Source organism: Canis lupus, chromosome 11 (genome assembly GCF_003254725.2).
Source record: "Canis lupus dingo isolate Sandy chromosome 11, ASM325472v2, whole genome shotgun sequence".
Lineage (NCBI taxonomy): Eukaryota > Metazoa > Chordata > Mammalia > Carnivora > Canidae > Canis > Canis lupus.
Window position 1 is genome coordinate 56,746,827 of NC_064253.1, and position 967,950 is coordinate 57,714,776.

Genomic DNA, 967,950 nt, shown 5'->3' on the forward strand with positions numbered 1-967,950 from the left:
AATGGTTATCAAAAATTAAAATAAAATAATATTTAATGCCTTAATGTTAAGTATTAGTTTTTTTATTTTAACATAATACATTTTCAAAACTGGGAAATTGAAGTTGTTACAATACTATTAACTCAGGTACAGATCACATCTGGATCTGATTGGTTTTTCTAATAAGCACTAATTTTTATGGCTTTATTAATATATAAATGATACACAAAAACCTGTGCATATTTAATGTATACAACGTGTTGAGTTTGGACATACATCTGCACCTATGATACCATCACCACAAATCAAGATAATAAACACATCCATCATCCCTGAAAGTTTCTCTGTGCCCCTTTGCTTTAAAAAGAAAAAAAATAAAATTTCTAGTACAGAACACTGAACACAAGATCTACCCTCTTGAGTTTTTAAGTGCACAAGACCATATTGCTAACTATACACGCTCTGTCCTATGGGAATTGTCTAGAACTAACAGATCTTGCATAAAGGTAACTTTATACCCATTGAACATCAACTTCCATCTCCCTGTCCCCTGGCAATCACCATTCTATTTTCTGCTTCTCTAAGTTGGACTATTTCAGATACCTCATTATTTGTCCAAGCTTTGATTTTTAAATGCATGCCTGACCATTTCCCAAAATTTGAGACATTAATAAACCCTATAATAACATACTAATAAGTTCCATTACAGGGATCCCTGGGTGGCGCAGCGGTTTAGCGCCTGCCTTTGGCCCAGGGCGCGATCCTGGAGACCCGGGATCGAATCCCACATCGGGCTCCCTGCATGGAGCCTGCTTCTCCCTCTGCCTATGTCTCTGACTCTCTCTCTCTCTGTGTGACTATCATAAATAAATAAAAATTAAAAAAAAAAGTTCCATTACAAAGTTCTGAAGAAGACTACTCTTAAGCAGTAAACGTCCCAATTTTGTTTCCTAAGAGGCTAAAACACAGACCACATATTTTAAGAAAGTACATCCTTTAAGAAATTGTTTTGTAAAAGTCACATGACCATTGCAGAGGTTAAATTACCACCTTGCAGATTCTACACGTATCCATAGTCACTACAAATATTTTCCCACATCAGGATATTACTTTGCTGCTCTCAGAAATCCTGCTAAACAGGAGAAGTTTGGCAATTTCCACAGCTAGAGATTGAAAAAAAGTGTTCTGTTTGGATCCAGATGAACATCCTTGAACCCACAATGGAAGTCAGAAGGTTGATATTCATATTCCCAATGATGATGCTCAGAGGTTTAACAACAGATACAGCTTTAATCTATTGAAATAGTCATCCCAGTACCTCCCAGTTGAATATCAACCCTGAAGAAACTAAGCCATAAGGACATACATATCTAGTAAAGCATAAAGTTAAGCTCTGAATCCACATCTCAAAACCCCTAAGTTTACAGGGAAAGAAATCAAACAATTTTCCTTATAGTAAATATAGTAAATAGTTAACGGAAACTTTAAAATTACAAGAAGGTAGTCACAGAGCCTGGGGCATTATTTCTAAGATACTATTCCTTAGAGCAGCATTTTGCAATTAGCGTATTATATTTATAGTCAGAAACTTACATTTAAAAAAAATTACTTCAAAATTTTTAGGATATTAAATAGCACACTTGCACACAAAGCTACTCTGTAGTTACCACTAATTCCTGAAAACAATAGATGGATAAACATGAGGCCCACCAAGTAGTTCAATAATTTTCCATGGTTCTGAAAGTTCAACAGATTAATTTTTAATTTTCTCGTATGTGAGCAATTACTTTTTCTTGTCTGCATTTTAGAAAATAACAAAACTTGAATTTTCTTATTGTATTTATAGTAGCTAGATTCCTAATTCACTTGTAATAATTTGCATTTAATATAAAATATGGAATACAAACATATTAAATATGTAAGAATGATAAATATATATAGAAAACAGGCATTCTTTTCAGTGGAGGGAATGAACTGCTACTTTTGAGGAAGACATTTTAGTGCGTAGGAAGAAGCTATAAAGCTTAGACTTCCACTGATTTATGTATAAGAGATGTATAAGAATGTTGATCCCATCAATGTTTATAGACTGAAAAATCAGAAAGTATAGATGTCCAGCAATCAGTGAATATATATATTTAAGTATGGCAAATCTTTAAGAAAGAATACACAAAGACTTTAAAAACAGGATTTTAAAAAGATTTATTTATTTATTTATTTAGAGGGTGGAAAGGTATGCAGTGGAGAGAGCCAGAGGGAAAGGGAGAGTCTCAAGTAGACTCCACACTGAGTACCAAGCCCAACACAGGGCTTAATCTCAGGGCCCTGAGATCACAACCAGAGCCAACACCAAGAGTCAGACATTTAACCAACTGTGCCACCCAATTACCCCTTAAAAAAGTGTTTTTAAAGACTAAGTATCAGGGAAATCTTCAGTGGAAAAAATCACTATTTTGCAAACCTTAATGAACAAATGGTTCTAATGGATCTAAGAAAGATCATCAATAGTTTATTAAATCATAGAGAGTGAAACAGACATTATGTACCTTCTTTTATTCTTACTAAGGCTTTATTTTCAAGGAATCTCTATACCCAGCATGGGGTTTGGACTCAGAACCTGAGATCAAGAGTCATATGCTCCACTGACTGAACCAGCCAGATGCCCCCAGCCATTATGTACCTTCTTTTTTTTTTTTTTTTTTTTTAGGATTTTATTTATTCATTCATGAGAAACACACAGAGAGAGGCAGTGACATAGGCAGAGGGAGAAGCAGGCTTCCTACAAGGAGCCCAATGTGGGATCTGATCCCAGGACCTCAAGATCACAACCTGAGCCAAAGGCAAACGCTCAACCACTGAGCCACCCAAGTGTTCCAACATTATGTACCTTCTTCTGAAAGTACACAATACTACCTTTTAAAAAGTCTTGCCGGATAATTTACAAGTGAATCTGATTAAGCCTAAATCTAACAATTTATGGAAACTAAAAGCAGAGAAGCATATTAACTACATTACAGCAATACAATCAGTACAATCTAGATGTGAAAAACTCAATGAGGCAAACAACCTGGTTTCTGTTAGCAAAGGTTGTTTTGAAAGGATAAAAGGAGACTGAATAGATGAAGAGAATTTTAAGTGCTATATCAACCAATTATAATGTATGGATTTTCCAAGGATACTGGATTCACATAAACAAACCATAAATTATGTATATGGCAATCAGGGAAATATGAACATTAGACATTTCATAATATTAAGAAATCTTGAATAATAAAGCAACTTTAATTATCTTGAGAAAGAGCTCTCTCTTAATAAATAGTGAAAGGGAATAAAGAGAAAATGAGTGGGAAATATCAGAGAGGGAGACAGAACATGAGAGACACCTAACTCTGGGAAATGAACAAGGGGTAGTGGAAGGGGAGGTGGGCAGGGGGATGGGGTGACTGGGTGATAGGCACTGAGCGGGGCACTTGATGGGATGAGCATTGGATGTTATGCTATATGTTGGCAAATTGAACTCCAATAAAAAAAATTTTTTTAAATGAAAATGAAAGCACAATGGTCCAAAATCTTTGGGACATAGAGAAAGCATTTTTTTTAAGATTTTATTTATTTATTCATGAGAGACACAGAGAGAGAGAGAGAGAGAGAGAGGCAGAGATATAGGCAGAGGCAGAAGCAGGCTCCATGCAGGGAGCCTGATGCAGGACTCAATCCAGGCATCCTGAGATCACACCCTGAACTGAGGCAGATGCTCAACCACTGAGCCACACAGGCACCCCAAGAAAGCAGTTCTAAGAGGAAAGTATATAGCAATACAAGCCTATCTCAAGAAATAAGAAAAAGCTCAAATAAACAATCTAAGCTTAGATCTAGAGGAACTAGAAAATAAAAACACAAAGCCCGAGTTGAGTAGAAGGAAGGAAATAATAAAAATCAGAGCAGAAATAGATGACACAGAGGCTAAAAAGATAATAGAAAAACGGAGGCACCTGGGTGGCTCAGGTGGCTGAGTATCTGAGTCTTGATTTCAGCTCAGATCATGATCTTGGGTTCATGGGATCATGGGATCAAGTGCCATGTGAGGCTCTGTAACTCAGCAGGAGGTCTGCTTGGGATTCTCTCTCTCCCTCTTCCTCTATCCCTCCCCCTGCTCACTTGAGCTTGTTCTCTGTCTCTCAAATAAATAATTACATCTTTTAAAAAAGAAAAATAGAAAAATTCAGTGAAACCAAGACCTGATTCTTTTAAAAGATAGACAAAATTGATAAACTATTAGCCAGATTCATTAAAAAAAAAAAGAAGAAGAAGAAGCTTCCAGATGAGGAGGGAGCCTGCTTCTCCCTCTACCTCTCCACCCTGCTCAAGAAAAAAAAAAAGAGGAAGAACCTGAATATAAATAAAATCAGAAATGAAAGAGAAGCAACAACTAATACCACAGAAATACAAAGGATTATAAGAGAATACTCTGAACTTTGAACAATTGTATGCAAACAAATTAGACAACATAGAAGTGAATAAATTCCTAGAAACATACAATCTCCCAAAACTGAATCAGGAAGAAATAGAAAATCTGAAGAGAACAATTATTAATAATGAAATTGAATTGGCAATAAAAAGGACAAAAAAAAAAAAAGAACAGATAATTTTTTTTAAAGAATTTATTTATTCATGAGAGACACAGAGAGAGAGAGGCAAAGACACAGGCAGAGGGAGAAGCAGGATCCATACAGGGAGCTTGACGTGGGACCCCATTCCAGGTCTCCAGGATCACACCCTGGGCCAAAGGCAGGACTTCACTGCTAAGCCACCCAGGCTGCCCCAAGAACAGATAAATTCACTGGTGAATGCTATCAAACATTTAAAGAAGATTTAATATCTATTCTCCTCAAACTATTTAAAAAAATAGAAGTGGAAGGAAAGCTTTCACATACTTTCTACAAGGCCAGCATTATCCTTATACCAAAGACAAAGACACCACAAAAAGAAAAAACTACAGGACAATATCTCTGATGAACATAGATGCAAAAATCCTCAACAAAATATTAGCAAATCACATTCAACAATATATTAAAAGGATCATTTGCCACAATTAAGTGGGATTTATTCCAAGAATGCAAGGATGGTTCAATATTCACAAATGAATGTGATACATCACATCAACAAAATGAAGGATAAAAATCACATGATCATCTCAATAGAAGCAGAAAAAGCACATGACAAAATTCAATATCATCATGATAAAAACTCTCAACAAGTAGGTTTAGTGAGAACACACCTCAACATAATAAAGCCCATATATGGGACACCTGATTGGCTCAGTAGTTGAGTGTCTGCCTTTGGCTCAGGGTGTGATCCTGGATTCCTGGGATTGAGTCCCATATCGGGCTCCTTGCATGGAGCCTGCTTCTCCCTCTCTCCCTTTGCCTATGTTTCTGCCTCTCTCTCTGTATCTCTCATGAATAAATAAAATCTTTTAAAATAAAAAATAAAAAATAAAGCCTATATATGAAAAACCCACAGCTAACATTATACTCAATGGTAAAAAACTGAGAGCTTTTCCTTAAGATCAGGAACAAGACAAGAATGTCTACTCTCACCACTTTTATTCACCATTTCCTGGAAGTCCTAGCCACAGCAATCAGAGAGAAAAAAAAAAGAGATATCAATGTTGGTAAAGAAGAAGTAAAACTCTCACTATTTGCAGATGACATGATACTATACATAGAAAACGCTAAAGACTCCACCAAAAAAAACCCTACTAGAAGCAATAAATGAATTTAGTAAAATTGTAGGATGCAAAATTAATACCTAGAAATTGATAGTGTTTCTGTGCATTAATAACAAAGTAGCAGAAAGAGAAACTAAGAAAATAATTCCACTTACAATTGCACCAAAAAAGGATAAAACACCTGGGAATAAATTTAACCAAGGAGATAAAAGACCTCTACTCTGAAAACTATAAAATAGTGATGAAAGAAATGGAAGATGACACCTAAAAATGGAAAGATATTCTATGCTTATTTATTGGAAGAATTAATATTGTTAAAATGTCCATATTACCCAAAGTAATCTACAGATTCAATGGAATCCCTATCAAAATACCAACAGCATTTTTCGGACCTAGATTGAAAAATATTAAAATTTGTATGGAACAACAAAAGATCTCAAATAGCCTGAGCCATTTTGGGAAAGAAAAACAAAGGTATCAAAATTCCAGATTTCAAAACATACTACAAAGCTGTAATAATCAAAACAGTATAGTACTGGCACAAAAAAAGGCAGGCATATCAATTGAAGAGAACAGACAGCCCAATAAACCCATGCTTACATAGTCAATTAATCTGTGACAAAGGAGGCAAGAATATACAATGGAGAAAAGATAATCTCTTCAATAAATGGTGCTGGGAAAACTGGCCAGCTGCATGCAAAAGAATGAAACTGGACAACTTTCTTATACCATACATAGGAATAAACTTAAAATGGATTAAAGACCTAAATGTGAGACTTGAAACCATAAAAGTTGTGACAGTAATTTGAAGAAGAGAACATGACAGTAATTTCTCTGGCATTGGCTATACATAGCAACATTTTCTAGTTACATCTCCTACGGCATGGAAAACAAAAGCAAAAATAAACTACAAGAGTATATCAAAATGAAAAGCTTTGGCACAATAAAGGAAACTGTCAACAAAACAAAAAGGTAACCAACTTAATGGGAGAAGATATTTTCAAATGATACATCTGGTAAGAGGTTAATATCCAAAATATATAAAGAACTTATACAACTCAACATTAAAAACCAAACAATCCAATTAAAAATGGGTAGAAAACCTGAATAGACATTTTTCCAAAGAAGATATCCAGATGGCCAATAGACACATGAAAAGATGCTCATTGTCACTAATCATCAGAGAAATGCAAATCAAAACCATAATGAGATATCATCTTGCACCTGTTAGAATGGCTAAAATTAAAAAAAAAAAAGTCAAGAAATAACAAATATTTGTGAGAATATGGAGAAAAAATAAAACTTGTGAGCTGTTTTTGGGGATGTAAATTGGCACAGCCACCATGGAAAACAGTACAGAGGTTTCTTAAAAAATTAAAAATAGAAATACCACATGATCCAATAATTCACTCTTGGGTATTTACCCAAAGAAACAAAAACACTAATTCAAAAAGATATACGTACCTGTATGTTTATTGCAATATTATTTGCAGTAGCCAAGGTATAAAAGCAACACAAGTGTCCATCGATAAATGAATGGATAAAGAAAATGTAGTATATATACAATGGAATATTGCACAGCCTTTAAACAGGACAAGACCTCGTCATTTCCAACAACATGGGTGGACCTAGAGGGTAAGATACTAAGATAAGTCAGACCAAGAAAGACAAATATCGTATGATTTTACTCACATGTGGAATCTAAAAAACAAATGAATAAACAAACAAAAAGCAGAATTAGGCTTTAAATGAAGCAACAAACTATTGGCTACCAGAGGAAAAAGGGGTGGAGGGATGGGCAAAAATTGGTGAAGAGGAGTGAGGTACAGGCTTCTAGTTAGAAATGAGTAAGTCATGGGACTAAAAAGTATAGTATAGGGATGCCTGGGTGGCTCAGTGGTTGAGAGTCTGCCTTGGGCTCAGGGTGTGATCCTGGAGTGCTGGGATCGGGTCCCACTCACTCCGGCTTCCTGCATGGAGTCTGCTTCTCCCTCTGCCTGTGTCTCTGCCTCTCTCTCTCTCTGTGTCTCTCATGAATAAATTAAATTAAGTCTTTTTTTTTTTTAAGGTATAGCATAGAAAATATAGTCAATAGTACTGTAATAGTGTTATACAGTGACAGATGGTAGCTACCCTTGTGGTGAGCAAATCATAATGTATAAAGAAGTTGAATCACTATGTTGTACACCTCAAACTAATGTAACATTGTCAACTATACTAAAAAAATTTTTTTTAAGAGTTCATATCTTTCAGGGATGCCTGGGTGGCTCAGTGGTTGAAGATCTGCCTTTGGATCAGATTGTGCTCAGGGTCCTGGCATCAAGTCCAACATCGGGCTCCCCACAGGGAGCCTGCTTCTCCCTCTACCCATGTCTCTGCCTCTCTGTCTCTCATGAGTAAATAAATAAAATCTTTTTTTTTTAAAGAGTTCGTATCTTTTAAAGAAACATACTGAAATATTTATGAATGAAATGATGATATATCCTTCCAGAAAGGAGAAATGAGTAGGGCAGAGATAAAGTAAGTTTATCCATAAGCTGACAAACTATTGAAGCTGGAGGATAGAAATGTGGGGATTCACTGCCTATTTTTCTATATGTAATTTTCTATAATATAACCCTTAAAAAGAAAAAAAAAAAAACTAGTACTGGGGTTCCTGAGTGGTATAATAGATTAAGCATCTGATTCTTGGTTTCAGCTCAGGTCATGATCTCAGAGTAGTGAGATCGAGCCCACATTGGGCTCTGTGCTTACCAGGGAGTCTGTTTGGGATTCTCTCTCCCTTTTCCTCTGCCCCTATCCCCCACACTATCTCTCAAATACATAAGTAAATCTTAAAAAAAAAAAAAAAAAAAAAAAAAGTCTAGTACTGTAGATTCATAGTAAAAAAAAAAAAAAAAAAGGCAAGTAGACTCACAAGGGAATAAGGAGCAAGTCCTGGACCAATTTTTTTTTATACCTTGTAATAAATAACCTATAAGTAGATACATATAATTCTTATGCTACTGTAAATTTTGATATAAACAAATTCACATACCAGGGTTAATTTATTTTTCAGGTTATACATCATGAATTGGATTTGAAAAATAAAGCAGTCATGTCCATGATCAAATGAAAAGAATAATCTGGGCCTACACTGCCATTTCCTGTGAAACTTTGCCTTTCTCAGGATATAAGACAAATCTTTCCCAAATCACTGACACTAACCCCAAAGGCTCCTAATTCAGAGCCTTAAACAAGGTCTTCCTCTAGAAATTAGGTATGATCCTCATTTAGTTCACTCCTCTAGAATCTTTTTCCCAAGTAACTGGAGTTCAAGAGGAGAAATGCAGATTTTCTGGATCTCAGTAGATAAAGTTGTTTATTCTTTGTAAGTGTGTAATACACATTTACAAAGCCCTATATTGTGACAGGCTTCTGTGATAGGTCTTGGGGACCCAGTCTCTGCTCTTATCTACTGGGGAAGACAAAAAAGTAAAGAGGCAAGTAGTAAATAATTTTTTAATCTAGATAAAGTCAATTTAATATGAAAGAGGAAAACTGGTTTGCAATATTCTTCTCTAGTCAATGCCAGATTATCTAATTGCTTTGAAACACAACTACTTCCTCCTCCTTAAGTGTTGGGCAAACAATAGGGAGCAGATTGGGGGTAGGGAGGGTATACATACACACCCAATTAGGGGAATGGTTATAAATTCCTGCTTTGGGAGTCACTACATTTCTTTCTTTTCAGTAGAAAAATCCCTAGAGTAAATGGAATAGAAGCTGGCAGTGAGGAGTGGTTAGACTGAAAATAGACATCAATTCTGGAATCACATAGGGTTGGAAGGAAGATTTTGAGGCGTAAAATCAACTCAAATAATGGAGAATTGATTTTTTTTTTCTTTTTAGTATTGGTGTGGATATCAATAGATTCAGGAAACACCTACGGATCAAAAGCACTAGGAGACTCTTTATGAGAATTTTATACCTTCCATAAGGAAGCTTAACCCTGGGATGCCTGAATGGTTCAGCAGTTGAGCATCTACCTTCTGCTCAGGGTGTGATCCCAGGGACCAGGATCCTGTCCCACATCGGGCTCCCTGCATGGAGCCAGCTTCTCCCTCTGCCTGTGCCTCTGCCTCTCTCTCTCTCTGTCTCTCCCATGAATGAATAAATAAATCTAAAAAAAAAAAAAAAGGAAGCTTAACCATTTGTTCTGGTGGCTGGGGGTAAAAGATAATGTTTTTCATTTTGCTTCTATCTGCGTAAAATATCTCTGGAGAGAAACACGTAAGACTAGAAACATTGTTTTAAGGGAAGGGTATTCGGAGGCTAGGAAATGGGTAAAAGGAGATTTCTTTTTCCCCTATGAATACTATATGCCTTTTAAATTTTGAACCATATGAATATATTACCTTGTATAATTCATTAATTTATTTATTTTTTTTTTAATTTTTTATTTATTTATGATAGCCACAGAGAGAGAGAGAGAGGCGCAGAGACACAGGCAGAGGGAGAAGCAGGCTCCATGCACCGGGAGCCCGACGTGGGATTCGATCCCAGGTCTCCAGGATCGCGCCCTGGGCCAAAGGCAGGCGCCAAACCGCTGCGCCACCCAGGGATCCCCATTAATTTATTTAAAATAAAGACTAAAATGGAAATCATAATGCCTAAAAGTGGGTGAGGAGATTAGCATCACAGGGCTGTTTTCCCCTAATACAAAATGAAAACTAAGGCACACTCTGCTAAGAAACTAAAGAGCCAAAAAATAAAAAAAAAAAAAAAAAGAAACTAAATAGCCATTATAACTGAATATAATACATAATCCCAGATTTTCTTTTCTTTTCTTTTCTTTTGTTAAGTAATCTCTACATACAAAGTGTGTCTTGAACTCATGACCCCAAGATCTAGAGTCACATGCTCTACTGACTGAGCCTTCCAGGCACCTCTCAGACTTTCTTTTGCTACAAAGGGCCTTATGGACAAAGTTAGTGAATCCTGACTAAGATCTATCAGTTGAATAATAGTATTGTATCACTGTTAATTTCCTGATTTTAATAACTGAACTGCAGTTATATATAAGAAAAGTCTGTTTTTATGAAACGCTAAAATATTTAGGGGTAAAGTGGTATCATGTCTGCAATTTAAGAATTCAGTTGGGGGTGGTAGTGAATAGAAAGAGACAGAGAAAGATACAATAATAAAGAAAGTATGATAAAGTGTTAACATTTGTGGTAAGGAGGAGGAATCTCTGAGACTGGTAAACATTAGTGTGTATAAAATGAGTAAAAAGGGATGCCTGGATGGCTCAGTGGTTGAGCATCTGCCTTTGGCTCAGGGCATGATCCCAGGTTCCAGGATCAAGTCCTGCATCAGGCTCCCTGCATGGAGCCTGCTTCTTCCTCTGACTGTGTCTCTGCCTCTCTCTGTCTCTCATGAATAAATAAACTAAATCTTTAAAAAATAATAAAATAAAGTGAGTAAAAAATGTCACTTTTTTTGAAAACAGGTAATTTTAAGGACTTAATTTTTAAGTAATCTCAACACCCAATGTGGGGATCAAGACCACAGCCCTGAGATCAAGAGTCGCGTGTTCTACTGAATGAGCCAGCCAGGCCCCCCAGTTTTTAAAATAACGTTAAATATAGGGCTCCTGGATGGCTCAGTTGGTTAAGTGTCTGCCTTTGACTGAGGTCATGATCCCTGGGTCCTGAGATTGAGATCCGTGCGAGGGGGGAAGTCTGCTTCTCCCTCTCCTTCTGCTGTTCCCCTCTGCTTGTGCTCACTGTCTCTCCCTCCGAAATAAACAACTTAAAAAAAAGATTTTATTTATTTATTCATGAGAGACACACAGAGAGAGGCAGAAACATAGGCAGAGGGAGTAGCAGGCTCCTTGTGGGGAGCCTGATGTGGGACTCAATCCCAGGACCCCAGGATCATGACCTGAGCCAAAGGTAGATGTTCAACCGCTGAGCCACCCAGATGCCCCTCCTCCCAATAAATAAATAAAATCTTTAAAAAATAAAAATTGAAAAAATAAATGTTAAATATATACTTATCATATGACCTAGCAATGACACAAAAGAAACGAAAGCACGTATATCCAAAAAGTTTTTACAAGAATGTTCATGTCCACAGTATTCCTAATAGCCCAAAGTGCAAACAATTCACATGTTCCCCAATAGGAGAGTAAATAAATAAATGTATTCATACAATAGATATTGGAAAAGGATTCTCCATGGGTCTCTTGTGTTTCTGCATGTCTTGTGAACAGAGGCACTAACAGCTTTGCTCCAATCTTCTCCAGAGTTCTTGTATAGCAGATACCTTGGAAGATATAGTTTCTCTATCTGGAGCAGAGGGCAAGTTTGTTTGCTGCCCAGTAAAATGAAGATAATGTCTCCCTCCTGGTCATAAGTTGGGCAAGGTTCCCTGCAGCCTCTATTAAAAGATCAGAGTTTCCTAAGTCTGGGGTTCACTATGACTCAAGATTACTGTGTGTGTAGTATCCACTGAGGCCCATCTGAATCACTTCCCTGGGACTTGGGATGGGGGGCACTTGGAAACTGGCACAAGCATGAAGTTAATGCTTCCTGCTGTGCCATGAGTAAAAAAGACCTTTATCTCTGACCCAGAAATCTTATATCTTCTACCATGACCCTGTGGCAGTCTTACTTGTTATCTTGCAAGTAGGGTAAAATCTCAGAATTTTCCGTTTTTGACAATGGAATGCTGCTCAGCAATGAAAAAGAATGAATCACTGATACATAAACCAACAAAATTAACCTTTGAAAACAATACTCTGGGTGAAAAGAAAAAGCCAAAAATGAATACAGTACTGTATGATTCTATTTCTATGAAGTTCTAGATTGGGTAAACCTAATCTATATTGATAGAATGCAGGTCACTACTTGCCTGAGACAAGGGATTTGAGGCATGTTGACCACAAAGGCAAAGGAGGAAACTACCCTGATTGATGGGGCTTTTCTTTTTTTTTTTTTTTTTTTGATGGGGCTTTTCATTATGCATCTTTGTTGTGGCAGTGGTTGCATGGGTATATACATTTTTCAGAGTGTAACAAGCTGTACACCTAAATAGGTGCAATTTTTTTAAGATTCTATTTTTAAGTAATCTCTACACCCAACATGGGACTCAAACCCACAACCCCAAGATCAAGAGTCACATGCTCTGCCGACTAAACCAGCCAGGAGCCCTGTATAATTTTCTTACATATAAATTATGCCTCAATAAATTTGTACCAGTAGAAACATCCCAAATTTCCATCAACATATGAATGGATAAATTAGATTTGGTACATACACACAATGAAATATTATTTGGCCTTAAAAGGGAATGAATTCTGTGGCACCTGGGTGGTTCAGTCGGTTAAGCATCTGCCTTAGGCTCAGATTATGATCTCGGGGTCCTGGGATCGAGCCCACATTGGGGCTCCTTGCTCAGCGAGGAGTCTGCTTCTCACTTTGCCTCTGCCTCTCCCCACCCCCTACTTGTGCGTTGTGTGCTCTCTCTCTCTCTCAAATAAGAGAATAAAATTTTAAAAGAAATGAGGGCACATGGGTGGCTCAGTGGTTGAGCGTCTGCCTTCGACTCAGGGCATGATCCTGGGGTCTGGGATTGAGTCCTGCATCGGCCTCCCTGCAGGGAGCCTGCCTCTCCCTCTGCCTATGTCTCTGCCTCTCTCTCTCTCTCTCTGTGTGTGTGTCTCTCATGAATAAATAAATAAAATCTAAAGGGGAAAAAAAAGGCTCTGGGAAATTTTAAATAAAGGAATATATTTTATTTTCATTCACCCTAGCATTTCTCAAACTTACTTGATTAAAAGTTTTGACATTCCATGGAATTAATATTTTGTGGGATACATATTTAGAAGAGAATTTCCCAGTGCTCTGGCAAAAATCTAGCTGTGAAGGGGAAAATAAGTACAGGTACGCAAAAGCTTTTGGGATTTCTAAAGTCAAACTTATCTAAAAAATATTTTTAAAATATTAAAGAATTGAACTGATTTACCAATAGTCATTAAGGATTGTCAGAGAGTATTCAAGATCCTTTTTTTTTTTTTTAAGATTTTATTTATCTCTTCATGAGAGACACACAGAGAGAGGGACAGAAATATAGGCAGAGAGAAGCAGGCTCCATGCAGAGAGCCTGATGTGGGACTCAATCCCGGAATTCTAGGATCACGCCCTGGGCCAAAGGCAGACACTTAACCTTAACCGCTGAGCCACCCAGGTGTCCTTAAATATTTTATTTATTTATTCACGAAAGACAGAGACATATGCAGAGGGAGGAGAAGCAGACTCCATGCAGAGAGCCCGATGCAGAGACTCCACTCCTGGATTCTGGGATCACGCCCTGAGCCAAAGGTAGGCGCTCAACCACTGAGCCACCCAGGTGTCCCAGTATTCAAGTTCCTAAAGACCACAGAACATGAAATTTTAGCTGTATTTAACAGTTCAGTCAACAATCCTTTACCTAGAATTCTAAGAAATTCTAGGTAAAGGATTGTTTTAGGGGTATTTAACAGCTCAGTCAACAATCCTTTACCTAGAATTTTCTTCTTCTTTTTTTTTTTTTTTAAAGGTTTTATTTATTTATTTGACAGAGAGAAAGAGAGAGAGAGCACTAGCAGGGGGAGTGGCAGGCAGAGGGAGAAGGTGAAGCAGACTCCCCGCTGAGCAAGGAGACCTTGGTGGGGCTGGATCCCAAGACCTGGAGATCACAACCCAGTCGCAAGCAGATGTTCAACCAACTGAGCCGCCCAGGTGCCCCTTGAATTTTCTTCTGTAACACTACTGAAACATAGGTTCGAATGACTACATTTTAATGTAAGTATCACTTGTTCTGGTACATACTGTAGTGATGGAGAGAGGAAGCTCTGGAGTTAAGCTGTCTGGGTGGGAATCCCTGCTCCACCTCCATTGGGTATTGCGACTCTGGGCAGTTTATGTAAACTCTCTAGGCCCTTAGTGTTTCATCTGTAAATAAGGACTGTTGGAAAGACCAAATTTCTGAGACACCAAGAAAGCATTAATTTTAAATATTAGTTAACACCATTACCTCTTTCATTTTACCTGAAATTAGCATTGCATTTCCAAATAATTTTAGCAAATTTACTTTTTCTCCAAAGAACAAAGCTAGTGTAGGTTCTCACACAGAATACCATTTATTATAGAAGACTTAGGTTTTTATATTAACTTTAGGCATATTTACAATAATTTAAAAAATTTTCTATATAGCAATTGCAAAAATAGTTTTATTTAGGTATTTCTCATCTCTTCATTTCAAAATACTTCAATGGTTTTCAAAAAATTACTTCCCAAATAACTGATATTTTGGTTTTTTTTTTTTTTTGATAACCCACAAAGAAATAAACTTAATTTAGGAGTTTGAATATTTCATCAGTTCTGTCTTCATCTAATTCTTAAAACTATTTTAGAGATAATGCTTTCCTTTTCATCATTAAAGATCATTCCATCTGCAAGATAGAAAGGTATTTTATTTTTATTTTTTAAGGTTTTATTTATTTATTAATAAGAGACACAGAGAGAGAGGCAGAGACACAGGCAGAGGGAGAAGCAGGCTCCATGCAGGGAGCCCAACGTGGGACTTGATCCCGGTCTCCAGGATCACACCCTGGGCTGAAGGCAGCGCTAAACCACTGAGCCACCAGGGCTGCCCTCAATTTACCTTCTGTCTTACAATCCAAGAAGTCTTTTTTTTTTTTTTAAGTGACATATCCCTCTTTGAAATCAGGATATATCATTTTTGTAATTTAACACCAAAAAAATGGAATTTTATTTCTTTTACTTATAATTTCTTTTTGGGCCTCCCCATCTCTACCACCTCCCACACACATATGCCTCTGTCTCTATAATGTGATCATCACCATTAATTATACAATTGTATAAAATCAAGATTGGGAATTTAAAAGCTTATCTTCAAATAATCAGGCAAAACAGATTGATTTTATTGTGAGATAAACATGATACTCTAAGAACTGTTGAGGACTAGTGAGAATATAATCTTTATCATTTATGAATCTTAATAGGTTTTTAAATTTTCTACCACTAAATCTAAATTCTAAAATTTGATTGTTTTCAGTGTGGACCTCAGATTATAGAAAACAGAAATGTTCTCATTTGTCGTCACAAAGTCAAGAAAGGACAAAGAGAATCTTTGAGTAAAATGTTTTGTTTTTGTTTTTGTAAATCTGTTTAAATAAATACACATATAGTCATACACTCAAATAAATGCACACTTATATTTGTATCAGTTGTATCCTAAAATTGGAAAAAATATTTCAAATTCATGTTTTTTCTTTTCTATGCCACTTCTTTTTTTTTTTTTTTAAGATTTTATTTATTTATTCATGAGATACACAGAGAGAGGGAGAGAGAGGCAGAGGGAGAAGCAGGCTCCTTCTGGGGAACCTGATGCAGGACTCTATCTCAGGATCCCAGAATCACTCCCTGAGCCAAAGGCAGATGCTCAACTACTGAGCCACCCAGGTGTCCCTAGACCGTTTATTCTTTTTGCATGAAATATGATTATAGGGACTAATAATTAAAAAATAAGAAAGCTAACTTGTTTAGCAAATGATTCACAGATGTTTCTTATTTATACAGCCGCTACTTTCTTTGTAAAGCAGTGATCAGATGTGATGTTATGCTGAGGGAAGACCTAAGAATATTGTCACCGAAGTGTACTGTCACCTAACCATATTGTCAACTACCACAACAGCTGTTCTTCAGTCCTGACTTTCTACTTTGGAATCATTTTCATGATCCAGAATGAAAACACACACCTTAGCATCCAAAGCTTTGAAAAATAACCAGGAAATTTAGGAAGAGCAGGGGGTATCAAGTGGCAAATTCATAGGATCATCTATTTAGGCCAACTCTTTCCATTTGTACATAAGAATGAAATATATACTATTATCATACATAAAATATGAGAGCATAGATACTATTCCTCTCTCTCGTTAAGCTGTATCTGGAGAGGCAGGATCTGAGTGAGAGCAGTCCTGGTGGCAAGCTACCATGTAAAATGTGCTGCACCACAATTTGAAAGTTATGTGATTTGGGGCAAGTTATTTCTTATTTTTATACTTTAATTTCCTCATCTTACATAATTTGGATGATATAGCCTATTTTATTGGGTCATTGTGAGGATGAAATGGGGAAAGAGAAAGAATTGGGCAGTTCCTCTTGTAATAGAGGCAAAACTTTAACTATTTTAGGTTTTTAGCTGGGACTGCAATAAAAAAATTAACAAGAGAAAGTTTATTAACAAGCATGGCACCTATCACACAGGAGGAACTTCAATGAAAAGTCACTAAAAATGGCAGTTTAGAATTCCAGATTAGGTTGCATTTTCAACAAAGAGCAATAAATGTATCCATTTATTTTGTATTTAATCACTTTGATCTTTTGGATAAACAACTGATTTTTTTTCATGTTTTTGCATGAATTCAGATTATAAGCCCCTTCTGAATAGACACTTCTATTTTCTTCTCTTTTCTATAAATAGTAAATGTTTAATTACATTTTAAATTAAGCAAATTTTGGAGACTCAAAGCTTTCATTGTGAACTACTAATAAAATGATTAAAAAGAAAAATTAATGAAAGTATCAACTGCAAGCTCTGGATTCTTACATTCTCTAGTCTACGGCATTCTTCTAAGGTCTGCTCAGTTGTTATTCAAGATCACAGTAAACACAAAAGATGTAATTCAAAAATAAAATTTTGTTACATTTTCTCTTCCTTTCTTACATAATCAACTAGTGTGAATAATAAAATTATATTAAACTGGAGCAGGGGGAAGGCTTTAGATCCCTTGACTTTTGCCAGAGATAAATTTGCTGGAGATGATTATCTGCACCTATTACTCAATAGTTTAGGTTCCTCTTTTCCTGGACATTAACTTGTGTTCCCTTCAGCCTGGGTCATCCAAGAGGGGTGGAAGACTGGCTGATAACCATAGATGTGCTCAATGATGGCTGAAGTTTTATTTCTTATCTAAAGATAAGCCAACATCATAGGATATTTAATAAGAAAAATTCAATATAAGAAAGAGGAAAGAAGACAAAAGGAAGGAAATTGACATTTCCAAGAGTGATGATTTGCCAAACCCGATGTGGGAGCCAACTTTAATATCAAGAGTTATTTGTTAAGTAACTCTTAGCCTTAAGATTATAATGCGTATTTCCTTGTTTGGTACAGGAATTTTTATCTGTTCCCTGTATGTGAATTAAGGGAAATTAAGCTTAAATTTACTCATTAATCTTGTAATGTTTGACTAGCTACTACAACTTTACAGATCTTGTTATAATCAACTCAATCAATAGAAAAGACTAGACTATCTTCAGTTAAGGAAAAAGGCATTTATATTCCTTTTTAAGTCAATTATGGTGTACATAAAAATAAATGGTACTTTATAGAACTAGACTTTTTTGTGACGGTTTCTTGAAATCACTACCCTCCCAGCACAATAAAATTATCTATTAACACTTATTTGAAATTTGTTTAATTATTTCATTGCAGAATGCTGTGGCAAATATGTTAATAAATTAAGAATATTGCCTTTCAATGAAATTTCTGTGCTAATTAAGTGTTGTCTGGGCTATGCTAATGCAAATGTAGCCCTTTCTTTGCAAGAGCGGAGGTACAATTAAAATATTCACCATAATGGAATTTAAATCATAGTTTGAAAAACAACCACTACTAAATGTAAACTATTCCTGCAATAATTTTCCAGTACTTCCCTCCTCCAACTAATATTAGGAACATTAGCACAAGTCTGAGACAGAAGCATCCCAGTTCTTCCTGGTTTCTCCTGGGAATTACAGTTTCATTTTTCACTTAACTCATTACAGTTAACTCAACTACATTACAGTGTTTTTACATTATCACTCTTATTTCCAGTTTTTTGCGTGTTGTACAAAAAACATTTTCATGCGATGGACAGAGTGTATCTATCTCAAATCATATGTTTTTGATCTTCACAAAACATTTACCAATACCTGATCTCAAGGCATTTCAGAAATATTTTCTGATGAATACATATTGTTCAAATGGCAGCCAAAAATAGTGAATTACATAAATCAACATTCTAAGTAACCTCCAAAGTGAAAAAGAAACTTGTTAAAAAGTTCCATTAATCAATATTTCTAAGAGCTTCCATTTTCAATTTTAGATCTTTCATTTTGACCTGCTCTTTCACTGCCTTCCCTTAAAGGGATTAATACTTTTACCTGGCAGAAGTAGTCACGTTCCCCAACCTTAACCTGACCAATCATAGATAATAAGGACAATCACCAGTTTTACTGAACAGTTTATTCCTTTAAAAGCTTAAGTAGTTGTATTCTATTGCCTAGAAATTATAATTCTAGTATACGAAATATTTTTAAAATTTTTTTAAAGATTTATTCATTTATTTTTAGAGAGGTAATACACGCACACAAGCCTCCATAGCAGGGGAAGGGGAGAGGGAGAGAGAAAATCCTTAAGCAGACTCCCCACTGAGCAGAGAGCCTCATGTGGGGTTTGATCCCAGGACACAGATCATGACCTAAGGTAAAATTAAGAGCCAACCCAGGTGCCCCTACATATATATTTTTTTAAGATTTATTTTATTTGGGGGACTGAGTCACCTGACTCAGTGGTTTAGTGCCTGCCTTTGGCCCAGGGTGTGATCCTGGAGTCCTAGGATGGAGTCCCACATCAGGCTCCCTGCATGGAGCCTGCTTCTCCCTCTGCCTCTCTCTCTTTCCCTGTGTTTCTCATGAATAAATAAATAAAATGTTAAAAATAAAGATTTTTTTTATTTGAGAAAGAGAGTGTGGGCAGGATGGCGGAAAGGGGGAGGGCAAGCAAGAGACAGTCCCAAGCAGACTCTGCACTAAGCACAGAGCTCTACGCAGGGCTCAATCTCACAACCCCAAGATCAGGACCTGAACCGAAACCAAGAGCTGGGCTCTCAACTGACTGTGGCACCCAGGTGCTTCTATATTTTTTTAAGATTTTATTTATTCATGAAAGACACAGAGAGAGAGGCACAGACATAAGCTGAAGGAGAATCAGGCTCCTTGCGGGAGTCTGATGCTGGACTCGATCCTGGCCCCCGGGATCATGCCCTGAGCTGAAGGCAAATGCTCAACCGCTGAGCCTCCCCAGGCATCCCTATAAAATATTTTTAAAATTATCATGAATAACCAGCTATGTGATTAACACACATATTTTAAGTAAAGAATAATCACTCATTGATGAAGCCTGCACTACTTTGAAATCATTAACTGAAAATAATAAAAGGTGGAAGGCACCTGGCTGGCTCAATCAGTAGGACATCTGACACTTGATCTCAGGGTCATGAGCTCAAGCCCCACTCTGAGTATAGAGATTGCTTTAAAAAAAAAGTAAAATAGTAGCTTACAGTTATTGATTACTTAATATGTACCTGCCACTGTTTTAGAGCTTTACATGAATCAACTTATTTAATTCTCATAAAAATTTTATGAGGAAGCTATTAGCATTGTAGTTTCACAGACTCAAACTGAGGTTAAGTAACTCGGTCAGTTCTGTGACTGGGACTCAGGGGTGCAGGAGTGCCTGGTTCTGGGGGTCCCAAACAGGCCAGGCTTGCAGCTGACAAAATCCTAAAGGCAGAGGGATGAGTGGTGGTAAAACAAAAATGATATTAATCTTCCTGAGGCCAACATTCGGAAGGCACTGGACTAACATCTCAAAGACTTGGGAAGTGTTGAAAATACTTCTAGGTTCACATAAGGAGAATGTGGGACAACAGTTGGTGGATACATGCAGGTGGGCAGGAAAGGTCAGGTGGATCAGTGTCTAGGGTCAGTCACATAGGGGCTTGCTGGCTCAAGGCAGTCCCCAGGGGGTAGTTGAGGGGTAGTTTTGGTTTCCATTCTAGGATCCTTTGCTGGAAGGGTCTTTTGCTTGAGTTAAGAGATAAGCTGAAAAGAGCTTAATCAGAAAGTACAGACCCACGAGAGAGCAAAAGGCAAGCTGAGCATAACACCCTTCTCCACTTAAGGTGGGACATGTACCAACCTCCTCAGACACTAGTGACTGCCTAAGAACAAAGGCAGGGGAAACACAAATGGGTCAACTGATAAAGATCACAGTCATGTAGGACATGAAACTCCATGATAGTTTTAACTGTCTTAATGATTTACAAGAAAAACACAATCTTAATAATAGACCTCCAGACTCAGTTTCCTGGAGCCCTAACATCACCTTAACCTTCACAGGATAGAAAACTCTGAATGAGTGTTGAGGGGGGCGGAGCAGGGCACATGGGTGGCTCAGTGGTTGAGCAGCTGCCTTTGGCTCAGGTTGTGATCCTGGGGTCCTGGGATCGAGCCTGCTTCTCCCTCTGCCTATGTCTCTGCCTCTCTCTGAGTCTCTCAGGAATAAATTAATAAAATCTTTTTTAAAAAATTAAAAGAAAACCTTAGGGGGTTCCTGGGTGGTTAAGTTGGTTAAAAGTCTGCCTTCAGCTCAGGTCATGATCCTCCATCAGGCGCCTGTTCAGTGGGGAGTTGGCTTCTCCCCCTGACCCTGCCCTCTCTGACCTTCCCCCTCTTGGACCCTTCCCTCTTGTACTCCCTCTCTTTCAAATAAAGAAATAAAATATTAAAAAAAAAAAAAAAAAAAAGATAGGCAGCCCTGGTGGCCCAGAGGTTTAGCGCTGCCTTCGGCCCCAAGGCGTGATCCTGGAGACCCAGGATCGAGTCCCGCGTCAGGCTCCCTGCATGGAGCCTGCTTCTCCCTCGGCCTGTGTCTCTGCCTTTCTCTCAATCAATCAATCTCTCTCTCTCTCTCTCTGTCATGAATAAATAAATAAAATCTTAAAAAAACCAAAAACATAGAAAACCCTGTATAATCAGTCACTCCTCACAATCACAATGCAGCTCTTTCTGCTCATGGGTCCTGCCACCCATGCTAAAATAAAAACATGTTTTGCACTGTAAAAAGTCTCAAGAATGTAAAACATCTCAAGAATTCTGTATTGACCATTGGGCTTCACGATCCCATGTCACAGATTGAGGTCAAAATAGAGGCAGGTAGTCAAAGGTCTCTTTTAGTTACATAGTTTCTAAGTAGGAGATTCAGAATTGCATCCCAGGCCATTTGCCTCTGGGCCTGTGTTCCTAATCAGTACAGTAACGTGCCCTTCAAATAGCACTCACATACTTGTTTTGAAACTGAATTACTGAGGAATTTACTACATTCAGTTTGACACCAAAAATAAGACTGAAACTGTAATCATGTTTAAAAAAGAGAAGGATTTGTTTTTATAGCAAAACTGCACCAAAATTATCCCTCAGCATCTCCTTTTGAACACCATTATCTCTTGCCTAAAGCAAAAATATCAATCAGCACTCTTTTACTAGTGCTGAGGCCCAGGTTAGGCCTCAGAATCCTTCTTAACACAACATACTTTTTTTTTTCTTTTTTTTATTTTCTTTTTTATTTTTTTTACTTTTTTTTTTTTTTTAACACAACATACTTGATAGGTGTTGCACAAGAAGAAACCTGTACACGGTGTCTAGCAGTACACTAAAACAAGCAGTTTCATACAACACAATTGTATGTTACATTCCAGTCTTTTTCCTTTTTTTCACAATGTATCTTAGAGAAAATTTACAAGTCCAAAGCCAGTTGAGAGATCAGTGCTTCTGTTACTGACCACCCCATTTAACTGTACAATTGACCGTTGAACAATGAGGGGATTGGAGGCACTGATACCCCCAGTCAGAAATCTGCATATAACTTTTGATTCTCAAAAAAAAAAAAAAAAAAAAAAAAAAATTTTGATTCTCAGAAACAGCCTACTGCAGACCAAAAGTCTTACTGATAACATAAACAACTAACACATATTTTGTGTGTTACATGTATTAAATACTGTATTCTCATAATAAAAGTAAGCTAGGGAAAAGAAAATGTTAAGAAGATTATAAAGAAGAGGGGCTCCTAGGTGGCTCAGTTGTTTAAGCATCCGACTCTTGATTTCAGCTCAGGTCGTGATCTCAGGGTCATGAGATCGAGACCCATATCCAGCTCTGCACTCAGGGTGGAGTCTGCTTGAGACTCTCCCTCTCCTTCTGCCCCTCCCACTTGTGCTCTTTCTCTCAAGTAAATAAACAAAAATTTTTAAAAAAGAAAAAATATAAGGAAGAGAAAATATGTTTACAATACTGTGCTGTACAAAAAAAAAATCTACATACAAGTAGACCTTACAGTTCAAACTTGTGTTGAACAAGGGTCAGTTGTATTACTCCTTGAGGTCAAATTCCCTGGAAGCAGACACGGACACAGGAAATAACATGCAGGCAGTTTATTGAATGCTTCCAGGAGAAAGGGAGTGAAGAAAGCAGGATAAAGCTGAAGAAGTAGCTAAGCAAGCATGTTTTCTCTACCTGTTCACACCGTGGAAGTAGGAGCACAAATTGCCACAAACTGTTGGTCCCACCTTGAGGCAAAGGAGCCAGCCTTTTGCACCCTGGCATAGGATCAATGGCATAGGATCAATGACTGGCTGTGGGTTGCACCTAGGGCTGGGAGGTGATCACCCCAGGGAAGCAGTTCCCATTTGGCCAAAAGCAATTCTCTGGAGAAGGTTGCAGCTGTGAGCTTTAGCAGCCAATATTGAGCAGCTGCGAATGGGTGTGCTGGCCGTGCAAAGAACCTGGGTGGGCACCAACATGTTGACTATGATGTCCTTTAATATTTAACATTTTGTCCATGTGCATTTTTAACCTATTCTAAACAGCAAATATTACATATACCAGCATCACACAACTGCAAAAGCTGTTTAAATATGGCATCTGAGCTCCTCTATATCAAGATGCTAGAAAGAGAGGTTATGGGGAATCACCTGTGGGACATTTTCATGGACCAAGCTCGGAGGAGATGCACATCACCTCCGCTCATGTAAAGGTCAATAGATTGAAAATAAAGTCTTAAAAAAATTAAAATTTTTCCTGGTGCCAAAAGGGAAAGAGAACTTTTCCCATCTCCCTTTTCTTAAGCATTTCCTCTAGAAAACTTGAAACTGTGAATGCTTTCCCTTCTCTTGGAGGGAGATATATATCTTTATTTTTAAAGCTAAGTGAGCCCCTTGTTAGTTTTGCATTTCAGGAACCACTTTCTTTTTGCCACTTTTCAATACAAACCTAAAGGAGCATGACATCTTGACTACCTGTTCTAGCCTAGATGCTTGGCTCCAATTAGTGACATCCAAGTTGTTGAAAAGATATGAGAAATTTCATTTTCCCTTTGGATAAGGACAATTAACATGCATACATATTTTTAGTATATGTGCTGCTGAAACGAACACAACTTGCATACATAAAAGGATGAGATTTCTTTTTGATTTTGCTCTCTTTTACCCTTACCTGTGATGTGTATCACACTATTGTTTAATACATATTCAATAATAAAACTTTTTTTTTCTTGTCTACCTTTATGGAGATGTTTTCTGGGTTGGCAAAAAATTAATTATTTTATTTTATTTTATTTAAGATTTTATTTATTCATGAGAGACACAGAGAGAGACAAAGACATAGGCAGAGACATCCCCACGGGGAGCCTGATGCAAACTTGATCCCAGGACCCCAGATCACAATCTGAGCCAAAGGCAGATACGCAAACCTGAGCCACCCAGGTGCCCCTATTTTTTTTTTAAGATTATTTATTTATTTGAGAGAGAGCAAGCATGAGTAGAAGGGGACAGAGGAGGAAGCAGACTCCCTGCTGAGCAGGGAGCCCAATGACCAGGGGCTAGATCCCAGGATCCCAAGATCATGAGCTGATGGCAGATGCTTAACTGACTGAGCCACCCAGGTGACCCAGGAAATTTATTTTTAAGTATTTTCTCAAAACCCATGTTCTATGGCTAGAACTCCATCACATGGCCACAGCTACAGGAGTAATATAGAAAATATAGTTCAGGGGATCCCTGGGTGGCGCAGCGGTCTGGCGCCTGCCTTTGGCCCAGGGCGCGATCCTGGAGACCCGGGATCGAATCCCACATCGGGCTCCCGGTGCATGGAGCCTGCTTCTCCCTCTGCCTGTGTCTCTGCCTCTCTCTCTCTCTCTGTGACTATCATAAAAAAAAAAAAAGAAAGAAAATATAGTTCATCGTGTCTAGATAAGTAAGGAATTGAGTTTTGTTGGGAGGAAATCCTCACTATCAATTTATGTCTGACCGGTCGATTGGCAGGGGCAGGGGTGCAAACCAACTAACAATAGAAAAACCAGAGAAAAGTTTATTGCTTACTTGCAGGAGTACTTAGTAGTGGGTAACTCCCTGAATAATCAAAGGTAAAGTTTTATATGCCAACTTAAAAAGGAGGGTAGAGGTGTCTGACTCAGTGGAGCTTGTGACTCTTGATCTAGAGGTTATGGGTTCTAGCACCACGTTGGGTGTAGAGATCTTAAAAAAAAAAAAAAGAGGAGGGTAATTTAGGGCTCTAATGAGGAAAGTATGGAAGATTCTATTGCTTTTTTTTTTTTTTTTTTAAATGCTTATAGACAGCTGAATTCACACTTCCTTGTGCTAAGCATCAGTCTTCTTCCAAGTGGGAAACTCTTCGAGGAGGGTCAATGGCAGCTGTATTTTGGGGAGGCCCTGCTTAAGTTTAGATGTTTCTTTCTGTGGCTGCTAATTGTTCAGATGTTTCTAGTTTATTTTTTTTTTCAGATGTTTCCAGTTTAAAGTAATTTTCATACTACATTGGTGTGCTGTTAATCCTTTCAGTTTGATAAACAACTAGCTAGCCTCAGCCTCTGCTAAATATCACGTTTCCTCAACAACACAGAACACACTCAACCCTTAACCAAAGAGGATATCCTAAAATTCTACCCAGTACTGCATTCAGAAACATAGCAATTTCGTCCACAGCCAGCCCTGTTGAAGATCTGGTCTACATTCAAATGGTCTATTTATATCCTTCTTCTACACGGGGGTCTTACAGAATCCTTGGATCTGCCCTGTGAGGGTGCGAGAGGAATGACTGACATTTAGGAGCCAGTCCCACTAATTCATTGTGGAAGGAAGTCATTCCTGGTGCAGATAGGGACCAGAAATTGGCAAAGAAAGACAGGTCATGGCATGGGGAAAATGGCTAAGATGAGAAACAGATTCCAGTTTTAGTTTCTATTCTAAAACAATCACATAATATGAGATTTTTTTATCACTCCTTTCAGTGTTCCTTTTGTCAAGTGAAGCAAGAATGGACTTACCCCAAATATGTAGTAAAACATGTTTTATATGAATCTTTGATTCCATGAGCTCTCTCTCCACAAGAGCTATGCATCAACACCCTTGCCTTTCTTGGGCTCTGAAATTGCTTAATTTAAGCACAGTCTTTCTTACCTCCAAGGTTTTCATAACCGCCAACACAAGGATTCTTCACCTATAAAAGCCATCTAGCAACACCTACATTAGCATCACCAATTGCTCAGTGCTGACTACTGCTATGACAACTGCCTGAACTCTGACCCCTCCAGCATCTGTGATTCCTTGAACCTCTTGCTCTTATATCTCGGGCCCAATCTCCAGTTTTGGAACATCTTTGCTGTTTCCTTTTCCAGTCCTTTTCCAAACCACAAAGTTTTAAAAGATGTTATTTTATTATTTTTTAAAGATTTTATTTATTTATTCATGAGAGACACAGAGAGCAGCAGAGACATAGGCAGAGGGAGAAACAGGCTCCCAGTAGGGAGCCCGATATGAGCCTCAAAAAATCCCAGGACCCTGGGATCATGACCTGAGCCACAGGCAGATGCTCAATCACTGAACCACCCAGGTGCCCCTTCAAATATTTTATTTTATTTTTTTATATTTTATTTATTTATTCATGAGAGACAGACAGACAGAGAGAGAGGCAGAGACACAGGCAGAGGGAGAAGCAGGCTCCATGCAAGGAGACCAAAGCAGGACTCGATCCCAGGACTCCAGGACCATGCCCTGAACTTAAGGCAGATGCTCAACCACTGAGCCACCCAGGTGTTCCTGAAGATTTTATTTTAAAGTAATTTCTACACCTAACATGGGGCTGGAACTCACAACTCTGAGATCAAGACTCATATGTTCTTCTGACTGAGCCAGCCAGGTGCCCCACCAAATGATTTTTTTAATATACTCCCAGTGATGGCTGTAGTGGTGCTCAAGGTAGTACAGTTCCATAAATTAGAAAGAAGTTTAGGAAAGGAACATCCCTGAAACTGAAGCCAGCACAAATTCACACACCAAAAAAGAGTTTAGTTATTCTGTAGTCAGAACCATGTAGCAGCCAAGGGAATTGAGTCTTAGAGTGTAAGGTGGGATTCAAACTCAGTGCTTCCAGCAAGTACGCTGTACACTAGACTCACAGGAATGAAAGTATTATCACTAAAAATAGTAAGACTCTAGCTGACATAGAAGAAATTTGAAACCAAATTATACATAAGAAAGTTCATCGAGTACAGATGAGAAAACATGACTTTAGGGATATTTGTATCAAATGTGGCTAAAATTTAATGAATTGTCTTTCTCTTTTTAAAAGATAACTTTCTTCTTCTTCTTCTTCTCTTCTTCTTCTTCTTCTTCTTCTTCTTCTTCTTCTTCTTCTCTCCTCCTCCTCCTCCTCCTCCTCCTCCTCCTCCTCCTTCTTCTCATCCTTCTCCTCCTCCTCCTCCTTCTTCCAGCTGTAGTGAGATGTAATTTACACACAATATAATCCACTCATTTAAAGTGTAAAAATCCAGTGGTTTTTAGAATGATCAGATAGTTTTACAATCATCACATAATCAACTTCAGACATTTCCATACCCCCAAGAGAAACCCTATATCCTTTATTTATGACCCTTAAATTTCCCATTCCCCCAGCCCTAGGCACCCACTAATCTACTTTCTGTCTCTATACAGTTGTCTATTCTGGACATTGCATGTAAATGGAATTGACATTTATATAATATATTATATAATTCCATTTATATAATATGTGGTCTTTTGTGACTGGCTTCTAGGTTCATCTGTGTTGTAGCATGTATCAGAACTTAATTCCTTTTTATGGCTGATAATATTCCATCATATAGATAATATCTACTTTGTTTATCCATTCATGAGTTGATGGATATAGATTTTTTACACTTTTGGTTAGTATGGAAATGCTGCTATGAGCATTTATGTACAAGTTTTTGTGTGGAAATAGGTTTTCATTTCTCTTGGGAACATACCTGTGAGTAGAATGCTAGATCAGATGGTAACTCTATGTTTAGCTTTTTGAGGCATTGCCAAACTATTTCCCAAAGACACTGAATAATTTTACATTCCCAGCAGGAGTGTTTGAAATTTCCAATTTTTCCACATCCTTAGTCACATTTGTTATCATCTGTCACCTTTATCATAGCTACCCTAGTGGGTACGAAGTGGTATCTCATTGCAGTTTTGATTTGCATTTCCCTGATCACTAATGATGTTAAGCATCTTTTTGAGTGCTTATTGGAAATTTGCATATCTTCTTTGAAAAAAAATCTCTCTTCAGATTTTGACTAATTTTGGATACATTTCTGGAAATAGAAATTAATGGGCCAAAGGATATGCATATTTCAAGATCTACCTGGTAATGTTGAATATATTTGCCCTTCTACCAGCAGGGCAAATTTCTGTGCCCTTGCCAACACTAGGTACAAACTTTTAAAAATCCTTTCCATGTACATTGAAAGATGAATGGATAAAAAAGCTGTGGTCTATGTATACAATGGAATATTACTCAGCCATTAGAAACGATGAATACCCACCATTTGCTTCAACGTGGATGGAACTGGAGGGGATTATGCTGAGTGAAGTCAACTGGAGGACAAACATGGTTTCATTCATTCTGGGAATATAAAAAATAGTGAAAGGGAATAAAGGGGAAAGGAGAGAAAATGAGTGGGAAATATCAGAGAGGATGACAGAACATGAGAGACTCCTAACTCTGGGAAACGAACAAGGGGTGGTGGAAGGGGAGGTGGGCAGGGGGATGGGGTGACTGGGTGATGGGCACTGAGAGCAGCACTTGACAGGATGAGCACTGGGTGTTACACTATACGTTAGCAAATTGAGCTCCAATAAAAAAATATACAAAAATAAAATAAAATAAATAAAAATCCTTTCTACATTAGTGAATAAAAAAATAATATTTCATTGTTGGTTTAATTTGAATTTATCAAAATTGTGCTTTTCTCCCCATATATTTGTTGGCTATTTCAGAGATAGCTAGTTGCCTACGCAGTATCCATCTATTCTCTTTTTCTTCCTCACTAACAAAAATCCCAATTTTACTAGATACAGTGATATGTCTAGCTAAAAAAGTACATTTCCCAGCCTTCTTGGCAGTAAGGGTGGTTGTATATCACAATTCTGGGCAGTAAGATCTAAATGTATGTCATTGAGTGGAGCTTCGAGAAAAGCATCTTTAAAGGCCTTCAGACTCAGCTGGTATGTCCCTTCCCCTCTTTTTTTGTCTAAAATATAGACATGATAGCTGGAGCTGCAGCAGCCATTTGCAACAAACCATGGGAATTCGACTGGGAACAAGCATAGTGTATTAGCTAGGGCTGCCACAACAAAAGACCATAGACTGCTTGGCCTAAACAACAGAATTTTATTTTCTCATGGTTCTAGAGGCTGGAGGTCCAAGATCAGTGTACCAACATGGTCGTTTTCTGGTGAGCATGCTCATCTCAAGTTGAAGATGTAGTTACTTTGTCACTGTGTCCTCACATAGCAAAGAGAAATAAAGATCTCTCCATCCTCTTATTTTTTTTTTAAAGATTTTATTTACTCATTCATGAGAGACAGAGAGAGAGGCAGAGACATAGGCAAAGGGAGAAGCAGGCTCTCTGCAGGGAAACCAGTTTGGGACTCCATCCCAGGACTCTGGGATCACCTCCTGAGCCAAAGGCAGATGCTTAACCACTGAGCCACCCAGGTGCCTCCCTCTTCTTTTTCTTATAAGGCCACAGTCCTATCAGGACCCACCCTAATGGCTTCATTGAATATTAATTATCTCTTAAACCTCCTATATCTGTAGTCAAATTGGGTGCTAGGTCTTTGCTGTATGACTTTGGAGAGGACATGTTACACTTCATAGCACATGGGAATGTTAACTAAGAGAACTAAAAGACCTAGGCCTTAAAATCTCTGAACTAGCTCATCTTCTAAACAATGTTATTTAAGCAACCATTACTTGTGTCTTCTGTTACATGGCAGAATAACACAAAATCCCACTCCTAATTGATAGTTTGGCCAATCACACTTCCTTAATGAATTGCTTATTCATTATTCAGGTCACGCTCTTCTCTCTGCCACCAATCTACAGTCTCTCTGGGTGAGAGACTTGAATTGCTAATTCAAGCAATATTGAATTAAGTTCATATTAAACACCACTTTGTAGAATCTAGTGTGTTCTAGTGTGTTTTTTTTTAAGATTTTTTATTTATTCATTTGAGAGAGAGAGAGAGAGAGAAAGAGCTCATGCACGTGCATGAGCAAGAGAGCAAGGTAGAGCATGAAAAGGAAAGTCAGAGGGAAAGGGAGAAACAGGCTCCCCACTGAGCAGGGAGCCCAAAATGGGACTCAATCCCAGGACCCTGGGATCATGACCCAAGCCAAAGGCAGACACTCAACCCATTGAGCCACCCAGGCACCCAAATCCAGTATTCTCTTTAAAAATTGTTTTAAAATATTTGTTTCCAGATGTCTACAAAATAATTTAGATTGGTTTCAATCCACCTATTCAACTAACTTATCTCTTACTAATTCTTTCTTTGGTGCCGTAATGTGATTTTCCACTTTGTTAACCCCTGTTCCCAGAATTTGTCTCATCTTCTATTCTACACTTAAGACTTATCCATCCTTCAAAATTGTGTTGAAACCATAATTCTTCAAGAAAACTTTCTTCAGCGACTTCAGCTTATAGGGTTCTCTTCCTCCTTTGACTTCTGTGCCATTGCTTTTTCTGTTCTTCTAATTTTCACTTCACATAATATTTACCTCTCAGTTTTCCTGTCATCCCCCCAAACATATGTAAATGTTCTGAAACTTGGTTCTGAATCTTATATACATAGCAAGACCTAATAAATGTTTGCTAGTGGTTATGATTGTGAACGCTTAATATTAATGTTTGACATGCACGCTGCTAGTGGAGGTGGAGTTCACTTAGTCTTTTCATAAGTTCACCATTGGCTAGGGAGTAAGATCCAACCTATAGAGCACAGTACTGATGTAGGAATGAGTTAGGAGAAGATGGGGCTAGGCAGGGAAAGATAAGGGAAAGGCCCAGAGTCAGGCTCCTATAAATCTGTGGGCTCCCATAAGTCTCAAGGACACCAAATGGTCCAGAGTCAGGCTCCTACCCATCCCAAGGAAACAGAGATAAGACAGTAAAAACAGAAAAATAAATAAATAAATAAATAAATAAATAAATAAATAAATAAATAACTACTAGCTAGCTAGCTCTAAAGTGTTAGGATCCTGTTTGATGGTTACCAGACAATCCCAGAAATTCACCAGACCCCAAAACAGCCATATGTCAATCACTTGTGACAGCACAAAGAAATCTCAAGGCCTTGGGCTCCCTGGTTAGGTTCCCATTAAAAGGCCAATCAAAAAGCCTTCTATGGCAACCCTGTCCGAGCCCCTCTCATTTCTAAGAGCTTTCTCTGTATCTTTGCTTAACAAACTTCTATTGCTGATTTTGTTTGTCTCTCTGACTATTGTGTTTGGGGGCTTGTATCCTTTGCCTTCAGCAAAATAAAAGGCCTTCAAACAACTGGAGCATTCTCCTTAGAAAGGTGCTGAAGGCCTTATCAAAGATACCATCTAAATATAGTGTTCTTCCTAAGGGGAGTTTGGATAAGTATAATTGTTTTTCCCTCAAAACTCTACAGAAAAATTTTTTAGCACACTTTATAGATTTCTATCTTAGGCAACTGTACCAGCTCTCCTCTTAATTTAGTTCTGGTTATCATATAATTCAAAAACCAGGTAAGATTTCCAGAGAAATTAAAACTATGTGTGGGGACACCTGGGTGGCTCAGTGGTTGATCACCTGCCTTTAGCTCAGGGTGTGATCCCAGGTCTGGAGATCGAGTCCCACATTGGGCTCCCTGTGAGGAGCCTGCTTCTCCCTCTGCCTATGTCTCTGCCTCTCTCTGTGTCTCTCATGAAAAAAATAAATAAATAAAATAAATAAATAAATAATCTTAAAAAAATGATGTTCATGTAAAAGCCTGTGTAAGTATGTTCATAGTAGCTTTATTTGTAATAGCCCCAAATTGGAAGCAACCCAAATGTACTTAAATGGGTGAATGGTTAAACAAACTGTCGTATATCCATACCATGGAATACTTCTCAACAACAGAAATAAGACCATTGATCCACACAAGAACTGAGATGGATCTTAAGGGAATTATGATGAGTAAGGAATAAAATCTCAGAAGGTTAAACAACATAGGATTCCATTCATATAATATTCTAAAACTGAAAAAAAAATTCTAGAGATGGACAAGAGATGAGTGTTTTTTGCAAGGAGGGAGATCAGAGGAAGGGAGCTGTGGCCATAGCAGATTAGCAGCAGGGATCCTTGTGATAATACTCTTTTGTCTCCTGACTGTTGCCTAGTCACACAAATGGATATATGTAGTAAAGTTACATAGAACTAAACACACATACATGACTGCACGTTAAATTGGTGAAATCTGAATGAGATGGGTGGATTATTACCCATGCCAATTTCCTGGTTGTGATGTTGTACTATGGTTATGGAGGATGATACCATTGTGGGACATTGAGTGAAGGATATATAGGATCTCTCTTCATTATTTCTTTTTCTTTTATTTATTTATTCATGAGAGACACAGAGATAGGCAGAGACGTAGGCAGAGGGAGGAACAGGCTCCATGCAGGAAGCCCGGTGTGGGACTTCCCAGGACCACGGGATCACACCCTGAACCTAAACGCTGAGCCACCCAAGTGTCCCGCTCTTCATTATTTCTTATGACTGCATGTGACTTAACAATGATAACCAAATAGAAAATTAAGCAAATGTACAAAAATATGAACAAACAAGTAAAAGATAGCTTCAGCCTAAAGGTGTGTTTAACTAGCTTTATTCTTGAATCTGAGAAATTCTTGTCTTTAAAGGACAATTATTATTTTGATATCTTTTAGAAAGCACCAGGCAGTTGAGAATAGAGTATTTGGGATCTTCATGTTTTTATATATCCTTTCATTCATTTATCCCCTTTCTTTAGGTATTGCAATAACATCATTCATCCTGTGACAACTACTTGCCAAGTATTTCCTGCGTGCCCGATCCACCTCAGGGGAAGTGCTGCATGTGGAGGATGGAGAAGGGGACCTTACACCCCAATGTAAACTTCTTATGCAGACAAGAGCCAATAAAACATATTGGGTGAGTGCCTCAACACCTGAGAAGCAAGGCCAAAATCAGACTCTGAAAACTTAGGAACTCACTCTGGCACAATTTCCAGGTCTTGAAAAGCAGAATTCTTAAGAGTTAGCAAGCTAGGTGACCAGGCCCGGTGACCCTCTTGCCAAATCCCCTACACTTCCCAATCCTAGCCTTTAGCCTTGTTTATACCAATCTCCAGACTAAGTTAGCTCCCTCAGCTGGGGAGCCAGAACACTGCAGGTCATTTAAGTAAAAGCACTTGGATGAGTCTATCCCTACATGGAACCTGGAGATATCTTCCTCTCTCCTGAGGTCTAGATAGACTGTGGATACAAGAGAAGTCACTTCTGCAGAGAGCCTGAATACTGAGGTATAGGATTTTACATTGCCAGAATTCAAAAGGAACTGAGAAATCTCCTGGTACACTACTATTATCCTGCAGATTGAGACTCAGAAAGAACACGAGTCATTCCCAGTCACGTGAGCTAGAACTAGGACTCCTAGCTTCCAATCAGCCTTCTGCTGTTCTTCATTCCCTCTTTAAAGACCTGAGGTAGCAATCTGCACTTTTATCATAACTGCTTTATCTCTCCAATCCATGTAGCTTTTGTATCTTCAACTAAAAAGCAGACAACTGCCAACAACACCCATTTGCTACTGCCTCTACCACCAACTTCAACAAAATGTCATAATCACACAATTGTGTGTGTCTCATTGCCGCTTTGTTCCTGCTGGTCCCAGTCTTTCTGAACTTTTAAAAATTTATCAAATGAAGCTCTCTTTCTCCCCCTGGTCTTCACACATGCTGTTCTATCTAGAATGGTATTAACCTAAGAAAACCAACTGAGAACCTATTAGAACTAATAAGGAAAATTAGGAAAAAGACCAGGTATAGGAGTTGCACATAAAAATCAAGAGTTTCCTGCAAATCAGCAAAAAATAATGAGCAAATGTTATATAAAAGGAAACTCCCATTTACAATATCAATAAAAACCAAACAAACAAAAAAAAACTCTTAGGAAAAAAATCAAAACAAAAATGCAAGATTTGTATTTATAAAAACTAATAAACTTGACCAAGGATGTAGAAGTTTGTCTAACTAACTAAATGTAAAGAAAGACATTCTATGTGGCCTGGTTGGGGAAACCCAAATAAAGTGATATTACTTGTGCCTAAATTAAATCTATACATTTCAATCCCAATGAGATTTAAAAAAAAATGAACTTGACAAGATGATTCTAAAGTTCTTTTGAGGGATCCCTGGGTGGCGCAGCGGTCTGGCGCCTGCCTTTGGCCCAGGGCGCGATCCTGGAGACCCGAGATCGAATCCCACGTCGGGCTCCCGGTGCATGGAGCCTGCTTCTCCCTCTGTCTGTGTCTCTGCCTCTCTCTCTCTCTCTCTCTCATGAATAAATAAATACAATCTTTAAAAAAATTAAAATAAAGTAAAATTCTCCAAGACCTATTGTTAAGTGAACAACAATCTTATGCTACAATAAGCGCCAAGAAGGAAAGGATGTGTATGTATTTTTATGTATATGGGTATATACATATACACACACACTAGTGTATACTTGGGATGCTTCTGGAATGATACAGAAGAATGTAGTAAAGGTGATTTTCTCTGAGAAGAGAACCTCTGGAACTGAGGGTCAGAGGTGGGAGAGAAACTTACTTTTCACATATCATTTTGTCATTCTGCACATACATTAATTAAAAGGAAAGGGATCCCTGGGTGGCGCAGCGGTTTAGCGCCTGCCTTTGGCCCAGGGCACGATCCTGGAGACCCGGGATCGAGTCCCACGTCGGGCTCCTGGTGCATGGAGCCTGCTTCTCCCTCTGCCTATGTCTCTGCCTCTCTCTCTCTCTCTCTCTCTCTCTCTGTGACTACCATAAATAAATAAAAAATATTAAAAAATAAATAAATAAAAGGAAAAAGACTTCATGAAACAAACTCAGATGGAAGTATATGTGCAAGAATATCCAAAAATATTCTGACAAAACAATGTAGGGGACTTAACTGAATTTCAAGATACACCAGAAATCTATAGTATTAAAATTCTGTAGTATCAGACCTAGAATAGATATAGATCAGTGGAACAAAAGAGACCCAAATACATTGTATTAATACAGATCCTCTGAGAATCAAAATGGGATGATATCTCTCACAACTCTGAGGGGAAATACCTGTGAGGAAAAATGGAGAGCAAGTGGAGGGGGCTGGGAATGCATAGACCACAGTACAGATGCTCCTGGGAGTGAGAGAAAGAAGGAAGGTCTTAGCCTCCATGCAGTTCTAAGGAAGTTTCAGAGAGTAGAACTACTAGAGTCGGGGGGTGGGGGAAATAGGGTACAAACTATGAGTTATGAGATAAAGTGGTATCTATAGTTGATAATACTATCTTATAGGAATTAAATTTGTTGAGAGTGGAAACTACATTCTTACACACACACAAAAGGTAAATATTTGAGGTGATGAATGTGTTAATTAAGGCAATGATGGAAATCTTTTCATAAAGTATACACGTATCAAATCATCACATTGTACACTCTAAGTATACTACAATTATATTTGTCAATTTTACGTCAATAAAGCTGAAAAAGGGAATCCGTGGGTGGCTCAGTGGTTTAGCGCCTGCCTATGGCCTGGGGCGTGATCCTGGAGTCCCGGGATCGAGTCCCACATCAGGCTCCCTGCATGGAGCCTGCTTCTCCCTCTGCCTGTGTCTCTGCCTCTCTCTCTCCTCTGTGTCTTTCATGGATAAATAAATAACATCTTTTTTTTAAAAAAGGCTGAAAAAAAGAGAAAGTTTCACCAAGGCCAACAGAAAGTCTTCCAGCCAAAATCACTTGTTGGAGAGAATCCTAGTGTCTCAGAAACAGACCAACCTTGGTCTCTTTGCTGTACTTAATTGCTAACTGGCCTTAGAGTAAAAATAATGATGGATTTCAGATGGTAAGAGTTGGAACCATTTGTTATTATTATCCTGGTGCTTGCTTCGGCAGCACATATACTAAAATTATTATCCTGTAGTAAGAGATCTGAGATCTCTACATATGCATACACATACACAAATACTCTGATATGCATGTGTACCAGAATTTATATATATATATGATATGATATATATATCATATATATGCAAGTAGTATATGTTGAACATGACATTTCAAGTCAATGAAGAAAAATATGATTTAATAAATGATGTTGGAATGATTGACTATGGATTTGAAAATCAAAGTTGTATTCATATCCCAACCTAACATCTAGATGTTAAAAAAAAAAAAAACTTAGAAAGAAAAAATAAATATTTTCGTGGGCATGCAGAGGCCTTTGCGGGAAAATCACTAAATCTGAAATCCATAAGGAAAAGATTGACCATTAGATTTTATTAAAATTTCAAGATTTGATATGGTAAAAAGATATGACAGATAAACGACAAGCACCAGATTATTTCAGCACACACACACACACACACACACACTCTCTCTCTCTCTCTAACCAAAAAATGGGCTTGAAAAAGAAATTCAAATGATCATTAAGCCTATGAAATGTTGCCTTTCTTACTAGAAATTAGAAAAATCTATATAAAATAATGAGTCACCATTTTTAGTTTCCATGCAGACTTTTTTTTTTTTAACTTGGTAACACTCAGTATTGACAAGAAGTGGACAAAAAAGCACTCAGATACTCTGATAATGGAAGTGTGGGGCACCTGGGTGGCTCAGTTGGTTGAATGTCCCACTCTTGATTTTGGCTCATATCATGATTTTCAGGGGTGTGGGATCAAGCCCCAAGTCAGCCCTGCCTCTGGCTCTGCACTAGGTGTGAAGCCTGCTTAAGATGATTCTCTGCCCCTCCCCACTCTCCCTCTGTAAAAAAAAAAAAAAAAAAAAAGAGGAAGAGGTGTAAACTGGTGGAGATTTTTGGAAGGGAAGGTAGATAGTAGTCTACAAAATTTAAGTGATTTAAGTGTCCATATGCCTTAAATCAGAATCCAAAATCTAGAAATCTATAAAACAATAATATTCATAAGGATATATGGAAAGGATGTTTTGTGTGTGCCACACTTGTAGAAGCAAAACATAGGGAAAAAAACTAAGTGATTGTCATTAAAGGAATATTAAAGTCATATTAGAGGATGTAAATGCTTGTACATTGATAAACCAACCTTGTTAATAGGGTGATTAGGGGCGCCTGCCTGGCTCAGTGGGTAGAGTATGTGATTCTTGATTTCAGGGTTATGAATTTGAGCCCCATGTTGGGTGTGGAGATTGCTTAAAAAAATAAATAAAAATTTAAAAAATAGGGATGATTTGTGGAGAGAGAAATGATACTACGGGGATAGGTGAAGGAGGACTTTATGTACACTTCATACTTCTGTTTTGTAGTTAAGTTTTTCTTATTCTTTACAGTTTTACAGATTCATTATTGTACCTAGGGCTTTCTCTCTGAGAACTTAAGAACTTTATTCAGTTCTAGAAAGTTATCAGCTCTCTTTTCGCCTCTCTTCCCACCATTCTCTCCTGGAACTCCAATGTATCTAAGATGTAGATAGATCTTAAAACAGCTTTATTGACACATAATTCCCACAATACACATAATCACTCATCCACTTTTAAATATTTTGTAATGTCTCAAATTATCCTCCATGTTTCTTAACTGCATTTTCTTGTTTTCAAAACAATCTTTTCATCTCTGTGGTGCTCCTGGATGAATTTGTCAGTGCTTTTCTCAAGTCTTTTTATTTTTTAAATAGTATTCATTCTAGGGGCACCTGAGTGGCTCAGTCAATTAAGTGTCAGACTCCTAATCTAGCTCAGGTCATGACCTTGGGGGCATGGGATGGAGCCCCATGTTGGGCTGGGAGCTCACTGGGGAATCTGCTTGGGATTCCTCTCTTTCTCTTTCTCCCTCTTCCTAAGCCCCTCTCCCCACTCACACACATTCTCTCTCTCTAAAATAAATAAATCAATCTTTAATAATAGATGGTATTCATTCTAAACTTTATCTAGTTTGCTGAGATTTTTATTCCACTATGGCTTTCCTTTCCAGTAGTAGTGTTTTATGATTTTGTTCTTTTTTTTTCTTTAAGATTTTATTTATTTATTCATGAGAGACACAGAGAGAGACAGACACAAAGAGAGAGAGAGAGAGAGAGGCAGATACACAGGCAAGGGAGAAGCAGGCTCCATGCAGGGAGCCTGACATGGGACTCGATCCTGGGTCTCCAGGATCAGGCCCTGGGCCAAAGGTGGCACTAAACCGCTGAGCCACCCGGGCTGCTTGATTCTGTTCTTTTCTATGGATGTTCCTTATTTGCTTCTTTGAGAATCATAACCTTTTTTCCCCCCTCTATAATCTGTTTCCTTAGGAGTGCCTCTTCCATTTATACATTGAACTTTAGCTTGTGAGTTCGTATTATGGGATGTTTCTTACTGTTCTTTTCCATTGTTTGGTTCCATTCCATGTCTGGTCATTTTGCAGTGTCCTCTCCACAGCTAACCAGGATATTCTGTCAACAAATAGCATCCAATTCCTGGTTTTTTGCACTTTTGATCCTGCCTCAGAAACACATCTGATCCAGAACTGGTCCCCGTTTCCCTGTGACGGTCCCTGGAGCTTTCACTGGAAAGTACAACCTTACAAAATGCTGCCTTCCTCCCTCTCATACAACAGCATTCTTGGTTCCTCTGGGGTATGGTATCCCTACTCCCCCACCCTCCCTGGCTGGGAAGATCAATAATCTGAATATCATCTTTAGTTAATTAGGTTTTAATAACATAGTACAGCCTTCTGTAGCACAAACTTGGTTGATTTTTTTAAAAAAAGATTTTATTTATTTATTCATGAGAGACACATACAGAGAGAGAGAGAGAGAGAGAGAGAGGCAGAGACATAGGCAGAGGGAGAAGCAGGCTCCCTGTGGGGAGCCCGATGCGGGACTCAATCCCAGGACTCTAGGATTATGACCTGAGCCAAGGGCAGATGGTCAACCACTGAGCCACCCAGGTGCCCTAGGTGATGACTTCTTGAGGCAGAGCCTCACAGAAGATTTCTGAATGACTACTAAACTTATGAAAAGGTGCTCAACAAATTAAAATCTCATAGTTCAATATACCCACATACTCACCAAAATGGCTACAATTTAAAAGAATGGTTAAAGTATGGGGACAGGTGTGGGGTAATGGGAGAAAATATAAAATACGATAACCACTTTAGAAAACTTTTTCTAAATAAATAAATAAATAAATAAATAAATAAATACTCTTTCATCATGTAAAGGTCAAAGATAGGTTCAGACAATAGCCAAATTGTGGAAGGAGCCTCGGTGTCCATCGTGGAAGGAGCCTCGGTGTCCATCGAAAGATGAATGGATAAAGAAGATGTGGTTTATGTATACAATGGAATATTCCTCAGCCATTAGAAACGACAAATACCCACCATTTGCTTCAACGTGGATGGAACTGGAGGGTATTATGCTGAGTGAAGTCAGTCAGTCGGAGAAGGACAAACATTGTATGTTCTCATTCATTTGGGGAATATAAATAATAGTGAAAGGGAATATAAGGGAAGGGAGAAGAAATGTGTGGGAAATATCAGAAAGGGAGACAGAACATAAAGACTCCTAACTCTGGGAAACGAACTAGGGGTGGTGGAAGGGGAGGAGGGTGGGGGGTGGGGGTGAATGCGTGACGGGCACTGAGGGGGGCACTTGACGGGATGAGCACTGGGTGTTATTCTGCATGTTGGTAAATTGAACACCAATAAAAAATACATTTATTATAAAAAAAATAACAAAGACAGGTTCAGGTTGCCTCAAAATGTACCACTTTGACATATTGATTATTTTAAATAAAAGTTACTTAAGAGACAGCTTGTGTGAAAACACTCAGACCCTGCTCTGTCTCCCTGAAAGCAAGAAATAAATCTCCCCTGTGAAAAATGACCCACACTGTACTAGGAGGTAAAGCCACACCCTTATTATCAGAGACGGGAAATTTAAAGCAGAGAAGGCTTTAAGCAATGCTTTTTACTTTTTAAGTAATTGTAGCTCCCAAAGCTAACTGAATTTTCTTTGTCCAGTCAATTCCCCATGATTTATTATTTCTTTGTCTAAAAAGTATAAAAACTGCCTGATGTGGTCATTTCTCTGGGTCTCAATTTCATTATTGGGTCTTTGTCCTCATCTAATAAAAATTTGGCTTTATTCCCTTGTTAATCTATCTCACATAAATTTAATTCTTAGTCTAGCTAGAAGACTAAGGGGTGGAGGAAGAAATTTTTCTTCCTTTCAGTAGTTTCTTATAAAGTAAAATGTCCCCCATGATAGAGCAATTTCCACCATAGAGGAGTTCCACTTCTAGGCACATACCCAGAAGACATGAGTGCACATGCCTCCAAAAACTTGTGCAGAAATATTCATAGCAGTTTTATTCATAGTAGTCTAAACTGGAAACAACTCAGCTGTTCATCAACAGAATAGATAAAGAATTTGTGGTGTACCAGTACAGGAGTGTACCACACAGTAGTATTAAAGAAATGAACAACTGATATATATATAGTACACACTGTATGATTCCATTTATAAAAAGTTCAAGAATAGACAAAACCAAGCAATGAAATCAGAATAGTGGTTGTATTGTGCCATGGGCAGAGGATGGAGGCTGCAGGGCATAGGATGAAAGGAAGGAGGCATGAAGGAATATTCTGAGGCAAAGGACATTTTTTAACAGACAATGGTTGTGTAAGTGTACATATTTGTCAAAATTCATTAAACTTTACACTAAACTTCTTCCTCTTTTATTTTTTTTAAAGATTTATTTATTTATTTATTTATTTGAGAGAGAGAGAAAGCACAAGAGGGAGGGGCCAAGGGAGAGGCACAGAGAATCTCAAGCTCTCCACATGGAGCACAGAGCCTTGTGTGGGGTCCCATGCAGGGCTTGATCTCATGACCCTGAGGTCACAACCTGAGCAGAAACCAAGAGTTGGCCGCTTAACCGAATGAGCCACCCAAGTGCCCCTAGACTTGTTCATCTTTGAATACGTAAGTTATACCTCACTAAAGTACTACTAGGATAAAGAGTTGGAGAAAGAACATTGTGTGTTTTCTGAAGAGGAATACATGACATGTTAAGGGGCTGTAAGAGTTGATAGTATTTATTCTTTATTTAATGTAACTCAGAAACTTTTTAATTTCTTTCACTGTATCTGCCCCTCACTAGTACTGATTTTACCTGGTTAGTTCCATTTCTAGAATTAAAATAGAACTGAGGCAAGGAGAGAGAAGAAAAAAATCGTATATAATGTACTATGATAAAGATAGAAATAGACTTAATTACTTAATGAAAAAGTCTATAATTGAATTAACTAAGTTGTAGGTAGTGACAAATACAGGAAAAGAAGTATTTCTCCAGAGAGAAGGAAGGATATCTTTGGAGAGAGTCTTTAGAGAGAAAAGGTGAGCCGAGAGCACTAATTAGCTGTATATGACCTCAGGGAAGTCACTTACTCTCTCTAGGGATAATTCCATTTTACAGATTTTCTTGTATGTTAAGTGATAGGATTCAACTGAGCTCAGAGCATCATGTTATTAAAGTATAATTATAATAATTAATATTCCTGAGTCATCCAGAAAAGGCTAATTTCTATTCTCTGTATTTTGTTTCTTTAGGTAAAGTATGTTTTGTAACATACTTTGATTTGTAACAAAAAATTATTATTGACATATTGAATGTCTACTTTGTGCCAAGTAATGTCCTAGGTCATATAAATTCACTGTCTTATTTAACTTATACTTTAGTTAGTAATTTTTATAATCTGTATAATATGATCAAGTAAAAATGTTTTAAAATAACATTTATATATATTTTTCATTGTAATAATAACATAGCATTATTGCCAAAAACAAGGAAAACATAGAAACATAGAATTTATAACAAAAAAATAATCCTGTCACTTTAAAATCAATTATCACCATTTTGGAGCATTACATGTTGAATCTTTTAATATACACATTTGTTTTTAATTTATTTTGTTTTATAAAATTGAGATCAAATTCAACATATATTTTATATTCTTTCTTTCTTCCTTCCCCTTTTTTTTTTTTTTTTTTTTTTTGAGAGCCAGAAGAGAGAGTGCACATGCCAGAAGAAGCAAAGGGAGAGAGAGAATCCCAACTAGGCTCTATGTCCAGCACCGAGCCCAATGCAGGGCTCAATCTCACAACCCTGATATCATGATCTGAGCTGAAATCAAGAGTCAGATGCTTAACTGACAGCCACCAGGAGCCCATTTCTAGTTTTTAAAAACATAATTTTTCAATAATCAAGCATCACTCAATTTTTATAACTATAAGTGATTAGAGAATCCATTGTCATAGGCTATAAGAAAAAGTCTTGACACCAGTGATGTAAATTTTAGTTACATGAAGAATTCCCTGGGGCACTGTCTCAATCAGGGTCCCTGAGGATAACAGATGGCACATTTCAAGAGAGTAATTTGAGGAGTCTTTAACACAAGATCTATTCAAAAAGGAGTAGGTAGGGATTAGGGAGATCCCAAGTAATAATGCAGTATGTGACACATTGGGCATGAGGAGGGAGGAGTGGGCAGTTACTGGAATCTATAAACAACGAAAGCTTGGTGGAGACCCCTGCCTGAGCTAAGCTGTAGTAGGCATAAGAAATATAGTAGGCATTTGGTTAAGGGAACAGACAGCCTGCAGCAATCCTGAAGGAAAGATCAGAGGGATAAATGGCAAGACATCCTACCTGGCTCTGAACTCCTACCTGTGCTCTCCAGTCAGATTGTTCTCCCCCATCAGAAGAGGGCCAGAGAGACTTTGGTGTGGTCCCTGCGGGGTGGACTCCTTGGGTACAAAGCATGGTTGAAAAAGTGGAAGATGCATCTGGAGGGGTAAATGGAAATATCTTTGTAATGGGATATTGGGAGTCTGGGAGACAGAGGTTAAGAAGTTATGTTGAATCTGAGAGCTAAAGGATGTGAAGGTGTCAAGAGTGTGATGAGTCCAATGAAGACATTGAAATGGCCAATAGGTATATGGAAAGGTGCTCAACATCACTAATCATCAGGGAAATGCAAATCAAAACCACAATGAGGATGCCTGGGTGGCTCAGTTGGTTAAGCTTCTGACTCTTGGTTTCAGCTCAGGTCATGATCTCAGGGACACAAGCTGAGCCCTCCTGATCTGCAGGCAAGTCTACTTGAAGATTCTCTCTCTCTGCCCCTCTCCCATCAAATAAATAAATAAATAAATAAATAAATAAATAAATAAATAAATAAATAAATAAATCTTTTGAAAAAAACACACAATGAGATGTCACCTCACAGCTGTTACGACGGCTGTTATTAAAAGACAAGTGAGGGCAGCCCTGGTGGCGCAGCGGTTTAGCCCTGCCTGCAGCCCGGGGTGTGATCCTGGAGACCCAGGATGGAGTCCCACATCAGGCTTCCTGCAGGGAGCGTGCTTCTCCCTCTGCCTGTGTCTCTGCCTCTCTCTTCGCTCTCTCTGAATGAATAAATAAAGAAATCTTAAAAAAAATAAAAAAAATAAAAGACAAGTGATAACAAATGTTGGCAAGGGGGTGGAGAAAAAGTAATTCTTTTTTTTTAAAGGTTTTATTTATTTATTCATGAGAGACACACAGAGAGAGGCAGAGACATAGGCAGAGGGAGAAGCAGGCTCCCTGTAGGGAGCCCAATGCAGGACTCAATCCTAGAACCTGGGATCATGCCCTGAGCCAAAGGCAGACACTCAACCGCTGAGCCACCCAGGCATCCCAAGAGAAAAAGAAATTCTTATACTCTGTTAATGGGAATGCAAATTGATATAGCCATCATGGAAAACAGTATGGAGACTCCTCAAAACAAATTTTCTTTTTGAGACTCCTCAAAATATTAACAATAAAACTACTATATGACCCAAACATGCCACTTCTGGATATATCCAAAGGAAATAAAATCAGTCCCTCAAAGGGGTATATGCATTCCCATGTTCAATTCAATATTATTCACTGTAGCCAAATATGGAAACAACCTTAATGTCTATTGATGGATGCAATGGAAAAGGAAATATATATCTATACAGATCTACATCCATTTATATCTCATATACAAGTAAATGAAATATGTGACAATATGTAGTAATAAGTGATATGTAATGAAAGATGTGTGAGAGCTATATGTAAATATATATGAAATATATAAAAATATGAGATATATCTATCTCTCATAATATACATATCAAGTGAAATACTTTTTAGCCATAAAAGAAGAAATTCTTTTCATGAGCAACAACATAGATGAACCTGAGGCATTATGCTAAGTAAAATAAACCAGGCAGAAAAAGACAAATAGGTATGGTGTCACTCATGTGTGGAATCTAGGGGAAAAATTCAGTTTCATAGAATCAGAGAGGAGAATGGTGGTTATGCCAGAGGCTGGGGAAGGGAGGGGGGAGGAGGAAATGGGGAAATATAGGTCAAAGGGTATAATTTTCAGTTAAAAGAAGACTAAGTTCTGAGGATCTAATGCAGCAAGCATGGTGACTGTAGCTAATAATATGGTATTGTATGCTTGAAAGTTGCCAGGAGTAGATCTTAAGCATTCTCACCACACACACAGAAATAGTGTGTACAAAAGAGTTAACTTTGTGAACTGATGGATTTTATCTTTATCTTGGTAATCATTCCACAATGTATATGTATATTAAATCATCATATTGTACACATTAAATATATATTTGTCAATTATTCCTCAAGCGAAGTTAGAAAATTAAAAGAAACTTTAAAAAAATGTAATGGGTAAGAAAAAAAACACACTCAACAGAGGGAATGGCTTGTATGAAGTCCTTGAAGTAGGAGAGCAGGTTTAAGGAATTGAAAAGACAGTAGATGAGAGGCATCTGGGTGGCTCAGTTGGTTGAGCAACTGACTCGATTTTGGTTTAGGACGTGGTCTCAGGATTGTGGGATTGAGCCCCGGAGTCGGGCTCTGTACTCAATGAGGAGTCACCGTGGGATTCTCTACCTTTGCCCCTTCCTCAACTCCTGCAGGCTCTCTGTCAAGTCAATAAACAATTTTTTTTTTTTTTTTTTTAAAGAAAGGACAGTGGATGAAACAGACGAAAGGGGAGAATGGAGTCAAAGACGATTTTGGAAGGACCACATTGTAGCTTCCATTAAGGATTCTGTTTTTTTTTTTTTTCCTTTTAAGGAAAAAAAAGTAAGCCATTGACAGGTTAATTAGCATTGAATGACAAATTAGATTTGTGTATTTAGAAAATCCCTCAGGAGATAATGGATTGGCTGGGAGGCAAAAATGAAATGGAGTCTCTGCCCCCCCCATGAATAAATAAATAAAATCTAAAAAAAAAAAAGAGGGGATCCCTGGGTGCCTCAGCAGTTTAGTGCCTGCCTTCGGCCCAGCGCGTAATCCTGGAGTCCCAGGATCGAATCCCACATCGGGCTCCCTGCATGGAGCCTGCTTCTCCCTCCTCCTGTGTCTCTGCCCCCCTCCCATCTCTCATGAATAAATAAATAAAATCTAAAAAAAAAAAAATGAAATGGAGGTGAGAATAGCCATAATCCAGGCAAGAGCTGGACTAAGGTGAGACAAAAAGTTTGAGAAATATGGGGGACGTAAACTGAGAAGACTCAGTATATATGGGATATGGTGGTGTGAAAGTGAGGACAGTGTCAAGGAAGTTTAGATTTCTTGATTGTAAGACTAAATGGATAGAACTGGGAAATGATAAAATAGTCACCAGGGACTCCTGGCTGGCTCAGTCAGTAGATTATGTGACTCTTGCTCTTGGGGTCATGAGTTTGAGCCCCACATTGAGGGTAGAGCTCACTAAAAAATAAAAAAGATAGTAATAAGCAAATAAAATAGTCAATAGAGTAAAAAAAAGATTTCGCTGTTTCTTTTCATGCGTTAAAGCCTATATATTCTGGAAATAAAGGAAAATGGTTTAGAAGGTGAACAATGGGAACAGAAAATATTTCTACAATTTAGTATTTGTTAATTATTAGTAGAAGGTGATGGGCATGGGAAGAACTGGGAGGGAGGGCAGAGGAGTGACACCAAGGAGACAATGAGGAAATAGGAACTTCTGCAAAAATGGCTTAGGTTGCTGCAGATTTGAGAAACTACACAACTTTGGAGGAAATAGAACTGCAATAAAAATAGCTTTTCGCAAAAATACAAATAAGCAGGCAAAACACAATTAATACTTTTCCTATTATTTAGCTTTCTCCTAGTTAACAGCACAGGCTACTGTTTCCATTCTTTTATTTTTTAGGATTGTGAGCTTCCTGAGGGAAGCCCCTCACTTCTCAGGGATTTTGAATACGTCATGCCTGTCACTACCTAGTTACTTTGAACTGCAGTGATAACGCTGGGGACCAGTATGAGGATTAATTATCTTCTACAAACCCTCCCCAGCTGTTTGCCCCTCTGCTGAGCGCAGCCTTTTCCTCTCTTATATTGAGGCGGAGTGTTCTAAGCCCACTACAGTGTAAGCTTCTGGAAAGCAAGACTGGTCGGTGTACATGGGATCAGTACAAGCGCTCTGGAGAATAGAAAAGGATGGAATGGCAAGTGTAGAGGCGACCTGGGTGCCACTCCCCTAGTAGATGTGGCCGGGAAGGGAACCCTGACTTAGGTCCCTATTTCCTCCTGCTGCATTAGGTATTCTCATGCACGAATGCTGGGGGGGGGGAGGAGGCTTCAAGGAACATGTCTCCTATCTGCTAGTCCGTCCCTCTCGCATGTTCCATCAGTCAGTACGGGAGCCCAGGGAGGGCAGTCGTCATGCTCGAGGGGTTCCTCCACACAGTAGTCACTAATACATATTTCTGGAATAAATGGATGGATGATAAAAACTCTCGTGCAGTGGAAACTTCTTGCGGTTCCTTCCCCGCTAGGACCCTACTCCCCGCCATTCATTCCGCGCCACCCGCAGGTACCCGGGCCGCCCACCCCCGGGCGCGGCCGCGCCCCGCGCGCTCCTCCGCACCTGTCCCGGGCGCTCGGGGATGCGCGGAGCCGCGGGCCGGGGCGGGCCACAGTGCGCTTGCGCAGGAGGCGCCACCGGCTGGAGGGGGCGGGGCTTGCAGGGCTTAGACTGCGGTGATACGGAAAATGCGGAGAGGAGCGGAAGGGAGTGGGCTCTGGCTCCCAGGGGTTGGGGAAGGTGGGGCCCTTTAGAGGGCGTTGGTGGGTACTCAAAGAGAGCCTCTTGGAGACCTGAATGGACAAGACGAGGCGTTTTACCGCTCACCGTTTTTGCCTTTTTTTTTTTTTTAAGATATTGTTTATTTATTCATGAGAGAGAGAGAGAGAGAGGCAGAGAGACAGGCAGAGGGAGAAGCAGGCTCCATGCAGGGAGCCCGACGTGGGACTCGATCCCGGGTCTCCAGGATCACACTCTGGGCTGAAGGCGGCACTAAACCGCTGAGCCACCCGGGATGCCCTGTTTTTGCCTTTTTTGCAATTAAATTTAGTGGTCAAGACCTGGTGCTTTGCAGGTTCCAATCCGTTGTGACTCGCTGTGACTCTGTGGCCTAAGGCAAGTTAGCTGCCTAAGCTTCAGTGTCTGCCTGTATAAAATGGAGCTGAAAATAGTCATGGACTGCACTGGGCTTTTATGAAGATTAAATGAGGCAGTGCCGAGTTGGCAAATCGAACTCCAATTAAAAAAATATACAAAATAAATAAGTAAATGAGACAGCGCTGAATAAGTGATAACGGCTGTTATTATCATTACCATGATTAATAGCATAATATTTGTCATACTGTGTTTTTTGTTTGTTTTTGTTTGTTTTGTTTTGTTTTTGTGCCAGGATCTTTTGTATGCAACCGTTATGCTGGTAATCCTTGAAAAATATCACAGTATGTAAAAAGTAACAAGAAATTCAAGACTGGAAAGTATACTGATTTTAAAAAGTAGAAAAGAGTCGATCTTGAAAAATGGGATCTAATAATCTTGAATTACTGAGCCCCAATACAAACCCAGGATGGGTCACATCACAGGTAATTTGTGAGCATTTAGAAAAAGAAATGGTGTCCATTAGGAAGCAGTCTGCAGTGAGAACAAATAAATCAACCCAGACTAACCATTTTGAATGGATAGTAGTAAACTGATACCTCGGTGGAAAAACTTTTGTCTTTCTGGACTTAAGTCTTTTGGAAAAATATCTTAGCCTGAGGTGCTGGCTCATTGTATCCTCCTTTCTTGTTAGCAAGTCTCTTTCCATTTGACATCAATCTGTTTGTTTGGTTGGTTTTGATTATTAAATTAAATTTAGTTTTTAAAAGTAAGCTCTACACCCAATGTGGTACATGAACTCACAACCCTGAGATTAAGAGTTGCATGCTCTATCACCTGAGCCAGCCAAGTGCCCTCCATTTGACATCAATCTTACAAAAAAAATATTTTTTTGGTTCCGTAGGTAATAATGCATTACCTATATGTTGTAAGAAATTCAGAAAGTAAAAATAAAGTTAAAGCCTCCTAATATCCCCTCCCAATTCTATTCCCATCTTATCAGTTTGGTGTACACTTTGTTCAGATATTTTAAAACTATCTTTACACATGTATGACTTGTAGTAGTTAGAACTTTATTCAGCCAACTGAATACCCAACAAAAGAAAGCAATTCATTAGTGTCATTCAGAAGGAAGCTCAGGGGCTGGCAGCGCAAAGCCAACAGTGCAGGGCAGCCTGTGATACCATCAGCCCAGGCTTGCTTTTTCATTTCCACCATCCACAAAAGCATTTCGTTTTTGTCCTCATGGTCACAAGGTGATTGCTGCTCCTTTAAGAATGTTTCCACACACTAGACAGGAGAGGACAAAAGTCATCTCCTTGTGAAGTCATCTTCTTGTGAAGCCCACAGAACATCTGCGTACAATTCATTGGCCAGAGATGTATCATATGACCCCTTTATCAACAACAGAGTCTAGAAAAGTAATTTACCTTTCAAGTATCTAAAGTGTAGACTGGCACAGTAAAAACAAGTTGTGAATGTCTTTTGGGCAACCAACTTTTCAGTGTCTGCTACAGGAATATAGAGGTTTCTTTCCCTTTTTCCATAAATGATGAGCACATGCTGTATGTATTTTTTGCAACTACCTATTTTTCCTTAGTAACACGAATTAGAACTTTGCATGTGGCATATATGACACTTCCTCGGCTCATTTAGCTACTGCCTGTTACCCTTGTTTCACTATTCTGAGGCACACTTTTTCATTCACATTTTATGATCTTAAACATTGGTATGCACCTTACAATCGCTGTCGGCGAGGCAGCATTAGTGATGTAGCTGTCATTGCCTGCTGGATATGCTTCAAAACTTGCAGAATGGAAGTTAGCAGCATGGAATATTGATGATTCTGAGTCTAAACATGATTCAGGAGGTTCAGACTCTGAGAAGATTTAGACATGCCTTAATTTATTTCATGAATACTTCCCTTTTAATGCATGTGCAAGGATGGTATGGAATAAAAAAAACCTCATGACTTAAGTCTCAGTTGGCTTTTTGAATAAGTATGAAATAAAAATTATAAGTGATAAGAAAGCTTTGTGTCATAGTTTAATTAGAAGCATTTTTCTAAAAAAAAAAAAAAGCATTTTTCTTAGTCATACATAAAATAATGATGCCTATAATTGATGACTTCCTGAAGTCATCATACCTAGAATTTTGGTATTCTAGGCTATGGCTATGGCTATTCCACAGTTTATTTAATCATTTCCCTATCAATAGATGCTTTAACTCTTCTTTCAAATAATGGTCCAGTAAACCCTTGTCCATGCCCTTTTTCCATATGTGCAAGTAGTATTTCTCTAGATACCTAGAATTTCATAATTAAAAATTCTAATAATTATTGCCCTACCCTGAATCAATAACCCCCATCTAATATTGAGAGAAACTGAAGGACATCCCATAAAATCCCTAATACTTCTAGAAACGTAAGGTCATTCTAAACTAAGATAGTACAGTGTTCACGTAACCCCACACCCAGTGTCTCCTACTATTAATCTCTCATATTAGCACTTTGTCACAGTGGATGAACCAGTATTCATACATCACCATCATCACTACCATCATCACCACCACCACCACCATCGTCATCATAATTTTTTTTTAGCCCAATCAGTTCTCTATCCTGAAGTCAACATTTCTTTCCCCTATGTCTAGTTTGGGGTGGAGAAGTGAAATATATGTTATTATTAACAAAAGCTCAGGAGCACCTGGGTGGACTCAGTGTTTGAGTGTCTGCCTCTTGCTCAGGTAGTGATCCCGGGGTCCTGGGATCGAGTCCTGCATTGGGCTCCCCACAGGGAGCCTGCTTCTCCCTCTGCCTATGTCTCTGCCTCTCTGTGTCTCTCAAGAATAAATAAATAAAATCTAAAAATCAACAACAAACAAAAGCTCATACTTTATTCAGATTTCCTTGTTTTTTTGCCTAATGTCTCATCCACATTAGGTTCCAGGGTCTCATCCACACAGCACATTATACTTAGTTGTCATGTCCCCTTATGCTCCTCTTGGCTGTGAAAATTTCTTATATATTCCTTGTTTTAATGACTCTGTCATCAAATTTTTTAACTTGTCCAATTTTTACATTTTTATCTTATTGAAATTATAATTAATAGAATAATTAAGATAATTCCTTTATGAAATTTTTCTTAAAAAAAAGACTTTATTTATTTATTTATTTATTTATTTATTTATTTATTTATTAGAGAGACAGATAGCAACTGAGAGCACGAGTAGGGAGGAGGGGGAGAAGTAGCTCCCACTAAGCAGGGAGCCTGATGTGAGGCTCCATTCCAGGACCCTGAGATCATGACCAGAGTCAAAGGTAGATGCTTAACTGACTGAGCCACTCAGGTACCCTGAAATTTTTCTATTTAATTGATTAGCTTTTCTGCCATTTTGAGTTCTAGTTTGTGATCAATATTTCTAAGTCCTGTTTTTCCAAGTCAATGTTAGCAGATCTGACATTTGCAATGTGTAATTTTAGCCACTGTCAATTTAATTTTGCATTATTTTCACCAGAAATATTTATTATGAATTGGATAAAATACTGATAGTTTATACTAATTATTAGGTAATTTCTGAGAATACTGTAAGCAATTCCTTTCGGATGGTCCAGAGGAGTAACATTTCCTTGTCATCTTCTATCAGTCTACTGCTTTTTAAGCTTTGCCTGTAGTACTAACTACTCATTTGCTGTAGAAGTAAGAACAAGCTAACTTTTAGTTGCATCAAAATGGATCAAAATGTCCTTAGATCACAATGCCCTGGGTGAGAATATGCCCAAGACTAAAATACTCACCAGTTTAAAATTGTGGAGTCAAAATAGCTAGGCAAAACCAAACAAAAGCAAAAATAACCAAACAAAACCCACATCAATAGAATGCTTTGTCAATCTTACCAAAAAAAAAAAAAAAAAGTCACTTGGGGACGCCTTGGTGGCTCAGCGGTTGAGCATCTACCTTCAGCTCAGGACATGAAACTGGAGTTCCGGGATTGAGTCCTCCATCGGGCTCCTAAAGGGAGCCTGCTTCTCCCTCTGCCTGTGTCTCTGTCTCTCTCTGTGTGTCTCTCATGAATAAATAAATAAAACTCTTAAAAAAAAAAAGGGAGAAGCAGGTTCCCCACTGGGAGCCTGTTGTGGGACTTGATCCCTGGACCTCAGGATCATGACCTGAGCCAAAGGCAGATCCTCAATCACTGAGCTACCCAGGTACCCCCAGAATCATAGTTTAATGGGGCACCTGGGTAGCTCAGTCGGTTAAGTGTCTGCCTTTGCCCCAGGTCATCATCTCAGAGTCCTGGAATGGAGCCCCACTTCGGGCTCCCTGCTCAGCTGGGAGTTTGCTTCTCCCTCTCCCTCTGCCTCCCCACCCCTGCTTGTGCTCTCTCTCTCTCTCTCTCAAATAAAGAAATAAAAATCTTTTTTTAAAAATCATAGTCTGCTGAAGAATTCCCCTTTTGATGGACTCTTAGGTTGTTTCCAAAATTTCCTTCTCCCTTTATTCTCTTCTTTCCTCCTCCTTCTCCTCCTCTCCTCCTCCTTGTTCTTCCTCTCTCTCTCTCTTTCTCTCTCTCTCTCTCTCTTTGCCTCCCTCCCTCCCTCCTGCCTTCCTTTATGTTCTATCACAAAAAATGCAATGAGTGTGCCTCTTTGTAACCATGGAGAATATTTTCTAGAACAGATACCTAGAACTGGAATTGTTGTGCTAAAAACTGGATAATGGGGCAGCCCAGGTGGCTCAACGGTTTAGTGCCGTTCTAAATCCTGGAGGCAGGATTTAGGAAATTTTTTAGGAGGGCAGGATCCTGGAGTCCTGGGATCGAGTCCCACGTTGGGCTTCCTGCATGGAGTCTGCTTCTCCCTCTGCCTGTGTCTCTGCCTGTGTGTGTGTGTGTGTGTGTGTGTGTGTGTGCCTCTCATGAATAAATAAATAAAATTTTAAAAAACCCTGGATAATGAAAGGAAGAGAGGAGTGGTAACCAACACTGTAAAGGCCATCAAGCCTTTACAAACCAAACCAAACTCTTCCTTCTGGGTGCCTGGGGGTGAGGTTGGTTTTGACTCAGATCCTGATCTTAGGGTCCTGGGATAGAGCCCCAGGTCAAGCCCTGAGTCAAGCTTTGTGCTCAGCACAGAGTCTGCTTGGGATTCTCTCTCTCCCTCTCCCTCTGCTCCTCCAGCTTGTGCGCATGAGTGGTTTCCCTCTCTCTCTCACATAAATAAATAATAAATAAATCAATCAATCTTAAAAAAAACACTTTATTTTTCAGGCACTAAACCTCTCTCTCAAGGTTTCACAGTCTATTGGTGGCTGAGCAGACCTAGAAATACACAGCAGTGTTGAGCAGTTTTATGAAAAGTAAAGCAGGCTTGCTTCAGTGTTTTAGACATTATCAAGGGGTTAGACTAGACCTGGTGCAATTGTGGCAGCTGGTGGAACAGTGTGAGCAGGCTGCTGTCGCCCGGAGTCTAGTGTTGAGCATGGACGTAGGTGAGATCAAGGACAAATGAGCACCTGTGAGGACAAATTTGGGTCTACAAAGAACACTGGAGCCTGCCTCTTGCCCAAGCTGACATTTTGACTGAAACCTTAGAAGAGACCCCAAGGCATAACTGTTTAGCTGAGCTACTTCATTGATCCAGAAAATCCGTGAGATAATAAATATTTGTTGGTTTAAGCCTCTAAATTTTGGAGTAATTTGTTATACAGCGATAACTAACTAATACACCTAAGTACCAGTAATATGTTCACCAAAATCACTTCAACGTCAACATCAAATTGCTGTGGCACCAGCAATTCCAGTGACCAGTAGCTTGCAAATCCAGCCATTTAAAAATAGACAAGGTGGGAGGCACCTGGTTGACCCAGTAAGTAAAGCATCCAACTCTTTTTCATTTTTTTAGATGTTTTATTTATTCATTTGAAGAGAGAGAGAGTGAGAGAGCACGAACGGGGGAGATTCACAGGGAGATGGAGAAGCAGCTCCCCACTGATCAGGCAGCCTGACTCGGGGCTCGATCCCAAGATTCCAGGATCATGACCTGAGCCGAAGGCAGATGCTTAACTGACTGAGACACCCAGGCACCCTAAGCATCCATCTCTTGATTTTGGCTCAGGTCATGAACTAAGAGTCACGGGCTCTGTGCTGAGCCTCAAGCCTGCATAAGATTCACTCTCTCCCTCCCCTCTGTGTTCTCTCTTTCTCTCTAAACAAACAAACAAATAAATAAAGATAGACAAGGTGGGTCTGAGGAAAATGTAGAATATTGGCATTTGAGTTCTATAAGTCCTGGAATTTTCAGGCAGTCTGGATTTCACTCTGGCCCGTCCCCCCCTCCCCCCTTCTGACCTGACACTCCTCTAGGTTGTTCCACCAACACTGGCTTTTGTTCTTAATATTTCTACCTGTAGTCTCTTGTTCAGTGCTCCACACTCCTTGCCCTCATTCCTTCCCTGGACAGCTGGATCCTACAGATGGAGGCATTTTAGTTTTTCTCAATGCCCATATCTTACGAGAGATATTTGAATATGCCTGGCCGTTGAAGAACTAGCTTACCTTTCTCCAACCCAGGGAAGGAGATGTTCAGATAGAAAATCAACTCAGTGGTAAGATCCTGGGAGAGATCCCTGAACTTCCTAAAAACTATCTTCCTGGTTCATCTGTGCTTGGTACTGTATTTAAAGAGAAATGTGCAAAGAGACGGATTGACTAGCAGTCAGACAGGGTAGTTGTACCTTAGTGGGGTCACCACAGATCAGTCTTTCTCTATGTGAGAACAACAGTTTGGATTACATGGGAACTACTAAAGTGAGTATATATATATACATAATATTTATATATATATATATAATTTACTCCTCTCAACAATTCTGTGGTATATGTATTCTGCTTTATAAAATCATTCACCAACTTACAGTGATGAAGATTTTCCAGAAAAGTCTCAATTTCAGAATCTTGGTCCATTTTTTTCATTAGCTATCAAAATGCTTCAGAAGTTTTGATAGTTCAGCATCTGAACTATATGACTCCCAGGCTACCTCTACCATCAGAAAGTGGACTACAAATACTTTTAATACAATTTATCCTGATATTTGGTTCAGAAAGTATGATTTCAGTGCATCTACCCATCCATTCTAGCTTCCCACAGATACTCTCACTCTCAGTTCCTGCCATGCTGGGTGATGATTTTTGTCCTGGATGATACCTCCCTTTGTATCCCATAACTGCTGATTGAGTCAGAAGTGGACTTCTAGTCCCAAAACAGTCAATTCATAAGCTACCAGCTTGTTTCCTTGTTTCCTGTTTCCTGCATGAAATGATGAGCATTGAGTGCTCATCAAAAAAATGTGATGGGCCAATCACATTTTTTTGCATGGGTAAATATGAGCCAAGAGACAAGGAGGAGGTTTCTACCATAGGCCTGGGTAGCCATGATCGTTAAGTGCAGGTGAGCAAGCAGAGAGAGCAGCCTGGGAGATATGGGAGAAGGAGCACAGGTACAGAGGGAGACAAGGGTGGAACAGGATAAAGAGAGGGCACTTAGAGGCAAGAGAAAGTCAGAGAGGCAGAGACACCGAAAGACACACCTCGACATGCCTGGGTGGCTCAGTGGTTGAGCATCTGCCTTTGGCTCAGGTCATGATCCCGGGGTGCTGGGATTGAGTCTCACATCGGGCTCCCCTCAGGGAGCCTGCTTCTCCCTCTGTCTACGTCTCTGACTCTCTCTCTGTGTCTCTCATGAATAAATAAATCATATCTTTAAAAAAAAATAAAGACACACCTCAAACAAGAGAAAAAAATGGGTTCTTATTGGCTTTTAAGTTCCTGTGAGGAACTTAACTCAACTTAACCTGCTCAACTCAGGTTCCTGTCTTCCAATTCACCTACAATTCAATGAACATCTTTTTCTTTAGCACACTTGAATGAATCTATTCCTTGCCACCCAAAAGCCAGATAAAAGTTGTCTCTATGTCTATACTTAATTAAATTTTAGGGAGACTGGATATGGCCGGTCAAAATCGTTAACAGTCACATGAATAAACCAAACACCAGAATATTAGTTTGCAAAGATAACTGTATTTTCTTAGGACGCTGGAGTGTTCAGGTTGGATGATCAGTCTATTTTTCCTCCCGTAAGAAAACTTTTGACAGAAACCAACTCCTGTGTCAAGACTGCTTGGTGAGACTGGATCTGAGCAAAAGGTAGATCATTTTCAGAGTTGTTCTCAACAAGCAATCAGAATGCAATGCATCGTGCATCTCCAACGCGGGGATGAATTGCCTGCGACAAGCATGGGGAAGGGATAAGTCACATGAATGTGTTTTCTCTATGGCTTCCTATTATTAAACTCTGTGTGGTCTCCACTCTCTTGTTCACATTTTTAAAGAAGATTTTATTTATTTATTTATTTATTTATTTATTTATTTATTTGAGAGAGAGAGAGAGAGAAAGATCACGAGCAGGAGGGAAGGGCAGAGGAAGAAGTACTCTTCTCTGAGCAGGGAGCCCAAAATGTTCCAGGACCCTGGGATCCCAGGACCCTGGGATCATGACCTGAGCCAAAGGTAGATGCTTAACTGACTGAGCCACCCAGGTGCCCCTGTAACATTTTCTACAGAGAAGTCAGAACAACTTTATTATTAATAACGAAATAATAGTTAACATTTTTGAGTATTTTTTAATGAAGCTTGCATTGTGCTAAGCTCTTTACAAATATAACATGTTACTGAATCATCAAACAACCCTATTAAATAGGTATTGCTACTCTACTTTCCAGAGAAGGTTCAGACCGGTTAAGAAGCTGGTTCAAGGGCAAGGAACATGGAGAGCTAAGTTAGGAACAAGGAGAGAGCTGAGGGGGTAGTGACCATGTTACAGGTCTGAGTAGATACCCCGGTCATGTTAGTTTTGGAGATTGTTTACTCTCTTGATTCAAGGAGGAGACTCGTGATTAAATATGGGTTTTCTGTGTTTCCTAAGCAGCATTTTGGTGTGTGTGGCACATGTCAATCATCATTATTTTAAATAAATAAAAATAACAATAATGATATTGATCATTTACTGAAGACTAGCCAGTTAATCTACCCTGCCAGGTAGGTACTATTATTCCTACCTTAGAATGTGAACACTGAGGTTCAAGGAATTTAATTCAGTTCACGAAGATATAGGCAGCAAAGTCAGGATTCAGACATCTGTTAAATCCACTGCTTTCCCCATACTGTCCCACCTATCGATCACATTTCTAATCTCAAGTGGCTTTCTATTTTCACACACCAATAGTTTCCCCTGGACAACAGCCTCATTTAAGAAGGAAATATGCATGAATGTCTTACATGGCACTAGGGTGCAAAACTATGGGTAGTGATGGCTTATTGCCTTGGGTTCCACTGAGGTGATTTTCACAGAGTTTGTCAATAGCAACTCCCTCAGGATGGTCTCAAGTCTCCAGGTTCTGTGGACCTGTTTATCTTTGTTAAGGTGATAAACAGTTAAAACTCTTAGTTACAGTAAGTGTCTTTATTTTTATTGGCGCTTCTGGTCCTGGGAAGCATTTGGGTATTTCTTTGTAGTCAAAGGGCCTGGCTCAGCCTCTGTTCTAGGGCTAGAGGTGATGGGAGCTGGGAGAACATCCATAGCCTCAAATCTGTAACAACAACAACAAAAAAACCCAAATAGTGCATGTTAGTGGTGGTGTGGAGAATATGGAATCCTCGTACCTTGCTGGTGGGACTGGAGAATCATTCAGCGACGAGGAAAAGCTTTTTGGCAGTTCCTTTTTGGCAGGTAAACACAGAACGACCACAGGATGCTCAGCCCTGGGTATATGTCTGGGAGAACTGAAAAGCGATACTCAGACAAATACATTCCCAGGCATGTTAAGGACAGCACTATTCACCAAGGTTGGAAATAACGCAAATATCCACCAAGGATGAAGGTATAAACAAACCTTGGTATACAGACAATGGAATATTACCCAGTGGTAAAAAGGAATGAAGTACTGATCGATACATGCTGCAAGAGGGGATGAACCTAAAAATATCAAGCTAAGTGAAAGAAGCCAGACATAGAAGGCCACATATTGTGATTCCATATATATATATATATATATATATAATTTTATATATATATATAAAATGTCCAGAATAGGTTATATATATACACACATATATATACATATATACACTATATATATATATACACTATATATATATATATATATATATATATATATATATATATATATATATAAAATGTCCAAAATAGGTAAATCCAAAGAGACAGAAAATAGATTGGTGGTTGATAGCGGTTGCGGGGGGGTGGGGGGAGGAGGGAATGGGGAGCCACTGCCTCATGCCACCAGTTTTCCTTTTGGGGAGATGAAAATGTCTCAGAACTAAAGATGCTGGTTGCTCAGCGTTGTAATAAATGCCACCGAATCATTCATTCTAAAGGGGTCAGTCTTATGCAATGTGAACTTCAGCTTAATCACAACACAAAGTCCAACCGGCCCTGCGGCCCTTGGGAGCTGGGAATCCCCGCAGCCACGGTCCCGGTGGGAGGCGCGGTAACGGGCGCACCGACCCCCGCAGGACGCTCCACGGAAGGCGGCACCGCGGGAGCTGGGCTCCGGGGGGCACAGCGCCTGCCCGCCTGCCCTCGGGGCGCGAGCCTAGGGCACACGCATCCCGTAAATGTAAAACCAAACAAAACAACCACAAACAAACAAACAAACAAGACAACTCCGTGGAGACGCCAGCACGCGAGCCGGCGCTTCCGAGCGGCAGGGAACCCCGAAAGCAGAGGGCGCCCCGTGCAGACGCGGCACCGGCCGGAGCCGACCCGCGCCCACCGCCGCCGACCCCCGGTGGCGAGGGCGTCCTTTGTCGTTCCCGCAGCCGAGGCGGCGAGCCGGGGCCTCGGGGAGCTCCGCGGCCGGGCGGGAAGGGGGGCGCCGCCGGCGCCGGGGGGCGGGGGCCGCGGGGCGGGGGGCCTCGGGGAGGGGGGCCGCGGGAGAGGGGGCCGCGGTGGGGGGCTGCGCGCCCGCCCTGCTCGGCGCCGCCGGACCCGCAGCCCGCGGGCGGCCCGCGAGGGGGCGGCGGCTCCCGGGCTTTGTGGCCGCGGCGCGCGCGTTGGGGCCTGAGCGGCCGGGGGCGCGCAGCCGCCGCCGCCGCCGCCGCCCGGCGCTGGGAGCCCGCGGCCCGCCCGGCCGCCCCGCCCGCGACAGGAGCCGAGGCCGCCCGCGCCCGCGCCCCGCCGGCCCCTCCCCCGTCGCCGCGGCCGCCGCGCCGCCGCTGCAGGTAGGAGGCTCCCCCGCCGCGGGGCCGGGGCCGGGGGCGCGGGGGGCGCGGGGCGCGCGGGGGGCGTGCGGGCCGAGCCGCCGCGACCCCTGCCCCGCAGGCCGGCCTGCGCCGTACAAAGCCCCGGGGCGCGGACCTCGGGCGAGTCGGCGGCGCACCCGGGGCGGGGGGCGGGGGCTCCGGGGCCCCGGGAGCCGCCGGGGAGGGGTCGGCGCCCCCGCGGCGCCCGGGTCCCCCCAGCCCGGGGGCCCCGCCGTGGCCGGGCGCTGTGCTGGGCGCTTCTGCTTACTTGTGCCTGAGACCCCGGGGCCCCGTGCGAGGCTGCGGTGCGAGGGCCGCCGGGTCGGAGGCCGCGCCGAGCATCACGCCGGCGCCCGCCTGACCTTGGGAGAGCTGCCTCACCCCGAGCTGGGCCCTCCGCGGCTGCCGGGGGCGGGGGCTGTGGCGGGGAAGTGCCCCGTGCAGCACCACCCCCTGGTACTATTGTGAGAGAAAATGCACATCGCTGATCCTAGAGCTGCATTCCGAGCACTTTCTGGGCACCAGGCCCCGGGCACTAGACAGTTGGCGTGAGTTCCCGAGATCATCACCCCGGCGCTCTCAGGTAGTAGCTACCGGGAATGGCCCGAATAATCTTTATTTAGGAGTAGGAAACAGGGAAGGATTTAGTTAGCCTCCCCCCTCTTCCGATCCAGGAGATAGGTCGGTTCTTAGATGTGGTAACATTTGACGTTACAAATGTTCCTGCGGTGCAGGAGAGGGGTTTCGGGGTGCAGGGATGTCTGTTTGTCACAGTTAAAAGGGGGGGGGGAGTAGGAAAATACCGGGGCCGGGACTGTGGATTTTAGCCTGTCGGATGGGAGGCTGTTGTGTTACCAAGGAAATTGTTGAATATGAAATTCAAAACCGTAGTTCCCCCGAGTTAAGATTGAGGGCTGTTGTGGGAGTTGGGGACCGTGGAGAGAAAGGAGGGGAGGACCTGGAGAGGGGGAGACAAGGAAGACTTCTGGAGCTCTGGAAGAAAATGTTGAGGGAAGGGATCAGGGTTCACCACCCCAGGAGTATTCTGGACCGGGATTCCATCCTGTCCTTAGAGACCAGGCACCCTGCCTGGGGGAGGGGAGAGGGATGCGGGGATGAGATCACAGGTTGTCTTTTCTTACTCCCAAGCCACCCCAAAAATATTTGTATGGGTTGAGAGTCAGAAGATTGGTCTCCCCAAAACGTTGTAGACCCTTCTTGTGATTCCTGAAATTCTTTTTTTTTTTTTAAGATTTTATTTATTTATTCATGAGAGAGAGTGAGAGAGAGAGAGAGAGAGAAGCAGGCTCCATGCAGGGAGCCCGATGTGGGACTCAATCCCGGGTCTCCAGGATCACACCCTGGGCCGAAGGCAGGTGCTAAACTGCTGAGCCACCCGGGAATCCCCTTGAAATTCTTTTCAGGTGTTAAGGAGATTGGGGTGCTCATGGACCCTAAAGGTTGGTAAGACTCTTAAGATACAAAGGTCTGACTGGTGCAGTGAAGGAGTGTGTTTTGAACACAGTTCACTTGTTTAGAGGAGCCATGGGCATGAGGAGATTATTTGGGGGTTTAGTTTGGAAGGCTTTCAACCCTGAAGAAGCCAGAGAAAGGCAGGAAGGGCCTAGGGACTGTACCCTGGGGAAAGGGACTGGAAAGGGGAGCTGAGGACCTCCCAACACCATCTGCAGAATATTATGCACCCTTTCCTCACCCAATTTGTGGCTATTCCTTACTTGAGTGTTTGTGGAAGGTCTGGGCTGGATTCAGGCTGACTTTTCTCCTGAGTAAGTAGGAAGGGCTTCTTGGAGAAGGGTTCTTTTAAAACCAGACCTTGCAGGAGGGGTCTTTGGGCACATACTGGTGGTGAGGGTAGAGAGCCTTGCGTGCATAGCAGAAAGAGCAGTTGCTTTGGAGAGATCGACAGTTTGGGGTTCCAGTCCTGGCTCTGCCATTTCTCAGCTGTGTAATGTTTCATGAATATAAAATAATGTTATTTCAGACGTCTGTTAAGGAGCTCAACCAACACTAGTACCTTCTTCCCTGTCCATGGTGACATTCATTCAACAAATGTCTGCTGAGCACCACTTGTCTGCTGAGTCATATGCTTCCTGCTGGGGATACAGAGATGAGTCAGAAATGATGTATTCCCTTATGAATTTCCCAGTCCAGTGAAGGAGACAGACACAAAGAACAAATTACAAAAAATATAGGAAGTACCATAGTATAGTTGTATACAACTGGCAGGGAGCTCACAGAGGAGTAACTAATTCATTCTGGATAGAAAATTCAAGGCCAAATTACCTCTAACAAGAAGAATCTGAGACATTATGATGGAGATTTTGAATGCTACACCACCTCATAGCTTCTTTTTTTATCCTTGCTTTACCTTTGCCCTGATATTCTCTCTCTTTAAAAAAAAAAAAAAGTCTAGTTAACAGTGTGTGCATGCTTTGTAAGCTACCTCAAACTCGTTTTAGAAGGAAGCTATTGTAAACAAACAGCTCAGGCATTAGTTGAGGAGTCATCATAAAAATGTCCTAAGAGTTGGATCTTGAGGTATGAAAATGAGCCCTTTGGGGAGGGGTGGCACATGTGACTCTTGACCTTGGGGTTGTGGGTTCGAGCCCCATGTTGGGTATAGAGATTACTTAAAAATAAAATCATTAAAGAAAAAAGAAAGAAAGTGAGCATTTGGCAGACCTTGGAGTTAAGGATTCCAGCCAGAGGAAGCCCTGTATACAGAGTCATCAGAGTCATGAGAACACAGCAGGTTCAAGGCCATGATGGTGAATTTGGTCTGCTGGGGTGAAAAATATATGGAAAGAGGAATTGGGATGGGGTGGAGGGGGCACCGATCTGGAAAGGCCTTGAATGCTATGGCAGAGTTTGAACTATATTATTGAGGATGAGGGAGACCTAAGAGGATTACACACAGAACAGGGACATGATCACTATGTTTTAGGAAGAACCCTCTGGTAGCTGTGTGAAAGAGAAGCTGGAAGTTGGGAGATCATTTTGGGATACCAGGGCCTGATATCAGAAATATAAGGCAATTAAGGATGAGAGAGGGAGTAATAAATACTGAAGTAAAAAGTAGGAGGTCTTAGTGATTGGTTACCAGTGATGGAAGTGCCTGCTGAGTTTTCTGCTTGTGAGGCCAATTAATTTCTGAGTTTTCAGAAATCATCAGAAATCAGGAGGTTTGGAAATAGGGGAATAATTTGTTTGCTTTTGGCTGTGAAGAGTTGGAGATTTTGGGGCACCTGGGTGGCTCAGTTGGTTAAGCAGCCAACTCTTGGTGGCTCAGGTCATGATCTCAGGGTTGTGGGACTGAGCCCTCCCCCTTGGGCTCTGCACTCAGCAGGAGTCTGAAATTCTCTCCCTCTGCCCCTCCCTCCCTACTCTCTCTCAAATGAATAAATAAATCTCAAAAAAAAAAAAACAAAAAAAAGAATTGGAGATCTCTGAGGTGCCCACTATGGGCAGTTGGACACGGTTGCTGGTGGACAAGTGGGGATGTGTGTGCTGCTGAGGAGAATGGGGCCGGGGAGAGAGGATCTCCCTGACACCCTTGCTATCTTTTGAACAAACACTGAAAATCTGCTGTGTGCTAAAAATACAAATAAAACGTAGTTCCCAGCCTCAGGAATTCACCCTCAGACAGTGGCAGCACTTGAGAATACAGATAGATTGAGGTTCAGAGTAATTCTGAGCACTGCAGAAGAGGTAAATACGTGGGACCCCTGGCCCAGAGATCGGAGGGAGCACCCCAGCTTGTTCTGCAGCAGTGGGAGGGGAGGAGGGCTCACAGGCAAGAAGTGGGCTGGAGAGGGAACTTTATTATGAAAGCACTTTCTATAGAGGATACTTTAATAAAAATGATACCAAGGGAATTTTCGGGGAGCTTGGGGTGGGGAGATGGTTTAGGATGGAGCCATGGGCGAAGGGAAGAAGCGGTGGGAACTTTTAAGAACCTTCATCTGGTCTATAGAGGAAAGCGTGAGGGTGGAAGGACAGGAGGTGGGAGCTCTTGCCTTAAACACAAGGCTGGTTCTGCTCACAGTCACACTCAGACACAGATGGTAAAAATAAACACTTCCAAGTTACAAGGCCGCCTGGGGTGGGTGGTGAAGGGAGAGAGGAGGGAGAGCATTGGAGGAAGCAAGTTCATCTCAAGGTTTAAGACTGCAAAGCCCTCTGAGGGAAGGAGAGATGATGGAGAGGGCACAGGTGAGTGGCCATCCTGGGTGGTCAGGTTTGAACTTGCGAGGGCAGGTATACAGTAAGGTGGGCACAGGCACAGTAATGTCTGATAACTCTTCCCTCTGGATAAAGTGAAATCATGAAGCCGTCATTGTCATAGTGTGGCTCTTAAAAATTTGGTATATGGGGGTGCCTGGGTGGCTTGTTGTTAAGCCTCTGACTCTTGGTTTTAGCTCAGGTCATGATCTTGAGGTTGTGGGATCGAGCCCAGAGTCGGGCTCTGTGCTCAGTGCAGTCTGCTCCAGAGTCTCTCTCTCTCTGTCTGTCTCTCTCTCTGTCCCCCTCCTGCTCACTCTCTCGCTCTATCCAATAAATAAATAAATAAAATCTTTTAAAAATTTTTGGCAAACAATTCAATAGCATTTACAAGAAGAAGCCAGGAAGCCATTTCTGTTATAAAATCTTTGTCAAAGGAGAAGTTTTAGATAGTAGAACAACTAGATATAATTAGTAAAAAATGCAAATGGAAAGCAGGTTAGTTTCAACATATGTTCCACAAATATTTATCAAGTGCCTTCTGTGTACCAGGTCCTCTTCAATTTGCTGGGGCTGCAGTAATGATGAGATGCGATCACCTGCTTTAGACATTTCACGGGGAACTACTTAACCTATAGGTTAAAGCTGTGTGTGGGCCTTACATGGTCTAAAGTGCTGAGATCCCTTTATTCTGTTGCAGCGTTCTCTTTCATTGGCCAGTAGGGCCACCAGCTTCATAAATTATCAGAAGATACCATCTCTGCGTATTTGGCAGAGATCTGTGGAAATTAGGTTGCAGAAAAACCATCACAGCCGCAGAGTTACTATGAATTCCCAGTGCTGGATGGGGCTTTAGAGAACACCCACTTTAGCTTTATAATTTAGAGATGAGAAATCGACAGTCACGGAGGGAAGGGGAACTTGCCTAATGTCAGAGATTTAACATCAGAGTTGAGAGCAGGGCCCTTGGGGTTCCCAGCCGGGATAGTGGAGAGGGCTTGAGGACACCTCGCAAGAGGGCATCTTGACTGTGAGAGGGTTCCAAAGGGGAGATGTTGAAAGCAAATGAGGAAGCTTTGCTTTTAGGTCCTCCTTTGTTGCTGGAATCCCAGGGAGCCCCTGATTTTGCTCTGAGCCCCAGTTTCCTCATCTGTGGGAGGATTGGACTTTCACCATGCTAGGATCAGCGTTGCCTTGAGAACAAGGTTGTTTTGGGGATGCTGAGTCAGGGAGAAGTCAACAGGCCAGGATAAGAAATAACCTTTCATCTCTTCAGAACAAATGATCACCCATAATGTGTTGCCAGGCCCGCCTTCGGGGAATGGGTGCCACGTTTCCTTGCGCTCACTCATACACCGCCGTGCATTCTTTCTTTCTTTCCCAAATCATGGTCTTCCTTTGCTGCCGTGCTAATTCTAATTCCAGTCTATTCTAATAGGAATTAAGGTTCTTAATCGAGATCCTCCCAATCCCGGAGTAGTATCCCTGAGCACATTTCTTTCACCGTGCTTGTCACTCTGCCTTGTCACCAGCCTGCCCTGCAATATGCTATACTGGGTTAGGTCTTCGTTGGATTGTGACCTCCTCGATCTTAAGGAATACCCCCTCTCTCTGTGCCTGCACAGAGTGGATGCTCCTGGATCCACTGCTTCCTCTTGATCCCCCCCAACCCTAGTGTAGAGACATGCACACAGATTTCTCGCTTTGAAGTCTCTGGTGCGCACCTTCTCCTTTCCATTAGCATCATCACCACCACTCAGAGTGTAGGGCCTTATTGATTATCTATTTGAATGGTCTCCTTCAACTCTCTGTGTTCATATCCTCTACATTCTTTTTTTTTATCCTCTACATTCTTAAAGATCTAGCTCAGATATCCTCTTGTTCATGAAGAATGCAAATGAACCTCTTCCCTCCTCTGACTGCCCAAGGGGCTTTGTCCTCTTTCGTAGTATCTGTTTCCATGTGCTTCTCTTTTTGTTATCAGTTTGTGCAGGCCAACTCGCTTTCTAGGCCAGAGGGTCTGGCTTGCTTTTGTGCCTCCCACATAGTTTAGGATACTACAGAGCCTTTGGCAGGTGTTCAGGACACATTTGTTGAATCCTATGTCTATGCGGTAAGAGAACCAGTAAGTATCTGAGTGTCTTGTATATAGCCCACTCTTCTATTTTTGGAAGCAGTTTAATATGGGCCAGGTGGGGGGGAGGGGAAAGAACCGAGATTTATTGAAGCTTTAGTCTGTGCTGCTTCATTATACTCGTTGCAGAGTGGTTGTGCAGATGGAATGAGGTAGAGTCGGGGGTTTTAGCCCTGTGTTACAGATGAAACGCTGGAGATGAACTGACTTGGTCGAAGTCACACAGCTCGGTGAGGGGTGAAGTCAGGATTCGAGGCCAGGTTTTATGCACTCAGTGTCTTGGTTCACTTCACTTCACGAGCAGTCATTCATTAAAGTTTAAAAGGTCCTGACACCTGTCCCAGATCTCAGCACTACCAATCTCCAGTCACGCTTCCTATTCTGAGTATTGACTTCAAAGAGCTCCCTTCCCTTTTCCATGAAAGGCAATAGAAGTAAAATCTGGCCAAGTTTCTCTAGTCTTTGCTCAAATTTTAGGGCTTAGATTGACTCTTGGGGGACTTGAAATGTCATTAGATGGTGTGTTAGCTTGGACTGTCATAATAAAATACGGCAGACTAGGTGGCCTGAACATCAGAAACGTATTCCTCACAGTTCCGGAGGCTGGGGAGTCCACGATCAAGGTGGTGCCAATGAGGTAAGTTTCCTTCCAAGTGAAGCTGCTTCTCTGGGCTTGTGGGCTGCTGGTGCCCAGTGTGCTCATGTGACCTCTTTGTGAGCCCTGGGGAAGATAGGAAGCCTGGGAGAGGGGAGGAAGGAGGGAGGGAAGGAGGGAAAGGGAATGTTGTCTCTGATGTCTCTTATAAGGACAGTAAATCCCCTTGAATCAGGGTCCCACCTTTATCATCTTCCTTAACCTTAATTACTTAGTCTCTAGGTACAGTCATCCTGGGGGCAGGACTTCCACCTAAGAGTTTTGGGAGTAGGGCAGCCCAGGTGGCTCAGCGGTTTAGAGCCGCCTTTAGTCCAGGGCCTGATCCTAGAGACCCAGGATTGAGTCCCACAATGGGCTCCCTGCATGGAGCCTGCTTCTCCCTCTGCCTGTGTCGTCTCTGCCTCTCTCTCTATCATGAATAAATAGAATCTAAAAAAAAAAAAAAAAAAAGAATTTTGGGGGTGTATAAGCATTCAGCCCATAACAGATGAGTCTTTGTTTTAAAGTCATATTAAATGTACTTATTACAATCTTCTGGTGCTTTAGTCAGTGTTCGTGTTTGGGGAATTGTGCCGTTTCCTCTGTTCTTGTTTGGTATTGGATTCATGCTCTTTTATTTAGTCCTGTCTGCAAGTCTTCGCCTGGCACAAGGGGAGTTTTTGTTTGCCATTTTTTGGACGATTTTTACTTTATTTTTTTAAATTTTAAAATTAAAAAAATTTATATTTTAAAAGATTTTTATTTATTTATTCATGAGAGACACAGAGAGAGGCAGAGACACAGGCAGAGGGAGAGAAGCTGGCTCGGGGACTGGACCTATGACCCTGGGTTCACGACCTGAGCCAAAGGCAGACACTCAACCACTGAGCCACCCAGGTGCCCTGACCATTTTTACTTTAATGCAGCTTTTGATGAACAGTTTCATGTGTGACACTCATTGTGTGCATGATAGGCAGTTTTATGCCTATATCAAAATGTATTCACTCATTAAATGTTTAATGAATGAGGGTCCCTTGGGCTGCCAGTTGAAGTACAACCATGCATAAGGACCAGGAGCTGTATCATCTTGCAGAATGGCAAAAAATGATCTGTATTGGGCATCTGAGTGGTTCAGTGGTTGAACGTCTGCCTTCGGCTCAGGTCATGATCCCCGGGTCCTGGCATCAAGTCCTACTTCAGGCTGCCTGCAAGGAGCCTGCTTCTTCCTCTGCTTATGTCTCTCCCTCTCTCTCTCTCTCTCTCTCTCTCTCTCGGTCTCTCATGAGTAAATAAATTTAAAAATCTTAAAAAAAAGAACACAAAACGATGATCTGTATTGAGCAGAGAGTTGAGGGATGGGGAAGGCCCGTCTTTTTGCTAATAAAAGCTGATGCAGCCGGAAAGGCTTGTTTTGTTGTCATCTGTAACCAGTTATGGACCTCGCTGAGTAGTTTTAAGCTAGAATATGCTTTCTGTCCTCGAAGTTTCTTTTAACAAGCTTTGCCTGGAGATATCTTACTTTGAGAAGTATTTGTTTTCTTAGGACTGTCAGGTGCTCAAGCAGAATGTCAGTGTTCCCCTGAGGCGTGGACCATTTTAAAGCTCCCTGTCTCTACGGATTCGTTCTCATCAGATCAACAGCAGAAATTATTTCAGAGTTCTGGTTAGAGTTCTGGTTCACCTTGGGGTGGGGTGGCTGTGGGCCTTAGCTTTGAGACATGAAGGCCCAGGTGATGGGGGGATGGGGGACGAAGAGCCACCAAAAGGAGATGGACAGAAGCATGAACAGCTCCTCCCGAGGAGTAGCTCTGCCCTGGGAACTTTCCCTGCTGACCGTTAGATTGCTCATTGACATGTAATTTGAGCGGGGACCCAAGCAGTCATCAGGTCTGAAAGATGGAGAACAGTGAGGGCATTGGATCTGGGTTTGAATCCTGGTTCTGCCACTTACTTTTTGTGTGGCCACAGGCAGGTGACTGAACCTCACTTTTCTGACCTGGGAAATGGAATTGGTTAGTGGGAATAAACAGCTTCCCTCATGAGGCTGATGGGAATCCATAGGGGACCTCTAGGGGTACATTGGCTCATACCAGAATTCCTTTACAGCCCTGCAGAATGCAACCACATGGCCCAGGGAGGCCTGCTGTTCTACAAAATTAAGCAAAGTAAATTGGTAACTCTGGATTTACTTAGCTAGTGATTAAATAACAGTTTAGTTAATAGGCTATTAATGGTCCCCAGGTGTTGGTAATTCTGAGTATTTGCTTTTGAGAGCAGTTGTATAATTTCTTCCGGTACTTTAATAAAGTTTTTTTTTTTTTTTAACAGAAAATACTGTGTCTAACAAATGGTGGTCTCAGGGGCTATTTTTGGGAGGATTAAGTGATATAGTGCATATTAAGCCTTTACTATAACGTCTAACCCACATTAAGTACTCAGTATAGGTTATCTGCTACTGAGACTCAATTGGTCACACAGGTCAATAGACTCCCCACGAACTCACCACCACCTAGTGGCAGCTAGTGGTTCTGCATACATTATGAGGTAGAGTCATTTAATTGCTTGAAATTAATTCCATGTAATTTGAGCTCCATCAAGTATCACAGAGACTTTTTTTCAGAGTGTGACTTATTTGCCTGAGAGCAGGAATTTATGTTTCATTAAACAGTGAACTGACATTTTTCAGCTCCATGGTTGGCATAGAGTAAAAAAAAGTGTTAAGGGCACCAGTAAATGAAGTGGGGAAGCAGAAGTGCTCATGTGTTATTAGTAGGAATGTGAATCGGTGTACCATTTCTGGAGGACAGATGGTGATGGAACAGAAGTCTTCAGTGTTTTCATCTTTTGTGGCGACTATTCCTCTTCTAGGAATCTATCTTGAAGAAGAAAAGTTAGAGGGGCACCGGGGTGCGGGGGGGTTGGTGCTCAGTCAGTTGAGTATCTGCCTTTGTCTCAGGTCATGATCTGGGGTCCTGGGATGGAGTCCCATGTCCGCTGTCTGCTCAGCGGGGGATCTGCTTCTCCCTCTGCCTGCTGCTCTGCCTACTTGTGCTGTCTCTCTCTGTCAAATAAATAAACAAAATCTTTAAAGTTAGAAAAAAATCTATGTAGAAAGAAAAAGTATATAAATAAGTACATATAAATAAGATAGCATTACCTATAATAGAAAAGTGTAGGGAACAATTCCTTTCATTTGTTAATCAGATTTCTCTCTCTCTTTTAGATTTCTCTATCTTTATAGCAATGATTCTTCAAAAGAGTGAGGGTGTAAGGGCAGGTAGGCATATTGACATCTGGTGCAGAAGAGCTGGGATGAGGGATCAAAATCTGCTCTGGGAGCTGTGTAGTTTAAGAACATGTAGTTGGGCATAGATATCTTGGCAGCTAGAGATAATACAGAAGAGCTGTATTGTAGTGGATATGTGCTAATAGATTTCTGTTTGGGGTATGTTGGTTAATAGGGAATAGGAATATTGATGAAGGCAAAAAATTTTGGACCTTTGAGGAGGAAGGGGCCTGGATTGGGTTATTGTAGGGACATTAGACCAACATGATTGAAATACAGGCCTGGGAATTAAGGGATACAGAGACACATTCCCAAAGGTAAATTTCTCCTTGTTTAGCTTTGTCCAAGACCTGAAGGTCAAATTGCCTTGACATGTATCTAAATCTCTTGATCTCTGATGCTGATATGCCCACAGTGAATATGGGGCAGGGTACCTCGTACGTGGAGGCACTAATCACACTAGTGATTAGTCTTTCTGACCTTAACTTTGGGGATGAGGTGGTACATCACGAGAGAACCTAATTGGGTTCTGTTGCCTTCATGTAAAGCTCTTTTTCCTTGGCCTCAATTGCAAGGCTCTCTGATATGGCCTGGTCCCTTCAGGTCTCACAGATTTTAGCTCTTCACAACTATAGTAACCCCTCTCCAAGCATAGTGTGTGAATAGCTGGCTTGTAATCATGTAATTTTAAATTAGTATACCATTTATTTAAAAGTCACAGCCTTTTTTCCAATAACTTCTTATTGCAGAACTTTTTCAAACATAAACATACACGGAGATGGAGAGAATAATTTAATGAATCTTTGTGTACCTGTCACCTTTGTTGATTTTCAGATGTTTCATTCCTTTCAAGTTGGTTCCTAATTCTTTTGATCAGTTTTAAATGGACTACATTATCATCTGATGACTGCATCATCAAGAATCTTGATGCTTGCCTGTTATTCCAAAAAATCAGAGGCTTGGAAAATATAAAGACTGAGGTGTGTTGGTCCTTCCCACAGAGGGAAACATACAACACTCAATTGCTGTATTCAGTGTTGCTTAGCGACATTCTTACTAGAAGATATTTGAGTGATTAATTGTGTAGGAAACTTCCTGTGATGAAGATATGTCACAAATGTGTGGGTTGACAAAACACACCTAGGTTCAGGGGAATAAGACATTTACTAAGCATCTTTTGCATGAACGAATGCTGGTTCGGTACTGGGGGGGATGATAAGATGACCTATGGGAGTCATGGCTACTTGTAGTTTGGAATCACCCAAGGTGAGAACCCAAGACATAGTTGTGAAATGATACTAAGAATACTAGACTGGGGCGCCTGGGTGGCTCAGTTGGTTAAGTATCTGCCTTTAGCTCGAGTCATGATCTCAGGGTCCTGAGATAGAGTCCCGTCTTGGCTCCCTGCTTAGCAGAGAGTCGGCTTCTCCCTCTGCCTCTCCCTTCCCATGAGTGCTCTCTCTCCTCTCTTTCTCTCTCAAATAAATAAATTCTTAAAAAAAAATACTAGACTATTTAACTCCTAGCAGTAGATTATAGAACACAAGTTACTGGGACTGAGGTTAGGGGTGGGGGAAATGAGAATCAACAAAAGGTACAAAGTTGCAGGTATGTGGGATGAACAAGTCTATGTAATACTGTATTAAATACTGGAGATATGCTGAGATAGTAGGTTCCAGGTGCTCTTAGGGCACACACAAAGATGGTAACTCTGTTGGGGCACCTGCTTGGCTTGTTGTCAGTAGAGCATGCGACTTTTGATCTTGGGGTTGTAAATTCAAGCCCCAGGTGGGGTATAGAGATTGCTTAAAAAAGAAAAAAGGTAACTATGTGAGGAGATGATATGTTAATTAGCTTGACTGTAGTAATCATTTCATTATGTATATAGCTATCAAATTAATATGTATTAAATATATAGTTTTCTTTTTTTAAGATTTATTTATTTATTTCAGAGAGGGGGTGGGCAGAGGGAAAGGGAGAGAGAATCCCAAGCACACTCCCCACTGAGCAGGAAACCCAACTTGGGGCCTGATCTCATGATGCTGAGATCACGACCTGAGTGGAAATCAAGTGTTGGATGCTCAATTGTGTGAGCCACCCAGGAGCCCTTAATATATATTTTTAAACTAAATGTATAAAAAGATATGTAACTTATTCTTAAAAGATAATAGAGATATAAAGTATTTCAAAAGTTATAAATAATATACAATTGATAACTGTTATTATAGTATCTGAACAAAGACTTTAAAGGAATATCCATAATAAAAATGAATATTTGGTGTGTTAAAAAAAAAAAAGAATGCCAGATTATTAGGACAATCCAGGTTCGTGATTTCCCAAGGCACCATCTTTGTGATTTTGAGCAATCTATTTGCTGGCCCTTGGTTCCCTCAATTGAAAAAAGAGCTGCTGGCCCTTTCACCTCTGAAATTATATGAATTATTTATATCGGACTGTATACTTAAAAGTGACCCTCAGACCTTAAGGGATCACAGACTCCAAGCCCTCATTTTAAAGATGAAGAAACTGCAGTTTCTTTAGGAGCATGCCCCTATCTAAGATCACAGACATAGTGATGGAAATGTCGAGTCTTTTGGGGTGATTTCCTGATGATTCCGAAATCTCAGTGTTTATGTTACCCATTCTATTTGGTTACACTGTGGCTTTTCTTGACTTCAGCTGTGACAAAACTTTGAGAAAGTTGTTTAGTTGAAAAGCTGCCTAACATTATGAAGGTGGGGGAATGATCAGTTCCCCCACACTGAGCAGAAATAAATGAACAAATTAAGAGTATCCCTAGATGTTCACTTTTCTTTTTTTGCTGTTACAGACAAGATATCACAGAATGGCCAAGACCCACAATTAAGGACCTACTTGAAAACCTTCTTTGAAGTAAAGCCCCACTCGTAGTGACCTTCTGAATGTTTTCCTGAGACTATCCTAATTCACTATTAATGGGAGAGAAAGTACTGTATCTCAGGCAACGGGATCAAGCCCGGGATTCAGCTTAAGTGGCTTGCAGACATTTTCATTGCTGGAGTTAGTAATTATTGTTTCAAACTTCCTTTTACAGGATAGCTAACAGCCAGGAAAAATATAGTGGAAAATGCAAAACAACGAAATTATAAAACCTGCCAAATACTTCTCGGAGTTGGAAAAGAGCATCCTGCTTGCTTTGGTAGAAAAGTACAAATATGTGCTGGAATGTAAGAAAAGTGATGCGCGAACTATTGCACTCAAGCAGCGTACCTGGCAGGCGCTTGCCCATGAATACAACTCTCAGCCAAGTGTGTCACTGCGGGATTTCAAACAGCTGAAGAAGTGCTGGGAGAACATCAAGGCTCGGACCAAAAAGATTATGGCCCATGAGAGGAGAGAGAAGGTGAAACGGAGCGTCAGCCCTCTCCTGAGCACGCACGTCCTGGGGAAGGAGAAGATCACCAGCATGCTGCCGGAGCAGCTCTACTTCCTGCAGAGCCCTCCAGAAGAGGAGCCCGAGTACCACCCGGACAACGCAGCCCAAGGTATGGCTTCCAGCAGGCGTGGTCTCTCTGGGTGCCTGCTTGACGTTTTAGTTTTAAGATCTTTAATTTCGAGGGAGTTTGTTAAAGAGAAACTTTTCATGTCAAACTTGATTTTTCCCAATTCAAAATCTCCAGATTGCATAGAACATAAAAACAAGAGGACCAGGATCCCTGGGGTGGCTCACCCTGCCTTTGGCACAGGGTGTGATCCTGGGGACCTGGGATGAAGTCCAGCTTTGGGCTCCCTGCATGGAGCCTGCTTCTCCCCCTGCTTGTGTCTCTGCCTCTCTCTCTCTGTGTGTGTGTGTCTCTCATGAATAAATAAATAAAATATTAACAAAACAAAACAAGAGGACCTGTTGATATCCTTGTTCTAGGGTCTCTCTCATCTTTATTATGAAGAATAAGGAAAAATAAAGGGCTCTATTAATACAGCTATTAATAAAGTACCTCAGTTGCTTATCTCAGCCTACGTCATCCATATTAAAGAAAATTTCTTTGAGAATTTATATTTATTCAATCTTATTTTTTTTAAAGATTTTATTTATTTATTTGACAGAGAGCACACACAAGCAGAGGGAGAGGGGAAGGAGACTCTGTGCTGAGCAGGCATCTCCTTCCCTAGGATCCCAGAACCCTGAGATTATGACCTGAGCCAAAATCAAGAGACGGAGTTTTATTAATTTATTTATTCTTAAAGATTTTATTTAAAGTTTGCAGAAGACACACTGTAAAGCAGAGAAATATTCCTAGGGAGGCCAGAGGGCTGCTCCCAGGACCTAGCAAGCACTGGCCTAGGAAAACTATGATCTTTGGCTTGCAGGATGAGAAATTCACTTATTAGCGTTCCCAGACTAGACTGAGTTCTGAGGGAGTGGTTAATTATAAGTCACAAGAAACTGTCTAAAACTAAGAATATTTTCCATGTGGAGTGAAAAAGATGGTAACCAAGTGAATTGAATACATGTTTTTAGTTAGCACATTTTTTCCCACTATAGGCAGATCATCCTGGGGATAATTAAAAATTTGTTTGCTGATCGTTTGACCAAGATTAAGTCCAGGGAGCCATTTGGACAGCCATAGTGTCATGAACATCACATATTGTTTTCCAGTGCAGAAACCCTGTGTGAGTTTTGATTCTTGAGTTCCCAAGCCAGGGTACCCCCCAGCAGATAGTGTTTGGGTGGACACTGCCAACTTTCTCTCTTACCTCTCCTTGTTAGCATTTATTGTGGATGGAATGCACTGCTAATTGACAGTGTCTGTCTCCTGGCCTCAGAGCCATTCACTCTCGGCAGGCAGTGAAGGGAGTGGTGCTGAGGGAGAGAGGCAGGTGAATCAGCCCGGCTGCTTTTCAAATTGTTTAGTTCCCTGAGAGATGTTGCTGAAGAAGATGCTGGTATAGACTGCTTTCACTTAATGTTGCAAATCTTTGATCTTAATTATTGTGTATTGACTTCATAGCGTTATTCTAAGGGGACAGTCGTATTTCCCCACTTTCAAATTCTAGAGTAGGATCTGGAAAGTTCATTCCAAAAACTTTTTTCTTTCTTTTCAGAGGAAATGATGTCATTCATTTACTCATAAACACAATTTATAAATTTCCAGTGAGAAGGGAACAAATATGAATTCTCAGTGTCCTTCTGTAGTGACATTTCTAGAGATTCACACTTGTAAAAAAGATTGTTTTTAAATTGAATGTTTGTACCTATATGACATGGGAGACTTCTCTTTTTGCTGGTGACGATCAAAGTACAGCCTATGCTGACTATTCCTGTTTCTAGGTCACATCTGGAGGTCAGTGGAGAACCGTGGTGCTTTGTCAGTTGGGAAGTGTGTCCAAAGTAATCTGTTAACACTAGTAGATAAGGTACTGGAATTCTCTTTATCCATTAAAACAGCCTTGAGGTTACCTCATTTTGTATTTCAACTTATTTTCAAGAAAGAAGAAGAAAGCTATAATTGTCATTTATCCCTTCTGGGGCTTGGTGGGGAAAAAGTTGAAAACTTGCATTAGGATATGGCTTTCATTTTGTGGTGTGTATTTTGACACATAGACTGTGTGTGTGTGTGTGTGTGTGTGTGTGTGTTTTACTGTAGTCTCTAACTCTGTGCTATCTAGTACAGTAGCCCCAAGAGGCTAGTAAACACTTGAAATGTGGGTGGGCTGAATTGAGATATGCTCTTGCATATATACACTGTATTATCAAGACTTAATACCAAGAACAGAAAGTAGAAAATCTTACTGATAATTTTTATTTTGATTACACGTTGAAATGATAATATTTTATATTGGATAAAAATATATTATTAAAATTAATTTCACCTCCTTTTACTTTTTTTAGGTGGCTATGAGAAAATTTTAAATTACACAAGCAGCTCGTATTATAGTTCTATTGGACAGTACTGTTCTCACACCTTACAGAGTAGTGCCTGTTACAGAATTAGATGATTAGAGATTTGTTGAAATTTGTTGAACAGGATGGAGCCTGGCAGTATTCCACTAGAGGCCTCTCTCCAACTGTTTCTGTGTGAGATGGTTTCGGCTGTGTCATCTTGATCACCATCCCCTGGATATTCTTAGCTTTGTCCATGACTTTCTTGAGATGTGCATCTGTATTTGAACATGGTAGTCTTAAATTTTAACTCTAAGGAATTATTCTAAGGAATAATTTAAGGTAGTCTTAAATTTTAACTCTAAGAATAACTCTAAGTCTTAAATTTTAACTCTAAGGAATAAAAAACCCCAGCATTTTTCCCCCTTAAATATATTGAAACAATTTGTACCCTATAGATTTATAATATGTGATCATTTGACTGTGATACATATCTCTTGTTATCGTGGGGGAACAGGTTTGCAGAACAAACTAAGGGAGCCAACAAAATGTGCTAGAGGTGGAAAGGAGAGTAGGATGACCAAATGTCAAATACATTTAAGAAAACTAAGCTTTCAAAAAAAAAAAAAACCTAAGCTTTCAAGTAGTACTCAACTATCTTAAGAAAACTGATATTTAGTTTCATATGCTGTTATATAATACTTATTATTCTTCTATTATAAAGCTATAAGTGAATAATGCAAACATAGGTACACAAGGCTATAATTAAATAATGCAAACATTTATTAGTAAATTCCATGATTAATCACTTTTTAATCTAATCCTCTTCTTTTGGGGATGGGAACTCCAGTACAGGGACTGAGTTGTAGTTCTAGTCATGGCACATTAACATCATTGGTCTGTGTAAAGCCCCCCTTTTTTGTGTTATTTATGCATTTATTCCCTTGTTATTATCACCATTAACCACGTTCATTCTTTTCTTCTGCCTCCTAATCATTCCAATGTGCTTGTGTATTCTCTCACATGTCCTTGACAGCAGGTATTTTGTATGCATGTATTTTAAATATGCAAAATCTGAACTAAAATCAAGAGTCAGATGCTTAACCTGACTCAGCCAGGTCTTCCTATCCATTTTGCACAAGATTAAGTTGTTTTCTACTTCGGGTGACTTTGTGTTACCTGGGAGAGAGATTGCATGGTTTGTGTTTGCAGCAGGTTGCCATTCCCAGGATAGCCTTTTTCCAATTAAGAGAAGATTCTCCCCATCTGAACACTAGCTTCCATTCATTGGAGCTAATATTTGTGTGAAAGTTAATTAACTACTCCATCAGGCTCTTCTAGTTTTAAGCTTCAGCTTCTGCCAGAGTTTTCTTAAGAGGCCTGAATTGTTTTTTCTTTAAAATTTATACATTAGCACACATTTAAACTAAAAAAGGACAGTTAAAAGTAGAGTCCTTTCTCTGCTCCCAGACATGACCATACTTGTCTTCGTGTTCACAGTTCTATAGAGACAAATTTGGAGATCAACATTTTAACTGTGTGCTCATATTCTTAATGATAGAGCATTTTGTAGTAGATACAACTTGGAGGTAGCATTTTTAAGATGCCTGAGTGATCAGCTGAGCAAGTGAGGCAGGAAGAAGCTGGGTGTTGTAGTAGTTGAGCTTGGATTTTGGAGTCACACAAACCTGGATTAGAGTCCTGGTTCTTTCAATTAGCCAAATGACTTTGGATATTGTGTTTGGTTTTCTTTTCTTTTTTTTTTTTTAAGATTTTATTTATATATTCATGAGAGACACACACACACACAGAGAGAGAGAGAGAGAGAGAGAGAGGCAGAGACACAGGCAGAGGGAGATGCAGGGAGCCTGATGTGGGACTTGATGCCGGGTCTCCAGGATCACACCCTGGGTTGATAGGCGGCACTAAACCGCCGAGCCACCTGGACTGCCCCGTGTTTGGTTTCCTGTAATACCTCTCTTGGAAGATTGTTGTAACAATTAAGTGAGGTGATGCTGCAAAGCACTAGCCTTGTGCCTGGTTAGCTACTCAGAAAATGGTAGCTGCCTTCATCATCATCATCATCATCATCATCATCATCAGGCCCCTAAAGCCTGGAATAGTTGAGATAAAAATTTAGAAATGGGGAGAGATGAGCAGCATCATGAGGGCATGAACGTTAAAGACTTAGAGGACTGTGCAGAACTACCCTCTGGAATGGAATCAAAGAAAAGAAGAGGCTAGAGGTCCCACAAAATGTCTATGTGTCCAGCCTTCAAAGAAGACACTTTCAGATCTCATAGTAGATGGGAAGCAGGTGAGGTAATCCTCTTTACAGTTGTTCACATCTGAGGGACCCTATTCTCGGGGCAAAGCCTTTCCCATTCCCTCGTCCTGTGCCTTGGCTCTCCATTCAGAACACGGTCCTGTATACCCTGTTGTGCTGAGTTGAGAGAGATGTGATCCCCTGCAACCAGTTCATTCCCATACCTTTTGGACATGGCCAGCAGTGTCCAGGCCATAGTGGGTTCTCCTCGAGGACGAACAATAGACAGTTTCTGTCTTCACAGTAGGCAGAGACCTGAGGGGGACATAGTTAAGCCACCAGTTTTAACAAGTGCCGTGCCAGAGGTAGGCTCAGGAGGCAGCAAGAATGTGAAGGCAGGACATCTAATTAAAGCCATAGCCCTCGGAGTTGGGAAAGATTCCTAGGGAGACATCTTCACTATCTCTGGATGACACAGAAGTACTTTTAACCTTCTCCTTCAGAAGCGAGACATCTACCTTTCCTTTCATCTTAATTAGGGACCAGTTATGGTAGTTGCGTAACCCCTTGGAGTAAAATAAACCAAACAGGAGCCATTTCCCTTTTATTAACAGAGTATTACGAGTTAGGTTTCCCCCAGCAGCCGTTAACATTCCCGGCATCCCATCTTCTGGAATAATGGAGTGGACTTATAACATAATCAACTCTGTTAATAAATTGATATTATTTTTCTCCAAGGAGACAATTCTCATTATTGGAAACATAAAGCATCCCAAGAAAGCCTTGGAGTCACAGCTGGAAGACTCCATAGGTTAGTGGAGTTAGTGTCTTCCTTATTGAAACTCCTTAATTGATAAAATGTCATTGCCCTATAAAAATACTAGTGCAAATGTGGCACCAGCTAAAATGGCAGCCTTTTGTATCCATAAGCTCTTCTCCCTTTGTGTTCAGAGCTTCAGCCAATAAATATTTACTAGGCATCCTCTGTGTACCAAGCAAAATAATTGGTACCCAAGGATAAAAGAAATGAATAAGCATGGTCCACAGTAATACTAGGATGTGGTAAGTGCCTTAACAGTAGAGTACTCATAGAGAAAGGAGAGATCTGGGGTTTCACAGATGCTGGACAAAGTAGGGGTTGGGGAGAGTTTAAAAAGGAGAGTCTGGAGTAAATGCAGGTTTAAAGGAGGCACAGGGCCCTGGGTTGGGGGAGAGAGGGGAGAGATGAATAATTAGCCCAGCTTCCAGCTGAAGGAACAGAGGCAGAATTGTGAAAAAGAGCTTGGCTTTTAAAGAATATGAAGCCTGTAGTAGGATTGCAGGGCGCCCAGGGTATTTTTGAATAAAGGAAGGTCAGAACAATGAAAACAGAGCCAAAGATGGGAACCCCAGGGGGATATTAAAGGTGAGGAGTGGATGCAGCAAGAGTCTTAGTCCTGGAAGGAGGCTTGAGAAGGAGCAATCAGAGAGGAAGTGTCGAAAACTGATCAGAGAGCCATGGTGCAGAAGCTAAGGAAGACATTTCAAGGATTGTTAAGTGCTAGGGAGAGGTTACGTAAGAGGGGCACTGAAAAGTTTCTTTGAGATCTGGATGTTGCCCCCCAGATGGCAGTGCTAGAGGTAACAGCCAAATGTTAGAGATTGCAGAGAAATGATGTGCTAGGAGGTTAGGCCGGGGAATGTAGACTCGCCTTTCAAGGAACATCCGTGAGGTGGCTCTCCAGGGGTAAGACCCGTGACCAGGAAAAGGAGCAGTGGCACCGTTGTGGAAATCGAATGTAATAAGTGTTCACGGTTGGATGAGAGCCCGAGATGGGGAGATCAGATGGAGGGAGAACTTAATCTGAAAACCCACTGCTGGCCTCGTGCCGTGGCCTTCTGCTCCCTCAGAGTTGTGCACATTCCCCTTTAGAACTTAGATCAACATAACAGGGTCTCCAGTTCTGGATCAGCATAGTCTTGAGCCACTGTTCCCATAGTTCACAGTTCTAGAAGTGACATGACAAAACTCTTTATCATTACTTCTGAAGGGAACACTGGTTTTGACTTGTGGGTTTTTCAAAAGTCAGGCATGGCAAGGGTACCCATAGACACGCAGGCTCATGCAGACGCTGTTTCCGCTACTTCCTGTGATGGGGGACCTGCCATTTGAAATAGGATCGATTTACTCTTTGCCTGTAAAATCTTTGAACGTATATGTTTTCTGCTACTGTTTTTCAGAATCATTTGCTGTTTCAAATAGAGAACTGTGCGATGATGAGAAAGAGTTCATACATTTTCCAGTGTGTGAAGGGACCTCTCAACCTGAACCCTCGTGTTCAGCTGTCAGAATCACAGCCAATAAACACTACAGGAGCAAAACCTCTCAGGAAGGTGCTTTAAAAAAGATGCATGAGGAAGAACACCATCAACAAATGTCCATCTTACAGCTGCAGCTGATACAAATGAACGAGGTGCATGTGGCCAAAATCCAGCAGATAGAGCGGGAGTGTGAGATGGCAGAGGAGGAGCACAGGATAAAAATGGAAGTTCTCAATAAAAAGAAGATGTATTGGGAAAGAAAGCTACAAACTTTCACCAAGGAGTGGCCTGTCTCCTCATTTAACCGGCCCTTTCCCAATTCACCCTAAGACTGCGGGGGTCGGCTCCCTTGTAACCAGCCCATGTGGGCAAAGAAAGCCTGGAACGTGAACTTGCGGTCAGGAACTTGTAACAGAGCTACAAGTAGGAAACTTAGAGCGGTAGTAGTCGCGTATTTAAGAATACATTCAGGTAAACAGCCAGCCGCACCCTGTGTACCCCTTCAGTGGCAAAGAAGCTGTTCCAGTCTCCTGAAAATGATCACTACGAGTGCTATAATTCTGAATGTAATGTCTCTTAATTAGAATTCATACAAGAACCATGTGCGAGTGTTGTTGTTGTATTTTTTTAAATCAGATTGCAAGTGTGACTATAAAGAAGTGTGGCTGATTTTTTTTTTTTTTTTAAATAGACAGCAGAACTTTTCTATCCAAATGAATGGGCTCCTATTGAAAGCAGCACAAAGACCCAGGAGGCCACACATTGTTTCTGCAGTGGTGGTGCTGTTGCTCAGAACTTGCGGGAAGTCCTTAGGGAACCTCCCTGAGAGCCGCACACAGCACCTCTCTCATTGTTTTTTGTTTTGTTTTGTTTTGTTTTTCTTATCAGTGTCGTTTTTTTGTTTTTTGAGTGGCTTTTCTGATTTTAAACAGTCCAGCATTTGGAAGGATATTTTCTAATGTGGCTCATAAACTGCCTTTTAAGGCCTTTCCCCCAAAGAGGAGTTCCAAATAGCAGCTCCAACCGTGATAGTTTGTTGGAACTAAGGATGTAACTGCTTTGAGGGAGAAACGTTCATTAGATTTCTATAATCTGTCATGTCTGTTTTATTAAAAGATAAGACTTGCAATTTTATAGTCACACTGTGTATGTTTTTTAAAGGTGCTGCCTCCCCCCACTGTGCTCATCTTTGATTTTCCTCTGTAGTGTCCTCCCAACTTTGTGCTACTGAGTTCATGGGCGCCCTGTTTTTAATCTCTAGCCACCTAGGGAAAGGCCCTTCGGTCACTGTGCTCATGGTGCTAGCTGATAGTAATGCTTTGTAGTTTGCATTGCATGGGTAGCATTGGGCTTTTTAAGAACCCATTACCAACATATTTGGAAATATGGATTGGCAAGTGGATATTTGGATTGGGTTGTGATATAACTTCTCCTGTAGCCTAGTGTTGAAAACATTTCTGGGATGTTGGACACAGCAGTAGCTGGAACAGTCAAAGTGACACTTACGTGCCAAGGCAGGTCAGCAATTTCTGAGTGTGAAATATCAAGGCCATGTGATGGGGAAAGAAAAGAATGTGTGGCAGAAGCTATGTAGGGAGTGTAAGGCTAGGAGTCAGGGCCTGAATTCTGATCCTGGCCCTGCCTCAAAGTACCATGTGACCTGGTGTAACTCCTTTTAATCCAGGCTCTGGTCTTTCCTGTTCATACAACAAGGAAGTTGGTCTAGCTAATGTTCAGAATCTGCTACAACTCCTCGACTATAATAGTCTGCAGGATGGGTACTGCCAACATCATGGTTGTCCAGAGGGCATGGGTCAACAGGCAGTAATTGACGACTTGCATTGGCTCAGCTTCCTGCCTTCATAATTTTGGGATTTGGGTCCTGGGAGCTATAAGTTCAATAAGATAAACAGACACTTGTTAGTGATGCACTGCATAAAACTTGAATGGATATCAGTTTATTCTCTACCCTGATCTCTTAATATAAGGAACTAGTTATTTGAAGGAAAGCTGTGAAGACTAGTCTTTGAAAGGAAGGATCCTTTTGTAAGGATTTGTGTCCTTCATTTCGTTTTTACCCAATGGACTCTTCAGATAAGACACATCTGGATAAAGTCCCAAGCTTAAATGATTTATGGGAGACAGGACTTGACTCTCCATGCCCTCTCACCCCTTCAGGATTAGGGCAGGGAACAGCAGGCCCTCAACATGGATGTCAACTGAGAGAAGTGTCGCTTTGCTTCACCTACTGATCCATCTGGAAATCTTGTTAATATGCAGCTTCTGGAGTGGGACCTGAGATTTTGCATTTCTTAAAAACTCCCAGGTTATGCCAGTTCTGCCTGTCTGATCATCACACTTCTGTGTAGTAAGGTTTCAGAGGACTCCAAGAAGATTTTACTTATTTCCCACCCCCTACCCAGATTGGGTTAGGTACACTTTGTGTGCAGCTTTGTGCTGGATATTATCCTCTCTCAGAATTTATCACTTAAGCACACAAACAACCATTGCAGAACACAACACAAACACAAAAAAAAATGCTCACACATAATGAAACTATAAAAACATGGAACTAATTCCTAACCAAACAAAGGATAATGAAACCAGCAGCCTAAAGCAACTTGCTCTACTGTTAATGATATTTATGAGTTTTTAACAGTTTTCCACTTGGGCTATGCATTAGAAATAGTATTTTATAAATAATTAGTCTCACCTGGTTCCATTCTCAAAAGATTCTTATTCAGTTGATCTGGGTTGGGGCCTGGTCCTCTACATTTTTTGAAAACTTTAATGGAGATTATAATACGTCATTGGGATTGAGAACCAATGGTGTAGAGCTCACAGATATGTCTCATTTGATCCTTAATCCTGTGAGGTCATGCAGAAGTAAGAAAATGATGCTCAGAGAAGAACCATCTGGTACCAGACCAGTAGCTAATAAATGGCAAAGCAGAAGCTCAGTTCCCAGACTCTTGATTAGAAAACAAACAGTCCCACCTGCCTGCCCCTGCCCCATCCCTCCAGGTTATATCAGAGATTTGTTTTATTCTGAAAGCCAGATCATGCCTATGGTGTACTTTGGTGTCTCCATTCATGGACAGGTATATGTTCATTTCACCGTTGAGTAGTTCCCTAACTGAGGTGGAAATGCAAAAGCATTTCTTGATAAATGTTGTAGGGAACAGACAAAATTTAAGACAGTTCACCATCCCCCCAGCCAGATCACAGACACAGCCCAGTAAGGGAGGGAAGACTTGTACACAGCTGTCACGTACTCCATTAGTGCATATCTTCAAGTGCATTTGTAGCTCAGAGCAAATAACCACCTCCTCCAGGAGGAAGGAAGCCTTCTGGAGGAGGTGGCATCTGAGCTAAGTCTTTAGAGTTGGCATTTGGACAGGTAGAGATTCAGAAAGAGGAGAACCTTTGCTGGATGCAAGGTCCTGTTGAAGATTCAAGAGGATGAGACACATGATTGGGAAGCAGTGAGAACATGGTGGATTTCCAAATTGGGCAGTAGCATGATCAAAACTGTGAGCCAGGAGGAAGAAGAGAAGGTGAAACTGAGTTTAGAGAAGATGAATCTGGGAGATGAGGTAGGAGGATCTGGCCCTGGTTAGGACGAGATGATAGAAGGATCTAGAGGAGGCTCTAGTCAGACTGGGGGAGACCAATGTCAAGAGCACTGCAGAGGGGGACGCAGTCAGGTTTGGCGGTGGATTGCTTTTGTTGGAGAGGAGGGGTGAGGTGTTAGAGCTAGATGCCTGAAAGAATAATCCTGCCAATTGAAATGAAAGCAGAAAGAATGCATTTCTGGCTCTGACTCAACGCAGGAGAGGTCGAGAGATGAACTAATGCTGTTGCCTGCCACTCAGCCTCAAACACGAGCACCTGCACCCATCTCTGCTTTGATTGTCCCATCTTCACTCTGGCTTTTGTCTCTTCTACTTGTCTGTCCGACACAGTAGCCCCTCTTTGGGTCTTTGTCAGCCCTCTTGTTTTGTGCTGCCTCTGCCCCCAGTACCTCCAGTGCAGCTAGCAGTGCATGTCACCATCTCTTATCATGGTTTTGTGCTAGAAAGTTCAGAAAAGATTCTTTAGCATGCCATGTTGTGTAAAGGGGCATTAGCGGAGGGGCTGGTAATCCCCATGTAGGCCTATCACAGCCCCTTTACAAAAGTCAAACATGGAAACCTGCCCTCTTAAGCATCAAAATTTTAGGGAATGTTTTATGAATTTCGCAAAGAATCTTAAAATGCATTGGCTTTTTTTTTTTTTTTTTTTTTAAAGAGGAAAGAATAAAGGAAGAGAGGTGGCATGGTGGCAGAGTGCGTTTGAGTTGTCAATAGCTTCTGCAGTGTCAGGTCAATTACATCAGCACTTGGTCTGGAGCAGGGGAAAGGAATGGCTCTGCCTTCTGGGAATGTCAGAAGGACCTGATAATTATATTTGGCAAAGCCACAAGGAGCGGTTCTGTAATGTCATTGCTAAGAATTACCCTTTTAATAGCATTTCTGGATGTCTGAGCTTTTCAAATGAAGTGACACTCTTTGCTGCCGTGGCTTTCCTCTTTCTTGGGCTGCTTCCAACTGGTCCTCCTGTTCCTCCTCGCCCTTGCTTTGATATGAGTTCATATTTTCTGTCTTCTGCCTTCCCAGCCCTGCTCCTCCAGCCCCTCCTTCTGCACCCACAATAGCTCCCACTCTCCCCTGTTTTAGAGGTGGAGTCAGGTGAGAGTGTGTGTGTGAGGGAAATACTTGCCAAAGGGTAGCACATTCAACAACATCTGGTATCGAGGTGAAGCGTAGCCTTAGACTAGCCAAACTGTGGACAACCTGCTTCCATGCTGCATCTGCTACCTTGGTGTTGGTGGGACTCAGAAGTCATGGGAAAGATCACCAGTGATCCGTGACAGCAACATATTCTTTTCCTAATCGTGCCATATATTATGCCCTTCAACACAATTTACTCATCTTTGCCTCCGTTTCTCCATCCGTGAAAGTGGTGTAATACTTATCTACCTCCCTTAAATGTTGTGAAGATTAGTCTATGTTAGTAAAGCACTTTTGAAATAAAGAGTGATGTAAGGCATTTTAACATTACTGTTGTCATTGTGATAAGGACGCCCTCCTGCAGAGAAGCTGCCTTATAGGGGAAGTACCGCAGGTACACTGTGGTTTAGGAACACCCAGTATAGAAAACTTCCATAACAGATACAAGAGTGGGATTATTTGCTTTGTCAAAAATTTCAACATGACATTTTCTTAAACAGCCTTTTGATGCATTTAGAATGAGATTCAATTTATAGGAGAGTGATGAAGGTTTTTTTTTTTTTAAGATTTTATTTATTCATTTGAGACAGAAAGGGGCAGAGAGAGAGCCTGAACAGGGGGAAGAAACAGAGGGAGAGGGAGAAGCAGACTCCCACTGAGCAGGGAGCCCGATGTGGGGCTTGATTCCAGGACCCTGAGATCATGACCTGAGCTACCCAGGTGCACTTGAAGTAAGGTTTTTATTTTATTTTATTTTATTTTTTATTTTTTTTTTTGAAGTAAGGTTTTTAAAGAGCATATCTATTGAATCTCCATACAACTGTTAACTGTTGGGTTTGCAAGCTGATTATTACCCTAACAGTGCAATTTATCATCACTAGGTGGAAAAAAGTCTAGTCCTACATTATCCAGATATCCAGATTATGCATGAAGGTTCTCTCACTGTTTTCACTCATTGGAATGAACAGAATGATGATCCTGCTACTTCTGAATGAGGATCAGAAGCTCTAGTTCTACTTGCAAAATGCCCTTACAGCACTGCCAGTGTGTGTGTGAGAGTGTGTGTGTGTGTTGTGTGCGTGTAAGATTAACCATGTACCTTCATTAAAGGGCTCAGAGTGGGGAGCACCTGGGAGCTCAATGGTTGAGCATCTGCCTCTGGCTCAGGGTGTGATCCTGGGGTCCTGGGATCGAGTCATGCATTGGGTTCCCTGCAAGGAGCCTGCTTCTCCCTTTGCCTAGGTCTCTGCCTCTCTGGCTCTCATGAATAAATAAATAAAATCTTTTAAAAAATCTTTAAAAAAAATAAGGGGCTCAGAGTAGGACGTTCTCTATCCATAAACATGGGCTCTCTTAACTCCTGATGACCGTCAAGAGATTTAATTGGGTTCTGGTTTGAGTCTTCTTTTTATGGGTTTGTTGGGGAAAAAAATTCCAAACCCTATTATTTAAGAAGTTGGGTTTTTTTGATAAAAAGAATATTTGTTACAGAGAAAATACTGTAAGTAGACATAGAAGTTAAGGTTTCAGTTTTTTGTCCCATCATCTGGTTCAGCTTCCGGAGTAATGAAGAAGGAAGCTCAGAGGTTGGTGCTCTGCTGGTGAGGTGCATATGGATCTAGATTATTATCCTTGAGTCTCAGAGAGTGTCTTTGGATGGGCTAGTATTAGATCTTCTGAAGGATGGGAGGGTGGTTACTCCAGCCACTCAACCACTGGGAAGTCTGGGGGGAGCTGGGCAGATGTACTCAAATTCTTGAGCCTGAGGCTAATGGACCAGGAACTATCATTCAGGTGAAGCTCTTCTCATTATGATAGCAGAAGTACAAGAGGACAACTCCAGCTTGTGTGTAGAAGCACATTTCAAATTTCAACATTAAATCTGCTAATATTTCGTTGGCCAAAACAAGTCACATGGTTGAGCCCAACATCAAGGGGAGGGAAGTAGAGTTCTCCTAAGAAGGTTTGGGGCTTGATCCTAGGACCCTGAGATCTTGACCTGAGCTGAAGGCAGACATTCAACAGACTGAGCCACTCAGGTGCCCCAAAACAAAAAAATCTTAAAAAAAATTATAACACACAGTTTTTCTATTCAGAGCCTGAGTTTAAAGCTTAGTTTTTAGGGAGACCTGGGTGTCTCAGTGGTTGAGCATCTGCCTTTGCCTCAGGACATGATCCTGGGGTACTGGGATCAAGTCCCACAACAGGCTTCCTGAAGGGAGCCTACTTGTCCCTCTGCCTGTGTCTCTGCCTCTCTCATGAATAAATAAATCAAATCTTAAAAAAAAAAACCCTTAGTTTTGCAAAGAATGTGACCTCCTGAATATTAGACTATCATCTGTATAATATCTACTTCCTAAGATTGCTATAGTGATTATATGAGAATACAAATATGGAAAAGCCGTATAAACTATAAAATTAAAAAAAAATTTTAAAGGAGTCCCTAAAACTCTTTTCTGATATTCTGTGTTACAAGAGAATCCCAGACTCTCTTCTGACATCACAGAACTTCATCTTAATCTCTTCTTCCGGCCTCCCCTTTCTGACATTCCCTGTTTCAGAGCCTGTCTCTGTACAATTACTTCCATTGATCCCTCTGGCTGGAGTGCTGTCGGCCTCTCCACAATCCCTTCCCATCACCTATGCTGCTGAAGTGTCACCCATTCTTCAAAGTCAAACGACACTAGAACACACTCCTGGAACCGGGGCTCTGTTCCCAGGTTTGCTGGTAACTCATGAGTAACTCGTCATGAGGACAAGTTACTAGGTCTTTCATGCTATTAATTTCCTTATTTGTAAAATAAGGAGGTTGGAGGAGAGGATCTCTAAATTCCTTTCCCCTGTTCTCATTAGTCTAATTCTCAAGTTAAAGTAATCGTTTCCATTTACTGCACATAACCCAAATTTTCAATTTAGCATTCTCTTTGACAGATAATGTGCACATAAATGGAATTCAAATACTGCATCCAAATGGATCACTCCCAAGGTTGAAAGCCCCATTTGTAGAAGCTAATGATATTGGATGATAATTGTACTTAAATTGTTTCTAAAACAATCTAAATACAGTCAAATAAGAATTTCTGTATAATGGGGGGATCCCTCAGTGGCTCAGCGGTTTGGCGCCTGCCTTCGGCCCAGGGCCTGATCCTGGAGTCATGGGATCCAGTCCCACGTCGCTCCCTGCATGAAGCCTGCTTCTCCCTCTGCCTGTATCTCTGCCTCTCTCTCTCTCTCCCTGTGTCTCTCATGAATAAATAAATACAATCTTAAAAAAAAAGATGATTAAAGAATTTCTGAATAATGAGCACAAAAGATTTGCTGCTTCCTAAAATATAATTTTCGCAACAAAATATAACTGAGTACTGTTTCCTTTAGCTGTTTCAAATTGTCCAATTCTATAGATTATAGGATACTTCTATTTTACAATTGCCCTGTTCTAAGACAATAGTGTGTAGATTTTTTGCATATGTTTTAAAAAATCTTAGCAGTTGATTTCAGTAGATGATATCTGTTATAAAACCAGGGGGGTCTGAAACCTAATTCAAGTGAAGGAAGAAGGAAGGGAGTTAGCATTTGTTGAACATCTTTTGTGGTCCTAGGCATGTTTGTATATATTATCTAATTTAATTCTTAAAATACTCTGTAGGAATAGGTAATATCATGTATATTTTATTTATTTTTTTAATTTTTATTTATTTTTTTGGAATATTTTATTTTTTTAAAGATTTATTTCTTTGGGATGCCTGGGTGGCTCAGTGGTTGAGTGTCTGCCTTTGGCTCAGGGTGTGATCCCAGGGTCCAGGATCGAGTCCCACATTGGGCTTCCTGCGAGGAGCCTGCTTCTTCCTCTGCCTATGTCTCTCTCTCTCTCTGTGTCTCTTGTGAATGAAGAAATCAAATCTTTAAAAAAATTAAGATTGATTTATTTGAGAGAGAGAGAGAGTGTGTGTGAGCGGGGTGGGGGCGGGAGAGGGAAAGGAAGAGAGAGACTCTCAAGCAGACCCTAATATATGTGGAGTCCAACGTGGGGCTTGATTTCAAGACCGTGACATCATGACCTGAGCTGAAACCAAGAGTCAGATGCTCAGCTGACTAAGCCACCCAGGTGCACCTTGTCTATATTTTAAAGATAGTGAAATGAAGACTTGAGAGGTTAAGTGACTTGTTCAAAATCATATACCTGAACTGTACACTTAAAAATGGTTAAAATGGGGGATGCCTAGGTGGCTCCGTCGGTTAAGCACCTGACTTTGGCTCAGGTCGTAATCTCAGGGTCCTGGGATTCCTCTCATAAAGCAAATTCTAGGACCAATTCAGACCTCCTGAATCAGAATCCCTGCAGGCTGGACTGGAAATTTATACTTTTAACAAGCTTCCCATTTGCTTGTTAGGTATCATAAAGTTCCAGAACCACTGCTACTAGGATGTCCCCATGGCATGATAACAAAAATCACTTCACTTGCATGCTCGTTTCCAGGTGATAAAGCTTTTTCACATCCTGTTTCTCCTGTACCTGTACAGCAGGATGACGAAGGCAGTACCATTAGCCCCACACTGCTGACATGGAATTTAATCTCCTGTGGTTAAGTGCTGGACCCAAAGGTCTTCTGACTCCTAGGAAAGTGTTCTTTTGTTATTTTGTGGCTCTCTCTCCCACTGTACTATTCTTCACTTATACTCCTACACAAATTAGAAGTTCTTTTATGTCTAAAAAGCTTTGCAGAACAATTTTCTTGCTATGATGCTTTTAAAGATTTCAATCTAATTTAATTTAGCACATTAAGAAGTACAGTTTATGCTTATAAGCATAAAGCTACCCAAGGTCATGGCAAAAAAAAAAAAAAGTAATGAAGAAATAGACTGTATTGAGTTTTTTAAAAAATCTTTTTTTACTCTCCACCTAGATTTACCAATTGTTAACAGCTTTTCTCTCTTTCAAGCGCTTTGAAAGCTGCAGATATTATGACACTTTGCCCCTAAACTATTCAGCATGCATGTGCTAAGAATAAGAACATGCTCCTCCATTACCACAATCCCATTATCACACCTAAGAAAACTGATAATAATTCAATAATATCATCTATGTGCAGTCTACATTCAAATTTCTCCAGTTGCTTTAAGAATGTTTTTTATTGCTGTTGATTTTCTCAGATTCAATCAAGGTTATTACATTTGGTTGTTTTCGTCTTTTTAGTCTAATTTAATCTAGAACAAACCTCTCCTTTTTTGTTTTTCATGACATTAAATTTCTTGTAAAGTCCAGGCTTTGTCAATGTGCCTCATACACTGGATTTATTTACTTCCTCATGATTAGATTCAGGTTAGCCCTCTTTGGCAAGACTATCATGTCAATAATGTCATGTACTTGTCATTACATAATTTTGGAAGTCACGTGGTCAAAAGCTGCCCCACCATTGGGGGAGCTAAATTTCATCACTTGGTGAAGGCAATATCTGCTAGATCTCTCCATTATAAAGTTACTTTTTGGGATGCCTGCGAGGCTTGGCAGTTGAGAGTCTGTCTGCCTTTGGCTCAGGGCATGATTCTGGAGTCCTGGGATCAAGTCCCACATTGGACTCCCTGCATGGAGTCTGCTTCTCCCTCTGCCTGTGTTTCTGTCTCTCATGAATAAATAAATAAAAAATCTAAAAAAAAAAAACACAAAAGATTTTATTTATTTATCACGAGAGACACAGAGAAAGAGAGGCAGAGACACAGGTGGAGGGAGAAGCAAGGAGCCTGACATGGGACCCGATCCGGGGACTCCAGGATCATGCCCTGGGCCGAAGGCAGACACTCAACCGCTGAGCCACCAGGGATTCCCCCATCCAATGGTTTTAGCATCCATTAATGATCATCACTCTGATTAGTTATTTCATAGGGATTGCAACATTATGATTAATCAGTCTTGATAATTTGCCAGCATTCATATGGAAAGAAAGTATGCCAGACCTGAGAAAAATCTTAATTTAGTTCACACTGATTACTCAGAAAGCAAAGGGTCCACTTTGTCCCAACCTTCTTAAGGAGCTACCTCTGCTGGAGGTATGTAGTAAGAGGGGTAGTTTCTCCCCCCACAACAATATTAATAAATGCCCACGTGAGAGAAAGGGCCCCTAAATTCCTTCTCTTAAGCACTCCTGCTTCAAATTGCTTCTCTGCTCTCTGCCTCTGGTGCTATGGATCGATCTCTCCTGAGCTCTGCTGGGAAAAACACATATTTTCTTTCCCTTTAACATCATTGACTACACTTCTCAAATCTGACCAAAATTTCTCTGTAGTAGGGACTTGGGCAGTAATCTGGCTAAGAGGGAGGGCCAGGGTATTGGCTATGGTGTCTATTACATATATTGCATATTTTATTTTATTTTATTTTTAATTATTGGCGTAAGTTTTTCTTTTTTTCTTTTTAGATTTTATTTATTTATTCATGAGACACACACACACACAGAGAGAGAGAGAGAGAGAGAGAGAGAGGCAGAGACACAGGCAGAGGGAGAAGCAGGCTCCACGCAGGGAGCCTGACATGGGACTCTATCCTGAGTCTCCAGGATCTCGCCCTGGGCTGAAGGTGGCGCTAAACCGCTGAGCCACCCGGGCTGCCCTATATTGCATATTTTAGATCACTTAAAAACAAAGTAATTTTGTATACAAGGTAGAATGCAACTGCCCACATCAATGATGGTGATGAAGATTGGGGTAGAAAGGCTAAGAGGGAGCTGATAGGGATCACAGTGGGGCCATAGCTACCTTAAGCTATCTTTTGACCTAGCCACTCCCCCCACCCACCATCCCCACACCACCCCATCTCTGTTTCTCTCTGGAAAATATCAAAGCCAAGATCCAGGAATTTCCTTGGTATCTCAATATCATATCTACAAACCCATTTGAGTCACCCTCCATCTCTCTACCTTCCCTCTAATTACAAAGAAAGTGTCTTCTCTCAAGGTAATCCTTCCATCTATGCTTTGAATTCCACCCTTTCCTGTCTTCTTAAGTTACTTGAAATTATCCTCATCCTACTACTGATTATCTTTTATCCTGTATTGTGTATTCAACTCCCCCCACCCCACTGGATCTTTATCATCATTAGTTTTTTTGTTGTTTTTTGAGGGGGGTGGGAGTATGACAGGACAGGGAGGGGCAGAGGGAGAGGGAGAGAGAATCTTAAACAGGCTCTGTGTGAGCCCAACCGTGACACAGGACTAGATTTCATGACCCCGAGATCATGACTTGAGCCGAAACCAAGAGTTGGACGCCTAACTGACTGAGCCACCCAGGTGCCCCATCATCATTGTTTAAATATTATACAGTCTCATCTTAAAAAGTCCCTCTTCCACCCATAGTTACTTCTAGCTTTGTTTCTCTTCTCTTTATAGCCAACCTGTCTAAATGATCAGTCTCCACTTCCTACTTATGTCTCAACATGCTCTAATCTGGATTCTACTCTTACCACTTTACCACTTAACAGGCTCTTGCTAGGATCGCTGATGACTTCAAGTGGATATATCCATTGGACACTGTGTAGTACTCATCTTGCTTGATCTTTTTCAGCAGCATTTGAGCAGTTGACGACATCTTGCTTCTTGAAACACTTTTTGGTCACAATGACATTGTTTTCTTCCCATTTTCCTCCTAATTTCTGGCAGTTCTTTCATAGTTCCCTCCATTGGAGTTCCTCAGGGCTTCAGCCTAGGCCCTCTTCTCATTGTTAGTCACTTTTAAGTCATCACACCCACTTCTGTGACTTCAATTAATTTATCCTTTGATGACACCCACACTTCTATGTCCGGTTTAAATCTCTCAAGAACACCAGACTTAAAAATCCAACTGGCTCAATACAGATGCCTCATTGGCCACTCAGACTCAGTGAGCCTACAACTGAGCTCATCATCCTTCCTCCAAACCTGCTTCTTCTCCAGAAATGGTTATTTTAGTAAATGCCACTAAACCAAGGGATAACCCTGGCTTGACAGTTTCTCCCCACATCTAGACAGTCACCAAATTCTGTTGATCACCGTCCCCCCCACCCCCGCAATCTAATTCATTTACTTGTTACCATCTTCCCTAGTCTAAGCCACCATCATCACTCATCTAGACCACTGCAATAGCTTTCCCATAGTTTCCTTGGGTGCATTGTACCTTTTCAATCTACTCTGTACATTGCAGCCCAAGTGATTTTTTTTTCCAATAGCATCACTGAGATATAATTAACATACCTTATGGTTCACTCCTTTAACTAAGTGATCTTTAAAAAAATTTTTTTTAAAGATTTTATTTATTTGAGAGAGAGAGTGTACCAGCAGGGTGAGCAACAGGCAGAGGGAGAGGGAGAAGCAGGCTCCTTGCTGAGCAGGGAGCCCGATGTGGGACCTGATCTCAGGATGCTGGGATCATGACCTGAGCCAAAGGCAGATGCTTAACTGACTGAGCCACCCAGGCACCCCTAACTAAGTGTTCTTTTAAAAATACAAATCTGAGCAGGCAATTTCCTGTTTATAATTTTAGGATGGAATCTGAATCCTTATTCTGGCTTGAGAGGCCCTATGTGATCTGGCCTGTGCTTCCTGAAGTCTCCAACCTCATTCTTTATGTCATTTACCTGCTCACTTTCCACAGCTTTAGGCATAGCTGGCTTCTCTGCTTCTAATCTTGCCATATTCTTTTATTTTTACATGTTGAACTTTCTTCATGGAATACTCTTCCCTTTCTCCTCCCTCCTAACTCTTCAATCTTCCAGCCTTAGCTTACATATGACTTCTTTGGAGAAGCTTTATTTGATACCCACTGCCCCTGGGATGTTAAGGATCCCTGTCTGATGCTTTCACACATGCTTTGCAAAAATCTTTTACAATTATCATTGTTTGTTTAAAGTCTGACTCCCTCTTGGACTATAGGACAGGGACTGTGCCTATCTTGTTCACTTGTGCATCCTCAGTGGCTAATGTGGTTGCCTGGCACATAACAGGCAATCTCTAAACACTTGTGGATGAATATGAGATGAATGGTGCTACTGTCACCACTCTCCATACCCTGCCCTGACCCTTGCTCCCACTCCCATCGAAACCACCATAGCTGTCCTAAGTCTTATCATGATTGTTCTGTGTTGAGAGAAACAGTTTAGAATGTGGTCTTTGTTTCAACTTTATAAATTCCTTAATTAGGAACCCAGACTAAGTGCCAAGTCTAACTGTATTGATCCTGATGCTGAGTCCATCAGACTGTAGGAAATAATTTTCAACTAACAGCCAAGGAAGGAGAATTAGAAAACGGTTGACTCAATTTAAGCTTACATGTACACATATAGATGAGTTGCTATATACAGTGCATGGATACATACATGTAAATCTGCATGTACAAACACAGAGCCCAGCTGTCACACTCAAATATGCATACATACACACTCTCAGAGAGGCAACCTGATATATACTCACTCATTCCCTACATATGTACACAGAGAGTAAAATGACATATGCTTGCCACTTTTGCATATGTACAGAGGCAAGCTGACACACTCATTACATATGTACACACACAGGCAAATGACATATGTTCTATACGTATGTATACATACAGAGGCAAGCTGACATACTTAAATATACAGTGGTAAAATATAATTATTTAACTCCATTGGGCTCACTCTTAATTCCTCTATGTAGTTAGCTTCTTGCTTTAGCTCTCTTTCATGATTCTTGGCTCAGTGGATGCCATTCTCAAGTTCCTAGACTCTTGGCTGTAAACTCGTGTCGTTCCCTTTGACCCACCTGGCTGTTTGTCACCACTTTTCCTGCCGCTCAGCAGGCTGCCCTCCTGCAGGTCTCTCTAGCAACCTGTCAGCTCACATGAACTGTTTTGACTGCTGACTTTAACTCTTTGAGTTTTGTCTTAGACCATAGGCTTTCGAGTCAGACAGACCTTGATTCAAGTACCAGTCCTGCTGCCTCCTCGCTGTGTAACCACAGGCAAATTATTTAAACTCTCCAAATCTCAGTTTTCTCAGCTACAGAATGAGGATAATGATAGCACCCTTCCCCATTAGATTTTTGGGAACATTACATTAGATAATACACGTGACGCTCTTAGCCTAGTATATAAATGCAGTTAATGGCTACTGCCACTAATAATAGTTAGCAGTTATTACGTGCTTACTTTGCCACTACTATTCCTAGCTAATTATTTATTGAGTACTTATAAACTAAGCATGACTCTAGGCATTTTACCCATCCAAACCCATTTTATCCTTACAATAACCCTTTGAAACAAATAGAAATTTTATCTTCATATTACAGATTATGAAACTGAGGCATCCAGAAGTAAATTGCCCAAGGTCATAGAGCTAGTGGGTGGCAGAGTTAAGATGCAAAACCAGATGGTTTGGTTCCAGAGCTTACACTCTTAATTACTATGCTATACCTCTTACTACCATTTATGTGTGATTGTCTTTGTCAGAGAAGCTGTTTCTTTGGTACAATCCTTTAGGAGTTAAACCCTTGGAGAAATTTTTGAATTGCAGCTGAAAATTTCTATTTGCTGAAAGATGGAGAAAAATCTTACTTCTGTATTCAGTGCAATACCGAACAATTGAAAGACAAGAAGACCTGCAGGGAGAACCCAGAGATGCCTCCTCAGTCTCCCTATCCAATCATGGGGACTGTTTGGGTGGGATGCTTTTCAAATTGACAGAATTACAGTGGTGAAGCCTGTTCTCTAGGCAGAGTGAGGCTACTTCTCTGGATCCCTATAGCACTTTTTGCTCAGATATCTGTAACCCTTGCCTCCTTGGCTTCTGCCCATCTACGTAATTGAGGACCATTAAGGGGATGTGGGTAACAATCATAGTGCTTTCAACCAGAGTTGTAATTACAAGCAATGTAATCACATTACTGTAATCCCTGCCTGATCACAAGAAGCCCCAACAAAAGTCTCCTGACATGCTGGCAGGGGGCTCAGGATTGTTTGTGCACACTTTGTGGTGGCTGCAGTCTTAGTGGTGCCAATCTTTGCTCCGTTTTGTATCAGACACTGCTGCTGCTCTGTCTACTGGCTCATGTGGTGGAGCTCTGGCGTCAGAGTCAGGTGATTCCAAATTTGTAGCTTTGGGGTTTGAGTTGTCATTTAACCTCATAAACCTCAGTTTCCTACTTATAAAGTGGAAATAATGCCTACCAACAGGGTGGGTGGGAAGATGAGTGACGTAAATACGAAGTGGCTGGCAATACGTGGCATGTAGTAGGTCTTCGGTGAATTGTAGTTGCTGTTGTTGTGGCCTGATCCAACAATCATTCTCCCCCACCAGGATTACTCTGATGGGGTCTCCTCACTAGACCCGAAGTTCCATGAAAAGCAGGGACTTTGTTTTGTTCACTGAGGTTTCTTTGCATCTACAACAGTGCCTACATCACAGTAGGTACTCAGTAAATATTTGTTGAGTCAATGAATGAAATTTAAAACAAGCTGACTTTGTCTTTACTACCCTGGCTGGCATTCAGACCCTTCTTACTCACAGGCATTTGCTCACGATGTTCCCTCTGCCTGGAATACTTTCTCTTCACTTGGCCAACTTCTACTTAGCCTTCTAATCTTAGCGCAAGCATCACTGTAACAGGTAAACCTCTGACCTTTCCCTTCATAGCATTTATCAACATTGTTGCAATTTCACTTTTATTTGTATACTTGTTTGATTAATCTTTGACTGTAAACTTCATTAGGACAGGGACTAGGTCTGTTGTGCTCACCATTGTGTTCAGCAAGGAGTAGGCCTTCAGTACAAACTTACTGAATGAATGACTGAAGAGTGAGTGACTTCACTCACTCTTTCCATTTTTTGAAAAGACTCTTTTCTCTAGGAAGGGGGGTCTAATTTCCCAAGATGGGCCAGAGGTCAATCCCAGGCTTGTGTCAGTGCTGCATCATAAATCATTCCAGTGTTTCTGGACTGAGCTCAAGTGCTGTGACTCTCTCCTACCAGGGCCAATTTGTCAGTCCCAAATTGTCTCATTACCATTTATTAGGGCTTCATTATGCAGCTAGACCCTGCAGCAGGAGGTCCAGAAAAGCCAGAATTTTGGCCAACCTGGGAGTGTGGAGTAGGATTTGCCATTTACTCCTACCCCTGCCCACATGCTCCATTTCTATTTAGTGTTTATCACACTGAGTTGTAATTGTTAATTTTCAGATGTCCTCCCACTTTCCCCCCAAGACAGCAAGGCAGAATGATCACGTGCCCCTCCAAGGCTACTGTGGTACCTAGTACACAGTGGGTGCTCATAAAGATTTCTTGAAGGACTGCAATGTTTTAAACATGAGAAAAGCCTTATTGAGGACAAAAACCAACTCATAAGAGAGGGCATTAGCTTTTGCTTTTTAAAAATTTAATTTTAAATCTGAGCCAATGAATCTCTTCTTCAGTTAATTTGGGTTGGTTTTCTGTTACTTGGATCTGAAAATATTCTTTTTTTTTTTTTTTTTTTTTTTTTAAGAGAGGGAAGGGTAGGGTAGGGGCAGAGGGAGCAGGATAGAGAGAATCTTAAGCTGGCTCCACACCCAGTGAGGAACCTGACCTCACAACTCTGAGATCCTGCCCTAAGCAGAAATCAAGCTTAGAATGTTTAACCAACTGAGCCACCCAGGCACCCTAGAACTGAAAACATTCTGACGGAGAATAGATCATGGCATTCAAGTATAGGATTTATGATAGTTCATTGTTCAAAAATACGCACCCTGTAGTCACTCCCTCTCTCAATCACCTCCAGAAGAATAGAGTTCCCTTCCCCCTTTCTTTGGGTTCAGCTATGAGACTTGATTTAGTCAGTGGGATGTTAGCAGACATGTACAAGCGGTATGAAAAATGCTTGCACAGTTGGGCATGCCCCCCTGCACCAGTATCAACTCCATAAGAGTTCCCCTTGGGTAGCTTGCTGCCCCTCCAGCTGGGGCCCCCAAAAGCATAATACTGGAGAAGATCAGAGCTCAACCTGCACACAGGAGTCAAGCCCAGCTGAACTTGCAGCTTGAAGCAGAGCCATTCAACACCCAAGTCTAGCCTAGATTAATCAACCCCCAGACCTATGAGAAATGAATGCTAATTGTGGCACACCGCTAAGGGTTTGTGGTTGTTTGTTACAGAGCAGTAACTGACTGATTGAGGTTAGGTCAGTGTTTTCCAAACTGGCAGTGCACTGAGTTACTAGAGAACTTTAATATAAATAAGGGATACTTGAGTACCCAGCCCTCAGCATGTCTGGTGTGGTGTTCAGCAATCTACATTCTTTTAAAACTCTGGGTGATTTTCATGTAGCAAGTCCCATACTCTCGCTACCTAACACTTTGGGGTCACCAATATTAAAGCATGTGATGGGGGTTGTAGTAGATGACCATTAAGACCTTTTTTCCTCTCTGAGATTGGATGATTGAAATCGGAGAAATCCTATTTCTGTAGTAGAGTCCCTTTTCAACTTGACAACTTTTGAGAAATCTATGCTGAATTTTTCCTACCTAATTTGGAGAAAGATGTAGATGCAAATTAATTTGTGATTTATGGGCACTGGGGTTTTGCGTTTTATTTAAGGGTTGTCTCCTCTAGTATTTCTGCCTAGGCTATGGTTAGCAGTCAAATGAAAATTAAATGCACAATACTGGGGGTGGGAGAGCCAAGACAAGAGGGCGGGAAAGAAGCACAAGAAGAGGTCCAGACTAGCAGAGAAGCTGTTGAAGGAATGCTCTGAGAAGGAGCCTTTAGCTGTGGCTTAGCAGTCAGAAACCTGGGATCACACTTGAAACAGAAGCCAGAAGCTGGATTTTCATTTTACCAATTGCCATGCTAGCAGTTTAAAGGTTTGAGGCAAATCTTAACAAAAAGTTAACATATGAATTTACATAAAAAGCCAGTTGAAAATATAATTGAGAAGAAAATAGTTTTAAATTACAAATATAAAAATTATCATTGAAAAACAATTCAGACAATACAGAAAAATATAAAGGACAAGTGCCAATTACTCATAAGCCCCCTTTCAGAGATAATCACAGTTAATATATAGCTGTATATTTTTCTTGACATCTTTCCTATGGATGTGTACACACACACGTATGTTTTAGAAATATGGGATTTTCTCAACTCATCAATATTTTTTCCATGTTATCATCATAAATAAAATTGCAAAATACTTCGCCATACAAAGAGGAACCATACTTTATTTCCCACAGATGGACATTTAGTTTATATTTACTACTATAAAAAAGTAATGAACATCCTTATATACATATTTGTGTGCTTGTACAATGATTTCTTTAGGATAAATTCCGATACCCGGAATTCCTAGATTTAAAGGATAAACAGGGAATCCCTGGGAGGCTCATTGGTTTAGCGCTTGCCTTCAGCCCAGGGTGGGATCCTGGGGTCCTGGGATCGAGTCCCACATCAGGCTCCCTGCATGGAGCCTGCTTCTCCCTCTGCCTGCGTTTCTGCCTCTCTCTCTCTGTGTCTCTCATGAATGAATAAATAAAATCTTAAAAAAAATACAGGGTAAACATATTTTAAAGGTTTTTGATATAAACTCGAATTGCCCTCCCAAGATGTATAAATTAATAGCGCTAGATTTTGTTAATTCTTTTAACTATTGTTAATTATGTTGAGGAAAAAAAAACCCTTGTGGTTTCAATCTGCCTTTTATTGCTAGTGGGTTTTTAAAAAAAATTTTTTTTTATTGGAGTTCAATTTGCCAACAAATATAGCATAACACCCAGTGCTCATCCCACCAAGTGCCCCCCTCAGCGCCTGTCACCCAGTCACCCCAACCCCCCCATCCACCTCCCCTTCCAGTACCCCTTGTTCATTTCCCAGAGTTAGGAGTCTCTCATGTTTTGTCACCCTCTCTGATATTTCCCACTCATTTTCTCTCCTTTCCCCTATAATCCCTTTCGCTAGTTTTTATATTGCCCGTAGAGTGAAACCATATAATGATTGTCCTTCTCTGATTGACTTCACTCAGCATAATACCCTCCAGGTCCGTCCACATCGAAGCAAATGGTGGGTATTTGTCATTTCTAATGGCTGAGTAACATTCCATTGTATACATAGAGCACAGCTTCTTTATCCATTCATCTTTCGATGGACACCGAGGCTCCTTCCACAGTTTGGCTTTGCTAGTGGGTTTAAATATGCCTTCATATATATTGTCATATTTTATGTTACTTATTTTTAAAAATATTTATTTATTCATGAGAGACACAGAGAGAGGCAGAGGGTGAAGCAGGCTCCCTACGGGATGCCCGATGCAGGACTTGATCCTGGGACCCCGGGATCACCACCACCGGAGCTGAGGGCAGAGTCTCAACCCCTGAGCCACCCAGGCATCCCTGTATCTTAAGTTAAAAAGACAAGTCAGCTTCTCATTTTTCTGTTATGTCAACGTTTTCCTCTTGATTTATATTCTTCATATTGAGTACATTATCTCCTATTCACATTGAAAATATTTTCTCTGATGTGGCTTTGCTTGTGGTGGCTTTTCGCACATTTAAAAATTTTGAGGCATATTTATCAATTTTTCAACGGGATTAAAAAAAAAACAAAAAACTCCAAGGCGAGAAGCCGCATAATCTACGGAAAAGGCAGAGGACCTTGGAACAATCCAGTCCATAATCTTACTACCCTAGGTCTCCTCTACCAAGATGTGACGGAGAGAGCACCGACGGGGAGGCCGACCACATGGCCTCTCTGGGGCCCAACTTCCTCATCTATGGGATGGGGATGAAAATGAAAACTCCCTTGCAGGGCTGCAAAAAAGAATTGGGGGGAACGCTCGTGACAAGCTTCGTCCAGGTCTTGCATGTGGCAAATTGGCAAATGCATATGCAATATGAGCTCTTACGGGGAGTGGGAGAGGGCACTATGGATGTTTAAAAGGGTCTTTTAAATTCAGTAGGTGTTTGTGGGGAAGGGGTGCGGGTGAGGAGCCTGGCCGCTCACCGCATCTCTAAGAACTGCACAGCGGGAGTTGGAACTTGGGTCCCAGTTCAGGGTGCTGTCCAATTCTTGGGGTGCGACCTTGGACCAGTCACCTTCGCCTCTCCGCGGCTCCATTTCTTTGCCTGGAGCAGAGATGGGTGATGGACCACCTGCCCTCCCTTCGCGGCCTCGCTGCTGGGCCGAGGCAATGCTTGAAAACCACTTGCAAAGGGCGGCAAAGGCGTGGGTCAGGGCAGCGCCCCCCGCCCCCCGCCCCGCAGCAGGAACAATAGCTCCCCCGGAGGCGGCGCCGGCCGCGGGCGGGGGCGGGGCTGCCGACGCGGGCGCCGGGGGTGTGCGCGGGGCGGGGTCGCAGCCTCCCCTCCCGCCCGCGGCTCTGTCACGCGCCCCTCGCCGGGCGGGCCGGGGTCTTTGTGACGCGGTGGCGCCGGCCGCGGACACAAAGGGAAGGCGAGCGGCGAGCGAGGGGCTGCGCCCGCCCGCGCCCCCGCCCGCGCCCCGCCCCGCCCGCGCCCGCGCCCCCCGCCCGCCGCGCGCGCGCCCTCCCGCCCGCCCGCGCCCCCCGCCTCGGGCTCCCCCACGCGGGCCCGCACCCCCGCGCGCACCCCCGCGCGCGCCCCGCGCCCCTCCGACTCCGTCCGGAGCGCGGCGGGCCGGGGCCTGGCGGGCGCGGCGGGCGGGCCCGGGATGCCGAGGGGCTGCTAGGAGGCGCCGAGGCGGCGGCGGGGCTCCCGGCGCGCGGCTGGATGCCCCGGGCCTGCGGCTCCCTGCGCTTCCCGCCGTCCAGGGGCGCCAGCCATGGGCACCGCGGCCGCTGAGGCGCCGCTCCGGCTGCCTGCCGCGCCCCCGCTCGCCTTCTGCGGCTACACGTCGGTGCTCCTGCTCTTCGCCTTCTCTCTGCCCGGGAGCCGCGCGTCCAACCAGCCCCCGGGCGGCGGCGGCGGCGGCGGCGGCGGCGGGGACTGTCCCGGCGGCAGAGGCAAGAGCATCAACTGCTCAGGTAGGAGCGGCCGGAGCCCGCCCTTGCGGCCCCCTCCCCCGTCCGGCGGCCGCGCGGGCAGGCCCGGGGCGCGGGGCGCGGGGCTCGGGGGCGGGGGGCGCGGGGCCGGGCGCCGCGTGCCTTGCGGGCTCGGGGCCCGGCGGGGTCCCGGGGAGTGGCCGCGCGTGCGGCCGTGTGTGTCGAGCGTCTGCGCGGGAGCGGCCCGGGGCGCCGTGGGCTGCGGGGACGGGACCCGGCGGGGGGGCGGGGGGCGGGGGGCGGCGGGGCCCTTGGTGTGACCGCGGGTGTGCACGCGGGAGCGCGTGTGTGTGTGTGTGTGTGTGGTGAGGGCTCCGGGGAGGCCGGGTGTGTGCGTGCGTGTGTGCGTGTGTGTGTGTGACGCCGAGGGGCTGCTGCGGGGGCGGGGGGCGAGCCTCAGGGCCCCGGAGCGACCCCGGGACCCTGGGGTCTCGGACTGTTCGTGCGGGTGAAGGGAACGGGCGGCCCAGAGGACGTGGATTGACGCTGTCCGACTGACTGCGCGCGCGTGTGTGTGTGTGTGTGTGTGTGTGTCCTTTGGGTTCAGAGTTGCCGTGGGGGGGCGGGTGGAGTGACCGCGAGGTCTGTGGACGTCTGCAAGGAAAAGTCCTGGGGCGCAGGAAATGACCCTGTGCCTTCGTGCGATCTGCGGGGGGCTCTGGGATATACCGTGGGGCATGCACGGAGGAGGAGGGATGGGTGTCCTGGAGTGAACCCCGTGGGTGTCCATTCAGAGGGAGGGAGCTCTAGGGAGTCATCCTGCGCAGGGTTTGGGTCAAGAAAGCTAATAATTGGATTTCAGGAAGTGCCTCTCTGTAGCTAGGTGTGACCCTGGGTGTTTAAGGTGGTGTGGGAAAAGAGGGAACCGGTTCAAAGAGCATGATCCCTGTGCGCGTGTTTGTGTGTTTTGCGGGAGGGCCTGGAGATTGGCAGCAATGGGAGCAAGGGAGTGACCTCTCCCCTTCTCCGAGGCCTTCCCCCTCCCCCCACCCCCCTTCCCCAGGTCTTGGAAACAAAGAGCTTGCTGGGGCTCTAATGGAAGAGACTGGAGATGAGGGTATCTGGGCTGTAAAGTTCCTTCTTCCTTTCAAAAGGGGTCCCAGAGGAGCCCTGGGGCAAGGAGAAGCTTCCAGGTCTGATTTAGGGTTGGGTGCATCCTCCTAGAGCTGGCCTAGCAGATGGTAGAGATCGTAAGCCACAGCCTTGCTAACTTACCTTTTATCAATTCTCAATTCTCCACTTGTCTTCTCTAAACCCAGAGGGCGGGAGAGGAGGCTTGGTGGGGGGTGGAGGGTGGGGGGAGGGAGGAGGAGGGGAAAGGGAAAGGAGGATGGACTTAAGGCCACCCGGGGATCCACTGGCCTGTCTGCCAGACAACATTTGTACCTTTGGGCTATTGAAGGGGCATTGTTTCTGGGGGAGTGAAGAGGGACCAAGGGGGTCTCAGCACAGATGCTACCCTCCGTGAAGAAAACCTTTGGCCTGCTGTTTAGATTTCAAGGTCTAAAATCCTTAGTAATTTTCATAATGGTATGTTTTATGATGGGGGAAGGATTTTGAGCACCGTAAACAATGGCATGTCCATTAAAAGCTTTTCCATCCATGTAATAACTTTCACTTTATTTTTTTAATGTTAAGTGGGATATGGGATAATGCTTTAATAAATAATCACACATTCATGGTTAAGAATAAAAACCATTTGTATATTGGAGTGCCTTTTTGTAGCAAATATTTGTTATTTTCAAACTTGTAAGTGATCACACCATGTCAAAATATTTTACTGGCTAATGTGCTGTGATTATTTGTTCTTGCTAAGCTAATTTGTCCTTAGCAAAATACAATGTGTGTTGATGGATGTTTCTGTGTATGTTTTCTAACTCTTCAGTGCAAAGTACAACTTTTAAGTAAGGACACGGGGCTGGAAACCCTCATGGTGTAGGAAAAGGGGACTGATTTGGAGATCCAGGCCCTTGCTAAGGAGCTGGGCTGTTTGGAGCAAGTTACTTAATCTTTCTTAATTTCCTCTTCTGTTAAAAGAGTGACTTGGATTTGATAATATCTAGCCATCTTTCAAGGATATATTGATATCCATGTAAATAAATAAGGCTTCTCAAATAAAATGTTTTCTAATACTAAGATCCATGTGAATAAAGCTATTCATGTGAATAAAGCTGGGTCTAAAGCTAGAGCTTTAACTAAATGATATTTGTAGATTCTTGTTATAACTTTCTAGAATGAAAATCTGAGAATGATTCATATGGAAAAAGGTAATTTTTTAAGAATTGTAGCAATCCGATCTGGGCATAGGCCATCTATTAATGCATCTTGAGATTTTACATAGATTTTTTTTTGTAGTCACTTTTATTACCCAGGCATTTCCCACAAAAACTGAAGATTATTCCTTCCTGTATTTTAGTTTCAAAATCTAAATGCTGGCCTTGACTTCCTGTTACTTTTCTTTTTAAAACTTTTTTAAAATTTAAATTCAATTTAATTAATATGTACTGTATTATTTGTTTCAGAGGTAGAGTTTAATGATTCATCAATTGCATATAACACCCAGTGCTCATTACTTGAAATGCTCTCATCCCCCACCCACCGCACCTCCAGCAACCCTCAGTTTGTTTCCTATAGTTAAATCCCTCTTAAGGGCAGCCAGGGTGGCTCAGCGGTTTAGCTCCCACTTCAGTCCAGGGTGTGATCCTGGAGATACCAGATCGAGTCCCGTGTCCGGTTCCCTGCATGGAGCCTGCTTCTCCCTCTGCCTGTGTCTCTGCCTCTCTCTCTCTCTCTGTGTCTCTCATGAATAAATAAATAAAATATTTAAAAAAATCCCTGTTAATTTTCACTTTTAATTTTGGATCATCATTTCAGCCAACTCTGACCGTTCTGGAATCTGATTCTATCAGGCTTTCTGTGTTTTGGTCACTCACAGTATTGTGGCCTTTGCAAATCTGAAGAGCAGGTCTGTGGCTTTATTAAGAATAAAAATCAGTTTTTATTAAGAATAAAAACCTTTTAACAGAGTTGTCTAGATCATGGAAAAGGATGCAGCTCTGTGATATTTTACTGGAGACTTCCTTCCAAATTGGTTGTTGTTGATACATTAATCAACCAGATGTTCAGCCAGCTATGCATCCTCCTTGTAGAGTTTAACAGATTTTTGAACTTCTGCTGTCCAACATTTTCCCATTTTGTTCACTAGCCTATTATTTAAAGATTCTGTCTGATTGTCTTGTTAGAATCAGTTATGTATATGTGTATATCATTCTCCCTTTTTCCGTTTTAATAATCCTATCCGATAGATAATGTTGTATAGCCTGCCTTAATTAAGATCCCAGCTGGCTTTTACATTTTATCATGTTCAGAAACATATTTACCCATTTCTAGACTTTTTCAGGGGATACGTGGCATGTTTACCCATAGATGTTTTTCTGGATTGGCATTTCTCCTTTTTTTGAAAGTTGAGCATACATTTCTGGTCTTCTGGCATTGTGTCAAGATAGCTTAGATAATCAGCAGTCAGATCTTAAAGTTTTTTCAGTATCACGGATTGTGATTTGTTTAGATCAGAATGCAGATTCTTTTGAACTAGCTGTGTATTGTTATTGTCCTTTCTTCATGCCACTTACCTCAGACGTTAGCTTCCTTTTATGAGAGTTCTTTTCTTCAAGATCAAGCTCCTTGATGTTTACCAAAGCAAAGAAGAAACTGAATGGGTCTGTATTTGTCCTTGTCATCTCTTGATATTACAACATCTTCCCAAAGCACTGGGTCCTTTGTTTATTTCTTCTTTTTCTAAACAAGCTTTTTTTAATTGTCTTCATGCCTCAGTTCTCCAGTCATTCTGGACTTTTATAATTACTGCTTTGGTGTTTTGTATCTTCTTATTTGTACTTATTTTTAAAAAATTAACTTACCAGAAAGTTCCCTGTCATCCAAAGAGAAAAAAACTTGGAATTACATGACTTCACATTACATGTGAAGAAAGGTGAACTTTGAACCTAAGGGACCAGGTGACCTTAGATGTGGCATTTTTTTCTCATTTGTAATATGAAGATAATGACGATGCTTCGTTTTGACTCTAGGTTGAGAAGAACAAATGAGGCTAACTATGTGAGTATTTCCATCTTAGGAATGTGGCTAAAGAAGTGGAAAAACATAGTGAGAGACCAATTAGTGGTATTTGGTGATAGATATAAAGGTGGAGAATTTGAAGTAGGTTTTAAAAGTCATGGAAATTAGAAGTGGGTCCTTTGGACTGTGACAGAGTGGTAAAGATGGTACAAATGGATATGTTATGAATTTCATATTAAGAGATGTGTCTTATTAGTGGCAATTCAGAATTTTGGGGACTAAAAAGTGAATTTTTAAACATCTGTGTGGAATCTTGATCAGGACTTCTAGATCCTTGGTATGTAATATGTGGGTCTTTATTAATTTATTTGTGAACCTTGATTGAGTACCTGCTTAGGGTACTCTAGTATGCTAGATGTTAAGGGAAATAAATGAGAGGCCATTGCTGCCTTCAAGGGCTTTATATTCTAACAGAAGTAGTTAGCCTTTTATAAATCTATATAAAGAAATTTCTGTTTAATACATCTGGGCTTTCTCTCAACATTCCCCCTATTAATAAGCATTTATTGAACACTGACAGCACTGGAGTTTTTAAAAAGTGTACAATTAAGTATATTCACAAAATTGTACAACCGTCATGACTATCTAATGACCGAACATTTTCATCACCCCAAAAAGAAACCCTATACTTATAAACAGTCACTTCATGTTCCTCTCTCCGCACAACCCCTGGCAACTGCTAATCTACTTTCAATGTCTGTGGATTTGTTTTTTTGGACATTGCATATAAATGGAATCCTGCAACATGTGGCCTTTTGTGATTGGCTTCTTTCAATTAGTGTAATGTTTTCAAGGTTCATCTGTCTTGTAGCATGTGTTAGAACTTAAGTACTTTTTATGGTTGCATAGTATTTCATTGTATGGACCACATTTTGTTTATCCATTCATCAGTTGGTGGACATTTGGGTTATTTCCACTTTTCATCTATTTTGAATATGCTGATATGAACATTGATGTAGACATTTTTGTGTGGACATATGTTTTCAGTTCTCTTGGGTGTATACCTAGGAATAGTTTCTGAGTCACATAGTAACTCTGTGTATAACATTTTGAGGAACTCCCAAACTGTTTTCTAAAGCAGCTGTACCATTTTACATTTTCACCAGCAATGTATGAGGGTTCCGATTTCCCCACATCCTGGCCAACGCTTGTTCTTGTCTTTTTGATTATAGTTATCCTAGTGGGTGTGAAGTTATGTATCAGTGTGGTTTTGATTTCCATTTAACTAATGACTAATGATGTTGAGCACATTTTTATGCATTTAGTGGCTCTTTACGTATCTTGTTTGGAAAAACGTCTATTAAGATCATTTGCTGGGTTTGATTTTAGCATTTTGGATTAGACATTCCCTTAGTAAACATACTAACCAATTCCCATAGCACCCAGATTGTGGTCAAGACAACTGAAACAGTTTGGGGGGAAACCTTACAAATCTCTGAAAGGATTCTGCTCTTAGAAAAATTTGCAAGTATTTTTAAGTATCTCTTTTAGTTATCTCTACACCCAATGTGGAGCTTGAGCTCAGGACCCTGAATACTCTCCTCACTGAGCCATCCAGGTGCCTACGTCTCTTAATTTAAAGGAAAGGAAAATGGACATTGTAGTTAATAAGTTGTAGGTGTAGCTTACCTAAGAAAGGAGGGCATTGCATTTGGTGCTATACAGGAAATGAATGTATGTTTGTTTAGATGTGTGAAGTTCAAAATGTGTATATTTTGTTTCTTTTTTTTTAATTTAAAAATTTTATTATTTGAGAGAGAGAGAGAGAGAGAGAGAGATCACAAGCAGGGGGGAGAGGGAGAAGCAGAAGCAGACACCCTGCTGAGCAGGGAGCCTGATGTGGGGTTCTATCCTAAGATCCCAGGATCATGACCTGAGCTGAAGGCAGACGCTTAACTGGCTGAGCTGCCCTGGTGCTCCTTATGTCTCATTTTAAAATTATTTCCTCCTTTACCTGACTCTTGATTAATTGCTCAATGGTCACTCATACATGTTTAAAAAGAAAGTTTTTACTGTAAGGTGCCCTAAGGAAGATATAAGTACGGTGTTGAGGGAATGAATAATTCTAATTTGTAGGAATCGAAAAATGGTGTCTCTGAGTAAGTGGCACTCAGTTGGGCCCAATAGACAGAGTAGAATGTCAACTTGAAACAAGAGGCACACTTTTGCCTGAGGGCTTTGCTTTGCCTGGAACCTTCTTTTTGCCTCGAACCTTCTTTTCCCAGTTATTTATCTCCTCAATGCCTTCAGGTCTTTAATGTCACTTTCAAAATAATGCCTTAAAATTGCAGCCTTTTCCAACTTCCATCCTCTCTGCCCCTCTCTCACCTTAATCTTTCTTAATGCTTTTTTTCCTGTTTCAAAGCAACTTTTCCTGTGTGACCTACTATACTTGTTATTATCTGTCTCCTCTATATACCTCCACGAGGGCAGGGATTTTTGTGTTTTATTCACTGCCCTATTGACTGTGCTTAGAATAGTGTCTGGCACAAAATTAGGTGCCTCTACATATTTATCTGTAGAATGAATAACTGAATGGACATAGAAACTGAGGAGAGCTGGGAAGTGTAGGTATTCTAGGCCGAGGGAATGGTGATGGAAAAGGCCCAGGGGTGCTTGGGTGGCTCAGTGGTTGAGCATCTACCTTTGGCTCAGGTTGTGATCCTGGGGTCCTGGGATCAAGTCTCCCTCTGCCTATGTCTCTGCCTCTCTCTGTGTGTCTCTCATGAATTAAAAAAGACAAATCTTAAAAAACAAAACAAAACAAAAAAAACAAAAAAAACCCAAAACAAAACAGGGAGGGAGACTCTTGGGATATTTGGGGTGTGGGGATAAAAGTAGCAAGTGAGTCACATTGCCACATTAGTGGAAGGCCTTGAAGGCTGAGGTTTGCTACTTGCTCTGAAGACAGAGGGAAACTTTAAGGATTTGAGCAACATCATGGTTTTAGAAAGCAAAGGCTGGAATTGGTGAAGGCGATCTGGAGAAAAGAGACTGGGAACACAGTGATAGAGGACAACTGTGGACATGGGGAGAACTAAGAGCATTTGTTTGGCCTGCACAGTTTTAAAAATTTGCATTGGGAGTGCCTAGGTGGCTCTGTCCGTTAAGTACCTGCCTTTGGTTCAGGTCATAATCCTGGAGTCCCAGGATGGAGCCCCGCATTGGGTTCCCCGCTGAGCTGGGAGTCTGCTTCTCTCTCTGACCAACCCCCCTCCGCCATGCTCTCTCTGTCTCACTCACCTTCTCTCTCAAATAAGTAAAATCTTTAAAAAAAAATTTGCATTGGTTACTAAGCATTAAAAATCTGGAGGTTTTCCTTAAAAATCTGGAGTTTGATCACTCTTTCTAAACTTGGGAGGCATTGGTAACATCGGGCTCTTGTTTCTAGATGGCAAAAGTCACCCAGAACTGTCCAGTGGGGCATGAGTACTTCTCTTTGCCAATCCTTGCCTAGCTAGGCTTTCATTGATCTTTTTCTCCCTTGGCTTCTGGATCTTATGCTGTAGGAGGCAGTGTGAAGTGTGTTGCTTTTAATTTGAGATGGAGAGCCTGTTTGGAAGAGAGTCAAATTGGTGTATATATTTCTTCCCTCATTCCTGTTATTCACAATGACCAAGTTAGATGCAAATCCTTATTTCTGCAGTGCTCAGCCCTTCCTGGCTGGAGACCTCTCCTGCCTATGCTCCTTGCACCTCCCACTGTACTCTATTCTTTTCCTTTTCAACCCTTTCCTTGAATCTACCTTCTACCTCTTCATATTTGAAGGCTACCCTGCTTCTGATTATACTGTTTTCCTTGAAAAGCTCTCTGATGATGTTTTTTTTATCATATCTAGTTTTCCTTTATTAATTTTATATCTTAGTATTACATCTTTTCCCCTTCAAGTTTCCCTTTTTTTCTCTTTCAAGTTCTTTAGGTGGAAACTGATCATTATATGTCTTTTTCCTTACCACAAGAGCATTTCAGATAAAATTCCTCTTGTCATTCTTATAAAACATGTAAGTGTAGGTATGTTACAGATATTTTGTTTTGTGGTTTTTGCATTATGGTTTAAGAATGTGTCGTAGAGGGTCACCTGAGTGGCTCAGTGGTTGAGTGCCTTCTGCTCAGGGCATGATCCCGGAGATCCGGGATCAAGTCCCACATCGGGCTCCCTGCATGGAGTTTGCTTCTCCCTCTGCCTGTGTCTCTGCCTTTCTCTCTCTGTGCCTCTCATGAATAAATAAAATAAAATCTTAAAAAAAAAATCTGTTGTAGAATTTGTAGCTTTTGGTAGGAAAACTAGGTGTCTGTCTGCATCCCAGCAGGAGAACAAATTTTGTGTAAGATCCCTGTAGTCCAAGAAAGAAAGTGTTATATCCTTGGCTTCTTGGTCCCCTATTATATAACTATTAATTTTACTTAACATTTTTTATTTTGAATTAATTTCAAACTTAGAGAAAAGTTCAATAATATACCCAGATTTCCCAGTTGTTAAGACTGTAGCATTTGCCTTATCATAGTCTCTTTCTATATCTGTCTGTATGTATCTGTCTGTCTAAATCTTTTTTCTTGCCAGATTGGGTCCTACCAAGGAGAATAGTTTATACTTTGTCAGTTCTGTGCTTTTTACTTCTTTGTTTTGTCATCTCCTGTTAATGAAATAGTGAAGCCTCCAATTACAATGATAATAGGTTTATTTTGGATGGTTTTTCAGTTTTTCTTATATTTTTGTTACTCTGGGATATATGCATTGAATTTTATTTATTTCATTTTTTTGTTGTATTTTTATTTTTGTAGAGTAGATTTAAAGTATCTCCAATAGGGGTGCCTTGGTGGCTCAGTTGGTTGTCTCTGACACTTGATTTCAGCTCAGACCATGATCTTGGGGTCATGGCGTCGAGTCCCTATCTCAGGCTCTGCACTGAGTGTGGAGCCTGCTTAGGATTTTACCTCCCTCCATCTTACCCCCCACTCACATATGTATGCATTTGCTCTTTCTCTCCCTCTCTCTCAAAAAAAACCCTCCACAAAAGTATCTCCTGAAGTCCTGATGATATCCATCCTTTCTGGATTTGTGTTTGTCTTTTAGTTTTTAAATGTTAGGATTTGTTTCCCAATATAGATGTAGACCATTCATTTTTTATAAGCATCCACCCACTTCTACTAAATGAAGTAATTATGTTTGTGCCACCCTCCATCATCATTTTTTAAAGTGTATAATCCAGTATTTTTAGTAGAATAGACACAAGATTGTACAACCATCACCACAATCAATTGTAGAACATTTTTGTCCTACTCCAAAGAAACTTTATAGTCTTCAGCATTTACTCCCCAAACCCCAGCCCCCCAGCTTGAGGCAGCCACTAATGTACCTTTTGCTGTATATTTGTCTATTTTGGACATTTCATATAAATGGAGTCCTATAGTACGTGGCCTTTTGTGATTGGCTTCTTTCATTTAGCATATTTTCAAGGTTCATCCATATTGTAGTGTGTGTCAGTGCTTCATACCCATTTTATGTTTCAGTAATATTAAAATACATGGATATATATATATATACCACATTTTGTTTATCCATTTCTCACTTGATAGACATTTGGGTTGTTTTCTTCTTTTTGGCTATTACGAATAACGCTTCTCTGAACATTCATGTACAGATTTATGTGTGGACATGTTTTCAGTTCCCTTGGGTTTATACTGGAGCAGAATTACTCGGTCATATGGTAAACCTTACATTTAACATTTTAAGAACCTGCCAAACTGTTATCCAAAGTGGTTGTGCCATTTTACATTTTCACCAGCAATGTTCTAATTCTCCACATCCTGGTCAACACTCATTACTGTCTTTTTTTTTTTTTTAATTATAACCAATTATTTCACTTTTTTTAATCCTTTATTTCCCTTGTATATGTAGTTTCTTTAATGGAATTTAAATTCTCAGTTTCTTTTAAGCTGGATTAGGAGATAATGTCAACCCATTTATCCCCTTCCTCTTTCTCCCCCCTTCCCCCTTTATTCATTGTTAGAAACATTGTTTTAACAGAACTATTTTCATTATTCTTAAAATTAGTTCCATTATTAGCTTCTCTCATGGGATAAATGAGCATTTAGGAGTTGGCATACATTCTCTTCTCATACACTTTGCAATTCTGTTTAAATCTTAAAATTCTCTCACTATTTGCTTTGAGTTTATTAGATGCTTTACTGTTATTCCTTTGTTACTATTTGAATAGATTTCTTTTTTACAGGTGTCATGTATTTTTCATGGCTCAGTTGTCTCATCATTTTTTGAAAAGTCATTTCAGGTTCTAAAGTTCTTAACACATTCTTCTGCCTTCAGAAACTTTGACAGGTATTATGTTTTCAGCCACAGCTCCATTTCTCTTATTTTTGTGCAGATATTCTGAGTTTTTCTCTTCCATGGTTAAAAAGAAAAACTCACACCTTTTTTTGTTGTTATAAAGGCAGTATTTGTTTGATGTCTCTCAAATATATAAAATCTTTTTTTTTTTTTTTTTTTAAAAGGTAGTTTTAGTTTGGGTTGTTTCGTCTAAAGAGGAAAAGTATCCTGTATAGTTAGTTTCCATTGCTCTTTTGTAAAGATCTCATTTACTCCTTGAAATTCTGTGAGAGATTTTTACTCCAGGGAACTGGAGAGAGATTTGGTGCTTGCCCAATATCATAGCGTTATCTAATCAAATAATTGGAACTACAAGTCTGGAACTCTTCCTAATGCAGCAGAGTTTTGTGAAATCCTTTTTAAATGTGCTTTTAAAATAATTTCATGTTTTCCTTTGCCAACTTGTAGCTTGTTTTGTAGATTTTTGTCTTTGTGGGTGACTTTCCTGGATTCTGGCTACCTCCTATTCTACTTAGTGTTGCAATTCTAAGGAATAGTGGCTAGAAATTGAACCAGAAGGTGATATTGTTGTGTTTAGATTTATTTATTGATATTTAAAATTTTTGATGGAGAAAATGTGTTAATTTTACTTGCAAAAATCCTAAAATATAGGACGCCTGGGTGGTTCAGCAGCTGAGCCTCTGCCTTTGGCTTGGGGCGTGATCCCGGAGTCCTAGGATCGAGCCCCACATTGGGCTCCCTGTGTGGAGCCCGCTTCTCTCTCTGCCTGTGTCTCTGCCTCTCATGAAAAAATAAATAAAATCTTAAAAAAAAATCCTAAAATATGTGTGTAAATATGTGTATGTTGTAAAATATAAATTGGATTATAGCCCTATATAGTTTTATAACCTGCTCTTCTTTACGTCACCGTGGATTTTGGTCTTTCCATATCAGTTTATGTGTTTCTACTATATACTTTAATGGCTACTAGTATTTCATCAATAATTTATTTAATTAATTCCCAACAGATGGATACTGAGGCCGTTTTCTACTTTGTTATAAAAAATGCTGTTAACAATCATGCATCCATACACATGTTTTTTCTTCTCTCCTTATCGTAATTTCCTAGAAATAGAATTATTGAGTTAAAGGATAAATATGAATAAAACTCATTATATACCAACACATTATTTTGTGAGAGGTTCTACTGATTTACACTTTGATGGTTGGTTTGAGTGCTCATTTCCCATAGCCTCTCCAGTGCTGGTGTAATAATAATAAGGAAAGCTAACAGTATAGCACTTATGATGTGTCATGCAGTGCTGAGTGCTTTCCTTATCTTTATTTAATTCTCTGCCAACATTATGAGATAGGTACTTTTATTATCCCCATTTTACAGGTGAGAGAATGGAGGTAGAGAGTGGTTAAATTACTGAGGCACAGAGCTGATCATTGCAGAGCCAGGGTACTGATCTAGGCAGTATTGTCTTAGGGCGGCCTGCCTCTTAGACATCAAATTATAATGCCTGTTCATTTTTCTTTGTTTCATTAAAAAAATTTTAATAGGATTGTTTTATCTGATTTTAAAAATTATGTTTTTTGAGATATAATTCATATAGTGTAAAGTTTACCATTTTAAAGTATGTAGTTCAGTGGTTTTTAATGTATTCAATATGTTGTGTAACCATCACTACTATCTACTATATAATTATAGAACATTTCCACCACCCCAAAAAGAATTTCCATATCTATTAATAGTCAACCCTAATACTAATCTGCTCCTATCTGCCAGAGGTGGCAGCCATATAGACTTTGTGTCTTTATGGATTTACTTATTTTGGACTTATTTTTGACATTTCATATAAATGGAATCATACAATATGTGGCCTTTTGTGCCTGGCTTCATTCACCTAACATAATTTTTTCAGGATTCTTACAAGCTGTAGCACATATTTATTTTATCTGATTTAAGAAGTAATACAAGTTCATTATAAAACTCAGGCAGTTCAGAGAAATATAGAATAAAGAAGAAAATTCAGATTCTACCAAGAGATAACTGTGCTTCATATTTTTATGTATATACCTTCCAGATTTTTGTATATAGACATTAAAAATAGTTTGTGTCATACATTTAAAAAAAACCTTTTTAAAAAAACTTAATGTGTTATATTAGGAAGTATGGAGATTCTTCATCATTCTTTTTAATAACTGAAATATAACAGTTTATGGATCTGCAAGAGGGAAAGCACACAGGCTTGCCAAGCTAGTCAGAAAAAGGAGGAGAGAGTTTTCCAGTTTGGAAACTATAATTAGGACTCTGGAAAGGCCCAGAGTACCTTTAATACCTGGCTCAGGATCTGGTTCTTTTCTTCTTTCTGATCCTGTAGTAGACTGTCCTCCCCATCACCTTGCCTGAAGCAGAGGCATTAAGAATTGAGGCAGCAGGGAATGATTGTAGGTGTTGGGTGGAGGATTGACACTTTCAAAATGGTACTTAACAAAGGGTGGTTTGGCAGTAGTATGTAGAATGGGATGAAAAATACCAGTCAGATAATTGTGTGGCATATGTGAAATTTCTTTTGTTAAATATAGCTTAGAGAGTTTTAGTCATCTCTATCATTGATACTTTTTAATATTAATGTAAACTGCTTTTGGTTTTGTATCATGAAATACTGAGTACAGTTTATTTTCCCTCTTATATTTTTATGGTAGAAGATAACTATCATAGTATGGTTAATAAACAAGTTGATGAGAATTTAATTTCTAATTTATCTCATTTGCTTGGTCTCAAGTCAACATTTACTAAATCTATTATTTGATTTTTACCTGGAAATGTATTTTCAGTGATTTGTGTCATTAGATTGGTCTGGAGAAAGGAAGAAAGAAAATTTTTATTGTATACCTACTTGTTTTAGGCACTGTTGCTTTTTAGTACGCATCTAACCATTACAATATCTAAGGAAGGGAAGATGTTATTATTTTAAAGGTGAAGAACTAGCATATGAACCTGGCCCTTCTCTACATTCAAACTAGTGCTTTGTCCATAATAGCAGACTCTATTCTGGGGTTGGGTTTGAAATCACATGGAGTTTTTTTCCCTGTTAAATATAACCAGTATAGAAACTTGAAAAGAAGAGAGTATCATCCATTGCTCAACTGGTATAAACACAGTCCCTTAACCATTTTTGTTTTTTTCTGGCTGGGTTTTCTTATATGTGTTTTTTATACATAATCATAGTGCATGTGTATAGTTTTGTCTTCTGCTTTTTCACTTGACATTTATGAACATATTTCCATATTACCACATAATATATACAGCTCTACAGTATTCCTTGGCTGTACCACACCGTTTTCTGGTGTGGGATATTTAAAATATTTAAATATTTCTACTGTTTACAGTGTAGAGATTGTGGTTTTTCTCGGAGAAATTTTCTCATAAACAGTTGGATACGGGGTCAGGAACATTCTTGCCTTGTTTTGAGAGTGAAACCATCCAGCTGGGGGATCCGGTCAGTTTGGATTGGTGTGTTTTTCCAAAAAAGGAAATACTGTTAACATCTAATGTGTATAAACCCATTGAAATGAGGTTATTCTTAAGAAATAAGAACAAGGTAAAGAGTTTGAACATGTCCTGTGGGGAGTCAATAAGGAATCAACTAGAGATGAACTAAAGGTGCCCACATGTTGATAAGTACTTCGCATTCATTATAGGACATCCCCCCCTGCGGTGCTCTGAGGACTGGAAATGGCAGATGAGATGGCTTTAATGCAGTTGGAGACTGAAGTAGTGCAAGTGGATGAGAATGCTGAGAGAGATGAAGCAAGATGAGAGGGTACAGTGGGATGACTGAGGGCAGAACATTTTTATACCTAGTAGGATCCGTCTTGTCTTGGTGCCTGAAGATTGTTGTAGTTAGTGGTTAATCAAGAAAGTTTTTAAAGTGGACAGTCACAAAAATGTTTTATAAATTCATGCAACATTTTATTTGAACTTAAAAATGTAATATAGATTTATTAAATATTATTTTGTTTTTGTTTTTTTATTTTTTTATTTTTATTTTTAGAGAGAGAACAGGGGGCAGGCGGAGGGAGAGGGAGAGAGAGAATCTTAAGCAGACTCCGCCCCCCCCCCCCCAGCATGGAGCCCAACCAGGATCTTGATCCCAAACCCTGAGATCAGAACCTGAGCCACAATCAAGAGTCAGATCCTCAACTGACTGAGCCACTGAGTTGCCCCTATTAAACACTATTTTGAAAGAGGGCCCAGGATTTATCTTTGAGAATAGTTGGGATTTTCCCTTTCTTGAATAAGTATACGTTGGTTATAAATTCTAGTTTTAATCCCTTTAGAAGAACTTAAATACTTGTGGATGCAGAATTCTAGATTTTTCTCTTGCCTATACATAATGCAATAGCATCTCTTTAAAAGCAACTCACCTTAAGTCTTTCTATAGCATTCAGTTTTGTTTTCCTAACAGTTTATTTTATTTATTTATTTTTTAAAAAAGATTTTATTTATTTATTTATTCATGAGAGACACGCAGAGAGAGAGGCAGAGACACAGGCAGAGGGAGAAGCAGGCTCCATTCCATGCAGGGAGCCCGATGTGGGACTCGATCCCAGGTCTCCAGGATTACACCCTGGGCTGACGGCAGGCCCTAAACCACTGAGCCACCCGGGGATCCTTTCCTAACAGTTTATTTTCATTCTTATGAAATGTTGAAACTGTGTAATTACAATAACAAATACATGGGCTGGATGAAGCACAAGACCAACTCTCCTGGTTGGAGCTAAAATACTTATGAGTCCTCCAGTGAACAAGATGGCCCCTTGCATCAAAGAATTATCTAACCCAAGATGTCAGTAGTGTTGAAGTTGAGAAGCCCTGAGTTCTATTGTAACATCTTACAAAGTTTTTTCAGTTTTGGCTCTTTACTGGTGTTAGCTCTCTCACAAGATTCCACAGACTGCCTTCTATTTAATGGAGGGGTGGTAGAAAGGTCGTACCATTCTGGAGGGCTAAAGGGTCTCATTTTGAACTATAGCCTGAACCTGGTTAGTGCTGCTGATAGTTGGGGGTTTTGGCAGCTCAGGTTCACAGTGAGTAGAGTTCCTTCCTCTTTTTTTTTTTTTTTTTTTTTAAGATTTTTATTTATTTATTCATGAGAAACACACAGAGAAAGAGAGAGAGAGACAGACAGACAGACAGACAGACATAGACAGAAGGAGAAGCAGGCTCCATGCAGGGAGCCTGATGTGGGACTCGATCCTGGTACTCGAGGATCACGCCCTGGGCCAAAGAAAGGCACTCAACCGCCGAGCCATCCCGGCCTCCCAGAGTTCCTTCCTCTTGTGTATATTGTTTCCTAGCTTTGAGATCTTAATGAAAATTGAGATGAATTTTACATTTAGAAAATCGTATGATGGGCACATTTGCAACCAGAACAAAATATTTTTGTTTTGAGCCACCGTTCGGAGTGTTTCTTTGTGTAAAATATTTCTATTTGAAGAATTGAAGTTTGAGGGCCTTTATAATGGCTCATCTGTTTTGCTGAATTTCCATTTTGGGTTCAGGAAGGCAGCTGTGTAATCATAATCATCACTGACAGGTAGTACAGTGCCCTCTTGATGCCTGGTACTATATTAAATACTTGAAAAGAAATAATATTCAGAAGATGATCCCAAAATAGAATTCCTTCTGTATTGAGTTTGAGCTAAGGCATTGGTTTTCAGTTTGTGAGAGAAGTAAGAATATCAGGAAGTCAGATGGTCTTGATAAATTTATCATGTGGGTGATATAGCACCAAATTATTTAAGACTTTTGCTTAGAAGTATTTATCTTAATTAAATTTGTGTGCAATCAATATGTCAGGTTTGTGTTTTATTACATGTATCAGTGATCTGACCAATAAGTGGCTTAAATGATAAGAGCTTTTTTAATTTAGGGATCCCTGGGTGGCGCAGCAGTTTGGCGCCTGCCTTTGGCCCAGGGCGAGATCCTCGAGACCCAGGATCAAATCCCACATCGGGCTCCCGGTGCATGGAGCCTGCTTCTCCCTCTGCCTGTGTCTCTGCTTCTCTCTCTCTCTCTGTATGACTATCATAAGTAAATAAAATAAAAAAAAACAAACAAACAAAACAAAAGAAGAGCTTTTTAAATTTATACGTTTGTTTATTTCTTATAACAGTAAGTCTGAATGGGTGAAATCCAGGATAGGTGTGATGATTCTATAATTATTCTCTCTTTCCATATTCTTGCTGTTGTCCTGGTCTACCATCTTTAGCTTGTAGCTTTCATCTTTGTACATGGAAGATGACTACAACCTTAGGCAACGCTTTTACTCTCCAGGCAGGACAGAATGGAAGAATGAAGGAGGAAGGGACGGTGCTTATGTATGAACTGTGATACATTGCAAGGGAGTCTGGGAAATACAGATTATTTAGCTTGCTTCCCTGAACAAAATTGAGGTAGTCTATGAAGTAAGAATAGATCCAGGGTAGGCAGTTAGCTGTGACTGCCACAGTACCAAAACAATTTAAAATGTATGTTTATGAGCTTGTGGGATTCGTGATCTTGTGTTCTCATGAAACACTTGGATTTTTTCTATTAATATTCTTTACTTATTTGTGGACCATTAGTTTTGTTGTTAACTAGCAAGGAAGTAATCTCAGATACTGAAGGTTTAAGAAATATGTGAAAGAAAACTCTTAAAATGAGAAAATTCTTTCCATTGGCTTTTTTTCCCTTGCAAATGAGAAAATGAAGTTCTTATTTGATTTTAATGAAGGTACACTCTAGGACACCAGTTTTCATAAGGGACATGATTAGGGAACCACTGATACTAATATTTACGTGTACTATTTATTTGTGTCTACTTTCACTTCTATTATTTTTCTAGATAAGAAAATTCTCTTTTAGTTTTATATGTTGTAGGCAATGAAAACATTCCTTTATTTTTATTTTACCTTTTTAAAGATTTTATTTAAGAGAGAGCAAGAGAGTGCATGTATGCCTGTGCATGAGTGGTGGGGGGGTGGGGGCAGAGGGAGAAGCAGACACCCTGGGAGAAGGGAGCCCCATGTGGGGTAGATCCCAGAACCTCAAGATCATGATCTGAGCTGATGGGAGATGCTAACTGACTGAGTCACCCAGGCGCCCCTAAAACATTCTTTACCTTTTAAATGTTGTTTCTAGGGCAGCCCCAGTGGCTCAGCGGTTTAGTGCCGCCTTCAGCCTAGGGCTTGATCCTGGAGTCCTGGGATCAAGTCCCACATCAGGCTCCCTGCATGGAGCCTGTTTCTCCCTCTGTCTGTGTCTCTGCCTCTCTTTCTCTCTCTGTGTCTCTCATGAGTAAATAAATAAAATCTTAAAAAGATAGTTTTTTTTAAATAAAAAAATTTAAAAAACTGTTTCTAAATTCTGTATAGTGATCCTGTATTAGTTTTTTAAAATCCTCTATCAGTTTTATAATCAGCCAAAAAGTTTTACTAATTTTTCAATGTCAGTGCAAGTCTTGCCATCTTTGACACTGTATATTCTGCTTCAAATCCATTTTTATCTCTATCTCCTACTTATTGAAATTCCTAGAGCAATCATAGCCTGTAGAACAGCATTTTCTCCTTTAGACTATTGAATTCATCACTAATTGTTCCATATGTTAGCAAGAATCGTAGACTCCATTTAATATTTTTCTGTGTCCCAATTTTTTTAGCATAGATATATAGTAGATAATTGTTTCCTGATCAACTAAATAATCACATTTAACACGTCATACACATGAAAATATGCATTTATTAACAGGATAGGCATAAAATAAAACATGACTAATAACCAGCGCAATCAGAATTTCATGACTTTTACCTTTACCTATTAATGTAGGATCTCTAGCTCCCCAAATTACTCCCCCCTAAGTTTATTCTTGGAGTCACCAAAGGGTGTTTGTTTCATGTGGGCTCACTAATGTATTCTGGCCACTACCACATAGCACATCTTTTTCTTCCTGCCATGTTTGCTGCCCCTAAATAGCAGAGGTGTATCTCTGTGCCTGATTATCTCCTTGGCCTTGTGCTGTCCTGCTACATATAATGCTGATGCTGGGGCTGGTGAAGTATCCCATCCTCTTTTCTCCCCTGCAATTATATCTTGTGTGGACGTCAAAGCAGAACTCTTCATATCTGCTGTTTCAAAGCTTTTAGTGAAAGCTGTTATTTAGTTTCTCATTATAGCTCTTCTGATGATGAACTCTTGGGGCTGGGCTAGGGGAGCAGTCCAAGTGATAGATACCAACCTGTGCATGGGACCACTCCTCCTATTCAAGCTTTGTTTATTGGGCCAAGCTTTTCTGCCTCTCTTTAGTAAGGATGATTATTGTCCCAGAATGTTTCTTAGTACCTCATGCAAACAGATGCTTTGAACAGACTCAGTCTTCAGAGATGTGTGAATCTTAGTGACAGGGATGATTTAGGTTTTAGACTGCAATCCCATCGTACTTTTAAAATACAATAGGTATAATACCTCAAAGAATCTCAAGCCCGAGTAGCAAGTCAGAGTAACTCAGAGCAACTCAGAGCATAATCTTGGCCGATAAACAGAATAAAAACTACTTATTCTTATTTTATATGTCTGATTGTATTGGAACCCAGTGTGAACTTTAAGGGTACAAAGAAAAGGAGGAGAAATATGCTAAATTTTATTTCTTGAGTTGTACAATTATTTTTATTTCTGTGGCCCCTAAAACTGGTTAAGCCTGTAGTTGAACAAAGATGTTATGCATTCTTATTCTTTTCCCCAGAGCAGTTCTTTATTAATATTTAGTTAATCTTCCTTAGGTTTCAAGATGTACATATATTAGATAGTAATTGGAACTGGACCTTGTGCAAGTTCCCAGTAGGAATGTAGGTAGATAGAAAAAAAAAAAAAGCAAATCCCACACCTAGGATTGAGCCTCAGGTGCTAATGCAAGTCATCAAGGGGAAGAAAGATAAGCAAAAATTGAGAGATATGGGAAACCAAGAGCATAGAGCCTCCATAACCAAATGGCCAAGATGAAAGAATAAAAGGATGATCATCTGTGCCTGAAATAGTTTGTGAAACAGTGAGAACAACAAAATAGCTCTAATAGTTTCCTGCTAAGTTTCAGCTCATGTCTTTTTTTTTTTTTCAAACACGTAAGTTTCATTTAAGGAAAAGAAAAAAATTTGTAACCTGTAGTTACATAGATGTATACTACACCTAGTTGCGGTATACTATTTGGTTGAGAGTGGTTTTTCCAATAGGTAATGTTGACTTAACTCCCTTGGGTATTTAGGTACTTGACTGCCAGTTCCTCTGAGGGTCAGCTAGGAGGAGTGGGAGACCCAAGACACTGTTGCAGAGTAGTGAGAACAAATGGGGCAAAGAGAGGCAATGAAATGTCACCAGGACAGATGTGACTAAATACAGAACCTTCTTTTTTTAAAAAAATTTTTTAAAAATTTATTCATGAGAGACGCACAGAGAGAGGCAGAGGCATAGGCAGAGGGAGAAGCAGGCTCCCTGCTGAGAGCTTGATGTGTGACCCTGCCCCAGGACCCAGGATCACAACCTCAGCCAAAGGCAGACACTCAACCGCTGAGCCATGCAGGTGTCCCTAGATACAGAACTTTCTTGACTCAGTCCACTGGGTCCTCCTTTGAAATCTAGAACTAGAAAATAACCAGGGATGGGGGACTGCTGGAGAAATGCTCTCTGAGATCTGTTTGCCAAGACCTACCTCATCATGAGCCACAGCTGCAGGAGACCTTGTGCTCTTCCTAGAGTCCCTCAGCTACTGGGTGACAGAGTCAGAAGCCAACTGAGGCCTTCCTGTCCCCAGTCTCATTTGTTTACCTCTGCAATGGGCTGAGTTTTTAAAATAATCTTTTGTTTTTTGTTTGCTATTGTTGCTATCATTTTATTGTTTATTGTTTGTTGTTGTATCTCTCATTCCCAATAGGGAGGATATAAAAATTGCTTTATGGTGTTTTCCACTCAATTCTGTGTGATTCTAGAAAGCTTAATTTGATAGATCCAGAGCAGGACCAATGGTCTTGGAGCAGGAATGAAATGACCACAGAATGCTAGTATTGTTGATTGGCTCTGCTTTCCCTGGTAGAGTATAATTAAATTAGTCATTTAAAAATTTTAAGAGTAAGATTTTTAATCTTTTAAATTCTGTGCACATAAATGTTCCATATGTATCTCTATTGTGTGAAATTCAAGTTTATTTTATAAATTCTTTTATAATTAGTTTGTCTAGAGTGAATTATGATCATCTGAAATTTATTTGGGTAGCAAAAGAATTAAAATTTCTTTTAGTTATCCTTATTTGTTCTCCTTAAAAGTAACTTAATCCTTAGAAAAGTAATCTAAGGGAGTGTCTGGCTGGCTCAGCCATAGAGCACACAGCTCTTGATCTGGGGGTCATGAGTTTCAGCCGCATGTTGGATATAGAGATTATTTTTTAAAAAATCTATTTATTTAGATATTTATTTAGAATAGATTTAAATAAATCTATTTATTATTTTTTAAATAATCTCTGGTATTAAGACAATAGTAAGAAGACTATCTTAAACTTTTGGCAGGCCAAGTAGAAAAATTCTGTAGATTTACCTTTGAGAATTCTGTGGAATCCTGAAAATTTGAGTTTTATTTTAGTTTGGGTTACTATTAGGCATACTATTCTGCAAGATTCTCCTTGGGGGAATTTTGAACATTTTGTGTCCTATGGGACTTGCTTTTTGTATGTTATGTCATATTATACTTGTGAGTGAGGTTATCAACACATTTTAAGTTTTTTTTTCCTTTTATATATGTACATATATGAAACATTTTTTTCCCTTCTTTTTCAGAATTAAATGTGAGGGAGTCTGATGTAAGAGTTTGTGATGAATCGTCATGTAAATATGGAGGAGTCTGTAAAGAAGATGGGGACGGTTTGAAATGTGCATGTCAGTTTCAGGTGAGGAAACTTACTGAAAAATTTTACATTTTAAATATTTTATTCTATATTCTTCAAATTAAAAAAGAACCCTGGAAAGAAGTTGGGTTCACAGTCTACTGAGTTTTTTTTTTGTGGCCAGATGAAGTACTATTATATTTGTACCTTCCATACTTCTTTCCTTGGGTTAAGAGGACAGACTGGCAATAAATAGGTGTGAAGATGCGGAAAAAAATTAAAGTTCTATTCAAATATAAGTTCTAATTTACACTGAAAGGAAATGAATTTCTTATTTAAAATGTTGACATTTTTGGGAGGACACCTAGGTGGCTCATTTGGTTTCAGTTCAGGTCATGGGATCAAGCCCCACATGGGATCCATGCATGCTCAGCAGGGAGTCTGATTGAAATTCTCTCTCTCCCTCTCCCTCTGCCTCCCCTCCCCAAAAAGTTTGTATTTTCCCTCCTTTCCTTCTCTTTGTAGTCTTTTTCCTGTTCATTAAATTTTTTTTTTTTTTTAAGTATAGTTGACCCACAATGTTACATTAGTTTCAAGTGTGTATGTAACAGAGGGATTCAAGTTCTTTGTGTGTTATGCTCTTCCCTTCCTTTTTTATTTGCTGCTGTCTCATCTTTTTAGGCCAAAGAATATGGCTGACTTGGTGCCTCAGGGTAGGTCAGGGTTAGAGATAAACTAGACAGGGGAACCTCAAACTAACATCTTTGCTTTTAAGATGCTCTTTTAAGTTGTGATCTGTCTCTTAAAAAAGCTAAAAAGAAAGGAAATGTGTTACATTCAATTCTTCCTTTTTACTGTAGTGATTAAATTATAATCTGGCTTCAGAATATTGCTCAGGAGAGATGGTCCCTGATTCAGGATTTGAGATGAAACAAAGAAGAAACTGGAATTTTTTCCACTCATGATCTTATTCTAATTGTATTCACCATTTTGGATTTTAAGGGAAGGAAAGGATACAGAGATTAGGGATAAAAGCATAAGACAGTATTTCTAGTAACCCTATCACCTCAGGAAGTTCCTTTATGATCCATTTGAAAAGAGAAGGCATGTTTTCTATCCTTTTCTATGATATTGTAATGAAAATCAAAATTAGAGAGCTTACATATGAAATCTCTTTGAAAACTATAAACTGTCAGAGGAAGAGTAGGGAGTTATACTATTGTCAGGATAGACAGGCTCTTCTTAGTCAAAAGGGACTTTGCAATCCACTATTTACTCACAATAGTCACCTTTGACATGGCTTTAGCCGACCTTGTGCCCATCCCTACATGGTTACTCATGCAATGAATGTTTTGGCTAGTGTGTTGTGTCTGTCTTCCCTCCCTGCACCCCAAATCCTCTTAAAAGGGATAGCAACTAAAGTGGGCTTCTTTCCTTAAAAGAAGGTATTGGTGTACATAGTGTGTATAAGCCCTTGTGGACTTTTACTTTTTTCTGTTCTTCACATTAGATAATTTCTTATGGTCTGTTTTCAGGTTCCCTGATCCTTTCTTCTGTCCTCTCCATTCAGTCCATCCAATGAGTTTTTATTTTCAGATTTTTTTTTTTTTTTTTGAGAGAAGGAGGGATTGGGAGGGGCTGAGGAAGAGGGAGAGAGAGAGAGAAAGAATCTTAAGCAGGCTCCATGCATGGTGTGGAGCCCAGTGTGTGGGGCTCGATCTCATGACCATAGGATTATAACCTAAGCTGAAACCAAGAGTCAGACACTCAACTGACTATACCACCCAGGCACCCGATAGTTTTGATTTCTTGAGATTTCCTATCTTTTCACTCATTACAGGAATATTTTCCTTGAGCATAGATGCTATTTCTGCTTTGAAATCTTTCTTAATTTGAGCATTTAGGACATCTGAGGGATCATCTCTGTTAATTTTCCACTTGAGAATGGATTATGATTTGCTTTTTCTTTGTATTAGAGTAATTTTGAATTTATCCTACACATTGTGAATGATATTTTAAGGTGTTTGAATTCTCTTAGGTTCCCCTGAAGAGTACTGTCACTTTTGAAACTGTTACGTTGGCTGAACTCAACTGTTGTGGGAAGCAACACAAATATTAGTTCATTACTTTTAGCCTTAGCTGGGCTACTTGGAGTCAGCCCCATGAGTGGTTTGGGAGTCAGCCAGAAATTTGATCTGAATTTATATACAGAATCTGGAGTCTCTTCAGACTCTCTCCTTTCTGAGTTTTTCTCTCTTTTTAGTGGCTCTGATTGCCCTGAACTCTATCTTTTGGTTTTTAATCCAGAAAGATTGTAGATTTTTAATCCAGAAAGATTTGTTTCTTTTTTTTTTAAGATTTTATTTATTTATTCATAGAGATGTTTGTTTTTTTTAAAGATTTTATTTATTCATGAAAGACACACAGAGAGAGGCAGAGACATAGCAGAGGGAGAAGCAGGCTCACTGCAGGGATCCCCATGTGGGACTTGATCCTAGGACCCCAGGATCACTACCTAAGCCGAAGGCAGACGCTCAACCACTGAGCCACCCAGGTGTCCCAGATTGTAGGTTTCTTATTGGTGTTTTAGTCACCCATGTATTGGGAAGACTGAAGCTGTTCCTTCTTCCAACTGTCTTAAATTTCTTTAGGTTAAATTCCTTGCTGTGCAATTGAGCCAATGGGATGCTCATGTGCAGATAACATTCTTAACCAATAGCAACATATCTGACTGCTTGTTTCCCCTTGGCCTCTTGGTAGTGGATTTTGTTAATCCTTTTAAGTTCTGTAAATCAGTAAAACAAAAAAAATAAAAAAAAATTTCATTTGATTATTAGAGAAACTGAAAAAGTGCTATATATTTATTGATCATTTATTTGATGAATCAGTATTTCATATTCTTTGCCCATTTTTTGGAGTATTTTCTTTTTCCCTTGTTTGATTTGTAAACATATGTACTTGAGTATATATGTGCATATACTATATACAGTACACTATTTGAGTACTTACATGTTGCTTATGAGGAGCATTATATCCATTAACAGTTCTAAATATATATGTACAGGGACGCCTGGATGGCTCAGCAGTTGGGCGTCTGCCTTCGGTTCAGGTTGTGATCCCAGGATCCAGGATCGAGTCCTGCATCAGGCTCCCTGTGAGGAGCTTGCTTCTCCCTCTGCCTGTGTCTGTGCCTCTCTCTCTCATGAATAAATAATCCTTAAAAAAATATATATGTATATGTGTATAAAAGTCTCTATAACTCATAAACTCTCATGAGAACCTATGATGTAGGTACTGTTTTTATGTTTTTCAAAGAGTAATAAATGTCCATATTAAACAACTTGAACATTATATAAGAAGATATATAATACAATGAAAAAATGTCTTCCTTTCACTCCAGACTACTGATTGCTCTTCTTGTAGGTGTTTTAATTTCTCAGTCAAGTACTAGATCACTCAATAGTATTTACCTTAGAGAGTGTTTTTTTTAAATAGATTTTATTTATTTATTCATGAGAGACACAGAGAGAGAGAGGGGCAGAGGCATAGGCAGAGGGAGAAGTAAGGCTCCATGCAGGGAGCCCGATGTGGGACTCGATTGTGGGACTCCAGGATCATGCCCTGGATCGAAGGCAGATGTTCAACTGCTGAGCCACCCAGGCTGTCGGGACCGACAGTGTTCCTTTTAGTTTATACAGATCATAAAAATGTTAAAAAGATTAGTGTCATTTTCATTTTGTTTATAATTTTTGATATAAAGAAGTTTAAAATTTTCATATCATATTTATTTTTGTCTTTATGGTTCTGCTTTTCGTTAATTGAAAATCTTTCCCTACAACTCTGAGATTATAAAGAAATAGCCTTTTTGACCTGTTTAATGTATTTGGACAGCTAGAAAATCCTCTCATGATCTGTCTGGATTCTTACATGGTGGCAAAGCCAGAAAGAGAAAGAAAAGTTAGGAGTTGAGATCACTAGACGTTTATCCAGTGCTTGCTTTGTGCTCAGTGCTAGATGCTGAGGATATAAAGATGTTTGAAGACAAGTTGCTTGCCCTGTCGGAGCAAACTGCCTAAGGGCTTACAGCATGATTTGATCCTGCTGCTGAACGAACCTTCCTTTGACTACTCTGCCTTCTTATAATTTATAAATCTATTCAAGTTAGACTTAGGTTATTGCCAGTTGAAGAAAAATCACCTCATATGTCCATTAAACACTTCTCTGCTGGGCGTTTTGGCAGTATCTTTCAATTCATTTAAAAAACTTGCTTATGATTCAGCATGCTTTTAGTGTTAACATGAGCTTTCTGGCATATAATTTAAACACATTTTAACATCACAGAATTTTAAATGAAGTCTAAAATTGTTTTTTTCAGTCTGCTAATAAGAGCTATTATATCTTACCACATTATATAAACAAAGCTACTTTTATTTTGTACCAATAAAAACGATCAAAATTGCATCTTTCCATTAAAACTTGGGTTATGGGGGTAGCGTAGTTGATTATGCATCCAACTCTTGGTTTCAGCCTTGGTCATGATCTCAGGGTTGTGAGCTTGAGCCCCTCGTTTTGTTCTGTGGTCAGCGTGGAGTCTGCTTAAGACTCTCCCTCTCCTTCTGCCCCTCCCACTTGTGCTCTCTGTCTCCAATAAATCTTTATTTTATTTTATTTTTTAAAAGATTTTATTTATTCATGAGAGACAGAGAGAGAGAGAGAGAGAGACAGAGGCAGAGACACAGGCAGAGGGAGAAGCAGGCTCCATGCAGGGAGCCCGATGTGGGACTCGATCCCCAGACCAGGACTACGCGCTGAGCCGAAGGCAGATGCTCAACCGCTGAGCTACCGAGGCGTCCCTCCAATAAATCTTTAAAAGAAAAACAAAAACAACAAAAATCTTGGGTTATGTACAATGAGGAGTTCTTACGACTTTTCTCCTATTTTCTTTCTTCCTCTTTGATTTTCTCTTAGAGTTCTCTGGACTATGTCTTTTTTCCTGAATTTATCAGTATCTGCTCTTGCTAGGTGTCATGCCCTCTTATAAGATCTTTGTATTAGGGTTCTCCAGAGAAATAGAACCAGTAGGAAATAAATAAATAAATACACACACACACACACACACACACACACCCAGGATGAGGGGTAAGTGGAGCGTGTTTATATTATAAGGGATTGGTTTGCTTGATTATGGAGGCTGAAAAATCTCATAATCTGCTGTCTGTTTGCTGGAGGTTGAGGAAAACTGGTAGTTTAGTTCCAGTCCAAGCCTGAAGGCCTCAGAACCAGGAGAATATGCATGTCCAAAATCAACAGGAAGGGAAACCCAATTCTCCTTTCCCCTGCTTTTTTGTTCTACTTAGGCTCTCAGGGATTGGATGATCCCATCAACATTGGAGAGAGAGCTTACTCAATCCATTGATTCAAATGAAAATTCATCCAGAAACACCCTCATAGAACATCCAGAAATAATGTTTAATCTGGGAACTGTGGGGCCTAGTCAGGTTGGCACATAAAATTGACCATCACAACCTTGTTATTATTTTCTTATTTATTGTATTCAGCACAGTTCTTGACTGTATTAAGAATTTACTGTGACCAGAAATAAATGCTAAAGATGGATTTCTCTTATTTAATTCTCACAACAACTTTAGTAGGTAGATGCTTATTATAATTACCATTTTACATGTGGGGAAAATGGTGATGATGCTAGTCCACAGTCATATGGATAGTGTGTGTTTTTTGTGTGTGTTTTCTATAGCGTTTACCTTGGGACTTTGCATTCTAGAGGTATTGAATAAATGAATTTTGCTAATAATAAAATGACATTATGGGGCACCTGGGTGTCTCAGTCGGTTAAGTATCTGCCTTCAGCTTAGGTCATGATCCCAGGGTCCTGGCATCTAGCCCCATATTGGGCTCTCTGCTCTGCTTCTTCCTCTCCTTCTGCCTGCTGTTCCCCCTGCTTTTGTGTGCTCTGTCTCTGTCAAATAAATAAATAAAATCTTAAAAAGAATAAAATGACATTATATAATTAGTGTGTCTTAGCTTATTGCAGACATTGCCAAGAATTTCCCTCTTACCTGTCTTGATTTTTATAGGAAGCAAATGAAGTAGATAACATGAGATTTTCATTCTCATTTTAATGGTTAGTTGATAGTTATTTTCATTATAAATGTGAAAAAAGATGTGATAAAGTGATACTTTAAAAAAAAAACAAATAAAAGAACAAATGATTCTGTAGAAGTATGTCATAATACTATGGTATTACATTCATGAATATGAAGTAAGCTATTAATATTCATGCCTAGTTTTGAGAATTTATTTTTGTTTCTTTTGCAGTGCCATACAAATTACATTCCTGTCTGTGGATCAAATGGGGACACTTATCAAAATGAATGCTTTCTCCGAAGGGCTGCTTGTAAGCACCAGAAAGAGATAACAGTAGTAGCAAGAGGACCATGCTACTCTGGTATGTGCGGTATTTTTCTGAATAAATGTTAGAAATGATTCCACCATGATTTCTAAAAGGAAATTTCCAGTCAGAGGTGTATTCTCAGAACTGCTGTGTGGATCAGATGTGTGGGGAGTGAAGGAGCTCTTTTTTGTTTGCATTTCATGTTGTTGCTTTTTAACCCCAGATGGTCTAATACTTTACTTCTCTTACATTGTTAATGTTTCCTGCCATTTTCGTGGGGACTTTGCTGCGTATCTTTTGCCTTATGGTTTGAATATTAGAACAGGATTTGGTGTGGGAAATGATACTGGGTTTGTTTTGTTGATTTTTATTTTCTTGGCATGGGAAAGGGTGGAGAATATCCGTAGAAAGCCATTAGTGGCATTTCAGGATGTGTCTCTTTCCAAGCTTGTCTCTTTTTATATCTTTTCTATTCTGCCTGCCAATCCTTGTCACCTATCTTCCTCCAGTTTTTTGCATTTCCTTCCTTCTCTTTTCCTTCCTGAATCTGTAGTAGTTAATTTTGGAAGGCACTGATGTAAGTTTCTTACTTGCATTTGTATTTGGGGACAGGGATATAGGTGAAGTATTATAATTAGAATTACTGGATGAAGGTTAGTAGTAAAGGTGTGGACACTTCTTATATACTGTATTTCTTTCCCTATATATTACAGTGCCCATGTTCAGAATTTTTACTGGGGCTCCATTACATAAGCATGAGGGATCTATTGTCCATGTGGTTGATCTCCAACTCCAGGTCTGCTAATACCATGTGAATGAGAGCTCCCCACTCTAAGGTTGGTCCTTGTGGTGTGCCCAGGCTTCACTCTAGGACTGTTGAGTGTGGCCAGCCTTCACCCTAAGATCTGATATGGTCAGCACCCTACTTAAACATGACATTTCCATTAGGTATGATATAGATTACCTTCCAGAAGCTAAGGGCAAAGACCAGACCTATCTTTGGACAAGGCTATATTCTTTTCCTTATACCAAATAATTAGGTGCTTGGTGAAATGATTGTGTTCTTAGGCCAATAGACTATCATTTGTTGTGATTCTTTTAATTTTTAATTTTTTTTTATTTATTTATGATAGTCATACAGAGAGAGAGAGAGAGAGAGAGAGAGGCAGAGACATAGGCAGAGGGAGAAGCAGGCTCCATGCACCGGGAGCCCGACGTGGGATTCGATCCCGGGTCTCCAGGATCGTGCCCTGGGCCAAAGGCAGGCGCTAAACCGCTGTGCCACCCAGGGTTCCCTTGTTGTGATTCTTATATATTTCTCTAAGTACCTTGTGTTTCACAGACTTGGTTTAGAAACTAAAAAAGAACATAGACCTCTTTATAATCCCAAGTTAATTATATATCCCTTATACCCTTATGAGGAGCATGTATTGAAGACACAAAGTATTTTGATAGGCAGTGAACATTAAACAATAGAAGAAGGTGGTAGATTGGAAAGAGCACTGCACTGGGGTTGAAAGACTTGATGTTAACTCCAGCTCTTGTTTACTATATGACCTTGGACAAGTCACTTAGCCCCTCTGAGCCCTAGTTACTTAAATTATTAAATTGGATATCATCTCTTGGGATTGTTAAATGAAGATTGAATGAGTTAAACTGTGAGGTGCTGTATTGATCTCATTAGTTGCTTGGTGGGCCAGTGTTGTTCCTCTCATTTGCTCTTTTTATTGGTCCTGGTCCCTGTGCTAGAAATAACATTCTCCTTTGTTTACTTGAAAACTCCTTTCTTTTGCCTTAAGATTGAGGTTTAGCCTTTTTTCCTCTGAAATTTTTTCTTCTGTGGTATCTCCTGGCAGAGTTTGTTTACACTTTGTGCATATCTCTCTGTATATATCATACTGTATCTCATTTATCTGACACGTGTGCCTCCTGCCGCCAGAGCAGTTGCTTCTCAACAGGAAGGCAATTTGCCTGCTGAGGGAGGTATATCATAGTCCCAGGGTTGGGGTGGAGTTGCATGGATGGGGGAAGACATGTGTGCAATGAAAATATAATCTACAAGAAGAACTCAATCTTATCAGAGTAGTCACTATTTATTTATTTATTTATTTATTTTTTAGAATTTTAAAGGACACTAAAGGAAGGTATGAGGTATTATATTTATTAAAATTGGGCATGGGTTGAAAACAGATTGTGAGTAACTCATGCACTGGGACTTTCTTACTTATCAATTTATTTGTGGGATTTATCATGTTGCCTAGCACATAATATGTACCCAGCCAATGTACATAGAATAGAAGGAAAAGTTTGGTCATAAAACAATTTTAAATTGAGTTCCTTTATTTCTTGTCTTTCTTTTTCTGCTCTTCCATTCTTTTCCTCCTTACTCAGATGTAATTATTTATGATTGATCAATCAAAACTGAGTGCAATTTAAGACTTTATAAAATCCTATGAAGATTTTATAGTGGATATTACAAAAAATATGTATTCTTCTAGTTCCTTCTGTTTCTACCATGTTTTGGGGATTTGATTATTGTCTGAAGTATGTTAAAGGGAAAGGAGTGATATTGTGAAGGGTGTTAAAGGGAAAGGAGTGATATTGTGAAGGGTGTTAAAGGGAAAGGAGTGATATTGTGAAGGGTGTTGTCTCTCACTCTGGGGAACCATTTGAAATATCGGAGTGAGTTCCTGAACCTGTGTCTCCCTCATCCCCTGAAAATGCTGGGTAAAGTGTGTCAGGTTCTTTACTTGCCATCTCTGCTTTTTTTTCTATACCATGCTGGTGATACTATAGCATTACTCCCTTTGTAACGTGCTCTGCACCATATGTTGGCCTTTTTAGGATTGATAGGGTAAATACTTGATATTAATTACATTTTAGGCTGACTTCTTGCTGATAATTTTGAGGCAGCCTCTTTAATTTTGTTAATAATGAGTGTCTCACCTACACTGGTCAGAGTCATTCTGGCTAGGTTTCCTAGAGAAAGCTAATTTTATCAGTAACATGAAAACCTCAATTCTGAAGTTCTTTCCTTTTAAGCCTTTAGGCTTTTTCTTACCTTTTGGCTTTTGGCATTTATCCACAGATTTCATTAAGATTTTTGGAGCAAGACCCAAAGCTCTTTTCCTCCCTTTCTAATAAAAGTAGCTTATTCATTATTCCTCTCAAGCTTTAACAAAATTAAATTTTTTTTACCTCTTAAGTGAGTTAATTAAAATTATTTTTATATAGCCATTTACTTTACAGTATTTATTGTCCTTTACTCTGTGCAAGGCACCTGCATGTTTCCTAAATGGGCTACAAAAGTTGTATGAGGTATAGATGAATTTATGTCCAAGAAATTTTTATTTGGAGAAAGACATGGAATAGGTAGATAAAAGTAATTTAGTTTAGTTCTAGATCAAAAAAATGAGAAAAACGCTACATGAGAATTGCTATCACAGTTTGATTTTTTTTTTTTTAAGATTTTATCTGTTTATTCATGAGAGACACAGAGAGAGGCAAAGACACAGGCAGAGGGAGAAGCAGGCTCCCCGCAAGGAGCCCGATGTGGGACTTGATCCTGGATCCCGGGATCATGCCTTGTCCCGATACAGTTTGATTTTTTAAAAAACACAAAGTATCTTTTTTTTTTTTTTTTAAAGATTTTATTTATTTATTCATGAGCGACAGAGAGAGAGAGAGACAGAGACACAGGCAGAGGGAGAAGCAGGCTCCCACAAGGAGCCCATGTGGGACCAGATCCTGGATCCTGGGATCATGCTCTGTCCTGATACAGTTTGATTTTTTTTTTAAAACAAAGTATCTTTTTTTAAAAAAGATTTTATTTATTTATTCATGAGTGACAGAGAGAGAGAGAGGGAGAGAGAGGAGAGAGAGGAGAGAGAGAGGCAGAGACACAGGCAGAGGGAGAAGCAGGCTCCATGCAGGGAACCTGACGTGGGACTCGATCTCGGGTCTCCAGGATCACACCCTGGGCTGCAGGCGGCGCTAAACCACTGCACCATTGGGGCTGCCCCTACAGTTTGATTTTTTAAAAAAGATTTATTTTTTTAAAAAAAGGTGAGCAGTGGGGATAGAGGTAGGGAGGTAGAAGGAGAGAGAGAGAATCTTGAGCAGACTCCCTAATGAGTGCGGTGCCCAATGCTGGGCTTGATCTCACAACCCTGAGGTCATGACCTGAGCCAAAACCAAGAATGAGATGCTCAACTGACTGGACCACCCAGGCACCTCATCACAGTTTGACTTTTGATAGGAAATTTTCCTGTTGGGTAAGATAAAATTTTTAATGAAAATGTTTTCCCCCAGTGAAAATATTTCTTTTTTTCTTTCTTTTTTTTTTTTTAGTGAAAATATTTCTATTCACTGTTTGTTTTTCTTCTCAGATAATGGCTCTGGATCTGGAGAAGGAGGTGAGTTTCAAGTATCCCTTTAAAGGACATTTGTATTCTGTCATTTTCTGTTTTTAGTAGCTTTATTGAGTAAAATTCACGTACCCTACAGTTCACTCATTTAAAATGTACAATTTAGTGGCTTTTAATATAGTCACAGAGTTATGCATTCACCACCACAGTCAACTTTAGAACATTTTTGTTATTCCAGAAAGAAACTCTTAGCCATCACTTCCAACACCTCTGTTCACTAACCCTAGGGCACTTTGTTTTATGCAGTTATTTTTCACTAAAATTTTGTTGACACACAAAGTGGAAATGTTGTACCTCCCATTAAACTGAGATTGCACAAAAGTGCCTTCTCCTTGGGGATCATCCCCACAAGTGATTTTGGATTGGACCGAAGTATTGGTAAATCTCTAACTCCTTGCTTACAGATTTTTGCTCATAAGGAATTTTCAAAAGGTGCAGGGTTATAAAACTCTGAAATGATTTGTACACGGCAAAGAGAAGGCTAGCAGAAAAACTAGTGGAATCTATGTAATTTTGTTTTACAAATATAATTAAAAAAAAACAAATATATAAATTACTTCTGTTTAAAAAAGTAATGACTGGTAATAGCATTTAACAAGAGTTTATTCTAAATGGTCAGAATTAAGAATGATGATTTCAAGTCTAATGAAGCTGTAATACTGTCAACTGTATGCAAAATAATGCTGGAATTACTGTGGGTATACACTCAAAGAAAACTTACTCTTGTTAAATTCACATTTAAACAAATGAAAATTTATAGTCACAATCCTTCCAATACTACCTGAAACCTTACTTCAGATTTCCACATTTCGTAGAATCCTAAAATGTCAGAGTTAGAAGACACTTCAAAGGTCACTTTAGAGAAATGGAAGAACCATCCTGAGAAGTTCAGTGATGACAGTTTCAGGGGAAAAAAAAAATTAAAGCTTTCCAACAATCAAATATGATTTAAATGGACATGTTCAAGCAGAAGCTTCAGGATCACATGTGAAGGATCAGACCATCAATTCTAGATCTTAGAGCTGGAAAAGATTTTAAGAGAGATCATGTAGGCTAGTCCCTGTGGTCAGCCACTCAGTAAGGAGATTGTCATTGTTTTTATACTAGGGAAGTGGAAGTTGACCTTAAGATTTGTTTATTTAGTGTAAATACTAGATGTCTTTCTCTGAGGATGTACATGGACAATTTTTTTTAGGGAGTATGAGTTTAGAAAGGCAAAGGGGTTTGTGCAGATAAGTACATAAACTTAAGTGAGCTTGTGGTGACTGTACAATTTCCTGATGTTTCTGAAGCCTCAGAAATACATAGGATTGTGATTCCTGGTATCTGGGAATGTTCATGAGAACTTGGGAACGATTTCTACCTAAAGTGTAGGCAGACACTAAAAATGGAAAGTTCGGAAATATTACCAAACAGGCATATTAGGTTTATGGAGTCTTCCTTTTAATATCTTCTTTACTGAGTGACACCCCCTGAATAATAAAAGGTATTCTTTTCCAAACCAGAATGAGAGATCCCTTGAGTAAGCTGAATCCCTAAATTGGCCTCAGAACACATCTCTCTGCCCAGTTTGAGAGTGTCAGGCTAGGATTCATTCTAGTTGAGCACCACAAATGTGTAAGCCCTTAAATGTCAGATATGAGTTGGGGACTTAGTGGTATGCAGTTTTGTTTTTGTTTTGTTTTGTTTTGTTTTTGTGCGGATGATAGGAGACCACACACTTCTGCATTCTTATTTCTGGCTGTGCTAAGTGACAAAGTAGAAAAAGAGGCAAGTCTTTTGTAGGGAGACCCCTTTCCTTTTACAGATTTGGAGATAATTTTTTTTTTTTAATTCTGGAATTTGTTATGTAGTAAGAAAGGCAGGTATAAAACTGATGTGTGAGGAAGAAGTGGTTATACTCTATTGCATTTAATCATTTATTTGCTGACCAGCATCACACAGGCAAATATTTCAATATGGTAATCACTGGACCAAATTTATTATCCATGTTTTATTTTCTCTCTTATTTAATGTTTATGTGGTAATTCTTACAAAGGCAATTAATTATCAAAACCTATATTGCACCTCTATACATAGGTTAAGGGATTATTTTGCTAGCACTAATACTTGTTTTCCTCATAGAATATGTTGTACTCTGTATTGCAACATTTTTGGGGCACAAGCATTGATAGATTTTGGAAGTGATTGTTTTCAAGAACTCAGGTACATTTTCCCTAGAAGTAAGATAATGGCTGCTGAAAACGTGAAGCTTATCTGGAAAGGAACCCAACTTTTGGTTGAAAATTTAATTTTTCTTTTTAAACAGAAGAGGAAGGGTCAGGGGCAGAAGTTCACAGAAAACACTCCAAGTGTGGACCTTGCAAATATAAAGCTGAGTGTGATGAAGATGCAGAAAATGTTGGGTGAGTTGATTGAGGGAAAGGGATGCACTTACTTGGAGGTTAATCATCAGCCCTATTATATTGTAGGACGTTATCTTTGAACCTGGTTGTATATATTTTGTGTGTGTCTTCTATATTTTTTTATTGTTGGTCTATTAATTTTTCTCTTATGTTGATATAATATTGCTATTTAAGTTAAAATGTTTGTGGTTTTAGAATGAGAATCCATGTTTTTTTTTTTTTTTTTAGGTTTACCTCTGCCTTTATTTTTATTGGCAGTTTTATATATTTTATACTAAGTGGTAATTTTATTTTTCAAAAATACTTTATTCTGAATTATCCTACCATTATACTTTCTACTAGTATCATTAAGTTTCTCTTTTCTTGCATTTTTATGCAGAAACTTTTCATATATTTCAGTGTATTAAGAAAAATCCAACACTACTTCAAAATTTAAGACACAATAATTATTATGTAAGAGTACAATATTTTTAGAAATCCCAGTTGCACACACATTATGTTTTATTTTCTCACTCATGTTCAGCCTTCAGTAAGGTGGGTTTTGTAGCTGACAGCATTGTCTGTTCAATTTTCAGATGGTATGTGGTGAAATAGCAGCAATATTGACATCATCAACACAGTCATGTTTGTTTCTTCCTTTCTTCCCCAGGTTCCTGTTTATTTATTCCCAGTCTTAACCTCTCATTTCTGTATGGTGGTTGCTTTTTGTACAGTTGATTCTAAAAGCTTTAATGCTGACTTCAGGACCTTATAGCACAAATGGATCTTCACTCCCCCAATTTCCCCTTAGTGTGTATTTTTAAAGCACTCATTTCATAGAGATTTGTACTTTCTTCCTTACTCATATTTTTACTGTGTGTTTTCTGGTTCCATGTTTTATTCAGCCCTTAAATACATAGGTCTTTCACTGAACAGTAGTAATATGGTTCAAATAGCTTAATGCCCAAAGTGAGTTTTTACAAATCAGGATCACACCATGTTCAGGATTATGGTTGAAAATCAGCTATTTGGATGGTACATGGTGAAATTAATGTCTGATAATTTACTTTGTATATATTTTAAAGTTGGTGAGAATTGGCACAAGATAAGTTTAGTAAAAAGTGAATTTAGCAAAACTTTAGTTTGTTCTGTGTCTACATTTTGGTCACTTGGATTGACATGTGTCCATCCATTTCAGTTAGAGTGATTTGATTTGAAAGTACATGTTTTCCAAAGTAGATATGGGTCTACAGAACAGGAAAGAAATGAGCTCTATGGACTGGCAGAGAGAACAGTTAATAGGTGTTATGTTCTCTTCTTGTTTTTGCTAGTCATATGGCATGATGAAATACTGGTGTGTGTGTGTGTGTGTGTGTGTGTGTGTGTGTGTGTGTGTATTTTTGTAGAGATTTAGTACTTTTTAGGGTTTTCCCTCAGGACTGTTCTATAAAGATGTTCAGAGTCAAAGTAGTTGTCAGTGATTGATTAACTTGATCTGTTGAACTGTTTTTATTCCTTTGATGGTATTTCTATCTAGTCCTGCTTTAGACATTTCTCTGCTCTCATTTTTCATCCCTTGATTGAAAGAGATAAAGATCTTTTACTTAGAAGAGCAGATTTAGGGGCAGCCCCACATATGATATCTGTATGGTAAAATATACATCTTTCTATGAACACCACCTCATGATGCAATATGTACTCTATGCCCAGTCACGGTAACTTCTTTGTTAGGTACTCAGTTCATCTTGTGTGTCTGTTTGAGAGCTTGCAACCATCATTTTTGCAGATACAGGCTTTAAGCATGAGGAAGTGGACACAGACCAGGGAAGAGCTTACCAGTAGAAAGGAGCAGGCAGGCTGAGGTGCCAGCCGGGGAGCATATAGACGGGACAAGCAGCCAAGTCCAGGCGAGGAAATTGGTGCAATGATGGGAAAACACTACGAAAGCAGTTAGTAACTAACTGAAAGTAAGTGATGAAGCTAAAATGGCTGATCCTACTATGAAAGGAGACAGAAGGGAATTTTAGGAATATTAATCTTTTATGTTTCTTTTTTTTTTAATTTTTTTTAAAAAAATTTATTTATGACAGTCACACACAGAGAGAGAGAGAGAGAGAGAGGCAGAGACACAGGCAGAGGGAGAAGCAGGCTCCATGCACCGGGAGCCCGACGTGGGATTCGATCCCGGGTCTCCAGATCACGCCCTGGGCCAAAGGCAGGCGCCAAACCGCTGCGCCACCCACGGATCCCAATATTAATCTTTTAGTGTATAAAACACTTATTACTCATCAGGCATCCCTGCAGGGAGCCTGCTTCTCCCTCTGCCTGTGTCTCTGCCTCTGTGTCTCTCATGAATGAATAAAACACTTATTACTGATGATAGTTGAGTTTAACAATTAGACATACCTCAGTGGTTACTGTAATTTTTAAAAAAACTTTTAAATGGGCCATGGTACCAAGGAAGCTATATGGATGCTATTTAACTCCTTCAGGTCTATGTGCTTTTCATAATTACTTCCAGGTGAATAGTGGCATGCTTGCTGATGGGTAATTGTGACCCAGCCAGCTAGACCTTTTCAGATGGAAAATTGAAAGATGCTCATATGGGCAATAGTTAATGATGCCTTGGTTTTTATATATAAAAATCTATCATTTATTAGGAAGATGTTATATATTTTTTAATTAAAAGATAAAACTATAGTTATTAAACACAGAAGGTTAACGAAACAAGTACTCATGTCAAGGCTTAATTATTATAAACTCTGCCAGAATCAGGGAATGTTAAGGTTGAGTAGGATCTTAAAATGTATCTTCTAGTCTAGTCCTCTCACTTTACAGATGAGAAAATTAAGGATTACAGTCAGAGGGTTTTTATGGGGCAGATTTTCCTAAATTCTAGTAGAGTTTTTTTTTTCCTATATTGGCCTTTTTTATTCCTAGAAAGAGGCTGTTATCCTTTTCCCGCTTGAAGGGCTGCGGCTTGATGACTTTTTTTTGTATATTTTTTATTGGAGTTTGATTTGCTAACATATAGTATAACGGCCAGTGCTCATCCCGTCAAGTGCCCCCCTCAGTGCCCATCACCCAGTCACCCCATCCTCCTGCCCACCTCCCCTTCCACTACTCCTTGTTCGTTTCCCAGAGTTAGGAGTCTCTCATGTTTTGTCACCCTCTCTGATATTTCCCACTCATTTTCTCTCCTTTCCCCTATAATCCCTTTCATGACTTTTTATATTCCCCAAATGAATGATGAATGCTTGATGACTTTTTAAAAAACACTGCCCTCTTCAGCCTGGTCCAGCTGAGATTTCTTTACTTTCCTTATTTTCTTCTGGTCACTCTGATTACTAGCTGCTTTTAAATTCCTTGTTTACACCTTAGCTGCCATCAAGAATGGCATATGCCTATCTGTTTCACAGCAGTGACTTTCAGACTTTTTTTAACTACAATACCATGTAAGAAATAAATTTACTGTGTGACCTACTTGTGAATGTACACATGTGATAATAATACATATTAAATAAAACAAAATTCTGTGATGTAATACTTACCTTTGCTAAATGCAAGACACTCTAATATTTTCTATCCTACTTCCTTAAAAATTGCTGGAGTTGACTTCTTTCTCCACTAGTGATTATGACCTACAGTTCGGAAAATATTCTTCTATAATGTAACAGTAATGAATATTGTATTTCATGTTATATTTTTAGGTATGGGTATTCATTAAAAAAATACTTTGCTTTTTCTCATTTTGAAATGTCTTTTCTGTTAGAAGAAATGCTTATAACCTATCTGGTTTCCAAAGGGCAGCTAAAATCTTTCTTTTGCTTTAAAGCTCTCTTTTCCTTGTTACTAGTTAAAAGAAAAACCCTGGCATTTTGCTGGGGGGGATCAGTGGTATCATGTAACTTGATTTTTTTGCTATTAAGAGAAGTGCTGTTTTTTTATTTAGCCCTTTAAATGGAAATGTATTTAAATGTATTGTCCTAGTGTTACATATGGTATACTGTGTTACGTTTTGCAGATATTGTTACATAAATTGTTTTTTCAGCTCTTTATGGCAGTTCTGTCTGGTGGCAAGATTATCTTGATTTTGCAGGTGAGGCTGAGCTCAGAAGAGACTGAATGGCTGGCAGTTACCCAGAACATGGGTCCAGTAACAAGGGATTTATTTATCCATTGCATTGTGCACACACATGTGTAAATACCCTAATGTTCTTCAGTGGTGGTGGTTTCGTTCCTAAGCTCAAGGTTCCATTCTGCGCTGTGTTTTGAGTTCTTTAAAAATAATTTTTCTTTTCCCATCTCAGGCTCTTAGCTGATGCTTCTGGGTGCTGTCAGCATGCCTTGATAATGAGCCTGAGTGTAGATGACCCCAGCTTTTAAATTTGCTTCTCTCCTTTCCCAGAATCTGAGATAATACACCTGTAGGAACTGTATCTAATGTAGGACTAAATTCTAAATGTAAAATCAGAGTAAATAGGTTCTTCTGAGTGAAGTATATGAACTTTATTTATTGCATGTATTATATTTCTTATCTGCTCAAGTGGCTGATTTGTTTTTAATTAATTAATTAATTTTTATTTTATTTTTATTTATTTATGATAGTCACACACACACACACAGAGAAAGAGAGGCAGAGACACAGGTGAGGGAGAAGCAGGCTCCATGCACCGGGAGCCCGATGTGGGATTCGATCCCGGGTCTCCAGGATCGCGCCCTGGGCCAAAGGCAGGCACTAAACCGCTGTGCCACCCAGGAATCCCCTGATTTATTTTTAATTTAAATCATTTTTAGCTTCTGGAAGGCTTTTCCCCCTTCCTTCTTTATATATATATTTTTTCTTATTGGAGTTCGATTTGCCAACATATAGTATAACACCCAGTGCTCATCCTGTCAGGTGCCCCTATCAGTGCCCATCCCCCATCCCCCCCACCCACCTCCCCTTCCACTACCCGTTGTTCGTTTCCCAGAGTTAGGAGTCTCTCATGTTTTGTCACCCTCTCTAATTTTTCCCACTCATTTTCTCTCCTTTCCCCTAATCCCTTTCACTATTTTTAATATTTCCCGTATGAGTAAAACATATAATGATTGTCCTTCTCCAATTGACTTACTTTGCTCAGTGTAATACCCTCCATTTCCAACCACGTGGAAGCCAATGGTGGGTATTTGTCGTTTCTAATGGCTGAGTAGTATTCCATTGTATACATAGAGCACAGCTTCTTTTTTTTTGTTTGTTTGTTTAAAGACTTTATTTATTCATAGAGACACACACAGAGAGAGAGAGAGGGAGGCAGAGACACAGGCAGAGGGAGAAACAGGCACCATGCAGAGAGCCTGACGTGGGACTTGATCCAGGTAGACCACAGCTTCTTTATCTGTTCCTCTTTCGATGGACACCAAGGCTGCTTCCACAGTTTGGCTATTATGGACATTGCTGCTAGAAACATTGGGGTCCAGGTGTCTCAGTTTTTCACTGCATCTGTAACTTTGGGATAAATTCCCAGCAGTGCAATTGCTGGGTCTTAGGGTAGCTCTATTTTTAACATTTTGAGGAACCTCCACACAGTTTTCTAGAGTGGCTGTACCAGTTCACCGTCCCACCAACAGTGCAAGAGGGTTCCCCTTTCTCCACATCTTCTCCAACATTTGTTATTTCCTGTCTTGTTAATTTTCACCGTTCTCACTTGTGTGAGGTGGTATCTCATTGTGGTTTTGATTTGTATTTCTCTGATGGCAAGTGATATGGAGCATTCTCTCATGTGCTTTTTCCCATGTGTATGTCTTCTTCGGTGAAATTTCTGTTCATGTCTTTTGCCCATTTCATGTTTGGATTGTTTGTTTCTTGGGTGTTGAGTTTAATAAGTTCTTTATAGATCTTGGATACTAGCCCTTTATCTGATACGTCATTTGTCTTTTACTTTTGTTGACTGTTTCTTTTGCATGCAGAAGCTTTTTATCTTAAATCCCAGTAGTTCATTTTTGCTTTTGTTTTCCTTGCCTTCATGGATGTATCTTGCAAGAAGTTGCTGTGGCCAAGTTCAAAAAGGGTGTTGTCTGTGTTCTGCTCTAGGATTTTGATGGATTTTTATCTCACATTTAGATCTTCCATCCATTTTGAGTTTATCTTTGTGTATGGTGTAAGAGAATGGTCTAGTTTCATTCTTCTGCACGTGGCTATCCAATTTTCCCAGCACTGTTTATTGAAGAGACTGTCCTTTTTCCAGTGGATATTGTTTCCTCCTTTGTAGAATATCAGTTGACCATAGAGTTGAGGGCCCATTTCTGGCTGGGTTCTCTATTCTGTTCCATTGATCTATGTGTCTGTTTTTGTGCCAGTACCACACTGGCTTGATGATCACAGCTTTGTAGTACAACTTGAAATCTGGCATTGTGATGCCCTCGGTTCTGGTTTTCATTTTTAATATTCCCTTGGCTATTCAGGGTCTTTTCTGATTCCACACAAATCTTAAGATTATTTGTTCAAAGTCTCTGAAGAAAGTCCCTGGTATTTTGATAGGCATTGCATTGAACGTGTAAATTGCCCTGGGTAGCATAGACATTTTCACAATATTAATTCTTCCAATCCATGAGGATGGAATATTTTTCCATCTCTTTGTGTCTTCCTCAATTTCTTTCAGAAGTGTTCTATAGTTTTTAGGGTATAGATCCTTTACCTCTTTGGTTAGGTTTATTCCTAGGTATCTTATGCTTTTGGGTGCAATTATAAATGGGATTGACTCCTTAATTTCTCTTTCTTCAGTCTCATTGTTAGTGTATAGAAATGCCACTGCTTTCTGGGCGTTGATTTCGTATCCTGCCACATTGCCGAATTGGTGTATGAGTTCTAGTAATCTTGTCCCCCTTTCCTTCGTGAAGCACATTGTGCTTCTCCAGTGACACTGGTGTTTGCATGGGTTTAGTGATGGCTGTCTTCATTGATGTTTACCTTTTGAATTTATACCTAGGGCTAGGTACTGAAGTTCCAAGAAATTTGACTCCCACCTGGGTGAGGTTTCAGTATTCCATTGTGAATTATAGTGGATAGACACTCTACTTAGTCTTTCTTTGGGGGGTTGGTTAACAGAAGTTTATTTCTCATTCCCATAAAGTCCATCACCATACTGTGGGACTCTGCAGAACAGCTGCTCTCCACGTGGGGGCTCAGCATTCCAAACTACTTTAAGTTTCTGGCCCCTGTTTCTGTATGGGTTTCGGTGACTGAGGAAGGAAGAGCACTAGCATCTTGCACCAACAAAAAGGCTTCAGCCCAGATCTATTCAGTCTTAAAACTTAGAAACAGCATCTGCTTTACAGCACGTTATATTTCTTAAACCATGTGTTTGCAGCAAATCTCTCTTTTTCTAAGCAGTATTTGTAATCTGACCACAGCTGAAGTTACTGCTGCAAGATGGCCATCAACTGTTTGCACAGTGGGGCCAAATAATCCTAGAACTCCTTCACATCAGTACCCTTTATATTCCTGACCTAAATCTCTGCCCACAAATGGTTTGAGGATTCAGTAGAATCATCATACACAATGTCAATGGAAATTTTGTTAGCAAAATCCTCGAATTATTTCTTTTGAACTTTGTGGGTGATGCTTTTTATGGAAAATAGCCCCTGCTCTTCTGCCTCTTTGATGTCAGTCTTTTGGAGATGCTGTTTCCTTGAGTGATAGGAGATTTCAGAATTTCTCAGAGAACCATTGTAGGTATGCAGTGTGACAGACAACATTGATAAACAGTTAATCTACCTGCTTGGACATCTTTGTCATTTGTGGGATCATTTTCTGTTTGACACAGATGGCTGGTCAGTGTCACAATCTGATGAGTCTGTCTCTTAGAATGAGCAGAGAGTAATGCTATACGTTGTGTGTTCTCCATTATGTTCTCCTTCCTGATGCCACATAGACTTTTTAAAAAAAGAACCAAAGGAAGTTCCTTTCCTGTTGTTATCTATTCTTTATTTCCTCCTAATCAGAGATGGGAATAAGTTTTGTCATTTAACATTGCCTTACTCTGGATATATAATACAGACTTTTGGGCAGCCCTGGTGGCTCAGTGGTTTAGTGCCGCCTTCAGCCCAAGGTGTGATCCTGGAGACCTGGGATCGAGTCCCACATGGGGCTCCCTGCATGGAGCCTGCTTCTTCCTCTGCCTGTGTCTCTGCCTCTCTCTCTCTCTGTATCTCTCATGAATAAATAAATAAATAAAATAAAAAAATACAGACTTTTAAAACTATTTAGATTTAATAAATTCCTGTAATGGCCCCTTAGATATAATGGAAAAATAATTGTATGTTGTTCTTTTTCTTCTGATCACAGGAAACAACACTATTAAACATTATTTTATACAAAGCATAAGCCGGAGTTAGCAATGACAGGCTCCTTTGTCCAGAAATATTTTCCTGTAGTGCTATATAGCTGCTAGTTAAAGGTTTCTTTTGAGAGGTCTGTTTTTAAAATGCATAACACCATATCCCCATAACCTTTTGCAGTTTTCTGAATGCTCTGCTACTCTTTGATAGTTTGCTTCTTATTCCTTCTGCCTGGAGTCCCATTCCTATTTATCTACTAGTTTAATTCTTACTCTTTCTTCTCGACCTGAATGAAGTATGACAAAAGTCCCAAGTCAGTGCCTCTTCCCTAAAGCCTCCCTTGCTCTCTTCCACAGTCCCTATGAGTTTGGTGACCCTATTCTGTGTTGCTTCTTGTTCTTGAGAAATACCTTCTGTGTTGCACTTATGCTATTGGGATCACTAGCAGATTGTTGGTCCCTAAGGTCAGGGACTTTGTCCCACTGATTTCTAGACTGGGTGAACTTGCCATAAGGTTAGGTTGTAGTATCCCTCTATAGGTCTTTGTTGAACTCATGGCTGTTCACAGTAGGGCTGTATTAATCAAGTAGAGCTGCACACAGGGTCATTGTATGGGTTTAATATACGTGAAAAAGACGGATATAATACTGAACTTGTTGCAGGCTGCGTAGGTGTTTTTTAATCTAAATAACGTCACATGAATTAGTTTAAACCAGTGTTTTCTTAACTGCTAAATAAATTTACCATATCAAGAAGGAATTACACTTTCTTTATGGAGTAAAGAGAAGGGAAGGGAAAGGATAGATTTTTTTTTCAATAATAATACTACTATCTTCAGATGTACATAGTATTTTATTTCAAAGGGCTTCCCTTTTTTTTTTTTTTTTTTTTACAAAAACTTATTTGGTTCTTCAACCAGTATTATGAGGTATTATCCTTATTTTAAAGACTCAGAGTTGTGATTTGCAAAAATCATAGAAGTCATTGAATTTATTTATGTATGTATGTTTGCATTCATGCCTTTGAAATTTGCAGTGTTAGAAACTCAAAAGCTTTAAAAGGTTCTACAGTAAAAAGTCTGTTTCCTAATTCTGTTCTCCAGCCATTCAGTTGTCTTTACTAGAGGCAGTCACTGTGATGTTTATTTAATCTCTCAGCAATTATTTTATGTATGTACAATCAAATGTGTACATACATTCTCTTTCTTTTTTAAAACTAATGGCAGGATACTATATTGTTTCACATTTTATTTTAGAACATGTATTGTAAAATGTATGTTTGCATTCATATGTATGTAATATAAAGAATACTACATCTGTGTATCTAACACCTAGGGTACAAAATAGAAAATTGCCCTATTACCAGAATGGAGCATTAGCTCAGCCACGGAAGGAAAGGGCAATAGTGCTGTGCTATGATTATATGAAGGCTTACAGAAGAAGATACATTGAATGTTTTTTTTTTAATTTTTATTTATTTATGATAGTCACACAGAGAGAGAGAGAGAGAGTCAGAGACATAGGCAGAGGGAGAAGCAGGCTCCATGCACCGGGAGCCCGACGTGGGATTCGATCCCGGGTCTCCAGGATCGCGCCCTGGGCCAAAGGCAGGCGCTAAACCGCTGCGCCACCCAGGGTTCCCTCACATTAAATGGTTTTTGAGTCAGAGTCCAGCTTTCAGGTTCCCAGAGAGTTTACAAGATTCCCTTCTGGGGACATCAGTGGACAAGAGCATGAGTGAGTCATGAGGAACCTAGAGCTCATCACAGTTGAGACATCTGCCAGGATTCTAGTGTTGCCAGGTATGGATGACTAGCAGGAAAGTGATCAGAGAAGGGCCTATTCTGTGTTTCTCCTTACCTCGCCATAGCTGACCTCTAGCTCTCAGGAGTCAATTAAATGAGTGTGCTAATTTGGGTCAGGCAGTAGGACATACAGGGGAGAGTGGGGGAACTTCCCCACTATACTAAGACAAGCCAAGTATCAAAATCTGGATCAGGCTTACCTGGGCATTCTGTCCCCTGGCTAAAAAGAGCATAGTGGCACTAGGCTTCTTAGTAATCAGTAATTACAGCCATCAACAGGACTGTCTACAGAGTGAAACTATTTCAGTGTGGACTGTTTGCAGTGTACATCTTGTATATAGCTGTCACCCTGAGATCTTTCTTTAGTGTTGTATCTTTTTCAACAACAACCAGTTCTCCAGTTCTCCTATACCAACCACTTCCACTCTGATACTGTCTACTTGGAGTTAGCACAGATGCCATAGAATGAAGGCACAGACCCACAAGACACTACTTGTAAGTGAGGCTCCCTGCATTTCCTCTCAGCACATTACTAATTTGGAGATTCCCACAACCTCGCCTCAGGTTTGATAATTTGCAAATAATGATCCACAGAATTTAGGAAACTGCTATGCTTACTCTTAATTATAAAGAATGCAAATGAAGAGGTGCAGAGGTGCAGGGTCTGGAGGGGTCTTGAGGAGTTTCTGTTCTGTCTCCATGGTGTCAGGTGTACCACCTTCCCAGCATTGGATATGTTCACCATACTGGAATGCTCCTGTTTGAAGTTTTTTTTATTGTAGTTTCATTTTTGGTTAAATTATTGGCCATTGGTGATTGAACGCCATCTCTAATCCCTTTTTCTCCCTTTCCCCAGAAGTCAGGTGGGTTGGTGGGGTGGGGAAGTAGATGTTCTGACTTTAACATGGTTGATTTTTCTGGTGTCAAACTTGTGCCTCCTTGCCTTCCCTCAATGAATCATTTCCTTAGCATACAAAATATTCTCCAGTCAGACAGTTTCAAGGGTTTTAGGTGCTCTGTGCCAGAACAGGGGACAAAGACCAAATGTATTTTTTGTTATAGCACAAACATCCTAGATACTCATTTACCTCTCTTCTATATAGGATAGTCTGTTTCTTGTATTTTTGCCTTTAATTTCTTGGTTTTATTCTCCCATTTTAGTCTATTTTTCAGTAGCTTCTTGAAAAAGAGTACAAGATGTTAAAAAAAGCCAAGAACTTTTGAGATGTAATGTTTGAAAGTGTTTTTGTTTTTTTAATATTTTATTTTTAAGTAATATCTACACCCAGCGTGGGGCTCAAGCTCACGACCCCGAGATCAAGAGTCACACACACTCCACTAGCTGAGCCAGCCAGGTGCCCTGAAAGTGGTTTTATCCTACACCTAATACTTGATTTATCACTTGTCAAGCACATGATTCTAAATGGGAAGTAATTTTCTCTCAGAATTGTGAAAGCATTTGCTCTCTTGTCTTCTAGCTTCCAGTATTGCTTGTAGAAGTCTGAAGCCATTCTGATTCCTCATCTTTTGTGTTATAGAATCTTTTGATCCCAGTAGTGGAATTTCACAATGTTACACCCTTTCTTAGAAAGTTACTTATTTCTGATTTGAGAAATTTTCTGCAATTATTTCTTTTTATAATTTTTTTAAAGATTTTATTTCTTTTTTTAATTTTTATTTATTTTTATTATTTTTATTTTTATTTATTTTTATTTTTATTTTTTTTACCCTGGGCCAAAGGCAGGCGCCAAACCGCTGTGCCACCCAGGGATTATTTTTTTAAAGATTTTATTTCTTTTAGTAATCTCTACAGCCAGTGTGGGGTTTAAACACACAACCCTGAGATCAATCATCACATGCCCTACTGACTGAGCCAGCCAGGTGCCCCTTCTTCAATTAGTTCTTTTTTTTTTTTTTTTTTCAATTAGTTCTTTAATGATGATGTCCTTTCCTGTCTTTTCTGTTGGTGTTTCTGTTATTTGGTTGTTGGACATCCTAGACTAGTCCTTTAATTTTCCTAGATTTTCTCTCATTTTCATTTTATATATATACATATATATATATATATTTTTTTTATTGAAGTTTGATTTGCCAACATATAGTATAACACCAGTGCTCATCCCGTCAAGTGCCCCCCTCAGTGCCTGTCACTCAGTCACCTCATACCCCCACTCACCTCCCCTTCTACTACCCCTTGTTCGTTTCCCAGAGTTAGGAGTCTCTCATGTTTTGTCACCCTCTCTAATCTTTGCCACTCATTTTCTCTCCTTTCCCCTATAATCCCTTTCACTATTTCTTATATTCCCTGTGTGAGTGAATCATTTTCATTTTTTAAACAATTTTGCTGTGCCTTCTGAGATTTCTTCAATTTTGTCTACCAGGCCTTTTTTGAGTGTTTTATTTCTGTTATAATTTTCTTTTTTTTAAAGATTTATGTATTTGAGAGAGAGAGAAAGAGAGCGGCCAAGTACCTTGGGAGGCAGAGGGAGAAGGAGAGAATCTCCAGCAGGCCCCCTGCTGAGTGAGGAGCCTGCTGCAGGGCTCAATCCCAGGACTCTGAGATCATGACCTGAGCTGAAATCAAGAGTTGGATGCTTAACTGACTGAGCGCCCCTGTAATTTTAATTTCTGAGAGCTCATCTTTGTTCTCACGGTGCTCCTTTTTTCAATCACATCCTATTGTTTTATGATTGTGATATCTATTGCCTGTGCAGTATTAGTGTTCTGCCATAACGATGAAATTTTCTTTTATTCATTTTTATTCAGTGAGTTATAACCTGTTACTTTGATGATTTTTTTTTTTTTTTTTAAGTTTATGTGGCCTTAGAAAGTGAGTTAAGGAGTGTTCCTTCTAGTCCCTGGATGACTTCGTGAAAGAATAGAATGACTTATTTATTGAATGATTGTAATGAGTGTGTTCATAAATTTTCTTTTTAAATAGCGCCTGGTTCTGAAGCTGTCTGAAGGACTGTTTTTGTTTTCAAACAGGTTAATTTCTTTAATGCTTAAAATACCATTCAGCTTCTATGTCTTTTTTGGTTAAATTTGATAGTTAATAGTTTTAAAAATTACTCATTTTACCTAAGTTTTCAAACTTGCTGTCTTAAAGTGGCTTATAATAACCCTTCATTATCTCTTAAACCAGAATTCCTGCCAAGTCTAGTCTTTTTCATTCCTGATATGTTTTTCTCTTTTTCTGGATTTATCCTCCTTTGTAGATTCAAAAGTCTTTTCTTTTTTTTTTTTTTTTTAAATTTTTTTTTAAATTTTTATTTATTTATGATAGTCACCAAGAGAGAGGGAGAGAGGCAGAGACACAGGCAGAGGGAGAAGCAGGCTCCATGCACCGGGAGCCCGACGTGGGATTCGATCCCGGGTCTCCAGGATCGCGCCCTGGGCCAAAGGCAGGCGCCAAACCGCTGCGCCACCCAGGGATCCCCTCAAAAGTCTTTTCAAAGGATCAGCTTTGGCTTTATTGATCTTTTATGTTGTAACTTTGTTTTCTGTTTCTGCTGAGATATATCTATATATCCATATCTATATCCCCATCTATCTGTATCCATTCCTTTGTTTATTCCCTTCTTTTTTGTTTTCATCAGATTTATTTCATTGTTCTTTTCTTAATTTCTTGAATGGATATTTAGTGCTTTATTTTTCAGCCATTTTTTTAAGACTTGACAAAAAACTTGAAGTGAGGGATCAAATGTGGTGGGTGTCTGAGGGAAGTGTTCCAGGGAAAGGGAAGGCCCTGAGGAGTGTCCATGGTGTGATTGAGAGAAAAGTGAGGCCCATGTTGTGAAAGGAGTACCTGGGTGTCAAATCAGTTAAACATCTGCCTTTGGCTTAGGTTGTGATCTCAGGGTCCTGTGATCAAGCTCCCTGTTGGGCTCCTCACTAAGCAGGGAGTCTGTTTCTCCTTATACCTCTGCCCCTTCCCACCATTTGGGCTATCTTAAAAAAAAATCTTAAATAAAATCTTATAAAAAAAAAGGAAAAGACTAGCCACATCAGGGGTACCTGGGTGGCTCAGTTGGTTAAACATCTGCCTTTGGCTCAGGTCATAATCTCAGGTTCTTGGGATTGAGCCCTGCATCAGGCTTCCTGCTCAGCAGGAAGTCTGTTTCTCCCTCCCCCTGCTCATACTCTCTCTCTAATAAATAAAATCTTTAAAAAATACTAAAAAAATTTTTAAAAATGTGGAAAATTCATGTCTCCTTTCATTTGTCACTTTCTGTGCAGAGTTCTATGTTTTACACAACAGCTATAATGAGTAGAGAGAACACCATCCCAGCCACGTTATGTTTTGTGATCTTGGGCTTTTTTTTTTTTTTTTCTTTTTTAAAGATTTTATTTGTTTATCCATGAGAGTCACAGAGAGAGGCAGAGACACAGGTAGAGGGAGAAGCCGGCTCCCTGTGGGGAGCCTGATGTGGGACTCGATCCCAGGACCCTGGAATCATGACCTGAGCCAAAGGCAGATGCTTAACCACTAAGCCACCCAGGTGCCCCCAAGCTCAAATTTAAATCACTCTATTTTTAAAAAATATTTTATTTATTTATTCATGAGAGATGCACACACACAGAGAGGCAGAGACACAGGCAGAAGGAGAAGCAGGCTCCATGCAGGGAAGCCCGATACAGGACTTGATCCCAAGACCCCGGGATCACGCCTTGAGCTGAAGGCGGATGCTCAACCACTGAGCCACTGAGCCTAGGTGCTCTGATCTTGGGCTTTTTAACTTTGTTCTTATTCATCTTCCCTTTTTATAATTATTTGTTGTCAGGATTAAATAAGGCAAATGTGAGCATTCTCACACAGTAGGTGCAGAGTAAATGGTCGTTAAATGTTTTGAATTTGGCATATTTACTGAAGTGATTTCTTTCCACCCCGGTTCACACTTCTATGCTTTGGGCATCCTGCCCTCTGCACCGTTGCCAGTGTGCCAACAGCTGTAAATGCTATAATCAGGAGTAGCAGCCTCTAGAGTCTAATATTTTCCTCCTCTGCTCATAGTTTCACTGAGCTGGACTTTCCTTGGCATGGTAATTTCATTTTCTCTCCTCATGTGCCATTGAGGACAGTAGCTGTGGTTTGTTCTCACCATTGTTAGTCTGACATGCAGTGGTACCATCACACTGAAGAATGCGGACTTTCTCCTACACTTGGTCACAGTTGTGCTCAGTGCCCACTGCCAAATCATTTCCTGGATTGCTGTGGTATCTTGCCTTTTTTGTTGGGCCTTTTCTTGTTCCTGAAATATTTCTATAATCTTCCCTTAGTCACGTTTTCTCATTTATTGTTATTCCAGTTTTGCTCACTTTATATCCTGTCAAGCTGGGGTCAGCAAGGATTTTCTTTCTTTTTTTTTTTTTTTGAAGAATTTTATTTATTTATTCATGAGAGATGCAGAGGGAGAGGCAGAGACATAGGCAGAGGGAGAAGCAGGCTCCCTGTGGGGAGCCCAGTGTGGGACTCGATCCTAGGACCCAGGATCACAACTGGACAGATGTGTAACCACTGAGCCACCCAGGCGTCTCTCAGCAAGGATTTTCTGTAAAAGTCCAGTTGATCGATATTTTACACTGCAGACCAAATGTGGTCTCTGTCACATTCTTGTTTTTTTTTTTTTTTTTTTTAAAGATTTTATTCATTTATTCATGAGAGACACAGAGAAGGGTAGAGACACAGGCAGAGGGACAAGCAGGCTCCCTGTGGGGAACCCGACGTGGGACTTGATCCCGGGACCCCAGGATCACGCCCTGAGCCGAAAGCAGACACTCAACCTCTGAGCCACCCAGGCGTCCCTCTGTCACATTCTTTTGCCCCTCCCCCAAAATGTAAAAGCCATTTCTGACTTTAATAAATATGAATTTTTAAAATTTTTTTCTTGCTTTTTCTTAAGTTTTAAATTGTGAAATGAGTATATATTTAATTCTGTCACTTCTGTCTTCATGTTTCTTAATCTTTCTTTCCTATGTTCCACCTCTTTGACTCTGCTATGGTCTGAGTGATTTCCTTTGACATATCTGCCAGTTCCCTAACTCACCTTTAGTTTCTCTAATCTGTTAAATCTGCCTATTGAATTTATTAATTTTTAATTTTTATTTATTTTTTTGAGAGAGAGTACACACACCATGGATAGGGGGAGGGGCAGAGGGAGAGGGAGAGAGACTCCCAAGCCGGCTTCCCACCCAGCACAGAGCCCAATACACGATTTGATCTCATGACCTGGAGATCATGACCTGAATGGAGGGCAGATGCTTAAAATGAACCCAGGTGCCCCAAGCTTTTTATTTCTAATAATACATTTTTTATCTATTAGAAGTTCTGTTTGGTTCATTTTTTCCCCTTCCTTCTTTTCGCTTTCTTTTCTTTCTTTCTTTTTTTTAACGTTAATTCTACCCCTGATGTGGGGCTCAGACTCATGACAGGGAGATTAAGATTGCATGCTCCACTGGCAGCTGAGCCAGCCAGGTGCCCTTGCTTGGTTCATTTTCAAATCAACTTGTTCGATTCATGGTATTTTTATTTCCTTATTTGTTGTAGATATGACTGAGTGAGTGTGTGATCTGCTTATTTTTCTCAGAAGTGTATCTTGGAAAATGTTTGAGGTCAAGGATAGCAAAGTTGGTTTCTCCAAAGGAGATTGCATTTGCTTCTGTCATTTGCCTAGGGCCCCTTCCAGTCCTTGGCTCTTAAAATAAATTCTGGGTTTGAGGTTTTTCAGAACACCCAAGTAGTATTTTAAGTTGTAATTACCCATGTGAGGGTTGGCTTGTGGTTTTTAATTCTCAGGGGAGATGTTTTTCTTCCCTCTCTCCAATGCCGTGGCTCAGGGCAGCACCCCCTTACCCCCTTTAAATAGTTCCTGTGGAATATAGAAGCTCATTTCTAGTTTATCTGCATGCTGAGAGTTGTAGCTTTTTGAGGTACCAGCTTTTCAAGGGTCTTCAAACTCCCCATCTTAGGTAGGTCAGTATTGTTTGTCTTCTATTCCCAGGGGCCTTCAAGGCTAAAAGAGTTGATAGTTGAATTTATCCAATTTGGTAAACACTTTCAAGGTGAAAATCAGCTTTAACCAATGCGATTGACCTTTCTCTGTTCCTGTCTTCATTTAACTTTTGTTTAACTTTTGTTCTGAATATTCCTTTATTTCTTGTCAACTTATGAATGCCTTTGAGAGAATATTTTAAAATGCTTTTCCTGTATTTTTTGTTGTATTCAATGGGAAATTTAGCTTCTGAGTCTGCAGTGTTGCTGGAAGCAAAAGAGTCTCTATTTTTTTTAAAATTTTTATATTCCCAATTAGATTTTATCGTTCTTGGTAGGAGTGACCATGCCTAGGACTTCCTTATGCAGTCTCAGTGTTCAGTGTAAACTCAACGATATAGGTAGATGTTCAGCTAAAAATGCTTTGGAAGGCCTTCATTTTACATGGCTTATATCAAATTATATTTTTTCATCTTCCCAGTTATTTGTGGGGGTCAGTATATTATTATAACCTCTATTTTACAGATAAGTTAACTAAGACTTAAGGGAAGAATCGGCACAAATCTAGTAATTATTTGGACTAGGATTTGGATTCATGACTTTTGACTCATAATTTTGTGTCCTTTCCACTACACCATGTTGCTTTTTAATTAACATTGTTGACATTTGACATCTCTTGATTATTGTATGTAGATGATAAAAATTCTTGGGAAACCACCTGGTTAATAATATCTGGATGAAATTACCTCTAAATTCTCACCTGAAAGAAATTGTTAGACGGGTGTTCGGGTGTTCGCTTTGCTTAATCTTTTATCATAGTGACTTAAAACGAGATATTGACTTCTGTTAACAGAAAGCAGAAAAGAAGAAAATGAAATACAGCATTGTGAAATACTTTTGTTGTAAAATATAGATAATTTTTGTCTTTTCCAACAGGTGTGTATGTAATATAGATTGCAGTGGCTACAGTTTTAATCCTGTGTGTGCTTCTGATGGGAGTTCCTACAACAATCCTTGTTTTGTTCGAGAAGCATCTTGTATAAAGCAAGAACAAATTGATATAAGGCATCTTGGTCATTGCACAGGTAAAACCCATTCTACTCATTGAGAGATCTGTCTTTAATATTCTATGTCTGAAATCTTATTTGTCATTTTGGTAGTGTTCCAAAATTTGTAAAATGAGAAGTCTTTGATGTTCTTTTTGTTTCTTTTCTTTATATTTTCGAATTTCTTTGGTTACTAATTTAGATTTTTTTCCATTTATTTTCATTTTCTCAATACTCGAACCATGCTTTTTTATTGATTATGTAGTTACTAAGTTCTTCCTAACATAGACTTGTAGATACATTTATAGTTCTTAAAGGTTGTCTCAAATTTAAAATGATTATAGTTGTTTAATAGTTAACTTATCTTAATTATAGTAAAACTACAAGCATTGCCATATATTCATCTTTTTTTAGAGCATAAAAGTTTACTTTATTTTCACATTCTCACTGTAGTTTTCGCCCCTACACATTGTGTACTGTTAGAGATTTTGGTGTGAGGTTATAGAATGTAAGGAAAAATTATTACCTTCAATTTAAAATTCTTTTTGCTTTTCTGCTTTTTTTTTGTCATAGTTTATTTATTTTTTATTTTTTAAAGATTTTATTTATTTATTCATGATAGACATAGAGAGAGAGAGAGAGAGAGAGAGAGGCAGAGAGAGAAGCAGGCTTCATGCCAGGAGCTTGATGTGGGACTTAATCCCGGGACTCCAGGACCACACCCTGGGCTGAAGGCAGGCGCCAAACCGCTGAGCCACCCAGGGATCCCCTTGTCATAGTTTAGAGCCATGATACCAAGTAAGAATTTGATCTTGTTTTCCATTTTGACTAGAAATATCCAGTCACTATAGGCAGAAATTCTCTATCTTCTTACCTTAGTAATATACATATGAGCTAGGATAATATATCATTTCCTAGTAATATACAGCGTAGAAGAGCCAACACATTTTCATGGACTTGTAGATCTTTCCTGCTTGGCAGGTCCATCCTTCCTACCTTTTTTGGACGTACTAAGAGATATATTTTTATTTAAGCTAAGAGAAAATGTTGTAAGCCAAAGTTTAGTACGTTATATTGTAATAAATTAATTGTGAAATACTGCACAAGGGATTCCAATACCCTGGTCTAACCAGAGGATACTCAAGAAGCTCATTAGAGGATTTCCAGGTGGAGGCTAGGAGAGCAAACCATTTGCTGATAGACCCTTTTAGGTAGATAGTTCACTTAGCCTTAATCTTAAAGAAATTTATAGTTTGTTTTTCTTTCATAGAGTGGCATTTAGAGCCTAAGTTGAAACAGTAGCTTAGAGAAATAATACTTTTTATGAAGAACTGGTTCATCATTGAATGGTACTATCTGGAATTTCAACTTCAAGTTGGTCAAGCTTGAGAATTTTGTTAAATTGAAATTTTATGTAGAATCCTTTGGAGTAGTTAGTCCTTAACTTTTATCTTGGTCCTCTTGATAATACTTCCATTCATACCTAACTATACCTTTGCTTTCCTCCCTCACTATGTAGTAGGAAGCTGAAGCTTGTGCTCCCAACAGGCATTTGTGGTTCATTTACAGTCTTCCCAGTCCAAATACAATTCACCAGTCTGGGGTCATTTCTGTCCTAAATTTTGTCTGATAACATAGCCGAGATTCTACCTTGATCTTAAACTGATAGGTTTCCAGGGAAACAGTGGTAGGAGAGGTAAATCCTGAGACCATTGTCTCTTGGAGAGAGGATTAATCCTTTCCCTTCGGGGTAGGTGTTATTTTAGTTTGCACAGGGAAGACTTTTTAAGGAGATGACATTTGAGCTGAACTCTAAATGAAATTAGATTGTTCATCTTGCAGAACATGTATATATTTGGGATGCCTTGAGGCCTAAGATAGAAATGGCACAATAAATCAAGAGAGTGGTGGGAAACGTGAGCAGGATAAGTGGGCAGAGTTGGGAAGGACCTGCAGCATTTGGAATATTTGCGAATTTCATGGTATGACTTAAACGTCCTATGTCTTAATTTGAAAACTTTTCTCTTATAGACACAGATGACACTAGTTTGTTGGGAAAAAAAGATGATGGACTACAGTATCGACCAGATGTGAAAGGTATTGAATCATGATTTTCCAAATTTTGGCCAACTATTGAAATATGGTCACTAGCTGTCCTTAGTAGTAGTGATCCTTCCAATTTTGCTCTCTATGAGAATTTATAGGGTATATTATTAGTAATACTATGAAATGAAATAGGTAAGGTGCTTATTCTCAGTTTATAGAATACTCTCATGTATGCTTTTTTTAAATTAAAACTTTTATTGAGATAATTGCAGATTCACATGCAGTTGCAAGAAATTATACAGAAAGATCCCTCATCTTTGCTATTTAAATCCTCCTTACTTCTTTAGAATCTGCTATTAATGCTTGCCCTCTTTGCACCAGTCTTTGATCCTTCTGCTTGGAATTTTTCCCTTAACTAGTATTCATCCTTAAAGCCTTAGCTTAGAAGTCATTTCCTCTTGGGCAGTATTCATTGATTCCTTAAGTTTAGATTAGGTGCCTCTCTATATACTCTCCTATCCAAACACTTAACCTATGTTAATTATAATTCTCTTTTTTAACTCATCTGTATCCCCCTCTAGGACCTGGGTTTTATGAGGACAGGAGACTGTATCTCTCTTGTTCACTTTTGTATTCCTAATTCTTGGCAGAATGTTTGGCACAGATGTAGGTGCTCCATACTTGTCAAAAGAATGGATACAGCTCAAAGAAACTGTAGGATTTATTTGTACAGAGTGTTACATGTAGTAAAGGTCAGAGTAGCAGGGATTGAATTCCTTGACCTGAAGTCCAATGCTCTTTGATTAATTTGATTCTTACAACTACGGTGAGGGCTAAGGATCAAGGGGAACATTGAGGCTCTGTGAGGTTCTATCTAGAGAACTGAAGCAGGTCTAGATCTTGAGACTCTTATTTTGAGACTTAAATATAATTGCTCTTGCACACATGCATCTTCTATCCATTTGTTGGGTTATAATAATGAAGAATTGTTTTTAGATGTGTAATCCACCTTTTCTGCCTAATTTCTTTCTTTTTTTTTTTTTAAGATTTTATATATTTATTTGATGGAGAGAACACACAAACAGGGAGAGTGGTAGGCAAATGGAGAGGGAGTAGCAGGCTTTACATTAAAAAATATGTAAGGGACGCCTGGGTGGCTCAGTGGTTGAGCGTCTGCCTTCGGCTCAGGACGTGATCCCAGAGTTCCGGAATTGAGTTCTGCATCGGGCTCCCTGTGATGAGCCTGCTGTTCCCTCTGCCTGTGTCTCTGCCTCTCTCTGTGTCGCTCATGAATAAATAAATAAAATCTTAAAATTTTTTAAATGTAAAATGAGAATAATAACAGTACCTATCTCATAATTTTATAAAAATGAAATAGTACAGGGGTGCCTGGCTGGCTCCTTTGGTAAAGTGTCCGACTCTTGGCTTAGACTCAGGTCATGATCTCATGGGTCATGAGATGGAGCCCTGTGTTGGGCTCCGTGCTTAGTTCGGAGTCTGCTTGAGGATTCTCTCTGCCATTCTCCCTCTGCCCCTTCCCCCACTTCACGCTTACACACTCTCTCTAAAATAAATAATTAATCCTAAAAAATTAAATAATACATGTCAAGTGCTTAGAACAGTTTCTGACATACTCATAAGTGCTTAATAAATGGTAGCTGTTATTATCATTGAATAATTTGTTATTTCCCTCACTAGAATCATGTCACACCTGAATCATTTATATCTCATGAGCTCCTGAAATATCAGTTTCCTATGTTGATACAAGTGCTGTATTTAAAATAGAAATCTTCTGTATTCCCGTAGGAGACATAATAGATCAGCCCCGGTTTTATTCTCTATACTGTTAGTACATGACCAGAATATGAAGGCTGTTTTTCAGTAAGTAGAAACTCATACTTAATATTTGGGGAATTGTGTATGCCCCAAATACTTATCTGCCTTTGATAAAATTACAGGGATAATTTAGTGGCTAGGCCACTTTTGAGATACTGATAATTCTTTACACATGAGAATTGATCCATAGGGGCACTTGAGTGGCTCAGTTAAGTGTTTGCCTTTGGCTCAGGTCATGAACCCAGGGTCCTGGGCTCACCCATGTTGGGCTCCCTGCTTAGCAGGGGCCTGCATCTCCCTCTCCTCTGTGATCATGCTATTTTTGTTGCTATGTCTGTCTCTCTTTCAAATAAATAAAATCTTTTTTTTAGAAGAATTGATCTATAACTCATAAAATTATCATCAATAGATATAATTTATTATGTGCCTATATTACACTGGTCATTTTATTAGACTGTTGATGGATAGAAAGATATCTAATACATGACATTCATCTTTAAAGAGCTTTTGATATCATAAGAAATGAATATAATGTAACAAAGTAGAAATTGGTTATTGTCATCAGTGTAGAGTGGTTAAAAGTGTAATAGGCATTCAGAAAAGAAGAGATTACTATTTGGTGGAAGATAGTGAGGATCTGAGAAACTTAATGGAAGAAGTAGATTTTGGACTGAACCTTGAAGGATCTTTGGATTTAACAGAGGTCAAAAGGATATTTAAGGAGAGTAGAAGAGTATGAGCGGAGGTGTGGATGTAAATGTTATGATAGAATGGTAAGGAGTCCTTTTTTGTCTGGAGAGTAGGAGGCTTAAGAGTAGAAGTAGAAGGCGAGAGTAGACTAGAAAGCTTGGGGCCAGATTGTGTAGTATCTTTTTTTTTTAGATTTCATTTATTTATTTAAAATTTTAAAATTTTATTTATTTATCTGAGAGAGAGAGAAAGCATGAGTAAGGGTGGGGGAAAGGGGCAGAGGGAGAGGAAGAGGCAGACTCCCCACTGAGCAGGGAGCCCAGTGTGGCTTGATCCTAGGCCCCAAAATCATGACCTGAGCTGAAGGCACCCAGGTGCCTCAGATTGAATAGTGTCTTTTTTTTTTTTTTTTTTTAAAGATTTTATTTCTTTATTCATGAGAAACACATACAGAGAGAGAGAGAGAGAGCCATAGAGACACAGGCATAGAGAGAAGCAGGCTCCATGCAGGCAGCCTGACGTGGGACTTGATCCTGGGTCTCCAGGATCAGGCCCTGGGCCGAAGGTGGCGCTAAACCGCCGAGCCACCCGGGCTGCCCAGTATAGTGTCTTAAATGTTATGTTGTCCTAGGAAATTTAAACTTTATTTGTAGGCAGTGGAGAATCTTAATATATTTGAAAAAGACAAGGCTGCAAAGTTAACTAGTTGAATGAATGATACCTGGCAGGAATGTTGCAACATTATTATATATACTGGACTGGAGGCAAGGAGATCAGTTACGTAGATTCAAAGGGAATAGACTTGGCTTAGATCAGAGGGATAGAGAGTTCAGATGACTTGGATGATAGATTCTATTTATAGAACTAAGGATGTTGGGAGGGGAAGGTGTTTGAAGTAAGGTAAAGGAGGAGTTGATGGTGGAGGTGATTAATTTTGGAGCTTGAATTTCTTGTGGAATTCTCCAGATGACTTTATTTAACATAAATTTACAAGTCAGTCCTTGGAAATAGAAGTGATAGGTAACTAAGTCTTGAGAATGAGTAAGAGATTATAGAGCAGATTGTTAGATTCTTGCACACCTGAGATAAGGCTAGCATGATCAAGAAACAAAACTTTTCATATCATTTCAATTCATTTATTTTTATTTTTTATTATTTATTTATTTTTTTAAAAAAGATTTTATTTATTTATTCATGAGCGACACAGAGAGAGAAGCAGAGACACAGGCAGAGGGAGAAGCAGGCTCCATGCAGGGAGCCTGACGCGGGGTCCTGGATCCCCAGGATCACGCCCCAGGCCGAAGGTGGCTCAGCTAAACTGCTGAGCTACTGGGGCTGCCCTCATTTCAATTAATTTAAATTTAAATAGCCACATGTGGACTGTGGCTACCATATTGGACAGGGGAGACAAAGAGCATAATGAGAGTTGCAGAAAGTTCTATTAGACAGCATATTACAAAGGAGAGGAGGCTTGATTTAGGATGAAGCAGAATCAGGATCCAGAGACAAACAAGATGACTAGGGTGGCACAGAAGCCAAAACGGAGAGGTCGCATAAAGATATCAGAGGACGAGCATTGACTCTAAAGAGAAGGGAATCATTGGTAATCTTGGACCAAGGAGTTTCTCTTGAGTTATAAATATGAAATCCAAATTGTGAAAGAGTTAAGACATATTCTAGTAGTGATTAGAGGTAAAATGTAGTTGTTTTGTATTTCCCCCCATTTGCTTCTATTTTTTTGTCCTCACAAGCATTTATAGGAGGCCTTTAATAAGTACTTGTGTCCCTGGTACACAAACAAGACTAGGTAGGTAGGGATCTAGGGATGGAGGTTACAAAGTGAAAAGCAGGAATACAACATCAGCAAGAAACTGGACACACATTGGAAGATTGTACTCAGTAGGGAAGAGTTTTTAAAGTCAATCTCTTGGAGAGTAGTGCTCATGAAATGGAACATTTGAATGTCCATGGTGGCTGAATTAGTGCTCTTCTTGAGCTGTTGGGAAACCTGTGGTAAATATTGAAATTATAGTGTTGGAAACTATTGTAGATATTGAAGCCATACAGAGTATGATTGTTGAGCATGAGGTATTTAGGAGATGGGTATGTGATATTTAAAAAACTTGACAATAGAAAATTGCAAACACCATATAAACAGAATAGTGTAATGAACCCTCATGTACCCAATATCCACTTTCAACAGTTTTAAGCATTCTGTCATTCTTATTTTCTCTGTATACCTCTACCCACTTATCATTATTCTTATTTTACAGGTGTTTTTTTGAGGTCTAACTTACATTCAGTGAGATATACGAATGTTAAGGTATCAGTTTTGAAAAATGAATACACTCCATGTATACTACATTTTATCATAGTCTCTAACATTCTCTCTACCCAGGAAGTTCCTCTGTGGGATGTGACATTTCAACGTGGCGGCCACTTTTATCCAAAGGATATTTTCATACAGCCTAAAATCTAACCGTAACAACCTTTTTTATTTCCAAGACATTCTTGCTTCATTCCTGAGCTTCACTTCACCCCCAACCCTCATCCCCTGTTTGGCCTCATCCTCTAAATAGCCTCTCTTCCTGCTGACCAGCGCTACCAGAAATACTGAAATACTGATATTATTTTACCCATTACTTGGTGACTCTCGTTTCTATGTTTTAATATTCTTTTTTTTTTTTTAAAGATTTATTTATTTTGAAAGAGAGTGTGTGCGAGCAGGGGGAGGGGCAGAGCGAGAGAGAATTCTCAAGCAGCCACCCCTCTGTGAATGTGGAGCCTGACATGGGGCTCGATTCCAGGACCCTGAGATCATGACCTGATCTAAATCAAGAATCAGATGCTTAAGCTTAACTGATTGTGCCACTGAGGTGCTCCTCATTTAAATATTTTAATACAGCTCTTTTGATAAGCTCTTTCTAAGGTGGTCTTGAGAAATTGCCCTCATTGAAAGGTAAGACTGAGCCAGTTGCTAGAATCTTGGAATTCTGAGAGTGTGTGTTATGGAGCAGGTAAAGCGTGGGATTGATGAGGATTGATGAGCATGCTGAGGATTTTTAGAAGGCCGTCTGGGTAGATGGCACAGATGCCTAAGAGATGAAGGTCATTGGGAGAGGAGAATGGAATACTGATCTGGAGGTGACAATGGGAAGCACAGCAGGGGAAAGTGGAAGGGAAGGGGATATAGGATGTAATGTGATCCTTGGTATGTCAGGGAAAAGAAAGGAGTACTTCCTAAGGGAAGAATGGCTGAGGAGGTGGATGAGTTTATTTATATCAGAAAATGTATTTCACTGGGCAGTGTGGAAAGGATAGGAAAGGAGGAATTAGGGTTTGTATGGAAAATAGAAGGATTTAGGAATGACAGTGGGAGGTGTTGGAGGGTAGGCAGGCTTTTATACTTACATAGGTAATTTAACCCCATAGGTGGATGGGGTCTTGGGAGACTGGGGTTAGGGAATGCTGTATGGAGGAATAGGTTAGTGACAGAGCTTGGGGTGCAGGGTAGTATAGGGAAAATAAGAGAGAATATACTGAATTACTTAACTGTAGGAATTTGTAGAAATGAGCCAGAGAGTTACTGATGTAGTGGTGATGTGGTTGTTGTGGCCTCAGCAAATGATCTACCAGGTGCATGTCTTGGTTGTTAATAGCAACTCCTTATGCTTTATTTAGGTTGTTCATTGATGCACCAGGACAGCCAGCCAGTGGAACATGCCTTTTGCAGATAGGCCATCTGGTGCTGGGTTTTCTTATAACATCATCGCTTAGAACCATACTCTCCTTTGTATTTGAAAACACTGCCGCTGGTGGTAGATTTGTTTCTGAATGCCTCTGTGGGTGGAAGGAGCCACTGGGTGACCAAGTATACTTTTTATATCTCACACACACAAACATTGTTCAGAGTCGAGCAATTGCAGCTATTGTTCACGGAGCCTGTCACCACTTGCCTAAGGGCATTGTTTGGAGAAGGCCATTCTGTGCCCAATTCTTGCTGTGCGAAGCTACATCTGTGCTGTGGTTTCTGAAACTGTGCTTTATTACATCTTTAAAGCCTTTTTACATTTCCTTTTTGAAGTTAATCTAATTTACTTGGTCCAGAGAGCAGGTGCTTGGACATTCTGCTTTTGTCCATTCCCTATGCATCTCCCAACGTAGTTTGGTGAAATAATAGTGTGATGGTTAAGAGCTTGCTCTGTGGAATCAGACTTGGTCTACACTTAAAGGCTGTGGCCTGGTTTCTCAGAACCTCAATGATCATGTCTATACAGTGGGGGGGACACTAATATCTACTGCCTAGGATTACTCTGATTTTTAAATGCTATATCTCTGAATTTTTGTCGATGTTATTATGATGATTGTCAGTATTTTTATTTTCTGTTTTCATTGTTGGTACCTGGCTGTGGTCAAAGGTCTCACTATTGGTGAGTCTCCCTGTAATCTACATCATGTTTAATGTGGCTAATAAGTGGTATCAATAGGGTATTCATCCATTCAATAGTTATTCCTCATGCGCCCTTTTTGTGTCAGGTGCTTTCACATATTTGTGTTATTATTTGATCCTTATCACAACCATGTTATTCTCATTTTGCAGATGAAGAAGCTGAAGCTGTGAGTTTGTGGCATGTAGAATGGCAGAGCAAGGACTAGAATTCAGGCTTTCTGACTCTAAGCCCTGCTGCTCTTTTTCTTATATCACAGCTATTCCAGAATACGCTTCTGCTCCTTTGCTTTCTTTACTTAATTTCCTTCGGAACTTTAATGTACTCTCAGCCATCACCTTGGTGAACATTTGTTCTCTAGCCTTGATTTAGAGCTTAATCTTAAGTGCTTGTTTCATATATTCATATGTAGTGCCTGGAATATAATAAGTGCTTAATAAATACTTTGGATGACTAGAGGTCTCAATTTGAACTCAGCTTACTACATTTGCTCTACTGAACCCTCCTGTCTTTAGACTCATATTTAGAGTCATTTTTTGCCAATTTTTAAAATTCTGGTAAAATCTATAAAACAGAATTTACCATTTTAACCATTTTTAAGTGCACAGCTCAGTACTATTAAATGCATTCATGATGTGCAACCACCACTACCATCCATTTCTAGAGCTCTTTCATCTGTGTTTTTTAAAGATTCATTTATTCACTTCAGAGAGAGTGCATGCACATGGGGGCAGTAGCAGAGGCAGGGAGAGAGAGAGAATCCTAAAGCAGACTCCCCACTAAGCATGGAGCCCCAGGTGGGACTTAATCTCATGACCTTGAGATCATGACCTGAGAAACCAAGTGTCAGATGCTAAGCATCTGAGGCCACCCAGAGGCCCTAGAGCCCTTTCATCTTGTAAAACAAGCTATACTCAATAAATAATAGCTTCCCACTTACTCTTCCTCTCAGCTCCAGCAGCTATCGTTCTTTTTGTTTCTATAATTTTGGCTACTCCAAGTACCTCATACAAGTTGAATCCTATAGTGTTTGTCTTTTTGTGACTGACTTATTTCAGTGAGCATAATGTCCTCAAGATTAATCTGTGTTATAGTATAAGTCAGAATTTCCTTTTTGAGGTTGAATAGTGTTCCATCAAATGTATGGACTGTGTTTTATTTATCATTCATTGATGGACATTTGTGTTGGTTTTCACATTTCAGCTATTATGAATATTGCTGTGAATATGGGTATATAGTTGCTCTTTGAACCCTGCAGTTCTTTTGCGTATATCCCCAGAAATGGAATTGCTGGGTCATATGGTAATTATATATTTAATTTTTTGAGGAACCACCATACTGTTTTCCACAGTGGCTATGTCATACATTCTCATCAGCAGTGCACAAAGGTTTTAATTTCTTCACATGATTGCCGACACTTAATTATTTTTATTTTTCGATAATAGTCATTCTAATGGGTGGGGGTGCTGTCTTGTAGTTTTGATTTGCATTTGTCTAATGATTAGTGATGTTGAGCATCTTTCATGTGTTTATTGACCTTATTTTCTTTGAATTCATGCATATTTTCTTTCCTTTTGCATAATTCTGTATTAAAAGCATCTTCAATGAAGTTAGTCCTGTTCTGCTAAATGCCTAAAGTACATTGAAGGAGTTAATGCTGGATACTACTTGTAAAGATGGTTGTTGCAAACTATCTAAAGAATGGTCTTGGGGATGTTTGACCTAAAGAAAAAAAAATTGTTGGATGGGGATGTTATGGGGTAAACAGATATGGGGAAATCAGTAGCTAAAGAAAGATTTCATTTAACATAAGGCACATTTGATAATATTGGAATTGTGTTGAGTTCTTTACCTCTGGAAAGTGGTAAAGTAGAAACAGGATCTCAGGGTTGTAACTAAAGGGATTCCTTTATCAGACCAGATGGCCCTCAAAGGCTCTTCCAGTTCTGAGTTGCTGAGGGCTCATTCCAGAGCACCTTCAAGCTGAATTTATTTTTTCTCTATCTCTAGTATTTATTCTTACTGCTAAGCTCTAGCTCAGCTTTTCATTGCCACAGGTTTGGATTATGTAGTAACTTCCTAATTGGTCACCTGGTCTTTCTAGTTACCCTGCCTCTTTATCTTGTATGCTTTTAGACAATTAAATTTCTGAACAGTTTTTTAATGTATAATTTTCATGCCACTAAGTTCACCTGTTTGAAGTGTGCAATTTAGTTTTTTTTTTTTTTTTTTTTTTTTACGACACAGAGAGAGGCAGAGATATATTTATTTATGAGAGACACAGAAAGAGAGGCTGAGGGAGAAGCAGGCTCCCCACAGGATCACACCCTGAGTCAAAGGCAAGTGCTCAACCACTGAGTCACCCAGGCATCCCTGAAATTCAGTTTTTTAAAATTAAAAAAAAAATTTTTAAAAAGTCTCTACACCTAACGTGGGCTGGAACTCAGCCCCCAACTCTACGGACCCGGCCAGCCAGGTGCCCTCAGTTTAATTTTTTTTTAAAAAGTATATTTAGAATTACATAAGCATCTCATCAGAATCAAATTTTAGGCCATTTTCATTATCCCCAAAAGAAACCTGACACCCATTAGCAGTCACTCCCCATTCCACCTAACCACCAGCCCTTGGCAACCACTCTCAAAAGATATAAAACGTGACTTTCATTGTGTTATTCTCCAGCTAGGCGGCCTTCAATGTCTTCCTTGTCCATATGACTGAGAACACATTTCTCGGGGTATCTGGGTGGCTCAGTTGGTTAAGTGTCTGACTCATGGTTTGGCTCAGGCCATGATCTCAGGGTTATGAGATCAAGCTCAATGTCCAGCTCTGCACTCAGCAGGGAGTCTGCTAAAGATTTTCTCCTTCTTCTCCCTTACCTCAAATAGATAAATCTTTAAAAAAAAAAAAAAAGAAAAGAAAACATTTATCACCTGGCATTCATAATTTTCCATAATCTGATTTTAGCTTATTTTTCCAACTTTGACTTACACCCTTCCCCAATTTGAATATACAGCTCTGGACTAAAGTTCATCTACTTCCTGTTTTTGTTGGGAATGCTGTGTGCATTTTACCTTCCTTTTGGTTTCCACTCTTCTATCTAAATAAGTCTGATTATATAAATTCCACTCTTCTACCTAAATAAATCTAAATATATGCTGAGACCTTACTTGAGTCCTGTCCTTTCTATGAATCCTTCCTTGAGTAATATCACCTACAGTAAGCTCTCTTTTAAACTTGAACCTCTTGTAGAACCTCTCGTACATAGAGCCTTGTATTGTAAAAAAAAAACCTTTTGTCATTTAATGTTAACTATCATATAGGAACTCTTACATTGTATTTTTCAGCTTTGTGTGTGTATATGTTGATTCCCTGAATTGATGATAAGCTTATTAAGGGCAGGGACCATGTATACTTTTTCTTTATATCTTCTGTAGCTTAGCTGAGCATATGGCTGTGCACAGAAATAGTATGTAAGAATAATGGAATGAATAAAGCCAGCATTGAGCGGAATGCTAAATTTGGACTCTGTGACAGCCACAGACTTCACATCCTTACTGGATATGTCTGTGTTTTTACCAGCTGAGCTATCCGAGCTCACCTATGTCCATGCTTTTACATGGCTTTGCTTTGTCTAGAGCCTGATGCCACGTTCCTTCTACTGGTGCTATACTTTGTTTACTAATTTCTCAAAATCCTGTTCTTGATTTAGTTAACTTTCTCTTATTCCTGTGATGTAGCTGGATTCTCTGATAGCTTTCAGTTCTGCATTCTTGAAATTTCCTGCTGTTTATAGGGCTTTCTTATGGTAGTTTAGTGCACTACCACAGCCTCTATAGACCTATAGAGTACCATTATTATATGCATTGTAAGATCTTATTATTATAGGTTGGTACATAACCTTAGTCTCTGTAGTCCTATTATTATGTACTTGGTGGTGTAACACACCATGAAAGTATCATGTTCTGAGAAGATGCAGGATGATGAGTGCTATGGGAGACAGTTGCATTCCTCAAGTCACTTATGGGTTGATTGCAAATGTAGAGCAGCACTTTTAATTTGAAACCATGGCAAGAAAAGTACTATGTTTTAAGTGTTAGGAGTTATACAGAAATGAATACTAGATTCTTAAGGCGCTCACAGTCTCATGGTGTAGAGACTAAGTTTAAAAACCCAAATGGCCCAAAACAAACAAACAAACAAACAAACAAACAAACAAACAAACCCAAATGGTTGTAAGACAATATTACGAGTATTGTAGTGGAGAAGTGGATGCCCAGGATTATAGCAGCCCCAAAGGATGGTTTGATTTCTTCCGCCATCACAGAATTATAGTTTGGGAGCGGGAGGAGACCTTATGAGCCCTTCAAGGGCAGGATATTTTTCTGTCCCCAGCACCTAGCGGAGTGCCTGGCATATGGAAGATAGTCAATAAAGGATAAATGAGTAGTCATCTGTACTGTTGCTGTCTTATATGGTGGCTACTAGCAGCATGTAGATATCGAGTACATGAAACATGGCCAGTTGAAATCGAGATGTGCTGGAGTGTTAAGTACTCATCGGATTTTAAAGATTTAAAGACAATGTAAAAAGAAATCACAATTTTTTATATTGATTATATGTTGAAATGATACTTATTTGATATATTAGATTAAATGTATGATTAAAATCAATTTACCTATTTTCTTTTTACTTTTAAAAAATATGTTTACTAGAAACATATTTTCATATCAGACAATGCTGATTTTAGCTGCCTTAGAGAAACGATGTGATTTGACCAAGGTTGCAAAATAGCAGAAATACCTTAAAGTTGAGAATTTGCATGTTGGATTTCTTGACTTCTGGTTCAGCTTTCTTCATAGCCATAAATTAGTACAATGTAAATATATAAATTTTGAGGTAAAATGGCATCAGTTTGGTTTTGTTAGAGATGACCCAATCTTTCTGCTTTAGTTGTCCTATCATTGAGCCTAATAATTGTTAGACTTTTTTTTTGTTTGTGTGTACATTTCAGTCTCCAGAAAACTTGCATTTTTCTGTTTTATTCACACTTGGTACCTCTATTCCCACTTCTCCCTTGTTCTTCCCCTTTTCTACACATATACATTCACACAGCCTCCTATTGTATTCCTTCTTAATTTGTTTCCATTAGTACTTTTCAAATTATATCAATACCTTTATTTATATTTGGGGAGATAACCTTTGCTGTTACAAGATGTGCTGTATAGACAGCTGATTCTTTTAGTGGTCTTGTACACGCATGAATTATCTCACATTATCCTCTCAACCCCGTAAAGTATAGGTCCTGTTATTATCCTGACTTTATAGTTATGGAATCTCAGTCTTAGAGTGGTACACTCAAGGTCACACAGCTAATAATGCACAGAATTTAAGCTAGAACTATTAGAAACTGACAGGAAACTGGGAATGTTTCCTACAGAAGGACAGACCTATCAACATGGGGGACTCTTGAGTCTGTAGAGCTGAGGATAAATGTATGTATGTATGTATGTATGTATGTATATACCAGAAAAAAAAGTTTAAAAATCCATTGCAGAATGTGTGAGTATATGAATGAGTGAGTAGTATGTGCGTATGCAAGTACAAGAGAGAGACAGAGACAGAGCGGGTGGGGAGAAAGGGATAGAGAGAATGAATGCATGAAGTTGATTTTGAGGACTAGGTCTTCATGCTTCCATCTTTCCTGCTCTTACTCTCCTGATTCTTAAAATTTCCTTTCCATCCCTTTTTCCTTCTTTCTTCTTTCCTCCTTCCCTCCCTTCTTCCCTTCCATCCTCCCTTCCTTTCTTTTCTCTCTCTCTCTCTTTTTTCTTTCTGTGAGAAAGACGAGATGGGGGAGGGACAGAGGTAGAGAGAGAATCCCAAGCAGGCACCACGCCTCAGCCTGGAGCCCCACTCGGGGCTCTCTCTCATGACCTTGAAATCATGACCTGAGCCAAAATAAAAAATCAGATGCTCAACCGACTGAGCCACCCAGGCACCCCTCTCTTCCCATTTCTGACTTGAAATTACTCACCATACTCCCATTTTCTTTATTCAGCTCAGCTCAGTTCAAATTGATATACCTAAGTCTGAACAGATGTTCATCCACCTGTTTACAATGGTTCTCTTTTGATAGAGGGGTTTCAGGTGATTTAAAGTTTTATTTATTTTCTATATTATTTGAATTTTTTATACAATAACATACTAAGAAAAACCAGATTAAAAAAACAGCAAAGCTATTTTTCATTTTGAAGAAAAAAATCAATACACTTGATAATTTTCATTCCAAACATAAACCTTACATCTTAAGATTCCCATAACCTACTCTCTGCCATTCCAGTCTTTTTGGCTTCTATTTCATAATCCTCAGGTAAATGATTAGAGTAAGTCTCCAAAGACCAATGCTGTAATATTCTTGGTCATAGAGATGAGCTTTCTTGTAGAGGTAGTATTTATTTCTTTAGCCAAGATATTTGTGTTTTCTGGGGACAGATTGTAAACAACAGTAGCTCATCCTGCAACTGTTTTTAAATGCTTTAAATCTAAATAGTGTATTTGCTGTGTTTATGTCATAATGAGACCTTGGCCCTATCTGATAATTTTCTTTTCCAAATTACCCTGCACATTTATTTGTTGTCAGAACTTCTGAGAAGTCCCTATTTTTCAGTTTGCTTTTCACTGTTTATTGACCCAGTTTATGTTCTTTTAAGATGCTAGTGATCAAAGAGAAGATGTTTATATTGGAAACCACATGCCTTGCCCTGAAAACCTCAATGGTTACTGCATCCATGGGAAATGTGAATTCGTCTATTCGACTCAGAAGGCTTCTTGTAGGTAGGTCAACACCTCAAGGTCAGAGGTGAGGAATTTTTCCCTTCAGTCACTGCCCTGTAGAAAACCATGAAATCTGGATTAAATATTACCAAAACATAATATTTATTTGCAATTGAGTCAAAAAATAAATTAGCATCATTTGGAAAAAGGTGGCAAGTATATGCAAAATCAAAACCAGATGTCATATTAGGGTTTTAAGATAATAGGCTTAACATTTTTAATACATTTTTCATATAAAAATAGGCCATATTCCAGCACTATTTTGGTTTTTAGGCAATCTGTCACAAGGTGATTTAGGGACTAAAGAATGTGTTCAGAATAGAGCACATGTAACTCAAATAAAACATATACGAAAATAGATTTCTAAAAATAAGGGGATGGGGATGTGGAACCAGGTGTGAGGAGAGAAGTGGAATTGGGAAGAGTATAAATCTTCTACTGTCTGATGCCAGAGAGGTTATGTGACTTGTTCAAGGTTAGCCCCAGCAAATCTAGATCTCATATTTCCTAACTCTCAGCCTAATGATCATAATGCTCTTTGCTGTTCGGTGTCTGTTGGCTGGTAGTACTTCTTGGCTGCTGTTGGGAGCTCATCCCCTACCAGGTTGGTCTCATTAGCCAGGTAATGTTTCCACAGACAAGGGGAGATTGTTGTTTTGCTCACTCCTGCCTCCTGCAGTTTGGCGAGAATCTGTTTTTTCCTTTTTTAGTCAAAACATCAGTGATGTTTATACTCAAAGTGTGGCCTACAAGCTGCCTAGTTAGCATTCTGCACTGCAGTCCATTCATTCTCCTTCTGTCCTAGATGCCAGCTTTTGACTGCCCCTCTTCTCTTTACATTGTCAGTACCCCCCCCATCTTATATCTGAGTTCACAGAGAACACTGAAGCAATATGAAGAAAACTCCCACAGACTTTTTACTCTCACCTACCAGAAATACTCCCCCCTTTTCTGTGTTTCATATATTCTTATATAAATACATACCTATATACATAATTTAAATATATTAATATTTTCATTTCTTCTATCTTGGAAAAAAAATCCCTCACTCTCCTATAAGCCACCATCCCATTTCTTTTCTTTGTAGAACTCAAAAGAGTTGTCTGTGCTCTGTTTCCAGCTCCTGACTTCCCATCTTTCTTGAATCCATCCGAATAAGCTTTTCAACAACCAGTAGCATTTGATAAGGTTGGTTGCTCTCTTGTGTGTTGTGATGTGCATTCTTCACTTGGCTCTAGGGATTGCAGTCTCTCTCCGTTTTCTGCTACCTCACTGGCCATTCCTTTGCATCTTCTTGGCTGCTTCCCCTTTGCTGCCTGACCTCAGAGTGTTGGAGTGCCCCAAGGTCTAGCCTTGGTCCTCTTCCTTAGTGATGCTATCCAAGCGTTGAGGCTTTCCATGACATATGCTGATGGTTCTACTTTGCATAAATCCCAGGCCTGTGTCCTCAACTTGAGACTCATAGATTCATAGAACTCTCCCTCCTTTTTGTTTTTGTGTGGATGTTTTGACTCAACTTCAATAGGACCTAAGCTGATCTCCTGCTCTGCCTTTTCTCCCCTAAATCTGTTTTATCTGCAACCTTCTTCATGTCACTTGATGCCAACTCCACTTTTTCCTTTGTTCAGATAAAGCGCTTTTTTTTTTTTTAAGATTTTATTTATTTATTCATGAGAGACACACAGATAGAAAGGCAGAGACCTGGGCAGAGGGAGAAGCAGGCTCCATACAGGCAACCCGACGTGGGGCTTGATCCCAGGTCACCAGGATCAGGCCCCGGGCTGAAGACAGTGCTAAGCTGCTGAGCCACCCAGGCTGCCCCAGATAAAGCACTTCTGATAGATCTTTGACTTTTCTCTCTCATACTCCATACCCAGTCAGTTGAGAAATCTTATTGTCTATATTTTCACAATATATCCAGAATTTGAGTTCTTCTTATGATAGCCCCTGCTATTCCTAGTCCAGGCCACCATTTTTTTCTCTCTGGCATTATTGCAACAGCCTCTCCAGTTGTATTCTACAGTTCATATTCAACACAGCAGCTGGATGGAGACTTTGCAAATGAAAGTCATTTTAGGTCATTTCTCTGCTAAACCTTCTCAGTGGCTCCTCTTATCTCACTGAGTGCAGAAGCCTTACACAATTTGGCTCCTTCACCTCTGTCTTGGTCCCCTGCTTCCCTTCCTCTAGCCCACTCCATGCCCACCACACTTTCTATTCTTGGACATGCCTGTGTTCATGCTTCCTCCTCAGGGTCTTTGCACTGACTCTTTTTTTATCTGATATGTTCTTCTTCCTGTTGTCGACATAGCAGATTCCCTCACCTCCTTCATATCTTCACTCACATGTCACCTTCATAAGGAAGAATATCCTGACCATTTGTTAAAATTGCATCCTTCCCTTCCTAGCCTGTAACTGGCACTCATAATTTCCTTAACTATCTCTCTTCTCTCTCTCTGTGTAGTACATATCAGCTTCTAAGATAACCATTACTTATCATGTTTATTGACCCTCCCTCCCCCAATTAGAGATTAACCAGATCAGGGTTTTTCATTTGTTTTGCTTACTAATGTATCCAGGTACCCACTACAGTACTTGGCACATGTCAGATGCTCAGTAAATGGATGGGTGGATGAATCAGCACGTAAGGCCGTAGTAGTGAATGAGATTATTATGGAGGACCTGTGGATGTAGAGGACCAAATGCCTGGATCTGCCTTTAATCAATAACAGAAGAAGTAGTAATAACCTAGAAGTTATTACTTCAGATATTTGGAGAGCATAATCCAAAAATCAGTTGCAGAAAATAATATCCAAAGAGGATTGCCTGAATGATATATGGCCTATGCATTCTTCTTGATATTCTGATTTTAATCTTTGGATTAAGCTAAACTGTCAGCTGCGTATCTAGGACAGTGTTATAGCTCCCTTTAGAACTGTTTTTATTTTATTGAGCTTTGGCTTTTCACCATTAGCCTACCACAAAAGACATTATTTTAAAAATCCTATAAGACTTTATTATATTGTTGAATTTATTATATTATTGAGGATGATGTTCTATGTATAAGAAAGTACTCTCTTTAAATCAGGACCAATGAGATAAAATCTCCTTTGAATCTAATAATAGTAGTCACTGTGATTTTTTGAACAACTGGTTTGATTTTATTTTGTGGGGATTGTATTTTATGTTAATAAGTTTACCACTTTTTTTCATTTGTTATTTATTTTTAGGATTTTATTTATTTATATGAAAGAGAGAACATTTGCATATGTCAGTGGAAGGGGGCAGAGAGGAAAAAACAGATTCCCCTTTGTGCAGGGAGCCCCACTTGGGGCTTGATCCTAGGACTTCAGGATCATGATGTGAGCTAAAGACAGTTAGATGCCTAACCCGACTGAGCCACCCAGGCGCCCCTCTTTTTTTTTTTTTTTTTTTTTTTAAACCAGTGGTTTTAGGCGCCTGGGTGGCTCAGTGGTTGAGTGTTTCCTTTGGCTCAGGTCATGATCCTGGGGTCCTGGGATCGAGTCCCATATCAGGTTCCCCATAGGGAGCCTTCTTCTTCCTCTGCTTATGTCTCTGCCTCTCTCTCTTATGAATAAATAAAATCTTAAAAAAAAAAAAACAGTGGTTTTTTAGTTTTTAGTATTTTTTTTCAGTTTTGCAGTCACCACAATCAATTTTAGAACATTTCATCACCCCCAGAAGAAACTCTGTGCCCTTTAGCTATTACTCCCAAATCTCCCTATCACCCTTCGTCTTAGACAATCACTAATCTATTTTGTCACTGTACATCTGCCTGTTCTGGACATTTCATTTAAGTGGACTTGTATAACATGGTCTTCTGTGTCTGGCTTTTTTCACATAATGTTTTCAAGGTTTATCCACATTGTAGCATGTGTCAGTATTTTGTTCCTTCTAATACCACATTTTGTAATCTGCTTACCAATTGATGAGTGTTTGGATTGTTTCCACTTTTTTGGCTATTAATGAGTGATAGCCCTGAATAATTGTTTGCAAGTTTTTCCATGGAATTGTGTTACTTTCAGCTGGGTAAGTGTCCAGGAATGGAATTGCTGGGCCAAATGGTAACTCTGTGTTTAACTCTTGAGGACTGCTAGACTGTTCTCCAAAGTGGCTTGGCCATTTTTCATTCCCTACAGTATCTTTGCCAACCGATATTATCTGACTTTTTGATTCTGGCCATTCTACTGGGTATGGAGTGGTATCTAATTGTGGTTTTGATATGCATTTCCACAATGAATAATGATATGTTGCTTTCTTTTCATGTGTTTATTTGCCATTTATAGATCTTGGTTGGAAAAATGTCTGTTCAGAATCTTTTGCCCATTTTGTAATTTTTTTCTTTTTGTTAATGAGTTTGCAATAGTTTTTAATTTTTTTAATTTTATTTTTTTTCTAAAGATTTTATTTATTTATTCATGAGAGAGACAGAGAGAAAGAAAGGCAGAGACATTGGCAGAGGGAGAAGCAGGCTCCATGCAGGAAGCCTGACGTGGGACTCGATCCCAGGTCCCTAGGATCAGGCCCTGGGCTGAACGCAGCGCCAAACCAGTGAGCCACTCGGGCTGCCCTGCAATAGTTTTTAAATATATTCTAGATACAAAGCTCTTATCAGATAAATAATTTGCAAGAATGTTCTGTTCTTTTGGTTATCTCTTCATTTTCTTGATAGTGTTCTTAAATATAAAAGATTTTAATTTTGATTTAATCCTGTTTAACTTTTTATTGTTTCTTGTGCTTTTGGTATCATATCTAAGAAACCATTGCCTACTCCAGATCATGAGGTTTTACTTCTTTTTTTTTCTCAGAGTTTTATAGTTTTAAAAAGCTCTTATATTTAGATCCGTGAGCCATTTTGAATTTTTTTGTGTATGTTGTGAGGAAGAGGTCCAACTTCATTCTTTTGCATGTGAATGTCCCGTTGTCCCAACAGCTTTTGTTGAAGAGATTATTTTTTTCATTGAGGGTCTTAGCACCTTATAAAAATCAGTTGACCATAGATGTATGGGTGTATTTCTGGGCTCTCAATTCCATTCTGTGATCTATAAATCAACCTTACTACTTTTTTTGTCCTTTTTTTTTTGGTCTACTAGTAAACTTAAAAGCCCAATGCGAAACTTTCTGGCAAATGTGTAGGAACCTCAGGGATGGGATTAGTGTACTCACGTCCCCCTTAGCTACCTAGTTCCCTACTCCTGGGTTTCTTTCTTTCTTTCTTTTTTTTTTTTTTTTATTCCTGGGTTTCTTTGCATGTGCTCTATTAAAAAATCTTTTTTTGAAATGAAGTGTGGGATGTTAATAACTATGCTATCCTTACACTTCAGGTTTTATTAATCAGTTCTAACTGAAGGGTGGCTAATTTATACATTACACTTTTGTCAGCTAAAACATGTGAAATTTCTGTTAAATATCTTAAATGTTTCCCCCTGTCAAATTATTATTATCAGCTGATGTTGTTGCCTTTTTATTTACTTGGAATTCAGATAATTTCTAAGATTAGCACCTATTTGGCTGCTTGGCTGTTTCTGTCATTAAAAACTTTATTTCCCCCCTGCATCTTAAATGATTATGATTATGTATACTAAAAGTGTGTTGAATATAATTTGGTGCTATGTTCAGAGAACTGTAAATGTTTATACCTATTTATTCAGTCATCCCATTTCCAAGTATCTAGCCTAAGGAATAACGCTAAATATAGAAATGTGCACACTTACCAAAAGTTTACCACACCTAATTCATAATTGTAAAAAATAGAAAATAATTGGCATGTCTTAGAGTGAGGAATAGATATTAGCTATATTATGGCCACTGAATGTACTATTCTGTACCTGTTTTTTAAATGAAGGTAATAATGATCATTTAGTGACTTTAAAATTAATGTCTTATAATGATAGGTAAAAGAAGCACTGTGTGAAACAGATGTACTAAATAGAGTTTAAGAAAATACACAAATGGCAATTGTATTTAAGTATAAATGTATCATTCTTTTGTATGTTTTTGGTTTTAAAACCTGGGATTATTGAAATTTCTAATTCTCATAGGAATCTTTCTCTCCCCCTCCCCCTTTCAGATGTGAATCTGGTTACACTGGACAGCACTGTGAAAAGACGGACTTTAGTATTCTCTATGTTGTGCCAAGTAGGCAAAAGCTCACTCATGTTCTTATTGCAGCAATTATTGGAGCTGTACAGATTGCCATTATAGTAGCGATTGTCATGTGCATAACAAGGTAAGTAATGACCTAAGAAATACCAACCTTCAGTTAGAGATGGGTAGCTATTAAATTAAAGAACCTTGAAGCACACTGAAAATGATAGATGCTTTAAGTCCTCCAGTCTATTAGGAAAAAAATCCTAAAATTAGTTCCCTAAGGTTTCTGTGTAGGTCTGGCCTCTCCTTATCTTGCTTCCTTAGAATATGGGCACAAACTCATTCTCAGGGTTACATGGATAGCTAGGCTGCAGGCAGAAGGAGCATGAGAATATTCAGTAGCATGCAGGAAATTAGGGATCTTAGAACTGCATTGAGGGATGATGATGGTAGTAGCAGAAGGACCATGCCCAAAATTTTTAAACCTCTGAAGAACTGGAAGGTGTTTATGCCCTAAGAATATACTTTATCCACAGTAAATATAATAAGAAAGGAAGAAATCAGAGATAAAAGAAAACTACTTTTCTTATTCTATCGTTGTCTTAACATTACTTCATTTTCTGGAATACAATCGTAAGGAACCTTTAAAATTTTCCGTCATAACTAAAACCATTGGTGTTTATTATAACTAAACTCCAAATTAAAAGACATACTTGGATTACAATGGGCGTAAAATGGGTATTTTCCAAACTGAGTGGAAACGTGTAAGTCAGAGATGAACAGGACCCAAGAAAAGTCAGACTAAATCCAATTCATATTGTTCTGCTTCCCAGTGTCATGTCTTTTCATCTTGCTTGGCTCTTCCTATCTCCTTTAAGATTTGGTTCAGAAGTTCCATAAACATCATCTCTGTACTTTTCTGCATTATTCTGGGCAGAGAATTGGAGCATATCAAACACAGATATTGGCAGGCCATCATGGATTTATGGCTCTTCTATCTAAGATCTGGATAGAAGCCAGACCTTCAATACTCTAAGCCATCTGGAGCTGAAATGATAAATCTAGAAATGATTAAAAAAACGTTCTCTGAGTAGCGGGTATTTTTCATAAAATTTAGGTGCTAAAGTCAGTGGCCTTTATTCCACAGAACAGATGATCTGCCCTTAGGCAAGACTACTGAGAATAAAATTGGGCAATAGATTAAAATAGGGATGATAGTGATGTGAAAAATAACAGTAGAAAGGGAAAATAGAAGCAACCCATGTAACAGCTGGGCTGCCTGTGGCCATTTAATATAGGCTTAGAGGTTAGGTAATTTGCCTGTGGTCATTACTGTGCCTAGTAAGTGGAAGTGCCTGGATTTGGATTAAGTGCTGCCTCATTTCCAAACCATTCCTCTTTCCACGGAACCATCAAGAGGATGGTCCATGTTGAGTCATATGAGGAAGTGTATTTGCCAAGTATGACCATTGCATGGGAGCAAGTTTCAAACTTGATTTTGTTAGTGACAGGGCTTTTGGATAGAGTTGAGGAGATAACTTGAAATGAATCCTTTTTTTTTCAGACCATTGATCTGAGTGTCATCTGCAAAATTTTACTGGAGAAGAGAAAACATGATGTCAGGGGAACCATATAGGATATTAATTATTCTAGTAAAGCAGGAGTTGAGTAATAAATTATATGGAGGGTGAGAGATAGAAATAAGGTAAAGATGAGGGAAGTTTTTGAGGCTCAGTGAAAGTGCCATCTTTAAGAAGATCAAAGGATGTTCGAATCAGCAGGAAGCAACTTTGAGTCAACCCCTTCCATTCTAGAGAAGTAAGGAAATTTGAAGGTCTGGATGGGGGAAGTACCTTACTCTAGATCATGGAGGTAGTTAAGCCGTTTTACAAATCCTAATCCAGCCTTTTATCCTGCTCTTTGCCTCTGTTCTCAGTGTGCTATAATTTTCTACATTCTAATTCTACTAAGTTAAAATTACTGACAGGTATTTTTTCAAGTTCATGCCTTCTAGCTGATATCCCAGATTCATTTACTGCCTTCACAGACACTTCCAACGTCAGAATGTTTTTGTAAACATGTTATATTGTCTTCACTGCCCACTGGCTCTGTGACTGAAGGGGGTCATCTCCTTGAATTTTATCATACATCTCTCCTTGAGGCCTGTCTTTTTATTGTGTTGTTTTTTCCCCTCAAATGTTTTGCTTCTTGACTTTAGAATATTATAATTATGTACTTGGACTTAGCTTCACTGAATTTTTAAGGAGTGTCTTTCCCACACAGTCCATTATGGGACAGCTGTTTTATCCCATAAACTGGCTGGTGGTTGTTACATGCGAGGAATCTCCCTTTCAAAGGATGTTCCCACTGACTCACTTATCAAGACTGCAAGAGTAAAACTTTGTTCTTTTATGCTTGGAATCTTCTTTCATATTTTTAGACACTTAGAATGACAGAAGAGCAGGGACCTCAAACATTATCCTAGTCAAACCCCTTTATTTCATAGATGACAAAACCATGGCCCCAGGAAGTTAGAACTTTTCCAATGTCATGGTGAATTGGTGACAGTTAAAGAGGTTTGCTTGGCCTCTCAACTGTGAAATGGAGATGATTTCATCATTGTCTACCTCAAAGTGTTTTTAGGAGGATTAGTGAGATAAAATTTATGAAATACAGTATGTGAAATGAAAGTGTTACCGTCAAGGCTTTCAGGTCAAGGCAAAGCAGTGCTCTTTGAAACTGAATTAAAAACATGGAACTTAGGAGTACTCCATGCCACAAGACTTTCTTTAGATTAAATTATAAATTCCTCGCTGGCAGAGATTTTAGAGGTTGGTCCAACTTTTAATATTTCGCATACAGGAAATGGATGTTGCACAGCTAGTTTTTAGCAGAGCTTAAGCTCAAAATGACCAGAATTCATCTCAGTGCCTTTGCACCACATTACATACCTCAGCCCTTGGTGCATAATAAGATCTCATAAGTTTGGATTCTGATGGACAGGCATAAGAGCAGTTACAGCAAGTGAGATTTATACTACCATGGAGAACAAGTACAGTAGAACCAAGGACTGTCCCTTACCCCCAGCATGACAGTTCTTTATTGGGTTCTGTGGTCAAGCAGGATGACTTCTTTTGAGTCAGTGTCTAAAATCACTAAGCATTTCTTGTGTGTTTGTTCCTGTGCATGCACACCTGTTCCTAATTACTCCTTCATCCAAGCTGTTCTTGTCACTTTGCGGGTGTCATCATGCTCAGGAGACATATATAGGCCAGAATCCTTTCAACTGTCCAAGGTTTATGTGTTATTAGTCACTGTGGCTAGGGAGCTGCCAGGCCAGAGGAAGGACAAGGATTCCTCTCAGGGAGGCATAGGCAGCAATAGAGACCCGGTAGTGAACTTTGCTTTTGCTCACACCTGCTGTACCTAGCCCTCTCACCTCCCAGCTCTGTAGGGAAGAGAGCAGTCTGACATGTTGGTCCTCAGCTTGTCTTGCATCAAACAGCATCCTGTTTCCCAATATGGCTTTGTGTGTGAAATCTGTATGACTTTGGAAACGTTTGAAATATCTTAAACAAAACGACGTTTTTCTTTTTTTTTTTTCTTTTATTTTCAACAGAAAATGCCCTAAAAACAACAGAGGACGGCGACAGAAGCAAAACCTAGGTCATTTTACTTCAGATACGTCATCCAGAATGGTTTAACTGATGACTTTTATATGTACACTAACCATGTGATGTACATTTATTATGTCTTTTTTTAAAGAATGGAAATATTTATTTCAGAGGCCTTATTTTTGGACATTTTTAGTGTAGTACTGTTGGCTCGTATTTAGAATATTCAGCTACAACAGTTTTGGACTGTTTAGTAGTCTTTGTTTTATGTTTTTAAATACAGAAATTGATTTCACAAATTTATACCACATGGTAATTCTAAGACTTGTTCTTTACCCATGGAATGTAATATTTTTGCAAAGAAGGACCACTTCACAAATGGTTATAAAGTCATACCCACTTCTTCCACAATGACCACAACAAATGACCAAGCATGAACTAAAGGTAAAGATGTTTACAGATTACTTTTCTTACAAAAAAAAGATAAAAAATCTAGAAGACACTGTGTTTAAATAGACATTTAAATGTTTTTGAGATTTAGTAACTGATTTTTTAGACACTGCCTATCGCATGACCTGTAAAGCTGTGTGTGTTAGATGTAAAATATTTATAAGCTGTATGGATTGGAATTTGATTATTCCTCTCTTTGAAAAAATAATTCTGATAATTTGGAAAAGTATCTGGTAGCAAAGTTGGAACAGATCATTGGAAAGTAGATTTAGATATTGTGAGAATTGTCTGTTTAACAAACAGATTGGAATAAAGCCTACTCGATCAGTTAAACTACTTTAATACACATTCATTTTTAAGAAATATTTGTTTTAACATAAACAAATTGTATCAGTGTTCGTGAATAAAATACAAAAATGATTGTTAATGATTGGTGCTCTTAAGGTGAGCTTAAAAATTATCTAAGACCTCTATCCAAATTTGTCCTGTAGTAATAGCTGTATTAATAGATTGTTGGTGTTTAAAGATCTGAAATGTGAGTAGAATGTATTCAGCTGTTTAACATGTAGTTTAGATATTTGGAAGTATGCATGTAGAATTTAAGAATATGTTCAAAAATAAATATTAATTTTAATATTTTGTTTGGAAAAGCATGTTATAATATAATGTTTTCACTATATGGCCTCTGTTTTGGTGTATTTATTTACCACATTCTTTGATATTGATGAATCAGTACATTTAATATGTGAAGTAGAGAAAGATTTCAGTTCAGAATTCCCCTTTGCTTTTACAAATACTGCTTGAAATTATCTAAAGGCAGAAGCTTCCCTCAACATTCAGCATTTGTTTTTTTGGTCATTTGGCTCCTTGGCTTATTATTAGTAACATGGTGGCTTTGGGGAACTTTTTTTTTTTTTTTTTTTTTTTTTTTAAGCTTTCCTCTTCTCTCCACACAGTCTTATTTGAGTCCATTAGTCAGTCACCAAGCATGTTTGGAACAGTACCCAGTGCTCTGCAAGGGTTCATATTGCAGAACAGTCATGTGTGGGTATTTGTAGTTATAAATACTTGACCAGTCTCCAGGGGTGGGGTTTCCAACCCTTTAAACAACCCTGTTGCCTGTTATCAAGCTAACTTTTTACTCTTAGTGCCAGAATTGATTGTGGTGGGACATCTTTCACTGAGAAATAACTAAAATGGAACATAATGAGTCTGCTTCCAATGCTGATAAAATCCACCAGAATCGCCTGTCAAGCATTACAGAAGACGAAGACCAAGACGCCGCTCTTACCATTGTGACGGTGCTGGACAAAGTAGCCACCATTGTGGACAGTGTGCAGGCAAGCCAGAAGAGACTAGAGGAAAGACATAGGGAAATGGAAAATGCCATAAAATCTGTCCAGATTGACCTGTTGAAGCTTTCCCAGTCACACAGCAATACAGGCTATGTCATTAACAAGTTGTTTGAGAAAACTCGAAAAGTCAGTGCTCACATTAAAGATGTGAAGGCCCGGGTGGAGAGGCAACAGGTTCATGTGAAAAATGTTGAATCCAAGCAAGAGGAAATAATGAAAAAAAACAAATTCCGTGTGGTGATCTTCCAGGTAAGCTTGCTACTTTTGCATTTGGCTTGATTCCTGTACAATCTTAATATCCTTGAATTGCCAACCATTTGTATCAGAAGTTTCTGGCATCACATCATAACTATTGTATATATTCATGGAGTAGAGTTCTGTATTAGCGAGAATCCCAGGATAAAGCCATTTCTATGTTCTCTCATGTACTATATCCTATCAGTATTTTGAGTTTCCCAACCATTTTGTGTAATATGAACTGTGGATCATAACTTAGGCTATTTCTTGACTTTGAAACTTAATATTGGTAAGGCTCTTCCAGCATATTAGCCATATTAGCATGATGCCCTTTCAAAGACTGAGAATGTTAGTTCCAGAAGATATATAAGAAGCTTCTAGTTTAAAACACCTCTTTGTTGTATAAAAAAAGAAACTGAGGACCAGGAGTCCCACAGTGTGGTTTTCCCCTTTATTATGGAGAGAGCCTGGAAATCCTTAAACAGTAAAATGTAAACTTTTCAGAATATTATTTGTTGGCATTTTTACATGTGATTTTATAGGTAAGTTACAGTCATAGTAAGAAAAACTATTTCTTAAATAATCAGGCAGTTTTTATAGTTGTTACAGTTTTACAGATGTTGGAGTCATATAAGTAATTGCTTATATTTGATTACAAAGTCTTTTGACTCAGCTTATTTAATATAGTAGTTTTAGTGTGACATTGCGTCTTGTGCTAAGTTCCTATGTTTCTCTGCATTTGGCATTCATATTTTTTTAAATAGGAACACATCCATGGCAAAATGCATAATATCTATATTTTAAAACTTACATATCAAAAGGAAAAAGTTGAACACTCTTCCTGTGGTAGAAAAATGGGAAAGTCGTTATCAGACCATTTACAAAAGACAAAATAAATGATCAGAATTCCACTTGTGCCCATTTGAGTATTTTCAATTATTAAAACATATACTCAGAGTTTAAGGGTAAAAAAAGCCAGGTACTTTCATATGCTGGTGGCAGTATTAACTGGTATAACATTTCTGGAGGGAAGTTTTGGTAGTATGTTATTAAGAACCTTTACAAACCTTCTGGCCCCAACATTTCATGTCAAAGGATTTTTCTAAGCATGAAATCAGGAATGTGTGCAGGGATATTCACTTTTGTACATACATATATATTCAGTGTTATCACAGTGTATTTTAAAAATGGATGGATACCCTGTGCATAGGGAAAAAACCTCGAAGAGTAAAAACAAAATGAAATAGGAATGCAGTTGGATTACGTAGGCAGATATTTGTAAGGCACTAGAGATATGGGCCACAGCTCCCCACAGCATTCTTCACACGTTAGACAGTTTTCCACAGTGGTCTGTTGACTGATGAAGTTACCCTGGGATGGCAGAGTAGTATTTTGGATCTGTTTTTAAGAACCTTGTTTTACTTAAGAAAAAGAGGCCAGTCCCAGTATTAGTGTATGTAATGGGGATCTAGATTTGGTATTAGAGAATGTAGGATCCATTCTTCAGTTCCCTTTCCAAGGGCATTAGCTGGAATGGGTTATGTCGTACCCTTCACTTGCACGGGGCATGCCAGGAAACATTCTTGGTATCCGACATTTCTCCTATGAACCAGTTACCAATCAAAATCTACAAAGGCTAGAAGAAAGAAGTTTCTGAAATGTTCTAATTGACTCTTGTCTATTGGCATAAATTTTTTTTTTTTACAGTTAAGATTATTTTCTATATTCACCTTTTTATTCCCTGAAGCTTGTTATTTTTTCTCTTTGATTTCCTATAGTTGAAAAAGTTGAAGATAGTGAAAAAGCTACTTAGAGGTGCTAATTTAAGTCAGATCTCATTCCTTGTAAGATACAATGCTGTGAAGTTTTATGAAATTAGGTTGTTCGGAGGAAGCAGTAGTTTGTCAGTAAGCAGCTGCTATTTTTTATAACGGTAGAGCTTGTAGAGAAAAGATGAAGGTAAAAACAATGGATTTGATGATTCATTAGCTGTTAGAACACTATACAGTATGTACATGGTTATACTTAGTTAAAATTAGTTCTTATACTTCATTCTCATAGTTAATGTATATAAGTGGTTATACTGAGATCACTTGTCCTACTGAAATTAACTGGAAGCTGGGATAATTCAGCTATAGTGTATTTTCATTTCCATTTGGGTTTTTTCTCAAAAAGTTTTCCCTGGCTACATCTTTATCTCCCATAGTTGTATATGGCTTAGCTTTCACCTAATCCTGGATATTGGCATTAAAAAAATTATCTGCTCTTTATTATACAATTGTGATTTCTCTTTGAACATACTTTTTCACCTCGATAACCTTCTCATTGCAAGCCAGCAGTCATACTGTCTCTTCTAACAATTTTGCTTACAAACCACATGCTTGTAGTTACCAAATGAGATATTTGGCCATTCCCTAATGATAAGTCCTGGACTTCTATATATTCAAAAGTCCCTTAGCTATGTCTCTTTAATACTCAATCAAAGCCACTCTGATTACTCTGACGATAGTACTTGTTTTGTTACAAAAATGATTTTACCTGGACTTTTACATAAAAAGATATATAACAATTATTTGGAAATCAACTATAACTCAATCCCATAATCTTCAGTGATCACTATTTATTTATTTATTTATTTATTTATTTATTTATTTATTTTTTAAAGATTTATTTATTCATGAGAGACACACAGAGAGAGGGGTAGAGACACAGGTAGAGGGAGAAGCAGGCTCCATGCAGAGAGCCCGACGTGGGACTTGATCCCTGGTCTCCAGGATCACGCCTTGGGCTGAAGGCAGCATTAAACCGTTGAGCTACCAGGCTGCCCTGATCATTATTTAAAAAAAAAATTTTTTTTTATTCATTTGATAGCACGAGCAGAGGGGAGAGGCAGAGGGAGAGGGAGAAGCAGACTCCCCACTCAACAGGGAGCTCGACTCAGGGCTTGATACCAGGACCCTGAGATCATGACCTGAGTTGAAGGCAGAGGCTTAACCACCCATGTGCCTCAATCTTCAATTATTATTATTATAGTATATTCATCATTAACTCATGGTATCTCTGACTTAATAGGAATTGCGACAAATATTTCCATGTAACAAGTACTTTCTCTGATTCTACCTGTGTTTTGTTTTTAAGCCTGATTTTGTTTAATTCATGCAATTGAAGAGAAGGGTATGTGATTTCTGAGTTAAGCTATATCTGATTTCTTCACACTAAGATTGTGAGGTTTTCCCCCCTACTAAGCAGTAATTATTCTTTGGCTCCTTCCTATTCTAATTATACCTTCTCAGGCCATACTAACTCACTTGGTGTTGCTGAGCTACTCCCTGCAGCAGGTGTCAGGAAAGGAGAGGAATAATTTTGCTGCTTCGCACTGATTCATCAGAGAGCTATGAGACGCCCACCTGCCTTTTCTTCCCCCCCTTTTTTTTTAACTGCTAGACTTTCCAATCCTGTAGCCAAAGAATTTGATTTTAAGCAAGTATCCAAAGAAATGAGGTTCTAAGGACCTTCTTGACTGTCAAGCTGATGGGTTTTAGAGTAAACCTATTTCTTACATACTTATTAATATTTTTGATTGAGCAAATTTAATCTGGATCTTAAGTAGGAGCATAGTTTCTTTTAGAAATTTTAGCTCATGGATTCCCTTAAAATCTCATGATCCTTAAATTTTGCCTGTTTAGTTTTGGAAATAATCCCTAAATAGTAAGATGGGTTTCTCTAGCAGCTGTGTTTCTGGGCTGGTTATCAGGGGTCCCCAGTGTCTGTCTAGATTGGTTCCCAAATCCAGTCCTCATCCTTATCCTTTTACACATCTGACATTGTTAGTCCCTCCTTCTCTTCTTAAAGCTTCTTTTCCCTTGGCTCCTGGAGGTGCTACTTTCTTGGATTTCCTCTTGCCTCACTGGCTGATAGTTCTCCTTTTTTGTTCTTTGACATCTTTTCCTTTTTATCTAGAGGTTCAAAAAGTGTTGTATGTAGAGGTGTGTACCTATCATTCTGGTGTAAATTGGAGAAAGAATTAGCTTCTTGGGGGGACGTTGGGGACATTTAAATTGATTCTCAAAGATTTTGTTGACAGAACTGAGAAGAAGTGAAAGGCATTAAAAGTAATGAAAGAAAAAGGTAGTAAAAAAAATATACAAAGGCATGAAGGATGAAAACATTGTGTTTGAGGAGCAGAGAGCGATTACACAATACATTGTACACAATACTCTGTGTACACAATACACAGTCTGTTGCTAGACTGGAAAGTAAGTTTAGCTCAAACTGAAGAGCCTTCTAATCTTACTATCTTTCTTGTGATGTTGATAAGTTCCCAAAAGTTTTACAGTAGAGAAAGGATGTGTTCAGAGCTATACTTTAGAAATATTTCCCAGGAAATATTTAGGTGATGCTTTGGAGGTAAATGTATTATTTCAAAAAGTTCAGGCTTGAGATGACAGGGACCTGAACTAAGACATTGGTAGAGGCAAGGAGGAAGGAGGAGGGGGCAGGAGTTATTTTTTTTTTAATTTTTATTTATTTATTTATGATAGTCACAGAGAGAGAGAGAGAGGCAGAGACACAGGCAGAAGGAGAAGCAGGCTCCAGGCACCGGGAGCCCGATGTGGGATTCGATCCCGGGTCTCCAGGATCGCACCCTGGGCCCAAGGCAGGCGCCAAACCGCTGCGCCACCCAGGGATCCCGGGCAGGAGTTATTAAGCAGGGTTATCACCAGTGCTTGGTGACCCATGGGATATGGGTTGAAAGGAGAGGAAATACTTGGGTTGAAAATTCTGAGATTTCTATTTGGGTGGCACCTGGAGGGGGTTTGGTGCTGAGAGGCCCAGGAAAAGGAGCAGCTGTGGAGAGGATAGAGACGATGCTGTGTGGACCTTAATTTTTAGACATGTTAAATTTTTAAAAAATGTATTTATTTAATCTAATCTAATTAATGAATTTATTTATTTTAAAGTAGGCTCCACATCCTGCATGGAGCCCAATGCAGGGCTTGAACTCACAACCCTGAGATCAAGACCTGTGCTGAGGGGCATCTAGGTGACTCAGTTGGTTAAGCATCTGGCTTTGACTCAGGTTATGATCGCAAGGTCCTGGGATCAATTCCAGTGTCAGTCTCCCTGCTCAGTGGGAACCTGCTTCTCCCTGTCCCTCTGTCCCTCCCCTTCCCCCCACTTGTGTTCTCTTGTTCTCTCTCTCAAATAAATAACATCTTTATTTAAAAAACAACAACAACAAGAGTTGGATGCTTAACGGACTGAGGCCCCCTGGTGACTCTGGACGTGTTAAGTTTGAGGTGTCCCTGTTACGTCCAGGTGAGGTCTGTCTGTCATATAGAATTGTGTCACCATCTTAGGAGAAGGGGAGAGGTGAAAATATTTGTGAGTTTGCTTACTATTGGATCTGAGGGGAGGAGTGGGTCAGGTTGCTCTGGTTGAGCTTGGGAGACGAAGCAACAAGAGATAAGGAGAGAGAAACCCTGAGAAAAACCAACAGTTGAGACACAGGCGGAGGCTGCATAGCCTGTGGAGGAGATGGAAAAGGTGTGGCCAGAAGGTAAAAGAACTGATAACCTAATGTGCTTTTTCTCTTTCTCTCCTTCAGGAGGAGATTCGGTGTCCAACATCCCTGTCTATTGTCAAGGACAGAAGCCTAACTGAGAATCAAGAGGTCGAGGACGATGTCTTTGACCCTCCAATAGATCTGTCTTCAGACGAAGAATATTATGTGGAAGAAAGCAAATCTGCCAGGCTTAGAAAGTCAGGCAAGGAGCGCATTGACAATATCAAAAAGGCATTTTCCAAAGAAAACATGCAGAAGACACGGCAAAATTTTGACAAGAAAGTGAACAGAATTAGAACTAGAATAGTGACCCCGGAGAGGAGAGAAAGGCTAAGGCAGTCAGGAGAGAGGTTAAGGCAGTCAGGAGAGAGGCTGAAACAGTCAGGTGAAAGGTTTAAGAAATCCATTTCTAATGCAGCTCCCTCAAGGGAAGCTTTTAAGATGCGTAGCCTTCGGAAAGCGAAGGACCAAACCGTGGCGGGCGACGTGGAGGAGGTCAGGGAGATGGGTGTGGACATCATTGCCAGGAGTGAGTCTCTGGGTCCCATCAGTGAGATCTACACTGATGAGCTCAGTGAAACAGACCATGAGGAGGCCAGGGCGGCGTATCCTCCCAGAGAAGGGGGAGAGATTTCAACCCCTGAGCCTTTAAAAGTTACTTTTAAACCCCAGGTGAAAGTGGAGGATGATGAGTCTCTTTTGCTAGATTTAAAGCAGTAATCATAAAGAGGAACTAAGCATATTATAAATATAAATCTCTTTAATCACAGGTTCTAGTTTAAATGATACAGTCATTTACATTGATAGCGTAGTATAGTCATTTACTTTATACAATAGTCATGTATATGTGTCTATAGGAAAACATGGATGACACGGCTGGTTTCATTTCTGATGTTTAAAATTTTAAAGGTAATACAAGTATTCTCTACATTTCCTTATAACTTCCTTTTTCTCCCCTGGGCTTGTATGATTCTATCAACTCTCTTTTATGTCATTCTTAATGGCAGCTGTGGATTTTTAAGTTCTTTTCTCTTACCCAGCAGGAAAGTAGTTTCCTAGTGAGGGCCAATTAGGTGTTTGGTGTCTAAAACATAGGAAGGGCAATTTGTAGCCATCATTTGCAAGTGAACTTTCAGTTTTGGTCTAGATGGATGTTGTGGCCAAGCTCAAAGGGGAATAACCCATGTGGATTATATCATCCATATGTTCAAATAGATTCATCAGTAAATTAGTAGTCACACTTCTTTTTGATGCTTTTGCTTAAAAAAAAAATGAAGTTCTGGACTTGAGCATTTGATCTGGCATTATAGCTCTGTTATACCAAGCCCCTCGGCAAGACACCTGCTAATACGCTCATCAGTAAAATGGAGAGTGTTAGTCTATCCCATCTCAGAAGACTGTTGTGAAGATCAAAGGAAATGTTATACATTCTGGGGGTACAGGGAGCAAGCACATTCAGAGAAAACAAACCCCACTGGTTCCTCAGGAACAGAATTGTAATAATTACACCTTCTAAAAAAGACTTGAGCACCAAGCATTGAGGACCTAGGTTGGACCAGAAGCTCAAGTTGGTCTTCAGAAGCCTTTTCATAGACTAAGGGATAAAAAATATTTGAGTAACATCTTTTTCTGTCAAAGACTAAAATCCAACCTTGGGTAGGGTCTTAAAATGCTTTCTGGAAACTCCTTTTCTAATTTTCTGTTGATTTAGATCTATGGTAGACTAGAGCAATCTTTGGGCAGCATGAAGTGTAAAACTATGACTGTGTGCTTTCAAGAGGATTTTCTAAAATCTTTCCTGATGCAATGGGTTTGGAAATGGCCTCATGTTTCTTTTTTCCAGAGTGAACCCCTCAGGGCCTGCCTGTCCAAAACAGTGATCATAGGAATTCATCATTGCTGGTTTGGGAGGAAGCCAGATTGCACTTAACCATTAGCTTTATATCTAGCCAATCTGGAAGTAGATATTATTGCTGACATGAAAAATTGTCATACTGGTTCTGCACTTCTGGTATGTTTAAATCTCCATTTTTTTGTAATGGGGAAGAAATGATGGAATTGTTGAGTTTGAAGAGTGTAGACAAGCAGCTGTCAGATCAATTTTGGGCGCTCATATCGTATTTAAAAATTGTAATCAACTTACACAGACAGATACAAATAAGCTATAGAGTATTTGACTTGGTTACCCAGATATTTGGGTTTGGGAGTTTGATTCAGTATCATTTCCTTCTTCACTCTACATGAATACATAAAATCATGAATTGTTCATCTCGATTATCTTTTTATATTGAAAACTAAAGTGTTTACAACATTGTTTGAAAAGAATAATTTAAAAAATGTTATAGTTTAGAAAGAGCTTGGATGCCTAGTCACGTATTCCCTTAAAGCCATTATAAATTTGAATTTTAAAAAGGTAAAGTTTGATGTTGGTATCCTATTTATAAATATTTTTACTAATAATGCAAATAACATGGCATGAATTTGATATAGTAACCCTTCTTGTTATAGATATGTTTTGAATTTAAGAAGAATATGAGAAGTTATAAGCTTTTTCTTTTTTCTAGCCCTACACAGAGTAAATATCATTGGGGCTAAAATATTTTTCTGCAGATATTACTACCAAGGAATTTTTGTAGTTTGTTTGCTTACTGACCTTATTATGTCACCAGGCTTAACATTATGGAATATATAGATACATTTGAGTTTTGATGTGGAAAACATTATAACCTGGTCAGCTCTTCATCGTGGTAAGACTTCGTACAACCCCAGAAACACAATTTTATGTAACTAGAGATTCATTGAAGCGTTATACTGCTTTCTTAGTTCCAGGATTTTCCCCTCCAAATCACTTTTGTGTCTTGACATTTTTCACCATATAGAGTATTTCTCAATTCCACATTCATAATTGTTTCTCTTTTCACCTTCTGTTTTCTTAATGTAAAGAATGTCTATTTATTATAGGCTATAAAATCATGCATTGCCATTTAATGCAAAGAATATTCTAGTCAATGTTCCTTATTTCAGAAGTTTCAGATGACACAAAATAGATATTTTGCTCATTTTACTCCTGTGTTTTTGAAATTATATGTTAGATTCTAAGCAATTTATTCAATAAAACCATGACCAGGATTTATCTTTTTTTTGCTTTTATGAGGCAAAATCGTGTAACACCATAGACACTGAGAGCGTGGAGTCTTGGTAGTGCGGCTCTGTTTTCTATGCATGTTGGATCCAGGGGCTTTTCCTCTGAGAGTTTATGGTGGCCTGGTTCTGGCTTGTTTGTTAAAAAACAGGCTAAGGCTAAATGTGAGATAGTGATAAGAGGAGCGTGAAAATCCAGCTTGCTGAGAGTGTATTGGTGTGTGTATGTGATCTCCCTTCAACAAGTTTTCATAAATTAAAAATACAAATATTTTCATTTTGACTTCATTCTTTGCCTTTTGTGCACTTTTAAGGGTTTGGTTTAGAACAAAGCCTGAAGTTCATTGTGACTCCATCAGCTAAAGAGCATGGGTTATGTTACATAAAATATTTCACAGAATCATTGTTAACTGTAAAATTCTATTACAGTTCCATTCCAGGTCCAAATTGCTGGGCCTTTTTTTCTTTTGAGACATGTTTTCTATAGCTTCTTTTATTGAACCCTACTAAAAACAATTGCAGTTTACATTCCCAAAATAAATTGCTCTGGCATATTTGAATCAAGACTTTGGGGAATGATGATTATGGTCTCCTCCTCAATTCTATTTGAATTTTGGGCATGCTAGTACCTGGTCTGTAGTGAATGAAAAATGAAGAAGCCTTAGTGCTGAATTCTGTGTATTATTCTTGTGACCAACTACCTCTGAGTTATGTGATGCGTGAGGATTTATAGCTGTCCTTACCCGGTCAGAATTCTTTAGTGTATTTCATAAGTAGATAGGGGACCTAGGGTAAGGTGAGTCTCTTAGAAAATCCAGGGATCCCTGAGAGGTTGGGGGTGGAATGATAGAATGTACTTAGGCTTTGAATTTACTTTGGGCGTCTTTCTAAAATCAGCTGTGCTTGTCCAGCCCCTCCCCTCCCCCAACTGCTCTGCCTCTTGATACCTTTGCTCATGCCACTTGTCTCCCTCTCATTCTGGGAGATGACTTTCAAGTTCAGTGATAATGTCAATTTCCTCATTTTAGCTTTCTTTGGTCACCTCCCACTCCCCAGGAAGGGTATGATTAATTACTTCACATACTCAATATATACAGCACCTTCATATGCCAGCTTCTATGTGAGGCACTGAGGATTCAAAGATGAATAGAACACAGTCTATGTCTCCTCCTCCCCTCCACTTTTCCAACCCTTATCTTGGGCTTGTCATGTTCTGGGAGATAGTCAAGCAAAAATTGAGCAATGTGACTAGTGCTGTGTATAAGATGTTAGAATTGTAGGAATGGAAGATGCTTTGTATAGAATTCAGATCACACATCTGTCATAGCACTTACATTGTATTCCAGTTTACTTAACTGCTTTCTAGACTAGACTATGTTTTTCAAGGGCAAGAACTGTATTTTATTCGTCTGGGTCACCAGCACTTGGAGAACCTCCCATGTGCTAGCAGTCATTAAATATCATGAAGGACATGGCCCTGCACTAAAGGAGTTTTTTCCCTGGAAAAACTTAGGGGAGGAGTTAGGTAACCCAGTATCGTTGTGATAGGAGCCTCAGATTTAACAATGGATGATGGGACCACAGATGAAGAGCATCTAACAAGTTGGCTAGGGGCTGCCAGGGAAATCTAGAGAATATTTCAGTTACCATTTGAAAACTAATGAGTCAGCTAAATAACAGAATTCAAGGCAAGGTTCAGCTATGGAGATTGTGTGAAGGTGTTTTGGGTTTTATGTCAAAGGCCACAGAGAGCCATTGATGGATTTAAAGCCATGGAATACCACGACTTATGTTTATGAAAGGATGCTCTTATTATCATACCAGAGGAGAGAGACCAGTTACTGGGGCCCTTGTATTTTCCTAGGTGAGAGAATAGCACCTGCCCTATAGCATGAACAGAACTATGAATGGGTTAAACTTGGCTGTGGGTTGTGATGGGGAGAAAATGATAACTGGAACTTGGGCAAGTAGCTATGCAATTCATTGAGATAGGAAATATATTCTGTCCAGGGATTTTAAGACCATATTCTCCTGATGGCTTTTTACTCTGCTCTGATGATAGCCTTGGTTCCTGGTCTCTTGGGATAGCCTGAATACCAAAGGGGAGCCATGCCTGTACTCCACATAAGTTCCCACACTACAGGTCTTCCTAATCTAGCCATTATGATTCTCACCGATGTTTGAAGAAAAGCCTGATTTGAAGTGGCTCTAGCACGTCTGTTGTCTATCCACTAGGACTCCAGAGTCCTTGAGAAGCAGCATTGTCTTTAGGTTTATGGCCACTGTGAGAGCTTCTCCCATCTATATCTTTGCTCAAGGCCAGATTTCTGCTTGCTCATTGTATAGTCCAAAGAAAAGCTACTTCTCATTCTTAGATGGATATTTTTTTGTTACTTTTTTCTCTAATATCAGTTGTTTGGCACCTAAAGATTCCAGTTAGAGCTGTGATTGACAGTACAGTGTCAAAGCAGCTGTCATTATTGTAAAAGCTGCTATAATCTGGTACACTGACCAAGGCCAGTTGCCCAGTTTTATGTAGCTACTCCTATCAGCTGCCACAGTTGTAGCAAGAGCCTCAATTTCATTGTGGGTACTGTGATTGCAAATCTAATTCCCTGGTGTCTCTTGTGTTAGATCTGACTCATGGCATTGCAAATGTATTAGGGGTTTAAAGATAGGGTCTGATGCAACCCATTTTATCTTCTCCAAGGTTCTTGCTGATAGAAGAGTTTGTATGAGGATTGCCAGCAAATGGGGACCAATGTATCATTATTACTGACTGAGCAAAGGTCCAGTAAATCTCCCAAATGTAGAACGTCTGGTAAATTGTCTTGGAAAATGTGGCTTAGAGCTAAGACAGGAGATTTCTGTCTGCCTGCCTGCTCTGGGGTGTCAGCAGGGAGAGCACAAGGTTTGTCGAGTGGAAACAGCTCATTTTATCAGCTAGTAGTGAAGACCACAGGCTTGCCTCACATGCTTATCCAGACGGAGCTGCAGGAATGGAAGACCTCCCCTCAGGTGAGCAGGTAGCAAGGATTGAAGAGGCAGAGAAACTGGGGCTCCTGGGCCAGAAAACCCACCACCCCAGTACATATGGTCCAATTGGAAGCCACAGCCTGCTTTGTGCTATTGAGGCCTCATGTGCAGTTAAACAACCCAGTGAAGGTGGCTGCTACTCCTTGTAGGCCTCATTTAGACACATTGAATTGAGGTGCTCATCTGCTTGATAGGACCAAGGAGGGTGGAGGGTCTCAGGCAAGTAGCATATTATACATCATAGCCCAGAGGGTAGGGCTGGAGAAACACGGTTGTTAGAGAAGTGAAATTCTGTGTTTTCATGAGAAAATTGGGGCAGTTGGACTTTGAAGAAGGAGTGGGTAAAGAAGTTGGCTCACTTCTAAATAAAGCTATTTTCTGAACAATTCTTGGGCTCTCATTTCAAGAACAATTTTCTCCTGACATTCTGTGATTACCATTACTTTTGTAAGAGCAGGAATTCTTTATCCTCAAACATTGTCTGGTTTCCAAACCTTCCTGGTATCATTCACTCAAAAATAAGAGAAACAATAAATACTGTTCTAGGCTTAAATTTAGACCCAGAATGAGAACTACGGTCTGGGGGGTTTGGTTCATGTTCTTGCTGTGAATCCATTAAGGTATTATTCCTGGCTGAAGTTTGCCTACAGCATAATGCTGTAAAGCAGCCAAGTTATCTTTAGAATCTTATGGGCTAATATTTGTAACTTACCAGGGCCTCATTAGGCCTTTTATCTAAAGCTTTAAATTCTCAACAAACTGGTTATTTAGATGTTGTTTTAAGGTAAAATGAAATCCATTGAAATGAGTTTGTTGTTTTAATTTTATTAGCACCTTTCAAGTGGCCACATTTATTCGGAATGTTTCCATAAGGAAAAGAAAGAAATTAACAGGATTATGCATGGGATGTGCTTGGCTGTAGTTCAAAGCAATGGAGATTTCAGAGGGGAACAATCACATGCTTGTCAACTGTAAAGAAACAGGACTAAATTTCCTTCAACAGGAGAGAAAATATCCAAATAGACCATAGGTTGTAGATCCATAGGAAAGTGCACCAAAATGTTCTCTACTTGAAACGCCTACATCTTTCTCCTATTAAACCATCTGTAGCATTACCAGCAAACCTGTATTGGAGAGTAAAATCACTTAAGATTTACTAGTTATTCTTCCATATTTAAAAGAAAATCATCTTCTGGTAATAATTTGCTTAAGCATCTCCTTCCTTTTTTTTCCCCCCTGCTCCAGAATGACTGCATCTGTGAAGGGAGAGAGGCTGAGAAGAGACTAAATTGGGTCCAGAGGAGTCTGAATTTACTCCTAATGGTTTGATGGAACCCAGATCATATGCATATGGTGGATTATTTTTCTTGACTTCCACGTTTTTCTTTTCCAAAAAGGACAATGATTATTTTTTTTCCCCCTGGGCATGAGGTGTAGGAATGACAGAATGGACATGGAAATCATGAAACTTAATTGAGTCTTCTGGGCAGAAATACAATCTAGCTTCAAATTAAAGATCAAAGCCAGGAACTCCTTTAAATAGTGCATATTGAATAACCTGGAGAAAGGTAACTGGGTAGTTTTTATTGTCATTAAGGACAAAGCAAAATAAATGGATTTCAAATGCAGGGGAAGGGAATTGGGTTACTCACAAAGAAATCCTACTATGCAGAAAACATCTCCCAGGGAGGGTTTAAGAATAGAACAGTCTATTTGGAGGCAAGGTAGTAAAGATGCCTAAAGATGAATGTAAGCATCATGTTTTTCTTCCATAGTTCCCCACAATTGGCACCCATGATTGTCATATTGTTTTTTTTTGTAAAACCTTTTAAATATTGTGTATGAATTTTCTGAAATGTTGTAAGAGCAAGAGACTGTGCTTTTCATCATTAAGAGGTTACTCATATTTCCCGTAATTCAATGCCTTCTTTATATTAGGTATTTAATAAGTATTTACGGAATGAAAACAAACGACTCTTTAAAATATGAGATCTTTTCTATCTTTGAATCAAGTAATTCATTTATATGGCATTTAACTGAGCACTTCCTATAAGCCTGGTACCATTCTAGGCTCTGGGAATAAAGCAGTGAATAAGACAAAAGTTCCTGCCTTCCGAGAGCTAACATTCCTGAGAGAGACTGACAGTTAGTAAATGTAATATTTTAGGTGATAAGTATTATGGAAAAAAAAAAAAAGTCAAAGTAGGGTGTAGGGCATTATGGGTGTTTGGTGCAGGCTGGGTGCCATTTTACAAAGGGTGTCTGGGAAGGCCTCTCTTGAGAAGGTAGCTACAGTGTCCTCATTAGGTGGGTTCAGGGAACAATGGCTGAACTGGGTGAGGACGGGAATGGAGGAGTGGGGTGTCAAAGGCTGCTGTGGTAAGGAGTTTTGTTTTTATTTTGAGTGAGAGGGGGACACATTGGAGCTTGTTGACCAGAGAAGTGACACGATCTGATGTATTGATCTAATTATACTTGTTGAAAAATCAAACTAGGGTGTTGGTAAACAAAGAGCTAACTACAATTACATTGCAAAAGAAATCACCTGAACTCCAAAAGTCTTCCACTCCCTGTTGCCTCCTTGTTTACTCCTTGGCCACGGCCCAGTAAACTCCATTGCAGCTCAAGGCTGACATCTGGTGGATACTTTCATAACTTTATAAACCTGCCATTTGGAATAGCTCTCAATTCGGAATAGAGGGTGAGGGTATCTGGGTGGCTCAGCTGGTTAAGCGTCTGAGTTCAGCTCAGGTCAGGATTCAGGTTCTGGAATCAAGCCCTGCATCAGGCTCCCTGCTCAGTGGGAACCTGTTTCCTCCTCTACCCTTCACTCTGCTCATGCTCTCTCAAATAAGTGAAATCTTAAAGAGAAAGGAATAGAGGGTTAGCTTTAACATAGAAAATAAAAAAACAGGATCATAAAATAGTTATTAGGACGAGACTACAGCATATTTGTGGTCTTGTTTTTCTTTGACTCATATTCAGGTAAGTTTGTATTTTTTTAGCAAATAGTTTTTAAAGCTCTCGGGTTTAGCTGCCAGAAGATTAGGGCGTCAAAATCATAGGCTGGTGAGGAGGGAATAAGGACCAGCGGGATCAACCAGGTGAAAGTGCTTTGGTTCTAGGGGTGGCCCTCAAAAGGTAGCCCGTGGTTGGTTGTATTAGGTTTGGTGGACATTGATTTACAAAATAGGTCTGATCTCATGACTTGGGCATGATGGGAGGAAGTTCAAGGCAGCGTGGAAATACTCAAGTGAGGTTGGGTGTTTACAAAGCTTAGGTAGGGTATTTCAGGGTATTAGTCAAAAGCTTTAGCTTTCTAATTAGACATCTGGCTTCATGTCGTAGTCTGCCATTTATCGACTATGAGAACTTACACAAATGACACTCTGTATCTCAATGTCTAAATAGTACCCACTTCATAAAGATGCTTTATTAAGTCATTTAATTTATGCAAAGCACTTAGCACACTGGCATTTAGCAAGCAATAACAGCTAGGTGTTACTGTTCAGAGGAAGCAAAGTAGTCCTGAGAGATAGGAAAGCAGACTATTGTAGTAGTAATACTGTCACTGAATATATATATATTCCCCAGCACTTAGCATTACAGAATTTAGCTTTTAACAATTTTGTGTATCTATATGATCCATTTTATCTACATTGATTGGAGTGGTTGAATATTTTGCGTAACTAGGTATATCATTTTTGTGACAGAGATTAAAGCTTTTTCATTGGCTTTCATAACTTTTAGGAAGAAAGACCCAATGTCTAGCTCCGGATGGCCTGGCTCCTGCCTGTCTCCTCATTTTCATCTCTTACTGCCCTTGCCTCTCAATTTTTGCATTGCAGATGTGCTGGCCTTTCCTCCAAATCCTCGTCCCATCTGTTACAAAACTTTGCAAAGGCGGTTTCCTTATCTTGTTCACACCTCTCCGCTCCCATTCCAGTCCAACAACCAAGCACACACCTAGTAAATCCCCACTCCTCTTTGACACTTCTTCAGGGAAACTTTTCCTGCCTCCACCCCAGTGCTCTGCTGGGCAAGCCTCCTTGTAAGATCTCACAGCATTCTGCGCTTTTATTTATTTTATAATGGTGATATTGCACAATTCTGGAATTCTGTACTTCTGATTTTTCTTCAGAATACTTATCATAGTTTTAAAGTATATATTTGAATGATTATTCACTTCCCAGCTAGATTGTAAATGTCTTGAAAGCTGAAACTATATCTGCTTCATCCATTACTTTGTTCCTGTCATGGTGCCTGGTGCATTTGGACTCTCATATATTTTTTGAAGAATGAAGAGAGTAGCCTAAAGAAGGAGGGATCTTCAAATTAAAATGTAGGAATAGGTAAAACGCTTGGTGACTGAGTATGGGGATGTAGTGGGTACTGTGGTGTGATGCCCAGTTTTCCTTTTTTTTTTTTTTGTTCCAGTTTTCCTTTTTAGACAAGCACTCATCCCTCCAGATGCTGTGAATTTTGTTGGCTGATGCCTCTCTCAGCCTAGACCCCCAGCACAGAGAGCCACCCCACCTAAGGCACACCCCTTCCTGAAAGCAGCTCACATCCAGTGACAGGTTTTACTTGGGGGGTATGTGCTCCATTCTTTCTCTCAGTGTGGAATAATTTTGAAAGGCCATTCCAGGTCGCCATAGGATTGGCTGAGGGCACTGTTTGAACTGCATCAATTGTTCAGGTCCCTCCACCTCATCCTCCCTCCCTCAGTCCTCACAGGTGCTATTCTTGAGAGCACTCCCCTTCCCCCAAACCACCTGCACTCAAGTCTCAAGAGTCTATTTCCTAGGGAACAGACCCACAACTGGGCATGAGGGAGAGGAAGGAGTCTAAGGTAACTGCTCCATTTCTGACTTGAGACAGCACATGATGCCATCCACTGAGATGAGGAGCACAGAAAACTGATAAAGGTAGGCTTTAGAGGTGTTGAGTCTGAGGTTCCAAGAATCTGAAGCTCAGAAGAAAAATCTAGGCTAGAGGTATGGATTTAGGGTCACTGACATTGCAAAATCATGACACGAAAGAGCTCACCTATGAAAGGAGAGTTTAAGAAACAGGACTAGTGTGACCTGGGAACCAGAACAGGGAAGCAGGACAAGGGGAAGGCAAATTTGTGGCTGATAAAGAGTGATCATCAGTAGGAATACGAGGAGTGTGAGCATTATGGATTGGATACCAATGGGAGTGCAGAGGGGGTTTACAGTGGCTACAGGCAGACGTGTCAGGTGTGGAGGGCGCAGCACACAGGTGTTTGTTCGTTGTATCTAATGGCACTTGCTGGGGACAGTGTTAGTGGAGTGGGCACAAGAAGCCAGATTCCAGTGAAGTAAATGGGGTAGGAGGGACAGAGAGATGGATATGGGTAACCTTTTACAGATCTCATGAGAGGTAGAGAGAGCCCTGAGGATCCAAGACAACGGGAGGGTATTTATATATAAATGATGTGGGACATGGGGCTGAAGGAGAATGTCCAGTTAGAAAAGTATAAAGTGGAGGCCACAGAAGTGACAACTAGTTAGTTCTTGAGAAAGAGGATTGAACATACAAAATAATCTTGGAGAAGTGGATCCAAACTACTACTAACACCGTTAGGAAAATGAGTAGACATGGAGGCAGGTAAATAGCTGCACGGTATTTATACTCTTTAAGCAGCAGGAACTTTGAGTACTTTAACCCTCACAACACATCAAGTGGAATAGAGCCCACCTGTCTGGAGCAGGTGGGGCGGAGGGGGCGGGGCCTCGGCCCTGATTGGCTCCCTGCCTCCCGGGAGCCCTGCCCGGCCCCAGGTGGGGGGTCGTGCTCTCTAGAACCGGGTTTGTTCCAGAAGCCCCCCTCCCCATCTTGCCGCAGGTTCCGCAAGGAAGCAGGAGGGGTGAAGACTGCATTTCCCGAAGGAGGCGACAGGAGGGGGGAAGGTGATGTGGGATACGGGGCTGGGTGACGCATGCGCGCTGCAGGCGCGAGGGAGCGGAGCCCGCCTCAGTGCGCAGGCGCGGGGTGCACCCTGGGGACTGTCTCCGGGCTTTAGGGTCCCGGCCCTGCGCCTGAGCGGAGCCCCACGTGATCCGGAAGATTGATTTGTAGGAATTGTATTAAAACAAGTGGGTCGCGATCTAACCGCCTTCCAAGAGGGAATTCGTTAATTGAAATAAATTATGTACATATGAAATATGAGGTGCCACCCATGCAACCCAGGAGTTTAGGGAGAGTGTGTGGGGGGGTCTGTTGACCATCTAAGTACCAATATTCTATTCTTGAGCTGTTCCTTACGGCTGGCAGCCACGCTGTTAATAAACATGAGCTTTGGGAGTGGGCAAGCGCTGTGCCCTTCCCGTAGGTGGCATTAGAGGGAACCAATGGCAGTGAGGAGGAGGAGGGCGATGATGAATGAGTCCTGTGTGCACCAGGTGGGTCTGCAGAAGGGAGCCGGCGTGGTGGTCACTCGGAGGACTCTCCTAAGGGGCCTTTCTCAGGGTGAGAGGACCTCAGCAGAGGGGGCAGGAGCTGTCCTGGGGGATGCAGAGGTTGAATCAGCCCTGAGGATTTGCCACACCTGCGAGGCGCCGTTGATTTCCATATTTCCCAGATGGGAGTCAAACAGCAATCCACTGCAACTCCTCGATGCAAACTCTGGGAGATCCTGAGGAGGTCCCCTCCGCTAAGCTTGAAGTTAGAGGCGAGCCGCTCATACCCACCACCCTTGGTTGGGAGATCAGCAGGGCTCCAAAGAAATCCTCCATCCAACACCTCTTCCAAACTGTACTCTTACCCTTTTATATCTTCTTTATGGGCAGGATGATGGATTTAAGGTTTTTAGCCAAGTCCTCTTTTCCAAACTCCCCACCAGGATGGTCTGTTTCACTACTGGCTCATGCCCCCCACATAGTTCGATAGATTGATTAATGCCACCAAAACAAGACTTTTGGTTTGATGCTACAGCATTATCAAAACCAATCTGCGGGGACCAAGGAAAACTTTCATGGAATGAAGGAACTTGGTCAACTCTATGTCAGAAACCAAGGCTACCCCTAGATTCAGACTTGTCCAAATCCCAGTTCCCCTGAACAAGCAGAGCTCAATTCTTTTTTTTCTCCCACATGTTTATTATTTTATTTTATTTTATTTTATTTTTGTTTTTAAAGATTTTCTTTATTCATGAGAGACACACACACACACAGAGGCAGAGACCAAGAAAGAAGGAGAAGCAGGCTCCATGCAGGAAGCCTGATGTGGGACTCGATCCTGAGTCCCCGGGATCACGCCCTGAGGCAAAGGCAGACGCCCAACCGCTAAGCCACCCAGGAGTCCCTCTCCCACATGTTTATTTAAATTTCAGTTAACATACCATATAATATTAGTTGTCAGCTTCAGGTGGAGAATTTAGTGATTCATCACTTACATGCAACACCCACTGCTCATCACAACAAGTGCCCTCCCTACTAGCAGAGCTCAATTCTAAGCTAGCTCTTTTTCAGCACACTTCCTGTGGGTGCCCTTACATTGAGAGAGCTGAGATCAAAGTGGCGGTGGCAGAGGGACACTGTGTTCTTTTCTCACAGACCATCTCAGGCATGTCTTAAAACTTCTTCAGCCACTCTCGGATAATAAAAAGTCCTTGAGTTGCTTTTAGACCCAACAGTAATCTTTGAGTAATGAAAGTTCCAGTCCAGTGTTATAAGGATATAATGACTTAACTCATCGGAAAGTTTCTCTCCACTTTTATTTGAGGGCTGATTTAAAAAATATCAAACTGCATAGAAGGGTTTATTTAAAAATTACTGGCCCACTCCTCTCCCTACCCTCAGTACACTATTCAGAAGGAGCCACTCTAATTCTTGTTTGTTTTTGTGCTTAGTAAATTTTAATTGTTGACAAAGTTACTTTAACCCAGCTTCTCAGCAGTATTCAAGTTCTGCCAGCTGGTGACACTAATGCTTCGGAGAAATGAGGGGTGACTTCTTACAGACAAGCTGGGGCACTTTACCCCCTTCAGCTGGTCCCTGACCCTCTGATGATCTTGAAACGTGGGTGAATTGAAAGCCTGTATGAAGCCCCAGAAGGCCAGGCTTGCTAGCAAAGTCCTGAACTCCGCAGTGGCTTACAAGTGAGGGTTTTTGAGGGCAAACTTTGAGGCAGGGGTCTCCAAAGGAGGTGACACTGTTGGCTGGAGGTCATATGGACCTCCAGTCATGTTAACAAATGTTCCTTAGTTACAACTGGTGCCTCTTCATCAGGCCTGTTCTATCTCAAGAGACTTGGAATCTGAAAAATATCTTTGCTTCTTATGGTAGAGGTTTTATGAGGTACATCTGGTGCGCATGTGTTCAGGACCGTGCCGATTAGCTGCCTGTACGTGCTCATAGTAACCACTCGTGTGTGTGTAAGCTAATGTGATTGCATTTCTTCACGTTCCTTTGGATGCTAGGCAAGCATTACTATCTCTGAGGCCTGGATCTGTATCCTTTCTGGCCACGCCTGGGGATGGTATAACCTCTAATGTTCTTTCATCCGAACTAACAAGATGGGTGCTGGCTTCAAATTGCCTGCTCTGCTGGGTCCATTAAATATTTTTCCTCTGCCAGCTGGCACGATGCTGAACTTTGTCAGTAGAGGGCACTGGAGAGACACTGGAGGAGGAAGGGCTTTTCTTTCCACGGTCGGTTGTCCCCCTCTGCTCAGGCTCCTGCATTGTGCACGGATTTTCCAGGGCCAGGTTCCTGAGCCCAGCTTTGGTGGTGCACTGCGGCCAGCAGTGCCCAGCACCTAGAAGCTTCTCATGGGTGCCCCCCTTAGGTGGTCTCATAGTGGAGTGCCTCCAGAGAGTTACCTCTCTTTGAAGGGTTTCCCCTGGTACCCAGAGGGGGCATTTGCTGCAAGTTGCAGCACTGTGACTTACTGCCATCCAGGGAGCCACAGAGGTTCTGGTTCTCCAACAAGGTCTGAGGCTCAGCTCTGGGAGTAGGGAGGCCCTTGCTTGGAAAGTAGCTGCTCCTTATGCTGCTGTGCTTATATATTTTAGAGTCTTGCTTATGTCTTACAGGCCAGTCCCTGATTACTTCAATCTCCTATTAAATATAGTTAGTAATTCTTGATTTAAAATTTCCCTGTTCAGGGACACCTGGGTGGCTCAGCAGTTGAGTGTCTGCCTTTGGCCCAGGGTGTGATCCTGGGGTCCCAGGATCGAGTCCCATGTCAGGCTCCCTGCATGGAGCCTGCTTCTCCCTCTGCCTGTGTCTCTGCCTCTCTCTCAGTGTCTCTCATGAATAAATAAATAAAAATCTTTAAAAAAAACTTTTTCCCCCTGTTTAAATTACTGTATAGTTTCTGGACCCTGACTGATACACAGTTCAATCTTTTTGAAATGTAAATCTGATTTTGTCACTCCTTGTTTAAGATGATGTTTTGGTTTCATTCTGCTTATAAGATAAAGAAAATCCCCTCATTTTCATGGTTTCTGAGGCTCTGCCCAAAATGTCCTCCTCTTTACCTCCCTAGCCCCCTCTCATCCTCCTTGCTTTCCTCCTGCAGCAGTTATTTTTTTTTTAAAGATTTTACTTATTTATTCATGAGAGACAAACAGAGGCAGAGACATAGGCAGAGAGAGAAGCAGGCTCCCCTGGGGGAGCCTGATGTGGGACTCGATCCTGGGACTCTGGGATCAGATGCTCAACCGCTGAGCCACCCAGCTTCCCCGTGGCAGTTTTTCTGGACACTGTTCCCTGTCTCTGAGATCTATCTTCCCTCACTTTCTCATCTGGGAAATCCCTGTTCATATTCAGGCCTCATTTCAATCACCTCATCTTCAGGGAAACTTTCTCCACCTTCCCTGTCTAGGTTGAGTTCCATTTATTCACTTTCAGGGCAGCATGTAAGGCTCCATCAGACCATTTTCCATGGTTGTAACTTTACATATGTTTGTGCAAAAAAAAAAATTTTTTTTTTTTTTTGAGAAATACCTCCAGTCCTACAAATTGTAAACTCTGTGAGGACAAGGGACTGTGGCTTTTTTGGCTCCCTGGATAGCCCTTGCATCTAGCACATGTTACCGAGTGCCTGTTTTACAAAGCAGGCATTCCACCTGGTGTCGAGGTCTTGGTGCGACAATTTTCCTTTCCTTACCCTATCTGCCACAAGATGGCAGGCTAAGACACTATGGTACCTAATTTCCTTTTGAGATAAGTGGTACTTCAGGTTAAAATGACTTTCTGGCCAGAAGGGGATCCTTTTAAAGTGAGATTGAGTCACATCTTTCAGATTTCTCTGAAAATATCCTCTGCATCTTCCCTTCATCACTGAGTTTGAGGAACAATCTGGAATACTAATAAGCAAGACAAAGGAGAGATTCTTGTTCGCTTGCTTGAGGTGCTATTTTTCTAGAGAGCAGTTCCAGAATATGGGACCACTAAACTGATTCATGTGGGAAGATAGAGTGGGGGGTGTTTACTGTTCCTTGCCTCACACTTTGTTTCCCATTAGCTCTGACTTCTAAAGGAAGGGTCAGCAAACTATGGCCCTCGGGCCAAATCTGGCTCTCTGCCTGTTTTTGTAAATGAATTTAATTGGAACCTAGCCATATCCATTTGTTGACATACTGTCAGTCTTTAAATGACTATGAATAGTTGTGACAGAGAGCATATGGTTAGCCAAGCCAAAAATATTTACTATCTGGCCCTTTAAGACAAAATTGGGTAACATTTGGTCTAGAGGAATGTAAATATTTAGAAGCCTTAATATCTGGTTATCATTTAGCTGATTTTTCATAAAAAGTAGTGATTTGATCTTTTGGGGGAGATCTATCTTTTCTTTCCAAGAAGCCAACATTCTGGATGGGGATAATATGTATTCCTTGAAGTTTCTTAGAAGTTGTACTTCTAAGAAATGTACTGTAGAAGAATTACACATTTAAGTGTGCTATATCTTTTTTTTTTTTTTAAGTAGAAAATACGGGCATATATAAGGTGAATTCTTTGTAGTTTCTTAGCATGCTTTCCCATAGGAAGACTAATAAGTCATTGTTATACTAATTATTTCATTTGTCAAGAAACCAGTCAAAAGCCCTGTAGCTATTTACCTTTCATTCAATAAATATTCTTGTGATGGATGGTGTGGCTTAAATTGGGGAGGGAAAATTTTCTTTTACCCTTCAAGTTCTTTTAGCTGATGTAGGAATTAAATTGACATGAGATAGATTAATAGGAAAAATATTTAATTACATATATATGGTGAATCCACATAACAATGAGATTGCAAAGACAGTCAATAAAATGAGGTTTGTATGTCATTCAGCCTAAGGAGAAGGGAATAGGGGCCTGGGGTTTCTTAGGGAAGGAATGCAATTCACAAGAAGAGAAAGAATAAATATTTGGTAAACACATTTGTTGGGCCATACAGAAAAAAGTGGGACATAGAATGGATTCAGATCAAGTGGCCCTTGCTAGGTTCCTCTCTGTCTACCATATCTAGTTCATATTACACTATAAATGTCTATGGTGATGGCACCCTCTGAAGCAGTTACAAGGGAGGCAAAAAGGAAAAAAGAAAAAAAAAGAAAGAAAAATGTTTTGAGTCTTCTGTTTCTTAAAAATAACCTAAAATAATCCATAAGCCAAAGAGGCATGTGTTGGGATAGCAAATTTTGCCCCCTACACTTATGAGTTTGTAAGTGCTCAGACATTGCTGAGTCAGAAGCATGTAAATTCATTTTACAAGTTCTAAATAGTAAGATACATTTTTTCTACAGATCTTCTTTCTTACAAAACATTTTGGGTCAAGATAGCAGATAGTCCCTACAGTTTCTTAGTGTTCTTATACTTACAAAAACAGGCACATTAGAACCAAGGTAATTAGTTTTAAGCTTACACAGTTAAGAGATTAGCTGTCCCCTCTTAGATCTCTTTAGTGTAGGCAGATGATTGCGATGGCCTAGAGGGGAGGTCTCTTTTTGCCAAGGTCTGCAGAAAGGAACTGCCAGAAGGGAACATTCTCTGCTTATGAATATTATTGGAGAACAAGGCAGGTAAGCTGTCCACCCTCCTCAGCACTGTACCTTTTTTGCAGAAAGTTTTTCAGGCATGTATGGGAAACTCATCTTTATGGCAAGGTAATTATGGAATGGGATTTCCTCATCTACTTAAGAAGGGAATTGAGGGAGCTAGTGGTAGGCCTGGCTGGCTTAGTTGGTAGACCATGTGACTCTTGATCTTGGGGTTGTGGGTTCTAATGTAGTTTTTGAATGTAGGTGAGATCTGGAGCCGATGGCCAAGAAAGAATTCTTGAGATGTCTTTGATGCGATAAAAGGTGATTTTATTAAAGCATGGGGACAGGACCTGTGGGCAGAAAGAGCTGCTGCACTGGGGGCATGGGGAGTGGCCCATTATAGACTTTCAAGTCGGGAGGGGATTAGGGATAGTGTAAGCCTCTCAAGTATTTAGGAAACACTTCAGGGATCCTGAGGGGGCTAGTTATTGTTAGGAAAAGGCCATTTATTACTGTTTAGTAAAAACTCAGCCACGTATATGATCCACTAATATACTCAGCCACAATGTATATTAGTGGATCATAGACTTGGAGGATGATTGCCAACATGTATGGGGCGGGGGGTAGGTAGAGATAGAGGAAGTTTCTAAAGTATTTTTATATCTAAAATAGCCTGACAGGGTCCTGGGGGTTGTGCTAAGAGTGCCTTTTGCCCTTAGCAAAGTAAGCAAAGTATTAGTATCAAGATAGCTGAGTTCCTAGAGGAATGTCACTCTGCCTGTTTCAAGGACTTTGTCAATGGGCTATAGGTAGTAAGGAAATATAATAATTTTTCTTCTGCCTTTGTTTCCCACATCAGGTTCGAGACCCACATTGGATGTAGAGATTACTTTTAAAAAATGTTAGGGGCACCTGGGTGGCTCAGTGGTTGAGCATCTGCCTTTGGCTCAGGTTGTGATCCCAGAGTCCTGAGATCGAGTCCTGCATCAGGCTCCCCACATGGAGCCTGCTTCTAACCTCTGCCTATGTCTCTGCCTCTCTCTGTGTGTCTCTCATGAATGAATAAATAAAATCTTAAAAAAATGTTTTAAAAAAGAAGGAAATTGGGGGTAGGAGGTTGTCAGCGTCATGCATTGTATCACATTTCCTTAGAATCCTCCCTAGATTATTCTAGTTTATTTTTAAAATATTATGTTATTTTCAAAACATGTTATATGACTTATATTTAAGGAATTTCAGTGTTTCACTTCAGTTCTTGCTCTTCCAGATTTCTTAATGTTGATTTATGCTTCAGTATGCTGATTTCTTTAGGCACTTTTTATAATGAAGGTATATGTGTTCTATGTTTTATCAGTGTATTGGTGCTCTTGCATATGTGAGAATACCCTTATGTTGTTTTCCTGTATAAAAGAAAGTAGGCACAACATTTTTGACTCACAAAAGTTTCTTTTTCTTTTTTTTTTTAAACAACAACAACAGAACACTATAATTAGAGTGTTGAAGCTACTTTAAAAAAGTGGAGTTTTGGGCAGCCCAGGTGGGTCAGCGGTTTAGCGCTGCCTTCAGCCCAGGGTGTGATCCTGGAGACCTGGGATCGAGTCCCATGTCAGACTTCCTGCATGGAGCCTGCTCCTCCCTCTGCCTGTGTCTCTGCCTCTCTCTCTTTCTGTCTCTCATGAATAAATAAATAAATAAATTTTAAAAAGTGGAATTTTGAGTCATACAAGCATAAAATGAAGATACATGAAAGATTACATTTATTTATTTAACTAATTAATTAGTAAGAGAACCAGTAAGATGTATAGTTGGTTCAAACAAAAATTCAAAGAACAACCACACACTATCTAGGCAAATATGTAATGTTGGAATACTTTTACAAATAGATTCAAAATAGGTCTATTTATGTGGCAATAATCAATTATATTCCACTAGACACAATTAATTTTCATTTTTATGGACAAAGATAATTTACATTATTTCCCATATTCTAGAGTTGTGAAATAGCCCAGTGACAATGAAAGGTTGATATAACCTGAATGGTTGTGCTATGTGGGATTACACTCAGTAATCTCTTTGGTCCATTTCAATATCTTTCACAATTTTTCCCTGTGGTAATAACATTTGGTAGTGTTATTATGCCTGATATAGTTATAAATACATTACATACCTGACCTCAGTAAACTCTCACAAAATTAACTTTATTTTGGGGCACCTTGGCTGAGTGTCTGACTCTTGGTTTTGGTCGTGATCTCATGGGTCATGGGATCGAGTCCTGCATCAGGTTCCATGTTCAGTGGGGAATCTATGTGAGTTTCTCTCTCCCTCTGCTCCTATTCCCTGTGTGTTCTCTCTCTCTCTCTAAAATAAGTAAATCTTTAAAAAAATAAACTTCGGGGGCATCTAGGTGGCTCAGTTGATTAAGCAGCTGCCTTCAGCTCAGGTCATGATCCTGGGGTCCTGTACTCGAACCCTGCATTGGGCTTCCTACTCAGTGGGGGGTTTGCTTCTTCCTCTCCCTCTGCCCCTCCCTCCACTCATGTGCTCTTTTTCTCTATCTCTTTCAAATAAATTAAATCTTTAAAAAAAGTTAACTTTATTTTACAGATGAAAAAAACTGAGGCATGCAACTCTGGTCAGCTGGTAGGTCTCATTTACATTTTTGGTGGTTGGCAGGCTATAAGCCAGAGAACCATGATTTTCTCTGTCTGGCTTCTTATCTTCCAGTAGGTTAGCTTGGGTTCATTTACATGGTATCTCAAGCTTTTAAGATCAGCAAGAAGCAAGCCACAGGGAACAAATGTTTCTCAAGTCTCTGCTTATATTACATCTGCCAATGTCTCTTGGCTAGATTAAGGTCTGTGAGTAAGCCCAGATTCAAGGTGATGAAAAGTAGACTTCTTTTTCCCCCCACCATCATTATTGAGATATAGCTGATAAACAGCGTTTTGTAAGTTTACGGTGTTTGACAATGTGATGATTTGATATATGTGCATATTGAGGAATGATGACCACAATTAGGTTAGGTAGCATATTCATGATCTCATATATTTACCTTTCTACGTGTGTGTGTGTGTGTGTGTGATGAGAAGTTTTAAGATCCACTCTCTTAGCAACTTCCAAGTATGAAATATAGTGTTGTTAACTATAGTCACCATGCAGTGCATTAGATCTCCAGAATAGACCTCCTGTCTTGATGGGAAGAGCTGTAATGTCCCATTACAAAAGAGTGTGGATACTGGGTAGAAAAATTTGTGTCCAGTTTTGCAATTCACCACATTCTGTTCATCCCATCTTTCTCTACTGTAGTGTCAGAAGGTCTTTGACCTCATGGGAGGGTCTTCCTGATGTTTTTCCATGTTAACAATCACATTTTCTACCTTATAGTCCTTTTCTATTGTTGGGGAACACATCTACATGAGCATGAAACAAAAATGCTTCCAGAAGACACTTTTTCTTTCACTTAATCTGGGAAAAATCTTGTATTATTATTTTCAGGATTTTCTAAGAAGAAGGTCCTTATTTATTTAATTTCTAAAAAAATATTTTATTTATGCATTTGAGAGAGAGAGAGAGAGAGAGAACAGAAGGATGGCAAGCAGCAGGCAGAGGGAGAGGGAGACGCAGGCTCTCTGCTGAGGACCCTGGGATCATAACCTGAGCTGAAGGCAGTCACTTAACCAACTGAGCCACCCAGGCACCCTGGAAGGTCCATTTATTTATTTATTTATTTATTTATTTATTTATTCATTCATTCATTCATTCATTCATTCATTCATTTATTTATATTTTTAAAAGATTTTATTTATTCATGAGAGACAGAGAGAGAGAGAGAGAGAGAGAGGTAGAGACACAGGCAGAGGGAGAAGCAGGCTCCATGCAGGGAGCCCGACATGGGACTCAATCCCAGGTCTCCAGGATCACACCCTGGGCCAAAGGCAGGTACTAAGCCACTGAGCCACCCAGGGATCCCTGGAAGGTCCTTTTAAAAAATATATTTATAGACTTAAAAAATAATGATGGAAGTGATACATGTTTAACTTAAGAAACCCAGAAAATAAATTAAGGGCAAAGGAAAAAAATCTTCAACCAAAAACACACTAGTGAATGTCCATCTGGTTGTTTTCCCTTACAGAGAGAGAGAGAGAGAGAGAGAGAGAGAGGGAGAGGGAGAGAAGCAGCATTATAGAATAGACATTAAGGGCATGGATTCAGGAGTCACATTGCTTGGGTTAGAACTCCAGCTCTTCTGCTCCCTATCTGGATAGGACAAATTACAGAATCTTGTTGTCCTTCAGTTTCTGCATTTCTATATAATAACGTCCCTTCACAGTAGTTTAGAGGATGAAATGCACATATGTAAAGAGTGTAGAACAGGACACAGCTCAAGGAAGTGCTCTGCTAAGTGTTTGTGTGTGTGTGTATTCTATGTTCCTCAGTTGTCCAGCCTCAAGGCATGGCTTTTCCCTTTGAAGCCCAAATATTGAGTCTGTGCACTCATTCTGCTGAACGCTGCAACTGCAGTCATTTATGAGGTTCACCTCCCCAAGTCTTTTCTGGGGCTTTAAAGGAATCGTTACAAGCACCAAATCCATCTTGGATGTTACTTATCACCTTTATCTGCCCCTCCAGGGTTGCAGGGCTTCTGGCTGGGACCTGACGCTCCACCAGGGACTACTATGTTACTGGCCGCCCTCTGTGGTTCTTGGACCATGGTCTCCTAAGAAGGGAGGCTGCATAATATCCCTTCCCAACTACAAATACATTCACTCTCTTAATTTCTTGAATCCTAGTTAAATCAAAGCTTAATGTTTAATACAAATGTACTAAAGACTTTGAAACGGAGAAAACAAAGTATCCCCCTGTCACTCTTTGGCTCAGTGCAATTTGGCTTCTGTCTCCTTTCCCTCAGTTTTTAAGAATATACCAAAGTTAAAGAAAAGTGTAATGAATTGCTGTGTATCATCACCCAGGCTCAACAATTACTTATCTTTTGTCAATCACATTTCACTTATCTTGTTCCCTTTCTAGATCATTATAAAGCCAATCCTAGACTTCATGTCATTTTACCCATAAATGCTTTAGTATACATCTCTAATAAATAATGATATGTAAATATATTTTTATATTTAAAATGTAAAACATTATCACACCTATGAAAATGTTCCCATGTCATTTATTGCACAGTCCTTATTCAAATTTCCCCCTTGTCTTAAAAAGATCTGCTACAATCTTTGGTCAAATGAGGACCAGACAAGGTCACATGGGTAGAAAATAACATTTCTTTTTTTCTCTTCTCCTGTTTCAACTTCTCCTTTTTTCTCCCTCTCCTCCTTCACCTCCTCTTTTGATGCATATATATTTGAATGAGAATGCAAATGTACATTTTGAAAAATAAGAGAAGTCATAGTAAAGAAGATTAAGTATGCATCTGATAGGAACTTCAGATATATATTTGGAAAGAAAGGAAGTCACAATATTTCCATGATTTAGAACTTTAATTTTAGTTAATTAATTAATTTTGTAAAGATTTTATTTCCAAGTAATCCCTACACCCATCATGGGGCTCAAATCCATAACTCCTATATCACGAATACCATATTCCACCAACTGAGCCAGCCAGGCACCCCTATAACTTTTAGAATAAGAAATATAAAACTCTTTTGATTATGGCCATGCTTTTTCTCATTATTCTTCCCTCCACATAAGGTCCAATCTGCATACTTACAGCTATATATTTACTAGGCTATAATTATGATGTAAAAGACACTTGAGGGAGGTTATGATAATTTAACAGTTCTACACACATTGACTTTGACCACCCCTTCTCCTTTGGCTACACTGTACCCAGAGTAATCTTTTAGGGTAAATAATATAATCACCTTTCATACGTGGCTTCAAATTGCACTCAGAATAAAACCAACATACTTTAGCTGGGCTTACAAGGCCTTGGATGGTTCACCCCCCCACCTGTCTCTCCAGTTTTATTTTGGACCATTTTTATTTCTTTTGCTTTAGGCACAATGTCCTTCTTGTAGTTTCTACAGAATGTCATGCTCCCTCCTGCTACAAGCCTTTGCCCAGGCCATGTTTTCTGATTGGAATACTTTTCTCATCCCCTACCTTCCAGTTAAGTTGGGTGACTTCTTCGGCAGAGAACCGTATTCTTCTCTTACAGAGCCCTATCCAAGTCTGAGATGATTAATTCATTCATGTGATTATTTGGTTACATTTATATTCCCCAGTTAGGTTGTGCGTTACACAGTGTATAGGAGTGGTGGCCCTTTTCTGCTAGACCACAAACATTCAGAAAGTCAGGGCAATGTCCATATTTGTGCACAAGTTTTATACCCAGCACATAGAAGAACTCAATATATATTCATTAATTGAAAAAATGAATAGCTATCAGAGATAGACCTTATTCAAGCTCATTTCTCTAGCTGAAAAAAATTTAAGTTCTTTAAGTTTCTGTTCCTCATTTTTATATATAACATAGTTTATTATTTGCTGGTAGTTACATTCTATAAAGTTGTCTTGAACACTGAATTAGCCAGTACTGCAGCATCGCTCATAGGGCAAATGCAGAGTTAGGTTCCTGTGAACCTCTGTTCACATTTTTGTCAACCAATCAATATATAACCTTGTTTTATATGTGTTTCTATTTAAAGACACTATTTAATATCATTGTTGATTTAATATTGAACTCATAGCTAGCAGCACTATAACTCACGCCTGAATGAAGTTTGGCTAATACACGTGTTTTCTGCATCAGGCACATCACAGCCTTCTCGCACTTAGGAACACTAGACGGCACTTCAGCCCTATGTTTGGGTTCCATGTAAAATCACCAACAAAAAACACAAAAATGTGAAAAAGACGGCACTAAGTAAACCATAAGCAGGACCTTTATTTGTCATAGGAGAACTAAAACAAGAATGCAGAATGTCACCTGTTTAACCTCATCTAAGAACGTGAACGTTGGGCAACTCAAAATTTTCCCTGTTTTTTGAATGTAAGTGAATGACTCCAAGAGTTCCCTGAGTATTGATTTGGGGTTACAGATAATTTTGGCAAATAGACAAATGTGCAAATATGGAACCTAAGGATAATGAAGATCAATTGTGTATGTGTATATAAAAACAAAATATATACTATATAAATGTGTTTTACATATGTTTATATATATAAGTAAAGAAATAAATAATATATAAAAGTATATAAAATACCTAATAACACAATTGTTACTATCTTATACATAGTGTTGAACTACTTGTCAGTATACTGTATGCATGTTAACAAATATTCTTTTATAAAATACATTCTAAATGGTGTTTCCCAGACCAAAGCTAAATGTGCGTTGGGTTCTAAGGATTCTGTGGGAAATGCTGATGTCAAGAAATTCTCTGTCTGCGGTGTTTGAAAAAAGCCAGTGCCTCAGACTCTTATGATATGCTTTGATGGGAACAGGGTTATGGTGCCAAAATAGAGGCTAGAATCAGTCTCCCTTTTGCAGCTGTATATTTTGTCTATTGTTTGTTACTTTGCTTTTCCAAGCTCTCAGAGCTGGACTCTATAGTGGTCCCCCTTATCTGCGGTTTTGCTTTTGGAGGTTTTAGCTTCCTTTGGCAGTCCAACCTTGTCTGGAAGCGGATGCTCCTCCTTCTGATGTAGCATCACGTTAATTATGTCAAAACGCCAGCGTCACTCACTGCTCTTTATCTCATTACACGGCATTTTATCATCTCACGTCATTATAAGAAGGGTGAGTATAGTACAACAAGATGTTTTGAGAGAGAGAGACCATATTCATATAGCTTTTATTGTTATAAGTGTGTATTTTATTGTTATGTGTATAATGTAACAGGATATTGTTATGAGTGTTTTATTAGTTATTGTTGTTAATCTCTTACTGTGCCTAATTTGTAAATTTTACTGTATAGGTATGTATGTATAGGGAAAAGCACAATATATACAGGATTCAGTACTATCAGGGGTTTCAGGCACCCAGTGGGGTCTCAGAATGTATCCCTCATGGGTAAGGGGGACTATTGTACCTCATTGGTTGGGGCACAATTTGATCTTTTTTTTTTTTTTTTAAGATTTTATTTATTTATTTATTCATGAGAGACACACAGAGAGAGGCAGAGACATAGGCAGAGGGAGAAGCAGGCTCCATGCAGGGGGCCCGATGCGGGCCTCGATCCCAGGACCCGAACTGAAGGCAGAGGCTCAACTGCTGAGCCATCCAGGTTCCCCCAATTTAATATTTTTTTGATAATTAAACATTGCCAAATATGATTGAGCAAAATCAGGGTTGCCTGTTTTTCTCATATATTGCACATATTTTACATGCAGCTTTCACCTGAAAAGGTATAATGTAAAATTCAGTAAAAACCTTGGTTCAGTAAATGTCTGTGCATCAGTTCATCAAATTTTGCATCCCTATAGCTTGTTCTGGGATTCTTCATGGTCTGTGTCTTGTAATAGATGCTTTTTTTTTTTGTTTTGTTTTGTTTTGTTTTTTTTTTTTTTTTTTTGTAATAGGAGCTTAATTTGACAAGAAGCCATGGACTGTCCTCAATTCAAATAATTTCAAAATCTCTTATCAGATGACTCTTTTGGAAATGTCAATAATTTCTAAACTGTCAGTGCTATAGTATAAACAGTGCTACATACACTATTAATCATGAAGGTAATTTCTGGTTCTAGTCAAATAGACCTCAGGGAAGTTTGCTATGGTGACATGTTTTTCGCTTGACGGCGCTCCACTACAAGCCCATGCTGGCTGGTCTGCAGCCTGGCTTTGGTTGTTTTCATTTCCTGAGACCTATGTATTATGGATCACATCTGGTATGTTAAAGCATTATCTGATCATGAGTGCAATATTATTTTAATCTCATACAACTTCTGACAGTGACTATGTAAAAATTTTGCCTTTTAGAATTTGTATTCTCTCCCTGCTCCCATATTTTTTCTTTAACCTTTGAATTGGAAAAAAAACCCCAAACAAACCTCGATTACTTTACTTGAGCATATCCTCATGGTTATGGTCTTTATGTGCTTTGTTTAATATTCGATAACTATTCAAGAGTCAAAATCTAACAGGTAATGCGAGTTGGTCATTGTGCCGTCCTGATTTCGTTTTCTCTTCTATATTTATGTACTAAACCTAGGTGCAAAGAAAAATAAATCGCAGATGTAAAAATTGATTACAACAACAAAGAAACTCCCTGTAAGAACCCACAGGATATGACCAAAACTGCAGAGACAAATCTATGGCCTTAATACTTCCCTTATTAAATGAGAATGAAAGCAAATAAACCTAAACAGAATTAAAAGGTAAACAACAAACTCTAAAAGGCTCTTATAAATCAATATGAAAAAGTACAAATATCCCAGAAGAAAAGTGGATGAAAGAAGGGCTGTCAAGAAGGTGGCCTCTAGGCAAACAGTTTTTAGGTCCCTAGAAAGGAAAGACTATCTAAGACATTTCAGATGGTACTATTGGAGCAGGTCATGCGAGGACGTGACTGCTGGTTGATCCATGAGCTGGATGTGGCAATTAGAGGCTCCTCACCAACTCTCTTTCCCTTGGGTTGTAGGATCTGCCCATCATTCCCACAGTGGGGACCATTTCCAAGGCCGCAGCCTTGAGACAGTAAGGTGCTGTTGGGACTGTCTGATAGTATAAGGGAGCAGAACCCTGTTAAGGCCTCTGTATAAACAAGATTCTGGTGGGCTGGTGTTGAGATCTCTTTACCTTGTGGCTGCTAAGACAAGGTCCCTTGCTTTTTAAACGTGCCACCCTTCAATCTGGACTGGCCTGTTTCTTTCCTCTGTCTCTCCTCACCCTGTGTTTGAGAACCAACAGGTACTTACTTTGGAACGCCTTGACCACCAGGACTGTGTGATTTGTGCCAATTATCCTCCTTTTCTTCTGCTCTGCTAAAAGATGCCAAAAGACAATTTATGAAAAGACAATTACTGATGCCAATAGATCTAATAAATGTTCATACTTACTAAATCATAAATATAATGCAAAATAAATGGAATACTATCTTTGTCCTACCAAATTGGCAAAAATATAAAAGGATAATATCCAAGTGGCCAAGGGTGTAGGAAAATGAGCACTTTTATGTTGTCTGTGAGAGTGTTAGCTGATTCAGCTTTTCTGAAGGACACTTGGACCCTATGCATCATGAATCTCTTGATCCATTAATCTCACGTGCAGGATTTTGGCCTGAGGAAATTAGGGATGTGTGTAAAGGCAGATAAGGATTTCTTGCAGTATTTTTAAGAGGGGAACATAGACTACCATGCAGTTATTAAACATACTCATTGCTGTCATTCTCAAACATTTACTAGATCCAAGATATTGTGCTAGGTAAATTTAGTATCTCACCTATGAGGTCAGAATTTTTAAAATTGTGGTATAAAGAGGTTATATAATTTATCACAGGTCACATGGTTAAGAATTAGTAAAGTTTAAATGAAACTCCAATCTTTACTATAATGAATGTTCTCTGTCACTGAACAGGTATACTTAATGACATAAGGAAATTTATTTAATATATTGCTATATGAAAAAATACCAGGCTGTATTCAATTTCTCTAATAGATATGAGACTCTTCAGACTTTCTGATGCTTTTGCTAAGTTACGTTTTCCTAGGAATTAGTCTATTTATTATTTCAATTTTTTTGGCATTAATTTGTTAATATTTTATCCTTATGTTTTAACGTCTGTAAATACTGCAACTGACGTCCGTTTTTATTCCTGTTGTTTTGCCTTTTTTCTTGGTCTTGATGGGGGTTTGTTAACTTTCTTAGGGCTTTCAAGGAAGCAAACTTTTGCTTTTGCAATGTTCCTATATGACTGTTTTTATTTAATTGATTTCTGATCTTCATTTTTTCCTGTCTTCAGCTTTTTCGGGTTTAATTTTATATCCTTTCTCTTACTAACATCATAAGATGAGTGCTGAGAGCATTGATTTTTTAGCCTTTCTCAATTTTCTTAGGTGCACATTTAAGGCCATGAATGTCCTTCTAAGTGTGGTGTTAGTTCTTCGTCTGTAAAAAATGAATATGTGGCTTAAAAAAATATTGTCATTCATCTCAAATATTTCTCACTTTCATTATCTTCTTTAACTGAGCTATTTAGAAGGGCATTGGTTAATGTCCAAGTATAAGGAGATTTTTTAGTTATCTTTTTGATATTAATTATTAGTCTAATTCTACTGCAGTTAGTCAGGACATGACATGTATTACTTAAATCTTCTAAAGTTAAAACTTGATTTTTGCCTCAGATTGGAGACAATTTGGTAAATTTGAAAAGAATGTGTAGTTGACAGTAATTGAGGTGTTCTGTTCTTGATCTGTCCATTAAGTTATTTGTTAATCTTGTCCAAACCTGTATCCTTACTGATGTCATATTTGTTTTTTCTATGAGTTACTGAGAAGGATGTGTTAAAGTCTCTAACCATGATGTGGATTTTTCTATTCTTTTATTTCTGCCAGTTTCAGGCTTTATGTATTTTGAGGTAACGTGCTTAGATTCATAATACAAATTTAAGCATTGTATTTTCCCTTTAGATCTATGCTTTTATCATCATAAAAAACATCCTTCTTTCCATTTGAAGAGTAGTGCTTCTGTCTTGAAGTCTGGTTTATCTTATGGTAGTGAAGCTCTACCAGCCTTCTTTTATTTTATTTTTTTAATTTTATTTATTTATTCATGAGAGACACAGAGAGAGGCAGAGACACAGGCAGAGGGAGAAGCAGGCTCCATGCAGGGAGCCCGATGTGGGACTTGATCCTGGGTTTCCAGGATCACGCTCTGAGCTGAAGGCTGATGCTCAACAACTGAGCCACCCAGGCATCCCCTACCAGCCTTCTTTTAGTGAGTGTTTGCATGCTGTATATAATTTTCCACCTTTTTATTTCCAAACTCACATATTTATGATGTATCTTTTTAATGTAATTGAGTTGCTTAGTTTTTTTAAGGTTTTATTTATTATTTATATGAGAGAGAGCACAGCTGGGGTGGGGGGGAGGGGGGAGGTGGCACAGGAGGGGCAGAGGGAGAGAGACAAACAGGCTCCCTGAAGGCAGACGCTTAATAGTCTGAGCCACCCAGGTGCTCCAAGTTGCTTATTTTTAATGACAGCCTGACAACTTTTTCTAAATTTATGTATTTGATCTGTTCACCTTCAATGTATTATTGATATCTTGGGTATAAAGCTATCATCTTCATACTTATTTGTCCTATTAGTCTAAGTTCCTTTTTTTTTATTTGCTTTCTGTTAATCAAATACTTTTTTTTTTTTTTTTAAAGATTTTATTTTTTCATTCATGAGAGACAGAGAGAAAGAGAGGCAGAGACACAGGCAGAGGGAGAAGCAGGCTCCATGCCGGGAGCCTGACGTGGGATTTGATCCCGGGTCTCCAGGATCACACCTTGGGCCGAAGGCAGGCGCTAAACCGCTGAGCCACCAAGGGATCCCCTCAAATACTTATTAAAGTATTGTATGTATCACTACTTTTACCACTTCTGGATAATGCAAAGATGGTAGAGCAGCCCCCTGTTGCCTTCTGTGCTACTAATGTTAAGGTTATTAATGATATATTTTAAACTCCATACGATGTTATTCCTGTTATATCCTCATCAATGTTTACTTAAATATACTGACGTACTTTACCCTTTCAATTGCTTTGCATTCTATTCTGCATCTTGGCACTTCTTTCTGGGATGATTTTTCTTTCTCTCGAAGCACTCCCTTTTGTGTTTCCATGAGTACATTTGCGCTAATCACACATCCTCTCAGTTTTTTGTATTAAATGTATTTTGCTTAAAACTTTGAAGGATATTTTTGATGGATATAGAATTCTGTGATAGGAAGTGTTTTCTTTACTACATTAAGGTTATCATTCCATTGTCTTGCTTTTTTTTTCTTTCCTGTTGAGCAATCAGCTGATGGTTTTAGTGTTGTTCTTTTAAAGGTGATATATCTCTTTTCCTCTGGTTGACTTGAAGATTTTCTCTTTATCTTTGTTTTCCAGTTTGAGAATGCTGTGGTCACAGTTTGGTTTTCTTTGTATTTACCTTTCTTGGAATTTGTAGCACTTCTTGATGTGTTTGACATTTTTGGGGGAAGAGTTTTGCCATTATTTCTTCAAGTATCACTTCTACTTTTTCTTATTCTTGCATACTTTCATCATATCCCATGTGTCTTTTAGAATCATTTCTCTACTTTTTCATTTTGATTTTCCATACTTCATTGTATATATTCTTCTCTGATGTTCTCTTCATCAATTGTCTTTTCATTTGTATGTCATCTCCTATTGTCAATTTACCATGTTTTATTTTTCAATCCCAGACTTTTGGTTTGATTTATTTTCTGCTTTCCAGTTCTCTGAAATTCTCCATCTTCTCAGTCAGTTATTGACTGAACATAGTTTATCTGTCTTTGATACTTCAATATTTGTGTCACTTGTGAGTTTATGTCTATTGCTTTTCTTGATTTTCAGATAAAGCTTATTCTCTTATCTGTCTTATCTGCCTTTTTTTTTTTGAGGGGCAAGCATTGTTTATGAAAAATCTTATTGATCATTTGAAGGCCTGGGTGATGTGTTTTTTTGTCCTGGGAAGATTTCCTTAGGCTTTTATATACAGTTCATCTGGACAGAGTCAATGTCATCCCATCAGAATCTGAGACCAGATTCAAATTTGAGCTTCAGTTCTTATGAGGGCTAGTCTGTTCCTAATTTACTCTTATGCTCTTTCAGAATCTCAGAAAAAGTGCAGGGTGTTTCTGAGCCCCTCCTCTTTGGCATGCCTTGAACTCAAATTTTTATTCCTGTAGTCCTGTGAGAGTGAAGAAAATTGTGCTCACGTTCTCAGCCTCTCATTCGTTGTTTATTATTTTCAGAACTGGCAGTTTGCCCAGAGGGAAAAGCGCCCCGAGTTCTGGAATTACCTTTCTTTTTTTTTTATTTTTTTTATTTTATTTTTTATTTTATTTTATTTTATTATATTTTTTTTTGGGAATTACCTTTCTTGGTTTCCTTCTTCTCTTAAATCTTGGTCCTACAACTTCTCGCTGCCTTGGCAGTTCTTTGAGACCAATTTTTATTTCAAATATATATTTTAAAACACTGTGCCCATCTTTTTCTTTTTCTTAATAGGATAGGATGGCTATTCTGAAATTATCCTTGAAGTGGAAACTTTTTTTCCCCCTCTTTTTTTTTTTTAAGATTTATTTATTTATTCAGAGAGAGAGAGAGAGAGAGAGGCAGAGACACAGGCTGAGGAAGAAGCAGGCTCCATGCAGGAAGCCCCACGTGGGACTCGATCCCAGGTCTCCAGGATCACACCCCGGGCTTCAGGCGGGGCTAAACCCCTGCGCCACCAGGGCTGCCGACCCCTCTTTTCTTATAAATATGCACAGACAAAAGACTCAAAGAATCTGGAATTTTTGTAGGAATACAGATGCTTCTGTTTTCTTTTTCACTCTCATGTGATGTATGTTTCCTGAAAAGATCATGGATTGCTTAGATTTACTAAAAGTAACATATAAATAGGACATTAAAATTAGTATATAATAAGATACTAGTAGTAGCATTTATTTGTAACTGTTTAAAAATATTATTCTAAAGATAAAAGATACATAAACCAGGGGATCCCTGGGTGGCTCAGCGGTTTAGCGCCTGCCTTTGGCCCAGGGCGCGATCCTGGAGACCCGGGATCGAATCCCACGTCAGGCTCCCGGTGCATGGAGCCTGCTTCTCCCTCTGCCTGTGTCTCTGCCTCTCTCTCTCTCTCTGTCTGTCTATCATAAATAAATAAATCTTAAAAAAAAAAAACTTACAAAAAAAAAAGATACATAAACCAAATCACCCATAATCCCCCTGTCTAAACTTACCTTTTTTATTTCTAGTTTGTGCCTTTATTTCATATACAGATATAACAGTGCCCATGTTAAATGAATGTTTTATAGCACTGAATTTTAATAATGTACTTCGGGAAAAAATAGCCATCATATATTTTTTTCTAATACTGTATTTCTAATTCTGGCCCAACAGCTTATCATTCTTTGCCTAGAACTAAAAAGTTTGGCACATTTATAGATTTCTTGTTCTATTCAACATTTATATAGTTAAAATGTTGAATAAAATGGTTAAAAATATTAACATCACTATAAGATATAAATGGTATCTTTCTACATTTTTTTTTCAAAACAGAAGAGGCATAGGAAAATTTTGCTTTAGAATATTATATTTTACTTTGCCAGCCTTTAAAAGCTTTCTTTTAGCCTGGATAGATTATTTCTGCTCTTTATTTGAAATCCATTTATCAAACTCTAGATGTATTTCCCTTCCCAGAACAATGCCTTTGTCTCATTAATGGTGACAGTATCGATCTTTAATAATACTAGACTCTAATGATTTGAAATCTTTTGATGGTATCTCTATTATCACTTACAAATTTTGGGTAAGACAAATTATTAGTCAGATTCACATAATTATCATTATGTTTACAGGCATCTTAAATTCATGGCAATATAAAAGGAGCAATTTTAAATGAAAATTGCCATTAAAAATGGAAGAATTCCGACATTTTTGGTAGTTGGGTAATAAGGAGGTGAATATAGGAACTAAAAATGGATTTGTTCTCTGAAATAAAAAGTTTCAAACATTAGTGACCATTAGTGAACTGGGAGACAATTTTCTCCGAAAATGGTGCTAATAATTCTTGGTACATTAAAACATCAATCATATTATGAAAAAAAAAATAGGGTCAGATATCCACTCTTGACCAGATATCTTGGCCAGATATCTACTCTCTTGAAAATGCAGTGACTCTAAGTTATATAGTGAATCTTACTTTTCTGAATGGCTCCAGTAAGGAACTCATACTTGAATGCCAGCTCTGGAAACTTACTTAGAGATCATAGAACCTAGCCTTTCATTTTCTAGATGAGACTCAAAAGGTTTTTTTGGGGGGGGAGGGCATCTGATTGGTGGCCAATTTCCTGAAAACTCCTAGAATAGCAGTTAGCTTTGAGCAAATGTTTTATATATGTTCCTTTTTTCCTAGAACATGGAAACCCAGTCTCCCCATTCTTGGGATAAGCACATCATGACTAGTTTGTTGTATTAATCATCTAATCTGTGATAAAAAGCAACTCCTAAATCTCAGTGGCAAATAACAATGAATATTTATTCTTTGTCCCATTGCATGTCCTCTGTGGATGAAGCTTGCCCCTATTGCTGCCAGTTGCCTCTGGTTGCAGCTCTAGTCAGGGCTCTGTTCCATATGGTTCTTTTCTATGAATCTTCATTTTGGAATCCAGGCTAATGGAGCATCCCATCTAGGATATGCTATTCTTTAGGCAGAGATTAAAAAGCTAAAGCAGGCCTCTTAAATAAGCTCCTGCTTGGAGTAAGCACTCTGTCATTTCTGCTGACATTCATTGGCCTGTCAAGCCCATGGCTAAGTCTGACTCTGGGCAGTGAGATGTGCTCTGGCCTTGCAGGTATCACAGCAAACAATAAAGATGTGTAATTCTCTTGTGGGATAGGGACAAATAGTTGTCAGCAATAATATGAGCTATCCCACAATTGACAAATACTTTAATGTGGTACCTTTATTTGATCTGCTATTCTTTCTCAGTTCCAGCTCTGTAGAAATGCAAGCTACTGGCTCTTGCTACATTTTCTATGGCAGAACTGAGTTCTAATTTTTTCATATTAGATTAATCATTTTCGGTTACTTGGGAGGAATGTTTTCCAAAGCTGCAACAGAATTTGAGGGCCATCTGCAGCAATCAATTCTCCTTTGAATAAAATTGTTTTTACTAAACTTGAGGATGTTAATTTTCTTATAAAAAATGCTTGATGGAAGAGGGACATTATGTGCAAGAGACTGTTGTCTTTTATCTTTTAAAAGAAGACTTGCAAGCCTTCAACTTAATCCTCAGAGAAAGTTTAAACTTTAGGTGGTTAAGTATTACTGGTGGTTCTCATATGAAGATGAAAAGCCATGGGAACAAAAGGTATGTGTTCACACAGCCTTTAAAAAATGTTTCAAAAAATAAAAAAAAAATGTTTTAAGGGTCAATTTAACAATCAATAGGGTATTACATATCCTTCAAGAGCATTCTTCAAAATTTATTTTTAAGGAGAGGAAAGCTCTGTGTAAAGTGGGGGTAAGGTGGGATAAAGGAATGGAGAGGGAAAGGGGATTAGTTATTTAGGGCCTACTGTATTTCTCTTATAACTATCAAAAATGCATTTAAAAGTCAAAGCAAACCTTTAATAGATGGATGGGTAAAGACAGGAATTATAGTGAGAGAGAGGGAAAGGGTCATCTTTCTCATGCCTGAGAATTGGATGACTCTTCAGATTCTTCATGGTAAAAATCTATCATGTATCTATCTGTGTCTATTAAGTGATAAGTACATTCACGTTTTCCAAGGCTGAGAGAGGGAAGAATAGAACTTCAAAGGATATAAAGGGACTAAGGAAGGGGCTCATAGAGGTGGAAAGGGCCGAGGGTGGCAGAGGAATGATGAGACAGGCAGACAGGGCCAGAGATCTGTGTGGTTCCCTAGAACATTCACCCTCTCTTTCCTTATCCTTCACAAGAGCCATGTTGGTAGAGAATTTGCTGTCATTTTGAATGTAAATGGGAAATGTGCATCTGTTCGGTGTGCTATTAAAAGAAGAATCACATCAAATTACAGGGTATGAAGTGGTAAGTTATTTCAGTGAATTACCTATTAAATGTCAGCCATGACCTAATAATATGTTTTCCTTTATATGGAAAAGCAATGCCATTCCTCTGCCATCACTAGGACTATTTCTTTCTCTGTCTTGCTTTGTTCCCCCTGCCACCAGCTGAAGCAAAGGTTCAGGTGGCAGTCATGAAACACAATGACCCTGAATAGCCTTTGTAAGAACTAACCCTTAGCCGTGGCTTTATTTACACCTTGTCTGGTGTTCTGAGATCAATCAGCCTCAGGTAAGAATCTGATAGTTTAATAATTACATAATGCTTATTTTCATAATACTGAAGACCATGAGTTATTATTAAAGAATGTGTACAGTTTTTTTCTCTTAGTTTTTCTAGGTAGAAATTTTACAGATGGCAAATTGGTATAAACAATTAAAATGAGATTTTTCAAGGCTCTCTAACATTCTATTCAGATGTGAGAATTTTACTCTATCCCAGTTAGTCTGAGTTTTTGAAAATACCTTTTCTTTAGAAGAGGTTGCACCTGCTAGTAAGTGGGCACAAGCATCCTTGATGTTTGTTGGCACTGACCATTTATCTATTTACTTAAAATTACCATGCAGCAGCTCACTCAGTCTCTTTACCCTTAGCTTCTCATGCTTTCAACTTGACAAACCCTCTTCTGAACTTGTCTTTGTTTAAAATCCAGAAAATATAAATTTTACAGAGCTGTGTCCTCCAGACGCAGGCAATGGCATTTTCAAATACCATAGCACATTGTGAAAATCCTGATGTCTTCATCCTTATAAAAATGATGGGCTTTCTTCAGCACATAAGTGAACTTTGGCCTGACCATACTGGCTTCTGTGCTTTTATGCCTGCCCCTACCACAGAGTCTCCAACTTAATTTTCTCCCTCAACTGTCTACAACTGGATGTCTGAAAGCCCGGGATTGTTGCAGTGGGAACCGTTCCAGTGGGGATCAGGGGGTGCAGCAGACTCAGTCTCAGTATTCCATCTAAGTTGGAATTAAACTTTACTTCAGACCAAACCTTGGGTGTATCTTCCATGAGGCTGGTAGGTTATCTACCCTTTGCCCATATTCATGTCCACATGAATGAGAAACCCTTGGATCTCAGTGTAGTCCCTCTCCTGCTGGCCTTACGTTGTTACTTTTGCTTCATGCCTGAGCCAGAGTGCTTTGAAATTTATATGTGACCGTAATATACCTAGTGGTAAGAGTTGGGTTCTGGAATCAGGATGACATGATATTAAATTCTTGTTCTACCATTTACTATTGGAGTAACCATGGGGAAATTATCAGCCTCTCTATAAGCTTCAGCTTTTCTCATCTATAAAATGAGGATAATAATAGTACCTCCCTTAGAGGATTGTTAAAGGATTAAGTGAAGTAAAACATATCAGATACTTGGCATCCAATGGGTTGTTCATGAAGTGTTAGCTGTTATTATTATGACTAGGATGTTGACTATTTGACTCAACTTGTATAGGTAGCTGTTACTTTAAAGCTCCTTATGGGTAGAGACTGATAGGTCCACCTGGCATATTAATGTTTATTAATGAGTAAATTAGAGAGAGTGATAGCAAGAGAGAGCATTAGAGAGAGTGATAGCAAGAGAGCACAAGCAGCGGGGAGAGGAAGAAGCAGGCTCCCCACTAAGCAGGAAGCCCTACTCTGGGCTTGATCTTAGGGCAGATGCTTAACTGACTGAGCCACCCAGGTGCCCCTTTTTAGAAGTATTTTTTATTGCTTTCTGAATATAAGATCTTGTTAGTGATACAATAAGTTACAGTTCTTTCCCTCCAGGGAAGTCACATTCTTCTGTGTGACAGCATAGTGGTGAACAAAAGTAATACAGTGGAGGCAGAAGGAGAAAAGTAGATCTAGTAGGATTATGAGAGTCTAAACCATAAAGTGATTAAAGCGGAGTATGTTTTCCTAAAAATGGAAATAACATCATTATAATTTACTTGTCAAATTATTGAAGTAAATTCAGAAAACATGGAAAAGTGTAAAGGCTAAGATTAAATCAGATAATTACTACTTAACATATGGTCATCTAGAAACTTGCTATTCACTGTGTGGTTTGGCTTCACCTTGGAGCTTGTTAGAAAGGTCCACTCTTTTGTGCCATCCAAGACCTAGAATCAGAATGTGAATTTTATCAAGATCCTCAGCTGATTTTTATGTAAATAAAAATCTGAAAAGCATTGATCAGTAGATAGTATAATATATACCAAATTGAATTAATTCTCTACATACTGGACTTCTCTTTTGGCAATTTAGAGATTAGATAACCTGAAAACTTTACTGGTATAGAATGCCTGGGGAACTAGGTAAAATATAATAGATATCTATTTGAAGGATAACTGAATGCAAGAGAAAAAGAAATTGTTAGGACCAAAACAAAAATTAAAGACAGGAGTAGTAGATGCTGAATTATGAGTTGCCCTGAGGGAGGTGGCTGGTAGTCAAGGAGCTTATGTTCAAGTAGCTTTGGGGTTGGGGCAAGAGTTTGTGCTGAGGATATGGGCCCCATAGAATGGAAGAAACTCACCTCTGTGTTACTCCCTAGTTGCCCTGTCTTCCCTCTCTGCCTTTCAGAGTCTTTTGTTTGTTTCCTGTATAATGTCCAGGGTTTTTAGTTGTACTTAGTGGGAGAGACAGGGAAAAATAGGTCAGCTCCATCTTCCCAGAAGTAGAAGTTCAGATAACTGTTTTTAATCACCCGTTTTGCAAGTTCTCAGCAAAGCTTTGCACTTCAATGGGGGCATAGCTTTTGTATCTCTGCACTTTAGCCAAAATATCCTATTAGCATTTAGTTATATACATGTGAGGAAGAAAGGATTATAAATGCATTCTCAATAGCCATGATTGTGAAAAGTACCCGTGTTCTTACTGTTTTAGGAAGAACACATAAGCATGTACCTACAATTTTTTCCTTCTTTTTTTGGCTTTGGGGAGATTATTCTAGAAAGATAGGTCTTGGGAAAATGATTAAAGTGACCAAATTCCATTGTTGAAAAAAATGTTATTTTGCATCCTTTTCTACCTGTTATAACTTGAGGACTATTTATGACTTCTAGTAAGGTGGCAGCCAGCTTACTAGAGTATAGGTTAGATAGTGGTGGACTGGGGTCAGTTTGTACTGGCCTGTGAGAGGTGAATGTTCTTAGCAATTCTCCAAGGCAATAAACATAGCCATTGTTAAAAAATTATATAAACTTTCAATAAATTACATTAAAAACAAAGGTAACAGTCAAAATGTACTATTTCCTAGTTTAAAAAAAAAATGTGTTCTTGAGATTATGTCCAAATTATTATCTATGCTCTTGAGATTTCATACATCTGTTGTTTGTGGGGTGTAAACACTGTGTATTGGCATCTTCTGTGCCCCTCTTTCTACCTCTGTGTTCAATGAGGTCACCTCGATAGCCTGACATCAACCACAATGAGGGTATTTAACTACAGAAATCCCAAATGTTACAAATCAGGGCTTTCCTCCTAGATGGCCTGTTGTTAAACATTTTCCAGGACACCACTGAGTTTAGGTCATTTCCCCAGATTCTCTCTATTCCTGAAAATAATTTTTCTCATTCTCCAAAAACTTGCCCTATTTTAGGAGCTTTTGAGTTTCCAACTTAAATTACTTGCATTTTATGTAATGTAATAGCGAGATAAGAGCAAGTGTTTCTTCAGCCTTCACAATCCACAGTGGGAAACAGATATATGTTTCCTATTATTCTGCCTTTTGAAGGATCCTTGACGATGGAGCTGATGCTATGTTCAGATTAACTATGTGAGCAGAAGGGGTGGGGGAAGGGGAAGACAAATGACTTGTTTTTTCAATGCAGCTGCTCTGGCTATTGTCTTTAATTACACTCCTGCTGGACTGATAAGGAAACTGGCTTCTGACAGCTGTGAGGAGCTACTATGCCGCAAAGCCCTATCTCTTTTGGGGTATAAGCAATATCTCCTGCACTGAACAACATAGACATGATTATTTTTGGTAACTGTAATTGGCTATATTTCTATGTTTAGGGCCTTAATTTTCTTAAAGCGACATGACACCCGTTTGGAAGTTTACCTAATGCATGTAGTGAGGCAGGAGATATTAGTGGTTAAAATGTAGATACGTTTTTAAAGCTTTTCAACTTACTACTTACTCATATTATTTTGCATTTAAAAATATGCTGATACCTGCGTGAAGACATGACTGATAACTATATTGGTGCCTTTTCCTTTTCAGTTTGGCCAGAATTCTCCTAGTTTGGCTCTTCTGAATATTCCCATAATGTGAACGCAAAACAAAGACGCACGATATAGAGACCATGTGTCTTAATTTTTTGGTGGGAAAAGACACATTTCTGTCTTTTATCCCTGTCATCTTCACCTCCTTTGTTGTAAATAGACAAACACCAAAGCAAGAAAGCATTGTAGGAAGACAAATGTATTACTGTATCACTCAAGTGCCAAGGGAGTGTCGTTTGAGAAAAGGTACACCTGACTCTTGTGCACTGCAGGGTGGAAAGTACCTGTGACTTCATTTATTAATGTGGCTTCAATTTAGAATCTACAAAATGTGATTAAAAAGCCCTGCTCCCTATTAGAGTATTTTAGAATAACCTACATAAAATTGGGCGTGAAATAATTAAACATTTAATGTGGAGCTGTTAAATGTATTTCCTCCGGAATGTCATTCCCTCCAGGTTTCTGTCTGATGAAGGAGTCATTTTAACTTTCCACTTCAAGCAGATATATATTCTTTGTGTCAAAGAGACTTTGGGATATGTTAATCCCGCTGCCAGTGCTCAGCTACAGCACAGGGAACACTGGGGCCCAGAGAACCAGCTGTAGAGCACTCAGGTTGGAGAGCCAGGGAGCTCCAGCACCAAGCAGCCGTCACAGCATTACCCAGAGTCTGTGGGAGACAAGCAAAGCCAGATGTGTAGGGATTTAGGTTATGATGAAATCAGTCCTTTGAATTCATACTTAAGCAGAAACTCAGGTCTTTATATTAAGGGTCCTGAAATACACATAAGACTTCTAGACATCTCAGCAGAGGACTGGGTGGGAATGGGAGCCATATATGCTGAGCCATTCAGTCTGACTAGTCTCTGAGCCTGCTGGTTAATTCAGGCTAGTGCTGTGGTTAAGGGTATGGGCTCAGGAGTCAGGTCTCTGGGTTTGTAGCCTGAATCTGCCGTGCAATAACTGTGTGATCTTGTGTTCCTCAAATTTAGTCATGCTATCTCTAAAATAAGAGTAATGATAGCATACCTCAGCTCATGTAAAGCTCTTAGCAACGTTTCTGGGTCCTAGTAAATTCTCCATAAATGTTTGCTGTACAAATACAATGCAATCATATTATTATTAGTTCCATAGTGAAATGAGACACATCAGAATCCACTCGACATTTTTTATGGCTTTTTAGTGTATTAGTATACTCCATGAACTGTGTTTTGTTCTCATTACAAAATGAAGGTTTAGGAATCCCCCATCAATCTTTTTATATTCTTCATAATGTTCCTAAGCAGAGAATCTTTAGGGTATTATTCTACATTGAACTTAGTTCAGGGGGACCCCACCTGACTATTAGGCTGACCAGGGTGAACACTGGAGTCATATAAGCAGGACCCTCACAGAATGTACGCTTTCCTACGTTTAATTTTGTCTGAATTTTCTGTTAATTTAGTTTGTATCTTGAATGTGCCTCTTGTGTGTGGTGAGGCAACATCTGAGGATACAGTGAGGCTACTGTCCTCTTTTACTCATTGCCAGGTATGGGACAAGGTCTACAGTGAAGAAGCAGGAAGAAAGTCTCTGAAAGCCAGGGTGACATTTATTCTAAGAGCAACAAGATATCATTGATGTTTCTTGGGATGAGACAGGACACAGGGCTGCCGTAGAGTCATTCCAGAGCTCCTCTTCTCACTCAGGAATTCATTTCTCCTTCCTCTTGCCTCCACTTCACATTATTTTCTTTCCTTCCCATTTACAAATAAACCTGACCGGAGCCCCCAGGAATAAATGGTTTTCTCAGGCTTCCTCCTTGTACCTGTCTGGGCCCAGGCCTCTGGTTCTGACTCTCATTTGCAAGCCAAGAGGACCACAATGAAGAAGTTGTTATATTTGGATAATTATTAAAGCATTCCTTGTGCAAAGAAAAAAAAAAGCAGAGGAGTGATGTGGTCTAATTTACATTTAAAAATGTACTTCTGGCTGCTGTGTAGGGACTAGGTTGTTGGAGGTGGTTGTGGTATGCACATGAAGGACGGCAGTGGCTTGGATTGCAAGGGAAGCAGTAGAGAGGGAAGATGAGAATGCATTTGGGTGTGTTTTGAAGATGGAGTTGACAGGATTTTTGCTTATAGGCTGGATGCACGAAATGAGGGAAAAGGAATGGGTACAAGGTAAGCTCTTAGGTTTTTGACATGAGCAACAGGGTGGATGATGGTGAATTTTTTACTGAGATGAAGGAGCCTGGGAAAGGAGCAGAGTGTTTTTTGGTGCAGAAGGGGAGATGCTGTGGGATGAGCTGGGTAAGTCAGGGGTTCTTCAATGGCTGTGTGGAGTTTGGGATATCTATTAGATACACAAGAAAGAACATGCCTTATCCACTTGGGGGACTGACATGGCAACTGGCACATTCTAGGTTGGGTCATTAACCATATATGGATGAGGGAATGAGGGAATGAAGTAGATGGTGATCTACTCTGTCACTACATCTTCGCTATTTTCAGATGCTGCTCATCAACACCTGTGGGGCACAGAAAACTAGATTAATTCAACAAGTAACACATTCAGACAAAAATAGGCTCAGATAAGTCTGCATTTGTAAAGGGCTACTATTTTTGTTTTTTTGTGCTTTACATATTAATTTGCATATACAAATCTGGCATCCTGGAGTGAGGTGAGATTTTCTGAGAAAGATTTGGAAACTGTGGAATGTAGATAGTTTTTAAAGCCACAGGATGCCTTGAGGTTTCTTAGGAAGAACATATAGATAAAGAAATGAGACCTGTATTAGCATCCCATTGTGGCTGTAACAAATCACTTCAAAAGTAGTAGCTTAAAACAACACAAATTTATTATTTTATATTCTAAAAGTCAGAAGAGGTCTCACTGGGCTGAAATCAGGCATTGACAGGACTGAGTTCTCTCTGGAGACTCGAGGGCAGAATCTGCTTTCTCACCTTTTCAGCTTCTGGAGGCTACCTGCTTTCCTTGGCCTGTGGCCCCTCCTTCTGTGTTTATAGTGTGTCACTCAACCCATTTCCATCATCATAACTTTTTCTGACTGTCCTGCTTCCCTCTTTGCCTTATAAAGATCCTTGGGATTTCATTGGGCCCACCTGGATAATCCAGGATGATTCCTCATGTCAAGATCCTTAATCATAGCTGCAGAGTTCCTTTTGCCATATAAGATAGGATATTCGCATAATCTGAGGATTAGGATGTGAACAATTTTGGAGGCTATTATTTTGCCTGCCAAAGAGCCCAAGACTGATCTCTGGAGTGTTCTGTGGAGGCTGAGCAGAGAAGATCCAGCAAAGGAGAAAGAGAAGGAGGGGATAGTGAGAGAGGAGGAAAACCAGGAAAATGTGGTATCACAAGAGCAAAAGGTAGACAGTTTTAAGAAAGAGGGAATGCAATTGTATCAGTGAGTTTAACTAAAGAAGGGCTTTATTTCTGTCCTATAACAGTAAGTCTAGAAGAGTATCCTTGACTGGGGTACTAGTACAAGGTGCCTGTGTCTTCCTTCTCTGTTATGTTTAGTGTGCGACTTCCTTTTTTTTTTTTTTTTTTTTTAAGATTTTACTTATTTATTTGAGAGAGAGAGACAGAGACAGGGATAGTGACGGAGATAGCCAGAGAGATCAGGAGTGGGGAAGAGATGGAGAAGCAGTCTCTCTGCTGAGCAGGGAGCCCAATGTGGGCTCAATCCCAGGATCCTGAGATCATGACCTGAGCTGAAGACAGTTGACCCATTGCGCCACTCACGCACTGCTAGTGTGTGACTTCCAAGATGGTGGCTACATCTCCAGGGTTTGAATTTGCCTTTTGGTTGGAAGAGTTGGAAAGGGTAAAGAGCAAAGGGCAAAGGGTAAGAGGAGCATGACTGCTGAGTCTGGTTCCTTTTTGTAAAGCTTCCTCAGAAGCTCCTTTTCAGTCACTTTTTTAAAAAAAAATAAGCTCCACACTCAGCATGGGGCACAACATAGGGCTTGAACTCACAACCCCAAGATCAAGACCTGAGCTGAGATCAACAGTCATGCTTAACTGCCTGAGCCCCTCAGGTGCCCCTGCATACATTTCATTAGCCAGGTTATATGGCCATGTCAGGCAGCAGCAGAAGAGGAGTCTGTTGGTCAGGAAGAGGGAAGAATGGATATTGGGTAGGCAGTTAATGGTGTCTGCTGCTGTAATATTGGTTAATAATAGAATTTTTGTGAAGGATAAGGCATCAAGAGGTCTTTCATTCAGGATCACTTCTTCCAAGAGATTGGGCTTTAAAAACAGATTTATCTCCTTTTTAAAAGAATTTTGATGATTGGTGTTCTACAACCTTCATAGAAACCCTTGTAACATTTGATTTATACACTTAAGAAGCTTTTTCTTCCTGTCTCAGTATTTCCTCTCAGATGTGATTTAATCCCATTTCTTTTTGTTCAATCTTCTGGAGAGATCGAGTAATACCAGTCAGCATCAATCAATTATCTGGGCCCTTGCAATAGTTTGAACTAGCAATCCTCCAATGAATTAGTGGAAAATTCTCCACTAGAGAGAAAATATAGGTGTAATTCTGTTAGAACTTACTGAGAGAATTAGTGAAATACAAAGTGGGGAAAAGTGCACTCCATTTTTTATTGGAAACGAGCTGGTTGAATTAATTTTTCATACAAATTGAAGGAGGTATTATATATGGTTTTTATTGATGAGGAAGGAAATATGAACACTTACAAAAAAATGGAAATATAATAAATATTCCAAAAAACTACAGACAAATGACTGCAAGGAAAGAGAAGATGATTTGGCTGTGTTGAAGTGTCCCCCACAGGAGGAGAGACAGAAGAGAGCATGGCACTTCAGTGAAGGCATTTCTGTGCCTGAATTAAGTGAAGTTGCCATGTGCCCGTCTCTTCTGACAGCTGGTGTTTTTCTGGGTTGGTGGTTTTATTTCCTATTTGCGCTCATTGGCAGGGTGAAGGCTAGTTTGGGTAACCATTATAAAGAGAAACATTTTAAAATGTCATCTTTTGGTAAATTTCCCAACTATGGCTTAAAAGATGGAAACAAATGTCCTTTGAAGTTCTTTTTACCCCCCTTCACATGCTATCTCTTAGGCTAGAAAATTGCTGTTCTCTCCTATTCTCTCCACCAGTGATCCCCACTTACATTTTGTAACTCTTAAAAGTGATATAAAATGGCCCACAATCCCAGAAATTCCTTCTAGTCAACATGTGCTACCCTCTCTTATCCCCCAACATACACATGCACACATACTGCAGAGTGTTGGTTACATTAATCCTGAGTCTAAACCTTATGTAATTCTCTCTCTCTCTCACCTTCCTGTCAGGATGGAGTCAAGTGAAATTTGCCAGGTAAAATGGCTATCTCTCACTAATGAGACGTGATCATAGCAGATCCTAATTAGAAGGCCAATGAATATTAGATACTTTAATTTTTTTTATTGATTTGATAGCAGAAACCACACCTGGTTATTTGTAAATGTAAAAGGGCTTTAATCTTAGGCATTCTATAGTCTGTCATCACTGATCATATCTTCATAGCCAGAAAAGGGAGTATTTTGGTTGGTGTTGAAGGATTTTGACAAGAGGGAGGGAAAAGAACATTTCAAGCTAAGGGCACAGTGTTAGTATTGGTAGGAAGGCAAGACATGACAAATAGCAAATAATCTGGGAAGGCTAGTGCACAGGGTTTGGGAATGTTGTAATGGGATATGAAAGTAGAGATATACTTTGGAATTGAGTTTTGGAAAGCCTTGAATGCCAGACTAAGGAGTTGAATTTTATTCATTAGGCCAGAAGATTTTTTGATGAAGGAAATGATCTGACTCATACATTAGGAAGAGAATTTATAAAATAACAAAAGTAATTTTAGCATATAGAATTTTCATATGTATATAGAGTTCTTGAGTTTACAGAGTTTTCTCACCTATTTTAAAAACATTTGGTCTCGCAGAATGAAGTAGATAAAACTGTATGTAGGTTTGGGAATACATGTCATATAGAATTTGTTTGAAATTGCTGGAACTATTTGGAAGATTCTATATAGAAAGGGTATAGATCTGTTCTGCATTATCTCCATATGCAAGGCATAAATCTAAGATAAATTCAACTCCTCCAAAAAGTTTTTAAAAATTATAAGATGGAAGATATAATTAAGTAAAGAACAACATAGCACAAAAAGTTATCTCCCAAAGACAACCATTCTTAGAAAAATGGTATATTACATTCCATTCTTTTTGGCTCACATATTCATCTCTCCATCCATTCACTCACCCACTTATACAACAAATATTTACAGATATTATGGTAGGTTATATAGATACAAGATAAATAAGAAAAACATGGTTCCTTACAGGGCTTGTGGTTTACAAAGTTATAATCACATATTCACATCCTGCTTTTTCACATTAATGTTTTATTTTAGTTTTTATTTTTTTAAAGTATTTATTTATTTGAGAGAGAGAGAGAAAGAGAGAGAGAGAGAACATAAGTGAGAGAGTAAGAGCGCAAGAGCAGGGGGGAGGGAGGAACAGATTCCCTGCTGAGGAGGGAGCCCAACATGGGGCTTGATTCGAGGATGCTGGGATCATGACCTGAGCTGAAGGCAGATGCTTAACCCACTGAGCCACCCAGACACCCCTCACATTAACATTTAAAATTTTCATTACATCACATGCACTTGCCATGCCATTATAGATGCATCACTCGCAAATATTTTATCTTGTGGATACCCCATATTTCTTTTCTACTCTTAAAGATATAGGTGACTACCAGTGTTTTTGTTATTATAAACAAATTTAAATAAACACTTATTTTTTCCTACATTTTAGATAATTTTCATAGAAGAGATTTCTATAAGAATTATAGAGCCAAAGGGAGTAAACGTTGATGAGTCATTTGATAGTAGTTATTGCTTAGCAAGAAGTGCCTACATTTATTCTCTATGCAGCAGTGTAAGAATCAGTCTGTCTTATAGCAGCCTCACCAAATGGGTCATTACTATGAAAAAATTAATTTGGCGTGAAGAAAGGTAGCTAATATCTTTAATCTTCATTAGAAAGACTATTAGATGACTCACTCCAGCTGTCAGAAAATGCAAGGTGCTATCTTGTGCTGTGGTGGGTGTCTTGTGACTGGAGGTGTGCAATCCTTGACTACCCAGCCATGTGGTCATCAGTCTAGAATCACTCTACAGTCTCAATTATCCCCACTGCATTTTGATTCTCTTTTATGATGGTGGTCCAAAGTGGTCATGAATGAAAATAGGCTATTTTGTTGAAAATGGAGAGAATGTCATTGCATAGGGAAACATGGAGTATGTAGGGAAAAAAAAGAAACTTTAAATAATCCAAATAGGATATAATTAGAAACAGTCAAGAGGTTTGTAAGAATTAGTGAAAAAGAAGCACGACAAAGGGAAAGGGAAGCACCTACAGAGGCAGAAAGGAAGGAAACCGAATGCTTAGCAGTTCCAAGAGACAGAACAGGTCACCAGGGCTTCGATATGGATATGCCACAAGTATTAATTGCTTTGTTACAAGAGAAACGGCCTAAAAATATGTGAACAAGGCAGGGCCCTAGAGGTACTAATGGCAGTGGAAATGGTTGCCATGACAACGGCAAGGAAAAGTCAACCAAAGGAATTACTAATACATATGAGTGTAAATGTGTCTGACATTGAATAATGTGAGCTGATTCCTTGGCAGATTCCAACACTATTTTTGAGCCTGAAAAAAAAAATGTTTCAGCATTTTCATGTGCAGGTTTTATTTTATGGTTGTATGTATGGTAAGCAGTAACTAACTTTTTCTTAAGAGGTGGGCTTCAATTGTAAAATAACTTTTATTATTAGAATAGCATAGGAACATTAAAGGGTATTTTCTAAACAAAAGAAAAACAAATTGCTTATCATCCTTTATCAAAACAACAGCTTGTCTTCTTTCTTTACATTCAACTGCATTTTTACATATCGGTAAGCTTAGTACGCTGACGGTTTTGTATTCTGCTTTTATCATTAAATCCTATATGTAAAGCATTTTCCATATTTTAAAATCGCCTTCATAATTGACAATTAAATTTTTTGCACAGTTCATCAATTGCATTGTATCATTTACTCAGCCATTCACCTACCGGAAAGAATTATGTATTATTCACAAGTTGTGTTATAGGCAATGCAGAGGGAATAGGTAGGGTTCAGATTAATGTTACTGATATGCTGGCTGTTAGCATTACCTAGAGTTGAGCCATGGGCCATGGTGCATTATAATACACAAATATCAGCTAACTCAAGGGAGGGGTCAGTAATTCTTGATTAGCAGGTAGGGCCAACAATTAATAGGATAGGGAAGACTGCTTTTCTCATTATGCCTCATATTGCTTTATAATGCACATCTGCTCCTGGGCTCTGCTGCAATCCCCTCGTGTTTTCCTGAAAGACCATTTCTTACCCTAAATGAATCTGTCAATAATAATTCTTACGGTAAAGTAAAAAACCCAGCTAACAGGACTGATAAACATACCCTCCTAGTCTGCAGTGAAGAAAAGTAGGTGGATATCACAAGATGTCAATGGTCTCTTGGAGTCCTAGTAAATCAGGTGTCTTTTTCATCTGGTACTGGAAGGGAGTCTGCTTGGCCTCATGTACTATACTATTCATCTTGTTTCATATACATAATGGTACTACTGGCTCAGAATGACTGTCAGGGTTTCAGGTTGTTAATAGAGCTGTTTGCTTCCGTGAGGATGCTTTCTGAATATATGACTATTCTATCAGCCTGCATGATTAGCAAATCAAAGGGCAGCTCCATAAGTCACTTGTACAAGTTCTGTTTGAGCCTAGGAAATTCAGTGCAAGCTTATTGCCCCTGATGATGGATTGATGGCAGATTGAAAGTGGGAACTATTTTTACCAAAACTATGGTTTTGATGACCATTCAATTACTGAAGAGTTGTACTGATTTAAAGCAACTAAAAGATATTGGTTTTATGTAATTGTCATTAAAAATACTTAATGAAGAATTAAAATTAGCATTTTGCATTCCAGTAGGCTATTTGGCTAATAGGAAGAAGGGGATTCGAAGAGATAAATAAGCAAGAAGGGTTCAGGAGAATGGAATAAACACAGGAAAGCCAGAATGAAATAGGATAAGGTCATTGATCCCGGTTACCACACACACTTGGGAAATTTTTTGGATACTTAGAGTTATTAGTAAGCTACTTGGTCAGAAAACTGTTGGGCTTCTCTGTGTCGAGCTTCCATGTCCAGAGATGCCTGTGGAATAGCTTGGAGAATCAGACTAAGTATCTGCTGCTTAGCTGAAGACACTTTGAAGGGAAAAAGTTCTTGGTTTCTTTTTCCCAAATCAGAAAGGGCCAGTTAAGAAGAGTTTGTTTTCTTGTGGTGACTATATTCCTTATGTCTGTGTGGAAGCATAAATTCTAAGGAAAAGAAGATTCCACTTCTCATTGCAAGAGGGAAAAAAAAGAGGGTGTAAAGGAACCCCAGAGACCTCAGAGGAAAGGCTGGGAGCTGGAGGGATAGAACAATGGCCTTCAAACTTGGCCCCCAACTCACAGGAACAAACACATTTTATATGGTGACCCAGTAGGGTGTGCATAAGCACACAACATCAGATAAACATTTTTTGAAACATTGCTTATCCTTACTATGTAAGGCATCACCACCAGTCTGCTGACAAGACGACATACATGAATTCACAAAATTTATCTTCATAATAACCCTGAGCAGGTATTATGTTGCTGTTTTCTAAATGAGGAGATAGGACTCCAGGAAATGAAATCACATGTCCATGTTCACAAGGCAGTTAAGGGGAGGAGATGAGCTATGGGCCTGTAGTGGACTGACCAGGGCTGAGCCATTCTCCACTATGCTAAGTGGCCTTTCCCCAGGAAGTACTGAAAATTGATCCTGACTTTCTTATCAACCAAAGAAGGGAGAAAAAGATGATCAGTTAAAAGAACTGTAACATCCCAGGAATGGCTCAGAAACTTAGACTTTAAAAGTCAGTATGGCTGCAGCAGAGCCCTGTGATTCAGAGCATGGGCTCCATCAGTCAGATCGCCCAGTTTGACTGTTGCTGCCCTACACTGACCAGCTGTTGTATCTTGGGCAAGTTAAAACTCTCTAAATGCCATTTATTTCAAAGTACTAATGTTAGTAGTAGCCTTCATGTAGCTTTGCCATAAAGGTTAAAAGAGAAGATCCATGGAAGTATTTAATACGGTATTGAAAACAGATTTGGCATTTCATAAATGTTATTAGTTGTCACCCTGGACATAGGGAAGGTGTATGAGCATGTTAGCAACCTCTTCATTTAAGCCAGACCCCTTGAGCTATATAACTCAGTAACTTGTTTATGGCACTCCAAATCCTACTGAGAAGCCAAATGTATTATTTGAACCAATTAGGGCTAGATGGAATCTCATAATAAACATTTGCTAATCATGCAAAGACCCCCTAAGCAGTTACTGAAATCATGGGACCAAATTGCTTCTAAGTCATTACTTTCACTTTTTTAAAAGATTTTATTTATTTATTCATGGGAAACACACACAGAGGGAGGGAGAGAGAGAGAGAGAGGCATAGACAAAGGCAGAGAGAGAAGCAGGCTCTATGCTCTATGCATCAGGGAGCCTGATGTGGTACTAGATCCTGGGACTCTGGAATCACGCCCTGAGCCAAAGGCAGGCGCTCAACCGCTGAGCCACCCAGGCATCCCTAGGTTGTTACTTTCATTATTGCTCCTATAACTCTGACTAAACACAGTCAAGAGTTTTCTTGATGATAGCCTCATTTATCAGAATTAGTAGCTTCAGTTCAGTTTTCATTACCCAGGTCTCTCAATCACAAAATCGTATATACCAGAATTTGAAACTCACATTTTAAAATGAATGGAGTAAACTTAGGAAGCCTGGCAGAAACTTAGAATCCCTGCTCTGAGTATTTGCCACTAGGATCTATTCCTAAAATGTGCTGTTAAAATGATGTGGGTGGCATTCTTTGATTTTGATGATCACAAATACCTTATCAAACAAGGCACTTGGTGCTAAGCATTAGAAGTGAGGACAATATCTTTCTCTCTGGTTGAAACACCTTCAGTTTTGTAAGCTAGTGACAAGTCAGCCACAGGTATGGGAGTCATCATCAAAACCTGATGAATAATATTGTCCCTGGTCAAAAGGAGACCAAGCTATTCAGATAACTTTATACACGAGTTTGATTTTATGAGTTAGATCTTATCAGATAATATTCTCACCTCTGGGGATGTCTGGGTGGCTCAGTAGTTGAACATCTACCTTCAGCTCAGGGTGTGGCCCTGGGGTCCTGGGATTGAGTCCCGCATCAGGCTCCCTATGGGGAGCCTGCTTCTCCCTTGGCCTATGTCCCTGCCTCTCCCTCTGTGTCTCTCTGAATAAAACAAACTGGGTGGCTCAGTGGTGGAGCATCTGCCTCTGGCTCGGGGTGTGATCCCGCAGCCCCAGGATCAAGTCCCACATTGGGCTCTCTGCATGGAGCCTGCTTCTCCCTCTGCCTATGTCTCTGCCTGTCTCTCTCTGTGTCTCTCATGAATAAATAAAATCTTTAAAAAAATGAATAAAACAAACAAACAAACAAATTCCCACCTCTGTCTCCCTCTCCATAGCTGAGATACTTGGGTGAGTTGTGTAAAGCTTAGGGAAGTTTAGGCCATGATCCTCTCAAATTCTTGGAACACATTATCTGGAACTTGGGTAACTAACTTCACTGGTGAGGCAGTGGACATACTATCTAGAATGAATTGGAGGAGGACAAGTGAAAGACTTAATTGATATAAGCAGTTTGAATATTATTGCTGTCTTGATTTCCAGAATATGTTCTGTCCCATTTGGATGCTTTCTTTGCAAACACATACTGCGTGGCAATGACAGACTCTTAAATTATCAAGAATTGCAATATTGATGATAATAATGATTACACTTTTGAGTGCTTACTATGTGCCAAGCTATGCTAAGTATTCTAGATTAAAAATCTTAGTTCCTATTCTGTAAGGTAGGTACTATTACTACCTCCACTTTACAAATGTGAAAACTGAAGTACAGAAAGTTTACTCATTACTCAGGGTCATACAACCAGTACTATTTCATGCTGACAAGCTATTAATAGTGCTTTACTTCTGTTTTTTCCAGCCTTGATTCCCTTTAATAAATCTCCTGAAAAATAACCACACATTGTGGTGGTTCCTAGTCACCCAAGAAGTCTTCTAAAATATATTTTATCTTTGCTTTATTACTGGCACATGGGTATCACTAACAGGTGTGAATGAAAACCACAGCCTGAATGGAGCTTTTTTTTTTTTTTTAATTTTTTTTTTTACGTTTTTATTTATTTATGATAGTCACAGAGAGAGAGAGAGAGAGAGGCAGAGACACAGGCAGAGGGAGAAGCAGGCTCCATGCACCGGGAGCCTGACGTGGGATTCGATCCCGGATCTCCAGGATCGCGCCCTGGGCCAAAGGCAGGCGCCAAACCGCTGCGCCACCCAGGGATCCCCTGAATGGATCTATTGGTGCCAGGCCTCCTGTTCTATAAAGCATAGTATCTGGGGATGCCTGGGTGGCTCAGCGGTTGAGCATCTGCCTTTAGCTCAGGGTGTGATCCCACGGTCCTGGGATTGAGTCCCACATCAGGCTCCCTGGATGGAGCCTGCTTCTCCCTCTGCCTATGTCTCTGCCTCTCTCTCTGTGTCTCTCATGAATAAATAAATAAAATCTTAAGAAAAAAATGAAGTGTAGTATCTGTTGACATGAGCTCCTGCCCCTGGAAGAACATCTCCAATTCTAGAACCCAGAAGTCACCAGGTTCTTACAACAATAGATAGGCCTGTGTGCACAGTCATACCTCAATGGCCTCTGTACCCATCAGGACCATATCTGGAATGGCTTTCATCTCCTTTTTTTCTTTTAAAATATTTTGTGTATTTATTTGAGAGAGAGAGAGAGCACACACACACATGAGCAAGGTGGAGGGAGGGGCAGAGGGAGAAGGAGACTCCCCACTGAGCAGGGAGCTCAGTCTCAGGATCTCAGGATCATGATCTGAGCCGAAGGCAGACACTTAACTGACTGAGCCATCCAGGCACCCCTCACCTCCTTTGTTTTAAGACCCAGACAAGGAACGCTGCCTCTGTGAAACCTGCTCTGACCTCTTCATGTCTTCCCCAGGTGGGGTGCAGCATGCAGTTTGACAGGCACATTCAGAGTGGCTGTCTGGTATACCTGGACCAGAGGGTGCATGGGGAGGGGTACCAGCAGAAGGGGAGCAAACTTACAGATCAGAGAAGGCCTTGCATGCTCTTCTGGGGAGTTAGGATTTTATCTAGAGGGCAAGAGGGAACCACTGATGGCTTTTTAGCAGGGGAATTGATGTAAGTGTGACTAATTGTGGAGCCCAACATGGGGCTTGAACTCACAACCCTGAGATCAAGATCCAGGCACTTAACTGACTAAGCCACTCAGGTGCTCTGACATAAGCATATTTGTATTTAGAAAGGTCATTAACAGAAAAGGAGGCAAGACTGGGGCAGGAGATAAGTTAGGATGCTATTGCAATAAAGTAGTAGTAGTACTCAATGAGTGGGCATTGGAACCTGCCAGAGCGCTTAGTAAAACAAAGACTGCCTGGTAAGCCTCTGACTCTTGGTTTCTTTCCTTCTCCCTCTGTCCCTCTCCCAGCTTGCTGGCATACATTCTCTTTTTCTCTCTTCCTTTCTCTCTCTCTCTCTTAAATAAATAAGTAAATAAAATCTTAAAAAAAAAACCAATCAACCCACAGACTGCTGGAAGCCAACCCCAGAGTGTCAGATATAGTGGGTCTGGGGTAAGGCCTGAGAATTTGCATTTCTGAGAAGTTCTCAGTTGATGCTGGTGGTAGTGTTCTGGGAGCCCCACCTTGAGAACCACAAGGACAACTCTTGCAGAGAAACTGGTGATTTGAATCAAGGCTGTGGGGGGTGAGGTTAGGGATGAGAGGGCACATTTTAAGAACTATCTAAGACATAGAACTTGACTGTGCTGGTGATGAGTGGAGGGAAGTAAGGAAGCAAAAGGTTTTGAGCTGGGTAGCTGGGTGGGCAGAAGTGCCATCAGCGACCTGGAGAGTTAAGGAGAAACAGAATCTTCAAAAGTACAGTTGTCTTAGGGTTAATGCATTTTGCTTTACCTCACATGGCAAGTTTCCTTTTAAAGAAGACTCCATTTTTCCACTTCAGCGACTTCTACTTTATTGAATATTAAGGAAATATTTTATGAAGGCCTTTCAATAAATTAAGTGGCTTCTGTGGATGGTTTTATGTTACCAAGCAGGCATGTGTAAGGGAGAGGAATTCACGGGGAGATGAGTGAGGCTGCCAGAGGGTATGTGTTTGGGGCTACATCATATTCTTTTCTCTTTGCTTGTCCCCTGCAATGCTGTGGTTACAGCTGCAGAAGGAAACACCCACAAACAGATTCTCCTGGTTGGCAACAATTATGAGTATTATCACTCAGCAACCATGGAAGTTGTTCACCATTTTTAAAAAGGACTAACAATGTTTATTGTTCAAATATGGCACAACAGAAATAGTGCTTGAATGGGGAGTCCCAAGTGGGATAAGTCAGCAACAGTGGGATTTCCCTATGTTTGCAACCAAGCAGGAAGGAGAGAAGACCCTCGTTTGTCTTGGCTTTGAGAAAAGAACATAAATTTACTGCCTGGTAAACTCTCAGGCAAGGGGTTGGTCGGGAGATGCAGGAGCCACTGGTGTGTTCCGATACTGAGCTCTTTTCACCCAGGCAGCTCCACTGGAAGCTGTACCATGACCACAAATGAGAAAGGATGTGCTCGTGGAAAGATACTTGCTGGCCAAGCTGGTCATAATTCATGCTCCAGTGATGCCATGCTCGGGGGAGGGAGAATGAAACATTTATGAAAATGGCTCTGTCCCGGTTGCGTATTATGTTTGTCAAAGGGAAGAAGGCAAAGGAGCGGGAGTCATGTCCAAAGAGTGGCCATGCTTGTTTTGATTTTTGTTTGTTTGCATCTCTCGGGCTAGACTGTATATGTGAGATTTTGAATGTGAGCCCACTAGGTACTTCATATCCTCTACTCTGCTGTTTCACTGCGTTGCAAAACATCCTCCTGAAGTACCCATGAGGGTAGAAGAGAGTGGAATTGATCGCTAGAGGATGGAGGTATAGCCTGAAGCATCCGCCTAGGAGTGAGAAATTTCTTTGCAATGTCATTGTAACACTAAAAGATAAAATAAAATAAAAGCAAGAACGTTTTGCATTTAATTCCACGATATGCCCACATTTGTTGTAATAGTAACAGTTATCTGTACTCTCCCATTGGAAGCATAAAATTGAAAAAATTCTCCCTAGATGACACCAAGGCAATTTAACATCCTGTAATTCTTCCTGCCACTCATTAAGCGATTAGGGGCGTTTTCTCAAATTCATGGTGATTTTGTCCAAGGAGAAGGGCCCAGTAGTTCTCTGGAAGGAGTAGAATCCAGCTTTGGTGGGAATATAATGAGGTCTGTTTTGAATAAGAACAGAGGCTTAATCAGCATGGGCCCTGTGCTCATACAAGTTTTGCTGACATTTTTTTTCCCAAATAATTTTAACAACACTCAAGCTTTCTGGGTTTCTCTATTATCTGAGAATGTGTGGAAAGAGCACTGGGTTGGCAAATGAAACACTGTTATGATGAGCCTTGGTGCCCTCAGAGAGCCACTTCACCTTGGTTTCCTCACCCATAAAATGAGAAGCTTAAGCTCAGTCATCTCTAAAATCAATTCCAGCCAAATCCCTATTTTTAATGTAGGGAACAATATCAACTAGTCCCTACACCAAAGACTTGGTGAAAACAACTGGAGGGAAAAAAGTGGGCCCAAGAGTCTGAATTTGAGCTGTATTTTCTTCTCTCTTGAATGATGTGGTACAGATTTGGGGCTTGAATAATATTTATTCTCCAAACAAGTATTTTTAAACAAATGTTTATATTCTAAGTTCTTTACAAATACTACCTCATTCAATCCTCATGATTTTGCTGTCAGGTTGGTGCTATTATAATTTCCATTCTGCAGATGAGAAAACTGAAGCATGGAGAGGTTAATCAATGTGTACAAAGTTGTAACTGGCAAGGGCAGAGCCAGGTTTTGAACCCAGGCAGTCTGGCCCAGAGTCCTTGCTCCTCACTGCCATACTGTGCCATCTCACCATGGAACAGTAGAGACGCTGTATTTTTCCCCACCACCAGGTTATGCTACAAATGGTGCCATGGCATTTATGCTGTCAGTATGAAGATGAACATGATTGGCCCCTACCCTCTCGGAACCCACAATCCAAGGGGAGGAGAGAGATACAAAAACAGCCAACTACGGCAGGAGGCTAACTACAGCTTTCAGAGGCTAAGTGAAGGAGGTGGAGGCAGTAGTGATTCTGTCTGGGTAGGGGAAGGCGGGGGCAAAGCGAAGGCTACAATGAGAGCCTTGAAGGAAATTTGGACTAAGAATTTTAGGACGTTGGGCAGCCCAGGTGGCTCAGTGGTTTAGCATTGCCTTCAGCCCAGGGTCTGATCCTGGAGACCTGGGATCGAGTCCCACGGTGGGCTCCGTGCATGGACCCTGCTTCTCCCTCTGCCTATGTCTCTGCCTCTCTGTCTCTCTGTGTGTTTCTCATGAATAAATAAATAAAATGTTAAAAAAAAAGAATTTTAGGACGCTTATAAATTTATCAGAGAGAGAAAGGAAGTGTGGATGAGTCTGGGTGGGAATTCCAGCTGGAGGGAACAGAGGGTACAGAAGTGCAGTGAGACCTCCAGTGGGTCTAAAGCTTGGGGATTCCCACCTGAACTGGGCATTGCCATGAAGTAGGAGCAAACATTTCTGTATTATTTAAAAAATTTTTTTTTTAACACTGAACATGTATTTCTTTTACAAAACCAAAAATAAAGCTATTTTATTTTAAGGCACAATTGTTCGCCTTTAAAAACAACTTGTCTCTGTTCTTTTTGAGAAATCAAAGCAATATTATGTACTTGGCTTCCTTAAAATAATGAGGTTTGAAAACAAATCCAAGCCCTTACACTCATTGGCTGTATGTCCCTGCCTTTTCTGGGCTTCAGTTTACTTTTCTATAAATTGGAGATATTCATAACTACTCTGCTGGCTTGATGGAATAAATAAATGAGACAATGAATATCAAATATATAATAGCTACCAGAGCTTGGCACAGAGGAAATCAGTAAATATTATTTTGCATCTCCTCACCTTTGTAAAATAGTTTTCACACGTATAGGCTTAAATCTTAGGTAGTTAAGTGGTTGAAGAATGCTGAGAGAACAACATCATGGCCACAGATGAACTTGTCATTGTACGTGTTTGGTGCCTGTGGTTTCAGGATGGACGGTGAGCAGGTGCCTGAGATGAAAATATCTTATGTAGAGTCTAATTAGCCTTCTCAGCTTGGTATAGCTGTAGGAGAAATCTTGGCATACAGCCAGGAGCACTTCTCAACAACTTTTCTCAGTACATGGAGAACATTCCTGAACCCCATGCAAGGCAGTGACATATGACAAACATCAGGGCACAGATAGATAATGATCTTCCCTGCTCTATCAGAGGTGTATATACATCTCTCAGCTTTCTCACTCACAAGCAATCAAGGAATGCCCCAGGTTTCTGTGCTTGTTGACTCAACTTCTATTGTTTTTTCCCCACGGTTGTATTGCAAAAAGATGTTTTTGATTTACTATTTGTAATTATCCACTTTTTTTTTTTTTTTTTTTTACAGTCAGTTTTCAATATACTCTTAGGAAAGATCAGCATGGTCCAAGCCATCCTCACAGGCTTCCTTCTGTAATCCTCCTCTTCCCCTACAAGCTGTTCTCTACCCGACAGCCTGAGTGATTTTAAGAAAGCCCTACTCTGCTTAAAGCACTCCAGTGGCTTCCCATGCACTAGAAGAAAATTTGAACACTCTACTCTGCCTTACAGAGTTCTTACTGAGTTCTTATAGCATGATCATTTGAGAATTTGGAGCAGGACAGTGGTTGATTTTCTACCTTGTACAGTAACAAAATACAAAGGTTTATTTTTTTCCCAGAGTAGAGATTGTTTTATGAAGTGACACCTTTTGTCTTGAAGAATGTGTTGTTATATTGGACAAGCAGAAGGAAGCTCTAGACAAACGCACACACACACACACACACACATTTCTTTGACATAAAATTACTTGTGAGGTTCTGTTAGGATAGCCTTATAGAAGATGTGCAATTAGAATATATTACTGAAGTGTGGCTTGTGACTTAGTAGAATGTGTGTTTATGAAGTTCCAGATGTGAAGGCTGAGAATCAGAGGACTGTATAGATTAGCCAAAGAACTAACTGCTAAGAACAAAACTGCTTTGAACATAAGCAGACACATTGTGAAGTGTGATCTTTGAACACCAAATCATTCATTGGATTCTTACTATATGTGACTTAGGGAAATCAACATGGGGCAGTGGAAAGAATTTTATCCAAAAAGTGCATCATAAGTAGCTCAAGAACAACTTAAGGGGAGACTAGAGATGCCAGGGCAACTAGCACAGACCTAGTGTGTACGTGCTGAGTGGTGAGGATAATGGGGAGGGATGGTGGGTGCCTTATAAGAGGCATAGTTTGAGCTGGGACTCAGATTATTGTGAATAATAAGGAGGTCATCTGAGGAGGAAGTAATGGCTTGAACAAAAATAGAAGAATCCTAGGAAAATACATATAAAACAAAGGTCAGAAGGACAGAAGCTGAGGAACTATGTTGGCAAAGAAAGCTGTACTTTCGTAAACTACTGTCAATAAATATGAAAACAAATAGAAATGTGCAAGAAATATATGGTCATTTAAAATAAGCCAATTGCTTTGGGCTCTGAGTATTTTGGGATATAATTCCTGGGAAAGAGATTTTGAGTTGCTTTGCTGGAATATTCATTCCTTCAGCATCTGTTGGGTACTGTGTTCCAGGCATCAGGTTAGATGCTCCATCCTAAAATATAACATAAACACAAATCTTTTTTTGGAACAAGTAATGGTACAAAAGATAAATGAATACATACATACCCAGTTGTTGATAGTAAGGCGTTCATTCCCAGAATAATACGATGCCTGTGTGAAAAAGGAAGAAAGATATTTTTAGAGAGCTTCTCTCCCTATTTTGGAATATGAGGACAACACCTGCCAAATTTGGCACAAAATGATCATTGCTCCCAAGCAGAGATACACATGAACAACTGACTCAGCCATGATGGGTAGTTTCAAAACCAACAGCAGTTTCTGGGCATAGGATTTCAGCTCTCAGCGCCTGTTGTAACTCTGTGCTAATTCCTTCAATATTTTTAGTAACTTGTAGTTATAAGTACAAAATTGTTAATAGCAAGAGCATAAAGGACAGATTCATGACCCCTGGAAACTAAATAGTGTGCTTCACTTATTAAAGAATTGAATCAAAAATTTGTTAGAGAATGCTCTTTCTCAGGCTACACTTAATTAAGCTCTAATATTTCACCAAATGACCTGGAAGAAGTAAAATGCACTTTTTTGTTCATTGCATTTGGCTCATTAGTGAATGATCCTCATCGTTTAATAGTAAATGTTGTTAATTTATAACCCAGATCATATTCTGCTCTCTCAGCATTCTTTTTTATTTAATTAATCTTTTCTCTAGAAAAAATATTTAGGTAACATATTCACCTAGGAAAAGGAATGCTGAACATGGATATTAGTTATTCTATTTTTCTTCAAGTTCCCTTGATTCAAGTAGAGAATTATAAAAAGCTCATACAAAGATAATTACAATCAGCAACCAGAAAAGAACTGAGTGACACTAGGTCTTCTCTGTCACCTTGAATGACATGCTCTGAATAATCATTCCTTCAGGTTAGAAGAGGTGTTTGGCCTTATGACAAAACTCATATTCCTAATTAACCTCAAACTAATGCATGGGGTATTTTAAAAATTGTGGCTGAGTGCTTGTAGCCAATTTTCTCCACTTAACCTATGTGAGTTCCCAGGATCATGGTTGTATCACGCTGGAATGGGCTCATGTGTAGGAGAGGAGTGGGAAGGTCTGTGTGCACCATGTATTTCACTGGCTCACACAGACTCTCTAATTGGGCCTAATGATAGAAAATTGCAATGTTTAAAATAGTATGCGGTTAGCTGTCTCTGACATAATCTTTCCCAAATTTGCATGGAAATGTCTATGAGGTGCAAGGAAAATCCTGAAACCTAAGAAGATTTAATAAAGAAAAACTGATTGGCAGAGGGTGGATTAAGAAATACCTCCTCATCTTCCTTGTCTGGCACACCCATGCTTTACCTTATGGAACAGACCCATTTGAAAAAAAGTATATAGAAAAATACTGTGATTTCTTCTACTCATCATCTGTCCTGTCTTAGGGACCTAGCTCTGATCTTCTTTTTCTTAGAATCAATGATTTTTAAGATGACAAAAGGGCAAAATTCTACCTCCCTATCTTTTAATATTCATTAATACAAAATGTGGTTTCTAGAAAACACCAGAGTTGGAAGAAGGGGCACATGGCTTGGTATAGAACAACAAATGAACAGATGGATCAGGGCTAGAATCTTACTTCTTCCACTTAATAGCTGAGAGGCTTTTCCCAAATGTGACTTACTCTTCCTGAGCTTGTTTCCTCCTTTGCTCTTAATATGGAAGCAGTAATATTTATCTTGTAGAATTATTGTATATATTTGAGATATAAAGTGTCCTGATCAGTGTTGGCACATGGCAAGCATTCAAAACATGATAGCTGTTGTTGATGATGATGATGGTGACGATGATGATGTATAAATTCCAACTGGTAAAGCATTATGGTTAAAGGAGGAGACTGGAAGATAGATGGTTGTTTTAGTTCATGTTAGGGGAGGTGGTTTTTATTCATTGGATTGGTTCAGTATGTCAGAGATCCAGGTGTGGGGGCAAGGAGAACCCTTAATCTCAGAAATGCTGCCTGTTAGAAGCCAGGGCGGAGACAGTATAATCCATTGCTAACCTATAATCTAACCTACTCATTAGCTATAGATTTGAGTAAGAAAGATCCAGCACCCAATCAAAAAATGGGCAAGAGAAATTAATTTACCTGATTTTTGGTAAATACTTCATTTAAAAAAAAAATCTCACAATATCTAAAGATAAAAGTCCAAAACTCAACATGGGACATTTGGAAAAGGATTAAAAAACAGGGAAGAGTAAATATGATCCTGAAGACTCAGAAGAAGAGCACATTTCTGAAAATGAAATACTGTGGGATTAAGATTTCAGGTATTTATTATATATCCTTCATAGAATTTTTAAGAAGATTTTTGGATTGAGAAAAGAAATAATAATTAGAGAACAGATTGAGATGAAAGGATAGGGGGATAAAGTGAAGAGGAAAATAGATCTGATTAAAATATAATTGTAAAAAAAGGAAGTGCAATAGTAGAATTGATAATAGTAGTTTTTGAGTGTCAACTTTACATGTATTAACTCACTATATTCAACTCTATGAAACAGTACCTTTTATTTTCTCTATTATACAGATGAGAAAAACCAAAGTATGGAGAGGATTAGAAATGCAGCTAAGGTCACAGAGTTGGTTAAGAGAAAAACTCAGATTTCTAATCCAGGCAGAGGGAGTGCTCTATGCTAGTATGTCATACTTCCTTGGAGAGAGAGAGAGAGCAGAATTAGCACTACTAAAGACTGAAACAGGAGAGGACAAACCTAGGAACATTCATAAAATATACAGCAAAAGAACAGATGAAAGAAACAATAGAAAGGAAAGATGTAGAAAACAGAGATTGATGAGCAAACATAGGAATTATAGATATTCTTGAAGGGAAAAATAAACAAACAGAACAGAAACAATTATCAGAGTTATAATTGGTAAAAATGCTCCTGAATTGAAAAGGTATCTTTGTATGTAGACAAGATAGGGCTCTAGTACTCCAGACAAGATTGAAAAAGAAATCTACACTTAAATAGAGACGAACAAAGTTTTTGAATGAAAGGAAAATAAATTCTCTGGCAGCCCCTGGTGGCTCAGTGGTTTAGCGCCACCTGCAGCCCAGGGCATGATCCTGGAGACCCAGGATCAAGTCCCACGTCGGGCTCCCTGCATGGACCCTGCTTCTCCCTCTGCCTGTGTCTCTGCCTCTCTGCCTCTCTCTCTCTCTCTCTCTCTCTCTCTCTCTCTCTCTGTGTCTCTCATGAATACATAAATAAAATCTTAAAAAAAAAAGAAAGGAAAATAAATTCTCAAATATTCAAGGGGAAAAAAGAAAGAAGAAAAACCACTGGCTTCGGAGTTCCATTTTCTGTATCATTCATTAAATGTCAGAAGACAACAGAAGAACATTTACAGCATTTTGAGAGAAAGAGGTTGTGACCAGGAAATTTATAGCTAAATAAGCAATTTTCCAAGCAGTGGAGTCAACAGAAAAAAAACATAAGAGAACAAAACTCATGTATTAAAGGACTCAGAAAATATTTTACTTTTAAAATAATTTTTGAAGCCATATTCTAAATAACAAATACATGAAACAAAATAGTGACTTGCAGTGATAGATGAAACAGAAAACATAACTGGCTGGCAAAACAGACTATAAAACACCAAATGCAACACTGAACCCAAACTGTTCTCATACCAGTTCATTTAGACCCTCAGACAAACTGATAAGACCACAATTTGTTTTCACAGTAACTCCACACAAGTAGACTTGTGTTCTAAAGATAAGACCACTTATTATTTCAGCAACCGGCCCAGTTATAAATTCTGACCAACTCCTGCCTGGACCATACTTACTTACCTCCACTTGAGACTCTGTGACTAACACCAGCCTCTGAAACTTTGAAACCTTCCTCACTAAGTTCCTCTTCCCTTTAGGAGACCCCATCGAAACCTCCTTAAGAGGATGCTCTGTTCTGCCGAGCAAGTGTGATCAAACCCAGCTTTGTATGGTCAACAGTTTTCCCCAGTGCCTTTGGGAATATGGGAAGTCTGATAGTGAGGACTAGAACATATTAAACACAGCTAAGCAGATTATAAAGCTGAATGCAAATGTCAAAATAGTTTTCATGAAAACAAAATTAAGGTAAAAATAGTAACAGTAAAGAATGTTAGATCATTAGAAAAGTAGCAATATGTAAAATTATGCTAAAATTCTAATTAAAGGGACTCTAAATATAGTTTTTAATTTTAATATTTAAAATATTTTCAACACTTTTAACAGTTTTAATATTTTTAACAGTTTAAGGTATTTTTGAAAAGTTAAAGTAACTTAATAGAGCTATAATTAGATCAGTCCTTCCAGGATACCAGTGAAAATCTAGTCAAGCCACATGCCTTCACCTCCCCACCCAACTCCTCTCTGGTAACCATCAGTTTGTTCTCTATCGTTAAGAGTCGACTTCTAGGCTTAACTCTCTCTCCTTTTTCTTTGCTTATTCGTTTTGTTTCTTAAATTCCACATATGAGTGAGATCATACGGTATTTGTCCTTGACTGACTTACTTTGCTTAGTATTATACTCTAGCTCTCTCCATGTTATTGCAAATGGCAAGATTTCATTCATTTTTATGGCTGAATAATATTACATTGTATATATATGCACCACTTCTTCTTTATCCATTCATTTGTTGGTAGGTACTTGGGCTGCTCCCATAGTTTGGCTCTTGTAAATAATACTGCAGTTAACATAAGGGTGCATATATCCCTTTGAATTAGGGTTTTTGTGTTTTGGGGGTAAATGTTCAGAATTTGTGATTGACGGATCATAGGGTAGTTCTATTTTTAACTTTTTGAGGAAACTCCATACATTTTTCCGCAGTAGCTGTACCAATTTGCATTCCTGTCAACAGTACAAAAGGTTCCTTTTTCTCCTGTTGTTGATTTCAGCCATTCTGACAGGTATGAGGTGATATCTCATTGTAGTTTTGGTTTTTGCATTTCCCTGATGATGAGTGATGTTGAGCATCTTTTCATGTATCTGTTGGCATCTATATGTCTTCCTTGGAAAAATATCTGTTCATGTCTTCTGCCTATTTTTTAAATTGGATTATTTGTTTTTTTTGTTTTTTTTGAGTTGTATCAGTTCTTTATATATTTTGGATACTAACCCTTCAGTTGATATATCATTTGCAAAAATATTTTCCCATTTAGTAGGTTGGTTGCCTTTTAGTTTTGTTGATTGTTTCCTTTGCTGTGCAGAAGCTTTTTATCTTGATGAAATCCAAATAGTTTATTTTTACATTTATTTCCCTTGCCTCAGCAGACGTATCTAGAAAAATATTGCTACAGCCAATGTCAGAAAGATTACTGCCTGTACTCTCTTCAAGGATTTTTATGGTTTCAGGTCTCCCATTTAGATCTTTAATCCATTTTGAGTTTGTTTTTGTGAATAGTGTAAGAAAGTGGTCTAGTTTCATTCTTTGGCATGTTGCTGTCCAGTTTTTCCAACACCATTTGTTGAAAAGACGGTCTTTTTTTCCATTATATATTTATTCTTCCTTTGTTAAAGATTAATTGACCATATAATTGTGAGTTTATTTCTGGGTTTTCTGTTCAATTCCATTGATCTATGTGTCATTTTTTATGCCAGTACCATACTGTTTTAATTACTACTGCTTTGTAATGTAACTTGAAATCTGGGATTGCGATACCTCTAGTTTTGCTTTTTCTTTTTCAAGATTGCTTTGGTTATTTAAGGTCTTTAATGGTTCCACACAAATTTTAGGATTGTTTGGCCTAATTCTATGAAAATACTGTTGGCATTTTGATAGAGATTACATTATGTCTTTGCGTAGTATAGACATTTTAACAATATTTGTTTCCAACCCATGAGTATATCTTTCCATTCTTTTGTGTCATCTTGAATTTCTTTTATCAGTGTTTTATAGTTTTCAAAGTACAAGGCTTTCACTTCTTTGGTTAAGTTTATTTCTAGATATTTTATTGTTTTTGGTACACTTGTAAATGGGATTGTTTTCTTAATTTCAGTTTCTGCTGCTTTATTGTTAGTGTATAGGAACACAACAGATTTCTGTACATTGATTTTATATCTGGTGACTTTACTGAATTCATTTATAAGTTCTAGTACTTTTTTGGTGGAGTCTTTAGTTTTCTATGTATAGTATCATGTCATCTGTGAATAGTGAAAGTTTTACTTCTTTGCTGAATTGGATGCCTTTTGTTGTCTGCTTAGTCTAGGACTTTCAGTACTATATTAAATGACAGTGGTGAGAGTGGACATCTAACAATATATTTTAAAAATCATATACCACAATCAAATGCATCTTATTCCTTGGAAACAAAGATGGTTTAATATTGCAAAACAGTCAACATGATATGTAATATCAATAAAAGAAATGATAAAAACCATATGATCATTTCAATATAAGCAAAAAAAGCTTTTGACAAAGTATAACGTCCATTGATGAGAAAAAGCCTCTGCAAAGTAGGTCTAGCAGGAACATATCCAAACATAATAAAGGTCTTATATGAAAAACCCACAGTGAACATCTAACTCAATGGTGAAAAACTAAGAGCTTTTCCCCTAAGGTCAGGAATAAGACAAGGATGTCCACCTACGCCACTTTCATTCAATATAGTATATAATTTTTAACATAGTAAGAATGGCTTACTCTAATAATCCATAAAACACTATAAAATTATTTCCTTTAAATAAGCCCTTTCTGAAGGTCATTAAAGGGAGACTTGAAAACGTGTACAGACAACAAATTCTTGAATGAGAATTTCAATTGTTTTCCAAATATTGAGGGAAACTTGATAAAGCAATGATAATTTAGATGGGTGTTTCCTCAATAAAATATTAACATGTATTTAAAATTAGAACATGGCTTTGTATTTCCCTGATGATGAATGATGTTGAGCATCTTTTCATTTGTCTTTTAGCCATCTGTATGTCTTCTTTGAAAAAATGTCTATTCATGTCTTTTGCCCATTTCTTAACTGGATTTTTCTTTTAGTGGTTGAGTTGTTAAGTTCCTTATAGATTTTGGATACTAATCCTTTAGTAGATATCTCATTTGCAGATATCTTCTCCCATTCCATAGGTTTCAGTTTTTTTTTATTGTTTCCCTCACTGTGTAGAAGCTTTTTATCTTGATGAAGCCCTGTAATTCATTTTTGCTTTGTTTCCCTTGCCTCTGGAGATGTGTCTAGTAAGAATTTGCTACGGCTGATGTCAAAGAGGTTGCTACTTGTGTTCTCCTCTAGGATTTTGATGATTTCCTATTTATAGCAGTATTATCAACGATAGACAAATTATGGAAAGAACCCAAATGTCCATTGACTGATGAATGGATAAAGAAGATGTGGTATATACATACAATGGCATATTACTCAGGCATCAAAAAGATTGAAATCTTCCCATTTGCAATGATGTGGTTGGAGCTAGAGTGTATTATGCTAAATAAAGTAAGTTATTTGCAAGTGAAATAAGTCAGAGATAGACTAATACTATATGATGTCACTCATATGTGGAATTTAAGAAACAAAACAGATGAACATAGGGGAAAGGAAAAAAAAAGGGGGGGAGGCAAACCATGAGAGACGCTTAACTATAGAGAAAAAACAGGGTCCCTTAAGAGGAGGTGAGTGGGGGCAATGGGCTAAATGGGTCATGGGTATTAAGAAGGGCCTTGTGATGAGCACTGGGTAATATATGTAAGTGATAAATCATGAAATTCTACTCCTTAAACTAATATTAGACTCTAATGTTAATTAATAAAATTTGAATGAAAATGTGAAATATTAAAAGAAAAATTAGAATATGGAAAACAGGGGCAGCCCGGGTGGCTCAGTGGTTTAGTGCCACCTTCAGTCCAGGTTGTGATCCTGGAGACCCAGGATCCAGTCCCATGTCAGGCTCCCTGCATGGAGCCTGCTTCTCCCTCTGCCTGTGTCTCTGCCTGTCTCTCTCGTGCTCTGTGTCTCTCATGAATAAATAAATAAAAATCTTAAAAAGAATATGGAAAACAAAAGAGTCCTAATCCGAGACATATTGATGGAATAGGAGTAAGAGTCCTGAAACAGATTTGTGTGATAAAGGTTACATTTAAAATCAGCAGGAAAAGCTTGAATGTATCATAAATCAAGTAGACAGCAGAGTAAACAATTTTGAAAATGTTACTTCATACCACATCGGAATAAATTCCACTTGAATAGAGATATAAATGTTTTTTTTTTTTTTGAGATATAAATGTTTCAAAAGAACTGAAATAGTCTATAGGATAAGTAAATAAATGTAGAAGTACTGAAATAAATATAGTTGACTTTATTTACATATCATCTAGAGGTATGAAAATTAAGTTTGCCACTATAGGCAGAAATCATAAAATATACAATGGAAGATTTGGTACATAAAGAGTAAAATGTTTCCTTTGGTCAGAAACACTACAAATAAAAATGAAAGACAGATGATGAATGACGTATTTATTTTGTAATCTGTGCTAATTTTTCCACAATGAGAATGGTACTTGGTTATCTTTAAGAGGACCTGATGTACATACAGATAATGATGGTGAGGCAGAGAATGGGGGCGGGGGGGACTTTGGTGCCAGACGACATCCATTCTAATCCTAGAATATTTTTTTGTGACATGGATAATTTACCCTAACCTCTTTGTGCCTCAGTTCCCTGATCTTTGTAATGAAGATAGAACCTACTTTAGAGTGATTAAATGTGTTAATTTGTGTGCATGACTCTTAGAATAATGCCTATTGTATGGTGAGTACTCTGAGAGCTATATTCTCTAAGGCCTTTTGAGTTCCAACATGCTAGGATCCTATGCCAGTAGTCTTTGCCGGTAGGATTACTGACTTGGGAAGAGGGCAACAGATCCTAATGAATGTGTGCTTTTAGTTCAAGATTTAAGAGAAGCCTGTGGTTCTGGGTGCTGGTCAAAAAGGGACAGTTGATAGGGCTAAAATTACATTACTGACATAGAATAGGAAACAGAACAAGAAATAGTATGTCCCTTTTATTTTCTGCATAAGCAAAGCTAATGTACAAAATGATAGCACAAATTGTACTGTGGTGGGAAGGAGTAGATGAGCAAAGTTCTCGTTGTTTATTCTAAAACATGGACAGTAAATGCAATTCCAATTTTCCCCTAATTTTTCTCTCTACATGAAAGCTGAAATTCTGGATATACTGGCTATAAATGGTCCCTTTTCTCAACTTAGTTTTTTATTTCCTGTTGACTCTGGCAGTGTTGATTAGCTGCATCATTGTTTTTCCATGGCTGACCATGTGACACAAGCCTACTAGAGTCGTGATGAAAATAGTATGTCGAGCAGAGGACAAGTAATTGTAAATCCACCATGTGTCCACATGATATCTGCACCAGGGAAAAGGGAACAGAAGTAGCAGTTGATGAAATACAACTGTTTTGAAGCTGGTTGGGAAGAAACATATGACGAAAACACATATTGGGTTTGGAGGCTCACTCTTTTTACTTTTAAAATTATTTTTTTTCTTGGTACAAAAGCAACATATGCTAATTGTACTGAAAAAGGGAAACAGATAAGAAAAATAACATGATCTATAATCTCAACCCCGAATCTGGCAGAGGATTAAAGAATGAATGTGGACAAGGAGCAAACTACTCTTTTAAGAGTGGAACATTTTGGTATATATCTTCTGATCTTTTACTCTATCTTTGTGCAAAAATATTGTCAAATGATTTTTGGTGTTTTATACTTCTTTTTCACTTAATATATTACAAATATATAGCAATGGAGTTGTAAAACATTTATGAATCAAATTTTAATAGCCATATAAAATTCTATTATAAAATCTGTTATAAATGGCATAACTTATTTTACCTATCTCCTGATTTTGGACATTTTAGATTACCTCTATCCTGTGACCATTGTTGTACAGAAATATTTGGGCACAGGAATTATTTCCTTAGCATAAATTCTTAGAAATTATATTGCTAGTTCAAAGTTTATGTATGTTTTAAGGAACTTGATACTTTGCCAAATTGCTCTGACGGAAGGTACTACCGAAGTATGATTTACGTTTATACAGCAGTTGTATAAGAATGCCTCATTCTCCCTACTCCCTATTTTTGGAAATTTTAGGCATTGCAATTGTTGTTTATCTTCTCATTCTAATTGGACTAGTCTTGCCGTAACAAAGATTTCAGTCTAGTGGTGCTAGAACAGCTGATTAAACATATAGAAAAAAATAAACTTTAAGGCCTACTTCACACTATAAATAAACTTAGAAACTGGTGTCCTGGGATTAAGCCCGGCCTTGGGCTCCCTGCTTAGCAGTGAGCCTGCTTCTCACTTTTTCTCTGCCTCTTCCCCTACTTGTCTTCTTTTTCTCTCTCTCAAATAAATAAAATCTTAAAAAAAAAAAGAAAGAAAAGCACTAGCCATATTTGAAAAAAACCTGGTGAATAGACTTTATCAAAATTAAATATGCCTTCTCATTGAAAGACATTGTTAAGAGAATGAAAAGAAGGGCACCTGGGTATTTCAGTCTATTAAGCATCTGCCTTTGGCTCAGGTCATGAGCCCAGAGTCCTGGAGATGGAGCTGCATCTGGCTTCCTGCTCAGCAGAGGAGCCCGCTTCACCCTCTTCTCCTTCACCTCCCCACACCCTCCTCCCTCCTCTCTCCTCCCCACTCCTTCATCTTTCCTCCCCGCTCTCTTTCTATTCTCCCTCTCTCCCTCTTCTCCCTCTCTTCGCTGGTGCTCCTCCCCCCTGGTGCTCCCTGTTTCTCTCTCTCAAATAAATAAATAAAATCTTAAAGAAAGAGAGAATGAAAAGAAAAGCCACAGGTGTGAAAGACTATTCTCAATACATGTATCTGATGAAAAGATTGTATCTGTGCTTTTCTATGTGAATTTTACCTCAATAAAAATATACTTTTTTGATATATTAAAGATTTCAATGTAGAAATATAGAATAATGAAATTTAGGAGAAAATTTTCATAAGCTTGGGTGGGAAGAACTTCCTAAACAAGAAACCCAGTTGCAATAACAGACTAATCTATTAAATTTCAAAAAACATAAAAATATGTATATTTAAATATAAGGAAAGCAAAAGACAGAAGACAAAAGAGGAAAAATTACTTCAACATCTATGATGGACAAAATTTAACAAGCTTAATAAACAAAGACTTCCTATAAACGGGTAAGAATCAGGCAAATTACCTATTTTAAAAATGGGCAAAGTATATGCATGGATAATTCACAGAAAGAAAAGTGCAGATAGCCAGTAAAGTCATGAAAAGATGCTCTATTTCACCAGTACTCACCAGTACAATTTTATTTTAATTTTAAAATAAACATTAAACCATTAGCATGGTAAAAATGGGAAACTTTGGAAACACTAAATGTTGGTGAAAATATGAAATGGGTAGCTGTCCATTGCTGGTTGGAATTTGAATAACTAGAACTTTTGAGGAAAACATTCAGCAATATCTATAAAGGTTTAAAATACATATAATTTGATCTTGTAATTCCTTTGGGTAATTTACACTAAAGAGCAAAAGCATAAATGTCTAAGGATGTACGAATAAAGATATTTATTTAATGTTGTTTGCATGGGCAAAAAAACCAAGCTGGAAACAACCTGAATGAACATTAATAGCAGAATAGTTGGATAAACTATAATAATCTTTACCACAAACTCATAGCAAAATTAAAAAGAAGAAACCAGATTTACATTTAGTGAACTGCAAGGGTTCCAATGATATATTATTACATGAAAAAAAATTAAGTTGGAGATTAATGTATAATATATCCCATTTCAGATTAAAAAGAAAAATGCTAACAGAAATTTACCTTATTGGAGCATAAACATGTAATATTTCTGTTTCTTCAATAACTGTCACTTTCATATCTTTTTCACATTTCTTCCCTGCTGAGTAATAGGAATGCTTAGTGATATTCAGCAAGATCCATAACTTTTCCATTTTTAGAATCTCATGTTGGTTCTCAAGACTCAGCCAAAGTTCTGCATGAGCTGTGCATTTTATCCCAATTTCAATAATTAGGTAAATTGCTTCTCCTCTCTTCCAGAGGAGCAAGAGGGTGGAGTTGTTGATGGAAGTTCCTCAAGAAGGTGGACATGTTGGTGAAAGTTTCTATTTTATGAATCCAGACAGGACTTTATGGGAAGAAAGAGATTGGCTTACCCTATATTGATTCACATCCATTGTTGATAAAAGATGGAATTAATAGACTACTGTTAGCGATCATTTCACTTGTTTTCTCACTATATCCATTTAATTAATTCCTTGTTAAACTGAGATTATTTAGAGTAGTAAAAGTTAAATATCTAATGGAAAACTAGTTTCCAATGTGCATGATACAGAAAAGACAGTATTTTCTTACAGTAGAAAGAATGTCTAAGGGGCTAATATATTCAAATTCAAAAAAACATAAAAATATGTTTATACATATCTAGTGAAATAAGTTAAAATGCCTTCCTTAAAAGCCCACATAGAAATTATGACTCCTAATGTCCAAAGTCTGTCCAGTAATAGGAGTACCTTTGTTCACTGGTTTTCCCAAAGAATCAGAATTGATCTAATTATTGTATATTTATAGGTCTTTCTGAGGGCATTTGGACTATTTTCAAGTGAATTTGGAATTAAATATAGATGCAGGAAGTCATATATATGCCTACTACCTTTCCTTCGTTTTTCCTCTGGTTCACATGAATGTCCTTATTCCCTCTCCCACTGTTTGTACTGATTGTCATTTCCCACTTGACCTCTATTTGCATACCATTGTTTGAGATTTGATTCTCATACCATCATTCCCACTTGACCTCTATTCTCATACCATTGCTGAGCTATATCTCTGTTGACTTCTCTTGGGTCTGTTGTTTTTAACTTAGTCCAAGGATAAAATCTCTTCTATCCTAGGACTTTGTTTTTATTCTCTTTGTCCATGGTTATTCAATCTCCTCTCTTCCCCAATATCCCCATCCCCAATATTCAAAGGAGCTGAGAACTTGGCACAGTAGTTGAAATCTCCACCAGATACTGGCCCTGGCCATGACACTGATTTCTAAGAGTGGTCCATAAAGATGGCAAGTTATGTGGTGCTCGGATTTGCTTCTCTGTAAACAAAAATCACATACAGGGCATCTATATGTAAGTAGCTGCTTTCACTCTTGGCCTGATCCTTTTGACAAAATAGCCACTACTGTGCTGGAGAGAAAAATCTTGAAATGTTTATAGAAAGTCATGATTCATAACATGCAAATCATAAAGCAAAGACATGTAGAACTGGAAAGGACACAAGCCAAACCCTCTCATAGTCAAGAAAGCACAAGCTCAAGAGAATTATCTAAGGTCACACAGCTGGTTTTAATCTGCAAGCTCAGACCTGAGAGTCAGGTCTTGGTACTTGTGTTGTGTTGTTTATTTGTGAAATGGGAAACAAACAGGGTGGGAATGCAAATCCTGATAACCTATGTTTCTTCCTACTTACTTGAAAATTTCTCCCTGAACAACCCAAAGGCTTTAAATTGTGTGGTTAGTCACACTGTCTGTTTTACCAATTTGAGAATCTTAAGAAGGAATCCCCTTGTAAAATACTTGTCTTTTGTGTGTTAAGGTCCAGTAGGTTTTTCACAGATAATTGTAAATTAGTTCATTAACATTTCTGTCTTCCTAACACATTGCCATTGTCATTTAGGGAATAGAAGGTAATTTCATAATGTGCAGATACCTGGTTGCACATTAGAATTACCTGGGGAATATTTTTTTTTTTAACATTTATTTGTGAGAGAGTACATGCATACATGCAAGCGCGTGCGTGCCAGGGGAGGGGACAGAAAAGGAGACTAGCAGACAATCTGCTGAGTGGGGAGCTCAATGACAACGATGACAATGACAATGACATAGAACTCCTTCCCAGGACCCTGAGATCATGACCTGAGCCTAAACTAAGAATCACATGCTTTACTGGCTGAGCCACCCAGGCGTTTCTCTTCAAATCAAATAAATCTTTCACCTTTTACCTTGGAGCTTTTAAAAAAATACTAGTGCTGTCAGGCCCTACCTTTAGAGATTGTAATTTGTTTAGTCTGTAGTGAGACTCAGGATATTTTTAAAAAGACTCCTAAATAATTCTAACGTACAGCCAGAGTTGAAAACCATAACTCTAGAATAGTGATTCTTAAATTGTGATTTCTGGTCCAGCAGCTTTGGGCTCACCTGGAAACTTGCTTGAAATGCAAATTCCCAGACCCTTTCTTAAACCTAGAGTCAGAAACTCTGAGAGTGTGACCCAGCAAGCAAGCTTTAACAGGCTCCCCAAATGATGCTAATGAATCCTAACATTTGAGAAACCACTGGTCCAGCCAAGGATAGGCAAACTATATGGCCTGTTTTTGTAAGTCGTTTCAAGAGAACACACTGCACTCATTCATTTTTATATAACACAATGACAGACTTCAGTAGTTGTGACCAAGACTGGATGACCCACGAAGCCTGAAATATTTATGATCCAGCCTTATAAAGAAAATGTTGGACCTCTGAACTGTGCATTTCAAAGTGTTTTTCATGTAATGAGAATTTTTTGTAGTTGACACACAGTGTTACATTAGTTTCAGGTGTACAACATAGTGATTTGACAATTCTGTCTGTTATGCTGTGCTCACCACAAATGTAACTACCATCTGTCACCATTCAGCGCTATTATACTACCATTGACTTTAATCCTTATGCTGTACTCTTCATCCTTATGACTTTTTCATTCCATAACTGGAAGCCTGCACCTCCCACTCACCTTCACCCATTTTGCCAATACCCTATCCTCCTTTCCTCTGGCAATCACTAGTTCTCTGTATTTATGGGTCTGTTTCTGCTTTAATCATTTTGTTTTTTAGATTCCATATATAAGTGAAATCATATGGTATTTGTCAGACTTATTTCACTGAGCATAATATTATCTGGGTCCATCCATGTTGCTGCAAATGGCAAGATCTCATACACACACACAGACACAGTTTTCTTTATCCATTTATCTATTGATGGACACTTGGGTCGCTTCCATATCTTGGCTATCGTATATAATGCTGCGGTAAACATAGGGGTGCATGTGTCTTTTTGAATTAGTGTTTGTGTTTTCTTCGGGTAAATACCCAGTAGTGGAATTAGTATTATATGGTATTTCTGGATTATGTAGTATTTGTATTTTTCATCTTTTTTTTGAGGAACCTCTGTATTGTTTTCCACAGCGGCTGCACCAATTTACATTCCCACCAACAGTGCATGAGGGTTTCCTTTTCTCCACATCCTCACCATTTCTTTTTGATTCTAGCCATTCTGACAAGTATAAAATGATATCTCACTGTGGTTTTGATTTGCATTTTCCCGATGATTAGTGATGTTGAGCATCTTTCCAAGTGTCTGTTGGCCATCAGTGTGTCTTCTTTGGAAAAATGTCTATTCTGGTCTTCTGTGCTTTTCAAACTTCAAGGTAGAGATGAATCACCCAGCGATATTATTAAACTGCAGACTCTAATTCAGTGCACCTGTGATGGGGCCTGAGCTCCTAATTTCTAACAGCTTCCAGGTGACAGTCAAGTTGCTGGTCTGTGAAGAACACTTTTTTTTTTAAAGATTTTATTTATTTATTCATGAGAGAAAGAAAGAGAGAGAGAGAGAGAGAGAAGCAGGCTCCATGCAGGGATCGTGGGACTCCAGGATCATGACCTGGGGCCAAGGTGGCGCTAAACCACTGAGCCACCCGGGCTGCCCTGTGAGGAACACTTTGGATAGGAAGGGTCTAGAACAATCCTAATAGAAACATATGTGCTGAGACACCTTGATAAGGACTCTTCAATTGTTGGAGAGATTTTTGTAGAGAAGTTTCTAAAAGCCCTGAAATCTTTGATACGGGTGGTTAAAGTTGCATTAAATCTGGAAAGGACCTTATATAGGCTGACCACATAACGTACATTCCTAAACTAGGACACTTTCGAGAGTGAAAAGGGATGTTATTAATAGCCAGGAGAACAAGTGTAAATTGGGACCGTTCTGGACAAACTGGGTGCGTGGTCACTTTGCTTACAAAGAATCTAATCCAGTAGTTCTTGAGGGGAACAGACCTCACAGTATCCTGTGAGGAACTTTTTCCCAAATAAACATGCAGGTGGGGAGAGGAGGCGAGAGTGGTGGAGAGGGCAACTGTGTACCAGAATTCAGTGATAGGAAGGGCACGTAGTTTACAACAAATAGCTCTCCAGAGGACTGTCCTGACCCTGCTTCCGTATCCCCAAACCCACACTGATGGGCGCAGAGGTATTAGGGTCACGAGGCAGCTAGGTCAGGACTGGAAGCCAGAGCCTAGCACTGAGCCCGGTACAGAGAAAGTGTTGACTATGCACTTACCGACTGGCCGCCTCCCGCACGCACAGGCCTTGACCTCCAGTCACCGCTCTGGAGCAGCCTGAAGCTCGCGCATGCGCAGGTGCCTGTGCGCCTGCGCAGACCCCAGGGGACAAGGGGCGGGTGTGCCCTGCCTCGTGCGACCGTGTCACCTTGCCGCTCACCTGTGTAAGTTCCTGAGGGGAGGCCCACAACCCAAGGCCCCCAGGACCGGGGTGGGGGGCAGTGGATGGCATTTGCTAGAAATTGCTTTGCCCGCAGAGGCTGTGAGCACAAACCTAATCACCGGCTCGTATTGGTGGCCTTGCGGCTGAGGTGCTGGAGAGAAGGCCTGAGTGTGAGAAAGAGGGCGCTGCAAAGGGAGGTGGACTGGGTGACGGGCCCTGAGGGGGCACTTGACGGGATGAGCACTGGGTGTTATGCTATATGTTGGCAAATTGAACTCCAATAATAATAATAAAAAAAACCTAAATTAAATAAATAAGTAAATAAATTCCATTGGAGCGGAAAAAAAAAAAAAAAAAAAAAAAGGAGGGCGATGGAGGCAGAGGCCCGCGGAGCAGCGCTTCCGGCCGCCACCCGCGGCCCACGTGAGGAAGAGGCGCCATGTTTTCTGGGTCTAGTCTGTCAGTAAAGAACAGGGCGCAGATGTTGCTGAATATTTTATGGTAAACTTGCCCCAGGGGTCTCTAAATGTTTTATAATTTCTGGGGAAAGAAAGCCTCTAGGGCTGTGTATTCTTCGTAGCAAGTTAAGCATCATTCTAATGCCTCCTGCAGGCGTTCCTCCTCACCCTGTTGGCAGGTGGCAGTAGCCAGAGGTTAAAAGCTTCCGTTTAATGTGAACAGCGTGAACGCAGGGAAATAACAACTAATCGAAGGGGGTGGAGACTAATGTCAGGACCTTCGTGGTGATTCTGTGCCTTGAATTCGGGCAACGTCTCGAAAACTGGGATGGATGGCTTTTGCTCCTTTGAGTCGAAGCCTTCTTTTGGGGGAGCGTGTTGCCTTTATGAGCGGGAGATACAGTTGTTTTGTTAATAAGGGACAAATTCGTGAGGAGGCCCTCTGATTGCTCCCTGGCCTGGTCTTAACCCCACATCATTTTTTAAATTAATTTATTTATTGTAAATTTATTTTTTGTTGGTGTTCAATTTGCCAACATATAGAATAACACCCAGTGCTCATCCCGTCAAGTGCCCCCCCCAGTGCCCGTCACCCAGTCACCCCCACCCCCCCGCCCACCTCCCCTTCCACCACCCCTAGTTCGTTTCCCAGAGTTAGGAGTCTCTCATGTTCTGTCTCCCTTTCTGATATTTCCCACTCATTTTTCTCCTTTCCCCTTTATTCCCTTTCACTATTTTTTATATTCCCCAAATGAATGAGACCATATAATGTTTGTCCTTCTCAGATTGACTTCCTTCACTCAGCATAATACCCTCCAGTTCCATCCACGTTGAAGCAAATGGTGGGTATTTGTCATTTCTAATGGCTGAGGAATATTCCATTGTATACATAAACCACATCTTCTTTGTCCATTCATCTTTCGATGGACACCGAGGCTCCTTCCACAGTTTGGCTATTGTGGACATTGCTGCTATATACATCGGGGTGCAGGTGTCCCGGCGTTGCATTGCATCTGTATCTTTGGCCCCACATCATTAAACAACAGAGGGCGCCCTGCTCCAGCGATCTGAGCGATCGTCCCAGAGTGAGGCCCGGATGGCAGGCTCCCGCGTGTGTCTACTCCTACTGCACCTCTTCACATGCTTGGAGAGAACCCAGAGTGGAATCCTGCTCCTCACGTCATGGTAGAGGCTTCGAGGGTTTGGAGGGTTTGGGTGGGTGACAGGATGTGATTAGAGGGTAAGGAGAAATGGCCGTACCTTTTGGGGTGATGATGGGAGGACGACGGACTTGGATTCAAAGTCTAGCATTGCTTCTTACCAGCTCGGTGTCCTTGAGTGAATTATTTTTCCTCTTTGCAGTTTCCACATTAATGGTGATAAATACTTGTTTGTAAAGTCCTTGGCACAATGCCTGGCCCGTAGGAAGCACTCAATAAAATATTAGCCTTGGAAATAGGCAAGCAAGCAAACAGGCGACTGTCTTCAGGTTCAGGCTAGGGAAAGAGAGAGGCAGAGAGTGAGTAGGGAGATGCTTTCCTACCAGACTGGAATAACTTATTTTGGACACTATTACACAGACTAAGGTTTCATGTATATGCATAAAGCATTAAGTTGCTTAACGTATATGCTTCATTGGCTGATTGATGAAAAATAATCCTTTCTAAGATGTGAATAGATGTGCTATGATTTCATATTAGTTTTCCATTTGTTTAGGAGGTGCTGGTAAATTCTTTCACATCTAAATGATTCAGTAGTGTGAAATTCTAAAATAGAAGTTTAAAATCGTTCTCCGAGATAATCCTGTGTTTTTTCAGAGAAAAGCTTGATACGCCTGGGAGTAAAACCCAATTTAAAGAAGAAGAGTGATATAAACTGTTTGGAGGTGCTTTCCACATGTTGTTCCAGATTTGGGGTCTGAATATACAAAGGAAACCGCTTTTTACCACACTTCACTTTGGATGGTAGGAACCTTCTTTGACGTAGAACTTCAGAGTGAGAAGAGTTTCTGAGGTTTTTACACTTAAGAAAAAAATACCCGTTTCTTCCCCTTCAGTTAAATGAAATCTCTTAGCTTGAGGCTAGGTGAGTAGCACTTATACAAGTTTTTCAGGTGATTCTAATATGCAGCCAGCAGTGTGAACCCTCGTTCTACACCAACTTCTATTACTTATGGGGAAAGTACTTATCCATCTTCTGTGCAGCCTGCAGAGTAGAGAGACTGAAAATAGAAATCCGACAGGTTAAAAATCTTCAGTGACCCCTCTCCCCTCCCGCTACCATCTCTTTTCAGTTTTCAGGACAAAGTTCGGGATCTTCAGCTTCTCTCACAACTCCTTTCAGTATTTGTCTCTTGCCATTATGCCTCTCATCTCTACTTTTCTATTCCCTTTACTTCTCCCCCTACCTCCCTGTCTAGTCATGCCCAACTGCTTGAATCTCTGCAACTTGGCATGACACTTCTCAGTGTCATACTTTAACATACTTTTCCTTCCTCCTTCTGGACTGCCTTTATCTCTTTCTTCATTTTCATAATGCAGCTCAGGCTGAGATATTCAAATAGGGAGAGAACACAAGAATATGTAGTTATGGCTGCCTGGGTCAAAATCTGTAGGGTTTTTTTAAGATTGGGAAACTCTTTGAGAGTTTTAAATTTCTAGCATAAGTGCTTTAGGGCTAGGTTGTTATGATTTAAGTATCATAAATGTGTAAAGGAGGATCAGATATGAGATGAAAAAAAGTAATGGGCTCTGGTTGCCTAGACAGCATGTGCCTCATATAAAGATCATTAAATTAAACTTTTTGGAAAAACTCAGGACAGTCAGCCCAGGGGCTGCCAGTTCATAACTTTTGAATCATTTTATTTTGCAGATGAGGAAACTGAGAGTTAGAGATGGCGCTGGGAATGTAGTAGTATATGGCAGTGTGCTAGAGCCCAGGTCTTCTGAATATAGGTCCAGTCTTCATAGTACACCATACAACTTTGGCACATTTCCCTTTTAAGTTCTAGTCTATTTATTCCAGATGGTAATAATATTCATTAATATTTGGTCAGTGTTATACAATTAGAAAAAAGCACTAATTCTATTTTATAAACTGCAGCTCAGGAAGGTGCTTTAGAAATATGTGTCTTGCTTCCTGGGTTTAGATTTCCTGTGTTCTGAGGCAGAAATCTTCTCAGGTTGGCCTGGAGTGCCCTATACTATGGAATGCAGTCCAGCTCCCTGTGATATTCTAGTCTGAGACCATGTAGGGGGCAAGTGAATCCCTGCCATGCTTCTCTCCCAGCTCACACTTACTATAAAGTGAAATCTTAGCTCTGGTGTCTGATTGATTTCCCTCTCTGGGCTGCCTGGGTGGATTTTACCCCTTAAGGATTTCTGAAAATAAAAGCATTTCCCCCAGCATTCTTTTCTAGAATAGAGGAATTTATTCATCCAGACAAAAGCATACACTTGGCAAAGATTGAAGCTGGACATTTCCTTTGGTCCAGTGGACAGCTACTGTACTGGCTGGGTTCTGTAAAGCTTCCTTGCTAGGAGAAAGGTAACGCTTTGTTCTGACACAAAGAACCGCTTCAGGGGCTCTGGTACAACCCAGAGTATAGAGAGCACCTGGGTCTGCTTTGGCTTTTTTAAACAGAGCTCTCCTAACTCCCAGTTTCTATACATCTCAAGAGAACTAAAGAAATAGCAGTGTTTGCCTTTTTGCCAAGAGACTCACTATTGGGGATAGAAGAAAGTCTTACATACATGATACCATCAACAGGAATGGGAAAGAGCAGATATAATAAACTGTGAAGGGAGTAGAGTATAGGATAAAATCATGCCTCTCAATTGGTCGGGAGATGGCACAGGTTTAGAGAGGAGAGGATGGATATTTGGGACGTCCATTGGTTGTCAAGAGGACTCCCCTTGTCCCCTGGGAGGTTTCCTTCTTAGCGGCTGGACACTTGCCATTTCTCTGTCTTGTTCTTATGTTGTGGTGACTCATAATGGTTTATGAGATGCAGGCAACTTCCTGGCCCAGTGCTGCTGAATGGCCAAGTGTGTCTTCTATGCTGTGGTCACAGAAAGGGTAACTTTCCTTGCAAAGCAGGAAAGTTTAAGTCAGACTTTTCTCAGTTAATTCACTTTATTACCTTCAAAGTCTTGGTTGAATAAATGGAAATACAATAAAAGCAAAGTGTAAGTTAAAATAACAGAAACTCAAGAACATTAAAAAGGGAGGGGACAAATAGGTTTATTTTAAATAGCAAGATTGCAAGTAATTTAATAACCATTCCCTTTCTATACAACTTTAAAGAAACAAAATATTAATTCGTATTTTTCACTATTCATTTTATTATTTATTTTTATATTTTTTAAAGATTTTATTTATCTATTTATGAGACACACAGAGAGACAGGCAGAGACACAGGCAGAGGGAGAAGTGGGCTCCATGCAGGGAGCCCGATGTGGGATGTGATCCTGGAACTCCAGGATCACACCCTGGGCCAAAGGCAGGTGCCACACTGCTGAGCCACCCAGGGATCCCACTATTGTTTATTTTAAATGCACAACTCATTTTGGGATATATAGACATATATAAACATAAGCCTTTTTTTTTTTTACATAAACCGTTTTTAAAGATGAGGAAGTTCATATTTATGAAGGCCTTTCCATTCTGATTTCATTATTTTCATAATTATAACCTGAGATTTGTTATGTGTTATGGTTACAAGTTTTAGATTTGTATCCACAACTTGATAAATTTGTATGTAGACATTATAGTTATGTGTTAGAGTCCCCATGTTGCAGTGTCCTTATGTATCTGACATTATGACAGTGGCATTTTCTGGATTTACTGCTGGAGATACCTGTCCTCACAGTCTAGTTCTTAGAAAATTCTTCATATTGAAAAGGAGCTAGTGAGTGGGAGGCATCACATTTGTTCTTTAAAAGATTTTAAATAAGAAATGAATCCGTAAAACAATCTGTAAGAAAAGCCATCTCAGTGGTTTCCATATTCTTAAAATTCCCCAAATGTGCAGTTTTTCTTTGGTAATTTAATTTCTGCTGCAGATGTCCATCCAATTTACTTGTGATTTATCATAGATTTTAATTTATAGTGAAAGTGCTGGGCCATATTTGCAGGGAGATAATATAGTTTTTTTCTTACCTCATTCCTCATTCCAGTTTCAGTGAATAATTGGTTTTTCCCATTATTATGAATTTATCTTTGGATATTAATGCTCTAGTGACTAGTTTCACGAGGTTCTTTTCCAGCTGTCACAGTGCGAACCTGACACACCTGGAACCTTCTCATGCCAATGTTGCTCTAAATGTATCTTAATAAAAAATTATTTTAGTTTTAAGACTTTGAGGCCCTCTACATTAGAAATGAGGTTATAGAGTAAATGGTTTGGGAAAAAAACCTCAGAGCCACATAAAGCATGTAATTTATTTGATTCATAAGTGTCATCTGTGTTATACCTGGGAAATAATCATCTTACCTTGTTATGATCTTCAGAGACAAGGGACTTACTCCTGGACACCCCTGGTTACCATTTAGGCCTAATTTTCACAAGTACAACTTATGAGTACTTAAACAAGTTGGTTACCTTTATATGAATCAGATTATCCTCTGTATATAGTAAAAATGTAATACTTACCCTGCCTACTTCAGAAGAAGGCAATATAGCCTGATGGTTGAGAGAAATGAGCTCTGTGGTCAGATTGGCCAGTGTTTAAGTCGTAGCTATTTAGTTCAGTGTTTTTCTGGGATGATTCCTGAACCTTTCTGCATTGAGACAATGGGGAAAATAATACCAACCTGTGGGATTGTTATGAAGACAAAATTCAACAATTTTTTTATGTGCTTAGTTAAATGCTGGGCATATTGTGAGTTTCCTCAATTAATTATTTATTTTATTGTAAAAAATTGTAGCATATTTATGCATCTGTAGGTACATATTTGTGAAGATCAACTAAAATATACATGTGTAGAAGTGGTTTATAAGTGTTAAGGAGCTATTCAGATGTGTCAGCATCATTACTTGAGAATTCTGGTATATTTTTGAGACTGGGCTTTGAGTTACAAACCTCCTGAGAACCTGAATGAAGCAGCTGCTGAGCCATAGGAAGGCTAATCCTTGTCCACCTTCTGTCTCTGGCCTAAATGGGACCTACCATCTCTTGGGCAGCCATTATACTCCAGGTCCTGTTTTGCCTACTTTAATTATTAACCCTCACAACAGTTCTCCAGGGTAGGTATGATTCATATTCTACAGTTGAAGAAACCAAGCTCAGCAAATTTAAATAAATTTAATAACTTACTGAAAGTTTATCTTAAAACACTAAACAGCCCTTGAGTTGGGGAATTAAAAAAACCCTCAAGTTTCTCTGGTTTTAAAATATGGGTACTTTTCACTATACTACAATCTCCTGGTGGGAGTGTAACAACAGTTGTGAGTCAGACAGATTGCTACCTTGCCCTGGATCTGCTGCTCGCAAGTCCTTAGGTGCCCTTAGGTGGCTTGGCTTACTACTTGAACCTAGGTTTCTTCATCTGTAAAATGGCAGTAACAAGACCTACCCTACAGGAATGTTGTGAGTATTAAATTAGAAAGCACATTGTAAGTGATAGTAAATAATAGATGTTCATTACTTTATCTTGTCTCCGCTTGCTTTTCATCTCCCATGGGGGTGCTGGAGATCTGCTCCTCCCCCTGCAGCCCAGCAGGGGGCAGTAGAGACCATAAAGGATGCTACCAAACCAGGGCGATAGTCTCAAACATCCCCAGCTGGTGTCCACCTACCAGTCTAGGAATCTCTGAATCAGATCAGATCCTTAGTAGTCTTTGATTATGGCTCCTAGAAGAAAAAAGAAAAAAAAAGATGATGTTACATACATTAATAGATAAAACCAGCTACAACAGTAGTAATTCTGGTGTTTGGATAAGACTCAGAATGGATGGTTTTATATTATATATGAAGCCATTCACAGTTGGCTCATGTTAGCAGTTTCATTAACCTCACGAAGACATTAATATCGTTAGGAAAACAGAAGGAGAATACCTCCAACTCCTCCGTTAGACCCAATTAGCAGAGCGCTGCAGCACAAAGATCTGTGCCACGCCTGTCTGTGCTCAGGCTTGCAGCCACGGTGATCCCCATTAGACTGCTACTCGCCAGTCATTAAATCAGCCTCATTTGTGGTAGGGAGCCATCATTCCCAAAGTAGGTTGCTTTCAAGAAATGAATATTGGTAAGTGATAATGATGACAAATTAACACAAGATGATGAAATAAACAAGATGCAGATAGGACCCAGCATTGATAGATGGAGTGGGGGTAGTATATCCCAGTTGCTTTGAAATATTCTTTCTTCTTACAAAAAACACTATGAGATCCTTATTATGTTCATTTTTACTCTGGTTTCTCTGGCTTTTTCACACTTGCTGTCATGAGTCCCTGGGAAGTTCTCCTATGTTTTCCTGGTAGTTCTCAAAGATGGCAATGATGTGGGGTGTCTCATGTGTATTGAGAACAAATACAGTGGGCACATGCAGTTTTGTTCCTCCTGTTCTCATGTCCCCAAATGCTGAGGTCAGTTTCTTCTACTGGCCATGGTTTTCTCTACTATCTATTTAAGATTTTATTTATTCATGAGTGACACAGAGAGAGAGACAGGCAGAGAGAGAGGCAGGCTCTGTGCAAGAAGCCCGATGATGTTGGACTCGATCCCAGGACTCCAGGATCACACCCTGGGCCGAAGGCAGTTGCTAAACCGCTGAGCCATCCAGGGATCCCCTCCTCTGCTCGTTAATGTGGCAACTGTTTCTGCTGGTTATTACATCGGGATTGGTGTTCTCCAGCTCCAAAGGTGATAAACTTATGGTGTTTTATGTTCAACTGTGTATATGAAGGTTATACTTTTTTCCTCTTAAAAATAGTTGTATCTTGTTAGACACTCTTAACATAATATCTAGAGGCCCTTGGATTCTTTATGAAAATAGGCATTTTTGGGTCCATTCTGCCTATTTCTTATCTTTTAAGACTGAGCTTAGATATCCTGTTTTCCAAGAAGTCTTCCCCAAATCCTAGGCGCATATTCTCTGTGAGCATTCTCCACTGCTTTAATCCCAGAACACCCTGCTTGCTGTCTTGGCACACTACATCTGCAAAAGTCTAGTGAGGCAGATGACGAATAAATCCTCATTTGCTCTTGAATCCCCAGCACCTGAGGCAGTGCCTGGCCTATAGTGGGTACTAAAGCCATGTTCACAAAGTGAACCTAATTTCCTCTTTGATTTTGTGATTATTCCTGGTTCTGTTCCTTCTGCCCCTTTAACTTTCTCTGATTACTTCTATTTGGTGCCTGCCTTCTTTGACAGTATACTCTTGAGTGCCTTTTTAGCTAGGCCTCTGGATTAGAGGTTTGGTTTTGAATGGTCCAACCAGGTTTTAAATCAATACTTTCTTTTGATGACTGTATATTAGCTTCCCGGGGCTGCTGTAACAAAGTACAATAAACTCGATGGCTTAGACACCAGAAATTTATTTTCTCCGTTCTGGAGGCTAGAAGTTGGAAATCAAGGTGTCAATAGGGTTGATTGCTTCTAAGGGCTAGGAGGGAGACTCTGTTCCATGCATCCTTTCTTAGCTTTTGGTGGCGTTGGTGGTCTTTAGCTTGTTGATGGTGTTTCTCCCTGTGTCTTTGCATCGTCATCCCTCCTGTGTTTGTCTCTGTGTCAAATTCCCCCTTTTTATAAGGACACCAGTCATATTGGATTAAAGTCCCATCTTAATGACCTTGTCTTAACTTGATCATCTGCAAAGACCTATTTCCATATAAGGTCACATTCACAGGTATGGGAGGTTAATATTTCAATATCATTTCAGGAGACACAATTCAGCCCGTAACAGGTACATCATCTAGTAACACCTCAAGGATAGATGGTGCCACACAGCTGGCCTAGGTTTGGCCAAAGCTTCCTACAGTGGCTTTTCTTTTCTACGAGAATTATTGCTAGTTCACTTTCCTTTTCTACCTTCTCCAGGAGAGCACAGAGCTCAGACTAGGACCAGTTTCTTATGTTTCACACTTAAAGTAGACTGGGCTGCATATTTATTTTGGGAAATGAAAAAAAATTGCCCAGGCTAATCAGAATTGCCATTGGCACCCAGATGAAACCAAGTTTAGTAGTATTCTGGAGGATTAAGGGCTTCTGTCCCTACAGCCCTTTTTTGGGAAGGCAGTGTATCATTAACTGGAGTTATATAACAGCCTCCTGATAATATATTCCAGCATTTTTTTTTTTTTTTTGGTTTGCTACCTCTGAATGGATTAGGAATTCTCTGAATAATCTCACCGAGGCTGAGTAATCTTATAAAATGTCATAAAAACAGTGAATCAATCAGATTAAGCTTGTTTGGCACAATCTACAAGGATCACCCCTAAGAAGAAAAGAAGGTCAAGACAGCAGAAAGACATGGAAAGGCACATGGATAGTTCATACACTGAGCATCAAAATGATAAAGAAAGCAATGAAAGCACCTCCAGAAATACCACCTCAACCAAGATTAAGCCAGAGATTCAAATCTAAAATAGAAATTGGCTGATTCTTCAACTAGATTAATTTCTTCCACTCAGCTCTTTCTCCTTATCTGGAAAGCAGAAACAATTGTTCTCTTCCCTTCTACTATTATGAAGTGAATATGAATATTCTGAGCTTGCAGAAATTGTTTGGAACTCTTTTCCTCCATTCTCAACACATTCCCATTCCCTTTGTGAGCCTGGATTTTCCACCATAAGAACATAGGAACAGTTTATATATGCATATCTCCTTGATTGTTGTCAATCCAATTGAGACTAGATAAGTTAACAGAGAAGCCAGTTCATGTATCATTCAGAAATGTAAATATTGATGTGCACTGTATTGGTTCAAAGAGTACATACAGGATTTTAATGTGGAGAATATTTCATGAGGACTAATAAGATGATGCCTGTGACTGTACCAAGCACAGTGCTTGGCATTCAACAGGTGCTCAATGCATGTTTCTTCATTCGTTTATCAACTCCTGTACCAAGACTCTAATTGGGTGAAGGCTTCCGACACAATATGCTAAGATCCTTGAACATGTCTGTAAGGGAGAGTTATAGTTTGGGATGATGAAAAGGTTCTGGAGATGGATGGTGTGGTGGTGATTGTACAACATCGTGAAGGTACTCAATGCCACTGAACTGCATGCTTAAAAAGGGTTAAAACTGTGAATTTTACATATGTTTTACTACACTCTAAAAAAAAAAAAAAGACTACCTATTTCACTATACCCTATGGAACAGTAGTGGCTCTCCGAGGGGGAAGAAAAAGAAAAGCAGTATTTGTAGCATTTGCTGATTTCTGTGGTGTAAATGCTTCCCTCAAGGCCAATTTCAAGCTATTGACCTGATGACTTTGGACTTGGAGTTCAAAGAGAAAAGTAACATTGGCTCTTCTGAGCCCACTCCTGTGTTTGGGAAATGAGAAACTTACTATGCCTTTACTTCTTCCTTCCTCTCTCCACTTACCGCTGTTTATTGTAAATTGGTGTTTTAAATCCAAGTTATTAGACAATTATCACTTTTACATTGGGCAACATATAGCCTCTTATTGATAATTTGACATTCACATTAATTTTTAAATCCGTATGTTAACTAGACTATATTTCACTAACCACTTTCTTTTATAATATCAATTTTCCCTTTCTTGAATTTTTGGTTTATGTCATCTTTTGGTTATATATATATATATATATATATATATATACTCTAGATGTTTTTTTCATGAAGAGTACATGAATGTTTTAATTTCAGAAATTTTTTTTGTCTTTAAAGATAACTACTTGAGTAGATATATTATACTTTTTTGCCTCAAAATTCTGTTCATAAAGATTGAGACCAATCTAATATTTGCTCTCTTGCACACTACCTTTATTTCTGATTGTATTCTTGCATATTTTTTTCACTAATTCAAAATTTTATCTAGGTTACATCTAAATAATTTTGTCTGGTACTCTTTTAAGCTTTGGGATTTGCAAAATGAATTCTTCATCTTAAGACATTTGCTTCTAATTTTAAAAAGTTATTTCTTCTCTCTGTTTTTACATCTGACATTACTTCTATAGATAAAATCTTCATCTCTCCATATATCTTATCCTTTCTTTCATTAAATTAGCCTATTAATCAATTTCTTCTGTATTCTTGGGAGACTATTTTGAGCTTGACTTCTGTAATCCTGAATACAGTTTAGAGGGATCTCATCAGTTACTCATTATTATCCATTGTAGTATTTTCAGTACATGTTTTTTATTGCAGTGTGTTTGTTTGTTTTTGGATGTCAGGCTATTGTGACTTCGTAATGGTCTGTTGTGGTTTCAGTGTGAGCTTTTCTCTCCGCTCTTCTTTTGAGAACACATTGGGAAATGTCTAAAATTCTCTCCTGTTTTTGGTGGTGACATATGTGATCACGTATTATTCTGGTTCCTCAGATTGTTCCCCTTCTTTTGATTTACTTTATAGCTTTACATGTTCAGTTAATTCCCAACCGTCCCATTTGCTTTTCTTATAGAAGAATGCCAATACTTGGCCTCTACTGGTAGTTGAAGTGGGTCTAATGGAGGGAGTATGGATTCTTGTTAATATTTCAGACATAAATAAAAAAGAGAAAAGGAAAAGGTTAGGTTATCTGAAGCTTTGAGCTATCAATTATTTTAAAGATTTAGCATCCTAATAGAAAAAGAATAGCATTTAATTTCCATGTTTGTTGTGGCAATCGGACTGCAAGGGCAATTCCATATTTTCTGGTGTGGCAGGCTTGCTCTCCAAGTGAGCCAGCCATGGCAGTACCCCCGTACATGGACAAGCAGAGCAGTCTCCCCTAGATAGGAACTAGGAGGAGTAAGCCCCTCCTAGGGTCCTTGTTTGATGTGGTTTCCAGTACCCATGCTTTTTCCAGAGGCTCAGGGGGCGGCAGGGGGGTTTAAATGTGAAAAGACCACCTTGGCCTCCCTCAATTCCTTGTCCCCTTCAGTGGGTTCTTTTGAGCTCTCTTCCACTTTTTAAGTAAATTCATCCAACACGTTAGAGAGGTCATGGGAACGGTCAGCCCTAGCTCCCTTTGCGTACCTCAGTGTTTCTTGTGTGAAGATATTAGATACTTTTCATACTCTTATAATTTTTAAATAATTAAAGTTGGCACCAGGAATGGGATAGTTCCAGATTTCCACCTTATCTGGAAATCTAACAAATGAGACAATAAACTAAATGAATGGTTTTAGAAGGTGGCAGTTCTATGCTGCTGAGAGATTGATGCATGTTTGCTGCTGGCGCAGCTGCTTCTACAGGCCAGTGCTTGCTCCTTTTGCAAGTTGGGTTGTGTGGATCCTGCCTTTGCAGCAGTGTAAACAATGTAACTAACCTTATTAATGTAGGGTATAAATATGGTCATATCACCTTAACTTTGTCAAATTAATTATTTAAGACCTCAGGTATTCTCGTAGGAAGATACCTAGTGTTTTTCTAAGAACTCTAGAAACTTACTTTGTTGAAATTGAGGAAAGGGTTATTTCTTCTTTTGATGCCAGAATTAGAGGGAATTGAGAAACCTGGTATTTGCTTCATATTAACTTATGGCACTGTTGTTGAAGCTGGGTGCTGTAGTATCCCATGAATGTTGGCATTCCCCTTTGCAATATGGTAATAGTCCGGGTTCTTGTGCCAACCACTGTGGTACCTTACAATTGGGCTCCAAGATCATATTTAAGTCTGTAAATTCAAATGTTCTTTAGTATATAGTGTAATGTCCTTTACACATAACATTGTGCTTGGATGGCTGGGTCCCAAGAGACTTCAAGGTGTGCATTGTGTTATTTCTCTGTCCCCTGACTTCGGAATCTCAGGTCTTTTGAGCTCAGATTGCTAACCATTCCACAGGTAATTTTATTCTAGAGGGCTTCCTTTCTCTCCCATGGGCCTTATTCCAGACCATTCTGGTCTATTATTGATCTTCTCCTTCTGTCTTGGAATATGTAGTATTGGTTCAGCTTTTCACCTAGAAGCCAGCCTAGTTGCCAGTGGGTATTACGAGGGGTCTGACTTGGTAAGGCACAAATGTTCATATATTCTCCCAGAGCAAAGGTGCATGCTCATCCTTTATAAGAGAGACTACTCAAATGATTCTGAAGAACAGATGTCTACTAGTTCATAGTGCCACTCTGCCCCTGCCTATATTGAAAAGCAGTGACTTTCAGTGACAGTGCTTCAGTGGCAGGGACTGTTAGTACAAAAGCAAATGTAATCCCTGCCTTTCTTGCTGTTCTTTCATTGTTCTGTTTATTTTATAAGACAGCATGATTAATGGGGGTATATTGAGTCACAGTATTTGAAAAGGCAAACAGGTACTAAGTGTATCACTTGGAGCACAAACCCAGGCCTGGCTAGCTCCAGGGCTATAACCAGAGCTCTTACCACCATGCTCTATATTGCTGGAAGTTTGAGTTACTGACATACAGCACTATTAATTACAAGTGCATGAAAATAGACTGGGGGACATTAGGCAGGTGTGACCATAAAAACTGCTCTGTTTCGGTAGATTTAATTGTCTCCCACTATTGATTTGAATTGGTTGTGAGCACACTGATAGAAGGTAATCAAAGAGCTGAATGAACCTGGCAGTTGTAAACGGAAGCACAGGGTCCCCTTCAGTCCAGTACAGAAGTGAATGCGTTCATTGTTTTTAATAGGCCAAATATTTCTCGCTTGTTCCCTAGGAGGCAATTGGAAGAGACATGCTGATAGCTCCCCTTGGGGCATTAACTGGAATCAGATTAGTGAAGTGAAGCTTAAGTTGGTCATTTTATTCCCAGTGCACAAAAACAGGAAGTAAATGGTAGTGGGATCAAAGACACATTTTCTAGTTCATCAAAGATTACAAATCGTATTAGTGGAGTATTTTCATTGTAGTAGTTACTTCATGGACAGAGCAATGTAAAAGTAGCACTTCAGATAATTTCCTTTTTTTCTGCTATGGTTCTTCTATAAAGCAAGTCTTTTCTACTATAATGAATATCTTAATAACCAACATGGACATTAGTCTTTGCCTTGCATACTGATTCTTCAGTCAGTGATATAGTTCATGATCTATATTTAATTTGTGCCTTATAGGTGATAAACACAGCTGCCCTGTCTGCAGGACATGGATAGCCTCTATGAAAGCAAAGTATGTACACCTTCATGAACTTCTGGCCCCTGTGTGTGTGTGTGTGTGTGTGTGTGTAAATGTTTCAAGTTTTTTTTTATGTTTCTAGTTAGTTAATATGTAGTATAATATTAGTTTCAGGAGTAGAATTTAGTGATTCGTGACTTATATATAACACGCATTTCTCATCATAACAAGTGCTCTCATTAATACCCATCACCCATTTAACCTGTCCCCTCTGCCTGTCTCCCCTCAAGAGACCCTCAGTTTGTTCTCTGTAGTTAAGAGAGGGAGGCATGCGGGATCCCTGGGTGGCGCAGCGGTTTGGTGCCTGCCTTTGGCCCAGGGCGCGATCCTGGAGACCCGGGATCGAATCCCACATCGGGCTCCCGGTGCATGGAGCCTGCTTCTCCCTCTGCCTGTGTCTCTGCCCCTCTCTCTCTCTCTTTCTCTCTCTGTGACTACCATAAATAAATAAAAATTAAAAAAAAAAGTTTATAAATAAAAAAAAAAGAGAGGGAGGCATGGTTTGCCTCCCTCTCTCTCTCTCTCTCTTTTTTTTTTTTTTTGCCTTTCCCCTATGTTCATCTGTTTTGTTTTTTATTTTTATTCATGAGAGAGACAGAGAGAGAGGCAGAGACACAGGCAGAGGGAGAAGCAGGCTCCGTGGAGGGAGCCCGACATGGGACTTGATCCTGGGACTCCAGGATCATGCCCTGGGCCAAAGGCAGGCACTAAACCGCTGAGCCACCCAGGGATCCCCTGTTTTGTTTTTTAAATTCCACCTATGAGTGAAATCATATGGTATTTGTTTCTCTGACTTATTTCGCTTAACATAATACACTCTAGCTCATCCACATCATTGCAAATGGCAAGATTTCAATCTTTGTGATGGCTGAGTAATATTCTATTGTATACATCACATCTTCTTTATCCATTCATCAGTCAATGTACAGGTGGGCTCTTTCTATAATCTGACTATTGTTGATAATGCTGCTATAAACATTGGGGTGCATGTGCACCTTTGAGTCAGTATTTTTGTACCCTTTGTGGCCCATGTTTTGAATGCCTTATGACCATGACATAATTTTTAAGACATCATTTGAGGAGTCAAAGAAAAATATAAAAGGACTATCCCATGTACTCCATTAACATTTTCTCAAGATAGAAACAGAAAAATTGGAATGTGCTAAATCAGAAAAGAAATTCTTGGGCAATGGGAACCAGTATAGGGAGACTTTCATCCTGGGGGTTTAGAGATGTTTGATATGCCTGTTTCTTGGAGAATCAAGCTGCAACTGTAAGTAAACCTCTAAGGATCCGTGTAGACAGAAGCCTGAGAAAAGAACAAGGCAGGCTCTTAGTGCCTCAGTGCACTGTGCTTTTCTCCTCATCCACTAAATTATGAATGTAATGAAGTTACTCCAATTCCTGTGAAGTCAAATGAGAGTTCAGTGTATTTTCAATTGAATTGCCCAGCTTGACTATTGACATGTGCAATGTTTAATTTAATTTATTTCTGCTTATATAGTTATGGACACTCAGTATAAATGAAAACAATCTGGTTCATTTTTAAAGCAGTAGCCCCACCTGGGAATATGAGCAATAAATGGATGTGGCAGATTTCAAAAGAAAATAAACTTAAAAAGTGTATCCCTTTTCATATCATGACAATATCTAAATATGACTATTTAATTGAGCAACCATTCAGTTTTAGAGCTATTATCATGTTCCTGGCCTTATGTTAGAGTCTGAGGTTCCTGAAATGAGTGAAATAGTCTCTTGCTTTCAAAAAATAGCAGGTTAAATTATTTTTAGTAAGTTGAAATGTGTTTTAAACCTGTGAATGCAAACAATGAATTAAAGCCCTGTAAGGTAATGTATTTTGTAAATAGGGATTATTTTTGTACAAAGATAAGTTACTATAAATTGATCTTTTTATATCCTGTTTCTTAAAGTGGATGTCTGTCTCTAATGTGGCTTCCCCTTAGAATAGGCATTTAAAATAAAAAGATGGGGAACTTGAGGCTTGCTGAGCTTTTAGTATTCTGGTCCCTCACCTCCCACTTCTCCCCGTTTCAGCCCTCCACACCAGGGGCTGCTCCCCTTCCCTGTCCTCGCACAGCTGATTCTCACTTTCCTTGACAATTTGTTTAGTATGTTCCTTTCACCCAGAATTTCTTCTTTTCTCTGATAATACAAACCTTTCATTGATTTTAAGATTTGATTCAACTTTCTCTCCTTCCTTAAAGCTTTTCTTACCCCTATCCAGAACTCTTTTTATTCACTGAATTCTGTAAATAATGTGAGGCCAATTAGCACTTGATCAATTTCTGGTGTTGTCATAATGATAAAAACAAGAACAACTTTTACTAAGTGTTTACTGAGTGCCAGTGTTACCACCACCTAATACACACGTAGTAGTATTATCTTCATTTTATACATGAGAACATTAAAACCTAGAGAACTTTACTAACTTAATCAAGGTCACACAGCTGGAAACTGGTAAGATTTGGACTATTTGACTCCAGGGCCTGAGCTCTTACTCACTGGTGTTTTTCAACATGTGGTCTCCTGACCATGTAGATTTAGTTAGAATCTTATAAACTATATTTTGAAAACCACTGTACATACTTTGCTGACTTTTCAGTTTTATATTTATCTCTCTAATAAGACTTAACCTTATTTTTTGTTTAAAATTTTTAATTCTAGTATAGTTAACATACAGTGTTATATTAGTTTCAGGTGTACAGTAGAGTGATTCAATAATTCTATTATTACTCAGTGCTCATCATGAAAAGTGTACTCTTAATCCCATCACCTGTTTCACCCGTTCCCCCATCTTCCCTCTGATGACCATCAGTTTGTTCTCCATAGGTAAGACTAATTCTTGGTTTGTCTCTTTCTCTCTTTTTTCTTTGCTCATTTATTTTGTTTCTTAAATTCCACATATGAATGAAATCATATGGTATTTGTCTTTCTTTGAGTTATTTTACTTAGCAATATAGTCTCTAGCTCCCTCTGTGTTGGTGCAAATGGCAAGATATCATTCTTTTTTATGACTGAATATTTATATATATGTATATCTATATCTATATATATGTCACTTCTTTATCCATTCATTGATTGACGGACATCTGGGCTGCTTCCATAATTTGGCTATTGTATATAATGCCGCTATAAATATATGGGTGCATGTATCCCTTTGACTTAATTTTTTTTTTGGATTTTTTTGGTGAATATGCAGTATAGACTGTGAACTTTTTTTTTTAAAAGATTTTATTTATTTATTTGAGAGGGAGAGAGCACACAAGCATGGGGAGAAGTGGAGGGAGAGGGAGAAACAGACTCTTCACTGAGCAGGGAGCCAGACATGGGGTTCAATCCCAGGACCCCGGGATCATGACCCAAGCCAAAGGCAGCCGCTCAACCAACTGAGCCACTCAGGCACCCCAGACTGTGAACTTTTTGAGGTCAATGATTATTTTATCAACTAGCTTCTGAATCCCAAAGTTTTCAATAAACATTCAGATGTTTACTGCATGCTTACTCAATACCTGCATTTTTGATGTAGACGGCAAAATTAAATGTATTCATACGGCATTGGGAAAGATTCAAAATAATGGAACTTCCAGTTAAAGCAACTGGTGATAGTCAAAGGCTCTGCAGAGTTAGAACTCAGAGTTAGGGCCAATCTTATGAATACTTCTCTAGTTTCTGACACTGACTACATCCTCATTTCCTGTTTCAATTTGCCTGCCTTTAAATTTGAGGAGATTTTAATAATAAAAGAACAGAGATATTGGTGGGAGTTAATAATTGTAATTAGAATATTGAATTTTAAAGATTTTAAAAAATTAAGCTATTTATTTTAGAGAGAGAGAGGAAAGGGCACATGTGCATGGGGGGGTGGTTAGAGGGAGAAGGAGAGAGAGAAACCCAAGCAGATTCTGCACTGAACTCAGAGCTTGCTGGGGGCTCAGTCTCATGACCCTGACTGAGATCAGTCCTGAGCAGAAACCTAGAGTTGGTCCCTTAACTGACTGAGCCACCAAGCACCCCATAGAATATAGTATTTTAAAAGTGATTTTTTAATTTTAATTTTAATTTTTTTTTAAATTTATTTTTCTTGGTGTTCAATTTACCAACATACAGAATAACCCCCAGTGCTCATCCCCCATTCACTCCCATCCCCTGCCCTCCTCCCCTTCTACCACCCCTAGTTCGTTTCCCAGAATTAGGAGTCTTTATGTTCTGTCTCCCTTTCTGATATTTCCCACACATTTCTTCTCCCTTCCCTTATATTCCCTTTCACTATTATTTATATTCCCCAAATGAATGAGAACATATAATGTTTGTCCTTCTCCGATTGACTTACTTCACTCAGCATAATACCCTCCAGTTCCATCCACGTTGAAGCAAATGGTGGGTATTGGTCATTTCTAATGGCTGAGGAATATTCCATTGTATACATAAACCACATCTTCTTTATCCACTCATCTTTCGATGGACACCGAGGCTCCTTCCACAGTTTGGCTATTGTGGACATTGCTGCTATAAACATCGGGGTGCAGGTGTCCCGGCATTTCATTGCATCTGTATCTTTGGGGTAAATCCCCAACAGGGCAATTTCTGGGTCGTAGGGCAGGTCTATTTTTAACTCTTTGAGGAACCTCCACACAGTTTTCCAGAGTGGCTGCACTCTGCACTCAGTTCACATTCCCACCAACAGTGTAAGAGGGTTCCCTTTTCTCCGCATCCTCTCCAACATTTGTGGTTTCCTGACTTGTTAATGTTCCCCATTCTCACTGGTGTGAGGTGGGATCTCATTGTGGTTTTGATTTGTATTTCCCTAATGGCAAGTGACGCAGAGCATTTTCTCATGTGCTTGTTGGCCATGTCTATGTCTTCCTCTGTGAGATTTCTGTTCATGTCTTTTGCCCATTTCATGATTGGATTGTTTGTTTCTTTGCTGTTGAGTTTAATAAGTTCTTTATAGATCTTGGAAACTAGGCCTTTATCTGATACGTCATTTGCAAATATCTTCTCCCATTCTGTAGGTTGTCTTTGAGTTTTGTTGACTGTATCCTTTGCTGTGCAAAAGCTTCTTATCTTGATGAAGTCGCAATAGTTCATTTTTGCTTTTGTTTCTTTTAAGGCAAAAGAATCTTGCAATCATGGATGTATCTTGCAAGAAGTTACTGTGGCTCAGTTCAAAAAAGGTGTTGCCTGTGTTCTCCTCTAGGATTTTGATGGAATCTTGTCCCACATTTAGATCTTTCATCCATTTTGAGTTTATCTTTGTGTATGGTGAAAGAGAGTGGTCTAGTTTCATTCTTCTGCATGTGGATGTCCAATTTTCCCAGCACCATTTATTGAAGAGACTGTCTTTCTTCCAATGGATAGTCTTTCCTCCTTTATTGAATATTAGTTGACCATAAAGTTGAGGGTCCACTTCTGGGTTCTCTATTCTGTTCCATTGATCTATGTGTCTGTTTCTGTGCCAGTACCAAACTGTCTCGATGACCACAGCTTTGTAGTACAACCTGGCATTGTGATGCCCCCAGCTATGGTTTTCTTTTTTAAAATTCCCCTGGCTATTTGGGGTCTTTTCTGATTCCACACAAATCTTAAAATAATTTGTTCCAACTCTCTGAAGAAAGTCCATGGTATTTTGATAGGGATTGCATTAAACGTGTATATTGCCCTGGGTAACATTGACATTTTCACAATATTAATTCTGCCAATCCATGAGCATGGAATATTTTTCCATCTCTTTGTGTCTTCCTCAATTACTTTCAGAAGTGTTCTATAGTTTTTAGGGTATAGATCCTTTACCTCTTTGGTTAGGTTTATTCCTAGGTATCTTATGCTTTTGGGTGCAATTGTAAATGGGATTGACTCCTTAATTTCTCTTTCTTCAGTCTCAGTGTATAGAAATGCCACTGATTTCTGGGCATTGATTTTGTATCCTGCCATGCTACCAAATTGCTGTATGAGTTCTAGCAATCTTGGGGTGGAGGCTTTTGGGTTTTCTTTGTAGAGTATCATGTCATCGGTGAAGAGGGAGAGTTTGACTACTTCTTTGCCAATTTGAATGCCTTTAATGTCTTTTTGTTGTCTGATTGCTGAGGCTAGGACTTCCAGTACTATGTTGAATAGCAGTGGTGAGAGTGGACATCCCTGTCTTGTTCCTGATCTTAGGGGAAAGGCTCCCAGTGCTTCCCCATTAAGAATGATATTTGCTGTGGGCTTTTCGTAGATGGCTTTTAAGATGTTGAGGAATGTTCCCTCTATCCCTACAGTCTGAAGAGTTTTGGTCAGAAATGGATGCTGTATTTTGTCAAAAGCTTTCTCTGCATCTAATGAGAGGATCATATGGTTCTTGGTTTTTCTCTTGCTGATACGATGAATCACATTGATAGTTTTACGAGTGTTGAACCAGCCTTGTGTCCCGGGGATAAATCCTACTTGGTCATGGTGAATAATTTTCTTAATGTACTGTTGGATCCTATTGGCTAGTATCTTGTTGAGAATTTTTGCATCCATGTTAATCAGGGATATTGGTCTGTAATTCTCCTTTTTGGTGGGGTCTTTGTCTGGTTTTGGAATTAAGGTGATGCTGGCCTCATAGAATGAATTTGGAAGTACTCCATCTCTTTCTATCTTTCCAATCAGCTTTAGGAGAATAGGTATGGTTTCTTTTTTAAACGTTTGAATGAATTCCCCTGGGAAGCCATCTGGCCCTGGGCTTTTGTGTCTTGGGAGGTTTTTGATGACTGCTTCAATTTTCTCCCTGGTTATTGGCCTGTTCAGGTTTTCTGTTTCTTCCTGTTCCAGTTTTGGTAGTTTGTGGCTTTCCAGGAATGCGTCCATTTCTTCTAGATTGCCTAATTTATTGGCGTATAGCTGTTCATAATATGTTTTTAAAATCGTTTGTATTTCCTTGGTGTTGGTAGTGATCTCTCCTTTCTCATTCATGATTTTATTAATTTGAGTCTTCTCTCTCTTCTTTTTAATAAGGCTGGCTAATGGTTTATCTATCTTATTTATTCTTTCATAGAACCAACTCCTGGTTCTGTTAATCTGTTCCACAGTTCTTCTGGTCTCGATTTCAATGAGTTCTGCTCGAATCTTTATTAACTCTCTTCTTCTGCTGGGTGTAGGATCTATTTGCTTTTTTTTCTCTAGCTCCTTTATGTGTAAGGTTAGCTTTTGTATTTGAGTTCTCTCCAGTTTTTGAATGGATGCTTGTATTGCAATGTATTTCCCCCTTAGGACTGCTTTTGCTGCATCCCAAAGATTTTGAATGGTTGTATCTTCATTCTCATTAGTTTCCTTGAATCTTTTTAATTCTTCCTTAATTTCCTGGTTGACCCTTTCATCTTTTAGCAGGATGGTCCTTAACCTCCACGTGTTTGAGGTCCTTCCAAACTTCTTGTTGTGATTTAGTTCTAATTTCAAGGCATTATGGTCTGAGAATATGCAGGGGACGATCCCAATCTTTTGGTATCGGTTCAGACCCAATTTGTGACCCAGTATGTGGTCTATTCTGGAGAAAGTCCCATGTGCACTTGAGAAGAATGTGTATTCAGTTGAGTTTGGATGTAAAGTTCTGTAGATATCTGTGAAATCCATCTGGTCCAGTGTATCATTTAAAGCTCTCATTTCTTTGGAGATGCTGTGCTTAGAAGACCTATTGAGTATAGAAAGAGCTAGATTGAAGTCACCAAGTATAAGTGTATTATTATCTAAGTATTTCTTCACTTCGGTTATTAATTGATTGATATATTTGGCAGCTCCCACATTCGGAGCATATATTTTGAGGATTGTTAAGTCCTCTTTTTGGATAGATCCTTTAAGTATGATATAGTGTCCCTCTTCATCTCTCACTATAGTCTTCGGGGTAAATTTTAGTTTATCTGATATAAAGATGGCTTCCCCTGCTTTCTTTTGAGGACCATTTGAATGGTAAATGGTTTTCCAACCTTTTATTTTCAGGCTGTTGGTGTCCTTCTGTCTAAAATGAGTCTCTTGTAGACAGCAAATAGGTGGGTGTTGCTTTTTTATCCAGTCTGAAACCCTGCGCCTTTTGATGGGGTCATTAAGCCCGTTCACGTTCAGAGTTACTATTGAGAGATAGGAGTTTAGTGTCATTATGATATGTATTCAGTCCTTGTTTTTGTGGATTGTTCCACTGAACTTCTTCTTAAAGGGGAATTTTAAGGGTCCCCATTAAAATTTCTTGCAGAGCTGGTTTGGAGGTCACATATTCTTTCAGTTCCTGCCTGTCTTGGAAGCTCTTTTTCTCTCCTTCCATTTTGAATGAGAGCCTTGCCTGATAAAGTATTTTTGGTTGCATGTTCTTCTCATTTAGGATCCTGAATATATCCTGCCAGTCCTTTTTGGCCTGCCAGGTCTCTGTGGAGAGGTCTGCTGTTACCCTAATTCTCTTCCCCATAAAAGTCAGGGATTTCTTGTCTCTTGCTGCTTAAGGATCTTCTCTTTATCTTTGGAATTTGCAAGCTTCACTATTAAATGTCGAGGTGTTGAATGGTTTTTATTGATTTTAGAGGGGGAGCTCTCTATTTCCTGGACCTGAAGGCCTGTTTCCCTTCCCAGATTAGGAAAGTTTTCAGTTAGGATTTGTTAGGATTATGTTCAAATACATATTCTGGCCCTCTGTCCCTTCCGGCGCCCTCGGGAACCCCAATTAAATGTAGGTTTTTCTTCCTCGGGCTGTCGTTTATTTCCCTTAATCTATCTTCATAGTCTTTTAATTGTTTGTCTCTTTTTTCCTCAGTTTCCCTCTTTGCCATCAACTTGTCTTCTATGTCATTCACTCGTTCTTCCACCTCGTTAACCCTGGTCATTAGGACTTCTAGTTTGGATTGCATCTCATTCAATTGATTTTTAATTTCTGCCTGATTAGCTCTAAATTCTGCAGTCATGAAGTCTCTTGAGTCCTTTATACTTTTTTCTAGAGCCACCAGTAGCTGTATAATAGTGCTTCTGAATTGGCTTTCTGACATTCAATTGTAATCCAGATTTTGTAACTCTGTGGGAGAGAGGACTGTTTCTGATTCTTTCTTTTGAGGTGAGGTTTTCCTTCTAGTCATTTTGCTCAGTGCAGAGTGGCCAAAAGCAAGTTGTATTGGGAAAAGGAGAAAAAGAGAGGAGAGAAAGAAGGAAAGAAAAGAGAAAAAGAAAAAAGAAAAAAGGAAGAAAAAAAAAGAGAAGAAAAAGTGAAAGAAAAAGAAAGAAAGGAAAAAAAAAAGGTGGGGGAAGGAAACAAATCAAAAAGCAAAAAAACAAAACAAAACAAAAAACCCCAAAATAAAAACAACAACAACAACAACCACAACAACAACAAAAATAACCACAGGGCAGTATCTTCTGATTCTGTGTACTTTCAGTCCCTTGACTTCCCCTGGAACTTGTCGGTCTAGCTGGTCTTCTGGGGGAGGGGCCTGTTGTGCTGATTTTCAGGTGTGAGCACTTGGGGGAGCTGCTGTGCCCCTGCCTGGTGCAGGGCTCAGTGGGGGTTGTTTACCCCGTGAGGCCCCAGGAGGAACAGCCCCAGTGGCGGGGCCAGCTCTGGAGCCCTGGAGTCACCTCCTGCAGTAACTCCGGAGCTCTCGGTCTGCAGGGCCTGGAGGCTCTGGGGCGGGGCCGCTGATCTGCTCAGCTCGGGGCAGGAGCGTCCTTGCGGTCCTGGGCCCTCCCGGCCTCTGCCTGTCCCGGGGGAGGCCGGATCCTGGGCTGTGTCCCGGCGCCCTGTGTTCCGGAGCCTGTGCTGTTGGATTCGTGCTCCCGCCCCGCAGCCCCCTCCGCGGAGCCGCCCCCGGGTCCCGCCGCCCGCGCTGCAGCCCTTAGGGAGCTCGGCGCACTCTCCCGGGGCACAGGTGTCTGTTAGTGTCCCCGGGAGCCCGAGGGCATCCCCGCCGCCCTGAGGTCCTGCTCCAACTCCCTGGGAGGCCTTTCCCCCCGGGAAGGTTGGTGCAGCTCCTGCTTCTCCTGGACGGGGCTCTCCTGTCCTGGGGACACTCGCCCGGCCTTAGCCCCGCTCCTCTCGGGCCCCTCCCCCTTGGAGGCCTTTTGTTTCTTTCTTTTTCCCCGTCTTCCTACCTCGATAGAAGCGCGAACTCTTCTCACTGCAGCATTCCAGCTGGTCTCTCTTTAAATCTCAGGCCGAATTCATAGATTTTCAGGATAATTTGAAGGTTTTCTAGGTAATTTGGTGAAACAGGTGATTTGGAGACCCTACTCTTCCGCTATCTTGCCCCTCCTCCTAAAAGTGATTAGAGTAACATAAATTTAGAAGTCTAAGATTATAAATGAAGTTATCTTATGACTGGAATGATATCATATGGGGGCCCGAAAAGCCCACTTCTAATCCATTGTGACCAGTTTTCCACATCATTTAATAGGTAGATATTAAGGGGCTACACAGAGTTTTCCTATACCCTCTGACTAATCTTGACAATTGTTGGGCACGCCACTAGTGGCCTGTCACTATTGTGTGGTAATGCGGTGTTCTCCTTCCTCCACACCATTCAGTCCACTTCATTTTGTAGATGAGAACTTCATCCAATCCAGGGTCTTAGTGTAAAGACAAGCTATGTGATTTCCCAAGATCAAGCTAGAATTTTAACCCAGATCTTAATATTCCAAAGTCAGTGTTCTCCCACTACATCAAGCAGTCTCCTTTCTTTCTTTTTCTTTCTTCTTTCTTTCTTTCTTTCTTTCTTTCTTTCTTTCTTTCTTTCTTTCTTTCTTTCTTTCTTTTTCTTTCTTTCTCTTCTTTCTTTTCTTTTCTTTCTTTCTCTTTCTTTCTTTCTTTCTCTTTTTTTAAAGATTTTATTTATTCATGAAAGACAGAGAGATTCTTTCCTTTCTTTCTTTCTTTCTCTCTCTTTTTTTTAAAGATTTTATTTATTTATTCATGAAAGACAGACAGAGAGAGAGAGAGAGAGGCAGAGAGGCAGAGACATAGGCAGAGAGAGAAGCAGGCTCCATGCAGGGAGCCCGATGTGGGACTTGATCCAGAGACTCCAGGATCACACCCTGGGCCAAAGGCAGGCCCCAAGCAGTCTCCTTTTAATACGTTATTGAACGTGTTAGCCAAAGAGTAGCCTAGGTAATATGCAAATAAGACCAATAGCACAGAAAAGGGACTTGTTTTGTGAACCTATTCATTTTTGTTAACCAGTCTCTTACATGGCATCAGCTCATGAAGGACCATTGATAGTCTATTAATCACTTAAATCTTATCAATCGACACTCAAAATTATGACAGTCCAAAACCTACATACCTTTCTGTCTCCCTCCTCCCCTCTCTCCTTCCCTTTTTTCTTTTTTTAAAGATTTTATTTATTTATTTGACAGATAGACAGAGCCAGACAGCACAAGTGGGGGGAATGGCAGAAGGAGAGGAAGAAGCAGGTTTCCTGCTGAGCAGAGTCCAATCCAGGGCTCCATCCCGGGACCCCAGGATCATGACCTGAGCTGACGTCAGATGCTTGGTTGACTGATCCACCCAGGTGGCCCTTTCTTTCCTTTCCTTTTCTTTTCTTTTCTTTTCTTTTCTTTTCTTTTCTTTTCTTTTCTTTTCTTCTTTTCTTTTCTTTTCTTTTCTTTTCTTTCTCTTCTCTTCTTTTTTCTTTTTTCTTTCTTCCTATATATTTTTTCCAAACTTTTATTTTTAATCTGAATAACAATATATTATTAAACACTTGTTGCCATTAAACCCTAGCAGTTGGCTAATGTCCAGTTAGTAATTTAGACCTTCTAGGCTATTCTCCAGCCTAATTGTGTTGTTAATTCTTATCAAAATTTTGTTTAAGGAATAGCTTTGGAAACAACCAATGAAAATATGATCATCATGTGGCATACTCTATTGAGAATGGTAAACATTTAATATTTATTTAGAGATCCAATGGATTAGGGATAGACTGTCAACAGAGTCAGCACCTTTGTCTTTCTGGAAGTCATTTGTTTTGCCATCACAAGTCTGTCTATCACCTGCTTGTAGATATGTTTTTAGATTGTCCTGAAAGGAGTAGTTTAAACATCGTAGGAATATGAAATTAAATAATCTCTTAAGGAGATACTCCAAAAACCTTCTCTTTTCCTTAGTTGAGTTAAGCCAATATCCATGAATTGTTGAAGCCCATCCAAATGAAAGAAGAATTCATCAGCCTTCTTCCTTTAATGGCCTTCTGCCCAAAATAAAACTGGCCAGCAAGCAATATTTATCTTAGTGATGCTGCCATTTCATATCACAAAGTGACCGTGTAGTCTCATAAACATAGTCCAAAAGTGCTGACTTTTAAAGGCAGTTGATTTTTTTTACTTGCTACTGTTTTATAGCTTTGCATAAAATGCTAATGCCATGACATTTGTAGAACTATTAAATCATTTTAATGAAAGAGTAACAGTTACACAACTAATTCATTTGGGTGCATTTCCCTTGCAGAATGGTTGATTGTAATGGGAAGGAGTCTTTTTTTTTTTTTTTTTAAACTCCATAATTTTGTTCTCACATGGAACCAAATCCCATTATTTTGGTGTAGTTTGTAACCCAAGTCTAATGGAGCCAAATCCATTGACAGAATGTGTTGTCCCAAATCTGAGCTCATTTGCCTCATGGCCCCCACTTAATTTGATCTATAGTCCGGGCAAGCCAAGTCTGCTTCTCTTGAGAAATACAGCATTCTGTTTCCCTTTTAAGTGGTTAGGGGTAAATATATGATTATGTACTTTTAGCTACTGAAAAATGAGCTCAATTGCCTTAACACCAAATCAAGGAAATTATTTGGGCTTTAAAAATTATCTTGTGATCACATAAGATGACAGCTGGGATTGATTCTTATACTAAGCCCACATTTCTTTGTTAATGGCCATCCCATGCAGCATATGCTGTCATATTTGGGCCCCTGCAGAAGGAAATGGCTAGAGAATCCTAGAGACACTAAGCACTGAGAGCAGTAGAATTGGATTTGTACTCTCAAATAGATCTCCACAGTACCAAACTGCATCTTTCTTCTAGAGTAGAAATGATTCTTATCTCTGTGCCCTGTCTCTGTTTTCAAAGGTTCCATTTACAGATAATTCTTATTTGTTTTTTTAAAATTTTTATTTATTAATTTATGAGAGAGAGAGAGAGGGAGAGGGAGAGGGTGCGAGTGAGCAGGGGGAGGAGTAAAGGGGGAGGGAGAAAGAATCTCAGACTCTAAGCTAAGTATGCAGCCTGGTGCAGGGCTCAGTCTCATGACCGTGAGATCATGACTTAAGCTGAAACCAAGATTGGACACTTAATGGACTGAGCCACCCAGGTGCCCCATATAATTCTTATTTCTTGAACACACAATTTTCTTTTTTCTTTCTTTTCTTTTTTTAAAGATAGATTTATTTATTTATTTATTTATTTATTTATTTATTTATTTATTTATTTATTTATGATAGACACACAGAGAGAGAGAGGCAGAGACACAGGAGGAGGGAGAAGCAGGCTCCATGCCTGGAACCCAATGTGGGACTCGATCCCGGGATCCCAGGATCGTGCCCCGGGCCAAAGGCAGGCGCCAAACCACTGAGCCACCCAGGGAACCCCCTATTTTCCAAAAGAAAATTTCCTGATGTGCTCAATTGTTTGGGATAAGAGAATTAACTTTATTGTTAATACTTTTTTCCCTTACAAAATGTATATTCTTGTGAATTATGGGAGCCTGCATTTACTTTGCTTACTCCAACCGTACATTTTTCTTTACTTTCCATAGTTTTGATTTTCTTCTGAAACAGCTAATCTCATCATCATTCTACTTTGAGTTAAAGGGTTTTGCTGCTAAAATGTTCCACCATTTAGTCATATCTTTTCCTTCATTCCAGACTTTTCTTGAGCATAGATATAAAATATTGCAGGAATATGGGGAAATTAGAATGTATTCCCTCAGGATGAATGGATTAAGCCTAGTATTTGGAACAATAGTGCTTTTCTGTATTTTATCTAGTTTTGATTAATCATTTTGGAACAAAATTTCTGCTAAAATAGTGCCTGTACAATATCACTCCAAGACTATAACAGTGAAATTGATGTCTTTTTGATTAACTGATGTTCAGTAGTTTTACTGTCCATACAATATAATTGATTAGATAAAACATAACTATTTAGGCTCTTGTTGGCAGCCTAGTTTACTACCTTTTCTTATTCACAATGAAAGGGCAAGCGTTTCTTTTTGTTTCCCTTGCTGCTACTGCTATTGCCAAGAGATCAATGAGCTCCTGGACAGCTACCAGAAATATGTCTGTATGCACCATTGACTGCTGGAGTTCAGGAGGTGGGTGGGGAAAGGGAGGCTCCTCTGCTGGAGCTCCCACATCACAGGTGGAGAGTCCCTAGGAGGCTCCTGGCCTGTAGGGCACATCCAGCTCTTCCCTGCCCATCTCCACACTCACCTAGCTCTTTCCATTCATACCATACACACATTGCCTGTTCACATTCATTCTCCCCCTTTGCATTGTGATAGGCACACATTCACTGCTAGCCTCCACAGGCACACATTCTTTGTTCTGCCAACCACTCTCCATTGATAAGGAGAAATTAATTTATGAATTAGACACATTGCAAAATGCTACTGTGACTTCAGTCCACATCAGATGTGGGCTGATGAAGTGCTGTAAGCAGTGTGTCATTTGCTCTTTGGGCATTTCCAACTTCTCTCCCATCTTCATTTACTATGAGAAGACATTGTTCGGCTACTTTCCAGGGTTGTGACAGCTCCGTCCTCACTTAGGTGAGGAGCAGATCCTCTGGAGCCCTGTGAAGAACTTAAAAACAAAACCAGGTTTTACAGACTTCAATCTGTGCAAGAACTTGTGGCAGGAGTAGTGAATCCCACATGGGGCCTGGCTTTGTTTGCATTACTGTTTCTCAGGGATATGTTTGGAGGGCCAGAGTTTCTATTTGTGTTTACGTAGGTACTGAATTGAATGTGTACAATTTTATGATTATTTTTCAGCTAGATCATCAGAATACAAATTTTGTCCGTTAAAATATCATGTGTTTCTTTGGATTAATGTCTTTTTTTTAAAAGATTTTATTTATTTATTTATGACAGAGAGAGACACAGGCAGAGGAAGAAGCAGGCTCCATGCAGGGAGCTCGACGTGGGACTCGATCCCGGGTCTCCAGGATCACGTCCTGAGCCAAAGGCAGACACCCAACCGGTTAGCCACCCAGGCGTCCCTGGATTAATCATTCACTATTTTTATGAGCTGTAGTAAAAATGAAATGAAAATCACTTTGTCACTTAATCCTGTGTATCATTAACTGTGCATTTAAACTCCAGGATCTGATACTACTAATAACAAAAATTATATAGTAATTAAAAGTTTATAAAGTACTTCCACAAATGTTTGACCCTCACAACAACTCTGTAAGGTACATTTGTAATCCCAGCTTTATTGCTGAGAATACTGAGGTATCTAAGCATGTAATAAACTGGATGTTTTTTTTCTTTTCCAGGTTTTTTGGGTATAACTAACAAGATCTAACACACAGTGTACAATATGATGACTTGATATACATGTACTTTATGAAATGATTACCACAATCAGGTTAATTAACATGTATGTTTGTTGCTAAATCAGTGTAATAGAAGAGGCCATTTACTATATGTCATTGAATTACCTGAAAAATTATGTCTGAATTGTTAACAGGAAATAATGATGAATATAAAGACTTAATTTGTGTATAGTAATTTTGGCCACAGCAAGTTTCCAGAAAGTTGTCAACCAGGTCTGCTGCATAATTTCAATGATGGATTTCATTGCCATGAACTCAGATGCATTTTTAGATGACAGCTGTGCCATTGCCAGTCCAGCATCAGCCCATGAAAAAGCCTGGATTCTGTAAATAAGATATAGGTTAAGCAAGTACTTCTGAGAAGAGAGTATTATAGGACAATGAAGACTAGAAAGGACCCCACAGACCATTATTACCTTCTTGTTTTTCCAAGACTTAAGTAGGGAGAGTAGCTGGTTGTCAGTGTGACATATATGAGTACAGAAAAACTTTCCTCCTTTCAGTACTTCTCCATTTTTTAAAAAGATATTTATTTATTTGAGACAGAGAGATTGAGGGAGAGAATGGGATAGAGAAACAGGGAGGAGGGTCAGAAGGTAAGGGAGAATCAGAGCCCCTCCTGAGCAGGGAGCCTGAAGGCGCTCAATCCCAGGACCCTGGGATCATGACCTGAGCCAAAGGCAGATGCTTAACAGACTGAGCCACCCAGGTGCCACCAATTTCAAATATAAGAATTTCTCTGTTGGCTAATACCCATTTAGCTAAAATGTCTCTACAGTTACTTTTGTAGTCATGACACATCTTTTCATGTACAGACAAATTTAATCTTCTCTAGGTTCCCTTCTTTAAGACATTTTCCCTGGATGATTTTGTGTATTCCCAAGTATTCAAATATTACGAATATCCTGGGTTCTCAATCTTATAGCATAAGCTCACTCTTATGTTCCAGGCTGTTTTTTCTTTCTTTCTTTTTTTTTTTCAAATTTAAATCCAGTTTATAATCTTGTCCCCCAAATCTCATTTCTTTGTCTTCATTAATGGCACTTCCATCTCTTCCATCCTCTGATGCATAAGTTAGGAACCTCATTGTTTCTTTTCCCCTATGTAAAATACATAGGGGAAATACATTGGGTTGTGTTGATTCTAACTCTCAAAAACTTCTGAAGCTGCCTTTTCCTCTCTATCCCTGTGACCGCTGCTCTGCTTTAGCTCATCATCATCTCCTACATGGATTGTTGTGAGTGACCTTTGATGGGTCTGATGTCTGTGCTGTAGTTCTCTCCTTCCAATCTATCCTCTGCATCCTTATCACTGATTTTATAGAACTAATCTTCCCTCTCTGCTTGATTAAAATCTTGAATGTGGGGATCCCTGGGTGGTGCAGCGGTTTAGCGCCTGCCTTTGGCCCAGGGCGCGATCCTGGAGACCCGGGATCGAATCCCATGTCGGGCTTCCAGTGCATGGAGCCTGCTTCTCCCTCTGCCTGTGTCTCTGCCTCTCTCTCTCTCTCTGTGCGTGTGACTATCATAAATAAATAAAAATAAAAAAAAATTAAAAAAAAAAATCTTGAATGTGTTCCTTTAAGGACAGGTTCAATTCCCTAAGGGTTATAGTGAAAGACTTCACAATCTGATTGCAGTCTGACAACAACAATGTATACAAATATATATGCATATGAATATATGTATATACCGGCATATATATGTGTATACACACACACACACACACACACACACACACACATAGTTTAGCTTAATTTTTGCTGTTTCCTACTATGTTACCTATATGCTAATCACACTAGACAACCCAGAAGTCCTCAAGTACAATGTATATTTTCAAGCCTCCTTGCCTTTGCTCATGCTGTACCCCCTGTTTGGAATGTCTTTTACCTTATATGATAATATTCTATTTATGCTTTCTAATCAAGCTCAAATGTCATCTCCCTTGTGAAACCTCTCTTGATTGTTTCTTTTCTTTTTTTTTTTTTTTTTTTTTTTTTTGACTGTTTCTTTTCAATTCCCTATCCAATCCTTTTCTCTCAGGTGGAATGAATCTTTGTGAAGGTCTCCCTGCTCCCCTTCCCCCCCACTGTAGAATGGACTTGAGCATTGCATTTAGAATGGATTCAGTCATTGTAGTTCTCTCTCTACTGTAAATGTGTCCTCTCCTGAAAGAGGGGAATAATCAAGGTTTGTTCATGAGGCTTGGTCAATGGGCTGATTAATCTTACTCCTCAGATGCTGCCTGGTTTCTCCTTATCTGAATCTGTCACATCCCTTTCATTCTCAGACTCCTATAGTTAGCCACTAGAGCCTGGACAAAACTGGGGAGGGAAATGGCTCAGTAATATAGGCTTTTCAGGTAAAATTACTCAGTTTCTATGAATTCCTTATTTCTCAGACTTAATGTTACTGGTTTTCTGACCCTGTGCCTGACCTAACTTTAGATAGCTGCGCCTGTGCTGTTAGCCACCTGCCTAGTTATTTTCTCCTGTCAATTAGCTGCCATCTGAATCCCTGGGTACTGGACTGCTGCCATCTGTACCTGCCATGTCCTTTGGCCATCTGCCAAACTGTCCAACCTTCTGTGCTTTTGTGGTCATCTGAAATTCTTCACTTTAACTCTCCTTGTTCTGATCAAGGACCTTTAGCTTCCAATCTTGGGAGCCAAACTGATAATTTGTTATCTTTGAGGGGAGATATACTAAAGTACTTATAATTGGAATATATTGTGGATATGTTTGGTTGGAAATAGAGAATATGACTGAGAAAATAAGACCCTGGCCAGATAATTTTGATAGGTACAAAAATGGGAATGGGAAAGATCTAGAGTTGAGGGCATGTCTAGGTGACATATGACAGTAGTAGGATATCTAAGGAGAGGTACCACAGAAGGGGTGAAGAGTCATCAAAGAGACTTTAACTATTTCAGCATTTGACATGGGCCTGGATTGAGTTCCAGCAGTATATGTCTTCATTATGAAACATAAAATAGGGCTCTCCTATAATTGTAGGAGATACAAAATTGAACTTTTAGAGTTAGGACTAGGTCTAATAATTTAAATACACAATAAAAGCTCTGCATATCTCTTTGCACAAAGCATTATACCTTCCAGGATCTCACACTTAAAAACTATTCCTGAAAAAAAGAATTCATTGGAATATTCCATTTCATAGAAAATTTCAAATTTAATTGCATAAATTCATCATTACATAATTTATTATTGAAGTGTGGAACAATGCCTTCCTTTCACTGGTAGAATAATATTCGAAGACTTACAATGAAATAATGCAACTGAAGTAAGCATGGTTTTGGTACACTAGAAATATCCAGAAATATTGGGTTGTCAGGGAGGGAGTAAAATGTGTTCACTAGGGCACGGACTAGGGGCTGAAGAATGATAGAGGCCTGACCTGGAACAAACAAACCTGGGCTACTCAAATACAACACTCTCAAGTTTGTTTTGGGAGGAAAAAAGATGGAGATAGCTCCCTGTAATCCAACACCAATGAGAAGTGTCCACTGGCAAATGATCACTGTTTTGGGAAATACCCATACGGAGAAATTGGAGTTAAATTCAGACTCTAGGGGAAGAGGCTGTAAAGAATTAGAATCCAGAAGGCAGTAGGATGCAATGAAGGGAGTGCTGCCTCTTACCTGCAGTGTGAACATGAATAAGTTTCTTAAACTCCCTAAGCCTCAGTTTTCTTATGATGATGATGATGATGATGATGATGATGATACTAGCACCTTATTTAAGGAATAAATGAGATAACATTAAATATATGAAGAGCTTAGAATTGTGCCTTGCTAATAGTAGATTCTCAGTATATCCTTCACTATCCACACTATCCACTAGTCATCTTGAGGTCTTTTTATTAAGTCTGGAATTCAAAGTCACCTCATTTAATAGGACCCTAGCCAAAAATAATGGAAATGTGGGCAGAGCTCCAGTCCTAGAAAAGCGGCTGCAGCTACAGAAAGTAGAAAAAATCAGAACGAATGGGACAAAGGTGGCTGGGCTGCAGCAGCCTAAGGATTTCAGAGTATACTACTGGTTTCTGTTTCTGATTAGCAGAATGAAGGACTCAGAAAATAATCAATCATAAAAAGATAATTCATATGATTGTCCCAAATATGCATTTGCAATGATCTTTAAAAAATTTTTTTAAAGATTTTATTTCTATTTATTCATGAGAAACACACAGAGAGAGGAAAAGACATAGGCAGAGGGAGATGGAGGCTCCCCATGGGGAGCCTGATGCGGGACTCAATCCCAGGATCATGCCCTGAGCATGCTCAACCACTGAGCTGCCCAGTTGCTCCGCACAGGCAATGATCTTTATAAAAACAACAGTTGTCACAAATGGCCAAGTCATTCTTTGAAGTTATGTTTCTGAGCCCTAGAATGGCAAGAACTATCATTTTGTACCCTATAAATATTGTCTTGGTCTTTTTGCCAAGAATGATAAAGCATTTTCTTTTCTGTTTAATGCTATCATTATTTTTTTTAGCAACCTCATGTCCCAGTAACTTCTATATGAAAGAGGACTGACTAAAGTCTAGCGGCCAGGCTAAACTCAAGGACGGCAGTCAAAATCAGGCCAACCAGAGAATGCCTTCCTTTATTACTGTGGCAGAGTGCTTACATGACATGAGGAAAGAGCCATGATGAGATGATCTTTGGGGGAAGATATCAGGGATGAATACAGAAATGAATGGGGTACTCTCATGTGCTGTGGATGTAGCTTCCATGGGGATTATCAGTTGTCAGTGGACATGTGATTTCAGATCATAATGTATTTATGGTAATGCTGCCTATTGCTATGCAACAGGGCTGATTTCCCCCATATAAATGAAAGCAGGAATTAAGAAATCTAGAATCACTTATTTGTAAAGCAGTACACGTTGGAGTGTCTGTTGAACACTTCATTAGGAAAAAACTACACCTGAGACAGTGAGTTTTTGAAAGTTTCTATTTACTAATTCTTTGTTTGCTAATAAGCAGGTGACTGAAGCATTCAGGGCCAAAACAGCAGGTTTCATTTAGTAATGGCTTGTGGGTCAAATCTGGCTTGCTGCCTGTTTCTGTATTACCCAAGAACTGGGAATGGTTATTACATTGTTATATGGTTGAGAAAAATTGGAAAGAAGCATATTTCATGATGCCTGAAAATCTTATGGATTGCAATTTTCAGTGTCAGTAAATCAAGTTATATTGCAGCACAGTTACATTAATTCATGTTCATGTTTTCTATGGCTATTTTTGTGCTACATGACAGAAGTGAGTAGTTGCAACAGAGACCTTATGGTAAAGCCTAAATATTTACTGTAAAGCCTGAAGCCTAAAATATTTACTATCTGGCCCTTTACAGAGCAAGTGTGCTAATCCCTGATCTAGATTTCAGTATAGCTAAAATAACATAACTATATTGCTCCCAGGTATTTAAAAAAAATGTAGATCCTTAGAGTTTGAAGCACCTTGAATCAAAAGGAGTGATAAGTATCTGTGCTTACTAGTTGAGAAAACGTGAAATGACAATATCTGACACATAGTGGTCTTTGGCTTATGAATGAATGAAGTAACTGTGACTTTTGAGACAGATAACATGCTTACGCTAAATAACTGTGGTTTTTTTGTAATAGGAAAGAGGCTGTGGTCATGATAGAAACTGGATCATGTTATGTGTACAAGTAATATATATTCTTATGCTGTTTATCATAGATGATATTATGCTAATATTTCCTCTTTAAAATGTTGATAAAAACCAAGACTTTGTATAATAGCCCTTTTAATCATGGTGGTATTATTGGTATTAAGAAATAATAAAGGATCAATCTCACTTGTTTTGCAAATGATACATATATTCTCAAAGGCACTAATCCTTTTCCTCAAGCCTATTGTGTCAACAAGGAATGTATTCTGCAGCTAGTGGACAGCCTGGCAAACATAGGCTTAAGCAGAGAAGTGTTTTTCTTTTAAACTCAACTGTGTTCAGCCTCTTCTATCTTTTCCCTTTGCTGTCCTTGGCATGTTGCTTTGTAAGATCATATTGTACTATCGCTGCCACAGGTCCAGACATAACACCTGTGTTCAGGGAGGAAAGTGTCATGGGGGAATGTGTAAAACTCATCAGTTTAAGTAAAAGTTCCTAGAATCTGCTGTTTGACTTCTGTTTATGTCTCAATGGCAAAAATTGTGTCACTCCTAGCTTTAAGAATAAGCTGGGAATGAGGGTGCCTGGGTGGCTCAGATGGTTGGACATCTGATTTTTGATTTCAGCTCAAATCACGTTCTCAGAGTCTTGAGATTGAGCCTCATGTTGCATCAGGCTCCACATTCAGCAGGGAGTCTGCTTGGGATTCTCTCCCTTGTCCTCTTTCCCTCACCCCCATACTATGTGCACATGTGCTCTCTCTCTCAAGTAAATAAATCTTTTTTTTTTTTTTTTAAAGAATAGGTTGGAAATGTATTCAAACTTTAATGAGGGTAGACATGTGGAAGACGAATGGCAAGCAGCAGGAATGGCTGTTGGGGATATCCACTATACCCACAAATAAATGTAAACGATCAACTGCAGAAGCAGTTTTGACAACAGTCATTGCATCTTTTTTGTTTGTTTAAGTGCACTTTAAAAAGATACAGATAGGGCAGTCCCGGTGGCCCAGTGGTTTAGCGCCGCTTTCAGCCCGGGGTGTGATCCTGGAGACCTGGGATCGAGTCCCACATCAGTCTCCCTGCATGGAGCCTGCTTCTCCCTCTGCCTGTGTCTCTGCCTTTCTCTCTCTCTTTGTGTCTGTCATGAATAAATAAATAAAATCTTTAAAAAAAATAAAAAGATACCGATATTCTAAAGGGCCAAAACCAAAAGGGGAAATGATTCAGCAGGCGCCTTCTGACTTAACTATCAGTGGTATCAGTGATAGCTATTTCACTGAATATTGTCCATTCATTTCCAAATTATCCCAAAACATCATCTTTTCTATAATGCACAAGCATAACTAATAGTTATATACATTTGGAGAGGCATTGAATCATCTTTGTGACTTTTGCAAAGCAATTAAACATTTTGTGCAGAAACATTTCACATGAAACTGGGACTGGGTGTGAAAAACATTCATCTGTTTCCATTTTAATCCTCAATCTATAATAAAAATGCTAATCACAGAATGTTGGAGCAAGTAGGAGGGCCTTTGTAGACCCTTTGGTCTAAAACCCTCATTTGTGATTCAAAATGGGCCTCATTATGCCAGCCCTATGGGAAGATGTCTGTGTCTTCCTCAGGGTGACAGGACAGCGCTTCCTGCTTTATTATTGTTGCCTTAATGACTTCGCTGAGTTGATATCCAATATATAGGTCATTATTTTCCCTTTCCTGGGAACCCTGAAAAGTACAGCAGATGGAAACTTATGGAGTGCCAGATAGTCTTTCTGCTTTCATTGCTTCTCTATCCATTTGGATGGTGAGTGATTTAATTGTGTCTAGATTCAAGTTCTGTTGCTGCCCAGAGTAAGTTTTGAGGGGAGGAGTCTTCTGTGTTACCTCTAATTTGATTCATGACATAGAGTGTATCCAGTGTAACCTCCCCTTTTTTTGGGTGAAAAAGAATCCAGTTTGAGTAATGTGCTCAGGATTACACTGATACTTAGTGCCAATATAAAATGTTGGTTCGGATTTCTAACCCAGTGCTTTTTTCATTATATCATGCTACAGAAAAAGCTGTATTTTCTAGGAGGTACGTAAAAGCAAAGGCAAAACAAAACAGAATGAAGCGTCTTGAGATTTGAGACCAAGTTAAAGAGCTACATGCCCTTGTCTTTGACTTGCCCTTTTAAAAATAGCTTAATTGATCATCAGGGAAATGCAAATCAAAACCACAATGAGATATTACCTTATACCTGTTGGAATGGCTAAAATAAAAAGCACAAGAAACAAGTGCTGGTAAGGATGTGGAGAAAAAGGAACCCTTGTGCATCTTTGGTGGGAATGCAAATTGTGGAACAGTATGGAGGGTCCTCAAAAATTGAAAATAGAATTACCATATGATCAGTAATTCAGCTAATATCTTTCATATTTCAAAGAATATGAAAACACTAATTTGAGAAGATGTACTCTTATATTTATTGAAGTATTATTTATAATAGCCAAGATATAGAATTAGCTCAAATGTCCATTGATAGATGAATGGATAAAGATGTGGTATAGACTTACAATATAATATTATGCAGCCATAAGAAAGAATGAAATCTTGCCATTTGCACCAACATGGATAGAGCTAAAGAGTATAATGCTAAGTAAAATAAACTCTAAGAAAGACAAATACCATATAATTTCACTCATATGTAGAACTTTTTTTTTTAAAGATTTTATTTAATTTGAACTCCAATAAAAAAAAAAGACTTTATTCATGAGAGACAGAGAGAGAGAAAGAGAGAGAGAGAGAGAGTCAAAGACATAGGCAGAGGGAGAAGCAGGCTTCATACAGGGAGCCTGATGTGGGACTTGATACTGGGACTCTAGGATTGTGCCCTGGGCCCAAGGCAGGTGCTAAACTGCTGAGCCACCCAGAGATCCCCTCATGTGTAGAACTTAAGAAACAAATGAACAAAGAATAAAGGAGAGAAACCAAGAAACAGATTTTTAACTATAGAGAACAAAGATTGTTATCAGAGGAGGAGGTTGGTGGGGGGGATGGGTGAAATAGGTGAAGAGAATTCAGAGCATATTTATCAATCTGAGCACTGAATAATGTATAGAATTGTTAAATCATTGTATTGTACATCTGAGACTAAAATAAAACTGTATATTAACTATACTGGAATTGAAACAAAAAATGTAAAATCATAAATAAAATACTGATAAGGTTAAAAAAACTTAATCGAGGTATTATTGACATTCAGCAAACTCTACCTATTTCAAGTGTACAATTTGATAAGCTTTTTTAAAATTTTTTAAAAATTTTTATTTATTTATGATAGTCACAGAGAGAGAGAGAGAGAGAGAGAGATAGGCAGAGGGAGAAGCAGGCTCCATGCACCGGGAGCCCGACGTGGAATTCGATTCCGGGTCTCCAGGATCGCGCCCTGGGCCAAAGGCAGGTGCTAAACCACTGCGCCACCCAGGGATCCCCTTGATAAGCTTTGATGTACATACACCCGCACCTAGATATGCCTGTATATAAATACAACATGAGACAATAGCTAGAACCAAGATAATGAATATATTCTTTACCCTCAAGAGTTTCATAGAGCACCCTTGTAATCTCTTTCTTTCTAAAATATAACGTGCCTTTTTTTTTATTGGTTGCTCTTAAAATTTTGTTTTTAAATAAGATTCTTTACTGTTTTATGTTTTTTTTTTTAAAGATTTTATTATTCATGAGAGACAAAGAGGGGCAGAGATATAGGCACAGGGAGAAGCAGGCTCCATGTGTGGACCCCGATGTGAGACTGGATCCCAGGATCCTGGGATCACAACCTGAGCCAAAGGCAGATGCTCACCACCCAGGTGCACCACTGGCTACTCTTCAAATTTATGTTTTTCACTTTTTTCCCCCAATTTGATTATGATGTGACTTGGTGTAATTTTATTTTCTTTTATTTGGAGTTTATTGAGTTTCTTGGATCTGTGGGTTGATAGTTTTTTATTAAACTCGGAAAACTTTCAGCTACCATTTTTTTCTGATATTTTTTTGTCTTCTTTTTATTCCCTCTTTTTTTAGGGCCCTCTAAAACCCATGTATTAAGCCACTTGAGTTTGTCCCACAGCTCACTGATGCTATGTTAAAAAATTCTGTTTTCTCTTTGTTTTTCTTTTGGATATTACTGATATCTTCAAGTTCACTGATATTTTATTCTGCCATTTTTCTTCTTCCATTAATCCTATCATTTTTATGGGATTTAAATCCCATGTATTTTTGTTAAATTAAATCCCATTTAAATCCCATGTATTTTTATTTTACATATTAACAGTTATAATCTGTACAAAGTCAATTTGGATCTATTTAACTTTTTGAATTTATGGTTTGCAGTTACAACTTTTTTTTTTTTTTTTTAAAGATTTTACTTATCTATTTGAGAGAGTGCGTAAGAGTCTGTGTATGTGTGAGCAGGGGGAGGGGCAGAGCACAGAGCCTCATGGGAGACTTGATCTCAGGACCCTGAGATCATGACCTGAGCTGTAATCATGAGTTGGCCACTTAATCAGGTAAGCCACCTAGGCACTCTCAGTTATCTCTTTTAATGTTCTTATCTACTAATGGTAACATACTAATGCTAATGTATGTCAGTTCTGGTAGATTTTTCTCCTCACTTTTGTAGATTTGATCATCTTTGGATTCTAGACATTGTGAATTTTAGTTTGCAGGTTCTGGATATGCAGTGTGTAATTTGTAGAGGTATCTTGGCTAAAGAAGCAGTGAAACCATCAAAACCTAAATATCATTTACATGAAGAATTTAGAACATGTGCATTCATCAAGTATGTGTGTAATTTACACATGATGGTGATAGGAAGGGAGAATTAGCATATTTTTTCAGCTTAGTTGCCATCAAACATAATGAATTCTAAAATGTCTAAAACTATGGATAATCACATTGTCAAGAAAGTGGTTTAGAGTTGAAGATTTACATACGAATATCTTTTGATGGTGTAGCTATAATGACAAAAATATTTTGCAGTAGTTATTTAGATTATATGAATTTATAAGTTAATTTATTTTTAAAATAAACATGTTGAAATCACATTATACCTACAAATTTTTAGCCTGCTTTATTCACTACCAAGATAATAGTCATTTATCAATATTATATTGAAGTTTTTCTCTGTAATCACAATTTATTGTTGTGGGAGTTCATCAAGAGGACATGATGACCAGTTGACCCATGAACGAAATCTAGGCAATTGGAGGCTTCCCCCTCCTACCTCCCCCTGTCCTAGGAATGTGTATTCTACCCACCATTCCCACAGTGGGTGCTGTTTCAAGGAGGTAGCCTTGAGCGAGTAAGGTGCTGTTGTGACCATCTGGACTGAATACATGATTGAACCCAGTTAACCCCTGTATACAAACTTTTCAGATTCTTTTTTTTTTTTTTTTAATATTTTTTCTTTATTTATTTATGATAGTCATCACAGAGAGAGAGAGAGAGGCAGAGACACAGGCAGAGGGAGAGGCAGGCTCCATGCACCGGGAGCCTGACGTGGGATTCGATCCCGGGTCTCCAGGATCGCGCCCTGGGCCAAAGGCAGGCGCCAAACCACTGCGCCACCCAGGGATCCCAACTTTTCAGATTCTTATGGGCAGGTGTGGAGATCTACTTGTCTTGCAGCTACCCAAGACAAGGCTTGTAAGTTCTCTTAAAACTGCCATCTCCTTAAAAAACAAAAAACAAAAAACAACCCCAAAAAACCCTGTCACCTACTAATCTGGAGTGGTCTGCCTCTTTCTTTCTTCTCTCCTGGTCCTCTGTGTACAGGGCCAATTTATGAACCAACATTTATAGAGATAGTATAATATTTCACTGTAACTTCATCTTGTTTAACCAATCTTGTGCTCACAAATATCCCCATATTTATATCATTATATTCTTGTCCAATTTATTACTTAGCTCAATTTCCATAAGTTGGGGAATGAAGCCAAAGGATACAATGCATATTTCCAAATGTGTTTATGCATTCTCTTAGACAATGGGAATTGTTCATTTTGATATTAAATATGTCACAAGAATTGATAGTTCATAATGGTATATTTATAGCTTTCTTTTTTTTTTTTAAATATTTTTTTTCTTTATTTATTTATGATAGTCACACAGAGAGAGAGAGAGAGAGAGGCAGAGACACAGGCAGAGGGAGAAGCAGGCTCCATGCATCGGGAGCCCGACGTGGGATTCGATCCTGGGTCTCCAGGATCGCGCCCTGGGCCAAAGGCAGGCGCCAAACCGCTGCGCCACCCAGGGATCCCTATAGCTTTCATTAATAAGGAGGTTGCTTACTTTTCATGTTTATTAAACATTTGTTTTCACTTTTTAAACAATATTTTATTTATATGTTAGTGAGGAAGGGGGGAGAGAGAATGAGAAAGAAAGAGAGAGAGAGAGAGAGAGAGAGAGAAGGAGCAGGGGCAGAGGGAGAGGCAGAGGCAGACTCTTCCCTGAATAGAGAGCCCGACACTGGCTCAATCCCAGGACCTTGGGATCATGACCTGAGCCAAAGGCAGATGTTTAACTGACTGAGCCACCTAGGCACCCTCGATTTTACTTAAAAAAAAAAAAAAAGATTTTATTTATATATTTAGAGAAAGTGTGAACCTGGAAAGGGGCAGAGGGGAGAGGGAAAGAGAATCTCAGGCAGACTCCATGCTGAGCACAGAGCCCCATGTGAGGCTCAGTCTCATGACCTCAAGATCATGGCCTGAGCCAAAATCAAGAATCAGTCACTCAACCAACTGAGCCAGCCAGGTGCCTCTATACTTTTTATAAAATGTCTGGTCATATGCTTTGCTCATTTTTAAAATGGAGTCATTTTGCTTTTCATTTTGATTTGAATGAGTTTTTAAATTGTCTCTCTTTTTTTAAAGATTTATATGTTTTAAAGAGAGCTTGCATGCATGCAAATGGGCGGAGGGGCAGAGGGAGAGAATCTCAAGCAGACTCCCCACTGAGTGTGAAGCCCCTTGTGGGGCTCTATTTCATGATCCACGAGAACAGAGCCACTCAGGCATCCCTAAATTATTTCTTGATCATTTATGTTGCAAATATTTTCTAAGTGTTTTCATTTTTATGTTGCCTTTTTAATATTTTTGCCATTTTTAATTAGCATTAAATTAGTATTTTTCTTTGTATTTTCTGCCTTTGCTATTATGTTAGAAGTATCTTTGAGTTTTATCATTTTAGTTTTCTACTTAAGTTTTAATAAATCTGGAATTTTAAAAATATAAAATGAAAGATATGAATCCATTTATTTTTAATTAGTGTCTGGCCAGTTCTCCCAGTATCATTTATTGAATAATACATTATTTCTCCTTACTAATTTAAAGTTACATTTTGTCATTTAATATATTGTCAGTTAGGTTTTATATAGTAAATACTTGTTTGGTTGTAACCACATAGTTACCAATGTATTTTCTCACTTTTTTCTCAGACTTTTAAACTGAGATTTTCTTCCTTCTGGCTAAGTATATCTGTTAGAATTTTTTAAAAAATGGTTCATTCTTTGAAGGTAAACTACAGGTTTTATTGTAGGTAGAACTTCTTTGTTTTGAAAAACTAGTTTCACTCGTTTTCACAGTTATTTTCTCTTAGCACATTGTAATTATTTTCTGTTTCCCACTATTGTTATTGAAAAGTTAGTTGTCAGTCTAATCTCATTCCTTTGTTGGTGCTTTGTCCTTTTTTTCTGGCTATATTTAATTTGTTTTTCCCACTTCACATTCTTCTGTTTTACTGTGATGTGTCTGGGAGTGTATTATTTTGGAACAGTATGTGAAATGGAATACACTGGGGTTTTTGAATCTGAGAATTAGAATCTTTTATAAATTTTAGAAAATTATCAGTCATTGCCTATCTAGAATGGAGCTGCAGTTGGACCTGTATTAGACCCTCTCATTATATACTCCATCCTCTTAACCTTTTTTATTTTTATTTTTCTTGGGAATACTCCTTAATTATTTTTTCCCCAGCTTTATTGAGATATTATTGACATACAACACTGTACATTTAAGGTATACAATGTGATGATTTCATATATGTATATATTGCAAATGATTACCATAATAAAGTTAACACATTTATCACTTCATAGTTAACAGTTTATCTTTTTTTGTGGAGAGAACTTTTTTTTAAAAGTTTTTATTTTAATTCAGTTAACACAAAGTGTTATATTAATTTCAGGTATACAGTATAGTAATTCAACAGATCCATGTATCACTTGTGCTCATCAGAAGTGCACTCCTTAATTTCCATCACTTACTTAATCCATCCCCCTTTCCCCCTGTAATCATCAGATTGTTCTCTGTAGTTAAGAGGGTGTTTCTTGCTTTCACTCTCTTCCTCTCTTCCTCTTTCATTTCTTTCCCTTTGCTTGTTTTGTTTCTTATATTCCACAAATGAGTGAGATCATATGGTATTTGTCTTTCTGTGACTGATTTCACTGAGCCTTCTACCCTCCAGATCCATCCATGTTGTTGCAAATGGCAAGATGTTATTCTTCTTTATAGCTGAATAATATTTCATTGTGTATATATACCATATATTTTTTTTATCCATTCATCGATTAGTGGACACTTGGGATACTTCCATATCTTGGCTATTGTAAATAGTATTACTATAAATATGGGGTGCACGTGTCCCTTTGAGTTAGTGTTTTTGTGTTCTTGGGTAAATAAGTGGAGAGAACTTTTAAGATTTACTGTCTTAGTAACTTTCAAGTATACAAGACAGTGTACACTGTACATTAGATCCCTGGAACTTACTGATTTTATAACTGGAAGTTCATGCTCTCTGACCTCCTATTTCACCTACCTTTCTGTCTCTGGCAATTACCAATCCACTTTCTGTTCTTATGAATTCAGCTTTTCTGGATACTACATAAAGTAAAATCTACAGTATTTATTTCTTTGTATGACTTATTTCACCTAGAACAGTGCACTCAAGGTTCATCTATGTTGTTCCAAATGGCAGGATTTCCTTATTTTTTTGATAGCTGAATAATATTCCATTTTATGTGTATTCCACATTTTCTTAATTTATTCATTTGTTGACAAGACATTTAGGTTGTTTCCATGTTTTGGCTATTGTAAATAATGGTGTGATGAACATGGGAGTGCAGATAATCTCTTAGAGATAGTGCCTAAGAGTTCCCTTTTCTCCACATTCTTGCCAATACTTGTTATTTCTTGTTTTTCTGATATTAGCCATTGTAACATGTGAATTGATATCTCATTGTGGTTTTGACTTGGATTTCCTTAATGATTAGTAATGTTGGACACCTTTTCATGTACCTGTTGGTCATTTGTATATCTTCTTTGGAAAAATATCTACTCAGGTCCTTTGCCCATTTTAAATCAAATTATTAAAAAAATTTTTTTGCTATTGTATGAGTTTCATATATATTTTGGTTAATAACTCCTTACAGATATATGATTTTGCATATATTTTCTCCCATTCCATAGGTTGTCTATTCATTTTGTTTTAAGTGTCCTTTGCTGTGCAGAAGCCTTTTAGTTTGATGTAGTTCCACTTATTTACGTTTGCTTTTTTTCTTGTGCTTTTGAATATTGCCAAGACCAATGTCAAGGATTTTTTTCCCCTCTCTTTTCTTTATGAACTTTATGGTTTTAACTCTTACCTTTAAAACTTTAATCCATTTCCAGTAAAAATTTTTGAGTGGTGTAAGATAGAGGCCCAATTTCATTATTTTGCATGTGGCTATCCAGTTTCCCCAGCACCATTTATTGAAGATATTATCTTTTTCCTATTGAATATTCATAGCTGTCTTGTCAAATTTTAGTTGACTATATATGCATGAATATTTCTGGGCTCCCAATTCTCTTCCATTAGTCTGTATGTCTGTTTGTATTCCAGTACCATATTGGTTTGATTACTATAGCTTCGTAATATAGTTTGAAATCAGGTCACGTGAGGTCTCCAGATTTGTTTTTCTTTCTCAGGATTACTTTAGCTGTACAGGGTCTTTTGGGATTCATAAGAATTATAGGATTGTTTTTTCTATTTCTATGGAAAATGCTTTTGGAATTTTGATAGGGATTACATTGAATCTATAGATGGCTTTGGGTGGTATGGACATTTTAACAATATTCTTCCAGTCTGTGAGCATGGGATATCTTTCCATTTATTTGTGTCTTCCTCAATTTCTTTTATCTTTGTCTTCTAGTTTTTAGTGTAGAGATCTTTCACCTCCTTCATTAAATTTATTGCTAAGTATTTTATTGTTTTTGATGCTATTGTAAATGGGATTGTTTTATTTTTTTAAGATAATTTGTTGTTAGTGTAAGAAACAATTTCTATACACTGATTTTGTATCTTGCAAATTTACTGAATCTGTTTGTTTATCCTAACAGTTTTTTGGTTTAGTTTTTAGGGTTTTTATATATGTAAGATCCTATCATTTGCAAATGGAGACAATTTTACTTTTTCCTTTCTGATTTGGGTGTCTTTTATTTCTTTTTCCTGCCTGATTGCTCTGGCTAGGATTTCTAGTATTGTGTTGAACAGAAGTGGGAAGAGCAGGCATCCTTGTCTCCTTCCTGATCTTAGAGGAAAAGCTTTTAACCTTGAATGTGATGTTAGCTATGGCCTTGTTATCTATCACCTTTATTATGTTATGGTATATCCTTTCTATACTTAACTTTTTGGGAGTTTTTGCCATGAAAGGATGTTGAATTGTGTCAGATGTTTTTGCTGTATCTATTAAAATGATCATTTGATTTTTATCTTTCACTCTGTTAATGTAATGTAGCACATCTGTTGATTCATGTTGTTGAATCATCTTTGTGTCCTAGGGATAAGTCCCACCTGATCATATTGTATAATTTTTTTAATGTGCTATTGAATTCAGTTTCCTATTATTTTGCTGAGAATTTTTGCATTTGTATTCACCAGGGATATTGTTCTATAGTTTTTTTATTTTTCTTGGATTGTCTTTATCTGGCTTTGCTCTCAGAGCAATGTTGACTGTACAATGAATTTTGGGATTGTTCCCTCCTCTTCATATTTTTTGGAGGAGTTTGAGAAAGATGGACATTATTTCTTACTTAAATGTTTAGAATTCACCAATGAAATATTCTAGTCCTAGGCTTTTCTTTGTTGGGAGATTTTTGATTATTGGTTCAGCTCTTCATTAGTTATTGCTCTGTTCAGATTTTCTATTTCTTCATGATTCAGTCTTGGTAGGCTGTATGTTTCTAGGAATTTTCTCATTTCTTCTAGGTTGTCCAATTTGTAGGTCTGTAATTGTTCATAGTAGTATCTTATGATCTTTCATATTTCCGTAGTATCAGATCTAAGTGCTGATTGTTTTAAGTTCTGAACCTTTCTCCATCCCTATTTGATCTCCAGTGGTTTGGTCCAGTAGAATTCCCCCCAGTGATCCTCACGAGGTAAGAACTGAGTAGGCCTCTTAGAAAGCTAAAGAAGCTGAATGTGTACCTTGGGATCTCTTTTAACTACCAAAGAAACTAAGGAAGGCCTGGGGAGAGGGGCATCTCAGTGCCTGGGGGAGGGGCAATGCATTCAAAGTAAAACCTCTCTTCTTACCCTTCTAATGTGGTCCTCCTTTGTTCCTGTGGCTTAAGGGGTATTTCAACCTTACCTGAAGGGTTCTGGGATTTTTTCACAATGGTGCCTTTTCTATGGATAGTGTTTAACCAGTCTTGTGGTGGGGACTGAGGTCAGGGACAACATATGTTGTTGAATTGATGATGTCATTAACCTGTTTCTCATCATATTCATCTCTTTATCTGTGGATTTAATTTTGGGTAATTTTATTTTATTTTATTTTTTTTATTAAAGTTTTTTAAAAAAATTTATTTATGATAGTCACACAGAGAGAGAGAGGGAGGCAGAGACACAGGCAGAGGGAGAAGCAGGCTCCATGCAGCGGGAGCCTGACGTGGGATTCGATCGCGGGTCTCCAGGATCGCGCCCTGGGCCAAAGGCAGGCGCTAAACCGCTGTGCCACCCAGGGATCCCTAATTTTGCATAATTTTAAAATACTGATTTTGCAGCCCACTAATTCTATTTTTAGCTATGTCTTATTTGTTTTATCCCTCTATCAAGATTTTAATTTCATTATTTTAATATCTTTCTAGACCCAACTTAGTTCTAATTCCAAGTGCTTAATTATTCTTTGAGCTTTTGTTTCTTATATTTTCAAGCCTCTCTTTTATTTCTTTAAATCGTATTCAATATGGTTGTTTTATTTTTGGTGCCTGAGAATTCCATTTGCAGATCTTTTTTTGGGTCTGCTATATGTTTCTCAATCATATTGCCTTATTTTTTCTTGTGTTTAGTAACTTGTTTTTTTTTTTTTTTTTTTTTTTTTTGACTGTGGACTCTGTATTTTCTTTGGAGTTCTATCACTGGGAAATATTTGAGTTCTGGATTGAAGCTGAGTTTTTCTAGGCAGGATTAGCATTGGCTTCTGTCACTTGCTTTAGTAGAACTACCAAACTGGGATCATGTTAAATTCAATTCCCTGTTTGAGGACTTTTGTTCTCATAGGTGATGTGAATTTGGACTACAAAATTATGGGTAAACTAGTTTGTTATTAATTATCAGGGGATTTCCCCCAGCCTTCATTTAGTTGCCACAGTAAAAACAGGCAAGAGTTTGCCATCCTCCCTTTTTAAAAGTTTTTATTTAAATTCCAGTTAGGTAACATACATCGTAATATTAGTTTCAGGTATACAATATAGTGATTCAACACTTCAGACAACACCCATTGTTAATCACAAGTGTACTCCTTAATCCCCATCACCTATTTAACCCATCCTTCTTCCTATCTCCCTCTGATAACCATCAGTTTGTTCTCTGTAGTTGAGTCTGTCTGAGTCTGTCTCTTGCTTTGCTTCTGTCTTTTGTCCCCCTTGTTCATTTTTTTCTTGAATTCCACATATAAGTGAAATCATATGGTATTTGTCTTTCTCTAACTAACTTATTTTGCTTAGCATTATACTCTCTAGCTCCATCCATATCATTGCAAATGGCAAGATTTCATTCTTTTTTATTTGCCATCCCTTTTTGTGCAGTGGAGTTCATTTCGTATCTGAGAGTGAATTGCTCTAGCTTTTTGTGTAGTTTGTTAGTTTCCTCATTTAGAGCAGATCCAAGAATTCTTTCTATGTAGAGATCTATGCAGCCATCAAGGTAACTTAAGGTCCCCAGGGTTCAGCAGAAACTTTAGGCAAAAGCCAGCTTTGGTGCTTGCTTACATGGATGGGTGCTTGTTTTCACTGCTTTTTTTTTTTTTTTTTTTTTTGGCTCTGTGTGTATTTTGCTTTCTTTCCTGCTCAGTTTTGCACTGAACTGTGTTAAAAATTTTTGCCATTTTATCCAACATGTTATTGTTTCATCCTTGAGTGTTGTTCATCTACTCTTATCCACCATGTTGCCATAAATCCTTTTAATCTTCATTTCCTCTTTAATAATTTTTCCCTGTATTTTTGGCATTTACTTTGGTAATAAGAAATTTTAGTACAACTATTAAACGAGACTGTCTAGTGTTTAATATTAAATGGGAAAATTTGCATGTTATGGAAAAAAACTCATATATGAACTATGAACTTATTATAGATGAGGTGTTTAGCTTCCCTAGCACTTTGGTAAATTTGATACAATGTTGACTTCTAAATATTCATTTATTTCCATGTTAACATTCATTTCCTTCTTTTGTAATGTTAACAAATGATTTTTAATTAAAGATAGCTATCCATTCTCCACTAGCTGAATCCTTGATGAACTTTTGTTTTCTCTGCCACACAGTTGTACTTAAGGCTTTAATGCTAGTGATATTTATCATTTAGCCAGGAGCATTAAAATCACCAGTTCCCTTAGAAAGACCTCATTAAATCAACAGCATAATAATCTACTTAGTGCAATCACAGGCTAATTGAATAAAAAAAAAGGAAATCAGTACATTATGCCAGCAAAACTATTGGAACCTGTAAAGTTTTATAGGAAAACACAATTAAATTATAAAACCTTTGTTATATACTCCAGTTCTTTCTTCCTCTGTGGGAGAGAACCTGTATTATAACATTATCATTATTTTTTAAAAATTGGAATATATAGTTGACATGCAGTCTTAGTTTCAGGTGTACAATATATCGACAGTTTCATAAATTATACTGTGTTCACCACAAGTATAGCTACCATCTGTCATCATACATATTTTTCATTGGCTATATTCTATAGCATCATTATTATGTAAAATATTTGATTGTGCCTATAAGTGTGCAAAACTGGTTTTATATTATTTTTATTCCTGTCATACTCTGGTATAAAGAAGTAACTGTATTTGAAAGCATATTAAAGATAGTTTAGGATAGGAGATTAGAAGGCAAATAAGCTGATGAGATTCTTTTTCTCAAGAAATTTTTTTTCAGGTCACACTAGGAAAAGGAATATTTGTTTTTTCCCCCAAAATCACCAGGTTATTTTAAGCTTGGGTTAGCTAAATTTTCAGAGTACATCTTTCTTATGTGGTCAAAAGCATCATTGTATTACTAAGTACATTACCATAAAGTGAAGAGCATTTTAACGTTTGGATTTCTTACTGCTCTGATATATTGAGTTAGTTTAGCACAAACTTCCAGGTTAAGTATGAGTCTGGAGGAGGGTTTTCTCTACTTGCCTGTGGTTTTCACCCAAAGATTTTCAACATTTCAACATTGACATTGGCATTGCCTAAGAAGATATTTCAGCGGCACCTGGGTGGCTCAGTGGTTGATCCTTCGGCTCAGGTTGTGATCCTGAGGTTCTGGGATTGAGTTCTGCATCAGGCTCTCCACAGGGAGCCTGCTTCTCCCTCTGCCCATGTCTCTGCCTCTCTTTCTGTGTGTCTCATGAATAAATAAAATCTTTAAAAAAAAGATATTTCAAATGCCACCTTTGCTTTGGAGAGACAGCTGAAATATTTATTTGTAGAGTGGTCCTTTTGTTCCACATGTAATCTAGTCCAGATTGTAGTGCCCAGCTGGACTAAGTGATCCTTCTGTGTTCTCTTGCTTCCTGTAAGAAGCATAGGGCCACACAATCATGATTTTTATGTGTCTCTTCCACTGGACTACTAGGTCTTGTGCCCTACAAGGAGCCATGCACACCATAGATGTGCATAAGTGCCTATTAAATAAATAAGTATATGAATGTTTGAACTTTTTTGGAATGGGTTTCCTATAATTATCCCTTTGGCTCTCTATTACTCTTATTCTCAGAATGATCTCTAGAGAAAGCTAAATCTAGAGAAATCTTTCATCATTTTCATCATGGATTTGCTGGCCAAAAGGGAATTTTGGACTCAAATTAGTGGTTATTTCTTGGAAACTAACTTTTGACTTTATAATCACATTCATATTTAGCTTTTGTAACATGGAGAAGTAAAACCACATCCAATTATTCAATTATTTGGTGAAAAAGGAATTGGGCTGTCATGAAATAATTAAGGCCATTTTTTTACAGGTAGGTTTTAGAAGGTTTTTTTTTTAATGTAATGAATCTTGATTCTTGCTTTGAGTTTTTTTAACTGCCCCTTTGATTCTACACGTTTGTCATGCATGGGACACTGAATATTTTACTCTGAGACATAAAAAAGGTAAGAATTAGAGTATTTTTAGCATGTTTTAGAACTAATGGACAAAAAAATGGTTGAAGTTAAAGAGAGCCAATGTAGAGATGCTGTCAAGAAAAAGGAGCACATGTTTGCCATTAATCTGTTATAATTTTAGCACTCCCACTTTTTTCCCTCTCTTGGGAGGGCGAGGCCAGGAAATTCCTAGGTTTGTTGAGTTCATTTGTTCACCTATTCAACAAACAGGTATTGAGCATCTGCCATGTGTCCATAGGGCTTAGAATTGGTACATCTGCAGTTTTCTTAGTGCTTGGGATAGGCATACATGGTTAGAACAGTGTCCGGCATGTGGTAGATCTACTCCATAAATATTACTTGTGATTATTCTTATTAAAGTAGTCCCCTAGTATGGGGTTGCACAGACCAACAGTGTCAGTTACACTGTGATCATATCTCAGAGGATTGGACACAGGATAACAGGATTTCACAAAGAAAATGTAGGAACTACATTTTGTTTCTTTCAAATTATTGATTTCAAAGAAAACCCCTCCACCAGGAAAATTGACAACCCTCATTTGCTGAGTCAATGCAGCAACTTCCCGGGAATCCCAGTAAAATTGGAGGCTCCTTGGAGGCCTCAGTCCACAGCAGGAAGTAGTAAGGATGATGAACAGTATGAACAGTATCATCCAACCCTCCTCATCTCTGCTCAATTGTCCAGGACCCCTCATGCATTCATTGCAGTTGACACCAGTATGTGTCCTGGTTTTCTGACTGGTTCATGCTGCCTACCCTTTATAGTAGTCTATACTTCATCCAAGTAGTCTGGTATGCTTTAGTATAATTATAACGTTCTTACTAGTTTCTTTTTCAGAACATGCCCTTACTTTCTTTTGGGAAATCTTTTTTTTTTGTCTTTTATATCCTAACTGCAAATTGAAATTCCAAAACCTAATTCAGGTTGTGATACTGGTATTGCTACCTAGAGTCTTGTTTTATGATCCTCCCAATTCATTAGGGGTATTTTGGTTCAATTTGTGGAGCTTCCATTTTAATATGGATATTTATGGATATGCATATTTAGGTCTGAGGTTCTGCCTTGAAAATCATACCAGTATGCTATATATACTCTTTGTGATGTTTTCATCATGTTAAATTTTATTTATGTCACAGGAAAAGAATGAAGTGGATTGCTGTCTGTTTCTTCATGTCTAAAGTATCTCCTGTGTAGTGTTCCCTCAATATATGACTTCTTAAATTTTCATTGTGAACTTTCAGAATACTGTTACATTCTGTTTTTTATTCTATGTGAAATAAACAAGAAAACCAAGTAGGCAGCAGAGAAGAAACTATTAAATGACAACATATTTTCCTGAAGACTCAAATTAAGCAAAATTCTGTACATAAATACCGAGTATAGTGATGTTCTATCAGAAAAACAGAATAAACTTAAATTACGATCATATTTTTAGCACATTATCAGAGATGTCACCTGTAAGGATTCCCATGTTAGTGATGATATTGTCTAATAAAATGTCACTTTAATATATTTTTATATTATTTTAAGTAAAAACCTATTTAAAAGAATGTATGTAATGTCAGCATTTTCTTACGCACTTCCACATTATCAAATTTTCATGTCATTCCATCTGTCTTTATTTTCAATATTAAATGCCCTAGTTCAATTTAATTCAATCAAACATTGATTGCACATTTACTGTGTGTCAGTTGTATTTTTCTCCCTATTCTGAGCTCCTATATAACTTACTGTCTGAGCCGCTTATATGACACTGATTGACGTACTACAGTTTTCTTTTGTGTTTAAGTCTTGTCTACTTGACTATATTTCATGGTCTTGAAGTATAGGGAATTATAGTTCTCTGTTCCTTTTATAGTGTTTATTACCTAAGTGCATGGTAGGTAGTCAATAAATATTAGCTGATTGGGTTAAATGAGTTAATCTGTGTAATGGTACCTACTGAGACATGAAAATGAAATTATTAAATTAACAGAGCAAATAAAAAACAAATCCTAAGATTGATATATTTTAGGAAGTGTAGTTAGGGCCTAGCATAGTGCTGGCCATAAAGAAGGGGACAATAAATATTTGGTAAATGATTCAATTGATGATTTATATATATCTATATAGTAGTAATTTTGCTGAGGTGAGATCTGTTTGATGTCAAATAGATATGGCTACAGTCACTTAGTAGAAATATATGGGCTGAAGAAAAAGTATAGTGGGGTTTAATTAGAAGGTATTAGGATAAAGGATAATTTGTGCTTAGCTGAGCATGTGTTGGTAAGAGTGCAGGATGTTGAAATGAAGTAGGGGTAAAAAGTGGATTTTCCTCCGGTTAGAGTATGTGTGTGGGTGGATATAGAATCAAGTGGGAGGGAGTATAGTTCTATTTGCCAAGTTCAGTCTTAGATTCTGTCAAGTAAGTGACTCTCAACTAACATGATGGAGATGGGGTAAGGAATCTAATACACAGCACACTAAGGACCAAATGCCTGAGAAAGCCCCAAAATATAGTCTTAGTAGTAAGCCCCAAATATAGTCTTAAGAGCCAGACTTTGCTAGAGTCATTCAAGTTGGCATCTGCTGGGGAGATTGGTCACTTGTGCTGGCACCATCATTTATTTTTGAAGAGCTTAATTGTTACTCTCATAAGTTAATCCTAAATTAATATGTCTTGAAGCCTGAAGACACCAGCTGATGGAGACCATAATTCTCCAAACTGAATCAAACTATTGTATTCAGAGTCGTTGGTCATCAGCAAAACCAGAATCTGATATTAATTTTAGGGTCTAACAAAATCCTTTTCCATTTCCTTGATGTCAGATGTGGATATATTGAAGGCTGATGCGATTCTGTATCACTCACACGTACACGCAGACACTGACATACACATAGAAACATATCCAACAAGTTTAATTTTTTTGAGCATCTTTTCTTTTTTTTTTTTTTGGTCAGGTTCAGCTGTGGCATGTTTCTTTGTAATTGAATGCATTTCTCTTTTGCTTTGTTTTTTTTTTAATTTAAAATAAATTTTTCCTTTTGTAATTTTAGCCTGTTATATGTCTCATTAGTTTGGAAGAAGACATTTGCATTAGTATTATAAAGTTTTTATGCTTCCACTCTATTTTCCAGCCATAAGTATATTCTTTACCAGGTTCTTTGGAAATCTAGAAGTTTACCTGTACTAAAAAAGTTGGTCTTGGTGTCAAACCATCAAGTTTTGGAATTTTGATTTTTATGTTGCTCTGTGCATGAGCATTTGCAACTTTGCTGTAGGTCAATGTAAGGTTCCTGCTTGGCAATTTATTTTTTACTCCTGGGCATGAATACAGGCTTTAGTTTCCCAGAGTGTGTCCCATAAGATGGCAGACCATAACACTGGCCAAATTCTAATGAAGATTCAAGGACAGTGGGAGAGAAGTATACAACATAGATTGTAACCTGAAATCACTTATTAAGGGTGCCTGCCTGGCTCAATCCATAGAGCATGCAACTTTTGGTCTCAGTGTTGTGAGTTTAAGCCCACATTGAATGTGGAGATTACTTAAAAAAAGAAAATCTTGAAAAAAAAGAAATTATAAACAACAACAACATAAAACCACTCCTAGACGAAGCCTTCTTAGCTTCTAGAGGCTGGGATCCATGATGGTGGGTTCTGGATGGTGTCCTCAAGGCTGGTGACACTGGAGGCCAGCTTCAGTTTCCAGAGAGAAGTGAATGTATCTCTTCATTAGTCTGTGCCTCCCTTCTCAATCCTTATTTTCTGCCCCAAGATCTATTCTTTCTCAGAATATTTGGCAGAAAAATATTTACTCCTTTTAAAGAAATCCCATAGGCAAATGATCTTGACCAAAGTCTCCTACCTGGGCAATTATACTAAATTACAGTAGTCTAACGTTGCACATTTAAGAGTTTGCAGGTTTAAGTAACATGGCATATCAGAGGAAGATGGCAGTATTTCTGTCCAGATGGAGCTGTGCTGAGCCAGTTTAATTTGCTTTTACAGTAGTTGAAGATGTGTCTGCTTGTCTTCCTGCCATCTTGGGGTTCTCATATCCTTATGTACATAGGCAACTCTCAGTACACCTGCCATTTCCTACACCTGAACCCACCCATTTTAATGGGAAAAATGATGTTATTTAAATCCATGCATGGAAAGGAAATAATACTCTAAAGATAAATAATAAAACTTTAGAGACAATCCTGGTAAAGACATTTTTACAATAGTCTCTACCATCAGTAGAAATTGTATCTTTCCAACTCTAAATATCTCCATTTGTGTTATTTCACTATTTTCCAAGAATGATGAGTGAGAACATTTGATTGATAAAGGGCTCATCTGAGATTATTATTCTTTAAAAAAGGTAGAATCAATCATAAAGGTCAATTCAAGTCTTCTCCTTCAGTGGGACCAAAATGACTTGCAGTTACTTGACCAGCTATTGTATTTTCCTTCTTCCTTCTTTCTTCTTCCTCTGCTTTTTGTCTACATTCTCCTCTAAATTTTCTGTCTGTCCATGGACTATGTTAATGGAGACAAAGCTAAGGGGATAACCTGCTACAGCAATTCTCTTTCTCTTATCTCTTTATTATGGAATATTTCAGACATACGCAGTAATAGAATTGTAGAAAGTGCACCTTCATGTACCCATTAACTGCCTTTACCAGTTTTCAGAATTTGCCAGTCTTATTTAATCTATTCCTTCCCCACATCTTTGTTTTTTTTGGTGGCATATTTAAAGCCAATCCATGACATCATATTATTTAATCCATAAATATTTTCAGTATGCTTATAATAGATGAGGACTTAGAAATACCACTATACATTAACAAATATTCCATTATTATCTGATTAAATAATCTCTTTGAAAATTTCACATTTGTCCCCCAAATCCCTTTTTGTTTTGTTTGAATTATCTTCCAAATGAGGTCCACACATAGCATTTGTCTGCCATCTTTCTGAAGTTTTTATTTTTAATTTCAAACAGCTCTCCTACCCCACTTTTTCATGCTATTTATTTCTTAAAGAAACTGGGACAGTTTTTCTCATTTTGAAGTTGGCTGATAGCATCCTCATGGTGTCATTTAACATCATCCTCAATTTTATATGTTTCTTGTAGACTGGTAATTTGATCTAGAGGCTTGACTAGATTTAGATTCAATTATTTTGGCATGAATAATTCACAGGTGGTGAAGCACAGAATGACTGTTCCACTTTTCATACTATTTTAAGGTTGGTTAGTGGGTTTGGCTGGTGTAAGCCATATTGTGTGTTACAAAGTTCACCATCAACTTGTAACTTTATGGTTTTAGCTTCTATTGGTAATTGAGGTCCAGATCCTTTATTCATTAAGGTTTACATAAAGGGTGATTTTCCTAATTCTTTCATTTTACATCTTCTAATTCCATCATTAGAAGGAATTATTCTATGAAGAAGAAGTCTTGTTTATTACCTATTTGGCTTATAAAAACATTTAATAATCTAAGTAGAATATATTATACTTTTGTTCTTAGCGGGCTCTTTCCAGGATCAGCTCTGAAGGTCTTTCTAGTTCATGAGTCCATTGGAATGCACTAGTTGTCTTATCATATCTTGCCACTGATCATTGGCTTCCCTCCTACCTCCACGTTCTATTCTCTGTCAGTTTATTTTTATAACCAAATGGAAGCAGAGCCTTTTGACAAAAGAGGTTTTTTTCTTAGCCAAAACTAAGGGGGTAGGACTTACCAAAGTACTTTCATACCTGTGGAGATTGCCTAAATTCATTTGGTTGCCTCAAATTCTTGATGTTTGTGTTGTGATCCTCAGCATTTGGTATTTTGTGAATCTTCAGTATTTTGCTGGAGTAGACGAGTGTGATATGAACTATGCATCGTTGTTTAATGGTGTCTGGAAAGCTCCCTGCTCAGGAGCACTGAAATTGAACCTGTCAGCCTTCTGCTTTGTGATTTGTCTATGTGGGAGGATTCCTTTTGGTAGGCTTATAAAAATGCCTTAATCTGTAGTTGAAGAGAAAATTCATTGCTCTATTAATGAGTAAATGTGACTCATAAACTCATATTCTGTATTGGTACAAGTAAAGAAAGAGAACAAAGAATCTGTAGCTTCAAATTCAACTGCTAATTTTGTAAATTCCTTGGGAATAAAGGTTTTTTCCTCCAGAATGGAATAATTAATAAGGAGCTCTATCAAAAACTAGTTAAGCTCTTATCCAAATTCTTTCCCAGTTCACTGGAAAACTCCAACATATTTTATTACAATTCTAGATATTCAGACATTAAACTCTTTTCTTAGAATTTTCCTTTTAACTAGAGGTAAGTTGAAAGACTGATTGAAAGACCCATTCTACAGAGAGAAAATCCTTTCTCCTCCCACTGAATCAGTTTCATAGTTTGCTCTGTAGTCAAATTAAGATTCATCTCTGGCTTCTGTAGGGCAGCTTTTATTTTATTCTTTCTAAAACCCTTTTTGTAACAGCTTTATTGAGATGTAATTAATGTAACATTCAGTTTACCCATATAAGGTGTACAATTCACTGAAAAAAAATTTTTTTTTCACAGTTATGCAGCCATCACTACAATCCATTTTAGAACATTTCATCAACTCCCAAAGAAAGTCACCCCCACATTTTGGTCTTCACCTTCATCCTGAGGCAATCATTAATCTTTCTGTCTCTATAGATTTGGCTATTCCGGACATTTCACATAAATGAAGTTATATAATATATATAACTTCTTCTGTATCTGGCTTCATTCATGGAGCATACTGTTTTCAAGGTTCATCCAGGTTGTAGCATGTATCAGTATTTTATTCCTCTTTTTTTTAATTTATTTTTTATTGGTGTTCAATTTACTAACATACAGAATAACCCCCCGTGCCCGTCACCCATTCACTCCCACCCCCCGCCCTTCTCCCCTTCCACCACCCCTAGTTCGTTTCCCAGAGTTAGCAGTCTTTACGTTCTGTCTCCCTTTCTGATATTTCCCACACATTTTTTCTCCCTTCCCTTATATTCCCTTCCACTATTATTTATATTCCCCAAATGAATGAGAACATATAATGTTTGTCCTTCACTGACTGACTTACTTCACTCAGCATAATACCCTCCAGTTCCATCCACGTTGAAGCAAATGGTGGGTATTTGTCATTTCTAATAGCTGAGTAATATTCCATTGTATACATAAACCACATCTTCTTTATCCACTCATCTTTCGTTGGACACCGAGGCTCCTTCCACTGTTTTATTCCTCTTTATTGTTAGATAGTATACCACTGTGTGCATGCCATTTTTTTGCTTATCTGTTTATCAGTTAATTGACATTTGATTGTTTCTACTATTTGTCAGTTATGAATAATGCTGCTATGAATACTCATGTATAAATTTTTGTGTGGATATATACCTTTCTATTTCTTTTGTGTATATAACTAGGTGTAGAATTGCTGAATGTATTGTAACTCTGTGACCTTTTGAAAGCTACCAAACTGTTGTCCAAAGTGTCCATTCCATTTTACATTCCCACCATAAATGTATGAAGATTCCATTTTTTCCACGTTCTTAATTTAGGACAGCTTTTAAAATGGGAGTCCTGGGGCACCTGGGTTGCTCAGTGGTTGAGTGTCTGCCAACTTGTTGATTCAAGTCATGATCCTGGGGTCCTGGGATCAAGTCCCCCATCAGGCTCCCTGCAGGGAATTTGCTTCTTCCTCTTTCTCTGCCTCTCTCTGTGTGTCTCTCATGAATAAATAAATAAAATCTTTTTTTTTAAAGTGAGTCCTAAGGTTTTTTGTGCATTTATCCATTACTATATTTGATTAAATTGAAAAAAATCCAAGAATTTTTATTTCTATGTCTGTTTTTATATTTTTCTATGAATTTTATTGAGCTAACATTTAGTTTGGAATGGAGAAAAGTAGATGGCTCTATCATTGCGTGGCCAATAATTATATATATGTTGAAAGCCTTTGAGCAAGATCTCTCTCTTTTTTTTTTTTTTTTTAAGATAGATCTTTTTTCCAGTTGCTTTTTTCCCAGAGTCTCCTCATCTGAGACAGTAGAAGTCATGAAAAATGTATGTGACAGGGCTCCCTGACATGTCAATATGCTGGAACTGCTTGGGATTTAGTGAAGCAGAATCAGTAGCAAGAAGTGTCCAGTGTTGCCAACATATCCAGTGGGCAAAGGACCTATAAATCTACGAAATAAATAGTTGCCTGGTGGTATTTTTTTCACCTATCAATGAGCTGGTAGGTAAGTCACTTTGTTGCCATGGCAATATGAGAGGGAAAAAAGGAAATGGTAGGGAGTTACAAAGTATAAAACTTCTTTTACTCCTTCCTACATTTAAAAATGTTTTGTTTTGTGGGTTTGTGGCTCTACTGACATCAGCCTTTAAGAATTCTTGTTGTCATCTATGGCATCTGAGGAGCTCTGCAGAATGCCTCTATCTCTATCTCTAGTTCTTACCCTTAGAGGAGCTCACATTGAAAGCTGCTGAGACCTGACAACTTGCAAGACATAGGGACCTAGAAGGATTACTTAGGGATAAAAGTCATTTTCCTTTGAAAGTTGTCCTTTGATTAAGACAAGAGAAATGGATTTTCTGTAGCAGAGCCTTAATACTTAATTGGATTTCCTAAATACATTAGTATTAGGACTATAATATGTAATAAGAATGCTCATGTATCCTTTTCAAAGAACTTTCCTGTCCTCTTCCAAACTAAGCTTTCCTAATTCCACTATGATAAAGGTAAGCCTTATCTCTGCTTCCCAGACAGAAATGTTGAAGCAGTAAGTGTAGATGACTAGAGCAGATAAGGTGGAGTTAGAATCATGATTAGTGTTTTCTGTACCTTGAACTTGAGGCCATACTGTTAGGATTTTTCTTGTTCCCTTCTCCCCAACTAGGACTCATTGAGTATAAATATTCATTGCTTAGGCTGACTAATGTTGAATGGCTTACACAGAGTATAACTTTCAGTTATCTTTGAAGATCCGGACACACTCTAGTTTCAGTTCCCATGGAATCACGATAAAGATGGGATGCACCTGTAACCTCATAGCATTTTGTTTAGTTTAAACCAAGGTTCACTGACTCAAATCCTCACAGGGCTGAGGCTGTGTTATTGAATATAACGGATTGTATTTAGCACAATAGCGTGGTTGTGTGGCTGCTGGTTAATTGGAACATCCACTTAGAATTCAAATTAAAAGAAACATTTGGACCAGTGTTTAAATAAGACCTTTTTTGAGTTGAATTCAGCCAGAACTTTCAGACTGGAATCTCTAGAAATATTGGATCCTTGAAAAATTAATTTGACTAATAAAAAATATGTTTCATCTATTTATATTATTTTCCCAAACATTGAACATTATTTTGAATTCTTTGAAGTATATCATTTTCTTAAATGTTGAAAGAACACAGTTAATTATGCACTTTAAAAGTCACCCATTGAAGAGGGAAATCCATGGAATGCCCCAATATTACATATAATAAAGACAAACTATGCCTTGGCCTTTAAAATTATCATAAGAAAATTTGTTGAGAAAATGAAACTTACTATTAAATCTTGAATTCCCATAATTTTCCTGGTCTCTGTCCCTTTCTCCTTTCTTGGAGACTCTAGTAATCTTGCAGCAAGCTTAGGTACTGGACAAATATCACTGTGGGACATTTCTTTGTCATTCACATATTGGAGTCTCAATTTTCTGTATCCTGTGTCGTCTTAGTTTGGGGGCAACTTCCTTGTTTTCCTGGAATAATCTCTCTAGTAACCTCTTGAGAAAAATTGATTAGAAAACAACTTTAAATATGTTTTCACATATTTGAAAATGCTTATATCCTACCATCACACTTAAATGATAGTTTGGTTACATATAGAATTTTAATTTGGAAATAATTTTCCCTCAGAATTTGGAAGGCATTGCTTCATTAACACCTACCTGCCAGTATTGCTTTGGAGAATGCATGCTGATTTTTGAGGTTTTGCATGTGACCTGTTTTTTTCTCTATGCAACATTCTAAACTTTTGGAATGCTTTGGTTTGGATCTCTTTCTTACTGTGTTGAGAACTTGGGTGGGCTCATTCACTATTAGAAATTTTCTTGTATTATTTATTTGATAATTTCCTGTCCTTAACTTTTTTTTTTTTAAGATTTTGTTTATTTATTAGACAGAGAGAGAGAGAGAGATAGAGAGAGACAGGCAGAGGGAGAAGCAGGCTCCATGCAGGGAGCCCGACGTGGGACTCCATCCCCTGTCTCCAGGATCACGCCCTGGGCTGACGGCGGCGCTAAACCGTTGAGCCACTGGGGCTGCCCTCCTGTCCTTAACCTTCTATGCACCCCCACCCCAAAGTATAAAGTATAAAAGTATCAAAGGTTGTACTTCCTAGAAAAATCTTTTCCTTATTTTTTTCCCCTGATAACCCACTTTCTCCTCCCTCCACCCCCTACTTTCTGGGAGATCTTCTTGACTCCATCTTCCAAGTTTTCCATTGCATATTTCATTTCTGCTATCATATTTTCAAGTTCTTAAAGCTCTTTTTAGTTCTTTGCCTATTCCTTTTTTTGGTTCTATCATCCTATTTATTCATGGTTGTAATAATTTAGGCTCTCTAAAATAATTTCTCTAATATATTTTTATTAAAGGTTTTTCTGGCTCCTTAAATGTTTATGTTTCTTCTAGATTTTAAAATCTGTTTATGATCTTTTCTTTTGTGTGAGAACAACCTTTCTCAATCTCTTTTCTCTGATGGAACCCTTGAAATAATTTTCAGGTCTCAGGGAACTTATGCTTAAAATTAGTACATCTTCAGCTCAAGATACATGACCATTAAGCTTTAGATATAATAATTCGATAATAATTTCCAGTTGCTCTTTGGAGTAGAGAATCATAGTTTTCTGTAGGTCTGTTTATTTTGTCTGACACATTATCTTACTCTCTGTGGATAGTTTTTTCCAGATAGGACATCAACTCTAATATAAGTCAGTAATATAGTTTATGGTAATTTCACATCTTTTTTTTAAATTAATTAATTAATTAATTTATTTATGATAAGCACACAGTGAGAGAGAGAGAGGCAGAGACACAGGCAGAGGGAGAAGCAGGCTCCATGCACCGGGAGCCTGATGTGGGATTCGATCCGGGGTCTCCAGGATCGCGCCCTGGGCCAAAGGCAGGCGCCAAACCGCTGCGCCACCCGGGGATCCCTCACATCTTTTTCTTTTTTTTAACATTTCCTACTTGCTTTTTAGAACTTTGTCCAAGTAGCTTAAAGTTTTATTATAAATTTCTACCATATAAAATGCTAATGAATTGATATGTGACATAATATGTGTGCAAGATTAGTTCCCCCCTACTTTAAAAATGACAGTCCAGCCTTTCTTGAAATTGCCAGGTAGTTAAGCTGAATTTATTGGATTTTGTTGTTGTTGTTTTGAGAGAGAGAGAGAGAGAGAGAGAGAGAGAGAATGCATGTGTGCAAGCTGGGGGTGGGGCAGAGGGAGAGGGAGAGAGAATCTTAAGCAGGATCCAGCTGCAGCTTGGAGCCAACATGGGGTTCAAACTTATGACCCTAAGTTCATAACCTGAGCTGAAATCAAGAGTTGAATGCTTAAACAACTGAGCCACCCAGGTGCCCCTAATCTGAGCTTATATTTATTAAAATTAATCTCTTACTCTATATATTTTTTACAAACTTTAAAAACTCATGAAACAAACATAATAAAATAATTTCTAATGACTAGTTTAAGCCAATATGGGACTTGATTTTTCTAAATACTAGCTTGGTAGATTTAGAAGAGGTTATAAATAGATTTTAATTAATGTTGTTATTTTTTAATATTATTTTTATTTGAGAGAGCACAAGAGAGAGCAAGCACAAGTGAGAGGGGAGGGAAGGGCAGAGGGAGAGGGAGAAGCAGGCTCCCTGCTGAGCAGGAAGCCTGATGCAGCTTTATCCTGGGTTTCTGGGATCATGACCTGAGCCAAAGGCAGATGCTTAACTGACTGAACTACCCAGGAGCCCCTAATTAATGTTATTTCTAACCCGAAAATTTATTGACAATGTCGAATAGTAATGCTATTCCATAAGCACAAGCAATATGAATAAAATGGATTGTAAGATACAATTTTTATATAAGACTTTGAAGAAATATTTTCTTACTACATTCATGACCAGGATTAATTTTAACTTCAACAATTACAAAGTATTACAAATATGTGTTGGTTTCCCTCTTTTATAGGAGACTATGGGCATAAAGAATATTGTTTTTAAAACTAAAAGACATATATATCTCATTAATTTGAAACCTATGCTTCGTTTTTCCTGCACAGCTCTGCAAGTGTGAGTCAAATTTGAGATAAGCACACATGTATTTCATTTTCAATCAGGATGAGATGATTTCTCTTGATGATTGCTAAATAAGAAGAGTTTTCTTAGACATGTTGAAGGTTGAAAACTGTGGTAAAATATTCACAGGTCCTTATGGAAGAAAGTCCTCTGTTGCACAAGTACAGTGAATGACTCTTGAGGTTTTAATTCTTTATCCCTGACCTTATTGGAATTGTTCATTGACTTAGGTTTAGGACTTTCCTTTTTTTAACTCATGCCTTATCTTTAAAAATAGCCATTTTGGGCCATCAGACATGTTTGTAAAATATAATGCTAGTAATATATAAAACAGAAAGACCTAACATATAACTACATACAAAATATCCACAAAACTGAAAGCTTCATAATGCAATTTATTGCTAACTTCTACAGCTCACATTTGGAATGTTTAAAATAATATCAAGATGGCATGGAGGCAATTAAATCACAGCACATAAAAATTCATTCTTTGGAATGAAAATTTCTCTCCAGTTTTTAAAATACACCAGTGGAACTTATTTACTCCCTTAAGCAGCCCATAAATGGAGGTTGGATGAAGTAACTTGAGAGGGAGACTGATGTCATCACCCTCCATAGTCACTTCTGTGCAGTGCAGCAGTCATCAATTATCAACAATGTCCTCTAGTTCGTGTCAAAAGCTTAGAATGGTCCTAAGCAATAAACACTCTCCTATAGTGCACTGCCGAAAGGTCTCTTACTAAATTGTTAGTGGGCCTGTTGAGTCACTGTCCTTTTCAACACGGAGCATGTGAAGTTCACAACTGATGTTTATTATTTTTTGAGTCATGATCTTTCACAGAACCCCTACGGACACCTTGCAGAGCCCTAAGATTCCTTAAGAAGTACTATGTAGAGGTATTTATCTGCTCTCTAAGGTCAGTTCTACAGCAGGTTTCTGTGCAGCATTATTGGGTAGGGCCTTCCTTTGATGGGGATTCCCATATGTCAGTCTCTATGTTTTTACTTGGGACTGTTCAGGGCTCTACATATTTCTGCCTGGAGATTGGATATACTAGGCTTCCATTACTCTTGGATTTAAGCAATGCAGGAAGATTGGACAAGAACTTCACCTTGCAGAATGTAGACTTTTCACTTACTACCCGTATTTTTAGCCTGGCACCTCTTCTCCACTTTTCACTGTGTTTAGTGTCTTAGGGTTTGGAGAATCTCTGGTCTGATTTATTCACACATTTAATTCCTTGTTCTGACTGCTTCTATATGGACATTTAGCCAATGCTCGTATCTTCAGCCCCATACTTTACTTTATGTGGTGCCACCAGCTCCTAAAATTTATGGGGCTTATGGTATAAATTGGTTTACTTTTCTCCTCCTTATCACCCTCTATTATAGGTTTTTGGTGTTCAGCTTTCTCAGCTGTGAGAAATCCTCCAATCAGTTTCTATCTTCCAGAGGTTTGTTGGCACCTCTCATCTGTGTTGTCTCTGTTCCTCTTATCTGTATTGTTATCTGCACTGTTTTCTTAGTCCTTAAGGAATTCTAGTTCATTTCTTTATTCACATTTTTAGTGGAATTTCAGGAAATAACACTGATAAGCACATGCGTTCAGCATGCCACGATTAACCAGATGTCCTTTACTGAAACTCTTAATCCCTTTCTTGTTGTGGAAGAGTTTAACATGGTGAGGGATGCTTTTGAAGTGTTGGAACTCAAGTGAAAGATGTTCAGGCTTGGGCTCAGCCCAGAAGTAGAAAACTGGCAGCCTGCAGGGCCAGAAACAGTCTTCAGATATGTTTTATTTGCATAGTCAAAGTTTGTTCTTTAATTGGTGCTATTTAATTTTAATTTTTTTAGAGAGGGGGAAGGGCAGAGGGAGAGAGAAAGAGAGAATCCTAAGCAGGATTCTCAACACCCAGTGCAGAGCCTGAGGCGGGGCTTGATCCCACAACCTTGAGACTACGACCCCCGCTGAAATCAACGGTTGGGTGCCCAACTCACTGAGCCACACAGGCATCTCAAAATCATGCTGTTTTAAAAATAGGAGAGAGTTTGCATTATAATCAAGTAGTCAGACATCTTTACACAAAATCTTATCTAGTTGTGTATTCTTGCGTGGTAGCGATTGGCTAGAGATGGATGATTGGGTGTTTACTCACTAGTTTGCCACAGTTGTCTGCAGTTTGGCTCCATTCACAGCTATGATTTGATTTTGCACTGCCTCTACCTCAAAAGAGTGTTTCCTGGATTTAGGAAATTCATGACATGTTATACATTTGTGGTGTTATCTTCTGTCTGCTGAAAGTGTCATTACTAACTCTTTTTAGCAAAGTACATCATTTTTTACCTCATTTATCTTACACAGATGCATTCTTTTTTTATTTTATCTTTTCTTGAAGTAATTGACAGTTTTCTTGTAATAAGACAATGATAATACAAGACATTTACACGAGACAAAATATAGATAGTAAACAAATTCATGGAAAATGCTTAGCCATGTTAATGATGTATCATTTTGTGCCTTATTATTATTTTTAAAGATTTTATTTATTCATGAGAAACACACACACAGAGAGAGAGAGAGAGAGAGGCAAAGACACAGGCAGAGGGAGAAGCAGGCTCCACGCAGGGAGCCCGGCATGGGACTTGATCTCAGGTCTCCAGGATCATGCCCTGGGCTGAAGGCAGCACTAAACCGCTGAGCCACCTGGGCTGCCATTTTTGTGCCTTATTAAATTAGATACTTCCTCCTCCTAAAAAACAAAAGAATAATAAAACAAACAGTCCAATACTAATAAGCTTCTGGTAAAACCAACGTACTCATATATTGCTGAGGGAAATATAAAGGGATGCCTCCTTTTGAGAAAACATTTAGGTAACATATTTTGAGAACACATTATATGCATAAAATTAGTTTTGAAAGTTAACTATAACAGAAAGAGGGGGAAAAAAGAAGAGATGAAATTTAAACACCCAGTGGAAGAGAATGATTAGCTACATTGTGGTCCAGCAACACAATGGAAATACTGTGTGTTTGGTAAAAATATACAACCAAAAAGTCTGTTATATGTTAGATTATTATACAATGCTTAATGAAAATTCAGAGTATTCAATTATATTTTTATACTTTTATAAATTATCCAAAAATACAGACCAAAACCAGAAAGTTACTATTTTTCGGATTTTATTTTTTTTTAAAGATTTGTTTATTTATTTCAGAGAGGAAGCAAGAGAAAGAGAGTCCATGAGGAGAGGGACAGAGGGAGAGAATCTTCAAGCAGGCTCCCTGTTGATTGTGGAGCCTGATGTGGGGCTCTGTCCTATGACCCATGAGATTATGACCTGAGCTGAAAATGAGAGTTGGACACTCAACTGACTGAGCTATCCAGGTGCCCCTATTTTTCTGATTTTAAATGTAATATAAAAGTTACTATTTCTTCTAAGTGTAATACATGTATTTATAAAACTAGTAAAATAAAATGAAGTATATAGAATAAGATAAAAAATCAGTCTTGATTTACCGCCTCAAAATAATCACTGTCGACACTTGATACATGTGTATATTATATTCTTCTGTTACAGCTTTATTGAGATATAGTTAAATATACTGTATATAATTAAAGTGTGTACCATTTCATAAATTTTGAAATGTATCTCCACAAGTGATATATATATATCTTCAGAAAAATTTGTTCCATGGAGACCTTTGACAGTTGCCTTGCAGAGTCATTTGGATGAAAGGAGAAAGAATAGTCCATTACTTGTCCTTTCCTTTTTACTAACGATGTCGCCAAGATCATTTGAGTGTGTCCAAGAGAGCAGTTGTCTACTTGCCATAAATTCATCTCAGAGCATATAAATCTGTAACTTATAAACGTTCTCTCCTTTATTTTTATCATTCTGTTTCTTTCCAAGGCAAATAAAACTAATTGTATTTCTTAAAAAATTTATATTTATATATATATTATATATATGTAATCAATACAATCAAGATATTGAACATATCCATCACTCCCAAAACTGTCCTCTGTCCTATAATTTCTTTCTCTTATCTCTTAGAGGCAGCCATTGATTATTGGTACTATAGATTGGTTTGAATTTTCTAGAATTTTATATAGTTGAAATAATACATGATTCCTTTTTTTGGTCGGCTTATTTCAATCAATATAATTATTTGGGATTCATCCATGTTGTGTTCTGTATTAATAATTTGTTCCTTTTTATTGCCAAATAGTGTTCTGCTGTATAAATTTACCACAATTTGTTTATTCACTTATCTATTCATGGATATTTGGATTATTTACGGTCTGGGTATTACAAAAAATGTTGAAAGCTTGAATGATTGGGAGAAGCTGATAAATATCCAGGTATATAGCAACTTTCAGGAAGGCTTTAGAATCTATTCCAGGAACACTCTACTAGGAGTGTATCCTCCCCACCCTCCTATCACTGCTGAAGAGAGATCTGTGAATCTGGGTAATTGAGCAGCTCAAAGTTGCTATATACCTGGATATATATATATATATATATATATATATATATATATATATGATATGTCAGAAAAGTTATATTAGTCATGGTATAGTAGTTCCAAATTTCAAGAGGAATTCCATTTAAATTTTGAAATTTTAATATAAGAGGAAAGAAAGAAAGAGAAGAACTTAATTAGAAAAAAAGGTAGAGGGCAGCTTGGGTGGCTCAGTGATTTAGTGCCGCCTTCAGCCTGGGGCGTGATCCTGGAGACCCAGGATCGAGTCCCACATCAGGCTCCCTGCGTGGAGCCTGCTTCTCCCTCTGCCTGTGTCTATTTCTCTCTTTCTCTCTCTCTCTCTGTTTCTCATGAATAAATAAATAAAATCTAAAAAAAAAAAAAAAAAGGAAAAAAGGTAGAAAATAATTTCAAAGCTGAAGAAAAATGATTTTGCAGTTTTTAAGATGTACTTAGTATCAAGCAGAATGTATGCAATAATTTCACTGTATGGGTGAAAATTTAAAAACATTGAGGATAATGAGAAAATTCAAAGTTTTAAGAAAGAAAAATAGTATTTCTACAAAGAAATGAAAATCAAATTGACATCACATTTGTCATCAAAAACAATGCATTAGAAAAATATTGCAGCAAAATGTTTGCTATTCTGAAGGAAAATAACTTTGAACTTATAATTCCATACCAAGTAAAAGTGGCATTCAATTTGAAAGGCCTACTAAAGACATTTTAGAATTTAAAAGTGTCTCAAAAAATTTTTCAGCCCTATAGAATGGGAGAAGATATTTGCAAATGATATATCAGATAAAGGGATAGTATCCATGATCTGTAAAGAACTTATCAAATTCAACACCCAAAAAACAAATAACCCATGAACAAAAGACATGAACAGACATTTCTCCAAAGAAGGCATAGAAATGACCAAGAGACACATGAAAAAATGCTCCACATCTCTTGGCATCAGGGAAATACAAATCAAAACCACAATGAGATAGCATCTCACACCAGTCAGAATGGCTAAAATTAACAAGACAGGAAACAACAAATGTTGGTGAAGATGTAGAGAAAGGGGAACCCTTTTACGCTGTTGGGAATGCAAGTTGGTACAGCCATTTGGGAAAACAGTATGAAGGTTCCTCAAGAAGTTAAAAATAGAACTATCCCATGACCCAGCAATGACAATACTAGGCATTTACCCCAAAGATACAAATGTAGTGATCTGAAGGGGCACCTGCACCCCAATGTTCATAGCAGCCAACCTGTCAAAAGAGCCAAGATGTCTATCAGCAGATGAATGGATAAAGATGTGTTATATATATACAATGGAATATTACTCGGCTATCAGAAAGGATGACTACTTATCATTTACATTGATGTGGATGGAACTGGGGGGTATTATGCTGAGTGAAATGAGTCAATCAGAAAGACAGTTATCATATGATTTCACTTTTATGTGGAGTAAAACAGTGCAAAGGATCATAGAGAAAGGAAGGAAAGCTGAATGGGAAGTCATCAGAGGGGGAAAAATTATAGGAGACTCTTAGCTATAGGAAACAAACTAAGGGTTGCTGTAGGGAGGGTGGGTGAGGGAATAAGGTAATTGGGTGATAGCATTAAGGAGGACACATGATGTGATGAGCACTGGGCATTGTATGCAACTGATGAATTATTGAACACTACATCTGAAATTAATGATATACTATATGCTGGCTAATTGAGTTTAAAAAAATATACCACACCTAAGCTCTGAAAGAATTATTAGAAAAAGACCTCCCTAAATAAATATACATACATATGTACACATATAGCAACCCTATGAGATACAAAAAAGCAAACAGACAAGCAAAATTTTATTTTATTTTTTATTTTATTATTTTTAAATATTTTATTTATTTATTCATGAGAGACACAGAGAGAGAGAGAGAGAGGCAGAAACACAGGCAGAAGGAGGTATAGGAGATATATATCTCTCTCCATGCTGGGAGCCCAATGTGGGATTCGATCCCAGGACTCTAGGGTTACACTGTGGGCCGAAGGCAGGCGCCAAACCGCTGAGCACCCAGGGATTCCCCCAAGCAAAATTTTAATTCAAAGAAACACATAAAACATTAGTTAATTCTAAGTAATTATTTATGCAGAATCTAAAAAAAATAGCTATTTGGATTTTAAATCCCAGATGATCTCAACATGTAATGCATTTGAAGGACTAGAAGAATGTGGTAGAGACTAAGTTTCCAAGACGGTGGGGAAAAAGAGAAAACAATGGGTAATGTGAATGAAAAGATAAGACATATAAAGGACCTATTCTAGAGGCCCAACATGAAAATAACAGAAATCTAAGGAAAAAATTGTTAAAGAGCTAATAGAGGAGAATTTCCCAGTACTGAAGAGAGAAAAAGACTGATAGCTGTCCCAGAAATGTTCCATAAAAAAATTTACTCTCAGCTTTGTGTACAAGTCTTCGTGCGGACATATGCTTTCATTCTCTTGGACAATTATTTAGGAATGAAAGAGCTAGATCATAGAGTGGGTGCATGTTAAACTTTTTAAGAAATTGCCAGAATATTTTCCAAAGTGGTCATACTGTTTCACATACCCATTAGCAGGGTATCAGAGTTGTAATTCTTCTACATCTCTGCGAAAACTTCAAATGACCAGTCTTTTAAATTTTAGTCATTCTAATAGGCATGTAGTGCTTATCTCATTAAGAGGGTTTTTTTTAAACAATTTTTTTTTATTGAGGTATGATAGACATTGTGGTTTTAATTTGCATTTCCCAAGTGACTACTGACCTTGAAAATCTTTTCTTATGTTTATTTGCCATCTCTCTATCTCTTTAGAGGATGTTTCTTTCCAAGTATTTTACAGACATTTTTTCTTATTATTGAGTACTGAAAGTTCTTTATGTATTCTGGAAACAAGTCCTTTATTGGATATGTGACATGCAGATATTGTTCTTGTGGCTTATCTTTTCATTCTCTTCACACAGTCCTTTGAAGAGCCAAAGCCTTAACTTTGATGAAGTTGAATTTATCATTTTTTTTCTTGTATGGATCATGCTTTTGATTTTATTTTTATTTAATTCAGAGATTTTCCTGTATAAATTTTATAGTATTAAGTTTTATATTTAGGATTGTTTTGAGTTAATTTTTACATGTGGTGTGAGTTATGGATTGAGGACTTTTTTTTTCATTGTTCTAGTGCCATTATTAAGTCTATATGTTCTTTCTGGATTTCCTTTGCATCTTTGTCAAAAATCCGTCCACCACTTATGTGTATGTTTATTATTGGACTTTCTATTCTGTTTCACCTGCTTGTTTAATTTATGCCACTATCACACTGTCCTGATTACTATTGCTTTATAATAAGTCCTGAAGTCAGGTAGTATTAAGTCCTCTAACTTTGTTATTTTTAAAAACTTGTCTTGGCTATTCTCGGAAAATTAGCATTTCCACATGAATTATATAATTGGCTTGTCAAGTTTGACAAGCCTCCTGGAATTTTGATTTGGATTGTATTACATCTATAGATCATAGATCAATTTGAGGAGAATTAACATCTTAACAATATTGAGTCTTTTGATCTATGTCTATTATGTAGTTTTTAGTTTCTCTTAGTAGTGGGTTGTAGTTTCAAGTCTTATACATCTTTCATCAGTTATCCCTAAGTATTTTATATATATGTATCACATGCAGTTGGTTTTTATATATTAATCTTGATAAATTCACTCAGTAGTAGCTCTCAAGCTCTCATTTTCTTTCTTTCTTCATTTGTAGATGCATTAGGATTTCATACATAGGCTGTCATATGTCTTTGGATAAAGATACTTCTTTGCTTAGAACCTCTAGTACAGTGTTAATAGATGGGGTAAAAACAGACATCATTTAATTCCTGATTTTAGGAAGAAAGTAATTATGTTTTCTTTTTCATGAAATGTACAAAAATTGGTTATTCTCAGAGATCATCAATTACTAGGGGTCACATTTTAAGCAATAAATACATTTTGTTTAATAAAAAGTTAGTTGTCAAATCAATTTACTATAGTTTTTACGAGAATGTGTTTTACGAGTTTTCTTTCGGGATGAACAGAATACATGTAAATATTTTAAGATTAAGGAGTTTATAGTAATGACTTTCCAATAATAAACTATTTAAATGTAAACAATGTGTGAAGGGGCCAGTAGCAATATATTAATAAAGTGGTGTTTGTAGTAGCTGAGGAGCATCTAGAGTTGGACAGAAAGTACTGGGTTTTGGGAGATTAACAAAAATATTTGCTTTATAGCATTCTGATTCTCCTAAACAAAAGTTAGTAAGGTTTTCCAAATCTATAAAGCTGCATTTTTCTTGGCTACATACTTTAAATGCTGACCATGGTAGCAAACCCTGAATTGAGCCTTAAAGAACTTAGTCAGTCATGAGCCCTGATGGGAAAAGCCTACATCATAAAATTCATCTTTGTCCTTGGGGCTTTGCTGTCAGACCCAGCAGAGTTCAAACATTTACTGAAGACCTAAACAGTATTTTCTTCAATATGCCTTTCTCATCCTTGGTAACCATGTGGGTTGTCATCTAACAACTAGCCTTGCTCAAGCAGTCCTTGAAAGGGGTTTTAGCCCCAGAGGATAAAGAAGCTCTTAAAAATGCTCTGCTCAGAATTCATCGTATCCACTTGAAACTTCTGTTAGTTCCAAAAGGATTATTTAGAGTGCTGTCAGACATCACCAAGGAGCTATAAAACACGGCATATAACATGGTGTCTGTACCGGCTAAAACTGTTCCAACTCCTAGAAGCTCGCCTGCTAGGTCTGAGAATGTTAATTGAATGTATGGCTGTCTTTTATCCCAGAAATGAGTAAAATGAGACATGCTCTTTCCTTTCCCCACTCCCACCTTACACTTTGCCTTTCAACTCTTGTACTTTAGGGCATCTCCACAGTAGGGTTAGATGACCCTATTTTCTATTATATCAGCACCTTGTGTGGTCCCTAGCACACATTTACTGATAGTGATAGCCTCTCAATTTGTTTGAATCTCCCATAAAACTATAAACACTGTGAGGCCCTTACCTATCTAACTTACTCATGTTAAGCCATCAGCAACCAGTAACAGTACCCAGTCTATAGCAATAAACAGACATTTGTTAGATGAATATATGAATGAATAAATGCCCAGAGCAGATGTCAAGTGGTAGCAGTTTTAAATTCCAAGTTAAAAAAAAATTCCAAGTTAAAGTAATAAAGTTTTCCTTGTTCATGGATTGATGAGGGACAAGGGTTTGAAAAGTAAGTGAAGAAATAAATCCAGAGTTTTAGGGAGAGAGGAAGACAACCATTGCTATATAGGTAAGGGGAGTCTACTGGTATTGAGGTTACCTATTTGTGACTTGGGGTCTGGAACATGACTTAGGAGTGGCTTCCTCAAGTTCAAGTCTAGTTGTTCTCTTATCAGCAGGTTGGTGCATGGATGTGGGACACCTTGATAAAGACTCAATCAGTTAGACAAGAATATTTTGGCAAGAAAGGGGAAAGAATCCTGTTGGTTTCCACTTGTATGTAACTACTTGTATTGATTCTTCAAAGTTTTCTCACTTTTTCTCAATCATCTCATTGTAGTTCGGGAAGTTATAGAGAACTGGTGCTCTTTTTGTATTTTTACATTTCCTGAAATCTTCATGTACCTAGTTTTGTTTTACCTTTATTTTCTTTGGGTTTTCTCAACATGGGTGGGTTTTAGATGGGGAGAAAATGGATATAACTGGCATATACAAAATTTATTATTTTAAATACATATTTGTTTTTTACATAGCCATATTAATAAACTCTCATTTTAGTTTCAGTATTTATTTCAAAGATTATCTTGGATTTTTTCAGATATTTAATTATGCACAAGCAAAGATAAAATTTCCTCTCTATCCTAATATTTATACTTCTTTTTACTTCTGGTGATCTTATTTAATTGTCTAGAACTCCCAGAAGTATATTAAAATATTATTTGTGATAGTGGTCATTTTTGTCTCATTCCTTCTGTAATAAATATCCCCATAATGTTTTATATTCAAATATTATGTTGCCAATTGATTGTATCATAGGTATTCCATATCATCTTAATAAGTACTCTTCGATTTCTTCTATTTCTATTTGTAGGTCAAGGTTTAAAAATTTATCAATTGTTTTTTAAAAAACATCTATTGAGTCAGTCAGATAGCTTTTCTCCTAGTAGGTCCTTTGACCTACTAATATGATGAATTATAGATTTCCTAATATTGGCCCATAATTGCATTCATTCCTACTAATATGATGAATTATAGATTTCCTAATATTGGCCCATAATTGCATTCGTTCCTGGAATAAATCCTACTTTGTCATGATGTATTATTCTTTAAATATCCTGACAGACTTGATTTTTCTGATGTTTTATTAATGATATATGTATTTATAGTTATAATTGAGATTTCCTAGGAGACCGTGAATTTGTCTCACAGCTACTACTCTATAGCCAACTCTTGCTTCCAAACCCTGTAGCTCTGAGCTGGGGTAGGGAGGCTGTTTGTGACTTTTCTTGGGTTCTGGTCACTTTCTTCCCAGACAGATTGTGCTCTTGTTCTTTCTTTATTTTCTCTTCATTTATTGTTTATGTAGCAGAATTTTCTTGGATCTTCTTTCTTGATCTATCTTTTTTTAAATTTTTCTCTCTCCAAGCCTTTGTGTCCCTCTGTGACTTTGGGCAAATGCATCAGCTTCTCCCTCTGTAAAAGGAAATGATTGTGCTATGTCCTCCATTCCAGAGCTGTTGGGAAGACGAATGTGAATGTGACTTTAAAGAGTGAATGTGTCTTTTTTTAAGAGTGAGAGAGAGTGTGCATGCATGTATGAGTGGTGGAGTGGGGGTGGTGGGAGGGGCAGAGGGAGAGAGAGAGAGGGAGAAAATCTTAAGGATATTCCATGCCTAGTGTGGAGTTCAATGTGGGGCAGTATCTCAGGACCCTGATATCATGACCTGAGTAGAAATTGAGTCCAATGCTCAACTGACTGAGCTACTCAAGGCACCCCTTTTCCTGATTTCTCTTAATTCAGATTGCCCCCCCCTTTTCCTTTCTTTTCTATTTTCCTTTTTGTCGTTGTTGTTGTTTTTAAAGTAAGTTTTACACTCAACTTGGGGCCTAAACTCATGACCCTGAGATCAAGAGTTGCATGCTCTAATGACTAAGGCAGCCAGGTGCTCTTATTTCCCTTTGGTTTTTATTCATCAGAAATTGGGGATGGGTAGGATAGGCAAAACTTACTGTTTTAATCTAAAAGTTTCTGATCTTGTGCTTCCAATCTAGGACAATTAAGCAAAACAAAGTTACATAGTATTTTCATGGAATTCACATTTGAGACTATAGTGTTTAAATCATAGCATTAAATCATGTAGTATTAAAAACCAGGCATTAGCTCTTAAAATTTTCATAATGGTAAAGTCTCTACTTTAGGGAGAAGATCATCAAATTACTTCGCTAGGAGTGTGAACATCTCAGTGGGTGGCCCGAGACTGCAACTGAGGAAGCTGGCATTCCAAGTCTCAAGTGCTAAGCCTTGTGCCTTGAGAGTATCTTAAATTGTGAAGACTTTTATGTTGGTACCATAGAACCTTTTATTAACTCTGATAATTAGAATGACTCTTGCTCTGTTTAAGACCAATAATGTTCTATTTGTTTTTATGCTGTGAAGTATTGTGCTGTAGGAGACACATTCTGAATCTTGCATATGCTTATTAGTAAGCCTTGAAATATCTGGAAGAATGTACAAACACGATCCTTATAAAAACTACAGTCATACCAACAGCCAATTGCAAACACCAAGGTTGTGCAAAGCTTGTGCCAAGCAACACTTTACCTTTTGTACAGTTCACTTTGGGCTTGGCCATACAGTGGATGTTCCATTTGAGGGTCCTTTCTCTGCAGGGTCTCCCTCTTGTTTTTCCTTTTTGCCATCCCTTGGGTCCTCCTTTCTTCAGTTGACGTACCTTGTAGTTAAGGCCAGAAATTCGAATTCTGGGTTCCATTCTGGAAGAGGATTGTGGATCTTCCTGGCTCCAGAATTTGAGGGTCTTTGGGAGTAGACTATCATTTGACAAACTACTCCCTGGTCAAGACTGATTCTTTTTCAATAATGTACACATGCTATTTAACAAAATAAAGATCCACTCTCTGCTAGGAGTGAATATCTGGAAGCATGAAGGAAATAGAGGGCCTTCCTGTCACATGTTTCTGGTGGTATGGGACATTTTGGCAAGGATTTACAGAGCATAGCATGGCTGACTAAATGGATGTTTCACCTATGAGTCTCTGAACCCAGGGTGTTGAATTTGTGTGTACCCCTTAGCCAGTGGGTAAGCCATCTGGGTAAGAGTCCCAGAGCTGCTATCTCTCCAAGCCTTTGTGTCCCTCTGTGACCTTGGGCAAATGCATCAGCTTCTCCCTCTGTAAAAAGAATATGATTGTGCTGTGTCCTCCATTCCAGAGCTGTTGGGAAGATGAATGTGAATGTGTCTTTAAAGAGCTCTGAGTTTCCCTGAGGAGGGTGTTGTGTAATTACGAGGTGTTACTATCACCACTCCTGTTAGGAACACTGAGAATGTGATGGCTGGAACTAAATCAGCTGCACCTGCCTGTTTTTTATCTTCAGCTTTAATGCATCTTCTTTTCTCCCACACAGCCTATAAGCAAATAAATATTATTTTCCAAGTCAGGCTGCCTTCTAGTGAGTCAGGGCTGATTCTTGTCTTATGCCCCGAGCCTAGCCTGCTTGGTTGGGTGTGTGGTGAAATAATTCTTTTTTATGGCCAGATAGCCCCAGCCTCACTGCTGTCCAGCATGGTGACCTTGGACCTGTTACTTAACCTCTCTAAGGCCCTGTCTTCACCAGTGAAATTGGGTTTCTTATAAGTATTGTAGGTTTAAATGAGATTAACTTTCGAAATATTTGACAAACAGCAGGTATTCAGTAAATGTTAGTGTTTTGAAATTTTGTTTTCTTTTATTCTCTCACTTTTTTGGCCCTGGCATTAATGTGACATGTGCATTTCTATCTTAGCATCTTGTTTTGGGTAGCAATTGATATTTTGGGTGTCTTGCGATATGGCATCATTATTCTGGAAGATTTCATTTTGAACCATGTGTCTTCATTCTCAATGCCCTCAAAGCAATTTAAACAAACCAAAGTATAAAAGCATTTACTTTGTGACATTTATTTTCAATAGTCTGTGAGCCCTCACATGCTCTTAATAGAAAGAGAAAGCTACAAAAGCTGGCCCGGCTGTTAGGAGGTACTATTTAAAGCCTCAGTGGGCCCCAAATGACAATTTTGAAATTGACTGTGGAGTGTGACGATGCCAAGTACTAGCAGACGCCCAGGAAACCTGTCACATTTGCCATGTGTTACCAAAATCTCAGGAGTCTGCAGAGGTTTTTAGAAGAGTTTTTCTCTTAGGAAGCTTTTGCCATTTCTTATTCTCTAGATTTCCCCTTTGCTGTGGATGGAACATGCTACTGTGAAGGAACCTCAGACTGCACACTGAGCCTCTGTGCATAGGGAGGGTTTTCCCATGCAGAGATATTCGTAAGGCTTCCAGCTAAGATTAGCTACACGACAGTTTTATGCCTGGGAATCAGTGATTGTGTTGAAAAATGGCGATATCTCCTGTACATGGTTGTTTTGTAGTGGGTAAGAAGCCTGCTCTGCCTCTGACTAGCTAGATGACCTTGTTTTTTTTTTTTTTTTTTTTTTATGTTGCTTGGACTTTCTTTTACACACACACACACACACACACATATATTATATACACACACACACATTTATTTATCTATCTATCTATCTATTGGAGTTCGATTTGCCAACATATAACACCCCGTGCTCATCCTGTCAAGTGCCCTGCTCAGTGCCCGTCACCCAGTCACCCCATCCCCCCTTCCACTTCCCCTTCCACTCTCCCTTGTTCATTTCCCAGAGTTTGGAGTCTCTCATGTTTTGTCACCCTCTCTAATGACCTTGCAAGTTACTTAACCATTGAGTCTCCATTTCATTGTCTGTCAGATGGGGATAGTGATACCAACCTTGACACATTTTTATAAACATTTGTAATATATAAAGTTCTACACTGGATATTTAACATATAGAAGGTACATTGATACATTTAGGGTATTTTTTTAATAAACTCTTGAAAAATAATCATTGTGGTAGGCAGGATAATGATCTCCAAGGATGTTCACATCCTAATTCTTGGAACCTGGAAATATGTTAACCTTTCAGGGCAAAAAAGATTTTAGAAATATGATTAAGGATCTTGAGATGGGAAGATTTTCTGGATCATCTGGGTAGGTCTAATCTAATTATATGGGTCCTTCAAAGGACCCTTATCCTGCTGTGGTCAGAGAAAACTATAGGACAGCAGAAGCAGGGTCAGAGACCTGTTATATTGCTGGATTTGAAGATGAAGAGAAGAGCCACAAGCTAAGGAATGCAGGCAGCCTACAAAGGTGGAAAAGGCAAGGAAACAGATTCTCTCCTAGAGGCTTTAGAAGGAGTCAACCTTCTCAGCACCTTACTTTAGCTCAGTGGGATACATATCAGGCTTCTGAACTATAGAATTGTGAAACAATAAATTTGTATTGTTTTAAGCCACTAAGTTTGTGATAATTACTTATACAGTAACAATAGGAAACCAATACATGATTAAAGAGAATGTAAGGGTTTGTGCAATTATAGAAGAGTAAGGCCCAGGATGCTCTGTATGTGAATAAGCTACTAGGGTATGTGCCAGATTCTAGTCCCCTTGAGCTTGGTAAGAATTTCTGAAATCCTACCAAGTTCCCTTCTGGGCAGGAGTTGTACCTTGCTTCATAAGAATTGAATTGCTTTGTTTTGCTCTAAAAGATTTGAATCTAGTTTGAAAAAGTCACATTACTTATATTTGAAATTTTGGAATTCCCATAATTGCTCAAATCCCTGTTTCCTCTCTGAATAGAGAGCAACTGAACTTTGCTGTACCTTATTCTATGGATGAAAGAACTTAGAAATTAGGGTCAGAAGATGTGGGTCGGAGTCCTGCTGTCCTGGAAAAGTAAATCATGTAATCTTCAAAATGTATCTCTAGAATGGGGTGATACCACCTGGTTTATGTATCTGTTATGGTTTATGTATCTGTTGTGTAGATCAAGGAGATGATGTGAGTAAAGATGCATTGAGAACCGGCCCTCTACAAGTTTCAGGTGTAATTATTGTATTTGTTTTCTTGATTTTCGTGTTGTGATGGGACCATAGACTATTAGATCAAGAAAGGGCACTACGGATCATTTAGTCTATTAGCCTTAAACTCAGGCTAAGAGAGGTCCATTAACTTGAAAATGTTTTCCTGGCTCCCTTGTGTCCAGCTTCCAACATGGCCTGAGTAATCACTGGAAGATGGGCCAGGCAGGAACCTTAATCTCACTGGAAGGGCATAGGCCTAGGTGGGGGAGGAATACAGGAAATGTAAGAAATGAGAGACCCAGGGATTCAGTCATAAGAACTGATGATGAATTGGGAGGGATTGGGAGAGGGAGAAGTCATCCCTAGGAAATTTGGGGAACTAACAGGCAGAGTGGAAGGAAGTGATGAGCTGGAATATAATTTTGAGCTTCTGACTGAAGTCTTTTTTTTTTAATAATAAATTTATTTTTTATTGGTGTTCAATTTGCCAACATACAGAATAACACCCAGTGCTCATTCCATCAAGTGCCTACCTCAGTGCCCGCCACCCAGTCTTGTGTTCTTCCTACTACTTAATTGGTTTTTTGGTTTTGCAGCAGGAAGAGGGGAAACTGCCTTGTATATGGGTCATCTAGTAATTCTTCCCCTAAATTTTGGAAAGAATTCAAGATGACTTATTTTGAATTTCACTTAAAGATTAAGGTATTGCAGTCAGGTTCCAGTGAACCATCTCCTTCAGCATACAATAGGCTCACATCCCCGGAACCTAATCTTTGGTCTTGAAAGTTTCTTCTTTAATATGTAGACTCACCATGGATAGTCAGGCAAAGCAAAGCACAAGAAAATAAAGCAAATTCTTAATAAGGCAATAGCAATGCTAAATTCACCTCTGGCTCTGTAAGTGTCTTCAATGTACACTATACAAACACATGCCTCACATGCCATGCTATGCACATAGACATACACACACATAAACACACATACACACACACCCCCACATGAAAACACAATGTTAAAGAATACAGAGAATTATGGTACCATTTGTTTCATCACCTATTGTCTATTTTGTTTCAAAGTCATATACCGAATTTTATGAATTTTATCGCAACATGTGCTATATAGAAATGTGACCTATATACAATATATTTTCCCAGATTATATTAAGTGGCCATTTCCAAAAGGAGAATGGATTGGAAAATGGAAGAATGAAGTGACTACCTGTAGAGTCTAATCTAACAGTAGGAGTCCTTTGTAATTTTATAAGGATGTAGAATTCAGAGGGCTTCCATATTCAGCAGTGTATTGTACCCCCAAACAATCCTATGAAAGAGGCAGGGAGGTAGCTTTATTCCTATACCACAGCTGGCATTCCGAAAGGTGACAGGAATTGATCAAGGTCAGACTTGGGTATAAAGAAAGGGTAGCTGACTTCTTTTCTATAACCATGGGGCTATTTCTCTTATCTGATTGCTAAAGAACTAAAGCAATAAACACATTTTAAATGAAGTGTAAAATTGATGTTTAAATATAGATTATGTAAAAATTTTCACATTCTAAATGTTAAACATGTTTGCTATGTAAAATTTCAAAAACTTGGAAAAATAGGAGAAAATTACCCTTAGGGATGACTATTATTAACAGTTTTGTTGTATTTCTTTAAAATATTTTCTACACATTGGAGTTTCATTTTGTTTACTTAGGTTAATATTATAATTTTTGTTTCTATAGAAAGCATTTGCCATACATTTTCCTGTGTTTTATTATCATCAACATCATTTTTAATAGTTGCAAAGTACTCTAGAGACTGTGCCATAATCTTTTTAGTAGTTTCTGTTTTAGGATCTGGGTTGGTTCTAATTTTTGCATTTTCAAATTTTTTAAGTTTTTATTTAAATTCTAGTTAGTTAATATACAGTGTAATTCTAGTTTCAGGTGTACAATATAGTGATTCAAGACTTCCATACATCACCCTGTGCTCATTACAAGTGCCCTCCTTAAAATCCCCATCACATATTTACCCCATCTCCCCTCTGGTTACCATCAATCAGTTCTCTGTAGTTAAGAGCTTCTGTCCTGGTTTGCCTCTTTTTTCCCCCTTTGCTCATTTGTTTTGTTTCTTAAGATCCACATATGAGTGAGATCATATGGTATTTGCCTTTCTCTGACTTATTTCACTTAGCGTAATACTCTGTAGCTCTACCCATGTCATTAAAAATGGCAAGATTTCATTATTTTTTATGGCTGAATAATATTCCCATGTGTGAGTGTGTGTGTGTGTATCACTTCTTTATCCATTCAGCATTTTCACATTTTGATTTGATTTTTTAGAACAGATGTTAAGCATTGAGATTATCAGGCTAAAGCATATTGGATATATATTGCTAAATTGCTTTCTAAAAGTGTTCTACCTATCAATCTTTTGTATTGTAGAAATGAAATCAACTTAAAATGGAATCTTCTTCTTAATGGAACTTCAGGTGTAGGGACTTCTTAACTAGCCACCTTCCCCTAAGGACCAGGCACCTGACTGTGTTGTTTAGCAGCACCTTTCTCTAGTCCCATTTCTAGCTTTGTACTGCTTGCCCCACTGCAAAGTTCCATTAATTTCTGAGGCACAACAGTTTGACTTTGCACTCTGCTTATGCTATAACCCATCATCTTTCTTCACCCCACATGGCTTATCAGAGTATTTTTCTAAACAGCATCAATTTCCTTCCTAAGAAAAGCTCTGAAGCCAACAGGAAAGATAACATTTTCAATATTCCATAGGACTCACTGATGCTTGGAGAACATATGCTTATTCATATGTGTGTCTTATTTAGGCTGATGAATTTTAGGATTTTAATAAAGATGAACTTTCTAGTTATATTAATTGTCCTAAGGAGAGACTAGCAGTTCTCTGCTATTGAACATGTCCAAGCAGACATGGAAGAGTGTAAGGTCACTTTTCAGGACAACTGTAAATGGAATCCAAGCAAGAGCTGATTATTGAGCTAGAATAGATGACCTTGAAGATCTTGATAATTGTGAGAGTCTCAGAATCCATGGTTTCCACCTTCCCTATTACTTATTTATTGACAATTCATTTTTAAGTCCTCTTTCTTTTTTAAGATTTAATTTATTTATTCATGAGAGAAACAGAGAGAGAGAGAGAGAGAGAGAGAGGCAGAGACACAGGCAGAGGGGGAGAAGCAGGCTCCATGCAGGAAGCCCGACGTGGGACTTGATCCGGGGTCTCCAGGATCACGCCCTGGGCTGAAGGTGGCACTAAACCGCTGAGCCACCTGGGCTGCCCAAGTCCTCTTTTTTTTTAATAGCAGGCTGGCTTAAAGTGTTGGGCCACTGGATTGGACACCCATGTCGTGTTGCTTCCTCATCTATGATTCAATGTGATTAGCTCCCTCTGGCAATGTTCCTCATAATGAAATCTCTTTAAGTGATTTAATTTTTTTTTTTTTTTTTTTTTTTTGCCTCTGAGACATTCTAGCCCTTTCACTATTTTAGGAAGATACTTCTAAATTATACAAGGTTTTGTTGACACAAGGGCCATAACACCTTGCCAAGAGGAACTCTCCCAAGAATGGATTAAATTAAGAGGGAAAGCCTGTTTAAAAGGTGTGTCTATGCAGCTGCTCTGACTTCTCCAAACCCAACACAGTTTGAAGCTTAGAATTCCTGACACCCAGGGCTAGATGATGCTTTTGGTATCTTGAGTTAGTTACATTGGAAGAGTGCTGATAGCTCAAACAACCTGGCCTTGGAGATTTTAGTATGGTAGTCAGCACATGTCACCTTCATTGGACACTCAAATGACCACACCTTTCATTTCAACATTATGTTGCTGATCAGAGTGACTAAGGAGCACACTACCCTAACTTCATTATTCTTCTTTGCTCAGATACAACCTTCTAGGCCCCTTTCATAATAAGCCAAAGGTAAAATAATTGTAAGAAACTCTGGGTGATATAAATCCTAGGACCTAAAATGTCCCAAGGCTTAAAAGTGAATATACCTTTTATCCCAGCAACTTTGCTTCTACCTAAGGAAATCTTTAAAGAGATATGTAAGCATGCCCAGTTACAACACTTTCTAATAACCAAAATCTGGAATTCTCCTAAATGTCTTCAAATAGGAGACTATGTTAAATAAGGGACAGCCATACTATTAAGAATCGTATTATAAAAAAAGATTTAGATTTAGAGGTATGGAGATGTTTTGATACATTACTCAGCAAAAGAATCAGGCTACTATATTGTACACCTAAAACTAAAATAACACTATGTTAACCAACTAGAATTTAAAAATAGAGGGCAGCCCAGGTGGCTCAGCGGTTTAGCGCCACCTTCCTCCCAGAGCGTGATCCTGGAGATCCCGGATCGAGTCCCACATCGGGCTCCTTGCGTGGAGCCTGCTTCTCCCTCTGCCTGTGTCTCTGCCTCTCTCTCTCTCTCTCTGTCTCTCATAAATAAATAAAATCTTTAAAAAAATAGAAAACCACTTTGAAAAAATTGACTACTTAAAAAAAGAATATTTGATATAGATATAATAATAAGTTGATGTTTATTTGATACATACCATGTATGCATGTTGGGCACTGTCCAAATTGCTTTACATGTTTTTTTTTTAAGTTTTAATTTAAATTCCAGTTAGTTAACATACAGCATAATATTAGTTTCAGTTATACAATATAGTGATTCAACACTTCCATGCAATGTCCAATGCTCATCACAAGTGCCCTCCTTAAGCCCCATCACCTATTTCACTCATCCTCTCACCTGCCTCTCCTCTGGTAATCATCAGTTTATTCTCTACAGTTAAGAGTCTGTTTCTTGGCTTGCCTCTCTCTTTTGCCTCCTTGCTCAGGTTTATTTCTTTTGTTTGTTTGCTTTATTTCTTAAATTTCACATATGAATGAAATCATATGGTATTTGTCTTTCTCTGACTTACTTCATTTGGCATAGTACTCTAGCTCCATCCAGGTCATTGCAAATGGCAAGATTTCATTCTTTTTAATGGCTGAGTAATATTCTATTGTGTGTGTGTATGTGTTTGTGTACACCACATCTTCTTTATCCATTTATCAGTCAATAGGCATTTGGGCTATTTCCATAATTTGTCTATGGTAGATAATGCTGCTATAAACATCAGGGTGCATGTATACCTTTGAAATGTTTCTGTATTCTTTAGGTAAATACCTAATAGTGCAATTGCTGAATTATAGGGTACTTCTATTTTTAACTTTTTTGAGGAACCTCCATACTGTTTTCCAGAATGACTGCACCAGTTTGCATTACCACCAACAGTGCAAGATAGTTCCCCTTTCTCCACATCTTTGCCAACATCTTTCTTGTGTTGTTGATTTTAGCCATTCTGACAGGTCTCATTATAATTTTGATTTTCATTTCCCTGACGATGAAAGATATTGAGTATCTTTTCATGTGTCTGTTAGCCATCTGTATGTCTTCCTTGGAAAAATGTCTATTCATGTCTTCTGCCTATTTTTAATTGGATTATTTGGTTTTTTGAAGTACTTTATACTCTGGAGTTTTATAAATTCTTTACATATTTTGGATACTAACCCTTTATCAGGTATGTCATTTGCAAATACCTTCTCCCATTCTGCAGGTTGACTTTTAGTTTTGATTGTTTCATTAGCTGTGCGGAGCCTTTTATTTTGATGAGGTCCAAATAGTTTATTTATGCTTTTATTTCCCTGGCCTCAGGAGACATAAAGAAGTTGCTATGGCTGATGTCAAGGCTGATGTTACTGCTTTTGTTTTCCTCTAGGATTTTTATGGTTTCATGTTTCATATTTAGGTTTTTAATCCATTTTGAATTTATTTTTATGTGTGATATAAAAAAAGTGGCCCAGTTTCATTCTTTGGCATGTTGCTGTCCAGTTTTCCCAACACCATTTGTTGAAGAGACTGCCTTTTTCCCATTGGATAGTCTTTTCTGCCTTGCCAAATATTAACTGACCATATAGTTGTGGGTTCATTTCTGAGGCTTCTATTCTGTGGATCTATGTATCTATTTTTGTGTCAGCACCATACTGTTTTGATCACTACAACTTTGAATTATAACTTGAAGTCTGGAATTGTGATGCCTCCAGGTTTGCTTTTCTTTTTCAAGTTTGCTTTGGCTGTTTGGGGTCTTTTGCAATATTTGTAAATCAGTTAACATGATAAACCACATTAATAAAAGAAAGGGTAAGTATCATAAGATTATTTTATAGATGCAGAAAAATCATATGACAAAGTACAACATTCTTTCATGTTAAAAACCCTCCACTAAGTAGGGTTGGAGGGAACATACCTCATATAAAGTCCATATATGAAAAAGCTACAGCTAATATCATTGTCTATGGGGAAAAAAGGAAAGCCTTTCCTCCATGGTCAGGAACAAGGCAGGGATATCCACTCTCACCACTGCTATTTAACATAGTAGTGAAGTCCTAGCGACAACAATCAGACAAAAAAGAAATAAAATGCACTCAAATCAATAAGGAAGAAGTAAAACTTTCACTATTTGCAGGCGATAAATACTTTATATAGAAAATCTGAGGGACTCCACCAAAAAATTGCTAGGACTGCTACACGAATTCCGTAAAGTTACTGTATACAAAATCAAGGTAAGAAATCTGTTGCATTTCTATACACCAATAATGAACAGCAGAAAGAGAAATTAAAGAATCAATCCCATATACAATTTCACCAAAAACAATAAGAAACCTGGGAATAAACCCAACCAAAAAGGTAAAAGACTTTGTACTCTGAAAACTATAATCACTGATGAAAGAAATTGAAGATGACACAAAGAAATGGAAAGATATTCCATACTCATGGATTGAAAGAACAAACATTATTAAATGTCTATACCACCCAAAGCAATCTATATATTTAATGCAATCTCTATCAAAATACCAACAGCTTTTTCATAGCTAGAACAGACAATCCTAAAATTTGAATGTGTTACATGTATTAATTTATTTAATCCTTACAAAATTCTGTGAAGTACTATTATTGTTCCCATGCTACAGATGAGGAAATTGAGGTACATAAAGCATAGATAATTTGCTTAAGGGATTCAACTGGGGGAAAATCTTTGCTCCAAAGCTGAAGCTGTTAATCACAAGTAACATTGCTTCCAAAAGACTGAAAAGACAATCTTTGAAAGCTGAATGTGATTACAAATGGTTGTTAAGATTATGGTTGATATTTTCCTTTTGAGCATTTATTTTTATTTTTAATGTTTTTTAGAGAGAGGGAGGGAGAGAGCAAGCAGGGTGGAGCAGGAAGAGGGAGTGGGAGAGAGAGAAAATCTTAAGCAGGCTCCATGCATGGAGCCTGACATGGGGTTTGCTCTCTTGACCCAGAAACCATGACCTAAGCCAAAATCAAGAGTTGAACGCTTAACTGACTGAGCCACCCAGGTGCCCTTCTGCCCTTTTGAGCATTTATAAAGAGAATAATACTTGTAAAATAACACTATAAAAAATAAAGAATCTTGAACCATAAGTAGCAGCTCTCGAATTAATTTGTGTGCTCAAGCAACACTAATTTGGCTAGAAAAAGAAATAAAGCATAGTTTTACTCTGTGAATTGTCACCATTTGGGATTCAATATTTCGTTTGGGCTGATTGACTCACTGTCTCACACAGAGGGCAGGAGAGCAGAACCAAAGCTCATAATTTTCACTATAGGTTCATTTCTTAATTGGTCTCAGATTAATGTTGACCTTGGGTGTTTATGTTTAGCAATTGTATTCCTTTTTTGTGTTGAAGTTCTCAGAATTGCAGAATTTTGGCCCTAGAGCAGTGTTTCTCAGCTGGGGGTGATTCTGTTCCCTAGAGAACATTTGGCAATGTCTGGACACTTTTTTGATAGTGAAAACCAGGGTGAAGTTTCTGCTCCTAGCATCCACTGGGCAGTGGGAAGCCAAGGGTTATGACAAACATCCTGCAATGCACAGGAGAGCCCTTGTGTTCAAGAAATATTAACTATAGGGAGCCTGAGTGGTATGGTTAATTAAGTGTCTGACTCTTGGTTTCACGTCAGTTGTGATCTCAAGGTCATGAGATGAGCTCTGTGCCTGGCTCAGGGCACATTCTGCTTGAGATTCTTGCTTCCTCTCCCTCTGCCCCTCCCCCCTCGAATAAATAAATAAATCTTTAAAAATAGGAAATATTAACTATTATTATTAGTATTCTTGATAGCTGTGAAAGGGCTTTTTAAATTTTTATATTTTATTTTTTATTGATTATTTCTTAAATTAAGGTATAATTGACATAACATTGTATTAGTTTCAAGTGTACAACACAATGATTCAATATTTGTATATATTTTGAAATGATTACCCCAATAAGTCTCTTTAACAGCTGACACTATACATGGTTACAGAACTTTTTTTTTTCTTGTGAGAACTTTTAAGATTTACTCTCTTAGAAACTTTCAAATATACGATACCGTGTTATTAACAATAGTCACTATGTACATCACATGCCCAATACTTTATTTTACAACTGGAGGTTTATACCTTTTGATCCCCTCCACCCGTTTTGCCCACCCTCACCCCCACCTCTGGCAACATCAATCTGTTTCTGTATTGATGAACTTTATTTTAAAAAAATTCTACATATAAGTGAGATTGTATAGTATTTGTCTGTCTTATTTTACTTAGCATAGTGCTCTCAAAATCCATCAGTTACAAATGGCAAGATTTCATTCTTTTTTTATGGCTGGATAATATTATGTTATATATTTAAACCACATTTCCTTTACTTATTCATCTGTCTATGCACACTTAGGTTATTTCCATATCTTGGATGTTGTAAAGAATCCTGCAATGAGCTTGAGGATGCATATATCTCTTTGACTTAATGTTTTTTTAAAAGATTTATTTATTTATTAGAGAGAGTATGAGCACATGTGAGTGGGGGCAGAGGCAGAGGGAGACACTCTTCAGACTCCCTGGTGAGTGTGGAGCCAAACATAGGGTTTGCTGTCACCACCCACAATATCATGACCTTAGCTGAAACCAAGAGTCAAATGCTTAACCAACTGAGCCACCCAGGAGCCCCAGTTTTTGTTTTCTTTGGATATATATCCAGAAGTGGACTTGCTAGGTCATATGGTAGTTCTATTATTTATTTTATAAGGAGCCTCCATACTGTTTTTTGTAGTGGCTGCATCAATTTACATTTCAACCAGTAGTGCACAGGGTTCCTCTTTCTCCGTGTCCTCGCCAATACTCAGTATTTCTTGTCTTTTTGATAATTGCCGTGCTAACAAATGTGAGGTGATAGCTCATTGTGGTTTTGACTTGTATTTTATGATGATTAGTGATGTTGAGCATCTTTTTATGTACCCTTGACAATCTGTATGTCTTCTTTAGAAAAATGTCTATTTAGATCTTCTACTTTTTAATTAGATTTTTTTTTGCTTTGAGGTATGAATTCTTTCTGTATTTTGGATTTTAACCCCTTGTGAGATGTATGATTTACATACATTTTCCTCTATTCATTAGGTTGTCTTTTCATTTTTTTTTTTTTTTATTTATGACAGTCACAGAGAGAGAGAGAGAGAGGCAGAGACACAGGCAGAGGGAGAAGCAGGCTCCATGCACCGGGAGCCCGATGTGGGATTCGATCCCGGGCCTCCAGGATCGCGCCCTGGGCCAAAGGCAGGCGCCAAACCGCTGCGCCACCCAGGGATCCCAGGTTGTCTTTTCATTTTGTTGATGATATCCTTTGCTTGTGCAGAAGCTTTTTAGTTTGGTATAGTTCCACTTGCTTATTTGTGCTTATTTTGCTTATTTGTTGCCTTTGCTTTTGGTGTCAGCTTTAGAAAAATCATTGCCAAGACCAATGTCAAGGAGCTATGTATTCTTCTAAGAATTTTATGGCTTCAGGTCTTGCATTCTTTTTCATTTGGAATTAATTTTTGTGTAGAGTGTAAGATAGTAGTCTAATTTTATTCTTTTGCATGTGGCTGTCCAGTTTTCCCAGCACCAATTATTGAGGAGACTATCCTTTCTCCATTGTATATTCTTGACTCCTTTATCATAAATTAATTGACCATATATGCATACCTGAGGACCAGTTATTCACAATCATTGCTGTAATTGATGTAAGTAAGGCTAAAGGCCTAATCTGAGGTCACTGAAATATGGATGGAGAGGAAGGGGTAGAATTGAAAGAACTCTTAAGAAATAAAAGCAGTGGGCATTTGTTAATGATTGAATGGAGATAGTGGTGAAGGAATGATTTTTGATTTTGTGTCATTTATATAAAAAGATATCTGTATAAGTATAGTGTATTTAGTTCACATGGTTAAATATTCATTCATTCATTTAACAAGCATTTATTGAGTAGCTGCCTTTAAGAAAACCCAATGTTTTAAGCATGGTGAAACTATTTATATTATACATATACTATACATATATTTTGTCTCAACCCTTAAAAAACTTATAGTTTAGTAGAATTTATTTAAAGACCCTGGAAATATTGTTTTATTCTTAAGTCATGTGTCCAAGCTTGGACAGTTGGATGCCGTCTCCTGAGTTGAAGCTTGAATAAGTGGTACAGAACCAGCGGGTGGTCATCCCTTATTGTCTGTCCCCTAGAGTTTCTTCTCTCTACTGGTTGGCCAAAGTTTCTGCATCTTTACCATCTGGAGCTCCCTTGGTTCCTGTCTAACTTCAAACCTGTTTTTCCAGCGTTTTCTTGATTTTGTGACTCCTTAAAGAGCCTTCAGAGTCATTCCCTTTTTCTTATATTAGACTTGATTTCTTTGGCTTGCCTTTCCCATGTGCTCATATTTTCAGTTTTCATATCTTTGTTTTTTCTCCTTTCTATACTTATGCAACTTTTCAAGTTTGTCTTCTGTAGCATTGGTTCAGTTTTCCTGCTTTTAACTGTCTCCAAAATTGATTTTAATTCCTTGGCTGTTCTTTGCTTCTTTTATATTTTCTTCCATTGCAATCTCATTCCTATTGTTTTTAGTTTGAGACTGTGCTCTTCGTATGGATATCATTTCCTCCTTCACAGAGAATTTGTCTTCTATCATACAGTTGTCAAAACATTTATCAAAACCAATATTTTCTGACACAGAAATAATACCTTCTTTCTTTGAAACTTAAAAAAATTATTATTTAATTCCTTAAATGAATTGCATTATTAGAGAGAAAGCCCAGGGTCCAGAAAGGCTGCTGTGAAGAGTTTATTACCTTAAAACTCACATATTCCTTCCCACTTTCCCCATCAAAATGTCATGTCTTCAGATACAAAAATAAAGAAACACAAAGACACCACTCCATCTATGGCTGTCAGTTTGGGTATTTAATTTCCCCTCCCCCATTGTATATGGGGTCTACTTCCTTAGGATCCACAAAGCCCATTTCTTCAACAAGCAGGACTCATCACAACACATTTTTACCCCTGCCTGAGCATGTTGAGACCTCACATACATCATAGTGTTTTAATGGGATAGATAGACTTTTTAATTTGTTACGAGCTAAAACTCTTCTCCCTCCTGAATCATCAGTTTAGTAATGTGTTCAGGTTTTGTTTTGTTTTGTTTCTTGCCTTCCAGGTTGTACTTCCATTTACTGAAGATGTATAGCTCATACCCAATTCCCACTTTCCTTAGCATTTCTGTCATTTCCTACAGAATGGGAAAGGCTTTCCTTTGCTCTCTAAAGAATATCTTGCCCTATTTTTTTCTTGTCACTCTTCTGTCATTTCAGAGACTGAGAATAGGCTGACTGTAAGATATTATATAGACTTGCTCTTTTGCATCTGTTTGAAGGAAAGTGAGAAATGGAGGCAGACAAAGCTTGTTATGTAGTACTATTTTATTCCTCCTTATGTGCTTTGTACATCCAACTGCCTATGACATTTCTACTTGGATAGCTCACAGGATTTTCAGACTTTAGGTGTGCAAAGCTATGCTTGCCTCCCCAACCCTGAACCCAACCTGAAGTTTGCTCCCTTTTTGATGGTCCTGAATTGTTTACCACTGCTTATCACCCAGAAACCTAGCAGTCATCCTTGATACCTCTTTTCCTCTCAAACTTAGAAATTCTGTTGAGCATATCTCTCTTTTTTTTTGAAACTGCAAATAACTTTATTGTTTGTTTTAGAAATTTTCTGAAAGTGCACTAGACAGCTCAATGTAGGCTAATCAAATGGACAAGACTCAGTTTGAAAGCCTTGTGTTGGTAGACATACCAACCCCAGGTCATGAACTTGCCCAATCTTTTTTTTAATTTTTCTATTTAATTTTGTTTTATTTTATTTAAATTCAGTTTGCCAACATATAGTGTAACACCCAGTGCTGTTGAGTACATCTCTTGAATAAATCTCAAATTTGTCACATTTATCCATGTTTACTGCTACAGCCCTAGCCCATGCTAATGATATTTCTACCCTGGAGTGCAGCCTTCTAATAGGTATCTCCATAAGGGATTTTCTTGTTTTGGGGTACAGATAATAGAAAACAGCTTAAACAATCAAAGACTTTTATTGGCTAATTGGATTGAAAAGGTTGGAGTTAGGATCAGCTTCAGGCAAGACATGATTGAGAATGTCACCAATGTTACCAAAATTTTGGTTCCTTTCAATTTCTTCTCTTTACTTTCTGTGGTATTATCTTCCTGCTAAAACTAGATCATCCTGTCAAATAAGGGGGCTTCTAGGACGTTCTTGGTCCTCATGCTTCCTTGTTCATGATTTTTAGGAAGAAAAAACATTTCTCCCAGAAGCTTGTATAGAATAGTGACAAAGCTTCTTTCCCAGTAGTCCCCCCCCCTTTTTTTTTTCTCCATTTACTCAATTTGGGTCATGTGTCCTTCCCTAAAGAAGTCACTATAGTCAGAGGGATGGATTTTGCTGATTGGAGACTCACCTTAGAATCGAGGGCGGTTAGATCCCACTCATACTACATGGCTAAGAATGTCACAGGAGAAATAGCTTGACGGTATTTTGGGGACTTGTTAACTGAGAAGGAAAGTACAAGGCAGCACGCGTGACTTATCCACTACACCACATTCACTTTGCCTCCCTCCAGTTTTTTTTCCAGTGTGGGAAATGCGGTCTTTTAAGAAGAGAAATTGTATTGTGCCACTTCTTTATTTAAAATCACTCTTTGGCTTCACTTGGAACTTGGATAAAGATAAAAAATAATTCTTAACATTCCTTACAAGTTCTTTCTGGCCCTGCTTACCTTCCAGTCTCATCTGTTGCTACTGTCTGCTTTTGGTCCCTATCCACTCACCCTGGCTGGTTCCTGTTCATTCTCTTGGATTATCAAGGCTTTCTCTTGTCCCGGAGGCTTCAGATAGTTGTGCCATCTACCTGGAATAATCTTGGCTGCTTTCTTCACCTGGACAATTCTGATTCACCTGTGCTTCTCTGTTGTAGTCCTTTTAACTATTTAAAATAGGTTCTAATGAGATTGTTGACCTAACCCTTGTTTTTTCCAACTAGACTGTAAGCACCCTGAAGATCTACATAAGGCTTGTACTTTTTAAGAACCAGTGTGTCCTTGGTATCCAGCATAGTTCTTGGGCCTTGCTTAGTAAAGGTACTCACCACTTTCATTTTAACATCAAATAAAACCTATCATCTGGTGTTAGTAGCAGTTCCCCTACCTGCCTCTATTTGTTCATTTGTTAGATGGCACAACATTACCCATCTTATTCTTTCCTCTCTTTAAAGAGACCAATTGTCCTCATATCTATCCAGAGAAAAATATATTTATCTCTTAGAATGTTATGAAATTAAATTAGCTTGAGTATGTGTAAGTACCTAGAGAACTTGGTATACTTTGGCAAGTATTTGCTAACTTAAAATTGTAATCTATATTTGGAGAATTTTCCACTAGGTATCTGTCCTAGCATTAGCCATGTCAATAGCTGGATGACCCTTAAAAAGTTACTTTGCCATTTATTTTTATAAATATTTGTTGAACACTCAGGATGTGTGGCATTTTCCCAGGCTATTGAGGGACAAGTGAGAAAGGGAATCTAGAAGACAGAAGAGATAAGACTGCAGATCTGCTGGTCTTTTTTTGCACTTCATTGCAACTTGACATTAATTTATACATTTTACTTGAAATTGTTTTCTGTTATTAAAACCTGAATCTCATTATATACCAACGTACAAGGTCTTTGTGAAGGATTTTCAGCCTTTGCTCTTGTTTTCATTTTCCAGACTGTACTTATGCTTGGCTGGATTTATTCTTCAGATATGCTTTGTTAAAGGCTCTGTATCATAAGAAATAATCATTTTGACATGAATTATAATTTCAAGAATGCTTTCTTAGCACTCCTAAATATTCGTTAAGGTGAATCATAGGAAAGGAGCAACTAATATAGTTGGGCACTTTAGCATTTATTATGTCATTTCATCATTTTAAAACTTATCTTTTTATTATGAAAACAATGCCTGTTCACTATAGAAAATTTGGATAATAAGGATAAGGAAAAAACAAGCATTTATAATCTTATCACCTAAAGAGATAAGCACTGTTGACATTTTAATATTCTCATCCTTACACACATATCCACATGTGTGTGTGCACATCTGTGCACAGACATGCACATACACGTGCACATATGCATAGATGTTATTTCAAATAATTAAATGAAAGTCAAAATATTCATCCAGTTTTTAAAATGTGCTCCACTCAGCAATAAATTGTGATTTTTATTAATTCTTATCAGTTCCTATAGTTTTTACCATTAATTTTTTTGTTTGTAGACCTATTACATAAAGTATTTTGACCTCATTCTTGCAAATATTTATATTGCTGGTCTTGTTTTCCTGCTAAATTGCAATGACTTTCCAGAACAATGATAATTAATTGTGACAAAATATGCTTATCATGTTCTTGACTTTAATGAGATTGTATGTAACTATAAGTGTATATGTGCATTTATGTGTGGTGTATGTATAATGTGTGGTGTATGTGTATCAGCGTTGATGGTATTACATGAAAGGGGTCCTGGCAGTCTGTGATTAGTTGGTAGAATGGGATAAGTAACCATCAATAAAGATTAGGGGATTGAATAAATTCAGAACAAATTATTCCAGCTTTTGGGAGGTAATAAAGGATTAATGGTGAGGGAAAACTAAAGGCTGACTCACCAATACTTTTTTCTAAGACAGTAGCAGCAGGTAGAAATTCATTTATATGCCATTTGTTGGAGCGAAAGGGTGAGCCTGGATCTAGAAAGGGAACAAGCCATTTAGAATCCCTTTTGCTGTATTGGGGCAACAACATTTGAAAACAGCCCCAGGATCTGTGCAGTAGCTAAATCAAGCAAAGTGTGATAGCACAGGAGGGCTCTTGCACCCAGCAGAAAATCCAGGAGGGAGGCTTGTGAGGTCCAAACCATGTGACTGATGCAAAGGCCAGACTAAGCATAAAGCTCTCAAGAAGAGAAAGCTGGCCTCTATCACAGCTGTGTAACCAAACACAAGGAAGAAATGATGCATGAAGTTTCCTTGCTACACAAGGTGCCATTGGTTCACTGAACTGTGACGTAAAGCCATGTAAAGCAGTATTCATGCTTAAGATTGAAAAAATTCCAATAACAACCAGATGTGCAGTGAAGGAAAACCTTAGCCTTGGTAGACCTCTTATAATTCCAATGTGAGCAGATAAAGGAAAACCAATATGGGATTGTTCAAAAAATAGGATGCCAAAACAAAGATGTGAAAAATTGAGAAGTACTTTTAAAGATTTTCTTTAGGATAAGATTTGCTATAGGTTTATAGAATATTTTGATAGCATATGCTTATGGGATTAGCTAAATGTGTAGCATTTCATCAACTTTTTGTTGAAAGGTCAAAATACATAATGAGGGCAGCCCTGGTGGCCCAGCGGTTTAGCGCCGCCTTCAACCAGGGGTGTGATCCTGGAGACCCCGGATCGAGTCCCATGTCAGGCTCCCTGCATGGAGCCTGCTTCTCCTTCTGCCTGTGTCTCTGCCTCTCTCTCTCTCTGTGAGTCTGTCATGAATAAATAAATAAAATCTTTAAAAAAACAAACAAAAACAAAATGCATAATGGGAAATTAATTTGAGATGAAAAAAGACTTTTTGTTTTTTAAAAAAATTCTATTTATTTATTTATTTGAGAGAGAGAGCAGGGGGAGGGAAAGGGAGAGAGAGTCTCAAGTAGATTCTGTGATGAGTGCCAAGCCTGATGTGGGACTCAATTCTAGGACTCTGAGATCATGATCTGAGCTGAAACCAAGAGGGGGACACTTAACTGAGCCACCCAGGTGCCACAAAAGAGCTTTTAGAAAGTCATGCAGAAATAAACATGTGGATTAGAGTTTAATTCAAAACATAGCCTCAGATTTAAAATCAGAATTAGGAGTGCAGAAGGCAAAAGAGGTTTTAGGAAATTATATAAGATATACAGAACACAATTTTGAAGTGCCTTCCTGGAATATAGTATAAAAGGATATGAAAATGTAAAGATGATAGAAAAATGATGGGAATGTAAAAGAGAGAATACACTAACAATATGAATAAATGTCATTTAAAGAGATAGTAAAAGTGGAAAATTAGTTACTTAAAATTTTTTTTTACTCACTAGAAAAATACACCTGAATTTGCAGGTGAAAGGGACTCATGCACCTAAAGTGAAAATCCTAAGATGAATACATTTTATGGATAAAGGAAGAATCAATAGTGAGAGCCATGCCACTTAGAGCTTCTTTTTCTTGCTATAGATCAATAATATTTGGAAGTGGCTCTGATGGGACTCAAAGAGTAATATGGTTATACAAATAGGAAATCAGTAGGTATCAGGCTTTTGCTTGGCATGACTTCTCACTAATAAGATGGGGTCACCACCCAAATGATAGGTAGTAATGTCAGGAAGGGGTCCCTCAGTCATACTGAGTTCAAGGAGCAGAGAATCAAATACAGAAAAATGGCTATGGCTTCTCAGCAAAGAAGTGGTTATCAAAAGACAACTGCTGAGATTTCCCACAGTCCCAGATCCTTTCCTCATGTTGTTAGATTATGAAACTTTCCTTCATTTCATGATTTAAGAGGAATTTTGCATCACAAAGGACACTGTCAACAACACAAAGAGGCAACCTACTGAGTGGAAGAAGATATTTGTAAATGATATATCTGATAAGGGGTTAATATTCAAAATATATAAAGAACTCACATAACTCAACACCAAAAAACCCAAATAATGTGATTAAAAAATGGGCAGAGGACCTGAACAGAAATTTTTTAAAAGAAGACATAAAGATGGCCAATAGACACATTAAAAGATGTTTAACATTGCTAGTTATCAGAGAAATGGAAATCAAAACCACAATGAGACATCACCTTACACCTGTCAGAATGGCTAACGTCAAAAAAAAAAAAACAAAAACAAAAAAACAAGAAATAACAAGTGTTGTTGAGGACTTGGAGAAAAAAGGAACCCTCATGTACTGTTAATGGGAATGTGAATTGGTATAGCCATTGTGGAAAAAAAAATTTTTAAAAATTAAAAATAGAATTATAATATGATCCAATAATTCCACTACTGAGTATTTTCCCAAAGAAAAGGAAAACACTAATTCAAAAAGATATACCCATTCTTGTATTTATTGCAGCATTATTGACAATAGTCAAGATATGATAGCAGCCTCAGCGTCATTCAGTAGATGAATGGATGAAGAAAATGTGGTACCAGGCCCCACACATGCACATCGGAATACTATGCAGCCATAAGAGGATGAGACCTTACCATTTGCAGTGATGTGGATGGATGTAGAGGGTAATATGCTGAGTGAAATAAAACAGAGGAAGACAAATACCATATGATTTCACTTATATGTGTAATCTAAAAAACAGAACAGGAATAAACAAACAAAAAGCAGAATCAGAGAACCTATAAAATTAGAGAACTGATGGTTCTTAGAGGAGAGAGGAGTGGGGTAAGGGGAAAATGGGTGAAGGAGAGTAGGAGATACAGGCTGTGGAATTAATAAGTCACAGGAATGAAAGGTACAGCATAGGGAATATGGTCAATGGTATTATAATACTGTTGTGTGGTGGCAGCTGATAGCTCTACTTCTGAGGAGCATAATGTAACATATAGAGTTGTTGAATCACTATGTTGTGCATCTGGAACTAATATAACATTGTGTGTCAACTAAACCTAAATAAAAATTTTTTTTAAATAAATTTATTTTTTATTGGTGTTCAATTTACCAACATACAGAATAACACCCAGTGCTCATCCCGTCAAGTGCCCCGGCTCAGTGCCCGTCAAACATTCACCTCCACCCCTCGCCCTCCTCCCCTTCCATCACCCCTAGTTCATTTCTAAGAGTTAGGAGTCTTTATGTTCTGTCTCCCTTTCTGATATTTCCCACACATTTCTTCTCCCTTCCCTTATATTCCCTTTCACTATTATTTATATTCCCCAAATGAATGAGAACATATGTTTGTCCTTCTCCAATTGACTTATTTCACTCAGCATAATACCCTCCAGTTCCATCCACGTTGAAGCAAATGGTGGGTATTTGTCGTTTCTAATGGCTGAGAAATATTCCATTGTATACATAAACCACATCTTCCTTATCCATTCATCTTTCGATGGACACCGAGGCTCCTTCCACAGTTTGGCTATTGTGGCCATTGCTGCTATAAACATCGGGGTGCAGGTGTCCCGGCGTTTCATTGCATCTGTATCTTTGGGGTAAATCCCCAACAGTGCAATTGCTGGGTCGTAGGGCAGATCTATTTTTAACTCTTTGAGGAACCTCCACACAGTTTTCCAGAGTGGCTGCACCAGTTCACATTCCCACCAACAGTGTAAGAGGGTTCCCTTTTCTTCGCATCCTCTCCAACATTTGTGGCTTCCTGCCTTGTTAATTTTCTCCATTCTCACTGGTGTGAGGTGGGATCTCATTGTGGTTTTGATTTGTATTTCCCTGATGGCAAATGATGCAGAGCATTTTCTCATGTGCATGTTGGCCATGTCTATGTCTTCCTCTGTGAGATTTCTCTTAATGTCTTTTGCCCATTTCATGATTGGATTGTTTGTTTCTTTGCTGTTGAGTTTCATAAGTTCTTTATAGATCTTGGAAACTAGCCCTTTATCTGATACGTCATTTGCAAATATCTTCTCCCATTCTGTAGGTTGTCTTTGAGTTTTGTTGACTGTATCCTTTGCTGTGCAAAAGCTTCTTATCTTGATGAAGTCGCAATAGTTCATTTTTGCTTTTGTTTCTTTTGCCTTCGTGGATGCATCTTGCAAGAAGTTACTGTGGCTGAGTTCAAAAAGGGTGTTGCCTGTGTTCTCCTCCAGGACTTTGATGGAATCTTGTCTCACATTTAGATCTTTCATCCATTTTGAGTTTATCTTTGTGTATGGTGCAAGAGAGTGGTCTAGTTTCATTCTTCTGCATGTGGATGTCCAATTTTCCCAGCACCATTTATTGAAGAGACTGTCTTTCTTCCAATGGATAGTCTTTCCTCCTTTATTGAATATTAGTTGACCATAAAGTTCAGGGTCCACTTCTGGGTTCTCTATTCTGTTCCATTGATCTATGTGTCTGTTTCTGTGCCAGTACCAAACTGTCTCGATGACCACAGCTTTGTAGTACAACCTGAAATCTGGCATTGTGATGCCCCCAGCTATGGTTTTCTTTTAAAAATTCCCCTGGCTATTCGGGGTCTTTTCTGATTCCACACAAATCTTAAAATAATTTGTTCCAACTCTCTGAAGAAAGTCCATGGTATTTTGATAGGGATTGCATTAAACGTGTAAATTGCCCTGGGTAACATTGACATTTCCACAATATTAATTCTTCCAATCCATGAGCATGGAATATTTTTCCATCTCTTTGTGTCTTCCTCAATTTCTTTCAGAAGTGTTCTATAGTTTTTAGGGTATAGATCCTTTACCTCTGTGGTTAGGTCTATTCCTAGGTATCTTATGCTTTTGGGTGCAATGTAAATGGGATTGACTCCTTAATTTCTCTTTCTTCAGTCTCATTGTTCGTGTATAGAAATGCCACTGATTTCTGGGCATTGATTTTGTATCCTGCCACGCTACCAAATTGCTGTATGAGTTCTAGCAATCTTGGGGTGGAGGCTTTTGGGTTTTCTATGTAGAGCATCATGTCATCGGCGAAGAGGGAGAGTTTGACTTCCTCTTTGACAATTTGAATGCCTTTAATGTCTTTTTGTTGTCTGATTGCTGAGGCTAGGACTTCCAGTACTATGTTGAATAGCAGTGGTGAGAGTGGACATCCCTGTCTTGTTCCTGATCTTAGGGGAAAGGCTCCCAGTGCTTCCCCATTGAGAATGATATTTGCTGTGGGCTTTTCGTAGATGGCTTTTAAGATGTTGAGGAATGTTCCCTCTATCCCTACAGTCTGAAGAGTTTTGGTCAGAAATGGATGCTGTATTTTGTCAAATGCTTTCTTGCATCTAATGAGAGGATCATATGGTTCTTGGTTTTTCTCTTGCTGATATGATGAATCACAGTGATAGTTTTACGAGTGTTGAACCAGCCTTGTGTCCCGGGGATAAATCCTACTTGGTGATGGTGAATAATTTTCTTAATGTACTGTTGGATCCTATTGGCCAGTATCTTGTTGAGAATTTTTGCATCCATGTTCATCAGGGATATTGGTCTGTAATTCTCCTTTTTGGTGGGGTCTTTGTCTGGTTTTGGAATTAAGGTGATGCTGGCCTCATAGAACGAATTTGGAAGTACTCAATCTCTTTCTATCTTTCCAATCAGCTTTAGTAGAATAGGTATAGTTTCTTCTTTAAACATTTGATAGAATTCCCCTGGGAAGTCATCTGGCCCTGGGCTTTTGTGTCTCGGGAGGTTTTTGATGACTGCTTCAATTTCCTCCCTGGTTATTGGCCTGTTCAGGTTTTCTATTTCTTCCTGTTCCAGTTTTGGTAGTTTGTGGCTTTCCAGGAATGCGTCCATTTCTTCTAGATTGCCTAATTTATTGGCGTATAGCTGTTCATAGTATGTTTTTAAAATCGTTTGTATTTCCTTGATGTTGGTAGTGATCTTTCTCATTCATGATTTTATTAATTTGAGTCTTCTCTCTCTTCTTTTTAATAAGGCTGGCTAATGGTTTACCTATCTTATTAATTCTTTCAAAGAACCAACTCCTGGTTCTGTTAATCTGTTCCACAGTTCTTCTGGTCTCGATTTCATTGAGTTCTGCTCGAATCTTTATTAACTCTCTTCTTCTGCTGGGTGTAGGATCTATTTGCTGTTTTTTCTTTAGCTCCTTTATGTGTAAGGTTAGCTTTTGTATTTGAGTTCTTTCCAGTTTTTGAATGGATGCTTGTATTGCGATGTATTTCCTCCTTAGGACTGCTTTTGCTGCATCCCAAAGATTTTGAACGGTTGTATCTTCATTCTCATTAGTTTCCATGAATCTTTTAAATTCTTCCTTAATTTCCTGGTTGACCCTTTCATCTTTTAGCAGGATGGTCCTTAACCTCCACGTTTGAGGTCCTTCCAAACTTCTTGTTGTGATTTAGTTCTAATTTCAAGGCATTATGGTCTGAGATTATGCAGGGGACGATCCCAATCTTTTGGTATCGGTTCAGACCCGATTTGTGACCCAGTATGTGGTCTATTCTGGAGAAAGTCCCATGTGCACTTGAGAAGAATGTGTATTCAGTTGAGTTTGGATGTAAAGTTCTGTAGATATCTGTGAAATCCATCTGGTCCAGTGTATCATTTAAAGCTCTCGTTTCTTTGGAGATGCTGTGCTTAGAAGACCTATTGAGTATAGAAAGAGCTAGATTGAAGTCACCAAGTATAAGTGTATTATTATCTAAGTATTTCTTGACTTTGGTTATTAATTGATTGATATATTTGGCAGCTCCCACATTCGGAGCATATATATTGAGGATTGTTAAGTCCTCTTGTTGGATAGATCCTTTAAGTATGATATAGTGTCCCTCTTCATCTCTCACTTTGGGGTAAATTTTAGTTTATCTGATATAAGGATGGCTACCCCTGCTTTCTTTTGAGGACCATTTGAATGGTAAATGGTTCTCCAACCTTTTATTTTCAGGCGTAGGTGTCCTTCTGTCTAAAATGAGTCTCTTGTAGGCAGTAAATAGATGGGTCCTGCTTTTTTATCCAGTCTGAAACCCTGCGCCTTTTGATGGGGTCATTAAGCCCGTTCACGTTCAGAGTTACTATTGAGAGATATGAGTTTAGTGTCACCATGATATCTATTCAGTCCTTGTTTTTGTGGATTGTTCCACTGAACTTCTTCTTAAAGGGGAATTTTAAGAGTTCCCACTTAAAATTTCTTGCAGAGCTGGTTTGGAGGTCACATATTCTTTCAGTTCCTGCCTGTCTTGGAAGCTCTTTATCTCTCCTTCCATTTTGAATGAGAGCCTTGCTGGATAAAGTATTCTTGGTTGCATGTTCTTCTCATTTAGGACCCTGAATATATCCTGCCAGCCCTTTCTGGCCTGCCAGGTCTCTGTGGAGAGGTCTGCTGTTACCCTATTACTCCTCCCCATAAAAGTCAGGGATTTCTTGTCTATTGCTGCTTTAAGGATCTTCTCTTTATCTTTGGAATTTGCAAGCTTCACTATTAAATGTCGAGGTGTTGAATGGTTTTTATTGATTTTAGGGGGGGATCTCTCTATTTTCTGGATCTGAATGCCTGTTTCCCTTCCCAGATTAGGAAAGTTTTTTTCAAATACATATTCTGGCCCTCTGTCCCTCTCGGCGCCCTCAGGAACACCAGTTAAACGTAGGTTTTTCTTCCTCAGGCTGTCGTTTATTTCCCTTAATCTGTCTTCATGGTCTTTTAACTGTTTGTCTCCTTTTTCCTCAGTTTCCCTCTTTGCCATCAACTTGTCTTCTATGTCACTCAGTCGTTCTTCCACCTCGTTAATCCTCGTCGTTAGGACTTCTTGTTTGGATTGCATCATTCAATTGATTTTTAATTTCTGCCTGATTAGCTCTAAATTCTGCAGTCATGAAGTCTCTTGAGTCCTTTATGCTTTTTTCTAGAGCCCAGTAGCTGTATGATAGTGCTTCTGAATTGGCTTTCTGACATTGAATTGTAATCCAGATTTTGTAACTCTGTGGGAGAGAGGATTGTTTCTGATTCTTTCTTTTGAGGTGAGGTTTTCCTTCTAGTCATTTTGCTCAGTGCAGAGTGGCCAAAAGCTAGTTGTATTGGGAAAAGGAGAAAAAGAGAGGAGAGAAAGAAGAAAAGAAAAGAGAAAAAGAAAAAAGAAAAGAGGAAGAAAAACAAAGAAAAAAAAGAGAAGAAAAAGAGAAAGAAAAAGAAAGGAAAAAAAGGGTGGGGGAAGGAAACAAATCAAAATGCAAAAAAACAAAACAAAACAAAAAACCCCAAAATAAAAACAACAACAACAACAACAACAACAAAAAGAACAACCACAGGGCAGTATCTTCTGATTCTGTGTACTTTCAGTCCCTTGACTTCCCCTGGAACTTGTCGGTCTAGCTGGTCTTCTGGGGGAGGGGCCTGTTGTGCTGATTTTCAGGTGTGAGCACTTGGGGGAGCTGCTGTGCCCCTGCCTGGTGCAGGGCTCAGTGGGGGTTGTTTACCCCGTGAGGCCCCAGGAGGAACAGCCCCAGTGGTGGGGCCAACTCTGGAGCCCTGGAGTCAGCCCCCGCAGTAACTATGGAGCTCTCGGTCTGCAGGGCCTGGAGGCTCCGGGGCGGGGCCGCTGATCTGCTCAGCTCGGGGCAGGAGCATCCTTGTGGTCCTGGGCCCTCCCGGCCTCTGCCTGTCCCGGGGGAGGCCGGATCCTGGGCTGTGTCCCGGCGCCCTGTGCTCTGGGGCCTGCGCTGGTGGATTCGCGCTTCCGCCCTGCAGCCCCCTCTGCGGAGCCGCCCCCGAGCCCCCCCCGAGCTGCTCCGGGTCCCGCCGCCCGCGCTGCAGCCCTTAGGGAGCTCGGCGCACTCTCCCGGGGCACAGGTGTCTGTTAGTGTCCCCGGGAGCCCGAGGGCATCCCCGCCGCCCTGGGGTCCTGCTCCAACTCCCTGGGAGGCCTTTCCGCCCGGGAAGGTTGGTGCAGCTCCTGCTTCTCCGGGACGGGGCTCTCCTGTCCTGGGGACACTCGCCCGGCCTTAGCCCCGCTCCTCTCGGATGAGGATGGATGCCTTTTGTTTGGAGGCCTTTTGTTTCTTTCTTTTTCCCCGTCTTCCTAGCTCGATAGAAGCGCGAACTCTTCTCACTGCACTGCAGCATTCCAGCTGTTCTCTCTTTAAATCTCAGGCCGAATTCATAGATTTTCAGGATAATTTGAAGGTTATCTAGGTAATTTGGTGGGACAGGTGACTTGGGGACCCTACTCTTCCGCCATCTTGCCCCTCCTCCTAAATAAAAAAATTTAATTGAAAAGATAATTTAAAAAATCAGTGGATCTTGGGACACCTGGGTGGCTCAGTGGTTAAGCGTCTGCCTTTGGCTCAGGGAGTGATCCAGAGTCCCAGGATCAAGTCCCACATGGGCTCCCTGTGAGGAGCCTGCTTCTCCCTCTGCCTATGTCTCTGCCTCTCTGTGTCTCTCATGAGTAAATAAATAAAAATCTTTAATAAAAAAAATCAATGGATCTGAATTCAACTGATTTTTGCCTACATAATCTTATGGGAGGGGTGATTTCTTTGGATTATTTTGTTTTTATTCAAAATGAGAAAGCATAAACTAAGTAACCTTAGAATTGAGAAGTGAATTATTGATAGGTTTTTAGGTGACTGAATCATATAAAGAATGCAGTTACCTTGGGTTTAAACTTGGGTTTAAACTTCTAAGGGGAGTGTGAGGTCATGCTAACTGGCTTTAAAAATTTTTTTGTTTGTTTGTTTTTAGAGGGAGAGAGAGCACAGAGGGAGGAGCAGAGGGAGAGGGACAAGCAGATTCTGTGCTGAGAAGGGTCCATCCCAGGACCCTGAGATCATGACCGAAGCTGAAATCAAGTCAGCTGCTTCAATGAGCCAACCATGTGCCCTATACTAACTGGCTTTTTAAATTTTGTTGCTTATTAAATATTTAGTGAGACTCTGATGAGTGGGGCTATGGTATCATGTGAATGGCTTCCAGACTTTTCTCCAGAATGTTGAAGAATTCAGGGTGATCCTATGACAATGATCCCTTTACAATCTTAGAGTCAAGACTGTAAATGTATATAATAAAAAGGACTTGCTACTAAAGGGCCCTAGAAAGCATACAGGAAATGCATGGTATTGCCATAGTTTTGTATGTTACTAGTATCATTATTTACAGGTGATTTAGTTTTTAATTTCATTATAAAATCTCATTATTAAGTATCAGCAACTTCTAAAAGCTATTTAAGCTACTTATTCATTTGCTTAGTCTGTTTTTATACAGTATCTAATCTCTGACTTTTCTTAATGGCTGTTGACATTGCTGTAAACTGGATCACTTAATCAGTGGATAGTATAAAATGGAAAATCACTCTTCATGCTGCATTTTATTTTGCAATTATATAACTCTGCAGGCTCTTTTAGGGCAAATAAAAAGCCAAGGGGGGAGGATTATCAAGCATATGTTATGAATATGGAAGAAGTCCTTCAATTTTCTTCAATGTATAGTGTCCTTTGGATTACTCTGGATAAACTGAAGGAGCTTTCCGCTTATACCATCTCAGTAATGATATATTTTACTATATCGTCTTTGATTTTAGTGTGATTTTGAAGCCTCTTTTGTTGTAGAATAGTAATTATAGAATAGATTGTCATTATGAATTATGTAAATGATTTACTTATGCACCTACATAGGCATACATTTGTAGATATTGCCATTACTGCTTCATCTACCATATCAGTACATTTGACTCTTCTTATATTATAGCATCGAGGAAAAGTATGAAGTCAAAATAGCTATATTTTTATCCCAAATCTACCACTTGACAGCCAGCCATGACTGGGTACATCAAGATGCCCTTCATTTTAGGTCCTGAGAGGGGATTTGATCATCACACACGTGTATACTGAACAAAGTCAAAGAGATCCAAAAAAAAAAAAAAAAAAAAAAAAAGGCTCTCTGTTGACAAACATGTCTGATCAAACTGTTCCTCATTTGATGATGAAAACAACAGCAGCAACCACCTCAGCAACATCTGTCACACAACATGAAACAATGAAAAAGTTGTGGCAGAGCTAGGGAAAGGAAGAAAGGAAATAGCCTGGTTCAGAGAGTGAGGCTAAAAATTATGTGCCTATGTAAATTATGTGACTACAACTTATGTATATGATTATGTATATAATATATATAAGAAAACTGTTAATAAGAGTTATAGATCTTTTGAAAAAGAAAAGAATAGCATAAGGATAGAGAAATAGAATCAAGCAATAATAGAGTCATAATAGCATAAATGTTTCCTGAAGGGAATCTAGAAGAATGAAAAAAGAGGAAAAAAAATCACACAGATATTTACTGGCAGAATAGATGAAGAGAAAAATCCAATGTGTATAATATTTTCCTGCAAAGGAGTAACAATCTGGCTGGCTCAGAATTCTTAGGAATGATAAGTGCTGGAGAACAATAGGGCATTGATTTCAGATTTCTATGAGGTAACTTTTGAGACTTCACAAATTTAATACCTATTTAAGTTAGGTTTCCTATGTCAAAGCAAGAGGAACACATTCTCATTCATGCAAAGTATAGAGAAACACTTAAGACTGTTGGATGCTTTATTCCAGTGACCCAAGAATGAGAAAATCATAGTATAAAAGATAATTGAAACCAGTCAAACATAGGAAGAAGCCAAATATTTATAGTAAAATGAGTTTTTAAATTAAATACAAATTTCAAATTTTTTTCTTGAAAGAGAAAATGTGTGGTCTTACAATTTTATTAACAATACTTTGGACCAAAGATGTCACAAAAGTGGGAGTATATGTGATTATTAAAAGTGTCCCATAAGTTTTTACACACACACACACACACACTATATTCACACACACAAACACAACACTACTCTTATGTAGTCACTTGCTGAACGGATGGATAGTAGGTGGCCAGCATATGTGTTCCAGGTGCCTCATTCCTGTTGTACCATTTATTTATAGCTGGTATCTTTTCTTATTGGCCAAAGTGTACCTACATTCTGCTTGGTTGTGCTAAACCAGTTGTTAAATGTTTTGAATACCATCTAGGTTGAATGAATGAACAAATGAATTATTAGAGCTGATTTCTTACCTGTCCTCACCCCTATATTCTTTTGAGTGTTTCTATCCTTGCATTTCAGAATCTCCAAGCATGTGTATGTCTGATTACACTGGATGAAATTCTACCTCTCCGTCCCTCACATAAACCACGATTCTCTGTTTCTGCGCAGCTGCCTACCAAGTCTGAGGGAACTATAATGTTGCATTTGTCTTTTTTTGAAAGAATATAAAAATCTCCCTTTCCTCTACCCACACTCTACATGATAGTGTGTAATCATCTGAAACTATGACTATTATCTGTTTGTCTATTGTTAATATTGTCTTGTGGACAGGCACCTTGAGCATTATTGTAATTCATTCGATGTCATGCCTGCTAGATCTCCTTAGCGTGTGGATACATACGTCACTTTATAATTTTTCTCTCTCCTTTATAGATATGTTGAATTTTAAGATTAGAAGGCCTTGTGGGCATTGTGTTATCATTTAAAAAGTGACTTGGATGAAAGTAGTTCAGTGATTTGGCTTAATTATGCTTAATTGAGGCAAAGCTTCAGCCAGTGTCTAGATCTTCATTTTCAGGACCTTTTACTCGGATTAGTAGTTCATTTTTGTACAAACATATGCTTCCCTGTACCATTAACATGTGCTGCATTTCTAGCCCAAAGCATATCATTTTGGTGCTTTAGATTGCAGTCCAGAAATCTAAACTTCCGTCTTTGACACCATCTGCATAGCCAGCCTTTAACCTCACATAGCCTCCTTTCTCTTTGAGACTCCCAACTGTTCTTTGGAAGAAGCAATGACAACACCACCTGTGCCCTCTCTGTTTCCTAGTCCAGACTTTCCAGTCCTAAAAGATGTTTCCCGAAGAATACTTTTTTGTCTTACTAATTTATTAATATTAATTGAGCAATTATTGTGTGCCAGAAACTGCTCTACTTCGTTCCTTTCTAGTTGAATAGTAGCTGATAATGAACTTGAGGCATTTCTATGGCAGTATACAAACAAATAAGCCTTTCTCCCCACTAAGGGATTTCTCTCCTGGTTTTCACCTAAAATTCTAGAAATACACTTAAGATAACTTGGAATAAAATTTCCATTTCATTTTTTTAAAGCTTTTTTTTTTTCTTTTTTGGTAAGCCATGTGTTCATTCAGACACGTTAGAAAATTCAGGCAGGTAAGCGCAAAAGAGAAAAATGTTGTATATGTGCATGCATTAAAAAGATCTGGGAGAAAGTACTCTGAATGGGACCTTTCTGTGACATTGGATTTAAGGGGTAGGGGAGAGGAACCTGGAAAAGGTATTTGATTTGTTCACTTCTAAATGGTTTGGATTTTTATGATCATATATTGTTTTTATAATTAAAGAAAAGACCTAAACATGCAGTATGAAACAAAAAAAGATCAAGGTTATCTAGAGTTGGCTTTTTACTTGAGTGACATATGGGAAGAACACTTCAAGGACTAAGCTCTGCTTATGTTTAATTATTAGGATTTTATTAGGTTCAGAACGTGGCTTGTGATGTATTGATGATGTTTTGCCTTGAGGACACTAGCAAGAGACAGTTCTACAGGATGCTGGTACAGGTTGAATTGTGTCCCTATAAAGAGATATTTTAGAGTTCCAACTGCTAGTAACTCAGAACGTAACCATATTTGGAGATAGGGTCTTTGCAGAGGTGATCAAACTAAAATTAGAAAAAGTGGGCCCTAAAATTTGCTAATTAAATTAATATTAATATGACTGGTGTTCTTATAACAAGAGGAAATTTGGCCACAGAGACAGACCAGGAAAAGCACCAGGTGAAGATGAGGGTGGAGACTGGGTGACACTTCACAAGCCAAGTAACAACAAAGATTGCCAGCAAACCAGCAGAAGTTAGGAGAGAGACCAAGAGCTCTTTTCCCAGTGCCTTCACACTCCCATCAGAGGGAGCTTGGCCCTGTTAATATCTTGATCTCAGATTTCTGTAAGACGATAAATTTCTGTTGTTTATAAGTGACTCAGTTTGTGGTACTTTGTTTTGGCAACCCTAGGAAACTAACACAGATGCTAAATTGTAAGGCATATTTTGAATGTTCAGTAAATTGGCCTTTAGTAGTGATTTGACCTTTAAAGTTTAGCAGATTTAATTACCTGATCAGATGTTCAAAATATGTAATTCTCCAAAAGGCCATCTTAGTACTTGCACATGCATATTGATGAATAGAAGTTCCTACATATTGTCAAAATTTTATGGCTACAACATTAATGAAATGAAATATAACTTCTTATGTTGATGTTTGTTTTCTCTATGGTTCAAAGGATCTATTGTGCTCCCAATCAATTTACTTAAAGGTTAGGTTTTCTGGAGTTTCAGGTCTCCAGTTCAGGAATCTGGGGGTGTATCTTCTGTTTTTGAAGGCTATCAATCAAATTAATCATGATTTGAGGATTTAGAAAATAAGAAAGAGGCAAAAGGAGATGGAATAGAATGCTGTATTATTCAGGATTTAGTTTAGAAAACAGAAACCAGGGGGATCTCTGGGTGACTCAGCGGTTTAGCATCTGCCTTCGGCCTAGAGCGTGATCCTGGAGTCCCGGGATCAAGTCCCACATCAGGCTCCCTGCATGGAACCTGCTACTCCCTCTGCCTGTGTCTCTGCCCCCTCTTTCTGTGTCTCTCATGAATAGATAAATAAAATCCTTGAAAAAATGAATTAAAACAGAAACCACTCTAGGTATTTTGAGCAAGAGGGGGAATTTGATATAGGTAATTACATGCTTTACAACCATTAGAAGGACTGGGGGTGGAATCCCTGGGTGGCTCAGTGGTTTGGCACCTGCCTTCAGCCCAGGGTGTGGTCCTGGAGACGTGGGATCGAGTCCCACATCGGGCTCCCTGAATGGTGCCTGCTTCTCCCTCTGCCTGTGTCTGTCTCTCTCTCTCTTTCTCTCTCTGTTTCTCATGAATGAATAAATAAAATCTTAAAAAAAAAAAAAAAAAAGGACTGGGGGTATAGAAGGTCAAGGAAGGCCATTGCTAGATCTCAGGTTCACCACCACCAGCTTTCAGAGAATCAGCGAATTGCAGGAGCTTCACAAACCTGCAGGACCAAGTTAGGAAATGCATGAGGAAATGTATAGAGGTGCTTGCAAAATCCTGCATCTCCACGGGCCTGTGTTCACTGTAGCTAGGGAACAAATGAGTAGGCTTTCCTCTCTCCTACCTTCAATTCATGCACAATACCTCTTATTGGCAGTCTCTAACCCAGAACTCTATTGTTAGGATTTGGGGAAATCTAGTTCTCAGGCTATTATTCCCTGAGATGCAGATTGCAAATAGACAATCTGCACAGAAGCCTTAAGCAATATTAGATACAAAGACCTTTTTTCTGTCTTGGTTTCAACTCTGAGCTTTCCCAAAGTGCAGTTTCCATCATTATCCAAAGATATTATAATTTAATATTTTATTATAAATCCAAAATGTAAGATCTAAATTTGCCATTAAAGCAACAAGTTTTTCCAAATAAAAAAAAAGGCTTATTATTTTAAAATAAAAGCAAGGGCCTTGGTGCATTTATTAGTGTGATTAGGTATTCAAATATTCAAACATCAGTCAAGATGGTGGGCTTCTGTCAGATTCTGGGAAATAATTGAAACAACTTGCTCCATATATTAGAAGTGAGTGTTTACAACTCGCTTAGCATCCTGCTTATTGTCCTAGCAGCTCTCCCTAGGATTAAATCCTCAAGGCTAAATATATAGCTTCAGTTTTCTTTTAATATCTGCAAAGGTGTCATTGCTATAGCAGAACAGCCAGGAAAGCTAGGGGTCCCAGAGTAGAGAAGCAAAAGGAGAAAGACAAATAAGAAGAAGGCATACTATGAATTTTACCCATTTATTGCTTTTTTTTTTTCTCTCCATACATGTAAACCAAAGAGTATCAGAGGTATTTTGTTTGTCTACTTCTGTATTCTCAGGCTTAGAACAGACTTGTCTATATAAAAGTTACATAATGTTTGTTGAAGAAATGAGCACTGTAAGTTAGCATTTTATTTAATTTTTTAAAGTTTTAATTTAAATTCCAGTTAACATACAGTGTAATATTAGTTTCAGCTGTGCAATATAGTGATTCAATACTTCCATACATCAGCTCATAATAACAGATGTACTCCTTAATCCCCATTACCTGTTTCATCCATCTCCCACCCATTAGTGAGTTAGCATTTTAAAAACACTTAGATGATTGTGACTCAGGTGATCCTATGGATCCCAAATACTGGCTAAAATTATAGAACACTTTCAAAGAAATCATATTATATAATTTTCAAGGACAAATAATAGATCAAAGGAATGATTTCTTATCTCTTTTGCTTCAGAGTTGGGTATGATTTCTTAAAACATAAAAAGCATTACCATGAAAGAAAAGACCAGCAAATTTGAATACATTAAGAGGAAGAACTTTTCTTCAACAAAAAGTACCATAAAGAGGATGAAAAGGCAAGTCACAAAACAGGAGGTGTATTTTGCAACATACATAACTGACAAAGGACTCGTACCTGCAAATAAATATGATTTTATCTATCAATAAATAATACCTGTAAATCAGTAGGAAAAGGACAAGCTAATATAAAATGAATAAAAGGCTTGGATAGACATTTACAAAAGAAATCCAAATGGCCTGGAAACATATAATGTGCTCAATTTTATTGATGATCAAGGAAATACAAATTAAAACCACAAAGATATTACATATTCATTAAATTGGCAAAATTTAAAATATAGATTTGCCAGTATCAGCTGTTGGAGTGGATATGAATCAATGGAAAATTATACCTTGCTGAGGGAGGTATAAATTGGTACAGCTGTTTTCAGAATGATCTTTAGCATTATATTGTAAATTTGAATATACTCCAGCACTTTCCTAGGTATATTTTAGAGAAACTCATGCATATAGACAGCACACACATGCAAGGATGTTCATAGCAGTCTCTCTCAGCACTGTTATTTGTAGTAGAAAATTATTGGAGACAGCCAGATGTTCATCACCATGACAATAGATTAATAAATGGAATATTAAATGGTAGTGATGATGAACAAATCATAGCTACACACAGCTATAGCATGGATGAATCTTAAAAATATAATACTGAATGAAAGAGAGTAGATTGCAAAAGAGTCCATACAACTTAATACAACTTAATTTTTTGGTAGCTTTTTTCTTTTTTTTAATTTAGCTATAATTAATTAACATATAATGTATTATTAGTTTCAGAGGTAGAGGTCAGTGACTCATTAGTCTTATTACCCAGTGCTCATAACATCATGTGCCCTCCTTAATGCCCATCACCCAGTAACCCCATCCCCTTCCAGTAACCTTACTTAGTTTGTTACCTATGATTAAGAGTCTCTTATGGTTTGTCCTCTCTGATTTCCTCTCTGATTTTGTCTTGTTTTTTTTTTCCTTCTCTTCTCCTATGATCCTCTAATACAACTGAATTTTAAAAATGTTTATAAACTAGCAAAACTTAATTTAATGTTTAAGAATAAGTACATATGGAATAATATTGTAAGAAAAACAAAGGAATGATAAATACAAATTTCAGGATAGTGGTTAGTTCTGGTGGGATGTGGGAAGAGAGATAAAGGGATACAAATGTGCATTCAGGTTAATATAGGGATATCAGGAATGTTGTAGTTCTGAGGCTAAGTCATAAAGTCATAGGGTATTTACTGTTATGCTTCACAACTTATTGTATAGTGACTTTAGTACACACAAAAGTGTCCAGTATTAGATAATTAAAAAATACCACCATAAGAATGATTTCCAACTAGGGAAGTTTGTAGTTTGTAGTTACCAGATTGTAAATTCCTTGAGGGTAGATGTTTGGCACAAACAAAACAGCAATGATTTAATGAATGAAGATCTTTGAATATCTTCAAATATCTGTGTATACAGATTGTTTAGAACTCTTGAAAAAATGTAGTTAGAAGAGATTGAAGATTGATGTCATAAATGGCATGGTTCTTACTTTGTCTTCATTTGCTTAGGATAGTGATTTTTCACAGAATACAGCTAAACCTACTTCATGAGAAATACCAAATTAATGGGATCTGAATGAATATGATTTTACTGATATATATAAAGTTTATGACTATTTTGTGTAGAAATTCATCATTTGGTCTATGTATATGTAATTCATGCTGTAGAAAGGTCTGATGAAAGGAATCAGAAGATTTAATTTATGTGAAAATATTCTTTCTGAGGTCCACTTGCTTGTTCTAAATAGGAAGTCACAATTTTACCTGATCATACCATACATAGCAAATAGATACTGTGAAAGGGGCGGGGGAGGAGAAAGCTATAGAAAAAAGGATAGTTTTCTAGAGTTATTTCTCACTTTTTATCCCAAAGAGATTTTTTTTTGTATCCCAAACAATAGGACTGAGATGAATAGCATTTATCTGTGTGCTTAAGGACCGGAATACTGCCCAACAGACTTAGAAGATACTGATAGTGAGATGCATTCATATCATGCTATCTGTGATTGCGAGGTCAGAAATATTTAATGGCTTGTTGACACTACTGGTCCTGAGACTAGACTTATTGGTGGATTTGACAATGAAAAACTGGAGGGATCTAGGACCAGTCAAGTCTCAGGTTTTTGTGGCCAGTGGGCCAAGATGTCCAAGGTGTCCTCCCTTAGAGGACCTGGAGTGTGGTTAGTGAGGTCTTTTCCTGGGATGATTTTGCTAAAGGTGAGGACATGTAAAGTCTTAGAGAGTCATGAGGTCTTTTTGATGCTGCAGTTGAGGAGAAAGTAGGTAACAGATTGGAAAGAGGAGCCTTTTGGGGGGAGGTACAGAGAACACAGTGCCAAGAAATGGCACAAGAAGACTGAACTTAGGGTAGGATAGCAGCACATGCAAATGTGCAGAGGCCAGTAAAGCCCACAGTCAGGGATCAGGATAGCAAACTCGTAGGATACAAGATACCTTATAAAGTGTTAATGCTTATTTCAATCTTGGGGTGGAGTAAGGGGAGGGAGACATAAAGAGTTAAAAATGCTTAGTATTAGAATGAAAGTAAGAAGATAAAATTTTCTGCTCCTTAGCAAATGTATCCTTTTGTTTTTATGTTTGGGGTTTTTTCTTCACTAAGTAATAGAAAACAATTGATCTAATACAAAGAAAACCCTTCAGGTGGCTCTGTCTTAGGAGGGAATATGGTATTTAGAAAAGGATCCCTATTCGTGCTCTCTAGTTAATGCTGAGACTTGACACCTCCACCTTGGACAAGCTCCTGATATTGGGAACCTAATGGCAGTCAAGCTTGGTTTAGGAAGGGTCATCAACATTGGATGTACCACATCTACTCCATTCCAGGGGGGATGCTTGGACCTGTAGAGTGTACTACTGAGGGATAAGTGGTAAGGGGTCTTTGAAGGCATTATTACTTTTTTTTGACTAGTGTTCTCCAATGTAAGGCCTTTTCTTCAAGACCTTGGATGGTTTAGGTTTTCAGTTGGTTTATGTGTATCAATTTAAGAGGCTTGGTAGAAAATGCTACTATACCTTTTCTCTCTAGATACTCAGTAACTAGCATAACCAGTCACCAGGAGAGAATAGTTTCAAGGCATCTGCAGCAGTCACTGACATCCCCGAATTAGTCTGTTAGTAGAAGACAAAGATAAATAACTAGATCTATAAGAAAATTTAAGAGTCTAGTTATAAGGTATACATCTAATCTTATTTGAACTGTTTCTTAGAAAGGTAATGATTGAAGATTGATTCCAGATGCAGTATAAGGTTTATCTTAAATCTGAGATTTGGAATTGCTAGAATGTCAGTTGTCATATCAGGAAATTTCAATATTCCAGTCTTGGGGAAAATGATTGTCTTTCTTTGGGGTTAATCTTTTCTACTTGAAGACTGCAATTATGAGCACAATTCCCAATCCTTAGGATACAATGAGGTTTTATAATCTCATCCCACTTGGTCACAGAGCCTCTGAAGTAGACCCAACAAAGCACTGAATAGACTTAAAGTTCTGCTGACTGCACAGTAGAGAAATGATTAATAGCAAAACAGCCAGATCCGCCCGAAGTGATTGCACCATAGCTCATCTTCTCAGTTTCTCACATTTTTTATTAAAACGGTTGATTGATTTTTCTGCTTTCACAGCTTCTTCAGTGTAAGGTGATGCATTTCTTCTCTGGAATTATTAGTAGTTTGCAGTTGTAAAGTTGAGCTTCTGTTACTCGCTGTCTGCATGCACATGTGTATTTGTGTGTGTCTGCACGCTCATGCATGTGCTGTAGTACTTAAGTTCTGGACCTAGTGCTAGGAAATCTAGGCTATATTTTGCTTCCTGCACTCACAATCCAGACAATTTAGTGAAAATAACAGCATATTTGAACTTTTAAATTTTGCAGCAGCAGCGTTTTCTCTCTGTTCCTCACAAGTGTGTAAGAGTGTTTTGTCAGTATTGCTGAGTGAGCCTGTGAGGCACAATGGTATAATGGTGAGGATCCCTGGTGCTGAACCCAAATAGATCCTGCTTTGAATCCTGATCTTGCCATATACTTTCTGTATAACTGTTTAGAAATTACTTTGCTTTTCAGAGAGTGTTTCCTCATTTGCTTGAGTATGGCTGTTGTAAGCTTCAAATAAGAACATGTCTGTACCAGAAAACCAACATCTTCCAAAGCAATGACAACTTGTTTTCTAATAGTTCTAAATCTTGATGCTTTTTCAACACTGTTAACACATCTGACATGACTACCTTTCTGGTTCAAGAGAGTATGTAGAAGAAATCAGTTCAGCACCTTAAAGGTAGGATTTAAAGTCTTTGCATGTGGTTCTAGTCCCTTCTTTACACTTTTTCTGCCTTCTTCTCCCCAAAGTCTTGGGGTACAGTGTGGGCCTCAGTGGCTGACATTGGAGGCTTTCAGATAGACCCTATCTTTGTTGAGTAAAAAGATAAACTCATTACAATTGTCACCATATTATTAGTCAGCAGTAAAGCCTTAATGGTCCATCTCATCTCCCAGACATATTCTAAATATCCATTTATTCAGTCTTTGTTTCATACCAGCTGAAGAGATTTTTATTTAAAAATATTCTCTGCCATCATAACCAGTCTCTGTTTTATGGGACTGTCTCTTGAAAAAAGAAAAGCTTGCTTCGCTGCTTTGAGGAATTATTTATGTTCTCTCCAATTTGCCACAAAAATAAGAAAAATGCACATCATAGTAGTCAATTATTTTTTTTCTAAAATGTACCAGTTTTTTTTTCACTTTGGACAAAAAGGCATTGCTAAGCTTCTTTTTCCTTGTAATCATGGAAAGCAGTAAAAACATGACAGAGAGTAAGTGTGATTTGTTTTTTCAACAGTGGCTGTTACTCAGAGTTAAGGACATTTCATCTTCATCACTGCATTTGTAATATGCTGCTTGATGATTGGTGTTCAGTTAACCAAAGAAAATACTGGGTGTGAATAAAGTCAGTAAAAAGATGTTCACTATGAGGAAGCTAATTATTTAATAAAAATGTGTCTCAAGCCTAATAGGATTTCTCAGATGTCTCAGTGCAAGGACCATTTTGGAGTTTATGCCAGCAAAAGAGACCACATTATGAGAGACAAAATAAGCAAACACTTTATCTGGTCACACTTTGATGTTTAGGTTATTTATAATCTGTCAGATTCTTAAAGTGATTTCAGGTATCTTACAAAGATTCATATATGGTAGCAAGATAAAATAAATTGAAAATCAGAATGAAAAATGAAGCAAAGGAAAAATAAAGATGGGAAAGTACAGTGGGGCCTGGAATTAGTGCAGAAAGACAAGCTGTGAAATCCTATGCATTTGCCAGGGAAGAGCCAAAGTGGGCTCAAAGCTTCCTGTTGGCCAGTGTTAAAGGGAAATATGATCCACTGTGGAATTGAGAATATTAGTAATATAGTTAGACCTTTCTCCCATGGATTTTTATGGGGAGGGCATTTTGAAATCTGGTTTAGTTATCCTCAACAACAAAGCAAGCAAGCATAATTTAAAAATTGTTATAAAATATGCATAACATGAAATTTACCATTTTAACCATTTTGAAGTGTACAGTTCAGTGGCATTAAACGAATGCACACTGTTGTGCAACCACCATCACTTATCTAGTTCCAGAATGTTTCATAAAATGAAACCTCATATCCACTGAGTAGTCACTGCCTTGGCAACCACTAGTTTCCTTTCTGTCTTAATATTCTTAAAGTAAACGTGATAAATACTTTCATCACCCTATGTATTATAGTGCCATAGATGGAAGTAGGTGGCAGCAAATCATTTTCATATTTATGTTCAAGTCTTCTATAATTTTGACTGTCTAGAAAAATGGGCTGGCATAAGAGAGGATGGATGGCTTCCCTCATCTCTGAAATCATCAGAAAGAATAACTGGGAGAATTGTTCTAGCTAAGTGATTAGGTTGGAAGAATTTCTGCATAGAGACATTCACTAGAGCACTATGGAGGCTCCTTTGGAGAATAAGAAAGGCTTGGATCAAGTTTGTTGAAGAGTGATTGATAACCAAGAATTAACCTGTTAGCATTTGTTACAGCCCTAAAGTCAACTAAATTCCTTCTGTGGGTGAAGGTAATCCAGCATGAGGGAGAGAGGGAAGCCACGTTGGTTGGCCTGAAGGAAAAGGAAGCAGAAGTCAAGATTTGGAAAGCTGGACGTGAAACAAGTGTAATTCAGCCCATTGAGGGTGAATTCCAGATAAGCAAGGTTTTAGGATGGGGGTATGGGATAGATGGGCTCAATAACCTTCAAAATCAATGTGGGACTCAATTTGTACATTTGGCTCCTAAATTTTTGCTTTAATGTGCTACGAGAGAAGCTTGGTGGATTTTTCATTGCTCCAATATTTAATTTGAGTTTTGAACGAAAAGTAGGAGTGATTGTTTTACTGTGAAGAAGCAACATGAGTCAAGATAGGGAGGTATTATACTTTGAGTTACAGTCAGAATCATCTTTGATTCTCTCTCCTTGTTTTTCAGCCACCCATCTAGTTGTTTCTTTAAAGATTTTATTTACGAGAGAGAGAGAGAGAGAGAGAGAGAGAGAGAGAAAGAAAGTGATGTGGGGGAGGGGTAGAGGAAGAGGGAGAAACTGAATGCAGAGGCCGATGTGGGGCTTGATCCCAGGACCCTGAGAGCATAGCCTGAGCTGCTCAACAGGCTGAGGCATCCAGGCATCCCCGGTCCAGTCACTTTGATGAGTTTCGCTTGCTTGATATCTTCAGTGTTCTCCTTACCCATGACTTCTCTTCCATTCTTAATATCATGGCCCTAATTCAGACCTTTGGCATCTTGTGTCTGGATGATGACTGCAGCTTTCCAAGTGTTTTTCCACCTTTCAAGCTCTTGACCCTTTAATTTTTTCTTTAAACTGTTGCCAGAATAAATGTCCTAAAGGACCTTTTTAGTCACTCCACTCACATCACTCTTCTCTTGATTAGTCTTCAGTATAAGAAATATATGGTAATGGTGCTATCAAAATTGGCAGGAAAAAAGATTATTCAAAAAGTTGTACTCATGAGTGTATTTCCTTAGGGAAATGAGTGATTTCCTTAGGGGAAAACACCACTTAAATCTCCATCATATATCATAATAATATTAGTGAAACAATAGAAGTGCTTGAAGAAGATATAGGTAATTATCTTTCTAATTGAAGGTTAGATAAAGGACTTTCTAGTGGAAGAAACAACAAAGAAAAAATTGATGGATTTCACTGCTCAAAAATTTAAATTCTCTAGGTCAAAAATATTATGAGTAAAAGGGTATGCATGAAGCTGGTCAAAATGCTTGAGCCTGAGTGGTTCAGTCAGTTAAACATCTTGCCTTTGGTTCAGGTCACATGATCTCAGTGTCCTGGGATAAGCTCCATGTCAGGCTCTCTGTTCAGTGGGGAGTCTGCTTCTCTTCCTTCTGTGCTCTCTCTCATTCTGTCTGGTTTAAAGAAATAAAATCTTATAAAAATGCATAATGAGGGATCCCTGGGTGGTGTAGCGGTTTGGCACCTGCCTTTGGCCCAGGGCGCAATCCTGGAGACCCGGGATCGAATCCCACATCGAGCTCCCGGTGCATGGGGCCTGCTTCTCCCTCTGCCTGTGTCTCTGCCTCTTTCTCTCTCTCTCTCTGTGACTATCATAAATAAATAAAATTTTTTTTTAAAAAAGGAAATACAGGCAACTTAAGAGAAAAAATTTTTAAAAAATGCATGATGAATATGAGAGATACTTGTCTGTGTCTTTTTATTCTCTAGTCTTAGCTGCACTTACCTGTGGCAGTTAGTAGAAATAGTGAGATGCTTCCTTTGCATGTGCTATTCCCTCTGTGTCTGGAATGTCCTTCCTGCACACCCTCCCATGACTAGTATTTCCTAGTTCTTTAGGTCTCAGGTCAAATATTTTCTTCTTAGAAAGGTCTTCCCTGTTAACTTTCTCTAAAGTAGCCAGCCCTCACAGTCTTACCCTTTGTGACCTTTACTCTGTCACATTACTTATTTTGTGTTCTTCCTGGCTGTCATCACTAATGGAAATCATCTTACTTGCTAGCATTCTCATGTATTGCCTAGAATTTAAGCTGTGTGAATGTATGGAACTCATCTGTCTTGGTCAGCAGCATCTACATTATAAGTGTTCAAATAAGTGTTGAATGAATGAATGAATGGATAAATATGTATATGTGTAGATAAAAGCCTTAGAATAATACAAAACAAGCAATAATGGGGTGATTTCTAGTTGGAATTTTATATATGGTTAAAATTTTCTTTTTAAAAAAATCTTTTCCAAAGTTTCTAAAATGAGTATCCATTACTTTGATTGTCAGAATTGTAACTAAATAGTATTTAATGGAAGCCATGTTTTATTAAACAATAGCATCTATAATGTTGGATCATTAATCTCAATTAGCTTTGACAAAAGATGATAAACTATGCAGACTATAAAGAACAAATTTCCTAGAAACAAGAGTGTCAGCTTGCATTCTCTCAAAATATTCACACATTTTACACATCCAGTTAGCCTAACCGAATAATGAAGAAATCAGGCCAAAAAGAATCATCCAAATTGGATCTTCTTTTAAGATTCTAAAATAAAACTCTTCAGATAAGGAGAAAATTAATTAAAAAATCAAGTACCACTGCCTACTCTCAAGAAATGGTTGCCAGCAGTTTGGTTTCCCTGAATCCACCAGACATTAAAAAGGGCAGTTGAGGAAAAGGACTGGCTATAAAACAGTTTGAAAAATATCACAGAAAACTATCTGCATTGCCATCTGCAATAGAGACATTATGACTCTGGAAAGGTCTGTTATAGTCTGCCCATTCTGAGCCAGTCTCTGTCATATATTAGCCTTGTTTAAATTTATTAGTTCAACATGGGGAAAAAAAAGTGTTGGTTTTTTCTCCCCAAATACAGATTTGCTTTTGGCCATACTAAGATTTGGTCATGTCAAAGTGATGATACTTTAAGTGACCTCAGATGGTCAAGTTGTTAGGAGCAAAAGTGAAACAAGATGTATTAGCCCTGTGTTTCATTTATTTACTTTCTTGTGAAATCTTTATTCGGCACACCTAATATGAATCAAGCGCTGTTGGGTACTGGAGATGCAATGGTGAAAAAGACATGTGATACTTGTCCACAAGAGGCTCATTTTCTAGTGGAGGGACAGCAATAAACAAACAGAATAGGCACTGTGATAAGTGCTGGAGGAGAAATATTTTCATAAGTAATAAAAGGACAAGGAGCAATAGAATGATAAGGGAAAACTTCTTCAAAGACATGATAACTAAAAAAAAAAAAAAAAAAAAAAAAAAAAAAAAAAAAAAAAAAAAAAGACATGATACCTAGACTGAGACCTAAAAGAATGAGAAGAAGCAAGCTAAGAGAAGAGCCAGGATTAAAGGTGTCCATTTCCAGGTCAGAGATGTCTAGGAAATGTCAAATACTGTGTGATCAAGTAAAATGAGCAGTGGAAATGTGGGGTATAGTAGGAAGGATATGCAGAGACCAGATCACATTGTAGTATTTAATTTTAGATGGCACAGGAAGCATCTGAAATATTTTAATCAGAGGATGACAGGATTTATTTAAAATATCAAAGCCAATAAAGTACTTTTAATAGAGAAATAGCAGAATTGAATTTTAAGTGATCATTCTTACTATTTGAGATTGAATCTTAAGGGGAACCAAGGTAAAAGTAGGAATACTTGTTAGGAGGCACTTGTAGTCATTAAGATTAAAGATTAAGGTTGGATGATGTTAGCAGTAGAGTTGGAGAGAAGTGGATAGACCTGGGTTATATTTTGGAAGAATAGCCCATAAGGGATTGGATATAGGAATTAAGAAAAAAATTAAGTTGATTCCCAAGTGCTTGGCTTGGCCATCTGGGAACAAAGTATGGGATGGAGATTGGCGGAGGAACAGAGCTTTTTGTGAGTGTGGTGGGGAATTAAGTGTTCTAATTTTGGTACTTTAAAATTGAAATGGATTTAAAAATATTCAAGTAAAGATACCAATTAAGCAGTTGGATATATGAGGCTTAAGCTTGGAAGAGAATTCTGGGATGGAGAAGTAAAATGAGGAGACTGCAGTGTTAGGGTGTTTAAAGTAGTGGGAATAGATGAGATAAAGGAGGAGAATGTGGATGAGAGAAAGGTCTGGGGATTAGCTTTGATACTTAGATTGAGAAAGAAATAAGAGTAGCCCACAAAGGGGAGTGAGCAGGATAAACCTAAGAGACTGTGCTGTTAGCTGAGAGAGGAGAGTGCTGTGTTTCAGTAAGGAGAACTTGGCTAGGCCAAGAGTGAGAGTGAAATGAGGACAAAATATATTTGTTGGGCTTAGTAATAAGTGACATCATTGCTGGTCATCTGGTCATCGTTGTCGTCGTCGTCTTCTTCTTCTTCTTCTTCTTTTTCTTTTGAAGATTTATTTGTTTTAGAAAAGGGGTTGTGTGAGCAGGGGTAGGAGAAGAGGGAGAGGGAGAGATTCTCAAGCAGACTCCCCACTGAATGTAGAGCTTACACGGGCTGACCTTAAGACCCTGAGATCATGACCTGAGGCGAAATCAAGAGTCAGATGCTCAACTGACTGAGCCACCCAGGAGCCCCTCATTGCTGGTCTTTTTAAGATGGAGTTTTTTAGCCTGGTGGATATGAAACCCCATGGATCCATTTAAATCAATTCTTCATTCAATTGGTCAAACAAAAGTTTGAAATTTTCTATAATATTTTGTTATAGATACTATTGGCCTTCTGGCCAGGTTCTCTTGGATCCCTTACCTTTTTCAGGCACATTGGCTCCAGGTGTACTCTTATTCCCAACAGTCTCATTCTTATATGCCATATTTGTCTTCCTACCCATATCTGTGGGCTCCACCTCATTTTATTTTATTTTATTTATTTTAAAATTTTATTTATTCATTTTTTTAATTGGAGTTCAATTTGCCAACATTTAACATAACACCCAGTGTTCATCCTGCCAAGTGCCCCCCTCAGTGCCCATCACCCAGTCACCCCAGCCTCCCGCCCACCTCCCTTTCCACTACCCCTTGTTCATTTCCCAGAGTTAGGTGTCTCTCATGTTTTGTCACCCTCACTGATATTTTCACTCATTTTCTCTCCTCTCCCTTTATTCCCTTTCACTAATTTTTATATTCCTCAAATGAATGAGACCATATAATGTTTGTTCTTTTCTGATTGACTTATTTCACTCAGCATAATACTCTCCAGGTCCATCCATGTCAAAGCAAATGGTGGGTATTTGTCGTTTCTAATGGCTGAGTAGTATTCCATTGTATACTTAGACCACAGCTTCTTTATCCATTCATCCTTTGATGGACACCGAGGCTCCTTCCACAGTTTGGCTATTGTGGACATTGCTGCTATAAACATCGGGGTGCAGGGAAGCCTGGGTGGCTCAGCAGTTTAGCACTGCCTTGGCCCAGGATCGAGTCCCATGTCAGGCTCCGTGCATGGAGCCTGCTTCTCCCTCTGCCTGTGTCTCTGCTTCTCTCTCTTTCTCTGTGTCTCTCAAGAATAAATAAATAAAATCTTTAAAAAGAAAAGACACCTGTCATTTAAAAACAAACAAACAAACAAACAAACAAACATCAGAGTGCAAGTGTCCCGCCGTTGCACTGAATCTGTATCTTTGGGGTAAATCCCCAGCAGTGCAATGGATAGGTCTTAGGGCAGATCTATTTTTAACTCTTTGAGGAACCTCCACACAGTTTTCCAGAGTGGCTGCACCAGTTCACATTCCCACAAACAGTGCAGGAGGGTTCCCCTTTCTCCACATCCTCTCCAACATTTGTGGTTTCCGGTCTTGTTAATTTTCCCCATTCTCATTGGTGTGAGGTGGTATCTCATTGTGGTTTTGATTTGTATTTCCCTGATGGCAAGTGATGTGGAGCATCTTCTCATGTGTTTGTTGGCCATGTCTATGTCTTCCTCTGTGAGATTTCTGTTCATGTCTTTTGCCCATTTCACGATTGGATTGTTTGTTTCTTTGCTGTTGAGTTTCTTAAGTTCTTTATAGATCTTGGATACTAGCCCTTTATCTGATAGGTCATTTGCAAATATCTTCTCCCATTCTGTAGGTTGTCTTTTAGTTTTGTTGACTGTATCCTTTGCTATGCAAAAGCTTCTTATCTTGATGAAGTACCAATAATTCATTTTTGCTTTTGTTTCTCTTGCCTTCATATATGTGTCTTGCAAGAAGTTGCTGTGGCCAAGTTCAAAAAGGGTGTTGTTGCCTGTGTTCTCCTTTAGGATTTTGATGGATTCTTGTCTCACATTTAGATCTTTCATCCATTTTGAGTTTATCTTTGTGTATGGTGCAAGAGAATGGTCTAGTTTCATTCTTCTGCATGTGGATATCCAATTTTCCCAGCACCATTTATTGAAGAGACTGTCTTTTCTCCAGTGGATAGTCTTTCCTCCTTTGTAGAATATTAGTTGACCATAAAGTTGAGGGTCCACTTCTGGATTCTCTGTTCTGTTCCATTGATCTATGTGTCTGTTTTTGTGCCAGTACGACACGGTCTTGATGATCACAGCTTTGTAGTACAACCTGAAATCTGGCATTGTGATGCCCCCAGCTATGGGTTTCTTTTTTAAAATTCCCCTGGCTATTCGGGGTCTTTTCTGATTCCACACAAATCTTAAGCTGATTTGTTCCAACTCTCTGAAGAAAGTCCATGGTATTTGATAGGGATTGCATTGAATGTGTAAATTGCCCTGAGTAACATTGACATTTTCACAATATTAATTTTTCCAATCCATGAGCATGGAATATTTTTCCATCTCTTTGTGTCTTCCTCAATTTTTTTCAGAAGTGTTCTGTAGTCTTTAGGGCATAGATCCTTTACCTCTTTGGTTAGGTTTACTCCTGGATATCTTATGCTTTTGAGTGCAATTGTAAATGTCCACCCAATTTTAAACCCCCACTTTTTTTTTTAAGATTTCACCCATTATTCATGAGAGACACAAAGAGAGGCAGAAACACAGGCAGAGGGAAAAGCAGGCTCCTCACAGGGAGCCTGATGTGGGACTCGATCCCTGAACTGGGATCACACCCTGAGCCAAAGACAGATGCTCAACCACTGAGCCACCCAGGCATCCCTTAAACCCCCACTTCTTAACCAGATTTTAGTAGTAACCTTCTAACTGATTATCTTTCATTTAGTCATTCCACCTTCCAATCTCACCTATACCAGAGGTAGGAGGGAGCTGAATAATTCTTTCTGAAGCATAGCTCTGAGTACCTCACTCCCCAGGTCAAAGACCTTCCCAAACTCAACTCTAACAGCAGAGTGAAGGCACTTCCCATAGCAGTCTAAGTCCTGGTTCAGCTTATGTATTGGCTGACATGTTGGCCTAGATGCCCTTATGTTTCCTTCTATGTAGTTTCCATCCCTGCTGTAACAAATCACCATAATTATCATGACTTAAAACACAAATTTATTTTCTTACAATTCTGGAAATCAGAAGCTCAAAATGGGTCTTACTGGACTAAAATCAAGATGTGGGCAGGATTGTGTTCTTCTGGAGGCTCCAGAGGATAATTCATTATCTTGACTTTTCCAGCTTTTTAAAAAAAATTTGAGAGAGAAAGAGAGAGAGGGAGACAGGGAGAAAGAGGAGAGGCAGAGGCAGAGAATCCCAAGCAGACCCCCCACTTAGTGTGGAGCCCAGTGCAGGGCTCGATCTTATGACCCCAAGATCATGACCTAAGCCAAAATCAAGAGCCAGATGCTCAACCAACTGAGCCACCCAGGCACCCCAGCTTTTCCTACTTCTTAGAGACCACCTATAGTCCTTGGACAATGGCTCCCTTCCTTTATCTTCAAAGCCCAACATGTCAGACTGAGTCATCCTTCTGCTGCCATCTTTCTGGTTTTCTCTTTACTTCTTTCCCTATACTGACCCATATGACAACATCAGGTAATGTCCTTTGCTCTTTCTTCCTAGTTAGGTCAGTGGGAGGCATCAGCAGGAGATGGGAAGGCATCATGAACATGAGCTTTGGGTCTTTATTTTTCTGGCTTCCCTCCTAATGGTTGTCTGTTGGTTGGGTGTTGCTCCCCTTTTAAATACCACATCTCTTGTGGTCTCCAAACAGCTTTCCTCTCTCGGTTCTGGTAACCACTCCCTTCTCATGCTCTTTCAAGTACCCTAGGTTGGTAATGGTTCCTAGTTGTGACTGAGCATGAACAACTCCTCCTGGGTTTGTGTGGAACTTGTGGGTTTCAACACTGGAAATCCTGAATCTCAGGAAACCTGAAGTCCTGGCCAAACAGGGGCAGTTTGTCACTCTAGTTTTACTAGACTCTAAATTCTTCCCAATCCTTTGAAAATAATTTTTCTTCATTATATTCTCTATTTCCCAGTTTGAGTGAGTCATGAGTTTCCTACTGGGACTCCGACAAAGCCATATTTGTCATGTAAAGTATTTGAAGTTTATTCTTAGCATCTACATTTTAGAAAGACCTGGCTATAATATGGAGAACCAAGTGAACATGGAGAGACAGAAAGTTGTAGAGTAGTTAGTAAGCGGTGATTGTCCTTAAACTAAGCAATGGAAATGAAAATGAAGGGGGGAGAAGGGGGGAGAACTGAGAAATATAAGTAAGGCTGGTGTAGCAGGATATGGATATGAGTGAACAGAGATAGGGAAGGATGACATACAGGCAGTTGCTGGGGCACTTGGGTGGACTGCGGTGCCACTTACTAAGATAAGAAATTCTGGAGAGTTTTTATGATGAATGGATGTACTTTGTCAAATGCCGTTTCTGCATCTATTGAAATGATCATATGGTTTTTATCCTTTGTTGTTGTGATGTGTCATGTCGCTTGATTTGCAAATATCGAACCACTCTTGCATCCCAGGAACAAATCCTACTTGATCCTGGTGAATGACCTTTTTGATGTATTGTTGGATTTGGTTTGCTAATATTTCGTTGAGGATTTTTGCATCTATGTTCATCAGAGATACTGGCCTGTAGTTCTCTTTTTTGTAATGTCTTTTTCTGGTTTTGGTATTGAGGTAATACTGGCCTCATAGAATGATTTAGAAGCTTTCCATCCTTTTTTTTTTATTTTTTTGAGAAGAATGGGTATTAACTTCTTTAAATGTTTGGTAGAATTCACCTGTGAAGCCATCTGGTCCTGGATTTTTGTTTGTTGGGAAGTTTGTTTTTGTTTTTTGTTTTGTTTTTGTTTTTTTTTTTGATTACTGATTTAACTTCATTGCTGGTCTTTGGTCTGTTCAAATGTTCTATTTCTTCCTGATTCCATTTTGGGAAGTTACGTGTTTCTAGGAAGGATTTGGTTTAGCTGGGAAGATTGTGAGTGCAAAGAGTTTTCACCCTCAGCAGCTTTTATTTTCAAATTATTAAACAGGTCTCTGTATGGATTATGACCAATGAAAAGCTTCTGAGTTTGTTAATGTTCTTAATTTGTATGTGACAGAAAGTGACCACAGTTATCATTATTAATGCTATGAAGACCAGCAAAAACTTCTTTTGGGGGAAGCTTTCATCACCTTGTAAATTTCTGGAGGTCTGTATAGCAGGTTAGCATGTACTTTGTGAGGGTAAAAGTGAAAAAACCAAGGTTGGACTAGGCCCTCCCTTTGAGATCAAAAGGCCTTAGACAAAATCCTTGAGGAAGTAAGATTCCATGAGAGAATGAATCTGACTGCTCTGCTGAAATCTTCCCTACTGCACTCTGGCTAAGCAGGCAGTGAATAGAAACTTTTGAATTAGTGTGTGACCTATGAGCATGTGTAACAAATGACTTTGTATATCTTGGGAACATTTGCAATGCTTGAGTGTCTGCATGTGACATTTAAATGTGAGTAACACTTGAGTAAGTCCCAGAGTTGGCTCGAGTCAATAAATGTTTTAATCAATATACCATGGCATTTATAACTTGTATCACAGCTCCTCCTAAATCTCTAGATGATTATGACCTGCAACGGACCATTTCCATGCTTTTGTTCACATGATCTCAGCTGCTGCAAATCTCCTCATCTGGAAGCAATTTCCTTCTACTCTGCATTTTCATAGTATTCAACTTGTATATTCCTTATGGTATATACATGACGCCTTGCCTTTTCTGATGGTGGTGATTTGTATGCGCGTCATCTCCCCTAGAAGTTGTTACAACTGTCAGTTTCTGAGCCCACACCCAGACAGATCCCCGGGAACCTATCTCTGGGCAGCTCATAAATTCCCACTGGCTATTATTAAAGTCTTGTAGCTGCGGGTGTCTGATCTCCATTCCACCAACCTGGCAATCTTGATATCCTACTTGCTCTAATATTAACCTTGCCACTCTTAGTAATAAGCCTACTGATTCTGGGGGGGACCATTTGACTCAGCTTTTGATGGCCTTCTTTGGATATCTGGAATGAACATACAGCCTATTTCCATGAGGCAGCACTGAGAGGTATTCCATAGGCACCATATATCTTACATCTTGTAGTTCTCTCCAAGTGTAGTCTCCTGTGTCCCACAAATGACTTCCACATCCTTACATTCTTTTGTTTCTATTGTTTTATTGTGGTAAAATTGACCATTTTAACCATATTTGAACATATGGTTCAATGATATTAAATACATTCATATTGTTATGCAACCAGTACCACTCTCCACTTCCAGAATTCTTTTCATGTTGTAAAACTGAAACTCTCCATCACTTAAATAATAATTTCCTATTCCCCTGCCTTTTATCCTAACCCCTGGAAACCAAGATTCTACTTTCTGTCTATATATTTGGCTACTTTGAGTACCTCACATAAATGGAGTCATATACTATTTTTCTTATGACTGGCTTATTTCACTTAGCATAATATCCTCAAGGTTCATATATGTTGTAGCATATAATAAAATTTCCTTCCTTCTTAAAGCTGAGTAGTATTCCATTGTATGTATATACCATTCCATCATCCATTGATGAACAGTTGGCATTACTTCATGGTTCAGCTATTGTGAACAATGCTGCTATGAACATGGTGTATCCTTACATTCTCTTTTATTTTAGGTTGACTTCTTTTTTATCCATAGAAGTTCCTAAGAGACCGAATTTACCCTATTTTGATCTCTGTCAATAAGACTTAAAAAGGATTTGTGTGTAAGTGACTGAGGAAATGCTCCTAGGAGAAACTAGTAAGGCATGGGATGAGGAGGGAGGGGTACTGGGAATAAGACAAAACCATCCATGTGTTCAATTTTGAGCAGTCCCACAAAGGTATCTTCATCTTGTTACTGCAGGATAACTTTGAAATGTAGATTCTACTTCAGTGTTATCCTCTCCCCTAAGGAAGAGAGCTAAGTTTCACATATCTGGATTCTTCAGTCATTCCTTTTGGGAATGTAAACTCCCAGGCACTTCTGGTTTTCTGCATGCTTGGGTAAAATGGCTCCAACAGCCCCAGGGCTGAGTCCTCCAAATTAGCATTGCAGGAGTAGGCTGTTGGAGGCAAAAGCACCCAAGAACTGAGGAAGGGGCACATGGAAAGAGTAGAAGCGATCAAGGGGGTTCCGAGTTGCTCTACCAGCAATGTCCACTTCAGCTTCTCACTGAGAGTTTACATTCCAGTCTCCTGGGCACAAATCATTTAAATGCTCCTCCACTGCCTTTCCAGGAGACCAATTGAGAATTCATGAAACTATGACTCCTAATCACCTTCTCCAGTATGCTAGCATTTCTGAGAGGGATGCTTTGGTGAACCTTACTGCAAAAGCTGTCTGAGAATTGCAGCCATGTATTTTCAGTTCTGAGCCTCCAACCTCTGGTAGAAAGCTTTGTAAATGACAGTGCACCCTGAATTCAAGTAAGTTTTTGCTTTTCTGGACATAGGGTCAATTATTTTGAAGAGCACAAGAGGGAAGCCCCAAGCAAAAGCATAATCACCTATATGTGCTTACTGGACAACAGATTAATTTCATCAGTTGTGTTTCTTGCTTTGAAACCAGACATTAAAGGAGAAAGTTTTCTTGAGGGCTCTAGGCACATTCTGCTTCACCTGGGCAAAGTCTCCTTGAGCAGATGATCTGGTTGTACTTGAGACTTCTCTTGGTATTCAGAACTGCCTCACCTGGGCAAGGTGGCCTTGAGCAGATGATCTGGTTGAACTTGGGACTTCTCTTGATATTCAGAACTGCAAAACCTCAGACTTGATTTTTTAAAGCACTCCTTAGATGTCCATTATTATCTTTGCAAGCCTCCCTGCTCCCATTGAAATTAGTTTTGAAGGTGGTTCACAAAGTTATAAGAATGATTTTCCTCTCACCAACTGTGGAAGGAAAAGACTTTAGGGCAGTATGGTAGACAAGGGACATTATTAATATTATTTTATAAACTCATAAATATAACCTTGATTATATGAGTACACATTCATACCAGTGCTCAGGTCCTAGGGACTTTCTGTTGTTGGCAATGCTGCATGGAGGAGATGTTATTAAAATCCACAAATCCATCTCTCCCACTGTGAACATAACTTTTAATTTGATAATCGTAAAAGTCATCAACTATAACTATAACCACCATTTTAAAGACAGAGGAAGTGAAGCAGAGAAAGTTAATGGCATTTCACAGGAGTTTTACAGCAATAGATCCCACCATTAACTACAACTTGTTCATTTTCAGTCAAAAGTAAGTTTCTTTCATGGGAAATGATTACTATTGATTAGCAATATGGTTTAAATGTCTCCAAAAAACCTTTCTAGCTTCCATTCTTTTTGCCTTAAATTTTAGTTAATTTAATGAATTTTGAAACTGAATGTTACGATTGTGCTTTATGCTGTTGGAATTTAAGAATATTTGGCATTTGTAGTTCATGACATTGAGATACAACTGCAGTCAATCAAGTTCAGATCAGATTCAGAGTCAACCATTTGGTGACTTCTATGTACCTTAATCTTTCGGAAGTTCTTTCTCGAGTATTATTTAATTTAATCCACTCTCCTGAGAAAAGATTATTGGTCCAAATGTTACAATTGATCTTGGTGATAGATAGAGTATTTTATCATTTTTCACACCAACAACATTCTTCTAAGTCTTAAGATCATCTGGAACTTCTTAGGGGAGAATCATATAACTGGCCCTTACTGATACTTTGTCAAAATGAGTAAAAGAGATTAAGGAAACTGATTACTTGATAATAAAGTAGTCCTTAACTATTATGGCTATTACAAGCAGTATCTATAGGATTGGGGAATTCCCATACTTTGAAGAAAAAGGGCAGGTGGGAAGCAGAGATTATAGGAAAAGATATTAACTGTGTAGGGCATTCTAGTTAGCTGTTGCCATTTAGCTGAAATTATCAGTGGAATGTAAAAACAGTATAACCATGATACTGAGCAAGAACAATGTGTGGCATATAAAAATAAATCAATTTTACTCTAGAGTCTTAGAATATCTTTAAGTTTTAATAAATTAAGATAGTTTTTTCCCTCTCACAGGGGGAACACCATAGCAGGTGAACACCCTAGCAGGACCCATCACTTTTCTAGTTATTTTTCAGTAATAACCTAACCCTGAAGTCAGTTTAAGCCATAAAACACAGTTCAGTAATGAAAATGTCTAGTTTACTGTCATATCAAAACTTCAATCTTGAAATCAAGTTGTGACTTTTCTCCCTCCCCAACTGGGCCTATTTAGTACAGCAAAACTGTATTTGCAGAAAAGAGAAATATGCTGTTTCCCTCTTTCTCTACCTAGCACATCTACTCCTCTTTTATTTTGCTGACCTTAGTTTCAGAGCTGTGAAGATTAGATGATAAGCAGGGAAATGAGGTAAGGGGAGCAATGAAGTTTTGATTAACTGGCAGAGTTGTGATGATCTAGCATCAGAACTCTGTAGATATAGTAGGTATCAAAAGTTGCCTTTTATTCTCATGGGCACTTTCATGGGTTCTTTGATGACTCATCTTCCCCCTTTTCAAGGAATTTCTCCCCTGTGGTCCCCATGAGGAAAGCAGATGCATCCCTGGTATGGCTGATGGCTTATTTCTTTGGTATCTGGCCATATAGTGATACCTAGATCTTATATTTTGTCCAGGTTTTTTTTTTTAAGATTTATTTATTTATTCATGAGACAAAGACAGAGAGAGAGAGGCAGAGACATAGGCAGAGTGAGAAGCAGGCTTCTCACAGGGAACCCGATGTGGGACTCGATCCTGGATCCTGGGATCACAACATGAGCCGAAGACAGGTGCCCAACTGCTGAGGCACCAGGCGTCCCTTGTCCAGGTTTTGATAAAAGCAACCACATTAAGTATTTCGAACAGAAAGGGGTTTAATATAAGAAATTACTGCTTTTAAAAATTGTCGCAAGGACCAAGGGAGCAGGTTTCAGGCTGGACTTTCAGGAATGACTCAGAAAAACATAGAATTATAGAATTACCTATGATCCAGTAATTCCACTACTGAGTATTTACCCAAAGAATACAAACACACCAATTCAAAAAGATACTCGCACCTCTATGTTTATTGCAGCATTATTTTCAATCACCAAAATATGGAAGCAGCAGCCTAAGTGTCCATCAATAGATGAGTGGATAAAGAAAAATATATTTATGATGGAATATTACTCAGCCATGTAAAAGAATGAAATCTTGCTATTTGTAACAACATGGTTGGATCTAGAGGGCTTAATGCTAAGTGAAATAAGTCAGTCAGAGAAGGACAAATACCATATGATTTCACTTATATGGAATTTAAGAAACAAAACAAACAGAGGAAAAAAGAGGTAAACCAAAAAACAGACTCTTAACTATAGAGAACAAACTGGTAGTTATCAGAGGGGAGGTAGATGAAGGGATGGGTGAAAAATATGAAGGGGTTTGAGAGTACTCATATCATGATGAGTCCTGAGTGATTAATACAATTGTGAAATCACTATATTGTACACCTGAAACTTATATAACATTGTATGATAACTCTATTGGAATTAAAATAGAAAAGTTTTCACTGGGAGCCTTTCCCCTAAGATCAGGAACAAGACAGGGATGTCCACTCTCACCACTACTATTCAACATAGTACTAGAAGTCCCAGCCTCAGCAATAAGACAACAAAAAGACATTAAAGGCATTCAAATTGGCAAAGAAGAAGTCAAACTCTCCCTCTTCGCCGATGACATGATGCTCTACATAGAAAACCCAAAAGCCTCCACCCCAAGATTGCTAGAACTCATACAGCAATTTGGTAGCATGGCAGGATACAAAATCAATGCCCAGAAATCAGTGGCATTTCTATACATTAACAATGAGACTGAAGAAAGAGAAATTAAGGAGTCAATCCCATTTACAATTGCACCCAAAAGCATAAGATACCTGGGAATAAACCTAACCAAAGAGGTAAAGGATCTATACCCTAAAAACTATAGAACACTTCTGAAAGAAATTGAGGAAGACACAAAGAGATGGAAAAATATTCCATGCTCATGGATTGGAAGAATTAATATTGTGGAAATGTCAATGTTACCCAGGGCAATTTACACGTTTAATGCAATCCCTATCAAAATACCATGGACTTTCTTCAGAGAGTTGGAACAAATTATTTTAAGATTTGTGTGGAATCAGAAAAGACCCCGAATAGCCAGGGGAATTTTAAAAAAGAAACCCATAGCTGGGGGCATCACAATGCCAGATTTCAGGTTGTACTACAAAGCTGTGGTCATCAAGACAGTGTGGTACTGGCACAAAAACAGACACATAGATCAATGGAACAGAATAGAGAACCCAGGAGTGGACCCTGAACTTTATGGTCAACTAATATTCAATAAAGGAGGAAAGACTATCCATTGGAAGAAAGACAGTCTCTTCAATAAATGGTGCTGGGAAAATTGGACATCCACATGCAGAAGAATGAAACTAGACCACTCTCTTTCACCATACACAAAGATAAACTCAAAATGGATGAAAGATCTAAATGTGAGACAAGATTCCATCAAAGTCCTGGAGGAGAACACAGGCAACACCCTTTTTGAACTCAGCCACAGTAACTTCTTGCAAGATACATCCACGAAGGCAAAAGAAACAAAAGCAAAAATGAACTATTGCAACTTCATCAAGATAAGAAGCTTTTGCACAGCAAAGGATACAGTCAACAAAACTCAAAGACAACCTACAGAATGGGAGAAGATATTTGCAAATGACGTATCAGATAAAGGGCTAGTTTCCAAGATCTATAAAGAACTTATGAAACTCAACAGCAAAGAAACAAACAATCCAATCATGAAATGGGCAAAAGACATGAACAGAAATCTCACAGAGGAAGACATAGACATGGCACATGGCCAACAAGCACATGAGAAAATGCTCTGCATCATTTGCCATCAGGGAAATACAAATCAAAACCACAATGAGATACCACCTCACACCAGTGAGAATGGGGAAAATTAACAAGTCAGGAAACCACAAATGTTGGAGAGGATGTGGAGAAAGGGGAACCGTCTTGCTCTGTTGGTGGGAATGTGGACTGGTGCAGCTACTCTGGAACACTGTGTGGAACCTCAAAACTAGTTGAGGTTCCCAAAGAGTTAAAAATAGATCTGCCCTACGACCCAGCAATTGCACTGCTGGGGATTTACCTCAAAGATACAGATGCAATGAAACGCTGGGATACCTGCACCTGATGTTTATAGCAGCAATGTCCACAATAGCCAAACTGTGGAAGGAGCCTCGGTGTCCATCGAAAGATGAATGGATAAAGAAGATGTGGTCTATGTATACAATGGAATATTACTCAGCCATTAGAAATGACAAATACCCACCATTTGCTTCGATGTGGATGGAACTCGAGGGTATTATGCTGAGTGAAATAAGTCAATCGGAGAAGGACAAACATTATATGGTCTCATTCATTTGGGGAATATAAAAAATAGTGAAAGGGAATAAAGGGGAAAGGAGAAAAAATAAGGGGAAATATCAGAAAGGGAGACAGAACATGAAAGACTCCTAACTCTGGGAAACGAACTAGGGGTGGTGGATGGAAGGGGAGGTGGATGGGGGGTGGGGGTGACCGGGTGACGGGCACTGAGGTGGGCACTTGACAGGATGAGCACTGGGTGTTATTCTATATGTTGGCGAATTGAACACCAATAAACAATAAATTTATTAAAAACATAGAAAAATAAAATAGAAAAGTTTTTTTTTTTTAATGAGAAAAATATAGAACTGACCCACCAGGAGGACTACTTCCTCTGAGATCCACTACTGGAGCTATGGCAGAAGTAAGAAACTCCTGCTACCACTGATTACTGCAACTGTCTTTGGAAGCATGGTGAGCTAGAACATGGACATCATAGCTTTGATACATTGATTAGCAAACCAAAACATAACGTCAGTGCTACCCCTGGAGAATGGACAGTGCTGCAGAGAAAATTCATATGGCCATGATTGTGCTTGACAGCTGAATCAGCCAAATAGATTCCGCTTCATGCCTGCCTTCCAAACCTCAAACAGGTGTTTCTAGTTGTCAGAACCAAATTTATATATGGAAATGTAGCTGTAAGAGAGTCTGGGAGGTGATTTTTTAGCTTCTTAATTTCTCTAACCTAAGTAGGGAAATACACAAAAACAAGCTCACTGGTAGCCTAATCATGATCACAAGGGAGGATCAATCTTAGGTAAAGATGACATTGGAGAAAACACATTGGAATGAGGAAAGGTATTTGAGTTTTTGAGAACATCATTGAGCTAATGATTAAAACTTGTCCTGTTTCTGAACCTGAAGTTCTATAAAATAGTGACTACCTCATTGTTTAAACATATTACTTGAAATTCTGTTATATCATTTGAAATTGTTTATTTTTTATTCCCCCTAACTGCCCCTTCCCCCACCTCAGCTACCATTTAAGTTCCAGAACAGCAGAGATTTTCCCAGTCATATTCACTAGTCCTTTCTTGTTACCTGGACCAATGCCTAGAATAGAAAAAATCTCAAAAATATTTGCTGAAATATTGAAGTGATAAAAATAGGGAATAAAACATGATAATTGTGGCTTAAAGGGAGTAGTAATAACCACATGATACTTATACCAGAAATGCAATATTGCTTTAACATTCAGAATCAATGCAATATACCATATCAACAGATTAAAAAAAGAAAAATTATTTAATCATCATAATAGATGCAGAAAAATTATTTGACAAAATTTAACATCCATTCTTGATAAAAAATCTTACCAAACTGGAACTAGAAGGGAAATTCCTCCTCCTGATAAAGGACATCAGTGGAAGATCTACAGGAAACATACCGTTGTATAAGTTCTTTATATATTTTAGATATTCTTTATTGGATATGTCATTTGCAAATATTTTCTCCCATTCAGTAGGTTGTCTTTTAGTTTCCTTTGCTGTGCACAGCTTTTAATTTTGACTTAGTCCCAGTAGTTTATTTTTGCTTTTATTTCCCTTGCTTTGGGAGATATATCCAGAAAGATGTTATGGTTGATGTCAAAGAAATTTTTGCCTGTGCTCTCTTCTAGGACTTTTATGGTTTCAACTAGATGCTTAATCTATTTTGATTTTATTTTTGTGTATGATGTAAAAATGTGGTCCAGTTTCATTCTTTTGTACATAGCTGTCTAGTTTTCTCAGCATCATTTGTTGAAGAGACTGTCTTTCCCATCGCATTTTCTTGCCATCTTTGTTGAAGATTAATTGACCATCTAATTGTGGGCGTATTTCTGGACTTCCTGTTCTATTGATCTGTGTGTTTTTTGTGCCAATACCATACTGTTTTGATAACAACAGCTTTGTAATATAACTTGAAGTCTGGAATTGTGATTCCTCCAGTTTTGTTTTTCTTTTTCAATACTGCTTTGGCTATTTCAGGCCTTTTGTGATTCTATATACAAATTTTAGGATTGTTTGTTCTAGTTTTGTGAAGAATGCTGTTCATATTTTGATAGGGATTCCATTAAATGAGTAGATTGGTTTGGGTAGTATAGACATTTTAACAATATTTGTTCTTCCACCCCAATATTATTTGATAGTCTTTCCTAACAAGTGGTTTGAGATATTCTGAGAGCAAGAGAAAATTTCCCAAGGAATTTGTGGTATCAAAAGCAATAATAGTGCCTGTTTAAATTTATATTAAAGATCAAGAAATAGAACAATTGTTTATTTATTTATTTATTTATTTATAGAATTATTTTATATATGAGAGAGAGCACGAGCAGAGGGGAGAGGCAGGGGGAGAAGCAGACTCCCCATTGAGCAGGGAACCCAATATGGGGCTTGATTTTAGGACCCTGAGATCATGACTTGAGCTGAAGGCAGACACTTAACTGACTGAGCCAATCCAGGATAACCCTAAAGTAATTGTTTTAAAAAAAATCCCTTTAAAGGAGGCCATATAGTCCTTGAATATATAGTCAGTGCACATTGTGAAAATCAAAAGAATGTCTCATAATTCAGTCACTTAGATAGACACTGAACCGAGCATCAATCACCAGCCTTGATAGACTTGGATATCATACAACTGTAAATTATTTTTATCTGTAGAATAAGAATAAAATTATTCTTAGTGCTAGACAATTATATAAGGCCAGGACATAGGGAACACAGAAACTGATATATGCCAAGTTAATGAGGAGCATAAAATGTTAATAATTCTAAAATTTGCTTTGATATGAGCTTTACCAAATCTGTAAGCTGCATTCATTTGATCAAAATTCTCATGTCACACATCAGGAGATTTAAGAATTATTAAAAACCATTATTAAATGGAGAATGTCAGAATGATTTTCATATGTATGGCAATAAAGACTATTTTTAACCACATAGTTACTGTTAGAGTGTGCAGTAGCAGACAAATTAAGCAAAATATGAAAATACTGATTATAATTTTTGTCTATAAAATATAAGAATTCCAAACACCCATAATGGAATACTTTTTAATCTATTTAACACTATATTCATAGTTAAATTTAAATTTTATTATACTTTTGGCTCCCAAGTATCAGTATAGTATGCTTTTAAAATATGCTTTTTCTTGTGATTAATTTACATTAAATAGCATGTATCATTATTAACAGAAAAAGGTCTCAAAACTTGTTTTTGTATATAATAAGTATGTATTATATGTAAATATACAATGTATTAAAGATTGCATTTAAATGCAATTTGTAATTTAATAAATTTAATATAATATATTTTCAACAAAAAATCATATCATTATAACCCACAGTGCAAAAAAACTGACAAACCCATTAGCAAGTATCTTTGAAGACATTCTATTCTGTACTGTTCAATATAATAGCTACTAGCTACATGCAGCTGTTTAAATTTAAATTAATTAAAATGAAATAAAGTTAAAAATTTAGTTCTTCATTCACACTAGTTTCATCTTCTATGCTCAGTAGTTTGGACGTTGTGGACAGTATAGAGTAGAACATGTGCATCATTGATCACAGAAAATCCTATCAAGTAGCTGCAATCTATATTATTGTGAAAGGGATTTGTTCCTTAAAGTAGTAAGAAAGATAGTTTTATGTGGTAAAGTTATTCTTGTCGATGTCTTTTCTATGATTCTAAGCATTTAGAGGGTAGGATTTATGTCTGAGCAGGACTGGCACATGCTGGATACAAATGTACTTATTGGTCCTCCAATATGCTCAATGTACCCCAGTAATAGAGACAACAGCAGAATTAATAGCACTATGTAACTTGTTGTATTTTACATTGTGCAAAGTGGTTTTATGTAGCTGTCATTTGAGTTTAAAAACAGTTTCAGAAAATGGTAGGGATTATAACTCCCATTTTATAGTTGAGAAGTCTGAAGTTCAGGGAAATAAAAGGACTTTTCTGGATGATAACAGCAATAATATAAGTAATGTTTATTGGTTGTTAATTTTTAATGTTTATTAATAACTAATATCTGTCATTTAATATATTTAGCTATTAATGTTAATCCTAATGTTTATGGCACTTCAGTGAATTATAACTTAATTGTCACAAACCTTTGATTATACTACTTTTACATTTTTCCATTTTATAGATGAAGAAACTGAGATTTAGGGGAATAAGGCAACTTGCTCAAAAGACTGGAATTTGAACTCAGGGAGTTTATTAGGCTTGTATGTTGACTTAGATTCATACTGTGGCTTTTCCTCTGCTCCAGTTTTGGCCCTTGAAATCCCAAATTCATCATGGGCCCACTTGGTAACTTGGTGGTCCCAATTCAACAATCTTGTAAGGAAAGAAAATTTAGCAACTAGCATGCATGTCAAATAACCAAACAGTATACGTTATATATTGTTTGTGGCCAACCTTGAGTTGCTGTACACTGATGGCATCTTGATGGGACAGACCAAAGCTGTTGATCAAAGGAACAAAAGACACGTACCTCTATAGAGTCAGGCTTGCATTTGTTTGCAGCTGAAAACAATTATGAGTCGTGCAGACTGACAATATGCTGTCAGCCAGAGATTTAGAAATTGCACAATTAAGCTAGTCTCAGCTTGGCATTGATAAAGAATAAAGCTCCAGCCAAAACCAGATGCCTGTGTAGTCATGAATTAGGACCTTTAGGTGTCTACATCATTTTCAGCCCAACATTTTGGAGTCTGGGTAATTCATATGACTCCAACTCTGTGACAATTTTTTTTAGGTTGAACCATATGAAATTATTATTTTTGTAGGTCAAATGGTCAAACGTAAGCCATTTTATGTAGTTCAATCTTGTACCTCACAGAGCACCAGCTAACAAACTGTGAGTGCTTTGCTTTCCCCCAGAAACAATGTGTCCACGTCACCTCACTCCTTGAAAAACTTTCCACAGCTGCCCATTCCACATAAACCCCTTGGCCAGCATCACACGTCACTCTCATTCTCAGGCTTGCCACCCTCCAGATTCCCTTTTGTCCTCTTCCCTGAAGCCTTGGCTTCGTCCATGGCTTGTCTCCAGGCACCAACATGCCCACCTAGCATGCTCTCACCTCAGGGCCTTTGACCAAGATGTTCCATCCATGTGGAATGTCGTCCTCTCTGGCTCTGTAAGTTTTCTGAGTCTCAGAGCTGGGGCAGAAATGATGCTACACAGATGGAGGACTGGTGCACAATTTGAAGTATTGTCATGTTTATGTCAGTGGCTAAAAAAGTTTTTGCAAGTAGTCAGAACATATTTTTGTACATTAATCAAATAAAAATTTTCTGAGTTTCAGCAAAATTCTGCTGGCCATGAAGGTAAAAACCATTTTGTCAGAGACTGTTGTCATTATCCACAAGACAAATGCTAGGCTTCTGTAGCACTGCATGTGTGTGTGTACGTCTATGTGTGTATGATACATAATAGTATAAGAAAAAGAAATGTCACAAATAGAAGATAATAAGTCTCTGGGTATGTATGTATATTGGGTGTACTCTCTCAGTTGCAAAAGTCAGAAATTCAATTCAGGCCTAAAACACAAATTGGAATCAATTGACTGATGTAACAGATTTTTAAGGAATCAGGCTATCTGTAGGCATGGCTGGGTTGAAGATAGACTGATGTCATTTAAAAGCTTTCTTTTTCTCCATCTTCCAAGTCTACATTTCTCTTTTGGATTCGTTCTCAGGAAGGTTGTCTTCAGACATCCACGAGGCTGTCCTTAACCACATCCGCTTAAGTGGTTCTTAGCCTCTATAATCCTAGAAGAAGCACTCCTTTCCCAATGGTTCCAGAAGAAGTTCCATGGAGAGCTCCAATTAGTCTGACTTAGGCCATCTGATCATGTCTGAACCTGTTATTGTGACTGGAAGGATGGACACGGAGCTGACCAGACTCAGTCATGTGCTCACCTCTGGAAAGACAAGGTAGAGGCCACCTTACTCAAACCACATAGTCTGAGAGTAGGGGAGAGGTGCTTCTGAAATGAAAAATGGGTTTCTGATAACAGAATAATAAACCAATGTTCAGTATCTGTGTGTGTGTGTGCGCACACACACATGTGCACACTTTGGTAAAACCAAATAGTAGCTAAAGTTCATCGGTGACATCCTATTCAAAAACCATTTATAGCTTTCTTATAAATCTTTTATTTAGAAAGTTTTTGCTTAGTTACAACTTCTAATGCAAGAAATTAGTGGCTGATCTTGGTTGCTGTTGAGAAGTATGAATATGAAATTCAAATATTTTTATGAATTCACATATACTAACAAATACTAAAGTAAATCATCATTCACTTTTATATGTAAATTACTGAAAATATAAAGTTAACTTTGGTAATATTAGCTTAAGGCCTGGGTGTTCAGTAGATTTCAATAAACACTTGTTGACTTCTGGATGAATATATAAGTAAAATCCTAATTAGTTTTTCTGTTATCATTTCATGTTCAAGTAAATAATTTGATTTATTTTGGCAAAATATTCCAGGTATTTGTAAGCATGAAATAAAACTAGACCAATGATTACTAGCTAATAAATAAGACTTAGTTTGACTTCCGTGGTCTTTCAGTTATTGAGCTCATGAAAACAAAGTTAAATTATTTTTCAAAATAAGAAAGGAATTCTTGGTGGATATAATTAGGATTCATTTTAATAATAAAATATGGGCAAAGATAACTGATGGTAATCTAAATGTCTAATTTACTTTGAGTCTCTGTGAAATAGGAATTCTTTTGCAGAATAAAGAATTATTTTGCAGCATTCTTCAAGCTAAATTCATAAAATGTGCTAATTATGGTTGAAATGTAAATTTTGATATGATTGTGGGAGCCACTACAGCTTAATTCTGTATCATGCTTCTTTCAAATGGCAATCATAAAACCTTGAGAGATTTTCAATATAGGATCTTATTTCAGAAATCAACAGTATCTAGAACTAGGGCTCATTGGAAACGAAATTCATATCATCCTATGATTTAGTTTACGGAATTGGAAGGAAATAATGTTTGCTCCCCTAAAATACAAATTTATTATTAGACAAAATAGCTAGAGTTTCAGATGCATAGCCGTAGAATTCTTCTAAAATTTCTTTATAACTATCCCTCTTACAAGATCATACCACCATGACCTTCGGCATTTCTTTCTATTGCTTTTGAATGGTGCTCTCCCCAAATTATTCTAGATCTACAGTGAGATGAAGTTGCTAGAGTGTAAAATTTGGCATCCCAAATGATAAGTGGGTTGATAAAGCAAGACTGTCTTCCAGAGGATGGCATCAAATTTTTCGTCACGGAGCATTCCACAGGATCATCACATGACTATTTTATTAAGTACCTCCAAAGAGTGACAACAGCATTCTTTCCACTTTGACCCTAGGCTATCATCAAATATGTAAACTATTAAAACTATACAAAAACAAAACTATACAAAACAAAACTCTTCAGGGCCCTCCATTTCCTTACTTGAGGAATGAGTCTTTCGTTCCTACCTCTGCTCCTTTCCAGCTGCTCCGTTTATGAGCTAATCTAGCCACTAGCCTTTTGACCTGTTTTTCACTTTCAGCTCCATCATCAGGAGCTAGGTCTAATATAGCACAACTGCCTCTCTGGTTCCATTCCTTTCATTCTTTTCAATGCCTTGTGGCATGCCACTAGCACTCTTCTTCTTGGTAGACAGCAGCCTTTGAAATTTATTAACAACCTTAAGCTATTAGCTTTTTTTGTCTAAGAGCTATTCTAAGGCTAGTCAAGGGCAAACAGTTCAAGGGGAAAAATCTAGAGATACTAACCTCAAAGTTTAGAGAAGAGGCATCAGGAGCAGATAAGAAATGAACGGACAGCAAAGGGAAAGTTTGAATCACAAACCAAGTTTTACGATCAGAGAAGTATTAGTTCTATGGATACTCTGTTGGGGCACAGGCAAAATGTGAAAGAGCAGTTTAATTAAAAAGCTATATTGAAAGCCAGTGCCAGGGATTAGCAGAACAAATGTGATAGGGTCCCTATTGGAGAGGTGCTACAGGGCATCAGAGCAGAGACGGACTTGCCCAGAGAGCCATTCAGATGGTGTTGGAACTAGGACTTCATCTCAGCTGTTTTTAAAATCCATACTGCATCCACATGTGATACAGTCCTTTCTGCTCTCACTTTTCAAGAGGATTTGTAGGTGTTCTTTGACAGTGTGATAACTCAACTAGTGATGAATGCATCCAGTTTAGTTGGAAACCAACTAATATTTCTCTATCCTATTTTCAGGGATACTGTGAGAGGCTTTACCAAAAGTTCTGCCTATGTCCAGATAGACCATGCCTGACATTTTCCCAATCTACCCATTCTACTAACTGGTCAGGATGGCTTTTTTCCCCTAGTGAACTGGTGTTTGTTCCTAGTGATTCCAATGATTAGTTTTTATACGGTGGTGTTCTTAACTGAATACTGGGATTTTATCTGTTCCATCTCCTATGCCGTGGCCTCCTTTGCACTTCTGTGACTCATCAGAGATTACTGAAATTAGCTGATTATGCAATTCAATATGATTATTCAATTCAGTTATTCAATATCAATGTGAGTATAGTGTATCCAGGCTAAGATATGTAGAGTGATATAATAGAGTTAATGTATTCTTATGATTTATTCATTTATTTTGGTTTTCTTCATGTTCATTGAACTGAGAAGTTCAAATATTTTCATTTCAAAATGTCATTCAGCATCACTGTACCATTGACCACAAATAGTGAGGCTATTCTTTCTTGGTAATGAAGGGAAAAAAGGTGGAGGAGAGAACTCGACTTATTGTTGAACTTGTCTGCTTTTTAGGTGTCAGGTCATTGGTCTTCAGTGCTCTACGAACTAGTTTTATATATATCTGAGCTGTGGCCTTAAAGATGAGTACCACTGCAAGGAGTAACTGAAAGAATGAGAAATGCCCTACCATCAAAGATATTTTGCTGAACTATCACATATAAGTTTTATTTTTGGGAAGAAAAGGTGAAGTAATTTATAAATTCTAGTAAATTAAAAACATAAATGAGTTAACATATCATTAATTTTTTTTGCTATTGTAAATGATATGTATTCCCTAGCCTCATCTCTTTCCATTATAAGGTAACTGGAAAATCCTTGGCTATATCACCAGCTATATTATAATTTATTTTTTTGTGGAAGCACTGGGATCATGATTGAAACTTCAAATATATTATTAATGATTTTTCTTTCTTAACCACAAGTGATTACTCACCAAAAGTCAATCTAGAGTAATTTTGTGAGGAAACTTCAAATAAGTTGGACATCTGTGTCTATAGAATGTGTTTAAAAATATTTTGGGAAAACAGATAGTTTTATATACAGTAAATGAGTGGGGTGGAAGTGCTAAAAAGGGTAATCTGAAGCAATTCTATACCAATTTAAACAAATACTCAGCTGGTTTCAAAGTTCAGGGAGTCAGAACATTCTAGAAAATATGGTCAAAAGAAATTCATACTACTAGGGATATTAAAGCCTCTTCCTGTTTATAAGGTAAAATATTATATAGAGAATACAGTATTACATAGAAAGAAGTCCTATTTCCTGTTTGTGGAGTATCAACTGCCCAGGTCACCCAGAGCATGTTCTCCCAGCTACTGGGAATGTAGTGTGCTGATGGCTCACAGCTGTCCCTCTTCAGAAGCTGCTTTCATCAAAGGGAGGTCTTTCCTAAGGCTATATACCCTTACTGGGGCAGCCCGCATTTGATAAAGGATCAGTGTAGAGTTACAAAGCCTGTCCCTTCCCTCAATTTTAGACAATTCTGAAGGGCCACCCTTTGTCCAGAGTTTCCTGTGGGATTATGGGATTAGCGGGAGCTTCTGCTGCAGCTGCATTGTGCATCACAGTTCATCTTATCCCTCTGCCCAGTTGTCATAGGTGGCATTCATGGAATCCCTGTCTACTGAGTCTTCCACATGAAAATCTTCACTCCGGAGTGTGTCTGGGCAGCCAAAGCTGTGATGGTACAAAAAATGGTTTTAGGGAGGCCTACTCTATAATGTAATTTTGGAGCTGGATGACCTCATCACCTATAGTGGCTAGAATACTGACAGCCTTGGGCATACTAGAATTCTGTACTTATTAAAATTTTCACTAGTGATGCAGTGGAACAGGATAACATTGGAAGGGAATGTACAGTATAACAGGTACTTGAGAGCTATGAGAGAAGTAGGTGCTGTAAGAATTATGAAATCAAATGTCTGTTGTTGGGTAATATTGATGCATTGGAGAGGATAATGAAAGGCTGAAGGTTGATTAGGGCAAAATAAGAAAATCAGAAGGCCTTCTAAGTATATAAAGACACTCTTCTCTTGTAGCTGGAAGGGCAGGAAAATGTGAGAATCAGAGCTAAGATTTAATTATAAAAGTAGCAGAACTCCAGAGAAATTTGAATTGTCTGCTCCAATAAGTTGGCTGTGCCAAAGCCAGGGACCTGATGGGAAAGGTGTGGGACTCTGAGATTTGGAAGGAAGACATATGGATCACCTCACTCATAAATTTAAAAACTCAGATCCTGCTGCATCTTCTGGATCTGCATAAGCGACCTACTCCTTTCTGTAAATGCTAGTGATATTCTTCTTGCTTAAACACAGGTGGCTCTTCCTGGCAGGTCAGTATATGTCCCTACACAGACATACCACCCTCCACTCCTCTCCTGGTCACCACAGTCATAGTTAGGACCAGATCTCAGCACTCAATTGGGGAATGACTGAGCCTGCTAAAGGAGAAAAAGGACCATATGCTAAATGAAGGTGGTGCAGACTTCTCAAAATGTACCAGGGCATCTGTATAAATGTTACTAATGATAAAATTCAGCTCCTCTAAGTCTTTGCTCCCTTTTTTGTTTGCTTGGTCTGTAGAAATCCTTCACTAGTGTCTTTTTGTCTTTTTCTCAATACCTTTTTTTCTTTCTTTCTTTCTTTCTTTCTTTCTTTCTTTCTTCTTTTTTCTTTCTTTCTTCTTTCTTTCTTTTTCTTTTTCCTTCCTTCCTTCCTTCCTTCCTTCCTTCCTTCCTTCCTTCCTTCCTTCCTTCCAAGATAGATAGATAGATTTATTTATTTATTTATTTATTTATTTATTTATTTATTTATTTTTTATGAGAGACAGAGAGAGAGAGAGGCAGAGACAGAGGCAGAGGGAGAAGTAGGCTCCCCATAGGGAGCCTGTTGCGGAATTTGATCCCAGGACCCTGGCACAACCTGAGCCGAAGGCAGACGTTCAACCACTGAGCCACCCAGGTGTCCCTTCTCAGTACATTTCTAACAGAGTTTTCTTTAAAAAATATTTTGTGGCAGCACTATTTGGCACATACATATTTATTATGGATATATAGTTTTCTCCTTCTATTAGTAGCTTGAGGAGATTGTGCCTGACCAGCATAGGTCTTCCTATTTAGGTAAGCAATAAAATCAGCTTTGTGTTTTTTTGATTTCAGGTATTGAAATGTGATCTCACCCTTTAACAATACTTACTTCATTGAGTTGTTTTAAAGGCTAAAGTAAAAGCAATAAACAGTCAATAAATGTTTTTTCATGGTATTATTTTTTCCATGCTATGTTACTTAATGCATAAATGTTTAACGTAGCTTGAGCCTTTTTATCAACATAAAAAAGACATCATTTCCCCTTCAGGGCTTCAAATTTTATTTTTATCTTATGCTAGTATTACATTCCTTCTCTCCTTTCTGAAATTACCTGAAAGATGTCTTGAGCTTTGCCAATTTGCTTGTCTTTAATTCTTTGTTTTTGTTATTTTTGATTAGAAGAATCTTTAAGGCAGAGAGTCAATTTGATAATTAAGAATTTGTTCTAATTGGATATTTTTTTACTACTAGAAAGAGATACTGTGTTCATATCTAATTTCAGATACTTCTAGGGAATTAATTCAATTCACATCATTATTAAAAATCTAAATCTTGGGGGGCCTAGGTGGCTCAGCTGGTTAAGCATCTGACTCTTGATCTCAGCTCAGGTCTTGGTCACAGGGTTGTGAGTTCGGGCCCTGCATCAAGCCTACTTAAAAACAAACAAACAAACAAACAAACAAACAAAACCACCTAAATCTCCAAAGCCAGGACCTTTTAGTTTAGCTATTTAGGTATTTAAAATAGAAGACAGTAATGGTGAGGTGAGAAGTTGACAGGAACTGTAGTAGGAAGCAGGTGAGGGCTCATAGGCTCTGTAATTATGTGTCTGAACTATAATATTCTATAGATTTGTGACCTCACTGACCAGAGCTTTGTTTGGTTTAAGCTAAATGGGAGTACTTTTTACCTGAAAACCAAATACACTACTTATCCAATGGTTTTTGGTACTTAGTAAGTGGAGTATTTTTTTCCTTGAAAATAATCTACATATGAAATCAAACAAAGGTCTGAGAATTACTTGATAATTATATAGACTAAGAAATGGGTTGGATGTGCAGGTCAATGCCTATCTAAATCCATAATCATGGTCCAGTTGTATATGAACTTTTCATCTAAGCTGATATTGGCAATGTACCTTCCAAGATTCTATTCCTGTGTGAAGAAAATATTTAGCAGAGATAATAGTATTTGAAAATAATCTCTTTTTTTTTCTGAGTTATGTCAAATGACTTCCTAGTGCCTTATAAAAGGTCCTATTTTATGTCAGGCAGAGATAACACTCTTTATTTTATGATACATATTTCATAGCCCTTTTTATGAAAAAAGAAAGAATAGATCACGGCTTCTCACCTTGGCATTCTGGACCTCTTGGGCCAGATAAGTCTTTGTTGTTAGGGTTGTGCCTCTAACATCTTAATGGCGAATGCGATCTTTCCCTTTTCTAGCATCTCCTCCATTTTAGGAGAAAAGACAGGCATGTAGGAATTATAACTATGGAGTATTATCAGGTGGCAGGAGGTTTTGCAGTGGCTTGAGTCCTTAGGAAAAGTACAAGGGTCAAAGATACGGTTATCAGTCCTTGGTTTTAACTCCAATTTTGTCGTATGATCCTGGACAAGTGTTTAGGTTTTTGGTACTGTCATATAATTGATCTTTAAAGTCACCTCTAGCAATATGAATTATTCACTTTTATGTTCCCAGTACCTCCTATACTGTGTGTTGCATAGTAGGCACTTGCTAAATTTTGTTGAATGAATGAATATCCTGAATGTTTTGTGAGTCTAAAATCACATTTTTACTAGCATTCAAAATTATAATTTACACTTGTCTGATTTACCACTGCATTCCCAGAACCTACCATAATGAGAGGTACAGTGTAAGTGCTTAGTAAATAATTATTTGATAAAAGCATGAATACGTAGTATAGAATTCTTAGATTATACAATCATTGACAACAATATGAATCCCAAAGCCTTACCATATTACCATATTTTATTCAAAACCTATAAAGGACATTTATAAAAGACAAATGTGTATTTCCACCCATCCCTGTATTATTCTCACATAAGTCATGGTATTATAATACATATTTGTCCAAGAAGTGAGTTCTTGCATTGAATCAGAACTTGTTCAGGCAAACTCCATCCCTACAACAAGCTGTGGTTGTTCAAAGACCGTATCTTTGGTCTTGGAGAGAGCCTCTGTTAGAATCTAGTCAAATTTTGCTTCCTTTAAGTCAGGGACCACACAGAAAGATAGAAGCGGAAATCTCCATGCTTTGGCATTAGAAGGACTTACTTAGGTTTCAGGTCCAGTTCTGCCTCCTAGACATGTGTGGTTCAAAAGTTTTATCCAGTGTAAGCCTCAGGTTTTTCATCTGTTAACTAGAGCTAAATAATACTTGCCTCATTGACTTATTCAGGTAAATGAAAGGAAACACTTAATACCCATCAATATTCATTCCTTTTTAAAATAAGCCTACCATTTTACTTTGTGGTACATAATGGATATGTTCCAAAAATTTGCATGTGTGAACACAATCAATTTTCTGTGAATTGTATTTAACTTTTTATAAAACAGAAAAATTTTTCTTTCAGAAGAATTTTGCTTTAATTCTTTTTAGAATCAGAGTAGGGTGCCCTAGTATGTTTTGAGATTTCAGGTTTGGGTATAGATGGTTTTACAGCACAAATTCTTAGTTAATTTCCATTAGCAAATAATCATTTTAAATCTGTATTCACTTTAAATTGAAATAAATACAGATTCCTGGCCTCCCAGTGAGTTATAGTCTCCAGACCTTTATGTTGTACATATTAAAATAAGTGAGTGTATCACAGTAGGTAAGGTCACTGGAAGGGGACTGCCTGGACTCTTGGCCAGCTCTGGTCTTTACCAACTATATGGCATTGGGGAATCCAACCTTGTTGCACTTCAGTTTCCTAATGTGCAAAATAAAGATAAAAATAATCTCTACCTCCTATTGTTATTGTAGGACTTAGAATGTCTATAGATGTCTTGCATATGATAGGTGGTAAAAATAATTAATTAATTAATTAACTAATTAATGCATTTGTTTATTTCCAAAACGTTTCTTGAAACTTATGCTTGTAAATTGTAAAGGCAGAGCTAGCAGAGAGCATGCAAAAGCCTGGGTTTTGTTTTTCAATTTACTCAGAACACTGTTCACAAAGCAGTTGTTTAAAATGGGGCTCTCCATAGTGTTTTTGAGATTCTCTGGTGTATATTTAATTCTATTGCTCTTCCTAAGTGCTTCCAATACACTTAGATGGCTTCACAGTTGAATTTTTCTCTCATCTGTTGTGGAATTCACTAAAGATAGTATATAGCTATAAATAAGCCTATCCATGCAATTGTAACCATGGCAACCACCAGCCTTCAAATGGGGAGATGGGGCTCACATGGCTGGTCTCAACTTCAGCCCAACATGTCCCCTTTCAAATTAGACAGCTCAGAATTGTGCTTTGCACACAACACAGCTATTCATTGCTCTCCACAGAGTATCTATCATTTACCTCAATCTAATACAATTCATTTCTGACTTTAACACATTCTCTGAAAGAACTGTACTAAATTCTGTGAGGAATAAAAAATGTGACTTAAGCTAAGTCCTTCCACCAACATACAGTGGGTTCTTCCTAACATTTATGTTTCTCAGGTCACTCCCTCACTAAAAACTCCTGAGTGGCTCCCTGATAGATATGGAGTTTAGCTCTTGGTTACTTTTTAGCTGCATATTTTACTCTCCTTCCCATGGCACCTTAAATTCCAGGTTTTCAAAAGTCTGTGTTCTCCAATGCCGTTCTCTCTATCTTTGAAATTATCTCCCAACTCTCTCCGCTCAAGTGCTGCTGCTGCTTCTTCTTTCCTTTTTTTAAAGGTCTTATTTATTCATTCATGAGAGACACACAGAGAGGCAGAGATATAGGCAGAGGAAGAAGGAGGCTCTGTTTGGGGAGCCTGATGCAGAACTTGATCTCAGGACCCTGGGATCACGACCTGAGTCGAAGGCAGACACTCTCCATGCTTTGGCATTAGAAGGACTTAGGAAAAAAAAAAATAGAAGGACTTAGGTTTTAGGTCCAGTTCTGCCTCCTAGACATATGTGGTTCAGAAACCACTGAGCCACCCAGGTTCCCCAGCTCAAGTGCTTCATGTGTAATTTTCTCTTATTATATGGTTTTAAGGTTAATTTAATTTATGTAGACTCCAGTTAGTTCTTCCTTGTTCACGTGAGTGATTCAGTGGAATTAATCATTTATCTTACCAAGTACAGTCAATGAAAAACAAAAAACAATTAAAAAATTCAAAAGTTTATTTATCAAAAAGGACGGACATGGCAAATGTTATTTAGCCCTATATTTAGCATAGAAGACAGTCATGATTTGATTTTCTTTTCTGAATGGATATGGCTGGTAAGAGTTGTGAATATGGGTATATTTGGTGAAGGGTGTTAGGTGGGCCTTCATGTAATGACTCTCAAAAAATTTATAGAATTTTACTGACTATAAATGGTAGATAAAGAAAAGTGAGGTAACTGTAGTGTCCAGATGACCGTGTTAATGATGTTATCAATTGAGATAGGAGTTGGAGGAAGAATATATTTGGCGGTGGAGTTATGCTTGAGTTTTGACCCATTGCATTTGATGTATCATTAGAACATCCATGTCTAGTACAAGGTTGGAAATTTCTGCTCAGATGTCAGGAATGACTTAGAACTAGAAATATAGATTAGAAAATCATCAGAATGTATGTGGAAATTTAAGGCATTGACATAAATGAAACTGATCGAGGAGAGTGTAGATTGAGAGGAGATACCTGTTGAAGAAGGATACATCAGAGGAGATTCAGAGGAAGTCACTAAGAGAGGGACTAAGTGTTGAGTGCCCTGGCCAGGTGCAGAGACTGGCTTTGAGTAGCAGGAGGCATTCTCCCTTTGAGCTAAGTGGGAAGGAGTGGAATTGCATGTAAGTGAGTATAGACACTGTCCTCTCTCCTCTCTGAAAAAGTAGGAGTCAAGGCACATCTATGGAGAGTGTGTGAATTCTTGGAAGTTCTGCTGTGGAAAATATTTACGGAAGCAGAGGAATAACTAGGACAAGATTAAAGAAGCTGAAATTGGGAGATTTATCTCTAAGTGCAAGTCCAACACTTTATCTGATTTCTTTCATTGGGATTTAATCATCTGGAAGTAGAAATCAAAATGAATAAGAACGAAGAGATAACATTCTCTCCTACAACATCACTTCTTGCTCCATTCTAGCCATCTTGACTTCCTTCCTTCTCCTTGAACATATCTGGTATACCAGCTGTTCCCTCTGCAGGAATGTTCTCCATACCTCCAGCTCCAGGTAAGCTGGCCACATGGCTTCCTTCCTTCCTGTCTTTTCTTATATCTGACCTTCTTGAAAATGTTCATGCTGACCATATTATTTGATACAATAACTTCAACTCTCTACAATTTTGATCTCCTGCTCACTTACCCCTTTCTTTGGCTATAGTACTTACCTCCTAATATATTAAATAATTGAGTCATTTATCATGTTTACTCTTTATTGTCTGTTTCCTTTTACTGGTATTGAGCTCCATGAGAACATGGCTCTTTGTTCTGTTATGATGTATGCTAACATGACAGAACACGGTGTAGTACATAGTAGTAGCTCAACAAATATTTGTTGAGCGAAATTCAAGTGACTTAAGAAATGTGAATGTCAGTGAAGGCTTATATTGGTTATTAGTTTTGACCAGACCAGAAGCAAAAAACTGCACTTTTCAAGATTACTTTTGGATATAATTTGTAACAAATTTCTTAGGTTATAAAATTAAATCATCCTCCCTCCCTCTTCAGATACCCACTTCTCTGTCTTCCTCCATATATAGTTATATATATATATATTATACTCTGATAAATTGCTCACTCACATCTAGAATGAAATCCTCTTAATATAATTATATCTTACACAGGCATTTTGCATTCTAAATTTTTTTTTCATTTATTTGATTAAGAGAGCTGAGTTAGTTCCAGATGTCTAAAAGCCTTTTGAAAGCTGGCTTAGGCATTTCCTTGGTTTTGGTAGGTGGGGAAGGACCATAACTGTGGCATAATGAAGAGCTGCCTGTCCTACCTCTGGGTGAGATGGCCCTTGTTTTGATCACATTTCTCTGTTGATGCTTTCCCTAGAAAAACGATTCTCGGTTTTGCCCCAAGAATCTTAGATAAACAAGTAATTTGACTCAATTGTAAGAATCAATGAATTATTTTTATGTTTCATAGTTATCCCACACATGTGCCTACAAAGTAACCTTGAGACAATTAGATTCTATCATTTTTTGAGGATCTGGTGAAACTGGTAAAAAATTCAGATCAAGATAGGTTTCTTACAACTTAAAAAGAGCAGTGACCTTAGATCACATTGAAAGTTGGGGCCTCTGCTCAGAGTTGCACAGCAGCGCAGCTTCTTACCTTCTCCTAGTGCATATCTCTCCCTCATGTGGGATCTGGGTCCTGGAGTGAGGGAGGCTTGCTCTCATTCTTCTCTCGAGTCTTACACTTGGGAGGCCTTGTACATCTTTACCGAGGAAGTAATCTCTTTCAGCTCTGCTCTCTTGCTACTAATCTTTTTCATAAATATTCAGTGGATATCAGTGGAAAAGAGTTTGTGGGCAGGGAAAGACTTCTCCCGTGTCTGGGCTCCTATGTATTTTCCTCAGTTCAAACATGTCTCTTCACATTTCATGAAAATCTCAGATGTTTTTCTTCTTTGTCCGTTTCTGTGATGGCTAACTCTTATCTCTACTGCTCTGCCAAAGACAGAACAATCTTGGGATCTATTTTTCCTTGGGGTGGCACTGCCCTCTTTTTGGATTTTAGTTCAGTAGGTTACCTTGTGAACTCAGCTCTCTGAGGGGCTCATGCATTATGATTTTTAAAGGCTATCTGGGTTGTTCTCATTGTTAGGATAAGAACTGCTTTTTTTGCTTATTTTCTATATCCTAGGTGGAAGATATTTTTAGTATCTAGAAGGATTCTTTGGTTCTTTCCCCAGTCTCTGGCTATTTCTAAATCTTTTGCTTTCCTGCTCACATTTTAAAGTTGTTTTTTTTTTTTAAATCTTTTTCAATATGTCTGGCATAGTTTTTTTTTTAATATTCTGTGTCTAGTAATACCATTATCTGGAATATTTGCAGATTTGATCTACTGTCTGTTGCTTTTGAAAGTCTCTCAGTGATTCTTCTTTGTATCTTTGTATTCTTGTGTATTTTGGGATTTTTGACTATGAGCTCATGTTATTTGAACTTTGTCTGTGGGAATTCTTTGAATCTGGGATTGAAGTTGAATTCCTTTAGAGAGGATTTGTGTTTATTTCTATATGGAGCATGGCCAACCATTTTAAAGTATCTGCCTGAAGTTTTTTGGACCACACTGGTAGCATGAGTGGTCGTTTTAGTTATGAATTCTTAGGGTTTTTTATTTCTTTATGAAGCACCAGGGCCAAGATAGTTTGATTTCTGCATCTTGTCATTTGGGAAGGTAGATTTAGTTTTGTTCACTACTGCACTTATGTTATAGCTCTTAGAGATCCCAGCTGCCTCTCTTAGATAGACTTGTAAATTTTTCTTCCTTCTACAACAGTTGCCAGCTGAATATAATATGCAGTCTAGTGACCATTAAAAGATATTAACATATCCATAGAAACTTAAGAAAAATCCAGCTTTTTTTTTTTTTTTTTTTTTGAAAAATCCAGCTTTTGTGTTTGTTTTCTTCTTACTCCTAAATTCGATCTCTGTGGATTTCTTACTTTGTACCTGTTCTTTCAGATGCATTAATTAAAAAAAATACTGTGTTAGCATTTAATTATTAGGGTCATTTGGGGTATCTAGTGTGTCACACCCCATGAACAGAATTCCCCTTTTAAAATTTCTTCACTGCCATGTTAGTGAGGTCTTAGAAGAGAGAATTTGTACTTTCAAGTCATGTTGTTTAACTTCAGAAACTAAAGACTTCCTTTCAAAGAATACAATGTTATTCAAATGGCTACTTAAAAGTTTAGAACCAGTTAATGTTATTTAGACTGATTCACATATTTCCTATTTTTAGAACATCTTTCCCCATAGGCTGAAATCCTAAACCATTGACTAATCTTTATACTATCTGTTCCCCCAGAGAACCATTATTCTTTTTAAGAATATTTTTTAAAAAGATTTATTTATTTTAGAGAAGGAGAGAATGTGAGCTGAGGAGGGTAGAGGGAGAGAGTCCTCAAACAAACTCCTCACTGACCATGGAGCCCAATATGGCACTCAGTCTCATGACTCCGAGATCATGACCTGAGCCCAAAATTAGGATGCGGTGCTCAACTGACTATGCCACCCAGGTGCCCTTTATTCAAAAAGAGATCAGATTCTTTTCCACTCCTATATTTAAAGACAGTTAAAAGCTCCCTATTGCATAATGAACTTGTTAGGGAATTGAAGGCCCTTCAAATCCAGCTTTTGGTTTAGACACACTGCATACCCTTTGTATTAACATCCCATTTCTTTGCTCATGCTCCCCCTTCTGCCTGGAGTGCCTTTTTCTGCTTTCCCATGTGGCAAACTTTTCTTAATCTTCAACTGTCAACTCAACATTACCTTTACTCTTCTTCAAGAATTATCAAACTTGATTGTACATAGAATCACCTAGGTAACTTAAAAAAAAGAAAGAAAGAAGGAAAGAAAGAAAGAAAGAAAGAAAGAAAGAAAGAAAGAAAGAAAGACCAATTTCTGGGCTTCCTATCTAGAGATTCTGGTTTAGTTGGTTTGTAATGCAACCAACATCAATATTTTTTTTAAACTTGCCAGCTGAATATAATATATAGTCTAGTAGAACCCCCGCTAGTATGATTAAGAGCCTAGAGGCTGTATCAGACTGTATTAGACTTGAATCTTGTCTATACCACTGTGTTACTTCTTAGTTTTCTCATCTATAAAATTGAGAAAATAATCACATTTAATTCATAGGATTGCTGTGAACATAAGGTTAGATAATGCAGGTAAAGAACTTAGCTTAAAACTTGCCATAATAAGGGGGCACTTGGCTGGCTCAGTCAGTAATGCACGTGAATCTTGATCTTTGGATAGTGAGTTGGAACCCCACATTGGGTGTAGAAGCTACTTAAAAAGAGTAAATAAATGAATAAAAATGTTTTAAAAACCCTGCCATATTAAATATTAGCCACTATGAATGGGCGAACTAGTTGTTCCCTCTGGATATATCATTTATTATTATTTTTTTTAATTTATTTTTATTTTTTAAAAATATTTTATTTATTTTTTTGAAAGAGAGAGAGAGAACGTATGTGAGCACTGGGGGAGAAAGACAGAAGGAGAGGGAGAAGCAGACCCTCTACTGAGCAGGGAGCCTGACTTGGGGCTCCATCCTAGGACCCTGAGATCATGACCTGAGCAGAAGGCAGACGTTTAACCAACTGAGCCACCCAGGTGCCCCTGACATTTAATATTTTTTAAGTTAAAAATAACTCAGTTACAGTCTGTACTACAGTTCTGAAAGGTGTTTGGTTCTCCATTCATAGATTATATCCTTGGGAGCAGCCTGGTCCTAGCAGTCCTTGCCCCCAGCTTTCTGGTCTATCAAGTTATCTCCTCTTCACCTTATCTCTTAGACAAAATACAGTCGAAGACCTCATTCTCTCTTTGGAAGAAAATTGCAGAAACGTTGTTTGTTTGTTTTAATTTTTTACTTAAAAAAATTCAATTCAATTTAGTTAACATACACTGTATTATTAGTTTCAGGAGTAGAATTTATTGATTTCTCAGTTGCATACAACACTCAGTGGCTCCTTACATCAATTCAGCAACCCTTTTTAACTAACCTCCTTTCACTGAGGCAATTCCCTATCAACTGTCTGGAACAGTGGTTTTTCCCTTTTCCTCTTTTTCTCTGTGCTGCTTGGGACTTTGTAAAAACTGTTATGGAACTCCTAATTCTTTATTTACAAGCTCAACTCTTCTTTAGCCTATAAGCTTTTTTTTTTCCCTTAATTTTTTTTTAAAATTTATTTGACAGAGAGAGAGAGAGAGAGAGAGAGAGAGAGCGCATAAGCAGGGGGAGTGGCAGAGGGAGAAGGGAGAAGCAGACTCCCTACTGAGCAAGGAGCCTGATGTGGGACTCCATCTCAGGACCTTGGGATAATGACCTGAACAGAATGCAGATGCTTAGCTGACTGAGCCATCCAGGAGCCCCATATCTTTGAGGGCAAATTCCGTGTCTTTTTCATTTGTACAATGGTTTCTTGTAATGTCTGGGAACATAGTGGTGCTGTTTGTAGGAAGAAAAAAAAGGAGGAAATTTGGAGAGAAGTAAATAGTATTCCTAAGCATACTTTAAAAGTATAATTGAAGGCAGTCTTCAAAAATGTCTATGTTTCAAGAATATAGATAGAACAGAAAGCAGATGTTAATATTGAGAAAATATCAGACAACATAAATTCATGTCATGGTGTAGCTGTCATAGACTGAGCTGAAGGAATTTTTGAAGATTGAGTACTAATATATTACTTTCTTAAGCTCTTCAAAACAGTTTTCTAATTCTCTGCCCATTTCTTCTCCTTCCTCATTCTTTCCATGTTTGTTACTAACCTACTAACTATTATGTCATGTCTTAAGATTGGAACACCATAATTGGGTTAATTTCTTACACATAGGCTATTGGATCATGATGTTCTTTGGGAAAGAGAAAGTTGAGAAATTAAATAGAAATGTTAAATTCTCTTTGCCAGAATGCTGATGAAGAATGCTTCAGGGGATGTAATAATGCTCTAAAGAGATATGACTATATAAAGATGCTAAAAAGAAATCAGGATTTAATCTGTGTATTCTTTATGATTAAATGGAAAATTAAAATCAGCTTAATAGTCATGCTGTTCAACTGTTTTGTGGCATTTTAACAGCATATTTCAAATTTAGTACCAAACTCATTACACAATATTTCAAATATCTAAATTTTGCTATAACCACAAGATCATTAAAATGTACATTGTCCTTCCCCCATGGGAATTATATACCACTTCTTATTTATTTGCCTTCGGGTATGTTTCAAAGTACTTAGTATTGCTATTTTATGATTCACAGTAGACAAAATAAAAATGAACTACAATCTCCATTGAACTCCAGTGAACTACAATCTTGTAAAATTTAGACAGTGTTATATTTTGTATTTCTATTCTTTTGTTTTCTTTTAAAAGAAAGAGTATTTATCTTGTTTCTGTTTACAGAAGTGATGAAGACTAACATTTTGAAAGCAAATAAGAGCAAAACAACATAAATAAAAATCTCTTATATCATGACTCAACATTTTTTATATTTTATTTCAGCCTTTTTTTTCCTATGTGAAAGGACATTAATTTAAAGGCAATAACCTGGGATCCCTGGGTGGCGCAGCGGTTTGGCGCCTGCCTTTGGCTCAGGGCGCGATCCTGGAGACCCGGGATCGAATCCCACGTCGGGCTCCTGGTGCATGGAGCCTGCTTCTCTCTCTGCCTGTGTCTCTGCCTCTCTCTCTCTCTCTCTCTCTCTGAGTGTGACTATCGTAAATAAATAAAAAATAAATAAAGGCAATAACCTGCAATATTGTAATATACCTATAAGTCCAAATATTAAAAGTGTTTGTGCAGCTTAACTTTTATGTTAATTGGTTGTTTCAATGGATGTTGGTGAAAATGGATAAAACATGTATTATCCTAGCATCTTATCCAGAAACCTTCCACAACAGTTTTTGAACAAATGAATTGAGAATGAGAAGGAACTAGAATTCAGCTGCCACATGAAAGCTGGAAATACAGGTAGGGGGTCAGGTTGTCTAATGTGAGAAATAGCAGAATCAGAAGCAGAAAGAAGGGGAGACACAAAGGTGAGCCCCACAGGCTGGAACAGGAAAGGCCAGAGAATTAGATCCAGACAGATAAGGGACCCAAGGGATCTTACATCTTTTCGTTTATCCTATTTTATTTGATATTAACTGCAAAAGAGAGCATAAGAGACAAACTATCCCTCTCCTCTTTCACTGTACAGTTTAAAGTGCAAGTACTCTAAGCACTCACTCCTCATCTCTACAGTGTCTTTAGTTTTAAAGACAAAGTTTCATTATTCTAAATGGTCAAGAAAGGTCAAGTTTCAAGCCAGGATTAGCGGGAGGTGTGTGCCCCACTGGGATCATTGATACTCCATTCTCTAGCAACTCTCAGGCAAAACTGTTGCCTGTTTCTGTTTTTATATTAATATTTCTTTCTCTCTCTCTTTTTTTTTTAAGATTTTATTTTATTTACTCATGAGAGATGCAGAGCGAGAGAGAGAGAGAGAGAGAGAGAGGCAGAGACACAGGCAGAGGGAGAAGCAGGCTCCATGCAGGGAGCCCGATGTGGGACTTGATCCCAGGTCTCCAGGATCACGCTGTCGGCTGCAGGCGATGCTAAACCACTGCGCCACCAGGGCTGCCCTATATTAATATTTTATCTAATAAACTAGAAATCCCATGAGAGAGCTATTGTGAGCCCTGTTTTACATCCAACGAAAAGGAGATATGTCATTCGTTCAAGTCTACTCTCTTGAAGATCTAGGCTAAAACATATGATGAAGAGGCCCAGATTGAAATTCAGGTCTATTGACCATGATGGATAGTGTATGATTTTTTTAAATCTTTGAAATCATCAAGATGAACTCAGGAATATTAAATGGGAACTCTGTAGGTTTTAAGGTCGTGAACAAAATCCCCTAATGGGAAGAACAACTTCACATCATACATGTGGAACTCATGTCCTCAAGATTTGGAGTCATCTAAGAAGATAATTGTTCAAGAAAGGTTTTCAGAAATTTGCCATATGAAAATTATCGATGTTTGAATATTCATTTTTAACTTCTAAGTATTTTTATTCTTGGAAGAAAAAACTTTGTATTCTCATAAAGCAACTCTGTGAGGCAGTAAGGCAGACCAGAAAGTGTGGGCCTTGGGGACAAAGGGATTGAGGTCCAAATTTGAACAGCATCATTAATTATTTGTAGGGCACCTTGATGTTTCTGAGTGTTTGAATTTTGACATCTGTATAAATGGAAAATAATTCCTTTCTCATAAAGTTGCATTGCTAACTAAATGATATTATGGATTATGAAAAGCTGTCTAGAAATGTTGGCTGTTGTTAGACAACTACTACTATAGAGTGAAAAAATCATTCTTCCAAAAAATGCCAGATGTTATTCTTGGTTGCATTTCAAAGAACACTAAATGTGGTCACATCCTCAGGGTGATTGCTTTGTAAACCAGGTGTGAAAAGGAGGCATTTAACCAGAGAGTTTCAACAGTCATATCAGCCAGCTCACAAAATTCTAGACCAACTCAAGATACCAGGTGGACCTGGTATCCATCTGTTGTTTGGGTAAATCATAGTTTAATTCCTATTTGCAGTTAAATAGACAAAAGCATCTACTATTGCTTATTCATTGATGGTTTGTTTGATCTCTGTATAATTACAGCATCTCAGCTGGTTATCTGTACATCTTAGCTTGGAATATCCCAAAATGAATTTCTTTAACCTTGGCTAAATACTGAAAAAGTCAGTAGAAAAAGAAGATCTACTTTTTACCTTATATATTTCATTAACCTTGTAATATATCTGGTTGATTTTTGCCTTCCTAAAAAGTTCTTGAATAAAATCTGAGCTCCTTAAGGATCTCACAAATTAATCTTTGCAATTTCTGCCCCTATTTCCTACTCACCTCTCCATGCTTTCTAATTTCTAGTCACAGTGGCTTCTCAGAGTCCTTAACCTTTTCCTTCTTTCTTGGTTGTCACATCACTTGCATCAGGTCATCCTTTTGCTTTCAGTCTTGGATGAACATTCCATTCCAGTGTGGGATCTGGATTCTTGACTAGCTATCAAGGGCCCAGCTGGCCCACCATAGGGAGAACCTGGACTGATGGAAAAGGAGATGTATGTTTTTTTCCCCTTTCTCTCACTTGCTCTCCCGTATTGTTTTTCCAGAAAGGTACTGAGCAGACATGCTTGCTCAATGACTGCTCTGTGTCTTCACTTGAGAAGCTGTAGCTATTATAATGCATTGCATCACCTCAGATCACATTTTCCCTTGTCTCTTTTCTTTTTTGGTGCTTTTAAGGTCTTGATCTTGTACCTTCCAAATGAAGCATATAGCTTCTTAATTTTTCAGGAGAGGTTCTACTCTCTTGAAGATCTAGGCTAAAACGTTATCATTCCTCAATCCACCACACTCTTTCACACTTCCATGTTTTGTGCATATTCTGCTTGGAATGTTCATTCATTCTCTATAATTCTTAAAGATCCAGTTTAGTAGCCAACATCTCTGGCCCCTCAGGGCAACTAGCTCCTCCACTACTAGTAAAACAAGTCATGCTATTTTGTATACATGTAATGGTGGGCCAGTCTCTCTTAACACACTGTAATCTGCTTAAGGATGGGAAGGTTGTCTTATTTTTCTCTGTATTTCTGGCACTCAAATGGTGATTGTACGGTGTAATGGTGCTCCATAAAGTTGTTTAAGGAGCGATTTGGATCAATTCAGTTCTGTGCCTTTTAATAAAATTATTTATTTATTTATTTGTTTGTTTTTTTGTCTCTCTTGGTCTAATGATGGTCTAATGCTAAGGTATTTTAGAATTATTTATAACTGGAAATGTGTTATACTATTATCTTTATAACATAAAGAGACTACAAGCCTCTTTGACCTGGAACCAAGAGGAAAATGCAATCTAAATGATAACATGGTAACTTTCTGACAAAATCTCTTACTGATATCTGTGTGACACATGTTTCTACAACTCCTATTTTAATCTAGTTTCTTTTGGACAAATTGGTAAAAGTGATTGGTACATCTCTAGATGGTATTACACTAAAATCCTTTGTGTTGTGTGCAGTCTTCTGGAATGCCCGACTAATTAAGATTCCACTGCTGATCTAAGGACAAAACATGGCACTGTTAGAACAATGGCCAATTCAAATGGATTTGTATGATGAATCTGGAGGTTAGAAATTCAGGAAGACTTCAGTGGGGTTGTGGAAGTATTTTGTATTATCTAGATAAGTATCAGAGTCTCGCATTATTGAAGCCCTAGATTGGGCAAAGCCTACAATGTTGAATATCCTTATCTTGTATACAGTGTTTTGCAGTGATTCTTTCTACTTCTCCCCCTTTCCCTATGTTGATGTGTAGAATCTATGCAATCTGGATATTTTCCTGTTGGCCCAAAGATGTTGCACAAGAGGGACCCATAACCAACATACTCTAGTAAATCTCTTTATGAACAGATGCTAAAGACCATGAAATGTCAAGAAACAACAGAAAAATATGAACACAGACCTGCTGGCATTACCCCTTCATATGTAGTGTGGTGAGGGCTCTTCAGAAAGATAATAGTTTTGCACTTTTGATGATTTCTCACCTTTGCCTCCATCTGTTTCCACTTTTGTTGAAATACTCATTATATATTATACTCTTTCAGGCACAAGACCGTTTCCTGAAAAGGGAACCATTTCTCACAAAACTCCTCTGGGTGGCTAAGATAATGGAGATTTAACAGTGGTAGTTGAGATTGGCAATTCAACAGTTAATGCCTAATGGCATAAAGCATCCCATGGAGATGAACAACTGAGTGAGAATTTCAGCATATTGGACTTTGGCAGGCATAGAGTGCAGCAAATGAGCTTCCTGACATATGAAGGCATCCCATTTGATTTGACATCAGTTGAAAAGCCTAAAGAATGTTCTAAACCTTCCCAATCTCTTCTCCTGCAGAGATAATATCACATCATTTCTTAGGAGAGCAAAAAGTTTATTTTGTGCACTTTTCAAATAAAGAACTCAGACATAAGTTCTTATAATTTGAACAGTTCAACAGAGTGTTCATATAAAAGGTTGTGAAAGCTTTTTTCCCCCTGTTATCTCCTTTAGTTATTACTCTTGAGAAGCCACTTTAAGAGAAAGACCTTCCTTTTCTCAAAGACTCAAGCCCTAAGAATCTGCTAAAATAAATTATTTCACATAACAATTTATTCAGAAGAGAAGCACATGTGAAAATTTCTTAATCTTTCATATAGCTCTTCTATTCCCATATAAAAGGAAGAATTAAAGTGTAATAATAAGAGTTGTAGCCTAATGAATTGTGACTGTTGGGAGAAAAATATAAAAGCAGAGGTTTACTCTAGGTGGTTCCATTTCAGAGCTTCCTTTTTAACAGCAATGTTTTTCATGTCTATGCTCATGTATTCACCAGAAAGCTTTTCTCCTATCTTCTGTCTGGCCTCCATGTCTTGTTTCCTTTTTAAATTTTACATGACTGAAGAGGAATGCATCCACCTTCTCTGAACGCCTACTTTCACTCTTGGATCCCCACTTATTTTTAAAGGAATGGCATTATCCTCACCCACTGCCATTCAAGGAGCCATCCGCAGGTCCCATTCTCCATCAGATTGCCTCTCCAAATAGTTACCCTTCTCAATAGTCACCATTTTCACCTGTGGCCTTGCATTCTCATTCTCCAAGTTATCGTGTTCTTTCAGACCATTCTTGTTTCACACATAAATCACTGCTATTGTCTCTTAATTAATATCCCCTCATCTGTCCAACTTTTATTGCTTCTCATGGCTTTAGAGCAAGATACAAAACTCTAATTTTCATTAATCAACCCCACTGCTAATAGAAATTTATGATTCCTCATTTCTGGCTAGGCAGTTGTATTGATGGTTCTCCCAGTGGATGATGCTATTATAGGCACTATTTAAAGCATTTTTCACATACCTTTTAATTCAGTCCTCACAATGGTATAGTAAGAGTGCTGGCTGATTGCACTGGGTATTGAACTCGGACTAGTAATATAATCCATTGTGTGAATGTGGGCAGATAATGTAACTTCTCTATGTGTTTGTTTCCTCATCTGTAAAATGCAGATACTACTACTAGCATCTATCTCATTGAGTTATTGCACAGATTTAATGCAAGCATGTATTAACAGTACCTAACCCATAAGGCATGCTCAGTAGATGTTGGCTGTTAGTATCATATCATATCATACAGAAGTAGACACTGCGGCACAGACAGGCACAATCAAAGTGATTGTCAAATTGCTATAACCAGTTAGTGAAATTGGAGCTTGAACAAAATCTGACTTCAGAGTGCACCTATATGTTATGATATGCAGATTCTCTTTACACCATTTACATCTGCAGTCCCCCCTCAATCTTTTTGTTTATTTGTTTGTTTATTTGAGACAGAGAGAGAGCATAAGCAGAGGGGGAAGAGGGAGAATAAGAAGCAGACTCCCCATTGAACAGGGAGCCTCACACAGGGCTCGATCCAAGAACTCTGAGGTCATGACCTGAGCTGAGGACAGATGCTTAACTGACTGAGCCACCCATGTGCCCCTCTGCCCTCAATCTCTTTCCTTTAGACTGTCAGAGGATTATTAGTAGTTACCCTTCCTCTGCTCTGAGATGTCATGGAAAAGCCATGGAGAGGGATAAGCTGCCTCAGTTTGTGCCTCTAGTCACTTCTTCTTGACTCCTGGCCAGGAGTCTGTGATTGCCATTTGTTGACCCCTCCTGAATTCTAAACACTTTGGGTGAACATTCCTGGTTGGGCAGAGAGTATAAATCTCTTAGGAATAGGATGCCTGGACTAAGGCCCTCTTGAGGGAAGCAGAGAAGTGCATTTTTTTTTCATATCACCAAAAAGGTTTCCAAAGAGCCACAAAGCTGGCTGAGATCCCCAATGCCCACATAGGGGTTACTGTCTACTGAAAGGTGTCCATTTTCAATTCATGGGTCATATTTATGGTTTTAAGATCTCTATTTTATTCCTCACTAGTTGGTTCCCAAACAGGAAAAATACCTTGCAATTCATAATTATTTACACAGGACCAGGTAAAATGGCAGAGAAAGGTTCCCAGAATGTGGGAGGAAAGAAAAGGAGAATCTCCTCTGTGCCAGACACTATTCCACACACTGTCATGAATTAATTAATTGAGTCCATAAAAATTTGATGAGCATTTATTATGTGTCAGAAAGGCCTACAATAGGCCCTGGGGTGCTGGGATTCATCTGAAGACATTTTTCTTGTCCTCATGGAGTCTAGGATCTAGCAAAAGGAAAGATGTAGGGCAAACATTTTGTATATTCTTTTCCTCAATTCCTAAGAAGCAGGAATTCCTAAAAATTCCTCAGTTGAGGCCCAGAGAAGTGAGGTGTCTTGCTTTATAATGTAGGTCCATTAAGTTAAGAAGCAGAATTTCATACCCAGTTCTTTCTAGACATTAATTTTCATATCCTTCTATTTGTCATAGAATCTCTTCTGCCATTAACTTGATAGTTAGCTTTGTATCTAGCATTACTTAAACAATAAACTTCAGAGGCAAGCTTGTGAGATTTTGACTTATATTGTTCTTCAGGAAATCTTCCAAATCCTTTCATTCAGCCTACTAAAAATTCTAAACATGAGTTTTCAGTATTGACTCTCTTGCCTAAGCACCAGGCACATTAGGCACAATTATTTCTGAATAACTCAATAACAATTATGATTTTTTCTACCCAATCCCTTAAAATCAATACATTGATTTAAAATAAAATTGGGGGATCCCTGGGTGGCGCAGCGGTTTGGTGCCTGCCTTTGGCCCAGGGCCGGATCCGGGAGACCCTGGATCGATTCCCACGTCGGGCTCCCGGTGCATGGAGCCTGCTTCTCTCTGCCTGTGTCTCTGCCTCTCTTTCTCTCTCTGTGACTATCATAAATGAATAAAAATTTAAAAAAAAATTTAAAAAAAAATAATAAAATAAAATAAAATTGGTTCCAAGTTAAAAAGTAGCTCGAATGCTGGTATTTATCGCTTCTCCCATCAGCCCCAGAAAAGATTCCCAGTGAAATGCCCTAAAAGGTATAAAAGTGGATAAAACATTTTATATCTACCCTGGAAAATAGGATAGGATGTGTGTTAGAATAGGCGTGAGAAGGCTTCTCTTGAACTTGTTTGCATGTCTGTCACAACAAAGATTTATTCCTTACTCTTCTCTTTTTTCAAGTCTTTGCTGGAATATTACTTTCCCAGTAAGATCTTATATTCAGTATTTCCTAGCTCCTTTCCTGTGATGCTACATTTTTTTCTTCCCTGTTTTTCCTCTGTGGATTTAATTTTTAATTTTTAATGATTTATTTATTTATTTTAGAGAGTGGGGGAGGGGCAGAGGGAGAGAATTCCAAGCAAACTCCATGCTGAGGGCAGAGCCCAAAATGGGGCTACATCCCATGACCTGAGATCATGGCCTGAGCTGAAACCAAGAGTCAGATGCTCAACCAACTGAGCCACCCAGATGCCCCTTCTCTGTGGATTATTTAAAAATCATCTGCCATAGTATAAACTTAGGTTTATTATTTGTTTATTGTCTGCCTTCCTGTTTTGCACCTCTAGAATATAATCTCCATAAAGGAAGACTTTTTTTCTTTCATTTTCTATTGCTGTATCTCTATTGACTAAAATAGGTCCTGGCACTAAATAGGCACTCAGTAATAAATGAATGAATCCCTGTTCTACTGATGAGGAAAATGAAGTTATGAAGTATTATACTCTCATTCTGCTGATTTCATGTTCATCATTATGTTTCTGAGATCTCTGCCTTTGATATACACAGACCTAATGAATGCTGTTCCCAATACTAATATGACAGCTTGGCATTAGGTTTTCAGTTGGTCCAGAAATATGGAAAGCAGCCAAGACCTAAAGCTAAGGACAAAAGGAATTAGGCCCGCCACATTCTATGTGGACAGAACCATCAGCCACAGATGCCACCTGCCTCTCTGCAGGGCTTGGTTCTCCCAACTGGATATAAGAATAGGTGTTGGGGAGAGGAGGTGGCCTCTTGGGGAATACTGTGTTCACAAAGTGAAGCTCTCTTCTCACTCCTGTGTGTGTGTGTGTGTGTGTGTGTGTGTGTGTGTATGTTTTGTACAGTGGGAGTAGGTGTCCTTTTCTGAATCCAAGAGAAAGAGTCCATAAGGAAATTATTTACAAAATTCTGGGGTGCCCAAACTGCCCACCTTATACTACATTTTGAGCTCAAGAATATCTCTTATGAAACTTAATGATCCCCTGAGATATTGGAGAAAGGGACAGGATAGAGAACAGATTCAAGAGAAGGAGCATCAGGAAAATAACTGGAATCTCCTCTACTGACCATGGGGAAAACTTGTTTTTGTTTCTGTCTTTTAGATGAAGGAGACATTGCTCTGTCAGTCATTGAAAATTTTTGAAATTTGATTCATTCTGTGTTGGTCTTTCACCTTTCTTCATTGACTTGAAAGTTGTTTCTTTCTTCTTAGTTGAACCATATTCTCCTACTGTCCCGAAGTTTCAAACAAAAGGGCTGATGTCAACAATTTCATGTGTGGTGGAGGACACACTACCTTTAAAATATACAATGAGGAAAAGCATGTTGTATTCAGGAGCACCAGTGGGACAGAAATAATTTTGATCATTTATAACAAAATAGTCTTACTTGAGGGAGTTGAATAAATTAGAGTAGACATGGAAATTTTATTTATTTATTTATTTACTTACTTATTTATTTATTTATTGTAATTTTTAGAGCTATTAAGAATAGTTTCCAAGCTGCCTTTAAAATATTCTGAGTAGGGTTTATTTTTATAATTAATAACATCACACTTTAATGTACATTTGAAGTGATTAAAAGTGTAATACCAAGACGTCATTTATATATGATTTAATCAGGCACTTCCCATTAGACATTATTACTTACCTTCCAGACATTGATGGTGCCATTTCTGATTTGATCACATCTTCTACCCAGAGTTTCTCCATTATGTTTTTCTCTAGAGCTGAGATGTCAGTGTTTGTGAATGTTTTTAAAAGACTGATAGAGTTTTTATTAAAGCTGTATTGAACTGAAATCATTTAAAGGTTCTCTTTACCTTGTGATTTCTCCTCACTGTTTTCTAAATCTGCTTGTTGCATATTGTGTCTGAATTGGCTTTCATTGCCAAAGTTTTGATTAAGTAAATGCCATAGCTAGAAATTAAATTAGAAGCACTTATCAAATTGCAGCCAAGTGATATCGATCTTTAAATGCAACCTATATATTCAAGGCAGCATGCAGGGTGTGGGCTTGCTATCTATGAAATGAGCTTAGTAATAAATTGGGTATGCTACATTCCTCATCATGCTTTTATCATCCATTAACCAATTACTAAAAATGTGGGAGGGGGATGGGTGGAAAAGAGGATATGAATGCTGCAGAGTTTTGAATGTATGTTATTAGTGCAGAGGAGAGGGCATTGCCTTGGTCATTCTTTATAGTTACTCCTTAGGAATTCTTTCCTAAAGGCATTTCTCTGCTGCCCATTATCAGAGTGTAGGGTCTCTCTCACTTAACTGAATGCATGTCAGGTTGGTTCTTCTCTGGAGAAATGCTACTGCAGGCAGAATTTTCTTTACATGACCGCTCCTTGTGGATTTTTGTCCAATGACAAAGCTGAAGAATGAATTATAATAATTATATTAAAAATTATATATTATTATATATAATCTATTATTATTATATATTATTATAATTCATTGTTTGTCAATGAAGAGCTGCAGCCAATACTCCCCCACCAGCCCCTTGCCTATTGCCTTCAATTAGGAAGAACAGGTGTCCCACCAGACAGCTGTAAATGCTGAGGGGGCATCTGCAGCTGCCAGGTTAGCGCCAGGACTAGGCAAATGAATGGCCAGATTGCTGCCTGAGGGCACCAAGGTTTAGAATTTCCTGGACAGGGGCAATTATCTCCAACTCAGAAGGTGAAAAAGAACTTCTGTTGAGGCTTTCTCCCTTATGGGGAGGGACTGCCAAGCACACAGTGAAGCCCTGAATTAATTGGATGTCAGCCCTGACTTTGCTGTCAGAGAACTGTGATAACTGGGTCATTCTTATTTTAATCCTGGCTAAGGAAATTGAGGGATTAAAATAATTGCCTGGATATTTCTAGGGCAAGCAAGAGTAGCAACTGAGGTTCATGGATAAAGCTGATCTCTTAGCTAAATCTCATCTTATTCTCACTTCATTCTCTTTCTCCTCCTTCTTCCCCTGTGCTTCTCCTTCACTCACCTGAAATATTGGATGATAGTGAAAAGAGCTTTGGCTTTAGAAACATTTGGCTCATATTCTCATCTGCTTGTTAGCTGGTGTGACTTTGGGCAAATTGCTTTATTTTTTTGCTCCTCCATTTTCTCATCTACCAAATGGGTTATTGTGAGAATGAAATAATCAGTTAAATGATATAGTCTTGCACCTGGTATGTTGTTGGCACATCGTAAGGACTAATCCCTTTATCCTTCCTAATATGATTTCTCCATTTTATATACACTGGGACTTCTCAGCTGTAGTCTACAAAGCTTCAAAGCTTGTTTTGATGCTCTGAGAACACCCTGGGTTGTTAAAATAATCGACCACATCAAGCACTGTTCAACTCCAGTCCAAATTAACTCTATAGCTATTATGTCATTTATTGACTAATTGGTTGGTTCATTCATTGAAAAATTATCTCATAAGCAGCACTGGTCTGGATGCTGGCTGTATCAGGAGATGGGAAGAGGAAATCTCTTCAAGGAGATAAAGAGAGTTAAGTCTGGGAAGGTAGAAAATTTTCTTTAAAAAAAAATATGCTGGGGCACCTGGGTGGCTCATGAGCGTCTGCCTTTGGCTCAGGTCATGATCCTGCATCAGGCTTCCCATGGGGAGCCTGCTTCTCCCTCTGCTATGTCTCTGCCTATCTCTCTGTGTCTCTCAGAATAAATGAATTAAAAAAATAAAAATAAATGTGCTATACGTGTATGGAACTTTATATAAGTAAGACTAACTTTCTGTATAACAGCAATGATAAAATTCTACCCCAAGTGATTTGTTTGGTAGTTTTATATTTCTACCTCTGTCTTTCTCAAGGTGGGGTGTCTTCATGTTTTAGACAACAGGATATAGAAATTATGATTACAGACACATAGACTTTTGTATAGAACTGGATTTACTGGTTTTGTAATTCAGGCTTAGTTGCTTACTGGTTATATGACCATGAGCAAGTAAGTTAGCCTCTTTGTGCCTCAGTTTGGTCTGCAGTCTATAGCAGGTGATTACCTGATAGGGTTGTTATGAGGATTAAACGAGCTAATATATGTAAAGCATTCAGAATAGTGCTGGGTAGACAGCTTAAGGGTTAATAGTTACCCCTGGAGTATTAATAGCACTATAGAGCGGTGTCTTTAAAGATCACATAGCATCTTTTCTGTATTCTTACTGGTTCAGAAAATTTTGTCCAGATTTAGTTTCTTTAATTTGTATTATAAAACGAGAGTTTATGAAATACTCTTTTGAATTATATACCTGACCTCGAGATTGCTACATACCATCCCTAGCCTCCTCTCTAGCTCTCCTCTATTAAAAATTGCTGAAAAATAAGTGAGTAGAAAATAATGTTGGCTATTTGGTGGTCTGTGGAGGGTGGCTAGTGATATATCTAAAAGCTTGAAATGATGGAATGAAATTGGCTGGATTCATCCTGTAAGAACTTTACCAACACTAACAAAATGCAGTAGACCCATTTCCCTCTACAGAACACATCTGGTGCAATTTCCCCTTTGGACATAAATTTCTGCAGCCACAGACAGCTGAGCAAAAAATTATTTGTTTAATTTTTCATAATCCCCTGTTGGGAAGAGGGTTCCTTCGCATGATTATACTTGATGTGAAAAAAAGACAGTGTTCCTATTCAGTTTTAATCAGTTTGTTTCTCTCTGTGACATATATAATGCATATACTTAAACATAATGGGATAATTAAATAGAGTTTTAATGGTTTTAATTCTCCCTATCTTTATGAAATTGTTTCTCATAATTTTATTGAGTTTGTGAAAATGAAGGCATATATTTTATGCAGTTATGTAGCTATTTTTATGATTTGTAATTATGACATAGGTAGCTCTAACCTAGACTTACACATACTCACTAATCATGTTTTCAGGAGCAATATTGCTCAGGGTCAGGGGAAGGATTTAACTGCTCCATCTTAGGCTATCATGTGCTCTCCCTAGAAGATGGTCCATATTGGAGTGATGGAGTTAAGTGTTTTTCTCTCAGTGCTCTCTTCTTTTATGTGGAATTAAAACTCCCAATATAATTCTTTGTCAGCTTTATTTAGTTTTAATAATTTGAATCTACAGTGCCTTCATTTCTACAACTTCCAAGTTTCATTTAGAATCCCTTACAGTAAGCTGTATATAGTAGTGCACCAGTAAATGGATCTCTGGGGGGAAAATGCCCTACATTGTAGCATATGCCTTCAAGATTTAAATGCTCCCATCATGACTCATTTCAAGATACAAATGTAACATCACTGAATGTGAAGTTGAGAAGAGATGTGTACATTTGGTGCTCAAGAGCCAGTAAGGCAGTTCCAGTATACCATTGCTTCTATAATTAATGACATATTTTACCCAAAAAGATGAATCAATGTTCCAAAGTTATTCTACACTAGTTTAAAGATGTTCAGTGTGTTTGTGTGTATATAAATGTGTGTATATCTGGACATATGTGTGCACATATATATGTATTTACAGGATATATTTTATGTATATATCTCTATATCTGTATATCTGTATCTCCTTTCCTTTTGTAACCAGAATTTTAGGCATTTTTATTTCCTTGGCAACTGAATATCATGTGATTGCAAGTGAAATCCAGTATAACAGCTTTACTTCTTTGGATAAAAATCTAAATGAATAAAGAGATTAAGTATAAAAACTCTCCACAGTTGGAGAGATGCCTTCTTCTCAGGTTGCTTTTCTAAGCCAGGTGTTCTTAGATTAAAAAGAAGAAAACAGAGCATTGTTCCATTTACCCGGTTTTTAGTTTAACTGTATTTAAATGAATGAAAGGTCTAATCAGAGGCATCTCCCTTTACACTTCCTGAAAACAGACCCAGATTGCTGTAAATTGTGATTTTCTCTTCTTCTTTTTCTTCTTTTCCTTTTTCTTTTCTTCCTCCTTCTCCTCCTCCTTCCTCTTCCTTTTCCTCTTCTTCTTCTTCTCCTTGTCCTTTTCCTTCTTCTTCTTCTTCTCCTCCTTCTTCTTCTCCTCCTTCAAACACTTCTCTCTAGAGAACGTCTCTTAGGCTGACTGAGTTTAGGCTGGGCACAGCTTGGGAAGCTCTCAGTGTCTTGACAATTTTGACTATCTTTATTATACTAAATGAAAAAGAAGTTGTGCATGGCATTTAGTGGTATCCAGCTGGTTGAGTTTCTGTGTCCATAATCTCTCATGTAATGATGTCCTTGGACATCTCTGAAATTCAGTTTACTAGATATGCAGTCACTGGCATGATGGCAGGAGGAATGAACTGGTTTTGCTCCATTGAAAAACTGGAATTGATGGAACATCAAGGCTCACTTTTATTATCAAGAGGCATTATAATGTCAACAGGGCTGGTGACCTGATTTTAGGACCCAGTGCAAAATGAAAACGTGGGGCCCCTTGTTAAAAATTATTAATAATTTCAAGGTGGTGACAGCAGAGTATTAAACCATGTATGGGGCCTTTCCAAGTGCAGGGCTCTAAATGACGGCACAGGTTGTAAGCTCATGAAACCAGCACTGGAGGTCAGCACAGGTCCTCTGCATCTTCTCACAAGGCCACAGAGTCGCCATGAAGATGGGGCTGGGGAGCTTCAATAGGGACAAGATATACTTGGATCATGGGATGAATCTTTCAATATGGACAAAGTTTCCAGTCCTGAAATGAAAAATGAGAGTCAGTATTTCCCTCCAGAAGACACCCTAGACAGAGAGTTAAAATATACTCCAGTGGAATGATCAGTCAGAAGTATAGTAAAAAAGAAATTGGTACAGTACACAGTCCAGAGGGTCAAAGTTGGGGCTTCCTTGACCAAAAGGAGTCAGAAACCTTAAATCAAAAAGGTTCAATAAGAACAATCTATCTAGTCCACTCTGTAAACAATGAAGACTAAAGAAAAAAAAAAAAAAAACAGGCTTATTTTCTGCCAGGATTCCTACAAAGGCAGCACTAAAACAAAAGACTATAAAACCTGTGAAACTGGCTGCTGACTTGGTGGGAAATGCTTAATTAGCAACATCTAGAGGTTAAGATACAGTTTAGACTCTCTTTTAAAAAAATGTCAACGTCCTCTTACCACCAATGTATTACACAGATATACTGGAAATGATTATTCCTACTGTGAAAGGGTTCTCCAGAGCAGAATTGTGTCAAAAGGCCCACTGTCACTTAAAAAATGTAGTTGACAGTTCTTATTCTTCCACCTGGATATGAATGACATGAGGACAGTGCTAGAAAATGTAGAGATGGGAAGTGGTAGCTGTCTGAGAGTCTGGATATGAGGGAGGATTAAAGGGGTAGGGCTGTCATGTGGTTAAGCTTGCCTAGAGTTGAACAGGGTATTAAGAAATAATCAGAAAAAAAAAAAGAAAAAAAAAAGAAATAATCAGGTCCATTGCAGACCTTGATCCTTAGACTTGTTAAAAAATAAACCAAGGCATGTTAAAAATTTTAAGAGTTTATTTGAACAAAAATGGATTCAAATCTGACCAAATGGATTCAAATGTCAAACTGGAAGTGTTTAGGAGTACTCTATGGACAGGATGGTGTGGAGGGAAGATATGTAGAGAAAGTATGGAAGTGAAAAAAGGAAATTATTTGATTGGCGGTAGCTTAAAGCTTAGTTGTGATTGGTTGTCTTTAGCATTTAGATTTAATAACCTTGAGGCATTTATAGGCTTAAATTTTTGGTTTGCTTAGGTAGGCCACCAAGGTAGTAGAGCCATATTAGTTCAATGGCCTCCTTGTTTAATTTAACAGACTGTATTTCTCACACTACACACCACAGGTAATACAGTCTTCCATGGCTTCAGCAAGGTCTTTGAAGCTGAGGAGTTGCAAGCTGTGGCAATAGCACATAGCCAGACTTAGACCTCATCTCTCACCACACCCCCAATAACACTGAGCTATTTGTGGGATTTGAAATACCATGCCTTACCACTTGCTCTTCTCTCTGCCTAGAATTCCATCTTGGGCACTATCCACCAGCACCCCGATCTCAGTGCCTTTCTAATTTGCTGACTTCTTCAGATCCTTCTAGATTCAGTTCAGACATAGTTCTTCCTGGAAGCCTTCTTCACTTTTCTTTCTTATGCCCTTTCTCTAGCATCCCCTGCCACTTCCTTCTTTTCTACAGGATAAATTATTTAATTGATTGATTAATCTGTTTCCCTCCCAAAAACAAGACCTCCTGGGAGGGTTGGGACCAGTCAGGTTGTGTTCTTACTATATTTCTAATTCCTTAGCCCAGTGCCTGAAGCATAGTGTATGTTCAATAATTACATGTTGGATGAATGAATACATAAATAATTAAATGTACACTAAAAACTTCAGAGGGGTGAGTGGTTTCCCCTTAACAGCCCAGCACCAGGCTGTTACTCGAAGAAAAATTGGGAGTAGTTAGTGGAGAGTTAAGAAGTATAAGCACTATTTACATGTAGCTTAACTAGTTAGTTACTGTGGAGAACAGACTCAGCTGGGGTGACCCTGGAGCTCATTTCATCACAGTCTCTGCTAGGGGTGCTGGGAGACTTGTTTCATATTCTTATGCCAGTTTATATCAATAGAATATTTAATTATGACTCTGTTCTGGCTGAGAGTTCAGGGTATTCGTATCTGGAGCCTTCTCATTCATTCCCTCCCATGATCCTTCAACACTATTCACACCACTTTTGACTGCTTTCAGGAAATTGCTAGGATGGCTGCAATGGGAAGAGTCAGAAAGGGAGACAGAACATGAGAGACTCCTAACTCTGGGAAATGAACTAGGGGGGGAAGGAGAGGTGGACGGGGGGTGGGGGTGACTGGGTGATGGGCACTGAGGGGGGCACTTGATGGAATGAGCACTGGGTGTTATTCTATATGTTGGCAAATTGAACACCAATAAAAAATAAATTTACAAAAAAAAAAAAAAAAAGAAATGGGAAGAGTGGGTTCCTGCTGTGTGCTCTCACTGCCCCTAGGGCTGTGACTGGGGCTCTGAGAAGCAGTGTGGTTGGTGACTGGCTGGCTACTGCTAGTTCTCTTCTCTCCTTCTCTGCTTGACACTGACTTTGGGACAGTGATTTTCTGGGACAGCCAAGTCCTCGATTCTGGGTTTACTCCCTGCTAAAGTCAGCCCCAGAAAATGGAATCACCTGCCTCAACTGTGAGGCCTGCTCTGTAAGGCTAGACCAAGATGCCAAGTGGTAGGCAAATGAGAAAGTGATGAAGTGAGTTAATTAATTAATTATTATTTTTGAATTGAGTTAATTTAAATGACCCATGAGACTCAGTGGTATCAGGGTCACCTCCCGTGACACCTCCTGCTTCTTGATTTCAACACTAGCACAGGAATCTGGGCAGTGGACATGTGGGTGATTGGAGAGCCAAGCATTTCTAATTTTCTTGTGTTCTTTCTGCAATGTGTTAGAAAGAAGCATACTTAAAAGGAAATAAGATTTGTAAATCCCACAAGTTCTATAAGAGCCAGATTATGAAGGTCTTATATTGTAGACCTACTGATAGCACCAAGAGCTGTTAGCATGAGAAGGAAATTTGAAGAAAATCCAACCCCTTTATTTCTTACATAATCATAATAATTAACATTTCTCAAGAATTTACCATATACCAGCATAAGTGTCATCTTTCTATTATCTCATTTAATCCTCAAAATAACTCTGAGAGACAGGTCTTATAATTCTCATTTTAAAGATGAGCAAATTGATGTTCAGAGAAGTGAAATAAATCACTTGATATGATAGAACTAGTGGGTGGTGGAGCCAGAGTTAAGATGGATAGGATCTTTTAATTTTTACATCTATAATAATATTAGTTGCTATTTATTATGAGTGTACCAGACCCTGAGAGTCACCCTTTACATTCATGAAATCATTAAATCTTCATGACTGAGAGATAGATATTGTCATCTCTGCTAGACAGATTAGGAAACTGAGATTCAGAGATATTGGGGGTTTATTCAAGGTCAAACAGTAGAATTGGACTAGAAATCAGGCCTTCTTTTAGGCAAGTGTTCCTTTAATTCTTCCAGGTTATGTCACTGTCTTAGTCTTAGAAGGCATTTTTGGCAATATTATTTTCAGATCCTAGAAGGAAAGGTGGGAGAAAGGTAATGTGCCGGATTGCCTATTGATATTTTGTACTTTTCCTGCCCACTTATATTCTCTTCCAGGTATCTCAAGGGATGGGAGTCTGGAACTACATTTCCCAGAACCCTTTGCCAGCAAGATTCAACTTTAGATTCTACAGATAAAAGGAATTTGCAGGAAATTTGAAGGGGGAAGAAAAGCAGAAGTCACTATCCCCTTTCATACCTTTTCCTACTACTACCCCTAATTCACTCCACTCTAGCCCTCCTGACCTTTTTGCTGTTTCTCAAACACTCTAAAAACACCACACTGTTAGGGATTTTGCACTTGATTTTTCTCCTACCTAGATGGCTTTTTCCATCACCTGAATCTATCACCTCTTTCAGGTCTTGATTCAGATGTCTCCTGCTCACTGAACTCTGCTTTGAACTCCTTATTTAAATATGTAAAATTAATCCTGGTACATTCCTCCACATTCCTTGCTTCAGTTTTCTTCACAGCACTCCTTGCCATCTAATACATATTTTACTTTTTAATTTATATCAGACTACTTCCTCTAGAATATAATTGCCCAAAGGCAATTATTTCTGTCTTTTAATTACTGATGATTCCCTAGTCCTGAAGCCTATCTGGCACTCAATAAATATTTCTTGAATGGATGAGAATAAATAGTACCCTTGACATTATCTATAGTGTTGTGACCATGGGTGGTACTCTGTGCATGGGGCACCAATGTGCTCCTGAAAGTCAGTTATGAGAAATTCATTTGTTTGGATCCAGAGCCTGCCATTACTTGCCTTTGCTCCTGCTCTTTCTTACCACTCTATTCTGTGAGGGTATTTGTGTAGGGTAAGAGATCCAATTCTCCATAAAAATTGCAGATGGAAATATCAGGAAGGTTATGCACAGCAGGGAGTCTCACTCTGCCAAGCATTTGCATGATCTTTGTTGGGGCAGTCAACATGCCCCAAAGGGGAGGCAGTAGGGGCTGTCTACTGGATGGGGAGGGGTATTTAATCACCGACATTGTTTAGAATTGCCAGTGCATAGTTATAAGAGAAAGGAGACTGACTTTGAATTCTTTATATATATATATATTTTTTTTATTTTTTAATAAATTTATTTTTTATTGGTGTTCAATTTGCCAGCATACAGAATAACACCCAGTGCTCATCCTGTCAAGTGCCCCCCTCAGTGCCTGTCACCCAGTCACCCCCACCCCCCACCCTCCTCCCCTTCCACCACACCTAGTTTGTTTCCCAGAGTTAGGAGTCTTTATGTTCTGTCTCCCTTTCTGATATTTCCCACACATTTCTTCTCCCTTCCCTTATATTCCCTTTCACTATTATTTATATTCCCCAAATGAATGAGAACATATGTTTGTCCTTCTCCAATTGACTTACTTCACTCAGCATAATACCCTCCAGTTCCATCCACGTTGAAGCAAATGGTGGGTATTTGTCGTTTCTAATGGCTGAGGAATATTCCATTGTATACATAAACCACATCTTCTTTATCCACTCATCTTTCGATGGACACCGAGGCTCCTTCCACAGTTTGGCTGGTTGTGGCCATTGCTGCTATAAACATCGGGGTGCAGGTGTCCCGGCATTTCATTGCATCTGTATCTTTGGGGTAAATCCCCAACAGGGCAATTGCTGGGTCGTAGGGCAGGTCTATTTTTAACTCTTTGAGGAACCTCCACACAGTTTTCCAGAGTGGCTGCACCAGTTCACATTCCCACCAACAGTGTAAGAGGGTTCCCTTTTCTCTGCATCCTCTCCAACATTTGTGGTTTCCTGCCTTGTTAATGTTCCCCATTCCACTGGTGTGAGGTGGTATCTCATTGTGGTTTTGATTTGTATTTCCCTGATGGCAAGTGATGCAGAGCATTTTCTCATGTGCTTGTTGGCCATGTCTATGTCTTCCTCTGTGAGATTTCTGTTCATGTCTTTTGCCCATTTCATGATTGGATTGTTTGTTTCTTTGGTGTTGAGTTTCTTAAGTTCTTTATAGATCCTGGATACTAGCCCTTTATCTGATAGGTCATTTGCAAATATCTTCTCCCATTCTGTAGGTTGTCTTTGAGTTTTGTTGACTGTGTCCTTTGCTGTGCAAAAGCTTCTTATCTTGATGAAGTCGCAATAGTTCATTTTTGCTTTTGTTTCTTTTGCCTTCGTGGATGTATCTTGCAAGAAGTTACTGTGGCTGAGTTCAAAAAGGGTGTTGCCTGTGTTCTCCTCCAGGACTTTGATGGAATCTTGTCTCACATTTAGATCTTTTATCCATTTTGAGTTTATCTTTGTGTATGGTGAAAGAGAGTGGTCTAGTTTCATTCTTCTGCATGTGGATGTCCAATTTTCCCAGCACCATTTATTGAAGAGACTGTCTTTCTTCCAATGGATAGTCTTTCCTCCTTTATCGAATATTAGTTGACCATAAAGTTCAGGGTCCACTTCTGGGTTCTCTATTCTGTTCCATTGATCTATGTGTCTGTTTCTGTGCCAGTACCACACTGTCTTGATGACCACAGCTTTGTAGTACAACCTGAAATCTGGCATTGTGATGCCCCCAGCTATGGTTTTCTTTTTTAAAATTCCCCTGGCTATTCGGGGTCTTTTCTGATTCCACACAAATCTTAAAATAATTTGTTCCAACTCTCTGAAGAAAGTCCATGGTATTTTGATAGGGATTGCATTAAACGTGTAAATTGCTCTGGGTAACATTGACATTTTCACAATATTAATTCTGTCAATCCATGAGCATGGAATATTTTTCCATCTCTTTGTGTCTTCCTCAATTTCTTTCAGAAGTGTTCTGTAGTTTTTAGGGTATATATCCTTCACCTCTTTGGTTAGGTTTATTCCTAGGTATCTTATGCTTTTGGGTGCAATTGTAAATGGGATTGACTCCTTAATTTCTCTTTCTTCAGTTTCATTGTTCGTGTATAGAAATGCCACTGACTTCTGGGCATTGATTTTGTATCCTACCACGTTGCCAAATTGCTGTATGAGTTCTAGCAATCTTGGGGTGGAGTCTTTTGGGTTTTCTTTGTAGAGTATCATGTCATCAGCGAAGAGGGAGAGTTTGACTTCTTCTTTGCCAATTTGAATGCCATTTATTTATTTTTGTTGTCTGATTGCTGAGGCTAGGACTTCTAGTACTATGTTGAATTGCAGTGGTGAGAGTGGACATCCCTGTCTTGTTCCTGATCTTAGGGGGAAGGCTCCCAGTGCTTCCCCATTGAGAATGATATTTGCTGTGGGCTTTTCGTAGATGCTTTTTTTATTTTTTATTTATTTATGATAGTCACACAGAGAGAGAGAGAGGCAGAGACATAGGCAGAGGGAGAAGCAGGCTCCATGCTCCGGGAGCCCGATGTGGGATTTGATCCCGGGTCTCCAGGATCGCGCCCTGGGCGAAAGGCAGGCGCTAAAGCGCTGCGCCACCCAGGGATCCCCGTAGATGGCTTTTAAGATGTCGAGGAAAGTTCCCTCTATCCCTACACTCTGAAGAGTTTTGATCAGGAATGGATGCTGTATTTTGTCAAATGCTTTCTCTGCATCTAATGAGAGGATCATATGGTTCTTGGTTTTTGTCTTGCTGATATGATGAATCACATTGATAGTTTTACGAGTGTTGAACCAGCCTTGTGTCCCGGGGATAAATCCTACTTGGTCATGGTGAATAATTTTCTTAATGTGTTGTTGGATCCTATTGGCTAGTATCTTGTTGAGAATTTTTGCATCCATGTTCATCAGGGATATTGGTCTGTAATTCTCCTTTTTGGTGGGGTTTTTGTCTGGTTTTGGAATTAAGGTGATGCTGGCCTCATAGAACGAATTTGGAAGTACTCAATCTCTTTCTATCTTTCCAAACAGCTTTAGTAGAATAGGTATGGTTTCTTCTTTAAACGTTTGATGGAATACCCGTGGGAAGCCATCTGGCCTTGGACTCTTGTGTCTCGGGAGGTTTTTGATGACTGCTTCAATTTCCTCTCTTGTTATTGGCCTGTTCAGGTTTTCTATTTCTTCGTGTTCCAGTTTTGGTAGTTTGTGGCTTTGCAGGAATGCGTCCATTTCTTCTAGATTGCCTAATTTATTGGCGTATAGCTGTTCATAATATGTTTTTAAAATCGTTTGTATTTCCTTGGTGTTGGTAGTGATCTCTCCTTTCTCATTCATGATTTTATTAATTTGAGTCTTCTCTCTCTTCTTTTTAAAAAGGCTGGCTAATGGTTTATCTATCTTATTAATTCTTTCAAAGAACCAACTCCTGGTTCTGTTGATCTGTTCCGCAGTTCTTCTAGTCTCGATTTCGTTGAGTTCTGCTCGAATTTTAATTAACTCTCTTCTTCTGCTGGGTGTAGGATCTATCTGCTGTTTTTTCTCTAGCTCCTTTATGTGTAAGGTTAGCTTTTGTATTTGAGTTCTTTCCAGTTTTTGAATGGATGCTTGTATTGTGATCTATTTCCCTCTTAGGACTGCTTTTGCTGCATCCCCAAGATTTTGAATGGTTGTATCTTCATTCTCATTAGTTTCCATGAATCTTTTTAATTCTTCCTTAATTTCCTGGTTGACCCTTTCATCTTTTAGCAGGATGGTCCTTAACCTCCACGTGTTTGAGGTCCTTCCAAACTTCTTGTTGTGATTTAGTTCTAATTTCAAGGCATTATGGTCTGAGAATATGCAGGGGACGATCCCAATCTTTTGGTATTGGTTCAGACCCGATTTGTGACCCAGTATGTGGTCTATTCTGGAGGCAGTTCCATGTGCACTTGAGAAGAATGTGTATTCAGTTGAGTTTGGATGTAAAGTTCTGTAGATATCTGTGAAATCCATCTGGTCCAGTGTATCATTTAAAGCTCTCGTTTCTTTGGAAATGTTGTGCTTAGAAGACCTATCGAGTATAGAAAGAGCTATATTGAAGTCACCAAGTACAAGTGTATTATTATCTAAGTATTTCTTCACTTTGGTTATTAATTGGTTTAAATATTTGGCAGCTCCCACATTCGGGGCATATATATTAAGGATTGTTAAGTCCTCTTGTTGGATAGATCCTTTAAGTATGATATAGTATCCCTCTTCGTCTCTCACTTTGGGGTAAATTTTAGTTTATCTGATATAAGGATGGCTACCCCTGCTTTCTTTTGAGGACCAGTCGAATGGTAAATAGTTCTCCAACCTTTTATTTTCAGGTTGTAGGTGTCCTTCTGTCTAAAATGAGTCTCTTGTAGACAGCAAATAGGTGGGTGTTGCTTTTTTATCCAGTCTGAAACCCTGCGCCTTTTGATGGGGTCATTAAGCCCGTTCACGTTCAGAGTTACTATTGACAGATATGAGTTTAGGGTCACCATGATATCTATTCAGTCCTTGTTTTTGTGGATTGTTCCACTGAACTTCTTCTTAAAGGGGAATTTTAAGAGTCCCCCTTAAAATTTCTTGCAGAGCTGGTTTGGAGGTCACATATTCTTTCAGTTGCTGCCTGTCTTGGAAGCTCTTTATCTCTCCTTCCATTTTGAATGAGAGCCTTGCTGGATAAAGTATTCTTGGTTGCATGTTCTTCTCATTTAGGACCCTGAATATATCCTGCCAGCCCTTTCTGGCCTGCCAGGTCTCTGTGGAGAGGTCTGCTGTTACCCTAATACTCCTCCCCATAAAGGTCAGGGATTTCTTGTCTCTTGCTGCTTTAAGGATCTTCTCTTTATCTTTGGAATTCGCAAGCTTCGCTATTAAATGTCGAGGTGTTGAACGGTTTTTATTGATTTTAGGGAGGGATCTCTCTATTTCCTGGATCTGAATGCCTGTTTCCCTTCCCAGATTAGGAAAGTTTTCAGCTAGGGTTTGTTCAAATACATATTCTGGCCCTCTGTCCCTTTCGGCGCCCTCGGGAACCCCAGTTAAACGTAGGTTTTTCTTCCTCAGGCCATCGTTTATTTCCCTTAATCTGTCTTCGTGGTCTTTTGATTGTCTGTCTCTTTTCCCTCAGTTTCCTTCTTTGCCATCAACTTGTCTTCTATGTCACTCAGTCGTTCTTCCACCTCGTTAACCCTCCTCGTTAGGACTTCTAGTTTGGATTGCATCTCATTCAATTGATTTTTAATTTCTGCCTGATTGGATCTAAATTCTGCAGTCATGAAGTCTCTTGAGTCCTTTATGCTTTTTTCTAGAGCCACCAGTAGCTGTATGATAGTGCTTCTGAATTGGCTTTCTGACATTGAATTGTAATCCAGATTTTGTAACTCTGTGGGAGAGAGGACTGTTTCTGATTCTTTCTTTTGAGGTGAGGTTTTCCTTCTAGTCATTTTGCTCAGTGCAGAGTGGCCTAAAACAAGTTGTATTGGGAAAAGGAGAAAAAGAGAGAGAGAGAGAGAGAGAGAGAGAAGGAAAAAAAGAGAAAAAGAAAAAAGAGAAAGGGAAGAAAAAAAGGAAAAAAGAAGAAAAAGAAAGAAAAAGAAAGAAAGGTGAAAAAAAAGGGTGGGGGAAGCAATCAGAAATCAAAAAGAAAAAAAAAAACACAACACGGGAGTATCTTCTGATTCTTTATACTTTAAGTCCCTTGACTTCCCCTGGAACTTGTCCGTCTAGCTGGTCTTCTGGGGGAGGGGCCTGTTGTGCTGATTTTCAGGTGTTAGCACTTGGGGGAGCTGCTCTGCCCCCTGCCTGGAGCAGGGCTCAGTGGGGGTTGTTTACCCCGTGAGGCCCCAGGAGGAACAACCGCAGTGGTGGGGCCAGCTCTGGAGCACTGGAGTCACCTCCAGCAGTAGCTCCAGAGCTCTCCGTCTGCAGGGCCTGGAGGCTCCGGGGCGGGGCCGCTGATCTGCTCAGCTGGGGCAGGAGCGTCCTTGCTGTCCTGGGATCTCCCGGCCTCTGCCTGTCCTGGCGGAGGCCGGATCCTGGGCTGTGTCCCGGCGCCCAGTGCTCCCGGTCTGCGCTGTTGGATTTGCGCTCCCGCCCCGCAGCCCCCTCCGCGGAGCCGCCCCCGAGTCCCCCGAGCTGCTCCTGCCCCGCAGCCCCCTCCGCGAAGCCGCCCCCGAGCCCCTCCGAGCTGCTCCGGGCCCCGCCGTGCGCGCTGCAGCCCTTAGGGAGCTCGGCGCACTCTCCCGGGGCGCAGGTGCTGTTAGTGTCCCCGGGAGCCCGAGGGCATCCCCGCCCTCCTGGGTCCTGCTCCAACTCTCTGGGAGCCCCTTTCCGCCCGGGCAGGTTGATGCAGCTCCTGCTTCTCCGGGACGGGGCTCTCCTGTCCTGGGGACACTCCCCCGGGCTCAGCCTCGCGGGGCCCCTCCCCCTTGGAGGGCCTTTTGTTTCTTTATTTCTTTTTCCCCGTCTTCCTACCTCGATAGAAGCGCGAACTCTTCTCACTGTAGCGTTTCAGCTGGTCTCTCTTTAAATCTCAGGCCAAATTTGTAGATTTTCAGGATAATTTGAAGGTTATCTAGGTCATTTGGTGGGGACAGGTGATTTGGAGACCCTACTCTTCTGCCATCTTGCCCCTCCTCCCTATATATATTTTTTTAAATAGAAAATATAGCCCCTTATTTTCTTCATGGGGAGTGGACTGCTCTCAATGCCCTACCTTGTTCTACTACAGATAGCAGTACAAAGGCAGCTGAGGATGTGATGCTGACCTCTAACTGGTGTGACTACAGTGACTGGGAGTTCGAAGTGGTAACACCTCCATCACCGAGCAGACAGGTCATTTGCAGGGAAGGTTGGTGCAGGCACTGACACAGCTCTTGAATTTGTTCAGTTTGCCTCTTATTTCCTGATGACTCATCCTTTTTCCCAAATCCTGAATTTCCATGTTGGGTGTATGGGTGTGGAGGGGAGAGGTTTCTGTGTATATTATAGGGTGTATCTATTGCTTTGTAACAAGTTACTTCAAGACATAGTGACTTTAAGGCAATGTTTGTTATCTCAGTTTTTGAATGCTGGGAATCCAGGTAGCAAGGGATCCTCTGCTTTGGGGCCTCTCACAGTGTTCAGATAAGGGGGAAGGCAGAGACTGGGGTCATATCTCAAGGTTCAGCTGGGAAAATATTCACTTCCAAGGTCACTCATTTGGTTGTTGGCTGGCCTCCCTTCCTCAAGAGTTGTTGGACTGAGGGCTTCTGTTTCTCACTGGCTGGTAGCCAGAGGCTGCTCTCAGTTCCTTGCCATGTGGGCCTCTTTCTAGAACATCTCACAACATGGTAGAGTGAGCAGGTTAGAGGGCAAGAAAGAACACCAGCAAGAGAGAAAGGACTAGCAAGACAGAAGTCACTTTTGTACTTAATCTCAGAAGTGATATCCTATCGACTAATTATATTCTGTTAGTGAGAAGCAAATCACTAGGTCTAGCACATGCACACATGGAGGATTACATAAGGGTGTGAATACCAAAAGGCAGAGATTATTGGGAATCATTTCAGATGCTCCCTGAAACATTGGGTTTCTTCAGTAATTACTCCACATATTTTGAATATTCATACATTCATTGTATGACCTTGGGGATGGTAGTTGGGGATGGTACTTTCCTAAGCCAGTACCTTGGGGATGGTACTTTCCTAAGCCAGATCCTATTTTTGCTATATTTTATAGAATTTCCTTGAAACTTATGGCTGATTAATGGGTTTATTTTCTGAGTTATACTAAGGATGAATTTTTTCCGCTGATATGTCAAAGGGAATTTGGGAGGGAAGGGAGTTGATTATGTAGAATCAAACATTGTGTTTATATGAAACTGATTTTTTTTTCTAAAATGTAGATGCACAGGCAGTACAGTTTTTGAGGTCTTGCATATGAAGATGTCTTATTGTTGGTATTTACCCATAAAAGAGTTGTGTGGATGTCAAATATTGATATATATTCATTTTTCCTCAAAACTGCTAACATTAATTCATTATCTCTTCATTTTTATTGCTGTAGAGGAGAAGTCTGAGGTAAGTAGGTTTTTGGTTATTGTTAGTAGATCCTTTTTAGTGCTCTCCTCATATCATCTAAGGATTCAGCATTTCAGTGTGTGCTAATAGTATCCTACCACAATCATCTGTGACTTTCTGCCTGAGCACTTCTCCCAGCATTTTGGCTAAAGATGGTTGGGAGTTCAGGATAAATATCCCAGCTTCCTGACTTTGGTGGATAATATTGAGGTGTGCTCTGTATTCCTAGATTTCTCCATTAGGCTCCTGATGCCCATAGCTGCAACCAACTTAATATAAAGCCCTTTGAAGATTCCTTTTTCTTCCTTGTCTCATGTTCCCAAGCTCCTGTAGGTGCTTCCTGGAAGCATCATAATCTGCTTTTGGGGGAACCCTGGAAGACTTTTTTTTGTAGGGGAGTTTGTTTAGGTATAGGTAACCTTGTTCAGATGTTTAAAGGATATTTATTTATTTATTTATTTATAGTCAGGTGTTTATTAAAAATCTGATCTACCATCTTAGCATTTTCCACTAACTTGAGGGGCAGAAACCTTCACAGGCTTTACAATCTTTTGCTTATGTGCTGCCTTTGTGGGAGCCTTAGCAGCAGCATTGCACAAAAATAAATTCGAAATGGATTTAAAGAGACCTAAATTTGAGACCTGAAAACAAAAATCCTAGAGGAGACATAGGCAGGCAGTTACTTCTTTGACATTGGCCATAGCAACTTCTTTCTAGCTATGTCTTCTGAGGCAAGGGAAACAAAAGCAAAAATAAATTATTGGAATTTCGTCAAAATAAAAAGCGTCTGCACAGCAAAGGAAACAAACTAAACGGCAATCTGCAAAGTGGGGAAGATATTTGCAAATGACATATCTTATAAAAGGTTAGTATCCAAAATCTATAAAGAACTTATAAAAATCACACCCAAAAATGAATAATCCAATTTAAAAATGGACAGAAGACATGAATAGACATTTCAAATAAGACACACAGATGGTCAACAGACACATGAAAAGATGCTCAGTATCACTCATCATCAGGGAAATGCAAATCAGAACTACAAGGAGATACTAACTCACATCTGTCAGAATCGTTAAAATCAAAAACACAAGAAACAAGAGGTTATGTTTCTTTAACTCATTTTTCCTGGACTTTAGAAACCCTTTAAAAAATATATGCTCAGCTTTCCTTAATTTAAAGATTTGATCAAACGATAGTTTTGATTATATCTTCTTTTTCAATTTATTCTGATGTCTTTTTCATGAAGTTCAATTTGTCTTGGTATCTCTTCTAAAATCACTAGGTATTACTAAATGTCCAAATATTCTTTTTCTGTTCTCTTCTCCCATATGATTCTCTCTCTGATTATTTACCTATATTTATCCTCATTACCTGCATTCTAAAAATGTGTTTCACATTTGTTATTTGTTACCCACATCACTCATTCAAATATCTGTAGCCTCAGTTCTTCTCTTTGCTTACTCTTTTTTTTTTCTTTTTTTTTTAACTTCTTATGCACATTTTTTATTTCAGAAGAGTGATAAATATCTATCTGGAATTTTACCATTACCAAATACAGCATTACAGAGTTTTAGTCATTTAGAGTAATCTCATCCAGCCAGTTTTTTGATAATCAAGTTCCTGTGCACCAAACTCCAGGAAGTAACCTTTTTTGAACACCTGCAATAATATAGCTATGGGTCAAAATGACTAGTTTTACATTGCCAAATACTTCTTTCTTTGACCTATTTTCTCTTTTTTTTTTTTTTTTTTTTTTATTGGTGTTCAAATTACTAACATACAGAATAACACCCAGTGCCCGTCACCCATTCACTCCCACCCCCCGCCCTCCTCCCCTTCTACCACCCCTAGTTCGTTTCCCAGAGTTAGCAGTCTTTACGTTCTGTCTCCCTTTCTGATATTTCCCACACATTTCTTCCCCCTTCCCTTCTTTTCCCTTTCACTATTATTTATATTCCCCAAATGAATGAGAACATATAATGTTTGTCCTTCTCCGACTGACTTACTTCACTCAGCATAATACCCTCCAGTTCCATCCACGTTGAAGCAAATGGTGGGTATTTGTCATTTCTAATAGCTGAGGAATATTCCATTGTATACATAAACCACATCTTCTTTATCCATTCATCTTTCGTTGGACACCGAGGCTCCTTCCACAGTTTGGCTATCGTGGCCATTGCTGCTATAAACATCGGGGTGCAGGGGTCCCCGCGTTTCATTGCATTTGTATCTTTGGGGTAAATCCCCAACAGTGCAATTGCTGGGTCGTAGGGCAGGTATATTTTTAACTGTTTGAGGAACCTCCACACAGTTTTCCAGAGTGGCTGCACCAGTTCACATTCCCACCAACAGTGTAAGAGGGTTCCCTTTTCTCCGCATCCTCTCCAACATTTGTGGTTTCCTGCCTTGTTAATTTTCCCCATTCTCACTGGTGTGAGGTGGTATCTCATTGTAGTTTTGATTTGTATTTCCCTGATGGCAAGTGATGCAGAGCATTTTCTCATATGCATGTTGGCCATGTCTATGTCTTCCTCTGTGAGATTTCTCTTCATGTCTTTTGCCCATTTCATGATTGGATTGTTTGTTTCTTTGGTGTTGAGTTTAATAAGTTCTTTATAGATCTTGGAAACTAGCCCTTTATCTGATATGTCATTTGCAAATATCTTCTCCCATTCTGTAGGTTGTCTTTGAGTTTTGTTGACTGTATCCTTTGCTGTGCAAAAGCTTCTTATCTTGATGAAGTCCCAATAGTTCATTTTTGCTTTTGTTTCTTTTGCCTTCGTGGATGTATCTTGCAAGAAGTTACTATGGCCGAGTTCAAAAAGGGTGTTGCCTGTGTTCTTCTCTAGGATTTTGATGGAATCTTGTCTCACATTTAGATCTTTCATCCATTTTGAGTTTATCTTTGTGTATGGTGAAAGAGAGTGGTCTAGTTTCATTCTTCTGCATGTGGATGTCCAATTTTCCCAGCACCATTTATTGAAGAGACTGTCTTTCTTCCAATGGATAGTCTTTCCTCCTTTATCGAATATTAGTTGCCCATAAAGTTCAGGGTCCACTTCTGGATTCTCTATTCTGTTCCACTGATCTATGTGTCTGTTTTTGTGCCAGTACCACACTGTCTTGATGACCACAGCTTTGTAATACAACCTGAAATCTGGCATTGTGATGCCCCCAGATATGGTTTTCTTTTTTAAAATTCCCCTGGCTATTCGGGGTCTTTTCTGATTCCACACAAATCTTAAAATAATTTGTTCTAACTCTCTGAAGAAAGTCCATGGTATTTTGATAGGGATTGCATTAAACGTGTATATTGCCCTGGGTAACATTGACATTTTCACAATATTAATTCTGCCAATCCATGAGCATGGAATATTTTTCCATCTCTTTGTGTCTTCCTCAATTTCTTTCAGAAGTGTTCTATAGTTTTGAGGGTATAGATCCTTTACATCTTTGGTTAGGTTTATTCCTAGGTATCTTATGCTTTTGGGTGCAATTGTAAATGGGATTGACTCCTTAATTTCTCTTTCTTCAGTCTCATTGTTAGTGTATAGAAATGCCACTGACTTCTGGGCATTGATTTTGTATCCTGCCACGCTACCGAATTGCTGTATGAGTTCTAGCAATCTTGGGGTGGAGACTTTTGGGTTTTCTATGTAGAGTATCATGTCATCGGCGAAGAGGGAGAGTTTGACTTCTTCTTTGCCAATTTGAATGCCTTTAATGTCTTTTTGTTGTCTGATTGCTGAGGCTAGGACTTCCAGTACTATGTTGAATAGCAGTGGTGAGAGTGGACATCCCTGTCTTGTTCCTGATCTTAGGGGAAAGGCTCCTAGTGCTTCCCCATTGAGAATGATATTTGCTGTGGGCTTTTCATAGATGGCTTTTAAGATGTCGAGGAATGTTCCCTCTATCCCTACACTCTGAAGAGTTTTGATCAGGAATGGATGCTGTATTTTGTCAAATGCTTTCTCTGCATCTAATGAGAGGATCATATGGTTCTTGGTTTTTCTCTTGCTGATATGATGAATCACATTGATTGTTTTACGGGTGTTGAACCAGCCTTGTGTCCCAGGGATAAATCCTACTTGGTCATGGTGAATAATTTTCTTAATGTACTGTTGGATCCTATTGGCCAGTATCTTGTTGAGAATTTTTGCATCCATGTTCATCAGGGATATTGGTCTGTAATTCTCCTTTTTGGCGGGGTCTTTGTCTGGCTTTGGAATTAAGGTGATGCTGGCTTCATAGAACGAATTTGGAAGTACTCCATCTCTTTCTATCTTTCCAAACAGCTTTAGGAGAATAGGTATGATTTCTTCTTTAAACGTTTGATAAAATTCTCCTGGGAAGCCATCTGGCCCTGGACTCTTGTGTCTTGGGAGGTTTTTGATGACTGCTTCAATTTCCTCCCTGGTTATTGGCCTGTTCAGGTTTTCTATTTCTTCCTGTTCCAGTTTTGGTAGTTTGTGGCTTTCCAGGAATGCGTCCATTTCTTCTAGATTGCCTAATTTATTGGCGTATAGCTGTTCATAATATGTTTTTAAAATCGTTTGTATTTCCTTGGTGTTGGTAGTGATCTCTCCTTTCTCATTCATGATTTTATTAATTTGAGTCTTCTCTCTCTTCTTTTTAATAAGGCTGGCTAATGGTTTATCTATCTTATTAATTCTTTCAAAGAACCAACTCCTGGTTCTGTTGATCTGTTCCACAGTTCTTCTGGTCTCGATTTCGTTGAGTTCTGCTCGAATCTTTATTAACTCCCTTCTTCTCTTGGGTGTAGGATCTATTTGCTGTTTTTTCTCTAGCTCCTTTATGTGTAAGGTTAGCTTTTGTATTTGAGTTCTTTCCAGTTTTTGAATGGATGCTTGTATTGCGATGTATTTCCCCCTTAGGACTGCTTTTGCTGCATCCCAAAGATTTTGAACGGTTGTATCTTCATTCTCATTAGTTTCCATGAATCTTTTTAATTCTTCCTTAATTTCTTGGTTGACCCTTTTATCTTTTAGCAGGATGGTCCTTAACCTCCATGTGTTTGAGGTCCTTCCAAACTTCTTGTTGTGATTTAGTTCTAATTTCAAGGCATTATGGTCCGAGAATATGCAGGGGACAATCCCAATCTTTTGGTATCGGTTCAGACCCGATTTGTGACCCAATATGTGGTCTATTCTGGAGAAAGTTCCATGTGCGCTTGAGAAGAATGTGTATTCAGTTGAATTTGGATGTAAAGTTCTGTAGATATCTGTGAAATCCATCTGGTCCAGTGTATCATTTAAAGCTCTCGTTTCTTTGGAGATGTTTTGCTTAGAAGACCTATCGAGTATAGAAAGAGCTAGATTGAAGTCACCAAGTATAAGTGTATTATTATCTAAGTATTTCTTCACTTTGGTTAATAATTGATTTATATATTTGGCAGCTCCCACATTCGGAGCATATATATTGAGGATTGTTAAGTCCTCTTGTTGAATAGATCCTTTAAGTATGATATAGTGTCCCTCTTCATCTCTCACTACAGTCTTTGGGGTAAATTTTAGTTTATCTGATATAAGGATGGCTACCCCTGCTTTCTTTTGAGGACCATTCGAATGGTAAATGGTTCTCCAACCTTTTATTTTCAGGCTGTAGGTGTCCTTCTGTCTAAAATGAGTCTCTTGTAGACAGCAAATAGATGGGTCCTGCTTTTTTATCCAGTCTGAAACCCTGCGCCTTTTGATGGGGTCATTAAGCCCGTTCACATTCAGAGTTACTATTGAGAGATATGAGTTTAGTGTCATCATGATATCTATTCAGTCTTTGTATTTGTGGACTGTTCCACTGAACTTCTTCTTAAAGGGGAATTTTAAGAGGCCCCCTTAAAATTTCTTGCAGAGCTGGTTTGGAGGTCACATATTCTTTTAGTTGCTGCCTGTCTTGGAACCTCTTTATCTCTCCTTCCATTTTGAATGAGAGCCTTGCTGGATAAAGTATTCTTGGTTGCATGTTCTTCTCATTTAGGACCCTGAATATATCCTGCCAGCCCTTTCTGGCCTGCCAGGTCTCTGTGGAGAGGTCTGCTGTTACCCTAATACTCCTCCCCATAAAAGTCAGGGATTTCTTGTCTCTTGCTGCTTTAAGGATCTTCTCTTTATCTTTGGAATTTGCAAGCTTCACAATTAAATGTCGAGGTGTTGAACGGTTTTTATTGATTTTAGGGGGGGATCTCTCTATTTCCTGGATCTGAATGCCTGTTTCCCTTCCCAGATTAGGAAAGTTTTCAGCTAGAATTTGTTCAAATACATATTCTGGCCCTCTGTCCCTTTCGGCGCCCTCGGGAACCCCAATTAAACGTAGGTTTTTCTTTCTCAGGCTGTCGTTTATTTCCCTTAATCTATCTTCATGGTCCTTTAATTGTTTGTCTCTTTTTTCCTCAGTTTCCCTCTTTGCTATCAACTTGTCTTCTAGGTCACTCACTCGTTCTTCCACCTCGTTAACCCTCGTCGTTAGGACTTCTAGTTTGGATTGCATCTCATTCAATTGATTTTTAATTTCTGCCTGATTAGCTCTAAATTCTGCAGTCATGAAGTCTCTTGAGTCCTTTATGCTTTTTTCTAGAGCCACCAGTAGCTGTATAATAGTGCTTCTGAATTGGCTTTCTGACATTGAATTGTAATCCAGATTTTGTAACTCTGTGGGAGAGAGGACTGTTTCTGATTCTTTCTTTTGAGGTGAGGTTTTCCTTCTAGTCATTTTGCTCAGTGCAGAGTGGCCAAAAGCAAGTTGTATTGGGAAAAAGAGAAAAAGAGAGGAGAGAAAGAAGGAAAGAAAAGAGAAAGAGAAAAAAAAGGGAAGAAAAAGAAAAAAAAAAACGAAAAAAAAAAAAAAAAGGGAAGAAAAAGAGAAAGAAAAAGAAAGGAGAAAAAAGGGGGTGGGGGAAGGATACAAATCAAAAAGCAAAATAAAACAAAAACAAAAACAAAAACAAACAAAAAAGAACCACCGGGGAGTATCTTCTGATTCTGTGTACTTTAAGTCCCTTGGCTTCTCCTGGAAGTTGTCCGTCTAGCTGGTGTTCTGGGGGAGGGGCCTGTTGTGCTGATTTTCAGGTGTTAGCAGTTGGGGGAGCTGCTGTGCCCCCTCCTGGTGCAGGGCTCAGTGGGGGTTGTTCACCCCGTGAGGCCGCAGGAGGAACAGCCCCAGTGGCGGGGCAGCTCTGGAAACCTGGGTTCAGCCCCCGCAGGAACTCCGGAGCTCTCCGTCTGCAGGGCCTGGAGGCTCCGGGGCGGGGCCGCTGATCTGCTCAGCTGGGGCAGGAGCGTCCTCGCTGTCCTGGGCCCTCCCGGCCTCTGCCTGTCCCGGGGGAGGCCGGATCCTGGGCTGTGTCCCGGCGCCCTGTGCTCCGGGGCCTGCGCTGGTGGATTCGCGCTCCCGGGCCGCGCAGCCCCCTCCGCGGAGCCGCCGCCCGAGCCCCTCCGAGCTGCTCCTGGAACCGCGCAGCCCCCTCCGCACGGAGCCTCTTCCTCTGCCCGAGCCCCACCCCGAGCTGCTCCCGGGGCCGCGCAGCCCCCTCCGCGGAGCCGCCGCCCGAGCCCCTCCTGGCTGCTCCGGTCCCGCCGGGTCCCGCCGTGCGCGCTGCAGCCCTTAGGGAGCTCGGCGCACTCTCCCGGCGCGCAGTTGCTGTTACTGTCCCCGGGAGCCCGAGGGCATCCCCGCCCTCCTGGGTCCTGCTCCAACTCCCCGCGAGCCCCTTTCCGCCCGGGAAGGTCGGTGCAGCTCCTGCTCCTCCGGGACGGGGCTCTCCTGTCCTGGGGACACTCGCCCCGGCCTCAGCCTGGCTCCTCGCGGGGCCCCTCCCCCTTGGAGGCCTTTGTGTCTTTATTTCTTTTTCCCCGTCTTCCTACCTTGATAGAAGCGCGAACTCTTCTCACTGCAGCATTCCAGCTGGTCTCTCTTTAAATCTCAGGCCGAATTCATAGATTTTCAGGATAATTTGAAGGTTTTCTAGGTAGTTTGGTGGAGACAGGTGATTTGGAGACCCTGCTCTTCCGCCATCTTGCTCCTCCCCCTCCTTCTCTTTGCTTACTCAGTGTGGTCTTAAATTCTGCTATTGTGTCTTCCTACTCTTTCATTATCTTATCCTCTTTTTTCTCATCTCAGCTTTTAATATGACTTGTTTTATTTTTATGTATGACATATCTTTTATAATTTACTAAAATTTTCTTGTAGATCCTACATTTGATGATTTTGTTAGAGCTGTGCCTCTCTCTGGATCTTCTGGATGCTACTCTTCCCTCGTGTTCTATCGTTTTATATTTATTTTGTTTCATATTGACATTTCCTCTCTACTTGTCCTTACTAAATTAAACATCTGTCTAGACTTAGTGTTTATCAACAAATAGTATGATTACTTTGGCCTATGTGCTTCTCTCTATTTGTGCAGAGGTCAAATCCCTTCCTCAGTTCCCTTGTTGGAAGAGGGAAGATTCCTGTACACAGGAATTAATTTCCATTTTCTAGCAGGCATGAATCCATTGAGGGCTTCTCTTCATTGCCTAATATTCAAGGATATTAAGAACTATAATTAAATTTCCTAGGATGCTCCATGCCATTTCCAGTTATGCCCACTGCTAACCCCTCCCTCTATTTTCTGCCTAATTATTCATTCAGATTGATAGAACTCTGCATGGATGTAGCACAATGCCAGGGGAGGTCGGAAGGAGTAGTTTCAGAAGTTCAGAGGTTGCCACTCTCCATGGTACTGTAGAGGGATGATTTCTCAGAGCAGACCCTACAGTTTGTCTAAGAAACATATTTTGTTGCAAGGGTTATAGTAGATTTTTCCTACTTTTTTCACATGGTCCTTTTTCCTAAACCAAAGCTGGTCAATGACATGAGCTGATGCTTGGGTCTATATTCTAAATCCACGTGCATATTTCTTATAACTTTACTAGTTTGTCTAGGATTTTGGCACTAGATTGCATGGCAGACTTAATTTTTAGTGGCCTTGTGAATTATCTTTTTTTAATGTGTTATCATTAATATTTCTGTGAAAGATTGGGAGATACTGGTTTAGTAAATGTTATTGAGATGCTCTTTCAAATGAGAAATCTCATGTTTGCATATGCTATAATAAATTCATAATAGATTTTGTCTAATTAGTTGAATACAATGTATAGCAATAAGGCTTTGTGATTTCTCGTGTATTAAACTTTACTCGTAAGTAACATTATTTTCTATTACAGTATTGAAACATCATCCATGACAAATAACTTTATACACCTGCTTTATTATATCTTAAATGTCTACCTTAAAATTATTTTTGAGGCAACCACCTCAACTTCAGTCTATCTGCTGATCCTGAGGAATATTACTGTCAAAAATTATGATGGAGTACCCCAAAATGTACATATTCATGGCCATTGCTTCATGTCTATCCTCAGAATTCATGATTACATCCAATATAGTGACAGAAAGTCAGGGGAAGACATTCAGGAAAGCAAAACATAAGCCATGCAAAGTGCTTCCCCATCTTTAACAGGTATTAAAAACATCAGCTTGAGAATGATTGATATGCAGGAGGATATCATAAAAGTACAGGCATTTGAAGGCCTTTTTGGTTATGCTACTAAAAATAAAAAGATGTGAAGCTAGACTTCAAAATTCATGTGCTTGTCCATCTGAGTTTAAACTTTAGCTCTGGCCACCTTTGATTAACAGTAGAGCCACCAGACTATTCAGCATACAAAGATATAGGTCTGTGGACCAGAGATCAAATGTTGCTTAACATTGAGGAATAGAAAAATCTGCACATTTAGTTATTTTTAGGAGTATGCCAGAGCATCTTTGATGGGTTTCTGAGAACCGACTGTGTGAATCTCTCAAATTCTGCATTCAGTGATAACCACAATGGCAGCTTGAACCCAACTGTGTTGGGAAAGTTTATGTCATAGGAATTGGCAAATGCTACATTTAGGTCTTTTCCCTCTAGCCAGTTGTTATACATTAATCAAGACATCATTATTATTAGGGCCGTTTTTATACTTTCTTTCTTGATTTATATGATTATAGTTTATTTATATTAAAATCTCTGACCATCATAGTGAAGGAGTTAGCAAGTGATATTGGATTTGAATTTTTATAAATTTGCTTTTACACAAGAGAATCCCATATTCAAGCAGTGGTTTGCACCTTCTTTCTCATAAGGAATTATTAGTTGTGGCTAATAACTGCAAAGAGACAACTGTAAGCTAGATCTTTGACATTTTAAAAAATGATTAATCTTTCCAAACTAAAAGAGGTACTTCTAGTCTAGGTTTTTAAAGCTTTAATATCTTTTGGGCTATTGTGAACATTGCTGCTCTAAGCATTGGGGTGCATGTGCCCATTTGAATCAGCATTTGTGTATCCTTTGAATAAATACCTAGTAGTGCAATTGCTGGGTGGTAGGGTAGTTCTGTTTTTAACTTTTTGAGGAAACCCCAATACTGTTTTCCAGAGTGGCTGCACTGTGTACACACACACACACACACACACACACACACACACCGGAATATTACTGAGCCACCAAAAAGAATGAAATCTTGCCGCTTGCAATGATGGGGATGGAACTAGAGGGTATTATGCTAAGTAAAATAAGTCAGTCAGAGAAAGTCAAATACCATATGATTTCACTCATATGTGGAATTTAAGAAGCAAAACAGATGAACATAGGAAAGGGAAGGAGAAGTAAAATAAGATTAAAATAGAGAGTGAAGCAAACTGTAAGAGATGCTGAACTCTAGGAAGCAAACAGGGTTGCTGGCAGGGAGGTGGGTAAGCGGGGAAAGGATAATCGAGTGATGGGCCTTATGGAGGGCACTTGATGTAATGAATACTGGCTATTATATGCAAATGATGAATCACTAAATTCTACCGCAGAAACTAATAATACAGTATATGTTAACTAAATTGAATTTAAATAAGGAACAAAAAGGAAGCCTCCAGTTTTAATGATAACAGACATAATTTCATTTGCCCTAGAGAGTGTTTTATCAATGAGTATGCCTGGTTTAGAGGCCTATTTCCAGCTCTGCTCCATCACCCTAAAGCATGGAGGGTCCATCACCCTGAAGCATGGGGGCAGGTAGTCTGGGAGGAGCACCCTGAGAAGAAAGGAAGCAGGGCTTCCAGGAAACTGCTGGCTTTTGACTCTGGTGCCCTCTCCATTTCTCTCAGCCTCCCTGGTATTTCTTTCTTCCTCAGTGTTTCTGGTTCTCCTTTCATCATGATGTCATTTATTGTTTATTGCATCTATATCTCAGACTTTAATTTTAAAAAAGAAACAGTTGATGGGAAAGCCAAGTATATGGTCATATAAGTTACCCAGGTAAGAAAGCAATTTGTCATCTCTTTAAACTGATATTTTAAAAATGAATGTTCAATATTTATTTGAGAAGGAAGGAATGTCAGCACCTGTTAAGAATCTTTTGTTGTTTGAACATAAAAGCAATATTCCTGTCTATTTTGCAGGACCAATTTACATGTAGTTAGCTGTGAAAGGAACTGAGAATGCAGGACTGAGTTAACTGGCACTCTATTTTCAAGTTGATTCAGAAATATTTTAATGTTCCATAAAGAAGTGCTTCTTAACCAGTCATGTGCATATCTATCACCTGAAAATCTTGTTGAGAGCAGATTCAGTGAATTCTAATTCAGTTGGTCTGAGGCAGGGCCTGAGATCTTGCATTCCTAACATGGTTCCTTTTTGTTGCTAATGTTTCTGGTCCATGGAGCACACTTTGGGGGAGTGTCACATCCCCTTTAGTCTGGCTGGAATGAAAGGGTCAGTATTTCTGTATGAAAAGTAAGGGGACCATAAGCTAGTTGCCTCTTTTTAAACTTTTCTTTCTTCCTCCCTCACTGTCTCCCTCCCCTCCTTCCTTCTTTTAACTTATGGAACCTTAAAGCAGTTTTTTGGGGGTGAGTGGTTTATTACATTACCCCTGACATTAAAGAAATTCCCTATTTATTTTAGATATCTTGCCAAAAAAGGAAGTTTTATGCTCTTAGGAGAGAAGTATATGATTATGTGATTTTAGAATTTGATTTCAAAGTTGCTGCTCTGAACATGAGGTATGAAAGCCCTGATAGGCCTATACTTGTGACTTTTAAAATGATAAGATTTTGATCTACTCTGTAGATTTTGATCTATTCTGATCTACTTTTCTACTTTGCAGAAAACATTATAGTAAAAAAAGGACATTGAAATTGAAAAAACATAAAACCCACCCGTGATGATATTTTATTTATTTATTTTTTTACCCGTGATGATTTAAAGTGAACAATTAGACAATGATATTTCTGTAAGAATAGTCATGATAACCATGTGAATTTACATCTTCATGTACTAGGGCATTCTGGTATATGAATATGGGAATATGAAGTTGTTGTGCATAATGTGGATCCCTCACCCCACATGAAGTTCTCAACTATGTAAGTCTGAGCAGACCACAAGCTGCCTATGATGTATTCTTGGCTAGGAACATATTAGATGCTCAATAAATACTTGTTGAGGAACTGAATCCAAAGGAAACTCATATGCATATTTGCATATCAGCCTACATAAACAATGCCTACCACAAATACATGCTTCCAGAAATGATCCTTCCAGTACTAACCTCTTTAGACCTGGAAGATAAGCAATGTTCTTTTGTTGGGCTCTATGTTCTGATGCCCACTTCTGTCTGTAAAGCTCTCCTCAACCATTTTAGCCAACATTGAGCTCTTTTCTTTCAAACACAGCATTTATCCTACTCTTTATTTCTGCCATTTGTATTTTTTTAAGATTGCATTTCCCAAAACACAGCAATTCTTAAAATCAGAAACAATGTGATATTATTCTCATGGGTTCCATTGCACTTAGCATAGAGCAGGCATTCAATAAAAAATACTATTAAATTGAGTTCTTGTTTTAATAAGATGATTGTTGATGAGCCTTTATTTATTAGATATCTCTGTCAGATATTTTAGGCAAGTCCCAGTCTTTCCAGATTCAACCAAACAAACTATGTCATTACTTTAAGAAATTTTCTTGTGACTCAGCCTTTAAAACACCCATAGAATAAGATACTTCTTCATTGAAAAGACTTAGGTATATTTCACCAAGGCTCAGCTAGGCATGGTTGTCAGTGTATTTCCCTAAGGTACAGTTAAAGAGAACTTTGTTATATTGCCGTCAGATACTATCGTTTGATGTTTCCTCAAGGATCAACTGAGCGTGATTTTCATATGATTACTTCAACCAATGAATACTCTGAAAAGAGCAAACTTAGCTAAAAGTGGAGGAAACAACTAAGTATTTTAAAATGCATTTACTAATTAACATTCCTAAAAACTTACTGTAAGTAATAAACTATTCTAGGTGCTTCACTTTAAGGGTTTATTTTTTCTTTGTAAGAGCAGTATGAGGTAATATACAAACAACTGATTGTCGGTCTCTCAAGAGCATAATTTTCAGAAATTATTTTCTGAGAACAATAAACATAATTAAAAAAATAAAGGCAACCATTAATAACATAAGTCCATTCATTGTTATTAATGTATGCCATGCCAGTACTACTAACATAAAACAGAAAGATAGTGACAAATGGATGGATCTAGAAAGTATTATACTGAGTGAAATAAGTTAGAGAAAGACAAGTATCATGTGATTTCACTTACATGTGGATTCTAAACAACAAAACAAATGAACAAACAAACAGACCCATAAATACTGAAGATAGACTTGTGGTTTCAGAAGGGAAGGGGGCAGAAGGATGGGCAAAATGAGTGAAAGGGAGTGGGAAAAAAAGCCAAAAGCACAAAGGGCTAATTTTTAGAAAATTGGAACAGTGTTATGAACATAAGCTAGAAAAACAAACTCAGAGGTTGTATAGCAACCTTCTTTACACTGGTTGAGACTGCTGAAAGCTACCAGTTAATCTACTACATAAGTAACACTCTTGTCAGCAATGTGTTAAAGACTAAAGAGTTTGGAAAATGATTAGAAATTCAAGAATGTCCTCTGAGAGTATAATAAATGTGTCATCAAACTCAATGCCAAACACAAATCTGTCAAGTAGGAGCAATTTCCTAGGTGATTGGGAAACTCAGATCAACTCCAATATGCCACATTGAGGGTTTCTGAGTTGTTTCATCAACCTAAATATGAGGCCACAACTAAAGTGCAGTTTTGGTGAAACCTATCAGGACTGCAAGGATGGAACAAAATTGAACAAGGCCATATATAGGAGAATAGATTGCATCAGAAAATAAGCAGCTTATATTAGATGAGCTCAAATGGGCTAACCTAAGAGCAAAGACAGGATAAACTTATATGATCACTCTAAATTATGGTCTCAAACCAGGGTACCTTGGGTAAATATGACAGGGAGAGTTCAAAAGGCTGAGGGAAGTCTCTGCATTTGTCTTCACAAAACAAATACAGTCTTAAGCAGTGGTAATGAATCATGTGTGACAGCTACACCCACACATGCCCTCAGTGTCCTCTCTCAAAGGAAGGTGAAATGAGCTAAAGATATACAAAGTCTTATTTCTACCTTAATCATGTATAACTCAGATAGGGATGATGGGGCTTATACCTTCAGAACGTTAGTCTTTAAACATGTCTTTTGAGCTACAAGAAACCTAAATATCTCGCAGGTTGGTTTGTTTGGTATTGATTTATTAAGAATATGAAGGAGCTTAAAACAAGAATATAAATAAATAATGGCAAAATTTAAATAAAGAATATAGGAAGGCAATAACAGGATGAATATAAGCATGTGTGGAAAGACAACAGGGAGATTTTATGTAGGTTGGTCTATTTGCTCCTCACTTGTAGTCCGATAGTGCAGGCCCACCCTCAGTAAAGCCTGTTTGACAAGTGACAAAAGGTGGTTGAAATGAAAAGGTCATGTGGATTATAACATTTAAAAGATGGTCTTTTCAATAAATTGTACTGGACTAAACATCCACATGCAAAAAATAAAATTTATACACAGAGCTACACAAAAATTAATTCAAAATGGATCACAAAACTAAATGTAAAATGCTAAACTATAAAACTCCTAGGAGATAATAGGGGAGAAAACCAGCATGGCCTTGGGTATGGTGATGACTTTTTAGATAAACACCAAAGGCATGATCCATGAAAGAAACAAGTGATAAACTAGTCTTGACATAAACAACAACAACAGCAACCACAATAACAACAAAAACGTCTGCTTTGTGAAAGACAGTATCAAGAGAATGAGAAGACAAGCCACACACTGGAAGAAAATATTTGCAAAATACATATCTGATAAAGGACTATTATCTAAAATGTACAGAGTTCTTAAAACTTCACAATAATAAAAAAAAATCCAATTTAAAAATTGGCCGAAGACCTAACAGACACCTTAACCAAAAAAGGTATATACAAAGCAAAAAAACATATGGAAAGATGCTCCACATTATATGTCATCAGGGAAATACAAATTAAAACAGCAGTGAGATACTACTATATACCTATTGGGATGGCCAGAATCTAGAACGCTGACAACACCAAATGTTGACAAGGATGTGGAGCAGCAGGAACTCTTAATCATTGCTGGTGGGAGTAGAAAATGGTATAGTTACTTTGGAAGACAGTTTAGTCATTTCTCACAAAACTAAGCATACTTTTACGATACAGTCAGGCAGTCATGCTACTTGGTATTTATCCAAAGGAGTTGAAAATTTATGCCCACATAAAAACCTGCACATGGAGGCTTATAGCAACTTTATTCATAATTGCCAATATATGGAAGCAACAAAGATGTCCTTCAAGTAGGTGAATGTGAGATTAATAAACTGTGTTACATATAGACGAAGAAAAATTATTCAGCATTAAAATGGAATGAGCTATCAAGCCATGAAAAGACATGGAGGAAATTTAAATGCATATTACTAAGTAAAAGAAACCAATATGGAAAGGTTGTAAACTATATGATTCCAACTATATGATGTTCTGAAAAAAAAAACTGGAGATAGTGAAAAGACTGGGGTTGGGGATTTGGGAGGGATGAATAGGGAGGATTTTTAGGGCAGTGAAAATACTCTGTATGATAACATAATGATGTATACATGTCATTATAAAATTGACCACACCCATAGAATGTACAACACCAAGAGTAAACCCTAAGGTAAATTACAGACTTTGGGTGATTATGATGTGTCGGTGTTGGTTCATCAGTTATGCAGATGTACCATTCTGGTAGGGATGTGAATAATGGGAGAGGCTATGTGTGTGTGAGGATAGGAGGTATGGAAAATCTCTGTACCTTTCTCTTAATTTTGCTGTGAACCTAAAACTGTTCTTAAATAAAGAAAAAAATCAGATAAGTTGGCCTTTTACTGCCTAAATCCTGAATCAAACTATCTTCTTTTCCTTCAAAAGGTAATTAAAAATCCCACAGGCAATAATCCCTTAAATTCAGGAAATCAATGATTTTTCAAATAAAGCTTTTCAAAATCAAGCTATACTTGAATAAAAAAAAAAAGAAGAGGTGGAAAAATTATTATTATTGTTGCTATTATTTTACTAATATAAATGTATTATTCTATAGTTACTACTATTCTGAAGGGAAACATAAAGAAAGACTTTGTAAATTGGTCAACTTAATTCCTCTGAAATCTCTTAGGGCAATCATGCCTTGGATTTCCCACCAGCAGATAAATTGGCTGATAGTGTTTCCACAAGATTACAGCCTAGTCAGATAATGATTATTATCAAGGAAGAAGGATTTGAGGGGACATAAATGAGAGGAGTTGAAAGATGAAATTACATAAAAAAATAAAGTCAATTTGAGTTTTGTGAATAATTCAGCTCATGGATTTGAGAGATATATTTACTTAGTTTTTAAGAAATGAAGGTTTCTTTATTTCCAAATTATAACTTACAAGTCAAGAAGAGTTGGTTATCTTACTTAGCCTTCTAGAAAGTGGTGAATGCTATCACCTATGATGTTTTTAAAGTAGAAAAGAAAATGAAAATTAAATTCCTATCTCCCTCATTCCCTCTTTTCCTCCCTTTCTTCCTTCTTCTTTCTTGTTCTTCTTTTGTTCCTTTTATTAAATCAGCTTGCTCCTTTGGTGAATTTATAACTATTGAGCCCTATAGAAAACTGATAAAATACCCAGTTGGTTTATTTTTTTTTAAAGATTTATTTTTTTTAAGATTTTATTTATTTACGAGAGAGAGAGAGAGAGAGAGAGAGAGAGAGAGAGAGAAGGAGGCTTCCTGCAAGGAGCCTGATGTGGGACTCAATCCTGGATCCCGGGATCACGCCATGAGCCAAAGGCAGACACTCAACCACTGAGCCACCCAGGCGTCCCATAGCCAGTTGGTTTAATGCACTCCTTGGACAATGGTTTACTTTGATGGCCTGCTTAATGTTTTACCTATACTCACAACTGTTGCTCCACAGTTTTATCATGTCTATGGTGTGGCTACAGGACTGGGGGCAGGTCTTAGGGGAGAGGCCGCCTTGCAGACCATTAGATTTGGGGCAGCTGAATACAGCTAGAAGGATGAGGGAGATGGAGCTTGTCTTTCTACCCCAGGGCTTTAAAATAGTACATTGATGGATGAGGTTGGATTCATAGAGTAATGTAGAACACTTCCCTATTTGGTCTGCTTAGGGCTTGTTTTCTCCTCACTATTTGTAATTTCCATTTGACTGTCCCAGGGTGGAAAACCTAATGAAAACACGTGAAAAATTCACTTTGCATTCTTCCCTACCCCATGACTTCCATTTTTACACTTACCTTCAGCTGTTCTAAATTGATAAATAAATTGGGACTGGGTTTGGCAGCATGTCTTTATGCTTAAACTCTTCTGGGTTAATGTGTGACTCTTTTAACATGTGACTTCATGGACATCTGTTTTCATTTTAGGATCTTTTGCATATCTGTCTGAAAATCTCTAATATTGAAGGCCATTGCTTAGGCTGCAGGTAATCGGAGGACCAGAACACACAAAAATCTGAAGGTAGTTCATTTATTTATTTATTCATTCAACACATATATATTAAGTGTCCATTTTGTTCCAACCATTGTTATAAGCTTTTAAAGGAAAAAGCTGGTTAAAAGGATTCTATGTACAGAAGATCCAGTGTCAGGAATTGTTACTGTCATGGGTTGTACACATACTCAGTTATGTACCTGGACCCAAGACTTTACATCTAGGATTTGGCAGCCTCTAGGTATGGTTCATCATTTTCAAGGGTGCTTGGGGACTATATTTATAAGATACCAGATCACTTCCTTTTCAAAGTTTTATATATTTTTCCTTGGCTTATCATTTATTAAATTTCTTAAATGAGGTGATTTTTGAAAAGAGGCCATACCTTAAAATTTTAGCCAAAACCAACATTAACACATATATAATACAACCTGAGCAACATAGAACAGTATTTAAAACGATCTGGCAAAAACAGATCCTATAGTTGCAGCACTGAAAAGGTCTCAGTATCCAATTTCAGTTAGGGCTTCTACTACAAATTCTTACCACCACTCACTGGGACTGTCTTGAGAAACAGATTTGAAGGCCCAGGCCAGGAGTTTAAGAAAAATGTATAGCTTTCTTTACATAATATTACTAATAAGAAAAGATACCATGTGTTGAATATATGCTAATTGCCATGAATAAGTTATAATGTTACCAGCCTTAAGTTTGGAGAAGAAAAATGGGCCATTTTATAAGTCAGGAAGTTTTGCTTGTTGTCCTTCTGTGAGTAGATTTGTTAGATGGTTACACATAGATCCATTGGAGCAGTGTTGTGTTTGGGCAAATAGCCAAAATATCTAAAGATAAGTAATTAAATATAGTTTTGGCTCCAATGATCAGGAATTGAAAAAACTGCATTTATTTTACTGTCAGTCATTTGCTGTTAATGCTGGTTTTCTTTTTAAGCCACAAGAACAGGGGGGAGAATCCTAAACAAATATTGTTGGGTTCAGCTATCAAGTCCCAAACAACTGACAAAAATTAGAAAATCTAGATTCAGCCATACCAGCTAATAGGAATCCAAACCAAGGACTCCTTGGGGAGCATATCAAGATTTTGTGCATGTTCAAGTCCTTGTACCTGTTGACTGGGGATTAGAAACGTCCTTTTTTATTTGTTCGACAATATCAGCAAAGTAGTTCTTAGAGTTTATTGCTAATACTGAGAGAAAAGTCATATCAAGATGAACATGCTGATCATCACTGAAATTATTATGTGTGTAGTGTATCTTGTCTCCACAGACAAATGTGATTGACTTAAATAATTGTGAGACTTTTAATTCCTTAACTTTAGGAAAGGAAAAATTAAATATCAAGTGATCAATTGTCACAGAGGAGGGGTATGCTGGAGTAAAACATAGAAACAAAGAGAACTTTCTGGCTTTCATTTCCAAAACCTAAATTTTTGGAAAGTTGTAAAGAACTGTAGGCACACATAAAATATTTGAGAGTTTGAAGAGAGAAGGATCCCTTTCTCCATCTCTGAAGCCCAGGTAAGAAAAGGTTTCCTTAGAAAGGAGTGCTGTGGTTGTGGGTGCAAAACACAAGGAAAATGAAAGACTAGAGATTTAGTAGGGAAGGTTTTGCAAAGAATGGTCTTGTACCCTACTCCCCAGCACAATCCTAAATCTGAGTCATCACTGCCCACTTGGTTCTGGAGTAACAAATCAGGGTGGATCTCAAGACTCCTGCTAGTAATTCTGGAAAAGTACTAAACCTCTCCCTTATAAAAGGTGATGAACTATTTTTGTCAGCATAAGGGAAGCTACCTTTAACACAAAGCTGTCTAGAAAGGAGAAGAGCAAATTCAAGGCAAGTTCATTGAACGGTTGGCCTCCTGATTGACATCAAGAACTGCTGTTTTACATGTGGAATTTAAGAAACAAAGCAAACAAACAACAGTAGAAGAGACAACCAGAAAAACATACTTTGAAATATAGAGAACAAACTGGTAGTTGCCAGAAGGGAGGTGGTAGGGGAATGGGTGAAATAGATGATGGGGATTTAGAGAGTATTTATCATCATGAGCACTGAGTAATGTATAGAATTGTTGAGTCACTATATTGTGTACTTGAAACTAATATAACACTGTATATTAATTATACTGGAATTAAAACTTAAAAAAGAACTCTATATTAAATTGCATGTGAAGCCCACATTGTATTTGGACTTTTTATCTATATAAAATATCTCCTTTATTATTAATTAAGCCAATCTGAATTAGGTATTCTGTTACTTGGAATCAGTGTTATCTTACATGGTAGGACAATTATCATTTTTATGTACCTTCTGTGTATGTCCAAAGCTTTAGACATAAACTCTGTCTTCATATCATCCTGAAAAGTGAACATCTTTGGGGCGCCTGAGTAGCTCAGTCTATTAACTGCCCAACTCTTGATTTCAGCTCAGCTCATGATCTCAAGGTCATGAGTTTGAGCCCCACATGGAGCTCTATGCTGGGCGTGGAGCCTGCTTAAGATTCTCTCTCTCTCTCTCTGCCCCCCCCATACACCCTCTCTCTTTCTAAAAAAAGAAAAAAAAAGGAAAGAAAGTGAATATCATCATCTTCATTTTACAAATCAGAAGGCCAGGGCTCAGAATTGTTGCTCAAGATGACAGAGCAGGGATTTAGATCTGCATCTATTAAGACCTAAAGCCTGGATGCTTTCCTCTTTTACCATACTCCAATTATGGAATCCTAGGTTAGGTATTTTATTAAAGTTCTTTGTTCAGTGTGTCACATGCTTTTTGGTGACTTCTCTTTGGAACTACTTCCAACTACCAATGTTTTTTTGAGGGACAGGCTATACAGTGTACAAAGCACATTTTTTTTTGCTGCTGGATCCCCAGAAAGGACTCAGGAAATACAAAATCAGTTATAATAAAGGATTAGAATCTATTTTGAAATAGACAAGTATTTAAGGAGCAGAATTGAATGCACTACATTTAAGGCCTGCCTTATATGGCAACATGAAGTAGCAGAAAGTGTGGGGGTTTGAGTTAGATAGACATGGCTAAAAATTCCAGCTTTAAGACATCTGGCTTTATAGAGTGGCAGATTAGATGTGCCTAGTAGATTCGCCACCAAAACTTCATTGAAAATCCTAAAGAATATGAAAAAATAACAAAATTAACAATGACAGTGACAGACTAGTTCAGAATCTGCCCTGACTTTTCACTGCATCATTGAAGGCAAAGGGCTTAGAAGCACTTTCTAGACAATATAACACGTGCTTCACCTAAAATAGTCTCTCTGGAGGGTATTGAAAAACCATGATCGATCTCCTCTCTATGTACCTACTCTAGGATAATGAAGAGACAGAAAAACAGTCAGAAAAACTTAGAGCCATTATACAGTTATTCATGAAATAACTCTAACCAGATGGAGCTGGAATCATCTCTTCCCTATTCTGTAACAGTTTCGCAGTCTGTCAACCCTCAAATGGCGAGCCGCTCTCTCTAATCCACGTAGTGAATACAACTGCAATGCTGTGCCTTCAGCATCTGAACGGATTGTAAGGAGGAGCAGTGCTAATCAGTCAAGGCTGTCTCATGACAAACATTGCACTTGGATTGAAAGACAAGTAAACAGAAAAACAACAACAAAAATACACAAACAAACCACAGAGGCAATTACAAAAATATTGACAAGGGGAAGACGCTCAGTAAATGTAGCGAGTGTGGTGAGATACCATTTTGAGATGCTAAGCTATTTTTTCCCCTCTGATGCGTCCTTTTTTCCTGTACCTCCCACCCCTGCCCCACTCAAGGAGCTGGAAAGTTCTGTGCTCCTTGCACAAGGCGGGGATGGGACAGGATAGAAGATAGAAACAAAGGAATATTATTGACAATATCTCCAAAAGCCTAAATTCTTAGGTAAGTGGGGAAGACTTTAGGCATGGACAACATGTTTAGGGTTAATGAAAAAGAGGTTTACCTTTCTACCCTAACTGGAGAAAGGGGGATGGATTGTTTCAGGGAGATGGCCCCTGTATTCTGCTTTCTGGAGGAGGTCTGGGCTTGAGAAAAGAAATAGATATGGAAAATTTAGAGAGAATGGGTGGGTCTTGGTTAGTTTGGCAGATTTAGGTGTCCCAGCATGACATGGAAAATCAGAATTTGTGTGCATAAAACAGAAGGAAAGTAGGAGAGAGAACCATCAGACCTAGAAGAGGCAGGGAGAGAAAAGCTAGTGATACTTTTTTTCAGTGGTGACCTATGCAGATTAACGACAGAGAACCAGAAGAGGAAACAGCTACCTCAGAAGGAATCTGCATGGACATATGATATTAAAAACCAGATTAGAGGCCCATTTCTTGTCTCAGACATCAGGGCACTGTGTATGTCATTCAGAACATAGACACATCTCGAAGGCAAGGGGAGTGAACCCCAAATTACCTGAGATTAAATTTCTGCCATCTTATTGGAGTAAGAAATAGACATTAGGTCAAGTTATTAACAAAGTTATATTTATTATGAAGTTATATTTATTTATTCATCTGAGTTGTAAATTGAGATAAATAATTTCACTGGCTATAATGATGAAACTTTAATATTACAACCTTCATTTGGGTCCATTGTTTGCTCCATAAAGGGTGATCTTTTAAAATAAAAATTCTTAAAAAAATAAAAAATAAAAATAAAAATCCTTTTGATAATTTTATTCCACTTTTTGAGGTAACTGAAGATTCCAACATAGGTTATAATTTGCTTTAATAAAGACTTCAAACTTAAAAACTTAATTCAGGTGATTCAACATTTGGTAATAAGGATGTAATAATCAGAAAAAAATAGTGCAAATTTGACTTTGTCCATTTCTACTACTGTGAATCAAATATACCCAGTGGTGTAAAGTCGGAATTCCTATTAATGAAATACACTTGTATGCTCGTTCCTTGACCCTGGGCTAAATGAGACCAGTGGAAAGATCATTTATATAAGTGAAAACCATCTCTAAAAGCAGGCAGCTTTTAAGCTGTCTTTACATCAAAGTGGGTATTTGGAAAGAAGCTGCTTTTATAGGTCCATAGAACACTTTGATGTCAGTAGTTCTCTCCTTGAGATTGGAGAGAGCTATCAAGCCTCTGAAACCCCAACATCTCTACTGTTTAACTTACAGGTAAGTTTTTCAACTAACCTTGTGAGACAAATAATTCAAGTGATGACATGTGACATTTTATTACCATCTTCTAAAAATAAAAGAGGAGTTTATTTGCTGTCACAATTTCCAAATGACAGCACAAAAGAAAAAAAAATCATGTTTCCAATTTTTGTTTCATTATGCTAAAAGCTTCCAAAGAATATGTGCTGATCTTTTACATTGCTTGTATAAAGTATCACCTTGTGAATTCTGGATAGCTGTTCCCATCCTACTTTCCTTTACAAATCTTCACAAATATTTTCCTTGGAAATATTTTATTCAATTGCTTTTTTCATTCTGTAATTCTGACTGCTTCCTATTTGCTAAGGACTATGAATGATGATGACTTTGTAGATGACTAAGACACAGTCTTTTCTTCCAAGAGCTCAGACGCCCTTGGGGGAAACAAATAGGTACACACAGATCATTACACTTCCATGATATAAGTATTTGGATAAAGACTTGGAGTTGGCACACATTGCACACTGCAAGGCTAAATGGGAAAATCTCAAACTATGACTGATGGTGAGGTTGTGAAGTGGCAGGCAGGCCATGGGAACAGCCATGTTCACCTGTTGTATCCAGGGTTACCCTTCTTTCCAAAGGGGACCAATCTTCTCACATTTCCCATTCCCATGGGGCTGATAAAGATGTGTGCTGTATTCCCAGGGGCAGTATTCAGGACTCAGAGGCCCCAGTTTGGGAGAAGCCAGGCAGAGGGGCCCAGACAGTGCTAGGTAGGAAGAGTGAGACAAGTCATTACCAGAATCAGGGAAGTTACTGAGAATTAAACACAGCAGATGGACCTTCTAGGGAATTACCATGTGCTTTGTTTTTCACTGCTGTGGCTTCATTGACAAGAATTGAAAGGCATGTAGAATTACCCCCTGAGGAGGTTAATGAAGGCATAATATGACTAAAGCCCTGGCTCTCTTCACTTCTGGAGAAGGAAAACAACAACAACAACAACAACATTTAGGTAGTCTCAAATCCTGATGGCAACATCAAGATGTTTCTAGTGATAATTAGGGGCTGTTGTGGGAAAACTAGAGATAAGGGCCAACCCCTTGTGTTTTAGACCCGTGGTACTGTGTGGCCACTTGAGCAACATCAAGTAACCACAGACTGAGTGGCAGAGCTCTCCATGCCAAACTGGAGGTTCCATGGATCTCTTTTTAGAAGGAAGGAGAGAGAGTCCCTGGATGTCTGATACTGGACTTCCCATGGATCTTAATAGATGGCTCTCTAGTTGGTTATCAATAAGAGTTTCTCAGCCTTGGCACTGTTGACATTTTAGGTCAGATGATTATTTTTTTATGGGCACTGTTCTATGCACTGTAGAATGTTTAGCAGCCTTTCTGACCTTTACCTACTGGATGCCAGTACAACCTCATCCTACCAGTGTAACAATCAAATTTGTCTTCAGACATTGCCAAATGTCTTTTGGGGTCCCCCAGTTGAGAACCACTATTCTAAATAAATATGAAAAAATGGAAAAAAGGAAAAGAAGACATTATTTGAACCTGAACCTCGTAGAACAGGTCTTGCAATAATAGCTTTGTAATTGTTAACTCTCACATAACAAGTCATGTGCTGCAGGCATTTTGTAGATTTTTTGGCACAAACTGCTGCAGCAGTAATAGAAGACAGCATTAAGGATGCCCAAACAAAAACAAAAAGATTCATCCATGCAGGCAAGGTTGAATTTGGGAAACAGAGCAGAAGTCTTTAGCCAGATGGTAAAGGTTTGTACCAGGTCCCTATTGGGGAACAGCTGGACATTTATTCAACTCCCAAATCAATACTCCTTTTTGTTTTAAAGATTTATTTATTTATTTGAGAGTGAGAGAGTGCACGTGAGCAGTATGGGGAGGGGCAGAAGGAGAGGGAGAGAGAAACTCAAGCAGACTCCATGCTCAAGCCAATGCAGGGCTCAATTACCACGACAAAGAGATCATCACCTGAGCTAAAACCAAGAGTCAGATACTTAACCAACTGTACCACCCAGGCACCCCCCCCCCCAAGTGAATATTCTTTATAACTTTTATGTAGAAGTTATCCATAAACCGTATGTGTGGAGTTTTCATTCCAGAACACTTGCATTATCCAGCAGCGTCTTTTGTAGCTTATATAGTCCTTGACTAAGGAATACTTTAGCTAGTTTTAAATCCTGAGTGAACCCTAATTGAGTAGTGGAGTCAGGTGTCTGATGTTTGGAATTCCTGGAGCAAAATCAGATGAGTTGTGAGCAGCCTTTGAGAGGGTCTTGCTTCTACTTTGCTTTTCTCTTTCTGGATCAAGAAGGAAGGAAAGAAGTGAGTACATTCATATCCCTTCTCTAGGCACTTCTCAGGCCTCCCTTTTCTTATTTCTGCTTTCCAAGCTGCCTGTTACATTTCTTAGAGAATCTTAATGGGACCCCAAGGGGATAGGAGCCACAGTGTTGCTGGGTCCTCACTGTAAGGCCCACCCTAGGCCCTTCTGAGCTGTGGAACCCAGGTTTCTCATGATGTCCTTCCTGAGGTTCATTCTCCTAAGTCCACATTTTTCCCCAACCAGGACATGTAGTTCTCTTTCTCCACTGTCACTTCTTCCCTCTGAATTACCATCACAGAATTTGGAGATGAGATTAAGCCTCAAAAATCATCCAGCCCAATATCTCTCCACATATGTGTAGACTAAGGACCAGAGAAGAGAGGTGTCCTACCTAAGGAATCCCAGCTTGAGGAGTATATATGGGAAAGAGGAGTAGGTATGAAACATCAGGAACAGGAGCATTTAAAGGACAAGGAGGCAAGACATGCTGAGAAGAGTCAGACATGTTTGAGGAAACCAGGCTTGAGAAATAATAGGGAAGCCATGGGAGTGGAGAGTGTCAGAAAGCAGGGAGTGGCTATGAATCCAGTGCTGTCAGAAGGGAAGATATGCTATGGAGAGGCCTTGGGACACTTATGTCCAATGGGGGGAAACCGAGCTGCAGGGGTTGAAGAGGGGTCAGAAGGAAACTCCAGAGTTTGACGATGAAGCAGTTTTGTCTTGGAAAGGAGGGAGAATTTCATTCTTTATTACCTGCCAATGTTCCTGAATACCTAGAGCATTTACTAGGATTCCCAGCCATATAAGCAACAGGAAAAGCTGACTAGTGAGCCTGTGAACAGCTGTTCTTGATTGCAGAGCCTCCTTGGGAACTGTAGGATTTCCATGTGGTAGAGGAATGGACTGTGGCTGGCAGAGGGCAAAGGAGAAAGCGGTGACTTCGGTAATTCTAGGCCATTTCTCTTGGTGGTACACAATGAACTATCAGCTCTGTTAAGGAAACACGTGTTTTTGCAACATAATTTAAAATGTTTTTTTCCCCCCCAAATTTCCGTAGCTTTTGAGTAGCTGATGAAATAGACTATCTGCTACTTATGTGTGGCAGAGTTATTTTTCTGCCTGGGGGTGATTTTATTCTCAGGGGAAATGGGTGCTATTTCTGTAAATCTCAAACATTACATGCATCAGAGAACTCAAGCAAAAAGCTTTTATTCTCTTGAGAACAACCCAAATAGCTCCAGTTTCTTCTACCTCTTGTTTAAAGCCACCTCATAAAGTGCTATCACAAACAAGTTACAAGGATGAATTGTTTAGTGCTATAAAGTTTTCTGTGTGCAAATACATACACATATTGCATTTATATTCCACTTGTAGTGGTACTATACTCTCTAAGAGCACTTTAGGAGACTCAATATGGATTTTATGACTTTATTCACTGGAAACTAATAAATATAGACAAATAAGAAACCCACATGTTAAAAGGAAATAAATGATGGATATAAAAATTTCAAATCTTTCTACTAAGAGACTGAAATCTAGCCATTTGGTAATGGAATGTTGATTTCCTATTCGTGTTGTTTTTCCTCTTTAAAAACCAGATGGTAGTTCTCAAAATTCAGAGTATAAAAGGCAAAGCACAACTAGCATTTTTTTCTTTTTGTGTTAAGTGATAAACTTTACATTGGCAGAGTGGTACCTCTGATGGCCGGCTCATGATAGAGACTTCTCAACCATTAGACGTGACCTGTGCACCACATTCCCTTACAGAAGAGAATTAGGTCACCTAATTCCTCCATTTCAAATATCTTTTTGAAAAAGGTCTTCTTCCCAAATGAGCCTCATTTTTTTCCTTCACACTTTCTACAGTATTCCTTTTGCAAGTCCTTCAGCTGAGTGTTAGGATTTCATAAATATCCCCAAAGTGAGCTAGGGTAGGAGTGAGCTTAGGAGAGTTTAATAGGCCTACATGACCCAAACTGTTGGGCAACTTCAAAATAAGATGCTCTCTTTTATGCACATTCAGAATCAAACCTTATACGGCTGCATAAAATGTACTTTTAATTCCAGGCATTGTCTTATTTTCCCTGCGGTACCTATAGCACCTAGCAAAGTATCTGGCAGATAGGAGACTTTCACTAAATAATTCTTGAAAAAGTAGATGGAGGATAATTCTGTGGCCTCAAAGAAACAAATATTTTCAAAGAAGCAAACATATTCATTTTAGTCTAGGTGACTAGATTTTGTCCATTTTGTTCACATTCCAAGGCATTCCATTATTTGGCCAGATAAAAATGGGAGCAACATGTGGGCATTCAAAGGTAATAGTCATAATACAGATGTGTGGATGATGGGGCAGCAAGATCTGTCACTGCTGATGAGCAGGGCAGATCCAACTGATGTCTAGAATCCAGGGTGTCAAAATGATTCAACTTACACTTTTTGAGGGTTATGAGGGTCTTCTGTTGTCATGGGTTTAGGTATACATGATTAAGTTATACCTGAGTGACATAGAATATGTAACAATGGAGAAAGATTTGTACATGAATGGGTAAATGATCTGGGATTTTATCCCATTTCAATTCTTAAATTCCTGCTACTAGTATTTTCTCTGCCATAGGATAGAATAAAGGGAAAATCTAAAATCATAAAACCTCTTACAGGATACATATTCTTCATGTTTGAAGGCATCATTTGCAAAAATGAAATCAGGACAGCCCTGGTGGCTCAGCGGTTTAGCGCCACCTTCAGCCCAGGGCCTGATCCTGGAGACCTGGGATGGAGTCCCACATTGGGCTCCCTGTATGGAGCCTGCTTCTCCCTCTGCCTGTGTCTCTGCCTCTCTCTCTCTCTCTGTGTCTCTCAAGAATAAATAAATAAAATCTTAAAAAAAATGAAATCATAATGACTTGAATTGTAACACATGTGAGGACATACATAATATAGAATTTATAGCCTCCAGTACCTATCATTGGGGTGCTCACTGAAATTTAAAAAACCCAAATCAATTATTTACAAAAGCCAGTGGCTTAACATTCTTTCAGTCTTTCTCAATGCAATGAGATGAGTAATATGAAGACCAGCTCCTTTAGTGGAATTGTTTTGTGTCCCTTATTTCAGAAGGAAATAATCTGACAACAACAAAAGTGTATCACAGGGCATTGTCCACCTGAGTTCTCAGATAAGTACCACTTCATTTGACAGTGGACATTTGAAGTAGCCTTATAGATTCTTGGCAGGTATTGCATGCCACGAAGAAATTACTATCTATGGATTAAATTTTATTTCAACAACTATTTCAGATGCTTGTTTTTATGTAGCCATAATGCTCTCAAGTACACCAAGACAGATCCTATAATACTGTTGCTTGTTGTAGAGCTAACTTGGGTACACAACTACCTGGGGACTCCCTTTACTTGTCCAGCCCAGCTCAGCAACTGCTCTGAGCTAGTTTGGAGATTCTTAGTCTCTTGTAAACTGTAACTGAAGTAAAGTCAGTGGTGGAACTGAGGCAATAAAGCCGATTGCATTGCATCAGGACCCCTTGGGCTATGAGGAAACTGATTTGACAAGTTCCACAGGATAATGAACATGGGTATTGAATAGTCTGTCTAGCTGATTGGCCATTCTATCCTTGAATCTAATGCGCTGCCTAGCTTATGGTTGCTGCATATATTTGCAACATATATTTGTTGAGTACATGAATTCAGAGCTAAGCAAATTGGTGGTAAAGAATGAGCCAAAAAGAAGAAAAAGATTGTCCTCTACCCAAATAAGTTTGTTAAATATTAAACAAAGTTGGCAAGTTTCTTTTGCACTCTGGAGTATCTCAGATCTTTAGTATGTATTGTGAATTCTCAGGAGAAAGATTTAGCAAGGCAGTTTCCCAAGCTTTTTTTGAGTGTAAAACCCTTTGTTCTCAAAGTACTGATTAGCATCTTTCTGCAGTACTTGGACTAATGCATTTAAAAATCAGTATGATATAATAAGCAAAAAAAAAAAAAATGTGCTCTACCTGATTTATTTTGCTACTTTTAGAGGTCCTTGGGGTGGGAGTGTGTGTGCGTGTACATATGCATGCACATGCTAGGCCTTTATGACAATTGAATGCATAAATATTTGAATGAATCCACAACATCTATACTCTATTTTGATAATAATAATAATAAGTTATTCTGTCAGTTCTGAAGTAAACATAAGTCTTGATCCTTAATCTGTCAAACAGTTGCAAAAACAAGATTGTAAGATTGTATAAGCACATGGGGTGGGGTTGTTCTGGTGTGCATTTGCGTTCAAAACACCAGGGAGTGGGATCCCTGGGTGGCGCAGCGGTTTGGCGCCTGCCTTTGGCCCGGGGCGCGATCCTGGAGACCCGGGATCGAATCCCACGTCGGGCTCCCGGTGCATGGAGCCTGCTTCTCCCTCTGCCTGTGTCTCTGCCTCTCTCTCTCCCTCTCTCTGTGACTATCATGAATAAATAAAAAAAAAACAAAAAAAAACAAAAAAAAAAAACACCAGGGAGCTTGTTAATTTTTTTTTTAATTTAAATTCAGTTTGCCAACATATAGTATAATACTCAGTACTCGTGTACTCTGCTCAATGCCCATTACCCAGTTACCCCATTCCCCCTACCCTCCTCCCCTTCTGCAACCCTTTGTTTGTTTCCCAGAGTTAGGAGTCTCTCATGGTTTGTCTTCCTCTCTAATTTTTCCCCACTCAGTTTCTGTCCTTTCCCTTATGGCCCCTTTCACTATTTCTTATGTTCCACATAAGAGTGAAACCATATGATAATTGTCTTTCTCCAATTGACTCATGTCACTCAGCATTGTACCCTCCAGTTCCATCTATGTCGATGTAAATGGTAAGTATTCATCCTTTCTGATGGCTGAGTAATATTCCATTGTATATACAAACCACATCTTTATCCATTCATCTGTCAAAGGACATTGTGACTCCTTCCACACTTTGGCTATTGTGGACATTGCTACTATGAACATTGGGGTGCAGGTGTCCTGGCATTTCACTGTATCTGTATCTTTGGGGTAAATACCCAGTAGTGCCATTGCTAGGTCTTAGGGTAGCTGTATTTTTAACCTCTGTTTTTTTATTTTTATTTATTTATTTTATTTTTAACCTCTTGAGGAACCTCCACACTGTTTTCCACAGTGGCTGCACCAGGTCATATTCCCACCAACAGTGCAAGAAGATTCCCTTATCTCCTCATCCTCGCCAGCATTTGTTGTTTCCTGTCTTATTAATTTTAGCCATTCTCACTGGTGTGAGGTGGTATCTCATTGTGGTTTTGATTTGTATTTCCCCAATGGCAAGTGATGTCGAACATTTTTTCATGTGCATGTTGGCCATGTGTAGGTCGTCTTTGGAGAAATGTCTGTTCATGTCTTCTACCCATTTCATGACTGGATTATTTCCTGAGTGTTGAGTCTGATAAGTTCTTTATAAATCTTGGATACTAGCCCTTTATCTGATATGTCATTTGCAATTATCTTCTCACATTCTGTAGGTTGTCTTTTAGTTTTGTTGACTGTATCCTTTGCTGTGCAGAAGTTTTATCTTGATAAACTATTTATTCCAATAGTTCATTATTGCTTTTGTTTCCCTTGCTTTCATAGATGTGTCTTGCAAGAAGATGCTGTGGCCAAGTTCAAAAAGGTTGTCCCTGTGTTGTCCTCTAGGATTTTGATGGATTCTTGTCTCATATTTAGATCTTTCAACCATTTTGAGTTTATCTTTGTATTGGTATAAGAGAATGGTCCAGTTTCATTTTTCTGCAGGTAGCTGTCCAATTTTCCAACACTGTTCATTGAAGAGACTTTTTTTCCCATTGGATATTCTTTCCTGCTTTGTTGAAGATGAGTTGACCCTAGAGTTGAGGGTCCATTTCTGGATTCTCTGTTCTGTTCCAATGGTCTGTGTGTCTGTTTTTGTGTCAGTACCACACTGTCTTGATCACAGCTTTGTAATACAGCTTGAAATCCGGCATTGTGATGCCCCCAGCTTTGGTTTTCTTTTTCAGCATTCCTCTGGCTATTCAGAGTCTTTTCTGATTCCATAGAAATCTTAGGATTATTTGTTCCAACTCTGTGAAGAAAGTCCATGGTATTTTGTTGGGATTGTACTACATGTGTAAATTGCCCTAGGTAGTGTAGACATTTTCACAATATTTATTCTTCCAATCCATGAGCATGGAATGTTTTTCCATCTCTTCGTGTCTTCCTCAATCTCTTTCATAAGTAGTTCTGTAGTTTTTAGAGTATAGATTCTTTACCTCTTTTGTTAGCTTTATTCCTAGGTATTTTATGGTTTTCCCTGCAATTGTAAATGGGATTTATTTCTTAATTTCTTTTTCTTCAGTCTTATTGTTAGTGTGTAGAAATGCCACTGATTTCTGGGCATTGATTCTGTATCCTGCCACATTGCTGAATTGCTATATGAGTTCTAGCAATCTTGGGGTGGAGTCTTTTGGATTTTCTACATACAGTATTATGTCATCTGTGAAGAGAGAGAGTTTGCCTTCTTCTTTGCCAACTTGAATGCCTTTTATTTCTTTTTGTTGTCTGATTGCTGAGGCTAGGATTTCTAGTACTATGTTGAATAGCAGTGGTGAGAGTGGATATCCCTGTAGTGTTCCTGATCTTAGGGGAAAGGCTCTCAGTTTTTCCCCATTGAGAATGATATTCACTGTGGGCTTTCTGTAGATGGCTTCTTTGATGTTGAAGTATCTATCCCTATACTTAGAAGAGTTTTAATCAGGAATGGATGCTGTATTTTGTCAAATACTTTCTCTGCATCTATTGAGAGGATCATATTGTTCTTGTCTTTTCTTTCATTGGTGTGATCTGTCATGTTGATTGTTTTATTAATATTGAGCCACCTTTGCATCCCAGGAATAAATCCCACTTGGCCATGGTGAATACTCTTCTTAATGTATTGTTGGATCCTACTGGCTAGTATCTTGGTGAGAATTTTTGCATCCATGTTCATCAGGGATATTGGTCTGTAATTCTCCTTTTGGTGAAGTCTTTGTTTTGGGGATCAAGGTAATGCTGGCCTCATAGAATGAGTTTGGAAGTATTATTTCTATTTCTATCCTTTGAAACATCTTTAGCAGTATAGGTGTTATTTCTTCTTTAAATGTTTGGTAGAATTCCCCAGGGAAGCCATCTGGCCCTAGACTTTTGTTTCTTGGGAGGTTTTTGATGACTGCTTCAATTTCCTCCCAGGTTATTGGTCTGTTCTGGTTTTCTATTTCTTCCTGTTTCAGTTTTGGTAATTTGTAGGTTTCGAGGGATGCATCCATTTCTTCCATATTGCCTAATTTGTTGGCATGTCGTTGCTCACAATACTTTTTTAAAATCGTTTGTATTTCCTTGGTATTGGTTGTGCGCTCTCCTCTTTCATTTCTGATTTTATTAATTAGAGTGTTTTTTCTTTTTAATAAGTCTGGCTAGGAGTTTATGTTATTAATTCTTTCAAAAAAAAACCACCTCTTGGGTTTTTTTTTTTTTTTCTCTGTTCTACAGTTTCTGGTCTCTATGCATAGAATTCCTCTCTAATCTTTATTATTTCTCTTCTTCTGCTTGAATAAGGCTTTATTTGCTGTTCTTTCGCTGTTCCTTTAGGTGTAAGGTTAGCTTGTGTATTTGAGATTTTTCCAATTTCTTTGAGGGAGACTTGTATTGAGATGTGTTTCTCTCTTAGGGAAACACTTGGCTGTATCCCAAAGATTTTGAACAGTTGTGCTTTCATTTTCATTAGTTTCCATGAATCTTTTTAATTCTTCTCTAATTTCTGGGCTGATCCATTCACCTTTTAGTAGGATGCTCTTTAAGTGTTTGAGTTCCTTCCAAATTTCAACTTGTGATTGAGTTCTAGTTTTAAAGCGTTGTGGTCTAAAAATAGGCACAGAATAATCCCAATCTTTTGGCATCAGTTGAGACCTGATTTGTGACCCACTTATGTGGTCTATTCTGGAGAAAGTTTTTTTTTTTTTTAAGATTTATTATTATTTATTTATTTATGATAGAGAGAGAGAGAGAGAGAGGGGCAGAGATGCAGGCAGAGGGAGAAGCAGGCTCCATGCCGGGAGCCTGATGCGGGACTCGATCCCGGGACTCCAGGATTGCACCCTGGACCAAAGGCAGGTGCCAAACCGCTGAGCCACCCAGGGTTCCCCCTTGGAGAAAGTTTCATGTGCACTTGAGAAGAATGTGTTTTCAGTTGCATTAGGATGGAATGTTCTGTATATATCTGTGAAATCCATTTGGTCCAAGGTGTCATTCAAAGCCCTTGGTTCTTTGGTGAGCTTCTGCTGAGAAGATCTGTCCGTTGCTGAGAGTGCTGTCTTGAAATCTCCTACTATTAATATATTATTATCTGTGTGTCTCTTTACTTTGGTTATTAACTGGTTGATATATTTGGCTGTTACCATATGAGGGGTATAAATATTCATAATTGTTAGGTCTTCTTGTTGGATAGACCCTTTAAGTATGATATAGTTTCTCTCTTATTAAAGTCTTTGGTTTAAAATCTAATTTATCTGATATGAGGATTGCTACCCCTGCTTTCTTTTGAGGACCATTTGCATGGTAAATGGTTCTCCACCCTCTCATTTTTCCTTAGGCCTAAAATGAGTCTCTTGTAGACAGCATATAGATAGATGAGTCTTGCTCTTTTTATCCAGTCTGATACCCTGTGTCTTTTGACTGGATCATTTAGCCCATTCATATTCAGAGTAACTATTGAAAGATATGAATTTAGTGTCATGGTATTACCTACACAGTCCCTGTTTCTGCAGATTGTTTCTTTGGGCTCCCTCTCCGCTTACAGGGTCCTCCTTAATATTTTCTGCAGAGCTGGTTTGGTGGTCACACATTCTTTCAGTTTCTGTCTATCCTAGAAGCTCTTTATCTTTCCTTCTAATCTGAGTGACAGCCGCGCTCGATAAGGTATTCTTGGCTGCATGTTTTTCTCATTTAGTACCCTGAATATATCATGCCAGCCCTTTCTGGCCTGCCAGGTCTCTGTGGATAGGTCTTCTGTTAATCTGATATTTCTCCCCATATAAGTTAGGAATTGCTTGTCTCAAGCTGCTTTTAGGATTTTCTCTTTATCTCTGAAATTTTCAAGCTTCACTATCATATGTCAGGGTATTGATCAGTTTTTGTTGATTCTGGGTAGAGATTCCTCTCTCTTTCTTGGGTATGAATGCCTGTTTCCTTCCCCAGGTTAGGGAAGTTTTTAGCTATGATTTGCTCAAACATACTTTCTGGTCCTCTCTTTCTCCATTACCTCCAATCCCAATAAGATGAATATTATTCTTTTACAAACTATCACTTAATTCCCAGAGTCTGTCTTCATGGCTTCTTAGTTGTTTTTTTCTCTTTTCCTCAGCTTCCTTCCTTTCCATCAACTTGTCTTCTATGTCACTCTCTCTTTCTGCCTCATTAGCCCTAGCTGTCAGAGCATCTAGTTTAGACTGCATCTCAGTTAAAGTATTTTTAATTTCGGCCTGATTAGCTCTCAGTTCTGTAGTAAGAGAATCTGTGGAGTCTTTTTGCCTTTTTCAAGAGCCACCAGTAATTTTATAATTGTAATTTTGAATTGTATCTCTAACAGCCTACTTAAATACATATCCATTAGATCTGTGGCAGAGAGTATTACTTCTGGTTCTTTTGTTGTGAATTCTTCCTTCTAGTCCAGTGCAGAATGGCTGTATGAGCAAGCAGAGTCAAGAATATAAACCACAACCTAAGTAAAATACACCCTAGGCAATTCTGAAGAGGTCAAGAACCAGAAAATAAAAGAAAAAGAAAAAAAAGACTACCAAAGTGGAAAACAAATTTTTAAAAAATGGTAAAAATTTTAAAAAGTGGGGGAGGGGAAGGAAATGTAGTAGTGGGGGAGAGAAAATATAGTCTCATAGACCAACATGGTGCTCTACTTGGTTCTGAGTGTATTTTAGTCTGTATGTTAAAAGGTACTAAATTACAAAATTATAAAACAAAACAAAAAAAAACCCAAAACTTATATATCTACAAAAATTACATTGAATACATTGAAAGGAAGCCAAAAATGAAGAATATATCTATGACATGTAATTGTAAAGATATGAAAGTTAAGAAGGAAAAAAGTTAAAAAGAAAGAGTTGATAGAATATTATAGTTAAGACAGGAAAAAAGAAAGAATATTAGAAATTTTTAACCTGAAAGATAAATGAATCATAAGGAAAAAACCTCGAGTTTTATATACTATTTTCCCTCAGTCCTGGAGCTTTCCAGTGCTGCTTGGTCAGTAAACTTGCTGTTCCCCTGTTCTTCTAGCTGGTCTTCTGGGGGAGGGGCCTGCTGCACTGATTCTCAAATGTCTGTACCTGGGTAGAGATGCCTCACCCCTTGCCAGGTGGCCCAGCTCTGGGCTCTGTGTAAAGCTGTTTGCCTGGTGAGGCCTTTGTTCCCTAGAGGCCACACCTCTCCCAGGTGAAAGGAGAAAAAAAAGGGAAAATAATAGCAGTTGCCAGATCTCCAGCCCCAGAGTCAAGAGCTCCCAGCATGTATGAACTGCAGTCTCTTAGTGCACACTGGCTCAGATCCTCCTGGGGACAGGCATTGGGGGCACTGACTCGTACAATATGAAGGGCTACTGGCATGGGAGAGCTTTCAGTATCTTCTGTGCTCACTGGCTCTGTCCATCCCAGGAGGAATGGAGTATAGCCTGCTCCTGTCCACTGCTGGGCCCTGGGGCAGAGAGCGTTCAGCTGCTAGAGTACACACCTGCTCTGCCTCTCCCAGATGCTGGTGGTGGAGGGTTGCTGCATTCCAGTCCTTTACAAGGGCCTAGGATGGCATCGGTCCCCTGATCCAACTGTGGTTTGCAGTTTATGGCACAAGTTGAGCTTTCTTCTGGGCACTCCTGTTTTTCCTATGTCTCCGGGAATATTGAGACTTCACCGCCCCTCCTATGATTTTGCCCTGTTTCACCACTGAGCACTTTTCAGGCAGGGAAGCAGGAGCAGATTTCTAAAGGATCCAATTGTACACCCTTATGCTGTACTGCCTTCCTGCAGTGGCTTACAAAGGTTCCTCCCCCGGATGTTTATCTTCTGATATGTTTGTCCCCTCTGTTTCTCTTCTCTGCACTCCCTCCTTTTAAGAAGCAATCACTTTTCTCTCTGTAGTGTTCCAGCTGTTCTTTCCTTACATCTCAGGTTGAATTGATAGGTGTTCATCATAGTCTGAAAATTATTAGCTAATCTTGGGGAACCAGATGAAATGAAGACCCTTACTCTTCCACCATCTTGCCTCCTCTCTGAGCTTGTTAATTGTTAAAAAAAGATTACTGAGACTCATCTCCTCTCCAGAGTTTCTGGAGGCAGATATAGGAAAGCTTAGGTATCTGCATTTAAAACTATCCCAAGTGATTCCAAAGCAATTAGGTCAATGGATAACAGTCTGAGTAATACTCATATAAACAATATCACAATATATCATGATAGTGGTCAAGTGTGTCCAGTTTTTCCAATCAGAGTTTTTCTCTCTTGCCAGTTCATATCTTTTAGGCATTTTACATTTTATATCTCCTCCAGTTTTAGAACAGATTGTAGCCTTCCTGTATTATGATATAGAGATTTATGTCCTGTAAGGACATTGGGAACCTCTGTATAGAAAGAAGTAAGGAAATTCTAACTCAGACTTTGCTGAGTTACCCATTTTTACTAGTTACATTTATGGGTGAGATCTTCTTATATCAGCAAGCATTGATCTTGTATATTGAGTTGGAAGCTGGAGGAATGGTGAGGATGGGAGGGATGCCATCCAAACAAGGGAGATTGGGTAAATCCCTTTGAGACTGGATTCCCTCACATCTGTCAAGCTAAGAATGGGCAGACTGATAGGATGGGGAAGTTGATGACCAGTGTCAGGCTCTGGATTGAAGGTATTTTGACTCTACCACTTAATAGCTCTGGGACCTCAGCATGTTACTTAACTTTTCTGAGCATTGATTTTTTTCTTTTCATTTGTTAAATGAGAATGACAGTAGTATGTATCCTACAGGGTTATTTTTGAGGTTAAAATGAGATGATTTCTATAAAGAATATGCCTGGTACCTGGCATTTAGTAAGCAATTAATATTAGCAATTATTATCTTGAGTGACAGTGGCATTGAGTGCCTCTGTTATAGTATTTGCCATCTAATTAAATCTAGTGATATTGATGATATTACCCTTAAAAATAAAACAAAATAAGAACTATGTGGTCTTACATGGAGTAGGCTTTGGAGCTCAGTGAATTTGGGATTGAACGTTAGCTCCATTTGTAAACCGTGTGAGTTTGGGCAAGTTATTTAACCCATGTGAACCCATCTCCTTACCTATAGGATAGAGTACCTAGGGATAAATGATGACTGTCATCATTGTCTTTAACTTAGAGTTGCTCAAGCAGTTGGCAATTGATTGTCTTTGTGGGATCAATTTAAGTTCCTGCATTTTTCTAAACCTCACTTCATTATGTTGAGTTCATTGAAAATATTCTCTGACTTTCCAACAACAATGAGAGAACACCCAGAGCCCAGGCCCATTTGGAGTTCCAATATCCATTCCAATCAGGGAATGAGTGAGAATAGGAGGCAACCATGAGGTGTGATGTGAAGAGAAACCAGGTTCTAAATCCTAGGAAAGGATGAGTTCAGGTAGGAAAAGAAACCAAAGTATAAGATAGAATTTGGAGTGAGGAGAGAAAGCAATGTCTGAAGCAAAGAAAGATTTGGAAACAGGGCAGAGGCAGGGCAGATTGAATGTGTCTCAGGGGCAATGTCTGGAAATATTTTTCAGGCAACTCTCTAGAATGAGAGGAGCCTTTCAGGAAAGTGCTAGATGAAGCCCTTGTTGGTGGAGAAACTGTTAAGAGAACCATGGTATTTTGGACAGTGCCAAGTAGTATAAAAATGATCATTATTCTTACTTTCCATATTATACTTGAGACAAGGGCCTGTGTCTAATTCAATTCTGAGTTTCTGGATATCTAGAATTCACATAGTAAATGCTTAATATGAGCATTGTCTACTTCTTGATTCTGATGGTGGGATGCACTGGGTCCTCTAGATTGTAGCGACAACTGAGAGTGTGTGTGTCTCTAGAATAGAAAGAACTCTTACCATGAAAGTTGCCACAGTAGAGATGGTCAAAGTCACTTAATAGTAAATTCCAACTTAGAAGGGATCTCATCTTGCTTTTTTTCCTTCTGTCTTATATTTTTAGGTCTTCTCTATTTTAGAGTGACATCACCATCATCCTAAAACCACTAAGCATAGAACTTATCATTTGCTGAATTTCTGTAGTAGTTTGTCCTCAACTTTAGTTCTGCTTTTCTTTGCCGTTTACTGTAATAAAAATTTCAAAATAATGGCAGTTATCACTTACCACGTATTTACTCTGTTCCAGACATGGTGTTAAGTAGGACATACATATTTTTTTCACCATTACAATCACCTCTCCTAGGATCGTTTTAAATGTAAGTAATTCCTTTTTATTTATTTATTTATTTATTCATTCATTCATTTATTTATTTATTATTTATTATTTATTATTTTTTTAATGTAAGTAATTCCTATTTGCAATTACAAAGAGATTAAATCCTTGTTTCTGATTTGGGAATTGTAATTTTTTTCAGTATCTTTTTTTTACTACATTTTAGTGATGTTTGCTGAAGTCTCCTAAAAATGCTGCAGTCAGTTCTAAAAGTCTTTGGTGGTATTTGTCATCTAAAATTTTTCTTCTGATTTTCTCAAGGAGCAGGCTGTCTCTCTGGAGATTGTTCCATTTTAGCTTCTACTGTTTTTCATCCCTTTAATATTATTGGTATAATTTGTTTCTCATTTAAAGTTACAATGGAAGGAAAAAAATCATGACAATTTTCAGGACACTCAAACTTCTTTATCCAAACAAATTATTTTGTCTTTACATAAATGCCAACTTTCATCTGTAGTTATTAGATAAGAATAGTAATAGTTCTGAGTAAATATAAAACTATTTGAACTTCCACGAACTTGATTGAATTAAAAATTTTATTTGAATTTTGTGTCAGGGAATTCAAGTTTGTACCAGTATTGCCACTGTCCTCGGAAGCATGGCTGAGTGCAGGGCTCTGGACCTTCCATTCCTTTTCTGCTACTACTGCAAAAATCTTAGCATTTAATATTTACAAGATGCTTAAAAGCCACAAAATACCACGTAATAATGAAGACTTTATTAGGAGACTTGCTTTATGAATAAAGGAGGAAGAGCTACACCTTCTTGAGATCTCTGATTCTTCAGATTCAGAGGCAGTAGACATTGCACCAGGTCTAGTGTGTCCAGTTCTAGTGTGTCAACTAGTGTGTCCAGTTCATGTACTGGCAGAGGGAGCAGGTGACCAGTGACCTCTGTCAAGTTATCTTCAAACATTGAAATACAGTTCTAGTGTGTCAACTAGTGTGTCCAGTTCACGTACTGGCAGAGGGAGCAGGTGACCAGTGACCTCTGTCAAGTTATCTTCAAACATTGAAATACAGAAGTTACAACTCTGCCTCCAGATCTCAGCTGTATTTAGGATGCATTGTGACTGTTAACACAAATAAGCCTGTTACTCTTCAGTGCAGCAGCATTTGTGCAGCTGAGCTGCAAAAACACATGAGGTGACTGACCTTCCAGTAAACTTCAGTGATGCTTTTTTCCAGTTTTAGACAGACTCCACTGATTCTACCTTCTCCCAAGATGGATGAACACCTCTGGTTCCCTTTCAACAGGTAATACTCAATGTCCTAGAAAAGGGATCTGTATGTTATTATATATATCCATACCTCTAAATATGTAGTATATGTGTAAACACATTGAAAAAGGTCTGGAATTATATCCTAGAATCTTAAAAGTGGCAGCATATATACATATAAAACCACACTCATATTATCTTTGAATAATTGAACCATAAGATGCATGTATTTTTGAATGCTCTGCAAGAGAGATTCTGTATGCTTAACTAGCACTTACTCTGGAAAGAATGTAAACCCTATAAATCCTACAAATCTGTGTTGCCTCACACAATCCCAAATGCCCAGTTCTTCAACCTTCCAACATTCTTCCATGGAAAAGGGGAAGTAAAGGTAATAAAACTTTGAGCTGAGAACAGCAGGTTTAAGGTACCCTTCTTTAAGAACTGGCCATTGGGAATTAAAGTCTGAGTAAATGATTCATCCAGTAAGAAACTCTTCTGGCTCATTTTCTGCCCAAGGCACAGGGACCGTATAGTGGTGGTAGAGTTGCTATGGAGGTGTGTAAATGTACTGCAGGGTTGTTGGGAAAAGCCTAAGCCAGGACCCTGTTATGGATTAGGTGCTCTGGGCATAGCACTTGGATTCACAGTATATGGCATTCCAAAAGCTGTAAGCATGGAATCACAAATACAGAAAAAATACCAAAGTACAGGAAATGAGATAGAAACTCCAATTATTAACACCAAAAGAAACTTTTTACAGGTTGTTTAAAGATACATAGTAAATCAGCTATATCACAATGAAACCACATAGCTTGGGACAAAAAAGTATGGGGACTTTTCATGTACACATTTACAAATCTTTTGAATTTTGAATTATGTGAATATATTATCTACATTAAAATAAAAATAAAAAATTTTAAAACTTTTCAATATCTTTTCTGCCAATTATTTTACACTCCCCCTGCTGAACAGTTAGTTAATGTGTGATGTGATGTGGGGTGGGGCCTTCAAAACCCAGTGTCAGTAGCAGAGCAAATGTTTTATAATGGGCCTGTTATTCTACTGAACTTTTGAGGGAAGCCCCATACAGATTTGATTCAAGAAATATAAAAGATTAAAAAACCCAATAAGAAGAAGGAAAATTATGATATATTGTCCAAGAATTCTCTCCTAAAATAGCTCAGGGTCTAGATTTTTTTTACACCTGAGGTTTAGCCAACCTTTTAAATGAGTTATTTCTATGCTAAACTGTTCCTGTTCATGAAAAAAGTTGTACTTTAATCCATTTTAAAGAATAACTCTGACATCAAAACCTGATAAAGGCAGCATAAAAAAAGAAAAATACCTGCCAATTTTCCCTTTTCTTTGAACGGCAGCAGTTTTTCATAGTTTCACTGTCCTAGTCTATACTTGCCCGCTACTGGAAATGAAATTCAGAAGGGCCTATCAGGGATGCTGTGTGTTCTTGTCTAAAGATTTTATAGACAAAACAAATGCAGAGAGGAAGGAAGGGTGAAGAGGGAAGAAAATAGATTATCAGCTCAAGCCAAAGATTAGACTTCCTATTATTTATTTTTGTTACAAACTAGATCCCCATAGAATTCTTCACACATGCATGCACACATGCATATATGCACACAATGCACACACACACATGCATGTACACATACACAGACAGTACACACACACACACACACATCAACACTACACACAAACCCACTTCTCTATTGGTTTCATATGTTTCTACCTGTATATATCTCTGTAGTGGTCTTCAGTATTATTGTGCACATTGCTGCCAGTCCACAAAATGGCTCAGGTAGTCCATTTCCCATCAATTTCTCAGCCTCCCCTTGTCTTCAGACTCTTAATCTCCAAGCTGGGAGCTTCTCTCATTTGCTTTCCAGGTAAGCTATTCTTTCTCAGGAACACATCTCTCATTTTCAATGGGTTCCATTAATCTGGTCCAGTTAGTATGCTTCTTCCAGGCACCTATTCCCAATTTTTCATGTGTGGATCCTATTTGTACGTTTTGTTGGTCATTTTCTTGGGAATTTGGGGGGAAAGGCAGCCCTTAACATCATCTAGTCTGGAAGTTTCTTTACAGCACTTTATCAAATAATGCATCTGTACATTTAACTAAAACTGATTTTTGATTCTTTGAGGAGTCCCTCTTACCACAAAATGAGAAAATGAGGGCACGCTTTTGTTTTCGTAGTACGTTTTATTGTGAGGGCAATTTGTTGATTTTACTTTGAGTGTAATTTCCTTCTTACAGATTTAGAAATAAAGAAAAAATATATTTCCTCTATTTCTCCTTCACATTGCCTCAAGTAATGCTCTTATTACTTATATTTGTCTTTCTCTTGCTTTCTATGCAGAACAATTAACTGTGTACAATTATTCTTGCTCTTATATAAAGAATTAGCAATGGTTCTCATGCATCTTTGGAATTCCATTTCTTATCTTTTATACCACATTACTCTCTCATAACCAGTTCTAGCTGCAAATCTATTATGAATTATTTTATGGGCAATTTATTCTTTTCTTTCCAAACTCTGTTTTTTTTTTTTTTCCTGTTACCACTACGTGACAAGTGTTTCAATTTATAATTTTCTAGGAATTCCTTTAATGTCCAAAGCATCTGATAAAATACACATGGGATCACAAGCTTCCATTTGCTTCAGTACATTTTCAATTATAGATAGTGGAGTGCTTAGACCTCCTGAGCTCCCAGAACATATATAATCTCCCATAACTACTGCAGATCTCCAGCTGCTTCTATCATCGCTCAAACTGGGGGTCTCAGGTGGATCAGTGTGCAAGATAGTCCACGTGGGATTTTAAACTGTGTTTGTTTAGAATTACAGATTGATGCTTGCCACCACTGCCTCTCAAACACATTCAAAAGGAATAATAAAAGCTCTAGCAGCCTGGTTTATTTTCCCTTCCACCCCAATGTAACTACTGGAGAGGAAACATCATGGTGAAGTGAAATATTACAAACTCTGAGTCAACAGATCTGGATGGAATACAATTTTGCTACTTACTGCATGCATGACTTTGGACTAGGCACTTAACTATTCTGAGTCCCAGTAAAATGAGGTTTATATTAGGAGCTACTTCAGAGCCAGGACTATTGTGAACATTGATATGATAATGAAGGAGCCAATAAATGAGTTTTTGAAATAGAGTGAAGTGTCACAATGCTCAGACATGTGTCAAAGCTTACAAGGTCTATAGGCCCAGATTTTAAAGTCTAGTGGTAAGGGCTGGCCCTAACCTCCCTTCCCCACATCCCCACTCCCATCAGTGTCACTTACCTCTACCAGCAATTCCCTGGCTCACTCTTTTTTTTTTTTTTTTAATTTTGTTTATTTATTCATGAGAGACACAGAAGCAGAGGGAGAAGCAAGCTCCTTGAGGCAGCCCAATGTGGGACTCGATCTAGGGACTCTGGGACCATGCCCTGAGCCGAAGGCAGACGCTCAACCACTTAGCCATGCAAGTGTCCCCTGGCTCACTCTTAAGGGCAGGTTTCTTCTGAAACAGACAACACGTTGGAGTGCCTCAGCTGAGGCCAGCAGTGACCTCACCCTCAGCACTGTTTTGCTTGGGGCATGTTGATTTTCAAGTGTGAAGAGTCCAGTGGGCAGTTAGATTTAGAAACAAGGAGCTCAGTAAGCTTAAAAATCAATAGGGAAGACTTGAACCAAAGAAATAATCTCAAATAGAGAAGAAGCCTTCTGTATTAGTAGGCCTATTATAGCATTCTTCACAAAAGATGAAAAAAATTAGAGGCCACCCAAACATTAGTAATAAAGGATTAGTTAAGTACACTGAAAAAATAATCACTTGACAGGATATTATACAATTTCAATGGTTATATTTATGTATACTTTAGGTAATTCAGAAAATATCTAGATTGTAATGCTTAACAAAAAGCCAAATGAAAAACTCAATATACAATTCGATCTTGGTTATATAAAACAATTTTGTAAAAAAAAAAAATTTCAGATGAAACCACCAGCATGTTAACAGTAATTGTCCCTGGGTTGTGAGATTAAGGTGATTTCAATTTTCTGAATAATTTTCTATATTTCAGATCTCCAGTCATGGCCATATTTTGTAAGCGGAAAGGGTAGCTTTTGCTAGAAGACTGACTGGGGTTTTGTGAGGGGTTTTAAAACACTGCATTATCTTGGAGAGTTTACCATGGCCCAGGGTCAGCCCTCAGGCTGTCACCTTCCGGTGTTATCAGAAGGTCACTTGCCTAGCCTGTAATCAGAGCAAATGAAGGTGGTTAGTCTTGAGAGATATTTTATCATGGCCAAGGGGAAACATAATAAATCATCTCTGCCCACAGCAGAAATCACCTCTCCAATGATGGGAAAACTTGCACCCCTCTGCCTGAACAGTGCTGAATGAAACAGTCAGCTTCTGGCTCTGCCTTTTCTTTTCCATGCATTATGCTGACGCTCCTCTTTGCATGTAATTAATTAGGTTTCTGCTTACCAAATAGTATCACAATCCAGTCTGCTTCCCTGAGTGTACTTCTAAGTCATATCTGTTTCTCTCACAGGCATTTCTGGTTCACTTCTGTCATTGACCAATCATACCCATTGTGTTCAAATTTTATTTCTAAAATCTTAAAAAAAAATACTTTAATATCATCCTAATGTACTGGTAATGACATATGCTTATTTTCACAATGGGACAATGACTTTTGAAAAGGTACAGAGACTGGTTTGTTTTATAAACACACGCATGAATGAATGTGCTTAGTTGTGTGGGTGTGTGTTTTTTAAGTAATCATGCTGGAGGCAATCCTCTGGCTATTGCCAAAAACATTCTTGATTTTGTCATTTTAGTTTGATCATCTGCCTTATTGTTCTAACTCAAAATGATTTTTGGCTGTTTCCAAATCACTAATCGATCCTCAGAGGGCATAGAAGCTATCTTTAAAAATCTACAACAGGCTCTGGAGTCGAGATCCATAGAGGAGATGCAGAGATTACTTACACTGGGTCATGACAGTTTTCATGGAACAAGTGGCTACTGGAAGAGTAAGACAACCAGGATACATGAGCCCCTGAATGTCAGCTAAAATATCAGTTGGTAACTTTTTTTTTTTTAAAGGTTTTTATTTATTCATAGAGACACAGAGAGAAAGGCACAGACACACACAGGCAGAGGGAGAAGCAAGCTCCATGCAGAGAGCCCAATGTGGGACTCGATCCTGGGTCTCCAGGATCACACCCTGGGCTGCAGGCGGCGCTAAACCACTGCGCCACTGGGGCTGCCCCAGTTGGTAACTTGGTAGCACATCTCATCATCACTCAAACCTTGACATAACCACAGCTGTAGGGGACACTTTAAGTCACTGACTCTTGGGTTGCCTTCTAGTGCACAGTGAATAAAACTGTTTTATGGCCTGTAAGAAGGTCTTCATCATCTTTAATTTCATAATTCCAAGAAACAGATAAGAGAAAGAAGGCCAGGAATTGATGGGTACCGTTTGATGGATACTTAACCATATTTCAGATAAGACATGATAAGATATATATTTATCAAATATATAATATTTAATTTTCATAGCAGTCATCATAAATATATTAATATCCTTATTTTACAGAAGATGAACCTAAGGTTATAGAGATACATAGTTTGCCATTTTTTTTTTTTTTTAGTAAATGATGCTAGAATTTGAATCCATTTTTCCACAGCTCAAGCTTGCTCTGTGACCACATAAAGTGGTATTCTCACAAGTTTCATTTTTTTTTAAAGATTTTATTTATTTATTCATGAGAGACAGTACAGAGAGAAAGAGAGAGAGAGAGAGAGAGAGGCAGAGACAGGCAGAGGGAGAAGCAGGCTCCATGCAGGAAGCCCGACATGGGACTCAATCTCGGTCCCCAGGATCAGGCCCTGGGCTGAAGGCGGCGCTAAACTGCTGTGGGTGGGCTGCCCACAGGTTTCATTCTTGACTTTTGGGGAAAGGCTTTTTATTTTCCCTTTTGGGAGTCTGGGAATTCATGCATCACACAAAGGAAATTTTATCAGCATAAAATTGGTCCTTTTGATTCTATAGGAGAGGGGAGTAGGCAGTGTAAAGGGTGTTTCAGGTCTGTAGTACCCGGGAGATAGTCCAGTGTTAATAGGGTGACCTTTGGACAGCCCCATGTCGGGCTCCCTGTGTAGAGCCTGCTTCTCCCTCTGCCTGTGTCTCTGCCTCTCTCTCTCTCTCTGTGTCCCTCATGAATAAATAAATAAAATCTTAAAAAATAAAATAGAGTGACCTTTATGAGATGCTTGGGGAAGCATTATACTTTTCTCAAATGCAGATGTCTACTTGACACTTAGAAAGAGTGCAAACAATAATAATAATAATAGCTTACATGTACTGAGGCTTTTCTCTGCAGTAGGTCATGAGCTTAGAACTGACAATAGTGGCTAAATGTGAGCTTTCAGCAAAAAATATGCCTTCCCAAGGGACAAATCATTAAATGTCTCTCTTGGGTAAACTAAGAGGAATATTTAATTATGGAAAATAGCACTATAAAGTAAATATTACATATATATTTTACATAAATATATTTATATATAATGGGAGACTGGGGGCATATGCATGTCTCAAGACAACATTAAGGAATCAGTAACAGCTTCTCCAGGAACATTTGACTGCCTTTCTTAGCTATTGTGTTCAGAAAAGTGGATGAGAGCTGTTAGAAAGAGTATAAGTTATACAGATTCTGTCCACTTGTAGCAATAACTATAAGGGATCTGGCAATAATAAGTGCAGATTGCATGAAAATCTAAATTATTATGATTAGAAATTGATGCAGAAATTTGGCTATGAATGCGAAAATTTCTTTTTTTGTGGGTTCTTTTCCTTTTGTGAACTAAAGATAGTGTTTCCCTAAAGCATCCTGGCTCACACCCATTCCTCTCATTGGTTTGCAGTGTGTAGCACTAATACATATATACATGTGTATGTGAACCATATAAACTAGAGGTGGCTCTTTCTCAGGTAAATAGTAATGGGTTTTCATGGTTTTGTCATTCTAAATTTAGCAGTGAAGGATTCTCTAATTTTAACAAGTGTGTTCACTCCCATAAAGGCTTCCTTGTGTTTTCTGGGGTGTAATTCTTCTACACAGTCAATGACATTTTCTTTTTTCTGTGGACCTGATGCTGCATTCTTTCCTCAGGCAAGCATCTTATTGATCGTCCTCAGGGTTTGTCCAAATTAGACCCAGAGAGTGTGAAATTGATGAATTCACAGTTCTTGTGTCTCACTGTGACTCCATTTGGTCCTCTTTAGAGTCTGGATTTAAGAGAACCTATGATTTAGTGTAAACCATACTAGTGAGAAAAAATTTACTATACACATTGTCAAGGGTCATGTTAGTTTTAATAAAAATAAAGAACAGTGGTTTTCCAAATTAGTTTTATAGTAACTTCGATGACATATTTTTATAATTCCATAGATTGTACAAAATACTTTGTGCATACATTATATCATTTAACCATATGAGTTAGGTATTAATGTGCACATTTTGCTAGTGAAAAAATTTTAACTCAGGAAAGTTATAATTTATGTGTGATCACAGAACCATTAAGAGGCAGAGCCATTAAGTAGACCTGGATCATACATCCCCAAATCCTGTGCTCTTTCCTGAAGATTACACCAGGTTTTCTGCAAAATGACTTTAAAGTCAAATAGACCTGCTGATTTTGTATGGAACATTTTGAATTAGGTAGTAATATAATAAATTAGTAATTGCAATTATGTATTGCCAAGGAAAGAAAAAAGTTACTTTGGTTAATATTCTGTAAGATTAACCATTGTTATGTATAGGTCCCTAAAGGAACATCTACCATCAGGCTTTGGGGAGAGAAAATAAGTAGCCTAGGCCTTCAAGAAGACAGCAAGGTTTTTAACCTCATAGACTGCTTATTAGAAATTTCTGGTTGGCTTCTGTGACTACAGCTGAATGGGTGGTTATAGAGCCAACAAAAAGAAGTTATTTTGACCCCCACCGCCCCCCCCCATGTTTATATTTATTGAATGCCAACTATGTACCAGGTTTTGTGCTTGCTGCTGGAAATATAGTTATGAAGAGAACCATGTCCTCACATGGTGGAGAGTGGATACTCCAAGGTCTTTTCCTCTTCCTGTAAAGTCATTAATCTCATCATGGGGGTTCTATGTGCATGATCTCAACTAAAGCCTAATTACCTCCCAAAGGCCCCACCTCCTAATACCATCACACTGAGTGCCAAGACTCCAACATATGAATGGGGGGGGGGGGATTTCTGTATATTGATAATGAGCAAAGAAGATTATCTGGACCATTTTTGTTTTAAAATTCAAGACACACATGCTTCTGGATACCAGCATGGGGAAATAGTTTGATAAAAGGGGTAGAGCTTTTTGAACAAAATATATTTATTAAGCACAACTGGGATAGGTTGCTTTGTGCAAGAGGCTACTCTTAGCTGTCTTGATCTATACGAATATTTTCCCATGTAACCAGCAGACTGCATTCTAATAATTTGAAAAAAAATCACTGGTTAGCCGTAAACATGCATGAAACTTAAAATTTAACAGATTTGAATCATTATATTTTTAAAGTGACTTTATATCTCATAGTTGGGTGAAAAAAATAGTTGTTCAAGGTAAATAGATAAATGAAATAGAATAGAGAACCCAGAAATAGACACACATAAATATAGCTGACTGATCTTTGACAAAGGAACAAAGGAAATACAATGGAGCAAAAATAGTCTTTTCAACAAATAATGCTATAACATCCACACATACAAAAATGAATCTAGACTCAGACCTTGTGTCCTTCACAGAAACTAACTCAAAATGGATCACAGAACTAAACTTAAAATGCAAAAGTATAAAATGCCTAGAAGATAGGAGAAAACCTAGATGACCTGGGGTTTGGAAATGACTTTTAGATACAACACCAAAGCTTGATCCATGAAAGAATGAATTGATAAATAAGCTAGACTTCATTAAAATTGAAAACTTCTGCTCTGTGAAAGATAATGTCAAGAGATGGACAAGACAAGCTACACTCTGGGAGAAAATATTTGCAAAAGATGCATTTAATAAAGAATTATTATCCAAAATATACAAAGAACTCTTCAAACTCCATAATAACATATGACTCTTAATAACTCCATAAAACAATCCTTCAAATGGGCCAAAGACCTTAACAGACACCTCACCAAAGAAGATATGCAGAAGGCAGTAAGCATATGAAAAGATGCTTCACATTATTTGTCATCAAGGTAATGCAAACTAAAACAAGATACTACTGCATACCCATAAAAATGGCCAAAATCTGGAACACTGACATTACTAAATGCTGGTGAAAATGTGGAGCAACAGATATTCTCACTGATTGCTGGTGAGAATGGAAGGTTGTATAGGCACTTTGGAAGAGTTTGGTGGTTTCTTAAAAAACTGAAACATACTCTGACCATACAATCTAGTAATCCTATTCCTTGGTATTTATCCAAAGGAGTTGAAAATGTATGCCCATACAAAAACCTGAACATGGATGTTTATAGAAACTTTATTCATGATTGCCAATACTTGGAAGCAACCAAGGTGCCCTTCACTAGGTGAATGGATTAACAAACTGTTACATCTAGACAATGGAATACTATCAGGTGCCCCCCCCCCAAAAAAAAGGAACTATCATGCCCTGGAAAGACATAGAGGAATCTTAAATACATATTACTAAGTAAAAGAGGTAAAGAAGTAAAAGTAAAGTAAAAGAAGCCAATCTAAAAAGGCTGTACAATGTATTATTCCAACTATATGACATGCTGGAAAAGGCAAAACTGTGGAGATGGTAAAAAAAAAAAAAAAAATCACTGCTTGCCAGGGATTGGGGGCTGGGGAGGGATAATATGTAGAGCACAGAGGATTTTTAGAGGATTCTATATGATACTGTAAGGATGGATCTGTGTCATCATAAATTTGTTTAAACCCATAGAATGTAAACAGCAAGAGTGAACCCTAAGGTAAACTATGGATTTGGGTGATTATGATGTGTCAATATTGGTTCATGAGTTGTAACAAGTAAACCATTCTGGTTGGGTATATTGATAATGGGGGAGGCTATGCAAATATGCAGGCAGGTGTATATGGGAAATCTCTGTATATTCCTCTTAATTTTGCTTTGAACCTAAAACTGCTCTAAAAAACAAAGTCTTAAAAAAAACTCATTACAGGCTTATTCCAACTCTCATCCCCATGTTCTGGTTTTCTGCTTCTCATCACTCTCAGTCACTATTTTTACTATGATGATAAAATTATTACTTTTTCTTAAAATATTCCATAAGATGTTACTCTATATTATAGCACAGCTAAAAATATATTCTTCAGATGTCTCATGGCTAGTACATACGATTTTCTTACATCAACTTTGCCGTGTAAAATGGTGAGAATGTCCTGAAATTTTCGCATGTGATTAGATATTTACCCCCATGGATTCTTCTAAAGTCATAGAACAATGTAGCACAGTCATTCTCAAATATGATCTGGTATCACACACAAATATACTGCTTTATGTGACACATTGTGTTCTCGAGGATTTGGTCAACAGTGCATTAGATCAATAATAACTGTGTTTATCATGTCAAGATACTATTTCAAGTATGTGAAGTATGTAAGTGACTTGCATATGCTAACCCATTTAGTTCTCAGGATGACCTTATAGGGAAGAGACTCTTACAGTTCTTTTCCTCTCTATTTTAAAGATGAATAAATGGAGGCACAGAGAAATTAAGTAAATGTTCCAGGATCAAACATCTGCCACAAGGAGTGCTCATAATGTTGAACTGAGGTAGTCTAGAACCTGCCTGAGTGGGGGCTTACTCTGCACAGTGACCTGCAGCCCGGGATTCAGTTGGTGACAGTCACTGGAGGTGGGTGGGCATCTGTGTTGTCATCCAGCTTTGTAGTGATGCTGATGTATGTATCTGAGTCAAATAAACTAGAGTTTGGATTCTGACTCCCATATTTACTGGCTGTATGAAGTTGGGCAAATTATTTAATCTTTCTGAATCTCAATTTCCTTTACAAATAAAAAGGAAGAGATATTTACTTTAGAGTTATTGGTGAATTAAATGAGTTATCATATGTGAAGCGCTAGTACGGAATACATTTTTAGTCAAGAGAAGGCATTGTTATTATTCTGGAGAGTTCACCAGACCTTTTTATGCATTCTTTGGCAGGGATAGGGCAGTTTTTATATCTATAGCTTTTTGTTTGGGGCCTACTTGCAAATTATGCTTTCTCAATAATTCAAGAAGAAATACATGTATAGTCCCTGTTTTGTTATGACTTCCAAGAAGCACTTTGACATATTTCAGAAGAGCTCTTGAAATAGTATTTCACAGAAATATATTGCTTAATGTGACACATTGTATAATAGAGGAAATGGCTCAATGCCAGTGAGTGTCCTGGCTCTCTCTTGGTCCCTTGATGAACAGGAAGCAGCCACTTAATCTATGGACAAGTCCTTGGGCATAAGAGATGAAAATCTGAACAAATCTGTGTTTATCATGTCAAGACCCCTTGTTTGGGCCTGCCACCTGTTAGGAAAGACTCCAGGGAGCACTGACTGATGGAAGGAGATAATATATTAGAATATGCCAGTGCCCTTTTGCTCTCCACACCATCTTTCCCAGTTCAGCTAAAGACATTCATTACTTTAAGAATGATTGGATTATTATAAAAGAGAAACTTAATTTTTATCTTCCAAATTTGGCAGCCCAATTCAGAGAAACACTTGTAAAAGACAAATCCTCTGATGTGCAGGATCCAGGCTGTTTCAGAGCAGCCCATTAAGTTAATCGATACACAATAGAAATTAAGAGGATGGACAACTAGTCAGAAGTCCCCAATCTGGGATTGAGGAAACCCAGACAATGACGAGAGAAAGGACCCAGGGGAGGAGACCAATGGGCTCTGTGCTTGCAGAGTCTTTGTTGTAGGAGAAGGTCTGATGGAATGCCCAGTCTCTGCTGAAATGAGCACCTTCCAAGGCCAGAACCAGGAAGTTGCAGGGTATTGGCCTAACTAGCAGGCTGTCCATCACAATTTGAGTGGTGGCTACTGCTGAGGCCTCAGCAGGAGGAATGCCATCTGTGCCTTGACACTTCACTTGGCCCATCTAAAGTAACTTGTGTGGCTAATTTTCTACTCTGACAGCACAAAAGACTCATAGTCCCTATGAACAAAAATGTAGGGTCTTGGATTTATCATTGGGAGTGTTGTGCAATGTAAGGCTATCCCAACATTTGGACCTAAGCCGCTGAACAGAAATAGCTTTATTTTTCCCCAGTTGGGAAAATAGCCAAACATACTGCAAGTTTTTGAATGTACAAATTATAACCATCATGCTATGTGAAGAGCAAACATAATGTACTTTGTAAGAATGAGTTATGTCTCTTTTTCACAGTAAAGTTAGTCATCTTGTTAGCTTATAAGTAAACAGTGGGAAAATTGTTGAATGGTAGAGACTGTTGAATAAGATGCAGCTGACTCTAAATTGGGAGGAAAAGCAAAGGTAATAAAGGGCACATTATTTGGTTTTCTACTGCAGGAATCATTTTGTGACAGATGCTGCTTACAAGGAGATCATCCTTCCTATTTAACTTGTGGGAGATCATTTAGAAGGTTTGCTGGACTTGGCTATATTAGTCCTTCAGCTCTCAAGTGCTTTCACAGGTATTGTTCCATTTATTCCTTTTTATATCCTCATGAAGAAGAAAGCAGATATTTGTAAATCCTACTTTAGAAAGACTAAAGAATATTTGTAAGACAAGGGAACTGAGGAACTAAATGACCTTGGCAAAAGCTATGTCCACAGATTCCTTTTGACACCAAAAGGGTGATATTAAAATCATTTGATAAATGCACATATGAAGAATTAGATTGTTCTGAAATGAATTGTTTCCAAGTTCTTTGGGAATGTTGCTGAATCTGAATTTCCCCAGGAAATCAAATATACTATTCCCATGCAATTTAGGGACCTTGGAAGGAGGGCAGCAGCTTGGATTTTATCATAAAATTATTAGTTACTCATTTTTCTTGAAGGGGACTTCAGTTGGAATTTGAAGGGTTCTTATACCCAAGTCAAAGCTATCATGGTAAATAATTTCTCCCAACACTTCCAAGCAATAGTCACTGCTTCAGTCCTTTCTGTCTGTAGAACTTTTTATCATCACCTTCCTTGGCATAGATACGTAGGATTTAAGTAACTTTATAGTTGTCTAATTTGCTGATACTGGATACTTGGAAGGGTCTTAGCACCAAAAGGCAATGAAAGCCAGGATCTATCTGGAGACCTTTATATGCTCTCTGTCATGTAATGAACGAAGAGGATAGGACACTGATCAGAACAAATATTTCTGATTTGGGAGTGAAGATTGCATTAGTAGACATCTTCCACCGGTAATAGCCTCAATGTTTGTCATAAGTTGTATTTACAGTGATATGGGTGGAGGTGAGTGGCAGACTAAAAAGGGTTTTAATGGATGACGTGGCTTTTGTGACACATATAATCCTAAATAAAAAAGGTATCCTTTGAGTCGCACACAATTCTATGAAATAAGTCGGGAAAGTATTATCTATTTTAAGGATGAAGACACTGTGGCTCAGAAAGGTAAAACCACTTGCCCAGTGTCCTACATTCAACCATCCATATTTCTCCCTGTTGAAAAAAATATAACATGGGACTCATTGTGAGAATTCTCCAAGAGAAAGTTGAAGGTTTTGATAATACTTATCTGTAACTCCATTCACTGCATGGTTACAGGGGAAGCAATACTTGAGGGTTCCTTTCATTGCTGAGGTATTGGGAGTCTCCAGTGATATTTTGGATTATGAATTCAAGTGAGAAGGGATCTCAAACTCAAAGCCCAGTGTTGTAATCCAACAGTAACAGTAAATGGCCCGGGTAGGAGACATCAGCTGGTGTGTTTTAACATTGATGCAAACACTGGAACAGACTCAATGAATCAGCTGAGGTCCAAGAGAAATGAGGCACACTGACCTCTGCAATCTCTGAGAATTGGTAGAAAAGAGGACTTAGCAGGATTTCAGGTAGAATTAAGTAGAGGAAGTCCTCAGGTCCGAGGCCCATTTTTACATCCCTCACCTTGCCAGCCTGCCAAAATACCTCCTTTGCAGCCTCTCCTGAAATTATTTCAGCAGCATTTGTCTCCTGGATTTGGGAAAGGATCTAGACCTGGAGTTGCAAACAGGACTGTGGGCCAAATTTAGCCTCTGCCTACGATTGTAAATGCAGTTTTATTGGAATATAGCCGCTCCCATTTGTGGACATACTGTCTATGGCTGCTTTCGTACTAGGAAGGCAAAGGTGAGTATCCACAACAGACACCATATGGCACAAAAGTAAAAAAATATTTACTCTGGCTCTTTATGGAAAAATTTGCTGATCTTTGTCTTATACTATTAATGTCACAATGCTTTCATCTCAATGCTAGTTCTGATTACTTAGGAGCAGCTGCCCGAACTACTGTTTTGAAAACTCTAAAACTATGTTTTTGGCCAATGAGAAAGAGTGTTTAATTAGTAATATCTGCTGTAGACACAGAAGCTGGGATAGATGGCTCTTGTGCCAAGTATTTGCCATTCCCTAGTGTGGGCTTTCATTTCCCCACTCTACTGAGAGACCACTGTAAGCCAAGAAATTCCCTGATGCCTTGAGGGCTGTTCTTAATAAAAGGTGGAACAGGTGACTTCCAATGTATGAATCCAGCATTTTGCCAAATAAATAAACTAACTAATCATATATATGATTGAATGCCATAAACTTCACTCTGTGATTTATAAATGCTACCTAATTTGTTCTTACAGATTCTGAAGGGGAGATATTTGTCTTATTTTGTGGCTGAGGAAATGAACTTACAGAGAAATTTGGCTGTTTTTAAGTATTGAACACAAATATGATTCCAAAGCCAGTAATTTCCTCAGTCTGTTGGTTTAAGTTAAATTTGAGAGGAATCTCAATGTCATTATCAGCCTTTCTCACTACATAAAATTCAACAATTAGAAATTAAAACTGTTTAAGAGAAAAATATCTCTAGGGGGCTTAAACTATTGAGCATTCATACTTTAATGTGTAATAAATACCTTAATAAGACCACTTTATCTCATAAAAAAGAACTCTAGTTTTGAGCATTGTATAAATATAATGGGAAGTTGTTTAATGATTTATTTTTTTGCTTACTTATTTGTTTTAGCAAAGAGAGTTAGAAAAGTAATGGAACATCATGTTCTTAGGGGAACCAGTATATTTAGATATCTAATGTTAGCAAAGATTATTTGAATCATACCTGGGTCTAATAGGTAGACACAAGATTAATTATGTTTGGCTAGTGTTTCATTCAATGTTGTTTTGATTGCAAATGGCAGAAACTTTTCAGTGATAATTTATGTTGAGGGGTATTTTGTTAAAAAAAATGTATGTTTTTCTCATGGAACCTAAGGGCAAAAAAGTATAGCTGTCTTCAAAAGGAACTTGATTTAACTGGAAATTCTCTCTCTCTCTCTCTCTCTCTCTCTCTCTCTCTCTCTCACACACACACACACACACACACACCCCACAATTGCCTGCTTCATTCTTCTGTTTCTCTGTGTTTCTGTTGGAAAAATTATATCCCCAGCTAAGCAGCATTACTTTCCAGACTTTATCGCAGATTTAGCTTGGGTAATTAGATAATAGGTCAGGAGCTCAATTTTCAAAACATGATCAAAGATGAGAAGCACCAGAAACTTACTTAAAGCAGTTTTAAATAGTCCTATATCCCTCTGAGGAGGAACAATTTCCATGGAACCTGAAGGGGGACTATATTTTTTTTTAAAGCAACTCTGAAGCTTAACATTTTGAAAGTGAGTTCAGTGTCTTGGACTTGGTGAGGGAATGGATGAGAGTGGCAAGACCCATCCTTTCCACGTGTCTACCGTATCAAGTCTTATTGTTTCCTTCTTGAGATAAATGTAGAAGTTTCATGTATTACTCCCAGAAGAAATGAAGAATTTAGCTTCTTAGGCTTAGTTTCCTTTGCTAGATCAAAGCTTCTTCAGGACTCAGAAATTTACTTCCAGTTATTCTCTGCCTGCTTCACACAGTCCTGAGATTCAAAGCTAATGTGATAAAAGTCAAATAGCTATTATATCAGCCAGCAAGTCAAGCTCCTCATGAGTAGGGAGAGCTTGGTTCTTGTTTCATGGAGTCGAACAATGAACCTCGCGGACAAAGGAGAGTGAGGAAAAGGATAGAAGTTTATTAAGCAAAGATACAGAGAAAGCTCTCAGAAGTGAGAAGGGTCCTGACAGGGTTGCCACTGAGGGCTTTTTTGACTGGCCTTTTATAGAAAACCTGACTAGGGAGTCAGGTCTATAAATCTAGGATGGCCCTGAGATTTCTTGTGTGAATGACATATGACTGTTTGGAGTCTTGGTGATTACTTGATAGCTGTCAAAGGCAGAAACTCCCTAGTATTTTGGAGTCTGGGGGCCAGATTTAGTTCCTTATTTCTGTTTTTGTTGCCTTATTTCTATTACATCTCAGTGTCCTTGGGATTTATGGGAGCCCAGAGATTTGTGGGAGCCTGATTCTGGGCCTTTCCCTTATCTCAGGATGGATAATACAAAAAACAAAATAGAGGAAGACTGGCCAGTGACTTTTTCATTCAAACATTTCTACTTTTTTTCTTTTACGCTTTTTTGGGGAAGATGAACTAAGTTTTACTATTTTTTAAATATTTTTAAAAATTTCAGTGTAATTAACATACAATGTCATATTAGTTTCAGGTATACAATATAGTGCTTCAACAATTCTATATATTAGTGCTCCTGATAAATGTACTCTTAATCCCCATCACCTATTTCACCCATTCCCCCCACCTACCTCCCTTCTGGTAACCAACAGTTTGTTCTCTATAATTAAGAGTCTAGTTTTTAGTTTATCTCTTTTTTATTTATTCATTTCTTTTGTTTCTTAGGTTCCATACTCAAGTGCAATCATACGGTATGTGTCTTTCTCTGACTGACTTATTTTACTTGGCATTTATTTTACTTGGCATTGTGTCCTCTAGCTCTATCCATGTCATTGCAAACGGCAAGATTTCATTCTTTTTTATGGCTGTGTAATATGCCATTGTGTGTGTGTGTGTGTGTGTGTGTGTATACACACTACTCTTCTTTATCCATCTGTTTATTTATCATTAGACACTTGGGCTGCTTACATAATTTTAGGCTATTGTAATTAAGGTTGCAATAGACATAGGTGTGCATATATCCTTTTTTCAAAAAAGATTTGTTTTAGAGACTATGTGTGAGAGTGGGGGGAGGGGCTTAGGAAGAGAGAGACTCTCCAGCAGACTCCCCACTGAGCACGGAGCTCCATCTCACAACTCTGAGGTCATGACTTGAGCCAAAATCAAGAGTCAGATGCTTAATGAACTGAGCCACCCAGGTGCCCTGCATATATTCTTTTTAATTAGTGTTTTTGTTTTCTTTGGATAAATGCCCAGACATAGAATTGCTGGATCATATGGTGGTTCTATTTTTAAGTTTTTGAAGAAACTCCAATACATAGTGTTTGCACCAGTTTGCATTCCCACCAGCAGTGCACAAGGGTTCCTTTTCTCTACATCCTTGCCAACACTTGTTGTTTCTTGTGTTTTTTATTTTAGGCATTCTGACAGGTATGAGGTGATATCTCATTGTAATTTTTATTTGCATTTCCCTGATGATGAATGCTACTGAGCATCTTTTCCTGCATTTGTTCGCCATCTTCTTTGGAGAAATGTCTGTTCATGTTTTCTGCCCATTTTTAATTGGATTATTTAGGTTTTTTTGATGTTGAGTTATATAAATTCCTTGTGTATTTTGGATACTAACCCTATATTGGATTTGCAAATATCTTCTTCCATTTTGTAGATTTTCTTTTAGTCTTGTTGATTGTTTCCTTTGGTATGCAGGAGCTTTTTATTTTGATGTATCTCAATAGTTTATTTTTACTTTTATTTCCCTTGCCTCACAAAACATATCTAGAAAAATATTGCTGTGCTGGTGTCAGAGAAATAATTTTCTGTGCTCTCTTCTAGGATTTTTATGCTTTCAGGTCTCACATTTATGCCTTAATTTTGAGTTTATTTTTATGTATGAGTTTATTTTTATGTATGATGTAACAAAATGGTCCAGTTTCATTCTTTTGCCTGTAGCTCTCCAGCTTTCCCAAATGCATATTCTTGCCTCCTTTATCGAAGATTAACTGACCATATAATTGTGGGTTTATTTCTGGGTTCTCTATTCTGTTCCATTAATTTATGTTTCTGTTTTTGTGCCAGTACCATACTGATTTGATTGCTACAGTTTTGTACTCTATCTTGAAATCTGGGATTATGAATACTTGGGTTTTGTTTTTCTTTTTTAAGATTTCTGTGGCTATTCAGGGTCTTTTATGGTTCCATACAAATTTTAGAATTTTTTGTTCTATCTCTGTGAAAAATGCTATTGGTATTTTGATAAGGAATGCACTAAATCTGTAGATTGCTTCTGTTGGTATGGACATTTTAACAATATTTGTTCTCCCAATCCATGAACTTTTGGAGTATCTTTCCATTTGTTTGTGTCATCTTCAGTTTCTTTCATCAGTGTTTTATAGTTTTCAGAATACATGTTTTTCACCCTTTCGGTTGAGTTTATTCCTAGGTATTTTATTATTTTTGGCATAATTGTAAATGGGATTCTTAGTTTATATTCTGCTTATTCATTATTAGTTGTAAGAAATACACCAGGTTTCTACACATTTTTGTATCCTGTGACTACTACTGAATTCTAGTAGTTTTTTGATGGAGTTTTGGGGTTTTCCTTTTTTTTTTTAACATGGTGTTGTATGTATATATTTACTTTATTTAAATTCAAGTTAGTCAACATATGGTGTGATACTGGTTTCAGAAGTAGAATTTAGTGTTTTATCACTTACGTATAACACCCAGTGCCCATCCCAACAAGTGCCCTCCTTAATGCCTATCACCCATTTACTCCATCCTCCCACCCACCTCCTCTGAAGCAACCCTTAATTTGTTTTCTAAAGTCAAGAGTCTCTTATGGATTACCTCCCTCTCTGTTTTTTTATTATTTAATTTTTTTCTTCCCTTCCCCTATCATGTTCATCTGTTTTCCTTCTAAATTCCAGTAAAATCATATATTTATCTTTCTCTAATTTATTTTGCTTAGCATAATACACCCTAGTTCCATTCATGTTGCTGCAAATGGCAAGATTTTGTTCTTTTTGATGGCTGAATAATATTCCATTGTGTATATATATATATATATATATATATATATATATATATACCATATCATCTTTATCCATTCATCAATCAATGGACAGTTGGGCTCTTTCCATAATGTGGCTATTGTTGATAGTGCTGCTCTAAACATTGGGGTGCAGGTGCCTCTTCAAATCAGCATTTTGTATTCTTTGGATAAATGGCTAGTAGTGCTGTTGCTGGTTGTAGGGTAGTTCTATTTTTAACTTTTTGAGGAACCTCCATACTGTTTTCCAGAGTGACTACACCAGTTTGCATTAACAATCAGCAGTGCAGTAGGATTCTCCTTTCTCTGCATCCTTGCCAATGTGTGTTGTTTCCTGCCGTGTTAATTTTAGTCATTCTTACTGGTATGAGGTGGTATCTTACTGTGGTTTTGTATTTCCTTGATGATGAGTTATGTTGAGCATTTTTTTCATGTGTCTGTTGGCCATTTATATATCTTCTTTGGAAAAATGTCTGTTCATGTTTTCTGCCCATTTCTTAACTGGATTATTTATTTTTTAGTTGTTGATTTTGATAACTTCTTTATAGACTCTGTATACTAGGCCTTTATCCATTATGTCATTTGCAAATATCTTCTATTCCATTGGTCAAATTTTAGTTTTGTTGATTGTTTCCTTCACTGTGCAGAAACTTTTTATCTTGGTGAGGTCCCACTAGTTCATTTTTGCTTTTGTTTCCCTTGCCTTTGGAGATGTGTCTAGTAAAAGGTGCTGTAGCTGAGGTCCAAGAGGTTGCTGCCTATTTTCTCCTCTAGGATTTTGATGGTTTCCTGTCTTACATATAGGTCTTTCATCCATTTTGAATTCATTTTTGTGTATAATGTAAGAAGGTGGCCCAGTTTCATTCTTCTGCATGTCACTGTCCAGTTTTCCCAACACCATTTGGTGAAGAGACTCTCTTTTTCCCCCTTGGATATTCTTCTCTGATTTTTTAAAGATTAGTTGATGATAGAGTTATGGGTCCTTTTCTGTTTTTTTTTTTTTTATTCTGTTCCATTGATCTTTGTATCTTTTTTTTTTTTACATTTTATTAATTTCATTTGAATACTAAGACTAAATTCTGAGGGTTTTTTTAATAAATTTATTTTTTTATTGGTGTTCAATTTGCCAACATATAGAATAACACCCAGTGCTCATCCCATCAAGTGCCCCCCTCAGTGCCCGTCACCCATTCACTCCCACCCCCCGCCCACATCCCTTTCTACCACCCCTAGTTTGTTTCCCAGACTTAGGAATCTCTCATGTTCTGTCTCCCTTTCTGATAGTTCCCACACATTTCTTCTCCCTTCCCTTATATTCCCTTTCACTATTATTTATATTCCCCAAATGAATGAGACCATATAATGTTTGTCCTTCTCCAATTGACTTATTTCACTCAGCATAATACCCTTCAGTTCCATCCATGTTGAAGCAAATGGTGGGTATTTGTCATTTCTAATGGCTGAGGAATATTCCATTGTATACATAAACCACATCTTCTTTATCCACTCATCTTTCGATGGACACCGAGGCTCCTTCCACAGTTTGGCTATTGTGGACATTGCTGCTATATACATCGGGGTGCAGGTGTCCCGGCGTTTCATTGCATCTGTATCTTTGGGGTAAATCCCCAGCAGTGCAATGGCTGGGTCGTAGGGCAGGTCTATTTTTTTTTTTAAATGTAAATTTCCTTTTATTTATTTATTATTTTTTTTAAATTTTTATTTATTTATGATAGTCACAGAGAGAGAGAGAGAGAGGCAGAGACACAGGCAGAGGGAGAAGCAGGCTCCATGCACCGGGAGCCCGACGTGGGATTCGATCCCGGGTCTCCAGGATCGCGCCCTGGGCCAAAGGCAGGCACTAAACCGCAGCGCCACCCAGGGATCCCTATTTTTTGAGGAACCTCCACATAGTTTTCCAGAGTGGCTGTACCAGTTCACATTCCCACCAACAGTGCAAGAGGATTCCCCTTTCTCCACATCCTCTCCAACATTTGTGGTTTCCTGTCTTGTTAATTTTCCCCATTCTCACTAGTGTGAGGTGGTATCTCATTGTGGTTTTGATTTGTATTTCCCTGATGGCAAGTGATGCAGAGCATTTTCTCTCATGTGCTTGTTGGCCATGTCTATGTCTTCCTCTGTGAGATTTCTGTTCATGTATTTTGCCCATTTCATGATTAGATTGTTTGTTTCTTTGCTGTTGAGTTTAATAAGTTCTTTATAGATCTTGGATACTAGCCCTTTATCTGATATGTCATTTACAAATATCTTCTCCCATTCTGTAGGTTGTCTTTTAATTTTGTTGACTGTTTCTTTTGCTGTGCAAAAGTTTCTTATCTTTTTTATTTAAAGATTTTATTTATTTATTCATGATAGAGAGAGAGAGAGAGAGAGAGAGAGAGAGGCAGAGGGAGAAGCAGGCTCCAAGCCCAGAGCCCAACGTGGGACTCAATCATGGGACTCCAGGATCACGCCCTGGGCCAGAGGCAGGCGCTGAACCACTGAGCCACCCAGGGATCCCCAAAAGCTTCTTATCTTGATGATGTCCCAATAGTTCATTTTTGCTTTTGTTTCTCTTGCTTTCTCATGGATGTATCTTGTAAGAAAGAAGTTACTGTGGCCAAGTCAAAAAGGGTGTTGCCTGTGTTCTCCTCTAGGATTTTGATGGCATCTTGTCTCATATTTAGTTGATCTTTGTATCTGCTTTTGTGCCAGTACCATACTGTCTTGATGATTATAGCTTTGTAATACAGCTTGAAGTCTGAGTTTGTGATATCTCCCACTTTGCTTTTCTATTTTCTTTTTAAACGTTATTGTGGCTATTCAAGGTCTTTTCTGGTTTATTCAAATTTTAGGATATTTTGTTCTAGTTCTATGAAAAATCCTGGTATTATTTTGATAGGCATTACATTAAATGTGTAGATTGCCTTTGGTAGTATGACATTTTGACAATATTTGTGCTCCTAATCCATGAGCATGGAATGATTTCCCATTTCTTTATAGCTTCTTCAGTTTCTTCCATAAGTGTTCTAGTTTTCAGTAAGATATTTTATCTCTTTGGTTAGGTTTATTCCTAGGTATCCTTGTGGTTTTTGGTGCAATTGTAAATAGGATCAATTCCTTGATTTCTCTTTCTGCTGCTTTATTATTGGTGTATAGAGATGTAACAGATTTCTACATGTTGATTTTATATTCAGCCACATTGATGAATTCATGTATCAGTTCTAGCAATTTGCGGGTGGGGGGGGGGGATTCTACATAGAAGTTTGACTTCTTCCTTGCTGATTTGGATACCTTTTATTTCTTTATTTCCTTTTTTTTTTTTTTTTTTTTTTTGGTCTGAATCCTGAGGCATTTTGATAAGTCTGGCTAGGGATTTATCAATTTTGTTAATTCTTTCAAAGAATCAGCCCCAAGTATCATTGATTGGTTCTACTGGTTTTTTTTTTTTATTTCTATGTCATTTATTTCTGTTCAGATCTTAATTATTTCCCTGCTTCTGCTGGCTTTAAGCTTTATTTGCTGTTCTTTTTTTCAGCTCCTTTAGGTGTAAAAGTTGGTTTATTGAAACTTTTCTTGCTTCTTGAGAAAGGCCTGTGTTGCTATATACTTACCTCCGTGACCATCTTTGCTGCATCCCAAAGGCTTTGGACTGTTGTGTTTTCATTTTCATTTGCTTCCCTGTATTTTTTAGTTTCTTTTTTAATTTTTGGTCAGCCCATATATTCTTTAGTAGGATATTCTTTAACTTCCATGTATTTGTGGTCTTTCCAAATTTTTCTTGAGGCTGAATTCAAGTTTCATAGCTCTGTGGTTTAAAAATATGGATGTTATGATGTTATGATCTCAATCTTTTTGTAGTGGTTGATGCCTGATTTGTAACCCAATACGTGATATATTCTAGAGAATGTTCTGTGTGCACCCAAAAAGAATGTGTATGTTGCTGCTTTAGGAAGAAATATATATATATATATAAAGCCCATCTGGTCCAGTGTGTCATTCAAAGCCATTGTTTCCTTGTTGATCCTCTGCTTTTATGATCTGTCCATTGCTGTGAATGGGGTGTTAAAGTCCCCTATTATTGTTGTATTATTATCAATGAGTTTAAGTTTGTTGTTAATCCATTCATATATTTGGCTGCTGCCAAGTTGGGAGCATAAATATTTATAATTGTTAGATCTTCTTGATGGATAGTCCCCTTTATTATGATAATAGTGCCCTTCTTCATCTGTTATTACAGTCTTTGGTTTATTTTTATTTTTATTTTTTTCAGTCTTTGGTTTAAAATCTAGTTTGTCTGGGACACCTGGGTGGCTCAGTGGTTGAGCCTCTGCCTTCAGCTCAGAGTATGATCCCAGAGTTCTGAGATCGAGTCCCATATTGGGCTCCCTGCATGGAGCCTGCTTCTCCCTTTTGCCTATGTGTCTGCCTTCTCTCTGTGTCTCTCATGAATGAATGAATGAATGAATGAATGAATGAATGAATAAAATAAATAAATAAATAAGTCTTTTAAAAAAAGAGAAACTTCCTTTAAAAGAAAATAAAAATAAAATCTAGTTTGTCTGATGTAAGTATGGGTACTGTACTTCAACTTTCTTTTGATGTCCATTAGTATGATAGATGGTTCTCCAGCCTGTCACTTTTGAGGTGAGTTCTACAGTTCTACATGCCTCTTGGACTTGAATACCTGTTACCGTCCCTAGATTAGGAAAGTTCTCAGCTATAATTTGTTCAAATAAGCCTCTGCCCCCTTTTTCCACACTTCTTCTGGGACTGCTATATGGATATTATTACACTTTGCAGAATTGCTGAGTTCCCTAAATCTGGCACCCTTCTGTCCCAGAAAAGTAGTTATAGGGCTGCTCAGGTTCCTGGAGTCTATGGTGAAGCACAGCGAAAAGCCATGACCAGGTTATCTGCCCTCTGTGCATGCCTCTGTTCCAATGCTGTTGAATGATTGCTTGATGGCACCAGACAGGCCTTCTGTCCTTGGAGAGGCAATATACCCTCTTCTAAATGTACTTTGGGAAGGGGAGCATTCTTTCCCAGTACAACCCAGGGCATCCCCATACCATGGCATCTTGAGCAAACCCCACCATGCCACTCTCTCCCTCTCTTCCTAACTTCTTTCCATGAAAAGGGCTCTCTCCCCTCTTTGGCATTGCAGCTTTTCTCTCCTCCAATTTACATCTCTAGACCTTGCATCTGCCATGTTCTCTCCCTTCAATTGTGCAGATTGTTTTCTTAGTCCTCAGATTAGCTTTCCTAGTTGTTAAAAAACGATTTGATGTTGATCTAGCTGTGTTTGAGGAATGAGGTAAGCTCAGGGTCCCCCTGCTATTCTACCATTTTAACTCCTCTTCAGTGTTCACAACATTTTATTTTATTTATTTATTTTTTTTTAATTTTTATTTATTTATGATAGTTACAGAGAGAAAGAGAGGCAGAGACACAGGCAGAGGGAGAAGCAGGCTCCATGCACCGGGAGCCCGATGTGGGATTCGATCCTGGGTCTCCAGGATCGCGCCCTGGGCCAAAGGCAGGCGCCAAACCGCTGCGCCACCCAGGGATCCGTTCACAACATTTTAACTAAAAGGGAGAATTGTTAAATAAAACTGACCAAATTTTATAAAGCTTATATATGGGTGGATGTATACATAGACAAAATTTAAAATATTAATCAAGCAACAATCATTTCTGTATATTAAGATTATGATTATTTTTCTCTTGTTATATTCTTCTATACTTTCTAATTATTTTAAATCTTTATCGTATATTCTTTGGTATCCTAGAGAGTCATTCAGTAACAAATAGCAAAAAATAAAAATGGATAACAATAAGGATTTTGCAACAGTAATCATTTTATTTGTAGGCTCAAATGAATATTCCATGTATACATGATGAAATTTAAGGGGAAAGAGAGGAATCAGAAGTTTTTATTGCTAATTTCCGTAACTATAACACTCCAGCTAGGCAAGTTTATAACCACAAATGCTAGTAAAAACTGAGTAAAGATTTACAAATCTTTTTCTAATTAAAGACAATTTCTCACATTTTTTGACAGAATGGGGTTACACTGCATTTTAAAAGAGCATATTATAAATTAATTCATATTTAAAATAATCTACTTACAATGAATTTCACAATGTTATGAGAAAAAAATCAATGCAGTATCCTTCAGTTTTGATGCTATCAAACAGAACAACAGCAGCTTTTTTAGGACTACCTTCCCCCACTTTTTCAGTGTATGCAAATTATTGACGTTTTGGTCCTAAGTCAGTGATATTTCCTTCTGACAGATATTCAGAAAAATCCTTAATTCTAACAAGCTAATCTTCCTCTTTAGTCTGTTCTCTGTTTTATGAGAAACTCTATTTTCAGAATTGAGCCTTTTTCATTGGCATTAAGAATGTATGTCTCCCATTCTCCCATAAGGGGGTAAAAAAGAAAGAAATCCCTGATATACCATGAGGCCTAGCATGAAATTCTCTTGAATACAATTGAAAGTGAAAATCTGAAATTGATTTCTTATGATATTGTTCTTGGTAGATTTTTCTTTTCCTGTTTATATTTTGTTTTTTGTTTTTAACCTTAATATCTTAGTCTGAGCTTTCTCCAAGTTGCTTGAAGATTCAGAGACTGGACCTAATACACTTGAGAGATGTGCTTGCTCTTATGTCAGATATGTCCCTAGGGGAAGGGAGGATGTATTTATCTTTGAAGATTAAACTACCTTGAGATGCCTGGGTTACTCAAGTTGTTTAAGCATCCAACTCTTATATGAGGTCACAATCTCAGGGTTGTGAGATAGAGCCCCACATTGGGCTCTGTGCTAGATGTGGAGCCTGCTTAAGGTTCTTTCTCTTTCTTTCTTCCTTTACCCGCTCCCTAAAAAAAAATGCTTAAGCTGGCTTTAGCATTCTTAGACTATTCTGTTTAGCCTAGAACACTTATCATATAGAAAATAAATATTATAGATTTTCTACGTCAATTTTTGGTTGAATGAATAATTAGAGATTAACAGGAATATTTGTCTTTCAGATTTAACCTTGACAAAGAGTAGTTCTCAGTTTTCATTCTGAAATAGTTTAAACGATGAGTATAACTTAAACAGGGCTTAATAATGTACTAAGTTCTTCCACATTTTATATCAATTCATTTTCTTAATGAACAAGTGAAGTAGTTATCATTACTATCATTCCTGCTTTATGAAAGAGGAGAGGTTCAGAGATAAGTACATTGCTCAAGGTCACATAGTTGAATCCTCTAAGAAAGGATTCCAATCCAGATCTACATTGTTTATTTCTTAGACACCAAAATATCCAAATCCAATTGCACAAAGTAGAAAATGTCCACTGTGTTACTTCTTGTAAAAGAAGAAGAAATATTTTACTGTATCAAATCCTTCAATACCAAATCACCAATAGTAATTTTAAAGAAAAAGCCTAATTTATGCCAAGTATTTATGTTGATATCAATTTACATTTTTTGTGACTCATTTTATAAGCCATTTCATCCCTTTGAATCCGGAAAGCCTAAGAAGGATATTTATAAAAACATATAACTTGTAGAGTCAGGAAAATGGCCCAGTCCTTGGGTAATTGCTGGATTCAGTTCTGCAGAACTGCTACTGGTAGTATACTCTGATCTTTTAATTCACAATTCCTAAGTAAGATCCCAAAACAGGAATACAAATATAAAAAATAAGTTTTAAGGCAATACAAAAAGCTAAGATTCGTGGGGGATATAATACAAGAATATGAGAGAATGCTCCTCCCAGGAAGATAGAGTAAGTAGACTGAGAAGGAACTTATTTAGGCTTCACCTCTTAAAACAGATCCAATCTGAAAAGTTAAGAAGGAACTTTGTATTTCTTCTTCTTTCTGTCTCCTAAGCTAGAGGAATCTCGGCTATACCAATGATCTAGAAAACTTACCAGTTGTTCTGATTATAGGTGCTTTGCCATGAGATGGCCAAGATACTCCACCTCATTTTTGCATATTTATTCAGAAAAAGTAACTCAGTAAATGTAAAAAGTGAGAGACACAAGAACTTTAATTGCAGTAAATGCTCTAAAAGGAATTTTTAAAGGATTCTTTCGGTTCAGAATAAGGAATAATGACATGGTGGGGAGAGGGTATTTCTTATGAACAGAACAGAGATGTACCATAAGATGGAAGGAACTGTTGGAAAATTTGACTTGGAGTGCAAATTATGAATCAGTGTGCCCCTCTAATTGAGGATAAATCTAATTAGAAGATTTGTTGTTTATCTGAGATGCAGGGTTAAGAGCAATCAATTTACTATCAAGTCTGGATAGAATTTACCTAGTTGAATGATAGATAAAGAGAGAGAAATAAAACTAAATAAACAAGGGCTGTAGTAAATTAATAAAAAACAAGCAGAAGAAATGTTATTCTGAAGGGTCAAGGATAAATTTGTCCAAGAAAATATATAGCTGTAGGATTCAGAAGAAAAGAAAACTTCATAAAACCTGCCTTTATCAGAAAGCAAGAAGCATAATCCTTAAGAGACAGAGTATCATAAGAAAGCTCTAAAGAAACTATAAGCTATAAAGAAATCATAAGATAAACACAAAAGAAAACAGAACAAGATTTAAAGGAATATAGATAATACAGCAGAGATTTGGAGGCAACAAAAATGCAATAACAGCACTAAAAATATACTCTGGTAATGGTGGACCAGATTGCTTGGATCAATCTTCTTACTGAGAACAACTAGAAAAGCTAGACAAAACATAAACAACATTTCCTTGAAGGCACTAGAGAGCTACTAACATAGAAGAAATTTGCAAGAAACAAGATGGAGGAAAAGAAACAAACCTTGCATGTGACACTGTTTTTCTCTTCAAGAAAGCTGTTGATTCTGAAAGTGTCAGCCTACAGGTTGAGAAGGTGGTCAGAGTTTATAGCAGACTAACAGGGCCAGTGGTGTGAAAAATGAAGTTCAGAGTTGACCAAAGTGAGGAGACTGTAGTCCACACACTTGGTTTTCAGGAGGGACCATGAAACACTATGATCTAGGAGTAAGAATAGAGCAGAGAGAGAAAGAGAGCAACCCTCTATACTGCAGGTCAGCAAACTTCTTTTCAGAGCCAGATGATAAATACTTCAGACTTTTTCAGGCCATACAGTCTCTGTTGTAACTACTTAACTCTGCTGTTATAGCATGAATAGAGACACAGAAAATAAGTAAACTGCATGGACACGGCTGCGTGTTCCAGTAAAATTGAATTCACAAAAACAGACCTAGAGTCCTATTCTTCATTAGCATGGGATTATTGAGTAGATACTGGTTATGGTGCCAAGATCAAACAGGCAACAAGAGTGATAAACACTGGCTTCCTGAGTGGGAGGAAATACAAGGAGGGATTCAGGAAATCTCTGTTGCAGTTTGGGATTACTCTGTGTAGTAGATGGAATAATGCCCCAACCTAAAGATGTCCCAGTTCTAATCCCTGGAATCTGTGAATATGTTAGCCTACCTAGCAAAGGAGAATTAAGGTTGCTGAGGGAATTAAGGTTGCTAACCAGCTGACCGGAAGATAAAGAGAGTATCTTGAATGACTCAGGATGATCCAATGTAATCACAAGGGTCTTTAAAAGAGGAAGCAGACAGGCAGGAGAGTCAGACTCAGAGAAGGGGATGTAAATATGGAAGCAGAAATTAGTATTATGATATAAGAAAGACTTGATGGGCCATTTTGGCTTTGAAGCTGGTCAGTGGCCATGAAACTAGGTAATACAGGCAGCCTCTAGTAATTGAAAGGTGTAAGAAAATGGATTTCCCTTAGGGCTTCCAGACAGGAATATAGCCTTGATTTTATCCAATGAGACCAATTTTGGACTTCTGACCTCCAGACTTATAAAAGAATAATTTTGTGTTGTTTTAAGCCACTAAGTTTGTAGCAATTAGTAACAGCAGCAATAGGAAACAAATACACTCCTTGTACCTGGGAATGGAGCTGCCAGAGCACCTGGGGTAAAGCAGCCCTGTGCACCAGGAGGTGGAGTGCAGGGTTGGAGAATGTGGCTGAGGCCAGCCATTCACTTCCTTTGTAGTTGAGCTATGCAAACTAATGAGGTATCAGTTCCATAAGCTCTACACTCTGGAAATTAAGATCAGGAACAATCACCCAGTTATTCATAATCCTTCATGATATCTAGTCCTGGTTATTTCCATTCCTGCTGTTTGTTTGATTGGAGTACAACTGATGAGATTGTGACTTAATAAAATTCACAAATGAATATTGCTTTTTATGACAAAAGACCTTTCTCTGCATGACCTGAAGTTAAATAAATCTCATTATATATAAATTCATAAAATACAATAGTGGCAGGACCTTTGCAGGTACAAGATGGTGACATGAAGGACAAGAGGGAGAAAGATAACCTTGTAAAATCCCTTCAATTAAAAAAATAGGATATTAACATGGCATGTGGATGCATCCTCTTAGTTTTTGACCAAGGCAGAAAGATAGAAGATAGAATGTTCCAAAGTGAGTTAATTTATAGAGCTAAACAACTCACATAAATTGAGACTAGACAAGGGTTATTGGAAATTGTAAATGATTTTGTGAAAATTTCTTTGTATAGAACTACACTGTGATGCCTATCCCATTCAAGGAAGGCAAGAAGCATGGGAGGAATGTACTTCCTTCACTGTAAGTCCACTGAAAGGGAAGATTCTCTCCTGCATTTGACAGATGTTGTGGACTGATGCTTGATCCATGCCTGATAATACCAAAGAGAGAGATGCTATCTGAAGCTGTTCATGGAAGCAGAGAGGCTGCATCTGGAGAGCAATGCATTTCCTTCCAATGGTGGGCCAAGGTACTTCAATCCTGAGGAACAAGCATGGAATTCATGTCCATCATGAGAATGTTGGCTTGGGATCATTTGAAAAGACATTCTGCTCAGAAGGGTTTCTGCCAGAATACAAGGGGGATTTCAATGGTGAAGTTGATGGTGAACCATTTGGTACAGAAATTGAAGAATATCTGTGATAGTCTGCTGAAGGAGAACCCCCACCAGGTCAAGGGAATTGTGGTCAAGAAAATACAGCAGGAAGTTGTCAATAGAGCAGAAAAGGACCCCAAAGGCTAGAGTCATTTTTAGACATCTGCCAGGTCCAAGAGAGGATTTGTATCAGCAGCTAAGTAAGAGCTTAACTACCTTCTTCTCACTCTGCCCCCAGATTGTTTCTCTTTCCTCTCCTTGCTCTGAATTCAGAAGGCCAGGAAAAGGAGTAGTGGCTGTTCCTTAAGTCTGCTGAGAGAGTCTTCAGAGGGACAATCAGCTCCATATGGTTCCCTGCCTGAGTAATGTAAAGGTGAGAGGCTGTGGCTACCAGGCTAAAGCAGGAGAGGGAGAGGGAAAAGGTTGGGCTGTTGTCAGAATTACATATGTTAAGATCATGGGACATAGCTGAATGCTTGGGACTATGCAAAATTCCCCAGGGAACTTCCTCCCTCCCCCTCAAAAACAGGAATATGGAGAATGAATCTGTGGGAAACATCATCAATTAAGTGGTGGGAAATAGAGTAGGAATTTGTTTTAAAAACTAAGAACAGCTCTTCATCAAGTCCTTGTTTTGGTCAAAGGCCCCCATTTATAAAATGTCATCCTGACATCAGGGTTTCAGCCTGTGATGTAAGAGGTCATGAGTAAAAGTTCACCTAGGATTTAAATCCATAAGCTTGATGTTACCAAGTCTGTAGAAGTAATGAATGGAGCCATTTAGCCAGAGATGTAAAAAGGAATAGAACTACTATGGAATGAACTCAGGGTTATTTATTAGTCCTTTGAATCACACTCTTATTTGCTCTTATATATGAATAGTAATACTGCCAGCAGTGTCTTCTAGAATGCAACTAAATGATAATAACTTTAGTAGCAATAACTACAATTTACTGAGCTACACTTTTCCAGGCCCTGACTTATATTGTGCAATATTGTTAATCTTCCCTGGAACAAAGAAGGGAAAACGTATTGACCAAGGACACGAATTAGGTCATGGCAGAGAATTCTTATTTCCCATGCATAGCATCAGTGAATGGTTTGTTCCAGCCTATTAATTATTTAAATAGTTATTATCTATGTTTGTCCTTCTTGCTTGAAATGAAAACTGCTGATCTAAGCTTATCTGTATAACATCTTGTAGCAATACAGAGAGTGTGTATAGCATCTTTTTTTAGCAGAGGAAAAAGAGAAGGATGAATTTTACTACGAGCCAGGCAGCATTCCAGTCATTTTTACATACATTATCTCATTTCATTATGACAACAAACTTGTCAAATAGGTATCTTACCTTCCTTTATAAATGAAAAGACCAAGGTCACTAAGTTAATAAGTAGCTGGGTTCAGGGTATAATCCCAATGTTTGATTCCAGAACCTAGAATGTAGAATTAGGCCGTATATTCCCTTCCTAATACTATTCAGAAAGTACTTTTATGTCATATATCATTTTATTTCTCTACATGCCCATGAAGTAGGCAAAAATTAAATGATATGATTCTAATTTTATAGACTGAGCATTTGTGGAATTGAGTATAAGAAACAGCCTAGGTAATCTAAGGAGTCAATATGTTTTCACCTGGAGAGCATGCTATTTTCAACAATGATTGCCTTGTTATAGTAGGCTGAAAAAATGCCCTCCCCCTAAGAAAATAAATTCTAATTGCCAGAATCTTTGAATATTACCTTATTGGACAAACAATTGAATATTACTTTATGTGGCAAAAGATATAATTAAGTGAAGGATATCAGGAGGCAAGAGTTTATCACCTGGGCCCTAAATTCAATCACACATAGTCTTTTTTAAAAAAAACGTATTTATTTATTTATCTTAGAGAGTGTGTGTGTATGTACACGTGATCAGGGGAGGACAGAGGAAGAGACAGAGAGGGAGAGGAGCAGACTCCTTACTGAGTGTGGAGCCCTTCGCAGGCTCAATCCAACAACCCTGAGATCATGACCTGAGCTGAAATCAAGAGTCAAATGCTTAATCAACTGAGCCACCCAGGCACCCCAAATCACATATATTCTTACAAAAGAGAGGCAAAGGGAGATTTGAGACAGAATGTAGAAGACACATACCCATAGAGTAGGTGATATGAAGATGGACCAGAGGGAGATGCTGCTACAAGCTAAGGAATGCTGACAGAATTGGAAGATGCAAGGAATAGATTCTATCCTAGAGCCTCCAAAGGGAGTGCAGCCCAGCTAACACTTTGATTTCTGATTTCTGGTCTACAGAAATGTGAGAGAATAAATTTCTATTCTTTTAATCCCCCAAATTTGTGATCAATTTTTAAGGCATCCGTAGGAAACCAATACACTTATTATTCACTCTTACTTGGGAGGTAATATATTCAGTAGGTACTTTTCCTAAATCCTTGGATGATGCTGGGAGGCAAAATGGTATGGTGATTGCATGTTTCTGAATTCATAAAATATTGGTTTAAATTCAAACTTTATCACATATGATCTTGGGTAATATATTTAATGCTTCTCAGTATCATTTTCCTTATTTATAAAATTGGGAGGCTGATAACATCTACCAAGTAGAATTGTTTAAAGAATTAAATGAGATAATACAATAATAATGTAAAGTACTTAGTATAATACTTGGTACATGATAAATATTCAGTAAATAATAACATTAAAAAAAGAATATGAACCTAAGGGACATTTTTAAAAATATAAAAAGTAATAAAATTACCTTGATATGTTATACTTATAAGATAGAGGTATAAGAAAAGTCAGAAAAATAAAAATAAAAATAAATGACTCTTCTGAAACGTTATTTAGGGGATTTTGAGTTTTCTAAATTAACATTTACCATGAATATAAATGAAAAAAACCATAATATACTAGCAAATTCAATCTAGAAATATTTTTAAGAAGATAATACACCATGAGATTGTGATACTTATTCTAGTAATGCAAAGTTGGTCTTCTATTAAAAATTTAACCACTGTCATATACCACATGAGAAGAATAAAAGATAAAAAAGATAAAGATAAATAAAAAGATGCCTTAAAATTATCTCAATAGATAGAATAGAAAAACTATTTGACAGAATTTAACACTCTACAGGTTAAAATTCTTAGTGAAGTTGGAATAGAAGAAATTCTCAAGCTGATAAAAAAGAGTATCTTTGAACATATCTACAGATAACACTTTACTGAATTGTGAAATGTTAAACCCTAATTTCTTCTAAAATTTGAAACAAGAAAAAGATGTTCACTCTAATCACATCTATTCAGCATTGTATAAGAGCTCCTAGACAATGAAATAAGGCAATTAAAAGAAATGAATGGCATAAATATAAAAAAGAGATTAAACTGTTGTTTACAGGAAAACAACTAACTAAAATTAATAAATTTAGCAAGATTACAGAATATAATTTCAATATGAAGAGAGTATATTTCTATATCTCAGAAGTGAAAAATTGGAGAACTTACATTACTTGACTTACCATTACCAGAAAGTTAAAGTAATTAAGACAACATGATATGGTTATAAAGAGGGTTAGAGTCTAAAAGTAACATTACACATAAATAGTTCATTGATTTTTGACCAAGGTGCCAAGTCAATTCAATGGAGATTATTATTTATTTATTTATTTATTTTACAAAGATTTTATTTATTTATTCATGAGAGACAGAGAGTGAGAGAGAGAGAGGCAGAGACATAGGCAGAGGGAGAAGCAGGCTCCCCACAGGGAACCTGATGTGAGACTCAATCGCAGGGCCCTGGGATCATGACCTGAGCCGAAGGCATATGCTCAACCACTGAGCCACCCAGGTGTCCCGATTTATTTATTTATTTATTTAAACATAAAACTCAAACTGCTAAATCTTCTAAAGGAAAGCACAAGAGAATATAATTGCAAGGTAGGCAACTTTTTTGGGGGAAAAAATGACAAAAAACACTAATATAAAAAATTTGATAAATTTGGTTTTGCCTAATCAAAAATTTCTGTTTATCAAAAATACCATTAAGGAAGGGTGCCTGGGTGGCTCAGTTGGTTAAGCATCTGACTTTTTTTTTTTAAGATTTTATTATTTAACAGAAAGAGCAGATAACTTTGCTCTCTACAAGCAAGGGGAGCAGCAGAGGGAGAGGGAGAAGCAGGTTCCCCACTGACCAGGGAGCCTGAAGTGGGGCTTGATCTCAGGACTGTGGGATCATGACCTGAGCTGAAGGCAGGCACTTAACCAACTAAGCCACTCAGGCACCCCAAGCATCTGACTCCTGATTTAGGCTCAGGTCATGATCTCAGGGTTGTGAAATCAAGCTCTAAGTTGAACTCCACAGTGGGCATAGAGCCTACTTAAGATTCTCTTTCTCCCTCTCTCTCTGCCCCTCCTTCCACTCTTGCACTCTCCCTCTTAAAAAACAAAAAACAAAAACCAAAAACCTCTAAGGAAATAAGTATACAAACCATTACTTGGGAAAAAAATATAGCATATATATCCAACAAAGGGGTTATATCTAGTATACATATAAAGAACCCCTATATATCAACAATCATTAGATGAACAACCCAATTAAAAATCTTTGAGCAAATATTCCTCAAAAGAAGATATATCACTGGCCAATAATGAAAATGGCCATGAGAAAAGGTCCTTAATATCATTAGTCACCACAGAAATGCAAATTAAAATTACAATAAAATAGCATTCACACCCATTAAAACAACTAAAATAAGAAGGAAAGACTTCAATGTTGGTGAGAATATGGAGCAAATGATATATTTACTAGTAAGAATATAAAATGGTACAATTTTGGAGAAATATTTGGCAGTTTCTAGTGAAGTTAAACATATATATATATATATGTATATATATCCTAGGATATATATGTATATATATATTCACATATATATGTGTGTGTATATATTCTAGGATTCAGCAGCTTTATTTGTAGGTAATTACTCAAGAGAAATGAAAATATATGTTCACAAAAGACTTGTACAAGATTGTTAATAGGAATATATTTTTTCATTATTCCAAACCAGACACAAACCAACTGTCCATCTAAGAGAATGGATAAACACATTACAGTATATTCATTTAATTGACTAATATTCAGCAATTAAAAATGAACTATAAGACATACAATAATTTGGATAAATCCTCTAATTATTATATTAAGCAAACGGAGTCAGTCACATAAAAGTATAAAATGATTCCATTTATATGACTTCCAAAAACTGGTAAAATTAATCTGTAGAAGTGGGATGGGGGTTTGGGGTTGATTGCAAAGGGGCATAAGGAACATCCTGAGGATTATGGAAATATATTTGATTTGGGGTGATGGTTATGTGAGTATACACAATTGTCAAAATTTATTGAACTAAACCTTTAATATCTATGCATTTTAATTTTAATTACACCTAAATAAAAATATAAAAACTAAATATTTACTGGGCTTGGTCTTTTAAAAATTTCACAGAAATACAATGATTCTACTTTGCTATGCTTCCACAGAGGATTGAATATTTAAGCAACACATATTGAAACACTTAGATTCTTTTTTCTTCTGTAATAGACATTTAATCTTTGTAGATATTGCTGTAGTGTGAAGGGATAATTCAAAACAATGTACAAAAATAAAAGTGAAAGTTTTATTTCCCTTAGATGTTGGAATTTTCATTTTCCAGTATTCAATTGTCAGCTCTACTGTGTGGGTAGAACAGTCAGAGTCACTAAAAGATAGGTTTCTAGGGATCTGTACCATGATGCTGGACTGAGCTCAGGCATAGGTATGTATTCCCTACCAAAACCTATAGAATAATTGAAATGCATGTATAAAAAATAATAAATCCACAGAATGCTAATAAGCAGGAAAATGTGTAATGAGACTAGAGGTAATTAATAAGAAAATATGGCTCTGAATTGATAGAGAAAACTACAGCTCAAAACACACAAGAGAAGGAAGACTTATGTGCTTTCTAAGTTTGGTACTCCAAACTTAGAAACAATGGGCAAAAGGAACTGGGAGAGTCCTGGGTGATTGGGGACCAGTATTCAGAGCTACCTAGTAAGTTGTTGGTTCTTGTCCTACTACCAACTTAAGTGTTGAGCAAGGGGAGCAGACGTATTTATCTACAGGTTCATTTAGGAAATGAGGATAGCTGGGCTAGGTATACAGCATCACCCCAGTAGCTAGGGAAATCCAGAAGAAATGCTGTTGACACAATGCACCTTGAAGCATATCCTTCCCCTTCAACATCATTACTAGAAGTAGGCACTATACACCAATAAACATAAATGATTTAATAAAGATGATCAATTATGTGGAAAGCATACAAACAAGAATCACCAAATATTTGAGAAAAAAACAGTGCCATAAATGATAGGCATTAAATTCAATCAAAAGAAAAAATACAAAACAAACAAGAACAATGGAGAAAACAGTTCTACACATGTATAATTCATATTTTCATAAAGATACTTACAAGAACAGATAATTATTAAAAGGACCCAATTAGAGATTTTAAAAATGAGTAACAGGGGCAAAATTTAAAAAGTAAAATAAAAAAAAAATCAGTGGACTAGCAGAATGGATTTAGCTAGAATGAGGTATAAAACTGAAAGTATTAGCTGAGATATTCTAGAATTTATTATAAAAAAAAGAAAAAGTTTAAGTGAAAGGGAATATTATATAGTGGTTCTAATCTATACCTATATGAGGCAATAGAATGGACATCAATTAATAAAGATAAAAGAACATTTTATATAGATGAACAGAAACAAAGTTTGAAGTAGAAAAGTCTCTCAGAGACAAGTAGTATTTAAAAAAAACAGAACCACACGAGTTTCAGGACAATAATTAAAAGATTTTAATCTTATTTAATACTAACAAAATGTATTTCCTACAGAGGAATAACAATTGGATGTATAACAGACTTTTCTAGATTCCAGAAGCTCGTGGAATAAGCCTTAAAAATTCTTAGAAAATATGAGTTTAAATCATAAATTAAGATAGTATTGACACTTTTATGCCAATAAATTTGAAATTTCAGTCAAATGAAAATTCACTATAAAAATTCAAATTAGCTAAAATTGACATGATAAGACATAGAAAGTACAAATTGTCTTTTATTGCTTTCTTTAGGGGTAATGTTTGTTTAGAAATGAATTACTGAAATTCTCTCCTTTATCTATGTACATAGCAGCTCCATGAGCAGACTATGTCTATGAAACCAAGTTATGGTCCTATACAATGAAAAATTGAAGTTCCTTTCCCTTACATTTCCTTTCAGACTACATTTAAGAAACTTTCCCATCATGGCTATTATACCAGTGCATAATGTGGTATGTGTTCATTAACCGCTCTCTGCTTGTCTCTCCTATATAAATACATGCTGAGGTCAGTCTGGGTGCAGGCAGAGTTATGTAAGCCTTAGCTGGAACAAGAGAGGAAACATTCATCCAAATAAATATTCAAATAGGTCTTATTCTTCCCATTTTCCACGGATTGATGCTAAGGCAAAGCATATAGAATCAGAAATTAATTTAACAAATTATCACCACAATCTCTTTCTTAGATAATGTTTAAAAAGTTGTCGCTTGAGAAAGCGACAACTTTTTAAACATTATCTAAGAAAGAGATTGTGGTGATAATTTGTTAAATTAATTTCTGATTCTATATGCTAGCACTGTGTATAAGATATATTTTGCCCAGGGTGGGGGATGGGTGAAATAGGTGAAGGGATTAAGAGTACACTTACTGTGATGAGCACTGATAATGTATAGAATTGGTGAGTCACCTGAAACTAATATAACACTGAATGTTATCTATACTGGAGTTAAAATTTAAAAAACAATAAAATATGTACTAGTTAAAAATAAAACAAATGTATTTTGCCTACATTTTTAGGCGTTGTATTAATCTAATTTAATAATTAAATTAATTAATTAAATGAATATTGTCAAAACTGAACAGGCAACTAAGACATGGATTCATGGATTATAAAAGTTTACTGGGAAAAAGCTAAGTGGGCAGAAGGTCCTCAGGGGGTATACATGGGATTTTGTATATCATTCACATTTACTAATGAATGGCATGAGCCAGGCTTCCCTAGTAAGTAAAAACTACTGTTTGGTCCTTTATTTTAATGGTCATCATTTTGGTAATAGAAGTAATAGTAATAAATTAAAAATAATAAAACATCAACTAAAAGTTTGTGTTTCCGAGAAACTGGTAATAAACTTTCTGTTTTCTGTAGTGTGATCCTTCCGTGTTCTGCACTTTGATTAGGCTATTAGAAAGTATTTTATTAATATTTTTATAATAACTGTCAACATGAATGTATTATATATAAATGTATGTATAACAAAATAATACAAATTGTGGCATTATGGGAGAAACTTTGTAGGTAGATTCAAGTAACTTCTTTTGTTTATCCAGATTTCTTATTATATTCCATTGGCCAAAATCTAATCTAATTGGTTTGCTGATGTATTAATTTGCTAGGGCTGTCATAACAAAGTACCACAAACTGAATGGCTTAGAACAACAGAAATTTATTGTCTCGTAGTTCTAAGCCTAGACATCTGAAAACAAGATGTCAGTAGGGCTATACTCCTTCTGAGGGCTCTAGGGAAAGATCTGTTTCAGACTTCTCTCCTAGCTTCTGGTAGTTCCTTGGCTTGTGACACCATAACTCCAGTCTTCACATGGTCTTCTGTGTGGGCTTATCTGCATCTAAATTTCCTTTTTGCATAAGGACATTAGTTATATTGTATTGGGTCCCACCCTACTCTAGTATGACTTAACTAATTACATCTGCAATGACCCTATTTCCAAATGAAGTCATGTTCTGAGATACTGGGAGTTAGAACTTCCATATATGAAGTTTTGGAGGACTCAATTCAATCTGTAACAGTAGGTTTCTACCTATTCTCCAAAGAAGCCTTACATTAATATGTTAAATTGGAAATTGTAGCCCATAGAATAGAGAGCTAAATTTCAATATTTGTCAAAAGATAGGTTGGATGAAATCTATTATTCCCCCCTCCCCAAAATACCTGTCTTTTCATTGACAACTCCTATTGTTCTTAGCACAGTCATCCAAATGTCTGAAGTGAGGCGATAAGAAATGAGCACCTCATCAAATGTTGCCTATTAGGCTAGTTCCCCTTGATGAATACACCTGGCTGGTGGCCAGTAAGGAATTGTCGTTTTAATTTTTTATTTGCAGATATTTATATGTGTTGCCCATTTTATGATAGCTCATCTGTATACACCAGTCATTCAAGTAGACCAACCTTGAAGACTGACAAGAAATATGAGTAAATGCACACTGAAAATGACAGGTGGACAGGCTGACAAATTCAGAACTGCTCCCAAGCAGCTTACATCTACTTAGCTGGAGCCAGTCAGACCCCAGATACACATCAGACTCTTTTGGAAAATGTCATTAAATGTTTGTTTCTCCATTTTTACAAAGATCTTGTTCAGACAGTGGTGAAGTGAAATACATCAACTTCAATTTTAAAAAGGGTGATAGCCTCTTTTTCTGCTGAATTTGTCACTATGGAAAGGACTTCATTATTGAAGTCCTGCTACTGAGGAGCTGCCTGGCTGCTCCTTACCCCCACCCCAGTAGAGAATTGTGAGAGAAAGTCTGGGAGGCAGAAGTACAATGGAATTTTCCAGACTACTCTTCTCAGGCTAATCCCAATGGCCTTTGCTTTATTAGCAATGTGCAAAACCCATGGAACCAACCCACCATAGATGACATTTGTGAGGGTACAACACTTTGAGTATGTTACGCAGAATGAAATGTGTATTGAAGGGAAAGTCTATGTCTGCATGGGGCTTATGTTCAATAACAATAACAATTATAATAGAAATACTATCTGCTAGACACTATGTCAACTGCCTAAAATACCTCCTCTGAATTTCTTACAAAGAGAGAGCATTATTTTCATCACCATTTTACAGATGAGAAGCTACACTAGGGGAATTGCAGTTATTAGGGAGTCACGATTCTCTTTCCATTCTGTGTTGAATTCATTGCATGTGTTTTTACCTCTGTAATGCATCTAGATCTTATCTGATGTGTGTGTGTGTGTGTGTGTGTGTGTGTGTGTGTGTGTATACATCCTTCTGAGCTCTCTGAGCTGCATAGGAAAGCCTTTACCTCCTTACTCACTGCCCCTGCTTCACAAGAAAATCATACCCTACAATATCACTGCTCCTTTCCAAAAGGTCCTAATGTACCTCATGGTTTCCTGGTGACTATAGCATAATCCAGTCATTACATGCTCTAAGATGTGCTCTTGTGTAGCCTATGACCCCCATTAAAGTAAGAAATCTCTGAAGAGTAACAGAGAAGTTCTAGGTTAGAAGATGCACACTGGCTGATCAGGGATCGAATCCTGCTCACAGATGTCACTTCTTATCAACATAGGGTTTCTTCATATATTTGCTGTCTACAAGAGACTCATTTTAGACATAAGGACACCTACAGCCTGAAAATAAAAGGTTGGAGAACCATTTACCATTCAAATGGTCCTCAAAAGAAAGCAGGGTTAGCCATCCTTATATCAGATAAATTAAAGTTTATCCCAAAGACTGTAGTAAGAGATGAAGAGGGACACTATATCATACTTAAAGGATCTATCTCTAACAAGAGGACCTAACAATCATGAATATTTATGCCCTGAATATGGAGCTGGAGAAAAAACAGCAAATAGATCCTACAGCCAGCAGAAGAGAGTTAATAAAGATTCAAGCAGAACTCAATGAAATAGAGACCAGAGGAACTGTGGAACAGATTAACAAAACCAGGAGTTGGTTCTTTGAAAGAATTAATAAGAGATAAACCATTAGCCAGCCTTATTAAAAAGAAGAGAGCAAAGACCCAAATTAATAAAATCATGAATGAGAAAGGAGAGATCACCACCAATACCAAGGAAATACAAACGATTTTAAAAACTTATTATGAGCAGCTATACGCCAGTAGATTAGGCAATCTAGAAGAAATGGATGCATTTCTGGAAAACCACAAACTACTAAAACTGGAACAGGAAGAAATGGAAAACCTGAACAGGCCGATAACCAGGGAGGAAATTGAAGCAGTCATCAAAAACCTCCCAAGACGCAAAAGTCCAGGGCCAGATGGCTTCCCAGCGCAACTCTATCAAACGTTTAAAGAAGAAACCATACCTATTCTACTAAAGCTCTTCGGAAAGATAGAAAGAGATGGAGTACTTCCAAACTCGTTCTATGAGGCCAGCATCACCTTAATTCCAAAACCAGACAAAGACCCCACCAAAAAGGAGAATTATGGATCAATATCCCTGATGAACATGGATGCAAAAATTCTCACCAAGATACTAGCCAATAGGGTACAACAATACATTAAGAAGATTATTCACCATGACCAAGTGGGATTTATCCCTGGGATGCAAGGCTGGTTCAACACTCGTAAAACAATCAATGTGATTGATCATATCAGCAAGAGAAAAACCAAGAACCATATGATCGTCTCATTAGATGCAGAGAAAGCATTTGACAAAATACAGCATCCATTCCTGATCAAAACTCTTCAGAGTGTAGGGATAGAGGGAACATTCCTCAGCATCTTAAAAGCCATCCGCGAAAAGCCCACAACAAATATCATTCTCAATGGGGAAACACTGGGAGCCTTTCCCCTAAGATCAGGAACAAAACAGGGATGTCCACTCTCACCACTGCTATTCAACATAGTACTGGAAGTCCTAGCCTCAGCAATCAGACAACAAAAAGAAATAAAAGGCATTCAAGTTGGCAAAGAAGAAGTCAAACTCTCGCTCTTCGCAGATGTATACAATGGAATATTACTCAGCCATTAGAAACGACAAATACCCACTATTTGCTTCGACATGGAGGGACCTGGAGGGTATTATGCTGAGTGAAATAAGTCAATTGGAAAAGGACAAACATTATATGGTCTCATTCATTTGGGGAATATAAAAATTAGTGAAAGGGAATAAAAGGAAAGGAGAGAAAATGAATGAAAATATCAGTGAGGGTGACAAAGCATGAGAGACACCTAACTCTGGGAAACAAACAAGGGGTAGTGGAAGGGGAAGTGGGCAGGAGGTTGGAGTGACTGGGTGATGGGCACTGAGGGGGGCACTTGGCGGGATGAGCACTGGGTGTTATGCTATATGTTGGCAAATTGAACTCCAATAAAAAAAAATTTTTTAAATCCCATAGGGTTCTTTGTTTGCATTTCCAAAAAGGTTTTATTTAACTTAAAAAAATAATCAAAGGTTCCATATAAAACCTGATTTGCAGCTTCTCTTGCAGCCAGAGAACCAATAACACTTTGCCCCTTTCCTGTATGACAACCATTATCTACCCTCTTTAGAAGGACACACATTGTGGTCCACCCAAGGGCCGTCCACTTAGGAGTCTGGATCTGCATCTATACCCAGATTTCCTCAGTTCTTCTTATTGTTTACTTGACAGACTTTTTTTGAGTTTGCCAATTCCTGTTTTACTTGAATCATGACTACCATTCATTTGAGGCACTGTTAGCAAGGCATCTGTTGAGGACTAATTAGCCAAGACTGCCCTTTTTCATTCATGGTGGGTTTTGAAGCTGTGAGTGGCTTTTCCTTGATGGTGTTGACTGCTTCCATTACACAACTAGGAAAATCCTATGCTGCTAAGCAATCAAGAGAGAATCCAACTAACCCCTCCCTGCAGCTTCATCACCCACTTTCCTCAGGGTGCGTGAAGAACTTTGTGGGGCTATGGGAATCTCTAAGGATATCCAGGAAGTGTGACTGGTGCTTCAGAAACTTGAGGGCATCTTTTTGATTGAAATGAAGACTCAGGCCCTGTATATTTTTTTCCACCCAGCTACAAACCATCTAGAAAATGTCACTCTTTTCCCTCAAACTGAGGAGAAGGATAGGAAATGGGGAAAGTAAGGATTTATCAATTTATCCTGGCAACATTTTAGTGCTGTGTTCAGAGCGAGAGATAGCTCTCTTGTACTTTGATTCAATAAATATTTGTTGGGCAACTTCTATGTGTAAAGCACCACGTCGTGCTGAGTGGCTGCTGATCACACTCCATTTCTGCAGAGCACTGATATGCATGATCTCATCTAATCCAACCGTGGGGGGGGGGGAGGGGGAGGACTTCACTGTGCCTGTTTTATAGGTGATATAACCCTGAGGCTGAGGACCTTACCCAATGCCAGTATGAGAAATAAATGAAGAGCACAACCAAGACTTGAACTGAAGGTTTGGAACTCTATTTCAATGTAGTCCATAGAATTTGTAATCATATTTTAGGCTATACCAATTTAGAGGAAATGGTCTCATTGAAAACAATTTGCATTCCTCTGGCTTCTTCCAGTTTACTATGGTGTATCAAATGGGATCACAAGTATAGATGAAAATATCTCTACCATACAGAAACAACCATTTTTTCTATTTAATTCTGGCTCCTGGCAAAGAAAAACCATTATGTGAGGAGAGGGAGCCTCAACATTGCAACTGCTCCCGATGTCCACCATTACTGGCACAGATGCTGATCTTTATGACAACACCAATATACTGAGCCAACACTGCAGGTGGCACTGAAGTCTCACTGCCCTCAATACTGCTAACACTCATTAATGTAGGCATGAGGTGGCACAGCAGCCACTGGACATTTGAGGGTATTGGCACCACTGATGTGCCAAAGCAGAGCTGTGTTCCCTGGTGCTCTGTGCACACCCATGATATGCCACTGTGTGGGGAGTGGGCACAGAGTTAAGTGATTTAGTTTGGTGGAAGTAGTGATGGGATGCTCCAGAGCCAAGAGTTCTTTTTCTATTAGACCTTGTAACAAGTGGAGAAAAAGTGGTGAGAGTCCTCCTACTTCCTCCATGTCTGGGCAAGCACAATCCACATTCACTTTGAATCAGGCACTCTTATGAATGAGCAGAAGAAGCCAGTAGCATTTTTCCTGAGATGAGACACCCTTAAGAATCAGGCATTTACTGCCACATTTTACACCTGTAGGGAAGCACAAGTAGTTACATGTCATTTATAATTCAACAAACATAAGCTAGGTACCCATGATATTCCAGGTAAAAGACCTAACTCCCTCTATCTTCAGCTTGCTCTCAGGTTATGAAGGGAGTCACAAGATAATGTAATTACAATGCAGTATGAGGAGTGCTAGGCTAGAGGTAAACTATGGGCACTAGGAGAACATCATAGAGGAGGGTCCTTTACCTTCTCCCTCCCACCTTGGAGGATTCAAAGAAAGCTTTATGGATGAGGTGTCTGAGCTGACACCTGAAGGACAAATAGGAATAGTATATAAGAAGTATCAGGGGGAGAAAACTTGGCCCACTGGGGACAGATGGGAGGAGATAAGGTTTGGGTGGACTGCTAAGATTTGGGGATGATATATATAAAGTCTTTGTCAAGCTCATCGAGGACCTTAAGCATCATGCCAGGGAAAAGGTTTAAACAGTGAGTGACATGGTCAGATGACATTTTAGATCACTTCTGGATACAGAGCAAAGGATAGCCTTGGGGAGAGGGACAAGTAAAAACATTCCCTTTTCTTTGGGCCAGTGACGATTGTGAACTGAACAACTTTGGGAGCTGTGAGGAAGGAGGGAACACCCATCAAGCCAGTCAGATCAGCCTGGCAGTCAGAGGGGTGACAGCTGTTCCAGGCACTTTCCCTGACTATCCTGTGGTGCGGCAGCCTCAGGGGCGGGAGGCAGCTTCATTCTGCCTTGGTGCCAATGGACACCTGTCTGACCACACAGAGCTGTGCTTGGCATGTGTACTCCCCAGACCTGGGCGAAGCAAGGAGCTTCCAGCACCACTATCATCTTCAGAAGCCTAGAGAAGCTGACAGTAAGGAGAACTCAGAGCAGCCTTAGTTAGATATTGACAGCAGTGGTGGTTATTGAGTAGGGCTGGGCCTGAGGCCAAATGAGTTGGCAAGGTCTGCCTGGCCTCTGCCTTGCCCCCTTCAGCTCCATCTGTCTAATAGTGGATGTCAGCCTTGAAGGGTGCCAGCCTTTGAATCTGGCAATTCAGAAAAAGAGAAGAGGACATACAAGATGTATGCCCATGGGTGGAAGACTGCCTAAAATGCTCAGGGCTAGAAATCAGTTACAGTGTGACCAGAGATATCCTTTAAACACTGTTCCCATCCTTTGCTGGCGTTCCCTTTTGCCCATCATTATTATTCTTAAAGAGATTTCAAAATTAATGTATCTATAAAGACATTGGCAATGGGGCCAGAGAATGAAAACCTAATTCAAAATGACTTAAGCAAAAATGAATCATTTGTTCAAGTTACTTGAAAAGTCCTTGAAAAGTGATACTTTAAGGCACGGCAAGGTTCAGGGGTTCAAAATTATATAAAGGCCTCTCTCTCTCCTGGCATTCCTATGCTTAGAGCACTTTAAATGCTTAGAAACCCAGTAAAAGGAGACATTTTCTTTCCTGTTAGCAAAAGTCCTGGATTTTAATTTACTTTTCCTGGTTTGGGTCTTTTTCCATCTCTGAGACACCACAAGGCTAGGGCAACGGGAGATTCTGATTAACTAGGTTGGATCTACGCCCATGCTTGAAAGTGGGAGAGATTTTATATACACAAACTACATGGATTAGTGGTTGAAGAATGGTGGTTTGTTAGATGAAATATGGATACCATTACTGGTAAAAGAGAAACTGTGGCAAGCCAAAATAACAGACAGCTAACCTCACTGAATCTTTGGCTTACCAAGCTATGTAGACTAAGGGCAATTAGTTCTGGTAATCTGCTGATGGTGATGAAGATAGTGTTAGTTATCATTGACATCTTATGAAAAGATAACATAGTATAATTACATAGTTTGGTTATAGTTCAGTAGTTTTCCTGAATCTCCCTAGTCAGAAGAGTGGTTTAGGCACTTTGCTGGGTTAATGTATCACTTACCAGTATAAGGGCTATGGGATGATCCAATGTCTAGGAGACATACCCTTAAAAAGTTTCCTCAAACAGCTTCATGTTACAACTCATATCAACATCAAAGTTAGATGGTTAAAATAAATTTTCCATGATTATACTGTACTATTCCAATAACATCTTAAGGTTGCTTTTAATAAGTCCTCAAGACATTTCTCTTATAGCTTTCATGGAATTATTATTTTATCAAATACATTTATAAATTAAAAATAACATGAATATACACTCAGAATATAGGCATAAGTTCCCCCAGAGCACTATCTGGAAATGCTTCACCTCAAATTCTCTGATTACATTGGCACCAAAAATTTAACACATATTGGCTAAATAAAAGAATGAGTGAATGACTATTTTACCTGGTATGTTACCCAGGTATACACCCAGGATGACATACCCAGGTATATACCCAAAAGTGGAATTGCTGGATCATATGGTAATTTTATTCTTAATTTTTTGAGGACCTGCCATACTGTTTTCCATTGTGGCTGCACCATTTTACATTCCCACCAGGAGTGCACAAGGGTTCTAATTTCTCCATATCTTTGTCTGTAGCCCCAGCAAGCTAATACAGAGAGGAATTGCATTGAATTTGTAAGCTGCTTTGATGGGGTAAAATTTTTAGATGGGCTGAATTTTGTAACTTTGGGCTGAATGTGTAAAAATGCTCAGCCAGCAGCCAAATGTGTGTGAGTTCAACTCAGTAGAGGCATTGCTCCTATATTGGAGCCTACGTGAGAATGTATTCTTTCTTTATTGGGGTTGAGTTTATCTTTAGAGTGGCAGTTTTCTTAAGGTGCTAGTTATAATTAGAATATATTTACCTGCCCTATTTTAACAGACAGGAATATTGTGCTCACACTATTTTTTTCCATTTTCCTTTAAAATATTCTTCTCATTAAACTTCTAGGGCTGCATAAGTCAGTTTTAGGTTAAAAATAGTATAGTTGCTATTGTTGCCACAGTTCCATGGGGAAAAAACATAGCCAACTTTTTAACAGAAAAGGAAAAAGTAATTTTCTGAAAAATAATTTTCTTAATTCTTAAGATAGTGTGAGAACCAGGCTGACAAGGAGTTCCTGAACTGACAATGGATTAAAATTTCCTGCACCAATTTAATGTTTTTTATTATTTTCCTATAGGCAGGACAGAAGGCAGGATTCTTCAGGTTCTTTCTAACAAACACATTGCTGGTGACAGAGGTGAAGGGCATAAAATGAAGAATTAGACTCGGGGTTGGCAAACTGCAGCTAGTGGGCCAAATCCAGCACACCACCTGTTTTTGTAAAAAAGAGAAAGAAATTGGAACATAGCCATTCTTCTTCTTTTATGCATTGTCTGTGGCTGCAGAGTTGAGTAGTTGTGACGGAGACTGCGTGGTCCACAAAGCCTAAAATATATGCTGTTAGGGAATAGCTTGTTGATCTTTACAGAATCAGCTTGTTGATCCCAGGGATAGACTATTAATAAGTGGTGATTGAGTCATTTAAAAGTAATTTTAGGGGCACCTGGGTGGCTCAATGGTTGAGCGTCTGCCTTTGGTTCGGCTTATAATCCTGGGACCCTGGGATCAAGTCCCGCATCCGGCTGCCCGCAGGGAGCCTGCTTCTCCCTCTGCCTGTGTCTCTGTCTCTTTTTGTGTGTCTCTCATGAATGAGTAAATAAAATCTTTTAAAAAATGGATGACGGGCACTGAGGGGGGCACTTGACGGGATGAGCACTGGGTGTTATTCTGTATGTTGGCAAATTGAACACCAATAAAAAATAAATTTATTATTAAAAAAAAGTAATTTTAAAGATGAGAAAAATGAGAACATCAATAATATTGAGAGTGAAGGATTCCATATTCCATATTGGCAGCTTGGCACAGACCAAAAGGAGAAGGGATCTAGCAGATTAGCCGCTCCTGGTTTACGTAGCCAGCAGACAGAAGATCCTGGCCATGTTATGTTTACAATATGTGAAGTACAAGGCAGGTGGAGTCATTATTCTAACAACTCTAACAACTGGTTATGTTCTCGAAAAAAGATAACAAGTATGGTATTGATGCGGGGTAGAAGTGGGGACTCAACATTAGGGGAACCATGGTAGGTGCCTGGGTCTCGCTTGTGGGGATGTGGAGAACTAGGTAGGATTCACAGCAACAAATGTGCACGGGTCCTGGGGGCTCTGTGCACATGAGGCAGAAACCTGGAATACAAATCATGGTATATGGGGGAACAGAGAAATCAGAGCGGATGAAATAGCAACCAGCATTAGGTTTAGTGGGGGTGAGATGAATCCATAAATAAGAAGAGATTCCTAAAATCTGTATCTGTCAGAGTCCCAGCAAGAAACACAGGACACCCTCAGATGAAGATAATCTGAGGATAGCACCAGGGCTGGTCTGTGTGATTGACAGAATGTGGGAGAAGTAATGCTATGTTACTTCTGAAACCAGCTTATAAAAGACTGAAACTTCTGTCTTTGCGATCACTCTCTCTGTCTCTAAGATCATTCTCCAGAAATTCTTTTACTGGGTGCATGAATGAAAGATAAAACATAAACATAACACCAATCATCTGGTCCTTCCATTCTCCTACTCTTGGCTCAGGTGGTTGTGATTGGAGCTGAGACCTTTTATAGTTTATCTGCCCCTCCCCCATCCCCAAATTCCCATCCATGAAAGCAGAACCAACTTCTTACTGTTCCTTCCTTCACACACAAGACAGTAATAATAGAAGTGCTGGTGGTGAGATCCCTGGGGATGGTCCTTTTCACTTTTGGGATGATTTATTTTGAAGAGAAGAGTTCTAACCATTATTGCCTCAACTATCCTACTTAGAGGGAAGTTAAATAAATCAGAACATTATTCTGGCTGGATTAGGTTGGCTGGCCCAAAGCTATCCTTTGAATGAGACTGCACTTTGAGCCAAAATGCATTTTCTTTCGGAACCAGAAAAATTAAAATGGGCTTGATTTATATGTTTTCAAGGGGATAAAAACTATCTGTAGAAACCTGTTTTGCCTTTCTCATCCAACTTCCAATTTTAGATAATATACACAGGACCTTAAAAGACAGTGTCTATTGACTTTATCATCTATGAGGAGTACCAAGAGTCATGGTTCTTGGGAGTCTTTTTCAAAGTGAACATGTCACCAGGAGAAATTTGTTTTTGGCTATGTATTTATTCATTCACTCTTTAAACATTTATTGAATATACACCACTTGCTTATTTTCATGAGGTACCAGGGCCATAAAAAAGGAATAAATCTCTCCCCTTGAATGGCTCACACCAACCTAAGTGGGGGCAAGTCAGACATAAAGAGAGGACTTAATGTGTCAAGAGTGACAATAAGATTATGGGGATAGTTTTGTAATAGTTTTTTTTCTTAACCTTAAACATATACAATTTTTATTTGTCAAATTATACCCTAATAAAGCTGAAAAAACTTTTGTTTTTTTTTTTCCACATTTTTTTTGAGTATAGTTGACACACAATGTTATGTTAGTTTATGGGATATTAACTAATATCCAGGTTAAAGGATGAAAAAGGATGACATTTGTGACAACAGGGGTGGACCTAGAGAATATTATTCTAAGTGAAATAAGTCAGACAGAGAAAGACAAATGTCATATAATTCACTTATATGTGGAATCCAAAAATCTAAAACAAATGAATAAACAAAAAGCCAAAATATACCCATAAACAGAACAAACTGATGGTTGCCAGAGGGGCCGGGGTGAAGGATGGGAAAATGAGCCAAGAGGAGTGGAAGATACAAGCTTTCAGTTATGGAATGAGTAAATCATGGGAATAAAAGATACAGCATAGGGAACATAGTCAATGGTACTGTAATAGCATTGTATGGAGAGAGATGGTAGCTATACTTGTGGCGAGCAGAGCATAATGTATAAACTTGTTGAATCACTAAGTTTTGTAATAGTTTTTGACATTCATGGAAACATTTTTACTCTTATAATAATAAATCACTAGTTTAGCCCTTACTAAAAAATGTTTGGCATTTTTATCAAACAAGATGGCCATATATATGAAACTTCTATATGAAGAAAAAAACATAAATCTATTTGTCTCATTAGGGTGCTTTTTGAAAATAACAAAAATTATAAGCAGAACAATTCAAATGGAAATGGTAAGTGTATTTCAAAATTATTAGAAAATATTAGAGCAGAATTTATGCATATACTGCATCACCACAGAGTTAAATTATTTCAGCAACATATAACCTAATGGGATTACTTTCATATGATTTTTTTAAGAACTGAGACATCACTATAGCATCTATAACTTTGGAGAGTTTTATGTTCAAACCTTGTATCTATTACTGGTTTTTATTAATCCTAAAATTGTTTTGTATTGAAACTATGCTTTGAACAACTAGTTCTATTTAAAATTTAATAACTAGCTCATTTTAAAAAATATAATTTCATAAGTAGCTGGGCAACAATAATGTGTTATTTTGCTGATATACAAGGTGAGGCAATTAGATGTGTTTGTTGGTGGAGAGAGGTGCAAAGTTTAGGGATTGTCCACTAGGTAAGGGGATGAATTCTACGTCTAAAATCTGAATTTAAGGAGCACTGAAAATACCTGAATACATGAGCCACTGGAAATCTTACCATTAATTTCTCTCAAAACCATCTGCAGATGTGTGCATATTAATTGGCTTCGGGCATTCTGTTACCTAGGAGGAGTAACACATTAGATTGCTAAAATTAGAAGGCAGGCAAAAAAAAAAAAAAAAAAGTGAAAATGCAAGGCTTGATGAGCCAATGTAGGTGGGGTATTGCAGCAAGAGACCCTGATTGCTAAATGGGAAGAGTCCTTAATTTCTGAGAGGTGTGAGTGCCAAAAAGTGCTTGAGGCATATTACTGGAAAACAATGCTACCCCACGCTGATGTCTAGCTCTGAGTGTGGAGGGGTGAGGGTTGGGGTTAGTCACCATTCACACTGCCACACATTTTTTACAGCATGCTTTTCATTTCATGGATTTGAATACATCAGTGATCAGGGTGATGTGTGAGGGGGCGAAGGAGGAAGCCAGAAGGAAAATTGGAAGGCTTGGCTTTCATCTGTTTTATTTGTTTAAGCTTAGAGAAGAAAATTTCCTCAGCCTTTAAAAAAAAATCACAATAATGAGAATGTTAAAACCAAAATAATAATAGCTACAAGTTACAGAGAGCTCGTTATGTACTAAGGACTGGTAAGTGTTTTATGTACATCATCTCATTTATTGTCCCCTGTACTTCCCCTACTTCCCCAAACAGTGAAAATCTCTTCCAGAACTGCTAGCTTACCCTCTCATAGCAGCACCATAAAGGGATTCCACTTTATTTGCAATTCCAATTTGTAAAGTCTCCTTCACCTTTGACCTTGTTGGAGCTGTGAGACTGTGAACAGAGTGTCCCCCAGCAGCAAAAGGAATAGTGTCCCTTTCCTCCTCACCCAAGGCCAGCCTCAGACAAAGGAGAGTATGCTTCTTGGCCAGGAAGCCCTGGACACTTATCATTTGTAGAAAGAAGTGCCTCAGCACCATCTCTCTTGACAGAACTGCAAAGTTGAGACCTGCACCTCCTCCAGCTTTGCCTCTGGGTTCCAGGTCCCACCCACTTCTGGATTCTGAGCCTTCATTCATCTGGAGCTTCTACAGTGCCAGAGCAGGAGAATGGCTTTCCTGCCTCAAGGCCCTGCCAGTGCTAACACCCTGAAATTCCGGTGAACACTATTCACTGCTCTGGTAACACCTGTATTAGATGTCTTCCAAGAAGCCTAGTGTTAAGAGGAAGGCCGGAGAAAAGAGGCGTGGAAGTAGGAGCCCCAAATATTGTGAGTGGTTCATTATAAAGACTGCTGCTTTTCAGGAGAACCTGATCTCCTCCCCCCACCTGGTGGATAGAGACTCAGACTCAGTAAAGAAGATGCTGCAATTCTATTCCTTTGAAAGAACTACTGAGAGAACAACCAGCCACTAACACTCAGGCCACTTTCACTTTTAAAGAACTTTCCCTTCCTCTTGCTCCTTCCTTCCTTCCTTCCTTCCTTCCTTCCTTCCTTCCTTCCTCCCTTCCTCCCTTCCTCCCTTCCTCCATTCTTTGATCCTTAGCTTTGCTTTTGTTGGTGGTATTTAGATATGCTGTTTTCTCTCCTCCGGGTGTGCTTTAGGGTTAGATCTAATTGTCCTGCTGTTCTAGTGTCACTTGGCATTATTATTGGGAAGATGAATGGGATAGGGGTCAGAGTTCAGCAAGTAGGCATCTGCTCGCTTACACTGCATAGAAATGCTCAGAGGTGAGCTTTAATGAAAGCTTGGAAAATATTTGCACAGAGTGGACTAGAGTCTTCTGTCCCTCCAAAGCTGGGATGACCAAAAGGTAGTCCTTGTCTGGAGGGACCAAAAATAAACAAACAGGGGGTAAAAATATATTCACAAGGAGCTCCCTGCTTGGCATGTCTTTTCCTCTGTTGGAAGGGAAATGGAGGGAAAAACAGAGTGATCAAACAGGAAGAAGGTGGAAAATGGAAGCTCTTGAATGGGTCCTAACCACTGGCCTGTTTTGCTCTTAGAACAATCTCACCAGAGAAGAGTTTCCACTCCACTGGCACAGCCTCCCGCCTAGCCTCTCCCCTGGCCTCAGGTTACTGTGCCATCGCCATAGGGGCTCAGGTTCTCCCACTGGACTCTCTTCGTGTGGACGGTTCTTCGACTCTACCCAGAGCCAGGATCCCCACTCAGGAAGAACTGCTTTGGCAGTGGAGGCAAGGGGGACAATGGATCTATTGTTCTTTTGGCCTTCTTGACTAGGGCAAATGTCTCCTCCATCCAACCTTGTCACCCAAGGAGGCTGAGTAAGGAGCCCTAGGAGACTCCTCTTCCTTCTACTCCTGCTTTGTTCCTTGGAAGAGGGTTTTGCGTCCCTTCCGCGCCCTCGCCCCGTCAAACCTGTCTTGGGACTCGAATAGACAGTCGCCCTTTCCTGCTCTTCACAGAGTGGAAGTTGGGAGGGGAAGCAAGCAGCGCAGACCGGGGAACTCCCTTCAGCTTAGGCACGACCTGCCCGCCGCCCGGGCTCCTGCCGGCCCGGGGACGGGGGCGGGGGGGGGCACCACGGGGCCCCAAGCACCGAGGCAAGAGAGCGGGGCGCGGAACGACAGCGAGGGCCCCCCGCGTTCCCCGGAGCGGTCTCCTCGGGATGGAGGGGTGTCCCCGCGCCCGGCGCACCTGCGCGGCTGGGCTTCCCTGCTGCCTCCGGGAACCCCGCCGCACCCCCGGTCCGCTCGGGCCGGCGCAGGCTCTCCCGCCGCAACCCGCAGCGCGCTCGCCTCCCTCTGCCTGCGCTCCGGAGCGAGCGCTCGGGGTCCCGGTCTGAGCATGCGCGGCCGGGCGCCCTCCCCGCCTCTCCTCCGCCGCCCCCCCCGCCCCCTCCCCGCCTGCCTTTTGCTCCTTCCTTTCATTAAACAAACAGGAGATCCTGGAACCTGGACCCTGTGCTCGCGGCGGCGGCGGCGGCGGCGGCGGCGGGCGGGCTGTGGCCCAGGGGCGTCTGTGAGCCCGCGCCCCCGCCCCTCCCGCCCCTCCCGCCCCACGCGCGCGCGCACACTCACACCCGCACTCACACACACACTCGCACAAACACACACTCGTACCCGCCCGCGCCGCGCTCGCCGGCTCGCTCTCCCACGCAGGCGGAATGCAGCAGAGCCCGGGGAGCGCGTCCCCCGCCGCGTGAATGCACCTCGCCCCCGGCAGCCGGACGGCCCAGTAGGGCGCGCGGGGGGACGCGCCGCCGCCAGAGGTGAGTGGGGCGCCCGCGGACGCGGACCGCTCCGGGGCGCGGGGCGCGGGGGGCGCGGGGCGCGGGGGGCGGGCTCCTGGCCCCACGCGGCGGAGCAGGTGGCCCAAACCCGGCTTGCGGCTTTGCAGGTGCAGATGAAGGCGGCGCCCGGGTGTGCGGGGGGAGAGGGCGACCCCAGGGAGGGTCGCCTCCTGCGAGGTGTCAGATGGACCCGGCAGAAAGCTACACCCTCCCTGCTCGTAAACTTTCCGCCCCTGTCATTTGGGAAGCGTGGAGACAAAGGGGGCGTGGAGGCTCCCTCCGTCCGGTTCCACCCTCCGGGCGGCCTTCGGGGCTGCGACGGGAGCCGGCGCGCGGGCGCGGGCGCGGGCGGGGAGGGGGCGCCCTGCCCTGCAGGGGAGCCGGCGCCAAGATCGGGGTCTGTCACCCCGGCTGCAAGCGTCGCCTTTGATTTACCCTCAGGCGTGGACACCTGTCATCCCGCGGCGGCCGCACGCCCCGGGCGCGCCGTGGGGTGGGTGTGCGTGCGGGGCTGTCACCTGCAGAACTGGAGGGGCCGCCTTCGGCTTGCATTCAGCGCGGGGGCCGGAGGCGCCGGGGTGAGGCTCGGGTCAGCGCGGGGATGAATGATGAGTTCCTGAAAGGCTCGCGTAATCACCCCCTGCAAACGCGGGGCGCCGGGACCTCGCCTCCCCCGGGAACCCGCTGCCTTCGCCGCCGGGCGCTGGGCGGCTGCAGCTGGGGGAAGCGGGGGCTTTCTTTTTGCCCTGGGGGTTTTATGACACACACGCGCGCGCACACACACACACACACACACACACACACACACACACAGGTGGAATATGTGGAGGATTCTGGGTTATTTTTCTTTGTGGGGATAGCGTTTTCCCTTTTAACCGCTCCGGCGGGAGAGGTTCTCTGCAGCCCGGTATCGAGCTGGTGTTGAAGACCTCTTAGGTCCCAGGGAAGAGGTTCCCCCCTCTCCCCCCTCCCCCCAAGAAAAAAAAAGGATTTCCTAAAATGCCAGCCCCAGCGGGGCGGGGCGCCCGAGTGCGGAGCGCCGCGGGCACCTGGGAATCGCCTCAAATCTAATGGCCCTTTGAAACGGCAGAGACCGAGTCAGCGTTTGAGGGTCCAGGACTGGGACAAAGGGGACTGCAAGAGGGACAGGCGAGGAGTGACTAGAAGCTCATTAGGGCAGGGAGAGGTCCAGCGGGAGGCAAGGCACCCTGCAGGCTTCCCTGGACTCCCTGACGCTTCCGTGGAGGGTGGCTTTTATTCCTGGATGGGACTCCAGTAGGGAGATTTCTGGAACGTCACATCTGGAGGAGAACAGACTTGGTTATGCCGGAGTTAACCTTTAGCACAGTCATAAATTAATTCTGTAAGTCTAGAGCGGTGCCATGTGCCGAAGTTTCTCCATCTTGACGTTTTGTTTCTACCTGGGATGTGCGGACAGGTGTATTTTTGACGCTTCTATAGCTCAAAACCTCGGAAGAGGAGAGTGTGGGGAACCTGGAAGCCAAGCTGATGCCGACAGAAGAAAATGCTGGAAGCTCAGATCCAGAACTTGTGTCTATGGGTTGTCAGAGAGTGTGCTCTTCATTTTAAGATGATAGGTAGAGGCCATCTCTCTGCTGGTCTGGGGACCCCCCTTTTTTTTATTTTAATTTTTAACATTCTGTAACTTCTTTGAAGTGGGAGAGAACATGATATACATGAAGCTAATAGAGAAAGTTCACACATAAAAGAGACTGACTCACAAGTCAACACAGTCAAAGGTGAAGAAGTTTCTGAGAAACAAGTAAAGGGGGGAGGGGCACTGGGAAGGGAATGCATATTATTAAAACAGCTTCATTCATATGATTTTTTAAAAAGTTTTTATTTAAATTTCAGTTAACACACAGTGTAATATTAGTTTTGGGTGTGCAGCATAGTACACTTCCGTACAGCTTTTATGCTTTTTAAAAAGCTTTTTCTATGCATTTAGTAAGATAGAAATCTGAAAGCTTTTTTTTCTCCTTTTCTTTTTAAACAACTGGTGAAGTGAAGACGCTTCCTGAAATATTTTCAAGTTGATATTGGCATAGAGGGGGTTTAAATATAATTATCAGCATATATCCTTTTTATTTCATAGTGAACAGTATCATCATTTACTTTGCAAAACTTGGCAAGGAAAGATTTAAAAATTGTTGTTGCTTTTTATTAGAGCTCTATTTTCTCTATGATATATTTCCTTTCCCTACATTTGCAATCTCAGTTCCTTTTGATTATATTCAGATTCTATTTCTAAGCGTTTATTGAGCACCTATCATTTAGTGTTGGAGGGCATATAAAAATGTATAACATATTCCAGGCTTGAAAGGGTTTATGATCTAGTTGTAGATACAAGATTAGCGCACATGAAATCATTAGAGAGTAGGATAGCTACGTACTGCACAGTGAGTTCTTAACACGTATGCTGTATACTCCATCCTCCCTCCTGGATTTCCTCAACATTCAGAAAACACACATCAGTTACTTATTATGTGCTGGAGACTGGGGAAAAAAGCAAAACCAAAAAAGCCATAAGGAAGTAAAAAATAGTGCCAGCTTTCAAGGTGGAAGAAATAGGTATTTAGCTAACTATGCTGCAGTCTGTTTAACTGTTATAATTATAGGTTAAATCAAATGCCAGTAGTACAGACATGTGTTTGTTTGCTTGCTTTTCTTCCCCTGGAGCTGAGATATTTTTGAAAAATGAATACTCTTTTACTAGGTAGGGGAGGTTAGAAAGGACAGTCCAAGCAGAGGAAATGTGTAAAAGTGCCCAATGAGTTAGTGTAACTGTAAGCCATCCCGTGTGGCTAGAGCACAGGGTGCTGGTGTGTAGATACAGAGGTGAACAGCACCTGGGTAACATTAATTGACAACTAATGTAATAGAGTCTGTGTTTGGATAGAGATATGCCCAGGATGCTATAAAAGCACCAAAGGAGGGCATCCACCTAAAAGAGGGTGAAAAGATCAAGAAGCTTTCTTAGGGCGGTCGAGGTGAGCTGAATCTTAAAGGACAAGAAGAAGAGAAGGGCTTTCCAGGCAGAAAAAAACTATATGAGAATTGGAAGTAGTTCTGTGTGGCTACAGGGAGAGAAGTGGGTTCTTAACTCCATGGAATAACAAACTGTCATATCAGAGATCAAGTGTGAATGGAAATATCCCAAGCAAAAGAGCTTCAGTTTTATCCAAATGAGTTGGGAAGAGTTTGAAAAAAGGCTGAGACATCAGATTTGCATTCAAGAGAGATGACTGTGACCATAATGTGGAGGATGGATTGGAGGTGGTGAGACTGAAGGCAGGGAGCTTATTGTGGAAATATAGGTGTGAAATGGTGAGGATGGTGGCAGTGGGGGTGGAGAGGTGTCTGGGAGATGAGTGACAAAAGTAAACCGTGCTCATCTAAGGGTCTCCTACCATGTGCTCCCTTGCTACCTTCCACTTCCCCAGCATTCCCTTGTGTGCTCTCCTTTCTGTATTTTGAGGGTAAGGCAGTCACAGCTGAATCTCTAGCATTCATCACAGTCTTGGTGCGGAGTAGGGACTCAATAAATATTTGTTGAATGAAAGCCCGAATCAGTGAATGAGAAGTCCAGTCATGAGGTGATGATTTCTCCATTAGAATAGTAGAAGCTAAATCATGATTCCATTTCTCCAAGGTGATCAACCTTTGAGAGATCAGTAACAAAATGATCCAGGGCGACTGCCTCTGTGAAGAACTTTCCTATGAAATGCCAATAAGAAGCAGTATTGTGACATCACACTTTTTATACGTAAAAAATTGTATCATGAGCCCATCGTGGAAGCAACAGCATTTAGCACGGTTCCTGATTCATAGTAGGATGGCAGTAAATGTGATTTCCCCTTTCCTTTCCCCTTACTTGGCAGAATTTCCTGATTTCATGCGCTTTCCTCAAACTTACAATAGTCTGGGAGTAGGGAGTTTGTAAGCCGCAGGGTCTCATTTAAAGAGCTCATAGCATCTTCGCATCCTGGGATAAGGGCCAGAGCACTCATGTTCCAACCATGCAGCCCTAGGAACTGGGTTCCTTGCTGAACCAAACCCCAGCATATTGGGTTCCAATCTTAAAATCCCAATAGGAGATGTCAGAACAGATAAAAACAGGATAATTTGTTTTCAGGGTAACTACAGGGAGTGAAAGAGAAGAATATCAAATTTTGATAGCATTTTGAGTTTGACCTTGGATGGATAGTGGCAGAGCAGTGGGAATGAAATGATCAGGAGATCAGGGAGCCAAAGACTAAATCTCAGCATTTAGCAAAATTTAGGGATGCAGGAGAGCAACAGTACCATAGAAAGTTCCAGTAGCTTGTCCCAAGTTACCAAGTCAGTAAGTGGCAGAACCAGATCTCAATTTTAATAATCCTACAGTGTCCCTCTCTGCCAAGTGCGTAAATTATCGGATGATTTTAAGTGCAGAGAAGTTGAAAAGACTGAAAATAGGGAACTGAAAAAAAAGACAGTGAAAAGGGGTTCACTGTGACCATTAGGAAACAGCATTAGTATAGCAGCATGCTCAGAAGCTGTATTTCCAGGGGTTGAGTGGGGAATGGGAGGTAAGAAAATCCAGGCAAGGCAAACATCTGGTGGGGGAAGAGTTATGGGGCTGTAGGGAGAAGGTACAGTGAACCTCAAACACAGTTTTTATTAAAGGGGAACTGGCAGGAAGAGCTGGTGTCTAAGGAGAACAAAAGATGTGGGAAATGAGAAGAGACAGAGGAGGAAGGACATCTCTTTCCAAGAGCATAAGAGGATGAATTTGAGAAAAGGTGTGGAGTGTGCTCCTCTTTCCCGTAACTAAATAACTGAGGTGCTTGCTACAGTGTTCTGGAAACTCAAGGAGACTCTGAGTGCCATAATCTAAGCGTGTCACTCGGGCATACAAGATGATGAACCTTGTTTAGGTGGCATGGTGGCCAAGAGCACAGACTGGAGGTAGATGGGCTGTATTTGAATTTTGGCTCTGCCACTCAACTGTGCGACTTTCGTCACAGTGTGTATTTCTCTGTGCTTCAAATTACTCGTATCTGTAATATGGTGAAAACCGTCCTAACCCCCCACCTAGAATTGTGAGAATTAGTTAATATTTGTAAAGCTCAGCACAGAGTAAGTGCTCAACCCACAGCAGGTATTGTGTGTGACAACAGTGAGGTTACAAACATAAAGCTTTAATGCTATGCTCAGGAGCCCAGTGATTGTGTTCTTTGGTGTTCATTTAAAACAATTATTTTGGTTGGTTATAAATAGCTGGCTCTAATCCTGTCTTCCTAAGTGCAGGAATTAAATTGGCACACACAAATATGGCAGGAGCACAGTAGCTCCACCAAGTTTGCCTGGTTGCCTCCTTCTCTTGCCTGTCCCGGGAAGATGAGAGTTTGTTTGCCTTAGTCTGGTCCTAGCATTCTTCAGGTTCATGGGCGTCACACAACAGCTACTTAGCTGTTTAGCAAATTGTTTGCAGGGAAGTGACTACATGTATTAATTATAGCACTTCTTTGGTGCTGAAGGATGTAAACTCTAAATATCTCAGATGTGAGATTTGCAATACTCTTGGGAATTAAAAGCCTCTCGTCTTATGGAAAAGTTTGTGGTGTGTTCTAAAATAGCATGCTAGTGGAAATGGAAGACCTACCATCTAGCTCATTTGCAACAGAGCAGTGACTGGAACCCAGGTCTGACCATGACCTAGTGTTCTTTGCCTTATACTCCCCAAGTACTTTTATTACTGCTCTGAAATCAAAGGTTGGTTTTGTTCATTTCATCTACCCCCGTTTATACTAAAGACCACCCACACCACACTTATTATGGTTCCCCAACTGAGATTTTTCTTTGTTACCTTCAGGTCTTTGGCCAGGCTGTTCTCTTTTTCTGGAACTCCATCCTTGCCTTCCCTAACTCTTTTAGTCCTTTAGGCCAAAATGTCTTCCTAGGGAAGCCTGTTCTGGCCTTTTAGCACTAGGGTTGGCTTTTTTATGTGTTTCTGTAGTCCTTAACTTTGTATTTTCAGCACCTCACAGAGCACTTGTCACACAAGTGCTCAGTAAACATTTTGGATTGAATGGCTGGCGCGGTGAATGAATCTTGTCCAGTTGAGTCATCACTGATATTCCAGTCATGCATCTTCATGTTGTCAAAAAAATCCTAGAATTTGCAAATTCACAGTCACTGGAATGTTTCTAACCAGACTTGTAAGTGAAACAAGATGAGGAGACTGAGAATCAGAGATGTTCAGCGACTCATCTGAGGCCATGTAGCCAAGTAGTGTGAGGACTGGAACCAGATGTCAGTCACTGATTTCAGATGCAGGGTCTACCTACAGCCTGGGTCAAGGGGAGTGGAGGGAGGCAGGGTTATGCAAGTGCATGGTTAATTCCTATCTTGTTTAAAATGTTGATGCTCTGTTCATCACAGATTTTTGGCAATAATTTTGATTTTTTTAAAAAATGGTATTAAAATATTGTTTATCTTGATTACTGAATTTTTTGGCTCCCCTCTCAATTTTTCCTCTAAGGCAGGTGTCTCACGGGCCTCACCCTGGTTCCAGCTGTGCCCTTCCACAAAGTATTTTTGTGGAGAGTATTTCATAGCCTCTCAACATTAGTGTGAGAACACAGTGCAAAAAGGACTGTGTATGGCATGGGTCCTAATTGAAAATATCGAAGGAAATGCCATTCAACATGGTGGTGTGAGCTGTTAACAAAAGTTTCATGACCTGGCTGATCTGATAATTAGTAAACATTACTTTCACAGTATAAAGCAAGGCCAAAAGGAAAAAATATAGTTGAGTAAAAGCTCTGTCTACCTATCATCTATCTATCTCAGGGCTAAGGACAATGTAAAGGTCATCTTCATTTGTAAGTTTATCTAGGTCTATATTTTTGAGGTTTTTGAAGACCCAAGATGGAAAAAAGAAAATTATTCTACCCATCAACTTGGCTGATTTTGGCTTATGGTACTGCTGGCTTGTTTTGAAGATTTGTGATCAGAAGGCTAAAAAAAAAAAAAAAAAAAAAAAAAAAAAAAAGGCACAAAACCTTGGCTATTTCTGCCAAAAAAAAATTAGGAAAGGAAGGAAAGGACTGGTAATAGAAATGAGAAAAAGAGTTAAAGGGAGGGACTTTTTAGGGGGTATCTACCAAGTACCATCCATGGCTTTACATATATTATATACATATTGTATATGTATTATTTCTTAGTTTCTCCAGCATGCTGGAATAGACATTATTAATATCTCATTCGACAACTGAGCAAAGGTCAGTTAGCTTTCCCAAGCTTTCAAAGCTAGAGCTGGACTCCAACCTAGGCCTGAGTTCAAAGCCTATGCTCATCCCACTTGATCCTTCTGATTCTCAAAGGCTGGGGTGACAGATCACCCCATCACCTCCTGCCATCCTCAGAACCTTGAGTGCAGGGCTTCAGCAGCTTGTCTGGATTCACTAGATGGGAAGTCAGCAGTCAGCTCCCCTCCCTGCCATTATTCCCTCCTTCTGTGGTACATTTGTCTTTTCCCATTCATCTATAACAACGAAAAGCAGAGATGCATACACATAGGAAATAAATACCCCTCTTTGTGTGAATGTCATAAATTTTTACAAGACAGGAAAGCACATATTTTATATTGCCTCCATTATGTCAGAAAGGGCTCTTTCTTTGGGTATTATGGCATCAAGTGTTCTAGAAATGCTCACAGACACAGACTGAAGAAAAGGTGATCATAATTACTGGAGCAAATCCATCACAATGAGGGGTAATATATTTGCACGGCTGATGGTCAAGGGTTTCTGGGGTGCTCTTTTTATTGATGTTTCTGATGAATAGCATGGAGAAGTGACCCCCACTCCCAACCTTTTAAATTCATTGAAATCCATAATCAAGTGGAATCGGATATAATTAACAAGAAATAAAATCTGGTCGAGAGTAATGCTGTTCAGCTCAGAGCTCTACAAGCTGAGCATGCTTTATCGTTAGTCTCATCTTCCAGCCTTTGCTAGCTCTTGCTTCCAGGCGAACCCACACACTCAAATGCTCTAATAATCAGCCCACAGCCTTCTCTCCTGGGGGTCACAGGAACTGAAAGAAAAAAAAAAGTAAGACTATTTCATTCACACTTGCATTAACTGGAAAAAACATTATCTCTGTGTGTGTGTGTGTGTGTGTGTGTTTTTCCCACCCCCTGCAGTGTAAAAAGCAAGGCAGTATCTTTAGGTTCGAGAAAATCCTTTAGGTTTAGCTTTTTACATAGGCTGACATGTAACATGTGACACAAGCAATTCCTGGCCAGACTAGTTGGAACAATTAGAGTATTTCAGCAACCAAAACCCTAAACAATGATATATGTACTACAATATGATACAAAATGCAGATGTAATGAGGTACATGGTGTAGAAAGTAAAAATCCAGTCATATTTCTGCTTCAGCCTCTTTCCCAGAAAACCACTGTCAATTGCTTAGTGCCTCCAACATTTTTGATTCGTTAACATTTACATATGCTGTTCTTTTTTTTTTTAAAGGTAAGATTATACTTTACAGACTATTTTACCATTTACTTTTAGTCACAATATCAAACGAAAGCAGTTTTTAGGGTAATAAGCATCTGGTAAATATTACTGTTGTATGAGAAGGATGAGTGTTGCTTTCCATCCTAAAATAGGGCTCAGCTGATATATCCTAGGGTTCTTTGGCCATTTGTCCCCATGTGTATTTTGTAGATATAGTCAATGAGCAGATATTTGCTGAGCTCCCTCTAGGAGTCACCTACTATACCATGTGCTTTTCAGGAGCTTACCTTCTATCTAACAAGAGATAAAATAGTTAGGTGACTTAATTTGAACTTAATGAATGGCAACAGCTGTAAATTCTCCTTGATTCACACAATTGCTGGAAGGGATAGTCTACTCAATTGTCTTCCTTTTTTTTAGATGAGAAAAGGGTCCATTGAGGTTAACCGACTTCTCCAGGGTCCCCCCCCCCCCCCCCCCCCCCCGTGATTGGAGAGACTGGGATGACAGGTTTGGTTTCCTGCCTAGTAAGGCAGGGCTGATTCTGTTACACCTGACTGCAAAGCAGCCCTCAGAGCTGGAAGAGGGAACAGGGGAACTCACTTCACGAACACTAGTCTGAGCAATGAATCCCTAGCAGATTGAGACTCATGCTTTATGTAAATATTCTCACCCACAAGCTGCTGCTGAGACTGTATCCCCGTCCTTATTCCCCTCCCTGCTTACCTAACCACTACCCAAGCTCTCCCTTCTCCCTGGCCCAATATTCTTCCACTTTACCAAGAATTTGAAGTTAGGCAATAGTCTACTCCTAATGTTGAGATGAGGCGGTATGCACCTTACCAGGTGTAACATATTAGCAGAGGTTTATTTTTCAGTTTCACTTCTAGCCACCTTAAACCTTGAGAAATGAGTTCCAAAATGAATGAATTTTACCTGCCAACTTCAGTCAAGGCAGGAACTCTTCCTTATATTAACTGATCATTGTTTTCTTCATAATGGGAGCATAAGTAAGACTCTGATTCCTAAGTACTCTAATTATCTTTCATTGCTATGGAGGCAGAATCCTGTGGTGGGCTAATAGCTTGGGCTGTGGAGACAGATGGAGCTGGGTTCTAGTCCCAGCTCTGCCATTCATAGGCATTGCGATGTCAGGCTGGTCCCTTTGTCATTCGAAGACTCAAATCTCTCATCTGTGAGATGGAGATAATTAAAGTAACTTCCCTCCCCAGAAGAGATTTTGTAAGGAATAAATTAAAAAAAAATAAAAAGATTTTGCAAGGAATTAATCTATTAATATAGAGTTTAGAAGATAATAAGGACTAAGGACATTACAGTAACTATTCATTATTTATTACACATACATGGTGAAGAGCCCTCAGAACCACTTAAATGTCAAGCTTTAAAATACCCAGTTGTCGCATTTTCTTCCATAACACTTTAATCTTTCCTTTTGTTTGTTTATTTTGTTTGGAAATTAAGACTTAAAGCAAGAAGCTAAAAAATATGCATCATTACACTGGTAACCCCAAAACTTTGTCATGTCTTCATCAGAATATCACCTTCATTCAATCCTAATCCATGAACCATGAAATTCAGAAGCATAGCAAGGGGTGGGGGAATAGAAGGATTTGATCAATACATCAAAGTTCTGCTTTAAAGAATAAATCTCAGCCCTCATTCTGTGCATCTTTCTACTTTGATGGAAATGCTTGGGAATTGGAAATGTATGCCTTGCTCAAATATGAAGACAACATTATTAGACACTGCTGGTTAAATACATAATGCGGGTCCCATTTCCTTAGTTTACTGGTAGGTGCCCTAGATGTTGACATATATGTAGAATCCCAGTCACTCCCTCAGTGCTAGAGTCTCTCCTTTCACACCACATAACAAGAAGCTATCCGGCTTCTTCTTTTCAGTATTCTTTCTCCTTGTGGGTGGCCATAATGGATGTACCTAAGATTGAGGCTGATTGGATCTGAGCTGTGGTTGGCCAGGATCCAGAGACCTGGGGCAGAGAAGGTAACCTTGATGTGCATCAAAAGCACAAACATACCTTAGGACTTTGCACTTTCTGTTAGCTCAGTCTAGAATACCTGCTTTGCAAAAATCTATATCCCTCTCTCATGCTCTTACCACTTTATACATCATGTCTTCATCAGACATAGAAGTCTTCTCTGGTCACTGTCTGTAGAAGATCCAGCCCATTCATCTTTAACTTTTTTTTTTTTTAAGAGAGAGAGAAGGGGTGGGGTGGGAGGGGGCAGAGGGAGAGAGACAGAGACAGAGAGAGAGAGAATCTTAAGTAGGATCCACGCCCAGCACAGAACCTGATGCAGGCTCAATCTCATGACCCTGAGATCATGACCGGAGCCAAAATCAAGAGTCAGATCTTACCCAACTGAGCCACCCAGGCACCCCATCTTTAACTCTTTACTCTGCTTTACATTTCTTTATTAGTATTGACCACCGTCTTTTCATATATATGTATATTGTTTATCTATTTGTGATGTTTTCTCCTACTAAAATGTAAGCAAGATGAAAGACTATGTGTTTTGTCTCTTTTATATCCCCAAGACCTAGAAGTGTGCCTGTCATACTTTATGACTTTAATTGAAATTTATTGAATAAATGAAGTAGAGTATAAAGAATAATTGGCATCTTGAGAGTGGATCCAGGAAACCAATAGAAATCACTAAATCCAAAAGATGAGACAATATCTAAAAATGTGAGATAGCTTCAGAGTACTGCTGGGCAGATCTGGAAATGCATGCTGGGAATGGGGTGGTCACAGAGGATTGCTCTAAATGAGGCAGAAGTGTCTCAATTAAGTGGCACTCAGACACATGGATGCCATGGGTGGGGCACATGCCAAGCAAACTTACTTCACCTAAGAGTCCATTTTTCTGTGGACAACTGGAAACATTAAAATATTCTTCCTGATTGAGCCAAATTCTTCCTCTTTCTAGATACATGGGGCCAGATGGCCAGATTTAGGGGTGCAACTCCTATGAAGAAGTTAAAATTAAATGGTGCCCCCTAAAATCAAACTTTATTCCATAAAAAGACTCATTTATATAGTGCTCCAATAAAATGAGCAAATTGGGCACAGATTAAGAACTCATAAGGAAAATATCTTTGGAAAATTAAATACTTAACATGTATACCTTCTTATCTTTGTATGTCACCCACTATTGAAGAGATGTATATTTGTATTAGGAAATCTAGCTATCATGGGATCTCTAAATATGAGGTTATACCTAGTTACTAGGTTTGGCTGGGGGTCAAATGTTGACAAGTATTCTGTGTGATTCATTGCCTTTGTGTGATATGGATACAGCAACCACAGACAGCTCTGAGAAGGACTGGACTGCCCTGAAGTTGTCCCACAGTTTCTCCCAGAGAAGCTGTATCTGCCTTACCTGAACACATGAACACATGAACCTAGGTCTTGATCTCTGTGAATTTCCTTGCAGAACAGTTACTAGATTTTTTTTAAAAAATATTTATTTATTTGAGGGAGAGGGAGAGAGATCATGCATGAGGGGGCTGAGGGGAGGTGCACAGGGTGAGGGAGAAAGATCTCAAGCAGACTCCCCACTGAGTGTAGAGTCAAACTCAGGACTTGATCCTAGGACCCTGAGATCATGACCTAAGCTCACTGAACCACCCAGGCACCCCCAGTTATTAGATTTTTTTATGGGTCTTTTGCTTTGAGCATAAGTTTTCACTCCCCTATACACCAACTACATAAAAGAAGCTTACCAAAACTAATTCAAGGGAAATGTAAAATTTTTGGAGTTTAACTATGTTAAAAGAGAATATGTTATAGTCATTCTTTTTTTTTAAATCATTTTCTTTTTTTTTAATTTTTATTTATTTATGATAGTCACAGAGAGAGAGAGAGAGAGAGAGAGAGAGAGAGGCAGAGACACAGGCAGAGGGAGAAGTAGGCTCCATGCACCGGGAGCCCGACGTGGGATTTGATCCGGGGTCTCCAGGATCGCGCCCTGGGCCAAAGGCAGGCGCCAAACCGCTGTGCCACCCAGGGATCCCTGTTATAGTCATTCTTAAAAGATGTCAGCCTTTATAAGAGTTATCAAGAAAAGCCAGTCTAGGGGCAAGTGATGAAAAACTAAGCTGTATCTTTATACCATGGAGAAGATAGAATTTATAGGAAAAGAACTGAAAGAAATCTAAACATTCAGAACTGGGTGAATTGATTGCCTAGTGTTACAGGAAGGATAAAATCACTAGAGAATAAATCAGAATTTATCAGATCATGAGTACCTTTTCTAATAAGGCATCTGGCAAGTAGAATGTCTATAGTCTTTCACCAGAGGGTGATCCCCAAGAGGGGATCTTCCTCCTCTCCTCTTCTCAGATCTCACTTTTGCTATATATCTTTTTTCCTCTACCTTTTCCTCAAATTCGAGTTTCTTTGTTGTTTAATTTAAGGGGACAATTCATGAAACTATAGTTTCTTCGTTCTCTTGTTTCTCCAGAAAGCCTGTGGGGACCATCCCAGGGATACTTCCTGTCAAGATTTTTTTCTGGCTTTTTAGTAGCAAAGAGAAATATCTACCCATCAACAGTTGCCCTCATTTTTCCCTCCCAGGTGTTAGATTCCTCTATCTCTTTCCTGAAAATAATGGTAAATTACTTTTAAGGTAGATTCAACTTCTAAGTAAACCTGTTTCTGAACATCTGGAGCCACAGGAAGAAACTTGAGTACTTTTCTTTTTTCTTCAAAAGCAATTTTGATTTTTTTCTTGATTTGAGTTTAGGAAATGTCTATAACTTAAGTGATTATACTTTTGATCAAAGGAAATTTTATTAAATTATAATTCCCTGGGTGATATTTTATAAATGAAGATGATTTAAATATTGTTAAAATGTGAATTAAAAAGAATAATTGTTCCATTATTATAGGAGATGAAACACAGTGTTCACCTTAACAATTTTTCTGCATGGGCTTCACCCAGTATGATTTTTCCTCTGATATTTTCCCAGTCTTCAACCCCTTTTCTACAGAGCTACCTATTCCTTGTATTTGTTCTTGTCTATGTTCTTGGCCATTTTATCTTACTTTTATATAATATCTTATATTAGAGAGCAAGAGCACATGCACAAGAGTGTGTGCACAGGGAAGGGCAGAGGAGGAGGAAGAAGAAGGAAAGAATCCCAAGGAGACTCCACACTGAGCACAAAGCCCAACAGGGCTTGGTCCCATGATCAGGACTTCAGCCAAAACCAAGAGTCAGCCACTTAACCCACTGAGCCCCCCCAGGCACCTGCCCTTGCCCATTTTAGACAGCTCTTGCTGCTAATCCTTAATTTATGACTCCCACTCTCTCCCCCTAGACAACTTTACAGCCCATACCCAACCCAGCCCCTGAAAGAGAACATAAAGATCACTTGGAAATGGTGGAGTGTAGTGGAACATATGAGATTTCAGTGAAAAGATCCAAGTTTGAGCCTTGATACATCACTTACCATGTGACCTGAATGTTTTCTCAAGCTTTCTGGATCTCATTGCTTCATTGACAAAATGAAGACAAGGGTAACTCATAAAGAATTGTTTTGAGATGATGTATGAGAGGATAAACTGAAAAATTCTGCAAAAGTGCTCATTTATTAATATACTATTACTAATTCAGCACCATCATTTTATTGAGAATGACGGGAGGAGAGGTAACTCTTCCAAGGATGCAAGGCTCAAATTTTTACTGTTCATTTGGCATTTGAAAGCCAAATCATGTAGTATGAATCAGAGGTAAAAATATGTGCTGACTGAGGATATAAATCACCCTAGGATCAGATGTGTTTCTCTTTGATATGATTTGGAAGTGTTCTGTGGTAAACAGAGTGTATGTTTGGCATTTATACAGGGGATCACTTTACCTAGTTTGCCCAAAACTACTTACCTAAAGCTATTAAGTTTTTTGCTTATTATGTTCTCCTTTTAATATGAAATATGTCAGAGGAGTTGAGAAAATTCTCAGCCTTGTTTTTAAAACTGTAGGTGGGTAGAGAGGGGGGCTGCTTACAGAAGAAGAAAATGGAGATGACAAGGGGAGGAGGGGTCTAAGCTGATCAGAAGGAGTCAGATATTTCAGATGAACCTAAAAAGCAGAAGCCTTGACAGATAAGGCTGTGGGGTCTGAAAGCATCAAACTCAATAACAAAATAAGGGTCCCTGCCCTTTACTTCTGTAGAGTTGGAGAAACCAAAACTGTTGATGAAAATAACCAGAAAAATTCAAGTGGGTGTACAGACAAGACCTGGTCAGGTGGATTAAGGTTTTCATGACAAGCTAAAGTTAAAACTGGACACATTTCCTTTTGATTATTTGAATACTTGAGTATGTGGTAAATATTTGTTGAATAGGTGAATAAATGGAAGAGTAGTGGATAAGTAAGTGAACCCAAAGAGTCACAGATTAATGAGATTACCCTGAGCTTCTGATGCCTAGATGGAAGAACTAGATGCTAGATGCCTAATGGAACAGTTTGGTTGGGCAGTGAGTAAGGAAAGGGGGAGCCAAAAATGTTCTGGGTTAGAGGTTCCAAATGATTGCTCTTAATAAGCTTATTTTAACAAGACAGGGTCAGATCAGAGGCTTAACCTAAAGTGTATACATGCTAAGCAATTATGCCTCTTTATGCTTAAAGAGTTTATGATATCTTTGTTCTCCTCCAGAGAAGACATAGAATAATGAGACAAGTGTGAACTCTGGAATCCAACAGATGATTTTCAGTTCTACTTTACGAGGACATAGGCAAGCTTGGACATAGGCAAGATATTTAACCTCTCTGACCTTCAGTTTCCTCATCTATAAATGGACTAACAATACCTACCTCTATGATTATTGTAAGTATTTAAGCTTGTCTGTAAATTTCCTGGTATGTTCATTCCCAGTAAATGTCAGCTGCCTTCTCCTTTCCTTACTCTTGGACAAGGTATCAGCCATACCTTCAGATATAGACATGTTAAAAATAATTTAGAAATTCATATTAACTGACCAACACTGGTTTTCTCCTACAAAACCCAGCATATACATTCTTATGCATGTTTGTATTTCTAAGCGCACTACACAAACTTGTAGCCTGCTAAACACAAACTTCATTTTATCAGTTGCTCCATATGGACTTCATCCAAGATAGTTTCTTTTGTGACATTTTCCCAGTCTCCTGCCTCTTTTCTCTGAGCTACCTTTCCCTTGCATTTCTTTTTATCTACTCTCTTGACCATTTGAGACAGCCCTTGCTGCTGCTGATCCCTAATGAATGACTCCCATCCCCTCCCTCAGACAGCTGTGAAATCCATATTCCCACCCAGGGCAACAGGAGAATGACCAAATTCCATGTTCTTCTTTTCCGTCATCTGCCCTGATTCATCACCTCTCTTATTCTTACCAAAGCCAATAAACCACCCCCCCTTTCTTCCTTTAACTTCTCTTCAACCATAGTTGAAGTTAGTTAGTTAGTTCCTTTAGTTTTTTCTTTGTGTTAACTGTTCTTACAAATCTTGCAATTATTATAATGTATTTATCTTGTTTTTATGTTTTATGTTAGTATATAGTCTTTAAAGTGAAGCTTACTGAAATCCAACCTTGTGTAGTCATACTGGTCTTTCTAGATAACTTACCTTTCCTTCCCCAGCAGTTATTGATAGTTGTTGTCAGTCATATTTTTACTCTAGAGACTCTCCTTCCATATACATACACATAGTCCTTTTAACCCTTCCTAGAGTTTTAGATGAAGGGATTTTGTTCCTCTATTCTCTGGAGTCCTTGAAATTCTTCCTACTTGGCTATCATGAACTCTCACATTCCTGTTTTAAGGATGTTTCCTTCATTCCGCATTACTGTTGATGAGAATAAGTTCCAGCATAGTCTACCTAATGACCTCATCTGCTCTGAGAAATGAAACCACATAACAATGTTAAGTGTATATCTGAGCACTGGGTCAATCAAGTTGTCTTTTAGCCAGTAGATGACAAAAAATATTTGTCTTTTTTAAAAAATACATTTAATTTATTTATTCATGAGAGACACAGAGAAAGAGGCAGAGACATAGGCAGATAGAGAAGCAGGTTCCCTGTGGGAAGCCTGATGTGGGACTCGATCCCAGGACCCCAGCATCATGACCTGAGCCAAAGGCAGATGCTCAACTGCTGAGCCACCCAGGTGCCCCTGAATATTTGTCTTTTATCCCTGATCTTCCTCACAGTGGTGTCCATTCCATAATTTGTATTAGGAAACACCATTCCTTTCCTTCATCAGCCCAAGAGGTCTCCACTCTGCTCTTAGAGTGGATATCACTTCAGTTTCTCTTCCTTTTCATTTTTAACCCCCAGTGTAGACTATAACCAGCATGAATCCAGCCTGAGGTCTGAACCATGTGATTTCCTCACCATCTGATACTCAGTGTTTGTGCTTTAGAAATATATATTTAAAATGGTCATACTGCAGGTTATTTCTTTCTCCAAATACATCTGTGACTGTAGTTTATTTTGAATAATATCCCATCTTTGAGTAGCTCTTCCATTTCTTTTACTTCTCGTCCCGTTTGATTACCGTTATGTGTTTCTTTATCTGCGGCTTCTGATTTTATCTGAGATATTACTAAGATTCTTAGGAAGTGAATCTTTGTTGCTGATGGAGGTGTTTTAGCTTAGGTATGTCTTGTAATTTTCCTTAAATTGTACCATATTGGTAGGTGGGTTCCTAGCCTGTTCCATAGAAGAGGCTCAACTAATATTTGTCAATTGACTGAGTGAATCTTCTGCTCCTTTATTCCATTTGCCATCCTCAGGAGCTATTTGGCCCCACTTCATTCCTTTTTTCTCTGTCTTAAGAACTGTGTCATGAGAAATGTGTCAGAGAAACAGGTCCATAAATAGATCATTACTTACAGGGAGAAATTCCAAATAGCCTTGTTCTGTGTCCAAGAAAACATCAGGGCTCCTGAAAAGCAAAGCGAAAAATCACAACTGAGCTTAGCATTTCATTGGGAAGACAAAAAACAGATATAAGACAGTGTGATCCATGATCTAGTAAGTGTTTGAGGTAATATGCACTAGGCCTTCCTTGAACTAATCGAAAACCACATAGGTCCTAGAGCCCCTAGTGTAAACTTCATACTGAGTCTCATATATTCCTGTAAAGTATGAGAGAAGAATATAGTGCTTTGAGATGTAAGATTGTCCCAGAGAAATTGGGCTCACAACTTAGTAAATGAACCAGACATCCCTCTTCAGGAAAAGGTTTATTTTTCTTAAGGTAAAATATGAAGATTGATGTGATGCTGTCTCACTTCAGGGAGATTCTTAGAAGCATTGATTTTATAATAGGAAACATGCATATCTCCTAATGCATTTGCAGTGAATGCTCATACTTCAAGAGCCACAAATCCTCAGAGGCCAGGAACGATTCTGGTTCAGAGCCATTGTCTAAAGAGTGGCTATTCAGTGATACATGGATGATGAAGACGAAAGGTAGGAAAAATACTAGCAGGACATATGGCATATAATGGGTTCATGAGCATACTGTCAAAGGGCACTCACTACAAAATAAGAAATAGGCAATAGTAAAATGAACAAAGATGCAAACAAGAAACTCATAAAAGGTAAAAATGCAAATGACCAGTAATTATATCAAGGGAAGTTCAAATTTAGTAGTAGTCAGAGAAAAGCAAATGAAAACTCAGAATACCATTTTGCTGCCATTAGATTAGTAAAAGAAAAAAAAACAAATTGTAAATCTTGCTTTTATTCAGTGGTGGCAGGTGTGTGTATATGTATGTAAATTTGAAAACAGTTTGTATACTGCTGATAGTTGTATGAATTATTACAACAATTTTAGCACTTACTCAGCAAATATTTTCAAAACTGAAAATGCACATACATTTTCACTCGGTACTCTGACTTTGGGGAAGATATCCTGAGGAAATTAGGACATGGGTTTTGATGGATATATATATATATATATATATATATATATATATATATATCCATCCATCCAATAATACACCATGTAGTCATCAAAGTATGGGAAAATATCTGAATGTAGTTTTTATCCATTAAAATATGGAAAAATATCTGAATACTTTATCAGCAGGATACTGAACAAATTATGGAATACTAAATAAATTGTAATATTGTGCCCCTTTGAAAACTGTGGCTTTATGTTTACTTACCTGGAGAGATGTCCATTATTCTTTGGGAAGTGGAAAAAGAAAATTAATAATGGTGGTTAAAACATAGTACCAGGTGCCAGATACTATTCTTAGTTGCATATATTACTTTATTCAAATATCACAGTAGAAATTTATAATTTAGAAAATAAAGCAGAGAGAGGCCAATGACTTCCAAGGCCACATAAATGCTTAGTGATAGAATAAGATTTAAACCCTGTAGGTTGGCTCCAAAGTTACACTCTTTTTAAAAAAAATGAATAGACCATTTTAATTATATCGAGTGAAAGTTATTACATTTTAATGAAAAAAAATCAGCAATAACATAGATTTAGAAATTTTGTCCTCTAAATATATTAGTTTTGAATTCCCAAGCAAATTATTTATTAGGTATCTATACAGACATAAAACTTAAGAATACCAAACTCTTTCATCAAAATTGTAATAAAAGTTATTTCTAAAATTTAGAGCTTAAGTTAGAACTTAAGTTAATACAGTTAGAACTTAGGAAAATACACAATGAATTAAGCTCATCTCAAATGTTTTTTTGCTAGATGTAAAGTAATTTACCTTTGTAAAACTACAGGTCGTCAGTAAAATGGCTAAATGGTATAGCAGCAACAAATATATAAATGCCAGAAGTAAATAAGAAATTTGCATACATTTAAAATAATACGGTCTATCTATAAGTGACCATAATCCCATATCTGACTCTCCAAGTCCTGCTACCATTCACAGCTATTTTTGGGATCATAGCTTAAGATACTCTTTTTGAAGAATGCGTGTCCAAAATTGTAGAAGTACATCTCTGTAGGTGAGATAAGATCTACAGTGCTACATAAGTCCATGCGTATTGACAAATAAATGTGACATGTACAAATCACAACCATAGGTTTTAATGTAGAATGCAAATCATGAAAATGAATATGGTAGGTAGGAAAAGAAGAATCATTAGTGTTGCATTCCATTCTGCTTTTTACATTTCTACTTTCTTAGATCTTCTCTTTTCTTCTTGATGAAGTTTATTTTTTTCTATTTGTTTTCTTCAAATAGAACAAATAAAACTTAATCTGCTTTTCCCTCCCACCTTCTTTCTTCCATCTTGCTCTTCCTCCCATCTTGCTCTTCCTCCCTCCCTCCTGTCTGTTTAGATGTTTCTTATATAGAATCAATCTGCTGAATGGCCTGACATTTGTATTTCCATGAAAATAACAGTTTGGGGGTAAACATGGTCTTATACAATAAGCAGAGTGCAATGTGTTAGTTAAATAATACATTGCCAAAACAATAGAGTAAATAAATGTTGAGGAGTGGAATGAGGTTTTTATCATGTTAAATACTATTGTGTCATTTAATTAATGAAGAGAAATAATTTCTATATTTATAGCTTTAAGATATAAATTATATGGCTGCCTATATCTTTCAATTCCTGACCACATTATAATGATAGACTTTCTTACTCTTCTTTTTCCTTTTACTCTTCATTTGTATTCCTGAATTCATTAAAAAATCCATTACTTATGATGACCTGGGCAAAAGTTGCCTTCTGAATCCTCATCTCACTTGTAATTTGTAGCCAATATCTGATGGAAGCCCTCCCTTACCTTGGTCTTGAATCTCTCTGGATCTGTCTCTCCTAGTTTTGGAAGCTAGAAATCTAAGATCAAGGCACCAACAAATTTGGTTTTTGATGAGGACAGTATTCCTGGTTCACAGATGATCAGTATCTCCCTGTATCTTTTATATGGTGGAAGGGCAAAAGTTGGCACTTGCATGACAAGTGTACTTTTCCTTAAGTGATGGATATTGTAAAGTCCATTTTTGTATTAAAAAATTCAAATAATCATATGTATATGTACATATCTATGCATATATATGTTAAAGAGTGATGCTTCTTATAAGAGACTTATTTTTAAAAACAAGATTGTAAGATCAGTTTTCCTTTGGATTTATCATACCTAAACACCCAAAAACAAGAACCTCCTTATAAATTTCAGGAAATTTGAGATCTCTGATTCTGTGATCTCCAGATTGATTTGAATCCTCCTCAATGTCTTTTTGGCAAAACACAATGTACCATGAAAATTTATTGTCTACTCTGGACATGGAGGGGTCACAGAGCAGATTGTGTTTTAAACATGAAGTCATGAATGTAAAAGACAGAAAAATCATGAAAACTAAGTGTATTTGAGTCTTCTGAGTAGGGTATGGGTCTCATATATGAGAAAGATATCTCAAATGAGTAGGTACTTTGTTGTCTGCTATTTTAATTGTTACTGGAAGAACCAAGTATGAAGGAATAGCATCTGAGATGCGGTATACTATAAGAATAGTATTGAGGAGAAGGAGAGAAGAAGGATCCCAGAAGGGGTAAGATGCCAGAGGATGGTGAGAATCATTAGTGGATCTTGCCTCTCTTTGGTAGTACCAAGTCAATAAAAAACAATGTACATCAAAATTGGCCCAAGTTGATGTCTATTAATGGCAGTTTTGATTGATCCTAGACAAAGTAGAACTATTAGATTTTAGTACTTAAATAGAAGTCAGGTTTAAATGGATTAGCTCCTTATGGTGGTTAAGGAGTTGTACTAGGAGCATACTGACTATGTTCAAAAACCTGCTTCACTACTTACTAGCTGGATGAACTTGGGCATAATATTAAACCTTTTTTTTTTTTTTTTACTTCAGTTGCCTAATCTGTAACATATAGATGTTAATAATACCTACTTCTTAGGCTTACAGTAAGGATTAAATTACATAATCCACAAAATATTTATCATAGTGTATATGACATAATTAGCATATAATAAATGGTGCTTGCTATTATTATAAAAACTGTACTTTGAATATGACAATAAATATGGACTAGACTAGGGGTTCTCAAATAGTAGGTGATTTTGTCTTCCAGGGCACATTTGGCAATGTCTGGAGACATTTTTGGCTAACACAATGTGGGAGAGAAGGGTGCTATTGACATCTAATGGGTAGAGGCTAGAGCTACAAAACATCTTGCAATGCACAAGATAGGTTTCCCCAACAAAGAATGATTTAATCCCAGATGTCAACACCAGCAAGATCGAGAAACCGTGATCTAGGGCAGTCAAGGCCTCAGATGGTACAGCTAGCGTGGCTGAAATGACTGAGTGGCTGTGGCTTCTCTGTACATTGTCTTTCTTCCTATAGGAAGCTAGCCTGGGCTTGTTTATATGGTGGTGGAAGGTTTCCCAGCAGTAAGGGGAGGCAAACTCCAATGGGCAAATACTTCTCAGTCATGTTTTCTGATGTCCCATTGACCAAGAATGTTCTGTGACCAAGCCTAGATTCAAGACCTAGAAAAATAGTCTCAACTTTTTGATGGGAGGATGTACAAACCACTGTGGCTTTAAAAAAAAAAAAAAAAAAAAAGAATTACCACATGAGGGGAGACACTATTAATTGAGACTCATTCTGCTTAACTGCCCTCCAGGAAGACTGTACCAATTTACTTCCCCAACAGTTGCCTGTATTTCATTATCTCACAAACACTTCTAAGTCAGTGTTAAAAAGATATTAGCACTTAGAGTCTTTGATCAGTCAGGTGAAAGTAAAAGGGCAAAATAGAAATAGAACAAAATAGAAACTTTATATTAAGTCTTTTTTGATGTTTCCACTCAGAAGAGCCCAGATTCACATATTAAAGAAGCTAATAGCATATCAACTTCGATGTCACATAGTACCTAAATCAGAAGACACAAAAGAATTTATTTTCTCCCACAAACATGCTTTTCTTACACTTCCCTGCTTTTTTCTACACTTTCAGTTAATGGCACCACTGTAATCTAATCACTTGAGCCAGAAACCCAGGTCTCCTCTGGCAACCTCCTTCTTCTTCATATAGTTTTTTCGTCAGTCACTTAGGCTTCCATTACTTTAGTGATTCTATATTTACCCATTCCCATCATAAGATTAATTTATACTCTTATTATATCTTGCTTGAATCCTTACAATGGCCTCTGTGTCCACTATCAGTTTCCCCACTATACCCCACCTACTCTAATGCCTCCAGAGTTATCTTTCCAAAGTAAAAATCAGAACAAGTCAATTCTATGACAAAAATCCCTCTGATCTTCATGTGCTTTGTGGAATTTTCATGCCCATCAAGAATTAAGTTCAGATGCCTTAGCAGAGCAATCATACCCCTGTTCTAGAAAAAAAATGATAATACTGTACCCATCTTACAAGGTTATTTCAATAAATAAGTGAGATGCGATGCTATATGTATGTTGGATAAATGAATGAGTATATGAATCAACAAATGAATCAATGGATAAAAAAAAAAGTACTTCTTGTATGGGTGGAGTAAAGGATTTGGAAGCTGTAGGGAAGAAATATAGCTTGAAGGGTAGTCTAGCACTGGATTATAACTGGCCTTGTGTGTCAGGCTGAGAAGACAGGTTTATTCTGTAAGAAACCAGAAGGATATGATAGCATATTCTGCTTCAAATAATCTCTAGAAAGGGAAATATCAAATCCTTTTTACAGTATATTTCAGTATCAGAAGTTCTTAGTTTGAATGTTCTTGTCCATGTTGAGTCACAGTTTCCTGATGAAGCGCAATCCTCCTCAATAGCCTGAATTCTATAACCTGACTTTCGCTACGTCTTCCAATTCACAAGATAATTTCCAGATCTTCTTTCATGCATTTTTTTTTCTTTGGACACAACGTTTGACCTATATCAGAAAATAATCCCAACAACATTTCTGAAGCATATTGATGACATAGTCTATGGAACGTAATCCAAAGTGGCTTTGGTGTACTGGAGTCAAGGTGTAATATTTCTATTAGGCTTTCCCACCTGTCTTCACCTGTGCTTTACACAGACCAGTAGCTCTCTTTTAGACAGGATTGTTATCCAGTGCCTTGTGATCTCCAAGGTTATTGAGAATTGATTTCTTCTGGTGCCTTTCCCTTGTGCCAGCCCCTGAAATCCTTGATCATCAATGGATGAAAAGAATTGCAGACAACACATGAGGAAGAAAATTAATTAATTAAAGGAGACTTCTTTGTTTCTAGTTTCTTAGTCCTGCCATGCTGCAAACCTCCTCTGTGGGCATTTGCTGAGTCAGCCCAAAGTGAAGCAGACAGAATGGGAATTGAGGAAGGCCATTAGGAGCTGCACCAGCAGGAACCTGATAAGGAGAGCCCCTGGCTCTGCTGCGAGGAGTATGAAGGCAGGCATGGTCTGGCAGGAGTGGAATGGAGGCAGTCTTTTTTGTGCTCCTTGGTAACAGCATGGCCATTTCATAAACAAAAGGCTCCATGTGGACTGCTTCACCTGAGCTCATCAGTTCAGTGTCTAGGGCTGGGAGTCCCTTTTACTTGAAACCAATGATTGGGTAGAGGCTATAAGATCAAGTTGTATTTCCCTTGAAGGATTTGTGTTCTGTATAGGATCCTCTGTAACATTAATTTATTTTTGAATTCTTACGCTAACAATGGAAAACCTCTTAATTTATTAGTCATTTCCTGTGCTGCTGATCCAGAAGCATCCTTTTGATACGTATCTAATAAAGACAATCTCTAAAACCAAATAATAGCCTGAAATGTGTTATAAGCTCTTATTTCATTCAAGACAGGGCTTACCTTTAATTCACCAGCAGAGACAGTTGTATTTGTCTTTCTGAAAGCAATTTGGTAAGTGTTCAAGTAAATCAAAAGATCAGCTAATTAATTCCTTATAGAATTGGATTAGATGTTCTCATTTCAAATGGCAGCTTTATGCTTACTCATTGTCTTGAGTAACCTTAAATATTGTTGCCATCTTCCTGCTCCATTATTTATGTAATCACTAGCCCTTGGTATTCTGCTTCGGGTCATATAAAATCACTTACAGATATTTTCAACATACGCACAGAGGCCCTTTATGTCATAATCCAATTTGATGGGGTTTTTTCCCCCTGCATTACCTCATGTGGGAATTCTTGTTTAAACTTTATTGATCTGTCTGGTTTATTGTGCTGGGCTAAGCTATACAGTTCCACATCACATGGGTCGGATGGAGAGGTACAGTGAACAGACTTACATGTTTTGAGTCTTCTCTTGCTAGTAGACACAATTAACTTCATCTCTTTTGAGCTGTCAGTTTAAAGTCATTGTTTGAGTAGAATATATCTGCTTTGAAACAAACATTATTTACATGACATAAATTCCCAAAGCTAACTATCTCCTCTATCTGCAGTTGGCAGCTTCTACTTCATGCCAGTTATTAACACAAAAGCAGTAACACAAAAAGCTTCCACTTATTGAGTCTTTTTTTAAGTGTCAGATTCTGTATAAGTGCTTTTTATACATTATCTCATTAATCCTTCAATATTCCAGGAAGTATGCCCTATTATTATCCACAGTCTTCAGGGGAGAAACAAAAGGCCCCCAAAATTTGAGTAACGCAATGAGTGTTAAACATCAAGATTCAAATCCACAGTTTTCTGACTCTCAAACCTATGCTCTTAATCATTTTATTGTATGGGCTCCAAAGGTAACCTGTTCCATCTTGTAGTTGTTAAAACATTTTATATTGAATGTCTTTGAAACCTGTCCTCCTACAGCTTTCACTCATTGGTCTTATTTTGATAATTTTGCTTAGTGATGTGGCATTATTTTTTATAGGAGAAACTTAACTAATTCCTTCTAGAAGTATACATCGGGCACCTGATCCGTAGGATTATATATTCCCATGAAAGTGTCATTCATTCCTCAGAAACACCTATAACCTTTATTGAGACTGTTTCTCCATGTCTCTCCTTCATCTTGGTATTTCAATAACCCATCTTGGTGTTTTTTTTTCTGTCCTCCGGTTATTTTCTCTGGCCACATGTCTATATTATATCTGGACCACACTACACCCACAACATCCTCTCCTAAGACTGTCAAGTTTCAGCCATTCCCAGGTCACCTGCAGATTATGAGGTCATTTAATGGGGTCTGGACAGCTTAGTGGAGAGGCAGTGAAGGGATCCAGTTTGATTTGGGGAATCAGGTCCCCTCATGGCACCTGAAGCTAAGATCTTATATCCATCTCATATGTACCTAAACTTGCCAACCAGGATTAATTTAACATCAATTCAGAGTGTCAGTCCTTAGCTCTAACTGTAACCCATGATACAAAAAAAAAAAAAAAAAAAAAAAAAAATCTACCTTTCATATACTATGATAGATTCTTTTTTCTTAAAGATTTTATTTATTTATTCATGAGAGACACCCAGAGAGAGGCAGATATAGGCAGAGGGAGAAGCAGGATCCCTGAGGGGATCCTGATGCGGGACTCAATCCCAGGATCCTGGGATCATGACCTGAGCCAAAGGCAGATGCTCACCATTGCAACCCTGGTGCCCCACTATGACGGATTCTTATATATCTCTAGTTTCCTTTTGATTTGGAAGATTTCAAGGCTGGTAAAATTTTATTTTGACAGATGGCTTGGGATCACTTAAGATCTCTTAATGGTCATGAATGGTCATTTGGCTCTCAGTCATGTGATTCAGGATCCAGCTGCAGAAGTCTGTGACAGTGATGGCGATCTCTGTTACTTTCTGGGCTCATTGCCCCTAGGATTTGGTGTCAATTAAGAGGAAACAGCAGCTTCTGGTCAATGTTATTAGGTCACAGGCCTTTTTGTGCTTAGTTTCTTGTACTCACGTTTTGCCAGAGGAAAATGTCCAGTTTAATCCTTTCTTCCTTTTCCTCCCTGGTGACTTTTCAGGGTATTTAGAAAGAAATTTGAAGGTCCCAGATCTCAAATTCCCTCTTTCTTCTTCTTTGGGCCATACACACCCTTGGCCATTTAACTGAGGAAGTAAAGAAAGAGAAGAAGCAGAATTTTCTCTTAGCTAGCGTAAGAAAAAGAAGATGAAAGATTCCAGATACGTTAAAAATGCTCTGCAGAGCAGTAATGAGCCCACTTCATACATTACAAAAGCCTGAACCACTTCACCTCTCCAAAGTTATAACCCTTTCATCCATCTAACCAGAGTCCTTAGGCCTTGGAGGGAGGGAAGGTACGGAATACTTCTTACTTTCTCAATGCCATTTTTGTTTTATATTCCACAAATATCCGTGACAGAGAAAGCTGAGGGGAGCAAGCAGAGTTAACCAATAAACGGACCTGAGGAAGGTTTGTATACCTTATTCCCCCAAGAGGAGAATGGGTGGGGAATGATGAAGAAAAGATAGCTCTGGGGATATATGAGCAAAGGGACTCACTTCCTGTCTTAGAACATGGTAACAACCTTGATTTCAGGATCCCTCCATGGCTGCCAAGAATTGGTTAAGACCTTGGGTGAAACTTGTGGGGGAGTTCCCACAAGGGTGTTTGTTGACATCCAGCATAAGACTGACCCTGGACACCCTTCTGGACCACTAGCCCTTAGATTTGTATTGGTTTTCTGGACCCCTATCTGTCCCATTAGTGTGATTTTTAACAGAAGAACTAGGCAAGGAGAGGAAGAGCCTAGCAAGTGCCATATGAAGACGGGTACTCAGATGTTTGTGAGCACACGTGAGATACCTTGTGGGAATCCCCAGGCATACCTGAATGAGACTCTGATAGCATGGGAGGTATTTAGAAAGAAATATGCTTGCAGGTCCCACCTGATGGGGGCAGGAACCAATGAAATTTGATTTATTATGCTTACTATGATCCCATCTGTTTATGAAGCCCAGAGAAACTCAGACTGAAATTACCAAACTCCTATTGCTAGTAGAGGAGATACAAGCACTTGAGAAGGTGTGTTCAGTTGGAATTAGCTTGGGGACGGCAGGGGGGGGATAAGGCATTTTATTGTTCTTCATAATGCAGGCAAAATAGTATTTTTTTTAATTTCATGGAAGTTTCCAATATTACATGGTGCTTAAATTTTCTTTAAATTTTCTATCACTTTGTTTCTTTCTCACCGATTAATTAGGTAACATTCTAATTTTATAGGAGAGAAGAGTGACACACAGAAAAAAAGAGTTGTCCAACTTAATTGTATATACTTTTAAATATTTTATTTATTTATTTGAAATAGAGAGAGAGAGAGCATAGAGTGGTGAGGGGTGGTGGGGAGAGGGATAAGCAGACTCCATGCTGAACACAGAGCCCACCCTGGGGCTCTATCTCAGGATCCTGAGATTATGTCCTGAACAAAATCAAGAGTTAGTCTCTTAACCAACTGAGCCGCCCAAGTGCCCCAACTTAAGAATCATATTAATAATGACAACTAATCATATTAATAATGACAACTAATCAAGGCCCAGGTGCTAAGCTAAGAAAGTTACATGCACTCTTTTATTTCTTAAAAAATTACTTTCTGAAATGGAAATCATTATTATTTCCATATTGTTGATGACTAAATGAAGGCTCAAAGAAGCAAGTAATTTGTTCAAGGTCATAGAGCTAACGAATAGCTGAGTCAGGGTTAAAGTCACCCCCCCCCCCAGCCTCAAAGTCCATGCTTCTAGCAACTTGCTTATTCTGAAGGGAGGCAGTCTAGAACACAGATTTCAGATTTTCGATTAACTGTAATATAACCTTTCCATCTGTTTTTATCTGCAAGGGAATTTTTCATTGCTTGTAAGGTAAATACCCTCTCAAATAACTTTTTTGTGTTTGAGCTTTTCATTAATATGCATCAAATGGAAGCATATGATTTTCAGATGGATTCATTTCTCGTTATGACTGCTTTTATTAATTTGAATATCAAAGCCTTTGCTTGTTTATACACACTGAAGAATGAGCACTCTAAAAAGAGACAAAAGCAACTCTCTGAAAAGGTTTTGGCATGTTTTTATGAGTAAAAAATAGTTTTTATGAATCATTCAGGGTTTGTGTGTATTATGCACAATAAACCAAATGAGTGTAACAAGTTAAATTTATGAATTAAAGATCTGGTAATTCATCAGCCACCTGTCTGCAAAATAGTTTTGAATTCAGTCTATATAAAATGTTTCCCATAATCACATGGAGGGAGTATGGAGTATGGCTACAAAGTAATAAGATTTAACATATACAAGAATTCAGATAATCTTCATCATATGTTTTCTTTAAAATGAATTAAAAGGGATGCCTGGGTGGCTCAGCAGTTGAGCATCTGCCTTCAGCTCAGGGCGTGATCTCAGGGTCCTGGGATCGAGTCCCACATCGGGCTCCTTGCGGGAAGCCTGCTTCTCCCTCTGCCTATGTCTCTGCCTTTCTCTCTGTGTCTCTCATGAATAAATAAAATCTTTTAAAAATTAAAATAAAAGTAAAATAAAATGAATTAAAATAATATACTGAGTGTAAGCTCTCCACTCTATAGCAAGCTTGGAGGGACTTTATATATCTCAATGTGTGTTTTCTTCCCTAGAGTAGTCATTTTAGAGTTTATATTTATTCTGATAATACTGCCATTTCTTGAAACACTTTCAAAAATTCCCTGGGTGTATTTCCTCCAGAGCCAGTTTATAAGGTGCTGAAAAGTAATTTGCATCAATTTATAACCGCCCTCTCTTTTTTAACAAAAAGTGGTAATTCTCTATCCTATAATCCACCTGTTTTACCAAATCAAGCTCTGAACTGCTTTTGACTGTTTCCCAAAACAAGCCCACGTGTCTCAGTGCCACCACTGAAGAAATCCAAAAGACTGGGGAGGAATCCCCCCAAATGCTGGGAATAATTTAGTTACTTCTAAGGTAGATAGAGACAACGTACTTTGAGAGGACAGATTCAAGTTTGCCCTTAAACAAATAGCATTGCTTTGAGTACATTTGTACATTTTTAGCTCTGTGATCTCATTTTGCCATCCTAATATCTTGATTCTTCAATGAAACCAGAGGCAAATTTCTAGCCAAATTTGAGCTCTTCTTCATATTAACTTTCATTTATGGTATCTTTTTTAAAGTTTTATTTATTTATTAGAGAGAGAAAGAGAGCAAGAATGAGCAGGGGTGAGGGGCAGAGGGAGAAGCAGGCTCCCCACTGAGCGGGGAGCCCTGACTACGGGGGCTCCATCCCAGGACCCTGGGATCATGACCTGAGCTTCTGAAGGCAGCCGCTTTAACCAACTGAGCCACCTGGGCACCCCTTATTTATGGTATCTTTTTTGAAATAACATGTTAATCAGGATTTAACTTGCAATGCACTTTATAGTTTTTTTCTGAGGGAGGCTTTCAATAAAGATTTTGGCTGCAGGATATACTTCCAACACCTGATTGAAATATGGCTCAGCCAGACATCTTGATCATGAACCACAAGTCACTTTTTTTTTTTTGTCTCTGCTTTTGGTGCCTTCTTTCTGTTTACTGAAATAGAAATAAATACCATTGACTTTAAAAATATATTAATTTATTTTTTAATTTTAATTTTTTAAATTTTTAAAAAATATATTAATTTATAACTAAACAATTAGACATTTTTTTGTGTGTATTCCTTAAGTTGTGTCTTTTATTCCCATGAATTACTGTTTCTGTAACTGGAAGCGTGTATCTAAATACCTTTGGCTTTTAAAAGAGTTCATAATTGTCAGCATGCTAAGTGACATGGAGCTGAGGAGGAGGAGGCATTGTGTTCTGTAAAGAGGGGGCATATGCCCTCATCGAAGATTCTTGATGAAAGAGATCTCTCTACCTGACTTAGGTTTCAACAGCTCACATCCCTTAGATGAAGTGGAACTGAGTGTGAGATTAAAAGTAGTTTTGACTTGAGATCAAACTTATGTGGAAGTAAGTCTTAAATCCTAAATACTGTTTTGAAAAAATATTGAAAAAATTGTCCTGAACTCAAGGAAATTGATTTACAGATAGTAAGAGAAATACTTTTTCATGAAAATGACAAATGTAGCTTATGTTCATTAGCAATTGTTTTAGTTAAAATAGACTCCTATCACTGTATTTCTCCTCTTAAAATCACTCTTCCTATAATTCAATTAGCTTCATAAACTAATATATTTGTAATTTCTTTCAGTATTGCTTAGGGTTTTTTTTTTGAGGAAGTATAATTAATATAACATATTAGTTTCAGGTGTACATACTGATTCAACAATTATATATATTACTCAATGTTCATGTAAGAATAGTCAGCATCTTTACCACATAACATTATTATAATATTATTGACTATATTGCCTATGCTATAATTTTCATCTCTGTGACTTATTTATTTTGTAACCGGAGGTTTGTATGTCTTAATCCCCTTTATTTCAGCCATTCCCCCACCTACCTCTCCTCTGGCAACCACCAGCTTGTTCTCTGTTTATGTTTATTATTTTGTATTTAAGAGTGTATTTATTTGTTAGTTCATTGTTCTGTTTCTTAAATTCCACATAGAAGTGAAATCATATGGTATTTGTCTTTCTCTGTCTTAGCTATTTTCACTTAGCATAGTACCCTCTAGGTCTATCCGTGTTGCAAATGGCAAGAGCTCATCCTTTTTCATGGTTGAATAATATTCCTCAGTGTGTGTGTGTGTGTGTGTGTGTGTGTGTGTGTGTGTACACATACATCTTTATCTATTCATATATCACTGGGTACTTTAGTTGCATCCATGTCTTCGCTATTGTAAATAATGCTACAATAAACATAGTGGTATATGTCTTTTTGGATTGGTGTTTTTGTTTCCTTTGGTTAAATGCCCAGTAATGGAAGTACTAAATTATGCGGTAGTTCTACTTTAAATTTTTTGAGAAACTATTTTCCATAGTGGCTACGCCAATTTGCATTCTCACCAGCAGTGCACAAGGGTTCCTTTTTCTCTACATCTTCACCAGTGTTTGTTATTTCTTGTGTTTTTGATTTTAGCTATTCTGACAGGTATGAGGTGACGTTTCATTATGGTTTTGATTTGCATTTCCCTGACGATTAGTAATGGTGAGCATTTTTCATGTGTCTGTTGGCCATCTTTGGAAATATGTGTGCTTTGGAAATATGTGTGCTTTGTCTATTTAGGCCCTCTACCCACTTTTTAATCAGACTGCTTTTTGGTATTGAGTTGTGTAATTTCTTTATATATTTTGGGTATTAACCTCTTATCAGATATATCATTTACAAATATCTTCTCCCATTCAGTAGGCTGTCTTTTAATTTTATTGATGGTTTCCACTGCTGTGTGAGAGCTTTTTATTTTGGTGTAGTCCCAACAGTTTATTTTTGCTTTTGTTTCCTTTGCCTGAAGAGGCATATCTAGAAAAATGTTGCTAAGGCTGATGTCAAAAAGCTTCCTGAATATATTTACTTATAGGATTTTGATGGTTTTAGGTTTCATATTTAGGTCCATTTTGAGTTTATTTTTACATATGGCATAACAAAGTGGTCCAGTTTCAAACTTTTGCATATAGCTGTCTAGTTTTCCCAGCACCATTTCCCAGCACCATATTACCTTTTCCCCATTGTATATTCTTGCCTCCTTTATCATAGATTGATTCACCATATATCCATGGGTTTATTTTCTGTGCTCTCTATTCTGTTCCTTTGATCCCTGTGTCTGTTTTCATGCCAGTATCCTACTGCTTTGGTTACTACCTTGTAGTATATCTTGAATCTGGAATTGTGTTATCTACAGCTTTGTTCTTCTTTCTCAAGATTGTTTTGACTATCTTGGAATAGCCAAAGTCACATTTTAAACAAGTCACATTTTAAATAGTTGATGTTTATTATTTTGGGTTTCTCTTTTATATTTGGAATAATTCATGCATAATAGTATAAAGTTTCTTTTTGCATTCTCTGAAGTTTACTTTTGAAAGGAAAGGGACTGTGTTTGTGTTTGCAGGAGACACAGTAACTTATGGAATAGTTTGTTTTACAGGTTTTAGAAGGAGGCATTGTCCTTAATAAAAATAATGCAGTAGGTAAATTTTATCTTTAATGTCTTACTCTATAAACTTTCAAAAACCCTCTCCTACTTCCCGGAGCCCCAACACTCCTAGAGTCTAATGCCCAGAGGGTTTTTCTCTCATCTAATCTATACACCCACATTAGATATTATTGCCCCAGAAGCATTTCTAAATAGGTTAATATATTTGTATTGGAGTATTTCAGGCATCGATAGTATGTAGTAATTGGGGACAGAATGGCTTCTCAGGAAACTACAAATCTGAACATCTTGATAACTATAAACTCTGGGGCTAACTAGGAAATGAAGGCTACATTTACAACAAACACTTTGAATCCTTAAAGGTTGCACCTTTACTTGGAAATGAGAACTACACCCAGCCCTACCTCCACTGATCTCCTTTTATCCCATTCCTCTGAATTCTCAAGAACCTCTTTTCACTTATCAGTAAATATTGCTTTTCCAGCTTTTCCCAAAAATATGTCTTCTACCTTCTTGCCAAAGAAATCTTGACACTCCCTGAGGCCTGCATTGAAATTGCCATCCGGGCCTCTGGAGGTTCCCAGATCCTCTGATCCCTTGTACACTGGGTCTCCATTGGGTTCCCACTACTACTTCAGACCGTTGTTCAGTCACCTTATTTTACCAACCTATCTTTATTTGGTATCTTTTGTGTCCTCCAGTCTCCATCCCTCCTTTGATGTTAATACCGGACAGCTGGATTCATAGCTCCTCCTTCATTCTCAGGCTATTTGATCATTCTGTGTTATGGGGCATCATTAGTTAATCTCTCCTTGAAATTCTGTCTTCTCCAAATTCTCGTACCTCCTGGCCTGTCTTTCTCCGACTTCTCAATCCCTCTTTTTCTAGTCCTTAATAACTGTTGTTCGTCCATGCTTTTACCTTCCTCCCTCTGTAGTCTCCTCACGAATGATCTAATCAACACTTAATTCCCCAAACTCTCTTCAGTATGACTGTTCTTTATTTCCACTATTGTTGCCCTAAGTGGCACCTACTGCAGTGGAATGAACACCTAAAAACATGTCTCCTGTTTTAGTTTCTCTCTAATTACTACTCAGTTTCCATTATATCTCCAGAGTCATCTTTCTGAAACATAGACTCAGTCTAAAACATTACATTCTTCAGAAATTGTTGAGGAATCTTATTACCTCCAAAAAAGTACAGTCTGCTGCAGCCTTGTGAAGGGAAATGGAGGGAGGGGAATGATGCAAGATGATGTGTTACACTCTGGCCACTGCTTCACAAAAAGCTGAGAGATAGTTGAGTGGTATGTCTGCGTCCTTGTCCACATGGGTTATCTTTGGAATAGCTTGTAACATAGATATTATACCTCAGAGCTACTATGGTAGGCAGAGAGGGGATGAAGTTTATCCTCCTCAATTCCCATCATCTGGTTCTCCACTGTTCAAAGTTGGTCTGATGGATTTTGACTCTGTGGTGACATTCACTCAGAAGGATTTGGAACCCGTGGTATGGTGTTTCATCTCCCTGCAAGTGTGAGAAGACTCAGAATGCTGGTTGGCCTGACTACATATTAATGGCCAAAATGGAATCCTATATTCCTGAACAAGTAACTACCTAGTTCCGGGCAGTAGAATCACAGGTATTGTGTGAAGTCCCTTGGTTGCTGCTACAATAGAAACAAAGGAAGCAATGGAGAGCCTGGGAAGCAAGTGAAGCCAAGATATAAAAGGAGGCAGATAAGATGTGTCCATATATAATGCTCAGTTACTCCTCAGGGAATAAATAGGAGATTCCATTTTTTGCCTACCAGACTAGTAGAAGCTAAATTGATAATATCTAGTATTGGTAAGATTGTGGGAAAACTGGTACTCTCACAGAGAGCTGCGGGACCCCCACTTTGGAGAGTAAGAAGTGTACTCATACAGTGGAATGCAAAGGCCAGTACATGGCCTGGTGTTTCTATGTTAATATACTATATTTTATTTTATTTTATTTTATTTTATTTTATTTTATTTATTTTATTTTAAGATTTTATTTATTTATTTGGGAAAGAGAGAGCACAAGCAGGGGGAAAGGTAGAGGGAGAAGGAGAGGGAGAGGCAGACTCCATGCGGAACAAGGAACCTGATGTAGGCCTGGATTCCTGAGATCACAACCTGAGGTGAAGGCAGACAGTTAACCAACTAAGTCACCCAGGCAACCCCTTAATATACTATATTTTAAAATATTAGTAATGGGGGAAAAAGTTACAGAAAAATACATATGATATCACTTGGATACAAATAAAATATAAGGAAAAGGAGAGAATATAATGGTGATGGGTGCCAATTCTGGTCCTTACCATTAAGTATGAGCCCTGTGAAGAAAGAGATTTGGGGCAGAAACTTATAACTGCCTATATAACAGGAAAACAAAATATAGCACTAATTTTGAGACAGGAAGCCCCTCTATCCTATATTACACCAACAGTGTTCTTGCCTATCAGTGACAGAACATAAAGGAGATTGTAATGACCAGAGGACACAGAGGTGTGGTGGGAAAATGAAAAGATTATTTGAGATGCCTCCTAGAGACTCTCTGAAATATTAAGGGAAGACTTTCCTTTCCTCAAGACTGAGGTCTTAGAGGAAACATACTGAATAAGCAACATATGAGAATTCATGTGATGATGAACTCATTGACTACTGGGGCCTGGGGTCATTCAGGCAGAGTTAATTGTCCCTTGTCTATGGTCCCAGAAACAAGTATCGCATGATATGAGAGATGATTCTGTTTTTAAAGGTTAGGGTGATGTCATATTTATGTAGCATCCTCAGCATAGTATTATAACTGGTGCATAGTAGAGACTCATTACTGTTTGTGGAATGGATGAACAGATGATTGGCCAGGGTCTCTGGAATCAGCCTGAAATACTTTAGAGTGATAACCCAAATCTGAACAACGTCTTCAGGTGAGAAAATCAAGAGATACTGTATGGCTGGCTTGAGTCTAGACTCTTCAGAAGAGACAATCATCATACCATTTGGGAATCACTTTGAGTATTTGTGAAATAGCTGCATTTTTGTCCTTCAGGTCATATAATTGCATGGGTCAAAACTAAAGAGTGGATAAAAGCTAAAAATTCTTAATGTATACAGTTTCTAGCTTTCAGTCAAATTTTGCCTTCTGCAAGTTTCTCTGGGGCATTCGCAGTGATGACAGGTTGTGATGTGTATGTGTTGTATGTGATTTCCTTCATAAAACCTGAAGATTTCATGCAGGAGTCACAGATTATATTAAAACAGCATTAACCACCCCAAATACAATAACAAAAACTTCAGACTGGTAGATACTCTCTGAAAGAAGATAATTAATATATGTGTTTTCCAGAGAATAAATGTGCTGACTCTTGGATGCATTTCAGTTAGCATTCCTGAGACCACTTACAGGCTTTTATTCTTTTACTATCAGTAGCCTTGAGTTTTGCAGAATAAGAAGCCTTTTGATAGATTTTATATTTAAACATAAAAAGCAGTGAATACCCTCAAAATGCTAGATTATAGGCATAATATATGTTACATATTTTAGACTATATTGTTTCAGATCTGATTTAACCCATTACATCTTTGGTTAGAGTATCTTAACAAATTGTAACAGTGCTTTGAAAATACTAACTCATGGAAGATAACTAAAGTCACCTGAAATTTGTGTTTAGCTAATGATTCTTTCTCAGAAAAGACTCTCTAATGAAAATAAGATTAGTAGATAGCAATCGTAAGATAAAGAAATAATAGACCCCATATTGTCATATGACATAATGCTTCCTTGCTTGGATAAACTTGTGCTCAAACACCTCATCCTCTGACTCTACTCACCCACCTCCCCCAATTATACACCCCTCTGGCCAGATAAAGTGCTCTGTCTCCATGTTACCCCTGGGCTTGTGTTCAGCAGTATGGTTTACTTTGGATTATTCATTCATCATTGTGTCTACCAGAGTTTCTTAATCCTTATAGTGAAGGTATCTTTTTTTTTTTTTTTTTTTTTTAGTGAAGGTATCTTAATTTGCTATAGAGTCTTAGATCATGCTCAGAGCTTGGTTTTTGGAGCAAGAAGACTCCAAAAATTTGATTGCCTTGATACAGATCACACTGTCTTTGAAGCATCTCAGTCAACTGTTTTGCACATATCTCAAGTTATGAGAAGCTTAACATAAGCTTTTTTTGATATAGCCAGGGTGAAGTGAAATATAAGTAACACATAGAATAACATATATTCTAATATATGACATGCTTATTAAGAGTTTCAGAAAATCTAAAAGCTGCAGGATAATATACAAATCACTCTCTTGAACCAAGTGATTGTTGCTCTTCATTTTAAAGAAGTTCTGGTTCTGTGACCTTTGCTCTTTTGGACTGAGCTGTAGGTTCCCAGTTGAAAGAACATGGGTCTTCCATTTCATTACTTCATGCTGATCCTTTGTAATAATCCAACACAATACCCTTACTCTTTTGTCTTCTAATCCAATCTCTACAGAGACCATAGTGATCTTGAAATGTTAATCAGGTCTCTCACTTCTCTGCATGCAATTATGGGTTCTCTCAGTTTTCTTAGAGTAAAAAATCAAATTCCTTACCATTTGATCCAGCCCCTCATTACACATTCCCGTTGAATCTTGTATCACTCTCCCTTGGTTCAATTAAGGTAATTCTAACTGCTGTAAAAGCGAAACTCTGAAATCTCATGGTTTAACACCAGTAGAGGTTTATTTCTTACTCATGTTGGTAGAAAGAAGGAGGGAGAATGGGTCTTTGATCTATGCAGTCAGTCAGGGGCTCAGATTGTACCAGCCTAGTGTGCCACTTCCACCCAGGATTCAGTCACATGGCTATGCTTGTATGCAAGGGGTAGACTGAGAAATAAAATCTTGTATTGGAAAGCCATCTCCCCTAAACAATACTGCAGCACAGAAGGGGCATTCTTTGTTAGAACACTGTGTCTTCCACACTACTCTGACACATTAAGTTTCAGCCACACTGATTTTACTGTGGCATATTTCTATTTCCAGGACCTTTGCCCATGCTGTTACTCTTCTGGGAACATTTCTGCTGCTCTTAACATGACTGGTTATTTCTTTACTTTTTGGTCCTGTCTTAAGTGTCATCTCCTCAGAGATATCCTGCTTGCTTGCCTGCTTTTTTCTATTCTCAAAATGTTTTCTATATTTATTTTTCAATTTAAATTAATTGACGTTTAGTTGACATACAGTGTTATATTAGTTTCAGGCATCTAACATAGTAATTTGACAATTCTATACATTATGCTCACTACAGTAAGCATAGCTACCATCTGTCACCATGCAATCTTTCTTAACCACCTGTCAAAAGTAGGATTTTCCCAAGCAACTTGTTGGTTTCCATTATGGCACTTAGCATAATTAGGGATCATTTGAATTGTTTATTTGTTTTTGTCTGTTTCTCTCACTAGAGTATAAGCTCCATGAAACTGGATATATATTTGTCTTATACACCATCGAATTCCTAATGCTTGTCCTAGGGCCTGACACAGTAGACACTTAATAATGCTTATTTTTAAATTAAGGTAGAGGCTCCGGGTAATAAGTAAATAATTACAGTATAAATTAAAATGCTATTACTTGCCCCTATTATAGATTTACATATTTATGGTTCTATGACCAGCTTTAACACAATACAGCCAGCACATCATGATTACTCTGTACTGACACTTATGTTAACCCAACGCTTTTTTGAACAATCATAAACTGACAATTCCAGTTAGCTCTTGCTGCATAATACCTCACCTTAAAAGTTAGTGAGTTAAAACAGCAATAAAATACACCTAAAACTGATGTAACATTGTGTGTCAACTATATCTTGAGAAACAAAACAAAAACAAACTTAAAATCAACTTCCCTTCAAAATAAATGACTAATGCAATTTTTAAAGAAGAAAATAAGGCTGGTATAAACAAAATTTGTACATACACATGGAATTGATAAAGAAGAAACAATATTTTTAAAACAGCAACAATAATTTTATCATCTCTCACAGATTTTGTGGGCCAATAATTCAGTATTTGACTAAGTATTGGCTTATTAAGTATTCAGTAAACATTTGGCTCAGAGTGTTTCACCTGGTATGGTCAAACAGTGGCTAGAGCTCAACCAAAAATGGGGTCAGAGCAGACACAGAGGGGTTTCCAGACCAAGTATTCCTATGTACAAAGCAGAAGCACATTGATTTTTGTGACCTACCTTTAGAAGAAGCATTGTGCCACGTTGGGTCTGTACTGTTGGTTGAAGCCTTAGTTTGAAGCATGGAGGGCATAGCCCCAGATAGGAGGAGTGTCAGAGAATTTGTGGACACATTTTTAAGTTATCACACTGCCTGGCAGCGAATGTATTCTTGAATTTTGCAGAGTATGTAAAGGAATTGTTATTACTGGCCTTTCTCTCTCCTACTTTTGACACATGCCACCAAGGAATTCCATGACATTTAACTTTCTCCCTGCACAGACCTCTTTAAGTAGCCCAGATATTATGTATTCAGGACTTCCTATTTGAAAAGTGCCTCCTCCGCAGGGTATTGTAGATATCATATAACGAGCACACTGATGTTGAATTGAGTGTTCTCTCCTTTTCTTACTATTGAAATTAGGCTGCAGTGATCCTTAACGTTGCTTTGGCACATTTGTGGAAAAGACCTTTCCGCAGAATAATTGGATTTGGATTCCCAGGCTTAATATTCTACTTTAACACTTTCTCTGATTTCAATAAAGTAGGGGTTTTTTGTTTTGTTTTTGTTTTTGTTTTTGTTTTTTTTGCTTGTGTGTTTGTTTTGTTTAACAATGGCTCAGATATTCTGGTCAAAATTTCAGAGGAAGGGTTTGCCATGAATTCTGGGATCCTTCTCTATAACCGTTTTATATTTAATGGGATGTTTTAGAATGGGGATAATTTGGATTAGAAAACTCACAATCAGCTATAATGTTCCAAGCTCCAAAATGCACGTTAATCGATGCAGTTACCCATTTTGTTTTTACTGAGTATAATAGTTATACTATTATAGTTAGACATACTATTCCAAGTATGACCTTGAGCAAGGATTCATTGACTTTTAAAAAAGGAAACTTTTTATTTAAGAAGAGTTTTATATTTGTGGTAATGTGGCAACATTAGAGAGTTCTTGTGTAACTTGCCCTCAGTTTCCCCTATTGTTAACATTACTGTGGTACACTTGTCAAAATTGATGAACCAATACTGATACATTATTATTAACTAAACCTCATACTTTATTTAGATTTCTTTAGTTTTAACCTGTGTTTTCTGTTCCAAGATCCCACCAGGATACCACATTACATTTAGTTGTCATGTCTCCTTAGACTCTCTTAGACTGTTATGAACTTTGTTTCTTATGACCTTAATGATTATGACTTACAAACAGCAACAGTGGACAGGGAGGACCAAGCATTGTTCTGTTAGGAAGCTGAACATCATGAATCTGAGAATGACTTAAAGACAGAAGAGCTGTGGCACTTACTAGTTTTATGATTTTGACTAAGTTCCTTAACGTACCTGACCTTCATTTTCTTTATTGTTTAGGCAAGAAATAATAGTATGATCTTTGTAGAGCTGTTGTGAATTAACTAAGCTAAAGCATATACTGTACTTAGCATAATACTTAATGCTTAAATGACACTCAATTATTATTAAAAAGTGTCTAAAAAATATGCCAGTCCACAAGATTAAAGTATAAGACAGCTGACCTTCTATTATAAAAGCGATAATAGTAGTTATATTAGTGCCAAACATTTATTCAGCACATACCATGTTTAAGTAACTATGTCAAACACTCTTCATGTATTAACTGAATTAATTATACTTATAACATTACTAAATCTAACCAATTTTTATAATTTGGTTCTTGGGGAAATAGTTCTCAAATTTTAGATGAAGAGAAGAAAGGGGAGAGGGCATTGTGAGTAAGTTCATGGGAGTAGAGTAGAAACATAAGTCAGCATATTAATAAAAGCTGAGGGAAATGAACAGAGCAGAGGTCTGGGTGTGGGTTTTAAACAGAGGTATCTTGGAGTTAGATTTTCAACCATCCTTGCATTTATAATTAAACTTTCCATATCTTCTTTCTCCAGTCTTGCTAGCTGGACCCAAGGGGTGGGGACAGGCAGTATTTGAGGACTGCCCTAAATGCTCAAATATTTGGTGGGGGGAAAATTCATTAACAAAGAATATGGAAAATACTGTTGCTTTGCAGGGTGCCAGTGGCTTAGAAGAAATGGAAACCTGGCCTCACTGGTTCCATGATCCCTTCCCCAAATACCAAGAGACAAATGCGCTTGTGACTTACTAATTAGGTGGAACCACCCTAATGATTTTATTGCGGTTGCAGCTTCTACCAAGAGAGTGTTTGATTCATGTAAAGCAATCAGAACTATAATCCAGTACTAGCAAATGAAGACGAGCAAGAGTGTTTGTCTTAGTGAGTACACCCACTTTGCTTACTATGTACAGAGTGACCGGGATAGGAAGAAGGGTCTGTTTGCCAAAAGACTGCTTAGAATTACTGTATTATCGTGGGCAAATGTTTCATAAAGTAAAACAGTGGCTTCCTCCCAGTATAGCTTTGGGAGCTGAGGACAGAGGAGGAAATTAACTATTGGAAAGAGTTCCCCTGATGGTGCCTAAGCTGATCCAGGCTTCCCTAGTGGCTATTGTTATTTTCCATGTGGATGCTCTTCAGGAGGAAAGCAGGAGAACAGACAAGCATCTTTGTCTAAAAAAAAAAAGTTGCAGTGCTGCAAAATTTCATACTTAATATCAACAGCAGCCTCAAATTACTGGCCTTCCATAAAGTGCTGGGCATAATTACTTTTTAAAATTCTTAAATAGACCAAAATGTTAGATACAATGATTTTCATTTTAGAAATGAAATTGAGGCTGAGAGAGGTAAAGCAGCCCGCCCAAAGTTCAACAACACAGTGTGATGTGAGCCCACATCTGTCATTTCTAGAGTCTGTGATCAGAGCCATTGTGCTACAGATCTGTGTCCTGAATAGCAATGCCCATGTCATGCCCAAGCAGTGTCAGTGACATCCCATGTGGAAAGGCCTAGCCATCCCTGTGATAGCTTCCTAAGTTAGAAGACATTTGAGAGACTCCACAGGTTCAAAGCCTGCTTGTACATTGAAATGAATCACTTGGGGACTTAAAAATATACTGATGCCTAAACTCCAGTCTCAGAAATTCTGATTTCATTGGGCTGATGTGTCATTGTTGTAGAGAGGGGAGGGATTTATAAGTTCCCCCATGTGGTTCCAGTATGATCCAAAGCTGAGGCCCACTGACCTAGACCAGCCCTCTCTGACTGACTACTCCTGTGACCCATGGCCTATCCAGCATCAGCATCACCTGGGAGTTTGTTAGAAATGGAGACTGCTGGGCTCCACCTCCCATGATTTGTATGCGTACTAAGGTTTAAGAGTGGCAGCACCCGGCTAACCCCTAAAAGATGTAGAGTAGTTCCATAGCAAAAGAAGGAAGAGAAGGACATTCGAGATAGATGGGTTCATATGCAAATGCTCAGAAGGAAAGAATTATTCAGGAACTAGAAATCTTTGTGGCTGAAGCATAGATTACTGAGGGATTATAAAATCAGACTTTCATACAGGCTAGACAGGCTGCTGCCTCGGGACTCAGCATTGTCTACCTCCTCTACTCTTTCACTTCAAATGATACCTTCTCAATAAGGGCCTACCCTGATAACCTCTTTTGAGTTGTAATCTTTCCTCCACATCTTCACTCCCAGATTGCATTATTTTCTCAATTTTACTTATTATCTTCTAACATGCTAAATGATATACCTCCTTTGTGTGTGTGTGTGTGTGTGTGTGTGTGTGTGTGTGTGTTTCCGCTGCTGCATGTCTCCACACTAGAATGGAAGCTCAGTGAGTGCCCAGATTTGGTTTGTTATCTATCCATTCATCCTCTGGCACTGAGAAAAGTATCTGGCACTTAGAAAGGATGCTTGCTATGTATTTGTTGAGTTAATGAATTAATCAGGTTATGAGGAGCTGAGTAGGTAATGCTTACTTTAGAACTTGATAGTGAAGTCCTTCAAGAGCCTTTTCAGGACTTTAAGTGGTTAAAGAACAAGATGAGATTTGCATTTGATTTTAGGAAGACCATCTGGCCGCTGTTTAGCTAGTGGACTTTGGGGGTGGGCAAGAGATGAAAGAAAGGAAAGTCGCCTGGGTGATGGTGTGCTAAGGGGCTGGAAGAGATGGGATGCAGTAAAGGCCTGCTTAGGGAGCAGCATCAGCAGGGATTGGCTAAGGGGGTGAAGAGGAGAGAAGAATCATCCTAGGTTTCTGGTTTAGGCAACCAGGGGGTTGATGGAAAGCCATCACTGAGACAGGGCTGAGGAAGAACAGTTCTATGGAAAGGAAGAGTAAAGCTACTTTTAAGTGTGAAACTCTAAACTCATAGAACCTGGAGGGAAGTTTGAACTTCACATTCATTGCACAATGGTATATATTTAACTGCTGGCACTATGCTAAGTCCCAATGAGTAAGTGATATTCATTCCAGAAAGTACCTACTATGTGCCAGGCATGTGCTAGAGATACAGTGATGAATAGGGCAAATATAGAGCCATCTGTTTGCACTTGTAGAATTTATAAAGAGAAACAAAATGCTGTGGGAATCAGAGGAGGAATGAGAGACCAAAAGAGAGATTACTTTCAGCTGGGAAAGGAAATGACACTTGCTGGTAATGGTAGCATTTACATGGCAGCTTCAAGGAAACATCAGGTTTAGAAACATTGAGAGGACAAAAGAATGAAAGTCATGAATGCAAAAAAAAAAAATCTAAATTGTATGTCAGGAATAGTAAATAATCTAGAGACATAGAGCAAGGATATGCAATTGTAGGCAAACAGAGATCCCAGAAAGCCAGGTGAAAAATTGTCAACTGTAAGATTCTGTAAAAAACTAGCCCAAAACATAATAAGTGACCAGGATGTGTCCATTTAGTACATCTGTGAATTATTTTTTAATGGAGGTGATGGTTACAAAATGATGTTTTGGAAAGATAAACTTGATTTTAATAGAGATGATGGCTTTATCATTATGGCAAAAAGCTGGGAAACAAAGCTATTTTACTAGTATATTAGATAGGCTGACTACCATCAAATAATCCCTTTATTTCAGTGTTAGCACCATCAAAGTATCCATCTGGCTTTTCCCACAATCCACTGCAGGGATTCTTGGGTGGACAGTTTAGATAGACACACAACTCTCCTCCAAATTGTAACTCAAACCTCAGGCTCCTTATATATTTGGCTTAGCTAGACATCCTCTAGGTTTTTGGGGGTTTCCTCCATTCAGCTCATAGTTTGCAGAAGAGAAAGAGAAAGTACTATTGAGAGGGTTCTTTAGACCATCCAGAAAGAGTAGATACTTTTACACCCATTCTGTTAGCCAGAATGCAATCATATGGCTTCAGCTAATTGTGAGGGAGGCTGAGAAATAGTCTACCTATGTGCCCAGAGAAAAAGGGACTTGGTGGTGTATAACTAGTCAGGCTCTGCTACAGTAATGAAGGTGAGAAATAATGAAAACGGACTGAGGAAATAGAGAGGAACATATGCATTCAGTAAATATGAGGAAAGTAGAATTGACAGTAAATTGCTATTGATTGGGCATGAGATGGGAGGGTGGGGAAATGACACCTTTTCCAAATGTAATTGCCATCAAAAAAAGATGTTTATGTTGCAGGCCATTGAAATTATATGTTAATATTTCCTAGATGCTTTCCATTTGAGTAAGAGACAAAGAATATTGTAGCAACTCATGAGACGATTCACAGAAAAGTTTAGAAGCTCTTGAATCAATATGAGAGCTTTTTATTCTGTTTTAAGGAAAATAACTTCACCATTCATGTGTTCTAATAGTTAAAAATTTAAGAAAGCCATATTCTCACATCTGTGAGGCTTAGGAATAGTTGTTGGTTTACTACCGGATAAACAAGGAATGAACACAGTGGGAAAAATCTGATCTTTGTTTATATGTATCTACCTTGACAGATTGTTCTGAGGATTGTGGAAACAATATAGGTAGTGTAACCAGCATAATGTTTAGCTCCTAGAAAATAAAAAGTAGCTACTATTATTATGTGGATATAACAAAGACAATTATGGGGGAATGGGTCTAGGTCAGGTGAACTTGGTATACAGTAATAAATCATGGAATATTTGTATAGCATGGTGATACTTTAAAAGTCTAATTTTGCTGGGTTATTTCTCAAAGGAATGTCCAATTCAATAGCAGCTCACCAATACAGAGTTCTCAGCTGAAATTTGTTTTGCAGCAGATCTATTGCACAAATTGAGGCAGCTGTGCACAGCATGTGTTTCATTTCAATGACTATATCGTGGAGGGTGTTATGCAAAAGGCCACTAATCAGGGAAAAGGCTCTCTTCAATTGGCAACTTCTCAGGGCCACATGCAAAGGGAAATTTGCATGTTTCATTACAAATGAACCAACCTATTGGTTTGTGTACAACGTGGATCATTTACATTTTCTGTTTAAAAAAATGCTTAGATGGTTATTTCCAAACCCATGTCTTCCCTCAGTTCATTAGCCTGAATAAACTAAGTTCCCTTGGCGGAGAAATTGATTGTGGAACCGTGGGTTTCTTGGGGCTGGTTGTTGCTGCATACCCAGATAACCTTAATAAGATTAGCCTTGTCTTTTCCTATGGGCTTTGATGATGACAATCTACCATATTCTCCAATTAAAATCCTTGTCACACTTGACTTTTGTTTTGCTTAATTTTTACAATGTGTTCAGTTTGAAGAATAAAAGTAGATTGATCTGTTTTACTTCTTCTGAGTTACGTTGTTCCTTACACAGATTTCCATACCCTGGCTCATGCTTGTGAATCTGCACTGAAGCAGACGGTGCTAATCTATATGAATCTATTTTATGGAGAAAGAAGATGAAACCATGAATATTAATACCCTATTATCATGTGATGATATTCTAAACACATACACCATAAAAATCTTAAAATATGAAAGGAAAGGATCACAGGGTCACCTGTATAATTTCTGTCCCAAAGAAGTGAAGCTAGAAAAGAGCATAAATACAAAATATGATCCCAGGCCCTGCCATAGTAGCAAACTAGTTCTGAGCCTTCAATTCTTAAGTGGTGAAGTCCTAAGTAGTGTCAGAAAAGTGAACATGGCATCCTGTGTGTTTTTTGGATCAGTAAGATGCAAGACATTAGGTTGATGAGCTTGCAAATGCTCATGTATATTTTAGTTTAGGTGATTAGCTATTATAGAAATCAAGTATGATATTGGGATGTAGCATGTTTTCTTTTTTCCTGGAAGGAAATGGATCCAGTATTTGAGAGTGGAATTAACCATCTTAACTCCCACTTTTCCCCCAAAAGTGAGGGCCAGAGAGATGAAGCAGCTTGCTTAAGATAACTCAGCCAATTAATGACTATTTTGTCTCATCATATGATAGACCATATTTGCAATAACAGGCCCACACATGCTCCTCTCTTTGAATAAACATCAAGGCTCTGCTTATTCCTAGGGAAAATATTTTCTCAGAGGTCATGGCGTAGTAGAGACCATAGTGAAAACAGATTTTTTCCCTTTAAATGTGACTTCATGCTCCTGATCTCTTTGTTTGCTATATTGGTCATTCACTGTTGAACATCACTACAAGGTAGGTCTTCTGCAAGGTTTAACAGGAGAGTGAAAGAGGGTGAGGGAGGCCTACGGAGTATTAGACTAATTATCAAGTGATTTTTCCCAGAAAACAGTCTGTATAATAGAAATGCATTTGGTACAATGACTGTGTGGGTGGAAAATTATAGATACAAGTTTATGAAGTGCCATTAAAAACCCCCAGCAGTGATCTGATTCTAACCTGCAGTGTTTACTTCCCTTCCCAACCCAAAGAAATTACGGAGATCACTTACTGTGAGCCACAGAGTAACGAACGAAACATTAAGCATTTCCTGAAAATAAACTTTCATGGCCAACAATTATGAGACACCACTCAAATGAATACTGAAAAAAATTAAGGTTTTTGTAAGAGTTGGAGAGCAGACAGTTGTTAACCCAGAATCTAAGACAAGTGATGTTTAGTTTCAAAACTGAGTTATTCAAAGGGCTCTAAAAAACGCATTAAAAAAAATCTTGAAAATCAGCATTTTCTTTTACAGATTTGCAGTTTTGGTGCTTTGTCAAAGGCTTATGTCTGAGATCATAGATGGGATCACAACTTTACATCAAAATAAATTTTAATCTACTTCATTTAAAAATAATTTGCTTACAACATCAATCCCCCCTTTCTTTTATAAAATAGCTTGATTTTCTTTGTTAGAATAGGCTAATATTACTCTATCCCTGCTTAGCAGAACTGACATTCCACCAACTTTGTACTAAATTATACCTCCTGGTCTAATTTTCTAATTACAAATGACATGTGGAATAAATTCTCTAATTACAGATGACGTGGGGAACAAAAGGTTCTTGGATGAGAGTCATGGAAAGAGACCAGTTGATGTAGAGCTGTTAGGTGCCTGTCTGGCTAGTGATGTTAGCCCTCTCATGACTAAAAAACTCAAGACACAGACCCAGTCTCCTCCGCATATTTGTTTATTCATCCAAAAATTGTCTTTTGCGTCCAAAGACTACAAACAAACCAAAGAGGCAGAGGAAGTCCCTGCCCATGTAGAAGTTACTCTCTGTAGGGGAGACAGGTACCTTCAGACAGAGTAAGTGCTGGTGATAAGGAAATGAAATAGGACAATGGTATAGACTGCAAGTGGTATAGAGTTCCTTTAGCTAGGTTAAGAAAGCCCTTCTGAAAAGTTGAAGATCAAGGGGAGAACAGACTGAGGCAGAAGGAGCAATAATTGTAAAGACTGACCTGAACAAGCACGAGGCATCGAGGGTCAAAAAGAAGGCCAATGTGGTGGAATATATTGGGTAAGAAGGGAAGTATTAGGAGATGGAGCTAGAGATTTGACGGGGAACAGTAGTTCTCAAAGTGGGTGGGGTATCCGGACCAGCAGCAGCAGCATCCTTAGGGAATATGGGAGTGATGCAAATTCTCAGGTCCCCATCCCAGAACCACTGAACTGGAGACTCAGGGGTGTGGCCTGGCAGTCTGAGTTTTAACAGCCCTCCCAGTTATGTGTGCCTAAGCTCAAGACCCCCTGAGCTACAGCTTTGTTTGCTGTGATAGGGAATTTGAGCTGGATTCTTCACTGGAGAGTTTTAAGAGAAAAATGAAAAAAATGTGACTTAGAATTTAAGGAGGTAACTTTGGCCTTCATGAGAAGACTGGACAGATTGGTATTTACTCTTTTATGTATGTATTCTGACTAAAAATTGTATCTCAGTGGGAAAGAACAATTAGCAGATTCATGCCGAGCTCTGTTTACTTTTATTGTGAGGGATAATTGTGTTCAATCTCATGCCTGAATTCCAGATGTCGGTACCTGAAAATGCAAATAGTAATTCCCTACTGTGCCATGTCAGATAACTGAAATTCAAACACACTTGTGGAAATGCAAACCCATTATCAATTGGTTTTGGGTACTAATGTCTTAAGTGGGGCAGATTTTCTAATTGAAACAAACAATTGACTTTAGCAATGAAATGTAATTAGGACAGTTATAAATTAATAAGTTAGTTGTCTATTATCGTCTGAATATTAGCCCATATTGGAAGGGTGTGTGTGTGCGTGTGTAAAACATGCTTCCTAGACTGGAACTTACCTCTGGATATTTATGGAGTCTCCAAGGGATGATGCAAGAGCGTTCTAGAATAGATCTTCTCAGCCACCCTTCACATCTGCCATTTTCCCTTTGCTTCTTCTCTACTTCTTTCTCTTCCTGTACTATGCCTAGTAAAGTTATATGAGGGTGTGTTATTTGTGCCTCAACTACCACGGGTATACTTATACCACATCCTATTACTAGAAGTGCTGTCTTTTATTATATGCGCTCTCTGTGCCACCATCCCAGTAGGCTAGTGCTAAGGCATTGAAGAGGCAAATTCCACACACCATGTTGGTGCCACAGTCAGATAGACTAAGCCCAAAGAAGTGCTGCCTCTTTTTCTCCAGATCTAACAGACAATGTGAGACAGACCGACTCTTTCCATTCCTGCTTATGCCCCTTCTCTCCTTGGAACTCAGGTGGGATGCCTGCCACTTGTGCTTTCTCAAAGGCATCCACTTTATGTGTTTTGGAATAAATGTCCTCTCTGCACGTTCTTTCTCATTAGGCAAGCTTTACATCGTATATTCTTGTAGGAATCTCTTCTAGAGTCTCATGACTTACTGCAGTCTGGTCCAGTGACTCTCTAGGCAGACATTTTATGCTACCATCACTCCTCACTCTCATCCTGAGGATTCTCTTCTCTCTTTCCTGTGCAAGATCTTCTGTTTCCCGAATTTCAGGAAACTTGAAGTTTGGCTACTTCTGGCTTTTTGGGGGTTTTGAATTTGGAAGGACAGCCCTAGTACAATGCTTATAGTGCTGATTTTGGCTAGGATCCCATGTTCCTAGAGGCAATGTTGCACGGGAGTAAAGAGTGTAAGAGTGAGATAGGCCTGGGGACCCATGTGTGTAAGTGACTTTGATCAAGTTGTCCCTCTCTTTTGCTTACTTCTTTGTTTTCCTGGAGCACATCCTTCACTTCCCAAGAAAGGGTACATGAGAAGTAAGGTTTATTTTATTTTTAAAATTTTATTTTGTAGAATTTTAATGTCTGAAATTGTCTCTCTTTTATTCTCACATTAGATAATGATATTTGGAAATATAAAGCCTTCCACATTAAAAGCCACTTTTTCCTTAACATTTTTTTTCACTTTTTCCTTAACATTTTAAAGGCATTACTCCACTGTCTTTTCATTTTCTTTTTTTTTTTTTATTTTTATTTATTTATTTATTTATTTTTTTTAACACAACCAATTTTATTTTTTTATTTTTTTATTTTTTTATTTTATTTATTTTATTTTTTTATTTTTTTTTATTGGTGTTCAATTTACTAACATACAGAATAACACCCAGTGCCCGTCACCCATTCACTCCCACCCCCCGCCCTCCTCCCCTTCTACCACCCATAGTTCGTTTCCCAGAGTTAGCAGTCTTTACGTTCTGTCTCCCTTTCTGATATTTCCCACACATTTCTTCCCCCTTCCCTTATTTTCCCTTTCACTATTATTTATATTCCCCAAATGAATGAGAACATATAATGTTTGTCCTTCTCCGACTGACTTACTTCACTCAGCATAATACCCTCCAGTTCCATCCACGTTGAAGCAAATGGTGGGTATTTGTCATTTCTAATAGCTGAGTAATATTCCATTGTATACATAAACCACATCTTCTTTATCCATTCATCTTTCGTTGGACACCGAGGCTCCTTCCACAGTTTGGCTATCGTGGCCATTGCTGCTAGAAACATCGGGGTGCAGGTGTCCTGGCGTTTCATTGCATTTGTATCTTTGGGGTAAATCCCCAACAGTGCAATTGCTGGGTCGTAGGGCAGGTATATTTTTAACTGTTTGAGGAACCTCCACACAGTTTTCCAGAGTGGCTGCACCAGTTCACATTCCCACCAACAGTGTAAGAGGGTTCCCTTTTCTCCGCATCCTCTCCAACATTTGTTGTTTCCTGCCTTGTTAATTTTTGTCTTTTCATTTTCAATGCCATTCAGATTCTTCATTCTTTGTGTGAAAGGATTCTCCCCTCCTCCGGAAGTCTTCAGCAGCTTTCATTTCTCCCTGGTTTTCTGAGGTTTCACTATGAAATGCCTTGGTGTGGGTTTATTTTTACCTATTATGCCAAACCATTATACTGGTCAGAACTTGAAATATGAGAGTCATATCTCAAGAGTAAGGAATTTTCTTGAATTATTTTACTGATGATTCCTTCTCCATTTTCTCTATCTGGTTGCTCAATTTTTTTAAAACTGTGACACAATTTGAAATCTCTGGGTACTACAGATTTGTTGACTTTGGTCTTCACTGTAGGGTGATTGGAGGGATGCTTTTCTTGGGAATCTTATGACATCAATATCTTTAGAGTTTTCTTTTTGGTTACAATCCCCAGATTAGACTCCTCTAATTCTCTGCCTGGCTGCCAGCCTTTGGAAGTTGAGTGGATGTGAAAAAAGGCTGAGGTCTGAACATTCAGTATATAAATGCTCTATAATTACATTGTTTTCAGTATGGGGCCCAATTCTCAACTGTGTCTGACGTCCCCCAGGTCAGAGATCCCCTGTTTCTTTTCCCCAGTGTAAAGTCCAAGCTTCTGCCAAGATGAAGGAAGAACGAGGAGAAAAGACTTTGGGGGAACCAACTGCTTCTTAAGCATTTCTTTTACAGACCTTGCTATTGTGAGCTGCATCTTCTCTACCCCTTCTAGAAGTATTTGGTGCCATTGATTTTTGAGGCTGCTGGGAGTTCTGCAACAAAAGCAGATTGCTTCTTGCCTTTTCCTGCTACTGATTTAGAATTTTGCTTTTTTGAGTCTACTAAGTTACCACCCATCCATCCATTTTCTAGCCCCCAACCTTGTGGTTTATTGTGTCTTCTCCCATTTTACTCTGTAAGTTCATGCAATAAAAAAAAAAAAAAAAATAGCTTACTTGAAATTTAATGGAGTTTGAGAGCAGAACTAAATGCATGTGTTTAATTCACCCTTTGATATCAGAAGTGCTTTCAAACTTATTTCCTCCCTTCTAGTCTCTGAATTGGGTTGGAAGGAATGGAGAGTTTTATGAATTATGGCATCTCTATCCCTACACTTCCCCATTAGAAAGCAGAAATAGCTACAGTAAGTTTTGATTTAATTTTTCCCCCTCTGTGTTACACATGGACATGGTCCAATTCTATTTCTGCCTGAGATAAGATGAGCAGGGATGTATTTAAATTTAAGAAAGAGGAATGGAGATTAAGGTAATGGCAGAAATCTCCTGACTGTGTGGGATGTTGAAGTGTGTTATCAGGGGAATCCGCTGAAGCTTGTGAGTAGCTGAACTGACAAAAGGCTGGGAGCAGAAGCATAGATTTTAACTTAGCTGGCATTGCCTTTGTAAGTAAGGCACAGCAATTAGTGCAGGAGTAGGGACACTCTTCTCTTTGTCCGGATTAAGAAATATCTGCAATTTTAAGCAAATGCAGTGCTCTCATTGATGCCTGTTTGCATATTGCAGAGTTGTCCCCAAGATCAAGTCACTTACATCCAATTAGGGCCTGGGCATCATTTTTGAGAATGGTGGGAATAGCTGCTGTCAGATGGGCAGTGACTCTGTGAGGATTGTGGAGGGGTGGAGAGGGCTCTAGCAGCTGCTATGAAAAACACTTAGCACATAACAACTTGGCCATTAATAATATATCTTCCAATTTCTTGTCAGAAAAGTGGTGGCTGATGACTCCTCTACTTCTGCAGAGTTTGTAGGTTTACCTGGTCTACCTTTTATTTTTCTTCTCTATTATTTTTCATGCCTAGTTACAACATAATTTCACCCAAAGTTGTTTTTTTTTGGGGGGGGGGTTCTTTTTTATATTGAGGGTTGTGGTATTGGGGTGAGCAGGAAACCTTTTGTTTTTTTTTTTTTTTTCAAGAATATCATGATTTTTTTTAGTGTGGTTCACCCATGCAACTTCCTTTAGGTGTGTGTGTGTGTGTGTGTGTGTGTGTGTGTGTGTGTGTGTTACTGCATATTCTAAGGCCACTGCTGCAGGGAGAGAGCTGTCCTTGCCATGCCAGGAAATTGGATTGGATTTATGTTTAACTGCAAAATCAAACTCAAGGAAATAAAATTTGCATTTACTTCTCTGCACTGGAAGCCTGGCCACTCCTTGCCTTTTCTGGGTTTTGATTTGGAAAGACAATGCTCTTATTTCATCATCTTCGTCATCGTCATCAACAACAAATACCCAGTTTCTTCCTTCTGTGTACACTGCCTTGTAAAATGGGTACTACACTCCACCTATGGTACAAAATTTATACATACAATGTGCCAGCACAAAATTGGAGCCATTAAAAAGAGCTTAGTAACCACTACTGGGGGATAATTAAATCTGGAGTATTGATGGAATCCATAAAGAGATTTAGAAACAAGACACAAACCCAAACATAGTAAATGTTTTACTCAAGAAGAGCAAAAGGGGAACTTCTTGTGTGCTTCTTAAAGGTTTTCTAAGTTGCTTCAAGTTTACTTTCTTTCTGCTATCCTTAACTATCGCAAAGTATTGTGACAGATTTCAGGTTACGTATCATAAGACAAAAAGCTTATTTATTTGGCCACGGTTTTCTAATCCTACTAGAGGTGGTGTTGTATTTGGCCATGGTTTTCTAATCCTACTAGAGGTGGTGTTGCACAGGAGTAAAGAGTATGGGTTTTGTTTGGAGTGAGACAGACCTGGGGCCAAATGTGTGTGAGTGATTTTGATCAAACTATGAATCTCTCTGAATCTCAGCCTCCTTATTTGTAAAATGAGAATGATGCTAATGCTCCTCTAAGGATTATGGTGAAGCTGAAATGAGCAAATAAGAGGAAACTGCCCAGGACATATCAATGAGGGGCATCATCATCTCCGTGACTGGCAGTGCAGTTATTACTATTCAAAGTGCAGGATTGTTGGGTTGGAGAAAGGGAAGAGGAACTTCAGAAGTGGCTTGAGAGTGAGCAAAGATAAGTGAGGCCAGCCTGCTTGTCCTGCAGGATCTGATGGGAGATCTGTGTCAAGTCGGTTCCATGGCACAGATTGGAAAAGGAATCCTGCTTTATGGAATGTGTATTAGTTCTCCCTAGAATTTCTCTAATTACACACTCAGCATTCTTGTTAGCTATCGGTATTAGTCTCATTCACTTCTTCCTTACCTGTGTTCAACCTCAACAGGCCTTGAACATTGACACTATCGAGAGAATTCTAACAGAGCAATAAAAAGCATGAAATGTATTGTTTTTAACAAAACTATTTTAAAATGTCCAAATATTCCCAAGAGTAGTTGGAGAAAGTAATAAACCCAAGGAAAATTATCATCCTTGTCATACCTTCTAGCTGATACATTTTTCAGACCTGGAAAGAGTTTTTTTTTTTTTTTTAAGTTAAGCTAGGAAAACAAACAGGATTTAAAGGATCTGTGATTCACAAGTGGCTTTCTGACATTTAAAAAGAAAAAAAAAGTTAATGTGAAATCGACTGTGAAGAGAATTACCACTTAGTAAATGAAGCCTTTTCTTTTTCCTGTGTTCAAATCAAATGCATTTCATAAGGAGCAGGAAGGAGCCTCCTCAAATAAATGTGGTGAAGCCTCCTTTAAGCGTTTACTCCAAGGACTAACAAAAATCAATTGCCTACTCAAGGTAGATCTTTAATAAAAGATTGAATCAAAATGGTATTGAAAACTACATCCACGCTATAAACAAGTGGCCCCTTAAGACAGATGATTGCCTACCATGCAGGCTTTTCCATACCAGTTCCATTATCTATTTTAAAGGAGAAAGTTTGATTGAGGAATTCCATGTTGAATACAAAGGTCTATTCCTTCATCTGTTTACTTATTAATGATCAGATACATCTTTTTTTAATAATAAATTTATTTTTTATTGGTTTTCAGTTTGCCAACATACAGAATAACACCCAGTGCTCATCCCATCAAGTGCCCCCCTCAGTGCCCGTCACCCATTCACCCCCACCCCCTACCCTCTTCCCCTTCCACCACCCCTAGTTCGTTTCCCAGAGTTAGGAGTCTTCATGTTCTGTCTCCCTTTCTGATATTTCCTACCCATTTCTTCTCCCTTCCCTTCTATTCCCTTTCACTATTATTTATATTCGCCAAATGAATGAGAACATATAATCTTTGTCCTTCTCCGATTGACTTATTTCACTCAGCATAATACCCTCCAGATACATTATCTTAAATAACAAAGAAATGATATTTCCAAGCCTTGTAATAATAGAATATTTATGTGCATATCGCAAGAGAATTCCATTTGGCTGATAATGCCTAATTAATCTTTATAGTTTGTTTGTAAGGAGGATGCAGTTCTAATGTCCCCCAATCTGTAGATCTAATAACTGAAGATCATAGAAAATAAATTTTGTCTGCCTTGACTAGCTGGCTTTAAGAGGTTTCTCTACCATCCAAATAATGGAGCCTATTCTAAGCTTTGTACATAAGGAGATTTTGACTCAGAGCTTCCTGTATGGAATGCCTGGAGGCTGTTTAAACAGGGAAAATTAAAAAAAAAAATAGGGAAAATCTGTTGGACGTATTTAGGTGGGGGATCCCTGGGTGGCTCAGTGGTTTACTGCCTGCCTTTGGCCCAAGATGTGGTCCTGGAGTCCCAGGATCAAGTCCCACATCAGGCTGGGGCCTGCTTCTCCCTCTGCCTGTGTCTCTGCGTCTCTCTCTCTCTCTCTGTCTCTCTCTCTCTGTCTCTCATGAATAAATAAATAAAATCTTAAAAAAAAAAAAAGAAGTATTTAGGTGGTCCTGGTCTTGGAGGAACAACACCGTCTGTGCTGTGCCTTTTGAGACCTACTAGGGCCTATTCTCTTTACTAAATTCTGGGATCTAGATGGATTGGGGATGCTGTGCCCAGCAAGGTACATGGCGACAATTCCTATCAATGGGAGAGAGGACTAAAACTTTATTGTATGTCACTAGATCCATGTGGATGGAGTGTATTAAGACTGAAAACAGAACAGCAATGATGATGATAATGATAACTTATATCATTGAATGTCACTTTGTGCCAAGTGTTCTATTTGCTTTATTTCCTTTAATCAACACAATACTCTGGTTGGTATCATTACTATACCCAGTTTACAGGGCAGAAAGTAAAGTATCTGACTTTTATTAGTAAAGAAAAAAGTGGAAAATCAGAGCTTCAGAGGGAGTAGTTATTTTTTTAAAGATTTTATTTATTTATGAAAGACACAGAGAGAGGCAGAGACATAGGCAGAGGAGAAGGAGGCTCCACGCAGGACCCTGATGTGGGACTCGATCCTGGGACTCCAGGATCATGCCCTGGGCTGAAGGCAGGCACTATACCGCTGAGCCACCTAGGCTGCCTGAGTAATTTTTTTCTAATGCAGGATATGGCAATTCACTCTGCAGTGCTCCATTGGTCCTTTTAAATTCAATTCAATTCTGACTCAAGGATTTCTCTGAAACACTGTGTGCAGGTATTGGATGAGGTACTGAATATAGGGAAATGAAAGTGGCCGGGTGTGTGTCCTTAAGAAATTCAGTCTGGATTGGGCTACAAACTCAAAGACCCTCAGCGACAGCCATGAAACACAACATCATTGAGCATGAGAGGGCCTAGAGCCATCTGGAGGATGCATGGTGCATTCTAAAGATGGTTGATTAAACGGTATTAATACCAAGAATCCCTGCCATATATGCAGAACTCTCTGGGCTAGATTAGGTCTGGCATTACTTTGCAATTCATGAATATTAGGTATTCTAATTTCTTGGCCATGATGTTTTGTCTGTGATTTTCATATTAAAATTAAAATGTAGGATCTTTACCTCTGTAATATGAGAACCTTGATACAGAGGCTTAGGAACTCCTGATGGCTATCATCTGCTTTGAAGGATGCCACTGTAAGTGAGAATGGAATAGGCTCATGGAGAGAAGCAGAGATAAGAGATGGGATGAGCCAAAGTCCAAATGGCATTCATATCCCCAGTTCCAATTGATGTTAAGGCTCAACAGTACCTTTTCTACAATTTAGTATTCAATTATTTCTTTAGTTATAGAAAATTATACTCTAGAATATCCTGTTTAAGGTATGTCTCTTTCTATTTTAGCCAGAAGTAGTTTAAATTGCATTTCTGCTGCTTGTAACTAAAAGTGACTTGATTAATTCCCAGGGCTGCCCATGAGGCCAGTAGAAAAGATGAAGGAAATAAAGGAGAGGATGGGTTCCATCCACAAAGCACAGGGCCATATGGAGCCATCTATATCCATAAACCTAAATATAGAGACATAGATACTCAAAACCAAACAAAATTTTGGGGCCAAAATTAGAAGACAAAAGGAGAAAAAAATTGAGTTCCTATTGGAAATAAAACCAAAGTCATAATTAATGAACTTTTGCCCAAAGCTGTAGAAACTGGATTCTGGTGTTCTGCAGTAGGTTGAAGACAGAGCCCTTAAAGGAAGGGGTGCTGGGACTGCTTTTCAGAAGGAGGAGGTGGTACTGGAGGCACTGGGGCACTCTATAAAGTGGACTCCCTCCTTTAGATTGCCCCCAGAACTTACTCTGGCTTCTTATGGATCGTCTTCTCTCACTGGTGGTGGACCAACATGGCTCTACTGGTCCATCTTTATCCAGATCACTCTGAAAATATTGCTACCTTCTTGATGTCCGAAAACAAATAATGCATCCTGCACATCTTTTGTGAACATTTTCCATGCCTTACAGAACCAGCTCTGTTTAAAAAGCAAACAAAAAGTAGGTATATTGAGATACAATTCACATGCCAAACAGTTCACCCATTTAAAGTCTATAGTTCACTGACTCTTAGTGTATTCACCATAGAATATCGTGGACATTATCACCAACCTCAGAAGAAACCCTGTCCCCATTAGCAGTTACTTCTCATTTTTTTCCCTAGCTGTCCCATTCCTCAGCCCTGGAAACTACTAATCTGGTTCTGTCTCTTTCCATTTGCCTATTCTGGTCATTTCACATAAACGGCATCATACAATATGTGTCTTTTGTGACTGGCTTTTTTCACTTAGGATAATGTGTTCAAGGACGATTTATGTGTAGATATATGAATACTTCATTTTTTTATTGCCAAATAATAGCCCATTATATGGATATTTCACGTTTTATTTTTTCATTCATTGAGTGATGGACATTCGGGTTGTTTTTACTTTTTTGGCTATTATGAATAATGGTGCTATGAACATTCATGTACAAGTTTTTGTGTAGATATATGTTTTCATTTATTTTGGCTGTATACTTAGGAATGGGATTATTGCATCATATGGAAACTTTATATTTAACCTTTTGAGGAACCGCCAGTATGTTTTCCAAAGAAGTCACACAAATTACACTCTCGGTAGCAAAGTAGGAAGGTTCCAATTTCTCCATATCCTCACCAATACTTGTTTTATTAAATGTTTTGTGACAGAAGGCATCTAAGGGTTATGAAGGTGTATCTTATTTTTGTTTTGATTTGCATTTCCCTAATGGCTAATAATGCTTTGTATCTTTTCATGTGCTTATTGGCCATTGTGGTGATATCTACTCAGATCATTTGTCCATTTTTAAATTGGGGGGAGGGGAGTATTTTTAAGTGATTTTATATATTCTAAATGCAAGTTCCTAAGTTCCTTCTCAGTTATATGATTTGCAAATATTTTCTCCCATTCTGTGAGTTGGCTTTTCATTTTCTCATTCTTTAAAGCACAAACTTTTAAGTTTGGAGATGCCCAATTTATTTTTTCTTTTGCTGCTTGTGCTTTTGGCGTTATATATAAGAAAACAGGGCAGCCTGGGTGGCTGAGTGGTTTAGCACCACCTTCAGTCCACGGCATGATCCTGAAGACCTGGGATCGAGAAAACATTGTCAAATCCAAGGTTTTGAAGATTTACTACATATTTTCTACTAAGAGTTTTATAAATTTAGCTCTAGCATTTAGGTCAATGATTCATTTTAATGAACTAATTAATTTTAGGTATTATGTGAAGGAGTCCAACTGCAGTCTGTGTGTGAAAATTGAGTTGTCCCAGCACCATTTGTTGAAAACACTGTTCTTTTTGAATAGTCTTGGCACCCTTGTTCAAAATTAACTAACTATAAATGTAAGGGCTTATATCTGACTTCTTCATTTTTTTTCTGTTGATCTATATGTTCATCCTTATCCAGTACATTATGAATTATGAAGTATAAATATCTAATCTATCTTGATTTCTGTATCTTTGTCTTAAGTTTTGAAATTAGGAAGTCTGTGTGTCCTCCAACATTTTTTTCTTTTTCAAGGTTGTTTTGGATAGTCTGGGTCCCTTACATTTCTTTTTGAATTTTAGGATCAGCTTGTACATTTCTGCAAAGAAACCAACTAGGATTTTGGGAGTGATTGCAATGAATTATTTTGCTTAGTGATTGAATTTTGATGGTATTTGATAAGGACTACATTGAGTCAGTTTGGATAGTATTGACATCTAAACAATATTAAGACTTCTCATTGGTAAATATGGAAACTACTTTCCATTCACTTAAATCTTAATTTCAACATTTTTTTTTTTAGCTTTCAGAGTGTAAATCACTTATTTTGTTATTTATTTTACAGTGTGTGCACAAGTTGGGGGAGGGGCAACAGGAGGGGGAGAGAGAATCTCAAGCCCTGACATGGGGCTCAATCTCACAACCCTGAGATCATGACCTGAGCCAAAATCAAGAGCGGGATGCTGGGATCTCTGGGTGGTGCAGCGGTTTCGGGCCTGCCTTTGGCCCAGGGCGCGATCCTGGAGACCCAGGATCGAATCCCACGTCGGGCTCCTGGTGCATGGAGCCTGCTTCTCCCTCTGCCTATGTCTCTGCCTCTCTCTCTCTCTCTCTGTGACTATCATAAATAAATAAAAATTAAAAAAAAAAAACTTAAAAGAGTGGGATGCTTAACCAACTCAGCCACCCCAGGTGCCTCTTAAATTTATTCTTAAATATATTTTTGATGCTACTGAAAATTGTTTTCTTAATTATAATTCTGGATAGTTTATTTCTAGTATATAGAAGCAATTTATTTTTGTATATTGATCTTGTACTCTACAACCTTGTTGAATTTATTGATCAGTAGTTATAATGGTATTTTTGTTGATCCCTTAGGATTTTCTGTGTACAAGACCATGTCATCGGCAAATGGAGGTAGTTTTACTTCTTTCTTTCTAACTTCAATGCCTTTTATATCACTTTCTTTTCTTTTTTCTCTTTAGATTTATTTATTTATTAGAGATAGAGAGAACACACATGTGAGTAAGGGGAGAGGCAGAGGGAGAAGGCAAAAGAGAATCTCTAGCAGACTCCTTGCTGAGAGTGTAGTCCAACTCAGGGCTAGATCTCACCATGCTGAGATCACCACCTGAGCCGAAATCAAGAGTTGGATAATCAATTGACTGAGCCACCCAGGTGCCTTTATATTTTCTTTTCTAATTGTCCTGGTTAACTTCCAATACAATATTGAGTATAAGCAGTAGGAGTGGACATCTTTGTTTTGTTCCTGATCTTAGGGAGAAAACTTTGTCACCATTGAGTATGATGTCACTCAACAATTGAATTGAGGAAATTCACTTTTATTTTTGTTTCATTGAGTGTTTTTATTATGAAATGGTGTTGGATTTTTTGAAAAATCTGATCTTGTGACTTTTGTGTTTTAATCAATTAATATGGTATACTAATTTATCTACTGTTTTTAATGTAGCTTTCTTGAATACCCGAGAACATTTACTTTTATATACTCCACCCATGTCATCACCTAGGTTCTCTGGAAGCAGACATTAAGATAGATTGGGAGCCACCAAATTGTTCTCTGTACTTATGAGCCCATTTCTGTTTTATGGTTTTGGTGGTTGCCAGGGGGTTATGGGGTGAAATAGATGAAGGGAATTATGAAGTATAAATATCTAATTATAAAATAAGTAAGTCTTGGGGATGAAAATTACAGCATAACAAATATAAACAAAAACTTCTTATGGTGATGAATGGTAATTATATTTATTATGGTGAGCATTTTGTAATATATATAACTGTTGGATCACTATGTTATACATCCAAAACTAATATTATATGTCAACTGTACTTCAATTTAAAAAGATAGAATTTTGGGTGCAGGATGTTTATTAGGGATCAACACCTATGAAAGAGTTGAGGGAAAAGCAAGAGTGAGCAGAGGAAAAGTCAAAGTGCCATGTATATCTGACAAAGTCTTAGCTAATCTTGTAGGAAGCTTTTTGACAGATATTTCTCATCACGTTGTCCTGTGGTAGGTCAAAAGAGCAGGCCTTTTTTCCCTATCTTGCTCAGTATCCAGATGTGGGCTACTTTGTGAAGGGTATGTCCCAGAGCCAGGTAGGTCTCTGTAGCTGAAGCAACCCTGAAGATAACTTATATCTGAAGATTGCCTACAGATGACTTGGGCAATAAATCTTCCCTTGAAGGGTGATCTGGGCCATGCATCAGCATGTCAGCCACACCATCATTCACAGAAATCTTAGACTCTGACCCAAGGTTCGTCGCTGTTATCCAAAGGTTGAGTGACAAAGTAGAACAGGAATGTGTGGGTGGCCTCGTTGTTCAGAGTCACACGCACGAGGTCAGTAGCCACAAAGCCACAATCAGAGTCAGAGTACCATACTCTTTCTTGGACTACTTAGCATCACGCAAAAGTCTAACCCATAATGTTCAGGAGCTTTGATGACCAATCTAAATATTATCTCATGAGAAACAGGTCTTCCTCAAATCAAGAAACAGTCAAGAATAGGTTCTTATTATTTATAATGACAAATGATAATTATAAACTCCATAAAGTGAATTTTCACTGACACTCCCTTAATTTGAGAAAATGAAGTTGAAATTGCAAAGGTGCTTTAATATGCCTGTTTTATGTTTATTGATTTTGCTACTCTTTTCTCATCCTTATCTCCATTTTCCTACCAAAAATCTTCATACGTGTAACTTAGAAGGCCCAATAACCATAGAAACCCCGAGAAAGAAAAAGAGATTAAAAAGTCACATCTATTTCTATCAAAAGAGGTGCTACTTGTAAATCTAGGATAAATATTTGTTATAATCCAGGTTTCACTTTGTATTTACTCTGGCTTTGTTACTGTTGTATCACTTCAGTGGCCTTCTAAAATCAACTTAGACTGGGTTGAATTTAGTTGTTTTTGTTTTAGAAAATGTGGCATAATGAACAGGAAACCATATTTACACGAATGTGGAGTGCCAATACATTTTATGTAAATAATTCTCTAAGGTCTTACATACTAGATTATCTGGGAAGTGGGGAGGGAAAAATTAACCCATTTAGTATTCCAAAACATTGACTCTAACCTATTCTGAAAGTGAGAATAACCATTGGTACTGTTTTCATTAGAATTGTCTATTTATTGTTCTTGGAGGCAAATGGTTCTTCCATAAAGGAAATAACTTGTCACTCCTGTAATCTGAAATTTGAGTCATCAATAACAGGTGCCTGATTCATCTCTGTCTCTCTGAAATGCCAGCACTGAACAGAAAGAACAGTGCATGTCAGAGGCTTTGTCAACCCTGAATGAATAAGATGCTTAGGCTTTTTCAAGTAAAAATTAGAAGAGGACCCTTAACTAATAAAGTTTGGAAGGTGAGTAGAAGCATCTGAGTTTCCTCTACCTTTTAACCTACCATTCCAATTCCCATGGAAATGACTGATAGAATTTAGAGATAGCAAGAAACTTCAAGGCTCTGCTGCTAGAATATTGCAGGTGCAGCCATTTAAGTAAAGTGACTTTGAGGGCCAGCAAAGCATTTATTTTTTGTGAAATTACTGTGTGTTCTCTACTTGCAGGAGTCAGATAAGCTATATGTTAGGAAAATGAAATGACCAGAAAGGTAGAGTAAGAGTGAAAATAATCCAAATATCCACTTCTTGTGTTTTATTCCCACCCTTTTGTATAAAACATAGTATTTGGGGGGCACCTGGGTGGCTGAGTGGTTGAGCATCTGCCTTTAGCTCAGGTCGTGATCCTGGGATCCTGGGATCCTGGGATCCAGTCCCGCATGGGGCCCCTTCAGGGAGCCTACTTCTCCCTCTGCCTATGTCTCTGCTTCTCTCTCTCTCTCTCTCTGTCTCTCATGAATAAATTAAATCTTTAAAAAACAAAAACACCACAGCATTTTGGTCTAAAACATTGAATGACTGGTAATTTTCACAATGGTTGTATCAGACCATCTTAAGTGATCAACAATACAATTTGCCATTGTTCAGCTCTATATGAGCAAAAAGACATTTTGCATTGCACTTACTCTCTAAAATGAGGAAATTAAAGCAAGGGTTACAATGGGAAATGGTTGCAATGATATTTCTGCTGTCATTTATCTTATTATAATCAAACATTTTTAACCTGCTTAGCCTTTTATTATTCCTTCTCTAAGAATTTTTTAAGAATTCCTTCTCTAACAAATTCTGTAACTTTTATTGGAAAATCATAGTAGGAACACAAAAGGGCTGCTCAAATTTGCTGTTCAGGATCACTGATTCCTGAATGTTAGTACTCTGATAATTAAATAAATATTTTGACACCTTAAGTGATTCCAAATGGTGAACATGTAAAACCCACAGGGATCTGCCTTTCCTAGCTAGCTGGCATGGATCTCTAATACCATACACTAATCCTAAGAGACAGGCATGTAACTTTTATTGACTACTTAATACTTGCCAAGCATTGTGCTAATACACATGATATCAATTATCTCTTCAGTCCTCACAGTAACCAAATGAAAAAGTTTTAAAATTTTTATTTAAATTCTAATTAGTTAACATACAATGCAATATTGATTTCAGGAGTAGAATTCAGTGATTCATCACTTATATACAATACCCAGTGCTCACCATAACAAGTGCCCTCAGAAAGTTATTACTCCCATTTTATAGATGATTAAACTGAGACTTAAAAAGTCAAGGGACTTGCCCAAGAACACATAATAAGTGATGGGAGCTGAAAGATAGATAGAATATTATTATTAACCAAATTGTTATTAAATATATTAGCTTAATTATATATATTTTAAAAGATAGTGTTTTGATGATTGTGTTTACTGCAGAATGATCAGAAAAAACAAACATATTAAAATGAAAATAAAAATACTAGTGTTCCAATGTAGAGGAGGGACAATAATTTTCCTCTACCTTTCTAGGTTCTTGGCTGAGACTCCCTGCCCTCCTACCCCATAATAGAAGACAGATGAACAGAAGAAAAAAACAAACAGGGCAGCCTGGCTCAGCGGTTTAGCACCGCCTGCAGCCTGGGGTGTGATCCTGGAGACCCAGGATTGAGTCCCACATCAGGCTCCCTGCATGGAGCCTGCTTCTCCCTCTGCCTGTGTCTCTGCCTCCCTCTCTCTCTCTCTCTCTCTCTCTCTGTCTCTCTGTCTCTCTGAATAAATAAATAAAATATTTAAAAAAAACAAACCGAAATTGAGTGAATAACATGTATACCTCCTGTCTACATGGGAGATAATCCAGGAAAACTGAGTAACTCCCTGAAATGGCCCAAACCACCACCTTAAATACCGTCTTTAGCTAATGACAAAAGAAAAATGTTGGGGTGGAGGAAAGCCTGCTAATGGGAGTGACAAGGAAAAGCACACTAATTGTCTTCTCCATTGAGAAGAGTTTCCAGAGACTTAGTCATCCTCTTCTTCCTGGTACAAAGAGGGACACATACTTACAAATGGAAATTTTCCTTATAAATGTAAGAGTGTCTTATGAAAGGGTAACTTCTATTGTTTTCTTAAATTTCCTTGCTGTTTCTTAAAAACAATCAGTCTAAAATAGACTAATGTGGAGGCACATATCATGGTGAAAAAGTCTGGTCCCCTTCACTCTCCTCTAATCCTCACCATTATCATTTATACACATAAAGTACCAAGTTGGAATAGTATTGGACCAAATCTAACCTACTTTTTCACGTAAAAATGTAGTGTGAACATTATTTCCATGTCATTAGTTTCCTTCTAAAATAGCATTTTAATAGTATTTAATCCATGGCATCCTATTTCAGGTTATAAACCTGTGATTTAGTCAGCCAAGTTATTTTTGATTTAATTTGTTACTAATTTTCCCTTATTATGTCTATGCCAATGAACCTTCTTGTTTAAATAGTCTCTTCTTATTTTATCAATAAAATTACTAGAAATTGAGTCAAAAATCAGTATTTTAAAGGTATTTGATACATATTTCTAAAGCGCCCTTGGAGAAGGTTGTTGCAAATGTATTAGTTTGCTAGAGATGGTATAACAAAGTACCACAAACTGGATGGTTTAGAAAAAGAGATATGTATCATCTCACAGTTCTGGAGGCTAATCAAGGTGTTGGCAGGGCCTTGCTCCCTCTGAAACCTGTAGAAAAAGGATCTTTCCTTGACTCTTTCAACTTCTGGTAACCCCAGACATTCCTTGGTTTGTACCTGTATAATTCCAGTCTATACATGGTGTTCTTCCTACATCTGTCCACATAGTCTTCCTTCTGTGTATGTTTGTGTGCAGCTTTCCTCTTTTTATAAGGACACCAGTCATTCGATTAGAGCCCACCCTAATGACTTCATATTAACTTGGCAAAATCTGCAAAGACCCTCTAACTAGATCAGGTCACATTCTGAGGAACTGGGGGTTAGGACCTCAATTTGCCTTTTTTGTGGAAGGCACAACTCAACCCATGACACAGGGTGTATAGTCTTCCAAGCCAATTCCAAACTTCTTTCATTTCCTTTAACAAAAGGTACTCTCTTATCTCTGGACCTGCATACCTGCTCCTTAAAACTAGAATACATTTGGTAAAGTCTACTTCTCTTTCAGGTCTCACTTTAAATGTCACTTTCTTTAGAAAGACTTTGCTGGGGGATCCCTTGGTGGCTTAGCAGTTTAGTGCCTGCCTTCCGCCCAGGGCATGATCCTGGTGTCCCAGGATCGAGTCCCATGTCGGGCTCCCTGCATGGAGCCTGCTTCTCCCTCTGCCTGTGTCTCTGCCTCCCTCTCTCTGTGTCTCTCATGAGTGAATGAATAAAATCTTTAAAGAAAAAAAAAAAGAAAGACTTTGCTGATCCCCATCCTCTAGAATATGATAGACATCCCTACAGTAGCACTTTTTGTTTTTGCATTGTGATTTGTTCATTTAACTGTTTCTCTAATCCTCATGACTCTAAAGCTCATAAACACCAGGAGTCCTATCTGTCTTTCTTACTATCCCTGGTGTATTTTTGCTGTCTAGCTGGTGCTTTCCTTTTCTTCCCACTTTCCCTTCCCTTTCCCTGATTAGTTTCCAAAAGAATATAAAGCAACTAAAGGGCCTCTAGCTCTGAACATCACAGAAGGCAGGGAAGGAAAGAGAGAAGGATGTCACCAGCTTTGAGCCATTTTGATTTAAGAGTGACAATTGCACTTTCATCCAAACCATAGGCAAAAATGTTGAACAAGATTGAGCTATTTACAGATTGAGCTATATACAGGGAATGCTGCTAAAACTTCCCTTTGAGTTCATACTGATCTGTTCATTAATCAACACTCTCAGTTATTAATATGCCGTCACCAGGTTCATGTGGAAAATGTGAACAATAATGTAATCACCAGGGAATCATGAAAGCTAGATTTAATATTTCAGAGAAATCCATTTATTAATTTATTCACTCAGTTGAGTGCCCACTTAATATGTAGCCTTGACATTCTTAACTGAATATTTTGGTTGAGGCAGGTATAATAGAGCTTTGAAATTTTGGAATGTCAAACTTCTGTCCATTCAGAAGTTATATAATGAGTTTCCTGTCTATTTTGATGCATCCAGCAAACATACTATAGCCACTGACCAATTTTACATTCAATCAGTCATTCTGTTTTAACTTTAGAATTCCTGTTTATTGACTCAACTGACATAGAAGAGCATCACTAGGGCAGCTTCTTCTGTCTTCTTTGCTAAAAGAAATGGAGATTGTGACTATCTCTTTTTATTAGATCAGCTACATTGCTTTATCATTCCAGAAGAAGCAGCCAAGACCCTAGAATGCATGACTGACCAGGTATCTGTGGATCATTGCCAGTGTTCTTGGATCCTTCACCAAGGGGATGGTGCTGTATAACTGCCAGATATCGGAGCAGGTCCTAGTTCCCAGCCCTGATGGGATACTTGGCTTAACACTTGCAGTTTTCCTGAAGGTAGGATAGAACATACTTCTGTCTCTCTCTTATCCCTTGCTCTCAAGTGATTACTGAATCCGGTCATTTCTTTTTTATTTATTTTTATTTTTTTTAAGATTTTTTATTTATTTATTAGAAAGAGAGAGAGAGAGAAGCAGGCTCCATGCTGGGAGCCCAACGCAGGACTCGATCCTGGGTCTCCAGGATCACGTCCTGGGCTGAAGGCAGCGCTAAACCACTAAGGCGGCGCTTGCCCCCAGCGCTGCCCTAAATCCTGTCATTTCTAACTCAACTCTCTCTGGAATTCTTCTTCCCATCTTCATCCTTCCTGCTACTACTTCATCCACACCATCACCGTCTTCCAACTGAATTGCAGCCAGAATGCAATTCTAGCAGGGCTCCTTTTTTCTTGCTTTTGCCTTTCTCCAGATACAGTTCACACTATAGCCAGAATTATGTTCTTAAAATTTAAATCAACTCAAGTCATTCTTTCGGTCAGAAAACTCCAGTGGCTCCCTATTGCCTGTAGATTTAGGTCTAATCTCCTATGAAGACATTTAAGGCCATTTGTGATTTTTTCCCTAACCTTCCTATATAACCCGACCCTTCCCCATTCAATAAAGGGGGAAGTACCCTTTATTCCCTCCATTTCCCTGAGTGTATTACCTTATTGTGTCCTTGTCCTTGCTAGCATTCTGTCTGAATATCCCCCTTTCTCTGTTTTCTTGCCAAATATCCCAGTCCACTCAAATACATCAGAAAAATTCTCTGGGATACCCTTGCCTCACCAACCCTAAGCAGAATTGGACATTCTTTCTCTTATGTTTTTATGATTTTTTATTTTTAAAAAGATTTCATTTATTTATTCATGAGAAACACACACAGAGAGAAGTAGAGACATAGGCTGAGGGAGAGGCAGCTCCCCACTGGGAGCCCAGTGGGTCTTGATCCCAGGAGCCCGGGATCATGACCTGAGCCAAAGGCAGATGCTCAATCACTGAGCCACCCAGGCACTCCTTTTATGATTATTTAAATTAGATTATACAAATAGATTATTGGTCCCTTGAGGTTAGGGATTATGATTTTTTCTTTATTCCTAAATACTAAAGCATAGCAGGTGCACATTATATACTTGCTGAATTAATTCATAAGTACTGTTGTACTAAGAAACATTTATTTGATCCTTATTCTATGTCAGGAGCACTGTTTTAAGCGCTCCACTGTGTTATCTATTTAAGGAGTAAGTGCATACAGCCAGGTGACCCTTCTAGTCAATAGTCACTGCCTTGTGCCTTAAATGTCCGAAAAATGTGATACTGAATCTAACAGTCACTCTGTCACCAACCCACATCCCTGTTTCCTTGCTTGTACCTTTCTTCCTTTCAAAAAGCCCCTGCTCCTCCCTACTGGGTGGTAGTGTTAAGCCCAAGTGCTGACTACAGGTTCCAGTCTCTGTTGTTAGTGGTCTTGCAGCCTGTCAGATATGGAGTGTGATGTTTGAGCAGTGACCCTATGGTTTGTGTTTAGCTAGTTCTCCATACCTTTCTTAGACCTTAAAATTGTCCATTCTTGAATTGTCTTCTTGTGCCCAATTTTCTGAGATCAGCATTCCCTCTTCTTCTCTCCTTACCCACCTTGATCAATAGGACTGGACTTCTGACATAACATAACCCCTACTATGGATTCAGAATAGCTGATGGTTTGGTTGGATGCTGGGACCTCAGAGCCTTGTCTTGACTTATGCACTGGGGGTCCTCAGCCTGGATCTTTCCTGGTAGAAAGGAAATTTCTTTTATGGTACTTTTAGACAGCTACTTTTATGGTAGCTCCAATATGGGGAAAAATAATGCTTTATTTGGCTTATAATACAATCTTTTTAAAAGCTAGCTTACCTTGATCACATGCTCTGTGCCAGACATAAAACCTTTACATAAGAGCTACATGTTAAACATCATTACCCCATTATACAGATGTGGAAACTATGCCTATGAAATATTAAGTGATTTTTTTCAAGGTCACATGCCCAGTAAGTGATAGAACCAGGATTCAATTAGTATTAGTCTGATTCCAAGAACCAAGCTCCTTCTCTGCAAATTAGAGGAGGAAACAATTGGGACAAGCAGAGAACTATTTCTGGCCTTTGGAAGAGGTTGAGTTCATAATAAGTGCTCAATCAATACACCTTGCTTTGCCTGTTGACCTAGTATCACTGTACAAGCTTCTCTTATTGATTGTGGCCAAGGCAATCGTAAAATTATGAAGTAGAACCAACCAAAAGTGTCCCTGAAATGAATGAATATGGAGTGCCTTATAGGTATATAAGTGGGTTGCCAAAGATGACAGAAGATGTGGTTAAAGCATATTCAAACCCAGTGAAAGGCTTATAGTTGCTGTAAATACTTTCCCCAAATAGATGAGGGTATTTTAATTTGGCAAACTGATATAAATTCTGCACAAACAATGGTATTTTTTGGCTACCCCAAAGATCACAAAAAGCAGTGAGGTGTCTGGCAGGCCAGCACATTCTGCAAAAGGAGTGACATACCAATGGCATCAAGAGAGAGGTCAGATGCCATAGAAAACCAAATAAAAAAGGCACCTTTTTAAGGAGGAATACCGTAATCAAGATGGGAAGTAGCCAGAACAGTAGATGCCCCTTCAACTTTAGCATAGATTGATTAGCAGTGCATATAGGGAATGGAAAGCCATGTCTGAATGAGTGAGCATGCAGCTGAGTAAGCCCATGGACATCTAACTCAGCATGTGTGATCTGGAAAGTGCATGTAACATCAGAATGGGTTTGTGAAATACCTATGTGTGCTGTGAAACACATACGAACATGTGTAAGATCCAAGTAAACGTGCATTTTCTGAAAAGGGGTATGTCACATCTAAAATACAGGGCTGTGGAAGATTAAAGTGAATAGTCAACATATGTAAGATTTAGGTAAACATTTTTAACAACACAGTGAATGTGCGTATCATCTCAGTGTGTATGTGTGTTGTCTGATGAGGGTTTGTGATGTCTCAAATATGACTTTTGAATAAGCACACACACATCTAAGTATCAGTGTGTAATGCTTGAACTGTTAACTATCTAAGTGAATAGATTTTTTCAAAAAGCTGATAGGTGTCAGGTTTTAGTGAACATGTGTATCACCTGCATGAGGAAGGATATGATCTGAGCCAGCAAGTAGAACATTGGAATGAGGATGTGTAACATTTAAGTCAGTGGATCTTAAACTTGACCATGTATTATAATTACCTGCAGGACTTGTTAAAACACAGATTGTTGGGAACTTATCCTCAGAGTTTCTGAATCAGAAGATCTGGGGTCAGGCTCAAGCATATGCATTCAGGTGATACTGATGTTATTAGCTGGGAGCCACACTTGGAGAACCATTGTTTTTAGTATGAGTAACAACTATGTGTAACATTTAGGTGCATTGATTAATATCTGCATGAACACATGTCTGAGCTCTAAGTGAACACATGTAACATTTAAGGGACACATATATCACGTGAATAAGTATTATGGCATCTACACAAGCATATAAAACATTTGAATGATATATGTAGAATGTAAGTGAATCAAATCTTTGTGAAAATAACAGAACAAGCAGGTGCAAAATCTGAGGGCATGTGGAATAGCTGAATGAATGTGAGCTATTCATTCATCCGAGTAGATATAACATCTAGAAGGTGTGTATGTGTTTTATACCTAAAGGTATTCATTGTCTATAGGACTAGACGATATCTAATTACCATACCTTGTGGGCAGTGAAGAAATGAGTGTCCAAGAAATAAGGATGCATAAGAAATAATAGCTACATCAGGAGCAGATGCTCCCAGAGGAGGATGTGTGGGTGGAAGAGGTAACATGTGAAGTCTGTTTGAAAAGCTGATGAGGAATACTCGAAGATGACAAGAAGAGGTAGATGGAGGATGTATTTTTGTAAGAGGGTCCAGCATAGGCAAAGGCATAAAACATAAAATATGTTTGGGGAAACACAAGTAGTTTGGGATTTCTAGAATCAAATATGAAGTGGGAGCAGAGGACTGAGGCTGGAGTGTTCCCAGAGATCAAGATCATGGAGATCCTTCTGGGCCATGATCCAGAACATGGTGGGTATTTTTTCCCCAGTTAGGATAGAGAATCAGTACATAGTTTAAAGCAGGGAAGTAATGTGATCAGTTTTTATTTAGAAGTATCACTCTGGAGCCTGAGTGGAAGATAGATCAGAAAAGGAACAGGAAATCAACTGCAACATCTGTTTATGACAAATGATGAGTTCTTAAACTATAACAAATGCAGTGGAAAGTAAGGGACAAATTTTGGAGCTATCTTATTTTTTAAAGATTTCATTTATTTATTCATGAGAGACACAGACAGAGAGGTGGAGACATAGGCAGAAGAAGCAACAGACTCCCCGCGGGGAGCCCAGTGTGGGACTGGATCCCAGAGCACCAAGATCATGACCTGAGCCAAAGGCAGATGCTCAACCACTGAGCCACCCAGATGCCCCAGGAGCTATTTTACAGGATAAATACCCACAGAACTTGCGCACAGCGCAATTACTGTGCGCTGGTAATTGTTGAGTATCATTTGGAATGACTGAGAAAGACAGGGAGGAGAGGAGAGTGGATTAAAAGGGCTGGGGTCCTTGGTATTAGACACCATCAAGGTAGGTGCTTCCTAAACATTCAGAAGGGGATGTGGAGATGGGTCTGGAGCTCTAGGGACAGTTCGAGCCAAAGATAGAAATTTGGAGATGATTTGTCACTGATAAATACACTCATAGTAACAAGGATGACTTTGGTGAGAAGAGTGAAAAGCACAGAGGCTTGAGGTAGAACCCCGGGGATCAACATTTGAGGGATGGGCAAAAGAAGAGACTCAAACAAAGGGTAATTAGGTGGAACCATCAGAAAGGGAGGATGATACAGAAGCATGTGACCTTGTGAAACAGTGAGTCCAGTCTAAAGTAGGGGGGAAATCTACTTCATTAAAATGACTTCCAGACGATCCTGGATCGTGTGGTTCGAGAGGGAGTCCTGCATTCCATCTTGGCTGTGTCATTGGGTACTTCTGTGGCCTTGGTTCATTAATTTGAGTCTCTGGGCAATTTTAAAATATGAAAAATGAGAAGGCAATCTTGATGATGAGAGAACAGAAGTTTGGTAGTTTCTCTTTTGCCTGTGATTGAGGGTTTAAAAGCCTTCCTAGGCTTGCTTGCTACAAGGCAGAACCTGGCGTTGCTTGGTCTTGGGTTAAAATCCTGATGGCATCGTTTACTAGTTCTTTGACCCTGGGCAAGGAACTTAGTTTCTCCAAACGTCAGTATCCTATAGAATAAGTTTAACACTAGTAGACTTGGGGGGTGGGGGTGGTGGTGGTTGTAAGTATTTAAATAGACAAGCCATGTGAAGTGCTTAGCACAATGCCTGGGACGAAGTAGGTAGTCAAACAAACAAAAAGCCTTCAACAGGAACAACAAAACCCTGTGAAAATGAAGATGAGGAGGAAGTCGAATTAGATCATCTAAAGTCTCTTCCAGCCCAATACCCTTTGCATTTGTTTCTCATTTTGTCTGTGACCCTGTGACGGGCTGCTCATTAGACATTTATGGCCTAAATATTGACTAGGGAGAAGGATTTGGTTTCTGATTTCTGACATATATTACACAGTCTGATGGGGGAAACATGAAACAGCATTAAATGAAAATACACCAAAAAATATATGGCTCACCGGAAAGTGCACTCCCCCCACCCCCGACTTTCCCTTGACACAGTCAAAGAGCTTGGCTGCACAGAATAGAAAGAGCATCTTCCACTAATGACCTATAATAGTTTTCTTGACTCAGTCACTGGGGCTGGTGATTATTTGTTTCTCAGAATATTGCAGTAAAATAGTTATGGATTTGAGGAAAATGTGGCTGATGATTCCTCTCCCTTTACCATGCCTGGTCAGAGGGTCTAATTCTTTCTTTTATGAGAGTCATGCTGTAGGTGTTTTTTCATATGTGCAATATCTAGGAAAATAGATTTGCAAAAAGTGGGTTATTACATGGATCCCTGACTAAATTTAGGACCTAGCAAGGTGGAAAAGTAAAGAAATCTGACTTCAAGCACAGTGCACACGGAAAGGAGATGAGATCTTATCTTTGTGATGACAGTGACTGTTTTGCAATGCAAAGCCGTTCTCATCTCCAGGCCATGGCAGGCTAATGGGACCAGGTAGGATAAAGGCTGGACCTGAGAAAGGAATAAGAATTAGGTTTTACCTTTTAATCACTTCTTTTTTATTTGTGGAAAAAAACAACAAAAAAAAACTAGAATTGCATTTTCTAGGTACTATTTGAGCTGCTCACCCCATGTAAATCTTCCACCCTCAACTCTTCACACTTCACTCAGCTCATCTGCTTGAAATACATCATTGCTCTCAACCACCAGAAATACTATGATTATTATGGAAATGCATTTTGGAGCACACATTTTTATATGCTAGATTAAGAAATTTTAAGGAATTTGGGGCGCCTGGGTGGCTCAGTTGGTTAAGTGTCTGCCATCAGCTCAGGTCATGATTCTAGGGTCCTGGAATCGAGCCCCACATCAGGCTCCCTGCTCAGTGGGGAGTCTGCTTCTCCCTCTGGCCCTTACCCAACTTGTGTTCTATCTCTGTGTCTCAAATAAATAAACAAAATCTTTAAAAAAAAGGAAAGAAATTTTAAGGAATTCTATTCTGATAATATATGGGATAAATGCAAAGACTGTCAGAAATAATTTATTCTTTGTTCTCTCTGTGTGTGTATAAGTGTGTGTGTAGTTGTGATGGTAGCTCACATTTATTGAACACTTTGAATTACAGGTGCTTTTCTAAATTCTTTATCATTTAATCCTTAGGGTCAGCATCTGTAAAATCACTGTGAGGACTACAAGGACACTGCAAGAGCCCACAGGGAAGACTATTATTTCCCCCATTCTATAGCTGAGAGAACCGTGATTAGTGATGATGAAAAGTAATTGACCCAAAGTCACATAACTCAATAGTGATGGAGTAGGATTTAAACACAGGTCAGCCTGATCCTCAAACCTGTGTTTTGAGCCACTGTGCAATACTTGTGTAGACAAAAAAGAAATACATGAAAGTAAGTGAAACCTTAAGAAATGCACATTCTCTTATCATTTGCCACTTGTGTTTTGCTTAGCTTGCTGCTGGAGATTTGTGCATTCCTTTATTATAATAGTTACTGATTTGTGTTATAGAGTTTTTTTATTCTTTACTAATGCTTCTTGACTTTTTTGGTATGGTGCAAGATGGTGGTGGCATTTGAGGATTTATCAAAGTTAAGACCTCTCTCAAGAAAAATGTGCATGCATTTAGATTGGGTGAATGCTGCGGTGATTACTTACATAATGTCATACATCTCCCCCATCAAAATACAATTTGAGGGGTGCCTAGGTAGCTCAGTTGATGAGGTGTCCAACTCTTGATTTTTACTCAGGTCATGATCTCAGGGTCCTGGGATCGAGGACTGTGTCGAGTTCTGCACACAGCAAGGAATCTGGGATTCTCTCTCTCCCTCTGCCCTTCCTCCCTCCTTTCCCCTCTCCCCCCCCTCAAATAAATAAATAATTATATATATATATTATATATATATAATATATATATAATTTGAGTGTCCTTAAATTTTTCAGACCTGTGAGATCACTTTTATGTGTTATCTCAATGCTAAGTACTTCCTAAAGGAAACTCAGTTCCTGCAAATATCTGACTGCTATAAATGCTTCTGAGTCTTTGTTGCCATATGTTACCACTCAGTCCAGGTGCAGATCCAAACCCAGCTCTGGTTGACATACTTAGTGAGGATCTGAGGATAACTGAGGATGTAATTTAAGAGGAAAAAAGGAAAAAAGTAACAGTTGGGCATCTGATGTAACTCTCCCTAAATTTCCTATTGGGCATTTTGCCTAATATGTGGCTATCTTGCTGAATAAATGGGTGAATGAAAGAATAAATCTGTAGACTTTTAGATATTAATAAACCAGGTAGCTTAAATCCTACACAAGACTATAAGCTCATTATGGGCAAGGATTTCTTTTTGCATTCTTCACCATTCTATACCTAGAAGCTGATGACTATTCCTTTGAATATATTTAAAGAATAAGTCCATGAACCCAAGAAAGACAACCCTTGTACATAGGTACACTACAGAGAAGAATAGCTCCTCTTAAAAACAAAACAAAACTTCCCTTCAACGTGGATGGAACTGGAGGGTATTATGCTGAGTGAAATAAGTCAGTCGGAGAAAGACAAACATTATATGTTCTCATTCATTTGGGGAATATAAATAATAGTGAAAGGGAATATAAGGGAAGGGAGAAGAAATGTGTGGGAAATATCAGAAAGGGAGACAGAACGTAAAGACTGCTAACTCTGGGAAACGCACTAGGGGTGGTAGAAGGGGAGGAGGGCGGGGGGTGGGAGTGAATGGGTGACGGGCACTGGGGGTTATTCTGTATGTTGGTAAATTGAACACCAATAAAAAATAAATTAAAAAAATAAATAAATTAATTAAAAAAAAAAAACTTCCCTTAAAGCCAGGCTAGAATCCCTATAAAACTATTTTTTTTTTCTATAAAACTATTTCTAACTACAAGAGCAGTATTTCCCCAAAAGAGAATTCTACTATCACCTCTTCAGGGATGTTTTTAGAATACTACCCTTTCTCACTCACCCCATTGCTAGTTATCTTTATGTAATTGTCTATCTTTTCCAGTAGTCTATAAGCTTATAAACTTCATGAAGATAGGAATCATTTTTATCTGCATAACATCGTATTTCCGGGTTTTAGGTGCACATAATAAACTTTGTCAAAGGAGACCATTACATCAATGAATGAATGATTAAATCTATTGATTATTCCGTTTATGGGTTATGGGTTGTCTTAGATCATAAATATCTTGTAGAGGCCTTTTCCACTTTGTAGTCTTAACCTATAACATAGATTCTGGGGGCCCCTGGGTGGCTCAGTGGTTGAGCGTCTGCCTTTGGCCCAGGTCATGATCCCAGGTCCTGGGATTGAGTTCCTACATCTGAAGTCATACTCTACCACTCAGATGGCTTTGTGAGCCTGAGATTCATGTAACCTTTCTAGCGTCTTGTTACTCATCTGTAAAGAAGTGTGATGCCTTATAACATGGATGTTGTAAAGATCATTTAATGTACAGGTGCTTTATAAACTGTAAGGGAGAGGGAGAAACTGTAAAGAACTAAGACAAGCATCTTGTAGCTGCTCTGGACATCATTATTGATGGATAGCATTAGGATGCTACTGTGTTTAAGCTACTATTCATCCTTCTCTTTAGAAAAGGGTTAATAATGTCAGTGAAGTCCAATAACCGTAAGTTAATTTTGCCTCTTTTTAACTTGATATAAATGGAATTATAGTGAACATATTCTTAGATTTTATTTCTTCTGACTGAGGAGTTCCTGCAATTTTATTATGTTTCATATTGCTCTGGGTAGCTAAAATTCATCCATCTTTATGCTATTTATTATTCCATTGCTTTGTTTTCATTTCTTTGTTATACAAACAACATTTCTGTGGATACTTTTGTACATGCATCCTTACGTAAAAGTGCAAGAGTTTAAGGGAAGATTTTGATATACAAACAATTCATATCTTCAGTTTTACTAGCCTATGTATATTTTCTTCAATGGGTAATATGAATTTATATACCCACTAGCAGCGTGTGAGTTTTCTGATTCCTGCACATCCTGGCCAATACTTGTTATGGTTAAAGTTTTTGATATTTGCCAGTCTGGTGGTTGTAAAATGGTATTGCATTATGGTTTAAATTTGTGTTTTCCTATATATTACAAAAGAGGCTAATTATTATTTAATATATTTTCCCACTCTTTGGATTCCCCACCCTGATGTACCTAGTATGTGTTTTGCCTATTTTTCCCCTTGATTGTTTTTTTCTTATTGATTTGTTGGTATTCTTTTTTTAAAAAAATATTTTATTTATTTATTCATGAGAGACAGAAAGAGAGAGAGAGAGGTACAGACACAGGCAGAGGGAGAAGCAGGCTCCACGCAGGGAGCCTGACGTGGGACTCAATCCCAGGTCTCCAAGGATCACGCCCTGGGCTGAAGGCGGTGCTAAACCACTGAGCCACTGGCGCTGCCCTGATTTGTTGGTATTCTTTACAGTGTTTAGATACTAATGAATTGTGTTATATGTGTGGCAAAATCCTCTCCCAACTTACAATTTGAGTCTCTGTGTCTGTTTATGTTGGAGGAAGTTTTTATTTTCCTGTGGTCAAATGTAAGACTTCTTTTGATGACTCTTTTAGTGTCTTACTTAAGAAGTAATATACTACCTTGGTCTCACAAAATACCTCCTATATTGTCTTCTAAAAGCTATAGAATGTTGCCTTTTATATTTTAATCTTTAATCTGCTTGAAGTTAGTTTTGATACATGAGATGGGGCAATTTTTTTTTTTTTCTATAATCAGCTGTCCCAATGCCAGTTTTTGGAAAGGCCATCCTTTCCTATTGATTTCCAGTGCCAGCTCAGGCATGGATCAGATTCCCTTGTATCTGTATGAATCTGTATTCCAAGCAACATTTAAAAAAATAATCATCATCTCCCTTGCAGCTTTCACTTATAGAGAACTTAGTTTGGGCTAGGAACTGCGCTAAAAATCTTATTTATTTATTTATTTATTTATTTATTTATTTATTCATTCATTCATTCATTCATTCATTTATGATAGTCACACACACACAGAGAGAGAGAGAGAGAGAGAGAGAGGCAGAGACATAGGCAGAGGGAGAAGCAGGCTCCATGCACCGGGAGCCCGACGTGGGATTCGATCCCGGGTCTCCAGGATCACGCCCTGGGCCAAAGGCAGGCACTAAACCGCTGTGCCACCCAGGGATCCCTAAAAATCTTTTATATGTTGTTTTGTTTTATTAATGTTTTATAACCCTGTTGAGGTTGGTGGGTGCTATTCATTTTATCCCCATTTTACTGATGAATAAATTGAGTCAAATATATGAATTAGATAAAGTAACTATTCAATTTTTCTTAATAAAAGGTGGAGACTGGCAATGAACTTTATGTTAAAGATATATTTATTTTGCAAGATATCACTTTGGCTTGAGAAATCAGAATGTATCCTTAAAGCCCTGAGCTTTTTAAATGCCTTTTTAAAGCTTTAAAGTTTATTTCAAATATACTGTCAGTTGGGAAAAGGATATAGGCATACTTCCTACCCCCCTCTGCTCTTCCCGTGTAGTATATGAAAGCTTTTTATGGAGTATTTTGTCAGAATCTACTTATTTAATATGGATTAATGATTTCATCCCACTGTGTAAACAGAGACAGTTCTCTGATGTAAATTCGTATAAGGAATGAAGTAAAACTATTTATTATTAATCACAGATGCATTAGATGAATGTGCTTCTCTATGCCTGCTTTTGGGTTATGTAGTCAGTTTTATAGGGCCTTCCTGTTATTTTTAACCTAGGCAAATATTAAAAAGTATTTACTGCATTAATTTCAGCCTGTGACTAATATAGTCAGTTTCACCCACGTCTAAATACCCTACTGGAGACTAAAATTCCTTCATTAGAAATTCCAGCTGTTGGGGCACATAGGTGGCTTAGTTGATTAAGCATCTGCCTTCAGTTTAGGTCATGATCCCAGAGTCCTGGGATGGAATCCTGAATTGGGCTCCCTGCTCAGTGTGGAGTCTGCTTCTTCCTCTACCCGTACCCCCTGCTCATGCCCTCCCTCTCTCTCTCAAATAAATTAAAATCTTTAGAAAAAGAAAGAAAGAAAGAAAGAAAGAAAGAAAGAAAGAAAGAAGAAAGAAAGAAAGAGAAAGAAAAAAAGAAAAAGAAAGAGAAAGAAGAAAGAAAGAAGAAAGAAAGAAAGAAAGAAAGAAAGAAAGAAAGAAAGAAAGAAAGAGAAAGAAAGAAAGAAATGATAGAACACTAGGATCATTTGCTAGTCTAGAAAGAGATTTCACCTCTTTACCTAGATATACACATATCTCCATGTGCACGTATATATGCGTATACACACACACAAAATTCCTGCCTCTCGTTCAAATATTAGGACTAATTAAAATTTTCTTATACCTTTTATATACCCTACACCACCCATAAAAACATGTAGAATAAAACTAAATCTTAAATGGCCACTAGATTAGAGATTTACAACATCTGAAAAATTAAACAAAATGGCTAATAAATTAAAAATAAGAATTATCAGAGAAAATGAGTTCTTAAAACTTCCCAAGTGATGTTTTCTATACAATCTAATGACAAAAAATTAATTTTTGCTAAGAAATTCTTTTAAATTCTTTAAAGTTTTGGTAAAAAAATTTTTTTCCCTGGAAGGCCAGAGCAAATTCCAGCAGTCCAAAGCTTAGAGAAATTTTTCCTTTTTTTGCTATATTTTCCCTGTTAGACATTAGTTTGCTCTTTTGTATTTTCCATTCTGGCATTTTTTTTAATGAAGAGAAGCAGACATTCATAACGTGTTAGAACTGAATGAGACCTTAGATATCACGTAGTTTACAGAGATCCTCAAAGTATATAGTGCATGGATCTGCAAGACTATTGCAAATTTGTTTCCATAATAATACTAAGATGCCACCTTTGTCTTCCTTCTGACTTTCTCACTAAGGTACAGTGAGTTTCCCAGAGGGTACAACATGTGTTATCACAACAGATTGAATAGAAATAGACAGGAAAATCCAGCTGTCTTTTGTTAGACATGATAAAGAATGCAAAATGTAAGAGTGCTTATGATTGCTATCTGTTTTGGAAAATATTGTTATTTTTCATAAAATATGTTTTTTATATTAGCCTGCAATGGGTTTATAATGCCCTTGAATTAAGAAGTATTTTTAACTTTCTCAGTTTTAATTGCCAATATAGTAAAATATATTTATTTTTAATTACTAATATAGTAATTTTTAGTTAATTTATTTATAATTAATTATAAATAATGCCCTTGAATTAAGAAGTATTTTTAACTTTCTCAGTTTTAATTGCCAATATAGTAAAATATATTTATTTTTAATTACTAATATAGTAATTTTTAGTTAATTTATTTATAATTAATTATATACATTTTTAATTACTAATATAGTAAAGTATACATTGATTGATGTAATCCATATAAGCAAACACTCTTTTGGGTCATCAGTAACTTTTAAGAGTGTAAAGGGATCCTGAAACAAAAAACTTTGAAAACTTCTCATTTACTTGAGTTTAATTCCATCATTCTGCAGTAAAGAAACAAGACTTACACTTCCCCAAGGGGATAGTTGATGCATTAACTTGTCTTTTTTAGCTTTGCCAATTGTTTCTTGTGTACCTCCAATATTGTAGGATCCTAGAGAGCCAAGGCAGTGCCCTATACTTCTGAGCACAATTCTTACTTGCCTAGAAAGTATTCAGATATAGTTTATGAATGGTTATTATTGTTATGAATTTTGTGAAATCTTTCTAGTATGTTTTTCAGGGGGTATTGGTAGCAGGTTCCTGCATGAAGCACTTGGTGTGGATTTTGTAGCATACCCACAGAAAAAAGCAAGAGTAATTTGCAATCCTACTTACTACCCAGAGATAATCACGGTTAATGTTTTTGACTATATTTTAATTTTTAAAAAATAGGATTTTGAGTCTTTGAGTACTAGCCTATATTTTAATGAATTTTAATTATAATTAACTAACCATATGTAATAGCTGCCACTGGGTGGTTTATCAGGACTCAGCACTTTCAAAGTTACTTTGAATTCTTGGCACATACAAATAGCTCATTATGTGGCTCTGAGTGACTGCACTGGGTAGAAAAAGTGGGAACACTTTATGTTAAATAATGCTCCCAGAAAAGTGTCCCAAATATGTAAACAGTTTGGCCATTGTTAACAGTGCCAAAACAGAATAGCTCTTGTTATTGTTTTAAATTATCATCTATAAAAGCAAGAGAATATGAATGTGAAATGAAGGATATAAATCACAAAACAAATTTTTAGCTAATAAATTAGTTGAAGAGTAACAGGGGCAAGATTTCCCCCAGTCTTCAGAATATATTTCATATATATGATTCACTTGGAAATTTGAAGTGCAAATTGAGTAGGTGATCAGTCTCACACATAAATAAATACAAATAAAAATAACAAAAATAATACAGTGACTTAATTTCAGAGTGTCAAGGATTAAAAAGTCACATAATACCCTGGTTAAGAAATGTAAATAAATGTAGCCATTTAGAATGTAATATGGTAATGTCTAACAAAATTAAAAGGCATATATATCCTTTCCTTAGCATATTCCCTTTATACTGATACATTTATACAAGTTGAAAAACATATGTTTGTAATAGCAAAAATTGGATGAAAGCTACTATCCAGCAACAGTAGGCCATTTTTTATAAGCTCTGGTATATGCACACAACTAAATCTAATTAAATCATTAAAAAAGTTGAGATAGAGATAGACACACTGATGTTGAATACTCTCCAAGATATATTGGTAAGATATAGCATGCTGGCACTTGTATAAATGTGCAGGATACATGTGTAAACTGCATATATGCCTGTCTATGCATAGAAAACTTCCAGAAGAAGAAATAAGATATTGTTAATGGGGTTTACATCTTAAGAGTGGACTGTAGGTTGAGGTAGGGGAAGAAAGAAAAAGAGACTTGCTTTTTGATAGATTATGTTCATGAGTTACTTCTGTGATTAAAAATGTTTTAATAAAAAGCTTTAAAATTCATATGCTTTTTGATCTAGAAATAAAGCTGAATTAATTTTATGGAAATGATTATATGTATGTTTGCAAAGTCCTGGACATAAAAGGTTCCTTTGGCGTTGTTAACAATTGTGAAGATTTAAACATGATATAAGTGGTCAGCTACATAAGATGGGTTAGATGAATTACAGTGTGTTATTAAAAATCATGTGGTGAGAGAATATGCATGCTATATTGTTAGATGATGCCCCCCAAAAAGTGTGTGTAGTGTAACTCAAATATCTGAAATATGCTGTAACTAGTGGTAGGATAATAGATGAACTTTATCTTCTTCTTTTTAAAACCTGTATATCCAAAGTGCTTTCCAAAGAATAGGTGTTATTGTTATTTGACATGAATGAGGGGTGCCTGGGTGGCTCAGTTGATTAAGTGTCTTGGTTTCAGCGTTAGGCTCTCTGCCCCTTCCCCTCAATCCAGGTGTGCATGCACACACACACACACACACACTCTCTCTCTCTATCTCGAAAGAAAGAAAGAGAGAGAAAGAAAAGAATGCATTCTAAGTCATATTAAGAAAATAAAAAGAAAACACATTCAAATATTCCTGCTGAGAGTTTATCAGTTTTCTCTTAGTATTATTAAAACATCTGATTCCAGGGGTACCTGGGTGGGTCAGTCGGTTAAGCCATGGATTCTTGGTCCTCAGGTCATGATCTCAGGCTTGTGGGAACGAGCATCGCACTGGGCTCTACACTGAGTCGGCTTCAGATTCTCTCTGTCTCCTGCTCTCATTCTCTCTCTCTCTCTCTCTCTCTCTCGTCTCAAATAAACAAACAAACAAACACAATCTTTTTAAAAAAAGAACATCTGATTCCATATTTTCATAACTCAATTCTATTTTCTTGGTTCAGTAATGCTACTATTTCTTAAATAATTTCTTAATAATGCTACTATTTCTTAAATAATAGTAATGCTACTATTTCTTAAAGCTTACGCATAATAGAATTCCTGTATAATCGATGCATTTGTAAGACCTTGAATATTTAGCAGCCAGTTCTTTTAATAAAAATATTTTGGAGCTTATGTGAAAATTTGGAGGACAATATTTTTCTTTTATACCTGTATTCATATCTAAACAATGTTAAATGATTAATGTAATTTGATATTGTTTGTCAATATTCTAGTACTAAAGAACTGGTACTAGTACCAATATTGGTACTAGTCTGACATTTTATAGATTTTACTTATTTTCGTAAAATAGATTAAACTATGAAGCAGTGACAGTTACTTTATGAAAATTTCAGATATCAGGTGGCAAAACCTTAACTGCAAAATTATAAAAACTGTACATTATGATTTTCTGACTCTTACCACAGAGCAGTGCTGATACTTGAGCTTCTCTCTGCATGCCCTGATCAAACCATATCATTTAAGGCATTCACCAACCTGACCCACCACTGTTCACCAACCTGACCCACCACTGCTAGGGAGACATTTAGAAGGGTACCCAAATATTCGAAAGTCTCTGTAGTAGAAGAATGGAATTTATTCTCTCAGATACCAGTACTTTAAAATAAACACAGCTTGGCTTCAACCATAGCTTCTCCCTCCCCAACTCCCAAATGTGTACTTTATTTAAACAAATTTGAGCTCAGAGGATCATTTAACATTTCTCTTCCATATACATTCTATCAGCAGTCATACGTGTTGATGGATAATCATACTTAAAGACAATGCAGTTTTACAGTTCTGTTTCAACACCCTTCCTGTTTGTTAGCTTAACACCTAGTTTATGATAGATAAAGCATTCAGGGTGGTAAGGACAACTTTTCAGATGCTATCATTTTTGTATTACCTTACAAAGCATATACGTATATGTCTTTATATATATTTGCTCATACAGGCAACAGTTAACTCCACACAGAGACTTCAAAAGGGAGTACAAACTGAAGTAAAAGCCCATCTTCATAAATAACTCATTGAGATGGCCCATTTCTGCAGTTCTTACACACTTAGTATTGGGTTCATATTCACTTAGATGCAATTTTGGATTTTAGGAGTTTGGCTACTGTTCCATCTAAAAATAGCCCAGATCAACAGCTTCAAATGCAAACAGTGTTGTTAGCAGTAATTTGAGTGCTTTAGTACAGATACTCTCTTCCTGCATTTAATCATTGTCTCTCCCTGGCACGCAGAACCTGTGAATTGCTACTTGGTCACCCCAAGCAGTGTAGCGCTGAGCTTGACAGTTTCCGTATGGTGCTTCACACTGTGGGGGAAATGTGGGAGCAAGCAATGCTGAGGGTGCACTTTTATTCCTCCTCACTGAGGCAGGAAGTGGTGCTGGCAGCTGGCTAACTGCAGAACATCTGAGCGAGTGTGTTAAAACTTCATCCTCACACTGTTCAATGCCAGGTGCTGGCGCTTGCTTATTTGTTTATCATTCTTGTTGAAATAAACTCAGTAGAAAAAGTCCATGTTGGTCCACATGGGATGATGCAGAAAGCTGACCTCACCATTCAGATGTCTGCCTCAAATATTTGGATCTCTTCAATGAACACGGTATGGGGCTTGGAAGATGGATCCTTTTCTCTAGAGTTTTCCTTCTTCTTTTGGGAGCTGACAAATCCTGGGAGATATGACTAAATATTTGTTGGGACAATTATAGATGCCTGGTGACCTCAAGCTGGGTTGTCTTTTAGATAGGGACATTCAAGTTTAGGAGATACTAGAATGATAATCCAAAATGGGAGAGGAGTCAATAAGAATTATTCTTTGGCTAAATTTATAAGCATTTTAATGCTTCTTTCCCTGGAGGATATTTTAGTAGCCTCCAGTGAGAATCCTGAGTATTGTTCTGATTTACTCAAATCAAAACTGTATGAAACCAAACCAAACCTAACCTAAACAAAACATAAAGAAACCTAGTCAGTGTTTTTCTATACTTTGCCTTCATGTTCTATAAGTGATATTGTGTCTTTAGAGAAGCAACAAGAAAGTGATATGGGTAAGAGATATGTGACAGTTATTTATGTTTTTAATTTTTCTGCAGGACATGGATCACTCACTTTCTTATAAGATGAACTAGGAAATTTATCATCCCGAAATCTTTACAAATCAGAATGTATCCATGGAACCCCAATTTGCGTTCCTAATGGGAATCTTTTTTTAATAACGTCTTATATATGCTAGTATTCAGTATGCTTGGGGGAAATTTGGCGGTGTTAGGAAAGAACAGCAGAAAATCAGATTCCATTTTATGTTGACAACTGCAGCTTTTGCACTTGCAAAAGAAAGCAAAAACCAAAATGGAAAAAAAAAAAAAAGAAGAAAGAAAGAAACAACAACAATGAAGCCCCTGGACTATTGATTGACAAATCCACTTTTTTTTTTTTTTTTTCACAAGAAACCTTTAAAAAAGTAATTTGCTATTTCTGCGGAAACTGCAGCCTCTGTGTGGCCCCTTTTTTTTTTTATTTTATTTTATTTTATTTTATTGGTGTTCAATTTACTAACATACAGAATAATACCCAGTGCCCGTCACCCATTCACTCCCACCCCCCGCCCTCCTCCCCTTCTACCACCCCTAGTTCGTTTCCCAGAGTTAGCAGTCTTTACGTTCTGTCTCCCTTTCTGATATTTCCCACACATTTCTTCTCCCTTCCCTTATTTTCCCTTTCACTATTATTTATATTCCCCAAATGAATGAGAACATATAATGTTTGTCCTTCTCCGACTGACTTACTTCACTCAGCATAATACCCTCCAGTTCCATCCACGTTGAAGCAAATGGTGGGTATTTGTCATTTCTAATAGCTGAGTAATATTCCATTGTATACATAAACCACATCTTCTTTATCCATTCATCTTTCGTTGGACACCGAGGCTCCTTCCACAGTTTGGCTATAGTGGCCATTGCTGCTAGAAACATCGGGGTGCAGGTGTCCCGGCGTTTCATTGCATTTGTATCTTTGGGGTAAATCCCCAACAGTGCAATTGCTGGGTCGTAGGGCAGGTATATTTTTAACTGTTTGAGGAACCTCCACACAGTTTTCCAGAGTGGCTGCACCAGTTCACATTCCCACCAACAGTGTAAGAGGGTTCCCTTTTCTCCGCATCCTCTCCAACATTTGTTGTTTCCTGCCTTGTTAATTTTCCCCATTCTCACTGGTGTGAGGTGGTATCTCATTGTAGTTTTGATTTGTATTTCCCTGATGGCAAGTGATGCAGAGCATTTTCTCATATGCATGTTGGCCATGTCTATGTCTTCCTCTGTGAGATTTCTGTTCATGTCCTTTGCCCAGAATAGAGAATCCAGAAGTGGACCCTGAACTTTATGGGCAACTAATATTCGATAAAGGAGGAAAGACTATCCATTGGAAGAAAGACAGTCTCTTCAATAAATGGTGCTGGGAAAATTGGACATCCACATGCAGAAGAATGAAACTAGACCACTCTCTTTCACCATACACAAAGATAAACTCAAAATGGATGAAAGATCTAAATGTGAGACAAGATTCCATCAAAATCCTAGAGAAGAACACAGGCAACACCCTTTTTGAACTCGGCCATAGTAACTTCTTGCAAGATACATCCACAAAGGCAAAAGAAACAAAAGCAAAAATGAACTATTGGGACTTCATCAAGATAAGAAGCTTTTGTACAGCAAAGGATACAGTCAACAAAACTCAAAGACAACCTACAGAATGGGAGAAGATATTTGCAAATGACATATCAGATAAAGGGCTAGTTTCCAAGATCTATAAAGAACTTATTAAACTCAACACCAAAGAAACAAACAATCCAATCATGTGTGGCCCCTTTGGTTCAGAATTGCAGAGAGGTCTCTGCCCAGCAGCAACACAAGGCGGCAGGCACAGAAGGCAGAGCTTCAGAGGCTTTAGAGGAGAGCAGGTCCTGGAACCTGGAGCAGATCTCTTAACAGAAGTGGGGAGGGGGGCCCAGCTAGAGGGAGGAGAGGCAGCAGCAGGGGAGGGAAGTGAAATGACAGACAATAGGGAGCAGTTTGGGTGGCCCCACCAGGGATTAGGTGAACATTGATGAAGGTGTCCTAAAAAGTGGACAGGAGTGTGAAAATAGGAATTCTTACAAAATCAGCAAGGCAGACAGCAGCATCAAGACCCAGGGTTCAGAGTACACATTGGGTAAGATCTAAATCCTTACCAAGGCCTGCAGAGTCCTACAAAATCTGGCTCTAGCTTTTTCCTTTAGCCCTATCTCTCTATATATACTCCCCATTGCTTGCTACACCCCAGCAGATTTACCTGTCTGTGGTTCTTCCAACATTTCAAGCTTTCTTCTGACTCAGAGCCCTTCTATACGCTGTTTCCTCTGCCTGGAATCCTATCTTCCCACCCCAGACCCCCCTGCCCACCTTCATCCACTGGCTCCAGATCCTACTTCTCCTTCAAGTCTCAGCTTAATGTAACCTTCAGAGAGGCTTTTCTTGACCTTCTAATTTATCTGAGTATAACTCCTGGCCAGTTACACTCTCTCACAGTCTTCTTGAACCCTCTGCGCCTGTGTGACCTAGTTCATACTACCATCCCCAACATAAACAGTTTGAGACCGAGAGAGAGGGCAAGTAACTGCCCCAAATCACACATGAATGAAGGGTGTATCAGTCAGGATGCATACACAGGGACAAATAGTGTACTTGGATTTGCCTGATTTAAGGAGACCTTAGACCTAAAGATCCAGGAAACAGCGTTGTGTGGGAAGGTCACCTGCAAAAGACCAAAACCTTTGGGTAAGGGATGTAGCTGGACTGCAGTGACCCTGCAGACAGAGAGGCTGGGTGAGAGAAGCCAGACCACACTCTCTTTCTCCCCCAGCATCCTGCTAGTGCTCCCCATCAGGAAGCGGGAAGGTAAGGGAGCCAGCTGATGTGAGCCACACAGGTCAGCCCTCAGGACACAGAACAGGGTGAGACTGGTAGGTCTGGGGGCAAGCAGCAGTGGAACAGGGAATTGAACTTAATTTGGTTCCAGAACAGATCCTCTTAACAATGACACACGTCTGCCCTTCTGGTACAAAGTGCTTAGCTAGGCCTGGTCCCTATGTAATAAAGACCTGATGGGGTCTTTAACCCCTGAAGGGTTACTGTTTTTCCTGTACTTGCTAGAAAGCCTAGTAGGTAGGTGATGCTAAACATGTTTCTCTATAGAGGAGAGCTAAGGATGATTTATTAACTTACTCAATATCTTTGAGAGGCAAAGAAGTCTCCTTTTTATTTTATTTCCTCTTGTAGCTAATTATGTTTTCTAAAATAGTCTGAGCCTTGCAGCTGCTGGAGAGGACTCCCCAGGTAACTTTAGCATCACACTCTGGGACCAGCCTGCATTGGATTCTGCTGCCTTGTCACGTTCTGTCCAATTATGGCAGCACAGGAATGCCCTTTGTTTAGACATGACACCGCAGTGCATTCTCAGAGCAGAGCCCCAGTGAAACAAAGTGCCCTGCTCCCTCCTCGAAGGTGGCTTTCTTCTTTCCAAATGGAGCTTCAGGAGCCTAAATATTTGCATATATCTAGGCTGCAAGGCCGATTCACACAGAGGATCAGCAACCTGCATAAATTTAGCCTACAAGGGCATTCGTGATCGTTGTGGGAATGGTAATTGATTTCAATTATGTAATTATTTATCAAGTGCTTTTCCATGGGCCAAACACAGGGTTATAGTGATAAACAAAATAGACATAGTCTCATCATATTTTCACATTTTACTTTTAAAACAAATTGCCTATTGTGGCTGAAGGATGTGTCTTTTCCTCCTTTAGGGAATAAAGAGAGGGCAAGGAATCCAACTTATAAAAATCATAGATGTGGGAGACATAAAAAATTATTGCATAATAGCCTTTTTATGGTGAAATATGCATTTATGCCATATGGCATGTGTACAGTGTGCTTCTTACCATATATTGTGAGTGTACACTTAGCTACATCTCATCTTAATGAGAGGGATTTCTTGCTTTCTTTATTCTCATAGAATTCCCTCAGATTTAGCTAGGAGAGATAATACCAGCAACAATAATAGTAAGTCACTCCTTTAAGGATGTTCACTTTTTGCTGAATTCCTCTTACTACTTAACAGGGACTCTTGGACTTTATTCAAGTCCTTCTGGTTTTCTAGAGAATAAGAAGGACAAATCTGTAGAGGCATAAAACTTTGAAGATTCTTGAGGAATGACCACAAATCCCAGTGTGGCTATGTGGCTAAATGTCAATATCATCTAGACAATCTGGTAGATGGCTATGGAGCACTTTCTATCTGCAAGGCAGGCAGGCAGGAAAAAAAAAGTGCTTAGGAGTGGAGTGCAGGCTCTGAAATCATATGTGTGAAACCCTCAGGTTATTTGATCTCTAAAGCATTAGTTTTCTTCTCTTTAAATGGAGATAATATGAACACCTCCTTCCATAGTTAGTTGTGAGGATCAAAAGGCATTGTGTACCTGCATGGAGCCTGCCCCATCATGAGCACTCAAGAAACATTACCTAATCTTACCAGTATTCTCATCCTCCCATTAGTTATGTCTAATCCCCTCTTCTTAAGTAAGTAGAGCCCTAGAATATCGGGATTTTCCTGCCCAAAGGCTGTTTGTCCAATGTTGTCAAGACAAATATTATGTCAGCAGTGGTTTCCAGGGGGAAAGCTTCAAGGAATAATCTAGATGGCAGCCAACCAGCAAAAGAAAATTAGGTGTTCAGACTAGAAGGTAGATGCTTATCCAGAGAAATTACCCAAGTAATTTCACAGTGAAGCTGTAACAGTTTTGATGTGTTACTAATATCCTAAGACGTGGATGGGCAAGAAGCCAATAAAGGCAAGACTGGGCAATAACATTCAAGAATCTTAAATGCCACTTCACAGACAGGACAGAGGTGCTGCTGATTGGGTTCTGGGGATCCAGGTTTAGTGGGGCTGATATGAGGAAGCTAAAGAGAAAGAACCTAACTGTTTGAGAGAGACTGTGTCTGAAGTCATGCTTGCTTTCCTGGAAACAGGGTTTAAAGAGAGAGCTGAATAAATGGGACAAGAGATGAGAAGTTGAGGAGTGTGAAGCACAGAAGATCCAGGCTTGGTCCTGTGAGCTGTGAAGGGATGCCTGGAATTCTGTCTCTGGATTCTGGCTGTACATATTCTTTGAAATAAAGATGTACCTTCAGCTGGATCAGCAGATGATAGAGAGCAGTGAGCGATCCCATAGGAAGGTAGGGGAAAGAACAGGAAACCTACTCCAGACCACACAAAGGGCTTCAAGCCTACAGACAACGGAAAGCCATAAAATTTTTATTTTTTTTTCTTTTCAAATAAGCAAGCAGCATAGTGAGACTTCTGTCTTAGGAAGACCATTCTTAAATGCTTCCTCTTATCCCCACAGTCTTGTTTTCTCCTCATTCCCACACAGCTTGGCTCTCATCACATCATGATTTACATTATAGTTAATTTTTTCTGTTACTCTCCTCACTTTCCAACTGTGAAATTCCTTGAAGGCAGGCCCTGTGTCTTAGACTTTGCCTTGAAAGAAAGGGATAAAGACATGAAGGTCTTTATCTGAAGTGCAGACTGGATGATATCCCATGAAAAGTTTGTTTCCGAAACTCCTGAAGGGCTTGGGGCTCAGGTGGTGACTTACTTCTCTTCTACATTAGAATGGTGCCTTTGGGAATGGGTCAGCTATAATTTGGCATGAAGCCGGAAACTTCCTGACAGTTTTTTTTTTTTTTTCCTGACCTTTTCCATCCCTGTCTTCCCAGGCTTACTGTGTGCTTGTATATAGCACTTAGTATATGTTTAGTTAAAAAAAAAAAGTCTGGTACCTTTTTGGAGGACGACCTTAGTTGGGGCATTCAGGGTGGTGCTTTCCTCCATGTTTCCTTGGTGGTAGGCTACTTTGACAATGTGGAAGTCCACCCAATCTCCAGAGAGATGCTGATAGTAAAACCATTTCGTCTTGCACTGCCCAGAGCTGAAGAGCAGCCCCTGGCCAGCAGAGGGTAGCAGAGGGCTGCAGAGCAAGGTCAGCTTCTCCTAAAGGAACTTCCTTCTAGAGGTCATTGGACTACCAGAAGATGTCTCTGGAAGGAGAACTTAGAGGACAGAGTTGACAGGGAGAGTTCATAGGCAACCAAGAAAAAGAGCCTGTAGCCCCCTGGGAAAAGTTTGAGCTGTAGAAAAATTGAGGAGCTGCCTCCTCCCCCAACAAGCCTGAAACAGTTTGGGGACCACAAATGGGAAATTAGGAGCTTTGACTGAGCATGTGGAGAAAGGACCAACCTACCACATTATACAATGTGTTTACCTTCTGCAAACCACCAGTTTTTGGTTAACTGGGTGAGAAATGGTTTCTAGAGGACCTCAACTGAGGGGAACCTCAACTAGTCTTTAGGCCTTTAACTTGCTTATAGAATACAGTGGCTTTAGGTTCTGGAAAAACCCCTTGTCCATCCTATTCTCCACAACCCTCTCCACCTAAATCACCCATTTCTGTCTCATCTGTTTGTTCTACAGCCAGCTGTGGAGGTAAAAACTCGCCTTTTCATTGGCAACTCAATAGCCTCACTAGTGGCCATCTACCCTCTGTACGCTTGTCATGACTAATGGAATTTAGGAGTTGTCTCTCCCTGTGCTTTACTGAGTTTTTGCTTAGTGGCTAAGGAGATCTCTGGGTTCTCTCTGGTGGCAAATTAAAGTCCCACATCTTCACACCTGAAATAGTCATCCAGCCTCCTCTTATATGGCTTCCCAGGACAAAAGAATATCTTTACACATACAATAACAAAAATAATCATTTGCAAAGTGTTGAGAAAGAGATGTGGAATGCGATGTACTCAATCTCTCACAATTTTTTTTTCTTCACCATACCTATAATAGCCAATGAAATCAACTGTTGTGAGTTCCTATTGTTGCCCTTGATGGTTAGGATTACTGACAGAATTTGTGACTTATTTAAAAGAGAGCATGGTTGGATATTCTATTTTTTTTTCCCCAAGTTCAGTGCCCCATGTGTCTTATCAATGTCTTTGTGTTTTTATCATCTAAGTGTACTATTCCTCAAAGAAGCATTGTGAATATCCTGATTGGCTAGAACCTCATTATCTGGTTAGTTATCTTTCTAAATGACTTACCCTTGCGCTTCTTTCTATAGTTGGTCAACAGCACCTGCTAATCAATAAATGGAAGGGCAACTGCCTGTTGTATGATAAGCACCATCCCTTCTTTTATCCTAGAACCACTCCATTTCTTCGGCTGAACAAATGAAATAGCATCATATTCTTCCCTCCTTCAATAGTTGTAAGTATGAGGTCATCACCACAGGAAGGGTTTTAGGATCGGTTAGCTCAGTGACCAACCCACTTGGCTTTGGAATCTCTGTGCCCCGGGAGAGAATATGACCCAATGAGGCCCTTCCTATTCTGTGACATCTAGGATTTTGTGGCTCTTTCAGCTCCTTATCCCAATCACATCCTTGGTGTTGGGCATCCTTATTGTTAGAATTATTCTTGGTGGCTAAAAGGACATAATCAGGATCCATTAGTTGGTGATTATTATGAGGAGACACATTTGGGCTCCGTTTAAAGAGGCATTCAGTCCAACTTGCCCAAAGACAAATGAGGCAGATTCACAAGGGGGCGAATCCAGTCACCGGGGTTGAGGCAGAGTCTGGAAGGCCACTTATCAACACTGGTTCTCTGGGATACTCAGGTTGTTTTTAAAGTTGTTTATAGCATTCAGGACACAATGATTGTGACCTTCTGGAATGGGTTTCTTACAAGTCCTGACTGATGCCTGAGCCTTAGCCAGAGGGCTAGTACAATACATCTTAGAAACAGTATTTAGCTTCTTTTTACCTGACCAAGATTACATTTGCATTTACTGAACTCCTGTATACCAGATACTGTTCCAAGCATTTTATGCCTTTTAACCCTCAAAGCAACCCCACTAAGCAAGGTGTATTTTTTTTTCATTCCACAGGTAAGGCAATTGAGACTCAGAGGGTTTAAGTCACCTGTCTAAGTTCACCTTACAGTTGAGCCCAAATTTGGAGCCAGATCTGTCTGAGGGTCTGTCTTTTCAACACACCAGGCTCCCTTTCATAAAGAATTGAAAGCTATGTTTGCCAAAGTTCTGGCCTTCTGAGTATACCATGCATTTCAGTCACAAGTAACGACATTTACAATAGTAATTTGTGATCAAGGAACAGTGTGTGATTTTTTTTATACATGACTGCAAGGCACACATAGCTCAGCTTCATTTTCCACTCACCTCAGAACATGTGCCCAGGCCATCAGTTCTCACAGTCTGTGTCAGCAAGAGGAGTGGATGGAGTTCTCATGGAAGGTGAAATATAATTGACTACCTTAGATTTATAGGAGGCACAAGATTTTTATAACCGGTTATGCTGTGAGAATTGAGTGTGGGCAAGTGCGAACAATAAATTCTTCCAGAAGGTAGCAGTTCTTACCCTTGCTGATACTAGCTAAGCTTGTCTCTTCTTTACATACAGGGTATGTACTAGGCAAGCAGTTTGAGGACTGATCACAAATGGGACCATCACGGTGTGACTAAGTAATATTCCACTAATTTGTACTTTAAAGAGCCAAGAGCCCAGAGTCATCCCAAAGAACATGGACAGAGCATTTCCCAATACTATCTAGAAAGCTGGAGCTCATCCAAACCATCAGCCTTTTGATATTTATTGCCTTTATATAAAAACAGACATTGAAACTTGCTTTGTATTCATTTGTTTTCCAGGTTAGTTCTTGCAATTTGCTTTGAATGTGCATAGAGGGATTTTTCAGAAATAGCATCTGAGCCATAATAAGGAATCTTATCTGGCAGTCTTCCCTGATCTGTCACCGAAGGCTAATCTCACCACAGGAACACTGTCGTACATCATAGAGATCTACACCCTTTCCAAGCATTTTAAAACCTGTTCATCTTTCCTTTGTTGTACAAACACTGACATTGTCTACAACTGTTGGTTTTCATAATATTACTAACAATCAGTTAATTGTACTCACTATATGCCCAGCACTGTTCTAAGAGCTTTTCATCTCAAAACAACTTTGTGTTGATTCTCATTTCACAGAGGTAGAAACTACATCAAGCTTATTTTTACTTCCTTAATAGTCTAGGAAAAAAATAATAAGTTGAAATAAAAATCCCTGTAAGCTTGAAAGTAAATATTCAATTTAAAGCACAACACAACAGGGGCACCTGGTGGCTCAGTCAATTAAGCATCTGACTCTTGATCTCCGCTTGGGTCATGATCTCAGGGTCATGAGATTGAGCCCCAGGAGGGGCATGAAGCCTGCTTGGGATTCTCTTTCTCTGGCTCCCTCTGCCTCAGCCCCTCCCCCACTTGCACCCATGAGCACATGCACTCACTTTCTCTCAAAAAATAACACGGCAAAAACAGTTCCAAAGAAGTATATTCTAGAACTTATTTATAGAATCCTATCTTCTGTTCACCACAGTCTCAATCTTGTTTACAATTTCTGTAGCTAATCAGAATCAATAGATCCTCTTAATTAAATATGTTGTCAGACAGTTGGTATCCCCATGAAAAAGAGCCTGTTTGAACACTGACCCAGGGTAAACTCTGAATTGGAGTCATTGCCTTTTGTGTGCTCCTTCCATCTCCATGAACCCCTAACGTATCTTCCTTCTAATACCTAGTTAGCACCTGGTTACTCTCAAAGACTTCTAACTTTCAGGTCTATCCATAGATGTTAGACCAGTATTCTTCTATATCTGTTTCCAGAATTGTAAACAATGACATTTAATATAATTGGCTTTGTCTTAAGTGCAATGTTTTAGGGCATCATAATAGCATCCTTTTCTTCAGACCTGAATTTAGTTTCAATATGGTGGGTTCACCTGGGCTTATGTCAAGGAATTGGTGTTACTGAAGCCCCTCAAAGACTTTGAATGGTTCCCCCTATAAGTTCTGTGAGCAAAATCAATGCATCTGTCTATTTTCAAAACTCTAAATAGGTTTCCATGCTCTAAAATTGAGGCCAAACTTTATAAATCTGAAAGTCCTTCAAATTAGGTATATTTAAGTTAGTTCCAAGGCTTTTAAGACACTAAGAAGTAGAATATCTTCATAGTGAGGCCTCCAAGCTTTGAGATCAGACAGCCTTGATCATGTCCTGCCAAGAAGAGCAGTTGTGGGTTACCATCAATGTAATGTGTCCACTGATGGTTGGATGCTCATGTGATAGCAGAGAGTCCTTGGGGACAGGTGGGTATGAGTGAGTGATAGCAAGTCAATAGCTGGAGGATCATTTCAAGAAGGTAATCAAGAAGTAGGGAGAGAGAGAAAGAATAGAATCATATCAGACATATTGCAGGGGATCTTGGGCTGGGGTACAGATGGTGATTAAGGTTGACAGAATGTCTAGAAAGAGTAGTTCAGGGATTTTTTATGGGGATCTAGAAAAGAATAAGCACTTCGAGATAGAAGTTTCTTTGAGAACCTGGGTGCTGTGTCTGGAGATACATTTAAAGAAAAACTGGGACCTCTAGAATTAAAGAACCGAAAGGTCTGTGGTTTACATGGAACAACAACCAGAGTATCCAGTTGTAGAGAAATTCTAAAGAAGAAAAACCTCGTTGGAATCATGATTCTTCCTAGCCTGTCCTTTTAGCTTTTTGTTTAAAGTCAAATAAGCTCTTTTTTTTTACAGGATGAATACTTTTTTTAAGTGAATAGAAATCATTTTTCCTTTGAGATATAATTATGATCATATCTATTCTTTCCAAATCTTTCTGTCATTTGAGTCAATCCATGGCAGACAGTTTACCAAGTGCCAAACTCAATTTCCAATTGCTGCTTTGAAGGGATGGCAAACTATACCTCCTTAAAAACAGAAATTGGATGTTTCAAAAAAAAAAAAAAAGAAAAGAAAAGAAAAGAAATTGGATGTTTCTTTTGGCACTTAGCAGAGTACAAGGGTAGCATTTGTTTTGTTGATGTACCCAAGTTAATAGGTGCTATCTTTCAAAATATGTAGGTAATTATTCATTTCTTTAAATCCATGCCATTGCAGTGTTTTTTTTTTCTTTTTTTTTTTTTTTTATGGTAGTCACAGAGAGAGAGAGAGAGAGAGAGAGAGAGAGAGAGGCAGAGACATAGGCAGAGGGAGAAGCAGGCACCATGCACCGGGAGCCCGACGTGGGATTCGATCCCGGGTCTCCAGGATCACGCCCTGGGCCAAAGGCAGGCGCTAAACCGCTGCGCCACCCAGGGATCCCTGCAGTGTTGATATACTTCTCTGATGAGAACTTTGGAAGGATATTATTTCATAGTATTCTATCTTATTTTGTAGGATGTGGCCATTTATATTATAACCCTCTGTTATGAAGAACAGAGAGGTTACATAACTGAGTCAACCCAGTCAATAGAGGATTCTGAAAGACCACATTTTTCTTCTAACAATATAAATCCTGTTGTTCTCTCAAGTTTGCTACCAAATTTATCTGTTTCCAGAAGCTAAATCTGACTGACTATACTTAATAAGGCTATATTATTATATTCCTCCTTTAAATCATTTTTATCATATTTAGGTATCTTAGCCTATCTTATGATATTAAACCTTCTTATATTTTCATATTTCATAGATATAGATATGCAGCTATACTAAAGGCAACCACTGTACCAAGGTGTAACTACTTCACTGGTTTCCCCAGGGAGACTTGGAGCTCTATAGGGTAGAGACTCTAGGCCTCTAGTTCTCCAATGTCCCATGACCTCTTGCATAGCACAGAGCATGCTGAAGGGGCCCAAGAAATCTTAGTTGGAAATTAAAAAGACTGACTATACTAAATGATGGCCAAGACATGGAGCAGCTGGAACTCTCATTTGCTGTTGATGAGAATGTAAAATGGTACAAGCCACTGTAGAATACAGTTTGAACATTTTAATTTTTTTTAAGTTAAACATACATCTACCATCCAATGCAACCATTCCATTCCTGTTATTTATCCAAGAGAAATGAAAGCATATAGTCACGCAAAAACTTGTACACAAATATTCATAGCAGCTCTATTTGTAATAGCCTAAAGCTTGAAACAACCCAAATATTTGCAGGCCAATTGATAAGAAAATCATGGTATATCCATAGAATGGAGTCCCACTTGCCATTAAAAAGAACAAACTATGGATACACATAGCATGGATAAATCTCAAAATAATTACCCTGAATGCAAAGTCAGACAAAAAAGGAGTACATACTGTATGATTCCATTTTTATAAAATTCTAGGAAATGCGAATTAATGTATGGTGACACCATTTCATGTAGTTGCCTAGGGATGGGAAGCAAAGAGGGGTTGATTTTAAAAGCCATGAGGAAATTGTTTGGGGTGATGTATATGCTCATTATCTTGATTATGGTGATGGTTTTATGGGTATAAACATATGTCAAAAGTCATGAAATTTACATTTTAAATATGTTCCATGTACTGTCAATTATGCCTCACAAAGCTGAAAAAAGTAACAAAAAAATACTGAAACTATTTTGCATACATCATTTTACCTTTAGTATCCCACTGACTCCATATTTCTATGGCAAGAAGTGTTCTTTGAGACCAGCATGCAGGAGGACACTGAGCAGATTGGGAGCACCTAAGTCAGAGCTGATGTGATCCAAGATTTGCTACTTATTAGTTACATAACCCTTAGGCAAGTTACTGTGTGTCTCTAGACCTCAGTTTCCTCTTCTATAAAGTGGAACTAATAATAGACCAACCTCACAGGAATGTTATAAAAATTAAATTAGATAAAAGGCTGGCATAAATGGTAGCCATTATATGTTCCATATCGCTAAGGACTTTTTGTTTTAATGAGATGGGCACACATTTTTTGAGAACTTTCTCAGCTTGATTTAATTCTTGCTGATTCTCAACCAATTACTGAGAATAAAGCAATTATCAAAGAGAGAGCAGACTATGCTTGAAAATATAAATAATACAAAATCACTTCTGGGCACCTATCCACTTAATTCTCCATCATTTGTGCTAAACTGAATTAGCAGCATATGTGTGTATTCAGATGTTCTAAGGGAAGAATAGGATAATACAGAGAATGTGTACTGGGGGCAAAGTGGGAATTGATAAATTGAACATCATTGAAAAGTACTTGAAAGAGTTTGAGTTTTGATTTAGACAGGCTGACTTTAAATGTGAGTTTAGCCACTTAACTATTTATATGTGAAGCCCTGGGTGGGTTAAACCTCTAAGCTCCTCTGTTTGCATATCTGTAAAATATAGATAGCACTTCACACATTGTACATTTATTGTGACAAATATTTATATTAGAATAATTATAAGGATTAATATATGATAATGGATCCTATTCCCCTTATTCTAGATAAAGCTGTGTGTGTGCTAATGACAAATGCATTATTTAACCTAAACTGCATGGTATTTTTTAAAAAGAAACTATTAAAATGCTTTTGTTAACTTATTCTGCAATAACTGTGTGTGTGTGTAAATGAGACCACCTGATCTCTTAAATCCTCCAATTGATATTTTAAAGAGAGTATTTTGTCATGTTAAAAACTAAGTGCAGGGAGTGCCTGGGAGTGTCTGGGTGGCTCAGTTGGTTGAGTGTCTGCTTTTGGCTCAGGTCAGGATCTCAGGGTCCAGGGATGGAGCCCCAAGCCCCAAGTTGGGCTCTCTGCTCAGTGGGTAGTCTGCTTCTCCCTGTCCCCCTGCTCATGCTGTCTTTCTCTCTCTCAAATCAATGAATAAAATCTTAAAAACTTAACTGCAGGAATACAAAGCAGTATCTTTGGTTCTAAGCAGTGAAGGCAGATGTCGAAACCAAGCTTCAAATTCCTAAGGCAAGCACCGGTCCCTGGTGGAGGTATATCTGATCAGGGCTGCAAGGTTTAAAGGGACCACCTGAGAGGCAGTTAGACTAGCTCTGTTAGGCCGGGGCAGAGAGCAGGCTAGAAGGAGGAAGGCTGTGGACTCTTCTTTAGACGGGAAGCCACTTGACTGGCTCTGATGAATGTTCTTTCTCTGTCTCTGACGCTGGCATCGGCTCATGGGTATGAAAACTTTACACCGCTTGCCTTCTTTTTCTTAGCTCACTTTCCATGGAGTCCTGAAAGTTTGACAAAGGTACACATTCTGAAATAATTTTGTAGATGGGGAGCTAAGTTCTAGAGAAACAGGTAGTGAAGAACTTTGCTTTGAAAAAACTTAATAGTGGGCAGCCCTGGTGGCTCAGCAGTTAAGCGCCACCTTTAGCCCAGGGTGTGATCCTGGAGTCCCGGGATCAAGTCCCACATAGGGGTCCCTGCATGGGGCCTGCTTCTCCCTCTGCCTGTGTCTCTGCCTCTCTCTCTCTCTCTCTTTGTTTCTCATGAATAAATAAAATCTTTAAAAAAAAGAAAAAAAAACTTAGAGCAAAGAGACAAAAACTCAGTACTCAGATTACCTGGGCTCAACTTTTATCTCTGCCACTTACTAGCTGTGTGATTTAGGGCAAGTCACCTAATCTCATGTTGTGTTAGTTTCCCCATCTGTAAAATGGTGATAAGAACAGTACCTATCTCAGAGGGTTGTTGGCAGAACGATAGGAGTTAAAGCAAAGTGCTTAGAATAGTACCTCGCTTATAGGAAGTGCTATGTCCATGTTGGTATTGGTTTTGAACCTTGGCTTGGGAGGTTTTGTAAGACAAGATTTGGTGTATTGAGATTATTTTGGCTCTTCATAACTATATTCCTTCTTGACTATTTGGCTAGTCACGAAATTGTATGACATTGTAGTAACCTTTTAAAAGAGATAAAGATTAATGAACACTGCTATATCCCTAAATGTGAGCAGGACACAAGTTTCTAAAGAATGCTCAGGGCAATTCTAATACTTAGGTGGCGTGTTTGGGAGTTTGTTTGGTTTTTTTTTCTTTTCTCCCTCTCAGTGTCTGGAACTTTCTTAGGTCTTGGATGATTATGCAAGGATTATGGTATATGTTATATCTTGTCTCTTAAGTTTGGCCACCAGGTAGATGCAATCATGCTACAAAACTATGCAACTGAACTAGGATTTAGCTGTGATGTAAATTCCTTGGATTCAGGCTTCATTTAGAAAACTTCTAGAAAGATAAGCTTGAGTACAGTCTTAGTAGTAACAAGAGTTTTTCTTTCTTATAATTTTTTATTCAGTACATGTTTTAATGTGCTTCTGAACCCCTTTTACTACACACGAAACATGTCCCCTTATGTAACACATGGTTTTGAAATTTCTCCTATGCTTTAATACCATTTTCCTTTTAATAAGGAAAATACCTTAATACCTTTAATACCCAGCTGCTGGGTAGAACAGATTTACTTATTTCCCCCCCTGAGTATATATCCATTAAAAAAGAGCATTTGCTATAATTAGATCATATAAGCGCTACAACAGTGTGAGAAGGCAGGATAACATATGTTGAGTTTGGCCTCCACTATCAGATGGAACCGAATTTGAATTCTAGCTTCACCACTTAAAAACTTTTCACTTTGGAACTTAAAGTGATTGGATAAATTTTTTATATGTTTTTTTAAAAAAGGGAATAACTGGTTGCTACATGATATTTACATGACTAGTTTTAGGTAGTCATGAGGATTAAATGCTATAACATATGCAGATGCTTATAATAGTGCTGGGCATAGAGTGAGCACTAAATAGCACTGTCATTTAATGTTTCAGCTTAAAAAACATAAAAGTTCCATACTAGAAGGATGACTCTGTTGTATGCCTGCTATTCTTGAGTTTATTCTTTTAGGGAAGTGAAGGAAGTCACGGCAAAGTGAAGCCATATAACCATACTTCTGCCAGATAGTAGAATTTTAAACCCAGTCTCTGAATTTAGATAACCTGGGTTCAAATCCCAGCTCTCCTCTTTACTACTCTGTGAGCTTGGATAAACTGTTAACCTGGCTGTGCCTCATTTTCTCCATCTCCATTATTAGGTCACTAATACCATCTACTGGGTAGCTGTGAGAATTAAGAAAGCTGATACTTGTAAGGCACTTGGAACATAAAATGGCACATTGAAAACATTCAGGTATTTCAATTGCTAACATGCAAGAACAGTCAAGGAAATCACAGATAGTAAACAATTAAAGTTTAGGTTTTGAGTTCTAGGAAATGTGCAGTTTTGTTCTGTATGAAAGTGAGATTGGGATTCTTAATAGTTTCTACTTATCCTCAAGCCAGATAGACTACATTTTTATGTATTAAGGCTTTAGTGACTATTTATGCACCACACAGAATACAGAAGCTTAAGACTTAAGGAGTTTGCTTTTAAGTTAAAGAGAGCAGTGTAAGTGATAGAAAATAATTTGAGGACAGCATTAGATCATACAAATTCCAAGTGATATGTTGTGTCCTTAAGAAAAAAAATTGCAAAAAATGACTGGTATCATAGTTGGGAGTAACTTATGGACAATATAGTACATGACTAAGTTTGGAAGGGAGTAAGGGTGGATTCAAGTTCTGGTTCAAGAGATCAACAAAAGCAAGGGGGAGGTGGTAGGACTAGACATGATGTTTGTGGAGGGGAAAAGCAGAGGAATGACTAAACCCCAGGATTCATCAGAGGGTCTTTTGAGCAAATAGTGGGAATTGAGACTCTGAATGGCATTCAAGACCCCTGAAGAGGCAAGTTCATGGCTTCACTCATACTCCTCACTTTATAGATGAGGTGACAAGTATAAAGAACTACTTCAGGTCACACTTACTGATTAGAATCAGCTGGTGTAAGACCCCATCAGCCCTGACTCCTCAGCTAGTGAACTTTATGGGATCAGATCACCGAGAACATTAGGATTAGAAAAATTCCTTTACCTCCCACATGGTCATGACTTGAATTTTATAGGCTAATCAGTGCTTTATTTCATCCATATTTCCAAAAGTGAAAGAAACATTAATTCATAGGCTACCCAAACAATGGCCTCATCAGCCCCCACTTGGGAGCACCCAGCCAGCCCTTATAGCTTAATTAGTAGCTTAGAACCCAGTCCTCATTCCCCAGGCAAAATCCTTTCCACCGCTGCACAACTCCCCCACTTGTTTACTATGATTTCAGACTCTTCCTGAAGGATCTTCTTTTTATCACTGCCAGGCTAAATGACTCTGGTTTTTTTTTCCCCCAACGGTGTGGTGTGGGTTTCCTCTTATCTCTCACTTTTACGAACTCCCTCAAGATCAGTGAAAGGTTATCGTCTACTTACATGCAGCTTCCAGAATTGCTCTCCCTGTCAGTCCCTAAGATCTGTTGATCTGGACTTTTCGTCTGATTCTGTCAGATTGTGTTCCGGAATCATGGAAGTCATTCGATGAGAAAGGTGTATCCCTCCTACTCTGAGTCCCCTCTGGCTTACAGGTCGCCAGCCCTGCTGCAGGAGTCCTTTCTTGATAAAAGCTGGACCCTCGCAGCCTTTGGAGATCCCTATTTGCCATTACATTCTGGGGCAGTTGTTTTCACCTTCACATTTTTCAGTTTTCCCTTCCTGCCACTGTGGTGCCGACAGGTTTTCAATGAGGAAGCGAGCAGCAGGGGAGTCTGCTAAATCATGTACATTAACACAGCCGTGGTTCATTTTAGACAGCTGTGCTGGGAAGAGGAGGCAGGCCAGAAACTGCAGCTGAAATGCAAAAGTACACAGTATGTGCTATGATTGAGGTTACAGGGATTTAGTGACGTTTCTCTCTTTTTTCCAGCAGCTTTGATTGCTCCCCTTCACCTGCAAGTGGGTGTAAATTACTTCAGTGTTCTTTTCCCACTCTTACCTCCTCCTCCTCCCCTTCCCAGCATTTCCCTTCACAGCCCTCAGTGGCAGGTGAATCAGAATTAGTGGGGGAACAGTGATCCCATCTTTCTTTTTCACCATTTATCACCAGCCCACTTCCCTTTAAAACCCGAGATGCAGCTTGCCTGTTGCCAAGTGCCCATGCCATCGGCGTTAGGGCTGCAAGAATTAGTGCAGGCATTGTCTTCCAATCAGAGACCTTTGCGTTGGATGTATTAAACTCTGGTAACAAAATAGACTTCTGGGTTCTCCTTTGGTCCTGTTTGATGCTGTTCTGCACATGTTTTGCAGGACAATGTTCTCTTCTTTTCCTGTAACTTTAAGGTATTTTTCTCACTCTAGCGAAGCTGTCATTTCTCTACCTTAAGTTGTTACTACTGAATCTTTTATAAATCTCTTCCTCCCGATTCAATTTCTGATCATTTAGGCACATCTAGTATGTGTTTTTATGGATTGCACTTATCCTGAGATGCTGCTTGCTTCTAGAAGCCTTATGGGCTTTTTTGTGTCAAAATATGTTACATGGTTACTCTATGAGTACCTGCATGGTTGGGGACTTGATTGTGGTTACCTGGTTAGTGACAGCATTTGGCTCCTCTGACCTGCCGTCCAGATGCTCTCCTCATAGCACATTAGGCCATAAGGGCAACCTGAGAGGTGACATTCATTGGCAGACAGGGTGGCTGATCTAGATGGAAGGACCTCCTGCCCATTGGGCTTGGGAAATCCATACAGGCGAGAAAGAAGCAACTGGCAGGGAGAGGTGCCCTGTTGGTTTGAACAAAACTCTTGGAAGAACTGCCAGGTGACAAAAATCAAGGAGAAGCAAGAGGAGAGTGAGCAAGAAGGAATGGAAGTGGAAGAAATAAGAATTAGTTGGGCAAAAATAGATGGCGAAAGATTAAAGAAATACACAAAGTATAATCAGGGATGTTTGCTAGCTTATACTCTGCCTTTGGGCAAATTAGAAAAACATGCCAGTTCCTCTGGGAGGGAGGTGGTCCTGTGTTTGGGTGCACAGCAAAAAGTAGGCTGCATTTTAGCCACTATCTGCTTCCCTGGTTGGTGCCCTTGTGTGAGGCATAGCCTGCATACTGTGCGTGGTGGCTCTGTGTATACTGACCAAGTATATGCTCTGAAGAGCAATGGTACAACTTTTAGTATGTCTTACCTCTGGGGGAAAAAAAAAATAGTCTGCCTCTGAAAATTTCATATTATAACATCCCTTTCTCTAATATAGTAGGATTTACTTAAGTTCCTAAATACCCAGGTCTCATTTGATCCCCTAGAAGCCCTGTGAATGTACTGTTATGCCCACTGTGTAGATGAACAGCCAAGTTCAAGAGATCAAGTTGCTCACAGAGGATACAGGCCATCAAGTAAGTGGCAGTTGTGATTTAAATCTAGATCCTCCGACTGTAAGTCCTGAGTTTATCTCCTGTATCCGTCTACCTGACATCGACAGCACACAGAATAAATGAGGCGGTGTTTGTGAATTGCCATTACCAGCTCCTCATGCATATGCATAATTAAGTTATGCATATGTGATAATTAAGACAACTCTGTCATCTTGTCTGTACCAGCATAACTGGTGGGTTTATGCCACCAAGGCCATTTGGAGAAATGAATTTCTGCACCTCAATTTCCTCATATGTAAACTGTGGCCAGTGATATCTTCCTCATAACTCCTTGTTAATAATCATCACATGTCTGAACATTAAACTCCACAGGACAGGGCTTCTGTTTGTTCCCTATACGGCATCTCCAAAAAACAAGAACAATACTTGGCACAAATAGTTGCTCATACATATTTGTTGAAAGAATTAATGGATTTGAATGTTTACTGCATGCTGAGAGCTGGGCTAAGTACTTTACAAACATTATTTCATTTATTCCTCTTATTTCATTTATTCCTTGCCACAGATTAGATATGAGAACCTCCAGTTTATAGATGAGGAAGTCAAGACCCAGAGAGTGAAGTAACTCTTCCCTGCTCTGTGCCTCAAGAGAGGTCACACATCCATCTAGTAAGAGGCAGGGCTGGCATTCAAACACAAGATTGATCCTGAAGCTTGTCCTCTTAGCTGCTAGAATTGTTGCAAGAGTTAAATAAAACTAGGTATTGGACCTAACACAGCATATAGCGCAGAGACACTTGATTAATGAGAATCTCTCTTCCCATCTAAATCCAAAATTCATGATCACTTTTCAAATGCCATAAGCGTAAACAAATATAGATGTTTTAGGTGATAAATGACTGGAAGCCCGATTCCTAAAGACTGACTAGTCAGATTCTCTCTCCCTATCAGGCTTTCTACGTTGACAATTTCTTGGGGTGCCAATTGATGACTTTTTCTCCTTTAAACCCATCCCCCTCATTAGCTCTGGCAATGCATGTTCTCACGGGTCTCACAACACAGGAGACAATGACACTGGCTTCTTTCCAGGGATGTAGAGGAGCAGCCAAAAGTGACTAACATCCCATATGGTGGTAAACACAGTTCTGTCTTCATAATGTATTCATCTCAAGAGGCCTCATGGTAAAGCAATTTATACTGCAATTGGTAGGGTCTTTCTCCCCCATCTATTTGTTGTGAAATAAACTATATTTCTTTACCTTTTAAAAACAGGAAAAAATGACACTCAAAACATTAAGTAAATAGTTATGATGAATCCTAATAGAAACAGTTGCTGGAGCATATTTCCCCTCCCCCACCTTAGGATGCAGGACCACTGTGTCCCAGCAATAGAACAGGCACACAGAAGTGACCACTGTTCATAGAGAGCGATCCAAATTTACCAAACTCCATCTATGCAGATAGCCTGGAAAATAAGAATTTTGAAATAAAAATAAATACTTGGGTTTGGATCCTAGTTCTGCCCCTGCCTAGTTTTGCCATCCTGGGTGAGCTCTCCTGCGTCTTAGCCACCCGTTCTCTTAGGGCCATGATCATTCCCTGTTTTGCAGGCACTCTGTGAGGACTCACAGATGTAGCAGACCTAGCAGAGTGCCAGGCCCAGAGGGAGCCCCCTGTGCATTTTTCCTTCAGGGCTGACAGCGTGGCAGGTTGAGAGATAAGATGCAGGAGGTGACTGCAAAGAGAATGAAGAGTTCATGTGTTGCACTCATGGTAGGAGTGAGGTCATTTTTACAGGAAATGTGAGATAACGGTTATATGTAATTGGCCAATAGGTTGGCAATTTTGAGGTGAAGGATGTAGCGGGTGTGGGGCCAGAGTCCAGGCCTGAGGGCCTGGAATTGATCCAGCTCCGAATTAGCTGGAGAGCTCTTCCCTGCTCTGTGCCTCAACTGCTCCCTGGAAAAGTAGAATAAACCTCTACCACACATTTGCCACTTGATAGAATTAGTAAGACAAAACTTATAAATCTTATTATGTTTTGTCAAATGAGAGGGATAATAAGGGTACAAAAGGAGCTCTCTAGAAAGGTGCCACCACCCCCTTCTCCACTCCTCTCCTTTTATCACTGGAGGGCTAAGGCTGTGCAAGTGTGCTCCTAAAAATTACTGTTGATGAATGGGTTTGGCTTTTCTTGGAAGCACAGAAAAGAAGTTTAGTAAGTAGAAAAAAAAATACATCCCCCTTATGGACTGAAGCAAAGTTTAAGTTTCATTTATTCAAGTGTGTGTGGAGGTCTACTATGTATATATAAAATCTGTGCTTGGTTTTGCCCAGGAGAGACACAGGTATTTGAAATGCCAACATGAATGAAACGGCATTGAAACTGTTAGGTGAAATCATTCGGTGTATAAACGTTCTTTGCATTTTACATGCATTGGCAAGCAGTTAAAAGACAGGAGAGTGCCTTACATATTTACCGAATAGTCTCTTTCTCCAGGGACTCCCCAGCTCCCATTTAAATAGCTTCCTATCCTCTCATCTGTTGTAGAAGGATAAATGGCCCCTTCTTGGGGGTACAATATGGCAGCTGTTTAATGACACATAATAACATGACTTAATAAAAGAAGCCAACAAGACTGTTCTACCTCTTAGAAGCAGTGAGGGAGAAATTACCTGTAGTAGAATTTGGCTGGTGTGTTGTGGGGAGGACTGTTTTTTGGTGGAATGTGTAATAAGACTTCTAGAACTCCCACAATTTGATATGTACTCTGCCTAGCTAACAAAAATAACACAGTTTAGGATGAAAGACTAAAATAGGCAGTAACAACAAGACACAAGTCAGAAGTGAGAAAGAGGTGGAGAGTGTGCTCCACAGATGAATGACCTCAAGGTCTATCAGTAGATAACACTGTCTGCTTAGAGGTACCACAGTGATGACACGTGGCAGGAATCTCATGAGAAAAGAATCCAAATATTGAAAGTTTCGGTCTGAAAAAAAAAAGACATTCCTGTATCCTGCATAGGAGGGTCATGAGGAGTTGAGAATTTTTTTGAATAGAAAATAAGCATTAATTACCAGCTACAAAGGACATGGCATTCTCTTAGATATTGTGATGAAAGATGGGTATCCTAGGAAAACCTATGGGAATTACCGCAGGCAGCAGGAAGATTCTAGTCTGAAAGTATTAGCTATCCTGTATTATGTTATTGAAATTATTAGCATCAGGGATCCCTGGGTGGTGCAAGGGTTTAGCGCCTGCCTTTGGCCCAGGGCGTGATCCTGGAGACCCGGGATCGAATCCCACGTCGGGCTCCCTGCATGGAGCCTGCTTCTCCCTCTGCCGGTGTCTCTGCCTCTGTGTGTGTGTGTGTGTGTGTGACTATCGTGAATAAATAAATAAAATCTTTAAGAAAACAAAAAACAACAACAACAAAAAAAAACAAAAAAAGAAATTATTAGCATCAATTCTTAGGCACTGTGGGGGTTGATATAACCAGTACCATCATCATGTATTGAGATCTATTTTGTCCCAATCACCTTTTGTGTGAATTATCTTATTTAATTCTCATTATTTATGAAGTAGGTGTTACTGCTAGTTTTCAGATTAGAAAATTAAGGATTAGAGAGATTAAGTACTATGCCAAAAATGACTCTAAGTGGCAAATCTCACTACTCCTTTTTTGGTGGAATTGAACTCCAGTCAAAGTCCAAGTTCTTAACAATGAGGGATTTTTCATAGCACAGAATGAGGAAGAGATTGTATATGTATATGTAGGTTGTATATAGATAAGCATTTTTTTAGAGACTTTATTTATTAGAGAGCATGCACGAGTTGGGGCAGGGGCAGAGGGGGAGGAAACTGAGCAGGAAGCCCAATAAGGGGCTTGATCCCAGGACTCTGAGATCATGACCTGAGCCGAAAGCAGAGATTTAACCGATTGAACCACCCAGGTGCCCCATGGGTGAGCATTTTAAAACAGATTTATTGAATGAGGATTAGACAAGAATAATTAAAGAACTTTCTAGCAACAGGATGGACATGAGACAGCCACAAATAAGGAGGAGGGGGAGGAAGTACAGCCCTGCTAATGGGCCACTTTGTTGCATATTTATCATCTAGCCTCGGTTTGGTTTTCCCTCTTGATCAGCAATTCTGTTCTCTATCCCACAGTGGCTATTCTAAGCCTTTACCATGTCTCTCAATCCAACTCTGTTGGAACATGCCTCTTTACCAATAAAATACCTCACTAGAGTTTCTTACATATATGTAAACTGAGGCACAGAGAGGTTAAGTAACTTGCCCAAAGTCTCCCTGCTAATAGTGGTAGAGCTGGGATTCAAACCTTGTTATTCTGGCTATAGACTTTGCCCTATTAACCAACCACTCTGGCCGAATCACCTGAGTTAATCAATGAATGGCGGGGTTAAAGAAAGACTAGAACTTAAAACTTGGAGTGCCCCTAACCCAGGTGTACTCTGCTTTACTTCAGAAGTAAACTTTAACTCCTACATCAGGACCCATAAAATGAAGGCTGCCCCAGTGGCCCAGCCCAGGTCACAAAAGTAAACCTAAGTCAGCCTGCACTTAGGGAAAATACCTGTCAAAGGAACCTAACATACTCCAATCCCAAACCACCAACTTCACCTTAGCTCGTTTACCTTACCCTAGAAAACAGGACTAGGGGTGGTAGAAGGGGAGGAGGGCGGGGGGTGGGAGTGAATGGGTGACGGGCACTGGGGGTTATTCTGTATGTTAGTAAATTGAACACCAATAAAAAATAAATAAAAAAAAAAATCTGGGATGCCTGGATGGCTCAGTGGTTGAGCATCTGCCTTCAGCTCAGGGCGTGATCCCGGAGTCCCGGGATCAAGTCCCGCATTGGGTTTCCTTCAGGGAGCCTGCTTCTCCTTCTGCCTATGTCTCTGCTTCTCTCTCTCTCTCTCTGTGTCTCTCATGAATAAATAAAATCTTAAAAAAAAAAAATCTACCTCCTAGCCAATCATGCTGTCTCTGCATTGCCTCTTCTAACATTTTATAAAACCCACTCTTGCACAAGTGTTGTATTGCTTCTGAGGCATTGTAATACCGTAATCCACAGCTTGTTTTCCTCATCAGGGACACCTAGCTCCTGAGTTGTTTTAGTTTTCATTTGACACTAGGCTTCTACTTAAATGTGGCCTGACTCCACCTACCTTCGGACTTGGCTTTACTTGTTTGGTTTCTCTCCCAGGGACCATAGGAACTTGCTCCATAAATTAGTTTTCCCTTTTTGTTAGAAGGGTTGATCCACCAATCCTTCCCTAGCCCCAGCTATCTCTTCTCCCATATACCCTTTTGGACTTAACAGTCTCCCAGATAAGACTCCAGGCACAGTCTAAAATCCTTTCCATATTCTCTGAAAACTTTGTTTCCTAAATCCGTCTCTTTCTCATTTTCTATTGTCACTTCCTTCATTCCTTCATATAGCACATTTTTTTGGAGTTAAAAATTCAGTGAGAAATAAGACCAGAACCTTGTCCTCAAATTCCCATTGGAAGGGAGGAGACAGGCTCTAGCTGAGATCCAGGTTATGATGTGTGAAGAGAATCAAGCATAAAAGGAGAAAAGCAAAGCTGAGTTTGGGAGGCATAGTGGGGTGACCTGATGGTACAGAAAGCTTCCATGAAGTGGATGCTCATGAATTTATCAAGAAACCAGAGATCTTAGTTGGATGATTTTTTTTTTCTCGTGTAGCTTTTGCCTGATTAGATGAGGCAAGATGAGGATTTCTATATTTCTCCATTACCTCTTATACAGGTCACTGCAAAAGTGGTCCCCTTACTTTCAGGACCCTCCTGTCTACCACTCCATATTGATGCCAGCATGTTCTCTATAAGACACAGGTGTATTGTATTGTTGCTCTGCTTAGATATCTCTAATGCCCTCTTTGCCTACAGCAGTGATTCTCAAACCTGATAATATCAAAATCACCTGGAGAGCTTACCAAACTGTTATTTCTTCTCTCATTCTCCTCAACTCGCTACTCCTAGTTTCTGATGCAGTAGGTCAGGGAGGGGATCTGAGAATTTGCATTTCTAACAAGTTTCCAGTTGATGCCAATGGCCTGGAGACCACACTTTGAAAACCAGTGGCCTGAAGAATCATGTGCTAAGCCCTTCATAAACCAAGCCAGCCTATTTCCGATTTCACTTTTCCACCCTCTCATGAAGTCCTTATATAAACAGTGTGCTAGCCAGTCAAACTACCTGCAGCATTTTCAACATGCCAAGTACCTTCTCATCCATTGCCTCTGCTCATGCCATTTCCCTTGCTTTGAATACTCTTCCTTTCTCTCCATGGTGACATCCTTCTCCTTCGAGTTCCTGCCTAAACACAACTGCCTCTGGCAATCCTTCCCTCATCCTACTATTTGGGGAAAATTAATTACTGCTTCCTCTGTGCTCCCATAGCACTATCTTTATACCTCTTGAATTCTCACAGCATAACACAATGCTTTGTCTCTTGCTTTGAGGAACTATGATTTATTCATCTCTGTACCCCAAGTGACCAGCGCAGGGTGCAGCACATAACAGACGCTCAGTAAATGTTTATTGGTAAATGACTAGTTAGGTACCTGGATGCTGATGGTAGTCAGATACAGCCCCCCAGGGCAGAGTCATGAATAAAGGAATAGAAAGGAATAGAAAGATACCCAATGATGTGCCAGTGTTAAGCCTTGGCGGAAAGTGAAAGTCCCTCAGAAGAGATTCCCTCTGCCCCCAGCTACCCTATCCACCTACCCAGGTCAGTAGAGATCTATTAATTATGCAGAAAGGAAGAAAGCTTAAAAATCTGAGTGTTCTATGACCTCCTGTCTTCTCTTGGATTGCCTGGGAATTTTAGAAACCAGGAAAGCATTGCCAATAAAAGTATAGCTGAATAACCTGGTCAAAGTTCCCAAATGTGAGGCTCAGAAGAAATGAGTTCCCTCACACCCTGGAAAGGGCCTGGGGAGCCATTAACAAAATGATCTCTCCCTAATCTTTCTCTCCCCCATACCAGCATATTGTGAGCCCCAATCCCCCAGTGATGACAGACCTAGGGTCAGCAGGAAAGGTCCCTGCCTTCCAGAAACTTATGATGCTTCCAAAACACATGACATTAGCATGTGGGGGAGACAGAGATGATTTGTTTGTTGACTTTGTGATGTTTTTCTTTCCAAGCCTTGTTTCAATTCCACACGGCATTAAGAATTTTTTTTTAAAGACTTCTGTTCCTGATTTACGTTGCTTAAGAAAGGACTGGATGTTGTAAGATCATGCTGTTGGGCAAAACATCTCTACAGTACTTCTGACAGGGTGGTCACAGCCCAGCCACCTGATACCTTTAGAACTAAATGGGAGCTGCCTGTGTGGCTCAGAGTGGCTTCCAACCTCACCACAAAAAAAGAGGCACTGGGCTTGGAATTTCCTACCGGTTGGCTCAATGACCTCATATGAACTTCACTCAAAAGTTGTTCTCTGCGCATCCAAGCAGAATCTTACCCAGTTGCCTCATGGTCTAGTATATTTCCCATGTCTGTATATTTATAATTTGTGCAGAATGGCTTGTACTCATCCACAGTGAGGGCTTTCTGTGGGAATTACGATGGTTTTCTGTCTTTGGGTGGGCTTTAGAGAAACAGTCCCTTTTGGCACCCATTTCTTCATAATACTAGGGTAAAATATTCAGGACCACTCTACAAATCAAGAAGGAGATGAGGTTTTCTACTAGGTGCCTTTTTGCCTCCTGAGGCTCTGTAGTTCTAGCTCCTGAAGAGGGAGGAGAATAGGAAGAAGCATAAAGGAAACAGCACTTGACAACTAAGAGAAACAAGGAGCAAAAATTCAGGAGCAGGAGAAGAGCCATAATTCCCAGGAAATGGGATAAAGAGGAGTTCCAGGGAAGGAAAGGGAAGAAAGGAGGACATAGAAGGAGCAGACAAAAGATGTAGCTTCAGAAACTGGAGGTAATTTTGCAGGAAACCACCAGTTGGTACAGCAGGTATACTGGGAGTGTGGGGCAAGGGATGCCAGGCGCCCATTTGCTGAGCGTTTGTGCCTCAGGCTCTTTGTTACCTGCTTTACTCATTACCTTGTGAAATTCCCACCAGAATCCTGTGTGACGTTAATATCCAAGGCTAGCTCAGGGAAGTGAGTATCGCTCAGTAAGTGGCAGAAATGAAATTTTGGCCCAGATATGTTTTGACCCCAAAGCCCATTCTTAAGATGGCCAGATCTGAGGCACTACTTTTTCCTGGCTCAGGACATTCTGCAGTCAGGTTTGGATGCCTACTAACCTGACGGTGGGTGTTAAGGAAGGGTTCCACACATGTGCACCAACCCACCATGAAATCTCCAAGTGACTTTTGCTTGAAGTGGACTGGATGGAGTCCGTGATGCCCAGTGTCCCTCTCTTGGTATGACTATGAAATGTGTCTTCCATTCTCTTTCATCAGGGATTTCCCTTGGGTCCTCAATCAGTAATGCCCCCGATTCTTTTTTTTTTTTTTTTTTTTTAAGATTTCATTTATTCATTCATGAGAGACACAGATAGAGGGAGAAGCAGGCTCCTCATGGGGAGCCTGGTGCAGGGACTCGATCCCAGAACCCTGGGATCACAACCTGAGCCAAGGACAGACGCTCAACCACTGAGCCACCCAGGTGCCCCAGTAATGCCACCCCTGATCTTTTCTCCACTACTGCATTTCCTTGCCTGAGGACCCTGCTCAAGGTTAGGAGATACTCAGGTGCTCCTGGTTATCTGATGTTAAGCCCTTCCCTGGGCTCATTTGCCTCATCAATGAAACTACTTTCATGTACAATGCTAAAAAGCCCTTAAAGAATGAGAAGATGGCTGGCAACAACCAGGCTACCACCTGAGGTTAGGATTCCACCCCTCCACCCCCACTTTTTCTCCTCATTTTCATTTTTAGCCATTTGCCAAACAGAGTCCTCTATTGCTTCTCTCCCAGGAATGAATTCTCTCCAGTTCCCTTTTTCTACTTCTAGGCCAAGCCCTTCCAGTCTTTTGCTAAACCCTCTATGTGGCTTGTAAATGGACCCCTGCTGTGGCCTCTTTATTATTCGTCTTCCAGATTTTCTACCAGATTAATCTTCCCTAAACACAATGTTGATTTTGTTCTATGTTGACTAAATAGCACCTCCCGGATCACAGAATGAAACTCTGCCTCCTTAGTCTGGCTGTCCATTGGGTCCCGCAGAGTCTCCTCTTACCTTACTTTCGAGATGCCCTACCCAACATTCTCTATCCCAGGACATATCCAGAACTTTTCCCACTTGTGTGCCTTCATCCCCACAACTCCCCCTGCTTGGCAGTCATTGTCTCTTCATCTCCGAATGTCCAAGTCTATATTAACTCAAAGCCTGGCTCAAGTGCCAGTTACCACACAAACCTTCTGTTAGAGTCTTCCCCATCCTTCTGCCTGAAGTGCTTATCTCCCACCACTGAATCCCCATTACAGTGTATTGAAAATTCTCTTAAAGACTTTTACATTTTAAAATTTGTATTAGAAATAATTAGGTAATAAGTAGTTGTGGTATATATTCTTCCAGGAATTTGCTTTGCAGAATTATGACCAGTTGACATGTGCTTGGCATGTTTCCTCCATATTTCTAAGATAATGGGAAAACATTCATCAGGGTTAATGGTTTAAAAGTATATATATTAAAAAAAATAAGTGTGTAAAGCATAAACACTGGAATATAACAGGGACTTCACAAATATTTCAATAAGTGAATGAATAAATAAGCAAGTTAAAATGTCTTGAGAGCTCAGCCATTAAAAAAATACCCCAAAAACCATTACTCATAACCTGCGATGGCCTTTCTTTCCCCGCAGTGAGTTCCATACCTGGCTTGCACTAAAGGCAGCTAGAAAAACAACAGTTTGGGTGGTTATGAGATTCTTGGTTTGTTTTTTTTTTTTGTTTTGTTTTTTCAGTTGAATAAATAATGCTAATTTATTTTCTCAGAGTTCTGGAAGATAGAAGTTTGGATCAAAGTTCTGGCTGATTTAGGTTTTTTTTTAATTTATTTTTTATTGGTGTTCAATTTACTAACATACAGAATAACCCCCAATGCCCATGACCCACTCACTCCCACCCCCCGCCCTCCTCCCCTTCTACCACCCCTAGTTCGTTTCCCAGAGTTAGCAGTCTTTACGATCTGTCTCCCTTTCTGATATTTCCCACACATTTCTTCTCCCTTCCCTTATATTCCCTTTCACTATTATTTATATTCTCCAAATGAATGAGAACATACAATGTTTGTCCTTCTCCGACTGACTTACTTCACTCAGCATAATACCCTCCAGTTCCATCCACGTTGAAGCTAAATGGTGGGAATTTGTCATTTCTAATAGCTGAGTAATATTCCATTGTATACATAAACCACATCTTCTTTATCCATTCATCTTTCGATGGACACCGAGACTCCTTCCACAGTTTGGCTATCGTGGCCATTGCTGCTCTAAACATCGGGGTGCAGGTGTCCCGGCGTTTCATTGCATTTGTATCTTTGGGGTAAATCCCCAACAGTGCAATTGCTGGGTCGTACGGCAGGTATATTTTTAACTGTTTGAGGAACCTCCACACAGTTTTCCAGAGTGGCTGCACCAGTTCACATTCCCACCAACAGTGCAGGAGTGTTCCCCTTTCTCCGCATCCTCTCCAACATTTGTGGTTTCCTGCCTTGTTAATGTTCCCCATTCTCACTGGTGTGAGGTGGTATCTCATTGTGGTTTTGATTTGTATTTCCCTGATGGCAAGTGATGCGGAGCATTTTCTCATATGCATGTTGGCCATGTCTGTGTCTTCCTCTGTGAGATTTCTCTTCATGTCTTTTGCCCATTTCATGATTGGATTGTTTGTTTCTTTGGTGTTGAGTTTAATAAGTTCTTTATAGATCTTGGAAACTAGCCCTTTATCTGATATGTCATTTGTAAATATCTTCTCCCATTCTGTAGGTTGTCTTTTAGTTTTGTTGACTGTATCCTTTGCTGTGCAAAAGCTTCTTATCTTGATGAAGTCGCAATAGTTCATTTTTGCTTTTGTTTCTTTTTTTTTAATTTATTTTTTATTGGTGTTCAATTTACTAACATACAGAATAACCCCCAGTGCCCATGACCCATTCACTCCCACCCCCCGCCCTCCTCCCCTTCTACCACCCCTAGTTCGTTTCCCAGAGTTAGCAGTCTTTACGTTCTGTCTCCCTTTCTGATATTTCCCACACATTTCTTCTCCCTTCCCTTATATTCCCTTTCACTATTATTTATATTCCCCAAATGAATGAGAACATATAATGTTTGTCCTTCTCCGACTGACTTACTTCACTCAGCATAATACCCTCCAGTTCCATCCACGTTGAAGCAAACGGTGGGTATTTGTCATTTCTAATAGCTGAGTAATATTCCATTGTATACATAAACCACATCTTCTTTATCCATTCATCTTTCATTGGACACCAAGGCTCCTTCCACAGTGTGGCTATCGTGGCCATTGCTGCTCTAAACATCGGGGTGCAGGTGTCCCGGCGTTTCATTGCATTTGTATCTTTGGGGTAAATCCCCAACAGTGCAATTGCTGGGTCGTAGGGCAGGTATATTTTTAACTGTTTGAGGAACCTCCACACAGTTTTCCAGAGTGGCTGCACCAGTTCACATTCCCACCAACAGTGTAAGAGGGTTCCCTTTTCTCCGCATCCTCTCCAACATTTGTGGTTTCCTGCCTTGTTAATGTTCCCCATTCTCACTGGTGTGAGGTAGTATCTCATTGTGGTTTTGATTTGTATTTCCCTGATGGCAAGTGATGCAGAGCATTTTCTCATATGCATGTTGGCCATGTCTATGTCTTCCTCTGTGAGATTTCTCTTCATGTCTTTTGCCCATTTCATGATTGGATTGTTTGTTTCTTTGGTGTTGAGTTTAATAAGTTCTTTATAGATCTTGGAAACTAGCCCTTTATCTGATATGTCATTTGCAAATATCTTCTCCCATTCTGTAGGTTGTCTTTTAGTTTTGTTGACTGTATCCTTTGCTGTGCAAAAGCTTCTTATCTTGATGAAGTCCCAATAGTTCATTTTTGCTTTTGTTTCTTTTGCCTTCGTGGATGTATCTTGCAAGAAGTTACTGTGGCCGAGTTCAAAAAGGGTGTTGCCTGTGTTCTTCTCTAGGATTTTGATGGAATCTTGTCTCATATTTAGATCTTTCATCCATTTTGAGTTTATCTTTGTGTATGGTGCAAGAGAGTGGTCTAGTTTCATTCTTCTGCATGTGGATGTCCAATTTTCCCAGCACCATTTATTGAAGAGACTGTCTTTCTTCCAATGGATAGTCTTTCCTCCTTTATCGAATATTAGTTGACCATAAAGTTGAGGGTCCACTTCTGGGTTCTCTATTCTGTTCCACTGATCTATGTGTCTGTTTTTGTGCCAGTACCACACTGTCTTGATGACCACAGCTTTGTAGTACAACCTGAAATCTGGCATTGTGATGCCCCCAGATATGGTTTTCTTTTTTAAAATTCCCCTGGCTATTTGGGGTCTTTTCTGATTCCACACAAATCTTAAAATAATTTGTTCTAACTCTCTGAAGAAAGTCCATGGTATTTTGATAGGGATTGCATTAAACGTGTAAATTGCCCTGGGTAACATTGACATTTTCACAATATTAATTCTGTCAATCCATGAGCATGGAATATTTTTCCATCTCTTTGTGTCTTCCTCAATTTCTTTCAGAAGTGTTCTATAGTTTTGAGGGTATAGATCCTTTACATCTTTGGTTAGGTTTATTCCTAGGTATCTTAGGCTTTTGGGTGCAATTGTAAATGGGATTGACTCCTTAATTTCTCTTTCTTCAGTCTCATTGTTAGTGTATAGAAATGCCACTGATTTCTGGGCACTGATTTTGTATCCTGCCACGCTACCGAATTGCTGTATGAGTTCTAGCAATCTTGGGGTGGAGACTTTTGGGTTTTCTATGTAGAGTATCATGTCATCGGCAAAGAGGGAGAGTTTGACTTCTTCTTTGCCAATTTGAATGTCTTTAATGTCTTTTTGTTGTCTGATTGCTGAGGCTAGGACTTCCAGTACTATGTTGAATAGCAGTGGTGAGAGTGGACATCCCTGTCTTGTTTCTGATCTTAGGGGAAAGGCTCCCAGTGCTTCCCCATTGAGAATGATATTTGCTGTGGGCTTTTCATAGATGGCTTTTAAGATGTTGAGGAATGTTCCCTCTATCCCTACACTCTGAAGAATTTTGATCAGAAATGGATGCTGTATTTTGTCAAATGCTTTCTCTGCATCTAATGAGAGGATCATATGGTTCTTGGTTTTTCTCTTGCTGATATGATGAATCACATTGATTGTTTTACGGGTGTTGAACCAACCTTGTGTCCCGGGGATAAATCCTACTTGGTCATGGTGAATAATTTTCTTAATGTATTGTTGGATCCTATTGGCCAGTATCTTGTTGAGAATTTTTGCATCCATGTTCATCAGGGATATTGGTCTGTAATTCTCCTTTTTGGTGGGGTCTTTGTCTGGTTTTGGAATTAAGGTGATGCTGGCCTCATAGAACGAATTTGGAAGTACTCCATCTCTTTCTATCTTTCCAAACAGCTTTAGGAGAATAGGTATGGTTTCTTCTTTAAACGTTTGATAAAAATTCCCCAGGGAAGCCATCTGGCACTGGACTCTTGTGTCTTGAGAGGTTTTTGATGACTGCTTCAATTTCCTCCCTGGTTATTGGCCTGTTCAGGTTTTCTATTTCTTCCTGTTCCAGTTTCGGTAGTTTGTGGCTTTCCAGGAATGCGTCCATTTCTTCTAGATTGCCTAATTTATTGGCGTATAGCTGTTCATAATATGTTTTTAAAATCGTTTGTATTTCCTTGGTGTTCGTAGTGATCTCTCCTTTTTCATTCATGATTTTATTAATTTGAGTCTTCTCTCTCTTCTTTTTAATAAGGCTGGCTAATGGTTTATCTATCTTATTAATTCTTTCAAAGAACCAACTCCTGGTTCTGTTGATCTGTTCCGCAGTTCTTCTGGTCTCGATTTCGTTGAGTTCTGCTCGAATTTTAATTAACTCTCTTCTCCTGGGTGTAGGATCTATTTGCTGTTTTTTCTGTAGCTCCTTTATGTGTAAGGTTAGCTTTTGTATTTGAGTTCTTTCCAGTTTTTGAATGGATGCTTGTATTGCGATGTATTTCCCCCTTAGGACTGCTTTTGCTGCATCCCAAAGATTTTGAACGGTTGTATCTTCATTCTCATTAGTTTCCATGAATCTTTTAAATTCTTCCTTAATTTCCTGGTTGACCCTTTCATCTTTTAGCAGGATGGTCCTTAACCTCCACGTGTTTGAGGTCATTCCAAACTTCTTGTTGTGATTTAGTTCTAATTTCAAGGCATTATGGTCTGAGAATATGCAGGGGACGATCCCAATCTTTTGGTATCAGTTCAGACCCGATTTGTGACCCAATATGTGGTCTATTTTGGAGAAAGTTCCATGTGCACTTGAGAAGAATGTGTATTCAGTTGAGTTTGGATGTAAAGTTCTGTAGATATCTGTGAAATCCATCTGCTCCAGTGTATCATTTAAAGCTCTCGTTTCTTTGGAGATGCTGTGCTTAGAAGACCTATTGAGTATAGAAAGAGCTAGATTGAAGTCACCAAGTATAAGTGTATTATTATCTAAGTATTTCTTCACTTTGGTTAATAATTGATTTATATATTTGGGAGCTCCCACATTCGGGGCATATATACTGTTAAGTCCTCTTGTTGAATAGATCCTTTAAGTATGATATAGTGTCCCTCTTCATCTCTCACTACAGTCTTCGGGGTAAATTTTAGTTTATCTGATATAAGGATGGCTACCCCTGCTTTCTTTTGAGGACCATTTGAATGGTAAATGGTTCTCCAACCTTTTATTTTCAGGCTGTAGGTGTCCTTCTGTCTAAAATGAGTCTCTTGTAGACAGCAAATAGATGGGTCCTGCTTTTTTATCCAGTCTGAAACCCTGCGCCTTTTGATGGGGTCATTAAGCCCGTTCACATTCAGAGTTACTATTGAGAGATATGAGTTTAGTGTCATCATGATATCTATTCAGTCCTTGTTTTTGTGGAATGTTCCACTGAACTTCTTCTTAAAGGGGAATTTTAAGAGTCCCCCTTAAAATTTCTTGCAGAGCTTGTTTGGAGGTCACATATTCTTTCAGTTGCTGCCTGTCTTGGAAGCTCTTTATCTCTCCTTCCATTTTGAATGAGAGCCTTGCTGGATAAAGTATTCTTGGTTGCATGTTCTTCTCATTTAGGACCCTGAATATATCCTGCCAGCCCTTTCTGGCCTGCCAGGTCTCTGTGGAGAGGTCTGCTGTTACCCTAATACTCCTCCCCATAAAAGTCAGGGATTTCTTGTCTCTTGCTGCTTTAAGGATCTTCTCTTTATCTTTGGAATTTGCAAGCTTCACTATTAAATGTCTAGGTGTTGAACAGTTTTTATTGATTTTAGGGGGGGATCTCTCTATTTCCTGGATCTGAATGCCTGTTTCCCTTCCAGATTAGGAAAGTTTTCAGCTAGAATTTGTTCAAATACATATTCTGGCCCTCTGTCCCTTTCGGCGCCCTCGGGAACACCAATTAAACGTAAGTTTTTCTTCCTCAGGCTGTCGTTTATTTCCCTTAATCTATCTTCATGGTCTTTTAATTGTTTGTCTCTTTTTTCCTCAGTTTCCCTCTTTGCTATCAACTTGTCTTCTATGTCACTCACTCGTTCTTCCACCTCGTTAACCCTCATCGTTAGGACTTCTAGTTTGGATTGCATCTCATTCAATTGATTTTTAATTTCTGCCTGATTAGCTCTAAATTCTGCAGTCATGAAGTCTCTTGAGTCCTTTATGCTTTTTTCTAGAGCCACCAGTAGCTGTATAATAGTGCTTCTGAATTGGCTTTCTGACATTGAATTGTAATCCAGATTTTGTAACTCTGTGGGAGAGAGGACTGTTTCTGATTCTTTCTTTTGAGGTGAGGTTTTCATTCTAGTCATTTTGCTCAGTGCAGAGTGGCCAAAAGCAAGTTGTATTGGGAAAAGGAGAAAAAGAGAGGAGAGAAAGAAGGAAAGAAAAGAGAAAGAGAAAAAAAAAGGAAGAAAAAAACGAAAAAAAAGAAGATAAAGAGAAAGAAAAAGAAAGAAAGGAGAAAAAAAGGGAATGGGGGAAGGAAACAAATCAAAAAGCAAAACAAAACAAAACAAAACAAAAAGAACCACGGGGGAGTATCTTCTGATTCTGTGTACTTTAAGTTCCTTGGCTTCCCCTGGAACTTGTCCGTCTACCTGGTCTTCTGGGGGAGGGGCCTGTTGTGCTGATTTTCAGGTGTTAGCAGTTGGGGGAGCTGCTGTGCCCCTGCCTGGTGCAGGGCTCAGTGGGGGTTGTTTACCCCGTGAGGCCGCAGGAGGAACAGCCCCAGTGGTGGGGCCAGCTCTGGAAACCTGGATTCAGCTCCCGCAGGAACTCTGGAGCTCTCGGTCTGCAGGGCCTGGAGGCTCCGGGCGGGGCCGCTGATCTGCTCAGCTCGGGGCAGGAGCGTCCTCGCTGTCCTGGGCCCTCCCGGCCTCTGCCTGTCCCGGGGGAGGCCGGATCCTGGGCTGTGTCCCGGCGCCCTGTGCTCCGGGGCCTGCGCTGGTGGATTCGCGCTCCCGGGCCGCGCAGCCCCCTCCGCTGAGCCGCCGCCCGAGCACCCTCCGAGCTGCTCCTGGAACCGCGCAGCCCCCTCCGCATGGAGCCTCTTCCTCTGCCCGAGCCCCCCCGAGCTGCTCCCGGGGCCGCGCAGCCCCCTCCGCGGAGCCGCCGCCCAAGCCCCTCTGAGCTGCTCCGGGTCCCGCCGGATTCTTGGATTTTATTTTCTCTTTAGAATTGTATTTATATTATTCCACCATATTACATATTTAATTTTGCTAATAAAAAATCAGAGGTCAATATAATTTTTTAACTTTTTCACAACTGTCTCTAGGACTTTTATTTTTGCAGTGCAACTTCACCAGTACTTTATCGATGTTCTTAGGAAAGGGTATGTCTTTTTTATCCGTAGTTTCAAATCTTTAATCCAGGATTTTCTTCTGTTATATCATTGACTACTTTTATTCCATTTCTGTTCTCTTTCAAGAACACCAATTGTAGGTATGTCAGATGCCCTTTGCCTTCATCTGTCATCTTCCTTATAATATCTTTGTTCTTCCTTACCTTGCCTTGGTCATTTCAAGCCTCTCTACTATATCTCCGGCTTTGTTTTATCTATTTTATATTTGTGCTTTTAATAAGGCTTTCATTTGTCATGCTTTTATTTTTCTTTCACATTTCTTTGAGTGCTGCCAACTCTTTTTACCTCCTATAGTCTCAATAATAATTGCCCATTTGAAATCCTGTATCTCTAATGAGATTTATTTGTCTGAATCCTTCCTTTTTTATTGGGTTGTTCTTTTTCTGTTACATGGTTTTAATCTATTTTTTCTTTTGTGGGTTTTGTTTTGTTTAATTTGCTTGCTTTGGTTTTTTAGCTCTTATACAAGAGCCTCAAGTGAGTGACTTTTTTTTTTTTTTTAAGATTTTATTTGAGAAAGAGTGAGAGAGAGAGAGAGAATGTAAGGGACATAATCTGCTTTGTTTATGACCTGCCAGGGCCCCCATATCTCATTGTTTCAAACAAAATAACTTTTCAACAGACCTTCAAGGCAATGGCTCTTGATCTTGGTAAAATCTACCTCCCACTTGAGTTCTGTGGATTTCACAGTACTGGCAGGTTATGCTTCATAGTTGGTGCAGCTTTGCCATTTTCAACTAAATGGAGGTTTTTTTCTTTAATAATGTGTGTATGTGTTTGTGGTATTCACAAGAACAGAGTAAAATGGAAACACTTTTACATCTTTAAGCAAAGGTCCAGATGGTATGTTTTGAAAGGTCAAATCAGATGAAAAGAAAGCCATGTGTGGATAATAGAAAATATTCTATGAACTAGATAACACCAAAAGTCATAGCTATTTGTTACCATTATGAGTTGGCTATGTAATTCTTTGGAACCCTTCTCAGATGGAACAATGGATGTGGAACAACTTTAAGAATATAAGACCATATTTAAATATAAGGTGGTAGTATTAACTATAGAATAGAATTTATATGAATCTGAGTCATCCTAAGAAACTTACTTGCTGGAATACCCAAAAGCTTTTTTATTTATTTGGTTTCAAATATTTGTAGTCATTTTATTTTTATTATTTTTTAAATTTTTATTTATTTATGATAGGCACACAGTGAGAGAGAGAGAGAGGCAGAGACACAGGTAGAGGGAGAAGCAGGCTCCATGCACCGGGAGCCTGATGTGGGATTCGATCCCGGGTCTCCAGGATCACGTCCTGGGCCAAAGGCAGGTGCTAAACCGCTGCGCCACCCAGGGATCCCCCTATTTGTAGTCATTTTAAAAGGAAAATATGTTCATGTTCTTTAAAATTATTTTTCTAAAGATTTTTATTTATTTACTTGAGAGAGAGTGAGGAAGAACACTGAGGGAAAGGGAGAAGCAGATTCTCTGTTGAGCAGGGAGCCTGAAGTGGGGCTCAATCCCAGGACCCTGAGGTCATGACCTAAGCTGAAGGCAGCTGACTGAGCCACCCAAGTGCCCCTGCTCATGTGTTTTAATCAGAGGAAGATATTAACTATTGGAGAAATAAGAGCTAAGGACTTGTTACTTTAAAATATTGTATAATCAGACCACATAGCAGAGCAACATCCTAATTAGTAATGGGCTAATTGTCAGGTTCCCAAACATTGTGGATAAGTGCTTGACTACGTACCAGGGAAGTTTTTGTGTGGCTGTACTACTTGTCAGCTCCCACCTTTGGTTTATAGGGATGGCGACTATGTAACACATATGCTGCTATTTCTTGCTGAGTCCATGATTGAGTGCTAATTCATCTTTATACACTCTATAATGAAATCATGCATGGACTCAGAATCTTTCCCAAAATAAAACTTAAAGCATCTACTATAAATGTATTTAAGATGGTATGACAAGATGCCTGGGTGGCTCAGTGGTTGAGCGTCTGCCTTAGGCTCAGGACATGATCTCGGGGTCTTGGGATCGAGCCCCACTTCGGATTCCCCACAGGGAGCCTGCTTCTCCCTCTGCCTATGTCTCTCTCTCTCTCTGTGTGTCTCCCATAAATAAATAAATAAAATCTTAAAAAAAAAAAGATGGTATGACAAAAGCAATCTGCTTGCCAACCCTGGTTTAACTCACCACTGGACTTGTTGAATTGATATTTATTTCTAAAATAATGATGAACAGGCAGAAATGCAGAATTATGTTGATAATGAGAATTCGTGGGGTTCATGGGTGGGTCAGTTGGTTAAGCATCTGTCTTTGGCTGAGGTCATGATCTCAGGATCCTAGTATGGAGCCTTGAATCAGGCTTCCTGCTCAGCAGGGAGTCTGCCTTTCCCTCTCCCTCTGCTCCTTCCCTCCCCTATTTGTGCTCTCTCTGTTTCTCTTTCAGAGAAATAAATAAAATCTTTAGGAAATCTCATCATCTCTCCTTTATTTTAGCTGTCAGAAAATAGTCTATTTGCTTATTTTCCATGCTGTTTGGAAAGGCAACGGACACTCAGATAAACATTTATTGATGTCTCTTCTGGGCACTATTATGAACTGGGGTAAGGAGATAACTAAAATGTAGGCCCTGTCTTCAAAGAGTAAGCCAATTAATCCACAAATATTTATTAAATATGTCATCTAACAAAGACAATGCTTGGTAGTGGGATTATAGCAATGAACAAAAGGACTCTAACTTACCTCATGGGACAGCTATAGAAGGGAAGATAGAAATTCAAAACATGAAGTGTTTCAAAACGGTAGACGGCCCTACTATTAGCATCTGATGGGGACTCTGAGTTTGTTGTGGGTGGACAGGTTTGCCATCTACTAAGAAATATAACCGCAGAAGTAATAGAACTTGGTGTGACACATACACACACTAGAAGAGTTATATACAAGGAACAGAAGTAGTGCCAAAAAACTTAATGATAAACTCTGTCTTGTAGAATTTGGGAAGCACACACAGGGGTCACCCAATGGAGATTGGATTTTGTTTTTGTTTTAATTTTATTTAAATCAATTAATTAACATATAATGTATTATTGGTTTCAGAGGTAGAGGTCAGTGATTTATCAGACTTCTATAATACCCAGTGCTCAGTATATCACCCCATTTCCCACCCCCCACCACCAGCGACCTGCAGTTTGTTTCCTATGGTTAAGAGTGTTTTATGGTTTGTTTCCCTCTCTGATTTCATCTTTACTTTTTCCTCTGTTCCCCTATGATCCTCTGTTTTGTTTCTTAAGTGCCACATATGAGCTAGATCATAATTATTTGATTGACTTATTTCACTTAGCATAATTTCCTGTAGTTCTATCCATGTCATTGCAAATGGCTAGGTTTCATTTTTTTAATGGCTGAGTAGTAGTCCATTGTTTATATGTGTGTATACACACACACACACACACCCCACATACCCCACATCTTTTTTATCCACTCATCCATTGATGGACATCTGGGCTTTTTCCATAGTTTGGCTATTGTAGACATTGATGCTAGAAACACTGGGGTACAGGTGCCCCTTCAGATCACTACATTGTATCTTTGGGGTAAATGCCCAGTTGTACATTTGGTGGGTCATAGGGTAGCTCTATTTTCAACTTTTTGAGGAACCTTCACATTGTTTTCCAGAGTGGCTGCACTAGCTTGCATTCCCACCAACAGTATAAGAAGGTTTTCCTTTCTTCACATCCTTGCCAGCATCTGTCATTTCCTGACATACTAATTTTAGCCATTCTAACTGGTGTGAGGTGATGTATCACTCACTATCACTCACTGTGGTTTTGATGTGTATTTCCCTGATGTCCAGTGATGTTGAACAGTTTTTCACGTGTCTGTTGGCCATTTGTCTGTCTTCTTTGGAGAAATGTCTGGTCATGTCTTCTGCTCATTTCTTGGTTGGATTATTTGTTCTTTGGGTGCTGAGTTTGATAAGTTCTTTATAGATTTTGGATACTAGCCCTTTATCTGATATATCATTTGCAAATATCTTCTCCCATTCTGTAGATTAGTTTTTTTTTTAAGATTTTATTTATTCATGAGAGACAGAGAGAGAGGCAGAGACACAGGCAGAGGAAGAAGCAGGCTCCTCCATGCAGGAAACCTGATGTGGGACTCATCCCAGGACTCTGGGATCATGCCCTAAACCAAAGGCAGATACTCAACCGCTGAGCCACCCAGGGGTCCCTACTTTTTCTTTTTGTTGACTGTTTTCTTTGCTCTGCAAAAACTTTATCTTGATGAAGTCCCAACAGTTCATTTTTGCCTTTGTTTCCCTTGCCTTTGGAGATGTGTCTAACAAGAATTTGCTGCAGCTGACATCAAAGAGGTTGCTGCCTATGTTCTCCTCTAGTATTTTAATGGATTCCTGTCTCACATATAGGCCTTTCATCCATTTTGAGTCTATTTTTGTGCGTGGTGTGAGGAAATGGTCCAGTTTCATTCTTCTGCTTGTGGCTGTCCAATTTTCCTAACACCATTTGTTGGAGTGACTGTCCTTTTTCCATTGGATATTCTTTCCTGCTTTGTTGAAGATGAGTTGACCATAGAGTCAAAGGTCCATTTTTGGGTTCTCTATTCTGTTCCATTGATCTATGTATCTTTTTTTGTGCCAGTGCCATACTGTCTTGATGGTTATAGCTTTGTAATAGCGCTTAAAGTCTGGAATTGTGATGCCACCAGTTTTGTTTTCTTTTCCAGCATCCCTTTGGCTATTTGGGGTCTTTTCTGGTTCTATACAAATTTTAGGATTATTTGTTCCAATAAGTTGATAGCATTTTGATAGGGATTGCATTGAATATATAGATTGCTATAGGTAGCCTAGACATTTTAACAATATTTGTTCTTCCAATCCATGAGCATTGAACATTTTTCCATTTCTTTGTGTCTCCTCAATTCTTTCATGAGTGTTATAGTTTTCTGAGTACAGATCTTTTTGCCTCCTTGGTTATGTTTATTCTTAGGTATCTTATGGTTTTTGATGCAATTGTAAATGAGACTGACTCCTTAATTTCTCTTTCTTCTATTTCATTGTTAGTGTATAAAAGTGCAACTGATTTCTGTGTATTGATTTTTATATCCTGCCACTTTACTGAATTCCTGTATGAGTTTAGCAATTTGGGGATCAAGTCTTTTGGGTTTTCCTTATATAATATCATATCATCTGCAAAGAATGAGAGTTTGACTTTTTCCTTGCTGATTTGGATGCCTTTTATTTATTTATTGTTGTCTGATTGCTGAGGCTAGGACTTCTAGTACCATGTTAAACAGCAGTGGTGATAGTGGACATCTCTGCTGTGTTCCTGACCTTAGGGGAAAAGCTCTTAGTTTTTTCCCATTGAGAATGATATTTGCTCTGAGATTTTTATATATGGCTTTTATACTTTTGAGGTATGTTCCCTCTATCCGTACACTGTGAATAGTTTTAATCAAGAAAGTATGCTGTACTTTGTCAATGCTTTTTCTGCATCTATTGAGAGGACCATATGGTTCTTGTCCTTTCTTCTGTTAATGTGGTGTATCACATTGATTCATTTGCAGATGTTGAACCATCTTTACAGCCTAGGAATAAATCCCACTTGGTTGTAGTGAATAATTTTTTAATGTACTCTTGGATCCTATTGGCTAGTATTTTGGTGACAGTTTTTGCATCCATGTTCATTAGGGATATTGGTCTGTAATTCTTTTTGGTGGGATCTTTGTCTGGTTTTGTGATCTAGGCAGTGCTGTCCTCATAGAAAGCACTTGGAAGTTTTCCTTCCATTTCTATTTTTTGAAACAGCTTCAGAAGAATAAGTTTTAATACTTCTTTAAATGTTTGATAGAATTCCCCTGGGAAGCCATCTGGCCCTGAATTCTTGTTTGTTGGGAGATTTTTTGATTACTGCTTCAATTTCCTTGCTGGTTATGAGTTCAGATTTTCTCTTTCTTCTTGTTTCAGTTTTGGTGGTTTATAGGTCTCTAGGAATGCATCCATTGCTGATTACCTAATTTGTTGATATATAGTTGTTCAAAATATGTTCTTTTTTTAAAGATTTAATTTATTTATGAGAGAGAGAGAGAGAGGCAGAGACAGGAGAAGTAGGCTCCCTGTGGAGCAGGGAGGTTGATGTGGGACTCTATCCCAAGACTCTGGGATCACAACCTGAGCTGAAGGTAGACATTTAACCAACTGAGCCACCCAGGTGCCCACTCATAATATGGTCTTATAATTGTTATATTTCTTCAGTATTTGTTGTGATCTCTCCTCTTTTATTCATGATTTTATTTATTTGGGTCCTTTCCCTTTTCTTTTTGATAAGTCGGGCCAGGGTTTCTCAGTCTTACTAATTCTCTCACAGAACCAGCTCTTAGTTTCATTGATCTGTTCTACTGTTCTTTGGTTTCTACTTCACTGATTTCTGCTCTAATCTTTATTATTTCTCTTCTTTTGCTGGGTTTAGGCTTTATTTACTATTCTTTCTCTAACTTCTTTTAGGTATAAAGTTAGGTTGTGTATTTGAGTGATTTCTTGTTTTTGTGTGTGTATGTGTGGTGTTTTGTTTTGTTTTGTTTTGGTTTGTTTGAGAAAGGCTTGTATTGCTATTTACTTCCTTCTTAGGACTGCCTTTGCTGCACCCCAAAGGTTTTGAACAGTTGTGCTTTCATTTTCATTTGTTTCTATGAATTTTTTCAAGCTGAAATCAAAAAGGCTATTAATGAGATGCAATAAAAAATGAAGGCTCTAAGTGCTAGGATAAATGAGGCAGAAGAGAGAATTAGTGGTCTAGGAGACAAAATGGAGAATAAAGAAGCTGAGAAAAAGAGATAAACAACTACTGGATGGATCACTAGGGGAGAAGTTGAGAGATAAGTGATACCATAAAGCATAACAATATTAGAATAATTGGGATCCCAGAAGAAAAGGAAAGAGAGAGAGGGGCAGAAGGTATATTGGAGCAATTACAACAGAGAACTTCCCTAATCTGGGGAAGGAAACAGACAACCAAGTCCAGGAGGCACAGAGGAACCTCCCTCCAAATCAATAAAAATAGGTCAACATCCTGACATATAATAGCGAAACTTACAAATCTCAGAGAAAAAGAGAAAATCCTGAAAGCGTCTCAGGACAGGGTTTTAACCTACAAAGGTAGAAACATTAGACTGACTGCAGACCTATCCACAGTGACCTGACAAGCCAGAAAACACTGGCATGATATATTTGGGGTGCTAAATGAGAAAAATATGCATCCAAGAATACTTTATCCAGCTAGGATCTCATTCAAAATAGAAGGAGAGATAAAAAGCATCAAGGACAAACAGAAACTAAGAGTTTGTGATCATCAAACCAGCCCTACAAAAAATATAAATGGGATCCTTTAAGCCAAGAGAGAGCCCAAAGTAACATAGACCAGAAAAGAACATAGACAATATACAAAAACAGTGACTTTACAGGTAATACAATGGCATTAAATTCATATCTTTCAATAGTTATTCTGAATATAAATGGGCTAATGCCCCACTCAAAAGTCTCAGGGTATCAGATTGGATAAAAGAGCAAGACCCATCTATAGACTGTCTATAGGAGACTCATTTTAGACCTAAGGACATCTTCAGACTGAAAATGAGGGGGTAGAGAACCATTTATCATGCTAATGGACATCAAAAGAAAGCCGGGGTGGTGATCCTTATATCAGACAAATTAGATTTTTTTTTGACAAATTAGATTTTAAACCAAAAACTCTAATAAGAGATGAGGAAGGATACTACGTCATAGTTAAAGGGTCTATTCAATGAAAAGATCTAACAATTGTAAATATTTATGCCCCTAACAAGGGAGCAACCAGTTATATAAGCCAATTAATAACAATATTAAAGAAACACATTAGTAATACAATAATAGTAGGGGACTTTAACACACCATTCGCTGTAAATGGACAGATTATCTAAGCAGAAGATCAACAAGGAAACAAGGACTTTGAATGAAACACTGGGTCAGATGACTTCACAGATACATTCAGAACATTCCATCCCAGAGCAATAGAATACACATCTTTCTCAAGTACACATGGAACATTCTCCAGAATAGATCACATACTGGGTCACAAATCAGATTTCAAGGGACCAAAATACTGGGATCATTCCCTGCATATGTGCAGACCACAATGCTTTGAAACTGGAACTCAATCACAAGAGGAAATTTGGAAAGAACTCAAATACAGGGAAGCTAAAGAGCATCCTACTAAAAAATGAATGGGTCAACCGGGAAATTAAAGAAAAAAATTTAAAAATTCATGGAAACCAGTGGAGGTTTTATTAAATGAATAGGCTGGGAAGGGGCAGATAAGGAGAGAGTAAGGCTTTCCAGACAGAGCAAACAACCGGAGTTCAAAAAACAAAGGAGAACCACTGCCTAGAATTTGCAAACAACTAGCGGTGATTCTGAATGGCCAACAATAGCCTTTAAGATAATAAAGGTCCCTTAAAGACACCTAAAGAAGCTTAAACTTTTTATACACTGATGAGCCTGACATGGTCCCACTTATGGAAAGATCGTTTGGTAGAAGTCTTACGGATGGATTGATGAGTAAAATAAAGCCTAGAGATAAGAAACCTAATGACAAGGTTGAAATACCAAAATCTAAGTACCTAATCCAATTTACAGTTTTGGTTTTCACCTTATTTGATTTTTTTTTCTGTGATAATGGAGAAGGAAAGGAGAGAATGCATTTGAGGAATATGTAGGAGGCAAAATTCCTAGGATTTGTTAATTGCTAGGTTATAATCCCCAAGAAAAAGGATGGGGTAAGAATATGAAGGTTTCACTAAGATGCATAATATAGGAGATTTGGGTTAAAATTCTTGAGTTCAGTAATGGATGCATGAAATTTAGATGCCTGTGAACCTTCAGGAAATGGCCAGTGGAGTGGAAGATATGTGTCTAAATTCAGGAGAATGGTCCATCCTGAGGATGTGGATTTAAACATTGTTAGCATATTATGATGGTTAAAGCCATAAGGATAAATGAAATTACTCAGAAGGAGCATTTGTGGTAAAAAGAGAAGTCAGAAGAGAATCCTGGGAAGCATCAATGTTTAAGTAAACGTTTTGCAGAAGAATGGAATTCAGGAAAGCAGGCTGCAAAGGCAGAAATATAAGAGAAAAGTTTAAGAGTGATGTCAAACAAATAAATAAATAAGAGAGTGATGTCCCAAAAGTCAAGGTAAATGAAATTTAGAGAAGGTGGTTTCTGCAGTGTAGAAAAATAGAAGGACAGAAACTCGTTAGGTTTGGCATTTACAAAGTCACTGTTGACAGTTGATGAAAAGAGCATCAATAGAGACAAATGGATAAAAAGCCAGGTTACAACTGATAAAGGTGAGAAAATTAAAACCTGTAGAGCACTCTTTAGATTGGATGAAAAGGAAGGGGAAAGGGAGAGTTGGAAAGATGACTAGGAAAGGCTGCAAGAGAGTTTCTCATAGACCAAAAGAAGGTCAGCTTCTAGGAAGAAAAGGAAACCAGTGGAGGAGAGATGACTCGAACTCAAGCAGAGGAACTGGGCTTCATCTTAGTTTGGATGTCTCTAGAAACATGCTGTGAGACAAAGCAAGCACAAGTACTTTCTTTGGAAAGCACAGAAAATAGTAGGAGGGAGTGGGGAAGTGGGACAGGGGAGGAAGACAGCCAATAAAGGATAAACTTAAGCCAACTACCACTGAATGACTGGAGCTTAACCCTATGGGGAAAGTTTATGGAACTGTAAAATGTATGCCTCAGTTTTCTCATCCAAGGAATGGGGGAGCTGGGCTATTTTTATCCGAGCTGCCATCAGACATTGGTTGAGGGCTACTTCTGAGACTCTTTTTTTTTTCTTTTGAAATTATCATGTATCGCTCTGTTATAATAAAAATAACATATACTGAGAATAATGTAAAGGGCCTGGCTCTACTAAGTATTATGGAAACAAATGAATGAATGAACTAAAGTTTAATGTCCCATTTTCCCCTTATAAAAAATATGTGCTATCATGACACATGATAAAACATTTTTTAAGTAAGCTCCATGCTCAGCATGGAGCCCAATGTGGGGCTTAAACTCGCAAGCCTGAAATCAAAACCTGTGCTGAGTTCAAGAGTTGGGCGCTTAACTGACTGAACTACCCAGACACCCCAATAAAAATGTTTTAATAGCATACTTCACATTGTATTGTGTTTTATCTGTTTGCCTATCTGTCTGCCTTTCAATCAGAGTTCTCCAGGACTGGGATGATTTATCATTCATTTTTATGTCCTTAGCACACAGGTCAGGAATCTAGTAGGTGATGAATAAGTGTTGAATAACTGAGTAAAGAGCACACTTCTGAGTGTTGAAAGGTTTTGATTTTAGTTTCAAGGCATTTATGTTGACAGTCCCCACACTGTTCATCTTGCTCTAAATTAGGAATACAGTCAATATATTTATATTAAAATAACTTCGATTTGGAAAAAACAGTGGTTCTCAAACCTAGCTGATGATCAGAAATATCTGGGAGCTCTACTCCCAAACAATAAAGTCTGAATCTAATATAAAGAATCTCTACCTGTAAATAACATTGTAGCAAAAATCTAGTCCATCACAGGAAGTCCTTGAGGCGGAGTTAAGGTAAAAGGTCAGGAGCCAAGAGTTTTAATTTCCTGGTACTTTCAGCCTGCGTTGTAGGTAGCTGAGCCATTATTCTTTGCTTAAGGTAAAATGTCCCCAGGTAAAGAGATGTTGTAAGTACTGCAGAGCTGGGAGTTGGGACAGACCATTGGAAGCAGTAAGGCTTAAGGGATGTGTCCTGGGCAGGAACAGCCTCTCTAGCTTGAAGATTGACTCTTCTGCTAAGTGAATGGAAGCATAGGATTGAATGGACTCTCCATTGCCTTTCATGCAGTAGGTGTGTGTATGCTAAACTATGGTTCGTATCTTTGTCATATATCCTGAATTTAAGAGTTAAAAATGTATCTAGATAGGAATCTATAAGATAAAAACTTCATTTCCCCCATCTTACATATATAATTGATAATCTTGATGATGCCTGACTCCATTTTCAGTAGAAGTAAGTCTTATTTGCCATCTCATAACTGATTTTGTAAGAACACCTAGAAGTGGAATTTCAGTGTGAAAAATCAAGTTTATGTAACTGAGTACATAGAAATTCAAAATCATAAATGAGGGGTGCCTGGGTGGCTCAGTGGTTGAGTGTCTGCCTTCAGCTCAGGCAGGATCTTGGGATTGAGTCCCACATCAGGATCCCTGCAGGGCGCCTGCTTCTCCCTCTATGTCTCTGCCTCTCTCTGTGTGTCTCTCATTAATAAATAATAATCTCTTTTTTAAAAATCATTAATGAGATAGTCTAGGTAATTAAGGAATGAAATTAAAGGCATTAACCCCCCTTTCAGAATTCATATCCTTAGTGCAAGTCATACAATATTTGGGTTCTCTTATTATAAAAACTTAAATATAGACATTGATCTCATATTCATCCTATTCTGAGTTGTCTTGGTGTGAAAGATTTGAGTGGTAGTTCAGGCTGTACTAACATAACTCTTATGTGGAGGGACTTCTCTGGGATTGTGACCAAACCGAAAACAACTTTTTCCTCCTCCATAATGATATTGATTAGTTTATTTTCCCCTTTAATGTGTGAATCTGGTTACTAAATATCACTAAAAGTGATTGCCTCTGAAGAGTGGGACATGGAAGTGAGGAGAGGTGAAATGAGAGCCTGCTGGTGGTGTCATAAACTCATAGTTGTCTTTGACATCAGCACATATGTTACTTTGATATCAGCACAGTCTTCAAAATATTTTTGAAATTCCTGTGAAGAAGTAACAGTTTGTGGAACAGAAGAGAAAGGTTAAAGAGAGACAAATGGGAAGAGGTGGTAAGTCTTCAGTGCAGTGCAAAAGAGCAAAGAGTTCAGGGGAATGAGGATGATAAAGTGGTCACCTTCGTGAACAAGCTCAAGGGAATATCATGTGGAGCTTATTTACCATGGGAAAGGGGATGTTGTTAGGGATTGAACTGATTAACATGAACAGCCATCATGCTTCAAGTTGTGCATTGATAGTTGAGTCTTTCCACTTTCCTTTCTGGGTACTGAGAGCTAGACCTTCAAGACTAAGGGACTTTACAGGTAGAAATTATTTTGCTTACTGTGACATGAATAGGAAGGTACCAGAACAAAATGCTGGTCTTTCTGTACCAAGAAAAATCTGGTAATGATAGTACTACCTTGTGGGATAAGAAGTTGGGGGCAGCCTGGGTGGCTCAGCGGTTTAGCACCGCCTTCAGCCCAGGGCCTGATCCTGATTTCCTGGGATTGAGTCCCACGTCCGGCTTCCTGCATGGAGCCTGCTTCTCCCTCTGCCTGTGTCTCTGCCTCTCTCATGAATAAAAATAAAAATAAAAATAAAAATAAAAATAAATAAAATAGAAGTTGGAGTGAGGTACTCCATGTAAGTGAAAAGGCCTCCTAAAGTGCATACCTGGGGAGAGATTGAGCCTTCTAGAAATGTGTGGAACAAGGACAGAGTGGTTTATTCCCCTTTAGGTAGTTGTGGGCTAGCCTTCATCTATAACTAAAGAAGTGCTGTTGCATCAGAGGACATGGCTTGGGAACTACTTTTACTGAGTTGCTGTGGGATACTGAACAGGTTACCTACCCTCCTCTGTGTGCCTTAGTCTCTTTCACAGTGGAAGAGTATGGTAATCTCCACATCCAAGAGTGGTTGTAGGGACCATATAAAGACATCTGTGTAAAATGCTTCCTGGCCGATGATACCAAGTGTGGATTTTGTTTTTTGCTCTTTGTTTTGGGAGCGTTTGGTACTGTCTTACTCTTCGGTCAGAATAAAAGCTTTCACATGAGAAATCCATTTTATCATGGGATTTGAGTCTTCAAACTTTTGTCCAAAAATAAGGATTATGAGTTCCATGATGCAGTATGCATAACAAATGTGAGAATTTAAAATGTAGACTTTAAGGCTGTTAAAACAATTGCTTATTTAACAGGGACCAAACCAAGATCAGCAAAGAGCTCAGGTTTCATGGAGAGCATAAAATTGGACAAGTTCCTGGATAAAAGGCTTATAATCTAATTAGCCAACAGGATTTCATAAATATTTATGTAAAAATCATAGGACTGGAAAAAATTTCAAGTTAAATGCAAATGTGATTTCTAAAAAAAAAAAAAAAAAAAAAAGGCCTTAGCTTCCTTGTTCATCCTAACCTCTTACATGCTTTCAAAGTGTTATTGAAGTATTTTTAAAAAAATTTTTAACCACTTTAGTGTGACAGGTTGTCTGTAGCTGAATGGTTGACTGGATATAAAACATTCCCCTTCAGCTATTAAGACTGTCCTTGAAAAAGAATGTCTCTCAATTTCCTTCAAGATCACTTGTGCTGCAATGAATAGCATTAAGCCACTTTGTTTTTTAGTAATGTCACTTCATCAGCATGATTTTTTGCCCTTGACCTACAAGAAATACAAGTAGGAGGTTTTTAACTGGATTGCATTGTCAGCTGCATATAAGTAGGATTTTTCTGATCATCAGCATTGCCCACAAATGGAATAAGCTGTAAGAGTGTTTTCTTTCATTACAGGTGTTCAAATACTGGCCCAATACATGGTAGTTATCATGTTACCTCGGTTACCCCAAGATGTTCTGACTCTGGGAAACCAGAGAAGTCTTTAGGCATGCCTTAGATTAAGGAGAGTATTGAGTTATTAAATACCTTTCCACAAACTTGCAAATAAGCACAACTGTCCACTGATGTCAAGCTAGAGAATAGTAGGAACCCAGTAGGTTTACTTATTATGTTTCTTTTTTTTTTAAGATTCTATTTTTTATTTTATTTTATTTTATTTTATTTTATTTTATTTTATTTTATTTTATTTTATTTTTTATTGGAGTTCAATTTGCCAACATAGAGCATAACATCCAGTGCTCATCCCAACAAGTGCCCCCCTCAGTGCCCATCACCCAGTAACCCCACCCCACCCCTGCCTACCTCCCTTTCCACTACCCCTTGTTAGTTTCCCAGAGTTAGGAGTCTCTCATGTTTTGTCTCCCTCACTGATATTTTCACTCATTTTCTCTCCTTTCCCTTTATTCCCTTTCATTAATTTTTATATTCCCCAAATGAATGAGACCATATAATGTTTGTCCTTCTCTGATTGACTTATGTCACTCAGCATAATATTCTCCAGTTCCATCCACGTCAAAGCAAATGGTGGGTATTTGTCATTTCTAATGGCTGAGTAATATTCCATCATATACATAGACCACATCTTCTTTATCCATTCATCTTTCGATGGACACCAAGGCTCCTTCCACAGTTTGGCTATTGTGGACATGGCTGCTATAAACATCGGGGTGCAGGTGTCCCGGCGTTTCACTGCATCTGTATCTTTGGGGTAAATCCCCAGCAGTGCAATGGTTGGGTCGTAGGGCAGATCTATTTTTAACTCTTTGAGGAGCCTCCACACAGTTTTCCAGAGTGGCTGCACCAGTTCACATTCCTACCAATAGTGCAAGAGGGTTCCCCTTTCTCCATATCCTCTCCAAAATTTGTTGTTTCCTGTCTTGTTAATTTTCCCCATTCTCACTGGTGTGAGGTGGTATCTCATTGTGGTTTTAATTTGTATTTCCCTGATGGCAAGTGATGCGGAGCATTTTCTCTCATGTGCTTGTTGGCCATGTCTGTCTTCTTTGGTGAAATGATTGTTCATGTCTTTTGCCCATTTCATGACTGGATTGTTTGTTTCTTTCTTATTATGTTTCACTTTGTGTCTCCATGTACCTTGAAGACCACTATGTTTGTATCCTTGCACTAAGGCTCACTTGTGTGACTTCTGACAAGTTATGTAACCATTCTAAACCTCAATTTCCTTATCTATAAAATGGGGATATTAATAGTGCATGCCCTATGTGATTATGGGTATTCTTAGGCAGTGCTGGAGAACTTAGCGTAGGCTATCACTTTGGAAGCATTTATATAGGGAACATTATTTTTCTTCTCTCCTAGGTTCTCCCCATTCTCCACCATAACAAAAGACAGATTATTAGGAGAAAAACAAACAGAAGTTTAATAACTCCAGGGTGCCCAGATGGTGCAGTTGGTTAAGCATCTGACTCTTGGTTTTGGCTCAGGTCTGATCCCACTGTTGTGAGATGGAGTCTCACATGGTCAGCACATTGCTTGAGACTCTCTCCCTCTCCATCTGCTCTTCCCACTCGTGTTCTCTTTCTAAAATAAACAAACAAACCAAATCTTTTTAAAAAGTTTAATAACCTGTATACCTCCTAACTCCCTGAAATGGCTCAAGCCACTACCTTAAATACCATTTCCAGCTAAAGACAAAAGAAAGACATAGGGGGCAGGGAGAGGGGTCAGTTATGGGAAGTAACCAGGAATGTGCAGTAAACCAGGGTAACATTGTTAAGTACATTTAAGTCATTGCCTTCTCCATTGATAAGAGTTTCTATAAATTTAGTCCTCCTTCTCTACCAATATAGAGAGGGAGTTACCCTTACAAATGGAGATTTCCCTTATAAATGTAAATGGCCCTTACCAAGGAATAATTTCTACTTGATCTTCAGAGCTTCTCCATATCTGTTGTTTCTTGAAAATAGTCAAATCACTGTAATCCTTATGCCAAAAAAGCATATTTTGGGGTGGCGAATTCACCCCTTCACATTAAAAAATATGTTACTTATTAAATGGAAGAGTGAAGAGTGTCTGATTAGGGGATTTTCCCAGATGCCAAGACTGTCTCTCTGGGATAGTATTACCTTGTTCAAACTGTATGGAAATCCTTCTCTGAAACTCTGAGCATAGAATGGGTCCTTGGACTAGGTGATTCATGGGATAGCTTCCTAGCTTGAGACCCCATTATTATGAGCATTTAATGCACACTAATAATTTAGGGTAAATGACTGAATATTTATTCTCCTAAAATAGCAATCGCCTGCCTCTCCTGGGTAAGCACTGTGCAGGATGAGCAACCAGCATGGTAGCATGGAGCGCAGTGGACCTAGTTTATGTTCTAGCTTTAGTACCCGTTAGCCCTGTAACCATCCTGAGGCAAGTTACCTAACCTCTTTGAGCCTCGTATCCACAACTATAAAATGAGGTTAAAAGAATATCCTCCTTAAAGAACTGGAATGAGGGTGTAACAAGTTAGTTCATGTTATAGCATATGATACTGGGTATACAGTAAACCATCTTTCTGTTAGTTGCAATTTTCATTTTTCAACCAGGTGTATCTGCATGATTAAACACAGGCTGACAGTGTTTTCTCTTCCCCCAAGCAGCAGGAATATCTCCTGCCTTGCCTTTGTGCTAACACAAAGTTGATGTAAGATTTTTGGATTGCACCCAGATGTGCTAATATAAAAGGCCTTAAATTAAATACTTTGGTTAGAAACTGTGCTCATCCACAAATCAGTGACAAAGGTGCCTGGCTTCCAGTGGAGGGTAGGGCCGGGGCGGGGGCAGGGGCAATGCAAATAATTTTGGGGGCTGGCTTTACTTTATTGAGGAAGAACTGGAGAGTTTTGTGCTAACAGCATAGATACAGGTTTCTGCAGCTGTCTCTTCCCCTCTTTTAGAGCTGTTGTGGCAAAGTGTTCTTAGCTTGCTATGCTATACTTGAGGACATTAGATTCCTTTGTTTATTAAGCTTAGATGTTTAGGGCATTCTGGCTTTGAGCTCACCATGGCTTTTGATTTTTGCTTCTGGGGCTTCTAGAATTTTGGGGGCTTGACCTAACACTTTGCCAGCATTGACTCATCTCTAAACTCTACACGCTGTTATATTTTCCTGGCTGCCCAGATGGCTTGGCTCTGTGTTGTGGAGAATGTGGTTAATTAAGGGCTTCAGGCAGAACCCACAAGTGCTTTTTAATTTTTCTTGTTGTTTGGTTCATCGCTCCCCTCATCTCATTATCCACATTTCTCTTCCAATCTCAAGAATGAATTTCCTCCTTCTAAAGCCTCCACCAACTGAAATGTAGCCTGCATACTGCTACCTGCTTGACTGCTTTGTGGTTTCTATGTGAGGGGGAAAATGTGAAATCAACTCATATTCGAATCTAAAAGCTTTTCTGAAAATAGATGTGAACAAATTAGGTGTCCTAGGAACCAGCCCCAGCTCAGTAATAATCTTTTTATCCATATGAGTAAGGAAAATGTTTAATAAGTATTGCTAATGTTCTCCAAACAGTCCCTCCTTGTTAAGCAGAGTAGTATAGTTTCCCCTTAATCGGTAATATCTGGGCACCAAAGGGCAAAGAGAGAACATGGCACTATAGGCAGAGTGTAAAAGGCTTTCGTTCAACAAATGTTTACAGAACAACCTGGCACATGCTTAACGCTACACATGTCATGAACTTCACCCCTCACAACAATTACCCCAGTACACCCACACCAGTACAAAAGAATGGACAAATCCAGCAAGTCACAGGGACTTAACCTGCTTACTTGATTCCAGTTGTGACCTGGGTCCAGATCCATACCTGTCAGACTCAAAAACTAGTACGCCAGCCCATGGAGATGGGGCTCTTTCATCTAGATGTAAAGTTACATTTACTCAGGTGATGAGGGTTGATGCTGGCCCAGGAAAGAAATCCTGCCATTCTGGTGGCATTATAGTGACATCAGGCTGATGCATTAGGTTGGTAGTGAACCTGTCCAGACTCTGTAGGTTACAAGCTAGCAAAGCACAGAGAGAAAAGAAGATATGTTAAAACACTGGAACAGGTATTAACTTCATCCCAAAGTTTGTTCATAGATATCAGCACAGTCAGTCAACAAATGTATGCCTTTTGCAGTGTTAACTTACATTAACCAATTCCAGATTGGGCCACAAGATTACATCAAATCCCTGGAATGATTTTACAGTCCTATGAAGTATGCAGTTTTAGTGGGTTGGAAAAGAATGAGAGGTCTCCTAAACACAGCCACTGAATGTATCTTGATTAATGACTTGTGGCAGTTCTTTTAAAATTAGGAAAAACTGAGGGTTTATATCAAGGAATCACAATCCCTGGATGCTTCTTGGATTCTAAAAAGCACCAGGGAATCAGAGAGTGAACTGACCATTAGCCAGAAGCTGATGACCAAGGATGTGGATTAAGCCATTTGCTTCCTTTTTCATTTTTCTGGGGAAGAAATTGACATAGTAACTAAGTACAGACTTTGGGATCAGACACCTGGGTTTTAAGTCTTAGCTTTGACACTTACCACCTGTATGAGCCTGGGCACTCTGCTTAAACTTTCTATAACTGTTGCTTTCATATCAGAATACAGTTCATAATTCAATCTACTTCACAGAGTTGTGTCAGTACTAAATGAGTAGGTAAATGTTGCATAAACTTTGCTTTTGCCTTCATCCTTTTGATCCTGGGCTCTTTATGCCTTTATAAATGTTTCCACTAAAAATAGGAAGAGGAGAAAAAAGGAAAACTCAAAGTATTCTGTATTTGGGGTTGGTTTTTTGTTTTATTTATTTGTGTGTGGGTTTTTGCTTTTGTTTTTAGTAATTTTAGCAAAAGGGTGGGTGAGACTATTGACCTGAAATTGGGTGAGTAGTTTGATTTTTCATTCATTTTCCTTCTAGTATGACTATGAATTGGCTATGCTTTAATTATTGGGTCTTTTAAAGACATGACAACCCTACTATAGCCAGTTTTTGCTGATTGTCTATTCAGTGCTCAGTGCGGCTTCACTATAGAGGGTGGAGAAGTAAGAGGAGGAGGAAGCAGAGCTGAGGCAAACTCCATCACCTCTTCTACATTCTCTTTGGAACTATTGCAGCTATTACCGTGTGTTGTCTTTTGGCACTGTGCCAGATGGCATGGGCACCACAGAGACTTACAAGTCTGATCATTCTTGTAGTTGATAATTTGGAATAAAGATAACTCATTTACCCACAGAAAGTTAACTGAGAACTTTAAAGTTTGAGAGACAAAATGAGAACACGAAAGGCTTATGGACTAGAAAGGGTCTAAGAGATTGCCTTGTCCCCTCCTGTCATTGATGATTTAATGTTGCCTGCAATTAAACGCCAAATCAATGCTCAGATAGTAAGCATGTGTGACTTATTGGCAGATCAAAGCATGACTGTTGTGAATGGCCGACTGACTAAACTAGAAAGTCTTCCTAGAAGAGGCTGACATTGAATTGTGTCTTGAAGGATATATAGGAGCTGGAAAGGCAAAAATAAGTAAATAAAAAATAAGGAAGGACATTTGTTAATATTTAGGGATCCCAACTTCTTTTACTACATCGATAGTAAGGTATTGGTTTTGTTGTTCTTTAAGCATGGTGTTTTAAAAGGAGATATTGTGAGGCGATTCTCAAGAACCATCTGTCTGGTTCTGGGCCACCTGAAGGCTGAGAGAACACAACTGGGATTCACAAGGGAAGACTGAAGAGGAAGCTGCAGGTGATTTAACAGGAGGGTAAACAGAAAGCTGTTTGTCGCTGCTGGAGATGGCACAAGAAAAATGGATATTTTAGTTTGAGGGATTTAAACATTGTAAAAAAAATTTTTTTAACATTCCCAGCACTCCCACTCTACCCAATTACTAAATCTTTGTTGCTCTTCTGATTATTTTTTTTATTTCATTCACCTGTGTGTCTCTAGTGCCCCAGCTTAACCCAAGCCACCTTCTCCTCTAGTCTAGATGGTAGCAAGATCTTCAGCTGACCACTTCACCATATTCCTTCTTGCCCTGTTCTCCCAAACCACTCTCTGTACCCTGAGCAATCTTTAGTGCACACAAATTGGGATCTAGCAGTTTTCTCCTTAAAACTTTTCAAATGTTTACTATTATTCTTAGAACTCATTCTAAACTTTTTAACATGGCCTACCTGGCCCTGTATCACCTGAGCCTTCTCTTCCCCAGCCTTACTACGGGTCCCCTTGCCTGTGCTCTTTATGTTTCAGCCACATGGCTGTGCCTTCTCCCATCTTGGGAACTTCCCATAAGCTATTCCCTTTGACAGGAGTACAGTTCCCACCCACCATCTTCACTCCTCGGCATCCAGAGATCCCTTCCCCAGGGGAGATTTTCCTGGCCCCCTAAACTATGTTAGGTCTAGAGAGACAATGTTTTTCCACCTCACTTGGAAAGGCGACATTAAATAATTATAAGAGACAGCTTGGGGTACAAAATTATAAGGAGTTGTGGAACACATTCTGGCAGTTGGAGAAAGATAAATAAACACAGTAAATTAAATAATACGTTACATGGTAAGTGGTATCGACAAAAGAGAAAGTAGATACAAGGTAAGGAGAATCAGGAATGCCAGATGAGTCTACAGCCATGCCTACCCTGAATGTACCTGATATCCTCTGATCTCGGAAGCTAAGCAGGGTCGGGGTCAGTTAGTACCTGGAAGGGAGGAATGCTTGATGAGGTAGGTGGGCTGCAGTAGTAAAGAACGATCAGTGTATCTCTATATCATATGCACATTACTCAAGAAGTATTATAGTGTTAATTGTAAAAAGCAAAACCATAATGCCCTTAACCTTATAAAACCTGGCTTGCAATAGCAAGTTCTCCATAGATGTTTATCAAGGAGACTAGACGGCAATATCACTAGTATTATACTCATTCGAAATTCTAAGGTTGATCCTGTCACTGACTTAATGCGATCCTCTCCTGACTGTGTAAATCCTCCCCTGACTGGGGGCAAATCAAGGCTCCCGCCAGTGTTGTCTAATCCTCTGAAACCACCCTTGGTGAGAGGGAATTCCTCTCGCTTCTATTTCCTGTCTCCTGTGAGAACCCAACAGGGTCCAACAGAGCTAATTAATTACCCTGTCATGAGGGCGTAGGGACTTTTGGCAGTGCTTTCTGAGAGTGCCCAAGGATTGAGAATCTAATGACAAATATAAAACCACTCTGTTCCAGAGAGTTGGCATGAGGACCGATCTGGTATCTTAACTCATGGATCCCTCTGTCTTTCTGATTCTTTGTCTCTGTCTGTCTCTCACACACAGAGTCATATTCTCTCCCTCTCTCTGTCTCTGTCTCTGTCTCTCTTCCTGTCTTCTCTTCTGAAAAACAAACAGCTTGGCTCCTGGGCAGCTTAGCTTTAAATTGGAAAATGCAGCCTTGCTTGGCAGAACAACAGTATCACAGACTTCCCACTGCTCAGAACAGCTTGTGACATACATCCCTGCAGGCAAGACCATAAAGGGCTGTCTAATATCCTGGAAACACCACACCCCCAAAAGACTTTCCCATGCAGCTTCTTTAGAATTCTAGTCTATTTTCTCTCTTCTCCAGGAAGTTCTCACCTTGAACTTGATCTGCTGCTTCTTTTCTCTCCCCTTAATTAGTGATTCCATTGCTTGGATCATTAGAAACCACTGTGCCCCTGAAGATGCGAACCAGAACAGAATTCAAAGGGAATGACTAGGAAGTCTGAAAGGTCACTCTGGTCCCTCTGACCTTAATGTTTAACAAATTCCCTTCTAGGCCACTGCAGAGAGATCCACATATAAACAGGAGCTCCTATCTCCCTCTCCTCCCTGTTCATTTCAAAAGTATGGAAACTGGATTGAAGCTAGCTCTTGCATGGATCTAATCCCATCTCAACTAGAAGACCGTGATCGCTAATAGGTCTCCCTACCTCCAGCGTTCACCCACCACCATCCATCTTACATCCTATAAGCCAAAGGATATGTGGAGGCTCTAAAATCTTTAGGTTGGCATTCAGCAACCCAGCCCTAATCTTCTAGCTATGCCTAGTGCTATTTTCTTGGTGCCTTCTTTGTGCTGGCCAGACTTATCTAACCGTAATTCCATACCATGGATATGGTTTGAGCTGTTCTGCTCTGTATTTTGCTCATTCTAAACTCTGGAAATATATCGCCTAGGCCTGTTCGTACTTGCCTGTCCTAACAGCCACACTGCAGATATCCTCCATGGAAGTAATTTCTCCTTCCTATGAATTCTCATCATCTGCATTTCTAATAGACTCTGAATTTGTGTGCATTTATATTCTTACAAGGTTGTGAGCTACCTCCTGTCAATGACTGTTTGATTCATATTTACATCAACCCAAAGCCTAAGGGCTTATAGTTAGTGGGTACTTAATAAAGCCTATTGGTGGGTGAATGGACAAAATGGCACCTTCTTCTCAACGCCTATCTTCAAAATAGTTTAGTAAAAAGCGTTATGATACTAGGAATACCAGATCTTTTCTAAAATATGGCCTATTTTAGAATAGACTTTAACCTGATACAAGTTCATCTTAAACCTTATCAATGGGCATTTTTCACTGGAAGGATGTGAGTGACCACAATGAAACAATTCTTTACCTTTGACATAGTCCTATAACATAGATCAAGATGACAACATCATTATAATTTTGTTATTGATAACTGTAATTACATTGAAATTTTATAATCAGAGCCAGATGTGAGAGAATGCAAATACTCAAGTTTAAGAATCACATTCACTACTCTTCAGCTAAGAACAATTGCAACATATTCTCTACTTGTTTTTTCCCCAGACTTTGAGCTGAGCACAACTTTTCCTGAAACTTTCCTGATGTCCAAGCCCATGTGTGTATGTGTGTGTGTGTGTGTGTGTCCCTGTCCCTCTGTGTCCCTGTGTGCATACTTCTTGTTCTTGCTCCAGTGCTTCAGAGTTTCAGTTTAACTGAGCATCAAACTCATTTCCTTCCAACCTTCGATTTTACTAAAGGAAACATTAGCTCACTACTTTATAATGAAGAAAAGCTCTTTATGCCCTGCTACTTTTTTCAGCTATTTTTGTTTTCTGGTGGAAAGTTAGAGGTAAAACAATATCAACAATATGAAAAGAAATGAGAGCAACACCCTGCTTGTCTGGGCATCGTTTTCCTATTAAGCAGTTCTTCTGGTGGTGGCCCATAAGGCCATCCGGGTATCTCTTCCAATCAACCATTTAGACATTAGCATGCTCTCTGCTTTCCTCCCAGCTGCTTCATGTCGCCTGCTGAGCTTTGTGCTTACATTATCCTTGTGTTCCTTGTTGATTTTAAGAGACTAGTCTCTAACAGAGATGGCTCACTTTTTAGGTGGACTTTGGTGCTCTCTTTTTCCAATTTAACTTCTAACTTTTGTTATATTTAATTAAGGTATACGCCTTTTAAAAGCAGCTGTCTAAAGTGATTTTATTTTACAGTGATATTTTCTAAACAAAGACCCATAATTCAACGGAATAATTTCCCCCTTTTGATTTTACATTTTGAAATATTTTCTGGTTTACATTTTGATTTCTAGGACTTCAAAAACACTTTATTTTTTATTGTTCTTTGGGTGTAGGTATTGTTGGTATTAGCTAGTTGGAGTGGGCAGAAGGGATTGACCTAAGACCTACATTAGTACCATGTTGTTGAGTTCATGCAAAACCTAGCAAGGATTGACCCAAGACCTAGTTAGGATGAGGAGCTAAAGAACTGACTTAGGGTAGATTTGAAATCAAACACTGCAGCTGGGCAGCTTAGGCGCATAGTTGGCATCAACATTTACTATATAGTTATGTGCCACGTGCAGTACAAGGTGCTAAGGTTACAGTGTTGAGCAAGACCAGCAAACATGGCCCTGGCCACATGGAACAAAGCTGATCATCAGTCTAAAGGTGGGACAGACATTAAAGAATTATTCAATAAATACTGGAGTATGAGGAAAATACATAATAGAACTGAACCCATCAGGGCAGTTAAGGACACTTTCCCATTGAAAATGGCATTTCATTGAATGATAGGAAGACATTTACTAGGCAATATGGTGGAAGGAAGAGTGCTCTGTGAGGCAGTGTGAGAAGACCCAGAGGCAAGAAAGACCTCGGCATGTGGCAGAAACTGAGTGGTTAGAGTATAGAAGGGCTAGGAATGGGCACAGAGTAGAGATTGTTACAAAATGAGACTGGAGATATTTGACAGAATCAAAAACCCAGAGCAAGCTCAGACATGAGTCAGGCAGCCTCTGTTTCAGTTGTGAGAGGTCCACCAGCAGGGACCCTACATGTCCAATGATACTCTGGTGACAAGGGGGAGGGGCTGTCTTGCAGAGTAGCCATTCAGGCATAGGGCTGAAGTATGAACCAGGCATACTGGCAAGTTCAAAGCACCCACCACGGGGCAAATGAGTCACTGAGTGAGATCCAGGCAGGAATACAGGCCTGGAGAGAGACTGAGGTACCAGGAGGGTAATTCATCAGATTTAAGAAGTAAGGACAAAGTTGACAACTGGTCATATGGACCAGGCTATGTAGTATGGGAGCCCCGAAGGAACCTGGAAGTATTTTTGGGTATGAAAAGTCACTCAAGAATAATTTAGTTTTCATAAGGCCCCTAAATTGTGGGATTTTGTAAAGTTTAACTTCACTCTAGATTTCTCTAGTTTGTGGGCTTTATGCTCTTTGCCTTACTATGGGCTAGTTCAAGGTCTGGATGTGGATCTAGCTGTGAGACACTATGCAGGGAAGAGACTATAGAGAAAAGAGAATACTAAAGCCATTCTCCTATTATGTAGGGTCTTTACATCGTCATTCCTCACATACTTTGAAAAGCATCTCGAAAACTGAACAGAGTAAGGAATTTCTCTTGAAAGCCTAAATAGTGCATTCCTAAATTACACATCATCTTATGATGAAATATGTATTGTGCTCACCTACAACCAATTCAGTTCATTCCTATGCCTTCCTGTCTTTGTTGCTTTAAAAAGAGGAAAGAAAGAGAGAAAGCAAGCAAGCAAGCAAGCAAGCTAGCAAAGAAATGGGTTTTCCAGCTTTGGGAAATTAAATGCAAACTGTGATCCTGGTTGGAGATAATGTCCTGAATAGAAATTATCCAGAACAGTGAGGGGTGGTTCAATGCCACCAAGGAAATTAATGACTATTTAACATGTGTTAAAGATGAGCTAGATTGGGGGATTATGGTTTACCCTGAGTACTTTGGAATTAAAATGAAATTCTCATAACTCATTGTTTCTTACCCCTTAATTTCTTCTTTTCTGCACCTCCCTTATCTCCAATTAAGATTTGGGTTACATAGACATAAACCCTATCTTCCCCCTCTGTTGATAGACCTAATCTTATTTTTAATCTTACACAAACCTAATTTTGAGGAATTTCTAGAAAGTTCCACTATGTTCAATGTTGTAAAATTCATGTCAGAGATGCCTTTGACATGACCTGGGTTATGGATTGTGCTGCCACACATTCTTGCTTCTGTGGCCCCCTGATACCTGGAGAAAGCATACCGCTCAGTGGCCCAGAATCTCAATAAATATTTAGTTTTCTGTAACAGACAAATGAAAGAAAGAAAAAATAATAATACTCTATAAGGAGTACTTCTCAGTGCCACTTGTGGTTCCTGGATAAGAAATGTTTTCATACTGGTTATTAATTAACCAACACTGAAGTCCCTCTACCTGCTGTCTGGTGAATTGGGAGTCTGTCTTGGTTGGTGGGAATAGAAAGTATTCTTGGACATGTGTGAGCCCTGGTGATTATTTGCTCTAATCCCTCTGGATGGTTTCTCTTGGGCCTTGGGTATTTTCCATTCATGCTCATCAGAGGTCTGCTAAAGACTCAAAAAGGAGCCTCTGCAGAGCAACTGGCTGTCTCTCTCTCTGCATTGTTCTCTTCTCTGTACTCTGCCTTGTGAACTCCAGTTGCTTGGCCTCCCTCCCCATTCTCATCTCTGTTTATTCAGAGAGACCACTGGCCACTTCTCTGGGTTCCCCTTCTCTACCATGGCCTGAAGACTCTACAGGCAATAAGCTAGGGCAGTCATAGGGCTCACCTCTGTTTGTTCTCATCTTTTAGGGGTCACTGCCCTTTATTGCTCTATGTCCAATGCCTTGAATACCATTGTCCATTTATTTTTGTCTGTATATTTTAGTTGTCAGGCATGAAATCCAGTCTCAGTTACTTTCTTTTAGCTAGAAGCAAAATCCCTCCTAGAGCTATTTTAAGGTTGCTTAAGCTTGTTTTCAGCACTCCGTTTTCACAATCCCATGCCATATGGTAATAAGCTTAAAAAATTCCAAAATTCCTTCTGTTAGGTACTAAGCAGGAGTAGGTTTATCCCCTTGGGCAAAACTGTGGTCTTTATCCCAGGTGAAGGAAGTTCTTCACCACCTCAAAAATTCTCATGTTCTAGCATCTCTGGTTTCAAATCTCCTTAATTAGTGGTTCTCCCCTAGAGGCTATCCCTCCCCCACATCCTCTTGAAGAGGATGTCTGACAATGTCTGTAAACCTTTTTAGTTGTCAATGATTTGGGAAGGGGGTTGCTACTGTTGGCACCTCATGGCTAGAAACCAGGGATATAACTAAACATCTAACAATGTTCAGGACAGCCCCTGGCCCAGCAATGTCAACAGTGACAGGATTCAGAAACACTGTCCTAAATCAACATGACCTTCGAGCGAAGAATTCTTGGCTTCCTCAGAAGGCTACCATTTTTGGTGTCCTTGCTGTTGTTGTCCATATGTTGTTTAGATTTTTGTTTTAGTGAACTCCATTAATTCACATCATCCTAACTTTGATGGGAGCCCTGACATTTTTAGCAAAATTAGCTCAAAATGGTCTCTGTCAAAAGAGGAAGCTCCAGGTTCCCTAAAATAATAGACTCTAGGCTACTGAGAATGACCACAGGCTGTGATTTTAGCCACTGGCTATTGGCCATTTTAGATTCTCATCAAAGCAGGCAGAAAGGCCCACTGAGTCATGGTGCCTATTTCTCAAGGATATTTTTGTTCTTTGTAGCTTCCTTGCCTGGTCAGCTGCAAAGCTGCCAACTTTGCAAAACTTAAAAGTGAAGTTTATCCCCATCCAGCTGTAACCATGCTTCATCACCATCCATTTTCAGAATCACCAAAACAGATATTCTATAATCAGTAATTATTTTTGAATTTGTCCTGAGTTGATTAGGAATTGTAACACTTCTCATAAACAAGAGGAAATTAAATGGAAAAAATCAGTGGAAACATATGAGAAATTATTGATCTCTTCATTGGATAATTCTGATTTATTATATACTTAGCTGCCTAGAAACAGTAGCTCCGTCTGAATGTATTACCAGGTAAACAGCACTCTCTGTCAATATTCCTTCTTTTCCCTGTGTTCTTATCTGATATGGAAATGGACCATCTTGTATTTCTTATTCTTGAAGTACTCTACTGGCGAGAGTTTGTGCATAATACAGAGTTACATGTGCGTACGTTTTTGGTAGCTCATTCTGATTTTCATACGTTTGACCTGGTGTTTGTTTTTAGTTTCTCAAACCTGTTAGGCTGATTCATATCTTTGGAACCTATGCTCTTGCTGCTCCCATTAGCAGAAATGCTCCTCTCATCCTCCTCTACATTTATTTTAATCAACTTGAATACCGTCTCTATTCAGAAACTGTTCCTTAACTTTGTCTCAACTAGGGCTGCATTATTACTTTTGTGGACTCTAAGGAAGTTTGCCTTGGGGACCCCTTTCAATATTTAAAAAAATCTAAATCTACATTTTACAATTGAATGGTATAAAACTGAATTTAATAATATATATTAAATTTTTTTCTGCCTAGAAGTCCATTTTCTGGTTTTAGAAGATTAAAACTTTTGCATAGGCCCCTAAAAGTATTGCGGATCCTAGGTACTGTGCCTAGTATATAAAATATTAATGTATAATATAACTGATGTATAAGAGATCCCTGACCCCAAGAGTTATAACTGATTATTCATTTGAGCTGCCATTATCCCTCTTATTTCCTTTTATTTTTGGTTTAGAGAGAGAGTGCTCACATGTGTGAGCGGGGGAGGGGTAGCAGAGAGGGACAGAGGGAAAGAGACCCTTAAGTAGATTCCACATCCAGCATGTAGCCCAATGTGGGGCTCGATCTGACAACCCTAGGATCATGACCAGAGATAAAATCAGGAGTAGGATGCTTAACCAACTGAGCCCCTCAAGCACCCCTTTCTTATTTCCTTTTATGTTTGTACCTATAACCCATTGTTATACTTGTTCTTATGTTTGTTTTCCAGTGCCTTCTAGATAGCTGTCAGCCCCTTGAATATGGGGTATCTGATCAGTTCATTTCTTCTAGTTATACCTAATGGGATACCTGGCATGAATTTGGTATGAATGAAAGAGAGAGAGAGAGAGAGAGAGAGAGAGAGAGAGAGAGAGAGAGAAAGAAAGAAAGAAAGAAAGAGAGAGAGAGAGAGAGAGAGAGAAGAAAGAAAGAAAGAAAGAAAGAAAGAAAGAAAGAAAGAAAGAAAGAAAGAAAGAAAGGAAGAAAAGATTTGTTCTGATATTTTGAAACTGGGCACTAAGAAACTCAAATTAATGAGAACACAGCAAGGCTGGGCTGTATAAGAATCTTGTTCACTGATGTATATGACACTCTTTCAAAAAGATTCTGCTGACTTCTGTTTCTGGGAGGATGGGGTAAGATGTACTTTTCATTGTTCCTCCCTCTAAAAACAACTAAAAATCGTAGATGTTATGTACAAAACAAACATAAGGAAACTGAGAGGTAGAAGGGAAAGGGAGACTGTACAGGAACCTCAGCACACAAACAACACAATAGTGAGTTCCCAGTATTTCCTCTTTGTGTCCTCTCTCAGACTGGTTGTTGGAGAATCTGGCAACCCCAAGGACACCAGTACTCACACAAAATAGCCCCAAGCAAAGCTCTGTCCAAGGGGTCAAAAAAGTTTTGGAAGACCAAAGATTTTTAGAAAATAACCCCTTAACTCCAGCCAAACACCACACACACACACACACACACAAAAACTACAGTCCCATCTCTACTGTTGGGCTGTTGAAGGCCAAGTGGAGACTCTGAACTTCTACCCTTAGCAGGCTATAAGGAGGTTGCCTCATATTTCTATTAAGGTCATGTCAGAGAAAGCCAAGTGGGAGCCAGAACATGACTTTATGCAGGGCAGTAATAAGTAGTTACCCCCTTCCCAGTGTCAGAGGAGAACATGTGGGGAGCCTAGACTCTCACCCCTACTAGGCAGTACTGAGACATCCCTACTTCCTCCTCACTGGGGTGGTATTAGAAGGGGCTAATGGAAAGGCAGGAGTTTTACCACTACATAGCCATCACAAGGCCACCTTCCCACATTATCCATGGAAGCCATATGGGGAGATGTAAAGAAAGAAGTACCTCTCCCACTCCCAGACAGAATATTAGTGGAGGCCCTGAATTCCATTTTTGTCTATCAAAGGGGCCCTTCCCCAACCAAGTGTCACAGAAGACCAAGTAGAGAACCTGGATTTCCTCCTTCACATGGCAATAACAAGAGAATATTCCCCATACCTACTAGAGGAGTATCAGAGGAGGTATGATAAAACACAAGGTTTAAACAAGATCTTGAGCCTTCTAATGTAACAACCCAAGGTTTCAAAAATCACTCTTCTTACCAAGAATAGGGAAGATCTCAAACTGAATTAAGACCAATAAACACCAATACCCAGATGACATAGATGCTAGAATTATCTGACAAGAATTTTTAAGCAGTCATCATAAAAATGCTTCAATAAACAAACATGCTGGAGCAAATGAAAAAATAATCTCAGCAAAGAAATAGAAAATGTAAAGAAAAAGCAAATGGAAATTTTAGAATTAAAAAATACAACTGAAAAAGCAAATGGAAATTTTAGAAATAAAAAATACAACTGAAATAGAAAATGTAAAGAAAAAGCAAATGGAAATTTTAGAATTAAAAAAATACAACTGAAAAAGCAAATGGAAATTTTAGAATTAAAAAATACAACTGAAATAAAAAGCTCAGTGAGTGAACTGTCATAATGAAGATGACAGAGGAAAGAATCAGTGACCTTGAAGATAGAATAGTAAAATACCTAATCTGAAAACAGAGAAAATAGACTGAGAGGGAAAAAATTAGTCTCAAAAACATGATTGACTGAAGCAAAAGATCTAATATTCAGGTCATTAGAGTCTCCGGGAAATGAGAGTGCATGTTGAAAAGTATCCCAGGAATAATGGCTGAAACTTTTCCCAAACTTGGAGAAAAAAACATAAACCCACAGATTCAAGTAGTGAGAAATCTCCAAAACAGAATAAAAGGAGTCAATGCCAAGTCACATTAATAGTCAAAAGACAAAATACATATCTGATAAGAGGCTTGTAATCAGAATATAAGGGAACTCTTGTACCTTGAAAGTAGTAAGATAAACAACCCAATCAAAAAACTGGAAATTCTGGGCAGCTTGGTGGCTCAGTGGTTTAGCGCCACCTTCAGCCCAGGGTGTGATCTAGTCCCACGTCAGGCTCCCTGTATGGAGCCTGCTTCTCCCTCTGCCTGTGTCTCTGCCTCTCTCCCTCTCTGTGTTTCTTATGAATCAATAAATAAAATCTTAAAAAAAAAAAAACCTGAAAATTTTGAATAGATGTTTCACAAAAGAAGATATAAGAATGGCTAATAAGCACATGAAAAGATGTTCAATATCATTTGTTATTATGAAATGAAAACCACAATGAGATATCATCTCATAACCATAGAGTGACTATAATAAAAGAGGCAATAAAAATGTTAGGATATGGAGAAATGGGAATTCTCTTATGGTGCTGGTGTCAATGTAAAATGACACAACCACTTTGGAAAACGCTTCCACAGTTCTCTTAAACATAATTTAGCATATGACCCAGCAATTATACTCTTAGGTATCTAACCATGAGAAATGAAAATATACAGCTACATAAGACTTATACACAGATGTTCTTAGCATCATTACCCACAATATTGGACACTACTTAATATTGGATTCAGCAAAAATTGGAAACAACCTACATTTCCACCAATTGGTGAAGGTGCTATAGATTTAAAATGGAATACTATTCAGCAATAAAAAGGAAAAATTACTGATATGTACATTATGACATGAATAAACCTCAAAAACATTGTGCTAAGTCGAAGAGTCTAGATCAAGAAACCATGTATTGGGTAGCCTAGGTGGCTCAGCAGTTTAGCACCTCCTTCGGCCCAGATTGTGATCCTGGAGACCCGGAATCAAAGACAAAAAACAAGAACTACAAGAGCAGATCCTGGAAACACATTAAGTGTTGCTTCGGATGGAGAATAAAAGGTGTAGTGGAAAATTATTTTTCACCTGGCCTTGAGAGCCTAAAACCTCTACTTGATTGTTTGGTTAATTTTGATTCTTCTTTAAAAAAAAATCTAATGCAGGAATATCTGGGGTTCAAAGTCAGATTCTCAACAAATACTTTCGAAAATCTACCGTTGCCTTAGATCCTCGATTCTTATAAATTAAGAGATCTTATTATGGTATCAGTGTTTTGTGTTTGAGACACACACATGCGCACACACACACATGCACGTGTGCACACATGCACACACACACACACAGCTGAGGGATCTCAGTAAGAGGGATCAGTGATATATTAATCCAAAATGTTAATAGCCATGTAGTCAAGGGAGCAAGGGCAAAAGAGTAGTCTGGGAAAGAAGTCAGGGATTAGTGCCTCAATACTAAATGTCAGGGGCAGCCCAGGTGGCTCATAGGTTTAGCGCCACCTTCAGCCCAGGGCCTGATTCTGGAGAACTGAGATGGAGTCCCATGTCGGACTCCCTGCATGGAGCCTGCTTCTCCCTCTGCCTGTGTCTCTGCCTCTCTCTCTCTCTTTCTCTCTCTCTCTGTGTGTGTGTGTGTGTGTGTCTCGTGAATAAATAAATAAAATCTTAAAAAAGAAAAAAAAAAACTAAGCTAAACTAAATGTCAGCACCAAGGCAGAGGCAAGGGCAGAAACCAACCAAACAAACAAAAGAATCAGGCACAGACAGGAGATCATGCAGGATGGACAACAAATGTTTTATACCAGAAACTGCCTTTCGTGACATGAAGGAAGTCTCCTGGGGTAAAGCGCTGTGCAGTCGCAGGTGATTAGAATTCTTTTTGCTATAGGTTTGTGCACAGGAGCTCCCCATCTGTCCTTTGGACTCTAAGACTGTTTATGGCTAGTATTTGTTTCTTTTCCCTAGAATGATGACTACTCTGACTTGACTATACTACAGATGACTATTCGCATTGTTTTGTATACAGCTTATTTATCTGGAGTGTAGCTGATATTTTTATGTAAATATGCAAGGGACTGCTAACCATGTGGTTCTTACTCCATGCTACCTATTTCTATTTCAGCCTGGAGACGGTTGCAGGCGGCGCAGCCTTCCTACATGGTGTAAGAAATGGCTGTAGGAAACAACACTCAACGGAGTCATTCCATCATCCCATGTTTTATCTTTGTTGAGGTATGTGTATTTTTTGCCTTTAGGGACAGATTGAAATAAGAGTAGTCTTTATGCTGAGAACTTGGATTCTTTTGTGAAATTATTTGACAAACTTTGATAGCACAAATATTTGTAAAGAATTGATTATGCAAAGTGTTCCTTGAACAAGAAGCCATAGAATGAGAAGGTTATTCTATGAGGTAAAAAAGAATTGTGTTTTATTATATTCTTCTTATTTTCAGTGATAACTTAACGTATTAATTATGGTAACTTAACGTATTAATTATGAATGTGGCATTTTAATTGGATTTTTTTTTAAGATTTTATATATTTGAGAGAGTGCACATGAATGAGAGAGAGAGCAGGAGCTCGGGCAGAGGGAGAGGGAGAAGCATTCTCTTTGCTAAGCAGGGAGCCTCATATGGGGCTCAGTCCCAGGACCCCAAGATCACGACCTGAGCTGAAGGCAGATGTTTAACCAACTGAACCACCCAGGTGTCCCTAGATTGTTTTTCAAAAATAAATATCATATTTCAGGGAACAACAAACCAATTGGTTTACAGATGATGTTAGTTGATGGACTTTTGCCTTGCAGCACAATAAAGAAAAAAATTATAATTGACTATTTCCACAGGGCATTTTTCTTTAGTGGAGTATTGAGAGCTTGTTTAGTGTGCTATTTCTTTTGGTCATGAATGATTTTGTTGAGATGCTCCAAGTTTGTACCAACAAATGCTTCTCCAGCATCTTCTTGGTTAAATACCTTATACCCCTTCCCCACTGTATCTTACTCTCTATAATGTTTGCTTTAGAGGAGACAAAGACATGGAAATTTTAGGAAATTTGGAATCATGTGATGCAAAAAAGAAAAAGCTAGCGACTCTAGGTTGTCTCAAAATAAGATGTTGATTTGCCAAAGATATTATTTCTGCCTTCTCAAAGAGATAAGACATCTGATGGGTTGTTTTTTATCCTAAAGATTGGATTTTAAATATGACAATATAAATTGCTGAAAAATAAGTGTCCCAAGATTCCCTTCTGGGTAATTGCCTAGATCATCTTTATATCCCAAGGACCAGCTGTAGCACGTTCTTATGTTATGAGATCTTTTTGGCTGAGTATGGGAGGAACATGCCTGTTGAGCCACTTAATTGTGAAAACCGTCAGCACTTGAGGTAAACCACTACTTATATTAGCAAAAATGTAGTTTTATTATGTATGTGTTTAAACACCTCCTATGAATCAGTGCAACAATATTTCTATCTTCTACTTCTTGAAATAACCTTAGCTATCTATATAGTCTGTTGGGTATTATGAGCATTCTGATTTTTAGCCAAATATATGGTTGGCTGATCCTTGAGTTTCACCTTACAGACATCACTTGGTAGTTTAGATGAACAACTATTATTTGATTTATTTTCTGGTGATATTTGTGAACCTATTTGTATTGCAGGATTAGGTGGAAATAGGACATTAACTTGGGACAGAGATGTTAATATAAGTCAGGATACTTACAGACTAAAACTATGCTGAATCTCTCAAAAGGTAAACAAAGCACTCATCTCTCAACAGAAACATATTCTTAGTACTCTTCTTTAACTTGATCCTTTAAGTTGTTGCACTTAATATTCTTCTTTTAACTTCCTTTATTCTTGCTTCTGAGATCAGAAGTAACTCCAGTCAATAACCATACATTATTGTATATCATGGGTTCTAAGTTACTATTGTTCATATTGAAATTGGAATGAGAGAAAGAGTCCTTTCTCATGCTGCTCATGCAGAAAAGGATCGAAGGCTGTGGTACTGTGCCTGTCTTTCAATGTTAAAATCCTTTTTCTTTTATTGTAAGTAAAATATATTTATAAATTAAGCTGGAGGAAATTAGAGAAAAAATCATCTGTCATTATCTTTATCCTCCTGGTAGTAATTGGATTTTAAATTTTCCTAAAAATCAAACAGGAACCAAACCTGAAAGTACGAAGTTTAATTTATTGCTGGAAGGTATATATCTGAAGATTTTCAGTCCTCTAATGTATGACTATGAGCTGACTGGTAGAGCAAGGAGAAAGAGACATAAATCAGTCTTTCTCTGCCTTCACCTGGCACAAACATAAATATAAATCTAAAAATCTGGGAGAGGAAAGATAGTTTATTCTTTTTCTTGTTGCACTGTCATTCTTATTTTGCATGGAAGTTTAAGGTACTTCAGGTGTACAGTTTAGTAATTCAATAATTACAAGACTTGGTACTCATCATAAGTGCCCTCCCTAATATTATACTGTATGCTAACTAACTGGAATTTAAATCAAAACATTAAAAAAAAAAAGTACATCAGTGACTTCTCTCAGAAACAGGCAGGAGAAGGAAAAAGAGGAAGTAAAGTAAAATAAAGTATAAATTGAGAGGGGAGGAGGTATATTTCAAGATGGCTTTCATGATTCTCCTGTATTTCATGTCAAACACTTACTGTCATATGGACCTCAGTGTCCACTGCAGCATTATTTAAATAGCCACGATAGGGTAACAACCCAAGTGTCCATCCATGGATGAATGGTTAAAGAAATTGTGGAGTGGACACATAATGGGATATTATTCATCCATAAAAGGGAATGAAATCTTGCAATATATGACAATATGAATCGAACTTAAGGGCATTATGCTAAGTGAAATAAGTCAGTCAGAGAAGACAAATACCGTATGATCTCTCTTACATGTGAAATTAAAGGAAAAAAACCCACCAAGTTCATAGATTAAAGAGAACAGATTAGTGGTTGGTGGGGGTGGGAAAAATAGGTGAAGGGGTCAAAAGGTTAAAATAAACATTAGTTGGGGGGAAGGGCAGAGAGAGAATCCTAAGCAAGCTCCAAGCCCAGAGCAAAGCCTGAGGCCAAGCTTGATCTCATGACCCTGAGATCGTGATGTGAAACAAAATCAAGAGTCAGACCTTAACTGACTGAGCCACCCAGGTGCACCCCCCAAATTTTTTTTTTAAGATTTTAATTTATTCATGAGAGACAGAGAGAGAGAGAGAGGGAGGGAGGGAGGGAGATGCAGGCTCCATGCGAGCCCGATGTGGGACTTGATCCTGGGACTCCAGGATCACGCCCTGGGCCGAAGGCAGATGCTCAACCACTGAGCCACTCAGGCATCCCCGAAATTTTTTTAATTAAGAAAAAAAATTTAAAATATTTATTTTGAGATTGGGGAACAATTCTTTGTGTAAGATCTGTTGGTGGTAGGGGAGCAAAACAAGACAAAAACAATTTACCTAAATTATGCCAGGTATTATAACAGGGACATCCAAAACCTGGTCAAAAATAACTTGGTTAAAATGTCAATTTGATCAATGAATATCTTTTCACTATTGCTTCTTAATTAAGAATAATTTAGACAAAGAAAATACGACACCCCTGCACCTGCCATAAAAATCAAATCTTAAAATTTTGCCATAGGTGCTTCAGATATTTTTTAAGGAAAAGAAAATACTATTAATATGGCTGAAGTCCTACTGTCCTGGACCTGGAAGTAACTATCTGTAAAGTTGGAGGTTTTACTCCCCTGCATGATTCTTATTCATATTTCCATATTTTTCCTACATGTCCACATATTTATAATTAATATCTTAGGGGGATTTTACATGAATGATAGCATATTGAAGTTCCATCTTTGAATTTGACTTTTCACTCAGCATTATGTTTCTGAAATTTATCCAGACCTGCAGCATGCCATTCCTTTTAAATTGTTACATTTCATCTCATTGTGCAAATACACCTACTGAGAGTTTGCTGGATTCTTGTTTTCTTTTTCTTTTTTTTAAGATTTTATGTATTTATGAGAGAGAGAGAGAGAGAGAGAGAGAGAATGTGAGCAGGGGCAGGGGCAGAGGGAGAGGGAAAAGCAGACTCCCCACTGAACAGGAGCCTAACGTGGGGCTCTTCCCAAGACCCTGGGATCAGGGGCAGAAGGCAGACACCCAAGTGACTGAGCCACCCACGTGCTCCTATTCTTTTTTGTTCTCTTGACACCTGTTTTACTCATTCAACTTTCTATTGCAGAAAACTTTCTCATTTCAGTCTCCATATCCATGTGAGCAAGAGCTTTCCTTTGGATGGACACCTAGCAGTGGAATTGCTGGGCCATGATTACATTTTCCAGTTATTTGCTTCAGTATAAGAACAGTATTGATATTTTTATATCCATTTCCTTGAGGAAACTTTGTTTTAGGATTATGTCTGTATATTTCTTAGGGTTTTTTTTTTTTTTCAGACAGTTAGATCATCTGCAATTAGTAGCAGATTTGGGATGCCTGGGTGGCTCAGTGGGAGACACCTGGATGGCTCAGCAGTTGAGCATCTGCTTTCAGCTCAGGATATGATCCCAGGGTCCAGGATTGAGTCCTGCATCAGGCTCCCTGCAGGGAGCCTGCTTCTCCCTCTGCCTGTGTCTCTGCCTCTCTTTGTGTGTCTCCCATGAATAAATAAAATCTTTTAAGAAAATTAGTTGCATATTTGTTTCTTCTTTTCCTGATTATTATGACTTTTTCTTATCTTTCTGCTTTGGTTAATACCTCCAATGTAATGTCAATAGAGGCAGAGGCAGCAGACATCCATGCCTAGTTGCTGACTTTAAAGGGAATATGTCAAGTGTTTCAGCAATCAGTTTTATTTTATTTTTTTTTAAGTTTTTATTTATTTATTCATGAGAGACACAGAGAGAGAGGCAGAGACACAGGCAGAGGGAGAAGCAGGCTCCATGCAGGGAGCCTGATGTGGGACTTGATCCCGGGATTCCAGGATCATGCCGTGGGCCAGAGGCAGGCGCTAAACCACTGAGCTACCCAGGGATCCTCAGCAATCAGTTTTATTTATTTATTTTTATTTATTTATTTATTTTTTTTTTTCACTCCATTCTATTTTTTTTTTATTGGTGTTCAATTTACTAACATACAGAATAACACCCAGTGCCCGTCACCCATTCACTCCCACCCCCCGCCCTCCTCCCCTTCTACCACCCCTAGTTCGTTTCCCAGAGTTAGCAGTCTTTACATTCTGTCTCCCTTTCTGATATTTCCCACACATTTCTTCCCCCTTCCCTTCTTTTTCCTTTCACTATTATTTATATTCCCCAAATGAATGAGAACATATAATGTTTGTCCTTCTCCGACTGACTTACTTCACTCAGCATAATACCCTCCAGTTCCATCCACGTTGAAGCAAATGGTGGGTATTTGTCATTTCTAATAGCTGAGTAATATTCCATTGTATACATAAACCACATCTTCTTTATCCATTCATCTTTCGTTGGACACCGAGGCTCCTTCCACAGTTGGCTATCGTGGCCATTGCTGCTAGAAACATCGGGGTGCAGGTGTCCCGGCGTTTCATTGCATTTGTATCTTTGGGGTAAATCCCCAACAGTGCAATTGCTGGGTCGTAGGGCAGGTATATTTTTAACTGTTTGAGGAACCTCCACACAGTTTTCCAGAGTGGCTGCACCAGTTCACATTCCCACCAACAGTGTAAGAGGGTTCCCTTTTCTCCGCATCCTCTCCAACATTTGTTGTTTCCTGCCTTGTTAATTTTCCCCATTCTCACTGGTGTGAGGTGGTATCTCATTGTAGTTTTGATTTGTATTTCCCTGATGGCAAGTGATGCAGAGCATTTTCTCATATGCATGTTGGCCATGTCTATGTCTTCCTCTGTGAGATTTCTGTTCATGTCTTTTGCCCATTTCATGATTGGATTGTTTGTTTCTTTGGTGTTGAGTTTAATAAGTTCTTTATAGATCTTGGAAACTAGCCCTTTATCTGATATGTCATTTGCAAATATCTTCTCCCATTCTGTAGGTTGTCTTTGAGTTTTGTTGACTGTATCCTTTGCTGTGCAAAAGCTTCTTATCTTGATGAAGTCCCAATAGTTCATTTTTGCTTTTGTTTCTTTTGCCTTCGTGGATGTATCTTGCAAGAAGTTACTATGGCCGAGTTCAAAAAGGGTGTTGCCTGTGTTCTTCTCTAGGATTTTGATGGAATCTTGTCTCACATTTAGATCTTTCATCCATTTTGAGTTTATCTTTGTGTATGGTGAAAGAGAGTGGTCTAGTTTCATTCTTCTGCATGTGGATGTCCAATTTTCCCAGCACCATTTATTGAAGAGACTGTCTTTCTTCCAATGGATAGTCTTTCCTCCTTTATCGAATATTAGTTGCCCATAAAGTTCAGGGTCCACTTCTGGATTCTCTATTCTGTTCCACTGATCTATGTGTCTGTTTTTGTGCCAGTACCACACTGTCTTGATGACCACAGCTTTGTAATACAACCTGAAATCTGGCATTGTGATGCCCCCAGATATGGTTTTCTTTTTTAAAATTCCCCTGGCTATTCGGGGTCTTTTCTGATTCCACACAAATCTTAAAATAATTTGTTCTAACTCTCTGAAGAAAGTCCATGGTATTTTGATAGGGATTGCATTAAACGTGTATATTGCCCTGGGTAACATTGACATTTTCACAATATTAATTCTGCCAATCCATGAGCATGGAATATTTTTCCATCTCTTTGTGTCTTCCTCAATTTCTTTCAGAAGTGTTCTATAGTTTTGAGGGTATAGATCCTTTACATCTTTGGTTAGGTTTATTCCTAGGTATCTTATGCTTTTGGGTGCAATTGTAAATGGGATTGACTCCTTAATTTCTCTTTCTTCAGTCTCATTGTTAGTGTATAGAAATGCCACTGACTTCTGGGCATTGATTTTGTATCCTGCCACGCTACCGAATTGCTGTATGAGTTCTAGCAATCTTGGGGTGGAGACTTTTGGGTTTTCTATGTAGAGTATCATGTCATCGGCGAAGAGGGAGAGTTTGACTTCTTCTTTGCCAATTTGAATGCCTTTAATGTCTTTTTGTTGTCTGATTGCTGAGGCTAGGACTTCCAGTACTATGTTGAATAGCAGTGGTGAGAGTGGACATCCCTGTCTTGTTCCTGATCTTAGGGGAAAGGCTCCCAGTGCTTCCCCATTGAGAATGATATTTGCTGTGGGCTTTTCATAGATGGCTTTTAAGATGTCGAGGAATGTTCCCTCTATCCCTACACTCTGAAGAGTTTTGATCAGGAATGGATGCTGTATTTTGTCAAATGCTTTCTCTGCATCTAATGAGAGGATCATATGGTTCTTGGTTTTTCTCTTGCTGATATGATGAATCACATTGATTGTTTTACGGGTGTTGAACCAGCCTTGTGTCCCAGGGATAAATCCTACTTGGTCATGGTGAATAATTTTCTTAATGTACTGTTGGATCCTATTGGCCAGTATCTTGTTGAGAATTTTTGCATCCATGTTCATCAGGGATATTGGTCTGTAATTCTCCTTTTTGGCGGGGTCTTTGTCTGGCTTTGGAATTAAGGTGATGCTGGCTTCATAGAACGAATTTGGAAGTACTCCATCTCTTTCTATCTTTCCAAACAGCTTTAGGAGAATAGGTATGATTTCTTCTTTAAACGTTTGATAAAATTCTCCTGGGAAGCCATCTGGCCCTGGACTCTTGTGTCTTGGGAGGTTTTTGATGACTGCTTCAATTTCCTCCCTGGTTATTGGCCTGTTCAGGTTTTCTATTTCTTCCTGTTCCAGTTTTGGTAGTTTGTGGCTTTCCAGGAATGCGTCCATTTCTTCTAGATTGCCTAATTTATTGGCGTATAGCTGTTCATAATATGTTTTTAAAATCGTTTGTATTTCCTTGGTGTTGGTAGTGATCTCTCCTTTCTCATTCATGATTTTATTAATTTGAGTCTTCTCTCTCTTCTTTTTAATAAGGCTGGCTAATGGTTTATCTATCTTATTAATTCTTTCAAAGAACCAACTCCTGGTTCTGTTGATCTGTTCCACAGTTCTTCTGGTCTCGATTTCGTTGAGTTCTGCTCGAATCTTTATTAACTCCCTTCTTCTCTTGGGTGTAGGATCTATTTGCTGTTTTTTCTCTAGCTCCTTTATGTGTAAGGTTAGCTTTTGTATTTGAGTTCTTTCCAGTTTTTGAATGGATGCTTGTATTGCGATGTATTTCCCCCTTAGGACTGCTTTTGCTGCATCCCAAAGATTTTGAACGGTTGTATCTTCATTCTCATTAGTTTCCATGAATCTTTTTAATTCTTCCTTAATTTCTTGGTTGACCCTTTTATCTTTTAGCAGGATGGTCCTTAACCTCCATGTGTTTGAGGTCCTTCCAAACTTCTTGTTGTGATTTAGTTCTAATTTCAAGGCATTATGGTCCGAGAATATGCAGGGGACAATCCCAATCTTTTGGTATCGGTTCAGACCCGATTTGTGACCCAATATGTGGTCTATTCTGGAGAAAGTTCCATGTGCGCTTGAGAAGAATGTGTATTCAGTTGAATTTGGATGTAAAGTTCTGTAGATATCTGTGAAATCCATCTGGTCCAGTGTATCATTTAAAGCTTTCGTTTTTTTGGAGATGTTTTGCTTAGAAGACCTATCGAGTATAGAAAGAGCTAGATTGAAGTCACCAAGTATAAGTGTATTATTATCTAAGTATTTCTTCACTTTGGTTAATAATTGATTTATATATTTGGCAGCTCCCACATTCGGAGCATATATATTGAGGATTGTTAAGTCCTCTTGTTGAATAGATCCTTTAAGTATGATATAGTGTCCCTCTTCATCTCTCACTACAGTCTTTGGGGTAAATTTTAGTTTATCTGATATAAGGATGGCTACCCCTGCTTTCTTTTGAGGACCATTCGAATGGTAAATGGTTCTCCAACCTTTTATTTTCAGGCTGTAGGTGTCCTTCTGTCTAAAATGAGTCTCTTGTAGACAGCAAATAGATGGGTCCTGCTTTTTATCCAGTCTGAAACCCTGCGCCTTTTGATGGGGTCATTAAGCCCGTTCACATTCAGAGTTACTATTGAGAGATATGAGTTTAGTGTCATCATGATATCTATTCAGTCTTTGTATTTGTGGACTGTTCCACTGAACTTCTTCTTAAAGGGGAATTTTAAGAGGCCCCCTTAAAATTTCTTGCAGAGCTGGTTTGGAGGTCACATATTCTTTTAGTTGCTGCCTGTCTTGGAAGCTCTTTATCTCTCCTTCCATTTTGAATGAGAGCCTTGCTGGATAAAGTATTCTTGGTTGCATGTTCTTCTCATTTAGGACCCTGAATATATCCTGCCAGCCCTTTCTGGCCTGCCAGGTCTCTGTGGAGAGGTCTGCTGTTACCCTAATACTCCTCCCCATAAAAGTCAGGGATTTCTTGTCTCTTGCTGCTTTAAGGATCTTCTCTTTATCTTTGGAATTTGCAAGCTTCACAATTAAATGTCGAGGTGTTGAACGGTTTTTATTGATTTTAGGGGGGGATCTCTCTATTTCCTGGATCTGAATGCCTGTTTCCCTTCCCAGATTAGGAAAGTTTTCAGCTAGAATTTGTTCAAATACATATTCTGGCCCTCTGTCCCTTTCGGCGCCCTCGGGAACCCCAATTAAACGTAGGTTTTTCTTTCTCAGGCTGTCGTTTATTTCCCTTAATCTATCTTCATGGTCTTTTAATTGTTTGTCTCTTTTTTCCTCAGTTTCCCTCTTTGCTATCAACTTGTCTTCTAGGTCACTCACTCGTTCTTCCACCTCGTTAACCCTCGTCGTTAGGACTTCTAGTTTGGATTGCATCTCATTCAATTGATTTTTAATTTCTGCCTGATTAGCTCTAAATTCTGCTGTCATGAAGTCTCTTGAGTCCTTTATACTTTTTTCTAGAGCCACCAGTAGGTGTATAATAGTGCTTCTGAATTGGCTTTCTGACATTGAATTGTAATCCAGATTTTGTAACTCTGTGGGAGAGAGGACTGTTTCTGATTCTTTCTTTTGAGGTGAGGTTTTCCTTCTAGTCATTTTGCTCAGTGCAGAGTGGCCAAAAGCAAGTTGTATTGGGAAAAAGAGAAAAAGAGAGGAGAGAAAGAAGGAAAGAAAAGAGAAAGAGAAAAAAAAGGGAAGAAAAAGAAAAAAAAAAACGAAAAAAAAAAAAAAGGGAAGAAAAAGAGAAAAAGAAAGGAGAAAAAAAGGGGGTGGGGGAAGGATACAAATCAAAAAGCAAAATAAAACAAAAACAAAAACAAAAACAAAAACAAAAACAAACAAAAAAAGAACCACCGGGGAGTATCTTCTGATTCTGTGTTCTTTAAGTCCCTTGGCTTCTCCTGGAAGTTGTCAGTCAGTCTAGCTGGTGTTCTGGGGGAGGGGCCTGTTGTGCTGATTTTCAGGTGTGAGCAGTTGGGGGAGCTGCTGTGCCCCTGCCTGGTGCAGGGCTCAGTGGGGGTTGTTTACCCCGTGAGGCCGCAGGAGGAACAGCCCTAGTGGCGGGGCAGCTCTGGAAACCTGGATTCAGCCCCCGCAGTAGTTCCGCAGCTCTCCGTCTGCAGGGCCTGGAGGCTCCGGGGCGGGGCCGCTGATCTGCTCAGCTGGGGCAGGAGCGTCCTTGCTGTCCTGGGCCCTCCCAGTCTCTGCCTGTCCCGGGGGAGGCCGGATCCTGGGCTGTGTCCCGGCGCCCTGTGCTCCGGGGCCTGCGCTGGTGGATTCGCGCTCCCGGGCCGCGCAGCCCCCTCCGCGGAGCCGCCGCCCGAGCCCCTCCGAGCTGCTCCTGGAACCGCGCAGCCCCCTCCGCACGGAGCCTCTTCCTCTGCCCGAGCCCCTCCGAGCTGCTCCCGGGGCCGCGCAGCCCCCTCCGCAGAGCCGCCGCCCGAGCCCCTCCGAGCTGCTCCGGGTCCCGCCGGGTCCCGCCGTGCGCGCTGCAGCCCTTAGGGAGCTCGGCGCACTCTCCTGGGCGCGCAGTTGCTGTTACTGTCCCAGGGAGCCGGAGGGCATCCTCGCCCTCCTGGTTCCTGCTCCAACTCCCCACGAGCCCCTTTCCGCCCGGGAAGGTCGGTGCAGCTCCTGCGTCTCCGGGACGGGGCTCTCCTGTCCTGGGGACACTCGCCCCGGCCTCAGCCCGGCTCCTCGCGGGGCCCCTCCCCCTTGGAGGCCTTTGTTCCTTTATTTCTTTTTCCCCGTCTTCCTACCTTGATAGAAGCGCGAATTCTTCTCACTGTAGCATTCCAGCTGGTCTCTCTTTAAATCTCAGGCCGAATTCATAGATTTTCAGGATAATTTGAAGGTTTTCTAGGTAGTTTGGTGGAGACAGGTGATTTGGAGACCCTGCTCTTCCGCCATCTTGCTCCTCCCCCAGCAATCAGTTTTAAATGTGGACTTTCATTTTTTTCCCTTTGCCTTCTAGAGTAGATGACTTCATTTGATTTAATTCCCCCTTTATGTTGTAAATTGTAGATTCTATTTGTGTTTGTTTCAAGTTTTTATTTAAATTCCAGTTAGTTAACATAACAGTGTAATATTCGATTCAGGAGTAGAATTCAGTGATTCATCACTTATATACAACACACAGTGCTCATCACAAGCCCTCTGTAATCCCCATCACCCATTGAGCCCAGCCCCAACCCGCCTTCCCTCCTGTAACCATCAGTTTGTTCTTTATAGTGAAGGGTCTCTTTTATGGGTTATTGTTGTTTTCCCTATGTTCATCTGTTTTGTTCGTTAAATTCCACATATAAGTAAAATCATATGGTATTTTTCTTGCTCTGACTTCTGTTCTTTTAAAGTTTACTCTTCTTTTAAATATATAAACATAGCAAATGATTAGATTAACCAGTCACTCTTTGCTTCACTTAAACAATAATGGTCTTAAGTCACTTTGAGATCTTGGGTATCATTCTCGATTTTTTTTTTCAATACTTCCTTAAATTTTTTCACTAATGGTTCAGTCCTGGCTCCTCTGAATTTACCCACATATTAATTTTTTTTGCTCACCATTCCTCCCTCTATTTCTGTTCTTCCTCCTAGGTTAAATTTCTTCACGGAACTTTCAGCGTGGGTCTAGTGAATTGTAAACATTCGTAATATTTACCTGAAGTTGTCTTTATATTATAATCTGGAAGGGTGAATTCTGGATTGAATAGTTTGTTCACCACCTTAGAACTTCTATAGTGTTCATCCATTTCCCTCTGTGAAGACTCTTCTCTTATTGTTCTTGAAAGGCAATTCACATTTCTCTCCAGTGGCTTTGACATTTTTTTCTTGTCTTTGGTTGTCTGTCATTTTGTATACATCTAGGTGTGAACTTTATACGGACTAGAACTTATTTTATGTCTTGAGTATAAAAAGTCATGTTTGTACCATTCTGTAAAAGCCTCAGGCATCACATCTACAAATATTCCTCCATCCTCTCTATTCTTTTTCTCTATTCGATATACTGGATCTTCTTTCTTTCTGTTTTCCGTGTCTCTTAACCCATCTTGTTTTTTAATTTCTAGAAGTTCTATGCACAAAACTCTGCCTGTTTTTATAGTATCTCCATGCTTACCATTTTTATTTATTTTGTATTCTTTCAATTATTCTGTTTTCTGAAATCATTCTTATTCTAATCCTCCTCTATGTTGTATCTGCTATCTGTAGTTCATACTGGATTGTTCCTTATTAATTTTTATAATTTTTAGCTCACTTTTTTAGCAGAGCCTGTTTCTTCCATAGGATTCATGTGGAGCTTAGACTTTAAGAGTGTCTCTTAGGACGGATTTTGCATCTATATTTCTCTTAAGTTTAGGCTTCTGTATTCAGAACCCAAACTTGACAATACCGAAGTATAATTAGACAAAGTTCACCTCCCTTCTCACTCAGAGAAAGAAAAGCAAGGTTCAGGAATGCTAGCTTTTACGCAGGAGTCTCTGTTCCCACTCAAATCCTCACATCCTATCCCCATGGATTTGAAAGCCCAGATCTTGTTACTGAGTTGGACATGTACCCCTTTCTCTACTCCCATCTGGATCCACTGTATCATCAGTTTATTGGGTTAACATTCTTATTTTCAGTACCCCTTTTGATTCAACTCATGTATGAATGAAAAAGATAAAAATAAAGGCAAGCCATTGTTTGTAGATGTTTGCAGTGGAATGTTTTCATGCTATCATTGTTTCATGAATGCATTCATTCATTAAACACTTATTTATTCAGTACCTAGCCCCCATGCCCCACCAAGGCATTATGTGTTTTTCCCTAACCAGCCTTCTGCAACTTGAATCTCGTCAAGGATTTCTTAGAGCCAGGGTTGTTGGGCCATGCTTGAAATATGTGAGGGATGGAGGATGGAGGTGAGAGTCACATACTGCCGAGAGTGCAGCACTGATGTGCATTTTCTTGGTGATATTTTAACTATGTAAGCATAGAATTTTAACTGGAGGATGTTTTACTTGTGGCAATTGGTGAGGTGAGTAGATACCATCCAGCCTCTAAAAATTCAAATGTGATGACAAAGGAGGAGACTGCCTGGAATCCACCCAGAAGGCTGAACCAGTGGTAGAGAAGCACTCTGACAAAGCAGCATGCAGCACAAAAGTTCTCATGGTGCAAACAAGTCAGGAGAGCATTGCTCTGAGTAATCTTTGGAGTTACCAAACGAGAAAGTAAGATGTCACTGGAGAGAGAAAATGTCTGTAGATGAAGAGAGTATATACATACAGAAGGTAATAGGCTGAAAGGGAAGGGATCTATAGCAGGGAGGGCAGCAGAGTGAATTGAGAAGTATGATCTGTAATGGGCAATACAGATGCTTCCAGAAACCAAGCCCTTGAATGTTCAATATTCAGTTTTGGACATCACCTGGTGTCAGCTAATCCTTAAAATGTACTTGCCATGTTAACCAGAGCCTCTTAAATGGAGATCCTTTGACAAGGGAATGGTGATTTTTAAGGGCTAGAATATAGCCCTTAATGAGTGAAATCTGGAGTCACTAAAATTCCAGGATGGTCCATGACAATATTTCTAACCCACAGCCTTCAGCTCTTGCTGGATCTGGTTCTACTGGAGCAAGAGAGAAAACAGCAAATGCTAGACTAGACAAAAGATGAAGAAAGAGACCCCAGGGAGAGTAGAAAATTAACAATTTTAAGTGAGCCTGAGGACATCTACTTTCTCATCCTCATTTTTACTCCTTGAAATCAATAATATGAACTTGTGGTGAGGATAAAGGTACTTACCACAAGCTAGCTAAGAAGTAAAAATAGTGATAAAAGTAATCAAATATTATCTTTGTGCATTTTCCATCCTTAGTCCTTTTTTTTTTCCTTTCCCACCATCCTCCTTCCTTCTCTCCTCCTCTCCCTTAGTCTTTCAATAAATTTCAGATCCCCTCTTTTTTCTTCCACTTTTCTTCTCTCCCTTTTTCTCACTCTGTCATTTCAGCAACTCCTTTCCTTCTTGAGGATCAACAAAAGAAGATTTCTCTGAGGGAAAACACTCAAACTGGTGATCAAAGTATAATTTTTTCCCTAAAAATAAGGACCTGTGCTAAGATTTCCCTTGCCACCCACAATCAAAATCAGTGTATTTTTTTCAAATTACAAAGATATTTTGGGACTGAGATACCCCTTTTGACAGATCTTCCCAGGTACTAGTGGATTCTTCTTAAGACAGTTTCGTTGCATTCTCTGTAAAATCATGAATAACTCAAACAGTCAAGCCTCTTTAAAATATATTCATGCTTACAGCAAAACTCTAAATGGAGCTTAGCTTCCTTGGCAGACAATATTAAGTACCAGGAGTTTGGACATAATGAATGCAATTGTTGCTTGATATGTACAGATGTGACAGTTTTATCATTTTGACGTTTGCTTGTACTTGCAATTTTTTATTGCCTGTTTTTGACAACTCATTTTTCTCTGCTGGAACCTACCAGGTGATTGTTGTAAATGCCAGCCTGAAAATAAATAATCTCATGAAGTTCTGCAAGAACTTGATGGTTCTGAGTATCTTTCTTCCCTGGGGCCAGAAGTGAGGGCATTGTATATTATCGTTTTGGGACAATGAGCACCATTTCTAGGCCTCTCTTATTTTGTGTGCCTCAAACTTAAGAATGAGTCTTGGGGGATGCCTGGGTGGCTCAGCGGTTGAGTGTCTGCCTTTGGCTCAGGGCATGATCCCGGAGTCCTGGGATCGAGTCCCACATTGTGCTCTCTGCATGGAGCCTGCTTCACCCTCTGCCTGTGTCTCTGCCTCTCTCTCTTTGTGTCTCTCATGAATAAATAAATAAAATATTTTTAAAAAATAAGAAAGAATGAGTCTTGGCCTCACTTTCTGCTCTTTATTTGCAGGTGCTAAGATATAACAGATCTGACCACCTTGTTTCAGAGACTTAGATTGCAACTAAGATTTTTGTATGTAAGTCACATCTGGAACTTGCCAGGGAGAAAGTATCAAATATTATCCTTATGTATAGTGGAGTTTCTTTTTTTAAAGAAAAAATAAGTTGATATCAAAGCCAGTGGGTTTGTATCTTGACTCTGTCATTTACTGCTGCTATAGACTTTCATAGCTTCTTTGGACCTCAGTTGCTTCACCTGTGAAATGAAAACAAAAAAACAAATTTCCTTTTGGGTACTTTTGAGAAACAAATGAGGTAATGCACCTGAAAGTACTTGTCAAGTAGCAAGTGGTTAATAAATATTAACATAAAAGTAATTAAAAGTAAGAACTCCCCTGCAATATAAAACACATAAAAAACCAACAAAGATGAGGTAAAACTAACCATACACACATACACACACAGACACCAAAACCCTGACCCTTAGAGTTTAATATGGCAGTTTAATGCCCAGACATGCAAAATTGCTGGGCTTAAGGGGATAATGTTTTTAGAATATATATATATTAAGACATTATTGGATAAGGTTTCAAACAAAGCAATGAGAAATCTCTGGGTCTTTTACATTGCAATGACAAATATAAATTATAGGGTACTTTCCTATGCCTTTATTTATGTAATCACCACTTTGACTAGTGTTTGCAGTATGGAGCGAAAAGGACAATGCCAACATTTAGGTATCTCTCTTATTTTTCGCAGTATCAAACTACCAGTGTTGATTTAAAAAATGAGATAAGGTTGCTATCACCCTTCATCCCTGTCCTCAGGAGCTCTTCCAACTGAGTTGAGGGTTCCTTGGTTCTTCAGCATTGAGTCTCTTTAAGTTAGATGTTTTGGGATCAAGACCCCCCTTAAAATAAACTACCATCCGAAGAAGAGGAGTTAGGACTAAGAAACTAGATCTGGCCCTGGAGTTCAAAAGATCAAAAGAGGAAGAAATATGGTTCTGGGAGGAATAAGGTAGTTGGACTCCAAGGGAAGGACTAGGAGTTGGGCCTGGGACCCTCCCAATCCCTTCTTTCTGAAATCACTCCCACCATACCCTCCTCCAGTTTTCCTTACTGGTTCTACTTCTTCACTCACCTGCCCTTTCAAAGATAATAAAGTGCCCAACCTGACCTGGGGTGAAGGGGAATACAAAGCTCTAATAAGTGTAGGAAAAGATGTGCAGTCTCACTGGTAATCTAAAAATGGAAATGCTAGTACATATAAAATACGATGGAAGGATTTTGAATAGGGCAGGAAAGAGGTCAGAATGAGAGCAGTTTTGCTCTTGTCGGCATTCTAAGGAAATACGTAACTCTGCATAGATCTCAGGATTTAAGTTTTACAGATTTCAGATTTTTTTAAATCTGAAAATACTGGTATCACACCATGAAATACACCATATATGACGTTTGCATGGTGTTCTGTTGTAGAATTGGAGTACTGAAAAATAACAATAGGATGATATTGATCCTATGCAATAGGAATTATGTCTTACATTTTCAGTTTCAGTGGAAGAAACTGAGGTACAGAAAAGTTAATTGGCTGGCTCAAGGCCCCACTGCCAATGGGTGTTAAGTTGGGATTTTTAATTTAATGTAAATTTACCTTATGTTCCTTCCACTGGATATATGTGGGCACAATGATTGGTCTCATAGTCACATTGAAGAAGTGAACTTTCTACAGTAGAGAACTAACATAGTTCTTTCTCATAAGTTCAGAGGCTAGAATTCAAATGTAGTAATGTTCAAATGTGAATTCCCCTTTCTACAATCTGCCATTCTTTCAGAGCTTGAAGAATATTACAGATGGTTCATGATTTACTATGGTTTGACTTAGATCAGAATTCGAGATGATCTTATCTCACAGCATGTAAAAATATAATTTATAGGAATGCTCACTTACAAGAGGAGGTAGTATAAAATAGCAGTCTGTAGGGAGAGCAGCTTGGCACCATGCACCAAATCTTTAAGACTTTGTATTCTCCTTGTGACTCCAAAAGCACACTCTTAATCTATGTTATAGAAATATGACAGATTTTGCTGCAAGGTGATTTACCATTAAATTGTGAATGGTGAAAAAGAAAAGCTCCTATATGAAACTTACAGGAGGGATTTAAAAATTTTTATCCATGCAAAAAGTATAATACTCTGTCCATAAAAATGATATTGTAGAAAAATGTTTAATCCCATGAAGAAATATTCAAATTAAATAAGGAGATGGGTGAGAGATGAGTTCAAGATGGTATATAATCTTTTTTCACTATTTTTTTAAAATTTTATTTCAGTTCATTTAGCCAGCATATAGTACACCATTAGTTCCAAATGTAGTATTCAGTAATTTGCCGGTTGCATTTATAATTTGAGTCTACTTGGGCTTCACCAGACTGTGAGTGTAGACGACAGTGACATTATCAGTAAGAACCAAAATCTCACTGTCTGGTGCTCACAGCTGGTGCTCACAGCTGGTCACGGCAGATTCCAGCAGCTCCAGTCTTCCCTGGTGAAGCCTGGGATTACCAGCTGTGCTCACAAAGCAGTCTTTTGGCTTCTGTTACCCAGAGAACTAGAGAATTTACATCCACTCCAGCCAGGGCACATCCATTTCTGTAAGTAACATTCTGTAAGTCACATAAAGGCACCTCACCCTGCCATTGTTAACTCTGTTCACACTGGCGGTGCTGATATCTGAGCCACTGTTATATTCTCTTCACAAGAGGGTGAGAAGTCCTGCTCTCCAACTCACTGCCTCATTCCATCACCTGAGCATTAGTAGGGTGGTGCTTGTTCTTCTGTTTCTGTCTATAGCCCTTCTGTTCACAAGGCTCGGACATGAATCCAATGAATCCATGTGCTTAGGAAGGACCAGTACTTCAGGCAGGCACACTTGTCTCCTCTGCTCCAATCTGCCTTCCATTTTCTCTATGCAGATTAATTCCTGAAAATGTTTTTTGCGGACCATCAGCCTCACCAACTTCTCAGACATGCCAGATGTGTTAGGGTAATGGCAATGGACAGTGCAGTTTCCCAGCCAGATAATCTCTGCATTCAAGTTCTGCAGTACAGATGTAAAATACAATGCCTTTTTGGGAATATGTGTATGTGCCTATACAGCTATATGCCCAGAAAAAAAGGGGTATGTATAAAAATCAGTGTTCATCTCTGGATGTTGGGATTAAATGTATATTTTTTTGCATGGAAGTTTTTCCATCAGAAAAAAATTAAATAAATGCTTTTAGGGAATACCCTGTTATTGATGTATGTAGTATAAAGTACAGAATTTTTTATGCAAAGATAGTAGCTGGTTACTACTTCTTCTGTTATTTGAAAACTCATTATATTCACAAAAGCCCAAAGTCTCACGTCATTTCTCAGAGTGGAATTAATTGAAACAGCAGTGAAAGTTGCTCTAACACTTGATTATTAATTTTTTTGTAACATATACTGTGTGGTTGTCACCAACACCAAACTTTAGGAGGAATTACTATAAATAATTATAATAATGCTTTAATTGTTGGTCTTGTTTAGGAGAATATATTTGAGTGCTCTGGATTTCTTTTCTCTGGTTATAGGTTGATATATTAAATTGTTCATTTTATAGAGTAATGATTGTTCTTATTTTCAGTTTTAAAGACATTTATGGAACTGTCTTTTTCTACTCAACTGGTAGCTCTGGCCAGAGTGTCTACCCATGGTTCTCAGGCTCTGGCACATGTTTTATCGGTGGAGTCAATATATGCCCCATTCCCAGTCCCATGCACCACCACCTAAAACATTCTCCCCACAGTTAATGATAAAGGTGTAAGCTCTTAGTACTAAACAAGGATTTAGATCACTTATGCAAATTTCTCTTGTTTCAGATAAGATAACTGAGATTTAGAGAGGTTAAGTCACTTATCTGAGATCACACAGCTGGTTTTTAACTGAGTTTGCAACCAAACCTATAACTCTTGCAGTGTCATAATCAATTGCAAATTAAATTAGTTATTCACAGGCAAATGATTTCAAAAGCAGCAGCTATAAAAAAAAACAGCTATAAACATTTGGAAATAATTTTTGTAAGAACTATTATATAATGTATATCTTAATATACAACTGTATATGTGTGTATATATGCATATATAATGCATATCTTAGTACACAGTTATATAATATATATCTTAATATACAATTATATAATGTATATCTTAATATAATGTGAGGAGGAGCCTTCAAGAGTAGTAGAGCCCAAAGCCTACAAAGATTTTGTAACTGCCCTGACTCACCTTTGAAAGGGGTCAAGAAAACCTCCCAGAGGAAGACACATTTAGACCAATACCTAAAGACTAGTGAGACACTATCCAAGTGAAGGAATAGGCTCACGAGAGGAGTGCTCTTGGAGGGATGGACAGCTTGGCATGGGCCAAGACCTGAGAAGGTACCGAAAATTTGAAGAGCTGTGAGAGTTTTATTAAGACTAGAGCTTAGCTGAGTGAAATAAGTCAGTCGGAGAAGGACAAACATTATATGGTCTCATTCATTTGGGGAATATAAATAATAGTGAAAGGGAATAGAAGGGAAGGGAGAAGAAATGGGTAGGAAATATCAGAAAGGGAGACAGAACATGAAGACTCCTAACTCTGGGAAACGAACTAGGGGTGGTGGAAGGGGAGGAGGGAGGGGGGTGGGAGTGAATGGGTGATGGGCACTGTGGGGGGCACTTGACGAGATGAGCACTGGGTGTTATTCTGTATGTTGGCAAATTGAACACCAATAAAAAAATAAATTTATTATTAAAAAAAAAGACTAGAGCTTAGAGGATAAGACAGGAAGTAGTGACAGGAGACTGGTGAGGCAGGCAGAGATCAGGTTGAGATAACTTGAAGGCCACAGTAAGCAGCTCATCCTTAGGGTTTTGAGAAACCAGAACACTTGGATATTTTAAGTTTATGCCTCACCTGCTGATATGAAGTAGCAGGGAAGTTGATGAGATCTTGGAGCCACAAAGAGGAGCCTTGAGCTCAAGTTCTCATTATGTGCAATAGATACCCTCTCTCCCCTTAGTGACGAACAAGTGTCATGGGCCTAGGACCTTCAGTGCCCACTCTCCCCAAAACATAATAGATTAGAAACGTATGAAAGAAACTGCAGTGTTGTGAGACTTCTGAACATAGAAGGTGTTGTTTAGAATTACTGTATCGCTCTTTATCATAACCAGGAAACTTTGAAAAAGACAATCCCACCAATTAGGTCTCTCTTTGAAGTTTCCCCAAGCTGTACTGGTTTAGATGCTGGTTTCCTGTAGCAGAAGTTTGAAGATAGTTTTTCCCTAAGATTCCTGACCGGCACATGTAAGTACAATGACTTCATTTTCTGTCTCTGTGTCAACTCTTTGGTCCTATTTTCATCAGAAGTTCACTCTTGCTCATCACACCATGTGTTGGAAAAGTTTGGTCGCTATAGTAAGGCTATCTGATCATTTTGCTCCTGACCCATGATCATTTGGATGTATCTATGTTTAAAGTGATTTTCCAGAATTAGACCAGCAAAGTGCTAACCTATCCATACTCTCATATTTTCTTTACAACAGCTTATATTTGAAAAAAAAATGGGACATAGGAAAGTAAAATCTATCTAAAGCCAAGTTAGACATTTTTCTCTCTGAGACACAGGTTAGCCTACTTGGGGATGGCTTCACCAGCATAGTATTTCCACAGTGTAGCCTGAGGACAACCTGCTTTGACATGATTAGAGTACTAGTTAAAATTCAGATTCCTGAATCCAGCCACTGATCTTAATCAGAATGGGAGAGGGAGGTGAGAAAGACACATTTTCTCAGTTTTTCAAGTCATTCTTATATATAGTAGAGTTTGAGAACTAAATAAAGTAGCTTGTATGTATACACCAATAGATGCAGTTTAGCAGATGCTGGCAGTGCCCTGCCCATTTTCCCTTGATCCACCACAAGGGCACTAGCAAATAGTCTTAAACAAAGATAGTTTCTCTGTTGTCTGTCCTCTAGATTAAGCCATTCTCTACCTGTAGAAGCCTGCTAAACCTGACAAGTTGTGTAGGCCATGATTGCCAAATTACTCCCAGTTACCCTTGACCAGTGAGGAAGGAGTAATGGTGGATAAATTGTCCTCAGTGAGACCATTTTGAAGGGAGTTTGCTACAGTCTCTGAGAGGTCCCCAGCAAGGTAAAATGCCAGTTGCCTGTAGTAATAATCTATTCATTAATGTACCTTTATTGGTCTTCCTCCCTTCCCTGGTCCCCTTCCCCCCACCCTTGCTTCCTACTCCAACTCCCCTCCCCTTCCTCCTTCCCTGTTCCCTTCCCCAGCCCCTCAGCTGCTCCTCCCTTCCCCACTCCCTCAGCGGCTCCTCCATTCCCCACTCCCTCACCTGCTTCTTGAGACCACTTCACAAATACTATGTTTGTAACCACATAATTGCCTGAAGATCCACTTTGCCGGGGGTGGGTGCAGGAGAGGGATGCAAACTAAGGCAGAGAAGATATATGAAGTAGAAAAACTTTATCCCAAATTAGAGGATAAGACTTGAAGAATGGAAGGCTGAAAAATTTTTAAAAGAGATTTGATGAAGGAAATTTTATTAAATCTGCCCAATTAAAATTGAGTCAATTTAGGCAATTTTTTCCTACATTGTCTGCTGTCATTTCTGTGTGGGTGTTCATCCTTCTATGAAATCTAATGTGTTCAACATCCTTCCCAAAGGATGCCAATCACTTGATATTAAGTCCTGCAGCTTTTCCTTGAGAAATAAAATCTTCAGATTTTCTGGAGATGAATATTAATTTTGTATATGCAGCATGGAATTTAGATAACTTAGGAATTAATTTTCTTCTTATAATAGACAAAAGACTGGTTAGCCGGGACACCTGGGTGGCTCAGCGGTTGAGTGTCTGCCTTTGGCTCAGGGCGTGATCCACAGACTCAGGACTGAGTCCCACATCAGGCTCCCTGCCTGGAGCCTGCTTCTCCCTCTGCCTACATCTCTGCCTTTCTCTCTCTGGGTCTTTCATGAATAAATAAATAAAATCTTTTAAAAAATAAAAAAGACTGGTTAGCCAAAAAAGGGCAGGGGCATCTTAAGCACTTCATTTTCCAGGAACTACATGTTATTTCACTAAGATTTTCAACTGTATGTTACTAAAATATAAGTTCCTCTCAGCTGACAGTTGTTCAAAAGCATCTTTAGCATCTCCCAAGACAAATACTTTAAAACTGAAATTTGGTGTCTTTCTTTTCAGCTCTACAGGAAGATAGCGTGGTATTTTGGGGAAAGGTTTGGATTTGAGAGTTTGACAAAGTAGCTGTATCGCCTTCAGCAAATTACTGAACATCTTCAAGTTTCAGTTTTCTCCTCTATTAAAGGATGATGATGATGATGATGATAATGATAATAATAATAATAATAATAATAATAATAATCCCTGCCTCACTGGGTTGTTTTGAGGATTAAATAGAGTTTTTAAGGTGCTAGAACATGGCAGGTATACTCACCACCCATTAGCTCACATAACAACCCACCTAGAAGCACACACCATGACAAACACAGCATTTTATCAGTTCAGGAATGCCCTTGGATTTTTTTTCTCATATACTTTTATTTAACTTGCTCTGTCATTTTTTGTTCAGTAACTCTCTTGCATTGAAGAAGTGTTATTTATAGAATTCTGTGTAGCTGTTGTCCATGACCTGCGAACACTTGACTGACTTTGGCATGGGCACTAGTTCAAATGAAAACTCCAATGACTGACTTGTCAACCTAATGGCCTACACAAAATTCAACTGTTTAATTTATTTGCTTTCTACAGAAATTAGTCTGTTTTGACAGAACTGAATAATAAGACAAATCATTTTGACATTCTTTAAACACAAGATGCAAAGTAGCCAGTGAATCTTGTCCCACCAGTTTGGGGGTTTATGTGCCTACCCTTGCCACTAAAAAACAGGCTGGGTTATATGAAATTTGAAATTTTTCCTTTTAGATTGATCCTTCAAGCTTGTACTGTATGAGCAATGACAAGTTCTCTAACACACATTTCCAAGTGAACTCAGGACTTTGGTAGTTTATTCAATGTGTGTAATGTCACCACTTTGGGCTGTGCCTCCTTCCTGCTACAGAGAATTTCACACTGACTTCTTAATGGCAAATTCTATTTTGCATTGTGTGAATATTTTATTAGTGACTGTATTTTTATTGTATATATTTCTAGTCTGCTCTCAAAGCACTGTCTTCTTTTGTCTTCCCTGTGGGGTTATATACATAGAAGTGTCATCACTCTCCGGCCTCAACCTTTTGAGGGCTAGAATGACATCATTTTTACCTTCATATTTCTTGATGCCTATTATAGAAAAATTATTTGTACTGAATATATACTTGTCTTAGATTGGATTCCTCCAGAAACAAACTCTAAAACAACTATTTGAGTGCAGATAGTTTAAAAATATCTGTTAGAGAGCAGGGATATGGGAAAGGAATGAAGCTAGGCTGCACTGGAGAGCAGGTGCCATTGTGGAGACCCGGGGCTCAGTGCAGTTGGAACTTCTGGAAGGTTGCCTGGAATATGCCTCAGAGTTCTCCATAAGGAGTGAGGAAGTTGCAGTATTCCTCCTATGGTAGCTGCATCTTTGTTTGAGGTTTGCTGCAATGGGCATTGATTCTGGGGCACTTTGGCCAACCCTGCATGGCAGCCAAAAAATTCACTCTTGCACCTCAGAAAACCCTCAGGTAGGGAGTTACTTTATAAGAAAGCAATGAGGGCTAAAGGACTATGGGCAGGGCTCTTGCCACCTCTGCTCAATAAACTCTTATTTTACAGAATTGAATGGAATTTGCTAAGAGCTCTAAGAAATGTCAAATGACCCTAAAAACTGAAATCATTGATTTTTTGCTCATCTCCTGCAGATACAGATTTTCAACAGCATCAGCTTTGTCAGGACTGAATGATTTGGGCGCAATGCCATTTCCAAAAGCAGCAACAGGGCAGTTTTTCTTCTAACTTTGTCACATTATTGGTATGTCTTCCATACTCAGGCCGTGTTATAGACAGAGCAATAAAAGTACTCTTTTATGCTTTTTAAACTAAACTTTTTAAACTATGGGGTCTCAGTAGAGACTTAGAGCAAAAAGACTTCATAGTCCTTTGGAAACAGTGCTGGGCCAGAAGTCAGGGAGTTTAGGTTTTCTTCTTCCTTCTAGTATGACTTTGTAGGCATATGGCCTTGTAGAAATCCGTTTGAGCCTTTTAGGCCCCATTTTGCTGATCTGTAAAAATGTACAAATTGAACACTAGAGTTTCTTCCACCTTCGAGCAGGATTAGCCTATGCAGTAAGGCAATGGGACTTGTATTTGTTATGTGAGTCAAATAGGGGTTAAAAAAAATACAGACATATACATAATGCAAATACATATATTTCTGTAACATTCATAGGTACCTATTTATTCTGTGGTTATTTTTACTCCAGAATTGAAAACACAAATTTTTATGGCATTCAGAATATATCCTTTTCAAATGATTGTATCCACTGAAAGTACATGTTTTCCTCTTCTACTTACAAAGAAGAATGTATTTTCCACGTATGATCAAAACAGAGAAAGAATGTGATAAAGAGAATTATATCTTGTTTTTCTTGTGGCTGACATGATTAAGTGGCCTATAGAGATGAACGTCCATTGAAAATGCGGGAAATAACCCAAGGTTACTTCCCCATGTGATGTAAGTTTCTCTTAATTTCCCATTTGTCTTCATAAACTCAGCAGGGTTATGCTACTATAAAAAGACTCCCTATCTCTTAATATTAAAAAAAAAATCAACTTCGCAGGATTCTTTTTGCTGATTCAGCCTGAGTGCTGGTTTCATACCCTAATAAATGTAAGGTTTTATCATTTGTTCCCAAGAGGTAGAGTATTATGTGAGGGGTAATAGCTCAAACCCATTGGGGATTTGTGGGCTCACGGGCACCAACCCCTATCTCTTTAAGGATTTCACATCACACTACATATAAGGAAAAGCAGGTATTTCAAGATAAGGATAAAAATCATGTTGTGCTAGATATGTCCCAGATAAGAAAGATTCACAATCTAGATTAGCAATACCCCTAATTATCTCTGGCTCTGATCTTCCCACTTGGGTGGGAAATGCCTAGGCTTGGCTGATGCTCAGTGGAGGACACAGAGTGTTATTAGCTCTGGTTTGGGTTCCAGCCAAGTTTATGAACACTTGGCAGCTGCTAGTCCCAGGTACCGAGAAAGCAAAGCCACGGCCAGGCACTTCTGTTAGTGCTTTGCCATTGTGTGCACCTGTTCATCTCTCTGGAGACCAGCCTCACTCCAGACTGGGTCTTTAGGATTCTGTAAGTATTGAATGGGTTTCTGAGGCTCTCTACCTTCTCCATAGGGCTCTACATTTTCGTATTGAGCTAATAGGAATGTCTGAGATCCCAATACACTTTCAAGTCAAATTCAACCTTGGAACTTTTTAATAACTGGGGACATCTAGGTAGAGGAGTCTGTACTCACCCCAGTTCATTCTAGTGTAGCACAAATCATAAAGTGGGTAATGTTCAGTTTTATCAGGGTCTCTGAAAGAAGTTTAGGTTCTGCCTTTTAGAGAGAAGATCTGTGTGTGTATGTGCTGAGGGTGGGAAAAAGTGTGATAAACAGCTCGTTCTATGGTTTCTTGTGGATTTTATTTTAATGAATTCAGTGCCAGTTTTGTAACCTTTAAGGTACTTTTTTTCCCATACTTTTATTACTCCATTATCTGTCTCTATTTCTCTCTATATATATACACCTATAGTTTTATTATTGTTTCTTTTTGGAATGATCTTTCTTTGCCCTCAAGGTCTTTGTGCAGTGGTTCTAAAACTTCTCACTAAGAAGGGTTAGAAATGTAGATTCTTGGCTCCTCGAAGATTAGATCTGGAGAAGATCATTAATTAGGAGTCCACACTCTAAACAGTTACTCCCAGTGATTCTAAATGCATTTGGCAGGTGGATCTTCTTTTGAGTAAAACTATTTTAGAGAAGAAGCTCATCTGATTAATGTTTTTGAAAAATCTCTTCCAAAAAGAGGTCTTGTCAATGCCAGAAATTGAGTGTTTTTAAATAGAAGTAAATCATGGATAATTCTTTGTCATCTACAGGAAAATAGCAAATAGATATGAGACACATGTATTCATTTGTTATTTGGGGCATGTATTTATTTAAGCATTTTGTATTCTCACCTATTTTTTAATGCTTATATTCACATTGACAATTCCCTTTGGGCATGACAAATACAACCACTTAACAGGGCTATAAGATCATGGGCTAGACTTTGACCTTAAAAATGTTCCATCGGATATTTTACTTAACTAGCATCTTTTAAGTACATACTAACTGAAATTTTCCTTTGTGCTGGGCCCTATGCACTGAAGCGATGTCACTTGTGAACTCTCCCATAAATGTTACATGAATGTCCTTGTACTGCCTGGCTTGGTGTGAAATACATAGGCTCAGACAAAAAGAAGTTTTGCTAAAACAAAGAGGTGCTGTTAACTTAGTTTTACTCAGTTTAGGAATCATAAACTTTCCAGTAATTGTGAGAAAGACTTAAAGAAATGTTTTGGCACCTCATAGAGCATCTCAACTGATGGGTGGATGTGGGTGAGATAGTCTTGGGGGAAGGGGAATGTGCCTACCAGTTACACCAACGTATTTCCTCAGGGGTTCTGGAAAATGTGAGAATTAAGGTCACAGTGACTAAAGATGTATAGGAGCTAGATTATTTCTCAAAAGCGACGAAGTGGAAGAAGGCTTAAAAACTACTGACCTACCTACCTATCTTTCTTTCCTTTCTGTTTTTCCTTTCCTTTCTCTCTCTCATGTGTGCTGAAATCTGGGAACAAATAAAAACTACTGATTTATAATAATAATCTGGAGGCCTTTTTAAGTTAGTCTTTTGTCAATACAACAAAAGACTACCTGTGAATATCGGAATTCATACTCTGGGAAGGAAGATTAATGGACCACACTTGGCTACACTTCAAACACACACACACACACACACACACACTAAACACGTGATTTCAAGGCTCATACTTTAACATTCTGATTAACTTGCTAGAATTCACTTTGGATACAGTCCTTATCCAATGATTTTTGGGGAAGTAAATCTGAGGATGTTTAGTAAAGCTCCAGCTGTTTTGACATACTAAACTGAAGCTCCATTTGCTCCCTTCTACAGCCTGAGCTTTCTCCTTGAGTCCATGCACTCAGTACTTTTGTGATGCAAGCAGATTGCCCAAGGTTCTCTTGCTCTACAACAAAGGGTCAAAAGTGGGGACAGGAAAAGGATAGGTAGGTGTAGACTTGGATTCCTTGCCAGCAGATTATCTCCTTCAGAGGGGTTGAATATGAACACTGTGGATATGAACACTGATTCAGTTCCCAGATATGACACACAGGTTTTCCTGCTAAACTGTCACATGTTGGGCAGCCCTGGTGGCCCAGCGGTTTAGCGCTGCCTGTGGCTCAGGGTGTGATCCTGGAGACCCGGGATTGAGTCCCACATCGGGCTCCTTGCGAGGAGTCTGCTTCTCCCTCTGCCTGTGTCTCTGCCTCTCTCTGTGTGTGTGTCTCTCATGAATAAATAAATAAAATCTTTAAAAAAATAAAAATAAAAAAATAAACTGTCACATGTCTAACCATACATGGGGCTAATTATATTTTCCCTGTAACTACCACTAATACTTGGCGTTATTTTTTCCACTAAAAACTCAGAGCTACTCCAGGAACTCCCCAAGGAAGAAGAAGGTCCTAGCATCACTAGGGGTGATTTGGGGTTTGACGCCCCCAGTAAAGGCATAAAGTGGACCACCAAAGCAACCCCTCCATCACCTACCCAAGACCTAGAGTGAACACAGCCCCTCCCCATTGGAATACTTCCAAAAGGAACATCACATATCCCCTTCTTCTTAGGTCAAGAGTACGGACATGAAACAGTACATGTGTGCTAAAAGAGTTTCCCTCTGTGATTATTTGCATTATCTTGGTTACTTGTGAGATTATACATTTTATAATCTATATTTATCTTAATTTTTTGTTTGCTTTTTAAATTATGTCTCACTCAATAGTCTGTAAGCTCCATGTACAACAAATATAAGATAATAAATATTGGTTCAGTGAATAATTAAACCCTCAAGAAAAATCTAAATATCCAACCCCCCTCCCTTCCTCTTACTTGTTCCTTTTATAAGAAATTAAGAAGAATAGCACAGAGAAGGAACTAGAGTCATTGGACCACACTGACCTGCAGGATTATTATAAGGGCTGCCTTCTATCCTTTACTGGTACCTGGATTGGGAGAATTGAGGAGTTGTCTTCATACCCTCTAATTCTTTGATTCAGGTTTTTTTTTTTCCCCAGTGCTGTGGTTTCTGCTAGCTGTGGTGTGACAGTCTTCATACTCTGAACAGTTGGGCAGAATGCTTTCTTTCTTGGAACCCACATATATTTTTAGAATGTTATCCCAAGGGCCTGAGATGGAATGATGGGTGGTGAGGAGAAAGTGGAGATAAGCATGAATGGGTAGAACCAAGCTTTTACCCTTATGTCAGCTTCAGCCTATGTGACATCAGGCCATTCCCACTCACCACCAATGCCAAATTCATCACTAATGGACTGTGTCTCAGTATGTGTTGTAATCAAAGAATTCCTGAAGGAACTGTGATCAACCTGGCATATTCTTCAAGAACTAGAAGGAGAAGAATTCTGAGCCTATGAGTTTGAAAACAAAAGGAGTTCATTTCAAAGGGGCAGGGGACAGAATATATATCCAGAAGTAGGTAGTGAGAGAACTAGGAAAACAGTGAAGACCAGAGAAGGACTTCCTAAAGTCTACAGAGAGGTCTCAAATGGAAGGTTAATGGCCCTGTTCTATCAAATATCTTCTTTGGGCCACACACTATTTTAACATTCCAGAAACTTTACATGAAAATCCAAGTTCTGATAGCTCTTGAAAAATTGGAAAATCTGGTAACACTGAGATCACATCCCATAATGCAACAATCTCCTGGAGCTGGGAAACAGCTTCCCCTTTAAAACAGAGCATGGGGTTTTGGGTTAACAAGTCCTATTACTACCTATTACTTTATGTTCTCCCAGTTTCACTCACTTATATTGGTTCTGGTAAGCTGCAAGATTCCAGCTCTGGTTTGTGGAATCGATTTAGGATTTTTAAAGGGACCGTATGCACCAGAGATTTCATTGGCAGGGTGGAAACAAATGGGCAGTCATTGTTTGCCTGACTTTACTGGAGAACATGAAGGGCTCAGAGAAGGTGCGATTGGTGCTCAGGCATCCTTAGGAGATACATGTGATCTGTGGAGAATGCCCCATACATCTGAACCTCTACCAGTGGTTGAACATTTCTTGGCAGTAGTGGTCTTTCCACCGCTTTGTGATGGTTTTGTCAGCATAGATCTTAACTTTGCATTTTAGTCTGTTTGTGCTGCTCTGTCAACACTAGGAGCTCTTTTGGACATTATAGCTATTCTTTAATCTTTATACCTCAACCTTCATTTGTTCCAAGTGGCTAAGTATCTCTCTACTGGAAAATTTGCTTAGTCTCAGTAAATGCGTGTCTGTTATTAGTTCAGATTAGTTTTGCCAAATCACTGAATGTAATATCCTTAGGGTAGAATAAATTAATACATTTGTAAAGGTAATTCCATTAAGTATTTTTCCACAGCACTCAGAAAAAGGATATAGAAAATTTCTAATGAATCCTTTGGAGTGGTTCTAAAAGGACCCCCACAAAGTCTAATTAGTTGTAAACTATAATTTGGTACCTTTCACATTTACAATGAGAGATCTCTGATCACTACCACCCCCACCTCTGTAGCAGCTCCCCCTTTGGCCAAGCTGGGAAAAAAGGGGGGAGGAAAATCCAAGTCCGGCATGCCATTTAGTCTCTCTGTGGCTTGGTTTCTTCATTATCAAGCACACCTGTCAGAGCCTTGGGCAAGGGAAGAGGCTACCCTCAGAGAGCTCAGAAACTACTAAAGAATTAGGTCTATGGTTCTCAAAGGTCAGTCTCCAGCCAGTAGTGTCAGCATCATGTTGCAACTTGTTAGAAATGCAAATTCACAACTCCCACTCCAGATCTAATGAATCAGAAAATCTGGGGGTGGGCCCTGTAATCTGTTTAGGAAGCCCTTAGGTGATTCTGGCACATAAAAGTTTGAGAGCCCATATTCTGCATTCCATTTATAACAACTACACTGCAGATTTCTCCACAAGGCTCCCTCGAAGCTGAACAAAGCTGAACAAATAAGCTAAGGCATGATGTTCAAAGAGTGAGACTTTTTTCCTCTGTGAGTTTTTCCTATCTAGTAGATATATGTGCTTTGGGGGTCTCTCAGCACAGGTCTGTGATAGACAGAAGCAACCTTTAAGGTAATTGTGGAGAGGAAGAAACATCTGCTCTTTGTCTCTCTCTTTAGGATTCTTAGATTTCTTGTGCACATTCAGCCCACAGGCAAGCACCTCCACAGCCGGATAATCTGTGCTTTTCCCTTTATACAATCTCCTTTCCATTATCTTTTGATCAGAAAGATAAGATCAATCAATTCACAGTGAAGGACTTAGGTTTGGTCCAAACCATAAAGACGCATAAGGTAAAATCAGCAACATATTGGGAGCAGTTGACAGTGCAATTTCCTTGCTGGCCAAAGTATTTGATTTCCACATCAAATGAGTGTAGAAGAATCTGACCATTCCAGGTTTGTCCATTTTTTAACTACAAAGATCATCCCTCTAAGAAATTTCTACAAATGTGATTATTTTACCAGTGAGAAGTTTTAAAAATAGCACATCAACTCTCTCTGGATCATAGCCTGGCTGATCTAATCATATGCTCTGTCTTTAAGATTAACGCTGATTCCTGCAGATCATTTGATTATGTGATGATTGTTAACGCAGGTATGAGCCCAGGAACTTTGGTGTAAAGAATGAGCAGTACTTCCTGGAAGTATATGGATTCATTTCAGAACCACTGGAGTTTCCTTCAGATGTAGAATTATTTTTAGAATTAAAAAAAAACCCCAAATGTTATATACATTTGCTATGTCCTGATAATTGCTGAGTTGTGATCATAAGCCATGCTTTGCTAACACTATAAACAATGGTTAGTGCTGCAGTGAAGTATACAGTGGCATTCTGCAGTAGGCAAAAGTGCCATTGGCTTTGAGGGAGAAGACATGAATTGCATACACCTCACAGAAATTCATGTAACCCACCCGTGCTACTTCTTCAGAGTGCTAAGGGGATCATCTGGGATAAAGACATGTGTAGATAATGATACCAGCTGTTCAGAGGCCTCTAGATCCTTGGGGGGGGCGGGGGAGGCATTGCATAGGAGTTCCCTGGGTTCTATGTGGTTTGCATGGAAGATAACCAGTGGTTAGGAACAGACAGGGAGGAGGAGTCTCCCTACATACCCCACTCTCTGAAGCCCTTTATAGGGAATTACTTGACTTTCCTTCTTTCCTCCTCTTGTTCTTTAAAATGGGTTTTGGGTGTAAGAGGACTTATAGTCTCCCATTAGTTTTCCCCAAAATTTAACCTTGTATCGTATGACTTTTATGAAATTTACACATTTCTGTTGGTCAGTGTTGTTTATAAAAAAAAAAAAAAGGCATTTAAAACCTAGAATTTGGAAAAAGAATGCAGTTTTCTTCTTTATCTTTACAATGGAAATTGGACATCCTTCCTCTTTTTAATCTTAATTAAATTTAATTTTATATTCATGCTGTAATTATAATTAATGACTTTATGAGCCCCTGGTTAATTTCAGATTTCTGATGTTGCTGCTGAAAGTAATAATCGAAAAGATAGGACTGGAGATTTCACAAGGGGTCACCCACCCAGCCAGAAATGAACTTCATTAAGACAAAAGGAGAAAGCAGCCCTGATGCCCAGGAGCTAGTCCAGTACTATCAGCTGGGCCTTGGTGTTCTCCTGTTGGACAATTTCACAGGGCATCAACATCAGACAAGGCCATTCTGTGACTATTATGGATCAAGACAAAAACAAGACCACTCTGAAATCACATCTGAACACAGGCATAACTTCTACTTTGTCCAAGCCACAAAACCCCAAACATCTTCTCTCAGCTAATAGGAGGGACTGCTGTTTCTCTACCCATTACAACTTTAGTCTTCCTCTACTCTGCCCTGTCCTTAGATAAGATTTATTGAGATAATCATAAAACTATCTCTGCTTCTGAAAGTACCCACTCCAGAGAGAAGCTTGCTTCCTTGGAAACTCCTCAAATCACTCATTCAAAGCCCCAGTTCTACAAGTGTTTGCTCACACCCTTTTCCTGAGACATCCCACAGTTACCCATGGTATGCATTCTCCCTCTCTGCAACAGGCAAGAGACCCAACTTGTTCAACTACAGGTGTGTTCCTGGTGGCCTTAGGCTAGAGAATATTCTATAAGTGGATTGCTTATTTGGTTTATCCATTCTGGATGATAAATCTGAATTGTGCTAATTATGCCCACCTCCTTAACCCTGGGCATGACTTGCTGATACAGCAGCACTGTCCCTCTCTGACCTCAATTCTGGGAGGTGTGTTCTTAATGGATTCATATGCTGAAAGATTTTAGTCTTTTGGACAGAAAGTGTCACCTGAGAATCTAAACTAAACATGTATATTAGAGTTCCCTAGAGAAACAAAACCAATAGGGAGAGAGGGTAGGTAGGTGGAAGGTGGATAGATAGGTGGATAGATAAATGAGGTAGATATTATTATATTAAATGTCTAATATTTATCACATGCCAGGAACTGTGCTAAGTGCTTTACATGATTAACTTGTTTTAATCCTGATGGCAAGCCTATGACGTAGATATTACTACTCCCATTTTACAGGTAAGGAAACCAAAACACAAAGAGGTGAACTAACTTACCCAAGATTACACAGCTAGGATTCAAATTCAAGTTGTCTAACTCTACATTCTTTGCTCTTAAGTCTTACATTGTACTGCCTTTCCTAGGATCTAAATGATAGTAATTCATAATGCCAACTCTACCCAGAGTAATACAGGTCCATTTTAGGAGAACATAATAATAGTTATTAAAATGTTTGTGTATTTTATTTTAGAATAAATGTAATTACCAATCCCCTTCTCAGTTCCAACAGTTAATGAGTACAATGGTCAAAACTCTTGAGAGAGCCATATACTACTATCAGTATATAATGACAGGTTTCAGATTGCATACACAAATATTTTCAAAGGTGTATTCCTCTGAGTTATCACGGATCACTATAAAATACAAACATAAAGGAAACTGTCTTCTTTGAATACGATAGACCTATTTGTGTTGGGAGGAATGAGAGATGTGTATAACATGAGAACTGAGTACAAGTGCATTATGGCCTTGTCTATTGTAATACGTGTTTCCCTGGTAGCTCTCTCTTTATTGATAACAGCCTGTTGGGTATTTTACCTGGGAGTGCTATTAGATTTCCTAAGGCATTTCTCTTTTATCCAATCATTATTCTCCATCTTCTGTGTTCTTTGCCCATCTTAGTCACAGTGGGTATTTCTTTTCCTGGTCTATTGATCAGTCCTTAATGCTGACTTACCATTTTTTTCTACAGTTTGCCAGAATGTGTATAATGGTTTAGCCATTTTTACACCTCTTCAAACCTGTAAGTGTATTAGTAATGTTAGTTAATACATCAGGAGCTTATTGGAATACCTAAAAACGCATAAAATTTTTTGAGTAAGCACTCAGAGAAAGATGTAATTCTTACAAATGCTTTTAATAAGCACTGTGAAATTGAAAATAAGGCATGTGTTTAACACATATATACATTGTAGAACATTTTTATGTTATTTTAATTCCAGTATAATTAACATACAGTGTTATATTAGTCTCAGGTGTACAATATAGTGATTCAGCACTTCCCTACATTATTCCGTGCTCATCACAATATGCGTACTCCCAATCCCCTCCACCCATTTCACCCATCCCCCTGCCCACCTCCCCTGTGGTATATACATTGTAGAAAGGTTAATAAGGTTAATATTAAAATGGCAAATGTGCAGGAACATAAAATTTGTAAATGGAAACTACCTTCCAGGTACTTATCAATGTCAACTTTATCAGTTAAAAGTTATGGTTTAGACATGATTTCCTGTTCATTATCTGGAGTAACCATGGGAAAACCTATGTCCTCCTGAAGCTTAGGGAAGTACTTCCTAGAATATTGTATATAGAATGTTCTTTATCCATTTTTACCTTATATTGTTTGGGTTGCAATTAATTTTCACCACCCTTCCATTGCTCCTTGTTCCAATCAGGGTCTAGGTCAAATGCTTGGTCCCTGAGAGGGGAAACACTGCACAAGCAAAAGGAGTTATTGTAGTTGCGAGCTCCTCAAATGCAAATAAACCACTGTTTTAATGGCGTTCATGGAATGTTAAATACTTGACAGAAAAAGGTGTGTGCTAATTTGACTATATAGTACATTTCATCAGTATTGTATCTCTTTCTCCAAACTTCTACGAGTCCATATATTCATGGAAAGAACCAGAAGTGGGGTCAGTTTGGAAAGAAGTATTTGTCTGCAGTTTTGATCTGAGAAGAGTATGTGCAGTTCAGTCACTTCACTGCCCTGTGAGGCCTCTAGAAAAATCTGTAAAGAGATGGATGAGGTGACAAAACAGATCCTGGTAAAGAGGGGTTTAGGGATTGCTATCACTGAAGGAGTAAAGATTAGGTCAGAAATATTTTTGTTCAACTCCATTCAAGAATCAATCATGTTATTCTGCAGGGATGCTGGAAGAAATTACAATTTGACCTGCTGTGGAGGTACCTTTTTACCCTTGATGGCTTCTGAGTAGCTTCTTGTACTTCAAGGAGCTTAAATACATCATTGCACTGCCAACACATTCTAACCTCACTAGCACATCGGCACTTGGCCATGTCACATTAATTTTTTAGAAGTTTATTATATGTATGTATATGTGCCTGTGTGTGTATATGTGTGTGTGCATATATACACAGATACTTACTGTGTAATAAAAATTAAAAACAGATCTTCAAACAAAGATCTGGAATTCACTTCAAGTTGTTATTTTTAACTTAAAATGATAAATATTCAAAGTCAAGAATGTTTTACTTAATTGAGAGATTTTACATTTTAATTTTACATTTTACATTTAATTTTACATTTTACATATTAATTCTGTCAATATTATTTATTAAAATTAGTTTGGAAGTCCAAGCCTATGTGGTAAGAACTAAACAAAAATAAGATAAACATTGGGTGAAATGGGTATGGGGAATTGGGAGTACACGTATTGTGATGGGCACAGAGTAATGTATGAAGTTGTTGGGAGAGTAATATGTTGCACACCTGAGAGTAATATAACAATGTAAGTTGGTTGTACTTGAATTAAAAAATAAATGAAAAATTTTTAAAGAAGAAAAACATTGGAAAGAATCTACAAATTATATTACTTTATGGCTTGATGTGCTAAAGAAACCAGCCAGTTGCCACTCAAATAATCAGATTTAGTAAAGTTGTTTGAAATAAAAAGTAGTATCCAGAAATAGCCATTTAACAATAAAAAGATCCTGTTTTAGAGCAAGAAACTTGTAAAATGCGTAGGAATAAACCTGTGAGATGTTTATGACAAAGTAAAACAAACTAGAAAATTTGGGAATTTTACTTGGTGTAGAGACTAACTCACAAACTGGAGCTAGAAGTTTGCCTGAGGAGTTTGAAGCAAAAGGCTGACTGGGAATAGGAATTAGGTTGTAGCATTATTTCAGTTCTGGCCAAAATCTGAAAAGAATTTTTGACAGAAGTGATTCTAAAATTCATTTGTAAAAATAAACATTCAGGAAGACAAATTAATGTTTTGAAAAGAAGCAGGAATGGGGGAGGTGGGTGACTTTAAATGATATTTCATGTATTAAACATGCTATAAAGCATCAGTAAATAAAATACAAAGCTAGAGTAGAGTTTCTCAACCTCTGACATTTTGGACCAGATAATTCTTTGTCCTTGGGGCTGTTCTGTATTTTTAAGAATGTTAGCGTCCTCCTTGACATCTCCTCCTTAGATGCCAATAGCACCTTCTTCAGTTATCGTAACCAAAACTGCCTCTGGATTCTAGCAAATGTCCCCTGGGAGCAAAATCATCCCTGGTTGAGAACCACTGAGCTAAAGAACAAAACAAATAGAATCATAAATTAATGAAACAGATTTAAAAGCTCAGATATTATCCAATTATATACAAGAAGTTCACTTATGATAAGGTAGGCATCACTAGGCAATGAAGAAAGAAAATCTTTATAATTAGAATTGTGACAATCAACTTTTAAATTAGATTAGCATATTATCAGATTTCATACTACACATTAAAATTAACATTATGAGTAGAATTTAAAATAAGAAATCCTATCATGAAAAAGAACTAGTGAAAAACAGATTTAACTATGTATCTGATCTTTGGAACCATGATTGTTAAGGAAACCAAAGATCTGTCACATACAAAACCAAAGTTCAGCATTTTGACACAAATGGCAATTTTTTAGGAAAAGGAAAATTAACAGACAAGGAAAAATATTTAAACGTATTATGGCAGATTTGGGATTAATATGTATACCAGGGATAACACAAAGGAATAGATAATAGATGTTTTAGGCTTTGTGGGCAGGACCAGCTTCATGGGCATGTGACTTTCACTTGATTTAATGCTTTTGTGTTGCCATCTTAAAAGTCTTAGTAATTATTGTAGTCTACATCTGAAACTAGTGATATACTATATGTTGGCCAATTGAATTTAAATTAAATTTTTTAAAAAGAAAGAAATTCTTAGTAATTGTTTAGCAAGGGGCTCCACATTTTCATTTTGTTACTGGACCCTGCAAATTATGTAGCCAGTTCTATTTGTGGGCCACATGATCTGTTGAATCTACTCAACTCTGTAGTTGTCGCATAAAAGCAGCCATAGATGATACATACATGAATGAGTGAATGTGGCTTTGTTTGAATAAAACTTTACAAGAATAGGCAGTGGGACACATTTGGCCATGAGCCTTAGTTTGCTCTTGTCTGTACTGTATAGAAAGCCTATAGAAATTGATAAAAAGAACTACATATAAATAAATGTCCTACCTCAATCATTTTCAGAGAAATGCCTATTAACAGAAAACAACTGTTGCATCAATGCAAACTTAAAATAATGATGAATTTCCATAGTGAAACCATAGTAAACCTGGTGGCCTCAAGAAGCATTCACAGAGGCATAACTCAGAAAACTTTTTGAAGAATATATATGAAGAATTATAAAACAGCATGTTCCCTTTGACTCAGTATCTTCTCCCCTAGAAATTTATCCCAAGAAATAGGCAAAATTAGAAAAGACTACATGCACAAAGATGTTCAATAGAGATTTATTGCTAGATGAGAAACTGAAAACTAAATAAATGTGCTACATTGGAAGTATGCTCAGGTCAGCTATGATCTATCAATTTTATGAAAGAATATGCCATCAATAAAAGTAATCCCTTTTGTGTACATGATTTAATAACTGGAGAAGTGTTCTGTTAAGTGAAAAGAGCAGATAGTCTGTCAATGCTATGTTTGCAGAAATGTAAAAAACATGCACACAGAAAGGCAAATACTGAAGGAACCAAAAAAGAAGCAACCAGAACACAATCTTTTGAGTTCCAGCTCTGGTCAGTCTACGCCTGAGCAAGAGTCCTGGCCTGTTGGTGTGACCGTGGGCAAGTTGCTGGACACTCTCTAAGACTCAGTTTCCTTCTCTACAAAATAGATATAAATAACATTATACTGCTTATCTCATAAGGGTATTGTGAGGTTAAATGGAAAAATATAGATGACATAAGACAGTGCTTTGCATATGGTAAGCTTTTAAATGTTACCTATCATTTATCGTTATAATTATTTATTATTGGCAAAGCATGGGAAGTTAAGACAGTTTATTTCATTTTTAGTTCCACTGTTATGATGTTACTTTTGCAGTTTAAGACACTTCTAACAGCTGTCTTTTAAAATGTAATGATTAAGACTGCAGCAATCTCAGCAGGTAGCAGACTAAAACTATTAAAGCAAGGATAATAAAAAGACCATTTTAAAGATCTCCCCAACAGAAAAAAGAATTGCTGAAATGCCTTAACATAAGTTGCTAAGCAAAAGCCACAAAGACAATTTAGAATGAGCAGAGGGAAGGGTAATGAGTAGCGATAATTAAAGCTGCCACCAGATATACTCATAACACACAAATTCCCACACATCTCTGTGTCCTTTAGGGAAGCTGATGAAGTCAGCAGCAGAAAGAGAAAAGGGTGGTTATTAAACCGGTCATGTAGTGAACACTCACCTTCACCCAGCTTCTCCCCCTGTGGTAAAAGGGGAAGAGAAGCCACATCATCAGCATTACTGCCAGGAAGCTTTGCTGTTCATGCCTGACCCTTGTCCTGGTCCTTACCTCTCCCTGTGGATGAGTGGGGCTCCTGGACATCACATCGCTGGATGGTTGGGGTTCCCAGTTGGGTTACTCTTAGCAACTCTGCCCCAGGTCTGGTTCCCTGTATTTATTTTAGCCATTTGGTGCCACGAAGCAGGAAATCTCGGATTTTCCTCTTGGTGCCATCTTGTGTCCTCACTGATCTGCAGTTTTGCCTCCCTCATTTCCCTATGGTGTTTTGCAGAAATCATGCAGTACCAGGCCCAATTTGAGCGCTCCACTGACGTCAATAGATGTGTCCTCTTAACTGCAGCACCAGTGACATTTTGGAGTGGATGATTCTTTGTTGTGAGGGTTACACTGTGAATTGTAATATACTTAGAAGCATCCCTGGTCTCTGCCCACTAAAGGGGTACATTCCCTCCAGTTGTGACAACCAAAAATGTGTCCAGATGTGGCCAAATGTCTGGTGGGGGGCAAAGTCACTCCCAATGAAGAACCACTCTTCTAGATGGCACTTCTGAAGGATCTCCTAATCACTTTTATGTAAAAAAAAAAAAAAAAAAAAAAAGCCATTTAAATGGATACAGTGAGGGGGTGCTTGGGTGGCTCCATTGGTTAGGCATCTGCCTTCAGCTCTGGTCATAATCCCAGGGTCCTGGATCAAGCCCCATGTTAGGTTCTCTGCTCAGTGGGAAGCCTGCTTCTTTCTGCCGGCTGCTCCCTCTGCTTGTGCTCTCTCTCTCTGTCAAGAAAATAAATAAAATCTTTTAAAAATATAAAATGAAATAAATGGATACAGTGATTTAAATGTATTGCTCTTCATCACCTCAAATTTAAAAGGGAGTTATTTTTTTAAAATTTTTATTTATTTATGATAGTCACAGAGAGAGAGAGAGGCAGAGACACAGGCAGAGGGAGAAGCAGGCTCCATGCACCGGGAGCCCAACATGGGATTCGATCCCGGGTCTCCAGGATCGCGCCCTGGGCCAAAGGCAGGTGCCAAACCGCTGTGCCACCCAGGGATCCCCTAAAAGGGAGTTATTATTAAACTCATTTTTCAGGTGAGAAAATTGAGGTTCTTTTGGCCAAATGTTACACAGTTAATAAGTGCTAATATCTGAATTTGAACCTACATTTCTCTGACTACAACTCATCTTTTTTCTACTACTTGACATACTAGAGTATTATTTAACTGTATATGTGTTCAGGCTGCTACAACAAAAGTACCACAGCTTTGGCAACTTAGGCAACAAACATTTCTCACACTTTTGGGGTCTGGAAAGTTCAGGATCAAGGCACTGGCAAATTCAGTCTCTGGTGGGGGACCACTTCTTGTTCATAGATGGCCTGATTTCTCCCTTGTCCTCACATGGCAGAAGGAGCAAGAGCTCTCTGGGGTCTCCTTCTCAAGGCACTGATCCTTTGTCAGGCTTCCAGGCTCATGACCTGTTCACCTCCCAAAAGCCTTACCTCCTCTAACACCATTATACTGAGGGTTAGGATTTCAACATACGAATTTGAGAAAGATGAAAAACTTCAGTTCATAACAATATCCATATTACACTTGGAGCAATAAAGTAACAGTAAAGCAGCAAAGGAAAACATCAAAGACTTACCTCAGTCCAGCTGTCATTACATAATTAAACATTTTAGAACATAAATTTATTATAATTGTTTTCTAACTAAATAGAAAGTAATTTATCTTTGAAAGTAATTAGATTCACAGGATTTTCTTTTCCCCAAGTAGGTAGGGTCTCTCATTTGAAGTTCTACAAAACAGACTTTGAACTGATTGGTTCACATAACTAAAAAGCTCTGATATATTACTGGCTTCAGGTACAGCTTGATCTAGAAGTTCAAAGACGTTCATCAAAGACTTTTTCCTCTCCACCTTTCAACTGCCTCTCTTAATGCCAGCTTCATCCCCAGATTAACACTATGAGCCAGATTCACATTGCACCATCAAAAAGAAAAGAGATTTTTTTTTTGTGGTAGCCCCACAAAAGAACGAATCAACTCCTTTCTCTCTTAAGCCCTAGCAAATATTTTATTTGGCTCTCTTTGAGTCATATGCCCATCCCTGGATCAATCATTGAAGACAGAGGGTTGGATGTGTGATTCACTTTAGCTGATCAAGGCACAACTCTGCACTATGAATGGGGTCAATCTCCTTCAAATTATAGAGCCAAAACCTTCTCAGAATAAGTTAAGAATATGATCTCAGAAGAAGGGGGAATGGGTGCTAATGGGCTGTCACCAATTCTGACAACCTACTTCCTGTAATTGGTAGTTTCCATTATTTAAACATTACCACCCCCGACCTTGTTCTACCGATTTACCTGGCATTGCTGAAAACTCCTGGACAGGTGTCCAGGTACAATCAGTAGACAGGTATGGTGAACCAAGACCCACAGAGCAGATCCTACCCTAGAATAGGGCCAGGTTTGGGGACAGCCCACTGCTTCTTAGACAGGTTTCCCAGTCAGCCCCAGTCATTCCATCAGAACCTCTCTCAACATGAGGACTTTAGTGCCAGCCTGTTCTCACTGCAAGTAGTATAGCACTCTATTCTTCAAGTGCAAAGGAAAGGGGCTTACTGTTTCTGAGCACCTACTGTACACCATGGAAGTCATATACACTCATGTCTTCCTACACCCTTCTGTGAGGTAAGTATTGTCATTTAACTTTAAAGATGAGGAAATGGGGGTGTCTGGATGGCTCAGTTGGATAAGAGTCTGCCTTTGGCTCAGGGCCTGATCCCAGGGTCCTGGGTTGGAGCCCCATGTCAGGCACCCTGCTCAGCAGGGAGCCTGCTTCTCCCTCTCCCTTTGTCCCCACCCCACCCCTGCTCGTGCTCGCTTTCTCTCTTTTTCTCTCTCAATGAATAAAAAAATCTTTAAAAAAAATAAAATAAAGATGAAGAAATGGAAGCTCAGAGAAGTAAAGTAGCTTGCCCAAAGTCCCATCACCTAAAAGAAACAAAACATGGATTCAAACTGGCATGTGCTTCATTCCAAAGCCTGTGCTTTTTGTCTCCAAAAATGAAGCCCCTAGGAGAAGATCAATCAATGACTATATTTATTGAGAACCTATTTATCAAGAAATATACTCAATACTATTTATAAAAGGTGAATATAAAACCTTTCCTTTTTCCCCCCACCAATAAATGAAAGAGGAAAATACAGAAAATAGGAAAGATGGGGGAAGCCCTTGCATAATGTGAAGCTCCTTGGCTATCACAGTAGTATAGAGAGTGCCTAGGAAATTAGCATCAACACCTAAAACAAAAGCATCCATGGCTACCGTGAAGCTGTTTCTTTAGCCAAAGTGCAGTGAGTGACTTCAGGCTGTGACACCAAGTCCCCAGAGAAATTAGCAGCTGGAGCAGCCCTGCAGTGATGCGGGGATTGGGGATCGAAGTAGCACTTGAGAAAGACGGCAAGCTAGCGGTATGTAGGACAGTCCCGTTATAAAGTATTTCGGCTCTGCCCCCAGGTTGGTGTGCCCTAAGGGGGAGTTCCTGGGGCACCAATACACAGGAGCATTGGTTTTGCTAAAATTCAAACTCTGTGGTCTGGAATAGAACAAACAGGAAGAGTGTTTGTCTTAAAAAGCCAATATGGTTTCACTCATGGGGAATATAAAAAATAGTGAAAGGGATTATAGGGGAAAGGAGAGAAAATGAGTGAGAAAAATTAGAGAGGGTGACAAAACATGAAACCTAACTCTGGGAAACAAACAAGGGGAAGTGGGTGGGGTTATGGGGTGACTGGGTGATGGGCACTGAGGGGGGAACTTGACAGGATGAGCACTGGGTGTTATACTATATGTTGGCAAATCGAACTCCAATTTAAAAATATACATTATGAGCACTGGGTGTTATTCTGTATGTTGGCAAATTGAACACCAATAAAAAAATAAATTTATTATTAAAAAAATTAAAATAAAATATATATTAAAAAAGCCAACTTGGGCAAAAGTACGTACTTGCTCTTCACCTGATAGGGCAATATGTGGATTTCTTTCAGCTCTGGAAAGAATATGGCCTTTAGCTATAACAAAATACACCAAAACAACCCCCCCAACTCAGTGTCCATGTACCTCATACCTGCCCCCTTAAACCCAGGGGAAACCTCTGAAGGGTGTGAATTAAATTTATTCCTTTGCCTGTGATTCATAATATATAGGTAGGATGGCACAAATGTAAGGAGCCATTTCCCCAGTATATGTCCCTTAGAATTTGGGCAGTTATATATGATTTGGCTTGTTCTACAGATAGCCCAGAGCAGGAGCGTTTCAATTCAGTTCTGCAGAGAGCTAGGCTTCTGATAGTCATTTGCTTGCAGCCCACAAAGCCCTACAACAGTTAAATTCTAAGTAAAGCACCAGGACTTTAGGGCTTTGGATGTCCATCCCAAGTAGTGGGTCAGCGAATGGAGGCTGCAGAGTATTTTCCACCTGACCTACTACCTGACAGTAGTAGGAAATGCAATGAAGACATTGATTGGGAAAATTATGCTGTAGTTTGAGATAATTTGAGGTCCTCTGGGAAATGATGACATGACAATTCCAGTATAAAATGAAATGCCTAGTTAGTTAAAGTCCATCAATTTAAAGAAAATGACATATGAAAATGTATGTGAAACCTATACTTGTAACATCTAATTATATATAACCAAACCTGTAGTTCATCATTATAGAAAAAAAACAAACAAACCTGTCATTTCTTAGATTGTATCTTTAAAACTTTTCAATAAGTTATGTTCAAGATGAAACCCCTGTCCAAATTCCTCTTCTGTTGCCTATTAATGTGCTGGAATCCATGGCTGGGTCTGAATATCTGGGCCCATATCTTGCCCACCTGATAAAGATGGAATAACAAAGCCTCTCACCTCCCTAGAAGAGCAGATGTGAGGAATGCCAATGTGCGTGAACCTCTGACAATTGACAGTGTGAGAAGCCGAATAAAATGGAAACATTCTGCAAAAAGAACTTTCTTTACAAGTCAGGTGGTAAATGTCTTTGCTGCTGTTTGTGGTTATACACTAACAATGGTGTAAAATGTTCTGCTAGAAAAAACCGTGAGGATTCCAGGACCATATCCAGAAAGATACAATCCATGTTGAATTTTGAGCATTCCTTTCAGTTCACGATGGGAATGTAATTAAAAGCTTTCATTTGGGTGACTAAATTATTGTTTCCCTCTCACGGAACCCAAAGTTACTAGTGTTCAGGCCTCTGTCATTGAGTCTCTGAGGGAGGGCATCCTGGTGGCAGCTTTACTTGGGGGAGAGAATGCATGGTGAGCTCTTTCCAAGTGTCTGTAGATGGTCCAGGGTGTGTGATTATAGATGCTGTGGAGAAGATTGGTGGATATAAAAGACTGTGTTAGCATGTTGGACCTGCATTTATGCCTATTTAAGAATCTGTCATTGCAGAAGTGAATTTTACCAGCAATTCCTTCTTAATTGAAACGAATCATTAAGTCAATTCCTTTTTAGAGCACACGCCATCTTTAACATTTCTTACGGGCCATTTGTGGAAGGATGTATTGTCGCTGCTCACACTGCAGCCTCTGGAAGATAGCACCACAGACAGAGCTAAGGAGGGCCATGCCTCACCTCAGCTGTGCGGGGCCCATTGGCTCATTCTGGTCTCACACAGCTCAACCAGAACAGGAGCCAGACCACTACCACACAGGGACTCACCCACACACTCCCAAATCTCTAGAACTTCTCATTCCACTTGCAAAATGTGTCCATGCAGCAGACATGAAGAAGAAGCATGCGATGCAGAGAACTGGGATTGAGCAATCACGAGGGACCCACAGCAGTCCATGTGAGTGGGATGCTCTGACACAACCATCTGTCATACCCATCTTGTGTGCTGCGCTTGGCTTTGTAGGGTTTGTATCCTCCCCACTTAGCATTACTCCCCTGTGGTCCCTGCACTTGTCTAGCTAAACACTATGACTTAAAGCATTAAATACTAGAGCCAATGGTTTGGTGATTATTAAGATGCTTTTGTAAAAATGATAGGTCCACTCCTGTTATGCCAAATTAGATACAAATATTGGTGCTTGAAGGACCCTTAGAATCGACCCATCAATACCATTTATTTTGCAGCTGGAGAAACTGAGACTCAGAGATAAAATTACTTGTCACTCAGTATGTTTAGTGAGAGGAGGACCTGACCCTTTGTCTCCTGACAAATAGTTTAGTCAGTGCTCTTTCTCCAAGACCAAAGAGCTCATGGCATGGCTCCTTTTTATCTTTTATGACCTCTCTTGCTGACCTGATGGCTCAACTGCTTGTACTCTGGGCTGATGTCACAGTAGCTTTTTCTAAAGGTGAACTTCCTGGCAAAACATTGCCTATGTGGTGGAACGATATATTGACATATTAATTTGTTTCCATGTATGGGTGTTTATTCCCTCCTTCCCACACATCCCCTATTCCATGTCAACACCAAGCAAGTGATCCAGTGTGCTTTTTAATCACAGGAATATAGGTCCAGGACAACAGCAGAAGTAACTTAAATTTACTGACTTTTCTTGTCCTTTATGAGAGCTTATACTTCTCAAAGCAATTATACTAGGAGCCTTGGAGACAGGGGAATAACGGAGGTGTCCCTGAGGACCAGGAGGGAGACAGAGGAGGCTTATTCCCCAAGACTAAAGAAGGGGAACAAAATGGGTGGGCTTTTCAATTAATGAGACATACTGTCCTTCTGGGTAGCAGAACTTCTATAAGGTGGCAAGACCTCAAAGGTGACAACCATATGGGACACAAAAGAAGGCTGGGACTTGCATCCTGGTGCTTTGAGCCCCAGCAAAGATGCCTGTGCCCTGACTGTGGCACAGAAGCAACAGAACCCCTGGAACCAGAAGTATGTGAGCTGGATACTGAGGGCTTCGGGACTACCAGGTATAGACCAACGCCCAAGTGCCTCTTTAATGTACTGTTAGGATCCTGTAGGGAAGTCCCAATAATTACGACAGAATAAACTTCTTGGGAGCCAGTGTGATGGTGGCTCAAACACCACTAGAAATTGACTTTAAAAATAAAAAGGCTTTTAAAAAAATACATTACTTATAGCAAGATTTTTACCTGCTACATTTGTCTTAAAATTTTTATCAAAGTGTAGGTATTACATTTGCCTCAGCCCAACTTCAAAACTAATGATTTGTCCCTGAAAAGCTTTACAGTATGGTGGAGGTTTTATCAGCTCTGTGAGACCTTTCCTGACCACATACCCTCCCCTGGGCTACTACTGTATCATGTAAATGCATCTATAATTGCCCTTGACCCTCTGCATTATAATTATTTGTGTACAGCACTGTCTCCCCTGCTAGACTGTGAGCTCATTAAATGTAATGTGCCTTACTCTTCAACGCATCCCCCCAGGAACCAGTGCAAAGGCAAGCATGAGGAAGACCATCAGTAAATCTGTGTATTACGCTACAGTCTGAGCTGTTACTTTCCTGTAGCATTTTCCCTCAAAGGTTTCAGAACAATATGTGGTTCAGCAGCCCAGGCTGCACATAATTTCATTTTGGGTTTAAAACAAAAACAAAAACAAAAACGCTGTGCATTCTTCATTTGACCTAATGAAAACAAGAGAGCCCAAAGTTCTTTAAACAGTGGAAGTTTCTAGGTTTTCAATTTTGTCCCTGCTTTTGCTTTCAACTCAGGTCAATTCAGCAAACTCAAGGAGAATACCTAGTGTTTTCAGGGCACTTTGCACTGAGCTGTATGAAAGCATGTACACACACGTGCTCAGCCAAGAGTGCCCAGCCCACTGGGGAATGTAGGCAAAACCATTATTGGAGAGAGTTAGTTGACTGAGGAGAAACAATAGGAAGTTAAAGTTTTCAGGAGAGAAATACAAAATACATGAGCTAGAAGCAGCAAATGAAGAATGCTTCGTCCCCTCCCCCCCAAATCACTGTATTATTTACCTAGGAATCAATATAAAATGTTTTGAGCTGCAGCCCCCAAGGAGAGTCAGATGACCAAATTGGCCATTTCCGTGACCTGCCCTGTCAGAATCAGCCGGTTCTTAATTCAGAATGAAAAATGATTAGGTCTGCTTCCAGAGATTTGTCTTGTTATCGGATCAAAGCCACAATTATACACTAGTTCTTAAGTGTAATTTTATATTGAAATGAAGATAAAATGTATTTGCACTTATTCAGCCAAAAGAATGCAGTGTAAGATTTAAATGTTACCTGTACTGATTATTTTCCAGGTACTATAAGTGCCCTACAGTCCATCTGGGGGGCACTGATTCACTCTTCCCTGAGAATAAGCAGACCTTTAGAAGTTAAAACTCCCTTTTTTCCATTCATAAAGCAACGCATATAAAAATCCAGAAAAGAAGAAAAAACATCCATTATTCAATCATTCAAAGAACTCCACTGCTAATAATTTGATGTGTGTCCTTCCAGTATTTTTTTTAAGATTTTATTTATTTATTCATGAGAGACACAAAGAGAGAGAGAGAGGCAGAGACACAGGCAGAGGGAGAAGCAGGCTCCATGCGGGGAGCCTGATGTGGGACTCGATCCCAAGACTCCAGGATCACGCCCTGGGCCAATGGCAGGGGCTAAACCGCTGAGCCATCCAGGGATCCCTATCCTTCCAATATTTTCTAAGCATGTTTTATTTCATAGTTTGGGATCATACTCTATTTCATATATGTCTTCTTGTACTTATTCTTATAATAAAAAGTATTTAAAAATACTTTTTAAAAATAAGATGCCTAACTCTAAAATGCTGTACATTTGAAAGCTTTCATTTCTCGGTTTCTGCAATAAGATCTTAACAAATCTTTAACAGGAAGTAAAACTCATCAAAACTGGCCATAAATTTAGAGAACCCATTGGAGGGTCACAGCCAGCAAAGTCAGCAGATTCTGAAACCTCTCCAATTTCTGTGCCTTGCCAAGTGACTGAAGTGGAGAGGCAATTTGACTATTGCCTTCTGACTTTAATTAATGTTTAATACTCGGTGGCAAAAGCACACTTCCTCTTGTAAGTTCTCATTAAGTTCCTTTTGAATCAGTTAACACCCTGTTTATAAAGATGTGGATATTTTCTCTAATTACTGTAATTTTGGCTACTGTTGTAAAAATCAGTGCTCCGTGTCACACTGTCAGAGATCATTACAGATGCGTACATACTTCTCTCCTCCCTCTCCTGGAAACGATCCAACCATCTCTGGAAATCAAATGCACTAAAAGGTTTAATAAAGGAAAAGGAAATCCAGACATATCATGTCTCATTTCAGGCCGTTCCAGAACAAACCTGGGATGTATTCATCAGGGTGATGAAATGTGGTCTGTTTAAGCATTCAGGATAGGGATGCAGAGTCCTGTTACTTATTACACATTTCATTATTGTAAAATTCAATTCATTCTGCGGAACGAGAATGAATTGAGGTGATTTATGCTCTCAGGAGCACATTTCGCACTCCTGGTATTTCCTTTCATGTGAAGTGTGGTGGGGGAGGGTATAAACCCTGGGCTTTCTCCACCCCTTCGGTTGCCCCACCCCCTGGGGTGAAATGACTTTCATCATCCTCAGGTTTGGGAGAACTGGGCATGCGCCTCAGCATCTTCCTCCTTTCTTCTTGGTTGGGAGTCAGACACCTTAGGAAGCCTGCGTTTTAGCCCCTGCCTTCTATGTGGGGAAGGACTATGGTTTTCTGGCACTGTTTATGACCGAGTAGGTAAGTCCACTTAATTCTGTGGCTCAGTATTAGGAGATCCATCTAAGCCACATTCTACTAACCTCATTACTTCACAAGTAATGAGGCCCCATCTTGATTTCCCTTACAGTCTTCTCCCTCTCTGAACTGATTGAAAACACTTACTAGGTGAACCGGGTACTATTTACCAGCTCCATTACACCGCCAAATACAAAGGCAATTCAAAAACAAGGCAACACAAAATGCCCCCCCCCCTTCTTAAGCATGTTTTTCAAGGAGTTTTTGTTTTTTTTAATTAGCCACTCTCTGTTCTGAATGTTCCCTATAAATTCTGCTATAGTCTCTGCCTGTCAGTGTTTACCTAATTCTGGATCTATCTAATAAAAAGGAGGGATGGGGAAGAGACCTAGCTGTCAATGATGGGAATTTTCCTTGGCAGGGGGCTATTATTCTTCATGCATTGATATTTTCTTCTGTTGTATTAGGAATTATTTCCCCCACTTTACTGAGACTAGTTGAAGCTAGGTAACTTGCTCACGTTTGCAGGCTGGTTAGCAGCAGAGCAGGGAATTGAACTATCCAGCTCCCAGGCCAGAGCCTTGTCTTCAGGACAGCTTTCCCTATGTCCCTCCCCATAGTCACTACCCTGAAATCCTATCCTTTCTCTGTCAAGGGCATTAGGAGAAAAAGAGGAGGGAATAAGGGAACAGAAAATAGTACTTCGATAAAGAACCCTTGTTGGAAGAGGCAGTGGTTTGCTTGGGAGCCATCTATAACCTAAAGTCTCCTGCTGTCAACTGAAACTTTTTTTTTTAGTTTTGTTTTTTTCTTGCCCCCAACAGAATTTCACATTGCTGTTTGTGTTACTTTTTAAAAGGATTGTATTTATTTATTTGAGAGAGAGAGCATGCAAGCAGGTGGGGGGCAGAAGGAGAAGCAGACTCCTCACTGAGCAGGGAGCCCGATGTGGGGCTCAATCCCAGGACCCAACTGAGCCACCCAGGCACCTCTGTTTGTTTTGTTCTTGTTTTTTGTTTTAAGCCACTAAGTTTATAGTAATTTATCCCAACAGCAGTAAGAAACTAATACACTTGCCTAAGAAACCTTAATTCTTTTTTTTTTTTTTTTTAAGTATAGTTGACATGTGTTACATTGGTTCCAGGTGTACGACATAGTGATTGGACAAGTTTATACATCATGTTGCTCACCACAAGTGTAGCTGCCATCTGTCATGATATATCATTATTACAGTATCATGGACTGTCTTCCCTGTGCTCTGCCTTGTAGTCCCATGACTTAATTCATTCCTTAACTGGAAGCCTGTACATCCCACTCCTCTTCATCCATTTTGCCCAACACTGTACCTCCCCTTCTCTCCTCCCCATTGTTTTTTAAGATATCTTATTTAATTATGTTTGTGATTATTTGGGTCTAACCACCATTTTTGCTATTTTAAAACAATTCTGTTGACTTTTGTCTTCCAAATTCATTCAATTGGTTTAAAAATGTCAGTACAAAAGTCAAATTTTCTTAAGTTATTACTCAGGGAATTCTCCAGGAAGGTTAAGATTCATTTACGTCACCACACTAATGAAGCCTATATTATTGTACAGAAACATCCAAATGTATTCTATTTTGTAAGTGAACTTTGCTTGCTGTTGATTCAAATGTTGTAAATATAGTGCTCTTTTCCCTCCTGTTATTGCAGGCTGCACCAAGAGAAGGATATATCGGGGTTTATTACATTAAGAAAGACATCACCCAACCAGAAGCTCATATTTCAGGAGTTAAGTAGTGGTCCCAGAGGTCAAGGCTAGTTTCCTAAGAGGGGTACCTAACCCATGTTGGCCACTTACCTAAGAGGGACTTTATCAGTGTAGGTTAAGTGACTGAAGGTAATAATCTGAATGAGTCTTAAGGGTGGTTGGGAATCAGGCCCGTTTCTTGTGCATCAAATAGACTTGAATCAAATCAGAGGCACCTAGAAATATGCGGGTATATGTGTTTTGATATATCCTTCCTTGTGTTGTTCTTTAATGTCTCAAATTGTAAGTCCCAGAATTCTAACTTGTTAAATAGACCTCTAAAAGTATCTTTGAGGATAGATAGAGGGTAAAGAGCTGAGATACCAATATTTTCTATAAAATGTGATCATTTGGGCACCTGGTGACTCAGTCAGCATCCAAAGGCATTTGGCTCAGGTCATGATCTCAGGGTCCTCAGATGGAGCTCTGCATTGGGTTCCTTGCTCAGAGGGGAGTCTCCTTCTCCCCTTGCCGCTTTCCCTGGTCCTGCTCCCTATCTCTCAAATGGATAGATAAAATGTTTTTAAAAAATAATGTAATCATTCATAAGTAATTTTATCTACCACCTAGCAGTTATGTCACGGTAGATGTGGAAATTTTGCATTTATTTTTATTGGTATTATAATCTCTGTCTCTATGACAAATTATGGGGCGTGTGTGTGTGTTCCAGAGTGAGGAAGTGCAGCTCTTTATCTCACAGACTCTACATTCCAGATCCACATATTCTCCCTTTCTTCTCCCAACTCCTTTCATGAATGTGTGCCTCTTTGCCTGTACCAGTGGAAGGAAAGAGAGAAAAACAGACCAGTATTTGTTGTATTAGAGAAGTTTCTAACACAGAGAGAACTGTTTGATTTCACTCTCATTACAGCAACATGGGAGCTGGAAGCATTAGGGATGCTGGTTCACCATGATGCAAATTCAGCTCTCCTCTCATTTGCCAGGATTTGGAAGTGCTGAATCTGCAGCTGCTGCGATATTTTTTTCTCTCCAGAAATTTTTATTTCAGGCCTCCAGCATTTTTCATTTATCTTGGAAAAACCAAATACGTACATGCTGTACTTTTATTTCCTTACGTTTCATTTAGAACAGATGACATTTCTATGTGGATTTTTCTAAGAAAAGTAGTTTCCTATCTGCTTTGATTTGTTGATCCTTTTTAAGTGTCCCAAATTACCAAATGCACTTGTTCCCAGAGTCAAGTTCTCCTGCTGATAGAACACCAATGCCCCCTACTGATAAATTTCCCAAAAGCTTTCTTTAGAAAAATGAGAACATTAACTGCCTCTCTTCCAATAGGCACAGTATTCCCCAGCCTTGTCTGCAAAGGGCATGTGCTTCTAGGGTCATCTTAGTCTGCTTTATTAGGCTCTCATTAGAGTAATTTCCCCTATTAGTCTTTACTAAAGCAGCTAGAAGTTATTTCATGCTTCACTGGCTTTATTAGAAAAACAATTTTAAAGGTATCAGCAGAGCTTTATACCTGACAAAATGAAAACCAGAACTAACATTTGATTATGGTAATATAATTCCTGTTACATTATATTTGTATTTTATGGGAAAAGTCCCTCAAAATGCCTTTATATTTCTCTTTCAGTTTCTTCAGTATTTATAGAATTGCTGACATAAAGAGACTTTAAAACCTTAATGTTCCAGACTTACTAGAATCCCATCTAATGTCATCTCCATCAAGTAATTGCTTGGTTTCCCCTAGCAATAGAGAACATATCACCCCTCAGAGCAACCCACTTGCACCTTTGACCAGTTCTGACAAAGAGTTCATGCAAAATTTTTTCTGTTCCGCTTCCAAATAGTAGGCCAATTTCTACCCTTTGGCTGCTATAACAACTTTTGCTCTAACAAATCTAATTCCTATTAATTCTTCAAATATTTGGACAGAAAGATCATGCCCTTCTCCTGACATTCTTCTCTTCCTCAGGAAGAATAATATCAACTTTCAGAAAGGAGGCAAAATTCTATAAATGTGAGACCAAAGGGACAAGGACTTAGGACAGAATGCCAGTAGGAGATAAAATTCCTATTTTCAAAGGATGTACTAATTATTAGTTTCTCTCTCTCTCTCTCTCTCTTTCACACACACATACAGACTTTTCAGTTACCACACATACACTTTAAAAATGGCCATCTTTGAACTTACTAAAGGAATAGGAAACAAGTTTAGTTTCTGTAATAATGTGATCTGAATGTTGCCAGGAAGATCCAGTCTCGAGGCTCCTTCATAAATGCTTGAAAATCCTTAGACCTTCCTGTTCAGCTCACATAGTCTTAAGCAAACAGTGTCAGATGAGGATTGCTGACAAGGTTGAGAAATTAGTGAGCCTGGATTAAGGTTTTTTTGTTTGTTTGTTTGTTTTTTAATCAGCATATGTCTCACAAGGCCAGTTGGATCTTTATGAGATGCTCTTCATTCCATTGAGCTCTGCCACTTTGGATGCAAAATCAAGACTCCTGCTGCTCTCTGTGTAACCTGCTCTTTTTTTTTAATTTGCAGTCTTAATTTTGTCCTCTAGGTAGCCAATGACCCAGGCCATCTCCATGTGTTCCTTAAGCAATAGTAAGGCAAACTATGACCTCACCGAGAACCAGCAGCCACATTTGTGTTGCTAGGCTTGTTCTGCCATTAAGTCTTAAGAGTTGCTCTTTGCTATTGTGATTTTCTTAAGATAATGCAGAATGGTTTTATACGTTGTATGCTCTGGGAAGCAGACACAGATGGAATAGGACTACAAAAAGTTCATCGGGGGGTAACATCTGTGAAAAGAAACGGGCAGTATTGAGCAGGTGAGGTCCGCGATACAGGTCTGAGGAGATCTCTGCTGGCCATTGGGGAGCTCTAATGCAAAGTTTGATCATTTAAGGCATCCCCAGTTGGACAAAAATGGCTAGGCATATTTGTACCACATCTTGTTTAGCTGTTGACTGAGACAGTCCAAGAAGAACTTTGGCATGGACTTGGCTAGCATGGTCTTGCTTCGTTGTTGGCTCAGGCTGGCCCTGAAAAGAGCAAGACCACAGCTCAGAATATGAGGTGAGCTCTGAAGTTGCAACAGCTGGAGGCAGCCAGCTAGCTATGTTCTTTGCAGTTTGACAGCAGTCCTTTCTTGAAGGGAGAGATCTGGGTGACACAGCTCTGGTTTTGCCACAGTGGTGTATTGTTACCAAATCACTCTTGAGTCAGTCAACATTTGTAGTTGCTGTTTTAGGTATCCGTTGCTGTGTAACCAACCATGCGATTTTAATCATTTAAAATTCCAAATTTTATGGTTATAAGAAATTCTACTTTGTGCTCAAATTTGTGGATCAGGAATTAGAAAAGGATCTGGCTGTCTGGTCCTGGCTTAGGTGTCTTATGTGGCTGCAGTTTGATGTTGGCCGAGGCTGCATTTATCTGAAGGCTGTGTTGGGTGTTCAAAATGGTTCACTAATTGAAGACAGTTGAAGCTGGCTGTCAGCCAGGAGTTCCACTGGCACTCTTTAATAGAGCACCTGCGTGCCTTGGGCTTCTCACAGCATGGTGACTGGATTAACTGCAGGAGCACCCCAAGATTAAACATTCTCAGAGACCAAAGTGGAGCTTCAAGGTTTCCTCCGACCTAGTTTTAGAAGTTTCGCAGTGTCCCTTTCATCCCATGCCATTTGGTCACACAAACCACCTTCAAAGGGAGAATTAGACTCCACCTCTCAATGAGAGAAACAGCAAATAATCTGTCATCAGGTTTAATCGGCCATAGTTGTGCTTTATTAGAAAAGGTGTGATCTGTGCTTTGTCCCTTACTATTGCAATACGTACTGTTAATTTTCTTTTCAATCTATGATACTTCATATAAATATTTCCCATGAGTTCAATCATTGTTCCTTCGACATGATGTCAGATTCCTTAGTGCCCTTCTTTAATGTGTTTTTAGTTTATATCTGCCTCAATTTAAGAGCAGCATCATATCAGAGCAGAATATTCTAAAGGTAGACTAATCAGGCCAGAGAAAAGCAGAACTATTCCTGTCTGTGAGTTTTAGAACTGTTAATAGATCCGGGGGGAGAACAAACTTTTATGGAAGTGACACTGCAGTATTCATGCACATTGAGTTAATTTATTAAATAAATGTGATTTAAGTGTTCCCTGTGTACCAAGATCTATGCTAAGTGCTGGGGCTACAGAGATTTAGCCATTTCCTTGTGGAGCTCACAGTTTAGTGATGAAAATTGTCATGCAAAACAAGTAATTACTGCTCTGTGTTATGCACTGTAATAGGAAAACGAGGCTTTATGTGAATATAGAAGAGAAAGTTTCAAGTGCTGCTAGTAGAGAAAAAAGGAATTATGCCTTAAGGAGATTCTTCTGGCAAAGTGGAAGAAAGAACAACTGAAGCAAAAGGAAAAACATGTAATAGACACAAAGCTATCAAAAAAGCAAAACAAATGTAGGTAATCTTACTTTTACTAGAAATGTATGATTAGAGAGAGGGACAAACCATGAGAGACTCTTAACTCTGGGAAACAAACTGGGGGTTGCAAGAAAGAGGTGCATCAGGGAATGGAGGGATCAGGTGATGGGTATAAAGGAGGACACATAATATGATGAACACTGGGTATTATCCACAACTGATAAATTATTGAAAAATATATCTGAAATTGATGATGTACTGTATGTTGGCTAATTGAATTTAAATTTTTTTAAAAAAAGGAAATGTATGATTAGTCCATTAGACACTTCTAGAGAAGAACTATGAGATGAGGTTGGAAAGCTGGAAAAGAGTCAGTTCCACCTCAGTAGGATCTTGGGTAGCATGCTAGGAGTTGGGATTTTGACCCCTTTGAAAAAGGAAATCAACAGATTTGTGTTTTGCAAAAAGTTCTTTAGTGGAGGAGTCTGCCTGAATGTGAAACAGAGAGTAGGAAGGGGACATTTGGGTGGTTCAGTGGGTTAAGTATCTGACTCTTGATTTCAGCTTAGGTCATGATCTCAGGGTCATAGAATCAAGCCCTGCATCAGGCTCTGCACTCAGCTCAGAGTCTGCTTAGGATGCTCTCTCTCCCTCTCCCTTGGCCCCTCTCCCTGTGCGTTCTCTCTGTCTGTTGGTAATAAATAAATAAATAAATAAATAAATAAATAAATAAATAAATAAATAAAATATTTTAAAAAGCAGAAAAGTCAGGGACAAGTCTTTTTTCTGGCTTAATTCTGGCTTAAATAACTAAATGGTGGTAGGGGCAAATTTTCAGGGAAGAGAATACTATAAGAGGAGGTTTCCAGAGAAGAGGATGGATGATGATTAAGACTGAAATCTTGAGTATAAGGTGCCTAAGAAGCATTTAGAGGAAGCTCTTTACAGATTTAGAAATAAGGGTCTAAAAAAAATAAGGGTCTGGAGTTCAATAGAGAGGGCTAGGCTAGAATTATATATCTGTGACTAATCAAAGTATATAGGTGGTGACTGAAGCCATTGGAGAAGTTCAGTAGAAAGTAAAGTCTAGAGCTCAGAAAAAGGTGTTCACATAAGAAATAAAGATTTCAACATACAAGAGGGAGTTGAAACCCTGAGAGGACATGAGATTCCCCCACCCAGCACAGACAGGGAGAAGAAAGAGCTGATAGTAGAATGGGTATGTACATGAAGAGAGTTGAGACAAGATGGAATTCTGAGTCTAGGAAAATAACCACAAAAGAAAAGAAGCCAAGGGAAGAGAAAAATGCAAAAATAAAAATGAGACCAGGTATCAGTGCTGCTGAGGCATCACATTAGCTGAGGATTGAAAAATGTTTAATAAATTTTTCAATTAGGAAGTCACTGATAACTTAATGAGAATGGAGGGAACAAATGAAGTTAACCTCTGAGTAGTTTGCAGTGCAGGAAAGAAAGAGTGGGCTCAAGGCAGTAATAAAATCCAAGGAAGGTTTTAATTTGTGTTTTGTGTTTCATTTTATTTTGTTTATTTTAAATGTTTAAGATATGCTCAGAAACAGTGAAGACGAAGAAGTTTGAGATTCAGAAAGAGGAAAAATAATAGAGTAGCATTTCCAAGAAAGACAAATTCATTGACACCTGAGAGTGAACAGTCTTCTCCCCAAAGTCTTGTTCCTTTTTATTAATGCCCCTATAATCACCACCAGCCAATATATAAGCAATAGAATATTTAAAACCCACCTGTTAGGGCTTCTGTCTGTTGTCTCTATGAAATTTCTTTAAGTTGAATTCAATCTTTCATTCCAGACTATTGAGAACTTTCCGGATTCTGATTTTTTTCTTTCAGTACATATGTTACCACTTCACAGTTCAAATCATTCAGAGATTTGATAAAGCTGACTTCTAATTCATTGGCATGAAACTGAGAAATGCACACACCTCATTAATTTCTCATTAATAAACTCATATTGAGTTTATCCAATATTCAGTATACCTGTCACTCAGTCTACATTTCTATCTTGTCCACTGGGTTCTCTAGGTCACCTTTTGCCAGATTCCTGGTTGCAATATAAATAGACCACAAATAAGCCATTTCCCTGCTCTGCCAATCTTGTACTCCATTTAAAAAAAAAAGGAAATATATAATGAACTGATTCATGTTTAGTGAACCCTTCCTGGCTCAGAAATCAGTGCTTCCTCTTCTTCTTCTTTTTTTTTTAAGATTTTATTTATTTATTCAGGAGAGACACACACACAGAGAGAGAGAGAGAGAGAGAGAGGCAGAGGGAGAAGCAGGCCCCATGCAGGGAGCCCGATGTGGGACTTGATCCCGGGTCTCCAGGATCATGCCCTTGGACCAAAGGCAGGCACTAAGCCGCTGAGCCATCCAGGGATCCCCAGTGCTTCCTCTTCTAAGAGCAAGGAAAGTTGCCCGGCCTGTAACATCCATTCAGCAATCATGCCCTGAGTAAATGTGGAATTCAGCCATCATCATCAGTAATGTTTTTAATTCTGTATAGTTCCCTTTTTAAAATTGGGAAATATGTTTGCCCATCTCCTGCCTTCCTCCTTCCCTTCTCAGTAGTTTCTTAAAACTCTCATTTGCAAGTTTTTGGTTTCCTGGATGTGATTTCTCTTATAAAGCATATTTAAGGGATGCCTGGATGGCTCAGTGGTTGAGGTCTGCCTTCAGCCCAGGGCGTGATCCTGAGGTCCTGGGATCGAGTCCCACATCAGGCTCCCCACAGGGAGACTGCTTCTCTCTCTTCCTGTGTCTCTACCTCTTTCTCTCTCTGTGTCTCTCATGATAAATAAATAAAATATTTTAAAATATAAATAAAGCAAATTTAAACTCATTTAAAGCATCTCCATTCTTTCTTCGATCACTCCTTACCCTTGGGATAAATGCCATTCTAACTGTATAAATCTAAAGATCTTTTCTCTACACAGGGAAGATAGACATCCAATAAATACTGAGAATTCTGCTTTCTCAGTATCTTTCATCAAAATTATATTAGCATTCTATCTTGTTTCATCAAATTTAATTGTAGCATTTCTGTTAGCCACCATTTACTTTGGATTGTAGACGTGTGAACACACTATAAGAGATCTACTCTTATGTTGATCACAGCTCTCTTCCCTTTCATCTTTTATATATCTAGTTGCCAAATTTAGTCTCAACATAGAGCTCCCCCTAACAACCCAAAGAATTTCTTTCAAGTTGTTTCTCCTCCTTTTCTGAATCATTAGAACTTCATTTTTGAGAATTTTAACCATCCAGACTTTTTTAGGTTTCTTTTTCAGATTTCATGCATTAGACCCATGTCTGCTCAACCTCAGGATCTTTTAAATTCTGCCTTCATGAGTTCTGGAGTTCACATCCAACCAAACTCAACCTTTCCTTTCTTAGACTCTAACAAAAGAGAAAAACACAGGGAAGAAGTCACACAAAGGCAACTTGAACACTTTTTCTCCTCCTCTTTCAGGCTTCTAGATAACCTAACTAGGTACTTACATCAACTCATCCTTCACCTATAATGTCTGAGAAGAAGATTTTTATAGCCATCATAAGGAAAGAAAGTGAAACTGAAGAGATATTTATGAGGAAAAGTGTTTTCAGTTTCTAATGGGGTTTAGATTTACTACATGGCAATTTACAGAGTATTGCTTTGTTATATGGTTCCCTTGAGAGTATTGCCTTTGTTATATAGCACTTGAGAGAACATGGGCCGTAGGTGCAGTGGTCTGTATATTGGCTCCCCTCTGGCTGGTGCCTGGATCTTGCAGTTCTACTCTTTCATCCATTTACTGAACAAGCATGCATGAAGCACTAACCACATACCAGGCTCTTAGTCTTGTGCACTGATTTTTCATGATCTCCCAGGTGGAATGATGTGTTATCTAGATTCAGGGTACTCACTGGAATGTTTTTAGGAATTACAGTGGCTCATTATTGCTATCCTATCTCTCATACCTCTCAGGCTTTGAACATGTTGGGTGAATATAACCTCCTCTTAAACATATCCGCTAAAAATATTTTTTCCAATTCCCAGGCAATAGAGTTCTTACCCTCCTACATGGAAATCAGAGGAACCTGTGCCTAGAAAGGAGTTGAAGTCAGCCTGCATTAGCTCATACAGCAATACTAACAGGTTTCAGTACCTACTGTAGAGCCCATAAGAGAATAATGATGTGAGGCAAAGTGTCAGTTGATGGGGTGTGGATCAGTACCTGACTCTAGTTATGACAGTTGTGACATTAAAGATGACATGTAAATTTGAAGACACCGTTGAAATGGTCTTTCCCATACTGGATTCCCTTCCCTCTGGTGGCCGTTTCGAGAGGTCAAAAGGCAGAAGCGACAGTCAAGAATGAAAAGATACCCTGTGATGAACGATTATTAACTCAGTAGACTATAACTTACTCCCTGAACCTTTTCAGCTCAATATGCCTGGCTTAAGTCAAATGCTCTAAATGTGTCTTCTAAAGTAATTTCACATTTCATTGAATAAATTTCCATTGACAAGGCATGCTCAGTCATAAGAACCCTAGTATAATGGCAGAGTATTTAGAGTGCTAAATGATACAGATTATGCATTGTGCCATGTTCAGAAAGTTTCAAAATGGAACAATTGTTTTCAAAGAAACCAAAATCAATCCAAAAGGATAAAAGTGAGAAAAGAAGGCTTAGATTACTTTGCAGAACCTCCAGTCAAGCATGGATATCCAGAGAGTGACAGTTTTTCATACGAATCAGGAGATTATGGGCTCTGAGAGCCTTTCTGCTATCATGTGTATTAGAATAATTGTTCCTCTAATTCAGATCTCTAAGCAGCTTAATGCCTGTTCTTATCTTAGTTCAATTTAGAGAGAAAATAAGAACAGAAATGCTGTATCTGTTCAGTGTCTGCTTCTCTAAACGAAACTGTTCAAATAACTCCAAGCTCTGAGCTTATGTGGTTGACCACATAGTTGGGTATTCTTTCCAAAGACAAGGTGAAAAAAGTATCTCCTAGGCCAAGACTCAAAATGAGAAGTGGTCTTAGGATTGCAGGGAGGTAAGGGGTATGATAATATCTTCTTAATAAAATGCACTTGGGGACAACTTAACCTAATAGGAGATGGGGGAAGGGATATTTGCTCCACCCAATACTCTGAATTTAGCAGAATCACCATGATTGTGTCAATTACCATGCCAAATTCCCTGAGACAGGAACACTGTTAACTGACAGAATTGAAGCCTTACTTGAAGCAAGATGTAACCATCTTTACTGAAGCTACTGCCTTCCTCCAAGATCAAAATAAACCATTAATGAGCAAATGTCTGGCAATAGCCTATGCTAGATTGCTTCCAAAGTGCCTCTCTTCTAAAGAGGATAGTTTGGAACCAAAGTTTTCTTGTCTTAGGAATGTGGAGTACTTTGAGGGAACATAGGATTCATTCAAGCATGTCCTGAAAACCTAATGGTATCTAATTTCAGGACCCACTTCGTATACCTGAGAAGGTATTATTCCTTATGTCATCAAGAGTAGTCTCATTCTAATCAATTGATAATGACTGTCTGAAGTACCATGTGGAAAATTATTGGAGACCCAACTGGGTTTGACAGGGGACTCCCAAAAATTACCAGTGCTGTCTCATAATTATGGAGCATGGCACATTTGACATGTGTTTGTCATTTCTAGTTCTGTTGACTTAAAACTACTATTTTTTTCTCACTTCTTTAAAAACACAGTGGAAAAAGAAGCTTGATTGGGTGTGAGGGATGGTTTTCTGCATTTTGAACAGTGAAGGTATTGGCCCTATATTTGTCTCATTCTCTGACAGTTTATATATTATAAAGTGGTATAGGCATTTCTGAGCCACAAATATCCAGTATAGGAATGCTTGGAGAAGTGGACAACTAGCCCTTTCTGCTCTGGAAGAGAGTAGGAGATGCACCTTCTGAAATTAAAAAAGGAAGAAAAGTTCTGAAACTGCCAGGACTCTTATTACCTGCTAGATAACAGGCATAGGTACATTTGAGGACTTAATGTTTCCTGGAAATAACTACTTTTCTTTCTTTCCATCCTCTTTTCATGCATAGAATAATGGTAGATATTCAGCACATATTTATTGTAGTAAGAGTGGAATCCATGATGCCTAGGGATACCTAGTGCTGAACTGCCACAACTTAGGAAAAATATTTCACCATAAAAACATTTTTAGGGGGCAGCCCGGGGTGGGGCGGGGGCTCAGTTTAGTGCCGCCTTCAGCCCAGGGTCTGATCCTGGAGACCTGGGAAGGAGTCCCACGTCGGGCTCCCTGGATGGAGCCTGCTTCTCCCTCTGCCTGTGTCTCTGCCTCTCTCTTTGTGTGTGTGTGTCTCTCATGAATAAATAAATAAAATCTTAAAAAAAAACATTTTTAAAAGGTCATATTCCTACATTAGCACCAAAGGATTTCTATTTTGTTAATTCACAACACAACATAAAAGAGCTGTGTCTCCTCCTCCCTCCTCAATACAGGCCCATTAACCTGCCACCCAGAACCATGGAGCTAATTTTGCCATTCCCTTTGTCCTTGTCTGTATTAACACAAATCAAAACAAGGACTCCAGGTCATCTCTCACCCTGTGGTCTCTCATGCTCCACACAGCTCCACACAACTCTAATTGATCCAATCTCCCACCCTCCTCACCCCCTACGTTGCTATCCTATGAACTGTAAAATGATAAAAACGTGTGTCATCAGTAGAGTCCCTTATCTTCTTTTTTTTTTTTTTTTTTTTTTTGTCCCTTATCTTCTTAACCTTGTCTGAACAGTGCCTTCCTCTTCTTACTGTGAACTTGCTTTCTTAATTATATGGCTTCCCTAGAGCCCTCTTGGTGGCCATGCTTTATCTCCCACACCCCCTGTGCTGTTGGGAGTTGAAGACAGGGTAGGTGTTGTCCTTGCTCCTCATTGCCTCTTCTAGACTGTTATCCTATTTGTCTTAGAAACCACCAATTTCTCTGTCAAGGGTCTGCTCCCATCTAAGATTACTACCAAGGTCACTCTCTTAAATAACAGGTCTGATGGTGCCACTTCCTGCTCAAAACCCTTGGTATTTCCTTTTGAGTATATAATAAAATGTTAACTTCCTCTGCCTGCCACGCAGAGCTCTCCTCTTTTGAGTTTGTAACTACTTCTTTACTCTCAGATAGGGCCCTTGATACCCCCAACATGCTAACCTAAAATCTGATCCCTGGACATGCCTGCGTTAATCAGAATTCCTTGATTACAAATGACAAAAATGAGACTAGCTAGCAAAGGGTACCTGCTGGGCTTGAGTAACTATAAAGATCTCTGTGTACCAACATAGAGAAGTGGTCAAATCATGTTAAGAGAAACACAAGCTGTGGAACAGCATGTATACTGTGATTCTACTTCTTCATATATTTTTCAATCTACCTATGAGTGTGTATTCTTATATCCCTGGAGAGAAAGAAAACCTCTAGAAGAATAAATACACCTCATATATTAGCAATGATTAATTTCTAGTGAGTAAAAACTCTGATGATGTATTTTTCTATTTATACCCTTATGTATTAGAGCATTTTGCAACTCTTTTTAAAGGTTGAAATTTATGTTTGGTTAATGGTACCACCCTGCCCATGCAAAGCCGTCATGCACCATCCAATATGCAGCCACTGGCCGTGTGGGAGTATTTAAATTTAAATGAAATGATGTAAATTTTTAAATTCCATTCTTCAGCTGCAGTAGTTATATCTCAAGGGTTTGATAGCCACATATTGCTAAGTGGCTAACATATTGGGAGTACAGATATAGAACATTTCCATCAATGCAAAACAGTTCTCCCTGATGGGAAGCATCTGGTAAGCTAGATGAACCTAGATGCTCACCTGATTGCTTTCACTAGACTAAGTGACTTCATTGAGATGCAGCCAGAATGAAGCAGGTGCAGGCCTGAGCACCTGTGATCTGACAGCCGTCGGGAGTTTGAGTGAAGGTTCAAGTCTGTGTTCATTTGTACAAGATCCTCTAATGTTTTGGGGAGAGGCACTCTTGGAGGCAATTTATTCAGTAATTTTAAGGGAGACAAGGAAAATCCCTACCCAGTCATTTTTAAAGGAAAATGAGAACCTCTAAGTCTTTTGTCATGTTGAGATTTACCTGTTTTAATTAGAAAAACTAACTGGTTGATTTAAAGGAATGTTTTTCCTTTTCTTCTCATTTGCCTAATTCCCAAGTAACTTAGCGATACATATGGAGAAAGAAGAATCGTGTTCCTTTCTGGTAGGGAAATTAAAATGGTATCTTAAGTACTTTGGCTTAAAATTATTTGAAAGCAAACATAGGAAGCTCTACTTTCCTTAGTTTTTTTTTTCCAGTTGGATCTTTAATATTTGTTTTATGTGGTATGCAGAAAATTCAGTGTTAGTTTCCATTCTCATTTAGAGTCAGTCATAAAATCATTTTCCAGTGCCTTCTTTCCCAAGTAGATCCAGATTCTAAATAACAAACAGGAATTCTCAATAACCTTTTTTATTTAAAAAGATAACAGTGTGATTTTATTTGAGATTATAGTATGATTTCCATATTTAAGTAGCAACTTATTATATCTCTGCTATCCTCTCAAAACCATGGAAATAAAAGGTCCATGAAAATATCCCTTATTTTTAGAGCAAAATAATTACAGCTTTATTTGACCACAGATCTCCCTCCCTCTCCCCCTCTTTCCAAAGGACTTAGTAACATCTTCCATACCAGACATCACCGTTCAAAGCATGCTGATTTGTATCAAAAACTTTGGTTTTAACCAATATACTAATAAGCCATTCCAAGCAGTTTCAGGTGATACATTCCTTGAACAAATGGCAGGGTTGCTGTGAGTAAAACCAGCTATAGAATCTCATCCATCCAGTCAACTGATATCTTTTAAATACTTATAATGTACCTGTGCTAAACTGGGGCTACACATTTGAAAGATCCTTTCTCTTAGGGCCTCACAGCTTGGTGGTGGGAGACAGGAAAATTGAGGATGGCCATGCAGTCCCCTAAGTGTTGGAATCATGTGAGATCTGCACAGGAGCCATCACATCACACTGCAGAGGTAGTCAAGGAGGACTTCCAGAGCAATTTCAGGAGCTCTGATCTGTACTGTCCATCCATTTCTGGATTCTTCATATTGATGTCTATACCTAGCATCCTATCGCAAAGTAGTCCTAATGTGGAAAATGTGTTACATGCCTCCAGCCCCAAATAAAAGTACAGAATCAAATCTACCATGAAGCCCCATAGAACTTAATCCTACTATAAAAGGATCTGCAATGACTGGACAAATTTCTTTTATTGGGCTTTAATCCTACCATATTTTCCTAAGATTAAGTGGATTAGATTGTTGAAGTCCCAAAGTAAGTTACCTTTACTTGGAACATCATACATTAGGATTTTATTTTATTTTTTTAAAGATTTATTTACTTATGATAGACAGAGAGAGGCAGAGACACAGGAGGAGGGAGAAGCAGTCTCCCGCCGGGAGCCCGAGGCAGAACTCGACCCCGGGACTCCAGAATTGCGCCCTGGGCCAAAGGCAGCCACGAAACCCCTGAGCCACCCAGGGATCCCCTACATTAGGATTTTAATGTGGATGTTATTATGGTATGGATAGGCCAAAGGAAGTAAGAACAAAGTCCTCTTTTTTTCTTTAGATGAGGCACAAGACTCAAAATGATTTGTTAGGACAAATTAGAAAGCCATTATCTAGGCTGAGAGTCAACCCAGGCCAAGTCAATGCTCAGTGAGAAAGCAAAAGGCTACAATGATGGTGACTCAGATGCTGGGCGCGTGCATATACTGTGACACCAGATTTTGCAAATATGGTAGCTATGCCTGTTGATTAAATCCATATCTCTTTTACTGAAAACTTGTGTTGATTATTAATGAGGGAAATTTTGAAGATGGCAAGAAAATTACATTTGCTTTTGAAATTAGAGCATGTAGTTTCTTCAGTTGGCTCTTTAATAATTGAGAGGGCCTCATCCTCACAGATCAATAAGATTTTCTTTCCCTACTTCCACCCAAACTCCCTTCAGTTAACAAGTCTGCTGCCTATGTCTTAATTGTCAGAAATGACATAAGTCTTCATTCTTTTGAGTAGGGCTAACTGTTCTGAATATCTAAGCATTCATATTTCCTAAGACTTTCTTCAGTGTTTTTGACTGGAATGGATGGCACATCAAAGGCTTTTCTCACTTCGATACTTTCTCCCCTTCCTCCACAAGAGGAAAGTAATGCCTTTGGTTTTAGTGTCTAAAGACTGGCATTCTAATAGCCCACTTCTTATTCTTGTAGCTTACCCAGTGGTGCTCCATTCCTATAAAGAGATCAGGAACTGAGACAGTTGAATCCAAAAATATTTGTGGCTTTAGAGCAAAAGCTCTATTACTTCCAGGACAGGGTAGGTTATTTTGGCCGTGACTCTTCAGAGTCATATAACAGAAAACCAATTGCTCTGTGTGAAGCCAAAAACAAAATTTTTAATAAGGACAAAAGTGAATCCTATGAAACTCAGAAGTCATAGACTAGCCTCAGCATAAATTAAAACAAACTAAAAAACCATCAGAACCAAAATTATTCATTCTCTCCAAGCCTTATGGTCTCTTGACTTTGCACTTCATTCTTTTCTATGTGTATCTATCCATTAGCCTTTACAGGTTTCCCAGGTTCAGATGGCCACACAAGGCAGCTCTGCAGCTCTAGGACTTTTATGTCTTGGGATCAAGTGGCTAACAAAGACACACAAAATCTGTAACTGTCACTTCAAATTCCTAAGAGAAAAGCTAATGGGCCTACCTTGGACCAGTTGTTTATCCTCAGTCAAGTCATCTCCAGCCAGGGAATTAGTAGAAGCATGAGTGTAGGTATAAGTATGTAATTCTTGGGGCACCTGAGTGGCTCAGTGGTTAAGCATCTGCCTTTAGCTCAGGTCGTGATCCTGGGGTCCTGGAATCAAGTGCTACATCAGGCTCCCAGCAGGGAGAGCCTGCCTATGTCTTTACCTCTTTGTCTATGTCTCTCATGAATAAATAAATGAAATCTTTAAAAAAATTAAGTGTGTAATTCTCAAAGAAAGGCAATTAGGGTCTGGGTGAACATCTCAAACAATGTCAACTCCTAGAGTCAATGAGCTACTTTCTGTCCTTCAAAAAGCTTGAGTATAAGTAATATATACATTTATCCATGTTAAGCCTTAAAGGAATAAACAAAGTATCTGTTTTTTTCTGATTTGGGATAAAATCACAAATTGATTTATTTATTCTGTTCATCTCATGCCCGTCAGAACCTCTGTACTTATATTTAATTCAAGAGCAATTACTCCATTAAAATTAGAAATCAAATTAATTATTCCAAAGTAAATACATACAATTCATTAAATAAAAAACATATTTCAATTTTAGGGGCCATAGAAGGAAAATAATTAGAGGACCTTGGTGTTGAGAAGCTCAGAAACTTCTGCCTTAGCAAAAGAAAGCCAACTCCAGGCTCTGCAACCGGTTTATGAAGGAGATTCAGTGAAAGCATAAAAGCTGTAATTCTGTTCATCTGCTAGAGCAATCCCCGTGGGGATGACCTGTTCATAACGATTACTAGAGAGCTTCTCCCCTTATTTTAGTTTTCTGTGCTATGTAATAAATTGCCACACACACAACCACTTAAAACCACACAAACTTACTATCTCATGCTTTCTGTGGGTCTGGAGTCTATGTGTGAGTTAATGAGGTCTTCTGTTCAGTATTTTATTAGGTAGAAGTCAAGATGTCAGCTGGGACTGTGATTCTGAGGCCTTCTTCCAAGCTCACTAGTTGGTAGAATTCAGTTCCTGTAGGACTGAGACCCCTCACCCCTAGAGTCAGTCCACCATACCCGTCCATGTGGTCCTCTCCACAAGAAAGCAGATTGCCAACAGTGTTTCTACTGCTTCAAATCTCTTAACTTCATTTAAAGATTTCATGTGATTTCTAGGTTAGGCCTAGCCAGGATAATCTCTCTTTTTATTAACTTAAAGTTAACTAAGTAGGGACCTTAATCACATTAATCACATTGTTATAGTTCCCACACCTTTGCCGTATAATATATACCATAATCAAGGAAATGGCATTCCATTATATTCATAGGTCTTGTCCATACCAGAGAAAAGGATCATACTAAGCATGAACAGTTGGGGGTAGAAATCTTGCTCAGAATTCTGCATGATGCAATAAAATGAAGAGAAAGAAGAATGATGATTGGTCTTGGTTCAACCTTTTGGCATAAAGCAGAACTAGGCTATGGGCGTAAATATGTTCATAAATCAAGGAAATCTCAGTAATACAAGCATCTTATCTCCTAGGCCTAATTTTAGCTCTTTATCTCTTATATTGGCCTGACTTATTTTTGTTAATTTACTCATTTATTATACATATTTGTATAATATGTATAATATTATAAGTGCTTTATATATTGGACAATTCTTTAGGATCTGCAAAGAGTTTCTCCAGGTCTTCTCATTTAATCCCATTGCTCATGTTATCTCATTCCCATTAGGGTGTTTCCCCTCATTCTGGTCAGAGGATCCAAGAACCTAGAGTCATGCATCTAGGATTACAAAGTCAATCAGTGATGGAACAAAGACCAAAAGTTAGGTCTTCATCTCCAAATTATGGTCTCCCCTCTCTTTTTGATCCTCATTTATATCATTAGAATAGGATAGCTAAATGTGGGACATCCTGACCAAGGACCCGTTTAACTGCCCTTAAAAATGGCTTCCTTTGCCACCTCCCTTTGGTACTCAACTGAGAAGAGGTTAAACATAGTTTCTGTCTCCTTTCTCCAATCCTCTGTGTCATCTTTGAGAACTAAGCAGACCAGGACTTTGCCTACCCTTCAATAGGACAGTGAGTCCCCTGCATGTTGATATGCTGGGTAATGGCTTAAATTGTGTTGAGTTTCTGATTGGTCAGTTGACTTCATGTATCTATTTAATTTGTTGTATATTACGTTTTCCAGAAAGGTTCTGTTGTTTATTCTATTATGGAAAGGCTGAGGAAGGGCAAAGAACTCCCCTTAATCAGAAAGTACCATAAGCCATGAGCTAAAAACGGTACTTTTTACATATATTACTTTCCACAATTAAGTGTTTTATTAATATTATTATATCCATTTTACAGATGAGGAAACCGAGATTCAGAGAGATTTTGTACATTACCTGAAGCCACACAGGTAGCAAATGGTGTATTTAGTACTGCATCTGAGTCTTTAAACTCCAAAGGCCATAAACTTCTGTTATACCATATAACCAGCTCAGATGTCACTGCTGACACAATCCTTCCCTGTCTTATCATGTGTTTCTCACAGTTAATATTCTCTTCTTGATTTCATCGTAATATCCATCCATCCACCCTTCCATCCTTCCACACTTTTATCCCTCCATCCATCATCCAATTATAATAATAATCAGTGTTAGACATCTGTCATTTGGCCACTTGTTCATATCCTGGAAAAATGAAGAACTCCTTTATCTTTACATTCCTACCAACTAGCTGAGGGGTTTAGTGCATTGTTAGTATTCAGGAGTTGTCTGCTTACTTACAATGCTCCTGCTGAGGAACCTGAGATTAGCACTCAAATCAACTTAGTTTATGTTAACAAAAGAGGTAGTAAGGCTGTAGAGTTTTAGATCATAGGGATCATTTATGCATTGCCTCCATCCACCCCTCTTACCTACTTCTGATAAGTAGGTAATAATTAAAATGCACATCACATTTATCCAGGACTTTCTTCTTAGAGGCTTCTTTTGACTCCTCACATCATCGTTCTCACTTTCTCTCACATTTGACATCGACTGAGCTTTGATTCCCCACCCCTGCCCCAGAGGCCCACCCTGGGAAAGTGCAGGGCTACTAAAGGGCAAGGTTGGTGAGCTTCTCAGGCCAGAGTTCTAGGCCTTCAACTTTACTAGCCCCTGAGGCACTAAACAGCAAAGTCTTGCTGTAGGACTTTACGTTTATCACTAAGAAGTGTTGGCAAAATGGCAAAATCATTTTGAATTTTTTCTGCTTTTTCTGATATTAGCTATGCTTGCCAATTTTGTGTCACTGTAACTTCCTTCATATGTATTCATCCATGTCATTGATTTTTTTAAAAATCCCTAATGTCAGAAGATCAAAGAGAAAATTCTGTGGCCCAATTTAGCTTAACTTAGCCTCAATAACTATCCTTTCCTTAGTGTAGTTGTAAATCTACCTGAAATAGTATAGGTTTTACATTTCTCCATATTATTCATTCACCAATAAATAACAAAATGATGCTGGAGGATAGAAAAGGAGAAAAAATGTTGTATTTACATTTTTTAAAGAGTAGCTAGGCAGGAAGGTATAGGTAGCCCAGACTGAGAGGTAGACCTGTGTATTTTCTCCTAACTGAAGAGTAATGCCTGATGAGGTTTACTGGCTTGTTCTCTGTTCAAATGATAGGCTTCTTTTCTCCCTTATCAAAACATGGGTAGGACAAAGCCCAATGCATTCAACAGAGAGAAAATGGTTTAGTTTACCTGAAATAGCTATCACTGAAGATTTGGGAGGAGTAGAAAGACATAATCATACCTGTGTCTTAGGATCATAACTCTTTAGCAGCAAGGTAGGTGATAGCATGAAGGGGTTGAGATTCCAAAGGCAACCAGAGCAAGTGGGACAGGATTTCGAAAGTATACCGTGGTAGATTATGGGGGCCTGAATAAGAACAAGGCAGCTGGCAGACAAAAATGAGATAAATAGGAGGGGCACTATGGTAAGAAAGACCCGACAACTGACCAAGTATGACCTGAGGAGGAGTGTAACAGATGGAGGAAGAAGGAAGTGTCCGAGATGACATTGAGAATTCTAACATGGATGACTGAGAAGATGTTGATTGGATTTACCAGGATGGGAAACTCAAGAGAAGTAGCAGGTCGAGGGAAGAAGAAATGCCAGTTTCCCTTTCAGACATATGGCATTTGGAGTATCTGTGGGCCACAAAGTTGGTGGTCAGAGGAGCGTGCAGGGCCAAGAGTGCTGATAGGAAGAGTCAATATAAAAGTAGAATCCATAGAAAGAGATGTGATCTCCCAAGAAGAGAACATAGAAAGGAAATGAAAAAAGGGGCAAGGATAGATCCTAGGAAGGCACTACTGTTTACCAACCAGGCACATGTAAAGGAAAATTAAAAGGAGTCAGGGAAAGAATGGTTAGAGTCAGGAGAAAGTAAAGATTTTAAATACTAAGAAAGGAGAATGGTGGTTGTGGGGGAGGGAGGGCCTTCAGTTAATCCCCACTCTCACCCCAAAGCCATCTGAAAAAGCATTGAAAAGAACAAGCATGTTGTATGGACGTGTTGAGTCACTATATTGTATAACTGAAACTAACTACACTGTATGTTATCCAACTGGAATTTTTTAATAAAACTTTAAAAAAAAAAAAAAAGGAAAGAACAAGCAAATAGCACTCAAAGAACAAGAGAAGAGACCGAGTACTTACCATGTGCTAGGCATTACCCTAAACCTTTTATAAGGTATCATCTCATTATGCTAACTGCAGGTTTCAATTGTAAGAGTGGTTAAATGGCACCAGAGGTTCAAATTCTGTTTTTACCATTCAAGTTTGTGAGCTTGGAAAATTTTCTCTTCTTTGGTTTCTTTTCTTTCTTTTTTTTTTTTTTTTAATTTTCTCTTCTTTAATTGAGGGCTACTCATTATCTCACAGGGAGGCATGAGTATCATGTAAGATGATGCATTTCAAGCTATATAGTTTGTTATGTGGTTAGTCGATGAGTCCTTACTATCATTTATTTGGGATTGCTTTTTTTTTTTCTGTCTCCCTCACAGAAAGCCCCACATGTCCAAAGATCATGTTGGTTTTGTTAACAGTTTTATTATTGGTTATTCAATTATGTTAGCAGATGAATACCCCCAAAGTCTGCATGTAGTAGGCACTCAATAAATATTAGTTGAATGACTGAACAATTTCATTTCATCCACATATCCTTGCCTATGGATATACCTCTGGTTCTCTTTAAAGAAGAGGGGATGAATTCTTATACACACTCTGATTCATTATAAGTTTTCCAGATTTCACAAGAGAATGTTATTCTTAACCACAGCTTAATTGCTTATTAATTAAAAGACACAGGTCTGAGGGGGAAATAGAGAACTATTAATCAAAAGGCATAAAGTTTCAGTTAAGTAGGATGAATAAACTCAAAAAATCTGCTGTACATTGGATATGGCCGATAATACCATATAGCGTGCTTAAATATTTGTCATGGGGGTAGATCATCTTGTGTTCTTACCACAACAGAATAAATTCAAAAATTATTTCAGAGAATATAAAACTTTAAAGAGCAAATAAGGATCAAATAAACTGACAAAGGAGAATTAACTGATTATTTAATATTTTACTCTTTCATATCTTGAGAGAGAACATTGTTTGCAAATAGCAAAACTAAGAATAGTTACATGACTCTAAAAATTCAGTATTTGTGGAAATATGATATTTATCAAGATCCTTCATTTTATAGATGGAAAACCTAGCTGATTATTCAGTCCTGGCTAATATGATGACTTTATATTCTCTTACATACTTTGGTATGTGTGGTATTATTTGCTTATTCATAAAATAATTCATATTCTACCCAAGTTTAAAAAAAACAGCTAATAGTTATTGAGTACCTGGTAAGTGGTTTCAATATCCTAAATCATATAATTCTCATACCATTCTGAAGAGAATTCATTTCTCATGTAAGGAATGAGTTACCCATTTCACAGGTGAGGAAACTAAGGAATAAACAGGTTATGTAATTGGTTCAAAGTCATACAGTGGTAATTAGTGGATTTGGGATTTGAAACTATGTATAAGGAACTTGCACACTATCAGACCAGTATCAAATAAAATCATGCTTTATTGAAGGACTTTTTTTTTACTCACATAGTAGGAAATACATTTCACACTATATTTTACACACTTCCTCTGCCTATATATTATAAACTAAACAAGTTTCACATAAAAACACTTGCTCTTACTATGTGTGAAACTCTCTGATACATGCAATTCTATTCTATTCTTTTTCACTAGAAGAATTCTAGTTGAAGTCCAAAATTGTGTACATTTGTTTCACAATCCACTAATGGTTTCAGACCTGTAGTTTGGAAAACCACCATAATAAGGAACATATTAAGATTCAATAATATTAAATGAGGATAAAAACAACTAGGGATACATTTATTAACCATTTACTATGTGCCAAAACACAATTGTTGTTATTTATGTATAATATCCTCAGTTCTTATTACAACCTTGAAAAGTAGCTCAGTCTTTTTTCACACAAGAACTGGGATGTGGGGGTACCTGAATGGCTCAGTTGGTTAAGCGTCTGCCTTCAGCTCAGGTCATGATCACAGCATCCTGCTGATCATCAAGCCCCGAATAGGGCATCCTGCTCAGCGGAGAGCCTGCTTCTCCCTCGTCTCCCTGGTTGTGCTCTCTTTCACTACCTCTGTCTCAAATACATACATACATACATACATACGTACATACATGCATACATACATACTGGGATGTGGAGAAGTTAAGAGATTTCCCCTACAAGGATGAGCCTGATTAAAGATTTCTTCCACTAGCCTAATAATAACATTTAAGTATATTAAACAACTGAATCAGAAACAAAAAAAGACACAGGTCTATCTTTCACTGGCAGGTTACTTAGTAGTAAATAGTCTCCAATTCACTGCTATCTAGAGTTTTTAAAAAGCTAAGCTGAGAGAAACAATACTGAGGAAGGAATGCATGAGGTATACGTAGTCTGGTCCATTCTTCCTAATCAGCCACTGCTCTAAATACGCAGTTAATATGCAGTTAAACATACAGTTCTCATGCTACAACATTATTAGCCCTATTTTACAAATGGAGAAACTGAAGCCTGAGATTTTGAGTCCCATGCCTAGTAAGTAGCAGAGTGAAATGTGGCTCACAGTCTTAGTGTTTCATTATGCCGTCTCTCTCAAGTTCAACCTAGTCTGAAATATAATAGCCCACCTCCTCCATTCTATTATCAATATTACTTTTGTTCACTTCGCTTTGATGCGATATCATCAGCCTATGTGAAGAATTGACATTGTGGGGTATGAGGGGGGTCACCTGGGTACAGTCAGTTAAGCCTCCAACTCTTGATTTCAGCTCAGGTTGTGATCTTGGGGTCATGGGGTTTGGCGCCATGTCAGGCTCCAAGCTCAGGGGGGCATCTGCTTGAGATTCTCTCTCTTCCCCTGCCCCTCCCCCCGGCTCACCACCCCCACTTGGCCAAATAAATAAATAAATAAATCTTTTAAAAATATATTTTTTAAAAAAAGAATTGACATGAGGTCCCATATAAAAAACAGTGCCATCCTACTCCATTTGAGCCCTTGTTTATCATGCCACACCTGTTATGAGAACCCAGGGAGAATTCCAGTCCAGTCACTACTATATCAGAAGGATTCTACTTATCTTTAACCATTGGTTCATTTTTTATCTTACAGATACTGTGAAATGTGCAACTGACCAACATTTCCTTATTGTGTTGACTATTTAGACAACTTCTACTCTAGGATCTAATTCTGTCTCCATACTTCTTTTTTATTCTATAGCAGCTTCTCACCAATGCTTGCTTACTTTATTTGATGAAGGTTGATAAAACTCCTTTTTGGAACCAAATGAGAATATATAAACATGCCCATTGCATATTTATGAATTATTATTAACTTTCCTACAGATAAGGAAACTGACACTAGGAAACATTTGAATAGAGTACTCAAGTCTGGGGCACCTGGGTGGCTCAGTGGTTAAGCGTCTGCCTTTGGCTAAGCTGGTGATCCCAGGATCCTGGGATTAAGTCCTGCATCAGGCTCCCAGCAGCAAGCCTGCTTCTCCCTCTGCCTGTGTCTCTGCTTTTCTCTGTGTCTCTCATGAGTAAATAAATAAAATCTTAGGAAAAAAGTACTCAAGTCTGTAGCATATAGTTTACCCTTTAACGTCATGCTGGCTTATATTCGTGAACTGATTTTCCACAGGCCACCTAAGTTTATGTGGAGAAATGCATCATATTTAATCATCATCCTGGGCTCCCACCTGTGATTCATGTGACATTATACAATTCATATAATCTCTCTCTTCCTCTGTTTCCTCACCTGCAAAATGGAAATAATATTATACCTACCTTGCAGGGTCATTGGGCAGAAACAGAGTTAATTTATGTAAAGTTCTTAGGACAGTACCTGGGACAAATGCATCATATATATCATTACCTTTACATCACCATCCCATCCTCCTCTTTCCTGGCTCTTGCCTCTGTTGTTTATGTGGGGAGCTTCCATTCCCTCTCAAAGGATCACACTTACTTCTAGAGGTGCCTAGGGAGGTGTCACATGGGCTCATGAGCAGTTTTCTCATGTTTCCTCCCCAGCTTAATAACTTGGTTCCTGCTTCCATCAGCGCCCTACTTGTGGGTTTCCAACCCAAGCCCTTGTATACAGCTACTGACACTTGTGCCTGGCTTGTTCTTTATTAATATGAAAAATATACAAGTCCTTAAAGTGGGCTGTTCCTTAGAGCCCTCAGTAAGATATTACTTTTGCATCACAACTGTGCCAAATCTTAACCATCTAAGCTCTGCTACGGTGTTCTTCCTGCTGAGTTTCTTCTTTTATCCCTGCTCTCTGTGGAATTGAACATATGCCCATGGGTCTTAGTCAAAAACCAATCTCCTAAACAGACACCATGCTGCCCTATCCATCCCCTTATACTCCCTTCTCTTCCATAGATCAACCTTTTACCTATTCGTCTGTCAACTTGCTCCCTACCAGCTCACCAGGCACAGGCAGCCATGTAGGAACCCCAACTTGGGATTAGCTGACACCCTCCTACATATCTACAGATTACTGTCTGTTTCCTGTGTTTATGAGTACTCCCCAGTTGGATCACAAATTGTCTGAGGTCCTAGAGAACAAGTCTAAGAATCCTGCACCTTCACAGCACTTAGTTTGAGACTGAACACAGAGGCAGCCTCCACAATGTTGGTTAACTCATTAATTTGCCATAGTCTTGATAACTCCTGGCAAAACCAGAATGAGAAACCTCTTTGGGGAGGGAAACATCCATTGCCTCAGGTAGAGTGACCTTAGCACCCCAGTTTGTTCAGGACTATCTTGGTTTTAGCCCTGCAAGGTGCCAGGCCCCAGGAAGCCCCTCAGTCCTGGACAAACTGAAATGGTCAGTCACCTAGACTAGGCTTCTCCAGTTTCAAATATGCCCCTTACACTCCAGACCAATACCAGTCCTTTCATTCCAACCTCACATGTCTGCTCCCTTTCTCCTGGATGTGTGTGGGGTGGGGGGAGGTGTGTGCGTGCATGCATGTACTCTTTCGCTTGCTGTCATGAGTCATACCATCATTACCTGTTCCCCCACTCTTCCAGCTTGTATCAGGTTGTATAAATTAGTGGTCTGCAATTCCTCCAGACTTACAGACCAAAGGAAAAGGTACTGTCATCTCAGCCTTTTCCCTCAGCTTTGTAACCTTCTTCGTTATCACTTTTTGTGATCTTTAATCAGTGGAGGGTAGAAACACAACGCTCTCAACCCTAACAGGCAGGATTTCAGATATTGCTGGCTTCTGCCTTCTGAATCCTTGTGGAGTGGCCAGGATTTAATGCATTTTTTTATATCAGATTGTTATTCTTGGGAAGTGCAGCTGAGGAAAAAGCCTGGTATGTGAGCTTCTTCCCCCCCACTGCCATAATTGCTCCTTTCACACGGATTTCATCAACCCTCCACTTGCACTTGGGTCCGGCACAGCCTCACCATCTGCTTGTGTGACACCAACATTATGGCCTCCCTCCATGCATCCCTAAATGGGGCTGGAGAAGGCAACAGAGATGGCAAGTGTGCCAGCTGGCACCAGTGACATAAACCTAGACAGTGATGGATCATGGCCCAGGACAGAGAGGAAGAAGGGAGGATGCCGATGGCTAATTGTCCGCTGTCATCAGAGCTGCAGGGCAGACCTCTCTGGAAGCAGAACCAATGTGGTATTTCTGTTCCTGCAGTAAATGCAAAGCTCTTTTTAAATATGTGGTCACAAGAGAATGTTCAATAGAAAATAAACCTAGAGGGCAGCCCACGTGGCTCAGTGGTTTAGTGCCGCCTTCGGCCCGGGGTGTGGTCCTGGAGTCCCAGGATCGAGTCCCGTGTCGGGCTCCCTGCATGGAGCCTGCTTCTCCCTCTGCCTGTGTCTGTGCCTCTCTCTGTGTGTCCCTCATGAATAAATAAATAAAATATTAAAAAAAAGAAACCTAGAAATCAAGATCTGAATTATTCTGGTTTTGCTTCTGTGCATCTCTAACTGGCATTACTGGGGACTCTCCAGGGAATTTAAGGATTACTTGAAAATGACAGGCAAGGGCTCCTGGCTGATCAGGGAGGCTGATCAGTGTAAGCAGACTTACGGCGCCCGGTCAGTGCCATCCGGTAGGCTGCCTAAGTTCCCATCTTCCTCTCCCGCCCTGAGTCTCCAAGATTCTCAGTACTTCATGCCTTTCAATTGACTGATTCACGCATTCAGTTCAGTTCTCTCTGAATGCTGCTTCCAGGATTAAATTGGCCAGGCAGCTATTCAAGATTTGTTCTATAGATTTCAAATTTAGTCATATTGACCTTGGCTTTTTTGTTGCCATTATTGTTGATTTTGATGTATATGAAGTTAAAAAATCTCTGTTCTGTGTTTTTCTAGTGAGTCTTTTTACCTATGTATATTTACTTTTGTTTACTTCACTTTCATCCTGCCCATTTTTAAATGGAAGTGGTAGCACAAAGGCACCCAGTAAAATATGATACTTGTCCTCATTAGAGGAAGCTAGATGCCATTTTTGGGTTTTGTTTTATCTGAAAGCTCCCATAGATCCTGCCTATTATTCCCCCAAGTAGTTGTTTCCCAAGGGCTGATGAAGCCATGAGACAGAAATCTATTTCCAGCCACATGGAGGAGACTCCTAGAAATCCCAGATCAGGGGCACCTGGGTGGCTCAGTGGTTGAGCATCTGCCTTTGGCTCAGGTTGTGATCCCGGGGTCCCGCATCAGTCTCCCCACAGGGAGCCTACTTCTCCCTCTGCCGATATCTTTACCTCATTCTCTGTGTCTCTCATGAATAAATAAATAAAATCTTAAAAAAAAAAAAAAAAGAAATCCCAGATCAGGCCTGTGCAGGAGGCACAGATAACCTTAGAGGTAAAGCCCCCAAACTGTGGGAATCATAGTGTTTGCTCAGCTCCAAAACATTCAGGTCAGCTGACTAGGTTCATTCCCATCAGGTCAGTTCAGTTGACCAGGGAAGCACAAAAGAAATAGAAACCACATGGCCTTGACTTTATGAACTAGCTGCCAGCAGAAGCAGCTTTGGAGCACCTCTCTTTCATACTTGTAGTAAACAGACTAATCCAAATCTCCTCTCTCTGGCTAAAAAGAAAAGAAAGAAAGTGCCAAAAACAGCAGAGCTGCCTGGCCTGAGCACTCGTGATTTACATGTGGTAAATCCCCAGGAAATAACATCAGGCGCAGAGAAACACTCAGGAGTGTCCCGAGATTACTAGATGGTCAGAAGTCGTGACAGAAGCTCTATTGGGGAAAAAAAAAAAAAAAAAAGAAGCTCTATTGGGGAAGAAGGGTTGAAAATGCCAGAGAGCAGCATATAGTCCTTGTAGAACCAGAGACAAGTCACGTATGAAGCACAACGCATGGAAAGTATGATATGCGACCTACTGGAAGTAAAGAAAGGTGGCAATGGTTGAGGCCAAAGACAAAGAGCTTTATGGCAGAGTGGTTAGGGGTTCGCACTTTAGACACACTACAACTCAAGGCTTCTGAATGATTTCAGCTGGAATGAGGAGGAATTGCCGAGATAACATCCCACAAGTAGAGGCTGGGCCTGGTTTCAGAAAATGGGCAGAATGTAAAGCTTCTCTGCAGTGCTGTGGCTAGAGAACTGGGTATGAAATAGAAAAAAACGCCAAATAGTGCCTCTCTGCATTAGAGTTGCCTCCCTCTGTACCTCTCTAGGCTTTTGCAGAGGGTGAAATTTTGATGTCGTGGTACAGGTGTTTTTTTTTTTCTTCTGGGGATCAGAAAATGTGGGTTTCTTTCTAGTCCCAGACTTACCCTAACTAGCTGTGTCATGACCTTGGGTTAGTCATTCCAGGGCTGGAATAAGAGCTTTAGCCTTCCTAAACCCTTCCTTCCCCCTCACTGCCCCATATGTACTTCCAAACAGAAACAATTTTGAGCCACAAATGATGTGCAAAGATGTCCTCCCAAGTTCTGATTTTTTCCCATCATTATTACATTGATACTTTTTTAAAAATCACTTAATTTTTTTTTTACTCCTTTCTAAGTTTCCCTACATTGCTGATTCTCAACCAAAGTACCTGTTTGGCTTCCTTGTTGGATGATTCAGGAGTGATCACGTCCCCTTGTGGGCCTCAGCCTTCTCCTCTATGAAATAAAGATTTTAGACAGGAAGATCTCCAAGACCTCTTCCAGCTTAGTTTTCTGTGATTTCATAACCTCGAAAACCTATGTTCTTTCTACCTTTATCACCTTTATCTTGGCATTTTAGTGTTTCCAAATATGAATGAGAAAAATAATGTTGGCTTTTCTATATTCCCTCAACTTCTCATACCTACTAAAGCCTACATCTAAACCTCGGTGAGTATCTGGGACATTTGTGAGTGGAAATGAAAGGATAATTATGTCCCTTTTTATGTCTAAACCTTATGAAGGATAAGTGATTATAGTAAGATGTTATCAGGAAAGTCCTGGATTTACTGGTAGAAAGCATTTGGGAATAAATGCGCCTTTTTGGAGAAGGTATTCCTGGACCATGTGTTCGTCCCTGCCAATAATTCAGGCTTTAACCTTTCTAGGCTTTAGTTTTCCTGTTCATTTGTTCATTCATTCATGATTTACCTGCCTCTAATAGTTTATAATAAGGTAAGTATATCTCTAATATTTGATGAAATTTCTCAGGACCAGATCTCACATCTACATCTTGCCAATTCTTATGCCACTGCCCTTTGACTTTTCACCTCTGTTCTGAATGGAAATACTGCCTTGGCTGCCATGCATCCTCTGCGAGGGTGGCAGCAGAAGCTGGGTGTCTCTCTTAAGCCTTGCTGTGGTCTGCCTTTCCGATGGGAGCTGTTCATTATTTTCTGGAAGGTTTATATAACAGATGTTACAAGGCAGACAAGCAAGCACACACTCCCCGAGCCCAGAGCATGCTGAGCCAGGCACGCACACACTTGCCAATACCAAAAGGAGGAGAGCTGCTGGGGTGATGGAGGGAGTGTGCTCTGCGGGGCGAGCGCTGCTCCGAAGACCTGCTAATGTCTCTGTGTGGCCATGCTGTATTTTCAGCTTGTCATCATGGCTGGGACAGTGCTGCTTGCCTACTACTTCGAATGCACTGACACTTTTCAGGTGCATATCCAAGGATTCTTCTGTCAGGATGGAGACTTAATGAAGCCTTACCCGGGGACCGAGGAAGAAAGCTTCATCACCCCTCTGGTGCTCTATTGTGTGCTGGCTGCCACCCCAACTGCTATTGTAAGTACAGAATACTTCCTTCCTTATTGTCAGATACTAAATAACATTTCCTGTCTTCCTTTTCTTCTCTTTCCTCCCTTCCTGGGCATTCACCAGCAGCCTTATCGGGGGTGTCCTATTTCAGCCAAAATGGTGAATGGAGCTCTGCATTAAAAAAAAAAAAATCTCATTAAAACAGGTCTTGTCTTTTATAGGTGGCTTTTGCTTTTTGGTATCTGAATTTAAAGATGTGTATATATACACATATACACATATACACATATACATATATATATACATATATATATATATACACACAAGATATATACATGATTTTTTCCCATTTATATTTATATATATACACACACACATTTTTTAAAGTAAATGTGGATATTGTAAATCAACAGGCATGATTGGCTAATACGTTAAGAATAGCTACTGTGCTCTTGAAAAAATATGCTGTGGGGTGTGTGTATTTCAGAAGAGGTCTTGAATGTAAAATGCTGGTGCTAATATAAAGACTCAGATCAGAGTGGAATAGAATCCCCTGGGCCTGTGTCTCCTGCTGTTCTGATTGAACTTCCAGAAGGGCTGATGAGAGAAATCACTTGACCTAAAGTTTGCTGCGATTCATTCTTGGTGACTCTGGCTGTGTTCACATTACATCACGTTCAATTCAGTTGCAACTTTACCTTCATTTATTTCATTTTTCTCTCTCATGAGGCAAAAAAAAAAAAAAAAAAAAAAAATTGGCCACACTATTCTCGAGGGAAACTTTCAAAAGCATAAAGCTCAGATCTATATTATCTGATAAAGTGGTTTAACCCTTAGACATTTTAATTTCAATTTTAAAAATGACTTTGTGTCTGTTTCATAATAAACATTTTTATGTCTGAACATGCTACAAGGTCAGATTAGTTGGGGTTTAATCTCAGTTATAATTTCCCCTATCTCTTCTAAGGGCTGCCTCCTCTACCCCTGCCCCCTTACCCCCCACCCTCACTCTCTCCTCTCTCTTTTGGTAATAAAAATATTGACTGGCATGCTAAGAAATATACTGACTGCTCAGACATTCAGTTCAGACATTTGTTTTCTATGCAAATGTTTTGTTTGCTTTAAGATGAGAAATGGAATAGAATTTTGAGGAGAAATAATATGGGCATAATGAACCCTGCTACTTTATTTCAATCATTGATCCTAGGCTCTGTAAGCACCCCCTTAAATGATAAGACTATACTATAGCAATTAAGGTCAGCAGTGATAAAACTGTGGTATATTAGAATGGTTAAAAAACAAGCTCTGCAGTCCAACACATCTGGATTTACATCCTGCCTATGTGACTTTGTACAAATCACTCTATTGCCCCCTGCCATAAAACATAGGAATAATATAACTCCCTATTTCATGGAGTTGTCATGAGACTTGAATAAGATTGTTCGTATGAATGACTCTGCGCAGTGGCATGTACTGTTTAGCAGTAGGAGAACAAAGAGCCTGGCTGGAAACCGTTCTTCACCCTCTTCAGGATCACAGGCCAACTTCCTGTACCTGAAGAGAATGAGACGCCACTTGGAAGCCCTGGAACTACAGGCAGTGGACTTAGTCTGGAATCACATCCTGATTTCTTTCTCTCAGAAGCATATAATTTTCTTATGTATTCACACATCTCTCTGAGTGATCCCTTGACTTACTAATGTATTCTCCTCTCTTCTTCCTAGTCCCGGGATATATATTATTGCCTAGGTTCTCCTGTAATTGCTTCTTGAAATTAGAGAGATTTTGTTCCATTAAAAACAAAACAAAACAAAACAAAAAAAAAAACAAAACCAAAAACAAAAAACAAAAAAAAACTAAGCAAAGCCAGGGAAACAGATTAAGAAAAACTATGGACAAAAGAATTTGTGAATTAGAAAACAATAGAATTAACAAGTAAAATAAGGAGCTAATTCTTTGAAAAGCAAAATGTGCAACCCCCTAGTCTACTATAGAAAGGCAGAAGTAAAAAAAATGTTAAAGCATGTATATAAGCAAAAATACATAAACCTTTAAAAGTCTGTATTAAAATTGTATTTACAATTCTGTGCCAATAAATGCTTTCATCTCAATAAAATTGGTAATATTTTATGAAAAGATAATTTATAAGCAAGGCCCTAAAAGGATGTAGGAAAGCTGAATAGTGAATAAAAACAGGATAAATTTTTAAACATGTCTAAAATTTATCTCACTAAATAGTATGAGGACATGTAGCTATAACATAAATTCCTTCAAACTTTCAAGGAATAGAAAATCCATAATTATATAAAATGTCCCAGAGCCTAAATATAAATGGAAAGCTTTTTAGTGCAAATTACAAAGCAAGAAAAATATAGATTTTAAACACTTAGAAAGTCTGTGTGTACACCCACAAAAGCACCCTGAGTAGCAAAAACAGTCTCCTTTATGAATGTTGATGCAAGCATATAGAAAAGGTTTGATAGACTTGTCTGCCTAAAAATAAGCATCTCTAACAAAAGAAAAAGACTGCAAAAAACTTACAGGATATAAGACTCAAAAAACTTACAGGATGTAAGACTCAAATGTAAATATCCTTACTATTTTTAAAAATGAGCTTCCCCAAATAAAACCAGGAGAGGACAAGAATAAACAATTAATAAAACAGTAAATTGACCGTGCATGTCAACATTTCTAAACTCATCAATTATCAAAGAAAAGTAATTTTGACAAGCACAGCATTTCCCTCTATGCAATTGAAAATGTTTTAAAGAAATTAGCCCATGTAGTTGAAGGTACAGACACTTTCACACAGTTCTAGTAAAAGTGTAGACAGATATTTTCTTTTTAAAGAGCAGCTTATCAAAGATGTATTAAAAGTTTATAAAATTCAGACTCAGTTATTAATTCCATTCCCTGAATTTATGTTAAGGAAATAATCAGTTTTATATAAATACAAGGATTTGTGTATAGGGATATTCATGTCAGCTGTAGTCCCAATGAAAAACTTGGAACTGGCTAAATACACAGTACTGGGGGATTGTGTAAATACATTATGAGGCAGTTGTGTTTTTGAGACACCTTTAATAGCAATGAAACATGCTTTTGATTTAATGTTAAGATTTTTAAGGGCTAAAAAAAAAAAGATTTTTAAGGGCTAAAAAATGTATATAATAGTGCATGAAAATCTTTCTCCCTTTCACAAGAGAATCTGACCTCTTAATTTTCTGGGTGAGTTTTCCTAGAAAGGTTTTTAGTAGTATATATCAACTGTGTGGCTAGGCAAAATTAACTCCTGATTGGTGAATTGTCATCTGTACTCAGAGAACTGTAATTACCCGAGGAGGTGCCATGCTATTTCTAAGTGCAGTGACTCTAGAAATTTCACACATCCGCTGCAGGACCTTGAAAGCTATGCCTGTGGAGTTGGCTGCACCAGATGTTGACTCCTATAAAGCATGAGGTTTTTAAGTCTTGGTGGCTCCTGCTTCCTCTGATATGTCTGTGGTCTCTTGCACTTGAGCTATACTGCTGTGCTGGACCACTGTGAAGACACGTGCTGAAGAGGAGCATGTGATGCTTCCCTCCTTCCAAGTAGACAGTGCCCAATGTAGCATGTGGTTGTCTGTGGGTCTGAATCTTTAATGGCCCTAAGAAGATACATGGTGTGTGTTGCAAGATAATCACAAATTTATAATTATACATAAAAAAGAGTAGTATGAAATTAACTAAAAATTTACAGTCATTACCTATGAGTGCTAATGGTACAGTTAATTTTTTCTTCTCTTTTATCCTTTTATATACTCCTTTCCTAATTCTACAGGAGTGTGTATTATTTTCAAATCAAAAGATACATTTTTAAAACATTGTTTACTCCACTTCTTCTGGCAATAATTATGAAACAACCAATGTCTAATAAGACTTGAAAATGGCAATTCTAATAAACAAAAACACACATGGCCAAAAAACAAAAATAGGAAAAGAGAACTTTGTGGAGAATTTTCTCTTCTTTCTGGGCAAAAATAATATTGCCTTGATTCTAAGATTTTCAGTAGAAACTGTTCTCCAGGCTGCAAAGTTTGATTCTATCTCTTTCATTGACTTCCTTTTTCCCTAAATGACACAAATTCACATGGAAGTCAGTTGCTCCTATGGTCAATAAACAACTGAGGGCTAAGAACCTATAGTTCTACTATAGCTCTCAAGTATGGAACCTTCTCCATTTCTTTGCTTCTTTGGGTGAAAAATGTGACCAATAATGCTAGCAGATCCCTAAGACATAGGCTGAGGAATATTCCATAAATGATTATAAGCATGACATCTTAATTTACTTACATTATGTAGTTTTTGCCTAATTTAGCCTCTTGACATCCCAGTGAAATAGAAAAGAGACACCCCAAAGAACATAGAGAAGGTGTGGTCCAGTTCCCTTCATTTTTGAGTTGAGAACCTCAAGACTTAACTAGGTTAAATGATTCATTGAAGGTCCAGCTAGTTCTGTGTGTGACTGAACAGATAGCCACCCATTTGGTTCCACTTTTATTTTTCTCCCGAATGAGGGGCATTGCTAGGAGCCAAGGCTGATTACAGCTGTGACAGGTTAATGGTAGAGAACCGTGTGGCTTTGAAACGCACTGACAGTGCTTGATCTTCCCCTAAGACCTGAAAAAAAGTGAGCAGCGTCAGGATAGAGAGCAAAATTCCTCTGATGCTCAGACATTTCCTGGGAGGAAGGAACTGTGTTCATTTCTTCTGTCCCATCTTAGGGAGGTATGGCTTGTCCAAGAGCAGCTTTTATTGGGCCATTGGGATCCAGATCCCAAGTGTCTAACAGAGCACCGTCCCTGCTTCAGAGTGTGCATTCCCTTCACGCTGCCGTCATCTGATCTCAGGTTGGGTGTGTCAGAAGAGGCAAAGATCCAGTCATGGCTTTGCCTCCAGTAATTGTGTGACCTCTGGTAAGTCATATTCCCTTGATAGGTTCAATTTCTCATCTGTAGTTAAAAGGAGGGATTGGGCTAATGATCTCCAAGATATTTCTAGTTCTAACATTCCAATAAAGCTATAAAAAAATAAAAATATTTTTTTTAAAAAGCATTCTGATTGGAAAGTTCCACATGTCATGTTCCCAATCCCCAAGTTTCAACTTTCTTTCTGGAGTTGATTTTATACTCTGTGCCTGGTCAGGTTTTCATAGAACTGCATGGAGTTTTTGTTGTCATTGTTTATTTCTTCCTTAAGCCCATTTCCTGTTTTCATTGGAGTAGGAAGAAGGCAAGATCCCTGTGGGGTGACTTGTATGACATTAACAAATGGCGATTTTCAGAAAAGTAGCGCAACCTGGACTTGTCCTTGGTTTACTGTGCATTCTAAAGCACAAAGGATGTAGGAAAACCTAGCACCTTCCACTGCTCTGTGTCTCTTTGGATGGGCATTAACAACTCCATTCATGACTGCAGGGACGCACAAGAAAGGCACAAGGGAAAAGACTGTGCTGAGTGTTTGACCTGTCAGTTCCTATTTCTCCTTTTGTGCTTTGCTGTCAGAAGAGATCAACATCATGTCAGGGCAAAGCCACATGGGCATTAAACTGCACAGAGACAGGCCACTGCTGTCTCAGATCTTCAGGAAAGGTTAGAGCTTGGGGGATTTATTGTGTCCAGAACAGTTTAACCAAAAGTGGTAGCCCATACTTCCAAGAAATCTGCAGGGTGCCTTCTAACCAATGTGGAATCCCTGGATGACCACTGCCTCTGGCCTCCTGAAGAAACTTGTACCACTCTGAGTCAAGGGCAGAGAGCCTGCTTGGATAAGAGGATTTAACTCAGCAGAGAATCTGATTTACCTTTATTTTACCTCAGCCCCAGCACCACAAGGCATGAGAAAAATGGCTATTAAACCTTTTTCTTGGCCTCACAACAAAGTGACAGGGGAGTATTTAGTATTGAAGCAGCAGAACATTTGATGCCTAGCCCGAGAGAATTGAAACAGCTCGCAGTTTGCATGCAACTGTGCACGCACGCATATATAAGACTAATCTAGAATTTCGTAGGAAAGGAAGAGACAAACACAGTTTGATAGAAAGGCACAAATTGGAGGAAATTGTGAATCTTCATTTGGGGGGTTTCCGGGCTGTAAGCTCTTGGAGTGAATATAAAAGCCCAAAACACAGTGTGGAACAGAGTGGGCTCTCACTAAATGTAAGTCTGTTGGCTGGCTGACGTGGGACGCAGCTGCTGAAGCAAAGGCAGCATTGTGGGACTTTGCACTGCCTCAGAATCTGCCTCTTCCAGGCTCTGAATAATCTCATCTATTGAAACCCCTTTTAACACTTTATAATTCACATCTTTTTCCCTTTTGTACATGATCACATGACTTCCTTTTTGGTTTTTTGTTTCTTACCATGAGAACATCATTTTGTTGTTGTTGATGCTAAGGTACTTAGTCTTTACAATTACATTTTTCTTTTCTGGGCAAGATTTATAGGTATACCCATTAATGATTGTGGATTTTTTAAAACTTAAAAAAATGTGTTTCCCCATCTTCTATCAGCTACACATGAATGCTCTAAATTCTTTCACAGATTGTCTCTTCCCCTCACATCATCCCACAGAAAGACTTGGTTGCCATCTTTGAGATGCCCCTTCTAGTGATTGCTGGTGATTGTGGGAAGGAGTTTTGATAATTTGCTTCTTGAAAAGCCTCTTTGCCTAAAAATACATGCTGGTCAATTTAGTTAGTTATCCCAATGCATTTTGCTTTTTATTGAGAGCAGTGTTCTACCTAATGCATTTTAAATTCCAATTTCTCTGATATCCACTATCCAGGATAAAGGCATAAGAGACTGCTATGATTTGGAATGTAGCATACCACCTGTATTACATTTTATAACAGGTATCAACTGAAGACTGCCTTCGGAGTGGGTAGATATGGGTCCTAGATTAACACCAGGAGGGAGGCCCCAATCCACAAATAGTTGCTGAACAACTTCCAAAATAGCATCATGCAAATGGCCTTGACTCTGTTGAAGCCTTGATCTTTAAAAGGCATAGGAAGTATCTGGAGTTGAATTTCTTACTTATACTTAGATGTAATAAAGCAGAAATCAAGAACTCTTGAACCAACCAGAGCTCAGCAACTGAGCCTCTGCAAGACGCCTCTGCAGATCTGGGCTGTCCATGGCATTCAGTGGGGAAAGATTAGAGCAGAACGTGAAGATGTGGGCATTCAGGACTGTCAGCACAGTCTGTATATTTTATATTTCCTGGGTCACTAAACAAAATCTACCACAAAAGCCATGCCTGCCTTTCTTAGAAGTGCTCATGACTATGGAAAGCTCCCAGGAGAATATTGGAAGCATCCAGAAATCCCTGGGACTGAAAGCTATTAAATAGCTGAAGCTATTTAAATGCTAATATTGGGAAGTGTACAAAGAACCCTCTCCTCTCCTCTTCCTCAAAGTATAATCCGCAGAAATCCCAGAGAGGGATTTGCAACCTCTACTGTCCTTCAGGAACGCAAGTGACAGAGATAGCAGCAGGCAACAGGATGACTCTGGAGTAGGTTGCATCCACTTTGCTTAAGGAAAGATTACTTGGTGAGGGCAAAGTCCTGTGGGATTTTGAAAGTGAACTAAGGCCCTGGAGAGTTTAACCAGTGGAACTGAGATTGAAGCCCAATTATGTGATATCAGTTTCCCTTCCTCAGTGCTGTCTTGTCAGTTCCTATCATAACAGCAAAATGTTTGAGCTGGACCAGCACAGTCTGGGACTTCTTGTCCGACACATGAGAAACTGAGGCCCAAAGAGGCTCAGTGACCAGTCTAAGATCAAATACCTGGTTGGGGGCAGAACAGAACTGGAGTCATACCATGTTTCCTTACTCTAGAAGTAGAGACAATGATTTTTTAAAAATCATTCTCAACAGACATTCTTGCCTAGATAGGCCAGGAAATAAAGACAAGAAACATTCCTTGAGCATGTACAGATGCTTTGATGTACATTTTTAAAAATACTGTAAACTATTTTCAGATACAGTTATTACCCTCATGTTCAAAGTCATGAAAAAAGAAACTGGGTTCAGAAACGTTCAATTACTTGACCCAAATCGCACTTCAAGAGAGGAGAGAGCTGGGATTTCATTTCTACAGCCCACATTCAAAAAACAGCAATGACTGATCTTGCCAAGTACCAGAGCCACAACTAGCATATGTGTGAACCCAAAACATATATTACAAGAGTTCTAGATGCCCTTTTTAGTGACAACCACGTGTAACATGCAATGAATCCCCCTTACAATATGAGATTGCAATACATCCTTCCAGTGACTATTTTTTCCTGAAAACTGTTTTTTATTTTGAAATCTAAAAACTGTTCCCTAAATATTTTACATTTATATCACTTATTTGTCACTTACCAGATCTCCTGTGAAACACTGTGAGGAAGATCTAAAAGATAACACACCAGACTATAATACCATATTCCAGGATTATTTGTTTATTTCTTTGCCATTTGGGTTTATATATCTGAAATACAACTTTATCAAGTTAGAACAGTTGTCCCCCTTACTTAAAGTATATTTACTATTCTCTAAATGTCTTGTGTCACATGGGGTTGTAGCCAGCATAGCTGGGGGATAAGAAGTGCACCAATGGAAGTCATTTGCAGTTCATTCATTGCCAGATCTAGAGGTTGGCCTTGGTCATTTCTCACCAGAGGGTATTCTGATTTGCTGTGAATAATATGATGTTTGTCAGCCAACAATCAGAAAGGCAATAATAGGGAAACCAGGGCCAAACACCTAGAGAGTCCCACATGTCCCAGTTGCTCTCTGAACAGAGGGGTAGGTAGAGGCAGAGTGTGTGTAGCAAAGACACAGATGGAGAAACCCAGCCATTGCCAAAACCAGAATCATAAATCTGCTACCGTGTACAAAATAGCATTCAACGTGGGCAGGAGGCCTGTCAGGAAAGAGAAGAGACCCCCTTCTCTTAACAGGCAGCATTCTCTCTTTCTCTCTCCAAATATAATCAGGCCCTATATGAGACTATAGGACCCAGTAGATGGACAAATAACACCCTATGTATGGTCAGTAAAACACAGAAAAATGAACATCCATGAAGCCCACTCCCTGGGGTCTGAGAGCTGGATTGTTTCTTCAGCAACATTTATGTCCACCACAGTCTTAACTGAAAACCAGGAATATTTTCCTACCTTTCAGTTATAAAATGACCCCTTTCCTCCCTCCCTCCCTCCCTTCCTTCCTTCCTTCCTTCCTTCCTTCCTTCCTTCCTTCCTTATGGAGATATTTATTATCACTTAATATATTCTCAGCGTTATGTCAGTAGCCAGATATATAAGTTAGTCTATATCCTTGCTCTGTTTTTTTCTTTTATGCTTCATACCTTAATTGGAATTTGAATATTGTTCACCAATAGTAACAATTCTTGTACCACATATTACCTTTGACACGAGAGTCTTAGAATTGACTTTTGGGCATTTTATTTGAGTTCCATACCCTTTTGCAAGACAAATTCTGTTTGGTTTGGTATGACATGGAGTGATTTTGTTGAGATTTTTATGTGGGTATATGTATGTGCACATGTGTATTTTTAACAAGAATGGGCTGTATATAGATTTTCTCACACATTTTCTTGCTTTTTTTTTGTCCTCATGTGTGAGTAGTGGAAAGCTTCACTAAATTGAGAATCTCTAGAACATGCACATCTCTTTCCTATTGAGTAAGAATGTTTTGGGCTTCTGGAATGGCTAAGGCAAGCAATGCTTATTTCTTTTCATATATATCCTTACGTGTTTATCACCTTCCATCCCATTTCCCTTGATTTACTTTGTAATCATATGTCATTTCATGACATTATATGGTGTATTTATTAGTTTCCTGTGTCCTCCCTACACACACATACACACTAGACATCTGGTTATGGCTATGCCTCCAGTGCTAAAACAATTCCTGGCAGAGTGGGTGCTCCCTCTCCAAAACTGTTGAATGCAAAATGAATATATGAGTGAATTTAGTTCAGAAGAGATAATTCACTTTGTATTACTTAGTCCTTGGTTTTTATTTAATCTTAAGCAATACACCAAGAATGGTGTGCTTTCTGGTCCATATTGTCAATTTCCTGCATTGTTCATCTTCAGAGAAATTAAGGTCAGAGGATTCTATCTATAAGAAGATCCTCTAAAAATTCAATCTTTTATTCATTCAACAAATATTGGTTGAGCCTACTATATATCAGTCCCTGTCCTAAACACCATACAAAGAATGGCAAAAGTCTTTCCCATAAGGATATCATAGTCAGATGAAGAGGGACACACAAACACTAATTGCAATTAATTGAGTAGATGTCAAGATAGAGATCTGTATAATGTGTTGTGGGAGCAATGAGCAGACAGGTTCCCTCTTTTCCTGAGGGGATCTGGTAAAGGCTTTGGGAAGAATGGTGACATTTTCATTGAATCTGGAAGGATAAATGATGGAAATCGTTTTTTGTTCTTTATCATTTACCTCATTAAACCCGTATTCCAAAAGCCCTTCATTAATCTGATATGCTTAATTCATTCAGCATCAAATTACTACTTTGTACCTTACATTTGGCTAAGCCCTGGGGGGAGTATAACCAAGAATAAGACAGACAAGTCATCCCATAACGAAGATCAACAATAATAATATGTAACCATTTCTGATAAGAAATAGAAGAGAGAAACACAAGGTAAGAAATCCGTGTATAACGAGAATATCTGAGCTGGTCTGTGGAATGAGAGAAAGCTCCCTTAAGGAAATACTATTTCACTGTATCCAAGCATGCATGAATTTATCCCCATCTGTTCACTAAGATAAAGAAGAGCAGGGCAGTTCCATCATGTACACTAAGGACAAACAGAACCCCTTGGCACCTTATTTTAGGAGAGAGAGGTGTTACTAGAAAAGAAGGAGAGCTGAGTTCGCAAAGCTATTCAAATTATTTGTCCATGGTAGAGCATCGACTCATTGTTAATTCCAAGGGACATAAGGCACAACATATTTCTAATTCTGAACAACCATACTTAGCACCTGCCAATGTGATGCATGCTATTGTGTGCCTGTCTGACCCTAGTTCTGTCTCCTCTTGCCAATCTCCTGCCCCATTCTGACTTGCCTCTAGTTCTGTTTCCACAACACCATTCTGTCTTGTACTTTAATAGCATCTGAGATTCTCAGTATTTAAAGCATATTACACTTAACTTGTTTTGTTTTCTGTGTTCTCAATATTAAACACAAATTCAACAAATATCTTTATCAAGTCAGTACTAAGTAAAATTGTAAGTGGTTGAGATGAAGGCTCTGGAACCAGGTCTTCTTAGCTTCAGAGCTGGGGTTTGTGACTTACCAACTCTGACGTTGGACAAATTATTTCATCCCTCTGTGCCTCAGATGTTATATTTGTACAATCAGGAGAACGTGCACACAGAAAAATTTGTAATGGCCACATTCTAGTGCTGCCCCGATACTGAACTTTCTTTCTTCACCAATGAAACAAGGGTAATTATACCTACACTAGGAACCTTCTGAGAAAGAAAAATACTATGATGAAGTGCCTGACACCTAGTTATCAATGAATGATGGTAATTCGTAACTTTATTCTTCATTGGTGGTGCTCAGATTTCACCCGACAACTTACCTGCCTCCCGTTCCTGATTTTAAATAGGAATACACTGTGCTGAGTGCTAGAAGCATAATCAAGAAACATAACAGGTAGTCAGTTCCTGTCCTCAGGGAGCTTACAGTCTACACAAAGGCATTATGATTTATATTGTAAATATATATGTATTAGTTCAAGATAACAAGAGAGAGAAGTGACAATTATAAAGAAGGGACAGTCAGCCAGTTCACAGTATGAGAAATATAACTCAGGCCAACATGTTCAAATAAAGATTTTTCAGGTAAATAACATATTGCCACATAATGAAATAAATTGTGATGTGTGTTTATAATGCCTTATTGGGCACATGACTGTCCCAGTCATTTCTCGTCATTGCAGCTCACACATTCAGTTAAAAAAAAATTCAGTCCAGCATGAGTGAGCCTTCTCATAGATTCTATTACAATTTAGTATTTCAACCTATGTTTTTATATGAATTTAGAATTTAAGAGTATAAACCTCACTGAAATGATCACTTATTGCCATCTCTAATTCTTTTGGAGAATTAAATGCAAACTACTTTAACTCTCTATCTCTGCAGTATTACATCTTTTAAAAGGATTTGGAACCTCAAAAGTTTGGGTTTTGCTTTCAGTTTTTTAAAGCCACTGATCTCTTTTACCAGACAGCTCTTTCCAACTTGACATTTCTTAAACATTCCTTCTCCAGATTTTTATTGGAGAGATATCCATGTATTTTATAAAGTCAACCAGAGAATCTCTGATTGCCCAGGAGAAAACCATTCTGACCGGAGAATGCTGTTATCTGAACCCCTTACTCCGAAGGATCATAAGATTCATAGGTGAGTACAAAAGCATGCTGAACCAAGCCCTCACTTATAGGTACAATCTACTAAACTTAATACAGATGAACATGCTTGATGAAATAAACTAAGCTATGGAGGCATCAACTTTAATAGCAAGAGTTTTGGGACACCTGGGTGGCTCAGTGGTTGAGTATCTGTCTTTGGCTCAGGGCATAATCCTGGAGTCCTGAGATCGAGTCCCACATCAGGCTTTCTGCATGAAGCCTGCTTCTCCGTCTGCCTATGTCTCTGCCTCTCTCTCTGTGTCTCTCATGAATAAATAAATAAAATCTTTAAAAAATAAATAAATAAAAGCAAGAGTTTCTTTAGGGATTTTCTGGGAAGTGCAGAAATTGAGGCTGATCATAGTGCCAAGTCCAATTTCTCATCCTTGAAGTGAAGCAGTACTTATTAAATTTTCTTACAAATTATTTCAACTTGGATTTTCTCCCTACACAATATTTATCTGAGACTCCCTTTGGACATATATTTTAATACTGACCAGATATTGTCATATACCCTTTAACTGAGTCAGGCGAGGGTGTGGGGGCACAGCAAGGGATACCAATAGAATGAATTTAGAAACAATCAAATTTCCTGACAGAGATTTCCCATCCAGTATAATTTTGTTATACAGGAAACTCTACACAAAGTATGGGAAATCTAATCCATCAGATTCTGGAAAACAATGCCTTCCAAGGTTGGAGAACAAATGGTTTTATTAGTGTTCATGATAAAGAATTAATTAATTAACGCATGTGCTATGTCTCTCCTTCTAGGATTTAAAAAAAAAATCTGAGGTGATATGGATAATAATTGTAGAATGGGAATGAATATGTATATGGGAATAGGTAGGAAGTAGATTTTACAGAGTTCCTACACAGTAAATACTCAATAAATAACTGTTACAGTGTTCAAATGAGATCTTAGAAATACCTACTGACCAGATCTTCATGGGAGCCAGGATAAAACCCCCAAAGTGTGAACATGGCTGCTATTAAAATAAGCTATGCTACCATTTAAAACCCACAAAATTGACGGCTAAGAAAGTGAAGGCCATGCTCGCGGGGCCCAAAAAAAAAAAAAAAAAAAAAAGGAAAGAAAGAAAGTGAAGGCCAGAATACAACATCCTCTCAGCTCTTGGTTATCCTTAATCCTGGGGTTTTTTTCCTATTATAGAAAAGGGTTGGGGACACCTGGGTGGCTCAGCAGTTAAGCATCTGCCTTCAGCTCAGGGTGTGATCCTGGAATCCCAGGATCGAGTCCCACATCAGGCTCCCTGCATGGAGCCTGCTTCTCCCTCTGCCTATGTCTCTGTCTCTGTCTCTGTCTCTCTCTCTCTCTGTGTGTCTCTCATGAATGAATAAATAAAATCTTAAAAAAAAAAAAAAGAAAAGGGTTGGATTTCCTCAAGTCATAAGCAAATGACCACATTGAATTTGAATATGCAGGAACTTCTGTGATTGGAGTGGGAATGAGGGATGTAGAAGAGTGGGAAGCCTAAGAAAATCTAATTTAAAAGAAGCAACTCTTAACATTAAAATAGTCTTCAAGGGCTCCTGGTGGCTCAGGTTATGTATGATTCAGAAGTCCTGGGATCAAGCCCTGAATAAAGTTCCCTGTTCTGTGAGGAGACTGTTTCTCCCTCTTCCTCTGCCACTCCTCCTTGCTCATGCGAACTCTCTCTCTCTGTTCTGTCTCTGTCTCTCTCTCAAATAAATAAATAAATAAATAAATAAATAAATAAATAAATAAAATCACTTAAAAAAAAAGTCTTCAGCATCTCCTGATGATATTTGCAGAATGACTTGTGGAAGTCTGCAATCACTGGATAATCCCTGGTCAAGATGATGTCACCACTGTCTGAGTTCACTCATTCCAAACAGTGGTGCCTTCAAAGATATCCAGTGTTTGGCCACTTCCCACTAGACTGGCTAGGTAACAAATTATCAGGAGAAAACAAAAGGAGAGAAGAGAATCTTTACAGGATGGTAGACTAGACACTTTATAAACATTGTTTTCACTTAATCCACCCAACACCCTGTAAGGTAATTTATAATCCTAATTGTACAGATGAAGAATTTGATATAAAATTGGATAAAGTTGGGGATCCCTGGGTGGCTCAGCAGTTTAACACCTGCCTTTGGCCCAGGGTGTGATCCTGGAGTTCCGGGTTCGAATCCCGTGTCAGGTTCCCTGCATGGAACCTGCTTCTCTCTCTGCCTGCTTCTCCCTCTGCCTCTCTCTCTCTCTCTCTCTGTCATGAATAAATAAATAAAATATTTTTAAAAATTAAAATGGGACAAAGTTACTTTTCCCAAGGAAAGAAGTGGGAGTGGGGGATCCCTGGGTGGCGCAGTGGTTTGGCTCCTGCCTTTGGCCCAGGGCGCGATCCTGGAGACCCGGGATCGAATCCCACGTCGGGCTCCCGGTGCATGGAGCCTGCTTCTTCCTCCTCCTGTGTCTCTGCCTCTCTCTCTCTCTCTCTGTGACTATCATGAATAAATAAATAAAATCTTTAAAAAAAAAAAAAAGAAGTGGGAGTGGGAGAGTGTATATGTCTACAGACATTTATATAATTTGATTCAAAGAAGATTTTATGATCACTAATCAGATAATTAGAGCAAGTTATTCAAAGCAGAAGGTTATTTGATTACAATCCATTGGAGATATCTTTAAAGGTCACTGTTGCTTTTCCTTGGCAAAGATAAGGATCAGGGCAGAGTCTAAAGCGTAGAAATTGTACCTGGTGTCTATCATTTATATAGACCTGACTCTGTGCATGGTCAGGACAAGACTTTGCTGGTGGACATCCCCACCCTCCAGGAACAAAACCTGCAGATTGCTGGTGCTACCTGAAATTCGAATTGGAGTCAGTGCATTGAGCTGAGGTGTGGTTTCAGGAGGATGACTAAAGTAGAAATGTTTCACCCTGGAGGAACATCAAACTCCCATTTTTATAACCAATAACACATTAGTCCTTTGGAGTCTATCATAAGCTAACAGAGATGCTGCTCACAGGGAAGGGATGCTTGTATGGGGAGACAGCCAGCAGGTAACATGCAAATCTTGGAGAATTAGAGGAACAGCATCAAGAGAGAGAAAAGAGATTTCTAGGTAGGGAAGCATTTGCTTCATGCCTTCCCTCGTTTGTTTTATGGCACCGGGTCTGCCCAGTTGCTTAAAACATAGTGCTAGAGGTCACCTTAAGCTATCTGAGAACTTGTTAGAAATGTACATTCTTAGGCCTCGTCCCATGCCTACCAAATCAGAAAATCCGGGAATGGAGCCTGAGGATCTATATTTCATGCCAGGTGTTGCATTTAGGCAGTTCTGATGCACTCTGAAGTTTGGGAGCCCAGGTATAGGCCACTGAAATTTTTTGCCCTGTAAGTGGTTTCCCTACATCTCGTCTTGCAACGTGGCTCCATGTACCCCAGGCCCAAAAAAATGTCATCCACTGTCCATTTTACAGTTCTTTCTGGAACAAAACTATGATCAAGTCATTTCCCTGCTTAAATTGTTTCAAAGCATTCCTAGTGTTTTGAACAATGCAGTGCTTAACCCTGGTTCCTGCTCATGTGCTATTCCTTCTGCCTGGGGCACCCCATTGCCATCCTCTCACCCTTAAAGCTGACAATCCTACTCATCCTCCAGAACACTGCTTACACGTTACCTTTTTTACCACCCCAGACAGCTAGCTACCTCCTCTCCCAGGCCCCCATTGAGTGTGTTTATAGGCACCTACCATATCCATGTAGTTATCTAAATCTGTTATTCCCTTTACTTTGTGATTCTTTAGGGAACAAAGACTGTATCTTTTCACTATTTATCAACAGCATATTGCAAAATGTCTGGCACATAGTAGGTTTTCAACATTTTTTTTGATAAGTAAAGAACAAAGATTGACTTTGTTAAATCACAGATTTGCCTAAAATTGCTTCCATAAATGCTGGTTCTTAAATTATTCATTTTCCTCCTGTTTAATTAACTTTATTACCACTCTTCAGCTTAGTTCTAGGAAATTAAAGTACATATGTTAGGCAATTTCTAAGAGAAAGTCAGAGAATTCTGCCCTAGCTTCATATAGGAGAGTTGGAGGTGGGGGGAGGGGTCCATGTATCTTAAGAAGGGCAACTTACTTTGAGTATCTGGATTAATGTGGTTTTTTAAGAGGAACAAGCATACTACTTAAAGATCCTTTAAATGGGGAGGTTTCCTTTGAAAATATGAAGTAGAGCAAGGCAGTAATCAAATGTATTAGATATGTTATTCTAAAGAGCTTAACAGTCCTTTTGTCTAAACTAGTAGCCACCAAAAAAATCAGAAAATGACAGCTGTTTTAGCTATTTTAATTAAGTTGAAATTGCATGACTTTCTCTTGCAGTTTATGTAATTATTCTAGAATCCATTACAAATAGTATTTCCTGACAAATATGATCAGCTTCTCATTACAAAATGACCAGTGAATTAGCAAAATATTTTTAAGTAAAGTAACGCTTTTTGCTGTCAAGTGTGAGGAAAAACTTGAGATTCGAACACATTTCTGGAAGAACTATATCCATATACTCTTTCTGCATAGCAGTTTGATGATGTATTTCAGTAGCTTAAAAATAGCTATCCTTTAGGGTGCCTGGGTGACTCAGTGGTTGAGCATCTGCCTTTGGCTGATGTTATGATTCTGGGGTTCTGTGATCGAGTCCCACATTGGGCAGGGAGCCTGCTTCTCCCTCTGCCTATGTCTCTGCCTATCTCTGTGTCTCTCATGAATAAATAAAATCTTTGGGGAAAAAATAGCTATCCTTTTTAACCCAAAATGCCACTTCAAATAATTTATCCTAAGGAGATGATCATTGATGTAGATTAATTTTTTGGACTAAAATTATTTTTTATAACACACTTAGAAATATCTAATGACACAATTTTTTTCAATATAATGCTAACACTCTTAGTTGCAACCTCAGAAAATGTTATTTTTAAGAATTTTTAATGAAAGGGGAAATATTCATGGTATAATGTTATATGAAAAAGTCAAGTCATTATGAATCTATAATTATTTCAAAATAAGAAAGATACAACATCAGAGGGGTGTGTGTGTGTGTGTGTGTATTTATCCCAGTGAAAGAAAAGATTGAAGGTATACACTCACAGTTAACTTTTGTCACTTCTGAATTGTAGGAGAACAGGTTGAATAATTTTTATCATTTGATTTCTATTCTATAATTTCCAATTTTTATCATGAGTATGTATAATTTTAAAATCAGAAGAAGAACTAACCATTTTTTTAAAGGAGCAAGGGGGAGGAAAAATAGGGGCAAAATACAGGCTATCCAGAAGATAGCCAAGTCCTTTCACGTGGTCTTCAGTGTACAAAGCAGAGCTGAGAGGGGTACATTGGCTCTCAGACTTCTCTAGTCTGGGTGGCATGGACTTGAACAGTATCCCCTCATCCCACCCCACAGATCCAAATTAAATTTTCAGTGAGAAAACAGCAAGAATCGTGAAGTCAGAGGGAAAACATTCAAATGAAGCCATCTCCTCCTGTAGACAAATACTAACTGCATGAATCTTGACAGAGAGGATGGGATTGCTCTGATTGACAGATCCAACAATAAATTGGTTTTTCCAAAGTGGTCAATATAAGAAAGATGCCCGGCCTCCCAGATGTAGGTTCCACCCATTTCTAAACTGTGATTTAATTTCTTAAGTTGTGTTTACATGATGTGGGAAGGGAGGAAAAGAATTGACTGGACTAACAAATTTCACCAACATTTTATAAAAACAAATGCAGTCAAATTAGAACACATATTTGGACTTCTCCCTCTCCTAATCATTTTCCTCTCCATTCCTTTCCCTTCTTATACCATCTATTTTGGTGTTACACTAAATTGAACAACAACACCCAGATTTAATTAAGTTCTCAAGAGATAAATCCCTACATTCTTTTTTCAGCAGTAAAGACCAAATAAGGAAGTTACATTTTCCAAAAAATTCATGAAGATAAGTTTAGTTAAATCCTTTATATTTACTAATACATTGAGTAGACATATCCTTGTAAATATCAATTATTAAATAGTAACTTTTTGACTTAATACTGAATAGTAATGAATAAAAAATTAGAATTTGATGAGGGCTTTGGGGTTGTTTGTCATATGGAAAGAAAACTAAATTAACTTTCCCTTCCTGAATAACTAATTTCTTTTGGGTTAAAGGAAAGAAAAAAGAAAAAAAAACCTCATCCAAATATGTCAAGATTAGACTGTCTATTAGCAACTAAAATAGCCTGTCACCCAGAAGCTATTTATTATGGGCTTCCCATTTGGGATCACATAGTTGCTCCATTATTACTTCTAATAAAAATTTAATTAAATACCAAGCAAGTCTTATGCCATTTAGGTCGGGTCTGAGGATTAGGTAGCACTGGACAGAATAGAAAGTACCATGGTAAACAGTTAATTCATGTAACACTAATTAATTGCCATAAATTAAGTATGATCTAAATGGAGCATGAATATTTTAAATGCAGCTTCAAAGGTCACAGTGTTTTATGGTCATAAGAATTGATACCCTGAGACAAGCTTAATGTCAGCCTTTTTGAGAACTAGAAAATCCTTCTCAATTTTGAAAGTCACTTAAATGTACTTTATCTAAAAAGAGACTTAATTGGATTCAGTAAGTCCATTTCTATGTACATTCAGTGTTTATAATTAAATTATAAACTGGAGGACTGATCACATTCATGCAACCTTCAACAAAAAATTTATTGGGCATCTACCATATGGTAAGCACTGATTAAGTTGTTGAGGACATATTAGTGAACCAAATAGAGATTTATTTGCCCTTACTGAGTTTATATTCCAGTAGGGGAAGCCGAGCATTAAACAAAATAAATACGTAAATTATAGTGTTCATTAGAAGATAAGTGCTATGAGGATAAATAATGTAGAAAAAGGAAATGGGGAGCTTGTAGGGGCAGACATGCAATTTTAAGTGGGGAGGGAGAGGCTATCATATCAAGAGAATTATCTAGAGTTGGCAGTGACTTCATAGCAGGACAGCGACCATCCTAGGAAACGGGGTACCCATTGTGCCAACTGAGGAAGTTAAGGTTCCATTTTTTTTTTTTTTTAAAGAAGCTTGCAGTACCCAGGCACTCACCTTTAGTCCTGAGTCAAGAGGCTACCTTGACAGAAAATGCCAAAAACAAGGCAGGGCATGGGCCTATAAGCAGATGGAGATATTTCTGGAACTCGCCAATAGAAACCAGAGTTGAAGCTCCAGGATATAGATCAGGAGGAGAAAGCCAGGATGGCTCTTAAGGGAAAAATGGAACCTAAGTTTCTGAGCTCCATGAGCAACCAAGCCACCAGACTCTGAGACTGACATGGTTTGGTACTTCCTTCTAGGGAACAAAGATGCAGGGAAAAGAGGGAGGGATGTTGGGGCTGGGAGCCCTGAATAAGTAAAAGGCACCACCAGAACTCTGCTCAGGTCTCCAGAAGTTGTAATGAGGCTGCCTGTGGTTGCTATGCTCAGTGCACAGAACAAATCTGCTCTCCTTTGAGTGTCATCCTCCATGAATGAGAACATTCCAGACCAGAGCAAAACTCCTGGTCCAGAACTCTATAGGTTACTCTCATTATCAAGAGGAAAGTTAATAGTCATTTGAGACTAGTGATCCTTCCTTGAGGGCCTTCTCAGCACCTGTGTTTAAAGGCTGACTTTAAAAAAAAATCAACAAATAAAGACTGACTTTAATAAAAGGAACAAATAGAATGCCACTTTCTCAACACTTTGCTGAAGAGCCAATGCAAATTCATGACACTTCAGGGAACTTTGCTGTAAAGCAGAGTTTCTCAACAGCATTACTGACATGTTGGGCCAAATCATTCTTTTCTGCATAGGGGTAGGGGACTGTTCTGTATATTGTAGGATGTTCAGGAGCATCCCTGGTCTCTGTCCCTCGTCAGGCTCCCCGCATGGAGCCTCTTCTACCTCTGCCTGTGTCCTGCCTCTCTCTCTCTCTGTCTCTCTCTCTCTCTCTCATAAATAAATAAAATCTTAAAAAAAAAAAGAAACTTAGGAACATGATCAAAAAGGGTGGAACTGGGATCCCTGGGTGGCACAGTGGTTTGGCGCCTGCCTTTGGCCCAGGGCGTGATCCTGGAGATCCAGGATCGAATCCCACGTTGGGCTCCTGGTGCATGGAGCCTGCTTCTCCCTCTGCCTGTGTCTCTGCCTCTCTCTCTCTGTGTGACTATCATAAATAAGTAATAAAAAAAATTTAAAAAAAAGGGTGGAACTCCAGGGCTGTTATTTGGAAGCCCTCCAGAATTTGATATGCCCATTGTTACATTCTTTGATAGGTAGGGAATCTAAAATCTTCCCTCTCCACATTTAGTTTGCATCTGGGGCATACTTCCTAGAATCATTTGCATCCACATTCTCCATTTTATTGTAAAATTCCACTGCCTTGGGGCACTTGTGTGGCTCAGTGAGGTAAGCATCTGACTCTTGTCTTGGCTCAGATTATGATCTTGGGGTTGTGAGAGTGAGCCTGGTGTCAGGTTCTGTGCTCAGCATGGAGTCCCCTTGAGATTCCCTCTCCCTCTCCTTCTGCCCCTCCCCACACACATGCACAGTCTAAATAAATTAATTAATTAATTAATTAATTAATTAAAAAGAAAAAATTCCACTGCCTCTGGCAAACTTTTAGGATCTTTGTCTCTCTCAACCAGCATTTGGATCCACACACTGCCTAGGGCAACTGGGGAGCATATATTTAAAGGCTAGCAAACTGAGGGGGGCACTTGACGGGATGATCACTGGGTGTTATGCTATATGTTGGCACATCTAACTCCAATAAACAAATATACAAAAAAAAAAGGTAGCAAAAATAAGCAGGGAATCAGAAACTTGAGAGAAAAACACTGAGAAATTGTGTCCTCAGAAAGGAGGACTAAAGTAGACACTCCTGTTGAGATGAAACCATACAGAAAATTATGTAATTTGTGTTTTGGCAAAGTAGAAATATGTGTGTTCTTTCATTTATAAAAATATTTGGGGGGTTTTCTAGTTGATTACCCATCATCTTTATTAAGTAATTATCTGTTATGTTCACTTATTGATGAGTAGTTATAATGACAACTATAGGGTATTTTTTTTAAAACCACCAGCTCATCATAGTGTAATAGCTGCTTTATTAATACAAAGAATGAATAACACATCACAGAATCGAATATTTGATTGAAGTTGTCAGAATTATAAAGTTCTTGTTTCCTTCCTGTGTTTTAAAAATAATTGTATAGGGATCCCTGGGTGGCTCAGTGGTTTAGCACCTGCCTTTGGCCCAGGGCATGATCCTGGAGTCCCAGGATCGAGTCTCATGTCGGGCTCCCTGCATGGAGCCTGCTTCTCCCTCTGCCTGTGTCTCTGCCTCTCTCTCTCTGTCTCTGTGTCTATCATGAATAAATAAATAAAATCTTTTTAAAAAATAAAAATAATTGTATAATCAATTTATTTAAAACACCTGTACTGAGAACATTTATTTCCCTTAGTTATAAAAATAATAGTAACTAATATCTGTATCAAGCTCACAATTTATAAAATGTTCTTACAACTATTTCTGTGATTTGCATAATAACCCTGTGATATAAAGTATCTGAGGCTCAGATTCATTTATTTAAATAAAATTATTCTTAGGATTAAAGTCATACTATCAAGACAAGTAGACTGCTATCAGCATTTGGTGTTTTCATGGCATCTGTAGGAAACAGAGACCACAAGATCTTATTTTGTGAACACCTGAAATTAACTGTCCAAGGAACTGATATATTCAATTGTATGAGAAACTTCTTTTTGAAGCATAAAATAATATTTGAGATATGTAGATCAGTGTGCACTGATTGTGTTGTATTATACTAGAAAAGAAGTCAGATCCATTGCCAAAGTGGTGAAGAAAGCACCTCATTCAATGATAACATATCTCAAGTATTCTATCATATTCTTGTTGGAAAACTATTGCCTAAAATATTGAGGAACCCTTGCTCTGTTGTAACAAATACAATACATTCCATTGGGGCCATGTTCTAAATCCTTGTCTCTTCTCAATGCCTGTGTGTGTGTGTAGGTGTGTGTGTGTGTGTGACCAAGCAAATAGAACTAAAGTGCTTTTTATCATGGCCTTATGCCTACTCATATTTTAAGTAGAAAATATAAGCTTAGGGATCCCTGGGTGGTGCAGCGGTTTGGTGCCTGCCTTTGGCCCAGGGCGCGATCCTGGAGATCCGGGATCGAATCCCACGTCAGGCTCCCAGTGCATGGAGCCTGTTTCTCCCTCTGCCTGTGTCTCTGCCTCTCTCTCTCTCTCTCTCTGTGTGACTATCATAAATAAATAAAAATGTAAAAAAAAAAGAAAATATAAGCTTAGAAGATTATGATTAAGGGTATGGATTTAGGGGTACCTGGGTGGCTCAGTTGGTTAAGCATCCAACCCCTGGTTTCTGCTCAGGTAGAGATCTCAGGGTCGTGAGATAGAGCCCACCTCTGACTCCATGCTGAGCATGGAGATTGAGATTCTCTCTCTTGATTCTCATGCTTGAGATTCTCTCTCTCTTCCTCTCCCTTTACCCTTCCCCCTGCTCATGCTCTCTCTCTCTGTCAAATAAATAAATTTAATCTTTAAAAAAATATATGGATTGGGCAGCCCGGGTGGCTCGGTGGTTTAGCACCGCCTTCGGCCCAGGGCATGATCCTGGAGACCCAGGATCGAGTCCCATGTCGGGCTCCCTGCGTGGAGCCTGCTTCTCCCTCTGCCTATATCTCTGCCTCTCTCTCTCTCTGTGTCTCTCATGAATAAATAAAATCTTTAAAAATATATATATATATATGGATTTAGAGCCATACTATTTAGTTTCTAATCCCAGCTCTTCTTGATTGAGTTAATTGCCTCTCTATGCCTCAGTTTCCTCATCTGTGAAATGTGGGCATACTAACAGTTGTCTACCTCATAGAGTTGTGGTGGGGACTGAGTGAACTACATTCTAAAGCATGTAGGCCAGTATCTGGTACATACTAAACGTAGCATATTAGCTATTGTTGCTGTTATTTTTATTATTATTATTCCCTAGTATCCATGGCACTCTTATTCAAACATCTCATTTGTGCAGCACATCCTTGCAAGGAAATGGAATGAACATGGTAACCACAGATAAGTCTCCTCATTAGGAAACTTTCAGTTTGAATAAAGCATGTGAAAAAGAAGACATTGCATCATCTTCCTTTGCCTAAAGAAATGGTTGTTTCCTGAAAGAATGGAGTTCACGGAATTGAGAACGCCAGCTAGGTGACTTTCTCCACTGAGATTTTCCACTAAGGATCTAGATATGGCAAAAGTAAAAGCAAAAAGGAACTCCGTGCAATTCTTTGTATCTTGTATTTCATTTACAATGGGGATTTGATGAAGGATGAGATTTAAAATTAAGAGTTGGTGATCGAGCCAGAATGTACGTTGAGGAAACTGAACATAAGAGTTCCTTAGGTGTTACCCTTCCACTATCAAAAATGGCACTGATGAACCCATGCCAATCTTGTACTCGTTTGTGTAGGATAGGATTTTCCTATCCTTTTCCACTAAAACAAAGGCTAAGAACTGATATGTTCCTTGTTTTTTGAACATCATAGTAGGAAAGCTATGACAAAAGATTCACAAAGCTGGTTAAATTTTGAACACAAGAAAATGTTCAAAGCATTCTCAATGTCACACAGCACAATAGTTCTTCAGTCCTCTCTTTCACTGCATTGTTTCACCAAACATAGACAAGAGAGCAGCCCTCTTTTAGAAATGTTTGATAAGAAGCTGAGAACATGTGTTGAGGGAGGAGTGGGATTTCCTCCCCTCTTCAGAGAGTACAGTTACCAACCTAACCCAGATAACTCATTTTTATGTCCTTTTCGATATCCTTTTCTTTTGAAAGTTCTATATGTTAGTTTTTCCACATGAAAATAGGTAGGGGTCATGATTTTCATGTGCCTCTGTGTTAATATTTAAACTGACAACTATTGCAAGTTCTCAGGGTCAGAAATGGGGACGTTTGTCTCAAAGATGTCTAAATATAAAACTGTACCCAAGCTGATCGTGATTTCCAGATTCCTTGTATTTCACAGATTTCCTTGGTAGGACGTCTTTCCTGTGTGTATAATGGAATCTCTATATTCCAGTTGAAGATCGTTTTTTCATTCTTGCTGCATTGAAAATGGAGAATTCTTTAATTTTCAAATGAAGATTTACAAGTTTCCTGATCTATGAGACACTTATAAGACCCCAGTTTTCAGTTATCTTCTTTATTCTCTAAGTGCCTAGCACTATGCTGGATTTTGTGAAGTTTATAAAAAAGAGACATGGTCCCTACAATTTACATCCTAAATGGTTTAATGTCAATCCTATGTTTAATAGAATCGGGGATGTGAGACACCAACATGAGCTAGAAAATTTGGACAAGTTCCTATGCTGTTTTTTTAAATTTTTATTTATTTATGATAGTCACAGAGAGAGAGAGAGAGAGGCAGAGACATAGGCAGAGGGAGAAGCAGGCTCCATGCACCGGGAGCCTGACGTGGGATTTGATCCAGGGTCTCCAGGATCGTGCCCTGGGCCAAAGGCAGGCGCTAAACTGCTGCGCCACCCAGGGATCCCAGTTCCTATGCTTTTTTATCCTCTTCTCCTATTATTACTCTGAAGTTTCCTTAGAAGTTCATTAATTGATTCACAAATATGTACTAAATGTTTACTATGCGCCAAGTTTGATCATATGGTATCTCACATGCAATGTTAAATTAGATGTGTTCCATGCTCTTAGAGAACTTGTATATTCTATAGTTCTAATGAGAGAGATGGACATCACTAAATAATCACACAAATGTAAAATTCCTACTGGAACACAAGGTTTGAAAAAGTAAAATAGTATCATACCAATCTAAAATAGGATTATTTTTTCCAAGACCCTATGCGGTATGTGATTGTTTCCTTCTTCCTATCCACTATACATAGAATTCATCAACAGACAGAAATGTGGCTTGCTCTTGGCTTCAGAGCTACAGCTTGAGAGCAGGTTGGCATGCCCAGCACAAGTCCAGTCCTCAGTTAGCAGGCTTTCTGGTGGAGCTCTTTAGCTCCAGTGAATTGGCATCCCCTTGTACCCCACTGCTGTAAAGATGAAAAGCACACAAAACTACAGTGCCCAGCACACACTGCTCTCTAGAGCATATGGGTCTGTTCCCAGAAGAGGCCGCTGCTATGCCTCTGCCATTTCCCACCTATCTGTTGCCCAGGAGTGTGTCTCTGAATACATTTAGAAGAATGAAGAAGGAGAAGAAACAGTTTCAAGCAAATTCAAAGAGCAGAACTCATCCAGTAGAGTGACCACAGCCCTATTTTCTGAGCAATCTCAATTCTGAATCTCTGAGTCAGGGGCCAGATGGTAGGAGGGAAAGGAAATCTCTTCCTAGGTTTTCTCCCCTGATCTCTCTCTTCTAAGGAGACGCTTGAATTTTTCATGAAGTAAAAGTGTGCGTGAGAGAGAGAGAGAGAGAGAGAGAGGGAGAGAGAAAACCCACTCCATGTCACTGATAGTGGAAACCCTTTCCTGATTCTCCCTTTGGATTGGCATTAGGAGTTTCCATCTTTTTTACACAGGCATCATGTATACTTTAGTAGACAATTGAGAGATGCTTTACCAGAGGCAATCAGCAAGGTGCCATCTTAAACTGGAAATTACACATTTATAATTTAATATAGAATAGTTGGCCTTCAGTTTAGAGGTTCCACCTAAAGTTACAGGATCTTTGTGGCAAAAGGGAATTTAGTCCTTCCCTCACCCCTCCAATCCCTTCCCACTCCATTACCAGCCTACAATCTGGGGCTAGGCTGCCCAATGAAGATCACCTATGTGCAAAACAGTAGCATCCTCCTTGGCACCAGGCAGTCTGGCTATGTACTTTGACCAGTTCTTTGTTTGGAAGGCCTAAAGGTATCCTGGTATGAGTCCTATTTTCTTTTTCTAGCATGCCAATTATCTCTAGCTTTGGGAGTTCTCCTTATGCACATTTCCTGGTTCTATCACTGCTTCTGCTATGCTCATGATTGAGTAAAGGGGTAGAACCCTGCACCGATTCCATAGCAGGGACCAGGTCCTGGAGTTTTACCTCCATGTCCTAAATTGCTAGTGATCAAAGATCCTAACTTTTCCCAAGATATTGAGATCATATGAACATAGATAAAATCCTGAGGGTGGGGGGGAGGACTTTTTAATACCTTTGTCTTCCTCTTTCTTCATCCTTTGGCTTGCCTGACAGGTATCATATTTAGGCCACAAAGATGCATGTTCAGGTTTCCGTAGCTGATCTGTCATCCTGACAAGGACCACAGACATCATCATCAATCTCTTAGTCCTAATTCCAAGCCTTTCTAGGCCTCCTGTCCCCTCCATTCTAATGCCTGTCATCCTTTAGGGATGGAGGAATTTACAACCACTTACCCTAAACCTGCCAGAATTGTGAGTCTAGAGGTGGTGCTCGGGCTCAACCAATTTGACCCTCTCTCTGCCATTGCTAATATGGGCACCCTATTCCGATTCCGTGCTGGATGCGAAGCTTCTCTAAAAGGTTTTCAGGGTTCCTGAGCTCTATGCTGAGAGAGATGGACATATTTCAATTAGATTTCCAAAAATCGCTCTGGAGCTTTCTATTGCCCTGCCCCTGGGTTTGACAACCAGCATGAGGTGGAGTATGGGAGTGCCTCTTCACTCCCTCAACCAGAGTTCTATCTCTTCCTCGTGTGTCATCCCCAACCACATCCTCCCCTGCTTTAAGGTTGATTTTTTAAACTCAGTGGTCTCATCCTCCAGACCATGGTTCAAAGTCTTCCCATCCAACCCTTTTTGGATTCCCATACAAAGCAACAACAATAATGACAAGTATCTCAGGCACATAGCTCTGGCAAACCAAAAGCACTGTAGACTATTGTGTTGGCTGTAAATCCATTCATAAATGTGATCAGCTCCGCTGAAGCAAGGAATGTTTTTGGGAGCAGATTCATAAAGATAAATAGAACCCACTACGGAAGGTTATAGGAATGAAAAAATGTATCTGTTAAAATTCCAAAACTATGACCTCACTTAAAGAATTTTTGACACCAACGTAGGTTCTATAGACATTTTAAAAACCTCTCCTTCAATCACACGTTGCAATACAGAAGACCATAAATGGTGTTCCACCCAAGCCTAAAGGACAAAAGTAGCTATTGTTAGCTTCTGAGGCTTGTAAAATACACACAAGGAGCTCAGGGTTAGGAGCAGTGGCGGGAGTGTATTACAAAGGCCCTGTGTGAGCTGACATTATCTGTGAATCGCTGCTGCAGGTTCTACAGCCCTTTGTTGGCATGGCCCGTGTCAGGCAGGTGGATTCCCCGTGCTGCCACAATGCCCTTCTGAAGATAGATCAAATGCACCAGTATGAAGTGATTGGAAAGCAGGTGCTTGTTAAGCCATCAGGAGAAGCAGAGACAATCCTAAGGAGGCAGAGAAGAAGAAGGGAAAGAAACTTTCTGCAAAAATATCACAGAACACTAAAGGGGAGAGCTGCCCATCGCAGAATCACCATGACCACAGTGCTGACACTTCAGACACGGATCCAAGGAGCCTAGAAATCCCATCTCTGAATGAACAAGCCCGTCCTAATTGGAAGCACTTCTGACAAATAAAATGCCAGAGGAAAGTGCTGTCACCTTTCCTTTTTCAAATCATAAATTACCCTAGTTTCCTGGAAAAGTATGCCCAGACTTATTGCCACTTGAAAAAGCCAGAGACCTGGTCTTTAAGAATCTTGCTGGAAGGTGTAAAAACATTTCTACCCATTCAGACTTCCAGAACCTGGGGGTGAAAATTGCCACGAATGATCAATGATTGCCTACTCTCAGAGGTCAGACCCTCTGAGAGTGAGCCGGCTGAAGCTATTAAAAGAGCCAGTTCTCATTGTGATAAAGCACATCCTGGCAAAGCCACAAAAAAGAAAATTACAGCAATCAATACAGATCAAAATGAAAACCGGATGAAGGTTCCAGCCAAACTTGTCTTCACTTCTGCTATAATGGATTAACTTTTGGGTGCTGATATCAGCACAATTTGCAGATCGAGGACATTGAATATGGGAGGCAAAGTTGGGTAGAAATTTAATTGAAACTATAGCAGATCCTTGACATTTAGAAGGGTTAACACTGCCTCTCACACTTGCCAACCACTCCCATAATTGAGCTGCGTTTCGGAAGTCTTTATCCCTTCGAACAACTTGTATGTACCTCGGCTCTGCAGCCCTTCTTCATATATTTAACAGACAATAGTCCACGGATAATCTACAGCTGTAGTGGATGGGCTCTGGAAGCGGTCACAGCGACGCTTCCTATAAGGAACTCTGCTTTACCATGTGCAATCGTATTGAGACTAATCCTGTGGAATTTGCCAGAGGACAGATAAAATCCAAGAAACAAAGCCTACCCACAGGATTCTCAGCCAAACAGCAAAGTCAGTGTGGCAGGAAGAATAACGCCCTCCTCTCCCAGAATGTCTGTATCCTGATCCCTGGAAACTGTGGATTTGTTACCTTATATGACAAAAAGGAGTTGACAGGTGTGATTAAATTCAGGCTCGTGAGATGAGAGGATCCTGAGTTAGTCAGGTGGACCCAATGTAATCACAAGGTCCCTATAAGAGGGAAGCAGGAGACTCTGAGTCAAAGAAGGAAGTGTCATTAGAAGCAGAGGTCGTAATGATGTGATTGCTGGAAGGGGGGTCACGAGACAAGGAATGAAGGCAGCTTAGGAGCTAGAAAAGACAAAGATTGAATTCTAGCCGCAAGCTTCCAGAAGGAACACAGCCCTGCCAACACTTTGATTTTACCCCAGTGAAACCTATTTTGGATGTCAGACCACTAGCACTAGAAGAGGATACACTGTGTTGTTTTAAGCAGCTCAGTTTGTGGAAACATTACATCAGCAGTAGCAACGTGTAACACTCGTCCTTTCTTCTCATTTTCCCTGCCCAACGTCAAGTGAAACATCCAATTCAATCAAGGTTTCTGGAATGACCTTTTTTCTCTCATTAAGGGAGAGAAAACCCTAACAACCTCATTCCCTCTCAGCTGCCATGATACTATAGATATAGATCCCCTTGGAGTATTTGCATTTCCAAACAGGACCCTGGAGAGAATATATTTTCTATTGGAAAAGGTGGAAACTAACTGATGTTGAGTAGCGATTGAAGCCAGACACAAAATATGGGTATTTTGTACCTATCCTATGTCATCTTTCCAACTTCCCTGTGAGGTATCATTCCGCCCCCCCCACCCCACAACCATTTTGTGACTGAGGGTCCCAAGGTTCAGAGAAGGCAAATAACTGAGACTCTGAGTGAATATAACTCTAGGGCTGGATGGAGCACAAATCTGTATAAATCCAGAATTCTAGTTCTTTCCATTAGAATATGCTGTTTCTGACTTACTTATATAAAACAATACAGTGCTAACAGCAGAATGTCCACTTAAGTTTGGAAGAAACAATGAGTTGGGAAGCAGGCACCACTCCCTGCAAAGAGAAAAGTGAGGGGACAGTTTGGTGAGGTCCTTTTTGACAGGTTGTTGCAGACTCCGACCACTGTGTTTTCTCTCAGGGACAAAACTGTACACACGTCACCATTCCTAATCATTTCAAATCTCCTTGTAGGGGTATTTGCCTTCGGACTTTTTGCTACTGACATTTTTGTAAACGCCGGACAAGTGGTCACAGGGCACCTCACGCCATACTTCCTGACGGTGTGCAAGCCGAACTACACCAGTACAGACTGCCGGGCACACCACCAGTTCATAAACAATGGGAACATTTGTACTGGGGACATGGAAGTGATAGAAAAGGCTCGGAGATCCTTTCCCTCCAAACACGCCGCTCTGAGCATTTACTCCGCCTTATATGCCACGGTGAGTATCCCAGTCTTGCTGTCACTCCCAAGACGAGCTTTTGGCTGAGATGGGAGTCTCTCTGCCCCCTCGCCTTCGTTCTCTCTTTCATCACTGTCACTGAGAGTGGGGCATGAAACGTGGTACAGCATGTTTCTCCTGTACAGATCACGCTGTTGCCCCCACCCCCAGCATCCCAGGGTGATATACTGACCTGCCAGAGGCTATTAATCTGGCAACGTTGATAATCTCCTAGTCAAATCTTCCCATTTTACAGATGCAGAAACTGGGGCTCCAAGAATAGCTGAGAGCTCACAGTTAAAGCTGGGACCCAGGCTCCTGGCACCGCATTTGGGATTCTCTCGCCGCCCACAACAACACTCTTTGCCAAAGTTTTCATTGATTCCAGAAGAGCACACATTTCTCACACCTGCCTACAAATTTGTAAATGTGGGTCTTCCTGCAAACGGCTGCCTGAGTAGTGCAGGAGACCCAGGAGAAAAACATAGCTTTCCTCTGCTCATTCCGACACTCTTCTTCATTTAGCCAGAAGAGGCGGATGATCAACACCCCCAACACCCAAAAGTTCATTTCTCATTCCTCCCCAAATCATACAGGCTCTAACTGCGCTTTTCTCATTCCTCCCCAAATCATACAGGCTCTAACTGCGCTCACTAGAGTATAAATGTTCTCTTTACATTTTTTGCTTTCATCACAGAAAAAAAAACTAACGCGTGTACCACATCTTAAGATATAAGAAGAAACAATGGTGTCCCTTTTATTTTCCTACTCTTTAATTGTATCCATTTTGGAAATGACTTCATCTCCCCTTTCTCTGGCCTGTGCTTCCTTAGAATGAGGAGCATAGAGGTTTAGGGATCTGCTCAAAGGCTGGATATCCAGTGCATTTACCTGTGGAAGAGCAACGAGTGGTCGAAAATACACCTTTTCCTTACTTGAACTTATATTCTAAGTATGACTAGTCTAGTGGTTCTTAATGAAAGGGAAAGGAATGAGAAGGCAGAGGAAAGACCCCTTTAAATCCATTCTTCCTGGAAATTCTGAGCAAGACTCCCTCCACCCCCCAGGGGAGCTTGTTCCCACCCGCTCCAGTGAGAGTATCTGCACTCTCTTATGAGAGTCTGCCTCTGAGGAGACAGTGTCCCTGACATCACCCAAATGCATACATTCAGGGTGGAAAGAAGGTGACTGACTACAGGCCTGGTCTATTCAGTACAGTTTAAAGTAAATTGCTGAATATTCTCTTCAAAACAATGGTTCCTTTGTGTCACGTTCATAGGATCATATCTGTAGGATGAATTTGTCAACCCCCAATTATCCAAAATTAGCTTTCCTAATTATTCCTTTTAGGTCTACTTTTTAATGAATATATGATTAAAAATTATTTTACCTGCCCCCACATTAAGGAAATATGCATGTAGATAACATAAAGCCTCAACTTACAAAACAGGTCAATTGTAGCTTGGAAAGACTTCTTTGCCTTATGATAGATACATGGATGAATTGATCAATCGATAGATTGGCACATAGTTTTTAAACAAAGGAAATCCTCTCAGGCATTTGGCATATTCTTCAACTTTCAAAATATCCATTTATTCTAAATTATCTAGAACCTAAGTTATATGAAACAACATACTCTTGAACCCTTTTCTGTATATTTATCAAACTCAACTCATTGCCGTGTGAAATTTGTATAACACCGTTATAAAAATAAATCTGTTACTCATAATAATCTATTGTTTCATCAAATGAGATATAAATTTCTTTTGAGAAAAAAAGAAGTCTGCTCACTCAGAATAGATGCTGCTGTAGCACGTGTATTCAAGGATTCAGGTACAATCCAATTCAAATCATGCCCCACAGACAGACTACAATCAGATAAACCTAGATATAAGATTCCAATTGTGTGAACACTCTTTGAGCCCCTATTATGTGTGAAGTGCTTTCAGAAATTATTCAACAAGGATCTTCTAAGTTCTGGTTAATACTGTGAAGAATACTAACCATAAGCCCATGCCCTTAATAGTTTGTAATCTTATAGGAAAGATTTATAAAGGGTGTACCTAAAAAACAACAGAAAATACTAAAGATAAATATATCGAGTATAGATGTTAAGTAACATTTCCTGTACAGCGTCAGAGTGATGTCATGATGTGCTCTCATTTGTGTAACTGATCCAAGCCTAGTTTTTCACAGCACATCTATTACATGTAATAGACACTCCCGTCTTCCTGCATTCACACCACTGTTGTGAATTGTGAAGTTAGGAAATTAAGTTTCCATTGTGAAATTGTAAAATACATCTATTTGAACTTGTCTGTGCTCAGGACATACAAACACTCTATCAATTATTAATGTTAGCTTACTTACTATTTCTCAGAGTTGCAAGCTCATTTTTCAAATTTTTAAAGAAATTATGGGTTAGATCAGTAATGCCCTCTAGTGGTTTCCTGTAACCATTGCCGAAGGTGTTCTAACTTGACTTTCAGACACCACCAAACACCCATTTAATAACGGAGCCTCTGAAACTTTAAGAGTCTTGCCCAGCTCCCCACAATAGTGAACAGCCTACATCTCAGGTGTCATAAAATTGCATCATCTTTTCCTCAGGCAGGTCTTCCCAATCTTTCGGATGTCGTGGACCTGTAGAGAAGCTTAAATGTTTTAAAACACACTAGAGTAAATGGATAGAGAGAGCTGATCACAACTGTTCCAAGGAATGTGAGAATCAGGTTTCTAGCACAACTAAAACCTGTTTGTGTGACACACTCATTTGGAAGTTCTACTTCAATCAACTAATCAGTCAATGCTTTTGTATTTGTTGCCTAAAAGTGTGAAGAATCAACTAGAACTCTGAGGAACACCAAAAGTAAAATGTACAGCCACTCACCTACCTGACCTTATCTTCCATAAACTCTCACAGAAGGTTTATTTGGAATCTGACATTATATATGGGTTTCCAAATACCCCAAGTGATTTTTAATTTGTTGCATAAAAACTGCATGCTCTAAAGCTGATCTTTATTACATGGCCATTCCCTGCATCACTATTTCTATAGATGGGCCTACTGGAATACAGAACAACGTGATTCGTGTATGGCTCTTTGTTCTTCTTGCTGCACTCGTTTCCTACCCAAACTCTTTCCTACGAGACCTAGTGGAATTGTTCAACTAGTCACAGTGGCCCCTTGGGCTTGGACCCTGTTTGCTTGTGCTGGTGCATGTTCGTGCATGCATGGGTGTGCACCATACACACAGGCTGCCTGTCACTCCGTGGTCTCTGTCCTGTTCCAGATGTACATCACAAGCACAATCAAGACAAAGAGCAGTCGACTGGCTAAACCAGTGCTGTGCCTGGGGACCCTCTGCACAGCCTTCCTGACAGGCCTCAATCGGGTCTCTGAGTATCGGAACCACTGCTCCGATGTGATTGCAGGCTTCATCCTGGGCACTGCTGTAGCCCTGTTCCTGGTAGGTCGGCTTCCCTCTTTCTACCTTTTCTGTCTCGTGCCCTCTGAAAGGCTGTCTGGGATCACGGCAGGTCAGATTGGCCAGGCCACAGTGTAAATCGGTGTTCCTCCTGCCCCAGCCTTGCAAGTTGCAATTTTTCCCCAAGTATTATGCATCTTTTTGCTGCAGAAATGACTTCCAAAGTATGTTTTTTTTCCCCAAGAAATATGATTGTATATTCCTCCTGAGAGTCATGAAGAGGAATGCCTGGGGAGGATGGCTTACTCTACTTCCTTCAACGCTGGGCTGAGGAGTGAGGCCTGACAGACTAGAAATTTAGCATAGCATCAAAGCAATGTTGTTTTTTTCTTTTTTAGCAATGTTCTTTAAATATTTGTTCAGAATGTATTGAAAGCAGAAGCTAAGTGTTGCTTGAAAGAAGAACAGAAACAAAGACCATGGGTGGAAGCAGACAGCCCTTCTCAGGCCTCACACTTGTATATCCCACTCAGCAGTAAGAAAACCCTCCTCTAGCCACACCCAGACTAAAATTAGAAGGCTTCTATTACCATCTAAAACATGGCTCTTGGGGTCTTATTGCCACTCCAGATGGCTCTCAACCACATGTAGTAATCTTTCTGGAGAAGAGTTTTGGCTAATACAGTTTTCTCCATATCCTTACATTTCTGATGATTTTAGTTCCTCAAATAGATGGGGGCCTAGCCACCTGCTCAACTAGGAAATCTTTTCATCTCAGTTGGGTTGGAAGTGAAGATGTTAATTTTTATTGTTTTTGTCTTTTTACAGTTTTATTGAAGTGTGCTAGGCATATAATAAATGGCACATGAAGTGTACAGTTTGATCAATTTTGACCTACAGATACATCTTCCTCTCTCTTCCTTCTCTTCATTCCCACGCCACCTCTGATCTTTCCATCACACTATATGAGTTTGCCTTTTCTAGGATTTCACATGAATGGAATCATATAGTCTACATCCATTTTTTGCCATCTTTCACCTGGCATAATTATTTCAAGATTCCTGTATTGTAGCATGTAGCAATAATTCATTTCTCTTTCTTTTTTATTTTGTGGGCATACCGCAGAGGTACAGTTTCTAAATACTCTTTAGGGATTTTAAAATATACCCAGGAGGATTTACAGTAAGTAAATCAGTGGGCTTGGAGAGTCATATGTTGTACAGGAAATGAATTCCCTAATCATATTCAGCAAGCTTCTCCTGAAACACAAAAGCCATCATACTCTGGATATCCCTCCTCCCATCCTGCCTACCCTGGTCCAAAGCACGCATTTAGACGGCATGGTACAGAGATGGACTTACTGTCCTATGACCTAATTCTTCCTTGTTCTATGCCTCCTCCTTGCCCTTCCCAACATACACCTCTCCCAATCTCCAACTTAGAGTTTTCCGACATTTTTACCTGCTGAGATGCAGAAAATGCTCACATTTATTCAGAACACTGATCTCCCAATTAATTTTAATTTTAATTCAAATTCAAAATTATTTTTAATGGATCCAAGCTTTCTTTCTAAAGTAAAAGATGGAGGACTTCAATGCAAATTGTCTGTGTGAAGCTTCAGGAAAAGCAGTACTGAGATGATCCTGAGACGAACATATCCCCTAGGTGATATTTCCCAATGACTGCTTTTTAAAAGAGGAATGAGTATGGGTGGCTTCAAGAGAAAAGAGCGTTTTCAAAGACAGATCAGTAGTTCACAAATGCAGGCTTGGGCTCAAAAGCCAAATAATTTTGCTGCCCCTCAGTCCTGGAAAGAGCAGTGCTAACTGTCCCAAGCTATTCCATGAGGTCTTGATGGGATTAAATCTCTGAAGGTCTTTGCATTTTCTAAGGCCCTGTAGACGAATCCTGCTTTAATATTAAACTTGTTTTTTCTCAGTAACTTGCAGCCCTGTTTCCTACCTATCAATTACTGTTTGCTCTGTTATTGCCTTCCCAGTTGATGGCAAATGTCAAAATTTGTTTCTCACAAATGGTCTTTGTGTAAGACCCAGAACTGCTACTGAATTGCTCTGGCAGGAGACAGACTCCATGGTCCCCCACTGTTATCTGCATGTGCACATGTACACACCTCACAAGCGCACACTGAGTTTGGAAATGGGAGTGGATGGATGTCTTAGAAAAGACTGGAAACTTCCAAAGTGGAGTCTTGGAGAGGAGACCGGGAGAGAAGAGTCTGAGGATAGGAGCATACTTGCAGCATACTGGCATTCTTATTTTGTGTTTCCTATGAAGATGAAATGGAGAGGAGACTCTTAGTTGAGCAATTACTATGTGCCTTACTCTTTATATACACCAACTCACATGCTAACAAGCCTGACAATATTCTTAACCTCATTTTATAGATGAAGAAAGTTAGTCTTAAAGATAAGTAACTTGCCAAATGGCCACCCAACCAATAAGCCATAAATCTGATCTGGGTCTTTCCAACTCCAGAGCTCCTGTACCTCCCACTTCTCCCATTTGTTGAATGGAGGGGGTTTAAGCAGAGCTGGAGGGTGAGATGGAAGAAAGCCACGTAGAAAATATTTACATAAATGTCCTGCAGAGTTTGGAGAGTGACAGGAAAGATTCAAAGATGCTGGAGAGAGAAACAAAGGTACAGAGCCAGGGAAGAGAGAGCATGGAAACAGGTAAACTCCATGAGGGCGAAATAAGCAGAGAAAATGGTAAAAACAGACTCGGCTATGAAGGGGGCCTCAGTAGGAAATAAAGAAAAGTGAATACTAATTTAGAGGGAAAGTATTTTCGTGGAAACAACGGAGGAAAATTGCCACGGAGTTATTTAATCTCAAGCAAATAGTAGTCATGTAATTTAAGGATGGTCCTCTTGGACAAAATGTGAAGACTAGCTCACGTTGATTATTGGCTATGCCTTTGGTACTTGTAAAGAAGCAGAGTAGTGTAGTGGTCTGAGTAAGGGGCTATGGAGTTGAAATTTCTGTGTGACCTTGGGCAGGTGATCTAACTTTGCTCTGCCTCCTTATCTAAGTTGGAGGCGATGTTAGTACCTCCCTTGTAAGACTGTTGAGTGGGTAAATGCAGGAAGGTAAAATTCTCAGGACAATGCCAGACCCAGAAAGGCCTCAGTAAATGTTAGCTGTTATTATGAGGTGGTTTACATTCATTGTGTCTTTTAATCACTACAGATCTGTGAGATTGGTGTTATTACAGGTGAGGAAACAGCCTCAGTGGGGTGGATTGATTATCACTGGCCATGTGGTAATTAGTCAGATACTTCGTCAGCCCTTCCAGGTGCCCGGCAAACACCCTAGACCATGCCCAAGGTCTTTGCAGGGTCCCTACCCTCTGGCTCAAAGGGAGAAAGTCACTACAGCAATGACATTCTAGGGGAAAGGCCTGCCACCCTCACACATGGCCGGGCATTGATGGCTGCAGTCTGACCCCAGTCTTTTTTCCCCTCATCCTGCAGGGAATGTGTGTGGTCCATAACTTTAAAGGAACGCAAGGATCTCCTTCTAAACCCAAACCTGAGGATCCCCGCGGAGTACCCCTAATGGCTTTCCCGAGGATAGAAAGCCCTCTGGAAACCTTAAGTGCACAGGTATAGTAAAGTGGTTTTAGCAAACCAAACCCACAGGCTCAAAGCCTATTATCTTGGGAGGTAAACTAATCAATTCCTCTACCAACCTTCTCTATACTTCTGTCTACCTTCTCCCTCAGAACAATTAATAGGAAGCAGGATACCACTGAATCCACTCAACACTAATAAAAATCTGATGTAAAGGTTTCAGGAACTTTAAGCTTTTCTCAGTTAGTCTTGTATTTATTTGGGAGCTTGGCAATTGTGAATCCTCAGGAAGTTCTTAGCAGTTTTAAGAAATCTTGACCTACTATGGAATACCACATTTATGAAATGTGAACCAATTATATGGGAGGCCAATTTGATTTAGTAACTAGGACAATATTTGGAAAGAGAAAGGTGTTGTTACATTCAGTAACAGATATAAACTGGAATCACTTTAAAAAGATTATCACTAAGTATCCTTTTGGATCTATTTTGATGACCACAATCAAAAAATTTAATGCAGCCATACTCACCAATCAGTTATTTACATCAGGGCCTTGTTTCATGTCAGATAACAAAAAATAATTAGCCACATAATCCTTGTCCTCAAAGACCTCATAGATAATCAGGAAGGTGGATATAAATGAATAATCATAATAGGGCATGCTGAATCAGAAGTCCACAAAGCACTTTATGAATACAAATGAAGTAAAAAAATGTGTTTTGTCTGAGAAGACAGGAAAAGCCATGGTGAAGACTTGCCTACTGAAAATAACCTTAAAGACGGTTTCCAGCACTTATTTTTGCCTGGGATAGTTGCTAGGTGCTTTACAAATACATTCTTATTTAAGCAAACACCTTTTGGGTTGATAGAATTCCCATTTCACAGATTTAAAATAGGAATATGAAAATAGCTATGTTCATTTAACTTGCCTGAGACCACATAGCTAGCAAGTGGGAGAGCTGAGACAAGTGGTTCTTTAAGCAGACAGATAAGGGTATAACCAATCACAAAACAGTTTTTACTGTTGTCCCATTTTGCTCAGTTGGCTGAGTCCTGCTAAAATTTTTCTGTAATCTATTGATCTTGAAATCTTATTTGTATTTCTGTCCTTACAGAACCATTTTTTTTTATGATAGTCACAGAGAGAAAGAGAGAGAGACAGGCAGAGACATAGGCAGAGGGAGAAGCAGGCTCCATGCACCGGGAGCCCGACGTGGGATTCGATCCCGGGTCTCCAGGATCGCGCCCTAGGGCCAAAGGCAGGCGCTAAACCGCTGCACCACCCAGGGATCCCTAGAACCATTTTTATAGATAGTACAAGGGAAAAGCAAATCACCTCCCACTGAAATTATCATGTATTTCTTATCAGGATACTACATAATAATATTTTTCCCTGTTGAAAGATTATTAACTATCAGCCATCTCTCTGAGATGAACTGTCCTATTTCTTTTCGTGTTTAATGAAGTCTTTCTAATTTTATTAATAAGAGAAACAAAACAATAGAGCTATTTCTATCTTGGGAAAACTAGGGCACTCCATTAAACCCAGTGCCAAGTATCCTGTTTGTTTTCCCTTGACCTGTATTAAGGTGAAAATGTTGACTTGGTTTAATGAGAAATAACTTGCTGGAAAAAAAATGTGCCTAGTTTATTTATATACGGCCTGTTGGTACAGATTGTATGATAAAGTGGCTAAATCGTGATGCCTCGTAATGAAATAGTGAGATAGACTCTCTCTGGTATTCCCCATTTAATTATGTTCTTGTATCTGATAAGATCAGAGTGGTTGCCTCTACTTCTGAGGTGAAGCAACTGAAGACGAAGGTGAGTTTTAAAAGCAAACAAATATGTACTGAGTTCCACAAACACGGCAGTGTCTGTGTTCTTTTAACTGCTGTCTCCTTTGCCTTGAATTTCCTGATTTAAGCACATCCCCTTTCCACCCTATGCTTCTGCCCAACACAGGTTTCCAAAGCATTATTTTGTGGCCCTATAGGGTTATTGTGATCTCATAGAGACCCTGTTCTAGGGACCCACAGAGTTACTGTGATCCTAAAGAGACCCTCTGTTGGAAACCTTCTTCATACTTCTGTCTACCTTCTCCCTCAGAACAATTAATAGTTGAACATCCAGGTCACAGAGACATCTAGACCATAGTTTGGAGGATTCCACTTACACTGGATGAAATTGAAGTGCCAAACAGTTTCAAAAACTGATCTTCTGCAAGAAAGATAAAAGATTCCTTCAAAACATATATTATTATTCACTATAGGCAGTAAGTTGAACTTCTTTCAAATCTATCCATGTATCTTTATTTCCATGTACATCACCTCATCTGGATACAATGAGTCCTTTTCTGAATACACAGCCCTTTGTGAATTGTCCTACCCCATGGATGCCAACAGTGTCCCTTCATATCTGCCTCCCCCAAGAACCTGGAGATCTTTGAGGATCTGAACACTATGATGTCTTGTGTTTTATGTTTCTCCATATTTTCTGGCATTCACTAGATATGAAATAGATGTTTGATGGATAGAGGCAAGCCAGAATCAAAATCTGAACTGAACACTTTAGACAAAACCAAGAACCTAAAATCAGATTATAGGAACTTATCTGAACCTCCAAAGAAAATAGAAATTAATAAGAAACAATAGGACTTCTAAAGGCAGTCAAAGTAAAGCTACAGGATGCTGGATAGAGCATTTACTTCTCAGGTGATGACTTTCATGCCAACTGTAGAGGACTCAAGTAACAAAGCATCATGCTTTTAATACCAAATGTTTCCACACGTGTAGTTAGGATGATTATACTCTTTATTTGTTGGTCAAGAAGAGAAAATTGGCATTTTTTGCAAGTGATCACATTCAGTCCTCACAACAGTCCTGAAATTGATATTATTAATTCTGTTTTGTAGATGAAGTAAATAAAAGCACAAAGAGTTTAAGAAACATGCCCAAGTTCACCAAGTCAAAATTAAAACTGACCCATCTAATTCTAAAGGCCCTACTTGCTGTACTAGGCCACACAGCCTGGTCTTTCATTCAGGATAATTCCATTTGGAAACCTTTATCTCTTAGCATTAAATGGAAACATACAGTAGGGGATAGGGTATTTTAACTGAGCTACAGTTCTTTCAAAATAAATATGCCCTGTGTTTTTCCCTGTGGGCAAGAACTCTGTGCAACTCCAACAGCTGTGCTTTCTATTAGAAGTTGTAATTTCTGGGCTAAAACCATCTTCCCAGGAAGAAGAACTTTTGGGATCTGAGAGAAAATATGAACCTCTCTTCAGAGTGTGCATTCAGACATGTGAAATCCATCCCACTGTTCAAGATACCTCAAGGAGAAGACTGGATGGGGAGAAGACCTGGTCACTCTCCTTTCCTTCCTCCTGAGACATTCTTTCCCTTTTGCCACATGGAGCCGCCAGGCTCCAGAACTTTTTCTTCCTCTAAAACATCAACTAGACTTGAATATTTGCCCTCTGTGATTCCCCTTAGCATAGTTGATTGAGACATGGTACATTTTCTAAAAATCTTTCCCAAGTACTAAAGAGAAACCAAAAAGTAAGAAATTATAGAACCCAAACAAGACAAAAATGGTCAGGTTTCCAAAGCATTATTTTGTGGTCCTATAGGGTTATTGTGATCTCATAGAGGCCGTGTTCTAGGAACCCACAGAATTACTGTGATCCTAAAGAGACCAGCTTAGAACTATCCGTGCTCTGCATCCCATGCCCACATGCACCTGAGCAGTCACCCTTAGTGTTGAGCAATTGTGTGCCTGTCAAACCTAGTTTATATTAAAGAAATGAAGTTAGAGATGAAACTATTGCATTAACTCACTCTGGGTTGGTATAAAGTCTCTCCATGTCTCCGGATGTTAGGAGGGAGAGACATTTTTTTCTTAGCAGAAAAAGAACCCAATTTATACTGAGGCCCAGATGCTGGGAACCTTACTCCAAGAGCTTCTAATTCAGCAATTCTGAGGTAAAAGAATATTTATGTTTAAGAAAATATTCCCAGAGGTATTCAAATGGCCCCCTTGATTTTACACTAGTGATACTATAGATTTTTTATTAAATAGAAAATACCGCAAAGTTAAAGAGATCTGTCTGAAGTCACCCTTTAGTTACCTTTAGCTGTTGAATTACTTTATCTTTACCACTTACTCTCAAATAGAATCTTATAAACATGAAAGTGACCAAAGTATTGACCACAGAAGTTTTTTCAAAAAGGAAGCATATTATTAAAGTAAAAACACAAAGGGAAAAGTTATTTTTCACATTATGGCGAGAAATGCATCAAGCTCTAATTTTCACAAATGTTGCAGATTAGAGTACCTTGAAAAACAGAATGCTCCAGTTCTAAAATGCGTAGTTGAGCTCTCAAGAATATACAATAAATCTCTAGTGTCCTAAAAATAAACAGGCATCAAGAAGCCTGTAATAATCAGATCTAATGCCACAGTTTCTTGTATTTCCTGACTCCGAGGACTGGGGGTTTTAAGTTCAAACAAAAGAGGAAATGTTGGGTCTGCAAAAGGTTCTGTAATATTAAGTAATAAACAAGAGGTGAGGGTTATATAAACAAGCTGTATATACAAAAATTGATAGAATTACAAGGAAAAGAGACAAAGCTACAATCACAGTATGGATTGCTACACATTTCTAATTAATAAGCAAACAAAATATAGTGAATATATTGATGATTAGTAAGGTTGACCTAATGTGCATTGTATATAATCCTCAAAACACATGAATTAGTATGAAAATAAACCACATAGAGGTCTTAAGAAATTGTAAAGTATCTGTATCACACAGCTTACATTCTCTAGAAAAAGAATTCAAAGATAACTATACCTAAAAACAAAAAACCCTATACATCTGAAAATATTAAACTCATTTCTATATAGCTCATGACTCAGTAAGTGATACTGAAAATTTTTTAAAAATTAGAACTTTTGACATTAAAATACTACATTAAAAATGTGGGATGCAGCCAAAGTTACTTTGAGATCCTTAAATGTTTCTATTGAAACATGGCTGAGTAGGTATAATATAAGACAATTATATAGAGACCAAGTTTAGTTGGGGACATTATTTTATTTGGGTTGAAAAATCAGGAAAGATTAAGGGGCATATGGCTGGCTCAACCAGTAGACCATGCGACTCTTGATCTCAGGGTCATGGGTTCGAGTCCCACATGGGACATAGAGGTTACTTAAATAAATTTTGAAAACTTTAAAAAATATGTATCAGGGAAGATGTAACAGAAGCGGTGAAAATTTGAGGGGCGTTGGAAGAGCATTTCAGGAAAAGGGAACGCCTGTACAAAGCCGGGAGACAAGGGCATGGCAAGGGAAGAGTGTGTGTGCACGAGTCAGTGAACTCAATTCTGAGATTGCATCTGCTTGTCTTTGCAGAATCACTCTGCCTCCATGACCGAAGTCACCTGAGACAGCTGAGGTGTCACAAGCCGTTTTTTTTTTATCACCCTCCAATTCGATACTTCAAGACACACAGTTACTTGATGTCAAACTGTGAAGACAAGTATTATGTTTATCTAGTTAGAGGCTAATGTTTTGTACATTTTTTTGTATGAGGAAGTGATGTAGCTTGCCCTGATTTTTTTTTTTTTTTGGTCAGCTTTAATATATTTATGCCAGAATTTTAAAACCAACAAAATTTTCTTCTTGTTCCAGTGTGCATTGAAGAACCACATTGATTCAATGATTGATGTTGTTTTGTGATATTTGTACACAAACCTTCTTTTCTCAGTTTTATAGGCACAGAAATAAAAATATAACAATTCACTTTAACCCTTTAATACCATACTTGCTGCCTCCTCCAGAACTTTTGAATTTTAGTGAAAATTAACTTTTGAGTTGCAGGGGAGGGCAATGTTGGTTAATGGTAAATCTCAAAATCAATTGTGCAGAAAGAAATATTCCTTTCAAAAAGAACTTTGTGTTCTTGTCTCTTAACCTGTTTTGCATTCTAAGTTAAAGTAATATATTAATGAAGTCATTTACTTACATAAACAAGTGGCAGAGACTCCTGGATATAAGGGGTGTTGGGGATGTAAGGTTCTCTCTTAGATAATGGCTTCTCCCATCTAAGAAACTCAAGATCTTTCTGGAATCATGTCCTTGGGCTGGCAAGTGACACTACAGACTTCTTTCCAAAAAGCAACCTGTACCAGTCTCCCCTGTCAATTCAACAGTTTTATATATCATATTGTATGGACTTTATATGAAAATGAATATTTTACAGTTTGCACAGTATTATTTTACAGAAAGGGTATCAGAGCATCTACAACCTAGAGCCCCAGAGTAACAGCTTGACTTTGTGGCTTTTAATTGTTCTAGAATTTTAACTGCATCTCATTTTTCTAGCATGGTAATAACTAACGTGTAACTCCTTTGAGAGAAGGAGCTCCCTTATCTATACCTATCAGAATGTTTTCTTGACACTTTCATGTTGGCTCTTCCTAGCTTTCTTTTGTACATATTTTTTTTTTCTAAAGAGAAGAAAAAATTATCACAAAAGCTATTCTGTCTCATGTCATTTGTTTTAAGCTTCATCCACGGGGCAAAGGTATTTAAAGAGTCACAATGAAGTGAACTAAATAAATGTTTATACGTTTTAGAGTCATGCCTGCTGAGATAAGTCATTTTAGAGGCATGACTGGTAGGTCCTTTCATGGGAGAGTATGTGAGTGAGTGAGTAGGTGAGTGAGTGAGTGAGTGGAGAAGGTGTGTGTGGAGGGGAGGTGGGGTGCAGGCAAAACTTTAAAATTCTTGAAATTATTAGGACACTTGGAAGCATAGTCTGGATGCCTAACAAGCTACCTTTGTTTCCAGCCTGCCTATATTGAGTTATTAATAAAAAGTCATTTTTAGGAACAAAACTTACCTCTGCTAAATACAACTTTGCCTGATCTCTTATCTCATTCTGGCCCAGAGTTATTTACATTTATATGCACACCCTCTCATCTACATCTTCTGAGAGCTGTCTGGCTGATGAAGTTGGGTAGGCAGGCAAGGAAGGAAAGAGTACTGAAAGCTTTATTGATCCCAGGTGCTGTGCCACGTGCTTTCACATACATAATCTGGTTGTTCTTGAAACAGCTCAGGGAAGCTGTGATAATCCCAAGGTCGCGCTGTGCATGTTAGCACGAGTATTAGAATCTGGGTCTTCCTGACTCCACTATGTGAGGATGCCTTTAAACCATGTCTGCGTCTTTTCAAAGGTTTTTCAATGTAATATATCTGCTTAAATGGTTCAGGGATGGTGTTGGTAAGAAAAGTACATCATAAGAAAAATGTATTCTGCTTATGAGAAGGAATAATTTGCAAGCTCTGAGCTCTCCACTTTGTATAAGCTACCAAAGTATAATGTTGCCCAATTTCTGAGTGATTCATTTTCTACACATAATTTGTAGAATTTTTTTTTAATAACAGCAATGAGGGCTTGATTTTATTCTCATATTCATGGTAAGACATTCTGAAAAATGCTGGCAGGCTTTATTGATTTTACATTACCCACTTCTCATCACAGTGAGAGGCCATTTAAATGTGTGTCTACCAGATGGTTATTTCCAAGAACATAAGTCGACTTATGAGTAAGTGTTATCCTTCTACTTTCCTTTCTGATTTCCATCTAGAAGGAACTTCTCAAGTGTTACTAGAGCTCTAGCCACAGATCCTAGTTTCCTAGTCTTGGGTCTGGGGGGTATTGGTACATGACTGGGTCAAGCTCCGGAAGGCACTCTACTGTGACACTTGAAAATAAGGGGTATCTCTGGGCGCATGTCTGGGACCATTGCTTTAGTCTGATTCCCTCTATCACGCCATGGCAACCTTAGTAATGCCCTTCATTAGTCCTAAGTCACTTCACAGACTTCAAGTTGATCTTTCAAGCCTGCCATTTGAGATTCATTTCTTAGGGCTAGGGACCCCTCCACATGGGCCTTCTACCAAAGACAAAGCCCTCTGTCTAAATAGGATAAGTGATAATGATAGCCTCATAATTAATTCTTGGTCCAGATGTCCCAGAATCAATTGATACATTCATGGGTATCCCAGTATTGATTGACATATTGATACGCTACTCTCCAGCCCATTGACCCCTGTGAAGCCCAGTTAATGGTGTACATGATTTTAAAATTAGAAATGACTCTGCCTGGGAAAGCAGCATTTATACCACTCAAGACTGGAGCCTCTGTCCTCAACCTGGTTTGCTCATTTTGGTATCCTGTGTGTGTCAGCATCTATAAGAGGTAACAATCCAGAGCCTTCCCATGAAACTAAGTAAACCTATACACAGAGTAAAGAGTAGGGTGCTTGTGAAGAGCTTTTCCTTAAAGACAGTCTCTTTAAAAAAAAAAAAAGATGTGCTTACTTTGCCCTATAAAGGAACTTCCATTTATCAATTTAACTCAAATATTTTGAAACAGAGAACAGCTCTTCTTTTGGAATAATGATGTTGAATGTTGTTACATAAAGTCATTTCTCCATTGAATTATACTGTAAAGCAATCTTTTCCCAATTTAAAGGGATATTCTGCAATAGTTCAGCATTGAGTCAATTCAGGCTCACTAGACTCACATAGACTCATCATACACAGTTCTGTACAAAACATTTATATCCACTTCGTCTGCTCCCTCTTTATAGCCAACAGAGTTGCTACCTTTGTAGGGATCATGGAGCTAAGTATTTTCTCACTGGGGCATTTCTTCTATCCTGTTCTTAGCAGCCATAGGGGTAAGTGTGAAGATAGCAAGTGCACCTCCACTCCAGCTGCCTGTTGTTTGGGTAGCTTCTCTCTAGTTCAGGGTCTAGGGCTAATCAACTAAATAGTCACCAGTTACACCATTAGAGGGATTTTTAGTTGTTTGACCGCCTTAAAAATAGATTCTTATACCTTTGGTAAGATCAGTCATACCAAGATCCACTGGATGTGTATTAATTAATCTATTGCCACCTGTTGAAATCACTAATTTTGGCGAACATATACCAGCTTTATCACCATGAGTTTTGCTTCACTGGGATGAAGTTGGCGTCTAACTCTTCAAAAAATGTCCTTACTGAATGATAAAGCCAAATGGACCTGATATGTGCTTCTATAGGATTCTTAATCAGGTATCTCTTCATCAGACTTATTCCTTATTTTTATAGCATCTTTTGTTCTAGGAACTTCAAAAGAAAAAAAAAAAAAAACACTTGAGATACAGTTCAAATGCCATAGCTCTGTGATGCTTTCCTTAGATACTGAGGACAGAATTATTACCACCACCACCACCTGCATTTCCATAGGTTGTATAGTAACTTTAGCACAACTGGTGGGGAAGGAAGGAGATGTTGAGGCAAGGAGGATATGGTCTCTGATTCAACTTGATCACTCAGGCAGGATTCTTAGGATGGAAATCACCATGTCAGGTCTGGACCACAGCCTTGCAGGCCTGAAACCAGGCTCTGAGTTCCTCAAAGATGACCAGTTTCTTTGTGACAGACTCTTATTTATTGAGTATAGCAGGATAAAAACATTTAACCTATTTCTCCACAAAAAGTATTTTCTAAACCCAGTCTGAACTTCCTAATAAGCCTCTCTGTCCCACTGAATGGATGTAGGGGGCAGGACTCTATCTTTCCAATGAAGTAGAATTTCATCTCTTCTAGTTAAACCAGCTTCTTTAGGATAAAATCAGTTCCTTTCAAGGGCATTAACTCTTTCCTTCTCATCATGTTATTCTGGAACAATCCTAAAACTCCCCCAAGGCAAGCAGATGAAAGTGGGGGCAGGGGGTAGAGGAGCAAGAGAAAAGCAGGTAAATACATTTTAAAATATTATATTTATCCGTAAAAAGCCATTTAATAATGGCAGAATCATCACGCTCTGGTGTCAAGAATGTGACATCTTGGGCAGCCCGGGTGGCTCAGTGGTTTAGTGCCTGCCTTTGGCCCAGGGAGTAATCCTGGGGTCCTGGGATTGAGTCCCACTTCGGGCTCCCTGCGTGGAGCCTGCTTCTTCCTCTGCCTCTGTCTCTGACTCTCTCTCTCTCTCTCTCTCTCTCTGTGTGTGTGTGTGTGTTTCTCATGAACAAATAAATAAAATCTCTAAAAAAAAAAGTGACATCTCCCCACATCCCATCCTGTAATCAGGATGTCTAGAAAACCATTTTATTGGTTAAAATGTTGCTTGGTGAGCATGAAATCCCAAACAAAATATTGAATAGTATATACGGATATTTCAGGAAGACATGAGAAAAGCCTAGTCTGATGGCCAAGGTGATTTTTCTCTAGTCGACTGAACTAGATTTTTTTTTGTATTAGTGGGTTTTCTTCTTTGTCCCAGTTTTTCTCATTCAGGGCAACGCTGGACAACATTTACTGAACTTTTCTTACTGAGGCCAGAGCACACCTCTGCTTTATCTGCTCTTTCTTGCTTCATGTGTAGCAATATTAGTTAAATAATCTATCTAGGGTCTATGTCTCTGGACTAGGAGAAAATCTGTCTTCTACTATTATGTGTTGAGCTATTCAAACTGAAGAATTTTATTTTATAAAGATTATATTTATTTATTCATGAGATGGGGGGTGGGGGAGAGACATAGGCAGAGGGAGAAGCAGGCTCCATGCAGGGAGCCAGATGCAGGACTCAATCCCGGGACTCCAAGATCACGCCCTGGGCCAAAGGCAGGCACTAAACCGCTGAGCCACCCAGGGTTCCCCAAAATGAAGAATTTTAAGGACCTTTACCACATCTGACCTCAATTATAGTGGAAGCTATAATATAACAGGTAAGAGAGGACTGAATTATTTCATCCCTAGCTATAGCAATGTGTGTAGCTACTGTTGTCAGGTGTCAATACTGGTTGTCAAAAATAGCTACATGCGTTTTAGAGGAAGATTGTAAATTCATCTGTATTGTGAAGTCATCTCTACTTGTGTGAGCTTAGGTGAGTTAACCTCTCCAAGGCTTAGTTTACTCACCTATATAGTGGAAATAATTTAGTGACTACCTATGCTGTGATAATTCATGTGCCAACTTGACTGAACTACATGGTGCCCAGACATTATTCTGGATATGTGTATGAGGGACTTTTTGGATGACATGAACATTTGAATCAGTAGCCTGAGTAAAGAAGATTGCCCTCTCTAGAGTGGGTGGCTCTCATCAAATCAATTGAAAGCTGAATGGAACAAAAAGGCTAATCTTCCCTCAAGTGAGAGGGAACTCTTCTTGCCTGACTTTGAGTGACATTGGTCTTTTCCTGCCTTCAGATTCATATTGAAACATCAGCTCTTCTTGGATCTCAAGCCTGTTAGCTTGACTAGACCAGAACTTACACTATCTTTGGCTCTCATGGTTCTCAGGCCTTTCAGACTCAAATTAGAATGACACCATCAGCTCTCTTAGGTTTCCAGTTTGCTAATTGCAGATCTTAGGACTTCTCAGGCTCCAAAATTGCAGGAGTCAATTCCTTGTAATAAATTTCTTTGTATACATTATGTTGGTTCTGTTTCTCTGGAGAACCCTAATACAGATGTTGGTCCTGAGAGCATTCTAAAGAAACAGAATTTTAAGGATGAGTTTTCTGCATGGGTGTGGGGGTTTCTGGAATAAGCTTTTTATTCTGATTAGATTCAAAGATGCTAATGACTCTATTTCAAGGAGTAAAGAGAATACTAATAGACCATGGCATGATTTGGCAATAGGGATATACAAGATATCACTACTGAATATGCCTAATCAACCACTAATAAGCAAGAGAGTAAGTGGCATTGTATATGGTGCTTTTGAACATTTTTGGCAAACTAATGAATATAATGAGATTGACTGGTTGTTCCTAATGTCACTGGACAAAGGGGGGGAAAATGTTGAACTTAAGGATTTAAATTCCCTGTGTATGTGCCCCACAAATGATCTGAAAGCTTCTTTATACTCTCTGAAGAAGATCCTCTCTTCTACTCCTCGTGCTGAGATTGCTAAAAATCAAACCCAGAATTTTATCTGACTCGCTGAATCATAATGCAAGTCAAACTCCCAGGCTCATAGGTTATCTACTGTTAAAGTGAGGGCATTAATGAGGAAAGTATGCCATAAAGATGGTGTGAGGATTCAATTAAATGACTCATGAAAAGCTTTTAGCAGTGTTTCTAGTATAAACATTCAATAAGCATTTTTGTGTGTGTTTCTGCAAAATAGGTGGCTTATTTTCAGTTCATCTCCAATCAGGAAGTGACCCTACTTACATAGGAGGTTTCTTTTTCCACTATCCCATCATTACAAATGAAATGTAATAAATCTAGCAACAATACATGGTCCTCAGGTTATGCATATTATGCAAGTTTATGAAACCCTGAAAGTCTAAAAAGTGTGTCATGAAATTCCAGATTATTATTAATTTTTAATTCACCTTGCCCACTTTACTTTAAAAAATTAGGTTGTGCAATTTGTCCTTCTACACTGCCTCCAAACAGATGCAAAAGAGGGTGGGCTGTTGTAATAAGGGAAGTGTCCATGATCATGATAGTCTTCAGCAGCAAAGAACAGAAAATTCCTGTGTAAATGGCTTTAACAAATAAGGAAATTTATTTAATCCAATAACAAGAAATCCAAAGGTTGAGCATCTATGAAAACAACGTAATTAGAGCCTCAGTTCCATCTTTCTGCAACTCATTTGGCTCAGACCTTGTGTGTTGGTTTTGTCCTCAGACTGGCCTCAATATATCCTAAGCATAAGATAAAACAACATCTAAAGAAAATAGTTTGCTTTTTAAGATAAGGAAGACATCCTCCAAATTCTCAGAATGTCTCTTTCAGACAATCTTCATTCTCTTTAGATGTCTCTGACATCCCATTGGCAAGAATTATGTTATATGTCTGTGCTTACTCTACTCACTGGATGAAGGAAAAAAGCCACCATGATTGGTCCACACCACTTAGCACTCACCTGTGGGGGCTGGAGTAAGTCTAGAATCACTGAAGCACAAGGACACATTTAGATACTATTAGAAGGAAGGAATTTTAGGCTACCAAGAGTACATGCCACAGAGTTTGGAACCAAGGAAACTTTCTACCAGAAGCAACAGGAATCTGTGAATAACACATAAAGAGAATGAGAGGAAAATGTCTGGTCATGGTATAACAATGAAACAGTAGAGTGGCAAGACTTAGGGATAAAGAAATCCAGAGATTGAGGCACTGCCATGTCCTTTATTACAAATTATGCATATTTAAAGACACATGAATGTTTGCCTTTGAGATAGACCATCTAACCACCCTAGAAAGGTAATACTATGGAGTGAAAGCCCTGGGACTTCTAATCACACATAAGTAGTAAGATAAACAGTGTCCTACATATTTGTTTAAACTAGAAGGACACAAGAAAGGAAAGCATAACTTAAAGAATCAAAATGCCCGGACAGGTCAAGTCAAGAGTAATCTTGCTCTGCAAGTTGAAGAAAACATTTGGAATGCATCAGAAATCAGAAGATTACTTCCCCCTACCCATAATTTTCATTTGTTATGAAAATAGTAGAGGGAAGAGGAAACACAAGTAGGGCAAACTGTCCTGATTGGCAATTCAGTAGTCCTTGTCAGTAATGAATTTCATTTTTGTTCACCATCTGCCAAGTGGACATGTTCTTCAATGATGCTAGGCCTGTAAGGTTAAGTCTTGATTATCTAAGCTGGTATGCTGGTCTCATTTCCCTTGCTTGTGATTGCTTTAAGTATGTGACCCAGTTTTGACCACTGAGACATGGGGAAATCTAAATGAGATCTTCATGAGATACGAGGGCCTGTGGTCAACATCTTAGAACAATAGCCGGGCTAACCTGAGAGGAAGTTAACCTGTTAATGATGGCAGAGCAGAAAGATAGAAGGAATTTGGTTCGTAATGACACTGCTTAACTGGTGAATAAACCAAAGCCATCCTTCCTTTGGATTTATTTACGTACGAGACAATAATTATTCCACTGTGTAAACCACTTTTAGTCAGATTTTTCTAACCAACTAACAGGAAAACCAAATAGAGCTGGAAGCTGAGCTCCGAGGAAAGCCTAGAAAGAAAACCATGAAGAAGGTATGGTTCATTTTGCTGAAATCAGATCCCTAAAAAATAATATCTAGGTGGTGCTGGGATAAGTGGGTTTTCTTAATCCCAATGGCTTATACTGCTTTTTAAATACAAAGACGTTATCCTGCACAGAATTTGGGTGTGTTCATGAAGGCCACAGGTGAAAGCAGGAATAAGAAAGATGACCCACTGATCTATCTATAAAATTAGAACAGGATAATGTACAACATGGGGATTATAGTTAACTAATACTGTATTGTATACCCGAAATTCGCTAAATGAGTAGATCTTAAATGCTCTCACCACACACACGCACACACGCACACACACACACACACACACACACACAATAACTATGTGAAGTGATGGATGTGTTAACTAACCTAATCGTGATAATCATTTCACAATATGTATGTATATCAAATCATCAAGTTGTATGCCTTAAAGTTTACACAATGTGATTTGTCTATTATATCTCAATAAAGCTGAGAGGGAAAAATGAGAACAGGCTTTAAGGAAACAACCCAATTGCAGATTGGGAAAATTAAAAATAATGATCATACCCAAGAGATGAGCTAAATAGCAAGCTGCACAGAGCTGAAGCACAAATTAGTGAGTCAAACAATTAACTGTTCAAGAAAAGTTCAAGAAGTTCAAGAAAACAGGGAGCTGGGGACAGCGGGGAAGAGGTACAAAAAATATGAGAGAAATTTAATATTCATAGAAGAAACACCCAGAAGCTCCAAAATTCTCTTAATTGAACTTCCAGAAGGAGAGAGTAGAAAAAATGGAAAGGTTAAAGTGATTATAAAATTAATAGAAGCAAATGTCTAAAGCTGAAGAAAGCTAGGTCTTGAGTTTGGAATGGCCCATACAGTACAAAACAAAATTAATTAACATAGTAATGATAAACTCACACTTACTCATATCTTAAAGAAATTTCAGAACATTAAGAACAAAGAGAAAACTGTAAAAAGCTTTCAGATACAGAGTAAAATAAAAATAAAATAGAAATAGGAAAATATGAACCAAAGGAGAAAAAAATTCCACAAAGTAAGAAGAATCAGACTTCTCACTGGAAACAATGGATGCTAAAATAAAAAGATCAAAGTCTATTAACATCAAATTCTACAAGTATAAAATTATTTATTGCAAAGGGACCAAAATATAGACTTTTTTAATTTGCCAAGATTCAGGTGAATAGGAATCTTTTAAAATAATGACTTGAGTTTGTACTTTAAGAAATGGCCAAGCAGAAGATAAAATCAAGAATTTAGAAGACAGCCTGTAAGAAACTATAAGGAGCAAAGATACATTAAAGCATAGTTATGTTAAATATGTATTTATTTTAAAACAAATCAATAATTTGAAATTAATGGGGTTGTTATGAAGAAAAAGATTTAGATATGCTAAAGTTCTTGACTTTGGAGGGAGAAAGGTAAATATATTGATTGTATCTTTTATTTTTTTACCTTTTCGTTATGAAAAATTGCATCCACACATAAAAAATATTATACCTCAATATCCATAATCTAGAAGTAATAATTATTCACATTTTGCCATATTTCTGTATTTAAAACAATTCCCAGACATTGCAACCCTTCACCCGTAAATATGTCAGTATTCATCTTTATCTAAAAGTGATCTTTATATAACCGCAATACCATTATGATGCCTAACAAGAGAATATCAATTTCAGTGTCATTTAATATCCAATCCATATTCAGATTTTTTTAATTGTCTCAAAAATGTCTTTTTACAGTCACTGTGCTCAAACCCAGCCCACAAATAGCATTTGGTTGATATGTCTCTTAAGTCTCTTTTTTTCTTAAGCCTCTTTTAATGCTTGATTGTCCCACAGCTCATTCCAATGCAAAAAAATGGGCAGGGGGGTGGGGGGGAATCCCACAAAGAAAAAAATCCCAAATTTTTTCATGCAACTAACTTGTGAAGAAACCAGGTGAGTTGTTAACTTAAAATGAGACCAGGTCATAAAATGACCCACAACCTGGATTTGTCTCTTTGCAGGATTTTTTAACTGGTCTCTAGCCACTGTATCAATAAATTTGATTGAAAGGTTTGACTAGGTTCAAGTTTAATAGTGTTTTAGAAGTCATCCAAGTAGTGCCAGGCACTCCACATCATGAAGCACATTATGTAAAAATGACCATTTTAAGAGACGCTAAGTTTGACCAGTGGGTTCAGGTGGTAACAATCTGATCCTCCACTGCAAAGTTTCTCACTCCTTCCCCCTTATAATAAATAGTATCTACAGTATGATACTTTGGTAAAGTTACTTTTGGGTTTAAGGTGGAGGTGGGATGGGGGGGTAGGTAAATCAAAAACTATTTAGAAATCAACAAAATGAGAACACTGCCAGAAAAATAAACAATAACAAAAAATATAGCAGAAGGAATGAATTTATTTTAAAACAACAGAAATCAAGGAATCAGGAGGAAAAGACCAAAAAACAAATCAAAACTGTTCTTGGAAAATATTAATAAAATAGAAAAATATTTGTCAAGTCAGACTGAGAGGAAAAAGGGAAAACATGCAGATAAAAGGGGATATGTGCAAAATTATTAGCAAAAAATGTGTTCTAGAATATATGGGCAAAATGCTGAGAAAATAGGAATGACCATATTGACTCCAAAAATTTTTACAAACCCAAATTAGTCAATATGAGAAAATAATCTGGTAAAATTAGGTGCAAAAGCAACATAAGTCATTAATGAATGAATGTAATTCACCACACTAATAGACTGAAGGAGGAAAGCATTATGGAAATAATTGCAGCCAATTCTGATAGAGTAATTGCTACATACCTTAACTGCTGTAATTGTTTTAAAAATATTAACTAATTTCATTAACTAATTTCAATAAGTGCTACAAAGGCATGTGATTAAATTCAATCCCATTCCTGATTAAATTTTAAAAAGAAATATATTTTAGGAGTAAAAAGAAACATCACTATCCTGAGCTTTATACAAAACATCACTATCCTGAGCTTTATACAAAAATAAAGTATGCTTTGGAAATCTATAACAAGCATTACATTTGATGGTGGCATTAGAACTTTTCATTTCAAATGTCAGAAATTCAATTTTAAACAGAAAATGTTTTTCCACAAGTAACTTGGAAATTCATGTAGATTGACAATACCTGGATCCAAGGTATTCCTACTTGGGAAACAAGATTATTCAGTTTACAAGGGTATTGCAATATTGAGATAGCAATGTACCCTGGTGCATATAAACGAAGATTCAGTTTATTAAACATTCAGATCACATACAAATTTGTCAGAAATACTTCTGGTGCACCTGTGCCCTTGTTCCTTGATTTTTTGTCCTATTTCCTTCCAATTGACCCAGGATAACTATGAAATCTACAGAAGTCAGGAGAACTCCCTCTTCCCATCATATCCCTGCCTTCTCATTTTTTTGTCTCATCATCACCCTTAGCCCTGGTTCAGAGTTTGCTCCTGGTTTGAGTAAGGTGCTGCCTGAAGAATTTCAGGATCTCTCCCCAGGAGTGCTCCTGGGCTGCGGCATGGGCAGCAGGGTCTCCTCCCCAAAGCAGAGGCAGAGAAAAGTTCTTGTTTGGGGAAGCGTAACACAGGGGTGAATAGGGCGGCTCTATGAGATGGCCCGCCCCAGGGTATAACAGCATCCTTCCGTTGTTTCTCCCATGGCTCCGCAGCTGGTGCAAGGCCTGCTCGGCATACTCCTTGCTATTCATGCATTCATCATTCTCTCCAACAATGAAGAGGATCGAACCCAGGGCCTTTTCAATAGGAAGCACGCTCTGCTGATTCAGTTCATCCCAGGGATCCCCCTTGTAGTGGCGGAGGCGCATAGCCCCTGAGATGTCCAACTGCATGCGCTCTACAAACGTGGGGATGGGTGTTATTACCATATCTTTGTACCTGAGTGGAAATTCAAAAATGGCATTGGTCCCATTGATCCAGATGGTGGCTACCACCTGCTTCAGGAAGCAGGCCATGGCCAGCCCAATCTCTGCACCTTTGCTCACAGAGATCACCCCGATTCCTGGCGTTTGGACCTGAAGCACAAAATATAGGGAACCCATCACATGCCATACTCGAAGCAGCTGCCCTACAGGCCAAGTAAGCTAGTGTGATAGAAACAGAAAATATGGGATGAGAGTCCTAGCACTTGGATTTATCAGCTTCTATGACCGAAGACATTACCTATTTGCCTTCTGGAAGCCTTATTGTCTTACCAGGGTGATATTATTACCAACCCTGCAGGATTGTTATAAGGATCTAGTGAAACAATCAAAATAAAAGTTCTTCATCAAAAGCAGAGTTCCATAAAACCAAAAAGAGTTTAAATGCACCAACAACATTCAACATCACCTGAATAGAAGCAGGGAAACTTAAGAATCAAATTCTTCTCTCTAGTTAGGAAAAGAGTTTCCCAGGTTGTTTAGAATATTATGTAAGTGTTATTCATATTTAAATAGCATTTTACAGCTACTGAGGTTTTGCATGTCCATGAATCCAAGAGCTAACGGTGAAAGCTTTGAGGGTATAAAGTTGAAAGACCTGGATTCTATAAACAATTGAATGCCAGTGACCAGTTCAGTCGGAAAAGTAGTAGGTCATAAGAGAGGGGGTCTTTAACTCTGTGAAAGGCTGAGGGAGCAAAGGGAAGAAAGAAGGTTGGAAGACAAGTAGGGAAAGGAAGGGCATTTTGGACAGAGAGCAGCAAATGCATAGCAACCTGATATGTTTACTTTGTTTACACTCACAGACCAGCACCTATCATCAGATCACCTGGAAAAAAAAGTTCTTTCAATTAGAGCTTTCTGGGATCCATTTTTTTTTTTTTTAGTTTCTATTCCAATAGCTCTGATGGGCCCAAGAATCTCATACTAGAGCATATCCCCCCTCCACCCCAGGAAATGCAGTGTACTTCCATATTTGGAAACTACCATGACAGGAATGGACCGGGGAACAAGGGAGCAGACTATCACTAGAGATAGGATACTATACTGTGGACTTACTTACCACAGGGGGGCAGTTATGAAGGAGCAAACTGAAAGAGTGGCAGGGAGGATGAAGAAGGTGTGACCTATTGAGAAGTTCCAGGAATAGACCCTAAAACACTTTGGGACTGGTTGAGGATGTAGGGAAAGGAGAGGGGGAAAACCAGATGGGCAAGGATGACAAGGTGGATTTATTGACAGTTTACTGTAGGCTGAGCCCTCAGCTAAGTGCTTTACACATAAATTGTCTCCGCTTGTCCTACCGATAAGAACCCTGAGATTCAGGAAGTTTACAAGTCTTGCTTAAGGCTACAACAATGTCAAGGAGCCGAGATGGGAATTGAACCTCTTCTGATGACACTGAATCTAAACTGAATTTTGACAATTGCTCTTCCTCTTCAGATAATGTCAAAGAGTGACATTTGAAATGAAAAAAAAAAAAAAACTTTTTTAAAATTGAAAACATTTGATCTGAGATTTAATTCCTTCTAGACAATCCTTTAAAAAAGAAAAAGAAAAGAAAAGAAAGAAAAGAAAAGAAAAAAGAAAAGAAAAAAAGAAGAAAAAAAGAAAAGAAAAGAAAAAGAAAAGAAAAAAAAGAAAAGAAAAAAAAGAAAAGAAAACCCAGGGCAGCCCGGGTGGCTCAGCGGTTTAGCACCGCCTTCTGCCCAGGGTGTGATCCTGGAGACCCAGGATGGAGTCCCACGTCGGGCTCCCTGCATGGAGCCTGCTTCTCCCTCTGCCTGTGTCTCTGCCTCTCTCTTTCTCTGTGTCTCTTGTGGATAAATAAATAAAATCTTAAAAAAAAAAAAAGACCTAGTCTTTAGAAAAAAAAAAATTTTTTTAAGCCAAATATGCTTAGAAAAACCACACATGTGTTTGATGGTGATGAGGAAGGTAACACCAAAGATGAAGATACTAATAGTGCTCCAAGAGGAGATGTGGCCTCATGTCTCCTGGAGAACAGTCAAGGCTCTCTGGGCAGAGAATGATATGAATAACAGAGCCAGGATAACCCAACAATTTGGAGCAAAGGCATTGCCAGAAGGTCTGTGTAGTTTTGTCACATGACTTTTTCTTTTTTTTTAAGATTTTATTTATTCATGAGAGACACAGAGAGAGAGAGAGAGAGAGGCAGAGACACAGGCAGAGGGAGAAGCAGGCTCCATGCAGGGAGCCCAACGTGGGACTCAATTCCAGATCTCCAGGATCACACCCTGGGCTGAAGGTGGCGCTAAACGGCTGCCCTGTCACATGACTTAATCTGAGTTCTCATCTGAAAAATGAGGATGTCAACAGTACTTACATCACCAAGTAATTGTGAGTGTTCAATAACAGTGCTTTTAGAGTATTTAGCATAGAGTCAAATAGCAATTTAACAAATGTTAGCTGGTATGATTGTTTTACCATGACAGGTTGATCCATAAAACATAACTGATATTCAAACATTTTCAGACTGGAAAACTAGAATTACTATGTTTTAGTTTCACAGAATGTCAACCCAGACACCTGACCCTGTGATATTTATTCCTGTTTCTTTTTTTCGTCATTAACACAAACATCAGTACTTTGAGACCTCTTTAAGAGGTCTAGATTATAATTCATCTGACATTTAATTCCTAGAAAAAAAAGCTGGATTATGAGCAGTCCTTCTCAAACTTTGAACGTGCATCCAGATCACCTGGGGAATCTTGTTAAAATGTAGATGCTGACCAGGGTGTGGTCTGAGAGTCTGCATTCAAGCAGCTCTCTGGTCATACCAAGGCCTCTGGGCCATGGCCCACATTTTCAATGGTACAAACAATACTTGACAGAGTTCTAAAATGATCCTTCCTTTCTAGATTCCCTTCCCAGCTTTAAGCCTTGGACACTTACTTTGGGTTTAGTTCTGTCCCTAGATCTGATACTCACTGAAGAGCTAGTTTAGCTCATCAGATGGTGCAGCCACATCCATTCTGCTGATGATTCTGCTCTGATCCTGTGGCCCAGCTCTAAAACTGAACTGTGCATGTTCTTAGTCTCAGGACTCTTTCGTGTGACTTAACTCATTGAAGTTTGAAAACACATTAAGCTAGAGGATTCATGAGATCAGTAGCTGATAAAAATTGAAGAGTCACTGACAAGTCACAAGGACTTCAAATGTGAGGAGCCTTGGCTTTTTTTTTTTTTCCAATGAAAATAACCATAATATGGGCAACCCGGGTGGCTCAGCGGTTTAGTGCCACCTTCAGCCCAGAACGTGATCCTGGAGACCAGGGATCGAGTCCCACGTCGTGCTCCCTGCATGGAGCCTGCTTTTCCCTCTGCCTGTGTCTCTGCCCCTCTGTGTGTATGTGTGTCTCTCGTGAATAAATGAATAAAATCTTTTTTAAAAAAAGAAAGAAAATAACCATAATACATTCACCATTTATTGTCTTTTGTGCCAATAAGCTGATCATCAAGCTCTACAAGGATAATGTCCATCCTACAAGGTAGATATTGTCCCAATTTTAAGGGTAAAATGTGCTATGCCCAAGTTTAAACAGATTGGTAAAAGAGGCAAAACAGACATTTCTGATTTGTTTTGTTTTGTTTTGCTATAATGTTGCAAAGTAGAATGAAAAGTATTTTAAATACCTTGGGATGAGCTAGTAGCAAGTTGGCAGCTTCCTCAAAATATTCCAGGTCAATCTCCAGCAGGTCACTGGGCAGATCTTCATAGGCAAAATATGCTAATGCAAGCACCGCAAAGCCACGTGCAGCCAAAAGACTGGCCCGAAATTCAACCAGACCCCCTCTGCCCCCAAACAAATCAATGACTCCTGGGAAAGGACCTTCCCCTGAAAGCAATAAAAAGAAAAGAGAATGGGATCAGAAAGAGTGAGAAGAGGCTCAAGTGGATAAGAGGGAAAGTACAAGGTGAGCAAAATGAATTCCACCTTTACACACACACACACACACACACACACACAATGGCATGATGATTCTAAACTATTGTGGGAAACACTAGTTCTCCAATAATTTGATGCCCTTTGTTTCAGTTTTTATACTCATCAACAAAGTTTTCTGTATCACCAAAGATTAGTCTCACCTGGAGGCAGAAAAAGGGCTCCTCGCACCCGACCTTCTCGGATCTGCACCCGTTGTAACCCAGGGCCTGAGAACCAGCGCTGTACCACCTGGCTGGCCATGACCTGATCTGTGATGACATCTTCAAAACAAACGGAGTCATATAGGTTCAGAGTGATCCAAAAGGGGCTGTTCATCACATCCTTCTTCAGCAGCCTCTGGAAAGCCTTCTTGGGCTTCAGAGACCAGAAGAGGCCCATTGGGTGAACCCCCACGTAGTCACCTCCAAATGCAGGAGTCTGCATTAGGTCCAGCTCACCAACCTCGTTGGCCTTATAGAAGGCTCTGGACCAGAACACATTCCCCTTCTCATCCTTCAGAGACGCCATTAGGGTCACCATCTGCAACGGGCGCAGGCCCGTCACTCGAATGTGCACTGGTTCATCTGCAAGGGCACTTGCTGGGGTGGCTGTCAGCTGGACCATTGGCAACTGGGAAAGGGATGGAGTGGTATTCCCTGCCCTATAGGGTGAGAGGAGACTTTTGAGTTGGAGACTGAAATCCCAGGAGAAAGACCGAGACAAGGCTTGCATTAAGTCTATCCAAGTTCTATTTCTAGAGACTTCATACAAAATACACAGAACATTTGGAGGAGGGAAAAGAAGACGTGCAAGAAGACTCATTACTCTCATTTTACACATGAGGAAACAGGTTAAGTGACATGCTCAAAGCCTCGTAAATAATTAACAGTAGAACTGGAAATTCAGGGTAAGGCTTATACCACAGCTTCCTGTCTTATCAATTATAACACTGTAGTAAACCTTAGTTTTTATGGTTTGGAGTAAGTTGAGCTTTAATTCCTCAGTTGAGATAATACCCATGTGACTTATTTCACAGAGTGTTTGTTAGGATCTAAGGAGGCAATACACAAAAAAGCATTTATAGGAAGGATCAGCACTGCTTTTCAAGCCCCATACCTACCTGGGGTAGAGTTACCTAAACATAAATATACTATTGTGTTATTTTTTATTTTGGTCTCTAATCCCTCCCTTCCATTATAAAACCAACCTCCAGCTCTTTTTCATATTCCCATTTTTTTTAAAGATTTTATTTATTTATTCATGAGACAGAGAGAGAGAGAGGCAGAGACACAGGCAGAGGGAGAAGTAGGCTCCATGCAGGGAGCCCAACATGGGACTCGATCCTGGGTCTCCTGAATCAGGCCCTGGACCAAAGGCAGGTGCTAAACCACTGAGCCCCCCAGGCTGCCCATGTTCCCATATTTTTAAGGGAAAATGAAACTCCATGATCTTGTCTCTGCTTGTATACCTTTCTAATGGAGTGATAAATGTCAAAATGTCGTTTGTGGTAAAGAGACTATAATAGACATTGGATCTGCTATTTTGTCCTCTGTTCCATTAATGAGCAAAATTTGGGGTATTTCCTCCTTCCTTACATCCTTCCTCCTTTCCTTCCTTTTCTCTCCCCCCACCTCCTTTCTTCCATACATCATACTCATAAAAAAATTGAAAATTTTCCATATTGTTCTCTCAAGAGGACTGCTTCTTATAGGAAATGTCACTCTAATCTAAACTATGGCATATACTTTGATCTAAATAGCAAAAATGTATATCTAGAATAAGAATAACTATTATGGAGCATTTCTGACAAGTCAGAGTGACTGGTGATCTCTGGGTCCCCATTCTAAATAGGTAAGGAGAAAATATCCCTGACATGTCTTGAATCAGGTATCCAAGCTGATCCAACCAGTAGTGGCCTCAGGTTGAGATCACATGGTATCAACATACCTGCTGAGTAGCCATCCCTGGGCTTTAGGAGGCTTTTCAAATATCACTAAATTTGTATCAAGATTTTGTGAAAATCTTGCCATGCCAAACCTTCACACAAGAAATTTCTTTTAGAGCTAAATATTGGAGAGACTTCACTTTTTCCTTTCCCTTGAGGACCTGGTAACTTTTTCCATGATAATAATGATATGGATTTGACAAAAACGAAACCATAAAACGAAGGAGAGAGAAAGACACTTGACAGGTCAACGGTGTGTGCTTGTGAAGGCTGTCTCAGATTTCCCCACCAAAGACAAGGAAGGGACCAGATGATCAGTGACCCCTTAGTCCTTGCTCCTTGGAATATAGGCTAAATAAAGTCAGCATCTTTCACACATTGTACCTCTACCTAGTAGAGAAGCTACTAAAGCTACTAAATAAAGTCAGCATCTTTCACACATTGTACCTCTACCTAGTAGAGAAGCTACTAGCCAATGGGATTTACACTAGCTGGTAGTAGAAGTTGTCCTGTCCAATGTGAATCATCTTTAACAAATAATTTTAAAAAGCAGCAATAGCTCCAGGAAAATTGAAAGGGAAGTTATACACCACAATGATTTGACAAGTAAAGGGCCTGGTTCTTTTAAATGGCTTCTGGAATTCTAGTCTCCCCTTGGTTCTCTTTTTTTTTCTCTAACAGCGAACAACATTGAGCAATTACTGAAAGCTAGCCGCTGGGTAATATTAGTTCCCATAATAAAGCTTTTTCACTTTTCAAGATCCTCTCATGGTCATTATAAGTGAGGAGATTGAACTCATCAAGTTAAGTGACTTACACAAGTTTGCCTGTGTTAATGGTGAAACAAGAACCCGTGCCATCTGACCCTCTATATAAATCTTATTTATTTTCCCCAAATGACAGCAACAATGTGAATGTGCATTTTTTTTCTTCCTGCCCTCTTTCCTACCCTTGTTTCTTTTTCACTACTTTCTTGTCTTTAGCTTCATCTTTTCCTTTCCCTGACTCTGAAGCTTTTAGTTACAGATACAGCCTGGGTGCGTAGTATGGCAGGATGGATAATGGACTAGTAGGATTGAATTTTAGTCCACAAACCCACATGTGCACAAAATGCAGTGTTTTCCTGTTTCTCTAGATTCAGCATAATTTCTCTTTTGAGTCCTTGTTCCTCCAGGTGGCAGAGATGTAATCACAGAATTCAGAGCGCTCTGCTTTTCCTTGAAGTCCAAGTAAGTCTCAGTGACTTGTACGGCGCTGAAAGACTTGGCCAGGGACGTCCTGCTCCTACGTTATCATACGTTCTTCCAAACCTATTTTGCAAGGTATGCCATGGGGTCCAAATTCAGATAGCTGGAGAGGCTGGGCAGGTATTGTAAGTTTGCACATGAAGGTCAGAGTGAATGCAAGTCAGACTGTAGTGAACTGAAGAAGATCTGCCCAATCTAAGGCATTCAACTGTATTCTCCTGGAAACACAACAAAATAGCACATACACAAAAACCCCAAGGTGGGTACCAGACCAAAGACACCTATTTGTGGCCTCTGGAATTCATGTCATCCGTTAGTTTTTTTGTAACTCAAAGGCCAGGAAAACATTTTTTTTTTTTTCCCTTTTTGTCGTGGCATCCTTTCCGGAGGTACTGAGGATCAACTGACCTCCTGCAGGTGGGAGGACAATAAGGCAAAATGGAAATATCAAAATATGGTGGTGGGACAGGGAGGGAAGGACTCGTACCATACTAATACCATACTATTTCCGTTGGTGTATGGCAAGTCAGCCCTGCCCCCAGTATCCAAAGCCCTCAAACTTTCTCTTTACCCCTCACCATGCTTGAAGTTTGTGACTCTTTCCTGCTTTGCCTGTATTCCATTTCTTTTGTCTTATTCTCAATTCGATCCAAACTAATCCATGTATTGTGACAGGGATTAATACCTTTGTTAGTTAATAAGGTTTATTGCCTCTCAGTACCAGATTTTCTAGAATAAGTTGCAAGAAGCCTTAAAGCTTATCCTGTCCAATGCTGAATTGTCATCATCAGCAATAAGGCACCAACTGTATACAGGGACACACAGCTGAAGACGACTCCCTATCCTCTGGGCTCTCCAACATGCCTCAGAGTATTTAATATGTTACTGAACCTTATACTAGAGCCATTTATGCTGTGTTTTCACTCTCCTGTTAATCTGTAAATTTCTGGAGGGCAGGACCCTGTCTGATCTGTTTTTGTTACATTCACTGCACATGGAGCTGTTGACTACCAGGTATTCAATAAGTGATTTTTGATTGTGTTCTCCGCTTCATTCCCAGAAACTCTCATCTATTTACCTAATTCTTCCTCCCTGTTTACAGTCTTTTTCGCCTCCCAGTCTAATCTCTGCAATGTTGTCAGACAGATCTCAACACAAAAATTAGACCTCCCAGTCTAATCTCTTAAACTTCCAATGGCTAAAGGGTGAAGGGTGAAGTCTAAAGCTTCTGGCCATAAGTGTTAAGACCCTTTGCAGGGGTGGCACCTGGGTGACTCAGTGGTTAAGCGTCTGCCTTTGGCTCAGGTGTGATCCTGGGGTCCTGGGATCGAGGCCCTTATCAGGCTTCCTGCAGGGAGTCTGCTTCTCCCTCTGCCTATGTCTCTACCTCTCTCCATGTCTTTCATGAATAAATAAATAAAATCTTAAAAAAAAAAAAAAAAGACCCTTTACAGGGAAATGGTTTCATCACAGCACCCTGGAGGGTTTCCAGTGTGTCCACAGGCAAAACTCGAACCACCAGGACCTAAATCTAGATGGAATGCCTTGTGATCTCAGGAACATGACAAGATAGGCAATCTTTGGAGGAGGCTTCACAAGATTGTTTTGTCACCTGTCTCTCTTATCTTCTTTTTTAATTGAAATACAATTGACAGGGCAGCCCCGGTGGCGCAGCGTTTTAGCGCCGCCTGCAGCCTGGGGTATGATCCTGGAGATCCAGGATGGAGTCCCACATCGGGCTCCTTGCATGGAGCCTGCTTCTCCCTCTGCCTGTGTCTCTGTCTCTGTCTCCCTCTCTCTCTCTGTGTCTCTCATGAGTAAATAAATAAAAAATCTTAAAAAAAAAAAAGAAATACAATTGACATATGATATTAGTTTTAGGTGTACATTTGACAACTAATATACATTACAGAACAATCATCATGAAAGGTTGTTACCATGCATCATCATACAAAGTTATTACAATGTTATTGGTTATATATTCCCTATGCTGTACTTTATACCCCAATGACTTCTTTATCTTGTAAGTGGAAGTTTGTAGCTCTTAATGGTCTCTATCTTATGGGAGGCTGCCATAAGACAGTTTTCCCATACACCTCCCTTTTTCCAGAGAGGCATGGGACTCTCTCTCTCTCTCACCCCCACGTGCATTTGGGGCAGGGCTGCAAACTCTGTGACCATTTCACTGCAGTCTGGAGTTGGCTCCTCCGCAACAGGATACCTACCTCGCAACTGTGTTGAAGTCTGGGGCCCCTTTTCTTTCAGCGCCATTATTTCAGGGTGTAAGACAAGGACACAGACAGCTGGCACTTTTGGCTTCTCTTGTCATAACTATCTATGCAAATAATAAACAGTCTGAATCTAACAGGGGCTCATTATTTCTTTACCAGCTGAATCTGTCATCTTGGTCTTGGGCTTCCCTTTGTGTTTGGTCCCCTTTATAGTCTGATTCAATCAAAGCCTTTTACAATTAACCCCTAGTTAACCTAGTTCCAATCCAACCAACCATCTCATCATAACGCTTGGCATATGATGTTGTAAAAATCTGCTTCTTTATCTCTCTCCTTTTTGCTCTATCCAATGCTGGAGCCTCTAGCCACATAGAACTAACTATATTTCGATTTATTAAAAATAAATAAAGTTTTGGGACACTTGGGTGGCTCAGTGGTTGAGCATTTGCCTTTGGCTCAGGGCATAATCCCAGGACTCTGGGATCGAGTCCCACATCAGGCTTCCTGCGTGAAGCCTGCTTCTCCCTCTGCCTGTGTCTCTGTCTCTCTCTCTCTGACTCTCATGAATAAATAAATAAAATCTAAATAAATAAATAAATAAATAAATAAACAAATAAAGTTTTAATTCCTCAGTCACAGTAACCATGTTTTAATTCCTTAATAGCCATACATAAGTAGTGACTACTACGTTGGACAAGGCAAACATTTCCAGCATCCTAGAATATTCTATTGGACAGCACTATCTATTTCTGAGTGTTAATTTTTCCTCAAGGGCAAGAATTACATGTTGCTCACCACTCTATTCCTCAGTTTCTAGAAAGGTGCCTGGCACATAGCAATCGCTCAATAACTGTTTGAGGAATTAAATGAAAGAGTAAGAGATGGATGGAAAGGTTAAAAAAAAGGGAAAAATAAAATTTCTCAGAGGAGTATGAAGAGGAAAGAAGCCCAACTGAATTTTTACAGGCTACTTCTGAAAATGGGAGATTCTTGAAAAATCCAATGGAAATAGAATCTCCAGGCCTCCTCACGTCTCTGTGGCAGAAGGCGACACACTGCACACCCAGAGTGACCACAAAACCAAAACCACAAAGCAGTCAGAGGCCAAGAAACAAGCTGCCTCACACAGGATTAGCCTTGTGATCTTGCAGACAGGGCCCCGGCAGTAAGGAAGCAACCTCCTAGGGGCCCAAAGCCATAATGTAGAGCCACTTCCAAAATTGCAGACTCCCAGGGTGAAGGGTATCAGGCCTCTACCACTGGGATACCTTGACCTACTGGAGAAAGGGTAGTCAGGAACCAGCAGGACACTAACACAGCAGGGGGCAGGAAACAAAGAATAAAAGGGAGCAAAAGGTCACCCTCAGTGGCTAAACTTACTAGTCAAGAAACAAAATTCCATTCCCTTAAGGGGCTTTACCTTCATCCTCACAAGGACTTTCTTCCCCTCCCCCCACAACACTAGAAGTCCCAGAGAAAGATTTCTAGAAACACTCTCTCGGTAAGTTCACATTAGTAGGACCCACACTTTGCAGTGCGCATTTTGTCCTCAAAACATCTCTAAAGGATCTCTTGGTAGGTGGGTGCATCTGACACAGATCTGCGTTGCCAAGGACGTCCCCCCAGGAAGTGGCACTAGCCACCAAGAGAGGAAGGCACACAGTTGAATGAAAGGGCCTCCTTCCCAGGGGCCCCACCACAAGACCCAGCACACCTCCGCCAGGCCAGGCCCTGATAGCCCGACTCCCCCCCCCCACACACACACACACACACACTCACTCTGAATTCAGCTGCAGGGAGCAGTCTGGAGGAGGGCAGCTGGCTGCACCAACTGGAGGCTTCAGAGGCTTCCCTGCTGCTTGCTCGTCCGGAACCCCTCAAATACCCCAGCCTAGCCAGCCAGGCTCCTGCTTGCCTACTCTCCCAAGTTGAAGTTACCTCACAAAACTGTCAGCTCTTCCTTCCTTTTATGTCCCCAGTCCCGGGACTGCTGGCTTTGCTGTCATGGGATCAGGACAGAGGCTTGGTGCAGCTGCTACTCCCTCCCCTCAGCCCAAGCGTTTCATAATGGGATCTCGTGTTTCATCACATGGCTCTGGTTTCTAAGCATTGCCCCACTCCTCCTCTCCACTCCTGGTTCTGGTCCCCTCTACCGCAAACCCTTCTCTATTCCCTCCTCTAAGTAAATAGTCTCTTAGGCGACTGCCTTTTTTGATAGTGTCTTACAAGGTAAGCCCCAAGTGCCCAGCCTCAGAGAAGTATGGGCTTAAGACTCCCCAGAAGGGCCTGTTAAATAAAGGTTCCTGGGCCCTCCCCAGAGATGCTAACTAAAATAAGGTCCTGAGGTCTGTATGTTCAACCGAGGATTGCTAAGGCATGGCTGGGTTTGCGAACCACTCTTCCAAGGGATAACAGGAACCCTCCCAATGAAAAATGCCTCCCCGGGGCCAGAACTTCTGAAATCTGCCCCACTGTTAATCTCATCAGTCAACGTCCATTGTCAAAATGTACAAATGATCAAGTTTACAGATTGTAGACTATGCCTCCGGGTTGTGACTTACTTGAGGGGGGACACCATGTCTTTTCATTTTTGCATCTTTTCCAGCCAGTGAGGCCTAGCTGGGAGACCACGTGTCTCTGCAGCCAGACCTCGGTTGGAACCCTAACTCCTTAACTATCAGTGTGACTGGCCTCAGGCAGGTTGCTTAACTTTTCTTGTGCTTCAACTTCTTAATGGGAGTGATATATGAATGTATTGCAAGTGAAATAGAAGCCTTGAGGGAAGAGGGCTGATCTCGGAAGTCATGGGCAGATTAAAAAGTACTGAGGAAAGGGAATGGTGTCTCAGCACATGGCTCTCACAGTGGATAAGAGGTACCTTGGCAGGATGGCAAGGCTCCCAGCTGAGTAACTAATTTCCAAGATCAGATCTCAGGATGGGATTAGTGTCATTTTTACGAAGATTCTAAGAGAAGTGCAGGAAAGAAAGCATGGGCAAGTCATCATGCTCCAGCACCCAGGTAATAGATAAAGCGAGGAGCAGGTTAAGTTGGCAGAGAGCCAGTTCTTCTCCCCTCTGCTGCTCAGGTCAGAAAACATCAGGGAACCTAGCAGTCCGTGGGCCCCTAAGGTGTTTAGCAAATGAGAAGTGGGGACATTGGGCAGTGAGGACTATGTACAGAAGAAGCCTTAGCAGTTATCAATAGCAGGTGTGAACCACGTAGAAAGGACTGAGGTCCTCTAGGGTAGGATATCTACCTGCAGCCTGCCTTCACACTCACGACTGCAACATCCACTCTTCCCAGGCCCCCAAAGCCTGCTGGGCTGCCCTGAAGATTTGAACCCCCACAATCACACAAGCCAATTTCTTAAAATCAGTGTTTCTCCCTCTCTCTCTGTGCACACCTTCTTAGGGTATATTTACTGGACCTGAGAATGTAACCAACATAAGACAAATTAAGAGGAGAAAAGCATACCAAAGTATTTGATATAAGTTTTATGTGGCACAGGAGGCCTCATAAGGAATGAGACCCAAATAAAAGCAAATACTTGCTTTTATACTAGCTTGAACAAAAACAGAGGCAATTGTGAAAAAGTAACTCAACTATGTGGGCAGTCTAAAGGAAGATAAGAATCATTTGAACAAGGTCTATTTGTATAGAATTCTCTCCAATCTCAACTTCTGATTTGATGATAAGAATTTTACTTTCCTTTTGGTGGAGGGAGGATACCATCCATCTGGGAGTTTTTTCTCTTACTTTCAGGAGGGAAAAGGAAGGGTTAGAGGGCCCATGTATCTGCTGCCATGTATTGTATCTGCTGTTTTTTTATCTTCTAACAATTTTTGTCAAAGAGGCATATTTTGGGGTGACATATTCTGGTTTCATTCAAAGGAGACAGAAAAACAGCAGTGAACATCAGTGATTATGAAATGAAGACTATTCTAACAGGATGGTCATAGTTGTATTCGGATTTCATTGAGCTTCCACATAGCTGCCACATAATCAGTGGAAAACTGACTCCTCAAAGACAGACCCAAAGTGTTCCTAATCATCATTAGAACCTAAAAAATTGGGGATCCCTGGGTGGTGCAGCGGTTTAGCGCCTGCCTTTGGCCCAGGACGCGATCCTGGAGACCCGGGATCGAATCCCACGTCGGGCTCCCGGTGCATGGAGCTTGCTTCTCCCTCTGCCTATGTCTCTGCCTCTCTCTCTCTCTGTGTGTGACTATCATAAATAAATAAAAATTAAAAAAAAAAAGAGCCTAAAAAATTTCTCCATAATAAGAGTAAATATAGAACTTGGAGTGTCTCTAGCTCTCCTAAACCAAAAACAACCAAAACAATGTGTTAATGTATAGACCGAAATTTTTTCAAATTTCCCGAGAATAGAGTTTAACAAGCCATGGGGGGAAATCAACACAGTGTATCAGAGAAAATTTAGGTCTAAGTCCCTGGATTCTAATTCCAGCCCTGGTATTAATTCATCGTGGAAGTTTCTTTGCACCTCTATTACTCAGCTATGAGAAGACTGACGTAGATTGGTACTCCAAAAAATTTCTGTCATTAAGTAGGACCTTCATGAGTTTCGCTGTATCTCTGTACTCTGACCTGTTTCTCGTAAGGCAAGGATGATCTTTATTTATGCCTCCCCAACAGCAGTAATGTTCTCAGTAATTGCTTGATTCTTCCTCAGAGGCTTTATTACATTAAGGCTAGGTCCTGGGGCTTGTCCTTTGGAAGAAGGCAACTCTACCTAGAAAGAATGTCTAAGCCTTGACCAAGGCTGGAATGGATTATGAGAAACTGGAAGCCACAGAAGAAGCTTTTGTCCTGCTTTTTTGCTTGGAGTTCTGCAAAGCAGAGTGAAATGGGACATTGTGTATTCGGGCAGAAGCATAGAAGCTAAATAGCACATGCAAGTCTCCCTTTGCACTGCTGACATGTAAAAGGGTTCAGCAAGCACCCACATTCTCACAGTGATGGTCATAGAGGGCAGCTGAGAGCTGAAGGCCAGCAGTCTGCCCTGGGATCATTATGGCCATGTGTGAGCTGGCCCTTTAGTAGAGGATATGAAGTAAACACATCTACCAGGGACCTGAGAGAAGACACAACTGACAGAGAAATTGCAAGGACAATACAAACCAAGTGGGGTGAATGCAGAAGGTGAGAAAGAGTTTACCAGCTGGCCTGGACCAGGCTAAGAGGACGCACCATTAGTTGACCAGGTGGAGATACTTTATTGGTGCACACAAAGGTCAATGCCTGGAGATCAAACCAGTTACATTTCCAGGAAGTTAGAAAAGCTGGGCCAAGAATAGTTATTTGATCTTCATTCCTGCTAATCTTTGTAGTAGTGATACAGAAAACAACATATGAAAAAAATTCAAAACCTTCTTGACTTTGAAAATCCGTGAAATATAAATCAAGGGATATATATCAGACCAAACACAAACAGATTTCATAAACGCAGACATTCTTCCTAAAGCCCACAACAGGAAAAAAAAAATAGTTATACCCATTAAACCCATTATGATAACTATTGTATAGCATATGGCATATATAACTAATGATATAGTATCTAATATATATAGTTATGGTATAGCATATAGCGTAGGAGGTATTAGCCACTGCAATTACATGATTATTATAGTCAAAGGAGTGACATATCCTGATTGACTGGGTCTGGGAAATGTGAAAACTTGTCTGAGGGTAAAGGAGGAAGGCTAATAGCCTCACTAATTCTGAATAGAATGATCTTACTCTAAACAGAAGAAATATTAAAGAGCAGATAAAGGAAAAGGAATGTAGGCTGATACAATGAAGTATCCTTATGTTACTTCTATGACTCTAATTCCTCATTGGCTCCCCTATCACACCTACAAAATCATTCAAAATACCTTTTTCTGGTTCATCTTCACTTATCTACCAATCAACTTCCACTTCCACCCATTGCAATTCAGTAGCTCAGGAATATTGCCCCTTAGAGAAAATACGTCAAATTCGACCTTGGACTAGGTAATTGGGATTGTTCTACACCCAGGGTCATCAAACTATGCCCTGTGAGCTAAATCCAGCCTACCACCTGTTTTTCTGCTGCTCACAAGCTAAGAATGGCATTTCAAAGTAGAAAATTACTACTTTGTGACATATAAAAATGATATGAAATGCAAATGTCAGTGTCCATAAATAAAGTTTAATTTGAACACAGCCACAATCATTCGTTACAGCCTATCTATGCTGCTTTTGTGCTTGAATAACAGAATTCATAACAGTGACAGAGAGTTAATGGCCCATAAAACCTAAAATATTTGCTACGTAGAACTTTACAGAAATAGTTTGCCAGCCGCTAAGGTACACAACACACATCATCACTGCTCTTCACTAAATTGCAGTTTTGTGAATCTCAGATTGTTTCTTTCTCAAAATATATGTTTAGACACAAATATTACTTTATTTTCTTTTATTAGCTTTTTTTTTTTTTTTTTTTTATTTATTTATGATAGTCACAGAGAGAGAGAGAGAGGCAGAGACACAGGCAGAGGGAGAAGCAGGCTCCATGCACCGGGAGCCCGATGTGGGATTCGATCCCGGGTCTACCAGGATCGCGCCCTGGGCCAAAGGCAGGCGCCAAACCGCTGCGCCACCCAGGGATCCCTCTTTTATTAGCTTTTGTTGAATTATTGATTGTAGGCCGACTCAATCATGTAACCTCCGTATCAGCTTCCATACTGCCTTAAAATAATAAATTCATTTACCCAGCTCTAGTTTTTCAATGACAATGAAGTAACCAGGAACCACAAGCATATTTTCAAATATGAGAAATCTAAACATATTTCATTGGAGTTTTAAGAAAACAATAAATATCAGCACCTGATTTTCCTCATGTCTGTTTTACAAACCAGGGGATTCTGACATTCATTCTGGTAATTTTTTTCTGCCAGATAATTGCTATAATTATAAACCAGAATATTTTAGGACAGGTTGAGCCCTAAATTTATCTTTAAAAATATAAAACTCTGTGTGTGTGATACCAGATTAAGTGGAAACCATTTTCCCTTTCCAAAGTCAAGACATGGCCACTGTCACCCTCTTGCTTTCTCTTAGTATAACGTCCTACAATAGGAAATCAAAGACATTGTTCCCTGAAAATCCGGTATTGCTTCTCTGTTTCTAAGGAATATCCTCTCTTCTCAAAGTTGACTGGTTACAACTGGAAGGAGGTGCTTCCTGAGGAACTTTTTGATCTCCTTCCAAGAGTGCTCTTGTGCAATGGCATGTGGGGTCACCTCTCCTCCCCAGTGGATGAATAGGTGGAGACTGGAGATCTTGGAGGCACAGCACAGTGGGGAGTAGGGAGCCTCTAATAGGTGGCCTGCCCCAGGGTAAGATAGCAAAGTCCAATTGTTCTTCCCGTTTCTTCTCAACTGCTCTGTGGCTTGCTTGGCATATGCTTTGCTGTTGAGATTCTTATCATCTTCTCCCACAATGAAAAGGAAATGTCCCTGGGCCTTTTCAATGGGGAGAAGAAAATTCTCATTGGCTTCATTTCTAGCTTCCTCAAAGTTGTGCTGGAACTCTGCTAACCCTAAGGCATTGATGGATAGTAGTTGTGGGGAGAAAGGCAAGGGCTGACTTATCTGTCCACGATATACCTGTGGAATTCTAATTACAAAGTTGGGCCCATTAATAAGCACAGTGGCTGTGACCTGTTTTAGGTGAATAGCCATGGAGAGTCCAATCTCTGCACCTTTGCTTATGGAAACTATCCCAACGCCTGGGCCAAGGACCTAAAAATAATGAAAATGAGATGTTAATTCTGTCCATCATTTAGCAAAACCCGACCATCTCAAACAACCAAAGAACATGAAAGGCCAGTGAGAGCCAAGCAAGAACTAATCCCACCCATATGCTCAGTTGTAGAGTTCTGGGACACATAATGAATATTCAAAGGAAATACTGCATCAAAAGCATGTCAGGCCTTCCAAATTAAATACTATGGATTCAGCGTGGTGATAGGTACTGAGTTTTAAATTTCCTAAAGCGGGGCACCTGGGTGGCTCAGTAGTTGAACATCTGCCTTTGGCTCAGTGCGTGATCCCAGGGTCCTGGGATTGAGTCCCACATCAGGCTCTCCACAAGGAGCCTACTTCTCCCTCTTCCTCTGCCTATGCCTCTGCCTCTCTCTGTGTGTCTCTTATGAGTAAAAAATAAAATCTTTTAAAAAATAAGTAAATAAATAAAATGCCCTAAAGAAATACCGATGTTGTAGGAAAAATAAGAAAGAGGCACATAACTCCTGTGAATAATACGAGTGGGTACAGTTGACCAGTAAACTCTGTTGTTCCTATTCTAGGGTCTCTAGAAGTTCAGAGGAAAGTGTACTCTGTAGGAAAGGATGAGAAAAAGAATGAGCTTAGTAGAACAAAGCATGGAAACATGAGCAGGGGGTTCTATATCTGCTATGGTTTCCCTAGAAGGTTTCTCCTTTAGAGAAAGGTTTTATAAAGGAGGTTTGGCTCAGCTTCCTCTTCCACATCAGTCATCAAGCAAATATTTTTAGATTGTCCACCCTGTACTAACACTGAGGGACACAGAGGGAAAAAATGCATAAATCATCTCTCGCCATCAAGGAACTCACTGCCAGATGGAGAGACGGAGAAAAAAACCCAGACAATTAAAGTAGCCTACAAATTCTGTGATATAAGAATGCACATAGTTAAAGCTGCCAACCCAGAGTAGTAGGGAATAAAGGCAAAATCAGAGAAAGATTCTCAGAAGAAATGGGCTATGAGTTGGGTCCTCATACAAAAAAACCAGGAGGAAACAAGAAGGAATGGCATTCTATGCTGTAGACACTGAAAGGAGCCATTCTTTTTTATTTTGCAGGGCATGTATCCAGTCCCAGGGATAAATTCTGATGGATCTGAACCCATTCCCCTTTGCTACATATTTTTTTAAGCCTCTTTGTAAGGCCAATACATTCTACTGGAGATCATATCCTGTATATTAAGAGGGGTGACTGGAATCATCTGCATTCGAATTAAAAAGATCTTTCAATCTCTGAAGTTCTAGGTCTTAATATAAAAGATGTAGAGTCACAGTTACAGCAATGAGAGGTAAGAACTCAGAATGCATTTGGCCAGGGAAGACAAAGTAAAAGGAAGTATAACATGGATGAACAACAACAACAACAACAAAATGATTCAGTTATGTGCAGACTTTTGGCAGAACACTAACTCTTATTATAATTTCTGCCATCAAATTTGGGACCAGGGAATTTAGAATGCTTCGAAGAAGACACTTAAAATCAACAGATGGAGAAATAAGACCTATAAGGAATTGAAAGATGTATGGTCTATCCTCTCACAGGAGAGAGAGCATTAGGTAGGCTTAGTGGAAGTACTAAGAGCCTAGGATAGAAATCTGGTTTCCAGGCCTCCCTTAGTCATTGACTATCTAAGTGACATTGGGAAGAACACTGATAAAAAAAGTCATGCAGAAATAGAAGGGGAACCAGGCCGAGACCACAAACAGCAAAATCACATAACCTCTTCATTTCTCATCTAAGCCAAGAAGAAACTCAGCACAATAACATCACCTATGTGATAGTTCAAAGACAATTCCATTATATGAACCAAAATAGCTATTTAAAATTCAGTATGCCTCAATAGATGGTTAGTGATTATTGCTCATCTTATTACTACAATTCTGATATTTTGGTGATCCTTATATGAAATAGGATGCAGTACAGAGACTTAATTTTACTTAGATCAATTCTTTTTTTAAGATTTTATTTATTTAAGAGAGTGAGAGAGAGAAAGAGAGAGCATGGTAGGGGGAGGGGCAGAGAGAAAGGGAGAAGCAGACTCCCCTCTGAGCAGGCTCGGGACTCTATCCCAGGATCCCGGGATCATGACCTGAGTCAAAGGCAGACAGACACTTAACTGACCAAGCTACCCAAGTGCCCCTAGATCAATTCTTACTAGGAAAAAAATATTAACATTAGCAAGGGATAACATGTAGCAACCCTGATAGAGCAGCAAAGCACATTTTAAAATTTAAAGAAGATATGAATTAGAAAGTACAGCATTATGTTTAAGTCCTCTCAAATAACTAAAAATGCAAGCCCATTCCTCAAAGAAAGATAGATTCTCAGTCTGATGAAGTCTGATGATTTTATTATTATCAAAGAAGGTGATCATTAATAAGAATTACATTTATTAAGGATGTACCATTGCCAGTTACTCTAATAAGCACTTTGCTTGTATTATTCCCTTTACTTCTCATGAGAACCTTATGAAATAGCATCAATACCATAGCATTTAATAGATGAGGAAAATCAGGATTAGAAGGTATTAGTAGCTTGTCCAAATTTTCACAACCAGATGGAATGAAGCCAGAAATACAACCCAGTTCTGTCTGAATCTAAAACCATTGCATTTTTATTCCAACATGGACACAGGCTAACTTCCTGTTTTGTCTTTCTAAGCAAAAGACATTGGGTATGAAATAAATCATGTGTATGGTATGGATATGTTATAGAATTTTGAGTTCACTGAGGAGCATCATATTTGGAAGTAAAGGGAAGCCACAGGGTGTTATGCTTATTTAAAAACAGGAACTAAAAAAAAAAAAAGGCAAAACATTACCTTAGGATGTCTTAGGAGAAAGTTGACAGCTTCCTCAAAATATTCTAAATCTGTCTTTTCTGGTTGGGAGGGCAGATCTTCATAGTCACAATAAGCCAAGGCCAAGGTGGCAAAGCCATGACTGGCCAGAAGACTGGCCCGAGATTCAATCAGTCCACCAACACCAGCAAACAAGTCAATTACCCCTGGGAAACGGCCCTCTCCTGAGAAAGAACAAAACAAAACAGAACTGGGTATGAAGGGAAAGGAAGGAAAAGAGAAGAAAAACACAGTGTCATGAAGAAATGTATTATAAATTCTGGAATCGAAATTTATATTTTCAAAAAGTAGAATCCCAAGTTTTCAGCCTTGTATCTGGACCAGAATTAAAGCTGATTGAATAGAATAATAGAAGACAGTATCAGGAAGCTTGATTGGGAACTAGATTCACTGACACGTTTAATCTCTGTAGCCAAGGGCTCTTAGGGAGTCACAGTGGTTCATTTCTATAGTATTGGAGTAAAGAAAGTCATTGAAATTAGGCAAGGGCTTTTTAACCTATGAAAATGTACACAGGCTTTAGAAAGTCAATGAAGGTCCTGAAATTATATGCAAAATATATGTTTATATGTGCTTTTTGTTTGTTTATTTTAAAGAGAGAGAACAAGAAATCTGGGGATGGGTGGCATGGGGAGGGGCTGGGGAAAAGGGAAAGAATCTCCATGCTCAGCAGAAAGCCTGACATAGAGTTCAATTTCATGACCCTGAGCTGAGATCAAGACTTGAGCCAAAACCAACAGTAGGAGGCTTAACTGACTGATCCACTCAGGTGCCCCTATATGTGCATTTACTAATGAAAGTTTGTACAGATTTAATTAGGTTTTCAAAGTATATATAATTAAAAAAAAAAGCTTCAAAAGTATATGACTTCAAAAAAAGTTATTGAAATGACTATGTTAGCTAAAATCCTGACTTAACAATGTTCTAGTCCATTCTTCTGACTGTACAGTGATGAAATCTTGCAGCCAAGCAGATGCAAATGATGAGCCCTTCCCATGCAATAACAATGTTTATTCACTGCAACTTAACACATGGTAAAAAGTAGGGATGGTGAGAGTATCATTCTACACTCATGCTCTGTGTAGGCAGCTAGTTTCCTAAATAAAGCGGGGCCCACACACTGAAAAAAGTGTGCTTACTGGGGGCACTTTATCTTCATATAAGTGAATTTAGTTAAGGAAGACTGGTCCCATCCATGGGGTTGCCTGGCTGGCTCAATCAGTAGAGCATGAAACTTTTGATCTTGGGATTGTGAGTTCAAGCACCATGTTGGGTGTAGAGGTTACTTAAAAATAAAAATCTGAGGGGCACCTGGGTAGCTCAGTTTATTAAGCCTCTGCCTTCAGCTCAGCCTCTTCTCAGCGAGGGGTGTGCTTCTCCCTTTCCTCCTCACTCATGCTCTCTCTCACTATCTCGGTCTCTCTCTCTCTCAAAGAAACTTATAAATAAATAAATAAATAAATAAATAAATAAATAAATAAATAAATAATCAATCTTAGAAAAAAGAGTGACTTTTGTGTTGGGAATTTTTAAAACAAAACATTGCTGTTTTCTTATCTTGAGAAAGAAGAAATAAAATGGTGTTAAATATCTTGACTTTAAAATACCATCTGAATAAATAAATAAAGATGTTTCTTATCTCCCGATTGGCAGGAAGAAGGAGAACTTACAAGTACTGAGCCTCTTAACATAGAAAAATGTTATAGTTGAGAACTGCTTTGAGACCTGACTCAGTCACTTTTGGCCCGATGAAGCTCAGCCCTCTTGTATATCCCCCACTTCCCAGTCCTAACATGCAGTAATGTTATCTATGTGCTAATTACTGGGTGTAAAAATATTGAAATTTATCCAAACAACTGCATGGGTCATTACAATTTTGGAAAGGGAAGCTTTTATTCCTACTACATCATTTATAACTCTATGTTGTCAGAAACCACCTCTAATACTTCAGGCTTCCTTTACCCATCTTACTTCTACAAGGTGATTATGTTTTTAAAAGCAGAGAGAGAGGCAATACATCCTGGTGATAATGATGGCTGTGTCCCAGATCAAAGCTCATGTTCTGAAGAAGAGAACCTCAGACACACCTGAAACCTGGACCCACCAACGGCTACTTCTGGGAAATTAACTTTGCTTCATCCAGTCCCACGATAAGCCCTGAGAAATGTACCAGTAGATGTTTTGAACAACTTATTAATATGTGGAAATCACTGTGGGAAACTGAGTATTCTGGTAAGTTTTATAGCCATTAGGGAGTGTGTTGTATTAGCTGTGGATTTACGGGATATTCTATAAATATACAATATTTGTGGAAGAAGAGGGTATCGAGTTTCTTTGAACCCTCTATATTTATTGCAGTATTTTAGTCCATTATATCATCATCTTATTGCATGCAATGACCTATACCTAAATTGAAACTCAGACAAAACAGAAACCCCAAAAGAAGCTGAGACACACTTCCACAATATCAAGACATGGCTTTTCTGATAGCCAGGCTTCAATACAGATGGATTTCACATAAATCCAAAGCTATGGAAATCCCATAATGCAGAGACTCCATATCCTACATGTATCTTATCCTTAGACAAACTCCAGAACTGTTGAGATCAAACTTGAGTTGGAATAGGGCATCACCATATTCTTGTTCTGACCCAGAGTTAGCCCTGATTATAAGGCTGGAAAGGACTACACTATGTACATCCATATGCAAGTTAAACCTCCAGAAGGATTAGGCATTCAAAAGAAGAAATACAAGGATGACAGTAATCAGGTTAATTCTACTCACCAGGAGGGAGAAAGAGGGTTCCCCGAATGTGGCCTTCTCGAACTTGGATCCGTTTGGTACCAGGCGCTGTGTACCACCTTTCCAAAGTCAGGCTGACTTTTGGAGCAGTGGTGGGGATGTGAATTAATGGTAAATTTGAATCATAAAGTTTTATTTGGACCAGGAAGGGGCTACTCATCACATCTCTTTTCAACAATTTAGTTAAAATATTTTCAGGTTTCAAGGACCAAAAGAGACCCATAGGGTGGACTCCTACATAGTCACCTCCAAGTGAAGGGGCACGCTCCAAGTCTACCTCACCAACTTCATTAGCCTTATAGTAGGCATGAGAATGAAACAGGTTCCCCATTTCATCTTTCAGTGTTGCCTGAAGAACCACTATCTGGAAGGGAGGCAGGCCTGTAGCTCGGATATGCACTGGCTCATCAATAAGTGCACTTGTGGGGGTAGCTGTCAGCTGAATCATCATCACAATGTGACACTTTGGATGATTCTCAGTAATGTTTGCCGTAAAACCTGGATTAAAAAATTATATGTATATATTAGAAAATATATATATATATGAGAATATGTATGTAAATGAGAATAAAATAAGGTAGTGAAAAAGTTATAATGAAAGGTGAACTGGACCAGGAACCAGACTGCTTGGATTCAGCTCTAATTTTCCAGTTATTTAGCAAATATCCTGATACAATCTTCGAATGCAAGATACCTGAGAGCTTTTGGCAAATTTGCAGAAGATATGAAACAGATAGATAAGCTTTATAGTAATTATGAGCCAGAGTGGAGGAAGCATCAGCCAAATATGCATGAAGGAAGATATCACAATTGGCCATCTAGAACTCTTGAAAAATTAGGTGCAGTGGAGGATTAAGAGGGAAATGTGCAACTGAAAATGGAATTCATTGGGGTGCCTGGGTGACTCATCAGTTAAAGTGTCCAATTCTTGATTTGGGCTCAGGTCATGATCTCAGAGTGCTGGGACTGAGTCCCGCATTGGGCTCTGCACTCAGCATGTAGTCTGTTTGCCCCTTTCCTTCTGCCCCTCACCCTGTTCATGGTCTCTTTTTCACTCTCTCAAGTAAATAAATAAATAAAAATCTTTTGAAAAAGAAAACAGGGATTTGTTAAACATCCATGTGTATGGAGCTGGTAACTCCACTACTAATCCCCTCCCCAAGTCCTACAAACAAAATGCCTGGCATCTAAGAATTCACCTCTAACAGAGCATAAAAAAACAGGCAAATCTTCTCAAAAGAATGAGGACAAAATCTTTGGGGAGAACAAGGAGGCTGACATATGTATCACTCCCTAAAGAAAAAATACAGTTTCATAAATAGGCTTAACCAATCCCAAGAAAAAACAAATGCTGACAAGACCTTCAGCTACACAAATATTTGCTAAGCTTTTCATAATCTCCCTCTTAAAGGTTAAGGAATGCCCTTCTCTTTTTGGTTAGTGTGAAGAAAGCCACAAAAATGACCATTGTTCCCATTCTACTGAACTTATCTGGATAAATACAAAATCAATTTTTTGTTTTGTTTTGTTTTCTTAAACTCATTAGATTGCCAGGAATCTGAATGAATTAAACTCCAATGAGTGCTAAGTTCCTCCTCGGAGAGAGAAAACTTTCTTTTCTACCAAATGACTTTGATCTATGATAAAGCAGCAAAAAAGAATCCCCCATAAAGAAAAATAAGGAGAAATCAATAGAAAGTTTAATGCACTTTTAATGGAAATGTGCAAGCTGGTTTGATGGTTTAGGATTCTGAGAAACTCTAGCCAGAGTCCTTCTCCAAGTGCCAACTCTTTAGGACTTGGCCATGTGCTCTAGGACAATACTTCAAAGAATGGGCGCAGAGACATGAGCCTAGAGAAATCTATCTGAGGCATTACAGGTCTTTGTATGAAGCACAGCAGCTAACTTCCAAAGCATGGGGGAGAATAGCAAAATAAAGAGCTTTTCCTAGGCTCAGAAAGCCGAGAGTAAGACTTCAGAGCAAAGAAATTTCCTTAGACTCTCCTTCTAGAAGAATTATGAATCAGAGAGACATATCCTACAGTTAGAAAAGCTAGCAACATGGCCATAAAAAAAACAAAAAAACAAAAACAAAGGTATCTCCTCCAGAAGTTCAGCAATGCTTAGATCCCAGTTTCTTCTGATGAGAAGGCCTAATCACATACCCCAAAATATTTGACACCAGTGGCGCACTGAATAAGAAAAAGCTGCAACAAAGCCCAGACCACAGGTCAGATTTGTTCAGCCCTTAATTCTAACATTCTGACAAAGTAGGGCTCTGCTCTTTTCTTGAGGTAAATATTACTTATTCTAGTCATTTCTTTTATATGAAATATCTGAAGTATGATTTAAAAAGATTATAAGACCCAACAGAAGCAAGAAAATTGTCTCATGATAAGGATGAGAATGAAAAGTCAGTAGGAAGAGGTGCAGATTAGACAGGAACTTTGAAACAACCATTCAGAAAAAAAAGAAAAAATAATAATTGAATTATTGATATATACAATAACTTGGAGGAATCACAAGGTAATTATGCTAAATAAAAAAGCCACTCCCAAATGATTCCACACTGTATGATTCCATTTATATAACATTTTTGAAATGAGAGAAATGGAGAACAGATTAGTGGTTGCTAAGGTTCAGGGACTGGGTTGGATGAGAGATGGCTAAAAAAAGGATACCATGAGGAATCCTTGTGATCATAGAATATTCTAAATACTGATTATACCAAGGTCAATATCCTTGTGAAATCCTACAGTTTTGTAAGATTTTACTATTAGGGGAAACTGGGTAAAGCATACATGTGGTCTATCTGTATTATTTCTTACAGGTGTGGTGAATCTACCATTATCTCAAAATAAAAGTTTAATTTAAAAAAGATAGCTATGAGACACCTGGGTGGCTCAACCAGTTAAGCATCTGCCTTCAGTTAAAGTCATGATCCCAGGATCCTGGGATCCAGCCCTACACAGTGGGAAGCCTGGTTCTCCCTCTCCCTTTTCCACTTCCTTTGCTTTCTCTCTCTCTCTCTCTCACTGTCAAATAAATAAAATCTTTTAAAATTTTAAAAAATAAAAAATAATAACTATGATAAAAATGCTAAAGGATAAAGTAGAAAAGGCAGATACATGAAAAGATTGAGGAATTTCATCTGAGCATGAAAGCTGTAAAGAAGAACCAAATGGAAAAGCTAGAAATAAAAAATACAATAGCAGAAATGAAGAATTACTAGACAGACTTCATAGAAGACTCAAAACAGCAGAATACAGAACCAGCAAATGTAAAAACAGCTCAACTGAAAGGAGCCAAACTAAACAGCAAAAGAGAAAAAAGGATATACGAGAAAAACAGAGTGCTTGAGATGCGAAGACAATATCAAATACTTTAATATATGTGTAATTGGTGCTTCAGAAAGAAAGGATAGAGAGAAACAGAAGAAATAGTTTTAAAAATAATTTTAAAATTATCTGGCAAAAATTTTCCCAAAATTGTTGAAAAATATCTTGCCACAATTGCAAGAAATTCAGGAGGACAAACACTAAGAATACCACAATGATGGCATTGTAGTCAAACTGATAATAATAAAATACAAAACGCAAATATTAAAAACAGCCAGAGCAAAATGGAAACATTACATATAGAAGAACAAACAATATACATATATATGCTGCCGAAGCGAGCACATGAACAATATAAATATTTGACTTCCCATCACAAACAATTGGAAACCAGAAGATGGTAAATTTTTTCAATGCTTAAAGGAAAAGAACAAAACTCAGATTCTCTATCTAACAAAAATACACTTGAAGAATGAAGGCAAAATAAAGATATTTCCAGAGGGTAGGGAAATGAGAGAGATTATGTCTGTCGTAGACCAGCATTGTAAGAAATGTTGAGATCTTGAGGGGAAATTTGACCAGATGGAACTGGATCTTTGGGAAAGGATGAAGACCACAAAAATGGTAATTATTAAAAAAAAAAGGGGGGGGGTAATTATAGAAGTACAGTTAAAAATATCTTGAATATGGGACTCCTGGGTGAGTATCTGACTTCATCTTATGTCCTGGGGTCTTAAGGCTCCTGAGATCCTGATCTCAGGGTCCTGGGGTCAGGCACCCTTCTCAGTGAGGTGTCTGCTTGTCCCTCTCCCTCTTCCCCTCCCCTTCTTGTGCTCTCTCGCTCTCTCAAATAAAAAATACAATCTTAAAAATCTTTAACATGTACACACACATATATGTGTGAATTTAAATGCAATTAAAAGACTTTAAAAACAGGGACACCTGAGTGGCTCAGCGGTTGAACGTCTGCCTTTGGCTCAGGGTGTGATCCTGGTCCCGGGATCGAGTCCCACGCTGGGCTCCTTGCAAGGAGCCTGTTTCTCCCTCTGCCTGTGTCTCTGACTCTCTCTGTGTGCCTCTTATGAATAAATAAAATCTTTAAAAAATACTTTAAAAACAATAACAATGTCTTGTGAGTTTATAGAATACATAGAAATAGCATATAATGACAAAACAGTGGGAATGGAGTAAATAAAATTATACTGTTGCAAGATTATCATATTACTTACTATTTTTCAAGCAACACAAGATTATTTGCAGGCAAACCGTAATGACTTAAAGGTACTATTAGGAGCTCAGCTGAGCCTGGGAAAATCTAGAAAGCTGATCAGATTGGGTATCAGAGTAGCTGATGAAAGCAACAAGCCAAAAATAAGAGTCAAACCTTTAATCACTTACTGTGATGGGAGAAAGTGCCTGGTCAAGACGAGGATCAAGGGTCTGAAGTTGGGTGGTCCGCCAGGTGGGTGGGTTCACTGTTGCAGCGGCCCCAAACCAAGGATCTAGCAGTTCTGAGGTCACAGTAGAACAAGGGGAAAGGGCTAGCAGTAGTAAGGAACTGGGTGCTAGGTCAGAGTGAAAGAAAGTATCTTCAAGAAGCCCTGGTCCTTGAATAAAGAGACCTCAGCACACATGTCTGGAGAAGACTTTGGACCTTGAACAATGGCCTGATGATACATGTAATGATAATGAGAGTGAAGGTACCTGGGAAGGCAAATATGAGAACATGATGGGCCTGTATGACTAGTAACAATGAAGACCAGTAACCACTAAGTGGCCTGCGTCCTTGACAACAACTTTTTCCAGAGACTGCCGTGCACTGGCTGTACCCAAAGTCTGGTGCTAGAAGGTCAGCATTTCACCATGATTCCTACCAACTAAAGCCTTTATAAGGCAGCCCTGGTGGCTCAGCGGTTTAGCACCACCTTCAGCCCAGGGCCTGATCCTGGAGACCCAGGATCGAGTCCCACGTCGGGCTCCCTGCATGGAGCCTGCTTCTCCCTCTCCCTATGTCTCTGCCCCTCTCTCTGTGTGTGTCTCTCATGAATAAATAAATAAAATTAAAAAGAAAAATAAAGCCTTTGTAATTGCTTATGGTCAGTTCTGGAAAATCACACATAAGTTTTTAACCAAGAGCTAGACTTCTCAGGTACATATTCTCTAGAGTAAAACACACACACACACACACACACACACACAATGTTTTAAGTAACCCAAAAAGAAACAGGTTTCCAGTTACTGTGGCTGTGTAATAGACCACTGGAAAACTTAAAGGAGTATTACAGTTATTTATTATGCTCTTATGTACTGCAGGTTGGTCATTAGGGCAGGGCTCAGAGATCAGACATCAGTTGCAAAGGCAACAACCAGATTTCACAACTGTGTAAAGGTCAAATCCTTATGAGTTCTATATCAGTGGAGTGAAGGAGGTTAAAGGAAAGACTATTTATTGTCAATTGATCATTTAAGCAAGTTCAGATTTGAAACTGCTCTTGGCTATATCACCTGTAAATCTTCATGCATTTTTATTTTTTTTAAAGATTTTATTTACTTATTCATGAGAGACACACAGAGAGAGGCAGAGACATAGGCAGAGGGAGAAGCAGGCTCTCTGATGCAGAACTCAATCCCAGGACTCCACGATAACACCCTGAGCCAAAGGCAGATCTTGTACACTGAGCCACCAGGTGCCCCTCTTTGTGCATTTTTAGAGAAAGGAGACTGCCTGGTAAGACTAGGGATGAGGAATGAATGCGACAGCTTAATTATCCCAGGATAAGAAGAGAAATAGTGATGGTTAAAGGACAGGTCAAGGAGTTTGCTTTGTGTCCCTACCTTGCATTCCTCGAGAAGCCTTCCTTAAGAGCCCAAAAGTAAGTAGTGTATTCTGAGGGATTTCCAGGAAACATGAATGCAGAGGAGCAATGGGAAGTATGGAATAAATGGTTGGTTAAGGGCTGAGTCGTGGAGGAGGAAGAAGCCTTAATTTCCCATCACTTCCAGCCTGCCATGCTAAGAGGTAAAGCTGACTCTGAAGGCCCAAAAAACCTATCAGGCAGAGGAAGCCAAGGTCTGATGTTGTGAGTCAGGCCTGTGAACTAATGCCACTATGGAAAGTATATACAGACAAGGTATTGACAGTATATGCTAACATTGTATTGTTTTTAATGTGTCTGTGTTCAGAGAAAGAGAGAGAGAGATTGAGAAAGAGGTGGGATAGCCACAGGCATGAATACATGCTGATGAGAATGAGCCCACAGAGAGACAAATGCTGAGAATGAGAACTTGATGGTAAATAAGACATTTTTCCCTGAGAAGCTTAAAAACAAGTGATTTTATAGCCCCAAAGTACCCTTTTCCCTTGTGAAAATAGTCAAGAAATTGAATATACATAAGGCACCAGAAATACATGACAGAGTCAGGAATGTAATTTATACCTCCAATTCTTAGTCAAGTTGATTAGTAGTTCAGAGGCTCCTGGGAGGTTCAGTCGGTTAAGCATCTGCCTTCAGCTCAGGTCATGATTCCAGGGTCCTGGGATGGACCCAGGGAGCCCGGCATTGGGCTCTGCTCAGCGAAGAGCCTGTTTCTCCCTCTCCTGCTTCTCCCCCTGCTTGTGCTCTCTGTCTCTGTCAAATAAACAAATAAAATCTTTTTAAAAACTAATAAATAGTTCAATAAGAGTTTATCAGGGTCCACACTGTATCACAGGGAGATGAAACACAGTCCTTACCCTAAATAAGTCTAAAGGAGTAGTCTTCCTTCCATACATTATCCATTATGTTTCTACTTAAATATCATATGGATCAACCAGTGTTCCCACACAGAAAGAAAGCAAATAAAAAGTCTATAGCTTTAGTTCAACTTATATTTCTTTTCAAACATCATCATTTTTTCCCTTCATATCCCTGGTTTATTACATTTTACTACCAGAAAGTATTCCTGAATCACATAAATATGTATGACCTTTAAGAAATATTCTCACATAATGTAATTCTAACAAGCCATTCATCTGACATTAAAAGAAAATCATCCTTCAAACAATATAAAAATAGAACCAAAATTCAAAATCCCAGAGTAAGAGAATTTCTTCTGTAATATTCTAGGAAATAGTCTTTAGAAAGAGGGAGAAATTAATGGAGATGGGAAAGAAAAGTTAATAATTTCAGAGTCATTCTCCCTCAGAAATATAAATTCTGGCTTGATATCTTCATAATCACAAGTCCCTATTGATATCCTTTCTAAACAAAATCCAACAGAAAAGACATACCCTTATCTGAGCACTCTTTGAACTCCATAGCCGAGATTATAAAATGAACAAAAAGGCTATTTGTCTGCATGAACTGCTAAATTCCAAACACTGAAATTAAGAATCTAATTTTACTTCTCATTCAAGATCTTAGACTTTAACCCATTTCCAATCAACCCAGAAGAGATAGCCCTGATTACAAGCTATAAAGTCCCTGACTTTTTCCTCTCAAACCTTCCTTGGCACTATCTAGAGTCATGTTATCAGTCAAAACCACAATAAGTTTTTGTAGTCTAGCCAAACTAATGAAGTACTAACTTATGGCCCACCCCTTGCTCTAGTTTCCTATTAACTTTTAATTTCATTGAACCCAGTCTCTTCCTATTTTCCCTCTGTTTGTTCTCTACGGTAAATCTCTCCCTCTTAGAAATAGTCTCTATATTTTACCCATGTATTTTATTAATTTTTATTATAAACAAATTGTTTGACCTCTATTAATACCATTTGGGCATACCTTTGGTCTACAAATAAAGAAGTCAAGAGCTTTGACTTACTATCAATGAGTTCTGAACTAGCTGAGGATTACAAATGTAACAGTAACAGGCAACAAAATACTTTTTCTTGGGCACAATTTCTACTTTTGGAATTTGGGCAACACCAAATCTCCCACTCATTATGTTCTCCTCCTTAACTAATTCACAGGGGCTCTTGAGATAGCTATAGAATGGAGTGTTAGTGGGATTTTACATGGTCAGGAAATAAAACACTATATCTATTAAACCATTGAGTCCTTATTTATTTGAGGTGATAGAGAACTTTAAAAGGATAAGATGGGGATGCCTGGGTTGCTCAGTGGTTGGGTACCTGCCTTCAGCTCAGGTCGTGATCCCGGGCTCCAGGACTGAGTCCTGCATGGGGCTCCCTGTGAGGAGCCTGCTTCTCCCTCTGCCTGTGTCTCTGCCTCTCTCTCTCTCTCTCTCTTTCTGAATAAATAAATACATAAATCTTTAAAAATTAAAAATTAAAAAAATAAAAGTTCCCCTTAAAAAAGAATTATTAAACAGAATACATAAAGAATTCCTAAAAAATCAATTTATAAAAATCTCAGTTGAATATGAGAAAAGACTTAAACAGGGACTTAACAGAAAAGAAAACACAAGTATAATCATATGGAAAAAAGGCTTAATTTCATTAGTCATCAGAAAAATGCAAATTTAGGAGTGTCTGAATGGCTCAGTCAGTGAGCATCAGACTCTTGGTTTTGGCTCAGGTCATGATCTTAGGGTTGTGAAATTGAGCCCCACATCAGGCTCCATACTGGTGTGGGGCACCTGCTTAAGATTCTCTCCCTCTCCCTCGCCCCTTCCCCACCCGCCTCCCTCTTTTTTTCCCTCTCTAAAAAATAAGTTAATGAATGAATGAATTAAAATGCACATTTAAATCATGGGGTGTATTTATACCTATAAGATTGACAAAAATTGTAAACTCTGAAAATAGGGACCCCTGGGTGGCTCAGCAGTTGAGCATCTGCCTTCAGCTCAGGGCATGATCCTGGAGTCCTAGGATCGAATCCCACACCGGGCTTCCTGTGAGGAGCCTGTTTCTCCCTCTACGTCTCTGCCTGTCTCTCTGACTTTCATAATTAAATAAATAAAATTTTAATTAATTAATTAATTAATTAATTGAATAATTAATTAATTCTGAAAATATAAGAGTTGGTTAAGAAGTGGATCACCAAGAGACACCTGGATGGCTGAGCAGTGGAGCTTCTGCCTTTGCTTGGGGCGTGATCCCAGAGTCCGGGATCAAGTCCCGCACTGGGCTCCCTGCGAGGAGCTGCTTCTCCCTCTGCCTGTCTTTGCTTCTGTCTGTGTGTCTCTTATTCATGAATGAATGAATGAATGAATGAATAAATAAATAAATAAAATCTTAAAAAAAAAAAGGAAGAAGAAGTGGATCACCAAGACCCTACTAGAGGAATGTAAATGGATGCAATCACTTTAGAAAGTAATTTGGCATATCTATTAAATGTGATGATATGAATAACTTTTGACCCAGTGATTGCATTTCCAGAGATACACCCAACAAAAATGTGTACACACGTGCATGAGGAGTTATACATAAATATTCATAGCAGCATTTTTCAAGATATTAAAAACTGGAAACAACCAAATATCCATTAACAATAAAATAGATGACTAGATTTTGGCCTAGTTATAGAGCAGAATACTATGAAGCCCAGCATTAAAAATAAGTGAATCAAAACAATAAAAATAAAAGAATCATAACTACATTCAACTCTGGGTGAATCTCACAAACATAATATTGTTAGATGCCAGACATAAATGAATTATAAATTTATTTTTTAATAGTAAGATTATGGGATCCCTGGGTGGCGCAGCGGTTTGGCGCCCGCCTTTGGCCCAGGGCGCGATCCTGGAGACCCGGGATCGAATCCCACATCGGGCTCCCGGTGCATGGAGCCTGCTTCTCCCTCTGCCTATGTCTCTGCCTCTCTCTCTCTCTCTCACTGTGTGCCTATCATAAATAAATAAAAATAAAATTAAAAAAAAAATAGTAAGATTATAACTTTAATCCAAATATCAGTAATTACATTAAAAGTCAATGATATAATACCACAGTTTAAAGATACTGGAATATTTGAAATAACACATATATATAGATATAAACATGGATATAGTTTCTTGAATATATTAATATAAAAAAGACTAAAAGTAAAGTTTAGAGCATAAAATGCCATGCAAACACAAACCAAAAGAAAAACGATATAGCTATACTAATATCATTAAACCTTAATTTTATTTTTTTCTTAAAGATTTTATTTATTTATTCATGAGAGACATACAGAGAGAGAGAGAGAGAGAGAAGCAGAGACACAGGCAGAGGGAGAAGCAGGCTCCATGCAGGGAGCCTGCTGTGGGACTTGATCCCGGGACCCCAGGATCATGCCCTGGGCCAAAGGCAGGTGCTAAACTGCTGAGCCAGCCAGGTGTCCCTAAACCTCAACTTTAATGAAAGAAGTAGAGCTAGATCTAAAGAGGAACATTTTACAATAACAAAGGGTTAATTTGTTAGAAAGATATGGCAATTCTGAATTTATATGTCACTTAAAATAGAGCTTCGAAATATATAAAACACAGCTTGTAGTCATAAAAGGACAGATGTAAAATCATGTAGGGAGATGGTACTATGCTGCTTTCACTAACTGATACAGCAAGCATATAAAAAAACATATAAAAAATCCTTAAAGATAAAATGATATCAAAAACATGATTAACAAACTAGAACTAATTAATAATACATATTTGTATATACTTGAAATATAAAGTATGTATATACATGTAATATACTCATACAGAGTGCATATACTCATACAGAAAATGTAGCACCTAAGAATTCCAGAATACTGGAATTCTATTTAAATTCAATTAATCAATTTATAATGTATTATTGGTTTCAGAGGTAGAGGTCAGTGACTCACCAATCTTATATAACACCCAGTGCTCATTACACTATGTGCCCTCCTTAATGTCCATCACCCAGTTATCCCATCCCTCCCCACTCACCTCCTCTCCAGCAACCCTCAATTTGTTTCCTGTGATTCTTTTATGGTTTGTTTCCCTCTCAGATTTGTCTGATTTTTTCCTCTCATCCCCTATGATCCTCTTTTATTTCTTAAATTCCACATTTGAGTGAGATCATATGATACTTTCTCTGATTATTTTGCTTATCTTATTTGCTTATCTTCTTGTATTTACTTATTTGCTTTCTTCTTATATCTTCTAGTTCCATCCACCTCACTGCAAATGGCAAGATTTCAGGTTTTTTGATGACTGAGTAATATTCCATTGTATATATACCACATCTTTATCCATTCATCTGTCAATGGACATCTGGGCTCTTTCTTTTGTGGACATTGCTGCTTATAAACACTGTGGTTCAGGCACCCCTTCAGATCACTACATTTGTATCTTTAGGGTAAATGCCCAGCAGTGCAATTGCTGGTCATAGGGTAGCTATATTTTCAACTTTTTGAGGAACCTCCATACTATTTTCCAGAGTAGCTGTACCAGCTTGTATTCCCACCAACATTACAAGAGAGTTCCCCTTTCTCCGCAACCTCGCCAACATGTTGTTTCCTGACTTGTTAATTTTAGCCATTCTGACCACTATGAGGTGGTATCTCATTGTGGTTTTGATTTGTATTTCCCTGATGGCAAGTGATGTTCAGCATTTTGGGATTAAGGTAATGCTGGCCTCTGAATCATAAATTTATATATTCTAAAAAACTACAGAACATACTTAAAGAGTAAATTCTTATATTTTTTTATTTATTTTTTACAGAGTAAATTTTTAAACAAAAGCAAAAAAGAAATCACCAAAAGAGTCAGGACTGTAGTGAAAAATTAAAAGAAGTTCTCAAAAAAAAAAAAAAAAGAAGTTCTCATTGAGAGATTGTAAGTAAATGGATGAAAAATAATATACCTAAAAAAAATAATAATAATATACCTTGCAACACTAAGCATAAGGAACCCAAAGTGACTATATAAATGTCAGATGAAATAGACTTCAATATGAAGAGTATTATCAGAGGTAAAAAAATGACAAGTTCATAAACATCATAAACCCTAATAATGGATTCCAAATATATGGAGCAAAATTTGACAGAATCAAAGACAGAAATAAACAATGCCATAATCATGGTTAAAGATTTTACCATTTTTTCCCCCAGCAATTGATAGAACAACTTGATAAAAACCAGTAAAAGCATAAATTTAAACAACACTATCAATGACCTTGATCTGATTAATATTTATGGAACACTAACACAACAACTTCAATCACACTTAGTATATTCAAGATAAACCATACACTGCGTTGTAATCTTAATAATGCAAAAATGCTGAACTCAGAGTATTTTCTCTGGCCACAATAGAATTAAATTAAAAATGAATAAAAAATAAGATATGTAGAATATCTTATTCCTTATTTATTCCCAAATATTTGAAAATCAAACACACTTCTAATAATCACATCAGAGATTAGAAAATATTTTAAACCGAATGATGATGGAAGTACAAAATGAAAATATTTGTAGGATGAAGCTAAAGCTAAAAAGAGAAATTTATAATTTTAGTGAACTTATATTGGAAAAGCGGCCCAAAATTAATGGCCCAAGTCTTTATCTTAAGAAGTTAGGGGAAAGGGGCAGCCCCGGTGGCACAGCGGTTTAGCACTGCCTGCAGCCCAGAGCGTGATCCTCGAGACCCAGGATTGAGTCCCATGTCAGGCTCTCCCCCTCTCTCTGTGTGTCTCTATGAATAAATAAATAATCTTGAAGAGGAAGAGGAAGAAGAGGAAGAGGAAGAGGAAGAGGAAGAAGAAGAAGTAGAAGAGGTTGAAGTTGTTGTTGTTAGGGGGGGAAAAAGGAAAAAAAAAAAAAAAGGAAAGTAAGCCCAAAGTAAGAAGAAAGGAAATAAGAAAAGCATATTATCAATGAAATAGAAAATAAATAGAAATTAACAAAGAGAAATTTGATTCTTTGAGAAACCTGAGAAAATTGACAAACTACAAGCCAGAGTGATCAAATAAAAAGATAAACTAAAATGACAAATACCCCAAATGAAAGAGGGCTTGTCACTGCAGATCCAATAGACATTAAAAGGAAAATAGGAGATTAACAACTTTATGCCAACTAATTTGACAACTTAGATGAAATGAATAAATCCTTATAAAATACAATTTAATGAAGAACTGTTTCAAAGTAAAGGAGATTAAGTAAAACTGATAACAAAAATGCAAAGCATGAATCAAGGTTTAATCCTGGATCAGAAGGTGAAATTACTTTGAAGGTCATTACTGGGACCATAGGTGAAATTTGAAAATGAACAATGTATGATTAGTGTTGCTTCAGTGTTAAATATTTTGAATTTGATATATCCTAATGGAAAAGAAATTTGATAGTATAGCTGCAGTGTCCTTACTGTACAACTAAGACTAGCAATGGAATTCTGTGGAATCAGAAGTTAATTTAAATTGAGACTACTTTTGAACTTAGACATCATTCAAGTAAAAACGTTAGGACTTTTGCACTGTGAAATAACCTAATAAAAGTAAAATAGAAATGTAACTGAAGATAAGATTAAGTTCATGTGGGGATCCCAGGGTGGCTCAGCGGTTTGGCACCTGCCTTCGGTCCAGGGTGTGATCCTGGAGCCCCGGGATCGAGTCCTGCATCGAGCTCCCTGCATGGAGCCTGCTTCTCCCTCTGCCTATGTCTCTGCCTCTCTCTCTCTCAGTCTTTGTCTCTTATGAATAAATAAATAAAATATTAAAAAAAAAGATTAAGTTCATGTAAGTGTAACTGAGTTCAACATATATGTCACATAATACTTAGGATAACAGAAAGCATGCTGATGGGATTACAAATCAAAGAAGTAGGAAAGGGGTGCCTCAGTCAGGAGAGCATGTGACTCTTAATCTTGGGGACATGAGTTCAAGCCCCATGTTGCATGTAGAGCTTACTTAAAAAAAAAAATACTGCTGAAAGGACGACTTGAGATGAATAAATATTTGTAAAACAAAAAACAAGGGAGCAGGACCAACTTGCCCATTCCTAGGTTCAGGGTCAAGAAATTTACAGAGGGGGATCCCTGGGTGACGCAGCGGTTTAGCGCCTGCCTTTGGCCCAGGGTGCGATCCTGGAGACCCGGGATCGAATCCCACGTCGGGCTCCCGGTGCATGGAGCCTGCTTCTCCCTCTGCCTATGTCTCTGCCTCTCTCTCTCTCTCTGTGTGACTATCATAAATAAATAAAAATTAAAAAAAAAAAAAAGAAATTTACAGTGGAATAGCTTCCACTTCTAAGAGGTTTATGGCACACCAATACTCAAACTAAAAAGGACAGATTTTTAAAAATAGATAAAAAATGAAAGCAAAAACCTGGCAGTAATTTAAACATCCAGTAATAGCATATTGGTTGAATAATTACCTTAGCTGGTTTCACTTTCTAGTTTGAGTTACCTGTGTGGTCAACCCCTGAGTCAGGAAGCAGACAATCCTTCTGATGTAAATCAGGTTAACAGCAGCCCACCTAATTCTACATCACAAAACCTAGGTCATTCCCTTCACTTCATCTCATCACATAGGCATTTCATCAGTTCACATCATCACAAGAAGTACAGTACAATAAGACATTTTGAAAGACCACCTTGACATAACTTTCATTACAATATGTTATAAAAGTTCTATTATTGTTTCTCACTGTGCTTCATTATAAATTTAAAGTATCATAGGTCTGTATATATAGGAAAAAATACAGTATATATAGGGTTCAATACTATTCAGGGTTTCAGGAATCCAGTGGAGGCTTGGATGGTTAAGAAGGGACTACTGTACCTAACATTCAGTTATGGAATATGTTATTAATCCAATTTATTACTCTTAAGACTATTTAAAAATAGAAAAGCTCATAGAGTAAAGGGAACAGGAGGACAATGTGACAGTAAATTTTAAAATACAAGAAAGGGGGATGTCAGCGGTCCAGTGTCTGCCTTTGGTCAGGGTGTGATCCTGGAGCTCCGGGATCGAGTCCCATATTGGGCTCCCTGCATGAGCATGAGCCTTCTTCTTCTTCTCCCTTGACCTGTGTCTCCGCCTCTGTCTCTCATGAATAAATAAATAAAAATCTTAAAAAAAAGAGAGAGAAAAGTTTCTTTCCATTTGGAAACACACGAATATGTTTAGTGATTATCTGAGCAGTAAAACAGAGATGGTATTTGTTGTCTTTCCCAAATTTTAAAATTCTTTTTAAAAATGTGCTTTTATAATCAGAAAAATGTTAAAATAAAAACAAGGGGGGAGAAGTCTATTTATGTGGCTTAAAATACATACTGTCTGTGCAAATCTATTTCTATTAACCCTGAATATTACCAGCTTTTGTGTAAAGTATACTTATTGAGTTCAAAGGCCCAACTACCTATAATTGGGAACTCTTTTATACAGCACTTAATTTTTTAAAATGTAAACCTTTTATAATTACATCATCATGTTTGGTTACCTCAGTAAACAAGTTAGCAAAATTAATTAATTAATATAATTATATAATCTTTTCAGATTTTCGTTATTCTGATATATTTATTGTATTAGATTGTAAAACAGTGACACCTTCTAGAGTTATTTTTGGACATGAAGTTTATCTTCTCCTTTAGCTCAACTTTCCAGGACTGCTGCTTCAGGGATGGTACTTTCCTACTTCAATATTAGCGTGTAGGGCCACCTTACTCAAAACATTAACATTGCCTAGGAGCTTTTTTTTTTTTTCAAAGATTTTATTTATTCATGAGACACACAGAGGCAGAGACATAGGCAGAAGAAGGCTCCCTGTGGGAAGCCTAATGAGAGGACTTGATCCCAGGACCCCAGGATCATGACCTGAGTCAAGGGCAGATGCTCAACCACCGAGCCACCCAGGTGCCCTGCCTAGAAGCTTTTTAGATACACAAAAGCTCAGGACCCACTCTTATCCAATGGAATCAGAATCTGCATTTTAGAAAGATCTCCAAGTAACTTGTTAAATTAACACATTAAATTTTGAGAAACACTGCTCTAGGTTACAAAGAAGTAATCCCTTTTGTCTTTATACCTATGTGAAGCTTGGTTTTGTAGTGCTCTAGCTGAAACCAAGTGTTTTTCCACACCGCCCTTATATATCCATTACTTCCATCATGCCCTGTGCACAGTTTTGTGGGTCTACAGATTAGTAGAAGCTACACGGGAAATGAGATAATCAAATCCTATTTGTAAAATTCAAGTATTTTGGAATGCCTGAGTGGCTCACTGGTTGGGCACCTGGCTTTGGCTCAGGGCATGATCCTGGATTCCCGGGTTCGAGTCCCGCATCAGGCTCCTTGCATGGAGCCTGCTTCTCTCTCTGCCTGTGTCTCTCATGAATAAATAAAAAAAAAAAAACTTAAAAAAAAAATCAAGTATTTCCATGCGGAAACCCTCTCACATGGAAGAGATAAAACAGCTGATATTTAAGCTCCAGGGCTTCAGGTACTTCTGAAGTTCTTTAATGTACAGGTTCTTAAAAATCTGATTGTCTGCTGATAGTATTTATAGGGTATAACTGTAATGTGATTTTATTAATATGCCACAATTTATACACCCACCTGATTTCTGCCCTCTTCAAAGCAGTCACCCTGGAAAAGAGAATACACGCAATTTCCTTTGTATAAAAACTATCACTTTTCTTTCAGAACTATTAGGAAAGATAAAATATAGGAAACTCCTTATTACTCTTTAGCCATATCTAAAGTCTAAACAAAAATAATTACTGATTTAATCACTTCTTCAATTAACATCAGTAATTCAGAACTATCTAGTAACTCACTATTTGAGTAATTTCCACAAATTGAATACACTAAGTCTGCAAAGACTTATCACCCTAGTGGACATCCATAGGTATTTAAAGCCACTTTTAAAAAGTTACAGAAAAGGGGGCACCTGGGTGATTCAGTTGGTTAAGGGGCCAACTCTTGATTTTGGTTCAGGTCATAAGATTGAGTCCTGCATCAGGCTCCACCCTGGGTGCGAACCCTGCTTATGATTTTTTCTTCTCCCACTGCAACCCCCCTCCACACCCCCCAACCCCAACCACCACCCAGCTTGAGCACACGCATTCTCTCTCAAAAAAAAAAGTTACAAAGATAAAAGGTTTGAAATAAACATCATCTCCTTTAAAGAGAATATTCATTTAGATATATAATCTGGCAGATCTCTTATTTAAAAAGTCACAGTACTTCGTATTTGGCATATACTCTAAATTTTTTCATTTATAATACATAAATTAAGTAAATGACAAAGCAGAGAAGCAAATTTCAGCTTTAAAAAAATAAAAAACACACAGCACACTTCAAAAATATACTTTAATTCCAAAAGAGGTTAGTCTAGAACAGCCAGTATCATTTTCTATTTCTATGAGTAAAGCAGTGAAAGAAACAATTTGCTATAATAAACATTGCTTTTTACATTTCTTTTTTTTCCCTCTTTTTACATTTCTTTAACAAGTTTCCTTATTTGTATACATACTATACATAATGCTACCTTAGACTTAAGAGTCCTAACAGGATTTAAACATATTTTTGCATCTACTATTTTACACCTAAAAGAATAAAGACCACATCTGAACATAGAATAGCCTCATATCTTTTTTTTTTTTTAATAGCCTCATATCTTAAACCTAAGTTTAATAATTAGTGTCCTCCAGAGAAGGAAACTTTCATACATGATTAATGACTCAATTCCATCAAAAGAAAAAAAAAAAAGACTTCAGCAAATGTGAAAAAAGAAAATCCTGTTGTTAATTCATGATATGAGGGAAAAAAAGAGCTAATTCATTCTTCTACAGAAAAAGAGGATTTAGAGAACAATTCTGATAGCATTTCACATGGTAAAGTATCAAAAGTCTAATAACCAGTCCCCTTGCTCAAGACAAAATGATTTCAGGATGCTCCTCTTCTGAGTTGCTCAATAACCCCAAGTGATTTTTAAATTGGGAGGCAGATTACTGGCAATCAGTTCATCAAATTTAGATCTATCATGAATAGGCACATTATAGAAATCAAGAACATCTCTGACCCTGCACATCTGGTGAAGCCTGGAGTTGGGCACTGCATGGCCCAAGTCATCAGCTAAACGTGACAACAACCCGAATTTCAGATGACCATCTTCCAGGGACACGTCCTGCCAACTGCTAGGAACAGATGAGCCAAAAATTTCTCTGACACAAGATTCCACACGACTCTGGAGATCTTCAGGTGGTATGTATGTTCGGCTTCGTAAGGGTGGACACACCAAAATAGGTTTTTCCTTCACCTCTTCTACTGTCTCAGGCACCAATGGCTTCTTCTCTTTTCTGGAATGATCAAAAACAAATATGTGACTCTTTGGTTAACTGCACTAATGTATCTGACAAGCTGATGAACACCAGACCCTATCTTATCCATCTATCTAAATCAATAAAGAATATGCACATTTACTATTCTTTTAGGCACTGTAGAGAGAATAAGATAGATTCCCACCTTTGGAAGCTTATAACTGAACTGAGCTGGTATACACAGAAAAGAGAATTACAGGTTTTACGTGCTCTAAGTTTTCCCAAGAAGAGGTAAAGTAGTAAATCATTTGCCTGGGATTCCCAGTTTCCAAATCCAATCTACCTCTCTAACCTCACCTCCTACTAATCTATACATACTCTATGCCCCACCCAAACTAAACTACTACACTCTTTCCTGGTGTCATGTGTTGTCTCAAGTTATATCCTATTGGAAATGTCTATCTTTCACCTTCACCTATAGAAACCTTAGTTTAAGTCCCAAAACAGAATTGTTCTCTTCCAAGAAGTTTTACTGGGCAGCCCAGGTGGCTCAGTGGTTTAGCGCCACCTTCAGCCCAGGGCGTGATCCTGGAGACCCGGGATAGAGTCCCACGTCGGGTTCCCTGCATGGGGCCTGCTTCTCCCTCTGCCTGTGTCTCTGTGTCCCTCATGAATAAATAAATAAAATCTAAAAAAGCAAACAACTGTATCCCTAACACCTAAACATCTGACATATAGACTCTACAAACTTGTGTTGAATGAGTGGATGAAACAAACCTGAGGGAAGCTAATAAATCCATTGAACAGGTGACAAAAATTCCTCGGAATGGAAAGTTTCTGCTTGAAACCTGAGGGCACAAATTGTTCGCTGAGGTGCCCACAAGTCTTGGTATTAGTCAAAGAGATTTACCTTCAAATTATTCCAGATGGTGCTGAGGGAAAAGCAGTAGATTAGAGGGGGGAGTCAAAGACCTGGGGTCTGGTTCCAGCTGTGACATTGAACTTGTTTATGGCAAAACACTCCCTCTCCGTGGAGCCTCGGTTTCCTCATCGGTCAGAGTACTTACGCTCTGAGGAGGGACTTTATTCTCGCCGCTGTAAACTGCTTAGGGATAGGCTGGCCCAGAGCCGACGTTTAGTAACTACCTGTCGAGTAAGATCAATGAATGAACAAACGAAACAAAACGAGGGGGGCCGCACTTCACTTCTGAACCTTGCCTGTGAAGGAAGGTACCGCGCCAGGGAGCTTCGTTCACCGACCTCTTTCACGTCCACGTGCTAGGCTGCTCGCTCCAAACGAGCCACTTGTTTTCGGACACCGCACTGAGCGCCTGGAGCGCAAGGTCAGTACTGTTTGCTTAATAAATTAATGAGCGCTTAAAGAAATCAATCAATCAATCAATCAATCAGTGAGTGAAGTGGGACGGGGAAAGAGCGGTAGCTCCGTGGTAAGCAAGTTGAGGCCAAGACTGGGGGGGTCCACCACTCCAGGTGGCTCACGGTTCTGAACTCCGAACCCTAACCCAAGCCGCAGGACCGGGGTCCCGTCTTTTTTTTTTTTTTTTTAACTTAAAAAAATTATAAAAAAAGCTTTTACATTTAAAAAAGATTTTTAAAGATTTTTAAAATTTATTTATTCATAGAGACACAGGCAGAGGGAGAAGCAGGCTCCACGCAGGGGGCCCGACGCGGGACTCGATCCCGGGACTCGGGCGCTAAGCCGCGAGCCCCCCGGGCGGCCCGGGGTCTGTCTGAAGAGCACGCCACTGGCTTTCGGATTCGTCCTTTCACCCTCCTCAGTTTCTCTCCTTACTTTCCCTGAAACAGACCCACCATCCACCCTTCCGCTTTACCTGAATCGAGACCAAAATTCTCTCCGCGGTGCCCCTAAGACGACCCACGCGAGGCCTCTTCTGGTAACGCCAGACGCTGACAGCGCCGCCATCTCGGAGGAGAGCAGCGGGCTACGGCGCTGCCTTCAGCCGGCAGCGTCGCGCCAACAGCGGCCAATCAGGTGTAAGCTTAGTGGTAGGTGTTCCCTTTTTCCTGTTAAGCATCGCTAGCCGCTACCTCCCCGTTTGCACGCCGGGAAATGTAGTCCGGGGACCATGGCCGACGGAGGCTGGACCGAGGCGTTCTCTCAGAGCATGCCGGGAGTTGTAGTTCAGGGGCGTCCCGGGAACGTTCCGGGTGACGCCTTCTGGTCCGGGGGCGGGCGGTCATAGCGCTCCTCGGCTGAAAGGAGGAGGAACTGGCAACCAGGAGGAGGCTCCTGGAGGAGGCCTGAAAGGCTGCGCAGCAAGGTGGGGAGGGAATTTGGGGTTGGGGGACGGCCAGATAGCGCGTCTGATATGCTGCTGGGGTCGTGACCGCTCGGGGACCGAGGCAGGACCTGGCCAGACGCACCCTGCAGGCCTCGCCTCCGTCGGGCCTAATTTCCAGCGGCTGGGTAGGCCTCGCGAAAGGTTCCTCTCCGTGCGGCCGCCGCGGGTTCCTGCCCTGATTTTCTGTCCGGGAGATGGCCTCGCCGAGCCCCCCGCCGGAGCCAAAGGTAAGCCCCCTCCTCCGGGTATCCGCGTTCTCTCGCCACTACCGGAGCTAGGCCGCGCCCCCCCATCCCCCCCCCCCCCCCCCCCCCCCAGTGGTCTTCAGGGCCAGCGATGTGCAAGGAAATCGCAAATTGCTCGCTTGGCCTTTTTTTTTTCTCAAGAGCGACTTGATAAATCCGTTGAAGACCATTAGTAATGCTCCAAACAACCGGCCTCATTGGTGAGTTCTTCCAGGTGAGGCACCATTTTTTACCTCCCCCCGGGTCTTGTGCGCCTGTCTTCGATGCTCGGACCCAAGGTAGGCGCTTAGAGCCCTTCCTGGGATTGATTGAACAGGGTCCCAGGCCAGTGCGGATAGAGTTTGGAGCCGGGCAGTGAGGTGCAGGAAACTTGGAGAGTTCGGGGGGCAGCTTACTAAAATAGAAATGTTCGGGTATGATCACTAAACTAGAAAAGTTCTATCCTTAGGACCATCACTACTGACGACGAGGATCCAGTGCAGTCATCCTCTAGTTTGAGGTGCTTGTCTGTTCCAGAATTGGGCCCCACTTGGAGCTCTTGGACACCTTGGTGGTCCCAGCCTACCCGGCCCCGATAAGTGATTGCTTCTGCTACTTTCAGTCGTAGAATTGTCCTTGAGGCAAGAACTGACTACAGAAATCGTACTATTTCAGGGCTTGCTGACATTTGAGGATGTGGCTGTGTTTTTTACCCAGGAGGAGTGGGATTATCTGGATCCAGCTCAGAGAAGCCTGTATAAAGATGTCATGATGGAGAATTATGGAAACCTGGTCTCACTGGGTAAGAATCTTTTTTTTGTTCCTCTGATTAACCTATGGAAGAGGCTACAAGAAATCAGACCCTGAGAACACTTGGACCACTACTGGTACCAAGGCTGCTTTGTTCCAAAGTTCTGATTTAAGTCTTTCAGCCATTAATTGTTTCCATGACTGTCATCCCCGGTGTCCTTGCAATAACCAAAATACAAGCCTTTCTGGCTTCTTGTCTTCATAATCTCATTCCCATATTGCTCTGTACTTTCCCTCCTGGCTCATCCTCCCACTGCTTTCCTCCCACCCCTTTTCACTCTGCCTTCTGGAGCCCCTGTTCTTCTTCACATAATGTTCCTTACCCCTCCTGGCCTTAACTGAAAACTGGCACTTTCCCAAGGACACCACTTCTCTGGCAGAGGCTGCTTTTTCTCCCACACCCTCTTTTTTCCCCTATCCTTTGTCTCAGGGCTAGAAGGGAGCAGTTACTGTTCTGTACCTTTTCAGGGCTGTTCCCAAAGCATTAGCTTAACCCTTCAAACAAAATCTCTCTCCTGGGAGGCCTCAGCAGACTTGCTCTGTCCACTCCGTTCCTTTTCACTGTCATCTGCAACATTTCTTGGTCCCTCACACGTAGATTTTGTCACATTTCACAATCTTCTTTGTGCCAACTTAGGTCATCAGTGATGTAGCTATTACTTAAGCCTCCCTATATCCTGACTATATATCTTCAGGGACCTTGCTCTCCTTTTCTGTTCAATTCGCATCAATGGTGAAACCCTCAATTTTGTCAAAGCAGCCCAATCTTACTCTTTGAAAATTATCCAGGCATTTTTCATTATTATTTTCGACTGACTAGACGGGTGACCAAAACAGATGTGCTCTCTACCCACGTGGAGCCTACTATAACTTCTTACCTTTCTGCTTCTCCTACTCCTTTCCTTCTAATCCTTATTCTTAATCATCTTTCCTATTCCTTAACTTCTCCTTCTCTTGCTCCAGATTATAAATCCTCTCCTAACTTCACCTCCTTATCTAATCCCTGGACCTCCATAGGAATTATCACCATTATGCTTTCTCGCCGCCTTATTGTACTCTACCTAAATCTGCAAAGTTTAAGTTTTGTGTTGGTTATAAGATCTGCTTTTTCTCTTCTCCTACCAGAGTTGCTAAACACAGCAGGAGAAATTCTTTAACTGAAGGGGTTGATGCCCTATATTTATGCATAGCTTTTCTTCTAGTCTGCAGTGGGTTTTTACATCTCAGCCAATTTTTTGTCATTGATTTGCTCATTACCTTCTTCCTTTTAACGACTGTTCCAAAACTAAAGTTTTCCTTGGGTCCATCACTCAGTAGTGGACCTCACTTTCTGTTTCATAGAGAAGATAGAGGCCACTAAACGTGCACTCTCAACTTTTCTGCCCTTCATGTGCATGCTTAAACCTATTTCCTCACTTCTCCAAGAACTTATCCATCAGTCATCTTTCTCCTCTGCCCCCTACTTCAGTCTCTGTTCCTTCTTCCCTGGTACCTTTATTTTGATGATAGATATGTTTATGACTCTTTTGATTGAGGAAAGCAGGCGGGTGGGTGGCTAGCCTTTGAGCCACAGTCTCTCCTCCTTGCTGTTCCCTGTAACCTCCTCATTCACTTCATAGCCAAGTTTTTATAAGAGTAGTTAATGTCATCCACACCTGTTTTGTGCTTTCCCTTCCGTTATCTCCAAGCCCCTTTTCTTGCCTCTCCCATTTCCCTTATATTGTTTAACGGTCTATAATAACCCAATTATCAAAGGCAATAGACTCTTTTTTGGATCTTATTTTGTTCCATCTCTTTATAAATACTTGAAAATTCTTTATTGCTTCCTTCTCTTACATTGCGTTCTCACACTTCCTGTCAGTCTATATGCTTTCTTTGGCAGACCTTATCCACACTCAGATTTATCACCTACCTCCATGTGATAAGTCTCAAATCTTTACTTCCACCTAAGAGAAACAACTGGAGCCTAACTGCCTAAGTAAAAATCCTGGTTCAACCACTTACATGCCTTGTGACCATGGATGAATTACATAACCTTTCCATGCCTATTTCTTCTTTTGCATGATGGCAATAATAGCAGCACTTAACCTTTTAGGTTGCTGTGAGCATTAATTGAGTTAATATATGTAAAGCACTTAGGACTCTGATTAGCATGTAATAAGTATATTATAAATGATGATTGCTATCATCATACTCATTATCTTTTCTAAGAGCTCTAAAATCTTTGTCATCTCCTTTCGAAGACCACATAAATAACTCATACCTGGCAAATCTCAAATAATCCATTTAGATCTCAAGGGTCTCCTCTTCAGAATTAAGTACTCCTTTTTCTGTGCTACTATATATGCACTTCCATTGAGTTTATCCCATTGTACTCTAATCATTCTTTATGTTATTTCTCTAACCAGGCTGGTCTCCGTGAGGACAGTAACTATATTGTTTTCATTTGATTTCTTCAGCACTTAGCACAGAGCCAGGTGTGTGTGTGTGTGTGTGTGTGTGTGTGTGTGTGTGTATGTATATATATATATATATATATATATATATATACTTCTAAATATTTGTGTAACTAGGGGCAGTCCGGGTGGCTCAGTGGTTTGGCACCTGCCTTCAGCCCAGGGCATGACCCTGGAGACCCGGAATTGAGTCCCACATCGGGCTCCCTGTGTGGAGCCTGCTTCTCCCTCTGCCTGTGTCTCTGCCGTTCTCTCTGTCTCTCATGAATAAATAAAGTCTTAAAAAAAAAAAAATACTTGTGTAACTGAATGAATGAATATACTTAAGAATCAGTACCTCTTGACTAGATTATTACATTAGTCCATAAACTAGCCCCTTGCCTCCAATCTCCCTTTCTATATACTCCCACCAAAGTGATTTTGTTAGTTAACTGCTTTCAATTTCCAATTCCTGATAGCTTAAAGGATAAGAATCTTAATTCTTGTTATACCTAGTAGAGCCTTTCTGAATAGCCCCTGCCTGGCTTCTTAGAATCATCTATTTCTTGCACACCTCTTCAGTCTCCAGCCATATCAGCTGCTGATTTTTCTTTTCCCCAATATATCATGGTGTCTCTGAGTCATTGCTAGCTTTATCCACACATATGGTATCCTGGTTGATAGAACCAGGCAAATGCCCAGCCTTGCCTTCCTCTACTACTGTAAAATGTGAGTACCATATGGACAAAGGCATGGTAGTGAGCCCATCTGTTGATCTCCTACTTTCAGGCTCTTATTTTAGCTGAACTACAGCTTTTTAGCAGTTATTATTTCTCCCTCCACAAACTTTTCATCTTCCTCTGTAGACTCTGTCGCCATTTCTTTGATGAGAGCTCTCCTAGTGAAAGATCGTAATTACTTGATTTTTCCAGTACAGTGTTTTCCTGCACTTCATCTTGCTGCTTTACTTATTACTCTTCCCACTTTAGTTTGGTTTTTTATTCTGGTTTTTCTTTAAACACTTTAGTAACTACATTGATAATATAGGTGACAGTTTGATCCCAGTTCTTGATCTTTCAGTTCTTTCAAATGAAATGGACTTTTTCAGTTTAATGACTCCTTTCCAGTCTACTTGAGCTATATTGGACCTTGACAGAATTGGGAATTGCTGTACCTATAAGACCTTAAACTCACCGTTTCTCTTCTTAGATTAGTCTCTCCTCAGTTGTTTGTTCAGCGCTCATCCATTCAATAAATAATCAAGCACTGTGCCAGCACTAGGAATGCAGATTCTTCCCCATTCTCTCATTCTTTTACCAAGAAAACTGTTCTTTTTATACTCTTGGGTACTGGGGTTGGCAGCTATGGTCCACAGGCCAAATGTGGCACACTGTTTTTATAAAAAAAAAAAAAAGTTGTATTGGAACAAAGACATTCCCATTCTTTATGTATTATCTATTACTACTTTCATGCTATAGTGGCAGAGCTGAATAATTCCAATAGATACCATATGGCTCACAAAGCCAAAAATATTTATTGCTGGTCCTTTTTAGAAAATGTGTGGTAACTCTTATTCTGTTCCAAAGTTTAGCCACTTCCACTTTACCATTTCCTTGCCTTTTCTGTCTCTCCTCAGCTACCATATTACTAAAACTGATTAAAGATTATAGAAATCAACCCAAACTAGCTTAAGCCAACAAGAGAGCTTATTATAGGGACAGAGGTGGCATACAGAATATATGAGCATGATTGCAACTAGATATCAGAAAAGGACTAAACCCAGGGGCATCTGGGTGGCTCAGTTGGTTAAGCCTCCCACTCTTGATCTTGGCTCAGATCTTGATCCCAGGGTCGTGAGTTCAAGCTCCACACCTAGCATGGAGCCTACCTAAAAAAAATAATAAAAAATAAAAATAAAAAATAAGCCCAGAAATTGGAACACTCAGAAGGTCAGGATTTAACTTTCTTTGTGTTCTGTTTCTTTCTCCTTGGTAGACCTGACTTTCTTCCTCATATCCACATGCTTCTGAATTGATAGGTTACAACTCTAATCATGTTCAGAATAACTGCCTATTTCAGGTTTAATTCCAAATTCCTGGGAGAGATGCACTTTGAGTCAACTGTCTATTCTAGACAAATTATATGATTGCAGGATGGGAAGATAAAATACAAGCATGGCAGAGACCTCAGAAGGTGATTACAGCTACCATGCTTAGATCTAATGGATAGTTCTTTCTGTGCTGCTCTGTGTGGAAGCCTAAACTCACTTGTTTTCTTTACCGGTCTCTGACTATTTTCATTCCAGTGCACCTCTGTTAAATTTACTTAAGCAGTATGTTAAATTTTATGTCTGGTATGATAAATCATTCTTTTATATTCTTTTGTAGGATACACTTAACTAGTTTTCTATATTTTTCAAGTTGAAAATTAGATTCATTGTGGTTTTTAATTAATTCATTCATAAGATTTAAATTGGAATACAATTGGTTTCATAGATTGGTTTGGGAAGAATTAAGATCCTTATAATATTAAATCTCTTTAGCAATTTGCTTGACTCTATCTGTCTTATGTCCTTGAGAAAACTTTTATGGCTTATTTTCATGGCCCTCATACATTTTCATAAGACTTAGGTTTTATGGTTTTTATTATCATACAAGACATATTTTACTTTTCTATAATATTTCCTAACTGGTTATTCTTGATAGTAAGTACCAGTACTTATTTTATATCTTAGTTTTCTTGTTGCTATTATATTTCACTTAATTCTTTTAGAAATTTTACATAGACATTTGTATTGTTTGCAAATAACAATTTTATCTTATTCCTTTGAGTAAAACCGCTGGAACAATACTGAGTAAACATTATAAAGAGACTTCCCCTTCTCACAAGGAATTTACAGTCCCATGGAAGAGACAAATATAATGAATAATGGTGCATATAATAGCTACAGTGCATTTATGGATGAGGACAGGTGATAAAAAAACAGAACACCTAAATCTGTCTAGTGGACTTAGTGAAGGCTTTGTAGAGGAAAGGTTGCTTTGAATTGAATCTTAAAGAGAAACCAAGAATTTTCCAGGTAAACAATGTTGGGGGACATTTAGTAAATGAGATATGCAAAGAAATGGCATAAAAGATTAAAGCAATTTGCACACTTTGGGTGTGAGAGAGTGGTTAGGAGAGTGATGTAAGGTTTAGTGAACCTGTCATAAAGTGCTGAGTATCCTGGTGTAAAGAGCTGGTTTGCAATCAGAGGTGATGGAGTACTAGTGAATCTATAGGGGGTGATGTGACTGGAATTCCATTTCATGTACATCTCTCTGGATGCAGTAGGCTAGATATAGTGTGGAGGCAGCTTACAGACTAGAGTGAAGGATTATTAGATGGCTTTCACATAATCCAGGGAAAACATGAAAAGAAGGTAGATAGTAGAGAGTAGAATCTTTGATTTTGGTGATTGTTTACTGATACGAAAAGTGGAGAAATCTAGTATGATTTTCTGCTTTGGATAATGGATGAGGATGCCTGTCAAGAGAAGATGATTAGAGGTGGAGACATACATGACAGCCAGTGATGATCATGTTAATTGTAAGCCCTTTTTAAGACAGTTAAGTGGCAATACCCAGAGTATATAGAGCAAAGTAGGAAGGTAAACATGGGCAACAGTAACTTTTCAACAGTTAACAGAGGAAGAGAAATACATGAAAGAAATTTATTAGAAAAGGCCAAAGTTAGAAGTACTAGGGAACTAGAAGAATATAATAGCATAGAAACCAAAAACAGATAATGTCAAAATGGGAATGGTCAACAGTGTCAGATGCTGCTGAATAAAATAAGGACTGAAAATGTTGCCTGTATTTGTTATTCAAGAGTCATTGGTGATTTCATAGAAGCTTCTCTAGATGCTGGAAATAGAAGCCAGATTTCACAGTAGTTGTAAATTGGTTGAATGGGAAGACGTTGGACATGGAAAACATAGCTGGGAAATGGAGACCTACGGTGTTAAGATTTAATTTCAAAACTTAGATTCCATTGAGAGAAGGATTTTAGGTTCAAGAGAAAGTTGGGCATATTTGTATGCTGAGCATATTTGGAGGTGTGTTTGCAGTGAAGAATAGATGAAAGAAAGAGGAAACAATGGTAATAATTGAACAAATGCTCAGAGACAAATGGTATCAAGAGAAGGTAGATGAATTAGCTTTTGATAAGAATAGGATATATCTTCATGTACCATTGCAGATAATTTTATAGGCAGAGGGCAGAAAGTTGAGGAAATTCTCCCATCCTTTTTCACTGTGTGAAAGAAAGCAGTCCATTGAAGTAATTTAAAAGACAATACTATTAGTAGTGGAAGCAGAAATACAGTTTCTACTACTTTCTTAGGGGAATAAGAAGATTTTTGGAATAAAAGAACTTAATGACTGGTTTGAAGTAAATAAAAAGAAAATTCAGAGATGACTCTAAAGGTAGAAGATTAGAAAATTGAGAGAAAAGAGGAAGTCTAGCAAAAGAAATTGTTTAGGGCCAAAAATATATTTGGTACTGATCAGCTTGTCTAGTGAAATTATCCAGCAGACAACAAGAGATTGAAAATCAGGAAAGAAGTCAGAAGCAGACTTCAGTGTTCTGTATGCCACTCTTGTTTCATCATAGACCATTATGTTATATTTCCTTCAACACATGCAAGATTTTAATTTTTCAGATGTCTTTGAGACTCTCATTTGGAACTGCATGGTTCCAGCTTGGCTCTTAAATCTTTAGAAGAGTGAGAATCATGTATACTTGAAGAATGTGGTATAATTTGTGGTAGGTGAGGGCATAAGTTACCACAGACTGCTCTTTCTCTGTGTCTTTCATTCTCTGACCATATTCTTTTGTATTTATTTTGTCTTTCTATATCATAGACTCCATGTTGATCCAACTCATTTTATTTATTTATTTATTTATTTATTTATTTATTTATTTATTTATTTATTTTTATTCATGAAAGACACAGAGAGAGGCAGAGACACAGGAGGAGGGAGAAGCAGACTCCATGCAGGGAGCCCGACGTGGGACTCTATCCTGGGTCTCCAGGATCATGCCCTGGGCTGAAGGCAGCGCTAAACCGCTGAGCCACCCAGGGATCCCCATTATTTTGTTTTTAAAAGCTATTTTGTCTCAATATAGGAACTGCTTTAAATATTTTATCATATTCTTGTACTTGTCATTCATTTTATTTGATGGGGAGCATCATGCCTTATCTTTGAATTCTGAATCATTACACAACTCCTGGAATGGCTTTGAATGCAATAAGTAAATCCTTGTTAATGAAAGAATTTTTGCTTCCCCTAGTTTTTTATCCTTCTCAGCATCATTTTGTGTTCATTTCTTTTAGTTATTTGGCCTACTCACATTACAGTAACGCTATCTTATACCACATTTTCTGAACCTACTGTTGTCTTCCTGCATCATCGGGTCTTCCTTGATAGACTATTTCATCACACCACTACTTGTTTTATTTCATTGTTTCCCTGTTTTACCTTGCGTGAGTTTCTGTTGATTTACCAGCCCTTCCTCCCAGCTCTGCTTGCCCCTACTAGCTCATCATTTGCCTCATAAAAACACTCTTTTAGTGTACCTAGCTGGCTCAGTCAGAGAAGAGGATGCGACTCTTGATCTTAGGGTTGTGAGTTTGAGCCCCATGTTGGGTGTAGAGATTACTAAAAAAAATAAAAAAAAAAAAAAAACCTTAAAAGCTTGCTCCTTAAAAACAAAACAAAAAACAATCTTCATATTCCTTCTCCAAGAAAAATATTTCATCAGATAGCTACTAATAATATTTATATAGCTTATATTCTTTGCCAGGTACTGTCCTAAATGCTTTAGGTGTATGAACCAATTTAACCTTAATAATATAGAGTAGTCATCCACATTTTATAGATGTAGTGGATTAGTTTATATTAATCTTATTTTCCTAAGCCTTTCTCCTTGCTAGCAAAGAGCCTGGCTGATCTATTTTCTATTTATTATTCCAGATGTTTTGAACAGAGATAAGGATGAGGAGCCAACAGTAAAACAAGAAATTGAGGAGATCGAGGAAGAAGTGGAACCACAGGGTGTAATAGTTACAAGAATCAAAAGTGAAATTGACCAAGATCCTATAGGTAGAGAAACCTTTGAACTTGTTGGTAGGTTAGATAAACAAAGAGGAATCTTCTTATGGGAAATACCAAGAGAATCTTTGGCCCAGGAACAGAGAATGTTCAGAGGAAACACTAACATTATTCGTAAGAGACCAAACTCAGAAGAGAAATGCCATAAATGTGAAGAATGTGGAAAGGGTTTTGTTCGCAAGGCCCATTTCATTCAACATCAAAGGGTCCATACTGGTGAGAAGCCCTTTCAATGCAATGAATGTGGGAAAAGTTTTAGTCGCAGTTCATTTGTTATTGAACATCAGAGAATTCACACTGGGGAAAGGCCCTATGAGTGTAATTATTGTGGAAAAACCTTTAGTGTGAGCTCAACCCTTATTAGACATCAGAGAATCCACACTGGAGAGAGACCCTATCAGTGTACTCAGTGTAAACAGAGCTTCAGCCAGAGAAGGAGCCTTGTTAAACATCAAAGGATTCACACAGGTGAAAAACCCCATAAATGTAGTGACTGTGGGAAAGCCTTCAGCTGGAAGTCACACCTTATTGAACATCAGAGAACTCACACTGGTGAGAAACCCTATCACTGTACCAAATGTAAGAAAAGCTTTAGTCGAAATTCGTTACTTGTTGAACATCAGAGAATTCACACTGGGGAAAGACCCCATAAATGTGGTGAATGTGGGAAAGCTTTTAGATTAAGTACATACCTTATACAACACCAAAAAATCCACACTGGTGAGAAGCCTTTTCTTTGTATCGAATGTGGAAAAAGCTTCAGTCGGAGCTCCTTCCTTATTGAACATCAGAGGATCCATACAGGTGAAAGACCTTATCAGTGCAAAGAGTGTGGGAAAAGCTTTAGTCAGCTGTGCAACCTTACTCGTCATCAGAGAATTCACACAGGAGACAAACCCCATAAATGTGAAGAATGTGGAAAAGCCTTTAGTAGAAGCTCAGGTCTTATTCAGCATCAGCGAATCCACACCAGAGAGAAGACTTACTCATACAATGAAACCAAGGAAAGTTTTGATCCAAATTGCAGTCTTGTTATACAGCAGGAAGTCTACCCCAAGGAAAAATCTTACAAATGTGATGAATGTGGGAAAACTTTTAGTGTCAGTGCTCATCTTGTACAACATCAAAGAATCCACACTGGTGAAAAGCCCTATCTATGTACTGTGTGCGGGAAAAGCTTCAGTCGGAGCTCATTTCTTATAGAGCATCAGAGAATCCACACTGGTGAGAGACCTTATCTGTGCAGACAGTGTGGCAAAAGCTTTAGCCAACTGTGTAATCTTATTAGACATCAGGGTGTTCACACAGGTAATAAACCCCATAAATGTGATGAATGTGGGAAGGCCTTTAGCCGGAACTCAGGCCTTATTCAGCATCAGAGAATACACACAGGAGAGAAACCTTACAAGTGTGAGAAGTGTGACAAAAGTTTTAGTCAACAGCGCAGCCTTGTCAACCATCAGAAGATCCATGCAGAGGTGAAAACTCAAGAAACCCATGAATGTGAGGCTTGTGGCGAAGCCTTCAATTGTCGCATATCTCTTATTCAGCATCAAAAATTGCACACTACGTGGATGCAGTAAATGTAGAGAAATATTCAAGCTTGGTTTGACTTGAGCCTAGCTACCCAAGTGCAGTTTCATATGGCTCAGCTTGAGTCAGGTTTAGTGATAAAGCAAATTCTCCTTGGCCTCAGGCAAATGGTTTCTAAAGATTCTGTGAAAGGTGGACAACTGCCCACAGGCAGCTGAAGACTTCCATTACTTTTTGTTCTGATGATCATAGAGAAAGACAGTAATTTATTTAAGCATCTCTTTTCTGACACATCTTCCAGCAGAGGTCAAACCCAGGTTCAGAGCACGTGGTATTATAGTCATTCGAGGGAGAAGGACAAAGTTGCATTGGTACAAGGGAGCTGAAGTTAGAAAACTAAAATAATTATTCAGGAGAGTCCCCTTCCACCATCATATGGTGGTTCATTCAGTTCCATGATCTGCTTGGCAAAGCATGCCAAAGCCTAGTAATTAAGCGTATGATTAAGTTTCAAGGAAACAGAGCCCCAATTTTTTTTCAAACTGATATCCAAAGGTGTTTTTGGTCATTGATTAAGAAAGCTAGTTGTTTGGCATGTGAGTTAAAGAAGCAGTTCCAATGCTTTGTGGTTCCCAGATCTGTGAAATGAGTGGACCATTAATTTTACATGTAAAAATTATCTGAGTAATTAACAAACCTACCAAGGAACCTTTGGGAGTGCCTTTTTTCAAGATGGGCCCGAAAAAGTGGAGGAAGACACTTCTTTTTGTGCTCTCCCATCTGTGAAACATAATTGTAGTCCTATACAAATAATCTCATTCCTCCACTACCAGTAGCATGCGAAAGTGTACATATTTTGATTACCAAGATTTGGAAATAAAAGACCTGGAGTCTATACTAGGAAGCGGAGATATTTTGGTATTGCTTTGGTTTTTATGGTAACTAGACTTTGCATGCAATTTTAAAATCCTTATTTCTGGTTCTAGGGCTTCCCTTAGTTAATGGTTATTATAAACCTATTAATTCATCTGCTTTAATCATTAAACCTGTTTTGTTTTTTGCTTTGTGGTAAGAGTTCTTTGTTATTTTAGTGCAAAATCTATCCTGTCAAATAAATACTGCATTTAAAAAATTAGAATCAAGGAATTAAAAGAAATTGCTCTCACTTGTTCTACCCGTGACTACAGGCATACCTTGGAGATGCTGTGTGTTTGGTTCCGTACCACTGCAGTGAAGCAGATAGTGTAATAAAGCAAGTCAAGTTAATTTTTTGGTTTCTTACTGCATGTAGAAGTTATACTTTACAGAAGTCTAGTAACTGTGCAATAGTATTAGGTCTAAGAAAGCAATGTACGTGCCTTAATTTAAAATACCTTATTGCAAAAAAAAATAAAAATAAAAATAAATATAAAATACCTTATTGCTTAAAAGTGCTAACCATCATTCTGAGCTTTCAAGGAGTCTTACTCACTAATCATTAGCATAACAACTATAGTAATGAAAATCTTTGAAATATTGTAAGAATTACCGGATGTGACCCAGAGACAGAAAGTGAGCAAATGCTCTTAGAGAAATGGAATCAATAGACTTGCTTGATGCAGGTTTGTCACAAACCTTCAATTTGTGAAAACATGCAGTATCGGTGGAGCACAATCAGCAAACCACAGTAGAACAAGTTTTGCCTGTAGTGACCTTTTTTAGGATAGTTCAGTTTAAGGTTAAATCCAGTTTTAGTTTCTGAGTATAGAATTCCAAATTACCAAAACTTTGTAAATTCTACCTAATAGTTTGAGCAAAACACCTCCCTTTCTTCTATGTTATAGACATTCTGTCACCTCCACACTTTAATCTTCCCTTTGGAATATTTGTCCATGTGTGAATATGAAGGTATATGTGTAGAAATTGCACACTTCCCTATTCAAAAGAGGTACTCAAGAGTTAGCATACAGTTAACTTTCAAAACAGGGTTTGTAGTCCAGTGAAAAGTAAAAAAAATAACTGGAAATGTACTTCATGCCTCAATTATCCTGCCCTAAATTTCCCCAGTTTTACCTATTCTACACCAACGATTCTCTGGCCAAGATCTCAACTAATAATGAGGTTCTTAGGCCTGTTCTCAGTATTTTGAAAAACCTAATGTGAAGTATGTTTTCCATACGTTACTATTTGCATGTGCGCTTAAAAATGCTTTTTGCCAGAGTTCCATCTGTTTCATGTATGGTTATATTGCTTAGCTGAAGCTCTGGCTGTTGACCTTATTGAAATGTGGGGACATGGTCATATGAGATATTCCCATTAAAATTACATATTTTTTAACATCCTTGGATGTGAATCTAGAGAGAGCTCAAAACTCTAGTCACAGTGAATTTTTTTTTTTTTTAAGATTTTATTTATTCACGACAGGCAAAAACATAGGCAGAGGGAGAAACAGGCTCTCTGATGCAAGGGAGACCAATGTGGGACTCGATCCGGGAACTCCAGGATCATGCCTCAAGCCGAGGGCAGACACTCAACTGCTGAACCACCCAGGCATCCCAACAGTGAAATAATTCCTGATTATATGTACATTTCATTGCTTATAAAAAGTGTAGCCAAAAAGATTAACTTTTTGAAAGCAAGGTTACTACAGTGTTCATGGTTGCTTTCTAGCAGGGAGGGGCATGAAGAAGAGGGAAGGAGTAAAATCTTTCAAGAGGTGATGATACTTCAGACTAAAAGGTATTAGGCAAAAAGGCCTGTGTCTGAAGACAGAATTATAAGACCTACTACTAGCTACAGAGTGAGCCTCCAGTTACATGGTGATGGGAAAGTGGCAGGTGGTTAAGGCTGCCTGTGAAAAAGGGCAGATGAGCATTGCCATCCTAAAAAGATTGGACTCTATGCTGCATAAAATTCTGTGATAACATTTTCCTTGTATTTAAATTGCATATGTGTGTGCACAAGAGAGAACGGGGTCCATATTTTAAGTGCGCAGTTCTGAATTTCACAATCCTATGTAACTAGCACTCAGCTTAAGAAATGTTACTGGTACACCTGATACTCACCTGGGTACCTTTCCAAAAACTACACACACAACATATCATGTGGTGCCTTGTTTTAGTTTAAGAGAATATGGAAGTGAATAGGAGGAGAAAGTTTTGAGTTCATGTACTTGTGAACACCAAGAAATCTCATGCCATCAAATATGAAAACCATAAAAGCCAGTGGTATAATTCAGTCCCAGTCCAAAGACCCAAGAATCAGGAGCACTGATGTCTACAGACAGGAGAAGGTAGGGCAGCCCGGGTGGCTCAGCGGTTTAGCGCTGCCTTCAGCCCAGGGTGTGATCCTGGAGACCCGGGATTGAGTCCCGCATCCGGGCTCCCTACGTGGAACCTGCTTCTCCCTCTGCCTCTCTCATTCTCTCTCTCTCTCTCTCTGTCTCTCATGAATAAATAAATAAATAAAATAAAATTTAAAAAAAGGAAAAGATAGAAGCCCTAGCTTAGGTGGAGAGTAAATTTGCCTTTCCTCTGCCTTTTTGTTCAGTTCATGCCCTCAATGAATTGGTTGATGCTCTCAGCAGCATTGAAGTCGGTCTTTACTCACATTACAGATTCAAATGTACATCTCTTCCAGGAACCCTCAGAGACTTATAAGACATAGTATTTTACCAGCATCCCTAGCCCAGTCAAATTTAAACAAAAAACAATCACGGTAGATAACATTTTAAAACAAGCAGGTAAAAGGAGTCTTTGGTGGCCCAAAGAAAAAAAATCACTATAATTCTCCATTTCTCTAATTCTAGTAAGGCATTTTATTTTCATCTGTCTTCTTAAAGGAGGATGTCATCAGCAAATCTAGGGCATGCAAAATATACCCAGTTGAGCATATTTGTAGAATAAATTTCAACGTTTTAAAAAATCTAGTTTAAATACTCCAATCATGTTTTTAAAGTACTGTTCCTAATCAGTATTTAATACTTTTCACCTTCCTGCTCTACTTCAAATGTGTTCTGTGGCCTTGGGTATTTGGTGGGGGTAGGTTGATTGATTTTTTTTTAATTAAGGCCATCTCTATAACCTAATTCATGGAAAATAGAAGGATAGGTACATTTACTTTACTGCACAACTAGTACAAGTTCAACTGACAAGTATTTTTAAGTACCTGTCAGGTGGGACGCCTGGGTGGCTCAGGTTGAGCGTCTGCCTTCGGCTCAAGACATGACCCCGGGGTCTGGAATAGAGTCCCGCATTGAGCGCCTTGCAAGGGGCCTTGCTTCTCCCTCTGCCGATGTCTCTGCCTCTCTCTGTCTCTGTCTCTCATGAATAAAAAATAAAATCTAAAAAAGGTACTATGTTAATACTATATCAGTTGCATAGTTGCATAGTCCTTTATCCTCAAGGGAACTTTGAGAAGTGAATAGTAAGTCATACGTACTCCACAGTGTAAAGAATGGGAGAAAATCACCTAACATCCCAAAATGCTGTCTTGATACATTTTGCATAAATAAAAGAGCATATCTCTACCTGTGCTACTTCCTTTCCAGTAGCCATGTTCTCAAGAACATACTTCTCATGTTTAATGGCTAAGGGTAAACCACATCACATGACAGTCATTGAGTCCCTGGGACTGAGAAGTATATTCTGACTTCTTTAGCCTATAAAATGCCCAGGGAAAACCAGGGCAGGACAAGGAAAAGTTGGAAGTGGTCGCAACAAGATGTTTGACTTGAATTTTTTAAGAGGGCAGGATAGGTTTCTCTGACATCTGAGACCTTGGACTACAGCCTAGTCCTGGTTGCTCTGAACTGCCAGAAGAATTAGTCCTCTGTTTAGAAGCTGCTTTGTATTTTACTGTGCTGCTGCCATACTCAAAGGGCCGAGACTGTGCATGTATGTAGCCTCTTTTTGAGAAGTAGATGTAGAAGAAGTCTGAATTATTTGTCCCAGTGCTTGCCTGTTGAGTTGCAATACAACAGAGACTTTTTATTAGGATGGTAAATAGCAACATTACATGAGAGCTTTTTGTTGTCTTCTCCAGTGTAAAGATCTCATTTCTACTCATCCACCACCACCAAGAGTCCAGGCCCTATACTGGATTTGCTATTCTACGCATTTAGTTGCCTCCCAGCTTCCCAATGCTCCCTGTCCTCTACCTTCCAAAAAAATAATTTTCAGTACTATTCTTTTATCACATTATTTCCTGCTCAAAAATTTACAGGTTCCTATTTCTCATTACTTCTTTTTTTAAAAGATTTATTTATTCATGAGAGACACACACAGAGAGAGGCAGACACATAGAGGGAGAAACAGGCTACCCGAATGGAGCCCAATGTGGGACTTGATCCCAGATCCCGGGATCATGCTCTGATCCGAAGGCAGATGCCCAACGCTAAGCCACCCAGACATCCCGCTTCTCATTACTTCAAGGCAAGACTTTCCATAGTATCCCTGCCCAATCGTCTCTTCCCCTTCACTGTGCCACTCCACTTGGCTTAACCGTTCTAATCGAATTTCCAACGGTGTCCTCAATATATATACAATGTGTACTCTAGTCAATATACTGTTAATTCCTCTTCACACCCATTCAAGTGACCCTACCATTCTCTAAGAGTCAACTAACGGAAAAAAACCATGATATTTATTCACAACTTACGTATCCAGCACTCCACATAAAATATTTCTAACCTCATAGCAACCCGATTTTACAGATAAGGAAACCGAGGCTCGAGATCCAAGATCATATAAGTAGCAAAGACTGTATTTCATCCCACTGTCTTTATAAAGCCCCTTTAATCTCAGTACCTCGCCTATATCACTGTAATTTAGCACATTATTATCTACCATTTTGTTTCCTAACTGTATCCTTGCCTTCCTCATCTCAGTGGTCAGGACCATGTAGTATCTTTACATAACCGAGTATACGGTAGGTGCTAAATGAATACTTGTTGACTGATTTTTTAAAAGATTTTTGGTTTTTATTTATTTTTAAAATTTAAAAAAAAATTTTTTACGTTTTATTTTCTTTTATTTTCAAGATTTTATTTATGATAGAGGGGGAGAGAGAGAGAGAGAAGCAGAGACACAGGCAGAGGGAGAAGCAGGCTCCATACAGGGAGCCCGACGTGGGACTCGATCCCGGATCTCCAGGATCATGCCCTGGGCTGAAGGCAGCGCTAAACCACTGAGCCACCCGGGCTGCCCATTGTTGACTGATTTTATAAGTGTTTACAGAAATTGATACCCAGCATTGAGTGACCATTTCAGAAGGCTTAGAACAGGGATGCTTGGGTGGCTCAGTGGTTGAGTGCCTTCGGCTCAGCATATGATCCCGGGGTCCTGGGATTGAGTCCTACATCAGGCTCCCTGCAGAAAGCCTGCTTCCTCTCTCTCTCTCTCTCTCTCTCTCTCTCTCTGTCTCTCATGAATAAATAAATAAAATCTTAAAAAAAAAAAAAAAGGCGGCTTAGGACAAGCTGTGTTACAGCCAGAAAAACATATTTATTTGGGTTATGAAAAAAGAGCTATGACTGGCTGTGTTGAGCTTTGCCATTATTCCTGTCTCTTCATTAGTCCTCTCTAGAATATGGGCTTAGGGAATTGGTAGCCACCACATGAACCCTGACATCTCTGGGCTCTATTAAGCATAGGTAATTCATTTTTTACCCTACATGTGAAATAGATACTGTTTAAAGATGGTCCACAATTCTTTATCTGATAGGTTGAGAGTGTATGTGTTTTAGAAATCAAATTTTCAGATTTTAGAGATTAATATAGAGCTTATGCTATATATTGTGTAACTCTCTGGAAGGTCTGAGTCAGCACCTAAAATCAGACACATTATCTTCACATTCCATCAAGTAGAATAAAGATGACAGCCTCAAGTCAGGTTTTGCCACCAAATAATTTGCTGCAAACTTATGAGAAAACTTCTCTTTTCGGTTTTCAGAAAACTTTTGGAATTCAGGATTGTGAAAATTGTGATAAGGGATGTGAATCTGTCATTGAGATGTATTGACTCATTTAATCTCTCAGTAATTTGCAACGCTGTACTTTTTTTTATTTTGGAGATGAAGAACTGCACATGGCTACTAGGTGGCAGAGCCAGCATTTGAACTTAGAGTCTGATTCCAGAACCGCTGCTTTTCGCCACCCCACCTACTCCCTCCCAAGAGGACTTTGCAAGTCTCACCTATTGGTGACGTGACCTTGAACAATTGCCTTAGTGCCCTGGACCCCGGGTTCCTCTGCTATTGCTGCAACAAAATGTGGATGTCAACTGGAGGCTTTTACCCCAGGAGAGCTAAATCAGATGGACTTGAAGTCCCATACCTGCATGCCTAAAGCCTGCTCCAAGATTTCTGCAAGGTTCTAGAGGCTTATATTCTCATTGTTGCAGTTGGCTTCAGCTTCGGCTAAACTAATTCACATTATGAATCATTATGAATCATCTCAGTACCTTGTTTTTGAATAGCATGATGTAAACCCATGTGTGAAACTCAGCTCTTCCTCTCAAGCAGACAAATGTCTTTAGACTGCTTGATATTTCTCCCGTCTAAAAAGTGCTTTAGTCACCTCCCCCAATCCATATGACTGTGGCTTCTCCCTGCCTGCTGTCTTTCCCCGTCATTTCTCATTTCTTCCTTTATCCTTGCTCATTTCCCTGACCTTTCCCTCCTTTCTCTGCTCCTTACTCTTCAGAGCAAAACCAAATTCCTCTTTTTATTCCTTCCAGCATTTAATAATTTGTTGTGACCTTGGCTTTTGATACTTATACCTTCAAGGTATCATCCTCTTCCAGTAAATTTTCTTACACAAAGGAAGTTCTAAGATTTCCTTGCCTTTTGCCTTCCTTTGATGCCCACCCTAAATGCTATCTCCTCCCCCTTCCCAACCCCCAGTCAATGGCATCTGTGTTTCTTGCTTAACTACTAAAGCTTCATTGTGTGGTATGCAAATGTCATACCTATCCTAAAGCTGAAACTTCTTTTAATTACCTTTAGTGCCTAGTACCAAATTTTATTTTGTCGGTGTTCCATAACTACTAGAATAAATCTGACGGTGTACCAAAAGATAGGAAGCTGCTAATATATTCACTCAGTGATCATACAATTAATAGAAATTAAAATCTATAGTCTCATAACACTTGTCTTCATATTATCCTGAATGGAGTAAAGTACTGGGGTTGAGATTTCAAAGACAACTATAGTGCCTTAGTTGGGAAAATATATCAGATGATAGCTAGGAAAGTGTATTATATAATCCTCATCCCCAGTGAAATGTAATTCAGTCTGGATCAAAATAAATAACTTGGCCTTGATTATAGATTCTCACTAAACCTATAAGTGAGAATCTAGGAGGTTTCTTTACAACATAGGATCAGTGATGCTGCATAAGCTCTAGATAAAAATTTTCTGGCAGAAGAGTTTTGTCACACCAGGTATTACCAGCTTTAGGACAACTTCACACATGGGAGGAGCTCAACTATTTGCTGAGTGAATGAATGAATGAATGAGTGAATGAACGCAATAAGAAATGTAGAAGACTGAGGTGCCTCAGTGCCCCAGTCAGTTGAGCATCTCTTTTTGGGCTCAGGTCATGGATCTCAGGGTTGTGAGCCCCACATTAGGCTCTGTGCTCAGTGCAGAGTCGGCTTGTCCCTCTCTCTCTCTACTCCTCCCCCAACTCTCTCTCTCTCTCTCTCTCTCTCACACACACACACTAATAAATAATTAAAAAAAAAAAAAAAAAAAGGAAGTGTAGTAGAAGACCTACAACACTGGTGGCAGAGATTTTGAATTCTGCCTATTGCCTTTTCCCTACCTTCCTCCCTGGCCATGTGTCCATTATAGGAGAAAGAGACCTGAATTCTAATCTCGGCTCTAAGCCCCTAAACCCCTCTAAGTGTGACTGTCAGCAAGTGGTTTAACTGCTCCAGGCATAGTTTTATCATCCTAAATGTAAAAATATTCCCTATGCTGCACTCCCAGGTCTCTCTCCTCAGACAAAGTCCCTTTGGACTAATTCTGTCTTTATTTCTCTAAGTGCTACGTGTATGCCTCTAGTTATTAATTTATCTACTCTAAGCAATGTCATTTATCTTTTCACTCTTCAAGACAAGGAATTTAGTTTACTACTTTCTTCTATATTTAACTATATGTGTGAATATTTTAATGATTTATACCCAATTCCTTTAATAGACTTAAAGCGCCATTTCTTTTTTTTAGCATTATTTCTTAATCCATCAATTTTAAGTAGTATCCTGACTCCCTGCTCAGTGAATTAATGTTCCCTTCATTTCTTTCCATTTCTCCTCCTTTCATTTGCTAGCTTCTGTCAGATAAATTATTAGTTTTTCACCAAAATCATCATTTTTATATTGTACAAAATTATAATGTTTGAATTCTCTTTTGTACCTATGGTTGTCTTTAATGCTTTTTCTGTAGATCAATTCTGAAAGTGGAAAGCCCATAAAGTATAATTATGTAAACAGTATTTACTGCAAAATGAAACAGTGTGCATAGATGTGCAGAGGGAGTGTAGTGTGTCACCAAATCTGGGCCACTTCAAAAGGAATGCTGCAGGCATCAAAGCCACAGTGATTCTCCCATTACATGCTGCATGTTGCTTGAAATCATTTTACATTTTAGTTTGCTTCATATTATGAAGGGCTTTCATTTTAAAATATCCTCAGGCTTGAATTTAGCATGGTAGTTCTCAAACTTGGCAATACTTTGGAATCACCAAAGAAGCTGTTAAGAAACCCTGATACTTAGAGGATCCCACATCCAAAGTTTCTGATTTAATTAGGCTGGAGTGTGGCCTGAGCATCTGAGTTTTCACATTTTTGGCAGATTATTCCAATGACGAGCCCAAGTTGAGAACCCTGACCATTACTGTCAGTCATGTCTAGTGGAATCAAAGGTATTAAAATATACTGAACCCTTTGGAAGCAAGAACAGAAAGTGAAACCTGATACCAGCTGAAGGCTTCTAGAACATTTTATTTCTTTGTTGGTTGCAGTTGCCTCCTTCATAACCTACCACTGCTAAGATTGTTGAATAAGACACACTTTTCCACACTCAGCTTCTGAGGTGTTATATCTGGTGGTTGTTATTCGAATGGCAAGCTGGTTTTATTTTCAAGTCTATTCTTTTCTTAGGTGGATACTCTTGGGGCCTGGGAAGTTGAAGCTGTCACAAGGAAATTGCATGACATTTCATCAGATCTGCAATATTCGCGCCTTAGGTTTCAAGAACGGATTTTTTTCGCTGTGTCTAACAATTTAACAGGTATTGTGTTTCCAACAGTCCCAGTCTGATCTTGTCTCATTTCCAGGGTCAGTAGAAAAGTTGTTCTCTTTCAGCCCTTCGATCAAGGCACCTAGAGGAGCTGGAGGCAGGCTGGTGGGCCTGGGGCTCTAATAGGTGTAGCAGGCGGTGAAGAGGGACTGAGTGGAAGCAGCACCAGAAGAGCCCGAGTGAACATACTGTCCTTTGGCTGCCTGGCAGTTAGCCTAAAAAACAAGCAGGAGAGAGGATGTGAGGTTAGAGCAAACGCAACCCTGTATTTGACCCGCTTTCATTTAAAACCAGCTTCACCTGCATCTGGATTTCTTTCTCCTTACAGTGATTTTGCTAAATATTGGTGCTAATAGCATTCCTTGCCTTCTAGAATACACTATCTCCTTTTTTATCCCAGTTTTCTGAGCATTATCTCAGGCAAGCTGAAGTTAGTGTACATTACTGACAAAGTTTCTTTGTGGGATGCCTGAGTGGCTCAGCAGTTGAACCCCTGCCTTCAGCTCAGGGTGTGATCCTGGATTCCCGCGTTCGACTCCCACATCAGGCTCCTTGTGTGGAGCCTGCTTCTCCTTCTGCCTGTGTCCCTGCCTCTCTCTGTGTCTCTCATAAATAAATAAATAAATAAATAAATAAATAAATAAATAAATAAATAAATATTAAAAAAAAAAGAAAGTTTCTTTGTAGTACCAACAACATTGCAGCAACAGTATTAGAAACTGAAGTTAAGAAACCTCACTGATATAGTGTTAAGGGAATGGGTATTTCAAACTGAACAGTGGAGAAGCTTGGAATGGCTGTGGAAGCAGTTTGCTAGGAAATGGACCAGATGTTATACCAAAGGATCAGGCAAGGTGCAGCCAGAGGTATAACACAGCAGATTTTAAAAATTCTTTTTAAAAAAATTTCTGTATTTGCCCATAAGAATACTTTTGTGCTATCATTTGATTCCTTGTGTAAAATCCAATTAAAGGGGAGTCCATAATTACAAAATCTGCAACAATCATATTTGGGCACCACTCAACAGTACCATGTCTTCAAGTCCCTGTTGCTGTTATCTTGCTGTCTCCAGGACTTATTTCTACATCTACAGTGATTTTTAAGGCATGTTGCATGGACCTAAGCACTTCTTGGAAATGGAAATCCTCTGGTTTGACCCCAGACCTTCTCAATCAGAAACTCAGTTGAGGGGGTCCAGCAGTCTGTGTTTTCACTTGCCATCCAGGTGATTTGGATGCATACTCGAGCTTGAGGACCACCATCCTAAATGAGCTCAGCTTCCCTTCTTTAGTGTGGATGGCCCTTCGCTACCATTACCTTCACAATCCCTCCAACATAGTAGCCAAATCTCCCTGCTTCATCAGCCACGCACCAGCGCAGCCACACCCAACTCTCCATCCTAACAAAGTAAAGCACTACCTCTAAAATTTCACACCTCTTTTATGCCCCTGAGACATCTTCTAAGCTTCTCTGGGGTCTGCCTTCCCTTTAGTGCCTCATCACCAAACTTCTGGCTACACTTCATTCCTCTCCCAGCCTCCTCTGTGATCACCAAGTAGACTATGGCTATTGCTCAAATTCAGTACTCTTCTGTCTCCCTATTAAAATTTATCCTGCTATTTCCCATTTAGATTGCTCTAGATCTTCCTGCGGGATTAAGAGAGATATTAGGAGAATTCAGGATCTAAGTTAATGCACTGCAAACTCACTCTCATTTCAGCAGCACCTTGCCTGATGCGTCGCCATCCTGTTGGTGAGTCTCCTCACAGACTACTTCAGCAGCCGTCCCAACACCTCCCCGCTGTTAAAACTGAAATCTCGGTTCCCTTATCCCCCTCAATAGCCACTCTCGACTGTTAGCAACCACTACATCCCTTCACCTCTACAGATTCCAAACCCATCTTTTTCTTTCCTCTCTCTTCCCTCCTTTCTGAGACCACCTCTGCACCTGCATTTAATAAGTCTCACACATTCCTGTTTCTTCCAATTCCTTGTCCTCTCAGTTATCTCCACTGTCCTCATCTTTAATCTCTCCTCTGGCTCCTTTTGCTTTACATTTAAATGTGCCCAGCTCTCTCCTATTTGGCTAAACTCTAAGCTCCCTGAAGCCAGTATCTGTGTCCTCTTTGTTCACCCCAGTCCTTGGCTCACAGTAGGTATTCATTCAAAAACAAATGGTTACTGATTGAATAAAATCGTTTTTTGTCTTCATTTCTCCTGGTACCCTTTCTGGGCCTTTTCCTGATAATCTTCTCGAATGAGCACCTTTCCTTTCCTCTCTATTGAAACTGTGGTGTTGAGGGTCCCTGACAGGCTCCCAAATGCCAATCTCAGCTTTTGCTCAGCCTCTGTTCTGAATCTCTCTATAGTGTGCTATTCCTGACCGCCTTGAAACTTGCTTCTATTTGTTCCCAGGATCCTTGGCACATCCTATCTTATTACTGCTGCTTGTCTTACTGGCTTTCTTCTCCATCTTCCTAAAATGAAAAGTGCCCTGGTTCAGTCCTTGGCCCTCTTATCTTCTCTCTCAAGTGTCTCTGTGGAGATTGTCTACTGTTACTGATTGTCTACTGTCATCAACTATGCTCCCAGGGTGGATGATTCACAACTCTCCCTAACCCCCACCTTTCCTACTGAACTCAAATGCCTCCTTTTCAAATATCTAGTAGATGATAACATCATGGCCTGGAGAAAGCAATGATTTTCCAGGTAAGAGAGCAAGGCTCCTAGTATCCACTTGATCAAGTATATAAGAAGTAGTAGCATCTTGGGGCACCTGGGTGGCAGTTGGGTGAGTGTCCAACTCTTGATTTCAGCTCAGATAATGATTTCAGGGTTGTGAGATCCAGCCTCACACTGGGCTCTGTGCTGGGCAAGGGAGTTGGCTTGAGATTCTCTCTCTCTTCCTCTGCCCCCTCCCTGCTTGCTCTCATGCTCTCTCTCTCTCTAAAATAAATAAATAAAATCTAAAAAATTAAAAAAATAAAAGAAGAAGAAGTAGCATCTTACCAGGGCCCGTTTCATGAAGGCCTCCTGGGTTGCCTTCTTGTTGGCAGCCTTGCCACCCCAGGCAGCCAGTGCACTGGCCTGCAGAGCCCGTCCATAGGAGAAACTTAGTTTCCAGGGCTTTGGTAGAGGGCAAAGGTTGATAGCATTGAGGTTGAGAGTAGCATCCTCTTCACTCATGCCACCAGACAAAAAGCAGATGCCTGCAAGGAGAGAAGCCAATTCCAATCTACTATTTCCAGCTTCTATACCCAGCTTGAGAAAACAAACCATGAGCCTATAAGAAATGTAATGCCTCAATCCTATCTCTACTTGATTTGCATGGAACTGGGTTGGAAAAATTAGTTTGCTTTTGCCAAAGCTAGCTGGGATCAGGCAAGAAGGGCTTTAATAAATAAGGAGGATGGTGAAGTATTGAGGAAATCAGTGGATGATGTGAATTTGGGAGACTCAGGCTATGTGGTGTTAAGGAATATGAGGGTAAGTGCTGGCCACTTGTGAAATACATGGCTCTGTTTCCTGGATACAAGACTCCTGAGCAAACACAAATGCTGGTGGAACTCCTTCCCAAGATAAGGGCTAAGACCTCAAGTCAGAGAAGAAGGGAAGCCTTACCAGGAACAGCTGCAGGAACAGTACGGTGGAGAGCTGTGACAGTGGCCATAGCCACTTGCTCTGGAGTATACTTTTTGGTGCAGGCATGTCCAGCAGTCACCATGTTAGGTTTCAGCAGCGTGCCCTCCAGGTAAACGTGATGGTCATTCAGGGCCTTGTAGACAGCAGCTAGGACCTGAGGGACAAGAGGTTCAAAGGGTAAAACCCAGAACCAGCCTGACAGTCAGCTGACTTTGGCACTTTTATGTTGCAGGGATGCAAGACCAAAGAATCCTCGTATGTGGCTTGGCCAAAGTTTCCTAACCAGCCCCTAGTCCTCATTAGGGCAATGCACAGCCAACCTCAAGCCACAATCATTGAGCACAACCAATCTGGCCTATCCTCCCTTCCTCTACTCTAACTGCTCACTGCGTGGACTAATGGCATGGCTCTGCTTTCTAGATCCCCTCCACTCTTTCCTTCCTATCATTCCCTTTGGTCAGTTGAGTCTGCTTTGATTTAGCTCGTTGGGGACATCTAAATTGGCCTCCATTTTCCAACCCCACAGAAGCTAAGGAGTCATAAAAACATACATTTTAGAGACGGAAGCACTTTCAGACCTCATCTCAGTCCAAGTGGAGAAAGTGAAATCAGGTTACATTGCCAATACGAACAGAGTACCTTCTAATGATATTTTGTCACGTGACTCTCACCTTTTTTTAAAATTTCTTTGTTTACATATAATGTAACTGATCCCAAAAGAACACAGGATTTACCCACAGTCCCACAGCTGAGATTATGGATTGTCAAATACAACTCTTGGTACTGCAAATACTGTGCTTTTTTCCATATGGAGAATACCACTGTGCCAAAAATGTACATTTTGTTAAGTACCCCCTTACCTTCTCAGTGCTACATCATGATTCCAACTGAAGAATATTTCATATATAACAACTGATATATGTTAAGTTACAGCTATTACTTAAAAATAAGACATTTCAACTGGAATTGAGACCCTTATATTCAAGACTTACTTTCTCAGTAACATACTGGCAGTGTTCCAAGTCATGGTCTCCATCTGGAATGACCTCTGGCTCTACAATGGGTACCAGCCCATTCTAAAAAGGAAGAAGGAGGAGATAAAGTGCAGCTCTGCTCACTGTGATCCTTTCTTTAAGAAGATATTTGACAGTTGCAATTGGTATAAAATGAAGCCCTTATGGAGAAATGCCATGTGCTGACTTAAAGACAGTGCCAGGAAATTTAATGGGATCTCTAGTGAGTATTTGTAGCTTAGCCAAAAAATAACAGTGAGGTTAAAAAAAAAAAGTTCTCCTGGGCAAACTTAGGGCAGTCAAACTTAAATCACTAAGAAAGATGCCCCTTGTATGGGTTAATTAAGGAATTAAGCACTGTTTATAGTTCTAATTGGGAATCTTCAGGTGCCCACAACTCAGGTAACCTCAGAATAACACCCACATAAGCAAATCAGACTTGACTGGGATCCCAGAGACACTTCAACATATGTTGGAAACTAGTGTCAGGTCACCATCTTCCAAGATATTATTTGGATTGGGGCTAAATCAGAACTATCACTCTCGAGATAGGGATCTAAAGGGATCATGTTTTAGATGTGATGGAGTAGAGGTAAGCAAGTGCCCTGGCTGGACCACTCTTAAGACTCAGCTTATAAAACTTTGGCTGAGGGGAGCCATCGATAGCATTGGCCTTTTGGGCTCATAGCTGACTGGTGGGACCAAATCTTTCCTTACCATGCTTGGCTACAAGAGTGATAGAAAATGCCACCAGGATATAGTAGTGAGATAAGGCTCATGTACTGATAGTAAAATTGGAAAGAGGGTCTCTGAAGAAAGCTCTTTCCTACTGTTTTTAGTCTAAGGGGAAAGGCAGTGCACCTGCTGACAGATGCTGGCGTAGCGGGCCAGGGCATTGGCGTTTTCCTGGATGGCAAGTTGGGATGGACATTGGTTGTCAATCCTCAGCACAGCACGCCATTTCCCAAAGTCAGCACCGTCTTTCTTGTACTGAGCACAGCGCTCAGAAAGGCCATCGAGCCCTGCAAGTCACAAAAAAGAAAGAGGCTTCTTTGCACCCGTGTTCCTGATCCATGGGGACATTGATAAAGTGAAGGACTCCTTCCTTGCCTTGCCTTTCAGTCAGCAGAGCTTAAGGACTGAATACATCCAGGCAGGTAAACATTAATCCCAATACTGAGCTTAACCTGGGGCTTTATACTTCATAAGAAGAATAGAGGGGACTAATATTTATTTAGTATTTACTATGATCTGGGCAGGATTCTAGGCATTTTGCACACCTTATCTCATTTCATTATCGTAACAATTCTACTAGTTAATATTATATTCATTATGCAGATGTGAAAACCGGAGGCTTCAAGAGGGTAAGTGACTTTACCAAGTTTGCAAAGCTAATGAGTGACAGAGCTGAGATTCAAATTCTGCTTAACTTAACCTAATGCTGTGGTTCAGACTTGTCCCCCTTGGGCAGTGAAGTACCTTGTAAAATTGTCTAATTAGTAAATGATAGAACCAGGAGTCTAACCCTGGTGGGTATGATCCCCAAGCTTGGGATCTTTCCTCTCTTCTGTTGCCAGATTTTTCTCTATAAATTATACTCTGGGGTACAAGGTATCTTCTCTGTGCAAAGCACTGTGGTAAGCACTTTATATACGTTGTTTAATTTAATCCCCACAACTATTCTGCAAAGTAGATATTGTCATCCTGCTTTAACTGACTCAGAACATTTACATGAGTAGCCTAAAGTTACACAGTTATTGTAGAGAGGAGCTAGGATTGAAAAGCAGGTGTGTGTGGCTCTAAAACCAGGGTGAAATTCTTATTTTGTTTTCCCTTGCTCACCTCTTTGCTTGTCTTCATTTCTAGCATATAGTAGCATGACTCCTAACAGCAGGTGATATCCTTACCTTGAATGGTGGTTTCTTTGTTGGTTCCTGCAAGGGGAGCACCTCCCTGGTCTAACTGTGAATATAAATAATTAACAAGTGATCAGCAGGGGTCAAGGGTCCCAGGAAAACAAAAGCAGAGCTCCCCCACCCCTACTACCATTTCCCATCTTTCACATGTTAAGGAGTTGAATTAGGAAGGTGTATTAAAAAAAAAAAAAAGGAAGGTGTATTAGTCGGGGTGGGGAGTGGGGTGAGGGTGGGGACACACATAATTCAATCCAGAGTGGAAGGGGAATTACCTGGAAGGAACAATATAAAAGTGTTAACACTAAGAGGATGGAACATATGGAAAGCACAGGCCTGGAGCTTGAGAAGTGAAAAGTAATCTGACAGTACCTGGGATGCAGCTTCTATTACATTATTTGTTCAAGAGACATTTAGTGAGTACCTGCACATACGGGGCACTACACTATCCTGGGAAATCAAAAGAATAAAGATGCAGCCCCTACTCTTGGCATAGCAGAGCCTGAGGTCATCAGCCCGATAGGAGGCCAGGCTGGGTTTGAACTGGCTCTGGCTTTGCCTTGCTGTGGGCAAGTTATGCTATGCCTTGTAGTTCAGTTTTCTCCCCTTATTTCTAAAATACAGATAGGAACTGAATTGACCTCCAGAGATTACAAGGAGGACTAAATGAGCGCTTGGAAGCACTCAACAGATGCTAGTTTTCACTCCTGACCAGTTCATGAAGTTCTGGAAGACTGAGTTACAATTGAACAGTAAGTGCTTTAATAATAATAGCGATCTTAGACTAAGTAATAATTATGTGGTAGGAACTGTTTTAAAACCTTAGTCCTTACAATAGACTTATGATGTAGGCACTGCTATTCCCATTTTAGAAATGAGGAAATGGAGACAGCTGGAGACTAAGTACCTTGTAGAAAACTTGATTGAAAGAAGACACGGACAGAAAAATCTAGAAGAGGATTTGGTCCTCAGGGGGAGGATGATGATGGAAAGGAGAGTGAACAGCAACTAGGTGATGAGGGTGTTCAGAGTGTTGGCCCTGCCGGGTGACTGTTCCATTCCTAGAATGGAAGTATTCACCTTGATTCCCACCACGATCCCCTTCTCCTTGAGGATGTTCCTGAACAGCTTTCCCTGGCTGTCCTTCTGGTAGAGGGTCTCATGGAAAAGGATCACACCCCCGATGCTCTGGTTGATGGAGTTGTCCACGGTGAAGAGGATTTCTCGGAACTGCCGGCGGTTCTCCTCAGTGTTCTCCACCTTGATCCTCTGCAGGCGGTTTCCCATGGTGCCTAAGGTGGGCGGGCCAAAGACAGCTTAGTGATAAGGCAGGGCTTGATTGCTGGCCTCCTCCACTCTAGTGACCCTCTGCAGGATGGATGGCAAGACTCTTTTTTAATTCAGAAATTTAGAACTCCTGTCTCGTTTTTTGGCTCCCAGGGGAAAGACCTTGGCTGCTGCCAGGATACTGGACAGGATACTGGACAGGAACTGTATGGACTGGACATGTCAGGGTCAGGGTGGAAGCCACCATTGGATCCAAGTATGTATGTAAGGCCCTCAGGCTTCCCGAGCCAGGTCCAGCCCTCAATCTGACTAGATGTACAGAGAAGGAAGGATGGGATAGGCTCCTGACTTCTCTGGCTTCCATCATTTTGGGGGGGGGGGGGCATACTGGCCTGCCACAACCCTCCCTTGTGCCATGCTGGGCTTCTTTCAGCCACAAATCCTTCCCTGTTCCAGATGTAGGTGCTTCCCTGCCCTCCCCTGCCCTTCCTTAGTTGACTTTACACTGACTTCTCATTAGCAGCAGAGATCTATGTATCTGATCTCATACTGGTTACGAGTTCTTGGCCTTGCTACAGTCTAGATTCGAATGATCCCTGGTGAGGGGCCTTAAAATGGAGGGCTTGAGCTTTTCCCTTAGTTTTTCAGAAATCTGTCTACCGGAACTACAGGACTCAAAATGTCTATGCTTACTGGGTCTTCTGCTCCCACTCCTGCATAACTTTACTCCTCTGAAAGGAAAGAAAATATAATTGTTGTTTTCCTTTGCTAAGTTGTAGAAATAAGTATACGCTTGTTGTATGACGTTACTTGCACTCACCTACAGACTCATCTGCAGCCAGGATCCCCTTCCCATTGGCAACAATGCGCTGGGCAATTTCTGCGAGCTCCTTCTTCTTTTCTGAGGTGAGGGCTGGAAATTGGTGGGCCATGGTGACAGGTCTGGAAAAGAGTGCAGGAGTGTCCTGAAGAAAACTGCAGGTGGCTCAGCCAGATTCATGACCAACACAGCCAAGGTGTACAAACAAACCCTCTAGGCCCCTCTTATACTTTGGCCCACTTCCATAACTGTAGGAACAAATGAGGTCTGGGGTTTTCCCCCTTTAGCTTAAGTAGTTGCAATTAGCCGTAGTAGATGAAGGTGGGATGCCAAATTCCCTGGTCATCCTAAAATAGAATGTCTTCCAGGAGACCTTTGGATTCACTGATCCTGAGACTGAACCAGCTAATTGGTGACCCACTCCAATCTGATAAATAGACAGCCCTGCAGTAACTGACTATTTCTCTGTGGATTTCTGGTGGCTTTGGGTGCTCTGAATGACTTGAGGCCAGGACAGTGAGACTTTTAGCCTCTATGGCCATCTCCCATTTTGTTCTGATAGCCTGTATTATTCTCTGGGTAGCAAACTTGAGAGGAGAAACTGCCATTTGGCCTTGCAGTTAACCTCCTTTCAGTTCTGGGACATAGATATTATGGTGTGTAAGGCTCTTTTTTCTTATATTCAATGACCTATGACAGCATTTGGGATAGATGGGGAAGATTTTCCCTAAGTGCCTCTGGGCTAGAAGTCCCATGGACTCTAGGGATGTCAGAGGTGATCCCTGCCCCAGTAATTCTCAGCTTCACTGCTCTAGCAAGGAGAAGCTCTGGTTTGAAGATCCCCTATCCAAGCAACCTCCTCAGCAGTGGTCCTCTGAAGGGGATCATTGTCCCTGCTTGGCTGCCACTTTGGGCTAGTCTTGAAAATGCAAGCTCATAGGACTTTCATGTTGGATGCTAGAAAGAGTAATTTTGCATGTGTTGGACTATCTTAGAAAAAAAGTTGGTAGTAAAGATTATCTCGAGTGGCTTCCTATCTAATTCTATGACCTCCTCCTTTCCCTGGTCTCCTTCCTTTCATATACTCATCCATAGGGTAGGTATCCTATGACTACTTTCTACTTTCTATAAGCCTAGGGACACCTCAGTTCTCATTTGGTCCACTCAGCAATGAGGTGACCAGGGCAACTAGTATCTTCATTAATTAATGGACAAGCAAGCTAAGACTCAAAGAAGTTAATTGATTTGTCCAAGGTCTCAGCTGGGTTGAGGCAGAGCTCGCCACCCAGTCCTGCCCTCCATGGTAAATCAATTTCTTCACATTTCCTCATCCCTTCAAGGCAGGCTTGATATAGAAGTGGATGACTACTGAACTAGTTCATGAGAAGGTATCACTGATAGCACTGATGCCACTCTCACATCAACAAGGGTTCTCATCTTAACCCAAAAGAGTGCAACCACAGTGCTGTCACTGGGGACAGGACAGGCTAGTGGGCCATGATCTCTAGAAAAGATATTCTTCCAAGGCCCCTCCCCTTTAGCCACCTGAAGGTAGAGTTTCCTCTTGTTTATATATTAGTTCCTAGCATTGTAGTCAGGGATTACTAGCTGTAAACCTGGCCACTAAATCTTTTTTTTTTTTTAAGATTTTATTTATTTATTCATGAGACACACACACACACACACAGAGGCAGAGACACAGGCAGAGGGAGAAGCAGTCTCCATGCAGGAAGCCTGACATGGGACTCTATCCCGGGTATCCAGGATCATGCCCTGGGCCAAGGGCAGGAGCTAAACCGCTGAGCCACCTAGGGTTCCCTGGCCACTAGATCTTTATGCAGATAAAAGCCAACCTGAAGTTGGTGACCTTCAGAGTCCAAAATGCAACTTTTCTCTCTCAGTTTAAGTAATTGCATAAAGGAATTCACAACTAAGAAACAAAGATGTTTCCTTAATGAAACAAAAGGAAAACATAGCCCAATAATAGCAAGTTACCATTAATGCTAATTCCTCTGCTAATTGCTTTACCTGTATCATATAATTCATTCCTTATAATCTCAAAAGGCAGCTGGGCTTCCCCCACTGCTACCATAACAATAGATAAGGAAAGAACATGAGGGAGTTGAATTGTTTGTGCAAGGACATTTAACTAATAAGGTACAAAGTTGGGATGAGGGACAGTACTCCCCTCTTGCAAGGAAAGAGTGAGCCTGGTGAAAGGAATTGGCCTGTGGGTGACTCTAAGGCAACTCTTGATAACATCCCCAGAGTATTTGTTGATGACACCCCCAGAGTACCCAAAATCTGTAGGCTGCAGCTCCTCATCCATACACTACGGACCTCATCAATTGACGAACATCTTACACATTCACATAGGTTTTACTATCAGATCAGACAGACCAGGGTTCAAGGATTAGCTCTGCTTCCTTCTCACCACAGGGCAAGTCAGTAATTTCTCTGAGTCTTAGTTTACTGTGGGATAAGTGGTGTGAATATCTGCTCTGGTTGTCTCATTGCTAAGTGGATCTATTGGGACCTGTGAGCACCTTACTCATCATCATTACTCAAAATATATCTGTTGAGTTAACTGCATGATAAAATGAAGGTGTTTTATAATGCATTATGAAAATGTTGGGCATTACTATTTCTCTCTTTAAAAATTTTTTTTAAAAATAATTACCTGAGAGTCCATGTTTCTGTTTACTACCAAGCTATTTTTTCAGTCTAAGTGTGCTGACTCAACCAGAAAAAAACAGAGAAAAGGTCAAATGGAACCAGTACTGTTTCTGGGAAGTTAAACTTCTACAGAGGGACTAAAGGTCTATTCTACATCAGCAGAAATGTTGCCCCTCTGTTAATCATAAAACAGGGTCACAGACCAATGTTCGTCCCCAGGAGACAGACGGCCAGCTGGGAGTGGGTAACCATAGAGAATGATTTCTGTGCTCCTAACCTCTGCTCACTGAAGTCTCAAGCCAATCTGTTTTTTAAGTATGATGGGAAGTTGTTCACATTATATTATTAAGTAAAAAAAGGAGAAAAAGCAAATTTCAGAGACATATGTAATATATAATACCACTCTTTCTTAATTGAAAAAAAAATAGTATAACACATACTGTTTGTGGATCTAGGTAAGGAGAATAACCACCCTGGGGTTACCTGTGGGATGGAATGACTCTCACATTTTACTTTATAATTTTTTTGTAATGTTTGATTTCTCAATGAATAGGTTTATATATGACATTTTTATTACACATAATATATTAACAGGTGACACATATACAAATCTGGGAGGAGGTTGTGAGTATGAAAATACGAGAATAGAAGGTAATTACTGAAAAACAGAGCTGCAAATGACCTCAAGGATATCTATATTAACACTGCCAACTTTAAAGACAGGGAAGCTGAGGTTCAGAAAGAATGTGTCTGATTCCCCTTCTAAATTGTGACGCTCTAGGATTATAAACTACATCCTACTGGTTTATGACTTGGAATCCTTTTTCTGATCTTTTTCAGCAAAATAGCACATGAAATCTGTAGTATGTTTCTTTCTACCTTCCTTCAAGAGGTTCTGTGAAAAGATAACGATTTGTAAAATATGAATATTTAACTCCTGGAGAAATATGAAGAAGTAGAGAGTCCATTCACTTCTCCAATGTGTAAGGCAGATGGGTTTTCAAGAGGACATGAGGGGTTTATGAGGGGTTCAGTCATTGAAAGCCTATGATCTCCAGGCACGGTGAGCAAGATTTTTATATACAGATGTGTGAAGAAGCCCACGGCTTCATCACCCACCCCAATGTCACAGTGACAAGTGCAGTGAAATGCCTTAATGACGGCCTGGTGCCTTTGAACACACATGGGGTAACTCAAAAAGACAGCTGAATGTTGCCATTTATTTTAAACAGACACCTAAGTCAAAGGCACTTCTACGTTTACAACAATTACACTGCATTCAAAACCTCAGGCTCTAGCTAGGCCTGGGTGGTCCCCAAATGTGCCATGGCCAAATGGCAGCTGAGCTCGAGCCCCTGCTGGATCCCAGTTGGCCAATGGAGCCCTAGGTAACTAGAGAGAAGTTTATTTTAAAAGGTAACATAGGGCAGCCCCAGTGGCTCAGCGGTTTAGCGCCACCTTCAGCCCAGGGTGGGATCCTGGAGACCCTGGGATCAAGTCCCACATCAGATTCCCTGCATGGAGCCTGCTTCTCCCTCTGTCTGTGTCTCACATCAGGTTCCCTGCATGGAGCCTGCTTCTCCCTCTGCCTGTGTCTCTCTCTGCCTCTCTCTCTCTATGTCTCTCATGAATGAATAAATAAAATCTTAAAAATATAAAAGATAACATATTCTTACAACATGTCTATTTTTGAGATAGTAGAGCAAATGTCCCAAAGTACATCAGCAGCTTTTGATCCCAAATAACTTAAGCTGTAGGACCTTCAAAGTAGGAAATGTTATAGGAAGTATCAAACAAGTGAAAGTCTGACAATTCATAAGCAAGTGACGGTGGTGCTGTGTGGCGATTTCAAGGCTGTTCCATGTTCTCATTTGAGCAGTGGCGGAAGGCAAGGGCAACACATACCCGGAGTTCATTCCTGTGACAAAGAAACTTCAGTGCCAGCACTAGTGGTTGTAGGGAGAAAATAAAGAAAGTGATGTAAGATGATAGGTCTGTAAATAAATCACTACAATAAGCAGTTGTTTTGGGGAGAGCAGAAATGAGCGGGAATCTCAAGAAATGATTAGAACCTAACCAAATAAGTGTATTCAAGTTGTTTCTCCCAGGCCGAAGACAGAAGAGCCTTCATACAGGTAACCTTGAGAACTAGCAAATGTCTTGAACATTTTGCCTCCACTCAAAGTGTCAGCAAAGGTGTGGATGAGCATTTATACTTAGGGAGAAAAATGATCATTTCAGCACAACATCCCATTTTCGGCCACTATCAAGTTTCTCCTGAAAATTAAAGCAGACTTCATCCTCTACGTGCATAGTGCCATCATTAACCTCTCACTCCCAGGTGCAGTCCAGGTAGATGAAGGAAGTTCTTTTACTTACAGTTAGGGAGAGGAGACTCCTCTTAGGTGAAGGTGTGGATGAGGCAGCAGCTGCCAAATAGGACGAACCTTTGGGAGCACACAGTTTTTATAGACCTTCTGTCAAAGTTTGTTTGTTGGTTTTTGTTTTTGTTTTTTTAACTTTCATCCTCCCCTTCCCACCTTGGCCTGATAGGGAGGTGTTTTTCCAAAGCCCGATTGGCTCATAAACAGCCAATCCTGATCGTGCTCACACACTCACTGAGCTCACAGAATGTTAAAGCTACAGGGATATCTACAGACCCTGTAGTTCTATAATCCAGATGGTTCATTTTTCAGGTGAGGAAATGGCACAGAGGATTAGGGGATTCCTCTAAGTCACAAAGCTAATAAATGACAGAGCTCTAGAGCCACCTGCAGAAATTGGGAAGAATGTCACCTTAGCTCTGGCACTTACTAACCACCTGACTTTGGTCAAGGTTTTTTGCTTGGTTTTTTTTTTTTTTTTTTCTTTCTTTTATTTCTCTGAGCTTTAATATCCTCCTCTGGAAACTGGGATCTCAACTTCACAAGAGTATTAAATGAGTTTGTAGAATGCCTGCACACAGTAGGCATCTGAGATCCTTTTTCTTCCCCCCAAACCAAGTTGGGCCCCCTGATGTTTTTAATGCAAGAATATACTGTATTGACTCCATTCTCATTCTCTCTCACCCTTTATGCATTTGTTTTTAATCTTGGTAAAAACTAGAATAAAACTCAAAGTGATTGGTGTAAGCCCTCCCTCAGCTTCCTTAGATATGGCACTGTCTGGATGTGGGCTCATTTTGCAGGATTTTTTTCTTGGGCATTAAACCAAAATCTAATTCAAGAGAAGGCAAATAAAATTTTCTTCCTGAGGGCAAATAAAAGTTATGAGGAAATATAAAAATAATGGAATGATCATGATCACAGGAAAGCATAAAATTCTCAGGAATATATTTCTTTGGAACTCATAAAATGGGAGGGGGAAAACCCCTAAAAACCAAAGTGCTCGATGGTATAGGCTGTGACACTCTAATAAGTAAACTGCCAATGAAATGAAGGAAAAAGAAGCAAAGAACTAAGTTGTCTTAATAGAGTTTAGGTTCAGTCAGCTTCTAAAAGTGGGAGAGCATTAGACATTGAATATGATTATTAAAGGAAATGGAAATGTTTGAAACACAAAAGTGAGGCTCGTTTGGTTATGGAAATTTTGGCCAAGGCTTATTCTAAGGAGAGCAAAGGGCCAAGCCAGGTAAAGGTTATCAGCATTCTTGACTCCACATGCCACCTGAAGTCACACTTTATGGTTTCCCCATCTCCACCTGGTGCTCCCGCAAGCCCCTGTTGCTTGCTTGATTCAGCAGACCAAGATGAGCTGTTCTGGGGATACGTGAGTTTCATCAGATTTGATTTTTGTCAAAGGAGAATGGGGGAAGAAAAGGTGGATAGTGACGACAGAATGGACAGCAGGGCAGTGACGCTGTTGAGGATTAGGGCTGGAGCGTCAGAATTGTGACTAATTTGTGCCACCTGCTAAGAGATGCATAGTAGAAATAATTTTACTTATGCTACCAGCACTGATTATTCTTGTTAGAACAATGACAGCAATAACCACAATAATAGCTATTTTTGAGATGTTATGATGCATCTGGTTCTTTTTATATGTGATCTGCTATCTCAACACCCCTGTGAAGAAAAGTGTACTACACCTATTTTCTGGATAGGGAAACTCGTTCAGAGAGGGCAAGTAACTTGCCTACAGTCACAGGACAGGTATCCGGGGACTCTTTCTCCTCCTGCTTGCCTTTTGGCAACCAGACTGCATAGATTAGCCCTTTCTCACTCCCCCTCTCAGCAGTTTATAACCTTGGACATTAAACCTGCATTCATCAGGGAAGAATGCCTTGCGTCGGCAGACCTGGGTGGCCCTGCTCTTGCTGGGCGTCATTTCACGTGAACAGCAACCTGGTCTGGCACGTCAGAGGAGCATGAACATGTTCACCCCTGAGTGGTGCCACCTGCTGATGCTCCCGTGGCATCAGCATTTGGCCACCTCCAGGGTTTGATGTGCAACTGAAACTCAAAGTTCAGGAAAGAAACAGAAGGCTTACTGGAGCTTAGAGAAACAGCAATGCCTGAGCAACATAGACTACTTGCAAGGTTGTTGTTTTTAAGTCTCTTAACTTAGTAAAATGTTCAAAACCCAGATATCATGATATGTGGAAAGAGCAGGGGACTTGGGAGCTATGAAACATGGGAATCCTCCAATCTCTTTGATCCTCAGTTTTGCCATTGGTAAAATGGGCTAGTAATGCCTCTATCCAAAACTGATTATGAAGCATAAATGAAATGACATGTAGCTAGGGGTTAAGCACAGACTAAATTTTTATTAAATGACTTGATCTGAATGCATAATTCTGGTTTAGAGGCCTCCGATCACAGACTCTTCATAGGCAGAAATAAGATGAAGTCATTAACAAGAATTACTGTCAATATCTCCAACAACTGCCACGTTTATTCTCCACTCCCCACCCTGTTCTAGATATTTCTGATTTGAATATGAGGGGCCATGAGTTAAATGTATTCATGAGCACTATGAGGTTTGAGTTCACAAACAAGCTTGTAAATGCTAGGAAATCTCCTGTATCACAGAATATAGGGTTAGTAATATTATAGAGGAAGAACTTTCATAAAAAGGGGCCACATCTACATGATGCAAGAAAGATCCATGGTAGGGTCCATATGGCATTTTAAAATCTATTTTCTAATCTGTGGTGTGGATGTTTCCTTACTGTCTTGCAATCTGCCGTGGTGATTGGGATGGTTTCAGGACTCTGAAACCAGCAGTCATTATTTTGGTCTCAGAGTCAGAGCTAGTGTTATTTCAGCATGGTTCACAAAATTTTCACTGAGGTTGTATGTATAAGGTATTTTGTTAGCTACAGAGGCATTTCACAGACAGTACACTTCTGTAGACAGTACACAGTGAATAAGACCGGCCTGTTGTCAAGAAACTTCTAACCTAAGAAGTGGGAAGAGACAGTTGAGGTCAGAATCAAATCAAATCAAACCAAATAGGAGAATGCATATAAAAGTACCAAGAGATGGTGTTGGTGGTTGGTAGTGATTTGTTATTGCAGTGTCCAATGAAGAAGACTCCATGAAAGAAAAGTCTAGATATTCCAGACCACTACACAGCTAAGTCATGCTCCATACCATCTGATTCAGCACATCAGACTACAAGACCTATGTATGCAGGGAGGGAAAATTTAAGGTTATCTAGATTCTAGGGCTTAGAAATACCACTCCCTTGAGACTAGAGACAACTAAGGCCTGAATGTGATCAAGAATGAGGTTTGCCTTGTTTGAGGAAACGTAGATGTGCAGCTAGGAAGCCTGCAGAGGTGGAGTAAAAAAGAATGGGGCTGAAGACTCTCAGGATCAGAGTGACCAGTAGTTATCTGACAGGAAAGAGTTACACTGTGGTCAGCAGTGACCACTAGACCCCATTGTCCCATATTCCCTCCTAGTGAGTTGTTTACTGCCTTGTCAGTGTTCTCTTTGCCTTTTGCTTAATCATGTCAAAGTCCATTTTTTCCCTCACTATCTAATCAGGGTTGTTGGTTACTTATGTCATTTATGACCTCCAGCGTGTATTTTTTTTCACTATTCTTTATCTCTTTAGTGAAACTGTTTGGCCTTTAGGTGGGAAGGCATTGTGCACCAGTGGAAAGAGGTACAAATAGGGAGGCACAAGATCTGGGTGGTGGGCTAGTTATGGGCCTGAAGGAAACCATGCCCTCTTAGCCTCCCATCCCTCATGTGCAAAGTGGGCCTAGTAACAAACACTCCTGTACTGCTTTTCCGTGTTGTTGTTCTGAGTGAGCAATATCCTCTAAGTGAGTGCTTTGAAAACTATAAAGCCTACCCTAATTACAAGATGACTAAACCATGCTACTTCATGGAAACAAACATTACCAATGCTCCTGTGATACACGTGCATATGTACACAAACACACACACCCCACTTATGAGAATCAGAAAATAAGGTTCTGGGCCTAGTTTTATGCTGAATGGCTAGAGCATATTGCCTAAGGGAGGGAAGTACCATTTATTGACCCCTTACTCCTTACAGGACGTTTTCTGGGCACTTCACATAAAAGTCCCCACTACATCAGCCAGGTAGGCATTGTTTTGGAGAGGAAGGAGTTGATCCTCTCTCTGGCTCAAGGTCACACCATAAGTAAGTAGCAAGGACTTAAACACAGATCTGTGACCCTAACGCATCCCACGACCTTTGACTCATTATCTATGCAGTGAAGGAGGGATCTCTTCTAGCTGTGATATTCTATGGTCTTCCCTCCTGAAACTGCATATTTTTTAACATACACGGTTGTCCTAAAGCAAAGTAGATGGTTTTATTTATTTTTTTAAAGTAGATGGTTTTAAACAATAATATTGGTGACTTAGATTAGACCATAAAATGTTTTCTCTTGGGAAGTATCGTTAAAATGAATGGATTATTTAGTGACTAGAAATCTTCAAAATTCTGGGTGCCTGACTGGTTCAGTTGGTTGGACATCTGACTCTTGATTTTGGCTCAGGTCATGATCTCAGGGTAGTGGGATGAGCAACTTTGGGCTCTGCGCTCAGCAGGGAGTTGGCTTAAAGGATTTTCTCTCCCTTTACCTCTCCCCCTGCCCATGCTCATATTCTCTCTCTCTAAAATAAATAAATGAATCTTTTTTTTTGAAAAAAGAAATCTTCAAAATACTGGTAAGTATGAAAGAAACTGGATAGCTCTAACTTTCTGTCTCCTATTCCCCTACTCCTTGGGTTGCTTCATCCCATAGGAATGAAGAGTGCCAGGCTGACCATATCCTGGAAAGCTTGATAAAAGGCCCAGACTCTGTGACACAGGCAGGCAGCCAGCATATGCAAACAGTGGACCAGTGAATTGCGTAGTGACCACTCAGTACCATCTACCCTCCCACAAAATGAAGAACAGGGTCACTCAGCCTCCCAGGATTTTAATCCAGTTACCTACAAATTCAACTTTGTGCCTTTCTGAATAGCCAGACATAAATTTTTTTTGCAAGTCAATATTTTTTCAACAATAAGAATCTGGACTTTGAAGTCAGATAGAACTTATACTTAAATTCTAGCTCAGAGCTTCCTAGTTGTATTACTTTGGGCAAGTCCTCTAAGGTTTATTTTATTTTATTTTATTTTATTTATTTATTAATGATAGTCACACAGAGAGAAAGAGAGGCAGAGACACAGGCAGAGGGAGAAGCAGGCTCCATACAGGGAGCCCGACGTGGGACTCGATCCCGGGTCTCCAGGATCGCGCCCCGGGCCAAAGGCAGGCACTAAACCACTGCACCACCCAGGGATCCCCCTCTAAGGTTTTTGAACCTTAGTTTCCTCAGGAGCAAAAAGATGGTAATAAAATGTAACCTACAACATTTTTGGAGGATTGGATTGACTGATGAACAAAAGGGTTATGCATCATGCCTGGCAAAAATTAATTACTGGATAAATAACAGTTGCTATCCTCCTCCTCATCATCATCCCCTTCTCCTCCTACATTCTCCAAATTACCATTTCCCTCTTGGTCACCAAAGAAGAGTCATTCTGAACATTTGCTCCCACAATACCCAACTTCATCATCTTCTGTGTCCTTCATCCTTCATTCTGCCTCACTCCCACCCTCAAGAGCTTTTTTCATTCAATATGCAGAAAAACTAAGCTGGATTCTGAGCTCATCTCAAAAGTGGCATACCCATAGCCAAGAAGAATCAGAACCCATACCCAGAAGGTAGTGGGGAGTTGTAGGTGAGGAAAGATTTTTATCACCCATTATGGTTTGCAAAGTTTGAAAGTGTGACTTATTCCTTGAAGGAGATAAAGAGAGGTAGAAGCATGTTTGAGGGCATTGAAGAAAATGGCATGTGATTTGTTGAAAGTGTAAAGGGGCATGAAGGAGGAGAGATGAATAAAGAGATGGCCATGCATTAAAGACTTAAATATGAGACAGAAAACCATTAAAATCCTAGAGGAGAACACAGGCATTAGCCTCTTTGACATAGGCCATAGCAACTTCTTACTGGATATGTCTTCTGAGGCAAGGGAAACAAAAGCAAAATAAACTATTGGAACTTTATCAAAATAAGAAGCATCTGCACAGTGAAGGAAACAATCAACAAAACTCAAAGGCAGCCTATGGAATGGGAGAAGATATTTGCAAATGATATTTCTGATAAAGGGCTAGTATCCAAAATGTAAAAAGAACTTATGAAACTCAACACCCGAAAAACCAATAATCCAGTTAAAAAGTGGGCAGAAGACATGAATAGACATTTTTCTAAATAAGGCATATAGATGGCCAACAGACACATGGAAAGATGACCAACATCACTCATCATCAGGGAAATGCAAATCAAAACTAGAATGAGATAATATTTCACATGTCAGAAAGGCTAAAATTAACAACCCAATAACAATTGGTGTTGGTGAGGATGTGGAGAAAGGGGAACCCTCTTCGCCGTTGGTAGGAATGCAAACTGGTGCAGGCGCTCTGGAAAACACTATGGACTTTCCTCAGAAAGTTAAATATAGAACTACCCTACAATCCAGCAATTGCACTGCTAGATATTTACCCAAAGATACAAAAATACTAATTTGAAAGGATCCCTGCACCCCAATGTTTAGAGCAGCATTATCAGCAGTAGCCAAGTTATGGAAAGAGTCCAAATGTCCATTGACTGATGAATAGAAAGTGAAGATGTGGTATATTTATATAATGGAATATCACTCAGCCATAAAAATGAATGAAATCTTGCCATTTGCAATGACGTGGATGGAGCTAGAGAGCATAATGCTAAGCAAAATAAGCCAGTCAGAGAAAGACAAACACCATATGATTTCACTCATATATGGAACTTGAAATTTAAGAAACAAAAGAAACAAACATAGGAAAAAGAGAGGAAAACCAAGAAACAGAACTGCAGAGAACAAATTGATGGTCACCAGAGGAGAGTTGGGTGAGGGGTGAGTAAAATAAGTGATGGGGATTAAGAAGGGCCCTTGTGGTGAGCACCAGGTGTTGTATGGAAGTGGTGAATTACCTGAAATTCTACACCTGAAACTAATATTACACTGTACATTAACTAACTGGACTTTAAATAAAAACTTGAGGGGAAAAAAAAAAAGAGGGAGAGGTGACCATGCAGCCACTCTTCCAGAGGTAAAAAAGCAGGTCAAGTGGCAGGAAGGGCCAGCATGCCAGGCAGGCAGACAAGCTGATTTCATCAGCACCTCTGTGCTGCACCATTCTAGAAGCATAGCTGACCTGCGCCTCTGCATACCTGTTCTCTGTAGCATAGCTGGGTCCTAGGCATGCCAGGCCCCACTGCACTGCCAGATGGAGGTGGAAATAAGAGGCTAGAACAAGCTGTCTCTGAGGCAGGGAGCCCAGGGACGTCCTCATCCAACTGTCGTCACCTCTGCAGAGGAGACTGCATGCAGACTCAGCGTGCCAGGCATCTGTGGCTCCCCTGGGGCAGGAGAGGGGATGATTGACCCTCTTTTCACCTGTTTCCTGCCCTGGGCCTACCCTTCTGCAAGTGGCCATTTGTCCAGTGAGAACAAAGACTTTTGATCCTGGAGGAGGGGAGGGCAGGGCATGTAAAAGTGGGAAGAAAAAAGGCAATCTCTTATTACAAATAACTATTCTGGAATGTCATGGTCAGAGAGAACAGTTACCTTTGCTAGAGCTCACACTGTGCGCAGACAAATCTGCCAATCTTTCTTTCCAGTGCTCCCTCCTCTCCTTCAACCCCCAGAGGTACTGTCTCTGCGACTTTTCCGTCATGGCTTCTTCCTCATTTGTCTTGGATCTGTGAGGTTGCCTGCCAGTAGCAGATCTGCAAAAGTGAAGATCCCTTTGGGTCTAGTAAGGCAAGAAGGCAAGATCACAAACAGCCACAGTTAACTTACATCTCTGCTTGGCTTTCTTTGCCCTTTCTAGGTCCAGATAAGATTGCCTCAAACCTCCATTCTATAGCCTCCAGAAAGCCCAATGCCCTCCTCCAATTTGAGGGAGATTCTGGGGGTTAAGTTCACTCTAGCTCAGAGCTTCTCATTTCACGGAGTCAGTTCAGTGAAACACATGGGTCATCCCCCCAGCCCCAGATACCAGTCCTGTTGCTACCATGAAGACCCAGATGGGAAACTTGACTCTTTCATTAGATTTCCATAAAAAAGCAAAACCAAACAAAGGATGGATTTCACTTGCACAAAGCATTTTTTCCTAGTGTTAAAAGACTAAAATTCTAAGAATTTATCCGAATAATACCAACTGGTAGGAAGCATTCCTTTGAAGAGAGGTGACGAAAGACTTAAATAGGTAAAGGACAGAAGCAAAGAGAGGAAACTTGATTAGCTGTAGTTTAAAACCTAGTTGGCTATAAGTGATTGTCCTTAGATTTCGATTTCATAACCTTGAGGCATTTACAGGCTTAGATTTTGGGTTGCTTATGTAGGCGCTATGGCATAAGAGCCACCTCTGTCTAATGGCCTCCTTGCATAATTAATTTAACAGTGGACATAGCTAATGGTTTGTGGAGAGGAAGGATAATTACATGAGGGCCATAGAACAATCTAAAATTGAACATTAGTCATCTCTGTTCCTAAAAAGTCCTTTGACACACCCCCACCCAGGCCTGGTGTTCCATTCACTGCTGCAGACTCTATTTCTCTCCTCTGCCGTGTCCCCTGCTCATTTCCTCCCTCTCAGATTGTCCTTAGAAGTCCGAATTGTTTTTACTCTACTGGTTGAGGCAGTACCCTGCAACACACCTCTGAGCCTTTGTATCTCCAAACAAATCAACTTACTGGGCAATCCTCCTGTGAGCCTCTTTTCCCCTTGCCTTACTGCTCTGAATGTGGGAGTGGAACAGAACCAGAAAACACCAGAGGAGAATTAACAAAGGACAAGTATTTCTTTGTACCCAGATGATATGATTTCATTTTCTTGAGCTGGACATGACAAGGACAGACCATGGCCCTACTGGCTATTCATAGCCTGGGAGAAAGGCAAGGGAAGATATGGACAATTCTGAGGCTTAAATTATTTTTCATAGATATTTAACCCTCTTTAAAGGGGGTCTTAAAAATCAACTTAGAGTGATGTTTTACACATTTGCTTATAAAGCCAGCAATAGAATTGTTTCAATTAGGTATATATCAATGAGGGTTTTGTTTTGTTTTGTTTTTTATCTTGCTGAGGAGAGGATCTAGCCAAGACTAGAACTGCTTGGCCATTAATGTATAGACTACAAGCTTTTGGCATTTAACTTTAACCAGGCCAACACCAGAAGAAGGTCAGGAAGATCTGAGCTTCACATTCAAGAAAGGCCTCAAATTCAGTTTTGGCATTATCACCAAATGAGTTATAAACAAAGTTACTGTGATATGCATGTATTCAAAGCATTAATATGCTAAATGTATGCATTCAAATTAACTCTGGTTTTGCCATTTCTTCACTTTTTAAAAATTCTTTAAAAAAATTTTTTTTAAGATTTTATTTATTTATTCATGACAGAGGGAGAGAGAGAGAGAGAGAGAGAGAGAGGCAGAGACACAGGCAGAGGGAGAAGCAGGCTCCAGGGAGGGAGCCCGACGTGGGACTTGATCCCAGGTCTCCAGGATCATGCCCTGGGCTAAAGGCGGCGCTAAACCGCTGGGCCACTGGGGCCACCCCATTTCTTCATTTTTAATATACTTACTGTAAGCTGAAAAAATTAGGGAAGTAGCCTGGATCTCCCATGGGCTCTGAGAAGCCCCCTGTTCCATGCCTATCTTGATTATGTAGAGAGAAAGGTCTTTGTTCCACAGCAAAGGAGGATAAACTTGGGCTTAAGCCCTGTAATTATCGAAAGATCACCTGAAAGAAACATCAGGAGAGGATCCCTTGGAGACTATGCCGTCCATCCAGTTTGATGACATCAGAGGTACCGAGAATGGGCACACTGCATACCCAGGCCTATACCTTTCCTGCTGGGACTGTTTTGGGTGAATATAGCACCAACGTGCTTTTAGTATGTTGTGGTCTGACTTGCCTGTGGGTCATCGCCAAAAATAGGTCTGTGCTACTCACTCTCTGGCCATTCTCGAATAATCCCCTCACAACGTGCTCGGTATGAAGGGCACAGACAAAAATTCTTGCCTGACCTGAAAACTAAGAATAGTTGTGCTTCTCCTGGACAGTCAGTTTAATTTTATCTTCTAACGTTGTGAAACCACTTAACCGACTATGTTCCCATTTCTCATTGCCTGTTAGTTCATTCAGAGACATATTTTTCATCTACTCATATCAGGTGTTGAGCCATAGTGGTTAGTTAATTCATTGTTATTAGTTTGGCGAGTTCTTTTAGGTTTGTCTTTGGGTCTTTGTTTTTTAGGGTTTTAGTGTATGTTTGTTTTGTTGTTGTTGTTGTTGTTTTAGATTTTATTCATTAATCCTTATGTATTTTATTTTTGTGGATAGTTTGAAGGAGGAATTTAAATATATTTTTCCCCAAATAATAAAATGTGTGAGCCATGCACATTCTTCATGTTCTTCATGTATGTTCTTAAATGCAAATAACAGACTCTGCCTGTCTTAGCTTGGGCTGCTATAACAAATGCCCCAGACTGAGTGGCTTAAACAACACATTTATTTTCTCACAGTTCTGGAGGCTGAGAAGTCTAAGATCGAGGTGCTGGCAGATCCAGGGTGTGGGGAGGACCTGTCTCTTGGTTTGCAGATAGCTGTCTTCTCATTGTATCCTCACATGGCAGAGAGCAGAGAGAGATGAAGCAAGCTCTCCCCTATCTCTTCTTATAAGGGCATTAATCTCATCTATGAAGTTTCCACTTTCCCAAACACCCCACCTCCCAAAGGCCTCACCTCATACCATTACACTGGGGGTGAGGAATATGAATTTTGTGAGGACACTGACATTCGGTCCATTATGCTACTCTAACTAGCTTAAGCAAAAAGGGGTTTGTTAAAGAATATTTGGTAACTCCCAGACCTCTGTGAGGGCCAGAGAACGAGGCTTGTAGGCTACAATACACAGCCAAGAACAAGACAGGCATGGTCAGCACATCTGACCATATCACAGGATGGTTCTAACAACAACAACAACAACAACAACAACAACATCAACAACAAATTTTTAAAAATGGGATGCCTGGGTGGCTCCATTAGTTAAGCATCTGCCTTCAGCTCAGGTCATGATCCCAGGGTCCTGGGTTAGAGCCCTGCATCAGGCTTCTTGCTCAGTGGGAAGCCTGCTTCTCTCTCTGCCTGCTGCTTCCCCTGCTTGCGCTGCTCTCTCTCTCTGACAGATAAATAAATAAAATCTTTAAAAATAAAAAATAAAACGGACTCAGTGGGACACCTGCAGCTCTCTCACAGCTACTCCAAAAGAGCAAACGCTCTTGATACCACACTTACCAGAATAGTCTCCTGGAATATGCGCCCTCCTGTGGCTCTTCTCCACATCAGATGTCACAGAGCAGGGTATGGGGGAGTGTAGACTTAAGTCATATGCCTGATTTACAGATTCTCTTGGGAAAACAGGACTTGTTTACAAAGTGAGAAATGTCAGAGGGTGTTCAAAAGATGTTAGATATCTGTAATGAAGAGTTGTTACCTTATTCTTGATACTGTTTCTAAAACAATTCAGCATTCTTTTGAGATGCTATTCATGATATACTTGATTAATACATATATGTATATGCATGCACGGCACACACACATATTATGCTATTTTTCTATAAGTGCATTTTACTTTATCCTTGTAGTACTCAGTACTACTTTAATCACTATAACTTTATGATACATATAAATATCTAGATGACTTCCCCTACAATGTCTTCAAAGATTTCTTGGCTCTTCTTATTTTTTAATTTTCCAAGTGAACTTTAGAAGGGCTTTGTGAAATTTTCAATTTGGCATTCTGATTGAAATTATGGGAACTAATTGATGTACTGTTAGAACTTAGGATCAAGAAAGATAAAATGGTACCTCTATTTGCATCTTAACTTTTGTAATTCACTAACTTGTCATAGTTCTTTTGATAATTAGCTCAACGCATTTCTTGTTAAGTTTATGCTGGGGACTATTTTGCTGTTGCTATGTTAAGTGGGATATTTTTCCTTTATACTTTTAACATTGCTTTTAGAAAACCTATTCCTTTCATTATAGAAAAGCTCGTCAGTAACTCACCTTCTTTTCGACATTGGTAACTAGTTCTGACCGTTTTTTCAGTTGATGATCTTCCATTTTAAATTATCCTAATCCAAGAGAAATGATATCTTGTACAAATAATAAAATATTGCCCTAGTCCTTTTCAGTAGCCTCTTCTACAGTCGTTAGAACTTACAGAAAAAGGCTAAAATTTCGTGATAATAGTGTACTTCTTTGATTATTATTATTTTTTAAAATTTATTTATTCATGAAAGACACACAGAGAGAGAAAGAAGCAGAGACACAGGCAGAGAGAGAAGCAGGCTCCATGCAGGGAGCCCGATGCAGGACTCGATCCCAGGACCCCGGGATCCCGCCCTGGGCTCAACCGCTGAGCCACCCAGGGATCCCCCTCTTTGATTATTTCTAAATTAATTTTCATGGTGCTCAACTAGTGTTTTATTGTTAAGCACGATAATTGCCTTTTAGTTGGAGATGCTTGTTTTTAGAAAAATATCTTAATTCACACAAAACCCTTAAGAAGGAACCCTGAGGACTAGTTCGGGCGGGGCGAGGCCGCAGCGCGCGAGGGGGCGGCGGGTGCACTGCGGGACCCAGTGGGGGGAGGCGGCCGCGCGGGGCTCTCTGTCCCGGCGGGGGGAGGGGCTGTCGCGGCGCCCCGCAGGGGCAGGGGCAGGGGCAGGGCAGGGGCAGGGGCAGGGCAGGGGCAGGGGCAGGGGAGGCGGCGGGCGGCGGGGCCCAGCCTCGGGCGGGGAGCGCGTGTCCTCTGCGCGCCCCGGTGCCCGCGGAGAGCCGACCGGCCTGCAGGGGGCGCGCGAGGAGCAGGGGCCCCGGGCGGACGCGGAGCCGGAGCTGCTCGCCCCGAGCATCGTCCCGCGGCGGAGCCACCTGCCGGCCGGGCCGGGGACCCGCCCAGACCACCGCCCAGGAGCGGCCAGGGTCAGTCTGAGCAAATCTCGCACGTCCGTGCGGGAGGAGAGGAAAAGCAACCCTATAAGCAACCCTATAAGACCCCGTGGGTCTCCAGGCGGGGAGCAATGCAGATGAAGAGGCAGGTACACACCAGCCTGACTTCCAAAACAAATTGGACAAAAGCTTCAAGGACAAAGGAGAAAAAAAAAAAAAAAGAATAAAGGAGAAGAGACGTTTTCTACCCACCCCATCCCCCAAAAGGCAACAAAGGTGAGAAAGAGAAACAAAAATGGAAGAAGAGATAATGCAAAATAGGATGGTTAGAAATAAATACAAAAATCTCAGTTGTGATAGATGTGACTAGATTAAGGTGTCCAGTTACTATATTTCCTATGCTGGATTTTTAAAAAAAATCAGCATATGCTCTTTATAAGCGATACAGTTGAAATGTAGATTCAGAAAGTTTAAAGTAGTACTTTTTGCTTGCTCTGTGTATATCACAATAGCAAAGAGAGTGAAAATTGAGCTAAGCTACTTAAGTTGAAAGACAATATAAACCCAAAGAAAAGATATGAGTAGGAACAAGTGAAACAAAATAGAGGTAAAAGATGATTCTTTGAAAAGATGAGTGAAATGACAAACACTTTGCTAAATTGTTTGCCTTCTTTTTTCCTTTATCAATGTTAAGAATAAAAGGAAGGGTATTAAAAAGGCAACAAGGATGGGGCACATGGGTGGCTTAGTGGGTTAAGCCTCTGCCTTCAGCTCAGGTCATGATCCCGCCTGGAATCTGGTTTCCTGTACAGGGAGGAGGGGTGGGGGGTCTGCCTCTCCCTCTTCCTCTCCTTCCGCTGGAGCGCTCTCTCTCTCTGTCTCAAATAAATAAATGAAATCTCATAAATAAATAAACAAACAACAAAGAAATAATAAAAAGGCAACAAGGACACCAAGAAATTCATTACATACATGTCTGAAAACCTAACTGAAATGAATAATTACTGGAATACTATAACTAGCAGAAATGACTCAAGAAGAAATGAAATAACCATTAAAGAAGTAGAAACCAAAGTTGATCTCACCACAAGGATAATCCAGAGGTGAGTTTTATTGGTTTGTACGAACCATGGGACTAATGCTTCTGATTTTAGTACTATTCCAGAGTACAGAAAGAGGGGACACTACCCAACTTATTTATTTCTATAAACCTGCAGCCCAAATATGACAAGATGGTATGAAAGAGGACAATTACAGCCAATCTCTTTAGTGAACATAGGCGGAAAACTTCTGAAGAAAATTTTAGTCAGTTGAATACAATAACTTTTTTTTTAAGATTTTATTCATGAAGGACACACAGAGATAGAGAGAGGCAGAGACACAGGCAGGGAGAAGCAGGCTTCATGCCAGGAGCCCGATGTGGGACTCGATCCCAGAACTGCAGGATCACGCCCTGAGCCAAAGGCAGGCGCTAAACCGCTGAGCCACCCAGGGATCCCATGAATACAGTAACTTGAACAAGTAACCATGACATGGGTTTATCTCAAGGCTGCAAATTTGGTTTATCATGAGAAGATCAAATAATATAAGTAACTACCTTATCATTTTAGAAGGAGGAAAATAATCATCTCTTAGTGAAAAGTATCAGACAAAATTCATGATTCAAGCCTTGTTTTCAAGAGAAGGAACTGCCCTTTATCTAATAAAAGTATCTATGAAAAACCAATAGCAAACATCATCGTTAGTGGTGAAATATTGGAAAAATTTTGTTTAGGATTAGAAGTAAGACAAGGGTTCCTGACACCATCACTTCTGTTCAGCATTGTCCTAGCTACTGAATTAAGACAAGAAAGAGAATGAAAAGCATAAAGTTTAGAAATGAAGAAACAAAACTGTTCATTATTTGTAGATGATAAGATTGCTTGGTTGGAATAATTATTAGAATAAATCACAGTTTAGTAAGGTTGCAGGATACAAAATCAGTATCAAAGGGCAGATGTCTTTTCAAATACCTTTAAAAAAACAGAAAACATATCTTTTAAAAAGTAATTTTCCAAAAAAAAAGTGATTTTCAAGAGCATCAAACAACATAAATTCTTAGGAAGAAAGCCTAACAAATAGGTAAGCTCTCTATGAAGAAAATTAGAAAACTATTTAAATTAAAATATATATATATAGTTTATATAGTGATATATATATATATAACATATATAATTGTATTTAGATGGAATTTGGTGTGGGAAGCATAAAAGGATAATAAGAATGTTCCAAACTTATGGGATTCTTGGGTGGCTCAGCGGCTGAGCATCTGCCTTTGGCTCAGGGCGTGATCCTAGGATCCGGGATCGTCGAGTCCCACATCGGTCTCCTTGCAGGGAGCCTGCTTCTCCCTCTACCTGTGTCTCTGCCTCTCTCTCTCTCCGTGTCTGTCATGAATAAATAAACCTTTAAGAAAAAAAAATATTCCAAGCTTTCACACATGTTTTTCTTTGCTGGATGATAGTGGGCATTTAACCACTACAGTATTTAAGATTCCACGGTTTGTATTTAGAGTGACCAATATTAAAACATACTGGATATTATACCCTTTGGAATTCTTTACATTTAGGATGAAAAAGAATATGTTAATTTAAATGCAATGGTGGACCTAGTTTCTCCAGATTATTTTTGGAGACATGTGGCCACAGTTTGAAGATGGCTATGTTACGGATGCATATATTTCCATAATAGATACATATTTTAAATCTTTCACTTTTCAGAAAAGAAGGACAGATGTTGAATATTGTCAAAATCTGGTCATTTTTAAATTGCTGATATAAAGAAGATTATAAAATTATTCATTACTTTTGTATCCCTGAATATTACTTCAGGGATAAAAAACAAACAAACAAAACCCTTTTGTTCTTATGCCCCATTAGTAATCCAGAGTCTCTCACCATCAAACTTCGCAGTCCAACTTTCCTCCAGAGCTGTCCCAGACACCTCTCTGGAACAGACTCTTCTATGATTGCAAGATAATTCCTAAAACAACGGCTGGTGGAATGATCGGCAAAATAAATGTTTTCCTTTACATCTTGCAGGAAATCAATGTCTACAGTAAATCCAAAATTCTAGTATCTTCTCAGATCACTCAGTCCCTATGATTCCTGCCTCGGCCAATAAAAATTAGCGTGTTTAGCCCCACAGGTCGTGCTGAGAGAAGCTGTAGTCTTTGATCCCCTAGAGACCTCTTGTGGTTTGTGGACTGCCTGCTGAGGAATGCACCTCAGAGTCTCCGTGGCTTGCTGCCTCCTGAGTGAGTGTCATCCTTGGGCCATGACAAGGCCAGAGGCGAACTGACTGAGTCTGCGGCCTTAAGCGACTCATTCACCAGTATGAATGTCAGTTTACTTATCTAGTCAAGGCAGGTGCAGATATATGCCCCCCAACAGAACTGTAAGAATTAAATGAAATATTGCATAAATGCTAATTATGTCACAGAAGTAAAAGAACAGAAAAGAAAAATATGAATGTCGCAAAATAGGAATGCAGTCCAACAGATTTTTGTTCCTTACAGATGCTTCCATTCCTCCAACCAGTATCATCGCTGAGGGCCGACTGTGTTCCAGGCACTGTTACAAGGGATGGAGAAGACCTCAGGACAGGTGCTTCCGTCAAGGGGCTATAGGGAAGGTGAAACTTCATCTCTCCCTTTGTAGGGTCTCCTCAGCTGGGCCTGAGAATTGAATCAACATAAAACAGGTTAACAGGAGAAAAGCGAACAGATTTTCACATGTACATGGGAGGCCCCACAGGAAAATGAAGACCCAGAGACGCAGGTAGAGCTGAACGTTTTTACGTTAAATTGAACAAAAGTAGTAAATTGTGGAAATATGAAAAGATGAAGGGAAGTTAGGATTGTTAATGGTGGAGAAGTGATTGAGCTGGAAGGGTTAGTTTAACAAGGTGGGTTTGGACAGATTTTTCTCAGCCTGGTCTCCCGTCCCTAGTGATCAGAATTTGTCTTTCCTTCTGTAGTAGGGGAGGCATCTTTCACACAGGACTTTCAGGAATAAAAAGGACGTTCAGAGTGTTTTACATCTGCTGTCTTTTAGGTGCCTCTAACTCAAAATAATCTTGACGTCAAAGTGACATTTTTGGAGATGACAAACTTTTGGTGGTTTCCTTCTGGGCTCAGACCTGCAGGAGAGAGAAGGGCTGTAATAAACACTGCCATGTGATAAATACTGTGACAGAGGTGTGCTCAAAGCAGTAAGGAAGTCTCCAATGGCTTTTCTTGAGAAGGGAAATAAAATCCCTGGTAATAAGCCCTTGGGGAGCCCAGAATGGGGAAGTGCGGGCCACGGGCTCTATCCTCTAGGGGGAGCTCATGGTCTTTGTCTAAGATCTGAGAAACCCTTTATTTCTAGTAAGGATGAGATGGCTTCAGAACCGGGTTAAGATAAATGCTCTGGTGCGTCTTGGTCGTTTTAGATGTTTCCTATTGAGTTGCTTCCCTCCTTGCTCCTCCTCGCAGCTGGTAATGTAGGGAGAGTCTGAGTCCTCCTCCCACTCGAAAAATTTGCTTCCTTCACTTGGAAGACAAAGCAAGAACCAGGGTGAAGTCCCCCAGGCAGGAGTATGACTCATCTAGGTGCAAGTCCTATTTCCTAGCCCAACCTAAAAAGATAGACGACAGCAGGATTTGGAAATGATTTTCCCATAACTGGCGTTTGTGCACATACTCTAAGGGGGTGGCCTTTGCCAAGATACTGAAAGGGGGTGGCAGGACAGGGTTTAGAAATTTGGGACCCAGACATACTTATCATTTACCACAACTAACAGATAGATTTAGATATTTTCATTTTATTTTGTATTCATGTTTTCATGATCATTTCATGACTACATGGTTTGTTGATTCAAAGTTCTGTTGAGAACTTGGCAAAAATGTGATTCAGAAACTTTCTAGAATTTATTTCTTTGCAGCAACTATATGTTATAGGAAGATCCTAGATTGATTCCCTTCTTTTCATCATGTATATTTTTATAATCTGTCAATGTTTCCATTTGCATACTCTTACATAAGGAAGCCTAAAATAGTCTCTGATTGTCTCACATGGAAAGTTAAAATGGGGTCTCTCAGTTTGTATGACATCCCAATCAAGGGAGATAGGAACAATTTTTCTTCATTTAACTTTTGTTTATTTATTTATTGACATGCAAAAGCTGTACTTACTTAATATATACCACTTGATGAGTTTAAGGATAAGCATATTCTCATGAAACCACACAATATATACCAGTCATATTCATCACCTCCACAAGTTCCCTCCCATCTTCTTTTATTATTATTACTTTTTGTGTATGATAACAATTAACACAAGATATTAGCAAAGGTTTAGCAGAAGATTTAACACAAGATCTTATCAAGTTTTGAGGCGTCTGGGTGACTCAGTGGTTGAGCGTCTGCCTTCGGCTTGGGTGTGATCCCGGAGTCCTTCCCCATAGGAAGCCTGCTTCTCCCTTTGCCTATGTCTCTGCCTCCTTTTGTGTGTCTCATGAATGAAAAAATTAAATCTTAAAAAAATCTTATCAAATTTTAAAGTGTATAATTGCTATAGGCTCAGTGCTAACTGACCCTTTACCATTTGATGAATACCTTTCAGTTTCCCCCTTCCTCAGCCCCCAGATGCTAGGAGCCACCATTCTACTCTCTGTTCAATGAGTTTGACTATTTTAGATTCCTCATATAGGTGGTACAGTGTAGTATTTATCTGTGTTAAACTTGTTCTACATCTTCTCAGTTCATCCATGTTTTTTTTTTTTAAGATTTATTTATTTATTTATTCATGAAAGACAGAGAGAGAGAGAGAGAGAGAGAGAGGCAAAGACACAGGCAGAGGGAGAAGCAGGCTCCATGTGGGGAGCCTGATGTGGGACTCGATCCCGGGTCTCCAGGGTCAGGCCCTGGGCCGAAGGCGGCGCTAAACCGCTGAGCCACCCGGGCTGCTCCATCAGTTATCCATGTTGTCAATAATTGGCCCTTCCTTCTTTTTTAAGGCTGACTAATATTCCATAGCATGTGTACAACACATTTTCTTCATCCATTCATCTGTTGATGGACATTTAGATTGTTTCCATTCTTGGGTATTGTAAATAATGCTGCAATGGCTACAGGAGTAGAGAGATATTGCTTTTAGATTCTGATCTCATTTCTTTTGGATGTTACCCAGAAGTGAAATTGCTGCATGATATGGTAGTTCTATTTTTAATTTTTTAACGAAATCTCTGTTCTGTTTTCCATTGTGGCTGTACCAATTTACATTTCCACCAGCAGTGTACAAGAGTTCCCTTTTTTTAAAAAACAATATTTTATTTATTTATTCATGAGAGACACAGAGAGAGAGAGAGGCAGAGACACAGGCAGAGGGAGAAGCAGTCTCCACGCAGGGAGCCCGACGTGGGACTCGACTCCAGGTCTCCAGGATTAGGCCTTGGGCCGAAGGCAGCATCAAACCTCTGAGCCACCGGGGCTGCCCACAAGGGCTCCCTTTTCTGCACATCTTGCCAACATTTGTGATCTCTTGTCTTTCCGATAATATCTATTTAATAGGTGTGAGGTGATACAGCAGTTTTGATTTGCATTTTCATGATGATTCGTGATCCAATTTGCATAAGTGTAACCAATTCACATGTTTAAAAAATAAGATAGACTCTGGTTACAGCCCTAACATTGGGGCTTCTGCAGGTTCTGGGCAAAGAGGAAACTTTGGCTCAGTTTGGGGTTTTAGTGTGCTTCATCTTTGAGAGACTGTGCCTGAGGCTAGCCACGGGGCTGAGACTACACATGGGCACCTTGAGCATATAAAGGCGGGCCCTTAGGCATCCTTTCTGACAGCCTTGGGACTGCCTGCTACAAAGACTATCCTCAGTCATACTTTTTTTTTAAGATTTTATTTATTTATTAATGAGAGGCAGAGAGAGAGAAAGAGAGAGGGAGAGGCAGAGACACAGGCAGAAGGAGAAGCAGGCTCCATGCAGGGAGCCTGACATGGGACTCGATCCTGGGTCTCCAGGATCCCGCCCTGGGCTGAAGGCAGCACTAAACCGCTGAGCCACCTGGGCTGCCCTCAGTCATACTTTCTAATATTTTTGAAATTGGGGTGAATCTTAAAACAAGTGTCATTTTATTGCTTTTGCTTTCCCCCCAAAAAAAGCTGTTAAAAGCTAGAGATATGGTGTGTCCTTTATAATTGAGGGCATCTTCAAATCAAAGGGACATTTACATAACTCATTTATAGAACTTTAGATTTATGAAGTGTCATAGCTGGTAGGCATTAAAGATCAGATGATTCAGCAAACTTTAAAGGCTTTTCCATTGTTTTCTGAATCTGGTCTATTTTTTTTTTTTTTTTTGACAGTAAGTCTTTAGAGAAGCTCTAAGGAAACCAACAGATCAAAGCACAGTGAGGTAATAGGTAACCCAGCACACTTACCCTCCTCTCTGCTGACCTACACTCTTGAAAAGAGCTTTTCTTTTCTTTTCTTTCTTTTTTCAGATTTTTATTTATTCATGAGAGATACAGAGAGAGAGAGAGAGAGAGAGAGGCAGAGACACAGGCAGAGGGAGAGGGAGAAGCAGGCTCCATGCAGGGATCCTGACATGGGACTTGATCCCGGGTCTCCAGGGTCACACCCTGGGCTGAAGGCGGCACTAAACCACTGGGCCACCGGGGCTGCCCGAAAAGAGCTTTTCAAGAGGACTTTGAAACTTAATGAAAAGTTGCAAGCCAGCTCTTTCATCTTTGGTGCAAAAACCACTATGTGAGTCTTTTCTAAACAACAATTTTACTGAAATATAATTGACATAATAAGCTGCAGATTTGTAAAGTGCAACTTTGATGTTTTGACATGTAGACACCCATGAAACCAGGACTGCAATCAAGATATTAAATATACCCACCATACCTAAAAGTTTCTTCATGTCCCTTTATAAACCCTTTCTCCAGGAGCACCCAGGTTGCTCAGTGGTTGAGCATGAGCATCTGCCTTTGGCTCAGGTCGTGATCCTGGGGTCCTGGGATCGAGTCCCATATAAGGTTCCCTGCAGGGAGCCTGCCTCTCCCTCTGCCTGTGTCTCTGCCTCTCGCTTTGTCTCTCATGAATAAATAAATAAAACTTTAAAAATAAATAAATGAATGAATGAATAATAAATAAATAAATAAACCCTTCCTCCTTACCTCACCCCATCCATCTTCAAGCAACACTGATGTGCTTCCTGTCCCTATAGGGATTAGTTTTTATCTTCTAAAGTTTTACATAAATGGTATCATACAATACATACTTTTGTTTGTTTGCTCTGGATTCTTTCATTCAGCATAATTACTTTGAGATTCACCGTTCAAGCTTTTCGTTGCTGACTAGTATTCCAGTAGATGGATGTCCCTCTATGTTTACCCACTTGCTGCTAATGCACATTTGAGGGGTTTCCGTTTTTAGCTATTAAAAAGAAAGCTCTATAAATATCCATTTACAAGTCTTCATGGAGACATATGTTTTCATTTTCCTTAGGATTATTACCTAGGAGTGGAATAGCTGGAGCTGATCAAATGGTAGGTCCATGTTTAACTTTTCAAGAAACTACCAGCTTGTTTTTCAAAGTGGGTGTGCCATTTTATGTTCCCACCAGCTGTGTATGACAGTCTAGCTGCTCCACATCCTCACCAACACTTGGTATGGTCATTAAAAAAATTTTTTTTAGCCACCTTAATGCATGTGTGGGGGTATCTGATTGCGGTTTTAATTTGCATTTGCCTAATGACTAAGGACGTTGAGCATCTTTTCATGTGCTTATTTGCCACCTTCTGGGTGGAGTGTCTGTACATTACTGGTCCTTTAACTGCTTCAGAGTTTGTTTTCTTGTAAAGTTTCTGCAGTTATGAGAATACTTTGAGGTATTTTGCTCTCTATTTTTCTATTTTAAAATTTTGTTGACAGAGCTGTTAGATAAACAGCACCATTAGTCGGAAATAAGATCCACGTAAACTAACAGCTATCTAGGTAGGCTGGAGCTTACTGCATAGACGAAGACTCTTCATGCTTACCCAGGCTGGCAGAAACGAAGGTGGATGGAGGAAACTAATGACATATAATTGAGAAACAGTTAGAGAGGTTGAGACAAAGAAGCCAGGTAGGGAAATATTAACTCTGCCCCACCCAAAGTCTCTCCTTTCACACTGCCTCTATCATAGCCGAGCTCTCAGTCTTTTTTCCCCCCAAAATTACTTTCTAAATTATGATTATGGAAGAACGTTTTGTGATTTCACAGCAAACACAGTTAAGGAGATGACAAACTTAGCTCAGCAGCAGAATCTAGCTGCAGGCTGTTCCTTGTGGTAAGGCTCCCAAGAACTTTTTCTTTTCTTTTCTTTTTAAAGATTTATTTATTTATTCATGAGAGACACACAGAGAGAGAGAGGCAGAGGGAAAAGCAAGCAGGCTCCCTGCAGGAGCCCGATAAGGTACTCAATTCCGGAACACCAGGATCACGCCCTGAGCTGAAGGCAGATGCTACAACCCCTGAGCCACCCAGGCGTCCCTCTCAAGAACTTTCATAGTGGGCCTCTTGATCAGAAATGCACAGATAGGCAAAAGAGTATATCCATATACCAGTGTCAACCCGTAGTAAGTCTCGTATTTTTTTTTTAAAGGACTTTGTACAAAAATGCAGTAATAAGCCTACAGTTTGCATTTGTCTAACAAATAGGTGTGGAAGAGTGAGGACACTGCCTAGACATGGGTTCTGGAGACGATCTGTCATGAAGTGAAATGGGTGTGGCCCAGTGTAAAGGACTGAAGGGTTTGGGCAAAGAGGAAAGTGAAGATGGCACTCAAGATGAAGCAGGGTAAAGAGCTAGGGATGGAAGAGGTGAAGAGGAGATGGAGAATCTGCACCCAGCTCTCCTCCCTTTTCCTCATTGGCCTGTAGGGGACGAGGCATTTCTGCTGTTCCCACACCTTCTGTCCACTCTTCTTACCACCTTCTGTCCAGGTCCTTCCAGATGGAGGAGGAATTGCTCAAGCACTCAAAGCACAGGGCGATTACCAAACTACATTCTAGTAGAGGGTGGAGTCTCTGAGCTGATGTTTCTTCTTTTGCAAACAGTCCCTTGCTGCAGTGCACTGGGTCAGGGCCTGGACATTTGCCCTTCTACCTAAGTATTTTTGCATCAATTGTATGTGGTCTGTTCCAGATCTTTCCATCACTCTTGAGTGATAAAAGTCATGCAGGCCTTCCTGAGATTCCAGGCCTAAATAGCATAATCTAATTTGGCTTAACAAAGAGGTCTGCACTGGCAGACAATTGGGTGCTTACTTATCAGTTAATAAAAAGATATTTTATTTTCTATTTGGTTGTTCTCATGTGCACATTCCATCATTAGGGATCCCTGAAGTTGTCTGAGTACTAGGACTTCAGCCACTCAACTGAGACTCTCACACTCCCCTAGTTAATCCTAAACAAGGTCCCAATCCAAAGGGAGCCCAAAAAAGAGGCAAAAATGGTGTCCAAGATAGAAGGACTGCAACGAGGGTCGAAGTGCCAGAAATTCAGAAGGTAAATAGAAAGTGGTAACAGGCTCCCTTTGAGCTTCCTCTCTGGGTAGAGAGAGATTTTATGATCCAGCAGTGAACAAGTCAGACATTGTCTGACGGAGGATTAAAAAAAAAGGGGTGTATGTGGATTTGTCATGAAAAAGAGAGAGTGAGGGAGATGGCACAGGACTGTGCCCCCATTCTTGGACTGTACTGAAGCTCCTAATAAAGAGAAAACAATGGATTAAACAATGGAGTTTACTCATGAGAAAGTTTTTGGGACTCTAAACTATAAGCAGTACTGATTTGAGGGGGGCTAAGTCGGTTGAATGTCCAACTCTTGATTACAGCTCAGGTCCTGATTACAGGGTCGAGATAGGGCTCCATGCTAAGTGGGGAGTCTGCTTGAGCTTCTTTCTCTCTCTGCCTCTGCCCCTCTCCCTACTTGCACTCTCTCTCCCTTTCTCTAAATAAATACATAAATAAGTAAAATCTTAAAAGAAAAAAAAAAAAAAGAACTGGAGAGAGGACCATTGTTTCCACTTTTTTCCAGAACCCAGCGCTGATCTGTAAAGTAGGTATTACTACTTATTCGCCAGAAACTGTTTCACTACGGTTCTTCTCCTCTTTCATATATACAGAGGACCTCTCTGTACTTTTCAGCTGTCTTGCAGTTGACTGGGGCCATGGCTCTGGACATTTGTAGTCTGATATGAAGAGCTGGTGAGTAACCAGTAAGCCTTTTCTTTACTTTTCTTTAAGCTTGCTTGGTTGACCAGGGAGGTTTCCTGCTCCTGATGGGGCAGCTACAGAACTGTGAAACTTCTCTGAGCCTGAACTGTTGAGTTACTACATGGAAATGTAGCTACATGCTACATGTCCTAAAGGGTTCCCCAGATCTTTATTAGATTTTATGGCAATGAGAAATAAACCTTTGTCATGGCAAGCCACTGGGACATTAGCATTTGTTCTTGTGCCAAAGTCTGGCTTGGCCTACAGGACTGATAGTTTGGTAAGATTCAAAAATAGTACCCCTGGCACAGACTACCATAGCAGGGGAAAGAGAAAGGCCCGTTAGAGTTACCTTGCAGACAGTGTGGCACCAGAATAGGAGAGGAAAGACAAGATAGATGCTATGTGGTAATTGTGGCTAGCATATTGCTATGTGACACATACACATAAGGTACCCTTTTGGAGGTTTTTGAGAAATATTCAAGCGAGGATTTTAAGGGGTGGGGAAGTGTGTCAACAAAGAAAACTTTGTATTATTTAATATTAACACAAATTCATTTGTACTCAGAGGCTGTTGAGACTAGGTGTCTCTAGTGTTAATTGAGTGGTAGGATATCTTTTGTTGGGGAGAGCTTGCAGTTCTAGAACTGATTGTAGTTCGTATATTCGTCTTTATTCCTTTGTTAAAGAAGAACTGCCAAACACTGCTCAAGAAGTTGCTAGAAATTTCAGGATCTCCCTAGAGTTCATGTCAGATTTACCTCTAAACTTCCAGGGATGTCGAGTTTTCTTGGTGAACAGAATTTCGATGATTTCAATTGAAACACGATTTCAATTTCATAGTTTTCTCATGAAACTGAATACAGACAGGAAAATACTTTCTAATGTATATATATATGTATATATATACACACACATATTATACATACATTATATGTATATATTATTGTACATTAATATACATATATTAAGACTTGCCTGTTTCCGAAATTTCTAGCACAGTTCATACTATACATCAAAATTTATGTGACTACTTTCCAAAATTGTGAATTTGGAAAAAAAGATAAAGAGCTCTTGGTGTGCCCCGAGTCAATAATTCAGAACAGTTCAACAATAGGTAGAAAGCGGGACTCCTGGGTAGCTCAGTGGTTGAGTGTCTTGCCTTCAGCTCAGAGTGTGATCCCGGGGTCCTGGGATTGAGTCCCGCATCAGGGTCACCGCAGGGAACCTACTTCTGCGGGTGTCTCTGCCTCTCTCTTTCTGTCTCTCATGAATAAACAAAGTCTTAAAAAAACAATACGCAGAAAGCATGATCTTCAATTGTCAACTGGTCAATCCCTTATCCAATTTGAGTTTGAATATTTATACTTCCTTGAAACTGGCAGCAATGATCTCATTGTTTCTTATTTATTTATTCATGAGAGAGACACACACACACAGAAAGAGAGAGAGAGAGAGAGAGAGAGGCAGAGACACAGGCAGAGGGAGAGGCAGGCTCCATACAGGGAGCCCGATGTGGGACTCGATCCCAGGTCTCCAGGGTCACACCCTGGGCTGAAGGCAGCGCTAAACTGCTGAGCCACCCGGGCTGCCCTCCATGATGTTTCATGTTCAGCAGCTCAGATAGATGCCCTATCACATTGGGAAGAAAATGAAGTCTTATGGGCCTCTAGGAATCTGACAAGCTAAGCGTCTCATAGCTTTTGACACCCCAAAACAATTAATCTTGCAGCGGTATCTTTTTTTCAAGGCTCCTATGACATAACTCTGTGATTATATGGTTAAATATATCTAATCTAAATAAAATAAACTTCCATGTTGCTTCGATTTTGAAATATCATATGAAACAGCAGAAGCAGGAAGAATATTAAAAGTCTTGACTACTTCCTCCAGAAACAGGGCAGTCACTGTTCCCATTTTGCCCACCAGCTATCCATATCCATCTTTCTGGTTAACAAAAGCCCCATTCTGTTTGGGTAGTGGGTAGAGAGCACTTGAGGTCAAGAAAGATAAGGCCCCATCCAAGCTGCAAGGGAGGGATTTGGGATTGGGTTTATCCTATTTCCCTTTGCCTGGGACTGGTCAAAGAGAGGATCTGGCCCATATCTGGCCAATGAAACAAAAGGAGAGGTCTCAGGGAGACTTCCTGAAATTGTTCTTCCTGGAAGAGAAACACAGAACTTGACAAGGAGAAAGTTTCTTTATACCCCAGTCTCATCCCTCTTTGAATGTAGCCGTGTGAGGACTTACTATTTGAAGCTGTAGTAGCCATGAGCAAAAGATGGCGGACAAGGGGAGACAATCTGGATCCTGAATGAGTCTGCCAATGCACTACTGAGTCTGCCTTCTCCAGACTGCTTTCTAGGGTGAGAAAATCAAATATCATTATTGCTTGAGGCCCTGGGAGACTGGATTCTATTTGCAGCCAAATGCATCCAGCCTTACGCTGCAACTATCTCTCACGCATTGAAACCAACCTGCAAAATTTGCAACACACCTTCCTGATGTATGAGATGTAATTCTGAATTTTAATGTGTGTCTCTGCTTTAGAGTGAGGATTCATGTTTAAGTGTGACAGAAGTTAATTTGGCTAAACCGGTTTTCTTCCCCTGGTGTCGATTGGCAAAGTGAAAGATGTGATTCTAATCTCTTCAAAGCTTTTTCTGTTTCAAATATGGGAGTGTGTTTCTGCAGAGTGGGGTGTTTCAGTTAATAGTTCAGCAAAAGGAAAAAAGAAAGTCATCACAAGGAAAGGTGTTTTTTCTTTTTTTTTCTTTTTTTTTTTCTTTTTATTGTGCCTATATGACAAGATAGATGTTAGCTGAACCTATCGTGTAATAATTTCATAACATATGTAAATCAAACCAGCATGCTGTATGCCTTAAACTTACACAGTGATATACGTCAATTATTTCTCAGTAAAACTGGGAAAACATTTTAAAATAAGAAAACTTGAATCATCCGAATGAATATTGCTAATGGGATAGAGGCATTTATTAAGATGGAGATTAAACACTATATTTAGATTTACATATGATTAATTTGCTTGATGTAATTCCTTGCAGAATAATACATGTTCTATGATTGTCAATGTGATAGACACAGACCACTCTTTTCTCTTAATAACTTTTAAAACTTAGATGGTTTTTCCTCTTCTTGTACAAAAGAAGGAGAGTACTCCACATGTAGATTCCAGGAACCCTGCCTCCTTTATCATAAATTCATTGCAGGAGCTAGATGGAAGCCAACCTTCATTTGGTGAATCCTAGCTGGCTATGGATTCTGGATGTATTAGGGCTGGCAAGGGTTTGGTTGATAAGGACAAGAGGAATTGCCCAAACGTGGTGCTAAGAAGAAATCTATCTAAACAGACTAGTTCACTTGTGTTTCCAAAGTATGGGCCACTGACTGTACAAGCAACCAGGTCTTTGGGTCACAGCCATGCCAGAGCTTACATCTTTTTTCTGGATAAAACCAAACTGGGGTAGCGTACAGTCTTTTCTAAAATGTTGCCAGTGTACGAGTTTTGCAGAGAATTCCCATTTAAATAAAGCCATACTAATACAACATAAAAGAACCTAAAACTTGTGTTTCAGAAAAGCGAACCTCTAAGAGTCACCTCTTCCTCACATCTAGTCGCTGGAAAGTTTACCTCTCTGTGCTTGGTTTGTGTTAAATCGTATAATGTTTTACCAAAGGCCACACCTACCACCAGAGCCACTCACCCCTATAACCTGAGTTCACTGGTACAGTGTGGTGATTGTTCTGTCATTCTCTTTCCAGCCTCTTAGCCTAAAAGTCCTCGAAGAGGCTGTAGACTCACCACGGGTGGTGTTCATGACTAGAGGATTCCCATTGGCAGCACCAAGAAGATGCAGCAGTTGCAGCCTGAAAGTAAAATCCCAGCCTTGGCTTGACAGTAACACAGGAACACTCCCCCCCACACACACACACAACCCCCAATGCACACACTAGAAATAAAACCGTAACAACCCCAAAAAGCAGCTGTACGGTGGTGTAAAAAGGTCCTTTTCGTACTTGCCATTCTCCCTGCCTGGAATGTATGTAAAACACTTCTTTTCACTGGGATCAGAATTGTACATCATAATGAACCCGCACTACCCGGACCTGCTCTGTCTCTCCTAAATTTTCTTCCCTAGTCCCTTCTCTCTTCTACTGATATTCCTCTTTTCCATAGTCAGTTCCACTGTAGACGCTTCTGCTCTTCCTTTTCATTTTTCCCCTTCCTTCCTTCTTGCCTTTCTTCCTTTCTTTCCTTCTTTTCCTCCCTTTCTTTTCTTTCTCTTTTATTCATTCATTTCCTAATTTGCATCAGGTATTGTTCCAAGATCTGGGCATACAGCAATAAATGAAAAAGAAGATTCCAGACATTGTGAAGTTTATATCCTGTGTAGGGAGAAGGAGGGGGGAAATATCCCAAAATAATAAGGGAATTTCAGGTCATGACAAGAGCTTTGAAGAAAATCACTGGGCAAGTGATAGATTGGCCTGGGGGTTGAGAAGGGAGGAAGACTGCTTGAGATAGGATAGAAAATTTATTGGGAGGGATTACAATTAAGTTGAGGCCTGAATTATAGGAAAGATTCAGCCAAAGGAAAAGTGTTCCAAATAGAGAGGATGGCCATGCAAAGGACTTGCAGTAAGAATCAGTGCAGCAAGTCCAAATAAGTAAAAGTAAGCTGGTATGGTTAGAGGCTGGAAAACAAGGTTGGGAGTGGTAATAAGACATGAAGTCAGACAATTTGCAGGGGCCAGATCTCATCTGGCCTGGAAGGTAATTTAGGGGGCTTCATTTTTATTCTAAACACAGTAGGAAGGGCACCTGGGTTGCTCAGTCGACTAAATGTCTGCCTTCAGCTCAGGTCATGATTCCCCCGGCTTGTGAGCTCTCTCTCAAATAAATAAATAAAATCTTTTAAAAGATAAATTCAGTAGGAAGCCAGGTGCTAGCAAAGTAATGAATTATTTATCTAGAACATTGACTATTCATTGTTTAGTTCCTATGCATTCTCCATAGGCTGGTCCTATAAAGATTTCACGACAGTGGGGCACACAGGAAGAATTTATTACAGGGGCACCTGGCTGGCTCAGTCAGTGGAGTCTGTGACTCTAGATCTCGGGGTTGTAAGTTTGAGCTCCACACTGGGTGTAGACAGTACTTAGAAATAAAATTTAAAAAAAAGAAAAGAAAAGGAATACATATGGAGTTGGAGACACACAGGAACAGGTGACAAATGTGAGATCCTTTGCTTCACTCTACATCTTTGTCTTCTTCTTCCATCTCTCAGACATCTTAAAGCTACCCCATCCCTATATCCTTGTTTCTTTTGGATAAATTCATCATTTGGATTTGGATTTTCATCTGTTTTTATCCCAAATTATTAATAGAGATGCCTCTTTTGAGTCAGTTCATTCATCCACATTATCTGTGTAGGACATTAGGGAAAAGATCAAGAAAATCTGTTAAGTTCTAAGCCAAAAATCCCCATTCATTACAAAGTGATGACTCACAACAAAGCTACAACCCAAGTACTGGAGTGACCTAGAAGTCACAGCACATTTTCACTGCAGTTCTAATATATTAAGTACTTTTTAATTACATTTTCAATCATTTTTTACATAGTTCTCAAAGGTTTTCCAAATGAAATCCAACCTAAGAACAAAAACAAAACCAGTGCCAGTTAATGAGCTTTTCTCAGCAAATTCATTGTAATTAGGATAAAAATGTCCAAATGGTTCATGTGACTTAAAATTAGCCAACTTCATATCACAGATTACTATAACTCACAATGTATCGTTGTATGTATAAAAATCCCACACTAATCAACTCCAATTAGAATGCCTCTCTACCCAATTTAAGTTACCAATTAAATAAATTCTACCAAATAAGGAGTGTGTATCCAAGGTAAATTAGATTAATCTTATCATCCCATTAATCCGATTTATATTCTCCAGTTGCACGGTTGTATTCTCACTCTTCTTTCTTTAAACAGCAATAAAAAAGAATGCACAATTCAAACGTTTCCACTTAAGAAGTACAACAAAACCAGTTGTGAATTTTAAAGCAAACAGCCCATAATTGTGAATGGCTACCTTGGAACTCCAAAATGGTGTGTGTGTGTGAGTGCATGTGTGTCTAGTTTCAATACTATTCACATTAGAAAAATCCATCCATAGAAATGAGAGAGAATGACAAAAGTCTTCTCAGGATGCCTCAGTGGAACAGGTGCTTTTATTTGAACTGATACGTCTATGCCAATATACCCAGCCACAATAGAGAACTTTGTGACAATAGGGAACTTTGTGACTGGGTATATTCGCATAGAAATATTAGTTCAAATAAAAGCACCTGTTCCACTGAGGCATCTGAGAAGACTTTTGTCATTCTCTCTCATTCTCCTCTTAGTTAGGCCTGATGATTATTTAAACCCTGAAAGGTGAGCAGGTTCTGTTAGAGGCCTTCACCCTCCTGGTGATCTATGTCCCTTGTGATGGAAAGGGGGCTTTAGTTCTCCTCTAGCTCCCCTGCTTAGGATTAAATGAGACTTCAGCTTTGGTGTAAAGCTGTCAGTTGTCCTAATTAAGGACAGCATACAAAAATTGGGCTCTAGGAATGAGGGACAAAAGGGAGGGAGATCCAGAAGAGGGTGGAGATAAAACGGAAGAACTGAGCATGACTCTGCAGAAAATGTCCAGAGACAACAGGCTCTAGTTAAGATCTACAGGGGGAAGGTGTCTTAGTGTATAGGTAGAGAAATTTGACAAGGCAAAGACAGCTTTAGCCATCCAGCATGGAGGAGTCAGAGGGGAGGGACATCTGCATGCGGTAGACGACTGAATCAGAAAGCAGAAATATAAACCAGCAATGATTCCCAAGCTTTTGCCTGGCTGGCTTAGATGTGACGCTCCTGCTGCTGGGCAAAAAACATTCACAAGGAGATCCCGTCGTTAATGCAACAAACTCTAATGAGTTGTAGGCTGGGGGTGGTTCTGTTCCTGAACATGGGATGAACCAGTTACCGGACGAGGATGAAAGGAGGAGTGGAATCTGAACACCTTGGTAAAACATCCAGTAGCTCTGCTCACTTTGGACTTTCCTGAGGGACACATAATGTCTCGAGAGAACAGCACGACACACATTCAGACCTATTTCTTCCCCAAGACCAACAGGACAATGAGTTTCTACCACAGGAGCTTACAGAGACATTTTTCAGTCCAGGTTACAATCATATTCTACAAAAGAGAACTTGACAACACAGATATTGAGAAAATGAACGTGGTTAAGAAAAAAGTGCAGGAGCTGGGAGTCAGGGGAGCAATGTTCCCGTCCTGGCTCTGCTGCCGTCCAGCCGAGCGAACCTGTGGAAAAGCGGTTTCACCTCCCTCGGTCTCAGTTTGTTCATCAGCAAACTGGAACTCCCAGGTACCGTCTTGGTGCTCTCCGGGGGATCTCCAGATGGAAACTCACTGGAAATTTAAAAAGCAAACGAAGACGTGGCATGGAAACAAACTGTCGACGACGCTTGTACTCCAGTGTGGACATCCATCTTCATAAAGGGACTTGTTGGCCTCTGGTCTCATAAGTATCATCAAAGGACATTTAAGCGTAACTTTGGAGTAGTTTTCAGATGCTAGTCTTGGAATAAGCTCAAGAGGAGTCTCGGATCATTTCCAGTCCGAACGAACAATTATTTTTGGCGTGATCGGAGGTGGCGGTAGCTGAAAGCTGAGCTACATTATCCTTCACAAATCACAACGACAAGTCAGCCTTTATTCGAGCAGTTTGGTCCAGGCTGTCTACTCCCTGGGTGGGAGCCCTATGCCCTATTGCACACTTTAAAACAGCATCACTAGTATCTTTATCCAAAATACAATTTGAGTGTCACACACTTATTACAAGAGAGAAAAGAACTCGTATTTGCCACGTGCCTTCCACGAGCTAAGCACTTGCTAAGTGTTTTACATACATTCTGTCATTTAATCCTCAAGGCAGCTCTAAAAGGTAGGTATCGCCATCCCCCATTTTACAGGCGAAGAAACTGAGACTCTGAGCGCTCGTGACTTGCTCAAGTTCGCATCACTAGGGCATGGCAGAGGTCCGAAATGAAAATTCAGGCCTTCTGACTTCATAGTCTACACTTTAGCTTCTCTGACATCATGATGCCCAGAAGGAAAAAAAAAAAAATAATGAGGGGGCACGGTTAGCCAGCAAAATCAGAGAAAAGGATATGCCATTGGTAAAGGGCTCTCCCGCTTTCTATCATTCTGCAATGTCCAACTTTCAAAGAACAAGAATATGATAGAAATATTCGCTGTGAAATCGCGTCTGAACATAAGCCAACTTGACTTTGACGATGTGGAAGGCGCTTCCAGATCGTGTTGTGCCCTAAGGTTCTCACTGACCATACCGACCATCAGCACACCGCAGCTGCGTGGAAAAGCAGGGCCAGGTAACAGAAGCGAGATCACCTGCCTCCGGGTCGCCGGGCACGACAACGGCTTTTACCGGCGTTTGCTACAGCAGGTCAGAGACGCGAATGCAGAGGTGGCCCTGCCGCTTGGACACCGATTTTAAACCCGCGTCCACCGTCAGGCCCCGTGGGAAGGAAACCGATTGGAAAGGACCCCACGTCTCACCAACCTCTCCCCTTAAAACCCTAAAGCGGTCCTGCCTTCGTACTCTGGGCAGTCACGAGCCCTGGGACAGGGCAGAGCTGGAGACGGCTGGAGAAGGGGACCGGTGCTGAGCTGGCCCCTCGGGGGCTGGGTCCCAGGGCGCGAGGCAGTGTGGCCGCGTGGAGGGGCAGGGCCCCCGCCTGGGCGCGGCCATCCGCTCCTGCCGGTCACCAAGGCCCTCAGCCGCCTCAGCGGCCGGTCCCCGACGGCCACGACGACCGGGACGACGAGAAGCGACGAGACCCGCGCCAGCAGCCAGGTCCGGGCCGGGCACGCGCCGCGCCGCGCCGCGCCGCGAGGCATTTCTGGGCGGCTAGAGCAGGCTGGGATGGAAGTTGTACCGGAGGCTGGAGAAGAGCCCGATGTGCTTCACGAGGTTGGGCTCCACCACGTAGGCCCGCTCGCCCTTGGCCCTCAGCAGGGAGTAGAGCGCCATGTCCTTGCCGAAGCCCTTGTGGCAGTACACCTGGGACAGGTAGGTGAGGGTCCGGCGGGCCGCGGGCGCGGGGAAGAGCATGGCGGGGGTGCAGCACTGGGAGGCGGGAACCACGCTGTACAGCGCCGGGCTCAGCCGCCGCAGCTCCAGGAAGTAGTGGCGGCCCACCAGCTCCACCAGCCCCATGCTGTACAGGGAGAAGAAGAGCAGGACGGGCCAGCTGCAGGCCGGCCGGCTGGCGAACCGCGTGTACAGCCAGGTGAGCAGGGGCCCCAGCAGCATGCCCACGCCGACCCACTCCAGGATCCGCATGGGCTCCGGGTTGATGTAGTGCTGGAGCCTCTCGGGGTGATAGAGCTTCAGGTAGAGGGCATCTCGGAGGTGCGGCTCGGAGAAGCGGGCCCGCAGGAGGTGCTCCAACACCGGGAAGATCTGCTCCTCCGGAACGGCGTCGTCTTCCACCATCAGGACATAGTCCGGGTTGTAGGTCTGCAGGGAGGACTCCAGGCAGTACACATAGTCCTGCTTCTCTTTCTCGAACGAGTTGGTCGAAGGGTCATCCCCATAGTCGTCCTCGGTGCCCTCATAGCGGTTGGCCACAGGGACGTACTTGGACAGCAGCTTGGCGTCGAAGTGGCTCACGCTACGTTCCACGTTGCACAGGAAGAGTTGGTGCCCCTCGCACTGGGGGCCGCACTGCTGAAGAAGCCGGTGGAACTGGGACACCACCTGCAAGACATAGTGGAAGCCAGGCTGCCTGTCGACAGTGATGATGGTGATAACCAGCCAGGGGCGGGGGGTGGCCTGCCAGACGATGGGCACTGAGCCATTGGCAGAGGGCAGCTCCTCAAAGTAGTGGAGGGCAGCCTCACCCTCTTTCAGGCTTTGCTGCAGGAACTCTTGGCTCATTTGGTTCAGATGCCAATGGCGCAGATAGAAGTAAGAGTGCAGAAGGCGGTGACAGGCCAGGGGGGCCAGCAAGCCGAACGTCACCACCGTTAAGATCAAGAGCTGGATGGCAGTGCTGCCCCAGGAGAGCCGCCTCAGCCTCCGGAGGAGCATGGCAGCTGGAAGGGCTGGTGTGCTCATGAGGTCAACTTCTGGTCAGGTCTGGTCCCGAGAACAAACCATCCTGGAATGCAGGCCCCAAACTGGCACGGGTCAACCCTAGAGACAGAGGAGTACAGAATGTTAGGAAGCTGTTAAGAAACCCCAGGGACAGAACTCGGCACATATCAAACCAGAGATTCTAATTCTAGGTTGTGGCTACTACAGACTTAGAGGTCTTTCCTCTGGGGCACCTGGGTGGCTCAGTGGCTGAGCGTCTGCCTTTGGCTCGGGTCATGATCCTGGGGTCCTGGATCAAGTCCCTCTGCCTGTGTCTCTGCCTCTCTCTCTCTCTCTCTCTCTCTGTGTCTCTCATGAATAAAGAAATAAAATCTTAAGAAAAAGAAGCATTTCCTCCAGTATAATATTCTTTGCTTGTATTGGTAATGATCTCTGGGATCCTGTCATTATTTCTGAGAGTAGGGAAATCTTGGTGTACCCAACCAAGCCGCCATACCCGCAGATAACTGGTTAGGCTTACAATGTGCCAGAAAGTCACCAGGAAGCCCAGTAAGATAATTATTTCAATTCAGCAGCTACATAGATGTGCATTCTTAAGACAGAAAAAGCGAGACTTGATACAAAGCAATTGCACATTTATTTTTATTTTTTAAAGATTTTATTTATTTATTCATGAGAATACACAGAGAGGAGAGAGGGAATGGCAGAGACACAGGCAGAGGGAGAAGCATGCTCCATGCAGGGAGCCCGACATGGGACTTGATCCCGGGTCTCCAGGATCACACCCTGGGCTGAAGGTGGCGCTAAACCGCTGAGCCACCTGGGCTGCCCACAATTACACATTTAGAGTAAATCCTGAAGTGAGTGTGCAGTAAGTGCTGGTTGACGGGCTATGTGTAGCAATTTCTGAAAACTGTCTTTTCTGCACATCCCAACCAAGAAAAGGACTATTTATGAATCCTTGTCTTTGTCAAGATCTTCCATTCTTATTTCTCTAATCTCATGCAACTATACTTGAAACTGCATATTAGTTAAATCTTGATTGTTCTTCCATTTTATTTTTTATAGCACAACCATGGGAACCAGTGTGTCTCACATGCAAGCGAACTCCTGAGCCCCAGACTCTGGGAGGGGAGGAAATATCTGAACAAAACTCCATGAGTGGCTATGCCAGGAGGGAGGGAGGGAAAGACAGAGATGAAGATGGAAGAGAGTTGCTCCCAGTCTGGTCCAGAAAGGATGTTGCATGACGTTACAGCTCACAGTGCAGGCCGGAGGTCAGGCACACATGTGACTCCCAAGGCAGGCACTCAGTGGGTGGCAACTCACATCACCTCTCCACAGCTGGAGGGTCCTGGATGACTCAGTCAGAGTGTGCGACTCTTGATCTCAGGATCCTGAGTTTGGGCCCCACGTTGGGTGTAGATGACTTAAATAAAACTTGAAAAAAATGTATACATATGGGGGTGCCTGGGTGGCTGAGTCAGTTGCGTGTCCCACCCTTGGTCTCAGCTCGGGTTGTGGGATTGAGCCCCACATCAGGCTCCATGCCCAGCTCAGAGTTTGCTTGAGATTCTCTCTCCCTCTCCCTCTGCCCCTTCCCACATTCGCACACACTCTCTCTCTTTGTCTAAAATAAATCAAGTCTTTTTAGAACATGTATCCATTATAGAAACTCAAGTAATACCTTGGGAGTAAGTAGGTCTAATGATCTGAGGGAAAACAGCCTAATCCTGAGAAACAGAATTTAAAAAAAAATATTTAAAGATTTTATTTATTTATTTATTTATTATTTATTTATTTATTTATTTATTCATGAGAGACACACACACACAGAGGCAGAGACATAGGCAGAGGGAGAACCAAGAAGCAGGCGCCCGTCGGGGAGCCCAAATAGGGACTCAATTCCAGGACTCCGGGATCACAACCTGAACCAAAGGCAAACGCTCAACCACTGAGCCACTCAGGTGCCCTCCAAGAAACAGGATTAAAAGGACAAAGCCAGTACAACACCAGTACTGTCAATCCAAAACTAAGCGAACAGAAGGTAAACCTATAAACCTCTTATGTCAGAAGCATAATAAAGTGTGCACACATTTGGAAGAAACTGCCTAGCTTGTGAGTTATCTTGAAGGAAGGCCCACCCAGGTACCATATAAGGTTGTGGGATAGCGTTCAGGGCTATCATTTCCATGTCCTGCCCTTCTTGGGTACACAGAAAGACCATATTCCCTAGCCCATCTTCTTCTAGGTGAGGTCCTGTGACTAGGACTTGCCAGGAAAATATGAGCAAAGTGACAGCTGTGACTACTGGGCTAGAGTGGTTGAGAGCAGATGTGCCTTCCCGACTTTCTCATTCTCCATTTGCCAGTGGAGTGGACCTGGAGGGTGGAGCCACCAGATGGCCCGAGCCTGAGGTCTTGAACGACTGCCCAGAAGAGAGGTCCCTCCCACTGCTCACCTCAGGAGCCTCCCAATCTAGAATGGGCTGTGTGGGGAGTAACACATAAACCACCGTGTCTAGTCACTAATGACTTCTGGACATTTTTTTTTAAGATTTTACTTATTGATCCATGAGAGACAGAGACAGAGACAGAGAGAGAAGACAGAGAGAGGCAGAGACACAGGCAGAGGGAGAAGCAGGCTCCACGCAGGGAGCCCGACGCAGGACTCGATCCTGGGACCCTGGGATCACACCCTGGGCTGAAGGCAGCGCTAAACCACCTGGGCTGCCCCTGGACATGTTTAGTAGAGCAGTTTCTTGTCCTCCCACTTGAATTTTGCAGAATACCACACTTCTCTCGATAGGATGATGACACAGTCATTCAAGAAAGTCTCATTTCAGCATCAGAAGCACATTGTACTGTAGGACCCCGAGGGGAGACAGACACCCCGGTACTTAGTACAGGATCTGGTTAGTACCCGCAGAGGGGAGTAGCCGGGAGACGTCTGAAGAGTGTGCAGCCCCGGGCCTGCTGGTTCGTGAACGTTCAGAGTACGATAGACGGGATGCTTCTCCCTGCGAGCTGCTCAGGCCAGTGGAGTTAATCATGTGGACGCACATCCCCTTGGCCTCACCAGTTTCCCATCACTCCTAGTGGAAGCCAAGGACTGACATGGGGTTGAGCTTGTACTCCCGGTGAGGAACGGAGCCCCTCAGATGGCTTCCCACTCACCCTGTCCTCCCTAGAGAGAGCACACCCGGGAGAGCCGTACCCACTTAGAAGAAGGAGCAAAATACAGTCAACAGGATAAGGCATGCAGCTGGGAGAGTGCCAGGCACACAGTGAGCACAAACATGACAATGTGATTACGATGACGGTGCAGAGCTCTGTGTGTGGTGCAAAATCCCTATCCACACTCCTTCAACACTCTCTTCCAGTGACAGTTTCTGGTAAAGCAAGAATGTGACGCTCTTTTGTCCAGACAAGTCCCAGGGGTGGGATGTTTAAGGATTTTGTGCGTGTGCGCGTGTGTGTGCATAGTAATTAAAATATAAATCCGATCATTCATTCTCCTGCTTAAAACCCTTCTTTAGCTTCCCATTGCTCTGTTAATAAAATCCAAATTTATTTTTTTTAACATTTTATTTATTTATTCATGAGAGGCACAGAGAGAGAGGCAGAGACACAGGCAGATGGAGAAGCAGGCCACTCGAGGGGAGCCCGATGTGGGATTTGATCCCAGGACCCCGGGATCACGACCTGAGCCAAAGGCAGACACTCAACCACTGAGCCACCCAGGTGCTCCTAAAATCCAAATCTTATCATGGTCCACAAGACCCTTTAATGATCTGGACTATGCCCTTCGCTGTCATCTTGTGCTACTGGCTCTTTCTCAAATTACTCAAAATTAGAGGTTGGTAATTTATTTCTGTAAAGGGCTAGGCAACATACTATCTCTGTTGCATGTTCTACCTATACTTTTTAAAAACTCCTTAAAAATACAAAAACTATTTTTAGTGCTCCAGCCACATAAAAACAAGCTGTAAGCCAAATTTGGCCAGCAGCCCATAGTTCACCAATCCCTGTTCTAGACTATCATTCTCTGATAGAAATATAGGAATATAATGCAAGAGCGACATAGGTATTTAAATTTTTCTAGCAGTCGCAGTAAAAAAGTAAAAAGAAACAGATGAAATTAAGTTTAATAACACATTTTAAATACATCAGAACTGGGCAGCTCTGGTGGCCCAGTGGTTTAGCGCCACCTTGAGCCCAGGACATGATCCTGGAGTCCCATGTCGGGCTCCCTGCATGGAGCCTGCTTCTCCTTCTGCCTGTGTCTCTGCCTCTCTCTCTGTGTGTCTCTCTCATGAATAAATAAATAAAATCTTTAAAAAAAATAAATACATCAGAACTATTATTTCAACATGAAACCAACATGAAAAATTATTAATGAGGTATTTTATGTTCCTTTTTTACATGATGTCTTTGAAATCCAGTGTATATTTTACATTTTACAGCATATCTCAATTCAGACTGGTCACGTTTCAAGTAATCAAGAGCCACGTGTCACCAATTAGCAGGGTAGCTCTAGACCCACTGATCTTTCAGAACAGTGACTATGCTACACTCTTACCCAACTCCTGGCCTTTGCTCACACAACTCCCACACCCTGGAACATTTTATTCCCTCACCTTCCCTGCTTCTTCACAAGATAGCTTTTTCCCATCCTTTAATCCACTCTCCCTGGCCCCTGCAAAGCAGGAGCTACTAAATTGGCACTGACATATTTTGCTAGTGGGAGTATAAGTCAGCACAACCTCTGAGGAATTGATTTGGGAATATCTAAGAGAACCACTAATGACTCAGCAATTCCATTTCTAACATTCCTTCTTGGACATATATTCTCATGTGTGAGAAATGACTTGCAGTATCATTTATAATAGCAAAACACTGCCAAGGGCTCATCAATTGAGAATGAGTCATATAAATTATGATACATCCAAAGAACGGAATACAAAGTACCCATTAAAAGCAAGCAAACTTGGAAGAGAAGAAGATGGTAACAGAGAAGGCTCCTGAACTTCTCTCCTCCCAAGGACGCATTAAATGTACGGCCATACCATGAGAAATTCCCTGAGAGAAATGCAGAAACTAGCTACGAATCCCCTACACCTAGGGAAAATGAGATAATACCCATGTTGAAAAGGTAGGAAAGAAAGGCTGAGACACACTCCAGCCAGAAACACCCCACACCCCCATACCATATAGCACCATATGATGGGAAGGGAACTTCCCATTCCTAGCTTCTCCCTAAGGAGTAAAGGGTTTAGACTCCATATCTAGCACCCTACACTTTTTTTGTCTTTTTTTTTTTTAATTTTATTTATTTATTCATGAGAGACACACAGAGAGAGAGAGGCAGAGACACAGGCAGTGGGAGAAGCAGGCTCCATGCGAGGAGCCTGATGTGGGACTTGATCCTGGAACTCCAGGATCACGCCCTGGGCCAAAGGCAGGCACTCAACCGCTGAGCCACCCAGGGATCCCTAGCACGCTATATTTTAAGACTCCTACTTAAAGGATGGGCTGCCAAACTATCTATCTCTAAATGCCAATGGGGCTTGCATCCATGAGAATAACAGGACCATAGCAATAAAAAGAAGCAGTTCTTAGTGGGTCCATGAGCACTTGCCACTTCTCACTCCAGGGACAGTACGCAGGGAGCAGGCAAAAATGACCATCCCCTCATTTTTCCCTGGAAGGGTTTTGTGTGCATACTTTACAAGTTCCTGCCAAAGGGTCTAGCTTCTAACTTGGCACACATATTTATAGGAGCTTCTGAGATTCTCCCCAGAACCCAGGGGGAACCGATTGGCACTTCTCCCACCGGCTCACTCCAATGATAAAACCAGGTCACCAGTATCTCTCTGGAAGGAGCTTTTACACAGGCCTGGTGCTTCTGCAGCAACACCTGAGGGATGCACCCCCAGATCACCTGGCTCTAATCACCAATGGTATATGACTCAAAATACTGTGGGAACCAACAGATGAATTCAGTAAAGGTGCAAGATGTGAGATCAACACACAATAATCAATTGCATATCTATACACTAACAAGGAGAAATTGAGAAAACAATCCCATTTACAATAGCTTCAAAAAGAATAAAATGCTTAGGAATAAATTTAACCTAGGAGGTGACAGATCTATACATGAAAAACTTAAGACGTTGTTGAAAGAACTGAAAATGATACAAATAAGTGGAAAGATACTCTGTGGTCACGAATTAGAAGAATTAATATTGTTAAAATGTCCATTTGACCCCAAATGATCTACAGATTCAGTGCAATAACTATGAAAATTCCCATGGCATTTGCCACAGAAATAGGAAAAACAATCCTGCAATTAGTATGTAACTACAAAAGACCTCGAAGAGTCAAGGCAATTTAGAAAACATGGGAGATAAGCTCCTTAACACTGGTCTTAGCAATGACTTTTCTGAATTTAATACCAAAAGCACAGGCAACAAAAGCAAAAATAAACATGTAAGACTACATCAAGCTAAAGAGCTTCCACACAGCAAAGGAAACCATCAACAAAATGAAAAGGCAACCTATAAAATGGAAGAAAATATGTGTAAATCACAGAGTAGACAAGGAGTTCATATCCAAAATACACAAAGAATCCATACAACTCAATAGCAACAATAATAATAATAATAATAATAATAACCAATTTATTTAAAAACAGGCAAAGAAGGACCTGAATAGACGTTTTTCCAAAGGAGACATATAAATGGCCAAAAGGTACTTGAAAAAGTGCTCAACATCACTAATCATCATGGAAACACAAATCAAAACCACAATAAAATATCACCTCACACCTATTAAGGTGTCTACTATCAACCAGGCAAGAGATAACAAATGCTAGCAAAGGGTGGCTCAGTGGTTGAGTGCCTGCCTTTGGCTCAGGGTGTGATCCCAGGGTCCGAGATCCGGGATCGGGTCTCCCTCTGCCTATGTCTCTGCCTCTCTCTCTTTGTGTCTCTCGTGAATAAATAAATAAAATCTTAAAAAAAAATAAATGCTAGCAAAGATATGGAAAAAGGAAGCACTTGTATAGTGCTGGCTAAAACATAAACTCGTAGAGCCACTATGGGACATATGGAGGTAGAAGGTTCCTCAAGACATTAAAAATGTGTGTGGAGGTTCCTCAAGACATTAAAATAGTGTGGAGGTTCCTCAAGACATTAAAAATAAAACTACCAAGTGATCCTGCAATCCCACATGTGGGTATATATCCAAAGGAAACAAAATCACTATCTTGAAGAGGTATCTGGCATTGCAGCATTATTCACAATAGCCAAGATATGGAAACAACCCAAACATCCACTGGTGGATGAATGAATGCATAAAGAATATGTGGTATATCTACGCAACAGAATATTATTCAGCCTTAAAAACAGAAGGAAATCCTGCCATTTTTGACAACATGGATGAATCCAGGGGGCATTGTACTAAGTGGAATAAGGCAGAGAAAGATAAATACTGCATGGTATCATTTGTATGTGGAATCTAAAAAAAAAAAAAAAAAAAAAAAGTCAAACTCATAGAAGTAGAATAGACAGTTGGTTACCAGGTGCTAAGGGGAGGGGTCTGGGAGTAGGGAGAGGTTGGTCAAAGATCACAAACTTTTAGTTATAAGATGAATTAGGTCAGAGGATCTAATGCGTAACTTGGTGACTACAGTTGACAATACTGTGTTTACTAAGATACAATACTGAAATTTGCTTAGAGTAGAACTTAAGTGTTCTCACAAAAAACAAAAAAGCAAACTCTTCATATATAGATATGGAAAAATTTTAAGATATATCATCAGTGAAAGAAGACATAGAAGAGTATGCCTAGCATGCTACCGTTTGTGTAGAAAGGAGGGGGGGAATACACTCAACGGGCACACTCTTAAATCCGGGTATGGCTTATTTTCTAGGATCTTGCTAAGGGGCCTGGTGTGCTTGTAGGGGTGGCTTCAGATTTTCTGCACAAAAGAGGTCTGTATGTTCCAGCTGGATAGAAGGGGAGAAGATTTTCTCGAAGCCGTTCATCAAGCAAGCATGATGATTTTCCTTCAATTTTGTTATTTATGTGGGGCAGGAGAAATTAAGGAGATGTCAGTCCTATCCAAGCAATCTGCACTGCTTAGGGAATCCTTATACTTCCCCTTGACATGCCAGGCTCCTGATTCTCTCTGCCCCCTGGCAGATGCGTCGGGAGCACCTGGTGCTGACATAAAGACCTTTAATCCCAGGCAATTTCCTTACTGGAGGCAACAAAATCATTAACACTTAGAAATACCTATCTTTAAAAATATGGTGTGAGACTGCTGTTCTCCTGACCATTAGGGAAGGAATGGGATTCTGTTCAGAGGACACATGGTCCCTGCCTCCACAGCTTTTGCTGGAGTGATGAGCAGCCCAGGCCTTCAGAGCTCATGATAACGACATGCATTCTTGTTCACGGGTCGGTGGATAGCTGTGGTTCAGCTGGGTTCAGATCCAGACTGCAGGTCAAAATCAGGTAGTTCCATGTACCTCTTGTTCCTGGTCAGGTTGCAGAAGAAACAGCCATCTGGGCATGCTCTTTTGGTGGATGGCAGGTACACAAGAGTCAAGACATGAAGATACATTTACAGCCTCACTTAATTAAGCATGCATAGATTAAGTCCACTCACCATGCACTAGCCAAACCAATGGAGCAGGGAGGTTCACTCCTCCAGAGCAGAGGAAGGGGAAAATGAAGGTTCAATGGAAAGCAAAAGGAGCAGGCCAATTTCTAAGCCCTCAGGGAAAAAAGAAAGGCTCTGGCAATCTGCTCAGAGTCTTGGACATTTCTAAAATGCTCACAAGGCATCTGGCCCCCATATCATTATACACAGTACGAGTCAGAACAGACTATAGTAATGACCCCTACATCTCAGGTGTTTATAAGAAAAGATGTTTAATTCTTGCTCATGTTACCTGTCCACTATGGATCAGTTAAGACTCTGCTTCCCCCTGTCATTTGCACTCCAGGACCCAGGTAGATGGAACTGCCTCTTTTCTAGACATTGCTGGTTTTGTAGCAGAGGAGAAACAGAGATAGCAGACTATAAACAAGCTGGCTCTCAAAGCCACAGCTCAAAAATGACACACATCATGTCCACCTTCACTGACCAGAGCAAGTTACATAATAACTCGAGTTCAACAGAACAGAGTTATGTCATTTTCCTTACCAAAGGACATGTGGCCACCTGAAGCCAATGATTAGGGAAATATACGTCTTGAAGAAAATACATGTCTTGAGGAAAGACAATAATGCAATCTAGCACAGCCATCTGGGGCCATGGGGGATGAGATCAGATCCTTCAATGATCAGATGACTTGTTTGCCTAAAATCCAGCCACGTGGAGTTAGGCAGGCATTCAAGACTATGTTATTGTTTGCTTTTAAACACATATTTTTAGGATTTAACCAATTGCTGCACAGTGGGGTGTGGTGTTCAAGGCCTCTTACAATTTATTTCACTTTACTGACTTGGTTTTAAGATAACTTATTTGCAGGCAGCCCGGGTGGCTCAGCGGTTTAGCACCTGCCTTTAGCCCAGAGTGTGATCCTGGAGACCCGGGATCGACTCCCACGTCGGGCTCCCTGTAGGGAGCTTCTCCCTCTGCCTGTGTCTCTATGAATAAATAAATAAAATCTTTAAAAAAAAAAGATAAGATAACTTATCTGCAAACAGGATTTTGCTTTGGTAGTTTGAGGGAAGGAGGTCTCTACTTCCAGTCCAATCTGGGGGTGGGATAGAAGTAGGACCATGTCTACATTATCACTCCGTCTTTTTCCAGAATTCCATCATCACTCACGGTATTACTAGCTCAGGACTGCTGATGTGGACCAATGGTGTGGACTGATTGGCTTCTGTGAGGTGGCCTGGAGACAATGACACCATCACAGCCTCGATTCTGTGACATAATGATCACTGTGTTCTTATCTATGCCTTACTGGTGCACTTTGAAACACAATCATCTTGTAAATTGGATTATGTCTGTTATTTTTTTTTAAAGATTTTATTTATTTATTCATAGACACAGAGAGAGAGAGAGAGGCAGAGACACAGGCAGAGGGAGAAGCAGGTTCCATGCAGGGAGCCCGACGTGGGACTCGATCCCGGGTCTCCAGGACCACACCCCAGGGTGCAGGCGACACCAAACCGCTGCACCACCGGGGCTGCCCGATTATGTCTGTTATTGTGTCTCAGACGGAGGGCTCAGAAAAGACAGTGGAAGACAAAGACACCAAGAAATGAACATGAAACAGGGCTAGAATGAATAAATACAGCGACGATGACAGTCATATTTTACTGCAGCTTCTAACAATTAAACTGGGGGCGCCTGGGTGGATCAGTGAGTTAAGTGGCCAACACTTAATTTTGGCTCAGGTCACGATCTTAGGGTCATGGGCTCGAGCCCTGTGTGGGACTCCGTGCTCAGCAGGGAATCTGCTTGAGATTCTCTCTCCCTCTACCCCTCCTGCTCATTCTCTCTCTCTCTCTAAAATAAATAAATATTTTAAAAATAAAATAAAAAATATTAAGCTGAAGGAGTCACAAAGGCATGTGAGGCAGTACACCAGGCTAAGCATCAGGAGATAAGCAGGCCAGAGGACTGTTTCCCAAGTCTGCCTTCCTACATGAACGGCTCCACCACTCTTCCAGGAAGGTTGGGTCCAAATAACAGTACATTCTGACTTTTCATTCCTATCCAGTCACTTCCCAAATCCTAGCCAGCCAGCCTTATGGCCTCGTTTACGCCTCTCTTCTCGCCTCCTTTCCCACAGCATGCCCTTCTGCACCGCCTCACCCTATTACTTACTCCTCATCACCTCCAGGCCAGCTGATGGCAAGAGGCTCCTAACTAGGCCCCGAACTTCCAGAATGAGCAACGGATTGGAAGCCAAAAGATCTTGGTCCAAGGTCTGGTCCCAACACTCACTAATTAGACCTATTTGTAAAGAAATCATTTATCCGAGACTCTTCTGTCTCTGTCAAGGAGGAAAATTAAAAATACCTCATTGGGATCCCTGGGTGGCTCAGTGATTTAGCACCTGCCTTTGGGCCAGGGCGTGATCCTGGAGTCCCGGGATCGAGTCCCACATCCGGCTTCCTGCATGGAGCCTGCTTCTCCCTCTGCCTTTGTCTCTGCCTCTCTCTCTCTCTCTCATGAATAAATAAATAAATAAATAAATAAATAAATAAATAAATAAATAAATAAATAAAATCTTAAAAAAAAAAAAAAAACACCTCATTGGGGTACCTGGGTGGCTCAGGGATTGAGCATCTACCTTTGGCTCGGGTCGTGATCCTGGGGTCCTGGGATCAGGACCCACATCGGGTCCCCTGCTTCTCCCTCTGCCTGTGTCTCTGCCTCATGAATAAATAAAATCTTTTTAAAAATCTTTAAAAAAAAAAAAACCTCTTCTATAGAGGCATTGTGAGAATGAAATGAGACAACGGCTTTGAAAGCCCTTTGTCAGACAGAAAATACCGCAAACGATGGTAATGTTTTACGTTATCAGCATCTGACCCTCTGAAGCACAGGTCTGAACATGGTGCTCTTTCCTGTGGAACTGCTTAACGGTTCCCAATGACTTTAGAATGAGGCCCAAATTCTTCACAAAGATTCTTCCCAACGCAGTTTCAACTATCTCCAGCCTTATTTCTTCTCCTCGCACAGGCTACTCAACCATTAAAAATCACCTCAAAAGAGACTTCTTAAAAGCCAACCCTCATTTGCCCCAACCAGAAATAACCTCTTATTTCCCAAGTGCTTGGCCCCTTTACATAAATTTACCCCTCAGAACATTCATTTATCACTTTCTACTCCAGACTGTATCTATGTATAGCTACCACTTATTAAGCTCCTATTACATATCCAAGTTCTGTAGTAGACTCTTATATCTATTTCATTTAACCAAAATAGCAACTCTCAATCAGGAATGGAACTAATACCATCTAGATGGAAAAAATAAATGCTACCAATTGAAAGCAGGAATTAAAACAGAGGAGAAATTCCAAAGCCCATATTTTGTCCGCAACGCCTGCTGCCTTCCATGGCTTCATTCATGGCCTTGACTTATGCCCTAGTCGGACTTAAAAATATTATGTTAGTGGTTTCAGTCTGATAGATCTTTGGTATCCCTTGCAGCCTCATCACAGTACTATATGCATAGGAGAAGCTCAATGTTTATTGAGCAAATAAATGCCCATAGTCATGTCCTTTAACATCTATGGATCTCAATTCCTCAGCTATAAAATTGGGGGTATCAAAGAGCATGGCCGTAGACTGTGCAGAGATCAACTTACTTGTACATGTCTGCTGAGCACGTATTATGTGCCTAGCGCATAATAGGCTTCTCATAAGAAGCCTATGAGAAATACTATTATTCAGCCTGTTTTATACCTGAAAAAACTAAAGACACAATTAATTTGTCCAGAAGGTTAACAAAACTTTTTTAAAAAATTTTATTTATTTATTTATTCATGACACAGAGAGAGAGGCAGAGACATAGGCAGAGGGAGAAGCAGGCTCCCCGTGGTATGCCCACATAGGATCCAATCCCAGGACCCCAGGATCACAACCTGAGTGAAAGGCAGACAGACGCCCAACCACTGAGCCACCTAATAAAGTTTTTAAAAATGGGTGGGAAAACTTGAATCCAGAACCCATGGATTGGTTCCAGAACCCATGTTCTCAATCAATATGCAATACTGTCTCTGTAGAGATGAGAGAGTCAAGAAAACCAGCTGAAAAATCATTAGAAATGGTAATAGATTTCAGAATATGAATGTAAATATTAATATGTAAAAATTAATAATATAAAAATATGCAAAAATAATATATAGTATTACACACAAACTGCTACACCTAATCAGACAATAACCAAATTAATTAATGGGATAAAAGATTCCCATGAAAATGGGGTAAAAAAAACCCTAAAAAACCTAGGTATAAATTTTTTAAATATGCAGATAATATACACATACTATAAAATTCTACTGAAAGATATTTAAAAAGTCTTTAGTAAGTGGAGAGACATAACATTTTCCCAACTGGAAAGCCTCACTAATGAAGGAGGATAGAGATTTCTTTCTCCAGAATTAATCTCTACATTTAACATAATGTCAGTTCAATTCACTTCAAGAGGCAGTGGCCCAGTTCAAAGAAAGGGCACTTGCGTATAAACCTATAAACCGGTGCAACCTTTGGAAGGAAAGTTGAAGCAGTATCTATAAAAATTTTCTATGTGCATCCCCCTTGACACAGAAATTCTTTCTAGGAATCTATCCTGCAGAAATGCCAACACTTGCTACCAAAGATGGACAAGGAATGTTCATGGCACTTTTGTTTGTAATATAAAAAAGGAGAAAGAAAAAGAGGGGGGAAGGTAGGAGGGAGGGGGAGAGAGAATAGGAGAGCAAAAAGGAAGGTGGAACAGCAGGGAAAGAAAATGCTCAGCAAGAGGAAACATATTTTAGATAAATTATACAAAGGGATGACAGGAGCCATTAAAAAGGAAGAGAAAGCTTTATATATACTAACATTTAAACAGTCTTAGCTAGGTCTCTGCTATGCGCTGAATGTGTTCCCCGCAAATTTGTGTATTAAAACCCTACTCCCCTTGAGGCACCTGGGTGGCTCAGTGGTTGAGCATCTGCCTTTGGCTCAGGTTGTGATCCTGGGGTTTGAGTCCTGCATCAGGTCACCACAGGGGGAGCTGCCTATGTCTCTGCCTCTTTCTGTGTCTCTCATGAATAAATAAATAAAATCTTAAACAAACAAACAAAAAACAAAAAAACCCACCCCTAATCCTCAACGTGATGGTATTTGGATATAGGGTCTTTTTTGGGAGGTCATTAGGTGTTGGCAGTGGAACCCTCATGCTGGGATCAGTACCCTTCTAAGAGGTGAGAGAACACACCTCTCTCTGCTCCCTGCCAGTGAGAACACAGTGCAAAGGTGGCATCCATACACCAGGAAGAGGGCCCTCAGCAGAACTTAGCTACGCTGGCACGCGGATCTCAGACCTTCAGCCTCCAGAAAGAAATGTTTTGCTGTCCACACCACCCAGTCTATGGTAATTTGTTACAGCAAACTGAGCAGATTTGAAGTCTCCAAGGGAAAAATAATACAAACCATGTCAATGCAAATTGTAGAAAAATGTACCTAGTATGGTCATTCTATTTTTAATATGGAATATAATTTAGTGAAAAAGAGATGAGGTATGGAGGAAGGAGGCTTCCAGTTTTGCTTTCAACACTTCTGTAGCGAGAGTATGTATTACTTTTATGATAATTATTAAGCATTCACTCCACAAATACCAAGTCTTGTACTGGGATGGTGAACATGACAGCCCGGGCCCCTATACTCTGAGACCCCTTGTTATCATAATCCAGTAGAAATCCAAACAAGATTTTGTTTATTTCTTTTGGTGATGCAAGGAAAAGTTATAGTTAACTTGACCAAAGTATTCTAAGATTTTCTGGAACTAGTACTAATAAAAAACTGCTAGGAAACTTTGCTGGCACATATACTAAAATTGGGAGGATGTAGCAAAGATTAGCACGGCCCCTGTGCAATGATGACATCAATTTTATATAATGCTTCTTTTTTTTTTCTTTTTACTGTGATGGTGGTTACACTCAATAAAATTCATCAAAATATACATTTAAATGGTATGTTTTATTGCATGTAAACTATACTTCAATAAAATGTATTTTTCTAAGAGCCAGGAAAATGATAATACAGAGTAATAGAATCTGCCTAACCAGATCTTAAGCCTTAAGACTTCAATAATTAAAGTGACACGGCACCAGCACCAAAATACACTAATAAATAGACAGATGTGAAAATCCACACAGATACAAACATATAATAATGTAATCTACCATAACTCAATCAATTTAAATCAGGGGTGAAAAAATGGATTTAATAGCTTTATGGCAACTGGCTAATTCTTCGGGAAAAGTAAATTAGCTGTCCACTTTATAACTTAAGCTAGAATAAATTTCACATTAAAAATTTCAAACAAAAGCTTCAAAGTAACTGAAGAAAATACAGAAGAAAATGTATATATTTTAGGAATGGCCTAAAGATTTAGGAAAGCCCCTTCTCATCAAGGTCCGTAAACAGAAACCATTTTTAAAAAAATGACTAAATGGAAAAGTTAAATTTGTATATAGTCAAAGAAGAAAAACTGACAGATCATCTAAAAGATTGGGAAAGACTACTTATCATAAATGACACCATTACTACTTTAATGAGTAACATATAAAGAGTGCTTAAAAATCAGGAACAGAAAGACATTCCAGTTGAAAAAGGGGCAGAAGAGGGGTGCCCGGCTGGCTGGGACAATGGAGTGTGCAAGGGCTGATCTCAGGGTTGTGAGTTCAAGCCTCACACTGGGCAGCGGCGGGGCATAAGAATTAAGACAGTTCAGCCCTGCAAATGCAAAAAGCCAGTACACAGAGGAAAAGGTATTAATTCCCCCTGGGTAATCAGACCTGCAAATTAAATCGGTCTCCTATTTTTGTCCACCTTATTGGTTTAGACGTTCGTATGCAGAGAAAACTTTAAGAAGATATCCAGGAAATCTCAACAATCCAGATGAAGTCTTAAGGGATCTTTATTTTCTCCCTTCCATTTTTTTTCTGGTTTCCGAAGGCTTTGTCATCCTCTTACGGTTTACAAAAAAAAAAAAAAAAAAAATCCAATAATCTTAATAACGTTAGGTGTCAGACACACATGGTTTTCTCCTGTCACCTCCCGGAGTACCTGGTCCAGTGCACTCCAGCAATGCACCCCGAAAAAAAGCTACCCCACCCCCTCACCAGGTTCGGTCCTCCCGGGGAAACACACGTGCACGCACACGCACACGCACCTGCAGGCTTCGCTGAGGGGCCGCAGAGTGAGATCATGCCCGAGCCGCTCTGCGCTCCCTCCGGGGCCGGCCGGGGGCGGCCGGGGGCGGCCGGGGCCCGCGGGCCATGCGGGGCTCACACCCAGCCCGCAGGAGCCTGGCCCCTGGCCCCTCGGGCGGGCGCAGTGCGGCACCGGCAGCGCCGCGCGCGGAGGCCCGGAGGAGGCGGCGGCCGGCGGGGGTGGTCCCCTCCGCTCGTCGCGCCACAGACCCTGGCCAGTCCCCGCCGCGCTCGGGCCTCAGTTTCCCCACCCGCAGGTCGGCGCCCTCGGGCGGGTCTTTCCGGGAGCCGGGAGGGACGCCTTCCTCCGCCGGGTCGCCCTTCCTCGGTCCCCCCGCCGCGAGGTGGCCCGCGGCAGCCCCACGCCCCGGGCGGCCACCGGGCGCTGCGCCCTCGGGCTGCGCGGCCCCGCCCGGCCGGGCTGGCGGGAGCAGGCGCTTACCTGGCGCTCCGGGCGGCCTCGCGGCGCGGCGCGGGGCGGCGGACGCGGGCGGGGGCTGGAGGGGCGCCCCCGCCCCGGGGTCCCCGCGGTCCTCGCGCACAGCGGCCGGGCCTCGGGGCTGCTCGCCGGCCCGGATGCGCACACCCACCCGGCGGGGGCGGTCGGCTCCGGCCTCCGCGCGCCCCGGCTCACCGCCCCCGGGGCCCGGGCCTCGCCTCCTCCCGCGGCGCCGCGGCCGCGCCGGGTCCCCCGCTCGGGCAGGCCATGTGACCCGCGAGCTGCCGGGCGGCCGCAGCCCCCAAACCCGGCTCGCGGGGAAGAAGGACGGCAGAAGGCGCCCACTGATGGGCGGAAAGGGAAGCGCAGGCTCCGGGCGGAGGAAGTGGGGACGCTGGGAGGCTCGGGCTCTGCGCTTTCCGCAGCCGCCGCGGGCCTGCCGGCGGGTTCTCGCCGCTCCGATCGGCTTTGCCCGCCGCGCAGATATTAGCCGACGCCACCTGCGCCCCGATCCCTGCCGCGCCCAGCCCCGCGCCCGGCGCCCTATGAACGTCCCTCCGCATCTCACTTCATCCCTGGGCATTACAGACCGTCATCCCCGATTTGCAAATTTGCAAATGACGGAAGAGTCGAGGAGCTAATTGCCAAGTGCAAACCCTTCCTTATTCCAAAAGCTAGAAATGTAAACATTTATGCAAAAAAACAAAAAAACAAAAAAATCAGAAAGGTGGGGCACCTGGGTGGCTCAGTGGTTGAGCGTCTGCCTTTGGCTCAGGTCCCTGGAGTCCTGGGATCCAGACCCCATCCGGCTCCCAGAGGGAGCCAGCTTCTCCCTCTGCCTATGCCTCTGCCTCTCTCTGTGCCTCTCATGAATAAATAAAATGAAATCTTAAAAAAAAAAAAAAAATCAAAAAGGTTTAACCGGAGCACCAGCCAGTATTGGGAGTTAGGTCTGTGGCTCCTTCCACTTACCTGTCAGTCTCCCAGGAGTGGCTTCCGTGGTTCAGTACCCATCCCCACCCTTCATTTTGGCAGATATTTATCCAAGAATTGTTCTGACTTCCTGCCAGCACCATAGATGAGGATGAGGTAAGAATGAGTCCGCCTACTTTCAGACTTCTTTTACATGAGAAGGTTAAAAATTTTGCACAGAACATCTGGGAGAGGGAGCTGAGCAAAGGGAGAAGAGAATCATGAAAGAGATGCCTGTAGAGTGGCCCTCATTACTAATGAAGGGCTTTCATGCATTGAGAGAGGTCATTTCGGAGCTTCATCTCTCAGAAATCATTTTGTTAATAGGCCACAGAGGTTTAAAAAGAGATCCAAAAATAACTAGGTAAGAGCTGAAGGAGATAATTTGGTGTTCATTGTGAAAGAGCCAAATACTAAGTATGTAATAAATGCTCATTTAAGTGGTATGCGAAGATGTGATCTGTCCTACATTGTAACTTTTATTCTATTCTCTTATCATGGCTGAAACTACCTAAAATCTAGGCATCTCTAAAAGAGCAGCGAGGTCTCAGGCCAACTCGGTCTCCAATTGAGAACTGCGGAATATTTTTTCCCTTCAGATAGGTCATCACCGCTTGTTCAAGCATAGGTATGCACATCTGCTCCTGCCTTCAGGGCTGCCCCAAGTCATGCAAACAGGAAGCATGTTTCTTTTGTGAGAGGAATAGAAGCCAGCGTGACATTTCATCTTGGGGCATTTAGAGATGTATTCACATAAATGAAATAACATCTCTCAATGAACGAAAGCCCTTCATTAGAAAGCTATTATTTTGGGTCTCAAATGTTCTGGAGTCTTCCAGAATCCTATTTTAAGCAAATATGGTTCTAAATGACGTAATACTGGTGGTATGAGAAAATGGGCACATTGGTTGAAACAAGTCCTGAGGAAGAGGAGGACAGGCAAGCAATGTGGAATGAATGACCCTGGGGAGGAAAAAGGAAAGCCAGAGGAAAGTGAAAGCCACTCTGGCTTCCTGCAGTTTCCACCTCAGGGTTTTGTTGCAATTCTAATTTTAGGTCAGTTTGCCTTCTCCGCCCAGGGGTTGGCAAACTACAGCTCATTGCTGTTTTTCTGCAGCCCACAAACTAAGAATGGTTTTTTTTACAATACTGAATAGTTAGGAAAAAATATTTTGGTATATGAAAGTTACACGAAATCCAAATTTCAGTGTTACTGGCACATGATCATTCATTTACATGTGTCTTTCTACGGCTGTTATCGTGAGTTGAACAGTTGTGACAGAGACCTTATGACTCACAAAGCCTGAAATATTTACTGTGTGGTTTGCAGACACCTACTCTATAAGGTCTCTTCAGGGGTCCCGAGATAAGGCAGTAAAGCCAATAAATAAATGCTCATGAGATTTCTTATGTCAGCATAGCTGGTACTAGATATCAAGTTCCCTTAGAATCTGATCTCCATCCACCTGTGCAACCATCCATCCGCCAGGGCATCCATCTGTCCCTAATTTACAACTGACATTTATTGAAGTATTGTTCTGACATGGTGGCAACACCGTGGATGAGAATGAGATAAGAATGAGCTATGTGGGGGTGCCTGGGTGGCTCAGTTTGTTAAATGTCTGCCTTTGGCTCAGGGTCCCGGGGTCGAGCCCCATATTGAGATCTGTATTCAGTGGGGAGCCTGCTTCTCTCTCTCTTTCCCTAAAATAAATAAATAAAATCTTAAAAAGAAAAAAAGAATGAGATGTGAGTCCTGCTCTCAAGGAGTCTGTCATTAGGAATGATGAAGTATATGTACGACTGCATAGGCTGACAGCTGGATCTGGTACAGAGAGCAGCTTCCCACTCCTGGATCAGTTCCAGACCGGCTACTGCCAGACTTCTTTTACATGAGAGGCTAAAAAAATGTTTTATTATTTTTACTTTGTCTCTATAAAATTATATGTGATTAAACTTTATCCAGTATGAAGAGAAATGATTTGAGGTTGTTTCATGCTCAATTTATTTTTTTTCAAAGATTTTATTCATTTATTCATGAGAAACAGAGAGAGAGAGAGAGAAGCAGAGACACAGGCAGAGGGAGAAGCAGGCTCCATGCAGGGAGCCTGACATGGGACTTGATCCCGGGTCTCTGGGATCACGCCCCGAGTCAAAGGCAGATGCTCAACCGCTGAGCCACCCAGGAATCCCTCATGCTCAACTTATTAAAATCATATGAGAAGGCTCTAATTTCCAGGATGGATTGTAGTTTTAAGGGTGTTTATTATTATTTTAAGTGATTATCATTATGCATGGGTAATAATAACTATATTTTCTAACACAAGAGCAACATGGAACTAGTTTTTCAGATTAAAACCCAAAGTTGAACAGCTAGCAAGGTATTTTATGGGGGGGGGTGGTAATCAATTGAGGGATTCTAGAGAGAGATAGGAGGAGTGGTAACCTAGGAAAGACCAGGAAAATTCTTGGAAAGACAAGATTCCAAGATTTTCTGGTTCTTATTTGGCAAGCCCCCTCCTTTGTTCCACATTAGCTACCTTGCCTCCCTTCTGGTAGGGAGGGTTTTTTCTCTTTTTTCTCTTCTTTTTTTTTAAAAAGACTAGTCTTTGGGGTCACAGAGAGAGATTAATCATAATTCTCATCATGTGTCTTATGTAAGGACTTCTATCTATTAATAATAACATAAGAAGTGCCCTTGAAATCACCACCCAACATGGAGTGGTCCCTGGGTGGCTCAGTCGGGTTAAGCCACCAATGCTTGATTTTGGCTCAGGTCATGATCTCAGGATCGTGAGATTGAGCCCTGCATCAGGCTCCAAGCTGGGTGTGGAGCCTGCTTGAGATTATCCTCCACCTTCTGCTCCCCCCCCCATTTTTTTCTCTCTCTCTAGTAAATAAATAAATAAAATCTAAAAAAAAGAAAGAAATCACCACCCAACATGGAAACGAGAACCCTGACAACAGGTTCCATCTGTCTATATGATCCTTACTCATCTATCCCCTTGGATGCATTAAAAAAAAAAATTTATTCAATGGCACTTATTGAAGACAGTAAGGCATCAAGGGGGGGGGTCATGATTGTAGTTATAGGGACCCCTGAAATGAGGTCTTGCAGAAGGGGATTAGACTCAACTCTGAACATAGTGTGGACAAGTAGGACTGTATAGCCAAGGAACAGGATAGGGATTAGTGTAGAGCAAATCACTAAGTGGAAGGAAGCATCAGATGTAAAGGGTGATTCTGGCTAAAGGTACTCAACAGGACTCTTGCTGAAGATAAGCCACAATGATCAGATATCCAGGGTGAGGTTTCTTGCTAAATTGATTTAGCAGGGTTCTGGCTAACACTGGATTTTACAAGGAAGCCTATAGAAGGGTCTAGAAGAAGATTAGATTAGCTAAAGTTTAGTCAAGAAAAGAATCTTGTGAGTTGTGAGGAAAAATTTTTATTGAAACTGTTGCTTGAGGCTTCTGGGTGGCTGACTCAGTTAAGTGTCTGCTTTGGGCTCAGGTCATGATCCCAAGGTCTGGGATCAAGCCCTGAGTTGGGTTCTCTGCTTGATGGGGAGTCTGCTCCTCCCTCTCCCTCTGCCTGCAGCTCCCACTCCTTGTGCTCTCTCTCTCTCTCTCTCTGTGTGTGTCAAATAAATAAATAAAATCTTAAAAAAAAAAAAAAAAGAAACTGTTGCTCTATTAAAACACCATAAACATTTCATTAATGACACACTGCAGACTGTCCCAAGAAGTCCTACAATTTACCTGAACATTCTTGGTTTCCTTTTTCATCCACAGTGAGAAGATCTATGATTCCTCACCACCCTCCACGTTGGAAATTGTGTCATGGTAACCTCTAACCATCACCTAACCCTGTGATTCTTCCCATTTCACAAAAGAGAAAAAAAACCCAAAAAGCAGAGAACTTCTGGTGTTAAGTCTCAAAGTAGACATTCTAATCTATTTTTATTGCAGTAAAACTTTGATTAGCTGGAACTAACATTGTGAATAGTCAGATCCCTCACTCTGCTCACCTGACTTTGACAGCAGAGCATAGATAAAGACATCATCTCTCATCTGGTAATAGTCTATTCAGTCTTAGCCTCTGTAGTCTTCCTTCTAAACAAACCTCCAGAGGGCTAACCCCATGAATTTTCTAAAAATATAAACCAGATCAGGTTTCTCTCCAGTTTAAAACACTCCACCAGACCAAAAGTTCAAGCTCATTTGCATGACAGTTAAAGCCATTCATAACCGTGGCCTTTGCCAATAGACCCTGCCCTGGGGAGGATTACCTTTCTGGAAAATGAGCTCATTGAGGGCATGGAGCAGTCTTGTCATACACCATTTGTTTTTAATGGGTGTTTTTGGAATAACCAAATGAATGAATGAAGAAATGAAGGAACCAGTTGTAGGTAGGCCTGGATACTACCTATGTTATAGCCTTTGAAGTAGCCTTGATCTGGTGGAGACTGTAGTTGATCCTTGATACCTATAAGCAATAGTTGCTTTATAAAATACAATATGGTATTCTTGCTGTGAGTCTGATTTTAAATTGTACTTGTTTTTATTGTCTGATGTCCAATTTATCTTATTTTACACGCAGAGTTCATAAGTGATAATTTATTCAAATTTCTAGAGAGGTGTCAAAATTTTTATTTGATAGGCATGCATTTAAAAATTTTTCTTATTTAAATATTTTTTATGGGGATCCCTGGGTGGCGCAGCGGTTTGGCGCCTGCCTTTGGCCCAGGACGCGATCCAGGAGACCCTGGATCGAATCCCACGTCGGGCTCCCGGTGCATGGAGCCTGCTTCTCCCTCTGCCTATGTCTCTGCCTCTCTCTCTCTCCCTGCGTGACTATCATAAATAAAAATTAAAAATAAATAAATAAATAAATAAATAAATAAATAAATATTTTTTATTATTTTATTTGAGAGAGAGAGTGGGAGAGAGCAGAAACAATGGGGAGAGGGAGAAGCAGGTTCCCCACTGAGCGGGGAGCCCACACAAGGCAATCCTAGGGCTCTGGGATCAGGACCTGAGCCAAAGGCAGATGGTTAACCTACTGAGCCACCAAGCACCCCTAAAATTTCCCATTTAAATATAAGTATTTAGATTTTTTTTGTTTCAAATAACTCTTTATATATAATTTTATATTTATATATATAGTTATATCAAAACTGATAGTACATAGTATAACTGGAAGGAAGAACTAAACTTAAAAGCATATGCTGAAAAGATGGCGTTTGTGAACACAATAAATAAAAGTTCCCTCCCCCTCCCAACACCCCAACAAAACAAAAACAAAAAAACCAGTTGTAATGTACATGGAAAATTGTGCACAGCAGATTTTTTTTTTTTAATAAAAAGTAGATTCAGGAGCACATCCAATTATAACTATTTTTTATATTCCCCAAATGAAAGAGACCATATAATGTTTGTCCTTCTCTGATTGACTTATTTACTTATTTCACTCAGCATAATACCCTCCAGTTCCATCCACGTCGAAGCAAATGGTGGGTATTTGTTGTTTCTAATGGCTGAATAATATTCCATTGTATATAATGTGGAAATTCTTAAAACCTATCTTTTTTTAACCCTGTAAGTTTAATTTATAAATCTGTTTTCCATTTGGAAATCTGATAGTTTTTTTAATGTAAATAAGCAATTCCCTTTTTTAAATTAATTGATTTTAAATTACATTTGTGCGCTTAAATGCATTTGATTTTCTTATATGTTTTAGTTGCCTGACAACAAACTCAACACTTTCATAAGCAGAAGCTTAAGAAAACTGCTTTTGTTGTTAGTATGTTAAACAATACGTTAAATGACTTAAAAGTCTGTTAAACAACTCTTGAACACCTAATACATTTCTGTATAGAATACCTCTAAAATTTTGTAACATTCAAAGCAGTTTCTAGATTCAAGCAAATTCTCCTCCGTCTTCCAACTTTAAATTATAAGACTGACTGCCAGATTCTCTTAAACATTGTAAACAAACACAGCTTTTCCTGAATTAAATGGAAATGTTAATACTATGTGCTTTTTAATATATATATATGTATATGTATATATATATATTTATTTATTTGAAGGGAAGAGAAGTGAGGGGGAGAGAGAGAGAGAGAGAGAGGGAGAAGCAGACTCCCTGCTGAGCAGAGTGCCAGACATGGGGCTTGATCCTGCGACCGTGGGATCATGACCAGAACTGAATTCAAATGCTTAACCAACTGAGCCAGCCAGGTGCCCCAATACTATGTGCTTAATTAATTCATTTTCTCTGTACTTAATGATAAATCTTCCCAGGATTGAAAAGTCACTCACCTAAGGAGAATTGTTTTAGCTTCTCGGGGAGGCTGAAGATACTTGGTCCAAAATTCAGGAATAGGAATCATTTTATATATCTGACATATATATCAAGTAGTCTATTATAGTTACAATATATCAAGTAGTCTGTTATAGTTACAATATACAATATCCCACCCTGTGTATTGGGAATTTGCTTGCCCATGCCTCTTAGAAATAATTTTGGTTACCTAATTTGCATTAGTAACTAACTTCTGTCACCTGATTGTATCAAGACTCTGCTGCAGTGCTAGCAATTTATATTCCTCTCATTTTTTTTCCCAGAGATATAGAGAAAGAGAAATGGTCAGGCAGTGGGGGGAGGGACAAAAGGAGAGAGAGTATCCCAAGCAGGCTCCAAACCCAAAGTGGAGCTCTATGTGGGGCTGGATCTCACTACCCTGAGATCATGACATGATCCAAAATCAGAAGTTACATGCTTAACCAACTCAGCCACTTAGGCACCCTATCCTCTCCTATTTTTGTCAAGCTCTTGGCAGCAGCCTCACAGTGATTCTTTGCTTTTATTTCCCTAGAGGGAGAGAGAGAGAGAGAGGGAAGGGGGAGGGAGGGGCAGAGGGAAAAAAAGAATCTCAAGCAGGCTCAATACCCAGTGTGGGGCCCAAAGTGGGGCTTGATCTCACAATCCTGCAATCATGACCTGAGCCAAAATCAGGAATAAGATGCTTAACCAACTGAGCCACCCACGCACTTCAACCCCGTAGTGATTCTAAAAATAGGTTATACCTAATTGATATAGTTTCCATTTAAAGTTTACTTATTTTACAGTTTATGCTCATTATAAAAAAATTACAAATATAGTCAAATAAAATCAAAATTTCCTGAAAGTAAAACTCAAAATCTAAGCTAAATCAAACAATTATTAATATCTTTATGTGTTCCCACCTCTCATTCTGTGGGGACTGTGTGTGTGTGTGTGTGTGTGTGTGTGGGTGTGGGTGTAACAGGACACTTTTGGCTGTTTGAGGCCAGCAGTGACCTCACTGCAATTTCCCATCCTTGTGCATTTGCATTCATTGCAATGCTGAGGCTTTTATTTTGGAACTAGAGAACATTTGGGTCGGAGGCAGGGTGAACAAAGAGAAGGAAAAACTAAAGGAGACAGGATGGTGTGTATCTCATCCTACTCGCTGAACAGGGAGAGACTGATTA

The 967,950-nt window shown here is 39.2% G+C and overlaps 10 protein-coding genes, 2 long non-coding RNA genes and 1 other non-coding gene across 49 annotated transcripts; 6 read left to right on the top strand and 7 right to left on the bottom strand.

The window, feature by feature from the left end:
• Window positions 1–54,107: 54,107 nt before the first annotated feature.
• On the bottom strand, window positions 54,108–59,501 carry LOC125756071 (uncharacterized). Its single transcript, XR_007414097.1, has 3 exons — window positions 59,349–59,501; window positions 57,479–57,598; window positions 54,108–56,042 (listed from the first exon to the last, which is right to left on the bottom strand). It is a non-coding gene; the product is annotated as an uncharacterized LOC125756071 (long non-coding RNA).
• On the top strand, window positions 58,897–84,900 carry MSANTD3 (Myb/SANT DNA binding domain containing 3). 5 transcript variants are annotated; one of them, XM_049116312.1, is made up of 4 exons: window positions 58,897–59,059; window positions 72,450–72,900; window positions 74,685–74,770; window positions 79,723–84,900. In XM_049116312.1, exons 2-4 carry the CDS (start codon window positions 72,483–72,485, stop codon window positions 79,882–79,884), a joined length of 666 nt encoding a protein of 221 aa, XP_048972269.1. In that variant the 5' UTR covers window positions 58,897–59,059; window positions 72,450–72,482; the 3' UTR covers window positions 79,885–84,900. The 5 variants fall into 5 exon arrangements, with proteins under 5 accessions (XP_048972269.1, XP_025289158.1, XP_025289159.1 ...); XM_025433373.3 differs by lacking the exon at window positions 74,685–74,770 and having other exon boundaries at window positions 58,898–59,059; XM_025433374.3 differs by lacking the exons at window positions 58,897–59,059; window positions 74,685–74,770 and adding an exon at window positions 59,481–59,663.
• Window positions 84,901–101,310: 16,410 nt separating this feature from the next.
• Window positions 101,311–181,026, top strand: TMEFF1 (transmembrane protein with EGF like and two follistatin like domains 1). 2 transcript variants are annotated; one of them, XM_025433369.2, is made up of 10 exons: window positions 101,317–101,539; window positions 122,889–122,998; window positions 129,272–129,401; window positions 133,736–133,762; window positions 136,083–136,179; window positions 154,209–154,357; window positions 156,350–156,415; window positions 170,049–170,172; window positions 176,264–176,422; window positions 179,903–181,026. In XM_025433369.2, the coding sequence occupies exons 1-10, from the start codon at window positions 101,338–101,340 to the stop codon at window positions 179,985–179,987; spliced, it is 1,149 nt and encodes a 382-aa protein (XP_025289154.1). In that variant the 5' UTR covers window positions 101,317–101,337; the 3' UTR covers window positions 179,988–181,026. The 2 variants fall into 2 exon arrangements, with proteins under 2 accessions (XP_025289155.1, XP_025289154.1); XM_025433370.2 differs by lacking the exon at window positions 156,350–156,415 and having other exon boundaries at window positions 101,311–101,539.
• Window positions 180,202–190,923, top strand: CAVIN4 (caveolae associated protein 4). Its single transcript, XM_025433371.3, has 3 exons — window positions 180,202–180,341; window positions 181,496–181,951; window positions 187,548–190,923. The coding sequence occupies exons 2-3, from the start codon at window positions 181,544–181,546 to the stop codon at window positions 188,223–188,225; spliced, it is 1,086 nt and encodes a 361-aa protein (XP_025289156.1). The 5' UTR covers window positions 180,202–180,341; window positions 181,496–181,543; the 3' UTR covers window positions 188,226–190,923.
• A 72,326-nt stretch (window positions 190,924–263,249) lies between these two features.
• On the top strand, window positions 263,250–818,041 carry PLPPR1 (phospholipid phosphatase related 1). 18 transcript variants are annotated; one of them, XM_049116313.1, is made up of 15 exons: window positions 263,250–263,324; window positions 264,567–264,623; window positions 277,968–278,022; window positions 293,121–293,229; window positions 330,479–330,648; window positions 465,118–465,211; window positions 498,232–498,399; window positions 500,082–500,206; window positions 694,528–694,637; window positions 773,786–773,974; window positions 786,312–786,444; window positions 804,218–804,468; window positions 807,762–807,938; window positions 811,390–811,521; window positions 816,913–818,041. In XM_049116313.1, the coding sequence occupies exons 9-15, from the start codon at window positions 694,575–694,577 to the stop codon at window positions 816,943–816,945; spliced, it is 978 nt and encodes a 325-aa protein (XP_048972270.1). In that variant the 5' UTR covers window positions 263,250–263,324; window positions 264,567–264,623; window positions 277,968–278,022; window positions 293,121–293,229; window positions 330,479–330,648; window positions 465,118–465,211; window positions 498,232–498,399; window positions 500,082–500,206; window positions 694,528–694,574; the 3' UTR covers window positions 816,946–818,041. The 18 variants fall into 18 exon arrangements, with proteins under 18 accessions (XP_048972270.1, XP_048972276.1, XP_048972274.1 ...); XM_049116321.1 differs by having other exon boundaries at window positions 263,265–263,324; window positions 330,460–330,648; XM_049116315.1 differs by lacking the exon at window positions 263,250–263,324 and adding an exon at window positions 263,416–263,493.
• Window positions 818,042–827,977: 9,936 nt separating this feature from the next.
• On the bottom strand, window positions 827,978–846,706 carry BAAT (bile acid-CoA:amino acid N-acyltransferase). Of its 4 annotated transcripts, none has more exons than XM_025432569.3 (4): window positions 846,626–846,706; window positions 833,656–834,155; window positions 833,202–833,404; window positions 827,978–829,637 (listed from the first exon to the last, which is right to left on the bottom strand). In XM_025432569.3, exons 2-4 carry the CDS (start codon window positions 834,116–834,118, stop codon window positions 829,044–829,046), a joined length of 1,260 nt encoding a protein of 419 aa, XP_025288354.3. In that variant the 5' UTR covers window positions 834,119–834,155; window positions 846,626–846,706; the 3' UTR covers window positions 827,978–829,043. The 4 variants fall into 4 exon arrangements, with proteins under 4 accessions (XP_025288354.3, XP_025288351.3, XP_025288353.3 ...); XM_025432566.3 differs by lacking the exon at window positions 846,626–846,706 and adding an exon at window positions 840,697–841,005; XM_025432568.3 differs by lacking the exon at window positions 846,626–846,706 and adding an exon at window positions 840,856–840,994.
• On the bottom strand, window positions 844,133–857,658 carry LOC112649972 (bile acid-CoA:amino acid N-acyltransferase-like). Its single transcript, XM_035696663.2, has 4 exons — window positions 857,148–857,658; window positions 852,393–852,908; window positions 849,569–849,771; window positions 844,133–846,706 (listed from the first exon to the last, which is right to left on the bottom strand). The coding sequence occupies exons 2-4, from the start codon at window positions 852,859–852,861 to the stop codon at window positions 846,110–846,112; spliced, it is 1,269 nt and encodes a 422-aa protein (XP_035552556.1). The 5' UTR covers window positions 852,862–852,908; window positions 857,148–857,658; the 3' UTR covers window positions 844,133–846,109.
• A 12,272-nt stretch (window positions 857,659–869,930) lies between these two features.
• MRPL50 (mitochondrial ribosomal protein L50) lies at window positions 869,931–872,894 on the bottom strand. 2 transcript variants are annotated; one of them, XM_025432335.3, is made up of 2 exons: window positions 872,752–872,894; window positions 869,931–870,937 (listed from the first exon to the last, which is right to left on the bottom strand). In XM_025432335.3, the coding sequence occupies exons 1-2, from the start codon at window positions 872,841–872,843 to the stop codon at window positions 870,550–870,552; spliced, it is 480 nt and encodes a 159-aa protein (XP_025288120.1). In that variant the 5' UTR covers window positions 872,844–872,894; the 3' UTR covers window positions 869,931–870,549. The 2 variants fall into 2 exon arrangements, with proteins under 2 accessions (XP_025288120.1, XP_048972284.1); XM_049116327.1 differs by lacking the exon at window positions 872,752–872,894 and adding an exon at window positions 871,676–871,825.
• A 19-nt stretch (window positions 872,895–872,913) lies between these two features.
• On the top strand, window positions 872,914–885,440 carry ZNF189 (zinc finger protein 189). 7 transcript variants are annotated; one of them, XM_035696669.2, is made up of 4 exons: window positions 872,914–873,449; window positions 873,609–873,681; window positions 874,122–874,248; window positions 882,709–885,440. In XM_035696669.2, the coding sequence occupies exons 2-4, from the start codon at window positions 873,643–873,645 to the stop codon at window positions 884,427–884,429; spliced, it is 1,887 nt and encodes a 628-aa protein (XP_035552562.1). In that variant the 5' UTR covers window positions 872,914–873,449; window positions 873,609–873,642; the 3' UTR covers window positions 884,430–885,440. The 7 variants fall into 7 exon arrangements, with proteins under 7 accessions (XP_035552562.1, XP_025288116.1, XP_035552564.1 ...); XM_025432331.3 differs by having other exon boundaries at window positions 874,164–874,248; XM_035696671.2 differs by having other exon boundaries at window positions 874,167–874,248.
• An 8,903-nt stretch (window positions 885,441–894,343) lies between these two features.
• Window positions 894,344–908,551, bottom strand: ALDOB (aldolase, fructose-bisphosphate B). Its single transcript, XM_025432534.3, has 9 exons — window positions 908,392–908,551; window positions 903,337–903,458; window positions 902,310–902,521; window positions 901,224–901,278; window positions 900,178–900,338; window positions 899,296–899,379; window positions 898,283–898,457; window positions 897,671–897,870; window positions 894,344–894,876 (listed from the first exon to the last, which is right to left on the bottom strand). Exons 2-9 carry the CDS (start codon window positions 903,446–903,448, stop codon window positions 894,781–894,783), a joined length of 1,095 nt encoding a protein of 364 aa, XP_025288319.1. The 5' UTR covers window positions 903,449–903,458; window positions 908,392–908,551; the 3' UTR covers window positions 894,344–894,780.
• A 7,612-nt stretch (window positions 908,552–916,163) lies between these two features.
• LOC112650211 (uncharacterized) lies at window positions 916,164–921,062 on the bottom strand. Of its 2 annotated transcripts, none has more exons than XR_003130029.3 (4): window positions 920,671–921,062; window positions 919,897–920,075; window positions 918,182–918,339; window positions 916,164–916,344 (listed from the first exon to the last, which is right to left on the bottom strand). It is a non-coding gene; the product is annotated as an uncharacterized LOC112650211 (long non-coding RNA). The 2 variants fall into 2 exon arrangements; XR_003130030.3 differs by having other exon boundaries at window positions 916,164–916,318; window positions 920,671–921,060.
• Window positions 921,063–938,454: 17,392 nt separating this feature from the next.
• On the bottom strand, window positions 938,455–960,588 carry PGAP4 (post-GPI attachment to proteins GalNAc transferase 4). Of its 4 annotated transcripts, none has more exons than XM_025432423.3 (2): window positions 960,434–960,588; window positions 938,455–943,162 (listed from the first exon to the last, which is right to left on the bottom strand). In XM_025432423.3, exon 2 carries the CDS (start codon window positions 943,082–943,084, stop codon window positions 941,873–941,875), a length of 1,212 nt encoding a protein of 403 aa, XP_025288208.1. In that variant the 5' UTR covers window positions 943,085–943,162; window positions 960,434–960,588; the 3' UTR covers window positions 938,455–941,872. The 4 variants fall into 4 exon arrangements, with proteins under 4 accessions (XP_025288208.1, XP_025288211.1, XP_025288209.1 ...); XM_025432426.3 differs by lacking the exon at window positions 960,434–960,588 and adding an exon at window positions 960,198–960,328; XM_025432424.3 differs by lacking the exon at window positions 960,434–960,588 and adding an exon at window positions 959,465–959,550.
• LOC112650598 (U6 spliceosomal RNA) lies at window positions 957,615–957,718 on the top strand. Its single transcript, XR_003130306.1, has one exon. It is a non-coding gene; the product is annotated as a U6 spliceosomal RNA (small nuclear RNA).
• Window positions 960,589–967,950: the final 7,362 nt, after the last annotated feature.

Coding starts and splice junctions, on each gene's coding strand:
- MSANTD3 (XM_025433373.3), top strand. CDS start 72,483: ATGCAAAACAACGAAATTATAAAACCTGCCAAATACTTCTCGGAGTTG. Junction 72,901..79,722: donor CCCGGACAACGCAGCCCAAG/GTATGGCTTCCA, acceptor ACTGTTTTTCAG/AATCATTTGCTGTTTCAAAT.
- TMEFF1 (XM_025433369.2), top strand. CDS start 101,338: ATGGGCACCGCGGCCGCTGAGGCGCCGCTCCGGCTGCCTGCCGCGCCC. Junction 101,540..122,888: donor CAAGAGCATCAACTGCTCAG/GTAGGAGCGGCC, acceptor CTTCTTTTTCAG/AATTAAATGTGAGGGAGTCT. Junction 122,999..129,271: donor AATGTGCATGTCAGTTTCAG/GTGAGGAAACTT, acceptor TTTCTTTTGCAG/TGCCATACAAATTACATTCC.
- CAVIN4 (XM_025433371.3), top strand. CDS start 181,544: ATGGAACATAATGAGTCTGCTTCCAATGCTGATAAAATCCACCAGAAT. Junction 181,952..187,547: donor TCCGTGTGGTGATCTTCCAG/GTAAGCTTGCTA, acceptor TCTCTCCTTCAG/GAGGAGATTCGGTGTCCAAC.
- PLPPR1 (XM_049116313.1), top strand. CDS start 694,575: ATGGCTGTAGGAAACAACACTCAACGGAGTCATTCCATCATCCCATGT. Junction 773,975..786,311: donor CTGCCACCCCAACTGCTATT/GTAAGTACAGAA, acceptor TTCCTTCTCCAG/ATTTTTATTGGAGAGATATC. Junction 804,469..807,761: donor ACTCCGCCTTATATGCCACG/GTGAGTATCCCA, acceptor GTCCTGTTCCAG/ATGTACATCACAAGCACAAT.
- BAAT (XM_025432569.3), bottom strand. CDS start 834,118: ATGGTCCAGCTGACAGCCACCCCAGCAAGTGCCCTTGCAGATGAACCA. Junction 833,405..833,655: donor AGCCCTTTTTCTGCCTCCAG/GTGAGACTAATC, acceptor TATTGCTTTCAG/GGGAAGGTCCTTTCCCAGGA. Junction 829,638..833,201: donor TGCTACTAGCTCATCCCAAG/GTATTTAAAATA, acceptor TTTGTGCTTCAG/GTCCAAACGCCAGGAATCGG.
- LOC112649972 (XM_035696663.2), bottom strand. CDS start 852,861: ATGATGATTCAGCTGACAGCTACCCCCACAAGTGCACTTATTGATGAG. Junction 849,772..852,392: donor AACCCTCTTTCTCCCTCCTG/GTGAGTAGAATT, acceptor GTTCTTTCTCAG/GAGAGGGCCGTTTCCCAGGG. Junction 846,707..849,568: donor TTCTCCTAAGACATCCTAAG/GTAATGTTTTGC, acceptor CATTATTTTTAG/GTCCTTGGCCCAGGCGTTGG.
- MRPL50 (XM_025432335.3), bottom strand. CDS start 872,843: ATGGCGGCGCTGTCAGCGTCTGGCGTTACCAGAAGAGGCCTCGCGTGG. Junction 870,938..872,751: donor GAATTTTGGTCTCGATTCAG/GTAAAGCGGAAG, acceptor TGATCATTCCAG/AAAAGAGAAGAAGCCATTGG.
- ZNF189 (XM_035696669.2), top strand. CDS start 873,643: ATGCTCCAAACAACCGGCCTCATTGGTGAGTTCTTCCAG. Junction 873,682..874,121: donor TCATTGGTGAGTTCTTCCAG/GTGAGGCACCAT, acceptor GTACTATTTCAG/GGCTTGCTGACATTTGAGGA. Junction 874,249..882,708: donor TGGAAACCTGGTCTCACTGG/GTAAGAATCTTT, acceptor TTATTATTCCAG/ATGTTTTGAACAGAGATAAG.
- ALDOB (XM_025432534.3), bottom strand. CDS start 903,448: ATGGCCCACCAATTTCCAGCCCTCACCTCAGAAAAGAAGAAGGAGCTC. Junction 899,380..900,177: donor ACGCCAGCATCTGTCAGCAG/GTGCACTGCCTT, acceptor CTTCCTTTTTAG/AATGGGCTGGTACCCATTGT. Junction 897,871..898,282: donor TGTTCCTGCAGCTGTTCCTG/GTAAGGCTTCCC, acceptor CTCTCCTTGCAG/GCATCTGCTTTTTGTCTGGT.
- PGAP4 (XM_025432423.3), bottom strand. CDS start 943,084: ATGAGCACACCAGCCCTTCCAGCTGCCATGCTCCTCCGGAGGCTGAGG.